The sequence below is a fragment of the Pseudophryne corroboree genome, chromosome 5 (assembly GCF_028390025.1).
Source record: "Pseudophryne corroboree isolate aPseCor3 chromosome 5, aPseCor3.hap2, whole genome shotgun sequence".
Taxonomy (NCBI): Eukaryota; Metazoa; Chordata; class Amphibia; order Anura; family Myobatrachidae; genus Pseudophryne; species Pseudophryne corroboree.
In genome coordinates this window covers 501,256,612-502,241,457 of record NC_086448.1, presented here as the reverse complement: position 1 = coordinate 502,241,457, position 984,846 = coordinate 501,256,612, and the positions used below count along the sequence as shown (strand labels likewise).

At 45.7% G+C, this 984,846-nt stretch overlaps 3 protein-coding genes, 2 long non-coding RNA genes and 2 pseudogenes across 12 annotated transcripts; 4 read left to right on the top strand and 3 right to left on the bottom strand.

Moving 5' to 3' along the window:
• Window positions 1-204,359: 204,359 nt before the first annotated feature.
• On the top strand, window positions 204,360-556,928 carry LOC134927912 (protein-glutamine gamma-glutamyltransferase 5-like). 2 transcript variants are annotated; one of them, XM_063923026.1, is made up of 13 exons: window positions 204,360-204,442; window positions 249,025-249,192; window positions 288,996-289,238; window positions 311,773-311,891; window positions 312,850-312,978; window positions 314,135-314,312; window positions 366,715-366,853; window positions 375,696-375,799; window positions 380,504-380,749; window positions 381,453-381,773; window positions 406,797-406,957; window positions 418,468-418,601; window positions 451,073-451,295. In XM_063923026.1, the coding sequence occupies exons 1-13, from the start codon at window positions 204,433-204,435 to the stop codon at window positions 451,230-451,232; spliced, it is 2,112 nt and encodes a 703-aa protein (XP_063779096.1). In that variant the 5' UTR covers window positions 204,360-204,432; the 3' UTR covers window positions 451,233-451,295. The 2 variants fall into 2 exon arrangements, with proteins under 2 accessions (XP_063779096.1, XP_063779097.1); XM_063923027.1 differs by lacking the exons at window positions 418,468-418,601; window positions 451,073-451,295 and adding an exon at window positions 556,509-556,928.
• On the top strand, window positions 542,755-744,431 carry LOC134927913 (serpin B5-like). 3 transcript variants are annotated; one of them, XM_063923028.1, is made up of 7 exons: window positions 542,755-542,897; window positions 626,122-626,292; window positions 666,657-666,794; window positions 681,636-681,753; window positions 688,526-688,668; window positions 731,774-731,941; window positions 743,850-744,431. In XM_063923028.1, exons 1-7 carry the CDS (start codon window positions 542,787-542,789, stop codon window positions 744,252-744,254), a joined length of 1,254 nt encoding a protein of 417 aa, XP_063779098.1. In that variant the 5' UTR covers window positions 542,755-542,786; the 3' UTR covers window positions 744,255-744,431. The 3 variants fall into 3 exon arrangements, with proteins under 3 accessions (XP_063779098.1, XP_063779099.1, XP_063779100.1); XM_063923029.1 differs by lacking the exon at window positions 542,755-542,897 and adding an exon at window positions 587,408-587,545; XM_063923030.1 differs by lacking the exon at window positions 542,755-542,897 and adding an exon at window positions 613,230-613,288.
• Window positions 574,648-574,766, bottom strand: LOC134930428 (5S ribosomal RNA; annotated as a pseudogene).
• LOC134930427 (5S ribosomal RNA) lies at window positions 581,815-581,933 on the bottom strand (annotated as a pseudogene).
• LOC134927914 (uncharacterized) lies at window positions 656,004-687,717 on the bottom strand. The gene is made up of 2 exons (XR_010177773.1): window positions 687,634-687,717; window positions 656,004-656,203 (listed from the first exon to the last, which is right to left on the bottom strand). It is a non-coding gene; the product is annotated as an uncharacterized LOC134927914 (long non-coding RNA).
• A 132,070-nt stretch (window positions 744,432-876,501) lies between the features above and the next one.
• On the top strand, window positions 876,502-877,027 carry LOC134929160 (uncharacterized). The gene is made up of 3 exons (XR_010178339.1): window positions 876,502-876,566; window positions 876,646-876,742; window positions 876,972-877,027. It is a non-coding gene; the product is annotated as an uncharacterized LOC134929160 (long non-coding RNA).
• A 19,636-nt stretch (window positions 877,028-896,663) lies between these two features.
• On the top strand, window positions 896,664-942,011 carry LOC134929159 (serpin B10-like). 5 transcript variants are annotated; one of them, XM_063924933.1, is made up of 7 exons: window positions 896,664-896,713; window positions 909,655-909,838; window positions 911,258-911,395; window positions 913,370-913,487; window positions 921,280-921,422; window positions 930,700-930,858; window positions 941,461-942,011. In XM_063924933.1, exons 2-7 carry the CDS (start codon window positions 909,674-909,676, stop codon window positions 941,860-941,862), a joined length of 1,125 nt encoding a protein of 374 aa, XP_063781003.1. In that variant the 5' UTR covers window positions 896,664-896,713; window positions 909,655-909,673; the 3' UTR covers window positions 941,863-942,011. The 5 variants fall into 5 exon arrangements, with proteins under 5 accessions (XP_063781003.1, XP_063780999.1, XP_063781004.1 ...); XM_063924929.1 differs by lacking the exon at window positions 896,664-896,713 and adding an exon at window positions 896,836-896,882; XM_063924931.1 differs by lacking the exon at window positions 896,664-896,713 and adding an exon at window positions 906,576-906,686.
• The last annotated feature ends 42,835 nt before the right edge of the window (window positions 942,012-984,846 follow it).

Here is a 984,846-nt window from a genome sequence, read left to right as displayed (position 1 = left end):
GGATTCGGTGTGTGTTTTGGATTTGGGTGTTTTTTTACAAAAAAACCTCAAAAACAGCTTAAATCATAGAATTTGGGGGTCATTTTGATCCCATAGTATTATTAACCTCAATGACCATAATTTCTACTCATTTTCAGTCTATTCTGAACACCTCACACCTCACAATATTATTTTTAGTCCTACAATTTGCACCGAGGTCGCTGGATGGCTAAGCTAAGCGACACAAGTGGCCGACACAAACACCTGGCCCATCTAGGAGTGGCACTTGCAGTGTCAGGCAGGATGGCACTTCAAAAAAATAGTCCCCAAACAGCACATGATGCAAAGAAAAAAAGAGGCGCACCAAGGTCGCTGTGTGACTAAGCTAAGCGACACAAGTGGCCGACACAAACACCTGGCCCATCTAGGAGTGGCACTGCAGTGTCAGACAGGATGGCACTTCAAAAAAATTGTCCCCAAACAGCACATGATGCAAAGAAAAAAAGAGGCGCACCAAGGTCGCAGTGTGACTAAGCTAAGCGACACAAGTGGCCGACACAAACACCTGGCCCATCTAGGAGTGGCACTGCAGTGTCAGACAGGATGGCACTTCAAAAAAATTGTCCCCAAACAGCACATGATGCAAAGAAAAAAAGAGGCGCACCAAGGTCGCTGTGTGACTAAGATAAGCAACACAAGTGGCCGACACAAACACCTGGCCCATCTAGGAGTGGCACTGCAGTGTCAGGCAGGATGGCACTTAAAAAAATAGTCCCCAAACAGCACATGATGCAAAGAAAAATGAAAGAAAAAAGAGGTGCAAGATGGAATTGTCCTTGGGCCCTCCCACCCACCCTTATGTTGTATAAACAGGACATGCACACTTTAACGAACCCATCATTTCAGCGACAGGGTCTGCCACACGACTGTGACTGAAATTACTGGTTGGTTTGGGCCCCCACCAAAAAAGAAGCAATCAATCTCTCCTTGCACAAACTGGCTCTACAGAGGCAAGATGTCCACCTCATCATCATCCTCCGATTCCTCACCCCTTTCACTGTGTACATCCCCCTCCTCACAGATTATTAATTCGTCCCCATTGGAATCCACCATCTCAGATCCCTGTGTACTTTCTGGAGGCAATTACTGGGGAATGTCTCCACGGAGGAATTGATTATAATTCATTTTGTTGAACATCATCTTCTCCACATTTTCTGGACGTAACCTCGTACGCCGATTGCTGACAAGGTGAGCGGCTGCACTAAACACTCTTTCGGAGTACACACTGGAGGGAGGGCAATTTAGGTAGAATAAAGCCAGTTTGTGCAAGGGCCTCCAAATTGCCTCTTTTTCCTGCCAGTATACGTACGGACTGTCTGACGTGCCTACTTGGATGCGGTCACTCATATAATCCTCCACCATTCTTTCAATGGTGACAGAATCATATGCAGTGACAGTAGACGACATGTCAGTAATCGTTGGCAGGTCCTTCAGTCCGGACCAGATGTCAGCACTCGCTCCAGACTGCTCTGCATCACCGCCAGCGGGTGGGCTCGGAATTCTTAGCCTTTTCCTCGCACCCCCAGTTGCGGGAGAATGTGAAGGAGGAGCTGTTGACGGGTCACGTTCCGCTTGACTTGACAATTTTCTCACCAGCAGGTCTTTGAACCTCTGCAGACTTGTGTCTGCTGGAAAGAGAGATACAACGTAGGTTTTAAATCTAGGATCGAGCACGGTGGCCAAAATGTAGTGCTCTGATTTCAACAGATTGACCACCCGTGAATCCTGGTTAAGCGAATTAAGGGCTCCATCCACAAGTCCCACATGCCTAGCGGAATCGCTCTGTTTTAGCTCCTCCTTCAAGGTCTCCAGCTCTGCAAAAGCCTGATGAGGGGAATGACCTGACTCAGGCTGGCAGTGTCTGAACTGACTTCACGTGTGGCAAGTTCAAAGGGTTGCAGAACCTTGCACAACGTTGAAATCATTCTCCACTGCGCTTGAGTCAGGTGCATTCCCCCTCCTTTGCCTATATCGTGGGCAGATGTATAGGCTTGAATGGCCTTTTGCTGCTCCTCCATCCTCTGAAGCATATAGAGGGTTGAATTCCACCTCGTTACCACCTCTTGCTTCAGATGATGGCAGGGCAGGTTCAGAACTGTTTGCTGGTGCTCCAGTCTTCGGCACGCGGTGGCTGAATGCCGAAAGTGGCCCGCAATTCTTCGGGCCACCGACAGCATCTCTTGCACGCCACTGTTGTTTTTTAAATAATTCTGCACCACCAAATTCAATGTATGTGCAAAACATGGGACGTGCTGGAATTTGCCCAGATGTAATGCACGCACAATATTGGTGGCGTTGTCCGATGTCACAAATCCCCAGGAGAGTCCAATTGGGGTAAGCCATTCTGCGATGATGTTCCTCAGTTTTCGTAAGAGCTTGTCAGCTGTGTGCCTCTTATGGAAAGCGGTAATACAAAGCGTAGCCTGCCTAGGAACGAGTTGGCGTTTGCGAGATGCTGCTACTGGTGCCGCCGCTGCTGTTCTTGCTGCGGGAGGCAATACGTCTACCCAGTGGGCTGTCACAGTCATATAGTCCTGAGTCTGCCCTGCTCCACTTGTCCACATGTCCGTGGTTAAGTGGACATTGGGTACAACTGCATTTTTTAGGACACTGGTGACTCTTTTTCTGACGTCTGTGTACATTTTCGGTATCGCCTGCCTAGAGAAATGGAACCTAGATGGTATTTGGTACCGGGGACACAGTACCTCAATCAAGTCTCTAGTTGCCTGTGAATTAACGGTGGATACCGGACACACGTTTCTCACCACCCAGGCTGACAAGACCTGAGTTATCCGCTTTGCAGCAGGATGACTGCTGTGATATTTAATCTTCCTCGCAAAGGACTGTTGGACAGTCAATTGCTTACTGGAAGTAGTACAAGTGGTCTTCCGACTTCCCCTCTGGGATGACGATCGACTCCCAGCAGCAACAACAGCAGCGCCAGCAGCAGTAGGCGTTACACTCAAGGATGCATCGGAGGAATCCCAGGCAGTAGAGGACTCGTCAGACTTGCCAGTGACATGGCCTGCAGGACTACTGGCTTTCCTGTGTAAAGTGGAAATTGACACTGAGGGAGTTGGTGGTGTGGTTTGCAGGAGCTTGGTTACAAGAGGAAGGGATTTAGTGGTCAGTGGACTGCTTCCACTGTCATCCAAAGTTTTTGAACTTGTCACTGATTTCTGATGAATGCGGTCCAGGTGACGTATAAGGGAGGATGTTCCTAGGTGGTTAACGTCCTTGCCCCTACTTATTACAGCTTGACAAAGGCAACACACGGCTTGACACCTGTTGTCCGCATTTGTGTTGAAATAATTCCACACCGAAGAGGTGATTTTTTTTGTATTTTGACCAGGCATGTCAATGGCCATATTCCTCCCACGGACAACAGGTGTCTCCCCGGGTGCCTGACTTAAACAAACCACCTCACCATTAGAATCCTCCTTGTCAATTTCCTCCCCAGCGCCAGCAACACCCATATCCTCATCCTGGTGTACTTCAACAGTGACATCTTCAATTTGACTATCAGGAACTGGACTGCGGGTGCTCCTTCCAGCACCTGCAGGGGGCGTGCAAATGGTGGAAGGCGCAAGCTCTTCCCGTCCAGTGTTGGGAAGGTTAGGCATCGCAACCGACACAATTGGACTCTCCTTGGGGATTTGTAATTTAGAAGAACGCACAGTTCTTTGCTGTGCTTTTGCCAGCTTAAGTCTTTTCATTTTTCTAGCGAGAGGATGAGTGCTTCCATCCTCATGTGAATCTGAACAACTAGCCATGAACATAGGCCAGGGCCTCAGTCGTTCCTTGCCACTCCGTGTCGTAAATCGCATATTGGCTAGTTTACGCTTCTCATCAGACGCTTTCAATTTTGATTTTTGGGTCATTTTACTGAACTTTTGTTTTTTGGATTTTACATGCTCACTACTATGACATTGGGCATCGGCCTTGGCAGACGACGTTGATGGCATTTCATCGTCTCGGCCATGACTAGTGGCAGCAGCATCAGCACGAGGTGGAAGTGGATCTTGATCTTTCCCTATTTTAACCTCCACATTTTTGTTCTCCATTTTTTAATGTGTGGAATTATATGCCAGTATCAATAGCAATGGCCTACTACTATATATACTGCGCACTACTGAAATGCAGATGGATAGTATACTTGACGACACAGAGGTAGGTAGAGCAGTGGCCTTCCGTACCATACTGCTATATATACTGGTGGTCACTGTCAGCAAACTGCAAAACTAAAATGCACCACAGGTATAGAATCTAGATGGATAGCATACTTGACGACACAGAGGTAGGTAGAGCAGTGGCCTTCTGTACCGTACTGCTATATATACTGGTGGTCACTGTCAGCAAACTGCAAAACTAAAATGCACCACAGGTATAGAATCTAGATGGATAGTATACTTGACGACACAGAGGTAGGTAGAGCAGTGGCCTTCCGTACCGTACTGCTATATATACTGGTGGTCACTGTCAGCAAACTGCAAAACTAAAATGCACCACAGGTATAGAATCTAGATGGATAGTATACTTGACGACACAGAGGTAGGTAGAGCAGTGGCCTTCCGTACCGTACTGCTATATGTAGCGCCCAGCGCTTATGACAGGCAGCAAATGTGAAATTGGACACCGGCCATTTCGTGTATAGAGACTACATCTCCCAGACAGCCTTGGGTTTCAGAGGATATACAGAGAGACACGCAGAGGCTGTCGGGGGGTGGGGAAACAAGGCATGGGGAGGGGGGAGTGCAGAATGGAATGCTTTTGTCCAGAGGAGTGAAGGAGGAGAGGGGAGAAGGATCCATGTCTGGCATATAGCTAAGATGCAGCTGACAATGACTGGAGAATACTGGGGAAGAAGTCCACGTGACTGTACAGAAAGAGCCCTACGGAGAGGGAGAACCCCAGTCTGATGAAGTTAAGTGGCCTACAGAGGATAATGCATTTCAAACCTTCCTTTTTGACCCCATGGAGAGGACAGTTTGCAGAGGGACACACTTTGGAGGAATGTGAGATAAGTAACGGTTTACAGTGTTATGTTTCTCGGTAAAGACTGATAAATAGTAGCTAACAAAGTGTGTGATTTCACCAAGAATCAGTTTGTGGAACTACAAGTACCAGCGTTGCTGAAAGTGCCAATTGGAACCTGTTAAAGTACCTTTTCCGTCAAGTTATAGCATGCAGAAGATAAGGAACTCTGAAATAACAGTGCACTATAGTGGGGGATGTATTGTCTAATGCTGTGTGTGGTATGTGTGAAATTCCTTGTGATACTGCTGTTTAAGTTGTCATTACCCAGTCAGTGATTGCAAAGGCCAGGGTGTTAGCTGCATACAAAAGGAAAGTGCAGGAAGGGACAGACAGACAGACAGGAGAAAGCAGATTCATGTGTTATGTTCATTTTTCTTATTACTGCATTATACACCCTTTAGATATGTGTGTGCATTACTGACCAACATGTTCCTATGCCTTTGGTATATGTCCTCTTTTATTGATCTACTATAGTCCCTTGTATATAAATGCATAAAAGCAATTGCTATTCCAGACCCTTTAATAAATGTGCCAGGGTGGCTTTTGCAACATATCCGTGTGATATATTCCTGTAGTGGGGTCGGTCTAAGCACGTGGTGGGCAGGGGGTTTCCCGAGTCTCCCTCTGGTGTTTCCAAAATTGAACACTTCCCAGAAGAGCACGTCATGTCAAGATTCGGGTGGAGGCACTAATACCAAGAGAAGTACAAGGTGAGAAGTATTGCAAAGCGGGAAGAGTTAAATACACACCATTACCCAGAGAGCCCAGGTAAAGGGGTGTTACAGTGGAGTGCACTGCTGAGATTCGTACAGCTAACTCAGAATTTGCTTACCAGGAGGGCGCCATGGCTAGTTTGAAGCCAGAAGAAGTATATGGTTGGTGTGAACAACTATCCAAAGATTCAGAATGCTGTTTTGTTTTGTGCGGTGAACTGCATGAAGTTCCAGATGAGCAGATTACCAAGATAATTGCAGGGCTGACAGGGATGCAGAGGCTAAATGTACTGGGCAGGCGGGATGATGCTGTGCTGCTAGAGAGCAATGCTGTGTTGGAGAGAGGATTGATCCCTGCTGTCTTTTCCTATGAGGGAAGCAAACGTTGGAGCGTAGTGTTGCCTCTTAAACCGAGTGAGGGGATGAGAGTTGCCCAAGAATCAAGTCCTACTGAAGAGAGGACAAGGAGCCCCATTGTACAGTCCCCTGACATTCAAAGACAAGATGATTCACCTCTGGGCCTAGATGGAGCCTCTGACACGCAGAGTCAATTATTTTTGGTCGCTATGAATAAACTCGTGGAGCAACTGGGAAGAAACCAGTATGATGGTGGATATAGGAGATTGAGACCATTCTCAGGTGTCCAACCTATTCCAACTGGAGAAGATGCCTATGAGGTGTGGAAAGACACTGCAATCCAGTATATTGAAGAGTGGCACTGTCCTGAGACTGCAAAGAGACAACGGATAGTGGAGAGTTTACGTGGTCCAGCAATGGAGATTGTGCAGGCCACTCGTCGGTGTGACCCTAATGCTACTGCACGGAACTATCTAGCGGCTCTGGAAAGAGAGTTTGGAACTTCAGAAGATGCCACTGACCTCCTTTACAAGTTAAGAAACACCTGCCAAGAGCCGGGGGAGAGATTGTCCAAGTATCTATACCGCCTGGACAAGCTAATTTACCGCATTGTGGAAAAAGGGGGAATGACCCTCAGTGAAGTGGATGAGAGTCGCATGCGACAGTTACTAAGAGGAGCACTGTCTTTAGACCCAGTTGCATTGAAGCTTCGGGGAGACTGTACTAGAAACCCAGCTCCTTCTTTCAACCAGCTAATCGATGAAGTCAAACAAGAGGAAGCTATAATCGAAGCTAGAGATGGTGTGGCCAAGAAGATAAAGACTGTTAGCCTGAAGCAGGAAACCAGTACAAAAGAGGTGGAGTTGCTGAAGATCCTTCAAATGCAGAAGGAACAGATAGACCGTCTGTTAGCCCTTCAGACAGCTAGAGAGGCCCCAAGGCCTTCGCATCCATCATCTCCAATGCAAATAGAGAGTCGAGGTGACCCCAGAAGATGTTTTGAGTGCGGTCGGCCTGGACATATAGCTAGACAGTGTCCAGCCAGATGGAATCAGAGGTCATCATATAAGCAATCCCCACAACCTGAAAAGCCTTTGGGAAACGAGAAAGGGGGACCAGAAGACCCCACCCTGGCCCCCTAAAGAAAGTTAGTACCAATGCTGTGGGGAACTCACCTGCTACCTGGAATATATTGCCACCTGGCCTAGTCGGTCCAGCGCCTCATGTGACTGCCTTATTGAATGGACAGAAGTGTACTGCTCTACTGGATAGTGGTTCCCAGGTGTCCATTGTGTTTGAGAAGTGGTTTCGTGAGAATCTGTCGGATGTCAAGGTACATCCATTGTCTGGACTGACCATCTGGGGCCTCAGTGAACAGAGCTATCCCTATCTCGGATACATCACAGTGGACCTCAAGTTCCCAAGAGAAGTGGCTGGGATTGAAAAAGAAGTGCAAGTAGTCGCCCTTGTGTGTCCCGATCCAGAAGAAGAGGATAGAGATGTGCAAGTTATCATAGGAACCAATGCCCATTTGTTCAATACACTAGCCCAATGGTGCAGAGAGGAGGGTGGAAAGGAATACTACCAGACGCTCACCATTCATCCTGTATGCCTGGCTGCCTATCGAAAAAAGGAGGCCGAAGAAGCTCAGAAAAAGAGTGTGTTGGTTGCAGACAGTTTCCAACCATGCTTTGAAGGTACAGATGCCATGAAAGCCGATCTAGACAGACTAATCAAAGAAATGTTAGAGAGGAGAGATGTTTTCTCCCTAGGAGATTGGGACCTAGGTCTGGCTAAAGGGGTCCAACATAAGGTTCGTCTTACTGATGAAAAACCCTTTCGAGAAAGGTCACGAAGATTGGCACCTGCGGATTTGTATGATGTAAGAAGTCATCTGAAAGGTCTACTGGAGAATGATGTCATTGAAAAATCAGAAAGTCCCTATGCCTCTCCAATAGTGGTGGCTCGTAAGAAGAATGGTGATATCCGGATGTGTGTGGACTATAGAACTCTTAATAAGCGAACAGTGCCTGACCAGTACACAGTGCCTAAAGTTGATGAGGCACTTGACTGTCTGCAAGGAAGCAAATGGTTCTCTGTGTTAGACCTCAGGAGTGGGTACTACCAGATTCTGATGAGTCCGGAAGATGCTGAGAAGACAGCCTTCATCTGCCCTGAAGGGTTCTTTCAGTTCAAGAGAATGCCACAGGGGGTAAAAGGTGCCCCAGCCAACTTTCAGAGGTGCATGGATGAGGCAGTGGGAGACATGAATTTTCGTGAAGTAATCGTGTATCTGGATGACTTGATCGTTTTTGGGAGGAGTCTACAAGAACATAACGAGAGATTGCTCAAAGTACTTGACCGACTGAAGAGTAAAGGGCTAAAGCTATCTTTAGAAAAGTGTCGACTATGCCAGAAGCAAGTCAAGTATGTTGGGCACATTGTCAGCAGGGAAGGGATCTCCACCGACCCAGCCAAAGTAGAAGCTGTGGCAGAGTGGCCACGGCCCACAAAACTAAAGGAACTGAGGTCTTTTCTGGGGTTCTGTGGGTACTACAGAAGATTTGTTCCAGGATATTCTAAATTAGCCAAGCCTTTGACAGAATTAACCAAAGGGTACCCACCAGTGAAGGGGCGGATGACCCAACAAGAAAATAAACACTTTCTCCATGTTAATGACCTATTTGGGGAAAGATGGACAGAAGAGTGTGAAACTGCATTCAAGAAGTTGAAGGAGGGCCTTACCCAGTCTCCAGTGCTCGCCTATGCAAACCCTGACCTTCCATACATTCTTCATGTAGATGCATCTTTTGATGGACTCGGAGGAGTACTTTACCAAGAACAAGAAGGCCAGATGAGGCCTGTGCACTATGTTAGCCAAAGGCCTATCACCCAGCGAAAAGAATTACCCTGTGCACAAGCTGGAATTCTTGGCATTAAAATGGGCCATTGTCGACCGTCTGCATGATTATTTGTATGGTGCTACATTTGAAGTCCATACTGACAACAATCCGTTGACATACATCCAGACTACAGCAAAGTTGGATGCCACAGGACATCGATGGCTGGCAGCTTTGGCTGTGTATGACTTCACGCTTAAGTACCGACCTGGCAAAGGAAACATTGATGCTGATGCTTTGTCCAGGTTGGCTGGACGACATGCTGAATCACCTGAAGAAGAGTGGGTTGAAGTGCCTGCTCCAGAAGTAAGAGGTATGTGCCATGAAGGAAGAGTGGTGGTGCCGCCTGTGAGAGAATGTGTCACTGCATTGGGAGTTTCAGAAGCGGCACTGCCCAAACATTATTGCTGGCTGAGTCAGTTTGAACAGGGTGATCTGCAGAGGATCAGTAGGAAACAGCTGAAAAGTGATCAGCTAGAAGATCTGTCCCTAGGAGCGGTCTATTGGATGATAAAGAACAATGAGAGGTTGGGGCCAAAGGCCCTTAAAACAGAAGAAGCCATCTTACTGCACAGGCAAAGAGAATTTCTGATGGTCAGAGGAGGCCTCCTTTATAGGGAATCTACCCGCAGAGATGGTAGAGTAAGAAGACAGTTGGTTCTGCCAAAGAAACATCGTGATTCTGTACTGAATGCCCTACATGACCAACATGGGCACTTAGGTGTTGAGAAAACAAGCGGGTTGATTGCTGATCGGTTCTATTGGCCAAGGATGGAGGCTGATATTGAAAAATATTGCAGAAATTGTGGGACTTGCATTCTGCGTAAAACACTGCCCGAAAGAGCTGCACCATTGAAAAACATTTCGAGTGATGGGTCACTAGAGCTGGTGTGTATTGATTTCCTTTCTGTAGAGCCAGATGAAAGCAACACAGCACATATTCTGGTCGTGACAGATCATTTCACTCGGTATGCCCAGGCCTACCCAGCCAAAGATCAAAGAGCCACAACTGTTGCCAAGATTCTATGGGAGAAATTCTTTGTGCACTATGGACTTCCTGCCCGGATCCATTCTGATCAAGGAAGAGATTTTGAGAGTCGGCTGATAAAAGAGATCTGTGAATTGTGCGGGATACAGAAGTCGAGGACGACACCATTCCATCCACAAGGGGACCCACAGCCAGAGAGATTCAATCGAACCCTTCTCAACATGATGGGCACTTTGGGCACTGCCAGGAAGGCACACTGGAGTAGGCACATCAGTCAGTTAGTACATGCATATAACTGCACAAAAAATGAGTCAACTGGATACTCACCATACCTCCTTATGTTTGGAAGAGAAGCCCGACTGCCTATAGACATTTGTTTTGGAATAATGGAGGTTTCCCACTCGGGGGAGACACATTTACAGTATGTGCAGAGACTGCGAGAAGAACTGAGACATGCTCACAAGTTGGCTCAAGAAGCTTCTACTAAGTCGGGTTTGAGAAACAAGACTCGATATGACAGTCGAGTGAAAGAGAATGTACTGGGGATAGGAGACAGAGTACTGCTCCGTTACCTGGGAATACCTGGAAAGCATAAATTGGCAAATCGATGGAGAGAAGAACCCTATGAAGTGGTGGACAAAATGTCTGGGGTACCTGTTTACCGTGTAAGGCCTGAAGGACAAACAGGGCCCATAAAGACTTATCACCGTCAACACCTATTACCGATTGGCAGAGATGTGAGGTTCAAGACCAAGCAAGCTGTTGAGACCACCGAGAGGGTGCCCTGGAGGAAGCCAGGAAGACTGAGGTCTACAAGGAGAGAGGAAACTAGAGATTATAAAGAGACAGAATGCAGTGAGGATGAATGGGGGTATGATCCTCCCACTACGGAAAATGAGACTGTCATTCAAAGTAATGAAGTCACTAGACCCCACAGGTCTACTGAGAGAGCTACAGGAGAGCCAAGAGGAGAACAGGTGTGCATGTTGGAAGAGGTCGTACCTGAAGTAACGGTGGAAGTTAGAGAACCTGAGGGACAGGCTCAGGACCAACCAGAAGAGAGAGATGTTGGGGGAGAGGCTGAGCAACCAGAAAGGGTGTCAGAGGGAGATGAGGGAGCCCTTCCAGCTATTAGCCGACCCAGACGCACCACTAGGGCCCCTATGATATTTACTTATGATGAGTTAGGAAGGGCCACTGAAGTGCCCAGGGTGGTTCACCCTCACTGGGTCTACCCTTGGCCTTATTTAGGGCCCACCCCTGTCATCGTAGGAGCTTGTCAGGGTATGTGTGGATGTGTAAACAGACAGAATGGTTTAACACATATTCCTTTTCAGGGTGTGGAACAGGCTCATCACTTTGTCAGCGGATCGCCAGTCCCACAGGGGGAGTATGTAGCGCCCAGCGCTTATGACAGGCAGCAAATGTGAAATTGGACACCGGCCATTTCGTGTATAGAGACTACATCTCCCAGACAGCCTTGGGTTTCAGAGGATATACAGAGAGACACGCAGAGGCTGTCGGGGGGTGGGGAAACAAGGCATGGGGAGGGGGGAGTGCAGAATGGAATGCTTTTGTCCAGAGGAGTGAAGGAGGAGAGGGGAGAAGGATCCATGTCTGGCATATAGCTAAGATGCAGCTGACAATGACTGGAGAATACTGGGGAAGAAGTCCACGTGACTGTACAGAAAGAGCCCTACGGAGAGGGAGAACCCCAGTCTGATGAAGTTAAGTGGCCTACAGAGGATAATGCATTTCAAACCTTCCTTTTTGACCCCATGGAGAGGACAGTTTGCAGAGGGACACACTTTGGAGGAATGTGAGATAAGTAACGGTTTACAGTGTTATGTTTCTCGGTAAAGACTGATAAACAGTAGCTAACAAAGTGTGTGATTTCACCAAGAATCAGTTTGTGGAACTACAAGTACCAGCGTTGCTGAAAGTGCCAATTGAAACCTGTTAAAGTACCTTTTCCGTCAAGTTATAGCATGCAGAAGATAAGGAACTCTGAAATAACAGTGCACTATAGTGGGGGATGTATTGTCTAATGCTGTGTGTGGTATGTGTGAAATTCCTTGTGATACTGCTGTTTAAGTTGTCATTACCCAGTCAGTGATTGCAAAGGCCAGGGTGTTAGCTGCATACAAAAGGAAAGTGCAGGAAGGGACAGACAGACAGACAGGAGAAAGCAGATTCATGTGTTATGTTCATTTTTCTTATTACTGCATTATACACCCTTTAGATATGTGTGTGCATTACTGACCAACATGTTCCTATGCCTTTGGTATATGTCCTCTTTTATTGATCTACTATAGTCCCTTGTATATAAATGCATAAAAGCAATTGCTATTCCAGACCCTTTAATAAATGTGCCAGGGTGGCTTTTGCAACATATCCGTGTGATATATTCCTGTAGTGGGGTCGGTCTAAGCACGTGGTGGGCAGGGGGTTTCCCGAGTCTCCCTCTGGTGTTTCCAAAATTGAACACTTCCCAGAAGAGCACGTCATGTCAAGATTCGGGTGGAGGCACTAATACCAAGAGAAGTACAAGGTGAGAAGTATTGCAAAGCGGGAAGAGTTAAATACACACCATTACCCAGAGAGCCCAGGTAAAGGGGTGTTACATATATATACTGGTGGTCACTGTCAGCAAACTGCAAAACTAAAATGCACCACAGGTATAGAATCTAGATGGATAGTATACTTGACGACACAGAGGTAGGTAGAGCTGTGGCCTTCCGTACCGTACTGCTATATATACTGGTGGTCACTGTCAGCAAACTGCAAAACTAAAATGCACCACAGGTATAGAATCTAGATGGATAGTATACTTGACGACACAGAGGTAGGTAGAGCAGTGGCCTTCCGTACCGTACTGCTATATATACTGGTGGTCACTGTCAGCAAACTGCTAAACTAAAATGCACCACAAGTATAGAATCTAGACGGATAGTATACTTGACGACACAGAGGTAGGTAGAGCAATGGCCTTCCGTACCGTACTGCTATATATACTGGTGGTCACTGTCAGCAAACTGCTAAACTAAAATGCACCACAGGTATAGATTCTAGATGGATAGTATACTTGACGACACAGAGGTAGGTAGAGCAGTGGCCTTCCGTACCGTACTGCTATATATACTGGTGGTCACTGTCAGCAAAACTCTGCACTGTACTCCTCCTATATAATACTGCTGGTCCCCAGTCCCCACAATAAAGCAGTGTGAGCACAGATATATGCAGCACACTGAGCACAGATATGAAGCGTTTTTCAGGCAGAGAACGTATAATACTGGTGGTCACTGGTCAGCAAAACTCTGCACTGTACTCCTCCTATATAATACTGCTGGTCCCCAGTCCCCACAATAAAGCAGTGTGAGCACAGATACACTGAGCACAGATATGGAGCGTTTTTCAGGCAGAGAACGGATAAAACTGGTGGTCACTGATCAGCAAAACTCTGCACTGTACTCCTCCTATATAATACAGCTGCTCCCCAGTCCCCACAATTAAGCAATAAGCACAAATATTTGCAGCAACATTAATAAACGGAGAGGACGCCAGCAACGTCCTCTCCCTAACATTTCCAATGCACAAGTGAAAATGGCGGCGACGCGCGGCTCATTATATAGAATCCGAATCTCGCGAGACTCCGACAGCAGGATGATGACGTTCGGGTGCGCTCGGGTTAACCGAGCCATACGGGAGAATCCGAGTATGCCTCGGACCCGTGTAAAATGGGTGAAGTTCAGGGGGGTTCGGTTTCCGAGGAACCGAACCCGCTCATCACTACTTCTTGGACAAGCGCGTTAGAGCTTTGTCCACTGTGGGGGTTGACTCTCACCTAACCCTATCCTGGGAAGGAAATGGGTATGCCATAGCAATTCTCCTGGGAATCTGCCACCGTTTATCTGGGGTTTCCCAAGGCCCTTTCAAAAAGAGCATTAATTTCATGCGAGGAAGGAAACGTTACCACCGGCTTCTTCCCCATAAACATGCAGACCCTTGTCTCAGGGACAGCGGGGTCCTCTGTGATATGTAACACATCTTGTATTCATGTAATCATGTATTGAATACTCTTAGCCACCTTAGGAGGTAGCTTCGCATTATCATAGTCGACACTGGAGGCAGAGTCCATGTCGGTATCCGAGTCTGATATCTGGGTAAATGAACGTTTTTGGGACCCCGAGGGTGCCTGAGTGAGTGAGACTACCTCTCCCATGGAATGCCTCCATGCCTGGTTCTGAGCCTCGGATTTATCCAACCTCGTATGTAACAAAGCTACACTCTTATTCAAAACGCTCCACATCTCCACCCAATCAGCAGTCGGTGGTGCCGACGGAGTCACTCCTTCATTCTGTTCAGCCCCCACACGCGCCTCCTCCTGGGAAGAACATTCAGCCTCAATTATGTCAACACACACGTACCGACACCACCCAACACACTGGGCTACAGGGGACAGACCCACAGCAAGGCCTTTCAGAGGGACAGAGAAAGAGTTTGCCAGCTCACACCCAGTGCCCCACCGGTCAGAAACCTGTAAGCGCTGTTATATATTATAACAATATTAACCAACACCAGATTTTGTGCCCCCCCCCCTCGCTTTTCAAGCACCCAGTTACTTGTGTGCAGTGAAGGGCCAGGAGCAGCATCTCTGCAGCAAGCTGTGGAGAGAAAATGGCGCTGGTTAGAGCTGGAGGACGAAGCCCCGCCCCCTACATGGCGCGCTTCCATCCCGCTTCTTTATGCTGGCGGGGGTCCCTGGAATGGTGCCACCGCACCTTACATACATGCCAGGCCCTTATATGAGGTAATATTTGCTACCCACAGCGCCCCCCCCCCTGCGCCCTGCACCCTTGCAGTGCCTTGTGCGTGTGGGAGCAATGGCGCGCAGCGCGGCCGCTGCGCGGTACCTCAGGAAGACTGAAGTCTTTTGCCGCCTTCACGAAGTCTACTTTGCTTCTAATACTCACCCGTCTTCTGACTTCTGGCTCTGTGAGGGGGACGGCGGCACGGCTCCGGGAGTGAGCTGCAAGGCGACCCAAGCGATCAGACCCTCTGGAGCTAATGGTGTCCAGTAGCCTAAGAAGCAGAGCCTTGTAACTCACAGAAGTAGGTCTGCTTCTCTCTGTTGCCAGCAGTGCTCCCTGAACACAAAAAACCTAACAAAAGTCTATTTCCAGAGAAACTCAGGAGAGCCCCCTGTGTGTGACCAGTCTTCTCTGGGCACAGAATCTAACTGAGGTCTGGAGGAGGGGCATAGAGGGAGGAGCCAGTTCACACCCATTTAAAGTCTTAAAGTGCCCATGTCTCCTGCGGAGCCCGTCTATACCCCATGGTCCTTTTGGAGTCCCCAGCATCCTCTAGGACGCAGGAGAAATTAGGATTTTAATTACCTACCGGTAAATCCTTTTCTCGTAGTCCGTAGAGGATACTGGGGCCCACATTAGTACCATGGGGTATTGAGGGGTCCACTAGGAGTCATGGGCACTTTAAGAAATCCTCTAGGACGTAAGAGAGAAAAAACTACCAAAAATATATTAAACATTGACGCTGATTTTAATATCTTAATAAAATAATTACTGCAGCTCAACCAACATATAAAAAACATCATATTATACGTCTGGTCACAAAACTTCAAAGTACCCCGGACATGAAGGAGGTGACATCTCAAAACATGAGCACATAAATTAGGGTCTCACCACTGTATGATTAGAGCAGTCAGTGGCTTAATTTTATGGGTAACAACACTATATTTGTTTACCCACGTGTCATATTAAATAACACTAACTAAAGTGCTGCTACTGTAAATGTTGTTTTGATTTAGCAAGTTAGTAATTTTATTCCAATAACTTTCAAAGGGTTTCACTCACAGAAAGAAGTGATCCATAGCCTGCCGCAGGTAGATGTAGTTGTAGTGTCTCAGGATCAGCTCCCAGTGCTGCATCTGACGCCGTGTCAGGGTGCAGCGTAATCCAAGCATTGGAGGGGTGAAGCAGGCAGGAGCCCAGAAACAGCAGGAGCATGTATGGCCACCAAGCCATGTCAGTGGCAGCAGGAGACTTGGTGACTGACACTGGAGGGGAGTGCACAGAACGGGTGGTCTTCTGTATGCCGAATGTCGGGATCCCGGCGCACAGTATACCGGCGCCGGAATCCCGACACCCGGCATACCGACAACTATTCTCCCTCGTGGGGATCCACGACCCCCCTGGAGGGAGAATAAATTAGTGCCCGTAGCGTGGCAAGCGCAGCGAGCCCGCAAGGGGCTCCTTTGCGCTCGCCACGCTGTCGGTATGCCGGCGGTCGGGCTCCCAGCGCCGGTATGCTGGTCGCCGGGAGCCCGAGCGCCGGCATACCATACTACACCCCACAGAACTGCAGAACACCCAGGCCTGCACTGTGGACTAGTTACCAAGTGGCTGAGGGAGGGCACGGAACACTGACCCAGGATGGGAGGAGCAGAGTGTAGGCAACTTTGTATCTTTGTATGAGAAGAACCAGGCAGTGGCACAGCATCACACATGCTGTACTGTACTCTCATATTCAGAGGAAGTCCAGGAGAATAAACTCAGCTCTATAATACTGTGGCCATCACATCGAGGTAATCAAAGAGAGGTAGGGATCCTTTCAGCTGGGGGCTCGTCCGGGATTCAGTGATCGTCCCTGAATGGTAAAAAATAGAGAATTTATTGTCTATCTTTGCCATACAGGATTGCGGTCATACACTGAAGCTGAATCCGTGTCAGTGTTCCGGGAACACGTGACAAGGTAATATTTAAGTCCGGGACTTAATATTACGAAGTTTTATGTAAAAACATAAAACAGGTATCAGGGATACCATAGAATCTTTAATGTCTGGGACTTAAAGATACGTCTGAGAAAGGACCAGGAGTCCAAGCGCAATTCTCCAAAGACGTTAGTATCTGGGATACTTAAAAAAATATATAGACCTGGGGTCTATACATAACGTAGACTATACCTCGATCTGATCGTCTATATATATATTCTTGTATGTTGTAGTGAGATAAGTTCTTATATTTGGTTCAGACGGCTGGTAAGTTTTCGTCTGCCAGATATCTTTACTCAAAACTCTTTTTGCTTCCTGTTTAAAACGCTGTATTTTTCTGACATCTTGTACGAAGGTAAGCGTACCCGTCAAAAGATTTCATGTTCTCATTATACAGATAATATTGTGATATTGTCAATGACTAATTAACTGGTGTTAGCTAATGCATGCATAGAAAGTTTTTAAATTGCATTTTTTGTTGTGAAATTGCATAGAACGTATTTTTGTTGTGAAATTGCATAGAATGTTTTTTTTGTAAACTGCATTTTTGTTGTGATATTGCATAGACAGTTGTTATAAGTTGTTGTAGAAATTGCGTAGAAAGCTGGTGTAGATTGTATTCTTTACTATGGGAGGGGGTCAGAGTAAGACAGTCATTTATCCTCCACCTTTACCAGGAGAGACATGTAAGGAGTATGTAGCCCGTAACTCCACCACAGATTATTATCTAGTTAACCCTTGGGTGGATAACTTAGCAGGATGGACAGAGAAAGTTGGCAGCCCCAGTCCATTCCCCCGTGACGGTATTAATTATCCCTTTTATATGGACATGGTCAAAGGTCTTTGTCTGGAAGACAAGGAAGCCTGGCCATGGTATGATCATGACCCACAATGGGACATGACATATATGCGTGCTGGAGGAGAGCAATGGCTCACGATAGCACCTCATTGGTATGACAAGAATATCAAGCAGAAACAGCGTAGAATAAAATCTGTAACTTCCAGACTGCATAAAGCTGAGGAATTTAGAAGCAACAAGTTTCTGAAAAATTCTTCTCCCCCGCCTTACACTCCCCTATATCCCTCCTTAAAAGACACAGATTTTTTAGCTGCAGTTGCTTTGTCACGAATTCCGATGCAAAGGGGAGGGGGAGGAGGGGAAGGGGAAGGAGAAGGAGGCTCAGTTGCTTTGTCACGAATGCCGATGCAAAGGGGAGGGGGAGGAGGGGAAGGGGAAGGAGAAGGAGGCTCAGGAGGAATAGCCCCCCCTGACAGTACCCTCCACATAGACGTAACCACCCCCGCCCCTAGTGCCCCTACTCCTAACAGACAAACCGTCTCCCGCCGCAACGCTGACTTAACTATTGCTACTGACAACCCTCTCACCCCCTCCACAACGCGATCCGGCACTGGTTTCCTCGGTGTTGCCACCCACCTGCCCTTCATGACAGTAGGGGATCAGTTGTTAAAGAAACCCATTGAAATAGAGGATTTAGACAGAATTGTTAAGAACTGTCCCAAACCCACTGTTGCACCTGACGGCTGCATAGCTTACTTGAAAAAGGCTTGCACAGGACGCAGCTATACTCAAGAAGATATGAAGCTGATCATAGATGGGGTTATAGACCATTACAACGGGTGGGATTGGAAAAAGATTCCCACCATAAACACTCCTACCACCCTTAACGATGCCGTTCGCTACCCTCTCAATACTGGGGACGGTGTAACGGAGATGTGGAAGGAAATTGAGACCCATATGAAAGAGATTTTTAAAACCCGAGCTTCTCTTCCTATTGCCGTAGCATGTAAACAAAAGCCCACTGAAACTGTCACTGAGTTTTGGAAGAGGTTTAAAAAGTGTTGGTCTGAAGATGCAGGTCTTACTCTTGTAGATACAGACCATTTACTAATTTCTACCTTTGTAAATAACTTGTTGCCATCTGTTATGGTCCCTGTTAAGCAAGCTGTTTCTTCCTGGACCTCTGATAATATTAAGGAATTTGAAAAGCACTTATATGAAAAGGAAGCTGCAGGATGCTTTGATGTTAAAAAACCCTTGCAGAATGCCCCAACTCATAATTACCAAAATCAGAGAAACCGGGGAGATAGACGCCAGCAGCACTTTACTGGCCCACCCCGCAATCCAGCCCGATATCAAAACCCACAAGCCAGGCCACCCCACCCCCCTGACTCTGCCAGCAGGAAACAAACCTCCTGCTTCAACTGTGGAAGGGACGATCACTGGGCAAGGGATTGCCCTTGTCCCCCACAAAACCACCGACAGCCCCAAGCTCCGGCTCCCTCCCGGGATCATCCCCGACAGTCACACAACAACCCCTTTCAGGATCATGTCCGATTCCGAGTTGACTGGCAGGACCCCTCCCACTGACGGGGCCCGGAGGAGGGTATCCCAGCCTTTGCCCAGCTCACCAGACACTGGAAGGACCCACCGCTACTAACCTTGATTATAGGAAAGAGAGCAATCCCTTTCCTGGTGGATAGCGGGGCAACTACTAGTGTTTTGTGTGTCGACCTGTACGATGGTCATTTGGAAAAGACTGCTCCTTCAATGGGAATCAATGGGATACCCACAGATGCTTACCTGACAGATGCCCTTAGTGTCAGAACCACGGGAGGCACGTATATGGGTAAACACAATTTCACTGTAATACCTGAATGTCCAATTAATCTTCTGGGAAGGGATCTTCTTAGCAGGCTCGAAATCTCCATTCTCCCTTCACCCACTGGCAGTGGCCTGGAGGTTGAGTCCCCACACCTACCGGTGTGGGAAGCAACAGACATTACACCTGATTTTGACAAAGTAAACCCTGCTCTATGGTCGGAGGGTCCCTATGACACTGGCCTCATTCCTTGCACACCATATAGAGCAACCCTGAAACCTGACACACAACCTGTCTATCAAAAGCAATACCCCTTGTCACAAGAGAAGATTGAAGGTCTTAGACCAATGATACAACAGTTTCTCCAACAAGGCATTCTCAGACACATAATCTCACCTTACTGCACACCAGTCAACCCTGTTGCTAAGTCAGATGGTAGTGTAAGGTTTGTACAAGACCTCAGGGCAATTAACCAACTCATTGTGCCTATAGCACCCATTGTACCTGACATTAACTCACTCATTTCAGCTATCCCTGCAGATGCTGCAATTTTTTCTGTGATTGATTTAAAAAATGCATTTTTTAGCATTCCAGTGGATGCACATACACAGTTACTTTTTGCATTTTCTTTTGAGGGCAAGCAACTCACCTGGTGTCGTTTACCCCAGGGCTACATTGACGCACCTGTTGTGTATAGCATTGTACTCCAGGCCACATTGGGGCCCTGGCAACCTCACCATGGTTCAGTCCTGCTACAGTATGCAGATGATCTGCTGCTCTGTAGTCAAACTGAGGAGGCCTGCCGGGAGGATGGTATATCACTGTTAAACTGGCTCTGTGAATGTGGACACAAGGTGTCCAAAACAAAAATGCAATGGTGTAAGAAGCATGTGGATTACTTAGGTTTTGTGCTCACTCAGGGGGAAAGGAAAGTCAGTCCACAGCGCATTCAGTCTGTATTGGGCCTGGTCACCCCAACTACCCAGAGAGAACTGCTGTCTTTTCTGGGTATGGTAAATTACTGCAGACAGTGGATATCTGATTGTTCCTATTATGATAACATCTTGAGACAAGCCACACTGAAAGACAAACCTAACACTGTACAATGGTCACAGGAAATGTTAACTGCATATGAGAGCTTAAAGTGTATGTTAATGAAAAGTCCGGCACTTGGCCTCCCCAACTATGTACTACCTTTTCATTTGTTTGCAAGGGACAATTGTAAAACCATGGCGGGGGTGCTCACACAGTTTCATGGAGGAAAGTTGCGCCCAGTGGCATTTTTTTCCAAAGTAATGCCTGTCACTGTGCAAGGTATGCCTGCTTGCCTCAGGGCACTTGCAGCCTGTGCAATGGTAACTGAAATGGCCACCACACTCACCCTAGGCCACACAACAATACTTCACACCACTCATGATGTTCTAACCATTTTAAAAGGGTTACACACACAACACATGTCAGCTCAGCGCCTTAGTGGATATGAGGTTCTCCTTTTGAACAACCCCTCACTCACCATTAAGTATGCCACCAACTCTTCAGGTCCTGCACCCATTCTCAACGCTCTACTGGGGCTCAAAGGTCCTGAAGACCACCCTCCTGAACCCCATGACTGCTCGGCCTCCATTGAGTCAGAAACATCCCCCAGACTGGACATGTCCCCTGTCCCTGTCCCCGACGCGGATGTCATTTTTGTAGATGGTTCCTGTAGCAGACCCAATGACACCACGTACCAAGCGGGTTATGCTATTGTCACTCTCCCTGACATTATTCTGGAAGCGCAGCCTATTCCTTACCAGTCAGCACAGGCTGCAGAGCTCATTGCTCTCACAAGGGCTTGTCACCTTTACCGGAATAAACCAGTCACCATCTACACTGACTCCAAATACGGGTACGGCGTCGTGCATGACCATGGGGTCATTTGGCAACGCCGTGGTTTCCTTGGAGCTGATGGAAAAGGCATATCACATGCCCAACTCATCTCTGACCTTCTGCATGCCATAACCTTACCCTCTGACATTGCAATCCTCCATTGCAGGGCACACACCGGGGGGAAGGATGCAGTCTCCCTTGGAAATGCCCTTGCTGACTCTGCTGCCAAACATGCAGCCTCACAGCCCATCACTCAGGCCCACATGTCCATCATGACCCCCCCAGCTCTCGACAACCACTACCTGATCACCCAGTTACAGGCCTCAGCCTCCAAAGCCGACCTAGCTGACTGGACTTACCCAGTTTTGCAGAAGAATCCTAAAACAGGATTAATCTGCAAAGAGGGGAAACCTTGTATACCCCAGTCCAGTGCACCCTTGTTTATTGCCCACTACCATGGCATAGGACACCACAGTAAGGCAACAACTACCTTACTCTTACGTAATGATTTCTATGTCACGGATGCCAAGTCATTAGTAGATCAGTATGTCAGTAGATGCATCACTTGTCTGCGAAACAACCCCAACAACCCTGACAAGGCAAAACATCAGCATCTTGAATACCCCACCACACCCTTTACACACCTGCAAATTGACTTCACCCATATCCCAGGTATTGGTAAACAGGAGTATGCCCTGGTCATTGTAGACATGTTCTCTCGATGGCCAGAGGTATTCCCCACTAAATCTGAGGATGCAAAGACAGTTGCTAGGATCCTAACTCAGGAAATCATCCCCAGATGGGGGTGCCCATTGCAAATCAATAGTGATAAAGGCTCCGCCTTTACAGCAAAAATTACACAGGCCTTGGTAAAGGCCCTGCAGGTGGAATGGAAGTTCCACATCCCGTATCACCCGCAAAGTTCAGGGGTCGTAGAACGCATGAATAGGACCCTCAAAGACAAGCTTAGGAAGGCCACAGGAGGCACCTTCCACAAATGGAAGCAAGTCCTTCCCATTATCTTGGCAGAAATTAGAATGACACCACAAAAGACTTTGGGTTACTCCCCCTTTGAAATATTAATGGGTAGGCCCTTCCCTACACCTTGGGCTAAGAAACCATTAGTAATACAGGAGGGAGATCTAGAACTTATCAGAGAAGAGTATGTCAGGTCCCTGATAACAAAACTGAATGAAATTGAACATGAGGTTGTTTGTAAAAACCCTTTGAATCCACAGGAACCTACACACCCCTTTAAAGTCGGAGACAGAGTCGTGGTGAAGGTGCTCCCCAGGAACAAGAGCCCAGGAGACTTTACCTACGGTCCAGAGACAGAGGTCGTAGCAGTAACCAGAACAGCAGTCCTGACAGAGGAAAGCCCCACCTGGATCCATGCATCCCGAGTGAAAAAGATTCCTAGACCAGACCTAGAGAGGGAAGCAAGTGATTCCAGCGAGGTACAAACGGGGGCAGACAGCCCTGACCTCCCACCTAGCGAAGACAGAAGAACAGAGGAGGATGAGGAACCTGTCCCCTACCTCTATCCTGGGGACTATGTTGATAATCCTAATGGTCCTCACTTGCCAAGCTACAGCTGAAGTAGACATTACACAAAAATCCGGCACCTACACATTTTGGTATAACTCCTCCAATACTGAGGTTGCCGCCTATAAAATAGATTTCTGTACCATTGCTCCCTGTCTTAACAAACATTATGCCTGGCAGTGTGATCAGTATGGTACACGTAATACCCCCACTGAAGCCTATATTTGTGTTACTAGTAAATATTGGGGAAATAAATGTGCGTATTGGGGATCAGTGGGATGGAATTCTGGCCATAGTTATGGATACCAGCCCAAAGAGGCTCTCTCAAGAAAAGACAAATATGGTGAGTCCCTGCTTACCCGTCTTACCCTTCATAGACAAAACAGATGTGATAGTAAATTCATATTAAGCATAAAACATCCCCAGTCTACTGATGCAGGCACCTATGTCCTAGGTGAATCCTTTTTTTTAAACCCATCCCTTACACCATTCTTGTTACAGGATATGTTTAACAATGAAAAGTATGCCCAGCTCAAGCCCCCTAAACCACGCCCCAACCTCTTGAAACCTCATATAACCACCTTCAAGGATATGATGGCCGTTAACAATCCCACCTTTAAAGACACCCTAGCTATTGAAACTGGTTTCTCTGACATCAATTTCTGGTTAGAATGGATGAAGTATAGTGCTAGCAAACATAATAAAAGTAACTGTTATGTCTGTGGCAAATCTAGGCCCCACCTAGGTACAGTGCCCCTTAATATACCCCTAGAACAGGAAAATTGTTTTTTCAGCCTTTTTAATGACACCAAAACAAATGACAGTCAGTGCGAAATGTGGAAAAGGGAATATCCCATATTGTCAAAAAATCCCAACCCAGGAAGCACCATAACCATATATCCTGGAAACTATACCTGTTATACATCTAACACTACCACAGGTAGAAATTTAAAAACCTTCCCACCAGGGTATTGTGCAAATAAAAGAACAACTGTTTTAGTTAACCAAACTAGATCACTAGGTGACATTTATTATATATGTGGGGATATGAAGCTTAGAACTAAATTAGACACACCATGGTATGGTGAGTGTGCCCTGGCCAAAGTCATAATGCCACTCCTAATGATCACCGATGACCCCAATCCTCCCTCTAATACTCCTGCTAATCGAAAGAAAAGAGCACTCCCAGGAGGTAGCTTTGACCCCCACGTGTACATTGATGCTATAGGGGTCCCAAGAGGTGTTCCAAATGAGTTCAAAGCTAGAGATGAGGTGGCTGCGGGTTTTGAGTCATTGTTCCCTATAGTAACTGTAAATAAAAACGTAGCCTGGATTAATTATATATATTATAATCAACAAAGATTTGTTAATGATACCAAAGATGCTCTTAAAGGTATAGCTGAACAGCTAGAAGCCACTTCCCAAATGACGGCCCTCATTCCGAGTTGTTCGCTCGGTATTTTTCATCGCATCGCAGTGAAAATCCGCTTAGTACGCATGCGCAATGTTCGCACTGCGACTGCGCCAAGTAACTTTACTATGAAGAAAGTATTTTTACTCACGGCTTTTTCTTCGCTCCGGCGATCGTAATGTGATTGACAGGAAATGGGTGTTACTGGGCGGATACACGGCGTTTCAGGGGCGTGTGGCTGAAAACGCTACCGTTTCCGGAAAAAACGCAGGAGTGGCCGGGGAAACGGTGGGAGTGCCTGGGCGAACGCTGGGTGTGTTTGTGACGTCAACCAGGAACGACAAGCACTGAAATGATCGCACAGGCAGAGTAAGTCTGGAGCTACTCTGAAACTGCTAACTCGTTTGTAATCGCAATATTGCGCGTACGTCGGTCGCAATTTTAAGAAGCTAAGATTCACTCCCAGTAGGCGGCGGCTTAGCGTGTGTAACTCTGCTACATTCGCCTTGCGAGCGAACAACTCGGAATGAGGGCCGACATTTCAAAATAGAATGGCCCTTGACATGATTCTAGCAGAAAAAGGCGGTACATGTGTTTACATTAGTAAGGTGGAAGGCTGTTGTACATATATTCCTGACAACACTGGTCCTAATGGTAAGGTTACTTTAGCCATAAACAAATTAGAAACCTTATCCATAGAACTTAAGAAAAATTCAGGTGTTGATAACCCATGGAGCCAATATTTTGGGTGGATTGAAAATTGGAAACAGGCTCTTGTGCAAATAAGTATATTCATAATAATAACTTTAATCTTTATAGGTCTCATAGTTTATTCTGTGATTCCCTGTGGAAAGAAACTCACATCTAAAGGTATTGACACAGTCTTGATGTATTATGATGTTACCACTAGCCCCATCACCTCCTCTGATAGCAAAGGCCCCGATGATTATGTTCAATATCTAAAAAATTGGAGAAACAAAAAGGGGGCTCTACAGAAGAATCATGTCGTATAACAATCATGATTCTAAGAGGGGATTGAAGGGTTAAATCTCCTCTGTCATTGTGCATTGTGTAAATATTGTTTCTTTTTCTTTTGCCTTGGATTTAGCTTGCATTGCATAAAATAAATATAGCTCCACCCATAGTTTGTTGGGAACTGTGTGAAATCACCACCCCTAGATGAAGTACTAGGCTGTATCCTACATCCCCCCCCATGTAGCCTGTTTTATCCCTCCTATGCAGTAAAGTTAAACCAATAAAGTATTTACTTTTGCCTACCCCTCCCTGGACATTCCAATCCCTCCCTAGACAATGATGCCTTATATACCATTGTTATGAACAATAAACGGAGAGTGATTCTTAACTACATGGTGTCGTGTATTATCTGTAACGTTAAGGATTGCTCTCACTGACGTCAGTGGCCATCACATCGAGGTAATCAAAGAGAGGTAGGGATCCTTTCAGTGTAATGCATCAGGAAAGTGACAGCTGTTACTAGAGAAATAGTACTCACTGCAGAGCTGGCAAAGTTGTCAATTTGTTATATTAGTGACCGTTTATCACCGAGACATCTAAGAAAAAGTATGCACAATAATGTCTGAGAGGACCTTAGAGCACTGCAATCCCCATCAGGCTGTTTTGATAAATGTACTGGTTGGTATATTGAGTCCTCATTTCAAATAATAATCAGCATATCAAAACCTAGAGAGCAATAATGGGCTATAAAGGTGCATACACACTAGGGGGTAAATTTACTAAGATCGGAGTTCTATTTAAAATGGGATGTTGCCCATAGCAACCAATCAGAGTCCACGTATTATCTTCTAGAAGGTGCTAGAAAAATGAGAAGCAGATTCTGATTGGTTGCTATGGGCAACATCCCATCTTAAATAGAACTCCCATCTTAGTAAATTTACCCCTAAGTGTGTACTCCTGGAGCGACATTGCTTATTGTGTTCCTCTGACAAACTGGGCCGTGCATGCAACTTTAGACGGTGAGTACAAATTGAGTGGCATGTACAGCCGACAACACGGGTCACTAACGACCCACGGGGCCGCGCATCGATCATCGTTTACAGGGGGTAATTCTGAGTTGATCGCAGCAGCAAGTTTGTTAGCAATTGGGCAAAACCATGTGCACCGCAGGGGGGCAGATATAACATGTGCAGAGAGAGTTAGATTTGGGTGGGTTATTTTGTTTCTGTGCAGGGTAAATACTGGCTGCTTTATTTTTACACTGCAATTTAGATTTCAGTTTGTACACACCACTAACTCTGTCTGCATATGTTATATCTGCCCCCCCTGCAGTGCACATGGTTTTGCCCAACTGCTAACAAATTTGATGCTGCGATCAACTCAGAATTAGGCCCACAGTGTACACACTGGACAATAAAGTAAACTATCACTCAGGAAGGGTCAAAATGAGTGACATCGTTTACTTCATTGCATAGTGTGTAAAGACCTTAAGAATTGCATCTAACAGGCAGGGAAAAGGGAATTTATTGTATAGGTGGTCAACGATTAACCACAAAACTTTTCATCACTGAGATTATGTGAGGAATGTATGGACAGTTGGCATGTGCAGTATGCAGCTGGTAACAACAACGGCAATAGCTGTCAGTCACAGGGCACATCTGTTTTGGTTTATATTAGATCATGGTCATCAGAGTTATAGAGACTACATCTTTGGACGCCGCCGCATTATAGCATATTGGAATATCTTGACTAAGGGCCTCATTTAGAGATGGACCCAGCCCGCGTCCATCGAGTCTGCGCACGCGCACTGGCCATAGGTGGTCATTCCGAGTTGTTCGCTCGCTAGCAGTTTTTTTTTTTTAAATATGTTTATTGGGGGGGGGGAAATAATAGGTGTAACACACACATTTTTCACGATAATTGCACAGCAATAACAATATCAAAGACAATATCAGAGCTAAGGATGTGTAGGAATGTACAACATTACATTTGTTCAAGAGCAATCACATACGATAGTAAAGGGATGATATTAAAAGGATATAGAGGGTAGCACAAAACACATAGTAGGAAACGGCAATCTCTCTGTGACATTAACAGTGCAAGTAAGCCAAAAAAGGTGGTCATGAAAACAATAAAGTTAAGGTTAAAAGGGCGGTGATCCCCTCGTAAGTATGTAGTATGCTTAACTACTTTCCGTATACTATCACGAATTGGTTGTGGCAGAGTTACCACATAGGGCAGCCATATTGCAAAGAATTTGGAAGAGTTGGATTCTGCTCTAAGAGAGCATTCTATCCAGTCCATTTGGTAAAGATATGTCAGTCTAGGGAGTAGAAGAGTTATGGGTATAGGGGTTCTGTGTATCCACTGAGACAATATGGTCTTTTTTGAAGCTGCCGCAATCCGTGCTAATAATAATTTATTACCTGAAGATACTGAACAACAATCAGGATCATACTGATTCCAGAAATCCCAGATTAAAGTAGGTGTGAGAGGAATATTTAAAGTCGTTGTAATGTAGTTACAGACATCTTTCCAAAACAATTGTAATATAGGGCATGACCAAAGGCAATGGATAATGTCGGCATCAGGTGAGGAGCACTTGAAGCAGTGGGAGTTATCAGAGATGCCCGTGAGATACATGAGACGAGGAGTATAATATGCCCTGTGTAAAATTTTTAAATGCATTTCTGCATAGGAAAAAGACACCAAATATTTATTAAGTAATAAGTGCCAATGTATTATGGTGGTCTGCAGAGGAATGCCTGGCAAGGTGGTCGACCACTTAGCTAGGCCAGTGGTTTGACAATCTAAATCAATCTTACGTCTGGTGTGTGCATAAATAAAGGATGTAGGATAGGGAGAATGAGGAGTTAAGCGCAGTTGGACGTCTAGGGGAGAGTTAAAGTCCGTTGGCCGTAGGTGTGTTATCAATCGCGTTGCAAAACTGCGGACTTGAAAATATGCGAATAGTGGTATATGGAGGTTCGGAAATTTAAGTTTTAATTGGGACAGGGTGAGCACTTCGGTACAGGTGACATTCAAGAATTGATACACTAAACGTAAGCCGTGAGAATACCAAGTCTTGATAAGCACATCGGCGTCCCCGCCTTGAAAGTCTGGGTTATGCAGGAGTGGTTGGAATAAGGAGCAGGTTGTTGTCAGCCCCATGCGTTTTCGAAGGTGTTTCCATGCTTTGCACAGAGAGAGCAATAATGGGTTCGAACAGAGGGACGTCAGTGTGGGGGGTCCGGAAAATGTAATATGGTAGACAGGGTACCGTGGGGTAGCATAAGCTGTTGCAGAGACACATTAGCGTAACTAGAAGAGCCCCTAACCCAGTCAAGGGCATATCCATAATTAGCGGCCAAAGAGTAGTCTTCCGGACATAGTAAATTCACGCCACCCAGCATAGTCGGTTCTTTCAATTTAAAAAGGGCTATACGTGGGCGCTTGTTTGTCCAAATGAAAGTATTAAGGGCTTTATTAATTGTTTGAACATCTCGTTTAGTCAGAAGAAATGGGAGCATTTGGATCGGATATAGCAAGCGGGGGAAGGAAATAATTTTGTACAAGTGGCATCTACCCAAATATGAGATTGGTAAGCTTTGCCAGCGTGTAAAATCATCTATCATTTTATTAATAGCGCGTGAAAAATTCAGTGTATATAGTTCGGCTAAAGTAGGTGAAAAACGTAAGCTCAAGTAGGTTATAAAGCCAGCTGCCCATTTAAAGGGAAACCCGGAGCCCCAATTTCGTGTAGCTTTGGGGCCTAGAGCCAATGCTTCCGTTTTATCAAAATTGATTAAAAAGCCAGAGATCAAGTGGAAATCATGGAGCATGGCCAGTAAAGAAGGGAACGCCTTTATGGGATCATTAAAATAAAGTAATAGGTCATCAGCAAAGGCCAACACCTTCACTGGCTGTGAGCCAATTTTTATCCCGTCCCAAGCAACATTTTGCACGCAAGTGCGTATCAGTGGGTCAAGAGCTAAGTTAAAAAGCAGGGGAGATAGGGGGCATCCCTGACGCGTACCTCTATGTAAAGAGAAGGCAGATGTGTTCAATCCATTAATAGTTAGGTGTGCTTGTGGATTAGAATAAAGCATACGGAAAACTTTAGTGAACTCTTCTCCGAATTGTTGAGTATGGAAAATTCTAAGTAAGTGCGCCCATGATACACGGTCAAACGCTTTGTCAGCGTCACAACTGACCACAAGTGCTTTAGATGTTGTGGAGTCCTTGACACTATGTATTGCTGCTATCAGGGTACGTACATTATGTACTGATGTTCTAGTTCTCACAAACCCCGTTTGGGCAGGATGTAGAATGCGTTGTAGTATCGATTGGAGGCGAGTGGCCAATAATTTGGTGAATAGTTTCAGGTCCTGATTGAGAAGGGATATGGGTCGATAAGACTGGACATATGAAGGGTCTTTACCCGGTTTAGGGAATACTACTATTCTAGCTTCGGTGAATCTCGGGGGGGGGGGATCCGTTCAGCAGTGAATTAAACAACCTTAACAAATAGGGCATTATGTGGGGAGCTAGCATTTTATAGTATACTGCCCCAAACCCATCCGGGCCCAGCGATTTCCCATTATGGAGTGACTTAATCAATAACAGCAACTCTGTGTCTGTTACGGGGCTCGTTAATGACTCCTGTTCCTCCTCTGTCAATGTGGGTAAGTCAGCTTTATCCAGAAACATCATACCCTCAGTGGGGCTATCTAAAGGTGCCGCGTATAAGTTTGTATAATATTGTAGGAAGGTGTCTGACATAGTTTGTGTGTCCATAGTTGAGGAAGTTGGGTCAGTGTGTAAGCTAGTTATGCGAGAAGGGACAGTAGATGATCTCACTAAGTTGGCCAGCAGTTTACCCGACTTATTACCACCTCGGAAGAATTTATTCCGTTGAACATCATAGGAGAAACTAGCTCGTTCAGTGTAAAGTGTGTCATAAAGATGTTTCGCGTCAGTGTAAGTCCGTCTGTTGTCTGGGGAATCATTTAATATCATTGCGTTATACGCTGACGTTAAAGCCTTGCTCAGATCACACAACTGGGCGTTCAAGTGTTTGCGTTTTCTGGAAACGTATTCTAGTATTTGTCCACGGACAACTGGTTTAGAAGCCGACCAAAACAAATTGATGTCGTTCTCATGAATCTTATTATCATCAATATAGTTAAGGAAGGCTCGAGTAAGAAATTGACTGAAGTCCGAGGAAGTTTCCAAATAAGCAGGGAAATGCCAATTATAGGATCTAGGCAAGGGGGTATCTAAAGTGACCGATATCCAAATTGGGGCATGGTCCGAGAGTGAGATTGGTTCAATTTTAGCATCCACTATATGATGCAGAAGAGAATCAGTGATTAACCATCTAATCTAGAGGAGGAGTGGTGAGGGTGGGAGTAGAAGGTATATTCGCGAGCGTCTGGGTTACGAATTCTCCATGGGTCAGACAGTCGTAGAGAAGAGGTGAGCAGTGTGAGTGAAGGTGGAGTGGTAATTGCGGACGTACCGGACATGGATGTCTTGTCAAGACCAGCTGACTGTACACAATTAAAGTCTCCTCCCATGATAATTTCTCCCTCTGCCCAACCCTGCAAGTTCGCGTAGATATCAGAGAAAAAAGATGCGTTAGGGCCATTAGGGGCATAAATATTGGCTACCGTATAGATCGTATTTAATATTTTTAGTTTCAGGAAAAGGAATCTACCCTCTTGGTCGACCAAACTATCTAAAATAGTGTCAGGAAGTGATATATTGAGAATAGTCAGGACGCCTCTGCGTTTGGACGTGAAGGAGGCTGCTCTATACTCTCCCACCCACGTATCCCGAAGTACATTAGGATCCGAGATCCTCCAATGAGTTTCCTGCAATAACACTATATCGGGCTTCAGCCGTTTCAAATAGGTGAGGACCTTTTTCCGTTTAATAGGGGTATTAAGTCCCTCTACGTTCCATGATACTAACCGAAATCGTGACTGCACTATTGTGGGAGAATCATGGGTCGACGGCATTCAGCCGATACCAACCCTAGGCCAGCATCGGGATACAATATACCATAATCGTCGATCCCAGCCCTTCCCAGCTAGCGGGCCGTTATGGATCAGTGATGAAAAATAATAAATATAAAACATCAAGTACATTCCTATCACAATACGTGAATTATGTGTGTGTACAATATCAAAATTATGAACCAAGTTACAAAACAATTTTAACATTTTAAGAACCCATGTGAGCGCCCTATTAAGAGACGTCAACCTCCAAATGGAGAGCAATAAAACATATGAGGAGGGTATCCTCAAACATAGTAACCAAGGACACCATAATCCAAAACAGTATGACAAAAGATGAGAAAAGGGGGAGAGGGTAAGGTAAAGTAGTAATAGAAAGAGTAGAAGAGGCAATTGCAGGGGGGAAAAGAAGCATAGAGAAAAGAATAGAAGAACATAACCAATACAGTACTGTCGCACCGCAGCCCGCGTCAAGCTCCAGCCGCGACAGCAAACCATCTTCACAGTGCAGAAATAAAATCGAATCAACTTATCAAACAGAAAAATATCTTTAGACTTAAACATGAATGGGCCAACCAAAGGTGGCAATCAACCAACTGGAAAAGGATATATAGAGTCAATCAGCATCATCTGTACCCGAAAGGAGAACTGTATCCAAAGAGTTTACAAAATTTCTGGCCTCTTGTGCGGTTTCAAAGAAGTGGGTTTTTCCAACATAGGTGATTCTCAGCTTGGCCAGATACAACAACGCAAACCTGTGGCCTAGCTCGAAGAGATGTTTACAAACAGGTGAGAACTCCCGTCTTCTCGCAGCAACCAGATAAGAAAAGTCTTGAAATAATAGAATCTTGGAGTCCTGGTATTGAAGATACGTGTATTTCCGATAGGCCTCCAGCAAACGGACTTTATCGGCGTAGTTGAGAATTCTCATGATGACCGGTCTGGGTCTATCTCTGCCGGACTGACGATCAGGACCAATCCGATGGACACGTTCCACCAGGATGGAACCCGTGGCCGAGACGCATCCCTGCTCTCTAGGCAACCACTGGGAGACCAAGGCCATGAGTTCGGAAAATTTCACAGATTCTGGCAAATTCTTCTATTCCGATTTTCCAAATCTTCTAATTTGTCTTGCAGAGACACCACCAGCTTGTCGTGCTCCATCTGGGTGGTTTTAGCTGCAGATAAATCATCCTCTAGATCAGAAATTATTTGCTCAGCCTCGGAAATACGTTGATCATGGGCTGTGAGTTGCGCAAGCGCCGAATCCAGAGAGGCCTCTAGGGGTGCCAGTTTCTGATCCAGCAGAGATGAGAATATATTCGTGATTTCACTCGTGGTGAAGGATTTGGATGGTTCGATAGTTGGTGTGGGTTGGGATTGCCCCCTAGGACTAGAACTTTGACTATACGTCGGGGAAACAGGAGCACTGCTAGCGGGATTTTCACGATTTTTGCCTTTACACGGCCGAGCACCCCGTGGGTTACGTAATGATTTAGACATGAATTTGTCCATAGCAATAATAGACCCAGGGAGATCTAGAGAGTGGTCTACAGAACTGTGATGCATGGCCCCGTAGGGAGAGTGTCCTGGTCTGGACCCGCCACAACCCGAGTACTGACAGGTGAGATGTGCAAGGGTGGAAATGCAAAGACGATTTGCTAAAGGGGGCCTTCAGGGAGCTTGAGTGTGTAAATAAAGCACACGGATGGAGACGTAGGGAAGGTTCCGACGAAGCGTCACATAAGACCCAGTGCTGGGGGCCGATGAGAGGAACTGAGTTGAGTTGTGGGGGTCAGTATCCACAGAGTGTTCCCTGAGCCCTCTCTCCAATCTGCACTTCCAGCCCGCAGACTGTGGGGGACGTCAGGCTTGTGCTTCGTTGTTTTTTTTATAATTTTTTTTATTTTTTATGAGAGCATGGGGATGTATAGTAGTAGGGGAAGTCAGGTGGGGGGAGACAAATTTGTCTACTGGTGCTCCAATGTATCCCCTTGTTAACTATATGCCCCTTAACAGGTGCTCCGTTATCTGGCTGATAAACAAGGCCCCAGGGAGAAAGGCCTTCCAGTGGGTGAATTGCAGGCCCAGGCTGAAGCTCCGGCGGCTGCCTCCCCCGTGTCCCGCTGGTCACCTAGCAACTGTCGTCCGGCTCACCTCCATCCCAGGGTACAGTCCAGTGGTCGCCCTCCCCCCGCTGGACTGGAAGGTGTACTTACTCTGGGGCCCAGTGGGAGAGAGGCAGCAGGGAGCCGAGGGTGCACAGCAAAGATGGCCGCCGGTCGTCCCGCGGCCCCGTCCAGCGCAAAGAGCTCCGGCGCCCCCGGGCAGCAGAGGCAGGCAGCGGGCAGTGAGGTGAGTCTCCTAGCCGCGGCCAGCGGCGGCGCGAGGGTCGGAGGTCCAGGAGCAATGCACGGCCAGATCCGGAGGTCCTCGAAGCCTCCGCCGGTCCGGGGGATAAATCAAGGCCCCGGCTTGTAGGAGCCCCGTAGGCCGCAATCCGCAGGAGCAGTAAAAACTACTCCCCGATTCTGCGGCGCTAACAGGGGCACTGCAGGGGGAACAGGAGAGACAGGGGGGCTGCTGAGGGCACTAAGGGAGCCCAGAGATGGGCTATTTGAAGAAATAGGAGCCCTGTTTCACAGGAGCTCTTGTAAAGCGTGACTGTCCCCTTCAAGGCCAGGCCACACCCCTCGCTAGCAGTTTTTAGTAGCTGTGCAAACGCGATGCCGCCTCCCACTGGGAGTGTATTTTAGCTTAGCAGAAGTGCGAACGAAAGTATCGCAGAGCGGCGGCAAAAAATTTGTGTGCAGTCTTAGAGTAGCTCAATACCTACTCAGCGCTTGCGATGACTGCAGACTGTTCAGTTCCTGTTTTGATGTCACAAACACGCCCTGTGTTCGCCCAGCCACGCCTGCGTTTCTCCTGGCACGCCTGCGTTTTTCCGAACACTCCCTGAAAACTGTCAGTTGACACCCAGTAGCGCCCACTTCCTGTCAATCACTCTGCGGCAGCCAGTGCGACTGAAAAGCTTCGCTAGACCTTGTGTGAAACTACATTGTTTGTTGTAAAAGTACGTTGTGCGTGCACATTGCGCCGCATACGAATGCGCATAAGTGCTGTTTTTTTGCCTCATCGCTGCACAGCAAACGAATGCAGCTAGCGATCAACTCGGAATGACCCCCATAGTGCGCGTGCACGACCCATCACCATGCAATCACATTCCGTAAAGATTCAATCTCATAGTAATTCTCAGCCGTAAGCGTTGGGAATGGGGGGGGGGGACGACGACGATGCTGCATAATTAGTGTGCCTGGTCCGGACAATGTAGGCGTGTCCAGACACTTTCGGGAGGCTACAATGTCACATGCAGCCGTCTAAGAAAAAAAAGGGCGCCAAACAGCCTGCCAGCGTAGCCAGGCTATGCAGGCAAGGGTCATCCTCAAATCAATGTATTCGGAATTAAATTGCAAACGCATTGCGGGGCGGCACACCACACATTCTGAGTGGCCCTAGCATGTGAGTAGATAGACACAGATCTTGCTGCGGAACAAAGATCTGAGTCCATCTATGAATAACCCCCTAAACCCGTGTTCCAGTACAGCAGTCAATAAAAATCACTTCAATCAATCAATTTAATATTTTAAAGATGTGTAAAAAGTATGTTTAATACACTTATTACAGCTTTTCATGTTGTTAATTTGTGTACTTTCTTTTACGTCCTAGAGGTTGCTGGGGTCCACATTAGTACCATGGGGTAAACTATATACGGGGCCACTAGAAGCCACTGGCACTTTAAGAGTTTGAGAGTATGGGCTGGCTCCTCCCTCTATGCCCCTCCTACCAGACTCAGTATAGAAAATGTGCCGGTCACAGCTAGGGGAGCTCTACAGAGCTTCTCTGGTAAAAGTTTTTTTTTAGAGTTTATTATTTTACAGGGAGGCTGCTGGCAACAGCCTCCCTGCTTCATGGGACTAAGAAGGGAGTAGTGTCCACCCTGCGGGGTCTGAGTCACTATCTCCGCTGACAGGACACTGAGCTCCTGAGGGGATCGAACGTTCCCCACCACAGGGGATCGCTCACCCCAGCAGCATGCCGCCACCCCCTTACAGAGCCAGAAGATCAGTGGCGAGTTAGGGGTCTATTGTCACAACTGAGGGCCTGAGCTGACGGGAGGCAGCCTCAGTTGTAGGGGCTGAGATGTACCGGAACCTGGGAGGTTGTATCAGGCCCCTGGACATGTAATTAACATGAATAATAACTGCCCGAAGGCGTGACCACGACAACTTGGATAAAAGTCAATGATGTTTATTATGACAACTCCGCAACACAGCAGCAGTAAAAGAAAACGTAAAAGTCAGCAAAGAATAAATACAGTTCCTGGGTACTACAGGATGGCAGGAGCCACAGGGCACTGGTAGTGTGAGATAGTTCTTATAATCTTCTAGATGGAAAGTCCTTACCAGGCCCAACTGTAGCAATGGAGATAACCCAGGATTGTGCCAGCTGGTGTTCCAGGAAAAGCTGGGTTGCTGAAGATAAAACAGCTGCTGTGGATACTGGCTGGAACCAGACTGTTGTTAGCACGGAGTGGATACTGGCTGGAACCAGTTAAATAATAAATGAACTTGGGAGCGATGAAATATGAACTGAAATGTAGAACTTGAGAGCGGAGAAATAATAATACCGGAGGAGAGTGGTAAAGTGTAGAAAGGACACCGGCCCTTTAAGAGAAGCTGTACTCTGCTGGAAGCTGAGCTGGAAGCAGGTAATGTTGTAGCTGGAAACAGATGAATCCACAATGGATTGGAGAGTCAGGCTACACCGCAGGTGGAATGCTGGTGCGGGTCTCTATGGTGGAAGTCTTGAGACAGGAGCTGGAACCTGGAAGACAATCACAGGAGAGAGACAAACAGGAACTAGGTTTGACAACCAAAGCACTGACGCCTTCCTTGCTCAGGCACAGTGTATTTATACCTGCAGCAAGGAAGGGATTGGCTAGGCAATTATGCAGATTATCAATACTGAGAACAGATTGGTGGAAATGATCAGCTGACAGAATCCAAGATGGCTGCGCCCATGCAGACACTTGGAGGGAAGTTTGGTTTGTAATCCATGTGGTAATGAAAACAGTAATGGCGGCGCCGGCCACCGGAGACAGGAGGCGCCAGGCTGACAGATGCACATCCAACCACGCGGACACAGCGGAGGCCGCGGCTGACGTAATCGCCACTCAGACACTCTGCATGCAGAAGTTCAGGGACGGCGGCGGAGGCCGCGGGAGACGCCATGCCAGGTGTAATATGGCGTTTACTGTGACAGCGTCCCAGAGTGACAGGAGAGGATACAGGAATGTACACATCAGGATAACAGATGGAATCCGGTCCTGGAGCGCTGAGCCAGCCTTAGGAGGCATCTGATGGGTAAGAAATGGCGTCCAGATACCCGGATCGTGACAGCACCCCCCCCCTTTAGGAGTGGCCCCAGGACACTTCTTTGGCTTTTGAGGAAACTTGGAATGGAATCTCCGGACCAAGGCAGGAGCATGGACATCAGAAGCATTGGTCCATGAACGTTCCTCAGGACCATAACCCTTCCAGTCAATAAGATATTGTAGTTGACCGTAACGGTGACGTGAGTCCAGGATCTTGGCCACTTCATACTCAACGCCTCGTTGAGTTTGGACTTTCGGAGTTGGAGGAAGTGAGGAATGAAACCGATTCAAGATCAGCGGTTTCAACAGGGAAACATGGAATGTCCTGGGTATTTTTAAGAAGGGAGGCAACTGGAGTCTGTAAGCAACAGGATTGATGACTTGTTCAATCTTGAAAGGACCGATATAGCGAGGTGCAAACTTCATACTGGGAACCCTTAACCTCAAATTCTTCGTGGATAACCATACCCGATCACCCACCTTGAGAGCAGGAACTGCTCGACGCTTCTTATCCGCAAACTTCTTGTACCTGAACGATGCCTTGAGCAGAGCTGATCGTACGCTCTTCCAGATATTGGCAAACTGATGCAAGGTGATATCCACTGCGGGAACAGAAGTTGCTGGAAGCGGTTGGAACTCAGGGACTTTAGGGTGGAATCCAAAGTTAGTGAAGAATGGTGTTGAAGCAGATGAAGAATGATACTGGTTGTTATGACAGAACTCGGCCCAGGGAAGTAATTGAACCCAGTCATCTTGAGAGGAGGACACATAGATGCGGAGGAAGGCCTCCAAGTCCTGATTCACCCTCTCGGTTTGACCATTGGTCTGAGGATGGTAAGCCGTGGAAAACTTTAGCTTGACTTGGAGGACTTGACATAAACTTCGCCAGAATTTGGCTGTGAATTGAACTCCTCGATCTGAGATAATTTCTTCAGGAAGACCGTGGAGTCGGAAGATCTCTTGTATGAATACTTGAGCCAACTTGGAAGCTGACGGAAGACCGGAGAGAGGAATGAAGTGTGCCATCTTGGTGAACCGGTCAACTACCACCCAGATGGTATTGAACTTGTTGCACATGGGTATATCTGTAATAAAATCCATCGACAAATGGGTCCAAGGTCGACGGGGAACAGATAGTGGAACCAGTTGCCCCGCAGGCGACTGGCGGGATACCTTATGTTGAGCACACTTTGGGCAAGATGCAATAAACTCCAAGACGTCCTTTTTCAGAGTTGGCCACCAATAGGACCTAGAGATAAACTCCAGGGTTTTTTGGATACCTGTATGTCCGGCAAAACGGGAAGCATGGGCCCAATGCATGAGCTTCTTCCTTAGCATCGGTTTCACAAAACTTTTCCCTGATGGGGGCGTAGAGTCCATCCCTACCGTGGAGAATGCCAACGGATTTATAATAGGATGCTTGTCTGAAGACTCTGACTCATTTTCTTGCTCCCATGAGCGGGAAAGGGCATCGGCCTTGCGATTCTGAGAGCCCGGACAGAACTGGAGTTTAAAGTCGAACCTGGAAAAGAAAAGTGCCCATCTGGCCTGACGAGGGTTGAGACATTGTGCGCCTTTCAGATATAAAAGGTTCTTGTGGTCTGTAAGTATGGTGATTGAATGAGAAGCTCCCTCCAACAGATACCTCCACTCTAGCTTGATGGCTAGCAACTCCTGGTCGCCAATGGCATAGTTGCGCTCAGCTGGGGAGAACTTCCGGGAGAAGAAACTGCAAGGGTGTAAATGGCCATCTTTAGCCCTCTGAGATAACACCGCTCCTACTCCAACGGAGGAGGCATCCACCTCTAAGATGAAAGGAGAGTCGATGTCAGGCTGTTTCAGAACAGGCGCAGAGATGAACCTTTGTTTTAAAAGATGAAATGCTTGCATGGCTTCTTCAGACCACTTGGACGGGTTAGCACCCTTCTTAGTGAAAGCAGTAATAGGCGCCACAATGGTGGAAAAGTCTCGTATAAACTTTCGGTAATAGTTGGCGAACCCTAAGAACCTCTGGACCCCTTTGAGGGTTAAGGGTACCGGCCAATTTTGGATTGCTTGTAGTTTCTCAGGATCCATCTCTAGTCCGGAACCGGACACAATGTACCCTAGAAACGGAATGGACTTGACTTCAAAGACGCATTTTTCTAATTTGCAATAGAGATGATTGACACGGAGACGGGACAGAACCTCTTTAACCCAAAAACGATGTTCCTCTAAATCGTTGGCAAAAATGAGGATATCGTCTAGATAGACCACGACATGACGGTATAGAATGTCTCTGAAGATCTCATTGACAAAATGCTGGAAGACAGCTGGAGCATTGCTCAATCCGAAGGGCATGACGAGGTACTCATAATGTCCGTCACGGGTGTTAAAGGCGGTCTTCCACTCGTCACCCTCACGGATCCGGATGAGATTGTATGCACCTCTCAAGTCCAGCTTTGTAAAGATGGTAGCTCCGCTAACTCTGTCAAAGAGCTCAGTAATCAGGGGTAAAGGATAACGGTTCTTGATGGTAATGTCGTTCAAACCTCTGTAGTCGATGCACGGCCGCAGACCACCATCTTTCTTTTTTACAAAAAAGAAGCCTGCGCCGGCTGGAGAAGAAGAAGGTCGAATGAACCCCTTTGCTAGGTTCTCTTTAATATATTCCTCCATAGAATGCGTCTCAGGCAGAGACAACGGATAAGTTCGGCCTCGAGGTGGAACCTTCCCTGGAACGAGATCAATCGGGCAGTCCCATTCTCTATGAGGAGGAAGGATATCAGCAGAAGCTTTACTGAACACATCTGTGAAATCTTGATATGGAGGAGGTGGAACATCAGACGACCTGGGGGAGGAAGAACAGACAGGCAATACTTTAAACAAACATGTCTCAGCACAGGAGGAACCCCATGCCAGGATTTGCGTAGTCGTCCAATCAATTGTAGGATTGTGAAGACGGAGCCATGGAAGGCCCAGGACCACAGGATGTGTGGCTCTTGGAATCACTAAAAAAGAAATAAGTTCGGAATGAAGAACTCCCACTCTCAGACGAACTGGTAGAGTCCTTAAAGAAATAACTGCATCAAAAATTTTGCTGCCATCCACGGCAGTTAAAGAAATGGACGAAGGAAGTCTCTCGGTGGGTAGGGACCACCGTTTAACATAGGCTTCGGTAATAAAGTTCCCAGCTGCTCCGGAATCAAGGAGGGCAATGACGTTCCGATAACGTTGAGCAACTTGAAGCGAGACTGGGAGATTACAATCTTGAGGAGATGGAGAGGAGATCATTACTCCTAGCCGGCCCTCTCCTTGGCGAGCTAGGATTTGGAGTTTCCCGGACGTTTGGGACAGGCATTAATGGTGTGAGACGGAGCTGCACAATAGAGACAGAGAGACTCGGAGAGACGTCTTCGGCGCTCAGCAGGAGTTAAACGGGAACGGCCAAGTTGCATGGGCTCATCTTTAGATGGTGACAGTTGACGAGGAGGAGGAGCAGAAGATTTTGGAGCAGATGATCTTCCACGCTCAGTTGCTCTCTCTCTGAAACGCAAATCAACTTTCGTGCAGAGTGAGATTAGCTCATCTAACTTAGAAGGTAAGTCTCTGGTAGCTAACTCATCTTTAATACGCTCAGATAAGCCATGCCAGAATGCAGCATACAGGGCCTCGTCGTTCCATGCCAGTTCGGATGCCAGGATCTGGAACTGTATCAGATATTGTCCTACAGTACGTGACCCCTGGCGTAAACGGAGAATCTCGGATGAAGCTGAGGTTACCCGGCCTGGCTCGTCGAAGATGCGCCTGAATGTTGACACGAAGGCAGTGTAGGAAGATAGCAGGGTGTCGGACCTCTCCCATAACGGTGATGCCCAATCAAGGGCTGAGCCACTGAGAAGAGAAATAATGTAGGCAATTTTTGTACGGTCACTGGGAAAATTGCCAGGTTGTAGCTCAAACTGAATCTCACACTGGTTGAGAAATCCCCTGCAGAATCTTGGAGATCCGTCAAATTTTGCTGGCGTTGGAAGATGAAGACGTGGAGCAGAAATGGGTAAGGTGGGTGGGGTTATAGCTGGAGTCACTGTGGTTGACGCACCAGACGCGCCTGATCCACGGAGAGTTGTCTGAATCCCATCCAGCCGAGTAGAGAGATCCTGGAGACAGCGGATGATGTGGCCCTGTGCAGCCTCCTGATGTTCTAGTCGGGCTGCCAGTTCTTGCATCGGCCTGGCCGCTTGATCCTGGTTTCCGGCTGGATTCATTAGGTCAGTGCTTACTGTCACAACTGAGGGCCTGAGCTGACGGGAGGCAGCCTCAGTTGTAGGGGCTGAGATGTACCGGAACCTGGGAGGTTGTATCAGACCCCTGGACATGTAAGTAACATGAATAATAACTGCCCGAAGGCGTGACCACGACAACTTGGATAAAAGTCAATGATGTTTATTATGACAACTCCGCAACACAGCAGCAGTAAAAGAAAACGTAAAAGTCAGCAAAGAATAAATACAGTTCCTGGGTACTACAGGATGGCAGGAGCCACAGGGCACTGGTAGTGTGAGATAGTTCTTATAATCTTCTAGATGGAAAGTCCTTACCAGGCCCAACTGTAGCAATGGAGATAACCCAGGATTGTGCCAGCTGGTGTTCCAGGAAAAGCTGGGTTGCTGAAGATAAAACAGCTGCTGTGGATACTGGCTGGAACCAGACTGTTGTTAGCACGGAGTGGATACTGGCTGGAACCAGTTAAATAATAAATGAACTTGGGAGCGATGAAATATGAACTGAAATGTAGAACTTGAGAGCGGAGAAATAATAATACCGGTGGAGAGTGGTAAAGTGTAGAAAGGACACCGGCCCTTTAAGAGAAGCTGTACTCTGCTGGAAGCTGAGCTGGAAGCAGGTAATGTTGTAGCTGGAAACAGATGAATCCACAATGGATTGGAGAGTCAGGCTACACCGCAGGTGGAATGCTGGTGCGGGTCTCTATGGTGGAAGTCTTGAGACAGGAGCTGGAACCTGGAAGACAATCATAGGAGAGATACAAACAGGAACTAGGTTTGACAACCAAAGCACTGACGCCTTCCTTGCTCAGGCACAGTGTATTTATACCTGCAGCAAGGAAGGGATTGGCTAGGCAATTATGCAGATTATCAATACTGAGAACAGATTGGTGGAAATGATCAGCTGACAGAATCCAAGATGGCTGCGCCCATGCAGACACTTGGAGGGAAGTTTGGTTTGTAATCCATGTGGTAATGAAAACAGTAATGGCGGCGCCGGCCACCGGAGACAGGAGGCGCCAGGCTGACAGATGCACATCCAACCACGCGGACACAGCGGAGGCCGCGGCTGACGTAATCGCCACTCAGACACTCTGCATGCAGAAGTTCAGGGACGGCGGCGGAGGCCGCGGGAGACGCCATGCCAGGTGTAATATGGCGTTTACTGTGACAGCGTCCCAGAGTGACAGGAGAGGATACAGGAATGTACACATCAGGATAACAGATGGAATCCGGTCCTGGAGCGCTGAGCCAGCCTTAGGAGGCATCTGATGGGTAAGAAATGGCATCCAGATACCCGGATCGTGACATCTATTTACTAAGCCTTGGATGGAGATAAAGTCGACGGAGATAAAGTACCAGCCAATCGGCTCCTAACTGCTATGCCACAGGCTGTGTTTTAAAAATGACAGGAGCTGATTGGCTGGTACTTTATCTCCATTCACTTTATCTCCATCCACGGCTTAGTAAATAGACCCCTTAGTCACTGGCCCCCCCTAGCAAGCGGGGGCTGGTGTGAAGATGGCAGCAACAGGGCATGGCGCTCCGGGGCTCAGCGGTACATAGTGCGACGCTGTGAGGGGCGCCCTGAGCCAGCGCCTACACCCTACACTGACCTCCAAGCCTGTCAGGGTCCCAGGATTGCTGCCAATACAATTCCTCAGGCCAGTATAATCTTCAGAAGAGCAGGAAGACAGCGCCATGTAAGGGGGCGGAGCTGCTCCTCAGAGCAGACCCAGCAGCGTTCAGCACCATTTTCCTGCCTGCAGAAGCGCTGTCAGTGAGAGCTGTCCCTCCAAATCAACTCCAGCTATCTGTTACGGTACCAGGGGGTTGTAGAGGGGGGGGGGGGGTGGCTGTGTACAGACCGTGTAACCTATTAAGGTGCACAGTCAGCGCTGTGTGTGGGTTGGCTCCAATCTCTGTGTCTCTCTTGCCATTCTTAGGGGGGAAACTCTGTCTGCCCTTCCCAGTGTGTGTGTGGAGTGTCTGTGGTCTCCATTAAGCTATGTCCAGGGACTCTGGTGGTCATTCCGAGTTGATCACTAGCTGCTTTCGTTCACTGTGCAGTGATGAGGTAAAAAAAACTGCACTTCTGCACATGCGTATGCAGCGCAATGCACACGCATAAAGTAATATTACAACGAACTATGTAGTTTCACACAAGGTCTAACAAAGTTTTTCAGTCGCACTGCTGGCCGCAGAGTGATTGACATGAAGTGGGCATTTCTGGGTGTAAACTGTCTGTTTTCAGGGAGTGTTCATAAAAACGTAGACGTGCCAGGAAAAACGCAGGCATGGCTGGGCAAACGCAGGGCATGTTTGTGACACCAAAACAGAAACTGAACAGTCTGCAGTTATCGCAAGCACTGAGTAGGTATTGAGCTACTCTAAAACTGCACGAAAAAATTATGCCGCCGCTCCGCGATCCTTTCCTTTGCACTTCTGCTAAGCTAAAATACACTCCCAGTGGGTGGCGGCATAGCGTTTGCACGGCTGCTAAAAACTGCTAGCGAGCGAACAACTCGGAATGACCACCTCTGTGTCATATGCTGCAGAGGACATGTCTTCTCAGGATGATCCCATTCCATGTAATCAGGATTGCACTGTGTTAGCGCAGATACCAGCAAGGGAGCCTGAGTGGTTATCCTCTATGATTTCTCAGATTTCTACTAGGGTTGCACAGAATGAATCTGCAACTCAGGTTTTACAGAACTCTATGGCAGTTTGGTCCGGTTCTGTTACCTCAGGACCCCCTACTGTATGTTCCCACAAACGTGCTCTTGCCCAGATTATGCAAGATGACACGGACCCCGACTCTGACAGGGCAGACGGTGATGGGGATGTGCTGAGGGGGGCAGCATCTCTTGCAAAATGGGTGCAGTTGATGATAGGGGCCATTAGAGATGTGTTGAATATTGCTGATACAACACCTGAGCAGGTTGAGGAGGCTTACTTCACTGACAATAAGAAAGCCTCGCTAACCTTCCCTGCGTCTATAGAATTAAATGCTATATTTGCGAAAGCCTGGGAAAACCCAGAGAAAAAAATCCAGATCCCAAGAAGGGTACTGGTTGCTTTCCCCTTCCCTGAGGAGGATAGGAAAAAATGGGAAAACCCTCCCATAGTGGACGCGTCTGTGTCCAGACTCTCAAAAAAGGTGGCTGATCGCAAAATTGACACTACGCTCAAATCCATATACACGGCTTCAGGAGTGATACTGCGTCCTACTATTGCCTGTGCATGGATTTCCAAAGCTATAGTAAAGTGGTTAGGCACGTTACCTGAGGATTTGGATACAATGGATAAAAGTGATGTTGAATTGTTTTTACATAACATTCAGGATTATGCAGGATTTATGGTGGAATCCATGAAAGACCTGGGTTCCATGGCTGCAGGGATATCTTCCATGTCTGTCTCAGCTCGCAGGGGACTTTGGCTGCGCCAGTGGTCTGCCGACGCGGAATCCAGGAGAGGTGTGGAGACCCTACCCTACACAGGTCAAGCTCTCTTTGGGGAAGTGTTGGTTGCGTGGATTTCCATGGCTACAGCGGGTAAGTCTCCTTTTCTTCCCTCAGCTGCACCTGCTATGAAGAAGCCTTTTTCTTCAGCTGCATCACAGTCCTTTCGGGCTGCTAAAACAAGAAAGTCCAAGCCGTCCAACACCTTTTTTAGAGGAGGTCGGCCAAAATCCAAGAAACCTGCTGCTGTGGGCTCCCAGGAACAAAAGCCTGCTTCAGGTACACCAAAGTCCTCAGCATGACGGTGGACCGCACAGCCTGGAGGTGGGACCTCTGGGGACGAGACTCAGGCATTTCAGTCACGTCTGGGTGTCGTCCGGCCTGGACCCCTGGGTACAGGATATTGTGTCCCAGGGGTACAGGCTGGAGTTTCAAGATCTCCCTCCTCACCGATTCTTCAAGTCAGGCTTGCCAGCTTTGCTGGCAGACAGGGCTATCCTACAGGAAGCCATCCAGAAGTTGGTGGAGGTACAAGTTATTGTACCAGTTCCACCCCATTTGCAAAACAAAGGTTACTATTCCAACCTTTTCGTGGTACCGACACCGGATTGTTCAGTCAGGCCCATTTTGAACTTAAAATCGCTAAATCCCTTTCTGAGGGAGTTCAAAATGGAGTCTCTGAGGGCAGTGATATCAGGACTGGAAAAGCGGGAATTCCTGGTATCCCTAGATATCAAGCATGCGTACCTCCACATTCCGATTTGGCCGCTGCATCACGCTTATCTCTGATTCGCACTGTTGGACAGTTATTTTCAATTCCAGGCCCGGCCATTCGGCCTCTCCTCAGCACCGAGGGTATTCACCAAGGTGTTGGTGGAAATTATGGTTCTCCTCCGCAGACAGGGGGTGAATATAATTCCATATCCGGACGATCTGCTGATAAAGGCATCGTCCATGGAGAAGCTGTTACAGTCCATTGTTCTCACGACCCATCAACTCAGGCAACACGGTTGGATCCTGAATCTTCCAAAATCACATTTGGAGCCGACTAGGAGGTTGTCCTTTCTGGGAATGATCCTCGACACGGAAGTGCAGAGGATGTTTCTTCCAGAGGAGAAAGCGTTGGTGATACAAACAATGGTCCAGGATGTCCTGAAGCCAGCACGGGTGTCGGTTCATCAGTGCATTCACCTTCTGGGGAAGACGGTGGCCTCTTACGAGGCTCTGCAGTATGGGAGGTTTCATGCTCAGCCCTTCCAACTGGATCTCCTTGACAAGTGGTCGGGATCTCATCTACACATGCACCAGAGAATACGTCTATCGCCAAAGGCTAGGATTTCACTCCTCTGGTGGCTACAATTTCCTCACCTTCTGGAGGGCCGCAGGTTCGGGATTCAGGACTGGATCCTTCTAACCACGGATGCAAGTCTCCGGGGCTGAGGTGCAGTCACTCAAGGGGAGACCTTCCAAAGAAGGTTCTTATCAAACACAATCAATAAAGGCACTTCATAGCGCTGCTTATAAACCACGTCTCCAGGGAATCTAACACCCAAATCAATGGGAACAGTCTATTTCATATATATGTTTTAGTAGGAAATGTCTCCAAAAAAATCCATTGCAGATGTAGAAAGTACACACGTTTTATTTAAAATGTCCACTGTTAAAAAGTTCTCCTTATTTGCACACAGATGTTCAGTTTCATAGGATAACAGTTTGGGTCTGATACATGGATGTTCCCAGGTGGGAGCTCACCGATACCTCAGGGCGCCATTGTTCTTAGCGGGGCTTTCTAATCGGGATATGAGTCACCCGTGGATGCTACTCTTTCCACCGCTGGCTGCCCTCCGTCCGTGAACCTCCCAGCGCTGCATGCGCTCCCAGACCGCTCTGCTCTCCTCCCGTCCCTGAACGTTTTCTGCTGTACACCAGAGCATGACCACGTCCACCTGTTGCCGCCGACGCGTTTCTACCCTAATTGGGTCTTTGTCAAGGCACAGGTGGACATGGTCTGGTCACTACTTATATACAATCCACAGGTATCTAATTTGCTCGCTTACGGGTACATCCATACATGATCAGAGGTTCTATTAAAGGTATATCATATCACATACTTTTCTCTAACGTCCTAGTGGATGCTGGGAACTCCGTAAGGACCATGGGGAATAGCGGGCTCCGAAGGAGGCTGGGCACTCTAGAAAGATTTATGACTACCTGGTGTGCACTGGCTCCTCCCACTATGACCCTCCTCCAAGCCTCAGTTAGATTTCGTGCCCGGCCGAGGTTGGATGCACACTAGGGGCTCTCCTGAGCCCTTAGAAAGAAAGTATAGTTTAGGTTTTTTATTTTCAGTGAGACCTGCTGGCAACAGGCTCACTGCAGCGAGGGACTAAGGGGAGAAGAAGCGAACTCGCCTGCTTGCAGCCGGATTGGGCTTCTTAGGCTACTGGACACCATTAGCTCCAGAGGGATCGACCGCAGGCCCAGTCCTTGGTGTTCGGTCCCAGAGCCGCGCCGCCGTCCCCCTTACAGAGCCAGAAGCAAGAAGAGGTCCTGAAAAACGGCGGCAGAAGACATCAGTCTTCACCAAGGTAGCGCACAGCACTGCAGCTGTGCGCCATTGCTCCTCATGCACACTTCACACTCCGGTCACTGAGGGTGCAGGGCGCTTGGGGGGGGCGCCCTGAGCAGCAATAAAAACACCTTGGCTGGCAAAAATACCACAATATATAGCCCCAGAGGCTATATATGTGGTAAATACCCCTGCCAGAATCCAGGAAAAAGCGGGAGAATAGGCTGCGGAAAAGGGGCGGAGCTATCTCCCTCAGACACACTGGCGCCATTTCTCCTTCACAGATCCGCTGGAAGGAAGCTCCCTGGCTCTCCCCTGCAGTCTACACTACAGAACAGGGTAAAAACAGAGAGGGGGGGCACTAAATTTAGGCGCAATATATATATATAATATAAAAAGCAGCTATAGGGGACATAACTCAGTTAGTCCCTGCATTATATAGCGCTCTGGTGTGTGCTGGCATACTCTCACTCTGTCCCCCCAAAGGGCTTTTGTGGGTCCTGTCCTCATTCGGAGCATTCCTTGTGTGTGTGCGGTGTGTCGGTACGGCTGTGTCGACATGTTTGATGAGGATAATGATGTGGAGGCGGAGCAGATGCCTTTAGAAGGGATGTCACCCCCTGCGGGGCAGACACCTGAGTGGATGGGCTTATGGAAAGTAATGAGTGCACGTATAGACTCCTTATATAAGAAAATCGACGACATGCCAAATGTGGGACAGCCGACTTCTCAGCTCGTGCCTGCCCAGGCGTCGCATGGGTCGTCAGGGGCTCTAAAACGCCCGCTACCTCAAGCAGACCCAGATGTCGACACTGATACTGACACCAGTGTCGACGACGATGAGTCTAACCTGATGCCCACTAAGGCCATTCACTGCATGATTGAGGCAATGAAAGAGGTGTTACACATTTCTGATATAAATACAGGTACCCCTAAAAAGGGTATTATGTTTGGGAGAAAAAACTACCCGTAGTTTTTCCCCCATCAGATGAATTAAATGAAGTGTGTGAAGAAGCGTGGGCTTTCCCTGATAAAAAATTGGTAATTCCTAAGAAGGTACTAATGGCGTTCCCTTTCCCGCCAGAGGATAGGTCACGTTGGGAAACACCTCCTAGGGTGGATAAAGCGCTCACACGTTTGTCTAAAAAGGTGGCACTACCGTCTCCTGATACGGCCGCCCTCAAGGAACCTGCTGATAGAAAGCAGGAGGCGATCCTGAAGTCTGTATATACACACACAGGCATTATACTTAGGCCAGCTATTGCGTCAGCTTGGATGTGCAGTGCTGCCGCTGCGTGGTCAGATAAACTGTCAGAAAATATTGACACATTAGACAGAGACACGATCCTGTTAACCATAGACCATATAAAAGACTCAGTCTTATATATGAGAGATGCACAAAGGGAAATCTGCCGACTGGCATCTAAAGTAAGTGCATTGTCCATTTCTGCTAGGAGAGGCTTATGGACTCGCCAGTGGACAGGAGATGCAGATTCAAAAAAGCACATGGAAGTGTTACCATATAAGGGTGAAGAATTATTTGGGGATGGTCTCTCGGACCTAGTTTCCACAGCAACGTCTGGGAAGTCAGCATTTTTACCCCATGTCCCCTCACAGCCTAAGAAGGCGCCGTTTTATCAGGTTCAGTCCTTTCGGACCCAGAAAAACAGGCGTGGAAAAGGCGGGTCCTTTCTGTCCAGAGGCAGAGGTAGGGGAAAAAGGCTGCAACAAACAGCAGGTTCCCAGGAGCAAAAGTCCTCCCCCGCTTCTTCTTCCAAGTCCGCCGCATGACGGTGGGGCTCCACAGGCGGAGCCAGGTACGGTGGGGGGGTTGCCTCAAAAATTTCAGCGATCAGTGGGTTCGCTCACAGGTGGATCCCTGGATCCTGCAAATAGTATCTCAGGGGTACAAGCTGGAATTCGAGGGGTCCCCACCCCACCGGTTCCTAAAATCTGCCTTGCCGATTGCTCCCTCAGACAGGGAGGCGGTGCTAGCGGCAATTCACAAGCTGTATTCCCAGCAGGTGATAATCAAGGTACCCCTACTTCAACAAGGCCGGGGTTATTATTCCACACTATTTGTGGTATCGAAACCGGACGGTTCGGTGAGACCCATTCTAAATTTGAAATCCTTGAACACGTACATAAAGAAATTCAAGTTCAAGATGGAATCGCTCAGGGCGGTTATTGCAAGCCTGGACGAGGGGGATTACATGGTATCCCTGGACATCAAGGATGCTTACTTGCATGTCCCCATTTACCATCCTCACCAGGAGTACCTCAGATTTGTGGTACAGGATTGCCATTACCAATTCCAGACGCTGCCGTTTGGACTGTCCACGGCACCGAGGGTATTTACCAAGGTTATGGCGGAAATGATGATACTCCTTCGAAGAAAGGGAGTTTTAATTATCCCGTACTTGGACGATCTCCTAATAAAAGCGAGGTCCAAGGAACAGTTGTTGGTGGGAGTAGCACTATCTCAGGAGGTGCTGCACCAGCACGGCTGGATTCTGAATATCCCAAAGTCACAGCTGGTTCCGACGACACGGCTACTGTTCCTGGGTATGATTCTGGATACAGTCCAGAAGAAAGTGTTTCTCCCGGAGGAGAAAGCCAGGGAGTTGTCATCTCTAGTCAGAGACCTCCTGAAACCAAAACAGGTATCAGTGCATCGCTGCACACGGGTCCTGGGAAAGATGGTAGCTTCTTACGAAGCAATTCCCTTCGGCAGGTTCCATGCCAGAATCTTTCAGTGGGACCTGTTGGACCAGTGGTCCGGATCGCATCTTCAGATGCATCGCTTAATAACCCTGTCTCCAAGAACCAGGGTGTCTCTACTGTGGTGGCTGCAGAGTGCCCATCTTCTAGAGGGCCGCAGGTTCGGAATACAGGACTGGGTCCTGGTGACCACGGATGCCAGCCTTCGAGGCTGGGGGCAGTCATACAGGGAAGAAACTTCCAAGGACTATGGTCGAGTCAGGAGACTTCCCTTCACATAAATATTCTGGAACTAAGGGCCATCTACAATGCCCTAAGTCGAGCAAAAGCCCTGCTCCTACACCAGCCGGTGCTGATCCAGTCAGACAACATCACGGCAGTCGCCCATGTAAATCGACAGGGCGGCACAAGAAGCAGGATGGCGATGGCAGAAGCCACAAAAATTCTCAGATGGGCGGCGAATCATGTACTAGCACTGTCAGCAGTGTTCATTCCGGGAGTGAACAACTGGGAAGCAGACTTCCTCAGCAGACACGACCTCCACCCGGGGGAGTGGGGACTTCACCCAGAAGTCTTCCAGATGCTGGTAAACCGTTGGGAAAAACCACAGGTGGACATGATGGCGTCCCGTCTCAACAAAAAGTTAAAAAGATATTGCGCCAGGTCAAGGGACCCTCAGGCGATAGCTGTGGACGCTCTAGTGACATCGTGGGTGTACCAGTCGGTTTATGTGTTCCCTCCTCTGCCTCTCATTCCAAAGGTATTGAGAATAATAAGAAAGCGATGAGTAAACACAATTCTCGTGGTTCCGGATTGGCCAAGACGAGCGTGGTACCCGGAACTTCAAGAGATGCTCTCAGAGGACCCGTGGCCTCTACCGCTCAGACAGGACCTGATACAGCAGGGGCCCTGTCTGTTCCAAGACTTACCGCGTTTGACGGCATGGCGGTTGAACACCGGATCCTAAAGGAAAAGGGTATTCCGGAAGAAGTCATTCCTACGCTTATTAAGGCCAGGAAAGATGTTACGGCAACGCATTATCACCGCATATGGCGAAAATATGTTGCATGGTGCGAGGCCAATAAGGCCCCAACAGAGGAATTTCAACTAGGTCGATTTCTGCATTTCCTGCAAGCAGGAGTGGATATGGGCCTAAAACTAGGCTCCATTAAAGTACAGATCTCGGCTCTGTCGATTTTCTTTCAAAAAGAACCAGCTTCAGTACCTGAAGTTCAGACTTTTGTAAAAGGAGTGCTGCATATTCAGCCCCCGTTTGTGCCTCCAGTGGCACCTTGGGATCTCAACGTGATGTTGAGTTTCTTAAAATCACATTGGTTTGAGCCACTAAAAACCGTGGATCTGAAATATCTCACGTGGAAAGTGGTCATGTTATTAGCCTTGGCTTCAGCCAGGCGAGTGTCAGAATTGGCGGCTTTATCATATAAAAGCCCTTATCTGATTTTCCATATGGATAGGGCAGAGTTGAGGACTCGTCCCCAATTTCTCCCTAAGGTGGTGTCAGCGTTTCACCTGAACCAGCCTATTGTGGTGCCGGCGGCTACTAGTGAATTGGAGGACTCCAAGTTGCTAGACGTTGTCAGGGCCCTGAAAATATATGTTTCCAGGACAGCTGGAGTCAGAAAATCTGACTCGCTGTTTATCCTGTATGCACCCAACAAACTGGGTGCTCCTGCTTCTAAGCAGTCTTTTGCTCGCTGGATTTGTAGTACAATTCAGCTTGCACATTCTGTGGCAGGCATACCACAGCCAAAATCTGTAAATGCCCATTCCACAAGGAAGGTGGGCTCATCTTGGGCGGCTGCCCGAGGGGTCTCGGCTTTACAACTTTGCCGAGCAGCTACTTGGTCAGGGGCAAACACGTTTGCAAAATTCTACAAATTTGATACCCTGGCTGAGGAGGACCTGGAGTTCTCTCATTCGGTGCTACAGAGTCATCCGCACTCTCCCGCCCGTTTGGGAGCTTTGGTATAATCCCCATGGTCCTTACGGAGTTCCCAGCATCCACTAGGACGTTAGAGAAAATAAGAATTTACTCACCGGTAATTCTATTTCTCGTAGTCCGTAGTGGATGCTGGGCGCCCATCCCAAGTGCGGATTGTCTGCAATACTTGTAAATAGTTATTGTTAACTAAAGGGTTATTGTTGAGCCATCTGTTGAGAGGCTCAGTTGTTTTCATACTGTCAAACTGGATATAGTATCACGAGTTGTACGGTGTGATTGGTGTGGCTGGTAAGAGTCTTACCCGGGATTCTAAATCCTTCCTTATTATGTCTGCTCGTCCGGGCACAGTGTCCTAACTGAGGCTTGGAGGAGGGTCATAGTGGGAGGAGCCAGTGCACACCAGGTAGTCATAAATCTTTCTAGAGTGCCCAGCCTCCTTCGGAGCCCGCTATTCCCCATAGTCCTTACGGAGTTCCCAGCATCCACTACGGACTACGAGAAATAGAATTACCGGTGAGTAAATTCTTATTTTCCACTAGTTTATAGTGTTCCATACAATCATATCATCCTTTGTCCATAACAAGAATACATAGTTTGAAAGGGTCCGCAACTGTTCTTACAATAAGACAAGATTTTTTTTTTATATGCATATATAGAATTTCATATGTTATATTTCATTATAGGAACCACTTAATTTTAAAACTACCGTTTAAACCCCTTGGTTGGAGCGTTTTCAGTTCATGTATCCACCACATTTCTTTTTTAGCTAATGCCGAAGCTGTATCATTTCTTCTCCAATTCCCTTTTACATGATCTATGATCTTAAAACTCACAATACTATCTGTAGAGCAATTGTGTACTTCTTTACAATGTGCGGATAAACAATGATTTTCTACACCTTTTTCAATATTTTTAAAGTGTTCTCCCATTCTAACTTTAAAAGGGCGACTAGTTCTCCCCACATATTGCTGTAGACACTTGCATTGTAACAAATATACTACATTACTACTCCCACATGTCACAAAATGCTCAATTTTATATTCCTTCTTGGTGCTATTGGAAACAAATTAATCAATTTTATTACCTTCTTTACTTTTAACATATCGGCATCCTATGCATAAACCACATCGGTAAATACCTGTCGATTTTTTTCTGGTGGCCATCGTTGGTTTGGGGGCAATTGCACTTCTCACTACCGGCTTTTCAAATTCGGTGCCCGCTTATAAATTACTCTTGGATTATCTGGTAGGATTTTTTCTAAAATGGGATCTGTTTTTAAGACCTGCCAGTGTTTTCTCAGGGTAGCTTCAATCATCTTATATTCACTATGTAGTCACAAAAGGAATAATGTGTTTATTTTCTTTCTTTAGATTAGATTTATTCAAAAGCACATTCCTATCTATTTTCTCTACCTCACTTAAATGAAAGACGTGAATGCTTAATGGAAATAGAAAAGGAGATTGAAATATTGAGGAGTCTTATACATCCATTTAGAGATTTGGAAGATTTTAAAGAATTAGAACGAGGTATCATTAGTAAATTAAAAAAGAATGAGTCAGAGCTAATGAAGAAAAAACAGATGAAATTTAATAGGGATAAAGAAGATTTTAAAAGTGGTAATTATTATCAGGATGGAACAGTAAAGGGGATGGATGAATATGACGTAGAGAATAGTCCAGAGAGAGAGGACATAGATCGAAAACCGCAAGATGAGAGGAACAGAAATAATAGAAAAGTTCTACCATCTAGAGAACAATCATCACATAACACACAAGAGTTGCATTCATATAGGGAACAAAATGTAAGGTGGAGAGATAGGAGGAAGCAATATAAGAATAATAGATCAGAATACACTAGAAATCATTACCCACAAAGAGAAATATATAAGAGAGACTACCACCCCCAAAGATTTGAGATACCTGTGAGAAATAGGTTTGAACCCCAGATGAGAAATAAACGTGAAAGAGAGAATTGGAGAAAAGGGGAGGTTGCAATTTTTTCAGAAAGAAACAATGGGAATTTTTTAGACAGTCCCCGTTCTACGAATGTGAAGATGAGGTTCAGAAAGTGGTAAGAGTTGGTCAGAGAAAAACTAGAGGAAAAAGGGGAGGAGGGAAAAGGAAAAAAGAAAAAGATAACTTGAAAAGGAGAGAGAAAAGATTGAAACATTATGAGGGTAATGTGAAACATTCCCCTGTGATAGAAGAAGGAGAAGAGTGTTTAAAAGACACTAAGTTCTATAATTTAAGTTCATATGTATTGACAGAGGTAGAAGAAAGGGTGTTACGAAAGGGGTTAAAATTTGCACCCACAAATAAGCCAAAAGAGTTTGATTTGTTTGTAGATGTGCAAACATTTTTGAGGAAGATTTCATTAAAGAAATTTTTCTATAAAGAAGGTGACGAATGTATAGAGAATATAGACCAAAAGACAAAATTTAAAAAGAAATCTAATTTTAACCCTGTACACTGCAGAGGTCCAGCAGTGGAGACTTTTGGAAAAATGGTCTTAAATGACCTAGAAAAAGTCTGCAATAAAGAAGAGGAAAGAGAAGAGAGAAAAAAGAATAAGAGAGGGAAGAGTAATATGACAAGGAAAGAGAGAGAAGCCATAAGAAATTTACAAGAAAATGAATCTATCACCATCAAACCCGCCGATAAGGGCGGCGGGGTGGTGGTGTTAGATACAGAAATGTATGAAAACAAAGTTAAAACAATGCTCTCTGATAATTTAACATACACCACTATAAGAAAAAACCCCACAGACAGAATAAAAAAGGACTTATATACTCTGGTAGATAAGTATTTTGACATGGGAGTATTAACTAAAAAGGAAAGAGACTTTCTTAAAATAGATGACCCATCCCTTCCAGTAATTTATGGCCGACCTAAAATTCATAAGGATATGGTAGACCCTCCATTACGTCCCATTGTGGCAGGGGTGGAGTCAATCACTTCTAACCTATCACAACTGACTGATTCACATTTACAGCCCATAGCATGTAAGGGTAGGGCATATCTGAAAGATACCACTAATGTAATAAACAAATTAAAAGATATACATTGGCAACAAGGGGATATCCTAGTAACTGCAGATGTAGGTTCTTTGTATTCGATAATAGAACATAACCGTGGTCTCCAGGCGGTAGAAAATGCATTAGAAAAAGAAAGTATGGAAGTGGGATTAAAGAAATTCATACTAGAAAGTATTGAATTTATTTTGAAAAATAACCATTTCTTTTTTAAGGACACACATTACATCCAGCGCCTCGGGACCGCGATGGGTACGAGATTCGCACCCAGCTTCGCGAATATATTCATGAATTTGTGGGAGGAGCAATTTGTGTGGTGCGAGCTGGGTGCGGGTCTCGTACAATACCATCGGTACATAGATGATATAATCTTTGTATGGAGAGGTGGTGAAGAGTCCTTACAGAGGTTTCAAGATGATAATGATTTTGGTGTATATCTTACCTTTGAGAATAGTGAGACCCAAGTCAATTATTTGGACTTAACTATTTACATAAAGGATGTCAATATATATACAAAAATTTTTGCAAAGCCCACTGATAGTAACTCTTTTATAGGGAGGGATAGTAGCCACCATCCAAGCTGGCTACAGGGTGTCCCAGGTAGTCAATTCAGACGCCCTAAGAGGAATTGTACTGATGATACAGTTTATAAAGAACAGTCATTTGTAATGAAGAAACAGTTCCTGAATAAGGGTTATAAACAAGGTAATTTGGATCAGGTTTTAAGTGAGGTAGAGAAAATAGATAGGGATGTGCTTTTGAATAAATCTAATCTAAAGAAAGAAATTAAACACATTATTCCTTTTGTGACAACATATAATAGTGAATATAAGATGATTGAAGCTACCCTGAGAAAACACTGGCAGGTCTTAAAAACAGATCCCATTTTAGAAAAAATCCTACCAGATAATCCATGAGTAATTTATAAGCGGGCACCGAATTTGAAAAGCCGGTTAGTCAGAAGTGCAATTGCCCCCAAACCAACGATGGCCACCAGAATAAAATCGACAGGTTTTTACCGATGTGGTTTATGCATAGGATGCCGATATGTTAAAAGTAAAGAAGGTAATAAAATTGATTTGTTTGTTTCCAATAGCACCAAGAAGGAATATAAAATTTAGCATTTTCTGACATGTGTGAGTAGTAATGTAGTATATTTGTTACAATGCAAGTGTCTACAGTAATATGTGGGGAGAACTAGTTGCCCTTTTAAAGTTAGAATGGGAGAACACTTTAAAAATATTAAAAAAGGTGTAGAAAATCATTGTTTATCCGCACATTGTAAAGAAGTACACAATTGCTCTACAGATAGTATTGTGAGTTTTAAGATCATAGATCATGTAAAAGGGAATTGGAGAAGAAATGATACAGCTTCGGCATTAGCTAAAAAAGAAATGTGGTGGATACATGAACTGAAAAAGCTCCAACCAAAGGGTTTAAACGGTAGTTTTGAAATTAAGTGGTTCCTATAATGAAATATAACATATGAAATTCTATATATGCATATAAAAAAAAAAATCTTGTCTTATTGTAAGAACAGTTGCGGACCCTTTAAAACTATGTATTCTTGTTATGGACAAAGGATGATATGATTGTATGGAACACTATAAACTAGTGGAAAAGTATGGGATATGATGTACCTTTAAAAGAACCCCTGATCATGTATGGATGTACCCGGGAGCGAGCAAATTAGTTACCTGTGGATGGTATATAAGTAGTGACCAGACCATGTCCACCTGTGCCTTGACAAAGACCCAATTAGGGTAGAAACGCGGCGGCGGCAACAGGTGGACGTGGTCATGATCTGGTGTACAGCAGAAAACGTTCAGGGACGGGAGGAGAGCAGTCTGGGAGGGCATGCAGCGCTGGGAGGTTCACGGCCTAAGGGCAGCCAGCGGTGGAAAGAGTAGCATCCACGGGTGACGCATATCCCAATTAGAAAGCCCCGCTAAGAACAACGGCGTCCTGAGGTATCAATGAGCTCCCACCTGGGAACATCCATGTATCAGACCCAAACTGTTATCCTATGAAACTGAACGTCTGTGTGCAAATAAGGAGAACTTTTTAACAGTGAACTTTTTAACAGTGGACATTTTAAATAAAATGTGTGTACTTTCTACATCTGCAATGGATTTTTTTGGAGACATTTCATACTAAAACATATATATGAAATAAGTGCAAAGATATAGACTGAATAAAACCAGTGGCGCAGACAGAAGGAACATGCAAAATAATATCAACAATCACAACCTGATTAGCTCATTTGGGAATGCCAATGTTGTTTTGTTAGTGAATATATCCATTCTCGATATTGACCTCAAAAGAGAAAATAATTGATAGTGCAACACCGTTTAATAACAAAAGGAATCCCAATTTTTTATTAAGTCCCACTCACATGAAGGGACTTTTATCATCGCATGTAATAGAATTCCACAGTGCAGCCAAGATCGTGCGTCTTTCCCGTATTCCTTTAGGTCAATACCTCGGGAGAAATATCATTAGTGCAACACTGTGAGATATTTCTTAAAAACAGTTTTAATCTTTAAAAAACACACTCACATTGCACATAAAAAATATCAGCATATAGAGACATGGGGTTTTTTTTCTCACAAACAGCAGAAATGAATCCCAGAAGAAAAAGTCCTGGAAGTCCACACCGATGTTAAGAGTCCCAAGTGAACCCCTCCGAGATGTCCACAGTCACAGGCACCTTGCTTAACGCGTTTCGGACCTCCAACGATTCGGGTCCTTCCTCAGAAGCACTTCGGGTGCTTCTGAGGAAGGACCCGAATCGTTGGAGGTCCGAAACGCGTTAAGCAAGGTGCCTGTGACTGTGGACATCTCGGAGGGGTTCACTTGGGACTCTTAACATCGGTGTGGACTTCCAGGACTTTTTCTTCTGGGATTCATTTCTGCTGTTTGTGAGAAAAAAAAACCCATGTCTCTATATGCTGATATTTTTTATGTGCAATGTGAGTGTGTTTTTTAAAGATTAAAACTGTTTTTAAGAAATATCTCACAGTGTTGCACTAATGATATTTCTCCCGAGGTATTGACCTAAAGGAATACGGGAAAGACGCACGATCTTGGCTGCACTGTGGAATTCTATTACATGCGATGATAAAAGTCCCTTCATGTGAGTGGGACTTAATAAAAAATTGGGATTCCTTTTGTTATTAAACGGTGTTGCACTATCAATTATTTTCTCTTTTGAGGTCAATATCGAGAATGGATATATTCACTAACAAAACAACATTGGCATTCCCAAATGAGCTAATCAGGTTGTGATTGTTGATATTATTTTGCATGTTCCTTCTGTCTGCGCCACTGGTTTTATTCAGTCTATATCTTTGCACTTGTTTCTTTGGGTTTTGGTGAAATCCCTTTTGTGTAAAACTGGGCTGCACTCAGAGTGTTTATTGCGCAAAAAATTGGTTATTTCTATTCTACAATATATATGAAATAGACAGTTCCCATTGATTTGGGTGTGAGATTCCCTGGAGACGTGGTTTATAAGCAGCGCTATGAAGTGCCTTTATTGATTGTGTTTGATAAGAGTTTTTAAGATAAGCAGTTAGAGCTGATCTGCTATAAATAAAGGAGCATAGCTGCAGCTGATATAAGCGCTTGATGAGGAGGACTGACATTTGTTCTTACTTCCAAGGAAGGTGGTAAAGTCTGGAAGCCGGTCTGCCAATAAAAATTCTGGAACTAAGAGCCATCTACAACGGTCTTCTCCAAGTGGCCCATCTTCTGCGAGATCGGGCCATTCAAGTGCAGTTGGACAATGTGACGACAGTAGGTTACATAAACCGGCAGGGCGGAACGAAGCGCAGAGCTGCAATGTCAGAGGTAACAAGAATCATCCTCTGGGCAGAAAAACATGCGTTGGCGCTGTCAGCAATCTTCATTCCGGGAGTAGACAACTGGGAAGCGGACTTCCTCAGCAGACACGATCTCCATCCAGGAGAGTGTGGACTTCATCCAGAGGTGTTCACGGAGGTAACAGATCTTTGGGGTGTACCTCAAATAGACATGATGACATTTCGTTTCAAAAAGAAGCCTCATTGGTATTGTTCCAGGTTAAGGGACCCGCAAGCCGTGGCGGTGGACGCCCTAGTGACTCTGTGGGTGTTCCAGTCGGTGTACGTGTTTCCTCCACTTCCACTCATTCCAAGAGTTCTAAAACTCATAAGGAGAACAAGAGTTCAGGCAATCCTCATTGCTCCGGACTGGCCAAGAAGGGCTGGGTACGCGGACCTTCTGGATCTACTGCTAGAAGAGCCGAGGCCTCTTCCTCTTCGGGATGACCTGCTGCAGCAGGGGCTGTTCGCCTATCAAGACTTACCGCGGCTATGTTTGACGGCATGGAGATTGAACGCCAGATATTAGCTCGGAAGGGCATTACGAACTAGGTTATTCCTACCCTGATACAGGCTAGAAAAGGAGTAACGTCTAATCATTACCATCGTATTTGGAAAAAATATGTATCTTGGTGTGAGTCCAAGAAGTTTCCTACGGTAAAGTTTCAACTGGGATGGTTTCTCCTTTTCCTGCAAGCAGGTGTGGATATGGGCCTGAGGTTGGGGTCCGTATAGGTCCAGATTTCAGCCCTATCGATTTTCTTCCAGAAACAGTTGGCTTCTCTTCCTGAGGCTCTGACTTTTCTGAAAGGGGTTCTGCACATCCATCCTCCCTTTGTGCCGCCTACGGCACCCTGGGATCATAACGTGGTGTTGCAGTTTCTCCAATCGGATTGGTTTGAGCCTCTGCTGGAGGTTGAGGTCAAGTTTCTCACGTGAAAGGCTGTCACTTTGTTGGCCTTAGCTTCTGCTAGACGTGTGTCAGAGTTGGGGGCTTTGTCCTTTAAAGCCCCTACTTGATCTGAGCTCCGGACACCTCTGCAGTTTCTTCCATAGGGTGTGTCGGCATTTCATATCAACCAACCTATTGTGGTGCCAGTGGCTACTGACACCTCGATTTCCTCAAAGTCCTTGGATGTTGTAAAGCAGGCTTTTTCAACCAGTGTGCCGTGGCACACTAGTGTGCCGCGAACAGTTGCAAGGTGGGCCGCAGAGCCAGAGCAGCTTCCTGCACCTTCAGAGTGAACTGTTGGCTTGGGCTCTTCTTAGAGGATCAGTCGTGTTCCGACCATGACCTATGCCTTGAAGACGCGGCGGTGTGATATCATAGGTCACGGACACTGCGTCTCACCACCCAGCCAACCCACCCACCTGCATACACATCTTCCAGTTCCTGCCTGCATACACAGCTTTCCTTGCCCACCCACATCCACACCTGCCCGGCTGCCCGCTGCTCAGTATTCGCAGCACTCCACTATGAACAACCCCTGCCACTGAGAGACAGGGAGGAGGACAGCTGACCGGTAGGGGATAATATTTGTTATTTTATTTCTCCTGTGGGAAAAAATAGGATTTATGTGGGGAGAATAATGATTTATGGATTTATGGGGGGAAGAATGTGAATAATTCATGTGGGGAGCAATAGGATTTATGTGGGGAGAAATGTGATTGATTTATGTGTGAGCAACATGGATTTATGTGGGGAGCAATGTGATTGATTTATGTAGGGAGCAACATGATTTATGTGGGCAGCAATGTGATTGATTTATGTAGGGAGCAACATGATTTATGTGGGGAGCAATGTGATTGTTTTTTCTGTGTAGGCCAATGTTGTTCTTTTAACTGTGAGGGCCAATGTGTGTTTTTTGTTTTTTTCTGTGGGGAACTGATGGTGCGCCTTGGCAATTTTAAAATATTGTCTGGTGTGCCGCGAGTAAAAAAAGGTTGAAAATCACTGTTGTAAGGGCTCTGAAGATTTATGTGAAGAGAACTGCTCGTCACAAGAAATCAGACTCTCTGTTCGTCCTGTATGATCCCAAGAAACTTGGGTGTCCTGCTTCTAAGCAGGCTATCTCTCGCTGGATCAGGTTCACTATCCAGCATGAATATTTTTTGGCAGGATTGCCGTGTCCTACGTCTGTTAAGGCCCACTCTACTCGTAGGGTGGGTTCTTCCTGGGCGGCTGCCCAGGGTGTCTCGGCTTTACAACTTTGTCGAGCGGCTATTTGGTCTGGGTCGAACACGTTCGCAAAGTTCTATAAGTTCAATACTTTGGCCTCTGAGGACCCACAGTTTGGTCAATCAGTTATGCAAGTTCCTCCGCTCTCTCCCTCCCGTTCTGGGAGCTTTGGTACATCCCCATGGTACTAATGTGGACCCCAGCATCCTCTAGGATAGGGGTGGGCAACAGGTGGCCCGCGGGCCGGATGCGGCCCGCGGACCGATCCTGCCTGGCCCGCTGTGCCCCACCAGAGTGCAATGACAAGCGGCCCGACAGGCCGCTTGTCATTGCACTGCTCTCAGACGCGGCGCCGCTGAGGAAATCCCGGTCACGTCACAGAGTCAGCTGACCGGGATTTCCTCTGTTAGCTGGGCGGCACGGGGAGCGGGCACTGCAGTGACCAGGAGCGGCGGCCTGTGAGGAGGAGATTAAGCGGTGGCCAGTGAGGAGAAGCGGCGGGCAGCGAGCCGGAGCAGGAGAGGCCACATCAGTGGTGACTCCGGCCAGCAGCAGCGCGGATCTTCGGACAGCGGGGATCGTTTGCCACGGTGACAAACAGGTAAACCCCCTGTCCAGCCAACCCCTGGATCAGTGCTTAAGCTGCCATATAGGTTTAGGGGTGGGGAGGGAGGGGAGTTAAAAACTGCAATATGGGTTTAGGGGAGGGGAGGAAAGGGGGGTAGGGACTGTCTGCCTTAATGTGTAAAAATGGGGGATGCTGTCTGCCGTAATGTGTAAAAAGGGGATGCTGTCTGCCGTAATGTGTAAAAAAGGGGGACGCTGTCTGCCGTAATGTGTAAAAAGAGCACACTGTCTGCCGTAATGTGTAAAAAGGGGACGCTGTCTGCCGTAATGTGTAAAAAGAGGGATGCTGTCTGCCGTAATGTGTAAAAAAGGGCACGCTGTCTGCCGTAATGTGTAAAAAGAGGGACGCTGTCTGCCGTAATGTGTAAAAAGAGGGACGCTGTCTGCCGTAATGTGTAAAAAGAGGGACGCTGTCTGCCGTAATGTGTAAAAAAGGGCACGCTGTCTGCCGTAATGTGTAAAAAGAGGGACGCTGTCTGCCGTAATGTGTAAAAAGAGGGACGCTGTCTGCCGTAATGTGTAAAAAAGGGCACGCTGTCTGCCGTAATGTGTAAAAAGGGGACTCTTTTTGAGTATTTTGTGTGTGGCCCTCGAATATTCGCTGGAAGTGTTAAGCGGCCCCCCAGCTGAAATAATTGCCCACCCCCGCTCTAGGACGTAAGAGAAAATAGGATTTTAATTACCTACCGGTAAATCCTTTTCTCGTAGTCCGTAGAGGATGCTGGGCGCCCGCCCAGCGCTTCGTTTTCCTGTAATGGTTTTCTGGTTCAGTACAACTTTGTTTTAGTTAAGTACTGCATTGTTACTTGGTAAGTACTGTTTCAGCGGTTGCTGAGTTTCCAAGCTTGTTAGCTTGGTTTGCCTTCTGTGTGTAAGCTGGTATGAATCTCGCCACTATCTGTCTCTTGAAGATGTCCGTCTCCTCGGGCACAGTTTCTAGACTGAGTCTGGTAGGAGGGGCATAGAGGGAGGAGCCAGCCCACACTCTCAAACATTTAAAGTGCCAATGGCTCCTAGTGGACCTGTCTATACGCCATGGTACTATAGTGCAGGGCCGTAACTACGTGTGTGCCAAGTGGGCTTGGCACACAGCGCAGTTGCCCTGAGGGCGCACGGCCAGCGGCATGTAATGAGTCAAATTGACTCATTACATGCCGCCTCTGCTGTGTGCGCCGTGCGCCGCGCTGTGGAGGGAGAAGAGGACCAGCGCCGGGCAGCGGAGAAGGAGGAGGAGGGAGGGGGAGCAGGGAGCCGCAGCAGCGCCATGTCATTGGTAGTAAGCGCCGCTGCAGCATCCCCCTCTCCTTCTGTATTGGCTGCCCGGCGCTGCTGTGGATGCTGGGATGCGGTTCCTCCATCCCAGCATCCACAGCAGCGCCGGGCAGCCAATACGGAAGGAGAGGGGGATGCTGCAGCGGCGCTTACTACCAATGACATAGCGCTGCTGTGGCTCCCTGCTCCCCCTCCCTCCTCCTCCTTCTCACCTCACTGCCTGCACCGAGGGAGCTGCACGAGGAGCCTGACTGCCAGCAGGGAGATGGTAAGTATATCTCTCTTTCTCTCTCTCTCTCTCTCAGGGGGTCACCGTCTGCCGCAATGTGTAAAAAGGGGGATGGCTACCGCAATGTGTAAAAAGGGGGACTGGCTGTAAAAAGGGGGACTGGCTGCCGCAATGTGTAAAAAGAGGGCCTGGCTGTAAAAAGGGGGACTGGCTGCCGCAATGTGTAAAAAGGGGACCTGGCTGCCGCAATGTGTTAAAAGGGGTCCTGGCTGCCGCAATGTGTAAAAAGGGGGACTGGCTGCCGCAATGTGTAAAAAGGGGGCCTGGCTGCCGCAATGTGTAAAAAGGGGGATGGATGCCGCAATGTGTAAAAAGGGGGACTGGCTGTAAAAAGGGGGACTGGCTGCCGCAATGTGTAAAAAGGGGGCCTGGCTGCCGCAATGTGTAAAAAGGGGTCCTGGCTGCCGCAATGTGTAAAAAGGGGGACTGGCTGCCGCAGTGTGTAAAAAGGGGGCCTGGCTGCCGCAATGTGTAAAAAGGGGGACTGGCTGCCGCAATGTGTAAAGAGGGGGACTGGCTGCCGCAATGTGTAAAGAGGGGGCCTGGCTGCCGCAATGTGTAAAAAGGGGGACTGGCTGCCTCAATGTGTAAAAAGGGGGCTTGGCTGCCGCAATGTGTAAAAAGGGGGACTGGCTGCCGCAATGTGTAAAAAGGGGGACTGTATGCTGTAATGTGTAAAAAGGGGACGCTGTCTGATGTAATGTATAAAAGGGGCTCTACCTGGTGTAGTGGCGCTACTGTGCAGCGTAATTTGAATAATGTAGACTACTGTGCACCGTAGTATGAATTGCTATTATTTTGTGGCCACGCCCCTTCCCCGTGAAGCCACGCCCCTATAAATTTTTCACGCCGCCTACGGCGCGCACTGCCCCTATCTTACATGGGGGGGGCGCCACTGTAATTTCTTGCACACAGCGCTAAAATGCCTAGTTACGGCACTGCTATAGTGGACCCCAGCATCCTCTAAGGTAGGGGTGGGCAAAATACGGCCCGCGGGCCGGATGCGGCCCGCAAACCGATCCTGCCCGGCCCACTGCCTCCCACCAGCGAGCAATGACAAGCGGCCCGACCGGCTGAGCTGCTTGTCATTGCTCTGCACTGCATTACCTCCAAGCTGCCAGCGGCGCCTCTCTCCCCTGCTGCTCCTGCTGCTGCGTTGTAGCAGCCTCCTCCAGAGTCCCCAGTGACAACGGCTGTGTTCAGCCGAGAAGGGGGCGGGGCTACACGGGACCTCAGGGGGCGGAGCTACACGGGACAAGAGCCAGACTGCTACAGATCCATCCTTCCTGCCACTGCCAGCCAGATCAGTAAGTTAATGGGAAAAGTGAAAGAAAGTGTGTGTGTGTGTGTGTGTGTGTGTGTGTCTGTGTGAGGTCACCTCCCCGTGTTCTGTCACTGTGTCACACCCCCCGTGTTCTGTCACTGTGTCACCTCCCCGTGTTCTGTCGCTTTCAACCCCACCATGTTCTGTCACCATGTCACCCCCGCCGTGTTCTGTCACTGTCACCCCCACCGTGTTCTGTCACCCCCTCCTCCCCGTGTTCTTTCACTGTGTCACCCCCCCCCCCCCGTGTTCTGTCACCGTGTCACACATCCGTGTTCTGTCACTGTCACCCTCACCGTGTTCTGTCACTGTGTCACCCCTCCCCCCATGTTCTGTAACCCCCCTCCCCGTGTTCTGTCACCGTGTCACCCCCACCATGTTCTGTCACTGTCACCCCCACCCACCGTGTTCTTTCACTGTGTCACACCCACCATGTTCTGTCACCATGTCACCCCCCCGTGTTCTGTCACTGTCACCCCCACCGTGTACTGTCACCCCCCCCCTCCCCGTGTTCTTTCACTGTGTCACACCCCCTGTGTTCTGTCACCGTGTCACACATCCGTGTTCTCTCACTGTCACCCCCCCTCCCCGTGTTCTGTCACTGTGTCACCCCCACCATTTTCTGTCACTGTGTTACACACCCGTGTTCTGTCACTGTCACTCCCCCAACCCCGTGTTCTGTCACCGTGTCACCCCCCCATGTTCTGTCACCGTGTCACCCCCACCGTGTTCTGTCACTGTGTCAAACCCCCCCCATGTTCTGTCACCCCCACCGTGTCACCCCCACCGTGTTCTGTCACCATGTCACACCTTTCCCCAGGGGCCATAAGGCACTGGATAATTTGCTTGCTGCACAATAATTATCCTAAATAAAATGTTAATGTGTAAAAAGGCTCTCTACCTGCCGTAATGTGTGTAAAAGGGGCTCTACCTGCCGTAATGTGTGTAAGTGGCGCTGTGTGGCGCAATTTGAATAATGGAGACTATTGTGCAGCCTAATATGAATCTGTATTATTTTTTGCCCACACCCCTTCCACATGAAGCCACGTCCCTATATTTTTGGCAAGTGGGGCGAGCTGCTATTTTGTATATGGCCCTCGGATACTGACAGGAAATGTCAAGTGGCCCCTCAGCTGAAATAATTGCCCACCCCTGATCTAGAGGAAACTTACTGGTACAGTAGATTAATTAGTTGTGGAATTTCAACTTTAAGCTCCAATGGGCCAGCGAGTGACAGAAAGAAAAATATTGGCTGTACAGCGCTGCATAGTTGATGGCGCTATAATTATACTATAACAACATTCAATATAAAACTCCTGTGAAATTGGTTTGGTAGAATTGTGATGGTAATTAATCCCTACATGAACATTAATTACTAAACCCAACTTGGGCAGGTAGGGGTGTTATAAGGAAATATTCTAATTTGTGATCAATCCTTTTGGTTTCTGTTGTTTGTTTTGGAGATACATTACAGATTGTTTGTTTTTCAGTTATAAAAATAGGAAAGCTTAATAGACTGGACACCTGTTTTGTAAGCAGGTGATATCGACATTAAATAATAATAAAAACAAAAACATAAGCGATATTTTTCCCTTAGAAATCTAGCATAAAAACTAAGTAATAAGGGACTCCAGTGACAATTTAGGAATATCATAGAGAGCATTAGGAGCAGCTAATACGTCTAGTACATCAGCAAAACAGATCAGTCATAAATAAGGCGTGTACACACGGTGCGATTTTTCTTACTATTTTGACTATATAGTCAAAATCGTAAGAAAAATATAATGCATATCGCCCCGTATGTATAGTCCTTGCGATGCCGATGCGCGGTCCTGTGGGATCGGCCTCACAAGGAAAATAGACTGCGCAGGCAGCTCCGGCCACATCGAATAGTCAATGTCGGGCTGTACAGCACATCGCACCGTGTGTACACGCCATTACTTTGAGACAGCAATGGTCTTCGAGGTTGCTAAAAAGAAAACAGTCAAATTGCTTGGACAAGTGCCTTACTGCCCATACACATTTGCCAACATTGTGAGCGATATCGCTAATTTTTACCCTCCTGGGCGATATCGCTCACAATATTGACCAGTGTGTACGCTGTTGACGATGGCCGTTAACTACCCCCCTCCGTCGTCTATGCATGCAGCTCAATCTAACGATATTGTCAGATGCTGCCTGTTCGGGCCAGCCGCTGCATGACATCACTGTGCGATATCGCACAGTGTGTATTCCCAAACGTCGGTGGCCCGGGAGGGAACACACCGCAATGTCGCTCATGGAGCGCATCACACAGTGTGTATGCACCTCCTAGCAAAAACAATTGTTGACCAGAGTTTCAATGTCACAACTTAAGGGACATTAAAGATTTGCTGTGTACAGTATATAGCAAAACAGCTCTTCTTTTGCAGAAAATAATTTGCCTTCAGAACAAACCGGGAGTTCTAGAGAGAGACGGTTTCATTTCTAAATAACACTTTCAAAAATTCACATGTAGGATACCTGTATCAATGTATTGCATTAACATTTCCTTCTGCTTTCTGGCCATCTAAGTACAAAGTACAGATGTGTGCTCATTCACTCATCCTTGTATCATATAGTCCGAGGCGCATGGCACAACCATAGGCGGATCCAGCGGGGGGGCACTCGGGCCCATGCCCCCCCTGTCGTTTCTTACTTCTTTTGAAAAAAAAAATGGAGAACAGCAGCAGCAGCAGCACTACTGCTATTTCCGTCAGTTAGATTTGATAAAAGAGCCGGCAGGCACTAGGACTCACCGCGGCTCTAACAGCAAGTCCGTGTGGTAACCGATGGGGAGGCTGGAGCTGCAGCTCTAGCCTACCCCTGCTCACACCGCAACCTACCTCCCCCACTGCCAGCCGGCCAGAGTCCAGCCCAGGCGCGGGGTTCAAATGCCAGCATCGAGTAAGACTGTTACTTATGACGCCGCAGAAGGCTTCATTAGCCCTCACTGCACCGCACAGTTTCCCAGCGCTTCCTCCTCCACTTCCATTACCACCATGCTAGGTGCAGTCACACTCAGCCTCAGCTTTGAGAAGGCGGCCCGTGTGATTGTGACAGGGCTGTCCTGCAGATGTCTTATGCTGCTTGTTGGAGATCCAGCTGGCTGCTTCTGCCAATCAAAGATGGGCAGTTCGTGCCCTGCAGTCTGAGTCACAGTGCAGTGCACAAAACAAGGTATGCTGCACCTGCCACCACCAACTAAAAACTTTAATAATTATTTTGTGCTGGGGTGCCTTCCAGGCTCCCATAACTAATGGAACAGGTGACACACATTTCAAGGCCCAATCAGCCTTTTCATCAGGGTGAAACATTGGCAATAAACCAGGATGCGCTCCTACAGCCAATCATTACCTGATGGCGTATTCTGTGAGGCCCTGAGGCCATGCCCCCTGTGATAACACACCCCCTTTCTGGGAGCATGCGTGCCTTAGATGCATGTAAATATAAATTTTACCGTTCCCCTATCATGGTGCCCCCCCTTTCAATTTCTTCTGGATCCGCCCCTGGGCACAACTAAGATGTTCCGCTGGGGTGGTAAGACACCCCTAGGAGTGGGAAGGGGGTGACATGTAAAAATCCATAGTTTTCAGGCTCGCTGAGATAAATAGTGACACCCCTGATGCCGTTTCAGTCCAAGTTCAGCCCCCATCAGCATGTGAACTTAAACTTGAAGAGACAGCATGAAAATACAAAATGTGTGTGTGAGGCGCTGAGGTGGGAGGGATGCGGCTGCTAGCAGCACTGTGTAATGCAAGCCTGCCATAGTCCACGCAGCCCAGTGCGGGGAGGGAAGGAGCAGGGGCCTCCCTGCAGTACGTAGCTATGCCATGCTGGGGCACAGGCAGCCAGTGCCACGCAGCACCTGTGCCCACTCTCCCCCTTACCACACCCTGCAGCCATCCACACAGACCGGGGCACAGGAACCTTTCAGCCACTCTCCTCCCTATGCTGGCTCCGCCTCCATGAATGTGCATAGTGATGAGACTAGCCAGGGCATATATGGGAATGTAATGCTGAGACCCTCTCTTGACAGCAGCCCCTGCGGCATATCCCCCTCTGCACATCGCCTACCTGCATGTGCTGTAGCTACATGGGATAGGCAGCCTTTAGCTTAGGGGTGGGCAAAATACGGCCCGCGGGCCGGATGTGGCCCGCAAACCGATCCTGCCCAGCCCACTGCCTCCCACCAGCGAGCAATGACAAGCGGCCCGACCGGCTGAGCTGCTTGTCATTGCTCTGCACAGCAGTACCTCCAATCTGCCAGCGGCGCCTCTCTCTCCTGCTGCTGCGTTGTAGCAGCCTCCTCCAGAGTCCCCAGTGACAACGGCTGTGTTCAGCCGAGAAGGGGGCGGGGCTACGTGCTGACGAGGGGGCGGAGCTACATGGGACCTCAGGGGGCGGAGCTACACAGGACAAGAGCCAGACTGCTACAGATCCATCCTTCCTGCCACTGCCAGCCAGATCAGTAAGTTAATGGGAAAAGTGAAAGAAAGTGTGTGTGTGTGTGTGTGTGTGTGTGTGTGTGTGTGTGTGTGTGTGTGAGGTCACCTCCCCGTGTTCTGTCACTGTGTCACACCCCCCGTGTTCTGTCACTGTGTCACCTCCCCGTGTTCTGTCGCTTTCAACCCCACCATGTTCTGTCACCATGTCACACCCCCCGTGTTCTGTCACTGTCACCCCCACCGTGTTCTGTCACCCCCACCGTGTTCTGTCACCCCCACCGTGTTCTGTCACCCCCCCTCCCCGTGTTCTTTCACTGTGTCACACACCCCGTGTTCTGTCACCGTGTCACACATCCGTGTTCTGTCACTGTCACCCCCACCGTGTTCTGTCATTGTGTCACCCCCCCCCCGTGTTCTGTCACCCCCCTCCCCGTGTTCTGTCACCCCCACCATGTTCTGTCACTGTCACCCCCCCACCGTGTTCTTTCACTGTGTCACACCCACCATGTTCTGTCACCATGTCACACCCCCCGTGTTCTGTCACTGTCACCCCCACCGTGTACTGTCACCCCCCCCTCCCCGTGTTCTTTCACTGTGTCACACCCCCTGTGTTCTGTCATCGTGTCACACATCCGTGTTCTGTCACTGTCACCCCCCCCTCCCCGTGTTCTGTCACTGTGTCACCCCCACCGTTTTCTGTCACTGTGTCACACACCCGTGTTCTGTCACTGTCACCCCCCCCCCTCCCCGTGTTCTGTCACTGTGTCACCCCCACCGTTTTCTTTCACTGTGTCACACACCCGTGTTCTGTCACTGTCACCCCCCCTCCCCGTGTTCTGTCACCGTGTCACCCCCCCCATGTTCTGTCACCGTGTCACCCCCACCGTGTTCTGTCACTGTGTCACACCCCCCCATGTTCTGTCACCCCCACCGTGTTCTGTCACCGTGTCACCCCCACCGTGTTCTGTCACCGTGTCACACCCTTCCCCAGGGGCCATAAGACACTGGATAATTTGCTTGCTGCACAATAATTATCCTAAATAAAATGTTAATGTGTAAAAAGGCTCTCTACCTGCCGTAATGTGTGTAAAAGGGGCTCTACCTGCCGTAATGTGTGTAAGTGGCGCTGTGTGGCGCAATTTGAATAATGGAGACTATTGTGCAGCCTAATATGAATCTGTATTATTTTTTGCCCACACCCCTTCCACATGAAGCCATGTCCCTATATTTTTGGCAAGTGGGGCGAGCTGCTATTTTGTATGTGGCCCTCGGATACTGACAGGAAATGTCAAGTGGCCCCTCAGCTGAAATAATTGCCCACCCCTGCTCTAAGGACTACGAGAAAAGGATTTACTGGTAGGTAATTAAAATCCTATTTTTTCCACTTGTTAATATTATTGTTACGTAATAAGTTTTTAAATGAATTGGTGTTTTTTGAGATGTGCGCCGACCCTCTTGTTTTGGTTTTGGATCTGTATATCGTGTTATGGATCTATATTTGGTTTTGCCATAACTGCCCTTGTGTGTTTTGGTTTTGGATTTGTATTTTCTTTTCACAAATTTATAGAAACATCTAAAATCACATAATTTAGGCCTTTTTTGTTCCTACAGTATTATTAAGCTCAATAACATTGATTTCCAGAAAATTTTGACCACCTCAAAGCACACAATTTTGTTCACCAACATAGGCCAAAGGCTGGCTGGCTAAACTAAGCAACAGAGCAGCGGCACAAACACACGGCAGTTATTTCTGTTTAAAAATGTTAGTAATGTATTAGCGATAACCAATCAAACTAACTTGCAAGTACTTTCAACAGAAAACAATACAACACAGATATTTACTAACAATTGTGCATGCAACATCATTGCTCAAAACAAATGTATTAGTAATTAATAATCAGCAAAGAAAAAAAACCTAAACCATGTGTAATATAGCAACAGCACAGCCAAGTGAATGCAGTCTAGACAGGTACACATGCCCCCAGCACATGTCTATTCTCAGTGCCTATCTGTATTTCCCTCCAGGTGGGCACTGAGCCACTGATAACTGTACTCTGTGCCCATATAAAGCCCCAATCAATCAGCCTATTTGTTGAGAAGTTCCATAAAAATCTCCCCAACCATAAAAACTATGCGGGTCAGATACAGTATAGGTTACAGTGTGGGTCAGATACAGTGTAGGTTACAGTGCGGGGTGGATACGGTGCGGGGCGGATACAGTGCAGGTTACAGTGCGGGTCAGATATAGTGCAGGTCGGCAGGGCTGGTGCAAGGGTTCTTGGCACCCTAGGCAAAACTTCAGCCCACCCCCCCCCCCCCCTCCTTCCCATACACACGCACACATCAATACCCACTTTTCAGCTCCTCAGGTGAAAGTGAGGTGGTGGTGTCTTATGGTGCATACACAATGGGCGTTTTTGCTCAGCGTGTATGCGCAGCGATGATGGCTGACATCGCTGGGCTGAAAATCGCTCAGTGCGTACACACTGAGCGCTTTTCCCCCCTGCCCAGCGATGTCAGCGGTGGTGAACGGCTTTTCATAGCAGGACGCTATGGAAAGCCGTTCACCCCGCTGTTCATCTACTGGTAATACCAGATGAACGGCAGCCGCCGGCGATGAAGCGGGGGCGCACATCAGCGCTCATCGCCGGGGCATTCACACTGAGGAGTCAGTGCTATCCCTGTGCATACATCTTTATGACTATGTTGCAAGAGGATGCAGTCAGGATACCGGTGTTCAGAATCCTGGCGTTCGGAATACCAATGCCAGAATACCGACATTGCGCGGAATACTGACGTCAGGATTCTGACATGGATTACAAAGATGGCGCAGCTATCCCGAATGCTGGGGTCCCGAACGAGGAACTGCTGCCACTCAGGAGAGGTAAGCAGCGGGGGGTTGGGTTTAGGCTGCGGGGGGAAGGTGGGTTAGGGTTAGGCTGCAGGGGACGGTGGGTTAGGGTTAGACTGCAGGGGACGATGGGTTAGGGCTTGACTGCAGGGGATGATGGGTTAGGGTTAGGCTGCAGGGAGGGAGGGTTAGGGTTAGGTACCAATAATGGAGGTTAGGGTTAGGTAGCGGACAGGGAGGATTAGAGGGTAGGGGAGGGCGGTTAGGGTACCCTGCGGATCCTCGTTGGCATTCCCGCGATTGCGATGCCGGCATCAGGATACTGACGCCGGCAACCCGACCACCGCCTTTTCATACTGAACCCCATAGGAATATGCACAGATTATTGAGAAATATTAGAACACGAGGACATGCATGAAGACTGGATGGAGGTAGGGTCAAGGGAAATTTGTGAAAAAATGACTTCACAAAAAGGGTAGTGGACAAGTGAAATAGCCTCCTATCAGAGGTGGTAGAGGCTAAGACAGTACAGCAATTTAACATCATAGACCACAGCTCTCTAGTGACAGGTGCTCACCTGTTCCTGCTCCATGGCATGCTATTCTCTATTAGAAGTGCTGTCAATTATTTGGAAATAGACCAATATAAAACACTTCTCCAATGTTCCCAGCATTAATACAGCAACTGTTTAAGGGGTATATTCAATTGAAGTCGGATCCATTCCGACATTCATTTGTCGGAATGGATCCGACCTGGCCTATTCAAAGCAATCTCAATTCGACTTTAAAAAAAGTCGAATTGAGATGCAGGAGCTGAGATGCGGACAGAGGGGGAGAGCAGCGCCGGCGGAGATGAGGAGGAGACGGGGGGGGGGGGGGGGGGGGGGTTAGACGGGGGAGAGCCGGGAGAGCAGCGCTACAGCAGTGGGAAGCATAGCCGGAGGATGTCACAGCCGCCGCTCACTGCAGCGTCCACCCGGCTCCAGCAATCGAGGTCCCGCTTGCTGGAGCCGGGTGGATGCTGCTGTGAGCGGCGGTTGTGACATTCTTCGGCTACGCTGCCCGCTGCTGTCCCCCATCTGCTACCACGGTCTCCTCCGGCACTGCTGTCCCCCTGTGCCTGCGGCTCTCCCGTCACCTCCCCTCCGGCGCTGCTGTCCCCCTGTGCCCGCCGCTCTCCCGTCTCCTCTCCACCAGGCGCTGCTGTCCCCGTGCCCGCGGCTCTCCCGTCTCCTCTCCTCCGGCGCTGCTGTCCCCCTCTGCCCGCCGCTCTCCCGTCTCCTCTCCACCGGCGCTGCTGTCCCCGTGCCCGCGGCTCTCCCATCTCCATTCCTCAGGCGCTGCTGTCCCCCTGTGCCCGCCGCTCTCCCGTCTCCTCTCCTTCGGCGCTGCTGTCCCCCTGTGCCTGCGGCTCACCCCCCTCTCCTTCTCTAAGGTCCCTCATCTCAGTCCGGCATTTTTTTATGTTGGACTGAGATGATCGGAAACGGGGCCAAATCCTGTGGAATTTGGCCCCTTTCCCTCAAAAGTACGTGAATTGGCAGCTATACCGCCAATTCACGTACTATTCGACAAGTCGAATTCCCCGACTTGTCGAATAAAAATGCTGGGGATTGAATAGGTCGAATCACGATTCGACCTTAAAAAGTCGAAAACTGCCGTCTTTTCGACAGACGGCAGCTTTCGATCCTAATTGAATATACACCTAAGTGTTCCTGTATCTGCTGCTCAGCTGGTATTCCTGATTCCTACTTAGTTATGACCCAGACTCAGATGTGTATGCTTCCTGTACAGACCTTTTGTTCTGTACCCCAAGCCATATCTTCCATAAAGAATTTTGGCCTTACCTGGCTCACTGAGAAGTGGAACTGCTGATCAGCACGTGGGGAGAGGATCTCAGAACGGACATGAGCAGGGGAGAATCAAGAAAATGGCTTGTGCCACCATGGGAACAGGCCATCTGCAAGCCACACATGATGAATAGACATGGCACTGACATCAGCAGGAGGTCAAAGGTGTCACCGCGTCTAGTGACATCTGGGACGCACTTTGTATTTCCTGAGTGCTGGGCGCGGGCGTAAATGGGGTGTGGCCTAAGTCAAAGGGAGCGTGGCCTCAATGGGAACACGGATTACATCACTCTGGGGCAGGCCAGCATCCCCGGAGATGCTGCGCTGTCCCCCAGAGGCTATTGAGTGACTGCAATGTGGGCTCCTCCTGACGCCACTGTGCCTGGTGAGCAGGGGTGTATCTAGGGGTCCGAGCGCCCCTGGCAAAGTAAGATACTGGTGCCCCCCACCCTAAGACTTGATGTTCGGAAGGCCTAAAAAGGTGCGTGGCCACACACTAGTACCCCCAATTCAAATTGCACCACACAGTAGTACCCCTTACTCACATTACACCACACAGTAGTACCCCTCACTCACATTACATCGCACAGTAGTACCCCTAACTCACATTACACCACACCACACCACACCGTAGCGTTCATTCAGTGCTGTATAAACTATACATTTTGGTGCCCTGTACAAGAAAGAGAGTTGGTAGCCTCCTCTCCCCCCCCCCCCCCCCCCATACTTGTAGCTGGGATAGCAAGCACTACAGGCACGTGCGAAAGATAAAGGGGCGTGGGGGAAGGGGAGTGAAAAACAACATAGTTCCAATTCACATTACACTGCACAGTGCTACCACTTGTACACATTACACCTAACCATACAGTGGGGACACTACTGTCTGCCTGCAAGAGACACTAATCCCCCCCGCAGCTGGCCACCCGCCCCTGCGCCCGCGAGAGAGACTAACTTTATCCCTCTGCGGCTGCCCACCCACACAAAACACTAACTTCCCCGTCGGCTACCCGAAAGGTACACCCCTATCCGCCCGCAAGAGTCATTAACTCCCCTCCGCGGCTGCCCGCAAGAGACATCCTTCCCCGTAATAGACACACTGGGGTGGTCAATCGGCGTCACTCACAGATCTCCTGCTGTAGCAAGGACTTCACTTGAGCGGCCAGTAGATACAGCACGTCACTGGCTCACGGGATCCCCCTTCACTGTCCCGCGAGACTACCTGTGATTGGAGGAGCTCCTCGCGGCAGCTGTTACTGAACAGCTGAGCCACGGAAGGGAGACTCCTCCAATAGACAACGTACAGTATAGGGGCCCCGGGACTGCCGCCCCTGCCTTAATCCAGCCATGCCCATAGGCAGTACCTGTGTAGCTCAGCAGATAGCAGCCACTGGAACTTGAGCCGCAGTCCAGCACAGCGACCGCACTACAGTGAGGAATGGAAACTCTAAATAAACTACAGTTCCCAACAGTCATTGCTGCCAGGATGTCCCGGCAGGAAGGGCTGCTGGGAACTGTAGTTTAAATCGAGTTTCTTCACTGTAGTGCGGCCGCGGCGCCGGACACCGACTCAGATTCCAGTGGCTGCTATCTGCTGAGCTACACAGGTACTGCCTCTAGTAATTAATTCTACACCCTGGCTGCGGGTGGCACCACCGGGTGGCGCCCCTCCTCTGCCGGCGCCCCTGGTGAGTGCCATCCTGGCCAAGGCGTAGATACGCCCCTGCTGGTGAGTCTTCTTCTTCTGCCGCACTGCTGCTGATACCGGGTACAAGGGCTCTGCTGTCAGACGCACGGCTCTCTGCTGCCATTGCGCTGCTGTCCTCCTTCCCCTACTCTCACACTGCCCCCTTGTGTCCAACACCCCACAGGGCAGCCAGCACTGCTGTTAGTGAGGGTGACAAATTGCTGCGGCTGGCTGAACCCGCGGACGCTGCAAGGCTAGCTAATCTTTTAATTCAGAGGAAGTGTGCCGCCCTCCAATGGCTGCCACCCATAGGCAGCTGCCTAAAGCTGATGCAGATTCCAAAAGAAATATGGAGGCTCTCCCGTATAAAGGTGAGGCCTTGTTTGGTGATGGGCTGGATGCGTTAGTCTCGGCGGCTTCCGCAGGTAAGTCGACATTCTTGCCTTATGCTCCTACACCGGCGAAAAAGACACATCACTCTCACATGCAATCCTTTCGGCCCAACAAATACAAAGAAATCCGCAGCGTCTCCCGGATCGCAGGAGCAGAAGTCCACCCCTGCTTCTGCCGAATCTGCAGCATGATGCTGGGGCTCCCTTGTGGGAGTCCGCTCGGGTGGGAGCACGTCTGAAACTTTTCAGTCAAATCTGGATTCAATCTGGTTTGGACCCATGGGGCTTACAAATAGTGTGCCATGGGTACAAACTAGAGTTTGAAGACGTCCCCCCATGCCGATTTTTCAAATCGACCTTGCCAGCTTCTCTTCCAGAAAGAGAGGCAGTAACAACGGCAATTCAAAAATTATGTCAGGATCAGGTCATTGTCCTGGTACCCTTGTCACAGCAAGGAGAAGGTTTTTATTCAGGCCTCTTCGTAGTTCCGAATCGGTCAGACCGATTTTAAACCTGAAAAATCTGAATCTCTACCTGAAAAAGTTCAAAATGGAATCCCTGAGGGTAGTGATTTCCAGTCTGGAGGATGGGGACTTCATGGTGTCAGTAGACATAAAGGATGCTTACTTGCATGTTCCCATTTATCCTCCTCACCAAGCTTATCTGAGATTTACAGTACAGGATTGCCATTACCAGTTCCAGATGTTGCCATTCGGACTCTCCACGGCACCGAGGGTATTCACCAAGGTGATGGCAGAGATGATGGTCCTCCTTCGTCAAAAAGGAGTCAATATAATTCCTTATCTGGATGATCTCCTGATAAAAGCGAGATCCAGGGAACAGTTGGTGCAGAACATCGCACTCTCCCTGTCAATACTCCAACAACACGGTTGGATCATGAATTTTCCAAAGTCGCAGTTGGAACCGACGACAAGATTGTCCTTTTTAGGGATGATTCTAGACACAGAAGTACGGAGAGTATTTCTTCCAGTGGAAACGGCTCTGGAAATCCAGAAAATGGTCAAACAAATATTGAAACCAACAAGCATGTCGATCCATCAATGCATTCGGTTGTTGGGGAAAATGGTAGCGGCCTACGAGGCCATACAGTTTGGCCGATTTCATGCCAGAGTATTCCAGTGGGACCTGTGGGACAAGTGGTCCGGATCCCACCTACACATGCACCGGAAAATAATCCTGTCCCCCAAAGCCGGAATTTCGCTCCTGTGGTGGCTACACAGTTCTCACCTACTAGAGGGACGCAGGTTTGGGATTCACGACTGGGTCCTAATAACCATGGATGCAAGTCTCCGAGGCTGGGGAGCTGTCACACAGGGGGAAAGCTTCCAAGGAAAATGGTCAAGTCAGGAATCCTGCCTTCACATAAACGTTCTGGAATTGAGAGCCATTTACAACGGCCTTTTACAAGCGGTACATCTTCTACAAGATCATCCCATGCAGATCCAGTCGGACAATGTAACAGAATTCGCAAGGGGGAAAGAAAAGCAGAGCGGCAATGGCAAAGGTGACAAGGATTCTCCTCTGGGCAGAAAGACATGAAAGAGCTCTGTCAGCAATTTTCATTCCGGGAGCTGACAACTGGGAAGCAGACTTCCTCAGCAGACACGATCTCCATCCAGGTGAGTGGGGCCTCCACCAAGAAGTCTTCGCAGAGGTGACAAGTCTTTGGAGAGTTCCTCAAGTAGACATGATGGCATCTTGTCTAAACAAGAAGCTTCAGAGATATTGTTCCAGTTCGAGAGACCCTCAAGCAATAGTAGTGGATGCCCTGGTGACCCAGTGGGTGTTTCGGTCGGTATATGTTTTCCCTCCACTTCCACTGATTCCAAAAGTTCTCAAAATAATAAGAAGAACAAGAGTTCGAGCAATCTTCATTGCCCCAGACTGGCCAAGGAGGGCTTGGTATCCAGATCTTCAGGAGTTGCTCATAGAAGATCCTCGGCCTCTTCCTCCTTGAGAGGACCTACTACAGCAGGGGCCATGTGTGTATCAAGACTTACCGCGGCTATATTTGACGGCATGGCTGTTGAGCGTCAGATCCTAGCCCGAAAGGGTATTCCCAAGGAAGTCATCCCCACTCTTATTCAGGCCAGGAAAGGAGTAACATCTAAACATTACCACCGTATTTGGAAAAAATATGTGTCTTGGTGTGAATCCAATAAAGCTCCTACAGAAGAGTTTGAGTTGGGACGTTTTCTCCATTTTCTGCAGGCTGGTGTGGATGCGAGCCTTAGATTGGGGTCAATCAAGGTCCAGATTTCGGCCTTATCAGTTTTCTTTCAAAATTGGCCTCCTTTACAGAAGTTCAGACGTTCGTGAAAGGGGTTCTGCACATCCAGCCTCCATTTGTGCCTCCAGTGGCACCATGGGACCTTAATGTGGTGTTACAGTTCCTTCAATCAGATTGGTTTTATACCTCTGCAGGAGATAGAATTGAAGCTTCTCACTTGGAAAGTGGTGATGCTTTTGGCCTTGGCATCCGCAAGGCGGGTGTCTGAGTTTGGGGCCTTGTCTCACAAGAGCCCTTACCTGATCTTCCATGAAGATAGGGCAGAGTTAAGAACTCGTCAACAATTTCTTCCAAAGGTGGTTTCGTCCTTCCACATAAACCAATCTGTTGTGGTGCCAGTGGCTACTGACACTTTCACTGAGTTACAGTCTCTAGATGTGGTTAGAGCTTTGAAGATTTATGTTGCAAGAACAGCTCAGTTATGGAAAACAGAGGCTCTGTTTGTCCTGTATGCTCCCAGCAAGATTGGGTGTCCTGCTTCTAAGCAGACTATTGCGCGCTGGATCAGAGGGACAATTCAGCACGCTCATTCTATGGCAGGCTTGCCGGTACCAAAGTTGGTGAAGGCCCATTCTACTAGGAAAGTAGGCTCATCCTGGGCAGCTGCCCGGGGCGTCTCGGCTTTACAACTTTGCCGAACAGCTACTTGGTCAGGGTCAAACACATTTGCTAAACTTTATAAGTTTGAAACTTTGGCCGATGAGGACCTCAAGTTTGGTCAATCGGTGCTGCAGGGTCATCCGCACTCTCCCGCCCGTACTGGAGCTTTGGTATAACCCCATGATACTGAAGTGGACCCCAGCATCCTCTAGGACGTATGAGAAAATAGGATTTTAATACCTACCAGTAAATCCTTTTCTCCTAGTCCATAGAGGATGCTGGGCACCGACCCAGTGTGTACTTTACCTGCAGTTTGTTCTTTATAGTTACACAAGTTGTGTTTCATTTGTTTTCAGCATGTTGCTGTAAATGGTGTGTGTCATGTTGAATGCCATGTTGTGCGGCATGGTTGAGGTGTGAGCTGGTATGAATATCACCATTAGTATAAAAGTAAATCCTTTCCTCGAAATGTCCGTCTCCCTGGACACAGTTCCTATGACTGAGGTCTAGAAGAGGGGCATAGAGGGAGGAGCCAGTTCCCACCCTTGAAAAGTCTTAAAGTGTCCATGGCTCCTGCGGAACCATCTATACCCCATGGTATTGAAGTGGACCCCAGCATCCTCCATGGATAAGGAGAAAAGGATTTACCGGTAGGTATTAAAATCCTATTTTTTGTGGTTCCCCAAATCTTCCCCTGATGTTTATTTTCCCAAACTGCCCCAGTGGCATGGCCAGACTAACAATGGGGTAGATGGAGCTGTAGCTCCAGGCCCCCCATCAAAAGCACCCGCTGCTGCATACAGTATATTGCATGGCTATATATATATATATATATATTTTACACACTCATAGATATACATGTACAGAAAGATGTGTGTGTGTGTGTGTGTGTGTGTGTGTGTGTGTGTGTGTGTGTGTATATATATATATATATATATATATATATATATACATATATAAATTCCATGGTATCGTCCGGCACTCTGGTCCAATAGTGTTTAAATGCTGCAGTGCCCTCCTCATGGAATAACTCATCCCACCATAAACAAGGGTAAAGCAGGCGGCACTCAGCAGACTGAAGTAAAGACTTGGTTACTTTATTGGCAATGTTTCGGAGAAAGCCTCTCCGTCCTCAGGGCCCTTGTATATATATACTTTTACTCAGATTTACCCGAATCTCCTTATATTGGCTCACGGACGTCACGTGTTTTGGTTAGCCAATAAGAAAAATCCAGAAAAAAAAGAACTTGCGATAATTCTGACGTTAAGAACTGAGTAAATCCGAACCCGCTCATCTCTAATATATACATATATTTACTGTGCTCATACATGCATATATACACTACACACACATTTAGCCCAAGAAGCTGTTTTATCAGCCAGCACCTGGCTGCTGAGTTTAAAGCAGAGTCTCTCCCATTAGTCAGGGCTCCTGAAGGCAGTTAGTGTCCAGGTGATAGGCCTGCTAGGACAGTGGGATCCGAGGGCTGGATCACTAGTGTCATGATGCCGGGACCTGAAGGGTTCCTTATTAAGTAAGAGGGAGTGAGGCAGGGCCTAACCTCCCTGGTAGTTTATACTAAAGACAGTGATCTTTGTTTTATGCATATCTTTGTTTTGAGCTATCTGAATAAAAGGTATTTGTTGTTTTTGCACAAGCCTGGAGTCGGTCGTTGGTGGAATTTTTGTAGCAGAGTGCATTCTAGCAATACTCCTGTTACAAATGGTGCCTAAACAAGGACCCTTCTGCTCGTCGTGTCACACGTGGCAGAGGACCCAACAGCCACAAGGTAGCGGCACACATACCAGCGAGCTCCAGACCAAGCTGAACTTGTGGATATCAGTACCAGACCAAGGGTGTTGTGAGTAGTGGTTAAAACCAGCCCTAAGGGGTAAAAATAATGATATGTTTTGTTTAAACTGAATGTGTTTTATCTTGGTGCAAAGTAGAGATGTGCGGCGGGCACTTTTCGTGTTTTGTGTTTTGGTTCTAATTCCACGTTCGTGTTTTGGTTTTGGCTTAGTTTTGCCAAAACCACTCTTTCGTGTTTTGGTTTTGGATCTGGATGATTTAAAAAAAACAAAACATAAAAATAGCAAAAATCACAGAATTTGGGGGTAATTTTGCTCCTACTGCATTATTAACCTCAATAACATTCATTTCCACTCATTTCCAGTCTATTCTGAACACCTCACACCTCACAATATTGTTTTTAGGCCTAAAAGTTTTACAGAGGTGGCTGTATGACTAAGCTAAGCGACACAAGTGTGCGGCACAAACACCTGGCCCATCTAGGAGTGGCACTGTAGTTACACACAGGACGACACTTAAAAAAACTAGTCCCCATACAGCACATGATGCAAAGAAGAAAAAGCTGCAATTAGGTAGCTGGATGGCCAAGGTAAGCGACACAAGTGTGCGGCACAAACACCTGGCCCATCTAGGAGTGGCACTGCAGTGGCAGACAGGATGGCACTTAAATAAACTAGTCCCCAAACAGCACATGATGCAAAGAAGTAAAAGAGGTGCAAGATGGATTTAACAAACCCATAATTTCAGCGACAGGATCTGCCACACGACTGTGGCTGAAATGACTGGTTTGTTTGGGCCCCCACCAAAAAAGAAGCAATCAATCTCTCCTTGCACAAACTAGCTCTACAGAGGCAAGATGTCGACCTCATCATCATCCTCCGAATTCTCACCCCTTTCACGGTGTACATCCTCCTCACAGAGTATTAATACATCCCCACTGGAATCCACCATCACAGGTCCCTGTGTACTTTCTGGAGGCAATTGCTGGTAAAGGTCTTCCCGGAGGAATTTATAATTCATTTTGATGAACATCATCTTCTCCACATTTAGTGGAAGTAACCTCCTATGCCGATCGCTGACAAGGTTACCGGCTGCACTAAACACTCTTTCGGAGTACACACTGGAGGGGGGGCAACTTAGGAAAAATAAAGTCAGTTTGTGCAAGGGCCTCCAAATTGCCTCTTTTTCCTGCCAGTATACGTACGGACTGTCTGACATGCCTACTTGGATGCTGTCACTCATATAATCCTCCACCATTCTTTCAATGGTGACAGAATCATATGCCAGTAGATGACATGTCAGTAATCGTTGGCAGGTCCTTCAGTCCGGACCAGATGTCAGCTTTCGCTCCTGACTTCCCTGCATCACTGCCAGCGGGTGGGCTAGGAAATCTTATCCTTTTGCTTGCAGCCCCAATGGCGGGAGAAATTGAAGGAGGAGCTGTTGACGGGTCACGTTCCGCTTAAATTAATAATTTACTAACCATCAGGTCTTTGCACCTCTGCACACTTGTGTCTGCTGGAAAGAGAGATACAACATAGACTTTAAACCTAGGATAGAGCATGGTGGCCAAAATGTAGTGCTCTGATTTCAACAGATTGACCACCCTTGAATCCTGGCAAAGCGAATGAAGGGCTCCATCCACAAGTCCCACATACTTTGCGGAATCGCTCCGTCTTAGCTCCTCCTTCAATCTATCCAGCTGCTTCTGCAAAAGCCCGATGAGGGGAATGACCTGACTCAAGCTGGCATTGTCTGAACTGACTTCACGTGTGGCAAATTCGAAGGGTTGGAGAACTTTGCACAAGACGGAAATCATTCTCCACTGCGCTTGAGTCAGGTGCATTACCCCTCCTTTGCCTATATCGTAGGTGGATGTATAGGTTTAAATGACCTTTTACTGCTCCTCCATCCTCTGAAGCATATAGAGTGTTGAATTCCACCACGTTACCACCTCTTCCTTCAGTTGATGGCAGGGCAGGATCAGGAGTGTTTGCTGGCCCTCGAGTCTTCGGCATGCAGTGGAAGAATGCTGAAAGTGGCCCGCAATTTTTTCGGGCCCCCGACAGCATCTCCTGTACACCCCTGTCATTTTTCAAAAAATTCTGCACCACCAAATTAATTGTATGTGCAAAACATGGGACATGCTGGAATTTGCCCAGATGTATTGCACGCACAATATTGGTAGCATTGTCTGATATCACGAATCCCAAGGAGAGTCCATCTGGGGTAAGCCATTCTGAGATGATGTTCCTCAGTTTCCGTAAGAGGTTGTTAGCTGTGTGCCTCTTAAGGAAAGCGGTGATACATAGCGTAGCCTGCCTAGGAACGAGTTGGTGTTTGAGAGATGCTGCTACTGGTGCCGTTGCTGTTGTTGTTGCGGGAGGCCATACATCTACCCAGTGGGCTGTTACAGTCATATAGTCCTTAGTCTGCCCTGTTCCACTTGTCCACATGTCTGTGGTTAAGTGGACAATGGATACAACCGCATTTTGTAGGACACTGGTGACTCTTTTTCTGACGTCTGTGCACATTCTCGGTATCGCCTGCCTAGAGAAGTGGAATCTAGATGGGATTTGATACCGGGGACACAGTACCTCAAACAATTCTCTAATTCCCACTGAACTAATGGTGGATACCGGACGCACGTCTAACACCAACATAGCTGTCAAGGCCTCAGTTATCCACTTTGCAAAAGGATGACTGCTGTCATATTTCATCCTCCTCACAAAGGACTGTTGGACAGTCAATTGCTCACTGGAAGTAGTACAAGTGGTCTTCCGACTTCCCCTGGGATGACGATCGACTCCCAGCAGCAACAACAGCAGCGCCAGCAACAGCAGGCGTACCACTCAAAGATCCTATGGAGGAATCCCGGTTAGGAGAGAACTCCTCAGTCTTGACAGTGACATGGCCTGCAGGACTACTGATGTTCCTGACTGAGGAGGAAGTTGATTTTGAGGGAGTTGGTGGTGTGGCTTGCAGGAGCTTGGGTACAGAAGGAAGGGATTTAGGTGTCAGTGGACTGCTTACGTTCTTACCCGAAGTTTCCCAACTTGACACTGACTTCTGATGAATGCGCAGCAGGTGACGTATAAGGGAGGATGTTCCTAGGAGGTTAACATCCTTACCCCTACTTATTACAGATTGACAGAGGCAACAGATGGCTTTTTTGGTAGTTTGCCTAGACATCACAATGGGCTTCTTCATCCCAAGGATAACAGGTGTCTCCCCCGGTGCCTGATTTAAACAAAACACATCACCATCAGAATCCTCATCGTCAACTTCCTCTTCAGCACCAGCAACACCCATATCCTCATCCTGGTGTACTTCAACAGTGACATCTTCAATTTGAATATCAGGAACTGGACTGTGGGTGCTCCTTCCAGCACTTGCAGGGGGTGTGCAAATGGTCGAAGGATCCACCTCTTCCCATCCAGTGTTGGGAAGGTCAGGCATCGCAACCGCCCATACACTTGGATTCTCCTTGGGGATTTGTGATACCATCTCAGAACACACAGTTCTTTTCTGTGCTCTTTCCAGCTTAACTCTTAATTTTTCGAGCGGGAGGATTAGGGTTTCCATTGTGATGTGAAGCTGAACCACTAGCCATGAACATAGGCCAGGGCCTCAGCCGTTCCTTGCCACTACGTTTCTCCTCAGACCATTTAAATTTCTTTTTTTGGTTCTTTTACTGAACTTTGTCTTTTTGGATTTTACATGCCCTCTACTATCACATTGGGCATCGGCCTTGGCAGACGACGTTGATGGCATTTCATCGTCTATGTCAGCGATTTTCAACCGCTGTGCCGCGGCACACTAGTGTGCCGTGAGCGATATCTAGGTGTGTCGCCGCCAGTCAGAGATGCTCCCCGCCGCTGCCCGCCAGACAGATCTGTTTCCGCCTTCCAGAGAGTCGCCGCCCGCCGCAATCAATAGCCGTCTCCGGAAGCGCTGTGCTGTTTGCACTTCCGCGTTCGTGACCTATGAGTCATGCACGCGGAAGTGCACACTGCACAGCGCTGCCCGAGATGGCTATTGATTGCGGCGGGCGGCAGCTCTCTGGTTGCCTACGTCTCATTCCTGCCTGCAGTGCCTACTCACCCGCTCACTGGCCACTCCACGTCGCATTCCTGCCTGGAGTGCTCGTCCATCCACTGGCCACTGCAACTCTCCATCCATGCTGCCATCACAGCATTACAGCTGCAGGTTTTAAATCTAAAAAAAAAATGCATTTATTTATGTAAGCAATGTTTGGAATGGGAGGGGGAATGTGAACAGCAGCAATTATTATTGGGGGTAGTGAGTGGAATTACTGGGGGGACAGTGTGTGGTAGAATTACTGGGGGAACAGTGTGTGACATTATTAAGGAATAGATATGTTTTACTGACAAACAGGATGTTGGCTGTCAGTATACCGACAGCAGCATCCCGTCTGTTTAATTACTGTGGGGGCCAATGTGTTTTTTTTCCCATGGCGCACTGATGGCTTGGCAATTTAAAAATCTTATGAGTTTGCCGCGAGTTGAAAAAGGTTGAAAATCACTGGTCTATGTCATGGCTAGTGGCAGCAGCTTCAGCACTAGGAGGAAGTGGTTCTTCTTGATCTTTCCCTATTGTATCCTTAAAATTTTTGTTCTCCATTATTTTTTGGGAGTTATATGAGACAATATGCGGCACAGGAATGACTGGAATGACTGATGAGACAAGACACTACCACTGGTCTGATGCAGCACAACACAACAATACTGTAAGGGACTTGTGGTTGTTGTTGTTATTATTATTATACGGCAGCAGTGGACATATAGCAGCAGCGTATATCATCACTAGAATGACTGATAAGACAGGACACTACCACTGGTCTGATGCAGCACAACAGAACAACACTTTATACAGCTACACTGGATATATATGGCAGCAGAGAACACCAACACTGTGACTGGCTGGACTGATGCAGCACAATACACTGACTACACTGGACTGGACTGAGCAACACAACACAGCACAAGACTTGCCACCCCACTTTCCCGCCCCGCACACAGACACTGGAGAACAGAGACACATCCTCTCTCTACACTCTCCGAGACTGGTGTGAAAATGACCGCGATGCGCCGCTCCCTATATGGAATCCAAATCCTGCGAGAATCCGACAGCGGGATGATAACATTTTGCCGTGTTCGGGTTTCCGAGTCAGGCGGGAAAACCCGAGCCAGGCTCGGAACTGAACTCGGAAAGGCAAAGTCCGGTAGGGTTCGGTTCTTTGAGAACCGAACCCGCTCATCTCTAGTGCAAATGTTTGCATTGGCAGCAAAGAGGTTAAACAGGGTGCATGGCCATTTCTGTCTTATATGCTTTGCACCATTCATTGAAAGTAGCTGTGCTGATTTGCTCTTAGGGGCTGCAAGCAGCTGATAATTTATGACTGAATTTCTTTTCCAAGCTTATTTTTACCTGTGCCTGCAAAATCTGGTAATGGGAGTCTGGTGTCCCTTTTAATTACAGTAGCTCATTAAGACCAATCAAGCAAAGTTGGAACCTTTTATAAATGTGGTTCTACTTAAATAGAGACATTTTGTGGCGCTATGTGTCCCAGCAATCCCTGGGTCTAGTTTTAAGAGCCTGAAGGGAGAAGTTGTTTATTTGCACTACCAGTGTAAGGTATTTGTGACCACTTTGTACATGCTACCTTTTAGTGCTTTGCTTAAAGCTTCATCTGTGCTTAAAAGAAAAAAAGGAATTTTTATTTTCCCTTTCACTTACAGTTTTTAACGGTAACAGGGTGAATAAAGATTTTTAGATATAGAGCATATTCTGAAGTGTTTCTTCAAATTGTTGAAGTCAAAATATTACATAGAGAGAACATACAGACTCCACACATATATAGTCGCTAAGCTTGCAAATACACGCAGCAAGCACAGCAATATACGGTGCCATACGCATTTACACAGACATGCCACAGAGATGGATTCGACACATATGTCATACAGCACATAATTTGAAGACATCAAGCGCCAGACATCATAATGTTTTAATTATATAATGGAGTAACGTCATGTATGTGTGTTATTGGAGCAGAGCAAGATAGACATGTTGTGTTTGGTATTACAGTAACCAGATTAATGTGTAGATTCATTTGATGCTTGTTATTAAGTTGTAGGACATTGCTATGAGTAGTTATGATTAAATGTATGAAAGCTAAAGTCACTCTTATTAGAACAATGGACATTCTAAGCAGGTGGTGGACAGGAAACTCAGGCCAGCCCTTTTGATGTCTTTAAGGCTGAACCTTGTTAGCATACGAACAGACCAGTGACTCATCATGAATGAGAAAGTTCCCTCCCTTAGACTAGTCTGTGCACTCCCCCAAACTACATAGTACATTGCTGATCAGACACACAGGAGTTGCTGTTTTGTCCCAGACGATGGTGGAGTTGCTGCCAGTCCGGTGCCTACATGATTTTACAGAGAGAGAGAGAGAGAGAGAGAGTGATATGGAGGGAAGACTTTATATGAGAAAGATATGCTGATGTATTAGCTGGCCTGTAACTTTATGTATTTGATTTACTTTGTATTAACTGCTTACTGTATAAATTGTAACCATGTAACTATATATATACTGTACATTGTGATATATTGAATACATGTCCTTTAAATAACAAATATATACATCAATGAGCTTTGGAGCTCAGATAATGTGTGGGTGTATAGTTTTCTCTTAAGGGATGTAGTGTTTTGCGACGTACAGCGCACTTTTATCGTATATGGTAATAAGATGCGCCTGGCGTCCGCAGTATATATTAGAGCGGGCATTTTAAATATTTGTTAGAAAGCAATTTGGTATTTACAGATGAGGGCTGCGTCCGCGATATCATGGTCTTAATGATGCACTGTACATTACAAACGCGACGCTGTGGTCGATCAGCTAATGGTGGACGCATCGTGACGCTGAGAAATCACATTCGTGTGTTCTGTTGTGTTATTAGTAAGCCGCTGATATGAAATTCAAGGGACAATGTGTTTCTCATAATATTTAAAATGCTAAAATTTATTTTTATTGTTGCAAAACAAAGTTCAAATTAGTCATATTGTGTTTGATTCAGATTGGATTGTTTATCTGTTAAGTAGATTTAAAAGTACATTTAAAAGTTGCTGCATATACATGATATGGCTGTGTTAGCATGCTGAGAAATTTTATATATTTTTTTAAACTCAGGCCTAAAGTAACTTTGGTGCCTGTATAGGGTGTGATTTCTTTGTGACAAAGGAGCCGCATGGTTTGTCCTCCATTTTGGACTAACCACATGGCCTGTCCACCATCTTGTGTAAACCTCATGGATGTGGAAGGGGGAGGAGCAGTGGCCATTTTAGGAAGGTCACTTTCTAAATAGCTGATTTTCAGTCTGCTCAGAACAATCAGTTTCCTTTGTCACATTCATAGCACCATTTATGAGTTACTACTGAATTTATTTAACCCATGCCATAGTCAATTAAAATTGTGAAAAGCAAATATCTTTGATATGAAAATTAGAGGCAGTGAAGAGGTAAGGTGTCTCATAGAAGGCCAGTAAATGATACATATATATATATAATATTATTATAATTATGTGTATATTTATATCAGTGTATGTTCTGCAAGATAGCTATCCAATCTGAATCATATCATTTAAATTATAGATTATTGCAGTCATTATAGATCTGTGTGAAATCGGATACATTTGTTTGCTATACAGATAAATTTGAAATAAATGTAATTGAAATAAATTTAAGGGAGTAATTAAAAAAACACAAAACACAGTTCTGGCCCAGTCATAAAGGGTTTACACTAGTGATGTGCACCGGAAATTTTTCGCGTTTTGTGTTTTGGTTTTGGGTTCGGTTCCGCGGTCGTGTTTTGGATTCGGACACGTTTTGGCAAAACCTCACCAAAATTTTTTTGTCGGATTCGGGTGTGTTTTGGATTTGAGTGTTTTTTTCAAAAAGCCCTAAAAAACAGCTTAAATCATAGAATTTGGGGGTCATTTTGATCCCATAGTATTATTAACCTCAATAACCATAATTTCCACTCATTTCCAGTCTATTCTGAACACCTCACACCTCACAATATTATTTTTAGTCCTAAAATTTGCACCGAGGTCGTTGGATGGCTAAGCTAAGCGACACAAGTGGCCGACACAAACACCTGGCCCATCTAGGAGTGGCACTGCAGTGTCAGGCAGGATGGCCCTTCAAAAAAATAGTCCCCAAACAGCACATGATGCAAAGAAAAAAAGAGGCGCACCAAGGTGGCTGTGTGACTAAGCTAAGCGACACAAGTGGCCGACACAAACAGCTGGCCCATCTAGGAGTGGCACTGCAGTGTCAATCAAGACAGGATGGCACTTCCACAAAATTGTCCCCAAACAGCACATGATGCAAAGAAAAAAAGAGGCGCACCAAGGTGGCTGTTTGACTAAGCTAAGTGACACAAGTGGCCGACACAAACACCTGGCCCATCTAGGAGTGGCACTGCAGTGTCAATCAAGACGGGATGGCCCTTCAAAAAAATTGTCCCCAAACAGCACATGATGCAAAGAAAAAAAGAGGCGCACCAAGGTGGCTGTGTGACTAAGCTAAGCGACACAAGTGGCCGACACAAACACCTGGCCCATCTAGGAGTGGCACTGCAGTGTCAATCAAGACAGGATGGCCCTTCCAAAAAATTGTCCCCAAACAGCACATGATGCAAAGAAAAAAAGAGGCGCACCAAGGTGGCTGTGTGACTAAGCTAAGCGACACAAGTGGCCGACAAACACCTGGCCCATCTAGGAGTGGCACTGCAGTGTCAATCAAGACAGGATGGCACTTCCAAAAAATTGTCCCCAAACAGCACATGATGCAAAGGAAAAAAGAGGCGCACCAAGGTGGCTGTGTGACTAAGCTAAGCGACACAAGTGGCCGACACAAACACCTGGCCCATCTAGGAGTGGCACTGCAGTGTCAATCAAGACAGGATGGCCCTTCCAAAAAATTGTCCCCAAACAGCACATGATGCAAAGAAAAAAAGAGGCGCACCAAGGTGGCTGTGTGACTAAGCTAAGCGACACAAGTCGCCGACACAAACACCTGGCCCATCTAGGAGTGGCACTGCAGTGTCAGGTAGGATGGCCCTTCCAAAAAATTGTCCCCAAACAGCACATGATGCAAAGAAAAATGAAAGAAAAAAGAGGTGCAAGATGGAATTGTCCTTGGGCCCTCCCACCCACCCTTATGTTGTGTAAACAGGACATGCACACTTTAACGAACCCATCATTTCAGCGACAGGGTCTGCCACACGACTGTGACTGAAATGACTGGTTGGTTTGTGCCCCCACCAAAAAAGAAGCAATCAATCTCTCCTTGCACAAACTGGCTCTACAGAGGCAAGATGTCCACCTCATCATCATCCTCCGATTCCTCACCCCTTTCACTGTGTACATCCCCCTCCTCACAGATTATTAATTAGTCCCCACTGGAATCCACCATCTCAGGTCCCCGTGTACTTTCTGGAGGCAATTGCTGCTGGTGAATGTCTCCACGGAGGAATTGATTATAATTAATTTTGATGAACATCATCTTCTCCACATTTTCTTGAAGTAACCTCGTACGCCGATTGCTGACAAGGTGAGTGGCTTCACTAAACACTCTTTCGGAGTACACACTGGAGGGAGGGCAACTTAGGTAGAATAAAGCCAGTTTGTGCAAGGGCCTCCAAATTGCCTCTTTTTCCTGCCAGTATACGTACGGACTGTCTGACGTGCCTACTTGGATGCGGTCACTCATATAATCCTCCACCATTCTTTCCATGGTGAGAGAATCATATGCAGTGACAGTAGATGACATGTCAGTAATCATTGGCAGGTCCTTTAGTCCGGACCAGATGTCAGCACTCGCTCCAGACTGCCCTGCATCACCGCCAGCGGGTGGGCTAGGAATTCTTAGCCTTTTCCTCGCACCCCCAGTTGCGGGAGAATGTGAAGGAGGAGATGTTGACGGGTCACGTTCCGCTTGACTTGACAATTTTCTCACCAGCAGGTCTTTGAACCTCTGCAGACTTGTGTCTGCCGGAAATAGAGATACAACGTAGGTTTTAAATCTAGGATCGAGCACGGTGGCCAAAATGTAGTGCTCTGATTTCAACAGATTGACCACCCGTGAATCCTGGTTAAGCGAATTAAGGGCTCCATCCACAAGTCTCACATGCCTAGCGGAATCGCTCTGTTTTAGCTCCTCCTTCAATGTCTCCAGCTTCTTCTGCAAAAGCCTGATGAGGGGAATGACCTGACTCAGGCTGGCAGTGTCTGAACTGACTTCACGTGTGGCAAGTTCAAAGGGTTGCAGTACCTTGCACAACGTTGAAATCATTCTCCACTGCGCTTGAGTCAGGTGCATTCCCCCTCTTTTGCCTATATCGTGGGCAGATGTATAGGCTTGAATGGCCTTTTGCTGCTCCTCCATCCTCTTAAGCATATAGAGGGTTGAATTCCACCTCGTTACCACCTCTTGCTTCAGATGATGGCAGGGCAGGTTCAGGAATGTTTGGTGGTGCTCCAGTCTTCTGTACGTGGTGCCTGAATGCCGAAAGTGGCCCGCAATTCTTCGGGCCACCGACAGCATCTCTTGCACGCCCCTGTCGTTTTTTAAATAATTCTGCACCACCAAATTCAATGTATGTGCAAAACATGGGACGTGCTGGAAGTTGCCCAGATGTAATGCACGCACAATATTGCTGGCGTTGACCGATGTCACAAATCCCCAGGAGAGTCCAATTGGGGTAAGCCATTCTGCGATGATCTTCCTCAGTTGCCGTAAGAGGTTGTCAGCTGTGTGCCTATTCTGGAAAGCGGTGATACAAAGCGTAGCCTGCCTAGGAACGAGTTGGCGTTTGCGAGATGCTGCTACTGGTGCAGCCGCTGCTGTTCTTGCTGCGGGAGGCAATACATCTACCCAGTGGGCTGTCACAGTCAAATAGTCCTGAGTCTGCCCTGCTCCACTTGTCCAAATGTCCGTGGTTAAGTGGACATTGGGTACAACTGCATTTTTTAGGACACTGGTGAGTCTTTTTCTGAGGTCTGTGTACATTTTCGGTATCGCCTGCCTAGAGAAATGGAACCTAGATGGTATTTGGTACCGGGGACACAGTACCTCAATCAAGTCTATAGTTGCCTCTGAATTAACGATGGATACCGGAACCACGTTTCTCACCGCCCAGGCTGCCAAGGCCTGAGTTATCTGCTTTGCAGCAGGATGACTGCTGTGATATTTCATCTTCCTCGCAAAGGACTGTTGGACAGTCAATTGCTTACTGGAAGTAATACAAGTGGTCTTCCGACTTCCCCTCTTGGATGACGATCGACTCCCAGCAGCAACAACAGCAGCGCCAGCAGCAGTAGGCGTTACACTCAAGGATGCATCGGAGGAATCCCAGGCAGGAGAGGACTCGTCAGACTTGACAGTGACATGGCCTGCAGGACTATTGGCTTTCCTGGGGAAGGAGGAAATTGACACTGAGGGAGTTGGTGGTGTGGTTTGCAGGAGCTTGGTTACAAGAGGAAGGGATTTAGTGGTCAGTGGACTGCTTCCGCTGTCACCCAAAGTTTTTGAACTTGTCACTAACTTATGATGAATGCGCTGCAGGTGACGTATAAGGGAGGATGGTCCGAGGTGGTTAACGTCCTTACCCCTACTTATTTCAGCTTGACAAAGGCAACACACGGCTTGACACCTGTTGTCCGCATTTGTGTTGAAATAATTCCACACCGAAGAGCTGATTTTTTTTGTATTTTGACCAGGCATGTCAATGGCCATATTCGTCCCACGGACAACAGGTGTCTCCCCGGGTGCCTGACTTAAACAAACCACCTCACCATCAGATCCTCCTTGTCAATTTCCTCCCCAGCGCCAGCAACACCCATATCCTCATCCTGGTGTACTTCAACAGTGACATCTTCAATTTGACTATCAGGAACTGGACTGCGGGTGCTCCTTTCAGCACTTGCAGGGGGCGTGCAAATGGTGGAAGGCGCAAGCTCTTCCCGTCCAGTGTTGGGAAGGTCAGGCATCGCAACCGACACAATTGGACTCTCCTTGGGGATTTGTGATTTTGAAGAACGCACAATTCTTTGCTGTGCTTTTGCCAGCTTAAGTCTTTTCTTTTTTCTAGCGAGAGGATGAGTGCTTCCATCCTCATGTGAAGCTGAACCACTAGCCATGAACATAGGCCAGGGCCTCAGCCGTTCCTTGCCACTCCGTGTCGTAAATGGCATATTGGCAAGTTTACGCTTCTCCTCAGGCGCTTTTAATTTTGATTTTTGGGTCATTTTACTGAACTTTTGTGTTTTGGATTTTACATGCTCTCTACTATGACATTGGGCATCGGCCTTGGCAGACGACGTTGATGGCATTTCATCGTCTCGGCCATGACTAGTGGCAGCAGCTTCAGCACGAGGTGGAAGTGGATCTTGATCTTTCCCTTTAACCTCCACATTTTTCTTCTCCATTTTTTAATGTGTGGAATTATATGCCAGTATCAATAGCAATGGCCTACTACTATATTTACTGCGCAAAACTAAAATGCACCACAGGTATAGAAAGTAGATGGATAGTATACTTAATGGATGACGAGTGACGACACAGAGGTAGGTACAGCAGTGGCCTACCGTACTGCTATAAGTATATATATAATAAACTGGTGGACACTGTCAGCAAACTGCAAAACTGTCTAAAATGCACCACAGGTATAGAATGTAGATGGATAGTATACTTAATCGATGACGAGTGACGACACAGAGGTAGGTACAGCAGTGGCCTACCGTACTGCTATAAGTATATATATAATAAACTGGTGGACACTGTCAGCAAACTGCAAAACTGTCTAAAATGCACCACAGGTATAGTATGTAGATGGATAGTATACTTAATGGATGACGAGTGACGACACAGAGGTAGGTACAGCAGTGGCCTACCGTACTGCTATAAGTATATATATAATAAACTGGTGGACACTGTCAGCAAACTGCAAAACTGTCTAAAATGCACCACAGGTATAGAATGTAGATGGATAGTATCCTTAATGGATGACGAGTGACGACACAGAGGTAGGTACAGCAGTGGCCTACCGTACTGCTATAAGTATATATATAATAAACTGGTGGACACCGTCAGCAAACTGCAAAACTGTCTAAAATGCACCACAGGTATAGAATGTAGATGGATAGTATACTTAATGGATGACGAGTGACGACACAGAGGTAGGTACAGCAGTGGCCTACCGTACTGCTATAAGTATATATATAATAAACTGGTGGACACTGTCAGCAAACTGCAAAACTGTCTAAAATGCACCACAGGTATAGAATGTAGATGGATAGTATACTTAATGGATGACGAGTGACGACACAGAGGTAGGTACAGCAGTGGCCTACCGTACTGCTATAAGTATATTATATAGTATACTGGTGGACACTGTAAGCAAACTGCAAAACTAAAATGCACCACAGGTATAGAATGTAGATGGATAGTATACTTAATGGATGACGAGAGACGACACAGAGGTAGGTACAGCAGTGGCCTACCGTACTGCTATAAGTATATATATAATAAACTGGTGGACACTGTCAGCAAACTGCAAAACTGTCTAAAATGCACCACAGGTATAGAATGTAGATGGATAGTATACTTAATGGATGACGAGTGACGACACAGAGGTAGGTACAGCAGTGGCCTACCGTACTGCTATAAGTATATATATAGTATACTGGTGGACACTGTCAGCAAACTGCAAAACTGTCTAAAATGCACCACAGGTATAGAATGTAGATGGATAGTATACTTAATGGATGACGAGTGACGACACAGAGGTAGGTACAGCAGTGGCCTACCGTACTGCTATAAGTATATATATAATAAACTGGTGGACACTGTCAGCAAACTGCAAAACTGTCTAAAATGCACCACAGGTATAGAATGTAGATGGATAGTATACTTAATGAATGACGAGTGACGACACAGAGGTAGGTACAGCAGTGGCCTACCGTACCGCTATAAGTATATATAATAAACTGGTGGACACTGTAAGCAAACTGCAAAACTGTCTAAAATGCACCACAGGTATAGAATGTAGATGGATAGTATACTTAATTGATGACGAGTGACGACACAGAGGTAGGTACAGCAGTGGCCTACCGTACTGCTATAAGTATATATATAGTATACTGGTGGACACTGTCAGCAAACTGCAAAACTGTCTAAAATGCACCACAGGTATAGAATGTAGATGGATAGTATACTTAATGGATGACGAGTGACGACACAGAGGTAGGTACAGCAGTGGCCTACCGTACTGCTATAAGTATATATATAGTATACTGGTGGACACTGTCAGCAAACTGCAAAACTGTCTAAAATGCACCACAGGTATAGAATGTAGATGGATAGTATACTTAATGGATGACGAGTGACGACACAGAGGTAGGTACAGCAGTGGCCTACCGTACTGCTATAAGTATATATGAAGTATACTGGTGGACACTGTCAGCAAACTGCAAAACTGTCTAAAATGCACCACAGGTATAGAATGTAGATGGATAGTATACTTATTGGATGACAAGTGACGACACAGAGGTAGGTACAGCAGTGGCCTACCGTACTGCTATATATAGTATACTGGTGGACACTGTCAGCAAACTGCAAAACTAAAATGCACCACAGGTATAGAATGTAGATGGATAGTATACTTAATGGATGACGACACAGAGGTAGGTACAGCAGTGCACTCTGCACTGTACTCCTCCTATACAATATTAATTATACTGGTGGTCCCCAGTCCCCACAATAAAGCAGCACACTGAGCACAGATATGGAGTGTTTTTCTTCAGAAGGACAACGTATACTGGTGGTCACTGTCAGCAAAACTCTGCACTGTACTCCTGCTATAGCTGCTCCCCAGTCCCCACAATTAAGCAGTGTGAGCACTCAGCACAGATATATTATGCAGCACACTGAGCAGAGATATGGTATGGAGCGTTTTTTTCAGGCAGAGAACGGATAAAAACTGGTGGTCACTTATCAGCAAAACTCTGCACTGTACTCCTCCTAACAGCTGCTCCCCAATCCTCCCTACAATTAAGCAAAAGCAATAAACCAATCAACTTCTAGTTCTAGAATAAACGGAGAGGACGCCAGCCACGTCCTCTCCCTATCATCTCCAATGCACGAGTGAGAAAATGGCGGCGACGCGCGGCTGCTTATATAGAATCCGAATCTCGCGAGAATCCGACAGCGGGATGATGACGTTCGGGCGCGCTCGGGTTAGCCGAGCAAGGCGGGAAGGTTCTAACCTGCCTCGGACCCGTGTAAACAAGGTGAAGTTCGGGGGGGTTCGGTTTCAGAGAAACCGAACCCGCTCATCACTAGTTTACACGGAACAAATGTGGGTTGTGTTGTCAGCGGTTATAGTTTGTATTGCTCACATTTATAGAGATTGTGTGATTTGTTTATTGCGGGGGCATCTTGTACACGTACTCCGGACAAAGACAGGTGAGTGCACATGGCGTAAAAGACACGCTGGTCGCGTGATTACACAAGGTTGCGTAGGAGTGCGGACGCTAAGTACAAAGCACACGATATTTGTTCAATTAAGGTGGGATAGTAGCCATTTAATACAATAGCACATAACTATCCAATTTCAAAAGCAGGTTACTCTAAATTTAGTTTAAAAAACTGTAAGCACCTCTGGAATAAAGCTGCTGACTTAGTGGAGTAAAACAATTTTCTTTACAGAAAACCAGGTGTATTTGAGTGAGTGAAAGCGGAGTGAGTGGAGCTGAACCCGGGAATTCGGGATCCCGTCGTGGTACACTGGGTTAGTAGAGGCCCGGTGGTGTAGGGATCGCTACCTTGCGTGATCAGAACTAGGTGGTCTAGGTGATCTAGGTGTCCCAAATCTAGCTGGTCTAGAGTGGTCTAGGTGTTCTAGGTGGTCTACAGCAATCGTAGGGCATATAGATAACTAGTATCTATAGGCTGTGTGATTGAATCGCATGTCCGTGTGTTCTACACAGCACAATGTGATATTATTGTTATAGGCGCTGTGGAAAAGCATACGCAGACGTGATTGTATAAGACAAAGGGGTTTTTCTTTGATAACGTCGGGAAATCTCCCTGGTGGACTTCCATTGGAAAGGGTGAACAATAGTTATCTAATTTCTCTGTTTTTCACCCTACAAAAAATTCCAGTGGAAAGATACCGAAAAGGAATTTTACCTGCCTCTCTCAGGAAAATATTCCAACAGAACCTCTACAGAAAGAAGTTACGGTGCTGTAAGGTCTTCTAGGAGCCCTAAGTTGGGTACATTGTGATCCGCTATCAACAGTGCATCATTGTACTGGCCAGCGTGGGCGAGAGCGAGTGGAAGGCGCTCGGAGAGACTTCCACCGTCTGCTTGCATTGAGTATTTTGGTATTTGTGGGAATAGCCGAGAAGGCAAGACCCACAAATATGGGAGCCAGTTGCTCAAGTGGGAGACGTTTAGGCAGGGTTCAGGCTGAAGAATTGCGGCCGAGAGGGTCAGCAAGGTTTATTATGTGTGAAAAATATGGTTCACACATGGAGGCTTTTTGCAATGAATGGTTACGTATGACTGCGGAAGATAAAACCCCATTTCCAAGGATGGGCAGCTTTGAGCCAGAGGTATTACAGAACATAAGGATTAAAATATGTCTGATTAAAACCAGAAAACAAAGGGTCAGACATACAAATTGTTTAAACCTGTGGCAGCAAGAGCGGTTGGTGAGTTTGATCCTAAGGTATTGCAGGTGGTATGTCTAACCAAAGTCATATAAGACAAGAATGGAAATATAAGAACTGTTTGAACTTGAAGCAACAATAAACAAGTAGGAATAAAAAGAGAAAGCAAGTACACCGCCATATGTAGATGTGGAAGCAGTTACGGACAGCATACAAACTATAGAAAATAATAAAAATATGAAAAATATGACTGTAACCTATATATGTACTAATGAATGTTGAAGTTTTATTTAGGAGGAGAAGGCAACCTGATTGGTTTCAGCCATTTCTCATGCACTCAGGAGTATCCAACCGGTAAAAGAAGAGCAGTAGCCTACTGGGGAAGTGGCTGAGACCAGTGGAACTGGAAAGTATGGTATCATTCGTGTACATATATAGCAAAACCCAAAAATAAAATAGAAATCAAGAAATGGAGAAAAAACCTGTTCGCACATTAGTATTTGCCAGTAGGAAAGCAGACAGAGACAGGGTAACCCCCGGGTATTTCTTTTAGTTACCATATCAGAAGTATTCATTCCTAGTAATGCCCCTAGTCAAGATGAGCTCGGAAATGTTTGTTGGACCATGTACAGACCCTTAATATGGGGGTGTAGTATGGTATGCCGGCGGCCGGGCTCCCGGCGACCAGTATACCGGTGCCAGGAGCCCGACCGCCGGCATACCGACAGTGTGGCGAGTGCAAAGGAGCCCCTTTGCGGGTACGGTGGCGCACTACGCGCGTCGCGCTGTTTATTCTTCCTCCAGGGGGTTCGTGGATCCCCACGAGGGAGAATATCTGTCGGTATGCCGGGTGTCGGGATCCCGGCGCCGGTATACTGTGCGCCGGGATCCCGACATTCGGCATACTGAAGACCACCCTTAATACGGGATGAGAAGGATTGAATGAATACTTCGCATGACCTAGAACAGCGGTGGCCAACCTGTGGCTCTTGAGCCACATGTGGCTCTTTCTTTATTCAAATGTGGCTCCTATCATTCTAAATCATGTGACCACAACAGATACAGAAACCGCTGCACTCCAGCCAGACACGCAGCAGCACTACAGGGACTGAAAACTGAAGGAGTCAGATACTAGAGGTGAGACACCCACAAGCAAACAGGGGACACATTAGGGACTACTGCAATGACACAAGTTGATGGGGGGGGCTGTAGTGATACATGAGGGTGGGCAGTGGCGTAACTAGAAATTTTTCTCCCCAAGCCAAAAAATTCTTCGGCGCCCCCCCCCATAAAGGGTGTGTGGCTTCATTGAAATGGGTGTGGCTTCGCATAAAGGGGCGTGGCATTGCAGAAAAGACTACCTTATACCCCAGTTTTGCAACCTGCACGCCCAGACGTTAGCCAACACAGGAAAGAAAAATAATCCTGATTTATGCCCCTTACATTATTTTCCTCCTTATAATAATGCCCAGTATACATTATTCCACATACTGCAATGGCCTTAGCCATTATGCCACACACAATAATGCACATGACACAATATGCACACACTGTAATACCCCCGACACATTATGCCACACACCGTAATGCCTGTGACACATTATGACAGGAATCGCAATGCCCGTTATACATTATGCTACACACTGCAATGCCCCTGATACATTATAGCACATACAATGTCTGTGACACAGTATGACACACACCACAATGATCCTGAGACATTATACCACATACCACAATGACCGTGATATAGTATACAACACACCGTAATGCCTGACACATTAGGACACACACCGCAATGCCCGTGATACATTATGCCACACACAGTAATGCCCATTACACATTAAGTTCTACAGTAAGGCTTCTAATTACTTTTAAATTACCTGCTCGTTGCCAGCGGTTTCATGCTCTTGGTTCCATGCACGGTGCCAGGGGTTTTCATGCTCAGGGTGTCATGCTAGTTGCCAGGGGTTTCATGCACTGGGTGTCATGCTTGTTGCCAGGGGTTTCATGCACTGGGTGTCATGCTTGTTGCCAGGGGTTTCATGCACTAAGTGTCATGCTCGTTGCTAGGGGGTAGTGCTTGTTGCTAGCGCCGTGCTCCCAGTGCCACATATGCCCCCAGTGCCAGATATTTCCCCACAGTCCCAGGTATATGCCCCCAGTGCCAGATATTCCTCCACAGTGCCAGGTACATGCCCCCAGTGCCAAATATACCCCCCCCCCCAAGTGCCACATATGCCCCCACAGTGCCTGCTCCCCCCAGTGCCAAATATTCCCCCACAGTGCCACATATGCCCCCTCAGTGCCTGCTCCCCCCAGTGTCAAATATTCCCCCACAGTGCCAGGTATATGCCCCCAGTGCCAGATATTCCCCCACAGTGCCAGGTATATGCCCCCAGTGCCAGATATTCCCCCACAGTGCCAGGTATATGCCCCAGTGCCAGATATTCCCCCACAGTGCCAGGTATATGCCCCCAGTACCAGATATTCCCCCACAGTGCCAGGTATATGCCCCCAGTGCCAGATATCCCCCCCCAGTGCCTGCTCCCCCCCCTCCCCCCCCCCCCGCTGCTTTGTGTTCGGGGACACGGAGCGCACAGCGCACGCCTCCCCAGTGTCGCTCCTGGCTCTCCGGCCGCTCTAGTAAAGGAAGTGCCGGTTTGTGAGCCAATCAGAGCTTACGAACGGCACTTCCTTTATTAGACCGGCCGGAGAGCCAGAGAGGGACACAGGAGAGGCGCGCGCTGTGCGCTCCGTGTCCCTCCTTACAGCAGCGGAGGGAAGGAGACCGCAGATTGACATGCGGACACTCGTCCGCATGTCAATCTGTGCAAAGTCAGTGGCGCCCCCGCAGCCCCTCGCCCCCAAGCCACCGCGAGGACTGCGGGGGCAGTAGTTACGCCACTGAGGGTTGGCTAGAGTGACAGATGGCAGAGCTGGCTGGAGAGACACAGGAGGGTCCTGGCAGGAGTGACATGGGAGGGTGCTAGAAGTAGTGACACATGGGAGATATGGCTGGAGTGACATAGGAGGGTGGTAGCAGGAGTGACACATGGGAGAGCTGGCTGGAGTAACAGGAGGGTGGTAGCAGGAATGACACATGGGGGAGCTGGCTGGAGTTATATAGGAGGGTGGTAGCAGGAGTGACACATGGGGGAGCTGGCTGGAGTGACACAGGAGGGTGCTGGAAGTAGTGACACATGGGAGAGCTGGCTGGAGTGACACAGGAGAGGGTCCTGGCAGGAGTGACGCGGGAGGGTGCTGGAAGTAGTGACACATGGGGGAGCTGGCTGGAGTGACATTGGATGGTCCTGGCAGTAGTGATGCGGGAGGGTGCTGGAAGTAGTTACACATGGGTGAGCTGGCTGGAGGGACACGGGGGAGCTGACTGGAGTGACATAGGAGGGTGCTAGCAGGAGTGACACATGGAAGAGCTCAAAGCTCAAAGCCCAGACAAATCTCATCCTAACCCTCTGTTCTACGCTCTCTGTGTACCCCAACTGTGTCACCCCTGTCTGTCTACCCCTCCCCTTTAGAATGTAAGCTCTCACAAGCAGGGCCCTCTTCCCTCATGTGCTTATCCTTTTTTACTTTAATAATCTTCAACTGCACCAATTCCATCAGTCTTCTGCCACCTGATACTTATTCCAGTGTCATCTGCTGATGTAACTATGTTTATTTACCCTGTACTTGTCCTATACTGTCATCAACTGTAAGTTGCTGTTTTCCTGTTTGATTATTTGTTTATGTACTCTGTAATTGGGCGCTGGGAAACCTTGTGGCGCCATATAAATAAAGGATAATAATAATAATAATAAAAGAGCTGGCTGGAGTGACAGGGGATGTTGGCTGGAGTGACACATTGGGGAGCTGGCTGGAGTGACACATGGGAGACCTGGCTGGAGTGACACAGCAGGGTCTTGGCAGTAGTGACACATGGGAGAGCTGGCTGGAGTGACATGAGGGAGCTGGCTGGAGTCACAAAGGAGGATGCTAGAAGGAGTGACACATGGAAAAGCTGGCTGGAGTGACATATGGGAGAGCTAGCAGGAGTGACATGGGGAGCTGGCTTGAGTGACAAAGGAGGGTGCTAGCAGGAGTGACACATGGGGGAGCTGGCTGGAGTGACTGGAGGGTGTTGGCTAGTATACGGCTGGATAGACGTCGGCTGGCAGTGCTTTCATAGAAGTGCTGACATAAAAGTGTTATTATAAAAATAGCGTTATACCTGCGTTAAGTTATATCATCAGCTGTTGTCAATTGTGAACTTGTGAACCAACTCCTCATCACTCTTTGTGCTCAACAGGTATAATTCGTTGAACTACACATCCCAGCAAGTTGTACTGCATTTGCTGATTATGTCAAATGAATTTCATGTTGAATAGTCTAGGTATGATTCGTTGAACTACACATCCCAGCAAGTTGTACTGCATTTGCTGATTATGTCAAATGAATTTCATGTTGAATAGTCTAGGTATGATTCGTTGAACTACACATCCCAGCAAGTTGTACTGCATTTGCTGATTATGTCAAATGAATTTCATGTTGAATAGTCTAGGTATGATTCGTTGAACTACACATCCCAGCAAGTTGTACTGCATTTGCTGATTATGTCAAATAAATTTCATGTTGAATAGTCTAGGTATGATTCGTTGAACTACACATCCCAGCAAGTTGTACTGCATTTGCTGATTATGTCAAATGAATTTCATGTTGAATAGTCTAGGTATGATTCGTTGAACTACACATCCCAGCAAGTTGTACTGCATTTGCTGATTATGTCAAATGAATTTCATGTTGAATAGTCTAGGTATGATTCGTTGAACTACACATCCCAGCAAGTTGTACTGCATTTGCTGATTATGTCAAATGAATTTCATGTTGAATAGTCTAGGTATGATTCGTTGAACTACACATCCCAGCAAGTTGTACTGCATTTGCTGATTATGTCAAATGAATTTCATGTTGAATAGTCTAGGTATGATTCGTTGAACTACACATCCCAGCAAGTTGTACTGCATTTGCTGATTATGTCAAATGAATTTCATGTTGAATAGTCTAGGTATGATTCGTTGAACTACACATCCCAGCAAGTTGTACTGCATTTGCTGATTATGTCAAATGAATTTCATGTTGAATAGTCTAGTGATGATTCGTTGAACTACACATCCCAGCAAGTTGTACTGCATTTGCTGATTATGTCAAATGAATTTCATGTTGAATAGTCTAGGTATGATTCGTTGAACTACACATCCCAGCAAGTTGTACTGCATTTGCTGATTATGTCAAATGAATTTCATGTTGAATAGTCTAGGTATGATTCGTTGAACTACACATCCCAGCAAGTTGTACTGCATTTGCTGATTATGTCAAATGAATTTCATGTTGAATAGTCTAGGTATGATTCGTTGAACTACACATCCCAGCAAGTTGTACTGCATTTGCTGATTATGTCAAATGAATTTCATGTTGAATAGTCTAGGTATATTGAATATGGGTTTTTTTGTTTTTTTTTCTTGTATGTTTTTCTCTTTGTAGAGATATAGTTGGCTGCCTTATTGGCATGTAATGTCTGTTTTTCTAATTTAATTTATGGCCTTAGTTTAAAGGGGGATGGTCTTGGGTGGAGTTTGCAATCATTGCATTCACATGGATATTGTTCCTATTTGAAGTCTAGTATACGGCTGGATAGACGTCGGCTGGCAGTGCTTTCATAGAAGTGCTGACATAAAAGTGTTATTATAAAAATAGCGTTATACCTGCGTTAAGTTATATCATCAGCTGTTGTCAATTGTGAACTTGTGAACCAACTCCTCATCACTCTTTGTGCTCAACAGGTATAATTCGTTGAACTACACATCCCAGCAAGTTGTACTGCATTTGCTGATTATGTCAAATGAATTTCATGTTGAATAGTCTAGGTATGATTCGTTGAACTACACATCCCAGCAAGTTGTACTGCATTTGCTGATTATGTCAAATGAATTTCATGTTGAATAGTCTAGGTATGATTCGTTGAACTACACATCCCAGCAAGTTGTACTGCATTTGCTGATTATGTCAAATGAATTTCATGTTGAATAGTCTAGGTATGATTCGTTGAACTACACATCCCAGCAAGTTGTACTGCATTTGCTGATTATGTCAAATGAATTTCATGTTGAATAGTCTAGGTATGATTCGTTGAACTACACATCCCAGCAAGTTGTACTGCATTTGCTGATTATGTCAAATGAATTTCATGTTGAATAGTCTAGGTATGATTCGTTGAACTACACATCCCAGCAAGTTGTACTGCATTTGCTGATTATGTCAAATGAATTTCATGTTGAATAGTCTAGTGATGATTCGTTGAACTACACATCCCAGCAAGTTGTACTGCATTTGCTGATTATGTCAAATGAATTTCATGTTGAATAGTCTAGGTATGATTCGTTGAACTACACATCCCAGCAAGTTGTACTGCATTTGCTGATTATGTCAAATGAATTTCATGTTGAATAGTCTAGGTATGATTCGTTGAACTACACATCCCAGCAAGTTGTACTGCATTTGCTGATTATGTCAAATGAATTTCATGTTGAATAGTCTAGGTATGATTCGTTGAACTACACATCCCAGCAAGTTGTACTGCATTTGCTGATTATGTCAAATGAATTTCATGTTGAATAGTCTAGGTATATTGAATATGGGTTTTTTTGTTTTTTTTTCTTGTATGTTTTTCTCTTTGTAGAGATATAGTTGGCTGCCTTATTGGCATGTAATGTCTGTTTTTCTAATTTAATTTATGGCCTTAGTTTAAAGGGGGATGGTCTTGGGTGGAGTTTGCAATCATTGCATTCACATGGATATTGTTCCTATTTGAAGTCTAGTATACGGCTGGATAGACGTCGGCTGGCAGTGCTTTCATAGAAGTGCTGACATAAAAGTGTTATTATAAAAATAGCGTTATACCTGCGTTAAACCGAAGAAAACCAGAAGGAAAACATCAACACACCAACACTACCACAAAAGGACTGCCTTAATGCTCAAAAGTATGTAATTCATCTTATGCATATCATCCGTTTTTACAAAACCTAGGAAAAGGCATCCCCAATCTGCTCACTACAGTGCTCTCTTATGCAAACTTATGTATGTTTCTTTATGTAATGATTTCTTGAAAAGGTCATTGCATGTGTGGGGAAGTTGCTCAGTGAAACAGTTTAGTATTGCATACTAACTGGTGATTAACTCTTTTGAACATTAACCCATTGTGGTCAGGTGTACTATGTCTTTATATTTAGTAAGGTATAGTCATGGTGTAAAGGACAGAGTATGATTACTGATTAGTAAAAGAAAACAAATACTGAGCAACATCCCCAAACAGGTAATTTCAACTTTAAACTTGTCATTTATTTTGTACGCTCTGGACATGGCTACTACTAACAAATGCACAGAAACATTTTTTAAAGCTATGTCTGCAAATGCTAGGAGCTTAGGAGACAAAATTCCAGAGCTAATTGCGATAATGACAAGGGATAACCTGGATTTTGTGGCAATTACAGAGTCTTGGTGCAATGAGAATCATGACTGGGACTTAACTATACCAGGATACAATTTATTTAGGAAAGATAGAATAGGAAGAATAGGAGGAGGGGTAGCAATGTATGTGAAAAAAAGCATAAATGCCACTTTAATACAAAATATTGAAGCCAAAACTGAGGCCCTTTGGGTCACCATAGAAACTGGGAAGAAGGACATTATTCGCATTGGGGTGATCTATAGACCACCAGGCCAGGGGCAGGATTTGGACAGGAACCTATTGTTGGACATCTCTAAAATGGCTTTTAAGGGAGAAGTCATAATCATGGGAGACTTTAATTTACCTGATGTAAATTGGGAGGGGTCTTTTGCAAGTTCAGCTACAAGTGGCAAATTTCTACATTCCTTACAGGGAGCATCTCTCAAGCAATTGGTGAGGGAGCCCACTCGCAAAGACTCAATATTAGATCTAATTCTTACAAATGGTGAAAGGATATCTGATATATATGTGGGTGAGCACCTGGGATCTAGTGATCATCAAGCAGTATGGTTTAGTATAAAGACAGGATCCAACTCCTCTCACACAAAAACAAAGGTGTTGGATTTTAGAAATGCAGACTTTGCTAAAATGGGGAGATGTTTAAGTGATTCATTGGCAGACTGGAGGAACTTGGAAGGGGTGCAGGAGAGGTGGAAAAAAATTAAAAGTGCATTACTAAGTGTAACAGACCTTTGTATCAAAATGGTTAGGAAAAGCACCAGGAAAAGGAAGCCAGTGTGGTTCACAAAAGTAGTATCAACTAGTGTGAAAGCAAAAAAGATGGCTTTTAGGAAATACAAACAGACTCAAAATAATAACGACAAAGAGGAGTATCTGGACAGACGGAAGGATGCTAAGAAAGTGATCAGACGTGCAAAGGCAGAAGCTGAGGAGAAAATGGCCCAGTCAGTAGATAAAGGGGGCAAAACTTTTTTTAAGTATATAAGTGAAAGGAGAAAATCAAATGGAGGAATAATAAGACTTAAGACAGAGAGTGGGCATTTGGTGGAGGGAGACAAGGCAATAGCAGATCACCTAAATAATTATTTTTGCTCAGTATTTACTACAGAAGAAGGGATGGGGCCACAGTTAAATTGCAAGGACATTCATAAAAATAAGGTAGATGAAAATACATTTACAGAGGAGAAGGTCCTAACAGAACTTTCAAAACTAAAAGTGGATAAATCAATGGGACCAGATGGGATACACCCAAGGATACTCAAAGAGCTAAAAGATGTCCTGGTTACACCTTTAACAGAATTATTTAACCAGTCACTAAATACAGGTGATATTCCAGAGGACTGGAAAAGAGCAAATGTAGTTCCACTGCACAAAAGTGGAAGCAAGGAAGAAGCAAGTAACTACAGACCAGTAAGCCTTACATCAGTAGTAGGGAAAGTAATGGAAAAACTATTAAAAGAAAGAGTAGTGGAATATCTTAAATCAAACAACTTACAGGATCCAAAACAGCATGGATTTACTGGTGGGAGATCATGCCAAACAAATCTTATTGACTTTTTTGACTCTGTGATGAAAATAATAGATCAAGGGGGAGCTGTAGATGTAGCATATCTAGACTTTAGTAAGGCATTTGACACTGTCCCACATCACAGACTGCTAAATAAACTTGAAAGCCTGGGGGTGGATTATAAATTAGTGAAATGGATAAGAACCTGGTTGCAGGATAGGAAACAGACAGTTGTAGTTAATGGAGTGCAATCTATGGAGGGAAATGTTACCAGTGGAGTACCCCAGGGATCTGTACTTGGTCCAGTTCTCTTTAATATCTTTGTTGGTGACATTGCAGATGGTATTGAAGGGAAGATATGCCTTTTTGCAGATGATACAAAGATATGCAACAGGGTAGACACACCGGGAGGGGTCAAACAAATGATTGATGACCTAGGTAGGCTTGAGAAATGGTCAAGAACGTGGCAACTACAGTTTAATGCTAAAAAATGCAAAATCATGCACTTGGGTCTCAAAAACCCAAAGGCTAAGTATAGTATCAAGGGTACTATAATGGAAACTACTGAGGAGGAAAGAGATTTAGGAGTCACTATTTCAAGTGACTTGAAGGCAGGAAAGCAATGCAACAAAGCAATGAGAAAGGCAAGTCAGATGCTTGGTTGCATAGGGAGAGGAATCAGTAGCAGGAAAAAAGAAGTGATAATGCCACTGTATAGGTCATTGGTAAGGCCCCATCTGGAATACTGTGTCCAGTTCTGGAGACCCTATCTCCAGAAGGATATAAATACATTAGAGAGTGTACAAAGAAGGGCAACTAAAATGGTGCATGGCCTACATCACAAAACTTACCCGGAAAGGCTAAAAGATCTTAACATGTATAGTTTGGAGGAGAGAAGGGAAAGGGGAGACATGATAGAAACTTTCAAATATATAAAGGGTCTTAACAAAGTTCAGGAGGGAAACATTCTTCAAAGGAAAAGAAGTATTAGAACTCGAGGGCATACATTGAGACTGGAGGGGGGGAGGTTCAGGGGAAATTTAAGGAAAAACTACTTCACAGAAAGGGTAGTGGATAAGTGGAATAGCCTCCCATCAGAGGTGGTAGAGGCTAAGACTGTAGGGCAATTTAAACATGCTTGGGACAGGCATATGAATATCCTTACAAAGAATCAAGATTAAAAAAGGGTTGAGATTGCCTAATGGATAAAATAAAAAAGGGGCAGACTAGATGGGCCAAGTGGTTCTTATCTGCCGTCAAATTCTATGTTTCTATGTTTCTATGGAGTGACACATGGGGGAGCTGGCTGGAGTGACATAGGAGGGTACTAGCAGGAGTGACACATGGGGGAGCTGGCTGGAGTGACAGGGGGGGTGTTGGCTGGGGTGACACATGGGGGAGCTGAAGTTTATTATGTGAATCTGGCTTTATCAATTCTTGTTTGTGAAAGTGGCTTTTTAAATGGATATGGCTTTAAAATTGTATTTTATGTCTTTCTGGCTTTTTCAATGTATTTTATACCAGGGGTGTGGTCTAGCAGGCACAAGGCCACATTCCATTTTTGCATGCGTGCCATCGGCTCGTTGTCGGCTTGATGTCGGCTCTTTGACGTACCTAACAAGGTTTTTTGGCTCTTTGTCACTGACTGGTTGGCCACCCCTGACCTAGAAGCTTGTTAAAAAAATTTTTTTGACTTTTGCAGTAATAGAAAACTCTCCGTCTGGATAAGATCACTTGTAAACACTAATTCGGCAAATGGGAGGTGGCTGTCTCTGTGCTAATGGACGGGCTCAATAAGGCATTGAGGGTCAGGGTGCAGACTTCTTTGCCAAATTGGAAAACAGTAGCTAATCTTAGAGAGTGCGCTATTGAACATCACAAGAATATTGCTAGGCGCAGAGAACAACAGGTGGAGAGGTTGAGGACGGTAAGTATACAGGCACATACAGGAAAGACCCATCAGTCCAAACCCCAGATCCCTAATGGTAAGTCAAGGTCAATAATATGTTACACTTGTAGGAAGGAAGGGCATTTTGCCAGAGATTGTAGGAGTAGTAGGACACATAGTCAATGTAGACCCCCTAGACAGAAAACACAAGCCACATTATTAAACACATAGACGGGACCAAGGGACATATAGTAAGGAATCACAAGCCATATAGAAAACACAGATTCGGCTAATGGGAAGAACAAAATAAATGCAACATTACCTTTTGACAAGACTTGCTGGGGTTAAGATGGGGCCTCTAAACTCTTGCTTCTTTTTCCTAGCAGAAATGGCCCCTGATTAACTTAACAGGAGCTTTGTTAGATATGAAATACATATAATGTGCTCCCGCTCAGGAAGCACAAAGTATGTTAGACACCCACGAAGACTAATGTTACATTTCACTGTTCTAGATGCATGTCCATCACAGGTAGAGGAAATTATCTCACAGATACCGGGTTCCCTATGAACTTAGGATGGACAGGACACTGGATTGATGGCTGGGATAGTCCCAATAGCGATACGACAAACACAGAATTTTTTTAAGGGAAGTAGACCAAGTAGAGAATCACTTCCCCATAGTGCCCAATCCAGTTGTCAAATTTTTATAAAATCTTCTCCACCTCTACAAACTCATCTGTCACCAACCTCTATTCTATTTCTCCACAGTTTCCTCTTCATCTTTTGCGTTCACACAGGGTGGTACAATACATGGACCCGATTACAGTTCAAACACTACATGCCTAATTGGTCCTTCAGAGTTCTGCCCGAACCAGTATATCTCACCAGCACGATAACACCAGTATTACTGCAGTGTGCCTTGTCATGCACAAATGGTGGAGGAAGGATGAGAATACTGGTGAAGGGAAATTTTGTATAGACACTGATATGCCTGTTGGTGAATGGCAAACCTGACATTTTTCTTTTTCATTTTCTCCTTCTTTCTCTCCTCTAGAGATGTTTTTTCTTTTTTTTTTTGAGTTATGCTCATGATACTCTACATTGCAAACACACAATGACTTTGTACAGTTAACACCCTTTAGGAATTATTGTTATGTATTGGTGTGCACTGATATTTTCTCAAACTGGGTATAGGCATTTCCTGCCGCCACGGATGCTGCTGTGTTTACCGCAAAGAAAAATTGCGCAGAAATTTGTGTGTAGATAATGGTACCCCTACAAGTAGGAGCAAAGCTTGAAATTGGACTATTGTGATCATAGATACTGCCACTAGTATTATGTAGCATAGGAACCACTCCCAGATCTTCACTTAATGAATCACCCTCTTCGAAATTTGTTTTTGTTTTGGTATTTGTGTCTTTTTTTTTTTTTTTTGGAAGACAACCTCATGTCATGATTGATCCGCACAATGATCAGAAATACACCAATGAGGTGACAGTACAGTACCTTATTGAGATGAGCCAGCATTTGAGAACTTGACAAAAGAACTTGAAACTGTTGATTCCTGGTATGCCAAATACTAACTGTCTTGATTGTGAGCCAAGAGACTGCGTGAGTGTTCTTATGCTCAGGTTGCCTAATAGACAGGAGGGAAGGACCGTACCAAGTTTTGTTGACAGCACTATCCCAGTGAAAGTAGCCGAGAGAGAGACTTGGGTCCACGATTCCCATTGCAGGAAAGTCGGTAGTCCGGAAGGAACTCGTAAATGGAGTGAGATCGCAAAAGTATCACCAGAGAGTCTGTTCCGTGAAGACTGAGAGGCGGCACTGTTGAACACTACCTGAGCGTGCTAAAGGATCACAGAAAGACCAGTCGTTGTAATTGATTTGCTATGGACAAGAGTTGTTTTGTTCTATTTCTCTTTTCTCTCTTTCCCGCTGACAAACATTTTTTTGTTCAGGACATTCTATTTTTGCGAGGTTTTTCATGAGGAATCGAGTGTGGGACTGGAACTGGTTCTGGAGGAAGGAGTGATTTCCTTATAGGATCCCAGGATTAGCAAAGGTCTAGTAGTTACAGAGTTCGGAGGTAATGTGATAGGCTATTGTCTGAGGAATACTGTATTTTGTAGTTATTGTGACCCCATATTTGAAGATGAGAGCATCCAGAGATGTCAGTCTAGCAATAAGGTGACAGACATCCCTTGAGTGATTATCACTCACTAGTGGGTAAGGTCTTAAACCAAACGGAATGTTGGATGTGCTCACAGGTACCTCTAAGACGAAAAGATGCAGGATTAGTGCCATATATTTTTTTAGAGTTAGCTGAGGTACTTGAATTACACGGAAGGGGGAGGGGACCGGTGGACAAAGAATATAATATAACTAGACCCCCTAGCCTTAAGATCCACCAGTACCATAGATAAATCCTTGGTATGTTTAAACTCACCAATTTCAGGAAATTGGGATGTAATCAGGAACAATCAGACAATGGCTGTTCACACATAGCAGATAAAGAGCTCATAAATATATGTGGAAGAAAGGTTTATGAGTGGCTTTCTCCGAACTCTGAAGGCTTATGTTATTTAGGAAGGACACTACTTATAACCCTTGTTCAATGATTAAACAGACCTAGCATATGTTCCAGAAATGAAAACAATGTTCAGAAAATGATAGGAATATGTAAATCATGAACATTTTATATGTCACTTTCACGATTTGTTTGTGTCTTCTTCATCTATCCAGCAGAACCTCAATCGAATCCGAACATCAGTGTACAAAGACGTAAGTACATGTATGTGTGAAATGTTCGTCCAAATCAGACATTATAGGCCAAAGCACTGTCCCAGCATACTCTATAGGTTGAATGTTGTCCCACACCCAACCAGTGGTCCCGTGACCGCCGAGTGCATATAGAGGATGTTTCGTCCTCCTCCCTGTCTTCCCCAAATATGGTCAAACATCTGATTTGCAAAATGAATACATACTTGTGTCTAGGTCACCGAATATTGTCTGAAATATTTTTCTTATGTTAATAATTTATGGCAGTTTTTGTTTACTGCAAAAGGGTGGACTGTCGAAAATATTACATATAGAGAACATACAGACTCCACACATATATAGTCGCTAAGCTTGCAAATACGCGCAGCGAGCACAGCAATATACGGTGCCATACACATTTACACGGACATGCCACAGAGATGGATTCGACGCATATTTCATACAGCACATAATTTGAACATATCAAGCGCCAGACATCATAATGTTTTAATTATATAATGGAGTAACGTCATGTATGTGTATTATTGGAGCAGAGCAAGATAGACATGTCGTGTTTGGTATTACAGTAACCAGATTAATGTGTAGATTCATTTGATGCTTGTTATTAAGTTGTAGGACACTGCTATGAGTAGTTATGATTAAATGTATGAAAGCTAAAGTCACTCTTATTAGAACAATGGACATTCCAAGCAGGTGGTGGACAGGAAACTCAAGCCAGCCCTTTTGATGTCTTCAAGGCTGAACCTTGTTATCATATGAACAGACCAGTGACTCATCATGAATGAGAAAGTTCCCTCCCTTAGACTAGTCTGTGCACTCCCCCAAACTACATAGTACATTGCTGATCAGACACACAGGAGTTGCTGTTTTGTCCCAGACGATGGTGGAGTTGCTGCCAGTCCGGTGCCTACATGATTTTACAGAAAGAAAGAGAGTGATATGGAGGGAAGACTTTATATGAGAAAGATATAGTGATGTATTTGCTGGCCTGTAACTGTATGTATTTGATTTACTTTGTATTAACTGCTTACTGTATAAATTGTAACCATGTAACTATATATATATATATATATATATATAAAGGAAGACTGTGCGGACCGGCACTCCCCCTCCAAAGTTCACTGCTTAGGTGCCATCTCAGATGTAGATAGGTAAATAGGACACAAAGCAAGCGGCACTCTAAGTCTGTCTGAAAGTCAAATATATTTCACACAGGATCACTATTTGTGTGAAATATATTTGACTTTCAGACAGACTTAGAGTGCCGCTTGCTTTGTGTCCTATTTATATATATATATATATATATATATATATATACACTGTACATTGTGATATATTGAATACATATCCTTTTAATAACAAATATATACATCAATGAACTTTGGAACTCAGATAATGTGTGGGTGTATTGTTTTCTCTTAAGGGATGTAGTGTTTTGCGACGTACAGCGCACTTTTATCGTATATGGTAATAAGATGCGCCTGGCGTCCGCAGTATATATTAGAGCGGGCATTTAAAATATTTGTTAGAAAGCAATTTGGTATTTACAAAATGGGTAACAAAAAGAGAATTCATGCTAATAAAACAAAAGGGGTGACAGGGACGGAAAGGCTAAAAGATCTTAACATGTATAGTTTGGAGGAGAGAAGGAAAAGGGGGGACATGGTAGAAACTTTCAAATATATCAAGGGTCTTAACAAAGTTCAGGAGGGAAACATTCTTCAAAGGAAGAGAAGTATTAGAACTCGAGGACATACACTGAGACTTGAGGGAGGGAGGTTCAGGGGAACTTTAAGGAAAAATTACTTCACAGAAAGGGTAGTGGATAAGTGGAATAGCCTCCCATCGGAGGTGGTAGAGGCTAAGACTGTAGAGCAATTTTAACATGCTTGGGATAGGCATATGAATATCCTTACAAAGAATTAAGGTTCAAAAAGGGTTGAGATTGCCTAAAGCATAGGTTCTTAAACTCGGTCCTCAGGACCCCACACGGTCCACGTTTTCCAGGTCACCTGTACATTTTTAAAATGTGACAGTTGGTGATAGACAGGGCACCTGTTGGTTGACATGGAAAACGTAAACCGTGTGGGGTCCTGAGGACCGAGTTTGAGAACCACTGGCCTAAAGGATAAAAAAAGGGGCAGACTAGATGGGCCAAGTGGTTCTTATCTGCCATCAAATTCTATGTTTCCATGTTTCTATGACAGCTCTAACACCTCAGGTCAGGAACTTATGTGACCCTGTTAAAGCTCCACAGTTGGAGAGTGAAGTGGAGAGCTTATTGGAGAGTAATCCAGATCTTGGTGAAGATTTTAGCATGGAACCTTATTTTTGGTGTCACGCGATAAGTGACCTTGAAAGGAATGTCCAATTAAAGGACCAGGAGCTAGAAAAGCTTAGAGAAAAATGTGATTTTCTTCAAGAGCAGGTGAACACCTAACGCAAAAGCTGGAGGAGAAGTAATCTCTTTTGTCTGACTCTCTGACCAAATTGGGAAGGAGTAGAGAAGAGATTGCCAAGCTCTCAGGCCAGGTGTCAGAGTTGCAGAATACCTTGGCAAAGGCTAAACCCAGATCTGAAAACTTTGTAGTACATAGCCAAGGACGATTAGAGGAAATCTCCTGTTGTCACGATCCTGCTTGTAGTTCTCATATTGGATGACTTACCCCTGCCAGCTGCCCTGGATCCTGTGTCTTTTCTGCTCATTGGGATAAACAGCTTGCCATTACCATGAGTTTCCTGAGTCCTGAGTTCTCTGCCTGGAAGGTAAGAGTTACCGAGCTCCACCTGTGGTGATTAATCTTCTGTGTGAGTCTGAATTCAGCAATCTGAAGTTTAGGCCTAAAAGCCAGCATCCTCTGTTTGTTTGCAGAAGTACAGGCTTCAGTGTTCTTTCGGCCTGCTAGGCCTCACTCCACATCACAGCCTAGTCTAGAGTACTCACATGACAGTGACTGTTCACCTGACCCAGAGCTGTCCAATCCTGTGCCAGCCTGAGACTCTCTGAATCACCTGACACTGCTCACCAATCACCAAGGACCAGGAAGTATAAGTCAGGAGACTTGAGTTGGAAACTCTGCCAATTCCTCGTGTCACACACAGCTCTGTGTGAGCTTAGAAGCTGAGCTCCCTAAAGGTAACACTTGTACTTCGGTTCCTGTAAAACTCTGCTCCTTTGCTACCCAGTCTGGATTACAGTTGTGTTACCATTGATATCCAGTATTTCTACAGTTTCATCTTAAAGACACAGTTGCAGTATTCCATAGTCTCATCTTAAAGACACAGCTGAAGTATTCTACAGTTTCATCTTAAAGTCGCAGTTGCAGTATTCCATAGTCTCATCTTAAAGTCAAAGTTGCAGTATATACCACAGTCTCATCTTAAAGTCACAGCTGCAGTATTCTACAGTCTCATCTTAAAGCCACAGCTGCAGTGTTCTCCAGACTCGTCCTAAAGTCACAGCCACTACTTTCAGTTGTGTTTCCAGTTATATCCGGTACCAGCCCGGATTACAGTTGCATCCCAGTCTCACCGGTAACAGCCCGGTTCTCAGTCTCGCCAGTAACCTTCTTCTCACTGATTCCTACAGACCAGCCTAATATTCACATAGTCCTCCAGTCGCCCGCACAGACTTCACTAACACTGGGTTCACAAAAACCACAGTCATGACACCTGTGACCAGACACAATATGGGAGTTTGGTGCTGGCCAATAAGGCTGTCGCAAGTCTTAGCGGAGCTTCAGGAGCCAAACCATTGGCTATGCCTAGTTTCAGTTTAGACCCAGGCGTAGCTACACCAATTGCTGAAGACGTTATGCTGAAGGTTGGGTCAGAGACATTATCAGCTGAAGTGGAGATGCCATCTTCGGGGGAAATTATGCCAATGGTGGTTCAGGCTGTGGAAGAATGGTACCATACTGTATTGGAACCTGGCTATACTGTATTCCCTGTTCCAGCCAGAAGGAACAGGAAAGTTGAGCCAGTGCCTAAGGCCCAGAAGGCTCCCTGCTATGCCACAAGTAATGCCATCTGCCTGGAAAGTGGAAATAAGGGCCCTTCCTCAGAGGTATAGCATTTACAGGCACTGATGCCCATTCAGTTGGTATTGCTGTTCCAGAGCATGGAGGAAGCTGCAGCCATTATTGTGCAGCACACAGAAAATCCACGAGAATTTTTCAAGCAGCTAGAGAGAGCCACATCAGATGGCAGTGTTTTGTTGTTAACCCCTAGGATGGCAGTGAGAAGTTCCTCTGAAGCAGTACCACCTCATTCTCCAGAAAAAGAACATTGTAGTAGCTTGGGTGAAGAGTGGAACAAAGCCCTGAGTTCAGTGGAACCTGTTCAAGATGGAGCATGGCAGCCACAGGGACTCACAAAAGATGTGTTTATGAAGACACGAGATGAGGATGTGGGATTCCCGGGTGCTCCTCAGTTGACAGAGAGTGAGGAGGAAGTGGTAATTGTGCTGGGAGAGGTTGACTTAATGTCAAATGATCATCCACCTCCAAAACAAGAATCCTCTAATTTGCTGGATCTGTGGCAGAATGATGAATCCCAGGAATCTACCTGGACTTATGGCAATTTGATGACCACTCAAGAGCCCATCCTAGAGCAGGATGTCTTATCTGAGCTGGAGATTGCTTCTGTTGAGGTCTTGGAAACCCAGGATCCTTCTCCTGTTGACACGATGTACGTTCAGTAGTCAATCCCTGATGGGACAGCACAGGTTCAGAAGCCCCTGGTTCTGGACATCCAGTGCACATGTGAGACTTTCTCTGATGAATCACAGACAAAGACCGTAACTTTGGAGGTGTCTCGCCTACGTGAGCTAGTCATGGCTAAGCTAGTTGCAATACAGGAGTCCACTTCTGAAGTCATCCAGGAACCTGCTTCTGAAGGGGTTCCCCACATGTTTGAGGAGGATAAAGTGCAAGTTTTCGATCTTTGGGTTGTTGAACCTCGGCGTGATCCACCACAAGAGGCTCAAGATCCAATTGCTGAACTGGGACAGTTCATAAAGGACACACTAAGTGAGGAGCAAGAACCTGTCTCAGAGGAATCGGTGCAGAGTACCATTTCTGAGGTTGCCCTACCCAGGGAGAGTTCTCTATATGAGACACGAGAGCTGGAAAATTTGAGGGGAGAGTTCCAAAAGCTGGCCCTAAGTAACAGCCAGCTAAAAGAAGTAGTGAAGGAGATTCCTGAACTACGGAGTCAAATAATAGACCTGGACAAGAGAATCAAAATGGGTTATGTGCTGGTCATAGAACAGCAAGAGTCGGTGACTAGGGTCAAAGATGGGAGATCGGAGGACGAAGCAGTCACGTTAATGAAGAAAATGTTACCAAAGCCGGAAAGACTGAAGGAAGCACTAAAAGTTCAACAAATTAAAGGACTTTCTGAGACTCGGTACCAATGCCTCACTCTGAGGGAAAGGGTGGGGGCAAAGTTGGACCATGACCTCAGAACAATTAAAGTCAGGACAGAGACTAGGTGTTACCGGTGCCAAGAGCTTGGCCATAAAAGGGGGAATTGTCCATATAGGCCAAGACCAGTGAGGGCCGGGGTGCCTACTAGGCCCAGAGTGAACTTAAAAAGCTTCCCCAGTCCAGAGTTGGTTAATGTCAGGTGTCACAAACACCCAGAAAAGAATGAAGCGACTTCCTCAGTAGCCAGTAAATCTGAGCCCGATAAGGGATACATCCCTAAAGGTGGAAAGGTGAAGAGAAGGGGAAGTTTAGTGGGCAACAGGAAGTTGTCCATTAAAAGGACCACTTCGGCCACTATGCCAAAGTGGAGGGAAAGGGAAGGTGGCACAGTGGAGTTGGTGCCACCAATCTTTAATGGAAATAGATTCCAAGGCCAGTTAAAAGGGCCCTGGGCGTGTACTTGGGAGAGAAACTTGGGATCCAGGTGTATGGGCCCAAGTTATGTCCCAAAGATTTGTCAGCCCAAAATAATTGGCAAATGTGAAACCTTGCCAATGTCACATGCCGTTTTTCTGAGCCACAAAAAGCTGAGGGAAAGGGTATGTGGCAGGAGAGGTACTTTGCCACCTGTAAGCTACAAACAGGGTCCGGGAGGTAGGTCTGAAGTGTGGATGGACGAGGTTCCCATCCATTTGGCCCCGACCAGGTCTTATAGCCTTTTTAGCCCAAGAAGCTGCTTCATTAGCCAGCACCTGGCTGCTCAGTTTAAAGAAGAGTCTCTCCCATTAGTCAAGGCTCCTGAAGGCAGTTAGTGTCCAGGTGATAGGCCTGCTAAGGACAGTGGGATCCGGAGGGCTGGGCCACTAGTGTCAGGATGCCGGGACCTGAAGGGTTCCTTATTAAGTAAGAGGGAGTGAGGCAGGGCCTAACCTCCCTGGTAGTTTATACTAAAGACAGTGATCTTTGTTGTATGTATATCTTTGTTTTGAGCTACCTGAATAAAAGGTATTTGTTGTTTTTGCACAAGCCTGGAGTCGGTCGTTGGTGGAATTTTTGTAGCAGAGTGCATTCTAGCAAGACTCCTGTTACAAATGGCGCCTGAACAAGGACCCTTCTGCTAGTTGTGTCACACGTGGCAGAGGACCCAACAGCCACAAGGTAGTGGCACACATACCAGCAAGCTCCAGACCAAGCTGAAGTCGTGGACATCAGTACCAGACCAAGGGTGTTGTGAGTAGTGGTTAAAACCAACCCTACGGGATAAAAATAATGATGTGTTTTGTTTAAACTGTTTAAACTGAATGTGTTTTGGTGCAAAGTAGAGATGTGCGGAGGGCACTTTTCGTGTTTTGTGTTTTGGTTTTGATTCTAATTCCACTTTCATTGTTATGCACACCAGTGCCAGCAGGAATGTACTGGTGTCTGAACGGTGAGGGACGCAAAACAAATGAACTCACAGACAGACTGGGGAATATGACATTACATACACAGAAGGTGATAGGGTAACAAAATAAACACAAAGTGAACAGAGAAGCCCAAAGGCTAAGAAACTGGGTGTCTCCCTAGTATTAGGAATGCTCAGATGGAAAGAAGCGAGATGTAGTGATTTAATACGTAGAGAACCCGAAATGCTGTTGCTAAGGGCAACAGCAAAACCCTAAAGGGTTACCAACGGGTGTGGCAGTAAACTTCTTGGTCAGAGATGGAATAATAGACACAAGGAGAGTCTCCACAATCCTAGTCCTCACTTGCAGTGCACTGGTTCAGCTTACTGCCACTAAACTGACACCTGAACACCTTGCACAGTGAGAAAGGATTTTGGCAGGCAAGTCTGAGAATACAGCCGCAAACTTGCTAGGTTCACAGAGTAGCAAAAGAACCCCAGCAGGTTAAACGACTGACTCCAGTCTTACTGCTAGGTCTGGATTGGCAGAGTGTAATACCAAATCCCAAGGCCTATTTGCAGTAAGCAACAAACAAATACAAAGTTTACACAGTACTAGTTAGCTTTCAGGAACTGACTAACCAACAAAGATTCAGCAGCATCTGCCTAACCTGAGAAGAGGGTTTATATAGCAGATGCTGTCCACGCCCCACTCAGACCTCACAGACTGTGAGCACAAAAACCTGCACCGGATCCCCTGCCGTGCACAGAGCCTGTAACCACTGCACAGCAAAAGACCCGAACCAGAGTATCAGCTACGCTCAGGTTACTCCGCTAGCACTTGTCTCCCGGTTGCCATGATGACGTGGCAGCACAGAGCAGGAGACCCTAACAGTACCCCCCCTCTGACGAGGGGTCAAAGAACCCCTACCACCGGGTTTATCGGGAAACTGCGAGAAGAAAGAGCGTAACAGTCTGGGGGCATGAAGATCACAACTGCGCACCCACGACCGCTCCTCCGGGCCATACCCCTTCCAGTGCACCAAAAATGACAGCCGACCCCGAACCATCTTGGAGTCAAGAATCCTTTCAACAACAAACTCCCTCTGGCCACGTATCAGAAGAGGGGAAGGTCTTCCACTGGAAGAAGGATTACTAATCGCCCGTTTTAAAAGGGAACAATGAAATGTTTTATTGATACCCAAAGAACGGGGTAGATCTAACTGAAATGCCACCGGATTGATAACCCTAGTGATCTTATAAGGACCGATGAACCGGGGGCCTAACTTATGAGATGGCTGTCTAAACTTCAAATTCTTGGTAGACAACCAGACAAAGTCTCCTAATTTGAAGCTGCAGGGTCTTTTCCGCTTATCAAAAACCCTTTTTGTCACTAATGACACAGACACAAGGGCTTTCTTCACTTTCCTCCAAATACCTCTAAGGACCGAAACCACAGAGGAACCACCAGGCGTGGAGTCCAGGGGGTCAAAAGAATTGGCCTTAGGATGATGCCCATACACACAAAGGAAGGGAGAGATCCCTGTAGCAGAGTGAGCCGCTTAGTTATAGGCAAACTCCGCCATGGACAGATGAGCAACCCAGTCAGTCTGACACTTGGAGACATAACACCTGAGGAACTGCTCCAAGGACTGGTTCACCCTTTCAGTCTGCCCATTAGACTGCGGATGGTAGCCTGACGACAAGCTGACAGAAATCTGGAGATCGGAACAAAATGCCCTCCAGAATTTGGCCACAAACTGGGATCCGCGGTCAGAGACCACATCAAGTGGCAACCCGTGGAGGCGCACAACATGCAGCATAAATAATTCAGACAGGCGTCTGGCCGATGGGAGCCCAACCAATGGAACGAAGTGCGCCATCTTCGAAAACCTGTCAACGACAACCCAGATGGCTGTCATCCCCGAGGATTTGGGCAAGTCCACCACAAAATCCATTGAAATGTGGGTCCATGGCTTAGATGGAATAGAGAGTGGATGTAATGGGCCAACAGGAACCCCTCTAGGAGTCTTATTTCGGGCACAGATGTCACATGCCCGAACCCACTGATCCACATCCCTAGCCACCGAGGGCCACCACACCGCCCTAGATAGCAACTCCCGAGTTCTGGCAATACCCGGGTGACCTGACGACTTCTTGGCATGGAATTCCAGGAACACTCGCTGTCTTAACCTAGGAGGCACAAACAAAAGACCTACCGGAAGGTCTGGAGGAGCCTGCTCCTGTGCTCTAAGGACTAATGACAAGAGGTCCTGGGTAATGCCCACTTTAATACATGATGGGGACACAATGGGCAATGGCTCCTCGGTGGTCTCCTGGATTGGAGCAAAACTCAGCGAGAGCGCATCAGCCTTGATGTTTTTTGACCCAGGGCGATATGTTATAAAAAAATTAAAGCGAGCAAAAAACAAAGCCCATCGTGCCTGCCTGGCATTGAGGCGCTTCGCTGACTCTAAATATGCCAAATTCTTATGGTCGGTGAGAATTGAGACCACAAACTTAGCCCCCTCAAGCCAGTGTCTCCACTCCTCGAGTGCATCCTTAATAGCCAACAATTCCCGGTTACCCACGTCATAATTCATCTCGGCAGGCGAAAATTTACGGGAAAAGTAAGCACAGGGATGAAGGCGATTATCAGACACCCCCATCTGAGAGAGCACTGCCCCCCAATACCCATCTCAGAGGCATCCACCTCCACCACAAAAGGACGCTCTGGATCTGGGTGTCGCAGCACCTTGGCCGAGACAAATGCCCTTTTGAGACGGGCAAAAGCCGCTTTGGCCTCACAAGACCAGTGAGCAACATCCGCCCCTTTCTTAGTGAGTGCCACCAAGGGCGCCACTATAGACGAAAATCCAGCGATAAATCGTCTATAAAAATTTGCAAAGCCCAGAAAACGCTGAAGCGCCTTCAAACTAGTGGGCTGCACCCAATCCAAGACTGCCTGTACCTTGGAACCCTCCATTTGGAAACCCTCTGGGGAGATAATATATCCTAGAAATGCGATCTGCTGAACTTCAAATTCGCACTTCTCCAGCTTCGCCCCAAGCCGGTGGTCTCTGAGTTTCTGGAGGACTAGGCGTACATGCTTCCGATGTTCCTCCAGGGAATGGGAGAAGATTAGGATGTCATCTAAGTATACAACTAAGAATCTATCCAAATATTCCCTGAGCACATCGTTCATGAAGTCCTGGAAGACTGCCGGGGCATTACAGAGCCCAAAAGGCATCACCAAATATTCATAATGCCCTGAGTGGGTATTAAAGGCAGTCTTCCATTCATCCCCCTTTCTTATTCGGATTAGATTGTACGCACCGCGTAGGTCAATCTTAGAAAAAATGGTGGCAGTACGAAGCTGGTCAAACAAGACCGAAATGAGAGGCAGTGGGTATGAGTTTTTAATCGTGATACGGTTCAATTTCCTGAAGTCGATGCAGGGTCGCAACGAACCGTCCTTTTTACCCACGAAGAAGAACCCCGACCCAACTGGAGACTGTGAAGGTCTGATAAATCCCTTAGCCAAGTTCTCCTGAATGTACTCTGCCAGGACGTGACAGGGAGTACAACCTGCTCTTGGGAAGCTTAGCATTCGGCAACAAATCAATGGCACAGTCATAGGGGCGATGGGGAGGTAGTACCTCTGCAACTCTTTTGGAGAACACGTCCGCAAAATCTGCATAACATCCTGGCAATCCTGGCAAACTTAGCTGCGAAAGCCTGACTGGAAGGCTCAAGCAACTCCTGAAACAATCAGTACCCCAACTAAGAATCTCCCCAGAGACCCAGTCAAATTGAGGATTGTGGGCCCTTAACCAGGGTAACCCCAACACCAATGGGGCAAAAGTACAGACAGTCACATAAAAGGACAATTTTTCAGAGTGTGTGGATCCAATAAACAAAGAAATCTGGCTAGTGCAAGAGGTAATTTTACCCTGGGATAATGGTTCCCCGTTTAACCCACAAATCTCAATTTCCGATGCCAAGGGTACTAAGGGAACAGAGTGTTTCAGGGCGAATTGGCGGTCCATAAAAACCCCGTCGGCCCCACTGTCCACAAAGGCCTCAGTCTTGACAGTTTGACCGAGGATCTTCAAGGTCACCGGAATGATAAAAGTCTTCTTGGGAAATTCTGACTTCTGGCCTGACAGGATATTTCCCATCACCCTCAGGCCCTGAAGTTTTCCGGCTTTTCTGGGCATGATACTACCACATGACCTTTATTCCCACAGTACAAACATAACCCCTGCTGTCTCCTCCGCGTCTTCTCACGCGAGGAGAGGCGGGTAGCCCCAATCTGCATAGGTTTCTCGGAAAATTCCTCAGAGTCTGAGGTTCCCTTGGGAAAGAAGGAAACCTCGGTCTCCCTTTCAAGCCTGCGCTCTCTCAGCCGTCTATCCACCCGAATGGATAACTGCATGAGCTGATCCAAGCTATCAGGCAAGGGATATTGTACCAGTTGGTCTTTTAACTGGTTAGAAAGACCTCTTCGGTACTGGTGTCTCAGGGCTGGGTCATTCCACTGGGTATCATGGGCCAACCTCCGAAACTCCGTACAATAAACCTCAACTGGCCTTCGCCCTTGCTTAAGGATCGAAATCTGAGCCTCGGCTGAGGCCATCTTGTCAGGGTCATCATACAACATGCCCAGTGCCGTAAAAAAAGCATCAACACTTTTAAGCGACGGACAGTCAGGCTGCAACCCATATGCCCAGACCTGTGGGTCTCCTTGTAGCAAGGAAATCACTATGCCCACCCGCTGAATCTCCGACCCAGAAGACTGAGTCCTAAGCTGGAAATATAGCTTGCAGCTCTCCTTGAAACAAAAGAACTGCGAGCGATCTCCAGAAAAACGATCCGGGAGATTTACTTTCGGCTCCTTAACCCCTGAAGATACTGCTGCTGCGGGAGCTCCGCCAGCGGCCTGCGAGGTGTGCATTTTAATGGACAAATCATTAAATTGTCGAGTCAGGACCTGCACCTGATCGACCACCTGTTGCAAAGTATTTTGAGGGGTATGCTCCATATTCCCACAAAATTTCAACAGGAGTATTAGGCTGCTGAATATGTTATGCACACCAGTGCCAGCAGGAATGTACTGGTGTCTGAACGGTGAGGGATGCAAAACAAATGAACTCACAGACAGACTGGGGAATATGACATTACATACACAGAAGGTGATAGGGTAACAAAATAAACACAAAGTGAACAGAGAAGCCCAAAGGCTAAGAAACTGGGTGTCTCCCTAGTATTAGGAATGCTCAGATGGAAAGAAGCGAGATGTAGTGATTTAATACGTAGAGAACCCGAAATGCTGTTGCTAAGGGCAACAGCAAAACCCTAAAGGGTTACCAACGGGTGTGGCAGTAAACTCCTTGGTCAGAGATGGAATAATAGACACAAGGAGAGTCTCCACAATCCTAGTCCTCACTTGCAGTGCACTGGTTCAGCTTACTGCCACTAAACTGACACCTGAACACCTTGCACAGTGAGAAAGGATTTTGGCAGGCAAGTCTGAGAATACAGCCGCAAACTTGCTAGGTTCACAGAGTAGCAAAAGAACCCCAGCAGGTTAAACGACTGACTCCAGTCTTACTGCTAGGTCTGGATTGGCAGAGTGTAATACCAAATCCCAAGGCCTATTTGCAGTAAGCAACAAACAAATACAAAGTTTACAACAAAGTTTACACAGTACTAGCTAGCTTTCAGGAACTGACTAACCAACAAAGATTCAGCAGCATCTGCCTAACCTGAGAAGAGGGTTTATATAGCAGGTGCTGTCCATGCCCCACTCAGACCTCACAGACTGTGAGCACAAAAACCAGCACCGGATCCCCTGCCGTGCACAGAGCCTGTAACCACTGCACAGCAAAAGACCCGAACCGGAGTATCAGCTACGCTCAGGTTACTCCGCTAGCACTTGTCTCCTGGTTGCCATGACGACGTGGCAGCACAGAGCAGGAGACCCTAACATTCGTGCTTTGGTTTTGGTTTTGGATCTGGATGATTTTTGGGGAAAAAACATAAAAACAGCTAAAATCACAGAATTTGGGGATAATTTTGCTCCTACGGTATTATTAACCTCAATAACATTCATTTCCACTAATTTCCAGTCTATTATGAACACCACACACCTCACAATATTGTTTTTAGGCCTAAAAGTTTCACAGAGGTGGCTGTATGACTAAGCTAAGCGACACAAGTGTGCAGCACAAACACCTGGCCCATCTACGAGTGGCACTGCAGTTGCAGACAAGATGGCACTATTCAAAAACTAGTCCCCAAACAGCACATGATGCAAAGAAGAAAAAGAAGTGCAATTAGGTAGCTGGATGGCCAAGCTAAGCGACACAAGTGTGCAGCACAAACACCTGGCCCATCTACGAGTGGCACTGCAGTTGCAGACAAGATGGCACTATTCAAAAACTAGTCCCCAAACAGCACATGATGCAAAGAAGAAAAAGAGGTGCAATTAGGTAGCTGTATGACTAAGCTAAGCGACACATTAAGCGACAATATTGGCCCCATCTAGGGCCAATATTTACTAAGAATTCGAGTTTGTCCGATTTGTGTTTTTTTTTCTAAGTCCCAATCCGGGAATTCACTAAGCACCAATCTCGGCAGTGTTTGGACTATTCGTAATGGTTTGATTTGCAAAGTTCCGAAATACGAATGAATAGACCATCGGTCAAACGCGACTGTTATTTCATACAACACGGGCATTCACTATTCATTCGTATTTGGGTGTTAGTTTCTGAGTGCTCAAGTGCGGGTCTGTTTTTTTTTAGAATCGTTAAAAAAAGCAGCAAAAAAATAGACCTGCTTTTTCCAGTCGAGTTTGGATAACCATGCATGGATCAGTGAGATCTGTGCATGGTTATCTATGGGAAAGGGTCTGTTTAGTATAAAAACAGAAAAAAAAATTGCGTGGGGTCCCCCCTCCTAAGCATAACCAGCCTCGGGCTCTTTGAGCCGGTCCTGGTTGAAAAAATATGGGGGGAAAAATGACAGGGGTTCCCCCATATTTGATCAACCAGCACCGGGCTCTGCGCCTGGTCCTGGTTCCAAAAATACGGGGCACAAAAAGCGTAGGGGTCCCCCGTATTTTTGAAACCAGCACCGGGCTCCACTAGCCAGGTACATAATGCCACAGCCGGGGGACACTTTTATACTGGTCCCTGCGGCCCTGGCATTACATACCCAACTAGTCACCCCTGGCCGGGGTACCCTGGAGTAGTGGGAACCCCTTAAATCAAGGGGTCCCCCCCCTCCTGCCACCCAAGGGCCAGGGGTGAAGCCCAAAGCTGTCACCCCCCCCCATCCAAGGGCGGCGGATGGGGGGCTGATAGCCTTTTGAAAAAATGTGAATATTGTTTTCAGTAGCAGTACTACAAGTCCCAGCAAGCCTCCCCCGCAAGCTGGTACTTGGAGAACCACAAGTACCAGCATGCGGTGGAAAATCGGGCCCGCTGGTACCTGTAGTACTACTACTAAAAAAATACCCCCAAAAAAACAGGACACACACACCGTGAAAGTATAAGTTTATTACATACATGCACACCTCCATACATACATACTTACCTATGTTCCCACGAGGCTCGGTCCTCTTCTCCATGTAGAATCCTTGGGGTACCTGTGAATAAAATTATACTCACATAATCCAGGGAATCTTGTATTCTTTGTATAATCCACGTACTTGGCAAAACAAAAAAACGGAAACCCGACCACGCACTGAAAGGGGCCCCATGTTTACACATGGGACCCCTTTCCCCGACTGCCAGGACCCCCCTGACTCCTGTCAAAGAGGGTCCCTTCTGCCAATCAGGGAGCACCACGTCGTGGCACCCTCCTGATTGGCTGTGTGCTCCTGTAGTGTCTGTCAGGCAGCACACGGCAGTGATACAATGTAGCGCCTATGCGCTCCATTGTAGCCAATGGTGGGAACTTTGCGGTCAGCGGTTGACCGAAAGTAACCTCACCGCTGACCGCAAAGTTCCCACCATTGGCTACAATGGAGCGCATAGGCGCTACATTGTATCTGTGCCGTGTGCTGCCTGACAGACACTACAGGAGCACACAGCCAATCAGGAGGGTACCACGACGTGGCGCTCCCTGATTGGCAGAAGGGACCTTCTTTGACAGGAGTCAGGGGGGGCCCTGGCAGTCGGGGGAAAGGGGTCCCATGTGTAAACATGGGGCCCCTTTCAGTGCGTGGTCGGGTTTCCATTTTTTTGTTTTGCCAAGTACGTGGATTATTACAAAAGGACACGGCACACAGGATTTAGGTGAGGATAATTTTATTTTCAGGTACCCTGGAATCGCCGTCGAGACGTGGGCCGAGTCGGCATGTGAACATAGGTAAGTATGTGTGTGTCGGAATGTATGTAATAAAGTTGTACTTTCAAGGTGTGTGTGTGTCCTGTTTTTATTTGGGTATTTTTTTTGCAGAAGAACTATAGGTACCAGCGGGCCCGTTTAACCCCCGCATGCTGGTACTTGTGGTTCTCCAAGTACCAGCTTGCGGAGGATGCTTGCAGGGACTTGTAGTTCTTGTGCAAAAAACAATATTCTTTTTTTTACACTTGGCTATCAGCCCCCCATCCGCAGCCCATGGATGGGGGGGGACAGCCTCGGGCTTCACCCCTGGCCCTTGGGTGGCTGGAGGGGGGGGGCCTTGATTTAAGGGGTCCCCACTCCTGCAGGGTACCCCGGCCAGGGGTGACTAGTTGGGTGATTTAATGCCAGGGCCGCAGGGACCTATATAAAAGTGTCCCCCGGCTGTGGCATTATCTCTCTGACTAGTGGAGCCCGGTGCTGGTTCAAAAAATACGGGGGACCCCTACGCTTTTTGTCCCCCGTATTTTTTGCACCAGGACCAGGCGCAGAGCCCGGTGCTGGTTGATCAAATATGGGGGAAACCCTGTCAATTTTTCCCCCATATTTTTTCAACCAGGACCGGCTCAAAGAGCCCGAGGCTGGTTATGCTTAGGAGGGGGGACCCCACGCAATTTTTTCCAAATTCTTAAACACTTTAAAAACCTTTTTAAGGTACACAATGAAGCCCTGCACGGATCTCACAGATCCGGCCGGGATTCCTTGTGTTTTGTCAGGCAGTGTTTTACTCATCACTCCCGTAAAACACTGCCTGATATTACGAATCACATCGACATCGGAAAAAACGATTGTGCAAAACTTGGCAGCTTAGTGAATGATCGTATCAGGATTCAAAAAGTTGCAGTAAAATGCACCCGATACCATTCGAGTTCAAACACCCTTCAAAACGGCCAAAACACGAATCTTTGTTAATATACCCCTAGGAGTGGCACTGCAGTGTCAGACAGGATGGTACTTAAAAAAACTAGTCCCCAAACAGCACATGATGCAAAGAAGAAAAAGAGGTGCAAGATGGAATTGTCCTTGTACCCTCCCACCCACCCTTATGTTGTATAAACAGGACATACACACTTTAACAAAACTAAAACCAGAAACAACACTGCTTTAAGCGCCTAAATTCAGTAGAGTGCCAAATGTAATGACACCCAAGCGCTGCCGAAAAGCACTGTGTGTGTGCCTTTAAATATATCAAACAGTTAAAAGAAAAAAGAACGGCTGCGCTTAGGGCACTACAAATAGACCCTGTATAAGGAGAGCTGACAAAAATATATTATTTAAAAAAATTGTGCCCACCTTTAGTAGATGGAGGGGAGAGATGCTGTCCGATGACGCTGGTCAGAGCCGCTGCTAGTAGCCGCTGGTAGCGGGAGAAGGCGATGTGCAATAGCGCTGGCTGGAGCTGCCACTGATAATGGGAAATGTACTCTAGTGAGAGGCGGGGAGCTTCCCCATGGGTGATGGTAGCTGCTAGTAGTGGGAGGAGGCGCTATACAATGGCGCTGGCCGGAGCTGCCGCTGATAGCGGGATAAGTCCTCTGGTGAAAGGCGGGGAGCGTCCCTGTAGGTGAACAAATGCCGGTGTGGTAGATTCGGTGATCAGAGTATAAAAAGGGGAGGAGCCTATCGCGGTTCATCACGAATCACATGACTTTCTCAAAGGAATACCTCCTCTAGAACGTTTTTCAATATTTATAGCATCTGTAAGCATGCAGCCAGGTAAGGCGCATTCTTAATAAATAAACAAATAAAAAAATTAAAAAGTCAGCTCTCCACAGCATTACATATATGGTGTATTTAACAGTTTTAAAATAAGAATTTACTTACCGATAATTCTATTTCTCGTAGTCCGTAGTGGATGCTGGGGACTCCGTCAGGACCATGGGGTTTAGCGGCTCCGCAGGAGACAGGGCACAATAATAAAAGCTTTAGGATCAGGTGGTGTGCACTGGCTCCTCCCCCCACGACCCTCCTCCAAGCCTCAGTTAGGACACTGTGCCCGGATGAGCGTGCATAATAAGGAAGGATATTGAATCCTGGGTAAGACTCATACCAGCCACACCAATCACACCGTACAACCTGTGATCTGAACCCAGTTAACAGTATGATAACAACGAAGGAGCCTCTGAAAAGATGGCTCACAACAAGAATAACCCGATTTTTGTAACAATAACTATGTACAAGTATTGCAGACAATCCGCACTTGGGATGGGCGCCCAGCATCCACTACGGACTACGAGAAATAGAATTATCGGTAAGTAAATTCTTATTTTCTCTAACGTCCTAAGTGGATGCTGGGGACTCCGTCAGGACCATGGGGATTATACCAAAGCTCCCAAACGGGCGGGAGAGTGCGGATGACTCTGCAGCACCGAATGAGAGAACTCCAGGTCCTCCTCAGTCAGGGTGTGCCCCTGACCAAGTAGCATCTCGGCAAAGTTGTAAAGCCGAGACCCCTCGGGCAGCCGCCCAAGATGAGCCCACTTCCTTGTGGAATGGGCTTTTACTGATTTTGGCTGTGGCAAGCCTGCCACAGAATGTGCAAGCTGAATTGTACTACAAATCCAGCGAGCAATCGTCTGCTTAGAAGCAGGAACACCCATCTTGTTGGGTGCATGCAGGCTAAACAGCGAGTCAGATTTTCTGACTCCAGTCGTCCTGGAAACATATATTTTCAGGGCCCTGACAACGTCAAGTAACTTGGAGTCCTCCAAGTCCCTAGTAGCCGCAGGTACCACAACAGGTTGGTTCATGTGAAAAACAGAAAACACCTTAAGGAGAAATTGAGGACGAGTCCTCAATTCTGCCCTGTCAGAATGAAAAATTAAGTAAGGGCTTTTATATGATAAAGCCGCCCATTCTGACACACGCCTGGCTGAAGCCAGGGCTAATAGAATCTTCACCTTCCATGTGAAATATTTTAATTCCACAGTGGTGAGTGGATCAAACCAATGTGACTTTAGGAAACTCAAAACAACATTGAGATCCCAAGGTGCCACTGGGGGCACAAAAGGAGGCTGTATATGCAGTACCCCTTTTACAAACGTCTGAACTTCAGGCACTGAAGCTAGTTCTTTCTGGAAGAAATTTGACAGGGTCGAAATTTGAACCTTAATGGACCCTAATTTTAGGCCCATAGACAGTCCTGTTTTCAGGAAATGTAGGAAACGACCCAGTTGGAATTCCTCTGTAGGGACCTTCTTGGCCTCACACCACGCAACATATTTTCGCCAAATGCGGTGAAAATGTTTTGCGGTTACATCCTTCCTGGCTTCGACCAGGGTAGGGATGACTTCATCTGGAATGCCCTTTCAGGATCCGGCGTTCAACTGCCATGCCGTCAAACGCAGCCGCGGTAAGTCTTGGAACAGACAAGGCCCCTGCTGGAGCAGGTCCTTTCTTAAAGGTAGAGGCCACGGTTCTTCCGTGAGCATCTCTTGAAGTTCCGGGTACCAAGTCCTTCTTGACCCATCCGGAACCACGAGTATCGTTCTTACTCATCTCCTTCTTATGATTCTCAGTACTTTTGGTATGAGATGCATAGGAGGGAACACATACCCTGACTGGTACACCCACAGTGTTACCAGAGCGTCCACCGCTATTGCCTGAGGGTCCCTTGACCTGGCGCAATATTTGTCTAGTTTTTTGTGCTGAGGAAGTTTGCTTCCCTGTTTTCCACTCCCGGAATTAACACTGCTGATAGTGTTATCACATGATTTTTCGCCCAGCGAAGAATCCTTGCAGTTTCTGCCATTTCCCTCCTGCTTCATGTGCCGCCCTGTCTGTTTACGTGGGCGACTGCCGTGATGTTGTCCCACTGGATCAATACCGGCTGACCTTGAAGCAGAGGTCTTGCTAAGCTTAGAGCCTTGTAAATTGCCCTTAGCTCCAGTATATTTATGTGGAGAGAAGTCTCCAGACTTGATCACACTCCCTGGAAATTTTTTCCTTGTGTGACTGCTCCCCAGCCACTCAGGCTGGCATCCGTGGTCACCAGGACCCAGTCCTGAATGTCGAATCTGCGGCCCTTTCATAGATGAGCACTCTGCAGCCACCGCAGAAGAAAACACCCTTGTCCTTGGAGACAGGGTTATCCGCTGATGCATCTGAAGATGCGATCCGGACCATTTTCCCAGCAGATTCCACTGAAAGGTTCTTGCGTGAAATCTACCGAATGGGATCGCTTTGTTCAGGCGGGACGCCATCATGTCCACCTTTGGTTTTTCCCAACGGTTTACAATCATGTGGAAGACTTCCCGCTGAAGTCCCCACTCTCCCGGGTGGAGGTTATGCCTAAGAAACCACCATTTTTCACAGGACCCTTGTGCAATGATGCACTGATACTTTTCCTGGTTTTAGGAGGTTCCTGACTAGCTCGGATAACTCCCTGGTCTTCTTCTCCGGGAGAAAACATCCTTTTCTGGACTGTGTCCAGAATCATTCCTAGGAACATTAGACGTGTCGTCGGAAAAAGCTGCGATTTTGGAATATTTAGAATCCACTCGTGCTGTCGTAGAACTACTTGAGATAGTGCTACTCCGACCGCCAACTGTTCTCTGGACCTTGCCCTTATCAGGAAAGCGTCCATATTTCTTTTAGGAAGAATCATCATTTCGGCCATTACCATGGTAAAGACCCGTTAGATCTCACCGAGCCGTTTGGCTTCAGTACCACAATATAGTGTGGAATAATACCCCTTCCCTTGTTGTAGAAGGGGTACTTTGATTATCACCTGCTGGGAATACAGCCTGTGAATTTTTTTCCAATACTGCCTCCCTGTCGGAGGGAGACGTTGGTAAAGCAGACTTCAGGAACTTGTGAGGGGAAGACGTCTCGAATTTCCAATGTACACCTGGGATACTACGTGTAGGATCCAGGAGTCCACTTGCGAGTGAGCCCACTGCGTGCTGAAACTCTTGAGATGACCCCCCACCGCACCTGAGTCCGCTTGTATGGCCCCAGCGTCATGCTGCGGACTTGGCAGAAGCTGTGGAGGACTTCTGTTCCTGGGAATGGGCTGCCTGCTGCAGTCTTCTTCCCTTTCCTCTAACCCTGGGCAGATATGACTGGCCTTTTGCCCGCCTGCCTTTATGGGTACGAAAGGACTGGGACTGAAAAGACTGTGTCCTTTTCTGCTGAGATGTGACTTGGGGTAACAAAAGTGGATTTTCCAGCTGTTGCCATGGCCACCAGGTCCGATGGACCGCCCCTTTATACGGCAATACTTCCATGTGCCGTCTGGAATCTGCATCACCTGACCACTGTCGTGTCTATAAACATCGTCTGGCAGATATGGACATCACATCTACTCTTGATGCCAGAATGCAAATATCCCTCTGCGCATCTCGCATATATAGAAATGCATCCTTAAAATGCTCTATAGTCAATAAAATATTGTTCCTGTCAAGGGTATCAATATTTTCAGTCAGGAAATCCGACCAAGCCCCCCCAGCGCTGCACATCCAGGCTGAGGCGATTGCTGGTCGTAGTATAACACCAGTATGTGTGTATATACTTTTTAGGATATTTTTCAGCTTCCTATCAGCTGGCTCTTTGAGGGCGGCCGTATCTGGAGACGGTAACGCCACTTGTTTTTATAAGCGTGTGAGCGCCTTATCCACCCTAAGGTGTGTTTCCCAACTCGCCCTCACTTCTGGCGGGAAAGGGTATACCTCCAATAATTTTCTATCGGAGGAAACCCACGTATCATCACACACTTTAATTTATCTGATTCAGGAAAAACTACAAGTAGATTATTCCCACCCTACATAATACCCTTATTTGTGGTACTTGTAGTATCAGAAATATGTAACACCTCCTTCATTGCCCTTAACATGTAACGTGTGGCCCTAAAGGAAAATACGTTTGTTTCTTCACCGTCGACACTGAAGTCAGTGTCCGTGTCTGTGTCTGTGTCGACCAACTGAGGTAAATGGGCGTTTTTACAAGCCCCTGACGGTGTCTGAGACGCCTGGACAGGTACTAATTTGTTTGCCGGCCGTCTCATGTCGTCAACCGACCTTGCATCGTGTTGACATTATCACGTAATTCCTAAATAAGCCATCCATTCCGGTGTCGACTCCCTAGAGAGTGACATCACCAATACAGGCAATTTGCTCCGCCTCCTCACCATCGTCCTCCTACATGTCGACACACACGTACACACAGGGAATGCTCTGATAGAGGACAGGACCCCACTAGCCCTTTGGGGAGACAGAGGGAGAGTTTGCCAGCACACACCAAAAACGCTATAATTATACAGGGACAACCCCTTATACAAGTGTTTTCCCTTATAGCATTTTCACATATGTAATCATATCGCCAAATAAGTGCCCCCCCTCTCTGTTTTAACCCTGTTTCTGTAGTGCAGTGCAGGGGAGAGCCTGGGAGCCTTCCTCACAGCAGAGCTGAGCAGGAAAATGGCGCCGTGTGCTGAGGAGAATAGGCCCCGCCCCCTAAAACGGCGGGCTCTTCTCCCGGAGTTTGTGAGATCTGGCAGGGGTTAAATACATCCATATAGCCTCAAGGGCTATATGTGATGTATTTTAGCCATAAAAAAGGTATAATACATTGCTGCCCAGGACGCCCCCCCCAGCGCCCTGCACCCTCAGTGACCGCTGGTATGAAGTGTGCTGACAACAATGGCGCACAGCTGCAGTGCTGTGCGCTACCTTATGAAGACTGAAAGTCTTCTGCCGCCTGTTTCTGGACCTCTGGACCTCTTCAACTTCGGCATCTGCAAGGGGGGTCGGCGGCACGGCTCCGGGACGAACCCCAGGGTGAGACCTGTGTTCCGACTCCCTCTGGAGCTAATGGTGTCCAGTAGCCTAAGAAGCAAATCCATCCTGCACGCAGGTGAGTTTACTTCTTTCCCCTAAGTCCCTCGTAGCAGTGAGCCTGTTGCCAGCAGGACTCACTGAAAATAAAAAGCCTAACTTAAACTTTTATTCTAAGCAGCTCAGGAGAGCCACCTAGATTGCACCCTTCTCGGCCGGGCACAAAAATCTAACTGAGGCTTGGAGGAGGGTCGTGGGGGGAGGAGCCAGTGCACACCACCTGATCCTAAAGCTTTTATTATTGTGCCCTGTCTCCTGCGGAGCCGCTAAACCCCATGGTCCTGACGGAGTCCCCAGCATCCACTTAGGACGTTAGAGAAATATCTATAGAATTCGGTCCTGAGGCATATGTGAATGAATATAATATAAACTGTATATAAAAAAGAGGAACAAACCAAAAATATATAAATAAAGCAGATATGAAAACTACGAACAGCTGCAGCACCAGTAACAGAGGAAACAGATGATCGCACAGGTATAGTAATGCTGCGTAGTATGGAACATATGATCTACCTGATTAAAATCTTAGATGGGCATTAAAGAATAAAAAAATATATATATGTTTTTGGAATTATTTATATTAATTACTTTTAATCCACTGTCCCACTGATAGATTCTATGGACTAGGAAATCATTTTACGTTTACCATGGAAAATAGCCTGGTTTTACAATAAGACCAGAACGGGTCATGGACATATTAAAATAAATTAAAATGATTTAAAAAAGAACCTAACGTAGATATCTTAGGGATTCGGTTACGTAAAAAACAAGAATTTAAATTTAAATGTGATAAAGGAGCCATAGGGCCAAGAATCAGATCCTCACACTCGAAATCTAGCATATGTTCTTATGTGAAAATAATCACACAAGGACTGATCATATATGACAGTGGTTCTCAAACTCGGTCCTCAGGACCCCACACGGTTCACGTTTTCCATGTCACCCGGCAGCTGCACTGTGTATCACCAACTGTCACATTTTAAAAATCTACAGGTGACCTGCAAAACATGGACCATGTGGGGTCCTGAGGACCGAGTTTGAGAACCTGTGATATATGACAATTGAAAAAGAGCATTAGAATAATGGCTTATATAATTTTGAAAGCATGGATATTTAAATGTAAAAGGGAAAGAGGAAAAGGGACAAAAATAGAGAAAAGAGGCGGGGGTAGAGATGTTTGCTAGGCCAACGTGGAAGATTATATGAATTAATCGTCTAATGTTAGAGGTCAAATTCTATTGTATCATTGAACCCCTCAGGAACGAGGGTTCTCAATTTGTGAATCCAATAGTTTTCCCTTTGGCAAAGTTTCTTGTATCTGTGCTCCCCCCCCCTCGGAGTAGATGAAATAGTTTCAATGCCTATGAGATGAACATCTCGTGGATCTTTATGATGAAATTCTGCAAAGTGTCTGGAGACGCTGTGAAGGAGATAGCCCTTAAGAATATTGCGCCTGTGCTCCAGAAAACGAAATCTAAGTTTGCGTGTTGTGTGCCCCACGAAAATAAATTTGCAGCTACAGACTAACATGTATATAACAAAAACACTATTGCAATTGATAAAAGAGTTGATGGTGAATTGTGTATTATCTGTTGAGAAAAAATATTTGGTTTTATTCAGTATATACGAACATATTAGGCAGTGGTTGGAACCGCACTTAAAACAACCTCTTGTTTTGGTTAGCCACTGTGAGGAATTAAGGGAAGTGCTTGATTGTCCTGGGATTCTTCTATCTACAAAGAAACTGGGGGCAAGGCGAGACACAGAACCCCGCCACCCTATCATCATAAACAGAATCGGTACAAAACTCTCCGAATATACACCCCAAAAAGGGGAAGGGAAAACAGCATAGAGGACACAGAGGAGGACGCCGGGTGCTGAGGAAAAAAAGAGAGATTTGAGATCATAACAAATAACATTCATAATTTGTCCTCAGTCCAACTGGAAAAAGATGATATAAAATTATTAAATAAAGGTCTCAAATTTGAACCCCTCAAATCCCCTTGAATTCTTCAATCTTTTTGTTGAACTTTAGATAGATATGGGGGTCATTCTGAGTTGATCGCTCGCTAGCTGTTTTTAGCAGCCGTGCAAACGCTATGCCGCCTTCCACTGGGAATGTATTTTAGCTTAGCAGAAGTGCGAACGAAAGGATTGCACAGCGGCTACAAAATAATTTTTGTGCAGTTTCAGAGTAGCTTCAGACCTACTCAGCGCTTGCGATCTCTTCAGACTGTTCAGTTCCTGTTTAGACGTCACGAACACGCCCTGCGTTCGCCCAGCCACACCTGTGTTTTTCCTGGCACGCCTGTGTTTTCCAGAACGCTCCCTGAAAACGGTCAGTTGACACCCAGAAATGCCCACTTCCCGTCAATCACTCTGCGGCCAGCAGTGCGACTGAAAAGCTTTACTAGACCTTGGGGTATATTTACTAAGGTCCCGATTTTGACCGAGATGCCGTTTTTTCTTCAAAGTGTCATCTCGGTAATTTACTAAGCAAAAATCACGGCAGTGATGAGGGCATTCGGAATATTTTGGAAGTCCTAGGAAAAAAATCACGAATCAATACACCATCGGTCAAATACGCCTGCAATTTGCTAGAAATCGGGAATTTACTAAAAAGTGCAAAACACAAACACTGCCGACAATAGCCAAACACTGCCGTGATAAAATACAAATCGTGAAAAAGTGCTAAAAAAAACCAGACCTGCTTTTTTATCCCGTGTTTGTATAGGCATGCACGGATCCATGAGATCCGTGCATGTTTTTCAGTGGGAAGGGGGGGGAATGTTATAAATTTTCAGAAAAAAAATTGCGTGGGGTCCCCCCTCCTAAGGCAAACCAGCCTCGGGCTCTTTGAGCCGATCCTGGTTGCAGAAATATGGGGAAAAAATGCACAGGGGTTCCCCCATATTTAAGCAACCAGCATCGGGCTCTGCGCCTGGTCCTGGTTCCAAAAATACGGGGAACAAAAAGAGTAGGGGTCCCCCGTATTTTTGAAACCAGCACCGGGCTCCACTAGCTGGACAGATAATGCCACAGCCGGGGGTCACTTTTATACAGTGCCTTGTGGCCGTGGCATCAAATATCCAACTAGTCACCCCTGGCCGGGGTACCCTGGGGGAGTGGGGACCCCTTCAATCAAGGGGTCCCCCCCCCCAGCCACCCAAGGGCCAGGGGTGAAGCCCGAGGCTGTCCCCCCCATCCAATGGGCTGCGGATGGGGGGCTGATAGCCTTTGTGATAAGTGTTTGATATTGTTTTTAGTAGCAGTACTACAAGGCCCAGCAAGCCTCCCCCGCAAGCTGGTACTTGGAGAACCACAGGTACCAGAATGCGGCGGAAAAATGGGCCCGCTGGTACCTGTAGTACTACTACTAAAAAAATACCACAATTGTGGCACCCTCCTGATTGGCTGTGTGCTCCTGTAGTGTATGACAGGCAGCACCCGGCAGTGTTACAATGTAGCGCCTATGCGCTCCATTGTAACCAATGGTGGGAACTTTGTGGTCAGCGGTTGACCGAAAGTAACCTCACCGCTGACCACAAAGTTCCCAATCACAGCCAATCAGGAGGGTGCCACAATGTGGCGCTCCCTGATTGGTTGATGGAACCCTCTTAGACAAAAGTCAGGGGGGGTTCCTGGCATTCGGGGAAAGGGGTCCCATGTGAAAACATGGGGCCCCTTTCAGTGCGAGGTCGGGTTTCCGTTTTGTTATTTTGCAAAGTACCTGGATTACAAATAGAAAAGAAGAGGAGCCATCTACACTGGATTATGTGAGTATAATTTTTTCAAAAGGTACACCATGGATTCTACATGGAGAAGAGGACCGACCCTCGTGTGAACATAGGTAAGTATGTGTATATGGAGGTGTGGATGTATGTATTAAACTTTTACTTTCAAGGTGTGTGTCTTCTGTTTTTATTGGGGTATTTTTTTAGTAGTAGTACTACAAGTACCAGCGGGCCCGGTTTTCTACCGCATGCTGGTACTTGTGGTTCTCCAAGTACCAGCTTGCGGGGGAGGCTTGCTGGGACTTGTAGTACTGCTACTAAAAACAATATTCATTTTTTGACAAAAAGGCTATCAGCCTCCCATCCGCTGCCCTTGGATGGGGGGGACAGCCTTGGGCTTCACCCCTGGCCCTTGGGTGGCTGGAGGGGGGGAACCCTTGATTGAAGGGGTCCCCACTCCTCCAGGGTACCCCGGCCAGGGGTGACTAGTTGGTTATGTAATGCCAGGGCCGCAGGGACCAAGATAAAAGTGTCCCCCGGCTGTGGCATTATGTATCTGGCTAGTGGAGCCCGGTGCTGGTTTCAGAAATACGGGGGACCCCTACGCTTTTTGTCCCCCGTATTTTTGGAACCAGGACCAGGCGCAGAGCCCGGTGCTGGTTGTTTAAATATGGGGGAACCCCTATCATTTTCCCCCCCATATTTTTTCAACCAGGGCCGGCTCAAAGAGCCCGAGGCTGGTTTGGCTTAGGAGGGGGGACCCCACGCAATTTTTTTTTTTTAAATAACACTTTCCCACCCCTTCCCACTGAAAAACATGCACGGATCTCATGGATCTGTGCATGTCTATCCGAACACGGTAAAAAAAAGCAGGTCTGTTTTTTTTTAGCACTTTTTCACGAATTGTATTTCAGCACGGCAGTGTTTGGCTATTGTCGGCAGTGTTTGTGATTTGCACTTTTTAGTAAATGACCGATTTCTACCAAATTGCAGGCGTATTTGACCGATGGTGTATTAATTCGCAATTTTTTCCTAGGACTTCCAAAATAATACGAATGCCCTCATCACTGCCGTGATTTGAGTTTAGTAAATTCCCGAGATGACACTTTGAAGAAAAAACATCATCTCGGTCAAAATCGGGACCTTAGTAAATATACCCCTTTGCCTCTAAAAAAACTAGTCCAGCAAAAATTAGAAGGCTCACCCATCGTCTTAGACGATGGAGACAAGAGTGGCATAAACATGTTAGAATCACTATTCTTGAAGAGTAACCCTTCGGAGGATACTATTCCTATTTATACTGTAGCAAGGACAACTGATCGTTGCTCACAGTTTAAAAATAGATCACAATTCTTTCCTCTACACCATAGAAGTCCAATAATAGATATTTTCTATAAAAAAAACCTTGGAGGAATTCAACACTTTGTGTCAAAAAGAACATAAAAAATGTAAGTACAAACACAATTTAACAGTAAGAGAAAAACGTTCTCTACGTAAATTTATCGGTAACCCCTCCCTTGTCATCAAGCCAGCTGACAAGGGAGGGGGAATTGTAATACAAGATACACATGACTATCTGTCCGAGGCTTATAGACAAGTGGTATAAATACATATACTTTACTATCAACTGACCCCTCCGGTGACTTTCACAAGTCCCTTACTAGACTTGTTGAGAGTGCTTTTTAGGGGGGCACGATATCGAGGGAAGAGATGAAATATCTTATACCCACTCACCCCATCACTCCGACCTATTACCATCTACCCAAAATTCACAAATCACTCACTGCACCCCCGGGTAGATCTATAATTTCTGGTGTTGGGTCCTTCACGTCTAATTTATTACATTTTGTAGATTATTTTTTACAGCCTTTAGCTTCCACTCTTCCTTCCCATAATAAAGACAGCGCAGCTTTTCTAAATTCCATCGCAAGGATAAAATGGAAGGGTTCATATTTATTTATGACCTGTGATGTGCAGGCGTTATATTCGAACATCCCGCATAATAAAGGTGTTGCCACTATTGCTCAGTACCTTTCTAAATCAGATACTTTATCTAAGGATTTACAAGAATTCATTTTGGCTTCCATCAATTTCATTTTGTCACATAATAATTTTCTATTCAATCACCATTTTTTTTTACAAACCCTGGGTATGGCCATGGGGATGCGGTTCATGCCCAGCTTCACCAACCTATACATGGGAGCATTCGAGGACGCACATATGTGGAGGCGGAGCTTGGGCACAGACCTTATCTACTATGGCCGTTATATAGATGACCTTTTCTTTATTTTCGATGGAGATATCAATCTTTTTTCAGACTTCACTTCTTAACAATAATGAATTTATTTTACAATTCAGTAGCACGTTAGATAGGTCTTCCATCTCTTTCCTCCATGTCTCCATCACTATAATAGATGGGGCCATCCCGACTAAAACTTTCAGAAAAGAGGTAGATAAATACAATTTTTTGCATTATGATAGTTTACATCATAAGCCTTGGATTAGAAACATTCTGTATGGTAAACTATGACGCCTCAGGTGTAATTGTAGTGAATATCATAATTATACGGTGCAAGCGGATTAATTATCTCAATCACTATGTGATAAAGGTTATCTTTTAGATCTGATCCAATCAGCTCGCGCACGAGTTGATCAGCTCGATAGAAAAGACCTTTTAGAATACAGACCCATTAACCACAAATTTGAACAGGACAAACCGCACTTCTTTTCTCAGTACAATTCCTCCTGCAAAATAAGGAACATAATTTCCACCAATTTTCCTATATTGCTCACTGATCACATCCTCAAAACACAAATTGGTGATAAACCTTCAGTCATCTTTAAACATTCTACTAATCTACAACAACACCTTGCCCCCAGTTTCTTTGTAGATAGAAGAATCACAGGACAATCAAGCACTTCCCTTAATTCTAGAGATGAGCGGATTCGGTTTTACTCGGTTTTACTCGGTTCTCAAAACCGAATCTTATTGGCTCACGGATGTCACGTGTTTTGGATAGCCAATAAGATTCGGTTTTGAGAACCGAGTAAAACCGAGTAAAACCAAATCCGCTCATCTCTACTTAATTCCTCACAGTGGCTAACCAAAACAAGAGGTTGTTTTAAGTGCGGTTCCAACCACTGCCTAACATGTTCGTATATACTGAATAAAACCAAATATTTTTTCTCAACAGATAATACACAGTTCACCATCAACTCCTTTATCAATTGCAATAGTGTTTTTGTTATATACATGTTAGTCTGTAGCTGCAAATTTATTTATGTGGGGTGCACAACACGCAAATTTAGAATTCGTTTTCTGGAGCACAGGTGCAATATTCTTAAGGGCTATCTCCTTCACAGCGTCTCCAGACACTTTGCAGAATTTCATCATAAAGATCCACGAGATGTTCATCTCATAGGCATTGAAACTATTTCATCTACTCCAGGGGTGGGCAATTATTTCAGCTGGGGGGCCGCTTAACACTTCCAGTGAATAGTCGAGGGCCACACACAAAATATCTTGTAAATCGGGTCTGAACTGCGCATGCACCGCAATGTGTAGGTGCGCCGGTCCGCAGCGTCGGGCAGCGATGGGATGGTACGAACAAAGTGATCGCATGGGCGATCGCAAGGTGATTGAGAGGAAGAGGACGTTTGTGAGTGGCAATTGAGCGTTTTAGAGGAGTGTCCGGAAAAACGCAGGAGGGACCAGGCGTTTGGAGGGAGAGTTTCTGACGTCAGCACTCAGCTCTGGCCCCGATCATCGCACTAGAAGAGTAAGTCCTGGGCTGCGCAGAGACTGCACAAACTTCTGTTTGTGCAGCTCTCTGCAGATGCGATCTCACCCCTGCACAGCGATTTCCCCCTCCCCTGTAGGCAGCGACTACCTGATCGCAGCAGTGCAAAAATCGCCTGCTAGCGATCAGGTCTGAATTAGGCCCATAGTTACGTATATAACTATAAAAACATAGTGTGGATATATATATATATATATATATATATATATATATATAAAACTACACAAACATACACCACAATATACATTACATACATATTTTTTTTACAGGCAAAATCCAAGATGTCTAAAAAAACACAGTAATCCAGTAATAATTTTTTTTTTTAAACAGTGCTGAAAACACCCCCCCCCTCCCCTCCCCTCCCCTCTCCTAGACCCATATAGCAGTCTCTACCCCCCTTCCCTGCTGGACCCATATAGCAGTCCCTACCCCTCTTCCCCCTCTCCCCTAAACCCATATAGCAGTCCCCCCCCACTCCTAACACCCCTTCCCTGAACCTATATGGCAGCTTTTAAAGTTAAGCACAGATCCATTTACCTTTTTCACAGTGGCAGATCCGCTGCCTGCTGCCAGACCCCCGCTGCCTGATGCCAGATCCCCGTTGCCTGCTGCCCGCGGTGCCGCACAGAGTCGCTGCTGCTGCCCGCTCCTGCCGGGGCCCCGCCCCCCGTGCCGCCCAGCGCCTGACGTCACAGTGTGAATCCCGGTCAGCAGTGACGTGACCGGGATTTCCTCTGCGGCGCCGCATCTGGGAAGTACGTAGCGCAATGACGAGCGGCTCAGCCAGTCGGGCCGCTTGTCATTGCACACTGTGTGGGACAGCGGGGCCAGGCAGGATCGGTTCGCGGGCCGCATCCGGCCCGCGGGCTGCTTGTTGCCCACCCCTAATCTACTCCGAGGGGGAGGGGGGAGGGGGGGCGACAGATACAAGAAACTTTGCCAAAGGGAAAACTATTGGATTCACAAACTGAGAACCCTCGTTCCTGAGGGGTTCAATGAGACAACAGAATTTGACCTCTAACATTAGACGATTAATTCATATAACCTTCCACGTTGGCCTAGCAAACATCTCTACCCCCGCCTCTTTTCTCTATTTTTGTCCCTTTTCCTCTTTCCCTTTCTCTTATTTTTCTATATCAACTCTCAATCAGTTTCATTTAATCATGCTACTATTTTATACAGTACATTGAAATATCCATACTTTCAAAATTATATAAACCATTATTCTAATGCTCTTTTTCAATTGTCATATATGATCAGTCCTTGTGTTATTATTTTTACATAAGAACATATGCTAGATTTCGAGTGTGGGGATCTGTTTCTTGGCCCTATGGCTCCTTTATCACATCTAAATTTAAATTCTTGTTTTTTACGTAACCGAATCCCTAAGATATCTACGTTAGGTTCTTTTTAATCATTTTAATTTATTTTAATATGTCCATGACCCGTTCTGGTCTTATGGTAAAACCAGGCTATTTTCCATGGTAAACCATTACTATACCTGTGCGATCATCTGTTTCCTCTGTTACTGGTGCTGCAGCTGTTCGTAGTTTTCATATCTGCTTTATTTATATATTTTTGGTTTGTTCCTCTTTTTTATATACAGTTTATATTATATTCATTCACATATGCCTCAGGACCGAATTCTATAGATATTTAAAACTGTTAAATACACCATATATGTAAAGCTGTGGAGAGCTGACTTTTTAATTTTTTTATTTATTATGAATGTGCTTCACCTGGCTACATGTTTACAGATGCTATAAATATTGAAAAATGTTCTAGAGGAGGTATTCCTTTGAGAAAGTCACGTGATTCGTGAAAAAAAACCGTGTTAGGCTCCTCCCTTTTTTATACTCTGTCCATCGAATCTACCTCACCGGCATTTGTTCACCTACGGGCCTCTCCCCGCCTTTCACCAGAGGACTTTTCCCGCTATCAGCGGCGGCTCTGGCCAGCCCCATTGTATAGCGCTTCCTCCCGCTACCATCACCCACGGGGAAGCTCCCCGCCTCTCACCAGAGGACATTTTCCGTTATCAGTGGCGCTATTGCACAGCGCCTTCTCCCGCTACCAGTGGCTGCTAGTGGCGGCTCTGACCAGCGCCATCAGGCAGCATCTCTCCCCTCCATCTACCAAAGATGCGCACTACTAAGGATTTCTACCAGCCCACGGGAGAGTACAGGAACGCTCCCTGTATTCCATCTGAGGATGCCTTCCACTGCAAGTAGCAGCCCCTGTCAGCGCACCTGTGCCTTATCCCTCTCCTTTATCATCATACCAGTGGGCATTTCAGAGGACTCCACCGAGGACGCTCTGTGACACCAGCCCACAGGAAACGTAATATTACACGCACACCAACTGTCACACAAACATATTGCCGTGACTCCTATTATTCATCAGTGTTAAGTGCACGCTGCCTCTGCACTCGCACAAAGTTTGAAGCTTCCTCTACTGCTCACATAGAGGGAAATCTCTGGAGAGATACATTATAACCAGTATTATCATTGTAAACTGAACTGAGTTAATTTCACATACAAGAAAACATATTTTATTATGTGGAAACTGTTTATATAAAATACGGTGTTTCAGAGTATAGATATCTTTTTATTCATTGATGTATTGTATACATTTTATTTATTATTAGTGTTTTATTACAATAAATAAATAATTCTTTTATACAATATATTTTTGTCAGCTCTCCTTATACATGGTCTATTTGTAATGCCCTAAGCGCAGCCGTTATTTTTTCTTTTAACACTTTAACAAACCCATCATTTCAGCGACAGGGTCTGCCACACGACTGTGGCTGAAATGAGTGGTTTGTTTGGGCCCCCACCAAAAAAGAGCAATCAATCTCTCCTTGCACAAACTGGATCTACAGAGGCAAGATGTCCACCTCATCCTCATCCTCCGATTCCTCACCCCTTTCACTGTGTACATCCTCCTCACTGAGTATTAATTCGTCCCCACTGGAATCAACCATCACAGGTCCCTGTGTACTTTCTGGAGGCAATTGCTGGGAAAGGTCTTCCCCAAGGAATTTATCATTCATTTTGATCAACATCATCTTCTCCACATTTAGTGGAAGTAACCTCTTACGCTGATCGCTGACAAGGTTACCGGCTGCACTAAACACTCTTTCAGAGTGCACACAGGAGGGGGGGCAACTTAGGTAAATTAAAGCCAGTTTGTGCAAGGGCCTCCAAATTAGAGATGAGCGCCGGAAATTTTTCGGGTTTTGTGTTTTGGTTTTGGGTTCGGTTCCGCGGCCGTGTTTTGGGTTCGACCGCGTTTTGGCAAAACCTCACCGAATTTTTTTTGTCGGATTCGGGTGTGTTTTGGATTCGGGTGTTTTTTTCCAAAAAACCTACAAAACAGCTTAAATCATAGAATTTGGCGGTCATTTTGATCCCAAAGTATTATTAACCTCAAAAACCATAATTTCCACTCATTTTCAGTCTATTCTGAATACCTCACACCTCACAATATTATTTTTAGTCCTAAAATTTGCACCGAGGTCGCTGTGTGAGTAAGATAAGCGACCCTAGTGGCCGACACAAACACCGGGCCCATCTAGGAGTGGCACTGCAGTGTCACGCAGGATGGCCCTTCCAAAAAACCCTCCCCAAACAGCACATGACGCAAAGAAAAAAAGAGGCGCAATGAGGTAGCTGTGTGAGTAAGATTAGCGACCCTAGTGGCCGACACAAACACCGGGCCCATCTAGGAGTGGCACTGCAGTGTCACGCAGGATGTCCCTTCCAAAAAACCCTCCCCAAACAGCACATGACGCAAAGAAAAAAAGAGGCGCAATGAGGTAGCTGTGTGAGTAAGATAAGCGACCCTAGTGGCCGACACAAACACCGGGCCCATCTAGGAGTGTCACTGCAGTGTCACGCAGGATGTCCCTTCCAAAAAACCCTCCCCAAACAGCACATGACGCAAAGAAAAAAAGAGGCGCAATGAGGTAGCTGTGTGAGTAAGATAAGCGACCCTAGTGGCCGACACAAACACCGGGCCCATCTAGGAGTGGCACTGCAGTGTCACGCAGGATGTCCCTTCCAAAAAACCCTCCCCAAACAGCACATGACGCAAACAAAAAGAAAAGAAAAAAGAGGTGCAAGATGGAATTGTCCTTGGGCCCTCCCACCCACCCTTATGTTGTATAAACAAAACAGGACATGCACACTTTAACCAACCCATCATTTCAGTGACAGGGTCTGCCACACGACTGTGACTGATATGACGGGTTGGTTTGGACCCCCCCCAAAAAAGAAGCAATTAATCTCTCCTTGCACAAACTGGCTCTACAGAGGCAAGATGTCCACCTCATCATCACCCTCCGATATATCACCGTGTACATCCCCCTCCTCACAGATTATCAATTCGTCCCCACTGGAATCCACCATCTCAGCTCCCTGTGTACTTTGTGGAGGCAATTGCTGCTGGTCAATGTCTCCGCGGAGGAATTGATTATAATTCATTTTAATGAACATCATCTTCTCCACATTTTCTGGATGTAACCTCGTACGCCGATTGCTGACAAGGTGAGCGGCGGCACTAAACACTCTTTCGGAGTACACACTTGTGGGAGGGCAACTTAGGTAGAATAAAGCCAGTTTGTGCAAGGGCCTCCAAATTGCCTCTTTTTCCTGCCAGTATAAGTACGGACTGTGTGACGTGCCTACTTGGATGCGGTCACTCATATAATCCTCCACCATTCTATCAATGTTGAGAGAATCATATGCAGTGACAGTAGACGACATGTCCGTAATCGTTGTCAGGTCCTTCAGTCCGGACCAGATGTCAGCATCAGCAGTCGCTCCAGACTGCCCTGCATCACCGCCAGCGGGTGGGCTCGGAATTCTGAGCCTTTTCCTCGCACCCCCAGTTGCGGGAGAATGTGAAGGAGGAGATGTTGACAGGTCGCGTTCCGCTTGACTTGACAATTTTGTCACCAGCAGGTCTTTCAACCCCAGCAGACTTGTGTCTGCCGGAAAGAGAGATCCAAGGTAGGCTTTAAATCTAGGATCGAGCACGGTGGCCAAAATGTAGTGCTCTGATTTCAACAGATTGACCACCCGTGAATCCTTGTTAAGCGAATTAAGGGCTCCATCCACAAGTCCCACATGCCTAGCGGAATCGCTCCGTGTTAGCTCCTCCTTCAATGTCTCCAGCTTCTTCTGCAAAAGCCTGATGAGGGGAATGACCTGACTCAGGCTGGCAGTGTCTGAACTGACTTCACGTGTGGCAAGTTCAAAGGGCATCAGAACCTTGCACAACGTTGAAATCATTCTCCACTGCGCTTGAGACAGGTGCATTCCACCTACTATATCGTGCTCAATTGTATAGGCTTGAATGGCCTTTTGCTGCTCCTCCAACCTCTGAAGCATATAGAGGGTTGAATTCCACCTCGTTACCACTTCTTGCTTCAGATGATGACAGGGCAGGTTCAGTAGTTTTTGGTGGTGCTCCAGTCTTCTGTGCGTGGTGCCTGTACGCCGAAAGTGTCCCGCAATTCTTCTGGCCACCGACAGCATCTCTTGCACGCCCCTGTCGTTTTTTAAAAAATTCTGCACCACCAAATTCAAGGTATGTGCAAAACATGGGACGTGCTGGAATTTGCCCATATTTAATGCACACACAATATTGCTGGCATTGTCCGATGCCACAAATCCACAGGAGAGTCCAATTGGGGTAAGCCATTCCGCGATGATCTTCCTCAGTTGCCGTAAGAGGTTTTCAGCTGTGTGCGTATTCTGGAAAGCGGTGATACAAAGCGTAGCCTGCCTAGGAAAGAGTTGGCGTTTGCGAGATGCTGCTACTGGTGCCGCCGCTGCTGTTCTTGCGGCGGGAGTCCATACATCTACCCAGTGGGCTGTCACAGTCATATAGTCCTGACCCTGCCCTGCTCCACTTGTCCACATGTCCGTGGTTAAGTGGACATTGGGTACAACTGCATTTTTTAGGACACTGGTGAGTCTTTTTCTGACGTCCGTGTACATTCTCGGTATCGCCTGCCTAGAGAAGTGGAACCTAGATGGTATTTGGTAACGGGGGCACACTGCCTCAATAAATTGTCTAGTTCCCTGTGAACTAACGGCGGATACCGGACGCACGTCTAACACCAACATAGTTGTCAAGGCCTCAGTTATCCGCTTTGCAGCAGGATGACTGCTGTGATATTTCATCTTCCTCGCAAAGGACTGTTGAACAGTCAATTGCTTACTGGAAGTAGTACAAGTGGGCTTACGACTTCCCCTCTGGGATGACCATCGACTCCCAGCAGCAACAACAGCAGCGCCAGCAGCAGTAGGCGTTACACTCAAGGATGCATCGGAGGAATCCCAGGCAGGAGAGGACTCGTCAGAATTGCCAGTGACATTGCCTGCAGGACTATTGGCATTCCTGGGGAAGGAGGAAATTGACACTGAGGGAGTTGGTGGGGTGGTTTGCGTGAGCTTGGTTACAAGAGGAAGGGATTTACTGGTCAGTGGACTGCTTCCGCTGTCACCCAAAGTTTTTGAACTTGTCACTGACTTATTATGAATGCGCTGCAGGTGACGTATAAGGGAGGATGTTCCGAGGTGGTTAACGTCCTTACCCCTACTTATTACAGCTTGACAAAGGGAACACACGGCTTGACACCTGTTGTCCGCATTTCTGGTGAAATACTTCCACACCGAAGAGCTGATTTTTTTGGTATTTTCACCAGGCATGTCAACGGCCATATTCCTACCACGGACAACAGGTGTCTCCCCGGGTGCCTGACTTAAACAAACCACCTCACCATCAGAATCCTCCTGGTCAATTTCCTCCCCAGCGCCAGCAACACCCATATCCTCCTCATCCTGGTGTACTTCAACACTGACATCTTCAATCTGACTATCAGGAACTGGACTGCGGGTGTTCCTTCCATCACTTGCAGGGGGCGTGCAAATGGTGGAAGGCGCATGCTCTTCACGTCCAGTGTTGGGAAGGTCAGGCATCGCAACCGACACAATTGGAGTCGGACTCTCCTTGTGGATTTGGGATTTCGAAGAACGCACAGTTCTTTGCGGTGCTACTGCTTTTGCCAGCTTTAGTCTTTTCATTTTTCTAGCGAGAGGCTGAGTGCTTCCATCCTCATGTGAAGCTGAACCACTAGCCATGAACATAGGCCAGGGCCTCAGCCGTTCCTTGCCACTCCGTGTGGTAAATGGCATATTGGCAAGTTTACGCTTCTCCTCCGACAATTTTATTTTAGGTTTTGGAGTCCTTTTTTTACTGATATTTGGTGTTTTGGATTTGACATGCTCTGTACTATGACATTGGGCATCGGCCTTGGCAGACGACGTTGCTGGCATTTCATCGTCTCGGCCATGACTAGTGGCAGCAGCTTCAGCACGAGGTGGAAGTGGATCTTGATCTTTCCCTAATTTTGGAACCTCAACATTTTTGTTCTCCATATTTTAATAGGCACAACTAAAAGGCACCTCAGGTAAACAATGGAGATGGATGGATTGGATACTAGTATACAATTATGGACGGGCTGCCGAGTGCCGACACAGAGGTAGCCACAGCCGTGAACTACCGCACTGTACTGTGTCTGCTGCTAATATATAGACTGGTTGATAAAGAGATAGTATACTCGTAACTAGTATGTATGTATAAAGAAAGAAAAAAAAACCACGGTTAGGTGGTATATACAATTATGGACGGGCTGCCGAGTGCCGACACAGAGGTAGCCACAGCCGTGAACTACCGCACTGTACTGTGTCTGCTGCTAATATAGACTGGTTGATAAAGAGATAGTATACTCGTAACTAGTATGACTATAAAGAAAGAAAAAAAAACCACGGTTAGGTGGTATATACAATTATGGACGGGCTGCCGAGTGCCGACACAGAGGTAGCCACAGCCGTGAACTACCGCACTGTACTGTGTCTGCTGCTAATATATAGACTGGTTGATAAAGAGATAGTATACTCGTAACTAGTATGTATGTATAAAGAAAGAAAAAAAAACCACGGTTAGGTGGTATATACAATTATGGACGGGCTACCGAGTGCCGACACAGAGGTAGCCACAGCCGTGAACTACCGCACTGTACTGTGTCTGCTGCTAATATAGACTGGTTGATAAAGAGATAGTATACTCGTAACTAGTATGTATGTATAAAGAAAGAAAAAAAAACCACGGTTAGGTGGTATAGACAATTATGGACGGGCTGCCGAGTGCCGACACAGAGGTAGCCACTAGAGATGAGCGCCTGAAATTTTTCGGGTTTTGTGTTTTGGTTTTGGGTTCGGTTCCGCGGCCGTGTTTTGGGTTCGAACGCGTTTTGGCAAAACCTCACCGAATTTTTTTTGTCGGATTCGGGTGTGTTTTGGATTCGGGTGTTTTTTTCAAAAAACACTAAAAAACAGCTTAAATCATAGAATTTGGGGGTCATTTTGATCCCAAAGTATTATTAACCTCAAAAACCATAATTTACACTCATTTTCAGTCTATTCTGAATACCTCACACCTCACAATATTATTTTTAGTCCTAAAATTTGCACCGAGGTCGCTGTGTGAGTAAGATAAGCGACCCTAGTGGCCGACACAAACACCGGGCCCATCTAGGAGTGGCACTGCAGTGTCACGCAGGATGTCCCTTCCAAAAAACCCTCCCCAAACAGCACATGACGCAAAGAAAAAAAGAGGCGCAATGAGGTAGCTGTGTGAGTAAGATTAGCGACCCTAGTGGCCGACACAAACACCGGGCCCATCTAGGAGTGGCACTGCAGTGTCACGCAGGATGGCCCTTCCAAAAAACCCTCCCCAAACAGCACATGACGCAAAGAAAAAAAGAGGCGCAATGAGGTAGCTGTGTGAGTAAGATTAGCGACCCTAGTGGCCGACACAAACACCGGGCCCGTCTAGGAGTGGCACTGCAGTGTCACGCAGGATGTCCCTTCCAAAAAACCCTCCCCAAACAGCACATGACGCAAAGAAAAAAAGAGGCGCAATGAGGTAGCTGTGTGAGTAAGATTAGCGACCCTAGTGGCCGACACAAACACCGGGCCCATCTAGGAGTGGCACTGCAGTGTCACGCAGGATGTCCCTTCCAAAAAACCCTCCCCAAACAGCACATGACGCAAAGAAAAAAAGAGGCGCAATGAGGTAGCTGACTGTGTGAGTAAGATTAGCGACCCTAGTGGCCGACACAAACACCGGGCCCATCTAGGAGTGGCACTGCAGTGTCACGCAGGATGTCCCTTCCAAAAAACCCTCCCCAATCAGCACATGATGCAAAGAAAAAGAAAAGAAAAAAGAGGTGCAAGATGGAATTGTCCTTGGGCCCTCCCACCCACCCTTATGTTGTATAAACAAAACAGGACATGCACACTTTAACCAACCCATCATTTCAGTGACAGGGTCTGCCACACGACTGTGACTGATATGACGGGTTGGTTTGGACCCCCCCCAAAAAAGAAGCAATTAATCTCTCCTTGCACAAACTGGCTCTACAGAGGCAAGATGTCCACCTCATCTTCACCCTCCGATATATCACCGTGTACATCCCCCTCCTCACAGATTATCAATTCGTCCCCACTGGAATCCACCATCTCAGCTCCCTGTGTACTTTGTGGAGGCAATTGCTGCTGGTCAATGTCTCCGCGGAGGAATTGATTATAATTCATTTTAATGAACATCATCTTCTCCACATTTTCTGGATGTAACCTCGTACGCCGATTGCTGACAAGGTGAGCGGCGGCACTAAACACTCTTTCGGAGTACACACTTGTGGGAGGGCAACTTAGGTAGAATAAAGCCAGTTTGTGCAAGGGCCTCCAAATTGCCTCTTTTTCCTGCCAGTATAAGTACGGACTGTGTGACGTGCCTACTTGGATGCGGTCACTCATATAATCCTCCACCATTCTATCAATGTTGAGAGAATCATATGCAGTGACAGTAGACGACATGTCCGTAATCGTTGTCAGGTCCTTCAGTCCGGACCAGATGTCAGCATCAGCAGTCGCTCCAGACTGCCCTGCATCACCGCCAGCGGGTGGGCTCGGAATTCTGAGCCTTTTCCTCGCACCCCCAGTTGCGGGAGAATGTGAAGGAGGAGATGTTGACAGGTCGCGTTCCGCTTGACTTGACAATTTTGTCACCAGCAGGTCTTTCAACCCCAACAGACTTGTGTCTGCCGGAAAGAGAGATCCAAGGTAGGCTTTAAATCTAGGATCGAGCACGGTGGCCAAAATGTAGTGCTCTGATTTCAACAGATTGACCACCCGTGAATCCTTGTTAAGCGAATTAAGGGCTGCATCCACAAGTCCCACATGCCTAGCGGAATCGCTCCCTTTTAGCTCCTACTTCAATGCCTCCAGCTTCTTCTGCAAAAGCCTGATGAGGGGAATGACCTGACTCAGGCTGGCAGTGTCTGAACTGACTTCACGTGTGGCAAGTTCAAAGGGCATCAGAACCTTGGACAACGTTGAAATCATTCTCCACTGCACTTGAGACAGGTGCATTCCACCTCCTATATCGTGCTCAATTGTATAGGCTTGAATGGCCTTTTGCTGCTCCTCCAACCTCTGAAGCATATTGAGGGTTGAATTCCACCTCGTTACCACTTCTTGCTTCAGATGATGGCAGGGCAGGTTCAGTAGTTTTTGGTGGTGCTCCAGTCTTCTGTACGTGGTGCCTGTACGTCGAAAGTGTCCCGCAATTCTTCTGGCCACCGACAGCATCTCTTGCACGCCCCTGTCGTTTTTTAAAAAATTCTGCACCACCAAATTCAAGGTATGTGCAAAACATGGGACGTGCTGGAATTTGCCCATATTTAATGCACACACAATATTGCTGGCGTTGTCCGATGCCACAAATCCACAGGAGAGTCCAATTGGGGTAAGCCATTCCGCGATGATCTTCCTCAGTTGCCGTAAGAGGTTTTCAGCTGTGTGCGTATTCTGGAAAGCGGTGATACAAAGCGTAGCCTGCCTAGGAAAGAGTTGGCGTTTGCGAGATGCTGCTACTGGTGCCGCCGCTGCTGTTCTTGCGGCGGGAGTCCATACATCTACCCAGTGGGCTGTCACAGTCATATAGTCCTGACCCTGCCCTGCTCCACTTGTCCACATGTCCGTGGTTAAGTGGACATTGGGTACAACTGCATTTTTTAGGACACTGGTGAGTCTTTTTCTGACGTCCGTGTACATTCTCGGTATCGCCTGCCTAGAGAAGTGGAACCTAGATGGTATTTGGTAACGGGGGCACACTGCCTCAATAAATTGTCTAGTTCCCTGTGAACTAACGGCGGATACCGGACGCACGTCTAACACCAACATAGTTGTCAAGGCCTCAGTTATCCGCTTTGCAGTAGGATGACTGCTGTGATATTTCATCTTCCTCGCAAAGGACTGTTGAACAGTCAATTGCTTACTGGAAGTAGTACAAGTGGGCTTACGACTTCCCCTCTGGGATGACCATCGACTCCCAGCGGCAACAACAGCAGCGCCAGCAGCAGTAGGCGTTACACGCAAGGATGCATCGGAGGAATCCCAGGCAGGAGAGGACTCGTCAGAATTGCCAGTGACATGGCCTGCAGGACTATTGGCATTCCTGGGGAAGGAGGAAATTGACACTGAGGGAGTTGGTGGGGTGGTTTGCGTGAGCTTGGTTACAAGAGGAAGGGATTTACTGGTCAGTGGACTGCTTCCGCTGTCACCCAAAGTTTTTGAACTTGTCACTGACTTATTATGAATGCGCTGCAGGTGACGTATAACGGAGGATGTTCCGAGGTGGTTAACGTCCTTACCCCTACTTATTACAGCTTGACAAAGGGAACACACGGCTTGACACCTGTTGTCCGCATTTCTGGTGAAATACCTCCACACCGAAGAGCTGATTTTTTTGGTATTTTCACCTGGCATGTCAACGGCCATATTCCTCCCACGGACAACAGGTGTCTCCCCGGGTGCCTGACTTAAACAAACCACCTCACCATCAGAATCCTCCTGGTCAATTTCCTCCCCAGCGCCAGCAACACCCATATCCTCCTCATCCTGGTGTACTTCAACACTGACATCTTCAATCTGACTATCAGGAACTGGACTGCGGGTGCTCCTTCCAGCACTTGCAGGGGGCGTGCAAATGGTGGAAGGCGCATGCTCTTCACGTCCAGTGTTGGGAAGGTCAGGCATCGCAACCGACACAATTGGACTCTCCTTGTGGATTTGGGATTTCGAAGAATGCACAGTTCTTTGCTGTGCTGCTTTTGCCAGCTTGAGTCTTTTCATTTTTCTAGCGAGAGGCTGAGTGCTTCCATCCTCATGTGAAGCTGAACCACTAGCCATGAACATAGGCCAGGGCCTCAGCCGTTCCTTGCCACTCCGTGTGGTAAATGGCATATTGGCAAGTTTACGCTTCTCCGACGACAATTTTATTTTAGGTTTTGGAGTCCTTTTTTTTCTGATATTTGGTGTTTTGGATTTGACATGCTCTGTACTATGACATTGGGCATCGGCCTTGGCAGACGACGTTGCTGGCATTTCATCGTCTCGGCCATGACTAGTGGCAGCAGCTTCAGCACGAGGTGGAAGTGGATCTTGATCTTTCCCTAATTTTGGAACCTCAACATTTTTGTTCTCCATATTTTAATAGGCACAACTAAAAGGCACCTCAGGTAAACAATGGAGATGGATACTAGTATACAATTATGGACTGCCTGCCGACTGCAGACACAGAGGTAGCCACAGCCGTGAACTACCGTACTGTACTGTGTCTGCAGCTAATATAGACTGGTTGATAAAGAGAAGATGTCTATGTAACTATGTATGTATAAAGAAGACTGAAAAAAATCCACGGTTAGGTGGTATACAATTATGGACGGACTGCCTGCCGAGTGCAGACACAGAGGTAGCCACAGCCGTGAACTACCGTACTGTACTGTGTCTGCAGCTAATATAGACTGGTTGATAAAGAGAAGATGTCTATGTAACTATGTATGTATAAAGAAGAATGAAAAAAAACCACGGTTAGGTGGTATACAATTATGGACGGACTGCCTGCCGAGTGCAGACACAGAGGTAGCCACAGCCGTGAACTACCGTACTGTACTGTGTCTGCAGCTAATATAGACTGGTTGATAAAGAGAAGATGTCTATGTAACTATGTATGTATAAAGAAGAATGAAAAAAATCCACGGTTAGGTGGTATTACAATTATGGACGGACTGCCTGCCGAGTGCAGAGACACAGAGGTAGCCACAGCCGTGAACTACCGTACTGTGTCTGCTGCGACTGGATGATAAATGATATAAAAAATATATATATATCACTACTGCAGCCGGACAGGTATATATTATATATTATATAATGACGGACCTGCTGGACACTGTCTGTCAACAGAATGAGTTTTATTTTTATAGAATAAAAAAAAAAAAAACACACAAGTGAAGTCACACGACGAGTGTTTAACTTTTTCAGGCAATCACAATATAAGTATACTACTAACTATACTGGTGGTCAGTGTGGTCAGGTCACTGGTCAGTCACACTGGCAGTGGCACTCCTGCAGCAAAAGTGTGCACTGTTTAATTTTAATATAATATGTACTCCTGGCTCCTGCTATAACCTATAACTGGCACTGCAGTAGTGCTCCCCAGTCTCCCCCACAATTATAAGCTGTGTGAGCTGAGCAGTCAGACAGATATATAATATATATAGATGATGCAGCACACTGGCCTGAGCCTGAGCAGTGCACACAGATATGGTATGTGACTGACTGAGTCACTGTGTGTATCGCTTTTTTCAGGCAGAGAACGGATATATTAAATAAACTGCACTGTGTGTCTGGTGGTCACTCACTATATAATATATTATGTACTCCTGGCTCCTGCTATAACCTATAACTGGCACTGCAGTAGTGCTCCCCAGTCTCCCCCACAATTATAAGCTGTGTGAGCTGAGCAGTCAGACAGATATATATAATATTATATATAGATAATAGATGATGCAGCACACTGGCCTGAGCCTGAGCAGTGCACACAGATATGGTATGTGACTGACTGAGTCACTGTGTGTATCGCTTTTTTCAGGCAGAGAACGGATATATTAAATAAACTGCACTGTGTGTCTGGTGGTCACTCACTATATAATATATTATGTACTCCTGGCTCCTGCTATAACCTATAACTGGCACTGCAGTAGTGCTCCCCAGTCTCCCCCACAATTATAAGCTGTGTGAGCTGAGCAGTCAGACAGATATATATAATATTATATATAGATAATAGATGATGCAGCACACTGGCCTGAGCCTGAGCAGTGCACACAGATATAGTATGTGACTGACTGAGTCACTGTGTGTATCGCTTTTTTCAGGCAGAGAACGGATATATTAAATAAACTGCACTGTGTGTCTGGTGGTCACTCACTATATAATATATTATGTACTCCTGGCTCCTGCTATAACCTATAACTGGCACTGCAGTAGTGCTCCCCAGTCTCCCCCACAATTATAAGCTGTGTGAGCTGAGCAGTCAGACAGATATATATAATATTATATATAGATAATAGATGATGCAGCACACTGGCCTGAGCCTGAGCAGTGCACACAGATATGGTATGTGACTGAGTCACTGTGTGCTGTGTATCGCTTTTTTCAGGCAGAGAACGGATTATAAAGTAAACTGCACTGTCCTCACTAGTAAACTCTCTCCACTCAGTCTCTACACTTCTACAGTAACAGTACTCCTCCTAGTCAGCTCCAGTAAATCTCTCTCAGTCTCTTATAATCTAAATGGAGAGGACGCCAGCCACGTCCTCTCCCTATCAATCTCAATGCACGTGTGAAAATGGCGGCGACGCGTGGCTCCTTATATAGAATCCGAGTCTCGCGATAGAATCCGAGCCTCGCGAGAATCCGACAGCGTCATGATGACGTTCGGGCGCGCTCGGGTTAACTGAGCAAGGCGGGAAGATCCGAGTCGCTCGGACCCGTGAAAAAAAACATGAAGTTCTGGCGGGTTCGGATTCAGAGAAACCGAACCCGCTCATCTCTAGTAGCCACAGCCGTGAACTACCGCACTGTACTGTGTCTGCTGCTAATATAGACTGGTTGATAAAGAGATAGTATACTCGTAACTAGTATGACTATAAAGAAAGAAAAAAAAACCACGGTTAGGTGGTATATACAATTATGGACGGGCTGCCGAGTGCCGACACAGAGGTAGCCACAGCCGTGAACTACCGCACTGTACTGTGTCTGCTATAAATATAGACTGGTTGATAAAGAGATAGTATACTACTAATATTATATATACTGGTGGTCAGGTCACTGGTCACTAGTCACACTGGCAGTGGCACTCCTGCAGCAAAAGTGTGCACTGTTTAATTTTAATATAATATTATGTACTCCTGGCTCCTGCTATAACCTATAACTGGCACTGCAGTGCTCCCCAGTCTCCCCCACAATTATAAGCTGTGTGAGCTGAGCACAGTCAGATATATATATACATTGATGCAGCACACTGGGCTGAGCAGTGCACACAGATATGGTATGTGACTGAGTCACTGTGTGTATCGTTTTTTTCAGGCAGAGAACGGATATATTAAATAAAACAAACAACTGCACTGTCTGGTGGTCACTGTGGTCGTCAGTCACTAAACTCTGCACTCTCTTCTACAGTATCACAGCCTCAGGTCAATCTCTCTCTCTCTCTCTCAACCCTAATCTAAATGGAGAGGACGCCAGCCACGTCCTCTCCCTATCAATCTCAATGCACGTGTGAAAATGGCGGCGACGCGCGGCTCCTTATATAGAATCCGAGTCTCGCGATAGAATCCGAGCCTCGCGAGAATCCGACAGCGTCATGATGACGTTCGGGCGCGCTCGGGTTAACCGAGCAAGGCGGGAAGATCCGAGTCGCTCGGACCCGTGAAAAAAAACATGAAGTTCGGGCGGGTTCGGATTCAGAGAAACCGAACCCGCTCATCTCTACTCCAAATTGCCTCTTTTTCCTGCCAGTATACGTACGGACTGTCTGACATGCCTACTTGGATGCTGTCACTCATATAATCCTCCACCATTCTTTCAATGGTGACAGAATCATATGCAGTGACAGTAGACATGTCAGTAATCGTTAGCAGGTCCTTCAGTCCGGACCATATGACAGCTTTCGCTCCTGACTTCCCTGCATCACTGCCAGCGGGTGGGCTAGGAAATCTTATCCTTTTCCTTGCAGCCCCAGTGGCAGGAGAAATTGAAGGAGGAGTTGTTGACGGGTCACGTTCCGCTTGAGCTGACAATTAACTAGCCAGCAGGTTTTTGCACCTCTGCATACTTGTGTCTGCTGGAAAGAGAGATACAACGTAGGCTTTAAACCTAGGATCGAGCACGGTTGCCAAAATGTAGTGCACTGATTTCAACAGATTGACCATCTTTGAATCCTGGCAAAGCAAATGAAGCGCTCCATTCATAAGTCCCACATACTTTGCGGAATTAGCTTCTCCTTCAATTTATCCAGCTGATTCTGCAAAAGCCTGATGAGGGGAATGACCTGACTCAAGCTGGCAGTGTCTGAACTGACTTCACATGTGGCAAGTTCGAAGGGTTAGAGAACCTTGCACAAGACGGAAATCATTCTCCACTGCACTTGAGTCAGGTGCACTCACCTATGATATAGGCAAAGGAGGGGGTCCTTTGCCTATATCGTAGGTGGATGTATAGGCTTGAATGGTCTTTTGCTGCTCCTCCATCCTCTGAAGCATATAGAGTGTTGAATTCTACCTTATTACCACCTCTTGCTTCAGTTGATGGCGGGGCAGGTTCAGTAGTGTTTTCTGGCTCTCCAGTCTTCAGCACGCAGTGGCAGAATGCCGAAAGTGGCCCGATATTTTTCGGCCCACCGACAGCATCTCCTGCACACCCCTGTCATTTTTCCAAAAAATCTGCACCACCAAATTAATTGTATGTGCAAAATATGGGAAATGCTGGAATTTGCCCACATGTAATGCACGCACAATATTGGTGGCATTGTCCGATATCACAAATCCCCAGGAGAGTCCAATTGGGGTAAGCCATTCTGCGATGATGTTCCTCAGTTTCTCTAAGAGGTTGTCAGCTGTGTGCCTCTTATGGAAAGCGGTGATACATAGCGTAGCCTGCCTAGGAACTAGTTGGTGTTTGCGAAATGCTGCTACTATTGCCGCTGCTGCTGTTGCTGTGGGAGTCCATACATCTACCCAGTGGGCTGTTACAGTCATATAGTCCATAGTCTGCCCTGTTCCACTTGTCCACATGTCCGTGGTTAAGTGGACATTGGATACAACCGCATTTTGTAGGACACTGGTGACTCTTTTTCTGACGTCTGTGTACATTCTCGGTATCGCCTGCCTAGAGATGTGGAACCTAGATGGGATTTGATACTGGGGACACACTCTCTCCATCAATTTTCTAAGTCCCACTGAACTAATGGTGGATACCGGATGCACGTCTAACATCAACATAGCTGTCAAGGCCTCAGTTATCCGCTTTGCAAAAGGATGACTGCTGTCATATTTAATCTTCCTCACAAAGGACTGTTGGACAGTCAATTGCTTACTGGAAGTAGTACAAGTGGTCTTACGACTTCCCCTGTGGAATGACGATCGACTCCCAGCAGCAAAAACAGCAGCAGCGGCAGCAACAGCAGGTGTACCACTCCAGGATCCTCTGGAGGAATCCCGGTTAGGAAAGGACTCCGCAGTCTTGACAGTGACATGGCCTGCAGGACTACGGACGTTCCTGACTGAGGAGGAAGTTGATGTTGAGAGAGTTGGTGGTGTGGCTTGCAGGAGCTTGGGTACAGGAAGAAGAAGGGACTTAGGTGTCAGTAGACTGCTTACGTTCTTACGCAAAGTTTCACAACTTGACAGAGACTTCTGATGAATGCGCAGCAGGTGACGTATAAGGGAGGATGTTCCCAGGTGGACAACATCCTTACCCCTACTTATTACAGACTGACAGAGGCAACAGATGGCTTGACACCTGTTGTCTGGATTTGTGGAGAAATAATTCCACACCGAAGAGGTGGCTTTCTTGGTAGTTTGCCCAGGAATCACAATGGGCTTCTACGTCCCAAGGACAACAGGTGTCTCCCCCGGTGCCTGACTTAAATAAACCACATCACCATCAGAATCCTCATCGTCAACTTCCTCCTCAGCGCCAGCAACACCCATATCCTCATCCTGGTGTACTTCAACAGTGACATCTTCAATTTGAATATCAGGAACTGGACTGTGGGTACTCCTTCCAGCACTTGCAGGGGGTGTGCAAATGGTGGAAGGAGCCAGCTCTTCCCATCCAATGTTGGGAAGGTCAGGCATCGCAACCGCCGACATACTTGGACTCTCGTTGGGGATTTGTGATACCATCTCAGAACGCACAGATCTTTTCTCTGCTCTTTCCAGCTTAACTCTTTTAATTTTTCTAGCTGGAGGATAAGGGCTTCCATCGTCATGTGAAGCTGAACCACTAGCCGTGAACATAGGCCAGGGCCTCAGCCGTTCCTTGCCACTCCGTGTCGTAAATGGCATATTAGCAAGTTTACGTTTCTCCTCAGACAATAAATCCACTTAACTGGCATGGTCAGATTTCATGCAACTGCGCCGTACCACCCTGTCCCCCCATTTTTGACGAGGAGATCCATTCTGCAGATGTGCATAATATAATGTTTAAATATTTGAAAAAATACTTTATCAACTTTATTAAATAAAATAAATTTTAAAAAACAATGTTGTTAACGCGTTTGAAGGGGTTTCTTTTTTTGGGTCTTTTTACTGAACTTTGGCTTTTTGGATTTTACATGCCCTCTACTATCACATTGGGCATTGGCCTTGACAGATGACGTTGATGGCATTTCATTGTCTATGTTATGGCTAGTGGCAGCAGCTTCAGCACTAGGAGGAAGTGGTTCTTGATCTTTCCCTATTTTATCCTCAAAATTTTTGTTCCCCATTATTTTTGGGGCGTTATATAAGACAATATGCGGCACAGGAATGACTGGAATGACTGATGAGACAGGACACTACCACTGGTCTGATTCAGCACAACACAACAATACTGTAAGAGACTTGTGGTTGTTGTTATTATTATTGTACGGCAGCAGTGGACATATGGTAACAGTGTATATCGTCACTGGAATGACTGATGAGACAGGGTACTACCACTGGTCTGATGCAACACAACACAACAATACTGTAAGAGACTTGCGGTTGTTTTTGTTGTTAGTATTATTATTATTATACGGCAGCAGTGGACATATAGCAGCAGCGTATATCGTCAATGGAATGACTGATGAGACAGGACACTACCACTGGTCTGATGCAACACAACACAGTCAACAACACTTTTTACAGCTACGCTGGCAGGAGAGGACACCAACACTGTGACTGCCTGGACTGATGCAGCACAATTAGCTGTGACTACACTGGACTGGACTGAGCAGCACAACACAGCACAAGACTTTCCACCCCACTTTCCCGCCCCCACACAGACACTGGAGGATGGAGACACGTCTTCTCACTCCACTCTCCGAGACTGGAGTGAAAATGGCGGGGACGCGCGGTTCCTTTTATGGAATCCAAATCCCGCGAGAATCCGACAGCAGGATGATGACGTTTGCAGCGTTCGGGTTTCCGAGTCAGGCGGAAAACCCGAGCCTGACTCGGATTCGGGCTTGGAAGGCAAAGTTTGGTAGGGTTCGGTTCTCTGAGAACCGAACCCGCTCATCTCTAATTTTAAGAAGAACTAGCCAGTGCATATGGTTACAGGACAACACAACAGAACAGAGGCTACTCATACCCCTTTCAGACATCCTGCATTTTGCACATGAACGCACATCAACCCAGGATTTTGGCATGTCTTGTACCCCTTTCAGATTGACAATAGCCGGGTCGCACCCGGAAATGTGTACACGGGTGCTTCCCAGGTGCGACCCGGCTTGAGACCACTGCAGACTTGCGGCCCGATCCGGCATATTGCCGGGTTGGTGACATCACCGCTGATGCTACCGGAGGTGGTGTTGGAGATAACCATCTCCAAGCACCGCCTCCTCCTATGCAGAGAACGGGTGAGGGGTTGCCTTGACCCAGCTTACCCATTCACACTGCCTGCGTCCTGGGACGATTCTGGCTTCAACCCAAGTCGAGACCTGGGATGAAATGCCGGGACGCTCGACCCGGGATAATCTTTCAGTTACCCTTCCACTGAGCAAACTCCCGGGTTGATGCGCGTTCATGTGCAATAACCTGGGAAATATTTGTCAGTCTGAAAGGGGTATGAATGGCCCTAACCCGGGAACACGTTCCTGGAATGCCGACCCTGCAATTGACCAGAGATTTTCCCGGGACTTAAGTCCCAGGAAGACAACCCGGCTTAGGTCTGAATGGTGCGACCCTGGTATTTACTCCCAGGTCGCACCTACATGCCTCTGATTGGCGTGTGTACTGCTGGAAGGGGTGGGGCTGCCTGGAACAGAGGCAGTGTCAAAAACTGTATATGGTACATTGTACTAGATGGTTCTACTCAGTATGACTGATGGCTAACACAGATTATTCACCATTCAGAGGGCTAGGATATTAATTCAACATTTCGGAGACTCTGCTCTTTTGTCAAGAAACACCAGGTTACAAACAAGAACAAAAAACACGTTACACGTACCCCCTGAAATACCACATCAAATTGCTCCCCTATGCTCCCCAGCCATCACGGAGTCCGGAACTGCATCATGTGACACACTTCTTGGTGTAAGTCGCAGATCGTTGCTACTGCTTTCACCCGGAAGTGTATCACATGACACAGTTCCGGACTCCGTGATGACTGGGAAGCGGAGGACGGTGCGGAGTGATGGGGGATTTCAGGGGGTACGTGTAATGTGGTTTGTTATTGTTTGTAACCTGGTCTTTCTTGACAAAAGAGCAGACACTCCAAAACGTTGTTGCGGTGCGGCACTCAGAGCATCGTAGACAATGGTAAATAAACGGCCATGATCCGTATGAAGTAAATCAACGTTTCAATTAATTACAAATTGTCATCAGGAAACACACATATAATAAAAATAATATATATATATATATATATATATATTTATTTTGAATACATACATACATACACACCACGGAGGAAACCCCCCTGACTAAATCCTGCGTTTGCCACTGAAACTAATATGATTTTAGTATTTATACAATCCAAGCATTCAGTGAGTGCAAAAGTGGAACGTCATCATTGTTCCTAACTACAGCAATAAGCTAAATTAAACATTAAGTTATTATTTTTTTATTTTTTATTTTTCATTATTAGCTTTAGTATTTCTCAGCTTACTATAAATGAGCATGGCAGTGGAATTTCTTCTTCCACATTCAACATTGCAAACATCAATAAAAGAACAGACAGTTAACATATATTTAAAATTAATGCATTATCTTATTTATTTATTTGTTATCAGCTATTTATATAGCGCACACATATTCTGCAGCGCTTTACAGAGAATATTAGGCCATTCATATCAGTCCCTGCCCCAGTGGAGCTTACAATCTATATCCCCTATTTCATATACACGCAGTCACATTCATGCTAGGGTTAATTTTCTTGGGAGCCAATTAAACTACCAGTATATTTTTTTGGATTGTGGGAGGAAACCGGAGTACCCGGAGGAAACCCACGCAAGTATGGGAAAAATGTACAAACTCCACACAGTTAGGGCATGATGGGAATTGAACCCATGACCTCAGTGTGGTGAGGCAGTAATGCTAACCATTACACCATCCGTACTGCATCTTAATGTTTTACTTGGCCCATGCCTCAGTTATTACTGATTTTGTGATAGAGGTCATCTTCAAGTAAGCATTATACATTTAAAGGTTCAAACAGGCAGTTTGTATAATATGAGAAGTTTATAAACCTAAACAGCATTTCAAATCCGTTTTTACAACAAGATCAATAGAATATGAACATACAGAGAAAGAAGCCGTTTTTTGGGGTGCACTGAGATTCTAATAATTACAATTTAATATATAACTTTTATTGTTCTCATTAAAATTTTTCCAGCCGTATGAAATATATAAAGGTGAAGAAAGATTTAGAAATTGTGAAATTAAAAAAATGATTTTCCATAGAGACTGCTGCTACTATGATGAAGATTTCTCTTCCAATAAAGGCTTAATAGCCCCCACTGCTATTAGGAAGCTCTATTTGTATGGTCCTGCTGACTTTCAATATTGCTGTTCAGCAATCACCAGTAATTCTCACTTTCTATTTCTACAAAGTATCAAATGTTGGAAATGAGATGTAACCCATTTTTATTTCAATAAAGCTTCCTTTTTTTTGCAAAGATGTGTGTCTTATGTGTAGCCCTTGCTTTCACATTGGATGGGATAGATATACACTTGTTTCACATATCATATAATTGTACTGCTGCTATCCTTTAGCCAACATATCTGTGTTCCACGAAAGGGAGGGACACATTCGATGATTTCATCATTAAACTATTACAATTCATTCTCACAAAAAATTATTTCGTGTTTAACGAGAGATTCTACCTACAGACCCGGGGTACAGCAATGGGCAGTACATGTGCACCAACGTATGCCAATCTGTACCTCGGGTGGTGGGAAAAAAAGTATGTCTTCTCGCCGGACAATGACCAATACACGGATCACGTGTTAAGCTGGGCAAGATACATAGATGACATACTAATTATTTGGGAGGGAGAGGTGGAACTCTTGAAAGAATTCCTTGATAAACTTAACAAGAACTCCTTGAATCTGAGACTAACAACGGAGATGATCCAGATGAGAATCACATTCCTGGATCTCATTATAGAAATTGATAAAGATGGGAAATTATCATCAGATATGTTCAGGAAAGAAACAGCCAGTAATAGCATATTACATGCAGAGAGTTTGCATCTTCCTGCCACAATTAAGGGTGTTCCAAAAGGAGAGTTTTTGCGAACACGCAGAAACTGTTCCAACGATGACAAATTTAAAATAAGAGCCCAAGAATTGGGGGACAGAGTGGAACAAAGGGGTTATAGTAAAAACCTCATAAAGAAGGGACACAAAGCAGCAGCAACTAAAAATAGGAGCTCCCTGATCTGCCCAAAAACAAAAAGTAAGGAAACAGATTCTACAATAAGATTCATTGGTACATATTGCAATGAATGGGAGGACATACGGAAAATCCTCCAAAAGCACTGGAACATCCTTACAAATGACAAAGAAATGGCTAAGGTAATAGGAGGAAGAGTGAAAGCCAGTTGGAGAAAATCTCCTAACCTCAGAGATAAATTGGTACATAGCCATTTTGAAAATCAAAGAAGAAAGGAAGGAGCAATAAAAGGATGTTTCCAAGGTGAAAATTGCAAAACGTGCAAATATGTGGAACAAACCAAAGAAGTGGAAGACAGATATGGGAAAACACACCCCATAAGAGATTTTATCAATTGTAAGACCACTGGGATCATATACTGTCTAACCTGTGGATGCGGACGAAAATATGTCGGATTAACAAGTGGACAACTAAGAATGAGACTGGTAGAACATATCAGGAACATCAAAAATGCTACACAAGATCAAATAAGACTGAAAAACTTAACGAGTGTAGCGAGACATGTGCTCAGAAAGCATGGCGGCAACCCTGAGAGTTTGAGAATAAGAGGGTTAGAAAAAATACAGCTCAGAATTCGAGGAGGCGACATGATGAGAGAACTTCTGAAGAAAGACACCAAATGGATCTTCCTGATGAATAGTGTCGATCCAGAAGATCTCAATGAATACAATCAATTCTCCTCCTTTTTGGACTGAATATATCTATTCTATATGGGAATCTCTGTAGCCTATTACATACAGGAGGATGAGAAAAAACCTTAAGATCCATGAAGATTACATACTTTATACATGCACATGATCCTGTGAGATAAATCTCCAAGGTGGAATGAAATCATTCCTAATCCTCTATCAGTCCCTAGGGTGTTTAGCGAAAGGAAAACACATTAGAAAATAGTTATACCATAAGAGACTGTAGGAAGAACTATGAGAATTCAATCATAATAGGGGGCAAGTTAGGGGGAAAGTACCCACATAATTTTCATTGATGCAAATATACTATAAGGAAGGTTTACAGTCAGTGATTAGTAACTGTGGAAGAGAATGTAACAATATAATGAAAATATTAGCTTATAAAACTAAACTGATATTAAATTACCAGATACTTACCGTGGGGTTTCGGTGGATTGGATCCCGTGGGGTGTGGAGTCTGGGTGAGTAGATGTGGTTTGGAGTGGCATTCGGAGGTTGTGGATTTATTCAGGAACTGAAACTAGGGACATAGGAGATAGACATTATACAAAGGATAACACAATAGCTACTACATGAATATACATAGGATGTAATTAATATCTGCATCCATTAAATAACAAAACAGAGATAGTATAAGAAGGAGGAAATATAAGTAAGGGTAGGGAGCACAGATTGTAGTCACAGGTTGCAGTGGTTTTGGTTTGGCACTAGTTACTGTATGTATCACATGATATCAATACTTAAGTAGGTAGGAGGCACTAAATGAAATAATATTAATTATGGAAATGTACATATTCACTTATAAATTAATCACTTCACTTCACAATAAATTATAAGAAATATCAAGTATCACTAAAAAATAATAATTTAGATTCACAAATAAATTATATCACATTTATGTTTGGGATTAAGGATGATCACTATTTCATAACACACAAATATTTGCCTTAATAAATTAAATTATTGAGATTTTGTTAAAACTATACCTTATGTTGGTAATTTTATATGGGAGAGTCACATGAAAGTACCCAGAAATATGGAAATGAGGGAAATATAATAATAACAGTATATTGGGGTCGATTCAATTCGGCAACAGATTAAAAGCGCCGGAAATTAGCTCCCGATGCTATTCAATTCAGCTAAAGTTAAGTCGGCGAATGCCCGTTCTCGCTGACTTAACAGGTAGTTTTGTCGAGAGAACGGGCATTTTCCGACTTAACTACCCGCGGCGATGCTGATTCCCGACAGAATCAGCCTCGCGCCGGCCGCGCAGCAGCACTTTTGTCGGTTTTCTTCTCTCACCCTCTGGGGGAGAGAGAAGAATTCCCGACAATTGTGGGTACTCAAACAATAGGATATATATGATGATATAGTGCAGTGTGTATGTTTATAACATGTATCAGCAGCCACAGACGCGCTTGTGCGGTGATTCACACTGTGTATAATCCGAGCCGCGTGCAGCGGCTCCGGATACCCTCCATGTGCGGCCGACTGGATATCTCAGTCTGTGTGTCCCTGCACCTGCTCCTGATACCGCTGCTAAGTACAGGTTAGATATTAGCCGTGCGCTCTCACTGCCCTGGCCCCCACTTAGTCTTGTGTGGATCAGTTCAATTTACAAGAGCATACAGATACATAACATTATATTTCTATTAAAATAGCAGCAGTAAGGTCATAGCGTGCAGCAGTCTCTGAAAAACGCCAACGCACGTTTCACAGAGGCTGCTTCATCAGGGCATCAACCTGATTGTCATCACTGACAGGTTTATATACCCCTCCCTCCATTTCTATTGGTCATCATGTTCATCAAGTCACATTAATCAGTGAATCATGTATTAGAACTATATCCTACATTTATCTTCATTATTTCAACATAGTTCTTCATATATAGAGAGGAGATTTCTCTTTTTTAATTATAGTTGTATTCTTATACATGCACATGTTCCTTGGATTACTTTAGATCAATTAATTAATTATTTTAGTTTGATTTTATATTATGAAATTTTTCTGCTCTACAATCATTAATTTCTGTTGTTCTTAAATTCATATATATTTTTCAATAATCTGATTGCATCCATATCCATCTGATCAGACTATTTGTATGATATAGGGACATATTCCTTCTACTTGATTTATATATATCAAGGTGGAAGGAGACTTAGGGGTCGATTCAATTCGGCAACAGATGAATAGCGCCGGGAATTAGCTCCCGACACTATTCAAATCAGCTACGATTTGAATAGCATCGGGAGCTAATTCCCGGCGCTATTCATCTGTTGCCGAATTGAATCGACCCCTAAGTCTCCTTCCACCTTGATATATATAAATCAAGTAGAAGGAATATGTCCCTATATCATACAAATAGTCTGACCAGATGGATATGGATGCAATCAGATTATTGAAAAATATATATGAATTTAAGAACAACAGAAATTAATGATTGTAGAGCAGAAAAAATTCATAATATAAAATCAAACTAAAATAATTAATTAATTGATCTAAAGTAATCCAAGGAACATCTGCATGTATAAGAATACAACTATAATTCAAAAAGAGAAATCTCCTCTCTATATATGAAGAACTATGTTGAAATAATGAAGATAAATGTAGGATATAGTTCTAATACATGATTCACTGATTAATGTGACTTGATGAACACGATGACCAATAGAAATGGAGGGAGGGGTATATAAACCTGTCAGTGATGACAATCAGGTTGATGCCCTGATGAAGCAGCCTCTGTGAAACGTGCATTGGTGTTTTTCAGAGACTGCTGCACGCTATGACCTAACTGCTGCTATTTTAATAGAAATATAATGTTATGTATCTGTATGCTCTTGTAAATTGAACTGATCCACGCAAGACTAAGTGGGGGCCAGGGCAGTGAGAGCGCACGGCTAATATCTAACCTGTACTTAGCAGCGGTATCAGGAGCAGGTGCAGGGACACACAGACTGAGATATCCAGTCGGCCGCACATGGAGGGTATCCGGAGCCGCTGCACGCGGCTCGGATTATACACAGTGTGAATCACCGCACAAGCGCGTCTGTGGCTGCTGATACATGTTATAAACATACACACTGCACTTTATCATCATATATATCCTATTGTTTGAGTACCCATGATATATATAGTGCAGTGAATTTAGCCTAGCACCCGTGCTAAATGGAATGAGATAAAGGACATTATTGGAACCTTTAAATAACACAGTATAACAGTGAATATGTGGTTGGTGAAATATATGATGCAGTGTCACTAGCGGTCCTGCAGGACACCGGCATAGTTATTAACCATATAAATAAACTATACAGATTCCATGTGTAACACAGATATGTTGGCTAAAGGACAGCAGCAGTACAATTATATGATATGCGAAACAAGTGTATCCCATCCAATGTGAAAGCAAGGGCTACACATAAGACACACATCTTTGTAAAAAAGGAAGCTTTATTGAAATAAAGATGGGTTACATCTCATTTCCAACATTTGATACTTGTAGAAGTAGAAAGTGAGAATTACTGGTGATTGCTGAACAGCAATATTGAAAGTCAGCAGGACCATACAAATAGAGCTTCCTAATAGCAGTGGGGGCTATTAAGCCTTTATTGGTAGAGAAATCTTCATCATAGTAGCAGCAGTCTCTGTGGAAAATATTTTTTTTTTATTTCACAATTTCTAAATCTTTCTTCACCTATCTTTTTTATATATTTCATACGGCTGGAATTTTTTTTAACGAGAACAATAAAAGTTATATATTAAATTGTAATTATTAGAATCTCAGTGCACCCCAAAAAATGGCTTCTTTCTCTGTATGTTCATATTGTAGTCTCCTAGGCCAGGGGTAACACTCCCGAACAATAAGAAGGTGTGTACTGTATATCACATTGTAAAACTGTTAAAAGGGAAAGAGAACATCCATTTCTAAAAATATCCTTACTGGTGCGGGAATATCTTTTGTTTTATAAAGAACAATAGAATACCACAGGTGTGCAAAAGGGCTGCTAATTATGTTGATGGCGAGAGACACACCCACACTCAAATAAGTTTATAAATACAAGAATCACCACACAAAGGGCCTAATTCAGACCTGGTCGCAAGCAGGCGTTTTTTGCACTGCTGTGACCAGGTAGTCGCCGCCTGCAGAGGGAGGGGGTAATTGTTGTGCAGGGGTGCGAATGCATGTACAGAGAGCTGCATAAACAAAAGTTTGCGCAGTCTCTGCACAGCTTAGGGCTTACTCAGCCGCTGCGATGATTCAGCCTGGAGCTGACGTTAGGAACCCTCCCTTAAAACGGCTGGACACGCCTGCGCTTCTGCAGACACTCCCTGGAAATGGTCAGTTGACACCCACAAATGGCCTCTTCCTGTCAATCTTCTTGCGATCGCCAGTGCAATCGCTTTCTTTGGTAAGTCCGTCACTCTCCGGCGATCCCCGTAGCCTGGAGGCAAATTGCCTGCGCATTGCGGAGCATACACATGCGCAGTTCTGACCTCATTGCAGCGCTTCAAAAAAAGTAGCGTGCAATCAGGTCTGAATGACCCCCAGTAAGCGCACACACAATATAAAATACTTAAAAATACAGAATCGTTTAGCTGTCGTAGGGAAGTCTTCATTGAGGTTCAATCTATTTCAGATGTTGCTCATTACCTCAAAAGGAATGAAACAAACACACAAACTTAGTGTAATTCTGATAACTTTGTTGAAATGGATGGAATATGATGTAAACTTGTACTAGAATTAATGGTCATCCAAATGAACAGTAGACCGTTAAAGCCAATGGGAGTAGGAACAGCCGTTTCTGAAACACCAAATTGCCACTTCTTTCACTCCTCTAGTGCAGGCATTCCCAACCACGGTCCTCAAGGCACACTAACAGTGCAGGTTTTAGTACTATCCAGGCTTGAGCACAGGTGACTTAATTAGCACCTCAGTTATTTTGATTTAACCATCTGTGCTGCAGCCTGGATATCACTAAAACCTGCACTGTTAGTGTGCCTTGAGGACCGTGGTTGGGAATGCCTGCTCTAGTGAGTATTCACGCCTGATTACATGCAATTTAAAAGGAGACTCTCCAGAGTTTAAACCATATGATAAAATTTATTAAAAACACATATAACTTCGTCAGAATGGACTCCTACTAGAACATTATGTCTACTAAAGAAAGCAGACAAATAAGTATATTACAATCAAGTATATCCAAGAAAACAATGTAGATAAAAGGACTCCTACCAGTTGGAAATGTCTACTTTTAAGGGTATACAAAAGTGCATGAACCATTGAAAACCTCAGGCATCCCTGGAAATGTCCTCCTGGCCCTGGGGTAGTTGTCCAAAATCCGCACTCTTTCCTCACCTGGTGAGGAAAGATTGCGGATTTTGGACAACTACCTTGGGTTGACAGGGAAACAGTGGTTGGCTGAGGCGGCAGGGGTGACAGGAAAATAGTGGGTGACTGGAGTGGCAGGGGTGACAGGGAGATAGTGGGTGACTGGGGAGGCAGGGGTGACAGGGAGATAGCAGGTGACTGAGGAGATATTAGGTGACAGGGAGATATTATGTGATTGTGGACAGGGAGATAATAGGTGACTGGGGACGGAATGTAGCTAGCAGCCAGCTATAGAATTGGCAGTGAATGGAGTCCCAGTGAGATAGGGCCTTGCAAATTTTCTCCCAGGCCTGACACTGTTATAGGGGAAGCCAGTGGCAGAAGTAGGCAGTAGGTGGTAAACTAGGCTGCGCTGGTGTCCTGTCAGCAGTAGGAGGGCAGCATGCTTGCCTTGCAGCAAGATGGCACCCACAGCCGGCAACCCTGTCCCAGAGTTTTCCCTCCCTGGCTAACTGTTCACCTCACCCCATGTTCTGGGCTCTGTGTGGGCAGTGTGGCAAGGGTGCACACCTCGGGCTGTTTGTAAGCTCATCTCAGGTGGTAGCAGTGGTCAGCTAGCAGTCCGGGGTTGGAGAAGGCGGTGGTGGTATGCTACGTGGCTGCATACCCAGCGTAATGGTCGTGCCAGTGACATCAGTGGATGAAAGGCAGAGTGTGACACCATGGAGAGGGTGACAGAACTTATGGTCTACCAAATGAACAGTAGACCATTAAAGCCAATGGGAATGGGAACAGCCATTTCTAAAACACCAAATTGCCACTTCTTTCAATCCTCTAGCAAGTATTTACTCCGGTTTACATGCAATTTAAAAGGAGACTCTCCATAGTATAAAACCATACGTTAACATTTATTAAAAACATGTGATAAATCCGTAATGTGGGTGGAATGTATTCGTACCTGGAGTTCGACCGAGCTTGTTATCAACTAATTCCACTTTTCACGATGTCGAAGTCAGAAACTGTTCTTCACGTCACCTGTATAACTGAGGCAGAAGGACAAGGACACCCCTAGGAGGACAAAATCCAAACACTGTATATTCAAGGACCACCACACATAAGAATGGTGACAGCCATTTATTGAATGGGGAAAGTACTAGTCACCACTGCAAATCAATTCTGGTTAGGATCAATTGCATATGTTACTCATTATTGCAATACTCCGGTTAAAGTAGACTCTACAACAGTAATCACAGTTTACGAACTTGAAAGGCACAAAATGGTTTTGTCAAACAATCATATAACGCACCTACAACATCAAACGCTAAGATATAATTACCAACAGAAATTATTTTAAGGCAAGAAATGTTCTAAATTGGCACAATGTCTAGACTGTCAACAGGGTGGCACTGTCCGCCAAGTAATAACATTCAGTTACTGTGCTGTAGTTTCTGACTAATATCAGTGTCACCGATTAGTAAAGCCTGCACGACAATGGTGAACTCCTGAGGTAATGTCAATGGATATCAGGTATTTGTAGGAAGGCGTGCAGAGTGGGTAACTTTAGATTTCCTCCCAGACCTGACACTGTTATAGGGGGAGCCAGTGGCATTTTTAAGCATACTGGGTACTCTAGTGGAACGCTTAACGCCCCCTATGGGACTGCTGCTGCAGACAGAAAGCGGGGGCAGAGGAGCAGCAGTGGACTAGGGCCCCTCCATCAGGCCAGGGTAATTAGTACCTGCCCCCCCCAATCTTGGAGGCAGTGTGAGGGTCACTGTCAGGGAACTGTATGGAGAGAGAGGAGGAGGGGAAGGATGAGCACAGTACCTGGTGGCAGCTGACTGCTGGGTGTCACCATGCAATGCAGGAGTACTGGGAGCACCCATTGCTGCCTCCTGTCTCTGGCTTGCAGCAGGACGTTGGCTGCTGCTGGGTCCTTGGCCGCTGCTGCTGCATCCTACACCACTCACTGACAATGGCACTGGTCTGTCCACATGGCAATCTCTTCCACCGATGGCATGGGAAGTGGGGGGGAGAACAAGGAAGAGAGGCTGCTGAGACTGTGCAGCCAGGCAGGGAAGTGTGAGCACAAAGTACTCTCCTCACTGATGCAGATCTGATAGAGCCTCACTGGGTCCGTTTTCTATGTAGCATTATTGCTGCAGCACGGCCCTGCCCCCAGCTCCAGGCACTGTCTGACATACGGTGAGGAGTCAGAACTGGTCATTGCTTCTCAATGGCTTCTCCCTGCCTTTTCTCCCTGCAGCAAAGTATACTGTATTTGGAGACATTTGTCTATGAAAAATAGTAGATAATACAAAGAAGATATTTATAAGTTATAAATAATTTATTTGTATTATTCTAATATGTTTTATAGTCAAAACTCTGGCGTATTATGGCAGGTGAGGCAGAGACTGCACATCCCTTGGTATAGGAGAGCTATAACCGCTGCCTTTTTCCTGGAAGTAATGGACAATAGGAGAGTATAATGCACACATAAACCAAGTATCCTCACGTGATGTAGTTATGTGACCGCCGGTCAGGAGACTACTGGTCACAATACCGGCACCTACATCCCACAATAGGTGCATGCACGGTGGAGAACTTGGTGTTCCCGTGCATGTGCGAGAAACTTTTTTCACCTACGGCCAGATCACAGGAGATGCCGTGATACAGCAGAAACCCGCACATGCGTGCTGACCACATTTCGGATGCAGGTAATTAGTCTAGCGTTATCCTAGTCTTTATAAAGCTTGTAAGCACATGGTTCCTCTAATCCTGGCCCCTGAGGAAGTCCCAGAAAAAGAAAAACGGGGACGAAACGTATTGGCCAGTCAACGCCATCTCTCACTTGCCAGATAAGCATTGATGTTTTTAAAAATTGTACGAGTCCTATTTTTAGATGTGTGCTTATGTAGTGTTGTAAATAAATTTGTGTAAATGCCACTACACCATCAAGTTCCAAGTTCTTTCCCGTGGGTAATCCTACGCAGTGCGCCTAAGATGGCTGCCGCACCTGGTGCCTTGTGATGGTGGAATACACAACCCCTGGAGGTTATTACTCAAAATGCCTACACCAATCATGCATTATTCTTTCTGTGTCTTTGTCTGTGTGGTTTATCTTTTGATGTAATGCTTAAATCTTCTGTATTATGTGCATTGTGTGAGTTCTAGTTGGCGCCGCGGATGGCTGCCTCGGTGCTGCTCTGCCAAGCAGCCTTAGTTTTTAGTCTTAAATGTATAATATGTCTACTGTACAGTTGCATATGTGCAGTATGAACTCATATGTGTAATGTTTGTAATGTATGCTACGTTTTTTCCTCCATGTTGCTGCTTGGCGATGCATTGTACCACAAAGAATTCCTAGTGCACGTGAGTACACCTGGCCAATAAAGCTGATTCTGATTCTGAGCGGATACTCTGGAGGAGTCCTATACAGATACTGATGTATACATTAAAAAAGTGAGTTGCTCACCCTAAGGTTCAGTCTCACAGGGTGACATTTGTATTTTGGCAAACAGCCATTTTTTCATTACAAATTGGCACTAGCATACTTAAGCACGAAAGCACTTTCATTTTGCTTCTTCTTTGCACTTCGCTTGAACATGCCCTAAGTCACTTTAAGAAATGGCTTATGTTTATACAATCTCCTCGATCTTCTTACCTACAGGTATGTGAAACACTTTTGCTGAGTACACTGGTATGGAGAAAAAGGAGAGGATGGGGAGAAAGACCATGCTATGAGCTGTTATTCATCTTGTGTTGGGTATGCATATATAAAGGCACTTGTTAAGGATTGCTTGGTTTACTTTGAACACTGAAGGCGCAGAGGTTCTATTACTATTGAATATTTGCATTGTCTTATCGGAAAATAGGACATCTTGAAAACTTTTTGACGCCACTATATATTTGGAGTGTTTTTTCTTTGTGTGTGACACTTATGATATATATATATATATATATATATATATATATATATATTATTTTTTTTATAAGGATTACCTAAATTGTATGATTTGCATACTGAATTTGAAAGGGTGGAGTGCTTATAGCACTATCTTTATACATATTTGTATATATTTATAAATAAATATACATATTTATTAACAGTTTCTTATATAGTACAGCAAATTCCATTGCGCTTTATCTGAGTGAGCCCCAGAGGTATGACTGTACGAAGCCCAAATATTTCTCTTGCTGGCCCTGGCGCCCACTCCTCCTAAATAGCCTACAAGCCAGTCCTGATTTTGATCTTGCTTTGTGTCTACTGATTAGCACAGTTATAAACCAGCATTTGCTCTCTTTCAAACATTGTCATTCAAATACCAAAATTATTGTTTTACTTAAAATTAGAGATGTGCACCGGACATTTTTTGGGTTTTGTGTTTTGGTTTTGGATTCGGTTCCGCGGCCGTGTTTGGATTCGGACGCATTTTGGCAAAACCTCCCTGAACATTTTTTGTCGGATTCGGGTGTGTTTTGGATTTGGGTGTTTTTAAAAAAAAAACAACAACCCTCAAAAACAGCTTAAATCATAGAATGTGGGGGTCATTTTCATCCTATAGTATTATTAACCTCAATAACCATAATTTCCACTCATTTCCAGTCTATTCTGAACACCTCATACCTCACAATATTATTTTTAGTCTTAAAATTTGCACCGAGGTCGCTGGATGATTAAGCTAAGCGACCCAAGAGGGCGGCACAAACACCTGGCCCATCTAGGAGTGGCACTGCAGTGGCAAACAGGATGGCCCTTAAAAAAATTGGCCCCAAACAGCACATGATGCAAAGAAAAGAGAAAAAGAGGTGCACTGTGGTCGCTGGACGGCTAAGCTAAACGACACAAACACCTCAATATCACAGGAATTATTAGTTCTAATCAATGGTATTATTGGTCCAAATCACTGGAAGAAAATGACAAAATCACAGGAATTATTCGTTCTAATCAATGGTATTATTGCTCCAAATCACTGGAAGAAAATGACAAAATCACTGGAATCATTTGGCAAGATCACTGTAATTAATAATTAATTATAAATCACTGATATTAATTGGTAAAATCTCTCTATCGCCTGCCTAGTAAAGTGGAATCGATATAGGATTTTGTACCGGGGACACAATAACTTCATCAATTGTCTAAATCCCAATGCACTAATGGCGGAAAACGGGCGCACGTCTAACAGCGCACTGATTATACTGAGCACTGATTTTACTGAGCACTGATTTTACTGAGCACTGATGATACTACGGAGAACTGACACTGAGCAGCGAGAACAGCACTGGACTATTGTACTGTAGTATACTGGTCACCACAATGCAGCACTGACACTGAGCACAGATATTAAGCACTAATCAGGATACTAGAAGTGACACAGAGCAGCAAGATACAGCAATGGCCTACTGTACTGTCTGTACTACTACTGCTGGTCACCAAAATGCTGCACTGTCCTACTATATACTGCTCACAACAACAATGCCGCACAGATATGGATAGTATACTTGACACAGAGCTGCAAGATACAGCAATGGACTACTGTACTGTACAACTATATACTGTTGGTCACCAAAATGCTGCACTATCCTACTATATACTGCTCACAACAACAATGCAGCACAGATATGGATAGTATACTTGACACAGAGCTGCAAGATACAGCAATGGCCTACTGTACTGTACAACTATATACTGTTGGTCACCAAAATGCTGCACTGTACTACTATATATACTGCTCACAAAAATGCAGCACAGATATGGAATGGATACTTGAAGCGATACAGAGCTGCAAGATACAGCAATGGCCTACTGTACAACTATATACTGTTGGTCACCAAAATGCTGCACTGTACTACTATATATACTGCTCACAAAAATGCAGCACAGATATGGAATGGATACTTGCAGTGACACAGAGCTGCAAGATACAGCAATGGCATACTGTACTATACAACTATACTGTTGGTCACCAAAATGCATCACACTGAGCACAGATATTTGCAGCACACTGAGCACAGATATGGAGCTTTTCAGGCAGAGAACGTAGATATTTGCAGCACACTGAGCACAGATATTTGCAGCACACTGAGCACAGATATGGAGCTTTTCAGGGAAAGAACGTAGCCACGTCCTCTCCGTTCAATCTCCAATGCACGAGTGAAAATTGCGGTGACGCGTGGCTCTTTATATAGAATACGAATCTCACGAGAATCCGACAGCGGGATGATGACGTTCGGCCGCGTTCGGGTTAACCGAGCTAGGCGGGAAGATCCGAGGCTGCCTCGGAACCGTGTAAAATAGGTGAAGTTCGGGGGGGTTCGGATCTCGGAGAACCGAACCCGCTCATCTCTACTTAAAATATAAGATTTTTGCAGTCTGCATTATCCTTTAATAAATGTGCCAGAGGGGCTTCAGCAAACAATTCCCATAATAGCCTGCTTTTTTTGTGGTTCCCCAAATCTTCCCCTAATGTTTATTTTCCCAAACTGCCCCGGAAGCATGCAAGCAAGCCCCCCCCCCCCCCCCATCAAAATAGGCCCAAAAGCACCCGCTGTGCTGCTGCTAACAGGAAAACATTTTTTCCTGCTACAACAGCCTCCAAAGGCCATCCAAGGACCTCCCCTCTTTGGCCGCAATCCCCCCTTCACCGTCTCCCACAGCATTGTGTTCTGCACATAGCCGCGCAGTGGAAGGCTTGCTTGCAAGCCCTGTGCTCTCTGCACCGCATTCACAGTGATGTCAGGACATGTGACATCACTGAGGCACCACACCAGCACCACCGCGTGTCCTGAATGAAGCCCTGATGTTTGAAGATAGCCGCAGTACAGTCCCAGTGAGTGAGGAGAGTCCTGCCAGCTGCCAGCCTGGCTGCTGCACTGCTGGTAGTATGATTTAAACACTGACTTTAACATGTGGCTATGTATATGTATTTATAGATGGCCATGTATATATTTATATTACATGGCTATGTGTGTGTATATATATATATATATATAATTACACACTCATAGGTATACATGTATATAAAGATGTGTGTGTGTGTGTGTGTGTGTGTGTGTGTGTGTATATATATATATATATATATACTGTGCTCATACATACATACATATATACACTACACACACAAATATATAAACATGTATATGTGTATATATACCTATGTGTGTAGTATATGTATGTGTGAAAATATATATATATATATATATAGAAAGAGTCACAGGTTGTTGGCACTCTCCAAATTCAACACTTGCTGGGGTGTCACTCAATGTTCATGAGACTAGGGGTATGCACCCTATTGGTCCCTTGAATGCATATAAACATGGAAAGAGTGCACTCACCAGACGATTCATGTAGTTAAGCAGGGTTTTAATGTAGCACAGACATCATAGTCACACCGACGTTTCGGTCCTTACTGGGCCATTTTCAAGGTTCAAATGATACATACATAGTTCACCCTTATATAGTCACAGTAATGATCAAAGAGTTAAACATAAAACCCGGAGTGCTCGTGCACCACACCATATGTTAAAATAAACTACTATCTAATAGAGATTATGCCAATAGAAAAGCTCCCACCAATTATCATTTTAAAATCCGTTCCATGTAATGCCAAAACATATTCAACTTACCCAGCCGTGCTGTATTCCATTACCGCTCGTGACACGCACGCCAGCGGAAGCGGAAATGACCGCTCGGCCGAGATGGAACGCAAACACGTGTAAAGTCACGTGTATAATACATACGGCGTCATAAAGGCAAATCATCCCCATAGTAACCCCATAATACATATAGACGCGTCAGATGACCCACAAGTTCGGAGTACATACATTAGCAGCATTGTGTCATTTATATAAATCAAAGGAGACCAATAAATTTGACTAAACATAATCAGGTCATCAATCATCTATGATCACGTTAAGTGAGAAATGTATCTGACTAACGTAAGGTTAAGTGATGACACATTTAGTATCCTGCCCTTCTCACATTACCTTTAGCAATAATAGCAATAATAGTAACAATCTTTTAAACAAGCATAGTATATGGATCAAGTAACAGGAAGAATCACTGTGCGCAATACACCATAGACAAATATGAAAAAAGTGAAAAAGTAAAAATAAGGAGAAAAATGAAAAATAAAATAATAAGTGGAGTTACCAAAACATATGCTGTGACCAGTTTATAGAAAAATGCTAAGGTGTACTGAGTCATTGAGACCCTTGGGAAAAACAGTCTCCAATCTGTAGATCCAGAAGGCTTCCCGGCGTAAGAGTATCTTTGCTCGATCGCCGCCCCTGGATAATGGTGGTACTCTGTCTATCACCATATAGCGCAAAGCTGTTAGTTGATGTTTGAATTGCACAAAGTGTCGAGCGACTGGTTTGTCAGACCCGCCCGTTTTCAATGCTTGTCTGATATTCGAGCGATGATTAGAGATCCGTTCCCGGAAGGACCTTATAGTCTTGCCCACATATACAAGTGAACATGGGCATGTCAGTATGTAAATTACAAAGTCGGACGTGCATGTCAAACGATGTTGTATAGGGATCCGTTTTCCATTCTGTGGGTGCGGGAAGGAATTACCTGTTAGCATCCCCCTACAGGTAGTACAATTAGGGCATTTATAGCACCCAAGCTTCTTAGGGGGTAGCCATCCCTCCACTTCTTTCACCACTGATTGATCCGGTCGCATCAGCATATTGCGTAGATTTGGTCCACGTCTATAGGCTATTAATGGTTGTTTTGGTAATACATCTTTGAGGGTATTGTCAGTCGCCACAATCCCCCAATTCTGTTTTATGGCAGTTCTTGTGGCGAAACTACCCGTGTCATAGGTTGTTAGAAACACAAATGGTTTCTCCAGCTTATTTACAGATTTCTTACCGCCCTTAAAGCGGGTTTCAGCTTTATGTAGACATTTCTCCACCACATCAGGGTGATATCCCCTCTCGAGGAACCGATGTTGCATCTCCACTAATTGTTCTTCACGAATCTGGATATCCGAGTTGTTACGCATAACTCTGATGAATTGGGAAATGGGTAGACTCTCCTTAAGTGGTTTCGGGTGATAGCTGCCATAATGAAGTAGTGTATTGCGATCAGTGATCTTCCTGTTCAGTTTAAATCCATAACCCCTATCAGTGGTAAATATAGTCACGTCCAAAAAATTAATACTGCTAGAATTACATTCCATGGTAAAGCGAATTGGTGTGTCTAACTGATTGAGTTGCACAACCATGTCCTCCAAGGCTGCCTTATCATCAAACCACAGAAGAAATACATCATCTATGAACCGCTTGTAATAACCGATACTACCACCAAACGCCCGGAGTATAAATTGTTGTTCGTATTCCTCCATATAGAGATTGGCGTACGCCGGGGCTATGTTACTTCCCATCGCGGTCCCAGACGTTTGGAGGTAGTACCGGTCACCAAATTTAAAATAATTACAGGTAAGGGTCAACTCTAACAGTTCCAGCAGAAATTCAATCGGTGGTTGACAGTGGTGAATATTTAACAGTGCTCTACGAACCGCAGCTATTCCTGCCTGGTGTGGTATAACCGTATATAATGAGGAGACGTCCATAGTCGTTAGCAGGACGCCTTCAGTGTTGACCATAACAGATTTTAACCCATCAATAAAATCACCCGTATCTTTAATATAGCTCTTGATTCGTTTGACACACGGTTGGAGATAGGTGTCAAGATATCGTGCAACCGGTTGAAATAATGACCCCCGGGCAGAAATTATAGGTCTGCCCGGAGGCTTTTGCATATTTTTATGCACTTTCGGCAGTGTATATAAGATAGGGCATATGGGGAAATCTGTATGTAGAAACGATGATATAGTTTCGGTGATGATACCCATATTCAGCGCACCCTCAACAACATTATCAAGCTTTCTTTTAAATATAGCAGTGGGGTCACTATCAAGCATCCTATAGGTATGATCATCACTGAGTTGGCGTATAATTTCTTCATTATATGCTGTGGTATCTTGGAGCACCACTGCACCACCCTTATCCGCTGGACGTATGGTGATAAATGGATTTTCTTTGAGTAGTTTCAGTGCCATATTTTCTGCCTTGCTGAGATTAGGCCTACCATGAGTGGTCTTTTTCATACAATCAGAAACTGTCTGATCCATCATACGGGAAAAAGTTCTAATATTCGTATTATTAGATGATGGATCATATGTACTTTTCTTTCTGAACTGAGAATCGGGTACTACACGTGTATCAGATGCAAATTTCTCTTTAAGTCTAAGATTGCGAGCTAGACAATAGTTGTCAATCCTCCATCTCATAGGATCAAAGTGAACCGTAGGAATGAATGATAAACCACGTGAAAGTACCTTTTCTTGTTCAGAACTAAGAGTAACCGAGGATAAATTAATTACTTCGCCCGTTGATTTTTGGGCGGTTTCTTTGTTGTATTTTTTGTAGGACCCCCTCCTTGGATGGGGCCTTTTGGGTCTATTTGTTGAGGGTCTAATTGTGACCGTGTGGCCACCCGAGAAAAAGGCTGTCGTTGATAGTTCCTAGAGTTGGAGTTCTCTCTTTCTGAACTGGAGGCTGTAGAATACTGATCAAACTGGTACTGTCCCCTTCTAGATCTAAAGTTTCTTGTATTGCGGGAAGGAAAATCATTACCCACTAGCCAGCCATACACCCTATGATCCCTATAGTCTTTTTCAACCTTCTCCAGTTTATTTCGTTTAAAGTTGATCAAATCAGTTTTGTACTTATCAATTTGTGTATTAAGTTTAGAGAGCCACTCCTCTGATTTATCACTAAGGAGTACCCCCTCCAGTTGTTCTTTACTAGTACTAAGTTCACTTCTGACTTTATTGAATTCAACTCCAACCTCCTCAATCACCAACAATAATAAATCAAGTGAGCACTTGTTCAGGATTCCACACCATCGGCTACAAAACACAGGGTTATTGCGGCCGATGGTGGGGACATTCCGAACACGGAACCCACGCGGGATCTGTTTTTTACGAAAATAGTCAGAAAGAAACTGTCCATGTAATAACAGATCAGTTTCCCGTTTATTAAGATTTAGTAGTTTATGGTAAACGTCAATTGCTTTTTCTCCCGGTATGGTTTTAAAATCGGCAAACTCAGTGATGATCATACCTATAGGATGCTTGATAGTGACCCCACTGCTATATTTAAAAGAAAGCTTGATAATGTTGTTGAGGGTGCGCTGAATATGGGTATCATCACCGAAACTATATCATCGTTTCTACATACAGATTTCCCCATATGCCCTATCTTATATACACTGCCGAAAGTGCATAAAAATATGCAAAAGCCTCCGGGCAGACCTATAATTTCTGCCCGGGGGTCATTATTTCAACCGGTTGCACGATATCTTGACACCTATCTCCAACCGTGTGTCAAACGAATCAAGAGCTATATTAAAGATACGGGTGATTTTATTGATGGGTTAAAATCTGTTATGGTCAACACTGAAGGCGTCCTGCTAACGACTATGGACGTCTCCTCATTATATACGGTTATACCACACCAGGCAGGAATAGCTGCGGTTCGTAGAGCACTGTTAAATATTCACCACTGTCAACCACCGATTGAATTTCTGCTGGAACTGTTAGAGTTGACCCTTACCTGTAATTATTTTAAATTTGGTGACCGGTACTACCTCCAAACGTCTGGGACCGCGATGGGAAGTAACATAGCCCCGGCGTACGCCAATCTCTATATGGAGGAATACGAACAACAATTTATACTCCGGGCGTTTGGTGGTAGTATCGGTTATTACAAGCGGTTCATAGATGATGTATTTCTTCTGTGGTTTGATGATAAGGCAGCCTTGGAGGACATGGTTGTGCAACTCAATCAGTTAGACACACCAATTCGCTTTACCATGGAATGTAATTCTAGCAGTATTAATTTTTTGGACGTGACTATATTTACCACTGATAGGGGTTATGGATTTAAACTGTACAGGAAGATCACTGATCGCAATACACTACTTCATTATGGCAGCTATCACCCGAAACCACTTAAGGAGAGTCTACCCATTTCCCAATTCATCAGAGTTATGCGTAACAACTCGGATATCCAGATTCGTGAAGAACAATTAGTGGAGATGCAACATCGGTTCCTCGAGAGGGGATATCACCCTGATGTGGTGGAGAAATGTCTACATAAAGCTGAAACCCGCTTTAAGGGCGGTAAGAAATCTGTAAATAAGCTGGAGAAACCATTTGTGTTTCTAACAACCTATGACACGGGTAGTTTCGCCACAAGAACTGCCATAAAACAGAATTGGGGGATTGTGGCGACTGACAATACCCTCAAAGATGTATTACCAAAACAACCATTAATAGCCTATAGACGTGGACCAAATCTACGCAATATGCTGATGCGACCGGATCAATCAGTGGTGAAAGAAGTGGAGGGATGGCTACCCCCTAAGAAGCTTGGGTGCTATAAATGCCCTAATTGTACTACCTGTAGGGGGATGCTAACAGGTAATTCCTTCCCGCACCCACAGAATGGAAAACGGATCCCTATACAACATCGTTTGACATGCACGTCCGACTTTGTAATTTACATACTGACATGCCCATGTTCACTTGTATATGTGGGCAAGACTATAAGGTCCTTCCGGGAACGGATCTCTAATCATCGCTCGAATATCAGACAAGCATTGAAAACGGGCGGGTCTGACAAACCAGTCGCTCGACACTTTGTGCAATTCAAACATCAACTAACAGCTTTGCGCTATATGGTGATAGACAGAGTACCACCATTATCCAGGGGCGGCGATCGAGCAAAGATACTCTTACGCCGGGAAGCCTTCTGGATCTACAGATTGGAGACTGTTTTTCCCAAGGGTCTCAATGACTCAGTACACCTTAGCATTTTTCTATAAACTGGTCACAGCATATGTTTTGGTAACTCCACTTATTATTTTATTTTTCATTTTTCTCCTTATTTTTACTTTTTCACTTTTTTCATATTTGTCTATGGTGTATTGCGCACAGTGATTCTTCCTGTTACTTGATCCATATACTATGCTTGTTTAAAAGATTGTTACTATTATTGCTATTATTGCTAAAGGTAATGTGAGAAGGGCAGGATACTAAATGTGTCATCACTTAACCTTACGTTAGTCAGATACATTTCTCACTTAACGTGATCATAGATGATTGATGACCTGATTATGTTTAGTCAAATTTATTGGTCTCCTTTGATTTATATAAATGACACAATGCTGCTAATGTATGTACTCCGAACTTGTGGGTCATCTGACGCGTCTATATGTATTATGGGGTTACTATGGGGATGATTTGCCTTTATGACGCCGTATGTATTATACACGTGACTTTACACGTGTTTGCGTTCCATCTCGGCCGAGCGGTCATTTCCGCTTCCGCTGGCGTGCGTGTCACGAGCGGTAATGGAATACAGCACGGCTGGGTAAGTTGAATATGTTTTGGCATTACATGGAACGGATTTTAAAATGATAATTGGTGGGAGCTTTTCTATTGGCATAATCTCTATTAGATAGTAGTTTATTTTAACATATGGTGTGGTGCACGAGCACTCCGGGTTTTATGTTTAACTCTTTGATCATTACTGTGACTATATAAGGGTGAACTATGTATGTATCATTTGAACCTTGAAAATGGCCCAGTAAGGACCGAAACGTCGGTGTGACTATGATGTCTGTGCTACATTAAAACCCTGCTTAACTACATGAATCGTCTGGTGAGTGCACTCTTTCCATGTTTATATATATATATATATATATATAGAGCCGTGGGAAGTGCGGAAGGTACACTTGCTCTGTGGGCGCAACCGACCGCATTACCCCTTGAACCCCTTTGTGTGTCTGTCTGTCCGTCTCCCTGTGTCCCGCCCGCAGCGTTTTAGCTTGTCTTCACAACGGATTCCTGCACTTTCAGGAGAAAGAGGGGGTGCAGCTGAAGCGGTGCAGCATGTCCGGATCCCTAGTCTGGCAGGTGGTGCTTGCCACTCTGTCGTTACCTCCCCCTTACTGCTGCATAGGAGTGTGAACAAGGGAGAGCTGCAAGGTGGCTGCAGGGTCCCTGTGATGCCGGCGTTGGTCCAGCTGTGTCAAGGAAGGAGACTTCAGCACGCCGCTGGGTGGGAGTGGATCACGAGATGCCTCCCTCATTATGAAGTAAGGCTGCTCTGTCTTCTGCCTCCATCCTCCAGCTCCTTTACAGAAGGGGGCCAGGTCTGGCAGGCTCTGCGTGGTCTGTGGAGAGCTGCGAGCTGGTATTTGGTGGGGGAGGTTGGGTGTCCCTGTGATGCCAGCGTGTGGCCAGTCTGTCCACCGGCTCTGAGTCCTGGCCGTCGGAAGACTGCAGAGGAGCTGGAGCCAGGGACTGTGTATATCAGGTATATTGCAAAGGGCATGTGGGAATGATGATGAGGAGGAAAAATGATGAAGAGGAGGAATGAGGAGAAGGTGCTCTGCTGTTGCGCAATGTGTATAAGGGGCTCTGTGGTCTTACGTAACTTGTATAAGGGGACTACTGTGTGGTTTAATGTGAATAATGTACACTAATGTTCTATTTGTTATACCATGGAGCTATATTTTCTGTGTATGCTTTTGTTTGTTTCAATAATTAATTTGTTGGGGATAATCGGGCATTTAAATGCTGAGCGTTTTCTATTTTTCAAACACGTGCATTTACACACACACACACACACACACACACACACACACACACACACACACACACACACACACACTATATATATATATATATATATATATATATATATATACACAGCACTGATCACACCCCCATATCAATAGCCACACATAGTAACATAGTAACATAGTATCTAAGGTTGAAAAATTACATTTGTCCATCGAGTTCAACCCATTTGTGGTCTCCTATGCACGATTGTTTTGTATAAAATTTTGACTGAAGTTAATGACTGCCGTTACGTTTTACCCCTCTTTTTTATAATAACCATAGTGCGTGACTATGCCCCATAACCCTGGATATCCTTATCCATTAGGAATTTATCTAACCCTTTCTTAAAGGTGAAAAGAGTTTTTTTAGGTCGGTGTGCTTAATCACACGTTCAAATGTTTACTGTGGAGTAATTGGTCGTCAGAAAGTTCTGCTATTTCTTAGGTTAAGTCAGTCGTAGACACTCCGTTAAAGGACACCTCCCAAGCTTCTTTGGAGGCTGCACCGTTCTTCAAAAATGACTTGGGTATGTTCAGTCATGCAATTCTGTAAGGCAGGGGAAAAGAACAGGCGCCATATGGTGTAGTATTTAGGAATAAATGGAGTGATATGTATGTGAATAAAATATAAGTACCGGATAGATTCTTGAGATTAAGCCTGTATATCTCAGACAATTCTTTGTGGCTGTTTCCCCACCAGATAAATTCTTGAGATTAAGCCTGTATATCTCAGACAATTCTTTGTGGCTGTTTCCCACCTAGGAAATAAAGATCATCGCCATATGGTGTAGTAACCTCAGGTATATATTGGGGTGCCCCCCCTTTCTATTTTAAGCGTACCAAATGGAAAATTCATAAAGAGACTGACCTGCCTACTGCCTATATCAATCAGCTAAGATTTATGATTTGTTTTATTTTTTGAATTTATATATTACTATTGTTGATGATTAAATACTTTATTGATAATATACAAAGGCAGTAGCAGACGATTGATTCAAGCTATCACACATCACTGGACCGACTTGTTCTACATGGATATATATATATCCTATATGCTTTATTGAATTTTCTCAAGAATCTATCCGGTACTTATATTTTATTCACATACATATCACTCCATTTATTCCTAAATACTACACCATATGGCGCCTGTTCTTTTCCCCTGCCTTTCTTAAAGGTGTTAACTGAGTCGGCCATTACAACTCCTTCAGGCAGGGAATTCCAAACACGTATCGTCCTTACCGTAAAAAAGCCTTTACGCCGTATTGTGCGGAATCTCCTCTCCTCTAACCTGAGTGAGTGTTCACGAGTTATCTGTGTTGATCTAACCAAAAACAGGTCCTGCGCAAGATCTGTATATTGTCCCCTTATATATTTGTAAATGTTGATCATGTCCCCTCTTAATCTCCTCTTTTACAGTGTAAACATGCCTAGTCTTGCAAGCCTTTCCTCGTATTCCAGCGTCTCCATACCCTTAATTAGTTTGGTCGCCCGCCTTTGAACCTTTTCTAGCTCCAGGATATCCTTTTTGTAATAAGGTGCCCAGAATTGTACACAGTATTCAAGGTGTGGCCTCACAAGTGATTTATATAACGGGAGTATAATACTCTCGTCCCTAGCATCAATTCCCCGTTTTATGCATGCTAATATCTTATTAGCCTTCTTTGCTGCAGTCCTACTTTGGGTACTACTGCTTAGTTTGCTATCTATGAGGACACCTAAGTCCTTTTCCAGTACAGAATCCCCTAATTTTACCCCATTTAATAGGTAGGTGTTATTTTTGTTCTTGTTACCACAGTGCATTACCTTACACTGGTCTGTATTGAAGCGCATTCTCCATTTCGCTGCCCAAGCTTCTAATTTAACTAAGTCGTTCTGAAGCAACTCAGCATCCCCCTCCGCATTTATAACTTTACACAATTTGGTATCATCTGCAAAAATTGATACCATGCTCTCTAGACCTTCTGTTAGGTCGTTAATGAAAATATTGAACAATAGCGGTCCAAATACTGAGCCTTGCGGCACACCACTTAGCACTTCAGTCCAAGTTGAAAAAGATCCATTAACCACAACGCGCTGCTCCCTATTATCTAACCAGTTTTTGACCCAAGTACATATTGTGCTTCCTAGTCCTGATTCTTGTAGCTTGTAGATTAGTCTCATGTGTGGTACAGTGTCGAATACTTTGGCAAAATCTTAAAAGATTACATTCACCTCTCTACCCTGATCTAGGCTTGCGCTTACTGTTTCATAAAGGCCCAGTAAGTTGGTTTGACAGGATCTGTCCTTCATAAACCCATGTTGATTCCTTTTAATGACCTTTTTGACTTCAAGGAACTCCTGAATACTATCTCTTAGAATACCTTCCACTACTTTCCCCACTATAGATGTAAGACTAACTGGTCTATAATTACCTGGTTCAGCTTTCCTTCCCTTTTTGAATATAGGCACTATTTCCGCTATACGCCAGTCTTTGGGAACCATACCCGATATTACTGAATCCTTAAAAATCAAAAATAGCGGTTTTGCAAGTTCAGAGTGAAGCTCCATTAGAACCCTTGGGTGAATACACATGTTGTGCTGGTCATACAGTAGGCCCTTCAGAAATTTCAGCTCCAGGCCCATGAGGTCTTTAATCTGGCACTGCCAAGAAGAGATCCCATGTGTTCAGATTTGGGTGGCGTGATTGATTGAAAACAACAGGTGAGGAGCACATTCCTCAGCAATGTCACACTTTAACAAACACCCTTTTACACTGCAGACATACAGTAAGTGAATTGATGCTACATAGCACTTAAACATTAACACGTTTGTGCTATTCTAAGTTCACAACATAACAGAATGTGTATTGTGCAATTGTTCATAAATAAAGAATAATGAACAGAAAACAAAAATAAAAAAATACACAAAAAAAGGACCATGAACATATGATCAAGCACATGTCAGAAAGGAGAAGTGCAGAAGTAGGTCATGATGCAAGAAAAACGATAACATTACTGAAAGCAGAACTATTTGAACTAAAAATAAATAAAAAGGGCATAAAGGTTCAAGTGGATTTTGAAAAAATATAGTGAGGTAAATTTACTATGGGGGTCATTCAGAGTTGATCGCACGCTGCCAAATTTCGCAGCGATCAGGTAAAAAAACAGCAAAACTGCGCATGCGTATGCACTGCAAAGCGCACACGCCTCGTACTGGTACAAACAGCATCGTTGCTGTGCAATGCTTCTAGCGACGATTCTATTCGCACAGCCAATCGCAAGGAGATTGACAGGAAGGGGGCGTTTATGAGTGTCAACTGACCGTTTTCTGGGAGTGGTAGGGAAAACGCAGGCGTGACCAGGCGTTTGCAGGGCGGGTATCTGACGTCAATTCCGGGACCTCCGACGCTAGAATCATCGCACAGGATAAGTAACTAAAGGGCTGGTCTTGTTTTGTACAAAATGTTTTTGTACCGCTCGGCAGCACATACGATCGCACACTTGCAAAGCGAAAATACACTCCCCTGTGGGCGGCGACTATGCGTTTGCACGGCTGCTAAAAGTATCTATTGAGCGATCAACTCGGAATGAGGGCCCAAGGTGGGAGTTTTTTTTTTTAGAACTGGTGATGTTGCCCATAGCAAAAACTCAGATTCTATCTATTATCTTTTAGAAGCAGCTAGAAAAAATTTACATTTACCCCTGTATGTACATATTATTCTCTCAAAAAGAATAAATGCATTCAATCAAGGCTGATTTCAGCCTGTTCCAGCTGTGTCTGAAATAGAGATGAGCGGGTTCGGTTCCTCTGAATCCGAACCCGCCCGAACTTCAGGTTTTTTACACGGGTCCGAGCAGGCTCGGATCTTCCCGCCTTGCTCGGCTAACCCGAGCGCGCCCGAACGTCATCATCACGCTGTCGGATTCTCGCGAGGCTCGGATTCTATCGCGAGACTCGGATTCTATATAAGGAGCCGCGCGTCGCCGCCATTTTCACACGTGCATTGAGAGTCATAGGGAGAGGACGTGGCTGGCGTCCTCTCCGTTTAGAGAAGAGAGAGACACAGTATTTTCGGGGAGCATTATTAGGAGGAGTACTACTGTATACTACTATACTACTTGCTGAAGTGATATTTATAGATTAGATAGTGTGACTGTAAGTGTATTATCTGACTTGTGGGGGAGACACTGACAGTGGGGAGCAGTTAGAGTCTGAGAGCAGGACTCAGGAGTACATATAACGTACAGTGCACACTTTTGCTGCCAGAGTCAGTGCCACACTGCCATTGTTGTGACCACACTGACCACCAGTATAATAATATATTTTGTGATTGTCTGCTTAGGCCTCGGAGTACTAGTTGCAAGTTGCAACGTGACCTGTCCTGAAGTGACCACCAGTTTAATAATCAATCACCACCAGTTTAATATATATATATATATATATATATAATTGTATATAATATATATATAATATTGTATACCACCTACCCGTGGTTTTTTTTTTTTTTCATTCTTCTTTATACATACTACTATAGTAGCTTACTGTAGCAGTCTGCGGTGCTGTGCTGACCTGACAGTGTCCAGCAGGTCCGTCATCAGTCATTACATAATAAATATATATAGTACCTGTCCGGCTGCAGTACTAGTGATATTATATTGATTTCATCTCATTATCAATAATTTATCATCCAGTCTAGACTCTATATTAGCAGCAGACACAGTACGTTAGTCCACGGCTGTAGCTACCTCTGTGTCGGCACTCGGCAGTCCATCCATAATTGTATACCACCTACCCGTGGTTTTTTTTTTTCTTTCTTCTTTGTACATACTACTATAGAGTATAGTAGCTTACTGTAGCAGTCTGCGGTGCTGCTGAGCTGACAGTGTCCAGCAGGTCCGTCATCAGTCATCATTACCTAATAAATATATTATCTACCTGTCCGGCTGCAGTACTAGTGATATTATATATACATACATATATATATTGATTTCATCTCATTATCAATCATCCAGTCTATATTAGCAGCAGACACAGTACGTTAGTCCACGGCTGTAGCTACCTCTGTGTCGGCACTCAGCAGTCCATCCATAATTGTATACCACCTACCCGTGGTTTTTTTTTTTCTTTCTTCTTTGTACATACTACTATAGTATAGTAGCTTACTGTAGCAGTCTGCGGTGCTGCTGAGCTGACAGTGTCCAGCAGGTCCGTCATCAGTCATCATTACCTAATAAATATATTATCTACCTGTCCGGCTGCAGTACTAGTGATATTATATATACATACATATATATATTGATTTCATCTCATTATCAATCATCCAGTCTATATTAGCAGCAGACACAGTACGTTAGTCCACGGCTGTAGCTACCTCTGTGTCGGCACTCGGCAGTCCATCCATAATTGTATACCACCTACCCGTGTTTTTTTCTTTTCTTTCTTCTTTGTACATACTACTATAGAGTATAGTAGCTTACTGTAGCAGTCTGCGGTGCTGCTGAGCTGACAGTGTCCAGCAGGTCCGTCATCAGTCATCATTACCTAATAAATATATTATCTACCTGTCCGGCTGCAGTACTAGTGATATTATATATACATACATATATATATTGATTTCATCTCATTATCAATCATCCAGTCTATATTAGCAGCAGACACAGTACGTTAGTCCACGGCTGTAGCTACCTCTGTGTCGGCACTCAGCAGTCCATCCATAATTGTATTGTATACCACCTACCCGTGGTTTTTTTTTTCTTTCTTCTTTGTACATACTACTATAGTATAGTAGCTTACTGTAGCAGTCTGCGGTGCTGCTGAGCTGACAGTGTCCAGCAGGTCCGTCATCAGTCATCATTACCTAATAAATATATTATCTACCTGTCCGGCTGCAGTACTAGTGATATTTTATATACATACATATATATATTGATTTCATCTAATTATCAATCATCCAGTCTATATTAGCAGCAGACACAGTACGTTAGTCCACGGCTGTAGCTACCTCTGTGTCGGCACTCGGCAGTCCATCCATAATTGTATACCACCTACCCGTGGTTTTTTTTTTTTCTTTCTTCTTTGTACATACTACTATAGTATAGTAGCTTACTGTAGCAGTCTGCGGTGCTGCTGAGCTGACAGTGTCCAGCAGGTCCGTCATCAGTCATCATTACCTAATAAATATATTATCTACCTGTCCGGCTGCAGTACTAGTGATATTATATATACATACATATATATATTGATTTCATCTCATTATCAATCATCCAGTCTATATTAGCAGCAGACACAGTACGTTAGTCCACGGCTGTAGCTACCTCTGTGTCGGCACTCGGCAGTCCATCCATAATTGTATACCACCTACCCGTGTTTTTTTTTTTCTTTCTTCTTTGTACATACTACTATAGTATAGTAGCTTACTGTAGCAGTCTGCGGTGCTGCTGAGCTGACAGTGTCCAGCAGGTCCGTCATCAGTCATCATTACCTAATAAATATATTATCTACCTGTCCGGCTGCAGTACTAGTGATATTATATATACATACATATATATATTGATTTCATCTCATTATCAATCATCCAGTCTATATTAGCAGCAGACACAGTACGTTAGTCCACGGCTGTAGCTACCTCTGTGTCGGCACTCGGCAGTCCATCCATAATTGTATACCACCTACCCGTGGTTTTTTCTTTTTCTTTCTTCTTTGTACATACTACTATAGTATAGTAGCTTACTGTAGCAGTCTGCGGTGCTGCTGAGCTGACAGTGTCCAGCAGGTCCGTCATCAGTCATCATTACCTAATAAATATATTATCTACCTGTCCGGCTGCAGTACTAGTGATATTATATATACATACATATATATATTGATTTCATCTCATTATCAATCATCCAGTCTATATTAGCAGCAGACACAGTACGTTAGTCCACGGCTGTAGCTACCTCTGTGTCGGCACTCGGCAGTCCATCCATAAGTATACTAGTATCCATCCATCTCCATTGTTTACCTGAGGTGCCTTTTAGTTGTGCCTATTAAATTATGGAGAACAAAAATGTTGAGGTTCCAAAATTAGGGAAAGATCAAGATCCACTTCCACCTCGTGCTGAAGCTGCTGCCACTAGTCATGGCCGAGACGATGAAATGCCAGCAACGTCGTCTGCCAAGGCCGATGCCCAATGTCATAGTACAGAGCATGTCAAATCCAAAACACCAAATATCAGTAAAAAAAGGACTCCAAAACCTAAAATAAAATTGTCGGAGGAGAAGCGTAAACTTGCCAATATGCCATTTACCACACGGAGTGGCAAGGAACGGCTGAGGCCCTGGCCTATGTTCATGGCTAGTGGTTCAGCTTCACATGAGGATGGAAGCACTCAGCCTCTCGCTAGAAAACTGAAAAGACTCAAGCTGGCAAAAGCACCGCAAAGAACTGTGCGTTCTTCGAAATCCCAAATCCACAAGGAGAGTCCAATTGTGTCGGTTGCGATGCCTGACCTTCCCAACACTGGACGTGAAGAGCATGCGCCTTCCACCATTTGCACGCCCCCTGCAAGTGCTGGAAGGAGCACCCGCAGTCCAGTTCCTGATAGTCAGATTGAAGATGTCAGTGTTGAAGTACACCAGGATGAGGAGGATATGGGTGTTGCTGGCGCTGGGGAGGAAATTGACCAGGAGGATTCTGATGGTGAGGTGGTTTGTTTAAGTCAGGCACCCGGGGAGACACCTGTTGTCCGTGGGAGGAATATGGCCGTTGACATGCCTGGTGAAAATACCAAAAAAATCAGCTCTTCAGTGTGGAGGTATTTCAACAGAAAAGCGGACAACAGGTGTCAAGCCGTGTGTTGCCTTTGTCAAGCTGTAATAAGTAGGGGTAAGGACGTTAACCACCTCGGAACATCCTCCCTTATACGTCACCTGCAGCGCATTCATAATAAGTCAGTGACAAGTTCAAAAACTTTGGGCGACAGCGGAAGCAGTCCACTGACCAGTAAATCCCTTCCTCTTGTAACCAAGCTCACGCAAACCACCCCACCAACTCCCTCAGTGTCAATTTCCTCCTTCCCCAGGAATGCCAATAGTCCTGCAGGCCATGTCACTGGCAATTCTGACGAGTCCTCTCCTGCCTGGGATTCCTCCGATGCATCCTTGCGTGTAACGCCTACTGCTGCTGGCGCTGCTGTTGTTGCTGCTGGGAGTCGATGGTCATCCCAGAGGGGAAGTCGTAAGCCCACTTGTACTACTTCCAGTAAGCAATTGACTGTCCAACAGTCCTTTGCGAGGAAGATGAAATATCACAGCAGTCATCCTGCTGCAAAGCGGATAACTGAGGCCTTGACAACTATGTTGGTGTTAGACGTGCGTCCGGTATCCGCCGTTAGTTCACAGGGAACTAGACAATTTATTGAGGCAGTGTGCCCCCGTTACCAAATACCATCTAGGTTCCACTTCTCTAGGCAGGCGATACCGAGAATGTACACGGACGTCAGAAAAAGACTCACCAGTGTCCTAAAAAATGCAGTTGTACCCAATGTCCACTTAACCACGGACATGTGGACAAGTGGAGCAGGGCAGGGTCAGGACTATATGACTGTGACAGCCCACTGGGTAGATGTATGGACTCCCGCCGCAAGAACAGCAGCGGCGGCACCAGTAGCAGCATCTCGCAAACGCCAACTCTTTCCTAGGCAGGCTACGCTTTGTATCACCGCTTTCCAGAATACGCACACAGCTGAAAACCTCTTACGGCAACTGAGGAAGATCATCGCGGAATGGCTTACCCCAATTGGACTCTCCTGTGGATTTGTGGCATCGGACAACGCCAGCAATATTGTGTGTGCATTAAATATGGGCAAATTCCAGCACGTCCCATGTTTTGCACATACCTTGAATTTGGTGGTGCAGAATTTAAAAAAAAACGACAGGGGCGTGCAAGAGATGCTGTCGGTGGCCAGAAGAATTGCGGGACACTTTCGGCGTACAGGCACCACGTACAGAAGACTGGAGCACCACCAAAAACTACTGAACCTGCCCTGCCATCATCTGAAGCAAGAAGTGGTAACGAGGTGGAATTCAACCCTCTATATGCTTCAGAGGTTGGAGGAGCAGCAAAAGACCATTCAAGCCTATACAATTGAGCACGATATAGGAGGTGGAATGCACCTGTCTCAAGCGCAGTGGAGAATGATTTCAACGTTGTGCAAGGTTCTGATGCCCTTTGAACTTGCCACACGTGAAGTCAGTTCAGACACTGCCAGCCTGAGTCAGGTCATTCCCCTCATCAGGCTTTTGCAGAAGAAGCAGGAGACATTGAAGGAGGAGCTAACACGGAGCGATTCCGCTAGGCATGTGGGACTTGTGGATGGAGCCCTTAATTCGCTTAACAAGGATTCACGGGTGGTCAATCTGTTGAAATCAGAGCACTACATTTTGGCCACCGTGCTCGATCCTAGATTTAAAGCCTACCTTGGATCTCTCTTTCCGGCAGACACAAGTCTGCTGGGGTTGAAAGACCTGCTGGTGAGAAAATTGTCAAGTCAAGCGGAACGCGACCTGTCAACATCTCCTCCTTCACATTCTCCCGCAACTGGGGGTGCGAGGAAAAGGCTCAGAATTCCGAGCCCACCCGCTGGCGGTGATGCAGGGCAGTCTGGAGCGACTGCTGATGCTGACATCTGGTCCGGACTGAAGGACCTGACAACGATTACGGACATGTCGTCTACTGTCACTGCATATGATTCTCTCACCATTGAAAGAATGGTGGAGGATTATATGAGTGACCGCATCCAAGTAGGCACGTCACACAGTCCGTACTTATACTGGCAGGAAAAAGAGTCAATTTGGAGGCCCTTGCACAAACTGGCTTTATTCTACCTAAGTTGCCCTCCCACAAGTGTGTACTCCGAAAGAGTGTTTAGTGCCGCCGCTCACCTTGTCAGCAATCGGCGTACGAGGTTACATCCAGAAAATGTGGAGAAGATGATGTTCATTAAAATGAATTATAATCAATTCCTCCGTGGAGACATTGACCAGCAGCAATTGCCTCCACAAAGTACACAGGGAGCTGAGATGGTGGATTCCAGTGGGGACGAATTGATAATCTGTGAGGAGGGGGATGTACACGGTGATATATCGGAGGATGATGATGAGGTGGACATCTTGCCTCTGTAGAGCCAGTTTGTGCAAGGAGAGATTAATTGCTTCTTTTTTGGTGGGGGTCCAAACCAACCCGTCATTTCAGTCACAGTCGTGTGGCAGACCCTGTCACTGAAATGATGGGTTGGTTAAAGTGTGCATGTCCTGTTTATACAACATAAGGGTGGGTGGGAGGGCCCAAGGACAATTCCACCTTGCACCTCTTTTTTCTTTAATTTTTCTTTGCGTCATGTGCTGTTTGGGGAGGGTTTTTTGGAAGGGACATCCTGCGTGACACTGCAGTGCCACTCCTAGATGGGCCCGGTGTTTGTGTCGGCCACTAGGGTCGCTTATCTTACTCACACAGCTACCTCATTGCGCCTCTTTTTTTCTTTGCGTCATGTGCTGTTTGGGGAGGGTTTTTTGGAAGGGACATCCTGCGTGACACTGCAGTGCCACTCCTAGATGGGCCCGGTGTTTGTGTCGGCCACTAGGGTCGCTTATCTTACTCACACAGCTACCTCATTGCGCCTCTTTTTTTCTTTGCGTCATGTGCTGTTTGGGGAGGGTTTTTTGGAAGGGACATCCTGCGTGACACTGCAGTGACACTCCTAGATGTGCCCGGTGTTTGTGTCGGCCACTAGGGTCGCTTATCTTACTCACACAGCTACCTCATTGCGCCTCTTTTTTTCTTTGCGTCATGTGCTGTTTGGGGAGGGTTTTTTGGAAGGGACATCCTGCGTGACACTGCAGTGACACTCCTAGATGGGCCCGGTGTTTGTGTCGGCCACTAGGGTCGCTTAGCTTAGTCATCCAGCGACCTAGGTGCAAATTTTAGGACTAAAAATAATATTGTGAGGTGTGAGGTATTCAGAATAGACTGAAAATGAGTGTAAATTATGGTTTTTGAGGTTAATAATACTTTGGGATCAAAATGACCCCCAAATTCTATGATTTAAGCTGTTTTTTAGTGTTTTTTGAAAAAAACACCCGAATCCAAAACACACCCGAATCCGACAAAAAAAATTCGGTGAGGTTTTGCCAAAACGCGGTCGAACCCAAAACACGGCCGCGGAACCGAACCCAAAACCAAAACACAAAACCCGAAAAATTTCCGGCGCTCATCTCTAGTCTGAAACCCTGTTTCAACATCCTGGTTGTCTCTTTATTTACCAGGCTCAAGATCTATTATCTCCTGGATTTTGAGAAGAACTAGCCAGTGCATATGGTTACACGACAACACAACAGAACAGAGGCTACTCATACCCCTTTCAGACATCCTCCAAATTCCTGGGATTTTGCACATGAACACGCATCAACCCAGGATTTTCGCATGTCTTGTACCCCTTTGAGATTGACAATAGCCGGGTCGCACCTGGGAATGTGTACACGGGTGCTTCCCAGGTGCGACTCGGCTTGAGACCCCGTGTTGGTGACATCACCGCTGATGCTACAGGAGGTGGTGCTTGGAGATAATCATCTCCAAACACCTCTTCCGGGTGCCGGGTCGCCTTGACCCAGCTTACCCGTTCACACTGCATGCATCCCGGGTCGATTCCGGCTTCAACCCAGGCCGAGACCTGGGATGAAATGCCGCGACGCTCGACCTGGGATATTCTTTCAGGACCCCTTCCCCTGAGCAAATTCCCGGGTTGATGCGCGTTTATGTGCAATAACCCGGGAAATATTTGTTAGTATGAAAGGACATTGAATGGCCCCAACCCGGCAACGCGTTTCCGGGTTGCCGACCCTTCAATTGACCATGGTTTTTCCCGGGAAGGCAACCCGGCTCAGTTCTGAATGGTGCGACCCGGGAATTTACTCCCAGGTCACACCTACATGCCTCTGGCGTGTGTATGCTGGAAGGGGTGGGGCTGCCTGGAGGGGGCGTGCCCTGGCTGCTGCAGTCAATGCTGCAGTGACATGAGAGTAGCCTGGTCTGCCCTGGCTGCCAGGGTATATACCAGGCTTATGTCTGAAAGGGGTCGGCCCGGGAATTTGCCATGTCTCAGGTTAAGAGTGAAAGGGGGTTTCCAGAAAAAACCCAGGATTTTTCAGGGATGAAAAACCCGGGACTGATCAGGGAAATTCCCGGGTCGCATGTCTGAAAGGGGTATCAGTAGCTCTTCTCTGCTAGCTGTTATGAAACAGAGGCAGTGTCAAAAACTGTAAATGGTACATTGGAATAGATGGTTCCAGTCAGTCTGACTGGTGGCTAACACAGACTATTCACCAATCAGAGGGCTGGGATATTAATTCAACATTTCGGAGAGTCTGCTCTTTTGTCAGGAAACACCAGGTTACAAACAAGAACAAAAAACACGTTACACGTACCCCCTGAAATACCACATCAAATTGCTCCCCTATGCTCCCCAGCCATCACGGAGTCCGGAACTGCATCATGTGACACACTTCCTGGTGTAAATCGCAGATCGTTGCTACGGCTTTCACCCGGAAGTATGTCACATGACACAGTTCCGGACTCCGTGATGACTGGGAAGCAGAGGACGGTGCAGAGTGATGTAACTGGGTATTTCAGTGGGGTACGTGTAATGAGTTTTTGTTATTGTTTGTAACCTGGTCTTCCTTGACAAAAGAGCAGACACTCCAAAACGTTGAATTAATATACCAGCTGTAGTACTTATTTGACGCCTCGTGAGTGCCGTTTATTTTCCACCATTGGATTAATATATATATATATATATATATATATATATATATATACATACATACATGTATACATATATGTATATACACACACATAAAAAAAAAAAAAAAAAAAAATATATATATATATATATATCTATCTTAGAGATGAGCGGCAGGCACTTTTCGTGTTTTGTGATGTGGTTCTAATTCCCCGCTCGTGTTTTGGTTTTGAATTGGTTTTGCCAAAACCACCCTTTCGTGTTCTGGTTTTGGATCTGATGATTTTTGAAAAAAACATAAAAACAGCTAAAATCACCAAATTTTGGGGTAGTTTTGTTCCTACGGTATTATTAATCTCAATAACATTAATTTCCACTCATTTCCAGTCTATTCGGAATACCTCACACCTCACAATATTGTTTTTAGGCCAAAAGGTTGCACCGAGGTGGCTGTATGACTAAGCTAAGCGACACAAGTTGACAATTTGCTCACCAGGAGGTCTTTGAACCTCTGCACACTTGTTTCTGCTGGAAAGAGAGATACAACGTAGGCTTTAAACCTAGGATCGAGCACGGTGATCAAAATGTAGGGCTCTGATTTCAACAGATTGACCACCCTTGAATCCTGGCAAAGTGAATGAAGGGCTCCATCCACAAGTCTCACATACTTTGTGGAATCGCTCCGTCTTAGCTCCTCCTTCAATTTATCCAGCTGCTTCTGCATGGGGAATGACCTGACTCAAGCTGGCAGTGTCTGAACTGACTTCACGTGTGGAACGTTCGAAGGGTTGGAGGACCTTGCACAAGACGGAAATCATTCTCCACTGCGCTTGAGTCAGGTGCATTTCCCCTCCTTTGCCTATATCGTAGGCAGATGTATAGGCTTGAATGGCCTTTTGCTGCTCCTCCATCCTCTGAAACATTTAGAGTGTTGAATTCCACCTTGTTACCATCTCTTGCTTCAGGTGATGGCAGGACAGGTTCTGCCACAGGTATTTGATGGCACTCCAGTCTACAGCACGCGGTGACTGAATGCCGAAAGTGGCCCACAATTTTTCGGGCCACCGACAGCATCTTCTGCACACCCCTGTAATTTTTTCAAAAAATTCTGCACCACCAAATTAATTGTATGTGCAAAATATGGGACGTGCTGGAATTTGCCCAGATGTAATGCAGGCACAATATTGGTGACGTTGTCTGATATCAAAAATCCCCAGGAGAGTCTAATTGGGGTAAGCCATTGTGCAATGATGTCCCTCAGTTTCTGTAAGAGGTAGTCAGCGACGCTGCTGCTATATGTCCACTGCTGCCGTATAATAATAATAACAACAACAACCACAAGTCCCTTACAGTGTTGTTGTGTTGTGCTGCATCAGACCAGTGGTAGTGTCCTGTCTCATCAGTCATTCCAGTGACGATATACGCTGCTGCTATATGTCCACTGCTGCCGTATAATAATTATAACAATAACCACAAGTCCCTTACAGTGTTGTTGTGTTGTGCTTCATAAGACCAGTGGTAGTGTCCTGTCCATCAGTCATTCCAGTCATCCCTGTGCCGCATATTGTCTCATATAACTCCCAAAAAATAATGGAGAACAAAAATTTTGAGGATAAAATAGGGAAAGAACAAGAAGAACCACTTCCTCCTAGTGCTGAAGCTGCTGCTACTAGCCATGACATAGACAATGAAATGCCATCAACGTCGTCTGCCAAGGCCGATGCCCAATGTGATAGTAGAGGGCATGTAAAATCCAAAAAGCCAAAGTTCAGTAAAAAGACACAAAAAATAGAAATTTAAATTGTCTGAGGAGAAACGTAAACTTACCAATATGCCATTTACGACATGGAGTGGCAAGGAACGGCTTAGGCCCTGGCCTGTGTTCATTGCTAGTGGTTCAGCTTCACATGACAATGGAAGCCCTCATCCTCCAGCTATAAAAATTCAAAGAGCTAAACTGGAAAGTGCAAAGAAAGGAACTGTGCGTTCTGAGATGGTATCACAAATCCCCAAGGAGAGTCCAAGTGTGTTGGCAACTGCGATACCAAACCTTCCCAACACTGGAAGGGAAGAGGTGGCTCCTTCCACCATTTGCACGCCCCCTGTAAGTGCTGGAAGGAGCACCCACAGTCCAGTTCCTGATATTCAAATTGAATGTCACTGTTGAAGTACACCAGGATGAGGATATGGGTGTTGCTGGCGCTGAGGAGGAAGTTGACGATGAAGATTCTGATGGTGATGTGGTTTGTTTAAGTCAGGCACCGAGGGAGACACCCGTTGTCCTTGGGATGAAGAAGCCCATTGTGATGCCTGGGCTAACTACCTAAAAGACACCTCTTCGGTGTAGAATTATTTCTCCACAAATCCGGTCAACAGATGTCAAGCCATCTGTTGCCTCTGTCAATCTGTAATAAGTAGGGGTAAGGATGTTAACCACCTAGGAACATCCTTCCTTATACGTCACCTGCTGCGCATTCATCAGAAGTCAGTGTCAAGTTGTGAAACTTTGGGTAAGAGTGTAAGCAGTCCACTGACGCCTAAATCCCTTCTTCCTCCTGTACCCAAGCTCCTGCAAGCCACACCACCAACACTCTCAATGTCAACTTCCTCCTCAGTAAGGAACGTCAGTAGTCCTGCAGGCCATGTTGCTGTCAAGACTGAGGAGTCCTCTCCTAACCGGGATTGCCCCGTAGGATCCTTGAATGGTACACCTGCTGTTGCTGCCGCTGCTGTTGTTGCTGCTTGGAGTGGATCGTCATCCCAGAGGGGAAGTGGGAAGACCAATTGTACTACTCCCAGTAAGCAACTGACTGTCCAACAGTCCTTTGTGAGGAAGATGAAATATGACAGCAGTCAACCTTTTGCAAAGTGGATAACTGAGGCCTTGACAGCTATGTTGGTGTTAGACGTGCGTCCGGTATCCACCATTAGTTCAGTGGGACTTAGAGAATTGTTTAAGGTACTGTGTCCCCGGTATCAAATCCCATCTAGGTTCCACTTCTCTAGGCAGGCGATACCGAGAATGTACACAGACGTCAGAAAAAGAGTCACCAGTGTCCTACAAAATGCGGTTGTATCCAGTGTCCACTTAACCAAGGACATGTGGACAAGTGGAACAGGGCAGACTAAGGACTCTATGACTGTAACAGCCCACTGGGTAGATGTATGGCAGCTACAACAGCAGCGACACCAGTAGCAGCATCTCACAAACGCCAACTCGTTCCTAGGCAGGCTACGCTATGTATCACCGCTTTCCTTAAGAGGCACACAGTTGACAACCTCTTACGGAAACTGAGGAACATCACCGCAGAATGGCTTACCCCAATTGGACTCTCCTGGGGATTTGTGATATCAGACAACGCCACCAATATTGTGCGTGTATTACATCTGGGCAAATTCCAGCATTTCCCATGTTTTGCACATACAATTAATTTGGTGGTGCAGAATTTTTAGAAAAATCACAGGGTTGTGCGGGAGATGCTGTCGGTTCCTGAACCTGCCCCGCCATCAACTAAAACAAGAGGTGGTAATGAGGTGGAATTCAACACTCAATATGCTTCAGAGGATGGAGGAGCAGCAAAAGGCCATTCAAGCCTATACATCCACCTACAATATAGGCAAAGTAGGGGTAATGCACCTGACTCAAGTATAGTGGAAAATTATTTCCGTCTTGTGCAAGGTTCTCCAACCCTTCGAACTTGCCACAAGTGAAGTCAGTTCAGACACTGCCAGCTTGAGTCAGGTCATTCCCCTCATCAGGCTTTTGCAGAAGCAGCTGGAGAAAATGGAGGAGCTAAGACGGAGCAATTTCGCAAAGTATGTGGGACTTGTGGATGGAGCCCTTCATTCACTTTGCCAGGATTCAAGGGTGGTCAATCTGTTGAAATCAGAGCACTACATTTTGGCCACCGTGCTCGATCCTAGGTTTAAAGCCTATGTTGTATCTCTCTTTCCAGCAGACACAAGTGTGCAGAGGTGCAAAGACCTGCTGGTTAGTAAATTGTCCACTCAAGCAGAACGTGACCTGTCAACAGCTTGTCCTTCAATTTCTCCCACCACTGGGGCTGCAAGAAAAAGGATAAGATTTCCTAGCCCACCCGCTGGCGGTGATGCAGGGCAGTCAGGAGCGAAAGCTGACATCTGGTCCGGACTGAAGGACCTGCCAACGATTACTGACATGTCTACTCTCACTGCATATGATTCTGTCACCATTGAAAGAATGGTGGAGGATTATATGAGTGACAGCATCCAAGTAGGCATGTCAGATAGTCCGTATGAATACTGGCAGGAAAAAGAGGCAATTTGGAGGCCCTTGCACAAACTGACTTTATTTTACCTAAGTTGCCCCCCCCCCCCCCCCCCCAGTGTGTACTCCGAAAGAGTGTTTAGTGCAGCCGGTAACCTTGTCAGCGATCGGCGTAGGAGGTTACTTCCACTAAAGGTGGAGAAGATGATGTTCATCAAAATGAATTATAAATTCCTACGGGAAGACCTTTACCAGCATTTGCTTTCGGAAAGTACACAGGAACCTGTGATGGTGGATTCCAGTGGAGATGAATTAATACTCTGTGAGGAGGAAGATGTACACAGTGAAAGGGGTGAGGAATCGGAGGATGAGGTCAACATCTTGCCTCTGTAGAGCCAGCTTGTGCAAGGAGAGATTGATTGCTTCTTTTTTGGTGGGGGCCCAAACCAACCAGTCATTTCAGCCACAGTCGTGTGGCAGACCCTGTCGCTGAAAAGATTGGTTTGTTAAAGTGTGCATGTCCTGTTTATACAACATAAGGGTGGGTGGGAGGGCCCAAGGACAATTCCATCTTGCACCTCTTTTTCTTCTTTGCATCATGTGCTATTTGGGGACTAGTTTTTTTAAGTGCCATCCTGTCTGTAACTGCAGTGCCACTCCTAGATAGGCCAGGTGTTTGTGCCGCACACTTGTGTCGCTTAGCATGGCCATCCAGCTACCTCATTTCACCTCTTTTTCTTCTTTGCATCATGTGCTGTTTGGGGACTAGTTTTTTAATCTGCCATCCTGTCTGCCACTGCAGTACCACTCCTAGATGGGCCAGGTGTTTGTGCCGCACACTTGTGTCGCTTAGCTTAGTCATACAGCTACCTCGGTGTAACTTTTAGGTCTAAATACAATATTGTGAGGTGTGATGTGTTCAGAATAGACTGGAAATGAGTGCAAATGATTGTTATTGAGGTTATTAATACCGTAGGAGCAAAATTACCCCCAAATTCTGTGATTTTAGCTGTTTTTATTTATTTTTCCAAAAATCTTCCAGATCCAAAACCAAAACACGAAAGGGTGGTTTTGGCAAAACCAAGCCAAAACCAAAACACGAAAGTGAAATTAGAACCAGAACCAAAACACAAAACACGAAAAGTGCCTGCCGCACATCTCTAGTGATAGTGAGTACTCACGTCCCAGTGAGATTGGTAGATCTGCTAAAGTAGGATTAGCCTTCCGAATAAAGGGAGATATACTGTAACTAACAGAACCATCTTTGTAAAAGTAGTATAACCTTGTATATTTTTGGATTATATGGAGAGGGGCGAAATACGTAAAACCGAGCACTGGTACAATAAATCAAAGTGGGGTATGGGTAGATAAGGTTACTACAATGATGAGACAATCCCTCTCTTGTGGGTAAAATTATTCCATGGAGGTGCTCCCATGAGAAAATATGCAAAACACAAGAAAAGAGGAAAGTAGTACTCTCTTGGCTGGGGCACTAGTCTATTGAAAAATAATATTAAATGTAAACCTTAGCTTTTATTAAAGTATAAATATATAAAAGTAGAACATGTACATACAAAAGACATAATGAAACATTTGATAATATGCAGTAGCGGCTCTTTCCACGGGAAAGCAGGCTTTTCGCCTGGGGCGCCGCTACCTCGAGGGCACCACCGCCATGGTGGCAAGAGCCGCTACTAATCCACCCTCCCTCCCTTCCCGCTCCCCGGCTGCAGCGGGTGCCGTGTGTGTGTCGCTGACTGATGCTAGAGGTCAAAATTGATCCCTAGGGGTAAATTTATTAAGATGGGAGTTCTATTTAAGATGGGATGTTGCCCATAGCAACCAATCAGATTCCAGGTATTATCTTCTAGAAGGTGCTAGATAAATGAGAATTAGAATCTGGTTGGCTGCTATGGGCAACACCCCATCTTAAATAGAACTCTCATCTCAGAAAATTTACCCCCTAGTGTCAGTGCGACGCTGCTATGGAAGAGACGTCATGGCGTCTCTCCCATAGAGAGGAGCCAGCGCCCGGAGACAGCAACAGCAGCGGCAGCAGCGGTCCGGAAGCAGGAGCGAGGCTAGTAAGTATTGTTTTTTTTTAGGGTTTCAAAGCAGTGCTACTACAAGGGGCACGACTACAGGGGGCATTGCTACTGGGGGCACTACTACAGGGAGCACATACATGGGGCACAGCTACAAGGGGCACAGCTACTGGGGGCAAATCTACAGGTGGCACATACTGGGGGCACTGCTACAGGGGGAACAGCTACTGGGGGCAAATCAACCGGGGGCACAGCTACAAGGGGCACAGCTACAGGGGGCACTGCTACAGGCGGCACAACTACTAGGAGCACAACTACAGGGGGCACTACTAAAGGGGGTACTGCTACAGGGGGAATATTAACTGGGGGCACAGCTACAGGGGGCACATACTGGGGACACTACTACAGGGGGCACTGCTACAGGGGGCAAATCAACTAGGGGCACAGCTACTGGGGACACTACTACAGGGGCACATACATGGGGCACTGCTACTGGGGGCACAGCTACAAAGGGCACAACTACAGGGGGCACTACTAAAGGGGACACTGCTACAGGGGGTACAGCTACTGGGGGAAAATTAACTAGGGGTGCAACTACTGGGCGCACAAGTACAGGGGGATAACTGTGGGCATGTCCCTTCCCTATGAAGAAGCCATGCCCCTTCCCTATGAAGAAGCCACGCCCCTGTTTGGGGCACGCGCCCTCGGCGTGCACCAACTGTATTTTACCTGGGGGGCTCCACAGGAAACTTTCACCCTGGGCGCCACAAGGTCTAGAACCGGCCCTGATAATATGGTACAGGTTTGCACTCAAATGGACTGTTTATTTTTGATCAGACTTCTAAAGGTGTAATTCACATATAACATATGGGACAAAGAAAGCACAGCAGCATCAGGTTTAATTATTCTCACTTTTGTTTTGGTTTATATGAATTCTCTTTCAAATAAAATTAAAAAAAAATTAAAATTCACTTTATAGATATCTTTAACAGGTTTGCTGAAACTATCTATTCTAAACCTAAAACCAAATATAAGATTACTGGACAGTTACTTGTTAATAATTAATATTAATTCATTGAACTTTACTGTTTTTTCAAGATAAGCAAATCAGTTACTGGAACTCCAGCCACTCCCATAATTTCAGTAGATTGATAAATTCTGTATAAAAGTGCCAGAACACAGTACTAACCACCACATTTGTGTCTGCCTCTACAGCATCACTATATCATCATCACTCAGAAAGGAGAAGCAAATCAATCTATGGCTCAAGGTACTGTAGCAGTGTAGCAGTGCATCATTACTTCTAGTTGTACAGTATGTGAATGTGTGCATACATAATGTGTATGTATATATATATATATACACACACACACACACACACACACACACACATCTATGTATATATATATAAAATACGTATATAATTATATGTTTATGTATGTACAGTATGTACAGTATATAGTCTAGAACTGGCAAAAATCAGTAAGCTACTGCTTAGTAAATACACCTGAGACTTAATATTTATCTTCTTTTGTGCTCCTGTGCCAGGTGTGCATGGCACACAGCGCAGTCACCCTGAGGGTGCAACGGCCAGTGACTTGTAATGAGTCAGATTGACTCATTACAAGCCGCCTCTGCTGTGCTAGTTGCGCTGCGCTGGAGAAGCCGGAGGCAGGGGTGGAGAGCAGCAGCGCCGGAGGCAGGAGATGAGGAGGGAGGGGCACTGGAGCCGCAGCAGCGCTATGTAATTGGTAGTGGCGCCGCTGCAGCAGTCCCTTTCCTTCCGCATTGGCTGCCCGGCGCTGCTGTGAATGCTGGGACACGCTTTGCACATCCCAGCATTCACAGCGGCGGCGGGCAGCCAATGCAGAAGCAGTGGGACAGCTGCAGCGGCGCCTCTACCAATTACATAGCGCTGCTGCGGATCCAATCCTCCTCCCTCCTCCTCCTTTCCTCCAACCCGGGATCTGCCAGCACCGAGGAGCCTGACTGCCAGTGGGGAGAGACGGTAAGTATCTATCTGTCTGTCTCTCTCTCTCTTTCTCTCTCTATCTCTCTATCTATTCTGTCTGCCGTAATGTGTAAAAAGGGGGATGCTGTCTACCGTAATGTGTCAAAAGGGGGATGCTGTCTGCCGTAATGTGTAAAAAGGGCATGCTGTCTGCCGTAATGTGTAAAAAGGGGGACACTGTCTGCCGTAATGTGTAAAAAGGGGGACGCTGTCTGCTGTAATGTGTAAAAAGGGGGACGCTGTCTGCCATAATGTGTAAAAAGGGGCGCTGTCTGCCGTAATGTGTGAAAAGGGGGACGTAAAAAGGTGACGCTGTCTGCCGTAATGTGTAAAAAGGGGGACGCTGTCTACCATAATGTGTAAAAACGGGACACTGTCTGCCGTAATGTGTAAAAAGGGGGATGCTGTCTGCCGTAATGTGTGAAAAGGGGGACGCTGTCTACCATAATGTGTAAAAACGGGATGCTGTCTGCCGTAATGTGTAAAAAGGAGGCGCTGTCTGCCGTAATGTGTAAAAAGGGGACGCTGTCTGCCGTAATGTGTAAAAAGGGGGACTGGCTGCCGTAATGTGTAAAAAGGGGGACGCTGTCTGCCGTAATGTGTAAAAAGCGGGATGCTGTCTGCCGTAATGTGTAAAAAGGGGGACGCTGTCTGTCATAATGTTTAAAAAGGGGGATGCTGTCTGCCATAATGTGTAAAAAGGGGGCGCTGTCTGCCGTAATGTTGTGAAAAGGGGTACGTAAAAAGGTGACGCTGTCTGCCGTAATGTATAAAAACGGGACACTGTCTGCCGTAATGTGTAAAAAGGGGGATGCTGTCTGCCGTAATGTGTGAAAAGGGGGACGCTGTCTACCATAATGTGTAAAAAACGGGATGCTGTCTGCCGTAATGTGTAAACAGGAGGCGCTGTCTGACGTAATGTGTAAAAAGGGGACGCTGTCTGCCGTAATGTGTAAAAAGGGGGACTGGCTGCCGTAATGTGTAAAAAGGGGGACGCTGTCTGCCGTAATGTGTAAAAAGCGGGATGCTGTCTGCCGTAATGTGTAAAAAGGGGGACGCTGTCTGTCGTAATGAGTAAAAAGGGGGACGCTGTCTGCCGTAATGTGTTAAAAGGGCACGCTGTCTGCCGTAATGTGTAAAAAGGAGGCGCTGTCTGCCGTAATGTGTAAAAAGGGACGCTGTCTGCCGCAATGTGTAAAAAGGGGGACGCTGACTGCCGTTATGTGTAAAAAGGGGGACTGTCTGCTGTAAAGTGTAAAAGGGGCTCTACCTGTTGTAGTGGCGCAACTGTGCAGCGTAATTTGAATAATGGAGACTACTGTGCATCGTAGTATGAATTGGTATTATTTTGTGGCCATGCCCCTTCCCCGTGAAGCCACGCCCCTATATATTTTTTACGCACATACGGCGCACACTGCCTCTATCTTGCATGGGGGGGGGCGCCAATGCCGTTTCTTGCACACAGCGCTAAAATGCCTAGTTACGGCACTGCCTTCCATTATATGTATATGGAAGTTATTACTGTAATTTTTGATTCGAAAAGAAACTTGGCTACTGGGGAAGAAATTAATTTAAAGTTTAGCCACAGTGTTGAACTTTGCCTTGACAGTTTGGTTAATCATCCAGTTACAAAAATAAAGATAACCATTTATCCATGCATTTAGCCAGAGGCAGATTTGGGGGTCACGCCGCCCCTAGGTACAACATTGTCTGCCACATCCCACCCCAAAAATATATGTATCTTAATGTCACCACCTTCATTGCCAGTTCCCTCCATATCTCACTGCCCTCCCCCCTACCACATCTCTTACTGCTCTCCTCACACTTCAAAGCCTTCCCCCCACAGGTCACCCTTCTCGCCTCACACCTTATTGATCCCCATCAGCTCACTTCCCTATCACACCTCACTTTCCACATAACACTTCACTGTTCCCCCACCCCTCACTACCCCTACTACTTACACTGCTCTTTTACTGCCCCACTACTGCTCACATTGCTCCCCTACACTCACTGCCCCCTTACTGTTCACACTGCTCCCCCACCCATCACTGACCCCTGCTGCTCACCCGCCCCTCACTGCCCAGTACTGCTCCCCAACCCCTTGCTACCCCACTTTCAATCACTGCCTTCGGAGATGTGCGGCTGGCACTTTTCGTGTTTTGCGTTTTGGTTCTAATTCCACTTTCGTGTTTTGGTTTGGTTTTGCCAAAACCACCCTTTTGTGTTTTGGTTTTGGTTTTGGATATGGATGATTTTTGAAAAAAACATAAAAACAGCTAAAATCACAGAATTTGGGGGTAATTTTTATCCTACGATATTATTAACCTCAATAACATTCATTTCCACTCATTTCCAGTCTATTCTGAACACCTCACACCTCACAATATTGTTTTTAGGCCAAAAGGTTGCACCGAAAAGGCTGTATGACTAAGCTAAGTGACAAAAGTGTGCGGCACAAACACCTGGCCCATCTAGGAGTGGCACTGCAGTGTCAGACAGGATGGCACTTAAAAAAACTAGTCCCCAAACAGCACATGATGCAAAGAAGAAAAAGAGGTGCAAGATGGAATTGTCCTTGGGCCCTCCCACCAACCCTTATGTTGTATAAACAGGACATGCACACTTTAACAAACCAATCATTTCAGCGACAGGGTCTGCCACATGACTGTGGCTGAAATGACTGGTTGGTTTGGGCCCCCACCAAAAAAGAAGCAATCAATCTCTCCTTGCTCAAACTGGCTCTACAGAGGTAAGATGTCCACCTCATCCTCATCCTTCGATTCTTCACCCCTTTCAGTGTGTACATCGTCCTCCTCACAGAGTATTAATTCGTCCCCACTGGAATCGACCATCTCAGGTCCCTGTGTACTTTCTGGAGGCAAGTGCTGGTAAAGGTCTTCCTGTAGGAATTTATAATTCATTTTGATGAACATCATCTTCTCCACATTTAGTGGAAGTAACCTCCTACGACGATCGCTGACAAGGTTACCGGCTGCACTAAATACTCTTTCGGAGTACACACTGGAGGGGGAGCAACTTAGGTAAGATAAAGCCAGTTTGTGCAAGGGCATCCAAATTGACTCTTTTTCCGGCCAGTATATGTACGGACTGTCTGACATGCCTAGTTGGATGCTGTCACTCATATAATCGTTCACCATTCTTTCAATGGTGGCAGAATCAAATGCAGTGACAGTAGATATGTCAGTAATCGTTGGCAGGTCCTTCAGGCTGGACCAGATGTCAACTTTCACCAGCGGGTGGGCTATGAAATCTTATCCTTTTCCTTGCAGCCCCAGTGGTGGGAGAAATTGAAGGACGAGCTGCTGACGGGTCACGTTCCACTTGAGTTGACAATTTACTCACCAGCAGGTCTTTGCACCTCTGCAGATTTGTGTCTGCCAAAAAGAGAGATACAACGTAGGCTTTAAACCTAGGATCGATCACGGTGGCCAAAATGTAGTGCTCTGATTTCAACAGATTGACCACCCTTGAATCCTGGCAAAGCTAATGAAGGGCTCCATCCACAAGTCCCACATACTTTGCGGAATCGCTCCGTCTTAGCTCCTCCTTCAATTTCTCCAGCTGCTTCTGCAATAGCCTGATGAGTAGATGTATAGGCTTGAATGGCCTTTTGCTGCTCCTCCATCCTCTGAAGCATATAGAGTGTTGAATTCCACCTCGTTACCACCTCTTGCTTCAGTTGATGGCGGGGCAAGTTCAGGAGTGTATTTCTGGCGCTCCAGTCTTCGGCACGCGGTGGCTGAATGCCGAATATGGCCCACCCTTTTTTTCGGGACACCGACAGCATCTCCAGCATGTCCATGTCATTTTAAAAAAAATTCTGCACCCTCAAATGAATTGTATGTGCAAAACATGGGACGTGCTGGAGTTTGCCCACATGTAACGCACGCACAATATTGGTGGCGTTTTCCGATATCACAAATCCCCAGGAGAGTCCAATTGGGGTAAGCCATTCTGAAATGATATTCCTCAGTTTCCGTAAGAGGTTGTCAGCTGTGTGCCTCTTACTGAAAGCGGTGATACATAGCGTAGCCTGCCTAGGAACGAGTTGGCGTTTGTGAGATGCTGCTACTGGTGTCGCTGCTGTTGTAGCTGCCATACATCTACCCAGTGGGCTGTTACAGTCATAGAGTCCTTAGTCTGCCCTGTTCCACTTGTCCACATGTCCTTGGTTAAGTGGACACTGGATACAACCGCATTTTGTAGGACACTGGTGACTCTTTTTCTGACGTCTGTGTACATTCTCGGTATCGCCTGCCTAGAGAAGTGGAACCTAGATGGGATTTGATACCGGGGACACAGTACCTCAAACAATTCTCTAAGTCCCACTGAACTAATGACGGATACCGGACGCACGCCTAACATCAACATAGCTGTCAAGGCCTCAGTTATCCGCTTTGCAAAAGAATGACTGCTGTCATATTTCATCTTCCTCACAAAGGACTGTTGGACAGTCAATTGCTTACTGGAAGTAGTACAAGTGGTCTTCAGACTTCCCCTCTGGGATGACGATCCACTCCCAGCAGCAAAAACAGCAGTGGCAGCAACAGTATGCGTACCGCTCAAGGATCCTACGGAGGAATCCCGGTTAGGAGAGGACTACTCAGTCTTGACAGTGACATGGCCTGCAGGACTACTGATATTCCTGACTGAGGAGGAAGTTGACATTGAGGGAGTTGGTGGTGTGGCTTGCAGGAGCTTGGGTACAGGAGGAAGAAGGGATTGGGTGTCAGTGGACTGCTTACGCTCTTACCCAAAGTTTCACAACTTGACACTGACGTCTGATTAATGCGCAGCAGGTGACTTATAAGGAAGGATGTTCCTAGCTGGTTAACATCCTTACCCCTACTTATTACAGATTGACAGAGGCAACAGATGGCTTGACACCTGTTGTCCGCATTTGTGGAGAAATAATTCCACACCGAAGAGGTGGCTTTTTTGGTAGTTTGCCGAGGCATCACAATGGGCTTCTTCATCCCATGGAGAACAGGAATCTCCCCCGGTGCCTGACTTAAACCACATCACCATCAGAATCCTCATCGTCAACTTCCTCCGCACCGCCAGCAACACCCATATCCTCATGTCTGGTGTACTTCAACAGTGACATCTTCAATTTGACTATCAGGAACTGGACTGTGGGTGCTCCTTCCAGCACTTACAGGGGGCGTGCAAATGGTGGAAGGAGCCACCTCTTCCCGTCCAGTGTTGGGAAGGTCAGGCATCGCAACTGCCGACACACTTGGACTCTCCTTGGGGATTTGTGATACCATCTCAGAATGCACAGTTCTTTTCTGTGCTCTTTCCAGCTTAACTCTTTTAATTTTTCTAGCGGGCGGATGAGGGCTTCCATCGTCATGTGAAGCTGTACCACTAGCCATGAACATAGGCCAGGGCCTCAGCAGGTCTCTGCCACTCCGTGTCGTAAATGGCATATTGGCAAGTTTACGTTTCTCCTCAGACGATTTAAATTTCTTTTTTTGGGTCTATTTACTGAACTTTTTGCTTTTTGGATTTTACATGCCCTCTACTATCTACTATCACATTGGGCATCGGCCTTGGCAGACGACGTTGATGGCAGCTCATCGTCTATGTCATGGCTAGTGGCAGCAGCTTCAGCACTAGGAGTGAGTGGTTCTTGATCTTTCCCTATTTTATCCTCCAAATTTCTCCATTACTTTTTGGGAGTTATATAAGACAATATGCGGCACAGGAATGACTGGAATGACTGATGGACAGGACACTACCACTGGTCTTATACAACACAACACAACAACACTGTAAGAGATTTGTGGTTGTTAGAATTGTTATAATACTGTAGCACTGGACATATAGCAGCAGCGTATACCACTGACTGCCTCGTCACTGGAATAACTGATGGACAGGACACTACCACTGGTCTGATGCAGCACAACACAACAACCACACTGTAAGGGTCTTGTGGTTGTTGTTATTATTATTATTATTATAATACTGTAGCAGTGGACATATAGCAGCAGCGTATATCGTCACCGGAATGACTGATGGACAGGACACTACCACTGGTCTGATGCAGCACAACACAACAACACTGTAAGGGACTTGTGGTTGTTGTTATAATTATTATAATATTGTAGCAGTGGACATATAGCAGCAGCGTATATTGACACTGGAATGACTGATGGACAGGACACTACCACTGGTCTGATGTTGCACAACACAACAACATTGTAAGGGACTTGTGGTTGTTGTTGTTGTTGTTATTATTCTTATAATAATATTGTAGCAGTGGACATACAGCAGCAGCGTATATCGTCACTGGAATGACTGATGGACAGGACACTACCACTGGTCTGATGCAGCACAACACAACACCACTTTATACAGCTACACTGTATTTATGGCAGCAGAGGACACCAGCACTGTGACTGGCTGGACTGATGCAGCACAATACACTGACTACACTGGACTGGACAGCACCACTTTATACAGCTACACTGGATATGTGGCAGCAGAGGACACCAACACTGTGTCTGGCTGGACTGATGCAGTACAATACGCTGGCTATACTGGACAGCACAACACAGCACAAGACGCGCCACCCCACTTTCTCGCCCCCACACAGACACTGAACACTGAGGACACGTCCTCTCAATACACTCTCCGAGACTGGAGTGAAAATAACCGCGACGCGCGGCTCCCTTATATGGAATCCAAATCCCGCGAGAATCCAACAGCAGCATGATGACGTTTTGCCGTGTTCGGGTTTCCGAGTCAGGCGGGAAAACCCGAGCATGGCTCGGAACCGAACTCGGAAGGCAAAGTCCGGTAGTGTTCGGTTCTCTGAGAACCGAACCCGCTCATCTCTACTTCTTACTGCTCGCACTGTTCCCCTGCCCCTCCCGGCCCCCTGCTGCTCCTGAACCCTTCACTGCCCCCTTCTGCTCACACGGCTCCCCTTCCCTCACTATCTCCTTATGGCTGACACTGCTCCCCCACCCCTCACTGCCCCCTACTGCTCACACTGCTCCATACCCCTCACTGCTCCCCTACTGCTCACACTGCTCCCCCTCCCCGCAATGTCATTTACTGCTAACACTGCTCTCAGCCCCACCCCTCACTGCTTCCCTATTGCTTACATTGCTCCACAACCCCTCACTTCCCCCTACTGCTCACACTGCTCTCCCTTCCCTCACTGCATCCTTACTACTCACACTGCTCTCCCACCCCTCACTGCCCCTCTACTGCTAACGCTGCTCCCCAACCCTCACTGCCCCCTACTGCTCATACTACTCCCCCTTCCCGGGGTGTAGTATGGTATGCCAGCGGCCGGGCTCCCGGCGACCAGCATACCGGCGCCGGCATACCGACAGCGTGGCGAGTGCAAATGAGCCCCTTGCGGGCCCGCTGTGCTCGCCACGCTGCAGGCACGGTGGCGCGCTAGGCACGCCACGCTATTTTTCTCCCTCCAGGGGGGTCGTGGACCCCCAAGAGGGAGAAAAAGTGTCGGTATGCTGGCTGTCGGATTCCGGTGCCGGTATACTGTGCGCCGGGATCCCGACAGCCGACAAACTGAAGACCACCCCCTTCCCGCAATGCCATTCACTGCTAACACTGCTCCCCCACCCCTTACTACTTCCCTACTGCTCCCCCACCCCTCACTCTCCTCGTACTGTTCACACTGCTACCCTACCCCTCACTGCCCCCCTACTTCTCACACTGCTCCCATCACACCTCACTGCTCTACCTTGCACACTGCCATCCTACTGCTCACACTGCTCCCCCTCCCCGCACTGCCATTCACTGATAAAACTGCTCCCCCACCCATCACTGCTTCCCTACTGCTCCCCCACCCCTCACTCTCCCCCTACTGCTCACACTGCTGCCCCACCCCTCACTGCCCCCCTACTGCTCACACTGCCCCCATCGCAGCTCACTGGCCCATCAGATTCACTGCTCCACCTTGCACACTGCTCCCCTACTGCTCACACTGCTCTCCCCATGACACACACACACACACACACACACACACACACACACACACACACACACACACACACGTTTCCCTCCACTCCTGCTTACATTGCAAGTTGCAAGCAGTAGAGTATTTCTGTCACTCTATGGATGGCCGAAGATATGTAGGAACTCCGAACTCCAGCTTTCTCTCTGATACAATCCCATGTAGCTCCGCCCCCTGCTTAGACATCACCCTCCCTCTCTTTCCAGGTCATACGATGTGTTGATAGCAGTCCTGACTTCCGCTCCATCATGCTGTCTGTTACATCAAGTTCCGGACAGGCAGACAGCAATTTGGTAGATGGCAACCCCAACCTTCCACACTGTAACTTTCTACCCATGAACCCCCTCCCCCTCCGCCCCCCCCCCCCCCCCGCCCTGGTGCTAAATAAAAAAACGACCAGCTACTCAAATGCGGCGGGCAGAGGGCGGGAGGCAGACTGCTGTGCTGCCCCCAGTAAGTTGCACCTCTAGGCACATACCTCACATGCATAGTGGAAAATCCACCACTACATTTAGCTGGATCTTTATTTATTGTGCAAGTGTAAATGTTCTGGTACTTGACCCTATTTATAACAAAAGCTTTGTATATGAACACATTTATATGTTGTTTGTATCTCAATTTTACCATCATATAACTTCACAAATAATTTTTACACAATAATCTGATAATAGTAAAGTTACTTCTAGTGTATTTCCTAAATGCTTCAACATAAGGGTTTCTCAATGACTCCGTTACTGAACAATAGCAGAAGTGAGTTCAGTATCACACCCAGTGAATCATTTTCATGTGTTCTATGGAATACCCACGTAATTGCTAAATACCCCAAACTATTTTGTCACCAGTATAAAGAAGTTGAAGAAAAGTACTACCTACAAATGGTAAATATTTGCTTCACACAAGAAGAAAGAAAAATTGTTTTGCCAATCATTAATTTGTGTGTTTAATTATGTGCAATGTGTTATGTGTTTTGTTAAACATAAGGGATTGTCAGGGCTGTTTCTAGCCAATTTAAAAATGCGCCCCATCCCCCCCCCCCCCCAATGGACATTAAGAAATGCACCCCCAATGTATATTAGAAATTAAAATTTGCACACACCCCCGGTGAGGGCTTGACCTCGCTAAAATGGGTGTAGTCTCACTAAAATGGGCGAGGTCTTGCCTGAAAAGACTACCTTACACCCTTATACTTCATATTAATCCCCACACAGTAATGCCCCATATTATGCCCCCTACACCATATTATGTCACACACCACAATGCCTGTGATACATTATACCCTACAGTAAAGTTCCTAATTACTTTTAAATTACCTGTTCATTGCCAAGGGTTTCACGCAGTGGGTGTCATGCTCGTTGCCAGGTGTTTCATGCTCTGGGATCCATGCTTGTTGCCAGGGGTTTAATGCTCCAGGACGGGTGTCATGATTGTTGCCAGGGGTGTGTAATGCTCGTTTCCAGTGGTAATGCTCATTGGCCCTCATTCCGAGTTGTTCGCTCGCTAGCTGCTTTTAGCAGCATTGCATACGCTAGGCCGCTGCCCTCTGGGAGTGTATCTTAGCTTAGCAGAATAGCGAAGGAAAGATTAGCAGAACTGCTACTAAATAATTCTTTGCAGTTTCTGAGTAGCTCCAGACCTACTCCTAGATTGCGATCAGCTCAGTCCGTTTAGTTCCTGGTTTGACGTCACAAACACGCCCTGCGTTCGGCCAGCCACTCCCCCGTTTCTCCAGCCACTCCTACGTTTTTCCCTGGCACGCCTGCATTTTTTAGCACACTCCCGGAAAACGCTCAGTTACCACCCAGAAACACCCCTTTCCTGTCAATCATTCACCGATCAGCAATACGACTGAAAAGCGTTGCACGAACACCAGCAAATCTACTAAGTTTTGTGTTAAATAACTTAGCACATGCGCTCTGCGTACCATGCGCATTTAGCAACAAATCGCAGCATAGCGATAATCGGCAACAAGCGAACAACTCGGAATGACCACCCTTGTCAGGGCTCAGGGGTGTGTAATGCTAGTTGCCAGGGGTGTGTAATGCCAGAAGTGTGTGCTAGTTGCAAGGGGTGTGTAGTGCCAGGGGTGTGTAATGCCAAGAGTGTGTGCTAGTTGACAGGGGTGTGTATTGCTTGTTGTCAGGGGTGTGTACAGCGCCCATAAAAAGGGGCAAAGCAGCCCGCTAGCCCGCCGTTCCCGCCAGGCAGCCCTCAGGGTGCAGCTCCCTTGCTCCCCCTTCTCCCTGTCATTAGTACTCCGCTCTGGGACGCAATTGCGTCATTTCTTGAAACTCCACCCCCACGAGCGGAATACTAATGACAGGGCGGAGGGGGAGCATCCGGAGCATCTCAAAGTGCGGCAGCGGGTTCCCCGTGCGACAGCACGGCTGGCCTGCCGCAAGAAATGGCACTGTTCAAACATATCTGACTACAGATGTGTACCTATAGATCTTTGCTGCATGCGGCTGTATAATGCGACATTGACGCGATACATACGCAGCGCAGCCTTCTGCAGCCGCAGCTTCCCTTTCTCCTGCTAGTGTTTTCAGGAGCATGTGTATGCACGCTCCCGTAAACGGCACCTTGTAAAAATAAGAATTTACTTACCGATAATTCTATTTCTCATAGTCCGTAGTGGATGCTGGGGACTCCGTAAGGACCATGGGGAATAGCGGCTCCGCAGGAGACTGGGCACAAAGTAAAAAGCTTTAGGACTACCTGGTGTGCACTGGCTCCTCCCCCTATGACCCTCCTCCAAGCCTCAGTTAGGATACTGTGCCCGGACGAGCGTACACAATAAGGAAGGATTTTGAATCCCGGGTAAGATTCAAACCAGCCACACCAATCACACCGTATAACTTGTGATCTGAACCCAGTTAACAGCATGATAACAAAAGGAGCCTCTGAAAAGATGGCTCACAACAATAATAACCCGATTTTTGTAACAATAACTATGTACAAGTATTGCAGACAATCCGCACTTGGGATGGGCGCCCAGCATCCACTACGGACTATGAGAAATAGAATTATCGGTAAGTAAATTCTTATTTTCTCTAACGTCCTAAGTGGATGCTGGGGACTCCGTAAGGACCATGGGGATTATACCAAAGCTCCCAAACGGGCGGGAGAGTGCGGATGACTCTGCAGCACCGAATGAGAGAACTCCAGGTCCTCCTCAGCCAGGGTATCAAATTTGTAGAATTTAGCAAACGTGTTTGCCCCTGACCAAGTAGCTGCTCGGCAAAGTTGTAAAGCCGAGACCCCTCGGGCAGCCGCCCAAGATGAGCCCACTTTCCGTGTGGAATGGGCTTTTACAGATTTTGGCTGTGGCAGGCCTGCCACAGAATGTGCAAGCTGAATTGTACTACAAATCCAACGAGCAATAGTCTGCTTAGAAGCAGGAGCACCCAGCTTGTTGGGTGCATACAGGATAAACAGCGAGTCAGATTTTCTGACTCCAGCCGTCCTGGAAACATATATTTTCAGGGCCCTGACTACGTCTAGCAACTTGGAATCCTCCAAGTCCCTAGTAGCCGCAGGCACCACAATAGGCTGGTTTAAGTGAAATGCTGAAACCACCTTAGGAAGAAATTGAGGCCGAGTCCTCAATTCTGCCCTATCCGTATGAAAAATTAGGTAAGGGCTTTTATAGGATAAAGCCGCCAATTCTGATACACGCCTGGCTGAAGCCAGGGCTAACATCATTACCACTTTCCATGTGAGATATTTTAAGTCCACAGTGGTGAGTGGTTCAAACCAATGTGATTTTAGGAATCCCAAAACTACATTGAGATCCCAAGGTGCCACTGGAGGCACAAAAGGAGGCTGTATATGCAGTACCCCCTTGACAAACGTCTGAACTTCAGGAACTGAAGCTAGTTCTTTTTGGAAGAATATTGACAGGGCCGAAATTTGAACCTTAATGGACCCTAATTTTAGGCCCATAGACAGTCCTGTTTGCAGGAAATGCAGGAAACGACCCAGTTGAAATTCCTCTGTAGGGGCCTTCCTGGCCTCACACCACGCAACATATTTACGCCAATACGGTGATAATGTTGCACAGTTACATCCTTCCTGGCTTTGATCAGGGTAGGGATGACTTCATCCGGAATGCCTTTTTCCTTCAGGATCCGGCGTTCAACCGCCATGCCGTCAAACGCAGCCGCGGTAAGTCTTGAAACAGACATGGTCCCTGCTGGAGCAGGTCCTTTCTTAGAGGTAGAGGCCACGGGTCTTCCGTGAGCATCTCTTGAAGTTCCGGGTACCAAGTCCTTCTTGGCCAATCCGGAGCCACGAGTATAGTCTTTACTCCTCTCCTTCTTATGATTCTCAATACCTTGGGTATGAGAGGTAGAGGAGGGAACACATACACTGATCGGTACACCCACGGTGTTACCAGAGCGTCCACAGCTATTGCCTGAGGGTCCCTTGACCTGGCGCAATATCTGTCCAGTTTTTTGTTGAGGCGGGACGCTATCATGTCCACCTTTGGTTTTTCCCAACGGTTCACAATCATGTGGAAGACTTCTGGGTGAAGTCACCACTCCCCCGGGGTGGAGATCGTGTCTGCTGAGGAAGTCTGCTTCCCAGTTGTCCACTCCCAGAATGAACACTGCTGACAGTGCTATCACATGATTTTCCGCCCAGCGAAGAATCCTTGCAACTTCCGTCATTGCCCTCCTGCTTCTTGTACCGCCCTGTCTGTTTACGTGGGCGACTGCCGTGATGTTGTCCGACTGGATCAACACCGACTGACCCTGAAGCAGAGGCCTTGCCTGACTTAGGGCATTGTAAATGGCCCTTAGTTCCAGGATATTTATGTGAAGTGACGTTTCCATGCTTGACCACAAGCCCTGGAAATTTCTTCCCTGTGTGACTGCTCCCCAGCCTCTCAGGCTGGCATCCGTGGTCACCAGGACCCAATCCTGAATGCCGAATCTGCGGCCCTCTAGGAGATGAGCACTCTGTAACCACCACAGGAGAGACACCCTTGTCCTTGGAGACAGGGTTATCCGCTGATGCATTTGAAGATGCGATCCGGACCATTTGTCCAGCAGATCCCACTGAAAAGTTCTTGCGTGGAATCTGCCGAATGGAATCCCAGGACCTTTGTGCATTGATGCACTGACACCTGGCCTGGTCTTAGGAGGTTCCTGACTAGGTCGGATAACTCCCTGGCTTTCCCCTCCGGGAGAAACACCTTTTTCTGTACTGTGTCCAGAATCATCCCTAGGAACAGCAGACGTGTCGTCGGAATCAGCTGCGATTTTGGAATATTTAGAATCCAACCGTGCTGTCGTAGTACTATTTGAGATAGTGCTACTCCGACCTCTAACTGTTCTCTGGACCTTGCCCTTATCAGGAGATCGTCCAAGTAAGGGATAATTAAGACGCCTTTTCTTCGAAGAAGAATCATCATTTCGGCCATTACCTTGGTAAAGACCCGGGGTGCCGTGGACAATCCAAACGGCAGCGTCTGAAACTGATAATGACAGTTCTGTACCACAAACCTGAGGTACCCTTGGTGAGAAGGGCAAATTGGGACATGGAGGTAAGCATCCTTGATGTCCAGAGACACCATATAATCCCCTTCTTCCAGGTTCGCTATCACTGCTCTGAGTGACTCCATCTTGAACTTGAACCTTCTTATGTAAGTGTTCAAGGATTTCAGATTTAAAATGGGTCTCACCGAGCCGTCCGGCTTCGGTACCACAAACAGCGTGGAATAATACCCCTTTCCCTGTTGTAGGAGGGGTACCTTGATCATCACCTGCTGGGAATACAGCTTGTGAATGGCTTCCAATATCGCCTCCCTGTCGGGGGGAGACGTTGGTAAAGCAGACTTCAGGAACCGGCGAGGGGGAGACATCTCGAATTCCAATTTGTACCCCTGCGATACTACCTGCAGGATCCAGGGGTCCACTTGCGAGTGAGCCCACTGCGCGCTGAAAATCTTGAGACGGGCCCCCACCGTGCCTGAGTCCGCTTGTAAGGCCCCAGCGTCATGCTGAGGACTTGGCAGAAGCGGGGGAGGGCTTCTGTTCGTGGGAAGAGGCTGTCTGCTGCAGTCTTTTTCCCCTTCCTCTGCCCCAGGGCAGATATGAGTGGCCTTTTGCCCGCTTGCCCTTATGGGGACGAAAGGACTGAGCCTGAGTTTGCCAGCACACACCAGAGCGCTATATATATATATAGGGATAACCTTATATAAGTGTTTTTCCCTAATATAGCTGCTGTATATCTTTATATGCCAATTTTATGCCCCCCCCTCTCTTGTTTTACCCTGTTTCTGTAGTGCAGGACTGCAGGGGAGAGTCAGGGAGCCTTCCTCCAACGGAGCTGTGAGGAAAAAATGGCGCCAGTGTGCTGAGGAGATAGGCTCCGCCCCCTTATCGGCGGCCTTTCTCCCGCTTTTTTATTGTAATTTAGGCAGGGGTTAAATACATCCATATAGCCCAGGAGCTATATGTGATGTATTTTTAGCCAAAAAAAGGTATTTCTATTGCGTCTCAGGGCGCCCCCCCCAGCGCCCTGCACCCTCAGTGACCGGAGTGTGAAGTGTGCTGAGAGCAATGGCGCACAGCTGCGGTGCTGTGCGCTACCTTAATGAAGACAGGACGTCTTCTGTCGACGATTTTCCGGACTCTTCAGTCTTCTGGCTCTGTAAGGGGGACGGCGGCGCGGCTCCGGGACCCGTCCATGGCTGGGCCTGTGATCGTCCCTCTGGAGCTAATGTCCAGTAGCCTAAGAAGCCCAATCCACTCTGCACGCAGGTGAGTACGCTTCTTCTCCCCTTAGTCCCTCGATGCAGTGAGCCTATTGCCAGCAGGTCTCACTGAAAGTAAAAAACCTACTTTAAACTTTTTCTCTAAGCAGCTCAGGAGAGCCACCTAGATTGCACCCTTCTCGTTCGGGCACAAAATCTTAACTGAGGCTTGGAGGAGGGTCATAGGGGGAGGAGCCAGTGCACACCAGGTAGTCCTAAAGCTTTTTACTTTGTGCCCAGTCTCCTGCGGAGCCGCTATTCCCCATGGTCCTTACGGAGTCCCCAGCATCCACTTAGGACGTTAGAGAAACTACTAATATGGATGTCCACTACGTCCTGCCAGCTCTTCCTCCCTGTTTAGGGAAGCAGGAGCATCACTCCCCCTCTGCATGCAGCCGCACACATTCTTTATCCACAGTATGTAGCGGGCTCAAGCTATGCTACACTGTGCCAGGATTTACACATCACATGCAAAGATGAAAGAGGACACATCTGTACACTCCTTGTAGCCCTTGTCCATGTAGGAATCCACGATGCCCGAACCAATATGAACTGAGTAAGTCACATGATACCTTTGAGAAAGTCACGTGATCCATGACGAAACGCGCTAGGACTCCTCCTTCATTTACACTGAGCTCACCGTCCAGTCCCCGCACTGCTCACAGCTGTTACTTGCCGGCTCTCCCTCCAGCACGAGAGCGGCATGTCCTACAAGCACAGAGGACGTTTCCCATTGCAACCTGCAGCTTGCTCCAGTGGATGTGCGCACGCCCCTCTCCCCTGCCAGCACATGAGTGGGCATTTTAGTGGACTTCACCTGAGGACGCTCGGTGACGCCAGCCCACGGGAGCGTTAAATCCACCATACTTGCCACTTTCTCCAATGGCCGTTTGCCAGGATTTATACCACCATTACTGGATTATCACTGCTGCCTCTGTATATTATAGAGAGAGAGGAGCTCCTCTGTTACTTACAACTATCTATCTACCATACAGAAAGTATTCTGTTTTGGGACACATTGTAACCATCTAGAGTTACAATGACAATAACTGTTACAGTTGCCAGAGTATCAGTTTTTCTATTTATTACAGCACTAAGGGGTATATGCAATTGCCGGCGAATCGCAGCAATTTTTCGCCCGTTTTTTAATTCGACACAATTCGACCGTCGAATTCCGGCAGGTGGGTGCTGGAATTCAACATATTCAATAAAAAACGGATTCGACAGTCCCGCTGTCGAAAAACGGCCGGTTTGACGGATTTTGATTAGATTTGTAAAAATGTAAAAAAAAAACGGGAAAAAACTGTAAAAAAAAAACTGAAAAAAAATTGCGTGGGGTCCCCCCTCCTAAGCATAACCAGCCTCGGCTCTTCGAGCCGGTCCTGGTTCTAAAAATCCGGGGTAAAACTGACATGGGATCCCCCGTATTTTTAAAACCAGCTCCGGGCTCTGCGCCTGGTGCTGGTGCAAAAAATACGGGGGACAAAAAGCATAGGGGTCCCCCGTATTTTTTACACCAGCATCGGGCTCCACTAGCTGGACAGATAATGCCACAGCCGGGGAGTCACTTTTATACAGCGCCCTGTGGCCGTGGCATTAAATATCCAACTAGTCACCCCTGGCCAGGGTACCCTGGAGGAGTGGGGACCCCTTCAATCAAGGGGTCGTCTCCCCAGCCACCCAAGGGCCAGGGGTGAAGCCCGAGGCTGTCCCCCCCATCCAAGGGCTGCGGATGGGGGGCTGATAGCCTTGAGTAAAATGAAAGAATATTGTTTTTCCAGAAGAACTACAAGTCCCAGCAAGCCTCCCCCGCAAGCTGGTACTTGGAGAACCACAAGTACCAGCATGCGGGTGAAAAAATGGGCCCGCTGGTACCTGTAGTTCTACTGAAAAAAAATACCCAAATAAAAACAGGAGACACACACCGTGAAAGTAAAAGTTTATTTCATACATGCCGACACATACATACTTACCTATGTTGACCCGCCGACTACCACGTCTGCAATGTCGCCGACGATCCGGGGTACCTGTGAATAAAATTATACTCACCTCAATCCAGTGTCCTGTGATTTGTAATCCTCGTACTTGGCAAAACAAAAAAACGAATACCCAGACCACACGGACTGAAAGGGGTCCCATGTTTACACATGGGACCCCTTTCCACGAATGCAGAGACCCCCCCGTGACTGCTGTCACAGAAAGGTCCCTTCAGCCAATCAGGAAGCGCTACTTTGTGGCACTCACCTGATTGGCTCTGCGCGTCTGAGCTCAGACGCGCATTGCACAGCCCCCTCCATTACTTTCAATGGTGGGAACTTTGCGGTCAGAGGTGAGGTCACCCGCGGTCAGCGGCTGACCGCGGGTAACCCCACCGCTGACCGCAAAGTTCCCACCATTGAAACTAATGGAGGGAGCTGTGCGATGCGCTGTCTGCCAGCTCAGACGCACATACAGCCAATCAGGAGAGTGCCACGAAGTGGCGCTTCCTGATTGGCTGAAGGGACCTTTCAGTGACAGCAGTCACGGGGGGGTCTCTGCATTCAGGGAAAGGGGTCCCATGTGTAAATATGGGACCCCTTTCAGTCCGTGTGGTCCGGGTATTCGTTTTTTTGTTTTGCCAAGTACGAGGATTACAAATCACAGGACACTGGATTGAGGTGAGTATAATTTTATTCACAGGTATCCCGGATCGTCGGCGACATTGCAGACGTGGCAGTCGGCGGGTCAACATAGGTAAGTATGTATGTATCGGCATGTATGAAATAAACTTTTACTTTCACGGTGTGTCTCCTGTTTTTATTTGGGTATTTTTTTCCCAGTAGAACTACAGGTACCAGCGGCCCCGTTTTTCCACCCGCATGCTGGTATTTGTGGTTCTCCAAGTACCAGCTTGCGAGGGAGGCTTGCTGGGACTTGTAGTTCTTCTGGAAAAAACAATATTCTTTCATTTTACTCAAGGCTATCAGCCCCCCATCCGCAGCCCTTGGATGGGGGGGACAGCCTCGGGCTTCACCCCTGGCCCTTGGGTGGCTGGGGGGGGACCCCTTGATTGAAGAGGTCCCCACTCCTCCAGGGTACCCTGGCCAGGGGTGGCTAGTTGGATATTTAATGCCACGGACGCAGGGCGCTGTATAATAGTGACCCCCGGCTGTGGCATTATCTGTCCAGCTAGTGGAGCCCGATGCTGGTGTAAAAAATACGGGGGACCCCTACGCTTTTTGTCCCCCGTATTTTTTGCACCAGCACCAGGCGCAGAGCCCGGTGCTGGTTTTAAAAATAGAGGGGATTCCATGTCCGTTTTTACCCCGATTTTTAGAACCAGGACCGGCTCGAAGAGCCCGAGGCTGGTTATGCTTAGGAGGGGGGACCCCACGCATTTTTTTTTCTGATTTTTACCATTCCATTAAAAAAAAAATATATATATATATATTTTAAAAAATATATAAATAATACTTGTGCCTCCAAAATAGACAAACCAAGTACCTAATCCCTTCTAATATAAATAGAAATTCTATTACCAATAAAAAAAACACACTAAAAAACATGTTTTTAAATTTTTTTATTAGATTCCGCCAGCAAAGTGTGGCTGATTGAAAATGACGAATTTACTGTCTAAAAGCACTGTTGTCGAATTTACAATCATCAATTGAATATACTTTTGTCGAATTGCCGCATTTGTACCATTGCAGAAATGTCGAATTTGACAAATGTCGAATTTCAAAAAGTCGAATTTTGAAAGTCCGTTTTTTTGACGAAAAGTACTGAATTGCATTGTCGAATTATTTTTTTTGGCGAAAATGTCCCGTTTTTCGACATTTTCGGGAATTCGACCGCAATTGCATATACCCCTAAGCCTTTACCAGCAACACTTATATACGGGGACCATTCTGTGTACGGACACTATTGCTACTTAACCGTTTACGGTGACCCAGTGAATTGTTTATACATATATTTCTGTATATCTATTTTATATTAAAGATTTTTAGTGATATTAGAGTTAAAGGTGATATTTAAATAAATAATTTTAAAGTAAGATTACGTCAACTCTCCTTTTATGTGTTAATTCTCATTCCCTCGAGCGCAGCCGTTTTTCTTTTTTATGAACTGAGTAAGTGTATGTGTTAAAAACTACACTTAGGTGTGAATCCAATATAGGTTATAAATAACCTTGCATAACTCGCACACAATTTTGGATTACCACGGGTATGCGTGCTCCATATACCCGTGGTTTCCAATTAAATAGCTGAAAACCCCACAGCGTGTTAAAAAAAATACTCACTTGTCTGGAGCTCTTCGGTGGTCTCCTGGGCTCCCGACACACTCCCCCCATATTCCATCTGGGGAAGGGGCACTTGGGAAACCCGAGGGCTGCTGGGAGGCCCCGGGGCTGCAGGGAGGCACAAGGGCTGCTGGGAGATGTAGTTCTTTCAGCAGCTGGCTCCAGGTGGAATTACACAGCGGGGGGGGGGGGGGTTCACACAAACTGGGGGGCACTCACATACATGCACACACACATAACCAGAGCCGGCCCTGACCAATATGATGCCCTAGGCAAGATTTTGGCTGGTGCCCCCTAGCACCACCGCTAGTTCCACTTCTGACCCTGCACCCCTTTCCCAGCACCATCACCCCCACCCATAGCAGTATTTTTTTCCCTACCCCCTGTAATTTAAATAAGAACAGTGTGCACATTCGGCACACAGCCCAAAAAGGTATGTGTTTTTGCTGGCAAGGGGCATGGCCACACAACAGTACCCCCAATTCAACTTATGCCTCACAGTAGTGCAACTTTATTCACAATTTATAATGCAATAGTGTCCCTTATTCACATTACATCACACAGTAGTACCCCTTTACCTTACATACGTTACTCCTCACAGTAGTGCCCCTCATTCACATAATATCATACTGATTTGCTCCTTATTTACATTACACCACAACATATTGCTCTTTATTCACATTACACCACACCATATTGCTCCTTATTCACATTACACCACACCATATTGCTCTTTATTCACATTACACCACACCATATTGCTCTTTATTCACATTAGACCACACAGTAGTGCCCTTTCTATACGTAACGCCACACAATAGAACACCTTATACACATAATGCCACACATTGGTAATGCATTTATACACATACTACCACACAGTAATGCCCCTTACACATATGACACACATTATTAATGTCCTTATAAACATAATGCACCTTACACATTATGCCAACCCTTATTAATGCCCTTATACACATCATTTCCCTTACACATATGCTGCACATTGTTAATGCCCTTATACACATAGGGGGTCATTCCGAGTTGTTCGCTCGCTAGCAGATTTTAGCAGCATTGCACACGCTAGGACGCCACCCTCTGGGAGTGTATCTTAGCTTAGCAGAATTGTGAACGAAAGATTAGCAGAATTGCGAATAGAAAATTCAGTAGCTCCAGACTTACCCCTACACTGCGATCAGCTCAGGCCGTTTCATTCCTGGTTTGACATCACAAACACGCCCTGCGTTTGGCCAGCCACTCCCCCATTTCTCTAGACACTCCCACGTTTTTCCCTGACACGCCTGCGTTTTTCCGCACACTCCCAGAAAACGGCCAGTTTCCGCCCAGAAACACCACTTCCTGTCAATCACACTCCGATCACTGCAACGATGAAAATTCTTCGTTCGGACGTGAGTAAATCTACTAAGTTTTGTGTTAAAATATTTAGCGCATGCGCACTGCGTACCATGCGCATGCGCATTTTTGCCTTAATCGCTCCGTTGCGAAAATCGGCAACGAGCGAACAACTCGGAATGACCCCCATAATGACACACATAATGTTCCTTACACATATGCCGCACATTATTAGTGCCCTTATACACATAATGACACACATAGTGCCCCTTACACATATGTTACACATTATTAATGCCCTTATACACATAATTACACATATAGTTCCTGGCGTGAGTCAACTGGCAGCTCTGCTAATGACGGGTGCCTATTTTTTTTATGAAAACTCATCTTATTTGCATTGCTATGTGGCTAGGATGCACAAACAGCTTCTGCTGATTAAAATGATATGCGGCATGCCTATATACTGTGTGCGACTGTGGCTGTATCTGCATACGAAATGCTACACACAGAATATAGGCATGCCGCATATCATTTTAATCAGCAAAAGCTGCTTGTACCCCTAGGCATACCAGATGCCCTAGGCAATTGCCTAGTTTGCCTATGCCTAGGGCCGGCTCAGCACATAACACACGAACACATACACACTGGCAAACACTCACACACACTGCACACACCTCATATACTCACTGCTGCTGCAGAGGACCGGCTTCTGACGCTGGATGAAGAAGTCACCACTTTTGAAGGTGAGTAATTACTGACTAAAAACATCTAATTGCTTAATTAGTCCTCGGGGAAGAAGAGGGTTTGGTGCCGCCAGGGTCCCAGAGCAATTCCCAGTGATTTATCATAAAATTAATGATTTTATGAAAAGTCAGACGTGCTCTGGAGATGCGAGAAAAAGGACGAGGTAATTTCTATAGAAATCACTGCATCCAATTTTCTAAGTTCTAATTGAATACCAAAATACAGCGGGCAAGTGGTTTTGTGGAAAAACTGCGCCGCATGGTTTTAAAAAAAAATCCCACCTGCAATTGGATTACCCCCTTAGTCTATGTGAATGAATAGCAGCTGGGTTACTCCTGTCATTGTAGGAACCACCAGCCAATCTGCATGCACATTCATTGGAGCTGCCTGGTGATTGACTGTGAGTGGCTGTGCTGTCTCTGAAGCTTCCCTCCATAGACTTCAATGGTGGGAAAGCACCAGTGAAGTCTATGGTGAGAACTGATACATTGTATTCTATTATGGGAACCGCAAGGTTACCTAAGTTCCATTAACCTTGTGCTTTCCTTCACTAACCACAAGCACAGCAAGCATCAGTGAATGATTTAACACAAGGCAACCAAAGCAGCTGCTTAGGGCCCTGTGGGTCCCAGGGGACCCAACAACAAGGCTTTACTTCCGGCGGACCACGAGCACCGCCGAAATTGTCTGAGAGCTAGGCTGACTGAATACTCCTTGCAGGATGTCAGTGATTAAACAGCTGTTGGGTGCCAACTCCAGCACGTGACTGTGTCTCCAGTCCTGCAGTGTTGTGCATGTGACCTGTCATGACACACGTGTGAATGAGGTCAGACGTGCAGGGAGGAGGAGCTGGGACGTGCACAAAGAAAAACACACACTGACTGGTGATCAGTATGCTATTATACTCTATTTTAAGTAGTGATGTGCACCGGACATTTTTCGGGTTTTGTGTTTTGGTTTTGGATTCGGTTCCGCAGCCGTGTTTTGGATTCGGACGCGTTTTGGCAAAACCTCCCTGAAAATTTTTTGTCGGATTCGGGTGTGTTTTGGATTCGGTTATTTTTTACAAAAAACCCTCAAAAACAGCTTAAATCATAGAATTTGGGGGTCATTGTGATCCCATAGTATTATTAACCTCAATAACCATAATTTCCACTCATTTTCAGTCTATTCTGAACACCTCACACTATTATTTTTAGTCCTAAAATTTGCACCGAGGTCGCTGGATGGCTAAGCTAAGCGACCCAAGTGGCCGACACAAACACCTGGCCCATCTAGGAGTGGCACTGCAGTGTCAGGCAGGATGGCACTTCAAAAAAATTGTCCCCAAACAGCACATGATGCAAAGAAAAAAAGAGGCGCACCAAGGTCGCTGGATGGCTAAGCTAAGCGACCCAAGTGGCCGACACAAACACCTGGCCCATCTAGGAGTGGCACTGCAGTGTCAGGCAGGATGGCACTTCAAAAAAATTGTCCCCAAACAGCACATGTTGCAAAGAAAAAAAGAGGCGCACCAAGGTCGCTGTGTGACTAAGCTAAGCGACCCAAGTGGCCGACACAAATACCTGGACCATCTAGAAGTGGCACTGCAGTGTCAGGCAGGATGGCACTTCAAAAAAATTGTCCCCAAACAGCACATGTTGCAAAGAAAAAAAGAGGCGCACCAAGGTCGCTGTGTGACTAAGCTAAGCGACCCAAGTGGCCGACACAAATACCTGGACCATCTAGAAGTGGCACTGCAGTGTCAGGCAGGATGGCACTTCAAAAAAATTGTCCCCAAACAGCACATGATGCAAAGAAAAAAAGAGGCGCACCAAGGTCCCTGGATGGCTAAGCTAAGCGACCCAAGTGGGCGACACAAACACCTGGCCCATCTAGGAGTGGCACTGCAGTGTCAGGCAGGATGGCACTTCAAAAAAATTGTCCCCAAACAGCACATGATGCAAAGAAAAAAAGAGGCACACCAAGGTCGCTGTGTGACTAAGCTAAGCGACCCAAGTGGCCGACACAAACACCTGGCCCATCTAGGAGTGGCACTGCAGTGTCAGGCAGGATGGCACTTCAAAAAAATTGTCCCCAAACAGCACATGATGCAAGGAAAAAAAGAGGCGCTCCAAGGTCGCTGGATGGCTAAGCCAAGCGACCCAAGTGGCTGACACAAACACCTGGCCCATCTAGGAGTGGCACTGCAGTGTCAGGCAGGATGGCACTTCAAAAAAATTGTCCCCAAACAGCACATGATGCAAAGAAAAAAAGAGGCGCACCAAGGTCGCTGTGTGACTAAGCTAAGCGACCCAAGTGGCCGACACAAACACCTGGCCCATCTAGGAGTGGCACTGCAGTGTCAGGCAGGATGGCACTTCAAAAAAATTGTCCCCAAACAGCACATGATGCAAAGAAAAAAAGAGGCGCACCAAGGTCGCTGTGTGACTAAGCTAAGCGACACAAGTGGCCGACACAAACACCTGGCCCATCTAGGAGTGGCACTGCAGTGTCAGGCAGGATGGCACTTCAAAAAAATTGTCCCCAAACAGCACATGATGCAAAGAAAAAAAGAGGCGCACCAAGGTCGCTGTGTGACTAAGCTAAGCGACACAAGTGGCCGACACAAACACCTGGCCCATCTAGGAGTGGCACTGCAGTGTCAGGCAGGATGGCACTTCAAAAAAATTGTCCCCAAACAGCACATGATGCAAAGAAAAAAAAGAGGCGCACCAAGGTCGCTGTGTGACTAAGCTAAGCGACACAAGTGGCCGACACAAACACCTGGCCCATCTAGGAGTGGCACTGCAGTGTCAGGCAGGATGGCACTTCAAAAAAATTATCCCCAAACAGCACATGATGCAAAGAAAAATGAAAGAAAAAAGAGGTGCAAGATGGAATTGTCCTTGGGCCCTCCCACCCACCCTTATGTTGTATAAACAGGACATGCACACTTTAACGAACCCATCATTTCAGCGACAGGGTCTGCCACATGACTGTGACTGAAATGACTGGTTGGTTTGGGCCCTCACCAAAAAATGAAGCAATCAATCTCTCCTTGCACAAACTGGCTCTACAGAGGCAAGATGTCCACCTCATCATCATCCTCCGATTCCTCATCCCTTTCACTGTGTACATCCCCCTCCTCACAGATTATTAATTCGTCCCCACTGGAATCCACCATCTCAGGTCCCTGTGTACTTTCTGGAGGCAATTGCTGCTGGTGAATGTCTCCACGGACGAATTGATTATAATTAATTTTGATAAACATCATCTTCTCCACATTTTCTGGAAGTAACCTCATACGCCGATTGCTGACAAGGTGAGCGGCTGCACTAAACACTCTTTCGGAGTACACACTGGAGGGAGGGCAACTTAGGTAGAATAAAGCCAGTTTGTGCAAGGGCCTCCAAATTGCCTCTTTTCCTGCCAGTATACGTACGGACTGTCTGACGTGCCTACTTGGATGCGGTCACTCATATAATCCTCCACCATTCTTTCAATGGTGAGAGAATCATATGCAGTGACAGTAGACGACATGTCAGTAATCGTTGGCAGGTCCTTCAGTCCGGACCAGATGTCAGCACTCGCTCCAGACTGCCCTGCATCACCGCCAGCGGGTGGGCTCGGAATTCTTAGCCTTTTCTTCGCACCCCCAGTTGCGGGAGAATGTGAAGGAGGAGATGTTGACGGGTCACGTTCCGCTTGACTTGACAATTTTCTCACCAGCAGGTCTTTGAACCTCTGCAGACTTGTGTCTGCCGGAAAGAGAGAAACAACGTAGGTTTTAAATCTAGGATCGAGCACGGTGGCCAAAATGTAGTGCTCTGATTTCAACAGATTGACCACCCGTGAATCCTGGTTAAGCGAATGAAGGGCTCCATCCACAAGTCCCACATGCCTAGCGGAATCGCTCTGTTTTAGCTCCTCCTTCAATGTCTCCAGCTTCTTCTGCAAAAGCCTGATGAGGGGGAATGACCTGACTCAGGCTGGCAGTGTCTGAACTGACTTCACGTGTGGCAAGTTCAAAGGGTTGCAGAACCTTGCACAACGTTGAAATCATTCTCCACTGCGCTTGAGTCAGGTGCATTCCCCCTCCTTTGCCTATATCGTGGGCAGGTGTATAGGCTTGAATGGCCTTTTGCTGCTCCTCCATCCTCTGAAGCATATAGAGGGTTGAATTCCACCTCGTTACCACCTCTTGCTTCAGATGATGGCAGGGCAGGTTCAGGAATGTTTGGTGGTGCTCCAGTCTTCTGTACGCGGTGGCTGAATACCGAAAGTGGCCCACAATTCTTCGGGCCACCGACAGCATCTCTTGCACGCCCCTGTCGTTTTTTAAATAATTCTGCACCACCAAATTCAATGTATGTGCAAAACATGGGACGTGCTGGAATTTGCCCAGATGTAATGCACGCACAATATTGGTGGCGTTGTCCGATGTCACAAATCCCCAGGAGAGTCCAATTGGGGTAAGCCATTCTGCGATGATCTTCCTCAGTTTCCGTAAGAGGTTGTCAGCTGTGTGCCTCTTCTGGAAAGCGGTGATACAAAGCGTAGCCTGCCTAGGAACGAGTTGGCGTTTGCGAGCTGCTGCTACTGGTGCCGCCGCTGCTGTTCTTGCTGCGGGAGGCAATACATCTACCCAGTGGGCTGTCACAGTCATATAGTCCTGAGTCTGCCCTGCTCCACTTGTCCACATGTCCGTGGTTAGGTAGACATTGGGTACAACTGCATTTTTTAGGACACTGGTGACTCTTTTTCTGAGGTACTGTGTACATTTTCGGTATCGCCTGCCTAGAGAAATGGAACCTAGATGGTATTTGGTACCGGGGACACAGTACCTCAATCAAGTCTCTAGTTGCCTCTGAATTAACGGTGGATACCGGAACCACGTTTCTCACCGCCCAGGCTGCCAAGGCCTGAGTTATCTGCTTTATTTCATCTTACTCGCAAAGGACTGTTGGACAGTCAATTGCTTACTGGAAGTAGTACAAGTGGTCTTCCGACTTCCCCTCTGGGATGCCGATCGACTCCCAGCAGCAACAACAGCAGCGCCAGCAGCAGTAGGCGTTACACTCAAGGAATCCCAGGCAGGAGAGGACTCGTCAGACTTGACAGTGACATGGCCTGCAGGACTATTGGCTTTCCTGGGTAAGGAGGAAATTGACACTGAGGGAGTTGGTGGTGTGGTTTGCAGGAGCTTGGTTACAAGAGGAAGGGATTTAGTGGTCAGTGGACTGCTTCCGCTGTCATCCAAAGTTTTTGAACTTGTCACTGACTTCTGATGAATGCGGTCCAGGTGACGTATAAGGGAGGATGTTCCTAGGTGGTTAACATCCTTACCCCTACTTATTACAGCTTGACAAAGGCAACACACGGCTTGACACCTGTTGTCCGCATTTGTGTTGAAATAATTCCACACCGAAGAGCTTATTTTTTTTGTATTTTGACCAGGCATGTCAATGGCCATATTCGTCCCACGGACAACAGGTGTCTCCCCGGGTGCCTGACTTAAACAAACCACCTCACCATCAGAATCCTCCTTGCCAATTTCCTCCCCAGCGCCAGCAACACCCATATCCTCATCCTGGTGTACTTCAACAGTGACATCTTCAATTTGACTATCAGGAACTGGACTGCGGGTGCTCCTTCCAGCACTTGCAGGGGGCGTGCAAATGGTGGAAGGCGCAAGATCTTCCCGTCCAGTGTTGGGAAGGTCAGGCATCGCAACCGACACAATTGGACTCTCCTTGGGGATTTGTGATTTAGAAGAACGCACAGTTCTTTGCTGTGCTTTTGCCAGCTTAAGTCTTTTCATTTTTCTAGCGAGAGGATGAGTGCTTCCATCCTCATGTGAATCTGAACCACTAGCCATGAACATAGGCCAGGGCCTCAGCCGTTCCTTGCCACTCCGTGTCGTAAATGGCATATTGGCAAGTTTACGCTTCTCATCAGACGCTTTCAATTTTGATTTTTGGGTCATTTTACTGAACTTTTGTTTTTTGGATTTTACATGCTCTCTACTATGACATTGGGCATCGGCCTTGGCAGACGACGTTGATGGCATTTCATCGTCTCGGCCATGACTAGTGGCAGCAGCTTCAGCACGAGGTGGAAGTGGATCTTGATCTTTCCCTATTTTAACCTCCACATTTTTGTTAGCAATGGCCTACTACTATATATACTGCGCACAACTGAAATGCACCACAGGTATGGATGGATAGTATACTTGAAGACACAGAGGTAGGTACAGCAGTGGCCTACTGTACCGTACTGCTAAATATTATATACTGGTGGTCAGCAAACTGTGCAAAAATGAAATGCACCACAGGTATGGATGGATAGTATACTTGATGACACAGAGGTAGGTACAGCAGTGGCCTACTGTACCGTACTGCTATATATTATATACTGGTGGTCAGCAAAATGTGCAAAAATGAAATGCACCACAGGTATGGATGGATAGTATACTTGACGACACAGAGGTAGGTACAGCAGTGGCCTACTGTACCGTACTGCTATATATTATATACTGGTGGTCAGCAAACTGTGCAAAAATGAAATGCACCACAGGTATGGATGGATAGTATACTTGACGACACAGAGGTAGATACAGCAGTGGCCTACTGTACTGTAATGCTATATATTATATACTGGTGGTCAGCAAACTGTGCAAAACTGAAATGCACCACAGGTATGGATGGTTAGTATACTTGACGACACAGAGGTAGGTACAGCAGTGGCTTACTGTACCGTAATGCTATATATTATATACTGGTGGTCAGCAAACTGTGCAAAACTGAAATGCACCACAGGTATGGATGGATAGTATACTTGACGACACAGAGGTAGGTACAGCAGTGGCCTACTGTACCGTAATGCTATATACTATATACTGGTGGTCATCAAACTGTGCAAAACTGAAATGCACCACAGGTATGGATGGATAGTATACTTGACGACACAGAGGTAGGTACAGCAGTGGCCTACTGTACCGTAACGCTATATATTATATACTGGTGGTCAGCAAACTGTGCAAAACTGAAATGCACCACAGGTATGGATGGATAGTATACTTGACGACACAGAGGTAGGTACAGCAGTGGCCTACTGTACCATAATGCTATATATTATATACTGGTGGTCAGCAAACTGTGCAAAACTGAAATGCACCACAGGTATGGATGGATAGTATACTTGACGACACAGAGGTAGGTACAGCAGTGGCCTTCTGTACCATACTCCTATATATTATATACTGGTGGTCAGCAAAATTATGCACTGTACTCCTACTATATACTGTCTACAATGCAGCACAGATATGGAGTGTTTTTCAGGCAGACAACGTATACTGGTGGTCACTGGTCAGCAAAACTCTGCACTGTACTACTCATCCTACATAATATTATACTGGTGGTCCCCAGTCCCCACAATAAAGCAGCACACTGAGCACAGATATGGAGTGTTTTTCAGGCAGACAACGTATACTGGTGGTCACTGTCAGCAAAACTCTGCACTGTACTCCTCCTATATAATACAGCTGCTCCCCAGTCCCCACAATTAAGCAGTGTGAGCACAGATATATGCAGCAGCTGCACACTGAGCACAGATAAGGAGCGTTTTTTTCAGGCAGAGAACGGATAAAACTGGTGGTCACTGATCAGCAAAACTCTGCACTGTACTCCTCCTATATTATACAGCTGCTTCCCAGTCCTCCCCACAATTAAGCAATAAAGCACAATCAATCAAGTTCAACAATAAACGGAGAGGACGCCAGCCACGTCCTCTCCCTAACATTTCCATTGCACGAGTGAAAATGGCGGCGATGCGCGGCTGCTTATATAGAATCCGAATCTCGCGAGAATCCGACAGCGGGATGATGACGTTCGGGTGCGCTCGGGTTAACCGAGCCATACGTGAGAATCCGAGTATGCCTCGGACCCGTGTAAAATGGGTGAAGTTCGGGTGGGTTCGGTTTCCGAGGAACCGAATCCGCTCATCACTAATTTTAAGTACTGCCATGTACAGGAGATGCCTGCTACAATCAGTCGGGCACTGATATATAATCAAAACAGTCACAGTGACTGAGGGGTGTAGTAATGGGTATTATAAGGGATGGGGACCTGCTAGGCTACAACAATCAGTAATGACGGGGGTGGGGGGGCACTTATAGATAATGCAGTCAACACTAATTCAATTGGGTGTAATAATAAGTTTTATAAGGTATGGGTAACTGCATTATATATCAGTGATTCTCCCCACCCAACCGATTGTATTACATCCCCATACCCTATTAGCACGTCCCCCATCCCTTATAATGCCCATTATTGCACCCATCATTCAGTGACTGTATTGGTTATATACAGTATTAGTGCCTTTAGTGTGACTCCATTGTATTTCAATGCCTCCCCCTCCCGCCTCCTGTCTGATTGTAGCAGGCACTACAATCAGTGACAGAGGGAGCACTGATATATAATCAGTACAGTCACTGACTGAGGGGTTGTACTATTGGGCAGCGCCGTAACTATGTGTGTGCCAGGTGTACCTGGCACACAGCGCAGTCGCCCTGGGGGCGCAACAGCCAGCGGCTTGTAATGAGTCAAATTGACTCATTACAAGCCGCCTCTGCTGTGTGCGCCGCGCTGAAGCCGGAGGCAAGGGAGGAGAGCAGCAGCACCGGAGACAGGGGAGAAGGTGGAGGGAGGGGGACTGGAGCCGCAGCAGCACTATGTAATTGGTAGAGGTGCAGCTGCAGCAGTCCCCTCTCCTTCCACATTGGCTGCCTGGCGCTGCTGTGAATGCTGGGATGCGCTTCCCTCATCCCAGCATTCACAGCGGCAGCCAGATAATGCGTAAGGAGAGGGGACTGCTGCAGCGGCGCCTCCACCAATTACATAGTGCTGCTGCGGCTCCAGTCCCCCTCCACCTCCTTCTCTCCTGCGGCTGCCCGGGATCTGCAGCACGAGGAGCCTGACTTCCAGCGGGGAGAGATGGTAAGTATCTCTCTCTCTCTCTCTCTCTCTATCTATTCTGTTTGCCGCAATGTGTTAAAAGGGGACGCTGTCTGCCGTAATGTGTAAAAAGGGGGCCTGGCTGGCGTAATGTGTAAAAAGGGGGACTGTGCCGTAATGTGTCAAAAGGGGGATGCTGTCTGCCATAATGTGTAAAAAGGGGGACTCTGTCTGCTGTAATTTGTAAAAAGGGGGACGCTGTCTGCTGTAATGTGTAAAAAGGGGACGCTGTCTGCCGTAATGTGTAATAAGGGGACTCTGTGTGCCGTAATGTGTAAAAAGGGGGACGCTGTCTGCCATAATGTGTAAAAAGGGGGACGCTGTCTGATGTAATATATAAAAAGGGGGATGCTGTCTGCTGTAATGTGTAAAAAGGGGGATGCTGTCTGCCGTAATGTGTAAAAAGGGGGGCGTTGTCTGCCGTAATGTGTAAAAAGGGGACGGTGTCTGCCATAATGTGTAAAAAGTGGTACTGTCTGCCGTAATGTGTAAAAAGGGGATGCTGTCTGCCATAATGTGTAAAAAGGGGATGCTGTCTGCCGTAATGTGTAAAAAGGGGGACGCTGTCTGCCGTAATGTGTAACTAGAGGGACTCTGTCTGCGTAATGTGTAAAAAGGGGGACGCTGTCTGCCGTAATGTGTAATAAGAGGACTCTGTCTGCCGTAATGTGTAAAAAGGGTGACACTGTCTGCCGGAATGTGTAAAAAGGGGGATGCTGTCTGCTGCAATGTGTAAAAAGGGGGCGCTGTCTGCCGTAATGTGTAAAAAGGGGACACTGTCTGCCGTAATGTGTAAAAAGGGGGACGCTGTCTGCCGTAATGTGTAAAAAGGGGAAGCTGTCTGCTGTAATGTGTAATAAGGGGACTCTGTCGTAATGTGTAAAAAGGGGGATGCTGTCTGCCATAATGTGTAAAAAGGGGGACGCTGTCTGCTGTAATGTGTAATAAGGGGACTCTGTCGTAATGTGTAAAAAGGGGGACGCTGTCTGCTGTAATGTGTAAAAAGGGGGACACTGTCTGCCGTAATGTGTAAAAAGGGGGATGCTGTCTGCCGCAATGTGTAAAAAGGGGGCGCTGTCTGCCGTAATGTGTAAAAAGGGGACGCTGTCTGCCGTAATGTGTAAAAAGGGGGACGCTGTCTGCCGTAATGTGTAAAAAGGGGAAGCTGTCTGCTGTAATGTGTAATAAGGGGACTCTGTCGTAATGTTTAAAAAGGGGGATGCTGTCTGCCATAATGTGTAAAAAGGGGTACGCTGTCTGCCGGGCTCTACCTGGTGTAGTGGCGCTACTGTGCAGCGTAATTTGAATAATGGAGACTACTGTGCACCGTAGTATGAATTGGTATTATTTTGTGGCCACGCCCCTTCCCTATGAAGCCACGCCCCTATATATTTTTAGCGCACCTACGGCGCGCACTGCCCCTGTCTTGCATAGGGAGGCGCCAACGCCATTTCTTGCACACATCGCTAAAATGCCTATTTACGGCACTGATATTGGGTATTATCAAATGCTGTTATAAAATGCGGTCAGTGAGTGAGGAGGATAATCAGTATTTTAGGGGTATGGGCTCCTGCTACATTCAGTGAGGGGAGCAAAATGCAGTAACTGAGTGGTGTAATAATGGAAATTAGAAGTGAGGGGACATAAGGGGTCATTCCGAGTTGTTCGCTCGCTAGCTGCTTTTAGCAGCATTGCACACGCTAGGCCGCCGCCCTCTGGGAGTGTATCTTAGCTTAGCAGAATAGCGAACGAAAGATTAGCAGAATTGCGAATAAATAATTCTTAGCAGTTTCTGAGTAGGTCGAGACTTACTCCTACACTGCGATCAGCTCAGCCCGTTTCATTCCTGGTTTGACGTCACAAACACGCCCTGCGTTCGGCCAGCCACTCCCCGTTTCTCCAGACACTCCCGTGTTTTATCCTGGCACGCCTGTGTTTTCCGCACACTCCCAGAAAACGGTTAGTTTCTGCCCAGAAACACCCACTTCCTGTCAATCACACTCTGATCACTTCAACGATGAAAATTCTTCGTTTGGACGTGAGTAAATCTACTAAGTTTTGTGCTAAAATACTTAGCGCATGTGCGCTGCGTACCATAATGTGCGCATTTTTGCCTTAGTCGCTCCGTTGTGAAAATCGGCAATGAGCGAACAACTCGGAATGACCCCCATAGTGCAATCAGTGAAGGGGGAAGTAGTATACAGTAATAGAGTATAAGGGGAATAACAATAATAATAATAATAATAATAATATAATAATATAAGGCGCATAATAAATCAGGAATGAAAATATAGTGCTATGGATTGTTTGATGGAGGGGGGGCCTAAATCAGTATCTTGCTTAGGGCCCCGTGAGGTCTTAATCCACCTCTGACAAGTATGGTAGCCAAACACGGACATATACACCATCAGAAAACGCGATTAGTAAAAAACGGTAACATAGTAAATTCCAGTGTTTTAGTTTTACAAAAGCACCCATTTCTGATAGAACTCAGCCATGTTTAATCTTATTCAAACACAGGTGAGATACGGTTCTTCGTAAATTTGCCCCCAAGCATCGGAAAGCAGCTTTATAAAAGGCCCACACACAGAGGTTAAAGTGAGCCAGAATGGGGCAGAACTGCGTTCCTCCAGTTCCATTTGGAGACGGAGCGCAGTTCCACCTCCTCTGGCTCACCTTACCCAGGGAAATGATGGGCGCCCGCTGAGACTGTGTTAACAGCGGGCGCCGGTTCCTTAATTTAAGCAGCAGCCGGAAGCCTGAGCTCACTCCTGAGCTCCGGCTTCCGGCTCTGACAGTGTGCGGTTGTACGCAATGGGAGAGACGTCATGACATCTGTCCCATAGTACAGAGGAGCGGGCGCCAGACGGAGGCTGCGGTCCGGAAGCAGGAACGGGGCTGGTGAGTATTGTGTGTTTTTGTTTTTGTGTGTGTAAGCAGCGCTACTAGAGGGGGAACTGGAGGCATATCTACTGGGGTAAACCAACTGGAGGCATAGCTACTGGAGGCAAACCAACTGGGGGCAAACCAACTGTGGTCATATCTACTGGGGGCATAACTACTGGAGGCAAACCAACTGGGGTCATAACTACTGGGGGCATAACTAGGGGGGCATAATCAACCGGGGGAGGCATATCTACAGGGGGCAAACCAACTGGGGGCATAACTACTGGGGGCAAACCAACTGAGGGCATAACTACTGGGGGCAAATCATCTGGGGGCATATCTACTTTGGGCAAACCAACTGGGGCATAACTACTGGTGCATATCTACTGGAGGCAAACCAACTGGGGGCATATCTACAGCGGGCATATCTACAGGAGGCATATCTACAGGGGGCATATTTACTGAAGGCATATCTACAGCAGGCAAACCAACTGGGGGCATATCTACCGCGGGCATACCTACTGGGGGCAATACTATATGGGGCATTACTACTGGGGGCACTACTAATGAGAGAATTGCATAGGGGGCACTTAATAAGGGGCATCACTCCTGGGGACATAAGGGGCACTACTATGGGGGGCACTGTATAAGGGGCACCAATACCATGGGCTCTACATAAGGGGCACTACAACTGTGGGCACTAACAACTACAGTGGGTATTGCATAAGGGACACTACTGTTGTGGGTATTATGTGTATTTGGGATGCTACTTCTGTGGGCTTTGTGTATAAGGGGTACTAATGTGTGTCATAACATGAATAAGGGACACTACTATGTGGTGTAATGTGAATTTGATTGTGCTACTGTGCGGCATAATTTGAACTGGAAATACTATTGGGTAACCACGCCACTTTCTTTTCAAGAACATGTCCCTTTATTTGCGGCACGCGCAATCCTTTTATTTCACAAGCGTGGGGGGGGGGGGGGAGTTCCACCACCTCTCTAGGGCCACTTTAAACATTGCCCACAACTTAAAGAGGCCCTGTAAAAAATAATTAAGTCTCCACTGTTTCCCTATATGCAGGTGAAATGTAGATTTGTGGCCCACAACTTAATTATTTTTTACAGGGCCTCTTTAAGTCTCCACTGTTTCCCTGTATGCAAGTGAAATGTAGATTTGTGCAGCGGGGTGCACTGGGATTCCACAGGGAATAACATCGGGGTGTAGAGTTGGGTCTTGATCCGAGGCACAAACAGGCTAAAGCTGGGACTGTTCCCAAGATGCACTGCACCGCCTCCTCTATATCGCCGCCTCCAGGCACTGGAGCTCAGTTTGTAAGTTGTTGCCTGCAGTGCAGGCAGCTAACAGGGAGGGCTGCGTTAGGCAGCCCTGAAAAGAGCTTTTCTGAGAAGAAAGAAAACTTCAAGGGACACGGCACAGGCACTAGATGCTATATGTCATACTGACATATCGTGCTGCGGCTCCATCATCTCCCCCAGCGGCGCTGTATACTCCCGCTCCCTGGTTGCCGGGTACTTACAGTGGAGGCGCTCCGGTCTCATCAGGCACACATCCCCACTGCTGCTCTCCTGGATCACGTGGCCGCACTTACAGGGAAGAGGTAAGAGGGTCCCCCATGTGGGACCTGCTGAAATCGCGATCCGGACGCAGTCCCCGGAGACGGACCACACCGCTGGCGTGGACACTGTGGCCGTGCAGGGACCCCACTATATCCACCAGGGCAAGGAGCACAGGTCAGATTTACTAAAATCCGTTTATTACAGGCTCCATAGTAGAGATGTGCACTTGAAATTTTTCGGGTTTTGTGTTTTGGTTTTGGGTTCGGTTCCGCGGTCGTGTTTTCGGTTCGACCACGTTTTGGCAAAACCTCACCGAATTTTTTTTGTCGGATTCGGGTGTGTTTTAGATTCGGGTGTTTTTTTCAAAAAACACTAAAAAACAGCTTAAATCATAGAATTTGGGGGTCATTTTGACCCCAAAGTATTATTAACCTCAAAAACCATAATTTCCACTCATTTTCAGTCTATTCTGAATACCTCACACCTCACAATATTATTTTTAGTCCTAAAATTTGCACCGAGGTCGCTGGATGACTAAGCTAAGCGACCCTAGTGGCCGACACAAACACCTGGCCCATCTAGGAGTGGCACTGCAGTGTCACGCAGGATGGCCCTTCCAAAAAACACTCCCCAAACAGCACATGACGCAAAGAAAAAAAGAGGCGCAATGAGGTAGCTGTGTGAGTAAGATAAGCGACCCTAGTGGCCGACACAAACACCTGGCCCATCTAGGAGTGGCACTGCAGTGTCACGCAGGATGGCCCTTCCAAAAAACACTCCCCAAACAGCACATGACGCAAAGAAGAAAAAAAGAAAAAAGAGGTGCAAGATGGAATTGTCCTTGGGCCCTCCCACCCACCCTTATGTTGTATAAACAGGACATGCACACTTTAACCAACCCATCATTTCAGTGACAGGGTCTGCCACACGACTGTGACTGAAATGACGGGTTGGTTTGGACCCCCACCAAAAAAGAAGCAATTAATCTCTCCTTGCACAAACTGGCTCTACAGAGGCAAGATGTCCACCTCATCATCATCCTCCGATATATCACCGTGTACATCCCCCTCCTCACAGATTATCAATTCGTCCCCACTGGAATCCACCATCTCAGCTCCCTGTGTACTTTGTGGAGGCAATTGCTGCTGGTCAATGTCTCCACGGAGGAATTGATTATAATTCATTTTAATGAACATCATCTTCTCCACATTTTCTGGAAGTAACCTCGTACGCCGATTGCTGACAAGGTGAGCGGCGGCACTAAACACTCTTTCGGAGTACACACTTGTGGGAGGGCAACTTAGGTAGAATAAAGCCAGTTTGTGCAAGGGCCTCCAAATTGCCTCTTTTTCCTGCCAGTATAAGTACGGACTGTGTGACGTGCCTACTTGGATGCGGTCACTCATATAATCCTCCACCATTCTTTCAATGGGGAGAGAATCATATGCAGTGACAGTAGACGACATGTCCGTAATCGTTGTCAGGTCCTTCAGTCCGGACCAGATGTCAGCATCAGCAGTCGCTCCAGACTGCCCTGCATCACCGCCAGCAGGTGGGCTCGGAATTCTGAGCCTTTTCCTCGCACCCCCAGTTGCGGGAGAATGTGAAGGAGGAGATGTTGACAGGTCGCGTTCCGCTTGACTTGACAATTTTCTCACCAGCAGGTCTTTGAACCCCAGCAGACTTGTGTCTGCCGGAAAGAGAGATCCAAGGTAGGTTTTAAATCTAGGATCGAGCACGGTGGCCAAAATGTAGTGCTCTGATTTCAACAGATTGACCACCCGTGAATCCTTGTTAAGCGAATTAAGGGCTCCATCCACAAGTCCCACATGCCTAGCGGAATCGCTCCGTTTTACTCCTCCTTCAATGTCTCCAGCTTCTTCTGCAAAAGCCTGATGAGGGGAATGACCTGACTCAGGCTGGCAGTGTCTGAACTGACTTCACGTGTGGCAAGTTCAAAGGGCAGCAGAACCTTGCACAACGTTGAAATCATTCTCCACTGCGCTTGAGACAGGTGCATTCCACCTCCTATATCGTGCTGAATTGTATAGGCTTTAATGGCCTTTTGCTGCTCCTCCAACCTCTGAAGCATATAGAGGGTTGAATTCCACCTCGTTACCACTTCTTGCTTCAGATGATGGCAGGGCAGGTTCAGGCGTTTTTGGTGTTGCTCCAGTCTTCTGTACGTGGTGCCTGTATGCCGAAAGTGTCCCGCAATTCTTCTGGCCACCGACAGCATCTCTTGCACGCCCCTGTCGTTTTTTTAAAAATTCTGCACCACCAAATTCAAGGTATGTGCAAAACATGGGACGTGCTGGAATTTGCCCATATTTAATGCACACACAATATTGCTGGCGTTGTCCGATGCCACAAATCCACAGGAGAGTCCAATTGGGGTAAGCCATTCCGCGATGATCTCCCTCAGTTGCCGTAAGAGGTTTTCAGCTGTGTGCGTATTCTGGAAACCGGTGATACAAAGCGTAGCCTGCCTAGGAAAGAGTTGGCATTTGCGAGATGCTGCTACTGGTGCCGCCGCTGCTGTTCTTGCGGCGGGAGTCCATACATCTACCCAGTGGGCTGTCACAGTCATATAGTCCTGACCCTGCCCTGCTCCACTTGTCCACATGTCCGTGGTTAAGTGGACATTGGGTACAACTGCATTTTTTAGGACACTGGTGAGTCTTTTTCTGACGTCCGTGTACATTCTCGGTATCGCCTGCCTAGAGAAGTGGAACCTAGATGGTATTTGGTAACGGGGGCACACTACCTCAAGAAATTGTCTAGTTCCCTGTGAACTAACGGCGGATACCGGACGCACGTCTAACACCAACATAGTTGTCAAGGCCTCAGTTATCCGCTTTGCAGCAGGATGACTGCTGTGATATTTCATCTTCCTCGCAAAGGACTGTTGGACAGTCAATTGCTTGGTGGAAGTAGTAAAAGTGGTCTTACGATTTCCCCTCTGGGATGACCATCGACTCCCAGCAGCAACAACAGCAGCGCCAGCAGCAGTAGGCGTTACACGCAAGGATGCATCGGAGGAATCCCAGGCAGGAGAGGAATCGTCAGAATTGCCAGTGACATGGCCTGCAGGACTATTGGCATTCCTGGGGAAGGAGGAAATTGACACTGAGGGAGTTGGTGGGGTGGTTTGCGTGAGCTTGGTTACAAGAGGAAGGGATTTACTGGTCAGTGGACTGCTTCCGCTGTCGCCCAAAGTTTTTGAACTTGTCACTGACTTATTATGAATGCGCTGCAGGTGACGTATAAGGGAGGATGTTCCGAGGTGGTTAACGTCCTTACCCCTACTTATTACAGCTTGACAAAGGCAACACACGGCTTGACAAATGTTGTCCGCATTTCTGTTGAAATACTTCCACACCGAAGAGCTGATTTTTTTGGTATTTTCACCAGGCATGTCAACGGCCATATTCCTCCCACGGACAACAGGTGTCTCCCCGGGTGCCTGACTTAAACAAACCACCTCACCATCAGAATCCTCCTTGTCAATTTCCTCCCCAGCGCCAGCAACACCCATATCCTCCTCATCCTGGTGTACTTCAACACTGACATCTTCAATCTGGCTATCAGGAACTGGACTGCGGGTGCTCCTTCCAGCACTTGCAGGGGGCGTGCAAATGGTGGAAGGCGCATGCTCTTCACGTCCAGTGTTGGGAAGGTCAGGCATCGCAACCGACACAATTGGACTCTCCTTGTGGATTTGGGATTTCGAAGAACGCACAGTTCTTTGCGGTGCTTTTGCCAGCTTGAGTCTTTTCATTTTTCTAGCGAGAGGCTGAGTGCTTCCATCCTCATGTGAAGCTGAACCACTAGCCATGAACATAGGCCAGGGCCTCAGCCGTTCCTTGCCACTCCGTGTCGTAAATGGCATATTGGCAAGTTTACGCTTCTCCTCCGACAATTTTATTTTAGATTTTGGAGTCCTTTTTTTACTGATATTTGGTGTTTTGGATTTTACATGCTCTGTACTATGACATTGGGCATCGGCCTTGGCAGACGACGTTGCTGGCATTTCATCGTCTCGGCCATGACTAGTGGCAGCAGCTTCAGCACGAGGTGGAAGTGGATCTTGATCTTTCCCTAATTTTGGAACCTCAACATTTTTGTTCTCCATATTTTAATAGGCACAACTAAAAGGCACCTCAGGTAAACAATGGAGATGGATGGATACTAGTATACTTATGGATGGACGAGCGACTGCCGCCACAGAGGTAGCTACAGCCGTGGACTACCGTACTGTGTCTGCTGCTAATATAGACTGGATGATAATGAGATGAAATTAATATATATATATATAATATCACTAGTACTGCAGCCGGACAGGTATATATATTTATTATGTAATGACTGATGACGGACCTGCTGGACACTGTCAGCTCAGCAGCACCGCAGACTGCTACAGTAAGCTACTATAGTAGTATGTATCAAGAAGAAAGAAAAAAAAAAACACGGGTAGGTGGTATACAATTATGGATGGACGAGCGACTGCCGACACAGAGGTAGCTACAGCCGTGGACTACCGTACTGTGTCTGCTGCTAATATAGACTGGATGATAATGAGATGAAATTAATATATATATACATATAATATCACTAGTACTGCAGCCGGACAGGTATATATATTTATTATGTAATGACTGATGACGGACCTGCTGGACACTGTCAGCTCAGCAGCACCGCAGACTGCTACAGTAAGCTACTATAGTAGTATGTATCAAGAAGAAAGAAAAGAAAAAAAACCATGGGTAGGTGGTATACAATTATGGATGGACGAGCGACTGCCGACACAGATGTAGCTACAGCCGTGGACTACCGTACTGTGTCTGCTGCTAATATAGACTGGATGATAATGAGATGAAATTAATATATATATATATATAATATCACTAGTACTGCAGCCGGACAGGTATATATATTTATTATGTAATGACTGATGACGGACCTGCTGGACACTGTCAGCTCAGCAGCACCACAGACTGCTACAGTAAGCTACTATAGTAGTATGTATCAAGAAGAAAGAAAAAAAAAAAACACGGGTAGGTGCTATACAATTATGGATGGACGAGCGACTGCCGACACAGAGGTAGCTACAGCCGTGGACTACCGTACTGTGTCTGCTGCTAATATAGACTGGATGATAATGAGATGAAATTAATATATATATATATATATATATATATATAATATCACTAGTACTGCAGCCGGACAGGTATATATATTTATTATGTAATGACTGATGACGGACCTGCTGGACACTGTCAGCTCAGCAGCACCGCAGACTGCTACAGTAAGCTACTATAGTAGTATGTATCAAGAAGAAAGAAAAAAAAAAACACGGGTAGGTGGTATACAACTATATATATATTATATACAATTATATATATATATATTAAACTGGTGGTGATTAATTAAACTGGTGGTCAGGTCACTGGTCACACTATCAGCAACTTGCAAGTAGTACTCCTAAGCAGACAATCACAATATATACTGGTGGTCAGTGTGGTCACAACGGCAGTGTGGCACTCTGGCAGCAAAAGTGTGCACTGTACGTTAAAATATGTACTCCTGCTCTCAGACTCTAACTGCTCCCCACTGTCTCCCCCACAAGTCAGATATACAGTCACACTATCACTTCAGCAAGTAGTAGTACTCCTCCTAATGCTCCCCAAAATTACTAAAGTAAATACTGTGTCTCTCTCTACTCTAGTCTCACTCTCTTCTCTATAAACGGAGAGGACGCCAGCCACGTTCTCTCCCTATCAATCTCAATGCACGTGTGAAAATGGCGGCGACACGCGGCTCCTTATATAGAATCCGAGTCTCGCGATAGAATCCGAGCCTCGCGAGAATCCTACAGCGGGATGATGACGTTCGGGTGCGCTCGGGTTAACCGAGCAAGGCGGGAAGATCCGAGTCGCTCGGCCCCGTGTAAAAAAACCTGAAGTTCGGGCGGGTTCGGATTCCGAGGAACCGAACCCGCTCATCTCTACTCCATAGTACCCGGTGGTGAAGTCCAGCAGAGGGGATAAGGCGCTAACCTGTAGCCCCTCCCCCAGCCTCAGGCGCCATCTACAGCAGATGTTCCCATCCTGGAGCTGCATCTCTCTCTCTCTCCCTCACTCCCTCAGCGTTTGGGCGCCATTACACAGAGCTGCGCTGATTCTGGGACTGCTGGGAACTGTCTCCTCTGTAAAGCCGCCTGCCTCATCAGCACTGTGCATTTACAGGACACCTAAGTATTCTACATGTCGTTTAGACAGTGTTAGTTAAGAACAAGTGCATAACTACAGGAATATTTAGTACAAGTATTCTGTGATATACATCCAATGTTTACTGTGCATTGTTATATCTGTATACATACATAGTTTTATGTAGTATTACTAGTCCAGTGCAGTCTTGTTGTTATATGTGATAATTTCTGCATTGTACATGTGACTGTGTGTGCCTATAGCTGCTGCGTGGTTTCCATTCTGTGTATCACGTCCTGCTATCACTGTATCCTGTACCCTGAGGGGGCTAAGTGCATCAGGGTCATATATATATATATATATATAGTGTTTCACAGGATATAGTGTTTTTTGTATTTTCCTATGTGTATTTCAGTCACCATATACAGGTAGAGGTTGAGTATCCCATATCCAAATATTCCGAAATACGGAATATTCCGAAATACGGACTTTTTTGAGTGAGATTGAGATAGTGAAACCTTTGTTTTCTGATGGCTCAATGTACACAAACTTTGTTTAATACACAAAGTTATTAAAAATATTGTATTAAATAACCTTCAGGCTGTGTGTATAAGGTGTATATGAAACATAAATGAATTGTGTGAATGTAGACACACTTTGTTTAATGCACAAAGTTATAAAAAATATTGGCTAAAATGACCTTCAGGCTGTGTGTATAAGGTGTATATGTAACATAAATGCATTCTGTGCTTAGATTTAGGTCCCATCACCATGATATCTCATTATGGTATGCAATTATTCCAAAATACGGAAAATCCCATATCCAAAATACCTCTGGTCCCAAGCATTTTGGATAAGGGAGACTCAACCTGTACCACTAAAATCCTCAGTTTGTGTTCTGCATTGGCAGTCACACTCCACAGGGGTTTTTTGTCAGGTGCTGTGTCTGGCTATATTGTACTGTTACGCCCTAAGGCTACTTTTCCATATAATGTCTGCTACGCAGGGCGGGAGATCCGTGGCTGATCCTGCATCATGCAGTGCTGACGCCGCGGATTTATCTGAGGAAAATATTCCAGCTGAGGGTCAAGGTAACGGGGGTTCTGTACCCCTCAGTCAGTCTGCAGCACCGGTGACACACCAAGACCCACCTTGGCCTGCTTTTTCTAATTTACTGACTACGCTAATAACGAGACTTATGCCCCCCATGGGACTTCCTGTGCCATTACAGCCACATATTGTCCCTGTAGTTGACCCGCCATGGATACTCTGTCTACTCAGTTACAGCAATTAAATCAGTCTTTGGTTAAACAAAAGCCTAACCCTCTCCCTCCTGGGACCAAGGTGTAATCTAAGCGGGCCATTTCTTCCTCACAATCCACTCATGTTTCGGATACTTCATCCGATGAAGATGGGGTATATACTGACCCATCAGACACTGAAGCAGATGCTTCTGATATGGACTCTACAACGCAGGTTGATGTTCCTGACCTATCGGAGGCTATCAAACTGATTTTCAGGTTGGGGATGAAACTGATCCACCAGATACGTCTAAGAAACCTGATAACGTTAAACGTCAGAAGGTTACTAAATTCGTTTTGCCACATTCTGACCATTTGGTTGACATACGTCAGGAATCCTGGAAGTCTCCAGGGAAGAAATTCTCCCTGTCTAAAAAGATGCTAGCCACTCTCTGCAGAGTTTAGTAAGAATTGGGAAACACCACCGGTGGACTCACATGTAGCTCGTCTTGTGGTGTCTTCTACTCTGCCTGATAATGCCAGACAGTGTCTTTCAAATATTACCACAGCCTCTCATTACATTTAGGAAGCGGACTCTGATGCCGGTGTTCTCCAAATACCAGCAAGCGGGGAAGGCTTGCTGGGACTTGTAGTTCCACAACAAAGACAGTATTCTTTTTTTTACACTTTGAAAGGCTATCAGCCCCCCATCCACCGCCCAGGAATGGGAAGGACAGCCTCGGGCTTCACCCCTGGCCCTTGGGTGCTTGGGGGGGGGGGTGATCCCTTGATTTAAGAGGTCCCTACTCCCCCAGGGAATGCCACAGCTGCAGGGACCTGTATAAAAGTGTCCCCCGGCTGTGGCATTATCTTCTCGGCAAGTGGTGCTGGTTTTAAAAACAGTGATAATGGGGGATATTTAATAAACATAATTGTCTCAAAAAATAAAAAAAGAGATAAATATCACTTTTCCAGTGGCAATTGAAGCGCAGTCCAAAATTCAAATAGGGCCACACCAACTGCCAAACCAAACACTGCCAAACATTGCTAGCCAGGACTCACTGGCAGTTGGTGTGGCTCCCCTATTTGAATTTTGGACTGCACTGCAACTGCCACTGGAAAAGAGAAATAGAGAAATGTATCTCTTTTTTATTTTTTTATATAATTGTGTTTATTAAATATCCCCCATTATCACTGTTTGACTACAATACAAAATGGCAAGTTTATGAAAAACCATAAAAAAGACTAATTTTGACAAGTGCAAAGAAATGCAACAGGTGTCAAAGTTTACACCTAAGACCACTGTTATAGTTCTGTATTTTTGTTTCATAACTCTGGGCCTAATGAACGATAGCTCTGGGCCTAATGAACGCTTTTGTTTAGAATCTGCATCTTTGCTAATGCCTGCAGCAGGCATCTAAGGGAAAAACACACCTTCTGCCAGCATCTCAGATCTGATGCCTTCATCCGAAAATACAGGATCGGATCAACATCATGACCTTGCCACTCCCAGAAAATGGCGCCGTCACGCCCCCATTTTCTGGAAAAGCAGACAGCGCGGCCTGCACCCACCCCCAAATAACATTCTGAGGCTTGGGGGCACTGCGTACAATCTCGCAGGACTCATTCTACATCTCTGAATCAGGTCCCCTATACTTACTTGGATTTTACCTCAAAATATCAAAAATATTTTTATACTACTGTATGTCAAAAATTTGTTAGTGCAGTCAAAATTTATGATCCTGATGTTGCATTCAAATTTTTCCTTTTAGTGCGCATCCAAAACTTTGACCTGCAGATTAAAAGCAACAACACAGATCACCGGACTGATGAGATCAGTACAAAACGTCTAATACTGAGACGTGGACAGCAATTTAAAATCCGTCTGGACAGAGGTTTTGAGTTGAACAGTGATAAAATTACATTTATTGTCGACACAGGTAGGTGGTTCTACCCCTAAAACACTGACATAGCTATAATAATATGGTGCTAGAGCTTATTATTATCATTTTTCATTATTTACAAAGACTGCATGGGACCAACACTCATATATATATATATATATATATATATATATATATATGATCAGGGCTGTAGGAATGAACATTTTCATGGGAAGAGGCCAGATACTACCATAGGGCCAAATGTTATTTAGTACTAGGAGGAGATTTGTTACACAGTTGTACATGATTACACGGTATATCTCTGTGGCTGAAAGAAAGTACAATGGAATGTGCAGAGGTGTTTCTATAATGGGTGCAGTGTGTGCGGTGCACACGGCCCCCTGGGTCTGGGGGGGCCCACACATCACACACAGCACCCATATAGTATACTTACCCCTCTGGAGTCCCGGGGCAGCGGCCCTGCAGTGCGGGCACAAATCACTTGGAAAATGGCTGCCGTGGCCATTTCCGAGTGATTTGCGCATGCGCACTGGAGATGTCTCTGGGAACAAGGCGCGGGCGCCTTGTTTCCAAAGACCTATGCATGCGCAGTAGACTCCGGCATTATGCCAGAGTCTACTACCTGCCGGAGAGAAGGGGGCCCACAATATAGGTTGCACGCAGGTCCCTTCCTCTCTTAAAATGCCCCTGGGAATGTGCTAGCACTACATAAATGTTAATAAATAAATACATAAATATATACCATGTTACAGCCAAGATTTATAAAGCCTCTGTCTTGGTATCACTGGGCTTTTCAAACAGCAGTGGAAATTTTAAACAAGTTTCTTCCTGTGGCGGCCAATTTATTTTATTGTTTTCTGTGGGGGCCAATGATTTTTCTTGTGCAATGTTTTTCATCTGCACTTGCATCTGAGTTGCACCGTGCATGCATGCACTGCGATGGTGTTCGTAGAGAGTGAGACACACTCACCAAGAAGCGTATTAGAAATTTGTTGGGCATTCCTTTGTGGTTATGGGTAGAGATGTGCAGCGGGCACTTTTCGTGGTTTTTTTTTTTTTTTTTTTTTGGTACTGGTTCCATGCTCGTGTTTTGGATCTGGATTGGTTTTGCCAAAACCACCCTTTTGTGTTTTGGTTTTGGATCTGGATGATTTTTGAAAAAAACATAAAAACAGCTAAAATCACAGAATTTGGGGGTAATTTTGATCCTACGGTATTATTAACCTCAATAACATTCATTTCCACTCATTTCCAGTCTATTCTGAACACCTCACACCTCACAATATTGTTTTTAGGCCAAAAGGTTGCACCAAGGTGGCTGGATGACTAAGCAAAGCGACACAAGTGTGTGGCACAAACACCTGGCCCATCTAGGAGTGGCACTTTAGTGGCAGACAGGATGGCAGATTTAAAAAATAGGCCCCAAACAGCACATGATGCAAAGAAGAAAAAGAGGTGCAATTAGGCAGCTGGATGGCTAAGCTAAGTGACACAAGTGTGCATCACAAACACCTGGCCCATCTAGGAGTGGCACTGCAATGGCAGACAGGATGGCACTTAAAAAAACTAGGCCCCAAACAGCACATCATGGAAAGAAGAAAAAGAGGTGCAATGAGGTAGTTGTATGACTAAGCTAAGCGACACAAGTGTGCGGCACAAACAACATGGGATGTGCTGGAATTTGCCCAGATGTAATACATGCACAATATTGGTGGCACAGGAGAGCGTACCCCTAAACCACACACACACACACACACACACGGCAAATCCTGTAACATTAATTTGAATAATAATAACCCTTTTATTTGGAGCTATTATAATAACATGCAGCACAGGCGAGAGTACCCCTAGACCACACAGGGCAAACCCTGTAAAAATTATTTGGATTATAATATAAGTAATGTATATAACCCTTTTATTTGGAGTAAATAATATACAGCACAGGACACCATCACTGAACTTATGGCAGCACAAGACACCACCACTAGACTGATGCAGCAGAAGACAGCACAACTGGACTGGACTTATACGGCAGCACCCCTGGACTTATATGGCAGTACCCTTGGACATGCACGGCAGTGTCAGACAGGATGGCACTTTAAAAAACTAATCCCCAAACAGCACATGATGCAATGAAGAAAAAGAGGTGCAAGATGGAATTGTCCTTGGGCCCTCCCACCAACCCTTATGTTGTATAAACAGGACATGCACACTTTAACAAACCCATCAATTCAGCGACAGGGTCTGCCACATGACTGTGGCTGAAATGACTGGTTTGTTTGGGCACGCACCAAAAAAGAAGCAATCAATCTCTCCTTGCACAAACTGGCTCTACTGAGGCAAGATGTCGACCTCATCCTCATCCTCCGATTCCTCACCCCTTTCAGTGTGTACATCGTCCTCCTCACAGAGTATTAATTCATCCCCACTGGAATCCACCATTACAGGTCCCTGTGTACTTTCTGGAGGCAATTGCTGGTAAAGGTCTTCCCGGAGGAATTTATCATTCATTTTGATGAACATCATCTTCTCCACATTTAGTGGAAGTAACCTCCTACGCTAATTGCTGACAAGGTTACCGGCTGCACTAAACACTCTTTCGGAGTACACACTAGAGGGGGGGGGGGGGGCAACTTAGGTAAAATAAAGCCAGTTTGTGCAAGGGCATCCAAATTGCCTCTTTTTCCAGCCTGTACACATACGGGCTGTCTGATATGCCTACTTGGGTGCTGTCACTCATATAATCCTCCACCATTCTTTCAATGTGACAGAATCATATGCAGTGACAGTAGACATGTCAGTAATTGTTGGCAGATCCTTCAGTCCGGACGAGATGTCAGCACTCGCTCCTGACTGCGCTGCATCACCGCCAGCGGGTGGGCTAGGAAATCTTATCCTTTTCCTCGCAGCCCCAGTTGCGGGAGAAAATGAAGGAGGAGCTGTTGACGGGTCACGTTCCATTTTGAGTTGACAATTTTCTCACCAGCAGGTCTTTGAACCTCTGCAGACTTGTGTCTGCCGGAAAGAGAGATACAACGTTGGCTTTAAACCTAGGAACGAGTACAGTGGCCAAAATGTAGTGCTCTGATTTCAACAGATTGACCACCCTTAAATCCTGGCAAAGCAAATGAAGGGCTCCATCCATAAGTCCCACATACTTTGAAGAATTGCTCCAACTTAGCTCCTCCTTCACTTTCTCCAGCTGCTTCTGCAAAAGCCTGATGAGGGGAATGACCTGACTCAAGCTGGCAGTGTCTGAACTGACTTCACGTGTGGCAAGTTTGAAGGGTTGGAGAACCTTGCACAAGACGGAAATCGTTCTCCACTGCGCTTGAGTCAGGTGCATTCACCCTCTCCTTTGCCTATATCGTATGTGGATATATAGGCTTGAATGGCCTTTAGCTGCTCCTCCATCATCTGAAGCATATAGAGTGTTGAATTCCACCTCGTTACCACCTCTTACTTCAGGTGATGGCAGGGCAGGTTCAGGAGTGTTTGATGGCGCTCCAGTCTTCGGCACGTGGTGGCTGAATGTCGAAAGTGGCCCGCAATTTTTTGGGCCACCGACAGCATCTCCTGCATGCTCCTGTCATTTTTCAAAAAATTCTGCACCACCAAATTAATTGTATGTGCAAAACATGGGACGTGCTGGAATTTGCTTATATGTAAAGCACGCACAATATTGGTGGCGTTGTCCGATATCACAAATCCCCAGGAGAGTCTAATTGATGTAAGCCATTGTGCGATGATGTCCCTCAGTTTCCATAAGAGGTTGTCAGCTGTGTGCCTCTTACGGAAAGCGGTGATACATAGCGCAGCCTGCCCAGGAACGAATTGGTGTTTGCAAGATGCTGCTACTGGTGCCGCTGATGTTGTTGCTGCGGGAGGGATGCTGCTGTACATTCTCGGTATCACCTGCCTAGTGAAGTGAAACCTAGATGGGATTTGGTACCAGGGGGGCACTACCTCCATCAATTCTCTAAGTCCCACTGAACTAATAGCGGATATCGGATGCACGTCTAACACCAACATAGCTGTCAAGGCATCAGTTATCTGCTTTGCAAAAGGATGACTGCTGTCATATTTCATCTTCCTCACAAAGGACTGTTGGACAGTCAATTGCTTACTGGAAGTAGAACAAGTGGTCTTCCGACTTCCCCTCGGGGATGACAATCGACTCCCAGCATCAACAACAGCAGTGGCAACAACAGCAGCAGTAGGCGTACCACTCAAGGATCCTCCAGAGGAATCCCAGTTAGGAGAGGATTCCTCAGTCTTGCCAGTGACATGGCCTGCAGGACTACTGACGTTCCTGACTGAGGAGGAAGTTGACGTTGAGGGAGTTGGTGGGGTGGCTTGCAGGAGCTTGGGTACAAGAGGAAGAAGGGATTTAGGTGTCAGTGAACTGTTTATGCTCTTACCCAAAGTTTCACAACTTGACACTAACTTATGATGAATGTGCAGCATTCATATAAGGGAGGATGCTCCTAGGTGGTTAACGTCCTCATCCCTACTTATTACAGATTGACAGAGGCAACACATGGTTTGACACATGTTGTCCAGATTTGTGGAGAAATTATTCCACACCGAAGAGGTGGCTTTTTTGGTATTTTGCCCAGGCATCACAAAGGGCTTATTCATCCGACGGACAACAGGTGTCTCCCCCGGTGCCTGATTTAAACAAACCACATCACCATCAGAATCCTGATCGTCAACTTCCTCCTCAGCGCCAGCAACACCCATATCCTCATCCTGGTGTACTTCAACAGTGACATCTTCAATTTGAATATCAGAAACTAGACCAGGGGTGGCCAACTAGTCAGAGGCAAAGTGCCAGAAAATATCTGTAGTCAAGGGCAAGAGCCAGTATCATGCGCGTGCGCAAAAATGGGGGCATGGCCTAGTTTTCACAAAGCCACACCCCATTTTGTGCGCACACCTTTCGTTATGACATTTGTAGGAGTATGACCTTGTGTCATAACTCCGTTTTTAGTCATGTTGGACAATGCCAAATACATATAATGTCCCAGTACAGTGCCACATACATATAAAAGTGTAAAAAAATGGGTGCCTCCACACTGCCAGAAACATATGTCCCCACAATGCCACATACACATATGTCCTCACAGTGCCAGATACATATATGCCTTACAGTGCCAGATATACATGTCCACCCAGTGCCAGATATACATTTCCCCCAGTGCCAGATATGCCCCCAGTGCCAGATATATATGTCCCCAAAGTGCCAGTTATGCACCCAATGCCAGATATACATGTCCCCACACAGTGCCAGCTCTGCCCCAGTGCCAGATATACATGTCCCCACACAGTGCCAGCTCTGCCCCCAGTGCCAGATATACATGTCCACACACAGTGCCAGCTCTGCCCCCAGTGCCAGATATACATTTCCCCCCAGTGCCAGCTATGCCCCCAGTGCCAGATATATATGCCCCCACAGTGCCAGCTCTGCTCCTAGTGCCAGATATATATGTCCCCACAGTGCCAGATATATATGTCCCCACAGTGCCAGCTATGCCCCAATGCCAGTGACTCCATAGTGCCAGATATACATGTCTCCCCAGTGCCAACTATGACCCCAGTGCCAGGTATACATGACCCCACAGTGCCAGCAATGCCCCCAGTGCCAGATATACTGTACATGACCGTCTGTTCCTTCCTCTCCCCCCCCCCGTGCTGCTCACAGCGCTGCTGTTGTCTGTGAGGGGAGGAGAGCGCAGTGTGCGCGCCTCCTGCCCCTCACTCTCTGGCGGCTGTGTCTCTTCTATTAGGCGCCGGTCCGTGAGCCAATCAAAGCCGGTCCGCGAGCTCTGATTGGCTCATGGACAGCCGCCAGAGAGTGAGGGGCAGGAGAGGCGCATGCTGCACTCTCCTCCCCTCACAGAGTGACAGCAGCAGTGCAGTGAGCACGGGGGATGGGGGGGCCAGGGCAGTGGTGGCCAGGACCCGGCTGAGCCGCATGCGGCTCGAGAGCCGAGGGTTGGCCACCCCTGAACTAGACTGTGGGTGCTACAGTACTTCCAGCACTTGCAGATGTCTTTTTACTGGACTTTGGCTTTTTGGATTTTACATGCCCTCTACTATCACATTGGGCAATGGCCTTGGCAGACGACGTTGATGGCATTTAATTGTCTGTGTCATGACTAGTGGCAGCAGCTTCAGCACTAGAAGGAAGTGGTTCTTGATCTTTCCCTATTTTATCCTCCAAATTTATGTTCTCCATTGTTTTTCTAGAGTTATATAACAATGGGGGTGATTCCGAGTTGTTCGCTCGCTAGCTGCTTTTAGCAGCATTGCACACGCTAAGCCGCCGCCCTCTGGGAGTGTATCTTAGCTTAGCAGAATAGCGAACGAAAGATTAGCAGAATTGTGAATAGAAAATTCTTAGCTGTTTCTGAGTAGCTCGAGACTTACTCACAAATAGCGATCAGTTCAGTCAGTTTCGTTCCTGGTTTGACGTCACACACACGCCCAGCGTTCGGCCAGCCACTCCCCCGTTTCTCCAGACACTCCCGCGTTTTTCCCTGACATGCCTGCGTTTTTCCGCTCACTCCCAGAAAACGGCCAGTTTCCGCCCAGAAACACCCACTTCCTGTCAATCACACTCCGATCACTTCAACAATGAAAAATCTTCGTTCGGGCGTGAGCAAATTTACTAAGTTTTGTGTTAAAATACTAACCGCATGCGCACTGCGAACCATGCGCATGAGCATTTTTGCCTAAATCGCTCCGTTGCGAAAATCAGGAACGAGCGAACAACTCGGAATGACCCCCAATATGCGGCACAGGAGAGCGTACTTCTACATCACACAGGGCGAACCCTGTGAAAAAAATTTGGATTAAATTAATAACCCCTTTATTTGGAGTAAATAATATACAGCACAGGACAGCACCACTGAACTTATATGGCAGCACCACTGGACTGTACTTATACGGCAGTACCACTGGAATTATACAGCAGTATCAATGGAATTATATGGCAGTATCACTGGAATTTTTACGGCAGTATCACTAGAATTATACGGCAGTACCACTGGATTTATATGGCAGTACCACTGGACTGGATTTATAAGGCAGTATCACTGGACTTATTCACCAGTATCACTGGAATTATATGGTAGTATCACTGGAATTTGCAGCAGTACCACTGGACTTATACGGCAGTACCACTGGACTGGATTTATACGGCAGTATCACTGGATTTATACTCCAGTACCACTGAAATTATATGGCAGTACCACTGGACTTATTCAGCAGTACCACTGGACTGGATTTATACGGCAGTACCACTGGACATATACGGTAGTATCACTGGAATGGATTTATACACCAGTACCACTGGATTTATACGGTAGTACCACTGGACATATACAGCAGTATCACTGGATTTATACGGCTGTACCACTGGACATATACGGCAGTATCACTGGACTGGATTTATACGCAGTACCACTGGATTTATACGTCAGTACCACTGGACATATATATGGCAGTATCACTGGATTTCTACAGCAGTACCACTGGACATATACGGCAGTATCACTGGACTGGATTTATATACCAGTACCACAGGATTTATACCGCAGTACCAGTGGACATATATGGCAGCATCACTGGACATATACGGCATTATTGCAGGATTTTTACGGAAGTGCCGCTGCACATATACGGCAGCATCACTGGACATATACGGCAGTATCACTGGAATTATATGGCAGTACAACTGGACATATACGGCTTTATCACTTGACTGGATTTATACAGCAGAACTACTGGACTTATATGCCAGTACCACTGGAATTATACGGCAGTATCACTGGAATTATACAGCAGTACCACTGGACATATACGGCAGTATCACTGGACCGGATTTATACAACAGTACCACTGGATTTATATGGCAGTACCACTGGACATATATACGGCAGTATCACTGGACTGGATTTATACGCCAGTACCGCTGGAATTATACGCCAGTACCACTGGAATTATATGGCAGTATCACTGGAATTTTATGGCAGTACCACTGGACATATACGGCAGTATCACTGGACTAAATTTATACACCAGTACCGCTGGAATTATACGCCAGTACCACTGGAATTATACAGCAGTATTACAGGAATTATACGGCAGTACCACTGGAATTATACGACAGTACCACTGGACATATACGGCAGTATCACTGGACTGAATTTATACCCCAGTACCACTGGAATTATATGGCAGTACCACTGGACATATACATCACTATCACTGTATTTATACAGCAGTACCGCTGGACATATATGGCAGTACCACTGGACATATACTCCAGCATCACTGGACATATACAGCAGTACCACTGGACATATACAGCAGCACAGGGACACCACCACTGGACTGATGCAGGATAACACAGCACCACTGCAATGGACTGGACTTATACAGCAGCACTGGACATATGGCAGTAGAGGAAAATACCACTGTGACTTGACTGATGCAGCACAAGACACTACCACTGTACTGATGCAGGACAGCACAAATGCAATGGACTGGACATATACAGCATCACTGGACATACGGCAGCAGAGGACACCACCACTGTGACTGGACTGAGGCAGCACAAGACACCACCACTGGACTGATGCAGCACAACACAGCACCACTGGACTGGACTTATACAGCAGCACTGGACATATGGCAGCAGAGGACACCACCACTGTGACAGGACTGATGAAGCACAAGACACCACCACTGGACTGATGCAGCACAACACAGCACCACTGGACTGGACTTATACAGCAGCACTGGACATATGGCAGCAGAGGACACTACCACTGTGACTGGACTGATGCAGCACAAGACACTACCACTGAACTGATGCAGGATACTGAGGACGGAGACACGTCCTCTCTCTACACTCTCCAGGACTGAAGTGAAAATGGTGTCGACGTGCGGCTCCTTATATGGTATCCAAAACCTGCGAGAATCCGTCAGCAGGATGATGACGTTTTGCCTCGTTCTGGTTTCCGAATCAGGCGGGGAAACCCGAGTCTGACTCGGATCCGGGCTCGGGTAGTGAAGTTCGGGGGGGTTCTGTTCTCAGGGAACCAAACCCGCTCATCTCTAGTTATAAGGGGTTGGCTAATCAGACACAGATGTAATGTATTGTGGTTGCATATAGAGATATTGTCTTGCTCACATTGGAGGCCATACTCAAACAGTTGATCTGCTACTAGCATGGGGCTAGTGAAAGTTTTAATGGTGCAACCAATGGTGGTGTTTCAGGGGTGTAAGTTCATATCACACACCTGGAGGTGAAACAGACTAATGGTGCCCCCCCTCCTCACTTTCATCACTAATACACACCCACACAAATGCACACACACCAAGCCACATATACACACACACAGCCAAATATATATATACATACACACAGCCAAATATGCACCCACAAAGCCACATATATACATACATACACACAGCCACATATGCACACACACAACCACATATATACGCACACAGCCACATATATACGCGTACGTACTTACGTACGTATATATGTACCTACATACACACAGCCATACTGTATATGCACGCACACAGCCACATATACACAAACATAATCACATATACACACTCACAGCCACATATGCACACACATAATAATAATAATAATAATAATAATAATAATTTTATTTATATAGTCCTTTTGAGCCACAGGATTCAAAGCTGCTTTACAGACATCAAACATTGGCCCTCATTCCGAGTTGATCGCTCGCAAGGCGAATTTAGCAGAGTTGCTCACGCTAAGCCTACGCCTACTGGGAGTGTATCTTAGCTTCTTAAAATTGCGACCGATGTATTCGCAATATTGCGATTACAAACTACTGTACTTAGCAGTTTCAGAGTAGCTTCAGACTTACTCGGCATCTGCGTTCAGTTCAGTGCTTGTCGTTCCTGGTTTGACGTCATAAACACACCCAGCGTTCGCCCAGACACTCCCCCGTTTCTCCGGCCACTCATGCGTTTTTTCCGAAAACGGTAGCGTTTTTATCCACACGCCCCGAAAACGCCGTGTTTCCGCCCAGTAACACCCATTTCCTGTCAATCACACTACGTTCGCCAGAGCGAAGAAAAAGCCGTGAGTAAAAATACTATCTTCATTGTAAAATTACTTGGCGCAGTCGCAGTGCGAATATTGCGCATGCGTACTAAGCGGAATTTCACTGCGATGCGAAGAAAATTACCGAGCGAACGACTCGGAATGAGGGCCATTGTACAGTGTACAAAGGATTTAGAATTAGAGCAATTAGAAAAAACGCATACTGTAGGAACATTTAAAGATAAAAATCTAGAAAATACAGTAAGCATAACGCAGGGTTTGTGCAGACATTTTGGGTAATAACTTCCACGGGTTGTCCATTCCACCAACGATACCAGATGAGGCAGCCATCTTGTGCGCACTAAGTAGGATTACCCTGGGTAATGCCCATAGGTTATGCCTAAAATAGATGATATGAAATGGGTGGTTGCAGCAACCTAACACTAGCAGAAGGGTCCCAAGGTCCATGTGTTTTTCATCCCATCTACGAGCGCACCAGGTGAGGCAGCCATGTTGGGAGCTCTATGAAGGTTACACTTTGGGAGATAAGCTATACAAGAACCTATCTGCCCTGACTGCGGCTTTGCAGTGATAAGTGATAGGAAAGTGATGAACCAAAATACAATATGTAGCAAGTACTGGGGGCCCAAAGCACTACTCACTGTGCTGCCAACACCTATTAATATGGGTCTTATTTACCATACAGTATATAACAGTGACCCATACAGTATATAACAATAACTATGGGTCTTATTTACCATACAGTATATAACAGTGACATAGAGACCTGGGCCGCACACACCCATGGAATGACTCAGTCAGACTCCCCTGTAGATCTGCACACACCCCATTACACCTCATTCCCTCTTACTTACATCCGAACACGCCCCCCATTGCCGCCAGCTGCAGCACCTCTCCCAGTAATTAGAGCATGGGACGCTGATTCCCAAATCCACAGCATGCCAACCACAGCACCTATCGCTGCCAGTTGTGTCACTGTGCTATAGGCTACAGCACAAGACCACACAGGGGACTGGGGGTAGTGGGGGTCAGTTGGCTCTGCGTGCGGGAGCCAGACTGCCAGGGGGTGGGCATCCTGCCTGACACTGCCTGGGAACCTGGCAGCAACCAACTCCATTACCTCTAATACTTCCACCACTGTGGTGTTTACAGACGCACAAAGCATGATAGCAGCATCTATACACACTGAAAGTGGGCATCTCTCTCCTTGCATATTTGTATAGACAGATGTACACTAGGGAACTGCATTGTGGCGTCATTAGCATAAACTCACAGGTGCAACTACAGCAAAAGATGCAAGCAAGGCCGCAACTGCGTCCAACTCAAAATCAGACCCTATGAGGAGGAATCCTACCCCCTCAACAGACCCTATCATGGCTGCTTCCATAAATTTCCCAGGCTGGATTTCCATCCCAATCCGCCCCAGGCATTAATTGATTTGTGATGTGTCATATGTGTCAGTATGTGTATAGGGGAAGAGGTGCACAGTAACATAGGCATGCTCCAGGCGCCATGGCTCTACGCTTCTGCGAAAGCAACCATTGTCTACCCTACGATCTGGAGACAATGAGACTGCTGCTAACACTTTAAACCATCCACAGGCCGCAATCATTTGCTCTCTCTGAAAAAAAAGGAAAATATAATATTACAGTTGCGCAAAGGCTGCTATTGTGTCCAGTGGAAAAGAGTATCACCCAACACTCTGATACAAACAAATACAGGCAAAGGAACCACCACACAATGAACACACACAAATACTTAGTATCCACAGTCCTTCTAGATAGAAGAGTTCTCTGTCTTTAGATGTAGAAGTAGGATCTTCTCCTACTTCAAGGAGAAGATTGATAAGATCCGAGATTAAATGGTATGCTCTTCGGCAGCCAGTGACCTGCTCCGTTCTTTACCTGAACCCTCTGGCACTCTTTCTTCATTTGATCCCACAAATGAAGATGAAGCATCATCACTCTTCTCATCCTGCTTCTCTACTACCTCTCCTCTTGATCCTTTACCCTCACAAATAAGTAAAGCTCTGTCTCTGGTGCTCATCCCTACCTTAACTAACATCTGTAATCTCTCTCTCTCTACTGGTATTTTTCCTTCACTCTTCAAGCATGCAGTGATTACTCCCATTTAAAAAAAACAAAATTCTGACCCTAATGCTCTCTCAAACTACCGCTCTATCTCTCAGCTCCCTTGTCTCTCTAAGCTACTTGAGAGACTTGCCTACACTCGACTCACACACTTTCTTAACTCATACACTTTGTTGGACCCACTTCAGTCAGGCTTCCTTTCCCAACATTCCACAGAGACAGCACTGACTAAAGTGGTTAATGATTTGGTCACTACGAAGCCTAAAGGCCACTACTCACTACTTATTCTTCTAGATATATCTGCTGCATTTGACACTGTAGACCACTCTCTTCTCATACAGACACTACAATCCCTAGGTCTTAAAGACACAGCCCTTTCATGGTTCCTATCGTACCTATCTAATCGCTCCTTCAGTGTTCGCTTCTCTGAATCTACCCCCTCTTCGCTACCTCTTTCAGTTGGAGTACCGCAAGGCTCAGTCTTGGGTCCTCTGCTTTTCTCTATCTATACCTCATCTCTTGGTAAACTAATCAGCTCTTTTGGTTTTCAGTATCATCTGTACACAGATGATACTCAAATCTACCTATCATCCCCTGACTTGTCCCTATCTGTACTGGACCGTGTCACTGAATGCCTTTCTGCCATCTCATCCTGGATGACATCTCGCCACCTCAAACTTAATATTTCAAAGACAGAGTTAATTATATTTCCACCGGCTAATAGTAGGTACCAACCTGATATCTCTATCACTGTTGAAAACTCGACTAGTATCTACCCTACCCCACAAACTCGCTGCCTAGGTGTCACCCTTGACTCTGATCTGTCCTTTGTTCCCTACATTCAATCTGTCTCAAGATCATGTTACATGCATCTAAAAAACATATCCAAAATATGACCATACCTTACACAAGACACTGATAAAACTCTAATCCACGATCTCATTATCTCCCGCATTGATTATTGCAATAGTCTCCTAACTGGTCTTCCCAAAACAAGACTCTCACCACTACAATCCATTCTGAATGCAGCGGCGAGGCTTATCTTCCTCGCTAGACGTTCATCGTCTGCAGATCCACTCTGTCAGTCCCTCCATTGGTTACCTGTACTCTACCGCATTCAATATAAAATACTTTTACTCACACACAAGGCCATTAACCAAACTACACCAACGTACATCACTTCGCTTATCACAAAATATCTCCCAACCCGACCTCTTCGCTCTTCACAAGACCTGCGTCTCTCATCCACACTCATTACTCGCTCCCACTCACGACTGCAGGACTTTCATCGGGCTGCACCCACTCTGTGGAATGCCCTACCACGCACAATAAGACTCTCCTCTAGTCTCCAAACCTTCAAGCGTTCCCTGAAAACTCACCTATTTAGGCAAGCGTATCAAATTCCAGAACCGCCCACATAACTTTCATAAACCTTCTTATCAAATTGCATCCACTCTGTACAGTCCACACATATTCTCACATGTCTTCTCATTCTATGCAATAGATAGGCATATGTACACAAGGTAAGTTGCTATTTCCCTATAGATTGTAAGCTTGCGAGCAGGGCCTTCCTACCTCTATGACTGTTATCACCCAGTTTGTTATTGTTATTTCAAATTGTAAAGCGCAACGGAATTTGCTGCGCTATATAAGAAACTGTTAATAAATAATAATAAATAAATAATAGTTCTTGCTCAGTACCTCAAACAAATTATAACAAAGATCATAGTATAATACTGTCAACACATTTATCTGAAAGTTTTTTTCATGAGCAGATTATGGGGGTAATTCCAAGTTGATCACAGCAGGAATTTTTTTAGCAGTTGGGCAAAACCATGTGCACTGCAGGGGAGGCAGATTTAACATGTGCAGAGAGAGTTAGATTTGGGTGTGGTGTAATCAAACTGAAATCTAAATTGCAGCGTAAAAATAAAGCAGCCAGTATTTACCCTGCACAGAAACAAAATTACCCACCCAAATCTAACTCTATCTGCACATGTTATCTCTGCCCCCCCCCTGCAGTGCACATGGTTTTGCCGAATTGCTAACAAACTTGCTGCTGCGATAAACTCAGAATTACTCCCTATGGCCCTCATTCCGAGTTGTTCGCTCGGTAAAAATCTTCGCATCGCAGCGATTTTCCGCTTAATGCGCATGCGCAATGTCCGCACTGCGACTGCGCCAAGTAAATTTGCTATGCACTTAGGAATTTTACTCACGGCATTTTCATCGTTCTGGCGATCGTAATGTGATTGACAGGAAATGGGTGTTACTGGGCGGAAACAGGCCGTTTTATGGGCGTGTTGGAAAAAACGCTACCGTTTCTGGAAAAAACGCAGGAGTGGCTGGAGAAACGGGGGAGTGTCTGGGCGAACGCTGGGTGTGTTTGTGACGTCAAACCAGGAACGACAAGCAGTGAAATGATCGCAGATGCCGAGTAAGTCTGAAGCTACTCAGAAACTGCTACGAGGTGTGTAATCGCAATATTGCGAATACATCGTTCGCAATTTTAAGATGCTAAGATTCACTCCCAGTAGGCGGTGGCTTAGCATGAGCAAATCTGCTAAAATTCACTTGCGAGCGAACAACTCGGAATAAGGGCCAATGTTCGTACCAAATGGTGTGGTCTGTCAATTGCTCGGCAGACAACCTCGCATAGGGGAGCGGATCTCAGCCGTGTTGCTGTTCACAGATCTCTATTGTTCTTCCTCTTAGATTTTTCATTATTCCAACAGAAATTCATAGAGAGAAAAAAACTTTCCATAGCGTAAAACTGTACACAGAATTTTATTTAAAAAAGACAAACATCCATCAGGTGTACCAGAGAAAAAAGTCTACTATGGTAGGTAGACTATAACAGCAACAAACAGATAATCCTTAATAGACAAATGGTGAGACTCCTAATGGATCGTTTTGTCCACTGAAAAGTAGATAAATAGGGTTAGATTTTTTTAAAGTCGCCAGGCCTCACTGGAAGCTTCCTTCACGATCCTTCGGTGAGAAGTTCCACCCCCTGTGTTCCTTTCCTCTCCAACGCGTTTCGATACTGCTGTATCTTTTTCAAGGCATGAGGAAAGTGCCACGGGTGGGGGAATTTATACCCCTACCCATTTTATATCACCAAATCCCAAAGTCTGTCCTGTAAGGACTGACCTGGGTTTGGAAGTACAAAATCCACAGAGATACTCCTATACTAAAGTCCATTTCTCCTATTACTTCATTTTGTTCACAATTTAATTACATCATATCCTGTTTAATTACCGCCAAACAGAATTTCAGGAAGTGTTCACCACTAACATAGCTCCCCACTGGAAGTGCACTGAGTCTGCATATAAATCCTCCCCTGATTATCATTTCTTATCACCGGTCGGAAGTTCATGGCCATGGTATGGATCTGTCCTCCCACAGGAAATGTTCTTTAAACCAACGGGTCCCCACAGGAAGTGTCTGTGGTCCCATCTTTACTGTCCCCGTTAATCGAAATGAAGTAGATCATCTCTAAGTTCCCAGGTCGTAACCGGAAGTGCGTCACAAGTGGAAGTGTGCAACTCAATGTGACAGATACATATAAAAAACTTAGAGGGGACCCGACTCATAAAACATCATTAAAGTTTAAAGAGATTGTGGATAAGTATAATAAGAAAGGTAATCTTACAGAGAATGAATCAAAGTTTCTATTTATCACCAATCCAGTGATACCCACAATTTATGTATTGCCCAAAATCCATAAAAACCTCATTCATCCACCTGGTTGCCCCATTATTTCTGGTATAAATTCAATAAAATCCAACCTGTCCCAATAGATTGATTTCCATTTACAACCTCTTGTTCTTTTGAATCAGTCACACTTGAAAGATTCAAGGGATACTTTAGAATTTTTAGAAAAAATCACATGGGAAGATGACTTCTTCCTGGTGAAATGTTCTCTAAACCAACGGGTCCCCGCAGGAAGTGTCCGTGGTCCCATCTTTACTGTCCCCGTTAATCGAAATGACGTAGATCGTCTCTAAGTTCCCAGGTCGTAACCGGAAGTGCGTCACAAGCGGAAGTGTGCAACAGGTCCGGAAGTTGATTGTGCAATCTTCTTTCTCGTTCCCCGCTGTTCGTGATGGTTCCCCAAGGATATGAACAGGGGATTAATGTTGGTGGTTGTCCTCAAGAGATGTAATAGGTTGTTTCAGAGGTCCCAAAGTGACATTCAAATATATTGTCTCCGTCACTGCACAGCCGGCGCCTATCTTTGAATGGACATTTCCATAGGGACTCATTCTGTTCTCCATTTTTTTGAGGATCATACTGTATGTTCCCACTAACATGAAATGCAAAATGCAAGATATAAGTTATAGGCACAACCTATATTAACAATATCCAAAATGTCCTTATCTCTGACATCTCCATCAATTTTCTTCAATCCATAAAAATTAATTAGATGTTTCACATCACTGTTGTGTTTTTCCTTAAAATGAAGGGAAAGTGCATATGTTTCTATTCCCTTTCTGATATTCCGTAGATGCTCACTAATTCGTATTTTAAGTGATCTACTTGTTCTCCCTATATAAAAAAGATTGCAAGAATATTCCAAACCATAAATAATATTATGTGAATTGCATGTGATCATTCTCTAATGGTGCACTTTTTACTGTTGACCTCTACAATTTCTTTATTACCAAACATATTTTTTATGTTCTTACACCCCATACAGGAGCCACGGGATCTGGTCTGAAGATCGACACTGTCTAGGTCGACAATGTTTAGGTCGACCACTATAGGTCGACAGTCACTAGGTCAACAGGGTTGGAAGGTCTACAGGGTTTCTAGGTCTACATGTGCTAGGTTCGACAGGTCAAAAGGTCGACATGAGTTTTTCAAATTTTTTCTTTTTTTCAACTTTTTCATACTTAACGGTCCATGTGGACTACGATTGGAACGGTAATCCGAGGGGACACGGTGCACTAATTCGGCTTCCCGGTCACTGTACGCAGAAAACGACACAAAAACAACAACACTCATGTCGACCTTTTGACCTGTCGACCTAGCACATGTCGACCTAGAAACCCTGTCGACCTTCCAACTCTTTCGACCTAGTTACTGTCGACCTACAGTGGTCAACCTAAACATTGTCGACCTAGACACTGTCGATCTAATGATCCACACCCAGGAGCCACACCTATAAAAGCCTTTGGAAATTATAGTATGTACTTTTGGTGAGGGTGGACATAAACTGTTTACTAATTCTGTTGTTAAATTGAGTGCTCTCTTAAATATGCAAACAGGTGATTCTGGTATCTCTTTTCCTATTATAGGATCTTTCTTTAACAGGTCCCAATGTTTTTAAAAAATCCGTCTAACTTGCTGATGCTGTGTTGCATACTGTGTAGTAAACGCCCATTTGTAAGAGTCATCATTGGCTTTCTTCATAGGTGGTTTATGAACCAAATCATGTCTGGGAATATTGGAGACCATTTCCAAAGATGAAGCCACTTTATCCTTGTTATACCTACATGCTATAAACCGATCTTTCATTTCACTAGCTAGCTCAAAAAATACATTATCATCCATACAGTTTCGATGTAGCCTTTTGAATTGGCTTATGGGGATGGATTCCAACCATTTAGAGTGGTGGCAACTTTCTCTCTGTGTATATGTCCTAGAGTCGGTTGGCTTAATAAAATGTTTTTTTTTTTAATAACACCACCCTCTATATAAATATTCAAATCAAGAAAATCTACTTCTTTCCGATCAACATGGAAGGTCAGTTCTATATTTGGGTGTAGTATGGTATGCCGGTGGCCGGGCTCCCGGCGACCAGCATACCAACACCGGGAGCCCGACCGCCAGCATACCGACAGCGCAAAGGAGCCCCCTGGGGCATGGTGGCGCGCTACGTGTGCCACGCTATTTATTCTCCCTCCAAGGGGGTTGTGGACCCCCATTGAGGGAGAATATCTGTCGGTATGCCGGGTGTCGGGATTCCAGCGCAGGTATACTGTGCACCGGGATCCCGACATTCAGCATACAGAAGACCACCCCTATATTTCTGTCATTTGAGTTAAGATATTGACAGAACATCTCTAATTCAACTCTATTACCTTTCCACACAAAAATGATGTCGTCAATGTAACGACGTCAGGACACTAGGTTCGCCCGATAAGTGTTGTTGTTCCACACCATATCTTCTTCCCATACACCCATGAGAATATTGACATAGCTAGAGCAAACCTACTGCCCATGGTGGTACCTCTCCGCTGAATATAAAAATCATCCTTGAAGATATAATAATTATTAACTAATATAAATTGTATTCCTTCCAAAATAAATTCCTGCAGGGATGATTCTATGTTGGATCTCAAAAAAACTCTTTTTACAGCTTCTATTCCTTTTTGGTGGTTTATTATCATATATAACGAACTCACATCGGCTGTTACCAGGAAGAAGTCATCTTCCCATGTGATTTTTTCTAAAAATTCTAAAGTATCCCTTGTATCTCTCAAGTGTGACTGATTCAAAAGAACAAGAGGTTGTAAATGGAAATCAATCCATTGAGACAGGTTGGATGTTATTGAATTTATACCCAAAATAATGGGGCAACCAGGTGGATGAATGAGGTTTTTATCAATTTTGGGCAATGCATAAATTGTGGGTATCCCTGGATTGGTGATAAATAGAAACTTTGATTCATTCTCTGTAAGAGTACCTTTCTTGTTATACTTATCCACAATCTCTTTAAACTTTAATGCTGTTTTATGGGTCGGGTCCCCTCTAAGTTTTTTATACGTATCTGTCACATTGAGTTGCACACTTTCGCTTGTGACGCACTTCCGGTTACAACCTGGGAACTTAGAGATGATCTACATCATTTTGATTAATGGGAACAGTAAAGATGGGACCACGGACACTTCCTGCGGAGACCCGTTGGTTTAGAGAGCATTTCCTGTGGGAGGACAGATCCATACCGCGGCCATGAACTTCCGGCCGGTGATAAGAATTATAATAAGGTGGAGGATTTATATGCGGACTCAGTGCACTTCCAGTGGGGAGCTATGTTAGTGGTGAACACTTCCTGAAATTCTGTTTGGCGGTTATTAAACAGGATATGATGTAATTAAATTGTGAACAAAATGAAGTAATAGGAGAAATGGACTTTAGGATAGGAGTATCTCTGTGGATTTTGTACTTCCAAACCTAGGTCAGTCCTTACAGGACAGACTTTGGGATTTGGTGATATGGAATGGATAGGGGTATAAATTCCCCCACCCGTGGGACTTTCCTCATGCCTTGAAAAAGATACATCAGTATCGGAACGCATTGGCGAGGAAAGGAACATAGGTGGTGGAACTTCTTACCGAAGGATCGTGAAGGTAGCTTCCAGAGACGCCTGGCGACTTTCAAAAAATCTAACCCTATTTAACTTTTCAGTGGACAAAACGATCCATTAGGAGTCTCACCATTTGTCTATTTAGGATTATCTGTTTGTTGCTGTTATAGTCTACCTGCCATAGTAGACTTTTTTATCTGGTATGCCTGATGGATGTTTGCCTTTTTAAAATAAAATTCTGTGTACAGTTTTACGCTATGGAAAGTTTTTTTCTCTCTATGAATTTCTGTTGGAATAATGAAAAATCTAAGAGGAAGAACAACAGAGATCTGTGAACAGCTACACGGCTGAGATCCGCTCCCCTATGCGAGGTTGTCTGCCAAGCAGTTGACAGACCACACCATTTGGTGCAAACAAAATCTGCTCATGACAAAAACTTTCAGACAAATGTGTTGACAGTATTATACTATGATCTTTGTTATAATTTATTTGAGGTACTGAGCAAGAACTACATCTAAAGACAGAGAACTCTTCTATCTAGAAGGACTGTGGATATGGATACTAAGTATTTGTGTGCGCCATTATGTGGTGGTTCCTTTGCCTGTATTCATTCGCTCTCTCTGGTCTATTGTCATACAATTTACAAGAATAATCAATGGGAAGTGCAGTTTCCCAGTCTCTTGTCTGCTTATGCTTACTGCAAGTTGTGATTGCAAAGTGAGTGGGGCTTGAGTGGGGCTTCTAAGAAAGAAAAAACAAAAGCATTTGCAAGAAGAAATTGTATGCAGAACAAACATGAAGATAACTTAATTTTTGGTAAACAGAAACAACAGTTGGCAAGTTCAAATGAAGCTATTATTACTTCATCCCCATTTTCATTTAATTCATCTCCATTTGCTTTTGGGTATGAGGTCATGCCAGGCAAAACACAGTCTTTGCCCACCCAACAATAATCATGCCTCCCCCATCCCCGGTTCCAACGCCCCTGTATATGATCTATGGGATAGTAAAATAACTATTAACCAATTTCTTAAAATGCAGTTTGGTTTGACTTAAATTCTGCCTCACAAAATGCAAATCCCTGGAGATTTTGCACTTACTGTATCTATATTTATCAGTGAATTGCTCTAATTCAGTTATTCCAGATTTCAACATTAACTTGCACCCACTACATAATGTAAGACATCTTACAAATGTCTGTAGCCGGAGAAGTCAGCAGGACACAGCTGGAGAGAGATCAAGAATTTATTTGAAAAATATAATTTATGTTTTTGGGAATTTTTTATTTTAAATTAAGTTTTGTTTGTGTTTAGAGCAACTGATGTTGTTTCAGTAAGTGTAGCAATTTCTTGTATATGTTCCTTTCATTTTTATATTTTTTGTAAAGAGATTAAGTTAAAGTAATTTTGTTAAGTCAGAAATTCTTTACATTTTTTCAGAGAAATTATTTTTTTATTTTTGCAATAAAAATGAGTAGAGGGGTGAAAAGGAGCTGCATTAACCTTTGCCAGATAGGTCCCCAAGTCCTTGTTAGCAGGAAGCAGGACCGCAGTTGGAACTGATACCACCAATGTTGGCTTTCTAGACCTATCAGGTAGTCCCAGTTTCATGTTTTCATCAAGAAGTGCTGTTATTTATTTATAAGTTACAAGTCCTTCCTTTACCGTGGTTCCCAACAGAACCAGTTCTGGCTTTGCTATCCTGCTTGGGTTACTACTGCAGATCTAATTATTTTACCTAAGAACCAGTTTCCTTATGTTTTTTTCTATCAATACATCATCGCTGGACTTTATTATTATTAATAAAAATAATAATAATAATAATAATAATAATAATAATAATGCACTTAGTCCTAATAGGATTTAAAGTGCTTTACATTTGACTTTACAGCACAAAATTGAAAACAAGCTTAACAGTAGATATTAGTGAGATGTTTGAGTAAATAGGTAAGTCTTGAGTCTGTTTTTGAAGAACTCTAGAATGGGGGCTTCTCGAACTGTGCGGGGAAGAGAGTTCCATATAGTCAGAGCCACAAAGCTGAAAGCTCGACCCACAAATGAATTCAGGGGAATTCTAGGTACTGTTAACAGGCCTACATCTACAGATCACATTAATCAAGTGGGTGTTATGAGCCACGGCTGTGGCTCATTCCTGTTTTGCATTTTGGTTTATGTATTTTATGTTCTACTTCTGTTCATGTTCCCCGTGGGTGTCATGGGGTGTTCGGAGCTCACCCTTAAGGAAAGGGTACTGTTATGAACCACAGGTAGTGGTTCATTCCTATTTTATGTTTATAGTTGTCTTGCAGGCCAGGTTTTCCCGTTGCTCTGGTTTAAGAATACTCTAGTTTGCTGCCGGTGGTGAGTCTGTGTAATTGCAGCTTGTTCCCATGTGCTCAGCCTGACCTGTCTGTTGATTGCACCTCTCAGTTGTGCAGCAGGGTAGCTGCACGACATAATTAATTAAGACTCTCTGTTATATTCTGGCTCAGTGCAATTCACAGATGCTGGTGATATTTCCTGAGTTCCAGAGTTCTTGAGTTCTGAGCTAGTCTCTGCCAGTTCCTGAGCTCCTGTCTAGCAGTGTCTGTCTAGCTGCTCTGAGTGTCGGTTCCTGAGTTTCGGTTCCTGTGTCGATTCCAGTGTCTGATCCTGTGTCCTGCCATGAAGCGTTCCTGTCCAGGAGTCCTGTGGCTTTGTCTGTGCCTGGGCGAGTGTCTGGCTTCTTGGTGTCCACCGGTCTGTCGTTTGGGATTCTACCTGTCCTCCAGTTCTGAGAGTCTGTATCGGCAGCATTGGGGATTCCTGTCCGTTTGCCAGTATTTGTACCGGTTCTGTGAGTAGCGGCTTTGCCGCGTCCGTCAGCCTAGGCCGCTGTATTCCTTTGTTATATTTTGTTACTGGTGTTTTGCAGAGGGTTCTGCTTATGCTGTCACTGCCGGTACACAAAAGTATTGTGTCGGTGTGTGGACAGCATTTCATTTGGTTGTTCTTTTCCTTTGGCGGCAAGCCGCACATACATTTAGTTTTTGCTAGTCAGTAGCCCCTGGCTGTGGTTGTTTCAGTTAGAGGTCCCCTTGTTATTACCCTGTCTCAGTTCACGCTTTGTCTCCCTTTAAGACCTGCGGGGGCATCGGAGTTGGGCAGACCTAATCCGCCCTTCAAACGCGGCTGCCATGGGCCCAAGAAACCACAGTCATGCAGGCGTGAACTGACCACACGGGTAAAACAACGGAGGTAGGGTGCTAGGGGCTATTTCCACACCACACCTTGTTTCAGCGTCATGTTCTGGTGCTCAGGACTCACTACGCAACATCTCTCTTGTTCTGAGCACCAGGAACCTAACATTATCACCAGCCATACAACAAAAAAGAAACAAAGCTAAATAGTAGTTTCTTCTTTTTTGGTCCAGTGTCTAGTCCAGAATCCAGTCCGGTGTTTAGAATCCAGTCCTGTCTAGAATTCAGTGTGCAGAATCCAGTCCGGTGTTTAGAATCCAGTCCGGTTTTAGAATCCAGTCCGGTGTTTAAAAATCCAGTCCGGTATTTAAAAATCGTGTCTAGTCTTGTCTTGTCTAGTTTAAAAATCGTGTCTAGTCTTGTCTTGTCTAGTTTTGAAATCCTCCTATGCCTACTATGCAAGCCCTGCAAGCATCTCTCTCAGCCCTGAACTCTGCTTTCAGTGCTTTGAAACCTGAGCGACTGGAAGTTTTGCAGCAATCCTTAAAGCAACTGCAAAACCTTCTGACTAAAATTTTGCTTATCTTGCCAGAAGTTATTGAGAGTTCATCTACCTCTAAAGAGACTCTTGCTCACAATATGGTGACAAGAGAATCCTCAGGTTTAATTAGAGAGAAAAAGTTTGAAAGTTTTCTGTGGCCCAGGCTCTCAGTAGAGGAGCGTCTCTTGTCGCAGAAACTTAGATTTATGCCTATATTGTGGGGGTTTAGGCCACTATTTGCAGACCTGTGAGTTGCGCAAGCCAAAGTGTGGCGACAAGTCCTGCCCTCTGGCCAAGTTTAGTCAGGACACAAGACCTACTCCTGTCTCTACTGTGGCAGAGGTACTTGTCACACAACCCACACTTAAAAGCACTCTGTCCTATAATTGGGGTCCTTGGGCTAGGGAGCCCCATTATAGATTCAGGAACCAAAAGAGAATGTTTCTCTCCTCTCTTGAGGTTCCTGTTGAAGCAGAGTTGCAAGCCCCTGGAGCGGTGCCCGATGCCCGGGGTCCTGGAGTGGTGCCCGATGCCCAGGGTCCTGGAGTGGTGCCCGATGCCCAGGATCCTGGAGCGGTGCCCGATGCCCAGGTTCCTGGAGCGGTGCCCGATGCCCAGGTTCCTGGAGCGGTGCCCAATGCCCAGGTTCCTGGAGCGGTGCCCAGAGTCCTGGAGCGGTACCCGGTGCCCAGAGTCCTGGAGCGGTACCCGGTGCCCAGAGTCCTGGAGCGGTACCCGATGCCCAGAGTCCAGGAGCGGTACCCGATGCCCAGAGTCCTGGAGCGGTACCCGATGCCCAGAGTCCTGGAGCGGTACCCGATGCCCAGAGTCCTGGAGCGGTACCTGATGCCCAGAGTCCTGGAGCGGTACCCGATGCCCAGAGTCCTGCAGCGGTACCCGATGCTCTAGGTTATAGAGGGACATTGAATATTATAGCTCAGGTGTCCATACCAGAAGGGGTCTCAGAAGCTGTTACCCCAGGTAGAGACTTGAAAAGCGCAACTCCAGAGAAGGTGTCTAAAACCATAGTTCTAGAAGGGAACTCGAGAAGCAAAACCCCAGAAGGGATCTTTGAAATAATATCCCCAAGTGGGGTCTCGAGAGACACAGCCCCAGAGAAGGGTCTAGAAGTTGTTTCCCCAGGAAAGGACTTAAGAGGCATAGCATTAGTGGAGGTTCTGAAGGTTATAGCTTCAGCAAAAGTCCCGGAAGTCATAGTCCCGGGAGAAGTTTCGATAATTATCGACTCAGAGAGGGAGGCCGACGGCCCTGTCCCTGAGTGGGAGGCCGACGGTCCGGTCCCAGTAAAAGAATCTGAGGTGCTGACCCCAGCGGGGTTCCCGGAGGCTACTGCCCCAGCGGGGTTCCCGGAGGCCACTGCCCCAGCGGGGTTGCCGGAGGCCACTGCCCCAGCGGGGTTCCTGAAGGCCACTGCCCCAGTGGGGTTCCCGAAGGCCACTGTCCCGGGTGGGGTTCAGAAAGTCACTGCCCTGGGTGGGGTTCAGAAAGTCACTGCCCCGGGTGGGGTTCAGAAAGTCACTGCCCCGGGTGGGGTTCAGAAAGTCACTGCCCCAGGTGGGGTTCAGAAAGTCTCAGCCTCGAGTAAGGTCAATAGTGACCAGGTCCTAGCAAAGCACTCTAGTCAGTCAGATGGGAAGGAAGCAGATCCTGACTCTGTTGATATCTCAACATCTATAATCTTTGATGGGGACTTAGTCCAATTTCTGGCGCTTTACAAACACTATTACATCATTATGTTCTCTAGACCATTTCTGGGCGTCACTTCAGAGAACCTTGTGCTCTATCTGATATATTCCTTTAGAGGGGAGCCTTTTGAGTGGGCATCCAATTTAATGAAAACTGAAGATCCCATCCTTCAGGATCCCCCAGCATTCAGTGATGCAGTTATTAAAAGATATGGTTCCAAAGAAATTGGTTCAGGTTCCTCTAGGTCACCCGTCTTATCTGCTGAGAGTTCACCGTATACTGTAAACTCGGCACAAGAGTCTCAGCCCGTTGTTTTGACTGCAGGATGTGCTTTTCTGTCTTCTTCTAATTGTAGTACTTTGCCTGAAAGTTCAGCTCCCAAGTTTAAGAAACCAATCTCTGATTTGAACCCAGCCTTGCTGGGAGGTACCATCAGTTCAGACAATGTTTGGGGAATTACCTTGGTCAGACCTCAAGAACTTTGTAAAAGTAAGAAGAAGAAGAAGAAGAAGAAAAATAAATAATTATTGACTCTTGTCTTGAGATATATAAAAAAAAAGATATTTTTTTCCTTGTCTTGTGTCCAGTGGCCACCGTCAAGAGGGGGGCACTGTTACAAGCTGTTGCCACAGCTTGTTTCTGTTTCTTATCTTTGTATGTTTATTCCAGTGTCAGGTTTATTAATGTATACCTTGTTTTGGAAAACCAGAATTTTGGGGTCCTTTGACCCCTCCTCAAGGGGGGGGGGGTAATGTTATGAGCCACGGCTGTGGCTCATTCCTGTTTTGCATTTTGGTTATGTATTTTATGTTCTACTTCTGTTCATGTTCCCTGTGGGTGTCATGGGGTGTTCGGAGCTCACCCTTAAGGAAAGGGTACTGTTATGAACCACAGGTAGTGGTTCATTCCTATTTTATGTTTATAGTTGTCTTGCAGGCCAGGTTTTCCCGTTGCTCTGGTTTAAGAATACTCTAGTTTGCTGCCGGTGGTGAGTCTGTGTAATTGCAGCTTGTTCCCATGTGTTCAGCCTCACCTGTCTGTTGATTGCATCTCTCAGTTGTGCAGCAGGGCAGCTGCACGACATAATTAATTAAGACTCTCTGTTATATTCTGGCTCAGTGCAATTCACAGATGCTGGTGATATTTCCTGAGTTCCAGAGTTCTTGAGTTCTGAGCTAGTCTCTGCCAGTTCCTGAGCTCCTGTCTAGCAGTATCTGTCTAGCTGCTCTGAGTGTCGGTTCCTGAGTTTCGGTTCCTGTGTCGATTCCAGTGTCTGATCCTGTGTCCTGCCGTGAAGCGTTCCTGTCCAGGAGTCCTGTGGCTTTGTCTGTGCCTGGGCGAGTGTCTGGCTTCTTGGTGTCGACCGGTCTGTCGTTTGGGATTCTGCCTGTGCTCCAGTTCTGAGAGTCTGTGCCGGCTGCATTAGGGGTTCCTGTCCATTTGCCAGTATTTGTACCGGTTCCGTGAGTAGCGGCTTTGCCGCGTCCGTCGGCCTAGGCCGCAGTATTCTTTGGTTATATTTAGTTACTGTTGTTTTGCAGAGGGTTCTGCTTATGCTGTCACCGCCGGTATGCAAAAGTATTGTGTCGGCGTGTGGACAGCATTTCCTTTGTTGTTCTTTTCCTTTGGCGGCGTGCCGCACATATATTTAGTTTTAGGGTAGTTAGTAGCCCCTAGCTTTCTGTTGTTTTAGTTAGAGGTCCCCTTGTTATTCTCCGGTCTCTGTTCACGCCTTGTCTCACGCTAAGACCTGGGGGCATCAGAGTTGGGCAGACATAATCCGCCCTTCAAACGCGGCTGCCGTGGGCCCAAGAAACCATAGTCACTCAGGCGTGAACTAACCACACGGGTAAAACAACGGAGGTAGGGTGCTAGGGGCTATTTCCACACCACACCTTATTTCAGTGTTACGTTCTGGTGCTCAGGACTCACTACGCAACATCTCCCTTGTTCTGAGCACCAGGAACCTAACAGTGGGACAGTAAGGATTCAGGATCTGCATCAAGTACCTTGGGTCCTGGTCATGTAGGGCTTTGAAAATGAGTAAACCAATCTTGAAAATGATCCACCACCTTACAGGTAGCCAGTGAAAGGAGTAGAGTATGTGACTGGAAAGTGGCTGGTTGGTTAACAGCCTGGCAGCTGCATGTTGTACCATCTGCAAGCGGTGCAATTCTTTTGCTGGGAGACCAAGGTAGAGTGTATTGCTGTAGTCTAGGTGTGATCATACAAATACATGTTTGACTTTAGGCAGATCTTTTGACAGAATTAAGTACTTCATTCTGGTTATGTTCTTCAGATGAAAGAATAAGTATTCTGTTGTGGCTGATACCTGATGTTTCATTGTCAAGCCACTATCTAGTACAAAACCAAGATTCCACGCATGTTCAGTGTTTTGTAGTTCTGAGACCCCAAGCGCAAGTCCTGTTGGTTGGTTATGCTGCAGTCTTGTCCTGTGACCTATCATAAGGACCTCTGTTTTATCAGGGTTCAGTTGCAGCAAACTGGCACTCATCCACTCCTGTAGCTCAGCTAGACAGTCATTTAGGGTTGTTATTGGGTTATCAGTACCTAGGGAAAAGGAAAGGTACAGTTGTGTATCAAATGTATAGCAGTGGTAGACCAGACCATGACATCTGATTATTTCACCCAGTGGCAGCAAGTATAATGCACAAAGCATGGGAGATAATATAGAACCCTGTTGGACACCATATTGCAGGGGCGACGGTGATGATGAGTATACTCCAGACAAAACTCTGCGACCTGCCGGTGTGAAATGATTTAAACCAGCTAAAGACTGTGCCATCCAGTCCACAGATATTCTTCAGCCGCTCAATTAGAATCCCATAGTCCATGGTGTCAGATTGAACAGTCACCTCTGTCTCTTGTTATTAGGTGACTTACATTAGCAGGCTTTGACGATTGGTCCTCTTTTGGTGGTACAGTGGGGATTCCAGTCTGGATGATGGATACTTTATCTGCCAAGCATTTTGCAAATTCATTGCATCTTCACTGGGAGAGGGTTTTATCAGGCTGCAGGCATGCTGGTTTGCAAAGCGCCTCCACTATACAGAAAAGCTGAGCTATCCTATTCTTTGCTGGCATGACCTCATTTTTAAAGGAACTCTTGTGGGAGATTGTTGATTGTTATTTTCCAATATGTTTGAATAGTTTTAACTTGTCCTCTAGCAGGTTCATCTTCCTCCATTGTCTTTCAAGTCTACGACCACTTTTCTTGAGTTCACTAATACTGGTATCAAACCAAGGGGCATGACGATGTTGTTTGTGGGTCGTATATGCACAGGGGTGATAATATCTGTTGCAGCTGTCACATCCCTGTTATAGTAATGAACTAGGTAAAAAGGATCTTCACAGGCCCCCACTACTGCAGAGAGGTCCAGGTTTGCTGCAAGAGTCTAGGGAGTCATACCCTTCTGTGGACAATAGCTGGTCAGTTCCATGTCCAATCTACTTTGAGGGGTTACGACCGAGAACTGGATTCAGTAGTGGTATGACCATGTGATTAGGTTAATTTTTAGGTCAAAGACTTCTAATCCAATCTGGAAGACAAGATCAAGAATATGATAATTTTTATGTTTAGCAGAGAGAATGACTCGTTTGAGGTCCAGAGCCTTCTTTGTGCACAGGAGGTTTTGGCCAAGTCGCGAGAGCTCATCATCAACCCATGCATTGAAATTCCCAAGGATCAGCCATTTTTTATGCTCCAAAACTAGTACAGCACCGATATCTACAATCTCTTGTAGAAATAACTTTCCATCTCCAGAGCGGGTGGCAAATAAGAAGTGTCTGTAGGTGAGATCTGAAGATTTAGGGGCTAATTCAGTAAGGATAGCAACTTCTGCTAATCAGCAGAATTTGCTATCCTTTGGATCGCAATCTGGGGGCTGCCCATTGCTGGGCAAGGCCTCCCAGCATGCTGATCGGTGGCCTTCCCCCCTTGATGAAGCAGAAATTGCGAGCAAATCGCAATTTCTGCTTCATCGTAAAAATTCTTGATGCCTACTGCCGGCACCTGCAGGAGACCTGGCGCCATCTTACCCATTGCGGCGGCTGCATGTGACGTCACACAGCTGCCACAACCATGCCCCTGATATGCCCCCATTCGCGCTGCTCCGCACACCATTCACGTTGCTCCACCCCCGCAATGCTTCGTCTCCTCCCTGGAAATGGAGTGTTGCCCATCCCCCCCGCCCGGCGACCACCTCGGCCTGATTGACAGGCAGAAGTGATCACATTTTCTGCGCCCCCTGCAGAAAATGCGGGCACATGGGCAGTACGGTTGCTGCGTATGTGCCCGCGGGCCCACCGCCAAAAAAAGCAATTTGCGATCCAACCTGAATTAGCCCCTTAATAAGGTCAGCAATTGTAGCAGTCATGATTCTTATAGATCTGGTATTACAAAGGACGGACCTGAGTGATACATTTCGATCTCTAATGTTTTTGCATCATTTGCATATGCCATCAGCCACAGATGTGTTAGATAATAGTCATTCAGAGTATAATCCACAATTGTCTTGGTCAGTATTTCTCACAATTGTAAAATCCACGTTTGTGTCTATAACCATTTCAATTTGCTAAGATTAGGTTCTTTGAAAGATTTGATAATAGTCAAAGAAGGTGTGTCCTCCCCTCATAACCTGGAACCCTTGGGTTGTGGGTACCAGGGTCATAACAAAAACAAATGCACCATAATTATATAATAAAATTATTGCCCCCTTTAAAGAAAAGCATACAGATTTTTCAAAGGGATTATCTAAATTCATACTTACCTAAACCCTCATTCTTGTCTTTACCAGACACAGCCCAAAGGGGAATGAAACAACATAACCAGAAGCCCTGACCGCATTTTGTTGCAAAGAGCAATGAAATGAAAGAAAACAAAATCTGTCTGGCTAGAAATACCTGGACAGCCAATTAGGGACACTGGGCTAGATGCATCAATGCTTGGAAAGTGATAAAATGGAGAAAGAAAAAGTGCCAGCCAATCAGGCCCTAACTGCCATGTCACAGGCTGTGTTTGAAAAATGGCAGTTAGGAGCTGATTGGCTGGTACTTTTTCACTCTCCATTTTATCACTTTCCAAGCGATGATGCATCTAGAGCTTTGTCTTATTTTGAAGCAAAGCCAGAACCATTCAGTTGCTTGGAAGGCCCTGATTAGCTGTGTGTCATCTTGAAAAGATCCAAGTGTCTGGTTATTAACTAACCTATTTGGGTGTGCTAGTGTAGGGTAGGCAGAGGCATAACTAGGGTCTTTTTTTTTTTTTTAATGCAATATTTTTATTGAAGAGAAGTCGAATAAGCTGATACAAATCAAACAGGAGATGATGACTCCAAATAAATTCAAAATCATATACAAGTTATCCCATGAGGAACAACCAAATGTAACAACAGCAAGGTAGTACATCATCAATATCATATATATCGACAACAGTTTTTCTGTGTTTAAACAAGAAGTAGAGACAAGGATAGGAAAAAAGAGTCAAAGATGAAGAGAAGAGAAGAGAGAGAGAGAAAGGGGAGGGGGGGATGGGGGGAAGGGGGATCATCTCAGGAACATATAAGGTAGAATCAAGCCGTGGGGTGTAGCACCCCCTAGCTGCAATCTTTACCATCTTTACCACTGTGGACAGTATAGTACCTCGTTTGGTTATTGGGACCCATTCGACGTAGTAAGTCACACCCCGGCATTAGAGGGCATAGTATAGGTAAACCAAGGTTCCCAGATCCTCCTATATTTCTCTGACCTGTCCCGTAAGGAAGCTGTGATTTTTTCCATCATGGAAATATGCCATATTTTAGCTGTTAGCATGTTCCTAGGGGGGGTATTGTTTTTTTTCCAATTTTTAGCTATCACACATCTGGCGGCATGTAAAATTTGGAGTACCAGGCTGTTCGCCTGGTTGTCTAGATTGGATAAAGGTAGACCCAGTAGGGCCGTCGAGGGGCCTAAGGTTATCAGCGAACCAAGAATAGATACAATAAGGGTTTCCACCTGAGCCCAGAACGTGCATATTTTGGGGCATGACCACCAGATGTGTTTAAAATCTCCTACTTGGCCGCACCCACGCCAGCACAATGGGGAAGACCCGGGAAAAATCCTATGTAGTGTTGCAGGGACCCGATACCATCTTGTATAGACTTTATAAGAGTTTTCCTTCACTAAGGAGGAGATTGAGGACTGGGCTACATTTTGTCTAATGGTTTCCCATGAGTCCTCTGCAGGGGGGGGGCCAAGGTCCTGTTCCCATTTACGCTCATGGGGGAGTATGTTCGCTGTCTTCAAAGAACGTAGTAAACCGTAAAGTATAGAAATAATACCCTGCCGCAGAGGAGAATAAATACAAAGACGCTCCAAAGGGGTGAGTTGCCTAATAACCTGGGATTTGGGAAGGGAGCTTAGGAAGGAGCGGATTTGTAAATATTCGTAAAATGCAGGTTGAGAGATGTCATATTTATCACATAGAGAATGTAGGGAGCGCCAGGAGGAACCTTCTATAAAATCAAACACCAGTCCCGGGCGCGGGTCCAGGTGAAGCCACGAATGGGACCTTAGGGTGGAACCCGGGGGGAAATCCTGACTATCCCAAATGGAAGTGATGGGCGAAGGGAAAGTGGATAGATCGTAATGCCGAATGCAGAAATGCCATAGGGAACAGGTGAATTTGGTGGAGGGGACACACGCTTGTATTGGCCGATTTGGCTTGGTCGGCGTGAGTAGGGAGACCAAAGTGGAAACCCCGGCCGCCAGACGCTCAATCCGAATCCAGGGTAGATGGGGCGCTGGAGAGAACCAAGCCATAGCCTGGCTCAGGTGAGTTGCATGGTAATATTTACGAATGTCCGGCAATCCTCTGCCTCCAGCTAGTGGGTCACGCACCAGAGTGGAGGTCCTAATTCTAGGAGGCTTACCAGCCCATACAAATTTTAGGAAGAGTCTCTGCATTCGACATAAAGCCTCAGCGGGGATGCGTACAGGGATTGTTTGAATCAGATACAAGAGCCTGGGTAGGATGTTCATCTTTACTGAGACAATCCGTCCGAACCAGGCTATAATCTGTTTGTCCCAAGCACGAAGGTCCGACTCTATACACTTGAATAGGGCTGGAAAGTTTTCAGAGTATAGCGAGTCGTAGGAGTTCGTGATGAACACGCCCAAGTATTTAATTTTCTTGGAGCGCCAAGAGAAATTAAAGTTAGCAGCTAGGAGAGATCTGGTATCCTCATTAAGATGCAATGGGAGGGCCTCCGATTTGGAATAATTAATGCGATATCCCGAGTAGTGAGAGTATGATGATAGGGTCTTAAATAGGTTGGGGATAGATATATTGGGGGAGGAGAGAGTTAACAGAACATCGTCTGCAAATAATGACAATTTAAACTCCTCGTCGCCAACAGAGATACCCTTAATATCGGGGTTGGCCCTAACCATACACGCCAGGGGTTCGATGGTCATAGCAAAAATTAACGGTGACAGGGGACACCCCTGACGTGTACCGTTGTGGACGTGGAAAAGGTGGGAGTCCTTGCCATTAACCCGGACCCTGGCGGAGGGGTTGGAGTAAAGTGCCTGAATACCCTGAAGGAGGCTACCCCCCAGGCCGAACCTACGCAGAGTGGCGAACATGAAGGGCCATAGTATTTTATCAAAAGCCTTCTCTGCATCAAGCGATAGAAGGAGAGAAGGCAATCTAGCTTTGTTAATAAGCTGGACTAAATCAATGGTTCTGCGGGTGTTGTCTCTAGCCAGTCGGCCTGGGACGAAGCCCACCTGATCAGCGTGTATCAAATGCGGGAGGACTGAATTTAGTCGCAAGGCTAGGATTTTGGCAAAGAGTTTAATATCGTTATTTAGTAACGAGATGGGGCGGTAGCTAGCACAGGAGTTGGGGTCTTTCCCAGGTTTATGGATTAAAACTATCCGAGCCTCCAGTGCACGGGGTGACAGAGGGTTACCTCTGAGGAATCCATTAAAAAGCCTACAAAGGTGTGGTAATAGGATCCCCTTAAATTTCTTGTAGTACATAATTGACATCCCATCGGGACCAGGGGCCTTACCTGATTTCTGAGTTTTAAGTGCATTATCTATTTCCTCTATAGTTATATCTGAACCTAACTGAGAAACTGTCGAGCTACTCAGGGATGGTAAGTTACATTTATCCAAGAGGGATTCAATCCCCTCATTGAATCTCGGTGACGCAGATGAAGGGGCCGCTTCTGTGTTGTATAATGATTTATAAAATTCCTCAAATTCACCCAAAATGTGGTCAGGGTCATGAGTTAGTGTTCCTTGTTTGGTGCGAATAGATAAGATATTTTTGGAAGAGATCTGAGCCCTCAGCTTTCTCGCCAGGAGTTTATCCGCTTTATCTCCCTTCTCATAGTAAATTTGGTTAAGACGTCTAAGGCATTGTTCAGTTTTATGAGATAATAGCATATTAAGTTCACCCCTAACTTTAAGGAGATTGTCTAAATCGGCAGGGTTTAGAGAAGATTTATGAACCTCCTCCAAATGGTGGAGTTGGTCAGTCAGCTCTAAGATCTTTTGGGAGCGCTGTTTGGTGATCCTGGCCGCGATCTGAATAAAGTGGCCCCGGAGGACCGCTTTGTGCGCCTCCCACAGGGTCATGTCAGATATACCAGGTGTGTTGTTCTCATTAAAATAATCAATTAATGCCTGAGTAGTTTGCTGCGGAACATCGGCCTGTTGGAGAAGGGCATCATTGAGGGACCAGGAGGGGGGGGGAGAAAGTGCGAACCAGCCCAGACAGAGTCAAAGATATCGGGGCGTGATCGGACCACGTAACTGGGTGAATACAGCATTTCTGGATTCTAGAAGTGAGGTCCCTCCCAACCATGATCATATCAATTCTAGTATATAAATTATGAACTGGAGAGAAAAATGTGTAATCTTTAACTAAAGGGTCGACAACTCTCCAGGAATCAAATAGTAGGTGGTTTTTGAGTAGGGACTGCAAGGCTCTGGAATTGCGAGTATTTGTATGGGACTGGGACAATGGGAGGGAGTGGGAACGATCAAGACTATGATGCAGTATAGTGTTGAAATCCCCCGCCATTAAAATGTCGCCTTTCCTGCATTGGGCAATTTTAGAATCTAAAGAGGCAAAAAATGAGGCCTGATTAACATTGGGGGCATAGATATTGACCAAAGTGATAGGAACATTGTTAAGCTTACCTACTATAATAAGAAATCTACCGCATTTGTCCTTAACGATTTTTTCTGGTTCTAAGTGTAAATGGGCGGGAATCATTATGGCAACCCCTCTTTTCTTCTGGGTGTGATCACAGGCGTGTATAACGACAGGGTGGCGTCTAGAACGTAATTCATGGTGGGAAGTACCTCTAAAGTGCGTCTCTTGGAGGAATACCAGATCTCCCCCCACCTGTTTCAGGAAAAGAAATAATTTGGTCCTCTTTTGGGGACTATTGAGACCTTTCACATTATAGGATATTATGTTAACAGACATAACACTACAGGGAAAAGCAGAACTCGAACGGCCCTAAGGGCCCATGGATGAACTCCCTGGGGAAGGAGGGAAAGAAGGGGGGTAGGAAGCAGAGAAAGAAGAAGAAAAGAAAGGAGAAAAGAAACATTGAAAACAGAACAAAATGAAATGAACACGTAAATCTTACCGAACCATAGACCCATTGTACGCCTCGTACGGGTCCGAATGTTTGAGCTCCCGTAGGGGGTGTTAAGGGAGAGGGATTCTCCCTTATGCTCAAAGCTGACTATAATGGCTCGGTGGGGGGGAGCACGGCTTTGAACACCAAGGGGCCCACCACCCACACTGGAGGGAGGGGGGGGGGGGGCGACCAAGGGGGTCGTAGCAACAAATAACCGTAATGAACCACTTTAGAATCTAATAAACAGAAAGAACATATGTTCAAATATATGAACTCAGTAGGAGAAAAAACTTTTTAAACCTCTAAACTAGGATGCATAACATTAGAAAATGACAAATAGCAACCCATCAGTGCAGCTGTGAAGAAACGTTCACGAAGGGTCATGCCTTGCAGAGGGCTTTGCCGGGACTGTCGACCATAAGCGTCGAGGTGCTCGCTGCGGGAGGGGTGAGTTTGGAGTGCGTCGAAGATCTGGTGCATCCCGCGGGGAGGAAGGTTTATCGGGCTCCGGAGGGGATAGGTTAAGTCTCAGAAGAAGCCGATGCGCCTCCTCCTTGGAGCGTGCCAGTAGTCTCTTCCCATCAAGTTGCACAAGTAGGGCAAAGGGGTAACCCCATCTGTAGCGAATTTGATTATCTCTGAGGATTTGGGTGTACTCCCGCAGATCGAAGCGTCTCTTAAGAGTAGTAGGGGATAAGTCCTGAAACACCATTAGCTTATGCTTTTAAAATAGACAAGTCCTTATTCCGGGCAAATTTTAAAATCCTGTCCTTGGTTTTGAAGTAGTGACACCGTAACACTACGTCTCTTGGAGGGGACGATGCTGAGGGTTTTTGGCGCAAAGCGCGGTGAGCCCTGTCCAGGAGGAACTGCTCACGCGGAACATCTGGCAGGAGGTGTTGAAAAAACCGGAGGAGAAAATCTTCTAGTTGTGACGGTTCAACCGATTCCGGAATGTATTTAATACGTAAGTTATTACGTCGTGCGCGGTTATCTGCGTCCTCCTGTTGGTCTTGGAGTAGGTAGATATCTTCCTGCATAACGTGGACCGAGTGTTCCAGTTCCTGTTGGAAGGTAATGACTTCGTCAATTTTCTGTTCAGCATCATTAGTGCGGGCCCCGAGATCAGATATCTCCGCCTTAAGCCCGGAGATGGCTTTATGGATCTCCGAATGGAAAGCCTGTTTCAACGATTTCATCTCCGTTAGAATAGAGGAAATGCAATCTTTCATGGAGGGGTCTGGGACAGATGAGTCCTCCTCAGATTCCAAGTCCGGGGCGGGAGGAGGAGCGGCCGGTAATTTAGCGGTACCAGACTTCATCTTAGAAATAAAAGAGGATAATTCCGCAGAAGATGTAGTTTTCTTGGACTTGGACTTAGGCATGGTGTGTGACAGTTCCGGAGCTAGAAGAGGTCATAGAGCAAAACTGAGCAATAGCATAAGTAGTCAGTAATCCATCACGAAACAGGAAATGAGAATAAGCATAAGCTCACAGACGGGACCCCCAGGGTCGCACCCGCCGGCATTCAGCAGCACATATCCCTTCTGAATAGTATCATAGAAGACTGAGGTATACTGCAGGTGCAGTCGTAGGCACAGGCCAGGAGATGGCGCCCCAGGTCTTGTAAATTGTAATACAGAAAAGTCCAGCACATTAGTGAACTATCAGAAAATTCCAGCAGGCCGTCACACGATTAAACACTGAGGGGAAGGGGGGGGGGTCCGAGCAGACAGAACCCCTGTAGGGGGAGAAGGGTCTCACAGGTCGTGGACCACCCCGCAGGTCACTTGGAGGAAGGACTAAGGTCTGTAGGGCGTTCTGAGTCGACCCGTTTCGGCCGCGTCAGGTACTGTGCTCACGAGAGGGGTCAGCAGCCAATTCGAGCCCCCCGGCTCCAGGTTGGAGCGGATGTCACAGCAGGTGAGATAGGTAGGGAAGGCCGCCCGGCCGCGCCGTCTTGCGGGGTCGCTACACCAGGTGGAACTAATGCCCCCTTGGAGATATGCTTGGGACCGAGGCCCAGCCCCAGGGAGAAGGGTGCGGAGGTGCTGCGGTGCTGCGTCCCCGCTGGTGGTCAGTGCGGGGTAATCAGCAGCGGTCGTCCGCCTGTGTTTAGTGCAGGTATTGGTGGGGGAGAGTGTGACTGGGGAGCGGCTCACCTCTGCAGTTGGTGGGAGTCTTCGGGCCCAGCAATCGCCACTCCGTCCCGGGTCCCGAGATCCAAAATGGCCGCCGCCCGCGGGGCTCCGGTTTCTCAGCGGCTGTGCTCCGGCTTTTCCTCCACTCCCCTGCAGCGCTGTGGTGTCCCGGCAGTCCAGGGAGGGGGAGTCCGTTCTCAGGGGGCCCAAGTCTAGGCACTGCAGTGTCGTCTCTGGGGCCGGAGCTCGGATGGCTAACCGCGTGGGAGTCTGAAATTTAGGCCCCGGCTTCGGCGTGATGGGTAGGCCGCAACCCGCGGGAGCCAGAATACCGGCTCCCCGATTCCGCAGCGCTAGCCCACCACCGGTAAATGTTCCCTCAGTCAGGGGGATCGGGTTTAGAGGGGTCTCAGGAGACCAGGGATGGTTTTAAAGGATATATCTCCTCAGATACTGTGGAGCTCACAGTTTGTGCTGCCTTGCAGATCAGCCTCCAGGCCACGCCCCCCCATAACTAGGGTCTTTGGCATCTAGGGCAAGGTGCAGAACAGCCCCCTCTTAAAAAAAAAAACCTTCACAGAAAAGCGGTGTTGTCGACTAGGTAGGGGCATGGTTTAACCTTTATTGTAGAAACTGTGAGAGACAGTGAGAGAGAGAGAGAGAGATAGTGAAAGACCAGGGCAGAGAGAAACCAGGGACAGAGAGAGACCAGGGCAGAGAGAGACCAGGGGCAGAAAGACAGAGAGAGAGAGAGAGAGAGAGAGAGACCAGGGAGAGAGAGAGAGAGAGACATGGGGAGAGAGTGGTGGGGAGAGAGAGAGGGAGGGAGAAGCATGGGGGGAGAGAAGGGGAGAGGCATGGGGAAAAAGAGACAGCGAGAAGCATGGGGAAAGAGAGAGAGAGACCAGGGAGAGAGAGAGAGACATGGGGATAGAGAGACATGGGGAAAGATAGAGGGAGAGGAATGGGGAAAGATAGAGGGAGACATGGGGTAGGAGAGAGGGGCTGCATGGGGGGAGAGAAAAAGAGGCAAGGGGAGAGAGGAAGAGAAAGGGATGAGAGAGAAAGGGGAGGAAAGGGAGGCGGAGAGAAGTGAGCTGAAAGAGAATGGGGAGAGGGAAAAAGAGAGAAGGAGAGATGGGAGGGGAATGTGAGAGAGGAGACAACAAAATGGTAGTATACTGTGTGTGAAGAACTGTAGGAGGTAAGCATCTTCCCAGACGCAGCAGTGGCTTCATGGGCAAGGCATAGGCCGAACTAGCAATGGAGGAGACCCGGAACTGCAGGCCTGACTACCATGATCTAGGAAGTCAGAAGGCTTCACTCATGTGGTTTTCACAACGGGATCGTGATGTCAGACCCCTAGCAAGAGTAGTATCACAGAGGTGGAAGGAAGGAGCGGAGGAGAGGTGAGGGAAGGTGAGGAGCTCCCTTTTCCTCCGACTGGACTGCCCATTGCTGCTTCTTTGTTATGTCAGCGGCTGGCCACAGCATGCTGCACTCTGATGGGTAGTACACTGCCTTGGTCGGCGATGCCCCCCTCTTCCGAACCTGCCACGCCCCAAGGGCACGTGCTCCGCTCGCTCTGCCCTTGTTACAGCTCTGAGGGTAGGTTCAAGTTCTTATTGATGATGTAAACTAGTAGGAAACCAGGCAGTTCACAGATGTGGTTACATCAACTGTACATATCAATATATGAACGCATCTTTTAGTGCCAGGGCTCCACTCTATGAATTTGCATTTATCAGATCATTGGGGGAGGTGGTCCAAGTAGCAAGGGGGGCCTTTCCTGTTTCATTTATGCAGGGCTTAATAATTCCTGATAGCAGACCTGCATGAATACTTAAATTGCTTATTACCTGAAATTGACAACTCACAATTCTGTATGTACTCAATGACATAATTGTCTCCCAATATAAATATATTTGTATCATGCATTAAGAATGGTGAAATATACTGTAGGTGAAGACTGTTATTTACTTATATAGCAGCCAGTTAGGTATACAAGGGGAAGGGTATGCACACTTTTTGTCAGATGCCCATAAAGTCATCAGGCCCCCATTTAAACATTTCCGCTCTTTTAACCAGTACTTGAGCAAAGGTTCTGTACTTTAGGTGTATGGGCATCTCTACTGTTACACTGAACTACTCTGTATTGTCCTGACATGTTCAACTACATATGTTTGTCTGTGAAAATAGCCCTCTGTCTCCTAAAGCTGTTTTATAGCAGTGCCAGCTGCTTTCGGATTATATTCATATTTTTGCAACTAAGTTGCTTGCTCTGATCTACACCACTCTCCTGTCAGCAACAGCCTAATTTGACATTGCATATACCATCAATCTATTGCAGAGGTTCTCGAAAAAGACTGGGCTTAGTCAGAAACAGTTAATAATGACAGTGCGGGCCCGCAGCATCAATTATCAATATTTTTCAATATTTATTAAGAGAGAACAGATTTTGTTCTTGGCACAGTTCTTACTTCTTCCTATGGGGGAGTTGTATCAATCCTTCTAAAGAGGACAAGTGGAGGTGTGGCCACTACTAACCAATCCATTTCTAGGGATCATTATATAGAATGCACTACAATAGATAAATGATAGCTAGAATCTGATTGGTTGCTATAGGCTATACTTCTAGTTGTCCTCTTTAGAAGGCCTGATATACAGTATCTCCTCCTAAATGCCATATGGATATTTAAGGGTCTATTCAATTCCTGTCGGATCCTCTCCGACAGAGAGGATAAGACAGTTCACGACTCAATTTGCGGGCATTACTTTTGTCCCGTTTTCAACATGCCAATCCGTCGAATTGGCATACGCGAAAACTGGACAAAAAACTGTCGAAAACTCCCGCAAATTCGCCAAGACAGATGGATCGCTGATCCAACTGTTTTTCGACACGTCGGAATTTCCGACAAGCCTAAAAAAAGGCACTTTGAATAGGGCGGATCGAAATTCTTTTTCATTTTTTTTTTTTTTAAATTGGCTCATTACAAATCAAAGGAAATAATATGACAATGTTTTTTTTATATATTTTAATTAATTATATTATATTAATTTATTTCATATTTAGGAACTCCAAATCTGAGAAAATATGAAACAAAGAAACTCTTTGGCTTGTCAGATGGGTTCATTAAAAAAGACTGGAGTGCATCCATTCTAAGCAAAGATACCTCTTCCATGGAAATAAAGATTGTACCTCCAGCAGATGCAGTCATTGGACTTCACACCCTGGACATGCAAATTTCTGCTCTCAAAGAACCCCTAAAATATCACCTTGGGGAATTCATAATACTTTATAATGCTTGGTGTACAGGTATGTGCAATACATGCTTTATATTATAGAGTTGGATATTTATACTAGTGTCAAAAATATCACTTGCATAAAATTTGTTGCATTGTGTTAGTGCACAACTGATGTATTTTCAATTGAGTGTATATATACTTGCGCAGATTTTACTTGGTGACGCCGATCTGTAAAGAAACGGCCTAGTAAAGTGTTATGGATTGCATCAAGGTGCAACCAAATTTCATCAGAAAAAAAGATTTAGAAATTATACTAACTTGCAGAAAGAGCTTTCAGTGTGTATTATCATTAAATCTGCAGCAGGCAGCCTTAATCTATGGTTTAGGGCAGAGGTTCTGAAATGCTGTTCTCAAGGTACCCCAACGCTCCAGGTTTTAAGTTTATCCATGCTTGGCCACAGATGACTTAATTGGCACCTCAGTCAATTTGATTTAATCATCTGTGCTGAGCCATGGATATACCTAAAACCTGGTCCTGGACCATTGGGGTTCCTTGAGGACTGGGTTTGAGAACCTCTAACTGGATATGCCCCTGAGATTGGACATATTAGAATATTATTATTTTGCAAGTGTTCCTATTAACTCAGTGTAATACCATTAACATACTGTATTTTAAATAGATAAAATATTTTACACTAATACCTGAAGAGTGGAAGGAAAGATGATTCACATATTAATTTTTTGTGTAAGGGAAAAGGCTTAAGTCTGTTAGTTATAAAATATAAATTCTATTCCACTCAATATAAAAGTGCTTTTATTAAAACATCCTATACCGTCACTTTGGAAGACCTTCACACATTTTATAACAAACCCGCTATTGTATGACAAATTATATTAAAAATAAAAACAAGTTTTGTCAAGGACAATTTGCATGTCTTTGAGATGAAAGGCCTCAACGGTGTTATGAGGGATGAATCCAACATTAGAAAAGCTGTTATTCAGAACAACATGGATCACCTTTCTGAGCCCCATAGAAAGCTGAAAAATAAAAAGTTTTATATGAAACTTACCTCCAACCCTAACGCTAGGTTTTTTGAATCTTTTGGATGATGCCATTGCAAGGGAGAAGGGAAGGAGGTGCAATTCCAAGAAGGAAATTATCCACATATATTATCAACTACCCAAAATTCACTAGTCCCTTTCCTCATCCCTTTGTCACCCTAATATTTCTGGGGTTAGGTTCCTCACTGCTAATTTACCTGTTTTTGTTGATTCTTTTCTTCAGCCTTGTTGTCTCCCTCAGGTCCCACATTAAAGAAACCACTCACTTCCTCAATCTTGTTAATGATATACAATGGAAAGAAAGTTACAGTATTTGTTATTAACATGTGAAGTTGAGTCACACCATACTAATATTCACCATGCGTATGGTGTGACAGCTTTGGTCACTATTTGGTCTCTGATGTTGGACTTAAGGGAGAACGTAGGTTCATATTTGACTTTGTTTTTTTTATTTCTATTTATTAGTTGATACACAGTATTGTTTACTGATTTATGGGACTGCCGTGATCATCAACTTTGCGCAGAGCTTTGCCAATTTGACCATAGGACTCTTTGAGAACCAGTACATATGGTGTGTGTGTGTGTGTGTGTGTGTGTGTGTGTGTGTGTGTGTGTGGGATGGGGGGGGTCGCATTTGGTGTGAACTTGGTGCTCTATAGCAAATATATAGGTGATATTTTTATTACCTGAGTTGAGATTGGGACTTTGATTCTATCTATGTCTTTGTTTCTTCAACATCTTAAATCTAACAAGTTTGAGTTATGGTTCGTGAGCACTCTTCTCACTTTACCTTCCTGGACCATGACCTTTCTTTTGCTAAAAGAAAATTATAACTTGGACTCACAAGAAAGAGATAGATTGCAATGGGTTCCTTAATTATTCAACTTGCTATTGCAGACCCTGGAAATACAATATTCCTAATCAGGGCCGGTTCTACACCTTGCGGCGCCCAGTGCGAAAGTTTCCACTGGCACCCCCCCCCCCGTGGCAAAACAGTTATTTTGCAGAACATAGGGGCGTGGCTTCATAGGGGAGGGTCGTAGACACAGTTATGCCCCCAGTAGCTGTGCCCCCAGATTTGCCCCAAGTAGCTGTGCCCCCAGTTGATTTGCCCCCTGTAGCTGTGCCCCTGTAGTTGTGCCCCCTATACTTGTGCCCCCCTGTAGATTTGCCCCCAGTAGCTGGTCCCCCTGTAGCAGTGCCCCCTGTAGTGGTGCCCCTTGTAGCTGTGCCCCCAGTTGATTTGCCCCCAGTAGCTGTTCCCCCTGTAGCAGTGCCCCCAGTATGTGCCCCCTGTAGATCTGCCCCCAGTGGCTGTGCCCCTTGTAGCCGTGCCCCCTGTATGTGCCCCCAGTAGTAGCGACGCTTTCAAACCCTAAAAGAAAAAAAATAATACTTACCAGCCTCTCTCCTGCTTCCGGACCGCTGCTGCTGCTGCTGTCATCTCCGGGCGCCGGCTCCTCTCTATGGGAGAGACGTCATGATGTTCTCTCCCATAGCAGCGCCGCACTGATACTAGGGGTCAATTTTGACCTCTAGTGCCAGTCAGTGATGCCGGCTGCAGCGGGCGCACACAGCGCTCGCTGCAGCCGGGGAGGGAGGCTTAGTAGCGGCTCTTGCCACGGCGGCGCCATCAGGGTAGTGGCGCCCCGGGCAAAAAGCCTGCTTGCCCGTGGCAAGAGCCGCTACTGGGTAGGAGACAGAGGCAGTCAGGAGATGCTGGGCTTAAAAGGTGGGGGGAAACTGCAAGTGAAAGCAATTAAAAGAGATAATTGACAAGTGCCGCCAACAGCGCCCCCTACCCTGCAGCGCTATGTGCGGTGCACCCTCCGCACACACCTAGTTACGGCCCTGTTCCTAATGGCCAGTATTGGAGGCTCAGGCACAGTAACTGAGGACTCTCAGTTTTTTAGACAAGCACATGAGCTGACTGATACCTTTATACTGATAGAATTCTCAAAAAGGCCTATAGTGAGGACCGAGAAAGCGATAGAGGATCACGGTTGGTCTTGAAAAAAATGTGGATTATGCCATAGATCTCAAATTGAATCTAAATGCAATTCATGATCAGAACAAATTAAATATATTTTTAAGAAGAAGCACCTTATTTTGATATTTGATAAAACATGTCTGTGTGTCCTTGTAATGAACCTATGTTGGTCTTTAAGAAAGCAAATAATTTGAAGAATCATTTGGCACCAACCATTTTTTGAATCTAATACAGTTCCAGATACACTAACAGCTGGATGTTAGATATGGAAGGACTAGTTGCAAACACATGAGTCATCCGTTCAGTTCAACCAGTCTGGGGTCCACTTTTGATATTCGTGCTTTTATTAATTCCCAATCTTTTGTGTTGTACCTGATAATGTGAATGTGGGGCACAATATATTGGGAGTACAACACGTACTCTGAATACAAGATTCTTGGAACACAGCCATAACACAATACAAATGAACTCACATAGGGCTTAATTCAGCATGGGTTGTAGTTGTGAAAAAAATTGCACAACTACAACCCTTTACACTAGCATGTGGGGGACACCCAGCACAGGCCAAATCCACCTCGCATATCAGGCCCTCCCCCCTGCTATCATGCAACCGCTTGCATGATAAGGGTAGCCCTCTGCCTGCGCAGCCTAGCTGCGTAGGCAGATGGCTACCCTCCATGTTTCGGGTTACAGCGGCTGCATCATGCAGCTGCCGTGGCCTGCCCCGCAAACAGTCCGGACATGCCTGCATTGTCCTGACTGCGACACCCCAATGCGGCGTCGATGCCCACAAAAGCATTTTGGATATTCTCTTTGGGCTCTCTGCTATCACAGGGTCTTAATGACTCTATAGTAAAGAATAATATTTGAGATCATCTATATACATGGTTGAATCACATTATTATGACCACCTCCTACATTTGATGTCAGCAGCACGTAGCCCATGAAGTACGTCACGTGTCATTTTCTGACTTTGTGGGTATATAAGGTGTGCGATAGACCGTCTGCACACAAATAACTTGTTGCTGTCATGGGTAAAAGGGCCGATTTGCAAAAGGATGATTATCGGCTTGTTTCTGAACTATTCGCGTGCTGCTGTGGTGAAGGTGTATCGTGTATGGACAAATGGCATCATTGCGAATAACCAACATGGAAACTGTGGAGCACCAGGTGCCATTGATGTGAGAGGTAAACGGCGGCTACGAAGGCGCGTGAGGGCAGATCGACACGATACAGTGAAGCAGCTCACCGTCAAAATAAACCTGGGGGCTACCAGACGTATGTCTAAAATGACAGTTCTAGTTGCGGTCCATACTGCACATGGCGGTTACTCTGGCTATTAGCTGGTGGTCATAATAATGTGTCTCGACCGTGTATATTTTATATGTTGATTAAGAAATCAAAATATTTTAAACATGGAAAAGATACAATTTTGAAATATTATCAACACATTTTTGCTTCTGTTTTGACCTTTACAGAGAGATTAGATATTTTTGTCTGTCAGATTATTAGGCCATTTTTGGCAGTTAAAATTTGTTAAACGATATCACATTTATTAAAATAAATTTAAAAATAAAAATAAAAAATAAAATTAGTTTCTACACCACAGTGACCCTGTGTGACGTGTTGGGATATATGTGTTGCTACCATAAGCACTGTCATTATCATCTACCGTATGGTATAAGGTTTTCTTGTTTTGTTTTTTAACGGTTTATTGTTTATAAAACTGTGACTAAAGAACAACTAGATTACAAAGTATTGAAGATAATAATTTAAAGTGAAGATGAAGAAAAATAAAATAAAATACATTTTTATACCCTAGTGGTTCCAGAAGGATGTGGATTAAAAGATTGACAGTCAATATGTCTTCAGTCAATAGGTCAACACCATATTGTCGACATAGAAAAGGTCATCGGGTACAAAAGGTTCACAGGGTCAAAAGGTAGACATGAAAAAAAACATATCTAAGCCAAAGTGATGTAAACATGTACCCTCGTGGGTTCACTTTGCCCACAGGGACACAGGGGAAATCCTTTGCGGGTCCCACTGCCCGAGGGCCCCATCCAGAGCCATAAGAATTGGTGCCCTCCCTCTCCCCTATTTTACCAATAAGGACATAAGGCGCATGAATCGTGGGGAAAGGGAATGACAAGATTGATCCCCAAGAAAGCCCATGCTATAAGTCCCTTCCCACATTATATATATAGAACTTCCTGTTTATATATATACAGTATATTACACATATACATTTACAGGGGTGGTCTTCTGTTTGCCGGCGGTCGGGCTCCCGGCGCTCAGTATACCGGCGCCGGGAGCCCGACAGCCGGCATACCGACACTTATTTTCCCTGGTGGGGGTCCACGACCCCCATAGAGGGAGAATAAAATAGTGTGGCGCGCGTAGCGCGCCACCGTGCCCGTAGCGTGGCGAGCGCAGCGAGCCCGCAAGGGGCTCATTTGCGCTCGCCAAGCTGTCGGTAAGCCGGCGGTCGGGCTCCCGGCGCCGGGATGCTGGTCGCCGGGAGCCCGACCGCCGGCCAGCCGTAGTGAACCCATTTACAGATCACTGCAAGAAAATGGATTTGGACACAAATCCTCTTTATACCACATTCATGCACTTAACTTTAGAGCTCATTGTGTTATTCAGTTACACTAGCCTTTAACACATTTCAATATACTGCCATACCCAGGATTCAATCCTATAACCTGTTTAATTCTAATCAAACACCCTACTCATTGAGCTTTTTGGTCCAGCAACTATGAACAATATATGAAGATCTTGGTACTTTGTAAAAAAAAAAATAAAAAAAATCAGCATTGCAATTGAGCAGATCTATGTAGTGTGCAGCCACATATTCAATCCCTTGCAGCCATATACTACATAGATATGCTCAGCCGCAGTAAGGTAAGCTTCAATTAGTTAGACTTCTCTAGCTTAGAATTCTCTACCTTTCTATGCAAGAGCAGACAGTTCAATGAATAGCTTGCCTGACTGGAAGCCACAGGCAATGGGTATGAAACCCCGGTATATCAGCATCTTGAGATGTAATAAACTGAATAACTGAATAACAAAGAAACTGAATAACAAAGAAATCTCAAGTTGAGTTCATGAATGTTGTATAGATATTAGCAACAGAAGGGATCAGGGTAGGAAACGGGAGCGGAAGGAGATGCTGGGCTCCAAAAAGGGGGGAACTGCAAGTGAAAGCAGTTAAAACAGATAATTGACAAGTGTCGCCAACAGCGCCCCTACCCTGCAGTGTTACGTGCGGTGCCCCCTCCGCACACACCTAGTTACGGCCCTGGCCCCTTCTCCTCTTCTAATGTCAGTTTTCAGACAGTGCACTTGAATTATACATTGTTTCTCTATTACAGGAACCTGTATGAACAGACCAAGCACTGTAGTATTCATGTTGTCCGCAGGCTATGTCCTTTATAATGGGTTCATACCACAGCCTCCAGTGGTCCCTTTATACCGCAGTCCAACACTGTATATTTAAGCAGCAAAGGAGAATAGTGCTGCTAATATTTACCCACCACAATTGCATTAATTGCTGTGTAAAGGTTTATATGGAGTGTCTGCTATGAGCATAATAAAAATATTTTAAAGCTGTATTTTACATTTCAAAAAACCCAAAAATATTTATTGCTACAAATCCAAGAGCTACATATTTGTTGATAACAGGAGCCCTCCAGGAAAGATTTCCATTAAGATTCTTTTGGAAATCCTATATTAAAAAAGGCTAATGCTGTTGCTCCTCACCTCTGTTATGTGCGCTGGCAGCCACTAGAGGGCACCTGATGGACTAAATGACTCCTTTGTGTGCTGCAAGCTGTCAAAGGTGAAAGTGAAAGTGATACTGCACGGAGATGTTACAGCCTCCCAATATGCTGCTGCTAATATTAATAATACTGATTTGACTATTTCATAATTGACATATGGGCAGAGGAGGCTGGGAGAGAGAGAGTGGGGGCAGGGTCAGAATGGGACTGGAGAGAAGAGAGTGCAGTAGGTGCAGATAGAGACTGGGGGACAAAGATACAAGATGGGTGGGGGGTTAGGGGTTGATAGGGACTGGGGGAGAGAGTGGAGTGGCAGGGGTAGAAAGAGACAGTGGAGAGAGAGAAACCGTTTTCTTCCCAAAACAGTATTATATATATATATATATATATCTATATATATATATCTCTATATATATATATATATATATATATATATATAGCAGAGATGAGTGGTTTGTATTCCCAGGAATCCGGACAGCTCAGAACATTGCCCTCCGAGCCGTTCACGAGCCCGGCTCGGAAAGTTCCCGCCAGGCTTGGGATCACGGAAGAGGCCGAACATCGGATTCATGAGAGACTTCGAGTCTATAAAGGCTCGGTGTCCTGCGGCTTTGCGCCATTTCCCTGCATGCTTCCATGCTGCGAGGAGCTCTGCTGTTGTGTGCTGTCAGTCTTTGTCCTTTTAACCACTTAACTGACAATTTTTTCCCCAAAAACCATTCAGATATTGTCGGGGGTTTTTTATGAGTGAATTAGGTGAAGAACCTGAATTTAACCCTATGAAAATTATTTCAGTTAAAAAAATGGAATTTTTATTTTATTTGCTATTTTATTTTATTTTTAAAATATATATTTTTCTCAAACATCGGAACATCGATCGGGAGCATCGTGACCATAGGAACATTCGAAACATTGCGACCATCGCAGCTTTAATTTTGAAAACTGGGACAGCCTCCAGTTACTCAGGAAGGGGGGGGGGGGGGGGGGGGTTGGGGGGATAATTTACACTTCCCCAGTGGCTGCTATTGTCTGCAGCCGCTGGAGGGGAGTCCTGCCATGCTGACCGATCCGCAGTGATCAGCAGCACGGCAATCAGTAGGGGAGAGTGGAGTTTCCCTTCCCTGCCGCTGCTAACACTGTTTATCTGACTGGTCGCATCCTGTGCAAGGTCTGATGCGACCATGCCAGGCAAGTGGTTAAGGGCAGGCTGTCAGAGTGTCCATCAGGGGCTGTGTCAGTGTCAATCAGGGGCTGTGCTGTGTGGCTGTCAGTCAGAGTGTCCATCAGGGGCTGTGCCGTGGGGCTGTGTGTCAGAGTGTCCATCAGGGGTTGTGCTGTGCGGCTGTGTTAGTCAATAGTATAACGGCCTTTTTCAGTGTAGTAGTGTACATAAGACGCTGTCAGTCAGTAGTGTACATCTAAGGGGCTGTCAGTCATTGTGTCCAGCACAGCTAGTGTTTTTTTTGGGGTGTACTACAATATAACGGCGCTCGGAATCCCGGCGCCTAGCATACCGGCGCCGGAATCCTGACCGCCAGAATGCTGGCAGCGGGTCGAGCGCAAAAGAGCCCCTTGCGGGTTTGCTGCACTCACCACGCTGTTTATTCTCCCTCCAAGGGTATCGTGGACACCCCAAGCGGAAGAATAGTTTTCAGTATCCCGGCAGTCAGGATCCCGGCACTAGTATGCAAAGTGCCGGGGATCTGACAGCAGGGATATTGAGTGCCTCCCATGTTTTTTTTGGAGCTGTCACTGTCCATCAAAGGGGCTGTGGTGCTGTCACTGTGTCCAGTGACCAGTCCCCTAAGTCCATCACAGTGGTACTGCAGTGACTACGCAGGCCACACCCTCTGTGAAAGCGGTCCGACTCCACGCAGTGTGAGCCAAGCTGCGTCCCCAAATAAATGTAAAAAAATAGTTTACTGTTTACATTGTTTGTTGTGTGCACTGCACCCCAGTCAGGGCCGGCGCCACCACTAGGCAGCTTTAGGCAGCTGCCTATGAGCGCCGGCCACTGGTGGGCGGAGCCGCATGCTGTCGATGAAAGATTGCTTCCCTTCCTTCATTCTCTTCCTTAAGAGACTATGGAGCAGGGATGCTGCTGTTATCAACCGCCATGGCACTGATGTCTGTGTTACATTGGTAAGTGTAACCCATCAGGTGATGAGCAGGGCAGACATTGTTATGTTAAATCAGTAGCACTGTCAGTGTCTGCGTGCTGACTGCTCCTCTGTCTGAAATTCAACCCTCCCTCCCCCGCACGCGATGGAACCCGGTAATTTCCTGCCCCGTACTATGACTGCACCCTCATTAATTCAGACGCCCTCATTGCATTCTGCATATTAGCTGTGCCCCTCCCACATGTTACCAGCCCCCCCTCCAGCGCTTGTCTCCCGCATGTTACCCGCCACCCTAGTTCCAGCGATTGCCTGCCGCAGGTTACTTGCCCTCCCTCCCGCGCTTGTCTCCCACATGTTACCCGCCCCCCTCCCTTGATTGCCTGCCGCATGTAACCCGCCCCCCTCCCACGTTTGCCTGCCACTTGTTACTCCCCCCCTCCCCCCTCCCGCAATTGCCTCCGGCATATTACATCCCCTTCCCCCACGATTGCATCTCTCATGTTACCCTCCCCCCTCCTGAGATTGCTTTCATCATGTTACACAGGGCTGCAATGTTCAAGTGTTCTGTGGAGAAATGTCCAGGTCAAATAATGTTTTGAGACGATGTCAGTGTGAAAGTTTCAGGAGATGGTAAGAGATTTTACTCTAGCCTGCAGGCTGTCAGTAAGTGGTGTCTGTGCATTTGTGTCAGTAAGTGGTGCGTGTGTGTCAGTAAGTGGTGTCTGCATTCTTGCCAGTAAGTGGTGTCTATGTAGGGTGTGTGTCAGTAAGTGGTGTCTATGTAGGGTGTGTGTGTGTCAGTAAGTGGTGTCTATGTAGTGTGTGTGTGTGTGTGTGTGTGTGTGTGTGTGTTTGTGTGTGTGTGTGTGTGTGTGTGTGTGTGTGCGTGTCAGTAAGTGGTGTCTATGTAGTATGTGCATTTGTGTCAGAAAGTGGTGTATGTGTAGTATGTGCACTTGTGTCAGAAAGTGGTGTCTGTGTAGTATGTGCATTTGTGTCAGTAAGTGGTGCGTGTGTGTGTGTGTGTCAGTAAGTGGTGTGTGTGTGGTGTGTGTGTGTGCGCGCGCGCGTGTGTGTGTGTGTCAGTAAGTGGTGCGTGTGTGTGTCAGTAAGTAGTGTGTATGTGTGTGTGTGTGTGTGTGTGTCAGTAAGTGGTGCGTGTGTGTGTCAGTAAGTGGTGTCTGCATTCTTGCCAGTAAGTGGTGTCTATGTAGGGTGTGTGTGTGTGTGTCAGTAAGTGGTGTCTATGTAGGGTGTGTGTGTGTCCGTCAGTAAGTGGTGTCTGTGTTTGTGACAGTAAGTGGTGTCTGTGTAGTTTGTATGTGTCAGTAAGTGGTGTCTGTGTGCATTTTTGACAGTAAGTGGTGCGTGTGTGTGTGTGTGTCAGTAAGTGGTGTCTGTGCGTTCGTGTCAGAAAGTGGTGTCTGCGTAATATGTGCATTTGTGTCAGTAAGTGGTGTCTGTGCATTTGTGTCAGTAAGTTGACTCTGTGTAGTATGTGCATCTGTGTCAGAAAGTGGTGTATGTGTAGTATGCGCATTTGTGTCAGTAAGTGGTGTCTGTGCGTTCGTGTCAGAAAGTGGTGTCTGTGTAGTATGTGCATTTGTGTCAGTAATTGGTGCGTGTGTGTGTCAGTAAGTGGTGTGTGTGTGTGTTTGTGTGTGCGCGCGTGTGTGTGTCAGTAAGTGGTGCGTGTGTGTGTCAGTAAGTAGTGTGTATGTGTGTGTCAGTAAGCTTTTGTGTCGGTAAGTGGTGTCAGTAAGTTGTATCTTTGTCAGCAAAGGGTGTCTATGTACATGCCAGTAAGTGGTGTCAGTAAGGGGTATACTGTATATCAGTAAGTAGTGTGTGTATCAGTAAAGGGTATATGCCAGTAAGTATCTGTGTCAGTAAATTTTTGTGTCAGTAAGGTATGTCTGGGTATGTATGTGCCAATAACTGGTGTCTATGTCAGGGGTATTTGTCAGTAAGGGTCATCTGTGTCAGTAAGAGGTATCTGCCAGTAACTAGTGTCTATGTCAGTTAGGGGGTGTCTGTCAGTAAGCATGTATGTGCCAACAAGTGATGTCTGTGTCAGTAAGTGCTGGTAGTGTATCTGTGTCAGTAAGTGTGTATGTATCAGTGGAATCTGTGTCAGTAAGCGTGTTGTTTTTGTTTGTTTTTTACATATTTTTTTTAGGGGACGGGCTCTTTTTGACAGCTGTGGAACTTCTAAGAAGCTACTTCCACACTTTGACCTGAGGGGTGGGTGGGTGTGGGTAGTGTGTGTGGGGGGGGGGGGGAGCAGGCAGAAGTTTTGCCTAGGGTGCCGAGAAGCCTTGCACCGGCCCTAACCCCAGTACACCATAGTTATATAGTATCGGGTGTGAAAGAGGTCTAACTCCACGCAGTGTAGGACAAGTTGCGTCCCCCCCCAAAAAAAAATTTTTTTTTTGCTCTTCTTTCTTTTCATTGTTTGTTGTGTTCACTGCACACCAGTACACCATAGTTGTATAGCATCGTGTGTGAAAGTGGTCTGACTCCATGCAGTGTGGGACAAGCTGCGTCCTCAAAATACATTGTTTTGTTGTGTACATTGCACCCATTGTTGTATAGTACCGTGTGTGAAAGCGGTCTGACTCCACGCAGTGTGGGACAAGCTGGTGCTCAATCCCTTTGAAGTAGCCACCTGTGAAGTGAGTTTCAACACTGCTAGCTTGAGCCAGGTGGTTCCCCTAATTAGGCTTTTGGAAAAACAACCGGAGAAATTGAAGGAGGAGATAAAACAAGGTGAATCCGCAAAATATGCAGGACTTGTAGATCAAGTCCTTTATTCGCTTTGAGCAGGATCCAAGGGTTGCCAGTATCTTGAAATCGGATCACTACATTTTGGCAACCGTGCTTGATCCTAGGTTCAAGTCGCCAGTGCTGTCTTTCTTTCCAACTGACACAGATCTTAAGAGATGCAAAGAGCTCCTGGTGAGCAAGTTGGCAGCTGAAGTGATGTCTCCTCCTTCAGTTTCTTCCGAAAAAGGCAGGAAAAAACAAAATTTTACCAAAAGACCTAGTGCGGATGCAGATCAGTCAAAACATTTTGACATCTGGTCGGGTCTAAATGAATTGGCCAGTATTAGTGACACCTCTACCGTAACTACATCTGATGGGTTACCATCCAAAGAATGGTGATGAATTATTTAAACAACACCATAAAAGTAGGCATGTCACAGAGTCCCTTTGTGTACTGGAAGGAAAACAAAGTAAATGTGGAGGCCCTTGTACAAACTGGCTTTGTATTACTTAAGCTGCCCACCCTCCAATGTCTACTCGGAGAGAGTTTTCAGCACAACTGGGAACCTTGTGAGTGAATGGCATAAAATGTGGAAAAGATTATGTTCATCAAAATGAACTGGATATTCCATGAGGAAGACCTTTCCCAGCTATTACATCGAAATACAGAGACATCTGTAATGGTGGATTCAAGCGGGGAGGAAATAATATTGTGTGATGATGAGGATGGCAATGGCAATGACATCTTCTAGACACTGTAGAGCTGTTGCTTTGAGGCAGTTGGTAGCTTGTTTTTTGAGCGACCAAACAAACCAATCATTTCAGCCACAAGTGTGGCAGTCTTTGTCGCAGAAATTATTGGTTTGTTAAACTGTGCATGTCTTGTTTAATATCTAATATAAGGGTGGGTGGGAGGGCCCAAGGAGAATCCCATCTTGCACCACCGTTCATTTATCCCACTGCTATGTGACATAGAGATGAGCGGGTTCGGTTTCTCTGAATCCGAACCCGCCCGAACTTCATGTTTTTTTTCACGGGTCCGAGCGACTCGGATCTTCCCGCCTTGCTCGGTTAACCCGAGCGCGCCCGAACGTCATCATGACGCTGTCGGATTCTCGCGAGGCTCGGATTCTATCGCGAGACTCGGATTCTATATAAGGAGCCGCGCGTCGCCGCCATTTTCACACGTGCATTGAGATTGATAGGGAGAGGACGTGGCTGGCGTCCTCTCCATTTAGATTAGGGTTGAGAGAGAGAGAGAGAGATTGACCTGAGGCTGTGATACTGTAGAAGAGAGTGCAGAGTTTAGTGACTGACGACCACAGTGACCACCAGACAGTGCAGTTGTTTGTTTTATTTAATATATCCGTTCTCTGCCTGAAAAAAACGATACACACAGTGACTCAGTCACATACCATATCTGTGTGCACTGCTCAGCCCAGTGTGCTGCATCAATGTATATATATATCTGACTGTGCTCAGCTCACACAGCTTATAATTGTGGGGGAGACTGGGGAGCACTGCAGTGCCAGTTATAGGTTATAGCAGGAGCCAGGAGTACATAATATTATATTAAAATTAAACAGTGCACACTTTTGCTGCAGGAGTGCCACTGCCAGTGTGACTAGTGACCAGTGACCTGACCACCAGTATATATAATATTAGTAGTATACTATCTCTTTATCAACCAGTCTATATTAGCAGCAGACACAGTACAGTGCGGTAGTTCACGGCTGTGGCTACCTCTGTGTCGGCACTCGGCAGCCCGTCCATAATTGTATATACCACCTAACCGTGGTTTTTTTTTCTTTCTTTATACATACATACTAGTTACGAGTATACTATCTCTTTATCAACCAGTCTATATATTAGCAGCAGACACAGTACAGTGCGGTAGTTCACGGCTGTGGCTACCTCTGTGTCAGCACTCGGCAGCCCGTCCATAATTATATATACCACCTAACCGTGGTTTTTTTTTCTTTCTTTATACATACATACTAGTTACGAGTATACTATCTCTTTATCAACCAGTCTATATATTAGCAGCAGACACAGTACAGTGCGGTAGTTCACGGCTGTGGCTACCTCTGTGTCGGCACTCGGCAGCCCGTCCATAATTGTATATACCACCTAACCGTGGATTTTTTTTCTTTCTTTATACATACATACTAGTTACGAGTATACTATCTCTTTATCAACCAGTCTATATTAGCAGCAGACACAGTACAGTGCGGTAGTTCACGGCTGTGGCTACCTCTGTGTCGGCACTCGGCAGCCCGTCCATAATTGTATATACCACCTAACCGTGGTTTTTTTTTCTTTCTTTATACATACATACTAGTTACGAGTATACTATCTCTTTATCAACCAGTCTATATATTAGCAGCAGACACAGTACAGTGCGGTAGTTCACGGCTGTGGCTACCTCTGTGTCGGCACTCGGCAGCCCGTCCATAATTGTATATACCACCTAACCGTGGTTTTTCTTTCTTTCTTTATACATACATACTAGTTACGAGTATACTATCTCTTTATCAACCAGTCTATATATTAGCAGCAGACACAGTACAGTGCGGTAGTTCACGGCTGTGGCTACCTCTGTGTCGGCACTCGGCAGCCCGTCCATAATTGTATATACCACCTAACCGTGGTTTTTTTTTCTTTCTTTATACATACATACTAGTTACGAGTATACTATCTCTTTATCAACCAGTCTATATATTAGCAGCAGACACAGTACAGTGCGGTAGTTCACGGCTGTGGCTACCTCTGTGTCGGCACTCGGCAGCCCGTCCATAATTGTATATACCACCTAACCGTGGTTTTTTTTTCTTTCTTTATAGTCATACTAGTTACGAGTATACTATCTCTTTATCAACCAGTCTATATTAGCAGCAGACACAGTACAGTGCGGTAGTTCACGGCTGTGGCTACCTCTGTGTCGGCACTCGGCAGCCCGTCCATAATTGTATATACCACCTAACCGTGGTTTTTTTTTCTTTCTTTATACATACATACTAGTTACGAGTATACTATCTCTTTATCAACCAGTCTATATATTAGCAGCAGACACAGTACAGTGCGGTAGTTCACGGCTGTGGCTACCTCTGTGTCGGCACTCGGCAGCCCGTCCATAATTGTATATACCACCTAACCGTGGTTTTTTTTTCTTTCTTTATACATACATACTAGTTACGAGTATACTATCTCTTTATCAACCAGTCTATATATTAGCAGCAGACACAGTACAGTGCGGTAGTTCACGGCTGTGGCTACCTCTGTGTCGGCACTCGGCAGCCCGTCCATAATTGTATATACCACCTAACCGTGGTTTTTTTTTCTTTCTTTATACATACATACTAGTTACGAGTATACTATCTCTTTATCAACCAGTCTATATATTAGCAGCAGACACAGTACAGTGCGGTAGTTCACGGCTGTGGCTACCTCTGTGTCGGCACTCGGCAGCCCGTCCATAATTGTATATACCACCTAACCGTGGTTTTTTTTTCTTTCTTTATACATACATACTAGTTACGAGTATACTATCTCTTTATCAACCAGTCTATATATTAGCAGCAGACACAGTACAGTGCGGTAGTTCACGGCTGTGGCTACCTCTGTGTCGGCACTCGGCAGCCCGTCCATAATTGTATATACCACCTAACCGTGTTTTTTTTTTCTTTCTTTATACATACATACTAGTTACGAGTATACTATCTCTTTATCAACCAGTCTATATATTAGCAGCAGACACAGTACAGTGCGGTAGTTCACGGCTGTGGCTACCTCTGTGTCGGCACTCGGCAGCCCGTCCATAATTGTATATACCACCTAACCGTGGTTTTTTTTTCTTTCTTTATACATACATACTAGTTACGAGTATACTATCTCTTTATCAACCAGTCTATATATTAGCAGCAGACACAGTACAGTGCGGTAGTTCACGGCTGTGGCTACCTCTGTGTCGGCACTCGGCAGCCCGTCCATAATTGTATATACCACCTAACCGTGGTTTTTTTTTCTTTCTTTATACATACATACTAGTTACGAGTATACTATCTCTTTATCAACCAGTCTATATATTAGCAGCAGACACAGTACAGTGCGGTAGTTCACGGCTGTGGCTACCTCTGTGTCGGCACTCGGCAGCCCGTCCATAATTGTATATACCACCTAACCGTGTTTTTTTTTTCTTTCTTTATACATACATACTAGTTACGAGTATACTATCTCTTTATCAACCAGTCTATATATTAGCAGCAGACACAGTACAGTGCGGTAGTTCACGGCTGTGGCTACCTCTGTGTCGGCACTCGGCAGGCAGTCCGTCCATAATTGTATACCACCTAACCGTGGTTTTTTTTTCTTTCTTCTTTATACATACATAGTTACATAGACATCTCTTTATCAACCAGTCTATATTAGCAGCAGACACAGTACAGTACGGTAGTTCACGGCTGTGGCTACCTCTGTGTCTGCACTCGGCAGGCAGTCCATAATTGTATACTAGTATCCATCTCCATTGTTTACCTGAGGTGCCTTTTAGTTGTGCCTATTAAAATATGGAGAACAAAAATGTTGAGGTTCCAAAATTAGGGAAAGATCAAGATCCACTTCCACCTCGTGCTGAAGCTGCTGCCACTAGTCATGGCCGAGACGATGAAATGCCAGCAACGTCGTCTGCCAAGGCCGATGCCCAATGTCATAGTACAGAGCATGTCAAATCCAAAACACCAAATATCAGAAAAAAAAGGACTCCAAAACCTAAAATAAAATTGTCGGAGGAGAAGCGTAAACTTGCCAATATGCCATTTACGACACGGAGTGGCAAGGAACGGCTGAGGCCCTGGCCTATGTTCATGGCTAGTGGTTCAGCTTCACATGAGGATGGAAGCACTCAGCCTCTCGCTAGAAAAATGAAAAGACTCAAGCTGGCAAAAGCAGCACAGCAAAGAACTGTGCATTCTTCGAAATCTCAAATCCACAAGGAGAGTCCAATTGTGTCGGTTGCGATGCCTGACCTTCCCAACACTGGACGTGAAGAGCATGCGCCTTCCACCATTTGCACGCCCCCTGCAAGTGCTGGAAGGAGCACCCGCAGTCCAGTTCCTGATAGTCAGATTGAAGATGTCAGTGTTGAAGTACACCAGGATGAGGAGGATATGGGTGTTGCTGGCGCTGGGGAGGAAATTGACCAGGAGGATTCTGATGGTGAGGTGGTTTGTTTAAGTCAGGCACCCGGGGAGACACCTGTTGTCCGTGGGAGGAATATGGCCGTTGACATGCCAGGTGAAAATACCAAAAAAATCAGCTCTTCGGTGTGGAGGTATTTCACCAGAAATGCGGACAACAGGTGTCAAGCCGTGTGTTCCCTTTGTCAAGCTGTAATAAGTAGGGGTAAGGACGTTAACCACCTCGGAACATCCTCCCTTATACGTCACCTGCAGCGCATTCATAATAAGTCAGTGACAAGTTCAAAAACTTTGGGTGACAGCGGAAGCAGTCCACTGACCAGTAAATCCCTTCCTCTTGTAACCAAGCTCACGCAAACCACCCCACCAACTCCCTCAGTGTCAATTTCCTCCTTCCCCAGGAATGCCAATAGTCCTGCAGGCCATGTCACTGGCAATTCTGACGAGTCCTCTCCTGCCTGGGATTCCTCCGATGCATCCTTGCGTGTAACGCCTACTGCTGCTGGCGCTGCTGTTGTTGCCGCTGGGAGTCGATGGTCATCCCAGAGGGGAAGTCGTAAGCCCACTTGTACTACTTCCAGTAAGCAATTGACTGTTCAACAGTCCTTTGCGAGGAAGATGAAATATCACAGCAGTCATCCTACTGCAAAGCGGATAACTGAGGCCTTGGCATCCTGGGTGGTGAGAAACGTGGTTCCGGTATCCATCATTACTGCAGAGCCAACTAGAGACTTGTTGGAGGTACTGTGTCCCCGGTACCAAATACCATCTAGGTTCCATTTCTCTAGGCAGGCGATACCGAAAATGTACACAGACCTCAGAAAAAGAGTCACCAGTGTCCTAAAAAATGCAGCTGTACCCAATGTCCACTTAACCACGGACATGTGGACAAGTGGAGCAGGGCAGGGTCAGGACTATATGACTGTGACAGCCCACTGGGTAGATGTATGGACTCCCGCCGCAAGAACAGCAGCGGCGGCACCAGTAGCAGCATCTCGCAAACGCCAACTCTTTCCTAGGCAGGCTACGCTTTGTATCACCGGTTTCCAGAATACGCACACAGCTGAAAACCTCTTACGGCAACTGAGGAAGATCATCGCGGAATGGCTTACCCCAATTGGACTCTCCTGTGGATTTGTGGCATCGGACAACACCAGCAATATTGTGTGTGCATTAAATATGGGCAAATTCCAGCACGTCCCATGTTTTGCACATACCTTGAATTTGGTGGTGCAGAATTTTTTAAAAAACGAGAGGGGCGTGCAAGAGATGCTGTCGGTGGCCAGAAGAATTGCGGGACACTTTCGGCGTACAGGCACCACGTACAGAAGACTGGAGCACCACCAAAAACTACTGAACCTGCCCTGCCATCATCTGAAGCAAGAAGTGGTAACGAGGTGGAATTCAACCCTCTATATGCTTCAGAGGTTGGAGGAGCAGCAAAAGGCCATTCAAGCCTATACAATTGAGCACGATATAGTAGGTGGAATGCACCTGTCTCAAGCGCAGTGGAGAATGATTTCAACGTTGTGCAAGGTTCTGATGCCCTTTGAACTTGCCACACGTGAAGTCAGTTCAGACACTGCCAGCCTGAGTCAGGTCATTCCCCTCATCAGGCTTTTGCAGAAGAAGCTGGAGACATTGAAGGAGGAGCTAACACGGAGCGATTCCGCTAGGCATGTGGGACTTGTGGATGGAGCCCTTAATTCGCTTAACAAGGATTCACGGGTGGTCAATCTGTTGAAATCAGAGCACTACATTTTGGCCACCGTGCTCGATCCTAGATTTAAAGCCTACCTTGGATCTCTCTTTCCGGCAGACACAAGTCTGCTGGGGTTGAAAGACCTGCTGGTGACAAAATTGTCAAGTCAAGCGGAACGCGACCTGTCAACATCTCCTCCTTCACATTCTCCCGCAACTGGGGGTGCGAGGAAAAGGCTCAGAATTCCGAGCCCACCCGCTGGCGGTGATGCAGGGCAGTCTGGAGCGACTGCTGATGCTGACATCTGGTCCGGACTGAAGGACCTGACAACGATTACGGACATGTCGTCTACTGTCACTGCATATGATTCTCTCAACATTGATAGAATGGTGGAGGATTATATGAGTGACCGCATCCAAGTAGGCACGTCACACAGTCCGTACTTATACTGGCAGGAAAAAGAGGCAATTTGGAGGCCCTTGCACAAACTGGCTTTATTCTACCTAAGTTGCCCTCCCACAAGTGTGTACTCCGAAAGAGTGTTTAGTGCCGCCGCTCACCTTGTCAGCAATCGGCGTACGAGGTTACATCCAGAAAATGTGGAGAAGATGATGTTCATTAAAATGAATTATAATCAATTCCTCCGCGGAGACATTGACCAGCAGCAATTGCCTCCACAAAGTACACAGGGAGCTGAGATGGTGGATTCCAGTGGGGACGAATTGATAATCTGTGAGGAGGGGGATGTACACGGTGATATATCGGAGGGTGATGATGAGGTGGACATCTTGCCTCTGTAGAGCCAGTTTGTGCAAGGAGAGATTAATTGCTTCTTTTTTGGGGGGGGTCCAAACCAACCCGTCATATCAGTCACAGTCGTGTGGCAGACCCTGTCACTGAAATGATGGGTTGGTTAAAGTGTGCATGTCCTGTTTTGTTTATACAACATAAGGGTGGGTGGGAGGGCCCAAGGACAATTCCATCTTGCACCTCTTTTTTCTTTTCTTTTTCTTTGCATCATGTGCTGATTGGGGAGGGTTTTTTGGAAGGGACATCCTGCGTGACACTGCAGTGCCACTCCTAAATGGGCCCGGTGTTTGTGTCGGCCACTAGGGTCGCTAATCTTACTCACACAGTCAGCTACCTCATTGCGCCTCTTTTTTTCTTTGCGTCATGTGCTGTTTGGGGAGGGTTTTTTGGAAGGGACATCCTGCGTGACACTGCAGTGCCACTCCTAGATGGGCCCGGTGTTTGTGTCGGCCACTAGGGTCGCTAATCTTACTCACACAGCTACCTCATTGCGCCTCTTTTTTTCTTTGCGTCATGTGCTGTTTGGGGAGGGTTTTTTGGAAGGGACATCCTGCGTGACACTGCAGTGCCACTCCTAGATGGGCCCGGTGTTTGTGTCGGCCACTAGGGTCGCTTATCTTACTCACACAGCGACCTCGGTGCAAATTTTAGGACTAAAAATAATATTGTGAGGTGTGAGGTATTCAGAATAGACTGAAAATGAGTGTAAATTATGGTTTTTGAGGTTAATAATACTTTGGGATCAAAATGACCCCCAAATTCTATGATTTAAGCTGTTTTTTAGTGTTTTTTGAAAAAAACACCCGAATCCAAAACACACCCGAATCCGACAAAAAAAATTCGGTGAGGTTTTGCCAAAACGCGTTCGAACCCAAAACACGGCCGCGGAACCGAACCCAAAACCAAAACACAAAACCCGAAAAATTTCAGGCGCTCATCTCTAATGTGACAGTGTTTCACAGATATGCTACAAACTGCCGTCTGTTTGTGCCGCTGCTCTGTCGCCTAGTAATAAGTAACCAGCCAGCTCGCTGCAGAGTTTGACCTAAAGTGGATGAATACAACATTGTGAGCTGTAAGGTGGTCAAAATTGTCTGCAAATTACTGGAAATTAATGTTGAGTTTAATAATACTCTAGGGCCAAAAAAAACACAAAAATTATTTGATTTTGTTTTGTTTTTTTAACCATTTTTGAAAAAAATCCAAATCCAAATCCCATCACGACTGTTTGGCAAATCCAAATCCTGCCGGTGAATCTAAATCAAAATCATCGGGTCCGGCGCACATCTTTAACATATATATATATATATATATATATATATATACTGTGTGTGTATATATATATATATATATATATATATATATATATAGTATTGCAAAGGTGCGGCACTCATGCTTGTCTCATAAAGAAATGGACATCTGTCCTCAATTCTTCTTCAACGTTTCAATTTATTTGTCAAATTGTCATCAGGAAAATAAATTGAAACGTTGAAGAAGAACATTGAATACTTTGCAATACTATGGAATCCACACCGTGATGGCACCAGCGATAGATATCTGAAAAGGCTTACAGGGAGTGCCGGACCGCAGCATCTATATATATATATATATATATATATATATATATATATATATATTTACTGTAAATAAGGCTAACACTGCTCCTCACCTCTGTGGTGCCACCGGCAGCCACTGGAGGGTGCCAGACGCAGCTCTGTTCGGGACACACACACGCCCCTATATACACTGACCCCCCCCACCATATACTGCCCCTATATACACTGCACCCCATACCCCTCCATACAATGTTCCCTATATACAGGGCACCCCTCTCCTCCATATACCGCTCCTGCCATATACCGCATACTCTGCACCCCTTCCTCCATATACTATGCTTCAATCCCCAGTTTACTTGCCATCGTGGGACTCGGTAACAAGTGGCAGAAGTAACCGGTATATGGATGCAGGAACTATCAGACGGTCTCGTAGTGTTCAGAAGGCGGATCAGTCTGGCAGGAAGGGTTGAGACCCTGTGTGTGGTGAGCAGTTCGGTTACTGGGAAAATTAAGGGTCTGTGCTGGGGCTGCAGATAATGCGGGTAAGGAGGAGGCAGAGAGCTGGCTTAGCAGCCTTATATATACTGCGCCGGCAGAGAGGCGGGGTCCTGTGCTCATCCCTCCCACACCTCGCACAGGCCATGCCCAGACTACTCCAGCCATCTGCTTTTGGCTACTGGCCTCCTCTACCCTCAGACTTGCCGGGAGCTGTGCGGGGACTGGTGAGCTTACACGTGCCAGTACTGGTGTATATAGTGCTTCATCATTAAAACGGAACACACCTACACACACACACACACCTACACATACACACCTGCTCAGCATGACAAAGCCCCAGCTCCAAGCAGCAGGAGTTCCAGAAACCCGCCAGCTCCTGTGTGAGTAACAACCACCCCCCAATAATCCGGCTCTGGTGTCCGTCATTTTGATGGGTTTTTAACTAGTAAGCAATAAACCTCTTGGGGCATAACTTCTAACTGGCACTTTATCTATCAGGATGGCACTAAGGGGAGGGTTAGTTTAAGGCTGTGGTATGTTAGAGGTAGGGTTATAATAATTACTGGGATATGTTGGCATTCTGAGCACCGGGTTTCCGCTGTCAGGAATCTGACCATCGGGATCCCGAACGTCGGTATTTTGATATCAATCCCATCTATCTACTTGCAGAATTAAGGGGTCTATTTACTAAGCCTTGGATGGAGATAAAGTCGCTGGAGATAAAGTACCAGCCAATTGAAAAATGACAGTTAGGAGCTGATTGGCTGGTACTTTATCTCCAGCAAATTTATCTCCATCCAAGGCTTAGTAAATTGACCCGTAAGTCTTTATTGTTGTGTTTTGGAGTCCGCTTACATTTATTTTATATGATTGAATTTTTATAAGTATGGTGACTTTTTAGTATTAATTGTTATTTGTATTGTCTGTTATGAGAAATAATAAATGCTAGATATAATTTACTTATATAATGGACGATTATTGAGCTCTTTGGGTGTTTTTATCAGATGTTAATCCCATAATGTGTTAATTATACAATATTCTGTTGTACTGTATACATGATAAAGTTCTTTATACAGTAAACATTTTTGTTAAAGAATTTTATTTCACTTTTATTCCATTTTAGAGGATGCTACTTTCATGGAGAATGAAGATGAGAGAAAAGAGTATATCATGAATGAATATGGTTTCATTTTTGTGGGCAATTCAAACTACATCAGCAAACGTCCATGGATCTATGGACAGGTAGGTTTCACCATTGTAATGAGTCTTAAGGCAAGAGTACATGAGGCTTAGGGGCCCATTTATCAATGAGCTTTAGCTATTTATACTCATTGCATATGATAAATTGTGTTCAAGTCAATCAGCTCCTGTCATGTGTTTGAAAAATGACAACTAGGAGCTGATTGGCTGGAGCAACATTTATCATACGTAATGAGTGTAGCTAAAACTTGTTGATAAATAGGCCCCATAGTAAGAAAATAACAACAGTTAATAATACTGCCATTTAACCTTTCTCTTCTACTAAAACTTGAACATGCTAATTTCCTTCTCTATCTCATAACATCTAGCATTCTTTAAAACACACCAATTCCTACAAAAGCTTATTGCTTGTGGAGGGATTGGTGTGTCTCATTATACTGTGCCTCCAACACTGCAAACACTATAATACACAGCACCCCCTTTCTAATGCATCAAATGCATTATACTGTACAATAACCTGTTTTTCAACACACAGATCTGTTTAATCAGCAAAGAAAATGCCTTAATAGACCAGTAGTGTGGAAAGCTGATGGTAAAAGGGTTTCCTTTCTTCCTACTACTGGGATACAAGGGAGATTACCACACTGTTTCTGTACATTACTACTACTTAAATAATACCTTATTTACTACCTTATAGGCCTCGTAGTTGGTGCCTCAGGGTATTACATATGGTCATATTGTTCTAATCTTTGCCTGTACTGTAATAAAGACCATCATAGTTATAAAGGTAACCAACTTTAAATGGCGTTAGAGGGAGCACTCTATCTCAAATATACAAAGCATTATAGAATGAGAAGTACATGTATGGTCAAACTGGAATTTGATTTGTATGTTGTTTGGGCTCTTGTATAGAAGCTCATTTTGGTATCATTGCTGTGCCTTATCATTAGAGTTAATGTATTTAATTATTGTCTATTTTCTCTCCAAAATCATGGAAAAGTTTGATGAAGATATAGTAGACATTTGCCTGAAACTACTGGATAAAAGTCTGGAGAGCCATAAAAATGCTCTAGAGGACTATTCTAGGAGAAATGATCCTGTGTACGTCAGCAGAGTGCTAAGTGCCATGGTGAGTTACTGTGACTGTGGAGAATGATACGTGCTGATTCCCAGGGCCGTTTCTTGGGGCAGGCGAGCAGTGCAACCGCACTGGGCGCCCGCCGCGGCACTAACTGTGGCTCCCTGCTTCCACCTCCTATTTCTCCCCGAGTAACCCGCTCGGGGGTCGGAGTTTCACGGAATGACGCGGTTGCGTCGTTACGTCACGACGCAACCCCATCACTCCGCAAAACTCACCCCCCCCCTCCCGAGCGGAGTACAGAGGGGGATCCAAGTTAGGAAAAGGGAAAGGCCGGCGCAAGGAGCGACTGGTGAGGTGGGCCGAAGAGCGGTAATCGCCTCTGTAAGTATTCTCTCTCTCTCTCTCAATGTGTAAAATTGGGACACCTGCCGTAATGTGTGAAATGGGGACTCTTGCCTTCCGTAGTGTGGGGATTTAATGTATCAAGGGCATTGCGGTGTGTGGCATAATATGGTGCAGGGGGCATTACTGTGTGGGGTTTAATATGGTAGAATTTTTTTTTTCCTGTGGTGGTCGTGATCTGTTGGAGCAGGGTCAAAAACTGGATTGTGAGGTAGTCTTTTCAGACGAGGCCATGCCCATTTAAATGAGGCCACACCCATTTAGATGAGTCCATGCCCCCTTGCCGGGTGCGCGCGCAAGTTTTTTTTTTTAATCTAGGTGTGTGTGTGTGGGGGGGAGCACATTTTTTTATGTAATGGGAGGCGCATTTTTAAATCTCGCACTGGGAGCCAAATTGGCTAGAAACAACCCTGCTGATTCCTGTGGCCAAGTTGTGAAGATAACTGGGCAATTTTGTTTTCATGTGAACAAAATGTATCCTGTAGGTTTCAGTAGTGCAGTGTACTATTTCCTGTACTTATTCTTACATAAATAGGTAAAGAAATAAATGTTGATGCCATATTGTTAATTTAGTAAATATGACCACATTTCTTATCATTTAGTACTTTTGGTGTAAATCCATTATTCTTCTAAAGCTAAAACCTACCTACCAATTACATCCATAATAACTGGTCATAGCCCACAACTGAAACCCACAGCTGTAGGCAGCAGCCATGAGGAAACTAAATCTAAAAATCTAAAAACTTTATTGGTTAATAAATGTCAGTTTTTTGAAGCTAACAACCTTTCATATTTCCTATAGATCAACAGCATTGATGACAATGGTGTAATGGAAGGCAGATGGTCAGAACCATATGATGATGGAACAAGTCCTACAAAGTGGAATGGAAGCAGCTCTATTTTGCGTCAGTGGTTTTCAAGTGGGTGCCAGCCCGTAAAATATGGACAGTGCTGGGTCTTTGCATCAGTCTTGTGTACAGGTATTATATATTACAAAATAAATTAATTCATTTTATCATATGTAGGATTCCTTAAGATCAGATGTGGTTTGTGGTATGTAGTCAGTGGCGCACCCAGGGGGGGTTTCCGAGCACCCAGAAACCCCCCTCCACTAAAAAAAAATATATATATATATATATATATATATATATATTTTTTTTTAGCTGTATGAGTATTATTAATGGCTGTCTAGCATCCTCTGCAGCCTGCTGTCTTCCTGGTGGCACTTGTAAGTGCAATAAAAGTTTACTTTATTTTAATTATAGTACATATATATCCATGTGCATACATATATACACATGTATATACATACATACATATAAACACACACACACACACACACACTCACACACACACACACACACACACACACACACATGATATATATATTCATGTGTATATATATATATATATATGTACTGTATGTGTGTGTACATGTATATACAGTATATATATATATATATTTGTTATTTGGGGTTATTTGTTCATAAACATCAAATCTCCGAATTGTCAAAGGAGAAGGAGGAATCTATCAAAGTTATTTCAACTGGTCCTCTGTACTATATGGTGTTATCTGCAAGAAGAGATACTATACCGTTTTGTATCATTGCTTTTATGTTGTAATAAATTTTACATGGAACATGTTATATGTGGTTTTATGCTCACAAATTAGGAGTAAATATCTTAGGGAGACTGCTGTTTTTCCCCGTTGAATATTGGGTGGAAAAACAACCCAAGTGCGCCCATTCCTCTACTGGCACATATTTGTATCTTTTTAGTCCCTCCTAACAAGGGACTTAGTGGAATTTGGCAGCCTTAACCCAATCCTTTCTCACTTTCTGTTTAATAGCGCAAAAGGGAGAGTATCTGTTTTATATATATATATATATGTATGCATGTTTAATATGCTATGTATGTGTGTGTGTGTGTATATATATATATATATATATGTGTGTTTAGATATATGTAGTGTTCACTCTAGGCTGTTTTAGCAGGGCGCCGCGCCCTGCCCGTTTTTAAGCAGACAAACCCCGCCCTGCCCCTTTTGCGGCACCCTGCTAGAACAGCCGCCCGCTTCCTGCCCTTCCGGCGTGTATAGATGCCGTGCGCATGCGCGTGGCATCCATTCACGCATTGGGAGAGGGCTGGGGGAAGCCCAGCACCGACGGAGGTGCTGGGCACGCCCCCAACAGTGACGTCGCCGGCCACCGACGCTCTCTATAGTAGCGTCTGTGGGCCGCACCGCGCCCCTAAAATGACGTAGGTGTGGCCACGCCTCCTAATTTGCGAGACCGCACCCCCGTTACGGACACGCGCGTGGCAAAGCCGCGCGCCCGCACATGTGCCCCCGGAGTCCGGCGCCCTGCCCCTTTTCACTCCTAGAGTGAACACTGTATATGTGTATATATATATATATATATATATATACACACACACACACACATACACAGACACACTAGTTTTACGGACCCAGCATATACTGGGTCACCTCAGTCCCCACCCCTGTGATTGGCTCCGCCCAGTCCTGGAAACCCCCCCATGCAAATCCTGCGTTTGCCACTGGTAGTCACTTCAGAACGAAGCTTGTTTTCAGGTAAGATTGTTGGGTTGACACTCATAAGAGGTATTTTAGGAAAGTGGATGCAAAGTTTAAATGTCCCATGATGTCATAAGTCTATCTTCCTACTGTGCAACTATTTTTACATAACAATGCAATGAAGGACAAGCATACCACAGCTGCTCATCAGATGTCCGCATAGGCAAATGCGGCGGGGGGGGTTCCGGTTGCGCGGAAACCCCCTTCCTCTTGGCAAGTGGATCAAATTATAACAACAATAGTAATAGTAAATAATACTATTACTAGAACTTCTGCCACATCATGCAGTTTTGGGGACAGCAGAGCTGCTGCACATATCCAGATGCCCAGTGGTAGCAGCTTCTTCAATCAGTGCACTGGACCAAAGAGTAGCTACCAGGAAGAAGAAACAGGTGATTACCATAAGGTGGAAGAATGTGCAGTACTGGTTCTATTATGTTTGTATATTTATTTATTATGGTATATTTAACCTTTTTCTGACCACTTATTTATATTATTTAAGTATGTTTGATAAAGCCTATACTAGTATAGACCATCTATAGTGTTTAATATAAATACTGCATTCCATACAGTATACAGTGTATAAAAAGACCAATGTTCAGAGTCGTTACTAGAGATGAGCGGGTTCGGTTCCTCGGGATCCGAACCCCCCCGAACTTCACCTATTTTACACGGTTCCGAAGCAGCCTCGGATCTTCCCTCCTTGCTCGGTTAACCCGAGCGCGCCCGAACGTCATCATCCCGCTGTTGTATTCTCGCGAGATTCGTATTGCATATAAAGAGCCGCGCATCGCCGTCATTTTCACTCGTGCATTGGAGATGATAGCGAGAGGACGTGGCTGCGTTCTCTCAGTTTCTGTGTTCAGTGTGCTGCAAATATCTGTGCTCAGTGTGCTGCAAATATCAGTGCTCAGTGTGCTGCAACTATCTACGTTCTCTGCCTGAAAACGCTCCATATCTGTGCTGCATTGTAGTATATAGTATGAGGACAGTGCAGAATTTTGCTGACCACCAGTATATATATAGCAGTACGGTACAGTAGTCCATTGCTCTATCTCTGTGTCGTCAAGTATACTATCCATCCATATCTGTGCTGCATTGTAGTTGTCGCAGTATATAGTATTGAGGACAGTGCAGAATTTTGCTGACCACCAGTATATATATATATATATATATATATAGCAGTACGGTACAGTAGTCCATTGCTCTACCTCTGTGTCGTCAAGTATACTATCCATCCATATCTGTGCTGCATTGTAGTTGTGCGCAGCATATAGTAGGAGGACAGTGCAGAATTTTGCTGACCACCAGTATATATATATAGCAGTACGGTACAGTAGTCCATTGCTCTACCTCGTCAAGTATACTATCCATGTCTGTGCTGCATTGTAGTTGTGCGCAGTATTATAGTAGGAGGACAGTGCAGAATTTTGCTGACCACCAGTATATATATAGCAGTACAGTACAGTAGTCCATTGCTCTACCTCTGTGTCGTCAAGTATACTATCCATATCTGTGCTGCATTGTAGTTGTGCGCAGTATTATAGTAGGAGGACAGTGCAGAATTTTGCTGACATGTGCTGTTTGGGGACTATTTTTTTAAGTGCCATCCTGTCTGACACTGCAGTGCCACTCCTAGATAGGCCAGGTGTTTGTGTCGGCCACTTGGTTCGCTTAGCTTAGCCATCCAGCGACCTTGGTGCACCTCTTTTTTTTCTTTGCATCATGTGCTGTTTGGGGACTATTTTTTTAAGTGCCATTCTGTCTGACACTGCAGTGCCACTCCTAGTTGGGCCAGGTGTTTGTGCCGGCCACTTGGGTCGCTTAGCTTAGTCATCCAGCGACCTCGGTGCAAATTTTAGGACTAAAAATAATATTGTGAGGTGTTCAGAATAGACTGGAAACGAGTGGAAATTATGGTTATTGGGGTTAATAATACTATGGGATCAAAATTACCCCCAAATTCTATGATTTAAGCTGTTTTTGAGGGGTTTTTGGAAAAAAAAACACCCAAATCCAAAACACACCCGAATCCGACAAAAACATTTCAGGGAGGTTTTGCCAAAACGCGTCCGAATCCAAAACACGGCTGCGGTACCGAATCCAAAACCAAAACGCAAAACTCGAAAAATGTCCGGTGCACATCACTAGTTACTAGGTTCTTCTACTGCTCCCCCAAACTCCTGCACTTGCTACAATATTCTGCAGAGTGGGAGATTGTGGGATTGCATTTGGAAACCCCCCTCAAGAAATCCTGCGTTTGCCACTGGATGTCCGGGTGTGGTCTGTTATGTCGACATCCAGAATGTCAACTTGGTCTGAATGTCGATATTCAGAATGTCTACATGGATTTAATGTCGACATGTGACATGGCCATAATGTCAACATGTTCATTAAGTTGATGTACTGTATCACATGCAAAAAATACAGTAGTAGTTTTACACTATTAAGGTCCTAACCCTAACTGCAGCCTAACACTTACCCTACCCCTAATCGTGACTTTACCCCTAAACCTTACACTAGCATGCACTGTCAACATTCACAATAATGACCATGTTGACATTATGGCTATCTCAACATTGTGAATTTATTATTTATTTATTAGCAGTTTCTTATATAGCGCAGCATATTCCGCTGCGCTTTACAATTAGAACAACAGTTATAGAACAAAACAGGGCAAAGACAGACATAGCGGTAGGAAGGCCCTGCTCGCAAGCTTACAATCTATAGGGAAATAGGTATTGATACACAAGGATAGATGCAACCTGTTACATAATGTTTCCCCAGATTGCTAGGTTCCTAGTGGGTTGTATGATATGATCACCCAGCAATGTTGGAAGACAAAATGTACAGAGGGAATGTAACTGGATAGGGAAGCATTGAAGGTTATGTGTGTGGGTCAGGAATTTGGTAGGCTTGTCTGAAGAGATAAGTTTTCAGGGAACGTTTAAAGGTTTGGAGACTAGTGGAGAGTCTTATTGTGCGTGGCAGGGCATTCCACAGAGTGGGTGAAGCCCGGGTAAAGTCCTGTAATTTTGAGTGGGAACAGGTAATACATCTGGATGAGAGACGCAGATCTTGTGCAGAGCGGAGGGGTCTGGTAGGGAGATATTTTGAGATGAGTGAGGAGATGTATGATGGTGCAGTTTGGGTAATAGCCTTGTATGTAAGTAAAAGTATTTTATATTTGACACGGTAGAATACCGGTAACCAATGGAGGGACTGACAGAGCAGATCAGCAGACGAAGAACGTCTGGCGAGGAAGATTAGCCTCGCAGCTGCATTTAAAATGGATTGAAGTGGTGAGAGCCTATGTTTGGGAAGACCAGTAAGGAGACTATTACAATAATCAATGCGGGAGATGATGAGTGCATGGATCAGAGTTTTTGCAGTGTCTTGTGTAAGATAAGGGCATATTTTGGATATGTTTTTAAGGTGCATGTAACATGATTTAGAGACAGATTGAATGTGTGGAACAAACGACAGTTCAGAGTCAAGGATGACACCTAGGCAGCAAGCTTGTGGGGTAGGGTGGATAGTTGCATTGTCAACAGTTATGGCAATATCAGGTTGGTAACTACCCTTAGCTGGTGGGAAAATAATTAATTCTGTTTTGGAAATGTTGAGTTTGAGATGGCGAGATGACATCCAAGATGAAATGGCAGACAGACATCCAGTGACACGAGCCAATACAGATGGTGATAAATCTGGGGAGGATAGGTAGATTTGAGTATCATCAGCGTACAAATGATACTGAAATCCGAAGGAGCTGATTAGTTTACCAAGAGAGGAGGTATAGATTGAGAAAAGCAGAGGAACTAAGACTGAGCCTTACGGTACTCCAACTGATAGAGGTAGAGAAGAGGAGGTAGAATCAGAGAAGTGAACACTCAAAGATCGATTAGATAGGTAGGATGAGAACCAAGTAAGGGCTGTGTCCTGAAGACCTAGGGACTCTAGTATTTGTATGAGAAGAGAGTGGTCAACAGTGTCAAAAGTCGCAGAGAGATCTAGAAGAATAAGTAGTGTGTAATGGCCTTTTGATCTAGCAGTGACCAGATCATTCACTACTTTGGTCAGTGCCGTCTCCGTGGAGTGTTGGGCACAAAAGCCTGACTGAAGTGGGTCCAGTAAGTTGTGGGAGTTAAGAAAGTGTGTAAGGCGAGTGTAGGCAAGTCTCTCAAGTAGCTTGGAGGGACTGGGTAGCTGAGAAATGGGACGGTAGTTAGAGAGTGTGTTTGGGTCAGAGTTGTGTTTTTTCAGAATGGGAGTAATCACTGCATGTTTAAACAGAGATGGAAAGATGCCAGTAGAGAGAGAGAGATTACAGATTTTAGTTAAGGTTGGGATAAGCACAGGAGACAAACTTTTGCTGACCTGTGAGGGTATAGGATCAAGAGGAGAGGTAGTGGAGTAGGAGGATGAAAAGAGTGTTGATACTTCATCTTCACTTGTGGGATCAAATGAAGAGAAAGTGCCAGAGGGTTCAGATAGGGATTTGAGCAGGTCACTGGCTGAGTTAGAGCATACCATTTCATCTCGGATTTTATCAATCTTATCCTTGAAGTAGGAAGCAAGTTCTTGTGCACTGATAGTAGCTAGTGGGGGAGGTGAGGGAGGGTAAAGAAGTGATTTAAATGTATTAAAAAGTCGTTTGGGATTGGTGGCATGATAAGAGATGAGAGATTGGAAATATGTTTGTTTGGCAGTGTCCAGGGCCTGACGATAGGAGTGGTAGGTAGTCTTATATGTGAGGGAGAAAAAGGTCGCACAAGTCATTGGATAATAACAGAGAGACCCCCTTAAGTTCCAATTGATATCTTAGTATGGATATTCTATAATGGGGGGTGCTACCTAGGCAAAAAATAGAATCATATACACAAGAAAAGAAAAAAGAATTGCCTTAAAGTGGTGCACATTGGTACATGTTAAACATAACTTTTATTCTTTATTATACTTAAAAAAAAAAAAAACTTGCGAAATATAAAAAACACATACAGGTAAAGAGATTAAAAATGAGTTTAAAAAATAATTTCCTGCACACGGGACGTCCACCAGACAGTAAATTAGTGTGACTATCTATTATAGCGTATCTATCGACTTATATCCGCATTGATTCGTCATACATGCTATGCAGTATCAATGTTACCTAGTGGAAAGTAGTGTGTGTATAGCACTGTTGTAGTTCAAAATATTCTCAATGAGATAAATGTGTTTGAACACACTGTAGAAGTATTGTGTCTTTACGGTCAAAAGTAGGTCTGTGTAGTCGGACCTCAGTGTTATAATAAATATGTATTATGCACTTACTAGCCTTAGATAAAGCTTGAACAGATTGTGGACTGTCAAGAGCTATATTGAAATCGCCCATAATGATGGTGGTGATGTCAGAGGATAAGAAGTGTGGGAGCCAGGCAGAAAAATCTTCTAGAAATTGTTGTTTAGGTTGCCCAGGAGGGCGATAGATAGCTGCAACACGCAGAGAGAAGGGGGTGAAAATCCTGATAGAGTGAACTTCAAATGATGTGAATGCGAGAGATGGAACCTGAGGTAGAACAGTGTATGTGAAAAACTGTGACAGTAAGATTCCAACCCCACCACCTTTACTATTATTAGGCCTAGATGTGTGTGTGAAGTGGAAACCACCGTGTGACAGTGCTGCAGGGGAGGCCGTGTCTGATTGTGTGAGCCATGTTTCTGTTATAGCCAGCAGATTAAAGTTGTGAGATATGAAGAGGTCATGGATGGATGTTAATTTGTTGCAAACGGAGCGTGCATTCAATAAGGCACATTTTAGTGACTTGGAGGGGGATGGGAGGCACGTGATATTTATGAGATTAGATGGATTTCTATGTTGTTTTGAGACAGCTGAGTGTGAGAGGGAAAGGTGGTTGGGGCCTGGATTTGGTGATTTGTCACCAGCTAATAAAAGCAGAAGAGTGAGATAAATATTGGTGGATGTTTGCGAGTGTTTATTCTGGTGGCCAATTGTGGTTGTCAAAGTACTTGCAGAGAAGTAAGTATAAAGCTCATGAGTGGTTAGAAGAGGGGAGTGGAGAATAGAAGCTGTAATGTGCACAGAGGGGTGAGTTTCAGGGTGAGTGTAAAATGTGTGAAATTTGGTGAGAATTCCATGAATAGAAATAAGAAACAGTAGTTTGATGAACATGCTGAGGTTGTTTGTGTTTTTTTGGGTTAAAGTGGAGTAGGAGTAAGTTGTAAAAGTAAGTTACCTTTCCTTGATGTTGTTCAATGTTTTTTCAACTGTTTTTTTTAACTGTTCGGATAACACACTTCTTAAATCCACACAAGCTACCCCCAGCAAGCTGACCCCTTAACTACATCTAAAGAAATACTGACTCTGATTAAGAATAGGCCTACCTCTGAACATTTGGTCACCTGATTGAAATGCTAATTGATCAAAGAACAAATTGCACAGGGCGGGTAATCAGACTCAGGGGCCCTACACACTAGCCGATCCGCCGCCGAGCTGCCCGACGGCGGATACGGCCGACGGGCAACCCGGCGGCGGTGGGGGGCAGTGACGGGGGGAGTGAAGTTTCTTCACTCCCCCCGTCATGCGGCAGCATTGAAGTGCAGGCAAATATGGACGAGATCGTCCATATTGGCCTGCATGCACAGCCGACGGGGGACCAGCGATGAACGAGCGCGGGGCCGCGCATCGTTCATCGCTGGAGCCTCCACACTGAAAGATATGAACGAGTTCTCGTTCATTTATGAACGAGATCGTTCATATCTTTCAAAAAATCGGCCAGTGTGTAGGGCCTAAAAAACTACTCTAGCTATCCACAATAAATTCAATCACATACATAGGAAATGGCAAGAAAAACATCACATACACTTAAACATATGATGTGGATTGCACGCAGCATGTGTGTCAATCTGAGCCTGGTAGTGTAATAGCAATGATTTCACATACATTCAAATATATGATGTGGATTGCACGCAGTGAATGTCGATATGTTAACTGTTGCCCTTTTTCCCATGCCAAAATTGTGGTATCAACATTGTGAATATCTACATACAATGCGCATACTTGCATACTTGCCTACCTGACCCTCTCCATGAGGGAGAAAATGCTCTGTTCCTGGACTTTCCTGGTAATGTATGATTGCCATCACCTGTGGTGAGCTAGTTAATTGATAAGAAAGGTGTTTCACCACAGGTGATGGCAATCATACATTACCAGGAAAGTCCAGGAACAGAGCATTTTCTCCCTCATGGAGAGGGTCAGGTAGGCAAGTATGATACTTACCTACCAGCCCCTCTCCATGAGGGAGAAAATGCTCTGTTCCTGGACTTTCCTGGTAATGTATGATTGCCATCACCTGTGGTGAAACACCTTTCTTATCAATTAACTAGCTCACCACAGGTGATGGCAATCATACATTACCAGGAAAGTCCAGGAACAGAGCATTTTCTCCCTCATGGAGAGGGTCAGGTAGGCAAGTATGCCATACTTATTGTAACACTTTGACTTGTCTACAGAACAGTGCATATATAATCATGTGACATGAGTGAAGTGCTGATTCAGAGGTGGACGCATAGAAACCACCTGATGAAAACAGCACCTGATGGTTTCTCTCTGTGCTTGCATCCAAACTGCATTGTAGATGCGTTACTGCTGGGGGATGCAGATCTGAATTGCATGGAGATTCATATCATTTTGATGAGCATTTCAGGGGCAGTGACTGTGGGGTGGTGGGCATGTCAAGGACATGTCAGTATAAGCGACTACATCTAAAGACAGGTGTCGTTTGGAAGGTAGACAGAAACTAGGTCAACAGTGTCTATGTCGACCAGTATTGATCGACAGTAACTAGGTCGACAGGGTCTCTAGGTCGACATGGTCTAGGTTGACAGGTCAAAAGGTTGACATGAGTTTTTTATGGGTTTTTTGGTGTCGTTTTCTCCGTACAGTGACCGGGAACCCAGTTAGTGCACCGTGTCCCCTCGCATGGCTCGCTTTGCTTGCCATGCTTCGGGCAAGCTGCCTTGCTCCAGTACCGCTGCACTCGGCACAGGTTACTAGTCCAATTGTAGTCCATGTGGATTGTTAAGTATGAAAAAGTTCAAAAAAGAAAAAAATTGTGAAAAACTCATGTCGACCTTTGACCTGTCGACCTAGAACATGTCTACCTAGAGAACCTGTCGACCTAGAGACACTGTGACCTAGTTACTGTCGACCAATAGTGGTCGAGCTAGTTACTGTCGACCTAGAGACCGGATCCCCTAAAGACAAAGTTCTGCTGGCACCGGTGACCATGGACCAATGGACATTTTGCACCTGCCATAGGCAGGTGCAATTTCCGATGATGCAGCCAATGGCTGATTAGCACCACAGCTGATGGGTGACTATATACAGTATTTGCATTGGCTGCAGGTGCGTCAACCTCTGAATCACCCCCTAAATGCTGCACAAGACAGTGTGGTTAGAATTGCAGGATAAGCAATATGATGTTTATTTCCCTTACGTCCTAGAGGACACTGGGCTCCATTTAGTACCATGGGGTATAGAAGGGTCCACTAGGAGCCTTGGGCACTTTAAGAAATCAATAGTGTGCGCTGGCTCCTCCCTCTTTGCCCCTCCTACCAGACTCAGTTTAGAAAATGTGCCCAGAGGAGCCTGTCATGCTTAGGGAAGCTCCTGAAGAGTTTTCTGCATTTATTTTCTGTTTGTTTTTTCAGACAGGCCTGGTTGGCATCAGCCTGTCTGCTTCTTGGGACTTAGGGAGGGAATGGCCCAACCTCCTATAGGGTTAATGGTCACGTTCCCCGCTGACAGGACACTGAGCTCCTGAAGGAACCATTCGCAAGCCCCACCACAGCGAGCGTACATTCTCACAGCAATCCGCCACCCCTAACAGAGCCAGAAGTAAGAAGAGTGGTGAGTAGGCGGCCGGCGGCCCGGTTAGTGGGTCGCCGGCTGTAATGGCGGCATAAGGGTATGGAGCTCAGTGCTGAAATGCAGGCTGCATCTCAGAGCTCAGGACAACATGCTGTGTGTGTGTTCTGCTGTGAGGGGCGAGCTGAGCCACTAAAAACAATACCCACACTGGCATTACAGCTTACAGGGGTTCTAACCCGCTGTTAAGCATCACAAACACCTCAGCCAGTAAATAAAACCGGGAAGACAGCTTGTCATTAAGGGGGCGGGGCTTCACTATGAGCGGATCCAGCAGCTCACCAGCGCCATTTTCCCTATGCAGCTCACACTGACAAGACTGGCAGGGATGCCTAGCTCCTCCACAAGTACTCCACCATTCCTCAGCGGTACCAGGGGGACATAGTAAGGGGGGGAGTGGTCTTAGAATAGTAAGCCCCTATTAAGGGTGCTTAGTCTGCGACCCAGCTAAGCTTGGCATTAGCAAGAAGGGCGCTCTGTGGCTGGCTCCATCATACTCTGTGTCTCCCTAGAAGGGCTCTGTGTTAACCTTTTCCTCTGTGTGTGTGTGTGTGTGTGTGTGTGTGTGTGTGTGTGTGTGTGTGTGTGATTTCACATTTACAATGCCAAAGGAGTGTGTTTCATGCACGGCAGAGTGTTTTTCTTCCCCAGGGGGATCATTACCGTGTACTCAGGATAGTACACATTCTTAGGCCAGTGGGTCCGAACCAGCATGGTTAGATTCACTAAAAGGGATGATCTCGAATATTTCTAATATATTATGAGAATGAGAAAGAGACGCAATACTTAAGACAGTCTGTGGATGACCTGATGAATAGAGATTCAGGCACCACACCAGAGCCTCAGACACCTACCATTTGTCCACAAAAGTGTACACTGGCCCACCTCCTGCAGACTGACACTGATGACGACGTGTCAGACACAGAGGAGGGTGAAGTGGACTCAGTGGGGGGGGGGGGGGGGGTGATGCAGCACTGTCACGGGGGTACAGGTTCTGATAGAAGCTATTAGGAGACGTCCTGCAAATTCCTGATAAGGTGACAGAAAAGGATGAGGAGTCTTATTTTAATGTAAAAAAAGAAATCCTCTGCTACTTTTTCTGTATCAAAAGGGTTTGAAGAAACCTGGGTTAATCCTGATAAGAAGTTTCAGATACCTAAGAGATTACTCATATCCTTCCCTATTCCTCAGGATGATAGGAAAAAATGGGAAAACCCCACCGATTGTTGACGCATAGGTATCTAGGTTGTCACTTAAGATAGTCTTACCTGTCCCTGGGGCAGCCTCCTTAAAGGACACGGCTGACCGTAAAATTGAGACCACTCTCAAATCGCTGTACACAGCTTGTGCATGAATCACTAGGTCAGGTAATCTAAATGGTCAGGTAATCTAATTGACAAGTTAGATTCCTTATCTGGGGGGAGATAGTTTTACTCCTACAGCATATACAGGACTCTGCAAATTTTATGGTGGAGGCCATAAAAGAAATTGGCTTGCTCAATGCACGCACCACTGCCAGGGCAGTGTCAGCATGCAGGGCCTTGTGGCTACACCAGTGGACTGCGGATGCGGATTCCAGGAAAGGCATGGAAAGCCTACCATTCACAGGTGAGCCCTGTTTGGAGCTGAACTGGATACGTGGATATCCAACGGTATGGCGGGTAATTCTACATACCTTCCTTCCACAGCCCCCCCAGGCTAGGAAGACCTATTCTGCTCCAACTCTGCAGTCCTTTCAGTCAGCCAAATTTAAAAGTAAAACCAAAGGTTCTTCTACAGTGTTCAAAGGCAATAGAGGTAAACCCAGAAAACAAGCAACTTCAGGTTCACAGGAACAGAACTCCGGTTCTGCTTCCTCAAAGCTTACAGCATGACAGTGGACTGCACTGCCTGGGAGACAGGCAGGTGGGTACCCGATTAAAATATTTCAGTCACATATGGGCAACATCATGCCAGGATCCCTGGGTCAAAGATCTTATCGCCCAGGGCTACAGACTGGAGTATCAGGAACTCCCACCTCACAGATTCTTCAAATCAGGCTTACCAGCTTCTCAAGAGGCAAGTATAACTTTACAGGAAGCGATTCAAAAACTGGTACAGACTCAGGTCATTGTTCCAGTTCCACTTCAGCTGCAAAACAAGGTTTATTATTCTAACTTGTTTGTGGTACCAAAACCGGATGGTTTGGTAAGGCCCATTTTAAACCTCAAGTACCTACGGGTGTTCAAGTTCAAGATGGAGTCTCTGAGAGAGGTGATCTCAGGTCTGGAGGAGGGGGAATTCCTGGTGTCTCTGGATATCAAGGATGCGTACCTTCATGTTCCAATTTGTTCGCTTCATCAGGCTTATCTAAGGTTTGCATTACAGGACTGTCACTACCAATTCCAGGCCCTGCCAGTTGGCCTCTCCACGGCATCGAGGGTGTTCACCATGGTAATGGCAGATATGATGTTTCTCATCCGCAAACAAGGAGTGAACATAATACCGTACCTGGACGATCTGCTGATAAAAGCACCATTCAGGGAGAGGTTGTTGGACAACATTGCCCTCTCAACCCGACTACTCCAGGATCACGGGTGGATTCTGAACCTAACAAAATCTCACCTAGAACCAACACGAAGGCTTCCGTTCCTGGGGATGATACTGGATGTGGAGGCACAGAAGATATTCCTTCCATTAGAAAAGGCATTGATAATCTAGTCGATGGTGTGGGATGTTCTAAAACCAACCCGGATATCGGTGCATCTATGCATTCGCCTTCTGGGGAAGATGGTAGCCTCTTACATGGCACTGCAGTATGGAGGTTTAATGCAAGGCCCTTTCAACTGGATCTGTTGGACAAATGGTCCGGATCGCATCTTCACATGCATCCGTCTGTCACCAAAAGCCAGGATTTCTCTTCTGTGGTAGTTTCAGACTTCTCACTTGGCCGAGGGCCGAAGGTTCGGGATTCAAAATTGGATTATGCTAACCACAAATGAAAGCCTCAGAGGTTGGGGAGCAGTCACCCAGGAGGAACAGTTCCAAGGAAAATGGTCAAGTCAGGAAACCATTCTTCTAATAAACATTCTGGAACTAAAGGCCATATACGATGTGCCTTCTACAGGCTTTACATCTTCTTCAGGATCAAGACATTCAGGTTCAGTTGGACAATGTGACGTCGGTAACGTACATAAATCGACAGTGCGAAATGAAGAGCAGAGCAGCAATGTCAGAGGTAACAAGGATTATCCTGGCATTGTCAGCAAACTTCATTCCGGGAGTAGACAACTGGGAAGCAGACTTCCTCAGTAGACACGACCTCCATCCAGGGGAGTGGGGCCTTCACCCGGAGGTGTTCAGGTGCTTGACACATCGGTGGGGAATTCCACAAATTGACATGATGCCCTCTTGTCTCAACAAGAAGCTCAAGTGGTATTGTTTCAGGTTGAGAGACCCACAGGCAGTGGCGGTGGACGCTCTGCTGACTCCATGGGTCTACCAGATGGTGTACGTGTTTCCACCACTTCCATTAATCCCAAGAATTTTCAAAAGATTAAAAAGGGAAAAGATTCAAGCAATTCTCATTGCTCTGGACTGGCCAAGAAGGGCCTGGTACGCAGATCTACTGAAGATGCTCTTAGAGGATCCGTAGCCTATACCTCTTTGCGAGGATCTTCTACAACAGGGGCCATTCGTCTATCAAGACTTACCACGGCTACATTTGACTGCATGGAAGTTGAGTGTCAAATTCTAGCCTGGAAAGGAATCCCGGACAGGGTTATTGCAACCTTGATTCAAGCCAGAAATGGGGTAACATGTAAACATTACCACCATATTTGAAAAAAATACTTCTCTTGGTGTGTGAACAGGAAATTTCTTATGGTGGAATTTCAACTGGGACGTTTTCTGCTTTTTCTGCAGTCAGGTGTGGATGTGGGCCTACGTTTGGGCTCCATAAAAGTCCAGATTTCGGCCTTATCCATTTTTCTTCCAGAAACAATTGGCTTCTCTCCCTGAGGTTCAGACATTTTTGGAGGGGGTTCTGCACATCCAACCGCCCTTTGTGCCTCCTACAGCACCTTGGGATCTCAACGTGGTGTTGCCGTTCCTATGATCGGAATGGTTTGAGCCTTTACAGGCGGCTGACGTAAAGTTTCTTACGTGGAAGACCGTCACACTGTAGGCCTTGGCTTCAGCAAGATGTGTGTCAGAGCTGGGGGCTTGTCTTACAAGAGCCCCTACTTAATTTTTCATGAGGACAGAGCTGAACTCAGAACTCATCAGCAATTTCTTCCTAAAGTGGTGTCAGCGTTTCACACCAACCAACCTATAGTGGTTCCGGTTGTCACCGTCACCTCTGCTACTTCAAAGTCTTTGGATGTTGTGAGGGCTTTGAAGGTGTATGTAAAACGGAGAGCTCGTCACAGAAAATCGGACTCGCTGTTTGTTCTTTATGATCCCAATTAAATTGGGTGTCCTGCTTCAAAGCAGTCTATTGCACGCTGGATCAGGCTTACTATCCAGCATGATTATTGTACAGCAGGTTTGCCGGTTCCAAGGTCTGTACAGGCCCACTCTACTAGGTCGGTGGGTTCTTCCTGGGCGGCTTCCCGGGGTGTCTCGGCTTTACAGCTCTGCCGAGCAGCTACTTGGTCAGGTTTGAACTAGAGATGAGCGGGTTCGGTTTCTTTGAATCCGAACCCGCACGAACTTCACTTTTTTTTTCACGGGTCCGAGCGACTCGGATCTTCCCGCCTTGCTCGGTTAACCCGAGCGCGCCCGAACGTCATCATGACGCTGTCGGATTCTCGCGAGACTCGGATTCTATATAAGGAGCCGCGCGTCGCCGCCATTTTCACACGTGCATTGAGATTGATAGGGAGAGGACGTGGCTGGCGTCCTCTCCATTTAGATTAGATTTAGAAGAGAGAGAGAGAGAGATTGCTGTGATACTGTAGATTAGAAGAGAGTGCAGAGTGCAGACAGAGTTTAGTGACTGACGACCACAGTGACCAGTGACCACCAGAGACAGTGCAGGTGTTTGTTTTATTTAATATATCCGTTCTCTGCCTGAAAAAAACGATACACAGTCACACAGTGACTCAGTCTGTGTGCACTGCTCAGCCCAGTGTGCTGCACATCAATGTATTGTATATAAAGCTTATAATTGTGGGGGAGACTGGGGAGCACTGCAGGTTGTTATAGCAGGAGCCAGGAGTACATGATAAATAATATTATATTAAAATTAAACAGTGCACACTTTTGCTGCAGGAGTGCCACTGCCAGTGTGACTAGTGGTGACCAGTGCCTGACCACCAGTATATTAGTAGTATTGTATACTATCTCTTTATCAACCAGTCTATATTAGCAGCAGACACAGTACAGTGCGGTAGTTCACGGCTGTGGCTACCTCTGTGTCGGCACTCGGCAGGCAGTCCGTCCATCCATAATTGTATTATATACCACCTAACCGTGGTTTTTTTTTCCTTTCTTTATACCGTCGTCATAGTCATACTAGTTGTTACGAGTATACTACTATCTCTTTATCAACCAGTGTACAGTGCGGTAGTTCACGGCTGTGGCTACCTCTGTGTCGGAACTCGGCAGGCAGTCCGTCCATCCATAATTGTATTATAATATATACCACCTAACCGTGGTTTTTTTTTCGTTCTTTATACCGTCGTCATACTAGTTGTTACGAGTATACTACTATCTCTTTATCAACCAGTGTACAGTGCGGTAGTTCACGGCTGTGGCTACCTCTGTGTCGGAACTCGGCAGGCAGTCCGTCCATCCATAATTGTATTATAATATATACCACCTAACCGTGGTTTTTTTTTCGTTCTTTATACCGTCGTCATACTAGTTGTTACGAGTATACTACTATCTCTTTATCAACCAGTGTACAGTGCGGTAGTTCACGGCTGTGGCTACCTCTGTGTCGGCACTCGGCAGGCAGTCCGTCCAACCATAATTGTATTATATACCACCTAACCGTGGTTTTTTTTTCATTCTTTATATCGTCGTCATACTAGTTGTTACGAGTATACTACTATCTCTTTATCAACCAGTGTACAGTGCGGTAGTTCACGGCTGTGGCTACCTCTGTGTCGGCACTCGGCAGGCAGTCCGTCCAACCATAATTGTATTATATACCACCTAACCGTGGTTTTTTTTTCATTCTTTATACCGTCGTCATACTAGTTGTTACGAGTATACTACTATCTCTTTATCAACCAGTGTACAGTGCGGTAGTTCACGGCTGTGGCTACCTCTGTGTCGGCACTCGGCAGCCCGTCCATAATTGTATATACCAGTGACCTAACCGTGGTTTTTTTTTCTTTCTTTATACATACATACTAGTTACGAGTATACTATCTCTTTATCAACCAGTCTATATATTAGCAGCAGACACAGTACAGTGCGGTAGTTCACGGCTGTGGCTACCTCTGTGTCGGCACTCGGCAGCCCGTCCATAATTGTATATACCACCTAACCGTGGTTTTTTTTTCTTTCTTTATACATACATACTAGTTACGAGTATACTATCTCTTTATCAACCAGTCTATATATTAGCAGCAGACACAGTACAGTGCGGTAGTTCACGGCTGTGGCTACCTCTGTGTCGGCACTCGGCAGCCCGTCCATAATTGTATATACCAGTGACCTAACCGTGGTTTTTTTTTCTTTCTTTATACATACATACTAGTTACGAGTATACTATCTCTTTATCAACCAGTCTATATATTAGCAGCAGACACAGTACAGTGCGGTAGTTCACGGCTGTGGCTACCTCTGTGTCGGCACTCGGCAGCCCGTCCATAATTGTATATACCAGTGACCTAACCGTGGTTTTTTTTTCTTTCTTTATACATACATACTAGTTACGAGTATACTATCTCTTTATCAACCAGTCTATATATTAGCAGCAGACACAGTACAGTGCGGTAGTTCACGGCTGTGGCTACCTCTGTGTCGGCACTCGGCAGCCCGTCCATAATTGTATATACCAGTGACCTAACCGTGGTTTTTTTTTCTTTCTTTATACATACATACTAGTTACGAGTATACTATCTCTTTATCAACCAGTCTATATATTAGCAGCAGACACAGTACAGTGCGGTAGTTCACGGCTGTGGCTACCTCTGTGTCGGCACTCGGCAGCCCGTCCATAATTGTATACTAGTATCCAATCCATCCATCTGCATTGTTTACCTGAGGTGCCTTTTAGTTGTGCCTATTAAAATATGGAGAACAAAAATGTTGAGGTTCCAAAATTAGGGAAAGATCAAGATCCACTTCCACCTCGTGCTGAAGCTGCTGCCACTAGTCATGGCCGAGACGATGAAATGCCAGCAACGTCGTCTGCCAAGGCCGATGCCCAATGGCATAGTACAGAGCATGTCAAAACCAAAACACCAAAACCTAAAATAAAATTGTCGGAGGAGAAGCGTAAACTTGCCAATATGCCATTTACCACACGGAGTGGCAAGGAACGGCTGAGGCCCTGGCCTATGTTCATGGCTAGTGGTTCAGCTTCACATGAGGATGGAAGCACTCAGCCTCTCGCTAGAAAACTGAAAAGACTCAAGCTGGCAAAAGCACCGCAAAGAACTGTGCGTTCTTTGAAATCCCAAATCCACAAGGAGAGTCCAATTGTGTCGGTTGCGATGCCTGACCTTCCCAACACTGGACGTGAAGAGCATGCGCCTTCCACCATTTGCACGCCCCCTGCAAGTGCTGGAAGGAGCACCCGCAGTCCAGTTCCTGATAGTCAGATTGAAGATGTCAGTGTTGAAGTACACCAGGATGAGGAGGATATGGGTGTTGCTGGCGCTGGGGAGGAAATTGACCAGGAGGATTCTGATGGTGAGGTGGTTTGTTTAAGTCAGGCACCCGGGGAGACACCTGTTGTCCGTGGGAGGAATATGGCCGTTGACATGCCAGGTGAAAATACCAAAAAAATCAGCTCTTCGGTGTGGAGGTATTTCACCAGAAATGCGGACAACAGGTGTCAAGCCGTGTGTTCCCTTTGTCAAGCTGTAATAAGTAGGGGTAAGGACGTTAACCACCTCGGAACATCCTCCCTTATACGTCACCTGCAGCGCATTCATAATAAGTCAGTGACAAGTTCAAAAACTTTGGGTGACAGCGGAAGCAGTCCACTGACCAGTAAATCCCTTCCTCTTGTAACCAAGCTCACGCAAACCACCCCACCAACTCCCTCAGTGTCAATTTCCTCCTTCCCCAGGAATGCCAATAGTCCTGCAGGCCATGTCACTGGCAAGTCTGACGAGTCCTCTCCTGCCTGGGATTCCTCCGATGCATCCTTGCGTGTAACGCCTACTGCTGCTGGCGCTGCTGTTGTTGCCGCTGGGAGTCGATGGTCATCCCAGAGGGGAAGTCGTAAGCCCACTTGTACTACTTCCAGTAAGCAATTGACTGTTCAACAGTCCTTTGCGAGGAAGATGAAATATCACAGCAGTCATCCTACTGCAAAGCGGATAACTGAGTCCTTGACAACTATGTTGGTGTTAGACGTGCGTCCGGTATCCGCCGTTAGTTCACAGGGAACTAGACAATTTATTGAGGCAGTGTGCCCCCGTTACCAAATACCATCTAGGTTCCACTTCTCTAGGCAGGCGATACCGAGAATGTACACGGACGTCAGAAAAAGACTCACCAGTCTCCTAAAAAATGCAGTTGTACCCAATGTCCACTTAACCACGGACATGTGGACAAGTGGAGCAGGGCAGGGTCAGGACTATATGACTGTGACAGCCCACTGGGTAGATGTATGGACTCCCGCCGCAAGAACAGCAGCGGCGGCACCAGTAGCAGCATCTCGCAAACGCCAACTCTTTCCTAGGCAGGCTACGCTTTGTATCACCGCTTTCCAGAATACGCACACAGCTGAAAACCTCTTACGGCAACTGAGGAAGATCATCGCGGAATGGCTTACCCCAATTGGACTCTCCTGTGGATTTGTGGCATCGGACAACGCCAGCAATATTGTGTGTGCATTAAATATGGGCAAATTCCAGCACGTCCCATGTTTTGCACATACCTTGAATTTGGTGGTGCAGAATTTTTTAAAAAACGACAGGGGCGTGCAAGAGATGCTGTCGGTGGCCAGAAAAATTGCGGGACACTTTCGGCGTACAGGCACCACGTACAGAAGACTGGAGCACCACCAAAAACTACTGAACCTGCCCTGCCATCATCTGAAGCAAGAAGTGGTAACGAGGTGGAATTCAACCCTCTATATGCTTCAGAGGTTGGAGGAGCAGCAAAAGGCCATTCAAGCCTATACAATTGAGCACGATATAGGAGATGGAATGCACCTGTCTCAAGTGCAGTGGAGAATGATTTCAACGTTGTGCAAGGTTCTGATGCCCTTTGAACTTGCCACACGTGAAGTCAGTTCAGACACTGCCAGCCTGAGTCAGGTCATTCCCCTCATCAGGCTTTTGCAGAAGAAGCTGGAGGCATTGAAGAAGGAGCTAAAAGGGAGCGATTCCGCTAGGCATGTGGGACTTGTGGATGCAGCCCTTAATTCGCTTAACAAGGATTCACGGGTGGTCAATCTGTTGAAATCAGAGCACTACATTTTGGCCACCGTGCTCGATCCTAGATTTAAAGCCTACTTTGGATCTCTCTTTCCGGCAGACACAGGTCTGCTGGGGTTGAAAGACCTGCTGGTGACAAAATTGTCAAGTCAAGCGGAACGCGACCTGTCAACATCTCCTCCTTCACATTCTCCCGCAACTGGGGGTGCGAGGAAAAGGCTCAGAATTCCGAGCCCACCCGCTGGCGGTGATGCAGGGCAGTCTGGAGCGACTGCTGATGCTGACATCTGGTCCGGACTGAAGGACCTGACAACGATTACGGACATGTCGTCTACTGTCACTGCATATGATTCTCTCAACATTGATAGAATGGTGGAGGATTATATGAGTGACCGCATCCAAGTAGGCACGTCACACAGTCCGTACTTATACTGGCAGGAAAAAGAGGCAATTTGGAGGCCCTTGCACAAACTGGCTTTATTCTACCTAAGTTGCCCTCCCACAAGTGTGTACTCCGAAAGAGTGTTTAGTGCCGCCGCTCACCTTGTCAGCAATCGGCGTACGAGGTTACATCCAGAAAATGTGGAGAAGATGATGTTCATTAAAATGAATTATAATCAATTCCTCCGCGGAGACATTGACCAGCAGCAATTGCCTCCACAAAGTACACAGGGAGCTGAGATGGTGGATTCCAGTGGGGACGAATTGATAATCTGTGAGGAGGGGGATGTACACGGTGATATATCGGAGGGTGAAGATGAGGTGGACATCTTGCCTCTGTAGAGCCAGTTTGTGCAAGGAGAGATTAATTGCTTCTTTTTTGGGGGGGGTCCAAACCAACCCGTCATATCAGTCACAGTCGTGTGGCAGACCCTGTCACTGAAATGATGGGTTGGTTAAAGTGTGCATGTCCTGTTTTGTTTATACAACATAAGGGTGGGTGGGAGGGCCCAAGGATAATTCCATCTTGCACCTCTTTTTTCTTTTCTTTTTCTTTGCATCATGTGCTGATTGGGGAGGGTTTTTTGGAAGGGACATCCTGCGTGACACTGCAGTGCCACTCCTAAATGGGCCCGGTGTTTGTGTCGGCCACTAGGGTCGCTAATCTTACTCACACAGTCAGCTACCTCATTGCGCCTCTTTTTTTCTTTGCGTCATGTGCTGTTTGGGGAGGGTTTTTTGGAAGGGACATCCTGCGTGACACTGCAGTGCCACTCCTAGATGGGCCCGGTGTTTGTGTCGGCCACTAGGGTCGCTAATCTTACTCACACAGCTACCTCATTGCGCCTCTTTTTTTCTTTGCGTCATGTGCTGTTTGGGGAGGGTTTTTTGGAAGGGACATCCTGCGTGACACTGCAGTGCCACTCCTAGATGGGCCCGGTGTTTGTGTCGGCCACTAGGGTCGCTAATCTTACTCACACAGTCAGCTACCTCATTGCGCCTCTTTTTTTCTTTGCGTCATGTGCTGTTTGGGGAGGGTTTTTTGGAAGGGCCATCCTGCGTGACACTGCAGTGCCACTCCTAGATGGGCCCGGTGTTTGTGTCGGCCACTAGGGTCGCTAATCTTACTCACACAGTCAGCTACCTCATTGCGCCTCTTTTTTTCTTTGCGTCATGTGCTGTTTGGGGAGGGTTTTTTGGAAGGGCCATCCTGCGTGACACTGCAGTGCCACTCCTAGATGGGCCCGGTGTTTGTGTCGGCCACTAGGGTCGCTAATCTTACTCACACAGCTACCTCATTGCGCCTCTTTTTTTCTTTGCGTCATGTGCTGTTTGGGGAGGGTTTTTTGGAAGGGCCATCCTGCGTGACACTGCAGTGCCACTCCTAGATGGGCCCGGTGTTTGTGTCGGCCACTAGGGTCGCTTATCTTACTCACACAGCGACCTCGGTGCAAATTTTAGGACTAAAAATAATATTGTGAGGTGTGAGGTATTCAGAATAGACTGAAAATGAGTGTAAATTATGGTTTTTGAGGTTAATAATACTTTGGGATCAAAATGACCCCCAAATTCTATGATTTAAGCTGTTTTTTAGTGTTTTTGGAAAAAAACACCCGAATCCAAAACACACCCGAATCCGACAAAAATAATTCGGTGAGGTTTTGCCAAAACGCGTTCGAACCCAAAACACGGCCGCGGAACCGAACCCAAAACCAAAACACAAAACCCGAAAAATTTCAGGCGCTCATCTCTAGTTTGAACACGTTTGCTAAGTTCTACAAGTTCGATACTTTGGCCTCTGAGGACCTTCAGTTTGGTCAATCAGTCCTGCAAGACCCTCAGCACTCTCCCACCTGGTTTGGGAGATTTGGTACATCCCCATGGTACTAAATGGAACCCCGGTATCCTCTAGGAAGTAAGAGAAAATAGTATTTTAATTACCTACTGGTAAATCCTTTTCTCGTAGTCCATAGAGGATACTGGGCGCCCGCCCAGTGCTTTGTGTTTTACTGCACTATTATTTGGTTAAGTAATGTTGTTGGTTCAGCTGTTGCTGTTCCTGTTCAAGTTGGGTTAGCATGGCTTTCCTCTGGTTTGTGTGTGCTGGTTCGAATCTCACCACTGTCCTTTTAAATCCTTCTCTCAAAGTATGTCCGTCTCCTCGGGCACAGTTCCTAGACTGAGTCTGGTAGGAGGGGCATCGAGGGAGGAGCCAGCGCACACTATTAATTTCTTAAAGTGCCCAAGGCTCCTAGTGGACCCGTCTATACCTCATGGTACTAAATAGACCCCAGTATCCTCTACGGACTACGAGAAAAGTATTTACTGGCAGGTAATTAAAATCCTATTTTACAAAGCATTGTGTGAAGCATTACCAGTCCCAACCTGGCTTCAGCACTTGTGGTCCCAGCTCAGCCTCAGTGTTAAGTCTGCCGGTCCCAATCCTGATATATCGCCCGTCGGTACTAGTCCAGTTATCTCACCCACCAGTCTCAGTCTGGATATTATCTCGTTCACCAGTTCCATTCGGTAGCTGCCCAAAATTTAATTATTGATCTTGTCATTAATCTAATCAGGTACAGGTTGAGTATCCCATATCCAAATATTCCGAAATACGGAATATTCCGAAAATAAGAATTTACTCACCGGTAATTCTATTTCTCGTAGTCCGTAGTGGATGCTGGGGACTCCGTAAGGACCATGGGGAATAGCGGGCTCCGCAGGAGACTGGGCACAACTAAGAAAGAAATAGGACTACCTGGTGTGCACTGGCTCCTCCCTCTATGCCCCTCCTCCAGACCTCAGTTAGGAAACTGTGCCTGGAAGAGCTGACACAATAAGGAAGGATTTGAAATCCCGGGTAAGACTCATACCAGCCACACCAATCACACCGTACAACTCGTGATACAATATCTAGTTAACAGTATGAATAACAACTGAGCCTCACGAACAGATGGCTCATAACAATAACCCTTTTAGTTAAGCAATAACTATATACAAGTTTTGCAGACAATCCGCACTTGGGATGGGCGCCCAGCATCCACTACGGACTACGAGAAATAGAATTACCGGTGAGTAAATTCTTATTTTCTCTGACGTCCTAGTGGATGCAGGGGACTCCGTAAGGACCATGGGGATTATACCAAAGCTCCCAAACGGGCGGGAGAGTGCGGATGACTCTGCAGCACCGAATGAGCAAACTCAAGGTCCTCCTCAGCCAGGGTATCAAACTTGTAGAATTTTGCAAATGTGTTTGAACCCGACCAAGTAGCCACTCGGCAAAGTTGTAAAGCCGAGAACCCTCGGGCAGCCGCCCAAGAAGAGCCCACTTTCCTCGTGGAATGGGCTTTTACAGATTTAGGATGCGGCAGTCCAGCCGCAGAATGTGCAAGTTGAATCGTGCTACAGATCCAGCGAGCAATAGTCTGCTTAGAAGCAGGAGCACCCAGCTTGTTGGGTGCATACAGGATAAATAGCGAGTCAGTTTTTCTGACTCCAGCCGTCCTGGAAACATATATTTTCAGGGCCCTGACTACGTCCAGTAACTTGGAATCCTCCAAGTCCCGAGTAGCCGCAGGCACCACAATAGGTTGGTTCACATGAAAAGCTGAAACCCCCTTAGGAAGAAATTGGGGACGAGTCCTCAATTCCGCCCTATCCATATGGAAAATCAGATAAGGGCTTTTACATGACAAAGCCGCCAATTCTGACACACGCCTGGCCGAAACCAAGGCCAACAGCATGACCACTTTCCATGTGAGATATCTAAGTTCCACGGTTTTAAGTGGCTCAAACCAATGCGACTTTAGGAAATCCAACACCACGTTGAGATCCCAAGGTGCCACTGGAGGCACAAAAGGGGGCTGAATATGTAGCACTCCTTTAACAAATGTCTGAACTTCAGGCAGTGAAGCCAGTTCTTTTTGGAAGAAAATCGACAGAGCCGAAATCTGGACCTTAATGGAACCCAATTTGAGGCCCATAGTCACCCCTGACTGTAGGAAGTGCAGAAATCGACCCAGCTGAAATTCCTCCGTTGGGGCCTTCCTGGCCTCACACCACGCAACATATTTTCGCCATATGCGGTGATAATGGTTTGTGGTCACCTCCTTCCTAGCTTTAATCAGCGTAGGGATGACTTCCTCCGGAATGCCCTTTTCCTTCAGGATCCGGCGTTCAACCGCCATGCCGTCAAACGCAGTCGCGGTAAGTCTTGGAACAGACAGGGCCCCTGCTGCAGCAGGTCCTGTCTGAGCGGCAGAGGCCATGGTTCCTCTGATATCATATCTTGAAGTTCTGGGTACCAAGCTCTTCTTGGCCAATCCGAAACAATGATTATAGTTCTTACTCTTCTCCTTCTTATTATTCTCAGTACCTTGGGTATGAGAGGAAGAGGAGGGAACACATAAACCGACTGGTACACCCACGGTGTCACTAAAGCGTCCACAGCTATCGCCTGAGGGTCCCTTGACCTGGCGCAATATCTTTTTAGCTTTTTGTTGAGGCGGGACGCCATCATGTCCACCTGTGGCCTTTCCCACCGGTGTACAATCATCTGGAAGACTTCTGGATGAAGTCCCCACTCTCCCGGGTGGAGGTCGTGTCTGCTGAGAAAGTCTGCTTCCCAGTTGTCCACTCCGGGAATGAACACTGCTGACAGTGCTAACACATGATTTTCCACCCATCGGAGAATCCTTGTGGCTTCTGCCATCGCCATCCTGCTTCTTGTGCCGCCCTGTCGGTTTACATGGGCGACCGCCGTGATGTTGTCTGACTGGATCAGCACCGGCTGGTGTTGAAGCAGGGGTTTTGCCTAACTTAGGGCATTGTAAATGGCCCTTAGTTCCAGAATATTTATGTGTAGGGAAGTCTCCTGACTCGACCATTGTCCCTGGAAGTTTCTTCCCTGTGTGACTGTCCCCCAACCTCGAAGGCTGGCATCCATGGTCACCAGGATCCAGTCCTGTATGCCGAATCTGCGGCCCTCTAGAAGATGAGCACTCTGCAGCCACCACAACAGCGACACCCTGGCCCTTGGAGACAGGGTTATCAGCCGATGCATCTGAAGATGCGATCCGGACCACTTGTCCAACAGATCCCACTGAAAGATCCTTGCATGGAACCTTCCGAATGTAATTGCTTCGTAAGAAGCCACCACCTTTCCCAGGACTCGCGTGCAGTGGTGCACCGACACCTGTTTTGGTTTTAGGAGGTCTCTGACTAGAGTTGACAACTCTTTGGCCTTCTCCTCCGGGAGGAACACTTTTTTCTGTTCTGTGTCCAGAACCATCCCCAGGAACAGTAGACGCGTTATAGGAACCAGCTGCGACTTTGGAATATTCAGGATCCAGCCGTGCTGTTGTAGCACTTCCCGAGCTAGTGCTACTCCGATCACAACTGTCCCCTGGACCTCGCCTTTATAAGGAGATCGTCCAAGTACGGGATAATTAAAACTCCCTTTTTCCGAAGGAGTATCATCATTTCGGCCATTACCTTGGTAAATACCCTCGGTGCCGTGGACAGACCAAACGGCAACGTCTGGAATTGGTAATGACAGTCCTGTACCACAAATCTGAGGTACTCCTGGTGAGGAGGGTAAATGGGGACATGCAGGTAAGCATCCTTGATGTCCAGTGATACCATGTAATCCCCCTCGTCCAGGCTTGCAATCACCGCCCTGAGCGATTCCATCTTGAACTTGAACCTTCTTATATAAGTGTTCAAGGATTTTAAATTTAAAATGGGTCTCACCGAACCGTCCGGTTTCGGTACCACAAACATTGTGGAATAGTAACCTTGTCCTTGTTGAAGGAGGGGTACCTTGACTATCACCTGCTGCGAATACAGCTTGTGAATTGCCTCCAGCACTGCCTCCCTGTCCGGGGGAGCTGTCGGCAAGGCAGATTTGAGGAAACGGCGAGGGGGAGACATCTCGAATTCCAGCTTGTACCCCTGAGACACTACTTGTAGAATCCAGGGATCCACCCGTGAGCGAACCCACTGGTCGCTGAAGTTCTTGAGACGGGCCCCCACCGTACCTGGCTCCGCCTGTGGAGCCCCAGCGTCATGCGGTGGACTTAGAGGAAGCGGGGGAGGACTTTTGTTCCTGGGAACTGGCTGTATGCTGCAGCTTTTTCCCTCTACCTCTGCCTCTGGGCAGAAAGGACGCGCCTTTAACCCGCTTGCATTTCTGGGGCCGGAAGGACTGTACCTGATAATACGGTGCTTTCTTTGGCTGTGAGGGAACATGGGGTAAAAATGCTGACTTCCCAGCTGTCGCTGTGGAAACGAGGTCCGAGAGACCATCCCCAAACAACTCCTCACCCTTGTAAGGCAAAACTTCCATGTGCCTTTTAGAATCTGTATCTCCTGTCCCCTGCCGAGTACACAACCCTCTCCTGGCAGAAATGGACATTACGTTTATTTTAGATGCCAGCCGGCAAATATCCCTCTGTGCATCTCTCATGTATAAGACTGCGTCTTTAATATGCTCTACGGTTAGCAATATAGTGTCCCTGTCTAGGGTATCAATGTTTTCCGACAGGGAATCTGACCACGCAGCTGCAGCACTGCACATCCATGCTGAAGCAATAGTCGGTCTCAGTATAATTCCTGAGTGTGTATATACAGACTTCAGGATAGCCTCCTGCTTTCTATCCGCAGGCTCCTTTAGGGCGGCCGTGTCCGGAGACGGTAGTGCCAACTTTTTTGACAGACGTGTGAGCGCTTTAACCACCTTAGGGGTTGTCTCCCAACGTGACCTGTCCTCTGGCGGGAAAGGGTACGCCATTAGTAACTTTTTAGAAATTACCAGTTTCTTATCGGGGGAAGCCCACGCTTCTTCACACACTTCGTTTAATTCATCGGATGGGGGAAAAACCACTGGTAGCTTTTTCTCCCCAAACATAATACCCTTTTTTGTGGTACCTGGGGTAATATCAGAAATGTGCAACACATTTTTCATTGCCGTAATCATATGAGTGGCTCTATTGGAATGTACACTAGTCTCATCGTCGTCGACACTGGAGTCAGTATCCGTGTCGACATCTGTGTCTGCCATCTGAGGTAGTGGGCGTTTTAGAGCCCCTGATGGCTTTTGAGACGCCAGGGCAGGCACGGGCTGAGAAGCCGGCTGTCCCACATCTGCTATGTCGTCAAACCTTTTATGTAAGGATTTGACACTGTCGCGTAATTCCTTCCACATGTCCATCCATTCAGGTGTCGACCCCGCAGGGGGTGACATCCCATTTATCGGCACCTGCTCCGCCTCCACATAAGCCTCCTCATCAAACATGTCGACACAGACGTACCGACACACCGCACACACACAGGGAATGCTCTGAACGAGGACAGGACCCCACAAAGTCCTTTGGGGAGACAGAGAGAGAGTATGCCAGCACACACCAGAGCGCTATATAATGCAGGGATACACACTACACAAGTGATTTTTCCCTATAGCAGCTATATATATATTATATGCGCCTAAATTTAGTGCCCCCCCCTCTCTTTTTTACCCTATGTAGTCTGGAAACTGCAGGGGAGAGCCTTGGGAGCGTCCTTCCAGCAGAGCTGTGAGGGAAAATGGCACCAGTTTGCTGAGGGAGATAGCCCCGCCCCTTTTCCGGCGTACTTCTCCCGCTTTTTAAATGTATATTTGGCAGGGGTATTTTACACATATATAGTCTTTATGACTATATTATGTGGTATTTGCCAGCAAGGTACTCTTATTGCAGCCCAGGGCGCCCCCCCCCAGCGCCCTTCACCCATCAGTGACCGGAGTATGTGGTGTGCCTGGGGAGCAATGGCGCACAGCTGCAGTGCTGTGCGCTACCTTGATGAAGACCGAAGTCTTCTGCCGCCGATTTCTAGGAACGTCTTCTTGCTTCTGGCTCTGTAAGGGGGACGGCGGCGCGGCTCCGGGACCGGACGACCGAGGCTGGGCCTGTGTTCGATCCCTCTGGAGCTAATGGTGTCCAGTAGCCTAGAAGCCCAAGCTAGCTGCAAGCAGGTAGGTTCGCTTCTCTCCCCTTAGTCCCACGTAGCAGTGAGTCTGTTGCCAGCAGATCTCACTGAAAATAAAAAACCTAAAATATACTTTCTTTTCTAGGAGCTCAGGAGAGCCCCTAGCGTGCATCCAGCTCGGCCGGGCACAAAATTCTAACTGAGGTCTGGAGGAGGGGCATAGAGGGAGGAGCCAGTGCACACCAGGTAGTCCTATTTCTTTCTTAGTTGTGCCCAGTCTCCAGCGGAGCCCGCTATTCCCCATGGTCCTTACGGAGTCCCCAGCATCCACTAGGACGTCAGAGAAATACGGAATATTCCGAAATACGGACTTTTTTGAGTGAGATAGTGAAACCTTTGTTTTTTGATGGCTCAATGTACACAAACTTTGTTTAATACACACAGTTATTAAAAATATTGTATTAAATGACCCTCAGGCTGTGTGTATAAGGTGTATATGAAACATAAATGAATTGTGTGGGAGGGTGTGGCCTATCTGTGTGTGGAGGTGGACGTGCTGGGCCTGGGCTCCTGCTCAAGATCTATATTTAACCATCTCTTGGCCCTTCCAGCTGTTGCTCACGCCCCACCAGTGGTTTACCTAGGCTCCCCTGCACTGGGTAGGTGGGTTTGCAGAGCCGGCGGGTGCCCCCTGTGCCCGTGCGGGTTGCGGCCTACCTGCCTAGTTGGAGCCGGGGACTCCAGCCGGGTGCATCCCGGACCGGAAGTGACGCGACGGAGCCCTGTTCGCGGACTGCAGCAGACTTTCTCCAGCCTCTACAATACTCTCCCCACCTGCCTCCTGCCCGTCTCCACTGTGCGGCGTTCCGCCCGCTGGCCGCGGCGCCCACAGTGTGGCTCGGCGGGAGAGTGCGACGCGGATCGTGTGACGGAGCCCCCGGCGCTGACCGCGGCTGACGTCACCTCCTCCTTCCATCCTCCGCTCTCCACTGCCCGGGCGAGAGGGGGGCCCTGTGACTGACGGGACACTCACCGCTTCCACCAACGAGCTCTCCCCCGCTGGCTGGGGTGCAGGTACCAGCGCTGCTGCGGCTCAGGATTAGAGCCCGGCGGCGCCATCTTGGTGTCTGGCAGGTTTTATAAACTGGAAGCTGCGGTTCTGTGGGGGGACACTGACCTACTCTTAATGTGCTGCAGGTAGTGGGGGCTGCTGGGAACCCTCTCCCCTTTGCTTTTTGGGTATATTGACTGCCCGGGCTAGGCTCTGTCAGAGGAAACAGTGATCCTTGGAGTGGCCTGCAGCTGCCCCTATCCCACTTCTCACTACTCCCACCCTGTGTTATAGTGGGCTCGGTGACCTATATTTTTCTGGCGCATAGTGACGGCAATACTGAGTGGATTCCTTGCCTAAATACGCTCTCCCTGCCTGACCAGGAGAACCGAAACTGTGGGACCCTGATGAATCTCACCCCCTTGTTGCTGTTGTCTCACTTCCTTGTATTATAACAAAACATCTTGCCTATTGGAGTAGGCACTGCCATGTGAACTTATCCCCACCTTCCTGGGAGTGGATGCTTCCTTCATCCACCATGTGAGGCCACCTCGAGGAGTAATGGCTGACACCTTCTGACACATACTACCGGCATAGCGACCACGGGTTTGTCTTGCTACCCCTACACACTTCTGCTGGACCCGACACGGCTTCGCGGCCAATCCGATATGTACGCGTTCCACGACCATGCAACCTGGTTTCTATAGCCGCAGCTGCACCTGTCCTTCTCTTTTACATGATTGTTGCGTAGTGCTCTTCAGATATCTGTCCCCAACTGCGTGAAACGGGAACGAGGGAGTGGTCTCCGTGGGATTAGTGGCGTCCAGTCATCCTGTGCTTATGTCTCCGTTCCTGTCATAAAGGGGCTGTCGCTTAAATCCTCTCCCTGCTGCTCTTCATTGGTTTACCCTCTCCGGATTCAAAAGCCGCCCTTTCATGAGTCGCAGGAAACGTAAGGGAGTAAGAACCTCAGTCCGCCTGTCTGAAGTTCCCCCCCGCTCGGACCTTCGAAGATATCTCAATCTCCAAAAAGACACGGACATGTCAGTCCCGTCGACGCCCACCTCTCCCGCTCACTCTGAGGTGTCTGGGACACAAGTCGAATCCAGAGCGATCACAACTGCTCTGAGCTCCACTGGACAACAGGATATGCAGAAAGTCCTTAAACTCTTGCAGTCCTTGCCGACCAAGGCAGATTTCACATCCTTGGAGAGTAGGCTTCGGGACGTAGTACACTCAGAAGTGTCCACACTTCGGTCCGAATTGAATCAGCTAGGCTCTCGCATCGAAACGCTGGAGTCTACTGGAGAGGAATCCAATGCTTTCCATCATGCATTGGTGGACACCATTAAACTTCAAGCAGAGGAGATTCAGAACCTACACGACCATCTTGACGATTTAGACAATAGGGGACGCAGAAACAACCTGCGGGTGAGAGGCATCCCTGAGGACATACCCCAACAAAACATCCCAGATGTCCTAAACAAAATCTTCGGTGCAGTCCTGGAGACCGATCCAAACGACCCCATTGTCTTCGACAGAGCACACAGGGCGCTGCGTCCTAGAGGCCTGCAGTCTGACCGGCCACGAGATATTATCTGTCGCCTACACTACTATAGCCAAAAAGACGAGATAATTAGAAAACTCCGGAACTCTGGCGACTTAGACTTCAATGGCTCACCCATTCAGGTTTTTCAAGATCTTTCTCGTCACACCCTACAATCTAGACGTCAATTGAAGCCCTTAACGGACATCCTCCGTAAGAATAACATCAAATATAGATGGGGATTTCCCTTCAGCATTACAGCCACTAATGAGGGTCGGACGGCCACGATTCGGACCCCTGAGGATGTCGCTCTCTTTTGCTCCACTCTGTCAATTGATCCAGTGCAGACCCCTGAGTGGCAATCCGTACGCTCGAGGATCCGCCCCCCTCAACCCCCACGGGTCGACCCTCCTTTTCAAACAGTGGGCTCCCCCCCAGCATCGCAAAAGCGGAATCGCTCCTCCCCGCCCTCTGCATCTTCCTCACCGGCTGCGAAGACCTGAGTATCCCTCTATCTGATCTGTGACTTTTGCTTATGACAGGGGAACTTTCAGCCCATGGACAGCTGTGACGCCACGCAGGGACTCTGTGGAGGGGGCCATTACCTATTGGATGGATTTCCGCAGTGAGATTCTATGCAGTCGGAAGACGCAATGCCTCCCAGGCCCTGTTTCTTTCTTTCTCTGATAATTGCCTTTAGCTTGAGAGGCCTGAACATTGTATAACTCGTTTAAGGAGATGACCCCGCATCTCTACCATAGTATATACTGCTTTAAATTAGTTGGGGGCGCGTATTGTTATCATTATGCTGATCAGTTGTGTTTGCATTCCTGTGGTCGCTAAAAAAATGTAATATATAATTTTTTTTCATTTTTTTTAATGTGGTTTGTGTCGGAGGGTGGATTCGTTCCTCCCTTGTTACCCCGTTTGCACCGCAATGTTTGGTCCCGGTCTGATTGATGGGACTATTGTCTCCGTCGCTCGAACAACCGGGAGCGGTGTCTTGTTTCTTGTTCTCTTGTTTTACACTGTTATGTCTTTTTGTTCTGCTGTTCTTCTGCCCCCTTCTTCTCTTTTCTCTTTTTTCCTTCTGATTCTCTCCTCCCTTCCTGCGCTGGCTGGATTTGCGTGTGCTCGACCCCTGCCCCATATTGTTGGAATCTTCAGGAGGCTAGATCCTACATTTTTTCCTTTTTTCCCCTTTTTTAAGCCAAGAATATGGCGCTGATAAAGGTGGTTTCTATTAACGCCCGGGGACTCAACATTCCTGAGAGACGGTCAAGGGCCCTGCGAGAACTTAAGGCCGAGAAAGCAGATGTTGCCTTTGTGCAAGAAACCCACTTTAAAGAGGGGCAGCCCCTTCTCTCAGGAATAGGGACTTCCCTACAGGTTATTTCTCCAATAATACTGAAGGTAAAACCCTAGGGGTAGCAATATTGTTCGCCAAACATGTTACCCTTGCCGATGTAGTATGTCATCAACTTATTCCCGGCAGGGCTCTGCTTCTCAATTGCAATGTGGCCAATAGGGCTCTCACCTTTCTTAACATCTATGCCCCAAATAAGGCACAGCCGGCCTTTTTAGAAAGGGTCCTTACCCTAGCCCAGCCCCATGTTAACGGAATTTTGCTCTTCGGTGGGGACTTAAATTGGTCCCTGGAACCTCGTTTAGACTCCTCTAACCCCTCGCCTAGGTACTCTGATAAACTCCATCGTAGGGTCCGGAGAATTCTACATAATTTCCAACTCATTGACGTATGGAGGGTACAACACCCCTCTACTCATGACTTCACTTTCTACTCACACCCGCACAACACTTACACTAGGATTGACTACTTATTTATCACTCATAGGTTTTTACACTTGGTTGAGGTCTCTGCAGTGGGTAACATATCCTGGGCTGATCATGCTCCAGTCTCTTTGGGGGTTCGTTTGTCCCCACCTCGCCTCAATTCTTACACATGGAGATTGAACGAGCTGATCCTTCAGGATCCGTATTGCCAACAGCAGTTTAGGGAAGCTATTACTGAATATATTGACGTGAACGACACTGCTGAGATCTCTAAAGTGGTGGTCTGGGACGCCCATAAGTGCGTTATAAGGGGAAAACTCATACAATTAGGTGCTCTAAGGAAAAAACAACACATGGCGGCTCGGGTGGCCTTGATTAAAAAAATTCAAGCCCTAGAACTTCTTCATAAATCCGCTTTGTCAGATGATACCCTTCAGCCTCTATTATTGGCTCGGAAGGAATTAGACTCACTTATGTCTTACAGACTGAAATTGGAGGCGAAGAAATGCCGTAGTCGCTATTTTCTATGAGGGAATAAACCTGGGAAGCTGCTGGCACGGGCACTCCAGGCCCAACGGGCAGCATCTTTCATATCCAAAGTTAAAACACATGCTGGACCAACACAGAATACCACGACAGAGATAGCAGCAGCCTTCCGGAGTTATTACACCGAGTTACATAACCTCAGAGGTTCTACCGAAGCAGGGCTTGACCTCTCCCGAAAGGCCTCTGTTGCAGAGTTCCTACGGGAAATTAATTTTCCCACACTTTCACCGGAGGAAGTTGAATCACTTGAGGCCCCCTACACTCTTTCAGAGCTTGAGGAAGCTATTAAAACTACCCCTAATGGCAGGAGCCCGGGCCCCGACGGGATCCCGTTGGCATATTATAAGACATTTGGAGACGTTTTGTTGCCACTGATGCTTAGAGCCTTTAATCAGGTTTCAGACCGGTCCCCCTTCTCTCCCCAGTCTCTGCTTGCACACATCACAGTGATCCCTAAGGAGGGTAAGGACCCGGCCCAATGTTCCAGCTATAGGCCCATTTCCCTGTTAAATGTAGATTTAAAGCTCTTCGCCAAATTAATGGCGAATCGCCTAAAACTCTTCCTTCCGTCCCTAGTGCACTCGGACCAAGTGGGGTTTGTCCCGGGCCGTGAGGCTAGAGATAACACCACGAAGGTCCTAGATTTAATTTCTTACGCCTCAACCTGTAAATCTCCTTCTAATCTTCTCTCCACTGACGCGGAAAAAGCGTTCGATAGAGTTGATTGGGATTTTCTGTTGGGGGTAATGGAACACTTGGGCTTGGGCCGAGTAGGACTACAGAGACTTAGGGTCCTATACTCTGGGCCCGCGGCTCGTGTCCGTATAAATGGGGAGCTGTCGGACCCATTTCAGATACGGAATGGCACTCGTCAGGGTTGTCCTTTGTCACCGCTTATCTTTGTGCTATGCATGGAGGCCCTGGCGAGGGCCATTCGTCAGAACGTGAACATCACGGGGCTGCAGGTGGGAAAGACAGAATATAAGCTTGCCTTGTTTGCAGACGATCTCCTCGCAGTGATATCCAACCCTTTGACCTCAGTACCCAATCTCCTTAAAGAATTTAAGCGTTTTGGCACTCTCTCCAATTTCAAAATTAACTTGCAAAAGTCCACGGCATTAAATTTAACTTTGGATCAGACGAGTCTCCAAGTTCTCCAATCCATTTCGCCCTTCGCATGGCACCCAACACAATTAAAATATTTAGGGGTGATCCTCCATAGGGATCTTTCTCAGATTTACCACTCAAATTTTCCCCCACTTTTATCCAAACTCCAATCTGACCTTACCAAATGGGGTGGGAAAAAAATTTCATGGATAGGTAGAATAGGGGTAGTTAAGATGAACATCTTACCCAGAATCCTGTACCTCCTGCAAACATTGCCCATCGCTATCCCTCGATCATGGTTTACCTCCCTACAACGTAAGATTAGAGACTACGTTTGGGCGGGACGTAAGCCACGATTTAAGCATGACATTCTTTTTAGACGAAAACACCAAGGAGGTCTTCAACTTCCCCACTTTTTCTCATACTACCAAGCAGTACTCCTTACGAGAGTAATGGAGTGGAGCCGCGAACTCCATAGGAAACAGTGGGTAGATATCGAATTGGCCTCTCTTCCCTCCCTTAGCTCGGATTCCCCTTGGCTCTCTAAAGTCCCCCGGGTAATGCATCCACTGGCTGGCCCTCTATTTCTGAGCTGGCGTCTTCTACGTACCCTTCCCCACGTTTCCGCGCCCCCTTCTCCACTTTTACCATTGTTTGGGAATCCTGAGTTTCCCCCAGGTTGCCACTCCCTGTCGTTTTGTTTATGGCGAGAAAGAGGCATCCTGAGAGTAGATCAGCTGCTGGATGCGTCTGGCGTGATACCCTTCCCCGAATTGCAGACTAAATGGAATCTACCTAACAAAGAAATATGGAGGTATCTCCAAATTAAACATTACCTAATGACTTTTTGCTCTTCTGGGGGAGGGTGAACGGGCTATGACTTTGTTCGAACGGCTGTGTCTCTCCCAATCATATCCCAGACACACTCTATCTACGTTTTATAAATGGATAATAGACCACAGATTTTCTTCCCAACCTAAGTATGTCAGGGATTGGGAACTAGATCTCGCGGGTTTAGTAACTACAGATGATTGGGAAGATATATATAATAATACTTTTTCCCTAACTACCAATGTTTTGGCCCTGGAGACTCACTACAAAGTACTCACAAGGTGGTATAGATGCCCAAATCTCCTTGCGAAAATCTACCCCGGAGTACCCAACACATGTTGGCGATGTAGGACAGCCGTGGGTACCCCCCTACATATATGGTGGGAATGCTCTCTTCTTCAACCATATTGGAACAAAGTGGTGGAGACAACTAACATTATTCTAGGCGAAGATCTACCCTGTTGTCCTAGCTTTTGGCTATTAAATCTTACTCGTACACCCAGGCATCGACTTAAGAAATCACTATTACGCCATATTTTAAGTGCCTCCAAGGCAATTATTCCAGTACACTGGAAATCTACAGTGATTCCTACTATGAAGGAGTGGAACGCCCGCCTAGATCATTATATGGCAATGGAGGACTTCATTGCGTCTCTAGAAGTGAGAAACACATCCTTTAATGCCACTTGGAGCCCTTGGCTCGAATACAAAGAGACAATCCATTATAAATCTTCCCTTTGAGGATAAAACCTCATTTTTTATTACATTTAAGTAGTCCCCTGCTATCGATGTAGCAGGGTTCCATGAGTTGGGAGGAGAGAACCCCCCCCTTTTTTTTTTTTTTGCTCTAAATCTCTTTCCTTGGGATACCCTTTCCCCTCCTCCCCTTTCTTGGGAGTAATTCTACTCCTTTTCTCTGGGCTCTTTTTCTCTTGTTCTTTATCTTTCCTCTCCCTCTTCTATTTTCTTCTTTTTTACATATCTGAGTAGTTGTAACTCTAGATCTGTTTTTGGAGACGCAATATGTCGAAATGCAGCATTCCCCCTACGGATCCTGTTAATGCTCACATCTCCGGGTTCTTTTTGATGTTGTATCTCGGTTACGACTACCTGTTGTTTACATTTTTGAAATTATCAATAAAAATCAATTTGCAAAAAAAAAAATGAATTGTGTGAATGTAGACACACTTTGTTTAATGCACAAAGTTATAAAAAATATTGGCTAAAATTACCTTCAGGCTGTGTGTATAAGGTGTATATGAAAGATAAATGCATTCTGTGCTTAAATTTAGGTCCCATCACCATAATATCTCATTATGGTATGCAATTATTCCAAAATACGGAAAAATCCCATATCCAAAATACCTCTGGTCCCAAGCATTATGGATAAGGGATACTCAACCTGTATTAATAATTTGTCCATCCAGTTATCAACAAGCCAGTGTGGAAAATGCCACTGTTAGTAGAAAAGATATATTTGCATGCAGTATTAGTAACTTATAAGCATAGCATCAGCATTAGAGATTATATGATGCAGCAGTATCTATTGCCTGATTCCATTGACTGTTGGGAAGCAGCTTAGTGCATTATCAAAGCTCATTAGTAGGCAAGCATGTCAGGCAAACTTCTGGATATAATCCAACATACAGTAGCAGGCAAGCAAGTTGTCCAGTGCACTTCCAGAGTCGCTCACAGTCAATCAGTCACCTCCCGGCTGCTACTCTGCATGGTAGAATTACAGCCTTATCTGGAGCATCCATGCTATGTCCTCATTATGAGTACTGGCTGTGGATGTTTACTGCAGGTTCTTAATGTGTTTCTCTGCCTTCAGTATATTCACTGTCCGCAGCTTCCTCAAAGGTGTCATTTACAGCTGTGTTCCACTTGATTTAAATTCCGGACTTTGTTGGTACGCGCATGCACTGTACATGTGTATTCCAAGCTTCACTCTGAGATGAGACCCACGTGCATGCACTGGTATGTGCTGTGCATTCCATGTTCAAATTGATGCATTCCATTCACCCGGAACTATCGGGAGATGAACAGCCACTGGGAGAGGGGGGTAGGGCCAGATAGGGACTGAGGGAGAAAGAAAGAAAGAGGGTGGGAGGTTTGAGGCAGATAGGGACTGGGGAAGTATCGGGGGCAGGGCCAGATCAGGACTGGGGAAAGAGAGGGGCTGGGGTTGGGGTCAGTGGCACCGAGGGGGAAGGGGGTACTAATTTCCCGTGCCCAGGTCTGGCAGCAGCTGCAGCTCCTCTCCTCAGCCCAAAACACACTGCTATGTGCCATGTTACCGTGTGGCCATGAAGGCGCTTAAAGTACTATTTTTTTCTGTATTTTTACTAAGTATGCATGGTGATAAAGCCACGCCCCCTGAAAAGTACCTGGGCCCAGCCATGCTCTCTACTTCCCTGGTTGGGGTAGATAAGGACTGGGGAGACAGTGGAGTGGTAGGGGCACATAGGAACAGTGGAGAGATAGAGATGCAGATTTTTTCAATATACCGTATATACTCGAGTATAAGTGCCAGTTATGCCCTCCATGCTGCCAGATATGCCCCTCATGCTGCCAGATATGCCCCTCATGCTGCCACATATGCCCCACAGTGCCAGATATGCCCTCATGCTGCCAGATATGCCCCTCATGCTGCCAGATATACCCCACAGTGCCAGATATGCCCTCATGCTGCCAGATATGCCCCTCATGCTGCCACATATGCCCCTCATGCTGCCACATATGCTCCCTCCCCCAGTGCCTGTTACTTACCCCTCCGTCGATCCCGCGCTGTCTTCTGAAGGAGGGACACGGAGCGCACAGCGCGCGCCTCTCCTGTGTCCCTTCTGCATCTCCGGCGGCCGTGGCGGGTCTATTAAAGGAAGTGCCGGTTCGTGATCAGAGCTCACGAACGGGTACTTCCTTTAATAGACCCGCCGCTGCCGCAGGAGATGCAGGAGGGACACAGGGGAGGCGCGCGCTGTGCGCTCCGTGTCCCTCCTTCACACTGCTCTGCCTGTCACACTGCACTGCCACTGACTCGAGTATAAGCCGAGGTGGCTATTTCAGCACAAAAAAAAGTGCTGAAAAAGTCGGCTTATACTCGAGTATATACGGTACAGTGATATTATATTTAGTCCAATGTGCGGCACTCGGGTAGCGAGAAGTTCAGCACGACCACAGCATGCAGATCAACGATTCAATTTTACTTAAAAAATTGTAATCAAGATATACAGAAAGCACACAATCTTACCTTTTATCCCAACCATTGTGTGTAGAAGGCGCCTTTTACTACATCGGAGGGGCAGGGTCCTGCGCTCGCTCCTCCCACACCCTGCACAGGCCATGCCCAGACCCCTCCGACCAACTGCTGGTGGCTACTGGTGTTCTCTACACCCAGACTGGCCGGCAGCCGTGTGGGGACTGTTGAGCTTGCACGTGCCAGCACTGGTGTATACAGTGCAACATCATTATAGCCTGCCCAATACAGATATATATATTATATATATATTTATATATATATATATATATATATACAGAGGCAGAACTCTGGGAGGCAACGGAGTCATCTGCCGCCGGGGTCCTGCTCTGAAGGGGGGCACCTCTCCTCCCATTCTGTGACACCATTGAATTAAATTAATTGATAGCCGTCGCTGTCTTTTCAGTGGCCGACTTCCTCACTAGTCCCTGCACCTTACAAATCACACCCTCTTTATTATACTGAATATACACATTTTACAGGTATCACCAGTGGCGGATCCAGGGTGGGGGGGTACTCGGGCCCGTGCCCCCCCTGTCATTTGTGGCCTCCGTCCCCCGTCCTCCCCGGCGCCGCACAGGGAGATGACTGGCGCCTGCTGAGATTGTGTTACCAGCGGGCGCCCGTCTCCCTGCACAGCGTTAGCCGGAGGCAGGAGCTCAGTACTGAGCTCCGGCTTCTGGCGCTGTCACTGTGTGGCGTGCGCTATGGGAGAGACGTCAGTCATGACGTCTCTCTCATGGTGCTGAGGAGCGGACGCCAAGAGGAGGACTGCAGCGGTCTGGAAGCGGGAACGGGGCTCGGTAATTATGATGTTTTTTTCTTCCTTAGTGCAGCGGGGGCATCTACTGGGGCAAACTACGGGGGGACATTACTACTGGGGGGGCATCAACAAGGGGCATTACTACTGGGGGCAGACTACTGGAGACATTATTACTGGGGGGCATCTACTGGGGGCATTACTACGGGGGGTCATCTATTGGGGGCATTACTACTGGGGGCAGCTACTGGGGGACATTTTGACTGGAGGCCATCTACTGGGGGCATTATTACTGGGGGCATTACTACTGGGGGGTCGTCTATTGGGGGCAAACTCCTAGGGGGCATTACGACTGGGGGCAAACTACTGGAGGACATTATTACTGGGGGCATCTACTGGGGGCAAACTACTGGGGGACATTATTACTGGGGGCCAACTACGAAGGGGCTAACTACTGGGGGCATACTACAGGAGGGCATTACTACTGGCGGTGTAACTACAGGGGCATTACTACTTGCGGCTTAACTACAGGGGCATTACTACTTGGGGCTAAACTACAGGGGGGCCAAACTACTGGGGGCATAACTACAGGGGCCAAACTACTGCGGGATAACTACATGGGCCAAACTACTGGGGGCTAAACTACAAGGGGGGCATAACTACAGGGGCTAAACTACAATGGGGCAAACCACAGGGGGGCATTACTACTGGTGGCTAAACTACAAGCAGGCAAACTACTGGTTGCATTACCACTGGGAGGCTAAACTAAAGGGGGGGGGGGGGTAAACTACTGGGGTCAAAACTGCAGGGGCATTACCACTGGGGGCATAACTACTAGGGCGCTAAATGACTGGGGGCATTACTACAGGCAACATTACTACTGGGGGCAATACGGGCATTGCATAAGGGGCACCACTACTATGGGGTCTATATAACGGGCACTACCAGTACAGTGGACATTGCATAATGAGCGCTACAGCTGTGGGCATTGTATAAGAAGCGCCACCTCACATGCACCGAAGCCGCACGCAAATGTACTTGCCCCTTCCATAGTGCTCCCCCTATCATTTTCTTCTGGATCCGCCCCTGGGTATCACACCCAGGATTAGAAACCACAACCTATTACACTGGAAGCAGACGCCTTACTGATGACGTTATTTGCTCCTGTATAGTTAATATGAGAAAATTTAACTATATGAAGATACTTCTCTGACAATTACATGTAACTTTATATAGTTAGAATTCTCATGCTTCCTCTACAGGAGCAAATAACTCCATCAGTAAAGCGTCTGCTGTTAATGTAACAGGTCATGGGTTCTAATCCTGGGTGTGACTGCTAAGAAATGTGTGATTTAAAATAAAAGACAATTAAATGTATAAATACAGTATATAATTTTTTTTCAGAACACTCCATATCATACTTACCTACATTTTATTTCTCCTCTCCGGGAGAAGCCCGGAGAGGAGACGCTGCAGTGTCTTCGGGGGGCGGGGCCGGACGGTGACATCACTAAGCGATTTGCGTCATTTTAACCCCTTCTCCACCCGACGGACCCGCGAATGCGGGAGGTTATCTCTCCATCCTGCTCGCATCACTAGGGTGCGAGCAGGATGCGGGAGACCTGCCCACTCTTTCGGGGGTGCGGGGGGCTACCCCAAAAAACGGGAGCCTCCCGCAGCTTTCGGGAGAGTAGGTAAGTATGCTCCATATACACACACACATAAATATATATATACACACACACACACACACACACACACACACACACACACACATATACATTTATCTTAATATAGGAAATAGGGGGCACCAATATTTATCTTGCCTCCGGGCAACTGTGACGAACTTACGCCACTGTATATATATAAGGATAATGCTACACCCTCAGCATGGCAGAGCCCTGGCTCGAAGCAGCAGAACTTCCAGAAATCCAGCAGCTACTGTGTGAGTAGCTACCACTTCCCCCCCCCCCCCCCACCCACCCCCCCCTATAATCTGACCCGGGTATCTGTCATTTTGATGGACTTTTAACTAGTGTAACATAAATGAATACTTTTAACCACAGAGTCTGTTTAGATAGAGTCTTATTAATTGCTGCATAGGATTCAGCAATGTTCATTCTCTTTATAAAAAAAAAAAATCAACTAATAGGATAAAATAGTTCAAAACATATATGGTACCATATTCATTTTGTTGAGTATTGAGATCTGGAAATATAACTGTAATCCAGCAAGTGTAAAGTGGGCCTGATTACGAGATATACGCTGGTGACGTGAACCTCATAGATACCTGATTATCGTGAATCTGTGACTGTGCAAGGCCCATGTGTAGAATGGGCCTTGCGATGTCACTTGTGGTTCCCCTCTACCTGTAGTTCCCCTCTGCCTCCGCTGCCTGGCTGCGGCATTGAGTGGGTGGGAAGGGGGTGGATGGAGGCCTGCATTCCTAGAAATGGAGGCATGTTGTCCCAGGTTTCTGGGAGAGTAGAGCCAAGGGTCTGCGTGTCACCATGCAGACTTCCTGATCTTGCAGACCCCGCTTCCGTTAGCCAACTGCACAAGCTGAGGCTTAATACATCAGCAATCACAATTCATTTTTTTAATGATCTTGTGTTTTTCCCCCCCAGATATATTGTTTCCCCAATCAATATGACTTTGCCCATACATTGTAGTTGTTTCAGTGATCAGCAGATTTTTCCTTCCATTTCTGCAAAGCCATGCCCACAGTCGGCCTATCAACCAATCTTTGCCACAGCTTAGAAGAAGAGTCCAGATAAATCGTGACTTTTAAACATGTTTAAAAATCTGATTTGGCGATCCTGATCACTCTTTTATCGGAATTGCTACTAGGGAGAGCCCTTACATCACCGATTTATTGTGACAATCATCTTCAGAATGGAAAATTACAGCAATTTATCGAAGATGTATGGGGCCCTTTACTCAGCTGTCATCTGTGTGGAGCATCACGAGCGATGGTGTCAGATCCCAGCTTGCAACGTTGGTCACATTGCTGGGGTCACAGTTACAAGTAGGAGGCATCTCTTCTACTGAGATGTCTCCTGCATGTCCCTCCAAGAAATCGTACGGAAATTCAATGCTGCTTGCATGTGGCATTGAATTTCCGTCCATCTCTGAATCAGGTCCGATGTAAGCTGAAGACACAGGCTTCCATTTGCTGTTTAGCTACTTAAGCATATAGTGTTCTGTGGATATGGAACAATGCCGTTAACAGGTGTTTAATGTAGGTCCCCACCCCCGGCACCACTCGATGTAGACACAGGGCACCTCCTCCAGACACAGGGCAGCCGGCAGTAAATAGCTGTCACAAATAAAATGGCTGGGTTCAGGGCACTAACTTTGGTCCTGATTGTGCCGGTTTCTCTCATTGGGAAACTAGGCAGCAGCGGGCTGTCGGGAGGTGCTAAAGTCTCCATCATGGTGGGTAGGTGCCCCTAAACCATTTAATAACAGGATAGCAGCCCCACTTTATTAAGTAGCCCCTCTTTCAAATACAGGGTACCAAACAACTGTCCCAGAATGAAGTACAGCTGGGCGTCAATGCACTCACGGTTAGTCCCAGTTGTTCAGGCTCCCCTCAATGGGAGACCGGTTGGTACCAGTGGGCTGTGAGAAGGCCACATAACAATCACCTTTTAAGTACATACTGTACAAGCCCAGGTACAAACAAGTGTTGACTAGAACATCTACTGTACTACTATCGTATGTAAGTAGCAAGCAGTTAATACCATAAATAAGCCTACTCTTAATATGAGTGGGGCATTTGAAGTCTTTGGGCACATATACATTTTAATAAATGTGTAGTATATTCAGTAGCGGATCTTGGCATGGGCAAGCAGGACTTTTGCCTGGGGCGCCGCCTTCCGGAGGGCGCCGCACCATGGCAAGATCCGTTACTGTGCCCCCCGCTGGTCCCCCCGCTGTGAAGGGAACCAGACGCTACGCTTCTAGTTTCCCTTCGTGGAGGGGACCTTTGCCGTGCGGTGCCCGATGATGTCATCGCGCACTGCACAGCATTGTGGCACAGACGCTAGGGGTCATAATTGACCTCTAGTGTCTATGCTGATCCGAGGAGAGGAGCGGCGCTGGCGGAGGTCTGCAGCGGGCTGGAATCAGGAGCGGGGATAGTAAGTATACATTTTTTTTCTCTTTCACTGGCGCTACAGGGGGTACAAATGGGGGCGTAACTGACCACGTCCCCGTATGAAGCCACGTCCCTATTGTTTTGCCCGAGGCGCCACAAGGGCAAGAACCGGCCCTGAGTATATTATATATATGGAAATTTTAAGTGCAAGCCAAATTCACTCCATGAATCTAGATACCACTGCTCATTAAGTGGTAATTAATTGCAATTGTGTACCTATTTATACAGAAACTAAAGATAATCTCATGCCCATTTCACACATGCAGCTATATCCTGGGTGTTTGCACATGAACCTTCATCAACCCGGGATTTCTGCATGTGTGGAAGGAAACAACCCGGGACTAAAACCCAGGTCCATGGCCCTTCTCCCAACCAGCTTGCTTACTAGACCTGGCAAATTCCTGGGTCACATGTCTGAAAGTGGCATGAGTGGTTATAATGTTCTCTTAATAATTATAGAGACACTGTATAGCATCTGAATATAATTTGATACAACTTGTAACTTACCGTACTTCTAAACAAATACAATAATAACAATTTGCATCTTTAAAGAAATACTGAATAATATTGATTGAATAATTGATTGAATATTGAATTACATTTTTGTAGGAATAAAGGAGCAGAAATACAGTATAGTACATAGCAATTTTAATAACATTTTATACATTTTATAACATTTTATACTTTATATACACACTCTATACATTTTATTTAGCTGATCTTGACATGTTTATATTGTGAATAATAAACGTTGTGTGTACCACATAAAATATTTTTTTTCTGCCTCATTGTAGAGTGTGATGATGGTTCAGAAACTCATATTTCCTGAACCATCATTCTGGAGAAATTCCTCCCATAACAGACTAACTATGTGGTTCTCAACCTCATCCCTCAAGTACTGTATACCCAACAGGTATTGGTGTTTCTATAATGGTTGCAATGTGTATGGTGCACATGGGCCCATGGATCCAGGGGGGGCCCAAACTGCCTACACTGCCCTCATGTTTTATTACTTACCTTTCTGGAGTCCCGCGTTGGAGCTGCAGCCACGGTAAAAAAAATTGCCAGCAAAATGGCCAGCATGCATGCACAGTAATGATTAGTCTCCAGAACATGGTGAGCACCATGTTTCTGAATGCCAGGGTCTACTGCGCCATAAAGAGCGAGGGGTTCCACCCGAAGTTTGTACATGGGCCCCCTCTTCTGTTAAAACACCCCTGCCAACAGGTCATATGTTGAGGAATTCTGTCAGTGGAAGCAGGTTGAATAATAACTGACCCAGTAAAATAGCTAACTTACTTGTGCATGATTATAGAAACCAACAAAGCATGACCAGTGGTGATTCTTGATGACTGGAGTTTAGAACCACTGGTTATTGTGGTTATTGTATTGTAAGAGGTTAAAAAGTATGTCCTAAGGCAATATATAGTCTAAAAATCCCTGATAACATAAACATGGGGTGATAGAATAGAAAACTTAGTAGAAGTACCTAGCTCCAGTAAAGAATTCTACCAAAGGGAAAAAATAAATATAGATGAAACACATCATAAAATGGTACAAAAATCTACTGGAACATATGCAGTAAACTAAAAAGGTGCATATGTATCAAAGCTTGGAGAGAGATAAAGTACCACACAATCAGCTCCAAACTGTTAGATTATAAGCCATGTTTGAAAAATGACAGATATGAGCTGATTGGCTGGTACTTTATCTCTGTCCACTTAATCTCTCTCCAAACTTTGATACATACAGTGTTCCCCCACTATCACTAGTTCAACTATTTAACATAGCTGTGGATAGGTTAGACCTTTGCAGTGATTAGGATGTCTCAAATTAGGAAGGCCTCCTTTAAGTAGAAATTGTGAAAGATACCAAAGAAAGTGGTTATTTTTATTTGACACTAGGTTTAAACACTAATTTCTCTTACGTCCTAGAGGATACTGGGGTTCCATTTAGTACCATGGGGTACAGACGGGTCCACTAGGAGCCATGGGTCCTTTAAGAATTTGATAGTGTGGGCTGGCTCCTACCTCTATGCCCCTACTAACCAGACTCCGTTTAGAAAACGTTCCCTGGAGGAGCCAGTCACACTGAAGGAAGCTCCTGAACAGTTTTCTGCATTTATTTTATCTGTTTGTTATTTTCAGGGAGGGCTGGATGGCACCAGCCTGCCTGCTTCGTGGGACTTAGGGGGGGGGGGACGGCCCAACCTCCTATAGGGTTAATGGTCCCGTTCCCTGCTGACAGGACACTAGCTTCTGAGGGAACTATTTGCAAGCCCCACCACGGCGAGCGTACATTCCTGCAGCACGCCGCCACCCCTAACAGAGCCCGAAGAATGAAAAGTGGTGAGTACTAAGCCGGCGTACGGAGACGCACGGCTTCTAACCGGGGCGGAATGCATCTCTAGACACAGTACGCAGCTGCGTCTCAGTACACTGTACACAGTATCCACACTGGCATAAACAGCCTTAAAACGGTTTTCTCTCTATTTTAAGCACCAGATTACCTCAGCCAGTATAAAAAAGCAGTAAGGGGCCTTCACTATGAGCGGATCCAGAAGCTCACCAGTGCCATTTTCCCTCTGCAGTGGACACAGATGCTGACTGACAGGGACACGCAGCTCCTCCGGAGTGACTCCAGTTTATCTCAGCGGTACCAGGGGGTCATAGCAGCGGGGAGCAATTATTAGTGTACTAAGTTCCCTACCAGGGTACTTAGTCTGCGACCCGGCTAAGCTTGGCATTAGCGATAAGGGCGCGGTGGGAGCTGGCTCGTGGGAGCTATCTCCAAATAACTCTGTGTCTCCCTGAAGGGCTCTTTGTGGGTTAATTGTGCTTAACCTTTTTTCTGTGTGTGTGCTGTCACATTTACATTATGTCAGACAAAGAGTGTGTTCCTCTTCACCAAGGGGCTCACTACTGGGTGCACCTTTACAGACTAGCGGGGCCGAACCAGAGTAGGTTAATTCCATTAAAGGAATGATCTCCAATATTTCTACAAAATTGTCCCGCAATGAGAAAGAGACGCAATACTTAAGACAGACTGTGGATGAGTTTATGAACAGAGATTCAGTCCCCAAAACAGCGTCTCAATCCACTCCCATTTGTCCGCAAAAACAATCTCTAGCCCATATCCTGGTTGAGGTGGATTTGGAGGGGGGATCCTACTCTGTCACAGGGAATACAGGCTCTTATAGAGGCTATCAGAGATGTTCTGCAAATTCCTGATAAGGTGTCAGGGGAGTGTGAGGAATCTTATTTTAATGTAAAAAAGAAGTCCTCAGTCACTTTTCCTGTGTCAAGGGAATTGAATACCCTGTTTGAAGAACTGTGGGCTAATCCTGAAAAGAAATTTCAAATCCCTAAAAGGTTGCCCTCATCTTTTCGTTTTCCTCTGAAGGATAGGAAAAAATGGGAAAATCTACAGATAGTGGATGCATCAGTCTCCGGGCTGTCACAGAACATTGTATTGCCTATCCCTGGTGCAGCCTCCCTAAAAGACACGTCTGATCGTAAAATTGAGACTACACTAAATCATTGTACACAGCAGCGGGGGTGGCCCAGAGAACCAATATTGCATGTGCGTGGATCACAAAAGCCATTGCTAAATGGTCGGGTAACCTAATTGAGGGGTTAGATTCCTTGTCTAGGGGGGATGTTGTTTTACTCCTGCAACATATACAGGACGCTGCAAACTTTATGGTGGAAGCCATAATAGAGATAGGCTTGCTTAATGCACACACCACCGCTATGGCAGTGTCAGCACGCAGGGGTTTGTGGCTACGCCAGTGGACTGCTGATACAGACTCCAGGAAAGGCGTGGAAGGTCTACCATTCACAGGAGAGGCCTTATTTGGAGACAAGCTAGACAAATGGATCTCCAATGCTACTGCGGGTAAGTCTACATATCTTCCTTCCGCAGCTCCCACTGCCAGGAAAGCCTACTCAGGACCTAATCTACAGTCCTTTCGAACTGCCAAGTTTAAGGGCAAATCCAGAGGTGCTTCAACAGTCTCCAGAGGTGCAAGAGGTAAACCACGCAAACTGGACATGGAGTCGCAGAAGGTGTTCCTTCCATTGGAAAAAGCATTGGTAATCCAGTCAATGGTTCAGGATGTCCTGAAGCCAACCCGGATATCGGTGCATCTATGCATTCTCCTTCTGGGGAAAATGGTGGCCTCTTATGAGTCACTTCAATATGGAAGGTTTCACGCAAGACCCTTCTAGCTCGATCTGTTGGAAAAATGGTCTGGGTCGCATCTTCACATGCACCAGAGGATCTGTCTGTTGCCAAAAGCCAGGATCTCACTTCAGTGGTGGCTACAGATTTCTCACCTCATCGAGGGTCGGAGGTTCGGAATTCAGAACTGGATTCTGTTAACCACAGACCCAATCCTCAGAGGTTGGGGAGCAGTCACTCAAGGGGTGCAGTTTCAAGCAAGATGGTCAAGTCAGTAAGTCATCCTTCCAATCAACATTCTGGAACCCAGGGCCATATACAACACCCTTCTGCAGGCCTCATATATTCTTCAAGATCGGCCATTCAAGTCCAGTCGGACAATGTGATGGCAGTGATGTACATAAACCGACAGGGCAGGACTAAAGCATAGCGGCAATGTCAGAGGTGTCAAGAATTGTCCTCTGGGCTGTGGCGTTGTCAGTGGTCTTCATTCTGGGAGTAGACAACTGGGAAGTAGACTTCCTCATAAGACACGACCTGCACCCGGGGGAGTGGGGCCTTCACCCGGAAGTGTTCAGGTGCTTGACAAGTCGATGGGCATATCATCTCAACAAGAAGCTCAAGCAGTAATGTTCCAGGCCGAGAGACCCACAAGCAGTGACGGTTAATGCTCTGACGACTCCATGGGTCTATGAGATGGAGTACGTGTTTCCTCTACTTCCTCTGATCCCAAGGATTCTAAAAAGAATAAAAAGGGAAAAGGTTCAAGCAATACTCATTGCTCCAGACTGGCCAAGAAGGGCCTGGTACACGGACCTTCTGGAGATGCTTCTCGAAGATCCGTGGCCTCTACCTCTTCGTGAGGATTTTCTACAACAGGGCCCATTCATCTATAAAGACTTACAGCAGCTACGTTTGACGGCATGGAAGCTGAACGGATGATTCTAGCCAGAAGAGAGATCCCTGACAAAGTTATCCCGACTATGATCCAAGCCTGGAAGGGGTTAACGTCTAAACATTACCACCATGTTTGGAAAAAATACGTCTCTTGGTGTGAGTGCAGAAATTATTATGCGGTGGAATTTCATCTGGGTCATTTCCTGCTTTGTCTGCAGGCAGGTGTGGATGTGGGCATATGTCTGGGCGCTATAAAAGTCCAGATTTTGGCCTTGTCCATTTTCTTTAAAAAATAATTGTCTTCTCTCCCTGAGGTTCAGACGTTCTTGAAAGGTGTTCTGCACATCCAACCTCCCTTTGTGCCTCCCACGGCACCTTGGGATTTCAATTTGATGCTGCAGTTCCTCCAATCGGACTGGTTTGAACTGTTACAGGAGGTGGACGTAAAATATCTTACATGGATTACCGTCACACTGTTGGCCTTGGCTTCAGCAAGATGTGTGTCAGAGCTGGGGGCGTTGTCTCACAAGAGCACCTACTTAATTTTCCATGAGGATAGAGATGAACTCAGAACTCGTCAGCAATTTCTTCCTAAAGTGGTGTCGGTGTTTCATATCAATTAACCTATTGTGGTTCCGGTTTTCACCGACACCTCTGCTACTTCAAAGTCTTTGGATGTTGTGAGGGCTTTGAAGGTGTATGTAAAATGGAGAGATGGTCACAGAAAATTGGACTCGCTGTTTGTTCTTTATGATCCCAATAAAATTGGGTGTCCTGCTTCAAAGCAGTCCATTGCACGCTGGATCAGGCTCACTATCCAGCATGCTTAGTCCACCGCAGGCTTGCCGGTTCCCAAATCTGTACATGTCCACTCTACTAGGTCAGTGGGTTCTTCCTGGGCGGCTTCCCGGGGTGTCTCGGCTTTACAGCTCTGCCGAGCAGCTACTTGGTCAGGTTTGAACACGTTTGCTAAGTTCTACAAGTTCGATACCTTAGCCTCTGAGGACCTTCAGTTTGGTCAATCAGTTCTGCAGGAACCTCAGCACTCTCCCACCCGGTTTGGGAGCTTTCGTACATCCCCATGGTACTAAATGGAACCCCAGTATCCTCTAGGACGTAAGAGAAAATAGGATTTTAATTACCTACTGGTAAATTCTTTTCTCCTAGTCCGTAGAGGATACTGAGCGCCCGCCCAATGCTTCGTTTTTCCTGCACTGTTACTTGGTTAAGTATTGTTGGTTCAGCTGTTTCTGTTACTGTTTAAAGTTGGGTTAGCATAGCTTTCCTCTTGTTTGTGTGTGCTGGTTCAGAATCTCACCACTATCCTTTTATATCCTTCTCTCAAAGTATGTCCGTCTCCTCGGGCACAGTTTCCTAGACTGAGTCTGGTAGGAGGGGCATAGAGTGAGGAGCCAGCCCACACTATCAAATTCTTAAAGTGTCCATGGCTCCTAGTGGCCCGTCTATACCCCATGGTACTAAATGGAACCCCGGTATCTTCTACGGACTACGAGAAAAGGATTTACCGGTAGGTAATTAAAATCCTATTGGCTTTTAATAGAATTCAATAGAACTGCTTTCATCTCAACACTATGAGAAACCCTAGACAAATTTTACAACTGAAGCTTAACAACTGTACTAGGGGTTACATTCTGTTTGTGGAGTACCTGGAATTGGGACTACAGGCAGTGTCGTAACTACGTGTGTGCGAAGGGGGCTTCGCACACAGCGCAGTTAGGCTGTGGGCGCAACATCCGCTCCACACTCATTTCTCCTCATCAGCTACAGCACTGCCCGCTGTAGTGTAATGTAATATTAGTAGCGCTGTGCCCGGCACCTTCCCTGCCGGAGGCAGCGCTGCTAATATACATTACATTAGTCACAGCAGGCAGCGGCGCAGCTCTCTCCCCACACTCAGTCCCCCTCTGCTGGTCCGCCCCCCTCCTCCTGCTCTAGCACTGTGCAAACACTGCCGGGTGCTGGAGATGACTCATCTCATAGACTGCGCTGCTGCTGGCTTCACAGGAGTGAAGTCTCTTTCCTCCTCTCCGTCCCTCGTGCAGAGTCTTATCATGTAGGTATTATTTACTGTCCATTATGTGTTTATTACTGTTTCGGGCAGTAAACTAAATAACATTAACAACAAGGTCGGTCTATCTTACTCATCCTGGAATGTGTCTCAGTGATTTTTAAAACAAATCACGTTGTACAATACAGTGGAAAGATTTGTAAAACAAAACCCAAAACACTCCAGAAACTGCACATACATTAATCTAATGTGTTTGTGTGTGTGTGTGTGTGTGTGTGTGTATATACACACACACATTGAGTACTGCTGTCTGTGACTATCGGATGCTGCTGGCTGTGTAATGTGACTGATGGATGCTACCGTGCTGTGTAATGTGGCCGACGGATGCTGCCGTGCTGTGTAATGTGGCCGACGGATGCTACCGTGCTGTGTAATGTGGCCGACGGATGCTGCCGTGCTGTGTAATATGGCCGACGGATGCTGCTGTGCTGTGTAATGTGGCCAACGGATGCTGCCGTGCTGTGTAATGTAGCCGACGGATGCTGCCGTGCTGTGTAATGTGGCAGACGGATGCTACCGCGCTGTATAATGTGGCCGATGAACGCTACTGTACTGTATAATGTGGCGACGGACACTGCCGTGCTGTGTAATGTGGCCGACGGACGTTACAGTGCTGTGTAATGAAATTGACCGAAGCTATCGCACTGTGTATTGCCCCTAATGGACGCCACCACTCTGCGTAACGTGACTAATGGACACTACCATGCTGCGTAACGTGACTAATGGACTCTACCATGTGGTGTAATGTGACTAATGGGTGCTACCATGCAGAGTGATGTGAGTAACAGACGCTACTGTGCAGTGTAGTGTGAGTAACGGGCGCTACCATGCAGAGTTATGTGACTAATGGATGCTCCATGAAGCCCCACCCCTATTTTTTATGTCCGTAACTAACATGGGGGGGCGCAAATGCTGTTTCTTGCACACAGCGCTAAAATGTCTAGTTACGGCACTGGCTACAGGGCAGGACTGGGTTACCCTAGAATGAACAAAAATAGGAGGGTGAACGATACTCCTCCTCATTCAGTACCACATATATGGAGTATAGGCGAAGAGAGTAAATCTAGGTTAACCAAGTATGCTAGGTGACGGTGGTAGCTATACTATAACAACCCAGTACAAATGAGTGCCATGTATACTTGATAGATCATTCTGTAACAGGCTAGTACATATGTGTCTGTAACGGCAGCTGTAGAACTTGAGACAGTAGCAGCTCTGAACACAGATGACAAGTGATGAAGGGTACTGCTTGCAGAAGGTTATGTATAGCGACTGTAGTAAATGCTTAGGTATAGCTGCAGGTGGCAGACAGCACACTGATGTAAGATGAGCACTGATTACATCAGTATGAACAGATGGTACAATTCCTTGCTGCAGAATGGTAAGTGCTGGGGACAGGCTGATTCCAAATAGAATAGGTGCACTCTGATGAAACAGTGATGAGTAACTGCTGCAGATGCTGGGATCAGAAACTGGGAAATGATTCTCTCACAGGAGACCAGGATACCTAAAAAGCAAGTTATACTGGCAATGGACAGATGGCAAAGAGCAGTTTAAATAGGGAGCTCTTGCACAGGATTGCATGTGAAAGTTATGTACCACACAGAGATGCTGTGCATGGTTCCAGTAATTTTATAATTGTACTAATTGTTCCTTTTAAAAGCACACTTTCGCCATTTTCATTTTAGCACTAAGATGTCTGGGGATCCCAACACGAGTGGTAACAAACTTTGACTCAGCCCATGACACCGATGGAAATCTTTATATTGACCAATACTTTAACATCAAAGACAGGATGATTTCAAAAGACACACGCGACAGTATTTGGTAAGTTTTATTGGTTTCATATTTCCCTAGGTTTAAAAATGAGTAATATGGTGGCTTGGCGGGCTAGGGAGAAGGACGTGCCTTGGGACTGCTCCTGCACGGCGTCCTTAAAAAGAAGAAATACCCTGCAGTTTGGCCCACCAGGCTCTCCCACGTCACCTGTTACCCCTCTGCTGCGGAAGGGGGACTGGAGGAGGCGGGTTGCGGAGCCGGGGGACGCTCAGTGCACCCTTGCGGGTTGCGGCCCTCTTACCTCCACACAACCGGGACCACTAGTGAGCTGGGCGCCGGCCGCGGGTTTCCAAGGTGACGGAGCGGAGCTTCCCACCCCTGTTCGTGCCCGCGACTGAAGCGCTACCTCTCCTGCTCCCCGGAGTCGGTTACCTGGCGATCCGGGTCCTGGCCTCCCCCTGCACACAGCCAGCATTTTTCTTTCAAACACGGAGCCCACACGCTGGATCCCTGGGGTTGCTTCCTCGGGCAGTACATCACCCGGCGGCCATCTTAAGTGTGGGAAACACTACTGGAACAGCCTGTAATCCTACCATTCTCCTGACTTTCAAGTTTTGTGGCTGGGGTAAGCGGGTAAAGGACAGACAAGTGTTCTGTCTTCCCATACTATATGCCCTTCAGCCACATCTCTTTTTCTGTTTTGTTTTTATTTTATTTTTTTCTCTTTATGCCTCTCCCCCTCTGGGGCTTTGATTACATATAAGCGGCTATTGTTACTGGGTCTATTTTGCTCATTGGACCGGACTGCAGCGGTTGTCCTGAGGCTCCTTTCAACTACAACACAGGCTGGCCTATCTGTGCAGCTATAAAAGGAAAGGAAAAGTAGGGGGGGGGAAATAAAAAAAATAAACAGCAGACCATCCTTAATACATAGAGGGGGAGCTCCCCCAGCTGGTTCGCAATTATATTGCAGCTACAAGTTTGTCTACATCTTTTATACCTTGTCATACCCTACGGACCCTTTTACGCCATAGGTTTCTCATAATGGATAAGTACATGGCTAAAACTCCCAGAAACCCCCGCGGTTCACAAGCGAATAAAGGCCGGGGTCGGGACAACATCCCTACAGATAGCCCTCAGTCACCTGCATCTGGTCCTAATAATAGTCCACTGCGATGCTCATCACTTACTACAACAACGGATTCTGCCAAATCCTTTACAACGCATGAGATCACTGATATCTTGGCCTCCCTCTTGGATCAAAAATTGGCTCCATTGAAGGACTCATTGGATTCTGCCCTTACTCAGTTGAATCATCATGACCAATGTTTGTCGGAGGCGGAGCAAAGAATCTCAGACCTTGAGGATGATTTAACAACAGCCAAAACAGCCCTTTCGGAACAGGATAAAATAGTGACGTCCATGCAAGAGAAACTCGAAGATTTAGAGAACAGAAACAGAAGAAGTAATGTGCGCCTTATAGTCGGTGAAACCTTACGAACTGATGAATCTGGTATCTCAATGGCTGCCGAGGGAATTGGGATGTGTATCGGACTCGGAATCAGTGATGATTGAACGCGTTCATCGTATTGGTCCAGACCGACAATCTGCCAAAGATAGGCCCAGACCGGTCATCATGAAGTTTTTAAATTACGCTGATAAGGTTCGTTTGCTTGATGCCTATAGAAAACGTTCCTTTCTCAAATACCAGGAATCCAAGATTCTTCTTTTTCAAGACTTCTCGTATATGGTGGCTGCAAAGCGACGAGAGTTTTCCCCAGTATGCAAACGCATGTTTGAGATGGAGCTTCGATTTGCATTACTGTATCCTGCTAAACTGAGGGTCACACATTCAGGAAAAACTTACTTCTTTGACACTCCGCAAGCTGCAAGTAACTTTGTGGATTCCTTAGCTTCTTCCCGCTCGTCCAGGATGGACAATGCGAATTGACACTACAGAATTGCATTGTGATGTCATCTTCTATTTCTTGAACATTCAGGTTACAGCTGATCATATTTGATTTGAAACGTATTAGATCTATTTCAGGTAGTTTAGTGCCTCGATATGATGTGATGTTTTGTAGCGTTTGTTGGATTCTTTTCGGGACCAACCATCCTATAGAAAATCTTCAGTCCAGTCCTCCTTTTTTCCTCTTTGGCTCACTTGCCCTCTTTTCCTTATTCTTATTCTTTGTCTATGACTTACTGATCTCATTTCTTCTTTCTCTTCTCATCTTTACTCAGCTTTTAAAATGCTCTAGTATTAGATGGCCCTCTGGTTCGAGATCCCTATTGTTCTCGTGGTATGATTGTGTCCTGCAATGTTCTGTTGGGATGCGAGACAGTCGGAAATCCTCCTGGGTTCATATAATGTTAAAAAGGTTTATTGTAATTGTTGAAATTGTAATTGAGGTTGACACATGTGATATATCCCTATTAACTGTGATATGTTTATACTCCCCCCTATTGGTCGGATTTTCACTATCTCCTTCCCCGCTCGCTGGGACGGGAAAGGGCTCCCTAAAGAGAGAGGTTAATTTTATGACTTGGCCTAGGGTTGGAATCGGTTAAATGGCTGCGACCATTAATCCCCCTAAAAAGTTAAAAACAGCTCTTAAATTAGTTACTTGGAATGTGGGGGGCTTAAATTCTCCTATAAAGAGAAAGAAAATTCTGACCCACCTAAAACGTTTACGGCCAGATATTGTTTTCTTACAGGAAACACATTGGAAAATTTCTGACCCTAATGTGGTAAGGGACTCATGGATAGGAGACTTTAAAACGGCATCTTACACATCTAAACAACAAGGGGTCATGATTATTTTTAGCAAATTTCTGGTTTACAATATTAGTGACTGCTTAATAGACCCAGAGGGCAGGTATTTGTTTTTGAAAATGACTGTACATGGTTTGCCTTACACCTTAGCTAATATCTATGCTCCCACGGGTACTAACGCCCACTTTTTCACAGATATCTATGCAAAGTTACAGGACTGGGCAGAGGGTGCAGTCATTTTGGGCGGGGACTTTAACTGTGTTCAATTGACAGGATTAGACAGAACCACCTCTGCAACCGCCCATGGTTCGATTGCCCCCCCATCGCTTTCTCTATTGACCAACTCGATGGGATTGTGTGGTCCCTGGAGGTGCCAACATCCTGACTCTCGTGAGTATACATTTTACTCACATCCCCATCACTCCTCGTCCAGATTAGATTATTGGTTGATTTCGGATGCCCTTTTGCAGCAGGTAGTACACTCCCAGATAGATCCCATTCTCCTTTCTGATCATGCTCCGGTGTGGTTCACTATAAAGTTGGACACTCCTATACCACAATCCTACAACTGGAGGTTTCCGGCCTATATGGAAAACTCCTCAGACTTTCGCCTGCATCTTGAACAGGCATTTTTAAATTACAAGACTGATAACATTGAACATGTGGAAGACATAAATCTGTTTTGGTCCGCTTCGAAGCCGGTAATACGGGGCCAGATTATGGAATATGTCTCCAGGAGACGCAAGACACTTAACAATCACTTAAATGATCTTAGTCAAACTTTAACTAAAGCTTATAATTTACTTGTTTCACACTACTCACCTGAAAATCGCCAGGCCTACCTTGCAGCTAAACAGCAATATGATGCCCTATGTACCGAACGGGCGAGTTTCTCTCATGATATCCGTAGGAACAAGTTTTTTAGAACTGGCAATAAATCGGGCCGGTTATTGGCAAACTTAGTTCGGTCGTGCTCTGCTCCTTCACGTATCACTCAATTGTATATTGACCCTACTTCTACTGTTCTGGATACTCCTGCTATCTCTGAGGAATTCTTACGCTATTACCAAACTTTATATCAGTCTCCTCCTGATCATTCAAAGGAGGGACTGAGATTTTTGGAAAAGGCGGGATTACCAGTACTAACGGAGGAAGAGAGGGAGTCTCTAACAGCACCAGTCCAGGAATCGGAATTATTATCTCTAATCAAATTGTTAAAAAAAGGGAAATCCCCTGGTCCGGACGGGTTTGGGGCAGAGTACTACCGAATGCTTGCTGCTCATTTGACACCACACATGCTGGCTCTTTTTAATTCATTGTTGCGAGGAAATCCGGCTCCGACCGGTTTCGATGAAGCTAGAATAGTGGTCTTTCCGAAACCGGGTAAAGATCCTAAATATGTACAATCTTATAGGCCGATTTCCCTGCTGAACCAAGACTTGAAACTATTTACCAAATTATTAGCGTTTCGACTTCAGCCCATCTTACAGCTGATTTTACATCCTGCTCAAAATGGGTTTGTCCGAAACAGAACCTCAGTACATAATATACGTACTTTGTTGGCAGCGATACATAGCTCAAATCAATCAGAGAGTCGAAAAGCCCTTATAGTCAGTTGTGATGCCGATAAGGCATTTGACCGCGTCTCCTGGTCTCATATACTGCGAGTCCTACAGGCCCAACACTTTGGTACGGAATTTATCACTGTTTTTAAAACTTTATATGCCACGCCTCAAGCATTTATTACGATTAATGGGTTAAATACAAAATCATTTCAGCTACATAGGGGGACGAGACAAGGTTGCCCCCTCTCTCCCTTGTTGTTTAACCTGGCTTTAGATCCGCTCATACGCACATTCATTACGGAAGAGTCCTGGAAGGGTATTGCAGTGGGCTGTCATACCATAAAAGTATCTGCCTTTGCGGATGATCTTTTACTATATTTCAGCGATCCTATAACATCTTTTCCCTCACTATTGACTACTTTGCGGAATTTCAACTTAATATCAGGATTTTTGATTAATTTCGATAAGACGGAGGCACTGGCGTTGGGTGGAGATGCGAGGGGGGGATGGGATGGTGCATTCCCATTCAAATGGGCGCATAATTACATAACATATCTGGGTATACGTGTATCATCTAGTCCCTCGGAATTGTATTCTTTACATTTTTCTTACTACATTAATAAGATAATTGAGGACTTTAAGAGGTGGCAACACCTGCCGATCTCATATTTGGGTAGGTGCCATTTATACAAAATGATGTCTTTCCCGCGTTTGCTTTACCCGATACAGATGCTCCCATTCTTGTTATCCAAAAAGGATATCCATACATTAAATAAAGCCATTACTAAATTTATATGGGCGAATAAACGTCCTCGAATCGCATTGTTTAAATTAAAACAACCACCCTCACTTGGGGGAGTCAATCTCCCCTGCCTGGAAGATTATTCTTTAGCGGCTAACTATAGATGTGCCTTGGACTGGATAGGTGATGGGGACAATTTTGTTAACAAGGAACTAGAACAGGCTTTGCTCCCTAGTCATGATTTGCTAAAGATATTACATTTCCCGAATTCCTCCATATCGCAGGATATAAAATCAATTCCATTATTATATGCTCCTTTCAAGGCATGGCATCACATTAGAAAACGTTCTAAACTCACTCTGACACATTCCCTGTTCCAGCCTTTATTAGGGAATCCGGCTTTTCAGGGAGGGGAGGCAGGTGAGACTATACGCAGTTGGCACCTCCAGGGACTTCGCTCATTATTTCAATTCTTAAATGATGACTGCTCAGCGGTATTATCATTGTCCCAATTACGGGATAGATACCCGACTTTACACTTCCCTTTTTATGTGTATTTTCAAATGCGTAGCTTTGCAACATCCGTTTTAGCCCACTCACGGTCTATTGATCTCGCTTTTCCACTGGATGGAATAGTACGACGACGTCTAGACTCCCCTCACTCTACATCTTTAATATACACTTATATCAGACGAAAGATTGACTATACTAAAACCACCACGGGCATAGCTAAATGGAAAGGCGTCTTCGCGGGAGTAGATATACACACGATTATTAAATGGTGTAATTTGCTCACTAAACAGTTGGTATCTTCCTCGTATGCGGAGATGCATTTGAAAATTCTGCACAGAGCTTATTATACTCCTCGACTGCGGTTCCTTACTGGGGCTGCAGATGACTCCTTATGTTTCAAATGTCGATCCCCTGATGCTGATAGTATACATTGTTTATGGTCTTGCCCAGTTATACAATCATTCTGGGATCAAATACAGATATACATTAAGACCAACTTGGGTATTCCATTTACATTAACTATGGCATGGGCCTTCTGGAACTATATAGAACCCCAAACCCCTGCAATAACCAAGGGTATACGACTGCTCCTGGCTCGCATCACAGCTGCAGCGAAGAAAACAATACTGTCCCAATGGATACAAAAAAAACATATCCCTATTTCTCTTATGTTGCCCCGGTTATTACTCCTATTCCAAATGGATTGGACGGAATGTTCTTTAGATGTTGAATCCCGTGCTGCTGGGTTTTTTGAGATTTGGCTTCCTTTCTTACTCACATTGCCTATTGATACCAAAGAGAATATCCGTAAGGTGGTTAGATTAACAACTTGGTATAAAGTAGCAACTCTTACTGATGGGTCACCACCGTTTTAGTTTCTCTAAGGGGATTCTCCCTATTAGATATTTACCATGCCCCCCTCATTCACTGTCATGCTTTGGCGTAGTTGTTCTGTGTTATCATATCATACTTCAAGACCATTGGGGAATTTTGTACTGTGATTCGTAGTATTTTACAATTAAACATATCACTGTGATGAACGGACAGGTGTGTCAACTGTCCGCCTTTAATGTTTCATATTGTATTACCACATGTGTGTTACATTTCTTCTGTTTAATAAACACAATAAAAAAAAAAAGAGTAATATTTTTTTGTCAATATATCTTGCTTGTTTGGGTTCTTGAAGTTTAATAGCACGCCTTTTAGTATTCACCTAGATTTATTAAATCTTCACTGACCAGAGGTGCCTGCTCAGCAATATACCTTACTCAGTCTTCTTCTTAATTTCTTCTTCTTCTTCTTCTTCTTCTTCTTCTTCTTCTTCTTCTTCTTCTTCTTCTTCTTCTTTCTCTTCTTCTTCTTCTTCCTCTTCCTCTTCTTCTTTTTTCTTCTTCTCAGCACAGGGCAAGTCTGCCCAGCATGCATATACCCAGCAGCGATGCAATCGGATTTGAATGCTCCCCTGCCTCCGCAGCCAGGCTGCTAAGGCAGGTGCAGAGCCACCATTTTTCAGGTCGTATCAGCTGCGTGTGATGACGCAGCCTCCTCGAAGCCACCTGAATTTCTGATGACACACGCCCAATGCTGCATTGCCGCCCTGGACTGCCCTGCAAACGCCTCTGCCTGTCAATCTTCCCACAATGCCAACACAAATGTGTCTCTCAATGCATGCCAAGTGGTATTCCCACAGTGCCAGCACACCCATGCCTCTCATTGTATGCCACATGATGTTCCCATAGTGCCAACACTTCTCTGCCAGTCACTGCATGCCACGCGATGTTCCCACAATGCTAACACATCTGTAATTCTCATTGCGTGCCAGGCACTGTTCCTACAGTGCCAACACACCTGTGCCTCTCATTGCACACCTTGCGCTGATCCCACAGTGCCAACACATTTGTGCCTCTCATTTTACACCACACACTGTTCTCACAGTGCCAACAAATCTGTGCCTCTCATTGCAAGCCACGTGCTGTTCCCAAAGTGCCAACATATCCGTGCCTCTCATTGCAAGCCACGTGCTGTTCCCAAAGTGCCAACACATCCGTGCCTCTCATTGCAAGCTACGTGCTGTTCCCAAAGTGCCAACACATCCGTGCCTCTCATTGGACACCACGCACTTTGCACAATGTCAACACAACTGTGCCTCTTACTGCATGCCACACACTGTTCTCACAGTGTCCAACACATCTGTGCCTCTCATGGCACTCAATGCGCTTTTCCCACAGTGCCAACACAACTGTGCCTCTCATTATATGCTACGCACTGTTCCCACAGTGCCAACACAACTGTGCCTCTCATTATATTGCACGCACTGTTCCCACAGTGCCAACACAACTGTGACTCTCATTGCACACCACACACTGTTCCCACAGTGCCAACACAACTGTGCCTCTCATTATATTGCACGCACTGTTCCCACAGTGCCAACACAACTGTGACTCTCATTGCACACCACACACTGTTCCCACAGTGCCAACACAACTGTGACTCTCATTGCACACCACACACTGTTCCCACAGTGCCAACACATTCGTGCGTCTCATTCCACGACATGCACTGTCCCCACAATGGCAAAACATTCATGCCTCTGATTGTATGACATGCACTGTTCCCACAATGCCAACACAACTGTGCCTCTCATTGCATGGTATGCACTGTTCACACAGTGCCGACTCCCCAGTGTACCTTGTTACACACTACGCATCGTACAAATAGTGCCAGCGCATCCATGCGCCTTGTTGCATGCTACCAAACCTTCACTTTAGATACTCAGCTGTACCCATGGCTTTTGTGCTTCTTGTGTTAACTACCTCAGGGTATCCAGTGTCTACCACCTCATGGAATATCGCAGCTATACTGTCTGCAGTGAGTTCCCCCCTAGATTTTGAACTTTATGATGTGTACAGTATATGTTTTCTATATATTTATATCTGTCAAATGCACTCTTAGCCAATATGAAAGGTTTTGATATCATATAATTTAAATATATTTAAAACTAAAGAGTGTACATACTTGGCCAATACCACCTGTTTTAATATTGATTTTTAAATTAGAGAGGATATACAGGTATACGCTTTTGTAAACTGAGGTGCGGTGGTAAGTACGTGGTACGTGGTTACAAAATGTATCACTTATAGCCATCCTATTTATCAGTTATATGATTTAACATTTTTTCTATGGGTTTTCATTAGTACTTGGTTATTTTCTGTGTAACTAAGGCACAACCTTCTAATAGAGAAGAATATGCATAGTCTATTAGATACAAACTGAATATTAATTTATTTTGCATAGGAATTTTCATGTCTGGAATGAGAGCTGGATGGAGCGAAGGGATTTACCGCCTGGATACAGTGGGTGGCAAGTGTTAGATGCAACACCCCAGGAAGAAAGCAATGGTAATCTTCATCCACAAAAGACCACATACTGTAAGGGGCCTAATTCAGACCCTGTTGCTGATGTGCAAAAACAGCTACGAAGCGGGAGGCGGGGGGGATGGTATTGGATCCGGCATGCGGGGCGGACTTGACCAGTGCTGGCCGACATCCTCCATGTCTATGAATTTGGTCATAGATGTGCGTTGTTTTGCACATCCTCAATCAGGTCTGAATTAGCCCCAAGGTCCTGTGTAATTGGGACTGTCAGCACAAGGTTCATACATTCTAATAAAATATAGTGTAGTAGAAGAAAAATATGCAGCACAATATTGTTACAATGTATATAGGAAAACAGCAGCTTTTATATATATATATATATATATATATATATACACACACATATACAGTGCATATATATATATATATATATATATATATATATATATATATGCCACTGGCTAGATACTCAGAAGTCTACGGCTAGGCATATTCAAGAAGGAGATGCTGACAGCTATATAAATGAATTTATTTACTTTCGCAATGAATATCTAGGTAACTGTGTTATGACTCTTTCTACATGACCCATCTGTGCATGTGAGTCTGAACAGAACTAATTGGTACAGGCAAAATGTTCTCATCACATACTACAACATACAAACATATGCAGGTTTATATGCTTATGATCAAGGTGGGATAAGAGTCACATACATTTTAACATTAACTCTGCTGGTTACAGTCCTATAGCAGTTTATTCAATTAATAGAGGACTGCATGCACATTAATAGTTTATTACATTACCATAATATCTTTGTTGAAGCAAGGACTTCCAGGATAATATGCTGATTCTTTTTAAATTCAGTGCGTGCCATCTTGATTTCACTACCATTGTTCAAAGTAAAAAACATATTCCACAATGGTAGGGTCATAACTAGGGCGGTGAATCGACTGTGACCCTGCACCTGCTAATGCTGTCTGCTGTACTGTCTGTATTCTGTACTGCCAGTGTTTCCACGACTACTCTATGGCATACTTGCCTACCTAACCCTCTCCATGAGGGAGAAAATGATTTGTTCCTGGACTTTCCTGGTAATGTATGATCAGGGGTGTATCTTCCTATTGGCCAAAATGGCACTTGCCAGGGGCGCCGGCCAAAGGGGGGGGCGCCGCCTGGCAGTGCCACCCGCACCAGGGGGTAGAGTGACATAGTAGTTCTCACTGAGTACATCCCTTAGCAGTGCTCATCCACTGCCGGACTCTCAGAAGCGAATTGCAGTCTGACACTCTCTGTGGCTAGTCACAATGATAGTGAATATAGCCGGGGAGTGGAGCACTTCCAGTTATGGGGAGGGGCGAGGCACCTCCTCTTCCTCATTCGCTCCCCTTCTCATTGGTCCCACTCGGTCTGTCACCAAACAGCAGCCACTACAATCAGCACCAGTCAGCAGTGCAGCCTGAGCATACCTGTACATTTTCTGGGGTACCCTAGCTGCACTGCATGGTCTATCCTGGCAGTCTGGATCACAGGTTACAAAGAGCTCTGTATGGAGAGGTATCTAGACCAGTGACTGCCTGTCCAGCTGTGTTGAGACTATAAGTCCCAGCACACCTTGTCAACTGGATTTGCTGGGACATGTATTGCCATCACACCTAGGGAGGGTTTTTTAACCGTATGTATGTGTGCATATATCCCCTCAGTGTCCCTGCCTGTACCCTCCTTGTAATTCCCCCTCAGTGTCCATGCCCGCCCCATCCATGCAACTGCCCCCTCAGTGATCCTGCCCATACACTCCTGTAATTCCCTCTCAATGTCCCTGCCCGCACCCTTCCCATAATTCCCCCTCAATATGCCTGCCCGCACCCTCCCCATAATTCCCTCTCAGTGTCCCTACCCGCACCCTAACCATAATTCCCCCTCAGTGTCCCTACCTGCACACTTCTTGTAACTCCCCTTCAGTCTCCCTACCTGCCTGCACCCTCCCCGTAAATCCATCTCAGTGTCCCTGCCCGCACCCTCCTCATAATCCCTCCTCAGTGTCCCTGCCTGCACCCTACCTGTAATTCCATCTCAGTGTCCCTGCCCGCACACTCCTCGTAATTCCCTCTTTGTCTCCCTGCCTTTACCCTCCCCGTAATTCCATCTCAGTATCCCTGCCCGCACCCTCCCCGTAATTCCATCTCAGTATCCCTGCCCGCACCCTACTCGTAATTCCTCTGCAGTGTCCCCACCTGCACCCTCCCTGTAATTGTCCCTCAGTGTTCCTGACCTCAGCCTCCCTGTGACTTCCCCCTCAGTATCCCTGCCCACATCCTCCTGTAATGCCTCCTCAGTGTCCCTGCCCGTACCCTCCCCATAATTCCCTCTCAGTGTCCCTACCCGCACACTCCTGTAATTCCCTCTCAGTGTCCCTGCCCGCACCCTCCCTGTAATTCCCCCTCAGTGTCCCTACCCGCACACTCCTGTAATTCCCTCTCAGTGTCCCTACCCGCACACTCCTGTAATTCCCCCTCAGTGTCCCTGCCTGCACACTCCTGTAATTCCCCCTCAGTGTCCCTGCCCACAGCCTCCCTGTAATTGCCCTTCAATGTCCCTGACCTCAACCTCCCAGTAAGCCCTCCACCTCATTGTCCCTACCTGCACCCTCCCTGTAATTCTCCCTCAGTGTCCCTGATCTCAGCCTATCTGCAACTCCCCCCTCAGTGTCCATGGATGGGGGAGGTGGGGGCGCCAGTTCCTTACTTTGCCAGGGGCTCTCAGACCCCTAGATACACCCCTGTGTATGATTGCCATCACCTGTGGTGAAACACCTTTCTTATCAATTAACTAGCTCACCACAGGTGATGGCAATCATACATTACCAGGAAAGTCCAGGAACAGAGCATTTCCTCCCTCATGGAGAGGGTCAGGTAGGCAAGTATGCTCTATGGGCATAACGTGTGTAAGGCCCAAGTCACAAGGAGGGGATGTTGGGTAGAAAAAAGTGTGGGCTAATAATGAATGTGGAGGGAGAAGCAAGGGAGCATGAGGGGGGAGGGCTGAGTATGGACTGTATAGACTTGGATATGGAGGGGGAAAGGGGGCACATATACAGTAGGCCCTGATTCAGCAAGAGTTGTAGTTTTGTGAGAAATCGCAAAACTACAACTCCTTTCTCTAACATGCAGGGGGCCGCCCAGCACAGGGCAAGGCTGCCCCGCTGAAATGCGAGCGCATCTCTAAACAGCGATGCTCTTGCATCTTAAGCATAGCCCCCTGCCTTCACAGCCTAGCTGCAAAGCCACGCAGCCAGTGCGGCCCGCCCTGCCCCACAAATGGTCAACACACACCTCCAATGTCTAAACAAACCCCCCCCCCAATGCTACGTTGCTGCCTCATAAATTCCACAATGGTGTCCTGTCGCCGCCCCCGCCGGCTCTTAAACTGCGATTGACATGCATGCATGCGCAGAAGTGCAGAAATCGACAAATAGCCATCTCTGCACTTAAGCATACACTGCTGAATTAGGCCCATAGTCCCCTGTCCCCAGTGCCACTATGGGTGCGTGGTCTACTGACCACGCTTGTTTGGCTGCCAAAACACACAGAAGTACATGACATTCTATGTACCACTGTATTTTTGTTGCATTAGCAATGTGAATAAGATGCATATTTTCAGCAAAAGACACTAGACGTGGGGTTACTGTAAGTCGCAAGTCTGTAGTATGCCAAATAGGGCTATTTGCTGTAATTTGAGCAAAGCTGTATGTGGACACATCTGTAGGATGCAGATATTGTGAATAAATATGAGCAGGAACCTAAGATTTTGAGCACAAACTACACTGACAGACATGACAGAGGCTCACAGACCACAGGGGTACAGCTAAGTACGGTATTGAGGAAGGACGATATGTAAGAATGTATTGCGCACACGACTCTATATTGGTGTCATGTTAGAGGAAAGGTGACAGTGATTTCATAGTTTTTTATAGATTTCATAAATTTCATAATTTACCAACAATATTATTATATATTTATTACCGGTTATTTATATAGCGCACACATCACAGCGCTTTACAGAGTATATTTGCCCATTCACATGCACCAGTGGAGCATACAGTCTATATTCCCTTCAACATGTACACACACACACACACACACACACACACACACACACACACACACACACATTCACACTAGGGTTCATTTTTGTTGGGAGCCAATTAACATACCAGTATATAATTGGATTGTGGGAGGAAACTGGAGTACCCGGAGGAAACCCATGCAAGCACATGGAGAATATACAAACTTCACACAGTTAGGGCCATGGTGGGAATCGAACCCATGACCTCAGTGCTGTGAGGTAGTAATGCTAATCATAACACTGTCCATGTTAACATTCCCCCATGAGAATAGTACATCACGGAATACTTGTAGTGTAGCTGTCCCCTGGTCACTTCTACTAAGGCTGGTTTAGGAGGCAGTAGGAAATCTGACAATGCTGATTAGATGAGGGTTGTGACCAACCAATCCGGTACCAGTTGTCATTTCCACCTATATATTGGAAAATTTAGTTGTCAGGCAGCTCTCCTACAGCCATCCAAGTATACAGTATGTTATTATGGGAACACATGCATAAAACATCCTAAAAACATGGGACCCCAAAGGTCAAGTAATGTTGGGAAAGTTAAAGGATTTTGCTATTTCTGTATCCATAAACATAGCTCCCCTTAATATTTATACTTGTTTCAGGTATATATTGCTGTGGACCTGCTTCTGTAAAAGCCATTAAAGAAGGGGATATTCATCTTGATTACGATGGTCCTTTTGTGTTTGCTGAGGTCAATGCTGACATTATTCAATGGGTTATTGGCCCAGATAAATCTAAACCAGAAAGGTTTTTCCATGACAGTTATTCAGTTGGAATACAAATCAGCACTAAGAATGTCGGGAATGATGGGCGAATGGATATTACTCATAATTACAAACATGATGAAGGTAAATGTAATGTCTATGATGTTGAGCACTATGATCCTAAATAATCATGATTTAATGGTCAATACCTTATAGGTTATACAGGTCCTAAATTATCTCTATGATCCACTGTTTATCCCATTCATAGGCTTACTGTAGTATTTTTTACATTATTAATAAAATAAAAATGAGCCGAAAATTGAGAACTTGTGCAAAATAATATACAAAAATTACTAGTAAATTAACATCCTCATCCTCCTCTTCCTCTTCCTTGGACACATTTGCAGGTAGTTTGGTATAAGCAACTGAAGCAATCTATTATAAATCACAACTGGGCAAACCCATGTTGCAGTGCAGGTGGGACAGATATAACATGTGCAGAGAGAATTAGATTTGGGTGGGGTGTGTTCAAACTGAAATCTAAATTGCAGTGTAAAAATAAAGCAGCCAGTATTTACCCTGCACAGAAACAATATAATCCACCCAAATCTAAATCTCTCTGTACATGTTACATCTGCCCCCCCTGCAGTGCAACATGGTTCTGCCCAGTTGCATGCATTTTAGGTTTGCTAACAAACCTGAATAACCCGCATTATGCAATAACAATGAAAAACAGCAAAGGCCTTAAAAAAGAGGAACTAAAAGCAAGGTATATTTCACCTAATTACTAGTGATAATTTGTTTGCATTGCTGCATAGCTAATGTACAGTATAATTTGTCCTGCTAGGATCAGAAAAAGAAAGGCTTGTGTTTAAAAAAGCCTTAGAAAAGAAGAACAATCCAGGTGGCCAAGACTCCGTCAACCAAGTTCCTGGCACTCCTGCTCCAAATCCTCCTCTTACAGATATTGGATTAAATATGAAACTGAAGTTAAAAGATCCTCCAGTTTTTGGTCAGGATGTCCAGCTAATTGTTTTGATTACAAATCTGACATCTCAAAAGAAAAAACTAAACATTAATATTAATGCTCAGACCATGGAGAACAACGGCACAAACATGAAGCTAATATGGCAAAAATCAGATTTCATTAAAATAAAACCAAAAGAAGGTAAGCTATCTTTCCTTGTAAAAATTATATATTACAAAATGTATGGAAAAAGCAGTGATGTATATAATTGCTACCATGAAGTACCAATCTCCCCAATAGGATCATGGCCTAATAATATATATTAAAAACAAAAAATAGATATTATCTTTGCCACGTAAGTACTTAAGCTGATTCAGAAACCTAACTAAATGGAGATAATGTAATAACCGGAATACAGGTTGAGTATCCCATATCCAAAAGGCTTGGGACCAGAAATATTTTGGATATCCGATTTTTCCGTAGTTCGGTATAATTGCATGCAATAATGAGATATCATGGCGATGGGACCTAAGTCTAAGCACAGAATGCTTTTATGTTTCATACACACCTTATACACACAGACGGAAGGTAATTTAATACACAAGGAAGGATAGAATAGGAAGAATAGGAGGATGGGTAGCAATGTGTGTGGAAAAAAAGCATAAATGCTACTTTAATACAAAATATTGAAGACAAAACTGAGGCCCTTTGGGTCACCATAGAAACCGGGGAGAAGGATGTTATTCGCATTGGGGTGATCTATAGACCACCAGGCCAGGGGCAGGATTTGGACAGAAACCAATTGTTGGACATCACTAAAATGGCTTTAAAGGGAGAAGTCATAATCATGGGAGACTTTAATTTACCTGATGTAAATTGGGAGGGGTCTTTTGCAAATTCAGCTACAAGTGGCTGAATTTCTACATTCCTTACAGGGAGCATCTCTCAAGCAATTGGTGACGGAGCCCACTCGCAAAGATTCAATATTAGATTTAATTCTTACAAATGGTGATAGGATATCCGACATATATGTGGGTGAGCACCTGGGATCCAGTGATCATCAAGCAGTATGGTTTAGTATAAAGACAGCATCCAACTCCTGTCACACAAAAACAAAGGTGTTGGATTTTAGAAATGCTGATTTTGTAAAAATGGGGAGATGTTTAAGTGATTCATTGGTGGACTGGTGGAACTTGGAAGGAATGCAGGAGAGGTGGGAAAAACTGAAAAGTGCAATACTAAGTGCAACTGATCTTTGTATCAAAAGGGTTAGGAAAAGCACCAGGAAAAGGAACCCAGTGTGGTTCACAAAAGTAGTATCAACTAGTGTGAAAGCAAAAAAGATGGCTTTTAGGAAATACAAACAGACTCAAAATAATAATGACAAAGAGGTGTATCTTGACAGACGGAAGGATGCTAAGAAAGTGATCAGACGTGCAAAGGCAGAAGCTGAGGAAAAAATGGCCCAGTCAGTAGATAAAGGGGGCAAAACTTTTTTTATAAGTGAAAGGAGAAAATCAAATGGAGGAATAATAAGACTTAAGACAGAGAGTGAGCATTTGGTGGAGGGAGACAAGGCAATAGCAAATCACCTAAATAATTATTTTTGCTCAGTATTTACTACAGAAGAAGGGATGGGGCCACAGTTAAGTTGCAAGGACATTCATAAAAATAAGGTAGATGAAAGTACATTTACAGAGGAGAAGGTCCTAACAGAACTTTCACAACTAAAAGTGGATAAATCAATGGGACCAGATGGGATACACCCAAGGATACTCAAAGAGCTAAAAGATGTGCTGGTTACACCGTTAACAGAATTATTTAACCAGTCACTAAATACAGGTGCCATTCCAGAGGACTGGAAAAGAGCAAATGTAGTTCCACTGCATAAAAGTGGAAGCAAGGAAGAAGCAAGTAACTACAGACCAGTAAGCCTTACATCAGTAGTGGGGAAAGTAATGGAAAAACTATTAAAAGAAAGAGTTGTGGAATATCTTAAATCAAACCACTTACAGGATCCAAAACAGCATGGATTTACTGGTGGTAGATCATGCCAAACAAATCTTATTGACTTTTTTGACTCTGTGACGAAAATAATAGATCAAGGGGGAGCTGTAGATGTAGCATATCTAGACTTTAGTAAGGCATTTGACACTGTCCCACATCGCAGACTGCTAAATAAACTTGAAAGCGTGGGGGTGGATTATAAAACAGTTAAATGGATAAGAACCTGGTTGCAGGATAGGAAACAGACAGTTGTAGTTAATGGAGTGCAATCTATGGAGGGAAATGTTACCAGTGGAGTACCCCAGGGATCTGTACTTGGTCCAGTTCTCTTTAATATCTTTGTTGGTGACATTGCAGATGGTATTGAAGGGAAGGTATGCCTTTTTGCAGATGATACAAAGATATGCAACAGGGTAGACACACCGGGAGGGGTAAAACAAATGATTGATGACCTAGCTAGGCTTGAGAAATGGTCAAGAACGTGGCAACTACAGTTTAATGCTAAAAAATGCAAAATCATGCACTTGGGTCTCAAAAACCCAAAGGCTAAATATAGTATCAAGGGTACTATAATGGAAACTACTGAGGAGGAAAGGGATTTAGGAGTCACTATTTCAAGTGACTTGAAGGCAGGAAAGCAATGCAACAAAGCAATGAGAAAGGCAAGTCAGATGCTTGGTTGCATAGGGAGAGGAATCAGTAGCAGGAAAAAAGAAGTGATAATGCCACTGTATAGGTCTTTGGTGCGGCCCCATCTGGAATACTGTGTCCAGTTCTGGAGACCATATCTCCAGAAGGATATAAATACAGTAGAGAGTGTACAAAGAAGGGCAACTAAAATGGTGCATGGCCTACATCACAAAACGTACCCGGAAAGGCTAAAAGATCTTAACATGTATAGTTTGGAGGAGAGAAGGGAAAGGGGAGACATGATAGAAACTTTCAAATATATCAAGGGTCTTAACAAAGTTCAGGAGGGAAACATTCTTCAAAGGAAGAGAAGTATTAGAACTCGAGGACATACACTGAGACTGGAGGGGGGGAGGTTCAGGGGAAATTTAAGGAAAAATTACTTCACAGAAAGGGTAGTGGATAAGTGGAATAGTCTCCCATCAGAGGTGGTAGAGGAAGACTATAGAGCAATTTAAACATGCTTGGGATAGGCATATGAATATCCTTACAAAGAATTAAGGTTCAAAAAGGGTTGAGATTACCTAAAGGATAAAAAAAAAGGGCAGACTAGATGGGCCAAGTGGTTCTTATCTGCCGTCAAATTCTATGTTTCTATGTAAAGTTATTAAACATATTGTATTAAACAAAGTTTGTGTACATTAAACCATCAGAAAACAAAGGTTTCACTATCTCAGTCTCACTCAAAAAATTCTGTATTTCGGAATATTCCGTACTTTGGAATATTTGGATATGGGATACTCAACCTGTACATACGTTTTACCGGTAATCGGGATTCTGGCTGTCATGATCCCGACAGCGACATCCCGACCACCAGTATGCCAGCAGTGGTGCGAGTGGTAGAAAGCCTCTTGCGGGCTCACTGGGGCTTTCTACCGGATACCCATAGAGGGAGAAAAGCCTGTGGCGCCGGTATTCCGGTGGTGGCATTTCACCGCATGCCTTTTGTGTCCCACTATTTTACTTTGTAAATGACACTCGGAAACATCAATGGAACGTGTCAAATGACTACAGATCATTGTAAAACGCTTCTATTTGTAAATAATATATATTTTTAATAAATTCTCTTGTGATGCGAGTATTGAAATACATACAGTATACTGGTCAGTTTGATTCGCAAATAAAGGACAATTGGGCTTTAATATACTTTTTAGTTAATTACAAATTGATAAGTACAGATGCATTTATGTCATTTTGCAAATACAATTAAAATTAAGAGGCCCAACTAAGTGATAGATCAAATTTCCAAAATCAAAGAAGCCTATTTCATAACTTTCGCTGTAAAACAATGGACTCCTTTATATTGGTTAATTAGCCTAATTAGGTGTACATACTGTATGTGCCGATCTCACACTATGAAGTACTGTATACAGGAGCCGAATAACATCTATTATTTGGCTGAATGATTTACATTACAAGACATCATTGATTCCTTTCTAACAATTATTTACTGATATAAGAAATGCATCATAAATATCTACCATTGAGGTGATTATTATTATTATTATTATTATTATTATTATTATTATTATTATTATTCATACCACACTGCAGCAGCACTAGTCAAAAGTTATTTCAACAATTGATTTGGGATGATTTTCTGATTTTTTTTTTTGCGAAAATGCCACGATTTTGCAAATCACAAATTTATTAAGGACATGGAAATTGCATGTCAAATGGAACTTCCCACACCAAATTGCAGCAAAAGACCATCGGAGCAAACATTATAAAAATTAACATTGGAATCATAGAAAATAGCGAATTTACTAAGAATAGTTTTTTGCAGTCACACAAAAATCGCACCTCAATGAACCAGATCTGTCACGCTTGAAGGTTGGTTTTGGCACAATCACGCCTGAGAGTTGGTTTTGCCTAGGGTTGGCTTGGAGTGCTGAGGCTGGAGCTGTGACAGTGTGGAGAAAGGCACTTATTCAATTTCAGACCTGATCGTAGATGTGCGAAAAAATGCACATCTACAATCAAAATCTCTGACATGCGGGGGGACGCCCAGCACAGGGCTAGTCCACCCTGCATGCCAGGCTCTCCCCCCACCCCCTTGCAGACGAGTGAAAGCATCGCACAGCGGAGATGCTTTTGCACCTGCTGAGTAGCTCCCTGCCTACGCAGCCTAGCTGCAAAGGCAGACGGCTACTCGCAATGTATTGAATGCAGCAGCTGCGTGTGAAGTCACGCAGCCGCCGCAGCCCACCCCGCAAATGGTCCGGACACATCTGCGTTGTCCGGACCGCGCCCCCCCAACGCCGCCACAAGTTCCAATGGTGCAACTGATGGTGCATCTAAAGATGCAGCAATTGGCATTATAGCACCTACAGATGCTGACAGTTGTAGAATCAGTCCTTGCACATTCAGGCAGACAGATGTACAGAAGGGAAGGGGTTTGTAGAAGCATTTGGATAAAGTCACAGATGAGCGACTGCCAATAGATACAGCCGCATCCGCGTCCATCTCTGAATCCGACCCAATATGTTGTCCTGTGTTGTCCATGTGTTGTTGTTTTTCTTTTTTCTCTTACATCCTAGATGATGCTGGGGTCCACATTAGTACCATGGGGGTATAGACGGGTCCACCAGGAGCCATTGGCACTTTAAGAGTTTGAGAGTGTGGGCTGGCTCCTCCCTCTATGCCCCTCCTACCACACTCAGTTTAGAAAATGTGCCCGGAGGAGCTGGTCACAGCTAGGGGAGCTCTCCAGAGTTTCTCTATTAAAGTTTATTTTAGAGTTTATTATTTTACAGGGAGGCTGCTGGCAACAGCCTCCCTGCTTCGTGGGACTAAGGGGGTGATAAAGCTAAATATTTATCTTATATAAAACCCTTTATGAGGTCTAAGAACACTGTACGCTATTTACGTATGAAGTACCGTAAGGGTACGCTCGTTGCGTAACAATCGCTTAGCCGTGGTCGAGACGCTCAAGCGTCACGTTCGCTCACGGCCAAGAGATCACAGGCAGGCACACTATTGGCTGCTGACTAACGTAATGGTTCACTATAGCGTAACGGGCGCTGTATCGGGAGCGGGCTGCTCGAGCGATACAGACGCTCACGAGAATACGCTGTTGGTATCGGGCACACTTATAGGTGAGCGATTACCGTAATGCTACGCTATCAGCGTAGCGGACGCTCGAGACCACGAGGAGATCACGAGCGGCGCAGACGCTCACAATGTTAAACCTTTATATCTAAACCATAAACAATGTAATATGCTGTAAAACCTTAGTGTAGAGATAGGGTGTAGATGCAACACAGTGTAACCTTATTAACTTGAAAGCTGTTTGAGCGTCACCGACGCTCTGAGAATACTTAACACTATAAGAAATACACAGATACCGTGCTTAGGGTCCAACGCCTAATATATATATTATGAATGTTATACTTGCAAAAGAATTAATACAATACAAGTCATACACTACAATATAACATAGACTACCTAACCAGATAACTACACAGGAAATACAATACAATACTATTACGTTTAAGAGACTACGAGAGAAAGAGGAGAAGAGAGAGAGAGAGAGATATGGCCCATAACCACAAGAAAGACAATATGATTGCGGAGAAAACTTACGCACAAAGGAAACGATCGCATGCGCCTCTGGACATCCAGCTCCCGATTTTCAGCAATGATAACCGTTGAAGAGTGAGAGCTGGATGTGATCGGCTTGTCTATTTATGCCCCACACACAATACGATTCAATGGTCCCTACAATCTCATTGTTCATTGGACACAGGAATTCCTCCTCGCATTATAACAAAAGGTCATAGGTTGATTCATACAGGTGGGCTGTGACTATTTCCAACAGCTCAGGTGGGAGGGAAACTGGGTTTCCCGCCGCATGGATAATTAAGTGCAAATAATAGTAAATGGACATAAACTTCTTATGTCCATAACTATTCGCACGAGCGATTAATCCGCTTCAAACCAACACCGGAATATTGCTAATTAGATACTCTTCCGATGGATACTAAACACCACTGTATTACTCCTGTCTGACCCTTCGTATCAAACAAAGGGGGATTTCTCTGTTCATGAACATTCTACATTAACCAAACTTTCAGAATCTATCAAAGGGACCATGATCTACAAAATACATTATATAGTGAAAATATGTAACGATTGAGTCGCACGCTATGAACACATGAACTCTACCGTAAATGCACATACCGCGCGCCCGCGGGTGCCCGCAACAGCGAGTATGCGCACGCACGGGAGAGCGCACGCATGCGCAGCGCAGGCCTGTGTGAGGTGCAAATATGGCAGTGTGCATAGAGATATTTTTCTGACTTTGACAGTCCACCCTTTGGCAGTCAACAATAACTGCCACTTCCTAAAACATTTCAAAAAGAGAAAAATATATGTCAGGGGTTAATACATTTACATGGTTGGGTAGGGGAGGAGAGGAGAAGGTAGGAAAAGGGTATGACCTAGTGAGATAGCAGAAGCATGTGTGTATGAATCCGTGTTTGGGGGTCATGTATCATCGTGCCGTACGTGTTTTAAATCAAGCTTCGAGGCATTGCGAAGTATACATTTGAATTCCTTCTTATCCCGTGGTACGGGTCTGTGGATGGGCTGTCAAACTTTACCGAGCTCTTTTCGGAACAAAATGGGGAGCACATTTTAGTTGATGATACATGAATGGGGGAATATGTGATTGCTGATATCTGTGCCTGTATTCCCTATACTATGTGTGTAATTACCTGAAGGTTGTAGAGATGAAGAAAAGACATAATTACGGTAAATGCAGTGGTATTCTATGTCAGGTAAATGAACATTTGTCGGTTGAAGTCTTGTTCGGTGTCTGTTGAATGCAGTCTTCTTTGTGCTTTTGCCCATAAGGTGCGAGCAAAAGCTTTGTCAATGTCCATAGATTTACAAAAGTGTTGGGCTAGCGTAATTTTAAAATTTCTAGGGAAACTGGGGATCTATGGCAAAGTTCATCAAAAATCTGTGTATCAGGTTGTCAAAACTTCTTCTTTAATCCATCTGTTGTCTGTATATCGGCTCATCAAATTCCTCGTCCAAGTGGGTCTTTTTACCTTGGAGGAAAACGGAAAAACAGGTGAAAGAAACGGACCGTATAATCGCATTTTCATTACATCATTGTTTCTACCGTCGGGTCGTAAATCAAATCCATGGGAATTACAGTTTCCTCACTCCTTAAACTCATCACCCTGGTACTTCGTTTGCACTTCGTTAAAGCCTGACCGCATCTAAATATCAAGCCAATCGTTATGATAACACCTAAGATACATAGGAGAAACTTCCCTACATCCATTATGACTCCTTGAGCCCATTCTCCTAAACCGGAGAACCAATTTCGCGGGTTCAACCATGACACCCAACCAGTCAGCTCATTACTCATAGCAGCAAGGGTGAGATTGTGTCTCCTGCGAAATTCCCACTTCAGTTGGAGAATATCGTCCATCTTTTGGTCTATGACCTCGACCAGGTCCTCGGTACTATTTGTAATATATGTGCAACATTTCACGCCGTACTGCGTTGCCAGTGTGACACAATATCCACCTGTTACTGCTGTGAGATAATTGAGAATCATTCTATGCTGAACTAGTTCTGTTTTATAAGCTTGAAGTTCTCTTCCAGTATACCTAAACGTGTCATCATACATTTCTGTGATATTGTCTAACAAATTTGCGAGCGCAGATATGTATTTATAATTCAACACTCCTCTGGCGGTGCGAGTGATGTCTAACGCAAGTAGAAACTGAATCCCGGTGGATTCATGGATCATGTCAGAGGCCGGATGCTCTGTTCTTTCTATCAGGTGCCGTTTAACTACGTGCTCGTAATGGGTGTGAGTATAAGGAGCTTGGGCAACACGGTGTATATCTTTCATTTTGGCATGTGATACAGTCATTACTTCAGGCAATACTTTTCCAATATAACACAATCCTTCCGAGTTTGGGGCAAGCCACTTATACGCCTTCCTCCCGCATATGAAATATGCATCATCGGGGAGAACATATGGGACGGAGTAGGACATAACCATATTACACATCTTCCATGTGAAATCTCCTAACCCTAATTCTCCCATCTGTCTAGTACACGTATCAGCTTGTACGATATGTGCACAGTATCCTGGTGATACCTCTCCAACTCTCGTAATCCTACTTCCTAGGGTATACCTATATCGGAAAGATTTTCCTCTACTGGCTATGTGGCGTATAAGTTCTGTATCTGTCGGCATTCTATCTGCTCTATATGAAAAGGTCATGGTTTGGTTACTCCATGACACTTCCCAATTTCCCGGCTTTCGGGGATTGGAAATGTTAAAACATATGAGGGATCTATCCACATGATATTGGTGGAGCTTCAAACTAGGAGGACTGGAGATATTAAACCTCCTGTCCACCGGCCTCCCACCACTTAGCTCAAGTACCTCCCCTATCGTTAAAGGAAATGGTACTAGTCCTGATTTGCTATGACCTTGAGGTACTTGAGAGCATACCCAACAATCTGTTTGGTTTAGCACACTACCCACTAAGGAGTGATAGTCACTCAATGGATGCCGGTCCATGTGGATATTAAAACTGGATTGGCATTTCTTAATGCACCCATCCTCGACTACGTTGTCACAGAGCCTACAGATACAGTTTTCTTCAGCTAACAATCCTTCACAATTCCTTCTATGGTCAATGCTATCGGATCGTTTTCTGATACTCGCCTTTGCTTGTTGATTATGTTGTTCTCGGAAAACTACGCCTCCATCTCTGTCATCAGAACCCATTCCAGAACCTCTCTCGAACTCCATGGTACTCTCGCCGGAACAGACTGCTCTGGTCAACATCATGGTCAACAGGAAAATCCGGATCACAGTCTCTTGAGGCAAGTCCATCTTAGGAGGAAACGAAGAAGAATGAGAATGGGGAAAAAATAATTTGAGGGAGAGGGGATGGGAAGTGGAGAAAAGCAATAGAAGGGAAACGGAGGATCGACAACTGCTTTTGATCTTGTGATTCTCGATGCTCAGGTGCCGCCTCAGTCCTCCTGGAACAGACACTCCAGTGATACAACTTCCTCTACCGTCTGTTCCTTATCACGGGACCTCTCTGGATCAGCAACCTTCTTACAATGGGACGAATGAACCCAAGTCTCTCTCTCGGCAACTTTCAATGCTGTAGTGCTAGTCAATAAGACTTGGTATGGTCCTTCCCATCTGTCAATAAGGCAACCTGAGCGTAGAAAATTCCGTATCATTACATAATCCCCAGGTTCAATGTCATGACAATTACTATCTGGTAAATCAGGAATCACTAACTTCAAATTATCATTTTGATTCCTTAGCTGTTTACTCATGTTAATCAAGTACTTTACAGTCACTTCATTGTTACACTTCAAATCATCCTGAGGGTTAATCATAACATGCGGTTGTCGACCAAACAAGATTTCAAAGGGAGACAGATTAAGAGGGGACCTGGGAGTGGTTCTGATGCTGTACAGTACAATGGGTAGAGCTTCTGGCCATGTCAATCCTGTCTCTGCCATAACTTTACTCAGTTTATTTTTAATAGTGCTGTTCACTCTTTCCACCTTTGCACTCGCCTGTGGACGGTATGGAGTGTGCAGCTTGCTATCAATTCCCATCAACTTACACATTCCTTGAAAGACATCACCTGTAAAATGGGTACCCCTATCACTTTCAATTATTCTAGGGATACCATATCTACATACAAATTCCTGCACAATTTTCTTAGCAGTAAACATAGCGGTATTTGTGGCCGCAGGAAATGCTTCGACCCAATTTGAGAAAACATCTATACAAACAAGTACATATTTCAAATTTCGACAAGGGGGTAATTGAATGAAGTCAATCTGTATTACCTGGAAAGGGCCGCCTGCAGGTGGGATATGAGATGGTTCTGTTGGTATTGCCTTTCCGATATTCTTTCTCAAGCATGTAAGGCATGACATTGCTCTTTTACTTGCATGAGATGAAAATCCTGGGGCGCACCAATATGCTCTTACCAACTTGCACATTCCTTCCTTGCCCAGATGAGTCAGCCCGTGTGCTGCCTCAGCTAAACATGGGAGATATGCTCTGGGGGCCACCGGTTTACCTTGTCCATCTGTCCAGAGTCCTGAGGACTCTTGGCCATATCCCTTTGCCTTCCAGACTGCCTTTTCCTGTGTGGAACACAAATTTTGCATTTCACACAACTTCTGTGTGTTGATGGTATTAAATACCATCAGTTGTGTGGTGTCTGTCTGTCTGGGGGTACCAGCTGCTAACTTAGCTGCTTCGTCTGCTCGGCTGTTACCAAGTGATACTGGGTCCTGGCTATATGTGTGTGCTTTACACTTGATAACAGCCACTCTGTCGGGTTCCTGTATCGCTGTTAGAAGCCTTTTGATGTGGGCTGCATGCGCTATCGGTGTACCAGCTGCCGTCATGAAATTTCTGAGGCGCCATAGGGCTCCGAAATCATGGACTACCCCGAATGCGTATCTAGAGTCGGTGTAGATATTGGCTGATTTGCCCTTAGCCAATTCACATGCTCAGGTTAGGGCGACCAGTTCAGCAACCTGGGCTGAGTGAGGTGGGCCTAGCGGTTCCGCTTCTATGGTGCCTTGGTCATCTACGACTGCGTATCCAGTACACAAGTCTCCCGAGTCTGACTGTCTGTGACAACTACCGTCCGTGTAGAAAGTTAGATCTACATCTTCCAGTGGGTTGTCACTGATGTCAGGCCTTGCGGTAAAATTTTGGGTCAAATATTCCATACAATCATGTGTGTCTTCCTTTGTGTTAAATTCTCCTTCCCCACCACTCTCATCCTCCACCCTTTGTGCCTGTCCAGGCACACCTGGGAGATATGTTGCAGGATTTAATGCACTGCATCTCCTTATGGTGATGTTTACGGGGGCCATTAGTGCCAATTCCCATCTTGTAAACCGCGCTGATGAGACGTGTCTGGTTTGGGCAGAATTTAGCAAGGCTGACACTGCATGTGGTGTATGAATTGTGAGGTTGTGACCTAGCACTACATCTTCGCTTTTCGTTACTAGCAATGCTATCGCAGCAACGCTTCGCAAACATGTGGGGAGGGATCGCGCTACCGTATCTAGCTGAGCGCTGTAGTATGCTACTGGCCTGCTGGCATCACCGTGCTTTTGGGTTAAGACGCCTGCCGCGCAACCAGCACTTTCTGTTCCGTACAGCTCAAACTGTTTCCCATAGTCTGGCATACCTAATGCTGGTGCCTGCGTTAGGCACTGTTTAAGTCTCTCAAATGCCATCTCGGACTCGTCTGTATGCGAAATCCGATCAGGTTTGTTTGAGGAGACCATCTCCTGCAAAGGTAACGCTAGAATGGAAAACCCTGGGATCCAGTTACGGCAATACCCACACATTCCTAAAAATGTTCTGATCTGTTGCTGGGTTTGTGGCAGAGTCATGTCTCTAATTGCTTGAATTCTATCAGCGGTCAGGTGTCTCAGTCCTTGTGTTAGACAGTGTCCCAAATATTTTACCTTAGTTTGGCATAATTGCAACTTGTCTTTGGAAACCTTGTGTCCTGTATCTGAAAGATGAAACAGGAGCTGTTTCGTATACTTCAGGGATGCTTCCAATGAATCAGAACACAGTAGTAGATCATCCACGTACTGTATTAATACTGATCCACTCTCTGGTTGGAAAGACTGTAAACAATCATGCAAAGCCTGGGAAAAGATACTTGGACTGTCTATGAAACCTTGTGGTAATCGAGTCCATGTGTATTGGACTCCTCTGTATGTGAATGCAAACAAATATTGGCTGTCAGGGTGCAGAGGTACCGAAAAGAAAGCGGAGCAGAGGTCAATAACAGTGAAAAATTTCGCAGTGGGAGGGATTTGCATAAGGATGACAGCTGGATTTGGCACTACGGGGAACTGACTCTCAACTATTTTGTTAATCCCCCTTAGATCCTGCACTAGCCTGTAACCCCTCCCCCCACTCTTTTTAACAGGGAAGATGGGACTATTGGCAGTGCTGGACGTTCTTACCAGAATGCCCTGTTGTAGCAAGCGCTCTATTACGGGATACACTCATAACTCCACCTCTGGCTTCAGAGGGTACTGTGGGATTTTTGGAGCTATCCTACCATATTTTACTTGTACAACTACCGGAGCTACGTTTGCCATTAATCCAGTGTCCTGTCCATCTTTAGTCCAAAGTGACTCTGGTATCTGGGATGTCATTTCCTCTACTTGGGATGGAGTCCTATTTGTCATAATGGTATGTGACATTAATTTTGACGGGGAGTCTAACATGTCTCGCACTTCCTGAGCGTGATTCTCAGGTATGTCCAAGAATACACCTTCAGGAGTACAATAAATGACGCACCCCATTTTGCACAACAAGTCTCTTCCCAGGAGATTAGTCGGTGCCGATGCAGCCAGCAAAAAGGAATGCTTGGTATGTAACGGCCCTACTGTAATCTCGGCTGGTTTGCTAACAGGGTAGTGCTGGACTACTCCTGTTACTTCTATGGCTGGAATTGTCTTACCAGTGGTTCTCATGCCCACTGTCGAATTTATCACTGATTTGGCCGCCCCTGTGTCTACAAGAAAGTTTAATGATTTACCAGCTACATTGATTGCAATTTCTGGTTCACTCCCAAGACTTGCAATCAATTTTACTGGCTGCAGATTACAGGTATGGCCACACCCCTATTGGGTATGGTGACCTCCCTGAATCCCGCTGGCAGTAACTACTTGTGAAGGGGTTAAATGGGAACTACCAGTGGCTTGCCAGTCTCTGTTCGGGGGGTATCTTTTTGTTTCCCCTGTATGTGGCTCATAACTCCATCTCTGCGGACCCTGCACCCAATGTCGTGTGTCGTGTCGTTGTCTAGGGGGTTGATATGAGTTTTGTGAATTTTTCACTCTACAGTCTCGTGCCATGTGTCCCTGTCTATGACAAGAAAAACAAGTTACCACATTTGAGTTACCCACAGGGTTTGGTGATTTATACAAAGGCTGCCTTGTGGTCAGGGCCTGTATACTTACGGCCATTAACTTATCACCTTGTGACTCCCTGTGTCGGGTGATATTCCGGTCGTGATCAATAGCAGCCTCTCTCAAAGTAGCCACCGACAGACCTCGCCAACATGGTTGCGTGGTCTGTACTCTTGTCTTTAATGTCTCTTTTAAACCATCCATTAGTACAGATACTGCTACTTCTCGATGGTTTATGTTTGTTTTAATGTCCTCTATACCTGTGTACTTTGCCATTTCTAGTAATGCCCTGTGAAAATATTCTGCAGCAGTTTCTGACTCTTTCTGTCTAATGGAGAAAATCTTATTCCACTTAACTACCGCTGGGAAATACTCCTTTAACTGTAAACTTATTCTTTTTACGTTATCTTTGTTGTACACATCTGTAAGAGGTACATCCTGATCTAATCCACAGTCAGCCAAAAATTGAGCTGCGTCGACATTTGAGAGTAAACATGCCCTCAGCAATACCTGCCAGTCTTTGTTATTGGGCTCTAAAGTGTTCCCTAGGTCTCTGATGTATTTCTGACTAGCAACTAAGACTTTCCTAGGGTCAGGGAATTCGGACACTATGGTTCTTAATTCCATTCGGGAAAATGGGCTGTACATGGCAATGGTCCTAACAGGTGTGATTCCTGTCGTGTCAGTTTTCCCATTTGGCACTGCTATTACCCTAACAGGATTAAGTCTACTAACATCACTCTGTGTAGGTTCTACAGCCTGTGGTGAAATGGTTTCAGCGTAGTGTATGGTGCCGTACTTACCTGTAGATACGACCTCACCTATCCCTCCGCTAGGGGCTTTTGTTACTAATCTCGTGGGTGGAGCCGTGCCTACTGTTGTCTCTGCTATGGTGGCTGCTAGAGAGAGCGCCGATATTGTTGCCGATTCGTCCTCTTGATCACACTCCTGGGGAAAGTTCAAAACAGGGTACAACTTGCACGGGTTAATACTTGCATTGGTTAACTTATTAACATTTACACAGTTGCTAAGTGTTTGTTTGTTACACCCTAATGCGTCATTCTCCGCAACCAATTTCTCTCCTGATATGTATGGTGGCGGCGGGGCCGTCGCTATCAATTTCTTGATAGGATTAGATCCTGCCGCCAGAGCCAATCCTCTATGTATTTCACCCTCCTGTTGCCATAACTGCAAATAATCATAATGTTGGATTCGTCTCTTTGTTGATTTAATGAGACATATCCTCCTCCTTAAATTTTGCAACACTTCTGGGCTAAAGCTACCTACTCTTGGGAATTTCTCCCCGTCATGCACTGTCATTCTCTCCCATTCATCACATAAAACCTCTGTATGTGAACCATATTTTTCACACATTACGTACCTTGCCGACCCGACTGGTCGGTTCACTGAATCAACCCGAACCGAGGTTGATCGCCCCCTTCCTGAACAATCGGCCCCCATAACTTGCAGGTGTTGCTTTCACCACCTCTGACCTTCAATCAGGGTCTTCAGCGAACCCTTACAAAAACCAAAATGTTCACGATAGGCTAACGGTGGCGGTTTACCGAGTACCCCACTCACTCGCCCACGCCGACCAATACGACCCACACACTGCCTTAGTGCTGGCGTACTCGACCCAGGGCCCCTATGAACCTCTATTTACTGGAACATGCGAGGGATATCCGCAGAACACTTACTCTTTCCAGTAACTATTGGTTGTTGGACAATTCCTGAGTGACCAGCGAACTTCCCTTCAGAAAATAAAAAATTACACAAATCACATCAGAGTGTACAAATAGTTTTACGACCGGGTTTGTACACAAATGGTACTGGTCAGATTAACCAATGTACACAATTACGTGCGGTACAATCGTTCAGCACATAAGCAACTAATCTTATGTGCTGAGCGACCAGTGGAATCGAGAATTTCGGCTGCGAATTCCTTCAGCCAGAGCTTTATTGGCCTATATGGGTTTTGCACCAACCCCCTGGGTTGTGCCCTTTTCTCTTTTATGGCAGACTTCTTAGTCTGCTGTACCTGGACCTCCCGGTCTGTAGTATGACCTCCTGGTCTACTATACTCTACTGCTCAAATTTTATGTTTAACCAGAGATGCCTCCCTAGCCACCATGCACGTCACTTACATGTATGTACCTCTGCGAGAACTCGACTTCTTGTGGTTCAACCTGTAAAATTGTATAAACTTATATATACAAAACACTCACTCACCACACGTACACTTTTGCTTCTATTTCTATTTCTGCGCAGAAATTTTCTTTAGACCAGATGTGTTGTGAATTTGGAGAAGGATCTGTTAATCTAAATTTCGGATTTAAAATAGATTTGCGCTATTTATCGCCTGTTGCGCTACTTATCGCCTGTTGCGCTACTTATCGCCTGTTGCGCTACTTAAAAATCAACACTGTCGTGTGACTTGAGTTACGTGGGCGTACCCAGACGCTCCGTTGCGTAATTTACGCTGTGTGCGTCGGCCTTTGCGTACGCGAGTCTCAGCCCTTTGTTAGAGACACGTGTACACAAAACCAATGTCCACCGTAACACAACTAACACGTTTATCAATGTAGATGATCCTCGATCGTCTACTGCGCAACACACCAATCTCTCCTTTTACCTTTAGGTAGAGCTGCGTGTGGGTTTTACACTTTAACTATGAAATAGCGACAAATCTCTCTTAGCACGTTTTATCAATTATAAAATGGCAAACAGGAGAGTGATATATGAAAATACACGAATGAAAAAGAAATGCAGATATGTGCGTGTGTACGCAAGACAGAAATAAACAGTTTTAAAAGACACTAGTGTGTTGTTCTTACCTCCGGTTCCGGATTCCTTCAGCACCCTTTACTAAGCGAAGCAGACGCTTATCCCGTCAGCACTGCGAAGAATATAATCTCCCGCCCTTTGCTGATGGATAATGTCTGCTGAAATTACCTAGCAGAGATATGTGAAGGACAGGACGAGCGGCCAATTGATAAAGCTAAATATTTATCTTATATAAAACCCTTTATGAGGTCTAAGAACACTGTACGCTATTTACGTATGAAGTACCGTAAGGGTACGCTCGTTGCGTAACAATCGCTTAGCCGTGGTCGAGACGCTCAAGCGTCACGTTCGCTCACGGCCAAGAGATCACAGGCAGGCATACTATTGGCTGCTGACTAACGTAATGGTTCACTATAGCGTAACGGGCGCTGTATCGGGAGCGGGCTGCTCGAGCGATACAGACGCTCACGAGAATACGCTGTTGGTATCGGGCACACTTATAGGTGAGCGATTACCGTAATGCTACGCTATCAGCGTAGCGGACGCTCGAGACCACGAGGAGATCACGAGCGGCGCAGACGCTCACAATGTTAAACCTTTATATCTAAACCATAAACAATGTAATATGCTGTAAAACCTTAGTGTAGAGATAGGGTGTAGATGCAACACAGTGTAACCTTATTAACTTGAAAGCTGTTTGAGCGTCACCGACGCTCTGAGAATACTTAACACTATAAGAAATACACAGATACCGTGCTTAGGGTCCAACGCCTAATATATATATTATGAATGTTATACTTGCAAAAGAATTAATACAATACAAGTCATACACTACAATATAACATAGACTACCTAACCAGATAACTACACAGGAAATACAATACAATACTATTACGTTTAAGAGACTACGAGAGAAAGAGGAGAAGAGAGAGAGAGAGAGATATGGCCCATAACCACAAGAAAGACAATATGATTGCGGAGAAAACTTACGCACAAAGGAAACGATCGCATGCGCCTCTGGACATCCAGCTCCCGATTTTCAGCAATGATAACCGTTGAAGAGTGAGAGCTGGATGTGATCGGCTTGTCTATTTATGCCCCACACACAATACGATTCAATGGTCCCTACAATCTCATTGTTCATTGGACACAGGAATTCCTCCTCGCATTATAACAAAAGGTCATAGGTTGATTCATACAGGTGGGCTGTGACTATTTCCAACAGCTCAGGTGGGAGGGAAACTGGGTTTCCCGCCGCATGGATAATTAAGTGCAAATAATAGTAAATGGACATAAACTTCTTATGTCCATAACTATTCGCACGAGCGATTAATCCGCTTCAAACCAACACCGGAATATTGCTAATTAGATACTCTTCCGATGGATACTAAACACCACTGTATTACTCCTGTCTGACCCTTCGTATCAAACAAAGGGGGATTTCTCTGTTCATGAACATTCTACATTAACCAAACTTTCAGAATCTATCAAAGGGACCATGATCTACAAAATACATTATATAGTGAAAATATGTAACGATTGAGTCGCACGCTACGAACACATGAACTCTACCGTAAATACACATACCGCGCGCCCGCGGGTGCCCGCAACAGCGAGTATGCGCACGCACGGGAGAGCGCACGCATGCGCAGCGCAGGCCTGTGTGAGGTGCAAATATGGCAGTGTGCATAGAGATATTTTTCTGACTTTGACAGGGGGGTGTAGTGTCCGCCCTGTGGGGTCTGAGCCACTATCTCCGCTGACAAGACACTGAGCTCCTGAGGGGATAGATCATTCCCTGCCACAGGGGATCGCTCACCCCAGCAGCATGCCGCCACCCCCTTACAGAGCTGAAGATCAGTGGCGAATGAGTCACTGACCCCCCTAGCTAGCAGGGGGCCGGTGTGAAGATGGCGGCATCAGAGTAGGAGCGCAGTATTAACTGCACTCCGGAGGCTCAGTGGTGCATAGTGCGGCGCTATGAGGGGCGCCCTGAGCCAGCACCTACACTCTACACTGGTCGCACAGCCTGTCAGGGTCCCGAGACCTAAGCCAGCATAAATCCTCAGGCCAGCATAATCCTAGGAAGTGCGGGAAGACAGCGCAATTTTGGGGACGGAGCTTCTCCTCAGAGCGGACCCAGCAGCGGTCAGCACCATTTTCCTGCCTGCACAGCGCTGTCCAGGAAGAGCAAGTCCCTCCAGAACAACTCCAGCTATCTCTCACGGTACCAGGGGGTTGTAGAAGGGGAGGGGGGGGGGGAGGCTGCAAAACGACTGTGTAACCTATTAAGGTTAGCGCTGATAGGGGGTCTCCCTTTATATTAAAAGCGCTGTGTGTGGGTTGGCTCCAATCTCTGTGTCTCTCTTGCCATTCTTGGGGGTGAAACTTTGTCTGTCCTCCCCTGTGTGTGTGTGGAGTGTCTATGGTCTCCATTAAGCAATATCCAGGGACTCTGTGTCATATGCTGCAGAGGATATGTCCTCTCAGGATGATCCCATTCCATGTAATCAGGATTGCACTGGTTTAGCACAGATAACAGCAAGGGAGCCTGAGTGGTTATCCTCTATCAAATCTATGATTTCTCAGATTTCAAATAGGGTTGCACAAAATGAATCTGCAACTCAGTTTGGCCCAGTTCTGGTACCTCAGGGCTCCCCGCTGTATATTCACATAAACGTGCTCTTGCGCAGATCATGCAGGATGATACGGATACCGATTCTGACACTGCAGACGGTGACGGGGATGTGTTGCGGGGGGCAGCATCTCTTGCTAAAGGGGTGCAGTTGATGATAGAGGCTATTAAAGATGTGTTGAATATTGCTGATACAACACCCGAGCAGGTTGAGGAGGCTTACTTCACTGAAAATAAGAAAGCCTCGCTAACCTTCCCTGCGTCAAAGGAATTAAAAAATTCAAGATACCTAAAAGGGTTCTGGTGGCATTTCCTTTCCCGGTAGAGGATAGGAAAAAATGGTAAAACCCGCCTACTGTTGACGCGTCAGTATCCAGACTCTCAAAAAAGGTGGTTTTACCTGTTCAAGGATCTACCGCCTTGAAAGAGCCGGCTGATCGTAAAATTGATAATACGCTCAAAACCATGTACACGGCTTCTGGGGCAATACTACGTCCCACAATTGCCCGTGCTTGGATTGCCAAAGCTATAGTAAAGTGGTCAGGCACGTTACTTGAAGACTTGGATACTATGGAGAAATGTGATGCTGAATTGTTTTTACGTAACATTCAGGATTCGGCAGGATTTCTGGTAGAATCCATGAAAGTTCTGAGAAAAGAAAAAATCCGCACAGATCATATAGGTCATATGCTCATATCAGTCAGTTACTTCCCATTGTTTATAATCAAAAACAATTCTCAGAAAAAATTCTTGGTATTAACCATTGGTTTGGGGTTGCTCCCTGGAATAAGTTAATCACATTAAAACACAAAAAGAAAAAGTATTCCACATTGGGGCACTCATCTGTAACTGGCTGTGATGATAAATCTGAATCTAGGTACAGGACGACTCCCTATAAAACATAACCTTTATTATATTTTGTATAAAATACTAGTAATGGATAGCTAGCGAAGTATTCAAAGAAAATATGTGAAATAGTGAATAGTGCAAAAGAAAAATCAAAAATAAAGAATAGAACACACACTAGTCTCAAATAAGATCAATCAACTAGATAATTCTCACTTATAATAATTATACAACTATATTGTTGTGCTTATTGTCAATATTGACCTATAGGATTGTATACATAAATTGTGCGCTCCCCTCATTGGGATATATAGGCTTACTGTTAGGATATTTTAATTGAGAAATCCACTATAATTATTACTCACAATGTACCGTAATCACAGTCAGAATCCATGAAAGACCTGGGTTCCATGGCTGCGGGAATTTCTTCCATGTCTGTATCAGCTCGTCGAGGACTGTGGTTGCGCCAGTGGTCTGCCGACGCGGGATCCAGGAGAGGTGTGGAGACCCTACCCCACACAGGTCAGGCTCTCTTTGGGGAAGCGTTAGATGCGTGGATCTCCACGGCTACGTCTGGTAAGTCACCTTTTCTTCCCTCAGCTACACCTGCTCTGAAGAAACCCTTTTCTTCAGCTACATCACAGCCCTTTCGGTCTACCAAGCCCAGAAAGGCCAAGCTGTCCAACACCTTCTTTCGGGGAGGTCGGCCCAAGTCCAAGAAACCTGCGGCTGCAGGTTCCCAGGACCAGAAACCTGCTACAGGTACACCAAAGTCCTCCGCATGACGGTGGACTGCACGCCCCGGAGGTGGGGCCGGGGGGAGCGAGACTCAGACATTTCAGTCACGTCTGGGTATCATCCGGCCTGGACCCCTGGGTGCAGGCTATTGTGTCTCAGGGGTGCAGGCTGGAATTTCAAAATCTCCCTCCTCACCGATTTTTCATATCAGGCTTGCCAGCTCTGCTGGCAGACAGGACTATCCTGCAAGAAGCCATCCAGAAGTTGGTGGAGGCACAGGTCATTGTGCCAGTACCACCTCATATGCAAAACAAAGGTCCATTCTGAACTTAAAATCACTAAACCCCTTTCTGAGGGAGTTCAAGTTCAAAATGGAGTCTCTAAGGGCAGTGATATTAGGTTTGGAGGAGGGGGAATTCCTGGTATCCCTGGATATCAAGGATGCGTACCTCCACATTCTGATTTGGCTGCCGCATCAAGCTTATCTTCGATTCGCACTGTTGGACTGTCATTTTCAGTTCCAGGACCAGCCATTTGGCCTCTGCACAGCACCGAGGGTATTCACCAAGGTGATGGCGGAAATTATGATTCTCCTCCGCAGACAGGGGGTGAACATAATTCCATATCTGGACGATCTGCTGATAAAAGCATCGTCCAAGGAGAAGCTGTTATGGTCCATAGTTCTCACGACCCAGCTTCTCAGGGAACATGGCTGGAAACTGATTCTTCCAAAATCACATTTGGAACCAACCAGGAGGTTATCCTTTCTGGGAACAATCCTCGACACGGAAGTGCAGAGGGTGTTTCTTCCAGAGGAAAAAAGGTTGATGATACAAACAATGGTCCGGGATGTCCTGAAGCCAACCCGGGTGTCGGTTCATCAGTGCATTCGCCTTCTGGGAAAGATGATGGCCTCTTACGAGGCCCTGCAGTACGGGAGGTTTCACGTTCGGTCCTTCCAACTGGATATCCTGGACAAGTGGTCGGGATCCCATCTACACATGCACCAGAGAATACGTCTGTCACCAAAGGCCAGGATTTCACTCCTCTGGTGGCTGCAACTGCCTCACCTTCTGGAGGGCCGCAGGTTCAGGATTCAGGACTGGATCCTTCTAACCACGGATGCAAGTCTCCAGGGCTGCGGCACAGTCACTCAAGGGGAAACCTTCCAAGGAAGGTGGTCAAGTCTGGAAGCCGGCCTGCCGATAAACATTCTGGAACTAAGAGCGTCTACAATGGTCATCTTTAAGCGGCCCATCTTCTGAAAAATCGGGCCGTACAAGTGCAGTCAGACAATGTGACAACAGTGGCTTACATAAACTGACAGGGCGGAACGAAGAGCAGAGCCGCAATGACAGAGGTAACGAAGCATTGGCGCTGTCAGCAATCTTCATTCTGGGAGTAGACAACTGGGTAGCGGACTTCCTCAGCAGACACGATCTCCATCCAGGAGAGTGGGGTCTCCATCCGGAGGTGTTCAAGGAGGTATCAGATCTTTGGGGCGTACCCCAGATCGACATGATGGCCTCTTGTCTCAACAAGAAGCTTCGGCGGTATTGTTCCAGGTCGAGGGACCCGCAAACAGTGGCGGTGGGCGCCCTAGTGACTCTGTGGGTGTTCCAGTCGGTGTACATGTTTCCTCCACTTCCACTCATCCCAAGAGTTCTAAAGCTCATAAGGAGAACAAGGGTTCAAGCAATCCTCATTGCTACAGACTGGCCAAGAAGGGCTTGGTGCGCGGATCTTCTGGATCTACTGCAAGAAGAGCCGAGGCCTCTTCCTCTTCGAGAGGACCTGCTACAGCAGGGGCCGTTCGCCTATCAAGACTTAACGCGACTACGTTTGATGACATGGAGGTTGAATGCCTGATACTAGCTCAAAAGGGCATTCCGAATAATGTTATTCCTACCTTGATACAGGCTAGGAAAGGAGTAACGTCTAAACATTACCATCGAATTTGGAAAAAATATGTATCTTGGTGTGAGTCCAAGAAATTTCCTGCGATGGAGTTTCAACTGGGACGGTTTCTCCTCTTCCTACAAGCCGGTTGTGATATGGGCCTGAAGTTGGGATCTGTGAAGGTCCAGATTTCGTCCCTATCCATTTTCTTCCAGAAACAGTTGGCTGCCCTCCCTGAGGTTCAGACCTTTTTGAAGGGAGTTCTGCACATCCAACCTCCCTTTGTACCACCTACGGCGCCTTGGGACCTTAACATGGTGTTGCAGTTCCTCCAATCGGACTGGTTCGAGCCTCTACAGGAGTTTGAGGTCAAATTTCTTACATGGAAGGCTGTCACGTTGTTGGCCTTAGCTTCTGCTAGACGTGTGTCAGAGTTGGGGGCTTTCAGAATCAGAATCAGAATGAGAATCAGCTTTATTGGCCAGGTATACTTGCGTATACTAGGAATTTGTCTTCGGTTTGCTATACAACAGCCAAGTAGGTAACAGGTAAGCAGGTGTGTGTGTGTGTGTGGGGGGGCAAGTAAAGTTACACAGATAGGTATACCGTAGGGACACAAGTTAGTTACATGTACGTCTAGTCAGTCAATGTTCAGGAGTTCAGCAGGCGGACCGCTTGGGGAAAGAAACTTTTGAGGCTTCTGGTGGATCTGGCGGGGACAGCCCTGTAACACCTGCCTGAAGAAAGCAAGTTAAACATGCTGTGACCGGGGTGTAGCTGGTCTTTTACTATCTTCATTGCCCGCTTTTTAGCTCTGGACAAGTACAGGTCCTGGACTGAGGGAAGGTCGGCCCCGATGATCTTCTCTGCGGTTCTGACCACCTTTTGGAGCCTGCATCTGTCCCTCGCGCTGGCGGAGCTGTACCATACGAGTATCGAGGAGCACAGTACCGACTCCACAATCGCAGTACCGTCCTGTAAAAGCCCATACTTGATCTTCCACGAAGATAGAGCTGAGCTCCGGACACGCCAGCAGTTTCTTCCGAAGGTTGTATCGGCATTTCATATCAACCAATCTATTGTGGTGCCAGTGGCTACTGACTCCCCAATATCATCAAAGTCCTTGGATGTTTTAAGGGCTCTGAAAATCTATGTGAAGAGGACTGCTTGTCACAGAAAATCAGATTCTCTGTTTGTCCTGTATGATCCCAAGAAAATTGGGTGTCCTGCTTCTAAGTAGACGTTCCCTCACTGGATCAGGTTCACTATCCAGCATGCGTATTCTACAGCAGGATTGCCGTGTCCAACGACTGTCTAGGCCCACTCTACTCATAAGGTGGGGTCTTCCTGGGCGGCTGCCCGGGGCGTCTCGGCTTTACAACTTTGCCGAGCTGCAACTTGGTCTGGGTCGAACACATTTGCAAAATTCTACAAGTTCGATACTTTGGCCTCTGATGATCTGAAGTTCAGTCAATCAGTTCTGCAGGAGCCTCCGCGCTCTTCCTCCCGTTCTGGGAACTTTGGTACATTCCCATGGTACTAATGTGGACCCCAGCATCCTCTAGGATGTAAGAGAAAATAGGATTTTGGTTACCTACCGGTAAATCCTTTTCTCATAGTCCGTAGAGGATTCTGAGTGCCCGTCCAGCGCTTCGTTTCCCTGCTATCGTCATTTGGCACAGTACAACTTCGTTTTAGTTGAGTACTGCATTGTTACTTGGTAAGTAATGTTTCAGCAGTTGCTGAGTTTTCAAGCTAATACCCATTTTCCACTGTAGCACGGGTCGCAGCCGTGTCGCCTGACGCGGCTGTGACCCGTGCTACAGCCCCCTTTCCCACAGCGCTCACCAACCTGGCATATTGCATATACGCTGCTAGTGACGTGGCAGGGGCAGCGCTGGAAGATCACATGATCTCCCAGTGCCGCCCTCCCTATACACTGTGAATGGGAGCCGTGTCGCCTCGACACGGCTCCCGTTCACACTACACAGCTTACCGGGTTGAACACGTGTTCAACCCAGCAAGCTACCCGGGTAGGATTCCTGGATCACTTAATCCGGGAATTTGCAGGGGGACCCTTTTCCACTAGGGAAAAACACGGATAAATGCGCGTCCCCGCGCATTTACCCGTGTTTTAAAAGTTAGTGGAAAAGGGGTATAAGTTAGCTTGATGTGCCTTGTATGTGTGAGCTGGTATGAATCTCGCCACTATCTGTGTTAAATCCTTCTCTCGAAGATGTCCGTCTCCTCGGGAACAGTTTCTAGGCTGAGTGTGGTAGGAGGGACATAGAGGGAGGAGCCAGCCCAAACTCTCAAACTCTTAAAGTGCCAATGGCTCCTGGTGGACCCATCTATACCCCCATGGTACTAATGTGGACCCCAGCATCCTCTATGGACTACGAGAAAAGGATTTACCGGTAGGTAACCAAAATCCTATTTTTTTTAAATCTATTGATTCTGTAAATGTAATGTATTGTATTCATGCAGAAAAATGAACACTATTTATAGAGATATTTTGCAGAATATTGTGTCATTTTTATATATTTATAAAAATGTGTCCCTCTAAGTGTAATCTTATTTATTTATCCTTCTTAATGCATTTATCCCTGTAAGTGTAAAAATATAACTTATATCCTCGTTTTCCCCAGAGTACACTGCTCTGCAGCTGATTCCTTACTCAGTGTACAAGCTGTTCCTCAGTGACAGTAACCTGCTGAAGGTATCTGCAGTAGGAGAACTGACGGACAGCAGGGAAAAGCTTTTGGTTGAGAGAAGAATTACATTGGATTCCCCCACCCTGCAGGTTGAGGTAGAGATTCCTGTGACAGGTTATACAATTCCTTAAGGCTGTGTTTCTTAGTATTGAAATCATGTATGTTATTTGAAAAATTATATAATTTAATATTGTTTTTTCATGGCTCCACAAACACAATAAAAAAAAAAAAATGTATACTTTAAAATTTTGGCTGCAATTTGGGGGTCATTCAGGTCCAGACGAAAATCGGCGGTTGTACGCATAGATCAATGTTTTTGCGCTGCGCATGCATATGGTCACAATTAAATTTTAGTCACAAAGTGAGTGACAGGAAATTAGTGTTTGGAATTGGTAATGGGGAGTGGTCAGGCGTCAGACATCCTTTTCTGGGTGCACATACAGTATATGTTAGCAGCTGTGATCACACTTGCTACTGGAGAGACCTGTGTCTTCAGAGGCACTCACGGTCTGCGTGGTGATCTTATGTGCAAAGATGTTAGCGATGTTTCTGCATGTCTGTATAATAGCGGGGTAAGACTTGCACTGAAATGCGCTAGCCTGACACTTACCTGCCTCTATTTTTTAACTGCCGTGCGCATCAGTTGTAGAGGCATGCAGCAGCGTTTCTAGAGAGAAGGGTACCCGTGTGCAGACTCCGTGTGTGGGCCCCCTCCTCTCCTGTAGCTGTCACCGCCGCTGCTAGCGCTCTCAGCGCTGAGACTCTGGCACAGTGCCAGAGTCTACAGCGCATGCGCAGGACTCCGAAAAATGGCCTCTGTGCCATTTTTCCGGAGTCCTGCGCATGCGCTGTAGACTCTGGCACTGTGCCAGAGTCTCCAGCGCTTAGTGCGCTAGCAGTGGCTGTGACGGCTACGGGGGAGGAGGGGGCCCACGCACAGTCGCCGATGGATGCCGGGAAGGTAAGTAAAGAAGAAATGGGTGCAGTGTTTGCGGTTTGGGCACCACACACACTGCACCCATTATAGATACGCCAGTGGATGCATGTGGGACCTGCTCACCCCTTTTCTGCTATTCAGACATACAGTGAATAGACATACAGGACCTCCCCAATTTCCCAGTGATCAGGGTAATGCAATACAGATAATATTAACTGGACAGAACCATCAAATCTGTAGTGTCCACTAAAATCAAAGCATTTTGGGTGGTATATCTATATCCTGTTTAGTTGATTTTCTCTTTTGCACATACTAAGTGCACCATGGTCTGCAGTCACTCTGACTGCAACATGATTTTCCAAAACATAACCTCAGGAACATGAAATATAAATGACACAATTAATTACAAGCTTAATTTTATGCACAGTAAACAAAATGACAATGATGTGACACTGTTATATAACAGGTCCATCATACTGGAGGAGATATTTGTGCTATTTCTCTAAGGCCACTGAAGGTGACCAATTGTCATATGATGGAGCCCGAACTTCTTCCTTACTGGATTTAGCTGTGCCGTTCTACTGGGGCTGAAGAGTTTCCGTTGCAGGCTGGTGTGTGAAGTTGTCCTCATTGCCAGTGGTCCCTCTCCACAGCTGTTGCTGTTTCGGGGGCTGCTCTCATGTCCAAATCTCTCTGGCTGCAGTGGTTTGCAGCTCTCTGTTGCTGGCTGCTGCAGATGGCTGTGACTCCAGGCAGCTGTGGCTCCCATAAGGGTGCATGCGCCACTCTGTCTGAAATTTAAAGGAACATCAAACGTGAAATCAAGTTTGGTGCCAGGTTTGAATTGCTTCCTTATAAAGTGAGATTATGGGCACTGCTCAAGTGCCAGAGTATTAGACTCCATGCCTGTACTCCAGTGTTTGATTCTGTTGGAGCTCCCAGTAGACTCTTCTGTGTTCTGATCTGGTTCGTCTGATGATTCTACATGCCTGCTCCGTTGGTGCTGCTTCTCATGATTTCTTGGTTCTGACTTTGGATATTCGTCTGAGCTGATTCTGCCAATCCACTGGTACAGCTCTGCCAGTTGGGTTCAGACCAATGTTGATTACGCTCTAGTAAGCATCATGGCGGCCAATCTCACTACTGCGAGGAATCAGAGGGTTGCGACCTGCATATCAAGTACAGCAAATCCCAAACCCCCTTGCTGGGGTCCCTGGTGAAAACCACAATATGAGACTCTGTGCCTCTGCTCAGGGTATTAGCACAACCTGCAAGTATGGTCAGCATCCAAACCACCACCCCTGTAAGAGATTTAATTATTTTGGGGTAATTTCTTCTCTGGTTATGGTAGTTTGGACACAAAATGACATTTAGAACAGCGAGGATGCTATTGAGCCCTGAGTGGGCCCTGTTGTGGAGACAAAGGGGTCAATTCAATTCGGCAACTTATGAATAGCGCCGGGAATTAGCTCCCGACGCTATTCAATTCAGCCGCTAGTTACCCGCAATTGTCGGGAATTCTTCTCTCATCCCCGGGGGATGAGAGAAGAAACCCGACAAAAGTGCTGCCTCGCGGCCGGCGCGAGGCTGATTCTGTCGGGAATCAGCCTCGAGCCGGGGAGTTAATTCGGAGAATGCCCGTTCTCCCGACAATTCAACCTGTTTAGTCGGCGAGAACGGGACATCGCCGACTTAACTGGAGCTGAATTGAATAGCGTCGGGAGCTAATTCCCGGCACTATTCATAAGTTGCCGAATTGAATTGACCCCATAGACAGGGAAACAATCACATTTTCCTAACATATGATCACAGTTAGGGCGTAATGCAGCATATGAATCAGGATGTCCCCCGGCCCCCAAAAATGTATGTAAAAATAACATATTTATGTATACTGTATATACTCAACTGGGTGCATCTTATGTATGTCCAGCTATGTGGGTGCATATGGGTGCTCAACTGGGTGCATCTTATCTGTGTCCTGCTATGTAACACTGGCAAGGACTGCAAGGTTTACACCTGGAGCAACAAATTTAGCATAAAGATGTGACTTGACTGTGTTAGCAGTAACTGAAAAAAATTACATTCACAAAATATAATAAAATACAAATTAAAAAAAATCACTGTTTATATTGAAGAAAATATAAATTAAATACAAACAACTCATTTCCATTCAAGATTCCTTTCCTGCAGCAATCCAAATGTATATATCAAATAAATAATGTAAATGGACAAATGCTGCTTCAATATAGCATTCACACTAATGAAATAATTACTATCAATTGAAGTCAATCCACAAGCAACCAATCAGAAGCAGGAAGTTAGTAGTGCAGATCGTTATCATCATCATCATCATAATCATCATCATCATCGCTGTCGTCATGTGTTTTTGTACCAGCCTTCCCTCAACCACAAGAGCATAAAGCTTCAGATGCAAACATTTGTCGGTGTCCAGGCCTACCTTAGATGCATTGTATGGGGTGTGGTATGCGTGACTGGCGACCTGCGGTCTCCTGACCACCGGTCACATAACTACATACCATTGTATGAACACCCCTTTACTGTATTCAGCCTACGCTTGATCCCCCTTCCATCCTTAACTCATTGCACCTATACAGTCATAAGTCTTTACAAGTGAAAGTTACAGCCAAATCTGCAATTTTTCACTGCCGTGCGAATAGGTCAGTACTGCACATGTGCGCAGCGATGAAATGAATGAAGAAAGCGTTTGCAGCGGCGAACGCTAGAAGATTGACAGGAAGAGGCCGGACGGGGGTGTCTACTCCCCATTTTAAAGGCGTGTCCAGGCGAACGCAGGCATGTCCAGCCGTTTCCAGGGAGGGATCCTGACGTCAGCTCCGGACAAGATCATCACAGCGACTGAGTAAGTCCTGAGCTGTGGAGAAACTGTGCAGCTTTCTGCACAGCGAATCCCCCCTCCCCTGTAGGCAGTGACTACCTGATCGCAGCAGTGCTAAAAGTAGCCTGCTAGCGATCAGGTTGGAATCACCCCCAATGTTTTTAGAAGCTGCATCAGAAATCTGTGGTTGCGAATAAATCTAAAGAAATCTAATAAAATGATTTAAAAAAACCTGTTTTTAAGAAACAGGTACAAGTAATGAATCAAATAGGTTTCATAACTGGTAAAGAAGCAAAAGATAGCATTAATAACTGATCTTGTACACAATGTCAGTGAAGGACAGTCCTACGTATTTCTTCTTTCCACAGAAGTGGAAAAGCATTCGTTATAGTGGATTGGCACTTTATGTCTACCATGCTTGAACAGGTTCAGTATGAATTACCGGCGGCCGGGATCAGTACAGTACAAACAGCGGGATCCTGGCCACCAGTATGCCGGACGCGTGGCGAGTGCTAGGAAGCCCCTTGCGGGCGCGGTAGCTTGCTGCTCTCCCACAGAGGGAGAAATGCCTGCGGCGCCAGTTTTCCGGCGGCAGCATTTCACCGCTATTCGGGATCCCGACTAGCGGTATTGTAACTGCTTCCCACTTTTACACCTGGGACTTGGTCCCCAATGCCTTCATAGAATACTTGTGTTGTAGGACTTGCTCTCAGCAAGGAATTGGGCTACAGAATATATAACGCCACCAGACAGGGGTGTGCCCTATCCCGCTTATTTTTGTTCTCTGTATGGCTGCTTTGGATCTGATTTTGGATTGCACACAAAAGCAAACACAGCAGTGGTTATTGGCGGTAGCTTGTCAGTTTGTGTATGCAAATTGCCTACAAATGCCCTCCCTTGTGTATGATCATGTCACCGAATGTGCAAGGACTGAGACTCCTACTTCTAGCGCCTTTACACACTGTAATACCAATTGATGCATCCTTATGCACCACCATCGGTCACACAGTCGAAAATTGCATCAGCCCTATTGTGAGCACATCAACTTGCATTGACACGCCCAGCACACGATACACATAATTTGACTACTGAATGGCCCACTTTTGCGTGCACTAGTAGCTATCTCCCAGCTACCGCACAGGACTGCCCATCACTTTCTGATACCATATGAGTCGTTCACAATGCCACCTTTGTGTGTGAGGTTAAGAAATCTTTGCGCATAAGCATTTGCAAGTGATTGCCCAACTATGTGAACATTGCATGCAGATTGCATTCAAGTCTGAATCAGGCACCATGTGTGCAGATTAGAGATGTGCACCGGAATTTTTCGGGTTTTGTGTTTTGGTTTTGGGTTCGGTTCCGTGCCGTGTTTTGGGTTCGAACACGTTTTGGCAAAACCTCACCGAATTTTTTTTGTCGGATTCGGGTGTGTTTTGGATTCGGGTGTTTTTTTCAAAAAACCCTAAAAAACAGCTTAAATCATAGAATTTGGGGGTCATTTTGATCCCAAAGTATTATTAACCTCAATAACCATAATTTCCACTCATTTTCAGTCTATTCTGAACACCTCACACCTCACAATATTATTTTTAGTCCTAAAATTTGCACCGAGGTCGCTGGATGACTAAGCTCAGCGACCCAAGTGGCCGACACAAACACCTGGCCCATCTAGGAGTGGCACTGCAGTGTCACGCAGGATGGCCCTTCCAAAAAACACTCCCCAAACAGCACATGACGCAAAGAAAAAAAGAGGCGCAATGAGGTAGCTGTGTGACTAAGCTCAGCGACCCAAGTGGCCGACACAAACACCTGGCCCATCTAGGACTGGCACTGCAGTGTCACGCAGGATGGCCCTTCCAAAAAACACTCCCCAAACAGCACATGACGCAAAGAAAAAAAGAGGCGCAATGAGGTAGCTGTGTGAGTAAGCTAAGCGACCCTAGTGGCCGACACAAACACCTGGCCCATCTAGGAGTGGCACTGCAGTGTCAGGCCGGATGGCCCTTCCAAAAAATACTCCCCAAACAGCACATGACGCAAAGAAGAAAAAAAAGAGGCGCAATGAGGTAGCTGTGTGACTAAGATAAGTGACCCTAGTGGCCGACACAAACACCTGGCCCATCTAGGAGTGGCACTGCAGTGTCACGCAGGATGGCCCTTCCAAAAAACACTCCCCAAACAGCACATGACGCAAAGAAAAATGAAAGAAAAAAGAGGTGCAAGATGGAATTGTCCTTGGGCCCTCCCACCCACCCTTATGTTGTATAAACAGGACATGCACACTTTAACCAACCCATCATTTCAGTGACAGGGTCTGCCACACGACTGTGACTGAAATGACGGGTTGGTTTGGACCCCCACCAAAAATGAAGCAATTAATCTCTCCTTGCACAAACTGGCTCTACAGAGGCAAGATGTCCACCTCATCATCATCCTCCGATTCATCACCGTGTACATCCCCCTCCTCACAGATTATCAATTCGTCCCCACTGGAATCCACCATCACAGCTCCCTGTGTACTTTGTGGAGGCAATTGCTGCTGGTGAATGTCTCCATGGAGGAATTGATTATAATTCATTTTAATGAACATCATCTTCTCCACATTTTCTGGAAGTAACCTCGTACGCCGATTGCTGACAAGGTGAGCGGCGGCACTAAACACTCTTTCGGAGTACACACTTGTGGGAGGGCAACTTAGGTAGAATAAAGCCAGTTTGTGCAAGGGCCTCCAAATTGCCTCTTTTTCCTGCCAGTATACGTACGGACTGTCTGACGTGCCTACTTGGATGCGGTCACTCATATAATCCTCCACCATTCTTTCAATGGTGAGAGAATCATATGCAGTGACAGTAGACGACATGTCCGTAATCGTTGGCAGGTCCTTCAGTCCGGACCAGATGTCAGCATCAGCAGTCGCTCCAGACTGCCCTGCATCACCGCCAGCGGGTGGGCTCGGAATTCTGAGCCTTTTCCTCGCACCCCCAGTTGCGGGAGAATGTGAAGGAGGAGATGTTGACAGGTCACGTTCCGCTTGACTTGACAATTTTCTCACCAGCAGTTTTTTGAACCCCTGCAGACTTGTGTCTGCCGGAAAGAGAGATACAACGTAGGTTTTAAATCTAGGATCGAGCACGGTGGCCAAAATGTAGTGCTCTGATTTCAACAGTTTGACCACCCGTGAATCCTTGTTAAGCGAATTAAGGGCTCCATCCACAAGTCCCACATGCCTAACGGAATCGCTCAGTGTTAGCTCCTCCTTCAATGTCTCCAGCTTCTTCTGCAAAAGCCTGATGAGGGGAATGACCTGACTCAGGCTGGCAGTGTCTGAACTGACTTCACGTGTGGCAAGTTCAAAAGGTTGCAGAACCTTGCACAACGTTGAAATCATTCTCCACTGCGCTTGAGACAGGTGCATTCCACCTCCTATATCGTGCTCAGTTGTATAGGCTTGAATGGCCTTTTGCTGCTCCTCCAACCTCTGAAGCATATAGAGGGTTGAATTCCACCTCGTTACCACTTCTTGCTTCAGATGATGGCAGGGCAGGTTCAGGCGTTTTTGGTGTTGCTCCAGTCTTCTGTACGTGGTGCCTGTATGCCGAAAGTGTCCCGCAATTCTTCTGGCCACCGACAGCATCTCTTGCACGCCCCTGTCGTTTTTTAAATAATTCTGCACCACCAAATTCAAGGTATGTGCAAAACATGGGACGTGCTGGAATTTGCCCAGATTTAATGCACACACAATATTGCTGGCGTTGTCCGATGCCACAAATCCACAGGAGAGTCCAATTGGGGTAAGCCATTCTGCGATGATCTTCCTCAGTTGCCGTAAGAGGTTTTCAGCTGTGTGCGTATTCTGGAAAGCGGTGATACAAAGCGTAGCCTGCCTAGGAAAGAGTTGGCGTTTGCGAGATGCTGCTACTGGTGCCGCCGCTGCTGTTCTTGCGGCGGGAGTCAATACATCTACCCAGTGGGCTGTCACAGTCATATAGTCCTGAGTATGCCCTGCTCCACTTGTCCACATGTCCGTGGTTAAGTGGACATTGGGTACAACTGCATTTTTTAGGACACTGGTGAGTCTTTTTCTGAGGTCTGTGTACATTTTCGGTATCGCCTGCCTAGAGAAATGGAACCTAGATGGTATTTGGTACCGGGGACACAGTACCTCAAACAAGTCTATAGTTGGCTCTGCAGTAATGATGGATACCGGAACCACGTTTCTCACCGCCCAGGATGCCAAGGCCTCAGTTATCCGCTTTGCAGCAGGATGACTGCTGTGATATTTCATCTTCCTCGCAAAGGACTGTTGGACAGTCAATTGCTTGGTGGAAGTAGTAAAAGTGGTCTTACGACTTCCCCTCTGGGATGACCATCGACTCCCAGCAGCAACAACAGCAGCGCCAGCAGCAGTAGGCGTTACACTCAAGGATGCATCGGAGGAATCCCAGGCAGGAGAGGACTCGTCAGAATTGCCAGTGACATGGCCTGCAGGACTATTGGCATTCCTGGGGAAGGAGGAAATTGACACTGAGGGAGTTGGTGGGGTGGTTTGCGTGAGCTTGGTTACAAGAGGAAGGGATTTACTGGTCAGTGGACTGCTTCCGCTGTCGCCCAAAGTTTTTGAACTTGTCACTGACTTATGATGAATGCGCTGCAGGTGACGTATAAGGGAGGATGTTCCGAGGTGGTTAACGTCCTTACCCCTACTTATTACAGCTTGACAAAGGCAACACACGGCTTGACACCTGTTGTCCGCATTTCTGTTGAAATACTTCCACACCGAAGAGCTGATTTTTTTGGTATTTTCACCAGGCATGTCAATGGCCATATTCCTCCCACGGACAACAGGTGTCTCCCCGGGTGCCTGACTTAAACAAACCACCTCACCATCAGAATCCTCCTTGTCAATTTCCTCCCCAGCGCCAGCAACACCCATATCCTCCTCATCCTGGTGTACTTCAACACTGACATCTTCAATCTGACTATCAGGAACCGGACTGCGGGTGCTCCTTCCAGCACTTGCAGGGGGCGTGCAAATGGTGGAAGGCGCATGCTCTTCACGTCCAGTGTTGGGAAGGTCAGGCATCGCAACCGACACAATTGGACTCTCCTTGTGGATTTGTGATTTCGAAGAACGCACAGTTCTTTGCTGTGCTTTTGCCAGCTTAAGTCTTTTCATTTTTCTAGCGAGAGGCTGAGTGCTTCCATCCTCATGTGAAGCTGAACCACTAGCCATGAACATAGGCCAGGGCCTCAGCCGTTCCTTGCCACTCCGTGTGGTAAATGGCATATTGGCAAGTTTACGCTTCTCCTCCGACGATTTTATTTTAGATTTTTGAGTCCTTTTTTTACTGATATTTTGTGTTTTGGATTTTACATGCTCTGTACTATGACACTGGGCATCGGCCTTGGCAGACGACGTTGATGGAATTTCATTGTCTCGGCCATGACTAGTGGCAGCAGCTTCAGCACGAGGTGGAAGTGGATCTTGATCTTTCCCTATTTTTGGAACCTCAACATTTTTGTTCTCCATATTTTAATAGGCACAACTAAAAGGCACCTCAGGTAAACAATGGAGATGGATGGATGGATGGATACTAGTATACTTATGGATGACGAGTGACTGACGACACAGAGGTAGCTACAGCCGTGGACTACCGTACTGCGTCTGCTAGTATAGAGATGATAATGATATAAAAAATATATATATATCACTACTGCAGGTATATATAATATAATTACGGACCTGCTGGACACTGTCAGCAGACTCCTAAACTACTAGTATGAAGAAGATAGAAAAAAAAAAACCACCACAGGTAGGTATACAATTATGGACGAGCACTGACGACACAGAGGTAGCTACAGCCGTGGACTACCGTACTGCGTCTGCTAGTATAGAGATGATAATGATATAAAAAATATATATATATCACTACTGCAGGTATATATAATATAATGACGGACCTGCTGGACACTGTCAGCAGACTCCTAAACTACTAGTATGAAGAAGATAGAAAAAAAAAAACCACCACAGGTAGGTATACAATTATGGACAAGCACTGACGACACAGAGGTAGCTACAGCCGTGGACTACCGTACTGCGTCTGCTAGTATAGAGATGATAATGATATAAAAAATATATATATATCACTACTGCAGGTATATATAATATAATGACGGACCTGCTGGACACTGTCAGCAGACTCCTAAACTACTAGTATGAAGAAGATAGCACGAGCACTGACGACACAGAGGTAGCTACAGCCGTGGACTACCGTACTGCGTCTGCTAGTATAGAGATGATAATGATATAAAAAAAATATATATATCACTACTGCAGGTATATATAATATAATGACGGACCTGCTGGACACTGTCAGCAGACTCCTAAACTACTAGTATGAAGAAGATAGAAAAAAAAAAACCACCACAGGTAGGTATACAATTATGGACGAGCACTGACGACACAGAGGTAGCCACAGCCGTGGACTACCGTACTGCGTCTGCTAATATAGAGATGATAAAGATGATAGAGATGAACAAAAAAAATATAACACTACTGCAGGTAAATATTTATATAATATAATGAATGACGGACCTGCTGGACACTGTCAGCAGAATGCGTTTATAGAATAAAATAAAAAAACACCACAGGAGTGTTTAACTTTTTCAGGCAGACAATATACTGGTGGTCACTGGTCAGTCACACTGGCAGCAAAAGTGTGCACTGTACTCCTGCTATAACTGCACCCCAGTCTCCCCCACAATTCAGCTGTGTGAGCAGTGAGCACTCAGCACAGTCAGATATACATAGATGATATTATCATGCAGCACACTGAGGCTGAGCACAAATATGGTATGTGACTGTGTATCGTTTTTTTTTCAGGCAGAGAACGGATTATATTAAATAATAAATAAAACTGGTGGTGGTCACTAGTAACTATCAGCAAAACTCTGCACTCTGAGTACTCCTAATGCTCCCCAAAATTACTAAGTTAGTAGTAAATCAACTCAAGTGTCTCTATCTATTCTAACGGAGAGGACGCCAGCCACGTCCTCTCCCTATCAATCTCAATGCACGTGTGAAAATGGCGGCGACGCGCGGCTCCTTATATAGAATCCGAGTCTTGCGATAGAATCCGAGCCTCGCGAGAATCCGACAGCGGGATGATGACGTTCGGGCGCGCTCGGGTTAACCGAGCAAGGCGGGAAGATCCGAGTCTGCCTCGGACTCGTGTAAAAAGGCTGAAGTTCGGGGGGGTTCGGATTCCGAGGAACCGAACCCGCTCATCTCTAGTGCAGATTGGGCCAAACGGCCATTATCCTCTGTCTGTGATTGACATCGATCATATCTGCTGAGCACTCGTAAACTTTATGTTGTCAATGCACCTGAGGTGCTCATAGTATTCAGCTGTAATAATTACAACAAAGATAAGCCTTGTAGTGTAACAAACAAGCAGGCCTACAGTATATTGATTTTGCATATATGCTGTTCATTTGCAAACTAGGATGACTCAGTACTTACAAACTTAATCTACCAATGCTTCTATTAAATGCTCCTTGTTTTGCTTACATGGCACTTATTTTTTTAAATATATATTTATTTATACCCATCCTGATAACAGCAAGATGCTGAATTTCCATAATTCTTTCATTTTACAACTTCCACCAGCAGTTGGGGATAGAGAGCAAGGTTAGGAATTCATGGCACTGTTTGGCATTGAGTAAAGTTATAATATTTATATATTGGTTATCCATTTACTGGTGTGATCTCTCTCCAAAAACTCATTGTACTGTATGTCTTCCCTTTACAGGTGAATGGAAATGCAGCAATTAATGCTCCGCTTATTATCACAGTCAAATTCACCAACCCACTAACAGAGGAATTGAGTGATTGTGCATTGGCACTGGAAGGCAGTGGACTAGTGAAGGGATTACTTGAAAAAGAGTAAGTCACATGAATATTATCTACAGAATCACAATACACTTAGAGATGTGCGCGGACCCCCGTGTTTTGGTTTTGATTTGGGTTTTACTTTTAACCACCCTCAAGTGGTTTTGTTCAGAACCGGATTTTGGTTAATTTAAAATCAATAAAATAAATTGATAATCCTTGATAAAAATCACTAAAAATCAGTAAAAACAGCTAAAATAATTTAATTTTTGCAATCTAAAGCCCGAAATTTAGATTTAAAGCCTAATTCCGAACTGTGGGAAGATTCAAACTGGGACTCGGTATGGATCTCCTCGGGGGATCCAGACCAGGTTTTGGTTCAGTTTGGATCCACAAAATTTGGGTGGATTTGGGTTTCTGGAGAACCAAACCACACAAGTCTACATACAGATGTGTCCTCATACATCTAACCTCAATACGGGTGTAGTACGGTATGCCGGCGCTCGGGCTCCCGGCGACCAGCATACCGGCACCGGGAGCCCGACCGCCGGCATACCGACAGCGTGGCTAACGCAAAGGAGCCCCTTGCGGGCACGGTGGCGCGCTGCGCACGCCACACTATTTTATTCTCCCTCCAGGGGGGTCGTGGACCCCCACGAGGGAGAATAGCTGTCGGTATGCCGGGTGTCGGGATTCCGGCGCCGGTATACTGTGCGCTGGGATCCCGACATTCGGCATACTGAAGACCACCCCTCAATACTCCATGCAGTGCAAATGCCTGATGTGAGTGACCCGGCAGGTCCCGTGTAACTCTGATAAAACCAAGTGTCTTTTTTTGCTGGAAATGCATCTTAGTTGCAGCACTATGTGACTAGGATGCATGCGAAGACTGTGCTGATTAATTTGATGTATGACACTTGTATATTGTGTGTGACTGAGTCTGTATACAGAGCAGAACAGGACTTGTATTTGAAAAAAAATGGTGGAAACTACACTGTAGCACTTTGTGTACAGATTCAGAGAGTTACATTTACTAAGCTGGGAGTTATTTAGAACCAGTGATATTGGCCATAGCAACCAGATTCTAACCATTATCTTCTAGAAGCAGCTAGATATATGTTAAGTAGAGTCTGATTGGTGTTATGAGCAATATCACCAGTTCTAAAAAAAACCTCCCACCTTAGTAAATTTACCCCAGAGACTCAGCCTCACACAGCTGTACAAGTGTCATATATTGTATCAAACTAATCAGCACAGTCTCCCCATCATATCGTATTGCGACTAAGATGCAGTCTCTGCAAAAAAGGAAGCAAAAAAGACGCCAGACACTAGAAGATTCCCACATGACCTTGCGTGTCAAGAGGGGCTATTTGGCGTGACTGCAGCAAAGATGTATGAGTGCAACTCTGTACAATTAACATGAGACTCTGGCCTTCTGACATTTCCTTACAAGTGCTAGTAAAAGAGAGAAGACCAGAATGCCTCCAAGTTCACTGTTTATGTAGATCCTCTATCCGAAGATAATTGCTTTATAATATTTTATGTATGGGTAATTATGTAAATATAAAAGCTATATATCTACCTTCTCGAATCCTGCAATTGAATTGCTTTCTAATTGCAATTCTCCTACACTGGAGATGCAACATACATTGTCATTTCAGCCTTTAGTTATAACTGCTGTCATATTGTCACATTTCTGCTTTCTGCCATGATGAGCCTCTTTCACTGTTCCACCATATAGCCCAGCCCCCCACTTTTACATCTCGCCTTGGTCCAAGCCTCCAGAACATTCATCTTTAAACATTAGGTAATAGAAATAATTAATTACCAATTTAGCATCACTGCAATGCTAATAATAATAAATATAAAATTATTCATAATGTATGGAATTTTAAGAACAAAACATACAGCATAACCCCATCAAGGTAAACACTTAGGTAATGAAAGTGTTTATTAAAAAATACAACACATTATAACTAGGGATAAGCGGGTTCGGTTCTCTGGGAACTGAGCCCCCCCGAACTTCATGCTCCGAGCCCGGATCCGGGTCCGGTTTGGGACTTCCCGCCAGACTCAGAAACCAGAACGAGGCAAAACGTCATCATCCCGCTGTCGGATTCTTGCAGGATTTGGATTCCATATAAACAGCCACATGTGGCCGCCATTTTCACTCCGGACTTGGAGAGTGAGGGAGACAGACCTCTATCTCTCTCTATGGGTGGTGGCGTCGGGTGGGGTTACTGTGTGCTCTGTAGGGGTGCTTCTGCAGTCACTGTGATGTACTTGTGCTGTGTTAGGGATGCTGTCCTGGCTGTCACTGGTGTTTCATGTGCTGTTACGGCCGGGTGCTGCAGCTGTACATGGGTGTTGCTGTCATGGCTGTCACTGTGTTGTACAGGGTGCAGGGGCACTGTCCTCCCGTATGCTGTAAAATATAGGGGTGCTGCTGGCCCTGTATGCGATAAAAATTCATGGGTGCAGTTGTTAAAAATTAAAAGCACACTGCTACTATATGCTGTAGAATATAGGGGTGCTGCTGTTCAAATAACCTTACACTGGCCCTGTATGTTGTAAAAATTAAGGGGTGCAGTTGTTAAAAATTACAAGCACACTGCTCCTGTATGCTGTAAAATATAGGGGTGCTGCTGTTCAAATAACATTACACTGGCCCTGTATGCTGTAAGAATACAGGGGTGCTGTGAAAATAAAGGGGCACTGTTATGTGTGCCTTAATAATAAAGGGGTGCTGTCCAGGGCCGGTGCAAGGTTTCTAGGCACCCTAGGCAACGCTACACAATACTGCCCCTGCATAAATGTGCTAATGCAGGGTGAGAAAATAGGATTTTAATTACCTACCGGTAAATCCTTTTCTCATAGTCCGTAGAGGATGCTGGAATCCACATTAGTACCATGGGGTATAGATGGGTCCACTAGGAGCCACTGGCACTTTAAGAGTTTAATAGTGTGGGCTGGCTCCTCCCTCTATGCCCCTCCTACCAGACTCAATCTAGAAACTGTGCCCGAGGAGACGGACAACTTCGATAGAAGGATTTTACACAGATAGTGGGGAGATTCACACTAGCTCACACAAACAAGGCAAACCAAGCTAACTAGCTTCAAAATTCAGCAACAGCTGAACAACATTACTGAACCAAGTAATAACGCAGTACTTAACTAAGAACAAAGCAGTACTGAATCAAGTAACCACTGCAGAATAACGAAGTGCTGGGCGGGCACCCAGCATCCTCTACGGGCTACGAGAAAAGGATTTACCGGTAGGTAATTAAAATCCTATTTTCTCTTACATCCTAGAGGATGCTGGGGTCCACATTAGTACCATGGAGATGTACCAAAGCTCCCAGAACGGGAGGGAGAGCGCGGAGGCTCCTGCAGAATTGATTGACCAGAGACCAAAGTATTGAACCTGTAGAATTTTGCAAACGTGTTCGACCCAGACCAAGTAGCCACTCAGCAAAGCTGTAAAGCCGAGACACCCCGGGCAGCCACCCAGGAAGAACCCACCTTACAAGTAGAGTGGGCCTTAACAGATTTTGGACATGGAAAACCTGCTATAGAATATGCATGCTGGATAGTAAACTTGATCCAGCAAGAGATCGTCTGCTTAGAAGCAGGACACCTAAATTTCTTGGGATCATACAGGACAAACAGAGAGTCCAATTTTCTGTGACGTGCAGTCCTCTTCACATATATTTTAAGCGCCCTTACAACATCCAAGGACTTTTATGGAATTGAGGAGTCAGTAGCAACTGGCACCACAATAGGTTGGTTGATATGAAAAGCCGACACAACCTTTGGAAGGAACTGCTGATGTGTCCGGAGCTCAGCTTTATATTCATGGAAGATCAAGTAGGGGCTTTTACAAGACAAAGCCCCCAGCTCCGACACACGTCTAGCAGAAGCTAAGGCCAACAGAGTGACAGCCTTCCACCTGAGAAACTTGACCTCCACCTCCTGTAGAGGTTTGAACCAATCCAATTGGAGGAACTGCAACACCACGTTAAGATCCCAGGGTGCCATAGGCAGCACAAAGGGAAGCTGGATGTGCAGAACCCCTTTCAAAAAAATCTGAACCTCCGGGAGGGAAGCCAGCTGTTTCTGGAAGAAAATGGATAAGGCCGAAATCTGGACCTTTACGGATCCCAACCTCAGGCCCATATCCACACCTGCTTGCAGGAAGAGGAGAAACCGTCCCAGTTGAAACTTCACTGTAGGAAACCTCTTGGATTCACACCAAGATATATACTTCTTCCAAATGCGATGGTAATGTTTAGACCAGGCGGACCTCCAGCTGTTGAGAAACTACATATTCCAGCATGCCCTGACACAGCTTTAGCATTCTCTGACAGCAAAACTGTGTCAAGGCATGCTGGGATATGTAGTTTCACAACAGCTGGAGAGCCGCAGTTTGGACATGCACGGTTTAGACGTTACTCTTTTCCTAGCCTGTATCAAGGTAGGAATAACCTTGTTCTGATTGCCCTTCCGAGCTAATAGCTGGTGTTCAACCTCCATGGCGTCAAACATAGCCACGGTAAGTCTTGATAGGCGAACGGCCCCTGTTGTAGCAGGTCCTCCCAAAGAGGAAAAGGCCTCGGATCTTCCAGCAGTAGACCCAGAAGATCCGCGTACCAAGCCCTTCTTGGCCAGTCCGGAGCAATGAGGATTGCCTGAACTCGTGTTCTCCTTATGAGCTTTATAATCCTTGGAATGAGTGAAAGTAGAGGAAACACGTACACCGACTGGAACACCCACGGAGTCACCAGGGCATCCACCGCCATTGCTTGCGGGTCTCTTAACCTGGAACAATTCCTCTGAATCTTCTTGTTCAGGCGGGAGGCCATCATGTCCATTTGCGGAACCTTCCAAAGATTTGTCACCTCCGTGAACACCTCTGGATGGAGGCCCCACTCTCCTGGATGGATATCGTGTCTGCTGAGAAAGTCCGCTTCCCAGTTGTCCACTCCCGGAATGAAAATTGCTGACAGCTCCAGTGTGTATCTTTCTGCCCAGAGGATGATTCTTGTTACCTCTGACGTTGCAGCTCTGCTCTTCATTCCGCCCTGTCAGTTTACGTAGGCCACCGTCGTTACATTGTCCGACTGTACTTGAATGGCTTGATCTCTGAGAAGATGTGCCGCTTGGAGAAGACCGTTGTACATGGCTCTTAGTTCCAGAATGTTTATTGGAAGACTGGATTCCAGACTTCCCCTTGAGTGACTGCGCCCCATCCCCAGAGACTTGCATCCGTGGTTAGAAGGATCCAGTCATGAATCCCGAACCTGCGGCCCTCCAGAAGGTGAGGTATTTGCAGCCACCAGAGGAGTGAAATCCTTGCTTTCGGCGACAGACGTATCCTCAGGTGCATACGTAGATGAGAACCTGACCACTTGTCCAGCAGATCCAGTTGGAAGGATCGAGCATGAAATCTTCTGTATTGTAGAGCCCTGTAGGAGGCAACCATCTTCCACAGAAGGCGAATGCACTGATGAACCAAAACCCGGGCTGACTTCAGGACATCCCGGACCATTGTTTGTATCACCAACGCTTTCTCCTCCGGTAGAAACACCCTCTGCACTTCTGTGTCGAGGATCATCCCCAGGAAAGACAATCTCCTTGTCGGCTCCAAATGTGACTTTGAAAAGTTCACGATCCAACCATGTTCCCTGAGCAGACGAGTCGCGAGAGCAATGGACTGCAACAACGTCTTCCTGGTCGATGCCTTTATCAGCAGATCGTCCAGATATGAAATTATGTTCACTCCTTGTCTGCGGAGGAGAACCATCATCTCCGCCATCACCTTGGTGAATACCCTCGGTGCCGTGGAGAGACCGAATGGTAGTGCCTGAAACTGATAGTGACTGTCTAACAGTGCAAATCTGAGATAAGCCTGGTGCGGTGGCCAAATCGGAATGTGGAGGTACGCATCCTTGATATCCAGGGATACCAGAAACTCTCCCTCCTCCAGACCTGAGATCACCGCTCTCAGAGACTCCATTTTGAACTTGAACTCCCTCAGATAATAAGAATTTACTTACCGATAATTCTATTTCTCGGAGTCCGTAGTGGATGCTGGGGTTCCTGAAAGGACCATGGGGAATAGCGGCTCCGCAGGAGACAGGGCACAAAAGTAAAGCTTTCCGATCAGGTGGTGTGCACTGGCTCCTCCCCCTATGACCCTCCTCCAAGCCAGTTAGGTACTGTGCCCGGACGAGCGTACACAATAAGGGAGGAATTTTGAATCCCGGGTAAGACTCATACCAGCCACACCAATCACACCGTACAACTTGTGATCTAAACCCAGTTAACAGTATGATAACAGCGGAGCCTCTGAAAAGATGGCTCACAACAATAATAACCCGATTTTTGTAACTATGTACAAGTATTGCAGATAATCCGCACTTGGGATGGGCGCCCAGCATCCACTACGGACTCCGAGAAATAGAATTATCGGTAAGTAAATTCTTATTTTCTCTATCGTCCTAGTGGATGCTGGGGTTCCTGAAAGGACCATGGGGATTATACCAAAGCTCCCAAACGGGCGGGAGAGTGCGGATGACTCTGCAGCACCGAATGAGAGAACTCCAGGTCCTCCTTAGCCAGGGTATCAAATTTGTAGAATTTAGCAAACGTGTTTGCCCCTGACCAAGTAGCTGCTCGGCAAAGTTGTAAAGCCGAGACCCCTCGGGCAGCCGCCCAAGATGAGCCCACCTTCCTTGTGGAATGGGCATTTACATATTTTGGCTGTGGCAGGCCTGCCACAGAATGTGCAAGCTGAATTGTATTACACATCCAACTAGCAATAGTCTGCTTAGAAGCAAGAGCACCCAGTTTGTTGGGTGCATACAGGATAACAGCAAGTCAGTTTTCCTGACTCCAGCCGTCCTGGAACATATTTTCAGGGCCCTGACAACATCTAGCAACTTGGAGTCCTCCAAGTCCCTAGTAGGTGCAAGGCACCACAATAAGCTGGTTCAGGTGAAACACTGACACCACCTTTAGGGAGAGAACTGGGGACGAGTCCGCAGCTCTGCCCTGTCCGAATGGACAAACAGATATGGGCTTTTTTGAGAAAAAACCACCAATTTGACACTCGCCTGGTCCAGGCCAGGGCCAAGAGCATGGTCACTTTTCATGTGAGATGCTTCAAATCCACAGATTTGACTGGTTTTAAACCAATGTGATTTGAGGAATCCCAGAACTACGTTGAGATCCCACAGTGCCACTGGAGGCACAAAAGGGGGTTGTATATGCAATACTCCCTTGACAAACTTCTGGACTTCAGGAACTGAAGCCAATTCTTTCTGGAAGAAAATCGACAGGGCCGAAATTTGAACCTTAATGGACCCCAATTTGAGGCCCATAGACACTCCTGTTTGCAGGAAATGCAGGAAACGACCGAGTTGAAATTTCTTTGTGGGGCCTTCCTGGCCTCACACCACGCAACATATTTTCGCCACATGTGGTGATAATGTTGTGCGGTCACCTCCTTTCTGGCTTTGACCAGGGTAAGAATGACCTCTTCCGGAATGCCTTTTTCCCTTAGGATCCGGCTTTCCACCGCCATGCCGACAAACGCAGCTGCGGTAAGTCTTGGAACAGACATGGTACTTGCTGAAGCAAGTCCCTTCTTAGCGGCAGAGGCCATAAGACCTCTGTAAGCATCTCTTGAAGTTCCGGGTACCAAGTCCTTCTTGGCCAATCCGGAGCCATGAGTATAGTTCTTACTCCTCTACGTCTTATAATTCTCAGCACCTTAGGTATGAGAAGCAGAGGAGGGAACACATACACCGACTGGTACACCCACGGTGTTACCAGAACGTCCACAGCTATTGCCTGAGGGTCTCTTGACCTGGCGCAATACCTGTCCCGTTTTTTGTTCAGACGGGACGCCATCATGTCCACCTTTGGTATTTCCCAACGGTTTACAATCATGTGGAAAAAACTTCCCGATGAAGTTTCCACTCTCCCGGGTGGAGGTCGTGCCTGCTGAGGAAGTCTGCTTCCCAGTTTCCATTCTAGAGATGAGCGCCTGAAATTTTTCGGGTTTTGTGTTTTGGTTTTGGGTTCGGTTCCGCGGCCGTGTTTTGGGTTCGAACGCGTTTTGGCAAAACCTCACCGAATTATTTTTGTCGGATTCGGGTGTGTTTTGGATTCGGGTGTTTTTTTCCAAAAACACTAAAAAACAGCTTAAATCATAGAATTTGGGGGTCATTTTGATCCCAAAGTATTATTAACCTCAAAAACCATAATTTACACTCATTTTCAGTCTATTCTGAATACCTCACACCTCACAATATTATTTTTAGTCCTAAAATTTGCACCGAGGTCGCTGTGTGAGTAAGATAAGCGACCCTAGTGGCCGACACAAACACCGGGCCCATCTAGGAGTGGCACTGCAGTGTCACGCAGGATGTCCCTTCCAAAAAACCCTCCCCAAACAGCACATGACGCAAAGAAAAAAAGAGGCGCAATGAGGTAGCTGTGTGAGTAAGATTAGCGACCCTAGTGGCCGACACAAACACCGGGCCCATCTAGGAGTGGCACTGCAGTGTCACGCAGGATGGCCCTTCCAAAAAACCCTCCCCAAACAGCACATGACGCAAAGAAAAAAAGAGGCGCAATGAGGTAGCTGTGTGAGTAAGATTAGCGACCCTAGTGGCCGACACAAACACCGGGCCCATCTAGGAGTGGCACTGCAGTGTCACGCAGGATGGCCCTTCCAAAAAACCCTCCCCAAACAGCACATGACGCAAAGAAAAAAAGAGGCGCAATGAGGTAGCTGACTGTGTGAGTAAGATTAGCGACCCTAGTGGCCGACACAAACACCGGGCCCATCTAGGAGTGGCACTGCAGTGTCACGCAGGATGTCCCTTCCAAAAAACCCTCCCCAAACAGCACATGACGCAAAGAAAAAAAGAGGCGCAATGAGGTAGCTGTGTGAGTAAGATTAGCGACCCTAGTGGCCGACACAAACACCGGGCCCATCTAGGAGTGGCACTGCAGTGTCACGCAGGATGTCCCTTCCAAAAAACCCTCCCCAATCAGCACATGATGCAAAGAAAAAGAAAAGAAAAAAGAGGTGCAAGATGGAATTATCCTTGGGCCCTCCCACCCACCCTTATGTTGTATAAACAAAACAGGACATGCACACTTTAACCAACCCATCATTTCAGTGACAGGGTCTGCCACACGACTGTGACTGATATGACGGGTTGGTTTGGACCCCCCCCAAAAAAGAAGCAATTAATCTCTCCTTGCACAAACTGGCTCTACAGAGGCAAGATGTCCACCTCATCTTCACCCTCCGATATATCACCGTGTACATCCCCCTCCTCACAGATTATCAATTCGTCCCCACTGGAATCCACCATCTCAGCTCCCTGTGTACTTTGTGGAGGCAATTGCTGCTGGTCAATGTCTCCGCGGAGGAATTGATTATAATTCATTTTAATGAACATCATCTTCTCCACATTTTCTGGATGTAACCTCGTACGCCGATTGCTGACAAGGTGAGCGGCGGCACTAAACACTCTTTCGGAGTACACACTTGTGGGAGGGCAACTTAGGTAGAATAAAGCCAGTTTGTGCAAGGGCCTCCAAATTGCCTCTTTTTCCTGCCAGTATAAGTACGGACTGTGTGACGTGCCTACTTGGATGCGGTCACTCATATAATCCTCCACCATTCTATCAATGTTGAGAGAATCATATGCAGTGACAGTAGACGACATGTCCGTAATCGTTGGCAGGTCCTTCAGTCCGGACCAGATGTCAGCATCAGCAGTCGCTCCAGACTGCCCTGCATCACCGCCAGCGTGTGGGCTCGGAATTCTGAGCCTTTTCCTCGCACCCCCAGTTGCGGGAGAATGTGAAGGAGGAGATGTTGACAGGTCGCGTTCCGCTTGACTTGACAATTTTGTCACCAGCAGGTCTTTCAACCCCAGCAGACCTGTGTCTGCCGGAAAGAGAGATCCAAGGTAGGCTTTAAATCTAGGATCGAGCACGGTGGCCAAAATGTAGTGCTCTGATTTCAACAGATTGACCACCCGTGAATCCTTGTTAAGCGAATTAAGGGCTGCATCCACAAGTCCCACATGCCTAGCGGAATCGCTCCGTGTTAGCTCCTTCTTCAATGCCTCCAGCTTCTTCTGCAAAAGCCTGATGAGGGGAATGACCTGACTCAGGCTGGCAGTGTCTGAACTGACTTCACGTGTGGCAAGTTCAAAGGGCATCAGAACCTTGCACAACGTTGAAATCATTCTCCACTGCACTTGAGACAGGTGCATTCCATCTCCTATATCGTGCTCAATTGTATAGGCTTGAATGGCCTTTTGCTGCTCCTCCAACCTCTGAAGCATATAGAGGGTTGAATTCCACCTCGTTACCACTTCTTGCTTCAGATGATGGCAGGGCAGGTTCAGTAGTTTTTGGTGGTGCTCCAGTCTTCTGTACGTGGTGCCTGTACGCCGAAAGTGTCCCGCAATTTTTCTGGCCACCGACAGCATCTCTTGCACGCCCCTGTCGTTTTTTAAAAAATTCTGCACCACCAAATTCAAGGTATGTGCAAAACATGGGACGTGCTGGAATTTGCCCATATTTAATGCACACACAATATTGCTGGCGTTGTCCGATGCCACAAATCCACAGGAGAGTCCAATTGGGGTAAGCCATTCCGCGATGATCTTCCTCAGTTGCCGTAAGAGGTTTTCAGCTGTGTGCGTATTCTGGAAAGCGGTGATACAAAGCGTAGCCTGCCTAGGAAAGAGTTGGCGTTTGCGAGATGCTGCTACTGGTGCCGCCGCTGCTGTTCTTGCGGCGGGAGTCCATACATCTACCCAGTGGGCTGTCACAGTCATATAGTCCTGACCCTGCCCTGCTCCACTTGTCCACATGTCCGTGGTTAAGTGGACATTGGGTACAACTGCATTTTTTAGGAGACTGGTGAGTCTTTTTCTGACGTCCGTGTACATTCTCGGTATCGCCTGCCTAGAGAAGTGGAACCTAGATGGTATTTGGTAACGGGGGCACACTGCCTCAATAAATTGTCTAGTTCCCTGTGAACTAACGGCGGATACCGGACGCACGTCTAACACCAACATAGTTGTCAAGGACTCAGTTATCCGCTTTGCAGTAGGATGACTGCTGTGATATTTCATCTTCCTCGCAAAGGACTGTTGAACAGTCAATTGCTTACTGGAAGTAGTACAAGTGGGCTTACGACTTCCCCTCTGGGATGACCATCGACTCCCAGCGGCAACAACAGCAGCGCCAGCAGCAGTAGGCGTTACACGCAAGGATGCATCGGAGGAATCCCAGGCAGGAGAGGACTCGTCAGACTTGCCAGTGACATGGCCTGCAGGACTATTGGCATTCCTGGGGAAGGAGGAAATTGACACTGAGGGAGTTGGTGGGGTGGTTTGCGTGAGCTTGGTTACAAGAGGAAGGGATTTACTGGTCAGTGGACTGCTTCCGCTGTCACCCAAAGTTTTTGAACTTGTCACTGACTTATTATGAATGCGCTGCAGGTGACGTATAAGGGAGGATGTTCCGAGGTGGTTAACGTCCTTACCCCTACTTATTACAGCTTGACAAAGGGAACACACGGCTTGACACCTGTTGTCCGCATTTCTGGTGAAATACCTCCACACCGAAGAGCTGATTTTTTTGGTATTTTCACCTGGCATGTCAACGGCCATATTCCTCCCACGGACAACAGGTGTCTCCCCGGGTGCCTGACTTAAACAAACCACCTCACCATCAGAATCCTCCTGGTCAATTTCCTCCCCAGCGCCAGCAACACCCATATCCTCCTCATCCTGGTGTACTTCAACACTGACATCTTCAATCTGACTATCAGGAACTGGACTGCGGGTGCTCCTTCCAGCACTTGCAGGGGGCATGCAAATAGTGGAAGGCGCATGCTCTTCACGTCCAGTGTTGGGAAGGTCAGGCATCGCAAACGACACAATTGGACTCTCCTTGTGGATTTGGGATTTCAAAGAACGCACAGTTCTTTGCGGTGCTTTTGCCAGCTTGAGTCTTTTCAGTTTTCTAGCGAGAGGCTGAGTGCTTCCATCCTCATGTGAAGCTGAACCACTAGCCATGAACATAGGCCAGGGCCTCAGCCGTTCCTTGCCACTCCGTGTGGTAAATGGCATATTGGCAAGTTTACGCTTCTCCTCCGACAATTTTATTTTAGGTTTTGGAGTCCTTTTTTTTCTGATATTTGGTGTTTTGGATTTGACATGCTCTGTACTATGACATTGGGCATCGGCCTTGGCAGACGACGTTGCTGGCATTTCATCGTCTCGGCCATGACTAGTGGCAGCAGCTTCAGCACGAGGTGGAAGTGGATCTTGATCTTTCCCTAATTTTGGAACCTCAACTTTTTTGTTCTCCATATTTTATAGGCAGAACTAAAAGGCACCTCAGGTAAACAATGGAGATGGATGGATTGGATACTAGTATACAATTATGGACGGACTGCCACGGTTAGGTGGTATAAAAAAACCACGGTTAGGTGGTATATATTATAATAATAATACAATTATGGATGGACGGACTGCCTGCCGACTGCCGACACAGAGGTAGCCACAGCCGTGAACTACCGCACTGTACACTGGTTGATAAAGAGATAGTAGTATACTCGTAACAACTAGTATGACACTATGACGACGGTATAAAGAATGAAAAAAAAAACCACGGTTAGGTGGTATATATTATAATAATAATACAATTATGGATGGACGGACTGCCTGCCGACTGCCGACACAGAGGTAGCCACAGCCGTGAACTACCGCACTGTACACTGGTTGATAAAGAGATAGTAGTATACTCGTAACAACTAGTATGACACTATGACGACGGTATAAAGAATGAAAAAAAAACCACGGTTAGGTGGTATATATTATAATAATAATACAATTATGGATGGACGGACTGCCTGCCGACTGCCGACACAGAGGTAGCCACAGCCGTGAACTACCGCACTGTACACTGGTTGATAAAGAGATAGTAGTATACTCGTAACAACTAGTATGACACTATGACGACGGTATAAAGAATGAAAAAAAAACCACGGTTAGGTGGTATATATTATAATAATAATACAATTATGGATGGACGGACTGCCTGCCGACTGCCGACACAGAGGTAGCCACAGCCGTGAACTACCGCACTGTACACTGGTTGATAAAGAGATAGTAGTATACTCGTAACAACTAGTATGACACTATGACGACGGTATAAAGAATGAAAAAAAAAACCACGGTTAGGTGGTATATATTATAATAATAATACAATTATGGATGGACGGACTGCCTGCCGACTGCCGACACAGAGGTAGCCACAGCCGTGAACTACCGCACTGTACACTGGTTGATAAAGAGATAGTAGTATACTCGTAACAACTAGTATGACACTATGACGACGGTATAAAGAATGCAAAAAAAACCACAGTTAGGTGGTATATATTATAATAATAATACAATTATGGATGGACGGACTGCCTGCCGACTGCCGACACAGAGGTAGCCACAGCCGTGAACTACCGCACTGTACACTGGTTGATAAAGAGATAGTAGTATACTCGTAACAACTAGTATGACACTATGACGACGGTATAAAGAATGAAAAAAAAACCACGGTTAGGTGGTATATATTATAATAATAATACAATTATGGATGGACGGACTGCCTGCCGACTGCCGACACAGAGGTAGCCACAGCCGTGAACTACCGCACTGTACACTGGTTGATAAAGAGATAGTAGTATACTCGTAACAATTAGGATGACACTATGACGGTATAAAGAATGAAAAAAAAACCACGGTTAGGTGGTAGGTATATAATAATAAATAATACAATTCTGGTCGGACGGACTGCCTGCCGTGTGCCGACACAGAGGTAGCCACAGCCGTGAACTACCGCACTGTACACTGGTTGATAAAGAGATAGTAGTATACTCGTAACAATTAGGATGACACTATGACGGTATAAAGAATGAAAAAAAAACCACGGTTAGGTGGTAGGTATATAATAATAAATAATACAATTCTGGTCGGACGGACTGCCTGCCGTGTGCCGACACAGAGGTAGCCACAGCCGTGAACTACCGCACTGTACACTGGTTGATAAAGAGATAGTAGTATACTCGTAACAATTAGGATGACACTATGACGGTATAAAGAATGAAAAAAAAACCACGGTTAGGTGGTAGGTATATAATAATAAATAATACAATTCTGGTCGGACGGACTGCCTGCCGTGTGCCGACACAGAGGTAGCCACAGCCGTGAACTACCGCACTGTACACTGGTTGATAAAGAGATAGTAGTATACTCGTAACAATTAGGATGACACTATGACGGTATAAAGAATGAAAAAAAAACCACGGTTAGGTGGTAGGTATATAATAATAAATAATACAATTCTGGTCGGACGGACTGCCTGCCGTGTGCCGACACAGAGGTAGCCACAGCCGTGAACTACCGCACTGTACTGTGTCTGCTGCTAATATAGACTGGTTGATATTTAAAGAGATATTAGTAGTATACAACAATACTATACTGGTGGTCAGGCACTGGTCACCACTCCTGCAGCAAAAGTGTGCACTGTTAATTAATATAATTGTACTCCTGGCTCCTGCTAACAACCTGCAGTGCTCCCCAGTCTCCCCCACAATTAATTATAAGCTTTTAATTTATACATTGATGACTGTGCAGCACACTGGGCTGAGCTGAGTGCACACAGACTGGGTCACACTGTGTGACTGACTGTGCTGTGTATCGTTTTTTTTTTCAGGCAGAGAACGGATATAGCAGAGAGAAGTGAACGGATATATTATATTAAATAAAAGTTAACTAGCAACTGCACTGGTCACTGACTGTGGTAAACTAACTCTGTCTGCGACTCTGCACAATCTCTCTCTATCTAATCTATCTATCTCTATTCTAATGGAGAGGACGCCAGACACGTCCTCTCCCTATCAATCTCAATGCACGAGTGAAAATGGCGGCGACGCGCGGCTCCTTATATAGAATCCGAGTCTCGCGATAGAATCCGAGCCTCGCGAGAATCCGACAGCGTCATGATGACGTTCGGGCGCGCTCGGGTTAACCGAGCAAGGCGGGAAGATCCGAGTCGCTCGGACCCGTGGAAAAAAAAAGTGAAGTTCGTGCGGGTTCGGATTCAAAGAAACCGAACCCGCTCATCTCTATTCCATTCCCGGGATGAAACACTGCTGACAGTGCTATCACATGATTTTCCGCCCAGCGAAAAGTCCTTGCAGTTTTTGCCATTGCCCTCCTGCTTCTTGTGTCGCCCTGTCTGTTTACGTGGGCGACTGCCGTGATGTTTTTCCCACTGGATCAATACCGGCTGACCTTGAAGCAGAGGTCTTGCTAAGCTTAGAGCATTATAAATTTACCCTTAGCTCCAGTATATTTATGTGGAGAAAAGTCTCCAGACTTGATCACACTCCCTGGAAATTTTTTCCTTGTGTGACTGCTCCCCAGCCTCTCGGGCTGGGCTCCGTGGTCACCAGCATCCAATCCTGAATGCCGAATCTGCGGCCCTCTAGAAGATGAGCACTCTATAACCACCACAGGAGAGACACCCTTGTCCTTGGATATAGGGTTATCCGCTGATGCATCTGAAGATGCGATCCGGACCATTTGTCCAGCAGATCCCACTGAAAAGTTCTTGCGTGAAATCTGCCGAATGGAATTGCTTCGTAGGAAGCCACCATTTTTACCAGGACCCTTGTGCAATGATGCACTGTTTTTAGGAGGTTCCTGACTAGCTCGGATAACTCCCTGGCTTTCTCTTCCGGGAGAAACACCTTTTTCTGGACTGTGTCCAGAATCATCCCTAGGCACAGCAGACGTGTCGTCGGGATCAGCTGCGATTTTGGAATATTTAGAATCCACCCGTGCTGTTGTAGCAGTATCCGAGATAGTGCTACTCCGACCTCCAACTGTTCCCTGGACTATGCCCTTATCAGGAGATCGTCCAAGTAAGGGATAATTAAGACGCCTTTTCTTCGAAGAAGAATCATCATTTCGGCCATTACCTTGGTAAAGACCCGGGGTGCCGTGGACAATCCAAACGGCAGCGTCTGAAACTGATAGTGACAGTTCTGCACCACGAACCTGAGGTACCCTTAGTGAGAAGGGCAAATTTGGGACATAGAGGTAAGCATCCCTGATGTCCCGGGACACTATATAGTCCCCTTCTTCCTGGTTCGTTATCACTGCTCTGAGTGACTCCATCTTGATTTGAACCATTGTAAGTGTTCAAAAAATTTTTTTTTTTTTTTTTAGAATAAGTCTCACCTAGCCTTCTGGCTTCAGTACCACAATATAGTGTGGAATAATACCCCTTTTCTTGTAGTAGGAGGGGTAATTTAATTATCACCTGCTGGGAATACAGCTTGTGAATTTTTTCCCATACTGCCTCCTTGTCGGAGGGAGACCTTGGTAAAGCAGACTTCAGGAGCCTGCGAAGGGGAAACGTCTCGACATTCCAATCTGTACCCCTGGGATACTACTTGTAGGATCCAGGGGTCCTGTACGGTCTCAGCGCCATGCTGAGAACTTGTCAGAAGCGGTGGAACGCTTCTGTTCCTGGGAATGGGCTGCCTGCTGCAGTCTTCTTCCCTTTCCTCTATCCCTGGGCAGATATGATCTTATAGGGACGAAAGGACTGAGGCTGAAAAGACGGTGTCTTTTTCTGCAGAGATGTGACTTAGGGTAAAAACGGCGGATTTTCCAGCAGTTGCCGTGGCCACCAGGTCCGATGGACCGACCCCAAATAACTCCTCTTCCTTTATACGGCAATACACCTTTGTGCCGTTTGGAATCTGCATCACCTGACCACTGTCGTGTCCATAACATCTTCTGGCAGATATGGACATCGCATTTACTCTTGATGCCAGAGTGCAAATATCCCTCTGTGCATCTCGCATATATAGAAATGCATCCTTTAAATGCTCTATAGTCAATAAAATACTGTCCCTGTCAAGGGTATCAATATTTTTAGTCAGGGAATCCGACCAAGCCACCCCAGCTCTGCACATCCAGGCTGAGGCGATCGCTGGTCGCAGTATAACACCAGTATGTGTGTATATACTTTTTATGATATTTTCCAGCCTCCTGTCAGCTGGTCCTTGAGGACGGCCCTATCTATAGACGGTACCGCCACTTGTTTTGATAAGCGTGTGAGCGCCTTATCCACCCTAAGGGGTGTTTCCCAACGCGCCCTAACTTCTGGCGGGAAAGGGTATACCGCCCATAATTTTCTATCGGGGGGAACCCACGCATCATCACACACTTTATTTAATTTATCTGATTCAGGAAAAACTATGGTAGTTTTTTCACATCCCACATAATACCCTCTTTTGTGGTACTTGTAGTATCAGAAATATGAAACACCTCCTTCATTGCCTTTAACGTGTGGCCCTAATAAGGAATACGTTTGTTTATTCACCGTCGACACTGGATTCAGTGTCCCTGTCTGTGTCTGTGTCGACCGACTAAAGTAAACGGGCGTTTTAAAACCCCTGACGGTGTTTTTGAGACGTCTGGACCGGTACTAATTGTTTGTCGGCCGTCTCATGTCGTCAACCGACCTTGCAGCGTGTTGACATTATCACGTAATTCCCTAAATAAGCCATCCATTCCGGTGTTGACTCCCTAGAGAGTGACATCACCATTACAGGCAATTGCTCCGCCTCCTCACCAACATCGTCCTCATACATGTCGACACACACGTACCGACACACAGCACACACACAGGGAATGCTCTGATAGAGGACAGGACCCACTAGCCCTTTGGAGAGACAGAGGGAGAGTTTACCAGCACACACCAAAAACGCTATAATTATATAGGGACAACCTTATATAAGTGTTTTCCCTTATAGCATCTTTTTTATATATTTCTAACGCCAAATTAGTGCCCCCCCTCTCTGTTTTAACCCTGTTTCTGTAGTGCAGTGCAGGGGAGAGCCTGGGAGCCTTCCCTCCAGCCTTTCTGTGAGGGAAAATGGCGCTGTGTGCTGAGGAGATAGGCCCCGCCCCTTTTTCGGCGGCCTCGTCTCCCGCTCTTAACGGATTCTGGCAGGGGTTAAATATCTCCATATAGCCTCCGGAGGCTATATGTGAGGTATTTTTAGCCAAAATAGGTATTCATTTGCCTCCCAGGGCGCCCCCCTCCCAGCGCCCTGCACCCTCAGTGACTGCCGTGTGAAGTGTGCTGAGAGGAAAATGGCGCACAGCTGCAGTGCTGTGCGCTACCTTTAGAAGACTGAGGAGTCTTCTGCCGCCGATTCTGGACCTCTTCTTACTTCAGCATCTGCAAGGGGGCCGGCGGCAAGGCTCCGGTGACCATCCAGGCTGTACCTGTGATCGTCCCTCTGGAGCTGATGTCCAGTAGCCAAGAAGCCAATCCATCCTGCACGCAGGTGAGTTCACTTCTTCTCCCCTAAGTCCCTCGTTGCAGTGATCCTGTTGCCAGCAGGACTCACTGTAAAATAAAAAACCTAAGCTAAACTTTTCTAAGCAGCTCTTTAGGAGAGCCACCTAGATTGCACCCTTCTCGGCCGGGCACAAAAATCTAACTGGCTTGGAGGAGGGTCATAGGGGGAGGAGCCAGTGCACACCACCTGATCGGAAAGCTTTACTTTTGTGCCCTGTCTCCTGCGGAGCCGCTATTCCCCATGGTCCTTTCAGGAACCCCAGCATCCACTAGGACGATAGAGAAAAGGGTTTAACGACTTCAAGTTCAAAATCGGTCTGACCGAACCATCTGGTTTCGGTACCACGAAAAGGTTTAAATAGTAACCCATATTTTGCATATGAGGTGGAACTGGAACAATGACCTCTGACTTTTCCAATTTTTGGATGGCTTCCTGTAGGATAGCCCTGTCTGTCAGTAGAGCTGGTAAGCCTGATTTGAAGAACCGGTGAGGTGGGAGTTCTTGAAATTCCAGTCTGTACCCCTGGGACACAATATCCTACCCAGGGATCCAGGGTGAATGACACCCAGACGTGGCTGAAACTTCTGAGCCTCGCACCCACCAGTCCATCCTCCAGACTGTGCAGTCAACCGTCATGCTGAGGCTTTTGAGGAACCAGAAGCAGGCTTCTAGTCCTGGGAGCCTGCATGTGAAGGCTTTTTGGATTTCGAATACCCACCTCTAAAGAAGGTGGTAGGAGGCTTGGGCTAATTTGTCTTAGCGGTCCGAAAGGACTACGATGCAGATGAAGAAAAGGGTTTATTCGTAGAAGGCGTAGCTGAGGGAAGAAAAGGTGACTTACCCGCGGTTGCCGTGGAAATCCACACATCCAACGCTTCCCCATATAGAGCCTGACCTGTGTAGGGTAGGTTCTCCACACTTCTCCTGGATTCCATGTCTGCCGACCATTGGCATAGCCAGAGTCCCCTGCGAGCTGAGACAGACATGGAAGATATCCTTGCATTCAGCGTACCCAGGTCCTTCATGGATTCCACTATGAATCCTGCAGAATCCTGTATGTTACATAAAAACAGTTCAATGTCACTTTTATCCATTGTATCAAAGTCCTCTAGTAACGTGCCTGACCACTTTACTATAGCTTTTGAGATCCATGCACAGGCAATAGTAGGCCTTAACGCCACCCCTGAAGCAGTGTATATGGATTTGAGCGTAGTGTCAATCTTACAATCAGCCGGTTCTTTTAACGCGGTAGAACCAGCTTTTTTGACAGTCTGGAGACAGATGCGTCAACTATGGGTGGGTTTTCCCATCTTTTTCTATCCTCCTCAGGGAAAGGAAAAGCAACCAGAACCCTCTTGGGGATCTGGAATTTTTTCTCCGGGGTTTCCCAGGATTTTTCAAATAAAGCATTTAATTATTTAGACGCAGGGAAGGTTAGCAAGGCTTTCTTATTGTCTGTGAAGTAAGCCTCCTTAACCTGCTCAGGTGGTGTGTCAGTAATGTTTAACACATCTCTAATGGCCTCAATCATGAGCTGCACCCCCTTAGCCAGGGATGCCGCCCCTCTCAGCACATCCCCGTCACCGTCTGCCATGTCAGAGTCGGTATCCGTGTCATCTTGCATAATCTGGGCAAGTGCATGTTTCTTCGGGTATATGCTAGGGGGTTTAGAAGGAATAGGAACAGAACCTGACCGAACTGCCATAGAATTCTCTAAAACCTGAGTTTCAGTCTCAGTATGAGCTACCCTAGTAGATCATTCTCTTAATAGAAGTCAGCCATTCTGGCTCAGTAATAGGAATCTGAGACAATACATTACAGTACATGGAATGGATTCCTCTGGGGATGAAACGTCCTCTGCAGCATAAGACACAGAGCCCCTGGACATGGCTATGTGAGAAAACATACACCACACTCACACAGGAAAATGTCACAGTTTCCCCCCCAAGTACCTTCAGATAAACACTGAGCTTGGAGCCAGCACACACAAGGCGCTCAATTAGGCAGTATAACTAACCTAGCACTGACTGTGTACCTTAATAGACTGCACAGATAATACACAATCCCCCCCCCCCCTTTCTACAACCCCCTGGTGCCGCACAGGATAGCTGGAGTCGTGTGGAGGGACAGCACTCCCTGTCAGCGTCTTTGGTGCTGTATTTGCAGGGAGAAAATGGCGCTGAATGCTGCTGGGTCCGCTCTGAGGAGAAGCTCCACCCCCTGGAAATGGCGCCTCTTCCAGCATTTTCAAAAGATTATACTGGCCTGAAGATTTTGCTAGCAGCGTTACCGAGGTCCCTGATAGCCTTGAGTGACCAGTGTAGGGTATCTGCGCTGGCTCAGGGCGCCCCTCATAGCGCCGCTCTGCGTACTGCTGAGCTCTCTGGAGTTCAGTTAGTAATGCGCTCCTACCCTGTTGCCGCCATTCACACCGGCTCCCCGCTTGTTGGGTTGCCGGTGACTCACTGCGGGAGTGAGCGGTCGCCTCGGGCGGCTAGCGATCATCACCTTCAGGAGCTCAATGTCCTGTCAACCGAGATAGTGGCCATTAACCTCTCAGGGTTGGACACTACTGCCCCCCTAAGTCCCATGAAGCAGGGAGGCTGTTGCCAGCAGCCTCCCTGTGCCTAAACTCTAATGAAAAAAATAAAACTAGAAAAACTATCTGTGACCGGCTCCTCCGGGCACATTTTCTAAACTGAGTCTGGTAGGAGGGGCATAGAGGGAGGAGCCAGCCCACACTATTAAACTCTTAAAGTGCCAGTGGCTCCTAGTGGACCCGTCTATACCACATGCTACTAATGTGGACCCCAGCATCCTCTAGGACAGGCATGTCCAAACTGTGGCCCTCCAGATGTTGTGAAACTACATATTCCAGCATGCCCTGACACAGTTTTGCTGTCAGAGACTGCTAAAGCTGTGTCAGGGCATGCTGGGATGTGTAGTTTCTCAACAGCTGGAGGGCCGCAGTTTGGACATGCCTGCTCTAGGACATAAAAGAAAGGGCCATTAGAGGTGCGAGATGCAGTGCTGCTACCGACATTTCAACGCCACCGCGACGGCAACTCGCATCCTTCATCCTTAATTAGATTCCCCTCTTAAAGTATTCAACAGTCATGGGCAGTGGATGCACATTACATTACACTTATCACCTTACTACTTGCTGGCAGACCCTATCCTCACTGCTTTCTTCATTCAGATTAGCTCTGTTGGTTACTTGCTTATAAGTCGAGGAGCCATAGCGCAGCAGCTTGCAACTAGGTTATCTCTGCCATTTAGACAAAAGGAGAGAGGTGTCCAGGAGGCAATATGGAGAGAAATGGTAGGGAGGGGAAGAAATATGAGGGAGGGACAAATCTATTATCTGCTGCATAGGGCTGCAGTCAAAAATCCTGACTCCTGAGGGAGTGGGGGACCTGCCAACATTAATTACAAATCAAATGGTCCAAACATTACAAATAAAATGGTGCAGCATACAACAATCATTAAAAAGTATAGGTCTCCCACTGGTGCACACTGTTGGTAGAGATGGCGATCGATCGGGACCCCTTTCTCCCTGTCTGCTAGGTATCACACTCATGCAGGAGGTAAGGGACAGTCTTCTAACTACTTGTCACAAGTGTATTTAAAAGTGTTTGAATATACTTGTAAAATGGCAAGTAGTTTGCAAACTGTCCCTCCCTACCAGCATGAGATTTGCCAGACAGAGAGAGATCAGATTACTCACTCACTGAAGTAGCCGAAGGTCACCTGTCACACACTGAGGCAGCCTGGCTCCTGATAAGGTATACCGTACAGTCAGACAGTCAGTCTCATGTCCTGATCCCCATATTGTAGTAGCCTCACCATGCCTCTGCAATCCGCACAGTCTCCTCCCTCGCATTGTCGCTAAGGTCACTTGCCCTGCCTGACCCAGCCATCCTTGTTACACCACTGGCTGTAGGTTCCTGAGCTCACACCACCAATCAATCTGCCTGATGGTGCAGCAGGTAGACAGACCCCTTGTGCAGGTGACTCTTTTACAGTGGCCGCAGCGAGGATCTGCACGTTGCGATCATGACGGGTAGTGGTGGGGAAAATATGCAGGGTATGTGATCGCAGAGTGGAAGTTGTAATCGCGGTTGGGGGGTAGGTGTTAGGTTCTGTAATATGCGGGATGCAATGGAAGAGGAAGGCTGGTAACAAGAGGGGTAAAATCGATGAATATACGAGTGTACAGTTGTCATATGGTGCAGGAATATGCTGGGTGCTATTACGCAGGGGGGGGGGGACTCAAAGAGGACTGAAGAGAGAGGAGCAGACCATGCTACAGTAACACTGTATATTATAAAAGCTGGCTAACCACCAGCACACTGCTTTAGTTGCATAGAACTGATGGGTTACACTTACTAGAGGATAACTGTGGGCGGCCGCGGTATCCCTGCTCCTCATCTCTTATAGAAGAGGAGGAGCTCAGCTAAGGGAATAATAAAGGCATCATTTATCAGTAGAGTGCGGTGCTGCCCTCCAGTGGCCAGCGCTCATTGGGGGTCATTCTGACCTGATCGGTGCTGTGCGTTTTCGCACAGCAGCCGATCAGGTTGGAACTGCGCATGCGCCGGCGCCCGACGGCCATTGGACCGCTACGATCGCCTCTGCCTGATTGACAGGCAGAGGCGGTCGCTGTGCGAGGGGGGGGCATTTAGCCACCGTTTCGTGGGCAAGGTCCGGCCAACGCAGGCATGGCCGGACCATGCAGGGGGCAGGCCGCAGCGGCTGCGTGACATCACACACAGCTGCTGCAGGCCAGGAAGCAACGAGTAGCTCCCGGCCAGCGCGTTAAAGCTGTGCTGGCCGGGAGCTACTCCTAAAGTGCAAAAGCTGCTTTTGCACTTCTGTAGGGGGGCTGGCAGTGACATGTGGGGCAGGATAGCCCTGTGATGGGCGTCCCCCCGCATGTCTATGATCCCGATCGTAGCTGTGCTAAATTTAGCACAGCTATGATCAACTTGGAATAACCCCCATAGGCAGCTGCCTAATGGTGGCGCCGACTCTGGTGGTGTCCTGTGAAATGGAGAACAACAATTTGGAGGACAAAATAGTGGAAGATCAGGAACCACTTCCAGTTCCTAGTATTAGTGCTGAAGCTGCTGCTGCCACCAGTCATGACATTGACGATGAAATTCCATCAACTTTGTCTGCTGATGCCCGATGTCATAGAGGGCATCTAAAATCCAAGAAGCAAAAATTAATAATCAGAAAAAAAAAGGAAATTGTCTGACGAGAAACGTAAAATTGACAATATGCCATTCACGATACAAAGTGGCAAGGAAAGGCTAAGGCCTTGGCCTATGTTCATGACTGGTGGCTCAGCTTCTCATTAGGATGGAAACCCTCCTCCTTCTCGAAAAATTTAAAAAATTAAGCTTGTTAAAGCACAGGAAAAAACAACTACTGTATGGAAAGAGGAGGCTCCTACCACCATTTGCACGCCCCCTACAAGTGCTGAGAACTGCCAGTCCAGTTGCTGATATTGAGATTGAGGATGTCACTGTAGATGTACACCAGAATGAGGAGGATATAAGTGTAGCTGGCGCTGAGGAGGAAGTTGACGAGGAGGATTCTGATGGTGATGTGGTTTGTTTTAATAAGGCACCAGTGGAGACAGTTGTTGTCCGTGAGATGAGAAAGCCCATTGTCATGCCTGGGCAAAATACCAAAAAAGCCACCTCTTTGTAGTGGAATTATTTCTCCACAAATCCGGACAACAGGTGTCAACCCGTGTGTTGTCTTTGTCAATCCATAATAAGTAGGGGTAAGGATGTTAACAACCTAGGAACATCCTCCCTTATACGTCACCAGCAGCACATCATCAGAAGTCATTGTCAAGTTCAGAAACTTCCCTTCTTCCTGTTGTACCCAAGCTCCTGCAATCCATACCACCAACTCCCTCAACATTAATTTCCTCCTCAGTCAGGAACATAAGAAGTCCTGCAGGCCATGTAACTGGCATGACTGATGAGTCCTCTCCTACCCAGGATTCCTCCGGAGGATCCTTGAGTGGTACGCCTACTGCTGCTGCTGCTGTTGTTGCAGCTGGGAGTCAATCGTCATCCAAGAGGGGAAGTCAGAAAACCACTTGTACTACTTCTACTAAGCAATTGAATGTCCAACAGTCCTTTGCGAGGAAGATTAAATATGACAGCAGTCACCCTGTTGCAAAGCGTATTACTGAGGCCATAACAACTATGCTGGTGTTAGACATGTGTTCGGTATCCGCCATTAGTGCACTGGGATTTAGACAGTTGATGGACGATCACTTCAGCCTATTCGAGCCCGGAATTGACGTCAGACACCCGCCCTGCAAACTCTTTGACACGCCTGCATTTTTCCAACCACTCCCAGAAAACAATCAGTTGCCACCCACAATCGCCCTCTTCCTGTCAATCTCCTTGTGAACGGCTGTTCAAATGGTTTCTTTGCTAGAACCAGTGCACAACAACGATCCACTTTGTATCCAGAAGGCGCGCCTGCGCATTACAGTGCATACGCATGTGCAGTAGTTACCTGATCAGTGTGCAGCAAAAACCGCTAGCGAGCAAACAGATCTGAATTAGGCGCATTGTGCGTGCATTGCATATGGGCAAATTCCAGCACGTCCCATGTTTTGCACATACAATTAATTTGATGATGCAGAATTTTTTTTTCAATGACAGGGGCGTGCAGGAGATGCTGTCGGTGGCCCGAAAAATTGCGGGCCACTTTCGGCATTCTGCCACTGCTTGCCGAAGACTGGAGCGCCAGCAAGCACTCCTGAACCTGCCATCACCTGAAGCAAGAGGTGGTAACGAGGTGGAATTCAACACTCTATTTGCTTCAGAGGATGGAGGAGAAGCAAAAGGCCATTCAAGCCTATACATCCACCTACGATATAGGAAAAGGAGGGGGAATGCACCTGACTCAAGCGCAGTGGAGAATGATTTCCGTCTTGTGCAAGGTTCTCCAACCCTTCAAACTTGCCACACGTGAAGTCAGTTCAGACACTGCCAACTTGAGTCAGGTCATTCCCCTCATCAGGCTTTTGCAGAAGCAGCTGGAGAAATTGAAGGAGGAGCTAATACGGAGCGACTCTGCTAAGTATGTGGGACTTGTGGTGGAGCCCTTCATTCGTTTTGTCAGGATTCAAGGGTGGTCAATCTGTTGAAATCAGAGCACTACATTTTGGCCACTGTGCTTGATCCTAGGTTTAAAGCCTACGTTGTATCTCTCTTTCCAGCAGACACAAGTCTGCAGAGGTTCAAAGACTTGCTGGTGAGAAAATTGTCAACTCAGGTGGAACTTGACCCGTCAACAGCTCCTCCTTCATTTTTTCCCGCAACTGGGGCTGCGAGGAAAAGGATAAAATGTCCTAGCCCACCCACTGGCGGTGATGCAGGGCAGATAGGAGCAAATGTTGACATCTGGTCCAGACTGAAGACCTGCCAACAATTACTGACATGTCTACTGTCACTGCATATGTAAAGAATGGTGCAGGATTGTATCGGTGACAGCATCCAAGTAGACATGTCAGACAGTCCGTATGTATACTGGCAGGAAAAGAGGCAATTTGGAGGCCCTTGTACAAACTGGCTTTATTTTACCTAAGTTGCCCCCCATCCAGTGTGTACTCCGAAAGAGTGTTTAGTGCAGCCGGTAACCTTGTCAACAATCGGCGTAGGAGGTTACTTTCACAAAATGTGGAGAAGATTATGTCCATCAAAATTAATTAAAAATTCCACCAGGAAGACCTTTACCAGCAATTGCCTCCAGAAACTACACAGGGACCTGTGATGGTGGATTTCAGTGGGGACAAATTAATACTCTGTCAGGATAAGGATGTACACACTGAAAAGGGGGAGGAATTGGAGTATGAGGATGACATCTTGCCTCTGCAGAGCCAGTTTGTGCAAGGAGAGATTAATTGCTCCTTTTTTTTGGGGGGGGGGGGGGATTAATTGCTTCTTTTTTTGTGGGGGCCCAAACAAACCAAGCATTTCAGCCACAGTCATGTGGCAGACCCTGTCACTGAAATTATTGGTTTGTTAAAGTGTGCATGTCCTGTTTATACAACAAAAGGTGGGTGGGAGGGCCCAAGGACAATTCCATCTTGCACCTCTTTTTTTTGTCTTTGCATTATGTGCTCTTTGGGGCATAGTTTTTAAAAGTGCCATCCTGTCTGCCACTGTAGTGCCACTCCTAGACGGGCCAGGTGTTTGCGCCGCCAACTTGTGTCGCTTAGCTTAGTCATTCAGCGACATGGGTGCAATCTTTTGCCCTAAAAACAATATTGTGAGGTGTGAGGTGTTCAGAATAGACTGGAAATGAGTGAAATTGAATGTTATTGAGGTTAATAATACCGTAGGATCAAAATTACCCCCAAATTCTGTGATTTTAGCTGTTTTTATGTTTTTTTCAAAACTCATCCAGATTCAAAACCAAAACCCGAAAGGGTGGTTTTGGCAAAACCTGTCCAGATCCAAAATACAAGCGGGGATCCAGATCCAAAACCAAAACACGAAAAGTGCCCGCAACACATCTCTAATTATAACATGAATCTTGCTTGTATAGCAGAATAGAAATTTATGACTATGTTAAGTAACCTAAACTTATGAATGGTGAGGCATTACCTAGATTTAGCATGTCCCCAAAGACTGCCCAGTGTTGCATATCTGTCTCCCACTACTGGCTGCCTGATGTTATCGATGTCCTGCTGGGCTTAGGAATTTAAAAACACCAGCATTTGATCAGATATATTATACCCTTTTCACACCGCACAAATAACCCGGTATCGACCCGGCATATTGCCAGGTTGACATGGGTCAGTGTGCGGTGTCAAAGCGCCATGTCGGATTTCCCGGGTTGCCTGACCCGGTAATTCAACCTGGGTTATAAGCAGTGTTATTCCCGGGTTAAATACCGGGTCAGTGGCTCTGTAAACAGATTCCCGTGTCGAACCGATCCGGGACCCGTTTACAAGATAGGGAATGCGGCGCTGAGATGAGCTCATCTCCCAGCGCCGCCTCCACCTCCGCCTCTGCTGCCAGCTCCGCCCCCCGCCGCTATGGCAACCGACTCGGCATATTGCAGGGTCTGGAAGCCAGCAGAAAGAGGTAGGAGAGTCTCCAATGCCGGATCCCACCCGGGAATGACCCGTTTCCAATTCCCAGGTGGGATCCGGCTTTGGAGATGTGAAAGGGGTATTAGATAATATGAAAGAAGATTGTGGTGCTAAGCCTGCAAGGGATATGTCTGATTGGCGAATTTTGTAAGTTCCAAATAGCACTAAGCCTTGTCATTTTTCAAACACAGCCTGTAACATCAGGGCCGGCTTAAGGCTTGGGGGTGCCTGGGGCACTTAAGACAGGGGGACCCAGTTGGAGGGGGAGGGGCCTTGGAGGTATATTAGATTGTGAATACCTCCCAACATGACCCATTACAGGAGGGACAAATTGCTCTCTACCTGGTCTTCCCTCTTAATATATATGTGTGGTGTCACCTGTTTTGAACTATTTAATTAATAAGAAAGGTATTTCAATACAGGTGGTTGCAATCATAAACTAAGAAGGAAGTCCAGGTAGAGAGCATTTTGTCCCTCCTGGAATGAATCATATTGGGCGGTACGGATTGTGTATATTAGATGTAAACTAATAGTTGTCTTTCAATTAGGTGGAACTATAAACAGTACCCAGACATTATTAAACTATTTTATAAAATTTTATTGTAGTGGAACAACGACAACTTAAAGGGGTATATGCAATTCCGGGCGAATTGCGGCACTTTTTCGCCCGTTTTTAAATTCGACACAATTCGACCGTCGAATTCCGGCAGGTGGGTGCCGGAATTCAACATATTCAATAAAAAACGAATTCGACAGTCCCGCTGTCGAAAAACGGCCGATTTGACGGATTTTGATTAGATTTTTAAAAATGTTTAAAAAACGGTAAAAAACCCGAAAAAAATTTGCGTGGGTTGCCCCCTCCTAAGCATAACCAGCCTCGGGCTCTTTGTGCCGGTCCTGGTTGCCAAAATACGGGGAAAAAATGACAGGGGATCCCCCGTATTTTAACAACCAGCACCGGGCTCTGCACCTGGTCCTGGTGCAAAAAATACGGGGGACAAAAAGAGTAGGGGGTCCCCCATATTTTTTGTACCAGCACCGGGCTCCACTAGCTGGACAGATAATGCCACAGCCGGGGGTCACTTTTATATAGCGCCCTGCGGCCGTGGCATTTTATACCCAACTAGTCACCCCTGGCCGGGGTACCCTGGAGGAGTGGGGACCCCTTCAATCAAGGGGTCCCCCCCCAGCCACCCAAGGGCCAGGGGTGAAGCCAGAGGCTGCCCCCCCCATCCAAGGGCTGCGGATGGGGGGCTGATAGCCTTGTTGAAAATGTAAGAATATTGTTTTTTGCAGAAGAACTACAAGTCCCAGCAAGCCTCCCCCGCAAGCCGGTACTTGGAGAACCACAAGTACCAATATGCGGGGGGGAAACGGGGCCGCTGGTACCTGTAGTTCTACTGCAAAAAAAAATACCCAAATAAAAACAGGACACGCACACCGTGAAAATACAACTTTATTTCACACATGCCGACACACATACTTACCTATGTTGGCACGCCGACTCTGGCCACGTCTCCAATGTCGACGTCCGGGGTACCTGAAAATAAAATTATACTCACCTGATCCAGTGTCCAGTTCTTTTATTATAATCCACGTACTTGGCAAAACAAAAAAACGCATTTACCCGAACCAGACGGACTGAAAGGGGTCCCATGTTTACACGTCTGTCATGTAAACATGTCTGCCAGCTCAGACGAGCAAAGCCAATCAGGAGAGTGCCACGAAGTGGAGCTTCCTGATTGGCTGAAGGGACCTTCTGTGACAGGAGTCACGGGGGGTCTCTGCATTCGGGGAAAGGGGTCCCATGTGTAAACATGGGACCCCTTTCAGTCTGTCTGGTTCTGGTAAATGCGTTTTTTTGTTTTGCCAAGTACGTGGATTACAATAAAAGAACCGGACACTGGATCAGGTGAGTATAATTTTATTTTCAGGTACCCCGGACGTTGACATTGGAGACGTGGCCAGAGTCGGCGTGTCAATACAACATAGGTAAGTATGTGTGTCGGCATGTATGTAATAAAGTTATACTTTCACGGTGTCTGTGTCCTGTTTTTATTTGGGTATTTTTTTTGCAGTAGAACAACAGGTACCAGCGGGCCCGTTTCCTCCCCGCATGCTGGTACTTGTGGTTCTCCAAGTACCGGCTTGTGTGGGAGGCTTGCTGGGACTTGTAGTTCTTCTGCAAAAACCCAATATTCTTACATTTTCAACAAGGCTATCAGTCCCCCATCCACAGCCCTTGGATGGGGGGGACTGCCTCGGGCTTCACCCCTGGCCCTTGGGTGGCTGGGGGGGGACCCCTTGATTGAAGGGGTCCCCACTCCTCCAGGGTACCCCGGCCAGGGGTGACTAGTTGGGTATTTAATGCCACGGCCGCAGGGCGCTGTATAAAAGTGACCCCCGGCTGTGGCATTATCTGTCCAGCTAGTGGAGCCCAGTGCTGGTACAAAAAATATGGGGGACCCCTACTCTTTTTGTCCCCCGTATTTTTTGCACCAGGACCAGGCGAAGAGCCCGGTGCTGGTTGTTAAAATACGGGGGATCCCCGGTCATTTTTTCCCCATATTTTGGCAACCAGGACCGGCTCAAAGAGCCCGAGGCTGGTTATGCTTAGGAGGGGGGGACCCCACGCATTTTTTTTCCTGATTTTTACCCCATTCCATTAAAAAATAAAAATAAAATAAAAATATTTTTAAAAATATATAAATAATACTTATGCCTCCTAAATAGACAAACCAAGTACCTAATCCCTTCTAATATAAATAGATATGCTATTACCAATAAAAAAAACACAAAAAAAACATGTTTTTAAAATTTTTTATTACATTCCGCCAGCAAAGTGTGGCGGATTGAAAATGACGAATTTACTGTCTAAAAGCACTGTTGTCGAATTTACAATCTTCAATTGAATATACTTTTGTCGAAATGCCGCATTTGTACCATTGCAGAAATGTCGAATTTGTCAAATGTCGAATTTCAAAAAGTCGAATTTGGAAAGTCCGTTTTTTTGACGAAAAGTACTGTATTGCATTGTCGAATTTTTTGGGGGGGCGAAAATGTCCCGTTTTTCGACATTTTCGGGAATTCGACCGCAATTGCATATACCCCAAAATATCTTAAAATACTGTACGCTTAAAAATAAAATCTATCATTTATCTTGTCACAAGATTAGCAGCAGCCTCTGTACTAGTTACACACTGGGACAGGACTCAGGCGCTCTCTCTCTAGACCTTCATTAGATAACAGGTTACACAGTACACAGACACCCAGGCAGTGACCCTGTATGTGACCCTGTGTCACATACAGTTTTCTCCACCCTCCCATCTCTCCTCTGATTGGAAAGCTCCATAGTAAGCTCATGAAATCTGATACTCCTTTGTCTCTGCCTGCACTGCATAATGCTGGTCATTCCGACTTGTTCGCTCGCTAGCAGTTTTTAGCAGCCGTGCAAACGCATAGTCGCCGCCCACTAGTAGTGTATTTTCGCTTTGCAGAAGTGCGACTGCCTGTGCAGCAGAGCGCCTGCAAAAACATTTTGTGCAAAACAAGACCAGCCCTGGACTTACTCTTTGTGTGCGTTGATTCTAACGTTGGAGGGATGGCTTTTGACGTCACACACCCGCCCAGCGTTCGCCGAGGCCACGCCTGCGTTTTCCCTGGCACGCCTGCGTTTTCCTTAGCACTCCCTGAAAACGGTCAGTTGACACCCAGAAACGCCCCTTTCCTGTCAATCTTCTTGCGACCGCCAGTGCGAATGAAAACGTCCCTAGAACCTGTGCAAAACTACAAAGGCCTTTGTACCCGTACGTCGCGTGTGCGCATTGCGGTCACTCCCCCGCTCCATTAGACTCGCCCCGACCTTGCAAAGCTTCAAACGGGCACTAAAAACCCACCTATTCATCAAAGCATACCCTCCCGATGCATAACCCAGTGCTGAAGCCCCGCCTCCACCCCCCTGCCTCATGCCGTGAACACCTCAGCTTTGCTTGCATACTGCCATCTGGCTACCTCCCACTTGCCTGCACCTCTTGTCAGCTGTCTATCGCCCCTCCCCACTAGATTGTTAGCTCTTCGGAGCAGGGCCCTCTTTCCTCTTGTTATCTAAGCCCTCGTGTCGACACATTTCACTCGCAGCTCTCCCCTACTCAATGACCATCTTTATCCTGCTAGTAAAGGCTCATCTCCATCTATGGCCACCAGCCTCTAGTAGTACGATGATCACTCCATCAATACTTACATCTTAGCTGTATTATGTCTTGAGAACGTGTGGTGCTCTGTTACCTGTACTCTATTTCTGTTATTTATTTACTGTAATGCTATGTTTTGTCTCCCTGTACTGTCCTTTGTACGGCGCTGCGAAACACATGTGGCGCCTTATAAATAAAATGTAATAATAATAATATACGCATGCGCAGAAATGCCGATTTTTAGCCTGATCACTGTGCTGCGAACAACGGCAGCTAGCTATCAGCTCGGAATGACCCTCACTGTCCTGCTTACATTCTGGCAGCCTGGTTCTGCTGCTACATAGGAGAGAAAGCTTGGGGCCATGTCAGTGTCCTCTCGGCTTTGGGCCCCCTGACAAAAGGGGGTCCGAGGTACAGCATGCCCTGCCCTCCCCCCATCCTTAATCTGGCTAAGTGTAACATGGCAGTTAGGAGCTAATTGGCTAGTTCTTTATCTCTCTCTACTTTATCACACTCCAAGGTTTAGTACATCTCCCCCATGTTTAATCCCATTTAGCCTGTGATACATATGAGCTCACTAAGAAAAATATCAGGTTGAGATTTGGAAAACAGTGGCATACAGCAGATTATATTTTACTTGAATGTACTTTTAAAATCTTTTGAAATCTACTTTTGAAGTACTAACGTTAGTATGTTCCTTTTACAGGCTCGGGACTGTGAAACCTGGGAAAACACTCACTGCTAAGTTTGAATTGATTCCATATAAACATGGCAGAAAGATGCTGCAATTGCTGTTTACCAGCGATAGGATCAAATACATCAGAGAATACATTGATATAATTGTTTTATCCAATCCCATTATCTAAACTGCACAAAGTATAATTAGCAATTTCAAATCTATACAAGTTTGTGGGGGAGATGTACTAAGCAGTGATAAAAGTAGAGAAGTGAGCCAGCGGAGAAGTTGCCCATGGCAACCAATCAGCATTGACAATACATTTATAATTTGCATACTATAAAAGTATACAGAGCAGCTGATTGGTTGCCATGGGCAACTTATCCACTGGCTCACTTATTCACTTTTATCACTGCTTAGTATATGTCCCCCTAAATCTCCTTATTTTGTTATCAGATAAGGGGTTTATTCATGAAGCAGTGAAAAGTGTGGAGAAGTAAGCCAGTGGAGAAGTTGTCCATGGCAACCAATCAGCATTGAAGTAACATACTTTAAAATTATACAGAGCAGCTGATTGGTTGCCATGGGCAACTTCTCCACTGGCTTACTTCTCCACACTTTTCACTGCTTCATGAATAGTCCCCTAAGAGTGAAATATAACTGGTTGTCCTGGCTATATGTAAACCATTTGTTGTTCTATTTAGTTGAAATTAAGACATTTGTACAGTATGTTGTGTTTTGTTACTTTTAATAATGCCTTGAAAAAATATTAGCAAGAACTTAAGGTTTTACTCCCTAAAAAGTTGTTCATGAACTTTCTCTTTAAATCAGAACTTTTTTTTTAAGCTAAGAGCCTTCTCTTGCTTGTTTTCTGTAACTGGGAAACCTACTGTAGTTTCCTCAGCAAACACACACACATCCAGAGCCAGATTAAAAATGGGGGGAGGATGATCAGTATGATAAACTGATAGACGGGATGCCGGCTGTCCGTATACTGACAGTGGCATCCTGTCCATCATAATCCTGACAGCCCCCCATTTAACCCCCTAACCCTCACCTTTTCCCTACCCTAACCCTCCATGGTGGTGCCTAACCCTAACACTCCCTGCTACGTGACTAGCGCTAACCCTCCCTTCCCTGCTACCTAAACCTAACCCTCCTCGCTAGGTGCTTAACCCTAACCCTCATCTTTTCCCTAACATAACCCTCCCCGCTAGGTGCCTAACCCTAACCCTCCCTGCTAGGTGCCTAACCCTAACCCTCCCTGCTAGGTGCCTAACCCTAACCCTCCCTGCTAGGTGCCTAACCCTAACCTCCCTTCCCTGCTACCTAAACCTAACCCTCCCTGCTAGCTGCCTAACCCTAACCCTCCCTGCTAGGTGCCTAACCCTAACCCTCCCTTCCCTGCTACCTAAACCTAACCCTCCCTGCTAGGTGCCTAATCCTAACCTCCCCATCTACGTGCCTAACCCTCCCTCCCTGATCCCTAAGCCTAAGGTTCCTGTGCGTGGACCCTAAGCCTAACTTAGGGTCTGCTGTCTGGATCTAAACCCCCCTGTGGCAGGACGGCATAGCGTCCCGCTGTCAGGACATTCGGGATGCCGGCTGTCGGTATTTTGACGCTGGCTGTCGGTATCTTGATACCGGCATCCCGTTTGGCATTGGTATATTGACACCAGGAATGTGTCCTCCCTCCGGATCCCGGCGTCAGAATATCGACTGCCAGGGTCCCGTTCGTCGGGAAGCTAACTGCTTCCCGGGGTGAGTGCCTTAGGTCACCCCCTTACTCGGGGCCTATAAGTCAGAACACTCCTTACCTATCCACTACTGCTGGCTACTGTGTTGCAGCACATCAGAAGTGGGACATAATGCAGGGAGGGCGGAGTCTACTGCTACTCAGCAGCAGCCTCCATAGAGCCTCCCCAGCCCAGCATGTTCTGCTGGACTGGGTGGAAGGCTCTTTCTCCTCACCCTGCATGATGTCCCACTGCCCTGTGCAGTTTTACAGCAGTCATCGGTAAAGGATAGGTAAGAAGTGTTAAAAGGGGATCGTACTTATCGGGCCTTCCTGGATCCACCCCTAAAGTCTGTGCTGGCAAGAGGTGGGGGGGAGCTGGTGGAGTGGGGTGCCCCTAGATGCTTAATCTGGCCCAGCACAAATTCATGATATTTCAGATATGGACTGTCCTATTAAATCATGGGTTTGATGCAAAGGCAAGTCAGTCACAGTTAACTAACATTGTGGACACGGGACTAAGTGTGAATATTCATTTGTATACCAACTAGTACATATCTATGTAATTGCACCATCCCCTTTCCATAAAGTTGGTTTCATCATAGGTGTTATCATTATCAGTGAGCATTTTTAACAGCCTTATCCTCCATGCAAACAATCAGCTTTAAATTAGACGGATCTTATACATGTCCCTACCAAAAATAGCCTACATGCAAATACCCCATTGCCACACAGATATGCCATTTCAGCCTTTAATGTAGATATGACTTAGGGACTTATTCAGAGATGGACAAAGCTGCTGCGTTCGCATGCAGGGCCGTGTCCAAAGGGTCTGCACATGTTCAGTGCCTGTAGTCCGCGTGCGCTAGACTTCACTATGTGATTGCATCCCTGAAGGATGCGATCACATAGTGATTGACAGGCGACGGGTGTACAGGGGCGACCTCTATTCGATCCAACGGATTGCAATCGCAGTGCGGGGTGCCGCCACACATGCCGGGCAGCCTTGCCCTGTGTTGGGCGGCCCCCAGCATTTGAGTAGTATGGTCGCATATGCTGCGCTAGCAAAATCTGCAACCATCTCTCATTTACCCCCTTAGTGAGCATGATTTGGAATTACATAGGGTGCGTGCACGTGGGGTTCACTACGGCTGGCCGGCGGTCGGGCTCTCGGCGACCAGCATACCGGCGCCGGGAGGCCGACCGCCGGCTTACCGACAGTGTGGCGAGCGCACATGAGCCCCTTGCGGGCTCGCTGCGCTCACCATGCTACGGGCACGGTGGCGCGCTACGCACGCCACACTATTTTATTCTCCCTCTATGGGGGTCGTGGACCCCCACGAGGGAAAATAAGTGTCGGTATGCCGGCTGTCGGGCTCCCGGCGCCGGTATACTGAGCGCCGGGAGCCCGACCGCCGGCATACAGAAGACCACCCTGCACGTGGTAACAGAGCATGTGTAATGCTAAAAATTCTAAATCTTTTGACAAAATAGACTTGCATTTAGCTGTGCAAAGGCCCCATCATAATCAAAGTTCAAAGCAAAAGAAAAACAGAAGCCAGCCGATAGTTACAGACTTGTGCTATCATCGGACGACTGCGCATGTGTCAGAATTGCACTGCGCACACACCAAGGCACCTTAGTGATGCTACTTGCAGTGAGAATTGCTTTGCAAAGTGATTGACAGTCAGACACAGTTTGCGGGCTGTTTCGGGGAATGGCAGCAAAAACGCAGGCATGTCCCGACCATTTTTGGGGCATGAAAATATGGAAGATTCCAATAGCACAGGCTATTGTCTATATAAAAAAATCTGAAAAGGGAGAGCCCCTTATTGTATTATAGTATCAGCTCGTACATTTTTTGTATATACATGGGGTGTGCCACCACGTGACAAATGATAATGAACATATTTTACAAAGGAGAAAAGGACTTGCCTTGGTGTGGTGCACCTGAAGCTATGAATTAATGTTTATGGATTTTTAAAAAAATAATCTTACATTTTAAAAACGGCTAAATAATGCGAAAAACTGTCATACACTGGTTCATCCGATGATTTCATATATTACTTACATACATACTTGCCGACATTCTGGCTGCTCTCTGCGGGAGAGAGCAGCCAGGTCGGCTCAGCAGGGGGGCAGGGGAGGGCTGTGACGTGGGGAGGAGGTGGACCGGAGGCGGGGGTGGGGCAGGGGCAGGCCGGGGGCAGAGTTACCGTGGCACATCCTTTAAACCACGCCCCCACTCTGTAATGCCGTGATCGCCGGCATTACACCGCAGGGGGCGTGGCTATGATGACGCGATTCAGCAAGAATCGCGTCATCAACTGCCCGGACCGCCCACTTTACACACTAAGTGGGCGGACGGGCATAGGGACCCCTGAAATCGGGAGACTTGCCTGCTCTTCCGGGGGGGCCGGGCGGGTCACCCGATTTTCGAGAGCCTCCCGGCCATTCCGGGAGAGTAGGCAAGTATGCTTACATACTTACCAGTGACAGTGACGTATAACCTATGGGGAATTACATTGCAATTTATGTGGCAAACTAGCACCACACTCTGAGTTAGGGGGGAATCACAATATATAATACTTTAAGACAGAGTACCAGGAAACTGAAACTATAAATTATAACAAGAAACAATAGTAACTGAGTTTTTTTAATATAATTCACACAGAAGAGTGATGACATGCTGTATGCATTGGTATTCTCACACACAGTACATTTTATATCACAAGTTCACCTTTTCATTTTTTTCTCTTCAGTATTTTGCCGTTTTTAAAATGTAAAATTATTTTAAAATAATCCATAAAAGTTGATTATTAGCCTCTGGTGCACCACACCAAGACAAATCCCTTTCTCTTTCGTAATATACATTTTTTGGGCATGCCTCAGCCTACAACTGTGATCCTGTACCCATAATACATGGGTCTTAGTTCACACAGCCATTCAGCTCAACAATATGGTTAATCAGACGGTCAGTTATAGAAGGATCTGTGACCACTGCTGCATGTTTGTATGCAGCTGCTTGGATCTATGAAGCCGCCGGTAGGCGTCTCAATACATTTTCAGGTGACTTCAGCATTAGCATATTTTGCAAATCCACTGCATACGAGATTGCAGCTGTGAATGCATTAGCGTACATCTAGACCAGAGATAGAACAACACATGACCATATGAAACACAACTAAAATTCCCCATGTCCTGGCATTTGTGCTGCGTAAACTCTCATAGTGAACACGGTACCCAGTATCTATGTCGCCCACACTTAGGTCGACATGCATTAGCTCGACCACTATTGGTTGACATGCATTAGGTCGACTTGGTTATAGGTCAACATGTTCTAGATCAACATGACAAAAGGTCGACATGAGTTTTTCACAATTTTTTTCATTTTTGGAACTTTTTCATACTTTGCGTTCCACGTGGACCACAATTAGGAACGGTAACCTGTACCGAGTGTAGCCGTAGTGAAGCCAGGCACCTTGACCGAAGCAAGGCGAGTGAAGTGAGTTATGTGAGGGGACACGGTGCACTAATTGGGGTTCACGGTCACTCTACGAAGAAAATGACACCATTTTTTTTTAAAAACCTCATGTCGACCTTTTGTCATGTCGACCTATTTCAGGTGACGACTTAGTTACTGTCGACCAATAGTGGTCAACTTAGACACTGTCAACCTAAGTGTGGTCGACCATATGAGCCACACCCGTGAACACATCAGTGCAATCCTAGTACTGATGTCACAATATTCATAGGCAAAAGTGAATGTGTTATTACATGTATCTGTGTGTTTTTGTCTTTAGTATACCATTAACATGATGATTTCTGAGTATATTTACATAATCACCAACTTTTCTTTTTGCTATATGCTTTATCTTAGTTAACAGAAATGTATACATTTTCTGATAAAATATGTAAAGATCATAATAATAAAGATATTAAAGCATTAAAAGTAGTTTAGAATTCTGAGCTTTTTGATATATGTTGAGTTCTGGCAGTAGACAATCAATGGGGGTCATTCCGAGTTGTTCGCTCGTTGCCGATTTTCGCTATACTGCGATTAGTCGCTTACTGCGCATACGCAAGGTTAGCAGAGCGCTTGCGCTTAGTTATTTGACACAAAAGTTAGGTATTTTACTCACGGCCTAACGTGGATTTTTCATCGTTCTGGTGATCGTACTGTGATTGACAGAAAGTGGGTGTTTCTGGGCAGAAACTTGCCGTTTTCTGGGAGTGTGCAAAAAAAACGCTGGCGTTTCTGGGAAAAACGCGGGAGTGTCTGAAGAAACAGGGGAGTGTCTGGGCGAACGCTGGGTGTGTTTGTGACGTCAAACCAGGAACGAAACTGACTGAACTGATCGCAATGTAGGAGTAAGTCTGGAGCTACTCAGAAACTGCTAAGAAATTTCTATTCACAATTCTGCTAATCTTTCATTCGCTATTCTGCTAAGTTAAGATACACTCCCAGAGGGCGGCGTCTTAGCGTGTGCAATGCTGCTAAAAGCAGCTAGCGAGCGAACAACTCGGAATCACCCCCATTGTTATACTGTATAACTCTAGAAAAACAATGGAGAACATAAATTTGGAGGATAAAATAGGGAAAGATCAAGAACCACTTCCTTCTAGTGCTGAAGCTGCTGCCACTAGTCATGACACAGACAATTAAATGGGCGGCGGCTTAGCGTGTGCAATGCTGCTAAAAGCAGCTAGCGAGCGAACAACTCGGAATGAGGTAAATTTCCAGTTATGTCAATTCATAATACATTTTATCTTGTATTGTCAATTTGGAGGTTTTGTTCATCATTTTGATCCAAAATATTTACCTGATGTTGGATTTTATAGACTGCTAGGGGGTCTGAGACAGGAGAAAATCCTTTACCCTGATTTAAATTGTATTTAAAGACATTGGACCCTATGCAGGTTGGATTGTAGATTCTGCTGAAAAGGAGAACCTGCAATATTTCTATCACATGTTGGGGGCCGCCCAGTGCAGGACAAGACCACCTAGCAAGCTGACCGTCCCGCCAAGCGTCTGTGACTGCAATTTAATTGCAGTTGTAACAACTGTGGACAACCCCTGCTTTTTTCCTTCAGAGCAGCTGCTTGTGATGTCACGCAGCCGCCCCGAAAACAGCACCACTGCCCCTGTTTGAAGAATCCTGCCCCTGCAATGTCACGTCACTGCCGCGCGAATGTATCTGCCTGTCAATCAGGCAGAGGCTTTCGCAGCCAACTGCACACAGGCAGGACGGGACCTGCACATGCGCACTGCCATCTGATAGGGCATATTGCAGTTGCAATGCGACCGGAATAAGGCCCTTTGGGGGTAATTCAGAGTTGATCGCAGCAGCAAATTTGTTAGCAGTTGGGCAAAACCATGGGGGTCATTCCGAGTTGATCACTAGCTGCCGTTGTTCGCTGCGTGAAAAAAAGGCTAATCTGTGCATGCGTATGCACCGCAATGCGCATGCACGTCGTACGGGTACAAAGTCCATTGTGGTTTTGCACTGGTTCTAGCGATGATTCCAATCGCACAGCCGAACGCAAGGAGATTGACAGAAAGAGGGCGTTTATGGGTGTCAACTGACCGTTTTCTGGGAGTGTTTGGAAAAACGCAGGCGTGTCCGGGCGTTTGCTGGGCGGGTATCTCACGTCATTACCGCACAGTATAAGTAACTACAAGGCTGGTCTTGTTTTGCACAAAATGTGTCTGCAGGCGCTCTGCTGCACAGGCGTTCGCAATCCTGCAAAGCAAATATACACTCCCCCGTTTTGCAGGCTACGGGGCAATGCTGAAGGAGCGTCACAATCCCCTAGCTAAAATACACAGGGGCGATAGGGATAAGCAAGGTCTATGTACATTACGGTATACCGGACTTGACTGCATAGTACACTGGCAAAATATCCACCACCCCTGAACCCCCACCACGTGGCAGGCAGCGCTCGGATATGGAGTGAGAGAAGGCATAAGTTTTGCATGCTACGGGGCAATGCTGAAGGAGCGTCACAATCCCCTAGCTAAAATACACAGGGGCGAGAGGGATAAGCGAGGTCTATGTACATTACAGTACACTCAGAATCAGAATACACTCATTTATACTCATTACCGCTGTGTATTTGCATTTAGCATAAAGAATCGCTCCTGCAGATCTACTCTGATTTATGTCAAACCTGTGTGCACCCTTCCATTGAATGTATTAGAGAGAAAAAAAATAATATTAAAGTGAATGACACGGGAACACATTAAAAAAAAGGTTGCCACTTCCTTCCCATTGGTGTTGGTTTATGCCTTAAGGGACTCGGATGCTCAAAGTTGTATTTCAAAGGCACAGTTTTTGCCACCGGCTCCCCCTATCCCCATCGCCCTTCCCCCCTGGGAGCCTGCACAGGTCATGCAGTAGAGAGGGAGGGAGTTCAGGTCGTGTGCAATACACAAACGCTGAAGATCTACAGTACTGTTTTGTTCAGTCAGAATATACTCATTTATACTCATTACCGCTGTGTATTTGCATTTAGCGTAAAGAATCACTCCTGCAGATTTACTCTGATTTATGTGAAACCTGTGTACACCCTTCCATTGAACGTATTAGAGAGAAAAAAAATAATATTAAAATTAATGTCACGGGAACACATTAAAAAAAAGGTTGGCACTTCCTTCCCATTGGTGTTGGTTTATGCCTTAGAGTACTCGGACGCTCAAACTTGTATTTCAAAGGCACAGTATTTTCCACCGCCTCCCCCTACCCCCATCGCCCTTCCCCCCTGGGAGCCTGCACAGGTCATGCAGTAGACAGAGAGGCAGTTCAGGTTATGTGCAATACACAAACGCCGAAGATCTACAGTACTGTTTTGCTCAGTTAGTTGCATCAGAATACACTCATTTATACTCATTACCGCTGTGTATTTGCATTTAGCGTAAATAATCACTACTGCAGATTCACTCTGATTTATGTGAAACTTGTGTGCACCCTTCCATTGACTGTCTTACAAAGAAAAAAAAATAATATGTACTGTAAGTGAATGTCACGGGAACACATAAAAAAAGGCACTTCAGGACTCGAACCCTGGACCCTCAGCGTGGGAGGTGGGAGCCTTCATTACTAGCCCACGATGCCTCATGAGAGATTCACAATTTCATGTGTAAAAGTACTGCTAACAGTGACCCCTCCCCATTCGTGTTGGTTTATGCCTTAGGGGACTCGGACGCTCATACTTGCATTTCAAAAGCACTGTATTTTCCACCGCCTCCCGCTAGCCCATCGCCCTTCCCCCCTGGGAGCCTGCACAGGTCATGCAGTAGACAGGGAGGGAGTTCAGGTTATGTGCAATACACAAACGCCAAAGATCTACAGTACTGTGTTGCTCAGTTAGTTGCGTCAGAATACACTCATTTATACTCATTACCGCTTTGTATTTGCATTTAGCGTAAAGAATCGCTCCTGCAGATTCACTCTGATTTATGTGAAACTTGTGTGCACCCTTCCATTGACAGTCTTACAAAGAAAAAATAATAATATGTACTGTAAGTGAATGTCACGGGAACACATAAAAAAAAGGCACTTCAGGACTCGAACCCTGGACCCCCAGAGTGGGAGGTGGGAGCCTTCATCGCTAGCCTACGACGCCCCATGAGAGATTCACAATTTCATGTGTAAAAGTACTGCAAAGAGCGACCCCTCCCCATTGGTGTTGGTTTATGCCTTAGGGGACTCAGACGCTCGCATTTCAAAAGCACAGTATTTTCCACCATCCCCATTATGCCTTAGGGAACTCAGACGCTCACATACATGTATTTCAAAAGCATGGTGTTTATGCATTGTACATTCTTCCTTTTCCACAATTAGTTGCGTCTCCATACACATACGCCATACACATACTCCATACACAAACTTGCGTCTGCATACACAAGTGTTTTAACATGTTCGTTTGTGTCTGTATAAATTACAGTATTTACAGTACTGTATATTGAGAACTCTCACCGTCTGACCATTGGTCACCATCTACAGTATTAACATTACAGTCGTCACTGACCAATTGCCAGAGCTTTAGATAAGTCCGCCGCTATACGATCGAAAGTACTGGATTAGTGGAGCATTTGCCACCCAATGGTGGAGATGTGTAATGCATGCTGAGTATCTAGTATCGCCTCAACGTGCCTGCCCGTGATTAAACTCAGCAAGCTAAGCTCTCGCCTTAGCGTGACTAAACGCCCGTCTAGGCGGAGAAACAGTCAAGATAATGGAGGCTACATCTGTAGGTGTGTGGCTTCACGGGGAAGAAGCGTGGCCACAAAATAATACCAATGCATATTATGCCACACAGTAGCGCCACACATATTACGGCAGGCAGAGTCCCCCTTTTACACATTACGGCAGGCAGAGTCCCCCTTTTACACATTAAGGCAGGATAGGTCCCCCTTTTACACATTATGGCAGGCAGAGACCCCCTTTTACACATTACGGCAGGCAGAGTCCCCCTTTTACACATTAAGGCAGGATAGGTCCGCCTTTTACACATTATGGCAGGCAGAGACCCCCTTTTACACAGTTCAGCAGACAGAGACCCCCTTTTACACAGTTCAGCAGACAGATTCCCCCTTTTACACATTACAGCAGGCAGAGTCCCACTTTTACACATTACGGCAGGCAGAGTCTCCCTTTTACACATTACGGCAGGATAGGTCCCCCTTTTACACATTATGGCAGGCAGAGGCCCCCTTTTACACAGTTCAGCAGGCAGATTCCCCCTTTTACACATTACGGCAGGCAGAGTCCCCCTTTTACACATTACGGCAGGCAGAGTCCCCCTTTTACACATTAAGGCAGGATAGGTCCGCCTTTTACACATTATGGCAGGCAGAACCCCCTTTTACACAGTTCAGCAGACGGATTCCCCCTTTTACACATTACAGCAGGCAGAGTCCCCCTTTTACACATTACGGCAGGCAGAGTCTCCCTTTTACACATTATGGCAGGATAGGTCCCCCTTTTACACATTATGGCAGGCAGAAACCCCCTTTTACACAGTTCAGCAGGCAGATTCCCCCTTTTACACATTACGGCAGGCAGAGTCCCCCTTTTACACTTTACGGCAGACAGAGACCCCCTTTTACACATTACGACAGGAAAGGTCCCCCTTTTACACATTATGGCAGGCAGAGTCCCTCTTTTACACAGTACGGCAGGTAGATTCCTCCATACACCCCCCCTATCCTTAGAGTGTAGTGTACTGTAGTGAAGTGTAGTGTAATATAGTGTAGTGTAGTGTCTGTGTACGTTCTTCCACTGCTGTTGCCGGCTCCTGACTCCTCTGCACAGTTTGTCCACTTCACAGGCAGAGAGGGGGCGGGCCGCGGGAGCACAGCAGTGCAGGGGGGATATCCTGTTCAGCGCTGCTGCTGACTTTACACAGTGTGACAGCGAACGATCAGCGGCTCCAGCTGGTCAGAGCTTGGGGCTGCTGCGAGCACCAGGAACAGGGGAGCGGGAGGGCGGCTGTCAGCGGGAGGGATATGTGGCCACTCGGGGTGTATGTAGAAGGTGCACCCAGGGTCGTACAGGCCCACAGGTGGTACAGGAGAAACCACTGGTGGGCCCCAATGCCGAAGGGCCCACTCCTTCCTCTAGGGATCAGGTTCCAGACTGTGCACTTGTTTATACATGGTAGATATGTTACATTACACTGCACAAGACTATTGTGCATTTCAAGCCTCTGTGGAGGCTGGCCATACCCCCTTTGTAGGCTGGTCACACCCCTAAATATTGGCCCTTATCACTGCATTTCCCCGGTGGGCCCTTCATATCCCAGTCCGACACTGGGTGCGCCCACAGTGCAAGTGCGCTGTGGGCAATGCACCTTCTGCACACACCTAGTTATGGCCCTGAGTGTGAGCATGGTGTAGTGTCAGTGAGCAGAGTGTATGTGTGAGCAGTGTGTAGTGTCAGTGAGCACAGTTTGTGTGTTAGCAGAGTGTAATGTCAGTAAGTAGTGTGTGTGTGAGCAGTGTGTGGCGTAAGTGAGCAGGGTGTGTGTGATCAGGGTGTAATATCAATGAGCAGAGTGTGTGTGAGCAGGGTGTAGTGTCAGAGAGCTGAGTGTGCGTGTGAGCAGGGTGTAGTGTCAATGGCCCATATTCCGAGTTGATAGTTAGCTGCCGTTGTTCGCTGCGTAGCGATCAGTTAAAAAATGGCAAAATTGCGCATGCGTATGCACCGCAATGCGCACGTGCGGAATACGGGTACAAAGAGCATTGTGGTTTTGCACAGGTTCTAGCCACGCTTTTAGTCGCACTGGCGAACGCAAGGAGATTGACAGGAAGTGGGAGTCTCTAGGTGGCAACTGAACGTTTTCCTGGAGTGTTTGGAAAAACACAAGTGTGGCCGGGTGTTTGCTGGGCGGGTATCTGACGTCATTACCGTGTCATTCTTCGCAGCAATCATCGCACAGAATAAGTAACTACAGGGCTGGTCTTGTTCTGCACAAAATATGTTTGCTGCCGCTCTGCTGCACAGGCATTCGCACTCCTGCTATGCTAAAATACACTTGCATGTGTGCGGCGACTATGCGTTTGCACAGCTGCTAAAAGTGGAAAGTGGGCGTGGCCTCGTACCTTCATATCATCAAACTATAAATATATTTTCACACAATTAGCAGCCTTACACATAGCCACAGTAGTGTTCCTTACACACAATGTCTCCAGTATAGTGCCAGATACACATAATGTGCAGTGCCAGATAGACATGACATGCCCCCCAGCAGTGCCAGCTACACATGACATGCCCCGCAGCAGTGCCAGCTACACATGACATGCCCCGCAGCAGTGCCAGCTACACATGACATGCCCCGCAGCAGTGCCAGCTACACATGACATGCCCCCCAGCAGTGCCAGCTACACATGATAGTGTTCACTTTTTAGGGCATGGTGCTGATCACAGGGAGGGCACATTTTTAAGTTAGGAGGGCAAAATTATGTACATACTGCTTGTTGTTTCCATACCTATATGCCAAAGCATGGACAGTGCCCCCCAGCAGTGCCAGCTACACGTGATATGCCCCCCAGCAGTGCCAGCTACACGTGACATGCTCCCCAGCAGTGCCAGCTACACGTGACATGCCCCCCAGCAGTGCCAGCTACACGTGACATGCCCCCCAGCAGTGCCAGCTACACGTGACATGCCCCCCAGCAGTGCCAGCTACACGTGACATGCCCCCCAGCAGTGCCAGCTACACGTGATATGCCCCCCCAGCAGTGCCAGCTACACGTGACATGCCTCCCAGCAGTGCTAGCTACATAAATGGCCACACAGTGCCAGATATGCACCCACAGTTCAGATACATAAATGCCCCCAGTGCCAGATGCATAAATGCCCCCCAGTGCCAGATGCATAAGTGCCCACACAGTGCCAGATACATTATTGCCCCCCCCAGTGTCAGATACATTAATGCCCCCAGTGCCAGATATGCCCCCCACAGTGCCAGATACATTAATGCCCCCAGTGCCAGATATGCCTCCACAGTGATAGATACATTAATGCCCCCAGTGCCAGATATTCCCCCACAGTGCCAGATACATTAATGCCCCCAGTGCCAGATATGCCCCCACAGTGATAGATACATTAATGCCCCCAGTGCCAGATATGCCCCCACAGTGAGAGATACCTTAATGCCCCCAGTGCCAGATATGCCCCCACAGTGCCAGATACATTAAATGCCCCCAGTGCCAGATATGCCCCCACAGTGCCAGATAAATAAATGCCCCCCACAGTGCCAGATAAATAAATGCCCCCCACAGTGCCAGATAAATAAGTGCCCCCACAGTGCAGATATACCCCCACAGTGCCAGATACATTAAATGCCCCCAGTGCCAGATATGCCCCCACAGTGCCAGATAAATAAATGCCCCCCACAGTGCCAGATAAATAAATGCCCCCCACAGTGCCAGATAAATAAGTGCCCCCACAGTGCAGATATACCCCCACAGTGCCAGATACATAAATGCCCCCACAGTGCCGATATGCCCCCACAGTGCCAGATACAGAAATGCCCCCAGTGCCAGATATGCCTCCACAGTGCCAGATACATTAAATGCCCCCAGTGCCAGATATGCCTCCACAGTGCCAGATACATTAATGCCCCCAGTGCCAGATATTCCCCCACAGTGCCAGATACAGTAAATGCCCCCAGTGCCAGATATGCCCCCACAGTGCCAGGTAAATAAATGCCCCCCACAGTGCCAGATAAATAAATGCCCCCCACAGTGCCAGATAAATAAATGCCCCCCACAATACCTGCGGCGCGGGAGGGAGGCACTGCTGCTGTCAGAGGGCGTGGGCCGGGACCGGAGGACTCTTCCAATGGTAGTGTGATCTGCGGGGAGGGGGAGTGTGGCTGTCTGCAGGAGGTGGTCGGTGTGCTGTATGCGCGCTGCGCGGCGCCGGCGTCTGACGTCAGACGCCGGCGCCGCGCAGCGCACATATCGCGCACAACAGTTAAAGGCCGGGGACTTGGGGAGAGCTGAACAGCAGGGTCGGCTCCAGGTACGAATATGGCAGCGCCAGCGCGCGGCACCCATTAAGGGTGGCGCTCTGCGCGGCGCTCTATTCGAACATGTCTGGAGCCGGCCCTGGATCAGTGTGTGAGCAGGGTGTAGTGTCAGTGAGAAGTGTGTGTGTGAGCAGGGTGTAGTGTCAGTGAGCAGTATGGGGTCTGTTTTGAGTAGTGATGAGCACCGGAAATTTTTCGAGTTTTGTGTTTTGGTTTTGGGTTCGGTTCCGCGGCCGTGTTTTGGGTTCGAACGCGTTTTGGCAAAACCTCACCGAATTTTTTTTGTCGGATTCGGGTGTGTTTTGTATTCGGGTGTTTTTTTCAAAAAACCCTAAAAAACAGCTTAAATCATAGAATTTGGGGGTCATTTTGATCCCAAAGTATTATTAACCTCAATAACCATAATTTCCACTCATTTTCAGTCTATTCTGAACACCTCACACCTCATAATATTATTTTTAGTCCTAAAATTTGCACCGAGGTCGCTGGATGACTAAGCTCAGCGACCCAAGTGGCCGACACAAACACCTGGCCCATCTAGGAGTGGCACTGCAGTGTCACGCAGGATGGCCCTTCCAAAAAACACCCCCCAAACAGCACATGATGCAAAGAAAAAAAGAGGCGCAATGAGGTAGCTGTGTGACTAAGCTAAGCGACCCTAGTGGCCGACACAAACACCTGGCCCATCTAGGAGTGTCACTGCAGTGTCACGCAGGATGGCCCTTCAAAAAACTACTCCCCAAACAGCACATGACGAAAAGAAGAAAAAAAAGATGCGCAATGAGGTAGCTGTGTGACTAAGCTCAGCGACCCAAGTGGCCGACACAAACACCTGGCCCATCTAGGAGTGGCACTGCAGTGTCACGCAGGATGGCCCTTCCAAAAAACACCCCCCAAACAGCACATGATGCAAAGAAAAAAAGAGGCGCAATGAGGTAGCTGTGTGACTAAGCTAAGCGACCCTAGTGGCCGACACAAACACCTGGCCCATCTAGGAGTGTCACTGCAGTGTCACGCAGGATGGCCCTTCAAAAAACTACTCCCCAAACAGCACATGACGCAAAGAAGAAAAAAAAGATGCGCAATGAGGTAGCTGTGTGACTAAGATAAGCGACCCTAGTGGCCGACACAAACACCTGGCCCATCTAGGAGTGGCACTGCAGTGTCACGCAGGATGGCCCTTCCAAAAAACACCCCCCAAACAGCACATGACGCAAAGAAAAAAAGAGGCGCAATGAGGTAGCTGTGTGACTAAGATAAGCGACCCAAGTGGCCGACACAAACACCTGGCCCATCTAGGAGTGGCACTGCAGTGTCACGCAGGATGGCCCTTCCAAAAACTACTCCCCAAACAGCACATGACGCAAAGAAAAATGAAAGAAAAAAGAGGTGCAAGATGGAATTGTCCTTGGGCCCTCCCACCCACCCTTATGTTGTATAAACAGGACATGCACACTTTAACCAACCCATCATTTCAGTGACAGGGTCTGCCACACGACTGTGACTGAAATGACGGGTTGGTTTGGACCCCCACCAAAAAAGAAGCAATTAATCTCTCCTTGCACAAACTGGCTCTACAGAGGCAAGATGTCCACCTCATCATCATCCTCCGATATATCACCGTGTACATCCCCCTCCTCACAGATTATCAATTCGTCCCCACTGGAATCCACCATCTCAGCTCCCTGTGTACTTTGTGGAGGCAATTGCTGCTGGTGAATGTCTCCACGGAGGAATTGATTATAATTCATTTTAATGAACATCATCTTCTCCACATTTTCTGGATGTAACCTCGTACGCCGGTTGCTGACAAGGTGAGCGGTGGCACTAAACACTCTTTCGGAGTACACACTTGTGGGAGGGCAACTTAGGTAGAATAAAGCCAGTTTGTGCAAGGGCCTCCAAATTGCCTCTTTTTCCTGCCAGTATAAGTACGGACTGTCTGACGTGCCTACTTGGATGCGGTCACTCATATAATCCTCCACCATTCTTTCAATGGGGAGAGAATCATATGCAGTGACAGTAGACGAAATGTCCGTAATCGTTGTCAGGTCCTTCAGTCCGGACCAGATGTCAGCATCAGCAGTCGCTCCAGACTGCCCTGCATCACCGCCAGCGGGTTGGCTCGGAATTCTGAGCCTTTTCCTCGCACCCCCAGTTGCGGGAGAATGTGAAGGAGGAGATGTTGACAGGTCGCGTTCCGCTTGACTTGACAATTTTCTCACCAGCAGTTCTTTGAACCCCAGCAGACTTGTGTCTGCCGGAAAGAGAGATCCAAGGTAGGTTTTAAATCTAGGATCGAGCATGGTGGCCAAAATGTAGTGCTCTGATTTCAACAGATTGACCACCCGTGAATCCTTGTTAAGCGAATTAAGGGCTCCATCCACAAGTCCCACAAGCCTAGCGGAATCGCTCTGTGTTAGCTCCTCCTTCAATGTCTCTAGCTTCTTCTGCAAAAGCCTGATGAGGGGAATGACCTGACTCAGGCTGGCAGTGTCTGAACTGACTTCACGTGTGGCAAGTTCAAAAGGTTGCAGAACCTTGCACAACGTTGAAATCATTCTCCACTGCGCTTGAGACAGGTGCATTCCACCTCCTATATCGTGCTCAGTTGTATAGGCTTGAATGGCCTTTTGCTGCTCCTCCAACCTCTGAAGCATATAGAGGGTTGAATTCCACCTCGTTACCACTTCTTGCTTCAGATGACGGCAGGGCAGGTTCAGGCGTTTTTGGTGGTGCTCCAGTCTTCTGTACGTGGTGCCTGTACGCCGAAAGTGTCCCGCAATTCTTCTGGCCACCGACAGCATCTCTTGCACGCCCCTCTCGTTTTTTAAATAATTCTGCACCACCAAATTCAAGGTATGTGCAAAACATGGGACGTGCTGGAATTTGCCCAGATTTAATGCACACACAATATTGCTGGCGTTGTCCGATGCCACAAATCCACAGGAGAGTCCAATTGGGGTAAGCCATTCCGCGATGATCTTCCTCAGTTGCCGTAAGAGGTTTTCAGCTGTGTGCATATTCTGGAAAGCGGTGATACAAAGCGTAGCCTGCCTAGGAAAGAGTTGGCGTTTGCGAGATACTGCTACTGGTGCCGCCGCTGCTGTTCTTGCGGCGGGAGTCCATACATCTACCCAGTGGGCTGTCACAGTCATATAGTCCTGAGCCTGCCCTGCTCCACTTGTCCACATGACCGTGGTTAAGTGGACATTGGGTACAACTGCATTTTTTAGGACACTGGTGAGTCTTTTTCTGAGGTCTGTGTACATTTTCGGTATCACCTGCCTAGAGAAATGGAACCTAGATGGTATTTGGTACCGGGGACACAGTACCTCCAACAAGTCTCTAGTTGGCTCTGCAGTAATGATGGATACCGGAACCACGTTTCTCACCGCCCAGGATGCCAAGGCCTCAGTTATCCGCTTTGCAGCAGGATGACTGCTGTGATATTTCATCTTCCTCGCAAAGGACTGTTGGACAGTCAATTGCTTGGTGGAAGTAGTAAAAGTGGTCTTACGACTTCCCCTTTGGGATGACCATCGACTCCCAGCAGCAACAACAGCAGCGCCAGCAGCAGTAGGCGTTACACGCAAGGATGCATCGGAGGAATCCCAGGCAGGAGAGGACTCGTCAAAATTGCCAGTGACATGGCCTGCAGGACTATTGGCATTCCTGGGGATGGAGGAAATTGACACTGAGGGAGTTGGTGGGGTGGTTTACGTGAGCTTGGTTACAAGAGAAAGGGATTTACTGGTCAGTGGACTGCTTCCGCTGTCGCCCAAAGTTTTTGAACTTGTCACTGACTTATGATGAATGCGCTGCAGGTGACGTATAAGGGAGGATGTTCCGAGGTGGTTAACGTCCTTACCCCTACTTATTACAGCTTGACAAAGGCAACACACGGCTTGACAAATGTTGTCCGCATTTCTGTTGAAATACAGTACTTCCACACCGAAGAGCTGATTTTTTTGGTATTTTCACCTGGCATGTCAATGGCCCTATTCCTCCCACGGACAACAGGTGTCTCCCCGGGTGCCTGACTTAAACAAACCACCTCACCATCAGAATCCTCCTGGTCAATTTCCTCCCCAGCGCCAGCAACACCCATATCCTCCTCATCCTGGTGTACTTCAACACTGACATCTTCAATCTGACTAACAGGAACCGGACTGCGGGTGCTCCTTCCAGCACTAGCAGGGGGCGTGCAAATGGTGGAAGGCGCATGCTCTTCACGTCCAGTGTTGGGAAGGTCAGGCATCGCAAACGACACAATTGGACTCTCCTTGTGGATTTGTGATTTCGAAGAACGCACAGTTCTTTGCTGTGCTTCTGCCAGCTTGAGTCTTTTCATTTTTCTAGCGAGAGTCTGAGTGCTTCCATCCTCATGTGAAGCTGAACCACTAGCCATGAACATAGGCCAGGGCCTCAGCCGTTCCTTGCCACTCCGTGTGGTAAATGGCATATTGGCAAGTTTACGCTTCTCCTCCGACAATTTTATTTTAGATTTTTGAGTCCTTTTTTTACTAATATTTGGTGTTTTGTATTTTACATGCTCTGTACTATGACATTGGGCATCGGCCTTGGCAGACGACGTTGATGGCATTTCATCGTCTCGGCCATGACTAGTGGCAGCAGCTTCAGCACGAGGTGGAAGTCGATCTTGATCTTTCCCTATTTTTGGAACCTCAACATTTTTGTTCTCCATATTTTAATAGGCACAACTAAAAGGCACCTCAGGTAAACAATGGAGATGGATGGATACTAGTATACTTATGGATGGACGAGCGACTGCCGACACAGAGGTAGCTACAGCCGTGGACTACCGTACTGCGTCTGCTGCTAATATAGACTGGATGATAATGATATAAAAAATATATATATATCACTACTGCAGCCGGACAGGTATATATTATATAATGACGGACCTGCTGGACACTGTCAGCACTGCAGACTCCTAAAGTAAGCTACTAGTATCAAGAAGATAGAAAAAAATAAAAACACCACAGGTAGGTGGTATACAATTATGGATGGACGAGCGACTGCCGACACAGAGGTAGCTACAGCCGTGGACTACCATACTGCGTCTGCTGCTAATATAGACTGGATGATAATGATATAAAAAATATATATATATCACTACTGCAGCCGGACAGGTATATATTATATAATGACGGACCTGCTGGACACTGTCAGCACTGCAGACTCCTAAAGTAAGCTACTAGTATCAAGAAGATAGAAAAAAAAAAAAAACACAACAGGTAGGTGGTATACAATTATGGATGGACGAGCGACTGCCGACACAGAGGTAGCTACAGCCGTGGACTACCGTACTGCGTCTGCTGCTAATATAGACTGGATGATAATGATATAAAAAATATATATATATCACTACTGCAGCCGGACAGGTATATATTATATAATGACGGACCTGCTGGACACTGTCAGCACTGCAGACTCCTAAAGTAAGCTACTAGTATCAAGAAGATAGAAAAAAAAAAACACAACAGGTAGGTGGTATACAATTATGGATGGACGAGCGACTGCCGACACAGAGGTAGCTACAGCCGTGGACTACCGTACTGCGTCTGCTGCTAATATAGACTGGATGATAATGATATAAAAAATATATATATATCACTACTGCAGCCGGACAGGTATATATTATATAATGACGGACCTGCTGGACACTGTCAGCACTGCAGACTCCTAAAGTAAGCTACTAGTATCAAGAAGATAGAAAAAAATAAAAACACCACAGGTAGGTGGTATACAATTATGGATGGACGAGCGACTGCCGACACAGAGGTAGCTACAGCCGTAGCTCCAGTAAATCAAGTGTCTCACTCTCACTCTCTATCTATTTCTATTCTAAACGGAGAGGACGCCAGCCACGTCCTCTCCCTATCAATCTCAATACACGTGTGAAAATGGCGGCGACGCGCGGCTCCTTATATAGAATCCGAGTCTCGCGATAGAATCCGAGCCTCGCGAGAATCCGACAGCGGGATGATGACGTTCGGGCGCGCTCGGGTTAACCGAGCAAGGTGGGAAGATCCGAGTCTGCCTCGGGCCCGTGTAAAAAGGCTGAAGTTCGGGGGGGTTCGGATTCCGAGGAACCGAACCCGCTCATCACTAGTTTTGAGGTGTGTGTGCCCCTAAATTGCTTTGACTGGGCTGCTCAAGGGCATACCAATATAATACTCACTTTAGCACCCTATAGCACTTTTATTGTTTGTTTTTTATATACTGCATATGTAACAATTTTCACATTTTATTTTTCACCCCTGTAACACTCCTAACACATGCAGTAACTACTCCTATCTGTCTAACCATAGACCTCCTAATGATAATGTGTGGACCCTTATTCAAAAAGTAAAGCATTCAATACCTTTAATCCCAAGAAATAATGACACAGAGACTTGAATTTGGCAGAAAATTGTTAGCTATTTATTGTACCCTAACCATTAGAAAAAACCTGTAAAATAAATTTTAGTTAACATGCCGATTCAGCCGGCATATGGTGGCAGAAAAAAAAAACGGCTATATTCCACTGACGATAACCTAAAAAAACATTAAAACCCAAACGATCCTAATTTACCACAAACCATACATAGGTAATAGGTGCCCGACTCAGACCTCCACGCTGACTGCCCACCCTGATGGGTGATGACCCTGCCCCCTGATGGGTGATCTAGCGGCCTTAAAAGTCAATGGAGGTGAGTGCACCTAAACCACACCAATACTGTAAACATCAGTAACTAATAAGTCAAACTACAACCTGCCGTTCTTTTCCGCCAACAGCGAAAGACTCTTCCCCAGAGTCTTCGCACCGCCACCATACCCTCAACCTAACTCCTGCAACACCAGAAACAGATCCTCCAGGAAAAACAACATCCCCTCCTTGGACAGATGCACACCATCAGGCCGAAAAAGGTGACTGGCACGAAACAGAATCCTAGGGTGGCGAACCACTTTCCCTCCGTGAGCCAACACCCACTTCGCCACCGCCGCATTCACCTTTTGCCTGGCCTCATCAATCGGGCGACCGTCCGCCACTCCTCGCCAACGCAACCTTGGCACCATCATAGAGAACACCAAAATACAATTGGGCCACGCTGCTGCCACACTGGCCAGATCCTCCATCATGGCCCATCGCAGCTCCAAAGATGTCCTCTTCCCCAGATCGTTGCCACCCAAATGGACAACCAGCACCCTAGGGACTCCATGCTCGCTGACCTGACTGACCAATCTACTCTTCAGATCTTGCCACATCATCCCTCGCCAACCAAGCCAACGAACGCCATGAGCCCAAGGAAAAAACTGCGCCCCCTCCAAGGCCAAAAACCTGGCTGCCCAGTAAACATAAGAGTGTCCAACTACCCAGATTGCCAAATCGTCGTCAACCCAACCTGAAGAGAAGGAAAGGAGTAAAAATCGGTTAATAAGAATCCTAACAGGAGCTTATTGAATGCATTAACCTGAAGGATCTGCCAAAAGAAAAAAGGGGTTTTTTCGTGTCTTGCATAAGTCACAGCCTAGCCGATCTAAACAAGCTTCCAGCCAATCGAAGCATAACATAAAAATACAACGGGAAAGATCAAAGTAAAATAAGGAAAATAAAAAGGGGGGGGTTTAAAAATGGGAAAAACATGTAAGAACTCAGCTGGAGGTGAAAGCGTAAAAACCTGCTGAGGGACTTTGATTTGTACTGATCAGCCGAATTGTAGATTGAAATTCAGTCCGTCAAGTCAGGCAAAAAATCGCAAAAGAACTCCAGACCCCCGCTGCCAGCAGCGGCGAGTAGCTAATCCCTGAGTAGGATGAACAGGGGAGACAAACAGACACAACTGCACAAGGACGTACTTAACCTTACAACATGAACTTATACAACGTATAATAAAACTGAACTGTTAATCAAACTAAAAACTCATGAAACTGGGCGAATATATCGTCTGTAACTTGACGACTTCCATTGTCCCACTGCCTGAATCTCCGCAACGGAAAAACCCACCGACGCAGCCGCGTACCGAAAGCAGCGGGTGAAAGGCCCAAGCTCGCCAGACAGCGACTCAGCATCCAACGAAACTGATATTTCGTCAAAGGTAAACCGTCATAATGCAGCAGCCACGACCCCTGCACACCGGGCCGGACCGCTGCATATTTCGATGACAACCTCACCGGGCAAATGCTCCCCTCCAGAGACGGTACCAAAGTGACTCATCGCCCTCTACCTACTTGGTCCGTCTTAGAGCGACGCAATCTGCACAGCAAGGACCTCTCACCCACCACCACGTCATCCAGAAGCATGCGCGAGTCTGCCCGCTTAGATGGCGCTACCAGCTCCGAAACCCGAAAGGCTCCGTGGTAAGTCATGGAGAACGCCAACTGGAACAAAAGCAATTAAAAAATTGACGACGCGATACTGCCTACCGCATCGATGACAGCCGGTAGCAAGGCCGCATCGATGGGACGTCGCCTATCAGGCGGCGTTGGCGCCACGCGCGCCCACCCTTTCATCGCCTTTACCAGTAGCCCGCTCTTTGTCACGTCAGGAACACCCTTGATTTTATTAAAAAACGAAATCCCTGCTAAGTACCGGGACACCCCCGCTCTGGACCTACCCGTGACAAAAAGCTGCCAAATAAAAGAAAGCATCATCCGATGCCCGCTCTTACCTTCTTGACTACGTTCTCGGACAAACTCTTCCCACTCACTCCAAGCTTGACTGTAAGCCTTGAGCGTGTTCGGAGCCACTGACCGCATCGCTAGACTTTCCAGTCCGGTCCGATCACCTGCCAGACATAACCGGGATATTGAAACCCACGCTCATCGGCCTCGGGTGCCAACAAACGAAATCTCTCCCACTGACCGCGGGACAACGTGTCGGCAATTCCGTTCTCAAGTCCTGGCACATGCTGCGCGCGGAACCATACATTCTTATGCATGCATGTCAGCAGCAATCGCCCAAGCACCCTCAGAACCACCAGCGACTTCGCCCTCTGGTTATTGATCGCATGCACCACGCCCAGATTGTCACATCTAAATAAAATGCTGCGATGAGCCAGACGATCGCCCAAAACCTCCAGTGCTACCATAATGGGGAAAAGCTCCAGCAGCAAAAGGTCCTTAGTGAAACCTTTGCGATGCCAATTCTCAGGCCACGAGGCCACGTCCCAAGATCCCTCTAGGCAGCAACCGAACCCAGAGGAACCCGCCGCGTCGGTAAACAGCTGTAACCTAGCATTGTCGATCGTTGGGGCCAGCCAGATACGCACACCATTAAAGTCCTCCATGAACGAGGCCCAGACGGCCAAATCCCTCTTAATCTTGGAGGACAAACGAATGAAATGATGCGGCCTGGCACACCCCGCCGTCGCCCTCTCCAGTTTCCGCAGAAAACCCTGCCCATCGGGATCACCCGGCAAGCAAAGTTCAAGAGGCCCAGCAAGGACTGCGCCTGCCTCAGCGTGACTTTGCGCGACATCACGAACTGGCAAATAACCTCGCGGAGCTTCGCGACCTTGGCCTGAGGAAGGCGACACGAGCCTGCCACCGTGTCGATTTCAATCCCCAAGAACGACAAACAGGAAACCGGCCCCTCCGTTTTATCCTCGGCCACAGGAACGCCAAAATGATAAAACAACGCTTGGATGCTGAACAGCAAGTCGCTGCAGCGCGGCGAAGTCGCCGGTCCCACACAGAGCAAATCATCGAGGTAATGAGCGACTCCATGACCCCCTGAAGAAGACTCCACGCACCAATGCAAGAATGTGCTAAACCTTTCAAAAAACGAGCAGGAAACGGAACATCCCATCGGCAAACATTTGTCAATGAAATATTCCGCTCCGATCCGAAAACCCATAAAACGGAATGAGTCCGGATGCAACGGGAGCAACCGAAACGCGGACTCAACATCGATCTTAGCCATCAGAGCTCCCGGGCCGTAACTACGAACCAACTCCAGCGCCTCGTCAAACGACTGGTACACCACCGAGCAGTGTGCCTGCGGTATCGCATCGTTGACCGACGACCCTGACGGGTAAGAAAGATGTTGAATGAGCCGAAAGGCACCCGGAGTCTTCTTGGGGACTACCCCCACTGGGGAAATGACCAAGTCATCCACTGGGGGCGACCTAAACGGGCCCTCCATCCTACCCATTCGCACCTCTTTATCAACTTTCTCGCGCAAAACGGACGGCAAGGCGCGAGCGGACTGAAGATTCCGGAGAGCCTTGACCGATACTTCGCCTGCAACTGGCAAGCGGAAACCAAACTTAAAACCCTGGAACAAAAACTGAGCGTCCGTACTATTCGGATACCAATCTAACCATTTGGACATGGCGTCCAAATTAATTGGCGTTGGGGCCCTGCGGAGCGATCCCGCTCGCGCCGGGCCTTGCGTAGCTTTGCTTTCCCCTCGCGCCTTGTCGATGTTCTTTAAAACAGTTGGAGGCCGGGTGGAAGTCACCTCATTGCAAGCACGAATGTCGAAACCGACACTGCTTGCCGAAGGAACAGGTCGCATTATTAAATGCGAAGCACTTCCCCCTCGCGGCGGCCTACCCACCTCCGCGGACAGCCAACCTACCTTTCCTACCCAGTCCCCCTTCCGCGCTACTCCCCTGAACGGACGAACCTACGCGTTGCCCGTCCGCCCCCGGATTCCGGGGCTCCTTTGCGGGTTGAGAAGCCCGGGTGACCTGGAGCCAGACCTCCACGTCCTTGCAACCGAAGTCAATAATCTGTAAGCAGTCCTGCTTCTCTCGGAACTTCTCATCATACATCCGCCATTCGATTCCTGACAATGTGCGCTGCATATCGTGCATCAAGTGCAGGTATCGTATGACGTTCATATGTTCGTCAGGCCTATCTTCCAGATAACACGCCGCAAAGACGCAAAAACCAGCCAGCCAGTTGTCGAAAGTATGGAAAGCTTCAGCTTTCTTAGCTGTCGCTGCCTTATACTCCTTCTTCGCGTCCTTAGTCAGCACGAACATATCCACGTAATCTCTGCAGATCTTCCTACGGCAGCTATCCCGCAACCCCCTCAAAACTGCCGTATAATCACAGTGGACTACCCCAGGCAAATCGCGGCGCTTCATGGCTCTGCGAGCGTCCTCGCTAAGCCGATTGCATCTCTTCCGCCTCTCCTGCTGCCCCGCCGCCCTCTTAGCGTACTTCGTTGCACGCTTTTTTGCCCTAGTCGTGCTACTGACGTCGGACGCTTGCGACGACAGGGATGACGAAGAGGAGGAACTGAGAGAACTCGAGCGCGCGCTGGAGCCCGACGCCGACTGGTCAACCTCACCTGACGCTGTCGACTGTTCAGACTGGGAGTCCTCCGGTGTGGAAACTTCGAAATCCTCCTCATCGCTCACGTCCACCTCAACCTCTCCGCGATCACCTGAAAAGGAAGACAAAGCACGCGACCCGGAAGCCACTCCCGGGGCATGCCTAGCACTCCGGGGCAAAGACGTCCCCACCTCGCGTCCGCGCTCCGTCCGTAAAGGACGGTGTCCCAACTGCGCCGCGCCCGCCCCCAGGTCACGGCAAGCATGCACTATTCGCTGAGCCGCTGACCCCTGCTGCGTACCGGACGCTTCAGCGCGCGCGCCGGAATGCCTTGCTGCCCCCGGGGATGCGGCTGCGGTCAATGGGCCCAATGCCGCCACCACCGTCGACAGAGCCGACGCCAACTCTCCGGAATCTTCCTGACTTCCCCAAAAATCGCGGCCGGCACTGGCGGGAGCCCCCGCAGATGCTGGCGCACCTCTCCTGGCCCGTCGGCCAGCAGGCGCCGATAAGGGACCCAACGGCCAAAGCCCCGCCTGGCCTGCTGGTGATCCACTGGCCCCCCTGACCACGATTGGCGTGGTCCCCCACCAATCCTCTAACCTATCCTGCGCCTGCTGGCCCTCACTACCGCGGCTGTGCCTGCCACCTGCCTCCCCGTGCGTGCCCTCCCCCTGCAGGCCGGAGCTCTACCGGTCTGCAGGGAAGGCACCTCTGCGGCGCTCAATGCTGTTGCTCCCTATCCTGGGACGCCCCCCCCCCCGCTGACGCTCCCCGCCGGACTCCGGCTGTAAGGGAGGCAGCAGGGGAGACGCTGAAACTGGCGGCGCCGCCTCGCGCACACCGTGCGCGAACGGCGCCACTTGCTGAGAGCGCGGGCATGCGCGCACCCCATGCGCGCAGCCCGCCGCTTCCCGCCACCGTCCTCCCAGCGTCTGGGCCACAAGCAGGGACCGCCAGACGAGGCCCCGCGACAGGCCTCGTCCGACCCGCCGCCGCTCTCCGCCCACCCCGGCCCCCTCGCCCGGCATCACTCCGCGGCCGTGACAAGGGGGACGGGTGGGGAGATGGGATGGGTGCCCCCGTAGGCCGCCCGCTCTGGCGCGCACGCGCGCGCGCCCGTGGGTGCCTGCTCCCAGCAACGGCGCCTCACCCTCAAGAGGTGGAGGTGAAGGCCGATGCCCGGCCACCTCCGGACGGCTCCCCCGTGCCCCCGGCCCCCCCTGCCGCCCGCGGCCGGAGGTTAACACCGGATCCGAAGCCAGGGGCAGGGAAGACCGGGTCCGCCCAGCCACCGCCGCGCTGGCACCCACGCCGGCGCCGGTGGACGGGGAACGGGCAGATGAGCCCGCAGGCCCATCCGCGGACCCAGCTTCACCGCCAGCAGAGCGGTAACGAGCTGGGGTCCCGGCAGAGCGGAGGGGGCGAGAGGCGGCCATTATCCCAAAGCAGTATGTGGGGGAGATGAGAGAGGAGGGTGAAGCTATAACAGTGAATACTGTGAACAGTGAAACAGTGAAAATTGAATACTCTAATTAGCTAGCTAAAAAACACTAGTGCATGTGCAATTCAGCAACACTCACCAGAAGGCAAACCAGCAGCAAGAGAGACTTAGCTATCCTATACATCCCTATATATACTGATCCCTCCCTTCTCTACCATTGGCTGTACTTTTCATAACAGTTAGGTCCACCCCTCACTGGAGGTTTAACTCTCTCCATTCCTATGCCTGTCATTTCGCTCTCCAAACCTCCATAAGACATCACACTAGTGTGGAAAGTGAAGTGTGTGAGAAAGTTAGAGTATTTTTGAGGGTGTCCCGCGCCCTAGACTTCAACCCTTGGATTGTTAGGGACTCATCCGACTATTAGGTTACCATGAAGTAATGAGTAAGCCCGTAATTTTGGCCAAGATTATGCAAAAAACGTCAGATTGCAGGCGCCGTATTCAAACATTATGAACTGGAATAGTAATGTAGACTAGTTACAAATAAATTTTGCAATCTTTCTCTTTGTGTGTAGTGTCAGTGAGCAGTGTGTGTGTGTGTGTGTGCAGGGTGTAGTGTCAGTGAGTAGTGTGTGTGAGCAGGGTATAGTGTCAGTGAGCAGAGTATGTGTGTAAGCAGGGTGTAGTGTCAGTGAATAGTGTGTATGAGCAGGGTGTAATATCAGTACACAATGGGGGTCATTCCGAGTTGTTCGCTCGTTATTTTTTTTCGCTATGGAGCGATTAGTCGCTTACTGCGCATGCGCAATGTACGCAGCGCGCCTGCGCCAAGTAAATTAGTACAAAAGTTTGGTATTTTACTCACGGCGTAACAAAGTTTTTTAATTGTTCTGCTGATCGTAATGTGATTAACAGGAAGTGGGTGTTTCTGGGCGGAAACTGCCCGTTTTCTGGGAGTGTGCGGAAAAACGTGGGAGTGTCTGGAGAAACGGGGGAGCTGCTGGCCGAACGCTGGGTGTGTGTGTGACGTCAAACCAGGAACGAAACTGACTGAACTGATCGCTATTTGTGAGTAGGTCTCGAGCTACTCAGAAACTGCTAAAAAATTTCTATTCGCAATTCTGCAAATCTTTCGTTCGCAATTCTGCTAAGCTACGATACACTCCCAGAGGGCGGCAGCTTAGCGTGTGCAATGCTGCTAAAAGCAGCTAGAGAGCGAACAACTCAGAATCACCCCCCATGTGTGTGCAGTGCCGGTTCTAGACCTTGTGGCGCCCAGGGTGAAAGTTTCCTGTGGCGCCCCCCCCCCCTTCCAGGAAAAATACAGTTGGTGCATGCCCCAAAACAGGGGCGCGGCTCCTTCATAGGGAAGGGGCGTGCCCACAGTTATCCCCCTGTACTTGTGCCCCCAGTAGTTGTGCCCCCAGCAGCTGTGCCCCTAGTTAATTTCCCCCCGGTGGCTGTTCCCCCTGTAGCAGTGCCCGCTTTGGTAGTGCCCCCTGTAGTTGTGCCCCCAGTACCAGTGCCCCTTATAGTAGTGCCCCCATTAGCGGTGCCCCTTGTAGCTGTGCCCCCAGTTTATTTGCACCCTGAAGCAGTGCCCCCTGTAGTTGAGTCCCCAGTAGTTGTGCCCCCAGTACTTGTGCCCACTGTAGATTTGCCCCCAGTAGTTGTGCCCCCCTGTAGATTTGCCCTCAGTAGCTGTGCTCCCAGTACTTGTGCCCTCTGTAGATTTGCCCCCAGTAGCTGTGCCCAGTAGTTGTGCCCCCAGTTAATTTGCCCCCAGTAGCTGTTCCCCCTGTAGCAGTGCCCCCTGTATTTGTGCTCCCTGTAGCTGTGCCCCTTGTAGCAGTGCCCCTTGTAGCAGTGCCCCCAGTTGCTATTCCCCCTGTAGCATTGCCCCCAGTATGTGCCCCCTGTAGATCTGCCCCCAGTAGCTGTGCCCCCATTTGTAGTGCCCCCAGTATGTGCCCCCTGTAGTGGTGCCCCCATTTGTAGTCCCCCAGTATGTGCCCCCTGTAGTAGTGCCCCCATTTGTAGTGCCACCAGTATGTGCCCCCCTGTAGTAGTGCCCCCATTTGTAGTGCCACCAGTATGTGCCCCCCTGTAGTAGTGCCCCCATTTGTATGTGCCCCCTGTAGTAGTGCCCCCATTTGTAGTGCCACCAGTATGTGCGCCCTGTAGTAGTGCCCCCATATGTAGTGCCATCAGTATGTGCCCCCTGTAGTAGTGGACCCATTAGTAATGCCCCCTTTAGTAGCGCCACTTTGAAACCTTAAAAAAATAAAAATCACAATACTTACCAGCCTCGCTCCTGTTTCCAGACCGCTGCTGCTGCTGTCTCTGGGCGCCGGCTCCTCTCTATGGGAGAGACGTCTTGACGTCTCTCCAATAGCAGTGCCGCACTGACACTAGGGGTCAATTATGACCTCTAGTGTCTGTCAGCGACGCCGGCTGCAGCGGGCGCACACGGCGCTCGCGGCAGCTGGGGAGTGGGGAGGGAGGGTAGATTAGTAGCGGCTCTTGCCACGGCGGCGGCGCCCTCAGGGTAGCGGCGCCCCAGGCAAAAAGCCTGCTTGACCATGGCAAGAGCCGCTACTGTGTGTGTGTGTGTGTGTGTGTGTGTGTGTGTGTGTGTGTGTGTGTGTGAGCAGGGTGTAGTGTCAGTGAGCAGTATGTGTGTGGAAGTAGAGTGTATTGTCAGTGAGCAGTGTGTGTGTGAGCAGAGTGTAGTGTCAGTAAACAGTATGTGTGTGCAGTGCCGTAACTAGGCATTTTAGCGCTGTGTGCAAGAAACTGCATTGGCGCGCCCCCCCCCACCTATGCAAGATAGGAGTAGTGCGAGCTGCTGGCGCACAAAAAATATATAGGGGCGTGGCTTCATGGGGAAGGGGTGTGGCCACAAAATAATACCAATTCATACTACGGTGCACAGTAGTCTCCATTATTCAAATTACGCTACACAGTAGCGTCACTACACCAGGTAGAGCCCCTTTTTAGACATTACGGCAGACAGCGTCCCCCTTTTAACACATTACGGCAGACAGCGTCCCCTTTTTACACTTTACGCAGACAGCCCCCCTTTTTACACATTACAGCAGACAGTCCCCCTTTTTACACATTATGGCAGACAGCGTCCCTTTTTTACACATTACGGCAGACAGCGTCCCCCTTTTTACACATTATTGCAGACAGTGTCCCCCTAATTACACATCACTACAGACAGCGTCCCCCTTTTAACACATTATGGTAGACAGCGTCCCACTAATTACACATTACTGCAGACAGTGTCCCCCTTTTTACACATTGCGGCAGACAGCGTCCCCCTTTTACAAATTACGGCAGACAGTCCCCCTTTTTACACATTACGGCAGACAGTGCCTCCTTTTTTACACATTACGGCAGACAGCGTCCCCTTTTTACACATTACGGCAGACAGCGTCCCCTTTTTACACATTACTGCAGACAGCATCCCCCTTTTTACACATTATGGCAGACAGCGTCCCCCTAATTACACATTACTGCAGACAGCGTCCCCCTTTTTACACATTACGGCAGACAGCGTCCCCTTTTTACAAATTACGGCAGACAGCGTCCCCTTTTTACACTTTATGGCAGACAGTCCCCTTTTTACACATTACGGCAGACAGTCCCCCTTTTTACACATTACGGCTAACAGCGCCCCCTTTTTTACAGCATTACGGCAGACGGGTTCACTACGGCTGGCCGGCGGTCGGGCTCCCGGCGACCAGCATACCGGCGCCGGGAGCCCGACCGCCGGCTTACCGACAGTGTGGCGAGCGCAAATGAGCCCCTTGCGGGCTCGCTGCGCTCGCCACGCTACGGGCACGGTGGCGCGCTACGCGCGCCACACTATTTTATTCTCCCTCTATGGGGGTCGTGGACCCCCACGAGGGAAAATAAGTGTCGGTATGCCGGCTGTCGGGCTCCCGGCGCCGGTATACTGAGCGCCGGGAGCCCGACCGCCGGCATACAGAAGACCACCCACGGCAGACAGCGTCCCTCTTTTTACACATTATGGCAGACAGCGTCCCCTTTTTACACTTTATGGCAGACAGTCCGCCTTTTTACACATTACGGCAGACAGCCCCCCTTTTTACACATTACGGCAGACAGCCCCCCTTTTTACACATTACGGCAGCCAGTCCCCCCTTTTACACATTGTGGCAGGAAAGAGAGAGAGAGAGAGAGAGAGAGAGAAAGAGAGAGAGAGAGAGAGAGAGAAAGAGAGAGAGAGAGAGAGAGAGAGAGAGAAAGAGAGAAAGAGAGAGAGAGAGAGAGAGAGAGAAAGAAAGAGAGAAAGAAAGAGAGAAAGAAAGAAAGAAAGAAGAAAGAAAGAAAGAAAGAAAGAAGAAAGAAAGAAAGAAAGAAAGAGAAAGAAAGAAAGAAAGAAAGAGAGAGAGAGAGAGAGAAAGAGAGAGAGAAAGAAAGAAAGAAAGAGAGAGAAAGAAAGAAAGAAAGAAAGAGAGAGAGAGAGAGAGAGAGAGAGAGAGAGAGAGAGAGAGAGAAAGAGAGAAAGAGAGAAAGAGAGAAAGAGAGAAAGAGAGAAAGAGAGAAAGAGAGAAAGAGAGGAAAGAGAGAAAGAAAGAAAGAAAGAAAGAAAGAAAGAAAGAAAGAAAGAAAGAAAGAAAGAAAGAAAGAAAGAAAGAAAGAAAGAAAGAAAGAGATATATACTTACCATCTCTCCCTGCTGGCGATCAGGCTCCTCGTGCTGGCAGAGATCCTGGGCAGCCGCAGGGGAGAAGGAGGAGGAGGGAGCCGCAGCAGCGCTATGCCATTGGTAGTGAATGCTGGGATGAGGGAACCGCATCCCAGCATTCACAGCAGAGCCGGGCAGCCAATACGGAAGGAGAGGGGAGAGCTGCAGCGACGCTACTACCAATGACATAGCGCTGTAAGGGACTTGTTGGTATTATTATTATTATTATTATTATTATTATCATACGGCAGCAGTGGACATATGGCTGCAGAGTATACCACTGTAACTGCCTGGTCACTGGAATGACTGATGGCTGATCCACAGGACACTACACTGGACTGATGCAGGACAACACAACAACACTTCAATGGACTTGTTGTTGTTATTATTATTATACGGCAGCAGTGGACATATGGCAGCAGAGTATACCACTGTGACTGTCTGGTCACTGGAATGACTGATGGCTGATGCACAGTACACTACCACTGGACTGATGCAGCACAATACTCCACCACTGAACTGATGCAGCACAACACAGCAGCAATGGACATATGGCAGCAAGAGGACACAACCACTGTGACTGCCTGGTCACTGGAATGAATGATGGCTGATGCACAACCACTGTGACTGGACAAATACAGCACAAGACACGGACACTGAGAGAACGGAGACACGTCCTCTCTTTACACTCTCCAATGCCGGAGTGGCAGGGACGCTCGGCTCCTTATATGGAATCCAAATCCCGCGAGAATCCGACAGCGGGACGATGACGTTTTGACTCGTTCTGGTTTCCGAGTCAGGTGGGAAAACCCGAGCCTGACTCGGATCCAGGCTCGGAGCGTGAAGTCTGGTGTGGTTCGGTTCTCTGAGAACCGAACCCACTCATCTCTAGTGTGAACAGGGTGTAGTGTCAGTGAGCAGTGTATATGAGCAAGGAGTAGTGTCAGTGAGCAGTGTGTGTGTGTGTGTGAGTGTGAGCAGGATGTAATGTAAGTGAGCAGTGTGTGTGTGTGAGCAGTGTGTTTGTGTGAGCAGGGTGTAGTGTCAGTGAGGTGTGTGTGTGTGTGTGTGTGTGTGTGTGTGTGTGTGTGTGTGTGTGTGTGTAGGGTGTAGTGTCAGTGAGCAGGGTGTGTGCATGAGCAGTGTGTATGTGTCATGAGTCAGTGAAGTGTGTGTGTGTGTGTGTGTGTGTGTGTGTGTGTGTGTGTGTGTGTGTGTGTGTGTGTGTGTGTGTGTGTGTGAGTAGGGATGTGCGCCGGCCCAAATCTCGAGTTTTGGGTTCCTGTTTTGGATCTGTATCTCCTTCGTGTTTTGGATCTGTATTTGTTTTGCCTAAACCTCCCTTGTGAGGATCTGTACTTGTTTTGGATCTGTATTTATTTATTTTTTAAAAATCATAAAAAAAGCTAGAATTAACAGAATTTGGATCTGTTTTTGTTCCTACAGTATTATTAACCTCAATAACATTAATTTCCAGTAATTTTCAGTCAATTTTGACCACCTCGCAGCTCACAATATTGTTTTCAACCAGTTTAAGCCAAAAGGTTGCACTGAGGTAACTGGATGACTAAGTTAAGCGACAGCAGTGGGCGGCACAAACATGTGGCACTTAAACTTCCAACATGGCACATCTAGGAAACAGAATGACACTACAGTGGCAGACAGGGAGGCAGTTTAAAAAACTATACAGATGTTTGTCATCTACACAAGTAGACAGTCAGCAATGCTCCAAACAGCACAAAATGCAAAGAAAAGAGGTGCCGGATGGAATTGTCCTTGGGCCCTCCCACCCCTCCCACCCACTAGGAATAGTAATTAAACACTGCGGTTTAATTTTCCCAACAGTGTTGCACAATACGTGTATGAGTTGGAAATAAAATATAGTACTGTGGTACAACCTTCACCCACAGCGTCACACAATACGTGCATGCGTCATAAATAGTGATTGAACACTGTGGTTGACCTTCACCAACAGTGTCGCACAATACGTGTATGAGTACTAAATAATAATATACTGCAGTCTGACCGGCAGTGTCACAGTACTTATGAAAATAAAATAAAAATTGTATAGTACACTGGGGTATAGCACAAACAAAAAAATATTATTATTTTTTGCAATTGTATTTTTAGGCTTTTTTTTTTAAGCTTTTATACTAATTTTATACTGGGGCGGAGCCCCTGGATGGATGCATACTAGATCACCCCTTTCAGATACAGCGACAGAGCACCCCGCCTGGACTGATACACAGGGCAAGCCCTCGCCAATTTCATGCCCTAGGCAAGATTTTGCCTGGTGCCCCATAGCACCACCGCTAGTTCCGCATCTGACCCAGCACCAATCAGACATTGGGGCCCACCTGGGGTATACCCTGTGCCCCTGTGAACCAGTCCAACCCTACATACTGCCACACAGTAATGCACCTTACACATATGCCCCACATTAGTAATGCCCATAATACACAAAATTGCCACACAACACGGCACCGTATACATATACCCCACATTAGTAATGCTAGTAGCTTTTTTTTTTTTTTTTAAATAAAATGTGCTACCTACTTGCTTGCTGGCCTGCTGGCAGTGTGTGCGCATCTGCAGCTCCCTGAATCCATGACTGCGCTTTGTGAAGTAGGGGTGGCAGGCTGGGTGGTGCTGTGGGGAGACAGTGTCTCTGCAAAGGCCTATGGGAGGAGGAGCTGTTGCTGCTGGTCATGTGCAGCAGCCCTCCTCCCACTGCACTCACTGACTGTTCCTGGCCTATCAGCTCCTGCTGCTGAGAGCTCCGATTGCGGTACCCCGCCCAAAGTCGGACCTCCGCCCAGATGCAGATCTAGAAGAAAATTACAGGGGTGTAAGGGTGCGTAAGGATTATGCCCCTTAGGCGGTACTCACCGATCCACAGAAGCCGGAACGACAAGTACATGTTCACACTGGGAGGATGGGACTACGGTAGTGACGGCTGTAAGGAGAGAAAATGTATTGTAAACTGCAAGCTGTGCTGAGGCTCGGCTATGATGGAGTGCCAATGGCACCCCAAGGTGGCTGCGAGTTTCACCGATTAGGTGAAAATCATCACTGGGGCAAGGCCTCAGCCACCCAACTCTCACCTATTCAGCACTCTCGCGCTGAGGTGTGCTGGACCTTGCACGGCCAAGCAAGGTCCACGGAATTGGCGCTCAGGGGACAAACTAACACAGAGGAATACTGACTCCTTGATTCTTGTCACCTTGGCTGATGTTCTACAGCTTTTGTGGGTTAAAATACAAAAGCCTGTCTACACTAACCTCAAACTACCCTAACTATGTGGCCAAACTAACTGGCTTGCCTGCGGCCTAAACTATGACAACACAAGATTAAACATTAGCTGATTTATAACTCAAACTGACTTTAACTAACAATCAACAACTATGCAGTATTTCAATAACATTTACCACATAATGTACAATATGAGAACAATACACAGAAGCATACTGTGATCTGAATGGAATCAAGGATTAAAATACTCCCTCAATATCCCCTGCGGACAGAGCCAGCTGGCTTTGCCTCAACTCACGCATAGTCCGCACTTGGATTGGGAGAGTATGTGGAACTGGGCCGCTCCTCCACACTCTACACAATCACCAGCCCTAATTGTCCTACGGTAACAGAACCAGACCTAGAGAGGGCGCCGGAGTATCCAGTACCTTTATTGTCCCAAAATATACCCAGCCGGGCAGTAATGGGCTTATTGGTGGTAATGGGCTTGTGTGGGCATATCACTCAGATTAACCTTATAATGCTGCACAGTCCTATGGCCTGCCTACTAGTGAGTTGGAGCATGTCTAGGGCCTAGCGCCCTCTATTGGAGGCTCAGGCCTAATGCCTGTAATCACCCACGGGCCTAGTGCCCGCCTACCTGCTCACCAGTGATCTAGCCTAATGCCAAGATCACTACCAGAAACTGTTATTTCTCCTAGCTTACCCACAGGCCTAGTTCCTGTATTTGACCCACAGGCCTAGTGTCTGCCTAGCAGAGGATTCGTAACCTTGGCCTAATGCCAAGATTACTAATACAAATATGGACCCTTGCTCCTAACTACCCCTCAGGCCTAATGCCTGTATTTGCCCACAGGCCTAATGCCTGATGGCCTGGTGGCCTAGGGAGAAACTAAAGGAAGATTGTGAGGGCCCAAGGCCGCATACCCGACTCTGTGGGTGAGGCTGCAGTGGGGAGCTTCGTTAGCTCTTTTACTTACCACATACTGCAGCACTCTCCATCAGTCTTCCGCCGCTGGGCTCCTCACTCCGCCGCCGCTTCTTCTATCTTCTCTTCCGCCACTTCTTCTATGTTCTCCACCGCCACTTCTATCTTCTCCGCCGTCGCTTCTTCTATCTTCTTCCTCTGGAGCTCTTCTTGCTTCAGCTCCCGGCGCGCGGCTGAGCTCTCCCGCTCCGCAGCGTCTGTTATATGACACTGGGAGGGGGCGGAGCTATGAAGTGGCGAGCCCTGATTGGCTCGCCGTGTCCTTTATCCACTGGTGCGCCATTCAAACGGCCGCGATCTGATTGGAGGGACTTGAATCCTAGCGGATGCAAGTCCCTCTGTGCTGGAAGCCTGATGCCACGCCGAATCCCGCCGCGAGATGTCGCCCGCCAGAGGGGAACGGAGGTAAGTATCCTCCATTCCCTCCCCAGCACGGCACCCACTCCGACCCCTACTCACAGAGGGGGTACAATGATAGGAAGAAGGGGGATTGGTCAGCGGGTGCATCATGGCATGCAACTCGTGGTATTCGCAGGGTGGGTGGGTCCATGCTTGCACTAAAGGAGCATGTCCTCGCTACAAGTGATGTGGCCTCACAGGGTCTGCTGTCCTTTGCAAGTCTCTCCCCTTTTTTCGCTTTTTGGACAGAAATACATTTGCCCAGATACGGTGCACTTGCTGGTTGGACACAGATAGTACAGAAAACAATGAATGAATAAATGCGCTGCTAGGTATAATGCAGCCAACTACGCAATAAGGAACCTTCACAAAATTCCAAGAAAATAGACGTTATAAAAGAAAATTGTATAGTGGCGCAACTACCAATAGGCCTTACATGAAATATCCTTATCAATTCCAGGTGTAATGAGTCCTGTGTTGTAAGGGTCCTGTTGTCCGTGCAACCTTTGATCCTATGGTCAAAATCCTTAACTTGACAAACAGAAACAGATCATGGTGCAGATCAACTTTTTAGTAGAGATGAGCGCCTGAAATTTTTCGGGTTTTGTGTTTTGGTTTTGGGTTCGGTTCCGCGGCCGTGTTTTGGGTTCGAACGCGTTTTGGCAAAACCTCACCGAATTATTTTTGTCGGATTCGGGTGTGTTTTGGATTCGGGTGTTTTTTTCCAAAAACACTAAAAAACAGCTTAAATCATAGAATTTGGGGGTCATTTTGATCCCAAAGTATTATTAACCTCAAAAACCATAATTTACACTCATTTTCAGTCTATTCTGAATACCTCACACCTCACAATATTATTTTTAGTCCTAAAATTTGCACCGAGGTCGCTGTGTGAGTAAGATAAGCGACCCTAGTGGCCGACACAAACACCGGGCCCATCTAGGAGTGGCACTGCAGTGTCACGCAGGATGTCCCTTCCAAAAAACCCTCCCCAAACAGCACATGACGCAAAGAAAAAAAGAGGCGCAATGAGGTAGCTGTGTGAGTAAGATTAGCGACCCTAGTGGCCGACACAAACACCGGGCCCATCTAGGAGTGGCACTGCAGTGTCACGCAGGATGGCCCTTCCAAAAAACCCTCCCCAAACAGCACATGACGCAAAGAAAAAAAGAGGCGCAATGAGGTAGCTGTGTGAGTAAGATTAGCGACCCTAGTGGCCGACACAAACACCGGGCCCATCTAGGAGTGGCACTGCAGTGTCACGCAGGATGGCCCTTCCAAAAAACCCTCCCCAAACAGCACATGACGCAAAGAAAAAAAGAGGCGCAATGAGGTAGCTGACTGTGTGAGTAAGATTAGCGACCCTAGTGGCCGACACAAACACCGGGCCCATCTAGGAGTGGCACTGCAGTGTCACGCAGGATGTCCCTTCCAAAAAACCCTCCCCAAACAGCACATGACGCAAAGAAAAAAAGAGGCGCAATGAGGTAGCTGTGTGAGTAAGATTAGCGACCCTAGTGGCCGACACAAACACCGGGCCCATCTAGGAGTGGCACTGCAGTGTCACGCAGGATGTCCCTTCCAAAAAACCCTCCCCAATCAGCACATGATGCAAAGAAAAAGAAAAGAAAAAAGAGGTGCAAGATGGAATTATCCTTGGGCCCTCCCACCCACCCTTATGTTGTATAAACAAAACAGGACATGCACACTTTAACCAACCCATCATTTCAGTGACAGGGTCTGCCACACGACTGTGACTGATATGACGGGTTGGTTTGGACCCCCCCCAAAAAAGAAGCAATTAATCTCTCCTTGCACAAACTGGCTCTACAGAGGCAAGATGTCCACCTCATCTTCACCCTCCGATATATCACCGTGTACATCCCCCTCCTCACAGATTATCAATTCGTCCCCACTGGAATCCACCATCTCAGCTCCCTGTGTACTTTGTGGAGGCAATTGCTGCTGGTCAATGTCTCCGCGGAGGAATTGATTATAATTCATTTTAATGAACATCATCTTCTCCACATTTTCTGGATGTAACCTCGTACGCCGATTGCTGACAAGGTGAGCGGCGGCACTAAACACTCTTTCGGAGTACACACTTGTGGGAGGGCAACTTAGGTAGAATAAAGCCAGTTTGTGCAAGGGCCTCCAAATTGCCTCTTTTTCCTGCCAGTATAAGTACGGACTGTGTGACGTGCCTACTTGGATGCGGTCACTCATATAATCCTCCACCATTCTATCAATGTTGAGAGAATCATATGCAGTGACAGTAGACGACATGTCCGTAATCGTTGTCAGGTCCTTCAGTCCGGACCAGATGTCAGCATCAGCAGTCGCTCCAGACTGCCCTGCATCACCGCCAGCGGGTGGGCTCGGAATTCTGAGCCTTTTCCTCGCACCCCCAGTTGCGGGAGAATGTGAAGGAGGAGATGTTGACAGGTCGCGTTCCGCTTGACTTGACAATTTTGTCACCAGCAGGTCTTTCAACCCCAGCAGACCTGTGTCTGCCGGAAAGAGAGATCCAAGGTAGGCTTTAAATCTAGGATCGAGCACGGTGGCCAAAATGTAGTGCTCTGATTTCAACAGATTGACCACCCGTGAATCCTTGTTAAGCGAATTAAGGGCTGCATCCACAAGTCCCACATGCCTAGCGGAATCGCTCCGTGTTAGCTCCTTCTTCAATGCCTCCAGCTTCTTCTGCAAAAGCCTGATGAGGGGAATGACCTGACTCAGGCTGGCAGTGTCTGAACTGACTTCACGTGTGGCAAGTTCAAAGGGCATCAGAACCTTGCACAACGTTGAAATCATTCTCCACTGCACTTGAGACAGGTGCATTCCATCTCCTATATCGTGCTCAATTGTATAGGCTTGAATGGCCTTTTGCTGCTCCTCCAACCTCTGAAGCATATAGAGGGTTGAATTCCACCTCGTTACCACTTCTTGCTTCAGATGATGGCAGGGCAGGTTCAGTAGTTTTTGGTGGTGCTCCAGTCTTCTGTACGTGGTGCCTGTACGCCGAAAGTGTCCCGCAATTTTTCTGGCCACCGACAGCATCTCTTGCACGCCCCTGTCGTTTTTTAAAAAATTCTGCACCACCAAATTCAAGGTATGTGCAAAACATGGGACGTGCTGGAATTTGCCCATATTTAATGCACACACAATATTGCTGGCGTTGTCCGATGCCACAAATCCACAGGAGAGTCCAATTGGGGTAAGCCATTCCGCGATGATCTTCCTCAGTTGCCGTAAGAGGTTTTCAGCTGTGTGCGTATTCTGGAAAGCGGTGATACAAAGCGTAGCCTGCCTAGGAAAGAGTTGGCGTTTGCGAGATGCTGCTACTGGTGCCGCCGCTGCTGTTCTTGCGGCGGGAGTCCATACATCTACCCAGTGGGCTGTCACAGTCATATAGTCCTGACCCTGCCCTGCTCCACTTGTCCACATGTCCGTGGTTAAGTGGACATTGGGTACAACTGCATTTTTTAGGACACTGGTGAGTCTTTTTCTGACGTCCGTGTACATTCTCGGTATCGCCTGCCTAGAGAAGTGGAACCTAGATGGTATTTGGTAACGGGGGCACACTGCCTCAATAAATTGTCTAGTTCCTTGTGAACTAACGGCGGATACCGGACGCACGTCTAACACCAACATAGTTGTCAAGGACTCAGTTATCCGCTTTGCAGTAGGATGACTGCTGTGATATTTCATCTTCCTCGCAAAGGACTGTTGAACAGTCAATTGCTTACTGGAAGTAGTACAAGTGGGCTTACGACTTCCCCTCTGGGATGACCATCGACTCCCAGCGGCAACAACAGCAGCGCCAGCAGCAGTAGGCGTTACACGCAAGGATGCATCGGAGGAATCCCAGGCAGGAGAGGACTCGTCAGACTTGCCAGTGACATGGCCTGCAGGACTATTGGCATTCCTGGGGAAGGAGGAAATTGACACTGAGGGAGTTGGTGGGGTGGTTTGCGTGAGCTTGGTTACAAGAGGAAGGGATTTACTGGTCAGTGGACTGCTTCCGCTGTCACCCAAAGTTTTTGAACTTGTCACTGACTTATTATGAATGCGCTGCAGGTGACGTATAAGGGAGGATGTTCCGAGGTGGTTAACGTCCTTACCCCTACTTATTACAGCTTGACAAAGGGAACACACGGCTTGACACCTGTTGTCCGCATTTCTGGTGAAATACCTCCACACCGAAGAGCTGATTTTTTTGGTATTTTCACCTGGCATGTCAACGGCCATATTCCTCCCACGGACAACAGGTGTCTCCCCGGGTGCCTGACTTAAACAAACCACCTCACCATCAGAATCCTTCTGGTCAATTTCCTCCCCAGCGCCAGCAACACCCATATCCTCCTCATCCTGGTGTACTTCAACACTGACATCTTCAATCTGACTATCAGGAACTGGACTGCGGGTGCTCCTTCCAGCACTTGCAGGGGGCATGCAAATAGTGGAAGGCGCATGCTCTTCACGTCCAGTGTTGGGAAGGTCAGGCATCGCAACCGACACAATTGGACTCTCCTTGTGGATTTGGGATTTCAAAGAACGCACAGTTCTTTGCGGTGCTTTTGCCAGCTTGAGTCTTTTCAGTTTTCTAGCGAGAGGCTGAGTGCTTCCATCCTCATGTGAAGCTGAACCACTAGCCATGAACATAGGCCAGGACCTCAGCCGTTCCTTGCCACTCCGTGTGGTAAATGGCATATTGGCAAGTTTACGCTTCTCCTCCGACAATTTTATTTTAGGTTTTGGAGTCCTTTTTTTTCTGATATTTGGTGTTTTGGATTTGACATGCTCTGTACTATGACATTGGGCATCGGCCTTGGCAGACGACGTTGCTGGCATTTCATCGTCTCGGCCATGACTAGTGGCAGCAGCTTCAGCACGAGGTGGAAGTGGATCTTGATCTTTCCCTAATTTTGGAACCTCAACTTTTTTGTTCTCCATATTTTATAGGCAGAACTAAAAGGCACCTCAGGTAAACAATGGAGATGGATGGATTGGATACTAGTATACAATTATGGACGGACTGCCACGGTTAGGTGGTATAAAAAAACCACGGTTAGGTGGTATATATTGTAATACAATTATGGATGGACGGACTGCCTGCCGAGTGCCGACACAGAGGTAGCCACAGCCGTGAACTACCGCACTGTACACTGGTTGATAAAGAGATAGTAGTATACTCGTAACAACTAGTATGACTGACTATGACGGTATAAAGAATGAAAAAAAAACCACGGTTAGGTGGTATATATTGTAATACAATTATGGATGGACGGACTGCCTGCCGAGTTCCGACACAGAGGTAGCCACAGCCGTGAACTACCGCACTGTACACTGGTTGATAAAGAGATAGTAGTATACTCGTAACAACTAGTATGACTGACTATGACGGTATAAAGAATGAAAAAAAAAAACACGGTTAGGTGGTATATATTATAATACAATTATGGATGGACGGACTGCCTGCCGACTGCCGACACAGAGGTAGCCACAGCCGTGAACTACCGCACTGTACACTGGTTGATAAAGAGATAGTAGTATACTCGTAACAACTAGTATGACACTATGACGGTATAAAGAATGAAAAAAAAACCACGGTTAGGTGGTATATATTATAATAATACAATTATGGATGGACGGACTGCCTGCCGAGTTCCGACACAGAGGTAGCCACAGCCGTGAACTACCGCACTGTACACTGGTTGATAAAGAGATAGTAGTATACTCGTAACAACTAGTATGACTGACTATGACGGTATAAAGAATGAAAAAAAAACCACGGTTAGGTGGTATATATTGTAATACAATTATGGATGGACGGACTGCCTGCCGAGTTCCGACACAGAGGTAGCCACAGCCGTGAACTACCGCACTGTACACTGGTTGATAAAGAGATAGTAGTATACTCGTAACAACTAGTATGACTGACTATGACGGTATAAAGAATGAAAAAAAAACCACGGTTAGGTGGTATATATTGTAATACAATTATGGATGGACGGACTGCCTGCCGAGTTCCGACACAGAGGTAGCCACAGCCGTGAACTACCGCACTGTACACTGGTTGATAAAGAGATAGTAGTATACTCGTAACAACTAGTATGACTGACTATGACGGTATAAAGAATGAAAAAAAAACCACGGTTAGGTGGTATATATTATAATACAATTATGGATGGACGGACTGCCTGCCGACTGCCGACACAGAGGTAGCCACAGCCGTGAACTACCGCACTGTACACTGGTTGATAAAGAGATAGTAGTATACTCGTAACAACTAGTATGACACTATGACGGTATAAAGAATGAAAAAAAAACCACGGTTAGGTGGTATATATTATAATACAATTATGGATGGACGGACTGCCTGCCGACTGCCGACACAGAGGTAGCCACAGCCGTGAACTACCGCACTGTACACTGGTTGATAAAGAGATAGTAGTATACTCGTAACAACTAGTATGACACTATGACGGTATAAAGAATGAAAAAAAAACCACGGTTAGGTGGTATATATTATAATACAATTATGGATGGACGGACTGCCTGCCGAGTGCCGACACAGAGGTAGCCACAGCCGTGAACTACCGCACTGTACACTGGTTGATAAAGAGATAGTAGTATACTCGTAACAACTAGTATGACTGACTATGACGGTATAAAGAATGAAAAAAAAACCACGGTTAGGTGGTATATATTATAATACAATTATGGATGGACGGACTGCCTGCCGACTGCCGACACAGAGGTAGCCACAGCCGTGAACTACCGCACTGTACACTGGTTGATAAAGAGATAGTAGTATACTCGTAACAACTAGTATGACACTATGACGGTATAAAGAATGAAAAAAAAACCACGGTTAGGTGGTATATATTATAATACAATTATGGATGGACGGACTGCCTGCCGACTGCCGACACAGAGGTAGCCACAGCCGTGAACTACCGCACTGTACACTGGTTGATAAAGAGATAGTAGTATACTCGTAACAACTAGTATGACACTATGACGGTATAAAGAATGAAAAAAAAACCACGGTTAGGTGGTATATATTATAATAATACAATTATGGATGGACGGACTGCCTGCCGACTGCCGACACAGAGGTAGCCACAGCCGTGAACTACCGCACTGTACACTGGTTGATAAAGAGATAGTAGTATACTCGTAACAACTAGTATGACTATGACGACGGTATAAAGAAAGAAAAAAAAATACCACGGTTAGGTGGTATATAATTATACAATTATGGATGGACGGACTGCCTGCCGAGTGCCGACTGCCGACACAGAGGTAGCCACAGCCGTGAACTACCGCACTGTACTGTGTCTGCTGCTAATATAGACTGGTTGATAAAGAGATAGTATACAACAATATACTACTATACTGGTGGTCAGGCACTGGTCACCACTAGTCACACTGGCAGTGGCACTCCTGCAGCAAAAGTGTGCACTGTTTAATTTTAAATTAATATAATATTATGTACTCCTGGCTCCTGCTATAACAACCTGCAGTGCTCCCCAGTCTCCCCCACAATTATTATAAGCTTTTATACATTGATGTGCAGCACACTGGGCTGAGCTGAGTGCACACAGACTGAGTCACACTGTGTGACTGCTGTGTATCGTTTTTTTCAGGCAGAGAACGGATATAGCAGAGAACGGATATATTAAATAAAAGTTAACTTAACAACAACTGCACTGGTCACTGTGGTAAACTCTGTCTGCACAATCTCTCTCTCTCTCTCTCTCTCTCTTCTAATCTATTCTAATGGAGAGGACGCCAGCCACGTCCTCTCCCTATCAATCTCAATGCACGTGTGAAAATGGCGGCGACGCGCGGCTCCTTATATAGAATCCGAGTCTCGCGAGAATCCGACAGCGTCATGATGACGTTCGGGCGCGCTCGGGTTAACCGAGCAAGGCGGGAAGATCCGAGTCGCTCGGACCCGTGAAAAAAAAAGTGAAGTTCGTGCGGGTTCGGATTCAAAGAAACCGAACCCGCTCATCTCTACTTTTTAGGGGACCAAGACTTGTAAATAAAGTCTTGGTCCCCTAAAAAGTTGATCTGCACCATGATCTGTTTCTGTTTGTCAAGTTAAGGATTTTGACCATAGGATCAAAGGTTGCACGGACAACGGGACCCTTACAACACAGGACTCATTACACCTGGAATTGATAAGGATATTTCATGTAAGGCCTATTGGTAGTTGCGCCACTATTCAATTTTGGTTGGACACAGATGGCAGCAATGTCTAGATACTGTAATACTTGCTGGTTACACAATAAGACCAGTAAAAAACATGTAGCAACTGTCCACTCTCTTCACTGTCCAGTGTGTTTGCTGGTGTCTGTTACCCCTGGCAACCGTATGCCCTTTATTTTATACTGTGGAAGGGATATACTGTACTCTGCCCTCCAGTCTGATGTGTCCAAAAGCCATATAGAAATAGTACAACGCAAGTAACTGACCACGTTACAGTGCTGGGTGGCAGGGGAATTCTAAGGCGTGGACTGACTGAGAAATATAGGGCCTAATTCAGGTTAGATCGCATACGGGAGGGGGGGGGGGGGGCAGCAATGCTTCATTTCCAGTGTGGAGTCGGAGCGTTGCAGGGGTGGAGTCCAGCAATCGGAAGGCGTGTGCCACGAACGGGGCGTGGTGGTAGCGTGAGTGCAGTGGCAGCATGATGTGACATGCAGCCACCACGATCAGAAACATGGCGGTGCGCCAGCAGGAGGCAGCCTTAATTTCTGCTAGCAAGTAGAAATTGCGATGCGATTGCGATTTCTGCTAGTTGAAGGGGGGAGGTGGGAAGTGGTGGTCAGCATGCTGCGCGGCCTTGCCCTGCGATGGGCGGCCCCCAGCATGCTAACAAAATAATTGAAAATTCTGCTAATTAGCAGACATTGCAATCCTTACTGAATTAGGCCCATAGTGTGGGGAGAACACTGCTCATGTTACGTCCCTGCAGATACAGTACCCGGTATTTGCAAAGGTATAAGGGACACCAAGGTCCCCCTCCTCCATGTGCATACTTGAAGGACAATTAACATAGGTGATGTCAGTATCATCTGGAACAGTCTGCAAAATGCACATGTGGTATCATATGGAGCCAATCAGTAATAATCTTACATAGAGATGAGCGGGTTCGGTTTCTCTGAATCCGAACCCGCCAGAACTTCATGTTTTTTTTCACGGGTCCGAGCGACTCGGATCTTCCCGCCTTGCTCGGTTAACCCGAGCGCGCCCGAACGTCATCATGACGCTGTCGGATTCTCGCGAGGCTCGGATTCTATCGCGAGACTCGGATTCTATATAAGGAGCCGCGCGTCGCCGCCATTTTCACACGTGCATTGAGATTGATAGGGAGAGGACGTGGCTGGCGTCCTCTCCATTTAGATTATAAGAGACTGAGAGAGATTTACTGGAGCTGACTAGGAGGAGTACTGTTACTGTAGAAGTGTAGAGACTGAGTGGAGAGAGTTTACTAGTGAGGACAGTGCAGTTTACTTTATAATCCGTTCTCTGCCTGAAAAAAGCGATACACAGCACACAGTGACTCAGTCACATACCATATCTGTGTGCACTGCTCAGGCTCAGGCCAGTGTGCTGCATCATCTATTATCTATATATAATATTATATATATCTGTCTGACTGCTCAGCTCACACAGCTTATAATTGTGGGGGAGACTGGGGAGCACTACTGCAGTGCCAGTTATAGGTTATAGCAGGAGCCAGGAGTACATAATATATTATATAGTGAGTGACCACCAGACACACAGTGCAGTTTATTTAATATATCCGTTCTCTGCCTGAAAAAAGCGATACACACAGTGACTCAGTCAGTCACATACCATATCTGTGTGCACTGCTCAGGCTCAGGCCAGTGTGCTGCATCATCTATTATCTATATATAATATTATATATATCTGTCTGACTGCTCAGCTCACACAGCTTATAATTGTGGGGGAGACTGGGGAGCACTACTGCAGTGCCAGTTATAGGTTATAGCAGGAGCCAGGAGTACATAATATATTATATAGTGAGTGACCACCAGACACACAGTGCAGTTTATTTAATATATCCGTTCTCTGCCTGAAAAAAGCGATACACACAGTGACTCAGTCAGTCACATACCATATCTGTGTGCACTGCTCAGGCTCAGGCCAGTGTGCTGCATCATCTATTATCTATATATAATATTATATATATCTGTCTGACTGCTCAGCTCACACAGCTTATAATTGTGGGGGAGACTGGGGAGCACTACTGCAGTGCCAGTTATAGGTTATAGCAGGAGCCAGGAGTACATAATATATTATATAGTGAGTGACCACCAGACACACAGTGCAGTTTATTTAATATATCCGTTCTCTGCCTGAAAAAAGCGATACACACAGTGACTCAGTCAGTCACATACCATATCTGTGTGCACTGCTCAGGCTCAGGCCAGTGTGCTGCATCATCTATTATCTATATATAATATTATATATATCTGTCTGACTGCTCAGCTCACACAGCTTATAATTGTGGGGGAGACTGGGGAGCACTACTGCAGTGCCAGTTATAGGTTATAGCAGGAGCCAGGAGTACATAATATATTATATAGTGAGTGACCACCAGACACACAGTGCAGTTTATTTAATATATCCGTTCTCTGCCTGAAAAAAGCGATACACACAGTGACTCAGTCAGTCACATACCATATCTGTGTGCACTGCTCAGGCTCAGGCCAGTGTGCTGCATCATCTATTATCTATATATAATATTATATATATCTGTCTGACTGCTCAGCTCACACAGCTTATAATTGTGGGGGAGACTGGGGAGCACTACTGCAGTGCCAGTTATAGGTTATAGCAGGAGCCAGGAGTACATAATATATTATATAGTGAGTGACCACCAGACACACAGTGCAGTTTATTTAATATATCCGTTCTCTGCCTGAAAAAAGCGATACACACAGTGACTCAGTCAGTCACATACCATATCTGTGTGCACTGCTCAGGCTCAGGCCAGTGTGCTGCATCATCTATTATCTATATATAATATTATATATATCTGTCTGACTGCTCAGCTCACACAGCTTATAATTGTGGGGGAGACTGGGGAGCACTACTGCAGTGCCAGTTATAGGTTATAGCAGGAGCCAGGAGTACATAATATATTATATAGTGAGTGACCACCAGACACACAGTGCAGTTTATTTAATATATCCGTTCTCTGCCTGAAAAAAGCGATACACACAGTGACTCAGTCAGTCACATACCATATCTGTGTGCACTGCTCAGGCTCAGGCCAGTGTGCTGCATCATCTATATATATTATATATCTGTCTGACTGCTCAGCTCACACAGCTTATAATTGTGGGGGAGACTGGGGAGCACTACTGCAGTGCCAGTTATAGGTTATAGCAGGAGCCAGGAGTACATATTATATTAAAATTAAACAGTGCACACTTTTGCTGCAGGAGTGCCACTGCCAGTGTGACTGACCAGTGACCTGACCACACTGACCACCAGTATAGTTAGTAGTATACTTATATTGTGATTGCCTGAAAAAGTTAAACACTCGTCGTGTGACTTCACTTGTGTGGTTTTTTTTTTTTTATTCTATAAAAATAAAACTCATTCTGCTGACAGACAGTGTCCAGCAGGTCCGTCATTATATAATATATAATATATACCTGTCCGGCTGCAGTAGTGATATATATATATTTTTTATATCATTTATCATCCAGTCGCAGCAGACACAGTACGGTAGTTCACGGCTGTGGCTACCTCTGTGTCTCTGCACTCGGCAGGCAGTCCGTCCATAATTGTAATACCACCTAACCGTGGATTTTTTTCATTCTTCTTTATACATACATAGTTACATAGACATCTTCTCTTTATCAACCAGTCTATATTAGCTGCAGACACAGTACAGTACGGTAGTTCACGGCTGTGGCTACCTCTGTGTCTGCACTCGGCAGGCAGTCCGTCCATAATTGTATACCACCTAACCGTGGTTTTTTTTCATTCTTCTTTATACATACATAGTTACATAGACATCTTCTCTTTATCAACCAGTCTATATTAGCTGCAGACACAGTACAGTACGGTAGTTCACGGCTGTGGCTACCTCTGTGTCTGCACTCGGCAGGCAGTCCGTCCATAATTGTATACCACCTAACCGTGGATTTTTTTCAGTCTTCTTTATACATACATAGTTACATAGACATCTTCTCTTTATCAACCAGTCTATATTAGCTGCAGACACAGTACAGTACGGTAGTTCACGGCTGTGGCTACCTCTGTGTCTGCAGTCGGCAGGCAGTCCATAATTGTATACTAGTATCCATCTCCATTGTTTACCTGAGGTGCCTTTTAGTTGTGCCTATTAAAATATGGAGAACAAAAATGTTGAGGTTCCAAAATTAGGGAAAGATCAAGATCCACTTCCACCTCGTGCTGAAGCTGCTGCCACTAGTCATGGCCGAGACGATGAAATGCCAGCAACGTCGTCTGCCAAGGCCGATGCCCAATGTCATAGTACAGAGCATGTCAAATCCAAAACACCAAATATCAGAAAAAAAAGGACTCCAAAACCTAAAATAAAATTGTCGGAGGAGAAGCGTAAACTTGCCAATATGCCATATACCACACGGAGTGGCAAGGAACGGCTGAGGCCCTGGCCTATGTTCATGGCTAGTGGTTCAGCTTCACATGAGGATGGAAGCACTCAGCCTCTCGCTAGAAAAATGAAAAGACTCAAGCTGGCAAAAGCAGCACAGCAAAGAACTGTGCATTCTTCGAAATCCCAAATCCACAAGGAGAGTCCAATTGTGTCGGTTGCGATGCCTGACCTTCCCAACACTGGACGTGAAGAGCATGCGCCTTCCACCTTTTGCACGCCCCCTGCAAGTGCTGGAAGGAGCACCCGCAGTCCAGTTCTTGATAGTCAGATTGAAGATGTCAGTGTTGAAGTACACCAGGATGAGGAGGATATGGGTGTTGCTGGCGCTGGGGAGGAAATTGACCAGGAGGATTCTGATGGTGAGGTGGTTTGTTTAAGTCAGGCACCCGGGGAGACACCTGTTGTCCGTGGGAGGAATATGGCCGTTGACATGCCAGGTGAAAATACCAAAAAAATCAGCTCTTCGGTGTGGAGGTATTTCACCAGAAATGCGGACAACAGGTGTCAAGCCGTGTGTTCCCTTTGTCAAGCTGTAATAAGTAGGGGTAAGGACGTTAACCACCTCGGAACATCCTCCCTTATACGTCACCTGCAGCGCATTCATAATAAGTCAGTGACAAGTTCAAAAACTTTGGGTGACAGCGGAAGCAGTCCACTGACCAGTAAATCCCTTCCTCTTGTAACCAAGCTCACGCAAACCACCCCACCAACTCCCTCAGTGTCAATTTCCTCCTTCCCCAGGAATGCCAATAGTCCTGCAGGCCATGTCACTGGCAATTCTGACGAGTCCTCTCCTGCCTGGGATTCCTCCGATGCATCCTTGCGTGTAACGCCTACTGCTGCTGGCGCTGCTGTTGTTGCCGCTGGGAGTCGATGGTCATCCCAGAGGGGAAGTCGTAAGCCCACTTGTACTACTTCCAGTAAGCAATTGACTGTTCAACAGTCCTTTGCGAGGAAGATGAAATATCACAGCAGTCATCCTACTGCAAAGCGGATAACTGAGGCCTTGGCATCCTGGGTGGTGAGAAACGTGGTTCCGGTATCCATCATTACTGCAGAGCCAACTAGAGACTTGTTGGAGGTACTGTGTCCCCGGTACCAAATACCATCTAGGTTCCATTTCTCTAGGCAGGCGATACCGAAAATGTACACAGACCTCAGAAAAAGAGTCACCAGTGTCCTAAAAAATGCAGCTGTACCCAATGTCCACTTAACCACGGACATGTGGACAAGTGGAGCAGGGCAGGGTCAGGACTATATGACTGTGACAGCCCACTGCGTAGATGTATGGACTCCCGCCGCAAGAACAGCAGCGGCGGCACCAGTAGCAGCATCTCGCAATCGCCAACTCTTTCCTAGGCAGGCTACGCTTTGTATCACCGGTTTCCAGAATACGCACACAGCTGAAAACCTCTTACGGCAACTGAGGAAGATCATCGCGGAATGGCTTACCCCAATTGGACTCTCCTGTGGATTTGTGGCATCGGACAACGCCAGCAATATTGTGTGTGCATTAAATATGGGCAAATTCCAGCACGTCCCATGTTTTGCACATACCTTGAATTTGGTGGTGCAGAATTTTTTTAAAAACGACAGGGGCGTGCAAGAGATGCTGTCGGTGGCCAGAAAAATTGCGGGACACTTTCGGCGTACAGGCACCACGTACAGAAGACTGGAGCACCACCAAAAACTACTGAACCTGCCCTGCCATCATCTGAAGCAAGAAGTGGTAACGAGGTGGAATTCAACCCTCTATATGCTTCAGAGGTTGGAGGAGCAGCAAAAGGCCATTCAAGCCTATACAATTGAGCACGATATAGGAGGTGGAATGCACCTGTCTCAAGTGCAGTGGAGAATGATTTCAACGTTGTGCAAGGTTCTGATGCCCTTTGAACTTGCCACACGTGAAGTCAGTTCAGACACTGCCAGCCTGAGTCAGGTCATTCCCCTCATCAGGCTTTTGCAGAAGAAGCTGGAGGCATTGAAGAAGGAGCTAAAAGGGAGCGATTCCGCTAGGCATGTGGGACTTGTGGATGCAGCCCTTAATTCGCTTAACAAGGATTCACGGGTGGTCAATCTGTTGAAATCAGAGCACTACATTTTGGCCACCGTGCTCGATCCTAGATTTAAAGCCTACCTTGGATCTCTCTTTCCGGCAGACACAAGTCTGCTGGGGTTGAAAGACCTGCTGGTGACAAAATTGTCAAGTCAAGCGGAACGCGACCTGTCAACATCTCCTCCTTCACATTCTCCCGCAACTGGGGGTGCGAGGAAAAGGCTCAGAATTCCGAGCCCACCCGCTGGCGGTGATGCAGGGCAGTCTGGAGCGACTGCTGATGCTGACATCTGGTCCGGACTGAAGGACCTGACAACGATTACGGACATGTCGTCTACTGTCACTGCATATGATTCTCTCAACATTGATAGAATGGTGGAGGATTATATGAGTGACCGCATCCAAGTAGGCACGTCACACAGTCCGTACTTATACTGGCAGGAAAAAGAGGCAATTTGGAGGCCCTTGCACAAACTGGCTTTATTCTACCTAAGTTGCCCTCCCACAAGTGTGTACTCCGAAAGAGTGTTTAGTGCCGCCGCTCACCTTGTCAGCAATCGGCGTACGAGGTTACATCCAGAAAATGTGGAGAAGATGATGTTCATTAAAATGAATTATAATCAATTCCTCCGCGGAGACATTGACCAGCAGCAATTGCCTCCACAAAGTACACAGGGAGCTGAGATGGTGGATTCCAGTGGGGACGAATTGATAATCTGTGAGGAGGGGGATGTACACGGTGATATATCGGAGGGTGAAGATGAGGTGGACATCTTGCCTCTGTAGAGCCAGTTTGTGCAAGGAGAGATTAATTGCTTCTTTTTTGGGGGGGGTCCAAACCAACCCGTCATATCAGTCACAGTCGTGTGGCAGACCCTGTCACTGAAATGATGGGTTGGTTAAAGTGTGCATGTCCTGTTTTGTTTATACAACATAAGGGTGGGTGGGAGGGCCCAAGGACAATTCCATCTTGCACCTCTTTTTTCTTTTCTTTTTCTTTGCATCATGTGCTGATTGGGGAGGGTTTTTTGGAAGGGACATCCTGCGTGACACTGCAGTGCCACTCCTAGATGGGCCCGGTGTTTGTGTCGGCCACTAGGGTCGCTAATCTTACTCACACAGTCAGCTACCTCATTGTGCCTCTTTTTTTCTTTGCGTCATGTGCTGTTTGGGGAGGGTTTTTTGGAAGGGACATCCTGCGTGACACTGCAGTGCCACTCCTAGATGGGCCCGGTGTTTGTGTCGGCCACTAGGGTCGCTAATCTTACTCACACAGCTACCTCATTGCGCCTCTTTTTTTCTTTGCGTCATGTGCTGTTTGGGGAGGGTTTTTTGGAAGGGCCATCCTGCGTGACACTGCAGTGCCACTCCTAGATGGGCCCGGTGTTTGTGTCGGCCACTAGGGTCGCTAATCTTACTCACACAGCTACCTCATTGCGCCTCTTTTTTTCTTTGCGTCATGTGCTGTTTGGGGAGGGTTTTTTGGAAGGGACATCCTGCGTGACACTGCAGTGCCACTCCTAGATGGGCCCGGTGTTTGTGTCGGCCACTAGGGTCGCTTATCTTACTCACACAGCGACCTCGGTGCAAATTTTAGGACTAAAAATAATATTGTGAGGTGTGAGGTATTCAGAATAGACTGAAAATGAGTGTAAATTATGGTTTTTGAGGTTAATAATACTTTGGGATCAAAATGACCCCCAAATTCTATGATTTAAGCTGTTTTTTAGGGTTTTTTGAAAAAAACACCCGAATCCAAAACACACCCGAATCCGACAAAAAAAATTCGGTGAGGTTTTGCCAAAACGCGTTCGAACCCAAAACACGGCCGCGGAACCGAACCCAAAACCAAAACACAAAACCCGAAAAATTTCAGGCGCTCATCTCTAATCTTACATAGTCAGTGAATATGTCACAGTGAGGTCCAGGAATTGCAGTCTCTGGGCATGTGCATTCTCTGTCACAAGTCACTCAGGCTGTGAGTGTAAGCAATAGTGTTGGTAAAGTAGAATAGTTTGCAGACTGTCCCCTATACCCTCCCATAATAAGATACTGAATACATGCCTGGATGCCCTTAAAGGGGCGAAGGTAGCCAAAGATGGCCCCTGCAGCCAGATAAGGGGGAGTGGCACAAGGCAGCTTGTGGGGCAACAGAGGGAACCCCCCCGGTAGGGGGGATGGGGGGGAGGTGGCAGCCAGCACACCGGTCCCCCTTTTTAGCACCTGGCTGATCAGTGAGGGCCAGTGAGGGTCAGCAGGGTAAATTGAAGGCGGGGGGGGGGGGGGAGCAGGAGGTTTATATGCTGGGAGCCAGGGGGCTGAGTGCATTCACCCCCTGGCAAGGCCAAGACGCCCTCCTACCCAGCCCGGTGAGTTGTAAAGGCAGAAGTGTCTAAGCGGTCATAGGCGGTTGCCAGAATGTGTGAATAATTATGTAACGATGTTGGATATTGCATGTCATTGTTTTATATATATGTATATATATATATATATATACTGTACGAAGAAAACTGCGGCACTCGAGGACTGCTGAAAAATCACTGTATTAAATACAAAACATCATTCATCGACGTTTCGGGGAATTTAACCCCTTTCTCAAGATGTGGAAGAGACAGGAAGAAAAAGAAAGACCCACTCACCTTTATAGGAGAAAGAAGAACCCGCCACAGCACCCGTGCGTGTAGACCCGGAGCTCCGTGTCCAGTGTGTGGAAGGCTCCTGGAGATGACGTGCCGTGATATATATATATAAAGAAACATTTTTTCAAGTTCAAGTTTACATTTCTGTATAGGTTGTTGAGAAGGATGTTATTGTCACAGTTTGGTCGGCGGGGAGGGAGCGGTGCACAAGGCATGAAAGTAGGGGATTTACAGAATGCCTCGCAATAGGTGGCCACACGCCTGGTTCCAGCACTAATACGGCAGGGGCCATACGGGTTGCGCGCCCAGGTAGGGTGCTGTGCGGATGGTAGCTAGTCCCAAAATGGTAGGGGGCGAGGTCCCATAACCACATGGTGGGATCGAGCATGCCCCGGGTAGTACCAAATTGTTGGGGGTGGGGCCACATACCCACGAAGGCAGGGCAACCAAGCCTCAGGTGGTACAACGTTGCGTGAGCCTGGCGCACCGCTCCACTAGTTTCCTTGCCCTGCGGTTGTTTTGGTTGTGATTATGTATTTAATCAATAAAGATGTGACCTTTTAATTTGCCCAAGAAACAAAGTTGTCTTGTCTCAGTTATTGGTTGACCAAAGAGAGATGCCGGCATGTCGCCCTCTCCCTCCTTAAGCATTCCAAATGCTCTAGGCAATTGCTTATATTGCCTATAGATAAGGCTGGCTCTGCTGATGCTGCAGAGCACACATTTCAGATACAGCAGACAGAGCACCCCTTTTTGATATAGCAGACAGAGCACCCCTTTTTCAGATACAGCATACAGAGCACCCCACCTGGACTAATACAGCAGAGCACCCCTTTCAGATACAACAGACGGGTGTGGATCATTAGATTGACAGTGCCTAGGTGAACAATATTTAGGTCGACCACTATAGGTCGTCAGTCACTAGGTCAACAGGGTCAGAAGGTCGACAGGGTCAGAAGGCCGACATGTCCTAGGTCGACAGGTCAAAAGGTCGACATGAGTTTTTGATGTTTTTTTGGAGTCGTTTTCTTCGTAGAGTGACCGGGAACCCCAATTAGTGCACAATGTCCCCTCGCTTGGCTCGCTTCGCTCGTCATGCTTCGGGCAAGGTTACCATTCCAATCGTAGTCCACGTGGATCGTTAAGTATGAAAAAGTTAAAAAAAGATTAAAAAAAAACTCATGTCGACCTTTTGACCTGTCGACCTAGAACATGTCGACCTTCTGACCCTGTCAACCTATAGTGGTCGACCTAAACATTGTCGACCTAGACACTGTCGATCTTCAGACCGGATCCCCAACAGACAGAGCACCTCACCTTGACTGATACAGCACAGCACCCCTTTCAGATACAGCAGAGTACCCCACCTGGACTGATACAGCATAGCACCCCTTTAAGATACAGCAGATAGAGCACCCCTTTTTCAGATACGGCAGACAAGGCATTTCTTTCAGGACTGATACAGTAGAGCACCCCTTTCAGATACAGCAGACAGAGCACCCACCCCACGTCAGACAACATAGTACTGAAACGGACACGTCCGTCCAGTACACTCTCCGCAGCTGGAGTGAAGATGGTACCGATCACCAGGGACCTTTATAGAATCCAAAACTCAAGAGAATCCAACAGTGGGATGATGACATTCGGCCTCGATTTGGGATCCGAGTAAGGTGGGAAGTCCCGAGCTGGACTCAGATCAGGACTCGGACTGTAAAGTTTGGGTGGGTCCAGTTCTCAGAGAACCGGACCCACTCATCTCTAATTAAGACGGGATAAATTATGCTGCACTTCTTGAGGAGAAAAAGCATTAATTTTCTCTCTGACAGTAAATAGGGCCTTAAGGATCTTCCTATCAGAAGGGTTAGTTTTATGAGCCCTTTCCAATCTAGATCCCTTCAGTTAAAGGTCTGCATGACTCTGCAGTTGGGTACGCTTATATCTATCTGCTGTCTGTATCACTGAACCTCTTATTATAGGCTTAAGGGAACACCAAAAGTAAAAATCAAGGTGTCCTCCAGTTTATTTGTTTTGAGAAATAATGAGATGGCCTGTTGCAAAGCCTGTAGTACTTTAGGTAGTGACAACAAATGGGACATCTGACGCCAGGGGCCAGGTGGGACACACCTTGCATTAGTGTCCCAAACAAGAAACAAAGCAAGTGGCCGACCAGGAGATTGGCACTATATCTAGTTTCATAATGGCAGAGAGGGTCCACTTGTCTAACAAAATTAGAGCTATTCTAAAATAGGAATTATGCACATGTGAATATAAAGAATAATCCATCACTGTGGGATGCTCCAAATACAGTATAATTCAAATTCCACTAACAGTTGGCTGAACCCCTTAGAAGTTAGAACTCATGTGGGACTGACGGGATCGAGGAGTCAGGAATTGAGACCTATGGGTCCAGGACCATCTTGAAATCTCCTAGAAGGAACACTGCTCCGTTACTATGTTTTTGGAGGATTAAAAAGTACTTTCTGCAAAATGAGAGTTGACGCATATTCGGAGCAAAAATAGATACCAAGGTTACCCCTGGGCCCTCTAACCAAACCATCAAATTTAGATACCGCCCTTTAACAACAGAGTGATGGCTAGAGAGAACAAAAGGGCACTAATTAGACATCAAAGTAGCCACCCCAGCTACCATTTGCTTTATAGCCATGACGAAATTTGGGACTAGTAAACTGCGGTGGGACAAAGGGGGTAATTCAGACCTGATCGCTGCTGTGTATTTTTGCACAGTTGGTCATCAGGCCTGAACTGCGCATGCATAATTACTGCAAAACGCAGGCGCTTTGTACCGCAGCAACAGGGATCGCCGGTCAGCAACGGGTATGTGCACAGGATCCGATCGCACCAACGTTCGCAAAAAGATTGACAGGAGGAGGGCTCTTGTGGGTGGCAACTGACCATTTTCAAGGAGTGTCTGCAAAAACGCAGGCATGTCCAAGCGTCTGACGTTGAATCTGGTCCTGAGCATCCTGATGTGATCGCAGCGGCTGAGTAAGTCCTGGGCTGCGCAGAGACTGCACAAAATCAGTTTGTGCAGCTCTGCTACACATATGATCGCACACTTGCACAGCTAAAATACCCTCTCCTGTAGGCGGCGACTATCTGATTGCAGGGCTGTAAAAATCACTGCCCAGTGATCAGGTCTGAATTACCCCCAGAATGTAGAAAGTGAGTTTCTTGAAATGCAACAATATGTGCCTTTAATCTAAAGTAATGGTTCAAGGCAGCTCTATGTTTATGTGGGGAGTTTAAACTTTGTCATTAATGGACACATTCTTCACCATTAAAACACTGAAAAGAAGAAAACGATAACGCTTGGGTCTCAATGAAAAACACAATGTTGTGCACAATACAGGGGTAGAAAAAAAAATACACAAGGGAAAACGGGTATAAAGAGAGGCTAGAGAAAAACAGAACCGAAATGGCCTCACATGGGTACTGAATAGACTGCCAAACCATGATTTCTCAAAGCCTTGAGGGGGGTTAGCGGCCATCCCTAACAGAATGAACTAAAGTCAACTAAACTAAAACCATATAGAGCATGAATGGATCAGCTCAATAATGAGGAATATGGGTAGTAATATAACTAGACAGAACATCAAGAGGGGCAATAATCAAATACTGTAACATACTATAAATTACGTTGCTCACATCTTAAAACACAGTAATACCCAGTAGGAGTAAAAAATAAAATCTAAAGACTAAGTAGATATACTGTAATAAATGAAACACCTGGAGGGAGAAAAAATAGTGGTTAGAGCAAAAATGAGCAACAATATAACCCATGGAGGACACTGATACTTATGGATGCAAGCCTGCCGTAGACCAGTCCTGCTGAAGACCACGGATGGGAGACAAGCTCAAAGAAGTCCTCGCAATGTTCCATCCAGAGATGATCTTCATACCCTCATCTAGGGTAGTAACTGACACAGTGGGGGGAATTGTAAAGTGACGAGAGATCGCAGGGCGATATTCAAATGCCCCCACTTGTCGCGCTGATCGCGCCCATTACACTCAGGTTTAGGCATGCAAAGTACCTAAACCAGACTAAAGTGAAGGGCGTGAGCGTGAAAAGACCTTTGTGGGTGCCCAAACTGGTCTCTTTATGCACATTTCAGCTTGCTACCCCCGGGAGTAGTGAGCTGAAATGAACTTGTCGCACCCATCAGCAGCAACATTTGAATATCTGCCAGGGGGGACATTTGAATCTGGCCCAATGGAGCCATTCTGAGAAATTATCAGCATAGTAAGGAATACCTAGAGATAAAGAATGTTCGCCCTCTGTAGAGCACCTGTGAGAGGTTTGAAAGAGCAACGTTTGGCCAAGGTCGTCTTGAGATAGGTCCCCAAACATCTGGAGGTTACCCAGTATCTCATCAGATTTGTTCGAAGGTCTAGCAGCCCTCAATAACAACACTTTCTTGTTATGAAAATATTTCACTCTCATTAGAACATCTGTAGTAACTCCCTCCTGAGCATTCCTGTCTTTAAAAAGTCTATTAATGCGATCTATAAGGAGATCAGAATGCTTAACTGTAGGAAGAAGCTTCTTAAACAGATCAACAGTGAAATCATGAAGACTGCTATTAGAGACTGTTTCAGGCGGACCTCGTAATTTAATGTTGTTGCAGCATGATCTGTCCTCCAAATCCACCACCACGTCATCCAGAAGCATGCGCGAGTCTGCCCGCTTAGATGGCGCTACCAGCTCCGAAACCCGAAAGGCTCCGTGGTAAGTCATGGAGAACGCCAACTGGAACAAAAGCAATTCAAAAATTGACGACGCGATACTGCCTACCGCATCGATGACAGCCGGTAGCAAGGCCGCATCGATGGGCCGTTGCCTATCAGGCGGCGTTGGCGCCACGCGCGCCCACCCTTTCATCGCCTTTACCAGAAGCCCGCTCTTTGTCACGTCAGGAACACCCTTGATTTTATTAAAAAACGAAATCCCTGCTAAGTACCGGGACACCCCCGCTCTGGACCTACCCGTGACAAAAAGCTGCCAAATAAAAGAAAGCATCATCCGATGCCCGCTCTTACCTTCTTGACTACGTTCTCGGACAAACTCTTCCCACTCACTCCAAGCTTGACTGTAAGCCTTGAGCGTGTTCGGAGCCACTGACCGCATCGCTAGACCCTCCAGTCCGGTCCGATCACCTGCCAGACATAACCGGGATATTGAAACCCACGCTCATCGGCCTCGGGTGCCAACAAACGAAATCTCTCCCACTGACCGCGGGACAACGTGTCGGCAATTCCGTTCTCAAGTCCTGGCACATGCTGCGCGCGGAACCATACATTCTTATGCATGCATGTCAGCAGCAATCGCCCAAGCACCCTCAGAACCACCAGCGACTTTGCCCTCTGGTTATTGATCGCATGCACCACGCCCAGATTGTCACATCTAAATAAAATGCTGCGATGAGCCAGACGATCGCCCAAAACCTCCAGTGCTACCATAATGGGGAAAAGCTCCAGCAGCAAAAGGTCCTTAGTGAAACCTTTGCGATGCCAATTCTCAGGCCACGAGGCCACGTCCCAAGATCCCTCTAGGTAGCAACCGAACCCAGAGGAACCCGCCGCGCCGGTAAACAGCCGTAACCTAGCATTGTCGATCGTTGGGGCCAGCCAGATACGCACACCATTAAAGTCCTCCATGAACGAGGCCCAGACGGCCAAATCCCTCTTAATCTTGGAGGACAAACGAATGAAATGATGCGGCCTGGCACACCCCGCCGTCGCCCTCTCCAGTTTCCGCAGAAAACCCTGCCCATCGGGATCACCCGGCAAGCAAAGTTCAAGAGGCCCAGCAAGGACTGCGCCTGCCTCAGCGTGACTTTGCGCGACATCACGAACTGGCAAATAACCTCGCGGAGCTTCGCGACCTTGGCCTGAGGAAGGCGACACGAGCCTGCCACCGTGTCGATTTCAATCCCCAAGAACGACAAACAGGAAACCGGCCCCTCCGTTTTATCCTCGGCCACAGGAACGCCAAAATGATAAAACAACGCTTGGATGCTGAACAGCAAGTCGCTGCAGCGCGGCGAAGTCGCCGGTCCCACACAGAGGAAATCATCGAGGTAATGAGCGACTCCATGACCCCCTGAAGAAGACTCCACGCACCAATGCGAGAATGTGCTAAACCTATCAAAAAACGAGCAGGAAACGGAACATCCCATCGGCAAATGGGAAATATTCCGCTCCGATCCGAAAACCCATAAAACGGAATGAGTCCGGATGCAACGGGAGCAACCGAAACGCGGACTCAACATCGATCTTAGCCATCAGAGCTCCCGGGCCGTAACTACGAACCAACTCCAGCGCCTCGTCAAACGACTGGTACACCACCGAGCAGTGTGCCTGCGGTATCGCATCGTTGACCGACGACCCTGACGGGTAAGAAAGATGTTGAATGAGCCGAAAGGCACCCGGAGTCTTCTTGGGGACTACCCCCACTGGGGAAATGACCAAGTCATCCACTGGGGGCGACCTAAACGGGCCCTCCATCCTACCCATTCGCACCTCTTTATCAACTTTCTCGCGCAAAACGGACGGCAAGGCGCGAGCGGACTGAAGATTCCGGAGAGCCTTGACCGATACTTCGCCTGCAACTGGCAAGCGGAAACCAAACTTAAAACCCTGGAACAAAAACTGAGCGTCCGTACTATTCGGATACCAATCTAACCATTTGGACATGGCGTCCAAATTAATTGGCGTTGGGGCCCTGCGGAGCGATCCCGCTCGCGCCGGGCCTTGCGTAGCTTTGCTTTCCCCTCGCGCCTTGTCGATGTTCTTTAAAACAGTTGGAGGCCGGGTGGAAGTCACCTCATTGCAAGCACGAATGTCGAAACCGACACTGCTTGCCGAAGGAACAGGTCGCATTATTAAATGCGAAGCACTTCCCCCTCGCGGCGGCCTACCCACCTCCGCGGACAGCCAACCTACCTTTCCTACCCAGTCCCCCTTCCGCGCTACTCCCCTGAACGGACGACCCTACGCGTTGCCCGTCCGCCCCCGGATTCCGGGGCTCCTTTGCGGGTTGAGAAGCCCGGGTGACCTGGAGCCAGACCTCCACGTCCTTGCAACCGAAGTCAATAATCTGTAAGCAGTCCTGCTTCTCTCGGAACTTCTCATCATACATCCGCCATTCGATTCCTGACAATGTGCGCTGCATATCGTGCATCAAGTGCAGGTATCGTATGACGTTCATATGTTCGTCAGGCCTATCTTCCAGATAACACGCCGCAAAGACGCAAAAACCAGCCAGCCAGTTGTCGAAAGTATGGAAAGCTTCAGCTTTCTTAGCTGTCGCTGCCTTATACTCCTTCTTCGCGTCCTTAGTCAGCACGAACATATCCACGTAATCTCTGCAGATCTTCCTACAGCAGCTATCCCGCAACCCCCTCAAAACTGCCGTATAATCACAGTGGACTACCCCAGGCAAATTGCGGCGCTTCATGGCTCTGCGAGCGTCCTCGCTAAGCCGATTGCGTCTCTTTCGCCTCTCCTGCTGCCCCGCCGCCCTCTTAGCGTACTTCGTCGCACGCTTTTTTGCCCTAGTCGTGCTACTGACGTCGGACGCTTGCGACGACAGGGATGACGAAGAGGAGGAACTGAGAGAACTGGAGCGCGCGCTGGAGCCCGACGCCGACTGGTCAACCTCACCTGACGCTGTCGACTGTTCGGACTGGGAGTCCACCGGTGTGGAAACTTCGAAATCCTCCTCATCGCTCACGTCCACCTCAACCTCTCCGCGATCACCTGAAAAAGAAGACAAAGCACGCGACCCGGAAGCCACTCCCGGGGCATGCCTAGCACTCCGGGGCAAAGACGTCCCCACCTCGCGTCCGCGCTCCGTCCGTAATGGACGGTGTCCCAACTGCGCCGCGCCCGCCCCCAGGTCACGGCAAGCATGCACTATTCGCTGAGCCGCTGACCCCTGCTGCGTACCGGACGCTTCAGCGCGCGCGCTGGAATGCCTTGCTGCCCCCGGGGATGCGGCTGCGGTCAATGGGCCCAATGCCGCCACCACCGTCGACAGAGCCGACGCCAACTCTCCGGAATCTTCCTGACTTCCCCAAAAATCGCGGCCGGCACTAGCGGGAGTCCCCGCAGATGCTGGTGCACCTCTCCTGGCCCGTCGGCCAGCAGGCGCCGATAAGGGACCCAACGGCCAAAGCCCCGCCTGGCCTGCTGGTGATCCGCTGGCCCCCCTGACCACGATTGGCGTGGTCCCCCACCAATCCTCTAACCTATCCTGCGCCTGCTGGCCCTCACTACCGCGGCTGTGCCTGCCACCTGCCCCCCGCGCGTGCCCTCCCCCTGCAGGCCGGAGCTCTACCGGTCTGCAGGGAAGGCACCTCTGCGGCGCTCAATGCTGTTGCTCCCTATCCTGGGACGCCCCCCCCGCCGACGCTCCCCGCCGGACTCCGGCTGTAAGGGAGGCAGCAGGGGAGACGCTGAAACTGGCGGCGCCGCCTCGCGCACACGTGCGCGAACGGCGCCACTTGCTGAGAGCGCGGGCATGCACGCACCCCGTGCGCGCAGCCCGCCGCTTCCCGCCACCGTCCTCCCAGCGTCTGGGCCACAAGCAGGGACCGCCAGACGAGGCCCCGCGACAGGCCTCGTCCGACCCGCCGCCGCTCTCCGCCCACCCGGCCCCCTCGCCCGGCATCACTCCGCGGCCGTGACAAGGGGGACGGGTGGGGAGATGGGATGGGAGCCCCCGTAGGCCGCCCGCTCTGGCGCGCACGCGCGCGCGCCCGTGGGTGCCTGCTCCCAGCAACGGCGCCTCACCCTCAAGAGGTGGAGGTGAAGGCCGATGCCCGGCCACCTCCGGACGGCTCCCCCGTGCCCCCGGCTCCCCCTGCCGCCCGCGGCCGGAGGTTAACACCGGATCCGAAGCCAGGGGCAGGGAAGACCGGGTCCGCCCAGCCACCGCCGCGCTGGCACCCACGCTGGCGCCAGTGGACGGGGAACGGGCAGATGAGCCCGCAGGCCCATCCGCGGACCCAGCTTCACCGCCAGCAGAGCGGTAACGAGCTGGGGTCCCGGCAGAGCGGAGGGGGCGAGAGGCGGCCATTATCCCAAAGCAGTATGTGGGGGAGATGAGAGAGGAGGGTGAAGCTATAACAGTGAATACTGTGAACAGTGAAACAGTGAAAATTGAATACTCTAATTAGCTAGCTAAAAAACACTAGTGCATGTGCAATTCAGCAACACTCACCAGAAGGCAAACCAGCAGCAAGAGAGACTTAGCTATCCTACACATCCCTATATATACTGATCCCTCCCTTCTCTACCATTGGCTGTACTTTTCATAACAGTTAGGTCCACCCCTCACAGGAGGTTGAACTCTCTCCATTCCTATGCCTGTCATTTCGCTCTCCAAACCTCCATAAGGCATCACACTAGTGTGGAAAGTGAAGTGTGTGAGAAAGTTAGAGTATTTTTGAGGGTGTCCAACGCCCTAGACTTCAACCCTTGGAATGTTAGGGACTCATCCGACTATTAGGTTACCATGAAGTAATGAGTAAGCCCGTAATTTTGGCCAAGATTATGCAAAAAACGTCAGATTGCAGGTGCCGTATTCAAACATTATGAACTGGAATAGTAATGTAGACTAGTTACAAATAAATTTTGCAATCTTTCTCTTTGTGTGTAGTGTCAGTGAGCAGTGTGTGTGTGTGTGTGTGTGTGCAGGGTGTAGTGTCAGTGAGTAGTGTGTGTGAGCAGGGTATAGTGTCAGTGAGCAGAGTATGTGTGTAAGCAGGGTGTAGTGTCAGTGAATAGTGTGTATGAGCAGGGTGTAATATCAGTACACAATGGGGGTCATTCCGAGTTGTTCGCTCGTTATTTTTTTTCGCTATGGAGCGATTAGTCGCTTACTGCGCATGCGCAATGTACGCAGCGCGCCTGCGCCAAGTAAATTAGTACAAAAGTTTGGTATTTTACTCACGGCGTAACAAAGTTTTTTAATTGTTCTGCTGATCGTAATGTGATTAACAGGAAGTGGGTGTTTCTGGGCGGAAACTGCCCGTTTTCTGGGAGTGTGCGGAAAAACGTGGGAGTGTCTGGAGAAACGGGGGAGTGGCTGGCCGAACGCTGGGCGTGTGTGTGACGTCAAACCAGGAACGAAACTGACTGAACTGATCGCTATTTGTGAGTAGGTCTCGAGCTACTCAGAAACTGCTAAAAAATTTCTATTCGCAATTCTGCAAATCTTTCGTTCGCAATTCTGCTAAGCTAAGATACACTCCCAGAGGGCGGCAGCTTAGCGTGTGCAATGCTGCTAAAACCAGCTAGAGAGCGAACAACTCAGAATCACCCCCCATGTGTGTGCAGTGCCGGTTCTAGACCTTGTGGCGCCCAGGGTGAAAGTTTCCTGTGGCGCCCCCCCCCCTTCCAGGAAAAATACAGTTGGTGCACGCCCCAAAACAGGGGCGCGGCTCCTTCATAGGGAAGGGGCGTGCCCACAGTTATCCCCCTGTACTTGTGCCCCCAGTAGTTGTGCCCCCAGCAGCTGTGCCCCTAGTTAATTTCCCCCCGGTGGCTGTTCCCCCTGTAGCAGTGCCCGCTTTGGTAGTGCCCCCTGTAGTTGTGCCCCCAGTACCAGTGCCCCTTATAGTAGTGCCCCCATTAGCGGTGCCCCTTGTAGCTGTGCCCCCAGTTTATTTGCACCCTGAAGCAGTGCCCCCTGTAGTTGAGTCCCCAGTAGTTGTGCCCCCAGTACTTGTGCCCACTGTAGATTTGCCCCCAGTAGTTGTGCCCCCCTGTAGATTTGCCCTCAGTAGCTGTGCTCCCAGTACTTGTGCCCCCTGTAGATTTGCCCCCAGTAGCTGTGCCCAGTAGTTGTGCCCCCAGTTAATTTGCCCCCAGTAGCTGTTCCCCCTGTAGCAGTGCCCCCTGTATTTGTGCTCCCTGTAGCTGTGCCCCTTGTAGCAGTGCCCCTTGTAGCAGTGCCCCCAGTTGCTATTCCCCCTGTAGCATTGCCCCCAGTATGTGCCCCCTGTAGATCTGCCCCCAGTAGCTGTGCCCCCATTTGTAGTGCCCCCAGTATGTGCCCCCTGTAGTGGTGCCCCCATTTGTAGTCCCCCAGTATGTGCCCCCCTGTAGTAGTGCCCCCATTTGTATGTGCCCCCTGTAGTAGTGCCCCCATTTGTAGAGCCACCAGTATGTGCGCCCTGTAGTAGTGCCCCCATATGTAGTGCCATCAGTATGTGCCCCCTGTAGTAGTGGACCCATTAGTAATGCCCCCTTTAGTAGCGCCACTTTGAAACCTTAAAAAAATAAAAATCACAATACTTACCAGCCTCGCTCCTGTTTCCAGACCGCTGCTGCTGCTGTCTCTGGGCGCCGGCTCCTCTCTATGGGAGAGACGTCTTGACGTCTCTCCAATAGCAGTGCCGCACTGACACTAGGGGTCAATTATGACCTCTAGTGTCTGTCAGCGACGCCGGCTGCAGCGGGCGCACACTGCGCTCGCGGCAGCTGGGGAGTGGGGAGGGAGGGTAGATTAGTAGCGGCTCTTGCCACGGCGGCGGCGCCCTCAGGGTAGCGGCGCCCCAGGCAAAAAGCCTGCTTGCCCATGGCAAGAGCCGCTACTGTGTGTGTGTGTGTGTGTGTGTGAGCAGGGTGTAGTGTCAGTGAGCAGTATGTGTGTGGAAGTAGAGTGTATTGTCAGTGAGCAGTGTGTGTGTGAGCAGAGTGTAGTGTCAGTAAACAGCATGTGTGTGCAGTGCCGTAACTAGGCATTTTAGCGCTGTGTGCAAGAAACTGCATTGGCGCGCCCCCCCCCCACCTATGCAAGATAGGAGTAGTGCGAGCTGCTGGCGCACAAAAAATATATAGGGACGTGGCTTCATGGGGAAGGGGTGTGGCCACAAAATAATACCAATTCATACTACGGTGCACAGTAGTCTCCATTATTCAAATTACGCTACACAGTAGCGTCACTACACCAGGTAGAGCCCCTTTTTAGACATTACGGCAGACAGCGTCCCCCTTTTAACACATTACGGCAGACAGTGTCCCCTTTTTACACTTTACGCAGACAGCCCCCCTTTTTACACATTACAGCAGACAGTCCCCCTTTTTACACATTATGGCAGACAGCGTCCCTTTTTTACACATTACGGCAGACAGCGTCCCCCTTTTTACACATTATTGCAGACAGTGTCCCCCTAATTACACATCACTACAGACAGCGTCCCCCCTTTTAACACATTACGGCAGACAGCGTCCCACTAATTACACATTACTGCAGACAGTGTCCCCCTTTTTACACATTACGGCAGACAGCATCCCCCTTTTACAAATTACGGCAGACAGTCCCCCTTTTTACACATTACGGCAGACAGTGCCCCCTTTTTTACACATTACGGCAGACAGCGTCCCTTTTTACACATTACGGCAGACAGCGTCCCCTTTTTACACATTACTGCAGACAGCATCCCCCCTTTTACACATTGTGGCAGAAGAGAGAGAGAAAGAGAGAGAGAGAAAGAGAGAGAGAAAGAGAGAGAGAGAAAGAGAGAGAGAGAGAGAGAGAAAGAGAGAGAGAGAGAAAGAGAGAGAGAGAGAAAGAGAGAGAGAGAGAGAGAGAGAGAAAGAGAGAGAGAGAGAGAGAGAGAGAGAAAGAGAGAGAGAGAGAGAGAGAGAGAGAGAGAGAGAGAGAGAGAGAGAGAGAGAGAAAGATATATACTTACCATCTCTCCCTGCTGGCGATCAGGCTCCTCGTGCTGGCAGAGATCCTGGGCAGCCGCAGGGGAGAAGGAGGAGGAGGGAGCCGCAGCAGCGCTATGCCATTGGTAGTGAATGCTGGGATGAGGGAACCGCATCCCAGCATTCTCAGCAGAGCCGGGCAGCCAATACGGAAGGAGAGGGGAGAGCTGCAGCGACGCTACTACCAATGACATAGCGCTGTAAGGGACTTGTTGGTATTATTATTATTATTATTATTATTATTATTATTATTATTATTATCATACGGCAGCAGTGGACATATGGCTGCAGAGTATACCACTGTAACTGCCTGGTCACTGGAATGACTGATGGCTGATCCACAGGACACTACCACTGGACTGATGCAGGACAACACAACAACACTTCAATGGACTTGTTGTTGTTATTATTATTATACGGCAGCAGTGGACATATGGCAGCAGAGTATACCACTGTGACTGTCTGGTCACTGGAATGACTGATGGCTGATGCACAGTACACTACCACTGGACTGATGCAGCACAATACTCCACCACTGAACTGATGCAGCACAACACAGCAGCAATGGACATATGGCAGCAAGAGGACACAACCACTGTGACTGCCTGGTCACTGGAATGAATGATGGCTGATGCACAACCACTGTGACTGGACAAATACAGCACAAGACACGGACACTGAGAGAACGGAGACACGTCCTCTCTTTACACTCTCCAATGCCAGAGTGGCAGGGACGCTCGGCTCCTTATATGGAATCCAAATCCCGCGAGAATCCGACAGCGGGACGATGACGTTTTGACTCGTTCTGGTTTCCGAGTCAGGTGGGAAAACCCGAGCCTGACTCGGATCCAGGCTCGGAGCGTGAAGTCTGGTGTGGTTCGGTTCTCTGAGAACCGAACCCACTCATCTCTAGTGTGAACAGGGTGTAGTGTCAGTGAGCAGTGTATATGAGCAAGGAGTAGTGGCAGTGAGCAGTGTGTGTGTGTGTGTGAGTGTGAGCAGGATGTAATGTAAGTGAGCAGTGTGTGTGTGTGAGCAGTGTGTTTGTGTGAGCAGGGTGTAGTGTCAGTGAGCTGTGTGTGTGTGTGTGTGTGTGTGTGTGTGTGTGTGTGTGTGTGTGTGTGTGTGTGTGTGTGTGTGTGTGTAGGGTGTAGTGTCAGTGAGCAGGGTGTGTGCATGAGCAGTGTGTATGTGTCATGAGTCAGTGAAGTGTGTGTGTGTGTGTGTGTGTGTGTGTGTGTGTGTGTGTGTGTGTGTGTGTGTGTGTGTGTGTGTGTGTGTGTGTAGGGATGTGCGCCGGCCCAAATCTCGAGTTTTGGGTTCCTGTTTTGGATCTGTATCTCCTTCGTGTTTTGGATCTGTATTTGTTTTGCCTAAACCTCCCTTGTGAGGATCTGTACTTGTTTTGGATCTGTATTTATTTATTTTTTAAAAATCATAAAAAAAAGCTAGAATTAACAGAATTTGGATCTGTTTTTGTTCCTACAGTATTATTAACCTCAATAACATTAATTTCCAGTAATTTTCAGTCAATTTTGACCACCTCGCAGCTCACAATATTGTTTTCAACCAGTTTAAGCCAAAAGGTTGCACTGAGGTAACTGGATGACTAAGTTAAGCGACAGCAGTGGGCGGCACAAACATGTGGCACTTAAACTTCCAACATGGCACATCTAGGAAACAGAATGACACTACAGTGGCAGACAGGGAGGCAGTTTAAAAAACTATACAGATGTTTGTCATCTACACAAGTAGACAGTCAGCAATGCTCCAAACAGCACAAAATGCAAAGAAAAGAGGTGCAGGATGGAATTGTCCTGCCCTCCCACCCCTCCCACCCACTAGGAATAGTAATTAAACACTGCGGTTTAATTTCCCCAACAGTGTTGCACAATACGTGTATGAGTTGGAAATAAAATATAGTACTGTGGTACAACCTTCACCCACAGCGTCACACAATACGTGCATGCGTCATAAATAGTGATTGAACACTGTGGTTGACCTTCACCAACAGTGTCGCACAATACGTGTATGAGTACTAAATAATAATATACTGCAGTCTGACCGGCAGTGTCACAGTACTTATGAAAATAAAATAAAAATTGTATAGTACACTGGGGTATAGCACAAACAAAAAAATATTATTATTTTTTGCAATTGTATTTTTAGGCTTTTTTTTAAAAGCTTTTATACTAATTTTATACTGGGGCGGAGCCCCTGGATGGATGCATACTAGATCACCCCTTTCAGATACAGCGACAGAGCACCCCGCCTGGACTGATACACAGGGCAAGCCCTCGCCAATTTCATGCCCTAGGCAAGATTTTGCCTGGTGCCCCATAGCACCACCGCTAGTTCCGCATCTGACCCAGCACCAATCAGACATTGGGGCCCACCTGGGGTATACCCTGTGCCCCTGTGAACCAGTCCAACCTTACATATTGCCACACAGTAATGCACCTTACACATATGCCCCACATTAGTAATGCCCATAATACACAAAATTGCCACACAACACGGCACCGTATACATATACCCCACATTAGTAATGCTAGTAGCTTTTTTTTTTTTTTTTTAAATAAAATGTGCTACCTACTTGCTTGCTGGCCTGCTGGCAGTGTGTGCGCATCAGCAGCTCCCTGAATCCATGACTGCGCTTTGTGAAGTAGGGGTGGCAGGCTGGGTGGTGCTGTGGGGAGACAGTGTCTCTGCAAAGGCCTATGGGAGGAGGAGCTGTTGCTGCTGGTCATGTGCAGCAGCCCTCCTCCCACTGCACTCACTGACTGTTCCTGGCCTATCAGCTCCTGCTGCTGAGAGCTCCGATTGCGGTACCCCGCCCAAAGTCGGACCTCCGCCCAGAGGCAGATCTAGAAGAAAATTACAGGGGTGTAAGGGTGCGTAAGGATTATGCCCCTTAGGCGGTACTCACCGATCCACAGAAGCCGGAACGACAAGTACCTGTTCACACTGGGAGGATGGGACTACGGTAGTGACGGCTGTAAGGAGAGAAAATGGATTGTAAACTGCAAGCTGTGCTGAGGCTCGGCTATGATGGAGTGCAAATGGCACCCCAAGGTGGCTGCGAGTTTCACCGATTAGGTGAAAATCATCACTGGGGCAAGGCCTCAGCCACCCAACTCTCACCTATTCAGCACTCTCGCGCTGAGGTGTGCTGGACCTTGCACGGCCAAGCAAGGTCCACGGAATTGGCGCTCAGGGGACAAACTAACACAGAGGAATACTGACTCCTTGATTCTTGTCACCTTGGCTGATGTTCTACAGCTTTTGTGGGTTAGAATACAAAAGCCTGTCTACACTAACCTCAAACTACCCTAACTATGTGGCCAAACTAACTGGCTTGCCTGCGGCCTAAACTATGACAACACAAGATTAAACATTAGCTGATTTATAACTCAAACTGACTTTAACTAACAATCAACAACTATGCAGTATTTCAATAACATTTACCACATAATGTACAATATGAGAACAATACACAGAAGCATACTGTGATCTGAATGGAATCAAGGATTAAAATACTCCCTCAATATCCCCTGCGGACAGAGCCAGCTGGCTTTGCCTCAACTCACGCATAGTCCGCACTTGGATTGGGAGAGTATGTGGAACTGGGCCGCTCCTCCACACTCTACACAATCACCAGCCCTAATTGTCCTACGGTAACAGAACCAGACCTAGAGAGGGCGCCGGAGTATCCAGTACCTTTATTATCCCCAAATATACCCAGCCGGGCAGTAATGGGCTTATTGGTGGTAATGGGCTTGTGTGGGCATATCACTCAGATTAACCTTATAATGCTGCACAGTCCTATGGCCTGCCTACTAGTGAGTTGGAGCATGTCTAGGGCCTAGCACCCTCTATTGGAGGCTCAGGCCTAATGCCTGTAATCACCCACGGGCCTAGTGCCCGCCTACCTGCTCACCAGTGATCTTGGCCTAATGCCAAGATCACTACCAGAAACTGTTATTTCTCCTAGCTTACCCACAGGCCTAGTTCCTGTATTTGACCCACAGGCCTAGTGTCTGCCTTGCAGAGGATTCGTAACCTTGGCCTAATGCCAAGATTACTAATACAAATATGGACCCTTGCTCCTAACTACCCCTCAGGCCTAATGCCTGTATTTGCCCACAGGCCTAATGCCTGATGGCCTGGTGGCCTAGGGAGAAACTAAAGGAAGATTGTGAGGGCCCAAGGCCGCATACCCGACTCTGTGGGTGAGGCTGCAGTGGGGAGCTTCGTTAGCTCTTTTACTTACCACATACTGCAGCACTCTCCATCAGTCTTCCGCCGCTGGGCTCCTCACTCCGCCGCCGCTTCTTCTATCTTCTCTTCCGCCACTTCTTCTATCTTCTCCACCGCCACTTCTATCTTCTCCGCCGTCGCTTCTTCTATCTTCTTCCTCTGGAGCTCTTCTTACTTCAGCTCCCGGCGCGCGGCTGAGCTCTCCCGCTCCGCAGCGTCTGTTATATGACACTGGGAGGGGGCGGAGCTATGAAGTGGCGAGCCCTGATTGGCTCGCCGTGTCCTTTATCCACTGGTGCGCCATTCAAACGGCCGCGATCTGATTAGAGGGACTTGAATCCTAGCGGATGCAAGTCCCTCTGTGCTGGAAGCCTGATGCCACGCCGAATCCCGCCGCGAGATGTCGCCCGCCAGAGGGGAATGGAGGTAAGTATCCTCCATTCCCTCCCCAGCACGGCACCCACTCCGACCCCTACTCACAGAGGGGGTACAATGATAGGAAGAAGGGGGATTGGTCAGCGGGTGCATCATGGCATGCAACTCGTGGTATTCGCAGGGTGGGTGGGTCCATGCTTGCACTAAAGGAGCATGTCCTCGCTACAAGTGATGTGGCCTCACAGGGTCTGCTGTCCTTTGCAAGTCTCTCCCCTTTTTTCGCTTTTTGGACAGAAATACATTTGCCCAGATACGGTGCACTTGCTGGTTGGACACAGATAGTACAGAAAACAATGAATGAATAAATGCGCTGCTAGGTATAATGCAGCCAACTACGCAATAAGGAACCTTCACAAAATTCCAAGAAAATAGACGTTATAAAAGAAAATTGAATAGTGGCGCAACTACCAATAGGCCTTACATGAAATATCCTTATCAATTCCAGGTGTAATGAGTCATGTGTTGTAAGGGTCCCGTTGTCCGTGCAACCTTTGATCCTATGGTCAAAATCCTTAACTTGACAAACAGAAACAGATCATGGTGCAGTTCAACTTTTTAGGGGACCAAGACTTGTAAATAAAGTCTTGGTCCCCTAAAATATATATATATATATATATATATATCACGGCTAATATATTAACCAGCAAGGAGTCACATGATAATGGCTCCTTACTAAAATATGTCTAAGCTAAGAGCTACTTACCTTGGAGCAACCCCATAATGCTCCATGTGGCATGTCAGGGCCTGCACCTCCTCCTAATGCAGAAACCTCTCTGCCTCTCACAACATACATATAGATTGGTAAATGCTCAATTAGCTTAGTGATATCATTCAGGTGCTCGAAAGGAAGGGGTATTTCTGAGCAAGAAAAAAAGCAATTGTTTCCCCAGCACACTGAATGGATAACAGCAACCAGATATAAATCCCACATGATAATAGAATTCAGAGATCTTCGTTACACATATTTGCGCAAATGTGTGGTTAAGCCCCAAAGCCGCATCAAGGCCTCTCTGTATATTTGGGGTCCCTAGCGCTATATCTAGGTGCAGGGTGTGGCACCCCAAAACACCAGAATGAACCAGAAAGCACAGCGTGACATACCAGTGTAAAAAACTATAGTGTTAATAAATTAGTATTTAAGAAGCCGAAGCTATAGAGGGGGTGATACAAACATGAAATGTAATTAAAATAGAGAAATAGTGTTAGAAAATTAATAAGTGAAAAGTGTTAATAGAATGTAAAGGTATGCCACACTAAAGCCATCCAGCTCAGCCAGTCCAGAGGCACCACACCTCACACCTCCATTACCCCAATCTGGGTCTAATATTAACCAGCAAGGAGTCACATGATAATGGCTCCTTACTAAAATATGTCTAAGCTAAGAGCTACTTACCTTGGAGCAACCCCATAATGCTCCATGTGGCATGTCAGGGCCTGCACCTCCTCCTAATGCAGAAACCTCTCTGCCTCTCACAACATACATATAGATTGGTAAATGCTCAATTAGCTTAGTGATATCATTCAGGTGCTCGAAAGGAAGGGGTATTTCTGAGCAAGAAAAAAAGCAATTGTTTCCCCAGCACACTGAATGGATAACAGTAACCAGATATAAATCCCACATGATAATAGAATTCAGAGATCTTCGTTACACATATTTGCGCAAATGTGTGGTTAAGCCCCAAAGCCGCATCAAGGCCTCTCTGTATATTTGGGGTCCCTAGCGCTATATCTAGGTGCAGGGTGTGGCACCCCAAAACACCAGAATGAACCAGAAAGCACAGCGTGACATACCAGTGTAAAAAACTATAGTGTTAATAAATTAGTATTTAAGAAGCCGAAGCTATAGAGGGGGTGATACAAACATGAAATGTAATTAAAATAGAGAAATAGTGTTAGAAAATTAATAAGTGAAAAGTGTTAATAGAATGTAAAGGTATGCCACACTAAAGCCATCCAGCTCAGCCAGTCCAGAGGCACCACACCTCACACCTCCATTACCCCAATCTGGGTCTAATATTAACCAGCAAGGAGTCACATGATAATGGCTCCTTACTAAAATATATCTAAGCTAAGAGCTACTTACCTTGGAGCAACCCCATAATGCTCCATGTGGCATGTCAGGGCCTGCACCTCCTCCTAATGCAGAAACCTCTCTGCCTCTCACAACATACATATAGATTGGTAAATGCTCAATTAGCTTAGTGATATCATTCAGGTGCTCGAAAGGAAGGGGTATTTCTGAGCAAGAAAAAAAGCAATTGTTTCCCCAGCACACTGAATGGATAACAGTAACCAGATATAAATCCCACATGATAATAGAATTCAGAGATCTTCGTTACACATATTTGCGCAAATGTGTGGTTAAGCCCCAAAGCCGCATCAAGGCCTCTCTGTATATTTGGGGTCCCTAGCGCTATATCTAGGTGCAGGGTGTGGCACCCCAAAACACCAGAATGAACCAGAAAGCACAGCGTGACATACCAGTGTAAAAAACTATAGTGTTAATAAATTAGTATTTAAGAAGCCGAAGCTATAGAGGGGGTGATACAAACATGAAATGTAATTAAAATAGAGAAATAGTGTTAGAAAATTAATAAGTGAAAAGTGTTAATAGAATGTAAAGGTATGCCACACTAAAGCCATCCAGCTCAGCCAGTCCAGAGGCACCACACCTCACACCTCCATTACCCCAATCTGGGTCTAATATTAACCAGCAAGGAGTCACATGATAATGGCTCCTTACTAAAATATGTCTAAGCTAAGAGCTACTTACCTTGGAGCAACCCCATAATGCTCCATGTGGCATGTCAGGGCCTGCACCTCCTCCTAATGCAGAAACCTCTCTGCCTCTCACAACATACATATAGATTGGTAAATGCTCAATTAGCTTAGTGATATCATTCAGGTGCTCGAAAGGAAGGGGTATTTCTGAGCAAGAAAAAAAGCAATTGTTTCCCCAGCACACTGAATGGATAACAGTAACCAGATATAAATCCCACATGATAATAGAATTCAGAGATCTTCGTTACACATATTTGCGCAAATGTGTGGTTAAGCCCCAAAGCCGCATCAAGGCCTCTCTGTATATTTGGGGTCCCTAGCGCTATATCTAGGTGCAGGGTGTGGCACCCCAAAACACCAGAATGAACCAGAAAGCACAGCGTGACATACCAGTGTAAAAAACTATAGTGTTAATAAATTAGTATTTAAGAAGCCGAAGCTATAGAGGGGGTGATACAAACATGAAATGTAATTAAAATAGAGAAATAGTGTTAGAAAATTAATAAGTGAAAAGTGTTAATAGAATGTAAAGGTATGCCACACTAAAGCCATCCAGCTCAGCCAGTCCAGAGGCACCACACCTCACACCTCCATTACCCCAATCTGGGTCTAATATTAACCAGCAAGGAGTCACATGATAATGGCTCCTTACTAAAATATGTCTAAGCTAAGAGCTACTTACCTTGGAGCAACCCCATAATGCTCCATGTGGCATGTCAGGGCCTGCACCTCCTCCTAATGCAGAAACCTCTCTGCCTCTCACAACATACATATAGATTGGTAAATGCTCAATTAGCTTAGTGATATCATTCAGGTGCTCGAAAGGAAGGGGTATTTCTGAGCAAGAAAAAAAGCAATTGTTTCCCCAGCACACTGAATGGATAACAGTAACCAGATATAAATCCCACATGATAATAGAATTCAGAGATCTTCGTTACACATATTTGCGCAAATGTGTGGTTAAGCCCCAAAGCCGCATCAAGGCCTCTCTGTATATTTGGGGTCCCTAGCGCTATATCTAGGTGCAGGGTGTGGCACCCCAAAACACCAGAATGAACCAGAAAGCACAGCGTGACATACCAGTGTAAAAAACTATAGTGTTAATAAATTAGTATTTAAGAAGCCGAAGCTATAGAGGGGGTGATACAAACATGAAATGTAATTAAAATAGAGAAATAGTGTTAGAAAATGAATAAGTGAAAAGTGTTAATAGAATGTAAAGGTATGCCACACTAAAGCCATCCAGCTCAGCCAGTCCAGAGGCACCACACCTCACACCTCCATTACCCCAATCTGGGTCTAATATTAACCAGCAAGGAGTCACATGATAATGGCTCCTTACTAAAATATGTCTAAGCTAAGAGCTACTTACCTTGGAGCAACCCCATAATGCTCCATGTGGCATGTCAGGGCCTGCACCTCCTCCTAATGCAGAAACCTCTCTGCCTCTCACAACATACATATAGATTGGTAAATGCTCAATTAGCTTAGTGATATCATTCAGGTGCTCGAAAGGAAGGGGTATTTCTGAGCAAGAAAAAAAGCAATTGTTTCCCCAGCACACTGAATGGATAACAGTAACCAGATATAAATCCCACATGATAATAGAATTCAGAGATCTTCGTTACACATATTTGCGCAAATGTGTGGTTAAGCCCCAAAGCCGCATCAAGGCCTCTCTGTATATTTGGGGTCCCTAGCGCTATATCTAGGTGCAGGGTGTGGCACCCCAAAACACCAGAATGAACCAGAAAGCACAGCGTGACATACCAGTGTAAAAAACTATAGTGTTAATAAATTAGTATTTAAGAAGCCGAAGCTATAGAGGGGGTGATACAAACATGAAATGTAATTAAAATAGAGAAATAGTGTTAGAAAATTAATAAGTGAAAAGTGTTAATAGAATGTAAAGGTATGCCACACTAAAGCCATCCAGCTCAGCCAGTCCAGAGGCACCACACCTCACACCTCCATTACCCCAATCTGGGTCTAATATTAACCAGCAAGGAGTCACATGATAATGGCTCCTTACTAAATTATGTCTAAGCTAAGAGCTACTTACCTTGGAGCAACCCCATAATGCTCCATGTGGCATGTCAGGGCATGCACCTCCTCCTAATGCAGAAACCTCTCTGCCTCTCACAACATACATATAGATTGGTAAATGCTCAATTAGCTTAGTGATATCATTCAGGTGCTCGAAAGGAAGGGGTATTTCTGAGCAAGAAAAAAAGCAATTGTTTCCCCAGCACACTGAATGGATAACAGTAACCAGATATAAATCCCACATGATAATAGAATTCAGAGATCTTCGTTACACATATTTGCGCAAATGTGTGGTTAAGCCCCAAAGCCGCATCAAGGCCTCTCTGTATATTTGGGGTCCCTAGCGCTATATCTAGGTGCAGGGTGTGGCACCCCAAAACACCAGAATGAACCAGAAAGCACAGCGTGACATACCAGTGTAAAAAACTATAGTGTTAATAAATTAGTATTTAAGAAGCCGAAGCTATAGAGGGGGTGATACAAACATGAAATGTAATTAAAATAGAGAAATAGTGTTAGAAAATTAATAAGTGAAAAGTGTTAATAGAATGTAAAGGTATGCCACACTAAAGCCATCCAGCTCAGCCAGTCCAGAGGCACCACACCTCACACCTCCATTACCCCAATCTGGGTCTAATATTAACCAGCAAGGAGTCACATGATAATGGCTCCTTACTAAAATATGTCTAAGCTAAGAGCTACTTACCTTGGAGCAACCCCATAATGCTCCATGTGGCATGTCAGGGCCTGCACCTCCTCCTAATGCAGAAACCTCTCTGCCTCTCACAACATACATATAGATTGGTAAATGCTCAATTAGCTTAGTGATATCATTCAGGTGCTCGAAAGGAAGGGGTATTTCTGAGCAAGAAAAAAAGCAATTGTTTCCCCAGCACACTGAATGGATAACAGTAACCAGATATAAATCCCACATGATAATAGAATTCAGAGATCTTCGTTACACATATTTGCGCAAATGTGTGGTTAAACCCCAAAGCCGCATCAAGGCCTCTCTGTATATTTGGGGTCCCTAGCGCTATATCTAGGTGCAGGGTGTGGCACCCCAAAACACCAGAATGAACCAGAAAGCACAGCATGACATACCAGTGTAAAAAACTATAGTGTTAATAAATTAGTATTTAAGAAGCCGAAGCTATAGAGGGGGTGATACAAACATGAAATGTAATTAAAATAGAGAAATAGTGTTAGAAAATTAATAAGTGAAAAGTGTTAATAGAATGTAAAGGTATGCCACACTAAAGCCATCCAGCTCAGCCAGTCCAGAGGCACCACACCTCACACCTCCATTACCCCAATCTGGGTCTAATATTAACCAGCAAGGAGTCACATGATAATGGCTCCTTACTAAAATATGTCTAAGCTAAGAGCTACTTACCTTGGAGCAACCCCATAATGCTCCATGTGGCATGTCAGGGCCTGCACCTCCTCCTAATGCAGAAACCTCTCTGCCTCTCACAACATACATATAGATTGGTAAATGCTCAATTAGCTTAGTGATATCATTCAGGTGCTCGAAAGGAAGGGGTATTTCTGAGCAAGAAAAAAAGCAATTGTTTCCCCAGCACACTGAATGGATAACAGTAACCAGATATAAATCCCACATGATAATAGAATTCAGAGATCTTCGTTACACATATTTGCGCAAATGTGTGGTTAAGCCCCAAAGCCGCATCAAGGCCTCTCTGTATATTTGGGGTCCCTAGCGCTATATCTAGGTGCAGGGTGTGGCACCCCAAAACACCAGAATGAACCAGAAAGCACAGCGTGACATACCAGTGTAAAAAACTATAGTGTTAATAAATTAGTATTTAAGAAGCCGAAGCTATAGAGGGGGTGATACAAACATGAAATGTAATTAAAATAGAGAAATAGTGTTAGAAAATTAATAAGTGAAAAGTGTTAATAGAATGTAAAGGTATGCCACACTAAAGCCATCCAGCTCAGCCAGTCCAGAGGCACCACACCTCACACCTCCATTACCCCAATCTGGGTCTAATATTAACCAGCAAGGAGTCACATGATAATGGCTCCTTACTAAAATATGTCTAAGCTAAGAGCTACTTACCTTGGAGCAACCCCATAATGCTCCATGTGGCATGTCAGGGCCTGCACCTCCTCCTAATGCAGAAACCTCTCTGCCTCTCACAACATACATATAGATTGGTAAATGCTCAATTAGCTTAGTGATATCATTCAGGTGCTCGAAAGGAAGGGGTATTTCTGAGCAAGAAAAAAAGCAATTGTTTCCCCAGCACACTGAATGGATAACAGTAACCAGATATAAATCCCACATGATAATAGAATTCAGAGATCTTCGTTACACATATTTGTGCAAATGTGTGGTTAAGCCCCAAAGCCGCATCAAGGCCTCTCTGTATATTTGGGGTCCCTAGCGCTATATCTAGGTGCAGGGTGTGGCACCCCAAAACACCAGAATGAACCAGAAAGCACAGCGTGACATACCAGTGTAAAAAACTATAGTGTTAATAAATTAGTATTTAAGAAGCCGAAGCTATAGAGGGGGTGATACAAACATGAAATGTAATTAAAATAGAGAAATAGTGTTAGAAAATTAATAAGTGAAAAGTGTTAATAGAATGTAAAGGTATGCCACACTAAAGCCATCCAGCTCAGCCAGTCCAGAGGCACCACACCTCACACCTCCATTACCCCAATCTGGGTCTAATATTAACCAGCAAGGAGTCACATGATAATGGCTCCTTACTAAAATATGTCTAAGCTAAGAGCTACTTACCTTGGAGCAACCCCATAATGCTCCATGTGGCATGTCAGGGCCTGCACCTCCTCCTAATGCAGAAACCTCTCTGCCTCTCACAACATACATATAGATTGGTAAATGCTCAATTAGCTTAGTGATATCATTCAGGTGCTCGAAAGGAAGGGGTATTTCTGAGCAAGAAAAAAAGCAATTGTTTCCCCAGCACACTGAATGGATAACAGTAACCAGATATAAATCCCACATGATAATAGAATTCAGAGATCTTCGTTACACATATTTGCGCAAATGTGTGGTTAAGCCCCAAAGCCGCATCAAGGCCTCTCTGTATATTTGGGGTCCCTAGCGCTATATCTAGGTGCAGGGTGTGGCACCCCAAAACACCAGAATGAACCAGAAAGCACAGCGTGACATACCAGTGTAAAAAACTATAGTGTTAATAAATTAGTATTTAAGAAGCCGAAGCTATAGAGGGGGTGATACAAACATGAAATGTAATTAAAATAGAGAAATAGTGTTAGAAAATTAATAAGTGAAAAGTGTTAATAGAATGTAAAGGTATGCCACACTAAAGCCATCCAGCTCAGCCAGTCCAGAGGCACCACACCTCACACCTCCATTACCCCAATCTGGGTCTAATATTAACCAGCAAGGAGTCACATGATAATGGCTCCTTACTAAAATATGTCTAAGCTAAGAGCTACTTACCTTGGAGCAACCCCATAATGCTCCATGTGGCATGTCAGGGCCTGCACCTCCTCCTAATGCAGAAACCTCTCTGCCTCTCACAACATACATATAGATTGGTAAATGCTCAATTAGCTTAGTGATATCATTCAGGTGCTCGAAAGGAAGGGGTATTTCTGAGCAAGAAAAAAAGCAATTGTTTCCCCAGCACACTGAATGGATAACAGTAACCAGATATAAATCCCACATGATAATAGAATTCAGAGATCTTCGTTACACATATTTGCGCAAATGTGTGGTTAAGCCCCAAAGCCGCATCAAGGCCTCTCTGTATATTTGGGGTCCCTAGCGCTATATCTAGGTGCAGGGTGTGGCACCCCAAAACACCAGAATGAACCAGAAAGCACAGCGTGACATACCAGTGTAAAAAACTATAGTGTTAATAAATTAGTATTTAAGAAGCCGAAGCTATAGAGGGGGTGATACAAACATGAAATGTAATTAAAATAGAGAAATAGTGTTAGAAAATTAATAAGTGAAAAGTGTTAATAGAATGTAAAGGTATGCCACACTAAAGCCATCCAGCTCAGCCAGTCCAGAGGCACCACACCTCACACCTCCATTACCCCAATCTGGGTCTAATATTAACCAGCAAGGAGTCACATGATAATGGCTCCTTACTAAAATATGTCTAAGCTAAGAGCTACTTACCTTGGAGCAACCCCATAATGCTCCATGTGGCATGTCAGGGCCTGCACCTCCTCCTAATGCAGAAACCTCTCTGCCTCTCACAACATACATATAGATTGGTAAATGCTCAATTAGCTTAGTGATATCATTCAGGTGCTCGAAAGGAAGGGGTATTTCTGAGCAAGAAAAAAAGCAATTGTTTCCCCAGCACACTGAATGGATAACAGTAACCAGATATAAATCCCACATGATAATAGAATTCAGAGATCTTCGTTACACATATTTGCGCAAATGTGTGGTTAAGCCCCAAAGCCGCATCAAGGCCTCTCTGTATATTTGGGGTCCCTAGCGCTATATCTAGGTGCAGGGTGTGGCACCCCAAAACACCAGAATGAACCAGAAAGCACAGCGTGACATACCAGTGTAAAAAACTATAGTGTTAATAAATTAGTATTTAAGAAGCCGAAGCTATAGAGGGGGTGATACAAACATGAAATGTAATTAAAATAGAGAAATAGTGTTAGAAAATTAATAAGTGAAAAGTGTTAATAGAATGTAAAGGTATGCCACACTAAAGCCATCCAGCTCAGCCAGTCCAGAGGCACCAAACCTCACACCTCCATTACCCCAATCTGGGTCTAATATTAACCAGCAAGGAGTCACATGATAATGGCTCCTTACTAAAATATGTCTAAGCTAAGAGCTACTTACCTTGGAGCAACCCCATAATGCTCCATGTGGCATGTCAGGGCCTGCACCTCCTCCTAATGCAGAAACCTCTCTGCCTCTCACAACATACATATAGATTGGTAATTGCTCAATTAGCTTAGTGATATCATTCAGGTGCTCGAAAGGAAGGGGTATTTCTGAGCAAGAAAAAAAGCAATTGTTTCCCCAGCACACTGAATGGATAACAGTAACCAGATATAAATTAGAGATGAGCGCCGGAAATTTTTCGGGTTTTGTGTTTTGGTTTTGGGTTCGGTTCCGCGGCCGTGTTTTGGGTTCGACCGCGTTTTGGCAAAACCTCACCGAATTTTTTTTGTCGGATTCGGGTGTGTTTTGGATTCGGGTGTTTTTTTCCAAAAAACCTAAAAAACAGCTTAAATCATAGAATTTGGCGGTCATTTTGATCCCAAAGTATTATTAACCTCAAAAACCATAATTTCCACTCATTTTCAGTCTATTCTGAATACCTCACACCTCACAATATTATTTTTAGTCCTAAAATTTGCACCGAGGTCGCTGTGTGAGTAAGATAAGCGACCCTAGTGGCCGACACAAACACCGGGCCCATCTAGGAGTGGCACTGCAGTGTCACGCAGGATGGCCCTTCCAAAAAACCCTCCCCAAACAGCACATGACGCAAAGAAAAAAAGAGGCGCAATGAGGTAGCTGTGTGAGTAAGATTAGCGACCCTAGTGGCCGACACAAACACCGGGCCCATCTAGGAGTGGCACTGCAGTGTCACGCAGGATGTCCCTTCCAAAAAACCCTCCCCAAACAGCACATGACGCAAAGAAAAAAAGAGGCGCAATGAGGTAGCTGTGTGAGTAAGATAAGCGACCCTAGTGGCCGACACAAACACCGGGCCCATCTAGGAGTGGCACTGCAGTGTCACGCAGGATGTCCCTTCCAAAAAACCCTCCCCAAACAGCACATGACGCAAAGAAAAAAAGAGGCGCAATGAGGTAGCTGACTGTGTGAGTAAGATAAGCGACCCTAGTGGCCGACACAAACACCGGGCCCATCTAGGAGTGGCACTGCAGTGTCACGCAGGATGTCCCTTCCAAAAAACCCTCCCCAAACAGCACATGACGCAAAGAAAAAAAGAGGCGCAATGAGGTAGCTGACTGTGTGAGTAAGATAAGCGACCCTAGTGGCCGACACAAACACCGGGCCCATCTAGGAGTGGCACTGCAGTGTCACGCAGGATGTCCCTTCCAAAAAACCCTCCCCAAACAGCACATGACGCAAAGAAAAAGAAAAGAAAAAAGAGGTGCAAGATGGAATTGTCCTTGGGCCCTCCCACCCACCCTTATGTTGTATAAACAGGACATGCACACTTTAACCAACCCATCATTTCAGTGACAGGGTCTGCCACACGACTGTGACTGATATGACGGGTTGGTTTGGACCCCCACCAAAAAAGAAGCAATTAATCTCTCCTTGCACAAACTGGCTCTACAGAGGCAAGATGTCCACCTCATCATCATCCTCCGATATATCACCGTGTACATCCCCCTCCTCACAGATTATCAATTCGTCCCCACTGGAATCCACCATCTCAGCTCCCTGTGTACTTTGTGGAGGCAATTGCTGCTGGTCAATGTCTCCACGGAGGAATTGATTATAATTCATTTTAATGAACATCATCTTCTCCACATTTTCTGGATGTAACCTCGTACGCCGATTGCTGACAAGGTGAGCGGCGGCACTAAACACTCTTTCGGAGTACACACTTGTGGGAGGGCAACTTAGGTAGAATAAAGCCAGTTTGTGCAAGGGCCTCCAAATTGCCTCTTTTTCCTGCCAGTATAAGTACGGACTGTGTGACGTGCCTACTTGGATGCGGTCACTCATATAATCCTCCACCATTCTTTCAATGGTGAGAGAATCATATGCAGTGACAGTAGACGACATGTCCGTAATCGTTGTCAGGTCCTTCAGTCCGGACCAGATGTCAGCATCAGCAGTCGCTCCAGACTGCCCTGCATCACCGCCAGCGGGTGGGCTCGGAATTCTGAGCCTTTTCCTCGCACCCCCAGTTGCGGGAGAATGTGAAGGAGGAGATGTTGTTGACAGGTCGCGTTCCGCTTGACTTGACAATTTACTCACCAGCAGGTGTTTGAACCCCAGCAGACTTGTGTCTGCCGGAAAGAGAGATCCAAGGTAGGCTTTAAATCTAGGATCGAGCACGGTGGCCAAAATGTAGTGCTCTGATTTCAACAGATTGACCACCCGTGAATCCTTGTTAAGCGAATTAAGGGCTCCATCCACAAGTCCCACATGCCTAGCGGAATCGCTCCGTGTTAGCTCCTCCTTCAATGTCTCCAGCTTCTTCTGCAAAAGCCTGATGAGGGGAATGACCTGACTCAGGCTGGCAGTGTCTGAACTGACTTCACGTGTGGCAAGTTCAAAGGGCATCAGAACCTTGCACAACGTTGAAATCATTCTCCACTGCGCTTGAGACAGGTGCATCCCACCTCCTATATCGTGCTCAATTGTATAGGCTTGAATGGCCTTTTGCTGCTCCTCCAACCTCTGAAGCATATACAGGGTTGAATTCCACCTCGTTACCACTTCTTGCTTCAGATGATGGCAGGGCAGGTTCAGTAGTTTTTGGTGGTGCTCCAGTTTTCTGTACGTGGTGCCTGTACGCCGAAAGTGTCCCGCAATTCTTCTGGCCACCGACAGCATCTCTTGCACGCCCCTGTCGTTTTTAAAAAAATTCTGCACCACCAAATTCAAGGTATGTGCAAAACATGGGACGTGCTGGAATTGGCCCAGATTTAATGCACACACAATATTGCTGGCATTGTCCGATGCCACAAATCCACAGGAGAGTCCAATTGGGGTAAGCCATTCCGCGATGATCTTCCTCAGTTGCCGTAAGAGGTTTTCAGCTGTGTGCGTATTCTGGAAACCGGTGATACAAAGCGTAGCCTGCCTAGGAAAGAGTTGGCGTTTGCGAGATGCTGCTACTGGTGCCGCCGCTGCTGTTCTTGCGGCGGGAGTCCATACATCTACCCAGTGGGCTGTCACAGTCATATAGTCCTGACCCTGCCCTGCTCCACTTGTCCACATGTCCGTGGTTAAGTGGACATTGGGTACAGCTGCATTTTTTAGGACACTGGTGACTCTTTTTCTGAGGTCTGTGTACATTTTCGGTATCGCCTGCCTAGAGAAATGGAACCTAGATGGTATTTGGTACCGGGGACACAGTACCTCCAACAAGTCTCTAGTTGGCTCTGCAGTAATGATGGATACCGGAACCACGTTTCTCACCACCCAGGATGTCAAGGCCTCAGTTATCCGCTTTGCAGTAGGATGACTGCTGTGATATTTCATCTTCCTCGCAAAGGACTGTTGGACAGTCAATTGCTTGGTGGAAGTAGTAAAAGTGGTCTTACGACTTCCCCTCTGGGATGACCATCGACTCCCAGCAGCAACAACAGCAGCGCCAGCAGCAGTAGGCGTTACACGCAAGGATGCATCGGAGGAATCCCAGGCAGGAGAGGACTCGTCAGAATTGCCAGTGACATGGCCTGCAGGACTATTGGCATTCCTGGGGAAGGAGGAAATTGACACTGAGGGAGTTGGTGGGGTGGTTTGCGTGAGCTTGGTTACAAGAGGAAGGGATTTACTGGTCAGTGGACTGCTTCCGCTGTCGGCCCAAGTTTTTGAACTTGTCACTGACTTATTATGAATGCGCTGCAGGTGACGTATAAGGGAGGATGTTCCGAGGTGGTTAACGTCCTTAACCCTACTTATTACAGCTTGACAAAGGGAACACACGGCTTGACACCTGTTGTCCGCATTTCTGGTGAAATACTTCCACACCGAAGAGCTGATTTTTTTGGTATTTTCACCAGGCATGTCAACGGCCATATTCCTACCACGGACAACAGGTGTCTCCCCGGGTGCCTGACTTAAACAAACCACCTCACCATCAGAATCCTCCTGGTCAATTTCCTCCCCAGCGCCAGCAACACCCATATCCTCCTCATCCTGGTGTACTTCAACACTGACATCTTCAATCTGACTATCAGGAACTGGACTGCGGGTGCTCCTTCCATCACTTGCAGGGGGCGTGCAAATGGTGGAAGGCGCATGCTCTTCACGTCCAGTGTTGGGAAGGTCAGGCATCGCAACCGACACAATTGGAGTCGGACTCTCCTTGTGGATTTGGGATTTCGAAGAACGCACAGTTCTTTGCGGTGCTACTGCTTTTGCCAGCTTTAGTCTTTTCATTTTTCTAGCGAGAGGCTGAGTGCTTCCATCCTCATGTGAAGCTGAACCACTAGCCATGAACATAGGCCAGGTCCTCAGCCGTTCCTTGCCACTCCGTGTGGTAAATGGCATATTGGCAAGTTTACGCTTCTCCTCCGACAATTTTATTTTAGGTTTTGGAGTCCTTTTTTTACTGATATTTGGTGTTTTGGATTTGACATGCTCTGTACTATGACATTGGGCATCGGCCTTGGCAGACGACGTTGCTGGCATTTCATCGTCTCGGCCATGACTAGTGGCAGCAGCTTCAGCACGAGGTGGAAGTGGATCTTGATCTTTCCCTAATTTTGGAACCTCAACATTTTTGTTCTCCATATTTTAATAGGCACAACTAAAAGGCACCTCAGGTAAACAATGGAGATGGATGGATTGGATACTAGTATACAATTATGGACGGACTGCCGAGTGCCGACACAGAGGTAGCCACAGCCGTGAACTACCGCACTGTGCTGTGTCTGCTGCTAATATAGACTGGTTGATAAAGAGATAGTATACTACTAATATTATATATACTGGTGGTCAGGTCACTGGTCACTAGTCACACTGGCAGTGGCACTCCTGCAGCAAAAGTGTGCACTGTTTAATTTTAATATAATATTATGTACTCCTGGCTCCTGCTATAACCTATAACTGGCACTGCAGTGCTCCCCAGTCTCCCCCACAATTATAAGCTGTGTGAGCTGAGCACAGTCAGATATATATATACATTGATGCAGCACACTGGGCTGAGCAGTGCACACAGATATGGTATGTGACTGAGTCACTGTGTGTATCGTTTTTTTCAGGCAGAGAACGGATATATTAAATAAAACAAACAACTGCACTGTCTGGTGGTCACTGTGGTCGTCAATCACTAAACTCTGCACTCTCTTCTACAGTATCACAGCCTCAGGTCAATCTCTCTCTCTCTCAACCCTAATCTAAATGGAGAGGACGCCAGCCACGTCCTCTCCCTATCAATCTCAATGCACGTGTGAAAATGGCTCCTTATATAGAATCCGAGTCTCGCGAGAATCCGACAGCGTCATGATGACGTTCGGGCGCGCTCGGGTTAACCGAGCAAGGCGGGAGGATCCGAGTCTGCTCGGACCCGTGAAAAAAACATGAAGTTCGTGCGGGTTCGGATTCAGAGAAACCGAACCCGCTCATCTCTAATATAAATCCCACATGATAATAGAATTCAGAGATCTTCGTTACACATATTCTATTAACACTTTTCACTTATTAATTTTCTAACACTATTTCTCTATTTTAATTACATTTCATGTTTGTATCACCCCCTCTATAGCTTCGGCTTCTTAAATACTAATTTATTAACACTATAGTTTTTTACACTGGTATGTCACGCTGTGCTTTCTGGTTCATTCTGGTGTTTTGGGGTGCCACACCCTGCACCTAGATATAGCGCTAGGGACCCCAAATATACAGAGAGGCCTTGATGCGGCTTTGGGGCTTAACCACACATTTGCGCAAATATGTGTAACGAAGATCTCTGAATTCTATTATCATGTGGGATTTATACCTTTTAATTTGCCCAAGAAACAAAGTTGTCTTGTCTCAGTTATTGGTTGACCAAAGAGAGATGCCGGCATGTCGCCCTCTCCCTCCTTAAGCATTCCAAATGCTCTAGGCAATTGCTTATATTGCCTATAGATAAGGCTGGCTCTGCTGATGCTGCAGAGCACACATTTCAGATACAGCAGACAGAGCACCCCTTTTTGATATAGCAGACAGAGCACCCCTTTTTCAGATATAGCATACAGAGCACCCCACCTGGACTAATACAGCAGAGCACCCCTTTCAGATACAACAGACGGGTGTGGATCATTAGATTGACAGTGCCTAGGTGAACAATATTTAGGTCGACCACTATAGGTCGACAGTCACTAGGTCAACAGGGTCAGAAGGTCGACAGGGTCAGAAGGCCGACATGTCCTAGGTCGACAGGTCAAAAGGTCGACATGAGTTTTTGATGGTTTTTTGGAGTCGTTTTCTTCGTAGAGTGACCGGGAACCCCAATTAGTGCACAATGTCCCCTCGCTTGGCTCGCTTCGCTCGTCATGCTTCGAGCAAGGTTACCGTTCCAATCGTAGTCCACGTGGATCGTTAAGTATGAAAAAGTTAAAAAAAGATTTAAAAAAACAACTCATGTCGACCTTTTGACCTGTCGACCTAGAACATGTCGACCTTCTGACCCTGTCAACCTATAGTGGTCGACCTAAACATTGTCGACCTAGACACTGTCGATCTTCAGACCGGATCCCCAACAGACAGAGCACCTCACCTTGACTGATACAGCACAGCACCCCTTTCAGATACAGCAGAGTACCCCACCTGGACTGATACAGCATAGCACCCCTTTAAGATACAGCAGATAGAGCACCCCTTTTTCAGATACGGCAGACAAGGCATTTCTTTCAGGACTGATACAGTAGAGCACCCCTTTCAGATACAGCAGACAGAGCACCCACCCCACGTCAGACAACATAGTACTGAAACGGACACGTCCGTCCAGTACACTCTCCGCAGCTGGAGTGAAGATGGTACCGATCACCAGGGACCTTTATAGAATCCAAAACTCAAGAGAATCCAACAGTGGGATGATGACATTCGGCCTCGATTTGGGATCCGAGTAAGGTGGGAAGTCCCGAGCTGGACTCAGATCAGGACTCGGACTGTAAAGTTTGGGTGGGTCCAGTTCTCAGAGAACCGGACCCACTCATCTCTAATTAAGACGGGATAAATTATGCTGCACTTCTTGAGGAGAAAAAGCATTAATTTTCTCTCTGACAGTAAATAGGGCCTTAAGGATCTTCCTATCAGAAGGGTTAGTTTTATGAGCCCTTTCCAATCTAGATCCCTTCAGTTAAAGGTCTGCATGACTCTGCAGTTGGGTACGCTTATATCTATCTGCTGTCTGTATCACTGAACCTCTTATTATAGGCTTAAGGGAACACCAAAAGTAAAAAATCAAGGTGTCCTCCAGTTTATTTGTTTTGAGAAATAATGAGATGGCCTGTTGCAAAGCCTGTAGTACTTTAGGTAGTGACAACAAATGGGACATCTGACGCCAGGGGCCAGGTGGGACACACCTTGCATTAGTGTCCCAAACAAGAAACAAAGCAAGTGGCCGACCAGGAGATTGGCACTATATCTAGTTTCATAATGGCAGAGAGGGTCCACTTGTCTAACAAAATTAGAGCTATTCTAAAATAGGAATTATGCACATGTGAATATAAAGAATAATCCATCACTGTGGGATGCTCCAAATACAGTATAATTCAAATTCCACTAACAGTTGGCTGAACCCCTTAGAAGTTAGAACTCATGTGGGACTGACGGGATCGAGGAGTCAGGAATTGAGACCTATGGGTCCAGGACCATCTTGAAATCTCCTAGAAAGAACACTGCTCCGTTACTATGTTTTTGGAGGATTAAAAAGAACTTTCTGCAAAATGAGAGTTGACGCATATTCGGAGCAAAAATAGATACCAAGGTTACCCCTGGGCCCTCTAACCAAACCATCAAATTTAGATACCGCCCTTTAACAACAGAGTGATGGCTAGAGAGAACAAAAGGGCACTAATTAGACATCAAAGTAGCCACCCCAGCTACCATTTGCTTTATAGCCATGACGAAATTTGGGACTAGTAAACTGCGGTGGGACAAAGGGGGTAATTCAGACCTGATCGCTGCTGTGTATTTTTGCACAGTTGGTCATCAGGCCTGAACTGCGCATGCATAATTACTGCAAAACGCAGGCGCTTTGTACCGCAGCAACAGGGATCGCCGGTCAGCAACGGGTATGTGCACAGGATCCGATCGCACCAACGTTCGCAAAAAGATTGACAGGAGGAGGGCTCTTGTGGGTGGCAACTGACCATTTTCAAGGAGTGTCTGCAAAAACGCAGGCATGTCCAAGCGTCTGACGTTGAATCTGGTCATGAGCATCCTGATGTGATCGCAGCGGCTGAGTAAGTCCTGGGCTGCGCAGAGTCTGCACAAAATCAGTTTGTGCAGCTCTGCTACACATATGATCGCACACTTGCACAGCTAAAATACCCTCTCCTGTAGGCGGCGACTATCTGATTGCAGGGCTGTAAAAATCACTGCCCAGTGATCAGGTCTGAATTACCCCCAGAATGTAGAAAGTGAGTTTCTTGAAATGCAACAATATGTGCCTTTAATCGAAAGTAATGGTTCAAGGCAGCTCTATGTTTATGTGGGGAGTTTAAACTTTGTCATTAATGGACACATTCTTCACCATTAAAACACTGAAAAGAAGAAAACGATAACGCTTGGGTCTCAATGAAAAACACAATGTTGTGCACAATACAGGGGTAGAAAAAAAAATACACAAGGGAAAACGGGTATAAAGAGAGGCTAGAGAAAAACAGAACCGAAATGGCCTCACATGGGTACTGAATAGACTGCCAAACCATGATTTCTCAAAGCCTTGAGGGGGGTTAGCGGCCATCCCTAACAGAATGAACTAAAGTCAACTAAACTAAAACCATATAGAGCATGAATGGATCAGCTCAATAATGAGGAATATGGGTAGTAATATAACTAGACAGAACATCAAGAGGGGCAATAATCAAATACTGTGACATACTATAAATTACGTTGCTCACATCTTAAAACACAGTAATACCCAGTAGGAGTAAAAAATAAAATCTAAAGACTAAGTAGATATACTGTAATAAATGAAACACCTGGAGGGAGAAAAAATAGTGGTTAGAGCAAAAATGAGCAACAATATAACCCATGGAGGACACTGATACTTATGGATGCAAGCCTGCCGTAGACCAGTCCTGCTGAAGACCACGGATGGAAGACAAGCTCAAAAAAGTCCTCGCAATGTTCCATCCAGAGATGATCTTCATACCCTCATCTAGGGTAGTAACTGACACAGTGGGGGGAATTGTAAAGTGACGAGAGATCGCAGGGCGATATTCAAATGCCCCCACTTGTCGCGCTGATCGCGCCCATTACACTCAGGTTTAGGCATGCAAAGTACCTAAACCAGACTAAAGTGATGGGCGTGAGCGTGAAAAGACCTTTGTGGGTGCCCAAACTGGTCTCTTTATGCACATTTCAGCTTGCTACCCCCGGGAGTAGTGAGCTGAAATGAACTTGTCGCACCCATCAGCAGCAACATTTGAATATCTGCCAGGGGGGACATTTGAATCTGGCCCAATGGAGCCATTCTGAGAAATTATCAGCATAGTAAGGAATACCCAGAGATAAAGAATGTTCGCCCTCTGTAGAGCACCTGTGAGAGGTTTGAAAGAGCAACGTTTGGCCAAGGTCGTCTTGAGATAGGTCCCCAAACATCTGGAGGTTACCCAGTATCTCATCAGATTTGTTCGAAGGTCTAGCAGCCCTCAATAACAACACTTTCTTGTTATGAAAATATTTCACTCTCATTAGAACATCTGTAGTAACAGAGATGCCCTCCTGAGCATTCCTGTCTTTAAAAAGTCTATTAATGCGATCTATAAGGAGATCAGAATGCTTAACTGTAGGAAGAAGCTTCTTAAACAGATCAACAGTGAAATCATGAAGACTGCTATTAGAGACTGTTTCAGGCGGACCTCGTAATTTAATGTTGTTGCAGCATGATCTGTCCTCCAAATCGATAATTATATCCCAGAGGACTGCAATTTAGCTTGCAAATTCTCATGCAAAACAATAAGTTTGTTGTGCAAACTGACTATTTCCTCCATTTTAGATCCTAAATGGTCAGTCCAACCACCTAATTCATCTATGGATTGTTGCACTTGCTACACGTGAAAAATGGCACAGAAGTCAGCCACAACTTCTTTAAATTGAGACAGGAATTGTTTCACACCGTAAAAAAAAATTCTGATACTCTAGGGTGCCGTGATTCAAAAAAGTTTGGGAACCATTGGTATACACTGTAATATGATATAATGGTATATATTCCCCCCTATGCAATATTATATACTGTAATATGATATCATGATATATAGTCATCCCCTAGAGTGGTATATGCTGTAACATGATACCTTGGCATAAATCCCTGCTTTAGTGAATAATATATGCAGGATTATGATATTATGATGTTTTTCCTACCTCTAGGGGGTGGTATGCACTGTATTATGACATCATGGTATATATCTTTCCTCTACCGGTATTTACTGTAATATTATATCATAGTATATATCCCTCCATGGGAGTATTATATGGTGTAATATAATATCATAGTATATATTTTCAGTATATGATTTCATGGTCTATATATTTCCCCTAGGCAGTGTTATGCACTATAATGTGACATCATGGTATGTATCCCTCCCCCAGGAAGCAGTATGTGATGTATATGTTGTCATGGTATATGTAACTCCTCTAGGGAGCAGCATGTGCTTTAATCCGATATCATGATATATCACTTCATTGGGGACCGGTATATGCTGTAATATGATACCATGGTATATACACCTCACCTAGGGAGTAGTATCCACTGTAATATTATATTATGGTATTTTTCCCTCTCCTAGGGTGTAGTACACAATGTGATAGGATATCATTATGGTATGGCGTTAGCATCCTGGCACTTTAGAAGCCGGTGGTCAAGTGACCAATGCCAGAATCCCGACACTAATCGGAATCCCAGCACCGGAACCCTGACCGACAGCATCCTCAAGGTAGGTCTTGGGGTAAGGGTCAGAACCTGGGGGTGGGCTGGTGTCAGGGTCACGCAAGGACTGCTGGGAGCTGTAGTTTTATTTAGAGCTGCTCCATTGTAGTGCAGTGTCAGACACCAGCATTAGTTACGCTTACTGCTAAGTGTGTCTCCGGTGCCAGGAAATGCCCAGGGGGAGCACAGGTACTGTCTGTACTATGTGTACTATGTACTACCCCTGGCTACCGGTCACACCACCAGGAGGTGCCCCCCTCTGCCGGCGCCCTTGGCAAGTGTCATCCTGGCCAAGGGGTAAATATGCAGCTGATCATAGTGTACAGTATATCAATCCTCTAGGGAATAGCATTAGCTGTGCTACAATATCATGGTATAGACCCCTTCCCTAGGGATTGCTAATGCTTTCATATAATAACATTTCATATATCCCTCACTTAGAGAGTGCTATATGCTGTAATATGATATCATGATATATATCCCTTCGCTAGCGGATGATTTGCACTATAATATGATACCATGGAATATATCCATCCCCTAGGGAGCTTTATGCGCTGATACAATCCTTTGGCTGGTGACTACACCCCTTGATGTGTGATGGCAATGTTGCATTATGTACAGGGGCCCTAATAGAAGTATCAAGTTACGCCCCAGGATAGAAACGACAATATGTTGTGAATATTTCAGAAATTATGCAATAAATATTAAATAATTAATTAACTCCTGCCCATCCCATGCCTTACATGTATTAACGTCTAAATTGTTCTTTTATGAACTGAAAATATTAGCATGATATGCTTGGAAACACAAGCTGTATGTTTATAGAGATCTCTAGCTTGGAGAAGCACTGACACACCCAAACACTCCCTTTGCATAGCTTCCATTATTTTGTCCTAACTTGCTGAAGTCATCACTTTTTCAGGCTGGCTGCTCTGCATGATAAACTGCCACGAATGGAATGTGCAGAATTTTCTTAACAGCTTCATGTACTTTAATATTCCCAAAAATACAGTATTATTCCTTCAGCTTGATGCATGCTTAGAATAGCTCATCAACAGTTTATTTGTGGTTTTATATAATAAAACACTGCATAAGGTCTAATTTGTGTTGGGATTATATATTGTAAAAAGAAATCCCCAGCAGCATTGACAAATATAACTATGTGTTATTTCTGTATTATATACAGATATAGCCACGCTCATCTTGCTGTAGTTTTGCTATGCATGCATCTTAGTCATGGCATAAATATAGCGCAGGTTAGCATGGGGGATACGGTCGTTAGATCGGCATAGCTTTGGTCGACAGTCATTAGGTCGACCACTGAAGGTCAACATGCATTAGGTCGACATGGTCAATAGGTCGACAGGTCAAAATGTCAACATGAGTTTTTCACATTTCTTTAAAAAAAAATCCATACTTGAGGATCCACGTGGACTACGATTGGAGCGGTAACCTGTGCCCTTGCCCGAAGCTTGCTCGCCATGCGAGGGGACATGGTGCACTAATTGGGGTTCTCCGTCACTTTACGAGGAAAACAACACCAAAAACAGTAAAAAAAACTCATTTCGACCTTTTCACCTGTCGACCTAGTGCATGCCGACCTAATGCCAATGTCAACCTTCAGTGGTCGATCTAATGACTGTCGACCTAAATTGAGTCGACCCAATGACCCATAGCCAGCATGGGAAGGCGTACTAAGGCGCAAGAGGATCCACAGCATGCAATACACAGCTTGCAAGAGGATCCACAGCATGTAATACACAGCTTCACCACTGGGTGGCGATTACTTCACTAATGAAAACTGCAGCGTCAGTGCTGTGAGGCAGTTTTACTTACCATTACACCATCTGTACTGCCATCAATGCAAAAATACCTTTTTTCTGTGTTGATACTTGAAGTTACTGTAAGTGATCATTGCAAAAATACATTTTATTCTGTGCTGCTACTTGTAGTTGCTGTAAGTCAGAGGCGGACACAACGTTGATTGCGATCTACCGGTTGCTTGCAGAGCTCCCGTCAGTAGATCGCGGCCAACTTCATCATTTCAAGTGACTCGCCGGCTCTTCCGCCTCTCCGAGACCGGAGCGCTCCCAATGATGCATTGTGCGTGTGCGCAGGTGATGTCATGACGTCAGCCGCACACCCACGCAATGCACGATTGGGAACGCGATGTAAGGAGCCTGTCGGATCTGGTTTGATCTGGTCAACACCGGCAGGCAGCAGGACAGCAGCGGCGGGAAACAGGAGCAGGCACATTCAGTGTGAGCAGGCACTTGACAGCGGGGAACCAGCCAGCGGGGAGCCATCCAGCCAGTCAACCAGCGGGGAGCCACTCAAGCCAGCCACAGGGGAGCCACTCAAGCCAGCCAGCGGGGAGCCACTCAAGCCAGCCAGCGGGAAGCCATCCAGCCAGCCAGAGGGGAGCCACTCAAGCCAGCCAGAGAGGAGCCACTCAAGATAGCCTGTGGGGAGCCATCCAGAGGGGAGCCACTCAAGCCATCCAGAGGGGAGCCACTCAAGCCATCCAGAGGGGAGCCACTCAAGCCAGCCGGAGGGGAGCCACTCAAGCCAGCCGGAGGGGAGCCACTCAAGCCAGCCGGAGGGGAGCCACTCAAGCCAGCCGGAGGGGAGCCACTCAAACCAGCCAGCCAGCATAAGATAAAGTCACAATACAAGTCCAGTAAAGTCCTGTTATTTAATATTATATTATTTATTAATGCTATTTTTAAATGTGTGCATTTTTATTGGTGTCGTTATTTGATGTCTTCATTCTTAAAGCTATTTTTTACCGTGTGCGTTACTTATTATTAGTGTTGTTATTTGATGGCGTCATTTTTAATGCTATTTTTAAATGTGTGCGTTATTATTGGTGCTGTTATTTGATGGCATCATTCTTAATGCTATTTTTTTTACATTTATGTGTTATTGGTGTTGTTATTTGATGACGTCATTCTTAATGCTGTTTTTAAATGTGTGCGTTATTATTGGTGTTGTTATTTGATAGCGTCATCATTAATGCTACTTTTAAATGTGTGCATCAGTATTGGTGTTGTTGTTTGACACCGGTAGATCACCGATCGGTAAGTGAACAAAGAGTGGATCCCAGGTCCCAAAAGTCTGCCCACCCCTGCTGTAAGTGATCGTGAGCACCCCAGCACGCACACGGCACAAATTGCAGTGTATAATAAAACAACTGTTATCATCCATCTTTATAATATAACATGCTATGTTAAACTGTACATTTGAGATGGAAATAAAAAAGCATCTAAAGAAAAGGTACATTAGTTCTTGCACGGCAAACATCATTTGACTTTACATTGGAGACTTCACGAATGTGCAATGGCGGTTTTCAAAAGTGACACCTGATGGACGAACACCAGTATTGCACTTGCTGGAGACTCAATTCTTTACACTGCATACGCCTCACTGCAACTGAAAATGCCACCCTGCGCCACGCCATACTGATGGTAGATGTAAATATAGGTGTAAATATAATAAAACATTATTAAAAACAAAAAGGTGTTGGAGCCTCTTTTTGATAGCTTTGATTTTTAAAGAAATGAGTTGCAATATATTTTTTAATCAATAAACTATTTTTGAAGAATATAATGCTGTAGCAAATGGTACTATAACCCTGCCACTTACCATCTGGACCTGGGACATATACTGCCCACCCTACCTCCCCTGAAACTTATCACATAAATTCCCCATCCTGTGCCCTGGACCCCGAGACAGTACACCCCCAGCACAGGGGTGGTCTTCAGTATGCCGGCGCCGGGAGCCCGACCGCCGGCATACCGACACTTATTCTCCCTCGTGGGGGTCCACGACCCCCCTGGAGGGAGAATAAAATAGTGTGGTGCGCGTAGCGCGCCACCGTGCCCGTAGCGTGGCGAGCGCAGCGAGCCCGCAAGGGGCTCATTTGCGCTCGCCACACTGTCGGTAAGCCGGCGGCCGGCCTCCCGGCGCCGGTATGCTGGTCGCCGGGAGGCCGGCCGCCGGCAGATCGTAGTGAACCCCAGCACAGGATATACCCTAACCAACTACCCCACTAGCCCCAGGTACAAACATTACTCCCACCACAGAAAAATACACTTCCTGTCTCCCTAGCCAACAAGACATAAATTGGCCACCCAGCCACCCTGCCCCTGAGACATACGATTCTCCCTGACCTTCATAACATAGTGGGTGATGCTCTTCCTATACACATGCTGCATATCAGTCCCATATGCTGGCTACACCCAGTCCCCATACACATTTCTGTACTGGAAGATGGGGCACCACAGCATGTGCCTGTGTGGGGAGCTGCAGCTCATCACTACATCTCTGGCCAAGAGATGGACCACACAGAAGTAGTTACCACAAATACACATCACTTGTCAGCAAGTACTACAGACAGGTCAGTTTTCCTTGGGGGAGTTATGTATGTTTTATTTTTTCTTGTGGAAGCCAATTTGTTTTATTTTTGTCATGTGGGGGCCAATGTGTTTTAATTTTTCTCCTGTGGGGGCCAATGTGTTTTTTTTTCTATTGAGGGCAATGTCTTTTTTCCTGTGTTTTATTGTTTTCTGTAAGGGCTAATGTGTTTTTTTTGCCTGTGGGGACAAATGTGTTTTATTTTTTTTATTGAGCAATGTTTTTATTCTGCACATGCATCTGAGTTGCACAGTGCATGCGTCTCGAATGTGTTCGTGAAGAGTTGCAGTACAGATTGACGCATGCATCAAGAAGTATATTAAAAATGTGTAGGGTGTTTCTAGGCAGTTACAAGAGGTTGGCTAATCAGACACAGATGTAACATAGTACGGGTGTGTGACTAAAAGTGGTTGCATACAGGGATGCTGAATTACTCACATTGGAGGCCAAACTCAGATGGATGATCTGCACCTAGCATAGGGCTGGTGAAAGTTTCAATGGTGGTGTCTAAAGAAGCACACAACATGATTCATGTTGCAGCATCTGTAGACAGTAAAAGTGAGCGTCTCCGTCCTTGCATATTAGGACACACAAATGTTCACATGGGAAGGGCATTGTAGTGGCATTAGCATAAAGTCACAGACCAACAGCAAAAGACGCAAGGATGGGTTCAACTGCAACCAACTCAGAATCAGGCCCTAGGAGGAGGGATCCCATACCCCTTGAAAGCCTCTACCCCCACTACAGACCACGCCCCCATTAGGGCTGCTTTAAAAAAAAATCCTAGGCTGGTTTTCCATCCCAATCCGCCCCTGCGCTTTCCATTACATGGAGTAACTTTGGGACACTATGTAGTCTATTCACCAATCTATGCATGCAGATCCTCAGCAGTAACCATGACATACAGTAACTTCTAGCATTAGCACCACTCAGTGACAGGCAAAATCATATTGAAAGGCCAGTATGACAGAACACATTGCTAACAAGTATAAACACTATGAAAAATAACATTCATTATTGCAATGCTGAGACTAACTAGTTATCTTTACATCCCCCTGACAGTCCCTCAACTGATGCCTTACCTTTTAATGGTCTCTATGCTGTATCATGATGTAGCAGTAACTGTAATTGAATCAATCTTTTACCATGCATGATGCAGCCGGCCATGTTGTGTGATTTACTGCTTTGCCTACTTTATGTTGTATGGTACAGAATGATTTGACAGTTAATTGAAATTTTGCTGTGAACTAATACGTAAGAAGGAGCTCAAACCATGTCTTATGGGCAGCACGGATGGTGTAATGGTTAGCATTACTGCATCACAGCACTGAGGCCATGGGTTTGATTCCTCCGATGGCCTAACTGTGTGGAGTTTGTATATTCTCCCCAAGCTTGCGTAGGTTTCCTATGCTAAACTAAACTACGCATATTCTCTCCATGCTTGCGTAGGATTCCTTCCATAAACTAAAAATATGCTGGTAGCTAAATTAGCTCCCAAAAAAGAAACTAACCCTAGTGTATAAGTGTGTCTAAGGACATGTGCTTAGGGCAAACTAGATTGGCCAAGTGGTTCTTATCTGCATTCAAATTTTATGACTAATCTATGACTTGTTATCAAGAAAGAATAATACCAAAATAATCTAGTTTGGGGGCTATAACTTGCTGTCCATTGTGATTTCTAAGATTGAATATATCAAATTATCCCACATCTTAATATCATGTGGATCTCAGTGGAGTGTGCAGCGGACTTTCTGAGCACTCAGAAACTCCCCATGACAAACCATCTCTAATCTGGCCACCCTGAGCCAATATGATGTGATTTTATGACATTTGCATAATGTTGACCCTGCCCCCATTCCTCATACCCACGAATAGCTGCTTTCCATCTCAAGGAGGGCGGGTCTGATGACAGAAGGAGCCTGCCCCATATGCATCTCTCCCCTCAAGGAGCGAGGGTTATACAGTATGGGGGTCATTCCGAGTTGTTCGCTCGTTAGCTGCTTTTAGCAGCATTGCACATGCTAAGCCGCCGCCCTCTGGGAGTGTATCTTAGCTTAGCAGAATTGCTAACGAAAGCTTCGCTAATTCTCTCGTAACGATTACCCTGCAGTTTCTGAGTAGCTCCAGAGTTACTCAGCCATTGCGACCAGCTCAGTCCTTTTCGTTCCTGGTTTGACGTCACAAACACACCCAGCGTTTGCCCAACCACTCCCCCGTTTCTCCAGCCACTCCTGCGTTTTGCAACTCGAACGCCTGCGTTTTTCCGCACACTCCCATAAAACGGCCAGTTTCCGCCCAGAAACACCCACTTCCTGTCAATCAAACTACGATCGTGAGTAAATTACCAAACTTTTGTGCTAATTTACTTGGCGCAGGCGCTCTGCGTACATTGCGGATGCGCAGTTTGCGACTAATCGCTCCGTAGCAAAAAAAAATAACGAGCGAACAACTCGGAATGACCCCCTATATACAGTATAATAGAGAAGCTGCCAGTTAATACTGTAACTCACCAAACTTTCTCACTATATAAATACTTGCAGTGGACAGTGGATGACATTACCTGCCCCTCCCCACTCACAGTACCTCTGGGCCCCATCCGCAGCACCCGCACGCCCCCTCCATCACCCACGGTGGCTCTGGACCCCCTCCCCCACCCGCAGCACCCCTGCACCCGCCCCTCCCCCACCCACGGCACCCGCCCCTCCCCCACCACCACATCAGCCCCTCCCCCAGCCACACCACCCCCGCAACCACCCCTCCCCCACCCGCGGCACCACCAGCCCCCCTCCCCCACCCGCATCTCCCCCGCACCCGTCACTCCCCCAACCACAGCACCTACTAGGTGATTCATCAGGCCCTGCATGCGCTGTTCACGCTGTTGCAAGGGGCTGCGACCCCTTAACCATTGCATGCCCTTTGTCCGTGCACTATTTAACCACTCACACAATTATGATTGGAGGTAATACTCCATATAATACAACTATTGCACGCCACAAGAGCGTGCAAGGGTTAAGGGGCATAGCCCCTCACGACGGTGTGAAGAACGCCCGTAGGGCACGATGAATCACCTGGTACAGTATATATATATATATATATATATATATATATAGACAGATAGATAGATAGATAGATAGATAGATAGATAGATAGATAGATAGATAGATAGATAGATAGATAGATAGATATACTGAAACATCCAGCGGCTCTCAGCATGACTATAAAGAATTACGCCAGACCCCAAGGTTTATCAACGTTTCAGAACATTTACTTAAGTTATTTTGTCAGGATACAAAAGACATAATAGAAGTGCTTACCTTTATAGCAAAACACCACATGAACCAAAATGGCGAGAGCCCGCCAGAACCAGGAGCTTACTGACATCATCAGAAAACTGCAATACCGTCACCATTGAAACTTCATGCTAGAGCTGCGGAGTTTACTCCTGAGTACTACTTAACTATACGTGTCAGTAATAATAGAATTTTTTTTTTGTAAATGCAAAGTCTGGTGACTATGGAGGACATTTACTAAGCAGTACCAAGAGCAGAGAAGTGAGCCAGTGGAGAAGTTGCACATGGCATGCAACCAATCAGCACTGAAGTAACATATATAATTTGCATACTATAAAATTATACAGAGCTGCTGATTGGTTGATGGGGCAACAGCTCCACTGGTTCACTTCTCCGCTCTTATCACTGGTTAGTAAATGTCCCCCTAAATATTAATCTCAATAATTAGTAAAAAGAGGCAACAATTTTAATAGTAGACAATGATGTAGCACAACCAGGGTGAGGAATAAGAGCGTCATTAATGGCAATGCTTAGATATTAAATACTTTTGGCAAGATTTGTAGCAAACATTAAGGTCTAATTCAGAGTGGGACACTGTACGCAGATTCCTGATCATCAGTAATCTACGGCTGCACAAGGTCCGTTCTGCACATGCACAGAATGGGCTTTGCGTTGTCTTCGCAGTTCCTCCCTTCTGCTGCTTGATTGTTAGGCAGCGGTATTGAGGGAGGGGGTGGGGGTGAGGCCAGCATTCCTTGAAATGGGGGCATGTTGTCCCCGTTTTCTGGGAGGGGACAGTCCTGGGGTCGGCATGTTACCATACAAACTTCCTGGCCCCGCTTCCGTCAGTCATGCTAAGTAAGCTGGAGCTTCCATAGGTGCAATGTTGGATCCCAGCTTGCTATGTCCATTGCAGTACTGGGATTGCATCTACATGCAGGAGGCGTCTCTTCTACTGAGATGTCTCCTGCATGTCCCTCCTTATAATCGGACAGAAAAGCAAAGCTGCTGGCATGTGGCTTCGCGTTTCTTGTCCATCTCTATATCAGGCCCTAAAACCAACCATAAGCCAAAGCAGTGAAAAAAATAGTTAGAGGAAACATTGTAACCAAAACTGCTTGTTCAGACCTTTTGGGGATAGTGTGTTCAGATGAAAAATCTGTAGAGCCAGTTTGTGCAAGGAGAGATTGATTGCTTCTTTTTTGGTGGGGGATCCAAACCAACCAGTCATTTCAGTCACAGTCGTGTGGCAGACCCTGTCGCTGAAATGATGGGTTCGTTAAAGTGTGCATGTCCTGTTTATACAACATAAGGGTGGGTGGGAGGGCCCAAGGACAATTCCATCTTGCACTTCTTTTTTCTTTCATTTTTCTTTGCATCATGTGCTGTTTGGGGACAATTTTTTTGAAGTGCCATCCTGTCTGACACTGCAGTGCCACTCCTAGATGGGCCAGGTGTTTGTGTCGGCCACTTGTGTCGCTTAGCTTAGTCACACAGCGACCTTGGTGCGCCTCTTTTTTTCTTTGCATCATGTGCTGTTTGGGGACAATTTTTTTGAAGTGCCATCCTGTCTGACACTGCAGTGCCACTCCTAGATGGGCCAGGTGTTTGTGTCGACCACTTGTGTCGCTTAGCTTAGTCACACAGCGACTTTGGTGCGCCTCTTTTTTTCTTTGCATCATGTGCTATTTGGGGACAATTTTTTTGAAGTGCCATCCTATCTGACACTGCAGTGCCACTCCTAGATGGGCCAGGTGTTTGTGTTGGCCACTTGTGTCGCTTAGCTTAGTCACACAGCGACCTTGGTGCGCCTCTTTTTTTCTTTGCATCATGTGCTGTTTGGGGACAATTTTTTTGAAGTGCCATCCTGTCTGACACTGCAGTGCCACTCCTAGATGGGCCAGGTGTTTGTGTCGGCCACTTGTGTCGCTTAGCTTAGTCACACAGCGACCTTGGTGCGCCTCTTTTTTTCTTTGCATCATGTGCTGTTTGGAAGAAAAAACTAGTGTATTGCGCTTGATGCACTAATTATCTAAATAAATTAATAAATGAATAAAAAACACTCTATAGTTGTGTGTCTGTTTTACTTCAAATTAACACACATGGAACTTGCTTTCATAAAAACCAACTAGAATATTTTAATAACATTTCACATACATGAATCATATATACCAATATTGGATATATTAAAATTGAATAAACTAAAACACACTGAAAAAATGCGCTTGAACTGTCTAAGACACAGATTAAATAATAGTGTCCATAAATAGTAACAAGTGGACGGCAACAATGTATCGTATGAGTGCTACACAGGCATGCCTCATCAATTTACAGCAGCTGCTGATGCCTACTGAATTGTGTATAATGTCATCTCCCCGCTTCTCACACTGACGGCTACACTGATCTGAGTGCAATCACTGGTGCCTACTATCTGTGCTTGGTGCCGACGGTCATCCCTGTGGAGGTAACCATAGTTCAGATACTTGCTGATCGGAACAGCGGCCACGTAAGCGTCTACCCGCTTTGCCAGGACAGAGACTTTTCCTGTACCACGGATAGTGCTAGCGGCAGACGCTGTGGCTTCACGCCTAAGGATTTCTCCCTGCAAAATTGGACTATTACCTGAATCAACCCGCTGATCGTTGACACCTGAAGTGTCCTTATCCGCCTGCCAGGACAGAGATCCTCACTGCACCAAGAATAGTGCTAGCGGCGGACGCTGTGGCTGCATGCCTTAAGGATATCTTCTTGGTAATATACGCTGCATGTGGAGAATCCCGCTGGTTCGGGTAAATATATTGCAAGTATTAATCCTCTGCACTGGGACGCCAGTAGCAAGAGGATTAGAGACATTATACACAATTCAGTAGGCATCAGCAGCTGCTGTAAATTGATGAGGCATGCCTGTGTAGCACTCATACGATACATTGTTGCCATCCACTTGTTACTATTTATGGACACTATTATTTAATCTGTGTCGTAGACAGTTCAAGCGCATTTTTTCAGTGTGTTTTAGTTTATTCAATTTTAATATATCCAATATTGGTATATATGATTCATGTATGTGAAATGTTATTAAAATATTCTAGTTGGTTTTTATGAAAGCAAGTTCCATGTGTGTTAATTTGAAGTAAAACAGACACACAACTATAGAGTGTTTTTTATTCATTTATTAATTTATTTAGATAATTAGTGCATCAAGCGCAATACACTAGTTTTTTCTTCCTTTTTGTGTTTCCCTGAGGATATTGCCAATCCTTTAGTGTGTGCAGCTGGTGTACTGAGTAAATTAACTACATACTCAATTATATTTGCGCCAGGAGCTGGGGTGTTCATCACTCCTAAATTTTGGTTTTCATGTGCTGTTTGGGGACAATTTTTTTGAAGTGCCATCCTGTCTGACACTGCAGTGCCACTCCTAGATGGGCCAGGTGTTTGTGTCGGCTACTTGTGTCGTTTAGCTTAGTCACACAGCGACCTTGGTGCGCCTCTTTTTTTCTTTGCATCATGTGCTGTTTGGGGACAATTTTTTTGAAGTGCCATCCTGTCTGACACTGCAGTGCCACTCCTAGATGGGCCAGGTGTTTGTGTCGGCCACTTGTGTCGCTTAGCTTAGCTATCCAGCGACCTCGGTGCAAATTTTAGGACTAAAAATAATATTGTGAGGTGTGAGGTGTTCAGAATAGACTGGAAATGAGTGGAAATTATGGTTATTGAGGTTAATAATACTATGGGATCAAAATGACCCCCAAATTCTATGAGTTAAGCTGTTTTTTAGGGTTTTTTGAAAAAAACACCCGAATCCGACAAAAAAATTTCGGTGAGGTTTTGCCAAAACGCGTCCGAATCCAAAACACGGCCGCGGAACCGAATCCAAAACCAAAACACAAAACCCGAAAAATGTCCGGTGCACATCACTAGTTTCATCCCCTCTTGCTCTACAACACCATTCACCATTTTCATCCTTTTTAAGAGATTGGTTTAAAAAAGAATACCATCATTATTTCATCTTGACACAACATAGTTCTAATCCAAGGGCTCACCCTTTCCCACCTTTCAAATTTTGGGGGTGATTCAGAGTTGATCGCAGCAGTCAATTTATCAGCAGTTGGGCAAAACCATGGCCCTCATTCCGAGTTGATCGCTCGCAAGGCGAATTTAGCAGAGTTGCTCAGGCTAAGCCTACGCCTACTGGGAGTGTATCTTAGCTTCTTAAAATTGCGACCGATGTATTCGCAATATTGCGATTAAAAACTACTTAGCAGTTTCAGAGTAGCTTCAGACTTACTCGGCATCTGCGATCAGTTCAGTGCTTGTCGTTCCTGGTTTGACGTCATAAACACACCCAGCGTTCGCCCAGACACTCCCCCGTTTCTCCGGCCACTCCTGCGTTTTTTCCGGAAACGGTAGCGTTTTTATCCACACGCCCCGAAAACGCCGTGTTTCCGCCCAGTAACACCCATTTCCTGTCAATCACACTACGATCGCCGGAGCGAAGAAAAAGCCGTGAGTAAAAATACTATCTTCATTGTAAAATTACTTGGCGCAGTCGCAGTGCGATTATTGCGCATGCGTACTAAGCGGAATTTCACTGCGATGCGATGAAAATTACCGAGCGAACGACTCGGAATGAGGGCCCATGTGCACTGCAGGTGTGGCAGATATAACATGTGCAGAGAGAGTTAGATTTGGGTGGGTTATTTTGTTTCTGTGCAGGATAAATACTGGCTGCTTTATTTTTACACTGCAATTTAGATTTCAGTTTGAACACACCCCACCCAAATCTAACTCTCTCTGCACGTTACATCTGCCCCCCCTGCAGTGCACATGGGGGGTAATTCCAAGTTGATCGCAGCAGGAAATTTTTTAGCAGTTGGGTAAAACCATGTGCACTGCAGGGGAGCAGATATAACATGTGCAGAAAGAGGTAGATTTGGGTGGGTTATATTGTTTCTGTGCAGGGTAAATACTGGCTGCTTTATTTTTACACTGCAATTTAGATTGCAGATTGAACACACCACACCCAAATCTAACTGTCTCTGCACATGTTATATCTGCCTCCCCTGCAGTGCACATGGTTTTGCCCAATTGCTAACAGAATTCCTGCTGCGATCAACTTGGAATTACCCCCCCATGGTTTTGCCCAACTGCTAACAAATTTTCTGCTGCGATCAACTCTGGATTAGGCCCCTTAAGAGGAAGATCACATACTGTACATAAACTCCTCTCTCAGCGCAGATTGGCTGAGTGTTACTGTTACTGACTGCTAATACTCACACTAGCCTTTCTGGAAAATACCAGAGGTCCAAGATCACCAGACCAGGTTGCATACCTGCTATTACATTCTATATACGGAATTCATAATTTTAACAGACAACTGATAAAGACCATACTAGATCAAAGGCCATAATAACTACACTATCCTTCTCCTTCACACAGGCTTTGACTCAACACAATATTGCATTGTGTACTGTTCACGACATGACTGACAGAGTTGAGTAAGATATTCCTATGTATCATCAGTGAGTAATCAGGAAATATAATGCAGTGATAATATTACTGCAAGCTTGGAGAACCTGATGAATCATTTAGCTCCTCCAGACATTGATAATACTGGGGAACAGTCAATTTGTTGCCAGGGATTTAAGAGTCGATTTCGATTAATTTTGTGCTCCTAATTATGAATATGCCATGCTTGTTTTTCATTTGGCTCTAGTTTTTGAGATATGCATATGTCTTTAATATTTAGGAAAAATGAAATTAAACAATGTAAAAATTAGTTGATAATATATTTTTTTATTCTGTTTAAATTTGATTTGTAAAATGTTATATAAATAATTACAAATATAAGTATTAGGAAGATATGAGAATCATTTTTTTTTATAGGATTCTATTTTGTATTCTTATTGCAGGCAGTCCCTCTGCAGACTCCAACAGTAATCGGCCATCATGTGACGATCCCACCTTCCTTGATATCTTTCTTCCATTACCTGGATATCCTGGTAGAACCATTCACCCTGTTCTTCGCTTAAATCTCGTAGACTGGACAGGAAGTGATCTAAATGGCTGTACAAAAAAATGTACTTTAATACTCATGTTGGCACCTACTTTGTTGAAGCATTTTAGCATGTTGTGGACTAATTCCTGATAGTTGTCTGCCTTGTGATTGCCTAAAATTTTTTGAATGACAGACACATAACTCAGTAATGCTTCAGATTCGATTTCAGTCATAGATGTGGTAAAATTTGGATCCTTCACCAGTTTCCGTATCTGTGGGGGATCAGTACTAAATGCCGCCGGCCGGAATCCCGGCGGTCAAAATACCGAAGCCGGAATCCCGACCACACAATCCCGACAGGGATGGCGAGCGTAACGCAGCCCCTTGCGGGCACGGTGCCTCGCTACGCTCGGCACACTATTATATTCTCCCTCTATGGGTGTTGTGGACACCCACAGAGGGAGAATATGTCGGGATTGTGGCGGTCGGGATTCCGGCGTCAGTATTTCGACCGCCGGGATTCCAGCCGGCGGCATCTTAACCGCATCCCATCTGTGGGCTGTCAAAAATTCCTGCCTTTAATTTTTCAATACTAACAGATGGAAATGTTCAAAAAATATACATGGAACATTCACCTGACTTGTCGAATGCTTTTACAAATTGTTTCATTAAACCCAGTTTGATATGGAGAGGTGGCAGTATGATTATTTTCCTGTCAATTAAGGTCTCATGAATGATGTTGGTTTCTCCTACAGTTAGAACTTCTCTTGGAGGCCAAACGGTTTGCTGACAGTGCTTTTGTTTTGCACGACTATCCCATAAGCATATGTGACGAGGATACTTAGTATATCAACTTTGCTGTCCAAGAAGAAAGTTTACCATTTTTAAATTGATACAAACAGACCACTGATGCTGAAAATAAGCAATTTTTTTTCTAAGACTAATTTGCTATGTTTTATACCGTTCTTTACGTTTTGTTGAATGATCGATAGGAATCGATGCAAATTTATTCCCAATGATAATGTCGATTTTATCTTAAAACATAAAGCTATACCTTTAAACACACTTTTACCATGTAGCCGCTGCGGCCGCTAGACTTAATATGCACTCTACATACCTTTTACGCAATTTGCGTAATGAGTCCCGTACAATGTACGGACTTTGCGTACACACGCCACGCTGATGATACAAAGTACTCGCAGCGCGTACACACCCAACTATTACACTTTAAACCTTATACAGCTAAGCAATGCGATAATGAATACACTTTAAACCTTAGCAGGGAAAAGAGGACACAACACCGATTTGTAGTTAATCACTGGGTTCCGACACCACAGAGTAATATTTCTGAAAGGGGGTTAACAATACAAATTATGCACTACAATACAACAGAGTAAATGGCTACAGTCAATGTACATATGTGAGAATATTCGCTTGCGCAACCCGGCCCGGTCCTCCGCTATCAGGTTGATTGCGTTGTGAGTCTTGTGTCCGGCCAGGCTGCAACAGGTTTTATCTATACAACTCTTCCAAAAGCAATACAATGGATACTGTAATCCCTTTGTCCATTGGACACAGGAATGCACTTTTACAGTACAGGAGAGGTCATAGGTCGATTTGAAAAGGTAGGCGATGTCTTTCCTAACTGCTCTTGTGGGTGGTCTCCTCTGGATTCCCGCCGCATACATAATATACAGTAAATACAGTTTATATCTATATTCTGCTTCTGCACCTAACTATCCTCAGGAACATGCGATCTTCCGCAAACCAACACCGGAATGTTACCCTTAAAATACCCTACAGCTGGATACCAAACACCACCTTATAACCTTAGTCTGTCCCCTCTTATCCTGTAAAGGTGAATCCCTTTGTTCTGGAATCATTTAAACTGTTGTTACTTTCTGATGTGGTGCAGGGGGGCTATGTGTACAATGTGCACTATTTGGATTAAATATGTAATGTTTTGATAGCTCTCCATGCGTTCACAAACTCTGCCGTAAATACCCATACCACACGCAGGACCGCGGGAGCGACCATACGCAAATTGCGGATATGTGCAGAACAAGTACACGTGCAAAGGCCATCTGTGTGTGTAGTTTGTACGTGATGTGTGTTCTGCAATATTTTTCGACTTTGACAGTCCACCCTGTGGCAGTCAACAATAACTGCCACTATCTAATCACTAAACAGAAAAATATCTACACAATATCTACAGAAAATTGGATGGTCGGGGGAGATTTGTAGGCGGGAAATGTATGACCTAGTGGGATAGTAAAAAGCATGTATGTATGAATCCATGTCTGAGGGGCATGTATCATCGTGCCGTATATGTTCTAGATAAACTTAGAGGTATTGCGAAGTATACATTAAATCCTTCTTATCCCGTATTAAGGGTCTGTAAGTGGGCCAACAAACACTACCGAGCTCTTTTTGGCTTCTTGTTCCAACAAATGGGGTGCACATTTAGTTGATGATACATGGAGGGGGAACATATGTGAGTGCTAGTACATGTGGATATTACCTGTCGACTATGTGTGTCATTAACTGAAGGTTGTAGAGATGAAGAGAAGACACATATCTAAAATACATTCACATAACATTTTCATAAACATTCTTGGGTAGGGTTGATGTCTTTTCCGGATGGGTGTATCTGGGCAGAGGGGGAGACAAAGGAAAAACGGGTGAAAGAAACAGGCCATGGAATTCATTTGCAATCCTTATCACAACACTGTCTCTATGGATGGGTCATAAATTAAATCTGCTGCTGTAACAATGCCCTCGCTCCTTAAACTCATCAAAATTGTGCCGTGCTTGCGCCGCGTTAGAATTCGAACACACCTAAATATCAAACCAATAATTATGACGACTCCCAGGATACAAAGGAGAGACTTCCCTACACTCATAATAACATTTTGAGCCCACTCTCCTAAACATGAGAACCAATTACGTGGGTTCAACCATGAGACCCAGCCGGTCAGTTCATTACTCACAGCAGTCAGGGTAAGGTTGTGTCTCCTCCGGAACTCCCACTTCAACTGCAAGATATCGTCCATCTTTTGATCGATAATCTCGTTTGGGTCATCAGTGCTGTTTGTAATATACGTGCAGCACTTCACACCATATTGAGTTGCCAAAGTGACACAGCACCCACCCGTCACGGCTGTGATATAATTAAGGACCATCCTGTGCTGGATCAGTTCCGTCTTGTAAACTTGTAACTCCCTTCCTGTATACCTGAAGGTGTCATCATACATCTCAGGGATATTATCTATCAAGTTCGCTAGCGCATGGATATACCTATAATTTATAATTCCTCTGGCAGTACGGGTGATGTCTAATGCGAGAAGGAATTGAATCCTGGTGGATTCGTGGATCAAATCAGAGGCTACGTGCTCTGTCCTCTCTATGAGGTGTCTCTTGACGATGTGTTCATAGTAAGTATGAGTATAAGGAGCCTGAGCACTGCGGTGAACCTCTTTCATCTTGTCATGGGTTATGGTCATGACCTCTGGCAGTACTCTTCCAATATAACACAATCCTTCTGAGCTCGGGGCAAGCCACTTGTACGCCTTCCTCCCACATATGAAATAGGCATCATCGGGGAGAACATAGGGGACAAAATACGACATCACCATATTACAAACTTTCCAAGTGAAAAACCCACTCCCTAGTTCTCCCATCTGTTCTGTACAAGTATCGGACTGGATGATATGAGCACAATACCCTGGTGATACTTTTCCAACCCACATGGTCTTGCTTCCACGAGTATACCTATATCGGAAATACCTTCCACTGTTGGCTATTTGGCGTACAAGTTGCGAGTCTATGGGTATCTTATCAGCTCTGTGTGAAAAGGTCATTGTCTGGTTATTCCACGTCACTTACCAATTTCCCGGTTTTCGGTAATTGGAAATATTGAAACATAATAAGGATCTATCTACATGATACTGGTAGAGCGTCAAGCTAGGGGGCCTAGAAATATTACATTTCTTGTCCACCGGTCTCCCACCCCGTAATTCGAGTACCTCATCTATTGCTAAAGGGTACGGTACTAATCCTGACTTGCTCTGACCTTGAGGTACTTGTGAGCAATCCCAGCATTCTGTCTGGTTTAAGACCTTACCCACTAGTGAGTGGTAATCACTCAATGGGTGATGGTCCATGTTGATATTAAGGCTGGACTGACATCTTTGGATGCACCCATTCTCGACTATGTTCTCACAATTCCTACAAATGCAATTTTCCTCAGACAATAACCCTTCACAGTGCCTCCGAGCTCCTTGACTACCAGAGCGTTTTCTGATACTCGCCTTTGCTTTATTAGTGTGTTGTTCTTGAGATTCTACAAATCTATCCTCTCCATCAGAACCCATTCCAGATCCTTTCTCGACCTCTCTGGGACCCTCACCGAAATAGACTGTCCTGGTCAACATCAGGATTAACAGGAAAACCCGGAACGCAGTCTCTTGTAGTAAGTCCATCTTGTTAAGGGAAGAAAAGGGAAACAAGAAGGGGGAGAAAGAGAAGGAGGGTAGTGGGAGATGGAGAAAATAAAAAAAAACTGGTGCGACAACCGCCTCTGGTCTTGTTGTTCTCCGCGCTCAGGTGCCATCTCAACCTTCCCCGGAACAGACACTCCAGTGATACGATGTTCTCTACACTCTGCTCTTTGTCACGGGTTCTCTCCGGGTCAGCGACCTTCTTACAGTGGGACGAGTGGACCCAAGTCTCTCTTTCGGCAACCTTTAATGCTGTCGTGCTGGTTAGCAGGACTTGGTACGGTCCTTCCCACCTGTCAATGAGGCAACCTGAGCGTAGAAAATTTCGAATCATTACATAATCCCCAGGTTCAATGTCATGACAATTACTGTTCGGTAGGTCAGGAATCACCAGCTTTAGATTCCTATTTTGATTCCTCAATTGCTGGCTCATCCTAACCAAATATTTCACAGTCACTTCGTTATTGCATTTCAAATCATCCTGGGGGTCTATCATTACATGGGGTTGTCGGCCAAAAAGAATCTCAAAGGGTGACAGATTAAGGGGGACCTGGGAGTGGTTCTCTTGCTGTACAATACTAGTGGCAAAGCTTCTGGCCACAACAATCCAGTCTCAGCCATCACTTTGCTCAGCTTGTTCTTAATAGTGCTGTTCACTCTCTCCACCTTCGCACTCGCCTGTGGTCGGTACGGAGTATGCAGCTTGCTATTAATTCCCATCAGTTTGCACATAACCTGAAAGACTTCACCTGTAAAATGGGTACCCCTATCGCTTTCAATTATTCTAGGGATACCATACCTACACACAAATTCCTGCACAATTATCTTTGCAGTGAACGTAGCAGTATTTGTGGCAGCAGGGAACGCTTCTACCCAATTGGAAAACACATCAATACAGACTAACACATATTTTAAATTGCTACAGGGTGGTAACTGTATGAAATCAATTTGTATTACCTGAAAAGGGCCGTCTGTCGGAGGGATATGGGATGGCTCTGTTGGTATTGACTTTCCAATATTCTTCCTCAAGCAAGTAAGACATGTCATTGCTCTCTTACCTGCATGAGAAGAGAATCCTGGCGCACACCAGTAGGCTCTCACCAGCTTACACATACCCTCTTTACCCAGATGAGTCAGACCGCCTCAGCTAAGCTTGGGAGATATGCTCTGGGGGCTACTGGCTTACCTTGTCCACCTGTCCAGGGTCCTGAGGACTCCTAGCCATACCCCTTTGACCTCCAGACCGCCTTTTCCTGTGGAGAACACAAATTTTGCATTTCAATTCATTTTTGTGTGTTGATTGTGTTGAATGTCATCAGTGATGTTGTGTTCGTTTGTATGGGGGTGCTGGCTGCTGATTTAGCAGCTTCATCTGCCCGGCTGTTACCAAGTGAAATTGGGTCTTGGTTGTAAGTGTGTGCTTTGCACTTGATAACATCCACCCTGTCTGGTTCTTGTATCGCTGTTAGAAGCCTTTTTATGTGGGACGCATGCGCTACAGGTGTGCCAGCTGCCGTCATGAAATTTCTGAGGCGCCATAGGGCCCCGAAATCATGCACCACTCCAAAGGCATACCTAGAATCTGTGTATATATTAGCTGACTTACCCTTGGCCAATTCACACGCTCTGGTTAGGGCGACCAGCTCAGCAACTTGTGCTGAGTGCGGTGGGCCCAGGGGCTCAGCTTCTATGATACTTCTGTCATCTACAACTGCGTACCCAGTGCACAAGTCTCCCGAGTCCGTCTGTCTGTGGCAACTACCGTCAGTGTAAAAAGTAAAATCTATGCCTTCCAGTGGGTTGTCACTAATGTCAGGTCTTGCAGTGAAAGTCTGGATCAGGTATTCCATACAATCATGCGTATCAGTGTCTGCACTAAATCCTCCTTCACCATCATTCTCATCCTCCACCCTTTGTGTCTGTCCAGGCACACTTGGCAGATAAATTGCAGGATTTAGTGAGCTGCATCTTTTAATGGTGATGTTTACAGGGGCAATTAGTGATAATTCCCACCTTGTAAACCGCGCAGATAAGACATGTCTGGTTTGGGCAGAGTTCAGTAAGGCTGATACTGCATGAGGTGTATGGACGGTCAGGTTGTGTCCTAACACTACGTCTTCGCTCTTACTCACTAGCAAAGCTATCGCTGCAACACTTCGCAAGCATGTGGGGAGAGACCGTGCTACAGTGTCCAACTGTGCACTGTAGTATGCTACTGGTCTGCTGGCATCACCATGTTTCTGTGTTAAAACACCTGCCGCACACCCAGCACTCTGTACCATACAATTCAAAGGGTTTCCCATAATCTGGCATGCCTAATGCAGGTGCCTGCGATAGGCACTGTTTGAGTCTCTCAAATGCCAGTTCGGACTCATCTGTGTGCGAGATCCGATCTGGTTTGTTCGAAGAAACCATCTCTTGCAAAGGTAAAGCTAGTATGGAGAACCCTGGGATCCAGTTTCGGCAGTACCCACACATTCCAAGAAAAGTGCGGATCTGTTGCTGGGTTTGTGGCAGAGTCATGTCGCGAATCGCCTGTATTCTATCAGCGGTGAGGTGTCTAAGTCCTTGCGTCAAGCAATGTCCCAAATATTTTACCCTGGTCTGGCACAGCTGTAACTTATCCTTTGTAACCTTGTGTCCCGTATGGGAAAGAAGAAACAGAAGCTGTTTCGTGTATTTCAAGGACGATTCGAGTAAATCAGAACACAGCAATAAGTCATCGACATACTGTATTAATACTGATCCGCTCTCAGGTTGAAAGGATTGTAAACAGTCATGCAAAGCCTGGGAGAAAATACTTGGGCTGTCAATGAAACCTTGGGGGAGACGAGTCCAGGTGTACTGTACTCCCCTGTATGTAAATGCAAAGAGGTATTGGCTGTCAGGGTGCAGAGGGACAGAAAAGAAAGCAGAACAGAGGTCAATAACAGTGAAAAATTTCGCAGTAGGGGGAATTTGCATGAGGATGACAGCTGGATTGGGCACTACGGGGAATTGGCTCTCAACTATCTTCTTTATCCCCATTAGATCCTGCACTAGCCTGTAACCCCTCCCCCCACTCTTTTTCACAGGGAAGATGGGACTATTGGCAGTGCTGGACATCCTGACTAGGATGCCCTGTTGTAGCAACCGCTCTACGGGGTACACTCCTAATTCCACCTCTGGCTTCAGAGGATACTGAGGGATTTTTGGAGCTATCCTACCATCTTTTACTTGCACTACTACTGGAGCTACATTTGCCATCAATCCAGTGTCTTGTCCATCTTTGGTCCAAAGGGAACCTGGTATTTGTGAGATTATTTCCTCTACCTTTGATGTACACTTGTCTGTAACAGCAGAATGTGACATTAGCCTTTGTGGGGTGTCTAACATATCCTGCACTTCCTGAACGTGATTCTCAGGTATATCCAAGAAGACACCCTCAGGAGTACAATATATGACACACCGCATTTTACACAATAAATCTCTTCCAAGCAGGTTAGTCGGAGCCGATGCAGCTAGCAAAAAGGAATGCTTGGTCTGCAAAGGCCCTATCGTAATCTCTGCTGGTCTACTCAAAGGGTATTGTTGCACTATTCCTGTTACTCCCATTGCCGAAATTGTTTTACCCGTGGTTTTCATACCTACCGTTGAATTTAACACTGACCTGGCCGCCCCTGTATCTACAAGAAAAGGTAATGATCTACCAGCTACATCAACTGTGACCTCAGGTTCACTATCAAGGCTAGCAATCAACTTCACTGGCTGCAGACTACAGGTGTGGCCCAACCCCTATTGTATATTGTGACCCTCCCGCAGCGCACTGGCAGCTACAATATGTGAGGGGGGTAACTGAGAATTTTCGGAGGTCTGCCAGTCCCTCCTAGGTGGGTACCTCCTTGTTTCCCCTGCATGTTGCTCATAACTTCTCCTATGCGGTCCCTGATCCCAATTATGTGTATTATAGTGTGGTTCATATCCTGGTCTAGGGGGTCGGTATACATTATGTGTGTCTTTATACCTACAGTTCCGTGCAAAATGTCCTTCCTTCCGACAGTTATAGCATACTACTACATGCGACTTACCATCAGGGGTCTGGGGTTTTGGCTGATGTGGTTTTGTTGTAAGAGCATTTATACTTACTGTCATCAGCTTATCCCCCTGAGACTCCCTGTGTTTAATGACGTTTTGGTCGTGCTCGATAGCGGACTCTCTTAATGCAGCCACCGAGATACCTCTCCAGTTAGGTAGAGAGGTTTGTACCCTTGTTCTTAATGCCTCTTTTAACCCGTCCATTAATACTGACACAGCTACCTCCCTGTGATGTACATTGTCCTTAATGTCCTCGATCCCAGTGTATCTAGCCATTTCCTGCAGTGCTCGATGGAAATATTTAGATGCCATTTCACCTTCTTTTTGTCTTATGGAAAAGATTTTATTCCATTTGACAACAGTAGGGAAATATACTCCTAATTGCAGATTGATTTGTCGTACTCATCAGTGTACTCATCAGTGAGAGGTACTTCTGCGTCTAATCTACAATCAGTAATGAATTTTGCGGGGTCAATATTGGAGGGTAAACATACTCGTAGCACTGTTCGCCAATCTTTGTTTGTGGGTTCGGTGGCGTTACCTAACTCTTTAATGAACCTCTGGCATGCGACTAGATCTTTTCTGGGATCGGGGAATTCTGCCATAATTGACCTTAACTCTGTCCGGGACCAGGGACAATGCATGGCAATGTTCCTGATGGGAGTTACTCCCTGAGCGTCAGTCCTCCCATTGGGGACTGCGATCACCCTGACAGGATTTAATTCAACTACGTCATTCTGAGTTGTCTCCACAATGCGAGGTGCTATTGTCTCTGCATAATGTATGGTACCGTACTTACCTGTGGACACGACCTCACTTATCCCTCCGCTAGGGGGCCTTACTACTGCTCTTGCTGGTTGGGCCGTGCCCACCTGAGTGTCTTGTATGGTGGCTGCTAGAGAGAGTGCCGATATCGTGCTGGGCTCATCTTCCTGCTTGCAGTCCTGGGGAAAATTTAAAATGGGATACAACTGGCAAGGATTAGCGTTAGTACATTTATCACCTATACTTTTATCTGATACCAATATACCATTGTCTGTAGCCACTTTCTCCCCCACAATATACGGTGGTGGTGGTGTGGTTGCCATCATTTTCCTGCTAGGTTTGGAACTTGCTGTGCGAGCTAATTCTCTTTGCATATCACCCTCTTGCTGCCATAAATTTAAGCAATCTGTATGTCTAATCCTTTGTTTTCTGGACTTTATTAGACATATCCTAATCCTTAAATTCTGCAATACCTCTGGTTCAAAATTGCCTACCTTAGGGAATGGTTCCCTATCTTCCGCAGTCATACGTTCCCATTCATTGCATAAAACTTCTGTGTGTGATCCATACTTTTCACACATAATGAACCTCGCTGACCCCCTGGGCTACGGTATGTCAACCTGAACCCTGGTTGCGCGTCCCTTACTTGAGCAACTGGCCCCCATAATTTGCAGGTATTGCCCTTTCGGCTAATCCCACAAAAAACCCAAAATACTCAATATAAGGCAACGGTGAAAGTTCTCCAAGTGCTTTCACCCACTCACGCCCACGTTGGCCAGTACTACCATACACTGTTGATAGAGAAGGCAATGTACCCAACCTAGGGCCCCTATGTAACCTCTATTTACTGGAAGTTTCTGGGAATAACTTACCCTTTCCAGTAAATATAGGCTGTTGGAGATTTCCTGAGAGAGGCCAGCGAAAATTCCCTAAACCTTTATTATACACAAATCACGCTTGCGTATGCTATATACAGCACTAATGATACCGCGATTTTACGCAAAGCTCGTAGAAAGGGTATCACGTTGCGCTAAATATTGCACCCACGAATGCGCGGTCCAATCGCACAGCGTATAGGTACTTGTTACTTATCCACCGTACGACCACTGGAATCGAATCACAAGCTGCGAAACCTCAGCCGGAGCGTATCAAAAACTATATGGGTAAACCTCGCTGACCCCCTGGGCCGCGGTACTCTAAACCTCGCTGACCTCCTGGGCCGCGGTACTCTACTACCTTGCTCCTTTGTACTTCAATCTATATTAACATGAGTCAGCTGCCTCACGCCACCAAGCCTCCACTCACTCGGTGTACCACTTCAACGGGATCCCGAATTCCTGGGGTCCACTACGTTCACTGTTACGTTCGCTCACTCACGTTCGCTCACTCAAATACACATTGGTTTTCTGTACAGAAAATTATCTTTCATTCAGATAAAACAGCTTTATTCCCAGAGGCAATACAGTAAAAAAGGTTTTATTTAAACTAAATCTTGGAAACCGAGCAATTTGTGCTAATGTAGCGTGGCTACTGTCCCGCCTTTAAACTAAACGATACTATTGTGTAATTTGTACTTAGCGGCCATACGCTTACGCATGTTGCGTAAACACGCGACCATGCGTATGTCTTTACGTTGCGTACGCAGTCCCGTACTTTGTCTGAGACACGTGTACAAAAACCGTACGTCCGCAATAGTACAAATCCCACACTTCTATAAATGTAAGCGATATTACCTATAATCGCTCACTTAACAAAACATAGTGTCCTTCTGTATAAACCTTTTTAACTAGACCAGTCTGTGTTTGTGTTTTACGTTTATTTCCTTAATATTTACTCTATATTTTAACTATATAGCAACAAATTTCTCAGGCCTTTACACAGGTCTAAATGAATCTAGTAATCAGTACTTATGGCAACAATGTGAGCGGGTATACAAAGAGTATGGGTGTACGTTTGTGTTGTGTGCGCATTTGGCGCCAAACAGAAATTCACAGACTTTTTAAATAGCTTTGCGTATTTGCTTTACGGGTCCTACCAGCATCCCTACAAACCATGCAGAGCAGATGCCATCTAATCAGCACTAAAATAGGGTTTCCAGTGTATCTACCAGCCAGAAAAAGGTTTACGTAGGATACCTGTCCGCCCTTTGCTGATAGATAAAGTCTGCTTTAACCTGCTAGGCTGCGGGTATGAGGAAAAACCGGACGATGACCCCAATTGATAATGTCGATTTTATCTTAAAACATAAAGCTATACCTTTAAACACACTTTTAACATAGAGCCGCTGCGGCCGCTAGACTTAATATGCACTCTACGTACCTTTTACGCAATTTGCGTAATGAGTCCCGTACAATGTACGGACTTTGCGTACACACGCCGCGCTGACGATACAAAGTACTCGCAGCACGTACACACCCAATTATTACACTTTAAACCTCATACAGCTAAGCAATGCGATAATGAATACACTTTAAACCTTAGCAGGGAAAAGAGGACACAACACCGATTTGTAGTTAATCACTGGGTTCCGACACCACAGAGTAATATTTCTGAAAGGGGGTTAACAATACAAATTATGCACTACAATACAACAGAGTAAATGGCTACAGTCAATGTACATATGTGAGAATATTCGCTTGCGCAACCCGGCCCGGTCCTCCGCTATCAGGTTGATTGCGTTGTGAGTCTTGTGTCCGGCCAGGCTGCAACAGGCTTTATTTATACAACTCTTCCAAAAGCAATACAATGGATACTGTAATCCCTTTGTCCATTGGACACAGGAATGCACTTTTACAGTACAGGAGAGGTCATAGGTCGATTTGAAAAGGTAGGCAATGTCTTTCCTAACTGTTCTTGTGGGTGGTCTCCTCTGGATTCCCGCCGCATACATAATATACAGTAAATACAGTTTATATCTATATTCTGCTTCTGCACCTAACTATCCTCAGGAACATGCGATCTTCCGCAAACCAACACCGGAATGTTACCCTTAAAATACCCTACAGCTGGATACCAAACACCACCTTATAACCTTAGTTTGTCCCCTCTTATCCTGTAAAGGTTAATCCCTTTGTTCTGGAATCATTTAAACTGTTGTTACTTTCTGATGTGGTGCAGGGGGGCTATGTGTACAATGTGCACTATTTGGATTAAATATGTAATGTTTTGATAGCTCTCCATGCGTTCACAAACTCTGCCGTAAATACCCATACCACGCGCAGGACCGCGGGAGCGACCATACGCAAATTGCGGATATGTGCACGCACGGCAGAACAAGTACACGCGCAAAGGCCATCTGTGTGTGTAGTTTGTACGTGATGTGTGTTCTGCAATATTTTTTGACTTTGACACCAATGTGCAGTAATACGCATTTTAAGCTCCTTTTAGAACTATCGAAGAAGAGCCGCCAGTCTTCTGCTCGATATTCTGGTAAGCCCGTCATCTGGAGAAGTTCAGGAATATTGTTGAAATACACAAGATTGTTATCTTGGCTAAAGAACGGCAGTATGGCTTGCTCTCTATTTCGATACAATGTTATAGTAACATCCGTCTCATCTTGAAGTCTGGATGCTAAAACCTGAGATCCTTTTTGCTATAAATTCAAGTCACGAATAAAAATCATTTAGTTCCTTTTGAGAACATTTGTTTGGAGTAGAGGAACTTTCTTCCAACTCGCTTTCATCTGTGTTGTTACTTGCACTGGATCAAATTAACATTTCCACATCATCACATTCAACTTTGCACAAAGAACTGAATTAAGTTACAGGTAAATCTTTGCTATAGTATGTGGTATCAGTTACTTTGCAGAATTCCCATTTGCATTTCTTAAATCGATTCATACCCTTTACATGTACAGCACAAAAAAAGCAGTCACTCAAGTGATCTTTCGGCTCACACCACATCATTGGTATGTCCTTTTCGATCACCTTTAGTCCAATTGCGGAGTGATTCCACGCAGGTTTTACAAACTTTATGAGGCACTCATATCTTGTCTTGCTGGCTTATGTGATGTCCAAAATAAGCCTGATACGCGTGTTTTACTCATACAGTTATATCTTTTCTTTCTCTTGCAACATTATATTTGCATATAACAAATGCCTTTTTTTAACATTATATTTGCCACAAATATAACAAAAAACATTAGTGTTGTTAGTACACCGTCTCCAAGAAGAACTAATTTTTACGATGAAAACATTTTGTTTGACATTTTGTTTCCCACATTCAGTGCTAATTCCCAATAAAAGCAGAGGATGTACTGCACAAAACAAGCCCAATCGGTGGGAAATCGGTTATGGTGGGACAGAGAGAGGGCCAAACAAAAGAATAGGAGGTGTGCTAACTGTGTCACTCGGTCCTCTCCATTGCTCCTCTCTGAATGCTGGGAGGAGGCGTGGATGTGGTCTTTGAATGTCCCAGCAGGCTCAGCAGTGTTTTGACACCCCTCCTTCAAGCGTTGGTTAGGAGATATGAATGTATTATGTGTCTCAAATGTTACTACCAGATACATTATCACAAATAAAACATTCTTGTTATTGTTGTAAGAGGGTACTTGTTAAAAAAGCAAAACTAAGTCGATTATTTTTTTATATATATATATATATATATATATATATATATATATATCTATCTATCTATCCTGATGATGGGGTGAGACCCCCGAAAACGTTGATGAATCACTAAAGATTATTTACCTTTCCAACTGGTAGTGCCGCCTCTTCTGTTGTTCCATAAATATGTATCTATATATATATATATATATATATATATATATACACATATAAACACATATATATATATATACATATATTTATATATATATATATATATATATATATATATATCCAGAATCTGCCCCGGCACTCCTCCTGTAAGCCGGCTGAGGTGCCCTTCCTTGTGGACATGCTAGTCCACCCACATATATAAATATATATATATACACTGCTTGAAAAAATAAAGGGAACCCTAAAATAACACATCCTAGATCTGAATGAATGAAATATTCTTATTAAATACTTTGTTCTTTACATAGTTGAATGTGCTGACAACAAAATCACACAAAAATTATCAATGGAAATCAAATTTATTAATCCATGGATTTCTGGATTTGGAGTCACACTCAAAATTAAAGTGGAAAAACACACTACAGGCTGATCCAACTTTGATGTAATGTCTTAAAACAAGTCAAAATGAGGCTCAGTAGTGTGTGTGGCCTCCACGTGCCTGTATGACCTCCCTACAATGCCTGGGCATGCTCCTGATGAGGTGGCGGATGGTCTCCTGAGGGATCTCCTCCCAGACCTGGACTAAAGCATCCGCCAACTCCTGGACAGTCTGTGGTGCAACGTGGCGTTGGTGGATGGAGCGAGACATGATGTCCCAGATGTGCTCAATTGGATTCAGGTCATTGGAACGGGCGGGCCAGTCCATAGCATCAATGCCTTCGTCTTGCAGGAACTGCTGACACACTCCAGCCACATGAGGTCTAGCATTGTCTTGCCTTAGGAGGAACCCAGGGCCAACCGCACCAGCATATGGTCTCACAAAGGGTCTGAGGATCTCATCTCGGTACCTAATGGCAGTCAGGCTACCTCTGGCGAGCACATGGAGGGCTGTGTGGCCCCCCAAAGAAATGCCACCCCACACCATTACTGACCCACCACCATTACTGCCAAACTGGTCATGCTGGAGGATGTTGCAGGCAGCAGAACGTTTGTTCTCCTTGGCATCTCCAGACTCTGTCACGTCTGTCACATGTGCTCAGTGAGAACCTGCTTTGATCTGTGAAGAGCAGAGGGCGCCAGTGGAGAATTTGCCAATCTTGGTGTTCTCTGGCAAATGCCAAACGTCCTGCACGGTGTTGGGCTGTAAGCACAACCCCCACCTGTGGATGTCGGGCCCTCATACCACCCTCATGGAGTCTGTTTCTGATCGTTTGAGTAGACACATGCACATTTGTGGCTTGCTGGAGGTCATTTTGCAGGGCTCTGGCAGTGCTCCTGCTGTTCCTCCTTGCACAAAGGCGGAGGTAGCGGCCCCTGTATTTGTTCACCTTGACAAAGGGGCGTCCGTGCCCCGAAACGTTGGACCACTAATTTTTGCCTACATGGATTAAAAGCACTAGCACTTTATTTACTGCGGTTTCAGTCTCTGAGTGCCGCTGATTGATTTACTGAATATTTTTGGATACTTGCTTCCAGAAGGCACCGGAGCATCATCAAACTGTCTATGGAGAGTGCCGATCCGAGCCACACTTTTATATATATATATATCCAATAGTAAAGAAGGCACTCACCAGACTGTTATTGAAATGCAAAAAGGCGTTTATCAAATTTCACATCAGCGATTAATTCATGGTTGGTCGACGTTTCGGTCCTAGCCGGACCTTTTTCCAGACCAGTATGTACAACCGTCACAATCGTATGTGATTGTGACGGTTGTACATACTGGTCTGGAAAAAGGTCCGGCTAGGACCGAAACGTCGACCAACCATGAATTAATCGCTGATGTGAAATTTGATAAACGCCTTTTTGCATTTCAATAACAGTCTGGTGAGTGCCTTCTTTACTATTGGATATGTTAAGGGACCTTGTGGAAACAAGTGTTTCTCTGGAATTTGGACACCCCGGCAGATGACATTATATTGATAGTGAGTGCCACTTCACTAACTTTGGTATATATATATATATATATATATATATATATATATATATATATATATTATACAGTACAGTGCAGCTCATGCAGTGCCAGCCTGGAATTTTAAGGGTATATACATTGTATACCCTAAATACACATGGTTATAAACTTTTCATTGGCTTCATGGTATCAAAAAGTTCTAGGTGTTAACATGAGTATATTATAAATGAATAAATAAATAACAGAATAAATAAGATTTTACTTACCGGTAAATCTATTTCTCGTAGTCCGTAGTGGATGCTGGGGACTCCGCAAGGACCATGGGAATAGATGGGCTCCGCAGGAGACAGGGCACTTTAAGAAAGAATTAGGAATACTGGTGTGCACTGGCTCCTCCCTCTATGTCCCTCCTCCAGACCTCAGTTAAGGAAACTGTGCCCGGAAGAGCTGACAGTACAAGGAAAGGATTTTGGAATCCAGGGTAAGACTCATACCAGCCACACCAATCACACCGTATAACTCGTGATAAACTTACCCAGTTAACAGTATGAACAACAACAGAGCATCAGACAAACCTGATGCAACCATAACATAACCCTTATTTAAGCAATAACTATATACAAGCATTGCAGAAGTAGTCCGCACTTGGGACGGGCGCCCAGCATCCACTACGGACTACGAGAAATAGATTTACCGGTAAGTTAAATCTTATTTTCTCTAACGTCCTAGTGGATGCTGGGGACTCCGTAAGGACCATGGGGATTATACCAAAGCTCCCAAACGGGCGGGAGAGTGCGGATGACTCTGCAGCACCGAATGAGCAAACACAAGGTCCTCCTCAGCCAGGGTATCAAACTTGTAGAACTTTGCAAAAGTGTTTGAACCCGACCAAGTAGCTGCTCGGCAAAGCTGTAATGCCGAGACCCCTCGGGCAGCCGCCCAAGAAGAGCCCACCTTCCTTGTGGAATGGGCTTTACTGATTTTGGAGGCGGCAATCCAGCCGCAGAATGAGCCTGCTGAATCGTGTTACAGATCCAGCGAGCAATAGTTTGTTTTGAAGCAGGAGCACCCAGCTTGTTGGATGCATACAGGATAAACAGCGACTCAGGTTTCCTGACTCCAGCCGTTCTGGCTACATAAACCTTCAAAGCCCTGACTACATCTAGTAACTTGGAATCCTCCAAGTCATGAGTAGCCGCAGGCACCACAATAGGTTGGTTCAAATGAAAAGATGACACCACTTTTGGCAGAAATTGCGGACGAGTCCGTAATTCTGCCCTGTCCATATGGAAAACCAGATAGGGGCTTTTATGTGACAAAGCCACCAATTCTGACACACGCCTAGCCGAAGCTAAGGCCAACAGCATGACCACCTTCCATGTGAGGTATTTTAACTCCACGGTTTTAAGTGGCTCAAACCAGTGAGATTTCAGGAAACTCAACACCACGTTAAGATCCCAAGGTGCCACTGGTGGAAGAAAAGGGGGCTGAATATGCACCACTCCCTTTACAAACGTCTGAACTTCAGGAAGAGATGGAATTACAGAAGACTCTTGTGTGGGTGCACTCTTGTTTAGATTGTTAATATGACAATATTAAAACATAACTTTTATTATCTCATAATAGTTAGAAAAAAATCCACACTTTTATAATCCACTTGAATTAATTAGACAAACTATATTGTTACCCATGTAGACCACAAACATCTATGCGAGGTGTCACCCCTATTTGATGGATCTATTGGGAATTTTTATCTCACAAAAAATTGGAAATGTTCTGGTTAGTCTATGTTATTAGACTCAGGAGGGATGTAGACACTCAGGCTCTACACCCTGATCCTATCCCACCAGCACAAGCTCAGCTTGTATTAATAAGACCTCCAAGGGTCATTGATCCGAAGTATTATCAGGAGTATAGATCTTTATTCGCATTGGCAAATGTCAGATCTGTGACATATCAAGGAAAACGGTACTTGGAGAGAGTCAAAGTTTTGGTGACACAGGTCAAGTAGGTGAGCAGAAAGAGATGATTGAAGAAAATGTGGTGATCCTGCTGTTGGTTTCAAGTCGAGAGGGTCACGAGTTACAACACCGGGTATTCTCTGGGGGTCACCCTCACAGATACTAACCCAGCCCACCACCGTTTTGCTTCCAAGATCGGACGAGATCGGGCTCTGTCGGTGGGGTATGGTAGTAATTCACTGGGCCTTCTATAGCCAACTCACCAATGAGAGTGCACCTAAGGAAGATTCGGGAAAGAGAGAGAGTAGATAAGGGCGGATCTGCTGTCCATGTTAGGCACAGGGTAACCTGTGGATCATGGATGAGAGTCCGCAGATATATGGAGAGGAATGAGGGTATAAAGGTATAGAGAAAAGAGAAAACTTGATGTCAAGACAAAATACTGTCAAAGATTGACAGTGATGAGTAGAAATACAAATAAAACCAGGTAGCTGAAGATATCAGGTTATATTAGGTAATTACTCTGTTGACGGAAAATGGAGATAACGAGTAATGGAAAACAGAAATTGATACACAGCCCCTAAGGGGTACTAGTCATCATACTTATTCACACCTATGCTATAGAGGGCAGACACGCGAATACTATGTATACCATATCACATAGATGAAAAAAATATATAATGACGGTGTGATATTCCTACCTAGATTCCTAGATAACCCTGATTGGGTCTGATTAATATCTTATATGGAGCTACAGGACTAAAACATCCAGCAACAGTATACAGGTGTTTCAAAAGATCCACAATCTCGGATGTGTATAGGGGATATCCCTGTTGGCAGTATAATCGAGAGTGGGGGTAAACAGGCCCCTAGGATGCTGACTTACAAGATGCTTAAAAAAATGTCATTATTAATTCTGTACTTATTGCTATCTAGGCAAGGTTACTGAAATAATATAGTAGTAATAAGTAGTTGGGATAATATTGCTGAAACACGTAGCAATAATAATTTAAGAGAGAGAAAGAAAAAAAAAAAAAAAAAAGAGGGGGGGGGGGAAATGGTGAGGAAAATGTATCGTAACAATCACTGCCCAAATCCCTGGGCTGCCGTGATGACAAAGGGGGGCATGTCGGATTGCTGCCTGGGTATGTGGGAAAAAGTCAATCCCAGAAAAAACAAAAAATATATCAAATTATATATAGAAAAGTGTACCGGTCCCTGCCCAGGTCCCTGGGTCAGTCACTAAATAACAAGATGCAAAATTCCACTACTTCAGTCTTTGGTTAAAGTTGAAGTGATTCATGCTGGGATGCTGGGATAGGTAATGCTGAAATGCTGGAAAACGCGTTTCACCCGTCCTGCGGGCTTGTTCACTTCCAATGCTGCTGATATGATGTGGTGATAAGGGTTTCAATATCCATCTGGGTGGCTGTTAGCCAATAGCTGGAAAATGCTTAATTGCTGAGATCGTCCTTGGACCTCCGCTGTGCTCAGCGGAAGTGACGTATTTTTCGGGTTGCTAGGCAACCTATGCATTACGTTGTGGCGAAGTTAGAGCATAGGAAAGGGGAAAGAGTATAACTGTAATCTTTATTATACCTGTTGTTGGGGTGTCCTCGTTTATGAGAAAGGGTTGGTATTCATAGATGGCACACTTAGCTGTTGAGCGATGTCGCTATTGCCTGGCCCTGTCGCGCCACGTCATATCCGATGAATACTTCCGGCGTCATGTTGCCTGGATACGGGGCGCCCTAGGTTCTTAAGGTGACGTCACTTTCATTCTGGGCTAGATTAAGGCGTCGGGGTTAGCGCGTCCCGTTGCTCGGCAACCGAGCGTATGCGGGACGTTGGGTCTGATCAGCGAGTGGGACTGTGTTAGAGCTCCCACGAGCCGATCTGTGGATTATAGTCCTGCGGGCTGTCAGGTTGATAGTTGAAACTGGGTCTACATTAATTCTAGCCAGTGTTCAAAAAATACTTTATTCTTTATTATTTATTTTTTATTTCTGCATTTTTTTGTGTATATTTGGATATTGTTTATATCCTGCCCTAAGTAGAATTAGTTCTTTTTATGCAGACTTGCCATGTCTGCTGGATGAGATAGGGCAGCTGAATTATTTATCAATAGACCCAAACCGGGTGTATGCTAATAAAAGAGAGAGAGGGAGGAAGTAACTGGGAATTTATCGATTAATACCTTGATATGTGTACCCAAATGATGAAATAAAGATGCCTATATTAGCAAAGGTTATGATGATAATACAAATGCAAAGGAAACCATAGTTAGTTATGGGTTATGTGGGACCAGAAGGCTGGGGAATTAAGATAAGAATGAGGGGTCCTGTGGGTGCTAGAGTGGGAACAGGTGTGTGTGTGAGAAAATGTGGTGTTGAGGGTGATATGAGGTGTGTGCCCTTTGATTAGGGCTGATTGGGCAGGTTAATAATTGGGATGGAGTGAATACGGTGATGAAGCTCACCATAAGGGTGGGAGAGGGTGTAGGCATCTTATGTGAATAACAAGTGAGGTAAGCGTGTCACAGACACATGAATGAAAGTGTGGTTGGACATGACACCCTTTAATTCATGGGTGAGGATGTGATGAGTGGAAAGTGTGGTAATAGTGTGAACTTGTGTCACAGGGACATGGATGTGGGGTTAAAAATCACACCAGTAGTACTTGGGTGTGGAAAGGGTGAATGAACCTGCGGGGAGGGGAGGGGGGGGAAGGGGGGGGTTTTATTAGTTAGGGGAAGAGGGGATAGGATGAGTGAACCCTGTAGTGCATTAAACTACTTTAAACTGTGCCCTTTGTGTTATAACTGGTCATGGTAAAGTGAGTAAAAACATGTGTAGAACGTGATGCGGATATAAGTGGTGAGAGGAAAGGAGGGAGAGGAAAAGAGAATGTGGGGGGGGGGGAGAATTATAATAATAATAAGAATTGGTATGCTATCTGGTCACCGGTGCCGGATTGTTAATTTTATCATCGGTGCCCGGTTATAAGGCGAAGGGATAAGGGGAAAAAATAACCGGTCTACTGGTGGTTCACCAGTACCTGGTTGTTGGGAATAGTCTGATGAATGCTGGTCATAAGTTAACCTATGAGAAAAGGGAGGGCAGGCGGGTAGGTTGAGAAGACGAAAACGTGGTGATTATAGGCGTTAAACAGTAGGTCTTGATTGTATAAAGTCAGGTCACAATTCAAAGAAAGGCACTGTAATTTATGCTCTCATTAAGGCCCATTGGTTTGTAAGTATTTAATTTAAATATCCACTCTGTCTCTTTCTTTAGTAGTTCTTTGGTCAAATCCCCTCCTCTGATCCCTAAATGGACTTGTTCCAGGCCGAATACTCTGAGGTCTTTTTGGAAATCTGTATGACAGGTGTGAAAATGTCTAGCAACCGATGTCAGTTTTCTCATTCGTGTGAGATCACTGGCAGCATTCCGACAAGTTCCCACGTGTTCGAGGATCCGCTCCTTAAACTTCCGAGTCGTCATTCCAACATACCTCAAGTTGCAGCTACATTCAATACAGTAAATCAGACTTTGTGTGCTACAGTTAAAGAATTGTTTGATAGATATTGATTGACCGTAGCGATCTGTTACTGTATTTATTTTAGCTATCTGGGGACAGGCTTTGCAGTGTCCACATGGGAAAGTGCCTCTCAAGGTGTTAGATCTAATTGTTCTGGACTGAAAATGACTTCGTACAAGGAGGTCCTTGATGTTCCTGGACCTCCTCCAACTCATTTGGATATTGGTGTCTATCCATGGTGCCAGGGTCTCATCAAGTTGGAGTATGGGGAGATGTTTTTCAATCGCTTTTTTGATCTGTCTCCATTCCGGGCAGAAGGTTCCAATGAATCTGATCTTGTCATCTGGCTTATTTGAGGTCTTGGTTGGGAAGATGAGAGTGTTCCTTGGTATCTTGGTTACCTCTTTATACGCTCGTTTCAGAGATCTTTTACTGTACCCTCTTTCATGCAGTCGGCGAGTTAGTTCTTGGCTCTTACGTTTAAATACCTCATCTTCAGAGCAGTTTCTTCGGAGTCTGAGAAACTCCCCTTTCGGTATGTTTTCCACCGTTGGCGGGAAGTGTGCGCTGGTTTGAAATAGCAGGCTGTTGGTGGATGTCTCTTTCCGATAAAGTTCCGTAGACAAACTACCTGTGGCAGATTTATAGATATTGATGTCAAGAAAGGCTACTTTTTCCTGATTGATGGTATATGTAAGCCTTATATTGAGATCGTTGTTATTGAGAAGCTGAATGAAATCCATTAAGAGGTTCAGCTCCCCATCCCAGATGACAAAAATGTCATCTATATATCTGAGCCATAGCATGACATGTTCCGTATATAGATCGTTAGTATCAGTGAAAACATATTTCTGCTCCCACCAGCCTAGGAATAAGTTTGCATACGTGGGCGCACATGCTGCCCCCATAGCCGTACCCCTGACCTGGAGATAGAATTGTTCCTGAAATGTGAAGTAGTTCTTCTCCAAAACGAAAGCGAGTAGATTGTGCAGGAAATCACTAAATTCCCCCTGTTTGTTACTCTCCAAGAAAAACTTGGTTGCATTCAAACCAGCCTTATGTTCAATACTGGTGTAAAGTGCCTCGACGTCCAAGGTTACCAATAGGAAGCTGTCCTCGAATGTAATATCGTGAATCTTACGGAGTAGGTCAGAGGTGTCTCGCAGATATGAGGGTAATTGTAGAACATATTCTCGGAGATGTAAATCCAAAAAACGGCTCGGTTGTTCAAGGAGGCCTCCGTTGCCTGACATGATTGGTCTTCCGGGGGGGTTTCATTAAATCCTTATGAGTTTTGGGAAGGAGATAGAAGGTTGGAGTTCTGGGATTTTTTACTGAGAGGTAGGCGTGTTCTTGTTTGGTGATAATTCCTGATGATAGTGCTTCTCCAATGAGATTGGTGTACTCATTCTGAAATCGGATTGTTGGATTATTTAAAAGCCTTTTGTAACATGTTGTTTGTTTCAATTGTCTGAGTGCTTCTGTTACATACATATCTATCGGCCAGAGCACTATATTTCCCCCTTTGTCTGACGGCTTAATTATTACATCATTCCATTCTCTTACTTCTTTCAGTGCCTCCCTCTCATCATAAGACAGATTCGGAGGAAAGTAGTAATATTTCCGGTCTCTTCGATGTTTGATCAAGTCGAATTCTTTGGAAACCATGTCTAGAAAGACCCGGATTTCCGGACTATTGTTGTCTGGTGGGAAGAATGTCGATTTGGCCCTACACTTTGGGCGTTCTCCGTGGTCGGCTGTCGAAGGTTGTTCGGACTGCAGATCTTCTAGGATTGCCACCATTTCCAAATCCTCTGTGTTCAAGTTAGAAATTCCCTCTGCCTCTTCAAATCTGGGGGTTCGATCACTAAAGAATTTCTTTAGGAGTAACTTTCTCCCAAAGAGTCGCAGATCTTTTTCCCACATAAATCGATCAAATGGTTTAGTGGGAGAGAAGGATAGACCCTTACCCAACACTTTCTTTTGTTCCGGAGAGATTGTTCTGTTTGATAGGTTAATGATTTGTAAATGGTCAGTGGAGGATGGATTCAGCGTACCTTCCTCTGTCGTTCCGGATATCTTGAGGTTCTGGGTGTGTCCCAATTGCCGCTTCTTCCCCTGTCTCTTCTTTCTCCCCCTCCTTGTCGGTCTATATTTCGATTTCTGCCTCTTTGTTTCTGACCTTGGCCTAAAAAATAAGGTGAGGCTTCCTGATCGTCTGTATCATAAGTCGAGTGCGTATCTCTTGTGGGTTCATTGGTTGAGTCGTCACTCATAGAGGACTCGAATTCTGAAAAGGTGGGATCCTCTGGTTGTCTCCTATCTCTGTACCTTGTGGGTCTCAAATTCCATCTGAAGATATTGCCCTGGGTAAAATCTTGTTTATCCCTCTGAAGTTTGTTCCTTTTTCGGTCTCTGATTCCACTTTCATATATTTCCAGGTCCTTCTTCAATTTTTCAAAGGTGGTCTGGAACGGGGGGTCTTTCTCCCATTTCTCAAGACTTTTACCCAGTTCTTCTATCTCTTTTTCAACCTGGTCAAGGATCAGTGTGTCATGTTTGACCAGTATGTGAAGTAGATCACTGGAACATTTTAGAAGAGCCGCCTCCCATTCAGTTTTCAGGTTGGCCGTTGCTAGAGGAAAAGACGGGAAAATTTTGGGTCTCAAACCCCTGGGTACTATTTTGTGTTTGATATAGTTCTGCAATGTGGTAGTGTCCCAGGTTAGGCGGATCCTCCTTTGTAGTGTTTTGTGAAGTTTAGACAGAGGGCTCTTCCAATCTATTGAAGTCCGGTCAGGATCATCTGTGTCAGAAAAGAGATCCTCAAAGCTTTCAGTGTTCCTGCGTCTTGTTAGTTCAGACTTGAGTGAGAAGGTGGTCATATCTGGGAGCGTGGTATCCGGTGGATATTGAGGTGGATATTGATGGGTGTGTATAACAACCGAGAGAAAAAGGTTCTCTGATTGGTGATATAAGACTAAAGGTTGATAATCTGACCGTGCTGGAATCGGAAGCTGACCATATGGTCAGGGAAACAACGTATCTCACAACATAGATATGATTCCGCACTGGTTCTGAGTTTTCACGAAAAATAATAACAATAGTAGAGTACCAGAATGACGTATAATGTGTACATATAATTCGTTTTTTGATGAATGAGTCTGGTGGTGCACCCAGAGTCAGAGGCGAGCTAGGAAGAAAAGGAATTACAGAAGACTCTTGTGTGGGTGCACTCTTGTTTAGATTGTTAATATGACAATATTAAAACATAACTTTTATTATCTCATAATAGTTAGAAAAAAATCCACACTTTTATAATCCACTTGAATTAATTAGACAAACTATATTGTTACCCATGTAGACCACAAACATCTATGCGAGGTGTCACCCCTATTTGATGGATCTATTGGGAATTTTTATCTCACAAAAAATTGGAAATGTTCTGGTTAGTCTATGTTATTAGACTCAGGAGGGATGTAGACACTCAGGCTCTACACCCTGATCCTATCCCACCAGCACAAGCTCAGCTTGTATTAATAAGACCTCCAAGGGTCATTGATCCGAAGTATTATCAGGAGTATAGATCTTTATTCGCATTGGCAAATGTCAGATCTGTGACATATCAAGGAAAACGGTACTTGGAGAGAGTCAAAGTTTTGGTGACACAGGTCAAGTAGGTGAGCAGAAAGAGATGATTGAAGAAAATGTGGTGATCCTGCTGTTGGTTTCAAGTCGAGAGGGTCACGAGTTACAACACCGGGTATTCTCTGGGGGTCACCCTCACAGATACTAACCCAGCCCACCACCGTTTTGCTTCCAAGATCGGACGAGATCGGGCTCTGTCGGTGGGGTATGGTAGTAATTCACTGGGCCTTCTATAGCCAACTCACCAATGAGAGTGCACCTAAGGAAGATTCGGGAAAGAGAGAGAGTAGATAAGGGCGGATCTGCTGTCCATGTTAGGCACAGGGTAACCTGTGGATCATGGATGAGAGTCCGCAGATATATGGAGAGGAATGAGGGTATAAAGGTATAGAGAAAAGAGAAAACTTGATGTCAAATATTATTTTTCGTGAAAACTCAGAACCAGTGCGGAATCATATCTATGTTGTGAGATACTTCAGGAAGAGATGCCAGTTCCTTTTAAAAGAAAATGGATAGGGCCGAAATCTGGACCTTAATTGACCCTAATTTTAAGCCCATAGTCACTCCCGACTGTAGGAAGTGAAGGAAACGGCCCAGCTGGAATTCCTCTGTAGGGGCATTCCTGGCCTCACACCAAGCAATATATTTTCGCCATATACGGTGATAATGTTTTGCTGTCACGTCCTTCCTAGCCTTTATCAGCGTAGGAATAACCTCATCCGGAATGCCTTTCTCCGCTAGGATCCGGCGTTCAACCGCCATGCCGTCAAACGCAGCCGCGGTAAATCTTGGAACAGACAGGGTCCCTGTTGCAACAGATCCTGACTGAGAGGCAGAGGCCATGGGTCCTTTGTGAGCATTTCTTGCAGTGCCGGATACCAAGTCCTTCTTGGCCACTCCGGAACAATGAGTATTGTTCTCACTCCTCTTTTTCTTACGATTCTCAGCACCTTGGGTATGAGAGGAAGAGGAGGAAACACATAAACCGACTGGAATACCCACGGTGTCACTAGTGCGTCCACAGCTATCGCCTGAGGGTCTCTTGACCTGGCGCAATACATTTGTAGCTTTTTGTTGAGACGGGATGCCATCATGTCCACCTGTGGCAGTTCCCAACGACTTGTAATCTGTGTGAAGACTTCTTGATGAAGTCCCCACTCCCCCGGGTGGAGGTCGTGCCTGCTTAGGAAGTCTGCTTCCCAGTTGTCCACTCCCGGAATGAACACTGCTGACAGTGCTTTCCCGTGATTCTCCGCCCAGCGAAGAATTCTGGTGGCTTCTGCCATCGCCACCCTGCTCCTTGTGCCGCCTTGGCGGTTTACATGAGCCACTGCGGTGATGTTGTCTGACTGAATCAGCACCGGTTGGTTGCGAAGCAGAGGCTCAGCTTGACTTAGGGCATTGTATATGGCCCTTAGTTCCAGGATATTGATGTGCAGACAAGTCTCCTGACTTGACCACAGACCATGGAAATTTCTTCCCTGAGTGACTGCCCCCCACCCTCGGAGGCTTGCATCCGTGGTCACCAGGACCCAGTCCTGTATGCCGAACCTGCGGCCCTCGAGAAGGTGAGCACTCTGCAGCCACCACAGAAGAGACACCCTGGCCCTGGGGGATAGGGTGATCAGCCGCTGCATCTGAAGATGCGATCCGGACCACTTGTCCAACAGATCCCACTGAAAGGTCCTTGCATGGAACCTGCCGAAGGGAATGGCTTCGTAAGACGCCACCATTTTTCCCAGGACTCGCGTGCATTGATGCACCGACACCTGTTTTGGTTTTAAGAGGTCTCTGACCAGAGTCACAAGCTCCTGAGCCTTCTCCGCCGGGAGAAACACCTTCTTCTGGTCTGTGTCCAGAATCATGCCCAGGAAGGGCAGACGCGTCGTAGTAATCAGCTGCGACTTTGGAATATTCAGAATCCAGCCGTGCTGTTGCAACACTTCCCGAGAGTGTGCTACGCTGATCGGCAACTGCTCTCTGGACTTCGCCTTTATGAGGAGATAGTCCAAGTATGGGATAATTGTGACTCCTTGCTTTCGCAGAAGCACCATCATTTCTGCCATTACCTTGGTAAATATTCTCGGTGCCGTGGACAGACCAAACGGCAACGTCTGGAATTGGTAATGACAGTCCTGTACCACAAATCTCAGGTACTCCTGATGAGGTGGATAAATGGGGACATGCAGGTAAGCATCCTTTATGTCCAGAGACACCATAAAATCTCCCTCTTCCAGGCTTGCAATGACCGCCCTGAGCGATTCCATCTTGAACTTGAACCTTTTCAGGTAAATGTTCAGGGATTTTAAATTCAATATGGGTCTGACCGAACTGTCCGGTTTCGGTACCACAAACATTGTGGAATAGTAACCCCTTCCCTGTTGAGGGAGGGGAACCTTTACCACCACCTGCTGGAGATATCATTTGTGAATTGCCGCTAACACTACTTCCCTTTCTATGGGGGAAGCTGGCAGGGCCGATTTGAGGTAGCGGTGAGCGGGCATCACTTCGAATTCCAGCTTGTATCCCTGAGACACAATCTGTATAGCCCAGGGATCCACCCGTGAACGAAACCCACTGGTGGCTGAAATTTCGGAGATGCGCCCCCACCGCTCCTGGCTCCACCTGTGGAGCTCCAGCGTCATGAGGTGGATTTAGTTGAAGCCGGGGAGGACTTCTGTTCCTGGGAACTAGCTGTATTGTGCAGCTTCTTTCCTCTACCCTTGCCTCTGGCAAGAAAGGACGCACCTCGGACTTTCTTGCCTCTTTGAGATCGAAAGGACTGCATTTGGTAATACGGTGCTTTCTTAGGCTGTGTGGGGATATATGGCAAAAAATTTGACTTCCCAGCCGTAGCTGTGGAAACTAGGTCCGAGAGACCGTCCCCAAACAATTCCTCACCCTTATAAGGTAAAACCTCCATGTGCTTTTTTGAATCGGCATCACCTGTCCATTGCCGAGTCCACAGGACCCTTCTGGCAGGAATCGACATTGCATTTATTCTAGAGCCCAGTAGGCAAATGTCTCTCTGGGCATCCCTCATATATAGGACAGCGTCTTTTATATGCCCCAGGGTCAGTAATATAGTATCCTTGTCCAAGGTATCAAGTTCCTCAGATAAAGTATCTGTCCATGCTGCTACAGCACTACACATCCAGGCCGACGCAATAGCCGGCCTTAGTAGGGTACCTGAATGTGTATAAATGGACTTCAGGATACCTTCCTGCTTTCTGTCCGCAGGATCCTTTAGGGTGGCCGTATCCTGTGACGGCAGGGCTACCTTCTTAGATAAGCGTGTCAACGCTTTGTCTACCCTAGGGGAGGATTCCCAGCGTAACCTGACCGTTGGCGGGAAAGGATATGCCATAAGCAACCGTTTGGAAATCTGCATTTTTCTATCTGGAGATTCCCAAGCTTTTTCACATAACTCATTTAACTCATGTGAAGGGGGAAAGGTCACCTCATGCCTTTTTCCCCCAAACATATAAACCCTCTTGTCAGGGACTGGGTTTTCCTCTGAGATGTGCAATACATCCTTCATTGCTATAATCATGTAGCGGATGGCTTTAGCCATTTTAGGCTGCAACTTTGCATCATCGCCATCGACACTGGAGTCAGAATCCGTGTCGATATCTGTGTCAACAATTTGGGATAGTGGGCGCTTCTGAGACCCTGACGGCCTCTGCGCTGTAGGAGCAGGCATGGGTTGAGACCCTGACTGTCCCAAGGCTTCAGCTTTATCCAACCTTTTATGCAAGGAGTTTACATTATCATTTAAAACCTTCCACATATCCATCCAATCAGGTGTCGGCGCCGTCGGCGGAGACACCACATTCATTTGCACCTGCTCTGCTTCCACATAGCCTTCCTCGTCAAACATGTCGACACAAGCGTACCGACACACCACACACACAGGGGATGCTCTTTTTGAGGACAGAATCCCCACAAGGCCCTTTGGAGAGACAGAGAGAGAGTATGCCAGCACACACCCCAGCGCTATATGACCCAGGAATTACACAGTAACTTAGTGTTTACCCAGTAGCTGCTGTATACACTGATTTTGCGCTAAATTTATGTGCCCCCCCTCTCTTTTTACCCTCTTCTACCGTGATTCTGCAGGGGAGAGTCTGGGGAGCTTCCTCTCAGCGGAGCTGTGGAGAGAAAATGGCGCTGGTGAGTGCAGAGGAAGAAGCCCCGCCCCCTCAGCGGCGGGCTTCTGTCCCGCGATTTTGTGTAAAATAATGGCGGGGGCTCATGCATATATACAGTGCCCAACTGTATATATGCTCTTTTATGCCAAGAGGTACTTAATTGCTGCCCAGGGCGCCCCCCCTTCCTGCGCCCTGTACCCTACAGTGACCGGAGTGTGCGGGTTTAATGTGGGAGCAATGGCGCACAGCTGCAGTGCTGTGCGCTACCTCATATGAAGACTGGAGTCTTCTGCCGCCGCTTTCAAAGTCTTCTTGCTTCTCACGCCGGCTTCTGGCTCTGCGAGGGGGACGGCGGCTCGGCTCCGGGATCGGACGACCAAGGGTGCGTTCCTGTGTTCGATCCCTCTGGAGCTAATGGTGTCCAGTAGCCTAAGAAGCATGACCTATCCACAGTGAGTAGGTCTGCTTCTCTCCCCTCAGTCCCACGTAGCAGAGAGTCTGTTGCCAGCAGATCTCTCTGAAAATAAAAAATCCTAACAAAATACTTTCTGTTCAGCAAGCTCAGGAGAGCTCACTAAAGTGCACCCAGCTCGTCCGGGCACAGATTCAAACTGAGGTCTGGAGGAGGGACATAGAGGGAGGAGCCAGTGCACACCAGTATTCCTAATTCTTTCTTAAAGTGCCCTGTCTCCTGCGGAGCCCGTCTATTCCCATGGTCTTTACGGAATCCCCAGCATCCACTAGGACGTTAGAGAAAATTAATTAATTATTATTATTAATAATAATAATAATAATAATAATAATAAAAATGGGGGGGGGGGGTGTCTTGTAATACCAGTCTTGTTTCATAACATTCTGTTGATTTAGCACAATGTTATACTTGACTTTTGATATCGTTGTTCGAGTGTCAATAAAGCTTTCCCACATTGAAAATAACTGTTCTGTCTTCTTTTTTTTTTTATAAAGGGAAGATTATATCTTAACTGTTTACTTTCATATATCCAGACTCTCCAACATGACCCGCCCCACTAGGTACAAAATGCTCTGTTCCTGGACTTCCCTCTTAATTTATGATTTCCATCACCTGTGTTGAACTAGTTACATGATAAGAAAGCTGTTTCCTCACAGGTGATGGCAATCATACATTAAGAGGGAAGTCCAGGAACAGAGCATTTTGTACCTAGTGGGGCGGGTCATGTTGGAGGGTATGTATATCTTCAGTAGGAAGATCACCTTTGTACTCTGTCCTTATCCCCACAAGTCTAAAAAAGAAATTGTAAAAATGCCTTTTTTTTTGCATTTCTATTAGTTGTGGAAGCTGCTATAATTTGTATGAAATATTCAGATACAGGACAACTATTAGTGCTGAGAATACTGGAGTTCACAAGACTGTAGCCAAAGACAGCAGTTGGTTGCACAAGCATGTTTTTCCTTACAGCAGTACAGCTTCATTAAGCCACTACCCTAGTGTACTTTTTATATATGCTGCCAATACTTATCATTTTTGTTGGGTAGGAAAAGAACTGACTCATACACGCCTTCATACATGTCGATGGGTGTGTTACTTGTGCTCAGGTACAATTACAGATTATTTCAGCACCTTAAGGCAGTAGCATAACTACAACGCTCTCTCTATTGTATAGCTCTTTCTGGATCACTCTTTTGTCCGGATATTACCAGGTGAGATTCTATATTTTATATACATTTTACACACTTTCTAAACTCTTTTTACTAGTGTATGCTGTTTTTATATACTATACGCAAAAAAACAATTTGTCATGCAAAATATATTGCTTGTTAATGCTTGTTATAATGAATTGCTTAACTTATGTGATAAGATTATATTATTACCTCCTCTCATATCACCATATTACACACAGACCATAATGTGTAAAGACCATAGATTACCTCTTTTATTCAATACACTGTTGTTGTAGGAGTAAAATAAACATTTATATGAAGTATAATGACTTTTTTTTTTTTAAATAGAAGCAGGTAAATATAGATGATTTTGTCTGCATGCAAGGCATAAATTGGGTTTCTAATTAACTAAAACCACGTGGTGAGTGTTATATTGCTGTATCCTGTTATTATCCTTATTATAAGGCTGTTAGCATACATTTCTTGCCCCTGAGCATTCAGTTTACTATCATTTAATGATATACTGTTAGTAAAGGAAATTTTAAATAAATCTTACAAATGATAATATTATAATTATTTAATAGTTTCATTAACTATATACCCAACTGGATCCCCCCGGGTCCACTCTTCTGAGGTGCAGAGAGGATGCATATGCAATGGAGGAACTCACACACAAACTCTATAGATGCACCCAAAGGAGTGAATGAGAATCACTGGGCCCTCTCCCAAATTTTGCATGAGGCACAGATCCGTTGTGTGCACGTGTGATCCTGTGTGTTTATTCTGTATGATATATTTGAAGGTTTTGATGTCCCAAAGCGTGTTTGACATTGTGGTTGTAAATTGAAGATAATGTTTAGGGGCTGATATATACAGTATCACAACCAACCATTAATGCTACCTAATAAAACATAAAATAGGGAAATTTAAAAATAGATAAAAATATACTAATTGTTTGGTATACAATATACTGCATTCTACATTTCTAAATCTTCTTCTACACACAGTAACCTAGTTATTTGGCTTGATCACCAAAGACCAGGACTGTGGCCCCATTGGTTACATACATGGTGGACAAATTTCTGTAGATCTGCTTGTTTGTCGATTAAGATCATGGAGATACCTGCCTCCGGGCTCCAAGCCCTGAAAGGGCACCTGTATGTACAGCAGCACCTGTGTGGTTCACAGCAGGATACAAGTGTGACCGCTGTTCTTCCAATAGAGCTCTGTGGTGCAGCCGCTGCTGTAGCTGCAGCGTTAACCAGTCTGTCCCAGGAGCCTGTGCTGCAGCAAATGATGGTGCACCCACTACTGCTGCTGAACTGTGAGATGGAACCCGCCAGTGAACGCTGATTTTGCATACTGCAGATGACTAAATCACAGTATAGCTGGAGCCCTGCCAATTCACTGTGGGCTCCGATCCCTGTAGACCAGCTGAGGACGCTATATATACTGTAATTATGTAAGTCATGCGTGTACACATACACACACACACACACACACACACACATTTATTTTACTTTTTTTAAAGGGGGGTGGGCACCAAAATTGAACTTGCCACGAGCGACTGGGATGAACTACCACCCCTGTATAGGGTGGGATATATCCAGCATTGCATTTTGAATGCGATGCATCCTGCCACTTGGCAGTGTTTATTAACACCATGTGCATGAAGATTGGCAATTATTTACACAAAAGGCAGCTCTTCCAATATGAGATAACCTTTGCGGTGTGTGGACTTCCGGGTATATGACCCAGGAGTCCTACTGCACATGCGTGACCGTATGGGATTTTTGCGGAAAGAAGCCCATTGGCTTATATTAGGCAATGCCATCTACCGATGATACAGATGACGTCACCTATTGGGTATAAGCTACAGAAAGTTTCAGTTTCCAAAGCTTAATAGATATGGGGATTGCATTCAAAATATAACCACCAATGGGATTATTGGTAAAACACATTTTCTAGTCATTTCAATTAAAAGTCGACATATCCAGGTAAGTATTTAATTGTGCAAGATTGTAAATGTGCAAGATGATGATGTACTAATTTGATATACTGTAAAATACCGGAATAGCCCACATACTGTATTTGCAACATGGACAGTCAGGTTAAGAATCAACATGAGAAACATTATCAATATGGATAATATCCAAAAGAAAAGAATAAAACTAACAGTTAACAGTTACAAGTATATATAAATCGATTATCATAGAATTCTGATTGCAGATAACCACTTGCCCCATCTAGTCTGCCCCAACCACATGTACATGTAAGTACTAGGGATAATTTTTGTTGGATGCCAATTAACCTACCAGTATATTTTTAGGCTGTGGGAGAAAACTGGAGTACCCAGAGGAAACCCACGCGAGTATGGGGAGAATATACAATCTCTAAACAATTAGGGCCATAACAAGGATGAAACATTTTATATGTATTCCAATCAGTATAAAATAAAACATATGGAGAAATATATGATGGTGAAACTACAATTTACATTAAAGGACATCTGTTAATCTGGCTTTCCAATACAGTATTTGTACTAAGTATAATTTCCACAGTCCCTCCACATATTTAATACAGTGACATGGTGTGATCAAAAAGCAGAGTTGCCACTGAATGGAAAGCACACTTTAATGTAAACCTGTGCATTGTCCTTTTGTGAGAGAGGTTGTACATGCACTTAACAGATATAATTTAAACTAGCTGAATACCTGTGCTTCGCTACAGGATGAGGATGGTAAATTAGAATTATAGTTGTTTGTTAATTTAAATTGGCATATCTTGCTTCCCTGACCCTTTTTGTGTAGTAGCCAAACCCCATTTTTAGTCCCCCAAGGGACCCTGCTCTTCCTACTATACAACTCTCAGTCTATGGCTTCTTGCTGCCTCCATTCCCCTCCTCACATCATGTCAGTGCCCTTGTGAAATGATCGATTTATTTAGTTTCTTATATAGCTCAGCACGTTATGCATCCCCTGATATACTCTGTGCTGCTGGTGGACTCTGCTACTTCTACTATATAACTCTCAGTTTGTGGGTTCCTGTTACCTCCATTCCCCTCCTGACATCATGTCACTGCTCCTGTCACATGCAGCCCTGTCCTGCCTGATTTATCATGCATCTCCTAATATACTCTGTGCTGCTTGGGACCCTGCTCCTCCCACTATATGACTGTCAGCGTGTAGCTTCCTGCTACCTCCATTCCCCTCCTCACATGTCACTGCCACTGCCACATGAAGCCCTGTCGTCACTGACATATCATGCATGTCCTGATATAGTATGTGCTGCTGGCTCACCCCTACGGGTGCTAGGGATGTCTTACCCCCACAATGTTTGTTCCCAGATTGTAAATAATATGTGTACCAAGTTTGGTGTGAATTGCTCCAGGCATTCCAGAGTTATACTGTCTACTGAAATACTATGTGCTGCTGCCACACCCCTAGGGTTGCAAGGGGTGTCATACTCCCACAGTATTTGTTCCCAGATTGTAAATCATATGCAGTGGTGCAAGTAGAAAAATTGTCTTATAGGTACTGTGTGCGCACGCCAAAAATGGGTTTGACCAAATGCCACATGGGGCATGGCCAATGAAAATGGGGGCGTGGTACCCATATGGGGAGAGGGGTAGATACACATATGACCCCAATAGTGCCAGATACATATTGCCCCACAGTGCCAGATATATATTGCCCCATAGTGCCAGATATACATTGCCCCACAGTGCCAGATAGACATTGCCTCACTGTGCCAGATACACAAATGCCCCCAGAGTGCCAGATATACATTGCCTCACAGTGCCAGATACACAAATGCCCCCACTGTGTCAGCTATACATTGCCCCCCAGTGCCAGATACAGAAATGCCACCACAGTGCCAGATATGCCCCAGTACCAAATATGCCCCCAGTGCCAGATACACATGTCCCCCCAATGCCAGATATGCCCTCAGTGTCAGACATGCCCCCAGTGCCAGATACACATGTCCCCCCAGTGCCAGATATGCCCCCAGTGCCAGATACACATGTCCTCCCAGTGCCAGATATGCTTCCAGTGCCAGATATGCCCTCAATGCCAGATACACATGTCCTCCCAGTGCCAGATATGCCTCCAGTGCCAGATATGCCCCCAATGCCAGATACACATGTCCCCCCTGTGCCAGATACACATGTCCCTGCAGTGCCAGATATGCCCCCCAGTGCCAGATACACATGCCCCGCCCAGTGCCAGATATGCCCTCAAGGTCAGATATGCCCCAGTGCCAGATACACATGTCCCCCGCAGTGCCAGATATGCCCCCAGTGCCAGATACACATGTCCCCATTGCCAGATATGCCCCCAGTGCCAGATACACATGTACCCCCCAGTGCCAGACATGCCCCCAGTGCCAGATACACATGTCCCCCCAGTGCCAGATATGTCCTCAGTGCTTTGGCTGCTGGTCCGCGAGATCTGATTGTCTCACGGGCCAGCGCTGAATTGAAGGAAGACACTGAGGGGCAGGAGAGGCGAACGCTGCGCTCTCCTCCCCTCGCAGCAGCGGCGCCATGGTGAGCAGCGGAGGGAGGGAGATAGCGGTGAGGAGCGGCGGCCCGTCGGCGGTGGGTACGGTGTACCAATGGCTAAATTCTTAAGGGTACTCCATACCCACCCGTACCCACCCACTTGCACAGCTGGTCATATGTGTACCAAGTGTGGTGTAAATTGGTCCAGACATTCTGGAGTTATGCTTTCTCCTGAGATACTCTGTGCTGATGTCCCACCCCTAGGGGTGCTAGGGGTGTCTTACCCCCACAGTGTGTGTTCCGAGATTGTAACTCATATGTGTACGAAGTTTGGTGTAAATTGCTCCAGGCATTCCAGAGTTATGCTGTCTGCAGAAATACTCTGTGCTGCTGCCTCTCCTATAGGAGTGCTAGGGGTGTCTTCCCACACAGTGTGTGTTCCCAGGTTGTAACTCATATGTGTACGAAGTTGGTGTAAATTGCTGCAGGCATTGCGGAGTTATGCTGGAATATACATATACACATACATACATACATACACACATACATTTTTGGCGATTTCCGTGGATAGGCAGAGACATTTGTAAAACCAGGTCTTAGCAAGCACCTGGGACCTAAGGAGAAGCTACTTGCCAAGTTTCAAGATTGTAGGCCTTGTGGTTTTAGAAATTTCAGGATGAGTAAATCAGTGAGTCAATCTCCTTTTTTTGCCTTTTATATATAGATTATCATTAAATCAATATAGATGCTCATTTCGTTCATAAGAGGCCTATTCATCATTGGTGGAAGGATGGCCCCTGATGATTATGTATCCATCTTGCCATGAGTTGTTGCAGTGGATACTTAATTACCAGAGCAATTCAATATTGCTCTATTGTCGGGACAGCTTCTCCGAAAAGCAGCTGCTACATAAGTGATACTTACCGGTGCCCATCTGGCCAACTGCCAAAGGTCATGCTGTTAACTTGGATCCCTCTTCGCAGCACATGACCTTGTTCCCATAAGAAGGAGCAGCGCTTCAAAAACCAGTACCATCTGAAGATGGCTTTGGTTCTTACAAGCAAACTCTGAAAACATTCAGTTTTCCAAGATTTCTGAATACTAGGTGGCCCATTTGGTGCCTAATAGTTAATGGGTCCATTAGTGAACTAGTGTTTCTACATGGTGACGGGTTCGTTAGTGATAATGAATAGGCCGCTAAATGTTGGCCACATTTCCTGTAGCTAACAGAGGCCCAAATTTATTAGGCATTAAAAAGGGATAAAGTGGAGCACTTAAAGAGTGATAGTGCACCAGCCAATCAGCTCCTAACTGCCAAGTTACCGGATGTGTTTGATAAAGTACCAGCAAATCAGTTCCTGTCATTTTCATTCTTTAAGTGCTACACTTTCTCCTATCTTAAGGCTTAATACATTTGGGCCAGTAAACCTTAACCATGGGCTAATCAATACTATGAGTATAAGAACCTGCCACTTTCGAATTGATGGAGATTGCTGCCAAAATTTAACAGAGCAATTGCTGTAAATTGTTTTACAGATTGCTCTGAAAAGGGCTAACATGATTTATTTCACATAAAGATGTTTATCTTTTTATAGCATTTGATGATTTTTACAAGATTCTATTTAAATTCAGCATCAACAACAGATAAAGTCATATATTGACAGCAGATATTCGATCTCATAGTTTGGTAAAATTTTACCAAATTGCTCCAATGTTTTTCATGTATTAGTTCAAAATTACCTATGCAGTCAATCACATTTTAACAATAATTGACAACATTATTGAGCACATTAGAAAATATTTTTGGTAGATGATCGTAATGACAGATGGTATTAATCTTCTGGTATAAACATCATTAATACAGTATAATTAAATAAAAACACACTAACATGATATTTTGTGTGATCTGTGAACAATCAGAGCCGTAAAATATTTAGGCTGAAATAAAGTTGGCAAAGTAATTAGCTGAATAAGCAGGAAAACAAATTAACACCCATTATATTCATTTGCGCTGTGAAATCATCCAGGGCATCTGCCCTAAAATGTTGGTGTTGTTGTTTGGTCACATTTAATTTATGCTTAATAAATGAGAAGATCAAACTTGTAGGAAAGATACATTAACATCTGATGGTAGGGTGGAGAAGCAATAATGTTTAGATTAAATGTTGTGGAATCAGCAATTAGAATGGGAGCAACAATGAAATCAGTATAATTAACACAATGTATGAAGATGCTATGGATATATACATACATATATCAGTCCCAATGTAATGAATTGAGTCTCCGGCTGATGCAATACTGGTGTACATCCACCAGGTGTTGCTTTTAAAACCTCCATTGCGCCTGTGTGAAGTCTCCAGTGTAAAGTGAAACAATAGATATACTGTAATGTAAGTTTAACAAGCCTTACCATGATACCAGTTGTTTTATTACACACTGCAAATTTTGCTGTGCTTTTGCTGGGGCACTCATGATCACTCATGATATACTGTATACTATATATTACATTACAAATCTCTTTATTTTGCACACCATGACTTGTGCCGTGTTCTCAGACCTTGCAATTTTGCGGTGACAGTGACACAATAATACCATGCTTATACAGTACTGCATATGGCTGGGGCAGTCATGATCACTCACAGTAACTACAGTACAAGTGTAAGCAAAGAAAAAGGGTTTGTTTTTTCCTTTGAGCTGATTGCGTGCATCTATGCCCCACTGAAAGTGACACTGAACTGTATTGTATTGTATATCTGTGTAAAAAGTAGCACACACAGCTTTTTCTAATTTTCCCAAAACAAGTTCTGTCATGCTTCGTATACAGACTCAGACATGCACACAGATATACCAAATACCAATAAGTTGTGAAAAACGCTGTGGTTGCTGTTTTTTACACAGATATATAATAGAAATGTGGCTTTTCAAATTACAAAAAGTCAGACTCAGACATGCACACAGATATACCAATCAGTTGTGCTTACAATGAGTGAGATCACTATGCCATTGCAGATGTCAATAACCTGTCTCCATGACTCTCTTGGCATAGTGGTATCGCTGATGGCTACCATGCCCTTGAGCTAGGGTTTGATTCCTGCAAAGGACAAGATGTTTTGAAAAACAATTTAGATTACTTCTCTGATACCAATTTTATGCTGGATATACTGTATACTATACATTGCAAGTCTTATTTTACTGCACACTGCGACTTGTGCAGTACGCATTGTTCAGCCACCACCGATCAACAATTTCTGCAGTGTGCTCACATAATGCTAAAATTTCTTACAAATGAACACTGGGCCCCAGGATGGCTGTAACTAAGAATGACAATGCAGAAAAAGATCTGCTTGCATTGAACTGATTGTGAGTCTCTGACACACACAACCAGCAATACCTTATGTGCATTGCTATGCTAATAGGATGCACAAGCAGCTTCTGCTGATATGTGGCATGCCTATACTTTGTGTGAGACTGCGGCTGTATCTGCATATGAAATGCTACGTTGCAGTGATTTCCAGGAAAACACTGGAACGTAGCATTTCCTATGCAGATACATCCGCAGTCCCACACTGAATATAGGCATGCCGCATATCATTTTAATCAGCAGAGTCTGCTTGTGCATCCTATTTGCATAGTGATGCGTATAAGATTAATTTGCGGCAAACAAAGACACACAACATTAGCAGAACTGCCTGGAAACTGATGGCTCACTCACACCAGACATCTTGCGGTGCATGCACAATGCTACTGTCTGTGCCTTCTGGGTTCCCTTCCCTCAACCAAAGCCAGCATGAGCCATTCATTTACACAGTGTACCAGCCATGTTGTGTTTGTCATTTACTAAGCAGTACATCCAGTCCGAGAAATCACAAGTCGCAACTGATTGGTATATGTGTGATGAGTCTGCATACAAAGCATGACAGAACTTGTTTTGGGAAAAAAGAGTGTTATCTTTATGAGACTGAGTTTACTGTACTTCTTCCCTGGCCTCCCCATTGCTTTGCTAGGCAGCCTCCCCCACCTCCAATCCCACCCACTATGAGACTTGTGATTTCAAAGGCATGGTGTACTGCTTAGTAAATGACAAACACAGCACGGCTGGTACACTATGTAAATGAATGGCTCATGCTGGCTTTGGTTGGGGAAGAGAACCCAGAAGGCACAAAAGGTGTGTTCATTTGTAAGCAGGGGTGTCAGAATTTTTTTTGGTTGGGGGGGGGGGCAAGATAAAATCTCTGTTTGGCGCCCCTAGCTTCTGGCCACCATAGATGGGTCGCTTGCACCTGTACGGAACTCTTTGGAGCAGCTGAGAGTGAGTGGCCCCTTGTGCACATTACATCTGGTAGAGCCCCTTATAAACATTATGCCAGGTAGAGCCCATTACACACATTGCACCTGGTGGAGCCCAATACACACATTCCACCTGGTAGAGCCCATTATACATATTACGCCAGATATAGCCCATTATACATATTACGACTGGTAGAGCCCATTACATGTTACACATTATGCCTGGTAGAGCCTATTATACACATTACACCTGGTAGAGCCCATTACACGTTACATATTACGCCAGATATAGCCCATTATACTCATCTGCTAGATAGAGCGCTTCCTCTTCCTTACTGCTCCTCTCCCTACTCCTTTCACACAGCCAGCAGCTATGCTGCTGCTTACCTCTGCTGTCACGAGCAGCACGTCTCTGCAGAGCATAGACACTTCAGGAAATGAGGTGGGGTTGGCGGAGCACATGGGGAAGGAAGATTCAGCGCTGCCTGCTGTGTAAAGTAATAGCAGTGGTGCCGGACACACCGCTGCAAGCAGGGCCGGCCCCAGCTTAATTATTTTTGGTAAGCATATATAGATTTTGACTTCCGGGGGCGGAGCCAGCTAGCATGGCCGCTTTTTAATGTGGCTCCTCCATACTCCATGCGGAATCCCTCACAATCCTCCCCATCTGCGGGACCCACTGAAGAGACACCTATACCATCTGGTAACTAAGCTCTCCCTGATCAGAGGGATATTAATATTGTGCGGGAGACCCGTGTATTGCCCCGGAGTCAAGCCATCGGACCTGATGGCCGGCACTGGCCTCCACCTGTAACCCCCGCTGTATCCCGTGGACATTAACCGCGGCCCGCCGCTGCTAATATAACGGCACCCGACCCCTGACTCTGTACCTGACCCGGTCTCTGTGGTCCCGCGGGTAACCGTCATCGTAGCGGGACGCGTGGAGACGTGGATGCACACCCGTTCCAGCCCGTACCTCTGCTGAGTTTCGGAGCGCGCCATCCACGGCACCCAGCTGACCGCTGCTCATCGACCCCGCTCCCGCAACTGTATACAAGCGGCAGCGGGGCTCTGCTGCCGCTCCCAGTGACTAACCTGCATCCTTCTGCACTTGTGAGGCGGGAGACTCGGCGCGGATTACCCGTGAGGGGTGCGGCGCCCCAACGCTGATGCCCGGACCTGTCTCAGTGCAGTCTGGGACCCTGCTCCTGCACAACCGCTAGCCGTGCTCCTTCTGCCGGGGTGGACCTACTCCTGCCGGGACTACACAGTGGGCTGATCGTGAGAGGTACCTGGAACCATCCCCACCTTGTGACTCCTACGGCCTCATTGACGGCACTGACGGGGATCCGGCTTGCCTGCACTGGATGGAGTGCTCCTTCCCCCCCAGGTACTAACACTGTGTGTCTACCCCACTCCCTTTCTTTCTACTAACAGACCCTGGTCTCTTTTTCCCCCTCGTCTTTGCTCCGTTCCCCCCTATTGTGTTTTCCAACTCCCCAGCACCATCCTCCCTAGCCCACTCCATTTCTCCCTCACTCTTCCCCTGCTCCTCCCTGTACCCACGCTTCCCTGGCAATATTGTGATCACACTTATGATTACTACCCGGATGGGTGCCCACACTTTCCTGGCACTGGGGGAATTATTGTGCTTTCACACACAACTACTACCCGGACGGGAGAGGATGCAGCTCCATATCTAACTGCAAGACCTCATTATTAACAGTTTGTTCTTACGATTACAAGGGACTGCTAGGTGGCTGCCACTGAGAAGAGTGTACATTGACTTTAACCAGGCTCTGATTATTTATCCAACTCCCTCGACACCTCCCCAGGGCGAAGAGGTCACTTGCCTTTATTGAGGTGACTTTTGTTTTTTGTGTTCACCTACCCCGGTTTTCTACTGGACTTCCTCTACTCGCATACCTTGAATTTTATCAATAACCATTATTATTTTTCAATTACCAGTCCCCCTCTTTTCTTGTTTAGGAGTCCAGAAATTTTACTATACAAAGACTTGTCATAGGATTCACAGTGCTGCATTATACCACTGGAGGGGGGGGGGGGAGGGAAGGGGGAGGGGGAAGAATATGTTTCTGATCTTTTACAGTGAAAACCCTCTGCGACATTGATTACCTATTTCTCTTGATATGTAACCTTTTAGTTGCCACGGTCTGTCATACCTTTTGGGTATCAGTGTTTGTGCTTTAACTACTACTCAGAACATTGCACAATTATCCAAACACACCCACTGTTATATTACGCTTAGGGTAATTTTTATTCTAGTACTTACCGTTTGATCTCTAAGATGTGACCTTGCTGACTCCCAGGGGAGCGGTCTCTCTCTTCTATTTTGTTATATCAATCCCGGGTTGGAACCGTTTTTATCCATTGATACTTTGGAATTAGGGTCACTAAACTTCTAGACCGGTGTATGGACAAGTTCCTTAACAAACCACTGTCCTCACTCCCACCCAGAACTACTCGTACCATGGTTAATCCCAAAAAAACGCAGGCGAAGCCTGGCCCCTCTCCACCTTCACCGCAAGGTAGCTCCTCTCCTGTACATTCAGCGGGGGAGAGAGGAGGCCCTCATGCACCGTCTTCGGACGTAGCATCTTCATTACTCAATGTGCTAATGCCAAAAATAGAGGAGAAATTTGAATCACTCATACCCATGATAGATGAAAAATTTAAAAATTTCCTCCCCAGAATTGAGGCCAAATTTGACCAACTTATGCCTAAAATTGATAAAAGGTTAGACAAATTACAAACATCCTTAGACTCAGTTTTAACCTCCTTGACTGATCACACTAATAGGTTGAGCGCACTGGAACAAAGGGTTAGTGACGTTGAAGATGACTTACTGGCTACACAGTCGACCAACTCATCCAATATGGCCTCCTACCAAGCACTTGTTGACAAAGTAGACGACTTAGAAAATCGACACAGACGGAATAATCTCCGCTTTGTGTGTATTCCCGAACAGGTTAGAGGGTCGGCCCTGATAGATTTTATAAGTATACAACTGGTCGAGGCGCTCAACCTCCGTAGTGACATGGACATCCCTCGTATTGAACGAGCCCATAGGTTGGGCCCAGAACGTGATGGACCTGATAGGAGGCCCCGCCCAGTAATTGCCAAATTTCTGGACTACCGTGACAAACAGAGGATTCTGGCTGCTTTCAAACGGAATCGGGACCTGGTTGTTGAGGATCATCGTATCCTCATTTTCCAGGACTTCTCCGTCGCGGTGGCCCAGAAACGTAAAGAGTTCTCCCCGCTTTGCAGGTTCCTAGCTGAGAACAATAAGCGTTTCGCATTGTTGTACCCGGCCAAACTAAAAATCACTGAAAATGGGCAGACATTTATTTTTGACAATCCGACTGAGGCCCGGGCCCACTTACAACCGGCTCGCCAATCTAGGAGCCCGCCTACCTGATTACATTTAGGTTCCTCCCCTCATTAATGAGCCTCTATGGCTTACTGAAAGTTGAGACGATATGCTCTCCTGACTTTGTGATAGTTGATCCTCTTTGGATTTACCGCTTATATATTACACCTTCAGCTGTTATGATGTTTATATTCTATGTTTGGTATTGTTTATGTTTATGCTTGCCACCCACTGAAATGTTATTCAGGGGCTGGCGTGATGTTCGTTTGGATGGGAAAAAGTATGAAAATTTTCTCTTGAAGCTAAATTTTTTATGGTTACACTCATTGTACATGGTTTCACTTCCTCTGTTAGGCCCGGATCCGTGCCTCCTATACACCCTTGGGGTTTACCCTGCTTGCTGGGACAGGGATGACCCCATACCCGATAGTTATACTCGTATCTACATACACCCCTTACAGGGTATAGGATGACGACTCCCCATTCTAGGCCACACAGCTCTCTCCAACGACTACCCTGTTCCATCAAAATTACCTCATGGAACGTGGGGGGTCTCAACACCCCAATAAAACGCAAAAAAGTAACTTCCACCCTTAAAAAACTTAAACCTGATATTGTTTATATCCAAGAGACGCATTGGAAGAGGGGGGAGGATTCTACACTACGCGATGGGTGGATAGGTGATTGCTTTTCTGCGCCTTATCGTAACAAATCGCGCGGAGTAGCAATAGTCTTGGCACGACACCTCCCCTATACTATCTTAAATACGGATTTAGATCCGGAGGGTCGCTATATTCTGATGGATGTTCAAATTTATGATGCTAAGTTCACTCTGCTCAATCTGTATGCTCCCAACGTTGACCAACCAGCTTTTTACCAACGAGTCTCACAACTGCTTCATAGTAGAAACAATCACGAACTCATAATAGGCGGTGATTTCAACACAATTTCGGACCCCTTGGTTGATAAATGCCCGACCCCGGTAAACCGGATGGCCCCCCAGTGGCACCAAATTTCTCGATTGCTCGTGGACCATTCTTTGACTGATCCATGGAGAATGTTTAATCCCACGGATAGGTCCTACACGTTCCATTCGGCGGTCCATGGGTCCTTCTCTCGCATAGATTATATACTGTTGTCCACGTCTTTGCTCTCTGACACCACGGATGCCCAGGTAGGGGATGTTGCTGTCTCCGACCACGCACCGGTGTCAGTCACACTCAGTGCTCGCTCTATGGGCTCCCGCCCCTTCTTCTGGCGATTCCCCTCTTACCTTTTCCACTCAGAACAGTTCAAAAAGTTTCTTAGACTAAAATGGGCGGAGTTCTCGGATGACAATCTGGAACACTGGGACAACCCTGTCTTGTTTTGGGAAACGTCCAAGGTGGTAATGAGGGGACACATTATGGCATATGTAGCGAAAAGAAATAGGGTAAATAAAACACAACATGATGACTTGCTCCATACTATGCGGACACACTTGGCAGCGTACATCTCAGACCCTAATTCCCTCACTCACAATGCCTATGTCGAATCCCGCCGACTGTACGATAGTTTCTTGGTAGCACAGGCTCAGCAAAAACTGGACTACACTAAACAAAAATATTTTCGTTGGGGAAACAAAACAGGGACTTTGCTAGCAAACATGACCAAAAGCTTTAAGCGGCGTGGACACATTTCTACTATACTTGACAATAACACTAATACACTACACACTAAAACTGCGGATATCACACGGACATTCCAGGACTACTTCCGTCAGCTTTACACACCGACCCCACACGACCCGGTTTTGTCAACCAAACTATTAGATGAGGCGAATCTCCCTTGCATAACACCCTTACAGAGGGAGGACCTCGAGAAAGCGATTACAGAGGAGGAGATTGCTAAAGCAATCTCCTCTATGCATCTCAACAAAGCACCGGGACTGGACGGTTACTCCATAGAATATTACAAACTCTTGCACCATGATGCTGTCCCAGCATTACATACACTATACAGACATATCCAATCAGAATCTCCTATGTACCCCACTTTCAATCAGGCTTTTAAACCCTTTTACCAAAACCCAATAAAGATCACTCTCTACCATCCTCCTACCGGCCCATCACACTTTTGAACGTTGACTTCAAAATCTTAGCTAAAATAATGGCAGATAGGCTCCAATCCTTTTTAGCGTCCATGCTCACAGAGCACCAACTGGGCTTTACCAAGGGCAGACATTCAGTGAAAGGAATTCGTACTGCCATAGCTGCGGTGATGGCGGCGAGCCTCCAGACTGATACTCCGAATATGCTCTTAAGCCTAGATGCGACTAAAACATTTGATATGGTCTCTTGGCCCTATCTATATGACATATTAGAGAGGAGGGGTTTTGGACTAACATTCCAATCTTTAATAAAAAATTTCTATACCCAACCAAACACCTCATTGCTGATTAACGGGATAAAGGGGGATAATATCGAACTTACCAGAGGGACGAGACAGGGTTGCCCCCTTTCACCCCTGCTTTCCAACCTGGCATTGGATCCTATGCTACGAGTATTACAAAATTGGTCTCAATTTAGAGGCATCAGTATTGGGGTAGAGGAGGTAAAGATATCTGCATTTGCCGACGATGTCCTCTTATTCCTGTCAGAGCCGAGGAGGGTCCTGGGGCCGCTGATGGAGCGTGTTAAAGAATTTGGACGGGTGTCGGGGTTTGAGGTTAATTTTGAAAAATCCACGGCCCTGTATTTAAAACCAGGTTACGCACGCCCGGGTTGGTTCAGGGAAGCAACAATTGGATGGACAACTAAAGCGATCACTTACCTAGGGGTACAGATCCCAAAACAATTGAACAACCTGTACAGTCTCAATCTGAAACAAATCGTGCGCAGTATGAGGGAAGATACTGAACGCTGGAGACATCTTAAAATATCATATTTGGGCAGAGTGAACTTGGTGAAAATGATTCTATTTTCTAGGCTTTTATACCCATTGCAATCCCTTCCTATTTTACTATCTAGGAATGCCACAACAGAAATTAACAAAATAATACGTACATTCATTTGGAATGGTAAGCGAGCACGAATTAGCTTGGTGAAATTGCAGCAGCGTCGACACAATGGAGGTGTAAATCTCCCCAATGTGTTGGAATATAGTTACGCCTCCCACATACGTTATTTGAGAGATTGGCTACACGGTGAGAATATGTACTCCAATACGACCTTAGAGTCTGCCTTCTTGGGTGGTGGTAGTATTATCTCCTTCTTGCATTTACACGAGGAAGAGATACCCACCTCGGTTCGAGCAAATCCACTATTAATGTCCACTCGGAAAGTCTGGCACATCTTACGTTGTAAATGCTCCTTGAACCCACATGTATCCCTTTTCCTCCCTCTAGCCCGCAACTCTCGCTTTCAAGACGGAGGTGCAAGTCATCCTTTCACTCTCTGGGAAAGGTACGGCATTACTTCTATACGACAAATTACAAGTGGTGAATTGCGAAAACCTCTCACGCTGACACAGGCAGTGGCACTCTTTCCAATATTGAATAGGTTCCCCTTAGCATACCTGCAAGCTCAGCATTACGTAGCTGCTGTCTCTAGATTATTGTCCCCACAGGATTATGACAACCCGTTAGATAAATTGCTACTGACTGGGAACCCCTCTTCCAAGGCGATCTCTACTCATTATTCATTCTTACACACGCCCTTACAATATGCTGATGTAACGACGGGGATGGCGCAATGGGTGGGCCATTTTCCGTCTCTTACTATGAAAAATTTGCTGAAGTATCTCGAACTATCCATCAGGCTGATACCTGCTGCATCCTACACTGAACTCTTTTTAAATGTGTGGCATAGAACATATCTATCGCCACACCGTAGACATCTAATGGGCTTGCTAGAAGACCCTTCATGCCCTAGATGTGGTATGCAACAAGCTGAGATATTTCATTGCCTCTGGGAGTGCCCTATAATCCGGAGATTCTGGGTCCAGATATGGAGATATGTTACCCAACACCTAGTTAATTATTTACCGCTTACCCCTGAATGGGCAATATTTGGTATGATGCCGGAAGGTACTAGGGTGGCACAGGGCGTTAAAAAATTGTTGATGATAACCTCCGCAGCTGCCAAAAAATGTATTTTACAGATGTGGATACAGCCCACTGCCCCGCCAATGTCACTTTTCCTAGGGAAGATCTTTCACGTTTTCAGAATGGAATGGCTGGAGGCTTCCTTACAAAAGGAAAAGTTTACTAAAATTTTTTTCGAAACATGGGAAAGCTATATAGAAACCCTGTCCCACCCTTTGAGGGAACAGGTGTGGAAATGTTTCCACAACACTTTATGGTACGAAACTAGAGTTTACGAACAGGACCCCCCAATCTCACTTGTGGCCGGTTAGTTTATTATCATGCTTACTTTAGGGGGAAACATAAAACCTTGCCCTGGGAGAGAGTGGGTGTGGATGTGGGTGAGGGCACGGATCCGGGCTCATTTTGTCTGTTCTTTTTAATTATTTGAAAGACACCCTGTTGTGACTTATATATGCATACTGGTCCTAACAGTGAATCACAATGCTACTTTGTATCTATTGTGTGATAAACCAATGTCTACGCTATAGATCTTCCTAAAGATATATTTTACTGTACTTTGATATACATCTTTGTTATGCTTCAATTGAAATAAAAAAGAATTTGAAAAAAAAAAAAGCATATATAGATTTTTTGTGCCACTTGATGGGATAAACTTTGTAAAGGGGCAGCATGCGACGAAGGCAAAAAAGAAGCGGCATGGCCACCCAATAGTAACCCCAAGGGTACAGGGAGTCAGTGGGTGACTCGGAAGGCAATGTAGTTAGCAGCCAGCTGTAAGATTGACAGTGAAAGGAGTCCCAGTGGGATAGGGCCCTGGGAATTTCCTCCCAGGCCCGGCATTATTATAGTGGTAACTGGTGGCAGAAGCAGTCAGTAGGTATCAAACTGGTAGCCTCTGCTCCCAATATAATAACTCATTCACAGTTCTCTAAAAAAAACAAAAAACATATAACACATCACACACAGTAATCTCATACCCCACAGGGGGAGAGTAGGTGAAAGGCACATGGGGGGAGAGGCAGGTGAGAGGCACACAGGGGGTGAGATAGGGAGATAGCAGGTGAGAGGCACACGGGGGGAGAGAGTAGGTGAGAGGCACATGGGGAGAGACAGGGAGAGAGCAGGTGAGAGGCACACGGGAGGAGAGACAGGGAGAGAGCAGGTGAGAGGCACACGGGGGGAGAGAGCAGGTGAGAGGCACATGGGGCAGAGAGCAGGGAGAGAGCAGGTGAGAGGCACAAGGGGGGAGAGAGCAGCTGAGAAGCAGGGAGAGAGCAGGTGAGAGGCACACGGGGGGAGAGATCAGGTGAGAGGCACACGGGTGGAGAGGCAGTAAAGAGGCACATGGGGGGGGAGAGGAGGTGAGAGGCACACGGGGGGCGAGACAGGGAGAGAGCAGGTGAGAGGCACATGGGGGAGAGGCAGGGAAAGAGCAGGTGAGAGGCACACAGGGAAGAGAGCAGGTGAGAAGCAGGGAGAGAGCAGGTGAGAGGCACACGGGGGGAGAGAGCAGGTGAGAGGCACACGGGTGGAGAGGCAGTAGAGAGGCACATGGGGGGAGAGAGGAGGCGAGAGGCACACGGGGGGCGAGACAGGGAGAGAGCAGGTGAGAGGCAGACAGGGGGAGAGGCACATGGGGGAGAGAGAGGAGGTGAGGAATCAAACTCATGCTGCAGCAGCCTTGCTGGATAAAATTAAACAGACTGTAGTGTGGAGCAAAGAAGTTTATGAATTAATGTATGAGCAACATGTAGCACACCTACATAAGAGGCCCCTGGGATATGATGGCGCTGGCGGCCAGCGCGTTCAAACTGCACTTTCTCCACTCGAATGTGGCGTCCTGCCCCAGCACAATTTCCGCATATTGTAATGAGCGGCGTGACATCATGACGCCCCGACCCTCATTACATATGCTCTGAAGACTAACCAAAGGAAGAGCCGCGTCTGCAGCAGCACTGATCACTGTGATCAGTGAGTGCTGTAGTTAGTTATACAGTAGAGGCACAGCCTCTATCGCGTCTACAGCGCCCTCTATATGTGGCGCGGGCGGCGCTGAAGCTGCCTTGCGGCGGCTGCGAGTCTGGGTGGATGCGGATGGCACCTCCCTCATATTTTGGGGAGAGCGAGCTGCCCTCTTGCCCCCCCCCCATTCCGACGCCCCTGTTTGTAAGGCATGTTAGTATTGTGCAGGCACCACTAAATGCCTGGCGTGAGTGAATCTTCAGTTCCCGGGCATCTCTGCTAACGTCAGGCATCTTTTTTGCCGTAAATGCATCTTATGCGCATCACTATGCAAACAGAATGCACAAGCAGACTCTGCTGATTAAAATGATATGCCTATATTCAGTGTGAGACTGCGGATGTATCTGCATAGGAAATACTACGTTACAGTGTTTTCCTGGAAATCACTGTAACATAGCATTTCATATGCAGGTACAGCCAGACTCACACACCGAATATAGGCATGCCCCATATAATTTTAATTAGCAGAAGCTGCATGTGCATCCTATTAGCAACTAATCAGATTCTGACTATCATTTCTCTATTGCATCCTATAAAATGATAGACAGAATCAGATTGGTTGCTATGGGCAATATCACCATTTTTAGAACCTTTAGTAAATTTACCACCAGGGGGTATATTTACTAAGCTCCCGATTTTGACCGAGTTGGTGTTTTTTCATCAAAGTGTCATCTCGGGAATTTACTAAACTCAGATCTCGGCAGTGATGAAGGCATTCGTATTTTTTTGGAAGGCAAAGAAAAAAAATATGAATGAATACACCATCGGTCAAATACGCCTGTTATTTTATACAACTCGGTAATTTACTAAAAAATCTAATTCACAAACACTGCCGTGAAAAAATACAAATCGTAAAAAAAAGCAGTTTTAAAATAGACCTGCTTTTTTTACCGTGTTCTGATAGGCATGCACGGATCTGTGCATGTTTATCAGTGGGAAAAGGTGGGAAAGAGTTAAAAATCAGAAAAAAAAATTGCGTGAGGTCCCCCGTTCTAAGCATAACCAGCCTCGGGCTCTTTGAGCCGGTCCTGGATGTAAAAATACGGGGAAAAAATTGACAGGGGTTCCCCCATATTTTAACAACCAGCACCGGGCTCTGCGCCTGGTCCTGGTGCAAAAAAATACGGGGGACATAAGACGTAGGGGTCCCCCGTATTTTTAACACCAGCATCGGGCTCCACTAGTCAGAGAGATAATGCCACAGCCAGGGGACACTTTTATATTGGTCCCTGCGGCCCTGGCATTAAATCACCAACTAGTCACCCCTGCCCGGGGTACCCCGGAGGAGTGGGGACCCCTTAAATCAAGGGGTCGACCCCCTCCAGCCACCCAAGGGCCAGGGGTGAAGCCCGAGGCTGTCTCCCCCATCCAAGGGCGGCAGATGGGGGGCTGATAGCCTTTTGTGTAAAAATAAGAATACTGTTTTTTGTAGCAGTACTACAAGTCCCAGCAAGCCTCCCCCGCAAGCTGGTACTTGGAGAACCAAAAGTACCAGCATGCAGGGAAAAAACCGGGTCCGCTGGTACCTGTAGTTCTACTACAAAAAAAATACCCAAATAAAAACTAAACACACACACACCTTTAAAGTACAATTTTATTACATACATGCACACCTACATACACACATACTTACCTATGTTGACACGAAGCAGTCGGTCCTCTTCTCCAGTAGAATCCAGGGATACCTGTAAATAAAATTATACTCACAACAATCCGGTGTAGATCGGTCCTCTTCTGTTTGTAAGCCACATACTTGGCAAAAACAAAAAAACAAAAAAGCCGGACCACGCACTGAAAGGGGTCCCATGTTTACACATGGGACCCCTTTTCCCAACTGGTGGGACCCCCCATGACTGCTGTCAAAGAGGGTCCCTTCAGCCAATCAGGGAGCGCCATGTCATGGCACTCTCCTGATTGACAGCTCAGGCGCGCACAGCCAGTCAGAAGGCGCACTGTAAATACAATGTAGCGCAGAGGCGCTCCATTATATCCAATGGTGGGAACTTTGGATATAATGGAGCGCCTCTTGTCAACCACAAGAGTGACCCCACTTAACATTGCGGTCTACCGCAGACCGCAAAGTTCCCACCATTGGATACAATGGAGCGCCTATGCGCTACATTGTATTTCCAGTGTGCCACCTGACTGACAGCTGAGAGTGCCATGACGTGGCGCTCCCTGATTGGCTGAAGGGACCCTCTTTGACAGTAGTCACGGGGGGGTCCCGCCAGTCGGGTCAAGGGGTCCCATGTGTAAACATGGGACCCCATTCAGTGCGTGGTCTGGGTTTTTTGTTTTGTTTTGACAAGTACGTGGATTACAAACAGAAGAGGATCGATCTACACTGGATTGTTGTGAGTATAATTTTATTTACAGGTATTCCTGGATTCTACTGGAGAAGAGGACCGACTGCTTCGTGTCAACATAGGTAAGTATGTGTGTATGTAGGTGTGCATGTATGTAATAAAATTGTACTTTCAAGATGTGTGTGTTTTGTTTTTATCTGGGTATTTTCTTGTAGTAGAACTACAGGTACCAGCGGACCCGTTTTTCCCCCAGCATGCTGGTACTTGTGGTTCTCCAAGTACCAGCTTGTGGGGGAGGCTTGCTGGGACTTGTAGTACTGCTTCAAAAAACAATATTCTTAATTTTACACAAAAGGCTATCAGCCCCCCATCCGCCGCCCTTGTATGGGGGGGACAGCCTTGAGCTTCACCCCTGGCCCTTGGGTGGCTGGAGGGGGGTGACTAGTTGGTGATTTAATGCCAGGGCCGCAGGGACCAATATAAAAGTGTCCCCCAGCTGTGGCATTATCCCTCTGACTAGTGGAGCCCGGTGCTGGTATTAAAAATACGGGGGACCGCTACGTCTTTTGTCCCCCGTATTTTTTGCACCAGGACCAGGCGCAGAGCCCGGTGCTGGTTGTTAAAATATGGGGGAACCCCTGTCAATTTTTTCCCCATATTTTTACAACCAGGACCGGCTCAAAGAGCCCGAGGCTGGTTATGCTAAGGAGGGGGGACCCCAAGCATTTTGTTTTCTGATTTTTAACTCTTTAAACACTTTTTTAAGGTACACAATGAAGCCCTGCACGGATCTCACAGTTCCGGCCGGGATTCATTGTGTTAAGTTCGGCAGTGTTTTACTAATCACTCCCGTAAAACACTGGCCGAAATTACGAATGACATCGACATCGGAATACACACGAAAATGCAGAATACGCCAGCATAGTAAATGAGGCGTAAAAAATTCAGAAAGTTGCAAATTCATACATTCAATGTCATTCGTGTTTAATCTCCCTCCAAATTGACACTAATATGAATCTTAGTAAATATACCCCCAGGTTTGTGTCTACCTGGACTGAAGCTAAAGATATGGCACAGGGCAAAACTGCAGGAGTGATATTCTGCAAAAGCTTTTTCACAGTGGGACATGCTGGCAGCTGTGGTGCCTCACACACAGAAGCAAGTCCTAGTGGTGGTTTGGCTGCATGATTGTGGAAACCTGTAGTTAAAGAGCCAGACCCACCCTTTTTGGAATCCAGTACTGATATATGTCCTGGGTGAAAGTGGCCACAAAATTGCTGAAAAAAACCTGAAAACATTGTGGACCTAATTAAGGCCTTGCTACAAGCAACAGCAGATCCACATGAAAACACTAGGGTCCAGCAAGAAGGTACCAGGCAAAATCAATTGGAGTTTGAGGAGATACAGAGACAACAACACACGAACCATAAGATTCTTGAAGAGGTGGTCCAGCATCTTGCAGCACAGCCTGGAAATGCTTCCCCAAATGTCCCAACCAGTTCCAGCTCCATATGGGCTAATCATTGCCTTTAAAAAATTACAGAGACAGATGATGTGGAGGCATATCTGACCAAGTTTGAGAGAATGGCAAAGCGGGATAGTTAGCTTAAAGGACAGTGGGTCGGCCTACTTTCTCTCAGGTGGGCCTCAGAAAGCTTATTTTGATTTATACAGAACATATACAGTACACCCGGTGCTGTCAATCCTCAAAGTGAGAGCAGCTGATCTCAGGGAACTGATCCCAATTACCCCAAACTAGCAAAAAACAAATAGATAATAAGACAGCGCTTCTCACTTCGCAAAAAGATTTTTACTTTTATATACCATCAAATAAGTACAAATTAACACAAATAGATACCGGCCAGTATCACAAATCCAAAAATACAGGTATCCACATTAAAAATATCCACATTAAATATATATATATATAGAGGAAAAGAAAAGCGGCACTCGGCGTCTTTGAAGCAATTAAATTGTATTAAAACAACACTTAGAGTGTTGTTTTAATACAATTTAATTGCTTCAAAGACGCCGAGTGCCGCTTTTCTTTTCCTCTATGCAAATCATGTTTGGGATGGCACCGGTGCAGCGAGACTGATTTTTTGGGAGTGCCGGTTCGTTTGTCTTCTATATATATATATATATATATATATATATTATAGCAGACCAATTATGCAATAAGTATGAATTACTCAAATCTCCGCACTCAGGGGCTAATTCAGAGTTGATCGCAGCAGCAAGTTTGTTAGCAATTGGGCAAAACCATGTGCACTGCAGGGGGGCAGCAGTAGCGGATCTTGCCACGGGCAAGCAGGACTTTTGCCCGGGGCGCCACCTTCCGGAGGGTGCCGCACCATGGCAAGATCCGCCACTGTGCCCCCCGCAGGTCCCCCACTGCGAAGGGAAACAGACGCTACGCGTCTAGTTTCCCTTTGTGGAGAGGACCTTTGCTGTGCGGTGCGCGATGACGTCATCACGCACCGCACAGCATTGTGGCACAGACGCTAGGGGTCATAATTGACCTCTAGTGTCTGTGCTGTGCTATGGGAGAGACGTCATGACTGACGTCTGTCCCATAGATCGGAGGAGAGGAGAGGAGCAGAGCGGCGCCGGCGGAGGTCTGCAGCGGTCTGGAATCAGATTTTCTTTTCTTTTTTCTTTCAGCGGCGCTTCAAGGGGGAAAAATGGGGGCGTAACTGACCATGCCCCCATATGAAGCCATGCCCCTATATTTTTGCCTGGGGCACCACAAGGGCAAGAACCGGCCCTGGGGGGGCACATATAACATTTGCAGAGAGAGTTAGATTTGGGCGGGTTATTTTATTTCTGTGCAGGGTAAATACTGGCAGCTTTATTTTTACACTGCAATTTAGATTTCAGATTGAACACACCCCACCCAAATCTAACTCTCTCTGCACATGCTATATCTGTCCCCCCTGCAGTGCACATGGGGGGTCATTCCGAGTTGTTCGCTCGCAAGCTGCTTTTAGCAGCTTTGCACACGCTAAGCCGTCGCCTACTGGGAGTGAATCTTAGCTTATCAAAATTGCGAACGAAAGATTAGCAGAATTGCGAATAGACACTTCTTAGCAGTTTCTGAGTAGCTTCAGACTTACTCGGCATCTGCGATCAGTTCAGTGCTTGTCGTTCCTGGTTTGACGTCACAAACACACCCAGCGTTCGCCCAGACACTCCTCCGTTTCTCCAGCTACTCCCGCGTTTTTCCCAGAAACGGCAGCGTTTTTTCACACACACCCATAAAACGGCCAGTTTCCGCCCAGAAACACCCACTTCCGGTCAATCACACTCCGATCAGCAGAACGAAGAAAAAACCTCGTAATGCCGTGAGTAAAAGGGCAGTACGGATGGTGTAATGGTTAGCATTACTGCCTCACAGCACTGAGGTCATGGGTTCGATTCCCACCATGGCCCTAACTGTGTGGAGTTTGTATATTCTCCCAGTACTTGCGTGGGTTTCCTCCGGGTACTCCGGTTTCCTCCCACAATCCAAAAATATACTGGTAGGTTAATTGGCTCCCAACAAAATTAACACTAGTATGAATGTGTCTGTGTACATGTGGTAGGGAATATAGAATGTAAGCTCCACTGGGGCAGGGACTGATGTGAATGGGCAAATATTCTCTGTACAGCGCTGCGGAATATGTGTGCGCTATATAAATAACTGGTAATAAATAAATAAATAAATAAAATACCTAACTGTATAGCAAATTTACTTGGCGCAGTCGCACTGCGTACATTGCGCATGTGCATTAGCGACTAATCGCTCCGTTGCGAGAAAAAAATAACGAGCGAACAACTCGGAATGACCCCCATGGTTTTGGTCCAACTGCTAACAAATTTGCTGCTGCGATCAACTCAGAATTAGGCCCTCAATTGGCAAATGTGTTCCTATGCACACTATTAAGCTCAATCACAGTCTCAATGAGGCTCCTGTTTTGATGGATTCTATCTTTCAATGCCACATGGTATTGTGCACTGTCAGGTTGATTAATAGTTAGTACGTCCACATGCAGAATGGTAGCAAGATGTTAGTCAAACAATGTTGTTGTCAACAAGCGACCTGCTTATATTTAAATACGTCCATATATTGCAGCACCCAAGCTGGTTATTAGTGCAGCTGCATGTATATTGTTAATAAGCTGTTAATAAAATGTTCAGCCAACACGCAGGATAGCACCCATAAATTACGGCACCAAACAACAGGGTCCAGAAAAACACCTAGAGTACACTCTGCTCTGTACCCAAATTTGTACCTCTCCTTTATTGGTGTAAGCATGGCAGCTTCTTTATGGATGGCAAATGTGAATGGACACCTGTGCAGCGCTCCTTTGCGCTTTCACATGCTGCTTCACAATGATGAACCGGCCGGTTTCACGACAATCCGGAATTTAGCAGAAGACTGCAAAATACAGCTGATGAGTCCCAGAAACGCATTTCTCAGCCTACCCTCCAGTCTCAGCGGCTCCCTCAGTGTGTATATAGCATTTCTCTGTCCTCCAAGCTTTAAATACCGAGATTCCTGGCTCACGCATGTGCATTTGTACATGCGGTTCATGCCTCATTTTCGAAAGCATTTTCTTCATATACCGGTAATGAACTTCCTGCGCCAAGCCTCGTTTACAGCTCACATACTCATATACCGGGATTCCCGGCTCGCGCATGCGCATTTGCACATGCGGTTCATGCCTCATTTTCAATAGCATTATCTCCACATACAGGTAGTAAACTTCCTGCTCCAAGCCTCGTTTTCAACTCACATAATCAGTATCTGCTATAAAAACTTATGAATAAGCTATCCCTCTATTATTACCACTTTATATTATCTCAAATCTTTAACTAAATATACAGATGGCTGATCTATTTTAACCTACTTAAACTTATAATACTCTATTTATTCATAAATTTCACCGATGCCATCCACAAATAAATAATGTTTACTCAGAAATTTCACCTATGCCATCTAGTGGCTATATTTTGATTTAAGCACAGCAGATACTTTGGACTATGAAAAACTAAAAACAGAAATTCTGACTTGCCTGCGAGCTACCCTGTCGGCCCGAGCACAACACGTGCAACGCTGGATGTACTTCATGGACAAACATCCCTGCTCACAAATGCATGACCTCATTCACCTGCTTTGAAAACCAGTGAGCTGTGGCTGGTAAACTTCTCCTTGTAATTTTTGGTTAGTGAGCTAGGATTATCCTGTGTTTAGTTAGTGCCAGCCAGCAAGGTATTTTATTTTTGATGTTTATATCTGTTTTTATGCACAACAAAACTGGCTAAGGTCAGTTGCACCAAACCAACCGACTTGTGCGATCTCTCAGCTGCTGCACACTGCCATCTACCCCAGGAGATGGTACCTGTTCCCCTGACCCTGTTACAATATATATATTTTTATAAAAACATATACAGTATATCTAAAATCTTTATGTATTGTATATATTTATGTATCTAAAGATGAAAAAACAGTGTGGGAAGAATGTCAAACTTATTAGTAAAAGGCAATCAACAGCCACTCTAAGGGCTAGACAGGGACTAAAAATAGGCCCTGGCATTTAAAGCACAAAGTTCCACCTTGCGTCAGCATCTTCCTCCTGGCATAGACTCCTCCCCTTACTATTCCTGATTCCTCCTACTTCTTAGTCCTTCTCCTAATTATTCTAACATTTATTCCTTAAATAGGGTCATGCTTATCAGCAGAACCCCTGAACTTTGATGTCAAATTCCTTTTAATTTAAGCCAATAAATTGACATGTAATAAATAGCTCCACATTCAAAATAGAGTGCTGCAAGGAAAAGAAAACATACAGATGTAGCCACGATGAGTCTGGCTACATCTCTATGTTTTTCCTCAGTTTATCAAATTTCTGGTATGCTAAAAAGTAGCAATTTTTTGTCACATTATAACATCATACAGCTAAAGTATACTGAAATGTAATGTTTCCACAAAAGCAATCTATTGCATGTCAACAGTATCCAAAACAATGGTGTATAATATTTCCAGCAACAATTTCTATTCTTAAAAAAAATCATAATACAGTAGCACATTGGTATGAGCATTAATGCATACATTATAGCTAAACTGTTCACCCAAAAAGATACTGTATATGTGGGAAATGTTCATACAAAGGACACACCAATTAAAGATATCTATCTATCTATCTATCTATCTATCTATCTATCTATCTATCTATATATATATATATATGTATATATGCAGTATATTGTAGCACCTTCATGTTTCACTTAATTACACACAATATGCCCTTAATGCTGAGGATTGTCTAATAGTGGTTCACCGCGTGTACTCTAGGTTATAGAATAAAGTTCAGATATCAAGGTTAGTGCAACAAACTGTGACTACTGCCCTCCTGTGTGCTCAAGGCAGTGAACAGGTGGGTGAGTACACAAATTGCTGTGCCTTGATATGAAAAAGATAGTTAAAGTGGATCTGCTGTAAGTAAAATTCTGAGAGGTGCCCTGTTAGCTGAGAGCCATTGTATGAATTTCAAACTCAGGTTCCCAATGACAGTCCTCTAGAAATGAAAGGGAGCGTCAGTAACAGATCACGTGGCTAAAATAAAATTAATACAATACAAGGATTTGTTCCCAGTGGTCCAGTCCATGCACAGAGCAGGATCACCTTGTGGACAGAATTAGTATCAGTTAATGCAAGGTATCTCCTATACCCAATGTTGTGGGTCCTGTAACAGAACAAAAGGTGGAATACAAGTGATGTCACCTGGATGACAGCATCAGCATGGGCAACTTCCTGTGAATAGCAGCAACTCTGGTGCACCTGTCACATAATATGACTCAGCAGCGGCAGTGATACTGTGTGACACAGGGAAGGGTCACAGCTAGCTGCAACATGTCTCAATAGGTCTTATGCCTCGTCGTTCCTCTGCCAGGGACTGTACCCTGCCCGCGCCGGGTCTCTCTTCCCTGACCAGTGACAGATGGTTCATTACCTGGAAGCTTAGGTTACTGGGTACTACCAGCAGCAGCAACAGGAGCTGCTCTGGCCATTTGTCCTGAAAACTGAAGACCTGACCCCAGTAATCCGCCTGCATGTGCTCTCCTGAGATAAATGGCCAGCGGCATTTTGAATCTTGCACCAATCACAACTTAATCAGAGCTCATGGACCAGCTTCTAATCAGGAGCCACCACTCCAGCCGTTCCCGATTGGCTGCAGGTCTGTGAGCTCTGATTGCCTGTGAGCTCTGATTGCCCGATTTGAAAATGACAGTGGCGCTGTTTGTATTCACATGACTGCTTGCCGGTGCACCAAATCCGCCATACTGCTGCCATCTGGACCGACCCATCTGGCCATTGGCCCTTCTGGCATTTACCACAACTGCCAGGTGGCCAGTCACTTAGGGCCTTATCAATGTCCATGACAGCATCTTTTGCCAGTTGCACATCTGTGACTTATTCTAAATATTAGGGCCAGACTCTCCATCAGTATATGGCCCACAATATACAAGATTGTCCTTCTAAGCCTGCAAAAACTTCTGCGACACTCACATTACATGCTGTGACAGGAGCCATAACCTACTAAACAAACACATTTTTAAAGGTAGCAGACAAGTTGTAGTGATTAGCCCAGCTATGGCTTAAAACAGACTTAGCAAAAACCCAGACTTGATTCCATCAAACTGATTGCTGCTACTCTAATCCTATAAAATCCTGCCGCTTCATATTAACCTCAGGTGGAATCATGCCGTCCCTGCCACAACGCCAAAAGACAGACCATCATCGCTGTGCTTCTGAATAGCCACCTCTTAGTCACTGCCCAAAAATGCCCATGTACATTTTCTTTATGCTTCTGAGCTATCAAGTCAAGTTCATGAATGCTATATAGGTATTAGCGACAGAAGGGGTCAGGGTAGGAGACAGGGGTGGTCAGGAAATGCTGGGCTTCAAAAAGGAAGGGAAGATGCAAGTGAAAGTAATTAAAACAGATAATTGACAAGTACTGCCAACAGCGCCACCTACCCTGCATCGCTATGTGCAGTGGCACACTCCGCGCACACCTAGTTATGATAACTTATGACCCTGGTTACAATTAAATACAATGCTTAAAAAAATGACTTGCAGGAACAGTTTAAAAGTGCTTTTTGACATAATGTGCTATGTGCCTTATTCAGGTTTGTTAGCTAACCAAAAAAGCAAGCAACTGGGCAACACCATGTCACACTGCATGTGGGGCAGATGTAATATGTGCAGAGATTTTAAATTGCAGTGCAAAAAATTAAGCAGCCAGAACTTATCATGCACAGACACAATATAAACCACCCATATCTAAATCTCTCTGCACATGCTACACCTGCAGTGCAACATGGTTTTGCCCAGTTGCTTGCTTTTTTGGTTTGCTAACAAACCTGAATAAGGCCCTATGTCTGTTGATTTGATATTTTCAATGTCTGGAAAAAAATGAAATAATGCAAATAAAAAGAACACATCTCTTCTCTTCTTGTGAGGGCTGAACAGCACTACCTCATAAAGTAGCAGCATGTGGTGTTGCAAGTCTGGCTGGCTGATCCTTGTTCATTGTCTCCAGAGATATTTCTGTTACTCATATGGGTGTGTCACATAGTGAAAAGGAAATTTGTATCTCATATAACAGACACGTGATTAATGTACAACTATAATACATTTTAGTATTTTATCTTAAATGTGCTCCTTGATGTGTGCGTCTTTTCAGCATAAAGTTCAGTGTTGCATTGCTAAATTTGGGCCTACTATCAGCATAATTTATCCCTTACTGTATACTGTATGTTCATTATAATCGCAAAGAGACCATCTACAGTATCTCAAGCCAAGCAGTCTCTGCCTGGGTGTATGAAATGGGTTTTCTTATCCAGGTACATCATAACAACATTGTAGACCCCCGGCAAAGCAATTCACTGGTTAAAAGAAAGGAATCTGTGAGTAGCCCTGCGCTACAGAACAAAAGCTGCTGGTTTGCAACACATGGGATTTTCCCTTATAAATCCCTACAAGACAAATGAGTACAAAACAAAAGATGGTTGCAAACTAGCGCTGCTTTAAAATACTAAAATTTTAAAACTTTAAAACAGAAACTTGAACAGCTATGTCTTCATCCAGAGCAACGCTCAGATGTTCCCCCGTTATCAGAAAGACACTCACTTTATAGTTCTGTCTCGCTTTCCCATAAAGGTATCTTTCTGCCAACAGACATCAGGTGTATATTCATCTAAAACGAGCTAGGCTTTTGGAATAACACTTACATTAGTGTCCTGTCTCGCGTGCACAAAAAGGTATCTTTTGTATCCTTCCCAGTACAAATGGCAGGAATCAGGCAGACCGGTGATTCTTTCAAAAACACACGATTTTATTCATCCAATAAAACAGATAGATGATCAGACGTGATAACTGGTAGCAACTTCAACGCGTTTCGGGGATCCCCTCCCCTTCCTCAAGAAGTAATGTGTCCATTCTGGTTATCCCAGATATATTCTAACTTGAAATGGTCACATGGTACTATCTGACCAATCATACATAAAACCAATATACACAGCTGTACATATAGCACAATTAGGTGTCCTAAAAGGGGAACAACTTTCAAATATAATCTTTGTAAACATTCCTATATCCCATTAAGTAATACACAATGCTAAAATATTCTTAAAACGAACATGTATTATGTAACATTGACACAAAAAAAAAGAACATTAATGATCACGTAATATGCAATCGTCAATTACACTAAACATAGGTATAATTAGTTTGCCAGCCTCGACATACTCTAAGAAGTTTTCACATTCAAGAGCTGAGCAGCAAGATGCTTAACCCTTACTACGTTTGGTGCGCTCATATAGAGCGCTTGGACGGAAGGCAGAACTGATATCCGTTTATCCACAGCGCAAAGAGACGCGCTGAGCCGTAAATTAAGTAATGAGACAGGTACCCATTAAAGCGCTGATACAGAGCGCTGGATTAATTAGCATGGTTTATGATTATACGATAAGTGAAAAACCTATCTGGCATGAGAGCTGTTAAATCCCTGAAGGTGAAAACAACTTCACATATCCTTTTATATATATATATATATATATATATAAAACAGAAATAATATAATGATGCATTGTAGACAACAATAGTCGCTGGGCATCAGAATCTTCATATGGCTGTCTTTTACGAAGCTGTGGTGTTGAACAGTCCTTATGTCCATAAATCGATTTCCATGATCCACATTAGTCACGTGATTTTGATAACAGTTATTCAAAGACAGAAAAGAACAAAAAGAAAGATTTTAGAAAAAACAAGCTAATATATGATCTTCACAGAAACCATTTTATCTCGAACTCTAAATTCAAACCACTTGGTGATAGGGTTTTTAATTGGTGTATGGTTTTCATTTCTGTTTGTGCTAAAAGTTTTTCAGAATTTTCGAGTTCTCCAATTGTTTTTAATGACTTTAATGCCCATAAAACTTTTTAACCCTTTGAGACTGCAGTTATGTTTATTTTTAAAATGGTTAGAAACACTGTGCAGCTCATAACCTTTTTTTATATTTCTAGTGTGTTCTGATAGGCGTTCTTTAAGCAACCTTCCTGTTCTGCCGATATATTGCAAGCCACAATGGCATTCCAATAAGTATATAACATTCTTAGTGCAGCAGGTAATAAAGTCTTTAATGAGATATGTGGTCTGTGTTTGATTAGATTTATATTCTATTATTTTTCTTTCGATGCTACAACTTCTGCACATGGGGCAAAAACCACAGCGGAAAAAACCCTTAGATGTAATTCTGGTTTGCATTCTTTCAATCGGTAATGCCCTTTAACCAGAATATCCTTTAAATTCTTGGCTTTACGATAAATGAATTTAGGTCAATCCGTAATACTTCCATACAATAGAGGATCCTTCATTAAGATATGCCAATATTTCCCAATTATACCCTCTAGTTGTTTATATTGAGAGTTGTACTGGGTTATGAATGCAACTCCTTGATTTACAGAAGGAATGGAGTTTTTCCTATTACTTAAGATGGTTGAACGTTCTAAATCACGTGTATTAAGACATTCTTTTGTAACTGCTGCAACATTATAACCTTTATCGAGGAATTGACTTTCCATGATTTCAGCATGTAAATCATATGTACTTAAATCCGTACAATTCCTCCTTAATCTTCTAAACTGGCTTTTAGGTATACTTTTTAGCCAGTTTGAGTGATTATTACTGTTAAAATTCATAAAGCAGTTGCAGTCTGTCGGTTTTGTGAAATTCCTCGTGACTATTTTGTCACCCTCTGTATATATACATAGATCCAAGAAATGTATCTCTGTGTTACTAATATTAAATGTTAATTCAATATTTTTATTATTTGAATTGAGATATGTGCAAAACATTTCTAGAGATGGTCGATCACCGTCCCATATAAACAGGACGTCATCTATATATCTCGTCCAGAGCACTAGGCTGGCACCCCACTGGTGGTCAGACCAAATGGTCTGATCCTCCCAGTGGGCCATAAATAGATTGGCATAACTTGGTGCCAGCCTAGTGCCCATCGCTGCGCCGAGCAGCTGTAAATAAAATTCACCTTCATGCCAGAAAAAATTATTATGGAGTATAAGATATACTCCTTCCATAATAAACTGTGTATCTAAAGTTTGGACACTGGTTTGAGTTAGAAAGTATTGGAGAGCTTCTATACCCTGGTCATGTGAAATGATAGTATACAAAGACTTCACGTCCGCTGTAACTAAAAAATAATGTGGTTTCCATTGTATAGCAGTCAATTTGTTAATAACTGATATAGTGTCTTTCAAATAAGATCTTGTGCCTACTACAAGGGGTTGAATTTTATAATCTAAGAATTCTGATAAATTGGAAAGAACAGAATCAATGCCAGCCACAATGGGACGGCCTGGTCGTTGGTTCATACTTTTATGGACCTTGGGCAAAATATATAATGCTGGAATTGCGGGATTTTCAATCTGTATATAGTTCTGGTCTTCCAAGGTCACAACTCCTAAACTGGTATATAATCCCAGAAATACATCTAATTTCTTTATGATTGCCACAGATGGATCTCCTTTCAGTTTTTTATATGTGGTTGCATCTGACAACTGACGTACCAATTCTGTGTGGTAGTCATCCCTATTAAGGATGACCACCCCCCCGCCTTTATCGGCGGGTTTAATCACAATTTGGTCATTCTTTTTGAGAGTACCTATGGCTTTTCTTTGGTTTTTGGTTAAATTACCTTTTTTAGGGGGCTTAAACTGAGTCCTGTCCAGATCTTCCTTGACTAGTCGCTCAAAGGTTTCGACAAAACACCCCCTTTTATGTTTGGGGAAAAGGTAGATTTTTTCTTAAAAACCTTCACACCATCCTGCCCACCATCTGGAGGAGTGTCAGTGTTTGTATTCTCCGCAAAGAATCTTTTCAAGGACAATTTGCGGACAAAACACTGCAAATCTATATACGTTCCAAAATTATCAAGTTTACTAGAGGGGGCAAATTTTAGACCCTTTTCTAAGAGTTCCTGTTCTTCTCTTGACAAAGTGTAATTACTGAGGTTATTTACCTTAGATTTACTATGTTCATTATGTGTAGTCTCCAATACTGGATCGTTTGGATTGATTTGATTGATTACTTTTTTCAAATGTAATCTTTTATTTTCTGACAATGTATGATTGGTCAGATAGTACCATGTGACCATTTCAAGTTAGAATATATCTGGGATAACCAGAATGGACACATTACTTCTTGAGGAAGGGGATCCCCGAAACGCGTTGAAGTTGCTACCAGTTATCACGTCTGATCATCTATCTGTTTTATTGGATGAATAAAATTGTGTGTTTTTGAAAGAATCACTGGTCTGCCTGATTCCTGCCATTTGTACTGGGAAGGATACAAAAGATACCTTTTTGTGCACGAGAGACAGGACACTAATGTAAGTGTTATTCCAAAAGCCTAGCTCGTTTTTACACTTTGTCAAGAGATGAACAGGATCTCTTAGAAAAGGGTCTAAAATTTGCCCCCTCTAGTAAACTTGATAATTTTGGAACATATATAGATTTGCAGTGTTTTGTCCGCAAATTGTCCTTGAAAAGATTCTTTGCGGAGAATACAAACACTGACACTCCTCCAGATGGTGGGCCGGATGGTGTGAAGGTTTTTAAGAAAAAAATCTACCTTTTTCCCCAATCATGAAAAGGGGTGTTTTGTCGAAACCTTCGAGCGACTAGTCAAAGAAGATCTGGACAAGACTCAGTTTAAGCCCCCTAAAAAATGTAATTTAACCAAAAACCAAAGAAAAGCCATAGGTACTCTCAAAAAGAATGACCAAATTGTGATTAAACCCACCGATAAAGGGGGGGGGGGGTCATCCTTAATAGGGATGACTACCACACAGAATTGGTACGTCAGTTGTCAGATGCAACCACATATAAAAATCTGAAAGGAGATCCATCTGTGGCAATCATAAAGAAATTAGATGTATTTCTGGGATTATATACAACTTTAGGAGTTGTGATCTTGGAAAACCAGAACTATATACAGATTGAAAATCCCACAATTCCAGCATTATATATTTTGCCCAAGGTCCATAAAAGTATGGACTAACCACCAGGCCGTCCCATTGTGGCTGGCATTGGTTCTGTTCTTTTCAATTTATCAGAATTCTTAGATTATAAAATTCAACCCCTTGTAGTAGGTACAAGATCTTATTTGAAAGACACTATATCAGTTATTAACAAATTGACTGCTATACAATGGAAACCACATTATTTTTTAGTTACAGCGGACGTGAAGTCTTTGTATACTATCATTTCACATGACCAAGGTATAGAAGCTCTCCAATACTTCCTAACTCATATCAGTGTCCAAACTTTGGATACACAGTTTATTATGGAAGGAGTATCTCTTATACTCCGTAATAATTTTTTCTGGTATGAAGGTGATTTTTATTTACAGCGGCTCGGCGCGGCGATGGGCACTAGGCTGGCACCAAGTTATGCCAATCTATTTATGGCCCACTGGGAGGATCAGACCATTTGGTCTGACCACCAGTGGGGTGCCAGCCTAGTGCTCTGGACGAGATATATAGATGACGTCCTGTTTATATGGGACGGTGATCGACCATCTCTAGAAATGTTTTGCACATATCTCAATTCAAATAACAAAAATATTGAATTAACATTTAATATTAGTAACACAGAGATACATTTCTTGGATCTATGTATATATACAGAGGGTGACAAAATAGTCACAAGGAATTTCACAAAACCGACAGACTGCAACTCCTTTATGAATTTTAACAGTAATCATCACTCAAACTGGCTAAAAAGTATACCTAAAAGCCAGTTTAGAAGATTAAGGAGGAATTGTACGGATTTAAGTACATATGATCTACATGCTGAAATCATGGAAAGTCAATTCCTCAATGAAGGTTATAATGTTGCAGCAGTTACAAAAGCACGTCTTAATACATGTGATTTAGAACGTTCAACCATCTTAAGTAATAGGAAAAACTCCATTCCTTATGTAAATCAAGGAGTTGCATTCATAACCCAGTACAACTTTCAATATACTAGAGGGTATAATTGGGAAATATTGGCATATCTTAATGAAGGATCCTCTGTTGTCTGGAAATATTACGGATCGACCTAAATTCATTTATCGTAAAGCCAAGAATTTAAATGATATTCTGGTTAAAAGTGCATTACCGATTGAAAGAATGCAAACCAGAATTACAGCTAAGGGTTTTTTCCGCTGTGGTTTTTGCCCCATGTGCAGAAGTTGTAGCATCGAAAGAAAAATAATAGAATATAAATCTAATCAAACACAGACCACATATCTCATTAAAGACTTTATTACCTGCTGCACTAAGAATGTTATATACTTATTGGAATGCCATTGTGGCTTGCAATATATCGGCAGAACAGGAAGGTTGCTTAAAGAACGCCTATCAGAACACACTAGAAATATAAAAAAAGGTTATGAGCTGCACAGTGTTTCTAACCATTTTAAAAATAAACATAACTGCAGTCTCAAAGGGTTAAAAAGTTTTATGGGCATTAAAGTCATTAAAAACAATTGGAGAACTCGAAAATTCTGAAAAACTTTTAGCACAAACAGAAATGAAAACCATACACCAATTAAAAACCCTATCACCAAGTGGTTTGAATTTAGAGTTCGAGATAAAATGGTTTCTGTGAAGATCATATATTAGCTTGTTTTTTTTAAAATCTTTCTTTTTGTTCTTTTCTGTCTTTGAATTACTGTTATCAAAATCACGTGGCTAATGTGGATCATGGAAATCGATTTATGGACATAAGGACTGTTCAACACCACAGCTTCGTTAAAGACAGCCATATGAAGATTCTGATGCCCAGCGACTATTGTTGTCTACAATGCATCATTATATTATTTCTGTTTTATATATATATATATATATATATATATATATATATATATGAGGATATGTGAAGTTGTTTTCACCTTCAGGGATTTAACAGCTCTCATGCCAGATAGGTTTTTCACTTATCGTATAGTCATAAACCATACTAATTAATCCAGCGCTCTATATCAGCGCTTTAATGGGTACCTGTCTCATTACTTAATTTACGGCTCAGCGCGTCTCTTTGCGCTGTAGATAAACGGATATCAGTTCTGCCTTCCGTCCAAGCGCTCTATATGAGCGCACCAAATGTAGTAAGGGTTAAGCATCTTGCTGCTCAGCTCTTGAATGTGAAAACTTCTTAGAGTATGTCGAGGCTGGCAAACTAATTATACCTATGTTCAGTGTAATTGACGATTGCATATTACGTGATCATTAATGTTCCTTTTTTTGTGTCAACGTTACATAATACATGTTCGTTTTAAGAATATTTTAGCATTGTGTATTACTTAATGGGATATAGGAATGTTTACAAAGATTATATTTGAAAGTTGTTCCCCTTTTAGGACACCTAATTGTGCTATATGTACAGCTGTGTATATTGGTTTTATGTATGATTGGTCAGATAGTACCATGTGACCATTTCAAGTTAGACTATATCTGGGATAACCAGAATGGACACATTACTTCTTGAGGAAGGGGAGGGGATCCCCGAAACGCGTTGAAGTTACTACCAGTTATCACGTCTGATCATCTATCTGTTTTATTGGATGAATAAAATCGTGTGTTTTTGAAAGAATCACCGATCTGCCTGATTCCTGCCGTTTGTACTGGGAAGGATACAAAAGATACCTTTTTGTGCACGCGAGACAGGACACTAATGTAAGTGTTATTCCAAAAGCCTAGCTCGTTTTAGATGAATATACACCTGATGTCTGTTGGCAGAAAGATACCTTTATGGGAAAGCAAGACAGAACTATAAAGTGAGTGTCTTTCTGATGACGGGGGAACATCTGAGCGTTGCTCTGGATGAAGACATAGCTGTTCAAGTTTCTGTTTTAAAGTTTTAAAATTTTAGTATTTTAAAGCAGCGCTAGTTTGCAACCATCTTTTGTTTTGAAAGCAATTCACTGGGCCCACTACACACACATTCATGGGAACTAATAAAAACAAATTTTAACATGCCCTTCCTGTGGTCTCTCCATATGCTTACATACAGTGAATGGCTGTAAGCACTCTGATTGGTGGCCCCTAGAATTGTGAAGCCCTGGGCAGCTGCCCAACATGCCTATATGTTAAGATGGCCCTGTTTTTACCTAGTTTTTATCACGGCTCTAGTAAAATATAATAGTACACTGAATGTGCACAATAAAATATATAAGTGCAGCCAATGAAAAAATATAGGGGAAAAATTCACCTTTTTCCCCAAAAGGATTGATTTTAGACAGATGAATATTATAATTCCACTTAGGCGCTTTCATACATTAACATGTAGTCCAAACTTCATGCAGACAAGTATCTATGCTTTAGCCACACAGAGAAAGTTTAATTTCCTCCTGTTTTTCAGACCTGGAGAATATAGATGCCCCTTTGTCTACCTTGTTCATATATCACAATGAGGAGGCAGAAGGCATATAAAAAAAGACATAAGGATAATTTTTAATTAAAATACAATGCACTCATATAAATAAAAAATATAGCAAACAAATAATGCAATTAGACCTGTCCTTGGTCCCATACAGCTAATGCTCCCCCAACAGCAGTCTGAGAAGTTGGTAACAGTCAGCCAGAAATGACAGTCACAACTCCGGATTTTTAACCTACCAGCTGCGGGATGAGAGAAGGTGTAGCCAAGGTCCCAGTAACACGGTCACACAGTAAGCCACCGCTTATCGCGTTTCGGATGCTGGCCTTTTTCAAAAGCGCATTAAGCAGTGGCTTACTGTGTGCCTCCTCATTATGATATATGAATGAGGTAGACAAAGGGGCATCTATATTCTCCAGGTCTGAAAAACAGAACGAAATGAAACTTTCCCTATGTGGCTAAAGCATAGATACTTGCCTGCATGAAGTTTGGACTACATGTTAATATATGAAAGCGCCTAAGTAAGTTTGGACTACATCTTAATATATGAAAGCGCCTAAGTGGAATTATAATATTCATCTTTTATCATTGCTCACCATGTCCTTTAGAGTAATCAATAGATATGCCCAATACTATTCTTACCACATCCTTCCTAATGGTTCCCCTGACATTACTTGGTCCCAGGAAATAAGTAGATGATACAGTAGTTTAAACAGGGAGTGGGAAGCAGAGCTCCTAGACCAGGGGTGGGGAACCTTTGGCCCTCCAGCTGTTGTTGAACTACACATATCAGCATGCACTGCTACAGTTTTGCTAATTGGCATTGTTAAAACTGTTGCAGAGCATGCTGGGATATGTAGTTCAACAACAGCTGGTGGGTAAAAGGTTCCCCAACCCTGTCCTAGACCATGGGGGGTACAACATTAACATGCATTCAGTATTTTTTATTTCACAGTTGCATAGTTTTGTGTCACAGGTGTATTTCAGATACTATAACAGTTTTCATAAGCCATTTTTTTCTTTCAGAAAATGGAGGGTTTTCATCAGGCAAATACAGCTTTATCGATGGACATTTTCAAAAAATTTACTGAACAGAGGAAGACAGAAAATTTTATCTTCTCACCAATATGTCTGTCGTACTCCTTGGCTTTAGGTTTTAAAGGATCCAAAGGAAACACTGCAACTGAGATAGAAAAGGTAGGTAATACTTTTAACCATAATATTTATACCCTTAGACCCTATTAGAAGATGGTTTAATTGGGAGAGCACTTAGCTGTTACAACCTTTTCATGCTAATCTATTTAATTTAGAATGTGCTTTGTCTCCACTGGCAACAGCAAGCAATTCACCTTACTCAGGAACTGACAATTTGAAAAGAAAAGAGCATGTGCTACCTGGGGAAGTTGAGGTTTTCTTTCTCAATAGCATCCCCTTATTAGAATAGGTATTAGTTTCATATTGAATACTAGCAGTGATAACCGGCATTGTCCTGGTTGAGAATGCACCTTGAAGTACATCTGCAGCCTTCACTTTTTTACATAGTCCTGGGCTATAACCCCATTTCATTGATCCTGAAATGGACCCCACTGATTCCTAACATGGTCTTGGCCATGAAAAGGACATATCTAGCCATTTCTGCAGAGTATTTAGATACTGTTACCTCAACACTGCGGTATAAACAATATTGTTTGTTTTTCCATTAGAAGACCAGAATTAAAAGGTTGTTTGAAGACCCCACCCTTGAACATACCACATACAAATGCCCATAGGAATAGCAAGGAGTTTGCAGGTCAATACCTGCTACCTTCAAAAATTAACCTTGGGCCTTATTGTTGGTTATTGCAAATCCTCTCCTTTTCCATATTCTGTCATGTAGTGACTTCAATGACATGGGCATTTTTATGCAATGTCTTGTACCATTGCAGAGCTTTGGAGCTTTGAGGTTTCTAATCAGCATGATTTGTGCACTGACGTTCAAAAATAATTTATGCAGAGCCATCCCTGGTGGTACACCCAGTCAACCCAGTCTGTTAAATCACAAGTCTCACAGGGTGGGATTAGTGGTGGTTGAGGCTGCTTTTAAAAGCAAGAAAAAGTACAGTAAACTCAGTCTCATAAATATAAAACTCTTGTTATTTGAAAAGCCAAACTTGAATATTTGTAAAAAAAAAAAAAAAAAAAGTAGCCTTATATCTGTGTAAAAAGTAGCATACAAAGTTTTTTTTCCAAAAACAAGTTCTGTCATACTTTGTATAGAGACTCAGACACGCAAATACGCAAACAGATATACAATAATAAAAAACAACAACAGTAGATGCTACTTTTTAGACAGATATACAAGTGTGACTTTTCAAATTATGAGAGTCTTATCTTTATGAGATTAAGTTTACTGTACTTCTTCACAGGCCTCCCTCATTGCTTTAATAGGCAGCCTCCCCCACCCCCAATCCCACCCCGTGAGATTTGTGATTTCACGAATTGCGTGGACTGCTTAGTAAATGACAGCATGAGCCATTCATTTACATACAGTAGTGTACCGACCGTGTATATCTGTGTAAAAAGTATCATTTACTGTTTTTTGTTGTTGTGACTGTGTACACATCTGTGTACACATCTGAGTCTGCATACAAAGTATGACAGAACTTGTTTTGGGAAAATTAGAATAAAAATGTGAATGCTAATTTTTACACAGATATAACACTACTTTTAACACAGATATACAAGTTTGGCTTTTAAAATTATGGAAATAATTCTTCCTGGGCCTCCCCATTGCTTTAAAAGGCAGTCTCCACCAACACTAATCCCATCTACAGTGAGACTTGTGATTTCATGGACTGGGTATACTGCTTAATAATTGACAAACACAACATGGCTGGTACACTACTGTATGTAATTGAATGGATTCTGCTGGCTTTAGTTGGAGGAAGGGAACCCAGAAGGCACAGAAGGCACATTAATTTGTAAGGCATGTTAGAACTGTGCATGCACCTAGAGATCAAGAGATGCCTGGCATGAGTGATCTGTCAGTTGCTGGGCAGCTCTGCTAATGTTTGCCATCTTTTCTTGACATAAATGTATCTTATACACATCACTATGCAAATAGGACGCACAAGCAGCGTATGCTAATTAAAATGATATGCAGCATGCCATTATTCAGTGTGAGACTGTGGATGTATGTGCTAATGAAATTCTACATTACAGTGTTTTCCAGAAAATCACTGTAACGTAGCATTTCGTATGCAGATACAGACGGACTCACACACAGAATATAGGCATGTCACTTATCATTTTAATCAGCAGAAGATGCTTGTGCATCCTATTTGCAAAGTGATGTGAATAAGATGCATTCATGGCAAGAAAAGATGCCTGACATTAGCAGAGCTTACTGGCAACTGACAGCTCACTTATGCCAGGCATCTGTCGATCTTCATCTGTTCCGCACTTCTTCTAACCAGTTTCATAAAGCTCCTAATTTTACACATATATACAGTACAAGTACGTCCTTTGCAGGAAGTGAACCCTAGCTCATGGGCATGGTAACCATCGGTGATACCACTATACCAAGAGAGCTATGGAGAAAGGTGTATGACACCTGCAGTGACATAGTGCTGTTGCTCATTGTAATTTATTTTATGGTGCTGTGTGTTCCAACTCTATCGCTGATTGTAATCTTTTTTTTTCTTTTAGAGAGCTGTGTAGAACTCTGAACGGGTGGTCTTCTGTATGCCGGCGGTCGGGCTCCCGGCGCTCAGTATACCGGCGCCGGGAGCCCGACAGCCGGCATACCGACACTTATTTTCCCTCGTGGGGGTCCACGACCCCCATAGAGGGAGAATAAAATAGTGTGGCGCGCGTATCGCGCCACCGTGCCCGTAGCATGGCGAGCGCAGCGAGCCCGCAAGGGGCTCATTTGCGCTCGCCACGCTGTCGGTAAGCCGGCGGTCGGGCTCCCGGCGCCGGTATGCTGGTCGCCGTGAGCCCGACCGCCGGCCAGCCGTAGTGAACCCCTCTGAACTGTGCTTTTCTTTGTGTGCATTGGAGACACTGAATCTTTTTCTGTGTTCACATTTCTAACTAATGTAGTGATCATCCAAAAAAGTACTTCTTAAACTACAAGCATCATTAAACTTTACAATAGAGAATTCACATATGGTTTTCAAATGTGACACCTGGTGTACAAACACCAGTATTGCACTCGACGGAGACTTAGGGGGTAATTCTAAGTTGATCGCAGCAGCAAGTTTGTTAGCAATTGGGCAAAACCATGTGCAGTGTAGGGGGGGGGGGGGGCAGATATAACATGTGCAGAGAGAGTTAGATTTGGGTGAGTTATTTTGTTTCTGTGCAGGGTAAATACTGGCTGCTTTATTTTTACATTGCAATTTAGATTTCAGTTTGAATACACCCCACCCAAATCTAACTCTCTCTGCACATGTTACATCCCCCCCTGCAATGCACATGGTTTTGCCCAACTGCTAACAAATTTGCTGCTGCGATCAACTCAGAATTAGGTCCTTAGTGGGTCATTCTGACCCGTTTGCTTGCTGCGTTTTCACGCAGCAGAGCGAACGGGTCCCTGCTGCGCATGCGCCGGCGCCTTTGTGCACCTGCGCATGCGGAACGGCCGAAGGCCGTAGCAGGACAGCGATCGCCTCTGTCTGATTGACAGGCAGAGGCAATCGATGGGCGGGAGGGGGAGAAACGGCGGCGTTTACCGCCGTTTCGTAGGCGCGGTCCGGCCAACGCATGCTTGGCCGGACCGAACGGGGGTGTGACGTCATACGCAGCTGCTGCGGGCCAGGGAGCGAGGAGTAGCTCCCGGCCAGCACGCTGAAGCTGCGCTGGCCGGGAGTTACTCCTGAAGTGCAAAGGCATCGCCGCTGTGCGATGCCTTTGCACTTCTGCGAGGGGGGCCGGACTGACATGCGGGGTGGACTAACCCCATGCTGGGCGTCCCCCCACATGTCTGGAAAGTTGATCGTAGTTGTGCAAAAATTTTGCACAGCTACGATCAACTCGGAATGACCCCCTTAGTTCATTACACTGTGACTGAATACACCATGCTGCGACAAGGTGCAGGCAAATGAAATGCGACTAGTTTTTCACACTACACACCACACAGAAGATAGATGAGCATGGCTACATTTGTATTTAGATATTCAGTTGACAAAAACCTAGTCAGTGTCTATAGTTTCAAAATTACCAAAGCAATACGTAACATGCAAAGGTATCTGGAGGGATGGGCTCATTGTCTCTCCTACTTAAGCAATGTAAGCCTCTTGAAAATTATTTAATTCCCCAAATTATTATAGCCCTTGCTATATTTCTCCTTCATCCACTAGGGGCCACTGGAGCGCAGTTACAATGGGGAAATAGTAGGCAGTAATTGGGAGCTGGCACTTTAAAATTCTAACCCTGTGGCTAGCTCCTCCCCTACTATGTCCCCCCTCCAAGCCAGTCTTTAATTTGTGCCCAAGGGAGCTGGTTCCCTTGGGTCTTCTCTGAAGAATTTTTTTATTTTTTTTCTCTTACTTACACACACAGACTGGCAGCTCTGCCACTGCCAGTCTGCACCGCGGGAGGCTGCCGGCGGGGTCCCATCGCAGCTGCGTGCGGCTCGGGATGGGCCCCGGCTGAAGGAGACACTGAGCACTCCAGAGCTGGCCGGACACCGCTGCGTGCGGCGCGTCGGGGCCGCTCCATCGGCAGAAGTTTCCGGCAGCTTGGCAGCGGTAAGTATATGCGGCCGGACACCGCTGCGTGCGGTGCGTGTCGGGCCGCTCCACCAAGAACAACAGCAGCAGCGGTGAGTAAAAGGCTGTACTTTAATTCAGGTGGCTGTTATTTTATGTACTTGGTAATGCATATTGTGTTGTAAACTTTGCTGCTCTGCAGGGTATGATCTCAGCCCTCCCCTCCCCCGCTCTCAGCTCCCCCCCGCAGATCAGACTGCGTTGTGTCTCTGCTCCGGCTCCCCGCTCCCACTGCTGGTCTCCGGCGGCTGCGGCTCACGCCCCCCGCTCGGATCCCCGATCAGCGCGGCTCACAGAGCCGGCATGGGAATCCAGCGGTAGGCGCGCTGCAGGTTTGAATTTGGCGCCTTTGTGGAGAGGGGCGGGGCTTAGTCCTGCTCTGCTCCGCCGGGCACAACGCACGCTGGCGGTTATTTTCGGAGGCAGCAGCGCGGTCGAAGGAGGCAAAACGGACACAGTGAGCGGAGTTACACTGGGGACAGGGGGCACTGGGGGCACTTACTTTTTATTATAGCTGCCCTCTGAACCTGTAGCGCAGTGTATAGAGGCTCTTATTACTGCTATTCGTTCAGTATTATAGGTGGAGGAGACGGAGCAGGACGCCTTACGCCCTTCAAGGTTTGGTACCAACCAATTCTTGCCGGTGACCTTTCCTGTTTCGGAGGAGCTGGATGCGCTCATAACGGCAGCCTGGAAACATCCAGACACGACATTTCAGGTATCAAGAAAACTTTTGTCTTCCTATCCTTTTCCCGCAGATAGCAGGACACGTTATGAGACCTCTTCGATTGTGGATCCTTCGGTGTCTCATCTGTCCAAAAAGACGGTCCTACCGGTTCCAAGAGCGACTTCGCTTGGAATCCACCTTGAAGACTATTTACTCGGCGGCGGGGGTATTGCATCGCCCGGCGCAGGTAGGTTGTTAGGTCAACAAGGCGATCGAAGCTTGGGCGGAGCACTTGTCCTCTGGATTGCCGGCGGATCAATTGATACAGTTGGCGGAACACATCCGTGAATCAGCCCTTTATCTTTTGCGAAGCGTCCAAGGACATATGTATTCTCTGAGCTCGAATTTCCGCTTTAGCAATTGCGGCCCGCAGAGCTCTCTGGCTCAGGCAGTGGCAAGCGCATACAGAATCCAAAAGGGCAGCAGAAGCGTTGCCCTTTACGGGTGAGGTTCTGTTTGGTAAGGATCTGGATGCCTGGATCTCTCAGGCCACCGGTGGTAAGTCGACTTATCTTCCTTCTGCTGCTCCAGCCACTCGCAGGCCATTTAGGGGTCCCTCCTTTCGATCCTTTCGTGCCCCTTCCAGGTTTCAAGGCCAGGGGAGGAGCTTCTACGTTCCGTGGCCATAGGGGTAGAGGCAGAGGTTCCGCTGCCTCAGCCCAGTCAGAGGTTAAGTCCTCCACCACTACCACCGCATGACGGGCTTCCCTCCCACCTGGGAGATCACAAGGTGGGAGCTCGTCTGTGGGATTTCAAGGAGGTCTGGGTACAGTCCTGTCCAGACGCTTGGGTCCGGGATCTAATCACTTGCGGTTACAAGCTCTATTTTCAGGAACAACTGCCCCAGCGGGTTTTTTTTTTTTCCACGGGTTTGCCAGTTTCCGACAACAGAAGAGTTGCCTTGTCACCAACATCCTTCTCTGGGCGGAGGAGTATGCTCTGTCCTTCTCTGCAATATTCATTCCAGGAGTGGACAATTGGGAAGCCGATTATCTAAGCCGACAGGACATGCACCCGGGAGAGTGGTCACTCCATCCCCAGGTGTTTTGGCAACTGGTCCGCCGGTGGGGAAAACCACAAATCGATCTCATGGCGTCCCGCCTGAACCATCAGTTGCCTCTTTATTACTCTCGGACGAGGGACCTGGAGGCGGCGGGCGTGGATACCCTCACGGCTCCTTGGAATTTCCGGTTTGTTTACCTCTTTCCTCCTTTCCCGCTCTTGCCGCGGGTTCTACAATGCATCAAGAGAGAAAACACTCTGGTCCTCCTGGTGGCTCCGGATTGGCCACGCAGGGTTTGGTACTCCACCCTACACCTGTTGTCAGTAGCCGAGCCTTGGCCCCTGCCACAGCAGGATGATCTACTACAACAGGGTCCTTTTCTTTATCCAGACTTAAGCAGGCGTCGTTTGACGGCGTGGCTGTTGAGAAAGCCATCTTGAAAAGGAAGGGGATTCCTCGTACGGTTATACCTACTATGCTTCGGGCTAGAAAGTCAGTCACATCTTCTCACTACTACCGCATTTAGAAGGCTTATGTAGCCTGGTGTGAACGTCGAGAATTTTCTCCTTCCGTGTTTCGCTTAGCCCGCCTTCTCAGTTTTTTGCAGGCAGGTTTTTCGGCAGGCTTAAGACTGGGTTCACTAAAGGTGCAGGTCTCTGCTCTTTCGGTATTCTTCCAGAAAAAGTTAGCTTTGCCTCCGGAAGTTCAGACTTTCCTTCAGGGGGTTCTCCGAATACAGCCTCCCTTCCGCCCTCCGACAGCGCCATGGGACCTCAATTTGGTCCTCTCTTTTCTGCAGTCTTCATTATTTGAACCCCTGAAATCGGTGGAGATGAAATATCTCACCTGGAAGGTGATCCTTCTCCTGGCGCTGGCTTTAGCCAGACGGGTGTCGGAACTTGGGGCTCTCTCTTGTCGATCTCCTTACCTGGTGTTTCATGCGGATAGGGCCGAGCTTCGTACTCGCATGTCTTTTCTACCTAAGGTGGTGTCTGATTATCACATCAATCAGCCGCTTGTGGTTCTGGTACTCTCGGTGGACTCTCCGGATTCGAGATCGTTGGACGTTGTCAGGGCGCTCAAGATCTATGTGGATAGGACTTCGACTATTCCGAAGTCAGATTCCTTATTTGTTCTATACGATGCTGCTCGCCGTGGTTGGCCGGCTTCTAAGCAGACTTTGTCCCGATGGATTCGACTGACCATCAGACAAGCTTATTTGGCAGCTTCTCGGGAACCTCCATCTTCAATTTCAGCGCACTCTACGTGCTCTGTGGGACCTTTGTGGGCGGCTGCCCGTGGGGTCTCCATGACTTCTTTATGTCGGGAGGCTACTTGGTCGGGCCGACATATGTTTGTCAAATTCTACAGGTTTGACACTTTCGCGGCATCTGCATCGCAGTTTGGCCGAGCAGTTTTACAGGACTCTCAGCGCTCTCCCACCCGTTTTGGGAGCTCTGGGACGTCCCCATTGTAACTGCGCTCCAGTGGCCCCTAGTGGATGAAGGAGAAATCAGGATTTTGGTACTTACCGATAAATCCCTTTCTCCGATTCCATAGGGGCCACTGGACGCCCACCCAGCGCTGTATACTCCTTTTTTGCTTAACAGTTTGCAGATCACTATGTGACTGCTTGTTTGGTTCAGATTAACCTTTTTGTTAGGTTAGGTTCCAGGTTTGTTTTGTGTTATCCTGGTTTACATGGCGGCGTTAACCTCCTCTACCTTCAAGTTTGTTTATTACAGCTCTCCTCGGGCACAGTTTTACGTAGACTGGCTTGGAGGGGGGACATAGTAGGGGAGGAGCTAGCCACAGGGTTAGAATTTTAAAGTGCCAGCTCCCAATTACTGCCTACTATTTCCCCATTGTAACTGCGCTCCAGTGGCCCCTGTAGAATCGGAGAAAGGGATTTATCGGTAAGTACCAAAATCCTGATTTACCCATACTGCTCAGCTAATCTGATGCCAATCTAGTTGATAATTCCTTTCACTCCTTTAGTTGTAGAATTGCATGTCCAGGAAATACAGTAGCTTAATCAATTTACAACAACAACAACAACCCATTACCAATCTGCCAAACATTGTTGCTTACAGTTAAGCAACACAGCTACGCTATTTGAGGTGTTGGCTATCTGATCTATGCTGGAAATCACGTGTGTGTGTGTGTGTGTGTGTGTGTGTGTGTGTGTGTGTGTGTTGATATTGCAGAGGTTATAAAGGCATACACCTGCGGATGACTCAAACTATGAACAGCCCAGTTACTTAACCAGTGGTGTTGGTTATTGATAGCAGGTACAGCCATATTCACTGTTACACACTGATTCTCACAGTGGCGTAACTAGAAATTTTTCTCCCCCAAGCCAAATAATTCTCCGGCGCCCCCCCCCCCCCCCCCCCCCCTCATCCCCATAATTGGCACTAGTAAAGGGATAAACCTGCGCGCGCCTCCGGTGCGCGTCACAAAAAGGGGAGTGGCTTTGTTGAAATGGGAGTGACTTTGCATAAAGGGGCGTGGCATTGCAAGAAAAGACTACCTTATACCCCAGTTTTGCAACCTGCACGCCCAGACGTTGGCCAGAAAAATAATCCTGATTCATGCCCCTTACATTATTTGTCATTTTTCCTCCTTATAGTAAAGCCCAGTATACATTATGCCACATACTGCAATGGCCCTTAGACATTATGCCACACACAATAATGCACATGACACAATATACACACACCATAATGCCCCCGACACATTATGCCACACACCGTAATGCCTCTGACACATTATGACAGGAATCGCAATGCCCGTAATACATTATGCTACACACTGCAATGCCCCTGATACATTACAGCACATACAATGCCTGTGACACATTATGACACACACCGCAATGACCCTGAGACATTATACCACATACCACAATGCCCGTGATATAGTATGCCACACACAGTAATGCCTGTGACACATTATGACACACACCGCGATGTCCGTGATACATTATGCCACACACCGCAATGCCCATTACACATTAAGTCTTACAGTAAGGCTTCTATTTACTTTTAAATTACCTGCTCGTTGCCAGGGGTTTCATGCTCTTGATTCCATGCACGGTGCTAGGGGTTTTCATGCTCAGGGTGTCATGCTCGTTGCCAGGGGTTTCATGCACTGGGTGTCATGCTCGTTGCCAGGGGTTTCATGCTCTTGGTTCCATGCACGGTGCCAGGGGTTTTTATGCTCAGGGTGTCATGCTCGTTGCCAGGGGTTTCATGCACTGGGTGTCATTCTCGTTGCCAGGGGTTTCCTGCACTGGGTGTCATGCTCGTTGCCAGGGGTTTCATGCACTGGGTGTCATGCTCGTTGCTAGGGGGTAATGCTTGTTGCTAGGGCTGTGCTCCCAGTGCCACATATGCCCCCAGTGCCAGATATTCCCCCACAGTGCCCGGTACACACATGCCCCCAATGCCATATATACACCCTTCCCCCCCAAGTGCCAGGTACACATATACCCCCCAGTGTCACATATGCCCCCTCGGTGCCAAATATGCTCCTCCTCCCCCAGTGCCAAATATGCTCCCCCAGGTACAGCTCACTCCCGCTCCCCGCTGTTTTGTGAAGGAGGGACACGGAGGGCGCAGCGCGCGCCTCTCCTGTGTCCCTCCTGCATCTCCGGCATGTCTGTTAAACAAAGTGCCGGTTTGTGAGCCAATTAGAGCTCACGAATGGGCACTTCATTCATAGACACGCCGGAGACGCAGGAGAGACACAGGAGAGGCGCGCGCTGTGCCCTCTGTGTCCCTCCTTACAGCAGCGGCTAGGGAAGGAGGGAGACAGCAGATTGACATGCGGACTGCTCGTCCGCATGTCAATCTGCGCTAAATCAGTGGTGGCCTCCAAGCCACAGCTAGGGCTGTGGGGGCAGTAGTTACGCCACTGGATTCTCATGGAGCAGAGCTTCACCTGAGCTGGGTAGCATACAGCTCAGCAGCTGATGAGTGTATGTAGGCACTGGGTTGTAGTGCAGGAACACTGGAATCTGTCACAAATTAGGGTCTTAGCATTACTTACCAAACCCAGTACTGTCATATCAGCATACTCTGCAAGTCTCCAATCTCATCATTGTGCTGTTTCAGTTAATCCTCTATGCATCTGTGATTCCCAGACTGCAATTACTAATTACTATTGTCACTAGTTGCTGTTTAATACACTACTATGTTTACAGCAGTGATCCTGAAATTCTGATCTGTTATTAACCTCTACACATCCTGCATGTTCTCTGTAGCCATCTTGGACTCTGTCATGTGATTTATTCAGCCAACCTCTGTGCTGCAGCGGTCATCTGACTTCATTCTCCAATGGACTTCATCATGTTCTTATTTAAACCTGAGTCAAAACTGATTACTGGTTAGAGCAACACCTTCCCTCTGGAGCAGTTCCTGCTCACATGTCTTTGTTACTTGAATGCTACTAGGGCTATATCACTGTCACTCTCCAGTGTCAGCGTGTTTCTGTCTTCTGCTCATCCATATGTCCTGTCCAGCACTTCTATGTGCTCAGTGCTGCTGTCAGCTAATCGTGCTATCCTGCTCAGCGCTGTCTCCAGCTACTATGTGTACTGATGTGTGCTGCTACATTTCCAGCATATCCGGATTCCCTGCCTACACCTCCAGACTTTCTGCATCTCCTATACCTGTTTAAGCACCTCCAGCCTCTTTACATATCTGGATTCCTTGCATCTGCTACATCTCCAGTTATTCTGATTTCCGGACCTGCATGCATTTCCAATATATCTGCATATCCTGCTTCAGCAAGTGTCTTCAGTATATTTGCATAGCATGTACCTGCAATCATCTTCAGTATATCTGCATATCCTGCTTCAGCAAGTGTCTTCAGTATATCTGTATATCCTGTACCTGCAATCATCTTCAGCATATATGCATATCTTGCATCTTCTACATCCTCAGTATATTTGGATATCCTGCATCTGTCAGCTTTCAGTGAACTTCATTGCCTCTGTAACATCTACTGTATCAGCACTGCAGCTTCCTAGCAGCACACAGACTTGCTTCCAACTCCAGCCCGGCCGGTGTACCTGCAGGCCATCACATCTGCTGCTGTACTCACGGCTAACCATTCTTGTGGATTGCACTCTGCATTGTACCAGATATTAGGGACTGTGTTTGCAAGTATTATCTACTGTATTCTCTGTGGTTCACTCATGTTATGGCATTTTGCCATAACATGACCTTTATCGGTTTCCCAGTACTGTGTGCTGTTGTCTTGGTTCCAGGCCTGGGGTACATGATCAGGTTAAAGTCTATGCTCTCTGTTGTCCAGTACTGTTTTACCTCGATTGTTCTACTGTTCTGAATTCCTAATCTGGATTCCGGAACCCGGTCTTGCATCAGAACACCAAGCTATTTTCTGGTTACATAAGACCCTGATTCCGGATTTGGATTCCAGTTCCATACTGTTAGTACTGTGTTGTGTTGCGTTCCAGGGGTTGCGTTGATTCTGGAATGGGTCTCTGGCCTAACTGGTCTCTCTGATCATTAGGTGAGAGGTCACCCGGTGACCAGGTGGCTTCTGTTCCATTTCAGTATCCTTGCATATCACCAGCCCATGGTTCCTACATATCACTAGTGTACCTAATCTCCTGTAAAACCATGAACATGCCCATGTTACATCCTTCTCATGTCATTCATATGCCTGCATCAGCAGACCCCAAGGGTCCTGATATGGATCACATTATTGCTCATTCCGTGACAGAATCACTGTGAATTGCAGGTACTATGAATAAAGGTCTTTCTGGAGATATGTGTCTTCCAATGTGATGCTCTAACACAATCTCGCACAGTCTCTCAAGATGGGCCCTGCATATACTCAGTAGAGATCTTGGTGGCAATCTTGGTATAGGGCATGAAGCCTCACTGGAGAACAGGAAGAATGGAGTCTGTGCAGTTGCACACTACTCTTTCAAAAATCTACATTTCAACTTTCAGGAAAAACAATTCCCACAAACCTGTCTTTGGCAGTTTTTTTTTACACAATACTGATCAATAAATTCCTGCTGCAATATTGGCAAATCCACTTGTCATGACTATGCTTAGACTGTGGATCATATTCAGACACAAACATAAACATAATTCCTACAGTATAAGTCAGTCCTTTTATCTTCATGGGGAATCCTGACTTTCAGCATGACATGGTGGCCCGCCCCTTCGTATCATGGGCTGATGGTGGGTTGAGAACAGAGGGCTACATGTTGGATATGAAAACCTTTAAAACATGCACAGGTTTTTGAACGATTTATGGCTTTGAGTCCTCACAACTTTGCTTTTATGCAGGTCCAGCATAACTGTATGTCAGTAGTGTGGACAGGTTTTTTCTCTCTACTCGATTGGGCTAATCCATTAAACAAATTGTTGCTAATGTCTAACCTTTAAAAAAGGTGCTATACAGTATCAACTCATTATACTTTTTTGTGTGACTCCTTAGATAACAAAAAGTTTTCAGTATGTTATCCAAGGATGTTAGAAAATTGACTATGGCAATAACAGTGGCAACAACGGAAATCACTCTCCGGATGTTGATCCAGCAAGCTCCTTTCCAAAGCCTAATGAGGGTAAAGAGTATTCAATATAATGCCTTGTTATGTCTGTATTGTCTCTATATTAGAGATGTATGCTGACACCTGTGTTTTGGTTTTGGATCTGTATTACTGTAATTTCATGTTTTGGTTTTGGTTGTGACAAAACCACCCTCACATGTTGTCGCTTTGCTTTTGGATCAGTATTTTTTTTTATGATAAAAACATTTTTTTGGTCCCTACAGTATTATTAACCTCAATAACATTAATTTTCAGTAATTTCCAGTCAATTTTGACCACTTCACAGCTCACAATATTGTTTTCTGCCAGTGTAGGCCAAAAGGTTGCAATGAGCTAGATGGCGGTTTAACTTCAAATATGACACATTTATGAATCAGAGGGGTACTGCAGTGGCAGACAGGGTGGCAGTTTAATAAACCATATGACATGATAGAAAGTAACCAAGAATGTTTTCTTTAATCAAGAACTAGCTCAGAGTCCTGTGGGAAGTACAGGGAAATGGAGGTGGAGAATCTAGCAGAAAGCAGGTAAAATATGATTGATCTGATTTTTTTTTTTTTAAATGGAATGTGGACTATATTTACCTTGTGTTTTGCAGCAAGTTAGAAGAGAAAAAGGGCATAAAAGAATACAACAATGATCAACTGATTAATTAAAAAATAACATGTGTGAGGCCTAGATCAAGAGATGAAGAGGAAAAAAGGCCATAAAATTCAAGAATTGTTGATTTATTGATTGATTGAACGATTGATTAAAATGAACATGTGTGAGGCACCACATCATTTCTTGTTAAAAATGTGTTAGTAATGCAAAGACAGTTCCCAATGCCCCCACAAATACAGCCCATAATGAAAAGAAAAGTGATGCAAGATGGAATTGCCCTTGGGCCCACCCTCCCACTTTTCTAAAGGACATGCACAGTTTAACCAAGCATTTCAGCAACAGGGACTGACACTTTTGCGACTTACGTGCTTTGTTTGTTTGGGACCCCTAAACCAATTTTTGAAGAAAGACTACCCTCAATCACTAATGAGGAGGTTGATGACAAGGATGTTATTTACAACAAATGATTATAATTTTGTCAAATAAATTTCATGAACTCACCACAAATGACATTACATGGAGGAGGTGTCTAGATGGTTAATGTCCTTACCTCTACTAACTTTTGCCTCTCAAATGGAGCAGATACCTTCACAAATATTGTCAGGATTTAAATAAAAATAATCCTACACCCAAGAGGTGGCTTTTTTAGTCTTATGACCAGGCATTACAATGGCTTTCGTTTTTTTCACGGGCAAGAATTGCTGCCACTGGTGGTTGACTTATACAAACAATATAATCAACATCCTCCTCATTATCCTCAGTAACATCAGATAGTACACAAATACCCCCCTCATCCTGTTCCACTTCCACAGTAGCATCTTCAATTTCTATTGTCATCGTCATAAGCACCACATTATTTGTACTGCTCATCCCCACAATTGCAGTTGGTGCAGAAATGGTGGAAGGAGTCTTCTCTACAAGTACAGTATCAGCAGTGTCAGACTCACACATACTGTAGCTAACATGGACACCCCTAGACTGAGAACACACAGTTTTCTCTTCAGCCTTAGTGTTCTTTTTTTTGGACACTTATTTGTCAGGTTTTAATGTGACATCTCTACCCCTCTTTTTAAGTGTGAATGTTTTGATTTCAGGTGCCCTTTCCTAGATTTTTTGCCCACTGGACCACCTTAACTAGATGTTGTAGTACTATCACGACTGGCAGCAGCAACTGCACTAATACTTGGTTGCTGCTCCTGCTCTTTTATCGACTGATTATGATCAATACTGACTCAGTGCTTATATTTATGTGAATGCTGTGGGGTACAGCATACACATTGTAACAAAAAACAAGTATACTATAAAAGTATTATTCTACTAGAACTTTTCTTTTAAATTGACCACTCACACTGCTTATATAACAAGTATAGTATAATAGTATTATTTATTTATTTGAAATTTTTCCCCAAAACTAACTGCTCACACTGCTTATGTGATATGAATGCAGCGGGGAATGGCACACACAAGTTGTACCAAAAAATCCAAGTATAGTATATAATAGTATTATTTATTTGCTTGGACTTATTTTTGAAAAGTACCGCTCACACTGCTTATGTGATGTGAATGCAGTGGGATACAGCACACACAAGTTTTGCCTAAAGCACAAGTATAGTATTTATTTACTTGAATCTTTTTTTTAAATGACAACTTACACTGCTTATACAATATGATGTGAGTGCAGTGGGGTACAGCACACACAAGTTGTACCCAAAGAACAAGTATTGTATAATAGTATTATTTATTTACTTTAACTATTTTGGCCAATCATACTGCAGACTCACAATGCCTATATTTACATAAATGCAGTGGGGTACTTGCTAAAACTGAGACACTAGTAAAGGATACTACAGGTAAAACATGGTGTGTCTGTCAACACATTACCTGACCAATCTGACTTCAAGAACTGTATATTGGCAAGTTGGAGCCTAGAGAGTATGAAAGTCTCCATGTACAGGGAAAAATAGCCATTAAACTGAGGAACTACAGTATGTGTTAAAATACACAGTCCACTCAGTGTCCACTCACTTAAGTGCTGAACTGACCTGAACTACAGTATCTGTGTCCACTGTGTCCATTCACTTCAGTGGCTAAGCTGACCTGACCTGTGTCCACTGTGTCCACCCACTCCAGTGGCTAAGCTGAGCTGACCTGACCTACTGTATCTGTCTATTGCGTCCATCCACTCCAGTGGTCGAGCTGAGCTGACCTATCTGTCCACTATGTCCATCCACTAACGTGGCTACGCTGGCCTGACCTATCAGTGTCCATCCACTCCAGTGGCTGAGCTGACCTGCTCTGTGTGTCCATCCACTCCAGTGGCTAAACTGACCTGACCTATCTTTGTCCATCCACTATATATATATATATATATATATATATATATATATATATATTAGTTATATATGTTAGACAAGAAAAGGTACCTGAGGTGCGCTAATATGTTAATATTACAGTATCCTTGATTGGTGGAATACCTTTTTGCAAATGGTAACTCATTGTTACACAATATAATAAAATGATCAGGAAACTGATATCACATTAGATACCTGAAAGTTTATTCCTGGTATAGAAACAGAGGTTTCTAAAACATATTTTTATAAAACATAACACAAATAATAAATATTAATTAACATAGATAGTAACATTTTAACCTGTCCAATTTCAAAAGGATGCGATGTCAGGCTATCACCTCACCCCTGCAGGTGGTAGCTCTTTAGGTGAAATTCACTTTTGAAGGTACAGGTAATTACAAAAATGATCCGAGAATGACCCTACGCATTTCGGCCTCATGGGACTTCATCAGGGGTATGGTTCAAAGTGATCAGTTAGGTTTATTCTCAACGAGGATTTGTTATCTCAGAAGTGGTTGAATCCACAAGTGTGCTTTAATAAGCCTGCTTGGTCTTCTTGGAATAATAACCATATATAAATGTCACAAAAATTCCAAGACTGACTTGATCACTGTGTATTGTGTTTCTCCCTCTGTTCAGCAGATGTGTATATATATTAGAGATGAGCGGGTTCGGTTCCTCGGAATCCGAACCCGCCCGAACTTCATGTTTTTTTTCACGGGTCCGAGCGACTCGGATCTTCCCGCCTTGCTCGGTTAACCCGAGCGCGCCCGAACGTCATCATGACGCTGTCGGATTCTCGCGAGACTCGGATTCTATATAAGGAGCCGCGCGTCGCCGCCATTTTCACACGTGCATTGAGATTGATAGGGAGAGGACGTGGCTGGCGTCCTCTCCATTTAGATTAGAAGAGAGAGAGTGAGATTGATTTGAGACAGAGACACTTGATTTACTGGAGCTTAGGAGTACTGTAGAGAGTGCAGAGTTTAGTAGTGACTGACCACAGTGACCACCAGACAGTGCAGTTTTATTTAATATAATCCGTTCTCTGCCTGAAAAAAACGATACACAGTGACTCAGTCACATACCATATCTGTGTGCACTGCTCAGCCCAGTGTGCTGCATCATCTATGTATTTATCTGACTGTGCTCACACAGCTTATAATTGTGGGGGAGACTGGGGAGCAGTGCCAGTTATAGGTTATAGCAGGAGCCAGGAGTACATATTATTAAAATTAAACAGTGCACACTTTTGCTGCAGGAGTGCCACTGCCAGTGTGACTGACCAGTGACCTGACCACACTGACCACCAGTATAGTTAGTAGTATACTATATTGTGATTGCCTGAAAAAGTTAAACACTCGTCGTGTGACTTGTGTGGTGTTTTTTTTTTTATTCTATAAAAAACTCATTCTGCTGACAGACAGTGTCCAGCAGGTCCGTCATTATATAATATATACCTGTCCCGCTGCAGTAGTGATATATATATATATTTTTTATATCATTATTTATCATCCAGTCGCAGCAGACACAGTATGGTAGTTCACGGCTGTAGCTACCTCTGTGTCGGCACTCGGCAGTCCATCCATAATTGTATACCACCTACCCGTGGTTTTTTTTTCTTTCTTCTTTATACATACATACTACATCTCTTTATCAACCAGTCTATATTAGCAGCAGACACAGTACAGTAGTCCACGGCTGTAGCTACCTCTGTGTCGGCACTCGGCAGTCCATCCATAATTGTATAACACCTACCCGTGGTTTTTTTTCTTTCTTCTTTATACATACATACTACATCTCTTTATCAACCAGTCTATATTAGCAGCAGACACAGTACAGTACGGTAGTCCACGGCTGTAGCTACCTCTGTGTCGGCACTCGGCAGTCCGTCCATAATTGTATACCACCTACCCGTGGTTTTTTTTTCTTTCTTCTTTATACATACATACTACATCTCTTTATCAACCAGTCTATATTAGCAGCAGACACAGTACAGTAGTCCACGGCTGTAGCTACCTCTGTGTCGGCACTCGGCAGTCCATCCATAATTGTATACCACCTACCCGTGGTTTTTTTTTCTTTCTTCTTTATACATACATACTACATCTCTTTATCAACCAGTCTATATTAGCAGCAGACACAGTACAGTACGGTAGTCCACGGCTGTAGCTACCTCTGTGTCGGCACTCGGCAGTCCGTCCATAATTGTATACCACCTACCCGTGGTTTTTTTTTCTTTCTTCTTTATACATACATACAACATCTCTTTATCAACCAGTCTATATTAGCAGCAGACACAGTACAGTAGTCCACGGCTGTAGCTACCTCTGTGTCGGCACTCGGCAGTCCATCCATAATTGTATACCACCTACCCGTGGTTTTTTTTTCTTTCTTCTTTATACATACATACTACATCTCTTTATCAACCAGTCTATATTAGCAGCAGACACAGTACAGTAGTCCACGGCTGTAGCTACCTCTGTGTCGGCACTCGGCAGTCCATCCATAATTGTATACCACCTACCCGTGGTTTTTTTTTCTTTCTTCTTTATACATACATACTACATCTCTTTATCAACCAGTCTATATTAGCAGCAGACACAGTACAGTAGTCCACGGCTGTAGCTACCTCTGTGTCGGCACTCGGCAGTCCATCCATAATTGTATACCACCTACCCGTGGTTTTTTTTTCTTTCTTCTTTATACATACATACTACATCTCTTTATCAACCAGTCTATATTAGCAGCAGACACAGTACAGTACGGTAGTCCATGGCTGTAGCTACCTCTGTGTCGGCACTCGGCAGTCCGTCCATAATTGTATACCACCTACCCGTGGTTTTTTTTTCTTTCTTCTTTATACATACTACATCTCATTATCATCCAGTCTATATTAGCAGCAGACACAGTACAGTACGGTAGTCCACGGCTGTAGCTACCTCTGTGTCGGCACTCGGCAGTCCGTCCATAATTGTATACCACCTACCCGTGGTTTTTTTTTTCTTTCTTCTTTATACATACTACATCTCATTATCAACCAGTCTATATTAGCAGCAGACACAGTACGGTAGTCCACGGCTGTAGCTACCTCTGTGTCGGCACTCGGCAGTCCGTCCATAATTGTATACCACCTACCCGTGGTTTTTTTTTTCTTTCTTCTTTATACATACTACATCTCATTATCAACCAGTCTATATTAGCAGCAGACACAGTACGGTAGTCCACGGCTGTAGCTACCTCTGTGTCGGCACTCGGCAGTCCATCCATAATTGTATACCACCTACCCGTGTTTTTTTTTTCTTTCTTCTTTATACATACATACTACATCTCATTATCATCCAGTCTATATTAGCAGCAGACACAGTACAGTACAATAGTCCACGGCTGTAGCTACCTCTGTGTCGGCACTCGGCAGTCCATCCATAATTGTATACTAGTATCCATCCATCTCCATTGTTTACCTGAGGTGCCTTTTAGTTGTGCCTATTAAAATATGGAGAACAAAAATGTTGAGGTTCCAAAATTAGGGAAAGATCAAGATCCACTTCCACCTCGTGCTGAAGCTGCTGCCACTAGTCATGGCCGAGACGATGAAATGCCAGCAACGTCGTCTGCCAAGGCCAATGCCCAATGTCATAGTACAGAGCATGTAAAATCCAAAACACCAAATATGAGTAAAAAAAGGACTCCAAAACCTAAAATAAAATTGTCGGAGGAGAAGCGTAAACTTGCCAATATGCCATTTACCACACGGAGTGGCAAGGAACGGCTGAGGCCCTGGCCTATGTTCATGGCTAGTGGTTCAGCTTCACATGAGGATGGAAGCACTCAGCCTCTCGCTAGAAAACTGAAAAGACTCAAGCTGGCAAAAGCACCGCAAAGAACTGTGCGTTCTTCGAAATCCCAAATCCACAAGGAGAGTCCAATTGTGTCGGTTGCGATGCCTGACCTTCCCAACACTGGACGTGAAGAGCATGCGCCTTCCACCATTTGCACGCCCCCTGCAAGTGCTGGAAGGAGCACCCGCAGTCCAGTTCCTGATAGTCAGATTGAAGATGTCAGTGTTGAAGTACACCAGGATGAGGAGGATATGGGTGTTGCTGGCGCTGGGGAGGAAATTGACCAGGAGGATTCTGATGGTGAGGTGGTTTGTTTAAGTCAGGCACCCGGGGAGACACCTGTTGTCCGTGGGAGGAATATGGCCGTTGACATGCCTGGTGAAAATACCAAAAAAATCAGCTCTTCGGTGTGGAAGTATTTCACCAGAAATGCGGACAACATTTGTCAAGCCGTGTGTTCCCTTTGTCAAGCTGTAATAAGTAGGGGTAAGGACGTTAACCACCTCGGAACATCCTCCCTTATACGTCACCTGCAGCGCATTCATAATAAGTCAGTGACAAGTTCAAAAACTTTGGGCGACAGCGGAAGCAGTCCACTGACCAGTAAATCCCTTCCTCTTGTAACCAAGCTCACGCAAACCACCCCACCAACTCCCTCAGTGTCAATTTCCTCCTTCCCCAGGAATGCCAATAGTCCTGCAGGCCATGTCACTGGCAATTCTGACGAGTCCTCTCCTGCCTGGGATTCCTCCGATGCATCCTTGCGTGTAACGCCTACTGCTGCTGGCGCTGCTGTTGTTGCTGCTGGGAGTCGATGGTCATCCCAGAGGGGAAGTCGTAAGACCACTTTTACTACTTCCACCAAGCAATTGACTGTCCAACAGTCCTTTGCGAGGAAGATGAAATATCACAGCAGTCATCCTGCTGCAAAGCGGATAACTGAGGCCTTGACAACTATGTTGGTGTTAGACGTGCGTCCGGTATCCGCCGTTAGTTCACAGGGAACTAGACAATTTATTGAGGCAGTGTGCCCCCGTTACCAAATACCATCTAGGTTCCACTTCTGTAGGCAGGCGATACCGAGAATGTACACAGACGTCAGAAAAAGACTCACCAGTGTCCTAAAAAATGCAGTTGTACCCAATGTCCACTTAACCACGGACATGTGGACAAGTGGAGCAGGGCAGGGTCAGGACTATATGACTGTGACAGCCCACTGGGTAGATGTATGGACTCCCGCCGCAAGAACAGCAGCGGCGGCACCAGTAGCAGCATCTCGCAAATGCCAACTCTTTCCTAGGCAGGCTACGCTTTGTATCACCGCTTTCCAGAATACGCACACAGCTAAAAACCTCTTACGGCAACTGAGGAAGATCATCGCAGAATGGCTTACCCCAATTGGACTCTCCTGTGGATTTGTGGCATCGGACAACGCCAGCAATATTGTGTGTGCATTAAATATGGGCAAATTCCAGCACGTCCCATGTTTTGCACATACCTTGAATTTAGTGGTGCAGAATTTTTAAAAAAACGACAGGGGCGTGCAAGAGATGCTGTCGGTGGCCAGAAGAATTGCGGGACACTTTCGGCGTACAGGCACCACGTACAGAAGACTGGAGCACCACCAAAAACTACTGAACCTGCCCTGCCATCATCTGAAGCAAGAAGTGGTAACGAGGTGGAATTCAACCCTCTATATGCTTCAGAGGTTGGAGGAGCAGCAAAAGGCCATTCAAGCCTATACAATTGAGCACGATATAGGAGGTGGAATGCACCTGTCTCAAGTGCAGTTTAGAATGATTTCAACGTTGTGCAAGGTTCTGATGCCCTTTGAACTTGCCACACGTGAAGTCAGTTCAGACACTGCCAGCCTGAGTCAGGTCATTCCCCTCATCAGGCTTTTGCAGAAGAAGCTGGAGACATTGAAGGAGGAGCTAACACGGAGCGATTCCCCTAGGCATGTGGGACTTGTGGATGGAGCCCTTAATTCGCTTAACAAGGATTCACGGGTGGTCAATCTGTTGAAATCAGAGCACTACATTTTGGCCACCGTGCTCGATCCTAGATTTAAAACCTACCTTGGATCTCTCTTTCCGGCAGACACAAGTCTGCTGGGGTTGAAAGACCTGCTGGTGAGAAAATTGTCAAGTCAAGCGGAACGCGACCTGTCAACATCTCCTCCTTCACATTCTCCCGCAACTGGGGGTGCGAGGAAAAGGCTCAGAATTCCGAGCCCACCCGCTGGCGGTGATGCAGGGCAGTCTGGAGCGACTGCTGATGCTGACATCTGGTCCGGACTGAAGGACCTGACAACGATTACGGACATGTCGTCTACTGTCACTTAGAGATGAGCGCCTGAAATTTTTCGGGTTTTGTGTTTTGGTTTTGGGTTCGGTTCCGCGGCCGTGTTTTGGGTTCGAACGCGTTTTGGCAAAACCTCACCGAATTTTTTTTGTCGGATTCGGGTGTGTTTTGGATTCGGGTGTTTTTTTCCAAAAACACTAAAAAACAGCTTAAATCATAGAATTTGGGGGTCATTTTGATCCCAAAGTATTATTAACCTCAAAAACCATAATTTACACTCATTTTCAGTCTATTCTGAATACCTCACACCTCACAATATTATTTTTAGTCCTAAAATTTGCACCGAGGTCGCTGTGTGAGTAAGATAAGCGACCCTAGTGGCCGACACAAACACCGGGCCCATCTAGGAGTGGCACTGCAGTGTCACGCAGGATGTCCCTTCCAAAAAACCCTCCCCAAACAGCACATGACGCAAAGAAAAAAAGAGGCGCAATGAGGTAGCTGTGTGAGTAAGATTAGCGACCCTAGTGGCCGACACAAACACCGGGCCCATCTAGGAGTGGCACTGCAGTGTCACGCAGGATGGCCCTTCCAAAAAACCCTCCCCAAACAGCACATGACGCAAAGAAAAAAAGAGGCGCAATGAGGTAGCTGTGTGAGTAAGATTAGCGACCCTAGTGGCCGACACAAACACCGGGCCCATCTAGGAGTGGCACTGCAGTGTCACGCAGGATGGCCCTTCCAAAAAACCCTCCCCAAACAGCACATGACGCAAAGAAAAAAAGGGGCTTTTTACTGATATTTGGTGTTTTGGATTTGACATGCTCTGTACTATGACATTGGGCATCGGCCTTGGCAGACGACGTTGCTGGCATTTCATCGTCTCGGCCATGACTAGTGGCAGCAGCTTCAGCACGAGGTGGAAGTGGATCTTGATCTTTCCCTAATTTTGGAACCTCAACATTTTTGTTCTCCATATTTTAATAGGCACAACTAAAAGGCACCTCAGGTAAACAATGGAGATGGATGGATTGGATACTTGTAGTATACAATTATGGACGGGCTGCCGAGTGCCGACACAGAGGTAGCCACAGCCGTGAACTACCGCACTGTACTGTGTCTGCTGCTAATATATAGACTGGTTGATAAAGGGATAGTATATTCGTAACTAGTATGTATGTATAAAGAAAGAAAAAAAAACCACGGTTAGGTGGTATATACAATTATGGACGGGCTGCCGAGTGCCGACACAGAGGTAGCCACAGCCGTGAACTACCGCACTGTACTGTGTCTGCTGCTAATATATAGACTGGTTGATAAAGAGATAGTATACTCGTAACTAGTATGTATGTATAAAGAAAGAAAAAAAAACCACGGTTAGGTGGTATATACAATTATGGACGGGCTGCCGAGTGCCGACACAGAGGTAGCCACAGCCGTGAACTACCGCACTGTACTGTGTCTGCTGCTAATATATAGACTGGTTGATAAAGAGATAGTATACTCGTAACTAGTATGTATGTATAAAGAAAGAAAAAAAAACCACGGTTAGGTGGTATATACAATTATGGACGGGCTGCCGAGTGCCGACACAGAGGTAGCCACAGCCGTGAACTACCGCACTGTACTGTGTCTGCTGCTAATATATAGACTGGTTGATAAAGAGATAGTATACTCGTAACTAGTATGTATGTATAAAGAAAGAAAAAAAAACCACGGTTAGGTGGTATATACAATTATGGACGGGCTGCCGAGTGCCGACACAGAGGTAGCCACAGCCGTGAACTACCGCACTGTACTGTGTCTGCTGCTAATATATAGACTGGTTGATAAAGAGATAGTATACTCGTAACTAGTATGTATGTATAAAGAAAGAAAAAAAAACCACGGTTAGGTGGTATATACAATTATGGACGGGCTGCCGAGTGCCGACACAGAGGTAGCCACAGCCGTGAACTACCGCACTGTACTGTGTCTGCTGCTAATATATAGACTGGTTGATAAAGAGATAGTATACTCGTAACTAGTATGTATGTATAAAGAAAGAAAAAAAAACCACGGTTAGGTGGTATATACAATTATGGACGGGCTGCCGAGTGCCGACACAGAGGTAGCCACAGCCGTGAACTACCGCACTGTACTGTGTCTGCTGCTAATATATAGACTGGTTGATAAAGAGATAGTATACTCGTAACTAGTATGTATGTATAAAGAAAGAAAAAAAAACCACGGTTAGGTGGTATATACAATTATGGACGGGCTGCCGAGTGCCGACACAGAGGTAGCCACAGCCGTGAACTACCGCACTGTACTGTGTCTGCTGCTAATATATAGACTGGTTGATAAAGAGATAGTATACTCGTAACTAGTATGTATGTATAAAGAAAGAAAAAAAAACCACGGTTAGGTGGTATATACAATTATGGACGGGCTGCCGAGTGCCGACACAGAGGTAGCCACAGCCGTGAACTACCGCACTGTACTGTGTCTGCTGCTAATATATAGACTGGTTGATAAAGAGATAGTATACTCGTAACTAGTATGTATGTATAAAGAAAGAAAAAAAAAACACGGTTAGGTGGTATATACAATTATGGACGGGCTGCCGAGTGCCGACACAGAGGTAGCCACAGCCGTGAACTACCGCACTGTACTGTGTCTGCTGCTAATATATAGACTGGTTGATAAAGAGATAGTATACTCGTAACTAGTATGTATGTATAAAGAAAGAAAAAAAAACCACGGTTAGGTCACTGGTATATACAATTATGGACGGGCTGCCGAGTGCCGACACAGAGGTAGCCACAGCCGTGAACTACCGCACTGTACTGTGTCTGCTGCTAATATAGACTGGTTGATAAAGAGATAGTATACTACTAATATTATATACTGGTGGTCAGGTCACTGGTCACTAGTCACACTGGCAGTGGCACTCCTGCAGCAAAAGTGTGCACTGTTTAATTTTAATATAATATTATGTACTCCTGGCTCCTGCTATAACCTATAACTGGCACTGCAGTAGTGCTCCCCAGTCTCCCCCACAATTATAAGCTGTGTGAGCTGAGCAGTCAGACAGATATATAATATATATAGATGATGCAGCACACTGGCCTGAGCCTGAGCAGTGCACACAGATATGGTATGTGACTGAGTCACTGTGTGCTGTGTATCGCTTTTTTCAGGCAGAGAACGGATTATAAATAAAAGTGGTGGTCACTGGTCACTATCAGCAAAACTCTGCACTGTACACTACTGAGTACTCCTAATGCTCCCCAAAATTAGTAAATCAAGTGTCTCTCTAATCTATTCTAATTCTAAACGGAGAGGACGCCAGCCACGTCCTCTCCCTATCAATCTCAATGCACGTGTGAAAATGGCGGCGACGCGCGGCTCCTTATATAGAATCCGAGTCTCGCGATAGAATCCGAGCCTCCCGAGAATCCGACAGCGTCATGATGACGTTCGGGCGCGCTCGGGTTAACCGAGCAAGGCGGGAAGATCCGAGTCGCTCGGACCCGTGAAAAAAAACATGAAGTTCTGGCGGGTTCGGATTCAGAGAAACCGAACCCGCTCATCTCTACTGTCACTGCATATGATTATCTCAACATTGAAAGAATGGTGGAGGATTATATGAGTGACCGCATCCAAGTAGGCACGTCACACAGTCCGTACTTATACTGGCAGGAAAAAGAGGCAATTTGGAGGCCCTTGCACAAACTGGCTTTATTCTACCTAAGTTGCCCTCCCACAAGTGTGTACTCCGAAAGAGTGTTTAGTGCCGCCGCTCACCTTGTCAGCAATCGGCGTACGAGGTTACATCCAGAAAATGTGGAGAAGATGATGTTCATTAAAATGAATTATAATCAATTCCTCCGCGGAGACATTGACCAGCAGCAATTGCCTCCACAAAGTACACAGGGAGCTGAGATGGTGGATTCCAGTGGGGACGAATTGATAATCTGTAAGGAGGGGGATGTACACGGTGATATATCGGAGGATGATGATGAGGTGGACATCTTGCCTCTGTAGAGCCAGTTTGTGCAAGGAGAGATTAATTGCTTCTTTTTTTGGGGGGGTCCAAACCAACCCGTCATATCAGTCACAGTCGTGTGGCAGACCCTGTCACTGAAATGATGGGTTGGTTAAAGTGTGCATGTCCTGTTTATACAACATAAGGGTGGGTGGGAGGGCCCAAGGACAATTCCATCTTGCACCTCTTTTTTCTTTTATTTTTCTTTGCGTCATGTGCTGTTTGGGGAGGGTTTTTTGGAAGGGCCATCCTGCGTGACACTGCAGTGCCACTCCTAGATGGGCCCGGTGTTTGTGTCGGCCACTAGGGTCGCTTATCTTACTCACACAGTCAGCTACCTCATTGCGCCTCTTTTTTTCTTTGCGTCATGTGCTGTTTGGGGAGGGTTTTTTGGAAGGGCCATCCTGCGTGACACTGCAGTGCCACTCCTAGATGGGCCCGGTGTTTGTGTCGGCCACTAGGGTCGCTTATCTTACTCACACAGTCAGCTACCTCATTGCGCCTCTTTTTTTCTTTGCGTCATGTGCTGTTTGGGGAGGGTTTTTTGGAAGGGCCATCCTGCGTGACACTGCAGTGCCACTCCTAGATGGGCCCGGTGTTTGTGTCGGCCACTAGGGTCGCTTATCTTACTCACACAGTCAGCTACCTCATTGCGCCTCTTTTTTTCTTTGCGTCATGTGCTGTTTGGGGAGGGTTTTTTGGAAGGGCCATCCTGCGTGACACTGCAGTGCCACTCCTAGATGGGCCCGGTGTTTGTGTCGGCCACTAGGGTCGCTTATCTTACTCACACAGTCAGCTACCTCATTGCGCCTCTTTTTTTCTTTGCGTCATGTGCTGTTTGGGGAGGGTTTTTTGGAAGGGACATCCTGCGTGACACTGCAGTGCCACTCCTAGATGGGCCCGGTGTTTGTGTCGGCCACTAGGGTCGCTTATCTTACTCACACAGCTACCTCATTGCGCCTCTTTTTTTCTTTGCGTCATGTGCTGTTTGGGGAGGGTTTTTTGGAAGGGACATCCTGCATGACACTGCAGTGCCACTCCTAGATGGGCCCGGTGTTTGTGTCGGCCACTAGGGTCGCTTATCTTACTCACACAGCGACCTCGGTGCAAATTTTAGGACTAAAAATAATATTGTGAGGTGTGAGGTATTCAGAATAGACTGAAAATGAGTGTAAATTATGGTTTTTGAGGTTAATAATACTTTGGGATCAAAATGACCCCCAAATTCTATGATTTAAGCTGTTTTTTAGGGTTTTTTGAAAAAAACACCCGAATCCAAAACACACCCGAATCCGACAAAAAAAATTCTGTGAGGTTTTGCCAAAACGCGGTCGAACCCAAAACACGGCCGCGGAACCGAACACAAAACCAAAACACAAAACCCGAAAAATTTCCGGCGCTCATCTCTAATATATATATATATATATATATCAGATTCCAGGGCTGGCACTCACTTTCAACAAAGAAATTCAGCCGGTGCCCTCACAAAACAATACGATACCTTCCCTTTGGTGCGGCACTCCAGGCTTAACAACCAACACAAGACGCTGTTGTATATTAACATTTCAGTATTTAAACTGTCATCAGAATAACAAGACTTAAAACATTACATACCTTATATAAAACCCACCGCAGTGCATCAGGCTAGCCAGAGCGGAACCACGCACCCGTCCAGGGACGCCTTAAAGCGACGTCATTCCATTGCCGCAGCCCCAGAGCATCAGTGCCATCACCATAGTAACAAAACCAAAACACAATCCGTGCATACATAATCTGGCTGGGTGTAATAAGAACAATATGAACAAGAACTGTGGCTTGAATAATTAAGATGTTGCAGCAAAAAGCTAACATGAACACAATTCCGACTTAATAGTAGTAGATTTAAGCATAATAACTAATATTGATGATAATACAAAAATAGCTACAGTAACAGCTATAGGTTTTGCAACATTATAACATGTCTTATTATTACATCAAGTGCACATCTCTATTACCTAAAATGGCAAATATTGATAAGCACTCACTTTCAACAAAGAAACTCAGCCGGTGCCCTCACAAAACAATACGATACCTTCCCTTTGTTGCGGCACTTCAGGCTTAACAAACACACAAGACTCCGTTGTATATTAACGTTTCAGTATTTAAACTGTCATCAGAATAACACTAGCTATGTAGTGTATCAGCTTATATACCCGTGCGGGCTATCATACGTCGGCAAGACGGAGAGAAAATTTAAGGAGAGGATGGCAGCCCATCGATCATCCATCCACAATGCCCTTAGCAGCGGGTCTAACGATCAACCTGTCTCCAGACATTTTGTGAGGTATCAACACCCACTTTCTTCTCTCAAATATAGAATGATAGACCACATTCCAGCCTCTCTTAGAGGCGGCAATAGGTCACAGAAACGTTTACAATGTGAGGCAAGTTGGATCGATAGATTAGGGGTAGTTCAACCGAATGGTTTAAACGAAAATATCTCTCTTAGCTGTTTTCTGTAGTGCTTATCAATATTTGCCATTTTAGGTAATAGAGATGTGCACTTGATGTAATAATAAGACATGTTACGGTGCGAGGTCCCGCTCCGGCTAGCCTGATGCACTGCGGTGGGTTCTATATAAGGTATGTAATGTTTTAAGTCTTGTTATTCTGATGACAGTTTAAATACTGAAACATTAATATACAACAGTGTCTTGTGTGTTTGGTAAGCCTGGAGTGCCGCACCAAAGGGAAGGTAGAGACATATATATATATATATATATATAGAGAGAGAGAGAGAGATATAGAGATATATATAGATATATATATATAGATATATAGATATATATATATATATAGATTACAGGAAGTTATCAAGTCATAGTTTATTATTTTTTTATAGTGCAAGGACTTAGTTACATCTATTGTCTAAGTGTGTCATACTGGTGCTGCACTTTTTGTCTCTGCAGGCCGGACCCCACTGCGTTTGCATAAATAATATTAGCACTGTGATTACACAGTGTGAGTTGTCATTTGCTGAAAAAATAAATAAATAAAGTTTTAAAAAAATATCTTTTTTATACAATTTGTGTGCTGTACCCCACTGCATTCACATAAATATAATTGGTGTGACTCCACAGTGTTACCATTTGTGATAAAAAGAAAAAAAGTGGAAAAAAATGAAAAAAATTGTTCAGTCAGTGCAAATAAAAATCTTTAATAAAGGGAAAATTTAAAGCAGAAAAACATAAAATTGGCAACATAACATGGCAAGGAAAGGCTCATCCCTTGGCCTTTATTTATGAGTGGTGGTTCTGCTACTGTCAGTGAGGCATCTTCTTCTGCCTCTCATGACAATGCAAGCCCTTCTCACTCAGTGTGTAGTAGAGGTGTCAAAAAACTGAAAACCAGAAAATTGGTGCTGAAAAAAACCCACTAAGTGGTATAATTACTAAAAGTTGATTTTGGTTCTCTTTAAAATCAACCAGAATAGAACCAACATCCCCACAAAATTGACTACAGTGGTTCTATTCCAAATAGATCATTTACTAAATGTTGATTTTGTGTTCCTTTTAAAAATTTCAGTGTGATGTGAGTTCTTTTTTGAAGTTCTAAAAGTGTTCTATTCATCAGAGATTGACATAAAAATCAACAAAAATCGATAACATTGTTAAAACATCAATCAAAATCGAACTAAAATAGACCAAAAATCGACCCCAAATAGATAAAAGCATTTTTATTGGTCAAAACAGGTCACATGCACTCTATTTCCATCAAATACCTTAATTCCTGGGCTAATATGCATATCCACATTTTTTAAAATCATTGCCGTGCCTTTCATTGTCATCATTTATGCAGCCAGAGTGCCCCACATGCTTCTCTACCATGTTTTTTTCCATCATATTGAGGTTGAAGACAATTCTAAATGAGAAAAAAAAATCACATCAAACTATTTCTGATGGTTCTATTGAAAATTGTGATTTTGAGTTGATTTTCAAATCGACTATTAGTAAATATAGGTATGTAATTGAAGTATTGAAGGTTCTATTGTAGTACTATTTAATTGTAAAGTTCTATTTCAGTCTATTTTAAGTCGATTTTGACTTTAGCAAATACCTGTCACAAAAAATAAACTGAAAATGGACTCAAAATCAACTGAAAATCAAAATTGACTTTTAGTAAATATACCCCTAAGGCAGTAGAATAAATTGTGTGTTCAGAAATGTCACAAATCCCTGAGGAGTGTCTAAGTGTGTCCAGGAGTGAGCCTGACCTTTCTGATACTGCACTCATAGAGAAGCCTCCTTCCACCATTTCTGCACCCTCTGCAAATGTAGGGATGAGCAGCATAAGTATAGCTGGTGACAGAAATTGAGTATGCCACTGTGGAAGTAAAACAGGATGAGGGAGATATTTGTTTAACTGACACCAGCACTAATAAGGGTGTTGTTGATAATGAGGATGTTGTTTGTGTAAGTCAGGCACCAGTGGAAGCAGTTTCTGCCCATGATACAAAGAAGCCCATTGTCATGCCTTGGCACAAAACCAAACAATCCACCTCTTAAGTGTGGAATTATTTTTACCCAAATCCAGACAATACTTATCTAGCCATCTGTAGCATTTGTGAAGCCACAATATGTAGGAGTAGGGTCCTTAACCATCTAGGAACCTCCTCTCTGTTACATCATTTGCAGTGAGTTCATAGAAAGTCTATGTGAAAATCCGAAACTTCTGGTAAAACAATAACAACAAGCATTTCTGCATCTGCTACCTCATTTCTCTCAGCTAGATCGCAGCACCTGCAACCTTTACTGCCAACAACTTCATTATCAATAGCTTCACTAATGATTGGAGGTAGACCTGCATCCAGTTTGATAAGGCTAGTTGACTCCTCCTCTATCCAGAAATCCTCATAAGAATCCTTGAGCAGTAGGCCTGCTGCTGCTGCTGCTGCTGGGGGTGGATCTTCATCCCAGAAAGGGACCAAGAAGACTACTGGTAGTTTCAAACAACAATTTACTGTTAAACAATCCTTTGCAAGAAGATGCAAGTATGAAAGCTGTCACCCAGTCTCACAGCAGATCATTAACAACATGATGGTTATGCTTGTATTAGATATGCACCCAATATCTGCCATTAATGCAGCAGATTTTAGACAGTTAGTTGAGGTCCTAACCAAATTCCATCTCGGTTCCATTTTTCCTAGAAAAAGCAATTCCTCGCCTGTACCAGGACATTAAAAAAAGCAATTACAAAATGCCATTGTACCAACTGTCAAATTAACCATAGATGTGTGGACAAGTGGAACTGGGCAAACTAAAGATTACATGACTGTAACAGCCCACTGGGTGGGTGAATAACCTTCTGTAGCAGAAAAGCAGTAGCATCTACAAAGCCAGCGCACTCAGAGGCAGGCTACTCTGTGTATCACCAGCTACACTAAGAGGCACGCTGCTGACAACCTGTTCGAAAAACTAAGGGATGTCACATCAAAATTGCTTTCCCAGCTTGGACTCTCCTCAGGATTTGTGATTCCTGATAACCCCCACAAATATTGTAAAAGCATTAAAACTAAGTGAATTCCAATTAATTTTGCTCACACAATCAACTTGGTGGTAGTGAGTTTTTTAAGAAATGACAGGGGTGTGCAGGAGATGCTGTCTGTGGCTTGAAAAATGTCAGGACATTTTCAGTATTCAGCAACAGAATGTAGGAGATTGCAGTGCCTTCAAGAAAAGTTAAATTTGCCCTGCCACGAACTGAAGCAATAGGTGGAATTCAACCCTTTATATGCTCTAGTGGATGAAGGAACAGCAATAAGCCATCCAAAGCTACACAACAAACCATGACATTGGGAAAGAAGGGTGAGTGTACCTTAGTCCAGTGCAGTGGAAAATACTTCCTGTACTGTGTGAGGTGCTAAAACAAAGCGATTCTGCTAAGTATGTCGGACTTGTAGATCAAGTCCTTTATTTGCTTCTCCAGTATGCAACGGTTTTCTACATTTGGCAACCGTGCTTGATGCTAGGTTTAATTGTGTCTTTCTTTCCAACTAACCCAAATCTAAGGAGATGCAAAGGACTCCTGGTGAGCAAGTTTTCTGCTGAAGTGGTACACGGCATGACAACATACCCTCCTTCATCTTCTCCGGCATTTGCTGCTTCCAGGAAAAAACTGAGCTTTCCCAAGACCCAGTGGTGATGCAGAGGAGTAAACACAACATTTTAACATCTGGTCATGTCTTAAGCATTGCCCAAAATTAGTGACACCTGTACTGTGAATCCATTGGATATGGTCAACATCCAAAGAATGGTGGAGGATTATTTTAATGACAGTATACAGTACAAATAGGCATGTCACAGAGTCCCTTTAATTACTGAAAGGAAAAAAAGGCAATTTGGAGGCCCTTGTAAAAACTTGATTTGCATTACTTAAGCTGCCCACCCTCCAGTGTGTTCTCCAAGAGTGTTTTCAACATAGCCAGGAACCTTCTCAGTGATTGTCATAGAAGGCTACTTCCTCAAACTGTGGAAAAGATGATGTTCCTCAGAATTGACTACAAACTTCACGAGGAAGACCTTTACTGGCAATTACATCAAAGTACAGAGACTTCTGTAAATGTGTGAAGATGATGTAAACACTGATGAGGGTGAGAGTGAGGATGATTATGACAATGACCTCTTGCCACTGTAGAGATAATTGAAAGCACTGTTACCTTAGCTGCCTTAAGCACATTGGTAGCTTGTTTTGGTGGGGGCCCAAACGAAGCAAGCACTTCAGCCACAAAAGTGGCAGTCCCTGTTGCTAAGTGCTTGGTTTGTTAAACTGTACATGTCCTTTTTAATACCCAACATAAGGGTGGGAAGGAGTGCCCAAGAACAATTCCATGTTGCACCACTTTTTTTCTGGTACTGCTATGTGGCAGTGTTTCATAGCTGTGCCATAAACTGCTGTGTTTGTGCTACTGCTCTGTCCCTTAGTAACCAGCCAGCCTGCTGCAGACTTTGGCCTAAACTGGATGAAAACAATACTGGGAGCTGTGAGGTGGTCAAAATTGAGTGGTATTGACTGTAAAGGAATGTTATTGAGGATAATAATACTCTAGAAACAATAAACAAATACATCTTACGCGATTTTAGCAGTTTTTAGCAATTGAAAAATGAAAGAAAAAAGATCCAAAACCAAAACATGCGAGGGGGGGGGGGGGGGAGGGGAGGGAATGTTGGCAAAAACATTAAGTTATACTGATCCATAGCCAAAACACATCTTTACTGTCTATATGCCCCGACTTTGCTGCTTTCTGTTGGAATTGGGGTTTATTTTTTGGGCCTTGGAATATGTAGTTGACACCGGAAATACTGTAAATTAGAGCAGGTTGAGTGTCCCATATACAAAATGCTTGGGACCTTGAGTATTTTGGATATAGGATTTTTCCGTATTTTAGAATATTTGCATATCATAGGGGTATATTCAATTAAAGTCGGATCCATTCCGACATGTATTTGTCGGAATGGATCCGACAACCCCTATTTAATCTCATCTTAATTTGACTTTTTCAAGTCGAATTGAGATGGGACGCAGAGGAGGAGAAGGGGGGGACCAGCAAGGGACAGCCGGTGGGCATACAGGGGGGATCAGCGCTACAGTAGCGCTGCAGCAGGATGTCACTCAGCCGCCCGACCTCACGGCAGTGTCCACCCAGCTCCAGCAAGCGTAGCAAGCGCTGATCTCCCCTGTATGACCCCCCCCCCCCCCCGTCTCACTGCGGTTCGCCCCCCTCTCCTCCTCTGGGTCCGCATCTCAGTCTGACATCTTTTTGGCCCCGTTTTCGACACAAGCACGTGGATCGGCAGCTATTCCGCCGATCCACGTGCTTTTCAACAAGTCGAATGCCTCGACTTGTCGAAAAGCATTGAATAGGTCGAATCACATTTCGACCTTAAAAAGTCGAACACTGCAACGGTGTTGCCTGTCTGACCTTACTTCAGTGTTTCTCTTTACTTCAGGTGTTTGGATTCAATTGATTTAACCTAGATCAAAAATTCCTGCTGGGGAATAGTATTTCTGGAGTTTGGTTGTAGAATGTGTTGCAGCATGAAAATACTTAGGCTAGATACACACTACACCACAGGCGAAACTGAGGGAGGTAATGGAGGCAGCTGCCGCCAGGCTCCTGCTCTGCAGGGGACACCTCTCCTCCCATTCTGTGTGTTCAGCGACACCATTCAGTTATTTAATTACACCTTACAAATCACACTCTCTTTACTGTAGACACATTTTACAAGTGTCATACCCAGGATTATAACCCATGACCTATATACACTGGAAGCAGACACCTTACTGTTGGAGCTATTTGCTCCTGCATAGGAAGCATAAAAATTCTAACTATATGAAGTTACTTCTCTGACAATTACAAGCAACTTCATATAGTTAGAATTCTCATGCTCCCTGTGCAGGAGCAAATAGCTCCATCTAATCCTGGGTATGACACTTGTAAAATAATTGTCAGAGAAATAATCAGCATTGTGAGCAACTGAACAGATCTATTTAGTATGTGACTGCACACTTCATAGGGGGTAATTCCAAGTTGATCGCAGCAGGAATTTTTTTAGCAGTTGGTCAAAACCATGGCCCTCATTCCGAGTTGTTCGCTCGCTAGCTGCTTTTAGCAGCATTGCACACGCTAAGCCGCCGCCCTCTGGGAGTGTATCTTAGCTTAGCAGAATTGCGAACGAAAGATTCGCAAAATTGCGAATAGAAATTTCTTAGCAGTTTCTGAGTAGCTCGACACTTACTCTGCCACTGCCATCAGTTCAGTCAGTTTCGTTCCTGGTTTGACGTCACAAACACACCCAGCATTCACCCAGGCACTCCCTCGTTTCTCCAGCCACTCCCGCGTTTTTCCCAGAAACGGCAGCGTTTTTTCACACACACCCATAAAACGGACAGTTTCCGCCCAGAAACACCCACTTTCTGTCAATCACACTCCGATCACCAGAACGAAGAAAAATCCTTGTAATGCCGTGAGTAAAATACCTAACTTTTGAGTAAAATAACTAAGCGCATGCGCTCTGCGAACATTGCGCATGCGCAGTAAGCGACTAATCGCTATAAAGTGATATTCGGCAACGAGCGAACAACTCGGAATGAGGGCCCATGTGCACTGCAGGGGAGGCAGATATAACATGTGCAGAAAGAGTTAGATTTGGGTGGGTTATTTCATTTCTGTGCAGGGTAAACACTGGCTGCTTTATTTTTACACTGCAAATTAGATTGCAGATTGAACACACCACACCCAAATCTAACTCTCTCTGCACATGTTAAATCTGCCTCCCCTGCAGTGCACATGGGTGGTCATTCCGAGTTGTTCGCTCGATAATTTTCTTCGCATCGCAGCGATTTTCCGCTTATTGCGCATGCGCAATGTTCGCACTGCGACTGCGCCAAGTAAATTTGCTATGAAGTTTGGTATTTTACTCACGGCATTACGAGGTTTTTTCTTCGTTCTGGTGATCGTAATGTGATTGACAGGAAGTGGGTGTTTCTGGGTGGAAACTGGCCGTTTTATGGGAGTGTGTGAAAAAACGCTACCGTTTCTGGGGAAAACGCGGGAGTGGCTGGAGAAACGGAGGAGTGTCTGGGCGAACGCTGGGTGTGTTTGTGACGTCAAACCAGGAACGACAAGCACTGAACTGATCGCACTGGAAGAGTAAGTCTCGAGCTACTCAGAAACTGCACAGAGAAGTCTTTTCGCAATATTGCGAATCTTTCGTTCGCAATTTTGATAAGCTAAGATTCACTCCCAGTAGGCGGCGGCTTAGCGTGTGCAATGCTGCTAAAAGCAGCTTGCGAGCGAACAACTCGGAATGAGGGCCATGGTTTTGCCCAACTGCTAAAAAAATTCCTGCTGCGATCAACTTGGAATTACCCCCATAGTTAGAATCTGCAGACTTACTATCCAGGAGCAAATTGCTCTATCATTCAGTAAGTTGTCTGCCTTCAGTGTAACATCCTTCTAATCCTGCGCATGACTGCTAAACAATGTGTGATTTAAAATAAATGACAATAATAATTCTATAGATATATAAAATTTCAGAATAATCCATATACACTCACACATGTATATATATATATATATATATATATATATATATATATATACATATACAGGTTGAGTCTCCCTTATCCAAAATGCTTGGGACCAGAGGTGTTTTGGATATGGGATTTTTCCGTATTTTGGAATAATTGCATACCATAATGAGATATCATGGCGATGGGGCCTAAATCTAAGCACAGAATGCATTTATGTTACATATACACCTTATGCACACAGCCTGAAGGTAATTTTAGCCAATATTTTTTATAACTTTGTGCATTAAACAAAGTTTGTGTACATTCACACAATTCATTTATGTTTCATATACACCTTATACACACAGCCTGAACGTCATTTGATACAATATTTTTAATAACTTTGTGTATTAAACAAAGTTTGTGTACATTGAGCCATCAGAAAACAAAGGTTTCACTATCTCACTCTCACTCAAAAAAGTCCGTATTTCGGAATATTCCGTGTTTCGGAATATTTGGATATGGGATACTCAACCTGTACACACATACATATATTTATTTATCTATATATAGCAGGGGGGGGGACACCAATACATGTATTGCATCCGGGCATCTGGGATGAATTTACGCCACTACACTACACCATGTACCCAGCGACAGCATGACCGATGGAGCCAGGGGCATAGCCAGAACTTTGTGGGCCCCATAGCAACATTTTCAAAGGGCCCTTGTCCAAATGCCTCTAGAGTGCCACCTCTCTGCAGCATTTGTTAATTTTAAGCTCCATAATAGTACACTATTCCATTTTCAGAACCATAGTAGTGCCTTAGTTAATGTCAAGACCCATAGTAGTGCCCTAGTTCACATTATGTCACAATGTGGGGCTGCCAGTATACATCATGAAACACAGTACCCTCAATTCACATTATGACATGCAGTGCCTCCAGTTCATATTATGCCATACTTTAGTGCCTCCATTTCATTTTGTGCCACATTACAGTGCCCCAGTTCATATTATGTAACATTATAATTAGAGATGAGCGGGTTCGGTTCCTCGGGATCCGAACCCCCCCGAACTTCACCCATTTTACACGGTTCCGAGGCAGCCTCGGATCTTCCCGCCTTGCTCGGTTAACCAGAACGCGCCCGAACGTCATCATCCCACTGTCGGATTCTCGCGAGATTCGTATTCTATATAAGGAGCCGCGCGTCGCCGCCATTTTCACTCGTGCATTGGAGATTGAACGGGGAGGACGTGGCAGCGTTCTCTCCCTGAAAAGCTCCGTAATCTGTGCTAAGTGTGCTGAAAATATCTGTGCTCAGTGTGCTGCAAATAATCTGTGCTCAGTGTGCTGAAAATATCTACGTTCTCTGCCTGAAAACGCTCCATATCTGTGCTCAGTGTGCTGCAAATCTCTACTATTCTATAGCTTCTATACTGCTTGTCAGGACACATGTGTCACAGTTACACCGCTCTGTACTGATATATACAGTAATATATATACTATTCTATAGCTTCTATACTGCTTGTCAGGACACATGTGTCACAGTTACACCGCTCTGTACTGATCTATACAGTAATATATATACTATTCTATAGCTTCTATACTGCTTGTCAGGACACATGTGTCACAGTTACACCGCTCTATACTGATATATACAATAATATATATACTTTTCTATAGCTTCTAGTATTACAGTGCAGCATTTTGGTGACCAACAGTATACATATATAGTACAGTACAGTAGGCCATTGCTATTGATATATTACTCGCATATAATTCCACACATTAAAAAATGGAGAACAAAAATGTGGAGGATAAAAATAGGGAAAGATCAAGATCCACTTCCACCTCATGCTGAAGCTGCTGCCACTAGTCATGGCAGAGACGATGAAATGCCATCAACGTCGTCTGCCAAGGCCGATGCCCAATGTCATAGTAGAGAGCATGTAAAATCCAAAAAGCAAAAGTTCAGTAAAATGACCCAAAAATCAGGGCAGTCAGGAGCAAGTGCTGACATCTGGTCCAGACTGAAGGACCTGCCAACGATTACTGACATGTCGTCTACTGTCACTGCATATGATTCTGTCACCATTGAAAGAATGGTGGAGGATTATATGAGTGACCGCATCCAAGTAGGCACGTCAGACAGTCCGTACGTATACTGGCAGGAAAAAGAGGCAATTTGGAGGCCTTTGCACAAACTGGCTTTATTTTACCTAAGTTGCCTCTCCTCCAGTGTGTACTCCGAAAGAGTGTTTAGCGCAGCCGCTCACCTTGTCAGCAATCGGCGTACGAGGTTACTTCCAGAAAATGTGGAGAAGATGATGTTCATCAAAATTAATTATAATCAATTCCTCCGTGGAGACATTCACCAGCAATTGCCTCCAGAAAGTACACAGGGACTTGAGATGGTGGATTCCAGTGGGGACGAATTAATAATCTGTGAGGAGGGGGATGTACACAGTGAAAGGGGTGAGGAATCGGACGATGAGGAGGAGGTCTTGCGTCTGTAGAGCCAGTTTGTGCAAGGAGAGATTGATTGCTTCTTTTTTGGTGGGGGCCCAAACCAACCAGTCATTTCAGCCACAGTCGTGTGGCAGACCTTGTCACTGAAATGATGGGTTTGTTAAAGTGTGCATGTCCTGTTTATACAACATAAGGGTGGATGGGAGGGCCCAAGGACAATTCCATCTTGCACCTCTTTTTTTTATTTGTCTCTGCATCATGTGATGTTTGGCGCTAATTTTTTTAAGTGCCATCCTGTCTGACACTGCAGTGCCACTCCTAGATGGGCCAGGTGTTTGTGCCGGCCACTTGGGTCGCTTAGCTTAGCCATCCAGCGACCTTGGTGCACCTCTTCTTTTCTTTGCATCATGTGCTGTTTGGGGACTATTTTTTTAAGTGCCATCCTGTCTGACACTGCAGTGCCACTCCTAGATGGGCCAGGTGTTTGTGCCGGCCACTTGGGTCGCTTAGCTTAGCCATCCAGCGACCTTGGTGCACCTCTTTTTTTCTTTGCATCATGTGCTGTTTGGGGACTATTTTTTTAAGTGCCATTTTGTCTGACACTGCAGTGCCATTCCTAGATGGGCCAGGTGTTTGTGCCGCCCACTTGGGTCACTTAGCTTAGCCATCCAGCGACCTTGGTGCACCTCTTTTTTCTTTGCATCATGTGCTGTTTTGGGACTATTTTTTTAAGTGCCATCCTGTCTGACACTGCAGTGCCACTCCTAGATGGGCCAGGTGTTTGTGCCGGCCACTTGGGTCGCTTAGCTTAGCCATCCAGCGACCTTGGTGCACCTCTTTTTTTCTTTGCATCATGTGCTGTTTGGGGACTATTTTTTTAAGTGCCATCCTGTCTGACACTGCAGTGCCACTCCTAGATGGGCCAGGTGTTTGTGCCGGCCACTTGGGTCGCTTAGCTTAGTCATCCAGCTACCTCGGTGCAAATTTTAGGACTAAAAATAATATTGTGAGGTGTGAGGTGTTCAGAATAGACTGGAAATGAGTGGAAATTATGGTTATTGAGGTTAATAATACTATGGGATCAAAATGACCCTCAAATTCTATGATTTTAGCTGTTTTTGAGGGTTTTTTATAAAAAAAACACCCGAATCCAAAACACACCCGAATCCGACAAAAGATTTTCAGGGAGGTTTTGCCAAAACGCGTCCGAATCCAAAACACAGCCGCGGAACCGAATCCAAAACCAAAACACAAAACTCGAAAAATGTCCGGTGCACATCTCTAATTATAATGCCCTCCAGTTCATTTTAGAACACATTACAATGAGCAGGTCCAGGAACATACTGTAATGAGATATGTTGTAGGCCCCAAGGCAAAAGTTCTTAAGGACCCCAATGGTGAAAAATATATATAACACATGTAACTGTGACAAGGAAGGTGGGCCCCTCTCAACTCTGAGCCCCATAGTAGCTGCACTCCCTGCACCTAAGGTAGCTACGCACTTGGATGTAGAGATATTTTGCACCGGGTGTACACACTGCAAAATAAATCATATGTCAGCATATATATTGGTATACCCCACATTTACCTGCATGCCATCATCTGCAGGTCAGCCCGTCTGATGTGCATGACCCAGCTGATGATGAACGGAAGCATGCAATTGCAGGTACATACAACGTGGGCGATATATCATTGCGATCCGCATCGGATCTGCTTTCACCCATTAGAAAATAAGCTGTATTATTTCACTGTAGAACTTCCTGTCTATCATTCCTTTTTGATGTTATTAATTAAGCATAAGATCATATAATGTAATATGTTTCTATTACTAGGTTCTTCATTTTGAAAAAGTCAAAGATTATGATTTTGGATTTCAAACTCTGAATTCAGACATATGTAAAATCAGTGCTACATTACCCCTGAAAGTGGTCAAGCGTCTTTATGTCGACAGTAGTTTCAACTGCACGAAAGTAAGTATAAACATCTACATATTAAATTGTATGTCTTATGCACAAGAAAAATAAAAGCCTGCATACATCCAATTTCATGCAGAAATAAACTCATTATTGAAAACATTTTATCACTTCAATGACAAATTCTTGATCAGTGTGTTTCAGGTTGTCCAATTAAGATTATAGAAGAAAGTAGTTATCCCGCACAGGAAGGTTTTAGTGGTAATGTACAGTATCTTTAAACCAGCTTATATAATGCATTAATTGTCATAAAAGGTAATATTAGACTGCGCTGGAGTTGCTCCATGGGATCAAGTACTAAGGGGTATATTCAATTGCAGTCGAAAACTGCCGTCTGTCGAAAAGACGTCAGTAATCGACTTTTTAAGGTCGAATCCTGATTCGACCTATTCAGAGATTTTCGACAAGTCGAGGCATTCGACTTGTCGAAAAGCATGTGGATCGGCGGAATAGCTGCCGATCCACGTGTTGATGTCGAAAACGGGGCCAAATCCGACAGGTTTTGGCCCCCTTTTCGACTATCTCAATCCGACATCAAAATGATGTCGGAATGAGATGGACCCGTTGGAGGCGTGGGGGGGGGGGGGGGAGCTGCAGGGAGATGGGGGGACAGCCGGCGGGCACACAGGAGATCAGCGCTACGATCAGCGCTGCAGCTGGATGTCACTCACCCGCCCGACCTCACGGAAGCTTCCACCCGGCTCCAGCACGCTGTTGGAGCCGGGTGGAAGCTACCGTGAGGTTGGGCGGCTGAGCGACATCCTGCTGCAGCGCTATGGTAGCGCTGATCGTAGCCCGCCGGCTGTCCCCCCGCGGCTCGCCCCCCTTCTCCTCCTCAGCGTCCCATCTTAATTCGACTTGAAAAAGTCGAATTAAGATGGGGATTGAATAGGGGTTGTCGGATCCATTCCGACAAATACATGTCGGAATGGATCCGACTTTAATTGAATATACCCCTAATACTTAGAGCAAGTAAGATCACAACGAAGGAAGAGTTGATAATAGAGAAAGAATCCCTTTTTGGAGCACACTTTTGTTTTTTATAAACAGTTATGTTGGTTGAAAATATTGTATAGATTAAAACTTAGGTTTTATTTATCTTGTCTCACTATAAAATACAGTAGGTGGCACATAATAAACATTTAGTGTGCTCTAAAAAATAGTACATTTATATACTGTGGCAGTTCAGTTCAGATGCCACCCCGGGTGTTTGCAGGACAGGGCACAACAGTTCGGGTGCCCCGGGCCAAAGCTACCTGAGTTTAGGACTGGACCAAGAGGAAGCCCAGGGGGCGGGGGGTGCTGGGTACATTCAGGTTGTCTCTTTAATATTGTGTCAAAGATTATCTGGCAGTTGGAAATTATATTATTGTATTGCTGTTGATACACAGATTTACCCTGCAGTTTCATACATGAGATCCCATCCATGCAGGTCCAGAACCCATCCATGCAGGTCCGGTCCAGGTGTTGGAGCAAGCGCTCCCAGCAATCAGGCACACCTGCGCCACACTTTTATAAAGCTCGTTAGGGCAAGGGCTCGGGGCTCCTAATGCCAACAAGTGGCCAGGTGATAGAGGGCGGGCCAGTGGGTTAGAGACAGGGAGCCTGAGATTTGTGTATATGCTGTTTGTGGACCGTGCCTGGTTAAGGTACCCGGTAAACTTGCTGTGACAAAAACCTGTTTACTGTGCTGTGAAAGTAAACGGACTGCTTTCCCCTACAACTGTGTCAGCATCTTATCTGGTGGAAGGTTGCTTGTTACAAATTGGCACCCGAACAGGGACCCTCTGCTGTACGCACTAAGCATAGCAGAAACCTAGCGGCGTCTGGAGCCGCCGGAGCCGTGACAGTCTCCACAGACTCTGCAAACATCCTCTGGTGAGGTTAGTAACCAGCCAGGGTGTGTGGTTTTTTTTGTATTGTGGTTTGGAGGTGTATGTTAAGGGACGCGAGATTCATATATCGTGCATCCGTCCCGTCTACCTTGGTTGAGTTGTTAAGGGCCCTAACTAATGTGGCTGCGGGGCAACAATCCCAGATGCAGCTTCTCCAAACACAAGTACAGGCTCAGCAGGAAACCCTGCACCTGATTCGTGATGAAGTGGCTCTACTGCGACAGCATCACCAGGAGCCTAGGCTGTTGCAAAAGATGTGTCCCTCAGACAATGTAGAAGCCTACCTGGGGACCTGTGAGCACGCGGCCGCATGCCTGGGATGGACAGAGGATAGCTGGGCGAATAAGCTGGCCCCATATTTGACAGGGGATCTACAGAAAACAAACCATGACCTCTCGGCGGACCAGGCATCCACTTATTCGCAGCTTAAAGCTGTCATACTGGGTCGTATCGGTGTAACCAAGGCCTGCAAAGCCCTGCAGTTCCACGACTGGAAGAGAATTCTCGAATCCAGCTGGCTGAACTTCTAAAAATTGCGAGGTCTTGGCTTCAGCCAGAGAGGAATACGGCCGCCCAGGTGGTGGAGACTGTAGCCATAGACCACTGTGTGCGGGTCTTAGACAGAGGCATGCAGGGGTGGGTTCTCCAGGCCGACCCACAAAATATGGAGAAGCTAGCCACCGCAATGGAGAGATAAGCTGCGCTGGGAAAAATGGCTAAGCCCTTAGACCGAGAGACTCGACCAGTTCCAAGACCTTGGACCTGTCAAGCCCTGGAAATGGGTGCCCGGCACCAATCTGGTCTTCTGCTATGAGTGCGGGGAACAGGGCCACATCCAAAAGGACTGTACCAAACATCCTGAGCATATGGAGTGCGGAGCGGAGAATTCGGAGCAACCAGCCTACAGCTGTATCAGAAGCAAGGGATTGTATGTGCCCTCCCATTTCCAGGTGACTCTCCAGATCGCAGCATGGCCAAGCCAGGCGCTTATAGATATCGGGAGTGAGTTGTCAATTATCCCGGCGGGGTCGGTCCCTGAAGACTTTGACCAGGTCTTACCTGCGGGTGAGGTGCTCTGCGTCCATGGTGCCACTTGCAAATACCACAGAATGCAGTTTCCAGTGCAACATCAGGGGCAGACAATCCAGCTGGTAGCAGCCGTCGCCCCGCGCTCACCCCGTGCCTTTCGGAACTGCTGGCATTTCAACTCGAGGAAATGGCTTCCTCTCCCAGCTCTGTGTTGAGTAAATTCTTCAGGAGCCGACTGTCTGTGTGGAGTCGGTACATCTATGCCAGAAGAGCCGACCAACCCAGAGGAGGCGAGTGATGAAAGGACATTAAGAACTGTCATGTCGCTTCAGGATTTTGGACGAGACCAGCGAGAAGACCCGAACCTTGTGAATGCTTTCCAGAACATTTGTAGTTGTAATGGGAAAATTTATTCATCCTTCCCCGGGTGGGATGGGGGCAGCCTTTATTTCATAGTAGAGAAAGATTTACTATATACTGTAGGGTTGTTGTGGAACGGGATAAGAAGGTTGAGCAGCTTATAGTGTCATGGGTCCATCAGACGCTGGTCCTGGAAGCTGGCCATTCACAATTGTGGGAGGACGAGGAAACTCTGCGAAGTACAGCAGCAATTTTTTGGGCCAGGAATCCGGGCGTCGGTAGCAAAGTAATGTCAGGAGTGTCCCATCTGCCAGCGTACCGCATCAAAGCTCTAGTACAGAGCTCCCCTCATACCTCTTCCAGTAATATCCATTCCCTTTAAAAGGATTGGGATGGATATTGTGGGGCCGGTGGAAAAATCAGCAAGAGAACACCAGAATATCTTAGTCCTCCTTGATTGTGCCATACGATACCCTGAAGCCATCCCTCTACGGAATATGAAGACAGCAACCATTACCAAGGAACTATTGCTGATCTTCTCCCGCCTGGGCATACCCAAGGAGGTCCTCACTGATTAGGGGACACCTTTATGTCCCGGCTGATAGTGATTTATATCGGATGCTGGGGGTTAAAAAGATTCGCACCTCAGTGTATTATCCCCAGACCGATGGCTTGGTGGAGTGTTTTAACTGCACACTCAAGCAGATGCTCAGGAGGGCAGTCGCACAGGACATAAGGGATTGGGACCAGCTATTACTTTTTCTTATGTTCGCCATCCAAGAGGTTCCCCAGTCCTCTACTGGCTTCAGCACCTTTAAGCTGTTGTACGTCAGACAGCCCCAGAGAATTCTGGACCTCATAAAGGAGGGGTGGGAACAACAGACGTCCCCGGACCCAAATGTAGTACAGATTATCCACCAGCTATACGGGCGGTTCCAGCAGATAGCCCCATTGGTCAGGGACCATATGACTCAGGCCTAGTCTAGACAGAAACGTCATTATGACGTCCAGGCTGACAAGGGTCTTGGTCCTTGTACCCACAGTGTAGGGCAAGCTGTATGTCCATTGGCAAGGGCAATATACAGTGCTCGAAGCTGTGGGGTCAGTGACTTATCGTGTGAGCCAACCAGGAAAGCGGAAGCTTACACAGATCTATCATATAAATCTACTGAAGCCTTGGAAGGAAAGCTCAGAACAGCAACTGCAAGAGTGGCTAAGATCTCAGCATGTGCACTCCCAATTGACAGATTTCTCAACAAGGTCAAGACGCGTTAAGCTCAAAACATGGTCAGGAGAAATGTAGATGTCTTTTTTCGACGATTCCAGGGACGACTAAGATTATCGAGCATGACATCGTTACTCCTCCAGGGGCAGTGGTCAATCTGCGGCCGTACCGGATTCCCGAGGTGAAGAGGGACGCAGTATGCAAGGAAGTGGAGGACATGTTAAGCCTGGGGGTTATTGAAGAGTCCACGAGTGGGTGGAATAACCCTATAGTGCTGGTTCCCAAGCCGTCTAGAGCACTGCGATTCTACAACCACTTCCGCAGGTTAAACTAGGTGTCAAAATTTGATGCCTATCCCATGCCATGTGTTGATGAGATGATCGAGCAACTGGCCCAAAGCCTATGCTGGACCACTCTTGACCTTACCAAAGGCTATTGGCAGATTCCCCTCACCGAGGCTGCCAAGGTGAAAACTGCCTTTCCACCCCAGATGGCCTATTTCAGTATTGAGTTTTGCCATTTGGTCATCATGGGGCCCGGACACATTCCAGCAGGCTATGAATAAGCTTCTCCAGTCCCACCAAAAGTACGCAACCGCATACCTAGATGACATTGTTATCTTCAGCGATGACTGGGAGTCTCATCTGCCCAAAGTGGAAGCCGTATTAAAAACTCTGCACTTCCACAACTTCACAGCAAACCCAGACAAGTGTGCGATAGGTATGTCGGAGGCTAAGTACTTGGGGTACGTGTTGGGCCAGAGCCAAATCAAACCTCAGGTCAATAAGGTAGAGGCGGTTGCTGCGCCAAGGCCTGAGAGGAAGACCCAACTTTGTCCTGCAAGTTTGTCCTGAACTTTGCCACCAGAGCAGCTCCACTCACTGATTGCTTGAAAAAAGCAAAGTCCGGACAAGCTTGTGTGGACGTTCCAGGTACATGAAGCCTGGAAGGACTTAAAAAGTGCCCTGTGTAAAGCACCAGTGTTGATAGCCTCGTACTTCGATAAAAGGTTCATCCTGGTGATGGATGATTCAGGAACCGGTCCTCGGAGCAGTGTTGTCTCAGGATGTTGGTGGAGAGGAGAAGTCAGTCCTCTACCTCGGCAAGAAACTACTGCCTAGGGAACAGCGATGCGCCAGTGTAGAGCAGGAGTGACTGGCTATCAAGTGGGCAGTAGAGACTCTCAGATACTATCTCCTGGGACGGGAGTTCACCTTAAACACCAATCACGCTCAGATCCAATGGATGTGCCTTAATAAGGAGACCAATGTCCGGGTAACATGGTGGTTCCTTGCCCTCCAGCCGTACTGCTTCAAGGTCCAGCACAGAGCAGGAGGATTACAGGGCAACGCGGATGCCCTTTGAGGACGTTCCCTCTATTTCTCCCCCAGTCCCTATCTGCCTCTACACCACTCTCCATCCGTCCAATCCCTATCTTTCCCTACCCCCCACTCTCTCTCTCTCTTCCCAGTCCCCTCTACACATTTGCAGCAAGTGTAAAACATCAGATCATTATTATTAATATTAGCAGCAGCAGCAGCAAGGTAGGAGGCTGTAACATTTCCTGCAGTATCACTTTCACATTCAGCTGTGAGTCATTTGGTCCATGTGGCAGTCTCTGGTAACCACCGGCGCACAAAAAAGAGGCGAGGAGCAGTCTTAGCCTCTTATTATATAGGATACCAGTCATAATACCAGCGGCATTTTTCATTTAGTATAGCAGTGATAATAATGTATATGCAGTTGGTATTCACCATTACTTAACTCTCCGAAGTTCAGCGATACTTTCCCCCCTTCAACTGTGTCCTCTGCTTTGCAGCTGCAGCGTCTGTCTGCTGATTCATGTGCATGCATGATGACATGTCTGTACATGTGCATGACTCCTGCACCCAGGGCCGGATTAAGCCTTGGGGGAGCCCAGGGCACTTAAGACAGGGGGGCCCAATGGAAGGGGGTGGGTGTGCATACCTCTCAAAATAACCCATTCCAGGAGGGACAAAATGCTCTCTACATGGACTTCCCTCTTAATATATTATTGGCATCACCTGTTTAATTGATAAGAAGGTATTTTAACATAGGTGATTGCAATCATTAATTAAGAGGGAAGTCCAGGTAAAGAGCATTTTGTCCCTCCTAGAATGGGTCATGTTGGGAGATATGGATTGTGTATATTAAATTAAAACCAATGGTGTACTGTATATTAGATTTAAACTAATAGATTAATAATGCCTGGGTACGGTTTATACTGTAGCTCCACTTAATTGAGAGACATCTATTTTATAAAGTTTTCTTGTAGTGGGACAAAGACAACTTAAACAACCTTAAAATATTCATAGAAAAATAAAATCTATAATTTATCTTGTCACATGCAAGAATGTGTTGGGTATACTGTACCAGTGGCCGTGATCCCAGCGGGAATAGTCCCTACTAGTCGGCATACCGACTCTCGGCCTTTTTAATGTTCAGGAAGCAGGGCCTAGTTATTGTGACCATCGGTCACATAACAGCATCCCACAAGAATAGCAGCAGCCTCTGCACTACGCATACACTGGGACAGGACTCAGGAGGACTCTGTGTGTCTCTCTCTCTAGATCCAAATGCCCGCATTAGATAACTGGTAACACAGGACCCAAACACCCAAGCAGCTTGCTCCCCCTCCTGTCTATCTTCTGGTCCTAAAGCTCCATTGGTAGCTCATGAAACCTGATAATCCTGTATCGCTGCCTGCACTGCATACTGTCCTGCTCTCATTCTGGTCGCCTGGTGCTGCTGCACAAGAGGGAGTACTAGTGATGTCAGCGTGCTCCAACTGGGGGGCACCCTGACAGAGGGGAGCCAGGGGTACAGTATCCCCTGCGCTCCCCCCAATCTGTCTATGCCTGTTCCCGGTTCAGACCCAGCAGTGCTTGGAAGGCTTTGCTGAAGCTGGAAAGGCAGCACTGGGTACCATTGGGGATCATATTGCTCTTGCCATCTATAGATGTATCGAGAGTGATACAGTGACAAACAGCAGTAATCTTAGTTTCAGGGGCATAGTCAGAACTTTGGGGGCCCTGTAGCAACATTTTGAAGGAACTCCTGTCCAAATGCTTCTAAAGAGACACCTCTCCACAGCACTTGTTAATGTTATGCAGCATAGTAGTGCCCTAGTTCATTTTCTGAACCATAGTAGTGCCTCAGTTAATATTATTCCTCATAGTAGTGCCCTAGATCATTTTATATCACATTATGTCACATTGTAGGGCTGCCAGTACACATTATGCAACACAGTACCCCTGATTCACAGTATGACATACAGTGTTCTTAGCAGGCCATAACTATGTATGTGCTGAGTGTGCCACCACACATAGCACTGCAGGGTAGGGGGTGCTGTTGGCAGCACTTGTCAAATATCTGTTTAATTACTTTCACTTGTAGCTTCCCCCCTTTTTGAAGCCCAGTGTTTCCTGACCACCCCTGTCTCCTTCCCCCACTTCTTCCATCACTAATACCTATATAACATTCATCTACTTAACTTGAGAGCTCTTTGTTATTTAGAGGGAGATAAACTAAGCAATGATAAGAGTGGAGGAGTGAGCCAGTGGAGAAGTTGCCCATGGCTGGCAACCAATCAACATTGAAGTAACATTTCTAATTTGTATACTATCTGATTATACAAAGCAGCTGATTGATTGATTGATTGATTGATTGATTGATAGGCAATTTCTCCACTGGCTCACTTATTCACTGCTTAGTACATCTTCCCCTTATTCACACTGGGGCAGATTTATTAAGCTCGGTGAAGTGATAAAGTGGAAGGTGATAAAGGACCAGCCAGTCAGTTCCTGTCATTTTTCAAACCCAGCCTGTGACCTGGCAGTAAGGATCTGATTGGCTGGCCCTTTATCACTTTCCACTTTATCACTTCACCGAGTTTAATAAATCTGCCCCACTGTCCTTTATTACATTTCAAGATGCTGACATATCCAGGATTCTAACTCATTGCCTGTGGCGTTGCAGTCGGACACTCTATTCATTGAGCTATCTGCCCCTACATAGAAAGCTAGAGAATTCTAAGCTAGAGAATTCTAACTATTTCAAGCTTATCTTGTACTTAGTTAAAAAAAGATCAGCATTGCAGCTGAGCAGATCTATGTAGTGTGTGGCTGCAAGGGATAGGATGTATGGCTGCACACTTCCTAGATCTGGTCAATTGCAATGAAGAACATTTTTTTTACAAAGTGCAAGTTGATTCATATAGTTAGAAATATCATGTTATTTATGCAGGATCAAATAGCTCGATAAGTAGGGTGTTTGACTGGATTTAAACAGGTTATAGGTTTGAATCCTGGGTATGGCAGTATATTGAAATTTGAAATGTGTTATTTAATAAAGGATATTGCAACTGAATAACAGCAAGCTCTCAAGTTAAGTGCATGATTGTGGTATAAAAAGGACTTGTGTCCAAATTTTGTCATGCCCCTTCCCCAGAAATGCAAGTGCCTTATGTCCCTATTGGAAAAATGAGAGGGGGAGGGGGGGGGGGGGATTCTCTTTCTGTCTCAGAGCACCAAAATGTTTATTTACATTTATGGTTCCCATTTTATACTATGCCACATGACTGTGCCCCCTGTTCTTATTATGCAACACTATAGTGTCTGCACTTCATGTTGTGCCAGATAACAGTGCCCCACTTTGAATTATGTAGCATTATAATGCCTACCAATTAATTTTATACCACATTGCAAAGAGCATACCCAGAGGCTTACCTAGATATATTGTAGGCCCCAAGGCAAAAGTCTCTAAGGGCCCCTATGTACCACCCAATGTACAGTTGAAACTCAGAATATTAGAATATCGTGCAAAAGTTAATTTATTTCAGTAATTCAACTTGAAAGGTGAAACTAATATATTATAGACTCATTACATGCTTGCAAAGTGAGATATTTCAAGCCTTTATTTGTTATAATTTTGATGATTGTAGGTTACAACTTAAGAAAACCCCAAATCCAAAATGTCGGAAAATTAGAATATTACATAAAATAAAATAAAAAAAGTACTTGAAAAGTATAATCATGCATATGTACTCAGTACTTGGTTTGGGCCCCTTTTGCATGAATTACTGCCTCAATGCAGCGTGGCATGGATTCTATTAGCCTGTGGCACTGCTGAGGTGTTATGGAAGACCAGGATGCTTCAATAGCGGCCTTCAGCTCTTCTGCATTGTTCGGTCTCATGTCTCTTATCTTTCTCTTGGCAATGCCCCATAGATTCTCTATGGGGTTCAGGTCAGGCAACTTTGCTGGCCAATCCAGCACAGTAATCCCACGGTCATTGAACCAGGTTTTGGTACTTTTGGCAGTGTGGGCAGGTGCCAAGTCCTGCTGGAAAATGAAGTCAGCATCTCCATAAAGCTTGTCTGCTGAAAGAAGCATAAAGTGTTCTAAAATGTCCTGGTAGACAGCTGCGTTGACTCTGGATTTAATAAAGCACATTGGACCAACACCAGCAGTTGTCATGGCTCTCCAAATCAACACTGTGAAAACTTCACACTGGACTTCAAGCATCTTGGATTGTGTGCCTCTACATTCTTCCTCCATACTCTGGGACCTTGGTTTCCAAATGAGATGCAAAATTTGCTCTCATCAGAAAAGAGGACTTTGGACCACTGAGCAACAGACCAGTTCTTTTTTTCTTTAGCCCAGGTAAGACGCGTCTGATGTTGTTTGTTGTTCAGGAGCGGCTTGACAAGAGGAATACGACATTTGAAGCCCATTTTTAGGATATGTCTGTGTGTGGTGGCTCTTGATGCACTAACTCCAGCCTCAGTTCACTCCTTGTGAAGCTCCCCCACACTCGCCTGACCTGAACCCCATAGAGAATCTATGGGGCATTGCCAAGAGAAAGATGACAGACATGAGACCGCTATTGAAGAATCCTGGTCTTCCATAACACCTCAGCAGTGCTACAGGCTGATAGAATCCATGCCACGCTGCAATGAGGCAGTAATTCATGCAAAGGGGGCACAAACCAAGTACTGAGTACTGTCACACTCAATGGAGATTGAGGTTTCCGACAACCGAGCTTGGGCTGGGAGGACAGCTGACTGTGTAGGAAGTAAACCAGGTAGTTGAATATAGTTCTTCCTCATGAGGTGGATGACTTGGCTGGATAGCATAAGAAAGAGTGAGAGAGCATAAGAAAGAGTGAGGACTCTGTAGTAGGATAACTGTATCTTTAATGAAGAAACAACTGTACACTGATACTTGAGGAATTGAAAGACACGGGAAAAAGAACTGGAGTCTATGATTAAATGACTTGAGGAATGGAGCTGATGATCACGGTTATTTGAGGAACTGAAAAGACTGCGGTTTGTGGTGGGTAGACGAGGCTGAAGGAGTCCGGGTTTCGAAGAACTGAAAGACTGTGGCTTGTGACTGATAGACGAGGTTGAAGAAGTCCGGGTTTTGAAGAACTGAAAGACTGTGGCTTGTGACTGATAGACGAGGTTGAAGAACTTTGACTTTGGCTAGAGCTTGGAAGGTGAGGCTGAAGAACTCAGATTCGGAAGAAACGAAGACTTTGGCTTGGGCTAGCGAGACACCCGCAGGAACCACCTATTTAGCACCCGAAGCCCCTTACCGACCAGGAGCCCTGTGAATGCCTTCACAAGTGGTGACGAGTTAAGCGACAGGACTACAGGAGCAATAGGTCACGGACTGAAGATAGCAACCGGAATCGGGGAACCAGGAGCAGCCTGGGAGCACAGAGCTGGAGCACCTTTCACAGGAAAGTAACTTGAAGCACTGGCACTCTCTCCCTGAGCCAGCCCCCTTTTATAAGGGAAGACTGCACCGGATTGGCTGGAAGCAGAGTGTGGATTCAATTGGCAGATCACAGGTCTCCAACATGGCCGTCCCTAGCACTGGGGACATTCTCAGCTGCAGCACTTTAGCCCAGCTCCAGTCCAGACTTCCTGAACAGAATCACTGCCAGAGGGCTCTACTGCAGCGACTACCTGCCGCAGCACCCAGTTCACCAGAGCCCGGCCCTTGACCTCCGGTAGCCACACACACGCCCAAGGACCAGCTGCACGCATTTCGCCTCCGCAATTGCGCTAACCACCAGGATGGAAACCCTCGGGAGACCGCACCAGGCGTAATGCTCCGGACACTGACAGTAACACCCCCCCCTTTTTAGGGTGGGCTCCGGACTCCCTCGAGCTTTCTCTCGGTTTTTGGCATGAAAGGCCCGGTCCAATCTTGGGGCATGAACGTCCTCTGCCGAAACCCAGGATCTTTCCTCTGTAGCATATCCCTTCCAGTCAATAAGATATTGGAGGTGACCATATCGTCTACGGCAGTCAAGGATTTTGTGAACCTCAAATTCTTCTCCTTGAGCAGCTTGAACCTTAGGAGGCTTAGGACGTGCAGCCCAAAAACGATTAAGTATGAGAGGCTTCAGTAAGGAGATGTGGAATGCATTAGGGATTCTCAAATAAGGCGGCAATGTGACCTTGTACGAAACTGGATTCAATACTTTTTCTATAGGATATGGTCCAATGAATCTCGGGGCAAATTTCCTAGAGGGGACTTTGAGTTTTAAGTTCTGAGTGGAAATCCAGACTTGATCTCCCACCTTGAGGCTAGGAACCGACTTCCGTTTTCGATCTGCGAAGAGCTTGTATTTATTGGATGTTTTGAGCAAAGCCTCCCCTCATGAACTTCTTCCCATGACTTAGAGAATTGTTGAAGAGCTAACTCTGCAGCAGGGACTTCGAGAGCAGGGAGTGGTTGGAAAACAGGAACACGTGGATGCAAACCATTATTCACATAAAATGGTGTGGAATTGGTAGCTGAATGATACAGATTGTTGTGAGCAAATTCAGCGAATGGGAGATAGTCCAACCAATCATCCTGAGAAGACATGAAGATTCGCAGGAAGGTCTCTAAATCTTGGTTCACTCTCTCAGTCTGGCCGTCCGATTGGGGATGGTATGTGGAAGAAAAATTAAACTTTATCCCAAGGGCCGAGTACAACGTTTTCCAGAATTTAGCCATGAGCTGAGGCCCTTGATCGGAAACAATCTCTTGTGTAAGACCATGTAACCGGAATATGTCTGATATGAATAGTTTCGACAGCTGTGAAGCAGATGGTAACCCTGAGAGCAAAACAAAGTGTGCCATTTTGGAGAACCGGTCCACAATGACCAAACTGGTGTCCCAAATTATGATTTTATAACTGATTTGCCAGCCTCCTCTAGAGGCTGGCAAATCAGTTCTAAAATTCATGGAGATGTGTGTCCATGGGACCGATAGGGGATGAAGCAGACCAGGTGGCGATCCTTTTGGGCCCTTATGTTGAGCGCACTTTGGACAGGCAGCTATGAATTCCAAAACATCCATCTTCAGATGAGGCCACCAGTAGGAGCGTTGGATGAATTTAAGAGTCTTGAGGCTACCCGCATGTCCTATACAAGGAGAGGTATGAGCCCATGTGAGCAGTCTTTTTCGAAGTTCCGGTGCAACAAAGGTTCTTCCCAGTGGAGGATGTGGAGCAGTATGAGTTGCAGCAAAAGAGGCAGGGTCCAGGATGAATTGTCTGTCTGGAAGATCTGTGGATTCATCCGAATTTAATGAACGAGATAGTGCATCTGCTTTCCGATTGAGAGAACCCGGACGATAACTGAGCTTTAAAGAAAAACGGGAGAAGAGTGCCCATCTGGCTTGCCGTGGGTTTAAACATCATGCGGTCTGAAGAGATAAAAGATTTTTGTGATCTGTGATTACAGAGATTGGGTGCTGAGCTTCTTCCAGCAAGTACCTCCACTCCTCAAAGGCAAGTTTTATTTGTCAGCAATTCTTGTTCCCCAATAGCGTAGTTTTGTTCCGCTGGGGAGAATCTTCGGGAAAAATAAGCACAGGGATTAGCTTTCTGATCCTTGAAGAACTGGGATAAGACGGCTCCCACTCCTACTGAGGAAGCATCCCCCTCACCTGAAAAGGACGACTGAGATCAGGTTGTCGAAGGATAGGAGCTGACAGGAAAGCCTCTTTCAGAAACGAAAAAGCTTGTAGTGCCTCAGGTGGCCAAACTGCTGGGTTAGACCCTTTTCGTGTTAGTGCTGTAACAGGAGTAATGATGGAGGAGTAATCTTTAATGAACTTTCAATAGAAATTGGCGAAGCCTAAAAAACGATGGATTTCCTTCAGAGTGACAGGAAGGGTCCAATCTCTGATTGCCTGGACTTTGGCAGGATCCATCTGTAATTCCCTCCCGGAAATGATGTAACCTAAAAAAGGGATGGAGAAAACCTCAAATGTGCACTTCTCCAGTTTGCAAAAGAGTCGATTTTCCCTTAGACGTCTCAAGACTTCTTTGACCTGTTCTCGATGGATGTTCAGATCTTTGGAAAATATCAGGATATCGTCCAGATACACAACCAGGATGTAGGTACCATAGGTGCAGCGGATGCAGCTGCTATGGGGCCCAGAGCTGAGAGGAACCACCTTCCCTGTCACAGTTACATGTGTTATATACGAGGGGTAGGTACCATAGGTGCAGGTGGTGCAGATGCTATGGTGCCTAGAGCTGATAGGGGCCCACCTTCCCTGTCATTGTTACATGTGTTATAGACATAAATAGGGGCCCTTACAAACTTATGCCTTGGAGCCTACAATATATCTAGTTATGCCCCTGGACCTGCTAGTTGTAATGTGGTATAAAATGAACTGGGGGCACTGTAATGTGGCATAATAGGAACTGGAGGACTGTAATGCGGCACAATATGAAGTGGATGCATTATAGTGAAGCATAACAGGAAGTGAGTACACTGTACTGTGGTATAATATAAACTGGGGCACTGTAATGTGGCGTAATATGAACTGGAGACTCAGTATGTCAAAATGTGAATTGGGGGCACTGTGTTACATAATATGAAATAGAGCACTACTAATGTTCATAAAATAAACTAGTACACTACTATGGGGAATACATGTTAAGGCACTACTAAGTATTAGAAAATTTTATATTGTAGGGCACTATTATGGGGCATAAAATTAACAACTACTGTGGAGAGGTCTCTTTAGAACCATTGGAACAGGGGCCCCTTCAAAATATTGCTACGGGGCCCACAAAGTTCTGGCTACACCACTGGCTAGAACAAGATAGTATGATATAATAGTTAAGAAATATTAAGACCAAAATTATTTGTCAATATATTAATGGGACAATAATATTTTTATGTTAATTGAAACAATATTATTTAATTATTGAGGAGGCACCAATTATATTGCACACAAAATAAATATGCTAGAACTAAAATGATCTATGTAAATAATTTCCTTCTAGGAATTTATCAATTCAACCAAGAAACCATATCCATCAGAACTGGAAATAATTGACATTAAAACCCGAGCAGAAGAGGCCAGAAATCAGATAAATGCTTCAATAAAAGAACTCACTGATGGTAAGTAACTGAATTTAACACCGCATATTGGGGGTGATTCCGAGTTGTTCGCTTGCTAGCTGCTTTTAGCAGCATTGCACACGCTAAGCCGCCACCCTCTGGGAGTGTATCTTAGTTTAGCAGAATTGCGAACGAAAGATTAGCAGAATTGCGAATAGAAATTTCTTAGCAGTTTCTGAGTAGCTCCAGACCTACTCACAAATAGCGATCAGTTCAGTCAGTTTCGTTCCTGGTTTGACATCACACACACGCCCAGTATTCGTCCAGCCACTCCCTCGTTTCTCCCGACACTCCCGCGTTTTTCTCTGAAACGCCTGCGTTTTTCCGCACACTCCCAGAAAACGGCCAGTTTCCGCCCAGAAACACCCACTTCCTGTCAATCACACTACGATCAGCAGAACGATGAAAAAACTTTGTTACGCCGTGAGTAAAATACCATACTTTTGTGCTAATTTACTTGGCGCAGGTTATATATATATATATTATATATATATATATATATAAGGTAATATACATTACGCATGTATATCTGTAGCGAAAAAAAATAACGAGCGAACAACTCGGAATTACCCCCTTTGGGGGTAATTCCAAGTTGATCGCAGCAGGAATTTTGTTAGCAGTTGGGCAAAACCATGTGCACTGCAGGGGAGGCATATATAGCATGTGCAGAAAGAGTTAGATTTGGGTGGGTTATTTTATTTCTGTGCAGGGTAAATACTGGCTGCTTTATTTTTACACTGCAAATTAGATTGCAGATTGAACACACCCCACCCAAATCTATCTCTCTCTGCACATGTTAAATCTGCTCCCCTGCAGTGCACATGGGAGGTCATTCCGAGTTGTTCGCTCGCAAGGCGATTTTAGCAGTATTGCACACGCTAAGCCGCCGCCTACTGGGAGTGAATCTTAGCTTCTTAAAATTGCGAACGATGTATTCGCAATATTGCGATTACAAACTTCTTAGCAGCTTCAGAGTAGCTTCAGACTTACTCGGCATCTGCGATCAGTTCAGTGCTTGTCGTTCCTGGGTTGACGTCACAAACACTCCCAGCGTTCGCCCAGACACTCCTCCGTTTCTCCAGCCACTCCCGCGTTTTTTCCGGAAACGGTAGCGTTTTTTCCCACACGCCCATAAAACGGCCTGTTTCCGCCCAGTAACACCCATTTCCTGTCAATCACATTACGATCGCCGGAGCGAAGAAAAAGCCGTGAGTAAAAATACTATCTTCATTGCAAAATTACTTGGCGCAGTCGCAGTGCGGACATTACGCATGCGCACTAAGCGGAAAATCACTGCGATGCGATGAAATTTACCGAGCGAACGACTCGGAATGAGGGCCATGGTTTTGCACAACTGTAACAAAATTCCTGCTGCGATCAACTTGGAATTACCCCCTTTGCATCCAACCTATGCTTTTACTTTTCTATAAGTCTCATACAGTGTAAAACTATCATAAATACACAATAGTAATGACTGAGATAAGCCCCTAGTTTGGTACAACAACAAAAAAAGGTCTTTGTAGAAGTAAGTAGGATTCTGTTTAAACACTTATGGGCCCTACACACTTGGCGATATTCTGAAAGATATGAACGATCTCGTTCATAAATGAACGAGAACTCGTTCATATCTTTCAGTGTGGAGACTTAAGCGATGAACGATGCGCGTCCCCGCGCTCGTTCATCGCTGGTCTCCCGTCGGCTGTGCATGCAGGCCAATATGGACGATCTCGTCCATATTTGCCTGCACTTCAATGCAGCCGCATGACGGGGGGAGTGAAGAAACTTCACTCCCCCCGTCACCGCCCCCCCGCCGCCGGGTCGCTCGTCGGCCGTATCGGCCGTCGGGCACCTCTCGCGGCACATCGCCAAGTGAGTAGGGCCCATTAGGGTGGTATTCAAATGATGTATCACGCCCAATCTCTTTTCTAGAGTGATCCTCGTTATCGCACATATGGCACCCATAGTTATCAGGTTTAGCTCCGTAAAGGGTTAGGGCGCCTTGCTACCCCGAGGGTAATGAGCAGAAATGATGATACCATGCCCCTCAGCAGAAACAGAACAGATGTGGAAGGGGGCGGAAATAATTGAATACCACCCTTATTGTTCCTTTGCATGGATTTTAATTCCCAGTTTGCAAAGTATTGCCACATACTGTAGTTCTGCATTATAAAACATTCTAAGAAATTACAATTTTTTTGCTATTACAGTGTAATAATTACACTCTTTGCTGCTGGTGCGATCAACTAATCCCCGCCTATGGGGGAGTGTATTTTAGCATAGCAGTACTGCGAACGCTTGTGCAGCCCTGCTGTGCTAAAAAAAGCTTCACGTTAAATAAGGGTAGCCCTGGACATACTTACTTACCCTGTGCGACGGATCCAGCGATGATTGGGCCGGCTTTGACGTCAGACATCCGTCCTCCGTTCTCCTGGACACGCCTGCGTTTTCCTTACCACTCTCCGAAAACGGGCGCCAACGGAGAGGTGACGCAATGGAACGCCTTCCTATTGTCAATCTTCTTGCGGTCGCCGCTACAACCGCTTTCTTCGTTTCCAACGTAGCGGGCAACGATGCGCGTGCGCAATGCGAACGCCGCACATGCGCAGATCCGACCCGATCGCACTGCTGCGAGGAAGTGCAGCGTGTGATCGGGTCAGAATGACCCCCAATCTTGGGTCTAGAACAGCGTGCAATAAAAATACATAAAGATGGAAAGATGGAAATCAGTGACAAAGTTCTGCTAGTATAATGATAACAAATAAAGCCAATTTAGAGGACTCTTCCTAAAAGTAAGGGGTATATTTACTAAAAATCGTATTTTCCCGAATGAGGTTAAAGTTCAATCGCGAATGACATCGAAAGTGTAAAACTGCAACTTTTTGAATTTATTACGACTAATTTACTAAGCTGTCGTATTCTGCATTTTCGTATTTACCGATGTCGATGTCATTCGTATTTTTTGGCAGTGTTTTACGGGAGTGAATTGTAAAACACTGCCGACTTTAACACAATGAATCTCGGCCGGATCTGCGAGATCCGTGCTGGGCTTCATTGTGCACCTTTCGTAAAATAAAAAACATTGTTAAAAATCTAAAAAAAAAATGCGTGGGGTCCCCCCTCCTAAGCAAAACCAGCCTCGGGCTCTTTGAGCCGGTCCTGATTGTAAAAATATGGGAAACAAAGTGACAGGGGTTCCCCCGTATTTTTAAAACCAGCACCAAGCTCTGCGCCTGGTGCTGGTGCAAAAAATACGGGGGACAAAAAGAGTAGGGGTCCCCCGTATTTTTTACACCAGCATCGGGCTCCACTAGCTGGACAGATAATGCCACAGCCGGGGGTCACTTTTATACAGCGCCCTGCGGCCGTGGCATTAAATATCCAACTAGTCACCCCTGGCCGGGGTACCCTGGGGGAGTGGGGACCCCTTCAATCAAGGGGTCCCCCCCAGCCACCCAAGGGCCAGGGGTGTAGCCCGAGGCTGTCCCCCCCATCCAAGGGCTGCGGATGGGGGGCTGATAGCCTTGAGAAAATGGAAAGAATATTGTTTTTTTCCAGTAGTACTACAAGTCCCAGCAAGCCTCCCCCGCAAGCTGGTACTTGGAGAACCACAAGTACCAGCATGCTGGAGAAAAATGGGCCCGCTGGTACCTGTAGTTCTACTGGAAAAAAATACCCAAATTAAAACAGGACACGCACACCGTGAGAGCAAAAGTTTATTTCACACATGTCGACACACACATACTTACCTATGTTCACACGCCGACCTCTGTCTACATGTCCAAGTAGAATCCACGTGTACCTGTGAATAAAATTATACTCACCTCAATCCAGTGTCCAGATTATAATCCACGTACTTGGCAAAAAAAAAAAAACGAACACCCGAACCAGGCGAACTGAAAGGGGTCCCATGTTTACACAGAGATGCTGGGCTTCCCCCAGAGACGGTCTCAGTGCGCTTTCGGCTCCTCTGCTATGACAGGAGCCGGGTGCTGTAGCAGAATTTCACACTGCAGCAGCTGGCTCCTGTCACTGCGGAGGAGCTGACATTTGGTGTCACCCCCTCCAGGTGGCACACCCAGGTGCGGGCCGCATCCCCTGCACCCGCCTTGTGACGCCACTGCGTGCAGTGCCTCCCCATGAAATGAGCATTGCCGCAAAGTGTCACAGAGTAAAGTATATTTTTACATTGTTTTTAAGAGGGTGCATGACTGCGATTTGGCCAAGCCTCCAGTACCCGGGCCCATCCCTGCTTTCAATAGCCCTGATGATTTCAGGTCTTGTGTAGAGTGGTCATTTAGGGGGCTATTTATTAATTTTTGCATTAAAGTCCAGGTAATTAGCATTTCTTATCACGGCATTATTTGCAATTTTGGGCTATTTCATGCCTCCCAACTGTACCGAATACAGTATGACAGTCCCATTTATTGGACACTGAACCGCTGTCCCTCCCACTGATCGCAGTGTCCCGCGGGTGAGGGGGGGCAGATTGAGAGAGCCAGTGATCACCGCTGCTCTGCAAAGCAGCTGGTGATCACTGGAGCAATGGGCACGCCCCCAAAATTACAGAAATTGGTGTTCGCTGTGCTAGGCCACACCCCTCCAACCGAGATCCTGCCCACTCCTCCTAGGACACCTCACATTTTTGGCCACGGTTGTGCCTCCGGCGCGGCTGGTCCCGAGTATCCGGCTTCAAATGTTATTTACTGATGGGCTCTGACCAAGCTTATTTAATGAGTATGGGCAGCTATCAGGCTATGAAAGGGGGGGGGGGCATACACACGACAGATCCGTGATTAAAATCTAAGCAATCTAGTCAGATTGCTTAGATTTTAAGCATGGATCTCTCCGTGTGTACCCCCCTTAAGAGCTGTCGTTTGCAATTAAAGGACTTCCATGGTTTATGTCCCAGCATCCTATCTGTACATGTATCTAGTGATTCAATTGGCTCCCTCTCAGCAGGAAAATGCGAAAGAAGCCCATAGGCATCTATAAGACCTGGAATCTATCGCATTCAAGGACTTGGTGCATATGTCCAAACCTCGGAAAATATTTCAGAGTTTTGCCTACATTTTTCGCCATGGTGCATCCCGCCCGATCTCTGCTGCAGTACCCCATTCTTAAATAGCCCCAATACTCCAAAAACAGCTTTTTTTCAGAGGATTTAGATTACCTAAAACTTCTAAAATAGTCAAGTGGAGGTGTTGCCCATAGAACCCAATCAGAAATGATCGCTAGAATGTGGTTGGTCGCTATGGGCAACACCACCACATGTCTCTTTTAGAAGCTTTAGTAAATCTACCCCAGTGTGTAGTATAATAATGTGCTCTTACAGAGAAATAATAGCCTACATTAGAGAAGTGTTTATAATTTATTTATTTATTAAGTTACTCGTGGTGCATATACACTGGCCGATATATCGGCAGTTTTTATTGAATGGACGATATATTACTGGTCCATCGGCCAGTGTGTATGAACGATGTGTCTGTGAAAGCAGTCGTTCACAGACATATTGCATTGGCCTTGCAGCATAGCCAATGACCAATATTTCTACCGATATATTGGTGCATTGCTGTGTGTGTGTAAGGGCGGTTGGCTGACCGCCCGTACACAAGCTGCAGCAGCCGGCGGTGATTGTTGGCTAAACTGGGCGGGCACATGTAAACGCCCGCCCAGTTCTAGACACTTCCTGGTTCGTCCATAAATATATCTGCAAATCAATTGATCTGCAGATATATCTACGTTGTGCTTTACAAATGAAAACAATAGTGATAAAGTAAAACTGGGTAATAACAGTCAGTCACAGAGGTAGAAATGCCGTGCTCGCAAGCTTACAATCTACTGTATAAGGAAATTGGCATTGATACACAAAATAGGTGTTACCTATTGCATAATGGTCCACCAGATTCCATAATGGTCCACCGGTTCTTGGTGGGCTGAATGATATGGTCACACAGCACTGATGGCCTGAGGTCAGGAGCATGGAAAAGTGAAGAAAGACAAAATATGTGAGGATATGTGTGTTTTAGCTTCTTTAATTTGTATTGTTATGTATCATCTACATTTTAATTTTTTGCAATTTTATTATTTTTTGCAATTATAATATTCATAGTTCAAACTGTATAAGATATGCAACATTATTGCAAGTTGTTTGTGCTGGGGACATGGGCCCTCATTTCGAGTTGTTCGCTCGCTAGCTGCTTTTAGCAAACGCTAAGCCGCCGCCCTCTGGGAGTGTATTTTAGCTTAGCAGAAGTGCGATCTAAAGGACGCAGCGCTGCTACACAAAAAGATTGTGCAGTTTCTGAGCAGCTCCAGACCTACTCCTAGCTTGCGATCACTTCAGTGTTTAGTTCCTGTTTTGACGTCCCGAACACGCCCTGCATTCGGCCAGCCACGCCTGCGTTTCCCCAGGCATGCCTACGTTTGTATCTGACATGCCTGCGTTTTTCCACACACTCCCAGAAAATGGTCAGTTACCTCCCAGAAACACCCACTTCCTGTCAATCACTGTGCGGCCAGCACTGTGACTGAAAAGCTTTGCTAGACCTTGTGTGAAACTACTTTGAATGTTGTGAAAGTACGTCGCGCATGCGCATTGCGCCGCATACACATGCGCAGAAGTGCCGCTTTTTTGCCAAAACGCCGCGCTGCGCACGAAAACAGCTAGCGAATAACTCGGAATGACCACCCTGAAGTACAAATATAGCATCAGCAAGAGGTCTAGGAAAATCTGACAATGTCTGGTATTGTAAATAATGTTTGATTTTTACAGGTCATATGCAGAATTTGTTGAGCGAGGGTTTGTTGAATGAGAATACTAACATGCTCATGCTTGGATCTGCATACTTCAAAGGTTGCTGGTTATATAAATTCAACGAATCTGAAACAAAAGAAGGAGTGTTCCACATTAACAAGGTACAAACAATATGTATTTCTCTCTTTGATAATTATTACAAACCTGCTTTACTTTCATGTACGAGTAATAAACATGTAGACAGTGGCTGGAAACAGGTGAAGTAAGATGCAGCACAGCACTAAGGTAGAGAGTGAAGCAAGAGTGTGTTATGTGGTGGGAAGAATGATATACAGGAGGATAGGAAATGAAGGAAGGAAGCAAGGAAGGAAGGAAGGACTAGAGCAGATAAGTGTGTGAGGTTGGGTTTAAATGATACCTAAGGTGCACAAATCATAAACATGAAAGTAAGTGTATTTGACATTTTATTAAAATCAATAGTAGAGGATTCACAGTGGTGGTCACTTCCCCTCCTCCTTTGAGTCAGTGGTGGTCAGCGGGGTCGCCCAGCTCACTATGCTGGCGGTCCTCGTTATTACAGAGGAGCCTTCCAGGCAGCCCCCCCCCCCCCCCCCCCCACACACACACACACACACACACCCCGGATCTCAGGCTCCCCCCGACCGGCACTCAGGCAGCCCACCCGCAGCCACACAGCACTTACCTCTGCGTCAGTGACCGCATTCTAACTTCTCCTCATGGCTGCCTTGAGCTCCACCTCTCTGTATGCAGTGTGTCATCATGATATCACATCGTGCATGAAGCGGAGCAGTGCGGGCTCCTCCCAGCTGCAAGTTAAGCCTCCTCTGAATAGTTGCACACCTGTCATAGGAGGCAGGCTGACAGATGGAGCAGTGCCGGGTGTGGGAGCTGCACCACACAAAAGAAAGCTGCATGTGGCTCGAGAGCCTCAGGTTGGGCACTGCTGGCCTGAGTCAGAAACTGGAGACAGACAGATAGAGGCAGTCAATTCAATTATTAGGGCCAGATTTAAATGATATCGCACCCGCTATCTCCCCTCTAAAGTGACGGGATATAGAGGAGCGATATGCAAATGTGTCCCGTTATTGCGCTGAACGCACTCATTACAGTCTGAAAACACCCTTGATGAAGTCTATCTGGACCTTCACAGACTGCGCCTCTCTAAAAAGATATGCATCATTTAAAAAAAAAAAAAAGTGTTCCTCAGTATTATTTTTTTAAACAAAGTTTTTTTTTCTTCTTTCCGCCTTTTGTGCTATTACAATTTAATTGACTTTAAATTAACTTTAAAAGTTTCACCTTTTATTGATTGTTTGTCCAGGATTATCCATTTTTACCGCGATTCATTTATTGTGTGCTATTTTAGCACTTTTATGTAATATACTTTTATTTGCTATATCTGTCGAAATAAATTCATACTTTTTTCTAATATGTCAGTCATAATTTTATAGATATCGAGACACCTAAGGTTGCTTTTATACCCTATCCTTTGTTTCATACCTTTTGAAATAAGGCACATCACCACCGCCTGAACCTTTTAGGGTTGAGCTGACACCCAGTTATCTGAATATTTTTTGCTTAAGCAAGCTTCATCCCCACTGGGAGTGTCCCACATGACTGCACCTTGCATAACTGTGTGATAAAGACAATTGTACTGTGGCACTGTTTACAACCCCCATACCTCATTACAGTCTGGTTTAGGTGCATCAAGCGCCTAAACCCGACTAAAGTAATAGGCGCGATCATGAAGAGAACCGTTTGGGCGCCCAAACGGATCGCTATACACGCATTTCAGCTCACTACCTCCGGAGGTAGTGAGTTGAAATGAAGATGTCGCGCCCATAGGCAGTAACATTAGAATACCGCCGGTGGGTGCAATATGGGGCGGGAGGGAATTCCGAACATTTGAATCATGCCCTTAGTGTCTTTACACTGCAGAGCTTACTTACAGCTGCACTCCATGGCCAGGCTCCTTAGAGTAGACATACACTGCACAATAAAATCACAAGAAGCAGAGGCGTAAGTTTATGAGACGCGTCTAAAGTCAAAATAGTGATTAGTGCTCCCCACCTAGACACATACACACATTTATTCATTACTAACACCCAGTCCAGACACACCCCTCATTATTCACTAGTACCAGCACCCCTGCAGCACTGAGACATTCCTCCTGGCCCTTAATTCACAACCAACACCCAAGCAGCACGTTCCCCCATACACCTCAACACCTTCCTCCGTACACTCCAACACCCAGACACCTTCACCCCTACACCCCTCATATATTACAACAACCAGACAGCCCTCCTCTCATATACTACAGCAACTCACCCCACCTTCCTTGTACACTCCAACACCCAGACATCTTCCCCCATACATTCCAACACCCAGACACCCCCTCTCATACACTCCAACACCCAGACACCTTTCTCCATACACTCCGTACACTCCAACACCCAGACACCCCCCTCTCATACACTCCAACACCCAGACATCTTCCCCCATACACTCCATCACCCAGACATCTTCCCCCATACACTCCAACACCCAGACACCTTCCTCCACACACTTCGTACACTCCAACACCCAGACACCTCCTCTCATACACTCCAACACCCAGACACCTTCACCCCTAAACTCTAATACCCAGCCTTCCCTCATACACTCAAACACCATGCCCCCCTTCCTCAAATATTACAACAACCAGACAGCCCTCCTCTCATATACTACAGCAACTCACCCCACCTTCCTCATACACTCCAACACCCAGCATGCCCCCTCATACACTAAAACACCCAGACACCTTCCTTATGCACTCCAACATCCAGCATCCCCTCTCATATAGTACAGCCCCCAGCCCCCCTTCCTTATACATCCCAATACCCAGCACCCCCCCCCCCCCCGCTACACTAAAGCACCCAGTCTCACTTCCTCATACATTCCAACACCCCCCTTATTCACTACAGCATCCAGCCCCCCTTCCTCATACACTCCAACACTCAGCATTCTCCCTTCATACACTACAACACCCAGCACCCCCATCATGCAATACAGCACCCAGCACACCCCTCATGCACTACAGCACCCAATCCCCTTACCTCATTCACCCCAACAGCCCCCTCATACACTCCAACAACCCCCTCATACACTATTCAACCCAGCCCCCCTTTCTCATACACCCCAACACCCTACACCCCCCCTTATACACTACAGCACTCAGCACCCCTTCCTCATACATGCCAACCCCCAGCACTCCCCTCATACACTACAGCACCCCCCCCCCCCTCCTCATGCACCCCAACACCCAGACAGCCCTCATACACTTAGATTGTTGAACAAGATGAATGTATTTATGAAAGAGCAGAAGTTTGCATTGGCTGATGCGTATAGTTGGGAAGAGTAAGAGGGTTCCTCAAAATAAATAAAATAAATAAAATAATATAATAGCATTGTGCATCCGGTGTGATTCCACATTGACGTATAATGTAAACAAATGTATGCAAAGTTTATGCAGAACTAGGGCTGCTTAGGAAAAATAATAAATAAGAACAACTATGGTTGCATTTATGATCAGATGCAAGGAGCATAATTAAGGACCATAGACTTATATAAAATGTTGTGGGATAGTGAATGAATTAGCACATGACTTTGGAAGGAATTCAGCTTCCACTATAGTTAGCACAGTGCAGGGTGGAGATGCAGTCAGACCAGTCAAACAAAACATCTGAGCTAATTAGTTTTATATAGGGAGGAAAGAGCTCTCAGGCTCACCGTGAAAAGTACACAAGACACCCACAGTTTAAAGAGATGAGTCCGTTCTTTCATGTAATGTGGCAACTTAGCAGCTGGCGATCAATGGACAATGGGCCTAGTTCAGACCTGAATGCTGTTGTGTGAAATCGCACAGTGGCCGATTATCAAACGACTGCGCATGCATACAGATCGCAATGCACAGGCACAAGGTCAAACTGCAAAAAAAAAATCCTGCATCTTTTTTGATCACTAGGCACACGCAAGTTGATTGACAGGAAGCGTACATTTGGGGTGGTAACTTGACGTTTTCTGACAGTGTCAAGAAAAACTCAGGCGTATCCAAGCGTTTTTAGGGAGGATGTGGGTCAGCTCCAGCCCGATCAGCCTGATTTTCCGCACTGTAGGAGTAAGTCCTAGGCTACGCACAGACTGGAAAAATCATTAGATGGAGAATGAGTTCTGAACGGATTTTGCCGCTGACCGGCGTTTGTGAATCTTTTCGCACAGCATACGCAGACTTGCACCTGGTGGTGGGAGAGAGATCCGATGCTGCATACTAGGACACAGCTTAGATCACTACTGCAGCAGGACGCGTCTGCTTGTAATAGACACCTCCTGCTGCATTACCATACAACAGGGGTGGGGAACCTTTTTTCTACCGAGGGCCATTTGGATATTTATAAAATCCTTCGGGGGCCATACAAAAATTCTCAACTTAAAAAATTACCCTGCCCCCCAGTAGGTCTGCCCCTTAGAGGTACTGTGTGTGCGCGCCTCGCAACAAAAAAATGGGTGTGGCCAGTTAAAATGGGACGTGATACACATATGCCCCCAATAGTGCGGTGCCAGATCCACAATTGCCCCCACAGTGCCAGGTATACAAATGCCCCCACAGTGCCAGGTGTACAAATGCCCCTCACAGTGCCAGGTATACAAATGCCCCTCACAGTGCCAGGTATACAGGTGCCCCCACAGTGCCAGGTATACAAATGCCCCTCACAGTGCCAGGTATACAGATGCCCCCACAGTGCCAGGTATACAGATGTCCCCACAGTCCCAGGTATACAGATGCCCTCACAGTGCCAGGTATACAGATGCCCTCACAGTGCCAGGTATACAGATGCCCCCCACAGTGCCAGGTATACAGATGCCCCCACAGTGCCAGGTATACTGATGCCCCCACAGTGCCAGGTATACTGATGCCCCCACAGTGCCAGGTATACAAATGCCCCCACAGTGCCAGGTAGACAGATGCCCCCACAGTGCCAGGTATACAAATGCCCCCACAGTGCCAGGTAGACAGATGCCCTCCCCCCTCCCCTCCGTGCTGCTTACCTTGGGACACGGAGGAGAGCACGGCTGTCAGGTGAAAGCGGCGGCGTGTAGTACTTCAAACCAGCCGCCGGTTCGAGAGCCAATCAGAGCTCGCGGACCGGCAGCCGCGGCTCCTGATTGGCTGCCGGTCCGCGAGCTCTGATTGGCTCACGGACTGGCGGCTGGTTTGAAGTACTACACGCCGCCGCTCTCACCCAACAGCCGCGCTCTCCTCCCTGTTCAACTTCTGACAGCTGAGACACGCTGCCGCCGGACTGAGCGGCAGCGTGTCTCACTGACACAAACTGGTGGGCCGGACCAAACGGTTCCCCACCCCTGCCATACAAGGAAGCAGCAGTGAGAGCAACTCCAACCATATCTGATTGAGCCCTTTAATCCCTGTACACACAGGGAGAGATACAGTATGTGCTGACCGATCTATCAGTGACCGCTCAGCACACATCTCTCCCCAGCTCAGCACACAGCGCGATGTGTGCTGAGCAAGGGGGGCGGATGGGGGGGGGGGCTCTCATTTCACCCACCGACAATAGCGACCCGCGCACCCAGGGGCGGGGGGAGGGGCGCATCGCTATCGCTGTGGGGCAATCTACTCAGATTGCTTAGAATTTAAGCACTGATGTCTCTGTGTGTGCCCCCCTGTAGGTTTCCTTAGTTTAAAAATGGCAGGTCTTTTTGGACTGCGATGTTATTCCTAAACATGGTTAATGTTTAAGTCATGTCAGTTGAACTTTGCAAAATAAAAACAAATACTGTATACATTTTTATTTGCAATTGTAGTTTTTTGTGTTAAAACCTATACCTGGAATCCTGCTGGCTGCAATTTTTGAGTGGTGAATTAATGCTGAAGCAAAAACCACAAAGTATTTATTTGTGGTGTCTATAAAAAAAATCTTAACATTTCAATTAAAAACACTCTTTTGACCATTATAGTTCAATTTTAATTGACATCTTAGAATAAAAGTCTAATGGTATTTTCTGAAAATACAAAGTCTGAAAATGCAAAGTCTACTGAAAAAAAGAAAAAAGAAAAGAAAAGTGGTATCATTTGTGTAAGTACCGCATTAAAAAATTGTGGATATTGATATTGGACTGTGCCAAAAAAAAAAAAAAAAAATGGGTGAGAAAAACACATGGGACAGAAAACCCTTAGTAGTGAAGGGGTAAGAAAGGTGTTGGTCCCCGTGGGTGGTGTGACAGGTGCCAGACCGGCTGGTCGACTTGATAGTCAGTTGGACTGTGTTAGCTAGGGATCCCCAAGAAATTGTTTGTGTCATCCTGACAATTATGCCAAAGAAAGTATTGAAGGTGTCAGTATCATATATAATAATATAATAAAATAAATAATAAAGTAAATAATAAACTCTGTCCTCAGGATTCCAAATAGTTCATGTTTTCCAGGTGAGTATTTGGGCTCCTGATCTAATGTAATCACTTACAATTTGTGAGTTCTAATATCATGACACCATGCGGTATATTTACTAAAATTCTTATTTTTCTGAATGAGGTTAAAGTTCAAACTAGAGATGAGCGGGTTCGGTTTCTCTGAAACCGAACCCGCACGAACTTCATGTTTTTTTCACGGGTCCGAGCAGACTCGGATCCTCCCGCCTTGCTCGGTTAACCCGAGCGCGCCCGAACGTCATCATGACGCTGTCGGATTCTCGCGAGACTTGGATTCTATATAAGGAGCCGCGCGTCGCCGCCATTTTCACACGTGCATTGAGATTGATAGGGAGAGGACGTGGCTGGCGTCCTCTCCATTAGAAATTAGATTAGAAGAGAGAGAGAGATTGTGCAGAGTCAGACAGAGTTTACCACAGTGACCAGTGCAGTTGTTGTTAGTTAACTTTTATTTATTTTAATATATATCCGTTCTCTGCTATATCCGTTCTCTGCCTGAAAAAAAACGATACACAGCAGCAGCCAGTCACACAGTGTGACTCAGTCTGTGTGCACTCAGCTCAGCCCAGTGTGCTGCACATCAATGTATAAAAGGCAAAGCTTATAATAATTGTGGGGGAGACTGGGGAGCACTGCAGGTTGTTATAGCAGGAGCCCCCAGGAGTACATAATATTATATTAATTTAAAATTAAACAGTGCACACTTTTGCTGCAGGAGTGCCACTGCCAGTGTGACTAGTGGTGACCAGTGCCTGACCACCAGTATAGTAGTATATTCATTGTTGTATGTATTGTATACTATCTCTTTATCAACCAGTCTATATTAGCAGCAGACACAGTACAGTGCGGTAGTTCACGGCTGTGGCTACCTCTGTGTCGGCAGTCGGAACTCGGCAGGCAGTCCGTCCATCCATAATTGTATTACAATATATACCACCTAACCGTGGTATTTTTTTTTCTTTCTTTATACCGTCATAGTGTCATACTAGTTGTTACGAGTATACTACTATCTCTTTATCAACCAGTGTACAGTGCGGTAGTTCACGGCTGTGGCTACCTCTGTGTCGGCAGTCGGCAGGCAGTCCGTCCATCCATAATTGTATTATTATTATAATATATACCACCTAACCGTGGTTTTTTTTCCATTCTTTATACCGTCGTCATAGTGTCATACTAGTTGTTACGAGTATACTACTATCTCTTTATCAACCAGTGTACAGTGCGGTAGTTCACGGCTGTGGCTACCTCTGTGTCGGCAGTCGGCAGGCAGTCCGTCCATCCATAATTGTATTATTATTATAATATATACCACCTAACCGTGGTTTTTTTTCCATTCTTTATACCGTCGTCATAGTGTCATACTAGTTGTTACGAGTATACTACTATCTCTTTATCAACCAGTGTACAGTGCGGTAGTTCACGGCTGTGGCTACCTCTGTGTCGGCAGTCGGCAGGCAGTCCGTCCATCCATAATTGTATTATTATTATAATATATACCACCTAACCGTGGTTTTTTTTTCCATTCTTTATACCGTCGTCATAGTGTCATACTAGTTGTTACGAGTATACTACTATCTCTTTATCAACCAGTGTACAGTGCGGTAGTTCACGGCTGTGGCTACCTCTGTGTCGGCAGTCGGCAGGCAGTCCGTCCATCCATAATTGTATTATTATTATAATATATACCACCTAACCGTGGTTTTTTTTCCATTCTTTATACCGTCGTCATAGTGTCATACTAGTTGTTACGAGTATACTACTATCTCTTTATCAACCAGTGTACAGTGCGGTAGTTCACGGCTGTGGCTACCTCTGTGTCGGCAGTCGGCAGGCAGTCCGTCCATCCATAATTGTATTATTATTATAATATATACCACCTAACCGTGGTTTTTTTTCCATTCTTTATACCGTCGTCATAGTGTCATACTAGTTGTTACGAGTATACTACTATCTCTTTATCAACCAGTGTACAGTGCGGTAGTTCACGGCTGTGGCTACCTCTGTGTCGGCAGTCGGCAGGCAGTCCGTCCATCCATAATTGTATTATTATTATAATATATACCACCTAACCGTGGTTTTTTTTCCATTCTTTATACCGTCGTCATAGTGTCATACTAGTTGTTACGAGTATACTACTATCTCTTTATCAACCAGTGTACAGTGCGGTAGTTCACGGCTGTGGCTACCTCTGTGTCGGCAGTCGGCAGGCAGTCCGTCCATCCATAATTGTATTATTATTATAATATATACCACCTAACCGTGGTTTTTTTTCCATTCTTTATACCGTCGTCATAGTGTCATACTAGTTGTTACGAGTATACTACTATCTCTTTATCAACCAGTGTACAGTGCGGTAGTTCACGGCTGTGGCTACCTCTGTGTCGGCAGTCGGCAGGCAGTCCGTCCATCCATAATTGTATTATTATTATAATATATACCACCTAACCGTGGTTTTTTTTCCATTCTTTATACCGTCGTCATAGTGTCATACTAGTTGTTACGAGTATACTACTATCTCTTTATCAACCAGTGTACAGTGCGGTAGTTCACGGCTGTGGCTACCTCTGTGTCGGCAGTCGGCAGGCAGTCCGTCCATCCATAATTGTATTATTATTATAATATATACCACCTAACCGTGGTTTTTTTTCCATTCTTTATACCGTCGTCATAGTGTCATACTAGTTGTTACGAGTATACTACTATCTCTTTATCAACCAGTGTACAGTGCGGTAGTTCACGGCTGTGGCTACCTCTGTGTCGGCAGTCGGCAGGCAGTCCGTCCATCCATAATTGTATTATTATTATAATATATACCACCTAACCGTGGTTTTTTTTCCATTCTTTATACCGTCGTCATAGTGTCATACTAGTTGTTACGAGTATACTACTATCTCTTTATCAACCAGTGTACAGTGCGGTAGTTCACGGCTGTGGCTACCTCTGTGTCGGCAGTCGGCAGGCAGTCCGTCCATCCATAATTGTATTATTATTATAATATATACCACCTAACCGTGGTTTTTTTATACCACCTAACCGTGGCAGTCCGTCCATAATTGTATACTAGTAAACTATCCAATCCATCCATCTCCATTGTTTACCTGAGGTGCCTTTTAGTTCTGCCTATAAAATATGGAGAACAAAAAAGTTGAGGTTCCAAAATTAGGGAAAGATCAAGATCCACTTCCACCTCGTGCTGAAGCTGCTGCCACTAGTCATGGCCGAGACGATGAAATGCCAGCAACGTCGTCTGCCAAGGCCGATGCCCAATGTCATAGTACAGAGCATGTCAAATCCAAAACACCAAATATCAGAAAAAAAAGGACTCCAAAACCTAAAATAAAATTGTCGGAGGAGAAGCGTAAACTTGCCAATATGCCATTTACCACACGGAGTGGCAAGGAACGGCTGAGGCCCTGGCCTATGTTCATGGCTAGTGGTTCAGCTTCACATGAGGATGGAAGCACTCAGCCTCTCGCTAGAAAACTGAAAAGACTCAAGCTGGCAAAAGCACCGCAAAGAACTGTGCGTTCTTTGAAATCCCAAATCCACAAGGAGAGTCCAATTGTGTCGTTTGCGATGCCTGACCTTCCCAACACTGGACGTGAAGAGCATGCGCCTTCCACTATTTGCATGCCCCCTGCAAGTGCTGGAAGGAGCACCCGCAGTCCAGTTCCTGATAGTCAGATTGAAGATGTCAGTGTTGAAGTACACCAGGATGAGGAGGATATGGGTGTTGCTGGCGCTGGGGAGGAAATTGACCAGGAGGATTCTGATGGTGAGGTGGTTTGTTTAAGTCAGGCACCCGGGGAGACACCTGTTGTCCGTGGGAGGAATATGGCCGTTGACATGCCAGGTGAAAATACCAAAAAAATCAGCTCTTCGGTGTGGAGGTATTTCACCAGAAATGCGGACAACAGGTGTCAAGCCGTGTGTTCCCTTTGTCAAGCTGTAATAAGTAGGGGTAAGGACGTTAACCACCTCGGAACATCCTCCCTTATACGTCACCTGCAGCGCATTCATAATAAGTCAGTGACAAGTTCAAAAACTTTGGGTGACAGCGGAAGCAGTCCACTGACCAGTAAATCCCTTCCTCTTGTAACCAAGCTCACGCAAACCACCCCACCAACTCCCTCAGTGTCAATTTCCTCCTTCCCCAGGAATGCCAATAGTCCTGCAGGCCATGTCACTGGCAAGTCTGACGAGTCCTTTCCTGCCTGGGATTCCTCCGATGCATCCTTGCGTGTAACGCCTACTGCTGCTGGCGCTGCTGTTGTTGCCGCTGGGAGTCGATGGTCATCCCAGAGGGGAAGTCGTAAGCCCACTTGTACTACTTCCAGTAAGCAATTGACTGTTCAACAGTCCTTTGCGAGGAAGATGAAATATCACAGCAGTCATCCTACTGCAAAGCGGATAACTGAGTCCTTGACAACTATGTTGGTGTTAGACGTGCGTCCGGTATCCGCCGTTAGTTCACAGGGAACTAGACAATTTATTGAGGCAGTGTGCCCCCGTTACCAAATACCATCTAGGTTCCACTTCTCTAGGCAGGCGATACCGAGAATGTACACGGACGTCAGAAAAAGACTCACCAGTGTCCTAAAAAATGCAGTTGTACCCAATGTCCACTTAACCACGGACATGTGGACAAGTGGAGCAGGGCAGGGTCAGGACTATATGACTGTGACAGCCCACTGGGTAGATGTATGGACTCCCGCCGCAAGAACAGCAGCGGCGGCACCAGTAGCAGCATCTCGCAAACGCCAACTCTTTCCTAGGCAGGCTACGCTTTGTATCACCGCTTTCCAGAATACGCACACAGCTGAAAACCTCTTACGGCAACTGAGGAAGATCATCGCGGAATGGCTTACCCCAATTGGACTCTCCTGTGGATTTGTGGCATCGGACAACGCCAGCAATATTGTGTGTGCATTAAATATGGGCAAATTCCAGCACGTCCCATGTTTTGCACATACCTTGAATTTGGTGGTGCAGAATTTTTTAAAAAACGACAGGGGCGTGCAAGAGATGCTGTCGGTGGCCAGAAAAATTGCGGGACACTTTCGGCGTACAGGCACCACGTACAGAAGACTGGAGCACCACCAAAAACTACTGAACCTGCCCTGCCATCATCTGAAGCAAGAAGTGGTAACGAGGTGGAATTCAACCCTCTATATGCTTCAGAGGTTGGAGGAGCAGCAAAAGGCCATTCAAGCCTATACAATTGAGCACGATATAGGAGATGGAATGCACCTGTCTCAAGTGCAGTGGAGAATGATTTCAACGTTGTGCAAGGTTCTGATGCCCTTTGAACTTGCCACACGTGAAGTCAGTTCAGACACTGCCAGCCTGAGTCAGGTCATTCCCCTCATCAGGCTTTTGCAGAAGAAGCTGGAGGCATTGAAGAAGGAGCTAACACGGAGCGATTCCGCTAGGCATGTGGGACTTGTGGATGCAGCCCTTAATTCGCTTAACAAGGATTCACGGGTGGTCAATCTGTTGAAATCAGAGCACTACATTTTGGCCACCGTGCTCGATCCTAGATTTAAAGCCTACCTTGGATCTCTCTTTCCGGCAGACACAGGTCTGCTGGGGTTGAAAGACCTGCTGGTGACAAAATTGTCAAGTCAAGCGGAACGCGACCTGTCAACATCTCCTCCTTCACATTCTCCCGCAACTGGGGGTGCGAGGAAAAGGCTCAGAATTCCGAGCCCACCCGCTGGCGGTGATGCAGGGCAGTCTGGAGCGACTGCTGATGCTGACATCTGGTCCGGACTGAAGGACCTGACAACGATTACGGACATGTCGTCTACTGTCACTGCATATGATTCTCTCAACATTGATAGAATGGTGGAGGATTATATGAGTGACCGCATCCAAGTAGGCACGTCACACAGTCCGTACTTATACTGGCAGGAAAAAGAGGCAATTTGGAGGCCCTTGCACAAACTGGCTTTATTCTACCTAAGTTGCCCTCCCACAAGTGTGTACTCCGAAAGAGTGTTTAGTGCCGCCGCTCACCTTGTCAGCAATCGGCGTACGAGGTTACATCCAGAAAATGTGGAGAAGATGATGTTCATTAAAATGAATTATAATCAATTCCTCCGCGGAGACATTGACCAGCAGCAATTGCCTCCACAAAGTACACAGGGAGCTGAGATGGTGGATTCCAGTGGGGACGAATTGATAATCTGTGAGGAGGGGGATGTACACGGTGATATATCGGAGGGTGAAGATGAGGTGGACATCTTGCCTCTGTAGAGCCAGTTTGTGCAAGGAGAGATTAATTGCTTCTTTTTTGGGGGGGGTCCAAACCAACCCGTCATATCAGTCACAGTCGTGTGGCAGACCCTGTCACTGAAATGATGGGTTGGTTAAAGTGTGCATGTCCTGTTTTGTTTATACAACATAAGGGTGGGTGGGAGGGCCCAAGGATAATTCCATCTTGCACCTCTTTTTTCTTTTCTTTTTCTTTGCATCATGTGCTGATTGGGGAGGGTTTTTTGGAAGGGACATCCTGCGTGACACTGCAGTGCCACTCCTAGATGGGCCCGGTGTTTGTGTCGGCCACTAGGGTCGCTAATCTTACTCACACAGCTACCTCATTGCGCCTCTTTTTTTCTTTGCGTCATGTGCTGTTTGGGGAGGGTTTTTTGGAAGGGACATCCTGCGTGACACTGCAGTGCCACTCCTAGATGTGCCCGGTGTTTGTGTCGGCCACTAGGGTCGCTAATCTTACTCACACAGTCAGCTACCTCATTGCGCCTCTTTTTTTCTTTGCGTCATGTGCTGTTTGGGGAGGGTTTTTTGGAAGGGCCATCCTGCGTGACACTGCAGTGCCACTCCTAGATGGGCCCGGTGTTTGTGTCGGCCACTAGGGTCGCTAATCTTACTCACACAGCTACCTCATTGCGCCTCTTTTTTTCTTTGCGTCATGTGCTGTTTGGGGAGGGTTTTTTGGAAGGGCCATCCTGCGTGACACTGCAGTGCCACTCCTAGATGGGCCCGGTGTTTGTGTCGGCCACTAGGGTCGCTAATCTTACTCACACAGCTACCTCATTGCGCCTCTTTTTTTCTTTGCGTCATGTGCTGTTTGGGGAGGGTTTTTTGGAAGGGACATCCTGCGTGACACTGCAGTGCCACTCCTAGATGGGCCCGGTGTTTGTGTCGGCCACTAGGGTCGCTTATCTTACTCACACAGCGACCTCGGTGCAAATTTTAGGACTAAAAATAATATTGTGAGGTGTGATGTGTTCAGAATAGGCTGAAAATGAGTGTAAATTATGTTTTTTGAGGTTAATAATACTTTGGGATCAAAATTACCCCCAAATTCTATGATTTAAGCTGTTTTTCAGGGTTTTTTGAAAAAAACACCCGAATCCAAAACACACCCGAATCCGACAAAAATAATTCGGTGAGGTTTTGCCAAAACGCGTTCGAACCCAAAACACGGCCGCGGAACCGAACCCAAAACCAAAACACAAAACCCGAAAAATTTCAGGCGCTCATCTCTAGTTCAAACACGAATGACATCGAATGTGTGAAATTGCAACTTTTTGAAATTTTTACGCCTCATTTACTATGCTGTCGTATTCTGCAGTTTTCCGATGTCGATGTCATTCGTATTTTTGGCCAGTGTTTTACGGGAGTGAATAGTAAAACACTGCCGACATTAACACAATGAATCTCGGCCGGATCTGTGAGATCCGTGCAGGGCTTCATTGTGTACCTTTAAAAAAAAAAAAAAAGTGTTAAAAATCAAGAAAAAAATTGTGTGGGGTCCCCCCTCCTAAGCAAAACCAGCCTCGGGCTCTTTGAGCCGGTCCTGGTTGAAAAAATATGGGGGAAAAATTGATTGGGGATCCCCCATATTTAAACAACCAGCACCGGGCTCTGCGCCTGGTCCTGGTACAAAAAATACGGGGGACAAAATGCGTAGGGGTCCCCCATATTTTTAACACCAGCAGCGGGCTCCACTAGTCAGAGAGATAATGCCACAGCCGGGGGACACTTTTATCTTGGTCCCTGCGGCCCTGGCATTAAATCACTAACTAGTCACCCCTGGCCGGGGTACCCTGGAGGAGTGGGGAACCCTTAAATCAAGGGCCCCCCCCCCTTCCAGCCACCCAAGGGCCAGGGGTGAAGCCCGAGGCTGTCCCCCCCATCCAAGGGCGGCGGATGGGGGGCTGATAGCCAAGTGAAAAAAGAAGAATATTGTTTTTTGTAGCAGTACTACAAGTCCCAGCAAGCCTCCCCTGCAAGCTGGTACTTGGAGAACCACAAGTACCAGCATGCAGGGGGAAAACTGGTACCTGTAGTACTACTACAAAAAAAATACCCAACAAAACACAGAACACACACACCGTGACAGTAAAACTTTATTACATACATGCACACCTACATACATACATACTTACCTATGTTCACACGAGGGTCGGTCCACTTCTGCATGTAGAATCCACGGGGTACCTGTGAAAAAAATTATACTCACATAATCCAGTGTAGCTTGTGTCCTCTTTATAATCCACGTACTTTGCAAAAAAAACAAACCGGAAACCCGAACCACGCACTGAGAGGGGTCCCATGTTTACACATGGGACCCCTTTCCCCGACTGCCGGGACCCCCCCTGACTCCTGTCAATGAGGGTCCCTTCAGCCAATCAGGGAGCGCCACGTCGTGGCACTCTCCTGATTGGCTGTGCGCTCCTGAGCTGTCAGTCAGGCTGCGCAAGGCAGAGATACAATGTAGCGCATAGGCGCTCCATTGTATCCAATGGTGGGAACTTTGCGGTCAGTGGTTGACCGAGAGTAACCAGGGGCAAATGCAGGATTTGTGAAGGGGGGTTTCCAAAGGGGGTGAAGCCAAGCAAAGGGGTGGGCGTAGACTGTGGTATTATGCACTCTAATCTGTCACGGTGCCTTCCAAGAGTAATATATCCAGTTTCCTGCATTATTCACCTGTGCTGTTATGCTGCTCATCTGACTGTGCTGTAAACTCCTTGACAAAGGTCCTGGTGAGGACCGAAACATTGGAGGAGGAAATCGTTACTTTCATTACTTGGAACTGTGAGATTGACCTTTTCATTAAATTTCCATTTCACTTGGTGACGGACATTTAGAGGAAAAGGATTTTGTTAAACTAAGGGTGAGATACATACCAGCTCACACCACACCGTACAACATGGCATTCAACTAAACCCAGTTAACAGTGTGAACCAAAACAGATCAGCAACAGCCTGACCTTTACCAAACACAACCTTTGTGTAACTTAAACAATAACTATGTACAATTACTGCAGATAGAGTCCGCACTGGGACGGGCGCCCAGCATCCTCTATGACGAAGAGAAAAGGATTTACCGGTAGGTATTAAAGTCCTATTTTCTCCTTCGTCCTAGAGGATGCTGGGGACTCCAAAAGGACCATGGGGTTTATACCAAAGCTCCAAATCGGGCGGGAGAGTGCGGATGACTCTGCAGCACCGATTGAGCAAACATGAGGTCCTCATCAGCCAGGGTATCCAACTTGTAGAATTTTGCAAAAGTGTTTGACCCCGACCAAGTAGCTGCTCGGCAAAGCTGTAATGCCGAGACGCCCCGGGCAGCCCGCCCAGGATGAGCCCACCTTCCTAGTGGAATGGGCCTTTACCGATTTCGGTAACGGCAATCCAGCTGTAGAATGAGCCTGCTGAATCATATTACAGATCCAGCGTGCAATAGTCTGCTTAGAAGCAGGAGCGCCAACCTTGTTGGCCGCATACAGGACAAACAGAGCCTCTGTTTTCCTCACCCGAGCCATTCTGGCTACATAAATTTTCAAAGCTCTGACCACATCAAGGGACTTTGAATCAGCAAAGGCTTCAGTAGCCACAGGCACCACAATAGGTTGGTTCATGTGAAACGAAGAAACCACCTTCGGTAAAAATTGTTGACGAGTTCTCAACTCCGCTCTATCCTCATGAAAAATCAGATAGGGGCTTTTGTGAGACAAAGCAGCCAATTCGGACACCCGCCTTGCGGATGCCAAAGCCAATAGCATGACCACTTTCCAAGTGAGACATTTCAACTCACCCTTTTGTAAAGGTTCAAACCAATGTGACGTAAGGAACTGTAACACCACGTTAAGGTCCCACAGTGCCACTGGGGGCACAAATGGAGGTTGGATGTACAGCACGCCTTTCACGAAGGTCTGTACTTCTGGAAGCGAAGCCAACTCCCTTTGAAAGAAAATTGATAATGCCGAAACCTGCACTTTAATGGAGTCTAACTTCAGGCCCGCATCCACTCCTGCTTGCAAAAAATGGAGGAACCGACCCAGCTGAAATTCTTCCGTAGGAGCCTTCTTGGATTCACACCAAGACACATATTTTCTACAAATACGGTGATAATGCTTCGCCATTACCTCCTTTCTAGCCTTTAGTAGAGTGGGGATGACTTCCCCGGGAATACCCTTTCTGGCTAGGATTTGGCGTTCAACCGCCATGCCATCAAATGCAACCGCGGTAAGTCCTGGAACATGCACGGTCCCTGCTGTAACAGATCCTCTCTTAGAGGAAGAGGCCAGGGATCTCCTGTGAGTAATTCCTGAAGATCCGGATACCAGGCCCTCCGTGGCCAATCTGGAACAACGAGTATCGCCTGGAACCTTGTTCTTCTTATGATCCTTATCACCTCTGGGATGAGTGGAAGTGGAGGGAACACATAGACTGACTGAAACACCCACGGTGTCACCAGAGCGTCTACCGCTACTGCTTGAGGGTTCCTTGACCTGGAACAATATGTCGGCAACTTCTTGTTGAGGCACAACGCCATCATGTCTATTTGAGGAAGTCCCCAACAACTTGTCACTTCTGCAAAGACCTCTGGATGAAGACCCCACTCTCCTGGATGGAGATCGTGTCTGCTGAGGAAGTCTGCTTCCCAGTTGTCCACGCCTGGAATGAAGACCGCTGACAGAGCGCTTGAAAGCTTTTCCACCCAGCGAAGGATCCTGGTGGCCTCCTCCATCTCCGCTCTGCTCTTCGTCCCGCCCTGGCGGTTTATGTGCGCCACGGCTGTTATGTTGTCCGACTGAATCAGGACGGGCAGGTCGCAAAGAAGATGTTCCGCTTGTAGCAGGCCGTTGTAGATGGCCCTTAATTCCAGAATGTTTATGTGCAGACAAGTTTCCTGGCTTGACCATTTACCCTGGAAATTTTTTCCCTGTGTGACTGCTCCCCAACCTCGGAGACTCGCGTCCGTGGTCACCAGAATCCAATCTTGGATGCCGAACCTGCGACCTTCTAGAAGGTGAGAACTTTGGAGCCACCACAGGAGAGAAACCCTGGTCCTGGGGGACAGTTATTTTCCGGTGCATCTGTAGATGGGACCCTGCCAGTAGGTCCCACTGAAACATTCTTGCATGGAACCTGCCAAACGGAATGGCCTCGTAGGCCGCCACAATTTTCCCCAGCACTCGAGTGCATTGATGAATCGACACTCTTGGCGGTTTCAGAAGTTCCTTGACCATGTTCTGGATTTCCTGAGCTTTTTCTTACAGGAGAAAAATCCTCTGCCGTTCCATGTCCAGGATCATGTCCAAAAACGACAGCCGAGTTGTCGGAATCAACTGTGACTTTGGCAAATTTAGGAGCCAGCCATGCTGTTGCAGCACCTGCAGGGAGAGCGCAAGGCTTTTTAGCAACTGCTCCTGTGATCTCGCCTTTATCAGGAGATCATCCAAGTACGGGATAATTGTGACCCCTTGCTTGCGCAGGAGTACCATCATTTCCGCCATTACCTTGGTGAAAATCCTCGGGGCCGTGGAAAGACCAAACGGCAACGTCTGAAATTGGTAGTGACAATCCTGAACAGCGAACCTCAGGTACACCTGATGAGGAGGATAAATGGGGACATGCAGATAAGCATCCTGTATGTCGACTGACACCATAAAATCCCCCCCCCCCTCCAGACTGGAGATCACCACTCGGAGTGACTCCATCTTGAAGTTGAAACTTTTCAAATACACATTGAGGGATTTTAAATTCAGAATTGGTCTGACCGAGCCGTCCGGCTTCGGGACCACAAACAGGCTTGAATAAACCCTTCTCCCCGCTGTGATGGGGGAACCTCGACAATGACCCGCTGCTGACACAGCTTTTGTATTGCTGCACACACTACCTCTCTTTCCGGAAGAGAAGCTGGCAAGGCCGATTTGAAAAATTGGCATGGGGGCACGTCTTGAAACTCCAGCTTGTAACCTTGGGTCACAATTTCCAGTACCCAAGGATCCAGGCCCGAGAGAACCCAGACCTGACTGAAGAGTTGAAGACGCGCTTCCACCGGTGCAGACTCCCGCAGGGGATCCCCAGCGTCATGCGGTGGATTTGGCAGAAGCCGGGGAGGACTTCTGCTCCTGGGAGCTTGCCCCAGCCGGCGATCTTGTTCCCCTTCCCTTATCTCTTGCCGCAAGGAAGGATGACCCATGTCCTTTCCGGAATTTCTGCGACCGAAAGGACTGCATTTGATATGGAGGCATTTTCTTTTGCTGTGGAGGAACAAAAGGCAGAAAAGAGGACTTACCCGCAGTAGCTGTATAAACCAGGTCCGCGAGGCCTTCTCCAAACAAAACCCCACCCTTGTAGGGCAGAGCCTCCATAGCCTTCTTAGAATCAGCATCACCATTCCATTGATGGGTCCACAACGCCCTTTTAGCCGAGACTGCCATGGCATTGGCCCTTGATCCCAAGAGGCGAATATCACTCGCCGTCTCTTTTAAATAGACTGCAGCGTCCCTGATATGACCCAGAGTCAACAGCACGCTATCTCGATCCAGGGTGTCTATGTCCGATGACAAGTTATCCACCCACTTTTCAATCGCGTTAGTCACCCACGCCGAAGCGACAGCCGGTCTGAGGAGTGTACCTGTTGTGACATAAATAGATTTCAAGGTAGCTTCCTGCCTCAGATCAGCAGGATCTTTAAGGGACGCCATTTCAGGAGATGGTAGCGCCACTTTCTTGGATAAGCGCGCTAGAGCTTTGTCTACCGTGGGTGTTGCCTCCCACCCAACCCTATCCTGAGAAGGAAACGGGTATGCCATAGCAATTCTCCTGGGAATGTGTCACCTCTTGTCTGGCGTTTCCCAGGCTTTTTCAAAAAGGGCATTCAGTTCATGAGAGGAAGGGAACGTAACCTCCGGTTTCTTCCCCTTATACATACAGACCCTTTTCTCAGGGACAGCGGGGTCTTCCGTAATATGTAACACGTCTTTTATAGCCACAATCATGTACTGAATACTCTTAGCCACCTTAGGATGTAACTTCGCATCATTATAGTCGACACTGGAATCAGAATCCGTGTCGGTATCAGTGTCCACTCTCTGGGTAAATTAACGTTTTTGGGACCCGAGGGGGCCTGAGGGTGTGGTACCACGTCTCCCATGGATTGCCTCCGTACTTGGTTCTGAGACTCAGATTTGTCCAACCTCTTGTGCAACAAAGCCACACTGCTATTCAACACATTCCACATATCAACCCAATCAGCAGTCGGCGGTGCCGACAGAGTCACTCCTTCATTTTGTTCAGCTCTCACACTAACCTCCTCCTAGGAAGAGCATTCAGTTTCTGCCATGTCGACACACACGTACCAACACCCCCACACACACTGGACTAAAGGGGACAGACCCACAATAAGGCCTTTCAGAGAGATAGAGAAGGAGTTTGCCAGCTCACACCCAGCGCCACACCAGTCTGAAAGCAAAATGCCCCAGACCTATAAGCGCTTGTAATATAATACAACCAATCACCAAATTATGTGCTCCCCCCCTTCATTTTTAGCACCCTGTTACTTGTGACAGCAGTGGAAGGACCAGGAGCAGCGTCTCTGCAGCAAGCTGTGGAGAGAAAATGGCACTGGTCAGAGCTGAGGAGGAAACCCCGTACACTACAAGGCGCGCTTCGGTCCCGCTATAATTATACTGGCGGGGGTCTCAAAACAGTGCCTATGCACTTTATTTTAGCCAGATATTGCCCAAAAGAGGTTTATATTGCAGCCCAGGGCGCCCCCCTGCGCCCTGCACCCATGCGGTGCCTGTGTCAGCGGGAGCAATGGCGTGCAGCGATACCGCTGCGCGGTACCTCAGGAAGACTGTAGTCTTCTGCCGCCTTCCGATGTCTTCTTTGCTTCGGTTACTCACCTGTCTTCAATTTTCTGGCTCTGTGAGGGGGACGGCGGCGCGGCTCCGGGAACGAGCAGCTAGGCGACCCAAGTGATTGGACCCTCTGGAGCTAATGGTGTCCAGTAGCTTAAGAAGCAGGGCCTATCAGTCTCACAGAAGTAGGTCTGCTTCTCTCCCCTCAGTCCCACGATGCAGGGAGCCTGTTGCCAACAGTGCTCCCTGAAAAAAATAAACCTAACAAAAGTCTTTTAGAGAAACTCAGTAGAGCTCCCCTATAGTGTGACCAGTCTCCTCTGGGCACAGAATCTAACTGAGGTCTGGAGGAGGGGCATAGAGGGAGGAGCCAGTTCACACCCATTCAAAGTCTTATAGTGTGCCCATGTCTCCTGCAGATCCCTTCTATACCCCATGGTCCTTTTGGAGTCCCCAGCATCCTCTAGGACGAAGGAGAAATAAATATATACACACACACACACACACACACACACACACACACACACACACACACACACATATAAGGGGTGATGAAAAAGCCTGTCAGTGCCACCATGTCTATACTGCATTTTATATATATACATCTATATCTCTCTCTCTCTATCTCGCTCTCTCTATGGGCGGGATTCAATTCTTTTCACCCCTTTCCACACTCGTTCTGTTTCTGCCCTCAGAGACGTTGTATCATTATTTCAGCTCGACACCCCCGGAGTAGCGAGGCACCCAACCCTTTACACAGTAAACCTGATTACTATGGGCGCAATATGCGTGCTAACGGAGATCATTTTAGAAAGGAAATTGGGCGTGATATGTCATTTGAATCTCACCCAATATATACTGTATGTATAGATATATATACAGCTATCGATATAGTAATGCATAAGTTTTCCTATAGTATGCACAGCTAGTTGCATATCAATTTGGGGACTTCGGATAAACAAATACAGCAAGATAAAGCACTTCTTCTCAATCCCTTCTATTTATCAAGCAACCATCCACAAGCAATACAAGATGTGCCCATGGCATCAAACCCAACCCCCCCCCCCACCACCACCACCGCCGCTCCGCGCCTCACATGGCACAGCGGGATCAGTACTAAATGCCGCCGGCCGGAATCCCGGCGGTCGAAATACCAACGCCGGAATCTCGACCACACAATCCCGACAGGGGTGGCGAGCGGAATACAGCCCCTTGCGGGCTCGCTTCACTCGCCACGCTGCGGGCACGGTGCCTCGCTACGCTCGGCACACTATTATATTCTCCCTCTGTGGGTGTCATGGACACCCACGGAGGGAGAATATGTCGGGATTGTGGCGGTCGGTATTCCGGTGTCGGTATTTCGACCGCCGGGATTCCGGCCGGCGGCATCTTGACCGCATCCCGGCACAGCTTGCCTTGATGCAGGCTGCAGGCACCTCCTCACCTGCAGCTGTTAGGACGGCGGATGAGGAAGGAAGTGCGATACCCGGCCAGTTCAGTTCTCAACATCCGACGTATGCTGCCTGGGAGGAGCTGCTCGCTGATGCTGCAGCTCCCCCTAGCCATAGATGCAGCCTACTGCTGGTCAATCCGTCTGTGTGTGTGATGAGGCAGCTGCTGCATCACTAACACAGCTTCTCCATCTCCCCCAAAAACAGAAAAACCAAAGGAATCGGGCAGCTGCAGCGATGGATCGGCAGCAGGGGGGGTTTCTAGGTACTCAGAAACCCCCCCGCTGCGTGCGCTAGTGATATACAAGGTTATTTCTGGGACTTCTGACATCATTTACACTCTACCTTCAAAACGGGTGTGGTATGGAAGGTCGACAGTAACTAGGTCGACAGTGCCTAGGTCGACCACTATTGGTCGACAGTAACTAGGTCGACAGGGATGCTAAGTTGACAGGGTCTCTAGGTCGACATGGTCTTGGTCGACAGGTCAAAAGGTCGACATGAGTTTTTGATGGTTTTTTGGTGTTGTTTTCTCCGTACAGTGACCGGGAACCCCAATTAGTGCACCGTGTCCCTTCGCACGGCTCGCCATGCTTCGGGCAAGGTGCCTCGTGCTCAGCACAGGTTACTATTCCCAATCGTAGTCTTCGTGTATCTTTAAGAATGAAAAAGTTCAAAAAAAGAAAACATTTTGAAAAAGTTAAGTCGACCTTTTGACCTGTCGACCTAGAACATGTCGACCTATACATCATGTCGACCTAGAAACCCTGTCGACCTAGTTACTGTTGACCAATAGTTGTAGACATAGACACTGTCGACCTAGTTACTATCGACCTAGAGACCATATCCCTTTCAAGACATATGTTGTACTGTATATAATATTAATTATTAGAGAAATTTTTCGGGTTTTGGTTTTGGATTCGGACGCGTTTTGGCAAAACCTCCCTGAAAATTTTTTGTCGGATTCGGGTGTGTTTTGGATTCGGGTGTTTTTTTACAAAAACCCCTTAAAAACAGCTTAAATCATAGAATTTGGGGGTCATTTTGATCCCATAGTATTATTAACCTCAATAACCATAATTTCCACTAATTTCCAGTCTATTCTGAATACCTCACACCTCACAATGGGGGTCATTCCGAGTTGTTCGCTCGGTAAAAATCTTCGCATCGCAGCGATTTTCCGCTTAATGCGCATGCGCAATGTCCGCACTGCGACTGCGCCAAGTAAATTTGCTATGCACTTAGGAATTTTACTCACGGCATTTTCATCGTTCTGGCGATCGTAATGTGATTGACAGGAAATGGGTGTTACTGGGCGGAAACAGGCCGTTTTATGGGCGTGTGGGAAAAAACGCTACCGTTTCCGGAAAAAACGCAGGAGTGGCCGGAGAAACGGGGGAGTGTCTGGGCGAACGCTGGGTGTGTTTGTGACGTCAAACCAGGAACGACAAGCACTGAAATGATCGCAGATGCCGAGTAAGTCTGGAGCTACTCAGAAACTGCTACGAGGTGTGTAATCGCAATATTGCGAATACTTCGTTCGCAATTTTAAGATGCTAAGATTCACTCCCAGTAGGCGGCGGCGTAGCATGAGCAAATCTGCTAAAATCCGCTTGCGAGCGAACAACTCGGAATGACCCCCAATATTATTTTTAGTCCTAAAATTTGAACCAAGGTCGCTGGATGACTAAGCTAAGCGACCCAAGTGGCCGACACAAACACCTGGCCCATCTAGGAGTGGCACTGCAGTGTCAGACAAGATGGCACTTCAAAAAAATTGTCCCCAAACAGCACATGATGCAAAGAAAAAAGAGGCGCACCAAGGTCACTGTGTGACTAAGCTAAGCGACACAAGTGGCCGACACAAACAGCTGGCCCATCTAGGAGTGGCACTGCAGTGTCAGACAGGATGGCACTTCAAAAAAAATAGTCCCCAAACAGCACATGATGCAAAGAAAAAAAGAGGCGCAATGAGGTAGCTGTGTGACTAAGCTAAGCGACCCAAGTGGCCGACACAAACACCTGGCCCACCTAGGAGTGGCACTGCAGTGTCAGACAGGATGGCAGATTAAAAAAATTGTCCCAAACAGCACATGATGCAAAGAAAATAAGAGGTGCAATGAGGTAGCTATGTGACTGAGCTAAGCAACCCAAGTGGCCGACACAAACACCTGGCCCATCTAGGAGTGGCACTGCAGTGTCAGAGAGGATGGCACTTAAAAAAATAGTCCCCAAACAGCACATGATGCAAAGAAGAAAAAGAGGTGCAAGATGGAATTGTCCTTGGGCCCTCCCACCCACCCGTATGTTGTATAAACAGAACATGCACACTTTAACAAACCCATCATTTTAGCGACAGGGTCTGCCACACGACTGTGACTGAAATGACTGGTTGGTTTGGGCCCCCACCGAAAAAGAAGCAATCAATCTCTCCTTGCACAAACTGGCTCTACAGAGGCAAGATGTCCACCTCCTCCTCATCGTCCGATTCCTTACCCCTTTCACTGTGTATATCCCCCTCCTCACAGATTATTAATTCGTTCCCACTGGAATCCACCATCTCAGGTTCCTGTGTACTTTCTGGAGGCAATTGCTGGTGAATGTCTCCACGGAGGAATTGATTATAATTTATTTTGATGAACATCATCTTCTCCACATTTTCTGGAAGTAACCTCGTCCGCCGATTGCTGAGAAGGTGAGCTGCTGCACTAAACACTCTTTCAGAGTACACACTGGAGGGGGGGCAACTTAGGTAAAATAAAGCCAGTTTGTGCAAGGGCCTCCAAATTGCCTCTTTTTCCTGCCAGTATACGTACGGACTGTCTGACGTGCAGAGCCGGCCCTAACCAATATGATGCCCTAGGCAAGATTTTGGCTGGTGCCCCCTAGCACCACCGCTGGTTCTGCCTCTGACCTTGCACCTCTTTCCCAGCACCATCACCCCTCACCCATAGCAGTCCTTGTACCCCCTATATTTTAAATAGGAACAGTTCGCACATTTGACGCACAGGCCAAAAAGGGGCATCTTCTTGCTGGGAAGGGGCATGGCCACACAATAGTAACCCCAATTCCAATTACGCCACACAGTGCTGCAACTTTATTCACATTTTATTTTGCGATAGTGTCCATAATTCATATTACATCCCACAGTAGTATCACTTTACCTTATAAACATTACTCCTCACAGTAGAACCCCTTATTCACATTACATCACACTGAATTGCTCCTTATTCACATTACACCACACCTTATTGCTCTTTATTCACATTAGACGACACAGTAGTGCCCTTTCTATATGCAACGCCACATAGTAGAGCACCTTATACACATAATGCCACACATTAGTAATGCATTTATTCACAATTCCACACAGTAATGCCCTTTACACATATGAGACACATTAATGTCCTTATAAACATAATGCACCTTACACATTATGACAACCTTTATTAATGCCCTTTTACACATAATGTCCCTTACACATATGCCACATATTATTAATGCCCTTATACACATAATGACACACACAGTGCCCCCTACACATTTGGTGCACATTATTAGTGCCCCTATACACATAATGACACACATACAGTAGTACCCTGTTACACATATGCCGCACATTATTAATGCCCTTATACACATAATAACACACATAGTGGCCTTTTACACATATGTTGCACATTATTAATGCATTTTTACATAACACACATAATGCTCCTTACACATATTCTGAACACTACTGCACAACCAACCCACTCACATGCACACAACACTCACACTTCCACTAACACTGTGACCTCTGCCTCTGCTTGGATACAGATGTGTCCTCACAAATCTTGCATCAATGCTAACGTCGGGCACCCTTTTTTTTATGAAAATGCATCTTATTTGCATTGCTATGTGGCTAGGATGCACAAGCAGATTCTGCTGATTAAACTGATATGCTGTGTGAGACTGTGGCTGTATCTGCATATGAAATGCTACACCCAGAATATAGGCATGACGCATATCATTTTAATCAGCAGAAGCTGATGATGCCCCTAGGCATATCAAATGCCCTAGGCAATTGCCTAGTTTGCCTATGCCTATGGCCGGCTCTGCTGACGTGCCTACTTGGTGTTATGCACACCAGTGCCTGCAGGAAAGTACTAGTGTCAGAACTGTTATGCACTCCAGTGTCTGCAGGAATGTACTGGTGTTTGAACTGTTATGCAAAACAAATGGACTCACAGACAAACTGGGGAATATGACATAACGTACACAGAAGGTGATAGGGTAACAAAATACACACACAGTGAACAGAGAAGCCCAGAGGCTAAGGAACTGGGTATCTCCCTTGTATTAGAACTGCTCAGATGTAAAAAGCAAGATGTTGTGTTTTAATACGTAGAGAACCCGAAATGCTGTTGCTAAGGGCAACAGCAAAACCCTAAAGGGTTACCAACGGGTGTGGCAGTAAACTCCTTGGTCAGAGATGGAATGATAGACACAAGGAGAGCCTCCACAATCCTGATTCTCACTTGCAGTGCACAGGTTTAAGCTTACTGCCACTAAACTGACCCCTGACACCTAGCACAGTGAGACAGGATTAGACAGGCAAGTGTTAGAATACAGCCGCAAACTTGCTAAGTTCACAGAGTAATAACAGAACCCCAGCAAGCTAAACGACTGACTCCAGTCTTACTGCTAGGTCTGGATTGGCAGAGTGTAATACCAAATCCCCAGGCCTATTTGCAGTAAGCAACAAACAAATACAAAGCTACACAGTACTGGCTAACTTTCATGAACTGACTAACCAACAGAGATTCAGCAGCATCTGCTTACCCTGAAAAGAGGCCTTATAAAGCAGGTGCTGTCCACGCCCCACTCAGACCTCACAGACTGTGAGCACAAAAACCAGCACAGGATCCCCTGCCGTGCACAGAGCCTATAACCACTGCACAGCAAAAGACCCGAACCGGAGTATCAGCTGCGCTCAGGTTACTCCACTAGCACTTGTCTCCCGGTTGCCATGACGACGTGGCAGCACAGGGCAGGAGACCCTAACAGTACCCCCCCTCTGACGAGGGGTCAAAGAACCCCTACCACCGGGTTTATCGGGGAACTGCGAGAAGAAAGAGCGTATCAGTCTGGGGGCATGAAGATCACAACTGCGCACCCACGACCGCTCCTCCGGGCCATACCCCTTCCAGTGCACCAAAAATGACAGCCGACCCCGAACCACCTTGGAGTCAAGAATCCTTTCAACAACAAACTCCCTCTGGCCACGTATCAGAAGAGGGGAAGGTCTTCCACTGGAAGAAGGATTACTAATCGCCCGTTTTAAAAGGGAACAATGAAATGTTTTATTGATACCCAAAGAACGGGGCAGATCTAACTGAAATGCCACCGGATTGATAACCCTGGTGATCTTATAAGGGCCGATGAACCGGGGCCCTAACTTATGAGATGGCTGTCTCAACTTCAAATTCTTGGTAGACAACCAGACGAAGTCTCCTAATTTGAAGCTGCAGGGTCTTTTCCGCTTATCAAAAACCCTTTTGGTCACTAATGACACAGACACAAGGGCTTTCTTCACTTTCCGCCAAATACCTCTAAGGACCGAAACCACAGAGGAACCACCAGGCGTGGAGTCCAGGGGGTCAAAAGAATTGGCCTTAGGATGATGCCCATACACACAAAGGAAGGGAGAGATCCCTGTAGCAGAGTGAGCCGCGTTGTTATAGGCAAACTCCGCCATGGACAGATGAGCAACCCAGTCAGTCTGACACTTGGAGACATAACACCTGAGGAACTGCTCCAAGGACTGGTTCACCCTTTCAGTCTGCCCATTAGACTGCGGATGGTAGCCTGACGACAAGCTGACAGAAATCTGGAGATCGGAACAAAATGCCCTCCAGAATTTGGCCACAAACTGGGATCCGCGGTCAGAGACCACATCAAGTGGCAACCCGTGGAGACGCACAACATGCAGCATAAATAATTCAGACAGGCGTCTGGCTGATGGCAGCCCAACCAGTGGAACGAAGTGCGCCATCTTCGAAAACCTGTCAACGACAACCCAGATGGCTGTCATCCCCGAGGATTTGGGCAAGTCCACCACAAAATCCATTGAAATGTGGGTCCATGGCTTAGATGGGATAGAGAGTGGATGTAATGGGCCAACAGGAACCCCTCTAGGAGTCTTATTTCGGGCACAGATGTCACATGCCCGAACCCACTGATCCACATCCTTAGCCACCGAGGGCCACCACACCGCCCTAGATAGCAACTCCCGAGTTCTGGCAATACCCGGGTGACCTGCCGACTTCTTGGCATGGAATTCCAGGAACACTCGCTGTCTTAACCTAGGAGGCACAAACAAAAGACCTACCGGAAGGTCTGGAGGAGCCTGCTCCTGTGCTCTAAGGACTAATGATAAGAGGTCCTGGGTAATGCCCACTTTAATACATGATGGGGAAACAATGGGCAACGGCTCCTCGGTGGTCTCCTGGATTGGAGCAAAACTCCGCGAGAGCGCATCAGCCTTGATGTTTTTTGACCCAGGGCGATATGTTATCAAAAAATTAAAGCGAGCAAAAAACAAAGCCCATCGTGCCTGCCTGGCATTGAGACGCTTCGCTGACTCTAAATATGCCAGATTCTTATGGTCAGTGAGAATTGAGACCACAAACTTAGCCCCCTCAAGCCAGTGTCTCCACTCCTCGAGTGCATCCTTAATAGCCAACAATTCCCGGTTACCCACGTCATAATTCATCTCGGCAGGCGAAAATTTACGGGAAAAGTAAGCACAGGGATGAAGGCGATTATCAGACACTCCCATCTGAGAAAGCACTGCCCCAATACCCATCTCAGAGGCATCCACCTCCACCACAAAAGGACGCTCTGGATCTGGGTGTCGCAGCACCTTGGCCGAAACAAATGCCCTTTTGAGACGGGCAAAAGCCGCTTTAGCCTCACAAGACCAGTGAGCAACATCCGCCCCTTTCTTAGTGAGTGCCACCAAGGGCGCCACTATAGACGAAAATCCAGCGATAAATCGTCTATAAAAATTCGCAAAGCCCAGGAAACGCTGAAGCGCCTTCAAACTAGTGGGCTGCACCCAATCCAGGACTGCCTGTACCTTGGAACCCTCCATTTGGAAACCTTCTGGGGAGATAATATATCCTAGAAATGCGATTTGCTGAACTTCAAATTCGCACTTCTCCAGCTTCGCCCCAAGCCGGTGGTCTCTGAGTTTCTGGAGGACTAAGCGTACATGCTTCCGATGTTCCTCCAGGGAATGGGAGAAGATTAGGATGTCATCTAAGTATACAACTAAGAATCTATCCAAATATTCCCTGAGCACATCATTCATGAAATCCTGGAAGACTGCCGGGGCATTACAGAGCCCAAAAGGCATCACCAAATATTCATAATGCCCTGAGTGGGTATTAAAGGCAGTCTTCCATTCATCCCCCTCTCTTATTCGGATTAGATTGTACGCACCGCGTAGGTCAATCTTAGAAAAAATGGTGGCAGTACGAAGCTGGTCAAACAAGACCGAAATGAGAGGCAGTGGGTATGAGTTTTTAATCGTGATACGGTTCAATTCCCTGAAGTCGATGCAGGGTCGCAACGAACCGTCCTTTTTACCCACGAAGAAGAACCCCGACCCAACTGGAGACTGTGAAGGTCTGATAAATCCCTTAGCCAAGTTCTCCTGAATGTACTCTGCCATAGCCTGAGTCTCAGGACGTGACAGGGAGTACAACCTGCTCTTGGGAAGCTTAGCATTTGGCAACAAATCAATGGCACAGTCATAGGGGCGATGGGGAGGTAGTACCTCTGCAACTTTTTTGGAGAACACGTCCGCAAAATCTGCATAACACCCTGGCAATCCTGGCAAACTTAGCTGCGAGAGCCTGACTGGAAGGCTCAAGCAACTCCTGAAACAATCAGTACCCCAACTAAGAATCTCCCCAGAGACCCAGTCAAATTGAGGATTGTGGGCCCTTAACCAGGGTAACCCCAACACCAATGGGGCAAAAGTACAGACAGTCACATAAAAGGACAATTTTTCAGAGTGTGTGGCTCCAATAAACAAAGAAATCTGGCTAGTGCAAGAGGTAATTTTACCTTGGGATAATGGTTCCCCGTTTAACCCACAAATCTCAATTTCCGATGCCAAGGGTACTAAGGGAACAGAGTGTTTTAGGGCGAATTGGCGGTCCATAAAAACCCCGTCGGCCCCACTGTCCACAAAGGCCTCAGTCTTGACAGTTTGACCGAGGATCTTCAAGGTCACCGGAATGATAAAAGTCTTCTTGGGAAATTCTGACTTCTGGCCTGACAGGATATTTCCCATCACCCTCAGGCCCTGAAGTTTTCCGGCTTTTCTGGGCATGATACTACCACATGACCTTTATTCCCACAGTACAAACACAACCCCTGCTGTCTCCTCCGCGTCTTCTCACGCGAGGAGAGGCGGGTAGCCCCAATCTGCATAGGCTCCTCAGAAAATTCCTCAGAGTCTGAGGTTCCCTTGGGAAGGAAGGAAATCTCAGTCTCCCTTTCAAGCCTACGCTCTCTCAGCCGTCTATCCACCCGGATGGATAACTGCATGAGCTGATCCAAGCTATCAGGCAAGGGATATTGTACCAGTTGGTCCTTTATCTGGTTAGAAAGACCTCTTCGGTACTGGTGTCTCAGGGCTGGGTCATTCCACTGGGTATCATGGGCCAACCTCCGAAACTCCGTACAGTAAACCTCAACTGGCCTTCGCCCTTGCTTAAGGATCGAAATCTGAGCCTCGGCTGAGGCCGTCTTGTCAGGGTCATCATACAACATGCCCAGTGCCGTAAAAAAAGCATCAACACTTTTAAGCGACGGACAGTCAGGCTGCAACCCATATGCCCAGACCTGTGGGTCTCCTTGTAGCAAGGAAATCACTATGCCCACCCGCTGAATCTCCGACCCAGAAGACTGAGGCCTAAGCCGGAAGTATAGCTTGCAGCTCTCCTTGAAACAAAAGAACTGCGAGCGATCTCCAGAAAAACGATCCGGGAGATTTACTTTCGGCTCCTTAACCCCTGCAGGTGCTGCTGCTGCGGGAGCTCCGCCAGCAGCCTGGGAGGTGTGCATTTTAATGGACAAATCATTAAATTGCCGAGTCAGGACCTGCACCTGATCGACCACCTGTTGCAACGTATTTTGAGGGGTATGCTCCATATTCCCACAAAATTTCAACAGGAGTATTAGGCTGCTGAATATGTTATGCACACCAGTGCCTGCAGGAAAGTACTAGTGTCAGAACTGTTATGCACTCCAGTGTCTGCAGGAATGTACTGGTGTTTGAACTGTTATGCAAAACAAATGGACTCACAGACAAACTGGGGAATATGACATAACGTACACAGAAGGTGATAGGGTAACAAAATACACACACAGTGAACAGAGAAGCCCAGAGGCTAAGGAACTGGGTATCTCCCTTGTATTAGAACTGCTCAGATGTAAAAAGCAAGATGTTGTGTTTTAATACGTAGATAACTCGAAATGCTGTTGCTAAGGGCAACAGCAAAACCCTAAAGGGTTACCAACGGGTGTGGCAGTAAACTCCTTGGTCAGAGATGGAATGATAGACACAAGGAGAGCCTCCACAATCCTGATTCTCACTTGCAGTGCACAGGTTTAAGCTTACTGCCACTAAACTGACCCCTGACACCTAGCACAGTGAGACAGGATTAGACAGGCAAGTGTTAGAATACAGCCGCAAACTTGCTAAGTTCACAGAGTAATAACAGAACCCCAGCAAGCTAAACGACTGACTCCAGTCTTACTGCTAGGTCTGGATTGGCAGAGTGTAATACCAAATCCCCAGGCCTATTTGCAGTAAGCAACAAACAAATACAAAGCTACACAGTACTGGCTAACTTTCATGAACTGACTAACCAACAGAGATTCAGCAGCATCTGCTTACCCTGAAAAGAGGCCTTATAAAGCAGGTGCTGTCCACGCCCCACTCAGACCTCACAGACTGTGAGCACAAAAACCAGCACCGGATCCCCTGCCGTGCACAGAGCCTATAACCACTGCACAGCAAAAGACCCGAACCGGAGTATCAGCTGCGCTCAGGTTACTCCACTAGCACTTGTCTCCCGGTTGCCATGACGACGTGGCAGCACAGGGCAGGAGACCCTAACACTTGGATGCGGTCACTCATATAATCCTCCACCATTCTTTCAATGGTGGGAGAATCATATGCAGTGACAGTAGACGACATGTCAGTAATCGTTGGCAGGTCCTTCAGTCCGGACCAGATGTCAGCACTCGATCCAGACTGCCCTGCATCACCGCCAGCGGGTGGGCTCGGAATTCTTAGCCTTTTCCTCGCAGCCCCAGTTGCGGGAGAATGTGAAGGAGGAGCTGTTGACGGGTCACGTTCCGCTTGACTTGACAATTTTCTCACCAGCAGGTCTTTGAACCTCTGCAGACTTGTGTCTGCCGGAAAGAGAGATACAACGTAGGTTTTAAATCTAGGATCGAGCACGGTGGCCAAAATGTAGTGCTCTGATTTCAACAGATTGACTACCCGTGAATCCTGGTTAAGCTAATTAAGGGCTCCATCCACAAGTCCCACATGCCTAGCGGAATCGCTCTGTTTTTGCTCCTCCTTCAATGTCTCCAGCTTCTTCTGCAAAAGCCTGATGAGGGGAATGACCTGACTCTGGCTGGCAGTGTCTGAACTGACTTCACGTGTGGCAAGTTCAAAGGGTTGCAGAACCTTGCACAACGTTGAAATCATTCTCCACTGCGTTTGAGTCAGGTGCATTCCCCCTCCTTTGCCTATATCGTAGGTAGCTGTATAGGCTTGAATGGCCTTGTGCTGCTCCTCCATCCTCTGAAGCATATAGAGGGTTGAATTCCACCTCGTTACCACCTCTTGCTTCAGATGATGGCAGGGCAGGTTCAGGAGTGTTTGCTGGTGCTCCAGTCTTCGGCACGCGGTGGCTGAATGCCGAAAGTGGCCCGCAATTCTTCGGGCCACCGACAGCATCTCTTGCACGCCCCTGTCGTTTTTTAATTCTGCACCACCAAATTCAATGTATGTGCAAAACATGGGACGTGCTGGAATTTGCCCACATGTAATGCACGCACAATATTCGTGGCGTTGTCCGATGTCACAAATCCCCAGGAGAGTCCAATTGGGGTAAGCCAATCTGCGATGATGTTCCTCAGTTTCCGTAAGAGGTTGTCAGCTGTGTGCCTCTTATGGAAAGCGGTGATACAAATCGTAGCCTGCCAAGGAACGAGTTGGCGTTTGCGAGATGCTGCTACTGGTGCCGCCGCTGCTATTCTTGCTGCGGGAGGCAATACATCTACCCAGTGGGCTGTCACAGTCATATAGTCCTGAGTCTGCCCTGCTCCACTTGTCCACATGTCCGTGGTTAAGTGGACATTGGGTACAACTGCATTTTTTAGGACACTGGTGACTCTTTTTCTGACGTCTGTGTACATTTTCGGTATCGCCTGCCTAGAGAAATGAAACCTAGATGGTATTTGGTACCGGGGACACAGTACCTCAATCAATTCTCTAGTTCCCTGTGAATTAACGATGGATACCGGAACCACGTTTCTCACAACCCAGGCTGCCAAGTCCTGAGTTATCCGCTTTGCAGCAGGATGACTGCTGTGATATTTCATCTTCCTTGCAAAGGACTGTTGTACAGTCAATTGCTTACTGGAAGTAGTACAAGTGGTCTTCCGACTTCCCCTCTGGGATGACGATCGACTCCCAGCAGCAGCAACAACAGCAGCGCCAGCAGCAGTAGGCGTTACACTCAAGGATGCATCGGAGGAATCCCAGGCAGGAGAGGACTCGTCAGACTTGACAGTGACATGGGCTGCAGGACTATTGGCTTTCCTGTTTAAGGAGGAAATTGACACTGAGGGTGTTGGTGGTGTGGTTTGCAAGAGCTTGGTTACAAGAGGAAGGGGTTTAGTTGGCAGTGGACTGCTTCCGCTGTCCCCCAAAGTTTTTGAACTTTTCAATTACTTCTGATGAATGCGCTCCAGGTGACGTATAAGGGAGGATGTTCCTAGGTGGTTAACGTCCTTACCCCTACTTATTACAGCTTGACAAAGGCAACACACGGCTTGACACCAGTTGTCCGCATTTCTGTTGAAATAATTTCACACCGAAGAGGTGATTTTTTTTTGTAATTTGACCAGGCATGTCAATGGCCATATTCGTCCCACGGACAACAGGTGTCTCCCCGGGTGCCTGACTTAAACAAACCACCTAGGAAGCACAATATGCACTTGGGTCAAAAACTGGTTAGATAATAGGGAGCAGCGCGTTGTGGTTAATGGGTCTTTTTCAACTTGGACTGAAGTGCTAAGTGGTGTGCCGCAAGGCTCAGTATTAGGACCGCTATTGTTCAATATTTTCATTAACGACCTAACAGAAGGTCTAGATAGCATGGTGTCAATTTTTGCAGATGATACCAAATTGTGTAAGGCTATAAATACAGAGGAGGATGCCGAGTCTCTTCAGAACGACTTAGTTAAATTAGAAGCATGGGCAGCCAAATGGAGAATGCGCTTCAACACAGACAAGTGTAAGGTAATGCACTGTGGTAACAAGAACAAAAATTACACCTACCTACTAAATGGGGTAAAATTAGGGGATTCTGTACTGGAAAAGGACTTGGGTGTCCTCATAGATAGCAAGCTAAGCTGTAGTACCCAAAGTAGGACTGCAGCAAAGAAGGCTAATAAGATATTAGCATGCATAAAACGGGGTATTGATGCTAGGGACGAGAGTATTATACTCCCGTTATATAAATCACTAGTGAGGCCACACCTTGAATACTGTGTACAATTCTGGGCACCGTACTACAAAAAGAATATCCTGGAGCTTGAAAAGGTACAGAGGAGGGCGACCAAACTAATTAAGGGCATGGAGACGATGGAATACAAGGAAAGGCTTGAAAGACTAGGCATGTTTACATTGGAAAAGCGGAGATTAAGAGGGGATATGATCAACATCTACAAATATATAAGGGGACAATACAAAGAGCTTGCGCGGGACCTGTTTTTGGTTAGATCAACACAGAGGACTCGTGGACACTCGCTCAGGTTAGAGGAGAGGAGATTCCGCACAATACGGCGTAAAGGCTTTTTCACGGTAAGGACAATACGTGTTTGGAATTCCCTGCCCGAGGGAGTTGTAATGGCGGAATCTGTCAACACCTTTAAGAATGGGTTAGATAAATTCCTAATGGATAAGGATATCCAGGGGTATGGTGCATAGTCATGCATTATGGTTACTATAAATAGGGATAAAATACAACGGCTGACAGCAGCATCAGTCAGAAATTTTAGTCAAATCATCATGCATAGGAGACCACAAATAGGTTGAACTCGATGGACAATTGTCTTTTTTCAACCTCAGATACTATGTTACTATGTTACTATGTTACCTCACCATCAGAATCCTCCTTGTCAATTTCCTCCCCAGCGCCAGCAACACCCATATCCTCATCCTGGTGTACTTCAACAGTGACATCTTCTGTTTGACTATCAGGAACTGGACTGCGGGTGCTCCTTCCAGCACTTGCAGGGGGCGTGCAAATGGTGGAAGGCGCCACCTCTTCCCGTCCAGTGTTGGGAAGGTCAGGCATCGCAACCGACACAATTGGACTCTCCTTGGGGATTTGTGATTTAGAAGAACGCACAGTTCTTTGCTGTGCTTTTGCCATCTTAACTCTTTTAAGTTTTCTAGCAGGAGGATGAGTGCTTCCATCCTCATGTGAAGCTGAACCACTAGCCATGAACATAGGCCAGGCCCTCAGCCGTTCCTTGCCACTCCGTGTCGTAAATGGCACATTGGCAAGTTTACGCTTCTCCTTAGACGATTTTGATTTAGATTTTTGGGTCATTTTACTGAGCTTTATTTTTTTGGATTTTACATGCTCTCTACTATGACATTAGGCATCGGCCTTGGCAGACGACGTTAATGGCATTTCATCGTCTCGGCCATGACTAGTGGCAGCAGCTTCAGCACGAGGTGGAAGTGGATCTTGATCTTTCCCTATTTTACCCTCCACATTTTTGTTCTCCATTTTTTAATGTGTGGATTTATATGCCAGTAATATATCAATAGCAATGGCCTACTACTATATATACTGCGCAAAACTTAAATGCACCACAGGTATGGATGGGATAGTATACTTGACGACACAGAGGTAGGTAGAGCAGTGGCCTACTGTACTGTGCTGCTATATATTATATACTAATGGTCAGCAAAATTATGCACTGTCCTACAACTATATATATACTGCGCACAAAAACTTAAATGAAACAACAAGAGAGGCTGCGCTGTGTGTCAGTAGTTAAGTACAAAAAGAGCAAACGTGTACTATAAAGGTATTAAATTTATTAAAAATGACATGTGGTTAATAAAACAAACTTAAAATAAAAGCACACCTGTATCTGTCTCAAAGGTATATGGAGTAGTGATAACTGGTATATGGTATATGGCAATAAAGGTCCAATATAAAGTTCAGAAAAAAGAAACTCAATGCGGTGCAGTCCCAGAGAAATGGTTACCTCGTATATGTCACCCGGCAGATGGTGATGTGTGTGTATAGTACCTCTCCGATTGGGCTGGTATAAATTTCGGCCGAGCGTCCCCGGCCAAAACAATCCTGCTTGCCCAAATTGTTGCACAGCGGAGGGACGATATCTAGTAGACAGCCTGTCAGTAGTCACTCGTCGCGGTGAGGAGATGGTATAAGCTTGCGGCTGGATGGAAGCAAAGTCCGGTAATGCTCACCAGTTGCAGTGGTGAGATGGACGGCAGCCTGTACGGTGACGAGCCGGTAATAGGCTGAAATTGGAAACCAAGGAGGGTTTGCACGGCAGTGTAACACCTTGGACCAGGTGTGCTAGTTTGGAGGCGGAGTCCTGACGCGTTTCGTCACGATCACGTGACTTTTTAAAAAAAAAAGTCACGTGATCGTGACGAAACGCGTCAGGACTCCGCCTCCAAACTAGCACACCTGGTCCAAGGTGTTACACTGCCGTGCAAACCCTCCTTGGTTTCCAATTTCAGCCTATTACCGGCTCGTCACCGTACAGGCTGCCGTCCATCTCACCACTGCAACTGGTGAGCATTACCGGACTTTGCTTCCATCCAGCCGCAAGCTTATACCATCTCCTCACCGCGACGAGTGACTACTGACAGGCTGTCTACTAGATATCGTCCCTCCGCTGTGCAACAATTTGGGCAAAGCAGGATTGTTTTGGCCGGGGACGCTCGGCCGAAATTTATACCAGCCCAATCGGAGAGGTACTATACACACACATCACCATCTGCCGGGTGACATATACGAGGTAACCATTTCTCTGGGACTGCACCGCATTGAGTTTCTTTTTTCTGAACTTTATATTGGACCTTTATTGCCATATACCATATACCAGTTATCACTACTCCATATACCTTTGAGACAGATACAGGTGTGCTTTTATTTTAAGTTTGTTTTATTAACCACATGTCATTTTTAATAAATTTAATACCTTTATAGTACACGTTTGCTCTTTTTGTACTTAACTACTGACACACAGCGCAGCCTCTCTTGTTGTTTTAGTCTACTCTCTCCATTCTTCACATAGTGGTCAAGGCAAGCGCAGTGTCTCAGCAGTTTATTATTTTATCTATACTATCGTTAGGCGCTGCACTAAGAGTGTTTTTTTTTGTTTGGAAAAACTTAAATGCACCACAGGTATGGATGGATAGTATACTTGACGACACAGAGGTAGGTAGAGCAGTGGCCTACTGTACCATACTGCTATATATTATATACTGGTGGTCAGCAAAATTATGCACTGTCCTCCTACTATATATATACTGCGCAAAACTTAAATGCACCACAGGTATGGATGGATAGTATACTTGACGACACAGAGGTAGGTATATAGCAGTACGGTACAGTAGGCCACTGCTCTACCTACCTCTGTGTCGTCAAGTATACTATCCATCCATACTCTCTGATACATTTAGGGATAAAGTGTGTATATATAGCACAGCCTGTTACGATTAAGGGCCATTAAGCTATCACGCAGCAGCAGAGAACTTTAACACACTGCATATTCATTTGCATATGTAGGACTGTGCAATACTGACAGGCTGATAATATGTAACAGCTTGAAATCCCAGTGTATCAGATTGCAGCTGCAGATTAAAAACTGTGAAACACATTGTATATAATTAAAGCTTGTTACAACATTCTCTGATACATTTAGGGATAAAGTGTGTATATATAACACAGCCTGATAATATGTAACAGTCTGAAATCCCAGTGTATCAGCCTGCATCTGCAGATTTAAAGCTGTGAAACACATTGTATATAATTAAAGTTTGTTATAGCACTCTCTGATACATTTAGGGATAAAGTGTGTATATATAGCACAGCCTGATAATATGTAAAAGTCTGAAATCCCAGTGTATCAGCCTGCAACCGCAGACTAAAAGCTGTGAAATATATTGTGCATAATTAAAGCCTGTCACAACATCCTCTGATACACTTAGGCAGGGCCGGTGCTAGGGTGTTCGGCGCCCCCCTGCAAACTATAAATTTGCGCCCTCCAATATTCCTTTAGCGCGCGCCGGTGAAAAGGGTTGTGGTCTCACAAGTAAGGGGCATGGCCACACAGTAGTACCCCCATTTAAAATTACGCCACAATGTAGTACAATCTTATTAATCTTATACGTAATGCCCCACCCGTAGTAGTAGCGTCCTTATATGTAATGCACCCCAGTAATAGTAGCATCCTTATACAAAATGCCACCCAGTAGTAGTAGCGTCCTTATACGTAGTGCACCCCCAGTAGTACTAGTAGCGTTCTTATACGTAATGCCCCCAGTAGTAGTAGCGTCCTTATACGTAATGCCCCCCACAGTAGTAGTAGCGTCCTTATACGTAGTGCACCCCCAGTAGTAGTAGCGTCCTTATACGTAATGCCCCCCACAGTAGTAGCGTCCTTATACGTAATGCCCCCCAGTAGTAGTAGCGTTCTTATACGTAATGCCCCCCACAGTAGTAGTAGCGTCCTTATACGTAATGCCCCCAGTAGTAGTAGCGTTCTTATACGTAATGTCCCCCACAGTAGTAGTAGCGTCCTTATACGTAATGCCCCGCCAGTAGTAGTAGCGTCCTTATACGTAGTGCACCCCTGTAGTAATAGCGTCCTTATATGTAATGCCCCTCCCAGTAGTAGTAGCGTTCTTATACGTAATGCCCCCCACAGTAGTAGTAGCGTCCTTATACGTAATGCCCCGCCAGTAGTAGTAGCGTCCTTATACGTAATGCCCCCCACAGTAGTAGTAGCGTCCTTATACGTAATGCCCCGCCAGTAGTAGTAGCGTCCTTATACGTAGTGCACCCCTGTAGTAATAGCGTCCTTATATGTAATGCCCCTCCCAGTAGTAGTAGCGTTCTTATACGTAATGCCCCCCACAGTAGTAGTAGCGTCCTTATACGTAGTGCACCCCCAGTAGTAGTAGCGTCCTTATACGTAGTGCACCCCTGTAGTAATAGCGTCCTTATATGTAATGCCCCTCCCAGTAGTAGTAGCGTTCTTATACGTAATGCCCCCCACAGTAGTAGTAGCGTCCTTATACGTAATGCCCCCCAATAGTAGTAGCGTTCTTATACGTAATGCCCCCCACAGTAGTAGTAGCGTCCTTATACGTAATGCCCCGCCAGTAGTAGTAGCGTCCTTATACGTAGTGCACCCCTGTAGTAATAGCGTCCTTATATGTAATGCCCCTCCCAGTAGTAGTAGCGTTCTTATACGTAATGCCCCCCACAGTAGTAGTAGCGTCCTTATACGTAATGCCCCCCAATAGTAGTAGCGTTCTTATACGTAATGCCCCCCACAGTAGTAGTAGCGTCCTTATACGTAATGCCCCGCCAGTAGTAGTAGCGTCCTTATACGTAGTGCACCCCTGTAGTAATAGCGTCCTTATATGTAATGCCCCTCCCAGTAGTAGTAGCGTTCTTATACGTAATGCCCCCCACAGTAGTAGTAGCGTCCTTATACGTAATGCCCCACCAGTAGTAGTAGCGTCCTTATACGTAGTGCACCCCTGTAGTAATAGCGTCCTTATACTTAATGCCCCCCACAGTAGTAGTAGCGTCCTTATACGTAATGCCCCCCAGTAGTAGTAGCGTTCTTATACGGAATGCCCCCCACAGTAGTAGTAGCGTCCTTATACGTAATGCCCCCCAGTAGTAGTAGCGTTCTTATACGTAATGCCCCCCACAGTAGTAGTAGCGTCCTTATACGTAATGCCCCGCCAGTAGTAGTAGCGTCCTTATACGTAATGCCCCCCAATAGTAGTAGCGTTCTTATACGTAATGCCCCCCACAGTAGTAGTAGCGTCCTTATACGTAATGCCCCGCCAGTAGTAGTAGCGTCCTTATACGTAGTGCACCCCTGTAGTAATAGCGTCCTTATATGTAATGCCCCTCCCAGTAGTAGTAGCGTTCTTATACGTAATGCCCCCCACAGTAGTAGTAGCGTCCTTATACGTAATGCCCCACCAGTAGTAGTAGCGTCCTTATACGTAGTGCACCCCTGTAGTAATAGCGTCCTTATACTTAATGCCCCCCACAGTAGTAGTAGCGTCCTTATACGTAATGCCCCCCAGTAGTAGTAGCGTTCTTATACGGAATGCCCCCCACAGTAGTAGTAGCGTCCTTATACGTAATGCCCCCCAGTAGTAGTAGCGTTCTTATACGTAATGCCCCCCACAGTAGTAGTAGCGTCCTTATACGTAATGCCCCGCCAGTAGTAGTAGCGTCCTTATACGTAGTGCACCCCTGTAGTAATAGCGTCCTTATATGTAATGCCCCTCCCAGTAGTAGTAGCGTTCTTACATGTAATGCCCCCCCAGTAGTAGCGTCCATAAAGCGCGCGCACAGACATACCTCACACACACACACACACACACACACACACAATTCACACATATATACACCCACCATATACACACACGTCACATACACACTTCAAGTTCTCTCTCACCCTCCACTTACCTAAGCCAGTCTCCCTCTGTACAGCAGCCTGGTCCGTGTAGCTCCGCCCACTTCCGCCCCGTGTAGCTCCGCCCCCTTGTGTCCCGTACTCGGCGCTGTCACAGGGGAGGGGAGGGGAAGGGAGGGAGGAAGCTTTTCATGCTGCAGGTGCCCGCTGCCAGTGCCTGTCATACAGTGACAGACACAGCACTGGCAGCAGCAGCAGCAGCAGTGGGGACAGGACGGCGCAGCAGGGAAGGAATGCAGAGCAGGGGGAGCGCCTCTCCGTCCCAGCGCCTCCCTGCACTGCATCCCTTCGCTGAGCGGGTAGCGCCGGGCCTGCACTTAGGGATAGAGTGTATACATAAACCTGCATGACAAATACTGCAGTAAGCTGCTGGCCTGGATTCTGTGAACTATGATGATTGAAATCATATAGATATACAGGAGGGGTATTTAGCACATAAAGCTTATTTAAGCTTATTTCACAATATTATTTTCTAGTGCATCTCTTGTGTATGGAATATCCTAATTAGCTCCTGATCCTGATCTAAAACACGCTGATACTAAAACACCCTTTTCTCTCCCACATTACTAATTACTAGGACAACTCTCACTGTTAATAAGAAATCGAGCAGAATACTGACAATTTATTAATTTTTGATCTGTATTCCCAGATAAAGTTGCATTAACAGGTTACTTGCCAACAGTAATTAACAAGAGGGGATTTAACCAGAATTATTGTGCCCAGATGGATACATAGCGCTGTACTAGGCAGCGTCGACAACCGAGATTGAGAACGCTAGCCACATGAGGAATTTTTATTACATTCACGCTGTTTGAATAGGCAATTTGCCAACAGCAACTAACAAGAGGGCACTGAAAGTTACGTATTGCGTGCTATACCAGTACAATTGCATTGCATGAGGCAGCGTTGACAGCAGAGACTGAGAACGCTAGCCAGGTACAATAGTTCTGTCCCCAGATTATCTATACGATTGGGCAAGCTGCCAATAGTTATTTGTAGAAGGAAATTACAAGAACAGCACTCTACAATACAGTACAATGCACCATATGGGACAGCACTGACAGCAGAGTCTGGAAATGCTGACCAACATTGTACTTTTATATAATTGTCAGTACAAATTTGATTGATGCTCATCAGTGGTGATACAGCATTATGTGTTAATATAAAGAGATCAATTAGTATCAAGAAGGATAGTGGTATAGCGAATATTGTGGGAACATCGGATGATGTAGTCACAATTTTGACAGGCAAGGAGCTAATTGGGACATATTGAGTTTATTCGGTCTACCCTATCAGATCTAACGTCTAATAACATACATGTTACAGTACACTAAAGGAGCCCATATCATATTAAATTGATTGACAAAATTGTGGTACACTTAGGTGGAACTTTTGTTTCTCTGACAAGCACGCATATTCATAATCGAGGTCATTGTACACAATAATTGAAGTATTTTATATAGAGACATTGCACAGCATAGTGTGTGTAGTGTGTGGTTTTTTAATAATCACAGGTTGCACTTTGTCTTTCACTTGTCCTTTAATTCATTTTAATATTTCACAGTTACAGGCTTTTTAAGTATATGAAATTAAAGTTATATTTTACATTTAAAATCATTTGTATTAGTGCGCCACCTAAGACCAATCTTTTCTTCCTTGTTCCAAAACCTATCTATATATATTGGCAACAATATATGTGTGGCAGCACCCCCAGTTGATACACAAGACAAGGAATTGTTATGAATTGTAAGTTGGGGTTTCTTCATTGTTTAATTTAGAATACGGTACTAGTGCAGTAGTTTTCCCATCCCCCCCTTTTCCTTTGTAAGCATGCGCATTTTAGCCTTAATCGCTCCGTTGCGAAAATCAGCAACGAGCGATCAACTCGGAATGACCCCCAATGCTAGACTAAAGGCCTGTGTCAAGAGTAGCATGTACAGTAAGTGCATTTGTGCGGTGTAAAGACCCATGTAAGGGCCAAATTGATACACTATGCATGCGCACAAGTTGTGTACATACTTGGTGTTACACAATCATTTCTTGTACCTTCTCATATGCAAATATGTTTATGATTTTAATTCTTTCATTTAGACTGAAACTAAGCCTATACAAATGATGCAGCTGGAGGCACGACTCAGCATAAGATCCATAAAGGAACTTAACCTGGTGATCTTGGATATCCCATTTGCAGGCAAACACATCAGTATGCTCATTTTGATGTCAAAAAACACGGAAGATGACTCCGCTGGACTAGAAAAGGTAACATTAATGCTCATTATGATCAGTTACCAATTGTGCACAAAATCAATAAAATGTTTTTGGTAAACTTTGGCAAAAAGGCTGGAGAAGGGGGATGCGGTTAAGATGGCGGCTGTCAAGATCCAGGCAGCCAGAATGCTGACGCCGGGATCTCAACAGCTTTCGGGACATTTTTAAAGGCAGTCATTCTTTGTCAGATGGTACACATTTGTTTTGCCTAAGTTTGAGCTTGTGGTGTCTTGGTCTATAATTTTAATAGGTAGGAATTAGTAACTTTTGGTTGCACTGTAGAAGACAATCATATTACTTTCACCAATGTAAAATTAAATCACCAGTCACTTAAATGTACTATACATAATAAAGGTAACCCTGACATCTGCTCTCTTCATGATTAATTTAGGTTATAAATGAGGCTCAATTCCCCAGTTTTTGGCACAAAAATAAAAACACAAAAAACGTACATTTAGTGATATAGCAACGCAAAACGTGTTACACTATTTATTGGCAGCTGATTTTATACGTGTGCAGGTTTCAGGAACCACTTTGTGGCTAACTGGTTAAACAACTCTCATAGCCTGGTGATATAGAATAATTGTTTTATCAACAATCCCGATTGTATTGCAAGTCATACTTTGACAATTAAATGGCCCAGACTTGATATATATTGTCGTTTGTAATGCTGTAGAAGAAACTATTTCCTATTTATCTTTGTAACACTTTTAGTTTCTTTATTTTTCTGATCTGAGTATTTATACTGTATATTTAGTTTTTGATACTTGTCTGTTGGTTATTATGACAACACGTTGTTGTGCATCTTGAATTTCTTGCCTCAAGTTTCTGAATTGCTGTGGGAATTTTCTTGTGCATTTTACATGTTGTTGGCAAAAAGTGGAAACAGTTTTGTAGAGCACATGGTCATTTTGTGCAGCTAACAGGGTTGGACTGCCCCACAGGTGTATAGGTGGGCCCCACTGCCTATGGGTCCACCTTCTCTTCTGGGGATCAGGTTCCAGATTGTGCACTTGAATTATACATTATGCATATGTTGCCTTATAGTGCACAGGACTATGGTGTATTTTCTACATTACTGTTATTAATCTTGTACATTATCAAGCATGCACTAACAGTTTTTACAATAAATGATTAGCCAAGCCTCTGTGGCAGCTGGCCACACCCATTCTGGAGACTGGCCACATCCTAAAATATGGGCCTCTACCATTGCAGTTCCCCAGTGGGCCCTTCATTTTTCCGGTGGGCCCTTATTGGCAGCCAATAAGGCATATATTCATGGATGCATTTATTCTATCAGTGCCTGGAATTGTATAGGATGAAATGGCCCATTCTTCTACAAAATTACACCTCATTTATAGTGGTAGAAAATTATATCTCAGATGTTATTAATGTATAATGTCCAGCTGGGTTCACACCTGGTAACTGAAAAGGTAAGGACATATAGATTAGGGTAGTAGCAACCATACAAACTCTGTGGATGCTGTCATAGTCATTCTGAAGGATACCACTGAAGGAAATGCTGAAACATGGAATGAATATGATCTCTCAGTACCATGGTGATTAACACTAATCTTGCATTCTAATGGAATGACTGCACCCAAACCAAGGCAAGGAAGTGCACCCAAAAACATTACAGAACCACTAGATACCACTCAGCACTCAGCAATTGCCATACATTTATCAAGAATATGGTGGAATGAGGGGACGTGGCATAGCAACAGTCAGGGGCAGTCGAGTTTTCCCTGGGCTCCCACTGAGCTCTTCTATTGTGGCCCCTTAGTGCTGGAGTATGGTGAAAACATGGAGGACGTACAAAGTTCCGTTTCATATATTTATTAAAAGACAATTCCAATAATGAGTTAAATGACAATCAATAGTCACCGTATGTAAACTGACGTACTGCAATGAATGGCATAATGATAAGCTGGAACAGTATTATAGATGCATTGAAGAAATGTTCATACAACTGAGTTTAAACAGGCTTGAGAATGAATGAATTGTCCAAATGAAGCAATGATTGGTACCAAACTGAAAGGAGTGTTAACTGGATATTGTAGACATAAATGAATAACTGTAGAGACTGTACTGAAGCTTAAAGGTTAAACTGGAAGGCTGTGAAGAATTGTCCTTGAATGAAGCAACAAGGAAGATACAATACTGAATGGAATACTTGCAGACTGTGAAGATAATACTTGAAGCACTGTGAAGCTGCAGCAGACGACAATGGTGAAGAATGAGTTAAACTGGATGATGAGAGAACGAGGATCAGGATTAGGTAGAACTTCCACTGACTGTGTGATTATGGCAGGCAGTCACTGAACAGGGTAACCTTTCACAGAACTCTGGGAATCCACCTGTTGCCACTTGGAGAGTGATTGACTGACAGCACAGCAGGGAGTTGGTGGATTTCTTGCGGTGAAGGCTGCAGGCAGACCCCTGAGAGCGGAAGCGATATCAGGATCACTGGAACCACACAGGATATCACGGAGAGAGCACAAAGCTAGGGCATAGTGTAGATACAACAAAGCACTGGCTCAGAGTAACATAATCCCAGCCTACTTAAAGGCAGCACATGCACGGGATTGGCTAACACTTACCCACAGGTGTTTCACAAGTGCTCACAGGTGCTCATCTGGTCTCCATCATAGCCACCTCCTATACTGCAGACACACAGCCGCACCTTCGGACATTCAGTCCCCGCACTCCTGGCTCTCAGAACCTGCATCACCCCTGCTTCTGACCACACCACGTCCCCACATGGCCGCGCAGCACCGCGAGCAACCGCGCCGGCAATGGACGGACCCCAGAACTCACAGTGGTGAGTGATCGGTTCATGACAGCTTGTGACCACTGACCGCTGGGCTGCATGGAGGCATATAGCCTGCTCTACTATCCACCAATGCTCCCTGCCTGTGTGTTCCATTGGCGCTGCAGATCTCTCCTGCTCCAATTGAGTCCCCTTACTGCTGCAATTCCCCTGTAGTGTTTGCTTTGCCTCTGTTACCAGGCAACCCCTGATTACCCTCCTGGTGGGCTTGTTTGTTTGTTTGCCTGCCACTCTGTTGACCCCTGCTAACCCTCCCTCCAGTTTCATCTGTCGGCAGTGTGTCAGCTGAGCCTATGCGGGAACATACTGCTCCCCAACAGCGAGGTACATTCAGAGCAAGGACACATCATATACAGTTCTAAGAGTGCAGTGCCGTGCCGTGCAGCTGCCACCCTGTGCCCTGCCTGTGGAGTTGAGCTTTCGTGACTTTGCCCCCTCCTGACTTCCACTCCCTGACTCACAATTTCATACTGCCACAGTCCCCTGTGTGGGTCGCTGCCTCTGGCTTCCCACTCTCCCCACCTGCTGTCCGCTCAAGTGCACAAGTATATTGGAGTCGTGACATGGAGCTCTTCATGATGTAACTATGTGCCCAAAGGCACCCCACCCACGTTGATTATAATCACTTTGCTGTCTCCGCCTGAAGAGTGCCTCTTCTTTTACTCAACAGTGAGATCCCCAGCGGTTGTGATACTTTAATTTTGGTCAGCGATACCTTTCAGCATGCCTTGCTCATGTGACTTTTCCTACTCAGAAAATGTTGCGTGTACTCTCCTCCCCATCTGGTTCACCAGCTTCAGCTTCTATGGGCAGTGTTCCTTCAATCAACCCCACTGGCTCTCTCTCCACACTGGGGGCTGACTGTGACCCGGACCCTCCACTTTCAGTTAAGTCACTGTGCCAAATTTTATCAGCTTTCAAGTCGGATCTAACCAAGGATTTAATGTCCACAATCTGGGTAGTTAAGATGGACTTGGTTGCTATCGGTGACCACACCAATCATTTGGAGAAGAAAATGGAGAAACTGGTCGCCTCTCACAATGATTTGATATCTTCTCATGACCTCCAGCAATCTGAGATTGAGACCCTCAGGAATATGGCGGCGGATGTGGAGGATCAATCTCGGAGAAATAATATTAAGATCAGAGGAATTCCAGATTCGGTCTCCAACTCTGAATTGGAAGATTATGCGTTGGTCCTCTTCCGTAAATTGCTGCCGATTGCAGAGGAAAGAGATTTGCTGATTGACCACATTCACCGCTTACCTCGCCCCCATACTGTCTCGGCCTCCTTGCCAAGGGACACACTTCTCTGAGTCCACTTCTTCACTACTAAAGAGCGTATAATTAGAACCGCAAGAGATACAGGCGAATCAGATGTCCTGGGAGGTCTACAAATTTTCCCGGACTTTTCTGCGCTGACTATTGCTAAACGGAGGTCCTTGGCACCTATCACGTTGGCTCTTCGGGCTCAAGACATACCATACCACTGGGGGTTCCCAGTGAAGCTCATTGTTACATACGGAAAATCTTCCTACACTATCTCTTCGCTGGACGCCGGGGTCAAGCTGTTATTGCACTGGGACATTTCGGTTAAACAGACTTCAGGAATCAAGTCATCTGCAGCCCCCCGCACGGAATGGGCTTCCACCTGATTGCCTTCTTGCATTGTGTTGGTTTTCTCATCTCTGTACCAGATGCCTACTGTTTTGAGGACGTTGGCCTCTTGTCTCCTGGTGCAGGCCCGATAGGCTAAGTATAGTAGCTTAATGCGTTAAATGTTTTATATTTTTTCCTATCTTCTCCCTCATTTTATAAAAAGTACATTAGTTCTTTTTGCTCTTAGCATCCTCATGACAACCTTAGGTTGGGTCGCTATCTAGAAGTTTTCTCTATGCCTCTGTTTATTTACTTGAAGGTATATTTTGCTGTTTGTTTTATGTTGACAGCTCTGTGTTTTCATATATATTGTATCTGTACAATACTCTAATGTTTTCGTGGGTGGGGGTGTTGGGCCACTACACCCCCAGTTTTTTCTTATACTACTGCACAACTGTTTCTACCCCTGCAGTAGTCATGCAGGACCGATATACCAGGCTGTGTTGGTTTTTTCTCTCCCTATATCCCTCCCTCTTTTTCTCTTTGTTTCTTTGTTCTTGTCTTTTTTCCTCCCTCCCCATTTTGGATTCTGCTGTATGTACTTCCCAGACATGGCTCTTTTACTATTGTATATACTGTGCTATATGTTGGTTTAATGACTGTTTCTCCTTATTAATATACAATGCCCAGGTTGCTCTCCCTGAAAGTTAAGGGGTTAAATTCCCCTAATAAATGTAGGCTGGCCCTTTCCTTTTTCCATAAACAAAAAGCCGGAACTGTAGCGTTACAGGAAACCCATTTCTCTTCTATTAGACCGCTGCTCTTTAAGGATAATAGATATCCTCACGTATATTTTGCCAATGATCCCTTTAAACGGAATGGAGTTACCATCTTCTTTAGCAGTGCGGTGTCCTTTGTCCAACATTCACTGTTAGCTAATAAAAATGGTCACTATTTAATCCTCACTGGGTTATTAGATGATCAATTGGTCACCTTAGTGTCCGTCTATGCCCCAAATTCTAATCAGGTCTCCTTTCTCCATAAATTATGCCTCTTGATTCAAAAATCTGTCAAAAGTTCTTTAATTATGATGGGAGATTTTAATTTAGTTTTAAATCCAAAATTGGACAGATCTGATAGGTCCTCTCCATCTGCTGGCCCCTCCACTGCATTTTGTAATTTACTGTCTGAATTCGATCTCTATGACATACAGAGAACTCCTAATCCTTAAGGGCATGAATATACATTCTATTCCCCAGTCCATAACTCCTACTCCCGAATTGATCTCGTGTTAGGCGGTAAATGGACCTTACAACACTCTAAAGACATAGACATTCTCCCCATTACATGGTCTGACCATGCCCCGATAATTTGGTCTTGAAATATTAACCATTGGAATGTTCCACCCCGCCCTTGGCGCTTATCTCCCCACCTCTTATGGATGCACTGTCAAAGCAAATTATCTCTAATAGTGTAGATTCCCATATGTCTCATAACTCTCCCCAAGACACATCCAACCTAAACCATTGGTGCGCCTTTAAGGCCGTTGCTAGGGGTGCCGCCATTTAGGCTGGTGCAATCCTCAAAAAACAAAATGCTCAACAACAAGCGGACCTTAAGTCCAAACTGAGGGAACTAGACGCTAAGAACAAGAACGCACCATCTACAGCTCTTCGTAAAGAGTTATCTGAAGTGCGTAGCCAACTGCAGAAGCTATTAATGGCCCGAACACAATCAGCATTGAACAGGTTGCGCCAGAAATTCTACCTGTTTGGTAATCGGTCTGGCAAGATGTTACCCCGTCGATTACGTATGCAGAGGGCCAAGAATAGGATTATCCATGTCTTTACTCCATCTAAAATGAAGGTCTTAAACCCCCCAGACATATCAACCCAGTTTGCTGATTATTACTGCCAACTTTATAACCTTTCTCGAGACTCTCATACACCTCAACACTCACTGTCTTCTATATCCTCTTTTCTAGATAAAGTAAATTTACCGTCCCTTTCTCCGGATCAATCGGAGGTGTTAAATGCCCCCTGGACTTCTTCTGAAGTTGAGGTAGCCATAATAAAGTCCCTTTCTCGGGGCAAAGCCCCTGGTCCTGATGGATTTATTAATGACTATTATATAACATTTCGGGAACCTCTGATGCCCCACCTGACTGTTCTTTTTAATACCATGACCTCTGTAGGTGCTTTTCCAAAGGAACTGTTGGAGGCGCAAATAGTGACGTTGCCTAAGCCTGGTAAAGACCCAGCGTATTGTCATAACTATCGCCCAATAGCGTTACTGAACGGGGACATAAAACTTTACACCAAATTAATTGCTACCCATTATAATTATTTTTTTATCCTTGCTGATACACCCTGACCAGGTGGGATTTGTCCCTGGTAGACAGGCATCGGACAATACACAAAGGGTGTTTAATTTGATTGATTCACTTCCTAAAGATCGAAGGATTGAGGCCTTCTTCTGTTGTCCTTGGATGCGGAGAAGGCAGTCGATCGCCTAAATTAGGCCTATATGTATGAAGTGCTGATGAAATTTGGTTTTAAAGATCAAATATTGCCTTCTATATCTGCTCTATACAGTTCTCCCTCAGCTCGGGTGTTTAGTAATGGTTTTCTGTCTAAAGCTTTCCCCATTACCAACGGTACCAGACAGGGTGGTCCTCTCTCCCCTCTGGTGTTTGTTTTGGCAATTGAATCCCTGGCTTCCCTGCTTCGTAGTGATGACGCTTTTCCTGGGGTGACTGTGGGTGCGTCTTCACATACGTTATGTTTGTTCGTTGATGATGTTCTTTTATTTGTTTCCGATCCGTCGCTAACCGTGGCCCATCTTCATTTCATTTTAGATCAGTACAGTGCAGCCTCTTATTACAAATTGAATGCAACAAAAACTGATGCCCTTCCTATTAATTTTCTGAACTCTCTTGCTTACCTGTGTAGTGCTTACCCTTACAATTGGCGGTCAGACTCGATCAGATATTTAGGTGTTAATATCCCAGCTGACGCATCAAAGGTTTTCGAGGGGAATTTGCCACCACTTATTCATTCTCTTACCTCCCTTTCTAATTCTTGGCTTGCATATGAAATTTCTTGGTTAGGCCATATGGCAGCCTTTAAAATTACCTTATTGCCTAAACTTAAGTAAATTTTTCGTACGATCCCCTATATTTTTCCAAATATTTAGCGGCCTGTACTGCTGTTCTAATTAAATATATATGGGCCTCTGGTCCACCTAAGTTGGCTCGCTCTAAGATGGTTCTCCCTAAAACTAGTGGTGGTCTAAACTTGCCGGATTTGACCTTATATCATGAGGCTTGTGTTTTAGCTCAATTAAAGGCCTATTCGGCCCCTAGTCCCAAATTGGGGTGGGTGTGTCTTGAACACTTCTCTTGTCCTTCTTTCCCCCTGGAAGACTTATTGAAAATCCCCAACTCTCTACGTCGTTCCCCCAGTACATATTTGCCCTCTACTCAGGCGTCTCTTTCAGTGTGGGATAGGCTGACTGCTAGACTTTCCTCTCCTTTACTTATGCTCCCGAATATTTCTTTAAATACGTTAGTCAAATTGATCCCGAGTTTGAATTTGTCAAACTGGCTTGTGTGTGGTATAACTATATTTAGTGACTTGCTGGAAGGGTCAACCTTGCTTTCCTTCTCTGGCCTTCAACGCAAATGTAATCTCCCTGACACTGAGCTTTTGAACTTATTTCCAGATTTGTCATTGGTGGAATCACATATGTAAGCAAGTGAATCCTGTTAATCCCCTGGTCGCTAAAATGTTTACACGTCTCACACAATCCACTTCTAAAGGTGACATTATGTTTTGAAAACAATACCACCAATAACGAATCCCATGGCGCTGAAATGCCCCCAATGTCCACTGATTCTTAGTGAAAATGTCCCGATGAGGCTTCCTCCTTCTTAATCCTCAAAGAAAAGAGAAAAAGACCTCATAGGGCACGGGGTGTATGTTCTCAAATTTATCAGGATGTAAATGGTTAAATGGACTCCTACCATGAATGTTGGTCTGCAGTATAAGTAGACAAAAGGGCAAGTGTTTTGAGAGGGTTTACCCCATCATGGATTTTACAGCCACATATCCTAAAAAAAAAAATAGAAAAATTCCACCATAGCGTAATCCAATAATTTAATCCACAAATACAATACAATAAAAAAACATGTATGCAGAGGCAGTAATACTGGACTCTCACCCGGTGGAATGGTCCACTTAATAATGCAGACAATCAAGCATGAGTATATTAAAGTCAGGCATCCCTGCAAGCTCCGTCCGACACCGGTGGAAGTCCAATTTCCTGTCCCCAACCTCCTCGCCAACGTGTTTCGATACTCCTGGTATCTTTGTCAAAGCATATTGAGGTTGTGTTGGAGTTGGGTATTTATACCATACCAATAGCTAAACCTAATTCCAGCCCTGGATAACTGTCAACTAATCAAAGTCTATCCTAAACAAAATAAAATCCCATCGCATTAGTGGCCAGGCCAGTCCATTCAAAAGATCCTCCTCTATTAGAAATAAGAAGTAGCAGCTGTGTTCGGAATGTGATTTTCGGAACGGGAGCCACGCTTCCTGCTTCCGCCGGAAGACAATGTGGTGAAATAGGCCATGTGTTCCATATTTTCTGGTCCTGCCCTAACATTACCGGGTTTTGGCTGGAGATTTTTGAACTAATAAACAAAGTTTTGGATGTGTCAATGTTCCAATCCCCCTCCTTGGCCTTATTAAATATAATTCCTGATGACATTCCGTCCCATAAGCGATATGTACTCGGTCATATTCTCATAGCCGCTTATGTGGCATTAGCCCAAATGTAGAAACAGCCCACTGCACCTACCCTGTTAAAAGTTGTTCTGAAAATTAACTTTAATTTTGTTATGGAAACGTAATATTTGCCCTATTCATATTCGGTTAATTCTCCATTGGTCCATTGGTCACCTTGGCATGTACTTTCCACGGACGGGGAGAGCACACAATTTACCTCCAAAACATATCCATCTGATCCTCTTCAGTTTAGTCTCAATGAGAATATGTCTGCCTCTCTGTGTGATCTGTGACCCTCTTTGTGTAACAATATTCCACACAAACTATTATTTTGCACTCTCAGCTCCTCTTTACATTGGCTGGCTTATGTGCTCCGTTACAGTTTAGCTATATGTTTGTTTGTTTGTTTGTTTGTTTGTTTGTTTGTTTTGTTATCTCTCTATGATATGCTGTTAACGAATCCATGTATAAGTATTGTGATTTTTTTCTATGTCTTTGGGATCCTGCCATGTTCCCCTTTCCATCCTCTACCAGTCCCCTTTATGTTTTTTCTGTACCCCTTGAATACCTATTTCAATAAAAATTATGTTGTTAAAAAAATGGAATATGGTGGAATTAGGATTCATCAGATCACATCACCGTATTCTACTGCTTGGTAGTCCATGTCCTGTGCTCATTGGCCCTCATTCCGAGTTGATCGCTCGCTAGCTATTTTTTGCAGAGCAGCGATCAGAAAGTCGTCGCCTCTAGGGGAGTGTATTTTCACTTTGCAAGTGTGCAAACGCTTGTGCAGCCAAGTGGGCCGAAACAGTTTTTTGCAGTTTCTGAGTAGCTCTGGACTTACTCAGCCCTTGCGATCACTTCAGCCTGTCAGGTCCCGGAAATGATGTCAGACACCTGCCCTGCAAATGCCTGGACACGCCTGCGTTTTCCCTACCACTCCCAGAAAACGGTCAGTTGACACCCATGAACGCCCTCTTCCTGTCAATCTCCTTGCGATCGGTTGTGCTAATGGATTCGTCGCTAGAAGCATTGCACAGCAACGATGCTGTTTGTACCCGTACGACGCGCGTGCGCATTGCAGTGTATATGCATGCGCAGTAGTAGTAACCTGATCCCTGCGCTGCGAAAAACGTCAGGGAGCGATCAACTCGGAATGAGGGCCTTTGTCAGGTGAAATTAGTGATTTATGTACCCCAAATTGACTATGATACCCTGCTCTGTTCTTGTCTTACAGTCTCTGATAAACCTGGTTGCTCATGCCCCACATTAAAATTTTAAGTGATTAAATTTGCATCTTCTTAGCAATTTGCTTAGTATTGGTTACTGAGACTGATGCTAAATTTATAACATCCCCCCCCCCATACACACTCACACCAAAAGAAACCCACCACTGATTTTAATGCTCTAATGCAGTGGTTCCCAACCTCAGTCCTCAAGTACCCCTAACAGTTCGTGTTTTCCAGGTCACCTGGCAGTTGAACCGGTGTATTCATTACATGCTGACACATTTTAAAATACTTGCAATCCTGTAAGGAGACCTGGAAAATAAGAACAGTTGGGGGTACTTGAGTACTGCGATTAGGAACCACTGCTCAAATCAAATGATATTTTTGGACAACCAACTCCTAGTCTAATTTGTGAATTCTTCAGACAGCAAACCACCAAAATACACAAAAAATTAATCTTGAGAATCTTAATCTATATATGAACATATGAGATTGCCGGGTGTACTATGTTCTACTGACGATCGGGATCCCAGCGCCCAGCAAACTGGCGCAGGGATCCCGACCACCAGAATGCTGGCAGCGGGGTGAGTGCAAAAGAGCCCCTTGCGGGCACATTGGTGCTCTACACTATTTATTCTCCATCCAGGGGAGTCATGGACACCCCAAGAGGGAGAATAGTTGTCGATATGCCGGCTGTCAGGTTCCCGACGCCAGTATGCTGAGCGCCGGGATTCCGACAGCCTTAATATCAAATGCCTCCCGAGATTAACAGACCATTCACTAGCATAGTGAAATTGGTGTTTTTTTATACCGACTTCTTGTATATAAATACTGCAGGTATCTGGTTCACTAGTAGCAGGTGAATTTATGGTCTAAAATACGAGGATTTTTCTTTTTGTTTTGATGGCAAATGTGCCTCAATAATCAATTTCTCAATGTCATTGGGGTAATCTCTTGAAGTCATGTCAGCCATAGCAGTTTAAGGCAAACAGGGAGTTTCAGCATTTTTCTAAATCAGCCTAAGCATGCTGGGATGTTATGCACTTATTGTTATTAGCACATAAGCCACAACTTTATGTAAGCCCTCACTTTCAAAACTGTATATTCCTCAGTTGCGTAGCTGTTTACTGATTTATTTTTATGCACCACCTGTATGTGTTTCACTATTGAGCTGAATTCTGCTATGTCTATATTTTTCTGGATTATGAATTGGTGACATGCACTATACCTAAGACCAAGTTTGCCACTATTTGTTCAGAATATTAGTATATTATTTAAGATTTTAATCACAAATATAAAAAAAATAAAGAATCCAGCAATTGTAAAAAAAAAACAGCTGAAGAGTAATACAGTTTTTGTGCATACTCATATTAATTGTATGTTATGTGTGTGCTTGTGGTTTGTGTTTTGTTGCACACTTATACACATGTATGTTCTTTCCTTCACTTTTAGCTGGAACAAGATCTCACCTTAGAGAATTATCTCAACTGGACCAACCCAAGCATGATGGCCAATAGCAAAGTAAAACTAACTTTACCCAAGTTCAAGATCGAGAGCAGTTATGATCTAAAGGACAATCTGAGGAGCTTGGGGATTAATGATGCATTTGATGAAGAGGTGGCTGATTTTTCTGGAATGTCAGAGACTAAAGGTCTTTCTATATCTCAGGCAATGTATAATGCTGGGATAGATATCACTGAGGATGGCACTGAGACAGCAGATGTGACCAAGGAGAGGTACTTGATGCCCAAAACAGAGTGTAATGTGGATCACCCTTTCCTATTTCTAATAAGACACAAAAAAACACAGAGCATTTTCTTTTGTGGCAGGTATTGCTGCCCCGAAGCATCATGTTAGGCTTTCAGTAATTTGTTTAACACACATCTGTTACAAAATTGTTTAATATTTTATCTTACAACTACTGCCTATAGCCTATGTAATGCCCCAACAACACATTTTGTATATGAAAAACTACAGATTTGAGTTAGTAGTTCTTCTTCAGTAAACACAAATAAATCAGACGATAAACAACTATCATGTGTTTCTTTTATTAGTGCTTTAATATTGTACTTTTTAGTGTCACTATAATATGCTTAGATTGGTTTTATAAAATGTAATAAATATATGCGCTGTAGTAAGGGACAGGAAAATGGACCTAATAGTTTCTGTGGCACACAGATTTGTCCATCATGTGGAAGTAGAAGAGATGCAGCCAATAAAATACTGAAGATGAAGAAATGCTGGCCATACATTATATGGGTATAGGAAAATATGCGACAAAAGGGAGGGGTGCATACTGGGATGAGCATTGTAATGATTTTGCATGCCTCCATACACTGATGTATTAGCACAATCTTAACTTCAATGAAAGAAAGAGGCAGTAACAAAGGGGGGTTATTCAAAGATGGACGCAGATCTTGCTGCCCGCAGCAAGATCTGCGTCCATCTACTCACATGCTGGGAGCCGCCCAGCATAGGGCAAGGCCATCGAGCATGTGCCTCATGATAGGCGGACACATCAATTAGAGTTTAACCCCTGCCAGCCTGGGTGTGCTGGCAGGCGGTCCGCCTCCTTTTTTTTTTTTATCAGGGCACCTGCGTGACATTATGCTCATGATACGTCCTCTTTTCAGCTGCCACGTACCTGCTAAAACACCGACCCGAATGCCTGCGTCGCTGTCAATCACCTTGCGGCCGCATCCTGGAAGGGTATAGATGCGCGGCTGCGGTCAGCTCTGAATAGCCCCCAAAGTCACAATCAAATTTTTTTATTAATTAAATCAGAGTATCCTGAGCACTATTCTGCCATCTTCAAGCATTGGACAATTATTGTTCATGTTAATAAACAGAATGATATTCATTCAGAACTATTGGGCATTGACTGTATTTGAATGATAATCATTCAGTGTACGATATAGCCATCTTAAAACATGGAGAGAGAAGTGAGCCAGTTAATGCCGGCATATTACAGTGTTGAAAATGAATGATTAGATACTGTTATAGGTGCTCCACTGAAAATGTATTTTTTTAAATGAAGCTACAAGTAAGAAGAAGCCAGTGATCCTGCATATTAAGCTTTCTAGTACTATCTTGGAGAAAGAAGTAAAAAGGTTGAGAAAGACAGTAAGTAAAGTGAACAATGTAAATGTAACCCTGGGCTTGATGACTGCTGAATGATCAGAGACTAAACTCAATCCAAGTTAATGGCTCCCTGGTATAAGAAACAAAGCGGACATTTGTAAGGTGTATTTATAATACATCACAGTATTTAACGTATGTAACCCAGGTTACCAACTATAAAGTGCACTAACATTTACTATTATCAACTAGTATTTTGTTGGGATTATGTACAAATTGTTTTGCTAGGACTGATACTTTATTATTTATTTATAATCTGTATTGTTTTCACCGGATTTACAACTTGTTTTCAAATGTAACTTTATCACCAGTCAGCAAATATCTCTATAATAAATATTCCAAAGTGGTTTTTGCAATTTCCCCAAATATAGGACAACATTCACTACATATGCACCTTGCACCACCCTGCACACTGAAGGGGGATTACATGTGCAAAAACAGTCAAAATGTAGCTAAAATACTTTCATAAAATAATATATACACGTATATACACGATCAATTTTAAAAAAAAGCATGCGTATGGTGACCTAAATCAGCAAACACACAATTAGAATAGCAAACCTCGACCATGAATAGCAAACCTTGCAAGTGATCTGTGAATATCAAATGTGATGCTTAAATTTCAAACTGCAAGTTTAAATTGGAGTCAACCGGTGTACAGGGACTTCAAGTTAAAATTCAATCAAACATCTCTACTTTAATCTTACATAAAGAATTTAAAAAAAAAAAGCATGTGCACTAAAGAAACTGTTCCATATACAGTTTGTTACTGACGGTGAAAATAAGGAAGCTGCAAACTTCTGTACTTAAGTTGCATGCCAGATCTGAAATATATATGTGAAAATAAAAACAAAGGTGACGAAAATCTCGAAAAATTGAATATATATATTGATATGGGGGCACTATGGAATTCCTCATCTCTGAAAAGATAATATGAAATACATTCCCTGGTAAGTACAATGCTTATAATCCACAATAAGAATGTCTCAATTTTTACTATATTTCCTTTCTATTGCTAAAGCCTGTTATTTATTGGAAACAATGTTTGTGTGTGTATTAAAGAAACACCAAATATTAAGGAGAGCTGCTAGGCTGACCAGGTTTTTTTATACTCCAAGGGTTTTGTTTTTTTAAGTGTTCCGAAATTTTATGAAAAGACTTATCCAGGACTTACATAGAGGCTGTATCTGTGCCACGTATTGAGGGACTATGCTGTGCTGTGATGATTGGTTGTCCTTTTGTTTCAGGTAATCACACTAAAGAATAAAAAAAGGGGCAGACAAGATGGGCCAAGTGGTTCTTATCTGCCGTCAAATTCTATGTTTCTATGTTTAACTTTGGCAACCTTACTGAGCATCTACACACAGTACAAGCAATTGGATAAAACTGATCAGACCATGTTAACTGCTAATTCATCTAAAAAGTTTTGAATGTGCACCACTGAAAGAGAGCTTAATTAAATAGAACTGCTACTTAATTTGAGGTATAACTTTAGTAAGTAATGGTACAGAATAGTTAAGGTTGATGTATAGTGTTATGCTAATGTAAATGTGCTTAGTGACACTGGGGTCTATTTACTAATCTTTGTGTAGAGATAAAGGGCCTAATTCAGACCTGATCGTAGCCCTGCAAAATTTTGCAGGGCTACGATCAGGAACACTGATATTCAGCACAGGGCTAGTCCGCCCCACATGTCAATCCCTCCCCCCCCCCCCCCTCCCCTCCCCGCAATATTAAATTTTATAAACAGGCTTATCCAGGATTTACATAGAGGCTGTATCTGTGCCACGTATTGCTGTGCTGTGATGATTGGTTGTCCTTTTGTTCCAGGTAATTACATTGATCCCTTGCAGTGTTGGCCTGAATAGTGAATACATGCTGCAGTCTGAATATATAATATTAAGTAATTGGTATACATTCAAGATTCTGGCTGTCGGGATCCTGGCAGTCGGAATACTGACACCCATCAGAACACCGATGCCGGAATCTCGACCTGGTCAACATCCCAACACCAGAATCCTAATAGCCTGAATCCCGAAGGTAAGTATAGCTGGGAGGGTTAGGGCTTGGCTGGAGAGAGGAGGGGTGGTTAGGTTAAGGCACCACCCAGGAGATTATGGTTAGGCTATGAGGGGGGAGGTTAGGGTTAGGCTACAGGAAGGTTTAGTAACTAAGGGGGAATGTTAGGGTAAGGCTGCAGTGATAGAGGGTTAGGGGGATTGGGTTTTTTAGAATACTTACCTCTTCACTGTTGGGATCGTGACCATCTGGATGCCGTCATCGGTATAGTGATCCCTTCTGCTGGTCACGCATACCGATCCCAGGTAATTACACTGTCAATATTTACTGTATATCAGCAATTATTATTGTGTACTAGGATGAAACTTTATTTCAACTTTCTAAATTGTTGGTAATCTGCTATCTTAATGTTAGTTTTAGTGGAGTTTTATTGCATGCTCTTTAGCTGTGGGTTAGGTGTTAGGCCTTGATTTGCAATATTGATCACACATGATCAATATCCATTCTTAAGGAGATCTGCTAGGCTGGTCAGCCATTTTTGGCTGATCAGGGTCTTTTTTTATTCTAAGGTTTTTTTTTAAGGGTTATGAAATTACTTATCCAGGACTTAAACAGTACAAAAACAAGTTTCTTATTGAGAAATTCTGAAAAAAATATTAAATTAAATTGTGTTTCTATATCATCCTTAGGTTCAGTTACTGTATGTAGCGAAGGACAGGATTCACTTCTGTTTGTCCACATATATTATGATTGGAAGCCACAAGCACTGATTTTGTCTATTGCAATGACCGTATATATTTTGAACTGGTCCTGGGCCACAACCCAGGGCACCCCTGCAAGAACCCCGAGGCACCCAAGGGTGCCTAGGCACACAATTGGAGAACCACTAGTCTATAGCATTGTTATTCATTAGATGTCTCTTTTTGAGCTAATTTACTTAAAATGTTATTCCCTATTCATATATTCCAATTCATCATATTAATGTAAATGAATACTAAATTTGGAAACATTTATTGTGCAAATGATGACCGAGCTACTGTGAAAGGGACAGAAGAATTCATACTGTGCCAAAAGAAACAAAACAAAACAAAACGTCTATTATAGGTTTGCACACCATGACTACTAATCTGAAATGTAATATGTTCTGAAAACTTTTGAAAGGTATCCAAATACAGTTTGGATGTCAGTGCAACATTTTCTTCCTCTTACTCTCATGTTGGTTACATAATTAATGTGTTTTCCTTCTAACATGTAAATATGTTTACTCAAGAGGAAACAGAGAGGGTGATGTACTGTTGGAATAGCAGTAATTGCACACTACACAACACCTTTGTTTTGCTCAGTTGCTCCTGGATAGACCTCCCAGAGCACAAAGCTTAAGCCTATGTTCTGATCTTGGGAAACCACTCCACTAACCAGACGTACATTGCAATCATTTTCATTAGATAACACCATTCATTTTCTCATCTCTTGTCATGACTGTCTATATTGTATGTTGCAAGTTGGTGTTGAAATATATTATTACAGCTATTATTATGCTAATTCAGAATACTCCTGGAAATGTTCTGTATCAAAGATCAAAATGCAGATGCAAAACAGGTTTAATTTGTAATCTCACAAGGAAATCTTATCTACAGAAAACGTAACGCACCAATGTACTTAATCTGTACTTTGCTGGGAATGTGCATACTCGGTCCACACCGGAATACATACGATTTCCTGGCGATCGGGATGCCAGCGATCACATGACTGACCACAGCATCCCGACACTGAAGATGTCGACAGTTTCGTCAGTCAGGCTTTACAAACGGGTAATTAGGAGACTACAGCCTGTATTAAATGTATTTCTGCCTACAAACATCTAACCATCCCGTCATCAGTCAGTGATAATGGATATTATTTCTGTCAGCCAGTGACTCTCTACTTTAATCTCCTACCTGCTTATTTGCCTAAGAGAACAGTCAGTAAAAGGATAAAATTAACTACTAAAAATATTTACTTTGAGTGCAGGAGGAGTGGAATGGAAAATTCATTACTTTGGAGGGATTACAAATAGACCTCAGCAGCAATTGTTAGTCAAGAACGTGGCAACTACAGTTTAATGCTAAAAAATGCAAAAACATGAACTTGGGTCTCAAAAACCAAAGGCTAAATATAGTATCAAGAGTACTATAATGGAACCTACTGAGGAGGAAAGGGATTTAGTAGTCACTATTTCAAGTGACTTAAAGGCAGGAAAGCAATGCAACAAAGCAATGAGAAAGGCAAGTCAGATGCTTGGTTGAATAGGGAGAGGAATCAGTAGCAAGAAAAAAGAAGTAATAATGCCACTGTATAGGTCATTAGTGCGGCCTCATCTAGAATACTGTGTCCAGTTCTGGAGACCATATCTCCAGAAGGATATAAATACATTAGAAAGTGTACAAAGAAGGGCAACTAAAATGGTGCATGGCCTACATCACAAAACTTACCCGGAAAGGCTGAAAGATCTTAACATGTATAGTTTGGAGGAGAGAACAGAAAGGGGGGACATGATAGAAACGTTCCAATATACCAAGGGTCTTAACAAAGTTCAGGAGGAAAACATTCTTCAAAGGAAGAGAAGTATTAGAACTCGAGGACATACACTGAAACTGAAGTGTGGGAGGTTCAGGGGAAATTTAAGGAAAAATTACTTCACAGAAAGGGTAGTGGATAAGTGGAATAGCCTCCCATCAGAGGTTGTAGAGGCTAAGACGGTAGAACAATTTAAACATGCTTGGGATAGGCATATAGATATACATTACTTACAAAGAATTAAGGTTCAAAAAGGGTTGAGATTACCTACGGATAAAAAAAAAAGGGGCAGACAAGATGGGCCAAGTGGTTCTTATCTGCCATCAAATTCTATGTTTCTATGTTTAACTTTGGCAACTTTACTGAGCATCTACACAAAGTGCAAGCAATTGGATTAAACTGATCAGAGCACGTTAACTGCTAATTCATCTAAAAAGTTTTGAATGTGCACCACTGAAAGAGAGCTTAATTAAATAGAACTGCTACTTAATTTGAGGTATAACTTTAGTAAGTAATAGTACAGAATAGTTAAGGTTGAAGTATAGTGTTATGCTAATGTAAATGTGCTTAGTGACACTGGGGTCTATTTACTAAGCTTTGTGTAGAGATAAAGGGCCTAATTCAGACAAAAGGGGGACGCTGTCTGCGTTATGTGTAAAAAGGGGACGCTGTCTGCCGTAATGTGTAAAAAGGGGACGCTGTCTGCCATAATGTTTAAAAAGGGGACGCTGTCTGCCCTAATGTGTAAAAAGGGGAATCTGTCCACCGTAAGGTGTAAAAGGGTCTCTACCTGGTGTAGTGGTGCTACTGTGCGGCGTAATTTGAATAATGGAAACTACTGTGCACTGTTTTATGAATTGGTATTATTTTGTGGACACACCCCTTCCCCATGAAGCCACGCCCCTATGTATTTTTGCACGCGCCGCCCCTGTTTTGCATGCAGGGGTGGGGCTCCGATGCCATTTCTTGCTCACAGTGCTAAAATGTCTAGTTATGGCACTGTTGCTAGGTATCCATTTCTCTGGCACTGAGCAGGTCCCCCTCACCAGATCTTCTCCAGGGGTGAGGAGGTGGACTTGGTTGGGATGAGGGGGGGGGGGGGGGGGGAGGGCCAAAGCATTTTGTCACACCTGGGCCCACCGCTTGCTAGTTCCGCCACTGGTGATATAACTATCTATCAAGTACCTCCCCTGGTCTATAAGGTTGACAGTCAATAGGTTGACACCATAGGGTCAAAACATAGTCAGTCAAAAGGTCGATGGGTCAAAATGTCTACATGAAAAGGTCGACACACATATGGTTAACACCAGATTTTTAGGGTTTTTTATGTTCTTACAACGTTTGCTGCATTTACTATCCATGTCACAAACTATTATATTTAGTAATCTTGTGGTGAGCAAAGCGAGCCACCGAGCCTGAAGTGTGTCGAGCAAAGTGAGCCCGCAAGAGGACGCATTTCACAAATTTAGTTGAAAAACACAAAATAACAGTTTTTAAAAAGTATCTTTTTCATGTTGACCTTTTGACACTGTGGACCTGTCAACTGTCAACCTGACTGTTGACCTTTATAATGTCTATCTTCTGTATCACACCCATGGGCCAGAGCTGTCAGATGGATAGGCTTACCATACTATTCCTTTAATCCAGGACGCTCATGAATTACAAAGGTTCTGTGTGTGATTAAACCCAGGTGAAATGCAGACTTGATGTCACTTTCACACCGCAAAGCCGGGTCCGACCTGGTATTTTGAACCCGGGTCCGACCCGGCATGGACACGGGTCAGACCCTTTCATACCCCTTTCACACTGCACAAATAACCCGGTATCGACCCGGCATATTGCCGGGTCGACCCGGGTAGGCATGCGGTGTGAAAGGGGCATAGCCGAAATCGCTAGTCGCCTGACCTGGCAATTCAACCTGGGAATAAAGCAGTGTTATACCCGGGTTGAATACCGGGTCAGTGGCTGCGTAAATGGGCTCCCAGTTCGATGTGTCCCGGGACCCGTTTACTACAGCAGGGAGAGGCGACGCGGAGATGATCTCATCTCCCAGCGCCGCTCCCACCGCCGGCTCCGCCCCCCGCTTCTATGGCAACCCGCCCAGCATATTGCTGGGTCGGGGAAGCCTGCAACAGCTGCCAATGCTGGATCCCACCCGGGAAGGACCCGTTTCCAATTCCCGGGTGGGATCTGGCATTGGCAGTGTGAAAGGGGTATTACACTACACTTTCAACCCAGGGTTGGCTCCTTTTAACTCAACCCGGGTCAGCAATTAAAACACCATGGATGTAATTTTAAATGGACTTTTTTTGCCTCAGAAAGATGAGTTGTTAAAAGGGGACAAAAGGAGAGGCTGTGGACAGCTCACAGCATTGCAAGAATCATGGCTGACAGAGCTATGTTTTTATACACAATTACATCTTTAACATACCTCCCAACTGTCCCGTTTTTTGGGACTGTCCCGCTGTCCCACCTGCGGGCCGCAGTGTCTCGCGGTGGAGGAGGGGCAGTTGGGAGGCTCCTCTCACTGCTGCTCCGCTTAGCAGAGCAGCGGTGAATAGACGCTGTGCGCATGCGTCTATTCACAGGTGACAGTGGGCGGGATGTACTAATGTACATCGCCGCCCTGTGCCATGATGCTGATCGCATATGTACTTACACATGCGATCAGCATTGCAGAGGACAGCTCTTCCGATAAGAGCTGTCCTCCGCGATGCACAGCGGTAGCCTGACTTCCGGGATTCGGCCCCAGGAGTCAGTCTGCGCATGCGCAGGGTGACGGGGGTGGCCGCAAGGCATGCTGTGAGGGATCCGATCGGATCCCTCACACAGCGCTACGGAGAGAAGCCCATAGGCTTCTATGGACGTACGCCAGCTAAAGCTGGCGAACCCCACCGCGGCGCTGACCTGCCGGCCGGGGGATGGTACATCAAGAAAATGCGGTAAACAGGGGGTTTACCGCATTTTCCGCTTAGTACATCCCGCCCAGAGGGAGTGATGGTACAAGGCTCTGTTGCGAGGCCATGCCCTTTTCATATAGGCCACACCCCCTTTTCAGGCACATTCAAAGGTCTCTCTTTGTACTTTTAATAAGTTGGGAGGTATGCAGAAAGCTGCCTAGCAATCTCTGCCTCATCCCTAATTCTTAATAGCTCTAATTGTTAATGCTCTCTGTTGCTCTCTGTCTTAATACTCTCCTGTGTAGCAGGGCTTAGGCAGCTGACATCATCAAGTCATACAAAGAACAGCCAGTCAGCACTTTTATACCCCTTTCACACCGCACAAATAACCCGTATCGACCCGGCATATTGCCGGGTCGACACGTGTCAGCGTGCGGTGTGAAAGGGGCACAGCCGAAATCCCACGTCGCCTGACCCAGCAATTCAACCCGGGAATAAAGCAGTGTTATACCCGGGTTGAATACCGGGACAGTGGCTGCGTCAACGGGCTCCTGGATCTCATCTCCCCGAACCGCCTCCACCTCCGCTCCCGCCTCCGCACCCCGCTGCTATGGCAACCCGCCCGGCATATTGCCGGGTCGGGGAAGCCTGCAGCAGCGTCCAATGCCGGATCCCACCCGGGAAGGACCCGTTTCAAATTCCCAGGTGGGATCCGGCATTGGCAGTGTGAAAGGGGTATTACTAGACCCGGGATATTCAAAAGTGGTGCTTTTAGACTGCACCTCGACCCGGGTCGAGCCGGCTCGACCCTGCAATATCCCGGGATATATTTGCGGTGTGAAAGGGGTATTATTAGAGAACCTGTGTAATCATTAGTGTCCTATTAAATCATAGGTCTGCAAACTCGGTCCTCATTACCCCACACAGTGCATGTTTTGCAGGTAACCCAGCAGGTGCACAGGTGTATTAATTACTCACTGACACATTTTAAAAGGTCCACAGGTGGAGTTAATTATTTCACTTGCGATTCTGTGAGGAGACCTGCAAAACATGCACTGTGTGGGGTCCTGAGGACCGAGTTTACAGACCTATATATTAAAGAAATAGTATAATAGAAAAAGACAATTGACCTCATGGTCAAAATAAACACATTTATACCCAGGCACCGCTCGGATTAAAAAGGTATAATTACAAAACAGTTAAGTTGTCAAAAAGATGTATTAACCTATGCCTCAGCTGCTGCTAAAATAAAGCTCTGTTGTGGTTTAAAACGTTATATATGAAGAAGAAAAAATACATAGCGCTATATAGATACACAATTAAATTGTTATTAACTATTCGATGTAAGAGTTTCGATGGTATTAGATTATTTAAAAAAATATTTAAAACAAGTAATTATAAGGATGCAGTAATAAATTGATAATGCAGCAGCATCAAACAATTAAAATACAATAAAAAGGCTCCTGTAGTTAATGTTACTAATTTGCAACAGTTGTTAATTGATATAATGTCTAAGTTTGTTTCCAGGTTGTCTCCATCCTAGACATAATTAGCTGGGAATGCTAGAATCTATTGATGTAGGCACAGGTACAGTATACCACTTTTATACTAAAATGCAGAGTCGCACCCAGGATTTGTGCACAGGTCCTTTCCGGGTGTGCGACGTGGCAAGACCTCTTTCAAACAGATGGCCCGACCTAGCAATATGCCAGGTTGGTGATGTCACCGCTGACGCATGCATAGGCGACGCTTGGAGGTCAGATGATCTTCAAGCGCTGCCCCTTTTCTATACAGTGAACAGATCCCAGGTCTCATCGACCCAGCTTACCCATTTACATTGCACTGTGAGCCGGTGTTGAACATGTGTTCAGTCCTGCTCGCTACCTGTGTTGAAATGCTAGGTCGCTGAACCCAGGTAATTTCCATGCGGTATACAAGTACAGTAGTGTGCACTGCGCTGTGAATATATAAATGGTAGTCCCACTGGCCGGAAAATACCTGAAAGTCCTAGTCGTGTGTCTGCACTGAGTGCTTGATCTCAATAGAAGTTTGTCTACTAGAGCACCCCGAGCATCCTTGGGTAATTACTGCGCAGTGCATTTGCCGCTGCCTAAGGCGTGTGTCCATAGCAGAGTCCTGATCCCAGGAGAGGTGAACACGGGGTGGGTCCTAATGTTTATCATCACAACATATTGACTTTTTTTAAAGGTTTTTTTTTCTTCTTCATAATCAAACTTATGGCACTGCTGCGTGGGCCAAACAGATGTAGCCAAGTACATCATTACCGCGATGCATATACACAAGCATACGCATTGCAGCATGCTGCATGGTACATTGGGTAGCGAATAGTTGCACCCGGCAATTGCACATTGGGGGTAATTCAGAGTTGATCGCAGCAACAAATTTGTTAGCAGTTTAGCAAAACCATGTGCACTGCAGGGGGGGCAGATATAACATGTGCAGAGAGAGTTAGATTTGGGTGGGGTGAGTTCAAACTGAAATCTAAATTGCAGTGTAATAATAAAGCAGCCAGTATCTACCATGCACAGAAACAAAATAACCCACCCAAATCTAACTCTCTCTGCACATGTTATATCTGCCTCCCCTGCAGTGCACATAGGCCCTCATTCCGAGTTGTTCGCTCGCTAGCCGCTTTTCGCAGCAGTGCACACGGTAAGCCGCCGCCCTCTGGGAGTGAATCTTAGCAGAATTGCGAACTAAGTATTCGCAATATTGCGAAAAGATTTTTCTTTGCAGTTTCTGAGTAGCTCGAGACTTACTCTTCCAGTGCGATCAGTTCAGTGCTTGTCGTTCCTGGTTTGACGTCACAAACACACCCAGCGTTCGCCCAGACACTCCCGCGTTTTTCCCAGAAACGGCAGCGTTTTTTCACTCACTCCCATAAAATGGCCAGTTTCCGCCCAGAAACACCCACTTCCTGTCAATCACACTACGATCAGCAGAACGAAGAAAAAACCTCGTAATGCCGTGAGTAAAATACCAAACTTCTTAGCAAATTTACTTGGCGCAGCCGCAGTGCGAACATTGCGCATGCGCAGTTAGCGGAAAATCGCACCGATGCGAAGGAAAATAACGAGCGAACAACTTGGAATGAGGGCCATAGTTTTGCCCATCTGCTAACAAATTTGCTGCTGCGATCAACTCTGAATTACCCCCATAGACTACTATGGCGTGCGCATGCATGCATGCTTCATAGTTGCAGGCATAATAGTCGCGTCATCCATGCTGCAATGCGTACGCATCACAGGATGAATGAGTGTTGCTACATGTGTAAGTCACCAACTTATAAATACATACATAGAAATACAGTAGATACAATGACTTCACTTGCGCTAAGTATTGTTCTAGATGGTAATATTCTTATCTGTGGTTTTCCAAATTCTCACTTGGTCCCGTTTGACAGTTTGAGGTAAATTTACTAAGGTTGGAGTTTTTTTTAGAACTGGTGAAGTTTCTCACAGCAACCAATAAGATTCTACTTAACACTGATCTAGCTGCTTCTAGAAGATAATAGAATCTGATTGGTTGCTATGGGCAACATCACCATTTCTATAAAAAAAAACAGCCACCTTAGTAAATGTACCCCTTTGTTTCATATAAATAAAGATAAAAAGCACACAATAGTGTAATACTGATGAGAGGGTTAACATCCCATAAATGTCCAAACAGAAAATAGGGGACTAGTGTCCAGGTCCCTTTCCAAAGTCCAGACAGTCACACTTCCATTACTGTATATCACCCTAATGTGATGGACATGGGACACAGGGGGTCATTCCCTGAGCTCTGCAAAAACATTTTGTGCAGTTTCTGAGTTGCTCAGAACTTACTCAGCCGCTGCAATCACTTCAGCCTGTCTGGTCCTGGAATTGACGTCAGACACCCGCCCTGCAAACGCTTGGACACGTCTGCATTTTCCCAAACACTCCCAGAAAACAGTCAGTTGACACCCATAAACGCCTTCTTCCTCTCAATCTCCTGTGCGAATGGATTCTTAGTTAAATCCATCGCTCAGCAACGATCTACTTTGTACCCTTACGAAGCGCCTGAGCATTGCGACTCATACGCATCCACAGTAGTGACCTGATTGCGGCGCTGCGAAAAACGGCAGCGTGCGAACAGGTCGGAATGACCCCCACAGTGCAAACTCTTACATGTACGCGTATACAAAACAGAGTGGTGAAAAGCTCATAATGGTTTCTTTACATCATCTGAGATCCACTCCAGGGGGTATAATTACTAAAGTTCAATTTTGAGATAATTTTTATGAATCTACAAAATCAACTGAAGTCGATTCTATTTAATTTTCTAATCCCTTAAAAAATCCCACATTTACTACCAATCGATTTTGCATTCGATTTTCAAATCAAATTCGATGTTGATTCATGCTTGGAAGGGATTTTGAGTTGAATTGATGAAATCCCTTCCAAAATCGAACCTCAAATCATCATTAAAATCCCCAGCAAAATCGAACAGAAATTGCTCATTGCTTCCTATTGGTCCAAAAGTATCACATGCACACGAATAAAGGGCAAGCTCTCTCTATACACTGTTTTATACATCAAAACCTAACTGATTATTAAAATGTTGTGTTGATTTTGTTTAATACTTACACCTGAATAAGTTGGCAATAAAGTTAGCTCTAATCTACCTACCTGCCTGCCTTCCACTTTCTACAGTATGCTCACATAGTCAGTTGTTAGTAAAAAAAACATCTGCCTGACCCCTGTTTATTGCACGGGGGAATGGTTTAGTTAATGAGCGATTATGCAATAGACAGCAGCAGAGCACAATATCGGACACTTTTGCCAAATTATATAATAATATGCCTTCCGAATTATTTATGTTTAATAGACCAAAGGTGCATTCTGTCATGGATTGGGTGGCTATATGTACTGTATGTGCCTATTTCTGCTTATACTCAGCAGAAGTTTGACGGTTTTTCAATGGAGTGTCAATGGAGTCAAAGGCCAGGAGTAACAGCCAAAGCCTAAATCACCTGTTGTGTGTGTGTAAGGGGGAAGGGGGGAGGGGGGAGATTTAGAACAATAGAACAATAAAGTAACAAGTACTATTAGCTGCTTCATTAACACATATGGGTAGCTTACCCACTAACCATCCATCTAGCATTTGAATCGCCTCAAATTTTGCAGACATGGATGATTGCTGAGGATGTAGACAACATGGCATGAACCAGGATAGCCAGTAGCAATGCTCATGAATTTAAGTTTCATTATATCATGCAACAAAAGTGTCAGATACTGTGTTATGCTGCTATATATTGCACACTCGTAGACTAGGTGTGATGCCCAGTTGTATAAAATGTGCAGTATTCAACTCATGAGGCTGCTGATGTTGCTCTGATTAATGCTCCTGAGTTCTCTCAGTCTGGTGGTGATTTGCATACTGTAGGTAGCTGCACAACATACAGTACCATAACCTGGGACAGCCATTATTCCTACAGCCGCACTGCTCCACGTGCTTTTGTGTACTTTAAAAGTCATCACAATCAATTTCCTACTATTAAAATGGTGTCTATAAGCACAAATAAATGTCTAATATGATTCAGTTCATTTGGGGATTTAAAGTTCAACTTGGAGTTCGATTTAGAGTTCGATTTCAAATCTTATAGTTGACTATGGGAAAACATGAATGCTTTTCAGAAATTTAATTTTGATTGGGATTTGAGTTGAATTTGGTTTTAGAATCGATTTGACATTCGATTTTGCCTTTAGTAAATCTCTTCAATCAAAATGAAATGGAAATCGAATCGGAATTGAATGTCAAATCCCTAGACAATCAAAATAAAATTTTAGTAAATATACCCTTACAATTAAACATGTGATGGCGTAATCACTCCAATGGAAATATAAAACTGAATAAAAATAAAAGCTCTAATGCAGGGTTGCATATGAAATCCCAGTGGATGGGATGCCGGCTGTCATTATCCCGACAGCGGCATCCTGCCCACCCAGAATGGCGGCAATGGGGTGAGCGCTATGAAGCCCATTGCGGCCTCAAATGCCCAAATTGAGTAATGTTTATGTTAAGGCACCTGGTTGTTATAAGTGCACTCAATGCACTACTTGCAGTCATATGATCCCTTGTAAATCTTTCCGACACCCCCATGTAGACAGAACATATGATATATGATTTGTATTATCGTGCAGCTCTTCGTTTGTGGTTTACGTAGTGGTCTGCCCTTGTGGATTATACTATGTAGGGCAGACCACTCGGAAATTTAGTGAAAGGATGGCAGCACACAGATCTGCCATCCATTTGACCCTTTCGGGTCGTGACATTAATCAACCTGTAGCAAAGCATTTCAAAAAATGTAATCACCCACTGTCTTCTTTCAAACACTTTATGATTGATCATGTCCCTCCCCCTGCGAGGGGAGGTGACAGAGCTAAAATGTTACTCATAAAAGAATCCAGATGGATTATGAGATTGGGAACCATCTTCCCAAATGGATTAAATGAGAAAATAAATTGGAAAATGCTATAAATTAATATAGTCTTCCGGTATTTGAATATAATTTTTTATGATTGACTTATCTTGCTTATTATTTTTTGTTTTAGTGGAATTATCATTAGGTATGTTTACATTTCATTGTGTGCTGCCCGCTTTATCTGTTTGATGACTAGGTCCTGAGTAATCTGCACATTTGTGGGGCTAGTTAACATGCAAGAGTTGGTTGCATGTATAGTTACCCTCAGGTGCTGTTGAAAAGGCTGTCTCAACGGGCTGAAGCGTGTGACATAATTTATGTCTATTTTTATATGTTATTTTATATGTTTTTGGTGCAGTGGATAATGTTCTCCCCGTATAGCTGACTCGGATGTCTCCCATGTCGCTGCGGCGAGCGCTGCCCCGGGTGGAACGCGGAAGCTGAGCCGGGTGGAACGCATTGCTGTTCCCATGGTGATCAGCTCCGTCCGCCGGAAGTAGCGCTGGGCGCCGCTGCTCGTACAGGGAGTGCACTGGTCTCAGCTGATACAGGTGAGTATGATCCTCTGGGGGGTATATAAGTGTGTTGCAAAGGTTATTGTGTATGTTGGTGTTGTCCTGAGGAAGGGGCTGTGACTCCGAAAACGTTTGACCATTGTCTACCAATACAAGCTGCTTTACCTATTTATGAAGTCTCTTGAGTGCCTTTTATTTGGAGAAGTATTCGTCATTGAGGAAGTGCACCTGGAGCCGCTGCCTATTTACTAGAGTGCCGACTGCCTTGGATTTTGTATATATATAAATATATATATATATATATATATATATATATATATAATATTATATTATTATATTATTATAGAAAATATGTATGTTTATATCATTATATGTTCTGCAAGATAGCTATCCAATCTGAATCATAGCATTTAAATTATAGTCAATAGCCAAATTATATTGAAGTGTTTTAAAATTGATTGTTAAGGTGTTATTGTTAACGAAAAATCGCAAAATATTTGCATTTCATAAGTGAAGCTCCATTCCTGCCTACAAGTTTAGGTAGCACGTAGCGGAAGCTTTCCGGCAGGGGACTTTCTGTGCTCAAAGGGAACGTGGAAGCATTTATCTAACTACTACAATACATTACAAATAGTGTTGTTTTTTTTTTATTGTATTGCTAGAGTTGGGTAAAACAGTGTGGCAAGCTGCATGCAAAGGTACGCAGCGATACACACTTGCGTACGCAAGTATATACGTGTCATAGTACAATAGTACATGGACGCGTATATAGCGACGCACGGGTACACACGTGGACAGAGAAGGCGGGAAATGTGAGTGCATATTTACACAAGCAGAAGTTAGCCGCATAATAGAAATTGATTGTTAAGGTGGGATAAAACACATTTTAACAGGTAACTCCAATTTTAAAGCAGATTATTATAATACTTTGTTTGAAGTGTAATACCTTTAAGGGGATGTTATCAATCACAGGTAAATTACTTTTTTTTCTGTACAGAAAATCTAAAATTGTGGGCTGTTGAAAAGTAAGTGTGAGTGCATTGAACCCTAGGACAATTCAGGATCCCGTAGGATGAGGCACTGAGTTAGCAGAGGCTCAGTGGCGTGGCAGTAGCGATCTCACATATTAATTGGTATTGAGGCACGTAGTGTGTGTGTTTTTAAAGGTAAAACGTGCGGAGGAGCGTGATTTTTGGTGTTACGCAGCTTGTGAATTCGACTCCCGTGATCGTAGGGCGTATAGATAACAAGTATCTATAAGCCGTGCGATTGGAGCAAACGTGTGTGTGTGATACGCGGCGCAACATGATTCCATTTGCGTAATTTCACGCAAATTGCATCATCATACGCGCTGTGTTAGCATACACAGATGTGATTTGTGTAAAGTAAAGGAATTTTTTGCTGACTCTCTCAGGAAATATTCCTGGTGGATATTCATCTGAAAGGGTGATCGATAAGTTGTTTTTCACCCAAGAAAATTCCAGTGGATAGAAACCAAAAAGATCAGGCTTTTAACCTCCACTGAAAAAGGCGGGGTATTGATTTATTGCTGTTAATACTTCATACTTCCAGTGCTGAGGGGTCTGGTAGGGTCCTCACTGGGTAACATAGTAACATAGTATCTGAGGTTGAAAAAAGACAATTGTCCATCGAGTTCAACCTATTTGTGGTCTCCTATGCATGATGATTTGACTAAAATTTCTGACTGATGCTGCTGTCAGCCGTTGCATTTTATCCCTATTTATAGTAACTATAATGCATGACTATGCACCATACCCCTGGATATCCTTATCCACATAGGCGTGCGCAGCACATTTTATTAGGGGGTGCACCGTTGGAGGGGCGTGTCTAGCACCATCTATTGACGGTCAACGCAATATAAAATATCCACCCTTCTACCAATCCTAATAAAGCAGATACATTGTCAGATGTTATGGTGTGCACCAAACACCCCTGATGGCACTCACTGCAATTACACTGCTCCTCCTCAGCCTGGTCTGGCTCCCCCTCTCTTTCCCCTGCAAGTTGCAGCAGCTTACTTACAAGTTAGTCACTCACTGACACTAACAGTCGCAGACTAGTACTGCTGCTGCTGGAAAAACGAGTGACATGTCAATGCTGCTGCCGACTGCCTACCAGGTGTCCGGTCAGTAATGCAGTCCTGACAGGGTGCAGTGCAGAGGAGACAATAATCAGCCTGCTCGGTGATCGCTGCATCAGGCATGTGAGATCGGGGTGCCAGACATTAGGAGGTGCCTGTGCGCACCAGGCACCCCCCCTGCGCACACCTATGCTTATCCATTAGGAATTTATCTAACCCATTCTTAAAGGTGTTGACAGATTCCGCCATTACAACTCCCTCGGGCAGGGAATTCCAAACACGTATTGTCCTTACCGTGAAAAAGCCTTTACGCCGTATTGTGCGGAATCTCCTCTCCTCTAACCTGAGCGAGTGTCCACGAGTCCTCTGTGTTGATCTAACCAAAAACAGGTCCCGCGCAAGCTCTGTGTATTGTCCCCTTATATATTTGTAGATGTTGATCATATCCCCTCTTAGTCTCCGCTTTTCCAATGTAAACATGCCTAGTCTTTCAAGCCTTTCCTTGTATTCCATCGTCTCCATGCCCTTAATTAGTTTGGTCGCCCTCCTTTGAACCTTTTCAAGCTCCAAGATATCCTTTTTGTAGTACAGTGCCCAGAATTGTACACAGTATTCAAGGTGTGGCCTCACTAGTGATTTATATAACGGGAGTATAATACTCTCGTCCCTAGCATCAATACCCCGTTTTATGCATGCTAATAGCTTATTAGCCTTCTTTGCTGCAGTTCTACTTTGGGTACTACTGCTTAGCTTGCTATCTATGAGGACACCTAAGTCTTTTTCCAGTACAGAATCCCCTAATTTTACCCCATTTAGTAGGTAGGTGTAATTTTTGTTCTTGTTACCACAGTGCATTACCTTACACTTGTCTGTGTTGAAGCGCATTCTCCATTTGGCTGCCCATGCTTCTAATTTAACTAAGTCGTTCTGAAGAGACTCGGCATCCTCCTCTGTATTTATAGCCTTACACAATTTGGTATCATCTGCAAAAATTGACACCATGCTCTCTAGACCTTCTGTTAGGTCGTTAATGAAAATATTGAACAATAGCGGTCCTAATACTGAGCCTTGCGGCACACCACTTAGCACTTCAGTCCAAGTTGAAAAAGATCCATTAACCACAACGCGCTGCTCCCTGTTATCTAACCAGTTTTTGACCCAAGTGCATATTGTGCTTCCTAGTCCTGATTCTTGTAGCTTGTAGATAAGTCTCATGTGTGGTACAGTATCGAACGCTTTGGCAAGGTCTAAAAAGATTACATCCACGTCTTTACCCTGATCTAGGTTTGCGCTTACTGTTTCATAAAAGCCAAGTAAGTTGGTTTGACAGGATCTGTCCTTCATAAACCCATGTTGATTCCTTTTAATGACCTTATTGACTTCAAGGAACATCTGAATACTATCTCTTAGAATACCTTCCAATACTTTCCCCACTATAGATGTAAGACTAACTGGTCTATAATTACCTGGTTCAGCTTTACTTCCCTTTTTGAATATAGGCACTACTTCCGCTATACGCCAGTCTTTGGGAACCATACCTGATATAACTGAATCCTTAAAGATCAAAGATAGTGGTTTTGCCAGTTCAGAGTGAAGCTCCATTAGAACCCTTGGGTGAAACTGAATACCATCGGGCCCTGGTGATTTATTAATCTTTAAATGTTTTAATCGGTCACAGACTACTTCCTCGCTTAAATAAGTACCTATCAGTGGGATATTCTCATTATTGAGATTGTGTGTCAGTCCCTGAATTGGGTCCTCTCTAGGGAATACTGTTGAAAAAAACTCATTTAGTGTGTCCGCTATGTCATTATCATTTTTGCTTAAGACTCCTAACTTGTCTTTTAAAGGGCCTATACTTTCCTTCTTTAATCTCTTGCTATTAATGTATTTAATGAATTTTTTGGGATTCGCTTTGCTTTCCTTTGCTACTAGTTTTTCAGTTTCTACTTTAGCCGCTCTTATTTCCTTTTTTGCAAATTTTGTTACATTCCTTATAGTGCTGAAATGACTCTGCTTCCCCGTCAGATTTGTATTTTTTAAATGCTCGCCTTTTCTTGACCATAAGTTCCTTAATCTTTTTGTTAAGCCACATCGGTTTATGATTTTTATTCCTTTTTTTGCTACTCATAGGAATAAATTTGAGTGTATTTTTAGCTAGCAGGAATTTTAGTACCTCCCATTTCTCCGTAGTATTTTTTCCTAAAAACAAACCTTCCCATTCAATATCCCTGAAAAATACCCTCATCTTTTCAAAATTTTCTTTGCTAAAGTTTAGAGTCCTAGTTGAGCCAGTATAGGACTATTTATGGAAACTGATATTGAATGTGACCATATTGTGGTCGCTGTTTCCTATAGGTTCCCCTACTATAATACCTGATACCAAATCCCCATTGTTTGTTAATACCAGGTCTAAGATTGCATTGTACCTAGTTGGTTCCTCAATTAGTTGGACTAAGTAGTTATCATTAAGTGTGTTTAAAAACATATTGCCCCTACAGTATCACATGAATCGTTTTTCCAGTTTATCTCTGGATAGTTAAAATCTCCCATCACTACTATGTCTCCTACTCCTGCTGCTCTTTCAATTTGCTTTAGTAACAATTCCTCATCAGATGCGTTGATACCAGGCGGCCTATAGCATACACTCAATACTAACTTTTTTATTCCTTTTTCCCCGCATGCAATTTCTACCCATAATGTCTCGACAGTGTCTACAGTCCCCTCCTGAATATCTTCCCGTATATCAGGTTTTAAAAACGGCTTTACGTAAAGACACACCCCTCCACCCTTTTTATTTAGTCTGTCTCTCCTAAACAGTGTATAGCCCTCTAGATTGACTGTCCAATCATGAGATTCATCCCACCAAGTTTCAGTAATGCCTATAATATCATATTGTTTGCTTGCTGCAAGTATTTCTAGTTCACCCTTTTTACCAGTAATGCTTCTGGCGTTTACATACATACAACTAAGATAAGTATTTTCCCTTGCGTTAGGGACATCTTTCACCTTATGTAGCAATGATGACCTGTAGTCGTCATTGGTTAGTGCTTTGGTAAAATCCCTTTTAGTACCCATGTTAGTAACCTTACCGCCTGCTCTTACCCTCCCCCCAACTTCTCCCCCATTTCGTTTACTACCGCCATCCCCACTATTCTCACTGCATGACCCGTAGTTTCTAGCTAAGCCCTCCCCCCAGGCTCCTAGTTTAAAATCTCCTCCAACCTTCTAACCATCCTTCCCCCCAGCACCGCTGCCCCCTCCTCAGTCAGGTGCAATCCGTCACAACAAAAGAGATGGCGCCTGACTGAGAAGTCCGCCCAGTGTTCCAGGAACACAAACCCCTCTTTCCTGCCCCTCCCAACAATCTATCTACCCGGTCCGCGATGTGCCGTACCCGAGCACCCGGGAGACAACAGACTGTACGGCGATCACGGTCCCGGTAGCAGATTGCCCTATCTGCCTTCCTGATGAAAGAATCCCCTACCACCACCATCTGACTAGGTACCTCTCTATCTTTTATCCCAACCGCGCCAGAGGGACCGCTCCTCTGGATGCTAGAGGGAGCAGTCTCCTCCGGCACCGTCATTTCTTCACTATCATCCTCCGATTCCTCGTCCAATCAGGCAAATTTGTTCGGGTTTGATAGTTCGGAGATGTCGAGCCTCCCCCTCTTTTTCTTCCTTCTAACTGTGACCCAACTGGCTACCTGATCATCATCCTCTTCTACCAGTGACCCCTCCCGCAACTCCTCCACCGTTCTGTCTAAACTACGCTCGAGATTGGGAATCTCCCTCAGTCGCGTAACGGTTTGCTCTAGATCAGTTACCTGGGCTTCCAGGGCAACAGTTCGCACACACCTCGTGCAGATGTAATCACACTGGGCCTGGTAGCTCCAGGTGTGCATACATCTTGCACGACATGCACTGAGTCAGGTCCCCAATCACAGCCCCTCCCATATTGTTTGTAAGGTCTAACTCCCTGTTTCTCTCAAAGAAAAAGCAGCAAAAATAAAAAGTAGAAGACAAGCAATCTCATTTATACAATAATTAAGCTGGCTTATACTTATCTATCTTTGTGCGGGTCTTGGTCCTTCACTTTTATGCAGCCGTAGTACTCTCTCCTGCGGCACCTATACTCCACTTAGCAGTTGCAGTTGTTCCAGCTCACTGCACCTCCTTTTCACTCGGCTTCCAGCTCCTGCTAAAAAAAAAAAAAAAAATGCCCCTCACACACGCACAATCACAGCCCCTCTGCTACTCCAAGTAAGAGACCCTCTCACTCACTCACAAGGTCAGCCCCTTGCAGCCTCACCAGAAGTTTAATGGTACTGCAAATGTGAGTTCCTGATTGTGTATTATAAAACTCACCTTTTTCTGTATTCTAACTCACCTTTTTGCTGTTTAAAAATCACACTTAGAAATCCAAGCAGCACTTAAAAGAGACAAGCCTTTACACAGAGCAAGCTCCAAAGAGTCTAATCACTGCTTATATAGGCTCAGCCAGCTGCTTTAGTCAGCCCCTCCTCCTCCTGATTACTCACACCTGAGTTAACCCCTCTGGCTTTTCACCTCACACTTCCCCCCCCCCCCCCAAAAAAAAAAAAAAAAACAACAACCCAGTACAGATATATTAAAACAAAAAAGAAACAGTATAGATACAAACATTCAGATTAACTTCCTCTCACAATATTACTATCCCTATATGGATAGACAGAGATTAATCAGAGTTCACCTTTTTGCTGTTAGAAAATTCACACTTAGAAATCCAAGCAGCACTTAAAAGAGACAAGCCTTTACACAGAGCAACTACGTGGGGAATCACTACAGGAGTGGGCCATGGTACTGTCCAGGGTAGCAGGAGCGGGTGAAAAGCGCCCGGAGGACTTTTCACCGTCGTCTCGTGCGTGCCATTTGGTGTTTGTGTTTAAAAAGTCCACAATGGGAGCCAAGTGGGCACGTGAGAGGCGTTCAGGAGCCAGGGTTCAGGCTGAGGAGCAGAGGCCAAAAGAGTCGGTATATTAGGTGTAAGAAGTATTTTCCTTACACGCAGAGGCTTTTTGTAATGATTGAGTACGTATGAATGGTGAAATATAATTTCCAGTGATTGGTGGTTTTGATCCTGAGGTATTGCAGGTAGTATGTTTAACCAAAGTCATATAAGACAAAAACGAAAACAAAGTAACTGTTTAAACTTGTAGCAACAATAAGTAAGTAAAAAGAGAAAGCAAGTACACCGCCATATGTGGATGTGGAAGCAGTTGCAGCCAGCATACAAACTATAGAAAATAATAAAAATAAAAATATGAAAATTATGAATGTAACCTATATATGTACTAATGAATGTCAAAATTTTATATAGGAGAAGAAGGTGACCTGACTCTGGTTTCAGCCATTTCTCATGCACTCAGAGGAGTAATATCCAACTGTAAAAGAGGAGCTGTAGCCTGCAGGGGAAGTGGCTGAGACCAGTGGAACTGGTAAGTATGGAGCCATTCAAGTACATATATAGCCAAAAATAAAAATCAAGAAAGTAATGTCATAAATGGAGAATATCCTGTCTGCACATTAGTATTTCCCAGTAGGAAAGCGGACAGAGATGGGATAATCCCCAGGGTATTTCTTTTTAACTATCACATAAGAAGTATTTATTTCTAGAAATGCCCTTGTCTAGATAAGCTTGGAAATGTTTGTTGGACCATGAACAGACCCTTAATACGGGATGAGAAGGATTGAATGAATACTTTGCATGACCTAGAAGCTTGTTTTTTCAGGATAAGATCACTGGTAAACACTAATTCGGCAAATGGGAGGAATGAGAGAAGTGCAACATTACCCTTTGACAAAACCTGCAGAAGTTACGATTGGGCCTCTATGATGGTGAACCCTTTTCTTTTCCCCTAGCAGCAGGTGCCCCTGACTAACTTAATCGACAGAGATTTTGTTATGTAAATTGAAATGTGAAATACATATATTGTACTCCCGCTCAGGAAGTACAAGGTATGTTAGATACTCCTCAAAAAGTAATGTTGCATTCCACTGTTCTAGATTCATGTCCATCAGGGACGTGCAGTCAGGGGAGGCAGGGGAGGCAGTGCCTCCCCTGTCATAATGCTTGCTGTAATACAAAGAAGATATTTATAACATGTCCTGTGTCATATTTATCTTCTTTGCATTTTTCTAATTATAGCTGCTGTGGAAACACAGCCAAATGTGTGTGGGAGGCAGCAGAGAGCGCTGCCTCACGCTGACAGTGATAAAGTGTCTGAGGCTGTGGGCGGGCAGGGGGCGTGGCCAAACGGAGGGCAGGAAAAGCCCATTGAAAAAAATAGAGAGAAGAGGCACCAGCCGATCTGCCTCAGTGACAGGGGCGTGCCTGCATCCCACTCCAGAGCCAGCCCCTGTCAGTGAGGCAGATTTGATTGGACAGCAGCTGCAGCACTGAGCAGTGACTGTTTCCTGCTGTCACTGTCGGTGCAGAGTTCGGCTCTCTCCCCTCTCCCTCTCCAGGTGCTGGTACCGTTACAGATTGTGGGTAAGGCTATCAGGTTGCACAATCTCACATGTCTACAGCAGTGGTAGCACTGCTATAGCCATGTACAGTAGGGTCAGGCTGCTGCTGTCAGGGTTGGAGCCTTGGGAGCAGCAGGCTGTGTGTCACTGTCTGCTCCAGGCTTCAGCTGCTGCCTGTGGAAGTGTCTTACTGATAAGCAGTAACCCAAGTATGTACCTTCCTCATTCCCACACACACTGCTGCAGCAGCAGCACGGCCCTGTCAGGGAGTGTGAAGAAGATGGACACTGGGGCTCCTCACTTGAAGTACCCATTGTCTCATTTCTTGTATCTGTACTCAGTTCATACTAGTGATGAGCAGGTTCGGTTCCTCGGAATCCGAACCCCCCCGAACTTCAGCCTTTTTACACGGATCCGAGGCAGATTCGGATCTTCCCGCCTTGCTCGCCTAACCCGAGCGCGCCCGAACGTCATCATCCCGCTGTCGGATTCTCGCGAGGCTCGGATTCTATCGCGAGACTCGGATTCTATCGCGAGACTCGGATTCTATATAAGGAGCCGCGCGTCGCCGCCATATTCACACGTGCATTGAGATTCATAGGGAGAGGACGTGGCTGGCGTCCTCTCCATTTAGATTAGAAGAGAGAGAGTGAGAGTGAGACACTTGATTTACTGGAGCTTAGGAGTACTGAGTCAGAGAGTGCAGAGTTTTCTAATGACTGACCAGTGACCACCAGTGCAGTTTTATAATATTATTATTTAATATAATCCGTTCTCTGCCTGAAAAAAAACGATACACAGTGACACAGTAACAGTATACCATATCTGTGCTCAGCCTCAGTGTGCTGCATCATCTATGTATATCTGACTGTGCTGAGTGCTCAGTGCTCACACAGCTTAATTGTGGGGGAGACTGGGGAGCAGTAGCAGGAGTACATATTATTTAACAGTGCACACTTTTGCTGCCAGAGTGCCACTGCCAGTGTGACTGACCAGTGACCACTGTCTGACCACCAGTATATTGTGATTGTCTGCCTGAAAAAGTTAAACACTCGTCGTGTGGTGTTTTTATTCTATAAACGCATTCTGCTGACAGTGTCCAGCAGGTCCGTCATTAATTATATAATATATACTTGTCCGGCTGCAGTAGTGATATATATATATATTTTTTATATCATTATCATCCAGTCTATATTAGCAGCAGACGCAGTACGGTAGTCCACGGCTGTAGCTACCTCTGTGTCGGCAGTCGCTCGTCCATCCATAATTGTATACCACCTACCTGTGGTGTTTTTTTTTTTCTATCTTCTTGATACTAGTAGCTTACTTTAGGAGTCTGCAGTGCTGACAGTGTCCAGCAGGTCCGTCATTATAATATATACCTGTCCGGCTGCAGTAATGATATATATATATTTTTTATATCATTATCATCCAGTCTATATTAGCAGCAGACGCAGTACGGTAGTCCACGGCTGTAGCTACCTCTGTGTCGGCAGTCGCTCGTCCATCCATAATTGTATACCACCTACCTGTGGTGTTTTTTTTTTTTTCTATCTTCTTGATACTACTAGTAGCTTACTTTAGGAGTCTGCAGTGCTGCTGACAGTGTCCAGCAGGTCCGTCATTATATAATATATACCTGTCCGGCTGCAGTAGTGATATATATATATTTTTTATATCATTATCATCCAGTCTATATTAGCAGCAGACGCAGTACGGTAGTCCATGGCTGTAGCTACCTCTGTGTCGGCAGTCGCTCGTCCATCCATAATTGTATACCACCTACCTGTGGTGTTTTTTTTTTTTTCTATCTTCTATCCCATGTTTTGCACATACCTTGAATTTGGTGGTGCAGAATTATTTAAAAAACGAGAGGGGCGTGCAAGAGATGCTGTCGGTGGCCAGAAGAATTGCGGGACACTTTCGGCGTACAGGCACCACGTACAGAAGACTGGAGCACCACCAAAAACGCCTGAACCTGCCCTGCCATCATCTGAAGCAAGAAGTGGTAACGAGGTGGAATTCAACCCTCTATATGCTTCAGAGGTTGGAGGAGCAGCAAAAGGCCATTCAAGCCTATACAACTGAGCACGATATAGGAGGTGGAATGCACCTGTCTCAAGCGCAGTGGAGAATGATTTCAACGTTGTGCAAGGTTCTGCAACCTTTTGAACTTGCCACACGTGAAGTCAGTTCAGACACTGCCAGCCTGAGTCAGGTCATTCCCCTCATCAGGCTTTTGCAGAAGAAGCTGGAGACATTGAAGGAGGAGCTAACACAGAGCGATTCCGCTAGGCATGTGGGACTTGTGGATGGAGCCCTTAATTCGCTTAACAAGGATTCACGGGTGGTCAATCTGTTGAAATCAGAGCACTACATTTTGGCCACCGTGCTCGATCCTAGATTTAAAACCTACCTTGGATCTCTCTTTCCGGCAGACACAAGTCTGCTGGGGTTCAAAGAACTGCTGGTGACAAAATTGTCAAGTCAAGCGGAACGCGACCTGTCAACATCTCCTCCTTCACATTCTCCCGCAACTGGGGGTGCGAGGAAAAGGCTCAGAATTCCGAGCCCACCCGCTGGCGGTGATGCAGGGCAGTCTGGAGCGACTGCTGATGCTGACATCTGGTCCGGACTGAAGGACCTGACAACGATTACGGACATGTCGTTTACTGTCACTGCATATGATTCTCTCCCCATTGAAAGAATGGTGGAGGATTATATGAGTGACCGCATCCAAGTAGGCACGTCAGACAGTCCGTACTTATACTGGCAGGAAAAAGAGGCAATTTGGAGGCCCTTGCACAAACTGGCTTTATTCTACCTAAGTTGCCCTCCCACAAGTGTGTACTCCGAAAGAGTGTTTAGTGCCGCCGCTCACCTTGTCAGCAATCGGCGTACGAGGTTACATCCAGAAAATGTGGAGAAGATGATGTTCATTAAAATGAATTATAATCAATTCCTCCGTGGAGACATTCACCAGCAGCAATTGCCTCCACAAAGTACACAGGGAGCTGAGATGGTGGATTCCAGTGGGGACGAATTGATAATCTGTGAGGAGGGGGATGAACACGGTGATATATCGGAGGATGATGATGAGGTGGACATCTTGCCTCTGTAGAGCCAGTTTGTGCAAGGAGAGATTAATTGCTTCTTTTTTGGTGGGGGTCCAAACCAACCCGTCATTTCAGTCACAGTCGTGTGGCAGACCCTGTCACTGAAATGATGGGTTGGTTAAAGTGTGCATGTCCTGTTTATACAACATAAGGGTGGGTGGGAGGGCCCAAGGACAATTCCATCTTGCACCTCTTTTTTCTTTCATTTTTCTTTGCGTCATGTGCTGTTTGGGGGGTGTTTTTTGGAAGGGCCATCCTGCGTGACACTGCAGTGCCACTCCTAGATGGGCCAGGTGTTTGTGTCGGCCACTAGGGTCGCTTAGCTTAGTCACACAGCTACCTCATTGCGCCTCTTTTTTTTCTTCTTTGCGTCATGTGCTGTTTGGGGACTAGTTTTTTGAAGGGCCATCCTGCGTGACACTGCAGTGCCACTCCTAGATGGGCCAGGTGTTTGTGTCGGCCACTTGGGTCGCTTATCTTAGTCACACAGCTACCTCATTGCACCTCTTTTTTTTCTTCTTTGCGTCATGTGCTGTTTGGGGAGTGTTTTTTGGAAGGGCCATCCTGCGTGACACTGCAGTGCCACTCCTAGATGGGCCAGGTGTTTTTGTCGGCCACTTGGGTCGCTTATCTTACTCACACAGCTACCTAATTGCGCCTCTTTTTTTCTTTGCGTCATGTGCTGTTTGGGGAGTGTTTTTTGGAAGGGCCATCCTGCGTGACACTGCAGTGCCACTCCTAGATGGGCCAGGTGTTTGTGTCGGCCACTTGGGTCGCTTATCTTAGTCACACAGCTACCTCATTGCGCCTCTTTTTTTTCTTCTTTGCATCATGTGCTTTTTGGGAGTGTTTTTTGGAAGGGCCATCCTGCGTGACACTGCAGTGCCACTCCTAGATGGGCCAGGTGTTTGCGTCGGCCACTTGGGTCGCTTATCTTACTCACACAGCTACCTCATTGCGCCTCTTTTTTTTCTTCTTTGCGTCATGTGCTGTTTGGGGAGTGTTTTTTGGAAGGGCCATCCTGCGTGACACTGCAGTGCCACTCCTAGATGGGCCAGGTGTTTGTGTCGGCCACTTGGGTCGCTTATCTTACTCACACAGCTACCTAATTGCGCCTCTTTTTTTCTTTGCGTCATGTGCTGTTTGGGGAGTGTTTTTTGGAAGGGCCATCCTGCGTGACACTGCAGTGCCACTCCTAGATGGGCCAGGTGTTTGTGTCGGCCACTTGGGTCGCTTATCTTACTCACACAGCTACCTCATTGCGCCTCTTTTTTTCTTTGCGTCATGTGCTGTTTGGGGAGTGTTTTTTGGAAGGGCCATCCTGCGTGACACTGCAGTGCCACTCCTAGATGGGCCAGGTGTTTGTGTCGGCCACTTGGGTCGCTGAGCTTAGTCATCCAGCGACCTCGGTGCAAATTTTAGGACTAAAAATAATATTGTGAGGTGTGAGGTGTTCAGAATAGACTGAAAATGAGTGGAAATAATGGTTATTGAGGTTAATAATACTTTGGGATCAAAATTACCCCCAAATTCTATGATTTAAGCTGTTTTTTAGGGTTTTTTGAAAAAAAAAAACCGAATCCAACACACACCCGAATCCGACAAAAAAAATTCGGTGAGGTTTTGCCAAAACGCGTTCGAACCCAAAACACGGCCGCGGAACCGAACACAAAACCAAAACACAAAACCCGAAAAATTTCCGGTGCTCATCACTAGTTCATACTTGCCAATGCTTCCGCATCCTGTGGGAGAGTCCTGTTCCACCAACCAGTTTCCCGCTACCTCACAAAGCCCTCCCAATCCCACGGAACCCTCCAGCCACGTCTACAATTTGAAATGCGCATGCGCAAGGAAGGACGTGAAGTGGGCGGAGCTTGATGCACAATGACGAACACGTCAGCCACGCACCACGTGTAGCATGGTCCGTGGCCGCACAGCGTTGCACTGCATATAGCCTGCAAGCAGTGAATCAGTGGTGCGTGCAGGCATGAAGAACACACTCCACAATGCCCCTCTTCTGCGGCAGCTGCGGCGGATCCCTCCCCAGCCAAAAACATGATAGCAGTGCATTGGGAGCCATGGGCAGTGAGACATCTTGGAGGAGGAGTTATGGAGGAAATGGTCCAGGGTGGAGAGCTGCTATCACAGAGAGATTGACAGCTCTGAGGTGACAGGGAGCTCTGACAGGCTGGTGAAGGAGGAGGAGTGCGTAGTCTCAACTTAATGAGTGTGTGTGTCTGTGTAGTCTGGCAGTGTGTGTGTGTGTTAACACTGACCCCAGTGGAGTTAAAAAAATATTTCAGCTAGTGTATGTGGTTATGTTATTTGAATACATGTCTTGAGACAATTACAGGCACTTTATCGGTTAATATTACATAGTACTGTTAACCTGCCTAATTAAGCAGTATGTAAATGTGGTTGTCACGCTATATGATTTGATATAGATTATATTTACTTGAAATGGTTCTGGTTGTAAATCTTCTTGTCATTTGCTGAGTGTAAATTTTGCTGCCATGAGTTACCAAATTGTCGCCGGGATGTAACGGAGTCCGAGGTCGCCGGGGGTGCGGGATGCCGGCTGATTCCAGACATTTTATTAAAGGGGTAATTACTTACAAGGCATAGTTTTGTCTTGTAAGTAATTGCCCCTTTAAAAAACGGCAGAGTTCGGCCGGCAACTCGTACCTCCAGCGACCTCGGAATCCGTTACATCCGTCCAGATATTTTTTATAGTAGCTCAGTTACTAAGATAGCGTTTATGTCTTATCTGGTAAATTGATTTCCAAAAAATTATCTGCCACTTAGGGTATAAGGAAATGGATGTGTGTAAAGAGTTTCATTGATGTTATTAGTACATTGACATTATATGAAGGTCCCCTAGTTGGTGTCACAGAGCCCACAGGGGAAGTCAAACAGTTATCTTTTGAAATCTCCAAATGTTTACTGCATAGTTGCCTACCCTCCCATTTACGGAGGAGGCTCACGTTACCCCAGAATTTAAAAAAAAATCCCACGGATTCCCAAAGGCCAGTGAGCCGAGTAGTGGTTCCCCTGTCTCAGCTATAGCCTATGTGTGAATAAGGCATCTGCAGCAGCGTGTACCAGGCTGTGTTCCTCCTACTGGCCAAGTGTGCAGTGTCTCTGTAATGCCGTACTGAGTGTCAGCAATCAGCATGGTAACCTGGGCACCTGCAATGTTTAGGCTTAGTACACCAGCTACCGGCACCCTGCAGCCACAGCTGCGGTGAGTGAGGGACCAGCAAGGGGAACCCATGTGGTGGTATAGGAATAGATCCCCTCCTCACTCTCCCCAGTATTACCAGTCACCTGAGTCTGCAGGAGTCTGGGTGGGACGTGGCGGGATACGGTCGTTAGGTCAACTCAACTTAGGTCGACAGTAATTAGGTCGACTACTGAAGGTCAACATGTGCATAAGGTCAACAGGTTAAAAGGTCGACATGAGTTTTCAAATTTTTGGGATTTTTCCATACTCGATGATCCACGTGGACTACGAATGGAACGGTAACCTGTGCCGAGCGAAGCGGTAGCGGAGCACTAATTGGGGTTCACCGTCACTTTACGAAGAAAACGACACCAAAAAAAGTCCAAAAACTCATGCCGACCTTTTCACCTGTCGACCTAGTACATGTCAACCTAATGACCATGTCGACCTTCAGTGGTCGACCTAATGGCTGTCGACCTAAGTTGAGTCGACCCAACAACCCATACCCGACGTGGCGGGGAGGTGTATTTCCTACTTATACTAGTGTGGTCGGTGGCTGTGCTGGGATTTTGCTAACTGCAGTGCAAGTCCCAGCTCTCGGGCAGGCATGCTAGTACAGAACGTCAGTGGTCTGTGTACAGTGTCTGCTTCCTGCATGGGTCGGGCATGAACTGTCAAACCTAAAGATACCCATGATGTGCTCTACTCATGGAAAAAGGGGTGATCCTTACCTGCCTTTCTGGGGGCGAGCCCAGTAGAAAGAAAGGGAACCTTGTACTAGGGGAGGGGGGCTGTATATGTATATAGGGTTATTTAACCTATCTATCCTGTATTAAAGGGCACACGTATCAGGGTTAGGCACTATAAGGGGAGGTTACGGCTGGGCTACGGGAAGGGAGGGTTAGGGGGTTGGGGATGGGGAAGAACACCCCCTACTCACCCCAAGCTGTACGTTGGTGTAAATCCAGTCCTGTTATTAGCCAGTGCCTCCCCAGTCATTGACCTCACCGCACATCACTGATGTCCATCACAGGTAGAGGAAATTATCTCACAGATACTGGGTTCCCTATGAACTTAGGATGGACAGGACACTGGATTGATGGCTGAGGTATTCCCAGTAGTGATACAGAAAGCACAAGATTTAATGGGGTAGACCAAGTATTTAAGAATCAATTCCCCGTAGTGCCCAATCCAGCTGTCATTTTAATAAAATCCTCTCCACCTCTACAAACTTTACTGTCACTAACCTCTATTCTGTTTTCTTCACAGTTTCCTCTTCATCTTTTGCATTCACAAAGGGGGTACAATACATGAACCCGATTCTCCCAAGGTTTCAAGTGACAGCCTGAGTATTTTCTCCCAAGCCCTACATGACTGTTTACAGTGCTCTCAGCCTGAGAATGGGTCAGTGCTGATACAATATTTTGATGACTTGTTGTTATGCGCTGATTCATTTGAGTCATCCCTGGCAGATACAAAACAGTTTCTGTTTCGTCTCTTCCAGACAGGACACCAGGTCTCAAGGGATAAACTGCAGTTGTGTAGGACAAGGGTCAAATACCTAGTGTTTTGTTCATATGTTTGTAAATCCAGTCATAAGGACACAGAGACATGTGAGTTCACTGCTGTGCTGTTTATTCCATCATCAACTCCAGACACACTGCACACTGGACCACCCACTTCCCAGCATCCCCCTGGTCCCAGGGACCATCACTGAAGATTCAGGCTTACACAGATTAGTAAGGGAGTGTCTACAAATATTAAGCATTCTAATACACTAACATCACATCCTCTTTTCTTTAAAGATAAGCCCTGTATGCTTCAATGCAACAATTAACAACATCATATTAAGAACATCATCTAACATGTTTCAATGAGTCTTTCAGGTCTGCGTATTTCCCTTTTGGGTCTTTCATACACAGTCTGTGTTTCATCGACCATGTTGGACCTTTCTAGAATCGTGGTTGTTCACCATTATGAGGATCATCATACATGTCAGATGAAGAGTATTCTTCAGTCATGTTGTCTTCATTATGGTTAGGTTGAGATCTTAAATCCACCCGATTTCTTCTTACTTCCGTTCCACGCTCTGTACGTATAGTATAAGATCTTGGTGCTACTTGTGCTTGCACAATACCTTTCTGCACCCAAATACCTTTCTCGTGATCTCTGAGATGGAATTGGTCACCCGATTTTAGATCAGATAAGCTTTTTGCTCGCCTGTCATGGAACAGTTTCTGTTTCGCCTGTTGACGTTCCTTACTCAGTCTGACCAACGCTGAGTTATGTGTATTAAGCAGTTCATCATGTATCGGGAGATTTGCTCTAATCCTCCTTCCCATCAGCATTTGTGCAGGAGAAAGTCCATTCTGTAAAGGTGTACTGCGGTAGATTAAAAGATTTTTGTAGAAATCTTCTTTACCTTCTTGAGCTTTTTTCATGAGACTCTTTACAGTTTTTACTGAACTTTCCACCAACCCATTTGAGCGTGGATAGTGGGGACTTGACGTAGTATGGACAAATTCCCACTCATTAGCAAATTGCCTAAATTCAGCACTGGAAAACTGTAGCATCGGAACCACTCCCAGATCCCCACTTAATGAATCACCTTCTTTGAAATTATTTTTGTTTTGTTTTGGAAGACAACCTCATGTCATGATTGATCCGCACAATGATCAGAAATACACCAATGAGGTGACAGTACAGTAACTTATCGAGATGAGCCAGCATTTGAGAATTTAACAAAATAACTTGAAACTGTTAATTCCTGATATGCCAACTACTAACTTTCTTGATTGTGAACCAAGAGACTGTGTGATTGTTCTTACGCTCAGGTTGCCTAATAGACAGGTGGGAAGTACCGTACTAAGTTTTGTTGACAGCACGATCCCATGTGAAAGTAGCTGAGAGAGAGACTTGGGTCCACGATTCCCATCGCAGGAAAGTCGTTAGTCCAGAAGGAACTAGTAAATGGAGTGAGATCGCAGAAGTATCACCCGAGAATCTGTTCCGTGAAGACTGAGAGGCGTCACTGTTGAACACTACCTGAGCGTACTAAAGGATTACAGAAAGACCAGTCGTAGTAATGGATTTGCTATAAGCAAGATTTGTTTTGTTCTATCTCTCTTTTTTCCCGTAGACAAATAATTTTTTTTCAGGACATTCTATTTTTGTGAGGTTTCATGAGGAGTCGAGTGTGGGACTGGAACTGGAAAGGAGTGATGTCTTTATAGGATCCCAGGATCAGCCTATCACTTTGATAAAGCCAGAGAAAATCAAAGGTCTAGTCGTTACTAGTGATGAGCGGGTTCGGTTTCTCGGAAACCGAACCCCCCCGAACTTCACCTTTTTTACACGGGTCCGAGGCAGGTTAGAACCTTCCCGCCTTGCTCGGCTAACCCGAGCGCGCCCGAACGTCATCATCCCGCTGTCGGATTCTCGCGAGATTCGGATTCTATATAAGCAGCCGCGCGTCGCCGCCATTTTCACTCGTGCATTGGAGATGATAGGGAGAGGACGTGGCTGGCGTCCTCTCCGTTTATTGTAGAAGTTGATTGGTTTATTTCTTATTTGTGGGGAGGATTGGGGAGCAGCTGTTAGGAGGAGTACAGTGCAGAGTTTTGCTGATAAGTGACCACCAGTTTTTATCCGTTCTCTGCCTGAAAAAAACGCTCCATACCATATCTGTGCTCAGTGTGCTGCATAATATATCTGTGCTGGGTGCTCACACTGCTTAATTGTGGGGACTGGGGAGCAGCTATAGCAGGAGTACAGTGCAGAGTTTTGCTGACAGTGACCACCAGTATACGTTGTCTGCCTGAAAAACACTCCATATCTGTGCTCAGTGTGCTGCTTTATTGTGGGGACTGGGGACCACCAGTATAATTAATATTATATAGGAAGAGTACAGTGCAGAGTGCACTGCTGTACCTACCTCTGTGTCGTCATCCATTAAGTATACTATCCATCTACATTCTATACCTGTGGTGCATTTTAGTTTTGCAGTTTGCTGACACAGTGTCCACCAGTATACTATATATAGCAGTATGGTAGGCCACTGCTGTACCTAACTCTGTGTCGTCACTCGTCATCCATTAAGTATACTATCCATCTACATTCTATACCTGTGGTGCATTTTAGTTAGACTTCTGTCTATGTTTTATGTGAACTGGGAAATAACCTGTTTGTGAAGATTGTGGAGGACGTCAGTTTTATGGGGATCGAAGGATTTTAAAGAACCTGTTACGTGTATGCGGGACAGAAATCTCATGTAAGTGTCTCATCTTTCTATACTGCACAGCAATATTTCCCACCAGAGAAGAGAGAATAGTGTTTAAAGATACCTTTACGGGCACACGGGAAAGGAATTAAATGTAAGTTCCTTTCCAATGAAGTAAATAACACGGTGTCTCTTAGTTTCTCCTGAGAAGGATCATATACACTCCTCTGTTGTATTGGTGGTACAAGTTATATCCAGAGTGTCAGATTCACCCTCTGCACAGCGCTAGTTTCAGACCATTTGTTTTTTGTTCTTATGTGTCAATTTTTTTCAAAGTGTTGGATGTACTTTGTGTGTCTGAAACTTGGAGCCTAATTAATTTAGATAGCGCAAGGCTGACCCCATCACCCAGCTGCACAGTATATTCCTTTCAAACATCCAGGTGTCTGTCTTGCTGCTGTAGTAATTTTCTACACATTGATTGTCAGTCATGTTTAAACATAGGAAAACTAGACGTGACCGTTTACATGATCTATTTGAAGGGGGAGATAATCCCACCAATATAAAAGATCATGATTTAGAGAGCGCTATGAAGAAGGTAGAGAAATTGTTACTTAAGGAAGGGAATTTCTGGTGGGAAATAGCCACCCTAGAACAATATATTAAGGAAGGACTTATTCCCAGAGGTCTTCGTTTAGAGAAAATTCCCTCCTTTGATACAGAAACGGACAGTTTTAAGAAAGAATGGTATAAAACACTTGATACATGTTCCACCAAATTAATGGAACTCATTATTAAAGAAAAGAAAAATAATCTTATTACCATTGAACAAGAAATTGATACAATGGAAACACTCATTAGACCCTATGTAGAACTAAAAGAATATAAGGAATTAGAGGAACGGACCCGCATTAGAGTGGAAAAAAATGAAAAGGACTTAATTTTTAAAAAACAGAAAAAATATCATAGGGATAAAAAAGATTTTGCAGAGAATAATATTCACCCACTGAGGAAAGGTATGATAGAGTTGGATCCTCCAAAAATAGGAGATGAATCCCAAAACCATTTTAATGGGAATAAATTTAATCGGCCAGTGAGGAATCAATTTCAATCGAGAGATAGTAGGAAACTATATGAAACACATACAGGTGATTATAAACAGAGATATGTATCCCCCTCATGGAGAAGGAACAACTATCCAAACAAAAATTATCGATATAGGGATCAGTATAGACAACAAGAGAGGCCCCTCTCGTCTAGGAGAGAAAGAGGCAGACCATTCCAACCAAGGGATTTTACGCCCTATAAAGAGAGAAGGACCCCCTCCCCTTATGATAGGGAATCGAATAGAGGTGGGAACTTGCCCCTTAGGTCAGATTATGACAAAAAAGGTGAGGGACATTTTTTAGGAGAGGGACTACATCGAAGGAGGTATATGTGATTGGGGGTAAACCACGAGTATCACAAAGGAGAGGCTGTAGAGCAGGCAAATATTTGGGTATGTCCAAAAATAAACGCTTAAAATTAAAAAAATCTATGAATGAAGGGCCCTCTAATGAGAATAAGTCCGGTGAGAGTGTAGATGTCCCTATTCCAGAAGCAGACTCAGAGTGGAAAACTAAAATATATAATTTAAGTGATTACCAACTAACCAAGGATGAACAGGATCTTCTTGAAAAGGGTTTAAAATTTGCACCCACTAGTAAAGTCAATCAGTTTGAGGTTTTTGTAGATTTACAGAAATTCGTAAGGAAACTATGCTTGAAACGTTTTTTTGCAGAGAAAGATGGCCAAGAGGACAATATAGATGGTCCTCCAGATCATATTAAAGTTTTTAAAAAGAAGTCCACCTTCTTCCCGAAACATAAGAAAGGATGTTTCATTGAGACTTTTGAGCGTTTAGTTAAAGAAGATCTAGAAACTACTAACTTTAGACCACCAAGGAAAGGTAATCTCTCCACTCTGCAGAAGAAAGCTATGAAAGAATTACGTAATAACCACAAAATCGTTATTAAACCTGCTGACAAGGGGGGGGGGGGGTCATTCTGAACAGGGATGACTACCACTCAGAGATCCTACGACAACTGTCAGATAGTACCACGTATAAGAAACTGAGAGGGGACCCCTCTGTCAACATTCAGAAAAAACTGGATGTTTTCTTGCAACTATATACAGTGGGAGGGATCCTTACTGAGGATCAGAAAACCTACATTAAGTTGGATAATCCATCCATTCCTGTACTCTATGTGCTACCTAAAGTACATAAGAGTCTGGAATGTCCCCCTGGACGGCCCATAGTGGCAGGGACAGGGTCTATTACCTCTAATTTATCCAAATTTCTTGATTATAGGATTAAACCATTAGTGGAAAAAACTAGATCACATCTGAGGGATACTGTTTCAGTGATAAACAAATTATCTTCCATTAAGTGGGAATCGGATTTCCTCCTGGTGACTGCAGATGTAAAATCACTGTACACCATTATTAGTCATGATTTGGGAATAGAAGCTGTTGAGTATCATCTTAGGAAAGAAGTACACAGTGAAAAGGAGATTGAGTTCATTAAAGAGGGGATTATGTTCATTCTCCAAAATAATTTCTTTTGGTATGGGGGGGGACTTCTTCTTACAACTACTTGGAACAGCGATGGGCACTAGGTTGGCACCCAGTTATGCTAATTTATTTATGGCACACTGGGAGGACCTATCCGTATGGACCGGACACCAGTGGGATGCCAACCTAGTGCTCTGGGCCAGATATATAGATGACATCATATTTATCTGGAAAGGAGAACAAGGGACCTTAGCCTCCTTTTGCCAATACCTCAACTCTAACAATAAAAATATTGAATTGTCATCCCAAATTAGTTCCTCTGAGGTTAATTTCCTGGATTTAAAAATATACCCATCAGGAGATATGATATGCACTGAGAATTACATCAAACCTACTGATTGTAATTCATATATAAGTTTTGAAAGTAACCATCATGCCAATTGGATTAGAAGCATTCCAAAAAGTCAGTTCCAGCGTCTTCGAAGGAACTGTACACACATAGAAGCGTTTAATAAACATGCCGATATTATGGAACTAAAATTTGTCAGTAAAGGTTATGACAGTCAGGCGGTATCTTCAGCAAGACAAACCAGCCATGAAATGGATAGGGCTGCAACTCTTAGCAATTGCAGCCGAGTAAAAAAGAAATCCAATGCAGGGGTGATGTTCATCACGAAATACACATCACAGTATGAACAGCTAGAAAAAATAATTAATAGGCATTGGAAAATTTTAACCAAAGATCCATTGTTACAGGAACATATATCTGAAAAGCCCAGGTTTGTCTATAGGAGGGCAGATAATTTGAAAAATAGTCTGGTAAAGAGTGCACTCCCAGTTGATAAAAGAATGACCCGGGTTCTTACCAAAGGCTTTCAACGGTGTGGGATGTGCACCATGTGCAAACATTGTAGTACAGAGAGAAAGGTTACCCATTTCACCTCCAATCAAACCAAAAAGAGTTTCCCTATAAAGGAATTCATTACCTGTGGAAGCAAGAATGTCGTTTACTTGTTAGAATGTAAATGTGGCTCACAATATGTGGGGAGAACAGGGCGAATGCTCAAAGAACGTCTTAGTGAGCACGTCAGAAACATCAAAAAGGGTTTTGAATTACACAGTGTATCGCTTCATTTTAAAGAAAAACATGCATGTGACATTAAAGACCTTACAAGTTTTTGCGGGATTAAAATTGCTAAAGGGAATTGGAGGAGAAGAGGGGTGGAGGAAACTTTGGCCAGACTAGAAATGCAAACCATTTACCAGCTGAAAACTTTAACACCATTAGGGTTAAATATGGATTTTGAAACCAAGTGGTTTTTATAATATCACACACTAATTTTTTTCTTTTTCTATGTATGTCTGTACTGGTTTTGAGTGTATACAGATCTCACTATCACTGATGGACTTGATACCTACCGGATACTAAATACAGGAGTGACGGATCAGTGGACCTATAGGATTGGACGCAATTTGGGGACATGTCTCAAATGGAAGAAGATGAGACCTAAAACCAGCTGTTTATGAGTGGTTTAATTGATATGTTTTGTTCCATTGTCTTAGCAGTTTGATGGGATATTGGATGTGATAAATTATTTTTACCCAGTTGATGTATTATCTGTGGAGAGTATCTTACCCTCCTATATTTGATACTACTCCCCTTCGGATTTTCTATTGTCCTCTCGGACGGGTTGTGTAACCACGGATGATAAAATTCATTGTAAAGCCGACATTTACATGCAGTGTGTATGGCTCATTCTTACCAGCGTTTTTTTAAAGTTTGCACTTAGTGACTTATATAGATGTTGTCACATCTGATCCTTTTTTGGGACTCCGGTCTCCACTTGTTATGGGATACCATTACACCCGATGTTTTTTTATATAAGGGCATGTTTAATTCTTATGTATTTTTTTATCCATTTCTACGCTGGATTCTAATACCTGGATCTAAAAGTCGGCTGTTTTATTAGTGGCCTTTGTTTTATTTGATTGTAATGTGTTTTAGTTGTGTGGTTTAAACCAGCCACACAGGTGTATTTTAATACCAGTCATGTGATGTGATTGGGGAGGGATAAAACCCCTGACTAGTAACAGAACGGTACTTCTTGACAAAGGTGAAAGTATTCACAGAAACGCGTTGAAGCCGTTCGGTACAGGAGGACTGTCATTTTACCGGAGAGACATTTGGGAGACACCGCTAGGACTGTATCCAGCTTTTGCACCACGATCCTGTGACTGCAGCCGGGACGGAGGTGCCAGTCCATTTTCCATCCTGCTGTTTTCCCAGGTGAACTGGAAGATTGTCCACACCTGTTTCTTTCTGTCTATGTTTTATGTGAACTGTGGAATAAACCTGTTTGTGAAGATTGTGGAGGACGTCAGTTTTATGGGGATCGAAGGATTTTAAAGAACCTGTTACGTGTATGCGGGACAGAAATCTCATGTAAGTGTCTCATCTTTCTATACTGCACAGCAATATTTCCCACCAGAGAAGAGAGGATAGTGTTTAAAGATATCTTTACGGGCACACGGGAAAGGAATTAAATGTAAGTTCCTTTCCAATGAAGTAAAGAACACGGTGTCTCTTAGTTTCTCCTGAGAGGGATCATATACACTCCTCTGTTGTATTGGTGGTACAAGTTATATCCAGAGTGTCAGATTCACCCTCTGCACAGCGCTAGTTTCAGACCATTTGTTTTTTGTTCTTATGTGTCAATTTTTTCAAAGTGTTGGATGTACTTTGTGTGTCTGAAACTTGGAGCCTAATTAATTTAGATAGCGCAAGGCTGACCCCATCACCCAGCTGCACTTATAGCAGTACGGTAGGCCACTGCTGTACCTACCTCTGTGTCGTCATCCATTAAGTATACTATCCATCTACATTCTATACCTGTGGTGCATTTTAGTTTTGCAGTTTGCTGACAGTGTCCACCAGTATACTATATATAGCAGTACGGTAGGCCACTGCTGTACCTACCTCTGTGTCGTCACTCGTCATCCATTAAGTATACTATCCATCTACATTCTATACCTGTGGTGCATTTTAGTTTTGCAGTTTGCTGACAGTGTCCACCAGTATACTATATATAGCAGTACGGTAGGCCACTGCTGTACCTACCTCTGTGTCGTCACTCGTCATCCATTAAGTATACTATCCATCTACATTCTATACCTGTGGTGCATTTTAGTTTTGCAGTTTGCTGACAGTGTCCACCAGTATACTATATATAGCAGTACGGTAGGCCACTGCTGTACCTACCTCTGTGTCGTCACTCGTCATCCATTAAGTATACTATCCATCTACATTCTATACCTGTGGTGCATTTTAGTTTTGCACTTTGCTGACAGTGTCCACCAGTATACTATATATAGCAGTACGGTAGGCCACTGCTGTACCTACCTCTGTGTCGTCACTCGTCATCCATTAAGTATACTATCCATCTACATTCTATACCTGTGGTGCATTTTAGTTTTGCACTTTGCTGACAGTGTCCACCAGTATACTATATATAGCAGTACGGTAGGCCACTGCTGTACCTACCTCTGTGTCGTCACTCGTCATCCATTAAGTATACTATCCATCTACATTCTATACCTGTGGTGCATTTTAGTTTTGCACTTTGCTGACAGTGTCCACCAGTATACTATATATAGCAGTATGGTAGGCCACTGCTGTACCTACCTCTGTGTCGTCACTCGTCATCCATTAAGTATACTATCCATCTACATTCTATACCTGTGGTGCATTTTAGTTTTGCAGTTTGCTGACAGTGTCCACCAGTATACTATATATAGCAGTACGGTAGGCCACTGCTGTACCTACCTCTGTGTCATCACTCGTCATCCATTAAGTATACTATCCATCTACATTCTATACCTGTGGTGCGCCTCTTTTTTTCTTTGCATCATGTGCTGTTTGGGGACAATTTTTTGGAAGTGCCATCCTGTCTTGATTGACACTGCAGTGCCACTCCTAGATGGGCCAGGTGTTTGTGTCGGCCACTTGTGTCGCTTAGCTTAGTCAAACAGCCACCTTGGTGCGCCTCTTTTTTTCTTTGCATCATGTGCTGTTTGGGGACAATTTTTTGGAAGTGCCATCCTGTCTTGATTGACACTGCAGTGCCACTCCTAGATGGGCCAGGTGTTTGTGTCGGACACTTGTGTCGCTTAGCTTAGTCACACAGCCACCTTGGTGCGCCTCTTTTTTTCTATGCATCATGTGCTGTTTGGGGACAATTTTTTGGAAGTGCCATCCTGCCTGACACTGCAGTGCCACTCCTAGATGGGCCAGGTGTTTGTGTCGGCCACTTGTGTCGCTTAGCTTAGTCACACAGCCACCTTGGTGCACCTCTTTTTTTTCTTTGCATCATGTGCTGTTTGGGGACAATTTTTTGGAAGTGCCATCCTGTCTTGATTGACACTGCAGTGCCACTCCTAGATGGGCCAGGTGTTTGTGTCGGCCACTTGTGTCGCTTAGCTTAGTCAAACAGCCACCTTGGTGCGCCTCTTTTTTTCTTTGCATCATGTGCTGTTTGGGGACAATTTTTTGGAAGTGCCATCCTGTCTTGATTGACACTGCAGTGCCACTCCTAGATGGGCCAGGTGTTTGTGTCGGACACTTGTGTCGCTTAGCTTAGTCACACAGCCACCTTGGTGCGCCTCTTTTTTTCTATGCATCATGTGCTGTTTGGGGACAATTTTTTGGAAGTGCCATCCTGCCTGACACTGCAGTGCCACTCCTAGATGGGCCAGGTGTTTGTGTCGGCCACTTGTGTCGCTTAGCTTAGTCACACAGCCACCTTGGTGCACCTCTTTTTTTCTTTGCATCATGTGCTGTTTGGGGACAATTTTTTGGAAGTGCCATCCTGTCTTGATTGACACTGCAGTGCCACTCCTAGATGGGCCAGGTGTTTGTGTCGGCCACTTGTGTCGCTTAGCTTAGTCACACAGCCACCTTGGTGCGCCTCTTTTTTTCTTTGCATCATGTGCTGTTTAGGGACAATTTTTTGGAAGTGCCATCCTGTCTTGATTGACACTGCAGTGCCACTCCTAGATGGGCCAGGTGTTTGTGTCGGACACTTGTGTCGCTTAGCTTAGTCACACAGCCACCTTGGTGCGCCTCTTTTTTTCTATGCATCATGTGCTGTTTGGGGACAATTTTTTGGAAGTGCCATCCTGCCTGACACTGCAGTGCCACTCCTAGATGGGCCAGGTGTTTGTGTCGGCCACTTGTGTCGCTTAGCTTAGTCACACAGCAACCTTGGTGCGCCTCTTTTTTTCTTTGCATCATGTGCTGTTTGGGGACAATTTTTTGGAAGTGCCATCCTGTCTTGATTGACACTGCAGTGCCACTCCTAGATGGGCCAGGTGTTTGTGTCGGCCACTTGTGTCGCTTAGCTTAGTCACACAGCCACCTTGGTGCGCCTCTTTTTTTCTTTGCATCATGTGCTGTTTGGGGACAATTTTTTGGAAGTGCCATCCTGTCTTGATTGACACTGCAGTGCCACTCCTAGATGGGCCAGGTGTTTGTGTCGGCCACTTGTGTCGCTTAGCTTAGTCACACAGCCACCTTGGTGCGCCTCTTTTTTTCTTTGCATCATGTGCTGTTTGGGGACAATTTTTTGGAAGTGCCATCCTGTCTTGATTGACACTGCAGTGCCACTCCTAGATGGGCCAGGTGTTTGTGTCGGCCACTTGTGTCGCTTAGCTTAGTAAAACAGCCACCTTGGTGCGCCTCTTTTTTTCTTTGCATCATGTGCTGTTTGGGGACTATTTTTTAAATCGGCCATCCTGTCTGACACTGCAGTGCCACTCCTAGATGGGCCAGGTGTTTGTGTTGGCCACTTGGGTCGCTTAGCTTAGTCATCCAGCGACCTTGGTGCAAATTGTAGGACTACAAATAATATTGTGAGGTGTGAGTTGTTCAGAATAGACTGGAAATGAGTGGAAATTATGGTAATTGAGGTTAATAATACTATGGGATCAAAATGACCCCCGAATTCTATGATTTAAGCAGTTTTTTTAGGGGTTTTTGAAAAAAACACCCGAATCCAAAACACACCCGAATCCGACAAAAAAAATTCTTTGAGGTTTTACCAAAACGCGTCAGAATCCGAAACACGGCCGCGGAACCGAATCCAAAACCAAAACCCGAAAAATTTCCGGTGCACATCACTAGTCGTTACGGAGTTCGGAGGTAACGTGATAGGCTATTATCTGAGGAATACTGTATTTTGTAGTAATTGTGACCCTATAATTGAAGATGAGTGCATGCAGAGATGTCAGTCTAGCAATAAGGCAGGATTTGACAGACATCCCTTGAGTGATTACCACTCACTAGTGGGTAAGGTCTTAAACCAAATGGAATGTTGGATGTGCTCACGGGTACCTCTAAGACCAAATAATGCGGGATTAGTGCCATATTCTTTAGAGTTAGCTGAGGTACTTGAATTACACGGGGGCGGGGAGGGGGGAAGGGGGGGGCGGTGGACAAGGAATATAATATAACTAGACCCCCTAGTCTTAAGATCTACCAGTACCATAGATAAATCCCTGGTATGTTTAAATATCACCAATTTCAGGAAATCAGGTAATCGGGAGGTAATCAGGAACAATCAGACAATGGCTATTCCCACATAGCAGATAAAGAGCTCATTAATATATGTGGAAGAAAAGTTTACGAATGGCTCTCCCCGAACTCCGAAGGTTTATGTTATCTAGGAAGGACACTACCTGAAATAATAACCCTTGTTAATGTGGCAGATCTGGTATACGATCCAGGATTTGAAACAAATGTTCGGGGAGTGATAGGAATATATACCATGAAAATTGTATATGTCTCTTTCACGATTTGTTTGTGTTTTCTCCCTCTAGACATATATAGTTTGGCAGATGCTCAATTAGCTTAGTGATATCATTCAGGTGCTTGAAAGGGAGGGGTATTTCTAAGCAAGAAAAAGAGACATTTTGTTTCCCCCAGCACACTGAATGATAACAGTAACTAGATGTAAATCCCACATCATAATAGAATTCAGGAATAACACTATTTCTCCATTTTAATTACATTTCATTTTTGTATCACCTTCTTCATAGCTTTGGCTTCCTAACATTAATTTATTAACACTATAGTTTTTTCACTGGTATGCTGCCATGGGCTTTCTGGCATATGCTGGTGTTTTGGGGTGCCACACCCTGCACCTAGATATAGCGCTAGGGACCCCAAATATACAGAGATGCCTTGATGCGGCTTTAGGGCTTAACTATACATTTGCGCAAATATATGTAACGAAGATCTCTAAATTCTATTATTATGTGGGATTTACATCTAGTTACTGTTATCATTCAGTGTGCTGGGGGAAACAAAATGCCGTTTTCTCCCTCTACCCAGCAAAACCTCTATCGAATCCGAACATCAGTGTGCAAAGACGTAGGTACATGTATGTGTGCAACGTTCGTTCAAATCAGACATCATAGGCCATAGCACTGTCCCAGCATACTCTATAGGTTGAATGTAGTCCCACACCCAACCAGTGGTCCCGTTACTGCCGAGTGCATATAGAGGATGTCTCGTCCTCCTCCCTGTCTTCCCCAAATACAGTCAATGTCTGATTTGCGAAATGAGTACATACATGTGTCTAGGTCACCGATTATTGTTTGAAATATTTTTTTTGTAATTATGTTTAGTGTGACAGTTATGACAGTTATTGTCTACTGTCAAAGAGTGGACTGTCGAAGTCAAAAATATTACATACACACCACATACAAACTCCAAACCGATGGGTCTCTGTTCGTGCGTTTTGCGCATATACGGTAACATACGCATATGCACAGAAAAGCCACAAAGACATATACAACATATTCATACAACACATAGACAAAACATGTTTAGCATCATTTTGTATTAAATTATATAATAGAGTGTAACATCAGATATTTATGTATTATTGGAACGGAACAAGTTAAACATGTCATGCTTAGTGTCAAAATGATCAAGAGAATGTGTGTGTTAATTTGATAGCTATGGGTAGATTGTAGCACATTGCAATGATTAGTTATTACCAAATGTATGAATACAAAGGAACTTCCTGAAGACAGCATGTGTGCAGCAAAAACCAGTGGCTAACCCCTATAATTGCATCATCATATGATGGAACCTCTGTTAGTTGCTTGCTGAGATAGAGGAAAGTTCTATGTGACAGGGTAATGAATGTTGGCTGTATCTGTTTCTTATGTAACTATAATTCTGTAACCATATTTATTTATATTATAACTGAATGATATACTGTACATATGTAATTTTGTATGCATACCCCTTTTAATATCAAATATATATATCTCTGAGCATTGGACCTCAGCTTACAATGTGTGCGACTGCTTTCTTTCTCTTAAGGGATATAGAGGGTCATTCTGGGTATTTCGCTAGCTGCTTTTGTTTGCAGCGCAGCGATCAGGCAAAAAATTGTCACTTCTGCGCATGCGTATAGTGCGCACTGCGCACACGCGACATACTTTCACAAGAGCCGATGCAGTTTTACACAAGGTCTAGCGACGCTTTTCAGTCGCATGGCTGACCGCAGAGTGATTGACAGGAAGTGGGTGTTTCTGGGTGGTAATTGACCATTTTCATGGAGTGTTCGGAAAAACGCAGGCGTGCCAGTTAAAAACACAGGAGTGGCTGAAGAAATGCGGGAGTCGCTGGCCGAACGCAGGGCGTGTTTGTGACGTCAAAACAGGAACTAAATAGTCTGAAGTGATCGCAAGGTAGGAGTAGGTCTGCAGCTACTCTGAAACTGCACAATTTTTTTTGTAGCAGCACTGCAATCCTTTCGTTTGCACTTCTGCAAAGCTAAACTACACTCCCAGAGGGAGGCGGCTTAGCATTTGCACTGCTGCTAAAAGCAGCTAACGAGCGAACAACTGAGGGCCATAGTGCTGTGACGTTTAGTGCACTTTTATTGTATATGGTAATACGATGCGCCTTGCATCAGCAGTATATATTAACGCTGGCATTTTAAATATTTATTAGAAATAAATTAGAACTTTACACACTGGGCTTATATGGCAGTATCACTGGTCTTATACGGCAGTACCACTGGACATATACAGCAGCACCACTGGACTTATGGCAGCACAGGGACACCACAACTGTACTGATGCAGCACAACACAGCACCACTGCAATGGACTAGACTTAAACAGCAGCACTGGACATATGGCACCAGAGGACACCACCACTATGACTGGACTGATGCAGCACAAGACACCACCACTGGACTGATGCAGCACAACACAGCACCACTGGGCTGGACTTATACAACAGCACTGGATATATGGCAGCAGAGGACACCACCACTGTGACTGCACTGATGCAGCACATGACACCACCACTGGACTGATGCAGCACAAGACAGCACGGGAATGACATACAAGACAGAGCAGGTCGCCACACCACTTTCCCACACAGACAGACACTGAGGAGAGAGACACATCATCTCGCTACACTCTTAAGGACTGGAGTGAAAATGGCAGCAACGCGCGGCTCCTTATGTGGGATCCAAAACCCGCCAGAATCCGACAACGGGATGATGACCTTTTGCCTCGTTCTGGCTTCCAAGTCTGGTGGGAAGTCCCGAGCCAACAAGTTCGGTAGGGTGAAGATGTGAAGTTGGGTAGGGTTCGGTGAAGTTGGGTAGGGTTCGGTTCCCACTCATCCCTACTTCAAAGTGGCCCTTTGCTAGCACCTCGGTTTGGGCCTTAACTGCCTGCGTGAGCTCTAGCAGCCACAAATCTATATTGCTGGCCATTCTTGTCCCAGTGAACTGGGCCACTCTGGTAGCATTAGCTATTTTTCCTAGTTGGTGGCTCAACCCATTCATTTGTTCAGTTTATAGTTTCATGCATGCCACCTGGATTTCTCTAAAATTCTCAAGTGACATAGTCATCAACAGTTGGTGTTCAAGGTGTGGTTGTAGGCTGGGAATGCAGTTATGTTACCGATGCTCGGGATCCCGGCAGTCAGCATGCGGACGCCAGGATCTCAAATGCTATAAAAAGCCGGCAGTCGGAATGCCGACCCAAAGTGTCTAATCCCACTCATGGGTGTCCATGACACCCATAGAGTAGGAATAGAACCTGTAGCTCGCCCCCCCCTCCCCCCCCAGACAGCCATAGACTGTGGTGGTGTGTGATGCTGTTGCTGGGTGTCACTAGTTACTGCAGGTGCTTTGTTTTCCTCCGGCAAGGACTGTATTCACTGATGTCAGTATAAGCTCCTGCGGCTATGGTTCTCCTGGAAGGACAACTGGTCTTAGTGGCAGTGGACATGATGAACCTGAAAAATGGAAATGAATGGTAAGTATAAAGGTATACCTGTATAAAAGTAAATGCACTGTCCATAATAATTTTGTCATCCTAACAAAGGTGGTTTATGCTATAACTTTTGTAAGTTTTGTATAAGTTTTGTAATGAGTTTGTGGGAGCAAAGATTGCATTAACTATGTAGGTTATATACACTGTAACTGAATGTTAATTATACATTTTATGTATTTATTAATACATTACTGATCTGATTTATACTGCATTACATAGTTTAATGGGTATGTGGCTAAATGGGTGGTATTCAGTATGCCGGCTGTTGGGATCCCGGCGCTCAGTATACCGGCGCCGGAATCCCGACACCCGGCATGCCGACACCAAGTGCAGCACTATACAGTTTCTTTGTGTACACAGAAAGCTCATCTGTGACAACCACCCTCTTACGTGTAAAGGTCAGGCGGCACATATTTGTCAGTACTCGGGAGCCAAATCACCCACTGCAGTAAAGAACAGACTGGCCAGAACTCCCCAGGGGTTTCCTTGGTCCAGCAGCAGCCACTTCCCCAGTGACAGGGCCATCTATTCATATGGGCTCACTGGGCAGTTGCCCAAGGTCTCCAGGGGTATAAGGGAACTAAGCTGATATCTGAGGGTCCCTTTTTTCCAGGGGTACCAGATTTTTTTCAAATCGGCCCTGGGAAACCGGAGAAATCTGACTTCAAAGCAGTGTTCCCCATCCGAGCCTGTTAATTGCTCTTCCCATCCAACTTAGAGTTTTCTGTAGGTATACTCCAAAAGCTGGGACTCTCCCCTTTCGGTGGACACTGGCAGCTTGTCTCTGCTGTGCCCAGTACCAGAGATATCAACCTTCCAGCAGCTGGTCCCTGCTCCAGCTCCACACGCCTGGTATGCAGTTTGATTTCTTTGTTGGTGGATTGCTCTTGCTCCTGAATACTAATCTCCAAGTCCCCAGTACCTCCTGAAAGGTGTCACTCTCTAGTTCTTTTTATCCTATTGAAATCTAAGAAATCTATTTCCAGGAACTGGAGATATCTGCAATCAAGCAAGCTGCTCTCAAGGTGTGGTTGTAGGCTGAGAATGCAGTTATGTTACTGACGCTCGGGATCCCGGCAGTCAGCATGCGGACACCAGGATCCCAAATGCTATAAAAAGCCGGCAGTCGGAATGCCGACCCAAAGTGTCTATTCCCACTCATGGGTGTCCATGACACCCATAAAGTAGGAATAGAACCTGTAGCCTACAACCACACCTGCCCACGGGAAAATGATGACTATTAAGCCCACTTCACTATCCACCCGTCCTCTGCATATTAAACCACCCTGGATGTCTTGTACCAGGGCCTCTTCATTCAGCCCAATGCCCCCTTCTACAGTTTAATGTTCTCCCTTCTGCCCCATCTCCCACCATCTGTGCAGTACAGGAGTACTTAGCAGAAATTACTGCTCCAGGTCCTACATGCTGAGCAGAAGATAGAACACACCCTACCACCCATGGGACATCAAAGTTGCTGCTGATAGCACCCCAACCCCTTTCGCTGGAGGATGGGTAGGGCCACAGTGCATTGCTTTGCCCAGGGGCCTACACTGCTGTTTAGACGGCCCTACCCAGTGATGTCATTAGGCTGCCAGAAGAAAGGTTTCCTGCAGCCTATCACTGCTGATCACTGTACCAGACCTCTGCAGTGATCACCCAACTTTTTAAAGGGACCCTTGCTTCCTCAAATGGAAAGATCCACAGCGCAGATCTCACTCACACTACAACCTAGGTGAGTGTTACACTTTTCCCCTATCCCATCACTCTGTCTCCTCCTCCATCAAGTTTCTGTGTCTTGTGCCCACTTTCCCCTTTGTAGTACTTCTTCTAGTGTTGCTCTCTCTCTGCTCCTCTCTCTCTCTCGCTCTTAATTCCACACTTTTTACCCCCCCCATCTATCCTTTCTCTCACTATGATGTGTTTCTCTTTGCCCCTGTTGCTTTTGCATATGTTTGAATAGTGAGGTGACAGTGTGCCTTGGAATGTGTGGAAGTACCTGGGAGTGTGCAAAGTGAGGTGATGGTATACCTAGGTATGTGTGAAAGTACCTTGGAGTGTGCAAAGTGAGGTATATATTTGTGTATAATGAGTGCAAGATGTGGATTTGGTAGGTCTCTCCTGGTCTTCTTGGGACACTTGTCCTCAGAAGATATTGGCTCCTTCTCCCTATGGCATGATGATTCTGCTTGTCTTAGTCCAACGTCTTCAAATGTGTCTTTAACAAAAAAAAAAAATGTATAAGATGAGCTGAGAGTACAATTATACACACTGTAGGTTTGTATAAAAGTACCTGGGAGTGTATTGTGAGTTTTATATATGTGTTTATGTAAGCTGTAGAGTTGCTGTACCTGGGTAGGTGGGTCTCTCCTAGTCTTCTTGTTTCCATGGCTCCTTCTTCCTTCTGATGCAATGAGCCCACCTTTCTTTGGGCTATCTCCTCTTCTCCTGTACCAAGGGATTTAAGAAGAGCAATGTACCTACTCTGCCCTACCCATACCCCACACAAGCAACCCTGCACAGCCCATGCACCCACTTCACAAAATCAACCCTGCAACCACTCTGCACAACCCACCACAGCAGCCCTGCACAGCCCATGCACACACTTTAAAACACCCCTCACCCCACAAAATCAATCCTGCACCCACACTGCAACACCCATTCCCCAGGCAACCCTGCACAGACCATGCAGCACTCTATACCATCACTGACCACACCCAATATACCCCAAAAAACAACCCTGCAACCACACATCCCCCACATATACCACCGATCACCCCACAAAATCAACCCTACACCCACACTGCAACACCCATCACCAACATTGGCAAACTTGCTACCGTATGCACCCACTGTAAAACAACCCATTATCCCAGAAACGTACAGACACCCCTAGAGCCACCCCTTACCCCAGGGACCAAAAAGTGTACTTACCTAACAGAAAAAAAAATGGTTCCAAACAATTGCTGTGTCCTCTCCAACTCTGTCCTAGCTGTCTCTCCTGGATCTCCCACTCTATCCTGGTGTCTGTTCTTGATGTGTGGTCACAAAAGCTCTGATGTGTGTTAGTCCACATGGGTGCTCTCTCCAGTTTGATCCAACACTGCACAACCCTCTCACGTTGCAAGTCAATCAAAATGGTGGCTAGGAACCTCACAATAAGCCGTTAATACTGCTATGAAACAGCGGGAAAGTAATAAGTTCACTTACTTTTCAGGAGTAACGTTTTTGCTAATAGGAAACTGCACTAATGTCGAACCCCAAAGTAGTAGTTCTCAGCCAAAGACCACGATAGTGCCATAGCCAAAGTTGTTAATGTGAATTAGAAAACATATAAAATAGGTAGTTCAGTTGTAATCCTTTTTAAGGCTCAAAAAGTACAGCAAATCCCACTTTTAGGACTTTAGACAATTTCAGTTAAATAAAAAAAAGTTCCCATCCTTGGCTGAATAGAATTTCTGAAAAAAGGTGGGAAAATCCAGAATAAATGTATCATACCATTTTCCTAGTAATCCTCACCCTATTTTATTTACCAATAAAACCATTTAGTGCAACCATTGTCTAGGGTTATATAAAATTGCTATATGAAACGTCTGCAAAAAGTGTGTATGAATGATTGTTTTGTTACACAATATATTTGAATACAATAGAATTATACTTTTGTAATTACCATTCCAAATGTAGTTGGGAAATAGTACAATGACTAAATGCATACTACACACCTAGCTAAACTTCATTGTTATATAATATAAACAATGAGCTGTCTACAGAATAATAGTGGGAGCTGTTATTAAGTGACACAGAAGCCGAGCAGAAGGTACAGTATAACTTTCTTAATTGTAGCTTGTGATTGGTTTCCCTGCAGGATCTATAGGAACAGAGAAGTGATGGAAAAATATCTGAATAAAGCAGCCCCCACAGTGTTCAGTGGCAAACGCAGTATTTCTAGAGGGGGGTTTCCAAATGCAGTCCACAATCTCCCACTCTGCAGAACATTGGAGTAAGTGCGGGAGTCTGGGGGAGCAACAGAAGAACCTAGTAACGACCCTGGACATTAATGTAAACATTGGTCTTTTTATACACTGAATACTACATGGAATACAGTATTTATATTTGACACTACAGATGGTTTATACTAGTATAGGCTTTATTAAATAATATAAATAAGTGGTCAGGAAAAGGTTAAACATACCATAATAAATAAATACACAAACATAATAGAACCAGTAAAGCAGTTTCTAAGCACACATTCTTCCACCTTATGGTAAGGCTCCTGTCTCTTTTTCTTGGAAGCTACTCTCTGGTCCAGGGCACTGATTGAGGACTAAGATCCACACACACACAGCAACCTAGGTTGAAGAAGCTGCTACCACTCGGCATGTGCAGCAGCACTGCTCTGTCCCTTACACTGCATGATGTGGCGGCAGTTCTAGTAATAGTATTTGTGGCCGGAGAGACCCCCAGCCCACGTGGACAATGGCTGCTGCGGCACTGAAGGGGTTAATCCTCGTGCCCGGCGCCATATTAAGGGACAATGGGCGCTTGGCGTCACTGTTAAACGTACTTACGGTGCTGGGCGCGGACTGTTTAAAAGTTTGTTTAATGATGTGTTTTAACATGTCATATGTAGTGCTCTGTGCACAATTGCAGGATTGCATGTTTAAAATTTAATTTATTTATATTTTGTGCGATAACCTGATTGGTTGGAGAAGACAGGGAGGGCTTACCCCCCTGTGGTACTGTGTGGAAAATTGACATAAAAAGGAGGCCTGCGTGCCTCCGTATTGTATTGTACCATCTTTATTCTGCTGGAACATCTTGCTGTATGCTGTTGCCCCTAGCAATAGGGAAGAGTCTTTTTTAAGGCTATTATTGAGCAAATAAACATCTCATCTGCCTCAAGAAGATTGCTTCATCTTGTGACCTACAGGGTTATGCAAAACATAGCCCCGTCCTCCGGCTGTCCAGGGAAGCACCTAACGTCTCCAAGTTCCGCCTTCCGCCAGCTACCGGTAGAGGCCTAGCCAGTGGCTAGTGGGGATTCGTCAACACCACACAGGTGTGGTAAGGCAGTGTGTCGGCACATACAGAGCAGAACCGTGGTTCCAAACGCCACGGCAGGTTAGGAGTTTGGTGGTGGCAGCATAAACCCGCCCACAGCGCAGTGGGTGAAGTCAGTAACAGGCGGTTACTGACGGTAAGCGGGAATCCCCTATGTGTTCAGGTCCCATGTGACCTAACCTTCCATTCTGTGCACAGGAGATGGGACGCGAAAGCGGTGAGTACTTTCGTACGGGACTGTCCTGTCACAGAAATTGGTGGCATAGCGGTGGGATAATCCCAGGCGGCTTTTCATCACCCGATAGGAGAAGCCAAGTTACTCAGGGGAGGAGTAACTGCAGCACAGGAGAACGCACAAGATGGCGGAATTCAGCGGAATGTCCAAGGATGATCTGGAGATCGTGTGCCAGGAGAAGGGTGTGGATATCCCTTTCAACGCGTCCAGAAGCGTCATGAATGCGGCGCTCATGAGCGTGGAGGAGTCCCATCGGGCGGAGGTGGAAAGCACTGACGGCGTCAGCATCGCAAAGGACGGCCCAACAGTGGACCTTCGTAAGGAACCGGTGAGACCCACAAGCCCCGCCCTCTCTCACAGCAGCAATGTTTCCCACCAATCCCTAGCAGGGCCAGGAACCCAACGTCCCAGGGGGGGCGGCCCGGATACCCTAGCAGATCGGCTAGCGGAATTGGGGGAAAGGGCAACGGAGCAAGATCGCATGCTTGTCATTCGGATGTGGCATGCGGAGCGGGCATCACAAGCCGTGGTACCCCGGGAGCCGTTGTCAGCTGTTGTTCACAGATCAGGACGCGTTCAGTTTGCCAAGTTTGCAGACAGTGATGGGGACATTGATGGACATTTGCAAGTTTTTGAAAGGACTTGCAAACTACACGATTTACCCAAGGCAGAGTGGGTGAGACACCTTGTGCCCACTCTGCATGGAGAGGCATTGGAGGCTTACCGAGGAGTGGCCACAAAGGACTGTGGGGACTACGACGCAGTTGCGAAGGCGCTCCTCCAGCGATTCTTCATCACTCCAGAGTCTTACAGGAAGAAGTTCAGAGACTTGCCCAAGAATCCTAGTAGCACCCATGAGCAGTTCGCCACCCAGCTGCGGCAGTACGTGGTGAAGTGGGTAAAGGATTCGGAAGCCACTACATGGGACGCACTGATCGACCTGATCTGAAGGGAGCAGTTCTATCGTAGGTGCGCCCCAGAAGTGAAGGAGTGGGTGCTAGACCGGGAGCCACCCAGCTTAAAGATGGCTGCCCAGTTAGCAGACAAGTATGTGGCAATTCGGCCACATGGGCAGAAGCGCCCAACCAGCAGCCAGCCCCAAAAGACTGTACCACCAGGGGGTCACCCCTCTTCAGCTCATCGCCCCCCAAAGCAAGCATCTTCCAACCCGGGTGCTTTTGGCCAGCAACCGCCCCGCAGTGCCCCTGCCAGTAATCAGAGGACATCGGAGCCATGCCTGGACAAAAAGTGCTATGGCTGTGGGAAAATCGGATATCTGAGGATGAACTGTCCTGCATCCCAAGCACCCCAGACTCGTGCCCCAAATCCGAGTACTGGAGCCCGGATTGCTTGCTTAACCCGTGGAGGTGAGCCTTCAAAGACTGTACCCCCTCCTGTCAGTCCGATGGAGTGTGGCAAGGAACAGGTAGGCTCTGTGGTGAGAGTCACCTGTATGGCTAAGAAGCCCCCACCAAATATGTGGCGGCACCTGCAGCCAGTCCAAGTGGGGTCCCTGCAGGGCGAAGGCTTAAGAGACTCTGGGGCCTCCATAACCGTTGTGAGCCCCCACCTTGTCGATCCTGCTGCAGTACTGCAGGGTTGCACTACAAAAGTTACCGTGGCCGATGGGCTAGAGCGAGTAGTGCCCATAGCCAGGGTCTACCTCGACTGGGGAGCTGGACAAGAGCTAAGAGATGTTGCCGTAATGGATGGCCTCCCAACTGATGTTGTCTTGGGGAATAATCTCGGTGGAGGAATCGTTACTGCCTTTGCGAACGCCATCACCCGGAGTCAAGCGGCCAGACTGCAGGCTTCATCGTCTATGCCAGCACAGCCCAGCCCAGAGGAATAGACCACAGCGCTGAACAACTGCCAACCACAGCGTCAGCCATCCCAGAGGAAAAGACCACAGCGGCCAGATCAGCACATCTTCCCCTTGCCTTTGGTGGGCCTACGTCCCCTAGCAACGCAGTAGATGTCGGTTCCAGCTTGTTGAATCCTGTGGGGGTGCCCAGTGATGCTCCTGTCCCTAGTGGTTTGCCAACTCCGGCGGTGAGTATGAGCGACCACCCCGACCCTACCATGACTGACCCCAACTTGACTGACCCCAATATTCCCCCTGTAGAGTGTCCAGACTTAGGAGAAAGTGAGGGCCGCAGGCAGGAATTTAGGGAAGCTCAGCTCTCTGACCCATCCCTGGAAGGTATGAGGCGCCAAGCTGGCCACGGCCTTGCTGGGATGGGGGCAGGGAGTGTGACCTGGTGGAAAGGGTTACTGTACCGGGTAGCCAAGGTAGAAGGGGATAGGCCAGTGCGGGAGCAAGTTCAACTGGTGGTTCCCAGGAGCTTTCGGGAGCAACTGATGTCAGATGCACACGAAATTCCTTTGGCGGGACACCAGGGGAGGGACCGAACACTGAGGCGCCTGACACAGAACTTTTTTTGGCCCGGAGTGTCGGATGACGTCCGGACCTACTGTAAGTCCTGCGATGTATGCCAATGGCTTGGACGCCCCAGTGCCCGGGCTCCCCTGAGGTCTTTGCCAATAGTCGGGGAACCTTTCCAACGAGTCGCCGTGGACATAGTAGGTCCCCTACCTGTGCCCAGTAGATCGGGGAAGAGATACATCCTCACCGTGGTGGATTATGCTACCCGGTATCCAGAGGCTGTGGCTCTGTCCGCCATCACTGCGGAAAAGGTAGCGGACGCTCTGCTAGGCATATTTAGTAGAGTAGGGTTCCCCAGTGAGATCCTAACTGATCAAGGGACGCAGTTCATGAGTGATCTGGTCCAGTGTCTCTGGGCGAGGTGCGGAGTGCGTCAACTCCGCACTGCCCCCTATCATCCCCAGACTAATGGACTTTGCGAGAGATTCAATGGCACTCTGAAGCAGATGCTACGGACATTTGTGACCTAACCTTCCATTCTGTGCACAGGAGATGGGATGCGAAAGCGGTGAGTGCTTTCGTACGGGACCGTCCTGTCACAGTATTATATACCATTACTATTGTCATAATTTGAGCCACTTGCCAAGAGGAGGAGGGTTTCCGTGCAACCGGAAACACCTCTGCTTTTGCCTGTGGTGTTGGCTACAGGGGCACGTTAGTAAAATCTTTTACATGCTTTTTTCACTTTTGTGGGTTCACCAATACTTTTTGTATTCATAATTATCTCAAGGAAAAAAAAATTATGGGCCTGATTCTAAGTTGGACGCAGAAGTGCCAGCAGCAGCATCAATTGGCGGTCGTCTGCCTGCGACTTAATGCAAGCTTTTGTCTGTGCGTTTGTACAAAGCTGCTTTCATTGACACGCCTGCGATGGTCTATGCATTTCTAGACACCACCCAGTCATCGCCCCAGAACACCCATCACGTTTCCACAACCTTTCTGATGCCGTATGTCTCCACCTGAACAGTGACATTGGGGGTAGTACAGACCTGAACGCTCGCTAGCGTTTTTTGCAGTGCTGCAATCAGGTCAGAACTGCGCATGCGTATGCAACACAATGCGTAAGTGCGTTGCACAGGTACAAAGCGGATTGTTGCTGTGCGATGGGTTTTACGAAGAATCCATTCGCGCAGCCGATCGCAAGGTGATTGACAGGAAGAAGGCATTTGTGGGTGGCAACTGACCATTTTCTATGAGTGGTTTGGGAAAGGCAGGCGCGTCCAAGCGTTCGCAGGGCGGGTGTCTGACGTCATTTCCGGTCCCGGACAGGCTGAAGTGATCGCAGCAGCTGAGTAAGTCCTGGGCAACTCAGAAACTGCAAAAAGTTTTTTTGTACAGCTCGGCTGCACATACGATCGCTCACTTGCAAAGCTAAAATACACTCCCCTGTAGGCGGCGACTATCTGATCACTGGACTGCAAAAAACTGCTAGTGAGCGATCAACTCTGAATGAGGCCCATTGTGCATACACTTTTTCTAGACTGTGCTAGATAAATGATACAGTAGCTCGAGGCTGATTTGTTGTGATCAGCAACTTTTCCACTTTAACTCTACCTCAAGTTTGATACATCTCCCCATGTTGGCTTTTCATAAAGGAACAAATTAAATTCAAGGAAAATCATCAAATGGTAAACAATTCTAAATTTGTTCTTTCAATACACAAAGATGGATATGCATTCAGAAATCCAGTGTGATACTGTGGAAAATTGTACAAATCAACCAAACATTTTGATGATTAAGTATCCATCTTGCCGCAAGGGATTCTCATCAGCGGAGCAATGCTGAATTGCTCCGGTGCAGGGACAGCTGCCCCAAAAGTGACGCTGGTCACAAAGTGAGCAAGCAGTGGAGGGATTTTCTTGAATTTCTCTTCACATCACTGAGACTCCTTTACATAGGATGGTGCAGGGCTCCGAGCACAAGTGCCTTCTGAAGATTAAGTTTTTCTCACAAACTCCAAAAACTTGACGTTTCCGCATGTGTAACAGACCATTTAGTGATGATGAATAGTCTCCTTTGTGATAACAAAAATTACACAAATATCATTGGGGGTCATTCCGAGTTGATCGCTCGCTAGCTACTTTTTGCAGCTGTGCGAACGCATAGTCGCCGCCCACTGGGGAGTGTATATTTGCTGTGCAAGGGTGCGATCGCATGTGTAGCCGAGCGGTACAAAAAAAGTTTTGTGCAGTTTCTGAGTAGCTCAGAACTTACTCAGCCGCTGCGATCACTTCAGCCTGTCCGGTCCCGGAACAGACGTCAGACACCCGCCCTGTAAACGTTTGGACATGCCTGCGTTTTTTCCAAACACTCCCAGAAAACGGTCAGTTGACACCCATAAATGCCTCCTTCCAGTCAATCTCTTTGCGATCGGCTGTGCAAGTGGATTCTCCGTTAAATCTATCCCTCAGCAACGATCCGCTTTGTGCCCGTACGACGCGCCTGCTTTGTGGTGCATACGCATGCTCATTAGTGACCTGATCGCTGCAGTGCGATAAACGGCAGCGTGCGATCAGGTCGGAATGACCCCCTTTGATACATTACAGTTACATGCTAATATGTTACTATGTTATAAGTGCAGTAGGTTACTGTTTATTTCCCTCCCAATTTTTACATCACTGGCTTCAGTTCAGCACAAGTATTGCAAAACTGAAAAATAAGATACAAACATGTAATATGCCATTTCCAAATGCAAACTTTACACGTTTTTTTTATGTGCTGATTTTATAGATATATAGAGACGGATGTAATGCAACATTACATCCAGCCCATTGTGTGCGCATTATGCTGCATTAAAAGGTATTAGTGTCATTCACACTGAAATTTGCAGTAACGCAGGTGTAGTCTAGTGGATGTTATGTACTATCAGTGAACATAAATCAAGTAGTAGGGATCACAGCAGAGAATAGAGAATCACACAACAAATGTGGGCATTCTGACAGACCCCTATAGTCTCAATAGTAACACAGTATGCTGTGATGAAGAGATTTTTGGGAGTCAAACAGCAAAGACACCATTGAGCTGTAAACGCCAGTTGTAGAACAGGGTTTTTCATACCATCATTGCAACCCGTTGAAGTATATTGTAGCAGTAGAAGAGATATTCAGACATAAATGTGAATCTAAAATAAAAACTGGCGGAGGAACGAAGGGCTGCTGCATCAACAGGAAGTGGCAGTGCCCAGGTTCCAGAAAACATCTTCTATGAAGAAGGGTCGAGAGACCCAACTACCAGAGAGTTTCTTGAAAGCACAAATGTCCATAAAAGTAATTGGCTTTAAAACACTGTTATGAGTCGCCGCTGTGACTCCTTCCTGTTTGCAATCCAGCTGTTGCTTAGTAACTTGGACACTGGCTGCTACGTGCAGCAATACACCTGTTTTAAATACCTTGTTACCTGATTACAGCCTGATGACTCTTGTTATTGGTCCGTCTCTCTTTCATTAGGGATTTTGGGGATTTCCTGGCTGCCGGTGATATTCCTTAGTTCCTGTGTCCTAGTGAAGCCTGTCACATGGTCGCTGTACGCTTTACAGTTCCCAGTCTGTCTGTTCCTGTACCTTGGTCTGTCTGTCGAGTCTTGCATCCTTGTATCCTGCCTCAGTCCTCGGTGTGCTGTCCCTGCTAGTCCTGCACTTATGCCCTGTACCTGCCATCGTGTGTTCATTCCTTCTTCGCGTCCTAGTCTAGCAGTCGCCCTCCTGTCATTCTCATGCATGGTCCTGATCTTTATCCTAGCTTCTGTCAAGTCTCTGAATATATCCTGACAGCCCTAGTTCCATGCACATCCAGCCTGTGTGTCTGTGGGTGCCTTCTGCAATAAAGTATATTCACTCCAGCAGTGCCTGTAAGTCACAAGCCTGCAGCATATCCAGAACTCAAGCTACATTTTGCCTCTGTGTGTTATTACTGACTGCAGCCTAGTCACTATTCTTCTAGCACAGGGGTCAGGGAACTTTTTTACCTTTTACCCCAAAATATATTCAGATACGCCGATGTTACCCCCTTGATTTGAAGGGAAGGAAATCATATATTATTGTGCATATATACTGGTTATCACTGTTTATATGGCATTTCTGAGATACTGTGTATATATATTTATATATATATATATATATATATATATATATAATTATTTATTCTTATTTTCTTTTCTTACTTTCGCCAATTATTTTTTGGCAATAAATGGGTTAATTAACACTTTCTCCCCAAAACACCGGAATGAATGCAAAAAATATGGATGAGAGGGGAAGGGACACGACTTTTAGGAGACAGATGGTCACATCTAAAGTAATGTCAGTGGGAATTTCACGCTGTTATGTGGGCTACTGTCTGATCCTGCGGAACTCCTTCAGCGGTCAGCCACAGAACACTTCAAGTTCTGCGCAGGGTCAGACTGGCCCACAGGGGTACCAGGGAAACCACCGGTAGGCCCCACTGCCTGAGTGCCCACTCCTTCCTCTAGGGAACAGGCTCCAGACTGTGCACTTGTATTATACATGGTAGATATGGTGCATTACACTGCACTAGACTATTGTGTATTTAAAGCCTCTGTGGAGGCTGGCCACACCCCCTTTGTAGGCTGGTCACACCCTTAAGTATGGGCCCCTATCACAGCATTCCCCAGGTGGGCCCTTCATGCCCCAGTCCGACACTGTTTCTGTGTGTGGGTTGGCGGGCCGTGGGTGGGAGGATAGGACAGCGCAGGAGGACAGACAGGCATGAGGAAGCACGGTGTGACGTGCTGACGTCACACCGCGGCCAGGAACACAGCACAGGGCAGCCAGGAGCACAGCGCAGGGCGGACAGGAGGGAGCGCTGTGTGATGTCAGCATGTCACATCGCAAGCTGGCCGGTGCTGGACGGGGCTGTGTCTCGACAGTGCGACCGTCCATTACCCCCAGGAATTTCATTTTTACCCCATTTGGGGTAATTTACCCCTGTTCCCTGACCACTGATCTGGCAAGTCTCTCTGCTTCAAAGTTCAAGCTGCCAGTAGTCTGCTTTCAATCAACATACACATTCAGCACCTGGTTGTTCCCAGCAGTTAACCACTTTATTACTTCAGTTATCATTGTTCAGTTACCAGTGCATATTCAGTCCTGCAATCTTCAGTCATCACATCTTGTCAAGCTTGTCTGCAGTTACCATTCCAGTATCCTGCTAACCCAACCTACAATTAACACCTGCTTTGCTGTATATCTGGTTTTCATCAAGTCCTGCTGTCTTTAGTTACACCAGACTTGTCTGTATAACCCATCTAAAGCCTGTTTTTATTAACCCCAGCCTTGCCAAGTCCTCCTGTGTCCAGTCTGTCTATAACCATTGCCTTGCCAGCTGCTACACTCCAGGCTAATCAACTTGTGGTCTCCAGCTTATTGTGTGAGCCCCTACTGCGGTAGGTTTAAATACAGGCGGCCCCCTATGTACCGGTGTGCACATCGAACATTAAGGGAACAGCAGGGGGTTGCTTTTGGCAGAAGACCCTCTTGAGGGCTCCAGGGTTCTCATATACATAGTGCTGGAGTTCTTTTATACAGGTAACGGGCGGCAGTCAACAGACTTTGTTAGAAATATAAAATAGGTCCTATTTTCTACATTTCGGGCTTGCGCCAGTCATCAGGGTCAAATCTGTTGAGTGCTGCCTATTACCTGTATACGTGTGCTGGGCTGCAATAACCTGGGATGGCACGCAGCAAGTAATACTTTGAACCCTCAGATGAGTGCCGACCGCATGGACTATATATATATATATATATATATACATATTTGGCTACTTGTCCCGATCTTTTGATGTCTAGGAACGTTTCAGTGTTCTTTATGAATCTAATTGATGTTTTATGGTTATACACTATGACTTTACGCTAGTGTAACAAATGATTGGATACTGATGTTTAGCATTATCATGACCGCTATATTGTCTGTAATTAGTCACGATCTGATGTGTTTATCCACAGTGCACATAGCGATGGTAGCTATGGTGATGGACGCCTTGGCAGTGATTGCACGGAGGTGCGATGACGTCCTTGGTGGGCGCCAACTGCTAGGAAGCTGAGCTCAGCGCCAGGGATTGGAGGCACACGTGGTTGGTGTTGGCTATAAGGTAAGAGACTGTGTCATTTTATTATTCACATCCTTATGAAAAACTTTAAAGTTTGAAACATTGATAGAGCACACCTTGTTGATTGTGTCCAGTGTGCAGCATTCATTGGAATCAATATATACAATATACTGCCTTGCTGCAGAGGTGAGGGCACTGGACCCATCTTACTGTTTATTTAGGAGTACCGAGTCTATGGACATATCTTATGGTATGTTGTTACTATGATTAGATTCACTACCGGACCTTGGCACCCAACACTATTGAAGTTTACCTTGATATTTGCCAATTTGTGTCACGTGACAAGATCCGCTATATGTTTTTAAAGTAATTGACTGTTGGAAAGCACATTTCGGTTTTTGTACAGTACACTGTGCATTATTGGATCTCTGGCTATTGATTAAGCTTTCTGTTCATGTGGCTGAACATCCAAACAATGATATTGATACTTTTAATTAGAGATGAGCGGGTTCGGTTCTCAGAGAACCGAACCATACCGAACTTCACCATTCGAGTCCGGTTCCGAGCCAGGCTCGGGTTTTCCCGCCTGACTCGGAAACCAGAATGAGGCAAAACTTCATCATCCCACTGTCGGATTCTGGCGGGGTTTGGATTCCATATAAGGAGCTGCGCGTCCCCGCCATTTTCACTCTGGCATTGGAGAGTGTAGAGAGAGGATGTGTCTCCATTCTCTCAGTGTCCTAAGTGTCCATGTCTTGTGCTGAATCTGTCCAGTCACAGTGCTTGTGTCCTCTGCTGCCATATGTCCAGTGCTGTCTAGTGGTGCTGTGTTGTGCTGCATCAGTTCAGGGGTAGTGTGCTGTGCTGCATCAGTCACAGTGGTGGTGTCCTCTGCTGCCATATGTCCAGTGCTGCTGTATAATAAGTCCCTTACAGTGTTGCTGTGTTGTCCTGCATCAGACCAGTGGTAGTGTCCTGGACATCAGTCAGTCCAGTGACCAGTTACAGTGGTGGTGTCCTCTGCTGTCATATGTCCAGTGCTGCTGTATAATAAGTCCCTTACAGTGCTGCTGTGTTGTCCTGCATCAGACCAGTGGTAGTGTCCTGGCCATCAGTCACAGTGGTATACGCTGCTGCTATATGTCCACTGCTGCCGTATAATAATAATAATAATAATAATAATAATAACAACAACAACAACAACAACAACAACAACAAGTCCCTTACAGTGTTGCTGTGTTGTGCTGCATCAGACCAGTGGAAGTGTCCTGGCCATCAGTCATTCCAGTGACCAGGCAGTCACAGTGGTATACACTGCTGTTATATGTCCACTGCTGCTGTATAATAATAATAATAATAATAATAATAACAACAACAACAAGTCCCTTACAGTGTTGCTGTGTTGTGCTGCATCAGACCAATGGTTGTGTCCTGGCCATCAGTCATTCCAGTGACCAGGCAGTAACAGTGGTATACTCTGCTGCTGCTATATGTCCACTGCTGCTGTATAATAATAATAACAACAAGTCCCTTACAGTGTTGCTGTGTTGTGCTGCATCAGACCAGTGGTAGTGTCCTGGCCATCAGTCATTCCAGTGAGCAGGCAGAACAGTGGTATACACTGCTGCTATATCTCCACTGCTGCCGTATAATAATAATAATAATAATAACAACAACAAGTCCCTTACACTGTTGCTGTGTTGTGCTGCATCAGACCAGTGGTAGTGTCCTGGCCATCAGCCATCAGTCATTCCTGTGCCGCATATTGTGTTATATAACTCCCAAAAAATAATGGAGAACAAAAATTTGCCATATAAGTCCAGTGATACTGCCATATAAGTCCAGTGGTACTGCCGTATACGTCCAGTGATACTGACGTATAAGTCCAGTGGTACTGCCGTATAAGTCCAGTGATACTGCCGTATAAGTCCAGTGGTACTGCTGTATAAGTCCATTGGAACTGCTGTATAAGTCTAGTGGTGCAGCCGTATAAGTACAGGGGTACTGCCATATAAGTCCAGTCCAGTGGTGCAGCCATATAAGTCCAGTGGTACTGCTGTATAAGTCCAGTGGTACTGCTGTATAAGTCCAGTGGTACTGCTGTATAAGTCCAGTGGTACTGCCGTATAAGTCCAGTGGTACTGCTGTATAAGTCCAGTGGAACTGCCGTATAAGTCCAGTGGTGCAGCCGTATAAGTCCAGTCCGGTGGTGCAGCCGTATAAGTTCAGGGGTACTGCCGTATAAGTCCAGTGGCACTACCGTATAAGTTCAGTGGCACTGCTGTATAAGTCCAGTGGTACTGCTGTATAAGTCCAGTGGTACTGCTGTATAAGTCCAGTGGAACTGCCGTATAAGTCCAGTGGTGCAGCTGTATAAGTCCAGTCCAGTGGTGCAGCCGTATAAGTTCAGGGGTACTGCCGTATAAGTCCAGTGGCACTGCCGTATAAGTCCAGTGGTACTGCTGTATAAATCCAGTGGTGCTGTCCTGTGCTGTATATTATTTACTCCAAATAAAGGGGTTATTAATATAATTCTAGTGATTTTGCCATTTAATTCCAGTGATTTGGACGTATAATTCCAGTGATTTGGACGTATAATTCCAGTGATTTGGCCGTATAATTTCATTGATTTGGACGTATAATTCCAGTGATTTTGCCATTTAATTTGAGTGATTTGGACGTATAATTCCAGTGGGAATCGTTTGTGTCACTTGGCTTAGTCATACAGCTACCTCATTGCTCCTCTTCTACATCTTTGCATGAGGTGCTGTTTGGGGCCGAGTTTTTGAAAAGTGCCATCCTGTCTGACACTGCAGTGCCACTCCTAGATGAGCCAGGTGTTTGTGTCGCACACTTGTGTCGCTGGCTTAGTCATATAGCAGCCTCGGTGCACCTCTTTTTCTTCTTTGCATCATGTGCTGTTTGGGGACTAGTTTTTGAATAGTGCCATCTTGTCTGCAACTGCAGTGCCAGTCTTAGATGTGCAAAGTGTTTGTGCTGGACACTTTTGTCACTTAGCCTGGTCATACAGCCACCTTGGTGTAACTTTTAGGCCTAAAAACAATATTGTGAGGTGTGAGGTGTTCAGTATAGACTGCAAATGAGTGGAAATTAATGTTATTGAGGTTAATAATACCATAGGAGCAAATTACCCCCAAATTCTGTGATTTTAGCTGTTTTTATGTTTTTTTCAAAAATCATCCAGATCCAAAACCAAAATCAAAATGAAAGGGTGGTTTTGGCAAAACCAAGCCAAAACCAAAACACGAAAGTGGAATTAGAACCAAAACCAAAACACAGAACACGAAAAGTGAGTGCCAGCCGCATATCTCTACTTTTAATCCTCTGCTATTGCCAGTGAGTGAAATATTCAGTTACTCTGAGGCAGAAACGGAGGACATCCTTCTGGATGAACAATTGTGTGGTCTAACTGAGTCAATGCCAGCTGAAGTGGTTTTTAGAGATTTACTGCATCTGAATAAGAAAGCCATTGATTTCCATCTGCATGGTGTATGTTTGAGTGACTATTACAGATCTAAGTAGATACCAAGGGGATTACATGTACAAAACTGTTCAACAATTGGCAGATTTGATCCCTTATTCTGTAAGAAATGGATAGGGATAATGAACAAGTGTTCATTCAACATGATGTTGTTGGTAATAGAGCAATCTAAAAAAAGAGGAGGTTCGCCTCAAAGAGAAAATTGCGCATTTTGAGGAAATCCAACCCTCTATGTTTTGTTTTGGCTTCTGGTTTTGGCAAAACCATCCTCACAAGTTTTCATTTTGGCCTAGAACTATTTTTTAAATAAATTGCTAAAAACAGCTAAAAGCATGCAATTTTGCTGGTTTTTGGGGGTCATTACGAGTTGTTCGCTCGCTAGCAGTTTTTAGCAGCCGTGCAAACGCATTGTCGCCGCCCACCATGGAGTGTATTTTCGCTTTGCAGAAGTGTGAACGCTTGTACAGCAGAGCGCCAGCAAAAACATTTTGTGCAAAACAAGACCAGCCCTGGACATACTCTTCGTGTGCGTTGATTCTAACATTGGAGGGACGGCTATTGACATCACACACACCCACCCAGTGTTCGCCCAGCCACGCCTGAGTTTTCCCTGGCACGCCTGCGTTTTTCCAAACACTCCCTGAAAACGGTCAGTTGCCACCCAGAAATGCCCCCTTCCTGTCAATCTTCTTGCGGCCGACAGTGCGACTGAAAATGTCGCTAGAACCTGTGCAAAACCACAAAGCTCTTTGTACCCGTACGTCGAACGTGCGCATTGCGGTGCATAAGCATGCGTAGATTAGCCATTTTTTACACTGATCACTACGTAGTGAACAACGGCAGCAAGCGATCAACTCGGAATTACCCCCAGTATTCCTACAGTACTATTAAACTCAAAACATTAATTTCCAGTCAATTTTGACCACCTAAAAGCTCACAATATTGTTCCCTAATATTGGGCAAAAATTAGTTAGCTAAATGAAGCGACAGAGCAGCGGTACAAAAACAAAGCACAGGTTAAAATAATATAGCACATCTATGAAACATTGCAGCACAGCAGTGCCAGTGAGGATGGCAGTTTAATAAAATATATGACCCCTAAAAAAAAAATTTCTCAAAAGATAATCTCCAAGGGCAGTACAGGAAAATGAGGGTGGAGTATGTAGTGCAGAGAGGTAAAGCATTAAATGATTGATTAAAATTGATTCATTCATTGATTTAAATTGACTCATTTTATTTAGAAAATATTTTTTTAAATTGCCAAGGGTTGCAAAAAGAAGGCAAGAAAATTAATAGTTGCAAACCCCAAATCAGCCTACTAGGAGGATGACTTGCTGGCTATGCAGCTCCCAACCACCCTTCTACCAATTCTGTAACATACCCCTCTAGTACCCTTATGAGATGCACCAGAGAGTCTGGGTATGAGGGATAAATAATACCATGTTTTTGGTCTCCTAACTCTAAAACTGGTGGAAGATAGAATTGTCCTTGGGCCCTCCTACCCACCCTAATGTTTTTGATATTGAAAGGAATGCACCAGAAAGATTGGACAGATAATCTTATAGCATGTATCCAACTTAACTTTGACACACACAACCTCTTCCTCATTAACATCCTCATTAGTGTCAGATACACAAATATCCCCCTCATCCTGTTGCACTTCCACACTAGAATCCTCAATTTCTATGTCACCATCTTTATTTGTACTGTTCATCCCCACTTTTCCAGATGGTGCAGAAATGGAAGAAGGAGGCTTCTCTATAAGTACAGTATCAGAAATGTCAGACTCACACATGGACACCATTAGACTCTCCTCAAGGAACACATAATTTGTTCTTAAGCCTTTGTGTTTCTTTTTTTTTTTGCACTGCTTTGTCTGTTTTAAAGGTGACGCTTGTACTAAACTCAGAGTGAGAAGGTGTTGCATCATCATATGAGGCTACAGAAGAAAATGCCTACTGTGTTTTGCCCTGGCTTCTGCAATAGGCGTTCTTATAGTGCACTAAACAGCAGTGGCACTAGCAGGACCACCACTAGTAAACAAAGGCAGTGGTATGTAACTTTCCTTGTCACCATGTGTGTTGTATGACATGTTGCCATTTTTATGTTTTTTGGCTGTACATTTTCTCTTTAGAGGTGATGTTTTCTTTAACATTGTGAAATATTGTTTAGATTTCAGGTGTCCTTTCTTAAACACCTTTAGTAGATGTTGAAGTACTATCATGATTGCAGCAGCCACAGCACTAGTACCGGGTTGCTGTTCCTGCTCTTCTATCAACTGATCGATATCAACTCACAACACTCCTAGTAATGGCACCCTAATGATGTAATTTTTTAACACAGTGTCTGAACAACACAGTTTTAATTATTTTTACATGATGCTCAAGCTCATAATATATATTTTTTTACACAGTGCTTAAACACACAACACAGTGCCTCACAGAGCCCACAGTCCCACACCATCTCCCTTGTGTCACTGCCACTGCTGTGTGTCCTGTCTGTGCATTTTGTTTTAGTGCCTCAGAGCCCACAGTCCCGCTACCTTTCCCTCCAGTGTCTTGTGTGAAAGTGTCCGAATCGTGTATAGTATACCTGATTCTGCACCACCTTCTGCTGCTGAAAGGGAGCATTCTTATACCCCTTTCAGACTGACAAAAATATCCCGGGTTATTGCACATGAATGCGCATCAACCCGGGAAAGTGTGAAAGGGTACAGGAATAATATCCCGGGACGAGCGTCCCGGAATTTCATCCCAGGTCTCGACCAAGGTTGAATCCGGGATCGTCCCGGGATGCAGTGTAGTGTGAATGGGCCCAACCCGGTATTCACTACCCGGGACTGTTAAAAGGCCTCTCATTGGTGCTTCCCCGGGCTCAGAAAAGATGATGTCATCATCCAGAGCCCAGGGAATCATCCAGGAAGCAGAGGAGACAGTCATGGCAACCTGGACAAATCAGGAGGTGAGAGAGCTGCTCACCATAAGGGGTGAGGAGGAGATTAAAAACAGATCACGGGCACAGTGAAGGATGCAGTCATTTATAAAAATATTGCAAAGCTGCTTGAAGCAAGAGGCATTATACGTACACAACAGCAAGTTGTAAATAAAATGAAGACTCTAAAGAAGCAGTTCTTGAAGGTGCATGACAACAACCGTAAAAAGAGTGGGGCTGGCAGGATCGACTGGCAATACTATGATATCTGCGCAAATGTCTTTGGACACACAGCTATCTGCAATCCTGTGAGTCTGTCTTCAAGTTCACAGTACACTGCTACAGAAGACAGTCAAGGTCCTGAAGATACACAGACAGCCAGTGAAGTCTGCCCGCCATCACCGCTGTTAATTGAGGACACACCTGAGAACAGCGAACATGAACATGACACATCCACCCACCTGTCCACGCATACATCTAGCCATGATGACAGCATAACTGACACCATTGATGAGGTCGTGGAAGCTCAGTCCAGTGATAGTGGGAATGTGCAAAGTGCCGTCGCCGTCACCCCAACTTTGCAGAAAAACAGTAAGTATATTTTTTAAATTTTAAACACACATAGGGTTAAATATGAGCCAGTGTTAAAGGTGGGTGGCCGTTTTCTCCCCTGCTGCACTTCCCCAATTTTTTCACATGTGGTGACGGGGGTACTATGAGTGGCCAGTGTGCCGGCAGCGGGGCGAGCGCAATGAGCCCCTTATGGGCTCACTGCGCTCGCCACACTGCGGGGACGGTGGCGCGCTAATCGTGACGCACTATTTATTCTCCCTCCAGGGGGATCGTGGACCCTCAAGAGGGAAAATAGTTGTCGGTATGCCGGGTGTCTGGATTCCGGCGCCGGTATACTGAGCGCCGGGATCCCAACAGGCAGCATACTGAATGCCACCCGTGGTGACGATCCTGAACATCTGACCACGGGAGTTGAGTATGCAGTCAGGGAAGGGGGGTTCGGGTAGGGAGGGGGGAAGCTTTGGGTTAGGCTGTGGGGGTTATCCACCACCCAGGGGGACTTAGAGTTACGTACTTTCGTATGTACTTGGTGACAGGGTAGTAGGGTACCATTATGACCAATTATGTTCATGATTGCCACCATCAGAATGCCTGCATTGAGAACCACGCGATATAGTTTTCACTGCTTTATATATAGATCAATGTAACTTGTTGCAGAGTTAAGCTAGTGTGTAGGTGGGTTAATGCCACAAACACGTTTGATTATGCTGCTATTTTTATGTACGCTCATTTGTTTTATCTTATCTTCACAGTTTTCAACTTCCCGCCTAGAAGGAAGAAAGTTAGAAACTGAACAAAGCGGAGCAAGTAGCTAAAGCCATGACAAATGTCCTTGGGGAACAATTCAGAGAGATGGACACTGCTATGTCCGCACAGGAGGATGCAAGGCTCGACAGGTTTATAGAGGCCAAGCGCCAAATGCAAGACACATTTATTACCCAAGTCATGACAATGCAGGAATGTATGAATAGAGAGCAGCATGAGCGTCATAGGGAATTGCAACAAATGAACATGGCGTTCTTTGAACGTTTGATGAATACTTTGAGAGCTCCAACCCAACACCACAGCTCACAATACCCTGAGCAGGGTTTTTCCACATTTAATCCTGGCCCATACTATGCCCCAAGTTCTTCAGCATCTAACGCACAAAGTTCTGAGTTTAGTGTATACCGCAATTTAACTTGAACTTATGAGCACATTTATCAACGAGTCATACATTTCACTGCGAGTGATAAATTGCACCATCCAAACGGCTCCCAGATGTTGTTTTTTCTTACAGATGGCAGGTAGGAGCTGTTTGGCTGGAGCTACTTATCACTCACAATGAAATTTATCACTTGTTGATAAATAACCACAGTGTGGTTAATAACAAAGTGTTCATGCACAACTGTTTGTGCATTATGTTTAATAATAATGTTTTAAATGGTTTCTCATGTTTATTTTGTAGAGTGTCTGCAAACCTCCAAAAAAACACTTATTTTTGTATTTTATATAGTAATATACTGCAGGTACACTGTGGCTATACATTGGTGTATTGAATCTACAAGTCTACCAGTGTGCTTTTATTTTTGGAATTCAAAAGTTATGTGAAACTATATGCATAATGTACCCAAATGTGCGTATCAGTAGTTCATGTGTTCCTTGTTTGGGAACTAATAGAAACTATTGTTTCATCATATATACACATGCTGTTAATGTGTTTATTTTTTTTGCTACAAATTGCACCTACAACACAAAGGTGGTAAACAAAATAAACATAATATAATTAACCTAACATGTTGTGATGACTTTTATAATACTCAACTTTTCTAATAACTATGAAAATGTTGTAACTACTATTGTAACAGTGCCGCAAGGTTTGCCGTAATAGTGTCACGGATTTATTCTGCTGTGGAGTTTGTGTCGGCACCAAAAAATGCACAATCACCAAGGTTTTCAACCTCAGGGTCCTGCACAGTCAACTCAGGAAGAAGTAGTTAATTTTTAAGTTCACAGATGTTGTGCAATATTCAGCACGCAGCCACTACATTAGGCATGATCTTTAGGTCAACATCATTCCGCTTCATCAAACAACGCCATCTTCCTTTTAACCTGCCAAAGGCGTTCTCTACCACCATCCTTGCCGAACTCAGTGTGTGTGTATAGGCTTGCTTTTCAGGGCTCAACTGGACCTGTTGGGTGTAGCCTTTCATAATACAGTGGCGTAAAGGGTATGCTGCATTCCCGACTCGGGAGTCATGAGATCGTCTTGGCCAGCCAATAAACACATCTACAAAACTAAAATACAGTTACATTTAAATAAGTTATACTGTAAAACACCCACGCAACTCATCCCACCACCCCAAAAAAAACACTTACCAATATTTGTGGTCCACAACAGCCTGTAATATGATTGAGTGCCATCCTTTCCTGTTAAAATAGTCTGCAGGGTTGTCACGTGGGGCAATAATGGGGATGTGTTTCCCATCAATCGCTCCTGCACACTGCGGATAGCCTCGCTTCACAAATCCTTTTATGGTGTCCTGTAAACGCTGTCCTTGTGGTAAAGAAATTAAGCACTTGTATAAGGTAGACACCATTGCCTGAGTCACATGGTGGACTATAACACAGACTGTGGAGATCCCAACACCGAACAAGCACGAGATTGTGCGGTACTCTCCCGGGGTTGCATACCACCACAATGCAATGGCTAGCCTCCTGTGTGCCCCGATGGGTCTCCTAAGCCTGGTGGTCTGCATGTCAAGTGCTGGGGTATGTAAGTCCAGGATGTAATCAAAGGTTGCACCAGACATACGGAAGTTAGCCATCCACTCTTCATCCTGGTAAGCTTCCACGGTCCTCATAAAGGCTTCTCCGTACCTGCGATCTCTGGACCACAATGATCGGTTGGTCCCCGTGTTCAGTCTCAGGATGGTACTAATTCTGGATGATATGAGGCCTCTCCTCCTGCGCAAATACTGGCGGTGACTAGCAGCCCTCTCCACCATAAATTGCGCCCTCCTTCTCCTCATAAAATATATGTGCAGTATACTGCACAGTGTGACAAGCTGCATCATGCTCTCACTGGCTGCATTAAACATCTGTAAAGCAGAAAGAATCACGAGCTCCGGCATACACACTAGTACTCTGTAGGCCATGACTGCAGAAATGCTGTGAGCAGGCCCCACCCCTCCCTTTGCTTTCCTATTGTGACCTCATCTGTGTGACCCAGGCCAGAAAAATGTCCATTTCTAATGACATACATATGTATTTGCAGGGATTTCCCGGGATCAGTGTGAATGGGGCTGTCTCGGGTCGATCCCAGGTCTAAATGCAGTGTGAAAGGGGTCAATCCCGAGATGCGTCCCGGGATACATCCCGGAACACATTCCCGGGTGTGACCCGGCTCTGTCAGTCTGAAAGGGGTATTAGTGTGCTCAGCATGAAGCCTTTCCTCCAGCAACACAAAACTCAGTTATCATGATGGCATGGATTATATCTGGTGCACTCAAATGGACTTCATAAATGTACAAAATAGTTACATTTATACCTAGTTTCAAAGAGACCTTAGATCCCATGGCATTCCAACTAATGCCAAAAATTGCATATCAAAAGCCCTGGAGAGAATGGATACCTATTTAGTACACATGATTAGTGCATTACAGGTCTGATCTGGGTCTGTCAGAGAACCTATTACAAACTGTATTGCTGCTGTTTCACAGTTAGGCCATGAATTATTAGCACGCCTACAGTACCTCAACTGTGGCAGTACGCATGTTGTAATGATTACAGCATCACAGCACTGAGGTAATGGGTTCGATCCCATCATGGCCTTGACTGTGTGGAGTTTGTATATTCTCCCCGTACTTGCATGGGTTTCCTCCGGGTACTCCTGTTTCCTCCCACAATCTAAACATTTACAGGTAGATTAATTGGATCCCAGCAAAATTAACCCTAGTGTGTGTGTGTGTGTGTGTGTGTGTGTGTGTGTGTGTGTGTGTGTGTGTGTGTGTGTGTGTGTGTGTGTGTGTGTGTGTGTGTGTACGTACATGTGGTAGAGAATATAGATTGTAACCACTGGGGCAGGGACTGATGTGAATGGCCAAATATTCTCTGTAAAGTACTGTGGAATATGTGTGCGCTATATAAATAACTGGTAATAATAATAATAATAATAATAATAATAATAATAATAGTGTATCAATTCAATATCAGTCGCAGTTCCATCAAGACAAAGTGCTCATGGCAGTAGAAGAGGGCAATATAAAGGTTTTAAGTAGTGAACCAAGAAAAAAAAGTTTAGTATAGGATAAAAATTTGATTTTCTATTTTTATTTCTTTATAGCACTGGTATCAATTAAAAGTTCCTTTGAGTTCCTAATGTGAAATATTTTTGAATGATATTTTCTTTAACCTGCCTCCACCTCTCTTATCCAATTACCTGCTGGACACTGACCTCCTGCTTTTTCACTGTCTGCTGGTGTATTAAATTAATAGTAAAAATGGACTGTGCAATAAACAGCAAGCAACCAGAGCCGGGCCTAGCCAATTTGATGCCCTAAGCAAGATTTTACCTGGTGCCCCCTAGCACCGCCGCTAGTGCATATTGCCACACAGTAATGCACCTTACACATATGCCCTACATTAGTAATGCCCATAATACACAAAATTGACACACAGTAATGCACCGTACACATATACCCCACATTAGTACTGCTAGATTCTTTTAAAAATAAAACTTACTTTTGCTTGCTGGCATTTACTGTGTCCGCCCCTGCAGCTCCTTGAATCCCTGACTGTGCTTTGTGAGGTGGGGATGGCAGGCTGGGTGGCACCGTGGCTGTAGGGAGACAGTGTCTCTGCAAAGGCCCATGGGAAGAGGAGCTGAGGCTGCTGGTGGTCATGTACAGCAGCCCTCCTCCCGCAGCCATATTTGATGCTCCCCGTTACCCTCACTAACTGTTCCTGGCCCATCAGCTCCCGCTGCTGAGAGCTCCGATTTCGGTAGCCATCCCAAAGCAGGACCTCCACCCAGGGGTAGATAAAGAAGAAAATTAAAGGGGGGGCACCATGATAGGGGAAGGGAGAGTGGTCAGCTTTTGCATCACGGCATTTTCACTTTTTGGACACAAATACATTTGCCCAGATACTGTGCATATGCTGGTTGGACACAGCCAGCCTAACTGGCTGGATGGACACAGATGGCAAATACTGCCATACTTACTGGTTACACAAAAAGACCAGTAACAAACATGTAGCAACTGTTCACTCTCTTCGCTGTTCAGTGTGTTTTGCTGGTGTCTGTTACCACCGGCAACTACATGCCCTTTATTTTATACTGTGGGAGAGATATGCTCTGCCCTCCAGTCTGGCACATACAAAAGTTGTGCTGCACTGACATTTCATATTGAAATAGCGTAATGCAACTTATTGACCACGTTACAGTGCTTGGGGCAAGGGAATTCTGCAGCGTGGACTGACTGAGAAATAAAATGTGGGGTGAACACTGCACATGTTACGTCCCTGCAGACACCTGGGGTTTGCACAGGTATAAGGGACACACACACAGAATGACAGGGTCCCCTCTCCCATGTGCACACTTTAAGCACAAGTAGTATAGGTGATGTTAGTATTATCTTGAACAGTCTGCAAAATACACATGTGGAGCCATCCAGTAATAACCTTGCATAGTCAGTGAATATGTCACAGTGAGGTCCAGGAATTGCAGTCTCCGGGCATGTGCATTCTCTGTCCCTCACAAGTCACTCAAATAAGGGACAGTCTACACTCTATTTGCCAAGTCTAATCAACGATGTATACAAGTGTAAGCAACAGTGTTGGTAAAGCAGAAATAGTTTGCAGACTGTGCCCTACTCGCTACCAGAATGAGATTCTGCAGACATGCTTGAACACCGCTAGGCATTCCAAATGCCCTATGCACTTGCTTATACTGCCTATAGCTAAGACCGGCTCTGCAAGTAACTATGGGGCAGATGTATTAACCTGGAGAAGGCATAAGGAAGTGATAAACCAGTGATATGTGCAAGGTGTTAAACGCACCAGCCAATCAGCTCCAATATGCAAATTGACAGTTAGGAGCTGACTGGCTGGTGCATTTATCACCTTGCACTTATCACTGGTTTATCACTTCCTTATGCCTTCTCCAGGTTAATACATCTGCCTCTATGATATTATCAACTTTTGCTGGGGCATAAAGAAGCATTCTATTATCAAGGCACACTAATTTTACTTAGAAAGAGGCAATCAGGCGCACTTATTACCAACTTTAAATAACCTGGATAAGGAAGATCTACAATGCTGCACCCAATGAATAATCTGCAATTATTCAAACCGAACAAGAAATTACAATAATGTATACATACATGTGCACACAGGGAGCGCTAAATAATCATAATTATCTAATTTATTTAGACAATAAAAAATAGAATGACAATGCACAATTTAATAATAATAAGATATATCAATTAAAAAATTAAAAACCATATCAAATGGACATCTCTCGTGGAAATAAACAACTCAGTTGCTGGTGTTAAAGGGTCCAGATTAGGTTATTTAGCCAATATTTACTGAGCAAGTCCAGAATCCTAGTGTATTGTTAATGTCACCAGCAAGTAGCTTTTAACTGTTAAAAGATGTACTGTAGCAGTCCAATGTCACTTAAATTTAAGCTCACCGCTGTTGGAAGTGTTTCCAAACTCCCATCTATTGCTGTTCAGCGGTGTCCCCGTCTCCCCTGCAGGCTTACCAGTGTGCGCTGATGCGTGGCCGCACAGCCGGACGTCTCCGGCAGTGATGTGGAGCCTGATTTGCAGACTGGGGGAGAGAGCTGGATGCAGGCAGCATGGAGCAAAGTGGTGACGGATAGATATAAGTTGATTTCCACAGAGAAATTGCAGGTTCCTTGACGCGTTTCTCCGCTATAGGTAGAGTAGCGGTTTCATCAGAAGGTATACTCAGTGTCCACTTTGGAAGATATTTATACAGTGGCCATCCAATCAAAAGGCATTGTCCATTAAATAACAGGTGTAGAATAAACAGGTAATTAGTTTGGTGCCTTATCCAGGTTTTTGAAAATGGAAATTAAACAACCTTTTTTATCATCAATCAAAAAGTCTCCTTATAAGGAGCTCCATTAAATTAAAAAAGAAAGAATGTTTAAGATATTAAGAGCATAAAAATATATATTAATATTCTATATATGGCATTGATCCGGAACATTGCGCAATATACTTCAAAGGCAACCTAATATGCTCATTTAGATGCAAGAGCTCAGATAGTCTGATGGGCTAATGCTGGAAAGCACCCATCTAGACAGATCAACCTCATAGATTTGATTCCCATGACATTTTCTGAAAAACAAATGTGGGGGTTCCCCCCCCCCCCCCCCCCGTTATTTTGTTAACCCAAAAATTACTTCTGAGGAAACTTAAGAAAATAAAAAATAAAAAGATTTTCTAATTGGCTACATTATTTATACCAGTTTGTGTTGTGAAGCAGACATAACATAACTTAACATTGCACAATATAACCCAGTATATTTTCTTTATGAACAAGCATTCCAATAGCTTAATGGGCTAATTCAAGAGAGCACCAAAGTAGATGACTCAACCCTACAGGTTCGATTCACATATATACATTTTTCCAAAAACCGATACATACAAAATTTATATTTTATTAATACCATATATTATATCGGATATAAGGAAAAATGAAAACAGGAAATGATGGGAGGAACCTCTAGTTAGATTTATTACACCATTCTAGGTTTTGATGCAGACATATCTTAAATTACATATATAGAGATATAATGAGGTAAATAGGTTTCCCAGATTATCGGGAGCTTAAAAGACAGAGAAGGAGAAAGAGCTTACTACTACTCCAATTTTAAGGTGATGCAAGGATTATTTGTACTAAGGAGAGCTAATTACATTGCATATGGTATATGAGTACCATTTGTAGACATATGTATGTGTGTGTGCATGTAAGGCACAACTAAGTGTCGCCAAAAACACACATACACACACACATGACCATAACAAAACATGGAGGAGGAAGGTTGGCTAATTCTCGATGGAATCTAATGAAGCCAAAATAAAGGACTCTCGCTTGCAAGGTGAAGATGTACGAATTAACAATTTTTCTAATGGGAGGGCCATAATGATTCGTCAATAACTGGATATATTTAAACCAGCTAAGTCGAGCCATGTTAGTGGCCAAACATCAGGGAACATTCAGATCTGATTAATTACAATACTTTCATTAGATTTAGTGGGAAGGCCACAATGATTCGGCACTAACTGGATATATTTAGACCAGCTAGGTTGAGCCATATAGGTAGCCCAACCATTAACAGGCACTCAAATCTGGTTAATTTCGATGTTTTCATTAAGACCTTGGGGGTAGAGAGTGCCCAAGGAAAATATCCAAAAGGCCTCCCGTTTACATAACATGTTAAATCTGTCGCCACCCCTAGGGGTAATTTGTATATGTTCAATACCTTGGATTTTATATTGACGACATGTTTTTTGTTTGGGATGGGGATTACACATCGGCTACACAGTTTGTTTCCTCTCTGAACAATAACACTTTTGGTTTAAAATTCACTAGCACCATTCACCCTACTAACATCACCTTTCTTGATATTGCACTCTGTATTAGAGACAATAAGATAAACACCTCTACATTTACCAAAGAAGTTGATTGTCGCACCTTTTTAAATTACTCTAGCTGTCATCAACCCACATTTGTTTTTAAGAAAATATCATAGGAATCGAACCTATGAGGTTGATCTGTCTAGATGGGTGCTCTCCAGCATTAGCCCACCAGACTATCTGAGCTCTTGGATCTAAATTAGCATATTAGGTTGCCTTTGAAGTATATTACGCAATGTTCCGGATCGATGCCATATATAGAATATTAATATATATTTTTATGCTCTTAATATCTTAAACATTCTTTCTTTTTTAATTTAATGGAGCTCCTTATAAGGAGACTTTTTGATTGATGATAAAAAAGGTTGTTTCATTTCTATTTACACTGATTGTGTTTCAAAAACCTGGATAAGGCACCAAACTAATTACCTGTTTATTCTACACCTGTTATTTAATGGACAATGCCTTTTGATTGGATGGCCACTGTATAAATATCTTCCAAAGTGGACACTGAGTATACCTTCTGATGAAACCGCTACTCTACCTATAGCGGAGAAACGCGTCAAGGAACCTGCAATTTCTCTGTGGAAATCAACTTATATCTATCCGTCACCACTTTGCTCCATGCTGCCTGCATCCAGCTCTCTCCCCCAGTCTGCAAATCAGGCTCCACATCACTGCCGGAGACGTCCGGCTGTGCGGCCACGGTTCATCAGCGCACACTGGTAAGCCTGCAGGGGAGACATGGACACCACTGAACAGCAATAAATGGGAGTTTGAAAACACTTCCAACATCGGTGAGCTTAAATTTAAGTGGCATTGGACTTCTACAGTACATCTTTTAACAGTTAAAAGCTACTTGCTGGTGACATTAACAATACACTAGGATTCTGGACTTGCTCAGTAAATATTGGCTAAATAGCCTGATCTGGACCCTTTAACACCAGCAACTGAGTTGTTAATTTCCACGAGAGATGTCCATTTGATATGGTTTTTAATTTTTTAATTGATATATCTTATTATTATTAAATTGTGCATTGTCATTCTATTTTTTATTGTCTAAATAAATTAGATAGTTATGATTATTTAGCGCTCCCTGTGTGCACATGTATGTATACCTTGTATTATCAAGGCATATGAACTTGTGCTTCAAAAAGTCCAAAGGTGAACTAGTAGCAATATGTGCATGAATAAATTGGTTCTCAGCAGGAGTGTGTAGATTCAACAGCCAGGTGAGACACCCATATCTTGCATCACCTGCAATGACACCCAATACATATTGCATTTAATGAACATAAATTGCAGATTGCACATGTTAAGAAAAAAAGAACACATGTTCAAAGTAATAAGTGATTCAACCCTCTGGCATTTCACCATTCTCAAACTTATGGTATAGGGATGACTGACAGAGGATATAGGAATCATGACATAACCAATAGCCTGCTACTATACTTAATGATGTGCATGTTTGTGTCACAGATTACCTGCACAGTTAGAGTGGGATGTACTAAAGGAAAAATGTGGTAAAACCCCCGAAAAAGGGGGTTTTACCGCATTTTCAAATTTACTAAGACCCTATCGCCGCGTTTTCGCCGTCCAGGGTATCGCCATCTCCGGATGGCGATACCCTATAGAATCCTATGCGCTTCTTATCGACGACCGCCGCAACCCGCCGCCCCCGTCGCCCCCCCGCCACCCCCGTTGCAGATGCCGACCCCCCTCCCCCTCAGCTTACCTTCCTCCAGGCTGCCCTGGACCCAGAAGGTAGTCTCCTCCTCCCCCTAGCAACGCAGCCGGAGGTTTGCTGCTGTTTCCCGGCGTCTAGGCAGTGTGGGGACCACTGGGAGGTGATGGAGACCCCCCGCAGACCACCTCACAGGTATCGCGGGGGGCCTCCGTCACCACATTGCGATATTGATCGCATATGTTCAGGGCCGGTGCTAGGGTGTTCGGCGCTCCCCTTCAAACTATAAATTTGCGCCCTCCCATACTTTACAAAGGGACAGCGCACATAATGCTTATACACATAATGCTCCCTGTAGTAGTGGGACTAACGCCCCCCTGCAGTAGTGATGCTTACACACGTAATGCCCCCTGTACCAGTGATGCTTATACAAGACGCAGTGACGCTTACACACGTAACACCCCCTGAAGCAGTGACGCTTACACACGTAATGCCCCCTGAAGCAGTGATGTTTACACACTTAATGCCCCCTGAAGCAGTGACGCTTACACACGAAAAGCACCCTGTAGCATTGACGCTTACACACGTAACGCACCATGTAGCATTGACAATTACGCACCGAGCACACAGCCGCCTTGTTTGCCAGCAGTGCCAGCAACAGAATTCTTGGGGCCCGGTACACAGATATCTCCGGCCCCCTACCACCACCCTCGGGATGTACTTATGTGACCGGCGGCTCATATTACCAATGGTTACATCCAGGCCTGGCGCATACCGCTCAGCAAAGGGATGCAGTGCAGGTAGGCGCCAGGAGGGAGAGGCGCTCTACCTGCTCTACATTCCTGTGCTGAGTTCCCCTGTCCTGCTGATGCCGGCTGCTGCGCCTGTCAAACTCTATGACAGGCAGCGGCGCCAGCATCATGAAGCCTCCTCTCCTCCTCCCCTGTCACAGACTCACAGTGTGTGCCGGGCCCCGAGAGTCAGAGGGGCCCCCGGGGATCAAGTGCTGCAGTACTGTGCCCATATGAAAAATGTCGCCTGAACGCCCGCCCGCCAATCACTTTACTTAAATAAGACCCTGGCTGCTCCGACCTCCCCCTCTCCCCCGCCTACCGTGTCACTTGGTGCAGCCTGTTTGTGATGCTGCGCTGCCCTTCCCACCCTGTCTCCACCAGCACGGCGCCGTCACTGAGGAGCCCAGCATTCGTGGATGCACTGTGCCCAGCCTTCCGCTGGTCACGAGGGTAGTGTGTGGGATAGGCTGCAGCCTGCAGCAACTCCTCGCAGCCCCAGTACTATGCTCAGCTTTCCCTATATACACATTCTTGATCTGGTGAGTCCCGCCGTTTCTATGTCCTGTCTATATTATATATATATATATATATATGTAGAAAGAATGAAGGCGGCACTCACGCAGGTTTTTGCAAAAGTAGAAAGGTCAGTTTTAATTTACCGACATGTTTCGGGGACTAGCCCCGTCCTCAGGGCCTTAACAACCCAAACTGATAACAAAGCAAACATTTATACCCAACCCAGAACAAACAATCATGTGTGGATCAATCTCACCTGCTCACCGCCGCCACAAGAAACATCCGGACGTCCTGCAGCATTACCGCGTCGCCCACTTCTGACGTCATCCAGCCGCGTCACTGATCCGTTTCCATAGAGACGCATCGCCGCGTTTGCTGGGCATCAGGGGGTTCTCGGCGGTCCCGTGCTGCTGACCCGTGACGTCATCAGGCAGCGCAGAGCACGGTTGTTACCTAAGTGACAAAATATAAACAGATACAAAACACAAGTGAATGATGTACATATAGACATAACAAGCATGATATCTCTCAATGCCCTAACACTTAGAAAGCTGTGTCTAGCACAAACAGCATATGAATAAACCACTATAGATGGATACATTCCTTAATGTAATGACTATTATAACCCTGGTCAAAGAAGGAAGCAATTAACTAGTGGTCAGCTATATAAACATATTATAACGTAGCTTAGTCTCCCCTCTATAATATTACTATTTAGTGGCCATAATCACATAATGCACTGGCCTGAAATCAATGATGTAATTACAAAAGGGACAACACTGTAGTTACAAAAAACACTGAAGGCCCAGATTCTCATTAAGGCCTCGAGGGGAGAGGATCCCCAACTTATAAATCCACCTGGACTCTCGTTGCAAGAGTGTTCTATCCCTATTGCCCCCTCTAAGTGTCTTGGGTACTTGATCGATCAATATTGCCCTGATACTGGCGACCCCATGTTTGGACTCCAAACAGTGTCGGGCAAAAGGTTGATCACTAAGCCCCTTTTCAAAGGCTTTTTTAATGGCACTCCTGTGAAGAGCCATGCGTTCTCGGAACTGACGTATGGTCTTGCCGACATAAGCAAGACCACACGGACAGGTCAAGAGATACACAACATGTGTGGACGTACATGTGAGGCTATGCTTAATTGCTATTTTTTTCCCAGTGTGTGGATGGTTAAACGTATTGCCTATCATTAAGGTATTACATGTGGCGCAACCAAGACACCTAAAACAACCTGGTTTAGTTCTTAGAAAATTGGCATCCTGTTTACTAGTTAACTGGGTGACATCCAGTTTCACTAAATGGTCCCCAATGTTGCGGCCCCTAGTGTAACTGGGTAGCAAGGACGTCTGGGACAATGATGATAACGCCCCCTCCGTTTGAATAATAGGCCAAAGAGATTTAGCCTTTCTTACCCGCTGTTTAGTGGCTGTAGTGTATCTGTTGACCCAAGGCAACCGTGGACCGTCACCCCTATTTGAACTAATTGAGGGACTCAGAGTTTGCTCCCGTGGGATTTTTAAAGCCTTGGATTTTGCTTTCTCTAGTTCACCTAGTGGGTAACCCCGTTCGGCAAACCTGACTAGCATCTTATCCATGGCTGCTATTGTTTCTACAGGGTCAGAGGTGATCCGTCGCACTCGCAAGAATTGCGAATAGGGTAACCCTCTACGTGACGAACTGGGGTGAAAGCTACGGTAATCTAAGAGCATATTTCTGTCGGTCTTTTTAGTGAATAATGACGTCGACAGTGTGCCCTGTTTGATGGTAATCGCCACATCCAAAAAGTTAATGGTAGTGTCATCAATGATAAATGTAAATTGTACAGATTGCTGCTTTGCATTGTGATCTTCCCATAATTTAACTAGATCCTCCCTGGATCCCTGCCATAGGATGATCAAGTCGTCTATGTATCTCCTAAATAAACAACACTGGACATAACCTGTGGAACCTGATACAGCATTTTGGATTCAACCTGGTGCATAAATGCATTAGCGTACGATGGGGCCACCGCTGACCCCATCGCACACCCGGCTAGCTGAAGCATGAATTTACCATTAAATACAAAGTAGTTACGTCTAAAGGACTTTATCCAGGAGAGACAGAAAAAATGAAATCACAGGGCCCTGATACGCTTCATTATCTTGAATAAGTGATCTTACTGCTTCCATGCCCAACTCATGTGGAATGCATGTATATAGACTCGTCACATCCGAGCTGCAGAGCAATACGCCCTCAGGTAAATTACCCAGGGCCTGAAGCTGCAGCAGCAGGGATGTGGTATCCTTCAAATGCGAAGGGAGGGATTGGATACAAGGATTTAAATAGGCGTCCAAATATACAGATACCGGATGGTATAATGATCCTCTGGCAGACACTATAGGTCTGCCAGGAGGATCCACCATAGATTTATGGACCTTAGGCACTGTGTAAAACAGCGGGGCTTTAGGATGGTCAATAATAAGAGCCTTAACCGTTTCTGTTGAAATTATGCCCTGATCCTTGGCCAAAGTCAAAGAAGCATCAAGTTCCTTTTTATATTCCTTGGTCGGATCCATCGTGAGTCTCTTGTACACATCGGTGTTACTGAGCTGCCGCTCACATTCCTTAACATAATCCACAAGGTTCTGGATCACGATGGACCCGCCCTTGTCGGCCTTACGGACGACTATATCTGTCCTACGGGACAATTCTCTCAATGTGGCCACTTCTGACCTAGAGAGGTTATGATATACCTGATCTGATATGTGACTAATGTCCTCAGTCTCTAACATGCGTAAAAATGTCCTGATGGACGGGTTGAGACTAGGGGGATCAAAATTAGATCGGGGAGCCATGTTCCTTAACTGTATAGGAATATTGGATTCCATGTTCACTGTAGACTGCGTATTGAAATGTTCTTGCCGTCTCAACGATCTACCCAGACGGAATACTTCCACCTTACTCTCCAGTGGGTCTGGAAGAACAGTGGGTACAAATGAAAGTCCCTTGGCCAATAAGCTGTATTCCTGATCTGTTAGTGGAACCGAGGACAAATTGAACACCAGTTCTTTCAAGCTCGTGGAGGCTTTTGCCCGGATGATCCTCTGATTTTGTTTTGCCCTCCGCGTCCTCGCCCTCTTCCTGGCTGGTGGGTGCGATTGGAGCGGGTGCCAATTCCCTGTGTTCCATGACCTAAAGGGAGAGGCCCTTCCGACTGTGATGTGGTGCCAGACTGACCTTCAGAGTCACTGGCTGAAGAACCAGCCCCCATCTGTTGTTCTCTCCGCCTACGTGAGGATAACCGCCAGTTAGGTTGCTTATGTTCCTGGGATGATCTTGCGCCACCTAGCCAGGGATAGACTTGTCTTTGCTGGTAGTCTCTCTGTACCGTGGCTAGTTTGTCTTTTTTAAAGCGCACTAGGTCTTGGCGATACTGTTCAATTTGCGTACCCAATTTGGTCACCCAATCTGTCTGGGTATCCGATTGTAATGTGGGCTTATGCTCACCTTCAAATTGTGTCAATTGCTCTCTTACTAGGTTGAGCTCCCTTGTAGACTCTTCCACAACGAGCAACAAGAGGTCCATGGAGCACTTATTTAGAATGGCAATCCAACGTCGGCAAAAGGCTGTATTAAATCGACCTATAGTCGGTGAATTTCGGATCCTAAATCCGCGAGGAATAAGATTGTTCCGATAATAGTCGGATAAGGAAATTCCGTGATAGAGAAAATCCACCTCCCCTTGTTTCATCCGCAGCCATTTTTTGTACAACTCATCGCAGGTACTTTTGATGGGGTCATCGTCCAGATGTCTCTCTACAAGTATGGCATTGGCCTCAATGTCTGAGAAACTAAGGCGCTCGCTGGCATCCTTTTGCATCAGGTCCAGGGCAGTCTCAATAGCCGCATTGCTGTCCATATTGACCCTCGGTTTGTGCTGTGTGTGGTAGACCGCAATCCGTGATCAGACTCAGAGCATCAATGCCATAAAAACAACTCCACGTGATTTTAAAAGAACAAATGCCTTCAAGGGATCCTCATGAAAGCAACAGTCCTGAGGATAATAAAGGTAGAGGGTGCCTTGGCAGAGACAAGAATCACTAACAGCAGTTCCTGTCCAAAGATATAAACAGATGGTCCCGGCACTCCTCTGTATAGGTGATGTTACTGCGGTGCCCTCCCAGAGGGGTTACCTCATATGTATGTAGAAAGAATGAAGGCGGCACTCACGCAGGTTTTTGCAAAAGTAGAAAGGTCAGTTTTAATTTACCGACATGTTTCGGGGACTAGCCCCGTCCTCAGGGCCTTTACAACCCAAACTGATAACAAAGCAAACATTTATACCCAACCCATGGGTCAACAGATACACTACAGCCACTAAACAGCGGGTAAGAAAGGCTAAATCTCTTTGGCCTATTATTCAAACGGAGGGGGCGTTATCATCATTGTCCCAGACGTCCTTGCTACCCAGTTACACTAGGGGCCGCAACATTGGGGACCATTTAGTGAAACTGGATGTCACCCAGTTAACTAGTAAACAGGATGCCCATTTTCTAAGAACTAAACCAGGTTGTTTTAGGTGTCTTGGTTGCGCCACATGTAATACCTTAATGATAGGCAATACGTTTAACCATCCACACACTGGGAAAAAAATAGCAATTAAACATCGCCTCACATGTACGTCCACACATGTTGTGTATCTCTTGACCTGTCCGTGTGGTCTTGCTTATGTCGGCAAGACCATACGTCGGTTCCGAGAACGCATGGCTCTTCACAGGAGTGCCATTAAAAAAGCCTTTGAAAAGGGGCTTAGTGATCAACCTTTTGCCCGACACTGTTTGGAGTCCAAACATGGGGTCGCCAGTATCAGGGCAATATTGATCGATCAAGTACCCAAGACACTTAGAGGGGGCAATAGGGATAGAACACTCTTACAACGAGAGTCCAGGTGGATTTATTAGTTGGGGACCCTCTCCCCTCGAGGCCTTAATGAGAATCTGGGCCTTCAGTGTTTTTTGTAACTACAGTGTTGTCCCTTTTGTAATTACATCATTGATTTCAGGCCAGTGCATTATGTGATTATGGCCACTAAATAGTAATATTATAGAGGGGAGACTAAGCTACGTTATATAATATGTTTATATAGCTGACCACTAGTTAATTGCTTCCTTCTTTGACCAGGGTTATAATAGTCATTACATTAAGGAATGTATCCATCTATAGTGGTTTATTCATATGCTGTTTGTGCTAGACACAGCTTTCTAAGTGTTAGGGCATTGAGAGATATCATGCTTGTTATGTCTATATGTACATCATTCACTTGTGTTTTGTATCTGTTTATATTTTGTCACTTAGGTAACAACCGTGCTCGGCGCTGCCTGATGACGTCACGGGTCAGCAGCACGGGACCCCTGAGAACCCCCTGATGCCCAGCAAACGCGGCGATGCGTCTCTATGGAAACGGATCAGTGACGCGGCTGGATGACGTCAGAAGTGGGCGACGCGGTAATGCTGCAGGACGTCCGGATGTTTCTTGTGGCGGCGGTGAGCAGGTGAGATTGATCCACACATGATTGTTTGTTCTGGGTTGGGTATAAATGTTTGCTTTGTTATCAGTTTGGGTTGTTAAGGCCCTGAGGACGGGGCTAGTCCCCGAAACATGTCGGTAAATTAAAACTGACCTTTCTACTTTTGCAAAAACCTGCGTGAGTGCCGCCTTCATTCTTTCTACATATATATATATATATATAATATAGACAGGACATAGAAACGGCGGGACTCACCAGATCAAGAATGTGTATATAGGGAAAGCTGAGCATAGTACTGGGGCTGCGAGGAGTTGCTGCAGGCTGCAGCCTATCCCACACACTACCCTCGTGACCAGCGGAAGGCTGGGCACAGTGCATCCACGAATGCTGGGCTCCTCAGTGACGGCGCCGTGCTGGTGGAGACAGGGTGGGAAGGGCAGCACAGCATCACAAACAGGCTGCACCAAGTGACACGGTAGGCGGGGGAGAGGGGGAGGTCGGAGCAGCCAGGGTCTTATTTAAGTAAAGTGATTGACGGGCGGGCGTTCAGGCGACATTTTTCATATGGGCACAGTACTGCAGCACTTGATCCCCGGGGGCCCCTCTGACTCTCGGGGCCCGGCACACACTGTGAGTCTGTGACAGGGGAGGAGGAGAGGAGGCTTCATGATGCCGGCGCCGCTGCCTGTCATAGAGTTTGACAGGCGCAGCAGCCGGCATCAGCAGGACAGGGGAACTCAGCACAGGAATGTAGAGCGGGTAGAGCGCCTCTCCCTCCTGGCGCCTACCTGCACTGCATCCCTTTGCTGAGCGGTATGCGCCGGGCCTGCATATGTTAGTACATATGCGATCAACATCGCTGCGGTAATCGGCGAGGGGCGGCGATGTATCTTAATACATTCTGCCCTTAGAGTGGTATTTGTGGATGCATCTGTTGTGTCACTAGAAGTGACCTCTCATTTGTCTGTCTCCTCCAGAAATTCATTCCACACCAATAAATATGGTGTCAGAATAGTGGAAGTGATTGTGCAGGTCTCTGCAGAATGTACCCACTTGTATTAAAAAAAATAGCAGTGAAATACGATTCAGTATCGCAGAAGCTCCCAACTGAAGGTGGGGGAATGGGTGGGAGTAATATTGGAAAAAGACAAAAAAGTCGAACAATTCTTTGAGGTATGGGAGAGCTATGTGGCCACACTCTCTACCCCTATAAGGTCAAAAATACACAATTCTCTGACTAATACTTTTTTGGTATATGACCAGGACACTGGGAGGGCACCCACCAGTTACTAGTGATGTGCACCGGAAATTTTTCGGGTTTTGTGTTTTGGTTTTGGATTCGGGTCCGCGGCCATGTTTTGGATTCGGACGCGTTTTGGCAAAACCTCCCTGAAAATTTTTTGTCTGATTCGGGTGTGTTTTGGATTCGGGTGTTTTTTTACAAAAACCCTCAAAAACAGCTTAAATCATAGAATTTGGGGGTCATTTTGATCCCATAGTATTATTAACCTCAATAATCATAACTTCCACTCATTTTCATTCTATTCTGAACACCTCACACCTCACAATATTATTTTTAGTCCTAAAATTTGCACCGAGGTCGCTGGATGGCTAAGCTAAGCGACACAAGTGGCCGACACAAACACCTAGCCCATCTAGGAGTGGCACTGCAGTGTCAGGCAGGATGGCACTTTAAAAAAATAGTCCCCAAACAGCACATGATGCAAAGAAAAAAAGAGGCGCACCAAGGTCGCTGTGTGACTAAGCGAAGCGACACAAGTGGCCGACACAAACACCTGGCCCATCTAGGAGTGGCACTGCAGTGTCAGGCAGGATGGCACTTAAAAAAAATTGTCCCCAAACAGCACATGATGCAAAGAAAAAAAGAGGCGCACCAAGGTCGCTGTGTGACTAAGCGAAGCGACACAAGTGGCCGACACAAACACCTGGCCCATCTAGGAGTGGCACTGCAGTGTCACGCAGGATGGCACTTCAAAAAATCGTCCCCAAACAGCACATGATGCAAAGAAAAAAAGAGGCGCACCAAGGTCGCTGTGTGACTAAGCTAAGCGACACAAGTGGCCGACACAAACACCTGGTCCATCTAGGAGTAGCACTGCAGTGTCAGGCAGGATGGCACTTAAAAAAAATTGTCCCCAAACAGCACATGATGCAAAGAAAAAAAGAGGTGCCCCAAGGTCGCTGGATGACTAAGCTAAGCGACACAAGTGGCCGACACAAACACCTGGCCCATCTAGGAGTGACACTGCAGTGTCAGGCAGGATGGCACTTCAAAAAATTGTCCCCAAACAGCACATGATGCAAAGAAAAAAAGAGGCGCACCAAGGTCGCTGTGTGACTAAGCTAAGCGACACAAGTGGCCGACACAAACACCTGGCCCATCTAGGAGTGGCACTGCAGTGTCAGGCAGGATGGCACTTCAAAAAAATTGTCCCCAAACAGCACATGATGCAAAGAAAAAAAGAGGCGCACCAAGGTCACTGGATGGCCTCGCTAAGCGACACAAGTGGCCGACACAAACACCTGGCCCATCTAGGAGTGGCACTGCAGTGTCAGACAGGATGGCACTTCAAAAAAATTGTCCCCAAACAGCACATGATGCAAAGAAAAATGAAAGAAAAAAGAGGTGCAAGATGGAATTGTCCTTGGGCCCTCCCACCCACCCTTATGTTGTATAAACAGGACATGCACACTTTAACGAACCCATCATTTCAGCGACAGGGTCTGCCACACGACTGTGACTGAAATGACTGGTTGGTTTGGGCCCCCACCAAAAAAGAAGCAATCAATCTCTCCTTGCACAAACTGTCTCTACAGAGGCAAGATGTCCACCTCATCATCATCCTCCGATTCCTCACCCCTTTCACTGTGTACATCCCCCTCCTCACAGATTATTAATTCGTCCCCACTGGAATCCACCATCTCAGGTCCCTGTGTACTTTCTGGAGGCAATTGCTGGTGAATGTCTCCACGGAGGAATTGATTATAATTCATTTTGATGAACATCATCTTCTCCACATTTTCTGGAAGTAACCTCGTACGCCGATTGCTGACAAGGTGAGCGGCTGCACTAAACACTCTTTCGGAGTACACACTGGAGGGTGGTCAACTTAGGTCAAATACAGCCAGTTTGTGCAAGGGCCTCCAAATTGCCTCTTTTTCCTGCCAGTAACTGTACGGACTGTCTGACGTGCCTACTTGGATGCGGTCACTCATATAATCCTCCACCATTCTTTCAATGGTGACAGAATCATATGCAGTGACAGTAGACGACATGTCCGGACCAGATGTCAGCACTCGCTCCAGACTGCCCTGCATCACCGCCAGCGGGTGGGCTCGGAATTCTTAGCCTTTTCCTCGCACCCCCAGTTGCGGGAGAATGTGAAGGAGGAGCTGTTGACGGGTCACGTTCCGCTTGACTTGACAATTTTCTCACCAGCAGGTCTTTGAACCTCTGCAGACTTGTGTCTGCCAGAAAGAGAGATACAACGTAGGTTTTAAATCTAGGATCGAGCACGGTGGCCAAAATGTAGTGCTCTGATTTCAACAGATTGACCACCCGTGAATCCTGGTTAAGCGAATTAAGGGCTCCATCCACAAGTCCCACATGCCAAGCGAAATCGCTCTGTTTTAGCTCCTCCTTCAATGTCTCAAGCTTCTTCTGCAAAAGCCTGATGAGGGGAATGACCTGACTCAGGCTGGCAGTGTCTGAACTGACTTCACGTGTGGCAAGTTCAAAGGGTTGCAGAACCTTGCACAACGCTGAAATCATTCTCCACTGCGCTTGAGTCAGGTGCATTCCCCCTCCTTTGCCTATATCGTGGGCAGATGCATAGGCTTGAATGGCCTTTTGCTGCTCCTCCATCCTCTGAAGCATATAGATGGTTGAATTCCACCTCGTTACCACCTCTTGCTTCAGATGATGGCAGGGCAGGTTCAGGACTGTTTGCTGGTGCTCCAGTCTTCGGCACGCGGTGGCTGAATGCCGAAAGTGGCCCGCAATTCTTCGGGCCACCGACAGCATCTCTTGCACGCCCCTGTCGTTTTTTAAATAATTCTGCACCACCAAATTCAATGTATGTGCAAAACATGGGACATGCTGGAATTTGCCCAGATGTAATGCACGCACAATATTGCTGGCGTTGTCCGATGTCACAAATCCCCAGGAGAGTCCAATTGGGGTAAGCCAATCTGCGATGATGTTCCTCAGTTTCCGTAAGAGGTTGTCAGCTGTGTGCCTCTTATGGAAAGCGGTGATACAAAGCGTAGCCTGCCTAGGAATGAGTTAGCGTTTGCGAGATGCTGCTACTGGTGCCGCCGCTGCTGTTCTTGCTGTGGGAGGCAATACATCTACCCAGTGGGCTGTCACAGTCATATAGTCCTGAGTCTGCCCTGCTCCACTTGTCCACATGTCCGTGGTTAAATGGACATTTGGTACAACTGCATTTTTTAGGACACTGGTGACTCTTTTTCTGACGTCTGTGTACATTTTCGGTATCGCCTGCCTAGAGAAATGGATCTAGATGGTATTTGGTACCGGGGACACAGTACCTCAATCAAGTCTCTAGTTGCCTTTGAATTAACGGTGGATACTGGAACCACGTTTCTCACCACCCAGGCTGACAAGTCCTGAGTTATCCGCTTTGCAGCAGGATGACTGCTGTGATATTTCATCTTCCTCGCAAAGGACTGTTGGACAGTCAATTGCTTACTGGAAGTAGTACAAGTGGTCTTCCGACTTCCCCTCTGGGATGACGATCGACTCCCAGCAGCAACAACAGCAGCGCCAGCAGCAGTAGGCGTTACACTCAAGGATGCATCGGAGGAATCCCAGGCAGGAGAGGACTCGTCAGACTTGCCAGTGACATGGCCTACAGGACTATTGGCTTTCCTGTGTAAGGTGGAAATTGACACTGAGGGAGTTGGTGGTGTGGTTTGCAGGAGCTTGGTTACAAGAGGAAGGGATTTAGTGGTCAGTGGACTGCTTCCGCTGTCATCTAAAGTTTTTGAACTTGTCACTGACTTATGATGAATGCGCTGCAGGTGACGTATAAGGGAGGATGTTCCGAGGTGGTTAACGTCCTTACCCCTACTTATTACACCTTGACAAAGGCAACACACGGCTTGACACCTGTTGTCCGCATTTGTGTTGAAATAATTCCACACCGAAGAGCTGATTTTTTTTGTATTTTAACCAGGCATGTCAATGGCCATATTCGTCCCACGGACAACAGGTGTCTCCCCGGGTGCCTGACTTAAACAAACCACCTCACCATCAGAATCCTCCTTGTCAATTTCCTCCCCAGCGCCAGCAACACCCATATCCTCATCCTGGTGTACTTCAACAGTGACATCTTCAATTTGACTATCAGGAAATGGACTGCGGGTGCTCCTTCCAGCACTTGCACGGGGCGTGCAAATGGTGGAAGGCGTAAGCTCTTCCCGTCCAGTGTTGGGAAGGTCAGGCATCGCAACCGACACAATTGGACTCTTTTTGGGGATTTGTGATTTAGAAGAACGCACAGTTCTTTGCTGTGCTTTTGCCAGCTTAAGTCTTTTCATTTTTCTAGCGAGAGGATGAGTGCTTCCATCCTCATGTGAATCTGAACCACTAGCCATGAACATAGGCCAGGGCCTCAGCCGTTCCTTGCCACTCCGTGTCGTAAATGGCATATTGGCAAGTTTACGCTTCTCATCAGACGCTTTCAATTTTGATTTTTGGGTCATTTTACTGAACTTTTGTTTTTGGGATTTTACATGCTCTCTACTATGACATTGGGCATCGGCCTTGGCAGACGACGTTGATGGCATTTTATCGTCTCGGCCATGACTAGTGGCAGCAGCTTCAGCACGAGGTGGAAGTGGATCTTGATCTTTCCCTATTTTAACCTCCACATTTTTGTTCTCCATTTTTTAATGTGTGGAATTATATGCCAGTATCAATAGCAATGGCTTACTACTATATATACTGCGCACAACTGAAATGCACCACAGGTATGGATGGATAGTATACTTGACGACACAGAGGTAGGTACAGCAGTGGCCAACTGTACCGTAATGCTATATATTATATACTGGTGGTCAGCAAACTGTGCAAAACTTAAATGCACCACAGGTATGGATGGATAGTATACTTGACGACACAGAGGTAGGTACAGCAGTGGCCTTCTGTACTGTACTCCTATATATTATATACTGGTGGTCAGCAAAATTATGCACTGTACTCCTACTATATACTACAATGCAGCACAGATATGGAGTGCTTTTCAGGCAGACAACGTATACTGGTGGTCACTGGTCAGCAAAACTCTGCACTGTACTCCTCCTATATAATATACTGGTGGTCCCCAGTCCCCACAATAAAGCAGTGTGAGCACAGATATATGCAGCACACTGAGCACAGATGTGGAGTGTTTTTCAGGCAGACAACGTACACTGGTGGTCACTGTCAGCAAAACTCTGCACTGTACTCCTCCTATATAATACAGCTGCTCCCCAGTCCCCACAATTAAGCAGTGTGAGCACAGATATATGCAGCACACTGAGCACAGATAAGGAGCGTTTTTTTCAGGCAGAGAACGGATAAAACTGGTGGTCACTGATCAGCAAAACTCTGCACTGTACTCCTCCTATATTATACAGCTGCTCCCCAGTCCCCACAATTAAGCAATAAGCAAGCACAAATATTTGCATCAACAATAAACGGAGAGGACGCCAGCCACGTCACCTCCCTAACACTTCCAATGCACGAGTGAAAATGGCTGCGACGCGCGGCTGCTTATATAGAATCCGAAACTCGCGAGAATCCGACAGCGGGATGATGACGTTCGGGCGCGCTCGGGTTAACCGAGCCATACGGGAGAATCCGAGTATGCCTCGGACCCGTGTAAAATGGGTGAAGTTCGGGGGGGTTCGGTTTCCGAGGAACCGAACCCGCTCATCACTACCAGTTACCCTGTAAAGTTTATTCCAGCACAGTTTCAGGGGAGGTGGGGGAGCGGGCGCAAACAACCCTTTTCTCTTTCTTTACTGACTTTAATATTGTATGTATTCTTGTAATTTTGATGTGTTTTCAAATGTTGAAGGTTCTTTGTGTCTAGTAATGATGAGCTGAATACTTGGAAATGCTCTGCAGTATTTCTACTTATACCCCTTTCAGACATGCTCTAAATTCCCGGGATTTTGCACATGAACGCGCATCAACCCATGAATTTGGTATGTCTGAAAGGCACCGACCCGGGAATTTGCTCCCAGGTCGCACCTGATTGGCGGGGCTGCCTGGAGGAGGCCGGAGTGAAGAGGGGGCGTGCTGTAGTCTGTGCTACTGTGAGTAGTTGAAGCAGCCTTAAAACAGTCCTGTTGGAGTGAGTGAGAGAGTGTGTGTGAGTGAGTGTGAGTGTGTGTGTATATATGAATTTGGCATGTGTGTATATATATTACATGTATGTGTGTTTAAGTGTGACGTGTGTATGTGTAACGTGTGTAAATGTACGAGTGTGACGTCTGTGTGTGTGTATATAAGACATGTGACATTAGAGTAGCCTGGTCTGACCTCGCTGCCAGTGCAGACCAGGCTTATGTCTGAAAGGGGTCGACCCGGGAATTTCCCAGGTCTCAGGTTTAGTGTGAAAGGGGGTCCCAGCAAAAACCCGGAATCTTTCAGAAGTGAAAATCCCGGGTCTGAAGCAGGGAAATTCCCGGGTCCTATGTCTGAAAGGGGTATTAGTGAATCAAGTGTCATTTATAATAATGTTTGTAACCTATAGTTTCCAAAGAAGACACAAGTACTTGACAACAAAACTTTCTGTATGTAAATTTAATGTTTTATTACGATTTGTGTACACACTTTTCTCACAGTTTTGTACAATCTGAATTATATAACATATTGCTTCAATAAAAAAAAATATGTTTAACAAAAAAAAAGCAGTGTAGATGCCTTGATGAAGTTACCCAGAGAGTGGTAAATTTGGATGAAGTTACCCAGAGAATGGCAAATTTACTGCTACATAGGTCTAGCTGACAGGTCAAAAAAAGGTACACTGCTGAATTTGGTGCTTAGGCTGTAGACAAGTCAAATAACTTTGTTTATTCTGAAGGGGAAGCCAATGAGGATCCTGACGTGATCTTAGGAAGTCTGATGAGATTTGCTTGCCAGTGAAATATGTTATTATGGACTGGCATATATTTAATATAGCAGTGCAGGACCGAGGTGAGAATATACAGTCATATGTTGCCCAACTACAGCTGCAGGGAAAAAAATGTGACAAGCACGCAACTTTTATGAGAAAAGGAAATGAAATTAGAGACTATTAGAAGTATGCTGCATGAACAGTTTGATAAAAGTAACCAAGAGCTACTGTACTATATAGCTGGAAACCAAATTGTGCACTGACTTCCAGCATCAACCACAGCCACTACAATATTGTGTGAATTGTGGAAGTTGCAATTGCTATGAGCATAACAAATGTTCTGCATTCAACAAATTCTGTAATACTTGTGGGAAGTTAAATCATTTTGCAAAATATTACTGGGCCAAATCCAGGAATAAACACACATTCACGCACTCCAGCAAGACAGTCTGCCACACAGGGTAAATGCTATTCACATCACATCAAACATCACACCAGGGAGGTCTTCCATCCCTGAATGGAACATTTGTTTAATGGCTACCAACGGGAAATCATTATGGATGTTCGAGGATGAAGGTGCATGACCGTCTTTTTAGAGTGCTTCATTCTTTCAACATAAGATCAGTCCTGAATAATCCTGTTTCTCTGTGTGGCTTACCTACATACTTACATCATAGGCAGGGGCGTTTTAAGAGAGAAGGGTCCCCTGTGTAGACTCCAGGGTGGGCCCCAACCTCTGCACACGCAGCAGTCATGCCGGAGACTACTGTGCATGCGCAGGTCTCCGGAAACATGGCGCCCGCCATGTTCCGAGACAAAATTCATTACTGACCATTTTGTCTGTGATTTGTGCAGCATCTGCAGTGCCTGACACTGGACGCTGTGTGTCACACACATTGCACCCATTATAGAAATGCCAATGATCATAGGGTATAAAGCATGAGCCTGCCATACAAGAAATGCCTGCTCCCTATGTCAAGCTGAGTCTTCAACATTTCCTTGGCATGACAACCTACCTCTCTAAATTGCTGCCACACTGTATTGAATATATGAAACACAAATTGGGTTCCAGAGATGACATTGCCATTTACCAGTTAAAGTCCATGTTAACCTACTGTCCAGTCTTGCATTTCTTTGATCTACAGTTCCCTGTCCACATTACAGATGATGCTTCTCAGCATAGTTTTGGTGCTGTTTACACCAAACCAATTCACTGAAACACGATACTCTATGCATGACATTTGTGATGTTGGTGAAATTTTATGAGTTTATCTTAGTCAGTTGTCATGGAAACTGTCCAACAGCTACTTATTACAATTCTCTGTAAGGCTCTCCACACTGCCTCTACCAGAATTTAATGTATTGTTGAAGTTGCAGCGCTACCATCTAGATGTTGTGTGCAAATGGGGTTGGCAGCTCCACATAGCTGATGACCTCTCTCGTGCCTTCGTCCAACATTCTAAATCTGCTGAGGGTGAAGATGATTTCAATGTCCTGGAGATGACCATGTTACCTTTCCAAAACCTTGAGGAGCTCTGTGATGCTGCTCTTAATGATGATCTCTGTCAGAAATTGTCCCAGGTTCTCCCCGAACGCTGGCCCTCTTCCTCTCTTGGGATTTATTTCAGGACCTGTGTCCTTTCTATGATATGTATGATGAACTGACATTGTGGGATGGTGTCATTATGAGGGGTCAATGATTCGTCATACCCCATGTATTGCAGAGATGCTATGCTACCCGGGTTCAACAAGGTCATCCTAGGAACAAGAACAACAAGCAAACAACTAAAGAATCACTATTTTGGCCTTCCAAGTTGGCTTACATAGAATGTCTTGTGGTTGCCTGTTCTCCCTATAATTATATTAATGCCCATCATTCCAAAGAACCTCTCACTCTGCATGCAATTCCTGACCTTCCATGGCTGCTGACATCTTCCGTTGCTGTGGTAAGAAGTACTTCATCCTAGTGAACTCATAGTAGGTTTATTTAAAAGAGGACTACTTAAACAACATTACAAGCAGCTCTACCATCAACAAATTGAAGAGGCACTTCTTGATCCATGGCATACCTCAGCAATTCTTCACTGACAATGCAATGCAGTTCATGAACAGTAAACTCAGGACATTTACATTGCAGTCAAATAGTCTTACTGCAAGATAAATTTGCTCTGTTAAGCCCTTATGTGAAAAATATTCAAGAGAAATCAGAGATCTGTTTCTCTTGCATCGCAATCTCAGGAATACCCCAAGGGGTGGAGTTCCCTATCCAGCACAGCATCTCTTCTCCAGACACACTCAAACAGTGAAACCTATCTCCAAGTTCTAACTACAGCACAATATAAAGTGCTCTGGTACACTCCAGGTGACAGGTAAAACCTCTATACTCTCAATAAATGATATGTCAGAATGTCGGCAGATATGTCGACAAATATCAAGAAGCATGTTTAAGCCTAGTACTAACTATAAACATTATGTTGAATTAAAGTGATGACATTTTCTCCATGTTAATCTTTAGCAGATGTCAACATCATAGAGCAAAATTTTAATCATCTCAACATCATAATGTTCAGCATTCTGATGTCAACATTCTGAATGTTAGCAATGTGACTGCATACTGTCCTAATGAGTTGAGTAGGATGTATTGAGTAGGATTCCATTAAAATCAATGACTGACGTGGAACAGATTGATAGAAACATTTAAAGTCTTACCCCAATGTTACCACTAGAATGACGACATGTCAACAGTCCCCATGTCGACATCCTCAGAAATGTCGCCAGTTGAAATGTTGATATTCCGAGAATACAGACTTATGCGGTTAGAGTAAGGTGCCACCAGGAGGGTTAGGGTTAGGCTTCCGGGGGAGGTTAGAGTTAGGATGCAGGGGTGGGGGTGAGATTAGGTTTAGGTACTAGAGAAGGTTTATGTTTAGGGGTAGGGATTAGGGAATAATGCTTACTAGAAATATAGCTAATCACCCATCTACACCATATTTGCTGTATACGTCACTGCCAGGACCAGGAATCCACCGCGGCAACCAGGATCAGTAAGTGCCCACTGGACCACCAGGGACATTCTATCATGTGAACATGTCATCCATGTAGACATGATGAATGTTGGTATGGTCACAGTAAACGTGCTGCATGCCGACATTGCGATCATATTGAAATCCTCATATCTACATGATGTATGGCCATACCTTCCTTCCAACTGTCCTGATTTTCACTGGACAATCCTGTTTTTTTTGGGGGGGCTGTCCCGCTGTCCCACCCGGAGGCTGCAGTGTCCAGTGGTGGGGAAGGGGGGCAGTTGGGAGGCTCCTGTTACTTTCTGCTCTGCACAGCATATATTCACAGGACACAGAAGGACAGGGGGTATGCCAGCAGCTCACAGAGCGCTGTGCATGCTCCCTCAGTGATGAAAATGGGGGCATGACTGGCAATTGTGACTACCACAAAACCACGCCCTTTCCAAAATGCCACGCCCTTTTTGGCCACGTGATAGGGTTCAGCTTTGCCTGTTATAGATGTTAGGAGGTATGGTATGGCAATATGACAAATGTGTTAGAAGCCGCGGCTTGCGGCTCACAGCTTCCGCTCCCCGGCCATTGGATGCTAAGCCGATGCAGTGGGTGAAGTTGCTAGAGAGCACAGGCGCTGGGGAACTTCCACCTGGAGATGTCAGTGAGTGTCTGGTTACAGTGACGCAGGGCACTCACGGGTTTGGTTCATAGGTCGACCACACTTGGGTCGACGGTGTCTAGGTCGACGACTATTGGTCAACAGTGACTAAGTCATCACCCAAAATAGGTCGACACAAGCTTTATGTCGACATGAGCAAGGTCGACATGACAAAAGTTCGACATGAGTTGTTGTTTTTTTGTGTCTTTTTCTTCGTAGAGTGATCGGGAGCCCCAATTAGTGCACAGCATCCCCTCGCATGGCTCGCTTTGCTCGCCATGCTTCAGGCAAGGGTTACCGTTCCCAATTGTAGTCCACATGGATCGTAAAGTATGAAAAAGTTCAAAAAATTTAAAAAATTGTGAAAAACTCATCTTGACCTTTTGTCATGTTGACCTAGTGACCATGTCAACCTAGTGACCATGTCGACCTAGAAACACTGTCGACCTAATGCATGTCGACTAATAGTGGTCGACCTAATGACTATCGACCTAAGTGTGGTCAACCTAGAGACCAGACACCGGCACTCACAGGAAGTGTGCAGACATGCTCTGGAACAGCTGTAAGGAGTTCTTAAATAGGGGGAGGCTTGGTTGTGTAACATCTCTGATTGGTCCTTGCTCCCTGCATACTCCTGGCCAGCCTCTTACTTCTTGTTGGTCATAGCTCCAGGCTGAAGCAGGAGCCCTTGTGTAAAACCCCACTGATACTAGGCATGCAAAACTGCAGTCACTGTGTATAGTGCATCACACTTACTCTGCCCCGGCTGGTCATGGGTACAGGAACAGATACCAGAGGGTCCCCTGAATAATCAGGTGTTTAATTACTGTTGCATTGTGGGAGTGGACTACAGGTGTCGGTGTAGCGCATAAAGAATTGGGCGCCAGGCCATCTCATAAAACAGCATAAAGTTTCTTTAACATAAAGCAGGGATATAGCAGGGATAACTTCTTAACACTCCACCACCACAAAGCATAACTGGTACATTAGATCACATATCAGGGCACCTCCTCCAGCGCATCACTTAATTGCAGCGGCATGAATATGCGAACAGCATTACGTACCAGGGCATTCTGTGACCACCAGTAGTGCTACATCTACCAGGTTACCGTCTTTCTCTCTGTCATAGAGAGGACTCTTGTCCATAGGGGGCTTCTAATCAGGCCGCGTGGCTTCCGACCACTCACCCAGATACATCCTCTCGTGAGACTCACACTTGTGGCACATTCTTCTCCTGGCATCACCCTTTCACTGGATTCTGAGTACTGCTGCTCTCACACTGCGATCTCTCCCTCTGTCAGGTGCCCTGCTGTGTCTGGCAACTGTCCCCACATAAACATGTGAGGAGCCCTCACTGAGACTACATCTTCCCAGCTCACACACCACGCTTCTCTCCTAGCTAACACACGTGCTCCTGCTAACTAACACTCCAGGCTTCTGGCTGCAAAGACCATGCTGCTGCATGACAGCCTTTTATAACCTTTTATTCCCAGGGAGACATTCTATCTGGGATTTCCCGCTCTGAGCTCATCTGGGATTTCCCGCCCAGAGCTGCAACTTGGTGAGTCCTGCATTTGCTTTTTGCAGGCTGATCTGTTGTGCTGTGAGCTGGGCTGTTAACCCCTTCTGTGCTGCAAGCTGTAGGCTGCTGGCTCAGTTCTATACAGCTCCAACAACCCTTTTACTTTTATTACAGTCATGCTGGCACCTGTAGTACCAGTTGATTTGTGCTTGCAGGCCCTTGCAGTTCCAGGGTATTACACTTGTCTCTTGGCACTACTTCTTGCCTGAAGCAACCTCGCCTTGTTACCTACTAGTAAGTCATCTGCAGATTTCCTGTGTCTAGCTCCATGCCAGCTGCATAAACTGTCACGTTTATCATCTGTCATTTGTAGTTAATTCCCCGTCTGTTCTTTTTTTGGTGACGTGTCTCCGCTGTGTTCAGTTCCTCCTGTGCCATCTCCATACCCTCTGTCTATGGGGGTCATTCCGAGTTGATCGCTCGCTAACAGTTTTTAGCAGCCGTGCAAACGTATTGTCGCCGCCCACTGGGGAGTCTATTTTCGCTTTGCAGAAGTGCGAATGCTTGTGCAGCAGAGCACCTGCAAACACATTTTGTGCAAAACAAGATCAGCCCTGGACTTACTCTTCGTGTGCATTGATTCTAACGTTGGAGGAATGGCTTTTGACATCACGCACCTGCCCAGCATTCGCCCAGACACACCTGTGTTTTTCCAAACAATCCCAGAAAACGGCCCCCTTCCTGTCAATCTTCTTGCGTTGTGCCGTGCGACTGAACGCTATGCTAGAACCTGTACAAAACCACAAAGGACTTTGTACCCGTACATCGTGTGTGCACATTGCGGTGCATACGCATGCGCAGAAATGCAGATTTTTAGCCTGATCTCTGCGCTGCGATAAACGGCAGCTAGCGATCAACTCAGAATGACCCCCTATATATCTTTGGCTCTTCTCATTTTCCCTGTCACTGTAGTGTTATTCTCTTTATCTTTTTCCTTGGTGCTACTTCTTTTCTCTTTTGGGTTCTCCTTCCCACTGGCATTAATTCAGGTCACTCAGGCTTAAACTCGTACTATCACCAATGGCGTAAGTCCTGGTGGCATCTCAGTACCAGTAGGCACATCACGCCTTATGGGAAAAATAGCTTTTATAGGCTAGAAGACCTGCTGGTGAGGTCTACGATTCTTAACCTGGGGTGTACAGGGGTAATTACCCAGAAGATCTCCAAAGTCTCCTCAGAAAGAAGATTCCTCAGTCGTAATAAAATGCCGTCCTAACATCAGGCCCGGCAACAGGGGGGGTAAAAGAGGACACCTGTACCGAGCCTTAAGGCTCAGAGGGGCCCCGAGAATTTACCACAAAAACTGGGGCTGCATAACATAACATAATAACGCTATTAAGACTGTGTGCACCAGACGCCCGCAAATTACATAGAAAGCCGGTAACAGGTGCAATAAAACTCCTCTGCCCATGCCGGACCCCCCTGCGTTACCCCGTCACAGGATCTGGTCCATGACCTTGTTGCGTTGCTGGCGGCGCGGCATCAATATGCAGTATGCTGCGCACCGATCCTTCCCTCCGGCTGTCCCTGTTACCGCTGAGATGCCATGTAGCCCGCCCGTGCAACAGACTATCAAAGACAGCAGCCGCCCACAGCCCCAATTCTGCTCTCCATAGACTGTGAGTGCTTTTGGATGATAAGGCACATCACTAACACTGTAAAATGTATATACATGTATATGTATGTATATATATATATATATATATAATTATATATATATATATATATATATATATATCTCAAGCAAACAGATCTGAGGGCCCTTACATGTATGGTACTGTTTCGATAATATTAGTACATCAGTATTAAAACAAAGCAATTTTCAATTACATTGAATAAAATGTATTCATAAAAGTACAGAATAAAACATAGTACGTCTTTGTGATTTTACAGAGGACGTCTTCGGATGTATCTGGTTTTACATTCCGTTTTTAGTGTATTTCTTTGTTGAAACATACGATACAAAAGTAGAACAATAGATCGAACCAACGCGTTTCGTCCCTACCGGGACTTCATCAGGGGTACTTTATCAAAATGCTCAAACAATGATGTGAAGAAAATCTGATGAAATGTATAAACCTCTGTTAAAACCCGGTTATCTGGATATGATACCAGACTAATAACTAGTATGAAAAATCTTTGCGTGGTGGGGCTCCATTACGGAAAAAGTGTCCATACACTAATATGCAGTATCTCAACAATGGTCTAAAATGACCGCTATGGAATGCAGATACTGTAAGTGTCTACCACTGAACTTTAGTAGATGTAGAAAAGCCTGATGCACATATAATAATATAGGGATATGCACCAAGGGTGATGTGCTCCTCTCAGAGTTCAATGAGTCCCATGCCGGACTCCCCTGTGTTACCCCATCACATGATCTGGTCTATCAAAGACAGCAGCCGCCCACAGCCCCAATTCCGCTCTCCATAGACTGTGAGTGCTTTTGGATGATAAGGCACATCACTGACACTGTAATATGTATATACATGTATATATATATATATATACACACACACGCAGTAAATACACATGTATGTGAGTTTATCTATATGTGTCTGTGTTTTTGTGTGTGTATGTATATATATATATATATATATACACACACACACACACACACACACACACAAGGGACGTGCAGTCAGGGGAGGCAGCGGAGGCAGTGCCTCCCCTGTCATTAATGATTAAAATAATACAAAGATACTTATGACACATATTTTGTGTCATAAGTATCATCTTTATATTATAGTAATCATTTTAGTACTTTAAATTGGTTTGGAAGGCACCGATAGCTAATTAGAATGGGATTAAGCGGGGAGCGGGCCAAGCACTTGGGCTGTAAGAGCCCATTAAAAACTATGGAGTAAGCGGCACTTCTATAAGTGCCTCGTTGACAGGGACATCAAGCCCATGTCAGCGAGGCTGCTGTGACTGGATAGTGGATCCAGTGTTGGATCTGCTGTCCAATCCCCCCTATATGCGGCAAGTGGAAGCGGCTGGACCCGGCAGTGACTCGTGGGCGGAAACGGCAGGACCCGGCTGTGACTGGGGGGAGGAAGCGGCGGGACCCGGCGGTGACTGGTGGGCAGAAGCGGCGGGACCCGGCGGTGACTGGTGGGCGGAAGCGGCGGGACCCGGCGGTGACTAGCGGGTGGAAGCAGTGGTCCGTGATGTGCATGCGGCGGAGGCGACGGAGGACAGTGCACTTCCCTCTCCCTCCCAGCCAGCAGCAGCCACAGTCCCGGACACCCAGCAGGTGAGACAGGGGGCTGCCGGGCTGGGTAATGCACTGATTTTATATATATATATATATTATATATATATATATATATATACAGATGGATAAGGCACCCCGAGAAAGCTCCACTGTGAATAATGCCGGTGCCTCCGTTAGGACAAAGCATAGAGAGAAGACAAAGACATGGCACTAACGGCAACTTGCAATGATCACAGGCACATCAGTAGTTTAAGCAGAGCAACGTTTCAGTTGCACTCCACTGTCGTCAGGCTTTATTGAATATACATTTAAAAACATCCTACCTTTATAGAACCCCCACGTGTATGTTCAGAGACAGTCCGGACCCGAACTTCCGGTCAAACGGACGGAAATGATGTGATAGTGCCGTCAGCGCACTGAAAGAAAAAACCATCACCATGGAAACCGACACGCTCATATACAAATATAGCTAAAATGCTACTACTTAGAACAAGATTCAGCATTGCAGCCACCCGATACAATATAGTTAGGCATTGTCAAAATTAAACACGTCTTTAGATACATTGCTAGATACATAATCACAGCAGTACATTTGATTAGAAACATTGTGCTTAAATGTCGCCAAAGCATTACATCATATCACAGACAAACAGAGAACTACCGCAAGTTCTTCATACTCCATATAAATACACATCCGTGCATAAAATCAACATCACATCGCCACGATAGGGAATGATTTTATAAAAAACATGCATAGGACAAATGTTCATTCAATCCCTTTGGGTGAATAACATCCAAATAGGCTATCCACTTAGTCTCCATTTGGAGTAATTTAGACGCACGGTCACCACCCCTGATATTGTTAGGGATGTGATCTATCATCCTGTAACGTATGCTGCTAATGGAGTGTTTGAGAGCAGCAAAATGCCTGGCTACAGGCTGTTCGCTGCTCCCAGTCTCCAAAGCTTTTCTTATAGCCGACCTATGACAGGTCATTCTCTCTTTAAATTTACATTCAGATTTGCCAACATAGCTGAGCCCGCACGGGCACACAATTTGGTAAATGATAAACGTCGAATTACATGTTAATCGATGTCATATCAAAATCTTTTTCCCAGTCTGTGGGTGATTAAATGAGTCACCAGTCAATAGATATTGGCAGGTAACACATGTGCACCTAAAACAACCTAATTTGGAATTTAATTGTGACAAAAAGTGTGTAGTTGATGTTGATGGATCCTCTGATATACCTGAGGCATCAGTTTTAACCAAATAGTCTCTTAAGTTTTTCCCTTTGGAATAACACGGCATTAACCTGGAACCGGACAAATGTAATTGTTCGTCCGTTTCCAACAAAGGCCAATGTTTTTTAGCGATTTTTGTAATAGTGTTAGATTTCGTATTAAATTTATTCACCCATGGAAATTTGGTATGTTGTTCATCCTTCTTAATATTCTTCTGTAACAAAGATCTTCTGTCAATACTCATAACCTTAGTTTTAGCTGACTGTAACAACTCTTTGGAATAACCCCTCACAAGTAACTTCATAATTAAAGCTTCAATCTGAAGTGAGGCCACTTCTGCATTGCTATTAATACGCCTAATCCTGATCATTTGGGAATATGGCAACCCTCTTTTAAGTGAGGGAGGATGACAACTATGTGCATGCAGTAGTTGATTGCAATCAGTCGGCTTCACGTAGATAGTGGTATTAACCCTGTTGTTTTGAATTCTCACCAGGACATCCAAAAAATTAATTACATTCTGACTAAACTCAAACGTAAATTTGATTGTACCAACACCTGAGTTATACCTCTCCAACAACTCAGCCAGTACCGCTTTGTCACCTTTCCATAAGATGAATATATCATCTATGTAACGATTGAAAAGAATTGCCCCTGATCTAAAACGTTCATTGCTGTAAAACAAATTCTCTTCAACTGAAAACATAAAAATGTTTGCATACGTGGGAGAAACAGCAGACCCCATCGCACACCCTTGGACTTGCAAATAAAATTGTTTACCATAAAGGAAAAAATTGTTAGTCAAAACTAATTCCAATAATGACAAAATTACATTGATTTTATCTACATCAAACACTGATTTTCTATTAAGGAATCTTCTAACGGCTATTAATCCCATATCATGGGGAATTGATGTATATAGACTGACAACGTCAACAGTTGCCAGCCAACACTCATCAGGTAATAATTCAATAGATTGAAGATTGTTTAAGAATGCAGTGGTATCAACCAAGAAACTGGGTTCTTCACACAACAAAGGCTGCAGCAAGCAATCCAAAAAGACCGACAAGGGTTGCAAAAGCGACCCCCTGGCCGACACGATTGGTCGACCTGGGGGAGGATTTGTTCCCTTGTGGATCTTGGGCAATAGATAAAATAAAGGGACTATTGGAAACTGCGGCACCAAAACCTCCATAATCTCCTTTGTAAGTCAACCTCCACAGCCTGTAAGAGAATTTCGCTAAGCCGCTTCTTACAACTCACAGTCGGATTAGTATGCAACTTTATATATACATCAGCACAAGATAATTGTCGTAAGGCCTCTGTGTTGTAATCACTAAAATCTTGCAATACTATCGCACCACCTTTGTCCGCTGGCCTAATGATCAGTTTCTCATTCTTAGATAGTCCTTGCAAAGCATTTCGTTCAGCTTTCGTGAGATTTGGATGTATTTGCTCACCAGAGCCAACGGCATTCTTCACTTCATGTTCAAAGATTCTCATAAAAGTCTTTAAACTTGAATTGTTTGACAAAGGGTCAAAAACAGATTTTTGACGAAAAGGAAGAAGTTTGGTGGGCATAGAATTCTGCGTAATAGTACTGGTGTGATCACCAAAATGTTCCCTTAATTTGACCTTGCGTTGAAATTTGTATTTCTCTATATTCCACTGAAGATCATTGAAAGGAACAGACGGCACAAATGAAAGTCCCTTACTCAATAATTTTATTTCAGTGTCAGATAATTCGTAGGATGATAAATTGCAGATCATTTCTTTTTGTATCGTGGCGGCCTGCCGACTCGACCCCTGCCTCTGCCATTGGCGGCCTCTGCGGGTAAACCGGCGTTTTCTAAATCGGTTAAACCCTTTGTCGCAATCCCTAAAGGGGCTGATGCTTGATTTGATCTCTTAGATTCACTCGTAGATTCAAGAGAGGAATCTGTATCTAACCTGTAATTTTGCTTGAATTGGCGACGAAAAAAGGGACGTTTCTTATCCGTGGGATTGGTGCCAGACAGCCACCGATACACCGTATGTCTCTCATAGTCCTCCTCCACTTTGGACAGCTTTTTCTTTTTGAAGTCAATGAGCTCTTTCTTATACTGTGTAATTTGTGTTTGTAGCTTCTTCACCCAATCACCTTCCGCGTCCGCAGTGAGGATAGACAAGTTGGTACTCTCAAAAGCTGCAATTTTGGATCTAACTGATTCTAGTTCCTTAGTAGATTGTTCAATAACTAATAAAATTAAATCCAGTGAACATTTATTTAAAATGGCAATCCACCGTCGGCAGAAACTAGTATCATATCTGCCTATGGTGGGACAATTGTGGACACGGAAGCCCCTTGGTATTTTTTTGGATCTAAAATAGTCACTTAGGGACAATCCGTGGAGGTAAAAATCAACTTCCTTCTTTTTTATATTGAGCAGGTCTCTAAAGATAATGTTGGGGGCCATAGCTTGTACTTCATCCCGTAATCCCTTCTTCCGCAGGATTGCCTCTGCATCTGATTCAGAGAATGAATGTACATCCCCAACAGGAAAATTGAAATGACCCCATTGTTCCTGAATGTCCTCCATTGTAATATATCAATTAATGAACACAAAGTCACTGAATTCACTGTAGTTAGGTCGGTATTCCAGAAATAAGCACCTATAGCAGGTGTTCAATTAAAAATGTCCAATACATGGACCGAAAAACAAGCTACGTGGACATTTCAGTATTCATATAAGCTGGTTGCCATTATCAGGGGAAGCACAATACTGTGTTTCACCATATACATACAGATGGATAAGGCACAAAAAAGACAAAAGAAGAGGGGGCGCTCCATAGTGCATAAAAGTTTTAATTCAAACAGACAGATAAAAGACTGTGAACTCCAGAGAGATGTGACTCGTACCAGAGAATAAAACACTGTGGGCTGGTTACCACACGACATGTAATGTTACCATCCAGGCAATACTCGTCCCGCAGTTTAACGACTCTCCAGAGCAGAACACATGAAGCTGCCAGCCGGAAAAGATGTTTTAGCTTCACACGGACCCGCCGTGTGTGTGAGCTGCTGCACTGGATCGCTTAGACACAGTAAAGGATTGCCGGAGGTGCAGATAGAGAGCGTGCTGTCAGATCACACCCTGACCGGTTTCGTCTGAAAGACTTCGTCTGGAGTTGGAGTAGGGGAGCAGCGGCCCTGATATACGTGGTTATAAGTGCAGACTCCCTACAGATCATCTGTTGGCTTTGCTGGACTATTTATACACAAGTACACTGGCGCTTTCACTAATTGTTTTATATATATATCAGAATTCTACATTATCCATATATATATATATATATATATAGAAAACACATGTTTGCACACTCCTAATTTTAACACAACATGTGGGGTGCGTCCTTATTCCCCTGCTAAATACAGGGATAGATAAGAGCAAACACAAGCCGCACTCTCCACTTAAATGTTCTTAGAACCAGTGGTCGAAGTGGGGCGGTATACGGCAGTATGGTATACCGCCACTTTGCCACAGACCCGGAAGTATATATTTTTTTATTTGCACTGCAGTGTGCTTGCGTGCAGTCTAAACAAGCAAGGAGAAGCAGCAAGGGTGCGGAGGAGTGGCCAGCCTAGTATCAGCAGCAGCAGCAGCACTACTACTACGTCACTGTCCATGATGCGCAGCAGCAGCTTACGTCCACGTGTAGCCGCCTTTCCGCCGCTGAAGCCGCCCGCACCGCCAGATCACCACTGGAGCCCACTGGCCAGACCAATCGCTGGAGGCCGCCCACACCGCCACTGGAGCCCGCCGCATGCCAGATCGCCGCTGGAGCCCACCGACCATACCACCGCTGGATCACGCCCGCACCCGACACCGCCACTGGAGCCCGCCGCACCGCCAGACCGCCGCTGGAGCCCACTGCCAGACCACTGCTGGAGTCCGCCCGCACCCCACATCACTGCTGAAGCCCGGCCGCCATCCTCACAACTTATTAAATTAAACCTAGTAAGTGGTTTTCCTCTGCCATGCATTTGTAGACCAGGCTGGCACTGTGGGGGCATTTGTAGACCTGGCAGGCTGGCACTGTGGGGGCATTTGTAGACTTGGCAGGCTGGCACTGTGGGTGTGGGGGCATTTGTAGACCTGGCTGGCAGGCTGGCACTGTGGGGGCATTTGTAGACCTGGCAGGCTGGCACTGGGGGCATTTGTAGACCTGGGGCAGTTGTAGACCTGGCTGGCTGGCACTGTGGGGGCATTTTTATAACTGGCAGGCTGACACTGTGGGGGCATTTGTAGACCTGGCAGGCTGGCACTGTGGGGGCATTTGTAGACCTGGGGCATTTGTATACCTGGCAGGCTGGCACTGTGGGGGCATTTGTATACCTGGCAGGCTGGCACTGTGGGGGCATTTGTAGACCTGGCAGGCTGGCACTGTGGGGGCATTTGTAGACCTGGGGCATTTGTATACCTGGCAGGCTGGCACTGTGGGGCATTTGTATACTTGGCAGGCTGGCACTGTGGGACATTTGAATACCTTGCAGGCTGGCACTGTGGAGGCATTTGTATTTCTGGCAGGCTGGCACTGTGGGGCATTTGTAGACTTGGCAGGCTGGAACTGTGGGTGTGGGGGCATTTGTAGACCAGGCAGGCTGGCACTGTGGGGGCATTTGTAGACCTGGCAGGCTGGCACTGTGGGGGCATTTGTAGACCGGGCAGGCTGGCACTGTGGGGGCATTTGTAGACCTGGTAGGCTGGCACTGTGGGGGCATTTGTAGACCTGGCAGGCTGGCACTGTGGGGGCATTTGTAGACCTGGCAGGCTGGCACTGTGGGGGCATTTGTAGACCTGGCAGGCTGGCACTGTGGGGGCATTTGTAGACCTGGCGCTGTGGGGGCATTTGTATACCTGGCGCTGTGGGGGCATTTGTATACCTGGCACTGTGGGGGCATTTGTATACCTGGCACTGTGGGGGCATTTGTGTATCTGGCACTGTGGGGGCATTTGCACTGTGGGGGCATCTGTGGATCTGGCACTGTGGGGGCATTTGTATACCTGACACTACAATGTGCTACAATGTGAATTTCGGCTCATTCATACCCCTTTTCCACTGTGTAGCACGGGTCGCAGCCGTGTCGCCTGACACGGCTGCAACCCGTGCAACAGCCCCCTTTCACACAGCGCTCACAACCCGGCATATTGCCGGGTTGGTGACGCTGCTAGTGACGCGGCAGGGGCTGCGCTGGGAGATCACTGATCTCCCAGCGCCGCTCTCCCATACACTGTGAACGGGAGCCGTGTCGCCTCGACACAGCTCCCGTTCACACTACACAGCTTACCGGGTTGAACACGTGTTCAACCCGGCAAGCTACCCGGGTAGGATTCCAGGATCAATTGATCCGGGAATTTGCAGGGGGACCCTTTTCCACTAGGGAAAAACACGGATAAATGCGCGCCCCCTCTAATGTGAATTTCGGCTCATTCAGTGTGCTATAATGTGAATTTTGGCTCATTCAGTGTTTATAAAGGGAATTTTGGCTCATTCGGTGTGCTACAATGTGAGTTTCGGCTCATTCTGTGCGCTATAATGTGAATTTCGGCTCATTCAGTGTGCTATAATGTGCATTTCGGCTCATTCAGTCTGCTATAATGTGAGTTTTGGATCATTCAGTGTGCTACAAATAATGTGAGTTTTGGCTCATTCAGTGTGCTACTATGTGAGTTTTGGCTCATTCAGTGTGCTACAATGTGAATGTCGGCTCATTCAGTGTGCTACAATGTGAATTTCGGCTCATTCAGTGTGCTACAATGTGAATTTCGGCTCATTCAGGGTGCTACAATGTGAATTTCGGCTCATTCAGTGTGCTACAATGTGAATTTCGGCTCGTACCGTGTGCTATAATGTTAATTTCAGCTCGTACCGTGTGCTATAAGGTGAAAGGGGCACCAGTACTAGATAGTATAAGGGGTTCTACTACACTGGGCACGCCCCCTTTTGTGTGACCATGCCCCCCTTGTGTGTGACCACGCCCCCTTTTCTGGAGCGTCCTTGACTTTTGCATACCCCCACTTCAAAATTTCCACTTCGACCACTGCTTAGAACTCTTTAATCACATCACCTCTCATACATGGGAGAGAGATTATTCATTGATTTACATATTTTGCAATATTATCTCAGCAATACAGATTTTTTCACATCTAAGTTACATTGGATATCATATGGCTTTTACACGTCATATAGCAACAACATGATTGATCTGCCTCGGATGAGTATAAGCTTTGCTTTGCGAGGCAGATCAATCATGTTGTTGCTATATGATCACTCGACCCCTTAGCGATGGCCATTTTAATGGCGGACCTGTGGGCTGCCATACGATCCTTGAACATACGTTCAGTCTTGCCCACGTATGACAGCCCACAGGGACACATGAGTTGGTATACAACATACCTAGAATTGCATGTTAATGTATGGTTGATATACAAGGTTCGTCCTGAAAGAGGATGCTGAAAAGTATTCCCACTAACAAGGAATTGACAGGTGGTACACGTACATCTAATGCATCCCTTAGGGGTAATGTTACTATGAGAAACTGGATTGGTGGCTAAATCAGTTTTTACAAGGAAATCTCTAAGGTTTTTGCGTCTGGTATAACAGGACATCAATCTTACTTGTTTCAAATTCAAATCTGGATCACTTTGTACGATATGCCACAATTTCTTAGATATATGGTTTATGCCAGGACTTGCAGGGCTATACTGGCCTACCCATGGAATGATGTTAGTCTGAGTTACTTTCTTAGATTGGCTACATAATAGCTGCGATCCATCCATCCTAAGGGCTTTACTCTTAGCCTCCAAAAGAAGGTCAATAGCAGGGCCGAAACTAGGGGGGGGCTAAGGGGTCACGCGCCCCGGGCGCCGGATTTCCGGGGGAGCAGGGACCTCTACCCGTTTGTCAGCTGCTTCTCCAACTTCCCGCCCGCCGCGATCATCTCCGTTAGCTGAGTGACTGGCGCGGTGCCGCGGCTGCTGCAAGTCTCCCTGCTTGTCCAACACTCGGCCACCGCGATCATGTCCTGCAGCTGAGACTGAGTACGGAGGCGCCGCGGTCCCGACGCTGTTGCAGGTGACCTCTGTATTCCGGCCTGGCAGCGCCTTCTGCAAACCTGGCTCCAGCCCAGCTGCCTGCCTGCCTGTGCTTCCGGAGGGACGCTGAGAGAAGACAAGCCAGCGACAAGTTCAACGAACTCCCCACTCTGGGCTAAGGCAAGCGGGCATTGTGTGAGAGGGGAGTCCAGGCAGGAGGAGCAGCCTGTGCAATATATGTATAGAGCATATATGCTTATACTGTGTCTGCTGTGTGTGTGTCGGTACATATATATATATATATATATATATATATATACTGTGTGTTTAAAAATAAATAAATAAATATATATATTCCCTTGGAATTTATTTTTATATATTGTATTTTTGCTTTATTTTTATTTTTTTATTTATTTAAAAACATTATTTTTTATCTATCTATCTATCTATCTCTCTATCTATCTATCTATCTATCTATCTATCAGTAGTTGATCACCTTGACAAAGGGGGATGCCAGCCCAGAAACGTTGGTGTGGCGTGATATTTAATACACGTTGTCGCTGTGATTTTCATTTCTTTATTTTATATATATATATATATATATATATAAACTTTCGGCGGCACTCAGAGCATCAAAGAAGGAGACAAGACTGTATCTAATAGTCAATGTTTCAATGTTACATTATAACATTTTCGTCAGGACAATACACTGTGAGCAACAACATACCTTTATACCCGCCAGACCGTCCGTGGCACCCAGCGTCCGTCGATATTAGTGTGTATTTATTCTTATATACACTTTTATTCTTTCCCTTTATTTTTATATGGTTTGTTATCCTTGTAATAAGTTGTTTGTTCTGTATCACTACCAGGCGAGATTCTCCGTGACGCCACGTCCAGCGTCCCGTGATGACGTCATCTTCACTGAACGGGTGCGGCGGACACTGGGTGCCACGAACGGTCTGGCGGGTATAAAGGTATGTTTTTGCTCACATTGCATTGTCCTGACGAAAATTTTATAATATAACATTGAAACGTTGACTATTAGACACAGTCTTGTCTCCTTCTTTGATGCTCTGAGTGCCGCTAACAATTCATTTGTATATGGGGACCCTGTGTGTTTCTCATGAAAGGCACCGGCTATCATGCTGTTTTGTATTTAGGAGAAGAGTGCCGCTGACTGCACTTGTGTGTATGTATGTATGTATGTATGTGTATATATATATATATATGTATATATGTAATTTATTTTATTTTTTTTTAATTATTATTATTCTTTTGTATGTGTGTGTGCGGTAGTGGTTGTGGTGGGGGAAGGGGGGGGGGGGGGCGCTAAATTTCTGCCTTGCCCCGGGTGCCGAAAATCCTAGTTTCGGCCCTGTCAATAGTATAGCCACGGGCCTGAAACTTTGCCACCATTGCATTCATTTGTACTTCAGTTTGTACTGGGTCCGACGTTATTCTACGTATTCTCAATAATTGAGAATAGGGGAGTCCAAATTTAAGGGGTGAAGGGTGAAAACTGTGGAAATGAAGTAAATTATTACGATCCGTGGGTTTACTAAATAATGATGTCTGTATAGTACCATCACTAATAGATATACATACATCCAAATAATTAATGGATTCTTTGCTCATATGGTAGGTCGATTTAATAGGGTGATCACGTTTATTATGATTATCTATAATCCCTGCTAATCGCTCCTCTGTTCCTTTCCACAGTATCAGGAGGTCGTCAATATAACGACAATACATAACTATATCATCTGAAATAGTGGAGTCCTCAAAAAAGATATTTTGTTCAACCAAAAACATGTATATATTAGAGTATGATGGGGCCACAGAGGACCCCATCGCACACCCTGTGCGTTGAAGATTGATACGACCATCGTAAAGGAAAACATTTCTAGTCAGGATAAGCTGTAACAATTCCACACACAAAGATACATCTGGTCCCTTGTAGTCAGGATGCCCACAGAGAAATTGATACACCGCATCCAGGCCAAGATTGTGAGGGATGACAGTATAAAGACTCTGTACATCTACACTACAAAGTACAACATCATGCTCAAATTTCAGCAGCCTAGACAATTTAAACAACAAAGAGCTAGTATCTAACAAAAATCTTGAATGCGACTGGATGCAGGGCTGAAAAAGAGAATCAAGATATAGTGCTAACGGTTGAAATAATGCATTGGTTGCCGAGATTATAGGACGACCCGGTGGGTTAACAATACTTTTATGTATCTTAGGTGTGGTATAAAGCACCGGAATGACCGGAAACTTCGGCACCAATGCATCACGTAATTCACTGGAAATACAGCCTGATCTAACAGCAATCTCCAGCTTACTCACAAGATCCTCTTTGAATCTATTAGTAGGATCAGCCGAGAGACAACAGTAGGTATTTTGATCTAAAAGCTGCCTCTCAATTTCTCTTTTATAGTCCACAAGATTTTGTATCACAAGGGCACCCCCCTTATCAGCAGGTCACTCTAAATATAAGCTCCTTCTGAGAGGATAAATTATCCAACGCTTGCTTCTCCAATTTAGACATATTGGGGTATATTTACTAAGATTCATATTATTACCGATTTGCAGTGAGAATCATCACGAATGTCATCGAAAGTGTATTTGTGCAACTTTTTGAATTTGTTACGCCTCATTTACTAAGCTGTCGTATTTGTAATTTTTGTGTTTTACGATGTCGATGTCATTCATGGTTTTGTAAGGTATAATGCGGCCGATTTTGCGGTTTGTCGGCCGCGTTCTGTGGTTTTGTTACGAATGCGTCACATTTCGGTAACGGCAGTGTTTGTACGTTCACTGGCGCCTTTTTTTTCTAAGTTTCGTTTTTGTCACTCGTCCGTGATTGGTTAGATTCGTGATGGAGGAGTGTCTGTGCACATACTATAAAAACGCCCCAAACCGGCCGAACCTCGTGGGTTTAGCTAGTGGAGAAGAGAGAGGAAGGTGTATTTGAAGTTGGTGAGTTTTGTGAAGTTTGTGGTTTTGAGGCGGAGTTTTGTGATTGTTGAGTGCTGTACTGTGTGTGTAAGTAGTCTTGTCATACTTGTTGTGGAGTTATTTAAAAGTCTGTCTTTTTTTTTGTATTTTGTATTTTAGTTACGTCTATTGTCATTGTTTGTGAGTAAGTGAGTGAGTGAGTGAGTGAGTGAGTGTGTGTGTGTGTGTGTGTGTGTGTGTGTGTGTGTGTGTGTGTGTGTGTGTGTGTGTGTGTGTGGTGTGTGGTGTGTAGTGGTAGTGGAGGAGTGTGTTATTTGTTTTTTTTTTTCTGTGTTTTTTGTGGTTTGTTCTGATTATGTCACAGTCAGAGGTGAGTGTGGTGAAGGAGGTGAGTGAGGTGGAGGAGGTGAGTGAGAGGGAGGAGGTGAGTGAGGTGGAGTAGGTGAGTGAGAGGGAGGAGGCTAGTGAGGAGGAGGGGGAGGTTGCGGCAGCGGCTTCCACTAATAGTGATAGTGATGGTGTTGTGGCTCCGCAGCCACGCACCACTACAAAGACGGGCTGCAATGTAAAGTTTAGTTACTCCGAAAATATGGCTCTGATGCAGGAGCTGATGAGGCATCATCGCCAGTTGTTTAGGGTCTGATGCAGCAAAGGTGTCGACCCGCAGGAAGACTGTTCTGTGGGGGAAGGTTGTTGCTGCTGTGAACAGTGAGGGTGTGGTGAGGCGGACCGAGGACACCTGTCGGAAACGCTTCTATGACATCAAGCGCCGTGTGAAGGCGAAGATGGCTAAGGAGGCAAAATCTGCCCGTCAAACCGGGGGTGGACACCCCTTCCGAGCGTCTTATAAAGATTGGGAGGAGCCTATGCGTACGCTGATTCCACCAGAGGTGGTTTCTGCCATTCATGTCCGGGATTCGGACCGGCCAAGGGCAGATGGTGAGTTTTAAAATTTTCTGTCTTTATTTATAACATCTGTGCTTTGTCCTTAGATGTGTGTAAAATCTTTATGATGTTTTTTTTATTTATAAATTTTTAAACAAAATGTGTTGTTGATGTAGTGCAGGCCAGGCCACCCTGTGGTTCTCCAGCTGTTGTCAAACTACAAGTCCCATCATGCCTTACCACAGTTTGGTACTTAGTGAATGACAAATGTGTTGGTGGGCATGCTGGGATGTGTAGTTGCACTACATCTGGAGAGACACAGGTTGGGCCGGGATGGTGTATTGTGTGTCTTAATTATGTTTTTTAAGCCATTATGTATTGTGAATGTTTATTCTTGTGTTGGTCATTTTCTGCTGTCTGCTTTACAAAGTAAATGTTATTTAGAGTTTATTAATGAAGTGTGATGACTGTGTTTTATGCATATGTTTTGAAATATTATCCTTTTTCCCTGGATGTATGTTTATTTTGTGTTCTGGTTTTTCATTGGTTTTGATGATGTGTATTTGCATGCATTAGTAGGTTTTTGGGATTTCTTTTAGTGCAGATATTTGTGGCTACTGTAATTATTGTTGGTGTTACAAAAAAATAACTGAGCATGCAATATTGTGGCTGTGTAAAGCTACGACGTATGTGTTTTAAGTAGAGATGAGCGGGTTCGGTTTCTCTGAATCCGAACCCGCACGAACTTCATGTTTTTTTTCACGGGTCCGAGCGACTCGGATCTTCCCGCCTTGCTCGGTTAACCCGAGCGCGCCCGAACGTCATCATGACGCTGTCGGATTCTCGCGAGGCTCGGATTCTATCGCGAGACTCGGATTCTATATAAGGAGCCGCGCGTCGCCGCCATTTTCACACGTGCATTGAGATTGATAGGGAGAGGACGTGGCTGGCGTCCTCTCCGTTTAGAATAGATTAGAGAGACACTTGATTTACTAATTTTGGGGAGCATTAGGAGTACTCAGTACAGTGCAGAGTTTTGCTGATAGTGACCACCAGTTTTATTTATAATCCGTTCTCTGCCTGAAAAAAGCGATACACAGCACACAGTGACTCAGTCACATACCATATCTGTGTGCACTGCTCAGGCTCAGGCCAGTGTGCTGCATCATCTATTATCTATATATAATATTATATATATCTGATTATCTGTCTGACTGCTCAGCTCACACAGCTTATAATTGTGGGGGAGACTGGGGAGCACTACTGCAGTGCCAGTTATAGGTTATAGCAGGAGCCAGGAGTACATAATATATTATATAGTGAGTGACCACCAGACACACAGTGCAGTTTATTTAATATATCCGTTCTCTGCCTGAAAAAAGCGATACACACAGTGACTCAGTCAGTCACATACCATATCTGTGTGCACTGCTCAGGCTCAGGCCAGTGTGCTGCATCATCTATATATATTATATATCTGTCTGACTGCTCAGCTCACACAGCTTATAATTGTGGGGGAGACTGGGGAGCACTACTGCAGTGCCAGTTATAGGTTATAGCAGGAGCCAGGAGTACATAATATTATATTAAAACAGTGCACACTTTTGCTGCAGGAGTGCCACTGCCAGTGTGACTAGTGACCAGTGACCTGACCACCAGTATATATAATATTAGTAGTATACTATCTCTTTATCAACCAGTCTATATTAGCAGCAGACACAGTACAGTGCGGTAGTTCACGGCTGTGGCTACCTCTGTGTCGGCACTCGGCAGCCCGTCCATAATTGTATATACCACCTAACCGTGGTTTTTTTTTCTTTCTTTATACATACATACTAGTTACGAGTATACTATCTCTTTATCAACCAGTCTATATATTAGCAGCAGACACAGTACAGTGCGGTAGTTCACGGCTGTGGCTACCTCTGTGTCGGCACTCGGCAGCCCGTCCATAATTGTATATACCACCTAACCGTGGTTTTTTTTTCTTTCTTTATACATACATACTAGTTACGAGTATACTATCTCTTTATCAACCAGTCTATATATTAGCAGCAGACACAGTACAGTGCGGTAGTTTACGGCTGTGGCTACCTCTGTGTCGGCACTCGGCAGCCCGTCCATAATTGTATATACCACCTAACCGTGGTTTTTTTTTCTTTCTTTATACATACATACTAGTTACGAGTATACTATCTCTTTATCAACCAGTCTATATATTAGCAGCAGACACAGTACAGTGCGGTAGTTCACGGCTGTGGCTACCTCTGTGTCGGCACTCGGCAGCCCGTCCATAATTGTATATACCACCTAACCGTGGTTTTTTTTTCTTTCTTTATACATACATACTAGTTACGAGTATACTATCTCTTTATCAACCAGTCTATATATTAGCAGCAGACACAGTACAGTGCGGTAGTTCACGGCTGTGGCTACCTCTGTGTCGGCACTCGGCAGCCCGTCCATAATTGTATATACCACCTAACCGTGGTTTTTTTTTCTTTCTTTATACATACATACTAGTTACGAGTATACTATCTCTTTATCAACCAGTCTATATATTAGCAGCAGACACAGTACAGTGCGGTAGTTCACGGCTGTGGCTACCTCTGTGTCGGCACTCGGCAGCCCGTCCATAATTGTATATACCACCTAACCGTGGTTTTTTTTTCTTTCTTTATACATACATACTAGTTACGAGTATACTATCTCTTTATCAACCAGTCTATATATTAGCAGCAGACACAGTACAGTGCGGTAGTTCACGGCTGTGGCTACCTCTGTGTCGGCACTCGGCAGCCCGTCCATAATTGTATATACCACCTAACCGTGGTTTTTTTTTCTTTCTTTATACATACATACTAGTTACGAGTATACTATCTCTTTATCAACCAGTCTATATATTAGCAGCAGACACAGTACAGTGCGGTAGTTCACGGCTGTGGCTACCTCTGTGTCGGCACTCGGCAGCCCGTCCATAATTGTATATACCACCTAACCGTGGTTTTTTTTTCTTTCTTTATACATACATACTAGTTACGAGTATACTATCTCTTTATCAACCAGTCTATATATTAGCAGCAGACACAGTACAGTGCGGTAGTTCACGGCTGTGGCTACCTCTGTGTCGGCACTCGGCAGCCCGTCCATAATTGTATACTAGTATCCAATCCATCCATCTCCATTGTTTACCTGAGGTGCCTTTTAGTTGTGCCTATTAAAATATGGAGAACAAAAATGTTGAGGTTCCAAAATTAGGGAAAGATCAAGATCCACTTCCACCTCGTGCTGAAGCTGCTGCCACTAGTCATGGCCGAGACGATGAAATGCCAGCAACGTCGTCTGCCAAGGCCGATGCCCAATGGCATAGTACAGAGCATGTCAAAACCAAAACACCAAATATCAGTAAAAAAAGGACTCCAAAACCTAAAATAAAATTGTCGGAGGAGAAGCGTAAACTTGCCAATATGCCATTTACCACACGGAGTGGCAAGGAACGGCTGAGGCCCTGGCCTATGTTCATGGCTAGTGGTTCAGCTTCACATGAGGATGGAAGCACTCAGCCTCTCGCTAGAAAACTGAAAAGACTCAAGCTGGCAAAAGCACCGCAAAGAACTGTGCGTTCTTTGAAATCCCAAATCCACAAGGAGAGTCCAATTGTGTCGGTTGCGATGCCTGACCTTCCCAACACTGGACGTGAAGAGCATGCGCCTTCCACCATTTGCACGCCCCCTGCAAGTGCTGGAAGGAGCACCCGCAGTCCAGTTCCTGATAGTCAGATTGAAGATGTCAGTGTTGAAGTACACCAGGATGAGGAGGATATGGGTGTTGCTGGCGCTGGGGAGGAAATTGACCAGGAGGATTCTGATGGTGAGGTGGTTTGTTTAAGTCAGGCACCCGGGGAGACACCTGTTGTCCGTGGGAGGAATATGGCCGTTGACATGCCAGGTGAAAATACCAAAAAAATCAGCTCTTCGGTGTGGAGGTATTTCACCAGAAATGCGGACAACAGGTGTCAAGCCGTGTGTTCCCTTTGTCAAGCTGTAATAAGTAGGGGTAAGGACGTTAACCACCTCGGAACATCCTCCCTTATACGTCACCTGCAGCGCATTCATAATAAGTCAGTGACAAGTTCAAAAACTTTGGGTGACAGCGGAAGCAGTCCACTGACCAGTAAATCCCTTCCTCTTGTAACCAAGCTCACGCAAACCACCCCACCAACTCCCTCAGTGTCAATTTCCTCCTTCCCCAGGAATGCCAATAGTCCTGCAGGCCATGTCACTGGCAATTCTGACGAGTCCTCTCCTGCCTGGGATTCCTCCGATGCATCCTTGCGTGTAACGCCTACTGCTGCTGGCGCTGCTGTTGTTGCCGCTGGGAGTCGATGGTCATCCCAGAGGGGAAGTCGTAAGCCCACTTGTACTACTTCCAGTAAGCAATTGACTGTTCAACAGTCCTTTGCGAGGAAGATGAAATATCACAGCAGTCATCCTACTGCAAAGCGGATAACTGAGTCCTTGACAACTATGTTGGTGTTAGACGTGCGTCCGGTATCCGCCGTTAGTTCACAGGGAACTAGACAATTTATTGAGGCAGTGTGCCCCCGTTACCAAATACCATCTAGGTTCCACTTCTGTAGGCAGGCGATACCGAGAATGTACACGGACGTCAGAAAAAGACTCACCAGTGTCCTAAAAAATGCAGTTGTACCCAATGTCCACTTAACCACGGACATGTGGACAAGTGGAGCAGGGCAGGGTCAGGACTATATGACTGTGACAGCCCACTGGGTAGATGTATGGACTCCCGCCGCAAGAACAGCAGCGGCGGCACCAGTAGCAGCATCTCGCAAACGCCAACTCTTTCCTAGGCAGGCTACGCTTTGTATCACCGCTTTCCAGAATACGCACACAGCTGAAAACCTCTTACGGCAACTGAGGAAGATCATCGCGGAATGGCTTACCCCAATTGGACTCTCCTGTGGATTTGTGGCATCGGACAACGCCAGCAATATTGTGTGTGCATTAAATATGGGCAAATTCCAGCACGTCCCATGTTTTGCACATACCTTGAATTTGGTGGTGCAGAATTTTTTTAAAAACGACAGGGGCGTGCAAGAGATGCTGTCGGTGGCCAGAAAAATTGCGGGACACTTTCGGCGTACAGGCACCACGTACAGAAGACTGGAGCACCACCAAAAACTACTGAACCTGCCCTGCCATCATCTGAAGCAAGAAGTGGTAACGAGGTGGAATTCAACCCTCTATATGCTTCAGAGGTTGGAGGAGCAGCAAAAGGCCATTCAAGCCTATACAATTGAGCACGATATAGTAGGTGGAATGCACCTGTCTCAAGTGCAGTGGAGAATGATTTCAACGTTGTGCAAGGTTCTGATGCCCTTTGAACTTGCCACACGTAAAGTCAGTTCAGACACTGCCAGCCTGAGTCAGGTCATTCCCCTCATCAGGCTTTTGCAGAAGAAGCTGGAGGCATTGAAGAAGGAGCTAAAAGGGAGCGATTCCGCTAGGCATGTGGGACTTGTGGATGCAGCCCTTAATTCGCTTAACAAGGATTCACGGGTGGTCAATCTGTTGAAATCAGAGCACTACATTTTGGCCACCGTGCTCGATCCTAGATTTAAAGCCTACCTTGGATCTCTCTTTCCGGCAGACACAGGTCTGCTGGGGTTGAAAGACCTGCTGGTGACAAAATTGTCAAGTCAAGCGGAACGCGACCTGTCAACATCTCCTCCTTCACATTCTCCCGCAACTGGGGGTGCGAGGAAAAGGCTCAGAATTCCGAGCCCACCCGCTGGCGGTGATGCAGGGCAGTCTGGAGCGACTGCTGATGCTGACATCTGGTCCGGACTGAAGGACCTGACAACGATTACGGACATGTCGTCTACTGTCACTGCATATGATTCTCTCAACATTGATAGAATGGTGGAGGATTATATGAGTGACCGCATCCAAGTAGGCACGTCACACAGTCCGTACTTATACTGGCAGGAAAAAGAGGCAATTTGGAGGCCCTTGCACAAACTGGCTTTATTCTACCTAAGTTGCCCTCCCACAAGTGTGTACTCCGAAAGAGTGTTTAGTGCCGCCGCTCACCTTGTCAGCAATCGGCGTACGAGGTTACATCCAGAAAATGTGGAGAAGATGATGTTCATTAAAATGAATTATAATCAATTCCTCCGCGGAGACATTGACCAGCAGCAATTGCCTCCACAAAGTACACAGGGAGCTGAGATGGTGGATTCCAGTGGGGACGAATTGATAATCTGTGAGGAGGGGGATGTACACGGTGATATATCGGAGGGTGAAGATGAGGTGGACATCTTGCCTCTGTAGAGCCAGTTTGTGCAAGGAGAGATTAATTGCTTCTTTTTTGGGGGGGGTCCAAACCAACCCGTCATATCAGTCACAGTCGTGTGGCAGACCCTGTCACTGAAATGATGGGTTGGTTAAAGTGTGCATGTCCTGTTTTGTTTATACAACATAAGGGTGGGTGGGAGGACCCAAGGACAATTCCATCTTGCACCTCTTTTTTCTTTTCTTTTTCTTTGCATCATGTGCTGATTGGGGAGGGTTTTTTGGAAGGGACATCCTGCGTGACACTGCAGTGCCACTCCTAGATGGGCCCGGTGTTTGTGTCGGCCACTAGGGTCGCTAATCTTACTCACACAGTCAGCTACCTCATTGCGCCTCTTTTTTTCTTTGCGTCATGTGCTGTTTGGGGAGGGTTTTTTGGAAGGGACATCCTGCGTGACACTGCAGTGACACTCCTAGATGGGCCCGGTGTTTGTGTCGGCCACTAGGGTCGCTAATCTTACTCACACAGCTACCTCATTGCGCCTCTTTTTTTCTTTGCGTCATGTGCTGTTTGGGGAGGGTTTTTTGGAAGGGACATCCTGCGTGACACTGCAGTGCCACTCCTAGATGGGCCTGGTGTTTGTGTCGGCCACTAGGGTCGCTAATCTTACTCACACAGCTACCTCATTGCGCCTCTTTTTTTCTTTGCGTCATGTGCTGTTTGGGGAGGGTTTTTTGGAAGGGACATCCTGCGTGACACTGCAGTGCCACTCCTAGATGGGCCCGGTGTTTGTGTCGGCCACTAGGGTCGCTAATCTTACTCACACAGCTACCTCATTGCGCCTCTTTTTTTCTTTGCGTCATGTGCTGTTTGGGGAGGGTTTTTTGGAAGGGACATCCTGCGTGACACTGCAGTGCCACTCCTAGATGGGCCCGGTGTTTGTGTCGGCCACTAGGGTCGCTTATCTTACTCACACAGCGACCTCGGTGCAAATTTTAGGACTAAAAATAATATTGTGAGGTGTGAGGTATTCAGAATAGACTGAAAATGAGTGTAAATTATGGTTTTTGAGGTTAATAATACTTTGGGATCAAAATGACCCCCAAATTCTATGATTTAAGCTGTTTTTTAGTGTTTTTTGAAAAAAACACCCGAATCCAAAACACACCCGAATCCGACAAAAAAAATTCGGTGAGGTTTTGCCAAAACGCGTTCGAACCCAAAACACGGCCGCGGAACCGAACCCAAAACCAAAACACAAAACCCGAAAAATTTCAGGCGCTCATCTCTAGTTTTAAGTGGTATAATATTGGACATTATTAGCATTTCTGTATGTATTCTATGGTTTTTAATTTTTGACATTGAAAGTATACACAGCCAATGTAGTCATGCATGCAAGGCTAAGCATCGCTTAGTTTAAGTCACAGCAGCTAGCACATATGTTTTCAACCCTAAAAAAAATTTGCAGAAACTTAACAACCAAAGAGTATGTTCATATCGACATTCTTCTTCTTTCTACAGTACGCCAGAGAAGCAGCACATCCAGGCCACAGCCAACCCTGCCTAGAGCTGATGATGGTGGGAATGCTGGTAAGATTTTACTGTATCCACATATTCTGCAAACACATTTTAAATATGAAATCTAATGAGGATACTATCACACAGGTTCTTCGTCTGTTCCGCGTCCACTAAGGCGCCCATCACAGGGCAGCGTTACTGTGGGTACAAGGCCACCCAAGAGGCCCCGTGTTCAGGCTCCTGCTCCTGCTTCTGCTCCTGCACCAGCATCACCACCCCGAAGGCGCATCTCTGCAGTGTCTGCCGTGCCACCACTCGCGCTTTTGGCAAGCCCCCAAAGTGATGAGCCACAATCCCCACAGTTGTCTGGTGAGTAATGTTTTATTTATTTATACAAAACAATTAGTAAACAGTGTAGTAGATTAAATAACCAGGTGAAGGCATAAGGAAGTGAAAAAACACTGTTATGTGCAAGATGATAAAGGCAGCAGTACAAAAATTAGTAAAAATGTGAAGGTACATTTTGGAGATGCTTGCCTTGTGCCTTTAGCACCTTGCACATATCACTGGTTTCTCACTTACTTATGCCTTCTCCATGTTTATACATCTGCACCACTGTTAGTACTGTAAATTCAAAACTAAAAATGACCACTCAAACTTACAATAATAAACAACTGCAAGCAGATGATGTTAACGTTATTTTAGTATGTTATTTGCAAAATTAGAGGATGTCCATATCCACACATTTTGAATAAAATTTATGTCAAACAAAAATAAAAGCAACAAAATTACATAAAATTCAAATTAAAAAATGACATGGTCCAAAATTCCACTTCTAAACATAGGGCACCTTAAAAAAGAAAATAACATTGTTAATGTGTACATTTTAGACCACTATATTAGTAAACGTTTTCGACAGACCACTGACTGCCATGACCAATGTATGATTGTATTGTTCAACACATTTTAATATTTTTGTGTGTTGGGCCAAAGGAACCTTCATAATCCAAAATAAAATGTAGTACTTTAAATTTGTAAGAGTACATGGAGTGTAAACAGTAATTCTGACTCTGAATCCTACAATTTGCCAAAAAAAAAAAAAAAAGAGTAGTATACGTTTGGAGCCACATCATTTAACTAAAAGGTGACCAACATAGTTAAGTTTATTCAATAATCGATTTAGCCATTACATTAATATTCTGTAGTAATGCATGTTGCCGTAAAACTATTGTAAGACCAATGCGCCATATGTACTAAATATTGCCTGTGTTCAACCCCATACAGACCCAGCCATCATGAGCGACGATGGCCAGCAGGACCGTGCCAAGGAGACCTTTACACTCCACCTGCAGCCCATCGACCCAACACAGGCAAACATGCCTCAGGACATTCCCCAACCACCTCAACCATCCCAAAGCCAACAAATGAGCACAACACCAGGGACAATACAAACGGACCAAGAGTTTTGGTCAGGTTGGGCCGCACAACAGGCACAACATTCCGCGTGCCTCACCACCCAAACACAACACCTGTCTAGTCTGCCCCATCATTTGCCAAAAGTGAGTCGCAACTCAGCCAGACTCATAGTGCAGGTGGGGCGAATAGCAAACACTATGGAGCAGATGAGGGCAGACAACACACAAATGCAGGCTAACCTTCAGCGCATCATGGATGAGCAACAGCGGCAACAGACAACTCTAATACAGATGATCCAGCATAACCAAGTAATCAATGACAATCTGTCTCGCATCATTGCCAACAACACTGCCGCTTATACCCAGCTTACGGCAAGTTTAAATATTTTAAGCCAAAATCTAAGTGTGATGGGCCCACACCATGTGACCTCAAGCTCAGGCACAACAACCCCTAGCCAAACCCCAGTTCAATCACCAGTTCGACGTTCAAGTCGAAGCCGCACCCACGAGCCACCACAAGCCTCTGCACCCAGCACCCAAAAACGTAAAAAATAATATTGTGTGTCCAGAATATGGAGTCCATTTAATTATTTACAATATGTGTTATGCCTAAATTGGTATCTTGTTTAAAATAAATTGATAACACCAAATATGTGTATTGCTTAATTAGCTACCAAAATAACCAACACATTAGTGTCTAGGGCCAGATGAGTATTGAGACATGGCGAGAGCGTGCTGCGTCAGGGTCCAGGGTCAGTTTGACCAGATCATACAGAGTGAAATAAGTTATAACATTTAGTCTGAGCATCTGTATAACATGGTAATCAGCAAGTTAGTTTTAGGTTAAACAGCCAATAAAAAAAAAAGGCATGGCCAGCCTACGCGGAACATGTACAACCTGCTGACCCTGTTGTTTTTCCTGGCCTGGGTTTATTGTAGACTCATGGAGCAGTGTCAGGTATCCCACAGCAAACAATACAGCAGTACGACACACAGTAGCAGCCATTTCAGATTGAGAGTGTTGAGAAATGTGTTGGAGGCGAGCCCCTTTTAAAGGTCAAAAACGACAGGTGTGAGTAATGTATAATTGACAACACATGTAAACACGCTTCTCAAAAGCAGGTCAACTTTTTTTTAGGCTTTTTGTACGAATAGTAAAATTTTACGACTGCAAAACCATTTTCACGGTATAAAATACAAATACGAATGCTTAGTAAATGACCGAGTTCTATATCTAATCAGCCGCGTTTGACCGATGGTGTATTCATTCGTACTTTTACTACACAGCCGTAATAAAAATACGAATGCACTCTTCACTGCCGTAATTTGAGTTTAGTAAATTCCCGAGATGACACTTTGAAGAAAAAACGGCATCTCGGTCAAAATCGGGACCTTAGTAAATATACCCCATTGTATCTCTGTACAGGCATAGAGGCTATATATTGGTCTATCTCCTCTTCCAACAAACGCATAAATGTCCGTATAGACGCTTTCTGTGTTTGTGGCTCAAACGTTGATCTGGGCAAGATTTTCTGTAATTTCGGTGGGATCGCATTGTCCTTAATAGGTACCCCCGTACTTTTGGCAAAATGTTCTTTTAACTTAAGTTGTCTATGTAAACGGAATTTATCAGCTTTCCACTGCAATGGGTCCTGTCGGCAGGTTGGTATAAACGACAACCCTCGGGAAAGTACATCAATCTCTGTCTAGCTTAATTCATAACTAGATAAATTGACTATTAATGTCTCTGCGTTCTGGGGTTCTTGGGTGGACGACCCACCCTTCCTCTTCCACTGCCACTGCCGGCTACGTCTGGTGTACCTGCGATGTCGCTTCCGCCAGGGATCTGCGCCCTGGTGGTGGTCTCTAAAGGGTGATAACCTTTGGGATTAGAGGTACTGGGTTCCAAATCACTGGTGTTAGATGTATTCTCATTAGAGGATTCAAGGTCACGTGTTCTATGGGCTCTGCGTCGGAAAAAAGGTCTTTTAAAATCACGTTTTGGGGCAGGATCTGTCCATCTATATACATTGTGCTGTTCATAGTCCATGTCCACTTTTTGACGCTTTTGTGCCTTAAATTTAATGAGCTCCCGTTTATGTAATTGCAACTGGTCATTCAGCTTGCTAAACCAGCTGGCTGAAGTGTCTGCCTCAATAATGGCCCTATATGTGGTTTCAAAATCTGTAGACTTAGTTTTGTAGGCATTCATCTCCTTGGTTGACTGCTCAATAATTAGCAGCATAAGGTCCATAGAACAGTGATTCAAAATCCCCACCCACTTTCTACAAAAGACAGGGTCATTGCGTCCTATCGTGGGAGAATTCCTGATTCGCAGCCCACGGGGGATTTTTTTGGACCGGTAGTAGTCTGATAAAGATAAGCAATGGTAATAGTAATCGACTTCTTTTCGTCTAAGCTTTAATAATTCATGATACAAATCCTCAGGAGATGTAGATTCATTTTGTTCACTCAACTTTTCTGAATATAAGATTGATTCAGCCTCGGCTTCAGAATAACTATGTGTATCGCCAAGTGGGTAATTAGTGAACAACATACCACCAGATTCATGCTCAGCAGTCTCCACAGCCATTATATACAGCCCAATCGTCAAAAAGCACCAGTAAACGGAAGTCCATATAATTTCAGCACAACAGGAATACAAAGTGCTAGTGACGGCAACTTGTCATAGGTTGTATATCAAACCAACATCATTAGTGCAAATAAAGTGCATAGTGCAAAAAAGTGAAACATGTGCAAAACATATATCAGCACATAAGGTAGCTGTTTAGCACTGCTAACACAGACTACCAAAACCACACATAGGCAGACACTTGATAAAAAAGATTTAGCAGCAATATTGCATGGGGAGCCTTGACATAGAGTACACACAGTGCAGCTTGTGGTAACTCACATACAGCCAACAGAAGGTCCGTCTCTCCCACTGATATCAGTACTGCGCCGGGTGCCTTCACATCATGGAAGATATACGTGTAGCTGGTGCGTCACTCCAGGCGACCAAAGAACTCAGAGCCAGTGCAACAAGTTGAATGACAACGTTTCAATGCCTTTATTCCGGCATTTTCATCAGGTCAACATACAAGATAAAATGACTCACCTATATACCAAGTGTAATCACCCAGGTGTGAAGTGGCGTTCGGAAGTCGGGACACCCGCCCGCTCCTTTCCGCGCATCCTGATGACTTCAGCATCTACAGCGTCATCAACTAGTGCCCATCACCATGACAACCTAATAACAACAGCCTGCATAACATATCACAAAAGGCTATGGTACAATAAATAAAAGGGAGGCAATATGATACACATGTCAAATGGCTAACCACCATAATCATTGAACATTTAACACATTGCAGCACTGAATACATTATCGAGCCGCAGCTTCCAAATATATTGATATTATCAATCTAATATATATCTAATCCATACTACAGTATACATCTAACTGAGTGGACACCCTGATACATATGTAGTGCTAAAGTAGCATATATTCCCACCAACTAGCCATGGGTAACCCCACTACACTTCTATAGATTAGTATAGGGGGTAACTACAGCTAACCATTAATACCCAAGGAGTGGCCCAAGGGACCCATGGCCAATTGCTGAATCCGTGAACGTATTAGATAAGGCTATTCAAGCCCAATTGTTTGTTCAAACCCCTTGGGTGCATAGTCCCCAAGCGATAAATCCAACGTGTATCCAACTGACGTAGTTTCAGACCACGATCTCCACCACTGTGCAACACCGGGACGTGATGGTCGTATCAATCTTCAACGCACAGGGTGTGCAATGGGGTCCTCTGTGGCCCCATCGTACTCTAATATATACATGTTTTTGGTTGAACAAAATATCTTTTTTGAGGACTCCACTATTTCAGATGATATAGTTATGTATTGTCGTTATATTGACGACCTCCTGATACTGTGGAAAGGAACAGAGGAGCGATTAGCAGGGATTATAGATAATCGTAATAAACGTGATCACCCTATTAAATTGACCTACACCATGAGCAAAGAATCCATTAATTATTTGGATGTATGTATATCTATTAGTGATGGTACTATACAGACATCATTATTTAGTAAACCCACGGATCGTAATAATTTACTTCATTTCCACAGTTTTCACCCTTCACCCCTTAAATTTGGACTCCCCTATTCTCAATTATTGAGAATACGTAGAATAACGTCGGACCCAGTACAAACTGAAGTACAAATGAATGCAATGGTGGCAAAGTTTCAGGCCCATGGCTATACTATTGACCTTCTTTTGGAGGCTAAGAGTAAAGCCCTTAGATGGATAGATCGCAGCTATTATGTAGCCAATCTAAGAAAGTAACTTAGACTAACATCATTCCATGGGTAGGCCAGTATAGCCCTGCAAGTCCTGGCATAAACCATATATCTAAGAAATTGTGGCATATCGTACAAAGTGATCCCGATTTGAATTTGAAACAAGTAAGATTGATGTCCTGTTATACCAGACACAAAAACCTTAGAGATTTCCTTGTAAAAACTGATTTAACCACCAATCCAGTTTCTCATAGTAACATCAGCCCTAAGGGATGCATTAGATGTACGTGTACCACCTGTCAATTCCTTGTTAGTGGGAATACTTTTCAGCATCCTCTTTCAGGACGAACCTTGTATATCAACCATACATTAACATGCAATTCTAGGTATGTTGTATACCAACTCATGTGTCCCTGTGGGCTGTCATACGTGGGCAAGACTGAACATATGTTCAAGGAGCGTATGGCAGCCCACAGGTCTGCCATTAAAATGGTCATCGCTAAGGGGTCGAGTGATCAGCCCGTGGCTAGGCACTTTTGTCAGGCGCGACACCCACTGGTATCTGTGCGATACCGGATGATTGATCACGTCCCGGTGTTGCACAGAGGTGGAGATCGTGGTCTGAAACTACGTCAGTTGGAAACACGTTGTATTTATCGCTTGGGGACTATGCACCCAAGGGGTTTGAACGAACAATTGGGCTTGAATAGCCTTATCTAATACGTTCACGGATTCAGCAATTGGCCATGGGTCCCTTGGGCCACTCCTTGGGTATTAATGGTTAGCTGTAGTTACCCCCTATACTAATCTATAGAAGTGTAGTGGGGTTACCCATGGCTAGTTGGTGGGAATATATGCTACTTTAGCACTACATATGTATCAGGGTGTCCACTCAGTTAGATGTATACTGTAGTATGGATTAGATATATATTAGATTGATAATATCGATATATTTGGAAGCTGCGGCTCGATAATGTATTCAGTGCTGCAATGTGTTAAATGTTCAATGATTATGGTGGTTAGCCATTTGACATGTGCTAAAAGGGAGGGGTAATTCTGTGTAGGAAAAAACTGTGTTCCCTAATGCACACCGAGTGAAAAATATTACTACATAATAGTCAGATAATACGGAGATCTTAGTTGCGTATATCTGCAGATATAGGGTTAAGCCCCTAGGCCGATCGACAAGGCTTCTCCGTCACTGGGGGTCCCTAATACTAGGTATGGGTCCGGGGTGCAGGACCCCACGATGTCGGCACAGGTCGGCCACCCCAGGTCAGCACACAGAATTACCCCTCCCTTTTAGCACCTGAGTGACATTACAATCTGATTGAGCAGCTTTCCATTTTGTGTATTGTATCTTGTATGTTGACCTGATGAAAATGCCGGAATAAAGGCATTGAAACGTTGTCATTCAACTTGTTGCACTGGCTCTGAGTTCTTTGGTCACCTGGAGTGCCGCACCAGCTACACGTATATATTCCATGATGTGAAGGCACCCGGCGCAGTACTGGTATCAATGGGAGAGACGGACCTTCTGTTGGCTGTATGTGAGTTACCACAAGCTGCACTGTGGGGTGTTGCAGCCTGGTGGAACGCATGCTGCAACACCCCAGCGAACACACAGCGCACGACACCCGCACGGGGACAAAGTCCCCGCACCACGAGTACAGTCCCCCCGCCACCAAACAGACACATCCACATCAACCCCACGGGCCGGAGGGACCGAACCGATCCACACACGCCGGGGACCAGAAACAGGAAGTCCCGTGCGTTCCAGCGGCCGAAGCCGGTGAACGCACGCTGCTAACAAAAATAGGGGATGGAAAAACGATCTAATATATTTAGAGACAAAGTGATGTTTTATATCAAAAGATGAGATCATCCCTCAAGAAATATATATATATATGTATATGGTTCCTCAAAGAATCAACTGTTGAACAACATATGAAAAAGGGTCAAAAATTGTTATAGGGGACCCAGGAGGAGGCAGCAGCAATAACAATACAAAAGTTGCCGCACGAGAAACATCCGGGTTTCTGTGTATACAATTGTGTACGGGAAGGCCTAGCTTCAGGATACATGGTGGGTCTCATCAACATTTGTTTCAGGTTCGGACCTCACCTATACGCCAACATTGGTGGTTTCATACGGATGAATGGTAACGTGGGATCAGAACTGACAATAGCCCAATGTTTCTTCAAAACTTTATTGACATGTCCAGAGTGGTTATCAAAGTGGGTGGTAAACACCATCCTATCTTTAGATTTATTACGCTCACTATCACATGTCCCTGAGAAGATCGCTTTTGCTTTTTCAAGACATCTAGATAATACTCTAGTATGGTAACCTCGTTCCCTAAAACGTGTAGTAACATCAGTGAGTTGTGTCTCTACCTTCTCACTGGCTGAGTTAATCCTAAGAACCCGAAGGTATTGGGACACAGGTAAGTTGTCTTTTAGGGCCGGTGGATGATGACTAGAGGCATGCAGGGTGAGGTTACGATCTGTTGGTTTCCGATATAATGTCGTTACCAACAGATTGTTAGTTTTATTGATAGTCACATCAAGGAAACTAATACTGGTGTCCGAGCAAGTTGATGTAAATTTAATGGGACTAGCTGGAGAGTTTAGTTCACTGACCATAGATAAAAACAGCTCCTCTGTGTTGGTCCAAAGCAAGAAAATGTCATCAATAAAACGACGATAAAAGAAAATTGAATGGCCATATTTAGGAAAGATGTTGACAGACTCATACTGTGTCATGTATAGGTTAGCGTATGAGGGGGCCAGGTTTGACCCCATCGCTGTACCCGCTAGTTGTAAATAATATGAATCTTTATACATAAAATGGTTGGTCTTCAAGACCAATTCGGCCAATTCGATAATAAATTCAATGGGCATGTTTATTTTAGGACCTTTAATCAATGCAGTTCTTAAAGAGCTTAACCCGTCATCATGTGGTATCACTGTATATAAGGAGTTGACATCCATTGTGGCCATTAGACAAGGGACGCCATATAAGTCTACCCCTTTAAGCTGTGAGAGAAAGTCTCCAGTATCCTTGATGTAGCTATCACTCCTAGTTACTAGGGGTTGGAGAATATGGTCTACAAACTGGGCCAGTGGCTGTAACAAAGACCCCTCGGCGGCTATGATAGGCCTGCCAGGCTGTGCATTCAAACTTTTATGTACTTTGGGCAAAGTGTACAAGATAGGGCATTTGGAATGTTCGACAGTGAGAAAGGAATGCAGCTCACTATCCAACCACCCATTGTCAAGACCCCTTTTGAGACATGCGTCAATGGTCCGCTTAGTGCTAGGCACAGGATTAGATCCTAATCGTTGATATGTAATTTCATCCGCCAATTGACGCATAATTTCTTTATCATAGTCTTGCCAGTTTTGAATCACCACCGCCCCACCTTTATCGGCTGGGCGAATAACTAACTCCTTATTTTCACGCAATCGTTTTAGGGCAACTCTTTCTGCGCTAGAGAGGTTGTCAAAGCTTTTAGGGGGTGAGTAATTGCTGATATCTCTGTTAACGATCCTTAAAAACGTTTCAACGATGGCATTCTGAGAGGGAGGATCAAACGTGGAAGGTTTCTTAAACGATGTATGGGGTCGATCTGTAGTTTTATCAGAAAAATATTCCTTAAGTCTAATGGACCGACCAAATCTAAACTGATCAACTGTGTTTTGAAATTTATTGTGTTGATAAGTTGGCACATATGACAAACCTTTAGACAAAAGAGACATATCGGCCTCATCAAGAGGTGTATTGGACAGATTAAACACTGTACTTATGTTTTTCTGGGTCTCCCACGTCTTCTGGTACCCGCCCCTCCTTGGGTGCGGCCTCCGCCGCCTCTGGGTTTTCCAGAATGAGGGGGCAGATCTGTGCCTACCTCTAAAAAATGCCTCGAATCTCCAGACCCTGCATTGTGGTCTGTATCGGAGGTGGACACCGAGGAGGCAGATTCAACCGGAAAGGGTGGTGCCCTTCTCCTTCTCATGGGTCTATTGGTATTGTCGTTAAAATTGTGAGTATTACCCAGCAACCACCTATACACAGTGTGGTTTTTATAATCATTGACCCTGAGTGGGAGAATGCCTTATCCAGGTGTAGTCTTGTGCACACCTTTCCAGACCCATAGGTATTTATGTGGTAACAAGGTTTGATATATACATTTGATTCTGATACACGTTTATAATAGAGATATCCTTTGATTACAGCAGTGGTTTGGTTGCAGAGCTGTGATTATATGGACATTCTCCACACTTGGTATACAGCAGTTCAGACATGCAGCCCCATTGGAATGTGCTGATAGAGGTGAGGAGGGGTAGGCCTTGCATGCATTTTAAGACCAGTGGTGAACACAGGGTGTTATTTTATTCCTCCTTGTAGTCTCACTACTCTGCCACCTGTTTTTGGTATATGAGTTCCTTTTTTCTAAATCTGGTATTGTGAAGTAGTTTATCTTGATACAAGCATTGTCGCTAATATTGTTATATATTGGGACCTGGGAGGCTCAGTCATGTTTATGTTCTATTTTTTCTAGATATACTTTTAATTATTCGGCTTCATTATATTATGATTGGATTTGATGATTCATGTTTGGCCCTTCTTGAAAAAGATCCTGGTTTTTGGATCGAAACGTCGAAACCTTTGAGGCTACAATAAAAATTTTCTATTGAAGAAATGTGTGGACTTTATACACAGTGAGAGTGCACCCTCCACCACGTGGAACTCTCGTCTACATTTGCGGACATTTCGTCTGTCGGGAGCACCCACCATTAGGTGCTTTGATGACAGTGCAGAACCCTCTTGTTTATATATATATATATATATATATATAGGGCCCCAGAGACATCAGTGTACCGGGCCCCAAAGTTTCTGTTGCCGGCCTTGTCTAACATACAGTACCACACGCACTATAACAATTTCAGTTCACATTTAAAGAAATTGCCACTAGAAAATACCTTTGTGTTCTGAATCTATGCACATACAATAGCTAAAAAAAGAGGGTGATCATACAAGAAGAAGAATTTCCGATTTGAAATAGAATAACCTTTTGCAGCTTAATAGGGACTCTACAGTCAGCCATGGGGCAGGGCAGTGAGGGAGATAGCACTTTAATTTTATTTAGATTTTTAAACTGTATTTCACTGCTATCTCTAGTTCTGGAATCATTTTTGTAGAGCAATGTAACTTCTCTACTCCTTTTCTGGTCGAGTGTTATTTTACCAGATTTATCCTATGTGTAAAACGGCTGCTGGTTTCCATGTAAGGTACAGTAAATAGAGAGAGGTGAAGATTTACACGACAGAGGACAGACACTTCACAGTAAATAAGGTGATTCAGTATGTTCTGGATTGATCAGGAGGCTGTAAAACATAGACTAGGATAATCCAGAGGCACTAGTTATTTCTTTTCCCAAGTTAGAAAAGACATGGGGGGTAATTCCAAGTTGATCGCAGCAGGACATTTTTTAGCAGTTGGGCAAAACCATGTGCACTGCAGGGGAGGCAGATATAACATTTGCAGAGAGAGTTAGATTTGGGTGGGTTATTTTGTTTTTGTGCAGGGTAAATACTGGCTGCTTTATTTTTACACTGCAATTCAGATTGCAGATTGAACACACCACACCCAAATCTAACTCTCTCTGCACATGTTATATCTGCCTCCCCTGCACTGCACATGGTTTTGCCCAACTACTAAAAAATGTTCTGCTGCGATCAACTTGGAATTACCCCCATGGTATGTAAAGATCCGGTAAGGATACCGGCGTTCGGTAATGCTGCAGTCGGAATACTGACACCAGAATCCCAACACTGCTTGGAATACCGATGCGAGGATCCCAACATGTCAGAATACTGACTCCAGGATCCCCACATCTAGGAATACCGACGCCAGGATCCCAAAACTGCTCAGAATACCAACACCAGGATCCCGACATGAATTTAAATGCTGGTGCCAGGACCCCGTACGCTGGAATACCAAACAAAGAACTGCCACATATGCAACATTTCAGATGTCAACATTGTGAACCTGTTGACAGTTTGAGTAGGTCAACCTGGTGATGCTGACAGTTTGAACCAACATTCTAATGTTTACATTGTGTTGTCAACCTTAGGGACGTTGACATAGTTACTGACAACTAATTGACCATATATGGTCCCCTGGATGCCCGGAAAAGTTGGTGGAACAAACACATCTTGCCCATTTCCTAGTGAAGTGGGCATGTTGAAAAGAATAATAACGGCAACCACAAGTCTATAGGGATGGGGCAAGGCTAATATGATTTAAAGGCCTAATGATAGATCATCTACAAGTATTACCTGGTGTGGTAGAAGGAGGTATGTTAATGTGCATACACATGGCGACATATTGACTATGCACGATTTTGACTATGCGATTTCCCTTGAACTCCCCCAGAGCCCAGATAGTACAGATAGCCCAGATTTTGATTATCTGTACGTTCAATTTTGTCTATGTTTGATTTTGACTAAGTGCCAATTAGGGTCTCCACACTAGCGGGTCCACCGCTGGCTAACCACGCTTCTTTGTTTCCCCGTTGGTGAGCATTTCTTCTCTCTCCCCCCTGGGTGCCTGCTTTACAACTGCACTGATTGTTCTAATCGTACTACACTGCCGCTGTGCTAACAACAGCTTCATCAGCAGAATCCAGCACACGGGCGCTCTGCACCTTCACAGCTACATCTCAGCAGTCGTCCGGGATAATCCTCTGCACCGCAATTGACGAGAACCAGCGTCATCTTAAAGCACAAGTGTTAGTCACCTAACAAACGGGGGTGAGCATAAAAACAGCTCATCACATTTCTTAAAAAACTTTCTGATTCTGGACTTATAACGTATACTAGTATACCAACTGTGGACACTTCCAGCTTACTAACATCCAAGTGGACCGCTACTGTAGACAATACAATATAAAAATATACAAGCTCTTCTTTGCACAAATGTTCCATTCACCGTTTTCTGTTGCATAATAGATAAGCATGTATTAATTTTATACAATGAGTGTATTTTATGTGTATAAATAAAACTATTAATTTTATGAGCGCTCTTTCATTGTTTGATATTACAAACAATTTCCTATACATATTCTAATAGGTATCCAGATTACCGTTAGGAGCAGCTATATTTATCTATTAATTTTAAGTATACTTGGCTATAGATATAGGTGCTAACTGTATATCTTATGACAATGCTGAATTCCCTTGTCGTATAAACAACCCTTTATGAAGTCTAAGAACACTGTACGCTGTTTACTTAAGAAGTACCGTAATGGTACGCTAGTTGCGTAACGATCGCTCAGCCGTAGGCGAGACGCTCAAGCGTCACGTTCGCTCACGGCCCAGTGATCACAGGACACGTTATTGGCTATGACTAGAGTAATGATTCGCTATGGCGTAGCGGACGCTCGAGACCACGAGGAGATCACCAGCGGCGCAGACGCTCACAACGCTATACCTTTATGTCTAAACCTTATACCAAAGAAATACACGGAATACCTTAATGTGAATACAGGGTGTAAGTGCAACCTTGTGTAACCTGACTAACTACAAAGCTGCTTGAGCGTCACCGACGCTCAAGTGAACACTTAACACTATAGGAAATACACAGATACTGGTTTAGGGTCCAAAGCCTATTAACTGTATTATATCTAGTATACTTGTAAAAAAGGGAATAACAGTACAAATGATACGCTACAATATAACAAAGACTTCCTAACCAAAATACAATACTATCTAATACAATACAATACTAGTCTAGGGGAGATACGAGAGAAAGAGAAGGGAAAGAGAGAGAGAGACGGAGAGAGATGAGAGAAATTTGGCTCACAGAAAGACAATGATTACGGAGAGAAACTTACGCACAAGGGTAAACGATCGCATGCGCCTGGACATCCAGCACCCGATTTTCAGCAATGAGAACCGTTGAAGAGTGAGAGCTGGATGTGGTCGGCCTGCCTATTTATGCCCCACACACAATGCAATCTCATAGTCCCTACAATCCCATTGTCCATTGGATGAAGGAATTCGACCCTGTATCACAACAAAAGGTCATAGGTTGATTCATACAGGTGGGCTGTGACGATTTCAAACAGCTCAGGTGGGTGGGGAACTAGGTTTCCCGCCGCATACCTGAGTATGAGTAAATAGTAGAAATGGACATAAACTTCTTATGTCCATAACTATTCGCACGAGCGATTAATACGCTCCAAACCAACACCGGAATATTGCTAATTAAATACTCTTCCGATGGGTACCAAACACTGCTGTATGATTCTTGTTAGACCCTTCGTACGATACAAAGAGGGATTACTTTAAACAGGGACCTTCTATATTAACCAAACTTTCAGAAACTATCAAAGGGATCATGATCTATAAACTACATTAATTGTGAAAATATGTAACGAATGAGTCGCACGCTACGACTACATAAACTCTACCGTAAATACGCATACCGCGCCTGCGAGTGCCCGCTATTGCGGGTATGCGCCTTCACGGGAGAGCGTACGCATGCGCAGCGCGGACCAGTGTGCGGTGCAAATATGGCAATGTGCATAGAGACATTTTTCTGACTTTGACAGTCCACCCTTTGGCAGTCAATAATAACTGCCACAAAACATTTAAGGAGAAAAATGCAAGTCAGGGGTTAATACATTTCCATGGTTGGGTAAGGGAGGAGAGAGGAGAAGGTGTGAAGAGGGTATGACCTAGTGAGATAGCAGAAGCATGTGTGTATGAATCCATGTTTGGGGGGTCATGTATCATCGTGCCGTACGTGTTGTACATCAAGCTTCGAGGTATTGCGAAGTATACATTTGAATTCCTTCTTATCCTGTGGTACAGGTCTGTGGATGGGCTGTCAAACTTTACCGAGCTCTTTTCGGATTTTGAACAAAATGGGGAGCACATTTTAGTTGATGATACATGAATGGGGGAGGTATGTGGTTGCTGATATCTGTGCCTGTATTCCCTATCGTCTATGTGTGTCATTACCTGAGGGTTGTAGAGATGAAGATAAAGAACACTTATGGAAAATGCAATGATATTCTATGTCAGGGAAATGTACATCTGTCGTCGAAGTTGTGTTCGGTATCTGTTGAGAGTCGTCTTCTTTGCGCTGTATTGCTCCTTGGGCATGAGCAAATAGCTTTGTCAGAGCCATCGGATTTACAAAAAAATGTTGGGCTAGCGTGAGTTTAAATGTACTAGGGAAACTGGGGATCCATGGCAAAGTTCATCAAGTGTCCATTTCTCAAGTGGCCAAAACTTCATCTTTGGTGCTTGTCTGTTGTCTGTATAGCGTCTCGTCAACTTCCTCGTCCAAGGGGGTCTTTGTATCTTGGAGAAAAGCAGAAAAACAGGTGAAAGAAACGGACCGTATAATCGCATTTTCATCCCATCCTGGTTTCTATCATTGGGTCATAAATCAAATCCAGGTTAATTACAGTTTCCTCGCTCCTCAAGCTCATCACTCTTGTACTTTGTTTGCACCTCATTAAAGCCTGCCCGCATCTAAATATCAATCCAATCGATATAACGACACCCAAGATACATAGTAGAAACTTTCCAACATCCATTATGACTCCTTGAGCCCAGTCTCCCAAACCGGAGAACCAATTTCGCGGGTTCAACCATGACACCCAACCAGTCAGCTCATTTCCTACAGCAGCAAGGGTGAGATTGTGTTTCCGACGAAATTCCCACTTCAATTGGAGAATATCATCCATCTTTTGGTCTATGACCTCTACCGGATCCTCGGTGCTATTTGTGATATACGTGCAACACTTTATGCCGTACTGTGTTGCCAATGTAACACAATATCCGCCTGTTACTGCTGTAAGATAATTAAGAACCATCCTATGCTGAACTAGTTCTGTTTTATAAGCTTGAAGTTCTCTTCCAGTGTATCTAAACGTGTCATCATACATTTCAGTGATATTATCTAACAAATTGGCGAGTGCGGAAATGTATCTATAATTCATCACTCCCCGAGCGGTACGAGTGAAATCTAACGCTACCAGGACCTGAATCCCGGTGGATTCATGGATAAGATCAGAGGCCGGATGCTCTAACCTTTCTGACAGTTGTCTTTTAACTCGGTGCTCGTAATGAGTGTGAGTATAAGGAGCTTGGGCACCACGGTGTATGTCCTTCATTTTGTCATGTGTAACAGTCATCACTTCAGGCAATACTTTTCCAATATAACACAATCCTTCAGAGTTTGGGGCAAGCCACTTGTACGCCTTTCTCCCGCATATGAAATATGCATCATCGGGGAGAACATATGGGACGGAGAAGGACATGACCATGTTACAAACCTTCCAGGTGAAATCTCCTGACCCTAATTCTTCCATCTGCCTAATGCACGTATCAGTTTGTACGATATGTGCACAGTATCCTGGTGATACCTCTCCAACTCTAGTAATCCTATTTCCTAAGGTATATCGATACCGGAAAGATTTTCCTCTACTGGCTATGTGGCGTACCAGCTCTGTATCTGTAGGCATTCTATCTGCTCTGTGTGAAAAGGTCATGGTAAGGTTGCTCCATGACACTTCCCAATTTCCCGGTTTTCTGGGATTGGAGATGTTGAAACATAAGAGGGACCTATCCACATGGTATTGGTGGAGCTTCAAACTAGGAGGGCTGGAGATGTTAAACCTCCGGTCCACCGGTCTCCCACCATTTAGCTCAAGTACCTCCCCTAACGTTAAAGGAAATGGTACTAGCCCTGATTTGCTGTGACCCTGAGGCACTTGAGAGCATACCCAACAATCTGTTTGGTTTAACACGTTACCCACTAAGGAGTGATAGTCACTCAATGGATGCCGGTCCATATGGATATTAAAACTAGATTGGCATTTCTTTATGCATCCATCTTCAACCAGATTATCACAGAGCCTACAGATACAATTTTCTTCAGCTAACAATCCATCACAATTTCTTCTATCGGATCGTTTTCTGATACTCGCCTTTGCTTGTTGGTTTGATTGATCTTGGAAAACTACGCCTCCATCATCATAATCGGAACCCATTCCAGATCCTCTCTCGACCTCTATGGTACTCTCGCCGGAACAGACTGCTCTGGTCAACATCATGGTTAACATCAAAATCCGGATCACAGTCTCTTGGGGCAAGTCCATCTTTGAGGAGGAAATAGAGAAGAATGAGAGGGGGGGAAAAGAAATTTCAAGGAAGAGGGGATGGGAAGTGGAGGAAAACAATAAAAGGGAGAAGGGAGTCGACAACTGCTTTCGGTCTTCAAGGCTCAGGTGCCGCCTCAGTCCTCCTGGAACAGACACTCCAGTGATACAACCTCTACCGTCTGTTCCTTATCACGGGACTTCTCTGGATCAGCAACCTTTTTGCAGTGGGATGAATGGACCCAAGTCTCTCTCTCAGCCACCTTCAATGCTGTGGTGCTAGTCAATAAGACCTGGTATGGTCCTTCCCATCTATCAATAAGACAACCTGAGCGTAGAAAATTTCGTATCATTACATAATCCCCAGGTTCAATGTCATGACAATTACTATCTGGTAAATCAGGAATCACCAACTTCAGATTATCATTTTGATTCCTCAACTGCTTACTCATGTTAATCAAGTACTTTACAGTTACTTCATTGTTACATTTCAAATCATCCTGGGGGTTAATCATGACATGCGGTTGTCGACCAAACAAGATTTCAAAAGGAGACAGATTAAGAGGGGACCTGGGAGTGGTTCTGATGCTATACAAAACAATGGGTAAAGCTTCTGGCCACGTCAATCCTGTCTCTGCCATTACTTTACTCAATTTATTTTTAATAGTGCTGTTCACTCTTTCGACCTTCGCGCTCGCCTGTGGACGGTACGGAGTGTGCAGCTTGCTATCAATTCCCATCAACTTACACATTCCTTGAAAGACATCACCTGTAAAATGGGTACCCCTATCACTTTCAATGATTCTAGGGATACCATATCTACATACAAATTCCTGCACAATTTTCTTAGCGGTAAACATAGCGGTATTTGTAGCTGCTGGGAAAGCTTCGACCCAATTCGAGAAAACATCTATACAAACAAGTACATATTTCAAATTTCGACATGGGGGTAATTGAATGAAGTCGATTTGTATTACCTGGAAAGGGCCGCCGGCAGGTGGGATATGGGATGGTTCTGTAGGTATTGCTTTTCCAATATTCTTTCTCAGACAGGTAAGGCATGACATTGCTCTTTTACTCGCATGAGAGGAGAATCCTGGGGCGCACCAGTATGCTCTTACCAATTTGCACATCCCCTCCTTGCCTAGATGAGTCAGCCCGTGAGCTGCTTCAGCCAGACATGGAAGGTATGCCCTGGGGGCCACTGGTTTACCATGTCCATCCGTCCAGAGCCCTGAGGACTCCTGGCCATATCCCTTTGCCTTCCAGACTGCTCTCTCCTGTGTGGAACACAAATTCTGCATCTCACACAACTTTTGTGTGTTGATGGTATTAAATACCATCAGTTGTGTGGTGTCTGTCTGTATGGGGGTAGCAGCTGCAAGCTTTGCGGCTTCGTCTGCTCGGCTGTTACCAAGGGATACTGGGTCTTGGCTATATGTATGTGCTTTACATTTGATAACAGCCACTCTGTCGGGTTCCTGTATCGCTGTTAGAAGCCTTTTTATATATGCTGCATGCGCTATCGGTGTACCAGCTGCCGTCATGAAATTTCTGAGGCGCCATAGGGCTCCGAAATCATGTACTACCCCGAAGGCGTATCTAGAATCGGTGTAGATATTGGCTGACTTACCCTTAGCCAATTCACATGCTCTGGTTAGGGCGACCAGTTCAGCAACCTGGGCTGAGTGAGGTGGGCCTAGCGGTTCCGCTTCTATGGTGTCTTGGTCATCTACGACTGCGTATCCAGTACACAAGTCTCCCGAGTCTGACTGTCTATGACAACTACCGTCCGTGTAGAACGTGAGTTCTGCATCTTCCAGTGGGTTGTCACTGATGTCAGGCCTTGCGGTAAAATTTTGGGTCAAATATTCCATACAATCATGTGTATCTCCCTTTGCATTAAATCCTCCTTCCCCATCACTCTCACCTTCCACCCTTTGTGCCTGACCAGGCACACCTGGGAGAAATGTTGCAGGATTTAATGCGCTGCATCTCCTTATGGTGATGTTTACTGGGGCCATTAATGCCAATTCCCATCTTGTAAACCTTGCTGATGAGACGTGTCTGGTTTGGGCAGAATTCAATAAGGCAGATACCGCATGCGGTGTATGGATTGTGAGGTTGTGGCCTAGCACGACATCTTCACTTTTCGTCACTAGCAATGCTATCGCCGCAACGCTACGCAAGCATGTGGGGAGGGATCGCGCTACCGTGTCTAGCTGGGCGCTGTAGTATGCAATTGGCCTGCTGGCGTCACCGTGTTTTTGGGTTAGTACACCTGCTGCGCACCCAGCACTTTCTGTTCCGTATAGTTCAAAGGGTTTCCCATAGTCTGGCATACCTAGTGCTGGTGCCTGCGTTAGGCACTGTTTGAGTCTCTCAAATGCTGTTTCGGATTCGTCTGTATGCGAAATCCGATCAGGTTTGTTTGAAGAGACCATTTCCTGCAAAGGTAACGCCAATATGGAAAACCCTGGGATCCAATTACGGCAATACCCACACATTCCTAAAAACGTCCTGATCTGTTGCTGGGTTTGTGGCAGTGTCATGTCTCTAATGGCTTGGATTCTATCAGCGGTCAGGTGTCTCAGTCCTTGTGTTAGACAGTGTCCCAAATATTTTACCTTAGTCTGGCATAATTGTAACTTGTCTTTGGAAACCTTGTGACCTGTGTCTGAAAGATGAAACAGGAGCTGTTTCGTATCCTTCAGAGATGCTTCCAGTGAATCTGAACACAGTAATAAATCATCCACATACTGTATCAATACTGATCCACTCTCTGGTTGGAAAGACTGTAAACAATCATGCAAAGCCTGAGAAAATATACTTGGACTATCTATGAAACCTTGGGGTAACCGAGTCCACGCGTATTGGACTCCTCTGTATGTGAATGCAAACAAATATTGGCTGTCAGGGTGCAGAGGTACCGAAAAGAAAGCGGAGCAGAGGTCAATAACAGTGAAAAATTTGGCAATGGGAGGAATTTGCATTAGGATGACAGCTGGATTAGGCACTACGGGGAACTGACTTTCAACTATTTTGTTAATCCCCCTTAGATCCTGCACTAGCCTGTAACCCCTCCCCCCACTCTTTTTAACAGGGAAGATGGGACTATTTGCTGTGCTGGACGTTCTTACTAGAATGCCCTGTTGTAGCAAGCGCTCTATCACGGGGAAAACTCCTAACTCCACCTCTGGCTTCAGAGGATACTGTGGGATTTTTGGAGCTATCCTACCATCTTTTACTTGTACAACTACTGGAGCTACGTTTGCCATTAATCCAGTGTCCTGTCCATCTTTTGTCCAAAGTGACTCTGGTATCTGAGATATCATCTCTTCTACTTGGGATGGATTCCTATTTGTCATAATGGAATGTGACATTAATTTTGATGGGGAGTCTAACATGTCTCGTACCTCCTGAGCGTGATTCTCAGGTATGTCCAGGAATACACCTTCAGGAGTACAATAAATGACGCAACCCATTTTACATAGTAAGTCTCTCCCCAGGAGATTAGTTGGTGCCGATGCAGCCAGCAAAAAGGAATGCTTGGTATGCAAAGGCCCTATTGTAATCTCGGCTGGTTTGCTAACAGGGTAGTGCTGGACTACTCCTGTTACTCCCATGGCTGGAATTGTCCTACCAGTGGTTCTCATGCCCACTGTCGAATTTATCACTGACTTGGCCGCCCCTGTGTCTACAAGAAAGTTTAAAGTTTTACCAGCTACATTGATTGCAATCTCTGGTTCGCTTCCAAGACTGGCAATCAATTTAACTGGCTGCAGATTACAGGTGTGGCCACACCCCTATTGGGTATGCTGACCTCCCTGAATCCCATTGGCAGCAACTACTTGTGGGGGAGTTAGCTGGGAACTACCAGAGGCCTGCCAGTCTCTGTTCGGGGGATATCTTTTTGTTTCCCCTGTATGTGGCTCAAAACTCCGCCTCTGTGGACCCTGCTCCCAATGTCGTGTGTTGTGTTGTTGTCTAGGGGGTTGAAAAGATCTTTGTACATTCTTTGTTCTACATTCTCGTGCAAAGTGTCCCGGTCTGTTACAAGAAAAACATGTTATTACACTTGCCTTACCCACAGGATTCGGTGGTACATACGCAGGCTGCCTTGTGGTCAGCGCCTGTATACTTACGGACATCAACTTATCACTTTGCGACTCCCTGTGTCTAGTGATGTTTTTGTCGTGATCAACAGCAGCCTCTCTCAAGGTGGACACTGACAGACCTCGCCAACATGGTTGTGTGGTCTGTACCCTAGCCTTTAATGTTTCTTTCAAACCATCCATCAGTACAGATACTGCTACTTCTCGATGGTTTGGGTTGGTCTTAATGTCTTCTATACCAGTGTATTTTGCCATTTCTGATAGTGCCCGGTGGAAATATTCTGCTGCCGTTTCGGACTCCTTTTGCTTAATGGAAAATATTTTATTCCATTTAACAACGGCTGGGAAATACTCCTTTAGCTGTAAATTTATCCTTTTTACATTATCCTGGTCGTACACATCTGTAAGCGGTACATCTTTATCTAGTCCACAATCAGCCAAGAATTTAACTGAGTCGACATTGGAAGGTAAGCAAGCTCTTAGCACTATCTGCCAATCCTTATTATTGGGCTCTAAAGTGTTTCCTAGATCCCTGATGTATTTTTGGCTTGCCACTAAATCTTTTCTGGGGTCTGGGAATTCAGACACTATGGTCCTCAATTCCATTCTAGTGAACGGGCAATACATGGCAATGTTCCTGACGGGTGTGGCTCCTGATGCATCTGTTTTCCCATTGGGAACTACTATCACCTTTACAGGAGCAATTCTAACAGCCTCATTCTGCGTAGATTCTACAACTTGTGGTACAATTGTTTCAGTGTAGTGCATGGTGCCGTACTTACCCGTTGACACGACCTCACCTATCCCTCCGCTAGGGGCCTTCACTAATCTCGTGGGTGGTGCAGTTCCTACTGTGGTTTCTGATATGGTGGCCGCTAGAGAGAGCGCTGAAATTGTTGCCGAATCTTCTTCTTGATCACACTCCTGAGGAAGGTTCAAAACAGGGTACATCTTGCACGGGTTAATACTTGCATGAGTTATTTGGTTAACATCATTAACATTTACAGGGTTACTAAGAGTTTGTGTTTTACAACCCAGTGCGTTTCTCTCCGTAATCAACTTCTCTCCTGCAATGTATGGTGGAGGTGGAGCTGTGGCTATCAGCTTCCTGACTGCCCCAGATCCCGCCGCCAGAGCCAAACCTCTCTGTATCTCACCTTCCTGGTGCCATAACTGTAAGTAATCATGATGCTGAATTCGTCTCTTTGTTGATTTTACGAGACATATCCTCCTCCTTAAATTTTGTAACACGTCTGGACTGAAGCTACCTATTCTTGGGAATTTGTCCCTGTCTTGTACAGTCATTCTCTCCCATTCATCACATAAAGATTCGGTGTGACTTCCATATTTTTCACACATTACATATCGTGCCGACCCAACTGGTCGGTTCACAGAATCAACCTGAACCAGGGTTGATCGCCCCCTACCTGAGCAACTGGCCCCCATAGTCTGCAGGTGTTGCTTAGTCCTCCTTGGATTTCTGTATCAAGGTTTTCAGCAAGCCTTTACAGACAACCAAATTACTCCACAGTAGGCCGGCGGTGGTGGTTTACCGAGTACCCCACTCACTCGCCCACCTCGACCAATACGACCTGATCACACCGATATGGTGCTGGCGTACTCGATACAGGGCCCCTATGGAACCTTCTGTTTACTGGAACATATGAGGGTTACCCGCAGGACACTTACTCTTTCCAGTAAAGTTGGGGTTGTTAGATAGTTCCTGAGTGACCAGCGAACTTCCCTTCCAAAAATAAAAAATTACACAAATCACGTCAGAATGTACAGATAGCGTTTGTGACCACTTTACTCTAATGGTATTAGGTCAGATTACTAACTACTGCACACAATTACGTGTGGTCCAATCGTTCAGTACACAAGCACTACTTGTCATGTACTGAAAGATCAATGGAATCGATGTTTCCGGCCGCGATTCCTTCAGCAAGAGCTTATGGCCTATATGGGTTCTGCACCAACACCCCAGGCGTTGTGCCTCTTGTACCTTTATAGCGGACCTTTTAGTACCTTACGACCTCCTGGTCTTGTTACCTTCTGTTAATGACCTCCTGGTCTGTTACCTTATGGTCCGCTATACTCTAATGCTCAAATATTATTTAACCAGGGATGCCTCCCTAGCCACCGTATATGTCACTTACACGTGTGTCCCTTGACAAGTACCCGACTTTCCTTTTGGTTCCACCTTAAAGTTATATAAACTTTTGTATACAAAACCACACTCACTCAACACATGTACACTTTTGTTTCTATATCTATTTCTGCGCAGAAATTGTCTTCAGTCCAACTGTGTTACCAATTAGGAGCAGGATCTGTTAAACTAAATTTCAGATTTTTCCAAAAATAGATTTGCGTTATTTACCGCGTCGCGTTATTTACCGCTGTGCGTTACTTATCGCCTTTGCGCTAATTATCGCTTTGCGCTAATTCAACTTTTCGTGACTTGAGCTACGTTGCGTAACCAGACGCTACGTTGCGTAATGTACGCTGCGTGCGTCTGCCGTTTGGATTGCGTACGCAAGTCTTTTGTTAGGGACACGTGTACGCAAAACAAAGATCCACCGTAACACAATTTCTACCTTTATCAATGTAGGTGATCCCTGATCATCTACCGCACACCACACTGACTGTCTTATCTCCCAGACAAGCCGTGTGTTGGTCTATACTTTAACTATTACCTCTACTATGAAATAACAGCAAATCTCTTTTTGCACTTTCTAATCAACTATAAAACTTGGCAAACAGGAATAGTGATATACGAAATTTGAAAAAGAAATGCAGATAAATGTATGCGTGCGTGTATACGCAAGACAGAAGAGAAATAAAACAGTTTTAAAAGACACAAGCGCTTTGTTCTTACTTCCGGTTCCCGGATTCCTTCAGCACTCTTTATCTAAGCGAAGCAGACGCTTATCCCGTCAGCACTGCGAGACAACCTCCCACCCTTTGCTGGGGGGATAATGTCTGCTGATCTACCTAGTGCAGATATGAGAAGGATAGGACGAGTCCCCAATTGACAATGCTGAATTCCCTTGTCGTATAAACAACCCTTTATGAAGTCTAAGAACACTGTACGCTGTTTACTTAAGAAGTACCGTAATGGTACGCTAGTTGCGTAACGATCGCTCAGCCGTAGGCGAGACGCTCAAGCGTCACGTTCGCTCACGGCCCAGTGATCACAGGACACGTTATTGGCTATGACTAGAGTAATGATTCGCTATGGCGTAGCGGACGCTCGAGACCACGAGGAGATCACCAGCGGCGCAGACGCTCACAACGCTATACCTTTATGTCTAAACCTTATACCAAAGAAATACACGGAATACCTTAATGTGAATACAGGGTGTAAGTGCAACCTTGTGTAACCTGACTAACTACAAAGCTGCTTGAGCGTCACCGACGCTCAAGTGAACACTTAACACTATAGGAAATACACAGATACTGGTTTAGGGTCCAAAGCCTATTAACTGTATTATATCTAGTATACTTGTAAAAAAGGGAATAACAGTACAAATGATACGCTACAATATAACAAAGACTTCCTAACCAAAATACAATACTATCTAATACAATACAATACTAGTCTAGGGGAGATACGAGAGAAAGAGAAGGGAAAGAGAGAGAGAGACGGAGAGAGATGAGAGAAATTTGGCTCACAGAAAGACAATGATTACGGAGAGAAACTTACGCACAAGGGTAAACGATCGCATGCGCCTGGACATCCAGCACCCGATTTTCAGCAATGAGAACCGTTGAAGAGTGAGAGCTGGATGTGGTCGGCCTGCCTATTTATGCCCCACACACAATGCAATCTCATAGTCCCTACAATCCCATTGTCCATTGGATGAAGGAATTCGACCCTGTATCACAACAAAAGGTCATAGGTTGATTCATACAGGTGGGCTGTGACGATTTCAAACAGCTCAGGTGGGTGGGGAACTAGGTTTCCCGCCGCATACCTGAGTATGAGTAAATAGTAGAAATGGACATAAACTTCTTATGTCCATAACTATTCGCACGAGCGATTAATACGCTCCAAACCAACACCGGAATATTGCTAATTAAATACTCTTCCGATGGGTACCAAACACTGCTGTATGATTCTTGTTAGACCCTTCGTACGATACAAAGAGGGATTACTTTAAACAGGGACCTTCTATATTAACCAAACTTTCAGAAACTATCAAAGGGATCATGATCTATAAACTACATTAATTGTGAAAATATGTAACGAATGAGTCGCACGCTACGACTACATAAACTCTACCGTAAATACGCATACCGCGCCTGCGAGTGCCCGCTATTGCGGGTATGCGCCTTCACGGGAGAGCGTACGCATGCGCAGCGCGGACCAGTGTGCGGTGCAAATATGGCAACGTGCATAGAGACATTTTTCTGACTTTGACACTTATATTTTTTCTTATTTACTAATTAGCGCCCAATACTACTAGGGTTTAACACCCCTTGTGGTTTTTTTGGACTAAGTGCCAATTATGACTATACTTTGTACTTTGTATCAAGATTGACTTGCCTACACAGTCTATCCAACCTTGTGATACTGACCCCGCGGGAGTGCGCATCGGGATCGAATCGGTATCACCAGCTGCCTAACACCTTGCGCTTTCCACTAACTTTCCTTGCGATTTTGACTATATAGTCAAAATCGAAAGGAGAAATCTCACCGTGTGTACACACCCTTAGTGTCCAGGAGGGCAGCATAGTGATGTGTAGGTTGGAAACATGTTGGTGTACAGAAAGTGGCAAGTGTGGCATGCAGGAGTGCAGGCATGTTGTTGTGCATGAGGGGGGGCATGGGGCTGTTGTGCAGGAGGGGGCAAACGTGGTGTGCTGGAGGTTTAGTAGGGGGTGTCACAATTCCGGGATGTATAATGGACTGTACCTATAGTTAGGTGGCGCGGGGGCTAATGTACTGGTGGTTTTTGACAGAGCCCCCTGCAAGGAGATATGGGCTTTGCTGCACCCGACACACAGGTTGCGGCTGTCAGACTGGGTTTCCAAGTACAGATGCTGGTATACACTGGAGACTGGACCAAACTGGATGAAGGACTAGGACCTGATGATAGAGTCTCTTTTGGTATGGAACTGACTACTTACTGTAGGATACCGTTAATACTGGCTCAAACGAGCATTATAGTAACTGAATATACAGAAGTAACCATACTCATCGTGGCTACATCTTGCCACTATCTCGCCTTGTTAGATGCGATGGTGCGCGAGTGTCTTAGACTCATACATGCTCCTTTCACATGAATGGGAGTGCCAATTGCCACAGCTCGGCACAGCTAGGCATGAGCATGCCTAGGCTTGCTGAGAGTGCCAATTTAGCACAGATGTACATCTGTAGCTGAGCTTGGGTAGCAATATAATAGTCTCTGGACACCGGAAGGTAGCATCTGTAACTAGCGTTACCACCTCATCCCTTTAAATCTGGACACATGTTAATTACACAGGTTCTGTGGCTGATTAAAACAAGGTGAAATTGAATCTTGAAGTCAGCCAGCCACAGAACCTGCATAATTAATGTGTCCAGAATTAAAGGGATGAGGTGGTAACCCTATCTATAACACAGGATACAGGTACCAACAAGAGCTGAAAAATGTGCACTCTGAATAATATGCTTGCTAGGGATTCAGGGGTTAATTACACTCCAGGACATAGGATCTCTGCAGCAGGATGTAGAGTGTACTAACCCAGCAATTGATGGTAACACTATGCAGTTTCAAATCAGTAGGCTGAATGCTCAGGTGCAACTCACATGTGGTTATTAGCCTGAAAGGAACCACAGTAGACAGAGAACAAACACAGGCACAGGTCGTAGGGGGTCATTCCGAGTTGATCGTAGCTAAATTTAGCACAGCTACGATCAGGCACTCTGACATGCGGGGGGACGCCAAGCACAGGGCTAGTCCGCCCCGCATGTCAGTGCCGCCACCCCCTCGTAGAAATGCAAAAGCATTGCACAGCGGCGATGCTTTTGCATTTGAGGAGTAACTCCCGGCCAGCGCAGCTCCTGCGGCTGGCCGGGAGAATCTCTTCGCTACCCCTAGTCGCAGCGGCTGCATGTGACATCACGCAGCCGTTCCGGCCCGCCCCCCCCCCCCCCACAGTCCGGCCACGCCTGCATTGGCCAGACCGTGCTCCCAAAACGGCGTCCGAATGCCGCCGTGCCGTCCCCTCCCGCCAGCGACCGCCTCTGCCTGTCAATCAGGCAGAGGCGGTCGCTAGGGAACGACGGCCTTCGGCCGTCCGACATGCGCCGGCGCACTGCGGCGCCAGCGCATGCGCAGTTCCGACCCGATCGCTGCGCTGGGATAAACTGCAGCGAGCGATCAGTCCCGTAGTGTACTGCAGACTGGTAACTTGAATGTGCTAGAGGGTTCAGTAGTCCATGAAGTTAGTGCAGAGCTGTGAGACTGAAAACATGTATATTGTAGTTTTATTAGCAGGAGCTCAGCTAAATGGATCTCAGGAGTCAGAGGTAGAGAATCTTCCCAGGAAAAGGATTCCAGCAATGCAGGAACAATGGAACTGTAGTCTTCTATACACTGGAGCCATAATAAGCAGTATAGCTAGCTGCAAGCTGCATTCCTCCCAACATGACCCTCAAGGAGGCTTAAAACGCGCTGCTTCTGGACTTTACTATTAAGTTCTGATTGCTGTCACCAGTTTTGAACAGGTTAATTGATAAGAAAAGTTTTTCAGCACAAGTGTTGGCAATCATAAATTAAGAGGGAAGTCCAGGAGAAGAGCATTCTGTGTCTCCTGGAGAGGGTAATGTTGGGAGGTATGAAGCTGGAGCTTTACTAGTCATGCTATGACTTACTGCAAACAGGAGCCAGGGATAGTAGAAGTACAAATGGAGCCACGCTAGTCGTGGCTCCGTCTGTGACTAGGTGCGCCTGCCCAGGCGCACCTGATGCTGAGAGCGTCTCTGCCCGCGATGGAGACAAGCCCCATTCACCAGAATGGGAGCGTCTCTGTGCACTCCCGGCGTGACTAGGTGGACGGATCGCCTAATCACGCCGGGAGTGCATGCCTGCGATGGAGCCGCCTCAGATGAGCACAGCTCCATCCATGACTCTTTGCTCTGACCATCACTTGGAGTCATCACAGGGATTATGTAAGAGCTGCAGGTCCCAGAGTGGCTGTAAGGATCAGCTGATGCAAGGAGCACACTGACTAAAGAGAATGCAGTCAGCTGACATGAACAAACATGCCAACATCCATGCATCCTCTTTACAACACAAATGCATCAAGAAATCCTGCCCTGTAGGACAGACAGCAAAGGTAAGTCACACAATAAAGTTCCAGAGTTTGACAGGAGATTTATGGCTTTTGTACAGGAGGGGGCATGTGGTTGTTGTGGGTATCCGGTCTATAGATCTACACTAAAAAGGTCTACAGTCAGTAGGTAGACCACTAATGGTAGACATGCATTAGATCAACAGGGTCAAAAGGTTGACATGGAAAAGGTAGACAGTTCAAAAGGTCGACACACATATGGCCAAAACAAGTGGATTTTTTTCAATTTCAAGTTTTTCATACTTTACTATCCACGTGGACTACAACATAAAAAAATTGTCTACTTTTTTGTGTTGACCATTTTCATGTCGACCTTTTGACCTTATTGACCTTTTGACCATGTCGACATTCTTTACTGTCAACATTTTCTATGTCGACCTTTTGACACTGTCGACCTAAAGCATGTCTATTATTAGTGGCAGACCTAACTGTAGACCTTTTTAGTATAGATCTAATAATCCACACCCATTGTGCAGGAGGAAGGTATGTTGGTGTGTAGGAGGAAGCATGTGTGGTGTGCAGTAAGGTGTATGTTGTTCTGTAGGCGTGACTACTAAGGGCCACTACTGTCACTCATTTCAAAATGAAAAAGGTACGGCGCTGTAGCATTAACTGCGTCGGGCACCATTGTACCACGCTACACCTCTGGTTCATGCACCTTTTTTCTGCAGGCAGCCTTGGTTAGATAGTGACAGCAGCACTTTTAATCTGGTGCTAGCTGTAAGCCAATCTGAGCTCACAGCTGGCAACCAATGAGGAGCCGCTGCTGCAACCACTCTTGATTGGCTGCTAGTCCATTAGCTTCGGTTGGCTCACGGTCAGCAGTGGATTCAAAATTCCACTGGCACTGTCTATCTATGGATATCTATAGCTGCCTGTCAGTGCGCTGGCTATTACATCCCCCCTCTCAATCCTGGGACAATTGGGCATCCCTATTTTCGGGATGGACTTTAAAAAAACTGGTACGTTCCCGGGAAATCTGAGACATATAGCATTGTTATATATTCATTAACGTATATACTAGACCAGTGTTTCTCAAGCTCTGTCATCATTGAATCCTAACTGTGTGTTTTCCAGGTCATCTACCTAGGTCAACATGTGGTACTAACTATTGCTGAGGATACCTTGAAACCACGCACAAATTCCATAAGTAGTGGGTTTGAGAAATACTGTACTTGAGCTAGCCACCCTCTAAAGCAGGGATTCCCTACTATCTTCAAGGCACATTAACAGTCCAGGTTTGACTTAATTAGTACATCAGTTGTTTTTATGTAACCATCTGTGCTAAAGCATCTGAAAAACCAGGACTGTTAATATCTCTTGAGGACCAAGGTTGGGAAGCCCTGCTCTAAAGTTATTGACTCTGGCAATAACATTAAAATACAGTAGTTAGAGAAAACCATTGTGTCCCAGTAAGATTTTATAGTGAAAGCACAATATCTTACAACCATATGTAATCTGGCAGCAACATGAAACCACACCTAAAATGTAGAACAATGCATTCATCTTTTTCTGTTTTCTCCTCATGATGTCTCATCAGTTATTACAGCAAATTAAAGCTTTGCACAAGCATGGACATGGAATACTGCCAAGGGCGTGACAAGGTGTTTATATGTAAAAGGAGCAGGTGCACTTGTCAGAGCTCCTGAGCAACAGCAGAAAGAAAACAAGGTAATTTCCATATTCTGTGTTGATAAGCAAACTCGCTTCCATAGATTTACAATTAAGCATCTTACGGACAAGAAACACAGCCACAAGAGATATTTTCATTCATTTCAGAAAATACATTTATGGAACTTTGAGGAAATAAGGATATCAGATCGTCAATGAAACCAGGAAGGTTAGAAAAGAGAAAATGCTTTGAACTTAGTGCTATCAAACACTTCAGGATAGACAGCAAAACAGTCAGAATTATCCTGTATAAATAGCAATATATGGAATCTGCTTCAACAGTTGAGTTCTCTGCCCAACAACAACTAACATTTGTATCTACTGCTGGTGTGTATGAAACATGTAAATGGCACTGCAGAAAGGGTTTAGCAAAGGTTCCTCATTTTTCTTAACAAAGGAATTAAGACTGAAGGAGGTGGAGAGAGAAGAGTAAAACACTCTTTGACATATGTGTACTAAATGCATTAAACAAATATGTAGGACGTCTGAACTAGAAACTCATTATCCAGAAAGCTCAGAAACAAAGCAAATGATTGCTGGTGTTCACTATTATGTCATAACCAAAGACAAGATTACTGAGGGCTCCCGAATATAGACACTGCGAGGAGCGCTGCTAATTATTTATTGAGAAAGGCAATGCTAAGCATAGTAGGTAAATTAGCAATTTTGGTCTTGTGGTTCCAAACTATGGGGAAAAAACATTCTGGACAATTATGGAAAATACTAACATTATTATAGAGGGGCTTTGAGGTATTAGGGCTAACATCACTGTGGAACAATTGCAATGTTATTTGCTTTAGCATTCAAACAGATTTTAAATCCTTGGATTTGCTTGTGTGGTTACAAGATGACTTAACACATGGGCCAGTTGCAGTAATCTGCTACAGACCATATGTACCAACATGCCTTATAATTAGGCTTATCATCCTTTTAAACTGGGACACCTATGATTTACAGTTTATGTTGCCACTGACTTCAAACCTACATGTCACCTGATTTTAATAAGCCACAGAAACTGTGTAATCCATGAGCTTCCTAGTTTAAAGGGATAGTATGGTAAGCTTACTTACATACTGTGCCTCTTAACATGACCCATTCCAGGAGGGACAAAATGCTCTCTGCCTGGACTTATAGGCCCTACACACTGGCCGACAAAAGTCAAAGATATGAACGATCTCGTTCATAAATGAACGAGATACCGTTCATATCTTTGAGTGTGGAGGTTCCAGCGATGAACGATGCGTGGCCCCGCGCTCGTTCATCGCTGGTCCCCCGTCGGCTGTACATGCAGGCCAATATGGACAATCTCGTCCATATTTGACTGCACTTCAATGCAGCCGGGTGACGGGGGGAGTGAAGAAACTTCACTCCCCCCGTCACTGCCCCTCCGCCGCCGGGTCGCCCGACGGCCGTATCCTCCTTCGGGCAGCTCGGCGGTGGATCATCCAATGTGTAGGGTCCTTTACCTCTTTTTATATGATTGGCATCACCCGTTTGAACTATTTAATTAATAAGAAAGATATTTCAACACAAGTGATTGCAATCATAAATTAAAAGAGGGAAGTCTAGATAGAGAGTATTTTGTCCTTCCTGGAATGAGTTATGTTGGGAGGTGTTTACTTATAAATATACTTACCATACTATCCTTTAAACTAGGACACATATGAATTACATAGGTTATGTGCTGATTTAAACCAGGTGAAATTCAGTCTTGCAGTAAGCCAGCCACAGAACCTATGTAATTTATGAGTGTCACGGTTTAATGCGATAGTATGGTAAGCCTACCTATAAAGATCCTATACCAGTGGTTCCGAAACTTTCTTGAACCACTGCGTCCTAGAGTATCAGCATTTTTTCAAGGCACCCCTAGGTAAAAAGTTTTTTTATTGATAAATTCGAAAAAAACAATTCAATTAAGTCAGTTTTGCCTACCTATCCTCCTTAGGTTCAGTTATGTGGTGGTGTACAGTTGTGCTGCTTATTGACCACATGTGCTATGATTGGCAGCCACCAGCACTAATTTTGCCTATCACTTTGACCATAAATGATTTGTTTGGTCCTGGACCACCAACCCGAGGCACCTCTGCAAGAACCTTGTGTCACCCCAAGGTGCTTGGGCACAGTTTGGGAATCACTGTCCTATACAGTTTTATAACTATTGGATAGGATAAATATCTGCATTGTTGTAATTTTGGAACCACATCACTGGTACATGACTTTGCCCACTTGCCACCAATTGCTGCCCCTGGTCCGCATACAAATTTGTCTGGAGGGCAGATGAGGTAATCAAACAGCAATGAAAGATGGGTTCTGCTGGTCACCGCAATCTACCAGCTGTATAAAGAAAAGGTAGTCACACATGTTACATACTGTACATAACAATTATCAATATAGTTTTCAAAGGTTCAGATACACATATTAATATACTTTTGTGGTTGTCTTGGCTATTAAATTCATTAAATGAGTGCACTGTATTGTAACATATGAAGTACAAACAAATTCCTCAATGGTGCCGTGTTTTTATTGGTAAAGGAGGAAGAAAAAAAGAATTATAATCCCTTCATATATGCACAACATCCAAACCTGCAGACTTATTTAAACGTCTTCTCCCATAAGACAAAATTATGTTTTTATGGCTCTTTCAACATGTTTATACTTCAGCAGTGAGAACATCTCACAGCACTCTTTTTTTCTAATAGTCCTATCCAAAATGTACTTTGATGCACACCTAAATGTACAGATTTGTATATAAATAAGTACATAGGGCCTAATTCATATCAGTACTCAAATCCGATGGTGGGTGCGATGCGCAGAATGGATTCTGCACATGATGAAAAAGGTTCCTGCATTATTTCTTGCACTCCTTCCTTAGCAGCAGCATGGACGGCGTAATGGTTAGCATTATTGCATCACAGCACTGAGTCCATGGGTTCGATTCCCACCATGGCCCTGTGGGGAGTTTGTATATCCTTTCCGTGTTTACATGGGTTTCTTCCGGGTGCTCTGGTTTCCTCCCAAAATCCAAAAATATATATTACTAGGTTAATTACTAAATTAACCATAGGATGCATGTACAGCACATGTGGTAGGATATAGATTGCAAGCTCCACTGGGGCAGGGACTGATGTGAATGGCCACATATTCTCTGTAAAGCGCTGCAGAATATCTTACTGGTAATAAATAAAAAATGACTGACATGCTGCGGCATTTGGGGGTCGGCAACCGGAACCGTTCAACAAAAGGGGGGCAGGCCTAGCCAAGGATCTGCATCTTCTGGTACAGAATTCATGGATCCAGCAGAGGTATGCCAAAGAGCAGTCTGTAAAAAAAAGTCCTAAAACACAGTACACACACCATGATAAAAATAATTTACAAAGTAAAGAGTCCCCCTCATACCCTCATTTACAATGCTTATGACTGGTTAACATTATAGCAGAAGGATCACTTACTATCATAGCCTAGTCTCAGGACACCGCACACAGGGCCTAATTCAGTACTGGTTGTACCTTTGCTGAAAATGCAAACGGACACTTTTCGCCCATGTGTGCATGCTCTGCAACCACAGAGCGTGTGCGTGGGCATTCACATTGCGATTGTGGCGTTGGGTAGGATTGCACCAAGAAATGCAGGTGTGTCATGGTCATCTTTAGGGCAGCCCAATGATGTTGCCTGTGTTTCCTGCGACAGGAAACATGGCGGCGGTGCACCTGTATGCGCAGCCTGGCTGAGTATGCAGGGGGCTACCACTACTTGCCGATTTCGGCGATGCAAACGCAATTGAATTGCAAATGCATCGCTGGGTGGCACTTAACATGTCCAGCATGCAATTGTAAGTAGTAGCAGTTTTGCTATTTTATCAAAACTGCTACTGAGACTGAATTAGGCCCAGTGTCTGTCTCCCCTGTTTTGTCACTGCCAGCCTAGGTTATTATGATGAGTGGTAGTGCTGGTAGCAGTTTGGAGGGGGGTAGGGGTATACCTTTTCTATTTGCCTGTGAAGCATCATTAAATCAGTGATGGTTACTGCCATCTATACATTATGATTTTACACTTAAAAGTTAAGTGTTTCAGTGCTTCTTGTTGTGACGGTTGCAATTTACCATCTACAGCACAAGAAATTGTTTGAAAATAACACTCAAGTAGAGACTCCTCAGTTCCTCCCCCCTCTAATTAGACAAGAGAGAGAAAAAGGAGCAATTAAAACTACAGCATTATCAGCCCCCAACAATAAGTATATAAATGAATAATAAGCAGTCATTGGCCCCCAACAACATACAGTACAATACGGAGAACATCACAGTAACCACCTCATAATACCACACAGTTCACTAGGCCATATTAGCTCAGTTTGGTGATTATAAAACAGCACCAAAAGAATAATAAAGCAAAGTGATAATTTGCAAAAGGTAAGTCTAATGAATAATAAAAGCACCAGAAGCAGGATTTCAATGCAGACGTAACTCATAACACAATGATAACGGGTTGTAATTAGTCACTTTGATGAATAACTAGTTTCTACTTGCCAGTGAAAAAATAAATAAATAAATAAACAAGAAATTGTTCATTCTGTACACTGCATTATTTACTTACTTTACTTGTCTTCCCTGCTCGGTACGCACTACAATGGTGCTGCTCAATATGGAAAGAAACATCCACGCTGGTGTTATCTGGCTTGCTCCTCTTCCCAATGAGTGGTCCAGTGCACACCTGAAGCACCCCATAGTTTAGCCTAAGTTACTTGACCACTTTCTCCTGATTCCAAAAATATTTGTGCTGAGGATTTCACCAGTGGTGATGTGTTTACAAACTTTACAATCCCTGGCAACCTTTAGCGCTATTAATTCATGATGAAACTAATCTTTGGAAGATATATAAAAGTTGAGTATTTAATTTGAAATATTTAGCATATGAATTCAACATTTTCATTTATTACCTGTGAATGTATACTTAACTGTATAAAGCCAAACAGGAAGAAACTGTCTTTAAGGGCTCAATGTATTTATACATATACACATTTTTCATCATGCCCCCCTATACAATACACTCCTCCTGCACACCAACATAGACCTCCATGAACACCAACATGCCTCTTCATATATTCATTCCTGCATAGCATGAGTCTGACCACACCCTTCACATGACCCTCCTGCATACCAACATGCTCCAACTGCACATCAATATGCCCCTTGCCCACACACCAACATTCGACCTTGCACACCACACATGCTGCTTCCTGTACATGACACATGCCCCCTTCCTGCAACACAACATGCCCATCTGCTGCATACCAAACATGCCCCCTCTGAACAACAACATGCTCCCCCCTGCACAACAACATGCCCCCCTGAAGCACAGAAATGAGAACTAGCCCTCCTCCTGCCCATTACATATGCCCACTTCCTGCAACACAACATGCCCACCTGCTGCATACCATACATGCCCCCCTCATGAACAACATCATGCCCTCCTCCAGCACAAAAATGAGAACTTGATCCACCTCCTGCACATGACACATGTTCCTTTCCTGCAACACAAAATGAACCCCTCCACACTACACATGCTTTCCTGCAGCACACCAGACATACCCACTGCTGCACAACAAGTTGCTCTACTTCTGCATACCAACATGCCACCTTCCTGCACACCTCACATGACCCCCTTCTGCCCCCAACATACCCCCTTCTACACAACATGCCCACCCCTGCTCTCATCACACCCCCACTTGCACAGCAGCATGCACCACTCCAGCACACTACACACACCCCCTCCTGCACGCAACTACATCCCCTTCCTGCACAACTACATGCCCCCATCCGCCCAGTGCCGTAACTAGGCATTTTAGCGCTGTGTGCAAGAAACGACATTGGCGCCCCCCCCATGTAAGATGGGGCAGTGCGCGCCATAGGCACGTGGAAAATATATAGGGGCGTGGCTTCATGGGGAAGGGGCGTGGCCACAAAATAATAGCAATTCATACTACGGTGCACAGTAGTCTCCATTATTCAATTATTCATTTTTACACATTGCGCCAGCCAGTCCCCCTTTTTACACATTACGGCAGCCAGTCCCCCTTTTTACACATTGCGGCAGCCAGTCCCCCTTTTTACACATTACGGCAGCCAGTCCCCCTTTTTACACATTACGACAGCCAGTCCCCCTTTTTACACATTGCGGCAGCCAGTCCCCCTTTTTACACATTGCGGCAGCCAGTCCCCCTTTTTACACATTGCGGCAGCCAGTCCCCCTTTTTACACATTACGGCAGCCAGTCCCCCTTTTTACACATTGCGGTAGCCAGTCCCCCTTTTTACACATTGCGGCAGCCAGTCCCCCTTTGTCCCCCTGAGAGAGAGAGAGAGATAGAGAGAGAGAGAGAGAGAGAGAGAGACATACCTACCATCTCCCAGCTGGCAGTCAGGCTCCTCGTGCAGCTCCCTTGGTGCAGGCATCGGAGAAGGAGGAGGAGGAGGGAGGGGGACTGGAGCCGCAGCAGCGCTATGTAATTGATAGTAAGCGCCGCTGCAGCAGTGCCCTCTCCTTCCGTATTGGCTGCCCGGCGCTGCTGTGGATGCTGGGATGGAGGAACCGCATCCCAGCATCCACAGCAGCGTCGGGAAGCCAATACGGAAGGAGAGGGGACTGCTGCAGCAGCACTTACTACCAATGAAATAGCGCTGCTGCGGCTCCAGTCCCCCTCCCTCCTCCTCCTTCTCCGCTGCCCGGCGCTGTAGCTCTCCTCCCCAGTGCAGCGGCGGCGCATGGCGCAGACTTCAGAGGCGGCATGTAATGAGTCAATCTGACTCATTACATGCCGCTGGCCGTGCGCCCTCAGGGCAACTGCGCTGTGTAGTTACGGCCCTGCATCTTCCTCACTACACATTCTCACCTCCTACATTTCGACCACATGTACAACTACTGCAGAACAACATGCCTCTTTCTGCATGCCACATGTCCCATTCTGCACAACAACATGTCCCCTCATACACACCAACATGCCCCCCTACTGTACACTAAGGGGGTCATTCCGAGTTGTTCGTTTGCAAGCTGCTTTTAGCAGCTTTGCACACGCTAAGCCGCCGCCTACTGGGAGTGAATCTTAGCATATCAAAATTGCGAACGAAAGATTAGCAGAATTGCGAATAGACACTTCTTAGCAGTTTCTGAGTAGCTTCAAACTTACTCGGCATCTGCGATCAGTTCAGTGCTTGTCGTTCCTGGTTTGACGTCACAAACACACCCAGCGTTCGCACAGACACTCCTCCGTTTCTCCAGCCACTCCCGCGTTTTTCCCAGAAACGGTAGAGTTTTTTCACACACTCCCATAAAACGTCCAGTTTCCGCCCAGAAACACCCAGTTCCTGTCAATCACATTACGATCACCAGAACGAAGAAAAAACCTCGTAATGCCGTGAGTAAAATTCCTAACTGCATAGCAAATTTACTTTGCGCAGTCGCACTGCGGACATTGCGCATGCGCATTAGCGACTAATCGCTCCGTTGCGGAAAAAAAATACAGAGCGAACAACTCGGAATGACCCCCAATGTGTACATTTTCTGTTTTGTAGGGTTGTTTTTTGTTTTTTTTTTGGTGGGCAAAACAAATTCTTGTAATGCGGGCATTATTATTTCTAACAGCAGGACTGATTCATAGGTATATGCTAATGCTGCTGCGATTATTGGCTTAGGTTGTTCAAAAATATGCTAATATGAACCTTTGCAGCCGCCCACAACTTCATACACATTTGCAGCATCTGAGCAGATCCAGGGAACAGTGAATGAGTCTATTTATCACTCAGAATGGCTGCCACAACTGAGATGCCGGAGATATGCCTAAGTAACGTCTTAACAGTTCAACAGTTTTGATGGCTTCCCCCTGTTGCCTCCCACAAAATGCTTCTCCTTGTCTGTCCCTGGGAATGAATACTCGCTGAGACCGTAATCACAATTCAATCACCACACATTTGCAGTGTGGCAGTGGCACATGCGTAGTTTACTGGTAATTGTTCAATTGCGAAAACATCAACCAAGCGTATAACTATGAATCAGACTCAATAACTTGACATGTTATTTTACATATAACTTGACATGTTATTTTACATATTAGAGCAATATTAATTATATTTTTGGAATGGAACTTTATTATATATATAATTATTCATGGGGCCAATCATTTATTTATTTAGGAATGTAGGCAATAATTTTTATGTATCTAAATTAACAGTTATAAGCATATTTATTCAATTAAAATGACGGGCATCATACTTTATTTAAGATTGTCGGAAACACTTAGTGACACTACAAATGATAGTATGCACTGCCATACAATATAATAGCAGTCACTTACAATACACCATATTTAATGTTTTTTTGTCCCTGGAATCTCCTGGAAGGGAAATCAATAAGCTACCTATCGTCAGATGACCTATTGTGACCTATTGTGACCCTTACCGTTATGTAATACAATTTAACATTATCTATAACTTAACTAAAACTTGTCTATAATAAAGACACATACAAGAATTTTGGCATTTCAAAATGGTTAGTCCTTTATTAGAAATCACCAAAAAAGAAAAAAACAATTGACCTAAACAGATATTTTGGCAGGGAGAACAAAGGGCAGATGTCCAGATGCCAACGACCCACATAGCTAGATGTTTACAATGCTAAAGCTTGCAGTGCCAATTACACTTAGACAGCAAGTATACTTTACTGGACTTCAACTCCCATGCTGACCAGAGCACAACCAGACAGCCAATGCCACTGATCCCGGATGGGTTGAAATAAACCAGATCAATACATTGCGCACCCAAATGAACAGATCTTTAAATTAACCATTGGACTGCCGTTCTTTCCCGCCACAACAAAAGGATCGACATTAAGGAAAAGAAGGGGAGGGAGGGGAACAAATGTAAAGATGTCAGACACCCTCCCTCAAAACGCTTTGACACTCCCTGTAAACGGTCAGTTGCCACCTACTAATGGCCTCTTCCTGCCAATCACCTTGCATACGCCCATGAGAATGGATCCTTTGCATCATCCCGACGCTGACCGCCGAAGCCCATTGTAGCTGTCTTAAGCTCGTGTGCATTGCGGTACATGCGCAGATGGGATCTGATTGCCCGCTATGTGAAAACGCACAGCAGCAATCAAATCTGAATTATCCCCACTGTCCGCTCTCTGTGTATGGATTGAATGCCTGACATCCAGAAATGGTACCCGAATCACTGCAGGAGGGACCAAAACACGAGATTCGACAATGGGAAGATGATGTTTTGCCTCACTTTGGAATCCAAACAAAGTGGGAATACCCGAGCCGGCACTCGGATTACCTCGGATCCCTGAAGTTTGGACGGGCTCAGTTTCTGAAAACAAAAAGTGCAATTTGGATCCAGAAGAATACAGTACATATACCTCAATATGTATGAATATTGTGATAACAAAATGATACATTATTAGATTACGTCTTTTGATATAGATCTGGGATGGTTTGTAGTACAAAATATTGCAGTTAAATATCATTTTTTTTCTCCACTTTTAAGAATTATATTTACCATTGTCTAGCCCAGTGGTTACCAGAATCATTCCTCAGGACCCCAAACACTGCCTGCTTTTCAGGTTTCCTCACAGAACTATAATAATTAGCTCCACCTGTGAACCTAGCAGCTGTACAGGTATACTCATTACTCACTGACACATTTTAAAAGGTTCACAAGTGGAGCTAATTCATACCTCCCAGCATGACCCTTTGCAGGAGGGACAGAATGATCTGCTCCTGGACTTTCCTATTAATTTATGATTGCCATCACCTGTGCTGAAATTTTTTATTCATTAACCTGTGCAAAACAGGTGCCGGCAATCATAAATTAAGAGAAAAGTTCAGTGAGGAAACCTGAACAGCATGCACTCTTTGGGGTCCTGAGGACTAAGTTTGAGAATGTATGGTCTAGCCTGTGCTGTTTATTAGGAGATCTACAGTAAGTTGCAGCATTACTTGCTTTCAGAGTTTCACAGTGGAAAAAGACATTTTGCAGAGATGTCAATGTTCCGGTGATATAATCTTTAAGTTGTCCATTTCCTGATTATCTTCAACCTTAATTGCTACTACCTTCTCCTAAATGGACTTCTGCTCACCTGCCTTACCCATCTACTATCTGTCCTGAATGCAGCAGTAAGGATGGGCACACACTGCAAAGATAAAGCGGTTAACTGTCTGTCGTGTCGACTGAGCAGCCAATCAGGTAAGCGATACACACATACCAATCAGCCTCTCAATATGTCAGTCCAGACATCACTCACTGCTGGGTGGGTATTTCCATTTGCTCACCCAGCTTTGATGTCAGTGTCGGTGGTACCTGCAGCCAGTGTATTGGCGGTTGGCAGATTGCAAGATATGCAGATATAGCCATGCTCATCGTGGCTACAGCTGCTGTGCACGGGCACTCCTGGCATGGCTAGGTGACCCCGTAGCTAGGCACTATCACACTTTGCCATGCCGAGCTGCGTCTTTTGCCGCTCCCATGCATGCGAATGGGGTGCGTGCGCATCTAAAACATGCACATGCCTTAGACAGGCGCACGGTCACGGCAAATGAGGCACAAATGAGCATGGCTACATATGTAAGTTCATCGTCTGTGCTGCACAGCCAACGTGATATGTCTGCACAATCATCAGTTACAGACATATCAGGTGTACACATCTGCTGAACTTCTCGTGATATATATCATTCGTCAATATGATGAACAATATGTTGTATATAGTGTGTGCCCATCTTAAGTCTTATCTTCCTTTCCTGCTGCTCCTCAACTGCTTCACTACTCTGCAAATAACTTCTTTACTGGCTCACCATTATATTTACGATTTATGATGCTTAACCTTGCCTACAATGCCCTTAGCGTCACCTTCATTCACCTTCTGGTCTATGCCTCTATTTTCTACTGGGAAATTTTTTATTCACGCCCACCCACCAACTTCCAATTTTTAAAACACTATTTCAAAACCGGCGTCTGCTCTATAGACTATCCTACACCTTCTAAACTCCTCCCTCTACATGCTTTACATGTGTTTATCAGCTTCTGTCTCTAGTGTAACAGAAATTGTTTCTGGCTGGTGCCAGATAGCATGGTACATAGTATAAACCCCAGTTGTACAACACAATGCAGTGGCACTGGGGATGATGAGTATAGTCCAGTAGAACTGTCTGTGACCTGCCGGTGAGAAATGATTTGAACCAGTTAAGGAATGTGCCATATAGTAAACAAAAATCTTTAAAGCACTCAGTTAGAATCCCATGCTCATATGTGTCGGAATGGGGAGGCAAGGGGGTGTCTCCCCCCAAAATATTGGAGATGCGCCAATGTACTGGGTCGTGGGGTGCAGTGCGGCTGCCTTCTAGGGTTACCACAGGCAGTGAAGGGATGGAGATAATCCCCTTTCTCGCTGCTTTACCTCCTCCCTCTCAACAGCCCTAGTTCACATGCCTCCAGGGCCCTTCTGCGCCCTGCACCCAGCTCCAGCCGCCACAGTGTTGGCTATTTACTGTGAGCAGGCCCCTCCTTTGGAACCAGTCCTGTGCCCTTCTCACCTCTTACTTCATATGTTCCTCCCCTCCCCCCCCTCAGCTCTCCCTTCATCCTTTCCCCCCCCCCCCCCCTCCCCCTTCATACCACCACCCTCCCAGATAGATTTATGTGTGACTCCGGCAAGCTTTAGTAGGAGTAAGTAAAACAACACTGGACCTGTAGAGCCTCTGCGGGACCCTATCAAATGCTGTGGGATGGTATCAAATGCTGCAGAGAGATTCAGAAGGATTAAGATTGAATAGTCACCTCTGTCTCTTGCCATTAGATCATTAGGCACATATACTGGGGCTGTTACAGCACCAAGCCTTCTACTGAATCCTGGCTGGAATGGATCATACATATCATGGGTTCACAGGCGTTGAGTTGCAACCACTTTCTCAAAAACCTTTCCTAGAAAAGAAAAGGTTGATACCCGTCCATAGTTGGTCATGCAGTCGGAATCTAATTTAGGTTTTTAAGAAGCAATTGCTTCCTTTAGTGGTTCATGAAAAATGCCTGTCTGCAAAGAGCATTAAAGTATTTTTGCAAATACAGGGCCAATAATACCAATTAGAAACTTACTTGAGGCAGGATCCGGATCACAGGTGGTGGGACACAACATATGGTTAATTTCAACAATGTCTTTTACATCTATTGAGTCAAAGCTGGTCCATGAAGAAAGGTGGTTTACTCTGGCAGGGTTGGAGATTTGGCACCTCTTTGATGTCACTGTGAGGATTTCAGCCAGGATAGAGGATACTTTAACTGAAAAGAAGTTTGCAAACTCATTGATCTTGAGGGATTCTTCAGGTGGCAGGCAACAGTAGTTTATCAACAGAGTTGGATTGATGAAAATCACTTTTACTGCTGTGTTCTATGGTTGTAGTAGCACTGGGAAAACTTAAGGCCAACTAAAGGTGCGTACACACCAGAATGATATCGCCTAAGATGCGATATCGTCTGCAATGGGACCTGACATCGGCAAGTGCATACACACTTGTGGATGTAGGGAGCGACAGTGCGATGGCAGGGGAGACCGAGGGCCATGCTGCATTTGACAGTATGGCCATCAAAGGCGATGTCACCCATCGGACCTTCATGCAGGTCCGACGGACGATGTTGCTGATGACATGCGGGAGCACGCATGGTCGGCAACATTGTGCATGCATTGTGCATGAGTAAGCTGTTCCCATGGAGCGGAATAAATAACATCACAGCATGTGTGACTCAGGCAAGCTTTAGTAGGAGAAAGGAACACAACACTGGACCTGTAGAGCTTCTGTGAAACCCTGCAGAGACAGGATAATGCAGATACAACTAAGGATTAAACCATTCTTGTTGAAATTCTTGTTTATTAATTATGACTTTTTATTATCCTCCACAGAATTGTCAGTGACATAGATATGGATATCTGTGGTGCAAACAACCAATTTGCTGTTGCTGCTTTAGGAGAACTTAGTAGAAGCGCTGAATGTCAGAATGTTGTGTTAGCGCCTCTGAGTATAATAACTGCACTTTCAATGATATATCTGGGAGCTAGAGGTAATACTGCCACACGGATGGGTAAGGTAAGTTTAGTGTCATGTGAAAAAAATCTCAGCACTGTGTATGTTATTCTGTATGTAAAAATATATGTCTGATATATTTTATATGTACAAAAATGAATGAATGTTTTAAAGAATGAATGTGGCCAAAACTCCCAAAATGGCACCTGCACCATCTTTATTGTATTTACTGTATTTCATTTGACTCTATCACTTGACATTACTCCAAACATAAAGCTTTGTACACAAACACCTTTAGATGCTGAACTGTGTTACATTTGAGCAAAGTACATATTTCTGTAAAAGTACAATCAAGTTATATAAAATATAAATAGATTCCTTGTGCGCTATTAACAGTATATAGAAATTCAAGCTGTGAAATAGTACTGATATTGTTTGCCATTTATAAATTTGTTTTGTTATCCAGCAGAAGGAGGTGGCACTCAGAGACTTTTTAACCAGCAAAACAAGTGTAGTTTATTGCATCAACGTTTCGTGGCCGAAACCCCGTTCTCAGGATAATGGCCTCGAAAACGTTGATGCAATAAACTACACTTGTTTTGCTGGTTAAAAAGTATCTGAGTGCCGCCTCCTTCTGCTGGATGTATTGGGGGCTGCTTGCCTCTGAGGAGGGCACCGTGAGCGAGTATCACCGCAGCTGAGGGTCTGCTCAAGTGCTGGATCATTCTGCTATTGTGTGTGTGTGTGTGTGTGTGTGTGTGTGTGTGTGTGTGTGTGTGTGTGTGTGTGTGTGTGTGTGTGTGTATATATATATATATATATATATATATACTGTATATACAGTATATAAAATCTTGTATTTTTGGGGGGGAGTTGCATCCATGACTTAGTGACCTTCCAAAAGTCACAATGACCAATGTTTTGTTGTTGGCTTATCAGAAAAACAAATCGTGTATATTGCCTAATAATTATGCCTGATTGCGTGCTCCTGCATGTGACCCAATGCAGTGTAATGAACAACAAAACGAGATGTCATTCTGTCGTTTATTACATAATGTGTTCCTGCATTCATGTTCTTGTCCAGTCCCATCCCAGTCTGACGACTACATTACTGCCTTCCTCACGGCGAATACTCAGTTCTTGCTCCAGTACTTACAGTAAAAAGAAACACAGTGCTTAGGAACCCAGACAAGCAGAGGGCCATGACCTGTGAAGCCTAAATCCCAAGGGGATAGCTTAGGATACGTCAGTAAATAATAGCACCCAGGGTAAGAAAGGTATACCTGGCTGTAGTTGTGCCTGGAATAGGGAGGGGAAGTTCCTCTCTTTACACTCACTGGATCCCTGGTTGAGTCACGGAACATGCATTTCGACGGAGCTTGGGATTTTTTAATAACTAGTGCTTAAGGTGTATCCTTAGTATTCTCATACTACCTTTGTTCATGCATATACAGTATTAATAATTATTCTTATTACTTTAAGGCACTGCATTTTGCTGATATTGAAGATGTCCATTCTGAATGCAAAAATCTTCTGAAAGAATTAGTGAAAAATGGAGATGGGGCCATATTGCTAAATGTCAACAAATTATTTGGAGAAAAGACTTTGACATTTCTTCCAGTAAGAAATCCTTTATACAAATGAGAATATGGAAAATGCTGGTTATTAAAGTTTTGTTGATTTACTAGTAAACCAATTCCTGTTTGAAAGTGTTTGAGTAGCTTACTACTACGGGTCTGATTCAGAGATGGAGGCAAAATTGGTCTAATGATGCAGAAGGTGTCTTGTGGCACTCCTGACGGCTTCTGTGTTCCGCTGCTGCATCCAAAGCTGTAGCCACCGCCAGTGGCGTTTTAAGAGAGGAGGAGGCCCGTGTTCAGCCTCCTCCGTCGGGCCCCCTCCTCTCTGCCCGGAGCGCCGTAGAGTCTGAGCTCTAGAGAGCTCAGACTCTACTGCGCATGCGCAGATCTCTGGGAAAATGGCGCGGCGGCCATTTTACCTGAGATCTCTCTACCGCGCATGCGCAGAACGCCGTGAAAATGGCCGCTGGGCCATTTTCACTGTGTTCTAGCGGTGCTGGGGATGCCGACGCTGGACTTCGGAGGGGTAAGTATTTTACAAATGGGTGCAGTGTGTGCGGTGGGGGCCCCCTCTGGACTCAGGGGCCCGTGTGCACCGCACACACTGCACCCATTATAGAAACGCCACTGGCCACCGCATAACGTGCATGAACATTGGCCATCTGGAGCAACCTTCAGGTTACTCAGGATGCCTGTGTATTCCAGGGTTGCGGGGCCAGGAAATCTGCATTGGAAGATGGAGACCCTGGCCTCGGCATGCCTACAAAATGAGGGCGAGACAACGCTGTTTTGTAGGACAGCCCACTGCAGCTTTGGGGAACAGCAAGCGAAAATTCAGACACAGATTGGCACATGCTCATTACAGATCCTGCCCATGCACCGGTCAGTAAGCATCAGAGTTGTGCGTAAATCATAGCGTTTACAAACAACTCAGAATCAGGCCCAAAATGCATATGTTTACGGTTGCAGTCCTCTGGACTGATATTAGTAATAATTTTGCTGTTCAAGTGATCTTCATACCCAAGGTATGTTATATATAGCCAGGGCAGCCATCAGGGGGGGGACTGTGGGGACTGGTGTCCTGAGCCCTTACAGAGAGAGGGGCCCTCCCCTGGCTCCTACTGCCAATACCTGTAGAGCTGCACCAGTCTGTGAATAACAGCGGTCTGATGCGTAGGAAGGACGTCTTATAATGAGCCTTCCCTGCGCATCTATGAACTGTTCCTGTAGGTCTGCAACACTCCCCCTATATGTAACGTCACAATGTATGACATCACAGAGGGGTGGAGCACTGAGGGAGGGGCCCCAACTATTTTGTCAGTCCCGGGCCCCACAATTTCTGATGGCTGTCCTGCATATAGCTAATGCTAAACAACAAATACATTTTAGCATTAGCACCCATTGTGATTGCAGTAACATGGGCCCAGATTCATCAAGCCTTAGAGAGTGATAAATTGCACAGTTATAAAGTACCAACCAATCAGCTCCTATACGTCATTTTTCAAACACAGGCTGTAACATGGCAGTTAGGAGCTGATTGGTTGGTACTTTATCACTGTGCAATTTATCACTCACCAAGGCTTGATAAATATGAACCATGGTGTTCTGATTAAAGGGTATTCATCACAGTATTGGTATTCCAGTTAGAGGTTGTCCATACAGTAGTTACTGTACATTCCAAAAATATAAAATGTTGACTGTGATGTATTACGCAAAGTGAACCAGCCGTTGTAATTCATTCCTTAACACATGCTCAATGCTCATATACTAGCATGAAACCCTATACAAGAACACCTTTAAAAGCCAATGAAACGATAACAGTTGTTTCGTAAAACTTAAACAGAAGCAATACTTAATTATTCATAATTATACAGGACCTGTTTAAATAAGGTCCTTGGAAGTTGGAACGGGAGAGAATAGAAACAATAAACAAGATATATAGTATAGATGCATTTCACACCATATGATTTTTTTTCATGTGCACAGGTTTTTACTTGTTTCTTCTATTTGCCAGGCTTTTGTGGAAGACACAGACACATTATATAATGCAAGCATGGAGCAACTTGATTTTTTGCATGATGCAGAACAGTCACGGCAGTACATTAATGAGTGGGTTACTCAACAGACAAAAGGTGTGTTTATCCTCTTTTTCATGTAGCAGGGTAAAAGTTCATTTTTTCTGATAATAGAATTGTACTTTTAAATCAGGAAAATATTCTAAATGCAAAAGTTATGTTGACATTTTTTTTGAATCTCCTTAAGTTTATATTTAGCGATATCTTCACATATAGCCATACTTGTTTCATCACGTTAAGCACATGAGGTGGAAAAACCTGTTCTTTCCACTTCTAACCTCTCAGCCCATGTTTTATGCATACTTACATTTCCTGATTTCCTGTACACATGATGACCCTGCCCATGTCACATGGAGCCTTTTCCTCACTTAATCACACATGGGAAAAGCTCACTGCCTAATACAAGGACAGCATCCTCACCGAAATACTATGGGCCTGTTCATCACTGCTAACATTTTTGCCCCATTAAGTAACATCTAATTACTGATATTTGCAGAGCTAACAGATGACTTAGTAGAGCAATTTACCATTAAGGTCATGGCAGTGGCGTAGCAATAACCCCGCAGACCCTGCGGTGGTTTGGAGGCGCTGGGTGGCTTTGGGGTACTGGGAGTACTGTGGGGCCCGCCACAGCGCTGTCAGTGCAGCAGTGATGAGGCGCCGGCCTGAGGAGCAACACCGTGGGCGAGATGTCCTTCCCAAAATGGCAGTCACCTCAGGGGAGACCGTTATTAAAGATGATAGAAGAGGCGGCTGACATTTTGGGAAGCACATTTTCAATAGTATGAAGGGGGCAGGCGTGAACAGAGGCACCCCCTGGGATTACAAATCCACGTGCAGGAGAGGGGGGATGATACTCTGACAATGAGCAGGTACCATGGGAGGGAAGGAAGGGTGGGGCAGAAACTTTTTTGGCAGGGGGTGCAAAAATTGTAGTTACGCCACTGGGTCATGCTGGGACACCACATCCAATAGTAAGCTGCGCTCAGTTGAATACTGTGCCCCATTAAAAGTTCCTTCACTGTTGGCTTATTGCAGCAGAGGAATAAACTTCTTGGTACTAACATAGGTGGTCATTCCGAGTTGTTCGCTCGTTGCTGATTTTTGCAACGGAGCAATTAAGGCAAAAATGCGCATGCTCGTGGTACGCAGTGCGCATGCGCTAAGTAATTTAGCACAAAACTTAGTAGATTTACTCACGTCCGAACAAAGAATTTTTATCGTTGAAGTGATCGGAGTGTGATTGACAGGAAGTGGGTGTTTCTGGGCGGAAACTGACCGTTTTCTGGGAGTGCGCGGAAAAACGCAGGCGTGCCAGGATAAAACGCGGGAGTGGCTGGAGAAGCGGGGGAGTGGCTGGCCGAACGTAGGGCGTGTTTGTGACGTCAAACCAGGAACGAAACGGGCTGAGCTGATCGCAGTGTAGGAGTAAGTCTCGAGCTACTCAGAAACTGCTAAGAATTATTTATTCGCAATTCTGCTACTCTATCGTTCGCAATTCTGCTAAGCTAAGATACACTCCCAGAGGGCGGCGGCCTAGCGTGTGCAATGCTGCTAAAAGCAGCTAGCGAGTGAACAACTCGGAATGAGGGCCATAGTGTCTCTATTGTGCATGCAACAGGGTAGACACACCGGGAGGGGTCAAACAAATGATTAATGACCTAGGTAGGCTTGAGAAATGGTCAAGAACATGGCAACTACAGTTTAATGCTAAAAAATGCAAAATCATGCACTTGGTTCACAAAAACCCAAAGGCTAAGTATAGTATCAAGAGTACTAGAATGGAAACTACTGAGGAGGAAAGAGATTTAGGAGTCACTACTTCAAGTGACTTGAAGGCAGGAAAGCAATGCAACAAAGCAATGAGAAAGGCAAGTCAGATGCTTGGTTGCATAGGGAGAGGAATCAGTAGCAGGAAAAAAGAAGTGATAATGCCACTGTATAGGTCATTGGTACGGCCCCATCTGGAATACTGTGTCCAGTTCTGGAGACCCTATCTCCAGAAGGATATAAAAACATTAGAGAGTGTACAAAGAAGGGCAACTAAAATGGTGCATGGCCTACATCACAAAACTTACCCGGAAAGGCTAAAAGATCTTAACATGTATAGTTTGGAGGAGAGACGGGAAAGGGGGGACATGATAGAAACTTTCAAATATATCAAGGGTCTTAACAAAGTTCAGGAGGGAAACATTCTTCAAAGGAAAAGAAGTATTAGAACTCGAGGGCATACATTGAGACTGGAGGGAGGGAGGTTCAGGGGAAGTTTAAGGAAAAATTACTTCACAGAAAGGGTAGTGGATAAGTGGAATAGCCTCCCATCAGAGGTGGTAGAGGCTAAGACTGTAGGGCAATTTAAACATGCTTTGGACAGGCATATGAATATCCTTACAAAGAATTAAGGTTAAAAAAGGGTTGAGATTGCCTAAAGGATAAAATAAAAAAGGGGCAGACTAGATGGGCCAAGTGGTTCTTATCTGCCGTCAAATTCTATGTTTCTATGTTTCTATGCTTTTCGCGAAGGGATCCAACGATACTGTACTGTACATCAGTTTATAGGCTATATACATGCTATCACCAACCACAGGGGTCATGCTCTGAAAGATGAACTTTTCCGGAGCTTGATAAATTCCTCCAGGCTGCAGCAGTGGGGACCGCGCGCACTCTAAGCTTGCCATAGGAGATATCTTTGATAATAGGTGCCTATTCACTTTGCTTTACTGTAAATACTCAGATGACCTGACTGGTTGAATACAATAAGGCTCTGTAAACGAATCAAATAATCCTTTAAATGAAATTAAGTAACAGTAATGCTTAAAGTTTTAAAATATGTTTAGTTGTAAACAGCAGCAGCTCCTACTTACATTTAGTAGGGGGGCTGTTTCTACCCCCATGCCCGGAGAGGAAACAGCCAGCTGCCTACCCCAGGTCCCAGCACCTGCGCAATAGATCCAGCAGGTGATTGGACGGGCGTATGCACAGATGCCTAAGTACAACTGCGCATGCGCAAAACCCCGGCTTCTATGGACTGCACTGGCTGCTGTTCCCATACATTACCAGATTTTCGTTCCAACCAGCCAGATCGGACAATAAATCTTTAAGTGTATGGCCAGCTTTAAGCTGGGTACACACTACAGCGATGTCGGGAGAATATGCCGTTTCAGAACGACATATTACCTACATCGCTCAGTGTGTATGGGGGACTGAGCACTCCCGCGGATGCTAGCGATGGACGCTTGGTTCTGTGTGCTGCACATAAAGACAAGCATTTTCGCTAGCGTCCTGTATTATGCTATGAAGGACGGAACATGTTTGTTCCGACCTTTATTAACATCACCCCAGTGTGTTCACACAATCTAAGGTTGACAGGGAATCGTTCTGACGTCGGAAACGAATCCCTGTAGCTCTAGTGTGTACCCACCTTTAGGTGCATTGCAGATGCGAGAAGCTGCTCACAGTGAGATGGTTGGTTGTGGCTTTAATTACACAGGAATTGGTTTACAGTCACACATACAAAGTGGCAGATGAGGCACAACAGATCTTGGCTTGACAAAAAGCCCCAGCTGCTAGCATTTAAGTTCTTTTTAGAAAGAGTCAGACTCAGTTGCACACCGATGTATAAATGTGACACTCCCACTGATCAGTGTATGTTAGTAATGCAGTTCTGTCACTTCCAGTTGTTTTATTTAAGTGAATAAAATGCATGTTTTGAGTGAGAAAGATGGTCAGCGTGGCCATGTTGCACAGGACCTGGCACGCTGAGAGGGGTTCTTAGGAGCAACTGAAGCCACAGTAAAAAAGGACGCATCTGTATATTTCCAATGGAATAGGTAGAAACTATGACCCAGGTTTATCAAGCCTTGGAGAGTGATAAATAGCATGGTGATAAAGTACCAGCCAACCAGCTCCTAACAGTCATTTTTCAAACACAGCCTATGACATTGAAGTTAGGAGCTGATTGGTTGGTACTTTATCACCGTGCTATTTATCACTCTCCAAGGTTTGATAAATGGGAGCCTATGGGTGGTATGCAATTACCTCAGTTTTTTCGCCTAGGTGAAAAAAACTGAGCTTTTTCGCTATTTTTAATGCGAATGGAGATTCGCATTAAAAAGGGCCTGATTTTCACCTAGGCATAAAAAATGTGGCAGGGGCGGAAAACACGTGGATCGGCGAATCCACTTGTTTTCCATTGAAAAGCGGCCGAAAACGGCCCTAATTGAATACTCATGTGGTACGAATTCATTAGCTACGAAATGATCGGAACTAACTGCATACCCCCAAAAGTTTAAAGAAAGATTCACATTTTTTTTCTTTTTTAAAGTTTGGAAAATTTATATGAGTAGAAGGGCGTTTTAAGAGAGGAGGAGGCCTGAGTGCAGCCTCCTCCGTTTGGGCCCCCTCCTCTCTGCCGGGCAGCGCTGAGAGTCTGAGCACTAGAGCGCTCAGACTCTACTGCGCATGCGCAGATCTCCGGGAAAATGGTGCGGCGACCATTTTCCCTGAGATTTCTCTACTGCGCATGCTCAGAACTCCGTGAAAATGGCCATTTTCACTGAGTTTTAACACCGCTGTGGACGTCGCCGCGGGACTCCGGAGTGGTGAGTATTCAGAAAATGGGTGCAGCGTGTGTGGTGGGGGCCCCCTCTGGACTCAGGTGCCCGTGTGCACCGCACACACTGCACCCATTATAGAAACGCCAGTGCTTGTATGTAGAGATGTGCGACTGACAGTTTTCGGGTTTTGTGTTTTGGTTTGGATCTGGGTGTCCATTCGTGTTTTGGATGTGGGTTGGTTTTGCCAAAACCACCCTTTCGGGTTTTGGTTTTGGATCTGGATTTTTTTGAAAAAACCCCATAAAAACTGCTAGAATCACAGATTTGGGGGGTAATTTTGATCCTACGGTATTATTAACCTCAATAACATTAATTTCCACTCATATACAGTCTATTCAGTTTTTAGGCCCAAAGCTTGCACCGAGGTTGCAGGGTAAGTAAGCGAACCGACTCAAGTGGGCGGCACAAACACCTGGCCCATCTAAGAGTGGCACTGCAGTGGCAAACAGGATGGCTGTTTTAAAAAATAGGCCCCAAAGAGAACATCAGGCAAAGAAAAATAGAGGCGCAAGATGGAATTGTCCTTGGGACCTCCCACCCATGTTGTTTAAGCAGGACATGCACAGTTTAATAAACCCATCATTTCAGCGACAGGTGGTCCCCATGGAAAAAGCTTGCCAAGTTCTCTGAATCATAGCTAGTTACAAACATAACACCTCCTTCTTTGATGACTTTTCACATTATGAGAAGAGGCAAGAGGAAGACGACAGTGTCAAGAAGGTGATTAAAAATTTGGGAGGCACATGCAATCAGGAACAGCACACAGGCTTTCACCTCCACTCCTATATTGGAACGGAAAGATCTTCAACCAAGCAAATAAATAATTACCACATTACTGGACAAAATTGCAATTTCCATTTCCATCTTTGCGGCTATGTTTTCACAAATCTGTTTCTGATGTTGAAGCTTCTTTCATATCTGCTTTAGGCTTTAATTTAAACCTAGTAGCAGCACCCGTGGAGAATTACAAAGCACAGCAGACAAGCAACAGCACCCCTGGACTTAAACATCAGTGGGGCAGCACCCCTGGACTGATAGGGCAGAGGGGCAGCACCCCATATAAGGCAACAACCCTGGAATTATGTGGCAAAGAAAAGATGTGCAAGATGGAATTGTCCTTGGGCCCTTCAACCCACCCATCTAGTGCTGCAGTGCAATGGAAAGCTGATGCAATGCAAGATCACTGAAACTCTGTTCTTCTAACATCGCGAGGTCTTGCGATAAACCTACACAGCCGTTAGGAAAAGAACCCTGTACAACAAATGCACATCTTGTAAATAAATAATCCCAAAATGTGGAACATTAACAATAACAATAAATCAAAATTAAGGTTGACTAATTGGAGCCATTCATTTGAGTGAGTCCCTAACATGAAATAATTGAGAAGAACCTCTCTCTAATGCTGGGTACACAGTGCACACTAGAAGATGTAGGTGAGCGGGTTTAGACAGGGCACCCCTGGAATTATATGGCAGACATACAGACATAGGTGTGTTTGGAAAATCTAGTTTTCTCTGGCAGTTGCACTGGATTATGATTCTGTCTCTTATGAGTCTGACTGACTTTGGCCACAAATGTGGTCTCATTGAAAAACACTTAGTCAAAATTGCAATTTCCATGTCCACTTTTGCGGCTATATGTTTTCACGTATCTGTGATGTTGAAGCTTGTTTCATATTTTGCTCTAGGCTTTAAGTTAAACCTAGGATCAAGTACAGCAGCACCCCATGAATTATATGGCAGTGCCTCTGAATTTATACAGCAGATAAGTAGCACCCCTGGACTTATACAACATAGGCAGCACTCCTGGAGAATTACACAGCACAGCAGACAGGCAACAGCCCCCCTGGACTTAAATGCTTAAATGGCAGTGGGGCAGCACCCCTGGACTGACAGGGCAGAGGGGCATCATCCCATATAGGGCAGCATCCCTGGAATGATGTGGCAGACAAATCACATCACCATCAGAATCCTCATTGTCAACTTCCTCCTCAGCGCCAACTACACCAATATCCTCCTCATCCTGGTGTACTTCTACAGTGACATCCTCAATCTCAGTATCAGCAACTGGACTGGCGTGCTCCTCCCAACACTTGCAGAGGGCATGCAGATGGTGGTAGGAGCATCCTCTTCCCATACAGTGTTGTGAAGGTCAGGCCTAGACATCGCAACCGTGAACAGTGCCAGCACCCCTGTATTTTAACAACACCCTTGTAATTTTACAGCATACAGGACCAGTGTACATTTATTTTAACAGCACCCCAGTATTTTTACAGCATACAGGACCAGTGTACTTTTATTTTAACAACAGCACCCCTGAATTTTTACAGCATACAGGACCAGTGTAGTTTTCTTTTAACAACAGCACCCCGGAATTTTTACATCATACAAGACAGGGCCAGCACCCCTGTATCTTCACTGCATACAGGAGGACAGTGCCCCTGCCCCTGTACAACACAGTGACAGCCAGGACAGCAACACCCATGTACAGCTGCAGCACCCCTAACAGCACATGAAACATTAGTGTAAGCCAGGACAGCACCCCTAACATCACAGGGACACCACAGTGACAGGAACAGCACCCCTACAGAGCACACACTGACCCCACCCGACGCCACCACCCACAGAGAGAGAGACAGAGGTCTATCTCCCTCACTCTCCAAGTCCAGAGTGAAAATGGCGGCGATGCACGTCTGTTTATATGGAATCCAAAACCCGCGAGAATCCGACAGCGGGGTGATGACATTTTGCCTCGTTCTGGGATCCAAGTCTGGCAGGAAGTCCCAAGCTGGACTCGGATTCTGGCTCGGAACGTGAAGTTCGGGGGGGGGGGGGTTGGGTCTCTGAGGGGGTTTGGTTCTCAACTCTAATTAATACATTTTTGATCAGAACATTTTATACTATTTATATTTTATTCTATTTATGTTCTCAATTTAGTAACAATAAATTATATCAAACATATTTTTGTATGATGTAATATGCTGCAATAAAAATTCTTGAAACAAGCAAAGAGAATGGTAAGACTTTAATATATATATTAAAAATAATATCAAATGTACAGTATAGACATTAAGCTAATTATGGTAAGACTGTATTGGGTATGGAACATGGCTATTGAAGTGAGATGCATGCACATATTTAAATAATAAATAACTGTATAAACAAAATGAAAGTCATATGCTAATGTGACCAATCCCCACGCAACTAATATGATTATTTCATTTTATTTTTAAGGAAAAATTCAAAATTTATTACCAGAACAATCAATTTCATCAAACTCTGTACTAGTACTCCTAAATACATTATACTTTGCTGCAAACTGGACAAAACAGTTTAATCAACAGAAGACTTCCAAGGCACCCTTTACTTTAATGACGGTATGTACATACTTCACTTTTCACTTAGGTTACATTAATCAAAATTGCCAGTAAATAAAATAATAATGGTTGGGATTTATTATGCATAAATTCAATATGGATAACAAAAATGGTACAATATTTTGTATTATTATTATCCTTTACTTATATCGAACCACAAGGGTTCAGAAGAACCTAACAAAGGGGGTAATTCCAAGTTGATCGCAGCAGGATTTTTGATAGCAATTGGGCAAAACCATGTGCACTGCAGGGGAGGCAGATATAACATGTGCAGAAAGAGTTAGATTTGGGTGGGTTATTTCATTTCTGTGCAGGGTAAATACTGGCTGCTTTATTTTTACACTGCAATTTAGATTGCAGATTGAACACACCCCACCCAAATCTAACTCTCTCTGCACATGTTATATCTGCCTCCCCTGCAGTGCACATGGTTTTGCCCAATTGCTAACAAAAATCCTGCTGCGATCAACTTGGAATTACCCCCAAAGTACATAAACAAATGAGCAAATCAAGAAAGCAGCAACTTACAGACAAGACAATGCAGGACAGGTACATAGTAGAGATGAGCGCCTGAAATTTTTCGGGTTTTGTGTTTTGGGTTCGGTTCCGCGGCCGTGTTTTGGGTTCGAACGCGTTTTGGCAAAACCTCACCGAATTTTTTTTGTCGGATTCGGGTGTGTTTTGGATTCGGGTGTTTTTTTCAAAAAACACTAAAAAACAGCTTAAATCATAGAATTTGGGGGTCATTTTGATCCCAAAGTATTATTAACCTCAAAAACCATAATTTACACTCATTTTCAGTCTATTCTGAATACCTCACACCTCACAATATTATTTTTAGTCCTAAAATTTGCACCGAGGTCGCTGTGTGAGTAAGATAAGCGACCCTAGTGGCCGACACAAACACCGGGCCCATCTAGGAGTGGCACTGCAGTGTCACGCAGGATGTCCCTTCCAAAAAACCCTCCCCAAACAGCACATGACGCAAAGAAAAAAAGAGGCGCAATGAGGTAGCTGTGTGAGTAAGATTAGCGACCCTAGTGGCCGACACAAACACCGGGCCCATCTAGGAGTGGCACTGCAGTGTCACGCAGGATGGCCCTTCCAAAAAACCCTCCCCAAACAGCACATGACGCAAAGAAAAAAAGAGGCGCAATGAGGTAGCTGTGTGAGTAAGATTAGCGACCCTAGTGGCCGACACAAACACCGGGCCCATCTAGGAGTGGCACTGCAGTGTCACGCAGGATGTCCCTTCCAAAAAACCCTCCCCAAACAGCACATGACGCAAAGAAAAAAAGAGGCGCAATGAGGTAGCTGTGTGAGTAAGATTAGCGACCCTAGTGGCCGACACAAACACCGGGCCCATTTAGGAGTGGCACTGCAGTGTCACGCAGGATGTCCCTTCCAAAAAACCCTCCCCAATCAGCACATGATGCAAAGAAAAAGAAAAGAAAAAAGAGGTGCAAGATGGAATTGTCCTTGGGCCCTCCCACCCACCCTTATGTTGTATAAACAAAACAGGACATGCACACTTTAACCAACCCATCATTTCAGTGACAGGGTCTGCCACACGACTGTGACTGATATGACGGGTTGGTTTGGACCCCCCCAAAAAAGAAGCAATTAATCTCTCCTTGCACAAACTGGCTCTACAGAGGCAAGATGTCCACCTCATCATCACCCTCCGATATATCACCGTGTACATCCCCCTCCTCACAGATTATCAATTCGTCCCCACTGGAATCCACCATCTCAGCTCCCTGTGTACTTTGTGGAGGCAATTGCTGCTGGTCAATGTCTCCGCGGAGGAATTGATTATAATTCATTTTAATGAACATCATCTTCTCCACATTTTCTGGATGTAACCTCGTACGCCGATTGCTGACAAGGTGAGCGGCGGCACTAAACACTCTTTCGGAGTACACACTTGTGGGAGGGCAACTTAGGTAGAATAAAGCCAGTTTGTGCAAGGGCCTCCAAATTGCCTCTTTTTCCTGCCAGTATAAGTACGGACTGTGTGACGTGCCTACTTGGATGCGGTCACTCATATAATCCTCCACCATTCTATCAATGTTGAGAGAATCATATGCAGTGACAGTAGACGACATGTCCGTAATCGTTGTCGGGTCCTTCAGTCCGGACCAGATGTCAGCATCAGCAGTCGCTCCAGACTGCCCTGCATCACCGCCAGCGGGTGGGCTCGGAATTCTGAGCCTTTTCCTCGCACCCCCAGTTGCGGGAGAATGTGAAGGAGGAGATGTTGACAGGTCGCGTTCCGCTTGACTTGACAATTTTGTCACCAGCAGGTCTTTCAACCCCAGCAGACTTGTGTCTGCCGGAAAGAGAGATCCAAGGTAGGCTTTAAATCTAGGATCGAGCACGGTGGCCAAAATGTAGTGCTCTGATTTCAACAGATTGACCACCCGTGAATCCTTGTTAAGCGAATTAAGGGCTCCATCCACAAGTCCCACATGCCTAGCGGAATCGCTCCGTGTTAGCTCCTCCTTCAATGTCTCCAGCTTCTTCTGCAAAAGCCTGATGAGGGGAATGACCTGACTCAGGCTGGCAGTGTCTGAACTGACTTCACGTGTGGCAAGTTCAAAGGGCATCAGAACCTTGCACAACGTTGAAATCATTCTCCACTGCGCTTGAGACAGGTGCATTCCACCTACTATATCGTGCTCAATTGTATAGGCTTGAATGGCCTTTTGCTGCTCCTCCAACCTCTGAAGCATATAGAGGGTTGAATTCCACCTCGTTACCACTTCTTGCTTCAGATGATGGCAGGGCAGGTTCAGTAGTTTTTGGTGGTGCTCCAGTCTTCTGTACGTGGTGCCTGTACGCCGAAAGTGTCCCGCAATTCTTCTGGCCACCGACAGCATCTCTTGCACGCCCCTGTCGTTTTTTAAAAAATTCTGCACCACCAAATTCAAGGTATGTGCAAAACATGGGACGTGCTGGAATTTGCCCATATTTAATGCACACACAATATTGCTGGCGTTGTCCGATGCCACAAATCCACAGGAGAGTCCAATTGGGGTAAGCCATTCCGCGATGATCTTCCTCAGTTGCCGTAAGAGGTTTTCAGCTGTGTGCGTATTCTGGAAAGCGGTGATACAAAGCGTAGCCTGCCTAGGAAAGAGTTGGCGTTTGCGAGATGCTGCTACTGGTGCCGCCGCTGCTGTTCTTGCGGCGGGAGTCCATACATCTACCCAGTGGGCTGTCACAGTCATATAGTCCTGACCCTGCCCTGCTCCACTTGTCCACATGTCCGTGGTTAAGTGGACATTGGGTACAACTGCATTTTTTAGGACACTGGTGAGTCTTTTTCTGACGTCCGTGTACATTCTCGGTATCGCCTGCCTAGAGAAGTGGAACCTAGATGGTATTTGGTAACGGGGGCACACTGCCTCAATAAATTGTCTAGTTCCCTGTGAACTAACGGCGGATACCGGACGCACGTCTAACACCAACATAGTTGTCAAGGCCTCAGTTATCCGCTTTGCAGTAGGATGACTGCTGTGATATTTCATCTTCCTCGCAAAGGACTGTTGAACAGTCAATTGCTTACTGGAAGTAGTACAAGTGGGCTTACGACTTCCCCTCTGGGATGACCATCGACTCCCAGCGGCAACAACAGCAGCGCCAGCAGCAGTAGGCGTTACACGCAAGGATGCATCGGAGGAATCCCAGGCAGGAGAGGACTCGTCAGAATTGCCAGTGACATGGCCTGCAGGACTATTGGCATTCCTGGGGAAGGAGGAAATTGACACTGAGGGAGTTGGTGGGGTGGTTTGCGTGAGCTTGGTTACAAGAGGAAGGGATTTACTGGTCAGTGGACTGCTTCCGCTGTCACCCAAAGTTTTTGAACTTGTCACTGACTTATTATGAATGCGCTGCAGGTGACGTATAAGGGAGGATGTTCCGAGGTGGTTAACGTCCTTACCCCTACTTATTACAGCTTGACAAAGGGAACACACGGCTTGACACCTGTTGTCCGCATTTCTGGTGAAATACCTCCACACCGAAGAGCTGATTTTTTTGGTATTTTCACCTGGCATGTCAACGGCCATATTCCTCCCACGGACAACAGGTGTCTCCCCGGGTGCCAGACTTAAACAAACCACCTCACCATCAGAATCCTCCTGGTCAATTTCCTCCCCAGCGCCAGCAACACCCATATCCTCCTCATCCTGGTGTACTTCAACACTGACATCTTCAATCTGACTATCAGGAACTGGACTGCGGGTGCTCCTTCCAGCACTTGCAGGGGGCGTGCAAATGGTGGAAGGCGCATGCTCTTCACGTCCAGTGTTGGGAAGGTCAGGCATCGCAACCGACACAATTGGACTCTCCTTGTGGATTTGGGATTTCGAAGAATGCACAGTTCTTTGCTGTGCTGCTTTTGCCAGCTTGAGTCTTTTCATTTTTCTAGCGAGAGGCTGAGTGCTTCCATCCTCATGTGAAGCTGAACCACTAGCCATGAACATAGGCCAGGGCCTCAGCCGTTCCTTGCCACTCCGTGTCGTAAATGGCATATTGGCAAGTTTACGCTTCTCCTCCGACAATTTTATTTTAGGTTTTGGAGTCCTTTTTTTTCTGATATTTGGTGTTTTGGATTTGACATGCTCTGTACTATGACATTGGGCATCGGCCTTGGCAGACGACGTTGCTGGCATTTCATCGTCTCGGCCATGACTAGTGGCAGCAGCTTCAGCACGAGGTGGAAGTGGATCTTGATCTTTCCCTAATTTTGGAACCTCAACATTTTTGTTCTCCATATTTTAATAGGCACAACTAAAAGGCACCTCAGGTAAACAATGGAGATGGATACTAGTATACAATTATGGACTGCCTGCCGAGTGCAGACACAGAGGTAGCCACAGCCGTGAACTACCGTACTGTACTGTGTCTGCTGCTAATATAGACTGGTTGATAAAGAGATAGTATACTCGTAACTAGTATGTATGTATAAAGAAAGAAAGAAAAACCACGGTTAGGTGGTATATACAATTATGGACGGGCTGCCGAGTGCCGACACAGAGGTAGCCACAGCCGTGAACTACCGCACTGTACTGTGTCTGCTGCTAATATATAGACTGGTTGATAAAGAGATAGTATACTCGTAACTAGTATGTATGTATAAAGAAAGACAAAAAAACCACGGTTAGGTGGTATATACAATTATGGACGGGCTGCCGAGTGCCGACACAGAGGTAGCCACAGCCGTGAACTACCGCACTGTACTGTGTCTGCTGCTAATATAGACTGGTTGATAAAGAGATAGTATACTCGTAACTAGTATGTATGTATAAAGAAAGAAAAAAAAACCACGGTTAGGTGGTATATACAATTATGGACGGGCTGCCGAGTGCCGACACAGAGGTAGCCACAGCCGTGAACTACCGCACTGTACTGTGTCTGCTGCTAATATAGACTGGTTGATAAAGAGATAGTATACTCGTAACTAGTATGACTATAAAGAAAGAAGAAAAAACCACGGTTAGGTGGTATATACAATTATGGACGGGCTGCCGAGTGCCGACACAGAGGTAGCCACAGCCGTGAACTACCGCACTGTACTGTGTCTGCTGCTAATATATAGACTGGTTGATAAAGAGATAGTATACTCGTAACTAGTATGTATGTATAAAGAAAGAAAAAAAAACCACGGTTAGGTGGTATATACAATTATGGACGGGCTGCCGAGTGCCGACACAGAGGTAGCCACAGCCGTGAACTACCGCACTGTACTGTGTCTGCTGCTAATATAGACTGGTTGATAAAGAGATAGTATACTCGTAACTAGTATGTATGTATAAAGAAAGAAAAAAAAACCACGGTTAGGTGGTATATACAATTATGGACGGGCTGCCGAGTGCCGACACAGAGGTAGCCACAGCCGTGAACTACCGCACTGTACTGTGTCTGCTGCTAATATAGACTGGTTGATAAAGAGATAGTATACTCGTAACTAGTATGTATGTATAAAGAAAGAAAAAAAAACCACGGTTAGGTGGTATATACAATTATGGACGGGCTGCCGAGTGCCGACACAGAGGTAGCCACAGCCGTGAACTACCGCACTGTACTGTGTCTGCTGCTAATATATAGACTGGTTGATAAAGAGATAGTATACTCGTAACTAGTATGTATGTATAAAGAAAGAAAAAAAACCACGGTTAGGTGGTATATACAATTATGGACGGGCTGCCGAGTGCCGACACAGAGGTAGCCACAGCCGTGAACTACCGCACTGTACTGTGTCTGCAGCTAATATATAGACTGGTTGATAAAGAGATAGTATACTCGTAACTAGTATGTATGTATAAAGAAAGAAAGAAAAACCACGGTTAGGTGGTATATACAATTATGGACGGGCTGCCGAGTGCCGACACAGAGGTAGCCACAGCCGTGAACTACCGCACTGTACTGTGTCTGCTGCTAATATAGACTGGTTGATAAAGAGATAGTATACTACTAATATTATATATACTGGTGGTCAGGTCACTGGTCACTAGTCACACTGGCAGTGGCACTCCTGCAGCAAAAGTGTGCACTGTTTAATTTTAATATAATATTATGTACTCCTGGCTCCTGCTATAACCTATAACTGGCACTGCAGTGCTCCCCAGTCTCCCCCACAATTATAAGCTGTGTGAGCTGAGCACAGTCAGATATATATATACATTGATGCAGCACACTGGGCTGAGCAGTGCACACAGATATGGTATGTGACTGAGTCACTGTGTGTATCGTTTTTTTCAGGCAGAGAACGGATATATTAAATAAAACAAACAACTGCACTGTCTGGTGGTCACTGTGGTCGTCAGTCACTAAACTCTGCACTCTCTTCTACAGTATCACAGCCTCAGGTCAATCTCTCTCTCTCTCTCTCAACCCTAATCTAAATGGAGAGGACGCCAGCCACGTCCTCTCCCTATCAATCTCAATGCACGTGTGAAAATGGCGGCGACGTGCGGCTCCTTATATAGAATCCGAGTCTCGCGAGAATCCGACAGCGTCATGATGACGTTCGGGCGCGCTCGGGTTAACCGAGCAAGGCGGGAGGATCCGAGTCTGCTCGGACCCGTGGAAAAAACATGAAGTTCGTGCGGGTTCGGATTCAGAGAAACCGAACCCGCTCATCTCTAGTACATAGTATATAAACATTTCTGCATCAGGGTCATGACAAGGAAATAAGCATCAGGGTGGCAGAAATCAAGGGTTATGTACCATTGTTGGGAGTATGGAGTAGATGTTAGACATAGGGGGTATCCTATTAGCTGCAGTATTGCGGTTTTGCGATAAATTATCGCAAATGTAATAAACCGGTATCCTATTAGCGGCAAAAAATTATCTGCGATAACTCTACATAGAGTTTAATGCAAAATTATCTTCACCATGTCTGAGTTTGTGCTAAGTAGTGCAAAATCCCTATTTTAAGCTTAAAATGTGGGGCTTTGGTTCAGAATCCCTGGGATACCCCATTGATGACTCATTAGGCACATAGAAGTTTTTAATTATTTGTAATTGGCCAATAATGACATGTCATTTTTGGGGTGAAAAAGTGCAAAGTGTTGGAAATTGGGGTACAAGGTGTGGGACGGGTATACTGGGGGGCTTTTATGAGTGGGACAAGTGTTTTTTAGCCTGTTTCCACTCTTTTTCAAAGTACCCTAAAATTACCCAAATATATACTTCTACCCATTTTTATGTACCCCAAATTTAATGAGAGCAATTAATTTGCTGATAAAAAGTAACTTTCTATCATTTTTTTTATACATTTAAAAAAAATTCATATAACAGTAATTTGACCCAATTTATTTACACCAATTCGTTATATTATGGCCACTAATGGACTTCTAAAATGTTTTCCAAAGTCAGTTGGGCTTTTTGGGGATCCACTCTCTCCTATACTTTTGCCGGCGAGAATTATCGTGCAAATCCTGTTATTGCCATTTTGGAGTAGGATAGGTGCGATAATATTAGCCGTGATTCCGGATCGCATTATCGCAGGTAATAAGATATCCCCCTAAGTAAGAGAAGGGAAAGCACTTAAGAGCTTACATTCTAAATAGGAAACAAATTAGAAAATGTAGTCAATGTAACAGATAGACCATTAAATCCTGCATGTACTGTAATGTACTTATAGGTGTTTCCAACCTTCAAAAGCCATTTGGAGGGGAAAATGCTTTTTATCTCCATGTGTTTATAAAATACGTTTTACCAAAATGGTAGCAGATTGTTAAGAGTGGAAATGCTTAGCTAATTTCTGTCATATATGCCAAGAATACGTGGGTTAGAAAATAGTGTGCCGTGAAGAGATATGATGCCCAAATTCTACATACAGTAAGGATATTTTATATATATTTGAACTCACAAGTATTTTCAAAAAATGATTTTGCTTGCGCACATTCAGGAGGGTGCAAGTTTTTATACATGGTCACGCAGATCTAGTCTGAGATTAGGATGAGATCTAGTAGACAGGGCCATCTTAACATATAGGCACAATGGGCAGCTGCCATGGCCCCACAATTGTAGGGGCCACTGAGCAGGGGTGGGTGGTGATCACACAATCATAGCGGCGAGGCAGAATTCTATACCTGCCTCCCAGCCTGCGGCCAGACAATGAATGGATGTCAGCATGCTGATTGGTGGATAGCTGGACCTATCCCCATTCAGAGTGTTGACAGCCCTTCACTGTATGGAAGCATAAGGAAAGGCAGTGCAGGAGTGCAGAAGGACCATGTTATCATTTTTTTATTGGTTCCCGTGAATGGGTGTGTATGGGGACCCAGTGCAGTGTTTTGCTCAATGACAACTATGCTATTAAGACAGCCCTGGTAGTACTTACGGTGTGTACACACGGTGAGATCCTTGCTATGCCTGATTTTGACTATGCAATTTCCCATGAACTCCCCCAGAGCCCAGATAGCACAGATAGTACAGATTTTGACTATCTGTACTTTCAATTTTGTCTATGTACAATTTTGACTAAGTGCAAATTTTGACTATACTTTGTATTAGATAGTACACTAGATAGTTGACTTGCCTGCACAGTTTATCAAGCCTTATGATACTGACCCCGCGGGAGTGCGCATCTGTATCGCAAGCTGCCTAACACCTTGAGATATGCACTAACTTTCCTTAAGATTTTGACTATATAGTCAAAATCTTACAGATTTATCTCACAGTGTGTACCGTGTTGATGATTTGCGATATTATTCAGACTAAATATTTTTTTATTTATTCCATGTTTTTGCATGTGTTTCAGAATGAACAAGTGGAAGTAAATATGATGTGGATAATTAACTACTTCAATGTAAATTATATTAACAACCCAGGCATAAAAGTTGTGGAGCTTCCATATGGGTTAACACAAGACTTTAGTATGATAATAATTCTCCCAGATAACAATACAGTTTTCAAACAGGTAAACCAAATACAAAAATAAATCAAATTAAAATAAATTGCAAATTTATGAATGGCAGAGCATAATGTCAGTATTGCATAGTGTTCCTGTTTTAACATGGGGGGTAATTCTGAGTTGATCGCAGCAGCAAGTTTGTTAGCAATTGGGCAAAACCATGAGCACTGCAGGGGGGGCAGATATAACATTTGCAGAGAGTGTTAGATTTGGGTGGGTTATAGTGTTTCTGTGCAGGGTAAATGCTGGCTGCTTTATTTTTACACTGCAATTTAGATTTCAGTTTGAATGCACCCCATCCAAATCTAACTCTCTCTGCACATGTTATATCTGCCCCCCCTGCAGTGCACATGGTTTTGCCCAACTGCTAACAAACATGCTGCTCCGATCAACTCAGAATTAGGCCCATGGTACAGTGCGCTCCCCATTCTATGTGCAGCATGCACTAACAGAAAATTGTGGTAAAAAACATGTTTTTGTTGCTTTTATTGCATTTCTATATGCACTAATCCCTGGACACTTTTGCTGGCGTTACCCTATAAAAGCCAATGGGCTTCTTTTTGCATTTCGCTGTCAGAGGGATCCGATCAGATCCCTCTCTGCACCCCCTGTGGCCGCTTTATCCTTCTGTACTGGCGCAGACATACTACTGGGTCATAAACCTAGAAGTCCAGTGGCTATGGCTGATTGCAAAGGACAGGTCTTATCGGGAGAGCTGTCCTTTGCGTTACTAATCGCATATGTTGGTGCCAGGCCCGGCGCTACCTGCTCAGCCAAGGGATGCAGTGCAGGGAGGTGCTGAGACGGAGAGGTGCTGTCCCTGCCCTGCATCCATTCCCTGCTGCTGCGCCGTCCTGTCCCCCCTGCTGCCAGCTGCTGTGCCTGTCACTGTATGACAGGCACTGGCAGTGGCGGCGGCAGCATGAAAAGCCTACTTCCCTCACCTGTGTGACAGCGCTGTGTACGGATCAGAGGGGGGGCGGAGCTACACGGGTCGGAAGGGGTGGAGCTACATGGGACAAAAGGGGGCAGAGCTACACCGACCAGGATGCTGTACGGAGGGAGACTGGAGAGTGGCAACCAGCCAGACTTAGGTAAGTGGAGGGTGAGAGAGAAATGTATGTATATATGTATGTATGTATGTATGTATGTATGTGTGTGTGTATGGTGGGTGTGTGTGTGTGTGTGCGTGCGTGTGTATGGTGGGTGTGTGTATATATATATGTGTGTGTGTGTGTGTGTGTGTGTGTGTGTATGGTGAGGGTGTGTGGGGGTGAGGTGTGTTTGTGTGCGCGAGCATTATGGACTCTACTACTGGGGGGGCATTACGTATAACGACACTACTACTGGGGTGGCATCACATTTACGGATGCTGCTACTACTGGGGGGGAATTACATATAACAACGCTACTACTGGGGGGGGCATTACGTATAACAACGATACAACTGGGGGAGCTTTACATTTACGGACGCTACTACTACTGGGGGGGGGGGCATTACAAGTAACGACACTACTACTGGGGGGGGCATTACATGTAAGGATGCTCCTACTACTGGGGGATATTACGTATAAGGACACTACTACTACTAGGGGGGCATTACGTATTAGGACGCGTCTACTACTGGGGGTGCACTACGTATAAGGATGCTACTACTACTGGGGGGGCATTACGTATAAGGACGCTTCTACTACTGGGGCGTGCACTACGTATAAGGACGCTACTACTACTGTGGGTGCTTTATGTATAAGGATGCTACTACTACTGGGGGGGCATTATGCATAAGGATGCTACTACTACTGGGGGGTATTATGTATAAGGATGCTACTACTACTGGGGTGCATTACATAAAAGGACGCTACTGCTACGGGTGGGGCATTACGTATAAGTTGAATAAGATTGTGGTACTTACAAACAATTGAAGAATGGTCCTCAAGCGCTGCTAGACTCCCCAACACACTTCTGAACACCAACCATCAGTAATCCTTGACCACCAACGCGTTTCGGAATCTCTTCCTTCCTCAGGGTGAAGATATTCCGAGACACGTTGGTGGTCAAGGATTTTTGATGGTTGGTGTCACCCACTGCTATCCCCATTGGCTTTTTGAAGGATCTTTTTTGGCAACATCTTGGCGAGTGGTCTTGTCCCAAACTGTTTTTTTCCCAGGAGCAGAGTGGTGAGAAGCCTTTTTCCTTATGAACTTTCCATCAAGATCCTGGGGTTTGGAGTGGAATAAACCAACTTTCTGCTAGATCAGGATATTCTTATATGAACTTTTTTTTATTGTTTGTTTTTAATTGTTGGGGTATCCATATGACTTTTATGGGAGAATAAAGAAAAAAATATGATTTTAATACCTACCAGTAAATCCTTTTCTCTTAGTCCGTAGAGGATGCTGGGGATGCTTCAAGAACCATGGGGTATAGACGGGATCCGCATGAGACATGGGCACACTATAAGACTTTGAATGGGTGTGAACTGGCTCCTCCCTCTATGCCCCTCCTCCAGACTCCAGTTATAAGGAACTGTGCCCAGGGAGACGGACATGTCGAGGAAAAGGATTTATGTAATTATTTTAAACTAAGGTGAGATACATACCAGCTCACACCAATAACACGCCGTACAACATGGCATTCAACAACAACGCATGCAACGGCATGATCAACCTCAGTCACAGGTTGACTGAACTCAACACAACATGTGTGTAACAATAACCAATAACTGCAGATACAGCCCGCACTGGGACGGGCGCCCAGCATCCTCTACGGACTAAGAGAAAAGGATTTACCGGAAGGTATTAAAATCCTATTTTCTCATACGCCCTAGAGGATGCTGGGGATGCTTGAAGAACCATGGAGTTTATACCAAAGCTCTAGAACGGGCGGGAGAGTGTGGATGACTCTGCAGCACCGATTGACCAAACAAGTGGTCCTCCTCAGCCAGGGTATCAAACTTGTAGAACTTCGCAAAGGTGTTTGATCCCGACCAAGTAGCAGCTCGGCAAAGCTGTAATGCCGCGTCCCCTCGGGCAGCCGCCAAGAAGAGCCCACCTTCCTGGTAGAATGGGCCTTCACCGATTTCGGTAACGGCAATCCCGCCGTAGAATGCGCCTGCTGAATCGTATTACAGATCCTGCGTGCAATAGTCTGCTTAGAAGCAGGAGCCCCAATCTTGTTGGGAGTCCACAGGACAAACAGAGACTCTGTTTTCCTAATCTGCGCCGTTCTGGTGACATAGATCTTCAAAGCTCTAACCACATCAAGAGACTTTGACTCCGCCAGGGCGTCAGTAGCCACTGGCAACACAATTAGCTGGTTAACATGAAATGATTAAACCACTTTCGGTAGAAACTGCTGACGAGTTCTCAACTCCGCTCTATCAGCATGAAAAATCAAGTAGGGGCTCTTGTGAGACAAAACCGCCAACTCAGACACTCGCCTTGCAGACGCCAAGGCCAACAACATGACCACTTTCCAAGTAAGGAATTTTAACTCAACCTTGCGCAAAGCTTCAAACCAATGTGATTGCAAGAATTGCAACACCACCTTAAGGTCCCATGGTGCCACTGGGGGCACAAAGGGAGGTTGGATGTGCAGCACGCCTTTTACGAAGGTCTGAACTTCTGGAAGAGAGGCCAATTCTTTTTGAAAAAAGATCGACATGGCCGAAATCTGTACTTTAATAGAGCCTAACTTTAGGCCCGCATCCACACCTGCTTGTAGGAAATGGAGCAAACGCCCCAGGTGAAATTCTTCCGTAGGAGCCTTCTTGGATTCACATCAAGAGACATATTTTCTCCAAATACAGTGGTAATGCTTTGCTGTTACTTCTTTTCTAGCCTAAAGAAGTGTAGGAATGACTTCACTGGGAATACCCTTTCGGGCTAGGATTTGGCGTTCAACCTCCACGCCGTCAAACGCAGCCGCTGTAAGTCCTGATACACGCTCGGCCCCTGTCGTAACAGGTCCTCCCAAAGAGGAAGAGGCCAGGGATCTTCTATGAGTAACTCCTGAAGATCTGGATACCAGGCCCTTCTTGGCCAATCCGGAACAATGAGGATCGCCTGAACCCTTGTTCTTCTATTAATTTTCATCACCTTTGGAATGAGTGGAAGTGGAGGGAACACATAGACCGACTGAAACACCCACAGTGTCACTAGGGCGTCCACCGCTATCGCTTGAGGGTCCCTTGACCTGGAACAATATCTATGAACTTTCTTGTTGAGGCGGTACGCCATCATGTCCACTTGAGGAACTCCCCAACGATTTGTCACTTCTACAAAGACTTCTTGATGAAGACCCCACTCTCCTGGATGGAGATCGTGTCTGCTGAGGAAGTCTGCTTCCCAGTTGTCCACTCCTGGAAGGAAGACCGCTGACAGAGCGCTGGCATGCTTTTACGCCCAGCGAAGAATTTTTGTGGCCTCGACCATCGCCGCTCTGCTCTTTGTTCCACCTTGGCGGTTTATGTACACCACTGCTGTTGCAGACCTCGAAGAAGATGTTCTGTTTGCAGTATGCTGTTGTAGATGGCTCTTAATTCCAGAATGTTTATGTGTAGACAAGCTTCCTGGCTTGAACACTTTCCCTGAAAGTTTCTTCCCTGTGTGACTGCTCCCCAGCCTCGGAGGCTTTCATATATGGTCACCAGAATCCAATCCTGAATCCCGAACCTGCGTCCCTCCAGAAGGTGAGAATTGTGCAGCCACCACAGAAGTAAAATTCTGGTCCTGGGAGATAGAATTATTTTCCGGTGTATGTCCAGGTGAGACCTGGACCACTGGTCCAGCAGGTTCCACTGAAACACCCTGGCATGGAACCTGCCATACGGAATGGCCTCGTAGGCCGACACCATCTTCCCCAGCAACCGAGTGCAGTGAAGAACTGACACCTTTGCCGGTTTCAGAATATGTTTTACCATGTTCTGTATTTCCAGAGCTTTTTCCACTGGAAGAAAAACTCTCTGCAATTCTGTATCCAGAACCATACCCAGGAACGACAGATGTGTCGTTGGATCCAACTGTGATTTTGGCAAATATAGGAGCCAACCATGTTGTTGCAGAATCATCAGTGAAAGGGCAACATTCTTCAACAATTGCTCCTTGGACCTCGCCTTTATGAGGAGATCGTCCAAGTACGGGATAATTGTGATTCCCTGCTTGCGCGGGAGAACCATCATTTCCGCCATTACTTTGGTGAAAATCCTCGGAGCCGTGGATAGACCAAACGGCAACTTCTGAAATTGGTAATGACAATCCTGCACCGCAAATCTCAGGTAAGCCTGATGTGGAGGATATATGGGGACATGTAAGTATGCATCTTTTATGTCGACCGACACCATAAAATCCCCCTCCTCCAGACTGGAGATCACTGCTCGTAGAGACTCCATCTTGAACTTGAATCTTTTCAGAAAGAAATTGAGGGAATTTAGGTTTAGAATTGGTCTGACTGAGCCATCCGGCTTCGGGACCACAAACAGGCTCGAATAAAAACCTTCCCCCTGTTGAGACGGGGGTACCGTGACAATCACTTGATTTTGACACAACTTTAGTATCGCAGCGCTTACTATCTCCCTTTCTGGAAGAGAAGCTGGCAAGGCCGATTTGAAAAATCGGTGAGAGAGCACGTCTTGAAACTCTAATTTGTACCCCTGGGTTACTATGTCTACTATCCAGGGATCCAGGTCCGAGTGTACCCAGACCTGGCTGAAGAGCCTGAGACGTGCCCCTACTGGTGCGGACTCTTGCAGAGAAGCCCCAGCGTCATGCGGTGGATTTGGTAGAAGCCGGAGAGGACTTCTGCTCCTGGGAACTTGCCACAGCCTGTGACCTTTTTCCCCAACCTCTCCCCCTTGTAGCAAGGAAGGAGGACCCACGTCCTTTTTTGAATCTATTGGGCCGAAAGGACTGCATCTGATAGTGAGGCGATTTCTTCTGCTGTGCAGGGACATAAGGTAAAAATGAAGACTTACCCGTAGTAGCTGTAGACACCAGGTCAGTGAGGCCGTCTCCAAACAAAACCCTACGTTAAACGGTAGAGCCTCCATCGCCTTCTTAGAGTCAGCATCAGCATTCCATTGATGTAACCACAACGCTCTTCTTGCAGAGACCGCCATGGCATTGGCCCTTGAACCCAAAAGGCCAATATTCCTTACAGCTTCTTTTGAATATGCTGCAGCGTCCCTGATGTGACCCAGAGTCAAAAGTACACTATCCCTGTCTAGGGAATCTACCTCAGATGACAAGTTATCTTCCCACTTTTCAATAGCGCTACTCACCCATGCCGCAGCAACGGCAGGCCTGAGTAGCGACCCTGTAGTGACATAAATGGATTTTAGTGTATTTTCCTGCTTACGATCCGCAGGATCCTTTAGGGCTGCCATGTCAGGGGACGGAAGCACCACCTTTTTGGACAGACGCGATAAAGCCTTGTCTACCGTGGGGATTGACTCCCACCTTTCCCTGTCCCCAGAGGGGAACGGATATGCCACTGGAATTCTTTTGGGAACCTGAATCTTTTTGTCAGGATTTTCCCAAGCCTTTTCAAAAAGTGTGTTCAGTTCATGAGAGGGAGGAAACGTTACCTCAGGTTTCTTTCCTTTATACATACAGACTCTAGTATCAGGGACAGCAGGGTCCTCAGTGATATGTAGTACGTCTTTTATCGCCACAATCATGTACGGAATACTCTTAGCCAGTTTTGGATGTAATCTGGCATCACTATAGTCGACACTGGAATCAGAGTCCGTGTCGGTATCTGTATCTGCTATCTGGGCAAATGCACGTTTTCTGTGACCCCGAAGGGGTCTGGGTCTGTGACAAAGCATCTTCCATGGATTTTCTCCATGTTTGGTTCTTAAACTCAGATTTATCAAATCTCTTAGTCAATTTTGTCACGTTTGCATTTAAAACCCTCAACATATTCACCCAATCATCCGTCGGCGGTGCCGACACGGTCACTCTCACAGTATTTTCTGTCCCTGCTCCAGCCTCCTCCTGGGAAGAGCATTCAGCCTCAGACATGTCGACACACACGTACCGACACCCACAACCACTCTATGTATGGCTATAGGAGACAGATCCACAATAAAGCCTGCAAGAGGGACACAGAGAGAGGTCTGCCAGCTCACACCCAGCGCCTATCCCGGTACTGAGGCCAGTAAAGTGACTGCCCAGACCTATTAGCGCTTTTTAAATAAGTCAATCAGCACCAAATTGCATGTGCCCCCCCATTTTTCACCCTGTTACTTGTACAGCAGTGCGGAGGACAGGGTCAGCATGTCTGCAGCTTCTGAGGAGAGAGAAAATGGTGCTGGTCAGAGCTGTGCGGCTAAGCCACGCCCCCTAAATGGCGCGCTTCAGTCCTGCTCAAATTTCTGATTATACTGGCGGGGGTCCCTTAACTGATGCCCGGAGCACTGTTACTACTCATGCCAGTTTGATCTGAGGTCTCATGCTGCCCAGGGCGCCCCCCCTGTGCCCTGCACCCTGCAGTGCTGTGATATGCGTGGGAGCATTGCGCGCAGCACGGCCGCTGCGCGTTACCTCTTCTGCCGTCACTGAAGTCTTCTGTCTTCTCATACTCACCCGGCTTCTATCTTCCGGCTTTGTGAGGGGGCGACGGCGTGGCTCCGGGAACAAGCAGCTAGGCGTACCGTAGCGATCAAACCCTCTGGAGCTAATGGTGTCCAGTATCCTAAGAAGCAGAGCCCTTGAACTCTTAAGAAGTAGGTCTGCTTCTCTCCCCTCACTCCCACGATGCAGGGAGACTGTAGCCAGCAGATCTCCCTGAAAATAACAAAACTAAATAAAGTATTTTTCTGAGAAACTCTGGAGAGCTCCTCAGTGTGCATCCAGTCTCACTTGGCACAGAATCTAACTGGAGTCTGGAGGAGGGGCATAGAGGGAGGAGCCAGTTCACACCCATTCAAAGTCGTATAGTGTGCCCATGTCTCCTGCGGATCCCGTCTATACCCCATTGTTCTTGAAGCATCCTCTAGGATGTATGAGAAATTTCTTTTAACATACCCTTGGACATTGTATGAATTATCCATTACATCCATCCGAAGAGAGACGTTTGAGAGTTGGATTAAAGAAACCTTTGCATGCACATAGGGCCTAGAGCCTAGGTGAGTGTCATTCTATATGAGAGATTCCTGGTATCGTTATGTTTGTGAAGGGATAAACAGTCAGTTAAAAGAAACCTTTATGTGAACGCATCTCACTGAAGTTGAGAGGTTTCTTTTGTAGCAACAACAGAGAGCTGGACGCTATTGGCTAACTGTATGTTCTTGCTATCCTTCTACATACACGAACGATACACAGGTTGCCATGACCAGAAGTGTGTTGGGGAGTCTAGCAGCGCTTGAGGACCGTTCTACAATTGTTTGTATAAATGCTAATCAAGATTTGGTGCCCTTGTGAACGGGACTGAGCTGCAGCTAAGGGGGCGCAAGTTATTCTCATCCAGTATCTATTTTTAAGATTGTGGTACTGTGTGGCGTAATTTTAGATGGGGGTACTATTGTGTGGTCATGCCACTTACCCGTCTGACCCCTTGTGGGATTTGGGAGGGCGCAAATTTATAGTTTGCAGGGGGGCGCTGAACCCCCTAGCACCGGCCCTGGTTGGTGCATATGCGATCAGTATCAATGCGATGTCACTGCGATGTGTAGCAGGATGTAGTGGCAAGGGTTGGTGCATCCCACCCAATAAATGAAGAAATACACTCTGCCTTTTTAAAGAGCTTCATGAATTGTCCGATTACTATCCTAACATTGCTTAGCCGGTCTATGATATAACAGATGACTTTCTGGCCGATAGGTGGTTTTTAAAGTCAAACTACCTGTACTAACCAGAAGACAATGGGGGTAATTCCAAGTTGATCGCAGCAGGAACTTTTTTAGCAGTTGGGCAAAACCATGTGCATCTGCAGGGGAGGCAGATATAACATGTGCAGAGAGAGTTAGATTTGGGTGTGGTGTGTTCAATCTGCAATCTAAATTGCAGTGTAAAAATAAAGCAGCCAGTATTTACCCTGCACAGAAACAAAATAATCCACCCAAATCTAACTCTCTCTGCACATGTTATATCTGCCTCCCCTGCAGTGCACATGGTTTTGCCCAACTGCTAAAAAATTTCCTGCTGCGATCAACTTGGAATTACCTCCAATGATGGCTATCTGTTCAAGCAGAATACATTCATAAAAGTTGGTCCCTTGTAGCCCTACTCTGTGCTAAAAGGGAACACCTTTATTAATGATGTGTATACTATTAAATACAAATATTTAGCCTGTGTGTGGATACCCCTTTGCTGGCCAGTTATACCCATTTATACGAAGGTGGAGATGTGGCTAAGATGCTTACGACTGGCCCATACTTGCTGAAAGTTGCAATTGCTTGGCTCAGATGCATAGTAGTGACAGAAGATCCATCCACAAAATTGACTTGTATACAACCCTGAAACATGCCCATTATCTATATTTATTGTAAATTGCTGGAACTTCTATCTAAATGCTACTTGAAATCTGATGTTTACTGTATGACCCAGACCTACAACCTACAAACACAAGTCTGAGTTATATCAATGGACGTTCAGACTGAGGCATATTCGCCAAATGTAAAAATACCTTGCTCAGCATTTTGGTAGTACTTGTACTATCACTAACATAAGCCTCTTATCGCATACACTCCTGGAAGACAATAAAACCTCTAAACTAGACATGGTGAATTTCTCAAGCTGAGTCTATAATAATTATAATGTTAAAAAAATATTAACCGATCTAAGAAAGCATTTTTTTTATTGATTTTCTTCTTTTATTACTATCCTAACACTATTCTTTTATATGGACCCAAAACAGATATTTTATTGGCACAATAAGAGGTGATAGAAAATCTGTATTTTTTTTGGACCGGTTTTAAAGACTGATATACTAATCCTTGGGGAGTGATAAAGTGGAGAGAGATAAACTACCAACCAATTGGATGGTCTTCAGGTTGCCGACTGTTGGGATCCCAGCGTACAGTATACTGGCGCCAGAATCCCGACAGCCGGCATACCGACAGATTTTCTCCCTCGTGGGGTTCCACGGCCCCCCTGGAGGGAGAATAAATAGCGTGGTGCGCGTAGTGCGCCACCGTGCCCGCAGCGTGGCGAGCGCAGCAAGCCCGCAAGGGACTCATTTGCGCTCGCCACGCTGTCGGTATGCCGGCGGTCGGGCTCCCAGCGCCGGTATGCTGGTCGCCGGGAACCCGGCCGCCGGCATACCATACTACACCCAACCAATCAGCTCCTGTCATTTTCAAACACAGCCGGTAACATGGAAGTTAGGAGCTGATTGATTGGTACTTTATCTCTCTTCACTTCATCACTTTCAATGGCTTTGTACAGTACATCTCCCCCTAAATCTCAGTGCCCTCAAATATTGGAACATTGGTAAACATGCTAGTTAGTAGTCCTTGCATGTTATGTTATCTAAAATTTGGAGTAAATTTAGCAATAAAGTTTAGTAGTTTGCATTTAATTGGAAATAAGGCTACATATAGAAATAGGGACAACAAATATTCATTATAAATATGGAATTATTTTATCTGCTATTGTTTTCTACACAGGTAGAGCAGGAGATATCACCTGAAAAATTAACTATGTGGATGAGCAAAACAGAGATGAAAATGAGGAATCTAGCTGTATACCTGCCAAAGTTCAGAATTGAAAAAAGCTTCTCACTAAAAAGTATTCTTTCAACTATGGGAATGTCTGAAGCATTCAGTCAAACCAAGGCCAATTTCTCAGGCATGACAGAACAGAGCAATATCTTTGTGTCTGATGTGTACCACAAGACTTTTCTTGAGGTTAATGAGAAAGGAACAGAAGCTGCCAGCACTACAGCTGCTGTGATGTCTGCTCGCAGTTTTCCTGGTGATGAAGTAAAGGCCGATCATCCCTTCTTCTTTTTTATCAGGCAACAAAAGTCGAACTGCATATTGCTGTGTGGAAAGGTCTATACACCCTGAGATGATGTACTTGTTTATGAATGGTACCACTTCTATCACTTTGCAAACTTGTATAAAATTGTTTTATGTACTACTGTAATGTATATAACTTATTCAAACATGTTTTATAATTTACTTATAGAAAATAAACACATTCTCTGAATATGAAACTACATTTAAATTATATTAGCCCCTGGTACTGCATACACTGGCTGTACACATAGGTGGAAATTTACTTGATTTAAGTTTGCATTTTCATACGAAAATGCAACTTGGAAATTTAATAAACACAAATCAAGGCAGTGTTGGGGCAATTCATATTGAGATACACTGCAGCCCACACAAATACAAATCAATAGACCATAGGTCAAACACGGTTGTTTGTTCACATATACCTCATACAACACAGGAATTTACTAAGAATTGATATTCTCAATCACTGCCGGCAATAGCCAAACACTGCCGGAAAAGCATAGATTTCGTACAGAAATAGAGCTTTCAAATATACCTGCTTTTGGATGGCATGTTTGGAGAATCATCTCACAGATCCATGCAAGCTTCTCTGTGTGAAAGTGTGTGAAATAGTTAAAAATTATAATTGCGTGGGGTCCCCCCTCCTAAGCATAACCAGCCCCAGGCTCTTTAAGCCGGTCCTGGTGTTTAAAATACCAAGGAAAAAATGCATAGAGGTTCCTCGTATTTTAACAACAAGCACCAGGCTCTTGGACCGGTTCTGCTTCCAAAAATATGAGGGACAAAAGACGTAAGGGTCCCCGTATTTTTTAAACCAGCACCAGGCTCCACCAGCCAAGGAGATAATGCCACAGCAAGGGGACACATTTAAATAGGTCCCTGCGGCCGTGGCATTAAATCCTCAACAAGTCACCCCTGGCTGGGGTTCCCTGGGGAAGTGAGGACCTCCCAATAAAGGAGTCCACCACTCCAGGCACCCAAGAGCCAGGGATGAAGCCGGGGCTGTCCCTGCCATCTGTGGGCTGTGGATGGCAGGCTGATAGCCCATGTGTAAAAAAAAAAAAGAGAATATTGTCTTTTGCTGTGGAACTACAAGTACCAGCAAGCCTCCCCTGCATGATGGTACTTGGAGAACCACAAGTTCCAGCATGCGGGGCATTAAAGGGTCCGCTTGTACCTGTAGTTCCCCAACAAAAGAAATATTAAAAAAGGACTTGCATACTATGAAAGTACAATTTTATTGAAACATATAACCACACTTACACACTCACGTATACATACCTAGTGTCCCACGGAGCCCCTCGGTCCCCTTGTCTAGTAGAATATACGGGTACCTGTAAATAAATAAAAATTAAGCTCACCTAATACAGTATAGATTGGTCCTCTTCGGTCCATGTAGGCATCCAATGGTTAACAAAAAAAAAAGCAAAAAACCCGGTCCACGCATGGATCACATTTCCTAGAATGGCGGGTACCCTTGTGACTCCTGTCACTTGGGGATCCGCCAGCCAATCAGGGAGTGCAACATTATAGCGCTCTCCTGATTGGCAGTGCGCTCCCGCCCTGCCAATCAAGTGGAGCGCATAGACAGTAATGGGGAAAGAAATCCCCATTGAGGCCTATGGTGGGAACATGCGGTTTGCGGTAGACCGCGAGGTTGATCGAGGTCACTCTCACTGATCCGGCCCAGCTTCGTTGTGTTATGTCTGGCAGTGTTTTACTAATCTCTCCCATAAAACACTGCCGGACAATACAAAGGACATCAACATCGATGAACTCTAATTGAAAAAACATGGAAGTTTAGTTAATTACCGTGTTTTGTTTTGTTTTTAAAAAAAAGTTACAATCCAGCTGATGTATGCTGAGATTGATCTCGGCTGAAATCGGCTGCAACACAAATATTAGTAAATTTATCCCATAGTATCTCACACGCAGTGGCGGAACTAGTGAGTGGTGGGCCCAAGTGTGGGGAAGGGTATATATATATATATATATATTTACACACACTCACAATAGCATGGTGTAAAGACAGAGAACTCATTAACATGATTGGACACATTAGGATATAGCACTCCTTATATATAGGGAAAGAGGGAGAAGAAAATGGAGAGGAAGAAAGAGAGAACAAGAGAGATGAAAAAGGAGAGGGAGAGAGAGGGGGAACAGAGGCATAGCTAGGGTCTTTGGTGCCCAGGGTAAGATGGAGAATGGCGCCACCCTCCCAAAAATATAAAGAAAATAATAAATACAGTAAGTGCCCCTGCATGCGTGCCGAAGCAGCCCGCACTATAGAAAAAGCAGGTAGTCGACTGGGGAGTGGCGTGGGCTTAACTTTTTTGGTGAGGAACTATGTGAGAAAGATAGGCATGGGGAGAGTGAGAGAGAACAAAGAGAGGGGAAGGGCATGGGAATATATAGAGGGGAGTAGGGGCATGAGGAAAGGAAGAGAGAGGGGGGAGAGGAGAGAGACACCAGGAGCAGAGAGAAAGAGAGCAGGAGGTGAGACAGAGAGGGGGCTTGAGAGAGAGGGAAATGGGGGGCGAGCAGGAAAGAGCGAGAAAGATGACTGAGAGGGAGGTGTAAAAAGGTTGAGACAGGTGTACCACCTAAACCCCCCTCCTCCTGTACAGGTCACACTGTGTACTGTACGTCGCTCTGTTCCTGTACCTCCAGTACAAACAAGACTGTGTTCCTCCTCCCCCTTCAAGCATCATTATGTACCTCTGGCAGAAGCTGGTCCTCTTTCAGCGCCGGGAACATCAGGTCCACCTTTCACCAGGGTCGTAAGCTTCGGGTCCCCTTTCAATGCCAACAGCATCGGGTCCCCCTCTCTCCAGCACCAGCAGCAGGACAGGTGCTGTGTTCTTGTTTTTGCACCAAGGCCGCTCGTGATTTCTAGCCTTGGCAACAGCAGCGTCAGAGAGGGGGATGAATCGTCTGGATCGCCTTCTCCTGCTTGTACTGCATGGCCCCATTCATTGCGCCACTGCTTTCCTTTTTTCTCTAACGTCCTAGTGGATGCTGGGGACTCCGTCAGGACCATGGGGATTAGCGGCTCCGCAGGAGACAGGGCACAAAAATAAAGCTTTAGGATCAGGTGGTGTGCACTGGCTCCTCCCCCTATGACCCTCCTCCAAGCCTCAGTTAGGTTTTTGTGCCCGTCCGAGCACCCCCTAGGGTGGATAAGGCGCTCACACGCTTATCAAAACAAGTGGCGTTACCGTCTCCTGAAACGGCCGCCCTCAAGGATCCAGCAGAAAGGAGGCTGGAAACTACCCTGAAAAGTATATACACTCATACTGGTGTTATACTGCGACCAGCCATCGCCTCTGCATGGATGTGCAGTGCTGGGGTGGTTTGGTCGGATTCCCTGACTGAAAATATTGATACCCTGGATAGGGACAGTATTTTACTGACTATAGAGCATTTAAAGGATGCATTTCTATATATGCGAGATGCACAGAGGGATATTTGCACTCTGGCATCGAGAGTAAGTGCGATGTCCATATCTGCCAGAAGAAGTTTATGGACGCGACAATGGTCAGGTGATGCGGATTCCAAACGGCATATGGAAGTATTGCCGTATAAGGGGGAGGAATTATTTGGGGTCGGTCTATCGGATTTGGTGGCCACGGCAACAGCCGGGAAATCCACCTTTTTACCTCAGGTCCCCTCCCAACAGAAAAAGACACCGTCTTTTCAGCCGCAGTCCTTTCGTTCCTATAGGAACAAGCGGGCGAAAGGACAGTCATATTTGCCCCGAGGCAAAGGAAAGGGTAAGAGAGTGCACCAAGCAGCTTCTTCCCTGGAGCAGAAGCCCCCCCGGCTTCTGCAAAGCCCTCAGCATGACGTTGGGGCTTTACAAGCGGACTCAGGGGCGGTGGGGGGTCGACTCAAGAATTTCAGCGCACAGTGGGCTCACTCACAGGTGGACCCCTGGATCCTGCAGATAATATCTCAGGGTTACAGGTTGGAATTCGAGAAGTCTCCCCCTCGCCGGTTCCTAAAGTCTGCTCTGCCAACGTCTCCCTCAGACAGGGCGACGGTATTGGAAGCCATTCACAAGCTGTATTCTCAGCAGGTGATAGTCAAGGTACCCCTCCTACAACAGGGAAAGGGGTATTATTCCACACTATTTGTGGTACCGAAGCCGGACGGCTCGGTAAGACCTATTCTAAATCTGAAATCTTTGAACCTGTACATACAAAAATTCAAGTTCAAGATGGAGTCACTCAGAGCAGTGATAGCGAATCTGGAAGAAGGGGACTTTATGGTGTCCCTGGACATCAAGGATGCTTACCTGCATGTCCCAATTTGCCCTTCACATCAAGGGTACCTCAGGTTCGTGGTGCAAAACTGTCATTATCAGTTTCAGACGCTGCCGTTTGGATTGTCCACGGCACCTCGGGTCTTTACCAAGGTAATGGCCGAAATGATGTTTCTTCTACGAAGAAAAGGCGTATTAATTATCCCTTACTTGGACGATCTCCTGATAAGGGCAAGGTCCAGGGAACAGCTGGGGGACGTAGTAGCACTAACCCAAATAGTGCTGCAACAGCACGGGTGGATTCTGAATTTTCCAAAATCTCAATTGACCCCGACGACACGTCTGCTGTTCCTGGGAATGATTCTGGACACGGTTCAGAAAAAGGTGTTTCTTCCGGAGGAGAAAGCCAAGGAGTTATCCGAACTTGTCAGGAACCTCCTAAAACCAGGGAAAGTGTCTGTGCATCAATGCACAAGAGTCCTGGGAAAGATGGTGGCTTCTTACGAAGCGATTCCATTCGGCAGATTCCACGCACGAACTTTTCAGTGGGATCTGCTGGACAAATGGTCCGGATCGCATCTGCAGATGCATCAGCGGATAACCTTGTCGCCACGGACAAGGGTGTCTCTTCTGTGGTGGTTGCAGAGTGCTCATCTGTTAGAGGGCCGCAGATTCGGCATACAGGACTGGGTCCTGGTGACCACGGATGCCAGTCTGAGAGGCTGGGGAGCGGTCACACAGTGAAGAAACTTCCAGGGAGTATGGTCAAACCTGGAGATGTCTCTTCACATAAATATACTGGAGCTAAGAGCGATTTACAATGCTCTAAGCCTGGCAAAACCCCTGCTTCAGGGTCAGCCGGTGTTGATCCAGTCGGACAACATCACGGCAGTCGCCCACGTAAACAGACAGGGCGGCACAAGAAGCAGGAGAGCAATGGCAGAAGCTGCAAGGATTCTTCGCTGGGCGGAAGATCATGTGATAGCACTGTCAGCAGTGTTCATTCCGGGAGTGGACAACTGGGAAGCAGACTTCCTCAGCAGACACGATCTACACCCGGGAGAGTGGGGACTTCATCCAGAAGTCTTCCACATGATTGTAAACCGTTGGGAAAAACCAAAGGTGGACATGATGGCGTCTCGCCTCAACAAAAAACTGGACAGGTATTGCGCCATGTCAAGAGACCCTCAGGCAATAGCTGTGGACGCTCTGGTAACGCCGTGGGTGTTCCAGTCAGTGTATGTGTTTCCTCCTCTGCCTCTCATACCAAAAGTACTGAGAATTATACGGCAAAGGGGAGTAAGAACGATACTCGTGGCTCCGGATTGGCCAAGAAGAACTTGGTACCCGGAACTTCAGGAGATGCTCACGGAAGATCCGTGGCCTCTACCTCTAAGACGGGACCTGCTTCAGCAGGGACCGTGTCTATTCCAAGACTTACCGCGGCTGCGTTTGACGGCATGGCGGTTGAACGCCGAATTCTAAGGGAAAAAGGCATTCCAGAAGAGGTCATTCCTACACTGGTAAAAGCCAGGAAGGAGGTGACTGCACAACATTATCACCGCATTTGGAGAAAATATGTTGCGTGGTGTGAGGCCAGGAAGGCCCCCACGGAGGAATTTCAATTGGGTCGATTCCTACATTTCCTGCAAACAGGATTGTCTATGGGCCTCAAGTTGGGGTCCATTAAGGTTCAAATTTCGGCCCTGTCGATTTTCTTCCAGAAAGAATTGGCTTCAGTTCCTGAAGTCCAGACTTTTGTAAAAGGAGTACTACATATACAGCCCCCGGTTGTGCCCCCAGTGGCTCCGTGGGACCTTAATGTAGTTTTGGATTTTCTCAAATCCCATTGGTTTGAGCCACTCAAATCGGCGGATTTGAAATATCTTACATGGAAAGTAACCATGCTACTGGCCCTGGCTTCAGCCAGGAGAGTGTCAGAATTGGCGGCTTTATCGTATAAAAGCCCATATCTGATTTTCCATTCGGACAGGGCAGAACTGCGGACGCATCCTCATTTTCTGCCTAAGGTGGTGTCAGCGTTTCACCTGAACCAGCCTATTGTGGTGCCTGCGGCTACTAGCGATTTGGAGGATTCCAAGTTGCTGGACGTTGTCAGGGCATTGAAAATATATATTTCAAGGACGGCTGGAGTCAGAAAATCTGACTCGCTGTTTATACTGTATGCACCCAACAAGCTGGGTGCTCCTGCTTCTAAGCAGACGATTACTCGTTGGATTTGTAGCACAATTCAACTTGCACATTCTGTGGCAGGCCTGCCACAGCCTAAATCTGTCAAGGCCCATTCCACAAGGAAGGTGGGCTCATCCTGGGCGGCTGCCCGAGAGGTCTCGGCATTACAACTCTGCCGAACAGCTACGTGGTCGGGGGAGAACACGTTTGTAAAATTCTACAAATTTGATACCCTGGCTAAAGAGGACCTGGAGTTCTCTCATTCGGTGCTGCAGAGTCATCCGCACTCTCCCGCCCGTTTGGGAGCTTTGGTATAATCCCCATGGTCCTGACGGAGTCCCCAGCATCCACTAGGACGTTAGAGAAAATAAGATTTTACTTACCGATAAATCTATTTCTCGTAGTCCGTAGTGGATGCTGGGCGCCCATCCCAAGTGCGGATTGTCTGCAATACTTGTACATAGTTATTGTTACAAATAAATCGGGTTGTTATTGTTGTGAGCCATCTGTTCAGAGGCTCCTACGTTGTCATACTGTTAACTGGGTTCAGATCACAAGTTGTACGGTGTGATTGGTGTGGCTGGTATGAGTCTTACCCGGGATTCAAAATCCTTCCTTATTGTGTACGCTCGTCCGGGCACAGTATCCTAACTGAGGCTTGGAGGAGGGTCATAGGGGGAGGAGCCAGTGCACACCACCTGATCCTAAAGCTTTATTTTTGTGCCCTGTCTCCTGCGGAGCCGCTAATCCCCATGGTCCTGACGGAGTCCCCAGCATCCACTACGGACTACGAGAAATAGATTTATCGGTAAGTAAAATCTTATTATTTTTCATTTATTTTTAGAAATGTACCCCTTCTGCCGACCCTGGCATTCCACTCGCACCCCCTCCTTGTTACGCCACTGTGTGGGAGAGACAGACGGTGACTGAGGGAAAGGGAGCGAAAGATGGAGACGGAGAGGGGAGAGGGAGCCAGAAGGAAAGGAAGAGAAACATGGAAAGTGAGAGGAGAGAGGGAGAGCCTGAATGGGGATGCCCGGGAGTTAAAACACAAAATTTCAGAACAGGATCACAGCTTGCCTGACTTCTGGCTTACTCTCCGCAGCTGCTTAGGCTCCAAGCCCTCCCTACAGCATGCAGTGCGTGCAGTAGCGGATCTTGCTACGGGCAAGCAGGACTTTTGCCCAGGGCGCCGCCTTTTGGAGGGCGCCGCTGTCGCCCGGAGGGCTTCGCCGCCGTGGCAAGATCCACTACTGGTGCCGCCCGGTGTTGTGTAGATGACCGGTGCTGTGCGGTGCGCGATGAAGTCATCGCGCACCGTACTGCATTGTGGGAGCGGCACATAGACGCTAGAGGTCATAATTGACCTCTAGTGTCTATGCACGCAGTGCTATGGGAGAGACATCATGACGTTTCTCCCTTAGATCCGAGGAGCGGCGCCAGGAAGCAGGTGTGGGGATTGTAAGTATTCATTTTTTTTTTTTTTGTAAACTGCGCAACTAGGTGGCACAACTCTACAGGGGGCACAGTACTGGGGGCCCAACTCTATAGGGGGCACAGTACTGTGGGCACAGCTACAGGGGGCATAACTGACCACACCCCTTCTCCGTGAAGCCATGCCCCTATTTTTCACCCGGGGCGTCGCAAGGTCTAGATCCGGCCCTGAATGCATGTGAACGGCCAGCGGAGAGAGTTGAATTGGGCTGATGTAAAGTGATGACAGCACTGCAGCTCACCTTTCCCTCACCCCCACCCCTCACAACTCCTCACCTTTGGCATACAGTACTCCTTTCTTATGACCAGAGACGCAGCGACGGGCGGCACAGTACCGAGTCAATCTTACTCATTCTAATGCTGCCAGCAATGGCATCGGGCCCTTGTGCTGTTGCACCGGCGCTGGTTCCACCACTGCTCACACGTGTGTATGTAAGTATATTATATATATATATATATATATATATACCTGTGCGTGTGTGTGTGTGTGTGTGTGTGTGTGTGTGTATATATATATATATATATATATATATATATAGTATCGGACTGGGACATGAAGGGCCCACCGGGGAAACACAGTGGTAGGGGCCCATGTTTTGGGGTGTGGCCAGTCTCCAGAGGGGGTGTGGCCAGCTTCACATTGGTTTACCCAACCATTAGAGAGTACATAGACTGGTCCTTTTGATAAATATATATAGTAAATACTGCTAGTGCTTGCGTGTTAATGTACTAAATTAATAACAGAAATGTACTGTAGAAAGAAACCTTAGTCCTGTGCAGTATAAGATAATATATGTATAATTCACATAGTGCACAGCTGGAACTTGATCCCTAGAGGATGAGGTGGGGGCCCAGGCAGTAACGGCCCATCGGGGGTTTCCCCTGTGGGCCAGTCCAATCCTGTATGTATGTATGTATGTATGTATGTATGTATGTATGTATATATATATATATATATATATATATATAAATACTTGCTGAAGTACCTTGTGTTGCCTGGGTTTAAATTCTTTAGTTACTGTATTATGCAATCAATGAGCTGTATGTAACTGCCAATATATTAAAAATAATTAGTAAGTTAGAAGCTCTTCCAACACACCCATGAGGCGACTGCTTAATTTCACTTTTATTTTTGGGGTGTCGCCAGTAGCCTTGATCCCAAATTTTTGTTTCTGTTCAGTTTTATAATCACTTTTCCATTGCAATATGGTTTAACGTTTCCTTCTGTTATCAGGTTTGCTATTCCAAAGATTTTTGGGTACACTTTTTTTGTCTTCCTACCTCCATTTCTCTCAGTTATTTTAGTTGATTTATAGTTATTTCAGGTCGTTACTTTATGATTATTTCTGTCAGCTATTACAGTTAAAGTTTTCATTGAAATCCATCCAACGGAATGCCCAGAACAGGCTCCCTGTGTCAGTGTAAACCAACGGGAAGTTTGATAGGGACAACAACCCCCTAGTATGTTTTCTGGGATCCAATGTTACCACTTTGGATTTATAAGAAAACTGCACAAAGTGGTAACATTGAATCCCAGAAGACATACTAGGTGTTGGGGTCCCAGTCAGAACCTCCCATTGGTGTACGTTGGGCAGAACTTTGACACAGGGAGCCTGTTCTGTGCCACTGGATGGATTAGGAAGAAAACTTCAGAGTGGAAACATTGCATTCCAGAAGACATACTAGGGAGTCTGGGGTAAGACAGTCCTCACTGTGGAATGCGCCAAGCTGAATTCTGACCCAAGGAGCTTGTTCTGAGCCTTCCACTGGATGGGTTTGGAAGAAAACTTCACCCAGTGAAAGGCCCAGAACAGGCACCCTGGGTCACAGTTCTGCCTGACAACTGACCCCAAACCCCCTAGTATGTCTTCTGGGATGGAATGTTTCCACTCTGAAGTTTTCTTTCAAATCCATACAGTGGCAGGCCCTAAACACGCTAAAGTTCTGGCCCACATACACCAATGGGAGGTTCAAGGAGGACCCCAACCCCCTAGTATGTCTTTTGGGATCCAATGTTACCACTCTGTGAAGTTTTCTTCCAAATCCCTCCAGTGGAAGGCCCAGGACAGGCTACCTGTGTCAAAGTTCTGCCCGGCATATTCCTCCTTGAGGTTCGACTGGGGCCCCAACCCCCATAAAACATGTCCAGGATCCAACTGGACCACCTTGAGTTTGTTTCATCTCAATCAGTGCAGGGGTGTCTGAATGCATAACCAGACAGACAACCAAACACACATATTTCCTATTCCATATGTAGGATACATGGCCCTGACCCCAAAATGGGTGGATATATTTTTAGTTTAAACCCATCAAGCATGTAGGAGCCTATGAAGAACAAATACGTACAGTACACTTACATATTTTCACTTTTATATATAGATACACTGCTCAAAAAAATAAAGGGACCACTTAAACAACACAATGTAACTCCAAGTCAATCACACTTCTGTAAAAATCAAACTGTCCACTTAGGAAGGAACACTGATTGACAATCAATTTCACATGCTGTTGTGCAAATGGAATAGACAACAGGTGGAAATTATAGGCAATTAGCAAGACACCCCCAATAAAGGAGTTGTTCTGCAGGTGGTGACCACAGACCACTTCTCAGCTCCTATGCTTTCTGGCTGATGTTTTGGTCACTTTTGAAAGCTGGCGGTGCTTTCACTCTAGAGGTAGCATGAGACGGAGTCTACAACCCACAGAAGTGGCTCAGGTAGTGCAGCTCATACAGGATGGCACATCAATGCGAGCTGTGGCAAAAAGGTTTGCGGTGTCTGTCAGCGTAGTGTCCAGAGCATGGAGGCGCTACCAGGAGACAGGCCAGTACATCAGGAGACGTGGAGGAGGCCAACATGCCAGCAGCAGGACCGCTACCTCCGCCTTTGTGCAAGGAGGAACAGGAGGAGCACTGCCAGAGCCCTGCAAAAAGACCTCCAGCAAGCCACAAATGTGCATGTGTCTACTCAAACGATCAGAAACAGACTCCATGAGGGTGGTATGAGGGCCCGACATCCACAGGTGGGGGTTGTGCTTACAGCCCAACACCGTGCAGGACGTTTGGTATTTGCCAGAGAACACCAAGATTGGCAAGTTCGCCACTGGCGCCCTGTGCTCTTCACAGATGAAAGCAGGTTCTCACTGAGCACATGTGACAGACGTGACAGAGTCTGGAGACGCCAGGGAGAACGTTCTGCTGCCTGCAACATCCTCCAGTGTGACCGGTTTGGCAGTGGGCCAGTAATGGTGTGGGGTGGCATTTCTTTGGGGGGGCCACACAGCCCTCCATGTGCTCGCCAGAGGTAGCCTGACTGTCATCAAGTACCGAGATGAGATCCTCAGACCACTTGTGAGACCATATGCTGGGTTCCTCCTAATACAAGACAATGCTAGACCTCATGTGGCTGGAGTGTGTCAGCAGTTCCTGCAAGATGAAGGCATTGATGCTATGGACTGGCCCGCCCGTTCCCCAGACCTGAATCCAACTGAGTACATCTGGTACATCATGTCTCGCTCCATCCACCAACGCCACGTTGCACACAGACTGTCCAAAAGTTGGCAGATGCTTTAGTCCAGGTCTGGGAGGAGATCCCTCAGGAGACCATCCGCCACCTCATCAGGAGGATGCCCAGACATTGTAGGGAGGTTATAAAGGCACGTGGAGGCCACACACACTACTGAGCCTTATTTTGACTTGTTTTAAGGACATTACATCAAAGTTGGATCAGCCTGTAGTGTGTTTTTCAACTTTAATTTTGAGTGTGACTGTGACTCCAAATCCAGACTTCCATGGGTTAATAAATTTGATTTCCATTGAATATTTTTGTGTGATTTTGTTGTCAGCACATTTAACTATGTAAAGAACAAAGTATTTAATTAGAATATTTTATCCATTCAGATCTAGGATGTGCTATTTTAGTGTTCCTGTGATGTTAGTGTATTAGAATGCTTAATATTTGTAGACACTCCCTTACTAATCTGTGTAAGCCTTAATCTTCAGTTATGGTCCCTAGGACCAGGGGGATGCTGGGAAGTGGGTGGTCCAGTGTGCAGTGTGCCTGGAGTTGGAGGGAATAAACAGCACAGCAGTGAACTCACATGTCTCTGTGTCCTGAACTGGATTTACAAACGTATGAACAAAACATGGTGTCAGAAGAAGTTTAACTTGGACTGCTAGTGCTCTCAGAGTGTGAAAGAATCTTGCAGAAGTCTGTGGCTGGGATACTCTGTGTCTGCAAAGCCTGCCGTGTGCTCCTCTCTTCAAACAGTGAGTAACCATCGATAAACTAGCTCCTCCAACCGTCATGCTGATGTCTGGTAACTTGTCTGAAAACTGGAAAAGAGTTAAGCAAAGGTTTAATATATATCTTGCTGCATGTGGAGCTGATTCAGAGACTGACAAAACAAAGGCATCCATTTTCCTCCATGTGATTGGAGAGGATGTGCTGGACATTTATAATAGTTTTCAGTTTGCTGAGGGGCAGAATATGGTGCTATCTTCTATAATGCAAAAGTTTGAAGATTACTTTGTGCCAAGGAAAAATGTGACATATGAAAGATATAAGTTTTTCACGTGATCAGAAGTCTGTAGATGGATTTGATCAGTATGTTACACAGCTGCAATCACTCAGTAAAACCTGTGAGTTTGGTGATTTAAAGGATTCACTGATTAGAGATCGTATTGTCTGTGGAATACCTGATAATGGACTCAGAGAGAGATTGCTGAGAGAGCAAGACCTAACACTAGAATAGGCAGTGACTATGTGTAGATCTGCAGAAATAACTAGATTTCAAGCCAAAAAGTTACACAAGGAAGCTGATGTGCATGTAGTGCAGAAAACAGAGCCATGCAAACCTCCATTCTCAAGAATGAAGCAGTCTAAGCCACAGTCTAATAAGGAAATGTGTAGTAGATGTGGAAATGCTCACAATCCTAAAATGTGCCCGGCTTATGGTAAAACCTGCATGAAATGTGGTAGACTTAATCACTTTGCCAAATGCTGTAAAATTAAAAGTAAAACAACCAAAGTGCATGCTGTTAAACAAACAGATGAATTCTTTGTGGATTGTATTGAACTTTGCAGTGCAGATCAGAAAGAATGGATTGTCCCTTTAACTGTGAACGAGATTGTCATTCCCTTTAAGCTTGATACTGGTGCGCAGGTGAATTTAATATCATTTCAAGACTATAAGACTTTTAGAGTAAAACCTAAAATTCACCCAGCCAAAGTGAAAGTTACAAAGTACACTGGAGAGGAAATTCCTGTGAAAGGTACATGCTTAGTGACACTGAAATATAAGGGACAACAGTTTAAAACATCTCTACTGATTGTGGATAAAAATGTGCAACCGATTCTAGGATTAAGTTCCTGTGAGAAACTAAGCTTGCTAAAGAAAGTTTTTATGGTGACATCACAAGTAGAAGATGACTGCAAATCGATGTTTACAGAATACAGAGACTTGTTTGAAGGTCTAGGTTGTTTGCCTGGAGAGCATAAAAGAAATATAGACACGCAAGTTTCTTCAGTGATGCACCCCTGTAGAAAAGTGCCGTTTGCGCTGAGAGAAAAACTGAAACAAGAGTTAAATCGCATGGAAGCCTTGGGTGTGATACAGAAAGTTGATGAGCCTACTGAATGGGTAAGCTCCTTAGTATTTGTTGAAAAGAAAAATGGACAACTCCGAATATGTCTAGACCCCAGAGATTTAAACACAGCTATTAAATGAGAACATTTCAAACTACCAACCAGAGAGGAAATCATGTCGCAATTTGCGGGAGCAAAATGGTTCAGTAAATTGGACGTGTCTTCAGGATTCTGGCAAATGAAGCTAGATGAGGCCAGCTCAAAGCTTTGTACATTTAATACACAAGAAGGTCGATACAGATTTCTTCGACTACCATATGGAATATTGTCTGCTCCAGAAGGATATCACAAAAAGATACACATGATTTTTGAACATATTCCAGGGGTTGAAACAATGATGGATGACATTATTGTCTGGGGATCTACAAAGGAAAACATGATTCTAGATTGAGACAAGTAATGGAACTTGTCAAGAAAGTGGATCTAAAGCTAAACAAGGACAAATGTGAATTTGGCGTGAATACACTTACCTTTATGGGCAACGTGGTCTCGGATCAAGGTGTAAAACCAGACCCAAGGAAAATATCAGCCATAGTGAACATGGAACGTCCTAACAACAAAGACAACGGGGTAAATTTACTAAGATTTGTATTTTCCCGTTTGAGGTCAAAGTTCAATCACGAATGACATCGCAAGTAAAATTTGCAACTTTTTGAATTATTTACGACTAATTTACTAAGCTGCCGTATTCTGCATTTTCGGTTTTTCCGATGTCGATGTCATTCGTTTTTTTAGGCAGTGTTTTACGTGAGTGACTTGTAAAACACTGCCGACTTTAATACAATGAATCTCGGCCGGATCTGAGAGATCCGTGCTGGGCTTCATTGTGCACCTAAAAAAAAAAAAAAATGTTTAAACTTCAAAAAAAAATTGCGTGGGGTCCCCCCTCCTAAGCAAAACCAGCCTCGGGCTCTTTGAGCCGGTCCTGGTTGCAAAAATATTGGATAAAAATTGACAGGGGTTCCCCCATATTTAAACAACCAGCACCGGGCTCTGCGCCTGGTCCTGGTTCCAAAAATACGGGGGACAAAAAGCGTAGGGGTCCCCCGTATTTTTGAAACCAGCATCGGGCTCCACTAGCTGGACAGATAATGCCACAGCCGGGGGTCACTTTTATACAGCGCCCTGCGGCCGTGGCATTAAATACCCAACTAGTCACCCCTGGCCGGGGTATCCTGGAGGAGTGGGAACCCCTTCAATCAAGGGGTCCCCCCCTCCAGCCACCCAAGGGCCAGGGGTGAAGCCCGAGGCTGTCCCCCCCACCCATGGGCTGCGGATGGGAGGCTGATAGCCATTGTGTAAAAAAATGAATATTGTTTTTACTAGCAGTACTACAAGTCCCAGCAAGCCTCCCCCGCAAGCTGGTACTTGGAGAACCACAAGTACCAGCATGCAGCGGAAAACCGGGCCCGCTGGTACCTGTAGTACTACTACTAAAAAAATACCACAATAAAAACATAAGACACACACCTTGAAAGTATAACTTTAATACATACATCCATACCACCATATACACATACTTACCTTATGTTCACACGAGGGTCGGTCCTCTTCTCCATGTAGAATCCATGGTGTACCTGTTGAAAAAATTATACTCACATAATCCAGTGTAGAAGGCTCTTCTGCTTGTAATCCATTTGTAATCCTCGTACTTGTCAAAATAAAAAAACGGACACCCGACCTCGAACTGAAAGGGGCCCCATGTTTTCACATGGGACCCCTTTCCCCGAATGCCAGGAACCCCCTCTGACTTATGTCTAAGTGGGTTCCATCAGCCAATCAGGGAACGCCACGTTGTGGCATCCTCCTGATCGGCTGTGTGCTCCTGTACTGTCTGACAGGCGGCACACGGCAGTGTTACAATGTAGCACCTATGCGCTCCATTGTAACCAATGGTGGGAACTTTGTGGTCAGCGGTTGAGCGAAAGTAACCTCACCGCTGACCACAAAGTTCCCACCATTGGTTACAATGGAGCGCATAGGCGCTACATTGTAACACTGCCGTGTGCCGCCTGTCAGACAGTACAGGAGCACACAGCCGATCAGGAGGGTGCCACAACGTGGCGCTCCCTGATTGGCTGAAGAAACCCACTTAGACATAAGTCAGAGGGGGTTTCTGGCATTCGGGGAAAGGGGTCCCATGTGAAAACATGGGGCCCCTTTCAGTTCGAGGTCGGGTGTCCGTTTTTTTATTTTGACAAGTACGTGGATTACAAATGGATTACAAGAAGAAGAGGCTTCTACACTGGATTATGTGAGTATAATTTTTTCAACAGGTACACCATGGATTCTACATGGAGAAGAGGACCGACCCTCGTGTGAACATAAGGTAAGTATGTGTATATGGTGGTGTGGATGTATGTATTAAAGTTATACTTTCAAGGTGTGTGTCTTATGTTTTTATTGTGGTATTTTTTTAGTAGTAGTACTACAGGTACCAGCAGGCCCGGTTTTCCGCCGCATGCTGGTACTTGTGGTTCTCCAAGTACCAGCTTGCGGGGGAGGCTTGCTGGGACTTGTAGTACTGCTACTAAAAACAATATTCATTTTTTTACACATTGGCTATCAGCCTCCCATCCGCAGCCTATGGATGGGGGGGACAGCCTCGGGCTTCACCCCTGGCCCTTGGGTGGCTGGAGGGGGGGACCCCTTGATTGAAGGGGTTCCCACTCCTCCAGGGTACCCCGGCCAGGGGTGACTAGTTGGGTATTTAATGCCACGGCCGCAGGGCGCTGTATAAAAGTGACCCCCGGCTGTGGCATTATCTGTCCAGCTAGTGGAGCCCGGTGCTGGTTTCAAAAATACGGGGGACCCCTATGCTTTTTGTCCCCCGTATTTTTGGAACCAGGACCAGGCGCAGAGCCCGGTGCTGGGTGTTTAAATATGGGGGAACCCCTGTCAATTTTTTTCACATATTTTTGCAACCAGGACCGGCTCAAAGAGCCCGAGGCTGGTTTTGCTTAGGAGGGGGGACCCCACGCAATTTTTTTCCTAAAAATGAACACTTTCCCATCCCGTTCCCACTGATAAACATGCACGGATCTCATGGATCCCTGCATGCCTATCCAAACACGGGATAAAAAAGCAGGTCTTTTTTACGAATTGTATTTCTGCACGGCAGTGTTTGGCTATTGTCGGCAGTGTTTATGATTTGCACTTTTTAGAAAATTCCCGATTTCTACCAAATTGCAGCCGTATTTGACCGATGGTGTATTGATTCGTTATTTTTTCCTAGGACTTCCAAAATATTACGAATGCCCTCATCACTGCCGTGATTTTTGCTTAGTAAATTACCGAGATGACACTTTGAAGAAAAAACGGCATCTCGGTCAAAATCGGGACCTTAGTAAATATACCCCAACGTCAGAAGATTCCTAGGAATGATTACTTACTTAGGAAAGTTTATTTCTCTACTTTCTGAATGAACAGCCTCTCTTAGATGATTGTTGGACAAAGATAACGAGTGGATGTGGTCACATGATGTTAGGATCTCCTGTTCTGTACTGCCACGTCGCCATGGCAACCGGGAGGCAAGTGTTAGCGAAGTAACCTGAGCGCAGCTGATACTCCGGAGCGGGTTTTTATTGTGTAGTGGTTACAGGCTCTGTGCACGGCAGGGAATCCGGCGCTGGTTTTGTGCTCACAGTCTGTGAGGTCTGAGTGGGGCGTGGACAGCACCTGCTATATAAACCATCCTCTCAGGCTAGGCAAATGCTGCTGAATCTTTGTTTGTTAGTCAGTTCCAGAGAGTTAGCTAGTACTGTGTGACTTTGTATTTACTTGTTGCTTACTGCGAATAGGCCTTGGGATTCGGTACTTCATTCTGCCAATCCGGACCTAGCAGTAAGACTGGAGTCAGTTGTTTAACCTGCTGGGGTTCTTTTGCTATTCTGTAAACCCAGCAGGTTTGCGGCTGTACTCTCAGACCTGCTTGCTTAATCCTCCCTCACTGTGCAGGGCGTCCAGGTGTCAGTTTAGTGGCAGTAAGCTGAACCTGTGCCCTGCAAGTGGGGGTTAGGATTGTGGATACTCTCCTTGTGTCTATATTTCTATCTCTGACCAAGGAGTTTATTCCCACACCCGTTGGTAACCCTTTGGCGTTTTTCCTGTTGCTCTTAGCAACATCATTTTGGGTGCTCCACATGTTAAATCACTACATCTCGCTTCATTGTCCGCTCTATTCCATCTGAGCATTCCTGACACTAGGGAGACACCCAATTCCTGAGCCTTTGGGCTTCCCCGTTCATTTTGTGTTTATTAGTTATTCCATCACCTCCTGTGTATGTTGTGTTATACTGTCTGTGAGTTCGTTTTGCCTCGCATCCCTCTCTGTTCATACACCGGTATACTCCTGTTAGCACTGGTGTGCGTAACATATTTAGCAGCCCTACTCCTGTTGAAATTTTGTGGGAATATGGAGCATACCCCTCAAAATACTTTGCAACAGGTGGTCGATCAGGTGCAGGTCCTGACTCGACAATTTAATGAGATGTCCATTAAAATGAACACCCCGCAGGCCGCTAGCGGAGCTCCCGCAGCAGCGGCAAGTTTAGGGGTTAAGGAGCCGAAAGTAAATCTCCCGGATCGTTTTTCTGGAGATCGCTCGCAGTTCTTTTGTTTCAAGGAGAGCTGTAAGCTATATTTCAGGCTTAGGCCCCAGTCTTCTGGGTCGGAGATTCAGCGGGTGGGCATGGTGATTTCCTTGCTACAAGGAGACCCACAGGTCTGGGCATATGGGTTGCAGCCTGACTGTCCATCGCTTAAAAGTGTTGATGCTTTTTTTACGGCACTGGGCATTTTGTATGATGACCCTGACAAGATGGCTTCAGCCGAGGCTCAGATTACGGTCCTAAAGCAAGGGCGACGGCCAGCTGAGGTTTATAGTACGGAGTTTCGGAGGTTGGCTCATGATACCCAGTGGAATGACCCAGCCCTGAGAAACCAGTACCGAAGGGGCCTTTCTGACCAGATAAAGGACCAACTGGTACAATATCCCTCGCCTGATAGCTTAGATCAGCTCATGCAGTTATCCATCCGGGTGGATAGATGGCTGAGAGACCGTAGGCTTGAAAGGGAGACCGCAGTTTCCTTTTTTCCCAAGGGAACCTCAGACTCTGAGGAATATTCCGAGGAGCCTATGCAGATTGGGGCTACCCGCCTCTCCTCGCGTGAGAAGACGCGGAGGAAACAGCAGGGTTTGTGTTTGTACTGTGGGAATAAAGGTCATGTCGTAGTATCATGCCCAGAAAAGCCGGAAAACTTCAGGGCCTGAGGGTGATGGGAAATATCCTGTCAGGCCAGAAGTCAGATTTTCCCAAAAAGACTTTTCTAATTCCGGTGACTTTGGAGATCCTCGGTCAAACTGTCAAGACTGAGGCCTTTGTTGACAGTGGGGCCGATGGGGTTTTCATGGACCGTCAATTCGCCCTGAAACACTCTGTTCCCTCAGTACCTTTGGCATCAGAGATTGAGATCTGTGGGTTAAACGGGGAACCATTGTCCCAGGGTAAAATTACCTCCTGCACCAGCCAAATTCCTTTGTTTATTGGAGCCACACACTCTGAAAAATTGTCTATGTGACTGTCTGTTCTTTTGCCCCATTGGTTTTGGGGTTACCCTGGTTAAGGGCCCATAACCCTCAATTTAACTGGGTCTCTGGGGAGATTCTTAGTTGGGGTAGTGATTGTTTCAGGAGTTGCTTGAGCCTTCCAGTCAGGCTCTCGCAGCTAAGTTTGCCAGGATTGCCAGGATGTTATGCAGATTTTGCGGATGTGTTCTCCAAAAAAGTTGCGGAGGTACTACCTCCCCATCGCCCCTATGACTGTGCCATTGATTTGTTGCCGGATGCTAAGCTTCCCAAGAGCAGGTTGTACTCCATGTCACGTCCTGAGACTCAGGCTATGGCAGAGTACATTCAGGAGAACTTGGCTAAGGGATTTATCAGACCCTCACAGTCCCCAGTTGGGTCGGGGTTCTTCTTCGTGGGTAAAAAGGACGGTTCGTTGCGACCCTGCATCGACTTCAGGGAATTGAACCGTATCACGATTAAAAACTCGTACCCACTGCCTCTCATTTCGGTTTTGTTTGACCAGCTTCGTACTGCCACCATTTTTTCTAAGATTGACCTACGCAGTGCTTACAATCTAATCCGAATAAGAGAGGGGGATGAATGGAAGATTGCCTTTAATACCCACTCAGGGCATTATGAATATTTGGTGATGCCTTTTGGGCTCTCTAATGCCCCGGCAGTCTTCCAGGAATTCATGAACGATGTGCTCAGGGAATATTTGGATAGATTTTTAGTTGTTTATCTAGATGACATCCTAATCTTCTCCCATTCCCTGGAGGAACATCGGAAGCATGTACGCTTAGTCCTCCAGAAACTCAGAGACCACCAGCTTGGGGCGAAGCTGGAGAAGTGCGAATTTGAAGTCCAGCAAATCGCATTTCTAGGGTATATTATCTCCTCAGAAGGTTTCCAAATGGAGGGTTCTAAGGTACAGGCAGTCCTGGATTGGGTGCAGCCCACTAGTTTGAAGGCGCTTCAGCGTTTTCTGGGCTTTGCGAATTTTTATAGACGGTTCATCGCTGGATTTTCGTCTATAGTGGACCCCTTGGTGGCACTCACTAAGAAAGGGGCGGATGTTGCTCACTGGTCTTGTGAGGCCAAAGCGGCCTTTGCCCGTCTCAAAAGGGCATTTGTCTCGGCCAAGGTGCTGCGACACCCAGATCCAGAGCGTCCTTTTGTGGTAGAAGTGGATGCCTCTGAGATAGGTATTGGGGCAGTGCTCTCTCAGATGGGGGTGTCTGATAATCGCCTTCATCCCTGTGCTTACTTTTCCCGTAAATTTTCGTCTGCCGAGATGAATTATGATGTGGGTAACCGGGAATTGTTGGCTATAAAGGATGCACTCGGGGAGTGGAGACACTGGCTTGAGGGGGCTAAGTTTGTGGTCTCAATTCTCACCGACCATAAGAATCTGGCATATTTAGAGTCAGCGAAGCGGCTCAATGCCAGGCAAGCACGATGGGCTTTGTTTTTTGCTCGCTTTAATTTTTTGATAACATATCGCCCTGGGTCAAAAAACATCAAGGCTGATGCGCTCTCGCTGAGTTTTGCTCCAGTCCAAGAGACCACCGAGGAGCCATTGCCCATTGTGTCCCCAGCATGTATTAAAGTGGGCATTACCCAGGACCTCTTGTCATTAGTCCTTAGAGCACAGGAGCAGGCTCCTCCAGACCTTCCGGTAGGTCTCTTGTTTGTGCCTCCTAGGTTAAGACAGCGAGTGTTCCTGGAATTCCATGCCAAGAGGTCGGCAGGGCATCCGGGTATTGCCAGAACTCGGGAGTTGCTGTCTAGGGCGGTGTGGTGGCCCTCGGTGGCTAGGGATGTGGATCAGTGGGTTCGGGCATGTGACGTTTGTGCCCGAAATAAAACTCCTAGAGGGGTTCCTGTCGGCCCATTACATCCACTCTCTATTCCATCTAAGCCATGGACCCACATTTCCATGGATTTTGTGGTGGACTTGCCCAAATCCTCGGGGATGACAGCCATTTGGGTTGTCGTTGACAGGTTTTCGAAGATGGCGCATTTCGTTCCACTGGTTGGGTTGCCATCGGCCAGACGCCTGTCTGAGTTATTTATGCAGCATGTTGTGCGCCTCCACGCGGGTTGCCACTTGATGTGGTCTCTGACCGTGGATCCCAGTTTGTGGCCAAATTCTGGAGGGCATTTTGTTCTGATCTCCAGATTTCTGTGAGCTTGTCGTCAGGCTACCATCCACAGTCTAATGGGCAGACTGAGAGGGTGAACCTGTCCTTGGAGCAGTTTCTCAGGTGTTATGTCTCCAAGTGTCATACTGACTGGGTTGCTCATCTGTCCATGGCGGAGTTTGCCTATAACAACGCGGCTCACTCTGCTACAGGGATCTCTCCCTTCCTTTGTGTGTATGGGCATCATCCTAAGGCCAATTCTTTTGACCCCCTGGATTCCACGCCTGGTGGTTCCTCTGTGGTTTCGGCCCTTAGGGGTATTTGGAGGAAAGTTAAGAAAGCCCTTGTGTCTGTGTCATTAGTGACCAAAAGGGTTTTTGATAAGCGGAGAAGACCCTGCAGCTTTAAATTAGGAGACTTCGTCTGGTTGTCCACCAAGAATTTGAAGTTGAGACAGCCATCTCATAAGTTAGGCCTCCGGTTCATCGGCCCTTATAAGATCACCAGGGTTATCAATCCGGTGGCATTTCAGTTAGATCTGCCCCGTTCATTGGGTATCAATAAAATATTTCATTGTTCCCTTTTAAAACTGGCGGTTAGTAATCCTTCTTCCAGTGGAAGACCTTCTCCTCTTCTGATACGGGGTCAGAGGGAGTTTGTGGTTGAAAGGGTTCTTTACTCCAAGATGGTTCGGGGTCGGCTGTCATTTTTGGTGCACTGGAAGGGGTATGGCCCGGAGGAGCGGTCGTGGGTGCGCAGTTGTGATCTTCATGCCCCCAGACTGATACGCTCTTTCTTCTCGCAGTTCCCCGATAAACCCGGTGGTAGGGGTTCTTTGACCCCTCGTCAGAGGGGGGTACTGTTAGGATCTCCTGTTCTGTACTGCCACGTCGCCATGGCAACCGGGAGGCAAGTGTTAGCGAAGTAACCTGAGCGCAGCTGATACTCCGGTCCGGGTTTTTACTGTGTAGTGGTTACAGGCTCTGTGCACGGCAGGGAATCCGGCGCTGGTTTTGTGCTCACAGTCTGTGAGGTCTGAGTGGGGCGTGGACAGCACCTGCTATATAAACCATCCTCTCAGGCTAGGCAAATGCTGCTGAATCTTTGTTTGTTAGTCAGTTCCAGAGAGTTAGCTAGTACTGTGTGACTTTGTATTTACTTGTTGCTTACTGCGAATAGGCCTTGGGATTCGGTACTTCATTCTGCCAATCCGGACCTAGCAGTAAGACTGGAGTCAGTTGTTTAACCTGCTGGGGTTCTTTTGCTATTCTGTGAACCCAGCAGGTTTGCGGCTGTACTCTCAGACCTGCTTGCTTAATCCTCCCTCACTGTGCAGGGCGTCCAGGTGTCAGTTTAGTGGCAGTAAGCTGAACCTGTGCCCTGCAAGTGGGGGTTAGGATTGTGGATACTCTCCTTGTGTCTATATTTCTATCTCTGACCAAGGAGTTTATTCCCACACCCGTTGGTAACCCTTTGGGGTTTTTCCTGTTGCTCTTAGCAACATCATTTTGGGTGCTCCACATGTTAAATCACTACATCTCGCTTCATTGTCCGCTCTATTCCATCTGAGCATTCCTGACACTAGGGAGACACCCAATTCCTGAGCCTTTGGGCTTCCCCGTTCATTTTGTGTTTATTAGTTATTCCATCACCTCCTGTGTATGTTGTGTTATACTGTCTGTGAGTTCGTTTTGCCTCGCATCCCTCTCTGTTCATACACCGGTATACTCCTGTTAGCACCGGTGTGCGTAACACATGAACAAGAAGAAAGTTGGCAAAACTTGAAACAGATCATTAAAGAGCAACCAGTGCTAAAATTCTTTGATCCTGTGAAAAGAATAAGAATTTTAGCAGATGCTTCGCAATTTGGCCTAGGCTCAGTGCTGTTATAAGAACATGAGGATACATGGCAACCAATAATCTATGCATCAAGAGCACTGACAAGTGCTGAAACAAGGTATACTCAGATAGAAAAAGAACTTCTAGCGATCACATATGCATGTGAGCGATTTCATCAGTTTGTGTATGGTCAGACATTTACAGCGGAAACTGACCACAAGCCATTGATAGCTATCATGACTAAATCATTACATGACTGTCCCATGATAATTCAACGAATGCTTATCAGACTACAGAAATATGATGTACACTTGCTGTACTGTCCCGGCAAATACATGTACATTGCTGATACACTTTCTTGTGCTGTGGACAAAAGTGAAGGTTCCAAAAGTCTGATGGATGAAGAGATAGAAGCCTATGTTAATTTGATCGTAGACAAGAACAGATTAGGAAAGAAACTGAGACAGATGACACAATGAAAGTGTTGAAAGATATCATTCTGAAAGGTTGGCCAGCAGAAAAACATGCGTGCCTGCTGTCTATCCATGATTATTGGATGTACCGCAGTGACCTTACAGTTGTCGATGGTATTATTTACAAAGGCAATAGGTTTGTCATACCTGCACAACTAAGAAAAACTATGCTGTGCAAGATACATGAAGGCCGCTTAGGAGAGAAAAAATGTAAGCGGAGAGCACATGAAGTTATGTATTGGCCAATAATGAACCAAGACATAGCACATACTACAGCTACATGTGAATTATGTCTTACGTATAGACTGAAACAACAAGTCAAGTCCTCACGCAGTGCCAGAGAGACCGTACCAGAAATTTGGCGCAGATTTGTTTGATTGTAATGGGAAAACGTACATTGTCGTGACTGATTATTACTCTAACTACCCTGAGTTGAAGACACTACATACAACTACTAGTATAGCCGTAATCAATTGCATGAAGTCAATCTTTGCAAGGCATGGTGTTCCTATGGAAGCGTTCACTGACACTGGTCCTCAGTTTTCCAGTGCTGAATTTAGACAATTTGCTGATGAGTGGGAATTTGTCCATACTACGTCAAGTCCCCACTATCCACGCTCAAATGGGTTGGTGGAAAGTTCAGTAAAAACTGTAAAGAGTCTCATGAAAAAAGCTAAAGAAGGTAAAGAAGATTTCTACAAAAGTCTTTTAATCTACCGCAGTACACCTTTACAGAATGGACTTTCTCCTGCACAAATGCTGATGGGAAGGAGGATTAGAGCAAATCTCCTGATACATGATGAACTGCTTAATACACATAACTCAGCGTTGGTCAGACTGAGTAAGGAACGTCAACAGGCAAAACAGAAACTGTTCCATGACAGGCGAGCAAAAAGCTTATCTGATCTAAAATTGGGTGACCAAGTCCGTCTCAGAGATCACGAGAAAGGTATTTGGGGGCAGAAAGGTATTGTGCAAGCACAAGTAGCACCAAGATCTTATACTATACGTACAGAGCGTGGAACGGAAGTAAGAAGAAATCGGGTGGATTTAAGATCTCAACCTAACCATAATGAAGACAACATGACTGAAGAATACCCTTCATCTGACATGTATGATGATCCTGATAATGGTGAACAAACCACGATTCTAGAAAGGTCCAACATGGTTGATGAAACACAGACTGTGTATGAAAGACCCAAAAGGGAAATACGCAGACCTGAGAGACTCATTGAAACGTGTTAGATGATGTTCTTAAAATGACGTTGTTAATTGTTGCATTGAAGCGTATAGGTCTTATCTTTAAAGAAAAGAGGATGTGATGTTAGTGTATTAGAATGCTTAATATTTGTAGACACACCCTTACTAACATGTGTAAGCCTGAATCTTCAGTGATGGTCCCTAGGACCAGGGGGATGCTGGCAAGTGGGTGGTCCAGTGTGCAGTGTGTCTGGAGTTGGTGATGGAATAACCAGCACAGCAGTGAACTCACATGTCTCTGTGTCCTGATGACTGGATTTACACACATATGAACAAAACAGTTGGATACCCCCCTGTGTAGTGATGGAATATCGGTTGGATGAGGTTATACCATATTGTTTGTCAAAATCTGTGAAGGTTCTAAGCTAAGCTATATATTGCATCGAACTGATGCGATCTATAGTGATAAGTAACAAGTCTGTACTGCACATCTTCATCAATAGACCCCATAGAACTGTCTGTTTCAATTGAAAATTGCATTAGGGGGAACATGTTTCACTCCTCCTAAAGAGTAAAGCTGGGTACACACTTTTCTGATTCTCGGGAGATTCAACTCCCAAATGACCGGTTTGCCTGACATTCTGTACCCTCCGCCGACCGATCTGCACACCCTGTCTAGGTCACCTGTCGGGTCTCCTGGTTTTTAAACCTGCTTAAAACCTAGGAGACCCAACCGCTGACCAGGTGACCATTATTGTAGTGTGCAGGCTGCTGAGACCAGAGCAGGGAACCAATCTCCAGTCCCGGGATCCTGGCACTGACTGCCGCTGCTGCAGGAATCAGTGGAAGGCATGGCGGTGATGGAGGGAGAGCCGTAGGCTATGGTGGCAGGAATCAAGGTGGTGGGACCGAACACGTTACCTTTGCAGAGTTTGTCAGCCCTCTTTTTGAAAATCAAAGATGGCCACGATGAGCCAAATACAGCAAGCCACGTCATCGCCACATCCCATTGTACGGGCTAATAATAGCCAGAGTCAGGAGACAGTCCGGTAAAGGAGGAGCGATGAAGAGTTCTTGAAAACAGAGGATGCCGTGGAAGTCCTGGCTGAGTGGCATCAGCAATGTAAAAGAACTTAAAGGCTGCCGCTCCTAGGTGATGATGTATAAAAAAATGTATTAAAACATTCGGTGTCCTGTTTTTATTTTAATATTTATTTTATAGGAGGACTATATTTACCAGTGGGCCCTCAATGTACCGCCTGCTGGTACTTGTGGTTCCAGCATGCGGGAGGTAGGCTTGCTGCGTCCTGTTGTCATTCTGCAAAAAACAATATTATTTCTTTACTAATGGATTATCAACTTGGCACCCAGCGCCCAGAGGTGCCAGGGATACCCCCGGACTTCAGCCCTGGCCTTGGTTGCCCTGTAGATGGGTGTGTAGCGAAGATTGGATGTAGAATCTGTGACCATGTCTGTAGAAGGATTGTGTAAGCAGTCTGATCCGTCGAGGATTGGACAAGTGTGTACCTAACTTTAGGTTAGCAAGCAATCAGATTGTACTGTACCTATCATTTTATAAATTGTACTAAATAAATGATAGCTAGAAGTGATTGGTTGCTACGGGCCATTTCTTCACGCCCCTGAAGATCAAACCCTGATAAGTGATCTTTCAGATAAACTGATCTTTGATGCACAACTCTACCTCTCCTCTCCTGATCTGTGCCCCTCTGTCCTCTCTCAGGTTTCCAGCTGCCTCTCCGCAATCTCCTCGTGGATGTCTGAACGCTCTCTGAAGCTCAACATGGACAAAACTGAACTCATCATCTTCCCCCCATCCAGAGCAACACCCCCGACCAATATCTCCATCATTGTTGACAACCACCATCTCCCCCGTTCCCCAACTCCGCTGCTTGGGCGTCACTCTTGACTCCTCCCTCTCCTTTGCACCCCACATCCAAGCTCTGGCACAATCCTGTCGTTTCCAGCTACGCAACATTGCTCGTATCAGGCCATATCTCTCCCAGAGTGCAACTAAACTCATCATCCACTCACTGGTCATCTCACGACTTGACTACTGCAAATGTTCTCCTCACTGGCCTCGCTTGCTCCCATCTTGCTCCCTCCAATCTGTCCTGAACTCCGCAACTAGGCTTATCTTCCTCTCCCGCCTCACCACATCTGCCACTCCCCTTCGACAAAATCTACACTGGCTCCCATTCCCCTACAGAATCCTCTTCAAACTCCTCAACCTCACAAACAAGGCCATCTCTAATTCCTCTGCTCCCTGCATCTCCAACCTCCTTTCCCTTCATACTCCCTCCCGCTCCCTACGGTCGACCAATGACCGTCGCCTCTCCACCGCCCTCGTCACTGCTTCCCATGCACGAGTTCTGGATTTTGCCCGTGCTGCACCCCTTCAGTGGAACGCACTCCCCCGCTCCATTAGACTCTCCCCGACCTTGCAAAGCTTCAAACGGGCACTAAAAACCCACCTATTCATCAAAGCATACCCTCCCGATGCATAACCCAGTGCTGAAGACGCGCCCTCACCCCCCTGCCTCATGCCGTGAACATCTCAGCTTTGCTTGCATACTGCCATCAGGCTACCTCCCACTTGCCTGCACCTCTTGTCATCTGTCTTTCGCCCCTCCCCACTAGATTGTTAGCTCTTCAGAGCAGGGCCCTCTTTCCTCTTGTTATCTAAGCCCTCGTCTCGACACATTTCACTCGCAGCTCTCCCCAACTCAACAACCATCTTTATCCTGCTAGTAAAGGCTCATCTCCATCTATGGCCACCAGCCTCAAGTAGTACGATGATCACTCCATCAATACTTACATCTTAGCTGTTTTATGTCTTGAGAACGTGTGGTGCTCTATGTTACCTGTACTCTATTTCTGTTATTTATTGACTGTAATGCTATGTTTTGTCTCCCTGTATTGTCCTTTGTATGGTGCTGCGAAACACATGTGGCGCCTTATAAATAAAATGTAATACTAATAATAATAATGCCTGTCTGTGCTGTGTTGTGCCAAGGCTGTAGCCATTGTTACTTGCCCAGGCTGTTCATGTGTCACTGCAACTTTTCTAAGTTTATGCACATGGCACTGGCACTTAACAAGTCTTTGTCCATAGTACTATTAACTAGTAATACATAATAAATGTCCCTAAATCATATTAAAGCCTTGTGTGGCAAGAATATTATGGCAATAACCATTTATTACACACATGTCGCTTATGTGCCCCATGAACTGAACAGGTATTTTCATGCTCTACCTAGAATTTTTGTAGAGAAATAATTTAGAAACAGTATGAAATCCTGTATGCCAGGATCCCGGTGGTCAATATAACGACGTGGAATCCCAACAGTAGAAATCCCGACCTCGAGCGCAGTGTGTCCACTCGCTGTGCTCGCGACGCTTTGGGCTTGGTGGCGAGCTTCACACTATTATATTCCCCCTCGGGAATACTGGTCGCTTATCAGGATTTCGACCGCCGACACTTTCCCTGCTGTTGGTATTCCAGCGTCGGTATTTCGACTGCCAGTATCCAGTCATTCGAGAAATTAACTGCATCCCTTTTGAAAGACCCTTGATTAAATACAGCAATTTCAGGGGGATAAGAATTTTTTTTTTTTATTAATACAAAAAATGAGTGTATGGATCAATAATAACAACTGAAATTTGTTTCCTTATTTAGGCTGTATGTGTATTATGTGGTACAGATGTAGCCAAGCTCATCATTGCCGCAATGTGTACGCATGTGCATACACATCGCTGCAACAACTGGCAGCGCCTATTCTCACCCGCAACCCATTAATGCAATGTGTATGGGTCTTGGGTACAAACATACGGACACGCAAGCGGCGTGCATCACGGCAAACTAGTAGCGGGTGTCACTACACACAGCCACAAAAAGCATGGCTACATCTGTACTGTAGTATTTGAAAAAACTGGAAGCCTACCTATGAACATTTATGAAAATCTGATATTTGCTCCAGAGGGTTATTAAACCACATTCTAAAATATGGACCTAGGTGCTGATTCAGAGATGCAGGTTAATAGTACACCCGTCTTTGTATGCAGTGACTTTGCTAATAATATACAGTATGCAACGACTGCAGGAAGCATCTTGTGCAAAAAATTACACTGTCACCTTCTCTGATCTGCTGCTGCATCTAAAGACTTAGCATTGGATCACCATAGCAACCATTGGCCATCTAAGGTGACTCAGAATGACCACCTTGTCGAGACCAGTACATCTGCATTACCGACCTTGGCTCGCCAACAAAACAAAGGAGACTACTCCGTTTTATGTGAAGGTCCCCATAGCCACCCGACACTGTGTATGGACCTTCAACAGTATCATGGCACACTTTGGTTTCAACGCAGACATAGTCAACTAAACTTCAGTCAATAGCGATCATTGCATCTAATGCTCCCGAGTCTGAATCAGGCCATTAGAACATGCCTACTAAACATAAATACAAGTGTGTCATATTGGATTATCACCCTTGTTGCACCAGTTTTTCTTATTTTCCTACACTGTTGTGCCTATTTAAGTGTACAACAGTGGATGTGAGAACTTTTTACACTTGTTTTTTTATCTATGGACCCCATTTCCGAAGAGCATTCAATATGCAGGGTCTTGGATTTGCACTGGCTCACATGACTTGAAGGTCAACAAAATGAATAGCAATAGAATTGTTCATTCAACCTATTTCTCCACTTACACATGTAGCGAGAAAGTGACTGCATGGTGTGAGAACATTTGGTGATATTTCTTAGATTCACAACACATGCCCTAAAACATAAAGTCTAATGGAGAGCATGTACAGCAGTGGACCTCAAACTCAGTCCTCAAGGACCCCCAACAGTTCATGTTTTCCAGGTCATCTAGCAGGTACACAGGTGTAAAAAAGAAGGGGATAAGGAACTGCGCTATTCCTGCACACTGCTCCCTCTAGGTGGTTGCTGCTATATAACACCGTGTGGGTATACTATAGAATCCCACTAGGTATGTGATAAATAGTGGATATGGTGTTTAGCGCATCCCTAGCTTGAGCTTGTAAATATTGGGCTCTATACCTACAAAGAATGTCTACAATGAGACAGAAATTGTGAATAAAATTACCAATTTATTTGCATAAATAGATATAAAATCAAATTAAATGAATATTGAGTGCAATGGTGGGTGTAAATTACTTCTCGACTTCCTCCCTAGTACCGGTACACAAAACAAACATGTAACACATAGACAAACATATACAATACTTGTGGGCACACTGCAAAAGCGTTTTACCCCACTGGTAATGGATGATGTCAATTACCTGTTTTATCGACAGTCTTTGGTCAAAGGAAATAAAGTTTTTGTTTTGTGTTGTTCCTTATTGTAATAGGTTCTATATCTGGTGATTCACACTGAAAATGCAGTCTCTGTAGTGTTGTGACTTATCCTGTCACTGCAAACAAATGTCCCTGCGTGCAGGGCAATGCTGATGCTGCAGTCCTGTAATTACGGTCCCCGTGTGCCGCTGACAATAAAAGGCATTAGGTTAGGGAATGACCCTTTGCCTACCTCAATGCAGTTGCCGCTGTGTAGGGGTCCTTGTTGGTGGTATAGTGGATTGATCTGTAGTCTGCCGGCAGACTTCCGTGGCTCCGTATTCTCGTCTCTGCAATCACTGGAGCCGGATCGATTTCTCCGCAATCAATGCATTTCGCCTGTTAAAGGCTTCCTCAAAATGGCTGCGTCGCGTGGCTACCCCACCCGCGGCACCCCCCCAACCCGCCCCTCCATCAATATTTAACCACTAACATAACTCTCTTGACCTCCCCCACCCGCACCACCTCCGGACTCCCTACCCCAGCCGCAGCACCCCCGCACCAATCCCTCCCCCACCCGCGATTTTCTCTACTTAATAGTATGTACAATTTTTTATATTATATCTCCACCCCCATCCGCGGTAATTCTATTATTTATTAGCTGTTTCTTAGTTATCGTTAATGACCTCAAACAACCTTATAACATAGGAAATAGTACATTTGCTGTACAATGAACATCTTATAAGACATTATTCTTACTTAAAAAATGTTCTTTCTTTTTATTTGTTTGTGAAGAGAACCATCGTGTGGTCAGAAAAAGCATAACAGAGTAACATAGATAATGATATATCACAATGCAGCCATTGTTTTCCAAGATAAATTCATGTTATCTTGATCTACCCTACTCAAATTACATATAAAAATAAAATATTTCACAAGCCGCAGTACTACAGTATGTATGTAACTACATTAACTTATATACTACACAAATGCTATGCTAATTAATATAAGCAACTACATTTTAAAAGAGTAATATCTTGTATTATTAGTGCATTATATTTATATCACACTGAAAGGAAATAAAATGTACAGTATTTCAATACAATGGTCATGCATCTTTATAAAGTGAATCTATTAAAAGACACAAAATATACTTTCAATACAATTCATACATTTATTGTGCTAATGCACATTATATCATACTGTACACATTAGTATATTAAAATATTAAAAAGGCGGGGGGCGTGGCCACGGCGGCAAGCGGGTAGATAGCAGGATTAAGGAGCTCCCTGGACAAAATATCCTGCTAACATCCTGGGCTCTATTTAAAGCTGGCTCTAATCCCGACTACCAGCTCTGGGGAAGCGGCGGGCATCACCGGAGGACCCCTGCAGGAGTTCCCAGCTCGCGCCAGCCGCCGCCCGCATCTCGGGCCTAGGCCGCCAGTGAATCCCCGACCTCGATTTCCGGAGCTCTGCCGGGCAGTCACGGGCGCGGATCCGCGGCGACGACTGCATCCCACAGCGCCTGAGGTGTGCGGCGCCCCCCTCCTGCACCCCCTGGATACCTTAACGGGATACTCTTATTCCTCTGGTGCCTGAGGTCAGTGAAATTGTTTGAGGAGGGGAGAGTTTGTGGGCCCAGTGGCCATATTGGCTGCAGCTTCCAGTGTACTTCCTCCTTGTATGAAGCTGTGTCTCTGAGGGGAGTGCAGGGCTGAGGGAACTGAGGAGGACCATACTGCCCTATTTATCTATCACTGCCAGTCTATATTACACTATATATTTCACTGGGGCCCTCTGGTCCCTCTTCCCCTTTCTGTATTACTGCTGGATGTCCTGGGCCCTGGAGTGCTGCCAATATTGCATTTATCATCCACTGCTGTACTCTCTGACACTGAATATTAGGACTTTGAGCGCAGCTTGGGCCTTGATACTATGGTGAGGGGCGGCCAGAGCGCGGCCGTGGCTAAATTGGAGAAGTTTGCCTGCCAGCCTGCTGCCCAGCCGACGCAGTCATCTCCTAAGCACTCCTGTCGAAGTCAAAAATATTACATAAAAAGAACATACAAACTACACACATTACGAGTCACTATACTTGCAAATATACGCGCAGCGAGCACAGCAATATATGGTAACACACGCATTTACACGGACATGCCACAGAGATGGATTCAACACTTATTTCATGCAGTACATAATTATAATAATATCAACCGCCAGACATCATGATGATTTAAAATTATATAATTAAGTAATGTCATGTATTTGTATTATTTGAACGAAACCAGATACACCTGTCATATTTGGTATTTAAGCAACCAGATTAATGTGTAGATTCATTTGATACTTGTTATTAAGTTGTAGGACATTGCAACAAATAATTTATGATTAAATGTATACAGGGGAGGGGTCCTGGGGTGCACACCGGTAATGAGAGGTGCGACCCTGCGGAGACCTTTCAGTAGAACTGCATACAAAGAAAAAGGTTGTAGGTGCACAATTCAAACATTACCAATTTATTAATAATAATAATTGCAATAAAATTTTGCATTTTAAGCGAGGTTCTTCGCATAGTTATGGCCATAAGTAATGGCTTGCCCACCGCGTCCAGGTGACCTCATTAGTCGGGCAAGTCCCTAACATTTTGGGGGGTACAAATCTAGGGTGCGGGACCCCCCAAAATGAAGCAGCTGAGTGACCCCAGGGCAACACAAAAGTGAAAAAATATATAGTGAAAAAGTGAAAATAGGTTAGTGAGAGAGGCTGCTGAAAACAGCAGGGGTAAATTAGTGAGAGGTAATGAAGGGGGAGATAAAGTAGTGAGAGGTAAAGTAGTGAAAAGTGAAGGTAGGAAATTAATTACATTGAAACAAAACACACAATAGGGATGAAAGTAAATATGAAAATAAGTGTTAATATGTGTTGCTCCTGAGGCAAAACAGCCACAACAGTCCAGGGGGACCCACACCCCGGAAATGCACCCCCATCTGATAATCCAATATACATTTGTGCAGGACTCACCTTGCTCTGCATGCAGTCTAAGAAATGTCAGGAACCTAATTAAAACCAATATATAGGACAGGTGGGCGTGGGTGCTACCACCAGGCAGAAGGGGTCTCTGGCCTTCTATTGTGTATGTGAATACACAGCATTAGGTATACAGGGGAGGGGTCCTGGGGTGCACACCGGTAATGAGAGGTTCGACCCTGCGGAGACCTTTCAGTAGAACTGCATACAAAGAAAAAGGTTGCAGGTGCACAATTCAAACATTACCAATTTATTAATAATAATAATTGCAATAAAATTTTGCATTTTAAGCGAGGTTCTTCGCATAGTTATGGCCATAAGTAACGGCTTGCCCACCGCGTCCAGGTGACCTCATTAGTCGGGCAAGTCCCTAACATTTTGGGGGGTACAAATCTAGGGTGCGGGACCCCCCAAAATGAAGCAGCTGAGTGACCCCAGGGCAACACAAAAGTGAAAAAATATATAGTGAAAAAGTGAAAATAGGTTAGTGAGAGAGGCTGCTGAAAACAGCAGGGGTAAATTAGTGAGAGGTAATGAAGGGGGAGATAAAGTAGTGAGAGGTAAAGTAGTGAAAAGTGAAGGTAGGAAATTAATTACATTGAAACAAAACACACAATAGGGATGAAAGTAAATATGAAAATAAGTGTTAATATGTGTTGCTCCTGAGGCAAAACAGCCACAACAGTCCAGGGGGACCCACACCCCGGAAATGCACCCCCATCTGATAATCCAATATACATTTGTGCAGGACTCACCTTGCTCTGCATGCAGTCTAAGAAATGTCTGGAACCTAATTAAAACCAATATATAGGACAGGTGGGCGTGGGTGCTACCACCAGGCAGAAGGGGTCTCTGGCCTGATTAAATGTATAAAAGCTAAAATCACTTTTATTAGAACAATAGATATTCCAAACAGGTAGTGGACAGGAAGCTCAGGCCAGCCCTTTGGATGTCTTCAAGGCTGAACCTGATTAGCATATACAAAGAAACTAGTGACTCATCATGAATGAGTAAGTTCCCTCCCCCAAACTAGATAACACATTGCTGATCACACAGGAAACCAGTTCCTGTTCTGTCTCAGACGATGAGTTCCTGCATGATTTTACAGAGAGAGAGAGAGTGATATGGAGAGACTTTTATACGAGAAAGATATGGTGATGTATATGCTGGCCTGTAACTGTATGTTTTAACTGCTTACTGTATGAGTTGTAACCATGTAACTATAGTTATACTGTACATTGTAATATATTGAATCCATATCCTTTTAATAACAAATATATACATCAATGAGCTTTGGAACTCAGATAATGTGTGGGTGTATTGTTTTTCTCTTATGGGATGCAGTGTTTTGCTATGTATAGCGCACATTCATGGCACATGGTAATAAGAGGTGCAGGCGTTTACAATATATATTAGAGCGGGCATTTTAAATATTTTTAAGGAAACAATTTGGCATTCACACTCCTCTCCTACCAGACCGACCCCCCCGGCCGGGGCCGACTCGGGTGCAAACATGCAGCCATCTGCTCCTTCCATTCAACAGGTCCTGGAGGCCATAGCGGCCAGCGAACAATGCCTGTCAGACAGAATGGAGAAGGTGCAGTGCGATCTATCATTGCTGCGCCAGGACGTCCAGCGAATCCGGGAGAGAGTGGGCAAAACCGAGACGCGGGTCTCTAATCTGGAGGACCTCAGCGGCCCTCTGCAGCGGTCTGTATCTGCGGTTACTCAGCAAGTCTCGACGCTGCAAACTAAACTCCTGGATATGGAGGGTCGACTTCGCAGAAATAATGTGAGATTCGTGGGCCTACCTGAAAAGGAAGGAGGGGCGCATATTGAGGAATTCCTGGAGACCTGGCTGAAAGAGGCGTATGGCCCTGAATCCTTTACATCCCAGTTCGCAGTGGAGCGGGCTCACCGGGTACCTTTCAGGCCTTTGCCCCCAGGCGCCCCGCCACGAACATTTATTGCCAAGTTTTTGCACTATAAAGATCGGGACTCTGTCTTGCGCCTGGGCCGTGCGAAGGGCCCCCTGCTTCGGAATGGTGTCCGAGTGTCGGCGTTTCTGGATTTTGCAGCGGACGTTCAAAAAGATCGGGCTCAGTTTATGCCCATCAAGCGGCGTCTTCGCGACCTGAATCTCCCCTATTCGATGCTGTTCCCCTCTAGGCTGCGTGTGGTGGCGGATGGGGAAACTAAGTTCTTCAGCTCTCCGAGGGAGGCGGCGGCCTGGCTGGACAGATATGCTCCAGGTGTCCGCCAGCTGGCTCCGGACTGACACCCAGTTTCCTTCCTACATGGGCCTGCAGTATGCAAGTATAAGTCCGGGGAGCTTCCTCGTGTTTTAGTGGTTCTGGACTTTGCTGTATAGTGTTATATACGCATAAGTTTTTGTATTGGGTCTTTTGGATCTGTATGCCGTGCATAGTACTGCCGTAGGCTTTCGGATCTCCAGGGTTAGAGTTCTGTTAGGGATATGTGTATGCCACAGTTTGGGGAGGTATACGGGGAGGGGGGATGTTATGGGGCTGTTGCTTGTTTCTCTGTAATCTTTTTGTTTCTTTTTTTAGTTTTTTTGGTTTCTATATATTTATTTGCCAAATTGTGAGGTGATGTTGTGCTATTTAAAGGGGGTTGGCTCGGGACCCAGGGTCTGTGGACGATATGGTTTCAGGGGTGGAGCGCTGTACGGGCAGGTAGACGCCCGGATAGCGACGATAATGGGACTTCTCCTTCACCTTGTAGGAGATATGTGTGATGTGTCCCGGACGGTACACTGGTTGTCATGTCTGCCTTAAAAATCTTGGCGTGGAATGTCCGGGGCATTAATAATAAAGTAAAGCGATCCCTCATATTTAAAATGATTAGGAAGTATGGCCCGGACATTATTTGCCTGAGTGAAACTCATTTAGAGGGCAACAGACTGCTGTCGCTCCGCAGGCCTTGGGTGGGTTGGGCATATCATTCCTCTCACTCTTCCCGAGGGGTGTCGGTTATGATAAAGAGGACTGTACAATTGATCATGGTAAATACGGACCCATATGGTAGGTTTGTGTTCCTAGAATGTAAATTGAACTCCCGCAACTTCTTCCTATTCTCTGTGTATATTCCTACCCCGTTCTCATATGATGTCCTACAGAAGGCCGCCTCATTTATTGCTTCTTGCCCTCATACTCCTGTCATTTGTCTGGGGGACTTTAATAATGTGTTGGATGTCTCTTTGGACAGATGGAGGTCTTCTGGAGATTCAGGGGCGAGGGGTGGCCCGTCTACATCTAAATCTAAGTTTGCAGATTTTCTACATAGTATGCAATGGGTGGATGTCTGGAGGGTTCGGTACCCTACGCTTAGGCAATACTCCTGCTTCTCCAGTACGTATGGCTCCTTTTCCAGAATCGACCGAGCTCTTACCTAGTATAACAGATGTTCACTACGAGGTACGGGGGGGTGTCCGACCATTCGACCCTGCTGGTGTATCTGGATGGGGAATGCCGGAGAGGACAGTCCCAGCTGGGCGAATGCCCGGATTTAACGTCCAAGTGGGAGGGGTTTTATGCGGATAATGTGGGCTCGGCCCCGGCACTGGTTGTATGGGATAAATTCAAAGCTTATTTACGCGGTACACTGATTGGCAAAATTGCTGCCCGCAAGATGGCGTGCAGGGCGACGGAGATGCAGCTTGAAGTTGAATGCAGGGATCTAGAGACCCGCTATTTTGCTGAGGGCACCACTGTGCTAAAGGCTCGCTGGCTGGTGGCTCAGGAGGCCTGGTTAGCTCAGCTTTCGGATAAAAATGCATGCTCCCTTTTGTTTAGGGCCACTAATATCCATATGCAGGCGGACATACCGGGTAGCTTACTGGCCCATTTGGTGCATTATCACCGTCCTGGGACCACGATAGTGCAGATGTCTGGTCCGGACGGCTCCATGGTAGATAACACCCCTGACATTGCGCAGCTGTTCCTCTCATACTTTAAAAGGTTTATGACACTCAGCTGACGTGCTCCATGGAGGACTTAGACATGTATCTGACCGATATACCCCTTCCCAAACTTTCTCCCGAGGCTAGGGACGCTCTGGACGCGCCCTTGACTTTGGAGGAAGTAACGGCGGCGGTGGAGATGTCTCCCAATGGCAAGTCCCCGGGAAGCGACGGTATTCGCACTGAGCTGTATAAACAGTACACACAGGTCTTTGACTCTAAATTGCATGAGATGTATGCTGATATATTTACCACTAATCAACTTCCTCCCTCAATGTCCGAGGCCGTTATTAATTATAGTACTCCCAAAGCCCGGTAAGGATCCCAGACTCTTGGAGTCCTACAGGCCGATCTCACTTATCCCTACCGATGCCAAGATCCTGGCGAAAATTCTTGCGGTCCGGCTCAACCTATTTATTAAATCTATAATACATCCGGATCAATCTGGCTTCATGCCGGGGAAATCCACGTCCATTAATTTGCGCAGGCTGTACACTATTTTACAGGCTCCTCATGACTTCCCCTCGGATGCAGTTGTGGTTTCATTGGATGCGGCTAAGGCATTCGACAGCGTCGAATGGTCCTACCTGTGGGGAATCATGGACTGTATGGGCTTTGGCACTAATTTTATACGATGGATCAAACTGCTATATCAAAGTCCGCGCGTCAGGATCTTGGTCAATGGCTACATTTCTTCCTCCTTTTCTTTGTCGCAGGGCACCAGACAAGGTTGCCCCCTTTCTCCCGCCTTGTTTGCCATAGCCATCGAGCCTCTGGCTTGCTTGGTTAGATCGCACCCGGACATTGGGGGAGTTGATACGGGCCCCTGCACCGACAAAATAGCCCTTTATGCGGATGACCTGCTGTTATTCCTCCACGATTATGTTGTGGATATGCCTATCGTGTTGCAGGTCATAGAGAAATTTGGTGATTTTTCTGGTCTCCGCATAAACTGGCCCAAATCATCTATAATGCCCATTATGGGCTCTCCTCCCCAGGTCCCGAGGCTCTCCCTGCCGCTATGCTGGACAGGCCAGTTTAAGTACCTTGGAATCCAGGTTACTAACGACCCCTTGAACTTTATACCCTTGAATCTTGACCCACTTGTACAGCTAATTGTACACAAGTCAAGAGCTTGGTGTAAACTCCCGCTGACAATGACGGGTAGGGTTAAGGTGGGTACACACTGGAAAGATATATCTGCAGATATATCTATGGACGGATCGGGCAGTGTGCTGTGCATACACACTGCCCGATCCGTCGGGGACTGACGTCATGAACGGGGCGGGCGTGTACACACGCCCGCCCAGTTCAGCTGTCAATCACTGCCGGCCGCCGCAGCATGTGTACGGGCGGTCAGCCGACCGCCATAGACACACAGCGACGCGCCAATATATCGTTAGATATATTGTCCGTCGGCTGTGCTGCGGGGGCCGACGTGATACGTCTGTGAACGACGGAGTACACAGACGTATCGGCCGTACACACTGGCTGACGGACCCGTGATATATCGGCCGTTCAAGAGAACGGGCGATATATCGGCCAGTGTGTACGGGCCTTTAGCCTCATTAAGATGGTAGTTTTGCCCATACTATTATATGTTCTCTCGCAATCCCCTTTGTACATCTTTCCGGCCTTCTTTAAGAAATTAAATAGTATATTAACGTCTCTGATATGGGCCAATAAAAGGCCTAGAATAAAATTAAATACCCTCACCAGACAAAAAGTTGATGGAGGCTTGGCCTTGCCTCACTTCCAACTATATTACTATGCGGCCCAGTTGACACATATAGGTATTTGGCTCCGAGGAGGGGAGGATGATGGTATATACTGGCCGTTTCTTAGGTGTTATTATCCGGATCTCTCCCCGGCACAGGTTCTGGTGGGAGGGAGTGCTTTCAGATTTTTGCCTTCTATTGTTTTTCAGGCCATGAAAATCTGGATAGCTATGAAGGATCTGCTCGGGTATGATAGTATGGACCCGGACACTCCCCTTTGGCACTCTACATCACTCCATGAACTGGGGTCTCTGGAGGGTGGGGCGGTATGGGCCCCGTATTCCATAATTTCTATATCTTAACTGTATAGCGCTGGCGCAATGAAATCGTCTCAGCAACTAAAGGAGGAGTTTGGTCTCCCAAGCTCTTACTTTTATAGATTTCTACAGCCCAGGCACGCCTTGCAATCGCAGTTCGGGGATTCCCCCCCGGTGCTCCTCCCCTTCCCCATAAAAACCTTTTTGCAGTCACTGGGTCGAGTCAAGGTGACCTTCTTACAATAATTCATGCAGACCCGCTCTCGAATCTTCGGGAGCGCTGGGAGCACGACTTGGGCCCCATAGATGTGGAGGATTGGGAGGTTGCGCTGGGGAACTCGAGCCAGGTCACCAAATCACTACGGTTCAAACAGATACAACTCTTTATTCTGCATAGATCATATATGACGCCAAATAGACTGACCAGATTTGGGGCTGGGGGTGTTGCCAGTTGTCCCAAATGCGGGGCTGCTGGAGGAACCTTCTGGCAACTTGTGTGGGAATGTCCATCCTTGCAGGCGTTTTGGGCGGGGGGCGGGTCGAGTTTGGAACGTACAGGGATGAGAGCTATGCTGACTCCGAGATTTTGTATTTTGGGGGTAGGCGGACCAGTCTCTGGGTCTGGGCTGGAGGGTATGTATACCCGTAGTATGTGTGCCCTTGCCAAGGTGTGTATTGAGCGGATATGGATGGCTCCGCATTCTCCTACGGTATCCACATTTAAAGCTCTGGTGAATGACACCCTATTGAAGGACCTATATATATATATATATATATATATATATGAAAAATAATGCCCTTACCAAATACGAGAAAATATGGTCCCCTTGGATCAACTCAACATACTCATCCCTTGCCCTTCAGATTTAGGGTGTATTGGCCCTACCGGTAGGGTGTTCTCTGGGCCTCGTGGTGCCGAGCCGGACTCCTCTCCCTTATTCTATTTATATTGTTACTGTACCTCACCTCATATAATTGTGTAACTCTAGGCTTGATAGTTTTGTGTTTGTTTATTTAGGTTTTCTTTCTCAGGGGGGTTGTGGGCTATATTTGGCCCGCTAGTTGGGATGTTTACTAAAATATTTCAGGGAGAAAATTGAAAATGTTAAGCATGCGGATCATGATCTGTTTACGGACTTCAGAAAATCTGTATACTGTGGGTTGAAAGTAATTGGAACTGTATCTTCCTGGAATGTCTATTATGATTCTATACTGATTGGGGAGGTATATGACCCAGTGTATTGTATAATGCCAATTGCGTTTCCCAGCGTACACTGAAATGTCTGTATCGTTAACTATTTTGTTGAATAAAAATACTCTATTAAAAAAAAAAAAATATTAAAAAGGCTTCACAGCAGATGTTATTCAGTGGAATACTATACTTGCATCACTCATCCAGTTAATACTGCAACATCCAGTATAGAAATACAGAAGTTAATAACTGCACATGGATAGTAATTGAGGTATAATTGAATTATATATGTAGAGCGTTAATCCTCCAATGAGTTCATTATGAAACTTAAAGCAGATATAGATGCATAATGCTGTCAATGAAAGTTTATTTAATTCACTTATTGCCCTATTTAATGATAACTGGGGTGAGAGAGGGGGTTTCTAATACCACTTGCAGACTCACAGGAATACTGTAGCATCAATGCTTGCATCTCACAGGCTATCACAGTGGTTCTCAAACTGTGTGCCTAGGCCCCCTGGGGTGCCTCAGAGCACTTGCAGGGGTGCCCTGGGTTGGTGGTCCAGGACTAATTAAAATGATTTATGGTCAATGTAATAGGCTAAGCCAGTGCTTGTAGCCTCCAATTATAAACTATCTGGACAAACAGAAGTGAATCTTGTCCCTCGCCTAAGGATGACATAAAAACACAACTGACTTAAGTGAATATTTTTTTCTGAATTTCTGAGTAAGACATTTTTTGCCTAGGGGTGCCCTGAAAAAATTCTTATACTCTAGGGCACCGTGATTCAAAAAAGTTTGGGAACCACTGGGCTATCATATTTCCCCCAGTGGCCTGCTTTACATTCTAGCAGAGGGAACCACACCCACTGTATCTCCATTTGCCTGGAATCCAGTCATGGCTGTCTATTGCTGGCCACCCAGGGCTGTGGAGTCAGTACACCTGAACATCAACTCCGACTACTCCATTTACTAGTATCCAACTCCATCTCCTTCAGGAGGGCAAATGTATATTGATGTATGTTATCATAACAAATTTACTGTAGTAAACAACTCTGGAGCTGATTTAGAGTTGAGGCAAATTGGGTACAATTTGTAACTGGAATAATTACTGAAAGCAGAAGTCATTATAAATACTGTATAAAAAAGGGATTCAGTATGATTTCTTGACAGTCGGGATCCCGTCGGCCGGAATCCTGACAGTCAAAATCCCGACATCGAGCGCAGCTCACCACGCTTCAGGCTCAGTGGCGAGCTTCGCTCACCACACTTGATAAAGCCTAATATTTATCTTATTTAAAACACTCTAAAAGGTTAAAGAACACGGTACGCTATTGGCGTATGGAATACCGTAAGGGTACGCACGTTGCGTATCTAACGCTTAGCCGTGGTCGAGACGCACGAGCGGCACGTTCGCTCACGGCTTAGAGCGTACAGGCAAGCACGCTATAGGCTGCCGACGAACGTAATGGTATGCTACTAGCGTAGCGGACGCTTGGGACCACAAGGAGATCACAAGCGGCGCTGATGCTCACGATGTTAAACCTTTATAACTATACCATAAACAATGTACTTATGCAATAAACCTTGGTGCAGTGATAGGGTGTAAATGTAACACAGTGTAACCTTATTAACTGTACGAGCGTCTCCGACGCTCTGAGAATACTTAGAAATATAATAAATACACAGATACCGGTATTAGGTTCTAACACCTTATATGAACGTTCTATTTGCAAAAGAATAATACAATACAAGTCATACACTACCAAAATAACATTGACCACCTAACCAGAAAACTACACATGAAATACAATAGCAGTACAATAATATTTAAGAGAAAGAGAGAGAAAGAGGAGAAGAGAGAGAGAGAGAGAGATAAGGCTCACAATAACAATAAAGGTAATATGGTTGCGGAGAAACTTACGCACAAAGGGTAACAATCGCATGCGCCTCCTGGATATCCAGCTCCCGATTATCAGCAATGAGAACCGTTGAAGAGAATAGAGAGCTGGCCCAGATCGGCTTGTCCTTTTATACCCTACACATAATACAGTACAATGGTCCCTATATTCTTATTGTTCATTGGACACAGGAATTCCTCTTCGCATTATAACAAAAGGTCATAGGTTGATTCATACAGGTGGGCTGTGACTATTTCCAACTGCTCAGGTGGGTGGGAAACTAGGTTTCCCGCCGCATGGATAATAAAGTGCAAATATAGTAAAAGTCCATAAACTTCTTATGTCCATAACTATTCGCACGAGCGAGTTATCCGCTTCAAACCAACACCGGAATATTGCTAATTAAATACTCTTCCGATGGATACTAAACACCACTGTATAACCCTTGTCTGACCCTTCGTATCAAACAAAGAGGGATCTCTCTGTCTATGAACATGCTACATTAACTAAACTTTCAGATTCTATCAAAGGGACCATAATCTACAAAATACATTATACGGTTAAAATATGAAACGATTGAGTCGCACGCTAGACGCATACAAACTCTACCGTAAATGCGCATACCGTGCGCCTGCGGGTGCACGCAACAGCGAGTATGCGCACGCATGGGAGAGCACATGCACACGCAGCGGGGACACGCATGAGGTGCAAATATGGCAGTGTGTAGCGTGATATTTTTCTGACTTT

What these genes read in the sequence shown, in the direction of transcription:
- LOC134927912 (XM_063923026.1), top strand. An exon ending in TACATTTATTGTCGACACAG is followed by an intron (nt 249,193 to 288,995) that starts GTAGGTGGTTCT and finishes TTTCATATTTAG; the next exon opens with GAACTCCAAATCTGAGAAAA. An exon ending in ACCCCAGGAAGAAAGCAATG is followed by an intron (nt 375,800 to 380,503) that starts GTAATCTTCATC and finishes TACTTGTTTCAG; the next exon opens with GTATATATTGCTGTGGACCT.
- LOC134927913 (XM_063923028.1), top strand. Translation starts at nt 542,787, where the DNA reads ATGGCGTTAGCATCCTGGCACTTTAGAAGCCGGTGGTCAAGTGACCAA. An exon ending in GTAGTTTCAACTGCACGAAA is followed by an intron (nt 666,795 to 681,635) that starts GTAAGTATAAAC and finishes ATTTCCTTCTAG; the next exon opens with GAATTTATCAATTCAACCAA. An exon ending in GAGTGTTCCACATTAACAAG is followed by an intron (nt 688,669 to 731,773) that starts GTACAAACAATA and finishes TCTTTCATTTAG; the next exon opens with ACTGAAACTAAGCCTATACA.
- LOC134929159 (XM_063924929.1), top strand. An exon ending in GGTTACTCAACAGACAAAAG is followed by an intron (nt 913,488 to 921,279) that starts GTGTGTTTATCC and finishes TTTATTTTTAAG; the next exon opens with GAAAAATTCAAAATTTATTA. An exon ending in ACAATACAGTTTTCAAACAG is followed by an intron (nt 930,859 to 941,460) that starts GTAAACCAAATA and finishes TTTTCTACACAG; the next exon opens with GTAGAGCAGGAGATATCACC.